Genomic DNA, 1,115,841 nt, shown 5'->3' on the forward strand with positions numbered 1-1,115,841 from the left:
GCTGATTTCGGAATTGCTAGTAAACTGTCTCATCAGTACCTGACTTTTCCTCTACTTAGTGTACAGTTGGAATCAAGTCAGGAAATACTCGCCTGTTTAAAAGTTTTTTAGCTTGTAAAAAAACATGTACCATAAATTTACCATTTTAACCATTTATAAGTGTACAGTTTAGTGGTGTTAAGTATATTCACGTTGTTGTGTAATGGATGTCCAGAACTTTTTGGTCTTGAAAAACTGAAACTCTGTTCCCATTAAACAATTCCCCCTCCCCCCAGCCCCTGGCAGTCATCATTCTTTTTGTCTCTGAACTTGACTAGTTACTCTAAGTACCTCATATAAGTGGAATCCTACCGTGTTTGTTCTTTTGTGTCTGTCTTATTTCACTGAGCATTATGTTCTCAGAGTTCATCACCGTTGTAGCATGTGTTGGAATTTCCTTCCTTTTTAGGGCTGAACAATATTCCATTGTATGGATGGACATTTTCTGTATTCACTCATCTGTTGATGGGCATTTGGGTAGTTTCCAACTCTTGGCTATTGTGAAGAGCGCTGCTGTGAACCTGGGTGTACAAATATACCTTCAAGACGCTGCTTCCAATTCTTTTGGGTATATATCCTATTGTGCAATTTTATATCCTTTCTTTTTGACACGTCACAGTAATTGCAGTGCTTTGGGAAGACCCTAGATTGCTGGCAGCGTGTGTTCTGAGCCTCATCATAACCTACAACGTAAGAGCTGGGATCTTACCTTTGTGATGGCACCATGTCTAGGCTTTACTTATGAAAGGCATGGAGGGAGTGCCGTGGTGTGGCGCCACGTGAGAGCACTTTGGAGGGGTGCTAGCCCTGGCCCTGGGCAGAGCAGGGAAGGTTCCCAGAGCAAGGAAAGGGTGGTCCTGGAAGACGGGAAGGGGGAGGGGTGCAGACCTGGGCGCTCGCTCCTATCGCTGTTCCCTGTTTTCTGCCTGTTCCCTCTCCTGGCTTCAGGTCTCTGCAGAGAAATCCTTCCTGACCACCCACTTAAAACAGCGTTCCCAGGAGCTCTTGGTCCTTTGCCCTCTCTTGTGCTCAGAATACTGACACACAGATGGTTTTCTGTTCTTGTTTCCCTTGTCTTGAATGTCAGTTCTGCCAGGGCAGAGGTTGTAGCTCTTTTGTTAGTGATGTTTACCTGGTGCTTGGAGACCAGAACCTGGCAGATAGTGACACTCCTAAATGGGATGAGGAGAGGAAAAGTGGTCCAGGCCAAGGGAGCAGCCCGGCAGGGTCGTGGCCATCGTTGGAGACCTGGGGGACAGGAGGCCTGGGAGATGGGGGGTGGGGGGTGAAAGAGGTGAAGGACAGGCTTGCTGGGGGCAGTTTTATACTTTAGTAAGATGCACTGTCTGAAAATGGTGGGGGCCAGGTTGGCGGGACAGACTGGACGCGCCAGCCGGCGGAAGCTGCTGTGAGGTGCGTCCTGCTCCCAGGAGGTGCTCACTGGGTGCAGGTGTGTCTTGCTCTTGAGCGTTGACACCCTGACCCACTCTAGCTGTTGACAGAAGAAACGTGCCTTAGTTCTGTGTTAACTGCAGCATCTCTTTCCTCCTTCCAGTTCTCCTTCAACATGTTCGACCACCCGATTCCCCGGGTCTTCCAGAACCGCTTCTCCACACAGTACCGCTGCTTCTCCGTGTCCATGCTCGCGGGGCCTAATGACAGGTCAGATGTGGAGAAAGGAGGGAAGAGTATGTGCTGTTTTTATTTTGAATCGTAACCTTTCCTGCCCTAGGCCTGCAGTGCTCATAGTCCTTGGCAGCTCTCATTTTGCATGTGTGACGGAGGCTAGTTACCGTCAAGATGTTGTCAAGGTGTCCTGGCTAAGGGGTGCGGGGAGGGGTCCTAATTATGATTAGATTTATGGCTGATAGCCATTTGGTTTCACCAAATAATTTATAGCTAGTAAAACTTGTTGTGAACAATCATGAAATTCCGGCTGCCCCATAGGTATCGTTTAATACTATCATTAAGCTGTAACAGAAAGTGCACTTTGACTTTTGTTCTGTTGTTTTAATTTTTCTTTTCTTAATATCTCCTAAATGTTCTTTCCACAGTAATTATGCCGCCCTCAGCCCTCGACCAACTCAGTAAGTACTTTCTACCTGACTTGAGAACAGAGGTGATGTGAATGTGGGCGCTGGGACCAAGCACAGACCCCTCGCCGCCCAGGCAGAGGCATCCTTCAGGGAGGCTGGTTGGGAATCGTCCCTGGAGGGTGCTCGCTGGGCTGGGAGGCCGGGGCCAGTGGGTGCTCGGCTCTGGGTCCACTCCTCTGGCCCCCCCACCCCACCCCGGGTCCTATTAGGACTAAAGGAAGGTGTGAGCGCCGGTGCTGTTCATGCTGCTGGGGCAGCCGATGCCCTTGGCTGGACGCACTGAGTTTTCCCCTAAAGGATGGTGGCGGCCCCCAAGAGGATGCCGCACACAGGTCTTTCATCTCCCCAAGCCTCTTGCCTCAGCTCCAGCCGCAGTTCTAACCCCTCTGCCCCGGGAGCTGCTCCCCTTGCCCCGTCCCACCTTTTACCAGGAGCAAGAAAGGCCCAGGTTTGAGAGATTGGCCACGCTTTTCCCCCTTTCCCCGACTCCCCACTCCCATGGGAGCAGCTCGGAGACCTCACACCCCTGGCCCCACTCCACCTGGACTAGGATGCCCCAACCATGGGCACAGTTGTTGCCTTTTGAGACTTGGGGGTCTTTTTGGTGTGGGTTCTGAGCAGGAGATGTGGTGGCCTCTGGGCCGGGAGGGTCCACGCTCTGTGTCGGGTGCACATTGGGCAGCTCAGTAAGGGCCGGGCGCCAGCTCTGGGGTGGCTCCAGCTTGGGCTCTGCACCTTGCCCAGCCTGACTCCAGACTAGTGACTGGGCCTTTCTGAACATTGGTGTCCTCACCTTTAAATGGGGGCATGACGCCATCTGTGGGGACTGCTCTGCGGCAGGAGTGCCTCCTGGATGGTGCCTGTGGTGTGTGTGTAAACAGCCAGGGCCCCGTGGCACCAGGCAGGGGCAGGAGGTGGCCCTTAGCCAGCAGGGCCTAACTGACGGCAGCAGTGGCTGCACCCGCAGAGGGAGGCCTTTAGCTCTGCCAGAGGGTGGGTAGAGCTGGGGACACGGCCCTCAGGCAGGCCCCTGTCGTCCCAGAGAGGGGAACAGGGCCCTGAGAGTCTGCCTCATGGGTGGAGCTGACCCAGGACTAAGACCAGGTGTGTTGGCATGTGGGTATGAGAGGAGACTGGGGAATTGGGACAGTGGGGCTTAGTTCGGTGCTGTGCAGACCTCGTAAGTCATGGAAGGAGCTGTCCAGATGAGATCTCACGGGGAGTCCTGGTTTGTAGAAAGGGTCGCTGCTCAGGGTGGAGGAGGTGAGGGGGTGCAGAAGGCTCGGGCGCCCCAAGGCACTTCTCTAAATCAAAAAAATGCAGTTTGAAAACTACTGGACTGAGGAACATGGGGGTCTCTTCCAATGGCAAGAATCTCGGACCCTTGGTTGGAGCCTGATCAATCCATTCACCCTGACCCACCTCAGTCCACTCCATGGCTCCACAGCCGGGAGGTGCCCTGGTGACGGAGGGCCTGGCGTCCAGGCCCTTGGCCACCACTGCCAGTATCCCAGTCGCCCTTGGTGATGGGGGGACAGCCTCCCACCCAGGCTCATTATCCAATTTGCTTCTCCAGATTTTTCAGGAGATCCCGAATGGAGTCTGCCTTACTTCCTGCCACTGAGTCAACTTCTGTTGCCACGTTTGCCTAAATCTACAGGCTAAAGTTGGTCTCAGTGGTCAAGCCCCAGACCTGGGCCAGCAGCCTAGGTTGACCCCCAGCGTGGCCATTCCTGGGCTGTGTGACCCTGGGGCACGTTGCCAGACCTGTGTGCCTTAGTCCCCCATAGATAAAGGGGCAAGGACAGTACCCACCTCACTGTCCCGTGAAGGCTGAGCAAGGGCCTGGCACAAGGCAACACGGTCCTGTCGGTCTGTCTCGGACCGCTCCCCCAGGTTACTGACTCTCCTGGGTCCTCTTGCCTCGCAGCACCAGCCCCTCCTTTCTGCGCCCCCTGCACTCCTGAGTCAGCAGGCCTCCAGCCCCACACATGGCCCCCACCTCAGGACCCCTGGCGGGAGGGGACACACTGGGTCCCTGCTGCAAGCCCACACTGCTGACCGGTCCTGCCCGGCCTGCACCCCCCCGACTGCTTGCACACCCGGTCCCTGTGCCCAGTCTCGCCTGGTTGCCAGCAGTTCCCGAGCCAGCCTGGCTCCCCTCCCTCTATGCCTTTGCTTGGGCTGCTTCCTCTGCCTGGACTTCCCTCTCCTGGAGGACATCCCCCAACAGCCATCCTGGCTGCCCTGCCTCCCGCCCCACCCTTCCCCGGCACGAGCATCTGGGCACACTCTGGCTTTCTTACTGGAAACCTCTGAAGAAGGGATTTTGCCCAGCACCTGGTTGGCACTTAAACTGTTTGTGAATAAATGCACGAACACGTCACTTTTTAAAAGTGGGATTTCTGACAGTCAAAAGTATAAGCCGGTGCTGCATTCCTGACTCAGCGAACATTCCTGAGGTCTGGCAGGAGCGCGGGGTCTGCTGGGCGGTTAGACACCCAGGGGCTCAGTACCACGCAGGTCCCAGTGCCTGCTGGGGGAGGGGGGCACTTCCCCGGGGAGGGTCTGGGGACAGGGTTTCTCTCCCTGGAAGAAGCCGAGCCTCATGCCTCGCTCTTCTTTTCAGGCCGACTTAACATCACCTACCCCATGCTGTTCAAACTGACCAACAAGAACTCGGACCGCATGACGCACTGTGGCGTGCTGGAGTTTGTGGCTGACGAGGGCATCTGCTACCTCCCGCACTGGGTGAGTGGCCCCCGGCTGCCACGTGGGGCGGCAGGGACACCCTCCGCCTGTGCACAGTCCTGCCCCGCAGCAGAGGGACGTGCCTCGCCGCAAACATCACGTGCGGCTGTGGACACGGTGCGCCGGGAGCTGGGGATGGCTGCTCACCTGGTGGCCTGGAACCCACAGCCATGCTGTTTTTAACTGCCATTTTCTGGGTCAGGCTTTTTTTAAAACCGTGGAGCAGGAGTATTTTTCATGTGGTCTGAGTACAGAGTTTTAGATTTTTATAAGTTTTCTCACCCCTTTAGTAGTTTGTCCGCCCAGTTCTGTCACTGTGTGTGTGTGTGTGTGTGTGTGTGTGTGTAGACACTTGTCTATACCTGAGTCTGTCTAAAGCACTCAGCCTTGTTGCCATGGGAATGAAGGCTCTCTGGACTTAGGCTGGTCCGATGCCATCCATGTCCAGAGGCAGGCAGAGCCGCACCTGCACTGTAGGGTGGGGCCCGCAGCAGCCGGAAGTCCGCGGGGGCGGGGCTGGGGGGGGCTGGGCCCCACCACCCCCAGTGTGAGGGCCCCACAGCTGCCCTGCTCCATCCTGGGCCTGGGTATGTCCCTTTGACCTTCAGCACTGTCTTCTGTGACATCTGGCCACAGTCAGTGTTGTAGGTGCTTCGAAGGTGCCTGAGGGCCCTTGTCTTTATAAGGTCTTATGCGGAAACCCAGTGTCAAGACTGTGTAGAGAGGAGGGTCTCCAGGCAAAGGCTGGCTTGGCTCTCTCCTTCCCTCCCCCATCAGCCCAGCCCCCACTCTCCCAGCTCTGGTATGCTCAGCGTTGGGAAACCCACAGAGGGGACTTTGTGTCCTTCTCTTCATACTCATTTATGTCGGGGTGCTTAGAGACCCCTCAGTCTGCGGGTGGAGTTGGGAACGCACCCCAAGGCCTCCCTGCCACTAGGGAGATGCTCTGAAGAGCATCCCGCCTCTCCTGCACAGCCAAGGGTCCCTGCCGCAGCCATGGCTGACCTTCTAAAGGAGTGGCTTTAACTCATATTTTGAGATTAAATATGAATAGAAGTTTGAAGGTTCCTCCTCTCCTGCAGTGGTGACCTTGCCCATTTCCCCTGGGCCATTCCCCCTCCTGAGCCTGGGTCCTTCCTGAGTGCTAAGCCCAGCTGGTGTCCTGTGCTGCTTCCTTGACCACAGGGGAACTCTTAGTCACTCCTCAAAGCCCAGACCTGACCCAGTTCCCTGCTCACGTGCCCGCACCTCGCGTCACGGGCACCAGGCCTTGTCCCACTATCTGTGGAGCGCCATGGGTGGCTGAAGTGTTGGGCAGTGACAGCTTCCCCAGGCCCCTCTGTGGCCCGTCCTTAGTGAAAGAGAAGGGGGGACACTGGGGAACACTGTTCCTGTAAGGCTTTCCCTCCAACCTGCAGACTTGGAGTTTGGCTGGACCCGTGTCCAGGCTCTCAGACCACTTTGGGCCAGAAAGCTAATTGAATCCTTTTGCCTGGAAACATCCCATCCCCAGCGAAGCCTCTGTAGGTAGCATGGAGCTGCCTGCCGTCCTCTTCCTGGGCTGGCCTTGCAGCTCTTGCCAGGAGCAGGTGGTGCCTGGGGTTTCACAGCTGCTGTTGCAGAGCCGGCTCGAGGGTCTCCCGACCCCAGTGAGTGTGTGAGCAGGTGCTTTCTTTCTGTTGGCTGAGTGGCAGGCTCCATCCCACCCTGAGCTCCAGGCAGCCCTGGTGGATGGGCAGGGAGCAGGCCCTGGTGGACGGACGAGGTCAGCTATGACCTAAAGGCCGTGGAACCTGGGTGGGTGCGTGGAGCTCCCCACGTGGCCCTTGCTAGCTGTGTACGTTTGAAGCTTTCTTTAAGAAGGTTTGAAATAAGAAAAGCGAAAGACCATTCCAGGATGCGCAGGGGTGCTCATTTCTCGGACCCCGAGCTTCAGGTCCTTGCTAGGTCCTGGCTCCCTGCACCCCGGGCCCTCGGGCCCATGTTTGTCTCTCTGTCTCATTTCTCATCTGGCCTCTACCTGGCAGGGCGGCTCCACAGACGCCCTGGATCAGACACCCAAGGCCTAGGCTGTGGGCTGTCCCTGGCAAGGCCAACCTGCCTGGGGCTGTCATCCTCCCGCCTCCAGTGCAGCCCAGCTGGTCCTGGGGCCTTGGGAGTCAGGTGAAGTTGCGGGGGCGAGGGGGGGTGTCCCTGTGGAAACGCTCCGGCCCTGGGAGGCCTAACGCTGGCGGATGAGCCCGCATCTGCCACCCTTCCAGCGAGTGGTTTTTTCAGGCGCTCCCACTGTGGTGGCCCCGGCCGCACCCCTACTGCCTCCTGTCTTCTTCCCCCTCCAGATGATGCAGAACCTGCTGCTGGAGGAGGGGGGCCTGGTTCAGGTAGAGAGCGTCAACCTGCAGGTGGCCACATACTCCAAGTTCCAGCCCCAGAGCCCCGACTTCCTGGACATCACCAACCCCAAGGCCGTGTATCCTTCTGAAGTGGAACGTGTTCCTCTGAGCCGGGGAGGGCTGTGTGAGCTGGTGGCAGGCGACAGTGAGCCCTTGGTTGGGTCTGTGCCTGCTTTGGGGACCACACACTTGTCATGATTGACATTGTGACATGAGAACAGTGGCGTGGGGCCAGCCCGTCCACATGGCTCAGGGGCCTCACGAGCATGCTGGGCGCTCTCTGGACACTTCCCGGAGGGCAGGTGGAGCCCTTCCTCTGGGTGGCTGATGACACTGGCAAAAAGCCCAGTGTGTTCTGGTGGGAGGGCAACTCGTCTGCCTCTCAGCTCCCCTGTGCTCAGGCATGGGGAGCCCTGTCTTAGTACGTTTTCTGTCTCTCAGCAGAGGAAAGCAAAGGCGTCAGGTCTTAGTGATTTTTTGCGTGTTCTCTGAACGTAAGCCAGCCACGTGTGTGGTCACTCCACCACCTATTTATTGTTAAAAAGGCATGCTTGTACAAAACTCAGTTGAACAACACAGATTGTTTAAAAAAAAAAGCTACTTCCACCCTCCCCACCTGCACCCTGTCCCCAGCCAGAGCCAGGAGCACGCTGCTGCTGCTGGCCATGTCCCGGATGCCACTGGGCTGTGTGGAGGCCTCCGTTGGCCGTGTCTGTGGACGGGCATGTCGAGCCCCCTGTGTTGGACATACGGGGTACTGGGCGCTCTGCTCACAGCAGGTGTGGACAGTGCCCATGCCCGGGACTGGGGCCTGCCAGCCTCTGCACTGCAGCCCCTTGTATGTTCTCCAGTATGGAGTCCTTTTGCTTGTGCTGCAGCACACACATACCAGGTTGCTTTCAGAGACAGTGTCTCTTGGCACAGTTACTCGTGACCGCAGAGAAAGGGTGCCCCTTCCATGGGCCGCAGTGCACCAGGCTCTGCTCAGGGTCTGGTTCCAGGCAGCGCAGAGCCGGCTCTGCCTTCGGGCCCTGGGGGCCACGTCCAGCAGCTCAGGGTCACCAGGAGGAGTTGAGGGAAGGGCACCCCTGCAGCTGGCATTGCACACAGCAGGGACAAAGAGGGCGTGTACCCCAGACTCTTCACGAAGCTGCCAGCAGCCCGGGAGGCTGTTTGACCAAGAGTAGTGAATGTAGACACAGGCTTCTCTGCCCTCAGCCTCTCACCCAGGTGTGCCGTGTCTCAGTGGCACATCTGGAGCCACGTTTTGTGTTTGACCTTTGTATTTAAAACAATTCTGTAAATTGACGAGGGTGACGTGATTAAAATATTCCATTTGATTGGGCATTATTCCCTTGTCTGGGCATTTGGGTTACTCAGTTTTTAAGAACTTATTATTATTTACTATTATAAAAAGGGCTTACAGGCTACTTTTTCCTTTAAAATTTTTATTATTAAATATTTTTATTTGAAACATACCACTAAATATGGGTTATCACCCAAAAGATAGAAACAACAAAAGTAGAAATGAAAACATCTTTGCTTTTGGGAGACTTTTGAGGGGACTTATCTATGTTTTTCAAATTTTTTTTCTGCCTGTGTTCCCCTAGGATTTTTAAAATCAACTTGTTGAGGTGTAATTTACATGCAGTAAAATGTACACTTGAGCGAGTTTGACAGATGCATCCCCTGTGTATTCAGAGCTTGGCCGTCCTCCCAGAAGGGCCTTCATGCCCCTTTATGCCCATCCTCAGCCAACCCCCAGCCCCAGCAGCCTCGGCTGCCTCCCACCTCAGAGATCTGCCTTTCTCGGGGTTTGGTGGGGGTCTCACCGCTCTGTGGCTGGTTCTTCCCCAGAGTGAGGTTCACCCCATTACTGTGTGTTAGAGCTGCTTCCTTCTCGTTGCTGAGTAATGGCCACATGTCTTTGAGCCCCAGCTGGGCACACGTCTGTCCGGTACACAGTGTGACCCGATCCTCTAAATGCCTTGTGGAAACTTGTTTCAGATTTGAGGGCTCCATCTTGCTATGTTGCCTTGACAGTGTCTGCAGGTTAGAAAACGCATTGAGAAACTTTGCGTGTCTGACCACCGGGGATGTGATTGCCATCAACTACAACGAGAAGGTGAGTGTCTCAGCCTTTCGGATGCTGGGGCCCTCACAGCCGTGAACAGGAGCCTATGCTCGCGCCTTCTCTCTCTCCCTCTCTCTCTCTCTCTCTCTCTCTCTCTCTCACACACACACACACACACACAGGATCAGACGCCAGTTACTCCCAGGTGTCACGTAGGGATCTATCATGTTCTCTGACAGTTTCCTTCTGTTTGAAGCATCCGATACTAAGAATCCTACTGTTCAATTTTGTGGATTTTGAATCACACTTCTATATTTTTTCGTAAACTAAGAAATAATCTTGTTCCCTTTACCTTCGTGGGGACGTTTTAGGTATTGTCTAACTTAGCTGAATACGTTAAGCTGTTCTTTTTTTTTTTTTTTGGCTGCATTGGGTCTTCATTGCTGCGCGTGGGCTTTCTCTAGTCGCGGCGAGCAGGGGCTACTCTTTGTTGCGGTGCGCTTGCGTCTCATTGTGGTGGCTTCTCTTGTTGCGGAGCACGGGCTTAGTTGCACCGCGGCATGTGGGATCTTCCTGGACCAGGGCTCAAACCCGTGTCCCCTGCATCGACAGGCAGATTCTTAACCACTGTGCCACCAGGGAATCCCAAGCTTTCTTGATTAATTACAGGCAGTCTTAATGTCATCGTTCTTAAAATATTAAGGCAGTAAAAAAATGCTGAAACAAAAATAGATGATGAAAGATATCGTTGACCTTTTTGCACTGAAAGGGAAGGTGAGTTACTCAGGTGTACATAGAATTGAAATGCACATCTGGGCTTCTGCTTTTGGAAGTACGGAAGACTAGACGCTCTGAAGGGCCCTTCTGAGAAGACTCAGCAGGCGTGTGCTGTGGGCAAATGACCACATCAGTGCATGGTGGAAGGTCTGGATCAAGGCATCCACATGAAACTGGGGCCCTTAAAGGGGCCAAAATAGATGCAGAGGTGGGTGCTGTCCTCATCCCAGGCTCTCTGAAAACAGCACCCCCAGTTTCGTTGAGCCCTCAGGGTCGCTATAGATTGAACCAGCAAACAGGAACTCCTTATAAGACCACCAGACACCCAAAGCAAAGACAGCAGAAGCAGATTTAGGCCCCTAAGAAATCACAATTGGGACCTTCAGGTGCAAAGATAAAATAACTAGGTAAAAAATGTTCAAAAAAAATTTTTAAATGGAATCATAAAATTTAGCAGGCAGCAATAGTCTATCCAAAATATCCAGGATTATTTGAAAAGCAGTCAGAGGGTTAAACAACAGCCAACAAAGAATTAGCGAAGGGGAAGTTGAATCTGCAGAAGTGACTTAGGTGTCTGCACAGAGAAGCACGGCAGCAGCGTGAGCAGCTGAGGTTTGGGAGATCCTGAGAAAAACCACACGTGCTCAGTGAAAACCCCAGCGGGAGAGAACAGACGTTGGAACTACTGTGAGGAGATGAGTGGAGTTGTTCTAGAATTGGCCTACAGCCCACGCTTACAGGGAGTTTAGTGTCCACCAGGCCGGGTAGTTACAGGTGCCGAGCACCAGACATGGAGAGATGAGCAGAGAAGATCCAGCACTTAGAGAAGAACAGCACACGGCAGGCCTGTCAACAGCAAACGTTGCTTCCCCCCGGGCAGAGGAGCTCCAGAGGCTGCGAGAAAGTAACTGTCGTCAAACCTTCTTTAAAGAATAGGGTAAAATCAAAATGTATTCAGGTAAAATCTGAGAGAATTTATTTACCAGTGAAACTTCACAAGCGTGTGCTTTAGGAATAAGCATTAGCCTAGAAGGAAAGAGTAGGGTGTAGGAAGAACCAATAAACCGGCAAATGTGAGGTAAATTGTGGTAAACATTGTCATTTAAATCCATAACAGTGTTTAATAAATGCAGCTTAAAAGATGGCACCTGAAACACTGGCAAAGAATAAGTCTCGAGGGTTATTTAGAATTCAGGTGTTCTCTACACTTCAGTAAAGGTAAATCAGTAAAAATACATGTTGAATATGTAAAAGTTTAAGATTACTGTTTTAGATACAGTGTGACAACACCTAGTATCACAAAAGTCCTTAGCCTTAACTACGTGCAACGTAGTCTAGTATTTCTACTGTACTGTGTTCCAGTATTTTTCTTTTCTAGTTCTGGTTGCAGCGTAGTTGGTTTTATGACTCACTAGTTAGTTGCGACCTGCAGTTTGAAAACACGCTGACTGGTAAAGGTGACCACATGCCCAGGAGCCACGGACACGGGTGTTCATGCCGCCTTGTCTGTGGCAGCAGAACCCCTGGAGGCAGCCCGTGTTGTGTGGAGAGGTGGTGGGGCATCCACACAGCGACACACATTCATTTCTATTAGTCACTAGTGAGTAAACGTAAAGCCAGACGGGGGACATCAAGCCTTCTCACTGTACTTGGGGGACCCTCTCCCTCATGTTCAGTTTTTTCAATGGTGGGACTGTCCCGACCATTCATTATAAAAGCAAGACATACTCTAGGTAGAGAGAGAACCTAAAACAATGCAGGAAAAAGTCCATTCTGCCACCTTTAGTTCCTATCCTTTTGACTTTGTGCATGTTTTACATGCATGAGATCATCCTCGACACACAGCAGCATAACTGGTTTTCAGCATCTTTTCCTGGATGCTGGCTGCCTGGGATCCCACGTGAATACACCCCACTCATGTAACCATTCTAGTGATGGGCGTCTTCGGCCTACGCTGCCATGAGCAGTGCTGGAGCAGGCGTTCTTAGAGCACTTTCTCTTTCAGTATTTAGCTAGTTATTTACTTAGAGTTAATTCTTAGAAGTGAACTTTGCTGGAGTAAACACTGAATCTTTTGCAATTTGCTGCATAACTGTCTTGTCTGATTTGAATCGCTTATGAGAGGTGGTCAGCTAAGTGACAGGCATCAAGGCAGCCACCCACAGCCACTCTTCCACAGCAAGAGGTGTGGCTGGGGAGGGTGTCATGAAGGTGAATGACGTGTGTGTGCAGGAGCTGGGTAGGGGGCTGCAGCGACACGTGTGGTGATGGATGGGCCCAGTGCTGCCACAAAACCGACTGATTTCTCTCTCCCAGATCTATGAGCTGCGGGTGATGGAGACCAAGCCTGACAGGGCTGTGTCCATCATCGAGTGTGACATGAACGTGAGTGGCCGCGGGAGGAAGGGCGGCTGGGGGCCCTGGGCAGGTGTCATGCAACCCTGGGACTCTTTGGGGGAACGGGGAGGAAGATGGTGCTGGAACACTGAGGAGGCCGCTGACCTTGTGATTGGTGGCAGGGTTGCTGCTGGTTCTGAGATCGCTAGGTCCACCAGCGTCTCAGCCCTGCGAGGGGCTGAGTCTTCTTGGAGGCTGAGGAAGGTTGCTCAGCTCCGAGTAGTGGGCACGACAGCCCAGCGTGCTGGGTCTCCAGAGAAGGATGCCCAGCAGAAGGGTTCCGTTCTGTCTGGGTCTGTTTAGAGGAGTGGTTGCCGGGGTCCAGGGCAGTGAAGTTGCCTGGAGGGAGAGGGTGTGGTTATGAAAGGGCAGGGTCTTCCACAAGGAGGGGTCCCTGTGGTAATTGAAACTGCTCAGGATCTCGACCCGGGGGTTGGGGGGAGGGGGTGCACCGACCTGCAGTGATGATCAAATTGTGAGAACAAAACATAAACCCGCGTGTGCGTGTAAACTGGGGACGACTGGACGAGGGCTGGGTTGTCTTTGCCGATGTTCTGCTGTGGTTTTGTAAAACGTGACCATCGGGGAAATGGGAGGACTGTACAAGGCCCCTTCTGTATCGGCTCCGGCAACTGCATGTGGACCCACAGTTGTCCCAATTTAGAACAGAAAAGCCACAGAGGCTGAGTGTGGCCCTGTCTCATCGTGCTTTCTTCTTGGGGACACAGGTGGACTTCGATGCTCCACTGGGCTACAAGGAGCCGGAGAGACAAGCCCAGCATGAGGAGGCAGCCGTAAGTCGCTCCTCCGCGTCCCTCCCGAGCTCTGCACAGCTCCCCACCGCTGGTATTGGTCTTTGGAGCACACCCCAATGTCCTGGCCGCCCAGCGGTGTTTGGCCTCCACTGGTACCGAGGCAGCCACGTTCTGCTTCCCTCCCAGCCCCGCTCCCGGGGCCCAGTGTGTACCAGCTGTTGGGGTGCGGGCACAGCAGGAGCAGTGAGGGAGCCCAAGGGAAGAGCTGGGGGCCCCACTGAGAAGCTCATCCCCGTTTTTCTGTCTCTGCCAGGAAGGCGAAGCTGACCACAGCGGCTATGCCGGGGAGCTGGGCTTTCGCGTGAGTGCCGCCATGCGACTGTCTGTCCTCCTGCCACGTTGTCTGTGACACCCTGGGAACCTCAGCTGGGAGCAGGCCTGGGGGACCCCGCACGCGTGTACCCGGCGCCTTCTCAGTCTCCAAACCCTTTTCCATCCACTTTCTCCTGGATCCTCCCAACAACTGTCAGGCAGCCCCAACTTCTTTTTAAAAATTTCTAGCCTACCGGAAAGCTGAACTAGTACAATAGACACGTATACTCTTCACGTAGATTCACCAGATATGATCACTCTTGGTTTCTCTCTAAACCGTGTCCTGCACTGTTGGAAACTCAGTTGTATGTTGACGCTCCGGCACTGCTGTCCACCCTGGAAACGGGGAGGGGCCGGTGGGCGTGGCTCAGCCCACTGCCGGGAGGCAGGTCTGCAGAGCTTAGCCGTGGACCCAGCTGGACCTGTCACCCCTTCCTTGGCAGCTGGTGCCCGGGGGTTGAGACAGGTGGAGGCACCGTCCTTGGGCCAGGAAGCTCCCCTCAGCTCCCAGCAGCCCCCAGAGGCCGTGGGCGCTGCAGTCCCGAGGTGGTTCTCTCCTACCCTTGGGGCTCAGCTCACGGCCCCCCTGCCTGCTTGTCTAGGCCTTCTCCGGCTCCGGGAATAGACTGGACGGGAAGAAGAAAGGTGTAGAGCCCAGCCCCTCCCCAATCAAGCCCGGAGACATCAAGAGGTGGGTCTGCCCTGGCTCTGCTCCGCCCGACCCAGGCCCCGCACTGGGGTAGCCTCACTCAGCTCTGGGGGCATGGGTGCCCCGCCGCCCTCCTCGGTGGGCTAGAACACAGCGTGGCAGAAGCGCATCGGTGCCCCCCCGTCATCGCCAGGCTTCTCCCCAAGACCTCCGCAGTCCAGCCCCACCGGCCCCTGATTGGATCTCTCTCCTACTTCTGACCTTTCTGGTTCCGACTTAGTAATATAATATGCCCATTTTCCTCCTTTGTGACTTCAAATAACTGATCCACTTCCCTCAGGAGGAGGCAGGAGCTGCCTCACTTAGTTGTGTTTGTATTGTTTGGTCCAGGGACTCTCAGCAGAGTCCCTCCTCTGGTGGCCTGCATGGTTGTGGCAGGGATGAGATCTGTCCCCTGTTGACCATGTGAGAGCACACGGAGAATGCCCGAAACGGGTTTGCACCCAGCCTCTTAGGGAGTGAAGTGAGTTCAGTGCATGTGTAGCCCTTGCAGGGGGGCATGTGAGGCTGGAGGACACAGACGGTGAGGTCCTGAGCCTGCAGACCCTGCCCCAGCTGCCTTCCGTTCCCTCCTGGGGGGGTGCTAGGGGGCACCCGTGGGCTGGCCTGAGGCTGGGGGGTTGGTACAGCCATGGACCAGATGGTCACAAATGGATTTTAGTCCCTTCTCCTGACACTAACATTTCTTCTGCTCTGTCTTCTTTATAGAGGAATTCCCAACTATGAATTTAAACTTGGTAAGATCACGTTCATCAGAAATTCACGTCCACTGGTCAAAAAGGTTGAAGAGGTGAGTATGTTTCACGGGTCGTGACAAGTTTCATTGGCTACTGGTGGCTGAGGAGAGTTTTTCCATTCTGAATGAGGGTGTTTCTGTCATATTTTTCTGCGTTCTGGGGCCCCTCCTCTCCCCAGTGGTCCAACTGTCGAGGCTGTGTGGGCTCTGGTGTCCCCTCGCGGCAGTGACCAGCAAGGTTTCAGCTCCCTGAGCCCTTGCCAGGTGTCAGGCCCCAGGCCACGTGCTCTATACTGAAATATTTAATCCCCAGGACAGTCTCGTGGGGCAGCTGCTGTGATTGTTTGCATTTCCCAGGAGTGAGCATGAAGGTGCATGGAGGTCAGGGGCAGAACTCCTGACCACTGCACGGCCACCTCAGTGCCTCCGCACTCCAGACACTGCCTCCTGCGGCCCGGGGGGCAGGGAGGGGAGGTTCCATCTTGTGGGCACTTCTCCCAGGTGCTGGAAACTTGCTCAAAAGACCCGGCACAGCCTGCCATTAGACCGCCCACCCCGCCCGGCACCCATAACTGCTGGTGGTTCTAGAACACCCCACCTCAAATCCTCGCTCTCCTCGTTGCTTTTCTCGATGCTCGGTCCCTCAGGGACCAAGGTGGGGGGGTGGTTCAGAGACTCACAGCCCCTCCTGGCTTTAACGTTCCTCAAGTTGACACCGTGTTGGCACCTTTCCAGTCTCAGGAGCTGACGTGGTCCCCACCAGGCCTTTGCTTGCCCCCAGCCTGGCTGGTGGCTCAGGCCTGTGTCCTCGGGCCCTCTCGTCCTTGATTGTTGCAGGGATCGGGAGGCTGGGGTGTCCGTGAATAGACGTCCAGGGAGAGACGTGTGACTGAGGTGGGCCTTCAGGTGCGCTCACGCTGCCTGTCCTGGGGCACAGGTGACAAGGTGACGGGGACAGTGAGGCAGAGTTCTGGGAGCCCCGGAGCAGGAGGCCAAGGGCACCTGACTTGATAGACCATGGAGAGCCATGTCCCGTCCCAAGCTGGCTGTGGGGCAGCCAGGGGGCAGGACCTGGGGTGAAGGCTGAGCATCTGTCCCAGAGCACTTGGCCTCACCCCCAAGAGAAGGGATGGCATCACAGAGTCCCCAGACAGCCCTCAGCACGGCGGTAACAGTCCGCCACCCTTGGCGTCCCCTCCCCACTCGGCTCCCACACACTGGCAGCGGGTGGGCTGGCTGCAGCTGGAGGAGCTTTCTCTGACCAGTCGAGCCCAGGCAAGGCCCCAGCCTGCTCACCCCAGAGTGAAGGCCACAGGCAGGTTTCCAGTACCAACACCCCAGTCACGGGAGATCAGAGACACCAAAGGGGCAGAAACCACCAGGGAAATAATTGCTCCAAACGGAGGGGCCCGCGTTGGCAGGTCAGAAGGGGCCACCGAGCATCCAGCACAGTGGATGGAAACAACTCCAAATTGGGGTAAAGGAAAGACGCTAAAGCCTCCAGGAGGTGGAGATTCTACCACAGGTCATGAATGGCACCATCTTAGCCAGACACAAGCCAGGACATAGTGGAGCAGGGTCCTCAGAATTCTTTGCCCAATTCTATGAGCTGAATTGTGTCCCCCAAATTCCTGTGTTGAAGCCCTAACCCCAGCACCTCAAAATGTGATTCTATCTGGAGATAAGGCCTTTACAGAAAGGCGTTAAAAGGAGGGCACTAAGATGGGCCACGTTCCCCTCTGAGATGTGGACACAGGAAAGGCCTGAGGACAAAGCGAGAAGGCAGCCCCTGCAGGCCCCAGAGAGGGGCCTCAGGAGAGACCACACTGCCGGCACCTGGATCTCTGGCTCCGAGCCTCCAGGCTTTGAGGAGATGAATGTCTCCCCAGGCCCCCAGCCTGTGGTGATTTGTTCTGGCATTCCTAGCAATCTAACACCAACCACCCTGTCAGTGAGCCGTGTGAGAGGAGAGGTAGGTATTCTCAGTCCCTGAAGATCTCTTCACGCACCCTTTCTCAGGAAGCTGCTGAAGACATACCCACTGAATTGAAGGAATAAGAAGTCAGAAAGCCTTAGACCCAGGAAGCAGGGCATCCCCACAGCAATGTGCAGCCCTGGGGCAGCGGCCCATCCAGGTGGGACAGCCCGAAGGTCCCAGAAGACGCACCTTCCTCAAGCGGGTGAAGTGTTCACAAGAGAAAAGCCAGGCTCCGGTGTTGACAGCAGGACAGACGGAGGGCCCTGAAGGAAGGGAAGGCTGCCTGGCTCAGCCACGACTCACCTTTGCGTGGTCACCACCATGTGAACCTTGTATGGGCCCCACTGGAAACACCAGCTGCGTTAGGCGGTGGGCCGGGTGTGGGGGGAGGGCGTGCTGGGGAGCTTGGGATCCTCTTCCACAGACAACACTTCCCCTGACTAGCAGCAAAGCTCTTGGAAAGATGCTGTTTTCGAGGGTTCAGAAAAAACAAGCCGTCTTTCTGCTGGTGGGAGGATAGCTTGGTAGAGTGAGAGCTGCTGAGTCACCATTTTAAAAAGCCTCAAAAATAAGAGCATCCTTCTAACGAGGAGTTAACCTCTAGGGAAAATCAAACTTGTGTGCAGAGACATTCAGCTGCCCACCAGGGCAGCTTGAATACTGCAGATTTGGAAGTAACAGCTGATGGCAGAACTGCCTGCCCACGGAATGGAATTACTGGGAACGAGAGCAGCACACTGCCTTGAGATTGGGGAATTAAGTGGGAAAATAGTTTATGTAAGCATATATAGAACAGTTACTGGAAATGTTCTTTGGCATGGTTTTTCTTTTGGGGGTGTATTTTATATTTTTTACATTGAAAATGTGATACCTTTGCAAAAGGATATATACTCAACCTGAGAAAAAAGGCTGTGGTAGACAGAGTTGTGATTCCATGGTTTTGTTTTCAATTCAGTAGATGATAACCTGCATTTCTATTTCAAAGACATTTCTTATTATGAATGTGGGAGTAAGGAAAATGGGCAGATGGTACATGAGTCAACAGAATAAAGCATTTCTTATTAAACTTCCAAGGAGTTTCTGAAAATGGTATTTTCTCTTCACACTCAGGATGAAGCTGGAGGCAGATTCGTCGCTTTCTCTGGAGAAGGACAGTCACTGCGTAAAAAGGGAAGAAAGCCATAGGTTGGGACCGTTGTCTGATTAGAAAATAAAATAATTGCAACATGCTGGCTTTTAGTTACTGGCTCTGACAGGGACACTGTCACTTTAGGTATGTTTAGAGTTACCTAAGAATTACCAGGTTTCACCTGCAAGTGGACAGCCAAGACAGCAGTTTGTGTGCGTGATTTGGGGAAAGAGGAGGCCGTCTCTGAGGTCCCTTACTCATGCTCCTTGCTTTCAGCCCTCGGGGCATGCCCACAGCCTCAGCTGGAGCAGAGTTCCCTGATTCCTGCTAAAAACCAGTGAAGGGATTGAATTGCTCTAAGTTGTGGTGGTCTTTCTCTTTTTTTCATTTATCTTTTCTTTCTCCAGGTCATAGCTTAGCTGTTGCCTTTGACCTGGAAAAAAGTGGTTTAAACAGATAAGTGCTCTATAAATAGTGGTCATCTCATTACTCTGGCTGCAATTTAAGTATTTGAGAAACGGTGTTTCCATTTTTATTTTACATATTGATCCCCCACCACCCCCCCCCACCAAGAAACCATTCCTCAGAAGGAAAACTTGACCTGAAAGCATTTCCAACTTTGATTTCATTTGGAAATAACTGGCTCCTTAATGAATCTGTTCTACTGTAAAACAACTTTGTGGTGAAGCACAAATGTGACTATTAGAATAAATGAAAGCTAAAGATACGTTCTTTCTCCTTGCCTACCCCCCACTCCCAGTTTTAATCTATTAAATTTTCCAAAGTTCTGCTGGCCTGTCTTTATTTTTTTTACTAGTATTAATTTAGTTTCAGGTCTTCAATTTCTATAATATGAGCTCTTTCGACATGTTAATTCAATTATTTTCCTCTCTTTGAAAACAATTCTAAATCAAGAATTTCAAATAAAAACAGGCAGTGACTAAAACCTGCATTGCCTCTAAGTGTTTGATTAGGTACCAACATGGATTGACAGTTGGGCAGGAGGAAGGCCTGCTGGCAGGGGCCCCTCGTTCCACCCTGCCCTTAGCAAAGAGCTCCTCTGGGGTGTTCTGGGGAGCATAGGGAGAAATGAGGCTCTCTGACCCCTGGGGTGGGGGTGGTCGGGCCTAGCAGGGGCTCCCCTTGTTCCTGTTGTAGGCCAAGGGGTCCATCTCTGGACAGGGCTCCCCCCAACACTCAGGAGACGACATCCCCATGCAGGATGCCAGCCCAGGGTTCACCCACATGTCCTTAGAGAATGAGCATCAAAGGTCATTGTGATGACCAGGTCTGGGCCCTGTGGCCCAAACCCACACCCATGGCGATGGAAGTCGTTCTGGAAGGCATGAGCACTCTGTGACCTACCTGGCCCTCCACTTCAGGAGTCTTGGGTCGCTGGCAGAGGTAGACACCCTCCTTGGTGGGTGGGCAGCCTTGTTTGCAGGATCAAGTTGGCTACCACATCATTCAATTACATGATGTTATGTAGTGTGCTGGCCCCTGGTTTCTGTCTTCCCTGAGCCACACCCACTGTGTATACAAGGAAAGCACTCCCTGCCTGGGCCAGGGGTGGACCCTGTTAGTGGGTCTTCTGGTGACACGGTGGGGTGCCACTTGTGGGCCTGTACCCTGGCCTGCATCCTTCCTCTCAGGCAGCATCTTCTCCAAGCTTGGTCTGTGACCCAGCGTGGCAGGACCCCTAGTGAAATTGCAGCTGTCTGGCTTGACCCGGACTCACTCCTAGGAGGCCCAGCACCCGCCTTGTAAGGGCCCCAGGGCCGGTGGCTAGGCTGGCGGCAGTTGGAGAACCACTGCAGGGGTGTCGCAGGGCGGTCCTGCGGGCCCACCAGCCTCCTGCCCTTCGCTGTCATTGCCTCGTGCGCATCGCCCCATGGAGAAACGTTGTCTCCCTGCCTTTGTACAGCCTCGACCCTAACGCGACCTCCGGACGCCCACCGCAGGTCCTGCTGTCCCCCAGGCCGTACAGCCTCCGCGCCTCTGGCCAGCCTGCGCTGTGCCCGCGCCCGTGGGCCCCCGCTTCCTACCTGGGAGTCACCCCGCCCTCGAGGGGACACAGGTGGGACCACTGCAGCCGTAGGACTGGCGTGGCGGCGCTGATTCCGGTGCGTGCTGACGAAACGAACCGATCTTTGAGATTATGAAAATAAAGCTGCTGAAAAGAACCTGCCCGAGCCGCGTGGTTCCGTCAGAAACGGCCACTGGACGTGAATGTGCAGCCGGGCGCCCGCCGGCCCGAGCGGACGCCGAGATCACCTCCGCCACGTGGCTAGCCGGCCCTGGGGACCCTGGGGGCATGCCCGGTTCAAACCGGCCTCGGCTCCGCCCCAGCCACCAGGCCCCGCCCACACAGGCCTCCAGGCCCCGCCCTCCCTCGACTGTTATTGGCTGCCAACCCGGACGTCCTGTTCAGTGGCGCGTCTCAAGGAGGTGGGCGAGGAGCTAGTGGTGAGATCTCGGGGCTCATTGGTCCCTCCGCCCGTCAGTCACGCGGCGGCCCGCGGGCTCGGGAGGCGGGTTAGGCAGTCCCGGGACATGGCGGAAGGTGGAGGCTGGCAGGTAAGTGCGGTGGGACCCGGGGACCCGCGGGGCCAGGTCGGGAGGACGGAGACCGGGTCCGTCCGTGCGGGACGGGCTGGCGCGCACCGGGTCCCCCGCTCACTCCCCCGTCCCCGTCCCCGCAGCCGCCGCGCCCGTGCGAGGCCTACCGCGCCGAGTGGGAGCTCTGCAGCAGCGCCGGCCACTTTCTGCGCCACTACTACGTCCACGGCGAGCGGCCGGCCTGCGGGCAGTGGCGGCGCGACCTGGACAGCTGCCGCGAGTGGGAGGAGCGTCGCAGCGCCGAGGCCCAGGTGACCCGACCGGGCGTGCCGAGCCCTGAAAGACCAGGAACCAGCCCGGGGGCACGAGACGCTGGGAGAAGGGGGCGGGCCTTAAAAAAGGGGTTCGATTCCAGCCTCCACGTGTGCTGGGGAGCGTGCTTTGATTTATATCCTTAAAAGGTCAGTCTGGCTGCCACGCTGAGAGAGGATATGGTGGAGGTGCTAGAGACCAGTAAGGAGGGTTTGTGGTCCATACATTCAGCAGACACTTACCACTTGGGACGCTCTTGGGGATCCAGGAGTGATGAGAACACAGCCCCTGTCCTCCCGACTCCTACATCCTAGTCTAGGATACAGCGGTGTCCTGGAGCTGATGGGGGCGTGGGTGGGGGTGGGGGGATGGAGCGAAGCTGTGAAGGCGCAGTGCTCACGGGGCGTGCGGGGGAGGGAGCCAGCAGGACTGCCAAGTGTAAAAGAAAATGACAAGTCCGAGATCAGTGGAAAACGGGAAAGGTAGTTTGCAGCCTATATGGCAAGAGATTAATAACCTTTGTACATATATATATATCTTTTAAAAATAGCTGTCACATATCAGTAAGAAAAATGGGAACGATTTCAGAATAGAAAGGTAGGTAAAGGGCACACAGAAGGAATTAATTCTAAAAGAAAACCAAATAGCCTGATACATACTTAAAATGACAGTTACTGGTTACTGCCCAGCGGAATGTCCATAGGAGTTTGGAGAGTCGGGGCACCTGGGCAGTGTTTGTGGAATGTCAGGTTTTCTGAGTATCTAAATGTCAAATGCATACCTTTTGATCCCACAGTTTTACTCCTGGAAGTTTATCCTAGGGAGATAACTGGGTAACAACTGAAAGTTCAAAATGTCCATTGTGTCACCATTTGTAATAGTGCAAAGACTGAAAGTGACCTAAAGTCCAGTACTAGACATTTGACCAGATAACATCTTCCCCACCACGGAGAACTACACTGCCATTAAGAAAAATAGATAGTAACCTATCCCCATGTGGAAAGGTGCTCGCAGTATGTCACTTAATGAGAAAAGCAGGACGTGCACCAGCCAGGAGAAGATTATTCCTTCTTTAGGGAAATGGGTGATAGCCCTGAAATGCGGGCCTCAAATGGAATTGGGGAAGCTGTGAACTTCACCTCTGGGAGGGAGGTCTGCAGGACTTTCATATTTACTTTGCATTTCTGATCGCTTTTTAACAAGAACAATACATTACATTTGAGACAATAGAGCTTGCGGGAAAACAGATGGAAGAGGTGAAATTCTACGTGTAAAGGGGCCAGCATAGCACCTGGCACCCCCTCAGGCCCCATCAGTGACCTGCTGCCCTGGGTTTACTGGCCCGGGTGGTGGCGCCCACTGTCTGTCGCGCGTGTGTGTGTGTGTGCGCGCGTGCGTGCACGTGTGCGCGCACCTGCCTGCCTGTCTCTGGCCTCTTCCCTCCTCTGGCCGCTCTTTCAGGCTCATCTCTCCTCCTGCCTCAGCCCCCAGCCCCTCTTATCTGGTGAATCTGATTAGGTCAACCAAAGGCATCAAGCCCTGGGACCCAGAAGAATTAAAAATATCCTCTAAATGGTCATCTGCACAGTAGGTTTTTCACGGTAGCTTGGAGAATGATCTAGATGTGTGTGTGGTGACCACCCCCACCCCACCCCACCCCACCCTGCACTCACCAGGGCTTGCTGGGCTGCGTTTGTCATGTGTGTGGGTGGGCACCGAGAGGAGGGAGGTACAGGGCACCTGTGAGGCCACAGGTGACCGGGTCTCCTTTGCAGCGGTCCCTACGTGAGAGCGAGCAGGCGAGAGTCCGGGCTGCACGGAAGCACGGCCTGGTGTGGGCCCCCAGGCAGAGCCCCCCTGCAGACTGGCACCTCCCTCTGCCCCAGGACAACGACCGGTGACAGGCCCAAATAGTCCAGAAGGTCCCTGGGAGCTTCCGCCTGGTGTGGGACACAGAGTCCCCGTCTCCAGCCTCGCCTGCCCCGCCACACTCAGAGCCAGTTCACCCAGCGTGCAGCTCCAGGAAGCCAGGCACCCCCACGTGTCCCTGTGGGCGGCCAACGGGCAGGCCTGGGGACAGCAGCAAGGAGAGGCTGTCCCAAGGGCTGGGCTCCTCAGTTGAACACTTGAGGGGCAGCCCGGATCCGTGTGGATGCACAGGTGGCCCCGTCTGGCCCTGGTCTGGTGACGGCCACGCAGTGCTGGCCACAGGTGTCCTCCCACCGCGGCCACTCTCTCTGCTCCTCTGTAGGCGCGGGCGGCATCACCTCCTCGGTCCACAGCTTCAGGACACACAACCTTGTGTAAAGAGGGTTCCTAGACTCTTGGCTGAAGACACCCAAGCCCAAGACACATGGAATTTTGGTCTCCTTCCCTCAGAATTTCCCCCGGTCGTTTTTTGAAAATGTGGAATATATCAAAAGACATTTCACAGGTTTGATTCCAAACAGAAGCTGAAAATTAAATCCAGTTTAATTTTGAAAGGGTTAGATTTATAACCTGACATTGTGCTGGTCAGTATTAGAATTTTGTATGCTTACACTCTTGTAGATGTTTTTAAAATATATGTATTTGAACCAACGAGAACACTAGTTCTTTAGAGGTCTCTTTATTATGGGTGAAACGATTTAGCATCTGTGCCGTGTAACAGGCCCCACCATGTGGTGCTGAGGGTCAGGCCTGCGGCATCTCAGTGCCTCCCTCACGACCTGGCCAGAGGTGGTGATTCAACATCATTTAACTCATTCTTGGGGGCAAAATAATCCATCACTTCAGAAGGGCATACATTAAGAGAGTAAAATCTCCCATCGTGTGTTTGCTGTTGTGCACCCCAAGAGTCCTTTGTGACTGTGTACCTGTGAGTGGTGGGGTGCGCACAAAGGACTCGCGCAGCAGAGGTGAGTATAAAGAAGACCCAGGGTTCCCCCGTCGCAGGGGGGAGCCCTGGTGTGTCTGAGGCAACCAGGGTCCATCCACCGTGGCTGCGTTCACGGGCATTTCTGGCCGAGGAGGGGGAGGGAGGCTGCTACAGCTCCACCTGTGTCCTCCTTGCTCTGAAACCCAGGCAGGGAGGCCGTCTGTCTGGAATGGCAGCCGCTCCTGGTGGAGCCCCCCTCCTGCTGCTGCTGGGTTAGGGCCGTGGGCGCCTGTGGCCAGGTGCTGGCTCCATCAGGAGTCCCACAACTTCTTGGGTGCTGAGCGAGCTCCACCGCAGATGATCGTCACCCTGGAAAATGTTCCTGTGTCCACCCATGTCCACCCCTCATGTCTGCACACCCTGGGACCACAGGCTTGAAACGGACAAGTGGCCTCAGAGTCCCGTGGAGTTCAGGAGACAGACATGAACGTTCAAACATCAGCTGTGAAGAAAATGGACAGTGACAAGGAAGAGCATCATCTTTAAAACTGTGGGGACAGAGCCCACAGTGATAAGCAGTTTGCATTGTGACCTGGTGCATCCTGTTACATGGAGCACTGTAACTGAGCGGGGCTTCGTGGAGCAGTACCTGCCCCCACCCTGTGAGATACTGCTGCTGGGCCTGGCTCCATTACGTGACGCCGTGAAAGGACGTAATTACAGGGATGCGAATGGTTATGGGGCCAGGGGTCAGGGACATGGGGCAGCATCCTGTGGTGCAGGACCACAGGGGTGGCTGTGCTGTGACACGTGGACACACAGATGAGCACAGCTGCATCTGGGAGCCTGGACCTACTCTGGCTGCACAGCCTATCTGGGTGCTGGCATGACTGGCCCTGTAAAATGTGACACTGGGGGTAGCCAGTGGAACCACACACAGCACCTCCCTGTTGATTTCCAACCTCTTGTCAATCTATAATTCTAAATAAAAGGTTAAAACAGCTGGCCATGACCCACTGACTTGATCATACAACCTCGTGGATGAAATCTGTAAGTTGGGAGGTGGGGGAGGCTCAGGGTCCGAGCCTAGACCTGGAGGAGGAGGCTGGAGGCTTTAGGCGGAGGCCACATGCTGATGAGGTGGGGGCGGGGTGTGATTTTCCGGGGTGGGGTAGCCAGGGCCCTCTAGGAAAATGGATAATCTGAATTCTTACTCAAGTGGAGTGTTCCGCTGGTTTGTTTTCACTGAGGTGGTGAAGAACCAAAGCCTTTCTGAGGTGGTGATGCAAGGGGTACAAGTGGACCTCCGCCTACACTGCACCCTCACTGTTAGACTGCATTATGTACCCCCAGTTCCTCCGGGGAAGGTCTAACCCCCTGCCGCTCTGAGAGATTATTTGAAGATGGATCTTTAAAGAGGTGCTTAATGTGAAATGGGGTCACGTGGGTGGGCCCTAATCCAATGACTGGTGTCCTTATAAGAAATCAGGACACAGACACAGAGGGATGATCACGTGCGTACACGAGAAGATGGCCGTCTACATGCCAAGGAGAGAGGCCTTGGGAGAAACCAGCCCTGCCGACACCTGGATCATGGGCGTCCAGCCTCCGGAACTGAGAGAAATAAATGTGAGTTGTTTCAGCCCCTTGGTCTGTGGTGTTTTGATCCGGCGCCAGAGCTCACTCATACACTCCCTGCTCCAGACTAACAGCGGCCTCTGCCTGGCCAGGTGTCATGCCCTCCTGGAGGACACATGGCCTCACGCAGTAGGGTCCCTGCCGCTCGACACTCTCCTCAGCCTCCCCCATACCCCCCAGCTTGAAACCCAAAGCCAGCCCTGCCTCTCCTCTGGGTGCAGGCGACACACCGCACAGCGGCATGTCCTTCACCTCCGTTCCTGAGGTCACTTTGTGCCTCTTGCTGGTGGCATCTGCCCCACACAGTTGGAATCCTCCTTTTCACTGGAGGGCAGTGATCAATGTTTTGGCCTTCCTCTCCCCAGTACCAGGCAAAGAAGGGCAGCCTCCCCAACCCCTGTGCATGCTCAGGTGAATTAACTGTGACTCTGACCTAAGACAGACACTTGGTTAATGCATTTATTCACAGCAGGCCTGAGCCTGGGGGTGCAGGCTCCCGAGGGCAGCATCCTGAGGGCAGCTGCCTGCAGCTCTATCTCTTGAACTCCACCTGTGTGTACACCTTGGTGATGTCGTGGTACCTGCCTTCCGGGGGCTGGTAGTTGGTGATCGGCGGCGTGTAGTCTGGCCCTTGTCTCTCAAAGGGAAACAGACTGGGGTCCCGCTTGGTGGCCTCGGCATGGAGTTCTGGGGCCGTGAGCTTCAGCTCCTGCAGAGCTTCCCGTTGGGCCTTGAGCAGGGCCGCAATGGTGCCCCTCTCCATCTCATGCTCACACTGCTTGTACAGTGACCATTTCTTCAGAAGCAGGGCTCTCCGCTCATTCTCTTCAAAGGGGAGTTCCACTGGCGGCCGCTGCCTGGGAACACAGAGCCAAGGGCATGAACCTGGGGGCGCCGACCGACTGCACGGGACCCGAGTGTCCCCACTGCCAGACGCAGATGGAACTTAGGGACAAATTAAGGGACAGAATGTTGGATGTGGCAGCAGCGGCAACTGACACCTAGAACCACTGCCATTTTCTTTACGTAAAGAAAAGAAACAACAGTGCTCTCAGCAGATTGTGGCAGTACGTCCTGTGTGCCAAGCAGAGCCTGCTGGTGGGGAAACGTGGCTTTGGAGAAAAGTCAAATGGTGTTATGAAAACGGACACCAATATCCCAGGGAGTCAAGAGCCTGTATCAGCCCTGGAGACCCAAAAATGCACCTGCCTTGTCCCACTTACATGGCGAGGTACTACTTTATAAATGGTACGCACTTCTGACAAGAAGGCAGCAATCCCACCAACCCCACACACGACACATCCCAGCTATGAGCATCTGCATCCTAGAGCAGGCGGCTAAGGGTTTCCTACCAGCAGGAAGGGGTAAGAGCTGCAGGCCCAGGGCCCCAGTCGTCAATCACAGCTAAACTCCTCTGCAAGAGCAACACTCCAAACTCGCTCCAGCATCTGCCCTGAGCTTCCTTCCCACAATCAGCCATTCAGCAGCAGCGCCCAGGAATGCTTTCTCCACCTCCCACGAGACAATCCAGAAGAGGACTCAGAACAGGGCCAAGCCAGCCCAAGCCTATGACCCCTTCCCATTGCAGGTGTGAAGTGCAGACGGAACTTCCTGAAGGTCACAGAACTCCTTTGCTCTGAAGACCTCAACCCTAGAGGGCCCGTACCTCGCTTTATTCAAGAACTTGACGGGCGTGATAAAATCCTCAATGGGAACGAGCTCCTGGCTCGCCTTTTCCAGTCGTCGGATCCTCTTTTTCAAGCGCTCCTTTGCTGCTTGGTCTTTTTTAGGGTCCACCTTCTTCTTCTTTTGCAGAGGTTCTGCTCTAAAGGATAAAGCAAACACTAAACATTTTCCTCTTTGGCCTTGTGAACGTGCAGAGACATGGCACTAGGGAAAGTGCCTGCAAACTTGTACTGAGCTCTCCCGCAGGAAAGGACTGTGTGGGCCTGGCCTCCCACTGAGTGTGGCAGGGAGACGGCCTCCACAGGGGGTCCTCATGAGAACTGTGTGGGCACGGTCAACCCAGGAAGGCGTGGAAAAACTCCATGGGGTGTCAGGGTATAAATTAAAGGGAAGTGCTCATCTTTAGTGAGGGGTTTCAGGTGGGCCCTGGGATAGCACTGAAAAGTGAAAATACCAAACTGATGAATTAGAAGCTCGTTACATTATTTATTTATTAATTGAAGTATAGTTGATTTACAATGTTGTGTTAATTTCTGCTGTACAGCATAGTGACTCATTTATACATATATACATTCTTTTTTATATTCTTTTCCATTATGCTTTATCTCAGGATATAGAATATAGTTCCCTGTGCTACACTATAGGACCTTGTTGTTTATCCATTAGAAGCTCGTTACTCACATTTTAAATGGATTTGTGATTTATAAAAATGATTTGACTAAGAGAGACAGTATAATAAAAATAACTGGCAAGTTCCTGTTTATACTTTTTGAGATTTCTTAACAAATTTCCCTATCCTCGAGCACGGACAAAAGTCTGATTTACCCTCAGGAACATATCTCCTGTGCTGATAAGTTACTATTCAGAACAACCGAATCTCTAGCATCAAAGCTGAGTTTTATGAATGAAGTCCCTAGAAAGTATTCAGGGTCCCAGGTGGAAAAAAGAATCCTCTCACCTCCCCCCACCTCTCCGGAGAGTAAGAAACGGAAGTGCTGACTGTGCTCTTTAAAATTTTACACAAGAATGCCTTAAGAGCTAATTAACTTTTCTTTAAACCACTTTTACATTTAACTTTTGATCTCTGATTACAGACATAACGGTATTTCATATGAAAAGACATAAGGGCATCCATCTAAATTTAACTGAGAAACTTCGCAGACTGAACATCTACCATCCTTGCTCGCTGGGTTCCCCTGCGCGACCCCCCAGGCCGGGCCCGCGGCCGGGTTACCTCATGGGCACGAGTCCCCAGAAGGACAGCAACGAGGCCCGCTGGTGCGCGTCCCTCGTCTGCGTCGGCCGCGCTCCCAGGAGCCTGGAAGAGACCGAGTGTGTATCAACGCCCGCCTCCCCGTTAAGGTCACTCACGAGCCCCGTAACTGCGGGGTGAGACCGCCAAGGCAAGCAGGGAAGCTCTCAATCCGCGTCCCCGCGCGCCCCGGGCATCCGCGCCCCGGCCCCTCCGCGCTCACCGGCTCGGCGGGCGCAGAGAGCGCGAGACCGCTCCCAGCGCCGCGGCCGCCATGCCTCCCGGTCGCCGACGGCCGCTTCCGGGCGCGCGCCCCTAGGCGGTCCGGCCCGCGGCGCGCCGCTCTCGGGTCCGACAGCCGCGCAGGCCCGCGCTCCCGCGTTCCGGCCGCCGCGTCTAGCCCTGCCTCCGACGTGGCCCCGCCCCGCGCCCGGCGCCTCGCACCTCGCGCCGATCGGGGGCCTACTTCTCGCGGGCGCCGCTCCCTTGCCGCTCCCGAGCAGCTCGGCCTGCGCCCCGCGAGGGCCGAGACCCGCAGTGAGGCCGGCGGGGCCGAGGGGGCTAACAGTCCGCGCACGTGAGGCGGCCTGGGCGTCCAGTAAACGCTCCGGCTCGTTCGCCGACGTCGGAGCCGGGCCGCGGTGGCAGCACCGGCGCGGCACGTGGCCTGCGCTCGCGGGCGACAAATGAACACGCGCTGGGGGCGGTAGAAGCCTGTTAATTAGTCGGCTCCGCACCGGCGGGCGGAGCGGCCAGGCCGTCTGCGCCGCCCGGCCCCGCCCGGCCGGGGCGCACCCCAGGTCCCGCTCGCCCGTCCGCGCGCTCCCTGCCGGCCGGCCTCTCGCTCGCGGCCGTGCGGGGCGGACCCGAAGAGGAGCCGCCTTCCCGCCCGGCCGGCCGAGGAGCCGGGCGGCCCGTGCGCGCGGGGAGCGGTTTCCCGCCGGCGCTGTTTGGCAGGTGCGCGCCGTGACTTCCGGCGTTGCCCGGGAGCCGCCGGAGGAGGAGCGGCGCGGGGGATGCGGCTGTGGCGGCGGCGGCGGCGGCCGAGCGCGGGGGTCGGCTGCGGCGGCGGCGGGGGGCGCGGGTCGACGATGGCGCGGCGGCGCTGAGGGCGGGGGGCGGGCGGCGGCTGGAGGGCGGGCGGCGCGGGCGGCGGCGGCTCCATGGCCCGGGCGCGCTGAGGGACGCGGCTCTCGCCTCAGCCCGGCGGCGGCGGCGGCGGCGGCCGAACAATGAAGCTCCTGAAGCCGACCTGGGTCAACCACAATGGTGAGTGCGCGCGAGGGTCGCGGAGGGCCGAGCCCGGAGACGGGCCGTGGTCTGGAGCCAGGTGGGAGCCGCACGCAGGCCTGCCCGCCTCGCTCCGATGCCGAGCGCCCGGTGCCCGCGCCGCGGGGCCGGCGGTCGCGGACTTTGTCCTCGCGCGAGGAGACCGGGAGCCGGGCACGTGCTCGGCCACGTCCGCCCTCGCCCCGGCCCTTGCTCCAAGCCCTCGGCCGCCCGCCTGTGGTCCGGGCAGGGTTAGCGGCCCTGGGCTCCGGCCGGGATGTGCCAGGACGTTCCAGTGTGTGAAACTGGAGCGGAGTGGTCTTTCAGTGCCGGGGTGTAGACCTGGAATGGGCACGTCCTGCCATGCCAGAGGGGCTGGATCTGGTGACAGTGCTTTAGGTGGGGTACCGTGATTCTGGGCTGAGGTCCCCCAGTCCGAGGAATTACGTTCACACTGAGCTGGAGAATGAGGGCGACTCGGATGGGGCCCACGGGGCACAGGTGTGTGCTCGGAGAGGGCCTGCCTTAGCTCTGGGGCAGCGGCCCTAAAGCACACCCAGGGAGCGGACTCATCCAGTCCTCTGGTTGAGAAGAGACTCTGGTACAGAGAAGCGCGGTAACCAGCAGTTTTGCCGTAGTTCTACCTGGCCCGCACAGCTGCTGCAGGAGTTGACCTTCGCCCCCTAGGAAGGTGAGGCGAGCGAGCCCCCATCCCCTGCCGGTAGTAGTGAGCCCAGGGAGCAGTACTCCAGCTGAGGGCCCGCAGCCTGGATGGCCCGACTGCTGGTAGGCAAAGAGTCACCCTGATTCTGTCTTGTTCCTCATTTCTACTTTGCTGTGCGACTAGAGGGAGCTAGTTTTCTTTTAGAACAAGTTGGGTAGATGCTTTTGCCTTTCTTGTGTTGCTTTTTAGTTTTGAACTTGATCTCAGGATGCTTGCTTTCTATTGCTGCAGCCTTTCCATCTTCTAGCAGGACATCCTTCTCATTTTTCAGGGCCCGGGTGAGGTCCCCTTTTCCTTTTGTTACCATTCCTCTTGAGTTACTCCACTAGACGCGCTCTGTCCCTGTGGGTTACATTCCTTGTGCCCCTAGGGCGCAGACTGCCTCGCTCCCCTCTGCATTCCCTGCCACACTCAGCAATGCCTTTCACGTAGAGGGTCTGTGATAAACGTTGGCTGATGCAGGTAAGAGAGCTGAGGTTGCCATAACTTACTAAGACAGCTAGGTTGACAGTATGTGAAAGCAAAATCAGTGAACTCTGGTTTCATTTCTCCTGTGTTGGTCTCCAAGCGCATTTCCTGACATGTAGTGTGAGATCATTCCCTGGAGAACTGGGCAAATGTTCAGTAATTATAAATTGTGGTGCTTGTGAATCAGGAAGGGAAAAGTTTTTATGATGAGCTAGTTTGCTGTGCAAGTGAAGTCTGAAGGAATTTTCATTTTGACACTGCCTAGATAAGGTTGTGTGTGTTGTGTACCCTCCTCCAGCCTCCCTTCTGCCATGTAATTTATAACTTCGTGATAAGCTCCTTTGTAGGACACAAGTTTTATGCTGTGTAGGCACAAGTAAGTCAGGATGCTTAAGCTATTGTTTAGGCACAAACGAGAGAGAGTCTGCAGCCAGGCCGCAGCCAGTAGTCCCCACCTGGCAGGGTGGGCTGAGCTGTGGGCCTGGGGCCTCTTGTTGCTGCCGCCTCTCCACGGCCCTCGAGTAGAACCTGATGGTATCTGCCCTGCCTTCTTCATAGTGTGATTGTGGTGTTTGCTTGGGAAGGAAGACAAAGTGCTCCCCGAGATAATAGAAGAAATTGAGACTCTTTTAAACCTGTTCTTTGTCAAGTTTCCTTTATTTTAAAATCTCCTGGAATCGCCCGTCTCATTGAGTGTTCAGGACTGTCGGGTAAATTACTGCTCTCCTGAAGGACATACTGATGGTCTGGATCAGTACTGAGCTGTCCTTTAAAGACTGGTGAATAGGGGGAGCTGCTGGGGGCGAGCGCTGCTTAGCCAGGAGCCCAAGTGATGGGTGGTGGCCAGTAAAGTCGAATGTGCTTTGGATTAACGAACCCAAAAGACCGTGGTGGTTTGGAGAGAGCATCACTGCACTTTCTGGCTTCCTGACTCTGCATTCAGTCTCCTGACTGATTATGCAGCTTGAACATACTTTTTCAGGGGTCTAAGAGCCCAAAGAGGGAGGGAGCAGAGAGCCCTGCATTTTCCCTGAGGTGGCGGGATTCATCAAATACTGTAAGCGGGCAAGTTGAAAGCAGAGAGAGAAATGTCTGTTGGGTGCAGGTGTACCCTCAGTCTTCGTTTTCCTGGCTGATGACAGTAGTGAGACCTTTCCTCCAAGGGGGGGGGGTGTTTCTCAGTCTCAGCACTATTGACATTTTGGGCCACATAACTGTTGTGGAGACCAATCTGTGTTGTAGGATGTTAGCAGCATCCCTGGCCTCTGCCGTCCAGATGCCAGTAGCATCTTCACTCACACACACACACACACACACAGCTGTGACAACAGAAACTGTCTCCAGACATTGCTAGTGTCCTCTGTTGGCCAGGTCACCCCCAGTTGAGAATCACTGTTCTAAGGTGATCGGTTAAATCTTGAAATCATGTCACAGTAATGAGCTTTGAGCATGGAATCAGACTGGATTCAAGATGTCATCATTTATTAGCTGTAGATTCTTGGGCTTGTGACTCCACTTTCTGGGCCTTGGTAAAGTTGAAGTTACAGGCCAGGCACTGTTCACACACACACATACACACACACACGTGTTTTACTCTGTGTTCTTGGATATGGCATTCCATACATATTTTATTTTAGGCTTGGCCAAAATATGGTTTATTTCTAAGTTAGGTTATGATCATATATTTGTTAGAAACTGAAAGCAATTGGGTTTTTGGTTGTAGGAAAATGTAGTTTGTATGTTGAGAATCATTGTGATTCATGGTTCTTCCCATCGCTGGGCCTTTGTCCCTGAGAGTTTTTCTGGAATTCTCGTGGTGTTCATGCACAGCTCTTTAGTGAAGCCCATTCTAACCAGAAGGCACTGAAAAGACACTCATTCTCCTTTGGTTTCTGGCAGTGTTGTAAAAGGGTGTTTGGCAAATTTTCAATAATGGGATAATTTGTCAGTTAATTGCTTTGCTTTATGGCATGAGTTTTTTCTCTTGTTCTATGATTGGATTCTTTTCCCTACCTCTTCTCATTCCACAAAGGATTTAAGACATTCTACTGAGGCATGTCCTGCATCTGAGAGAAAATGAATGTCAGTTTGAAGGGGAAACTCGAGGAAGGATGACCCAGTAATGAAGCTGGCCTGGGTGTGGAAAGGCTCTGCACAGCTGCTCTGAGAACAGGCCAGGAGGGATCCCGGCAGTGACGTTTTGTGACTGCCCTGGTCATTCAGGTAACCTGTGCAGTTGGCCCAGATCAGGGCTTCTCAAACAGGCCAGAGTCTGGAGACATTTTTGGTTTTCGCAGCTGGAGGGGGTGGAGTGTGGGTGGAGAACAGGATGCCACTGAACTAGAATGCTCTGCGGCCTCTTGGACGCTCCTCTGCAAGTCACCTGGCCCAACGTCCATAGTGCTGGGGCTGGGAAACTGCTCTAGGTGAGAGTACCTTTATATCGTTATTTGGCCTTTTCATCCATCCAACTAGATTGTAAGCTTCTTGAGGACAAGGAATTTGCCTATTATTTTGGAGTCAGATAGTCCTGTTCTTGAGTCTCTGTGCTCTGCTTCTCACCAAAGTGTGTTACAGAAGGTTCTTTACGTCTCTTATCCTGGTCTGTTAAGTGAAGCGGGTAACAGCTGCCTTGGCTGCTCCCTGCTCACCTGCGAAGGCTCAGGAAATGCATGCTCTCTTCACAGTGTCACACTGACTTAACACCTGAAGACAGTAGAGTGATTTTTTTAAATAAGCAGAATACATCTGAAGAGGATTCGGAAGAAAACTGGGTGGAATTTTGCCTTAGATAATACACTTGTGGGATTTACACTGATTTATGCACTGAACTTTGAACCCTTCTGGAGAGAAGTTCTGTGGGGATCAGAGGTAAAAAGACTCTCCCTGTGCACGGAAAACTGCGCCAGGTGGGAGAGGGGAACAGACCACATTCTAGAATGCAGGGCAGACGGTAGCCTGGGGAGGAGGGCGTGGTCTCTGGGTGCGCCGTGCCCTTGGTCTGAGTCTGGACCACAGGAGGACTGTGAGGCAGAGGAGGCACCGCTGCTGTGGGAGCATCAGGAGTGGAGGCCCAGGGAGGGCTGGCGCGTGGAGCATGTTAGCACAGAGACTGCGCAGGTGATGGCAGGTGGGGCTGCAGGGCAGAGCCATGAGCACCTGCCTAGAAGCTTGGACTCCTTCTGGGGGTTGCGAGAGGGGAGCATGGGGCGTTTCTGAGGAGGCTGGATGTGGTTGGAAGGCCCCAGAGGAGCTGGTAGGCATTCCCTGGGCCTGGGTGAGAGGCCCTGACGGAGGCAGGGAGGTCAGTGGTAGAGGTGCACATGGGGTAGAGGCAGGTAGCCGTGTAGTTTGGAGACGCTCAGGGTTGATTTCTTTAGTACGCTGAGAACAGAGTAGAGATGAGGGCTAGGAAATGAGGTTTTCTTAAATATTTCTTTTAATTTAAGGAGTGGTTAAAAAGATGTTTTCACCTTATGAGTCAAATTGTAGTTACACGGCTGGGAGGGACCTCTGGGCAGTTCCTGGCCTTGGCCATGGAGGGGACCTGCTGCCTGCCTTGACCCCTCCTTTTCCCCAGAGGTACGAGGCTACCCTGTTCATCCAGGGTGTTTGCCTGTGGACTGCAGAGGTGTCTGGCTCATGAAACATGGGTCTGGAATGAGCCCTGGGGACCATACATTGATGCAAGCACATTTTATCCTGCCGAGACGAGCAGCAACACCTGGAGGCGGGAGCAGGCCATCGGTTTGTCCACGTCATTAAAGAGCAGGGAGGGCGTGTCGTGGACACTGGACGCCCACCCACTTCTTCCTTTCCATCAGAACCCCAGGATTTTCCTCTTGTCTGCCCTCTTCTTCAGGGTCTTGATAGCCCTGAGCTGGAGTGTGGGTGAGTGCCCAGGCCTCGTTGGGGAACAGCTGTGTGATGCCATTCTAGCCGGTAGGACTGGGAGGGGATGTCTGCTCGGGGTTTCTGGGGAATAATCAGGTAAGAAGAGATGCTTGCGAGGCCCATCTCTTTTCTCCTGGACTTTACTGCGTCTGTGTATGGGAGCCAGCCTGTGACCCTGAGGACGGGATTCGCACCGAGGATGACAGGAGAGGAAGGTGGAAGGAGTGGCTGCTTACGCTGCTCTGAATGAACCTTGAAGCCAACCCTTCTCAGGACTTGTCACGTAACTTAGTAGGTTACCCTTGAAATTCTCTATGACTTGCTGCAGAAAGAAAACATCCCTGACAGTACAGTTGACAGATGGGAACTGAGACAGTCAGTTTCTGTAAGGAGAAAAGGAGATGCAGGAGGGGAGCTTACTGAGGTGACAGAGGGCAGGCCTCATAAACGAGAGTGGTAGGCGGGTGAGTGCGGGAGAAAGCCCTGGGGTAGGGGTAGGGTGGGAGGAGTTTAAATAAGGTTCTTTGGGGAAGCCTGAGTGAGAAGGTAACATGTGAGCAGAGACCTTGTTGCAGGAAGCAGGTGGTGAGCTGGATGTGTGTGTGCCCAAGACATACCTGGGGTGCTCTTGGACTCCCTGCCTGCGGGGCATGAGGGAAACAGGGCTGGACAGGTAGGAGCTGGTCGGTAATGCAGGTACCGCAGAAGCTGCAACTGGCTCTGCTGGAGGGCTGGGTGAGCCCTTCAGAGTTGTCCCGAATTGGGATGAGGGGCTCAGGCCTTTATACTCTCACGTCCACAGTCGTCGGGCGCAGGCTGTCCCCGCCAGGAGGCCTGATCTTGGTCGAAGCAGTTCTTCTGCTGAGGAGCTGTCACAGGCTGTAAACACTCCCACAGCTGGGGGGGGGGGGGGGCGTGTTTCATTCCTGGAGGGAGGGCACCTAGACAGGGCATCATGGCAACCTCCTAGACCTGATGGAGGTGAGGAAGGTGGCCCTCTGTGGGAGGAGCATTTCAGGCAGCAAGAATGGCCAGAGCAAGCTTGCCTGGTGGGTCTGAGGAAGAGCAAGGATGTGGGAGCAACACCGGTAGGCATGAGCAGCAGGAGGTGAGGCCAAGTGAGCAGTGAACTGGCTGGAGGACCCGCATGCACGGGCCCTCCATGTGGCTCGAGTAGAGGAGTCCCATGCCTGGCGTGCTCTTAGAGATCTTGCTGGCCACTGCACTGGGACTCGGCCGGCCAGTGGGCATGGGGGCAAGGGCGGGAGCTGGGGGACCTGGGAAGAGGCTGTGGCAGTGATCCACAGGTGGCCAGGGCATTGGTGGTGCAGTGAGTGTGTGTGTGGTGGGGGGGTATACGTAAACACACACACATGTTGGTGTTGAAGTATAATTTACATAGTGAAATGCACAGACGTGAGTTTTGACAAACAGGTACACTCTGTAACCTGTTCCCACTCAAGATACAGAATGTTTGCACTTCCCCAGAATATTAGAGTTACAGTAGTGAATGTAGTCACCAGGTCGAATGTGGAGTGTGAGATGGGGGGGAAGGGGAGCCCGTGGGATCAGTAAGACTGTGAAGGAGCAGATGGGGAGGAGGAGCCAGGTTCAGTGACGTGGGGTGACCAAGCCCGGGCCCCGCGAGAGGGCTTCCCGAAGCGCCTATGTGCTGAGGGGCCTCAGCCTCCTCCTGAAGCACCAGGGCTCTGAGCTGGAGCTGCTATTGAGGAACAGGACGGCTGCTTTATTTTTGGCTGTGTCCATTGCCAATCTGATTGCTCTAGGGTACATTAATGGTGTGTGAGGATCTGGATAATGGAGCACTTTGTGACTTCATGCTTGTAATGTGGAAAATGTAAAGTAATTTTTCTTATAAAAGTAATGCCTGTTCAATTTAGGAAAAGTTAGAAAATACAAAAAGGAGAACACATTGTTAAAACTTTTTAATATGGTCTTTCAGACCATTTGGAAAAAATAACTGGGTAACAGTGCTTTTTAAAAACACACACATTTTATTTAGTGTGTATACCACATTATAAAGGTACCTGGGTTGTTCAAGATCTTAGCCAAATGCCCGATATCATAGTAAATCCAGTGTTTTTATTGAGTAGCCTACCTTCAGACAGCTGAAGTGTTACCATGCATTTTCCACTTAAATAATATTGTAGGGTTGTTATTTTTTTTCTTTTTTTTTAAATTGACGTACATTAATTAGTTTCAGGTGTACAACATAATGATTCAATATTTGTTCGTATTGCAAAATGATCACCGTAATAAGTCAACATCTGTCACCTCACATAGTTAAAGAATTATTTTTTCTTGATGAGAACTTTTAAGATTTATTCTCTTAGCAACTTTCAAATATTCAATACAGTATTATTAACTATAGTGTTATTTTCTTAGTTGTGGTTGTTGTTAAACTTTCTCCTCTGTGGGAAAGTTGTTCTTTTTTTTTTTTTTTTTTTTAATTTATATTATTTTTGACTGTGTTGGGTCTTCGTTGCTGCGCGCGGGCTCTCTCCAGTTGTGGCCATCAGGGACTACTCTTCATTGTGGTGCACGAGCTTCTCATTGCAGTGGCTTCTCTTTTTGCGGAGCACGGGCTCTAGGCGTGCGGGCTTCAGTAGTTGTGACTCGCGGGCTTAGTTGCTCCGTGGCATGTGGAATCTTCCCGGACCAGGGCTCGAACCTGTGTCCCCTGCATTGGCAGGCGGATTCTTAACCACTCCACCAGCAGGGAAGCTGGAAAGTTGTTCTTAACTGCTCTTAATTTTCTAATGGATCTAGATAAGGAGGGATGATTCTATTTATAGAAATTCATCTTGCAGATACCTTTTAAGGAATATCTCTGCTCTGTAAAATTAGAGGAGAAAAGAGTATGAAGAAACACCCAAGCTTTCTTGATTGTGTGTTGGCAAATGCTGCAGGAGACGTGATGAAGGTCTGTAAATGATATACCTGCACTTTCTTCAACTCTAGTTCATGCCCCACCCCCGCAAAAAAAAACACCCAACCCAACAACAGTTGCTCCAGCTTCCTTCCTGTGCTCTGTTTTGAACATCTCAGGCACCTGACACCTGAGGTGTCCCTGCAGTGGTGCTGACTTAGGGAGACCAAGAAGTTGTGGTTGAAGCGGTGGAGGTACCAGCTGCAGACGGCTCTGTGCAGCCAGGGCTCTGCTTCCCCTGCAGGGGTTCGCCGACATGAGTCCCCCCTCAGTCAGGAGGAGCCTGCCTTCCCAGGATGCTGTCACAGGGATGCTAGTGACATGGAATGTGTGTTAGAATTGGGGCCCTCTGCCCAGCCTTTCACAACATCGAGTGTTTATGGAGTGCCTACTGTGTGCCGCTGCCCTGGGGAGACCCCGTGACTAAGCAGACAAAAGTGACTCAGCTCTCTGGCTTTACATTCTGGTGAGCAGAGTAGACAGACGTGCAGTAAAGGAAGCGACACCTACAGTACGTGGGAAAGTAGATCAGTGTTAGGGGGGTTGTTGTGCCAAGCTGGGTGGTCAGGGGAGGCCTCAGTGCAGGGAACAGAGGCAGGAGGGAAAGAGCCAGGGTGGGCGCTGGGTGGGAGTGGAGAGGAAGAGGGCGCTGGGCCACCAGTGGGGGCAGGGGCTGGTCTGGAGATGAGGCCGGAGAAGTCGCGAGTTGTGTGGCTGTTGTGAGGCCTTGACCGAGATGGCAGGTTTGGGCGGGAAGACCAGGAGCTGCTTGTGGCGATGTGAGGGCTAGAGGCCTGGCAGGTGGGCAGCTGGACGGAGGGGTTTCCTGCCCCACAGAGAGCAGAGAGCTCAGGTGCAGGGTTCCCTCCAGAGAGATTGCTGGTTGTGGGACGTGCACACTGTCACCTGCATGAGAAAAGCATCCACTTCATGATGACAGCCACTGGTGTTTTGATATTTACCTGTATCAGACACAGACATATATGCAGTTTTTAGAAAACAGGCTTCATGTGTACGTATGCGCATTTATTCCTTATTGAGGTGGTTGTAGATTCCCACGCAGCTGAGATCCTCTGTACACTTTGCCCAGTTTCTCCCAGGGGTGACGTTTTGCAAAGCTGCAGTCTGATGTCACGATGATGTTGGCAGACCCCACCTGCCTCACTCAGAGCCCACTCTTACTTGTAGCGTTCATCTGCGTGGGGTGGCTGTTGAGTCCTACACGGCTTTGCACCTGTGTGGGTTCATGTATCCACAGCAGTCAAGACCAAATGGTTCGAACACCTTTACAACCATACCCACCTCCCTCCCACGCCCCTCCAGCTTGTATACATATTTATGTGGTTTGCTTTGGTTTTGGTTAGCATTTTTTTAAGTTGTGACAAAGTAAACCGTAACATAAAATTTACCATCTTAACCATCTTTTAAGTGTATAATTCAGTAGTGTTCTGTATGTTCACATTGTCGTGCAGCCAATCTCCACACCTGTTCATCATGCAAAACTGAAACTCTGTCCCCATTAAGCAGTAACTCCCCAGTTCCCCCTCCCCCAGCCCCTGGCACCACCATCTACTTCCTGTCTCTATGAATTTGACTCCTCTAGGGACTTCATATAAGTGGAATCATACAGTATTTGTGCTTTTGTGACTGGCTTATGCAAATTAACATAATGTCTTCACAGTTCATCCATGTTGTAGCTTGTGTCAGAATTTCTTTCCTTTTTATTGCTGAATAATATTCCATTGTGTGGACACACCACATTTTACTTATCCATCATCCATCGATGGACATGAGGTTACTTCCACCTCTTAGCTGTTGTGAATAAAGCTGCTATGGATGTGGGTGTACAAATATCTCTTCAAGACCCTGCTTTCAATTCCTTTGGGTATAAACCCAGAAGTGGAATTGCTGGATCACAGGTAATTCTATTTTTAATTTTTTGAGGAACTGCCATACTGGTTTCCACAGCAGCTGCACCATTTTTCATTCCCACCAGCAGAGTACAGAGTTCCAATTTCTCCACATCTCCACCAGCACTTGTTATTTTTACTTTACTTTTCTTTTTTTGTTTTTTTGTATTGAGTTTTAGGAGTTCTCTATGTATTCTGGACATTAACTCCTTATCTGAAATGTAATTTGCCAGTATTTTCTGTGGGTTTTCTTTTTATCCTGTTGATAGTATCCTTTGATGGGTGAAAGTTTTCAAGAAATCCAGTTTGTCTATTTTTTCTCTTAATGCCTGTGCCTTTGCTATCATATCTAAAAAAATCATTGCCAAATCCAATGTTATGAAGCTTTTTCCCTGTGTTTTGTTCTAAGAATTTTTATAGTGTTAGGTTCAACATTTGGGTCTTTGATCCATTTTGAGTTAATTTTTGTAGATGGTGTTAGGTAAGGGTCCAGTCTCATTCTGCTGCATGTGGATATTCAGTTTTCCTTGAACCACTTGTTGAAGAGACTGTCCTTTGCTGTATTGAATGGCCTTGGCAGCCTTTTTGAAAATCTGTATTCTGTTTCATTGGTCTGTGTGTCTTCATGCCAGTAACAAACTGTTTTGATTACTATAACTTTGTAGTAAATTTTGAAATCAGCAAGTGTAAGACCTCCCACTTTGTTCTTTTTCAGAATTTGTTTGGCTATTTGGAGTCCCTTGAGAGTCCATATGAATTTTAGGATGGGTTTTTCTGTTTTTGCCCAAAAAAAAAAAGTCATTGCAGTTCTGACAGGGATTGCATTAAATCTGTACAGCTTTGGATGTTACTGACATCTTAACAATATTAAGTCTTCGATTCATGAAGATGGGCTGTTTTTCCATTTATTTGTGTTTCTGTTGGTTGTCTCGGCACTGTTTTCTAGTTTTCACGTACAAGTCTTTGACCTTGGTTAAGTTTACTTCTAAGTATTTTTTTCTTTTTGATTCTATTTTAAATAGAATTGTTTTGTTTCTTTTTTGGATTTTCACTGTTAATGTGTAGAAATGCAGCTGATGTTTGTTGATTTTGTATCCTTCAGCTCTACTAAATTTGTTTATTCTGTGGAATCTTTAGGGTTTTCTACACATAAGATCATGTCTTTTGCACCCACCTTATATTTTAATATTGTTTTGTAACTTCTTTTTCACTTAATAAATGTTTCAAACATGTTCCCATGTTTCACGTTTAATTACAAATTTACCAAAATTTGTTAGAACCAAGTATTATTGGGCCATATGGGCACAGCACACAGTGAATGGAGGCCTCGCCTTCCCCAAACTCCTCGCCAGCACGATGCACTAAGGGACTTCCAGTCAGCTCTGCCCCGTGAGCCGTCAAAGCGTAAAGGCCGGAGGCCCTCTGGCTGTGTAGCAGGCAGCTGGCCTGTCTGTGCCCTGCGTGCTTCTTCCCACTTCTCCCCGCCAGCACTCCGCTCCTCTGGGAAGCTCCCTGAAGCCAGGGAGGAGGATTCTATCTGAGTGCCTTGGCTAAAACCCAGCTTCTGTAAGTCACTCTCTTCTGCCCTATGATGAGCATCTGTGCTTCAGTCCTCAGATCAGCACACACAGACGGGAGAGTGTGGAAGCGGGGTGCTCTGTGTGTGCTGAGGAGGGGTCCCCGAAGGTGTCAAGGAGGGGCGACCTGGAAGCAGAGCTGAGGAGAATGGGCTGGTGGGTGTCAGGGGAGAGAGTGCGGGGTGGGGGTGGGGCGGGGAGAGAGTGCTGGGTGCTGGCAGCTCTAAGGGTCCAGGGAGTGTGTTAATTTAACTTTTGTCTCTGTCTCTCTACAAAGAAGAGCTGAATACTGGAGGGGGTCGGGAGCTCATCTTTGTCCTTGTGCTGGGCCACATGGAAAGTTCTCGAACTAGTCCAGCCACAGCATCCCTTCCCTCAGCTCCACCGCCAAGAGCCCTTTAGAAATAGGAGGACATGTGAGCCACTGCTCTCCTTGGGGCTGGAAGGTCCAGTGCGTTAGCGGGTGAACAGCCAGCACCATGCCGGTGGCCTCCTGTAGGTCCACTTCTGTGTGTCTTCTGATACGGGCGCGTCACTGCAAAAGGAGACAGTTATGCCAGCCACGCCCCTCACCGGGGCGCACCCTGATCTCAGAAACAGATGTGAGACGTAGGGCTCAGAAGCATGTGACTCGGCATCTTAATCCGTCTCGCAATGTGCTGGTCAGGGTGACTGTGGCCTCCCCATTTTGTAGATTAGGAAACTGCAGAGGAAGATTAAGTAACTTACTCGAGGCTGTGGAGCTGGTGAGCAGCAGGGCTGAGGATCCAACCCGTGGGTGCTTATTGCCCAAGCCCAGGCCTGTTTCCACCCCCCATTTCTGCCATCCCACTGCCCTCCAGCTTAACAATTCCCTCTTCATCTAAACAGCTAATGCCCCCGCCCCAGGGTGGCAGTCCCCTAACCCAGGGTGGCAGTTGGGAAGGTCTGCACTTCTTGGTGGCACCCTGCCTATCTGTACGGCTCCCTCCCCACTTTGCCCGTGCTGCACTGCACAGTGGCAGGTCGGACCCATTCTTGATTCCATGCCACGTCCCCTCGGCTTGGGGGTCCCCTCCCCCACTCTTTCGGCTGACTCCTCAACCTTGGGGACTTGGGGCAGTTGTGATTTCTGCAGGAAGACCCCAGGATGAGTTAGGTGGCTCCCTACCCATGCAGACCTCTGTCACTGGGCTTATCTGTGAGGTTCATGTTGTCTACATTTTGGCGCTCCCTGGGCAGGGCCGGACTTCTGTATCTTTACTTTCTGTCTGCTTAGCCCAGTGTCAGCTCCTAGGATGGGCTGTGATTGGTACCTGTGCAATGGAGCCCTTGGGCTCTGTGTGTTCTTGGGGAGTCAGGCTGGCCCGTGTCTTGTAGGCAAGTGACTTTGATGTGCTCCAGGAGGGAATACAGGCTTCAGGAGCTGACCAGCACCCCGGGGGCCGGTGGATGCTCCTCACTGGTGGCCACTTAAGACTGATGCTGGCTGAGCTGGAACTTCCTTGGTTAAGACGATAAATGGCCAGCTTGGGTTGGCTTAAGCAGAACAGTGAATGAACTGGCATCTTGGGTTATCTCGTGTATAACAAACCACCCCCAAACTTGCTGGCTTAAAACAACGGCTTCATTATCGTTTGTGATTCTGCTCTTGTCAGGGCTCAGTGGGGCCAGCTCATCCCAGCTCCTCACTGGCTCTGCTGGGGCAGCTTGAGCAGCCCGGGGCTGGAACAGCTCACCAGGGGCCCCGGGGCCCGGCCTTGAGGCCCACTTCTCACTCTCTGTGGCCAGCTGGGGCCTCGTCTCAGCACGGTGGTCTCAGCGGGGTTGGACTTCTTACACGGCAGCAGGCTCTCTCCAGAGGGCAGATGTTGAACGAAGCTTCCTTACAAGCCCGCCACACATTCTGTTAGTTAAAGACTGGTCCAGGGCCAGCCCAAATTCAGGGGGCAGGGTGCACACGGGCCCAAAGAGCCAAGGAGTCCAGGGCGATGCTTGGAGCAGCAGGCCCGGTCCTGCACGCTCACGCTCACACTCTCACTCTCGCCCTCCCTCCCTCTGGCTCGACAGCCCTCATTTCTCCCCTCTAGGCTTTACAGGGATGGGTTCCCCCCAGGCAGGTAGTTTACGCCTTGGGCTTTGGGGCCAGATACCTGGCCTCTACCAGGCAGCTGTGTGGCCTTGGGCAACTTTCTAGACCTCTCTGCATGCCTCCGTTTCCCCCTCGTGGTGAAATGAGGGTGTTCCAGGGCCACGAGCAAGGGAAGGCCCCGGGCCATGCTGCCTGCTGGTTTGAGAAAAGCCCGGGAGGAGTGGGGGGCCGGGGAGCAGCAGGTCTGGCCCTGGAAAGGCAGCGTGCCCTCGGACGGACCCCCGCGTGGCCCTGGCCCTGGAGGAAGGCATGGCCGGGTCGCAGCCCCTGCCCCTGGAGACGCCTGCTCTTCTGAGTTTCACGAGGCCTTAGCAGTGCCAGCTGCTCCCTGTCCCCTGGCGTCCAGCAGGGCCCCGCCAGGTCTCGGCGCTGGGTGGCTGGGCCCATGGCCCCGCTCGTCCTTCCTCTTTCTCACAGCGCAGGTGGCAGGAAACCACCTTCACAACGGCTTCCCTCCAGCCACTCAGCCTGCGGGAAAGGGTGGCACGTTCCCAGCAGTGCATGTGGGACTCTGGTGTCAGTGGTGACAGCCACTTGGCCCAGGGGGGCGCAGGCATCCCCGCCTGCCTGAGGGTGGGCCCTTCAGGTCCTCTCCCCTCTGCTCTCTGCACCTGCCTTCCTGGGGCCCCCGGGGGATGGTTTCTGGGCTCTTTTCTTGAAGGTTAAGGGGGGACTGTTAGGGTCTGGCCTACAGAGGAAGATCTCTGGTGGGCCGGCTGCTCTGCGCTGGAGAGAGTGCGGCTGTGTCGGGGCTCATCCCATGTACCCCGGGAACAAGTGCTCAGAGTGGCCTGGGACTGAGTTTCCTGTGTGCGGGGGATGGCTTTGAACACACTGCGTGTGCTCAAGACCGGTCAGCAGCTGCCAGGCTGAACTTGACCTGTCACTGTAGAGCTCTGGCTCAGGAACCGGGGCCTGTTGTAGAGACTTTGCTGTTGGAGTGACTGCCCTGCTACTGGAGACGCAGTAGGGCGTTTGCATTTGGCGCCTCTGCTTGCTGATAGCCCTGCACCACTGCTTCCCGCAGGACCACATAATGACCAATAGAGGGAGGGGGCACTTCCCCGGTCATGTGGAAGCTCACTCTCGGCTTGACAGTGGAGGTGTGCCCTCCAGAAGAAGGTGGGGTGAGCTGGGTGCCAGCTGGGGCCACGCTGGCCTTTTGGTCCCAGCACTTGATCTTCCGTGCTCGCGTGGGAGCCCTGGCAGGACTCTCAGCTCTCAAGCAGCCACCGCCGGCCCTGCCCAACCCGCACTTGCTGCTACGTGATTCCAGAGCTCGTGACCCTTGTGCCAGTGTCCATGCCACCACCTCTTGGGTGACAGAGAGAGCATCCTCAACTAAGAGACCCCTTAGCAACAGCCCTTTGTATCTACGACCACTGATGTCCAGTTCGTTGTCAAGTGTCTCATTTGTCCCTGAGCAGATATTTCTGAGCCACCCTTCCAAGGCCCAGGCCAGAAGCTGAAGGAGGCCAGGGAGCTGGACAAACACCCACCGGGCACAGGCACAGTCTGCTGTGGTGCCTTTGCCAGCCAGGTCTGCCCAGCTGGCCATCCAGCTTCATGGGCCCCTGGTCAGGGACTGGGCCCGTGTTGCACCACAGCCCTTCCCCCGCAGGGACTGACTGTCTGATTGACCACACCGTGGGGCCATCCCTGGAGGCTCAGCTGGAGGAGACATCGAGAAGGCGACTCTTCATGGACGTCAATGCAGCAAGAACATACGGGGTGGGGGGACTTTTGGGAGCAGGGTCATGACGAGGGAGGCGGTGCCTGTGCATTGCAGCCACTGGTCCTGCGCAGCTGTCAGATGGCCAGGCAGAAGAGCCAGGCTACCTGTGTCCCAGCTGCAGCCAAGTACAAATCCCTGGGATGGGGAGATGGCTGAGGTGCAGCCCCTGTGACTCAGGGCTCTTGTCCCCAGTAGCTCGTGATCTTTCCAAACATGCACACCTGGCAGGTGGCGAGCTTTCGTCCGGTGGACCTCAGTGTGAGTGCCAGGGTCTGCGGGCTCAGTCCCGCAGTGACAGGCCGCTGTGTCCCACTTTCAGACTTTAAGCTATTCGATGTCCCTTGGAGAGTCTTTAGCAGTTTATACTTTAACTAACTCACAGGTGATTTATTGGTAGCCTATTTTTTTTCCCTAGGAGCAGTGATTAGAGATGTTACATGAATAACCAATATTTTAAATGTTTGAGCTTGCTGCTGTTTTCCAATGAATAAAAGCCAAGAGAGATGTTATGTGTTTTTTTTCTTTGTTCCCAGGCAAGCCAATTTTTTCAGTTGATATTCACCCTGACGGGACCAAGTTTGCAACTGGAGGACAAGGTATGTTCACAGGTAGTGGAGGGAGCGCTCACAGCCCTGCACCTCACCCCATGTCTCCTGATGCCCAGGAGCTGGGAGGAGGGAGAGAGCCTGCTGCTCGTCAGCATGGATGTAGCAGGTCACATCTAAGCCCTTTGTGGCTCTGGCATACTCTCTGTAACTACTTTGGCAGCAGATTCCTGCTGACTAGGCTCATATTACAATCAGTCTGCATCCCCACCTTACTGAGCACGGGGAGTGGCTGGTGGTCCTGTGGACAAAGCCCCAGCCCCAGAGGCAAGATCTCTGGTAGCATTTGCTCACCTTGAAAAAGGGAGGAGGTGTCTAAATTATGAAGTTAGTCATGTAGTCATGAAGCTTATTTTTCTGGGCTCAGAAGAATTCAACTGTGTCACTCAGGAGCTCTGGACTTAGCTGGGGGGCCGGAGTTTTGTCCTTGTCCACGAGAGGGGGCGCACCTTCCTGCCCAACTTGGCACAGTGAGGTCTGGGGAGCTGTTGAGGAAATATTTTTACCTACTGACCAAGAGGCCATTTCTAGTGTGCTTTATGGTAATTCTGATATGTCCATTTCTAGGCATTTACTAGTTTTTGCCTTCTGTAACAGAAAGTTAGTGAGAGGCTGCCCTTATTTAGTTATCAGTAATGGTAATCATTACTAAAATGCATAGATGTATATTTTTAGCAGAGTACTACATCTGCTTATGACCACAGGAACCTCAAATGCCCTCTTTTAGTTGATCTCCCATCTGTAGGTGATGGCAAAGGGCAGGTAAGATGGTATCGATCCTTTTCCTGTGTTGAGGGCACGTTTCAGGCTTGGTTCTCAAAGTGTCCAGTCAGCTGTGGGAACAGCAATGGACCCCAAGCAGCACCTAGAGGGGAGGAGAGGTTGCGGGGGTGCCTGTGCACAGTCTTTTTGTGTTCCATATGAGGGGTCTGGGTTCTGGGTGGGCACGAGGACCTCCTCGGGGCCCCTGCTGGACCTGTGTTAGAGACCAGACCAGAGTTCGGTGCAGAGCCAGTCTGGCCTCAGCCTCCTACTGAGCCCACTGCTTCCAGTCCCCAGCGGCACTTGTTTTTGTTCACCTTCCCTGTGACACATAATAGTAACTCAGATCCCGCTGATCTATCAGCCCTGACTTCTGGCAGCTAGGTGAGGGCGGGTTACAGGCTCCTATTGACACTCCTGACACATTGAGTTGTTTCTGCTCCTTCGTTCCAGGACAGGATTCTGGGAAGGTTGTAATCTGGAATATGTCTCCAGTCCTCCAGGAGGATGACGAGAAGGATGAAAATGTCCCCAAGATGCTTTGCCAGATGGACAATCACTTAGGTATTACAGGGTGGCCCTTTGCAGGCTTTGCGTGTTGGCACAGTGCCCAAGGTTAGCACGTGTGTTTGTAATTAGAGAGATAAGGCCCGTGCGGCGGTAGCTCCCCTCGGCCTGCTGTCTGAAGGCACAGATGTTGGCTGCACACCTGGGTGAGTTATTCAGCAGAAGACTCGGCCTGCCCACAGAACCATCTTTGGACAGTCTGCAGGTACCTCTGGTGATTTCCTGCTCATGAGTCGTTACTGCCTGATTCCATGGGGCTTTGGGGCCAGCGACCTGGAAGCAGTAGGGTTCCGGGGAAGGGTGCACAAAAGACAGCTCACCAAATGTCTCAGATGGCCGCCGTGTCACTTGGGGCCCTTTGCCAGGCCCTTGTGGCCACTGGACAGTGTTGTAGTTTCCTTTCCTGCCATAGTGCCTTAGTTTCCTGCCCTTGAGCATCAGGGTGACCATACCTGGCTCTGGTTTCCAACCTAGCTGCCCCCCGAGATGCTCCACTATCAGTTATGCCCCCTCCCTGTGTGCTATGTGTTCCTGCTCTCCCGACACGCCCCTTGGCGTCGTCCACCCCAGAACACAAGGTGCCCGCAGGCCACGTGTGGACCACAACTTGGATAATGTCCCTTCTGCTGTGGGGCTCCAGAGGCTCTGACCCATCAGGGCCAACAGGGATTTCTCCTGGCCTTAGTTTATAAGTGCAGGACCAGTCTACCTGCAGTGTTGACAAGTTTGGAAAAAGAGCTGGTAGGTGGCTTGAAGTCAGAGTTTTATGCTCTATCAAGCTGCTCCCCTGAAAGTTCTGGAAAAGGCATCTTGGCCTTTTTAGTACATGCCCTCATTTTGAGAATTATCCCTACTCAGAAATACATCTCATCATTTGACAGCCCTTTTGAAATAATGAGATTTATTTACTTACCAGTTTTCATGTAAAGAAGCCTTCTCCTATTGACTGTTTGATTAAGCACTAATGCTTCTTAGATGACGTAGCGTTTCCCCTCCAGACTCTGCTCTGGTATTTGTTCTTACAGCACAAGTAGGTTGGTGCGTGAACTGAATTGTTCTTCTGGGGCTCTCACACAGTAGGTACCTTGAGTAGATCAGATAGATTAGATTTTGTAAACCCTCTGCATCTTGCCAAACTGCACAAAGCAAATGGGCGTGGCGACTGGATTTTCATCACCCTATTTTTTTTTCTTCCCAGCATGTGTGAACTGTGTGCGGTGGTCAAACAGTGGGATGTATTTAGCTTCTGGGGGAGATGACAAACTGATAATGGTGTGGAAACGGGCTACGTAAGCATCATTTTCTTTTCTTCACATTTTATTTTTAGAAGCTTCTTTGCTGGTCTTTATCACAGTCGCTTTCCCCACCCTGGCACTGAGGTCTCCAGAGCTCTGACTCGATGAGTCCAGGAAGCACATGTAGGCGGGGGCAGCCAGGGCCTGACCAGGGTGGTGGGTGGCCACCCACCTGCCTGTGGACCTGCTCAGTGCTCCTCACAGGGCTGCAGGGTTTCACCTGAAAAAGAAGGGCTCGTCCCTTCCAGGGCTGACATTGATGGCTTCATTTGTTTTGTCCTTCAAGTGAAATTTCCTAACACACAAGTTGCTCTGATGGGATCTGGGGTGGGGGATCCAGAGCCTGCCCTCTTGCCATTCACCTCGTTCTCTGTCAGCCTTACCTGGGGCTCCCAGGAGCCCCGCCTTCCCCGAAAGCCCCTGCTCTGCACCCGCAATGAACTAACCATCTCCTGGAGTCTCCTAGGGTGGGTCCTGGGCCTTTGGGGCCAGCCAGGCTGGGGACCAGACCCCACCCTCCTGCTCAGCCAGAGTGTCCCCAAGGCTGTGGCTTGGCGAGCAGAGGCACAGTCTCCTTCGGCCCAGCCAGCTGCCTCTGCAAGCCCTTCCTGTAGGTTTGGAAGAATTCTACAGGAGCGAAGGGTGTTAACAGAGCCTCTGGGCGTCTAAGGTGTTGGCACCATGTCTGCAGGGCTCCATGACTGCTCAAGGGCCAGGAGCGAGCACCCCAGTTCCAGTGCTTTCCCTGCCCCGGTGTTAAGGCAGAGGCGTTCAAGTCCTTACAGGAGGGCTTGAAAAATAGTGTTGATTCTGCTGCTTTAGCCAACATAAATAACATACTTAGTATACAATTTGGAAAATTGAAGAGAAAAAATCATAATCCCACCATCTAAAGGAAGCCACAGTTAATATTTTTGTATTTTTCATGTGTGTCCTTCTGGTCCATTTTCCAGCATAGGTGACATGTGGTAGCATGTTGTATATGACATTCTGGGACCTGTTGCCTTCACTTAATTCTATCCCATGGACATTTTCCCAAGATTGGTGTAGGCCGTGTAGCGTTCCATCCAGTGAACAGATCATAATTTGCCCAATCAGCCCCCATTGTTCACCCGTTTGGCACTCGCCAGCCGCTGTCTGTCTGCTTTGTCTCTGCGATGCCCGAAAGTCCCCGGGTGCCCTTCTGACTCCTCTCTCACACAGGTACATCGGCCCCAGCACCGTGTTCGGCTCCAGTGGCAAGCTTGCCAACGTGGAGCAGTGGCGATGTGTCTCCATCCTGCGGAGTCACTCAGGCGGTGAGTGGGCTGCCCGTGGGGTGGGCGCCCCGGCGGTGGCCGAGAGCAGCAGCGGCACCTCCACGGCCCCTGTGGACTGTGGGTCCTTAGAGCAGCCCTGTGTCTGGGCCACCCCTCCCCTCCCCGCTGCCTGCCTCCAGCTGCGTCAGTGTCCCCACTCCTGCCCTCATGGGCTGTATGTTTATATCTTTAATGTAGAACTCCCCACGTTCCGCTGTTTATCCTGGGAACTGAGTCACTACCTCCATCAGTGGATCGCTAAGTCCGTAAGCGCACTTTCTTTATTCCACAGAAACCCGCACACGGGGGCCCACTGGAAAGCTTTTTACTTGACTTTGAGAGTGTTTGCAAAGTGTTTTAAATAGGCTTGGTATGGAAAGAAACTCATTTTTCAGATTTGGACTGAAGTTGACAGCACTTAGTCAGATGCCAGGGATACCAGAGTCAGTGCAATTCAGTCTTCCTCGGAGAACCTGCGGTCTAGCTGGGAATAGCTAGGAGGGTGTGCCAGGCAGAGGCCAGCAGAAGCCAGAAAGGCTTGGTGCCAGTGGTGAGCTGGCAGCATCTCACCCCGCTGGACGTGTACTGCACGGCAGCAAGTGGCGCGGGGTGGGGCTGGCTGAGTGTGTGGGGCCAGGTCATGGAAGGCTTGCACTTCTGCTAACGAGGGTGCCCTTTGTCGTGGAGGCCTGAAAGGGGGATCATCTAACAGCCCTGTGGAAAAGAAGGCAGTTTCAGGGGTTCAGATGAAAACTGCAAGGGCCCAACCTAGGCTTGTGATCATTGAGAGAGAGAGGAGGAGACTGACCTGGGGACTTCGAAGGGCTGAGCAAAGGGAGGTGTGAGGGAGACCCCTAGCTGGGTGCCTGGGGAGCCAGCGGTATCCTCTGCTGAGACCATACGACCATGGGTTTATGGGGCCGGATGCCAGTTCAGTGCAGGATGTGCTGGGTTTGGGGGTTAGGGGTGGGGGGTGTCCGGAGCTGGTTGGAATTGAGCCTGCAGCTCGGGGGCTGGGGGGGCGGAGATGGGGCAGGAGAGAATCAGCTATGGTCCATTGCAGTCTGTGCTCAACACACACTCTGCAGACGACACTTTAAAGGTGAACAGACCCACCTCTTAGAGACCACAGATTGAGTCCACATCTTTGAAAGCTGATAGTGTAACATTGTGTTATCTTTGATAACAGTAAAAATGTGTAACTTACCCTGACTTGCTGGCAGGTGCTCACAGTGGAGTCTAGTTGGGCTTCTCTGGAACTTGGACAAGGTGTCCATGAGGTTATCCAAGTGGAGTGGGGCCTGAGTGACGACTTTCATGGGGCCCCTAACCTGAGACTTGGACTGAGCCATAACCTCGCCCTCCCTCCTGGCCCACCACCCCAGGGCTCTCCTCGACCAGGCAGGTAGGGGTGCCCACCTTCAGTGGGGATACTTGCCACTCCTTTTGCAGTGGTCCTGGTAGCACCATCAATTGCTAATAAAAACAGTTTTTTTTAATGGCCATAGAAAGCTGTTTCCCTACCATGATAGAGCCCTGTGTCTTTCAAACCACGCGCACATATTATAGTTCACAGTTGAACCATCTTCCCGTTGATACCGAGAAAAGACAAACATGGGTGCTATCACCGCATTTGTTATTTTGGAATTTCTGCAGTACAGTTAAGCAGAATCAGAAGAAGGTAGACAGGGAATTCCCTGGCGGTCCAGTGGTTAGGACTCAGCACTCTCACTGCCGGGGCCCAGGTTGAATCCCTGGTCAGGGAACAAGGATCCCACAAGCCACGTGGTGTGGCCAAAAAAAGAGAGAAAATAAAAAGAAGAAGAAGGTTGACAAACTGGAAAACAATAGAAAAATGAGATGATATGAGGAATAAAGCTTTTAGGACTTATAAAGCATTGAAAAGCACTTCAGACTAATAATAAGTCATTGAATTGGCCTCATATAAGAAGATTTTTAATTATCTGTCTTTCACTAGTCATAGCCAATTGGAATGTGTAATGATAGAAAGAGATAAGTGCAGTTTTACTCAGATTCCCAAGGAGGGTCTCACTGAGAAGGTGGCATCCAGGGGTTGAGCAGATGGCGATGAGGGGACAACCGTGTGGACCTGCAGAGAGCTATCCAAGTGGAGGGAGCAACCGGGGCAGCAGATGGGGTGTAGACGTGGGCTTGGGACCAGGGGAGGGGGAGTGCAGAGGGGAGGGGGCCGGGAGGGGCTCTCCTCTGAGTGAGGCAGAGCAGTGTGGAGGCCTGGGCAGCAGTATGGAGCCCATATGGTGGGGGGCCGAGGCTGCACTGGGGAGACCAGTGATGTGATGTGATCTAGGAGAGAGCCTGTTGGGGGCTATGGGTCGTCATGGTGGAAGTCAGGGCAGGTGGTCACACAGACTCCCTCGGGCGGGAAGTGAGGTGAGGCCCCAGAGGAGGTGGGACAGCTTCCCAGACTGTGGCCTGAGCAGCGGGAGGGATGCAGGTGCCTCACTTGAGGTGGGAGGGGGTGTGGGGGCGAGTGGACATGTTGGGTCCGCAGTGCCTGGCAGCAGGGTGAGTGGACCTGCAGGCTGGCTGTTGGGGGGTGAGCCTGGAGCACAGGGGAGGAGCCTGGGGTGCGGCTGAGCCGGGGAACCAGTGAAGGTGGTGGAGAGAACGTTTGAAGGAGGCAAGAGCAAGCAGCGTGCCCCACGTTGCCTCACGGTCGAGTGAGCACCGAGGATCGGCCGCTGGACTGGATGGCATGGAAGCCGCCGGTGGCCTTGGCAAGCGTGGTTCCTGTTGGTGAAGCCGGGTAAAGACCTAATTGACGGGCGCTCAGGAAAGACTGGGGGAGAGAGCTGGACGGAACCCAGCTGGTCTTGTCAGGCGCCTGCAAAGAAAGACAGCAGAAGAGCTGAGGGGAGGATGGACTCCAGGCCCGATGAGGAGACGGAAGGGCTATAGCGGCTGGAAGACCCATCGGAGAGTGAGCGGGGGACGTGGCGGCGGGGAGGGGGGCAGTAAGACCAGGGAGGGGTCACAGTGCTCTGTCAGGGAGGGTCTCTGGGCATGACTGTGGGAACGATGGCTGAGGCCAGGAGCCAAGGTCATTGGAGTAGGTGAAGGACTTTAAGGGTGTTAGAAAAATCATCCTCTTGGAATCACCAAGAATGATGCTGGAGAGTTGGCGGGAACGACAGTGACCAGAAACTTATATCTTCAAGGACAGGGAGGGTCTCAGATGTGTGTAGAGCTGTGGCGAGAAGGAATGGGCGTTGTATGGTCTGAAGACAGAAGCTCCAAAACTTGGGGTTTGGGGAGGAAGTCATGTCACATGTGTGGATTTACTGCAGAACTCGGCAGTGACTCCAAAGGGCGTCTGGAAGGATGAGTCAGGACGTGGGAGAACTCATTCAAACAAAGTTAACAACATTGAAGGAGGCTACAGTGCTCCTGACAACTTGGTGTGCTGTGAAGGTGGCACCGATGACCGATAACAGAAGGAAAGATTCGTTCCCCACACATGACGGGGTAACCAGCCATTCAGCAGTTCGTGGGTGAAAGGAAGGTAATGTAGAGCCTTAGCTAAAGACAGCATGATAAATTCCAGGTATTAAAGAAACATTCTAAATAAAGCAAGAGAAAACAGAATTGAATATTTACTAGACCTCCAGCAGAGGGAATATTTTTTCAAAGTTAACAAGCAATAAGAGAAATCATTTTAAAATATACAACAAAGGAGAATAACTGACTTTACTACATAAACCTTCTACAGCATAGGAAGGTAAGCTGATGGAATTTGCAGCTAAGGTCTGTATTGTCCATAGTCCATGGAAATTGCTAAGAAAACCGGTCTCCTTTCTGGAGTCCCAGGTGAGCATGTCTCTGCTGTAGGACTCAGGAAGCACAGGGGGGTCTGTGGTATGCATGGCTGCCCCCCAATCCCACCCACGCTCTGGGCCCCAGAAGAGGTTCCTGTGCCTCCTTTAGCAGACACTGCATTCTCGTTAGACCCACCAGCACAAATCACCTCCCAACAGACGGGGTAGGAACAGAGGAGTCCCTGAAGACAGCTTCAGACACACCAATGTGCACAGTCTTCGCTTTGCGAGTTAAAGTGGAACTTCAAACATAAAAATGCACTCAATAAGTTAGAAGGGGAAAAAATCATAATCCTCAAGCTAAAAAGGGACTTTTGAAAAGGATATTCTGCTAGTAGAAATGCGAAGAATCCAGGCTCATGAAAATGCCCAGGTGCTCCGCCCAGGTTCCCACGGTGGGGCATCCGTCTCAAAGAAACGCCCCAGGGTGTGCAGAATGATGGCACGTGTGCTCGTGGGCATGAGGAACTGGAACCTGGTCCAAGTCCACTGCTGAGTTAGGTCTGTTCCGGGTCTTGAGTGCCCTCAGCCACACAACGCGGAGCAGGACAGCGGGGCCCGGGTTCATGCTCAGCGCCGGCGCACACACGGGAGATCACGGTGCTGCCCGCGTGGGTGGTCTTGTCGAGCTGACTCTGAAGATTTAAATCATCCTGTGAGGAAAGGACTAGGTGGCTCCTGACTGGCTGCTCTTTCTGTTTCTTCACCTCACCAGCCATCCCTCTGCACTCCTGGTGCCGCACCAGGCACTGAGGTTGGAGAAACCAGGGAGACCTTGGCTGTCACGCTGTGCTCTGATGAAGCCGGGTTAGGGTTGGAGAAGGCGGCTCAGCCGGCCCGAGGGCTGCAGACCCAGCCATGCAGTGGCACGGGTGCCACGCTCTTGGCCAGGCCCTCAGTGCTTTGTCAGAAGGGAGAGGGGTGGGGCCGTTAGATGCTTCAGATCTCAGGACTGATTGCAGAACCTTAGTGGGGAAGTTCTTCAGGTTGGTTTGGAAAAGTCTAGTTATGATGGTCCCAGGTCAAGTCTCCTCAGGTGTGAGAACGCCGAGGGGCTGCTGACTGGCCAGCTGGCAGGGTGGAGCTGCGCCGTGTCCACGTCCACCACCAGGTAAGAGACTCACCACTGGCCATTGTCTTCCAGATGTGATGGACGTAGCGTGGTCCCCCCATGATGCCTGGCTGGCCTCCTGCAGCGTGGACAACACCGTGGTCATCTGGAACGCAATGAAGTTCCCAGGTCCGCACCTCTGCCCGGGTGGCCTGTCCGTGGGGCTGCCCGGCGGTGTCTGGAATGGGTGGGCTGGGTCTCCTCGGCTGGTGGCAGCCAGCCTGTCTTGTCAGTAACCCAGGTCTTCTTTATCAATCACATTTAAGGTTTAAAGAGAAGTTTACATTAAAGAAAAACAGTAGTAACCAAGTGCCGGCATGGGTGTCCCTGCTACAGGCTGTGCGAATGGACCCCTGGCACTGGGAGCCCGGCCAGCTGCCCTCGAGGGTGCGCCCTCCCATCCCGGGCTCTGGCCTCAGCCCAGTAGCCGTCTCCTCTGTGACACTCTCGAGCATGAGCAGGCTAATAGATCCAGTTTTGCAGATCAGTTTTTCTATTGACGTGTTTGAAGTCCCTACCGATGGCAGAGCCTGGGATGGTACTGCAGTTTGCAGCCAGTGAGATGCTTCTAGTCCCTGCTTGGTGACGGGAGCGTGTTCTTCTCTTAGGCTCGGGTCCCGGTCACTTGCTCTCTTCATAAGCTTCCACCGTGTGTGGGGACTCGGCCCAGCCACCGTGGCTGGGGTGGCATTCAGCTTACAGCTCTCTGGGGTTCAAGCTCCCTCCCCTTTGTCCTCAGTGATGACGAGCAGAGGACTCACTCAGTGCAGGGCCCGGTCCCCCAGGGAGGGTCACATCAGGAGGGCTTGGATGGGCACGGGCTCCTGTCCAGAAAGGAAACCGTGGGCAGGGCTGCGGCTGCCGGCAAGGTGAGGCGGCGCATTTCAGCTCTGGCCCTGGCCACCTGCCCCTCTGAGGGCACGTGCAGCCTCAACCCATACGTGTCAGCTTGGCTAGAGGGAAATGGGTGGTGCCCACCTCCTGGGTGAGAACAGACTTCTGCTTGTGCCCAGGGGTGGGGCTGGCCAGGGCGACTCCTGAAGCCCCTTCTCTTGGCCGGCCGACCCGTGGCCCGTTTCTAGACAGAGTCACTGTTTTCCCCTTGGTAACGCCTTTCCAACCTCACTTATTTGTCCTCACAGAAATCCTAGCTACTCTGAGAGGCCATTCTGGCCTGGTGAAGGGCCTGACTTGGGACCCTGTTGGTAAATACATTGCCTCTCAAGCCGACGACCGCAGCCTGAAGGTGTGGAGGACGCTGGACTGGCAGTTAGAGACCAGCATCACCAAGCCTTTCGATGAGGTAAGAGGCCTGGCAGGCCCCCCGCCGCCGCACCACCCCCCCCCCATGCCTCCCACACAGAGCAGGGGCTGCCTGGGGTCCAGACATAGTCAGGGAGCCCAGAGTCAGGTGATGAAAATCGTTCACTTCTCAGAAGCTATTAAACGTCCACCTTTGTAGTGAAAAGGCTTGTAGGTGTTAAAGCTGAAGAGTTTACAGCACGCTGCCCCTTGGGGTGTGGGGGACGTGGGGGGTGGAGGAGGCTCTTGCGTCTTCCTGAGGGCTCTGGGCCGTGCTTGCTGACCTTCGCTCTGCAGGCCGGCCAGCTCCTGTGGAAGGCGTTAACAGTCCAGTTTGCAAAACATCTGGAGGTTGGACTGCACTGGCTTGTGTAGTATTTTACCACCCCTTTCTTCATTTGAGTTCTGATTTCATGTGGGACCAGAGCTCAAGGTCGCCATTATTCGGTGGACATTTCTTGAGTGCCTCCTGTGTGTACGGCTGTCCTGAGTACAGGAAATGAACGTGGATTGAGATGGAGTTATCCAGAGTGGGCAGAAATGGCTGGGGGTAGGGGGTGGTCACGTTAGAGAGGGCTTCTTGGAGGAAGGGACCTGAGTACGAAGTTTTGCAGGAAGAATAGACGCCTGCCCACTGGTCAGGGCTGGCTGTGGAGAAAAGTGGGTATCACATGTTCAGCTGTCCCCCAACCCACAGAAGTTCCTGAACTGGATCCATGAGCCTGGTCCTTACCTCACTTAGTTCTGCCCTCCTTGGCAGCCACCTAGTGTGAGAGGACATGGGCTGCAGGCCTTGTGGAGAGCCACTGGGCTCCTGGGGCAGCTGTGGTGGCGGGGTGTGGGCAGGACAGGAATGTTTGGAATCCGGCAGGAGCTGGCAGCACTCTTCAGCCTCTGGGGGGGCTGTCCTGCCTTGGCTTGGACCCGGCTGGCAGTGGAGGCAGGTGTGTCCCCATGCTGCGCTCGGGCCCTGCCTTGTCCTGCCTTCCCCTAGGGCTGCGCAGCCTGGATCTTAACCCCTAAGCCTTTCGGGCTGCCCTGGACTGACCTTGAGCTTCAGGGGCTGGCTGTTAGCCAATGTCATCTCACTTTGGAGGAGGCATGGTGTGAAGGGGTGCCCTGCCTCTGCCTGGGTCAGGGGAACAGTGCCTTTCTGTTGTGCCATTTATGGTTTCTATGGACTTTACAAACCTCTTCTCCTTGGCTGGTGGCGTCACCAGGCTTTGGGCGAGGAGACAGGCTCCAGAGAGCAGGTGGGGCCTGGTGGTCACTGGCTGCAGTGCAGAGACAGGCTTGTGACCAGGCTTCCGAGGGTCAGCAGTGCTCTTTCTCCACAGCAACATGTGGTCTGCAAACCTCCTGTGGGGTTCCCCGGTGCTGGGTAGGAGAAAGTGTCTTTGGTCAGATAGATTTGGCCCAGACAGGGTTGACAGTGGAAAGAGGTGGCCGTCCAGCCGTCCCCTCAGCCTGTGCCGCCGTGCAGTGGGGGAGGGTAGAATGGTGCCCCTACCGGTCTCCTGACGGCAGCGCTGTCAGCTCACCCGGAGAGACTGGAGTCAAGCTGGCCGTGTAGCCGGCAGCTTGGGCGTGCTCCACCATTGCGCATTTGTACATCAGAGCTCAGTTTGATTCCTGGGGCCAGTTGTGGTCCCAGAGTTGGCCTTGGGCTCCTTTCAAGCACAGACGTTTCTTGCAGTGTGGAGGGACGACCCACGTGTTGCGGCTCAGCTGGTCCCCTGACGGGCACTACCTCGTGTCCGCCCACGCCATGAACAACTCTGGCCCCACCGCCCAGATCATCGAACGGGAGGGCTGGAAGACCAACATGGACTTTGTCGGGCATCGGAAAGCTGTGACTGTCGTGGTGAGTCCACTTGGCCTCAGGTTGGCCAGCCATCAGCGCCACCCTAAGTGGGACCCTTGGAACCTGGGCAGTGCCGTGCTCCCCAGTTCTGGGTCACGTGTTGGACTGAGATGGTGGCCTCTGAGATTCAGCACGCGTTGTTAGGTTCTTGTTTCATTTTAAATACTTAATGTTTCAATTTTTTTTTTTTTAAGATTTATTGATTGATTGATTGCTATGTTGGGTCTTCATTTCTGTGCGAGGGCTTCCTCTAGTTGCGGCAAGCGGGGGCCACTCTTCATCGCGGTGCACGGGCCCCTCACTATCGTGGCCTCTTTTGTTGCGGAGCGCAGGCTCAGTAGTTGTGGCTCACGGGCCTAGTTGCTCCGCGGCATGTGGAATCCTCCCAGACCAGGGCTCGAACCCATGTCCCCTGCATTAGCAGGCAGATTCTCAACCACTGCGCCACCAGGGAAACCCCTGTTTCAATATTTTTAAACTAGTTATACAAAATAGAATACATACCCATGTGCTTTATTGGCAAATGGACGTGATGAATATGAAGTTAATATTTTATTTAACGTGTTGAATGTCACCAGAACCAGACTTTGATTAGGACACATGTCATCCCCAGCACAAGGCCTGCTGGGTAGCTGTGAAGGCGCAATGGCGCGTGCGGGTGCCCGGGGCTGGGGGACGCCTGCTGGGCTGGGATCCTGGTATGTGTCATATTTGGTGTAGGGTGCATGCTTGATGCTTGATTAATTACTAATTAACCCTTGTTACTTGGTTTTAGAAATTCAACCCAAAAATCTTCAAGAAGAAGCAGAAGAACGGGAGCTCTGCGAAACCCAGTTGCCCATACTGCTGCTGTGCTGTCGGCAGCAAGGACCGCTCGCTCTCTGTCTGGGTGAGCCCTACTGTGAGCTCGCCGCTCGGCGGGGAGGGGGTGCCTGAAAGAGGAGAGACCCCCCCACTTCTGGTAGCGGTCAGTGAGTGTTTCTGCCCTGAACCTGGGCCTGGCCAGGAGAGACCACCCTGCCACCCAGCCAGAGCAGCTCTTGTGTCCAGACCCAGATCACATCTTCAGTAGTCAGGGCCGCAGTTGGCATATTGTGTTGGCTTCCCTTTAAAAGAACTTTGTGTAGATACAGAACCTCCATAGTGGATCTACCTGAAGTACACAGCTCAGTGCATCTGTCGTCAGACATGTTTACTTCCGTGTAACTATTGCCCCGGAACGCTCCCTGCCCCTTCCCTGTCAGGACCCTGCCCCCAGCCCCCCCTCAGCCAGGGCAGCAGCACTAAGGATGTCTGTCACGTGGATGAGCTTTGCCTGTTTCTGGACTTTATATGAATGGAGTCATGCAGTGTTTACTTTTTTGCATCTTGTGTTCTTTTCACTTGGCATAAAGTGGTTGAGCTTTGTGTGTGTTGCGTTAACAATAGTTTATTCCTTATCATTGATTTCCCCATAAGCAGAGTGGATTTGAAGTTGTAGATTTAGAGGTTATCCTTTGGCTGCATTTAGGACAGTTGCTTCTCACAGAGCAATCCTGTGACCCCATTCCAGACCCTGGACCTGGTGCGTCCTAGGCGGTCCAGGCGCATTCTTCTCGGGCTCCCCTGGGCCTGGGCTCCATCCCTGGTACTTTGACCAAAACATCACTGACGGGTCAGGTGTTGACAGAGGTCCCAGGTTTCTGAGGGGTCTGTAGGCATGTCTGTGGAAGGAAGGCCAGGCTGGTTCTCTTTGGGGAGTGGAACTAGGATGGGGCAAGGTTCTCATGGGTTCCAGGTGCTCAGATTCCAGTCCCGTCCTCAGGACTAGGGCTGCCTTAGCGCCTCCTGCCCTCCAGGCGTGTTCCCACCCCAGCCCGCCACCCAGGGGCCCAGGACCAGTGGGCAGGACAGGCAGGCCCTGTGTGTGAGAGCTATGCCTGCTGCTGCTGTGGGAGAGTGGACATGTGCTCAGCCACGTGAGAGGACCAGATGACCCACATGCGCATGGGGAAGGTGGCGGGTACAGTCACCAGACACAGGTTTTCACAGGATGTTGATGACACACTCATTCTGCGTTAAATGAAAAAGCAGGCAACCATGTGCCTTATTTTAAAGAATAAAATATTTGTCCAAGACGGAAGAGAGGAAGAGTGTTAATAGTGGCTACCCTGGGGCCTGGGTCAGGGCAACATGAACCTGTGTGGTGCGTGGCGCTGGTCACATGGAGCCTTGGATATGTGTGTGCACCTGAATGTGAGCCTTAAGAAGGGGTGCTAGGTTCTCTCTGAGGCTGTTTTCCTGTCCTGGGACCTGCCTTTGCTGCTGCATTCCCTGCGCAGGCCTTGGCATCCCATCCCTGTTCGGTAGGCCTTCTAGAGCCCCCTCCTCCACTGCTGGTCTTGTGTGTATACATCTGTCTGCCCTGCCAGGCCCAAAGGGGCAGACCCCATGCTGGCACACGTGTCTTTGGCAGGCGTGGGTTCCAGAGTCTCGGTGGAGTCTCAGTGGTGGCCGTCTGAGTAGAGCTGAAGACGCCCCACGTGTCAGCACAGCTCAGACCATGCTCCTGGGTCTGGTGGCGGCAGCTGAGCAGAGTGGACACAGAAGGCCTCATTCATTCATTAACCTTTGCCACCCTTTCCTTCCAGCTCACGTGTCTAAAACGGCCTTTGGTTGTCATCCATGAGCTGTTTGACAAATCCATCATGGACATTTCCTGGTAAGATGGATTCTCGATTCGAGGCATGGTCTAGGAAAGGAGGAGCCACATGTTGGAGCTCAAGGCCTCCTGGGTGTGATTAGGGTTGGGCAACCAGGATCCCAGGTGTTGCAGGCAGGACAGACCCCAGGGTGCTGTGCTCCTGGCCCTACTGGAAACCCCTGCTCAGACAGACTTGTGTTCGTCTGGGAAGGAGAGTGCATGATCCTGGTTGCACTTGGCTCTGTCGCTGCGTGAATCGGAGTAGTGTGGCTGTGGAAGCCGTTTCATGCTTCTCAGCGACCTCATTTAGATGTGCACTCCCTCGCAGTTGTTTGTTTTTTAATGCTTTCAAAAATGAGATAAATGAACATGAAACTCTTACAAAGCACAGAGTGAGAGATACTCTGTACATGTGCTGAGAACTTAAGGGCCCAGAGCTCGGTAGAATGGGACTGTCGCCCCCACCTCCGCCTCCCCATGAGCGCGTGGGGGCGTCTCCCCAGGCTCTGCCTCCCCCAGGCCACTCCGTGGTGGGTGAGTACTGCGGGGCTTGCGCCTGGCTGCTGATGGCCATCTTTTCCAGGACTCTGAACGGGCTGGGCATCCTGGTGTGCTCCATGGACGGCTCTGTGGCGTTCCTGGATTTCTCCCAGGACGAGCTCGGAGACCCCCTGAGCGAGGAGGAGAAGGTAGGAGCACGGCCACGGCGGCTCTGAGGGACCTCCTCCTGTGACCTACACAGACACATTGTTTCCTGAAGCATTCCTGGTCCTTTGCCTCTTGTAGACTATAATCCTTGTCTTCTCTACAAGAGAGATTTAATTTAAAATGAACCTCTATTCATGTCAGAGATCCATTCTATTGGGTTGGCCAAAAATTGGGTTTTTCTGTAACATCTTGCGGAAAATAGAATTGAGTAAGCCCGGGCATCTCCTCTTGAGCTGATAGCCACCCTGGGAGGTGTTCACACTGGAAGAGTGGGAGTGGCTGCCAGGGCTGCTCACGTCCCCTCCCCGTTGTCCTTCGCTAATATACTGGCCTCGGATCAGCAGTTACAACAGTGATAGCAGTCCTTTCCTAGCACTTACTGTGTGCCAGAACCAGGGCCACGTTTCTTCACTTAAATTACACAGAACCCCTCCAGGCAGGGCTGGTCCTGTTTCACTGAGGAGAATAACATGTGACCCTGAGGTCTGAGAGCGGAAGCATGAGCCCATCTGCAGCCTTGGGGCCAGGCCTCCTCTCCGCCATGCTCTGCCCAGGACAGGGTGGCCAGTGCTCGTCCTCGGGGACTTGGTGACAGGCACTGCTTTCCCTCCCTCAGACTAGGAGCCTGCCTTCCCGCAAGTGGGCCCACACCAGTATGTGGGGGCAAGAGGCTCCGAGAGCCCAGGGCAGGTGGCAGCTCTCCCCTCAGGGTGCCATTGCTGCTGGGAGCCCCCTCTTAGGCTTCTGTGGGGACCCCCACTACGATGTTACCCCTTGGGCTTCAGAGTCGGCCTCGCTCACCACAGTGGACTGCCCTGGCACCCACGGTCACTTGTCAGTGGGGGGACAAGTGTGTCCACAGCCCCAGCTCTTCCCTCCACCGGTCACTGTCGTCAGGTGACCTCCCCTCTCCTTAGAGAGTCGTAACCCATCCTGGATGCAGGCAGGGCCCCTGCATTCGAGGAACAGTAGGGCCGAACTCCGAATCCTGCCTTGAGATTCCAGGGGTGCCAGGGAGGGAGTTTTGGCCACAGGCAGGCACTCCAGGTCCTGCAGAGTGGACCCCAAGGCTGCCCGCCCAGCATCCTTCCTGCGAGGCAGGTGTCCTACTGACCTCTGCTTTGGTCGTTAGCACACCATGTGCGAGTCTGCTCCTTGTCACACTGGCCACTCCAGTGTGCTGGGGCCACCGTCCCTGCCCTCACACAGCCTGGCTTGTGGCACAGGGCTGCTGAGACCTGGGACGGTGGGGCTGGCCCTGCTCGGAAGGGTCAGGACGTGTTGGGGGCAATGCGGGCAGAGAAGGGTTCCCCTAGGCATGCATGCCAGGCCTTTCCTTGCTCTCAGGGGCTCTGTTAGCGACCCCATGGCGACCTCCAGCCACGTGGGGCTGATGGCTGCAGCTGGAGCAGTGAAGGCAGCTCTGGGTTTCAGTGTCTGATTCCCAAGAAGCGTTTGGGGTCCTTGGAGTGATTTAAGAGCCTTACATTAGCAATTTGAATGTCGTAATTTCAGTTCAGCAAATGTTTGTTGCTGTTTGTTCTGCACCAGACCTGCTGTAGGTGTTTTCCTGAGTGTTATGCATGCACTTGCATCCCTGAAGGCTGTAAACATCGAGGGAGGGTACAAGGCCTCTCCTGAGTCAACTAAACAGGCAAACAGGGTGGGAGGTTTCAGAGAGCCAGCGTCCAGGGTTCCGGGACCCTGCCCAGGGCTCTCTCGCTCTGAGCTGAGAGCCAGCGCGCAGCTCGCCCACTGATGGGCAGTGTCCCGGCCGGTTTGTTGCACTTCCCTCTCTCTGCCTTCTCTAGAGCCGCATCCATCAGTCCACCTACGGCAAGAGTTTGGCCATCATGACCGAGACCCAGCTCTCCACCGCCGTCATCGAGAACCCCGAGATGCTCAAGTACCAGCGGAGGCAGCAGCAGCAGCAGCTGGACCAGAAGGGCTCTGCGGCCAGAGAGACAGGCTCCGCTACCTCGGTCACTGGCGTCGTCAACGGGGAGAGTCTGGAGGACATCAGGAAGGTGAGGGCTGGGCCCAGCGGCACTGAGGACACAGGGACGTGCCCAGGGGTGGCACAAGGCCAGGAGGGCAAGAGGCCATCTAGACAGTGCACAGACATGGGCAGGGAGCTGGGAGCCAGCAAGGGCCACTTATTGCCCTTGTCTGCGTGCGGCAGCAGCGGGGCCCAGGGCACCTTATCAAAGGCCCTGCCCCAAGGAGATCCAGAGGAGGGCGTCCTTTGGGGGAACTTCAAACCTCACCTCTAGCCTTTCTAGGAGATTCTAGATACTGAGAACAGTGGGTTTCAGGCTCTGCCCTCAAGAGACGTCTCTTGACTCCCCCTTCTTCCTCTGGAAGCCCATGTTTCCCTGGGGGGTTGGGGTGGAGATGGGAAGGGAACAGGACAGATGTTGGGAGCTAAAACCCTGTCCAGGAGCTCGTGCAGGGTGTCACACTCCCCAGGTGGTTCAGACACAGTGTGTGACAAACCCTGGGTTGTGAGCCTTCATTGAAAGAAAGTTTGAAATTGTGGCTTAGAGACAGGGGTCTCATCTGTTAGCTCCGTTGCTGAGCCCCATGGCTTCTGGGTGCGTGTGGCCAGCCAGGCATGTGCTCACTGCTCCAGGGACCTGGCCAGGTGGGAATTGGAGATAGAAAGGAAGATGTTGGAGCTGGTTCACCTGGGAGTGTCTGTCCTTGCTGCCTTACTGTGCAGGAGGTCGAGCACACACCCTGATAAAAACGCTTATTCTTTAATGAGTGGCTTAGTTTAGTTGTATCTGAAAGGCCAGAGGGGAGTTCGAATACATTTCATTAGAAGTCTTATTTGTTGGTATTTGGAGATTCAGAAACGTTTCCATTCCTTCATGTCTCTCTACTTTGCCAGAATCTTTTAAAGAAACAAGTTGAGACTCGGACAGCAGATGGTCGGAGGAGAATCACGCCTCTCTGCATAGCACAGCTGGACACTGGGTACTTGTTCACTCACCGAGCTTTCTGTGGCCTTCTCTGGGAGGTCTTCCTCTCTCCTTTCGCCAGGTAGCACTATCATAACCAGGTCTTCACAGGCTCTTGGGCCAGCCTCACCCACAGAGTCTGGAAGTGAGTTGATTCCAGCTTCCCAGCAGCCTCAAAGCCTTGCGCTACTGCAGAGCCCTGTGCACACCTGATGGTGGTGCAGGCGGGCGGGGAGGCTGTCCCTGCTTTGTTGAAGATAGCAGGGAGAGAAAAGTCACACTGATTTTTTTTCTGTTTCTCTTTCCACTTTTATAGCCTTCTCTTTCTGATTAAGAAAGGAATATGTACACATTATGGAAAACAGTAAAAGCACAAAGATACGATCACTGTTAATGTTTTGGTGTCCGTATCTCCTGTTTGTTCCTGTATCTTGACCTTGCATCCATTTTAATAACTAGTTCTCTGAAGCATTGGTTTGCTGACAGTCCAGGTGCCCCGCCTGTGAACGCACCATGATTTACTTAACCAGCCCCTTAACTGTAGACGTGTAGTTTGTACGGTGTTTTGTGATTGTAAATGAATCTCTGAGCACACCTGTGACTGTTCCCTCAGGACACTTCCCAGAAGTGGACTTGCTGGGTGGGGGGTAGATTTCCCTAATGGAGCAGAGAGGGACAGTGGATTCAGCTGGATTTGTCCTTGTCTTGGCATCTGTCGTCGGGCTTGCTTTTGTATTGGTCATTCTCCCCAAAGTGAGGTATGTTGATTCAAAGGATGATAAGGCCCCATGTGAGAGGAATAGGCCGAACATCAAGATGACTTACTCTTTTCAGCCCGTCTCCTCAGGGCACCATGCACAGTAGTCCTCTGCACTTCCCACTCGTTCCTCCACAAGCTGTTCCAAATCTTCCCTGAAGTCTGCGGAGACCATCAGTCATGTGATGTGCTGATGGCCTCCTCATGTCAGGTGTGCAAGTGCCGAGGCCCTGGAGGGCAGTGACCTGACCAGGTAGAGCCAGAACCAACTTCCAGACTCCTCCCATAGAGTGGTTTTCTCTTGATCAAACCTTTTTCCCATTATGAACCTATGCAGAGAATGCCACCTGCCCGCCTTTATTAGGACCAAGTGAAACCAAGTATGTGACAGTGCTTGAACATTTCAGAGCTGATGGGAATGAGGCTTGTAGAGGTGGTAGAAGTGGTGGTGGCACTTTTGTTCTGTGGATCCTTGCAGGCCTCACCTGGTGAGGAGGCAGAGGTGGTAGATGACTTCCTGCCTGGCCTTGAGCCAGCTTTCTGCCATGGGGCACATATTTCTGGCACCAGAACTTGATTCTTTTTTTTCTCTTGATTCCCATGTCAAAACAAGTAGCAATGGAAGAGGTAATTATTAGCTTATCTAATCAAGAAAGAAAAAAGTTGCAAATAATTAAAATAGACATAAATGGGAAATAATCACAGATGAAGAATAAATCAAAAGGGTGAAAGACATCTTTGCTGAACTCTGCAAATAAATTTGAAAGTGAATTATTTTGGGAAAAACAAAAATTACCAAAATTGAAGAAAATCTATACAGATGAATTATTATAGAAGAAATAGAGGACACTGTCAAAGAGTTAACCTATCAAAGGCCACCAGACTAAGACAGCTTGACAGGAAAATTCTAACAAACTTTTAAAGAACAGGTCATTCTAATACTATTGAAAATATTCTAGTGCTTTGAAAAAGAAGGAAAGCTTGCAAAATCTTTTTTTTTAATGAACACAATATTCAAATTTCATAATCAAAATGTGACAAAGATATAATAAATTTCTGATCAATCTTATTTCCAAATGTCAATGCAAAATCCTAAATAAAATTATAACAAACAGAATGTTACAATGTGTTAAAATGCTAATACACTGTAAACAAGTAAAATTTATTTCAGGAAAGCGAGATGGTTCAAATGATTTGGGGAAACTTAATTTACTCCTACATGTCAGTAGATCAAAATAAATAAATTATATGATCATCTTCGTAGATGCTTAAGAGGCATTTTTATTAAACCCAATATCATTGTTATTTAAAACTCAGTTAGGGCTTCCCTGGTGGCGCAGTGGTTGGGAGTCTGCCTGCCAATGCAGGGGACACGGGTTCGGGCCCTGGTCTGGGAGGATCCCACATGCCGCGGAGCGGCTGGGCCCGTGAGCCACAATTACTGAGCCTGCGCGTCTGGAGCCTGTGCTCCGCAACAGGAGGGCCGCGACAGTGAGAGGCCCGCGCAACGCGATGAGGAGTGGTCCCCGCTTGCCGCAACTGGAGAGGGCCCTCGCGCAGAAACGAAGACCCAACACAGCAATCAATCAATCAATCAATAAAATAAATTAAAAAAAAAAAAAAAAAAAAAACCTCAGTTAAATGGGAACAGATAGATGTTTGTTAAACTTGTTAAACTATCTTATTTCAAATTAAATTTAAAAACTGAACACATGTCTACTCCTTTGACTGTAATTTAACATTGTTCTAGAGATCCAAGCTCCTATGGTTAGTTAAGAGAAAGAAGAAATTAGAAAGGAGGTGGTAAATGTGTCATTAGTCAAAGATGGTATAATCTGGAAGAGAATCAACTGGAAAAACCACCATAGACAGTAAAAGAAGACGATGAGATGACTGGGTGCAACATAGCAAGATCAAGTAGCACCAGTTACCTTTAGAAGATGCAAAGGAAGAAATCACTTTCACAAGTGCAGTACCTAGAATGTAACAAGAAATGGAGATCTTTATGAAGAAAAAATTTTAAACTCTACTGAGATACCTAAAAGAAAATTCACAGAAATTACTAGAAATGCATACCATTTATTAGATAGGATGTCTCGATATCATAAAGATGACAAATCTCCCTCAGCCTATAGATGTAACATGAGCCAATACAAATAACCACAGGAGTTTTCAGCATCAGACAAACTGATTCTGAAGTTCTGTGAAAAAGTACATAGGAGTAGCTAAAATATTTCTGAAAAAGATTAATCAGGAAAGACTAGCCCCACTAGAAATTAAATCTTACAAGCTATAATAATAAAATAGTGAGGTACTGACACGTGAATAGAACAGTGGAATACAATAGAAAACTCAGAAATAGACTCAAATATTTATGAGAACTTTAAAGGTAATATTTTGCATCTGTGACAAATCATTACCTAATTCAATAAATGAAGTCAGGAAGTGATACTCTCTAGAAACAAAATTGGAGCCCTACAAGAATATGCAATGGAGAAAAGACAGTTTCTTCAGCAAGTGGTGTTGAGAAAGCTACACAGCCACATGTAAATCAATTAAGTTAGAACATTGCCTCACACCATATACAAAAACAACTCAAAATGGCTTAAATACTTAAATATAAAACATGACACCAGGGCTTCCCTGGTGGCGCAGTGGTTGGGAGTCTGCCTGCCAATGCAGGGGACGCGGGTTCGAGCCCTGGTCTGGGAGGATCCCACATGCCGCGGAGCAACTGGGCCCGTAAGCCACAGCTACTGAGCCTGCGCGTCTGGATCCTGTGCTCCGCAATAAGAGAGGCCGTGATAGTGAGAGGCCCGTGCACCGCGATGAAGAGTGGCCCCCGCTTGCCGCAACTAGAGAAAGCCCTCGCACAGAAACGAAGACCCAACACAGCCATAAATAAAATTAAAAAAAAAAAAATTCTTGAAAAAAAAAAAAAAAAAAAAACATGACACCATAAACTCCTAGAAGAGAATATAGGCAAACATTCTCTGAGATAAATCATACCAATGTTTTCTTCAGTCAGCCTCCCAAGGCAATAGAGATAAAAACAACGGCTTCCCTGGTGGCGCAGTGGTTAAGAATCTGCCTGCCAATGCAAGGGACACAGGTTTGAGCCCTGGCCCGGGAAGATGCCACATGCCACGGAGCAACTAAGCCCATGTGCCACAACTACTGAGCCTGAGCTCTAGACCCTGCAAGCCACAACTAATGAGCCCACGTGCCACAACTGCTGAAGCCTGCGCACCTAGAACCCGTGCTCCACAACAAGAGAAGCCCACACACCACAACGAAGAGCAGCCCCCGCTCACTGCAACTAGAGAAAGCCCGCGCACAGCAACGAAGACCCAACACAGCCAAAAATAAAAAATAAATAAATTTATTTTTAAAAAGAAATAAAAATAAATAAACAGAACCTAATCAAACTTACAAGCTTTTGTACAGCAAAGGAAATCATGAACAAAATGAAAAGACAGCCTACAAACTGGGAGAAAATATTTGCAAATGATGCAGCTGACAAGGGCTTAATTTCCAAAATACAGAAACAGCTCATACAACTCAATAATAAAAAAACAACCCAATCGAAAAATGGGCAAAAGACCTAAACAGACATTTCTCCAAAGAAAACATACAGATGGCCAACAGAGACATGAAAGGATGCTCAACACCACTAATTATTAGAGAAATGCAAATCAAAACTACAGTGAAGTACCACCTCGCACTGGTCAGAATGGCCATGATTAAAAAGTCCACAAGTAACAAATGCTGGGAAGGGAGAAAAGTGAACCCTCCTACACTGCTGATGGGAATGTAAATTGGTGCAGCCACTATGGAGAATAGTATGGAGGTTCTTCAAAAAACTAAAGTAGGGTTGCCATGTGATCCACCAATCCCACTCCTGGGCATATATCTGGAGAAGACAATAATTCAAAAAGATACATGCACCCCAATGTTCATAGCACACTGTTCACAATAGCTGAGACATGGAAACAACCTAAATGTCCATCGACAGATGAATGGATAGAGGATGTGGTTTATATACAATGGAATACTACTCAGCCATAAAAAAGAATGAAATAGTGTCATTTGCAGCTACATGGATGGACCTAGCGATGGTCATACTAAGTAAAGTAAGTCAGAAAGAGAAAGAAATACCATATGATATCACTTGTATGTGGAATCTAAAATATGACACAGATGAACCTATCTACAAAACAGAAATAGACTCACAGACATAGAGAGCGGACTTGTGGTTGCCAGGGGGGAGGTAGTGGGGGAGGGATGGATTGGGAGTTTGGGATTAGCAGATGTAAACTATTATATATAGGATGGATAAACAACAAGGTCCTACTGTATAGCACAGGGAACTGTATTCAGAATCCTATGATAAACCATAATGGAAAAGAATGTGTGTGTGTGTGTGTGTGTATGTATATAACTGAGTCACCTTGCTGTACAGCAGAAATTAACACAACATTGTAAATCAACTATACTTCAATAAAATAAATTTAAAAAAACATTTGGAGCCCTATCTCACGCATTAAAATTTTGCACAGCTCAGAAATTTTTCAGAGAACATTCTGAACATCTCAGAGATTTTTTTTAATGTTTAATTTTTTTATTATTTAAAATTTTAGAATATTCCATAGAAGAATACTTTCATAACCTCAGAGGTAAAAAAAGTCTTCTACAAATTACACAAAAGTTAGACCACACGAAAATAACATGTTTTTGCAAGGAAAATTACATGATAAATAGTCAAAACACAACATCCTGGGGAAAATATTTCCTGTCCATATAGGAATTTTTGAATATGTAAATAGGTCTTACAATCAATAATAAAGACCAATAACCAAATAGAACAATGGATGACAGCTACGAACAAACAGCTCCCAAAAAAGGGAAATCAGATGTTTCTAGATGAAAAAATTTCAACCTTGCATCAAAATAATGGCAAATGAAAATTGTAGTAAGATACCATTTTTCATCTCTCAGATTATCAGGTATCAAGAAGTTGATAAAACCGTTGATGAGGGTTTGGGGGTATAGGCACCCATGCACAGCTTGTGAGGTGAACCTCAAAGCAAGGCTCTTGAGAACTATTTATCCAAAATCGTCGATGAACATTCCATTTGCTGCTGCAGTTCCTTCTAGGAATTTATCCCACGTAACATGTGAAACAAGTGGGATGACAGTTACAACAGCAGGCATCTCTGTGTGTGCCCCGTGTCATGCGCTACAGGAAGTAGGTTAGTCCAGACAGCGGCCTCGTGGGGAGGGTCCTGTCATCTCTTTTGCAGACATGGTGGCTGAGGTGCCCAAGGCCTCAGAGCCTGTGCGTGGCTGAGCCATGATACCCAGGGCCCTCAGCTGGCACACTGCAGTGTGTGTTACAGAAACACCAGGAAACCGTCCAGCTGTTCCTCACGAGAGGCTGGTTGGGTAAACCATGGCACGTCCACGCTGCCCATAATGAAAGGGAGGCCCACTCTTTGCGCTGTGTTTCCCCAGCCCCAAGACACATTTGCACATGGTAACACCTCTTGAGATCAGGGTGCGGCTTATCAGTGACACCTGACAGTTATAATCGGTCGCAGTTTTTTTCTTTCTTAGTGGTATATAAAGTACCAGTTCATCTTAGATCTAATTAAATGTAGTGTATGAAGTGATTTTAATTTCCTTTTTACTTTTCTGTAACTTGCATAAAAATTCTGCCATGAAAATACATTGCCATTGGACCCAGAAAAAAATTTGCTTAGGATGTGTAAGTACTCGACGTGGTGCTCGACGTCCAAGGCTGACTTTTCTCCTTCTCGACAACAGGGACTTCTCCACGGCCTTCTTCAACAGCATCCCACTCTCGGGTTCCCTGGCGGGCACCATGCTCACCTCTCACAGCAGCCCGCAGCTGCTGCCGCTGGACTCCAGCACCCCCGTCCCCTTCGGCACCTCGAAGCCTTCCACAGAGCCTGTGGCGGCGACCGGCACCAGGCCTGCGGGCGATTCTGTCAGTAAGGACAGGTGAGTAGGTGCCAAGCTTGGTCCTGTACCTGGGCAAGTGCGGTTTGGACAGTTCCAGGGACACTTCGTGGCCTCTTCAGTAAAGAAAAGAGACAAGTGCTTGGTTTCAGATGAGGGCCTGCTCAGAAGGGAGCCTTGATCAGGAGAGTCTGATGATTAGGGCCCTGAGGACTTCATGTCCTGGGGGAAGATGCAGTCCCAGGATGGGAATACTAAGGGTGGCAACTGGCCAGTGATGCGTCACCTGCCACAGGGCCAACCCACCTTCGGCCAGCCTGCTCGTGTGCCACGGCACAGACTCCCCTCACACTCAAAATACATTTGCTCGGGGAGCCCGTGTCTTCACTGGCCATCACCTGGAAACCAAACTAGAAGTCTGAAAGGACCAGAGGAGCATGACTAAGAGCCAGGAGCCATTTGCCCAGCACCTGCTCTGAGTGACAAGCTGTGCCAGGCCCGACGTGTGCAGGGGTTGATTGGTGGGTCCTCATCTCCGGGGAGGATCTAGGCTGGTAGGGGAAGAGGTGGCCACAGGGGTGCGGGGCTGGCCCTCTGAGGGCCTTGGTGGGCAGATCTCAGGAAGGCTTCTCATTTAGGCTGAGCCAGGGGACGGGGCTGGGGAGTAGGGGCAACAGCGAGAGCAGAGGCCCGGAGCCTGAGGAGTGGTGGGCGAGGGGAGGAAGGCTGGCTTCTCCCTGGAGTGGACACACAGGCGCTGGGACTTGCACTTTAGGAAACGAACAACAGTGGGGCCCAAGTTTAGCTGCCGCACTGGCACACAACTGACACTGTCAACGTGACCCTCCATCGCCAGGGACAGGGCCGTGCGTTATCACAGCTCCTGCCTCTGGTGTCATGGCTGTGGAGGCATGCGCCAGGCTTCGAGTGTCCCCTCTCCCTTGAGGGAAGAGAAGGGTATGGAGCAGCAAGACCAGTCAGGAAGCAGAGCATTGGGAGGAAGGGTGTCTGGGGAAGGACAGGACACCAGGTTTGCAAAATGTTCAACAGTTGGCCGTGCAGGTTCCGGGAGAGGAGGGGAGGGTCATACAGGTGCCTGCGGGCGTCTGGCCTGGGGTCCAGCAGCGGGGAGGGCAGTTAGCCCGGATGTGGGCAGAGGAGGCCCCGTGGCTTTGACCCAATGTGTGGGATGTGCCGGGACAACAGGGAGCTGGCAAGCTCCAGCCTGAGCTCCCTTTTCTCTGTGGAGTCAGAGACACAGGGAGCACTTGGAGGAGAGCATAAAGGGTGTGTGATTGTCCCTGTGAGACCATGGTCAGAGCTGGTGGTCAGAGCGGGTTGGGTGGAGCTGCTGTATTCAGGTTGTGGTGACAGAGCTTTATGGTGAGGAAAACGGGGTTGTAGGAACCACTAGTTGAGGCCTCATGCTACCCCCAGAAGCTCTGAGAACACTAAAGTGGTATGGGTGTGAGTGCATTTGCTCACAGCCTTCTCAGAAAGCCAAACTCCCAGAACTTTAATATGTGAAGGTATTAAAGAAAGTTGGCAATAGTCAATTACATCTTGAAATTATTTATGGAAGTTTGATATTTGTGCCCCATTCACTTGGCTCCAAGCCCCACAAATCCCGGACTCCCGGATCCTCAGTGGGTTGTGCTGACGTGGCCTTCCGTCTCCACCCCACCCCCAGCGTGAATGCGGCCTCTGCTCCCGCTGCACCGTCCCCCTCCATCCTGACAACCCCGTCCAAGATCGAACCTATGAAAGCGTTCGACTCCCGATTCACGGAGCGCTCCAAAGCCACGCCGGGGGCTCCTGCCTTGGTCGGTTTGACCCCGACAGCTATGGAAAGGTAGGTGGTGGCTGTGTGGGGTCCCAGAGATGGGGAGGGTACAGACTTGGGCCAGCCGTGCCATGTCCGCCTTCCCGTGAGGGTGCAGACTCCTGTCCCTCTGTATTCAGGAGCCACCACTCTGAGGAGAAAGGTGTGGCTGCTTCACGGAGCCATGGGGTGGGGGTGGGGGTGGGGTGGGGACCAAAGGGCAGAGGCACGAGGGCTGGTGGGTGCAGAGGCTGTGCTGAGATGGTCAGAGGGTAGAAGGCTCTGGTCCTGGCTTTCTGCTCAGACACTGACCAGGAGGTCGGGAGCTGAGATTAAAGTGATGGAGGGGAGGCCTCTGTGAGGTCCAATGGGCTTCTGAGCCCCTGCAGCATGTCCTCTGCACCTTCCTGAGTACAGGCAGCAGTCACGGGGCGGCAGGAGTCCTCCTGAGGAGCCACACTGAGTGTTTCAGCCTCTGTTGTTGACACAGAGCTTCTCTGCCTCCTGGGAGGGCCTCCTGCCAAGCCCGCTGTGGCACGGAGCTCACTGCCTGGTCCAGCAAGTTGAAGGCTGGGAGAGTCTGAGGGGGGGCCGGGCCACCTTCCTCCACACAGGCCGGGGCCTTGAGTGCCAACCTGGAGCTGTGACCCACTGCAAGGTGATTGGGCTCAGCGTTACCATTAGCCACATCAGGGACGTGGGCCAGAGACTCTTGCAGGAGCCACATGGCCAGAAGGTGCCCAGTGGAGGGAGCATCTGGGATGAGACCTGTCCTTGCCATGGACGGTGTCTTGGAGCTAAAGCCACACTGTATTGTCCCCGGGGCTTCACCCATGTTCTCAAAACTGCTTGTCTGAGTGGGATTCGTCCTTGGAGAATAGGCCCCAGAAGCCAGCATGGGAGGACTGTCCCTTCAGGTCAGCGGTGGCCTCTGTGACTTTGGTGTGGGGTCTGCAGTGTGGTCACATCTGTTTTATATAGGTGTTTCATATGATCCTTTTACCCAGCAATTTTTCTGCCCAGTAATATAGAGGATCTGAAACCTCCCTGCTGCTAAACATTCTGAAATGCTGGATGAAACGTAACATGTGTCCCTAAAGTATGTGACTAGTTCACAAGAAAGTAAGTGAAGTCCCTAGGAGCCAAAGTCTAAGAGTGAACAAAACAACCAGAGCAGTGGGTGTTAGGCCAGGAGGTTACTGGCCTGGTGAACAAGGACCTTGAGTGTTAATGGCCACACAGATTTGAGACAGGGCCTTAGGCCTGAGCCACGTAGGGATTGGAACTAAGACACTAGCATGAAGTCAAGCTGCTTAAAAAAGTGTACCTCCAGTGAGAGGGGGACTAGAAGAAACCTGACTGACAGCATAGGAACATGGCCAGAGCCTGGAATGTCTCAGCCTGCCCTCTGAGTTAGGAAAACAGTCTTCCCCTGAGGCTGTGTCACCACAGGCCTGCCCTCAAGTGGATTGGAGGTCACTTTAACACTACCTTTGTCATCTGGAAATCACCAAGCCAAGAACTGGACACAAAAGAAGATTCTAGTCTAATTAACACCCCAGAGGCACTTGGCAAAGCAAATACAAATCCATCCTGACCCCAGGGGGTACTGTGTTCCCACTGAAGAAACACTGCCTGAGATGACTCAGAATCCAAAGGAACAAAGCCCGTGAAGAAACCCTGATCATCCACGCATGTCAGGAGACGTCAGGAGCAGAAGGTGTAGACCTCTGTACCTCTGATGGTAGATGGTCAGATGGTGGCTGTAAAATAAACATGCGTAAGATGGTCAAAGACAAGAAAGATAAAGAAAACATGAGGAAAGATTTGTATACTATCCCATGTATAAAAATTAAATCAAAATGGATTGAAGAACTAAATGTAAGAGTTAAACTATAAAACTCTTAGAAGAAAACATAGATGTGACCTTAGATTAGAAAACTATTTCTTAGATGTGACACCTAAAACACAAGCAACTAAAGAGAAAATAGAAAAATTGGGCATTATCAAAACTTAAAACTTTTGTGCTTCAAAGAGCACTGTCAGCAGAATGAAAGGACAACCTACTAAATGGGAGAAAATATTTGCAAATCACATCAACAGTAAAAAGAGTAATAACCCAGTTTTAAAATGGACAAAGGATTTAAATAGACATTTCTCCAGAGAAGATACGCAAACAACCATAAGCACATAAAGACATTCAACATCATTAGTCATCAGAGAAATGCAAACCAAAACTACAGTGAACTACCACTTCGCACCCACTAGGATCCGTGATCAAAAAGTCAGATAATAAGAAGTGTTGGTGAGGATGGGGAGAAATCAGGACCCTCATAGATTCTGGTGGGATTGTAAAATGGTTCAGCTGGTTCAGAGGATGATCTGGCGTTTCCATAAATGGTTAAGATAGAGTTACCATCTGAGCCAGCAGTCCTACACCTAGGTAGATACCCAAGAGAATTGAAAACATATTCATGTAAAAACTTGTACACAAAAGTTCATATCAGGGGGCTTCCCTGGTGGTCCAGTGGTTAAGAATCCACCTTCCAGGGGCTTCCCTGGTGGCGCAGTGGTTGAGAATCTGCCTGCCAATGCAGGGGACACGGGTTCGAGCCCTGGTCTGGGAGATCCCGCATGCCACGGAGCAACTGGGCCCGTGAGCCACAATTACTGAGCCTGCGCGTCTGGAGCCTGTGCTCCGCAACAAGAGAGGCCGCGATGGTGAGAGGCCCGCGCACCGCGATGAAGAGTGGTTCCCACTTGCCGCAACTGGAGAAAGCCCTCGCACAGGAACGAAGACTCAACACAGTCATAAATAAATAAATAATAAATAAAAGAACGTGAATTTCTTTAAAAAAAAAAAAAGAATCCACCTTCCAATGCAGGGGACATGGGTTCGATCCCTTGTCGGGGAACTAAGATCCCACATGCTGCGGGGCAACTAAGCCCTAGCACCGCAACTAGAGAGCCCGTTTGCCGCAAATACTGAGCCTGCACACCACAACTAGAGAGAAGCCTGCATGCTGCAACGAAAGATCCACATACCACAATGAAGACCCAACACAGCCAAAAAAAAAGTTCATATCCGGATTATTCATAATAGCCAAAAAGTGGAAATATCCCAAATGTCCGTCAATTGAATGGATTTTTAAAATATGGTACATCCATACAATATATCAGTAATATTATGTGGCAATACTTGCATAAAAGGAATGGAATGCTTATACATGCTAAGTGAAAGAAGCCAGTCACAAGGGACCACATGTTATATGATTCCATTTATATTTAATTCCAGAATAGGCAAATCCATGGAGACAGAAAGTAGATTAGTGGTTGCCGGGGCAGGATGGGGTGAGTGCTGATGGATACAGAGTTTCTTTTTGGGATTATGAAAATGTGCAAGGCTTAGTGGTGATGATTGATGGCCTTATGAATATACTAAAAACTACTGAATTCTATACTTTAAAATGGTGACTTTTATGGTATGTGAATTATAGCTCAGTAAGGAATAATACACCATCAAAAAGACCAGATAGATTTGGAAATGAACCCAAAAATACTTTTGGAAAAGAAAAATAATAATCATTTCAATTGAAGAGTCAGCGGAGGGAATTCCTTGGCGGTCCAGTGGTTAGGACTCAGTGCTTTCACTGCCAGGGGCCCAGGTTTCAATCCCTGGTCGGGGAACTAAGATCCTGCAAGCCACGCGTCCAAAAAAAAAAAAAACCTCAGTGGGCATATTTGACAGCAGAGGAGGCCCAGCTGAGGAGCGCATTTGATCTGAGGAAATGGCCTGGGTGCTCCAGAGGTGAAGAGGTGGAGCCCAAGGAGGAGAGTCTGGAGGGCAGAGAGTAGGGTCTGCGTGCACCTAACAGGAGTTCCCCAAAGAGGGCGAGCTGTGGGGCATTGGTCAAGAGGGAGTGGCTGATGTTTCACAGGCTTAAGCAAGTATTGAAATCTCAGTTTTGGAAATGGAGTGAGGTCTGAATAGCCAGAATAAAACACAATCTCCACCTTAGTGAAACCACAGGGCACCATAGCTAGGAATTCCTTCTGTTCACTGAGGAAGGATGTTCACCTTGCAGGTCTCCATGGCCCTTATCGCTGTCAATTCCTAGCTCTCGGGGAGTGCCAGACCCTGCTTTGAGAAGTGCAGAGGCTACCCCTTGAATCGGGCTGCTAGAGGGCAAAGTCTTGATGCATGACTTGGGCCCTGATGTCACCAGGGATTGTCCCTCAGTAGCTGTGTTACCCACATCTCATAAGGCCTTTCAGCCACACATACAGCTCCAGCAGGAACTATAGAATAAGGGCTCATCAAGTTTGCCATTCTCAGCTTCTCCCTTGAAAAGGCAGTGAGTAAATAAAAGAATCAACAACCCAAAAAAATAAGAAAGACAGTGGCAGTGAGTGAGTATTCACTTAGGGCCAAGCTTCCTGCTTCCGAGGCAGCAGGAGGGTCTGGTATCAGGCACGGTAAGTTCACCTCCTGAACATCCCTCTTGTTCAGCTGTTTATCCCTCCCTCCCTCCTCCCTGAATAACTGAAAACCACTGATCTTTTTACTGTCTCTACAGTTTTGCCTTTCCTAGAATGTCATATAATTGGAAACATACTGTACCTAACCTTTTCAAATGGGTGTCTTTCACTTAGTAATATCCATTTAAGGTTCTTCCATGCATTTTCATGGTTTGATAGCTTATTTCTTATTATTACCAGATCTTATCCCATTGTATGGATACACATAGTTTGTAGGTACCACAGTTTAAGCATTCCCCCATTGAAGGACATCGTGGTTGCTTCCATTTTTTGGCAATTATATGGAGATGATGTATAAAACTGCTATCAGTAGTCACATATAGGTTTTTGTGTGAATATATGTTTTCATCTCCACTGGTCAGATACCTAGGAGTGCAATTGCTGGTTGGTATGGTAAGACTAGGTTTAGCTTTGTAAGAAACTGCCAGACTGTCTTCCAAAATGACTGCAGTCCCACCAACAGTGAATGTGTTCCTTTGACCCGCATCTTTGTTGGCATTTGGTATCATCAATTTTCTGGGTTTTAGCCATTCTAATAAGTGTTTAGTGGTATCTTGTTTTAATTTTCAATTGCTGAATGACATATGATGCTGAACATCTTTTCATACACTTATCAGCCATCTCATCTTTGGTGAGTGCCTGTTCAGATCTTTGTTCATTTTTTTTTTTTTAATTTTTTATTTATTTATTTATGGCTGTGTTGGGTCTTCGCCTCTGTGCGAGGGCCCTCTCCAGCCGCGGCAAGTGGGGGCCACTCCCCATCGCGGTGCACGGGCCTCCCACCATCACGGCCCCTCTCGTCGCGGAGCACAGGCTCCAGACGCGCAGGCTCAGTAGTTGTGGCTCACGGGCCCTGTCGCTCCGCGGCATGTGGGATCCTCCCAGACCAGGGCTCGAACCTGTGTCCCCTGCACCGGCAGGCAGACTCCCAACCACTGCGCCACCAGGGAAGCCCTGTTCATTTTTTTTAATTGGTTATTTCTTACTGCTGAATTTTAAGAATTCTTTGTATATTTTAGATACAAGTCTTTATTCAGGTAATGTGATTCACAGATATTTTCTCCCAGTCTTTGATTTGGCTTTCCATTCTCTTGACAGTGTCTTTCTCAGAGCAGAAATTTTTGATGTTAATGAAGTCCAACACATTAGATTTTTTTTTTTCTATCATGGATCATGCTTTTGGTGTTGTATCAAAAACTCATTGCCAAACCCAAGCTCACCTAGACTTCCTACTGTGTTTTCTTCTGAGTTCTCATTTTATAATTTTGCATTTTACACTTAGATCTATGATCCATTTTGAGTTAACGTTTGTGAAAGATGTACGGTCTGTGTCTAGATTTAGTCTTTGCATGTGGACATCCATTTGTGCCAGCACCATTTGTTGAAAGATTATTCTATGTCTTTGCCTTTATCAAAGATCAATTGACTACATTTGTTTAGATCTATTTTGGGGCCTTTTCCTTTTCATATAAACTTTAGAATAAGTTTGTTGATACTACAGTATAAGTTCCTGGGATTTTTATTGGGATTCCATTGAATCTCTAGATCAAGTTAGGAAAAGTTGACATCTTAACAATATTGAGTCTTCCTATTCATGAACATAGAATATGTCAGTTTATTTAGATCTTTGATTTCTTTCATCGGAGTTTTGTTGTTTCCCTCATATAGAATTTGTACATATTTTGTTATATTTCTATCAAATTATTGCTCTTTTGGCACCAGTATAAGTGGTATTGTGTTTAGAATTTCAAATACCACTTGTTCATTGCTGGTATATAGAAAAGTAATTGACTTTTGTATATTAACCTTGTATCCTGCAACCTTGGTATAATTGCTTATTAGTTACAGATTTTGTTGTTGTTGATTCTTTGGAATTTTCTACAATGACACAGTGTCATCACTGATGTTTTTATTCACTGAACACAGTTTTATTCTTCCTTCCCAATCTTTATACCTTTTATTTCCTTCTCTTGTCATACTGCATTAGCTAAGACTTCCAGTACAATGTTAACAGTAAGTTTTTTGTGTGGTTATTCTTTATCAAGTTAAGTTCTCTATTTCTAGTTTGTTAAGTTTTTATCATTAATAGATGTTTGGTGTTGTCATATGCTTTTTCTGCATCAGTTGATATGGTCATAAGGCTCTTCTTTAGTGTTGTTGGATGTGGTGGATTATGGTAATTGATTTTTGAATGTTAAATCAGTATGCCTACCTGGAATAAATCCCATTTGGTCATGGTGTATAATTCGTTTTATACATTGTTGGATTCAATTTGCTAATAATTTGTTGAGGATTTTTGAATCTTTGTTCATGAGAGATGTTGGTCTGTAGTTCTTCTTTCTTGTAATCTAGTTTGGATATTAGGGTAATGCTGGCCTCATAGGAGTTAGGATTTATTTCCTCTACTTCTGTTTTCTGGAACAGATTGTGGAGAATTGGTATAATTTCTTTCTTAAATGTTTGATAGAATTCACCAGTAAAACTGTCTGGGTCTGGTGCTTTTTTCCTTGGAAGATTATTAATTGTTGGTTAATTTCTTTAATAGATACAGGTCTATTCAGATTATTTTTCCTTGTGTGAGTTATGTGGATTTTTTTTTTTCAAAGAACTGGTCCATTTTAACTAAGTTATCAAATATATGGGTATAAAGTCATTCATAATATTCCTTTATGATCCTTTTAATGTCTATGGATGGGATCAGTAGTGAGGGCCCCCTTTCATTTCTTTCTTTTTTTATTGATATGTACTTGATTTACAATATTGTGTTAGTCTCACACAGTGTATTTTGTGTAGCAAAATCATTCAGTTATATATTTTTCGGATTATTTTCCATTATAGGTTATTACAAGATATTGAATATGGATCCTTGTGCTATACAGTAAATCCTTGTTGCTTACCTCCCCTTTCATTTCTTTTTTTTATATAAATTATTTATTTTATTTATTTTTGTCTGCATTGGGTCTTTGTTGCTGCACGCAGGCTTTCTCTAGTTTCAGTGAGCGGGGGCTACTCTTTGTTGAGGTGCGCAGGCTTCTCATTGTGGTGGCTTCTTGTTGTGGAGCACGGGCTCTAGAGCACAGGCTCTAGAGCACAGGCTCAGTAGTTGTGGCGCACAGGCTTAGTTGCTCTGCGGCATGTGGGATCTTCCTGGACCAGGGCTTGAACCTGTGTCCCAGCATTGGCAGGCGGATTCTTAACCACTGCACCACCAGGGAAGTCCCTCCCCTTTCATTTCTGATATTAGTAATATGTGTCTTCTCTCTCCATTTCTGATTAGCCTCACTATAAGTTTATCAATTTTATTGATCTTTTCAAAGAACCGACTTTTTATTTCATTGATTTTTCTCTATTGTTTTCCCTTTTCAATTTCATTGATTTATGCTCTAATTTTTACTATTTACTTTATTCTGCTTGCTTTACATTATTTTGCTTATTATTGCATTAATATTATTTTTATTTACTATTTATAATTATTTAATATTATTTTATTTTTTATTATTTTTATTATTGATTTTCTACTGCTTGCTCATCTTTTTCTAGTTCCTAAAGGTGAAGTTATTTCAGGTCTTTCTTTTTTTCTAATTTATGCATTCTCTGCAATAAGTTTCCCTCTAAGCACTGCTTTCACTGTATCCCATAAAATTTGACATTGTGTTTTCATTTTCATTTAATTCAATATTTTAAATTTTCTTTTGAGACTTTTTCTCTGATCCATGTGTTATTTAGAAATGTTGTTTAATCATGAAAGATGTGTGAGTTTTCTGGCTTTCTGTTTTTGATGTCTACTTTAATTCTGTTGTGGTCTTGAAGCATACTTTTGTATGATTTCTGTTCTTTTATATTTGTTAGAGTATGTTTTATGACCCAGAATATGGTCTATACTAGTGAATATTCCATGTGATCTTGAGAGTAATATGTATTCTGCTATTGATAAATGAAGTATTTTATAAATGTCAGTTAAATACAATGAATGATGGTACTGTTCAATTAATTATGTCCTCATTGATCTTCTGTCTGCTGGATCTGTTGATTACTGATAGAGGTATATGGAAATCTCCAGCTATAATAGTGGACTTGTCTAGTTCTCCTTCCAGTTCTATCAGTTTTTCCACATGTATTTTAACACACTCTATTGTTAGATGTATGCATATTAAGGATTGCTATGTCTTCTTGGAAAATCGACCCTCTTATCATAATATAATGCCTGTCTTTATTCTTTTTTTTTTTAATTAATTTATTTATTTATATTTATTTTTGACTGTGTTGGGTCTTTGTTTCTGTGTGAGGGCTTTCTCCAGTTGCGGCGAGCGGGGTCCACTCTTCATCGCGGTGCATGGGCCTTTCACCATCCCGGCCTCTCCTGTTGCGGAGCACAGGCTCCAGACGCACAGGCTCAGTAGTTGTGGCTCACGGGCTTAGTCGCTCCACGGCATGTGGGATCTTCCCAGACCAGGGCTCGAACCCGTGTCCCCTGCATTGGCAGGCAGATTCTTAACCACTGCGCCACCAGGGAAGCCCGCCTGTCTTTATTCTTGATAATTTTCCTTACTCTGATGACTGCTTTGTCTGAGATTAATACAGCTACTCCAGCTTTCTTTTAATTAGTGTTAGCGTGGCATGTCCTTCTCCATCCCTTTTTTTAAAGAGTAGACTTATTTTTTTTGAACAGTTTAAGGTTCACAGCAAAACTGTACAGAAAGTACGGAGAGTTCTCATATACCCCTCTGCCTTAACTGTTGACATCCCACATCTGAGTGATACATTGGTTACAACCAATAAAACTACACAGACACATCATTATCACCCAAAGTCCATAGTTTACATTGTGTTCACCTTTGGTGTTGTGCATTCTGTGGGTTTGGACAATGTATAAGGACATGTATCTACCACCATAAAGGTATCATACAAAATAGTGTCACTGACCTAACAATCCTCTGCACTCTGCCTGTTAATCCCTCTCTCCTCCCAACCCCTGGCAATAACTGATTTTTTTTTTTTTACTATTTCCATAGTTTTTTGTTTTCCAGAATGTCATATAGTTGGAACCAACCTTTACTTTTAATTTATGTGTCTTTATATTTAAGCTGAGTTTCTTGTAGACAACATATACTTGGGTTTTCTTTTTCATTCTTTTTGTCAGTTTCTTTGAATAGTATATTTGGAATATTTATATTTAAAGTGATTATTGATATAGTGAATTAATATCTACCATATTCTTAACGATTTTGGTCTCCCCCTTTTTCTTCTGCCTTCTCTGATTTTAATTGAGCATGTTTTTGGTATGATTCCATTTTCTCTCTCTTATATTATCTCTTAGCATTATCTAAGAATATCTTAGATAGTAAGATAATGTATCTCTTCCATTGTCTCTCTTAGCATGTCAACTGTACTGCTTTTTAAATTTTTATAGTGGTTGCCCTACAGTTTGAAATAAACATTTATAACTAAGTACACTTTCAAATAATGTTATAATGCTGAAGGGTAGTGCAGGTGCCTGTTAACAAAGTATTCCCAATTCTTTCTTTCCAGGACATATAACATTGCTACTGTTTATTTATTTCACTTATCATCCAATACATTGTTGCTGTTACTAGTTTGAGCAAGAAGTTATCTTTTACTTGTGTGTGTGTGTGTGTGTGTGTGTGGCCTGTGGGATTTTAGTTCCCTGACAAGGGATTTTTTTTTTTAATATGATTATGTTCTATTTTTTATTTCTTATTTAGAGAATGTGATTTGTTCTTTTTTTAAATTAATTAATTTATTTATTTATTTATTTTGGCTGCACTGGGTCTTTGTTACAGCACTCGGGCTTCTCTAGTTGCAGCACTTGAGCTCTAGAGCTCATGGGCTCAGTAGTTGTGGCACGCGTGCTTATTGCGGTATGTGGGATCTTAGTTCCCCAACCAGGGATCAAACCCGGGCCCCCTGCATTTGGAGCAAAGAGTCCTAACCACTGGACTGCCAGGGAATTCCCAAAAAGTTATCTTTTAATTAAGAATAAGACAAATAAAAATTCTTATAGTATTTATTCTTTCTCTAGCACTTTCTTCATGCAGATCTAAGTTTCTGACCTGTATCATTTTCCTTCTCTCTGAAGAACTTCTTTTAACATTTCTTGCAAGGCAGTTCTGCTGGCAACACATTTCCTCTAGTGTCTTTTTGTTGTTTTTGTCTGAGAAAACCTTTATTTCTCTTTCATTTTTGAGATATAATTTCAATGGATACAGAATTCTAGATTGGTGGGTTTGTTTTTAACACCTTAAATGTTTCACTTCAGTCAGTTTTTGCTTGAATGGTTTCTGAAAAGAGGTCTGTTGTAATCTTTACTCCGTCCCTTATTAGCTGAAGTATATTTTTCCCTCTGCTTCTCTCAAGAGTTTCTGTTTGTCTTTGGTTTGCTGCAGTTTATGTTATGTGTAGGTAGGTGTGGATTTTTTGGTATTTATTCTACTTAGTGTTCTCTGAGCAGCTCAGATCTGTGGTTTGGTATCTTTCATTAATTTTGAAAAAGTCTTAGCTATTATTATTATTATTAAATTCTCTCTGCTTATATGATCCATCTGTTCTTGTGTGTTGTCCAGATTTTTCCATTAGAGCCCTTAACATATTAATAATAGTTATTTAAAAATCCTGGCCTCATAATTCCAAAATTGCTGCCATGTCTGACTCTGGTTCTGATCCTGCTTCATCTCGAGACTGTGTTTCATTTCGGGTTTTTGTTTGATTTTGTTTTGCCTTTTATCATGTCTTGTAATTTTTGTTGAAACCTGGACATAATGTACTCAGTAATAGGAACTGGGGGTAAAAGGTCTTTAATGTGAGGTTTTGTTTACCTGGTAAGAATTAGGTCTTGTTTACTGTCTCCTGAAGCTGCAGGTGTCAGAGGCTTCCATTTCCTCTGGTGTCCTTGCTTTTCTCTCCCTGTTTTCCTTGAGTTTCCCTAGAAACTCCTTGTTAAATGGAGTCTGTGTCTTGCATTTCTCTTAGTTGTGATCTAGTGTTCTTATTACACAGGGGCCCTGTTGATTTTGTGAGGTATTGGGGAGGAGAAGCACTCTCTAGTCTCATGATTAAGTCTCTTATGTTGTTGTTGGGCCAGAGTCCCTGGCCTATGACCTTCAGGAGAGTTTCTTTTTTTTTTTTTTTTTTTAAAACGGCTCTGATGTCCTGCTAGCCATCTTTTTTTTTTTTTTTTTTTAATTTATTTTATTTATGGATGTGTTGGGTCTTCGTTTCTGTGCGAGGGCTTTCTCCAGTTGTGGCAAGCGGGGGGCCACTCTTCATTGCGGTGCGCGGGCCTCTCGCTATTGCGGCCTCTCTTGTTGCGGAGCACAGGCTCCAGACGCGCAGGCTCAGCAATTGTGGCTCACGGGCCCAGCCGCTCTGTGGCATGTGGGATCTTCCCAGACCAGGGCTCGAACCCGTGTCCCCTGCATTGGCAGGCGGATTCTCAACCACTGCGCCACCAGGGAAGCCCCAGGAGAGTTTCTTAGTGCGTGTGGAGGGGAGCTAGGCTGGAGTTGGTTGATTGCCCTGCCCCCAGGTCACATCATACTCAGTAAAGTAATTTTCCTTGGGGGAAGGCTTTTGTTAAGGAGAACAGGACTCTGGGTGTGTTTCAGAGTGGTTGCTTTCCCCTTCCTCAGCCGAAAGCATATGGGAGGAGCACTCCATTCCTGATCTCCACCCATGACAACTGGTGGAGCTCCTGGAGGTAAAACTAACACAAGTGTGGGTGCCCTCCTCCCTCCCTGGTGGGGCTCCAGGCGGTTTTATGTCTTTGCCTTGTCTCCGGTTGTCAGGGCAGCGGTTTCTCTGGTGGGTCTAAGAAGAGTTGTTGGTATACAGGTTTTCAGTTTTCCTCTTATTTTAGGAGTGAGAATGACAACTCCCAAGCTGTTTGCATCTTACAGCCGAAACCAGAAGTCCTCTCCTACTTTTTTAATTTATTAACTTTTGGAGATGAGTATGGATTTTATTGATTATCATGAAACTAGTAGTCCTGTGCAAGAGCCACGGGTGTCTGTGTTTGTGCAGGTTGAAAGAGCAGAGCCTTGTGAAGGAGCTGCGGCCCCGGGATGTCCTGGAGAGCAGCAGTGACAGCGATGAGAAGGTCCCTGTGACTAAGCCCTCCTCGCTCTCCAAGCGGAAGCTGGAGCTCGAGGTGGAAACGGTGGAGAAGAAGAAGAAAGGGCGGCCTCGGAAGGACTCGCGGCTCATGCCCATGTCCCTGTCTGTGCAGGTGAGGCTGGCGGGCCAGTGCTGCCCCCGGCCCACCTCCTGAGCTCGGTGTGGGGGCCTGCATATGCCCTGGGGAAGAAGGGGGGCCCCGCGTGCCTCATCAGTGTGGGGACAGCTGGCGTGGACACGTATACCTCCAGAACTGCCCCTGACCCATCCGGAGTCCTTGAGCCCCACCCTGGGGTCAGCTGCCTCGTCTCTGCAGTAGGGGTCTCTGTAGCGATCATCTACCCTCACAGAGGGTGAAAATGCCCGGGTAGTAGGCCCAGCCTCACCTCTGGTGACTCACCTTTACCTGGCACTGCCCTCCAGTGCCGGGCAGGGCTCAGGGACATCTCTGCTCTTGCAGTCCCCAGCTGCCCTGACTGCAGAGAAGGACGCCGTGTGTTTGTCCGTCCCAGCAGCTGCGCTGAAGCTGCCCATGCCGGGCCCCCAAAGAGCCTTCACCCTGCAGGTGAGCAGGCCTCCGCCTCCCTCCCTCCCGAGACTGCACATTCTTTTTGTCCACCTGCCCACCCCCACCCCCTGGGAGGTGTAAACCCTGAATTGTCACAGACTTGGGGCTGCTTTCAAGTGGCTCTCCATCACCTTCTGGGGGAAGTTGTGGCTGAGCAGAGCAGCCACCCAATCTTAACAAGATGGCTGGCCTCTTCTCTGGGACCCCTCAATTCCCCAGCCCCCTCGCCTCTCCTCCATGTCTTTGCCCTCCATCTTCTGGGTGCCCAGCTCCTTCAAGACCTGTCCCAGGTGTTCCTTCTCCTGGAAGCCTCCTCGATCTCCACTGTCGGCCGTGGGCTCAGCCCATGGAACCGTGTGGCACTGGTCTGTCTTCTTGACCAGCCTGCTGGCCCGTCCACTTCCCAGTGCCCAGCGTGGGGTCATCATCAGGGCCTTTCAAGGTCTCGAGTGGAAGCTTCTAACTACAGGCTTGTTCAAAACACAGATCTACAGCAAGTAGTTCTTTGCCGCTCATCCCAGCACCCGTGCCAGGCCTTACACACACCGTCATCTCCCACCCTCTATACCTCAGCTCAGTTTCATGTCCTCGGGAAACCTTTTAGAACCCCACATGCAGGTGGGCTGCACACTGCCCCAGCCCAGGCTGCCCCTCAGGGCTGCCAGAGGGCAGGTGGACAGGTCCTTCTGGGTCTAAGGGTGGGGCCCCCTGGTTCTTCTCGCACAAATCCCCCTCCCAAACTCAGCCGGCCCCCCTCACCCCAGGGCCTTCCTTGCGGAGTGCTGTGTGGGGCTGTTCTTGGTTTCTGGGGGCCCAGCCCCCAGCCACAGCCGGCCCTCCACCCCAGCTCACCCGCTGTGTGGCCACACAAGTACGAACCGTGCTGTGTGGCCACACAAGTACGAACCGCTCACCTAGGTCCCACGTGGGGTATCTGCCTGTCAGCTCCCCAGACACAAAATACGAGGCTGAGCCCATGTGGAGTTGGTGCTGAACTGCACACATCTCCCCACGCTTTTCTGGGGACCCTCCTGTCAGTGACACTGGGCTCCAGTGTGCATGCCAAGGAGCTGGAGAGCCTAAGGGCTTTCGAGACCTTTCCTCCAAGTGCCAACACAGCCTCTGTTCTGGCCAAACCTGACAGTCTTTGAAGATCCTTCAGTTAGGAGTCAGGAGACCCATGTCCCCCCGAGCGGGCTGGGGTTCTTCTGTGCCGTGTTCTCTTGGCCGGTTGCTTGCCTTCTCTGCATCCTCCCTTGTGAGAGGAGGTGGTGGGATCCAGAGGCTTCGAGGTCTTTAGCTGTGACACCGATTCTCTGCTCCACTGCACAGAGGACAAGGTGGACACCAGCTCCTGGGACTTGCCCTGCCCTGGGGGCTGCACGTTGGGACCTCTGGCCCCCTGTCCTGCCCTGTGACCACCCCCACCCCCAGCCTGCTGTTGGCCGGCAACTCTGTCCACCCTTGCGTGTCCTTCCCCCTGTCCGTGGCCCACGTCTGAGGCCACTGCTGCTGAAAACGTTCTTTTTGCTTCTCTCCCCCAGGTGAGCTCTGACCCCTCCATGTACATAGAGGTGGAGAACGAGGTGACGGCCGTGGGGGGCATAAAGCTGAGCCGCCTGAAGTGCAGCCGGGAAGGGAAGGAGTGGGAGACGGTGCTCACCAGCCGGATCCTCACCGCTGCCGGCAGCTGGTAAGAGCAGGGGTCTCCACCCCACCTGCCTGTAACGTAAAGCAAGACCCCGCACTGTGCTGTGGGGCACCGGGCTGTCCTGGGAGGTGGCCTGTCTGAGGGAGGCCTACGCCCAGCCTCGCTCGGGACTGAGCTGGTGCCTGAGTCATCCGAGTCCCTGGGACACCCCTTGAAGGTGGCACCATCATCCCCGTGTTACAGGAGAGGAAACTGAGTCCTGGAGGGTCACCTAAGCCCCTTGGGCATTCTAGTCGGATTCCTGAAGTCTCCATTTCCAGGCTGAGCTCTGCCTGCGTCTCTCTGACCTTGGCTGGCCTTTTCTCTGGACCCCATGTTTTCATCCAAGGAAGTCAGCATGGATTTCTGACTGTCCTCTGAGTCCCAAGGCCAGCCCTTTCCAGATCTGCCCTTTTGGGGGAGACCTGAATTCGGTGGTCAGTCACCTAGTGCCTTTCCACCACCCCTGGAGGTGGCCCCGCACGTGCTCCATCTGGAAAGAGGACCCGGGGACATATGGCCCCAGTCGGGACTGTGTTCTCAGTACCCCTACGAGGGTCTTACAAAGCTGTCAGCTTAGATGTGGTCGTTTTCATTAGGCCCGGAATCCTTTTTCATGAGGCTGCATGTGAAACACTCTCACAAATGTCTGTGACCCTGGCCCTGAGCGAGCCAGGTGCTGGGCCTGGACGGAACCACCGTTCTGTTCCTCCCTCCGTCCCCTGGGGCTCCCCCTTCGTCCCTGGTCCCAAGGCAGCCGGCACGCCCCAGCTGGGGGCCAGGTGTGTCAGCACAGCCTCCCCGTGTGACCTAGAGGCTGCCGGGGAGTCCGGCCAAGCGGCCAGCCAGGCCCCAGTCCAGCGTGCAGACCTGCCCCCCGCGCCACAGCTCCAGAGGTTCGGCATCCCTGGCAGCGGGCTGGCTGCAGGTGCGCCCTGACCACAGGGACGAGCAGACAGAACACGGACCCACAGCCTCTTCCTTGGCTGACCTCGCTGTGAGCTGGCTGCCAGTGCAGACCATAGGCGCCGGCTGGCAGCCCAGAAGTGATTTGGAGCAGGGCTCCAGTGGGCTGCTGGGCCGGACCTTGCTGTGCTGGCTGCACACTTGCTCCCACTGCCTGGGGTCTGAGGCTCTGGCCTCACTCTAGGCTCGCTCTCACTCCAGGGGGCCCCACTAAGAAGGCAGAGCCTGCTTGTGCCGGGCCCAGCCAAGGGGCCTAGTGGACGCTCAGAGGAGAGACATGAGACTGCGCCGACACACTTGTGGTGAAGCCTTTCTCGCTCAGGGAGCGACATGTCTCTCCCACCTCGGTCTCGAAGGCCTTCTGAGCACAGCTGGGCGCCCCATGTGGGAGACGCACCCTGTCGTCCCCACATTCCCCCTGGCCTGTCTGGGCAGAGGCCTCCCAGGGCCCCTCTGGCTGGTCTCAGCTAGGAGACTGTCGGGGGGATGCTCTGCAGCTGCTCCCAAACAGTGAGGCCTGCTTCCTGGCTCACTGTCAGGGCCGCTGGTCCTCGGGCACGTGCTCCCTGGGGGCAGTTCCGTGTGAGCCCAGAAAAGCCTGAGCCACCGCATGGGGGCGAGGACTCCATCTCCAGGCAGAGGTCTCCAGTAGGCACCATCAGCTCTGCCGCCCGGCCTGGCTCTGTCCCTGCATCTCAGGGCCACCAGAGCTCCCAGCCTCCCTGACGCCAGCCCCCTGCTCCCCCAGTGACGTGGTGTGTGTCGCCTGTGAAAAGCGGATGCTGTCCGTGTTCTCCACCTGTGGTCGCCGCCTCCTCCCTCCCATCCTGCTGCCATCCCCGATCTCCACCCTGCACTGTACCGGCTCCTACGTCATGGCCCTCACCGCCACAGCCACGCTGTCCGTCTGGTGAGAGGCAGGGCGGGAGCGGCTGTGTGGGTGCCCCTTGCTGCAGGGAGGGTTGCCCCACCGGCACACAGGCCCTTGGGCCCGGCTGGAGGGTGAGCTGCTCCTGTCTCCCCCAGGGATGTGCACAGGCAGATAGTGGTGGTGAAGGAAGAGTCCCTACACTCCATCTTGGCAGGTGAGCCTGGCAGGGGGCCGCCCCATCCCTGGGGTGGGGTTGGGGACGGGCAGCTCAAGTCCAGGTCTGGCACAAAGGGCCCCGCTCAGCCGAGACGGAGAGCAGGCTCTGGGGTCCCGTCTGCGTGGCTAGGGCTGTGGGAGCCATGGAGCCCGCTGACGAGAATACGCTGGAACCCCTTCTTGGTGTCTCCCTAGGAAGTGACATGACGGTGTCACAGATCTTGCTGACGCAGCATGGAATCCCCGTGATGAACCTGTCGGATGGGAAGGCCTACTGCTTCAACCCATCACTGTCTGCGTGGTAAGCACACCGCCCTGAGCCCTGCCCCTTGGAGGGTCCATCTGAGCCAGAACCCAGCACAGCCAGCAAGGGCCCCGCCTGGCCCACTTCTCCTGGGAGTCTGGCCAGAGAGGAGGCTGCAGTGCAGCCCCCATACCTGCCAGCCCCCTGCCTCTCTGCCCTCAGACCCGTGCACAGGGACGCTGTCCTTCCCCTCCACTGTTCCCCGGGGGTCACTTTGTCTGGAGCAGACATTTGAACTTTTATGGTTGTCGATGAGTAGTTCCAGCCTGGCCTCCGTAGGTGCCGTCAGCTTCACGGCAGCCTCATCCGGCCCTGCTGTTTTTGTAGCTGAGTCGGAGCCGAGGGGCACCTCCGACTGGCTTGGTGCATTAGTGGGGCTGCACTGTCACTCACCACGTGTGAGGTCTGTACCTTTGCTCTGTCCATTTTGGAGTCCTTTTCTATATTTGTAAAACCTCTTTTTTTTTTCTGCCGCGCTGCATGTCTCGCAGATCTTAGTTCCCCAACTAGGGATCGAACCTGGGCCCCCTGCATAGGAAGCATGGAGTCCTAAGCAGGGAAGTCCCTGTAAAACTTCTTTGTACATCAGAGATCTTAACCCAGAGTTAGAAAGGGTGTACCTCGTGTACCAGCCGATCAGAAGTTTTCTCCTGGGCTTCCCTGGTGGCGCAGTGGTTGAGAATCTGCCTGCTAATGCAGGGGACACGGGTTCAAGCCCTGGTCTGGGAAGATCCCACATGCCGCGGAGCAACTAGGCCCGTGAGCCACAACTACTGAGCCTGCGCGTGTCGAGCCTTGCTCCGTAACAAGAGAGGCCACGATAGTGAGAGGCCCGCGCACTGCGATGAAGAGTGGCCCCCGCTTGCCACAACTAGAGAAAGCCCTCGCACAGAAACGAAGACCCAACACAGCCAAAAATAAATAAATAAATTTTAAAAAAAGAAGTTTTCTCCTGCCTGCGCCTTGCTCCTTCAGGCCCAAGTGTGCCGCCATCCAGCCTGTCTCTGTTAAGGGTTGCCGGACACAAGTTTATCCTCAGACTGAGATTTCTTTCTTGAGTTAAAAAAAAAAAAAAACAGCAACCCTCAAAATCCCCACTCCCTGCTCTTCCAAATTGCAAAATATCGTGTGTTGTATGTGATTAGTATAATAATGGGAATAAGCTGGTTATTTGAGAAGGGAAATGTGGACTCTGTAGGCACCAGGCTGTTTTTAAATTGTGTGAAGCATCCAGAGAATGTGAAGCACTGATGCCTGGAATGCTGTGTGAGCTCTGGGAGGCTGGATGCCGGGGACTCCTCAGGATTCGGAGGGCCGCGGCATGTGGGCTCCCAGGCAGACTAGCATCCCAGGCATACTCGCTCCCCGCCCCCAGGACCTGAGACCCGGGGCCAGAGTGTTCAAGTAAGGAGGCCCCACATGGGCATACAGGGACCTTGGCTCCCTCAGTGCCCCTCGCCGCCTGCCTCTGCTGGGCCTCCTGGTTTCCCTGAGTTCCGCTCCTGCCTTTGCCTCCCCAGGAACCTGGTTTCTGACAAGCAGGACTCCCTGGCCCAGTGTGCAGACTTCAGGAGCAGCCTGCCATCCCAGGACGCCATGCTGTGCTCGGGACCCTTAGCCATAGTCCAGGGCCGCGCCTCCACGTAGGTGACCCGGATACAGGGGAGGCATCCAGCTGGCTTTGTGGACGTGGTCCCTCCGAGGCCTGCCTTCTGACTGCCTAAGCCCAGCGGCACTCACAGGGCTGGGCTGGGGCTGCCGAGGGCTGGGAGCCACAGTGGGCACTGTCTCAGGGTGCAGGGTCACAGCTCTGTCACTTCAGGACCTGGGTGGCAGTGTGAGGGGCTGCAGGTCATGGATCCCCATGTTGGGCTGCACTTTGGGTGGGTGCCTGGGCTGCTGGCCTGTCCCCTCGGGGGCTAGATGGGAGGTGCAGAGCAGCAGGACCTGGGAGCGGTTGGGCCGCTGTGGAGTCTGATACCTGCCCCCTCCCTGCCTCAGCAGCTCGGGGAGGCAGGCAGCCCGGCTCTTCTCCGTGCCTCACATGGTGCAGCAGGAGACCACCCTGGCCTACCTGGAGAGCCAGGTTGCCGCAGCGCTCACCCTGCGCTCCAGCCACGAGTACCGCCACTGGCTCCTCCTCTACGTGCGATACCTCGTGAATGAAGGTGAGCTTCCCGGTCGTCCTTCTGTCCTCCCGGGCCCCACTCAGTCCCCGTCCCAACGGGACCCTCCTGAGGGCCCGAGTGTCAGGGCCCAGGTGCAGCAGCCTGGGCTCTGTCCTCCCTCCTCCCGGCTTCCCGTGGTCGCCCCCTGGGGCCCTGGCCTCCTGCTCCCAAGTCAGTGAGGTGGGCAGCTCAGCAGGTGTCCAGCCCCACCACGGGCTGAACCGAGCAGCCCCTGAGGCCACAAGGATTGGCGGCAGGAGGGTGTGGGGGCAGAGGACTCACAGACACAGGCTCAGCTCCCCCTGACCTCGTTGCCCCCTCAGAGCATCGGTGGGCCTGTACCTCTCTTTGTCCTGCCTGGAAGGGCCAGCCTGCTGTCCAGCACCTCCCCTCGGCCCTCCAGCCCAGCTTTCCCCACCAGGGCTCTTACACCCATGTCCCCGTCCCAGGATCCCCCTCCTTGCCCTGCCCCGCTCCTTCTGTGGGTCAGCAGACAGCAGGGTGTTGGAAGACGTGACCTCCCACAGCCTCTTGACTCCCTGTGAGGCAGGCGTGGGCTCCGGCCTTGCCAGCCTTCCTCTGCTTGAGCTTGGCCTCCAGGGCCGTGGCCTGGGGATGGCCCTCCCCAGCTCTCCTGTGTCACCACGCAGCCTGGGCCTGGTCATGGAGCTGGCACCCCCACACCCTCTCCTGCCTTTCTTGCTTTGCTTTCAACTCCTCCCCTGTTTTGTTCATGATTTAGAGAAAACAAATTAAGTACGGAAAAGACAGAGAAAAACTTGCCCGACCTCTACGGGTGTAACTTGCAGAATTTGCCCATCACGTTGCCAGACCCCTCCCCCACAGACCCCAGGGATGAGTTCAGTGTGGACTCATCCCGCCCAGACTTAATAAACACTCGGTGTTCCTGCAGCCTTGCTCCTCTGCCGGGCACTCAGGTCACGTGTGGCCTCACCCCCGTACCCCCGGAAAGCCCGCCTCCGGCTCCTCTCTGGTTTCCTCCATCCTGGGTGTCAATTCACTGGGGCTGCCCCCCTAGGGGACACCTCACCTCCACCGCTTGCTTCTCTTTCTCCATCTTCACGCGCGTCTGGCCCAGGGCCCACGCACAACTCCCCTCCCCTCTCTGTCCCTCCTTCCTCCCCTGGGGGAGGAGGACTTGAGCTTCACAGGGACACCAGCTCTCCTCTAAGCATCCTCAGGTTCCACCCTCATCACTGGCTGATTTCCTCCATTCCCTGTGGCCTCGGCTGCCCCCGATTCTGCCTCCAGCGTGGCTGGTGCTCCCTCCATCTGTGCCGTAGCCCCACCTCCTCCTCCGTCTCCTCTGCCCAAACTCATTCCCACACCCATCTTCTCCCGAAGGACACCTCCTGACCCTGTGCATCTGCCCCCACCTCTTCTCTCCAATAGGCCCCCCTCAGCCCACTCCCCTCCTCCCACAGCCCCCACATTCTCCACCCCCTTGGGGGGTCTGTCCCAGAGCTTCCACGTCTCGTCTTCCCTGGCCCAGCACACAGCGGCCACTGCGTGTGTTTCCCGGGATTGGGGGGGTGAGTCAGATCCTCTCGCTATGGCCTCTGAGCACTGAACTGAGACAAGGAGGCAACAAAGTGAGTGTTCTTTCTGCTTTGATGTATACAACTTAGCCTGTTCTTGACTTTATTTCTTTTTGTAATGTGTTCCTATTTCTGTTTTGTTTTGTTTTTTTGTTTTCTGTAATTAGGGTTTGAATACCGACTCCGAGAAATATGCAAGGACTTACTGGGGCCCGTTCACTCCTCCACTGGAAGCCAATGGGAGTCAACAGTAGTGGTATGTGCCACTTTCCTTTTTGCCACAAGAAATCTCTCCTGAAAAGTAAAGGTGGAAATTGAAAAGTAAGCCAAAGTGCTTTGAAATTCTTCCCTGTTACACTCTTCCAGCACACTGCCGGCGTCAGAGAGAGGGCGAGTTGCCAGCCCACCCACCCTGGCAGGAGCCCTTGGCATAAGGGGCTGAGGGAGCATCCACTCAGCCACGTGCCTGTGCTGGGAAAGCCGCCTGCCGGGGGCTGTGGATTTGTTAGTAGTGAGGCTCATAGTCCGGTCAGGAGGCAGACGTGAGTGAGTAAGCAGTTCAGTCAACAGAGCGGTGATGGGTGTGTCTGGGAGAAAGCGGCGGGGAGACCTCGGAAGAGGACTTGCAGGATGAAACCCCAGGACAGGAATGAGCCTGCTCCGTGGAGACCGGGGAATGTGCTGGTAGAGGTGACAGAAGTACAGAGGGCTTGGCCCATGGAGGCTTCTGTGGCTGGAACATCATTGGCAGAGGAGAGGGTGTGACGTGAGTCCAGAGAGGGCAGGAGGTGGATCCCAGGGACCTTGTGAGGAGCTGGGGTTTAGTCTAGGGCAGTGGGAGCCGGCAGAGGAGTTGGCGCTGATGTAGCAGAGCAGTCGGGACAAGGCAGACCTGGCAGTAGCTGAAGACAACTTGGATCCATGTGGCAGACACAGAGAAGGGAGAGAAAGCAGATTCAAGATGTATTTTGGAGGCAGAACCTACAAGACTGGGCGGGTGGGTGGTTGGATATGGAGCAGGTGAGGGAAAGAGAATAATGAACGTAATGAAATTGCACAGATGAGACTGTGGCTCACACAAGTGGGTAGAGTGAATTGATCGACTTGGGCAAGGAACAGGTTGGCGGGGAACTGGGGGCATGGTTCGCTCCACTGCTTCACTCAGCCATTGGGCAGCTGCCGGTGGAGCCCCACTCTGGCCAGGCGTAGCTCGGCAGCCGGCTGCAGCAAGCAAGGCTCAGGGGCCCCGCCTTCATGGGGACAGAGGCAGATTGGAGACAAATGAGCAAGTACATGTAACGTGTTGGCGGGGATGGGTCCTGTGAACACCAATGAAGAGGGCAGGGGTGCGGAGTGCTGATGGGGCGCTGTTTTACATTCAGTGATCGAGGAAGCCCTGACTGATGGACAGAGATCAAAGGAGGTAAGGGAGGAAGCCCCGCAGATATCTGGGGGAAGAACATCCAGACAGAGGGAACAGTGAGGACAAAGGCCCTGAGGTATGAGGGCTCGAGTGTAAAAGGAGCAGCTGAGCAGAGGTGATGGGAGGGTGAAATAGGTGAAAGATTGGAGGGTCGGTCCTGGGAGGACTCTGGAGGTCTTGGTGTGTACTTGGCCTCCATTTTTTATTTTGTTGCTGTAGATGTTAATTTAGTTGGTTACTAGAATCCTAAGTTCAAAATCAGTTCTCTTTAGAGTTTTGAAGGTATTGTGCCACAGACTTTTAGCATTTGCTGCTGTTGCTAAAACTGCCACCAGTCCGTTTTCCACTGCTTTGTAAGTTCTTTCGGGATCCTGCCTTGGTGCTTTCAAGTCTCACAAAGCTCTCGGTCTGTGTCTTTCATTCATTCTGTGGACTTTACTTAGAGGCTGTCTTTGGTTATAGCTTCCCTTTCATTTCCCTCATCATCAGAGAGGTAGCATGTCCTCCCTTCTTAAAATCTGCTCCATCATTTTTTATAGTTCTAATTCTCCTTGAAACTTTCATTTTAGTCTTTTGATCTTCTTGAGCACAGTAAGCTTAGTTATTTTATTTTATTTATTTATTTATTTATTTATTTATTTTTGGCTGTGTTGGGTCTTCGTTTCTGTGCAAAGGCTTTCTCCAGTTGCGGTGAGTGGGGGCCACTCTTCATCGCGGTGCGCGGGCCTCTCACTGTCGCGGCCTCTCTTGTTGCGGAGCACAGGCTCCAGACGCGCAGGCTCAGTAGTTGTGGCTCACGGGCCTAGCCGCTCCGCAGCATGTGGGATCTTCCCGGACCAGGGCACGAACCCGTGTCGCCTGCATTGGCAGGCAGATTCCTAACCACTGCGCCACCAGGGAAGCCCCAGTTATTTTATTTTAAAGTTGCATGTCTGATAGTTCTAGTATCAGGAGCCCTTGTGGGTCTGTCTCTATTGCCTATAAATGTTTCTACTGGTTCTTGTTCACGTTATCTTATCTCCTCAAGTGCCTGGTTATTTTCAACTGTCTGCTGGACATAGTATTTGAAAAATTACTTGTAGAAATGGCTTGAGCCTCAGGTGATGTTGCTTTTGCACAGAGCATTTTATTTGCTTCGGTGCCAGCTCTTAAGGCACCCGCTCTGCAGGGTCTCAACCCGGTCGGGATGGAGGTTTTCTGGGCTGCCTGGGGACTTTTCAGAGCTGGGCACTGGCTGGTGCAGGGGCTGGTTTCCTTCCAGTTTACCCTTATTCTAGGGTCGGGTCATCCCTTGGGGATACCAGCACAAAGAAGGGGTGGTTTACCAGGGACCCCCACTTTTCATGGGCCTTAGGCCCCTGCTTTGGTCCCCCGGGCTCTCAACTCTGACAGAAGCCCACTCAGCCTCTTCCTCATCAGTACATGTTCCCAAAGCCAAGGTGTCCCTCTGGATTCCTGCCTTCCCCCACCCTGGCTCAGTCCTTCACCCCAGCACATTAGCTCTTGGAGTTCTGCTTCTGCTTATCCAGCTTTGTCCCCTGTCCTCAACAGGAAGGGTGTTCTGAATTACCTGCAGTAGTCGAGCTGTTTCCCAGCACACCTCACCTCTGGGGCAGCCTGACAAGCCATCTGCTTGTGGGGTGGGGGAGCACATGTCTGACAAAGCCCTACCCTTGGCCGGGTTGTGGGGCCTCACTCTGTGCCCAGCTGCCACTCTGGGGGCCTGAGCCCAAGACGTTAGCCAGAGCTCTACATAGAGGTTCTCTGTCTCAGCCTGAAGGTGGTCACTCTAGGCCAAGGTGGGGTGGGGAACACAGGCAGGCCACCGGTTACCAGCCATGCACCCTCCTCTCCCCCTCCTTCCTGCTGTTCTTGCTGACCCCAAGCTTTGTCCAGGAGAGCCTGTGGCTCCCTTCCCAGGAGCACCATCAGTGCTATGCTACCTGCTTTTTACCTCTGCCAACTGCCTAAAACCACTGGTCTGCTCGGGGTCCCCAGTATCTATGACAAATGCTTTCAACTGCAGGTAAATGATACCCTGTCTAGTGGTGGCTGAAGTAGTTTTATTCTGTCCTCCAAAACAAGTCCTTTGGAGTTAAGTGGAGGTCTGTATCTCTGTGATTCTCTTGGTCTCTCCCTCATGTCATAAGATGGCTTTCATGTCCAACTGAAGGAAGACAGAAGGAAGCCAGTACCAGTAGCATCCACCCTCTTAAAAGGAAAGCCAGCCCATGCCTCACAGCAGCCAGCAGACCACTTGGGCACCCCCTTTGGGAGGGAGGCCAGGAAGGCAAGCTGTGAAGACTATGGCAGGGAAGTCTTGGAGCAGGTCTGGACAGAGCTAACTCCTGCTGTCTGCCACATCCCCTTCTGGCCTCAGCGCTCTTCTGAATTTATGCTTTTTTTTTTTAATACATCTTTATTGGAGTATAATTGCTTCACAATACTGTGTTAGTTTGTGTTGTACAACAAAGTGAATCAGCTATATGTATACATATATCCCCATATCCCCTCCCTCTTGAGCCTCCCTCCCACCCTCCCGATCCCATCCCTCTAGGTGGTCACAAAGCACCAAACTGATCTCCCTGTACTATGCCGCTGCTTCCCACTAGCTATCTGTTTTACATTTGGTAGTGTATATATGTCGATGCTAGTCTCACTTCACCCCAGCTTCCCCTCCCCGCCCTGTGTCCTCAAGTCCATTCTCTATGTCTGCATCTTTATTCCTGGCTTGTCACTACGTTCATCAGTACCATTTTTTTCTTTTTTTAGATTCCATATATATGCGTTAGCATACGGTATTTGTTTTTCTCTTTCTGACTTACTTCACTCTGTATGACAGACTCTAGGTCCATCCATCTTACTACAAATAACTCAATTTCATTTCTTTGTATGGCTGAGTAATATTCCATCTATATATGTGACACATCTTCTTTATCCATTCATCTGTCAGTGGGCATTTAGGTTGCTTCCATGTCCTGGCTATTGTAAATAGTGCTGCAATGAACATTGTGGTACATGTCTCTTTTTGAATTATGGTTTTCTCAGGGTATATGCCCAGTAGTGGGATTGCTGGGTCATATGGTAGTTCTATGTTTAGTTTTTTAAGGAACCTCCATACTGTTCTCCATGGTGGCTGTATCAATTTACATTCCCACCAACAATGCAGGAGGGTTCCCTTTTCACCATACCCTTTCCAGCATTTATTGTTTCTAGATTTTTTGATAATGGCCATTCTGACTGGCATGAGGTGATGCCTCATTGTAGTTTTGATTTGCATTTCACTAATAATTAAGTGATGTTGAGCATCTTTTCATGTGCCTCTTGGCCATCTGTATGTCTTCTTTGGTGAAATGTCTATTTAGATCTTCCGCCCTTTTTTTTTTTTTTTTTTTTTTTTTTTGGCTACATTGGGTCTTCATTGCTATGCACGGGCTTTCTGTAGTTGCGGTGAGCGGGGGCTACTCTTCATTGCGGTGTGCAGGCTTCTCAGTGTAGTGGCTTCTCTCATTGCAGAGCACAGGCTCTAGGCACGTGGGCTTCAGTAGTTGTAGCATGTAGGCTCAGTAGTTGTGGTGCACGGGCTTAGTTGCTCAGCAGCATGTGGGATCTTCCCAGACTAGGGCTCGAACCCGTGTCCCCTGCATTGGCAGGCGGATCCTTAACCACTGCGCCACCAGGGAAGCCCTTCCGCCCATTTTTTAATTGGGTTGTTTGTTTTTTTTTTATATTGAGCTCCTTACTGTCTCTTCATCTTGATATGGGGAGCAGAGGGGGTGAATTGAGTATGAGCCCTCTGCCTTCTTGTTGAGTTTCTTTGTGAACACTCTCATGGTGAGAATTGGCCATTCAAGTGAAACTGGTCCTCAAGATGGCTGGGAAATGGAGCTGGGGATGGAGAGTGCTGCCAACGAGTAATGCTGACTCTAGATTTAAGAGCCACTTGTATTTCCTGTTGAAATATGTTGGTGTCATTTGTTTTTCTTATTGGTTTGTAGGAATTCTTTATATTTTGGGAAAATTTGTGATATGAGCTGCCAGCGCATCTCAGGGGACCCCCAAAATCCAGATTTCTTTCCCTCAAAGATCACGGCTCATTGTGTACAGGAGGGAGACAGTAAGCAGAGGGTTGGGCACTAAGCAGCCGTCCTTCGGGTGCGTGCGTGGCTGCCAGCCTCTGAATCCCCAGCCGGACCCTGCTCTTGGGAAGCTTCCGTCCGCCAAGATCTTCACTGTAGGACCTGTGACACTGACCTGAGAAGTGGTGATGAGCTGTGTCCAGGCTGGTGCCTGAAACAGTGGGCAGCACCATCCATTTCTGAGAACCCAGGCTGGGAGGTGGTACTGGTGGCTGTTGGTATTGATACCAGCCACACCAGCCTTCCGGCCAGAGGGCACATCCTCTGTCTGATAATTTGCCCCTGGTGCCACAGGCAGACAGAATGTTTTGCTTTGCTTATAGCAGTTTATTTCATTCCCTTTCATTTTTTTAAATTGCGTTTTTCAGGTTTTTTTAATTTTAAATTTATTTTGAATGATAATGTAGTCACATACCTCAAAAATTAAAAGGTACAGTAGTTTTGAAATAAGTTTTGAAATCAGGAAGTATGAGACTGCCACCTTACATCATCCTTTTCAAGATTCATATGGCTATTTGGGGTCCCTTGGGATTCCATAAGAATTGTAGGATGGATTTTTCTATTTCTGTGAAACATGCCGGTAGGATATTGATAGGGAGTGCATTAAATCTATAGATTGCTTTTGGTATTATTGACATCTTAACCATATTAATAAGTCTTCTAATCCATGAACATGGGATGTCTTTCCGTTTATTTATATCTTCTTTAATTTCTTTCAGCAACATTTTGTAGTTTTCAGTATACTAGTCTTTCGCCTCCTTGGTTAAGTTTATTCCTAAGTATTTTGTTCTTTTGGAGCTTATTGCAGCTGGAATTGTTTTCTTAATTTCTTTTCCAGATTGTTGGTTGTCAGTATATAAAAACGCAGCTGATTTTTGTGTGTTGATTTCATGTTCTGCACACTTGCTGTATTCATTTATTAGTTCTAACGGGTTTTTTTCCAGAATCTTTAGGGTTTTCTACATATAAGATTATCTTGTCTGCAAACGAATAAGTTTACTTCTTCCTTTCAGATTTGGGTGTCTTTTATTTCTTTTTCTTGCCTCATTGTTCTGGCTAGGACTTTTTAGTATTATGTTGAATAGAAGTGAAAGTGGGACATTCTTGCCTTGTTCCTGACCTTAGAGCAAAAGCTTTCAATCTTTTAACACTGAGTATGATGCTAGCTGTGGGCTTTTCATATATGGCCTTAATTTTATTGAGATAGTTTCCTTCTATTACCAGTTTATTGATTGTTTTAGTAGTGAAGAGGTGTTGAATTTTGTCAAATGCTTTTTCTGCATCAATTGAGATGATCTTCTGGGATTTTTTTTTCTTCATTCTATTAATGTGGTGTATTACATTGATTGATTTTAGTTTCTTAAACCACCCTTGCATTCCGGGAGTAAATCACACTTAGTCATAGTATATAATCCTTTCCATTTGCTGTTAAATTCTGTTCACTAGTACCAGTACCGGTACCAGTCCACAGCCTATTAGGAACCAGGTTGCACAGCAGGAGATGAGTGGCAGGCAAGCGGGTGAAGCTTCATCTGCTGCTCCCCATCACTCCCCATTGCTCACATTACTTCCTGAACCATCGCTGGCATTACTGCCTGAACCATCCCCCCATCACTCCCATTACCACCTGAACCGTTGCTTGCATTACCACCTAAACCATCCCCCCCATCATTCGCATTACCGCCTGAACCATCTCCCCCATCACTTACATTACTGCCTGAACAATCCCCCCATCACTCCCATTACCTTCCTGAACCATTGCTTGCATTGCCGCCTGAACCATCCCTCCCATCACTCCCATTACTGCCTGAACCACCTCCTGCGTCACTTGCATTACTGCCTGAACCATCGCCCCCATCACTCACATTACCCCCTGAAGCATCCCCCCCATCACTTGCATTACCACCTGAACCATCTCCCCCATCACTTACATTACTGCCTGAACAATCCCCCCATCACTCCCATTACCTTCCTGAACCATTGCTTGCATTGCTGCCTGAACCATCCCTCCCATCACTCCCATTACTGCCTGAACCACCTCCTGCATCACTTGCATTACTGCCTGAACCATCGCCCCCATCACTCACATTACCCCCTGAAGCATCCCCCCATCACTTGCATTACCACCTGAACCATCTCCCACATCACTTGCATTACCGCCTGAACCATGCCCCCCCCACCACTCGCATTACTTCCTGAACAATTGCTTGCATTACCACCTGAACCATCCCCCCCATCACCCACATTACTTCCTGAACCATCTCCCGCAGCACTTGCATTACCACCTGAACCATCCCCCCATCACTCACATTATTTCCTGAACCATTGCTCGCATTACCGCCTGAACCATCTCCCACCTTGACCCCCAGTCTGTGGAAAAATTGTCTTCCACGAAACTGGTCCCTGGTACCAAAAAGGTTGGGGACCACTGCACTAGTATTTTGTTCAGGACTCATCAGTATTCACAAGGGACATTGGACTGTTTTCTTTCCTTGTAGTGTCCTTGTCTGGCTTTCATATCAGGATAATGCTGGTCTCATACAATGAATCTAAACATGTTCTCTTCTCTTCAGTTTTTTGAGAGAGTATGTGGAGGATTGTTGTTCATTATTCTTTAAATTTTTGGTAAAATTCACCAGTGAAGCCATCTGGTCAGTCCTGGGCTTTTCTTTGTTGGGAGGTTTTTGATTACTGATTCAATCTCCTTGTTACTTATAGGTCTGTTCACATTTGCTATTTCTTCATGATTCAGTCTTGGTAAGCTGTGTATTTCTAGGAAGTTGTCCATTTTATCTCGGTCATCCGATTTGTTGGTGTACAGTTGTTCATAGTATTCTCTTATTTATACTCCTTTTATTTTTGTGGCATCAGTTGCAATGTCCCTATTTCACTTCTGATTTTCATTATTTGAGTCTTCTGTTTTTCTTGTCCATGTAGCTAAATGCTTGTCAATTTTGATGATCTTTTCAAGGAATTCATTTTTGGTTTTATTATTTTCTCTGTAGTTTTTCTGTTCTCCATTTTACTGATTTTCTGATATGTATGATTTTCTTCTTCTTGTTTTGGGTTTAGTTTGCTTTTATTTTTCTAGTTTTGTTAAATGGAATGTTGTGTTATTGATTTGATTTGTGAATCTTTCTTTGTAGATTCTTATAGCTATAAATTTCTCTCTAGCCAGTGCTTTTGCTGCATTCCAGTATGTTGTGTTTTCATTTTCATTGTCCCTAGATATTTTTAACTTTCCCTTGTAATTTCTTCTTTGAATCATTGATTGTAAGTGTGTTAATTTCCACATATTTGTGTGTGTTCCAGTTTTTCTTCTGCTGTTGATTTCTAGTTTCATTCCATTGTGATTGGAAAAGACACTTTTATGATTCAGTCTTTTTAAGCTTATTGGGACTTGTTTTGTAGCCTAATATGTGGTCTGTCCTGGTGAATGTTCCACATGCACTTGAGAAAAATGTATATTCTGCTCTTGTTGGGTGGAGTGTTCTGCATATGTGTCCTTTAGGTCCAGTTGGTCTATACTGCTTTTCAGGTCCTCTATTTCTTATTGATCTTCTGTCTGCTTGTTCTATCCATTATTGAAAATAGGATATCGAAGTCTTCTGCAAATTGTAGGACTGTCTGATTTCTCCTTTCAATTCAGATAATGTTTGCACCATGTATTTAGGAACTCTGATGTTTGGTGGGTATATGTTTATAACTGTTACATCTTCTTGGTCAGCTGACCCTTTTATCATTATACAGTGTCCTGTGTCTTATAACAATTTTTGACATAAAGTCTATTTTGTCTATTATTAGTATAGCCATCTCTTTTCTATTTTGCTTATTATTTACATGGGATATCTTTTTGATTCTTTCATTTTCAACCTGTGTATATCCTCCTTTAGATCTAAGTGAGTTCCTTGTAAGCAGCATATAGTTGGATCCTGTTCTTTTATCCATTTTTTGATTAAGGAGTTTAATCCATTTACAACATGTGCTGTATTTCCACTTACGCTATACAAGACTGCTTTTAAATTTTTTAATTTCCCTAAAAGTTTCGCTCCTGCTTCTTTCCACAACCTTAGACATTCTGTTGTATTCTACCTATATCTCTTGACCCCAGGTTCCCAGGGGTCTGCAGTTCCCCTGCAGCTTTCACATGCCACAGTGCTCACCACTGCCTTTTGCAGCCTCCGTCCTGATATCTGTACTATGCTACTGTTCCCATCAGTACTCTCCATTCATTTAGGTTTTCTTTAATGCCTTCCAGTAAAGTTTTTTAATTTTCAACACATAGGCCATATGCATCTTTTTTTAGAATTATTCTTAGATATTTTTTAATTGTGGCTATTCTAAGTGATAAGTTGTTTTATGTTTTCTGATTATTCATTGCTGCTGTACATATGCATTTGACTTTGGTATATTAATCACCAGCCATCTTTCTATTATTATTATTAATTTGTCCATTAATTGTTTTGCATTTTCTATGTGAATTAAACAATGAAGTCATCTCAAATAATCTTTTTATTTCCTATTTTCTAGTTCTAAGTTTTCTAACATTAAATTCTCCTTGATTTCCAGGATAAACCCTACTTGGTCATGAGTTACCATCTTTTTTTTTTTTGGCCACGCAGCACAGCCAAAAAAAAAAAAAAAAAACACTTTATTGTGAATCTTGGTAGGTCTTCCTTTGTAGGTAATATGTTCTTGTACTTTAGAAATTTTCAGAAATTTTCTGTCTTTCATATCTGAAAATTCTGTATATTTCATTCTAATGTGTCTGGTTATCAGTTTTCCCATATATTACTTGATCAGCACTCAGTGGAACCTTTCAACCTAAGGCCATTCGTTGTTGTTTAATTATGTGAAAAATACCCATATTATTTCTTTAAATATTTCCTTCTCTCTTCTTTCTCTGTCTCCTGTGGGATCCATTATGTGGATGTTGGGCCTATCTGCTGCGCTCCACCTGCCTTTGTAGGCAACAGTACAGTTTCTCCTCTTACAGTTTCCCCTCTGCCTGCCTCCCTGCTGAGTGTGGGCTGCTCCTCCATCTGACCTCACTCTGACTTGGTCTTCAGCAGTGTCCAGTCTCCTGCTAATCCCATCTCCTTCAACCACTGTGTTGCTCAAACTTGGTATCTACACTTGGTTCTTTTCTATAATTCATCATCTTGTTACCACACTTGTTTTAACATATTGGCCCTTCTCTTCCAGTGGTCAGTGCTATCAGCTGGTGGTTTTCCCTTTGCAGCAGCCGTGCTCCTCAAGGGTCTATGCGGTGGAGACCCTGCGTGGCAGTGCATGTTGCAGGAGGGTCCAGGCAGACATGGTGCCACCCAGGGTGGAGGAGGCATAGGCAAGAGCTGAGGGCAGAGACTCCAGGACTATAAAACCAAGGCCAGTCACTGCCACCCAGGCACCTCCTCGCCCCTGGCCTTGACCTCAAGTCCCTGGAGCACATCCACATAAGGGAGTGGCCCCTCCAGGATAGCCGTCTGCCTGGCCCTCTGCCCTGGTAGCCTTACTTCCATCCTGCTCTGGAAGGTCAGGCTACTCTGGCCACTAACCAGTGCAATCAGAGGCCAGCGGTGACTGTGCCAGCAGACTTAGGGGACACGGAAGAGCAGAACCTACCTGGTACCCACCCTTGAACTGTGTCCCTCCCTGGGCCCTGCCACTCCACCCCACGTGCCCAAGCTCAGCTTTTTAGCTGTCCCAGGCCTCCCAGCATACAGAGAAATTGTTCTCATCCATCTGTGGTTTCTCCAGGGGGTGCCCATGGGGCAGATGGGCACAAGGGTCTTTGTTGGGCCAGGGAAACCCCCACAGTCTAGCTCTCCTCACTGTCAGTTGCACTCAGCTGTCGCTCCTGTATCCGCAGGGTCTGCGGAAGAGGGACCTGCTGAAGGAGCTGCTGCCAGTCATCGGGCAGAACCTCCGCTTCCAGCGCCTCTTCACCGAGTGTCAGGAACAGCTCGACATCTTGAGGGACAAGTAGCCTGCCCAGCCGCAGCAAGGGCAGGGCCACACTCTCGCCGCTGAGGACACGCAGGTCGGCCTCTTATCTCGCTGGGCTACAGGATGAGGAGACACTGGCAGGAGGTGGGCTGTCCTGCACCAGTACCGGCCCAGCCCCTGGGCACACTTCCCCTGTGTCCTGGGCCTGTTTCTCCCTCAGGGGGAGTGGCTCTGCCTGCAACTCGTTCCTCCCTCCAGGACCCCGGTGCGGAGCTGGGGCTCTGCCCAACTGCCCTGGGGCCAGTGAGGCAGCCCAGGCCTGCCATCTCCAGCACGGTCCCCAGGTGGGCACTAGCCCTGCTACTATAGGAACCGTGCTGCTCCAGCTATGACGAATGAGCCATTTGTGAAAGAGAGAACCGTGAGATGTTAGCGTATTATGCAGTCAGTAGACTGACCTGAGACCTATGTAAAAAGAAAGCCTATTCCAACACATGGACTATTTTTGTACTAGAATTTGCTAACTTGTAATATGGAATTTTCCTTTTGGCCAATAATCAGGATTTCCCTATAAGTCACTTGGACATTGGTCACTTGTAGGAAATTTAAACTCTAATTATGACAGCTACATTGAAAAATAATTGTACTGAAATTAACTTGTCTATCTTCATTTAGTTTTAATTTTTAAATGTTTGTAAAAAGAGACTTTTGGGGGGGATGGGGCAGAGGGTGGGCGATTTCTTTTGTAAGTGTAAAATAAATGAACATGCATTGGATACCAGATGGTCCTGACTTCCCCTGCCTTTTCCTTCTAACTTCCACCTCCCTCCCCTGCACTGTGAATCCCTCGCCTTTGATGTCATCTGATCCCCCAGCCCCTCCATGCAAAAAGTCATTTCACGATGTGGAGTCACTTCCCTGGTCGTGCAGCATCTCAGGCTGAGCTGGGCGAGGGGGCTGGCCACCATGCACCTGTCTTCTCCCAAGCCAGGTGGAGAGGTCCTTGGTGCTGTCTGTGCTGTGCTCTGGGTCCCTGATTGTGCTGGGCACCAAGGAAATCATGTAAGGAAATCCATAAATACAGACTTGAGTTTTCTGAAGAATTATCTGGAAGCTGGGATTTCCTTAGAAAGTGGTCCCGATGCTGACCCACAGGAGAAGAGACAGCCAGAATCACGGAATCCTCACGCCTGGTAAGGGCCAAGCACCTTCTCCCCTGGGTCCTGGACCTCCTTGGCACCTCCCTGCCAGGTGGCCATCCCATTGCCTGTCTCACTCAGAAGTCACGTGGCTGCATGAGAACCAGGCACACGTGCATGCCCAACAGAGCCAGCACATACACTGCATCTGGGCATGGACACCCAGAAGCCAGGCTACAAGTGTGAGCTTTTCTCTGAGGAATGAGGAGCCAGAGATGCTGCACAGGCATTGAGAACTCTGGAGCCCCAGGATGCACGCAGCCTCGGAACTGACAGGCCTGCCTGGGATCCAAACCAGGAAAAACGTGGGCCTCACTTTTTAGCTGTCAAAGGGAGGTGAGGTTAAGAAAACGTGCATGTTTGTGAGGACCAACTGGGATCACAGAGGCAAAGTCATAGCACTGAGCACATGTTCCCGTGAAGAAAACTTTGACAATCAGTGTGTTTATACACTATTATTTGGACAGGAGAGGAGACAAGCAGCAGAAAGACTGGTTGGAAACTTCTGCTTCCAGCCAAGATGGATTGACAGGGACCAAATTGACCCTTCTGCCTGAAACAACCAAAGGAACCAGTCAAAATACATGAAACAATGGTCTCAAGGCACTCGATATCAGAAAACAAAGGACAGTGATCCCTGGGAGATGGAAAACAAAGAAGATGAGCCCTGTGACTGCCCCAGCTTCCTACCTGGAGAGAGAGTTTCCAGGCTGCAGCAAAGTGAGGGGAAGCTGAGGTAGAGCCCAGCAGAAGAGTTGAAGACATGAAGCTGAGAGCCCAGGAAGACCAAGGCAGCTAGAGTTTTCAGGACAGAATCCCAGAGAGGAGGGAGCTCCATGGAGAGAGAACCCTGGAGCTCAGCAGAGGGAGTGCCTTTGCATATTCAGCTGCATACTGATCAGTGCTTGTGTGATGAGGAAACGGCTGAGGCCAGGCAAAGAACCATCTGAAAGGATTAGGGTGAAAATTGTCTAGTTGTCACCCAGGGCTGGGAATAGTACCTGTTCCTACCAACAGGACTAGAAAAACTCATAACTCACAGGCTTGGGATAGAAGAGTACTCAGGAAGTCTTGCCTCAGTTTTGGAGAATAATTAGAGCACTGATCCAGATCCATCTAACAGAAAATAAAGCAAGACCCGAAAGGATCAAATTGTTTCCAAGTAATTAATTACATTGCAAACCAAAGTTCAAGAGAATTTATAAGAATACAGAGGTACCCAACATCCAACAAGGTAAAGTTTACAGTGTCTGGCATCCACACCAGGCATACAAAGAAGCAGGAACACAATGCAAAATGAGAATAAGCAATCTTACTGATCAGTCAAAATTGGCCCAGAAGTTACACGGATATTAGAATTAGCAGAGAAAGACATTAAAACATTCAATATAACACTATTCCTTATGTTCAAAAAACTTAAGTGGAGACATAGAAGACCGTAACAAGGAAGTTGCAATCAAACTTCTAGAGATGAAAACCTGTAACATGGAGTTGAAAAATGTGTGGAATAGGATTAATGACAGATTAGACATTGCAGAAAAGATTGGTGAACTTGAAGGCAAAGCAATAAAAATGCTCCAGGGCTTCCCTGGTGGCACAGTGGTTGAGAATCTGCCTGCCAACGCAGTGGACACGGGTTCAATCCCTGGTCCGGGAAGATCCCACATGCTGCGGAGCAACTAAGCCCGTGCACCACAACTACTGAGCCTGTGCTCTAGAGCCCGTGAGCCACAACTACTGAGCCCATGTGCTGCAACTACTGAAGCCCGCGCTCCACAACGAGAGAAGCCACCTCAATGAGAAGCCTGCGCACCACAACGAAGAGTAGCCTCCGCTCGCCGCAACTAGAGAAAGCCCACACACAGCAACGAAGACCCAACACAGCCAAAATTAAATAAATTTTTAAAAAAATGCTCCAAAGCAGACAATCCAAAGGAGGAAAGAAAAGAATAGAGCATCAGTAAGCCATGGGACAACGTCAGATAGCCTAATACACAGGTAACTGAAGTCCTCAAAGGAAAGGAGACAGAAGGTGGTGATAAGAAAAAGTATTTGAATAAATAACGGCCAAAAATTTGCCCCACCCTTCTTGCTGTCCCTTGTGCTCCTACAGGCAACCTCTGTGCCACTGTGCCCTCATCCCTACCCATAATGCCATGCCTGCTGACCTCCCTACCCCTGTCCACTGATGCTCCACACCTTCCCACTACCTCTGCCTGCTGACCTTGTTTGCACGCAGAGCACTGGGTGTATCTTCCTGGGCTGTATCTCCCTGCCTCTCTCCAAGTTCTGACCTGATCCCCTTAGGCCCCTCCCAGCTTCAGCCTCCAGATCACCTGTGAGAGGAGTCAGAGCCCTTTACACATTAGGCTGGTGCTGTGGGAGGTTGTATATACCTGCAGCAGGTACACTGAGGAGATAAGGCAAAACCCATTGTCTCTTTCCATGTTAAGTCTATTATTCCTGTTCTCTCATATATATGGCAAATATTTTCTCAGTTCTTCATCTTTAAATTTTATTTGTGTGTTAATTTAAGCTTTTAATTTTTGTGAAATTTAATTTTTGTTCTTTTTTTTTAATATAATTTTTAAAAAATATTTATTTATTTGGCTGCTCCGGATCTTAGTTGCTGCTCATGGGATCTTCGTTGCCATGTGCGGGATCTTTGTTGTGGTATGTGGGATCTTTTAGTTGTGGCATGTGGGATCTAATTCCCTGACCAGGAATCAAACCCTGGCCCCCTGCATTGGGAACATGGAGTCTTAACTGCTGGACCACCAGGGAAGTCCCTAATTTTTGTTCTTTTGTAACTTATTTTAACCTTAGGACACTTCACCAGATACATGGATGGCAATTAAAATAAGCACAAAAAAAGATGTTCAATGTCACCCGTCATTTAGAAAATGCAAATTAAAACCACAGTGATATAACAGCACATACCTATTAGACTGTCATAAAGTTAAGAATATATATAAAATACTGAGTATTGAGGATGTGGAGCAACTGGAGCTTTCATATATTGCCAACAGGAAGGCACAATAGTATAGTCACCTTAAATAGTTTGACAGTTCCTTGCAAAGTTAAACATACACTCATCAGAGGACCCAGGTATTCCACTCTTAGGTTTTTGTTTTTGTTTTGTTTTTAAAGATACATAACATTTTTCATCACAAGGATATCTCATGTTTCCCTTTAAAAAAAAATAACGGCTTTACTGAGATAAAATTCTCATAACATGTAACTCACCTATTTAAAATGTACAATTCAGTGGTTTTTAGGATAGTCACACATATGTGCAACCATCACCAGTTACTATTAGAATATTTTCATCACCTCAAAAAGAAACCTCATGCCCTTTATCATGCTCCATCCCCCCATCCCTACCATCCCTAAGCAACCACCAGTCTACTTTCTGTCTCTATATGCTTGCCTATTCCAGTATTTCATACAAATGGAATCATAGACTGGTATTTTGTGACTGGCTTCTTACATAGCATAATGTTTACAAGATTCAATCATATATCAGTACTTCACTCCTTTTTATGGTCAAGTAATATTTCATTGTATGGGTATACCTCATTTTGCTTCTCCAGTCATCCACTGATAGACGTGTGGGTTGTTTCCAATTTTTGGTGATTATGCATAATGCTGCGCTAAACATCTGTGAACAAGTTGTGTGGACATGTTTTCATTTCTCATGGATATATGTGTAGGAGTAGAATTAGTAGGTAATAATGTAACTATAATTGTTTGAGGAATTGCTGTACTGCCTTCCAAGTGACTGCACCATTTTACATTCATACCAGCAGTGTATGAGGATTCTGATTTCTCCACATTCTCACCAACAATTCTTTTTTTCTTTTTGGCCACGCCTCACGGCTTGTGGGATCTCAGTTCCCCAGCCAGGGATCAAAGCCAGGCGCCCAGCAGTGGAAGTGTGGAGTCCTAGTCACTGGACCGCCAGGGAATTCCCTCACCAACAATTCTTATTGTCTGATTTTTTTTAATTATAGTCATCTGAGTGGGTGGTTCTTTTTTTTCTTCTTGCTTTTTTTTTTTAACATCTTTATTGGAGTATAATTGCTTTACAATGTTGTGTTAGTTTCTGCTGTATAACAAGGTGAATCAGCTATACGTATACATATATCCCCATATCCCCTCCCTCTTGCGTCTCCCTCCCACCCTCCCTATCCCACCCCTCTAGGTGGTCACAAAGCACCCAGCTGATCTCCCTGTGCTATGCGGCTGCTTCCCACTAGCTAACTATTTTACATTTGGTAGTGTATATATGTCAATGCCACTCTCTCACTTCGTCCCAGCTTACCCTTCCCCCTGACTGGGTGGTTTTGATTTGCATTTCTCTAGTGACAAAACATGTTGAGCATTTTTTAATGTGTTTATTTGCCATTTGAATATCTTATTTGGAGAAATGTCTATTCCGATTCTTTGCTAACTTTTTTTAAAATTATTATTTATTTATTTACTTATGGCTGTGTTGGGTCTTCGTTTCTGTGCAAGGGTTTTCTCTAGTTGCGGCAAGCGGAGGCCACTCTTCATCGCGGTGCGCGGGCCTCTCACTATTGCGGCCTCTCTTGTTGGGGAGCACAGGCTCCAGACGTGCACGCTCAGTAATTGTGGCTCACGGGCCTAGTTGCTCCGCGGCATGTGGGATCTTCCCAGACCAGGGCTCGAACCCGTGTCCCCTGCATTGGCAGGCAGATTCTCAACCACTGCGCCACCAGGGAAGCCCCTTTGCTAACTTTTAAATTGGGTTATTTGTCTTTATTATTGAGTTGTGGGAGTTTTTTTATACATTCTACATACAAATTCCTTATCAGATATATGGTTTACAAATATTTCCTCCCATTCTGTATATTTACTTTCTTGATAGTGTCTTTGAAGCATAGAAGTTTTCAGTTTTGATGAAGTCCATCTATTTTTCTTTCGTTGCCTGCACTTCTTTGGTCTCATCTAAGAAACCATCGCCAAATCCAAGACCATGCAAATTTACCCCCATGTTTTCTACTAAGAGTTTTATAATTTAAACTCTTACATTCAGAACTTTGATCCATTTTGAGTAAATACTTGTATATGGTGTGAGGTAAGAATCCAACTTCACTATTCTGTTTGAGGCTATCCAATGTCCCATCAACATTTATGAAAAGTTTGTTCTTTCCCCCATTGAATGGTCTTGCCACCCTTGTTGAGAATCAGTTGACCATAGACACACGGGGTGTTTCTGGACTCAGTTCTATTCCATTGACCTATATGTCTTTTCTTATGCCAATATCACACTGTCTTGATTAATGTTGTTTTACAGTAAGTTTTGAGATCAGGAAGTGTGACTCCTCCAACTTAATTGTTCTATTTCAAGATTTTTTTTGCTATTCTGGAGCCTTTTGAGTTTCCATATTAATTTTAGAATCAGCTTGTCAATTTCTGCAAAGAAGAAAGCTGCAATTCTGATAGGGATTACAATGAATCTGTAGATCAATTTGGGGAAGGCCATCTTAAAATATCTTCCAATTGATGAATACAAACAGATTACCATTTATTTAGGTCTTTAATTTCTTTCAGTAATGTTTTATAGTTTCTGGTATATAAATTTTACAGTTCTTTTATAAAAATTTTCTATGTAATTCTTTTTAATGCTATTATAAATGGAAGTGTTTTTAAAATTTCACTTTCAGATTGTTCACTACAAGTGTATAGAAATACAATTGATTTCTGTATATTACTCTTGTATTCTGCAACCTTGCTAAATTCATTCATTAGTGTTAATAACTTTTACTGGGATCCTTAGGATTTTCTATATATAAGGTCATGACATCTGTGAATATAGTTTTACTTCTTTTCCTACCTAGATGCCTTTTATTTCTTTTTCTTGCCTAATTGCTCTGGCCAGACCCTCTACCTAGTACAACGGTGAATAGAAGTGGCAAGAGTGGACATCCTTGTTTTGTCACTGATCTTAGGGGGGAAGCACCCAGTCTCTCATCATTAAGTATTACACTAATTCTGTTTTTTTATAGATGCCCTTCATCAGATTGAAGAAGTTCCCTTCTAATGCTAATTAATTTATTTTGTACATTGAACCATCCTTGGTTCAAGATAAATCCCACCTGGTAATGGTGTATAATTTGTTTATGTGTCAGTGTATTTTTGAGGATTTTTGTGTCCATAGTCATAAGATAGATTGTTTCGCAGTTTATTTGTGAGGTCTTTTCTGGGTTTGGTGTCAGGGTGTTGCAAAATGAATAAGTTGGGAAGTATCCCCTCCTCTTCTGTTTCTTTGAAGAATTTGTAAAGAATTAGTAATAATTTTCTTTAATGTTTGGTAGAATTCAGCAGTAAAGCCCTATGGGCTAGTGCTGTTTTTGTGGGTGGTTGTTTTATTACTAATTCTATCTTTCTGTTTCTTATAGCTCTATTTGTATTGTCTATTTCTACTTTAATCAGTTAGAACAGTTCATCTTTCTAGAAATTTGTTCATTTCATCTAAGTTATCCAATTAATTGGCATATAATTGTTCATAATATTCCTTTATAATCCTTTTTATTTCTGTAAAGTTAGTAATGTCCCCTCTTTCATTTCTGATTCTTATAATCTGAGTTTTCTCTCTTGTGTTCTTGGTCAATATAGCTAAATGTTCAACGATTTTGTTGATCTTTACAGAAAACCAGCTTTTGGTTTCCTTTATTTTCTCTATTGCTTTCCTATTCCTTATTTCATAAATTTATGCTCTAATCTTTATTACTTTCTTTCTTCTGCTTGCTTTAGGTTTAGTTTACTCCTCTTTATCCAGTATCTTAAGATGGAACGTTATGTGATTAAAGCTATAAAATTTCCCTCTAAGCACTGCCTTAGGAACATCCTATGAGTTTTGGTATGTTGTATTCTGGTTTTAATTCATCTCAAATTATTTTCTAATTTCCCTTTTGATTTCTTCTTTGACTCATTGGTCTTTTAGAGTGTGCTGTTTAATTTCCACATATCTGTGAATTTCCCAATTTTATTTTATTATGGATGTAACTTTATTCCATTGTAGTCAAAACACACTTTGTATTGTTTCTATCCTTTAGATTTACTGAGGTTTGTTTTATGGCTTATGCCAGAAGTGTTCCATATACACTTGAGAAGAACATGTAGTCTATTGTTAAGTGCAGACATGTTGCTCTTTTACAGCCACACCACTTCCCTTTCACCCCATGATCTCCTTAACTCATAGCAACCACTAATCTGTTCTCTACATCTGCAATTTTTCATTTCAAGAATGTAAAATAAAAGGAATCATTCTGTATGTAATCTATTGGTATTGGCTTTTTTCACTCAGGATAATTGAAGATGAATTCAAATTGTTTCATGTATCAATACTTCGTTCCTTTCTATTACTGAATACTATTTCATTGTTATGCTACATAGTTTAACTATTCACCTGTTGAAGGACATCAATCAGGCTGATTCCAGTTTTTGGCTATTACAATTAAAGCTGCTATTAAGGTTTTTGTATAAACATAAATCTTTGTTTTTCTGAGATAAATGCCCAGGAGGAAAATTGCATGATACCGTAGATGCAGGTGTAATTTTTTCCTTTCTTTTTTTTCTTTTTTTTTTTTGGCCATGCTCCGCTGCACAGTTTGCAGGATCTTAGTTCCCCGACCTGGGATTGAACCCGGGCCACGGCAATGAAAGTGCTGAGTCCTAACCACTAGACCACCAGGAAACTCCCTGTAATTTTTCAGTAATCTGACAAAGGCAATTCAATGAAGAAAGAATAGTCTTTTCAGCAAATGCTGCTGGAAGAACTGGACATCCACATGCAAAAAAAGAAAAAACGAAAAAAGGATCTAGACTTTTTAAATGCTGCTCTAAGAGAGCTTTAAGAGAATGAAAAGACAAGACTCAGACTCAGAGAAAATACCTGCAAATTATTTATCTGATAAAGGACTTCAATGCAATATGTACAAACCCTTTAAAGATCTCTAAAATTTCAGCAATAGGAAAATAAGCAACATAATTAAAAAATGGACAAAGATCTGTACAGATACCTCACCAAAGAAGATATACAGATGGCTATAAGTATGTGAAAAGATGCTCAACATCATATTTTGATAGGGAATCTAAAATTCAAAAAACAATGAAATACCACTATATACCTATTAAATTGGCTAAAATCCAAAAATCTGACACCACCAAATGCTGGTGAGGATGTGGAACAATAGGAACTCTCATTCAGTGCTGGTGGGAATGCAAAATGGTACAGCCATTTTGGAAGGTAGTTCTGGTAGTTTCTGACAAAATTAAACATAGCCTTACATATGATTGAACAATTGCACTCCTAGGTATTTACCCAAATGACTTTAAAACTTATATTCATTCAAAAACCTACACATGAATGTTTTAGTAGCTTTATGTATAGTTGCCAAAGACTGAAACAACCAATATGTCCTTCAGTAGGTGAATGAGCAAACTGTTGTACATCTGTGTGTTGGAATATTGTTCATCAAGAAAAAGAAATGAGCTACACAGCCATGAAAAGATGTAGAGATCTTAAATGGATATTGCTGAGCCAATTTGAAAAGGCTACATACTGTATGATTCCAATTAAATGACATTCCGTAAAAGGCAAAACTATAAAGAGAGTAAAAACGTCACTGGTTGCCAGAGATTCTGTGTCTGGGGGAGGGGTTTGGACAGAGAGGAATGGATGAATAAGTGAAGCACAGGGGATTTTTACAGTGGTGAAACTGTTCTGTACAATACTATAGTGGTGGGTACATGACATTATGCATTTGTCAAAATTCACTGAATGTACAACACAAAGAGTGAACCCTAATGTAAACTATAGACTTTAGTCTTTAGTTAATGATGATGTATTAATATTGGTTCATAAATTGTAACAAAAGTACTATACTAAGGCAAGATGTTAAAAAACAAGGGCATTGGGGTATATGGGAACTCTCTGTAGAGAGAGAGTTCTAAAGGTTCTGAGGTAACTACTCAATTTTTTTTTTATAAACCTAAAACTGCTTACAATAATTGTCTATTAATATTTGAAAACCTATTGGACATATTTGTGTGGGTCTTTTTCTGGGTTCTGTACTCTTTGATCTATGTGTCTGTCTCTTTGTCACTATCACATTGTCTTAATTACTATAGCTACATGGAAAGGCTTAATATTGGGTAATTTTCCAAATTTGTTTTTCCTTTTCAAAACTATTTTAGCTGTTCTAGGGCCTGTGCTTTCCATGTAAATTGTAGTATAAGCTTGTCTGCATCTTTTAAAAAGTACCTGGATTTTCATAGTAATTGTGTTAAAACTGTATACCATTTTGGGGGAAATTGATATCCTTACTATGTTTAGTCTTCCAACCTATGAACATGGTATGCTTCTCCATATATTTAGATCTTTGATTTCTTTCATCAGCACTGTGTAGTTTTCATCATGCAAGTCCTGTACCTGTATTGTCAGATTTACACCAAAGAATTTTTTTGGAGCAATTACAAATATGTTGTATTTTAATTTCAGTGTCCACATGTTCATTGCTGGTATATAGAAATATAATTGATTTTTATATATTGATCTTATATCCTGCAACCTTACTAAATTCACTATCAGTTCCAGGATTTTTCTGTAGATTCCTTGGGATTATCCACACAGACAATCATGTCATCTGAAAATAGGGACAATTTTATTTCTTCTTTTCTGATTGGTATTCCTTTTATTTCCCCTACATTATTACACTGGCTGGAATTTCCAGTATTTTGTTGAGTGTTTTGTAATTTGTTTTTTGCTTTTTTTTACTTCAGTCACTTTATTCGAAAATCCAGTTAGTGATTTAATATCATGGTTCTTTTCTTGCACAGGTTACTGAGGCCTAGAATTGACACGAAGCCTGCTAGGCAACTGTAGCAGCCATTGTTTTGAAAGCAGCATATCTGACGGTCCTGGGCCCTTTAGAGTCTCTACAACGTCTCTGAATAAAAAGCCATCTGACAACAGGGGGATAGATTTCTTGTTCCTCATTTTAGGGGCAAAGCATTCAGTCTTTCACCGTTAAGTACAATGTTAGCTGTAGGTTTCTGGAGATGTTCTTTATCAAATTGAGGAAATCGCCCTCTATTCCTAGTTTTGTGAGAGTTTTTATCATGAATAGGTGTTGGACTTTGTCATATGTTTTTCTGCATCAATTCAGCTGATAAGATGATGTGATTTTTCTTACTTAGCCAGTTAGTATGGTGGCTTACATTGATTAATATTTGACACTGAACCAGCCTTACATGCCTGGAATAAACCCCACTTGGTCATGGTATATAGTTCTTTTTATGTATTACTTAATTCCATTTGATAATACCTTGTTAAGAATTTTTACATGTATATTCATGCCTGTAATATCCTGTTTTGTAGTACTTGTCTAGCTTTCATAACAGGGTAATACTAACTTCATAAAATAAATTTGGAAGTGTTCCCTCCTCTTCTGTTTTCTGGAAGAGATTGTATAGAATTGGTGTTGATTCTTTAAACAAATTAGTAGACTTCATCATGAAAGCATCTGGCAATAGATATCTCTTTTTCAAGAATTCTTTAACTACAAGTCCAACATCTTTAATCGTTTTATGACTACTCAGATTATTTCATATTAGGTTGGTGTTATAGTTTGTATTTTTTTGAGGAATTGGTCCATTTCATCTAAGTTGTCAAATTTACTTTTGTGGAGTTGTACCTACTATTCTCTTATTCTTTTGATGTCTACAGGGTTTGTCATGATAACTCGTATTTTATCCCCTATTTTGTTTCTAATATTGGTACTTTGTGGCTTGCCTCTTTTTTTCTTTGTGCATCTTGCAAGAGGTTTGCCAATTTTATTGATCTTTCAGAACTTTTGTTTAACTGATTTTCTCTATTTTCCACTTTCCATTTCATTGATCTATGCCCTTGTTTCCTTACTTCTGCTTTTTTAGTGTTACTTTGTTTTCCCTGAGATGGGAGCTTAGATTATTGACCTAAGAATTTCTTCTTTTTTTCCAGCTTTATTGAGATATAATTGACATAAAACACTGTGTAAGTTTAAGTTATATAGTGTGATGATTTGATACATGTATATATTGTAAAATGATTACCACAGCAGGGTTAGTTAACACCTCTATCACCTTACATAATTACCATTTTTTTTTGTGGTAAGAACATTTATGATCTACTCTCTTAGTAACTTTCAAGTATATAGCTGGCTTTAGGTAGTATGGACATATTAACAATATCTATATTCCAATTAATGAACACAAATATCTTTCGATTTATTTGTGTCCTCAGTTTCTTTCATCAAAGCCTTATAGTTTTCAATGTACAGATCCTTCACCACCTTGACTAGATTTATTCCTAAGTACTTTATTGTTTTTGATGCTATTATGAATGGGATGACTTTATTTCTTTTTTCAGATATTTCATTGTTAGTGTATAGAAATGCAACTGATTTCTGTATGTTGATTTTGTATCCTGCAACTTTACTAAATTTGTTGATTAGTTCTAACAGTTTTTGGTGGAGTCTTTAGGATTTTCTATACATAAGATCATATCATCTGCAAACAAAAACAATTTTACTTATTCCTTTCCGACTTGGAGGCCTTTTCTTTCTTTTTCTTGCCTGATTGCTCTGGCTAGGACTTCCAGTACTATGTTGAATAGGAGTGGTGAAAGTAGGCACCCTTGTCTCGTTTCTGATCTTAGAGAAAAAGCTTTCAACCTTTTACCATTGAATTTGATGTTGACTATGGGCTTATCATTTGTGGGCTTTATTATGTTTAGGTATAATCCTTCTGAAAGATCAATGAAACTGGCAACCTCTTGACCCACTGGTTGTTCAGGAGTGTGTTGTTTATTTTCCACATATTTGTAAATTTTCTAACTTTCCTCCTACTACTGACTTCTAGTTTTATGCCATTGTGATCAGAAAAGATACATGGCATGATTTCCATCTTCTTAAATGTGCTGAGACTTGTTTTTTGACTTGTCATATGATCTATCTTGGCGAACATTCTGTGTGCACTTAAGAATGTGTATACTGCTCCTATTTGGTGGAATGTTCTGTATATGTCTGCTAAGTCCATTTAAAACTATATTTCAGGTCTAACATTTCCTTATTGCTTTTCTATCTGAATGATCTAGCCATTGTTGAAAGTAGGGTATTTAAATCCCCTACTATTATTGTATTGTTGTCTATTTCTCTCTGCAGATCTGTTAGTATTTGCTTAATCCTTCTAGCCACTCTATGCCTTTTGATTGGAGAATCTAATCCATTTGCATTTAGAGTAGTTATTGATATGTAAGGACTTACTAGGTAATAGGAATGTTTAGGTAATTGTAGGTAATGCTATCTTATTCATTGCTTTCTGCCTTTTTTGTAGTTCCCTTGTTCCTTTCTCCCTCTCTTGCCTTTCTTTGTAAATTGATAATTTTCCTCAGTGATATGCATTGATTCTCCTCTCTTTATCTTGTGTGAATCTACAATAGGTTTTTCTGTTGTGGTTACCATGAGGCTTACATAAAACATTTAACAGATATAACAGTCTATTTTGATGCTGATAACAACTGAACTTTGATCACGTACAAAAACTCTACCCTTTTACTGCCCTCCTTTAATATTTTTGATGTCACAATTTACTTCTTTTTAGACAGTGTACTAATTAACTAATTATTTTAACTATAGTTATTTTAATACTCTTGTCCTTTAACCTTTATACTAGAGTTAACTGGTTAACACACAACTGCATTACAGTATTAGAGTATTCTGAATTTGACTGTATACTTTACCAGTGTGCTGTATAGTTTCAAATGTTTTCATGTTGCTAATCAGTATCCTTTAATTTCAGCTTGAAGAACTCCTTTCATCATTTCTTGTAAGGCAGGTCTAGTGGTGATGAACTCCCTCAGCTTTTGTTTGTCTAGGAACATATTTATCTTTCTTTTTTTTTTAATTTATTTATTTTATTTATTTATTTTTGGCTGCGTTGGGTCTTCATCGCTGCACACGGGCTTTCTCTAGTTGCGGTGAACAGGGGCTACTCTTCGTTGTGGCAGGCAGGCTTCTCATTGCGGTGGCTTCTCTTGTTGCAGAGCACGGGCTCTAGGCGTGTGGGCTTCAGTAGTTGTGGCACGTGGGCTCAGTAGTTGTGGCTTGTGGGCTCTAGAGCGCAGGCTCAGTAGTTGTGGCACACGGGCTTAGTTGCTCCGTGGCATGTGGGATCTTCCCAGACCAGGGCTTGAACCTGTGTCCCCTGCATTGGCAGGTGGATTCCTAGCCACTGCGCCACCAGGGAAGTCCCAACATCTTCATCTTTCCATCATTTCTAAAGGACAACTTTGCCAGATATAGAATTCTTGGTTGGCCTTTTTTTCCCCTTTCAGCACTTGAATATATCAGGGAATATATTATCCCACTTTCTTTTGGCTTGTTAGGTTTCTGCTGAGAAATCCACTGATAGCATTATGGGGGTTCCCTTGTAAGTTACAAGCTTCTTTTCGCTTGCTGCTTTTAAGATTCTCTTTATCTTTGATTTTTGATAGTTTTATTATAATGTGTTTTGGAGAATATCTCACTGAGTTTGTTTGGTGACCTACGACCTTCATTAACTTGCATATCTAAATCTCTCCCCAGATTTGGGACAGTCTCAGCCATTATTTCTTTAAGTAAACTTTCTGTCCCCTTATCCCTTTCTTCTCCTTCTGGGACTCCAATAATTCACATATTGTTTCTCTTGATGCTATCCCATATATCAGGTAGGCTTCCTTCACTCTTTTCATTCTTTTTTCTTTGTTCTCCTCTGACTGGATACTTTCAAAGTTCCTGTCTTCTAAATCACAGATTGTTTCTTCTTCTTTAACCATGCTGCTGTTGGTGCTCTCTGTTTCATTTTTCATTTCAATAACTGAATTCTTCAGCTCCAGAGTTTCTGTTTGGTCACTTTTATGACTTCTTTCTCTTTGCTACCTTGTCATTTTGTTTGTGTATTGTTTTCCTGGTTTCATTGAATTGTCTTTGTGTTTTCTCGTAGCTCATTGAACTTCCTTAAAACAGCTATTTTGAATTCTTTATCGGGTAAGCCTCAGATCTCCATATTTTGGGATTGGTTACTGGTAGATTATTATGATCCATTGGGGTGTCATGTTTCCTTGATTCTTCATGTTTCTTGAAGTTTTTGCACTGATGTCTTTGCATTTGAAGTAGCAGTCACCTCTTCCAATCTTTACTAGCTCCCTTCAGGAGAAAAATACCTTTTATCAGCCCTGCTAGTGATTCTGAGGCTTTCTCAGACCTTCTATGGATACATCTGCTCCACACTTTTTGCTCCCTCTTGTGGCGGAATTCTTAAGCTTGTATGCCTTCTCTCAATCCCGCGACACACCAGGCTGGGTGCTGATAGCTTCCCTTTTTCTTTCCCAAGTGTGGCAGTAAAGCTCACGTTTATGTCTCTCTCTGGCCTGCAGATTTGGGCTGGCTTTCTTTGCATGCCCAGTAGTTGTCTGCCAAAGCTCACTCTTGCCACTGTCATTGGGACCGCACACAGGGAGCCAGCCACAGGATGGGGGTGTAGATGAGGCATGCAGAGTGCTGGGGGTGCCATGAACCAGTTGGGAGAATTTGTGGGTGAGGCATACCTAGCAGCTCATAGGCAGCTTCTTGATGGAGTCTGTGATATGGTTAATAAGATTCACATACTTTCAATGCCCTCCAAGAGTCCTATCTGCTGCTCCTCCAGCCTCTTCCCAGCTCCCCAGTCACACAGGCCATGATTCAGTGCTCTGGAGGCGGTGGGGGAGAAACAGGCCTCTTTGGCAGCATTCTGCACAGTTGGGGAAGCCAGGCACTCACTCTACACTCTCACTTTTCCCTGCAGGAGAAATCATGGGCAGGGAAGATCTCTCTTGGCCCTAAGCTGTGCCACCTTGGGGAAGGGGTGATGTGGGTAAGTTGAGCTATCCTCTTACCCTCTCCAGTGCATCCAAACTCTTTTTTTTTTTGCTCCAGTGCTGTGCTAGAACTACTCTGTTGGAAATCCAGACTTCCACGAAGACTCTCTCATCTGTGAGTGATTGTCTAAGACAGTGTTCTCCAGGGGCTCCTGGCTGAGAGGGGCTAGAGCCAGTTCTCAGGCCACTGAAGGGTCCACAGCCAGAACCAAGGTCTTTTGCCTATTACCTGGTGCACTGCTGGGCAAGGCTCCTCCTGCGTCCATTGGTATATGATGCAGGGTTCTACAGTTCCCACAAAGTATCATTTGGGCATGGATGGATGGGTGCCAAATTGTTGTTGTTGGGGGGGCACACAAATGAGGGTTGTCATATTTAGCCATGTTGCTGACATCACTCCCTCTTTTCTAATATAGGTATTTACTGCTATAAGTTTTCCTCTCAACACTGCTTTGGCTGCAAACCACAAATTTTTTTAATGTTTTCATTTTTGTTCAGTTCAATATATTTTTTAAATTTCCCTTGAGCCTTTGTCTTTCCCCCATTGATTATTTAGAAATATGTTATTTCCCAAGTGTTTGGAGATGTCCCTGTTATCTTTCCATTATTGATTTCTAGTTTGCTCAACAAATTTTAAATTTATATATATAAAGGTACATATGTACATGTTATAGTGGTTTTTAAAATATGTCCGCAAATTCCTTTTTACTTGTGATGGTTAATTTTATGCATCAGTTTGACTGGGTCACAAGGCACCCAGGTATCTGATTAAACATTATTTTGGGTGTGTCTGCAGGGTGTTTCTAAATGGGGTTACCATTTGAATTGGTGGACCAAAGCAAACTGCCCTCCCCAGTGTGGGAGGGCCTCATTCTATCAACTAAAAGCCTGAATGAAACAAAAAACTGAAGAAGAAAGAATTTGCTGTCTCTGCCTGACAGTCTTAAACTGGGACATCAGTCTCCTCGTGCCTTAGGACCCGACTGGAACTTACCCCATCAGATCTTCAGACTAAAGCTCTTGGGACTTCCCAGACTCCATGACCACGTGAAACAATTCCATATTGGGCCATGGGAATCCTTGGAAGGTGATTAGATTTAGATGAGGTCATGAGGGTGAGGTCCTCATGATGAGCTTGGTGCCCTTGTAAGCGGAGACCAGACAGCACTCCCTCTCTCGCTCTGTCTGCCATGTGAGGACATAGCAGGACAGCCATCTGTGAGCAGCAGAAGAGGGTTCTCACCGAGAACCCAGTCAGCTGGAACCTTGATCCTGGACTTCCAGCCTCCAGAACTGTAAGAAATAAATATCTGTTGTTTCAGCCACCCACCCAGTCTGTGGTATTTTGCTATGGCAGCCCGAGCTGACTGATATAGCTCCTCCTTTCAAGAACTGGACCTCAACTTCCCAGCCCTTCTTTTTCTTTCCTTTTTTTTTTTTAATGTATATATATTTTAAATATGTATTTATTTTATTTTTTTAGCTGCGTCAGGTCTTCGTTGCGGCGCACGGGCTTCTCTCTAGTTGTGGCATGTGGGTTTTCTCTCTGTAGTTGTGGTGCACGGGCTCCAGGCCATGTGGGCTCTGTAGTTTGTGGCACAAGGGCGCTCTCATTGAGGCACGTGGGCTCAGTAGTTGTGGCACGCAGGCTTAACTGCCCCGCAGCATGTGGGATCTTAGTTCCCTGACCAGGGATTGAACCCGTGTGCCCTGCATTAGAAGGCAGATTCTTTACCACTGGACCACTAGGGAAGTCCCTCCCAGCCCTTCTTAGTAACTCACTTTCTGTGAATATAATAAGGCAGAAGTAACACGTCCCTCTGACACCCGGTTATGAAAGACACTGGGCCTTTCTCCTTCTCTTCATCTCCATCTCCTTTCATCACTCGCTCTGGGGAAAGACGGCTGCCATGTGGCAGGCACACTGGGCACTACATGGAGGGGCCCATGCAGAGAAGCAGGCTTCCAGCCAACAGCCATGGAGGAACAGGCTGCAGACCCCACACAAGTGAACCTGGAAGCGAATTCGAGGGTCCTGTTGAGCCTCCAGATGACTCAGGCCCTGCTGGCAGTTTGACTGCAACCTCATGACAGATCCCAGGCTCCTGACCCTCAGAACTGTCTGTTAGTCCATACTTGTTATTTTCAGGTGCTTAGTTTGGGGGAAATCTGTTACAAAACCACAAATAATACAATTGAATAACTCAGTGACAATTCATGAACCAAACTTACTCATATAATCAACACTCAGATCAAGAAACAGAACAGTAACAATATCCCTAAAGCCCCCTCTTCTCATTCCCAGTCACAAAACCCACTAAGCACATGTGACACCCTATCCTATGTGTAATAAATTAGTTTTGCCTATTTTGTATGGCGTCCTACAGTATGTACTCTTTTAGGTCTGATTTCTTTCATTCAACATTCTGTCTGTGTGATTCCTCCATAATATGGTGTAGAGTTTTAGATCATTTACTTGCATTGTTTACAGCATTCTGTTGTGTGATCAAACTACAATTTATTCATCTGCTCCAGGAGGACATTCCCTTCCATCATTCTCCTTGGCCGCTTCTGAAGACACGTGAAGGAACACGCCCTTGCAGTGTTTGGTCAGCTCTCTCTGTACCCTCAGCCAGCAGAGAGCTCAGGGCCCAGTTGTCTGTTTCATCTCAAACGGCATCATTGCCTTTTAGTCTAGTCTGGGTGATGCTTTTGCCAATGCCACTCTCTCAAAAATTTTGTGGGTGTCTTAGACCGTTTGGGAGGCTATAACAAAATGCCCACAGACTGGGTGGCTTATAAACCACAGAGATTTATTTCTCACATTTCTGGAGGCTGGAAGCCAGGGTGCCAGCATCGTTGGGTTCTGGTGAAGGCTCTCTCTCGGGCTGTAGACTGCCAAACTCTGGCTGTGTCCTCACAGGGTGGAAGGGGTAAGGGAGCCTTCTGAGGCTTCTTTTATTAGGGCACAAACACCATTCACCCAGGCTCCACCCTTATGACCTCATGACCTCCCAAAGGCCCCGCCTCCCACGCCATCACGTTGATGAACTTTGTGGGGACACAGGCATTTCGACCACAGCGGTGGGTGTCCCTCCTTGATTCCTGTGCCACAGTCATGAATCAACTTCACGTGCCAAAAACCACAACCCAAATTCTTTTCACGACATGCCTCTGAGTTTACTTTGAGCAGGGCAGGCTTCTATAGAACCACACTGAAGTACAGCGGTGCTCTTACCCCGCCGAAAGTCTCTACCAGGGGCCACCCCAACAAAGTGTGTTACAGCTATGCCTTGAGTCGCCGTTTACCCCCATCCTTGTCCTGCTGGCCGAGTTTTGGATACAGATGTCTTCCCGAGAGGCTCACATTTGATTGATTTGGAAATAGTTTCATTTTCCAGTGCTGCAACTTTTGCACTCTCTCCAGGGCTTCTAAATTCAGCTTGCAGTTGGATCTGTTCCTTTCTGAGGGCATGCCTTACAGAGTGAAGCTAGAGGCAAGAGCTCATGGTTTCAGCACTTGCCTCATTCTCCTCACCCAGTGTTGCCGTATGTTCATTAGATATATTTTCTTTCTTACAAGTTACTGTAGGTTTACTGTAGTTTACTAGGGCTGCCACTAGGGGTACCAAGGCTGGGTGGTTTAACAATGAGTTTATTTTCTCACAGCTCTGGAGGCTAGAACTCCAAGGTCAAAGTCTCAGCAGGGTTCTCTCTCCTGAGGCCTCTCTCCTTGGCTTGGAGATGACCATCTCCCCGCTGTGTCCTCACATGGTCCTTCCTCTGTGTCTGTGTCCTAATCTCCTCCTCTCATATGGAGCAGGGCCCCACCCTAATGACCCCATTTAACTTAATCACCTCTTTAAAGACCCTGTCTTCAAATAAAGTCACATTCTGAGATACTAGAGGTTAGGACTTCAACACATGAATTTGGGGTGGACACAGTTCAACCCATAATATTTACCACAGGCAGTTTTGTCAATCATACAGATCTTCATTTTCTCAGGGTTGTATAACAGTTTTTCTTTCTTTCTTTCTTTCTTTTTTTTTGTATAACAGTTTCTTACTACCCACCAACCGGTCCCAAAGCAATGCCCCATATTTGTTTTTTGTTATGGAAGTACATTGTTTCTGGGTACTAACTTCCTTACCACAATAATGCTACGTATAAAACAGCCTCAACAACTGTGGTTTATAACCACATTTACTTTTTTTCCCTCACTCACTTGTGGGTTGGTTGGGGTTTGGATGAACTTCGCTAATCTTGTGCCAAGGCTTCAGATTGGGCCCAGGTCTTCTCCACGTGCTCCAATCTGAACTTCAGGCTGGAAAGGCAGTGGGTACTGGGGACATGTACTCACAGACACAGCGCAAGTGCCGAAGTGCAAGTCAGACAGCGCAGGGCATTGAAACCTTTGCTGGTATCACGATGCTAACACTCAGTCCACCAAAGTGAGTCCCGGGGCCACGCCGGGACCCAAAGGGTGAAGGGGTCCCCTTAGCTTGTCACAAAGCCACAACAAGAGGGTGGATGAACAAACCGCTGCAGGGGATTAAGAGGTAGGATCGATAATTCAATGTACTATAAATCTAGCCTTTGTGCATCCTTTTCTCAGATGATGCTTTTTTTTTTTTTTAATTTTTATTTATTTATTTATTTATTATTTATGGCTGTGTTGGGTCTTCGTTTCTGTGCGAGGGCTTTCTCTAGTTGCGGCAAGTGGGGGCCACTCTCCATCGCGGTGCGTGGACCTCTCATTATCACGGCCTCTCTTCTTGCGGAGCACAGGCTCCAGACGCGCATGCTCAGTAATTGTGGCTCACGGGCCTAGTTGCTCCGCGGCATGTGGGATCGTCCCAGACCAGGGCTCGAACCCGTGTCCTCTGCATTAGCAGGCAGATTCTCAACCACTGCGCCACCAGGGAAGCCCCAGACGATGCTTTGGTTTTGATATTAGAATACCTTAAATCCATTTATTCCACCCCGACTTACACACTATAGTTTTCATATATTTTAATTCTGATATGTTTTTAATCCCTGAAGGCATTGTTATTTTTGTGTTACACAGTCGACTTTCATTTAGATTTACCAACACACTCTTCTTGTTGAATTTTATTCTTCCTACATCTCTGATCTTCCATTAGAAATCATATTATTTTTGTCTAAAGAAAATCAATTAGTATTTCCTTTGGTTAAAGTCTACCAGTAATGGATTTTCTCACATCTCATTTGTCTGCAAATGTCATAATTTCCCTTTCATTCCTAAAGGAATTTTTTGCTGGATATAAAATCTAGGTTAGCAGTTATTTTACTTTCCCACTTTGAAGATATGATTCTTCTGTGTTCTGGCTTCTATAGTTTGAGAAGTCAGTTCTCAGTTTAATTATTGCTTCTTAGAAAGTGATTTTTTTTTTCAGTCTGGCTGCTTTTAAGATTTTTTTTTTTTTTAAGTTCGCAGCAGTTTTACTATGATATGCCTAAGTGTGGTTTGTTTTTTATGAATTCTGATTGAAATCTGTAAGGCTTCTGGAACCTGAAGCTTGACGTATTCCATCAATTTTAAAAAGACTTCAAGCCTTTATCTCTTCAGACACTGCTTCTGCCTATTCTCTCCACTTCTAGGACCCCAATTCCATGAAGGTCAGGCTGTCTTACTGTATTATGTGTCTTCTACCCTCTTCTCTCTGTGCTTCAGTTTGGGTATATTCTTCTGACCTAACTCCACCTTCATTACTTTTCTCTTTTCAGCTGTGTGTAACCTACCAACACTATCCATTGAATTTTCAGTTTCAGTTATATTTTTCAGTTCTAGAACGTCCAGTTGGTTCTTCTTTCATAGTTTTCAGGTCAGTGATAAGGTTCTCAATCTTGTCTTTCATCCTCTTACCATATAAAACATAGCCCTTTAAGTCTTTGGAAAAAGTCTGTTATCTGGACCTGCTGCAGGTCTGTTTGTCACTTCTCTTCGTTTACAGTCATTTGTCTTCTCTCCTTGGACGTCTGCTTATTCCTGATTGAATGCTGATCACTGCACATGAACAACTGTAGAAATAATTTGAGCTCTATCATGAGGTTCTCTCTCTCCTGAGACAACCTATATTTGCCGCTGGCAAGGACTGACGTTATTTGAACGGAGTCCCAAACAACCTGGGGTCCAAAATACCACAGGAGGGTACCTCCGTGGTGGTTCCCAGACTCCAAACTTTGTCCTCCCAGGGCTGCGAGGGTGTTAAAGGTGCTGCTGCCCTCTCGGCCCTGCTCTGGAACTGGCTAACGCCCCTCAGGAGAAGCATCCCTGATACCCGGCTAACCTTGCTCACTTCTTCTGTTTCCCGGATGTTGGCCCAGTTGTCAGTCACCGCCTTGTTGGTTCTCTGCTGCTTTCCGGAAACGGAAGTTCTCCAGGGACGGTTTAATTTCACGTATCGGAAAGCCCGCGAGAACTTGGATTTAGATATGACACGTTTTCTGTGCCCGTTATCGTCTTCTGTCTTTCAGCTCTCCCTTCCTTCCCCCTTCCATAAACAGCCATGTGGTGCTGGGGCTGAGGCTCTGAAAAACGCTGGCAGATGTTCAGTCGGCCTCCGCCTAGGGGCGCTGGAGGGCGCCTGCGGGCTCTGATCCCGGCGGCATCGCCCCAGCCCCACCTCTTCACCAGGCAGAGCAGAGTCTTCCCGCCCAAGAGGCTGAAGCCAGGCTGCAGTTTCTCCAAGACTTGCAAAACCAACCTCAACTCACCTCCTCCTCCGAGGTCTGTATCCCAACCTCTGGGGACCCCTCCTCTAGGATTGTAAACTCTAGCCCCAACCGTCCACCTCCTCCCCCCAGGGGCTGAGTTCCAGCTCTACAGACCCTTCCTCTAAGGTGCAATGTTTCCACGTTCTTCCCATTCACCCCGAGCTCTGGGGGCATGGCCCTTCCTACACCTGTCCCTCCACCACCACCTGGGTTCTGGTCCTACCCTTCCAGCTCTCCCTTACCTCTTGTTTACATTCTGTTCCCTCTGTTCAAGCAGCTGGTGTGGTTTCTGTCACCGGGCTGGATTCTGACGGACAGAATTCCCAACCTTCCCTCCTCTAGTCTCATTTTATTCACTGACAACAACATGATTAGATATTTTGGACCCACTTAGAATGTTACGCCAAGGCGTTACTATACTGTTACATTTTGCATTTCTAGAATGTCTATTTGGTTCTTTTTCAGATCTGCTTGGTCATTCTTTACAGTTTCTTTCCCACGTGTATTTTTAAGTTTGTCATTTAGCTCTTTAAATACATTAAATATAGTAATTTAAAGTCTGTGATGAGTTCATTTTCTCAACCTCTGTGACAGTATCTGTCTCTTGGTTCTCCTTGTTCTTCGTTGTGGTGACTTGTTTCTTTTGAGTGGTTTTTTAAAATTTTATTTATTTATTATTATTTTTTAACATGAACTCGTTTTCCTTAGAGTTTTATTTGTAGGATGAAGGTCTGCAAGAATAACTGTAGGATAGCTAGAATTTGCCTTTTGCTTATGAGTGAAGTTAGGATCTTATTTTTCATGTTTAAGAATCAGTCATATTTCTTTTCTATGCATTATTTTTTCATATGTTTTTGCCCATTTTTCTATTTGGTTGTTGATCTTATTGAGTTGTGGGAGCTCATCATTTCTATTGTGAAGATGGGAAATCATCACAAAGGATTTAAAGATTTTTTTCAGGATTACTTGGCAAGTTACCAGCAGTGAGATTATTAGAATCCTTTTCAAGTCAGACGTTTAGTTCCTTTACACATAAAGACACTGGGCGAGGTCCTGACTTATTAACAATCCTGTCATTTTGCTTAACTACAATTTTCCTAAAATTCCTTTCTTCTAGGTTGTAAATTTTCAGTTTTGACCTCCAAAAGCCCTGGGGTGGGAGGAGGGGTGGGGTGGGGAGAAGGGTGGGGATTTAGGGGATGAAATACTACAAATACTAAAGGATTTATATAATGTTTGGGGTGAAGGGTGCTTGGGATCATAGGCATTACTGACAAAATAGAGAGATTTGGGAAATGTAGTACTACCCACAGTCAGAGTCCATATTGTTAGCTGATGAGGCTGCAGACGTGGAACCTGCAGTCTGCAGAGGTCTCGGCTCACACTGGAAAGAGATTCAATTTGAAAGTGAACAGTCTGTTTTCTTCTTTAACATATTTTTGGCCGCTAGATTGTGAAGCTGTTGTGCAAATAATTGCACCATCACTGTGTTATTCACGGTGTCCCATTCATTTCTTAAAATTACCGGGGAGCAAGGCGGAGCGCAGAGGAGATCGGTTACCCCGAGCGTGGGAACGCCAACAGCTCAGGCCTCCCCTTCCCTGACGAACATCCTGTACGCAGCCGAGCCACCTGTGCGCAAAATACCTTCAAAGGTGCCTCTGGAAACAATGACCGCTGGGCGAACCAGGTGTGCTTTCCGTGCCGGACCTGCCACTATAGATGTGCAGCCACCGGCCACCCAGGTGACCGTCGCGCCTTCGGTGGCCCACCTGCTGCTTTGCGATCTCTCAGTTCTCCGCACCGATGTTCTGACCCAGCAGTGTCCAGAAATGTTTACGTGCAAAGCCAGGAAAGATGTTTAGGAGCGCCTTGCATGTAAACACAACACACGTAGTTCCGAGACTCCTTATGCGGTGTTTTTGGCCCATCTGTGCCTGAATTTTAAAAATGTCCCTGAACTCAACTGTCCAGACCTTCCCCCTCTGCCCTTTCTCTGCACATGGAGGGCTCGAGGGAAGGGCGCCGGAACTGGGCTTCTCCCGCCTGGAACCCCGTCACTCGGGGAACTTGCTGAGGGCAGCCCGTGCCTAGTCTGTCCGCGCGCACCTGCCCTGGGCACGGCCAGGAGTCGGCCCGAGACCCCTTCACCTGCCCGCGCACACCTGCCGGAGGTCAACCCGGGACCCCGTCACCTTCCCTGGGCACCGGCGGGGCAGCGCAGACTCGTTCCTGCTCGGGGGACTGGGAGGACCGGCAGCCACACCCGGGACTACTTTTCGCAGACACCCCGCCCCCACCATGGGCGGCCGGCGGAGGGAGCGCGGACAGAGGCCCCTCGACGCGGCCCGAGGCCCCACGGCGCGCGCCAATCAGTGCGCATGCGCGCCTCAATCAGTGCGCATGCGCGCCTCAATCAGTGCGCATGCGCGCCTCAATCAGTGCGCATGCGCGCCTCTGCTGGGGGCTCCGCGCCTGCCTGCCCAGCAGCGTGTGCGCTTCTCTCAGGACCTTCCAGGTGAGATTCGGGATCCGTGCGGGGACGGATCGCGCTCGGTCATTCGGCCGCGTCCCAGCCGTCCGAGGGTCCCGGAGGGCGCCGCCGACCCCATACCCCAGCCCGGTGCGGTGGGGGCGCGGGTGCCGCGCGTGCTGGCCGCCCGGCGTTCGCGGGCTAGAAAATCCCCGGGGCTCACACTTGGACGCGGGCGGACGGCGAAGGTACGACCACACGTCGCCTCCCGGTGCGCGGACAGCGGGGGCTTCTCGGCCCTCGGGCCCGAGTGTCCGTCCCGGGCTTCGCGCTCCTCCCTGGGTGGGGACTGCGCCGACTCTGTCCCTGGGTTTCGTCCTCCGGCCTTACCCCGGGTCCCTGCCCAGCACCCGGGCAGAGGCGTTTTCCCAGAGGACAGCCGTCCGCTTCAAGTCCCTTGGTGAGCGGCCCTGTCGCCCCGGGGTGAGGAGGCCGGACCCGCGGGGCCCCGGGAAGCCCCTTTCGCTGCCCCCCCCCACGTGTTCTCCAGCACCTTCTCTGTAGCCCCCACGCTGGCCCGTGAGCTTCGGCACGTGCTGCTGCCTCTTTGCAGAACACGCTCCCCCCTCGCCCCCTCTTTCCCAGCCACCAGCTGCTTAGTCTTTGGTTTCTGCTCAGACGACGCCCCCCACCCCAGGCCGGCCCTGACCTTCAGTGTGAGGGGCCTCCTCTCTGCGCCCGTGGTCTGGGGGCTTCCCTGAGGCCGCCCCATCCCGTGGTGTGGTCGCTGCTCTCCCTCCGGCCCGCGAGCCCAGGAACCCACTGCCCGGGGCCGAGCAGGCCCTCAGATCCGTGAAGGAGTGAAAGCGATTTCCTAATAAGATGTTTGGATAGTCGGTGACCGTTCAGGTATCACGAGGACTGTCTGGTGACGCGGTTCGTGGGCTTTTCCAGGCCCCCAGCTTGCTCCCCTGGGGCCCTTCACCCCACCTGATCGCTCCCCAGACCAAAAATCCTTTAAGAGAGTGGACACCGGTTCTCCAGTTGTACAATATTAGGAAGTGGAGGATGTAGACTTGTGATTATAAAATATCAGTTCTATTCGTTTAAACTGGTTTTTTTTTTAATTAATTAATTTATTTTTGGCTGCGTTTGGTCTTCGTTTCTGTGCAAGGGCTCTCTCCAGTTGCGGCAAGTGGGGGCCACTCTTCATTGCAGTGCGCGGGCCTCTCACTATCGCGGCCTCTCTTGTTGCGGAGCACAGGCTCCAGACGCGCAGGCTCAGTAGTTGTGACTCACGGGCCATGTCGCTCTGCGGCATGTGGGATCTTTCCAGACCAGGGCTCAAACCTGTGTTCCCTGCATTGGCAGGCAGATTTTCAACCACTGCGCCACCAGGGAAGCCCCTCGTTTAAACTTTTTCCTCTAGATCTTGGTTTCTGTGCCACCTATAGAAAAATAATTCTAGATACTTTACAAGTGATCTAATTGTAACAATATTTTTTTTCTGTTTTTAAATTTAGTTTGTCCCACATGATTTTCCCCAGAGGAAAAACAATACTTTTATAATGGTCGGTGGGGAAACAAATACATGTGCAGGAACCGTTACTCTATGGTCAGCTTCTCCAGAACGCAGTGGGCAGAGGCCACACATGTTACATCTCTTGCGTCCTAATAAGGTGTTCCCTCCACTTGGGCTTCAGACAGTGGCGAGTTATTTTGCTTTATTTATCCTGTCACCCTGGTTTGGAGGGGCGGACTGGTGCTGCAGAAACATTTCTCATAAGTACTATTTGAACTTAAAAAAAAATCAGATACCTGAGTTTGAAGGCGGTTGCTGTTTGTGATATCCGAGAACGGCAAAAAACTAAAGGGCTAAGAACTGGGTATGCCTTGATTCACAAGAGGACTGGCTGGACCGTTTGGTGGCAGAGAATTTCTGTTCAGAGCTCCAGGCGTTCTCTCCTGGCTGCGTCAGGAAGCAGCTGCTGGTGTGTGAGAGTTTTGAAACGTGGCACAGCTTCCCCACAGAGGCATACAGACTGGTCCCTCAGGGTCTGATCTTGGAGCTCAGAGGTGATGCTCTTAACAGACGTGGACTTGGCCAAGGGAACCCGTGTAAGTTTCAGGAGCCCGGCAGTCTCTGGTCTTGATTAAGCGCCTCTCGGTGTGGCTGGGACTTCACAGCACCCGGCGGGGCCACCTCGGGCGGGAATCCGAGTCTCTGCACTGTGGCGTTGCCTCCCAGACGAAGCTGAGAACCAGTCTTCTAGAGGTTAGTCGTTATTCATAGTTAGGTTGATGTTCAAAGCCTTTTTCACGTGGGGGCTGAGCTTGAACTGAAGACGTTGAGCATCCGAGTGTGCTGGCAGGGCTCTGCGGGGAGGACATGTCCGCCCAGAACATGCTTGGTTTATGTTGCTGCCTCGCTTTTCGGATTCTTTTTCTTTTTCTTTTCTTTCTTTCTTTATTATACAGCAGGTTCTTAATAGTTACCTATTTTATACATGTCAGCGTATATATGTCAATCCCAGTCTCCCAATTCATCCCACCACCACCACCCCACCCCACCCCCCGCTTTCCCCCCTTTGTGTCCATACGTTTGTTCTCTACATCTGTGTCTCTATTTCTGCCACTTTTCAGATTCTAAGACGCACAACAGTGGACTTACTGTGTCCTAGAATTGTTGTTCTACATCTGTATGAAGCTTTTTGTAAGGTCTTGTGTAAGCTGTTAAATTTTACCTGTTGGCGGACTGATGGTCCTTATACTGGAGGTAGATGCTGGACTGATCATTTGCATCTGACTTTCTTGTTTACAAAGTGAGTGTGTGGCAGGTGAGTGACCGAGTATCGGATGGATTAGAGTCGGGCATCTTTGGAAAAACAAATTTAAATGTTCAGGATCCCCAAACCGCACATGCTTCCCAGTGCTCTTTGAGTTTTGTTGGGTTGATGGAGGTGTCTCATGTCCCACGTGATCTTAGCCAAGCTTCCCCAGGCTCCTCAGCGTCCTGTAGCTGGGGCAGAAGTGTTTGGAACAGACTTTAAAGTAATAAGTATGCATGGAAGAATTGCCCCAAATAAAAAGTATGAATGGAAACTCTGCAACCAGGGGGGTCTCTCTCCCAATAAGAAACTGTTAAGGAAAGCATTATATTTTCAAAAAAATGATTAAAAGAATCATAGTAAAAATATTCTCCTGGGCTTTGCTTTTGTAACTTAACACGGTTTGAAGATTTCTTTTAAAATCACATACTGTACTGGGACTTCCCTGGCGGTCCAGTGGTCAAGACTCCGCACTTCCAATTCCGGGAGCATGGGTTCGATCCCTGGTCGGGGAACTAAGATCCCACATGCCGCACGGTGTGGCCAAGGGGGGAAAAAATCACATACATATCCCAGCATGTATTTGACAGAATTGCTTACTAACATCCCCTGGGATGGTAGTTGTTGGCTCCCTGTCACCCCGTCCTGGAAATGTGTCCTCGCCTCCCTGCTCGTCCTGATTTTTCTTTTCCTCGCTGCTTCACCTCCTCCGCTGCTTTTAGCCTGTTCATTTTCTTCTGCCGCCTCTCTTGCTGGAGGCCCACTGGACCCTCTGTGCCAGGGGAGGTGACCATCCCCCTGGCTGGCTGAGGAAGGGCGCCACGGAGCTGGGATGGCGAGGTTCAGGGGCAAAATTAGAATCCAAGCAGATCTTGACAGCCTGGGATCCAAGTAGATGACATTCAACAGGGATAAATATAGGGTCTTATGCATTGGTTTTAAAATAGAGAAAACTTGCTCTGGTGTAATTTGAGAGAAGTCTGTAATGCACTAAAAATGTAGCTTTTAAACTATCCTGAACTAACCTAGTTCTAAAGTTTAGGTAAGTTCCAGAAAAGACCTTAGTATCACCATTTTTCATAGGCCCTCATTTACAGAGCTTCCTCTAACATAGGAAAAGGCTTGCTAATAAGTTTGAAATATAAAATATATTTTCTTAAACTGCATATTTTCTTGACTGCCTAGAACAAGTAACCTCTCTACTAATTAATTATATAACATCCATGTGCTGGGCCCTGGGATCGGCAGTGAGTGAGCCTGGGGAGAAGACAGACGCAGAAGGAACAAGGCCCGGAGGTGACAGCCCAGGTGTTGACCCCGTGGGGCGTCTGGCTCTTTGACACGAGAAGCTAGTGTTGTCACCAACGACCTGTGTGAGTATAGCTGTGGCCCTGCTGGCCAGGCTGCGGTCCCTTCAGTAGAGCAGCCACAGGACATTCAGATGCGCAGTTTCTTTTATGTTTTCCTCAGCGTCAGATTCGAATTTGGGTTCGTTTCATCACAGGTCTAGAGAACCAAGAGGATTGTGAGAGAGTGTCCTGTCTACTTTTTTTTTTTTTTTTTTTTTTTTTTAATTTTTGGCTGCACCACGCAGCATGTGGGATCTTAGTTCCCCGACCAGGGATCGAACCTGTGCCCCCTGCATTGGAAGGTGGAGTCCCAACCACTGGACTGCTGGGGAGGTCCCTTGTCTACTTTTATTAACTCTGATACAGGCTGTTTTAAATGTGTAGCTTGGTTACCTACCAGACTGATTATTCTGGGAATCAGAGTCCTTGGTTATTTCTACTGACTAATGGAAAACTGCATCTCGGGACTCTTTTTGCACGTGGAGTAAAACTCAGGGATATCTGGTATTCTTTGTGGGGTTGTGCTGTGTTTAGCATCCTGGGTCCCAGCCCATCAGGGTTCTCGAGTCGTTGGAGTTAAAGCTGTCCCTGCCTGTCTCCAGAGACTGCAGGATCCCACCCGGCTAGAACCACCGTCTTCATTTGCTCTGGTTCTAATGGTCTCTGGCTAATTTTTGCATCCATGGTTCCCAGATGTTAAGACACCATCTTAGGTTTGTGAGGTACTGGACTTTTCCCAATGCCACGAATGTGTGTATAAGCTCTTACGTGAGGAACTGGACTCAAATCACTAATTTTTTTTTTAATATATGTATTTTTTAATTTATTTATTTTATTATTTTTGGCTGCGTTGGGTCTTTGTTGTTGCACGCAGGCTTTCTCTAGTTGCGTTGAGCGGGGGCTACTCTTCCTTGAGGTGCACGGGCTTCTCATTGTGGTGGCTTCTCTTGTTGCGGAGCACGGGCTCTAGGCGCGCGGGCTTCAGTAGTTGTGGTGCGCAGGTTCGGTAGTTGTGGCACACGGGCTTAGTTGCTCCGAGGCATGTGGGATCTTCCCAGACCCGGGCTTGAACCCGTGTTACCTGCATTGGCAGGTGGATTCTTAACCACTGCACCACCAGGGAAGCTCCATGGAAGTAGATTTAGACTTTGTGACATGCAGGGGAATGCTTTAAGCAAAAGCTCTTGGGTGGGTCTTTGTTATTGCTTCCTTTGGGGAAACCAGTTTCTGGGCCCGTCCCCAAGGCCTCCTTCCCGCTGGCTCGCCATGGTCGTGACTGGGCTCCCCCCTACTGGTGTCATCCTTACTCCCGTGGGTTCCCGTGTGTTCAGCCCCTCAGGGTTGTGGGCTCCTGGAAGCCTGCCGCTGCTGTGCTGGCTGTACCTGTTAAAGGCATAGAGATGCATGTTCGCATTGGCCTCCAGTAGTCACTTGCTGTGATCCCTTATCTGGTCTAGGTCTGATCTGTTTCAGAGAGGAAAAACTGACTTTAATCAAATGCTTCTTTTCTGTTTAGCTTCGAAACCTGGGACTTAATCCAGCTGACGCTGGCTTCAGCATACTGACCATGGGACCTGGCAGGATTCCGTGTGCCCAGGACGAGCCGGCACAGGTGGTGAACGCTGGCATGAGTGACCCACGGCGCCTGCTGCACGGCCAGTCTGCAGACAGAGCCACCGTGCATCCAGCCTCTGGAAGGTACTCCTGACGGATGTTCAGAAAAGCATTTACCTCACCTGCTTTGTTACCTTTTATATTGAACAAGCGTCATACACTCACAGCAAAGTGTCATCAATAGCATTAAACTCCAGAAGTTTTAGCATAAGCTGTGTCTTGCGCGTCCTGTTCAATAAGAGGCCCTGAGCTTTGGTGCCCTCACCCCTACATCCAGATGCATGCGAGGGAGGGAGTGCCATGCCTCGCCCTGCAGGCACTCTTGACCTCAGAGGGGAAGGTTGGGTGATGGGGGTGAGGGAGGTTGTCCAGGCAACCTGGAGTGTGCATCCAGATCCTGCTTCACTTGGGAAATGTGCCAATGACGGGGCCGTCGGGCATTAGTAGAATTTCACTTCCCTGGACTTGGGGTCTCGGGTGCTTGAAACCTAGTTACTCTGAGGACATAGACTCTTTCCCTGCTGCCAGGATTCAGGAACTGAAAGGATTATGTATATACCAGGCTTGCTAGTGTTTTACGTGAAGTCTTTATCACTTACTTTGAAAAGTGAAAGTGCTTTCTGGACCTAAAATTTGTGAATGCCAAATATTAGCTTTGCGTTGCTTCTATTTTTTTACAGAAAGAGGGTCTACTTGGTCATTTCAGTAGGTAGAGGGACATCTGGAAGTGAAGACCTTTCTATTCAAAAAGAAATAGCTGAATAATTTTTATTCGAAATGATCTTTTGTCTGTTTTCAGCTCTATTTCTTGTCACTGTTTTTTTGAACATGTAGTGTAAGTATTGTAAACTGTTTTAAGTTTAATTGAAGTTATTAAACTTCCTGAACTCTTAATGATACTTTTGGCTCCTCTGCGTTTTCTGTTTTTACAGTACTGTCGAGAGACCCTGTCTAGCGTGCTGTTTGCTGTTTGGTGTGCTCCACGGGTCTCGCGATGCCCAGCCTGTTGGTCTCCTGGGCCCTTTAACATGCGGCTCTCCTGGGGTGTGGGTGTGGGGTCAGAGAGAACACGGCATCTGCATGTTGTCCGTCCCTCCAGCCAGAGACCACCAGGAGCACCATGGGGGGTGGGCCTGGGTAAGAGGGTGTTAAGAAGAGGCTTTGATGGGATCTGGGCTTCCATTGAGTAGTCTGGGGGACGGTCTGAGGAAGCCAGAGTTTGCTGTAGCTTGGACGCTGTCGGAGAGGGGAGTGATTCTCTGATTGGGCATCTCAGGAACCCTCCCTACGGCAGTGGTGGGGTGCGGGGGCGGGCAGACTGGCGAGAGCGTGAAGCTGGGATGGGTGAAGAGACAGCAGCCACTCATCTTGGTGTTTCAGGGGAGGCACAGTGACTTGGTTGTCGTCTGTGCTTGGATCACGCCCTGAAGCGGGCTTCCCATCTCACTGCATCTCGGTCCCCGGGGGCTCTGTGAGTGGCTCCCATTCCGGGAGGGCAGCGTGGCCCGCCTCCAGGTGCCCGGCTGCCCCTCTTCTCTCCGTGTTCACATGAGCTGCTGCAGCTGGAACCACGTGCGGTGCTGTTTTTCTTTTTTTTTTTTTTTGCTGTTTTCTTTTGCACGAGGAAGCGTGAGGCTGTAGGACCAATGTGATGTCATTTTAAGGCTTTTCTCCTGTTCTTACTGCAACCCTGAGGCCACAGGAGGATCCTGGACCCTGTAGTACATGTTGCTGGCAAATGGAGGCCACACCAAAGTGAGCAAAGTTGTCTTTAAAAAAGTATTTGTACAGTGATAGCATTACACAGGTAACTGAATTACACTGTTACTGTTTCACAAGCCTGGGCTGTTCCATGGGGGCTGGTGTGAACTCGTGGGGGTGGGGGTCTGAGCCTGGACGATCAGGGGCGCCCATGTTGGCTGAGGGCTCGTGGGGGAACAGGGTTCTTTTTTGTTTTTGGCAACGCCGCACTGCATGCGGGATCTTAGTTCCCCGACTAAGGATCGAACCCACGTCCCCTGCTGTGGAAGCACGGAGCCCTAACCACTAGACGGCTGGGGAAGTCCATCGGGCTCTTGTTTAAAAGCTCTGCTTTGCAGCCCGCTCCCACCTGGTTGAGAGTTCCTTCTGGAGCTGCCCGAGCAGACTCGCTCACCCTGGGCCCTTCAGACCGTCCACTGATGGATTGCTGGTGGATATTTTCAGAGATGCATTTTCACCCTTGACCCAAAGAGCCTGAAGTCGGGTAGAATCCCTCATTGCTGCTGTTTTCATGGAATATTAATACTCTGCCTGCGGGATCAGCAGACTTAGCCCCCAAGCTAAGGGTGGTTTTTATATTTTTAAAGAGTTGTAAACACAAAACATGAATGTGTGACAGGGGTCTTCGTGCCCCTTTGTAGAGTTTGTGACTTTGTATCACGGCCCAAGTGTGATATTCCTGCTGTTTATAGGAAACACTGCCCTCTGAGCATTCGCGTGTGCTTCTCTTCACAAATGTTACCTCTTTCCCTTCATTTTTAGAGGCACGTGGGGTGTAGGCTGCTGCCAGCCAAGCAGGTGGCCAGGCTCAGGTGGGCGCGCGGGGCAGTGGATGGCGCCCCCTCGTGGCGGGACCCCTTCACCGCCAGGACCGCAGTCCTGAGGTTGATTCCCAAAGGGGTTTGGTCCTTGTTTTGTTTTTTGTTCTGATGCTAGATAGTTTGTACTGCATGTAAAACAAGTTATTTTTAGCCAGTCTGAGGACAGCTTGACCAGGTTTCCAGCTGGAGGACGTTTCCCCTGAGCCTGGGCTGTCTGACCCCGGAAGGCAGCCCTATCCTGGAGTTGCACTTGCAGCCCAGCTTTTGTTTCTGTGTCTGACTACTTTATTCAGGTGGAATTTACAGGCCATAAAATTCCTTTATTCTTTTTTTCTTTTTTTAAATTACTGCCACACCCTGGGCATCACACCACAGAAGTGATTTTTTAAAATTAATTAATTAATTTATTTATTAACGTTGGTCTGCGTTGCGTCTTCGTTGCTGTGCGCGGGCTTTCTCTAGTTGCGGTACGCGGGCTTCTCATTGCGGTGGCTTCTCTCGTTGTGGAGCACAGGTTCTAGGCGCACGGGCTTCAGTAGTTGTGGCACGTGGGCTCAGTAGTTGTGGCTTGCAGGCTCTAGAGAGCAGGCTCAGTAGTTGTGGCACACTGGCTTAGTTGCGCGGTGGCATGTGGGATCTTCCTGGACCAGGGGTAGAACCTGTGTCTTCTGGATTGGCAGGCAGATTCTTAACCACTGCGCCACCAGGGAAGTCCTTCAACATATTTTCTAACGTGAGTATAAATACTGACACATTTTTACACTCTTCTGAGAAAGAGGTAATGCCTAGGAGGCTCTTGTCAATATTTAGAAGTTAACATGGTTAATTACTACTCAAGACATTTTCTTTTTCCTCTTAATCAGACGAGCTGTAAGTAATACATCTTAAAGTAATAGACGGATACAGAATTAAGAGAGTAGAATTTGTCTTTCTAATTTTTAATTTATCTTTCTCTAATCTCCCTCACATTAAATACTAGCTGGGAAGATGCTTCAAATCCTTAATATTGAGACAAAGAGTAAAGCGCGAAGTCTCAGACAATGGCGGAAAGGGGGATTTATGGAAATGGGTCTTTGCGAGCACCATTGTCCTGGTGACGGAGACCACAGTCTACCCCGGAGCATGAGGTGACTCTGAGCCCACCAAGATGTTGGATGGACACACCGGTCTCACGGGGCGCTGGGCCATCCACTGCCGCGCAGGTGAATACCCAGAGGGACTGCTCCTCTTGGCGTCTCGGCCCAGGGAGCTTTGGCTGCCTTCAGGGCCTGGCCTGACGGACCATCAAGGCCTAATATTTAAGCTGGTGTAGGTGTAAGGCAGGAGAAGTAGGCCCCGGACTGAAAGAAGTAGAGGTTACAAAGAAATCCAAACTTTGGATCATATAGGTATTTATTTATTTATTTAATATTTATTTATTTATTTGGTTACACCAGGTCTTAGTTGTAGCAGGTGGGCTTCTTAGTTGCGGCTCCAGGGCTCCTTAGTTGTGGCTCATGGACTCCTTAGTTGTGGAATGCAAACTCTTAGTTGCGGCATGCATGTGGGATCTAGTTCCCTGATCAGGGATGGAACCCGGGCCCCCTGCACTGGGAGCATGGCGTCTTATCCACTGTGCCACCAGGGAAGTCCCGGACCATATAAGTATTTAAATTCAGCTTTGCCTCATCAGCTACTGTATCCCATCAGGTTACTAATATTAAATCTATAAATTATTTCTGGCACAGTTTTAAGAAGTGAATTGTTGAGGATTTTTGGTAGAGCCACTTAGAACCTATAAGTTTATAGGATGAAGTTTGGGGGTCTCTATTTTAAGAGTTTTAGTGGAATGTTGCTAACCCATGTCCTTTTATAATGAAAACAGCAACTGTCTGCCATGGTTTCTTTTTTCGTTCCTAATCCAGTCCTCAGATATTTGACGACTGTAGGGTGTTTGGTCTTAGATTGTTATTAGCCAATCTGGGCCATTGATCGGTCTTCCATAGCCCAGTAGAGAAGGTGGGACTGCAGGATTCTAGTACTTAGCCGACTGTCAGACATTTGAAGAGAGTGCTGTGGGGGCGTCAGATGATACCCTAAATCAAGGAGGGCCCACAGTAGAGGGGGCCTTTAAGCCGCATTTTGCCAGCTGTAAAAGTTCACTTTGAGAGGAAAATGCGTGAAAAGGCATGGAACTGGAAGAGTGTTGCTCCTTCTGGGAGGTTGTGGTCCTCCACTATGACTGTACCTGTAGGGAGTATAAGAAGCAGCTAGCGGGCAAAGCAGGAGAGATGGGGGTGCTCTGTCCTGCAAGCGGTGGGGATTCTGCTGCAGTTTCTAAAGTGAGAGTCCTGTGATTCATCCTCCCTTTTGCAGTGGGTGATGTTGAGATGGGCCACTGTGAGACTGGAGGCCGAGAGGCTAGTTGACAGGCAGATATCGGAATAAAGCCACGCAGCATGATGTGGGGCAGAGACGTGAAGGAGAGAGGTGAGGAGTGAACAGAAATGGAAGGAATACTTCTCTCTACCTTGGGAGTCTCTGTGTGCTTTAGCTGGAGGCGGTGGTGTTGCAGATGAACACGAGAGGCGAGACTTCAGATTTTAGAGGTGAAGTGGCTAGGACTTGGTGCTGGGCTGGGCGTCTGCTGTCGGGGAGAGGAGAGTGAGATGGTGGCCTGGCGTTTGTCTCAGAAGAGTTGGCGTACCTGGGGTCTAACCCTTCATCTGTGATGTACGGACAAGTTTTTCTCTCTGGGTCACCTGGGGGTTCTTTTTTTTTTTTTAATTTTTCAATTTATTTAATTATTTATTTTTTGGGCTGTGTTGGGTCTTCGTTTCCGTGCGAGGGCTTCCTCTAGCTGTGGCAAGCGGGGACCACTCTTCTTCGCGGTGCGCGGGCCTCTCACTGTCGCGGCCTCTCTTGTTGCGGAGCACAGGCTCCAGACGCGCAGGCTCAGCAGTTGTGGCTCACGGGCCTAGTTGCTCCACGGCATGTGGGATCTTCCCAGACCAGGGCTCGAACCCGTGTCCCCTGCATTAGCAGGCAGATTCTCAACCACTGCGCCACCAGGGAAACCCCGACCTGGGGGTTCTTTGATGTAATTTAAGGCACTTACTTATAGTCACAGAACCTTCCAGTGAGAGATCCTATAGCCTCAGTTATTTCTGGTTGTCGGGGCTGAGGGTGAAGCTGGAGTGGCAGCGTATTTGTGGGAAACTTCACATCACATCTGGGATAATGGACATTCCCATTGCTCCTACCCATGAAATGACATGATGCTGTCACCCATGTCAGGGATTGTTTGGGTCTGATTGCCAAGGCTTACGTGAAAGGAGTAATTTTATACCAGGACATTTTCTGTGGTGCATCATCTATTACCTTGAATTACTATCTACCTTTGGCTTCCCTCTGAAAGGATTTGGATGTTGCTGGCCCTTATGGTGGGCAGAGGGTGCAAAAAAATTAAAAAGCGGTTGTGGAATGAGATGTTCATAGGGGGGCTTTCAAAAGCTTCAACATATTTTTGGGAATTAGAAGGCCTTGTGCATGCATAGGGCTGTGCACGCATCCAAGAGAGAATTGACAAGGCCCTGAGCTCTCACCTCTGGCTGACCTCAAGGCTATGCACAAGGAGGAGGTGTAGGCTGGAGGCCAAGGCAAAATTGGAAACTGCCTTCCAGGGCACTGAAGACATGTTTCAGCACACGCAGAGCCTCTCAGTAAAGGCTGAGATTCAAGGCATTTAAGGAATCTCTTTCAGCTCATTAACTGGCCACTAAGCTAATTGAGTAGAGACTTAACTGACCACATATGACAAATGACACAGACTTTACAAAATTAGTTCAAGAAATTTGCTAAACCAAACAGCAGCAATAAGCTCAGGTAAGGCAGGGAGTCTCTGATTTCCAGAGTTGTCACATCATAGCATTTAAAATGTCTAGTTTTCAGGAAAAAGAATTACGGAATATGCAAAGAAGCAAAGCATACTCCATATTCAGGGAAAAAAAAGCAGTGAATAGAAACTGTTTTGAGGAAGCCCAGACATTAGAGTTACTTTTTTTTTTTTTTAAGCATTTAAGATGCAATTATTTTAAGTTTATTTATTTATTTATTTTTGACTGTGTTGGGTCTTCGTTTCTGTGCGAGGGCTTTCTCCCGTTGCGGCGAGCAGGGGCCACTCTTCATCGCGGTGCGCGGGCCTCTTCACTGTCGCGGCCTCTCTTGTTGCGGAGCGCAGGCTCAGTAGCTGTGACTCACGGGCTTAGTTGCTCCGCGGCATGTGGGATCCTCCCAGACCAGGGCTCAAACCCGTGTCTCCTGCATTGGCAGGCAGATTCTCAACCACTGCGCCACCAGGGAAGCCCTAGAGTTACTTTTTAAAAGACTTTAAATCAGGGGACTTCCCTGACGGTCCAGTGGTTAAGACTCCATGCTCCCAATGCAGGGGGCACAGATTCATTCCCTGGTTGGGGAACTAAGATCCCACATGCCACATGGCGTGGCCAAAAAAAAAAAAAAAAAAAAAAAAGACTAAATCAGCTATTTTAAATATGTTTAAATAACTAATGGAAACCATGTCTAAAAAACTAAAGTATGAGACCAACGTCTCACCACATAGATCATTAGCAATAAAGAACTAGGAAGTATTAAAAAAAAAAAAAAAAAGCCAGAGCATCATAGATCTGTGGACCATCAAGTGGGCCAACAGACATGTAATGGGAGTCCCAGATGGAAGAGAGAGGGGAAGACAGAATACTTGAAGAAATAATGGCCAAAACGTGCCAAGTTTGATTTTTAAAAAACCCACTAATGTACATAACCAGGAGGCTCAAAGAAATCCACACCCAGACATATCACAGTTAAACCATCAAAAGGCAAAGAATCATGAAAACAGCAAAAGAGAAGCAAACCAATCTTGTACAATGGTCTCAGTAAGATGAACAACTGATTTCTCATCAGAAAGCATGGTGGGATGAGATATTCAGAGTGCTTTAAAAAAAAGACTGCCTAGTGGGAAGCAGCTGCATAGCACAGGGAGATCAGCTCAGTGCTTTGTGACCACCTAGAAGGGGGGGAGGGAGACACGAGGGAGGAGATATGGGGATATATGTATACGTATAGTTGATTCACTTTGTTATACTAACATAACATTGTAAAGCAAATATACTCCAATAAAGATGTTAAAAAAAAAAAAAGACTGTCAAGCAGAAATTCTGTATCCAGCAAATCTATCCTTCAAATATTGAAGGGGAAATTAAGGCATTCCCAGGTAAACAAAAACTGAGAGAACTTGTCTCTAACAGATCTGCTTTGTAGGAAATACTAAAGAGAATCCTTCAGGTGGAAATGAAAAGACGCAAGTAAGAACTTGACCCACATGAAGAAATAAAGAGTCCTGATATAAGTATCTAGATAGGTAAATATTACAAGACTGTAAATGTATTTTTTGTTTATAACTCTTTTTCCTCCTGTCTGTGTTAAAAGACAACTACATTGAGCAATAATTATAAATCTGTGTTGATATGTATATGAAGTATATAAAGATGTAATTTGTATGACAGTACTAATACAAAGGAGGAAGGAGGCACAGAGCTATACAGGAGCAAAGGTTTTGTGTGCTGTTGAAATGATATTGGTATGAATCCAAATCAAATTATGAGGTTAATTGTAATATTCAGGCAACCACTAAGGAGATAACTAAAAATAGTAGAAGAAATAACAAGGTAATTGAAATGACACATTGGAAAATATCTCTTTAACACAAAAGAAGGCAGTAATGAAAGAATAAAGAAACAAAAAAGATGTAAGACATGAAGAAATCTTACCTTATTGATAGTTGTATTAAATGGATCAAACACTCTGATAAAAAGGCAGAAATTGGCAAAATATTTTTAAAAACAACATGATCCAACTGTATGCTGTCTACAGGAGACAAACTTTAAATTCAAAGACACAGTAGGGAGTTCCCTGGTGGCCTAGTGGTTAGGATTCCAGGCTTTCACTGCTGTGGCCCAGGTTCAATCCCTGGTTGGAGAAGTTCCTGCAAGCCACATGGTGTAGCCAAAAAACAAAACAAACAATAAATAAATAAATAAATAAATTCAAGGACACTATATATATATATATTTTTAAAAATTAATTATTTATTTATTTTTGGCTGTGTTGGGTCTTCGTTTCTGTGTGAGGGCTTTCTCTAGTTGTGGCAAGTGGGGGCCACTCTTCATCGTGGTGCACGGGCCTCTCACTATCGCAGCCTCTCTTGCTGAGCACAGGCTCCAGACACGCAGGCTCAGTAGTTGTGGCTCACGGGCCTAGTTGCCCCGTGGCATGTGGGATCTTCCCAGACCAGGGCTCGAACCTGTGTCCCTTGCATTAGCAGGCAGATTCTCAACCACTGCGCCACCAGGGAAGCCCCAAGGACACAATGTATTGAAAGTAAAAGGATGGAAAAGATATACCATGCAAACTGTACTCTGAAGAGAGCTGGATTGGCCATATTAATATCAGATAAAATAGACATTAAGATAAAAATTACTACTAAAAACTTATACATGAATGTTCATAGCTGCACTGTTTATTCTAGCCAAAAAGTGGAAACAGTCCAAATGTCCATCAGCTGATAAATACATAAATAAAATGTATGTCCATACAATGGAATATTAATTTGATCATAAAAGGAAATGAAGTACTGATGTATGCTATACCATGATTAACCTTGGACATATTAAGCTAAGGGAAAGATGTACGATTCCACTTAGATGAGATGTTCAGAACAGTTATCTATAGAGACAGAAAATAGGTGAGTAGTTGCTTAGACTTGGGGTGCAGTGTGACGGTTGGATGGAGATTGACGGCCAATGAGGTTCCTCTTAAGTGATGAAAGTGTTGAAAATTATATTATAATCATGGCTGCACAATCCTGTGAAAAACTAAAAACTTCAATGGCGTGCTTTAAACAAATGAGTTCCACGGTGTGTGAGTTATATCTCAATAAAGTTGTTAATACCTTTGGGAATCATGCCTATTTACAGGGAGATCATCATGTTTGATAAAATGTTTTAAAGTAAAAGACTATAAATCACAGTGTCACTTGTTTATGCTTTGCTGACAGAATTAAAACCAACGATTAAAAAAATCCAAGCTAAACCTCTTTTACTCTCTTGCCACTTCTGACACCAAAGGTGTTGGTTTTTCTACATCAGACAGTTCTCCAGTTCTTTGTGGACAGCAACTGGGTGTCCAAGAATCCAACTGTGTTCTGACGCTAACACCCAGGGTTGGTGCATACTCCTGCCAGACTCCCCACCCCTTCAGACCCCAGTCTCAAGCTCCAGGCCACCTGTACCTACAGGCTGTCAGTCAGGGGCTCCCACAGTCCCTCTTCAGGGTCAGTAATTTGCTACAGTGGCTCATAGAACTCAGGAAGGTGCTTTACTTATTATGAATGGTTTATTATGAGGGATAAACTTCAGACCATCCATTTGTTCTCTGTAACAAATGGACATCCACATGCAAAATAATGGAGTGGAGCCCCTACCTCACACCATATACAAAATTAACTCAAAGTGGATCAAAGACCTAAATTTAAGAGATAAAACTATAAAACTCTTCAGAAGAAAACAGGAAATATGCATGACTTTGTATTTGCCCATGGATTCTTAGGTGCAACACCAAAGGCATGATCAACAAAAGAAAAAATAGATAAATTGGACTTTATCAGAACTAAACTTTTGTGCATCAAAGGATATTGTCAAGAAAGTGAAAAGGCAACCTACAGAATGGGAGAAAGTATTTGCAAATCATGCATCTGATAAGAGTCTAGTATCCAGAATAAACAGAGAGAGTTTACAACTCAGCCACAAAAAGATGTCCCAATTAAAAAATGGGCAAAAGATGCAAAAATCCTCAACAAAATACTAGCAAACAGAATACAACAGCACAGGGACTTCTCTGGTGGCACAGTGGTTAAGAATCCGCCTGCCAATGCAGGGGACACGGGTTCGAGCCCTGGTCCAGAAAGATCCTACATGCTGTGGAGCAACTAAGCATGTGCACCACAACTACTGAGCCTGCGCTCTAGAGCCCACGAGCCACAACTACTGAGCCCATGTGCCACAACTACTGAAGCCTGCGTGCCTAGAGCCCATGCTCCACAACAAGAGAAGCCACCGCAATCAGAAGCCCGCACACTGCAACAAAGAGTAGCCCCTGCTCGCCACAACTAGAGAAAGCCTGCACTCAGCAACAAAGACCCAACGCAGCCAAAAATAAATAAATAAATTTATTTATATTTAAGAGTAAATATATTTACTCTTATCAGATAAATAAATAAATAATTTTTAAAAAAGAATCCAACAGCACATTAAAAGGATTATACACCATGATCAAGTGGGGTTTACCCCAGGAAGGCAAGGATTCTTCAATATATGCAAATCAATCAATGTGATACACCATATTAACAAATTGAAAGAGAAAAACCATATGATCATCTCAATAGATGCAGAAAAAGCTTTTGACAAAATTAAACACCCATTTATGATAAAAACCATCCAGAAAGTAGGCAGAGAGGGAACTTACCTCAACATAATAAAAGCCATATATGACAAACCCACATCCAACATCGTTCTCAATGGTGAAAAACTGAAACCATTTCCACTAAGATCAGGAACAAGACAGGTTACCTATTCTCAGCACTGTTATTCAACATAGTTTTGGAAGTTTTAGCCACAGCAATCAGAGAAGAAAAAGAAAAGGAATCCAAATCAGAAAAGAAGTGAAACTGTCACTGTTTGCAGATGACATGATACTATACATAGAGAATCCTAAAGATGCTGCCAGAAAACTACTAGAGCTAATCAATGAATTTGGTAAAGTAGCAGGATACAAAATTAATGCACAGAAATCTCTTGCATTCCTATACACTAACGATGAAAAATCTGAAAGAGAAATTAAGGAAACACTCCCATTTACCATTGCAACAAAAAGAATAAAATACCTAGGAATAAACCTACCTAAGGAGACAAAAGACCTGTATGCAGAAATCTATAAGACACTGATGAAAGAAATTAAAGATGGTACAAACAGATGGAGAGATATACCATGTTCTTGTATTGGAAGAATCAACATTGTGAAAATGACTATACTACCCAAAGCAATCTACAGATTCAGTGCAATCCCTATCAAACTACCAATGTTGTTTTTCACAGAACTAGAACAAAAAATTTCACAATTTGTATGGAAACACAAAAGACCCCAAATAGCCAAAGCAATCTTGAGAAAGAAAAACAGCTGGAGGAATCAGGCTCCCTGACTTCAGACTATACTACAAAGCTACAGTAATCAAGACAGTATGGTGCTGGCACAAAAACAAATATAGATCAATGGAACAGGATAGAAAGCCCAGAGATAAACCCATGCACCTATGGTCACCTTATCTTTGATAAAGGAGGCAAGAATATACAATGGAGAAAAGACAGCCTCTTCAGTAAGTGGTGCTGGGAAAACTGGACAGCTACATGTAAAAGAATGAAATTAGAACACTCCCTAACACCATACACAAAAATAAACTCAAAATGGATTAAAGACCTAAATGTAAGGCCCTATAAAACTCTTAGAGGAAAACATAGGCAGAACACTCTATGACATAAATCACAGCAAGATCCTTTTTGACCCACCTCCTAGAGAAATGGAAATAAAAATAAAAATAAACAAATGGGACCTAATGAAACTTAAAAGCTTTTGCACAGCAAAGGAAGCCATAAACAAGATGAAAAGACAACCCTAAGAATGGGAGAAAATATTTGCAAACAAAGCAACGACAAAGGATTAATCTCTAAAATATACAAGCAGCTCATGCAGCTCAATATCAAAAAAAATAATGCAACCCAATCCAAAACTGAGCAGACCTAAATAGACATTTCTCCAAAGAAGATATACAGATTGCCAACAAACACATGAAAGGATGCTCAACATCACTAATCATTAGAGAAATGCAAATCAAAACTACAATGAGGTATCACCTCACATCGGTCAGAATGGCCATCATCAAAAAATCTACAGACAATAAATGCTGGAGAGGATGTGGAGAAAGGGAACCTTCTTGCACTGTTGGTGGGAATGTAAATTGATACAACAACTATGGAGAACAGTATGGAGGTTCCTTAAAAAACTAAAACTGCCATATGACCCAGCAATCCCACTACTGGGCACATACCCTGAGAAAACCATAATTCAAAAAGAGTCATGTACCACAATGTTCATTGCAGCTGTATTTACAATAGCCAGGACATGGAAGCAACCTAAGTGTCCATCGACGGATGGATAAAGAAGATGTGGCATATATATACAATGGAATATTACTCAGCCATAAAAAGAAACAAAATTGAGTTATTTGTAGTGAGGTGGATGGACCTAGAGTCTGTCATACAGAGTGAAATAAGTCAGAAAGAGAAAAACAAATACCGTATGCTAACACATATATATGGAATCTAAAGAAAAAAAATGGTTCTGGTGAACCTAGGGACAGGACAGGAATAAAGACACAGACGTAGAGAATGGACTTGAGGACATGGGGAGGGGGAAGGGTAAGCTGGGATGAAGTAAGAGAGTAGCACTGACATATATACACTACCAAATGTAAAATAGCTAGTGGGAAACAGCCGCATAGCACAGGGAGATCAGCTCGGTGCTTCGTGACCACCTAGAGGAGTGGGATAGGGAGGGTGGGAGGGAGACGCAAGAGGGAGGAGATAAGGGGATATATGTATATGTATAGCTGATTCACTTTGTTATAAAGTAGAAACTAACACACCATTGTAAAGCAATTATACTCCAATAAAGATGTGAAAAAATAGAAAAAAATTTTAAAATAAAAATAAAAAATGAGCAAAAAGACTTGAATAGACATTTATCTAAAGAAGATATACAAATAGCCAATAAGCACATGAAAAGATGGTCAACATCACTAGTCACTAGCAAATTGCAAATCAAAGTCACAATGAACTACTTAGGATTGTGGTAATTTTTTAAAAATGGAAAATAAGTATTTGCGGGGATATGGAATGATTGGAACTGTTGTTAAAAAAAATCAATAGTCAATCTAAGAAAGAAATGGAAACTTTTAGTCAAGCCCACCTGAGGATTATAACCCAGAGACAATCTTTCAGAAAGGTCTGAGGACTGTTCCAAAGAGGAAAGGGGGGATGTGGATGGACAAAACAGAAACAGACTCACAGACTTAGAAAACAAATTTATGGTTACCAAAGGGGAAAGGGGGGAGGGATAATTTAGGAGTTTGGGATTAATATATACACACCACTATACATAAAATGGATAACCAACAAGGACCTACTATATAGCACAGGGAACTCAATATTCTGTAATAACCTAAATGGGAAAAGAATCTGACAAAGAATATATATATATATATATATATATAGCCGAATCACTTCGCTGTACACCTGAAACTAACACAACATTGTAAATCAACTATACTCCAATATAAAATTTTTTAAAAATTTTTTAATAAAAATAAATAAAACAAAAATTAAAAAAGAGGAAAGAGGGGGGCTTCCCTGGTGGTGCAGTGGTTGAGAATCTGCCTGCCAATGCAGGGGACACGGGTTCGAGCCCTGGTCTGGGAGGATCCCACATGCCGCGGAGCAACTAGGCCCGTGAGCCACAATTACTGAGCCTGCGCGTCTGGAGCCTCTGCTCCACAGCAAGAGAGGCCGCGATAGCGAGAGGCCCGCGCACCGCGATGAAGAGTGGCCCCCACTTGCCGCAACTAGAGAAAGCTCTCGCACAGAAACGAAGACCCAACACAACCAAAAATAAATAAATAAGCCTACACCTTTAAAAAAAAAAAAAAAAAGAGGAAAGAGGGGAGGCCAGTATATATGTGATTTTGGCAAAGGGATATGTGCAACCAAGCACCCAGCTTGGTAGAAGGTTATTGCTATTCACGAGGAACACATTACCTTAGTTAATAGTTTTAGTGCTTTTCTAAGTATGGGAAGAGGCAATAAAAATTCATAAAAAATTTTCGCCTGAAAATATCTAGGTCTCTGAGGGCCAGTTCTGCCAGTTTTCCCAGAGCACAAAGTGCCTCATCCCGATCTTCACCCTGAATTCCTTTCAGGTAGGTCAGCGACTGCAGTGGTTAATGACTTGATTCTTGTAGAACTGGGTAGTGGGCAACATTCTGTATGTTACAGTCCCTTCCCTTTCAGCCTTAATTTCGACCAAGGTTTGGGAGGCATTTCATGACCGATTTGTCCAATGGTGTTAGGAATGCTCATTCCCAGGTCAGGTGAGGATTTCCTTGATAGGCCACTCAATGTGCTGTTACCAGACTAGACCCTGTTAACTAACGGTAGCCCAAGGCCTCCGGGCCGCCTGTTCTACTAGTCTGTTATTGCCCTGTTGTTGCTTTTTCCCACATCTAGAGCTACACTATTACAATCCCTGATCTTACAGAACTATATATTTGGTCAGTTGTTTCAGGTCTTCTAGTCATCATTATTTTTCTCAGAGGCTCAGTCACACATTTGGTCATGAAAGAAACAATAATCTTGGGCTTCCCTGGTGGCACAGTGGTTAAGAATCTGCTTGACAGAAGGAGAAAAACAAATATCGTATATTAACGCATATACGTGGACCTAGAAAAATGGTACAGATGAACCGGTTTGCAGGGCAGAAATAGAGACATAGATGTAGAGAACAAACGTATGGATACCAAGGGGGAAAGTGGCGGGGTGCGTGGTGATGGTGTGATGAATTGGGAGATTGGGATTGACATATATACACTAATATGTATAAAGTAGATAACTAATAAGAACCTGCTGTATAAAAAAAATAAAATTCAAATATTAAAAAAAAAAAAAAAAGAATCCGCCTGACAATGCAAGGGACACAGGTTCAAGCCCTGGTCCGGGAAGATCCCACATGCCGCAGAGCAACTAAGCCCATGCGCCACACTACTGAGCCTGCGCTCTAGAGCGCATGAGCTACAACTACTGAGCCCGCGTGCCACAACTACTGAAGCCCGCATGCCTAGAGCCCGTGCTACACAACAAGAGAAGCCACCATAATGAGACGCCCGTGCACCACAACGAAGAGTAGCTCCCGCTCATCGCAATGAGAGAAAGCCCGCGCACAGCAACGAAGAGCCAACGCACACAAAAATAAATAAATAAATAAATTTATTTTAAAAAAGAAAAGAAACAATAATCTTGTAAAATAGGCAGAAATATAGCTAGTGACATTAATAAGGTCATCAGTGAGTATTTAAGCTGAGAACTCCAGCCCAGTATCTCCCCAGGTCGTCTGACCAGTCTATTCTGCACCAGTAGCTGTCTTTAAGGGAAATGATATAGTGGCCTTGTACATAAAGTCCACCAAAGACGTCTGCACCTACAAGGCCAGGGTTGGATCATCATTACCCCTTACAGAACTGAGAAAGGAATGTTACCTCCTAAGGAGTTACATGGCTGGCACCAGAAGGAGAAAAATTGATCTTTGTGGTTGAGCAGGTATTTCTGCCACTGGGGAGTCTGGTTCATGCTTAATGCAGATACACAATGTACAGTGGAGGGGAGGGAGAAGGCTCAAATGGGCAGAGAAAAAATTTTATTTCAATGTTGCTTGTCTTGCCTTAAAATACGAATTTTATTTCATCAGAAGCCTCGTACATTAATAGGCCCCCATCCGCGCCCCCATTCCATTCTTGTTGCCACCACCCAGCTATAGCAAAGCTCACGCCTGCGGTGCACTAGGCCCTCATCACCTGGGCAGGAACAGCCCTTTGTTAGGTCCTCAGCCCCACCCACCCATCGAGGAGAACTTTCCTAAGCTCCCATTTACCTAAGGTGCCCGTAGGCGGGGATTCCAGGCCCCCCATGTTGACTGGCAGGAGCCCCTGCTCTCGCTGCGTCAGCCCTACTTCCTGCCTGGTCTCCCTCCGCTTGCCTGAATCTCTGGGATTCCCCCTTCTCTCTGCCCAGCCGGACCCACTGTCCCCCAAGTTCACACCTGTTTCCTCCGCTTGGCCTCCCTGACCCTTGTTTCATGTGTCTGATCCACCTCTGCTTGTGAGTTTCCCAGACTTTTTTAGCTGCGGCACCTCTCCACTCGATGAAAGGAACTTGAAGCTTTTCTGATGAGAGCAGGGGTGGCCTCTCGTCCACTGTCCTTTCTCCGATTCTTGAAGAGTCTCATGTCCCCAGCACAACCTTGAACAACTCGGGCCTTTGCCACCATCAACTGTCTTGTGGTTATGAGATCCTGTCTGCTGCCTGCCCTGGCAGCGTTTCCAGGAGAGCAGGGCAGTGGGGCTGGAAGAGTCTCCCAAGATCCCAGTGGAGCCCAGAGACGGGGAGGGACCCAGCCAACGTGCTGGAACTGGCCATCCCCAGGGGTCCTGGCGCTGGGTCTTGCTGTTCTCTTGCTGTTCAGTGGGACAGTGAGTGACGTGAGCCTCTGACAGAGACTGTCTTGTTCTGTCAGACGCGGTGTTAACTTCAGCCTTTCAGAGTGTGGACCTCAGGCGTATAGTTTGAGGGCTCACCTCCCTTTCCGCCCACCTGCAGGCCCCCTGCAGCTGAAACGAACTCTTCCCCCACCTCCTCCGAGTCCCCCCTGGCCTCTCCGCACCGTCCCCGCGACGGCCCTGAGCACACACAGCTCCCCTCCAGCGTGGAGCCCCTGTGATGGGGGCTGGAGAAGCAGGTGCTGTGCTCCCCAAGTCACCTCTCCCAACCGAGGTCTAAAGACACTTACGGGGACTTCCCTGGTGGCGCAGTGGTTAAGAATCCGCCTGCCAATGCAGGGGACACAAGTTTAAGCCCTGTTCCAGGAAGATCCCACATGCTGCCGAGCAACTAAGCCCATGCGCCACAACTACTGAGCCTGCTCTCTAGAGCCCGCGAGCTACAACTACTGAGCCCGTGTGCCACGACTACCGAAGCCCGCACGCCTAGAGCCTGTGCTCCGCAACAAGAGAAGCCACCGCAATGAGAAGACCATGCACTGCAATGAAGAGTAGCCTCCGCTCGCCACAACTAGAGAAAGCTAGCCCTTGCGTTGTCACCGAGACTGGTACTCACAGCCGCGCCCCACCCCCCACCCCTGCCCCACCCCGCCCTGGGACAGTCCCCGCAGAGCCTCTGAGCAGTGCTTTGGGGGCGGCCAATGCTTCAGGTCTGCAATGGAAGCTCACTACGGAAGGTCCCCTTAAGGGAAGTGGTTTTCTGAGCTGACCTTGGGTTGGGCACCCAGTGTCCACTCAGACGGTAGAAATTCATTTTTGCCCTCAAAACAGCCAGTGTGTATTTCAAATGCTGTGAGGGTTCAGGAAGTGACAGATGGCAGGATGGCGGGAAGGAATCTACCCCGGTGGGCACCCTCTATGCCACGGTCCCCCTCCCAGTCCGGTGCCCCCTGTGCTTACCTCTGTGCTGCCCCCTCCATCCCCCAGCGGTCCTATCGGATCATTAGAGACGCCTCGGGGAGGCCCCGCGTCTCAGGGCGCCTGGAGTACAGGTGGCCTCTTACAGCGTGGGCTCCCCTGAAGCCGCTCACGTCCACAGCCGGGGGTGAAGGTCAGCGGTCAGGCCTCCTCAGAGCTGGCTGCTCTTTCTCGCCCACCTCCGACAAGCCCCAGAAACTTGGCCATGACAGCAGATCCCAAACTCACCGGACCTTCCCTTACAACCTGTCTCGCCCCCACCAGCCTCTACAGGCGGGGCCGGTCTTCCCATGCCCTCCTGAGCCTTCAGTCCGACCCTTCCCGCTACCGCCGCCCCTCACTTGAACCTGCCTGTGTCCTGCAGCCTGAGTCCCACTCCTCCTGGGAAGCCGCCCTCCCGACTTCTCTTTGCCCGCGAGTCCCCGACAAGGGAGCGAGCATGTGTCAGGGCTGGTATGTCCCATGCGTGTTAGACTCTGGAAATCACGGTGAACAAACATTGGACTCTATGGCAGGGAGGACCCCCTGGAGACGTGGTGGGGAGTGGTGGGCAGGGCAGAAGCGACCACATGGCAACCCCGCGGGGTTGGCAGTGTGCTTCTGCACCACCTCACCAGTACTTGTCTTCACTTTAAAGTCTTGATTAGACAGATTATGGTGCGTTCACACCCTAAATCCTGCTGTCAAGATTTAACTGAAAGGTGTATTTTGTAGGCCAGAAAGGCTTCCAAGGCCTGTGGTATTGTGTTAGGGCTGTGTGTCTGTTTAAACTTGGAGATGCTGTTCAGTAATTTACAGAATGTGAAATTATATTTTAATGGAATCGTAAACCCTGATTGATTACAGGATGCCGGCATTAAGGGGCCTGAGGCGACCAGGATATTCTGTCCTGCTGTTGGCCAACCTCCTTTATAAATATTAGCACAAAAAGCACTGAAAGGTGGTCCTGACTCTGTGTCGCCTCCCTGGGCACGGTACTTCCTGGACACGCAGCGACCTTCGTATTCTTGTAGTCCTTCCTGTGAGTGACAGCCTCACACAGACGTGGTTTTCTGTGCAGGCGAAAATAGCCTGGGTTTGTCCGTGCGGCAGAGGAGGCACCCACAAACCTGTCACCAGAAAAACATGAAATGTAGGGTGAAACATACAAAGTGAATCAGTAAAATGTAGGGTGAAACATACAAAGTGAATCAGTGGGCCCACAAGTAAGCAAAGAAGCCTGAGATAAAAAACTCCAGGAAGGAAGAGGGACATGATTGACTTTTGCCCAACGCTGTTGAACTGCGCTGTGGCTCTCACTCCCTGCAGGACGCAGAGGCCGACAAAAGTGTCCCTGGTCAGTGCAAGGATGAGTAAGGCTGTTCCAGCCTTGCCTAGCCCTCCGTTGAGAGACTGGGTGAAAAGGAACAGAAAGAGCTCTTTGCAACCACGGTACTAGATTAAGAGGACAAAACTGGGCCTGGCAAGCCGGCCCTCAGATGGTTGTAGCACAAATTCATGTATTAAAAAACCCTCAAGTAAGGAATTTAATTTTAAAACAATTTCCAATTTATTTATACATTTATTTATTTTTGGCTGCGTTGTGTCTTCGTTGCTGCACGTGGGCTTTCTCTTATTGCGATGAGCGGGAGCTACTCTTCGTTGCGGTGCACAGGCTTCTCATTATGGTGGCTTCTCTTGTTGCGGAGCACGGGCTCTAGGCATGCGGGCTTCAGTAGTTGTGGCACATGGGCTCAGTAGTTGTGGCTCGCGGGCTCTAGAGTGCAGGCTCAGTAGTTGTGGCGCATGGGCTTAGTTGCTCTGTGGCATGTGAGATCTTCCTGGACCAGGGCTCAAACCCGTGTCCCCTCCATTGGCAGGTGGATTCTTTTTTTTTTTTTTTTTGGCAGGTGGATTCTTAACCACTGCGCCACCGGGGAAGCCCCACAAGTCCTCTTAAGGAGAACCTACCTTCAAGCAAGGCTTCAAAGAATTCTGACAGATACCATTCCAAGAAAAACTGAGCTCGTCATAAAAACACTGACAAAATGTGTAAGGAAATGAGGCCCCGTTAGTAAGAGCTAGACCTGCCCAGACAGACTGTGGGTACCGGGATTATCCAGCACAGAACAGAAAATTACAAAAAAGATCAAGTAGACCTATATGGGAAAAGAATCTAAAAAAGATTGGATACATGTATATGTATAACTGAATCACTTTGCTGTATAGCAGAAACTAACACAACATTGTAAATCAACTATACTCCGATAAAAATTTAAAAAAAAAAAGATCAAGTAAGCTTTTAAAATTCCTGAGTAACTTTTTGGTTTTTCTTTATAAACCACTTAATATATATTTACTTTTGTATATAAACTATTATGCAAGAAAAACAAAGTGGTTCATTAAGAGTTCAGACTTCTTCAGGACTTCCCTGGAGATCCAGTGGTTAAGGCTCTGCACTTCCACTGCAGGGGGCACAGGTTCTATCCCTGGTTGGGGAAGTTAGGTCCCACAAGCCTCATGGTGCGGCCTTAAAAAAAAAAAAAAGAGTTCAGACTTCTTAGACTACACTTGACTCTGGGCCTCCAGCACATGCGGCCCCTCTGGCTGCATCCATTTCCTCGGGGAGTGGGAGGCCAGGTTCTCAGCTGGGTCTGAGGAGCAGACGAGACCAAACATGGCTGCTGGTGGGGGAGCCCCAGGGCTGGCATCGGAGCTCAAGGCAGACGGTCGGCATCGGGGTTCACCCCACGCCCCTGGTGTGAACTCGGCAGAGAATGGCTCTCCGCAAGGCCAGAGAGCCAGCACCACCGAGGGAGCGAGGGCGGTGGGGCAGGAGCTGGGGTCTGCTGAGGCCATTCCCCAGGTGCAGCTCTGACGTGGCTGCTGAGGTGGGGGACACCAGGTCCTCAGAGCAGAGGACGTAGAAGTTGAAGCCACCAGGGAAGAAGGCTGGTGGGGGATCACAGCACAAGATCCCTGGTCGGCGGTTGCTAGTGGGAAGAAGGCCGGTCTGGATGCAGCACAGAGCACACCTGGAGCACACCTGCGCCACCCGTGGGAGCAGGTGGGCCATGAGGGTCATGCACCACGAGTAGGGCCAGGCTGGAGCCACTCCTTCCTCCAGGGTTCTGCAGGCCCAGGCTGCTGTGTGATCAGAGAGATACTCACCTGCTTTGAAACAGAAAACATCGCTTCCACCTGGGAACTTCAGACCAACTCTGGGGCCTTCCCATTTAAGAAGATCTTAGTAGACCTGATTGTCTGTAGGTTGGAGACCCCTGTTAGGAGGAGGAGGTGTTTGAGGCTGCCAAGTGCTGTACAACAATGTCTCCAACCACACCTGTTGTCAAACACAAGTTCATGTGCCTGACACACAGTGAGGCTAAACAAACTGAAACATGGGAGTTTAGATCAGAGAAAGGTTTATTGCAGGGCTGAGCAAGGAGATGGGGAGCTCGTGCTCAAAAACCCAAACTCCCTGTTGGTTTCTGGGGATGAGTGGGTTTGGGTTTTTTTAACTGAAGTATAGTTGATTTACAATGTTGTGTTAACTTCCGCTGTACAGCAAAGTGATTCATATGTATATATATTCTTTTTCATATTCTTTTCCATTATGGTTTATCACAGGATACTGAATATAGTTCCCTGTGCTATACAGTAGGACCTTGTTTTTTATGTATTTTATATATAGTAGTTTGTATCTGCTGATCCCAAGCTCCCAATCCATCCCTCCCCCAGGTAAGAGTTGTTTTGTTTGTTTGTTTTTGTTTTTTTATTTATTTTTGGCTGCGTTGGGTCTTTGTTGCTGCACACGGGCTTTCTCTAGTTGCGGCAAGTGGGGGCTACTCTTTGTTGTGGTGCACAGGCTTCTCATTGCGGTGGCTTCTCTTGTGTGGAGCACAGGCTCTAGGCACATGGACTCAGTAGCTGTGGCTCGCAGGCTCAGTAGTTGTGGCACATGGGCTTAGTTGCTCCACGGCATGTGGGATCTTCCCTGACCAGGGCTCAAACCTGTGTCCCCTGTATTGGCAGGTGGATTCTTAACCACTGTGCCACCAGGGAAGTCCTGGGTAAGAGTTTTTATAGGTAAAATTTGGGGGGAGGTCTGCAGGGTGTGTGACCTTCCTCTGATTGGTTGGTGGGGAGGTAAAAGGGTGGCGTTCCCAGAATCTCAATCATCAGTCTTCTGGTTCTAACCGGTCTGGGGTCCACTGCTTGTGCTCAGCCTGAAGTCACCATCCTCCACCTGGGTGGGGGCCTTAGTCCTTGCAGAAGCACTCAGAGGTATATGTCAGACTGTTATGTGCCTCCCATGAGGAGGAGCCGGGCCCCTGCCCCATGCTGCACTGTTGCTGCTTTCTGCATTCCCTCGCTCCCTAATTAGTATCAATAATTGAATCTGCCCTTTGGAACTCAGGGAAGGTCTAGGAGGCTGAAGACATTTTCCTACAAACAAGAAGCAGGGACACGGAAAGGCTTTTGTGCCTGGGAGGGCCCCACAGGGTCGTGCTTGGTTTCAGTCCCCCCTTTTCTTTGATACGCGTCAATCTTGAGGGAACAGGTGTTGGACAAGAAAAGGGAATAACATTTTGGACAGAGAGGTTCATCATAAACTTGGCAGAGGGGACTTCCCTGGTGGTGCAGTGGTTAAGAATCCGCCTGCCAATACAGGGGACACGGGTTCAATCCCTGGTCCAGGAAGATCCCACGTGCCGTGGAGCAACTAAGCCCGTGCACCACAACTACTGAGGCTGTGCTCTAGAGCCCATGAGCCACGACTACTGAAGCCCGCGTGCCTAGAGCCTGTTCTCCACAACAAGAGAAGCCACCGCAATGAGAAGCCCGCGCACCGCAACAAAGAGTAGCCCCTGCTCACCGCAACTAGAGAAAGCCCGCACGTGGCAACGAAGACCCAACGCAGCCAAAAATAAATAAATAAATAAATAAACACTCCTTAAAAATAAATAAATAAAATAAACTCGGCAGAGGAGCTGGGTTGTGGGGGAACTTGGTTTCATGCCCACCTGGCTTACACCCTGGTCACCCCCACACCCTCAGCCTGCCTTGTCCTCTGGGATGACTAGCAGAACCCTGTAAGCAAAGGCCCAGGGGAACCCCGTGTTGGTTAATCGGCTCCAGAAATTGTCGTAATAGCATGGAATTATCAGTGTTATAAGTAGCATCCCAACTTAAAAGTATTTTCTAAAATTGTATCACCTTTTGGCATAATCAGTGTCAGTTGGCGTTGTTGGTTTTCTGTGGTCGGTTGGCAGGAAGATTCTCGAAGCTCTCTGACAATATCAGAGTCATCTGTGAGTGGGAAAAAGTTTGTAAAGATGTGCACACGGTTTAGCGTTAATGAATGTGTGAAGCATTGTTTAATAAAAGAGTAAAATGTCCAATCAGTAGCAAGATGTTAATTAAACAGTATATATGTCACGACTTTACCTACCCTGCTGTCCAGAATGAACAGACAGAGCTACAGGAGAGGGTGTTTCCAGTTTCAGTGGGAAACAGCACAACCCCATCTGTATGTGTGAGTGTGCAGGTCCAGCGGGTGCTGGTGACACATCACACAGAAAACACGGGCCAAGATCACGCCCCAGGGTATCGACCAGTTATCTCTGGGTGCTGATTACTTTTATCTGCGTTTTCTGCCTCTCGCTCCAAGAAAACTTGTGCTGCATGCCACAGGCGGGGAGGTGGGAAAGCTCCAAGAAGCTGGCTCTGCTGGCAGTGGTCCTCCCGGTCAGCCCTGAAGAGACCTGCAGCCCGACGGCCTCGCCAGAGCCCTTTGGAGCAGAAGCCTCTTTCTGCTCAAGAACAAGGGGCTCCAGACTCTTGCATCTTCCCATACGTGGAAAAGCACTAAATTCCTTAACTTGAGATATCTGGTTTCCTTTAATTAACAGTAATCTTTTGACGTGCAGACTACCTGCCCTTTGTTGCAAAACTCCTATATATCCTGGCTCCCCCATCTCCTCCTCAGAGCAGTTCGCTCGGGGTTCCTTGAGATGCTGCCTCCTGGGCTTGAAGTCCTAAAAATTTCCGCCGAATAAAACAGAACTCTCAAAAAAAAAAAAAAATAAAGAACAAGGGGCTCTTTCTTCACTTCCTGACATCAGCATCGTGGGTGCACACAGTACGTGCCGGGAGCACAAGCACAGTTAAGATAATCATCAGCGCCACCCTCATGGACGGCCCTGGGGACCCCGTCAAACCCTCTGCGCACCTCAAACCCACCCCCGTCCCCTGAGCAGGCCTGGCAGGAACAGGGAGTCCTCCTCACCCCACTTCTCCAACACCCGCCTGGCCTGTGGGTCACATGCGCCCCCATGTCCCCCCCCAGCCTCATGCAGCCCACCAGGTCTCCGCTTGTTCAGAATCCACCTGCAAAAGCCCCAGCGCTGGTGTTCCGGCGTTGGCGCTTAAGCACTGCAAACAAAGGGGCGGTTGTCACCCAGAGGGTAGGCAGATGACCCCTCTGTAAATGAACCCCAACTGGCATATGAGACATCCTGGGCCCCATTGCCAGCTGGTATTTGGGGTTTTCCAAGTGCCCTCCCCTCTCTTGTGTCCTGGGACCTTCAAAAGCCCCATCAGTCCCCATGGGACCACCCTTGGGTGACTTGTTGAGACCACTGGGCTAGTGGTGACAGAGCCATAGCCACACCCATGGGGCCTTAGGGACAGAGGCCGTGCAACAGTCCAGGAGGGGGACCCCTGGAGACCTTTGGAAGGGTGGGGCCTTTGTGCTGGTGCTGTAGTTACGCTTTGCTGTCGGGTGGTTCACAGGCGGATGCCGTGGTGTGCAGGGCCTGGGCCTCCCTTGGGCTGTGGTCACGGGGGTGGGGTCGGTCAGGGCAGCCTGGAGATGTGACCCTGCTCAGCAGTGTTTCCCGTGGAGCTCGAGCCCCAGCCCCGCCCCCCACAACTGAGGGGCAGGAGGCTGGGGGGGCTTAATGAGTCCCAGGACTCGGGGACCTGTGAGCCTGTGAAGGTGCGTGCCACCGAGGTCCGGTGACACGAGCTTTCCTATCGCGTAGAAGTTCTAGAAATGAATTGTAACGCAAACAGTGGAGGGTATTGAAGCAGCCCGGAGGCTGGCAAATAGAACACTCACCGTTCAGCAAATGTTTGAGCACCTACTATGTACTGGGCATTATTCCAGGTAATGGTTATCAGTGGGCAAAACAGAAAAACCCTATTCGGTTGAATTCACATTCAGTGAGGTTGACAAGCGACAGACACAGTGTTTGAAGGGGATGAGTTTTGGGGGTGGGGCAGGTGCGGGGGCCACGGTGCCAGTGGAGCTTCACAGCGGGGCCATCAAGGCAGCTCAGTGAGAAGGCGGCCCTGAGCAGAGCCCAGAGGAATCCAGGGGCCTGGTCTTGGGGACATTTGAAGGGAGGGTCAGCGGCCAGGGCAGGTGAAGGCAGGAACGTGCCAAGTGTTCAAAGAAGGGCCTTGGGGGTAGGGGCGGGGGGGCACAGGCTGTCGTCAGGCCTCTGGTCATACTCGCAGTGGGACCTGGGACCTGAGGTGAGGGGCCTGCTGCTGAGAACAGGCTTCAGGGGTGGGAGCCGGGAGCCCTTGGGTGGTGCTGACTCAAGTGAGAGGCCATCAGTGATCCTTCGGGGTGAGCGGGCGGCCATCCCCACGTGCACATGGATTGGGTGTGGAGTGACAGAAGCCGAGGATGACTGCTTTGGCGCTTGAACATCAGAAACAGGGTTATCATCACTGATGGGGAAGACTAAAGCAGAGACGGCTGGAGGGCAGGACAGGAGCTTGTCTGGGACAAGCTGAGGGGGTTCGAGGGGGCTGCTCAGGTGGTGGGGGGCCTGGCCGACTGGACAGTGCTGTGAGGCCGAGGGCCTGGACAAGAAGGCCAGGGCCCCTTCCCGAGTGGAAAACCGGGCCCTGGGCCTCTCGACTCATCCGGGAAGCTTGAGGGCCAACCCTCCTGGAACAACCCCCTGGGCTCTCCCAGGGGAGTCCATGGGCCCAGCTCTGACTGTCCGGCTCCTCTCCTCAGCCCTGGTCTCATGGAGGGAGGGGAGGGCTGTCTCTGCTAGGTCCGGGCTGGTCTGGTCTCTCCCAGATCTGAGTATGTGCCGGACACGTGACTTTCTTTTCACCCGGGTGCTTGTTTGGAGTCCCAGACACACAGTTGCTCTTCTCCCGAGAACACAGTGTGTCCACCCTGCAGCCCCATGGCTACGCCTCACCCTCCTCCCTCCCTGTCCATGTGTCTGCACAGGCCTGTGAGCACTGCACGGGCAGCATCTGGGAATGCCTGGAGGAAGGGCGGGGGGCAGCTTGTCCTCAGATGGCTGGGGCGGGGGCGGGGGGGGGGGCGGCAGGCAGGGGGTGAGTCCCAGGTGTCAGGTGACTGGTCTCCTTAAGAGGGATGGGCAGCCTGGACTGGCTGAAAGCAGGAAGCACTGCCTTGTCTTGGCAGTGTCCCCATGTCCAGAGGAGGACTCAGCTGCACCCATGGACTGCTGTCACTGTCCACCACTCCGGTGCCTTGGCGGCCAAGTGCCCACTTGAAGGCATAGGACTGCAGCGGCGGCTGGGGTTCACCAGGGTCCCCCGCCCCATCTCCGCCTGGTTACAGAGGTCATGGTGGGTGCCCCGTGTGCCAGGCCTCAGCTCTAACTCTCCTGGAGGCTGTGTGCTTGCTGCCCAGCCCCCAACCAACCCCAGGCCCAGCCTGTATGCAGCCTGTCAGGCAGGCACTCGGCACTCCCTCCTCTTTGCAGGTGGACAGACTGGATGCCCCAGAGAGACTGTGGCAGTGAGAGGAGCACATGGGGGCACCTGCCCCTCTCCTGTTTGGTAGGGGGCAGCCCGTAGTCCCTAGTACCCTGTCCCCTGGGGAGGGGAGGAGAGTGGGGCAGTGAATGACACCGCCTGCCCTCCCCTGGCTGGGTTTCGGGCAGGGTGGGATGGATGAGGAGGACAAAGGTCAGTGCTCCAGGACTGCTGGACTGGCATGGCCTCATCTTCCCAGATCTCCATGCCTGGCGGCTGCCCAGCTACAAATACTGCTGTCCCCCCTGCTGCCTGGCCCCGGGCAACAAGCCTGCACTTGCTCTGCACTGGAAAGATGCCTGGACGGCCTGGCCGTGAGCGGACAGAGCGGTTGGTGTCCCCTACACAGAGGCTGCAGGAGGGACACAGGCCTGAAGTGTGTGGGCAGGCAGCACGGAGCCTCAGGCCTCCCACACCTGTGTCCTCCATACTCAGGCCCACCCAGCATTAATGTCAGTCTGTTTCTTAATATTTTGATGGGCATGCATGGACGCAGCCCACTGAGCTAAGTAGGTGTCTGTGTGGGGACTACGTTACAGCCTGGCCAGCCCTCCAGGGGCCCCACAACAGCAACTCCCACCATCCCTGAAGCCTCTGTGTGGTCTGGGCTGGCCTGAACCCTGCTCCTTGGACCCCTGGCCACTCGGGGGCAGCAGGAGTCCTCACCCTGGGCCTCTCCTTCCGCAGGCCGCCGCTACGCTGACAGCAGGCCCGCTGCAGGCCCGGCCTGCCGGATTCCCCGCCGGCTCCCTTGTGCAGCTTACGCGGGGAGGGCCCAGGTGCAGCACCCTCTACGGGTCACTAACCTCCCCAAGGAGCGCGTCACCCCAGAAGCGCAGAGAACCCACGGGAGGCGGGACGCCTGGACGTCATTTATTTTGCTGGAGCCCAGTGATGGCAGCCTCTGAGCCACCCGGAGCCTGGGGCGGCCACTGACTGCCCGAGGCAACTGGCTGCGGCCGCCGCGCAGGAGGTGGACTCCGACCTCCGGGCCCTCTGGCTGGAGCCTGCACTCTTGGGGAGTCGAGCGCAAGTACTCCCAGGCGCAGGGGAACGGCGCCCTGTCCACTCCGCGCTGGCAGAGCTGCCCCCACCCCCCGGGTCACTTCGCGGACCCGCTGGACAGAACGTGTAACTCGCACATTAAATGAAAGTCTGTTTATCCGGGCCGAGCTTCCCCGCCGGTGCTGGCGTGGGCGGGAGGGGCCAGAAGAGCTGCGGGGCCTCTTGGGGGGGGGGGGGGGGAGGGCGGTGAGCAGAGCTTGTCACGGGTCTTCTCCCCACCGTGTGCGCCGCCCGGAGCCCGGAATCCCGCGGTGGCCTCGCGGCGCGTTGGGTGAGGGGCGGCCCTGCCCTCCCGGTAGGGAGGGGGCGGCCCCACGCGCCCCGGGGGCGGGGCTCCTGGGGCGGTGCCTAGTCGGGCCCGCGCGGCCATTGGCTGGGCCGCCGGCCCACCCGGCCTTAGTTTCCCGCGGGCTCCGGGCGGCCCGGGGGCGGCCCGGGGGCGGGGCCGGGCTCGGACTACGCAGGGCGGAGCCCCGGAGCGACGGGGCCGCCCCGCCCCGACCCATAACCGGCGCCGCCGCCGCCGCCGCCACGACCGAGCGCAGGAGCTCGGACCCGAGGCCGCCGCCGGGCCCCCCACCCCGCCCGCCATGGCCGCGCCCCGCGCTCTGGCGGCCAGCGCGCCCGCGCCTGGGAAGGCCTCGCTCACGCACCCGGGGAAGGCGATCCTGGCAGGTGGGGCACGCGCACACGGACCCCGACCCCCACCCGACCCCGCCGCGTTTCCGGGTGGGCCCGGGACACCGGCTCTGCCGCGCTTCCGGGCGGGCCCGGGCCCCTCCGCGTGTCCCCGCGGGCGCCCCGCTAGGACCGCGGGAGGGGCGTGGGCCCGGCTCCCGGGCGGCGGGCAAAGTCCGGGCGGGGGAGGGGCACGCCGGCAGGGAGGGGGAGGGGTCTCAGCTCGGTCCGGGTCTCGGTCCTTCCCCGCAGGCGGCCTGGCGGGTGGCATTGAAATCTGCATCACCTTCCCCACCGAGTACGTGAAGACGCAGCTACAGCTGGACGAGCGCTCGCACCCGCCGCGCTACCGGGGCATCGGTGAGTGGGGGCGGCTGGCGGGGGCGGGCAGGCCGGCGGGTGGGGTCGTTGACCGCCCCCTCCCCCAGGGGACTGCGTGCGGCAGACGGTACGCAACCATGGCGTCCTGGGCCTGTACCGCGGCCTCAGCTCCCTGCTCTACGGTTCCATTCCGAAGGCGGCCGTCAGGTGAGGCGGGCTCGGGGCCTGGCCGCGGGAGGGAGTCCCGGCCCCGCGGCGGCCCCTCTCATGCCTCTGCCTCCCACCCCAGGTTCGGGATGTTCGAGTTTCTCAGCAACCACATGCGGGACGCCCAGGGACGGCTGGATAGCACGCGCGGCCTGCTGTGCGGCCTGGGCGCTGGTGTGGCCGAGGCCGTGGTGGTCGTGTGCCCCATGGAGACTATCAAGGTGGGCAGGTCTCGGTAGGGGACAGGCGTGAGAGAGTGCTGGGGTGGCCGGGGTAGTGGTCTTGTGCCCGGTGGAGAGCATCAAGGTGGGCAGGGGTCTGCCTGGGGAGCCTGGAGCAGGAGGCCCGCTGGAAGAGCCTTCTGTGGACTGGACTCTATTCTGGTGGCAGTGGGAAGACAAGGTCTTAAAAAACTTAGGAGCACAAACCATAAGGTAACACGTGTTTGCTGCCTAAGTTGTGGGAAAAACCAGCAGACATGACGGCGGAGGCTCTTCGGTAAGGCGGCCCTCTTGCTTCTGGGGCCACGTGTCTCAGAGGCCAGGTGTGCCCTTGCCCTGACCCTTGGGAGCCAGCGCCTTTGCTTCCCTCTTTCTCAGGTGAAGTTCATCCATGACCAGACCTCCCCCAGCCCCAAATACAGAGGATTCTTCCATGGGGTCAGGGAGATCGTGCGGGAACAAGGTGAGCCACTCAGCCTTCCCCTCAGGTGGGGTTAGGGACCTGGGTCCGGCTGGAAAGGGCTGGCACCTCCCCTTCCTGCCTTGGCGCTCCTGCGGGCTGGGTCCTGGAGGCGTCAGTGTGACCGCAGTGCCTGCCTGCCCCAGGGCTGAAGGGGACGTACCAGGGCCTCACGGCCACCGTGCTGAAGCAGGGATCCAACCAGGCCATTCGCTTCTTCGTCATGACCTCCTTGCGCAACTGGTACCGAGGTGCGTCTGTGCCCCAAGACCCTACCTCCAGGCCTGGTCCTCCGTCCCCTTCTGACCGCAGCCCTCACGCCCATCCAGGGGACAACCCCAACAAGCCCATGAACCCTCTCATCACTGGTGTGTTTGGAGCCATCGCGGGCGCAGCCAGTGTCTTCGGGAACACTCCTCTGGACGTGATCAAGACTCGGATGCAGGTGGGGGTGGGACGGGGGCGGGGCCGGGAAGGGGTGGGACTGGCTGCTGAATCCCGCAGCTGCTGGTGTTCTGCAGGGCCTGGAGGCGCACAAGTACCGCAACACATGGGACTGTGGCCTGCAGATTCTGAGGAACGAGGGGCCCAAGGCGTAAGTGGGGAAGGGGCAGGGCTGCTGTCCCCACCCCAGGCCCCCGCCTTCCACCTGGGCCACACCCCACCTCCTGTCCACCCACCTCAGGCCCTCCCCTTGTCCTGTCCCCAAGGAGTCTGCTCTTTCTGCTCTTGCTCCTCCCTCCGATCTCTGGACCTACCCGCACTTTCCAGACACGCTGGCTTCATCTCCTCTTCACCCTCCCCGCTCAGGTTCTACAAGGGCACCATCCCCCGCCTGGGCCGGGTGTGCTTGGACGTGGCCATCGTGTTCGTCATCTATGACGAGGTGGTGAAGCTGCTCAACAAAGTGTGGAAGACGGACTGAACCCTGGGGTCTGCGCATGGGCTGCCCCCAGCGCCCCCTTCTCACAATTCCAGTGCAGTCGTGCCAAAAGGCCCCCTTCCCCTGTCCCTCACAGTCCATGGCCCAGGGCTGTCCCCTGTGGCCGTCAAGTCCATGTGTCCCCTGTGGTCTGTATGACACCACCATGGTGTCCATGTGTCCAGCTGAGACCGGGTGTTCCTCTGGGCTGTGAATCTGTGCCCACTTGTCCACGTGCTTACTCGTGTGCCTGTGTTTCATGTTTCGTGTCCTGTGACCCACTTTCCAGGGTGCCCGTGTGGCCTGGGTCATGGCCCTGTAGCCATGGCCTGGTCCCAGCCCGGTGCCTTCCACCCTGGGCAGCAGGGGCATCACCCCGGCCTACCACAGCTGCCTCCGGGCCTCAGCCTGGCCTCACTGCATTCCAGGGGCTGCGTACCCCCCGCTTCTCCCGCCACTGGCCTTAACCAGCCCTTGGGCCCTCCCTCCGCCCAGGACAGGGTGGCACCTGCCACTCTCAGGACCACCCTTCCAAGGCAGAATAAACTGGATCCTGTTGCAGCCTCCTGTCCCTGTGTCAACCCATCTGTGGGTGGGCAGTGGTGGCCACGCCTCTGCCAAGGGCAGGCCCACTCCTCACCCGAGGACACTGTTGGGGCCAGGCAGGCTGGTGGGCAAGCGAGCTGTGGCCACAGTGTTAGCCCCTTGGGAGGCCTGGCACCAGGCCAAGGAACATCTGGCCTCCATCCAGGCCTTGCCTGTGGCCTGGGGGCAAGATCCTGCAGGGTCACCTGGCAGGCAACATTGAGTGGGCAGAGGAGAGCTGCCCCACGCTGGTGGCTGCGCCTGGAGACAGTGCTCTCGGGCTCTTGTCTGTCCTGCAGCCTGTGGCCTAGCCCAGCTTACCCCCTCATGGTTTCCCTGTGGTGGTCTGCTCGAGGGGCACTGCTTTGGGATGACCAATTTTTGGTCCCCTGAGACTCTGAGCAGGAGGTCCTTTCTTAATCCTTCACTTAGGCTGGGAGGTAGCAGCCCTGGGGCAGGAAGGGGTGGGCACTTAGAGCCCTCACCCCACAGTTCTGAACCTCAGGAAGGTGTCCCTCTTGCTGAAGACCCCCTATCCCGGGGCCCAGGCACAGCTGGGAGCCCAGCCCAGCATGGGGGCCAAAGAACCCTGAACTGGAGGGCCCCAGTGGCCCAGATCTGGCTGGGAACCACCACCCACAGGCCAGGTGGAGGAGGTGTGAACAGGATGGGATAAGCCAGTGCCCCAGGCTGTGAGGGGGCGAAGGACCTTCCTGTCCAAGGGACTCCACAGCAAAAGCCACACAAAGGGCTTAGCTCAGACTGGGAAATAACCTGCCCGCAGGAGACTCCCAGCAAGCAGGTCCCATTCCTGGAGCTGCTCTTCTGGGAGTGAGTCCCCCACCCCAGCAACCTCACACAGCACCTGGTGTCTGGGGCAGATCTGGGGGCCAAGGGTGGGCTTGAGGGTGCAAGGGAATGTGGTGCAAAGACCAGGCTGTGTGCCCTCAGTGCTCACAGGAGATGCAGGAGGACGGGCCCAGCAGCAAAGCTTGCCTGTTCACAGGCTGAGGCAAGCCACCTAATCTTCAGTTCCCAACCTGTGAAATGAGGTGACACAAGAACCCACTCCAGCGGGCTATGAGGATGGAATGATGTAATGTCTGTAAGGCACTTAGAACAATGCTTTGCACAGAGTGAACCCTCGCGGGAGACTGCTGGCAGTGACCCAGGGTCCCAGGTAGTTCCTAGAGCGGGCAGAGCCCAGGAGCTGGGCCCTGAGGGGACTCAGTGTCCTGGAATTCTGACCTCTAGGAATGGCGTCTGCTCACTGACTGCACCCTGAGTCCTGTCCCCATCCCCTTTCACGAGGAGGAAGGGGACAGGCTACACTGAACTGAAAGAAGGGCATGGGGACCTGTACCCAGGAGGGGCAGGGACCCCTCTCTTGTGCCACACAGCACAAGGTGGACAGCAGGTAGCCCAGCCAGAAAAGTTGGTTGAGCTGGGCCTGTGTCCCCTGGGGCTGTGAGCCTGGAGAAGCCACCAGTCCCAGTGGACCACTGGTCCCCCACCCTGGCCCCGCCCGTTCACACGTAGCTGGAATAAGTCGGCAGCCTCAGTTCCTGGAACTGAGACCTGAGGGGGAGGGGGGAGGGGCGGGGTCTCTGAGCTGAGAGAAGACCAGCAAGGCTGGAGGGAAGTGAGCAGGTGGAGAGTGGCTAGAGAGGCAGGCAGATGCCTGGAGGGAGCCCAGCTGCATTTAACCAAGATCTTGAAGGCTGCAGGGAGGAGGCCGATGGCAGGGGACCTTGCCTTTGCAGCATTGGGGCAAAGGGGCAGAATGACGTGGGCAGATCTTTGAGCAGTAGGGAGGCAAAAGAATCAACTTCCAGTGTGATCCCCCACCAACCTGGACACACAGGCCAGGGCCAGGGAGAGCCCCAGGAGGTGACTGGGTCTGCATATCAGAAGAGAGATGTGATGTGAGCTGAGTGTGGAGACTCCAGGCCACCATATGCTGCCCACAGCCAGAGCCTCTGTGCCCAGCTGGAAGCCACTCAGCCTCAGGCAACCTTCACCATCTGGCATCATCTTGAGCCTGGGATCATCACAAAATGTGCCCTGGACAATGGCCTGAGACACAGGCCAAGGGAGCACAGGGTGAGGTGGTGGCTACTCCTGGGACAGGACTTGGCCAACCTCCAGCCCCATCGCAGAGGCCCTCAGGCAGCTGCCCTCCAGGGCCCCCCGCCCCCACTTCCTTGAGGCCTCTCCTCACCCACTATTGCACAAGTGTCCTCTGGCTTTTCCATGTCCTTGTGTAGGTGATGAATGGCAATCAGAGCTTAGTACACACACAAAGAGTCACTCCTGACAAATGGGTCTCTCTCCTTTTAGCCAACAAAGAGAAATCTGTTTTTCGGGTTGTGCCCTCAGCCTTCACAGCGAACAAAATCTGAGCTGAGGATGCCAGAGTATTTTCCTCGCTGACATTCTACTTCCTACGTGTTCTCAGATTCCCTGGACCAGGATCCTTTGTATAAGGCACAGAATCGGGGGGGTCTGAGGATCTCCTGCCTCCTTAAGATCTGGCAACAGAGCCAAGGAGAGAGATGCAGGCACAGCGGAGAACTAGCCGAAAAGGACAATGGGAGGACCACAGAGAACACCTAGGATCGTGGACAAACGTAGCCTAGGCCAACAGAGTGGGTGACCCATGGAAAACATGGTGGTCCCTGGTGTGGCCTTGTAGCTCCCCTCGTCCCACGCCCATCTGGCGAATATCCCTAAGAGTAACCTCCCCTCTGCTCAGATTGGTCTAGGCCCTGACCCCTGACCCTCCCCAACTGTTGTCTGTTGCTGAAGACACCCTATCCCGGGGCCCAGGCACCCTCCCCAACTTTTGTTTCCTCGGCCTGGCCAGCCACTCCCACTTATTCCTCCATTGGCTGGGCCTGGCCCGGTGGCCCCACTTGGCCACAGGACTGTCATCTCCCGAGTGACCTCCAGGGATGGGTCATCCCAGCGCCCCTGCTCAGCAGCCGGCAGTGGCCTGTCGCCCAACCCCACGCTGAAAAGCGGTCTAGGGCTCAAGCTCTCGGGCCAACAGGCCTGTCTGCCCCTGGCGGCCCTCCAGGCTGACCGCACCCTGGAGCCCCGCCTCTAGCCCACTATCCTCGCGGGCCGGGGGAACCCCACCCGACCCAGGGCTGTGATCGGGGAGGTAACGAAACCTCCGCGACCGGGGCCGGGGCGCGGGGAGAGGCTGTGCCCGCGTGCCGTCAGCTAAAGGCCGCAGACCTTCAGGGCGACTCAGCTCCCAGCCTCGGAGACCCGGAGACACTCAGGAAGCTTTCCGGACCCGCTCGTGAGGAAAGAAGCGAACTCGCCGGGGCGGGAACCCGCGACGCCGGCAGGGACCTCGGGGCCTGGCCGCACAGAGGGAGCAGCCGAGGCTGGTAGGAGTGGCGCCGCTCACGCCCGGAATTCGTGTGGCGCGCGCTGATGGCGTCACTGCGCGCCCGGCCGGCTCAGGCCCGCGCATGCGCTCGGCCCGCAATCGGAAGGCCCCTCCTGCTCACTGCCGCCAGACCCAGGTCCTCGGAGCGGATCGCCTGTGCACTGACCTCGTCTGCAGCCTCCAACAGTCAGCACTCGGCCGGCGCAGCCACCATCGCCCACCCTCCCCAACGTCCAACGCCCACGCTGGACGCTGCTACGGGCGTTCCTGACGCGCCTGCCTGAGGCTCACCCCTGTGTCTTCCTCCCCGTGCAGCTTTTTGCTCCAAGGTCCCCAGTCTCAGCCACGGGAAAGGAGATAGGGTCGCGGGATGGGACCAGGAGGTCCACCAGCCTCTCCACTGATGGCGCCGCCCAGTCCTGCCTTCCTGGCCATCTCCAACCCAGCCACCTGTTTCCAGCCGTGGGCTCAAGTAAGGCACGGTGGCCATGGCACATCCCCATGGAAGAGGAGGCCAGGGCAGCCATATGGTGCAGGCACATCCCTCTAAGTCCCCCACTTCCGGAGCCTGTCATTACCAACCCAGGAGGAGGAGTGGGGCCTGGGTCATGTCCCTCCAGAAGGCAGCAGTAAACACAGGTGGCACCCCTGGTCAGTGGGCCTCCTGCCAGGACCTTTCCTCCTCTCAGTCAGCCCCACTTCTCAGATGGGAAAACCCAGGCAGAGACAGAGGAACTCTCTGGGATCTATGGAGGCCCAGGTCTGCACAGTCCTCACCCTGCCCCACCTAATGAGGGACCTGAAAATAAGCGGTTGAGGAGGCCGCAGGTGGCATTAAATCAGCTGGCTCAGGGGTCCACACCCTGGGATGGGATTCCAAGGGAGAGATGGAGGGTCTGCAAGCAGTGGCTCCTCCCTGGCCTTGGACAGCATCCCCTTGGTCTGCGACCTGCTTCCTGGCCTTGTGGGATGGGGAGGGGTGTGTGCCTTGCTTTGGAACCCGAGCTCAGTGGGGAGGCCGGCACCAAGTCCACAAGGGGTGAACGGAGCCAGACGTGGAGTGTGGAGGGGAACAGGATGGGGAGGAGCCGGCCAGGAGAAGGGAAGGGGTCCCTGAGGACAGGCAGGGGCTGTGCCCTGACCTCCCGCAGAGGCTGGCAGAGGTGGAGGCTGCAGCCAAGACCCAGGCTCCACTCACACCTGCTGGGCCAGGTGCACGCGTAACCCGTTGGCCTGATGGACCGAGGGGTTCATCCCTTCCTCTGGTTCTCGGGTCCGGGCTTGGCCCAGTCACCGCTGGGGAAACCGAGACCAGCCCGGGGCCTGGACTGCAGAGGTCCCGCGGTCGCTCCACTGAGGGGTCCACTGCGCGCGCGTCCCGCTGACAATTGAGCGGCCAAAGCAGATTAACCCTCGTGCTAATCTCCGCTAATGGTTTCAGAATCCCCGGCGCCCAGCGGCTAAGCCGGCCTTTCTCCGCGGCGCAGCCGGCCCTCCCCGGCGGCCTCAGCCCGCGGCCGCGCGATGCTATCTCGGCCCCGCCGCGCTAATCCCCGCGCTCTCTTTCTTCCCAGGCCCGCTCGAGATCGGCCGATTGGCGCTTGATTACGGCTGCTATCGAGGGCCTCTTTGTGCTGAGGGCCCTAAATCCCCTAATTCCGTGATAAAGGAGGCATTAGCGGGCGTTTGCTGCTGAGAAAGGCACCGGCATGAAAGAAAGCAATCAGGGGAATCCTGATGGCCTCGCCTGTCCCGCCAGGGAGGGGGCGGGAAAGGGAGCCCGGGTGGGAGCTGCGGGGAGAGGGAGGGTGGGGGCCGCTTCCCACCTCCATCCTGAGTCCGCCTTCCCCAGCCCCGAGCTGAGCTGCGCCCAGGACCCTTCCCCGCCCCCACCCTGGCTGCCCAGGAACCACGCTCCCCGCCTCCCCTCTGGCCTCACCTCCGCACTTGCTGGGACCTAACCCCCAAACCGGCCCTGGACCTTGCTGGGCCTACCTTGCGCTCCGGCCTCTGACTGTCCAAAGCCCGTGGTTCCTCAGGACTTACCTGCAGATCCATTCCCTTGGCCCCTGATGCTCCTCTGGCCCCTCCTCACCCCCCGGAGCCCCTGCCCCCCATCTGCCCCTGTCTCTTGGCACTGACCAGCTTTGACCAGTCCTGGAAGCAGCTGGGTCTGCTCTTTAGTCCGGGAAACAGAAGGGAGGGCAGCCGGGAGCGACTGGGATTGTGGAGGGAGCGTGTGCAGGGGGAGGGGGCCTAAGACCCCTGGCAGCGGGCAGGTGGGGTGCGCAGGGAAGGCCCCTCTGCAGAAGCCACGCTGAACCCCAGGATGGGGCTGAGAGCACTGGGTTGGCTGCGAGCTGGGCGCAGTGGCGGAGCTGACCCAGAGCCTGGGCAGCTGGAGGAAGGAGGCAGAGGCCAGCTGGGGCAGGTGGACAGAGGTGTCAGAGTCCAGGGGCTGGGGGAGCACGGAGATGAGGCGGCTGATCCTCATCCTGAGCGTTTGGAGCAGGGGAGCACTGTGATTGGATCTGTATGCAGAGCGCACCTGAGCCACCACAGCAGGCTCACTTTGGGGAGGGTCTCAGGCCAGGAGAGTAGCCGGGAGTAGGTAGAAAGGCCGTTGTGGGGGCCCAGGTGGCCGGCATCTGCATTGGCATTGAGGCGGGTGGCAGAACTGGTGAGATTTGGGGGTGGCAGTAGGGGAGTGTCCAGCACTGCATGCAGTTTGAGGCTTGGGCAGCTCTGAGGGCAGGTGGGTGTCATGGAGGCACATGGGTGGCTGGGCCACTTACCTGGGTGGGCAGGTGTGCATTTACCACGGTGAACAGAAGTCTAGGTGTTGTTTATCTAGGTGGCGAGGTGAAAAGGCAGGCCGTTTACCAAGGAGGACCAGTGTGTGGGTGTGGACCAGCAGATGGTGTCGTGGACCCCTTCAGTGGTCAGCTCACCCATCCTGCTCCTCTTGAGTGTTAGCGAGCAATGGTGCACAGCTGCCTCCACCTTGGAATGTTGCCCTGGGTGATGGAGCCACCTACACAGCAGACAAGGACTGACCGGCATAGGGACTAAAAGGCTGGTCCCTGCTTCCTCGAGACAGTTGAAATCTGAAGCAGCCTGTGTCTGCCCCAGTACTTCCCTGGGGGGTTCCACGGACCCAGATGCCTTGTTGCTTAACACTCCACCCCTCACCCAGCTCTGTCCTGCTTCCAGCGTGACCACCCGTGTCACCCTGTTCATCAGTTTCCCAGGAGGCAGGACTCTCAGTGTGCAACTGGGATGGTTAGTCCCCCTATGCTTCTGTTGTGTCCCCCCAAAAAGAGATGTTGAAGTCCTAAGTGTTGGTACATGTGTTGACCCTCCTTCTAGTTTCTACCTGTTCATATCCAGTGTTTTCAGTTTTTTAAAAAATATATTGTTCAGAGTTTATCATTGTTATCCATAGGAGGATTAGTCCAAAGCAAGTGACTCTACCGTTAAGAGAAGTGTAACTCTGCTCACTCATTTTAAATATCTTTTGAGGCTTATCTAAATTACTAGATACTGGTTTTTTGTTGTTTGTTTTTTTAATTTGTTTGTTTGTTTGTTTGTTTTGGCCATGCTGCGTGGCACGTGGGATCTTAGTTCCCCGACCAGGGATTGAACTGTGCTAGGCATAATAATGGTCCCCTCGAAGATGTCTACATCCTGAGTCCCAGAATCTGTGAATATGTTACCTTACATGGCAAAAGAGACTTTGCAATTGTGATTAAGTTTATCATCTTGAGATAAGGAGATTATTTCTGGTGGGTCCAATGTAATCATGAGGGCCCTTAAAAGTGGAAGAGGGGGCAGAAGAGGTCAAAATGATGCAATGGTCAGAAAGACTTGACCCACTGTTGCCGTCTTTGAAGATGGAGGAACAGGCTATGACCCTTGAGAAACTGGGAAAAGCAAAGGGATGGGTTTTCCTTCATCTATGAAAAAAATAACCTTTGCTGCATCTATGAAAGACCTACATCTATCATCATACTTAGTGCTTAAGGACTGAGTTGTTTCTCTCTAAGACTGGAAGCAAGGCAAAGATGTTTGATTTCTCAATTTTTATTCAACGTTCTACTGGAGGTCTAGACATTTCAATAACACGAGAAAAAGAAATGAAAGCCTGGAAATTCCCTGGCGGTCCAGTGCTTAGGACTCAGCACTTTCACTGCCGGGGCCCAGGTTCAATCCCTGGTCGGGGAACTAAGATCCTGCAAGCCATGCTGTGCCGAAAAAAAGAAAGGAAGAAAGGAATGGAAGCCATAAAGATTGTAGATGAAGAAGTAACACTAGCAGATAATATGTTCATGTGATATCATCATTTACATAGAAAGCCTTAAAGTATATACAAAATTAAATTGAGGTCTATAAATTAATACATGAAATCAGCAAGGTTGGATTGTATTTCCCCCAAAAAAATATGTTCTACAAAGGGCCAATAGGCACATGAAAAGATGCTCAACATAACTAGTCACTAGGGAAATGTAAATCAAAACCGTAAGCTACCAGGAAGTTCCCTGGTGGCCTAATGGTTAGGATTCAGTGCTTTCACTGCAGAAGCTTGGGTTTGATCCCTGGTTGGGGAACCATCCCGCGTGCTGCCAAAATACCAAACAAAACAAAAACATAAGCTGCCACTTCACGTCCATTAGGATGACTACAAATTTTTTTTTTAAAAAAGGGAAAATAACAAATCGTGGTGAAGATGTGGAGAGATTGGAATTCTTGTGCTTTGCTGGTGGGAATGTAAGATGGTACTGCCGCTATGGAAAACAGTTTGGCAGTTTCTCAAAAGTTATACATACAATTATCATGCGATCCAGCAATTCCATTCCTAAGTATCTACCCTAAATAAGTGAAAGCAGGGACTCGAGCAGATACTTGTACACCCATGTTCACAGCAGCACTATGCACAATAGTCAGAAGGTAGGAACAACCCGAATGTCCACTGACGGATGAATGGATTTTAAACTGTGATGTATACATGCAATGGTACTCAGCCATAACCCCTGGTTGTCAGGGGCTGAGGGTAGGAGGAAATGGGGAGCTAGCATTTAATGGGTACAGGGTTTCTGTTTGGGATGATGGGAAAGTTCTTGAAATGATAGTGATGATGATTTACAACATTGTGAATGTACACTTAAACATGGTTAAAACGGTAAATTCTATGCTATGTATTTTTTACCACATTAAAAAACAAAATAATAGAAGAGCAAAAGACTGAAATCACCAGACCCAAAGGAGTGTCACGATCCCTTGCTCAATTTCCAGCCAGTTCTCAGATGCAGACCTCGTCTGCTGAAGTCTCCTCCTGTGAGGAAGGATCCGGCAACACTGTGGAGAGTGTTTGTAGGCTTGATGCCCCTAATCCTCTGCAAAGGTACGTTATGTCCCTTTCCTCAGGTAATTTTATGCTGGAGAAGAGGAAAACCCAGGCCATCTCAGAGCCGTTGGATACAGGCTCCATGTTAACACTGGTCCCTGGGACCCAGTGTGCTGTCATGGCCTCTCCATTGGATTGGGAGTATAGAGAGGGCAGGCGATAAATGGAGTACTGACCCAACTCCATCTCACAGGGGACCCCGGGGGGCTCCTAACCTACCCACTGGCTATTCTCCAGTTTCTGAATGCATAATTGGAATAGACATATGTAACATTTGGCAGAACTTCCGCAGTGGTTTCTGATCTTTAGAGTAAGACCTATTTTGTAAGTGAGAGCTCCTGAACTGCCCCCTACCAAGATGAAAAACAATGCTTCCTCTTAGGAAGAATAGCAGAGTCGAATGTCATGGCTAAAGACTTAAAGGATGCAGGTGGTGGTATCTAGCAAACCCATGATTTAGTTCATTAGTCTAGCTCCTGAAAAAACCAGATGGATTGTACAACACTTCTTTCTAATAAAACACTCAACAAACTTGAAATAGAAGGGAACTTCTGGGCTTCCCTGGTGGTGCAGTGGTTAAGAATCCGCCTGCCAATGCAGGGGACACGGGTTCGAGCCCTGGTCTGGGAAGATCCTACATGCCGCGGAGCAACTAAGCCTGTGAGCCACAACTACTGAGCCTGCGCGTCTGGAGCCTGTGCTCCGCAACGGGAGAGGCCGCGACAGTGATAGGCCCGCGCACCGCGATGAAGAGCGGCCCCCGCTCGCCGCAACTGGAGAAAGCCCTCACACAGAAACGAAGACCCAACACAGCCAAAAATAAATAAATAAATAAATTTATTTTTTTAAAAAAAAGAAATGTTATTCTACATTATAAAAAAAAAAGAAGAAGAAGAAGGGAACTTCCTCCACCTGATAAAGGGCATCTATTTAAAAAATCCACAGCTAACATGATACATTATGAGGAAGACTGAATCCTTTCCCTCTAAGAGCAGGAACAACATGAGAGTGCCCACTCTCACCACTGCTGTTCGGTGATTTATTGGAGGTTCTAGCCAGGGAACTTCTTAGGAAAATGAAGCAGAAGGCACCAGTGTTGTAAAGGAAAAAGTAAAGATCTCTGTTCACAAATGACATTACCCTGTATATAGAAAACCTTTAGAATCCACAAAAAACTATTAGAATTAATAAACAAATCCAGCAGGTTGCAAGATACAAGATCAGTGTACAGAATCAATTGTATTTCTATACACTTGCAGTGAGCAATCTGAAAATGAAATTAAGAAAACCATTCCATTTATAATAGCATCAAAAGGAACAAAATACCGAAGAATAAATTAAAGAAGTAAAAAATGTATACTCTGAAAATTACAAACATTACTGAAAGAAATTATAGATGATCTCAATAAATGGAAGACATCCTATGTTCATGGATTGGAAGAGTTAATGTTGTTAACATGGCAGGGCTCCCCAAATGGATCTACAGATGCAATGTAATCTCTATCAAAATTCCACCTGGTCTCTTCAAATAAACTGATAAGCTGGTCCTAAAATTCACATGAAAGTTTGTGGGAACCATAATAGCCAAATCAATGTTGAAAAAAAGAACAAAGTTGGAGAGCTCACACTTCCCAATCTCAAAACTGACTGCAAAGCTACAGTAATCAAGACAGTAAGGATAAATGTATAGATCGATGGAGCAGAATTCAGAATCCAGGAGTAAGTCCTCACATTTATGGTCAATTGATTTGCAACTGGGGGATGGGGAACAATTCAACGAGGGAAAGAATAATCTTTTCAACAGATGGGACTGGGACAACTGGATATCCAAATGCAGAAGAATGACATTGGATCCTCACCTAACATCATACATAAAAGTTAACTCAAAATGGATCAATGTAAGAGCTAAAACTAGAAAACTTATAGTTTATAAAACTGTAAAACATCAGGGTTAATCTTCATGATCTTGGATTTGGCAATGTCTTCTTAGAAATGACACCAGAAGTATAAGCAAACAAAGAAAACAATTCAACTTATTCAAAATCTTAAAATCTTGTGCTTCAGAAGACACCATCAAGAAAGTGAGAAACCGGACTTCCCTGGTGGCACAATGGTTAAGAATCAGCTTGCCAATGCAGGCGACGCGGGTTCGAGCCCTGGTCTGGGAAGATCCCACATGCCGCGGAGCAACGAAGCCCGTGCGCCACAACTACTGAGCCTGCGCTCTAGAGCCCGCGTGCCACAACTACTGAAGCCTGCGTGCCTAGAGCCCGTGCTCTGCAACAAAGAGAAGCCACCACAACAAGAAGCCCGCACACCGCAACGAAGACCCAATGGAGCCAAAAATAAATTAATTAATTAATTTTAAAAAAAAGTGAGAGACCACCTACAGAATCGGAGAAAATATTTGTACATTATATATCTGATAAGGAGAGGGGGATGGCGCCAGGTTACAGCCTTGGGACCATGGCAGCCGCAGCCTGTCCCACTAGCCTTCCTCTCCCACTTACATCCAGAAAATGTGCCCAACCAGAATCCTGTGGAGGTTGACTTCAGTGCACTTAACGTGAGAGTGGGTGGGCTGAGGGCAGCAGGGCTGCAGGAAGTGCCCCAGCGGTGTGAGCTGGTGACTTGCAGCTGCCCCTTCCCTGGAGCATCACTGGTGGGAGCTGCCTTGCCCGGGAAGGCTGTGCACCCCGACCTCAATCAAGGGGGCCCCAGACCCCCTGGGCTAGAGTGGAACCAGCCTCCCCTCAGCACCCACCCCCACTCCCTCGGATGCTCCCCCACCACAAACACTGATTACATTGCCATCACTCCAATGTCGCCTTTTTCAAAGTGTCCAATACATGGAGTCACACAGTATGTAGCCTTTTGAAAGTTGTTCTTTACTAAATACGATGTGTGTGAGGTCCATCCGTGTTGTTGCGCGTGTCGCTGTCACTCTGGGCTTCTCCCTGGTGTGCATGGACCCCGGACTCCAGCGTGTTCATCCATTCACCAGCTGATGAGCGTCTGAGTTGTTTCCCAGCTTTGTTGATAATGACTAGAGCTGCTCTAAACATTCATGGGCAGCGTCTTGTGTGAGCACAAGTTTTCATTTCTCCAGGGTGAATCCCAGGGACAGAATTGCTGATACATGCGGTAGGTGTAAATCTAACTCTGGCTGCTTTGTTTTGAACATCTCTTTCTCCTTCCTCTGTAGGGAGCTAGAGGAAGCCAGGCAGCTCCTTCAACACCCCCGCTGGGCATCTCCGTAGCTACATCATCTGCCTCACCAGGTACATTTCCTGTTTCCTGTTCTATGACAGGTGACAATATTGCTAAACTTCTTGCCACTCCACAACAAGGGTCTCCTTCCCTCCATCTTCCAGTACATTCTCCTCACCTTCCCTAAGACCCACCGTCAGTCTCAGCAGGGTCCTTCCCACTCCCCCCACCCCCCACTGCCTGGTCACAAAGCCAGTGCCCATGGTTTAGGGTTTGTATCTGCAGCATTGCATTCCAGTACCAGGACCTGTCTGGTTACCTAGAGCCCATGATAGCCACCTCACACTCAGTGCTGAGGACACCACAGTCACCTCCTATTGTTGCCTCTCGCCGTTCTCACTTTCCCTCTCCTGCGATTGCAGTCGATGGTGGCTGGGACAGAAGCCACCGGAAGGCTGACTGACTCACCCCTTGGCGGTGCTCCATACTGGCTGTTGGCTGGTCCTTCAGCTGGAGCTGCTGGCGAGAACTGCTCTCCATGTCCTCTCCTTGTGGCTGCAGGTGCCTCCTCGCAGCGTGGTGGCTGAGCTCGGAGAACAAGCATCCCAAGATGAGAGAGAGAAGCTGTGTCACCCAGCTGTAAGACCTGGCCTCAGAAATCACAGTGTCACTTCTGCTGCCTCCTAGTGGTTAGAAGTGAGTCACTAAGCCAGCCCACGTTCAAGGAGAGGGGATTAGATTTCACCTCCTGAAGGGAGGAGTGTCAAAGGATTTGCTGACATCTTTGAAATGCATCACGGTGGGCCGCTTATCAAGGTGGACTGGTGGAGACATAGGGTGTATGCAAAGGTGGACAGGTGGAGAGATGGCGCATCTACCAAGGTGGATAGGTGGGTAGGCAACCCATTTATCAAGGTGGGGAATACCAAGCAAGGGATGGATTTTGAGATCTTGAGTCTGCCCCAGGCATGGTGACTGGGAGATGTTCATTGGTGGCTGAAATGGGACATGGAGCAGGTACTTAGGGAGATGAGAGCCTGGAGCAGAGGGAGAAGTCAGGCTGGATGTATCAGCTGGGGAGTCTTTGGCACAGAGGTGGTGTCTGAAGCTTCAGAAGTGGGGAGGGATAAAGGAACAGCCAGGGCCCAGCCTTTATGACCACTGACCCTGTAGCCCCCATCCTTGAGGAACTGACTTCGATGGGTAGTCGACCCCCAGGTGCCTCTCTGATCTAATGGTGAGCACATGGCTCTGCGAGGGAAGTTGGCTGGGAGAGGTTTCCAGAGTCACCCAAAGGGACCCGTGGGAAGAGATGGGAGCTCTGGGGCAGTGGCAGCCATCTTGCAACCATGAGGTGGCCCACTCACAGAGGTGGTGGCTCCTTCACAGAGCTTCCAGATTAACAGATCCTGGGCAGCCGGTGTCAGGACTCTTATGACAGTTGAGTCAGCAGGTTCTGTCACTTGAAGTCCAGAGTCCTCACTGACACCAGAGTGGAGTCAGCAAGGGAGCCTGAGGAAGGGTGTGTGAGGTGGGAGGAGAAGCATGAGACCGTGTGTTGCCCCCCTAATGGTACCTGCCATTCATGGAGGCCCCTGCCCAGCGGGATTCTAACCTCGCACACAGTAACTGGTTGAGCCCTCCAAGCACCTGAGAGTTAGGTCGCTATTATTATGCCAGTTTATAGATTGGGAAACTGAGGCACGGCGGGGGGTGGTGGTGGTGAAGGAACCTATCCCACAGCCAGGAAGTGACAGCTGGGGCAGAAGCCAGGCCGTCTGCTGCTCTGTCCTTTGAGCCACACAGTAACTTTTCAGAGGTCCAGAGAAGGCCTTCAGCAGAAGTCCTGGCCAGCTGTCCGACACTGCTTAGATGAGGATGAAACGGTCTTCCTGGAATTGGCAAAGTGCAGGTCACCGACAAAGTTGGGCAGAATGACCCGGAGGGATGGTGTGGACGGAGCTGAGGAGTGGGGGTGTGGACACAGGAGTCAACTCCTGAGAAGAATGGCTGCGATGAGGGTGGGGAGGGGGTGGTAATGGTTTGGGGTGGATTCTGGGAAGTACCGGAAAGCAGATGATAAGTTTCCCCAGAGCACATAAGTGAGGCCTCCGATGGGGCCCAGGAGAAAAGACAAAGAACTGGGGGCCCAGGGCAGTGGGACTGCGGGTTTGGTGATGAGCAGAGATAGCTTCCCGCCCGCACCCCCGTTTCCTCCACGAGGTTGAGACCCGGGCTCCTAAGTATGTGTGTGGAGGGTGCGGGGGAATTTGGGCCGAAGTGCGGTGGGACCGCGGGGTTGCCGAGGGTATTGCGCCCCATTTGAGGTTGAAGCTCAGGAGTTTGGGGGCCAGAAGACTGTGCAGTCTGGGGTGAGGGCGGTTCTCCAGACTTGCTCCTCCGCCTGGTAGGTCCCCGAAGGGGACAAGGAACCAGACCTGGCCGCGGTGGCTACAGGACCGGGGCACCCAGGAGTTGGGCCAGGAGGCGGCCCCGCGCCCAGGGGCTGCCGTGGTCCGGGCGTCCTCGAGGCCTTGCCCCCGCCGCAGTGTTGGACCAGGGGCGGCGGGCAGTGGAGGCGGGCCGGCGGGCAGTGGAGGCGGCCCTGCGCGCGTCTGCCAGCCCTGCGAGTCGGGGGCATGGACTCGCGGCGCAGGGCTTCCTGCGACCGCTCCCGCCCGCCTCCGCCGCCGCCGGGGATTAGCACGCTCCTGGCCGCGCGGCGGGATTAACCCGCGTGGATGCGGCGCCCGGCTCGGGGATTACGGCGCGCCCCCCCGACGGATATATTCCCGCGGCGGCGGCGGCGGCGGCGGCGGGCGGGAGGAATGGCGGCGGCGCGGGGCGCGACGGGCCGCAGGGGTCCCGGGCGGCCCTGCCCCTTCTCCATCGAACACATCCTCTCCGGCCTGCCCGAGAGCAGCCCCCCGGCCCGGGCCGCCCGCCGGCCGCCGGCCGCCGGCCGCCAGAGCCCCGCGGAGCCGGGGCAGCCTGGGGCGCCCGAGGCCGTGCCCTGCGCCTGCTGCTGCTGCTGCGGCCCCCGCGCGGCGCCCCGCGGGTCCCCGGAGCCGGCCGCCGGCCTGGGTGAGTGGGCGCGGGGCGCGGGAGCTGGGGGACCCGGGGCGGCGCGGGGGGGAGCGGAGCCCGGCCCCCAGCCCGCGCCTCACCGCGCCCTCGTCCCGCAGGCGCGCGGCTGCCGTGGCCGCTGAGGCTGGGGCCCGCGGCGCCCTTGCCCTTGGCCGCACCCACCGGGGGCTCCGGGGCGCCGCCCGACGCGGGCGGCCCTGGCCCACAGCGGCGCACGCGGCGCCACCGCACCATCTTCAGCGAGGAGCAGCTGCAGGCGCTGGAAGCGCTCTTCGTGCAAAACCAGTACCCCGACGTGGGCACGCGCGAGCGCCTGGCCGGCCGCATTCGCTTGCGCGAGGAGCGCGTGGAGGTGGGTGCCTGCAGCCTTGAAGAGCCGGTCCCGCGTGGCGGGCGGAGGCGCACAGGACCCGGGAAAGCAGGGGCGCCGGGTGGGTCCCGGGCAGCGGCGCCTGGGGATGGCGCGGGAGGAAGAGCACGGGCTGGAGCAGAGGTCGGGCTCGTTTTCTTTTCCTTAGTTTTAACCCCCCACCCCCCGCCCATGACAAACGAGGCGCGCGTTTCTGTTCCGGAATTTGGGGAACTCGGAAGAGCGCGAAGCTGTTGAAGGGGCGTCCCGGGCGCCACCGGACGGAGGCGGCGGTGGGAAGGGGCGGGGGGGGGAGAACGCTCCCGGTGGGAAAGGGGTCCCGGTCCCGCGGCCCGAGCCCCGGTCTCCATCGGCAGTGGATGAGGGACGGTGGCGCAGCCGCTGCGCGGGGCCGGCCCCGCAGCCCACGTCCGTCCCGAAGCCCCGGCCGGTCCACTTGGGAACCGCGCGGGACGCGGGTCCGGGGCTGGGCCTGCCTGAGCGCCCCTCCTCCTCCTCAGGTCTGGTTCAAGAACCGCCGGGCCAAGTGGCGACACCAGAAGCGCGCATCGGCGTCCGCGAGGCTCCTGCCGGGAGCCAAGAAGCCCCCGAAGGAGAGCTGCTGACGGGTGCAGAGTTACTCCTGGGCTCGGTGGCACCCTCTGGGGCCGGCTCAGGGAGAGGACAGACCTACCCTAATAGGAGTTGGGAGAGGACGCCAGCCTCTAACCTGGTGTCTGCCCAGTTGCCTGCGTCCTGGAGCTCAACGCGGGAGCCCCTCTGCGTGTGTCCCCGCGCCACCCGCCCCGCGGAAGGAGAGCGCACCTATGCTCCGTGCTCCATGCGCCTTCCCTTCCAAGGGCGAGTGGGCAGGAGGGCCGGGGAGACTAGGGGGTGGGATGCGGGGCACAGAGCAGATCAACTTCCTCAACCCCCCACCACACCCCAGGAGGCACCAAGCCACCCCAGGACAGGAGCCACCCCTTGTCAACAGTGACACCCAGCGTCCTCCTCCCCACCCACTTCCTGCTGGCCTCAGTCATCTCAGCAGGGATGCAGCCCCCTTGACTGGCCTAGAACCCTCCAGAGGCTGGGCGGGTGGGGTCTCTGCGTCCTGGGGCTGGTGCCAGGGGCCTGGGCGTCCTGACCCGCTGAATAAGGCTGGGTGAGGTCATCTCCAGAAGTCCCGTTCCCGCTGCTCAATCTTGTGAGTCTTGTGTGGCTACTGAGAAATAAACAAGCTACTACAAGCTCTGAGAAAGCAGTCCAGACTTGAAGTCCTCCGTGGCTCCACTCCACACCCAGCCGGGACCTGCCCCTCCTCTCCTTCCCAGGGAGTGGGGGGCCGGATTGTCACAGCCCGGTGAGTCCTCCGTCCCTGTGCCAGGGTGGGCCCAGCAGAGCAGACTGCCCCACAGATCGTGGCCCGGCACCCTGCACTGGCCTCTAGGAGCTGCTTCTTGGGTGGGGGTCCTTGGTTTCCTCGCTCTGGGGTTTCCATGCAGGAGTGTCTGCCTCCCTCACAGCAGCCAATCTCTGCCACCCTGTGGGGCGGGACCAGGTTCAATTGGGAGAATCCCCCCCTCCACTGCCTTGGAAAATGCTGTCCCCTCCATCATCCTGGCCCCAGCAAGAAGGACAGCATGAAAACAAGGCCTCAGTTCCCCAAGTTGGCCTGTATGGTGGGCGCGAGGCACCTAACACCCCCCTCACCTGGCGTGGGGACTTTGTTCTGCCTCCTCACAGGTCCTGGAGGGATGCGGGTGGGTATCTGGCACGAGACACAGTTCCTCCACAAAAGGTGCAGAAGCCAGGGCAGCTCCTGGGCAGAACTCTCTGAGGCAGGTCAGCTCAGAGAACACAGATTGCGAGGGGTCCCTGGGCAGGACAGCAGCTCTCGCTCACCCTCCAGGATGCACACTTCCTGCTGTCACAGAGCCCATTTTCCTGAATCCTGGCCGTATCCCTGGAGATGGCACAGCCTGCCTGTGGAGCTTCCCCACGGCTGGGACACCCTCATCCCCCTGGTCCCAGAAAGTTCGCCCTCGTTGGCTGAGTGGCTTTATGTCGTGGTGTGGGGCACCCATGATCAGTGCTCTGCTTTCAAGGCACCAGTAGTTATGCTGCCCTCCTGGCTTTTCCCTCCTCTCCAGCTATCTTGGGCAGGCTCGCCCCGCAGCTGCCTGTAACACAGGTGTCCTTGGGCCAAGCCCAGACTCTCCCCTCTCATATCCATTCTCACCCTGGTTTATCTCATCCACCCTCAGGCTTGAGTCCCATCTCCGTCTCACATTTACATCCCAGCCCAGGCCTCTCCCCTGTGCTAGGCAGTTATGTCCAGCTGTCCCTTTGATGACTCCACCTGGAAGCCCAGGGCTCCTCTAGGTCACCTTGTCCATGGCAGGATCTTTCCCTGTGCCTCCCCGGCACGTGAGCCAGAGAGCTAGGGGCAGGCGCCCTGACCCCTCTTCTCCCTCACCCACCAAACCCAGGCCAACGGCAAGTCGATTTTACCTCCCCAAACAATCCCAGAATCTGCCTTCTCCCCAGCTTCGACTGCACCAGCCTGATGAAAATCGCTGCCATCTCTCACCTTGACCGTTGCAGCTGCCTCCAACTGGTCCACCTGTACCTACTCTAGTTCGTCTGTGATTCATTCTCCATAAAAGTCAGGGTGCAACTCTGAACATGCCTCTCCCTTGCCTACAGCACTCCCAGGGCTCCCACTGCTCCCAGAACAAAGACAAAACTCCTCGCTGTGACCCATGACCCATGACCCACGAGCCCCGTGCAGCCTGGCCCTGCCCCTCTGGCGTCAGCTCCCACCCCACTGCTCCTTGCACTTTGTGTATCCAAAGGTCTCCTCCCACTGGAACTTTGCACATGCTCTCCCCCTCCACCTGGTCAATGCCTGTTCATCCTTTGGATCTGCAACCACTTCCTTCCTGGGGAACTTTCCCTGACTGCCCCCTAGGTAGGCTGTCCCCTAGGTAGGCTACCACCTAGGTAGGAGGTCTGCTGGGTAGGATGCCCCCTAGGTAGGATGCCCCCTAGGTAGGATGCCCCCTAGGTAAGATGCCACTTGGGTAGGATTCCCCCTAGGTAGGATTCTTTTTTTTTGCACCTGCCCGCTGCTGTGTTATGCTTGTTTGTGGGATGATCTGATTAGTGTCTGTCTTCTGCATTCAACTCTCAGCTCCACAAGGGGAGGAATTATACCATGGAGTCCCCACTGAATTGTACTGAATCGTTCTGGGGCAGAAATTGTTTGACATAATTTACAACCTTTTGGGAAGAAATGATCTTCCCTGAGAAATGCTTAGACAATTTTCTTGTCCATTTCAATGAGGATTAGCCTTCTGGGAAGCCAACTCTGGCACTTAGGCACCAGACATTTCTTTTCTTGCATAAACTTTGAATAAAAAGTTTGAAACTCATACATAACCAAAATTCCGGAAGCGTATTTTTTTAAATAACATAGAAGCGTATATTGATTATTTGCGAGAAATTAGAAGTCCAAGGCCTTCCAATTCCGTATTGCTGTAATTTTTCACGACTAGCGGGAGCAACACGCCCCTAGCCCCTACCGCAGCGCCCCGTGGCTCCCACAGCCCAGATACTAAAGACCAGAGCGGGGCGGGACGAAGACTACAACTCCCATAAAGCTCAGGGCTCATGGTGACGTCAGCACGGAGCGCGGGCCGGCCTTCGAAACGCGCGGCTACCCCATTGGTAGGGCTGTTTCAGGCGCTTGCGCAGCTGGAGCGCCCCGCCCCCCCCCCCGGCCTGCGCCGCGCCTGCGCCGCTGGGGCGGTACTGGGATAGCGATGGAGACGCCCGGCGCTCCGGTCCGGGCCGTGCTGGTGCCCGCGGCGTCCGGGCCCCGGAGGAAGCGCGCCGCCGGAGAGGCCGGGGCTCCGACGAGCAGGCAGCGGGTCCTGGACGAGGAGGAGTACATCGAGGTAGGACTCGGCGTGGACGCCAGCGATTTCCAGGCCCCTTCCCTGACCCGCGCTCCCCCGCCCCGCGCTCCCCCCGGGTCGCTTCCTGGGTAACGACGCTCTTGTCCGCTCGCGAAGGTGGAGCAGCCCGAGTCTCTGCCCTCGGGATGTGGACAGTCGGGGGGACAAACAAGCACAGTGTGGAGAGAGGTGTCCCTGCTGTCAGGGAGCAGAAGGGGCGGGTGTCAGGGAAACAAGGTTCTATTAAAGGGTCAGTAGGAATTTGGGAGGATGGCGATAAAGAGGGTTTCTTGGAGAGCGATAATGGCAAGTGTTAAGGCTGGGGGTCTTGGAAACGGGCTGCCACTGTGGCAGCATCATTGAGCGGGTGAGCATCCCACCGCCCTTGAAGTAGGAGGAGCTGGCACGGGGCTGGGAGAAAGTTGGTTAAGTTCGGGAAGCTGCTGGGATGTGCAGGCAGGTGACGTTAGTGGGCAGCTGGGTGTGCAGACGTGCAGCTCAGGGGCAAGTCTGGCTGGAGGTGCGGAGCTGGGAATCTCCACCAGTGCTGGTGGTGGGGTGACTGGCTGAAGGCATCCCGGTGAAGGATTCAGACTGGAAATAGGAGATCATGGGTGGAATGAAGGTGGCAATACGCACATTGGTCCAGCTGGTGTGGAGGTGGAGCCAGCAAAGGAGAATGAAAGTGACCAGTTAGTGAGGGAGAGAGAAGGCTTTGAAAGTGCACCCAATGGGAGTTCCCTGGAGGTCCAGTGGTTAGGACTCCACGCTCTCACTGCCAAGGGCCTGGGTTCAATCCCTGGTAGAGTAACTAAGGTCCCACATCCCACAAGCAGCACAGCGTGGCCAAAAAAAAAAAAAAAAAAAATTACAGCACTACGTTCCCCCAAGTTCTGGGGGTTCTTGGTCTGGACAGAGGTTGGGGGCCTCACACGTACCCTGTGGGCTGAGTGGCAGGGGAGAGGCAGACGGGAGCTCTGACTTGTGTTCTGATCGCGCCTTTAGGGTCTCCAGACGGTCATCCAGAGGGACTTCTTTCCTGATGTGGAGAAGCTGCAGGCACAGAAGGAGTACCTGGAGGCCGAGGAGAATGGAGACCTGGAACGGATGCGCCAGATCGCCATCAAGTTTGGCTCTGCCCTGGGCAAGATGTCCCGAGAGCCTCCTCCGCCCTGTAAGAGGAGTCCTGTGGGGGGGCGGGAGGGGACCCCCGCTGAACTGTTGCTTCAGGCTCCCTCCAATCTCCATCCCCTCTCTTCCCCCAGATGTGACTCCAGCCACATTTGAAACCCCTGAGGTGCACACGGGCACCGGGGTGGTGGGCAGTAAGGCCCGGGGCCGGGGCCACAGCCTGGAGGACGGCGATGGTGAGTGAGCGCCCCATTTCCCTCACACTGTTGGGTTTGCCTGGGGACCTCGTCTGTGGGGCCCTGGGGTGTTCAGGGGAAGGCTCCTTCTTGTCCCTGAGGGTCTCTCCTTAAAGGGCAACCCACGGGGTCTAGGAGGCAGAAGATCTGGGTCCAGCTCCCAAACATGGGGGTCATCTGAGCCTCCGGCCCTCCTCTGTGGCATGGGAATCTCGCCCCCCCTCTTGCTGGCCTGCTCACTCTACCAACCTCTGTCCGGGGGGGCGTCATGAGCCTGGGGCGGGGGCTCCTTCCCTCGCTGCCTCCTTCAGATGCCTCAGGGCCTCTGCACTTGCTTCTCCTGAGCTGGTCGCCCCCTGTGGGTGACTGCATGGCTGCTCCTTCTCTTCCTTCAGGTCTCTGCTCAGATGCTGCCTGTCAGGGAACCTTCCCTGACCTCCCAGCGCAGTCACTCACCCTGTGCTCTGTGATTTGCCACCTGGCTCTGTTTTCTTGCCGGAGGACACGCCAGTTTAAAAGGCGTTTCTGTTTGTTTACCGTTTCTCCCTCCACAAGAGCAGGTCCTTTTGCTCCCGTCTGCATGCCCTGCACCTAGGGTGTGCCTGGGCCTCCGGGTCTCCAACACGCTTACTGGAGTGTAAAGATTCATCCTGACTTTTCCGGGGAGCCTTCCCCAGAAGGAGCGTCTTGGGCCCTGTGAACAGTGTGCCGTGGGCCTCCTTGCAGTCGGTGCTTCATCCGGGGTGGACATGTGTGTGTGTAGATGGCCATGAGCTGCTCTCTACCAGCGTCGCGTCTACAGTGTGCTCCGCTGGCAGTGGTGCCCTGTGCGAGCACATGTGTGACGTTTTCTGCTCCAGAACCCAGCCTCCTGCCAGTCACAGCGCGTCCTGTGTGTCCTCAGAGCGTGGTTCTCCGTTGCGATGTGGCTCGAGAATCACAGGCTGTTGGCAGATTCCTTTCCTTTGAATCCCCCTTACTTTTCGGTAAATGCAGGAATCCCCTGAGTAACCTGAGCGTAGGCACCACGTAGTTCACAGTTGCAGGCGAGGGGACGGAGGCTCAGGAGGGCAGTAACCTCTGCAGGTCCCAGAGCTTTTGGTGGAGGGACGGGGTCTGAGTGCCCACCTTTCTGACACTCGTCTTGACCTTTTAGGCACAGTGCTTTGCACGCTGCCTGGCAGGTGGTAGGGGGTGGAGTAGAGGCCCTCCCCCGTCGTCCCCACCGCATCTGCACTGCTGTATGCAGTGCTGCACCGCCTCAGCGGGCTGCCCTTTCACTGGCAGCGGCCAGGGCGGCCTGGGGTGTGGCCCAGTGCCTGTTAGGTGCCCCCCCGCCCACCGCTAGATAATACAGGGTCCTTGCCATCGGGTCCGCTAGCGGGTCACGAGGCTTAGGTGACAGTCACCCTTCTGTAGCACAGGTACCAAGAATAGAGGGAGTCAGGATAAGGGGCAGGGGGACAGCCCAGGGTTTTGGAGGTACGGCCTACAGAACAGGCACTGTTTTGGTGTGGGAGGACCCCTTGTGATCATGCTGCTCTAACGCCCGACGCCCCCTCCCGGCCTGAGTCAGAGTGCACTCTTCACTGGTATCCAGCAGATGGGAAGGGCCCCTGGGGGCTCCCTGGGCAGCTGGGGGAGTTGATTGCCCCCAAGGGGGTGTTGTCTGGCAGTGTGGGTTCCCACAGACAGACCCACGGCCAGAGAGAGGGTTTCTGGGACCGAGTGACTGCATGATGGTTTGGTGTCACCTGCCCGCACCCCTGCGCAGGAGAGGCCACAGAGGAGGAGGAAAGGGAACCCCTGCCCAGCCTGGACGTCTTCCTGAGCCGGTACACGAGCGAGGACAACGCCTCCTTCCAGGAGATCATGGAGGTGGCCAAGGAGAAGAGCCGGGCGCGCCACTCATGGCTCTACCAGGCTGAGGAGGAGTTTGAGAAGGTGCCCTGGTGCAGGGTCAGCGGTACCCACTCGGGTTGGGGGTCCCCGGGCCAGGGCCCAGGGCCGGGGGTCCTCCCTGACCCTCGCTCCCACCATGACGCAGAGGCAGAAGGATAGTCTCGCGCTCCCGTCGGCAGAGTGCCAAGCCGTGGAGAGTGGCCAGGCTGGTGTGGAGACCTGGAAGTACAAGGCCAAGAACTCCCTCATGTACTACCCAGAGGGTGAGCGGCGGGCCGGGCGGGGGCGCAGGCTGGGGCCGAAGGTTTGGATTGGCTTTTGGGAGTGTGTGTCTGTGCCCCCTGTACTCTGGGCCTTTGGGGGTCCCGGTCCATTTCAGGGCAGGCAGGTTCGCCTGCGGAGTCTGTGCGGTCGTGTGGCTCCCCCGGCTGCATTCAGGCTGTGCTCCGTGGGGAACCAGCTCCTCTCCCTCAGGCCCTGAGCGAGGGACGGGGGGCCTGCCCACCCTGACGCTGAGGCGATTCTGCTCCCGCTGCCAGGCGTCCCCGATGAAGAGCAGCTCTTCAAGAAGCCACGGCAGGTGGTGCATAAGAACACCCGCTTCCTCAGGGACCCCTTTAGCCAGGCCCTCAGCAGGTCCCAGCTGCAGCAGGCCGCTGCCCTCAACGCCCAGGTGAGGGGCCGGGCCAGCGGGGTGGCGTGGGCATCCCTGCCTTTCTGGTCCTGGCCACCCCCATACGTTAGGACTGTCCTTGGGCTCAGCAGGGCTCGGCGGTGCGGGTGTGTCTGGGTCCCTATGTGGCGGGGTCTGAGTCTCTTCTCCATTCGTGGGGGCTTCGATCAGACACGTTCTGTGGGTCAGGTCTGTGCCAGTTCCCGTGGGGTGGGCTGGGCTTGGTGTGGCAGACAGCAGAGGTTCCTGACCTCAGATTTACTGCAGGGCGGTGACTCCGGCGGTCATGGCGTTGAGGAGATGGGAGGTGGGGGGACTGTTTTGGAGACTTTTACAGGTGCCTTGTGGGAGCCATCAGAGCACAGTTGCCCCGGTTAGCATAGCCCCCCGCAGGGCCCTGAAGTCAGTGGCCCCTGAAGGTAACGCATGTCAGGTGTGGCCCGGCGTGGAAGGCGGAGGTGCTTCCTCACTTGGTTGCCGCTCTGACAGGTCCTCAAGGTCCTTGCAAGGGCCAGGGTCCTCCCTGCTTCCCCTGGGTCTGCACCCAGGAAGGGGGGGTGGGCAGCCTCTGTTCAGCCAGCGGGGATGGCCTGGGCCCCTGACACCACCTCTTCTCTCGGTCCAGCACAAACAGGGCAAGGTGGGCCCAGATGGCAAGGAGCTTATCCCCCAGGAGTCCCCTCGCGTGGGCGGATTTGGATTCATTGCCACGCCTTCTCCTGCCCCTGGTGAGAAACACACCCGCTGGTGGGACGGCCTGGGGGGAGGTGGGCTGCCCGGCTGGCCTGGCATTCCTGGCGCTCCCCTGGGTCTGCACTGTGCCTCATGTGACTCGGGCCCAGGGTCCCATCTGTGCCAGGGCCGAACAGGGCTGTGGGTGGCTGGGCTCTCAGGCAGGCCCGACCTGGGACGTGTGGGGCCAGCTGGTCTAGCTGGGTGGTTCCTGTGGCTCACCCTGAGCTCAGCGGGACAGACTGGCCTGGTGAGCAGGCGGAGGGGCTCTGGGGGGAGGGCAGTGAGTCCAGTGGGTGCTGGACAGGCGTCCTTTTTTAAAATTTTATTCATTTATTTATTTATCCATTTATTTAATTTTTGGCTGCATTGGGTCTTAGCTGCTGCATGCAGGTTTTTTCTAGTTGCTGAGAGCGGGGGCTACTCTTTATTGCTGTGCACAGGCTTCTCATTGCGGTAGCTTCTCTTGTTGTGGAGCGTGGGCTCTAGGCGCGCAGGCTTCAGTAGTAGTGGTACACGGGCTTCAGTAGTTGTGGCTCGCGGGCTCTAGAGCGCAGGCTCAGTAGTTGCGGCGCGCAGGCTTCAGTAGTAGTGGCACATGGGCTTCAGTAGTTGTGGCTCGCGGGCTCTAGAGCGCAGGCTTAGTAGTTGTAGCGCACAGGCTTAGTTGCCCCACGGCATGTGGGATCTTCCCAGACCAGGGCTTGAACCCATGTCCCCTGCGTTGGCAAACGGATTCTTAACCATTGCACCACCAGGGAAGCCCCTGGGCAGGCATCCTGCACATGGAAGCCAAGTTCAGTCTGCAGAAGACTGGGTGCACCTGGGCCTCCTGGGGCCGTGCCTGGCCCGGGCAGGTGGGCAGGACGGGCCTGAGGGGTCCTGCAGGGCCACGTGCGCTTCCCTCAGGCCACCTGCCTTGTGCCACTGGCCTGGGTTGGGTGTCCCTGTCAGTCTTGGGTAGTTTTTCCTAGTTCTGGGTCTCACGTTAGCAGGTGTGCGGTGCTCACAAACCTAAGCCCAGAGATCACAGCAGGCTCACGAGACTCGGGGTGGCTTCCTGGGCACACGCTGGTCTCTCTCTGCACCCAGGGACACCGGTGGCTGCGCCATGGCAAGGGCCTGTGGAGGCACCACGATTTGCCCAGGATCCTGGGAGGTTTGGGAGCCCTGGAAGGCCCCGGATCTCCTCCCTGCAGCGGGGTCCTGTGACTGTCCTCCGGGGGCCCCCTGGCCCTGTGCTAGGATGGGGGTCTAACTCACCCAGCCCAGCTTCTCTGCGAAGCCCCCTACCCCAGGCTAAGCCCCACGGTGCAGGGGCATGGGCTGGCCTTGATGTTTCCCTCCGAGAAGTCAGAAGTGCTGGGTTCTGGTCCCGGGAAAGAGAGAGGGCAGCTGCTGGCCTTGGTGCTTGTGAGCTGCGACCCCCATCCGGGTCCCAGGCCTGAGCTGGCTGTGGGTTCTCCATCCGCAGGTGTGAACGAGTCCCCACTGATGACCTGGGGGGAGGTTGAGAACACGCCCTTGAGAGTCGAAGGATCTGAAACGCCCTACGTGGATAGGACGCCAGGGCCAGCCTTCAAGGTGGGTCACGGTGGGAGCAGCACGGGTGGACTCAGGGCCTCCTGAGCACCCATAGCTCCGTGCACAGCGGATGGGCTGCACACCTGGGCAGGCCCTGCACTTCCACGTAGGACCAGGCACTGAGGACAGGCGTGGGCGGGTGGGTGGGTTGGGGGAGAGACTGGGGTGGGGGGTTCGAAGCACCAAGGCAGGGAGCTGCCGGGGCCGCTCCGAGCCTGCAGGCCCAGAGGATGGGGCTGTTCAGAGATGAGGGGTGGTCTCAGGTGGGCCAGGAACTCCTGCTGTGCTGCAGCCTGAGGGCGGGAAGGGTCCCAGAACCCTAGTGTCTGTGGGATGCGGCTGTGTCCTCAGGAGGGCTGTGTCCTTGCAGAGAGAGGCCTCTGGTTACGGGAGAACCAGGTCAGGCGCCCCCAGCCCGGTGTCATAGGAGCAGTCAGAGTTGAGGTTCACAAGGCCTGGAGCCCAGGAGGAAGGCGGTTTGTGGGCCAGGCAGGCAGGTGAGGGGGCCGGATGGCAGGTGGTTTGTAGGGATGGGGTGGCCCGGGAAGGTGCCAGCGAACAGACAGGCAGGTGGGGCCCCAGAGCAACATTGGGAAGGCAGGTCCCTGGTCTGCACACAGTTTGTGGGGAAACTGAGCGATGGGTGTGGTTTGGGGGGGAAGTGGGGGAGGTCCCCAGAGCCTTGCACGTACTGTCGGGTGCTGGGGGGGGGTTGCTGGTGGCAGAGGTGGGTGGTGCCACAGAGGCTGAAGGCTGCAGGGTCACGTCATCTGCTTTGAAGCCCCAAAGAATGGGGCACGGAATTTGGAATTCACATAGGTCTGCGGAGGGGACAGGGTCACGGGTCTCTTTAAACACAGGCAACACCAGTGTGGAATGCAAAGGAAAAAGTGTCAGTCACTGTAGCAACAGAAACATACAATCATAGGAGCGACTGGCTTGGAGAGAAAGCACAGACCTGTGCGGCAGAAACCTGGTGGCTGAGGGGCGGGTGCTTCCCCAGTGCAAGGGTGACGTGTGGCCAGACAGCGTGTGCGGGGCCCAGGCACCTTGGTTCTCAGCCTGGGATGCGGCGACAGCTGAGAAAAACCTGCAGGGGGATGTGTGCCGTCAGGCGTTGAAGCAAGCCACCCTTGGCAGGTGGGTCAGGCCTGAGCCTGGTCCCAGTGCCCAGGCAGGATTTGGGGCACCGTGCTGAGTGTGTGGAGCTAGGGTAACAAGCCAGGCCCTCAGTGTACACGGCAGGATGAGTTCCGGGAAGATGGAAAAGTTGAATGTTAAAACAACAAATGTTAAACCTCAGAATAACATACCAGTCGACGTTTAATGTGACGTTGAGGCAGGAAGGCTTTCTAAACACGACAGCAAAGGGAGAAATCACGAAGGGAGTGGGGGCTGGATCGCGCTACAGGAAGATGACAACCCCGAGTACAGCGGAAAACATCAAAAGTTACAGCGGAAAATGTCAAAAGTAAAACTACAAGCAGATAACTGAAGAGGAATCTGAACGGTGTACGTTAACTCAGCCAACGTAGATGAAACTCCTGCAAGAGAGAAAGGAAACAAAAAACCAATAGAAAGATAGGCCCAGGGACTTCCCTGGTGGTCCAGTGGTGGAGAGTATGCCTTACAATGCGGGGGGCGCGGGTTATATCCCTGGCCGGGGAACTGGGATCCCACATGCTGCGGGGCAGCTGAGCCCACACACCACAACTACTGAGCTCACGCACCTCAACGAGAGAGCCCGCGTGCTGCAAACTACAGAGCCCACGCACTCTGCAGCCTGCACGCCACAACTAGAGAAGAGAAAAACCCGCATGCCACAACTAGAGAGAAGCCCGTGCGCCACAACGAAGATCCTACATCCCTCAACGAAGATCCCGTGTGCCGCAACTAGGACCTGACGCAAGCAAAAAGAAAATAAAATTAAATAAATAAATCTTTAAAACAAACGAACAGAAAGACAGGCCCACAAAACATTTCTTGAAGTTCTCTATGGAAACGCAGAGGCTGGTACACCCTGGCAGTCAGACAAAGGCATATTGAAACAGGCCCTTTTCCTGGAAGGGGGTCACAGGTGCCTGACCGGGCAGTGCCAGCTTCATGAAGAACCCGGGTGGGCCTTGGGCGGGTGGGCAGCTCAGGCTGGCTGGGGGCTTTCAGGGGCAGCGATGGTGGGCTGTTGGGACCTCAGGGGCCACGGGAAGAGGCCAGCGCCCCCACGGCAAGGACTCCCTGGCTGGGTAGTGGCCCAGCCCCCCCACGCCTGCTGTCTTTTAGATCCTGGAGCCGGGACGCAGGGAGCGGCTGGGGCTGAAGATGGCCAACGAGGCTGCCGCCAAGAACCGGGCCAAGAAGCAGGAGGCCTTGCGGAGGGCGACAGAGAACCTAGCCAGGTGAGGGTGGCCCGGCCCCTGCAGTGGGCGCTCTCAGGGCCGGGGCCTGTGGCCGTCCCTCCGGCCGGAGCGGGGCCCTCTCCGCCTCGTGCACGGCCTCCTCCTCCCGCGTACCTGCGGCGCCTTTAGGCCCGTTGTCCCCACTGAGCTCCTGTCCACCCCGTGGAGTCGGTGTTATCGCTGCCCTCGGAGAGGGTTGGGGTCCACTGCAGCCTCTCAGCCGAGGGCAGCCACACCCCTCGACTGCAGGCTCAGGCTCACTGTCTGGGCCAGGCCATCCAGGTCCCCACCCAGAATGATCACACATCTCCTGGGAGCCTTCCTGTGGGGCCAAGGGAGGCCCTGCTGCGGGGAGAGCCCGGTCGGGCCTAATCCTGCCTCTCACCCACCCCTTCCTTCCGCTGCAGCCTCACCCCCAAAGGCCTGAGCCCAGCCATGTCTCCAGCCCTGCAACGCCTCGTGAGCAGGACAGCCAGCAAGTACACGGACCGGGCCCTGCGTGCCAGCTACACACCGTCCCCAGCACGCTCTACCCACCTCAAGACCCCAGCCGGCGGGCCCCAGACCCCGACGAGCACACCGGCTCCTGCCTCTGCCACACGCACCCCCCTCAGCCAGGATCCGGCCTGCATCACGGACAACTTGCTGCAGCTCCCCGCCCGGCGCAAAGCCTCAGACTTCTTCTAGTCCGTCCTGGGCTGGGCCCGCGGGAGCTTCGTGGAGCCCTCAGGGCAGCTCTCTGCCCAGCAGAGGACTCTGGCTTTCTGGGGACCCAGGCCTGAGCCCGAAGCAGCGAGCATCCCAGGAGACCCAGAAGACAGGTGCTGGGCTGGCACAGGACCTGCCCCGCGGCCTTGGGGAGCATCCCAGGGCCTTGCTGACATGCTTTTCTGTCGAACCCCAACCTGTTCCTATTTAATCCTCATTAAAGAGCATCTACAGCTCAGCAGGGCTGCCTCTCTGCCCTGTGGCCTGCGCGCCCTGGGGTCACCCTCGTGCCTGCATCGCACCTGCATCCTGCGCTCAGGACCGCAGACCTTCTGGGAGGAGGCTGCTGGATGGTGACCCTCGGAGGGCCGGGGTGTCCAGCCTTTCTTGCTGCTGCCTGTGTTGCTTCCGGTGGTGCCCCCAGGGCTGGGGACCTGCCTCTGAGCTGAGCTCACAGCCCTTCGGTCCACCCTTGGGGAGGGCAGAGCCCTTGGCAGTTGTGCCCCACGTTTTCCTGCATGAAGAGCTGGTCCCTGGTCCCCCCACCGCCAGGTTCACCCAGTCTCTGGGCCCAGGTCCACAGCCTCCCTGGCCAGGCCTGACCTGCGTGGTTTGCTGGTGATACGGCTGCACGGGTCCTGCATGTGAGGCTGCTCCCTTGGGAGGTGCTTTCCCAGTGGCCTCAGCCATCACCTCCCAAGCACCTGGCTTCCAGCTCAGATGGCCAGGGCCGTCTCCATGTCCCCTCCCTCCCTCTGCTCGGGGCTCCAGGCCCTGCCTTCCACGTGCTGCTGGGTTGCTGGCCTCACCCCGTTGTCACCCCACCAGCGAGACCCCCATGTAACAGTAACCTGGGCCACAGTGTCACAAGCAGTGGGGCTGGGCTCCACTTGGACCCGAGAGCGCTGTGGGCACCACGGGCGGGCACCTGCCTCTGGGCCCGAGGGTGTTGGTGCCTGACCCTGGAAGTCTTGGGGCCAGCTCCTCACAGGGAGGTGGGCTGGCTCCCAGACAGGCTCTTTAGGCCTCAGGTGGGGTCGGGTTGTGCTCAGAGAGGCAGCCTGGGGTCTGCTCAGATGGGAGCCCCTCATGCTTTGAGCACGTGCACCCTGCAGTGGGCCATCCTCATGCTCCCTGGAGGCTGCCTGGGCACCAGCTGGCCCGCACTCCTCCTCAGAGAAGTCCTGCAAGTTCCTGGGAGCCAAGTCCTGGCTGTGCCCTGTGCCCCACCAAGGGGGCGGGGCTGGGACCGTCCAGGGTGAGGAAAGGGCCGCTTTGGGTGCTTTATTCTCCATAGAGAAGGGTGGGTTTGGCCCTGAGGGAGCCCCCAGCAAGTAGGGGGTGGAGGTCTGGGTGGGTGTGAGCGAGATGCGGGGCGCTGTCCAGGCAAGGCCACCAAAGACCAGGTGCTGACCACCTGGCGGGGATGGGGGTGATGGCTGATAAAGCATGAGGGCTGCTTGGCGGGGATAGCGCCGGGGGAATGACACTGGAAGGTCTCGGCTTTGGGGTCTCCCATCCCAACTGCGGGAACGAAGGGAGAGGGGGGTGTTGAGGAAGGGCTGCCTGAGGTGGGGGTCTGGGCAGGGTGGGGAGGCATGTGGGGGCTTGGCGGGCGGGCGGCCGCGGAGTCCTTGCCCATGAGGCCTGGCCCCCACTTCAGATCCCCTGCGCCGCAGGGAGGGGAGTGCCGAGCCCTAGAGAAAACGACTCCTCGCGGGCCTCTCTGCTGTATACACTCTGGTTTATTTGGTGGTCAGGATTTAACGTCTTTGCTACTAAGTGGAAGAAAGCTAATAGAACGTAATCAAAATAACGGTTTAATTGACGGATTTTACTTGTTCTTGGACCTGTGCCTTCTTCAGATTCTACCTCCTACTTAGCTTTCGGGGTGCTCATCGCGCCATGCCCCCCGGGCCCTCCGCACCGCTACGTGCTCGCCTTCCCCACCTCGGCTCCGGAGACGTGATGGTCCTTCGCCCTGGAGGTCTCGGCCAGCCGGTCCTCCATCCTGTCCACGTTCTCGGGCACCACCAGCAGCCGGTGCTGGTTCTTGGCCCCCAGCTTGTGGTCGGGCTGGTGCTCAGGCTGGTGCTCGGGCCACGAGCCCAGCTGGGTGTCCAGTTTGCACTCAGCCCGGTACTTGCCTTCACCCTCCCTCTTGAAGGAGGCCAAAGACACGGCTTTGGGCTTGGGGGGCTGCAGCCATGAGTGGCTGAGGATCTCGTCGATGTGCAGCCGCCGGTTGACGTCCGGCTGCAGGATGCGGTAGATAAGGTCCTTGCACTCGCCTGTCAGGTTCTTGGAGCGTGGGAAGTCCACGCGGTGCTCCTTCTGGATGCGCAACATCTTCTTGATGTCCGAGTCGTCATAGGGCATGGAGCCACAGACCATGATGTAGAGGATCACACCCAGACTCCAGATGTCATACACCTTGGGCTGGTAGGGGATGCCCTGCAACACCTCAGGGGCCGCGTACGCCGCCGACCCACAGAAGGTCTTGCTGAGGATGATGCGCCCACTGCTGTCCCGCAGGCAGCGCTTGGAGAAGCCGAAGTCGGACAGCTTGATGTTGAAGTCCTTGTCAAGGAGAAGGTTCTCACACTTGAGGTCTCGGTGGACGACGTCCAGGTTGTGGCAGTACTTGACGGCGGAGGACAGCTGCCAGAACATCTTGCGTGCCACGTCCTCGTGCAGGGCTCCCCGGCACTTGATGAACTCGAGTAGGTCGCCCTGAACTCCGAGCTCCATGATGATGTAGATACGGCCGTCGGAGGTCTCAAAGATCTCGTAGGTCTTGATGATAGAGCGGTGGTTGACGGTCGCCAGGATGTCCATCTCCCGGGGAAGGAATCTCTCCACAAAGTCCGTGGGCGTCTTCTTGCGGTCGATGATCTTGACGGCCACGTTGAACTTGAGGCGCTCGGAGTAGGCGGATTTGACTTTTGCATATGAGCCCTTGCCCAGGTTGATGCCCACGATGTAACCCTTCTTCCTTAGGACTGCGGCATCATCCATGGTGCCAGGAGCGGCTGGTGCCACTGCCCTCTACATCCCCTCCCCACCTGGGCCAGCAGGCATTGTCCTCGTTTGCACTGTGGGGAGCCGTCTGGCCAGTCTGGGCCTGCACTTGGAGGTGTGGAACACCCAGCATTGTCCCCCCGTGACTTCAGCCTGTGAAGTCATAAAGCCAGGCTGCCTGGAGTGGGAACTGGGCGGGGGACAGGCCCTGGAGCCCCGGAAATCAGGCTGGCCTGGCAGGAGTGCTGCTCCCTGCCTGCTGGAAGGAAGCTGGCGCCCAGGACTGTGGTGACCCGCACTGCTCTTCCTCCTCGCTGTGCTGCACTGTCCCAAGTCAGGCCCAGGGGACCGCCCAGGTCCAGCCAGCGTGCGGGCCCCACGCCCGTTTCCCTCTCCTGGATGTGGGGACTGACTCTGCAATGGCCTCTGTCCCACGAGGGCCAATTTCCTGCCGCTTCTTTGAGGTGTGATGAGCACCCCCTCTGGGGCTGTGTCTTTGGAACCCGCCGTGCCGGGGAGGGACTGCCCTGGTCCGGCCGGGCTGGCGGTGGTTCCAAGCCTGGGAGACAAGACCAGCTGTCCGGGGAGCAGGGGTGGGGTGGGGGTGGATCAGTGCTGTGGCGGCGAGCAGGGCGTGCTTCGGGCAGGGGGCAGCTCAGAGGCTGTGAGTGCCCAGCCCGGCAGCCCGGTCCCCAGTGGGCTGGCAGATGAACGTTCCGTGGGGGGGTGATAGGTCCAGGCAGGGAAGGGCGTTGGGGAGGGAAGGACATTCTGAGAATGGCTGAGTCCCAGAGTTAGGAGGAGGTGGAGGAGAGGGTCAGGGGACAGCTGCTGCAGGTCCCGGGGCAGGAGCAGCCAGAACCCAAGTCCCGTTTTCAGACGGGTCCTGGAAGAGCACATAGGGAAGGGGCTTTGGGGTGAGCGGAGGCTAGCGCCTATGACCAGGCACAGGGAGGCTGGACGGGGCAGGCCCGTGGGGAGGGGGACCGGCAACAGAGGGAGACTGGGTTCTGATGCGTTGGCCAGTGAGTGGGCGGAGCCTCAGGTGGAGCCTTGGTGCTGCGGTCCCGGGGGTCTTGGGGGACGGCAGCACCCCTAGCACTGACAGTGAAGAGCAAGCACCTGGGTGAGGGGGGATCCTGAATTATGTCGCTGGGACCTTTGTGAGCTGTTGGAACCCTGGGAGGGCACATCATCTTTGCATCTCAGACTGTCTTTGCCCCTGGAAACAATGTGGAAACCCTTTTGTTCTTGCTTTGGGAAACGTGGCCTCCTGTAGCGTCTCCTCGGGTGCTTCGCAAGCCCTGCTGTCCACTTGTCTGTCCTCTGTAGTGCGTTGCCAGGACAGGAGGTGTGCCGTGTGTGTGCTCAGTTCTCCAGGGGTTGGGGGAGAGGAAGTCCTGTTTGTGGGTGGGTGGGTGGGTGGGAGTGACTGTGGAACCTGCATGCAGGGGATCAGCAGGGCTCCCCCAGGTGCCGGGAGGTGTGTTGTCCTGGCCGGAGCACAGCGCGTGTACACACCTGGAGCGCGGAGAGCTCCCTGGCAGGAGGTCTGTGTGGAAGATCTCAGGGCAGGGCAGCCGGGTCCAGATGCCAGCGGGAGTGACTGGCCTGATGCCTGCCTTTCTCCTGGGGGCTTTGGTAGAAATGACCAGAACTTCACTCATTTGTGTCATAGAGGGGCCAGCTGTGAGGCCCCCAGGTCAGGCCCCGGAAGCCAGGCACCCTCCCCACCTGTCTCCCTCGCCCCCAGGTCTCTGTCGGGGGCACCCTGCACGTCTGCCCTCTTGGCCGACCCCACCGCTTGCTTTCCCCTTTGTTGTGGGTTCTGCTTCTCCACACCCGCCCTTGCCCAGGACAGTGTGGCCTCTTTGGTTCTTGGGGGACATGGATGGAGGAGGCATGTGCCAGCATCAGGCCAGCGGACCTGCCGGGTGTGGAGCAGGCGGCTCTGCCCAGGATGTGCACGCAGGGGCAGGGGCTGCTGGTGCGCTGGGTTGGGGGGATGTTAGACTGGATAGGGGCTCAGGGTGCTCCCGGCTACGGGCCTGTGGGTCCCAGACCTGCAGACCCTGGGACGCCCCCCGTGGAGCTTTGGCCTCCATTTCTCCACTCCATGGCATTCGAGGGTCGGCCTCAGGCCCTGGGTGACATGAACAGAACCTTGCCTTTTTGGAGCCCGGAGGCCAGGGAGGTTCAGTGTCACCCACAGTATGAATGCCCTGCGGCTGGGCCGTGACACAGGGACATGGAGCTGTGAGGTCAGAGAGCTGGGGCTGGACTCAGGGAGGCTGGAATGCTGAGGTCTGAGGTCAGGCCACACGGAGGAGGACGGGGACTGCAGTGCGTGTGATGGTCTGAAAGGTCAGCGTGGTGAGAGCATGCGGGGGCGGGAGGGAGCACGGAGGCCACATTGAGGGTCTTGATCCTAAAGCTTCAGGATCAAGGGCCTGAAAGGGTCTGAGCCCAGGCTGTGTTTAGTGGAACAGCTCACAGGAGTAGCCCGGCATCTAAGGCCACCTGGGGAGGAGGGAGCCTCACGCACCTGGGCCTCTGCTCCGCACTGTATGATTTCCGGCAGTCGCCCCACCCTCTCTGAGCCATCTCCCCACCTGTAAAGCACACAGTAGGTGCACCTTCCTGAGGTCCCTCCTGCCCAGGCATGCCTCCGGGCTGGGCTGCCATGAGTCGCTCCCAGGCCCCCTTGCATTGCGCTGCCCTCTGCCCCAATGACCGCACTGATGACGGAGGAGGTTCACAAGCCTCCTGGGACGTCCCCACCCCCGCTGGCCCCATGCGCTCTGGAATTCCACTCTACCGCTAGGCAAGCTGTGTGACTCTGGGTTCCCGGGTCCTCCAGGACTACTCTGCAGCGGTTCTGTCCTGGACCCTGGGCACTCACTCGCAGGCCTGCCCTGGCAGAGGCCCCCAGAAGGCTTTGTGTGTGGAGGCCGTGGCCCCTTGGCCAAACCTGGAGAGATGGGCAGGGCTGCAGGGATGCGTCCACAAGCAGGGCTATGGCACATGGCAGGGGGCTGGGAGGCCAGACCTGGGAAGACCTCAAGGGTTAGGTGTGGGGATCCTTCCCGCAGGCAGTGGGAGCCAGACTGGGTGCAGAAGGAGGGCTCTGGCCACCGTGGGCGGCGATGGGGAACAAGGGCAGGGGCCTAGGTGGTGACTGAGCCTTGACACATGGGGATGCCCAGCTCTGGGGACACAGGATGTGTGGAGGTGGCTGTGGGGAGACGGAGGAGCCAGGCAGAGGCCATGTCTGGGGCACTCACTGGACCTCACGTCTCCCAAGACACCAGCAGGGGCGGGAGGAGAGGCGAGCCTTGTTCTTTTGGTGTGTTAAACCCACAGGTCCATGCGAGGTTGTCAGGCGCACGTGCAGATCAGGAGGAGAAAGCAGCTGCCGCGGCATAGCCGGAGTAAGGACAGCGTGAGAACCGGAATGGCGGGCCCCGCAGTGCCCAGCAGCCGGTGATGCACACGCGGGCCTGCTCCCTCTGCAGACACCATGGCCGCAGGCTGGGCACGCGTGTGAGGACGCCTGTGCCCTCCTGCTCGCCAGTGTCTGCTTATCTGCTTTGGCAGGAGCATCACCCCTGGGAGAAACTGGGACCAGAGGGGAACAAAATGTGTTCAGACCACACAGTGACTGCGGGACATGCAGGCTGGAGAGGGGCTGGCCATGTAGCAGGGCCCCTGCTGCTGGGGGATGCCCACGAGGCGGCATGACTCAGGGCACTGTTGGGAACTGGGTGCTGGCAGGACGTGGGGGACCCTGGAGCCAGAGCAGAAAGAGCTGCCCACGGGGAGGGGCTCGAGGGAGGCTGGTCCGCCTGCCTCTACAGGTTCTCCCCACTGGCAGCCTTGTGGGGCTGTTGAGGACCTAGACCTCGGGGGGAAGGCCCCCGCCTCCCAGCCCTCCTCTGCCTGCAGCCACCTGCTCTTCGCGCCCCTCTCCAGCCCGGCATCGCACTCATGGGCCTCCCTCTTGAAGCAATGTCTTCCTTACTCAGCTCTGCTCCGGTCCAGGTCCTGAGGTCACGGTCAGGGCTGGGCACACAGGGCTGTGTTTTCCAAAGCGGGAGGTGAAGTGCAGCGCGGTCTGAGAGTGGGGGCAGGGGGAGTGCAGGATCCTCTCCCTGGGCGACCAAAGCCCGCAGGGCAAAGACACTGACCTCAGGGTCTGCAGTAATATAGTGATTTATTGCTTCTTTAGCCACATGAGTTACCAAGGTCAAAGGGAGGGGGAAGAAACTGACGAAAATAGCGGCTCATCTGGGACTATCTTCCTTCTCGGCTTGTCCCTTGGCTTCTTTGGAGCTCAGGCTTGAGGCCATGAACACTGCCTCATTTTCTGCCGGCCCCCTGGGCCGCGAGAGCTGACTAGGTGTGTGTCTCTGAAGGCTGCGGGGTGGCCCCTTCCTTGATCTCCTTGCTGGGTTGCTCGCTGGTGAGGCCCATGGCCTCTGACTGCCTTGACACCTGCACCGCCAGCGCCTCCTCCTCGGGTCTTGTCTCTGCCCAGGTCTTGGGCCGGGCCTCTTCCCGGGGCTCCAGCTTGGTGGCAGACTTCTTGTCGGAGCTGGGCTCAGGAGTCCACGGGGGCTCGGTGGCCCGAGAGGTCTCCCCCTCCTTGTTGATGGCTGCAGAGGACAGGCCCCAGGCCTTGGGCTGCACCCAGCAGTGGCTGAGGATCTCGTCGATGTGCAGCCGCCGGTTGACGTCCGGCTGCAGCATGCGGTAGATGAGGTCCTTGCACTCGCCCGTCAGGTGCTTAGAGCGTGGGAAGTTGACGCGATGCTCCTTCTGGATGCGCAGCATCTTCTTGATGTTGGAGTCGTCATACGGCATGGAGCCGCAGACCATGATGTAGAGAATCACGCCTAGGCTCCAGATGTCATACACCTTGGGCTGGTAGGGGATGCCCTGAAGCACCTCGGGGGCCGCGTACGCCGCCGACCCACAGAAGGTCTTGCTCAGTGTCAGTCGGCCGCTGTCATCCCGCAGGCAGCGCTTGGAGAAGCCGAAGTCGGACAGCTTGATGTTGAAGTCTTTGTCGAGGAGAAGGTTCTCACACTTGAGGTCTCGGTGGACAACATCTAGGTCGTGGCAGTACTTGATGGCTGAGGACAGCTGGTGGAACTTCTTGCGCGCATCGTCTTCCTGCAGGGCCCCCCGGGTCTTGATGAACTCAAGGAGGTCGCCCTGGACCCCGAGCTCCATGACGATGTAGACCTTGCCGTCAGAGGTCTCAAAGATCTCGTAGGTCTTGATGATGGAGTGGTGGTTTAGCATGGCCAGAATCTCAATTTCCCGGGGAAGGAATTTCTCCAGGAAGTCTGTGGGGGCTTTCTTGCGGTCGATGATCTTGACCGCCACGTTGAACTTCAGGCGCTCAGAGTAAGCGGATTTGACTTTTGCTTACGAGCCCTCTCCCAAATTGATTCCCATGATGTAGCCTCGTCGCTTGAGGACGGCAGCATCATCCATGGTGCCGGGAGCGCCCAGTGCCCCTGAGGCTGCCCTCTACATCCCTGCGGGACATGGGCCAGCGGCGTCCTCATTTACACTGTGGACAGAGAGTCCTCTGGCCTGCCTCCTAGAGGCCAAGACTCTGGGGTGGAACATTCGGCATTGTCTCCCTGGTGACTTCAGTGGGTGAAGTCATAAAGGAGGACTGCCCTGGGGAATGAGGCTCTGGCCTGAGCCACTAAGACTCGGAACCCTGGAAGGCCGGCCAGTGGGCTGCAGCAGACAGAAGGCCAGCGGAGCATGGCCTCATGCTCGGCTGGGACCCGAGGTAGGAGGGGGCTGTGGGGAGTGCATCGGTCAGCCCAAGCCTCCAAACCAGAGCCAGGCCTGCTGGTGGAGTGGCGGGTTGATTTCTGCAACCCGGGGCATCCCTGGAAATCCAGGGCAGGCAGTCCCATCACTCTGGGTCTCATCAGGAAACAGGAGACACACTTAAGTTAGGACTGTCTGAGGAGAGTTTAATTAGGGGATGATTTACCAACATGGAGCAGAGTGTAGAGAACCCTGAGTAGTAATGAACCGCTGGAAGAAGGGTGGTCGCTGGGACCTGGGAAGAGGAGTACAGGGAGGGCCGCCTTGACAGAAGCAGTGATCTCAGGTGGAGGCCACAGGACCCCACGGGGTGGGGGGGGGGGGGAGAAACGTCCCTGACCTCTTCTCCCTCCCTGCAGCCCTGAAAGCCCTTGATAATGTCCATGCAGGCAGCCTGCTGGCTGCACAGCAAGGCCGAGAAGGGGGAGGTGGGTCAGGAGGGGCAAGGATCCTGGCCAGTGGTCAATGCAGTTTAGGAAGCTGGGGCTCTGCCCGCTTGCTGCGTGGTCTGCTGGACTTTTCACTTTCCTGTGCTGCTCTCCTCATCCGAACCTTTACTGGCCGGCTCTGTGGGGTACAACTGGCCGGGGTTTCTGCTCTTGGCTGTGAGTTCCCTCCTGGGGGTCTGACCATCCATAGCCCTGGCTGGGCTCCCAGGGCAGATCTGGGGCTGGGGGGCAGAAGGTGGGCCTGGACTCCTCTCAGTGCAGCAGCTTCTCCCGGGAATGCTCCCTGAGGATGTGCTAACAGGGCAGCGTTGGACAGGGATCGCCATTTCCACCAGCAGTGGGGCCCCTCTGCTGTGGGCCCCTGTTGTGTGCCACGCCCCGAGGGGACAGGAGCGGGCAGGTCTGGCCTAGCCTTGGGGTTGACTTTGGCCATATCCGTCCAGAGGGAGTGGGTGCCTCTCTCAGATGACCCTGAATGTCCCAGGCTGGAATCCTGGGATGCTCGGGAGGACCATGCCCTGAAGGGGCTTGGGGTGACTGCTCCTAGAGAGTGATTTGGTGGGCTGGAGGTGGGCAGGGCTGGGCTGGGTGCCCACCAACCTTGGCCCTCCCCCTTTTCTCTGCTCCCATCCCCACCCTTTTCCCCCACCCTCTTACCCACCCTCTTCCCCACCCTGACACCCTGGGAAAGCCCTTGTGTGCGTGGCTGGTGGTCCTTCCTTTGGAGGGCTTGCTCCTCTCTCGTTGGGGACACCCCACCTACTGTGTACCCTCCCACGGTGACAGGTGCGCGGCCAGCGCTCGGAGCGCTGTCCCCCGGCGGCTTCCCTCCGTGCAGACGGGCCTGCTGTGGCGGCAGCTGTGCTGCGTTCTCCTGTCCCCACTGTGCGGGCAGGGCCCTTCCTCCAGAGGGGGCTTTGCTCCGTCTCTAGGATCTGGGCTTCCCTGTCAGCTCTCCTTGTGTAACCCTCCTTGAGGCTACTCCCTCATCCGTTTGAAACGTTTCAGTTGTATGTGCCGGTGAAGCACACCTGCGTGTTCCTCACGAGTTGGAACCACCTCCGGAACCTCCTCAGGGTTAGGCCGGGTCCCTCCAGTTTTCCTCATCCCTCTCCGCAGCGGTTCGGCCTTTAAAAGACGACTTTGGGGCGCACTCTTGGCCCACTGACCGGACCTGGGGCTGCAGGTGCGCGAGGTGTGAAGACGCTAGGTGTCCCAGGGCCCTCTTCACCCGGTGCCCATACCCACCCCGCCCACCGGCTCCCCTGCGCCCCGCCCCTCCCTTCAGGCCCCGCCCCCGTACCGCCCTGTCCCCTCCACGCCCCGCCCCTCCGTGTCTGTCATCTCGGCTCCGCCGCCCGGGCTCTGCGGGGCCCTTCGGAAGCTCCGCCGCTGAGCCTCCGCCCCCGAGCCTCTCCTCTCTGCTCAGCCAATGGCACCTTTGACTCCTCGTAGTTCCGCCCCCGAAGGGCCCACCCCTCAGCCACCGCCCCGCCCTTGGGCCACGCCCCTTCAGGCCACTGCGCATGGGGAACACGCAGGTCCCGCCCCCGCCCGGGGCTCATTGGCCGGCGCGGGCGGCGCGGGCGGGGGCGGGGCGGTGCGGACCGAGCAAGACGGCCGCCATCTTGCGCAGGGCCAGAGTCGGAGCGCGCGCCTGCCTGCGGCCCGTGGACCTTCATCCCGCAGCGTCCTAGCCTGGCCTGGCCCCGGCCCGGCCCGACTCTCGGCCCGGCCTGGCCCGGCCTCCCCGCGGGGTCGCGCGGCCGCCCCGGGGACGATGAACGGAGGATAAATGGTGCCCAAGGCAGACAGCGGTGCCTTCCTGCTGCTCTTCCTGCTGGTGCTCACGGTCACCGAGCCGCTGCGGCCAGGTGCGCAGCGGTGGGGGCGGGGGCACGGGCGGGGCGGGGGGGCGGGGTCGCCGGGACCCCCACCTCGCCGGGCCCTCACTTCGCGCTCGGCGGTCGACGGAGCGGGAGCGATGGGGGTCAGGCTGGGGGCCGAGGGGGCGGCTCGGGGCACCTGGAAGCCCCTGGCTGGTCACGGTTGCTCGGCCCGGGAGCCGCCGAGCCGGGCACTCGGGGTGCTCCTGGTCTGTGACCCTCAGATGCTTTTGGAGCCCCCGGGGGCTTGCGTTTTCTGAAGGAAGCCTGTGGTGAGGAATCGGTATCGCGGCAGCAGAAGGTCCGGACGATCCTTATCTCTGTTCCTGATGTACCTCCTCCTCCAGCGAGAAATCAAGACCCCAAATGCAGGGCCGATTTATCTGTCAGGCACAGGAGGCCGGGGGCCCAAGGTGCTTTTGGTGGACTGTAAAAATGTTTTCTTTTACAGTCAGCAGGAAAAAGCCCTAAACTTTCAAGTTGAAGGAAATACTGTAACATGCACATTAGTTTTTATACCGGTGCAGTTGAAAAGTGTGGTTCTTGATTTTTTTTTTAAATGGAGGAAGGGGCCCATGAAGGCAGGTGGCCAGGGCTCCTTGTGTGGGTGTTGTAAGACCTGGGTGTGTACAGCAGGCAGGGAGAGCACAGCGGTGTGCAGGCTCCCCAGTCAGGCTCCTGCCTGGGCACGCTGCACCTCTCGCTGCCTCTGCCGTCTGTACGGAGTGCTCGGCCTCCTCCCCAGTGTCCACTTGGTAGCCAGGACCCTGGCCCACACTCAGCTGTAGTGTCCAGCGATGCTTCTCTGGACGGTGGGGTGACTGGTTGTGGGGTTGCCTTGGTAGGAACGGAAGCCAGCACTTGTGGAGGAGGGTGCTGTATGGCTCTTGGGGACCAGAGCCAATGGATTTGTGGGCTCTTTTGATTACGTTCTTTAGAAAACATGTTTATACCTGTGGAGAAGTGAGAGTCATCCCATCTGACTTCTGGGTCCCGATTTTGCGCATTATGTCAGGGGACTCTGAGGGGTGAAGCCACACGTCATACATATCTTTCTCGGGGTGCCTCTGGTTCCGGGTCCAGCATCTCCTGCCTGGGTGGATGGATGTGACCGATGTCCCCAACTCCTTTTCCATCTGTCCACATATCCTGCCAGCTGGCCAGCAGCAATTCAGAGTGTCTTGGCGTGGCTCCCCACCTGCCCATCACTAGGGATGCTCAAATGAAGAGAAAATACCCTCCCTGTAGGAGTGCTCTTCAGGTGTGGAAGCAGAGATGAGGTAGCAGCAGAGGTGGCCAACCCTGTGCCCCTGCAAAGCAGGGGGAGTGCTTCAGGAGGCCTCACACTCAGGTCTGAGTTGGGGCAGGGGGGTGGCTCTGGTTGAGGGAGCAAAGTTATCCTATTCATTCCATGACTCCTCACATCAGAACTTTGCAGCAGCCCCTGGTGGTGTCTTGAGTTGTCCTGCAAAACTTGGGGGGCTCCAACTGGCTCCCTGCTTTTGGTTGGGCAGCAAGGTGGGTCTCACTCTGGGTCAGATGTTCTCCTTGGGTACCTGTATGTGCTGTGTCCTTCCAGGCAGGGGTCTGCTGGCTGGCGCCTGGGAGGGGGGCTTTTCTGGTCTTAGTCTGCATGCTTTTTCTCAGAGTCCTGGCTTAGACCCACACTGGGGTGTGAGGAGGGAACCAGGCAGACCTGCTTCCCAGGAGGCTTTCTGCCAGGTGGAGCACTTTTGGCTCCCCTGATGCAGGCTAGGGTGTGAGGCCTTTCACAGAGTGGGGCAACAGGAAAGTGCTGAACTTGACCCTCCGCCACAATGTCTTTTATTTTTTATTTATTTTATTTTATTTTATTTATTTATTTATTTGGCTGTGTTGGGTCTTTGTTGCTGTGCGCGGGCTTTCTTTAGTTGCGGCAAGCGGGGGCTAGTCTTCCTTGCGGTTCACGGGCTTCTCATTGTGGTGGCTTCTTTTGTTGTGGAGCACAGGCTCTAGGCACGTGGGCTTCAGTAGTTGTGGCACTCGGGCTCAGTAGTTGTGGCTCGTGGGCTCTAGAGTGCAGGCTCAGTAGTTGTGGCGCATGGGCTTAGTTGCTCCACGGCCTGTGGGATCTTCCTAGACCAGGGCTCGAACCCGTGTCCCCTGCATTGGCAGGCGGATTCTTAACCACTGCGCCACCAGGGAAGTCCCCACAATGTCTTTTAAATGCATGTTTGATCTTGGTTGATTGAGGACACATTATATGCCAGGGGCTCTCAGGTGGTCCCTGTGGGTTAGATACTGTTGCTACCTCCATTTTACAGATGGGGGAAATGAAACAACTCATGACACCAGGTGGCTGGGATGAGGTTTCAGTCCTAGAAGTCTGGTCTGTCCGCCATCATGCACCCTTGGCTCTCTCCCTTCCAGCTGTCTGTGTCCTGCCTTGTCTGTCCTTAACCCCAGCTGTGGACCCCCAGGCCACCTCTGTTCCCCTGATCCACCTGAATTCCATCTGAATACTCTGATCTGAGGGGTAGAACCAGCCCTCCTCTCAGGTCCCTGCTGTGATCAGGCATCATGAATGACAATGGTGTGTGTTGTATCCTCTGGGGCTGTGGTGAGAAAAAAAGGGTGGGGACCTCTTCGAGGGGTGACAAACATGGAGGGGCATTTGGGGGCCACTGACTGCGATACCATCGCAGTGACCTTTCTCCATCTGCATCCCAGTCTCAGGGAATGCAGCATCAAGTGCTCTTTCTAAAACCGTGTTTTTCTAGCTTCAATTATGAAAGGAAATCCTGCCGTGGTTTTGGCCACAGCTCCATCCAGGATGACCCCACCATGTACTTGCCTTCACTGAGTGAGCTGAGGCTGCAGTTCTGGAAGAGCTTGTTTTCACCTGGTTGGCCTGATAGGGGAGCAGGACTGGACGCTGTCTTCCTTGTGCTTCTGGGAAGCTGGCTGGGAGAGGCTAGTGATGTGCATGAGGTCACACAGCTGAGGAGCAGCAGAGCTGGGGCACAGACCAGGGTGTGTGTGGGGGGCTGGCTCCTAGTTCAGGGTTCTGTCCCCTACACCACTTGGGACCCCTCCTGCTGGCTGTGCCGAACTGACAAATCCACAGTGAGCCGGCCAGCGCCTGCGGCCTCTGGAGTGGCACATGGGTTAGTGAACAGGAAGAGGGGGGATATTTCACAAGCAGACGTGGCCAAAGCTCACAGACGGAGCTGGAAAGTGGAGTCCTCCCGGGGCTTGCCAGGCGCCTCCCGAGTTTGGAGGCCCTGCTCAGCCCCAACCCACAGCACTGCAGAGCTTGTCCTGCTGACAGATGGGGCTTTGGGCCTGACACTTGGATTCTTTTTACTTGGAAAGTAGCATAATAGACTTTCCAGTTTCACTAGCTAATGAATTGTTCTTTTTTTTTAATAAAGAAATCTTTTGCTGGGGAATGGTTTCATACTTACAGAAGAGTTGCAGGGAGAAAATTAGTGCAAAGAACCCTGCGCATCCTCTGCCCAGACCTCCCTGTTAGCATTTTGCCTCATCTGTCTTATCCCCACTCTCCCCGCCCCGAGGGCATATGTGTACGTGTGCACGTGTGTATATATGCAGGTGCACACGTAGTTGTTTTCTGAACCATTTGAGAGTAAGTGGAAGATGTCGTGACCCTTCCCCCCCATCACTCTGGCCAGTGCTGAGAGCAGAGATGAGCAGTGATGCCTCCCTGCCTGCCGCCTGCTGTGTGCGGGCGCCGTGTCGCCGTGGCGAAGGGGAAAGGCAGCACTGCGGCCAAAGCTTGCTTGGCCCCGGAGCCTGAGTCAGGGGTAGAGTTTCAGTTGGTGGTTCTGGTCTCAGGAGTGAGGGGTGTGTGGCTGCTGCACTTTGGCTCATGTGTGTGCACCTCTGTGGCTTCTCTGGCCCAGATTGCTGTCGCCGCAGCCCTCCCTGGTCCCTCTCAGGCCTGGCTTTCCCCCACCCATGAGCAGCAGCACTGACTGGGCTGCCCTGCACCGGTGGGGATCCCATAGCTCATGCTGTCCTCTGCCTCCCTGGCACTGGGCACAGGTGCGACACCTGGTAGTTGACTCTGAGTGCAGTGTGTCAGTGACAGCGTTTAGGAGCTGGGAGACAGCAGGGGACCCACTAAACGTCTTTTCCTCCAGCTGCTGCTGGGCTGCTCCCTTGTCCCTGTGCTTGGTGTCTGGGTGCTGAGGAGTTAGTGAGCGGCCCTTTCCCCTTCCAGGCTGCGGAGCAGGCCAGTGATCCTGAGAGCCCAATTTTGAACCGGTAGTTTGTTTGCCAGTCAGAGTGATGGGTGGGTTTGCAGTGTGGTTATTGACCTGGGATTTTTTTTTTTTTTTAAAGGATTTTTATTTATTTATTTATTTACTTACTTATTTGGCTGTGTTGGGTCTTCGTTTCTGTGCGAGGGCTTTCTCTAGTTGCGGCAAGCGGGGGCCACTCTTCATCGCGGTGCGTGGGCCTTTCACTGCTGCGGCCTCTCTTGTCGCGGGGCACAGGTTCTAGACGCGCAGGCTCGGTGGTTGTGGCTCACGGGCCTAGTCGCTCCGCGGCATGTGGGATCTTCCCAGACCAGGGCTCGAACCCGTGTCCCCTGCATTGGCAGGCAGATTCTCAACCACTGCGCCACCAGGGAAGCTCTGACCTGGGATGTTTCGTGAAAGAGGTCACATCTTGTCCTGCCGCTCCAAGCTTGGCCCCGTCGGCCTCTGCAGGGCAAGTCCAGGGGAGGGTGAATGGCCTGTGGGCCGTGGTCGGAGCGTGGTGACCTGGGGTCCCAGAGTGTTCTGGGGCTTCTGGGCATCCATCTGGGAGAGAGGAAAGCCAAGGTCTGGGGTTGCTTCCCTGGAGCTTCTGCTGGATCCAGGCGAGTCCAGGGTGGTGGTTTGAGAGCAAGGAGCCTAGTACTGTGCTGTCCAGGGTGGTGGTTTGAGAGCAAGGAGCCTAGTACTGTGCTGTCCAGGGCCTGGCCCCGCTCTGCTGCCCACTCTTTGCGTTCTCGTTGCCTCAGTTTTCTCATCTGTGACATGGACGAAATAACAGAGCGTATGTACTTCGTGGAGATATGAGAATGAAAGTGGATTGGTATCACGTTCTAAAAAGCGTACAGATGTAAAGCAAATGCTCCATAGAAGCTGTGAGCATTATCCATGAATTGCATTCAGGGAGTGTAGAACCCCCTGAGAGCATGGACGTGCCAGCACACGAGGACATATTTCTCAGGAGAGCCCCCCGAATCTGAGGCAGCGAGTGCAGTGGCTGTGACCAGTGCCTGAGGCTTCGTAAGCGCTGAGTCCAGCTGCCGCCGGAGGTGGGGCTGGCTTGCCCAGAGCCCCCCAGACAGTCACAGCACTTTGGACAGGGCCAGGATTGTTCACGATGACATAGTTTGCTCTTTATCACATGCGTGCTGGGTCTCCCGGGCCTGGTCTGGCACAGAGTGGGCGCTCAGAAATCAGTTATTGAACAAATGCACAAATGGCTGTTTATATTTTGACATAAAGAGCAACGGCTCCCTTTGCCAGCGGGCCTCGCAGCTGCCCCGGTGGGGTTGGCGAGGACCAGGGACTCGGGGCGGGGGGCGGGGAGGGAATGCTGCAGAGCCAGCTGGCCTGGGCTTCACGCTGTTGGGGGGAGGATCGTTCCTGCAGGCGTGAGCTGCCCTGAGAGGTGAGGGCAGGTGAGGCTTCTCATCGCTGTGGGTCCTCACTGAAGAAGCTCACCAGCCGCCCAGGCGGGGGCTGTGAGGGGCTGGGGGGGCAGGCTGCCCCTCCGATGGCCGTGCCCTCTGCCCAAGGACGTGGCCCGCCCTTCCCAGGCTGGCGCACTACACTGACCTCGCTCGAGAGCCGGTGGGTGTGGGGTCCACACACGCTCGCCTCTTGCCTTCTCTCCCTCCTCTCCACCTGGCGTGGCTGTCACTCCAGTCACCAGGGCTGGCTCTTGTCCTTCATGCCCCTGCCCCTTCCGGTCCCTTGCTGTAGGCTGGCTTCCGGGCCCCTGGCAGCCAGCTGTCAGTCCAATCAGCTTGTCGTCTGTCTTTCTGTCCTCAGCCGTTGACAGCTCCTTGTCGGACAGCTGGGGGCTGAGAGCAGAGCCCTGTGTGGATACTGTACTACAAGGGCCTCCGGGTCCACCCTGAGCTCCTGCCCTGCTGGGAAGCCGCCTTCCTCCCTGGGAACCCTCCTTTGGAGTTGGTCGCTGTGGGGAGGATTGCCTGGGGTTCCCCGAGGCACTGGACAGGGGGCAGGAGCCACCTTGAGGGCGTCCCGGAGGGTCGGTCTGGAGACTTAAGGCTCCAGGACCCCCTGCTCACTTGCCACCGGGTCTACTGACGTGGAGGCCTTTTCATGTGTCACTGGCGACTTCCTAGGGTCCCTGGGTCGGTCAGTTACCCACAGAGCTTCATGGTCATATGAGATGGGACGGGAGGCCTGGAAGGGCCTGGAAAGGATGCGGCGGGCTCTGCAGCAGCTGTCTGGGGGTCTGTTGGCCACTTCTGGAAGGGAGACGTTCTTCAGATTCTCTCCTCCACCCCATCCGTGCGAAGGATGTGTGTCCAGACCGGTGTGTGAGCCGTGGGAAAGCCCAGCACAGTCTGGAAATATGATGGCGGGTTTTTTTTCACACTTACAAAAATTCACAGATAGATTATTTTACGTAAATGGAATTATACTTTTTTTACAAGTTTTTTTTTATGTTTTCATTTGACAGTGTTTTGGAGGTCTTTGTGGGTAAGTCCATACAGCTTTACTTCATTCTTTTTTCTTATTTTTTAAACAAGCCTTTATAAGAACTTTCCTCAGTCTTGTTTTGCCCTCCGGGCCTTCTTCCAGGCGACCTCTTATCACAACTTTTCCTCAACCCGAAGCTGCAATTTAGAGAGCTGCACGGTTGGAGATGGTGGCAGGTGCTGAGGATCTGATCTCGTGGGCTTGTCTCAGCCTAAAACCATCTGCAGCAGCTCCAGGTCGACTCCTGGTTTTTACGTGTATTTATGCTGTAACTCTAATTAGTGTGCTTATTTACCTAAATGACATAATTTCACCAAGGATAATTTAGACTCAGAGTGACCATTTAGAGGAACTTTGACATGAACAAAATTACTAGAGGAATTTTGACATGAACAAAATTACTCATTTGTGAGGTGTCTTACGGGTAAAAGCGAAACCAAATCCTAAGATCCAATGATCTGCATGTTTTATTGGCATGAAGAAGCCTTAATTCCAAAAAGAATTAAGATTTCAAAGTATCTTCCTTCAGAGGAAGGCAGAGGGTTACCTCATTCTTTTTCCAAAACATTTTTAACTTTGAAAACATTTCATGCTTCTAGAAAAGTTGCAAAAGTAGTACTTGGAACTCCAACTGTATACAGTTCACTTAAATTTACCGATTGTGACATCTGACTCGTCCCACATCTGCACGCTTTTTGTGTGTGTGTGTGCGCGTGCGCGCACGTCCAGAGATGAAATGTATCTGCACACACAGACATGACCCTTCATTTCTAAGTTCATTTCCCCTATTTCCTAAGAACAAACCATTCTCCCGGAAGCACGTTTAGGACTGCTAACACGGGGGTAGTACCATGAGCCATATCCCCACTTTGCCAGTTGTCCCATTCACCACACATTTTTTTCCCCCAATCCAGGATCCAGCCCGGGATCATCTGCTGCATTTAATTGTCATGTGCATTTAATCTTCTGAAATCTGGTACAGTTCCCTAGCTTTCTTTGTCTTTCATGGTGTGGACTTTTTAAACAGTACAGGCCGGCCATTTTTTGGAATATTCCTCCTTACGGGTTTATCAGATTGTTTCCTCGTGGTCAGATTCAATTGCCGCATCTTTGGCAGGAGTGATCCCCCGAGACATTGAGTCCCCTTCAGGGCGTGCATCCTGGGCACAGCTGGCAGCTTGTCCCAGGAATAGCCTTGTTAACTGTGGCCATGTGGTGAGGTGGCTTTGACTGCATTTCTTGACTGGAAAGGTGGCTTTCTTTCCCCCTTTGTGGTCGGCAGGTACTCGTTAGGGAGACAGATCACTTGGCCCAGTGTGGGGTTTTTTTTTTGTTTTTTTGTGGTTTTTTTTGGCTGCATTGGGTCTTCGTTGCTGCGTGCGGGCTTTCTCTAGTTGCAGCGAGCCGGGGCTGCTCTTCATTGTGGTGTGCGGGCTTCTCATTGTGGTGGCTTCTCCTGTTGCAGAGCACAGCCTCTAGGCTCATGGGCTCAGTAGTTGTGGCTCATGGGCTTAGTTGCTCCGCGGCATGTGGGATCTTCCCAGACCAGGGCTCGAACCCATGTCCCCTGCATTGGCAGGCTGATTCTTAACCACTGTACCACCAGGGAAGCCCTGGCCCAGTGGTTTTAAGCATCTATTGTTGATTCTTGCCTGAATCAGTTACTGCTGTGATGATTGCTAAATGATGGTTTTCTCTTACTCCTCTTTCATTTATTACTAGTCTACTGTAAAAAAGCTTGTTCTTCCTCTTTAACATCGGTATGGACTCATGCATTCTTCTTCTTATTCAGTGCATGATAGTCATTATTGTCATTCATTTTGGTGATTACATTGCAGTTGTTTTGGGCGGTGGGACCCCTTCAGGCTGGCTTCTGTATCCTTCTGACATGCCCCAAGCACTGTTGAACATTCCTCATTACCAGGCTCACCTTGTATCTTTCCTGCCCCCAGCATTTTTCCACGGAGCACTGGTTCCTTTTAGTGGGAGATGGTATTCTTGGAGAAACCAAGATTTTGGTACTAGGCATGTTCATCGCCAAGAGGACCTTGCTGCTGCTAGACCTTTTGGTCCAGCTGGGGCGTGTGTCCGTCTCGGTAGTGTGGGCGTATGGGTGTGTCCGTGCGAGTCTCTGTTTATAAGCTCATACTGTATCTTTAGTTCCAACCTAGCATCCCAGGGTCTTGCTTCCTTTCCCTGGTTCATATTGGTATCTCCCTCTTTTTACAGTAGAGCTGGGGCTTCCAACAACATCAGTAGATTTACTATTTCCTTATTCCCACAGTGCACAGAGAACCATTTCAGGAGTGCTATACCTGTTACCACTACCAGCAGCAGACTGACTGAGTTAGAGTTCGGGAATTTTTTTTTTTCCAGCTCTTTTTTTGTCTTTAGACTGATGGTATGTACTCAAAGTACTGGGTCCAAAAGCTATTTGGATTAATTCTCTTCTCTTATGTGTGTCTGTTAAACAGTTAGGTTCAAAACTGTATTGATTTGAAACCACATTTATTAAACAAATAATACTGAGAAAAGTATTTACTATAATCTCATTAGTATACCAAGCTTCTATTTCATCACGCTAATTGGTAAGGAAACATTTCTTTTTCCAGTGGGTTGTAGTATTTTCCTGGGTAAATTAAAGTATCATTTTAGGAGTAGATATTTACAGTTTTAACATATCAACTCTCATTAGTATATATTGCTATTTGCTTAAAATATTTTTTCCAGTTTTGCTTCTGTGGTATGAAGAGAATTATGTATGTTGAGTAGACAACCAGTCAGCATCACTGGAGAGAAAGGCCAAGTAAAATTTATAACGATTGAATTATTTAGATTTTAACATTAATAAATGCTATTAATGTTTTTTATTTTGTTACCTTAAAATCTTCTGATGGAGTGTATTAGAAATTACTTTGTGGGACTTCCCTGGTGGTCCAGTGGTTAAGAATCCGCCTTGCAATGCAGGGGATGCCGGTTCAGTCCCTGGTCAGGGAACTAAGATTCCACATGCCGTGGGGCAACTAAGCCCGCGCGCCACAGCTAGAGAGAAACCCGCGCACCGCCCGCGCACCGAAACGAAGAGCCCGCGTACGGCAGCGAAAGATCCTGCGTGCCGCAGCTAAGACCCAATGCAGCCAAAAATAAATAAATAAATAAGTATTTTTTTTAAAGAGAAGAAATTCCTTTGTAATACTAGCTTCAGTGTGGTGTCCTGGATTGGATCCTGGAATGGAAAAAGGACATTAGTGGAACAAGTCTTTTGCCTGTCTTTGAATTGGGTTGTTTGTTTTTAGGCTGTTGAGTTTTAGGAGTTTTCTGTATATTCTGGTTACTAACCCCTAATCAGATGCATGATTTGCAAATGTTTTCTCTTATTCTGTAGGTTGCATTTTTAGTTTGTTGTTTCTTTAAATTTGATGTAGTCCCCTTTGTTGCCTGTGCTTTTGGTGTCATATCCAAGAAACCATTGCTAAATCCAATGTCATGAAGCTTTTCTCCTATGTTTTCTTCTAGGAGTTTTATAGTTTCAGGTCTTATATTTAAGTCCTTAATAATTTTGAGTTAATTTTTGTATATGGTATAAGGTAAGGGTACAGCTGCATTCTTTTGCACGTAGATGTCCACTTTTCTCAGCACTATTTGTTGAAGAGACTATCCTTTCCACATTGTGTAACCTTGCTACTCTCTCAAAGATCATCTTACCATATATGTGAGGATTTGTTTCAGGGCTCTCTATTCTGTTCCATTGGTCTATATGTCATTGTTTATGCCACTCACTGTTTTGTTTACTGTAGCTTTGTAATTTACTATGTTTTGAAATCGGGAAGTGTGAGGCCTCTAGCTTTGTTTTTATTTCTTAAGATTGTTTTGGCTGTTCAGGGTCCTTTGAGTTTTCACATTAATTTTGGGATGAATTTTTATCTTTTGGCAAAAAAAAAAATCATTGGCATTTTGATAATGATTGCATTGAATCTGTAGATTGGGTAGTATTGACCTCTTTTTTTTTAGAAATTTATTTATTTTATTTATTTTTGGCTCTGTTGGGTCTTCATTGCTGCGCGTGCGGGCTTTCTCTAGTTGCGGTGTGTGGGCTTCTCATTGCAGTGGCTTCTCTTGTTGCAGAGCATGGGCTCTAGGCGTGCAGGCTTCAGTAGTTGTGGCTCATGGGCTCTAGAGTGCAGGCTCAGTAGTTGTGGTGCACGGGCTTAGTTGCTCTGCGGCATGTGGGATCTTCCCGGACCAGGGATCAAACCTGTGTCCCCTGAATTGGCAGGCGGAGTCTTAACCACTGCACCACCAGGGAAGTCCCAGTATTGACCTCTTAAGTCTTCCAGTCCATGAATATTGGATGTCTTTCTGTTTATTTCTGTCTTTTTTTTTTTTTGGCTGCACCACGTGGCATGTGGAATCTTACTTCCCCAACCAGGGATCGAACCCATGCCCCCCTGCAGTGGAAGCATGGAGTCTTAACCGTTGGACCACCAGGGAACTCCGTATTTGTGTCTTCTTTATTATATATTTTTAAATAAATATTTATTTTATTTATTTATTTTTGGCTGCATTGGGTCTTCACTGCTACATGTGGGCTTTCTCTAGTTGCATCGAGTGGGGGCTACTCCTTGTTGCGGTGCACGAGTCTCTCATCACAGTGGCTTCTCTTGTTGCAGAGCACGGGCTCTAGGCGCGCAGGCTTCAGTAGTTGTAGCATGCGGGCTCAGTAGTTGTGGCTCGCGGGCTCTAGAGTGCAGGCTCAGTAGTTGTGGTGCATGGGCTTAGTTGCTCCACAGCATGTGGGATCTTCCTGGACCACGGCTCGAACCCGTGTCCCCTGCACTGGCAGGTGGATTCCTTCTTTCTTTCTCTTAGTTGGTCCGTGGCATGTGGGATCTTCCTGGACCAGGGCTCGAACCTGTGTCCCCTGCATTGGCACGTGGATTCTTTCTTTCTCTTTCTTCCTTCCTTCCTTCTTTTCTTCCTTCCTTTCTTCCTTCCTCTCTTCCTCTCTCTCTCCCTCTCCCTTTCTTTCTTTTAACATCTTTATTGGAGTATAATTGCTTTGCAATGTTGTGTTAGTTTTTGCTGTATAACAGTGAATCAGCTATATGTATACATATATCCCTATATCCCCTCCCTCTTGCATCTCCCTCCCACACTCCCTATCACACCCCTCTAGGTGGACACAAAGCACCAAGCTGATCTTCCTGTGCTATGTAGCTGCTTCCCACTAGCTACCTATTTTACATTTGGTAGTGTATATATGTCAATGCTACTCTCTTACTTCATCCCAGCTTACCCTTCCCCCTCCCCATGTCCTCAAGTCCATTCCTGACGTATGCGTCTTTATTCCTGTCCTGCCCCTAGGTCCTTTTTTTTTTTCTTTTTTTTTTAGATTCCATATATGTGTGTTAGCATACGGTATTTGTTTTTCTCTTTCTGACTTACTTCACTCTGTATGACAGACTCTAGGTCCATCCAACTCGTTACAAATAACTCAATTTCGTTTCTTCTTATGTCTGAGTAATAGTCCATTGTATACACGTGCCACATTTTCTTTATCCATTCATCTGTCGATGGACACCTAGGTTGCTTCCATGTCCTGGCTGTTGTAAATAGTGCTGCAGTGAACACTGTGGTGCATGACTCTTTTTGAATTATGGTTTTCTCAGGGTATGCCCAGTAGTGGGATTGCTGGGTCATATGGTAGTTCTGTTTTTAGTTTTTTAAGGAACCTCCATACTGTTCTCCATAGTGGCTGTATCAATTTACATTCCCACCAACAGTTGGCAGGCGGATTCTTAACCACTGTGCCACCAAGGAAGTCCCATCAGGTGGTTCTTTTTAATTGCATTTTCCTGTGAGTGATGATGTTGAGAACTTTTTCATGTTCTTTTTTTTTTTTTTTTAATTTGGCCATGCCACACGGCATGCGGGATCTTAGTTTCCCGGCCAAGAATTGGACCCATGCTCCCTGCAGTGGAAGCACAGAGTCTTAACCCCTGGACCAACTGGGAAGTCCTTTTTCATGTCCTTTTTAACCATTCATGTATCTTCTTTGGAGAAGTGTTTCTTCAAATATTTTGCTCACTTGTATGAGGTTTTTTGCCTTTTCGTTATTTATATTTATTGTTGAGTTGTAGAAGTTCTTTTTGTATACCAGATATACAAAAGTTCTTAGATGTATTGCAGATATTTTCTGTCAGTGACTTACCCATTCATTTGCTTAACTGTACTTTTAAAAACATCTGTTTGTTTGTTTAGGACACTAAAATTCACTCTTTCTGTATATCATTCTTTGAGCTTTGACAGATGTAACCAGCACCACACTCAGGATGCGGAACACACTTCTATCCCCCCGTAGTTCCCTTGTGCACCTTGTGGTCAGTGCCTCCTCTGCCTTGAGGTCCCACCTGGCAACCACTTGTCTTCTGGTAAAGTCCAGTTTATAATAATTTTTCTTCTTGGTGATGAATGTAAGCACTCTGTCTAACGCAGGTTCACAAAGATTTTCTTATATTTTCTCCTAGAAGTTTTATACTGTTAGGTTTTATATTTAAGTCCTTGATCTGTTTTGGGTTAATATTTGTATCCGATGTAAGGTATGGGTTGAGGTTTGTTTTTTTTGGGTTTTTGTTTTTGTTGTTGTTTTGTTTTTTTGAGTGGTAGAGCACTGGGATTTTTTATTTTTTGAAGTATAGTTGATTTACACTGTTGTGTTAGTTTCAAGTGTACTGCAAAGTGATTCAGATATATATATGTATATATGTTTATATTTACATATATGTTTATACATATATTTATATTACATATATATTCTTTTTCAGATTCTTTTCCATTGTAGGTTATTACAGATACTGAATATAGTTTCCTATGCTATATATAGGTCCTTGTTGTTTACCTAGTTTATATATAGTAGTGTGTATCTGTTAATCCCAAACTCCTAATTTATCCCTCCTGTCCCCCACCCCTTTCCCCTTTGGTAACCATAATTTTGTTTTGTATGTCTGTGAGTTGAGCTTCATTTTTTGATATGTGGACTTCCAGTTGTTTCACTACCACTTACTGAGATATTATTCTTTTTCCATTGAATTGTCTTTGTACCTTTGTCAAAAATCAATTGGCCACATTAGTGTGGGTTTATTTCTGGGCTCTGTGTTCTGTTCCATTGAACTAGGTATCTTTACTGAGCTTTTGACCAAAGAAATTATGAATTTTGAAGAAGTCCAATTTATCAGTTTTTTCTTTTATGGTAATCTTTACCTACTCCATGGTTGGGAAGATCTGCCTCCTTACTAGACTTCGAGCTCTGTGAGGGCAGAGACCTTGTACTTCTCCTTCTGTTCTTGCTTGCATCCAGCACAGTACCTGGCCCCCAGGAGGCACAAGGCTCTGTTGTTTGAAGGAGCTAATGGGTTTGTCTTAAGGATTTAAATGTAAAAATGTATTCAAGGCACTTTATACACTGCTTGGCACATGCAAAATGAACTTTCAAGAATCTGATTTTGCTATAGCTGTTGTCTCTCTTGAGATGTACTGGCTATACTATACCATGGCTGTCATCAGAATATGTTTTGAGTGTTGTATGAAATTGCTGATATATGTTACATAAGATGTGAGATAGCTATCACTCCAGTTCTGCAAACCAGCAAGGCTTTCATCATATTTCATGGTGAGATCAAAATGTTAACAACCAAGCAAAAACTAAGAGTTCGGCACCATCAAACCAGCTTTACAAAAAATGTTAAAGGGACTTCCCTAGTGGAAAATAAAAGACCACAACTAGAAATATGAAAATAATGAAAGGAAAAATCTAATTGGTAAAAGGAAATATACAGTGAAAGTAGTAAATCAACCATGTATGAAGCCAGTAGGAAGGTTAAAAGACAAAAGTAGTAAAATCATCCATATCCATCATAAGTAAAGGGATACACAAAACAAAAAGATATAAAATATGATGTCACGGGCTTCCCTGGTGGCGCAGTGGTTGAGAATCTGCCTGCCAATGCAGGGGACACGGGTTCGAGCCCTGGTCTGGGAAGATCCCACATGCCGCGGAGCGACTAGGCCCGTGAGCCACAATTACTGAGCCTGCGTGTCTGGAGCCTGTGCTCCGCAACGAGAGAGGCCGCGATAGTGAGAGGCCCACGCACCGCGATGAAGAGCTGCCCCCGCTTGCCGCAACTGGAGAAAGCCCTCGCACAGAAACGAAGACCCAACACAGCCATAAATAAATAAATAAAAATTTAAAAAAAAATGATGTCAAACCAGTAAACTTTGTGCGGGGGTGGGCAGTAAAAATGCAGGTTAGAATGCGTTTGAACTCGAGATCAGCAATTTACAATAATCGTATCTATCTATCTATGTATCTATCTAACTATATATATAAACCTCATGATAACCACAAACCAAAAACCTGTAATAAATACACACACACAAAAAAAGAATCCAAATATAACATGAAAGATTCATCAAATCACAAGGGAATAGAGCAAAAGAAGAAGAAAGGAACAAAAAGGAACTACAAAACAACTCAAAAACAGTCAACAAAATGGCAATTAAGTAGGTGCATATGAATAAATATTTTAAATGTAAATCGACTGAATACTCCAATCAAAAGACAAAGAGTAGCTGAATGGATGCACAAAATAAGACCCATATATATGCAGCCTAAAGGTAACTCACCTCACATGTAAAGCCACACAGACTGAAAGGGGATAGAAGAAGGTATTTCATGCTAATGGAAATGAAAAGAAAACTGAGGTAGCAATACTTACATCAGACAAAATACACTTTAAAACAAAGATTGTAAGAAGTGGGGCTTCCCTGGTGGCGCAGTGGTTGAGAATCTGCCTGCTAATGCAGGGGACACGGGTTCAAGCCCTGGTCTGGGAAGATCCCACATGCCGCGGAGCAACTAGGCCCGTGAGCCACAACTACTGAGCCTGCACGTCTGGAGCCTGTGCTCCGCAACAAGAGAGGCCGCGATAGTGAGAGGCCCACGCACCGCAATGAAGAGTGGCCCCCGCTTGCCACAACTAGAGAAAGCCCTCGCACGGAAACGAAGACCCAACACAGCCAAAAATAAATAAATAATAAAAATAAGTAAATTAAAAAAAAAAACATTGTAAGAAGTGACAAAAAGGATATTACATAATAATCAAGGGATCAATCCAAGAATAAAATATAACAGTTGTAAATATACATGCACCCAGGGACTTCCCTGGTGGTCCAGTGGTTAACACTTTGCCTTCCAATGCAGGGGGTGCAGGTTTGATCCCTGGTCAGGGAGGTAAGGTCCCACATGCCTCAGGGCCAAAAAACCAAAACATAAAACAGAAGCAATATTGTAACAAATTCAATAAAGACTTTAAAAATTCAGTCCACATTAAAAAAAAAAGAAGTCTTAAAAAATATATATATACATGCACCCAACATAGGAATAACCTAAGTACATAAAACAACATAAAGGGTGACATTGATAGTAACACAATAATAGTAGGGAATTTTCACATCCCATTTTCGTTAATGGACAGATCATCCGGAAGGAAAATCAGTAAGGAAACACTGGTCTTAAACAACACATTAGACAGATGGACTTAATAGACCTATATAGAACATTCCATCTGAAAGCAGCAGAATACACATTCTTTTCAAGTGCACACGGAACATTCTCCAGCATAGACCATATGCTAGGCCACAAGACAAGTCTCAGTAAATTCAAGAAGACTGAAATCATATCAAGCATCTTTTTCTACCACAACACTATGAGACTAGAAATCAACTACAAGAAAAAATACAAAAAACACAAACATGTGGAGGCTAAACAATATATTGCTAAACAACCAATGGATCATTGAAGAAATAAAACTTTTAAATTCCTGGAGATACATGAAAACAAAAACACAATGATCCAGGGACTTCCCTGGTGGTCCAGTGGTTAAGAATCCACCTTCCAATGCAGGGGACGTGGGTTCAATCCCTGGTCGGGGAACTAAGATCCCACATGCCGTGGGGCAACTAAGCCTGTGCACCACAACTAGAGAGCCTGCGTGCCGCAACTACAGAGCCCATGCGATCTGGAGCCCACGCACCACAACTGGAAAGAAGCCCACACACTGCAACAGAAGATCCTGCGTGCTGCAACTAAGACCTGATGCAGCCAAAAATGAATAAATAAATAAAAAATAACACAATGATCCAAAATCTATAGGATATCGCAAAAGCAGTTCTGAACGTTTATAATGATATAAGCTACCTCAGGAAATAAGAAAATCTCAAACAACATAAAGAAGCTAGAAAAAGAAGAACAAAACCCAAAGTTAGTAGAAACAAAGAAAGATCAGAGCAGAAATAAATAAAATATAGAGACTAAAAAACAATAGAAAATATCAATGAAACCAAGAGCTGGGTTTTTGAAAAGCTAAACAAAATTGATAAACCTTTAGCCAGACTCATCAGTAAGAAAGAGAGAGGGCCCGAATAAAATCCGAAATGAAAAAGGAGACATTACAATTGATACCACAGAAATACAAAGGATTATAAAAGACTGCCATGAACAATTATATGCTAATAAAATGGACAACCTAGAAGAAATGGACAAATTCCTAGAAATGCAAAATCTCCCAAGACTGAACCAGGGAGAAATAGAAAATATGAACAGACCAATTACCAGTAATGAAATTGAATCAGTAAGAAAAAAAAACCTCCCAACAAACAAAAGTCCAGGACCAGATGGCTTCACAGGTGAATTCTACGAACCATTTAGAGAAGAGTTAATATCTTTCCTTCTCAAACTATTCAAAAAAATTACAGAGAGGAATGCTTCTGAACTCATTCTGTGAGGCCAGCATCACCCTGATATCAAAACCAGACAAAGATATCACAAAAAAAGAAAATTACATTCCAATATCATTGATGAACATAGATGCCAAAATCCTCAACAAAATATTAGCAAGCCAAATTCAACAATACATTAAAATCCCGGACTTCCCTGGTGGCACAGTGGTTAAGAATCCACCTGCCCAATGCAGGGGACACAGATTCGATCCCTGGTCTGGGAAGCAACTAAGCCCATGCGCCACAACTACTGAGCCTGCGCTCTAGAGCCCGTGAGCCACAACTACTGAAGCCCGCACGCCCTAGAGCCCGCGTGCCACAACTGCTGAGCCCGTGTGCTGCAACTACTGAAGCCTGCGTGCCTAGAGCCCGTGCTCTGCAACAAGAGAAGCCACCACAATGAGAAGCCCACGCACCGCAACAAAGAGTAGCCCCCACTCGCCACAACTAGAGAAAGTCTGTGCGCAGCAATGAGGACCCAACACAGCCAAAAATTTAAAAAAATAAAATAAAAAAAAATAAGCAGAAAAACTAATACATTAAAATCCCCACGATCAAGTAGGATTTCTCTCAGTGATGCAAGGATGGTTCAGTATCCACAAATCAATCAATGTGATGCACCACATTAACAAATTAAAGAATAAAAATGTCATCTCAATAGACATGGAAAAACTTTTGACAAAATTCAGCATCCGTTTGTAATTTTAAAAAACTCTCAACAAAGTAGGTATAGAAGAGACGTACCTGAACGTAATAAAGGCCATATATGACAAGTCCACAGCTAACGTCATTCTCAACAGTGAAAAGCTGAAAGCATTTCCTGTGAGACCAGGAACAAGACAAGGATGCCCACTCTTGCCACTTTTTATTCAACAGAGTAATGGAAGTCCTAGGTACAGCAATCAGACAAGAAAAAGAAATTAAAAAAAAAAAAAAAAGAATAGGGACTTCCCTGGCCGTCTAGTGGTTAAGACTCCGTGCTCCCAATGCAGGGGGCCCGGGTTCTATCCCTGGTCAGGGAACTTAGATCCCGCATGCCGCATGACGTGGCCAGAAAAGAAGAAGAAGGAAAAAGAAGAAATAAAAGGAATCCAAATTGGAAAGGAAGAAGTAAAACTGTCAGTGTTTGCAGATGACATGATACTACACATAGAAAATTCTAAGGACGCCACCAAAAAACTGCTGGAGCTCATCAATGAATTTTGTAAAGTTGCAGGATACAAAATTAATATACAGAAATTTGTGGCATTTTTATACACTAACACTGAACTGTCAGAGAAATTAAGAAAACAGTCTCATTTACAGTCACATAAAAAAGAATAAACATTTAAAAATGGGCAGAGATGTGAATACATGTTTTTCCAAAGAAAACATACAGATGGCCAATAGGCACGTGAAAAGATGCTCAACACCACTAATCATCAGTGAAATGCAGTTTAAAACCACAATGAGATATCACCTCACAGCTGTTGGAATGGCTGTCATCAAAAAGACAACAAATAACAAGTGTTGGCAAGGATGTGCAGAAAAGGGAACCTCCGTGCACTGTTGGTGGGAATGTAAATTGGTGCAGCCACTATGGAAAACAGTATGGAGAGTCTTCAAAAAGTTAAAAATAAAACCACCATATACGGTGCAGCAGTTCCACTCCTTGGTATTTATCCAAAGAAAATGAAAATACTAAGTAAAAGAGATATATGCACACCTATGTTTATTGCAACATTGTATACAATAGCCAGGATATGAAAGCAACCTAAGTGTGCCCATCAATTGATGAGTAGATGAAGAAGATGTGGTATATATAATATATACAGTGGGATATTACTCAGCCATAAAAAGAATAAAATCTTGCCATTTGTATCAACGTGGATGTACCTAGAGGGTCTTATGCTAATTGAAATAAGTCAGAGAAAGACAAATACTGTATGATTTCACTTATATGTTGAATCTAAAAAAAAACAAAACAGGGACTTCCCTGGTGGTCCAGCGGTTAAGACCCTGCCTTCCCAATGCAAGGGGCCCGGGTTCAATCCCTGGTCAGAGAACTAGATCCCGCATGCTGCAACTAAAGATCTTGCATGCCGCAACAAAGGTGCCACGTGCTGCAACTAAGACCCGGCACAGGCAAATAAATAAATAAGTAAATGAATAAATAAAAATTTAAAAAGAGACAAAACAAACAAGTGTAACAAAACAGAAACAGAGTTATAGATACAGAGAAGAAGCAAGTGGTTGCCAGAGGGGAGGGGTAGGGGAAGGAAAGAAATAGGTGAGGGAGATTAAGAGGTTCAAACTTACAGTTGCAATGTAATTGGTTCACAGGTATGAAATATACAACATAGGGAATATGGTCAATAATATTATAATAACTTTGTATGGTGACAGATGGTAGCTGGAGTTGTGATCATTTGAAGTGTATAGAAATATAGAATCACTATGTTATATAACGGAAACTAACATAGTGTTGTAGGTCAGTTATACTTCAAAAACAAAAATTAACTCAGAGAAAAGAGATCAGATTTGTGGTTACCAGAGGCGGGGGTTGGGGAGGAGGGGGAATTGGATGAAGGCAGTCGAAAAGTACAAACTTCCAGTTATAAGATAAATAAGTGCTCAGGATGTAATGTACAACATGATAAATAGAATTAACACTGCTGCGTGTTATATAGGAAAGTCGTTAAGAGAATAAACCCTAAGAGTTCTCATCACAAGGAAAAAAATGTCTCTGCTTTATATGAGATGATTGATATTCACTAAACTTATTGTGATAATCATTTCACGATGTCTGTAAGTCAGATCATTATGGTGCACACCTTAAACTTATACAGTGCTGTTTGTCATTATATCTCAATAAAACCGGGAGAAAAAAATAAAAGTAAAAAGTGTGTGGCATGACTGTTGGATGAAGCTGCTGGTGGATGTTCCGTCAGAGGCGGATGCTGTAACTCCAGTTCTGCCCACCCCTTTGCCCTGGTCTCCCTCCCAAGTATGCCCGTCCCTCCCTCCCCTGCACCCAGCCCTCATAAAGTGTAGACTTGTTGCCAGTTGCTGTTCGTTCCTTGAGGTGCTGTTGGTTCAGTAGAAATGCGTGGCAATCCTGCCTCTCCTCTCTGGTCCCGTCCTTTTCCTGGGGTCTCCCCTCCTCTTTTAGGCGCACTCACTTGCAGCCAGGCCTTCTTTCCCGAACATCCACCGAGGAGACTCACAGGGCAGGGCAGGCACAGCAGACCAGCCAGTGTCCTGGTTGGGCCGTGTCTGAGGAGAGAAGGTTGCAGGTCATGGTCATGTAGATGTAGATGTAGAACGTGCTTGTTATTTATGAGAAATCAACACTGAACTTCGGCCTTGTCACTTTGTGCTGGTGGGAGCAATGTCCAGCCTCGTGACTCCTCGGCTGATGGGCAGGAGTGGCTGCCGCTCCCCTGGGGCAGGCAGGTGCCGGGAAGCAGGGGGCGTCTTCTCTCCCTCAGGTGGGCTGAGTGAGGGGGAGCCTGGCCCTGGCTCAGTGAAGGGTTTGAAGGTCACAGTGACTGGGGAGCCCCTGGTGGTAGGGAGGCACATCGAAGCATCAGTGGATGTATTTTGAAACCACCACAGGAGCCTTTTCATGTTCACAGTGCTTTGGTGCATCCCTGGCTCTGCAGGTCCCGTTGGCAGACAGGCAGCCCTGGCCCCCTGGGGCTTTGTGGGGCTGACCTCTATGGAGGCACTGCGTTTCATGAGTCCTCTGACTTCTGTCTTAACAGAGAGAAAATGGGTCAGAATCAGAAAATTTGGACCCAACCCTCTGAAGGACGATGGGTTAGTCACGCCCCACATCAGAGTGCAGAGCATCCTGACGGGACGGCTGTGATTCCTGCCTGGATTCCACTTAGCTTTGCTGGCTTCGGGGCTGGGGATCTGGGTCCTATCCTGCTGTGCCAGCCCGACAGGGGACAGGGCAGGTGGGTCAGCCCTTCTGCTGAGGGAGCCAGGCGGCTGAGGCGGGGATAGCATAAGCAGCGAGGTGTCTGGCCTGCCTTTAAACCCCACTGGTAACACTTCAGTCTATAGTTTGCCCTGAGCCATGCGCCTCCGTCTCCCTCTAGAACTTTGGGCCCTCGGGCTTGAGGGTCACAGGCAGCTGGTCTCTGAGCGCCTTGCGGCTTGAAGATCAGATGCCAGTGTCCCTCCTGCTGTGACCCTGACGTCTGCCTGAGCCCAGGGCCGCCCAGGCCTCCTGTCCACGGGACCTCGACGGGGCGCCGCACCGTTCAGAGCCCTGGGCCTGCCCCTTTCCCCGGGCAGGTCCCTCCAAGAGCATGTTCCTCCTCAGAGGGCCCCGGAGTCATTCCAGGAGACGGAGGACACACATGAAGCTGTGCAGCTGGCCACTTCCTTGGGGCCTCGTGTCCACCACCCTTAGGAGGGGATGGAGCCCAGCAAGGTGGAGTAGGGGTCTTGGCTGACAAGGGGCTTCACTGCAGTCCGGGAGATGAGGCCTGCGGTTTGTCTTGGGACAGGTCCCTGGGGCCTCTTTCAAAGCTCATCTCCCTGTATATCATGCCAGGAACCTGCTGGAGCCGTGAAGTGATAGCGACTGGGAACCACTGGGAACGGGCCAGGGGTGCTACAGGGGGAGCCGTGGGAATAGCTGAGTCAGGGTTCCCAAGAACATGGGAGGAGGGGGTGCCGGAGGAAGGCTGGAGGCGGCCCTTCACCTCCTGAAAGGGCAAGTGGCACTTGGAACCCGTCGGGAAGGTGGGAGTTGCTGATGTGATCACAGTTGGTTCTAAAACGGCCTCCCAGGCCCTGCTGCCATGGGTGTTCTGGGGCTACTCCTGCGTGGCTCCTCACAGCGTGACCATGAAGGCACTTGGTCCCTTTGGTTCATGTGTCCCGCTGGGCCCGGCCACACAGGGCTCCTTCCAGGGCACACGCCCCACCTTCCCTGACCGTGGCAGGGATCCAGCCCAGGGCCTTCCCTGTGGTCACTGGGGGTTCAGGCCCCTTATTCTCAGCCTCTGACCTTGGGACTCAGGTGAGCCCTCTGCAGGGGGCCCGCCTTGCAGGGCGACCCGCGGATCTGCATCTGACTTCTCTGCGTTGTCAGCACTTGTTAGCAGGAACCGGCAGCCCTCATGCCCAGGCGCCATGCCTTCTAGCCCCGTGCAGTGCTGCCCAGCGCCCACTGGGCCCCACCCTGAGCTCTTTCCGGGGAAGCATGTGCGAACCATGTTGGGGAGGCAGGGTGGCCTAGGGCTGGGCCTGCGGACCGCTGGAAGCCTGGGCCGTGGTGGCTGGGGAGAGGGGGCCCAACCCGCTCCTGCACTTCTGGGCTGAGTTTTGATTTCCCAAGTGATGGGCTTCTGCTGTATGCCATTTTCCTCTATTTCTCTTTTTTAATAAATTTATGTATTTTTGGCTGCGTTGGGTCTTCGTTGCTGTGCGCAGGCTTTTTCTAGTGGCGGCAAGCAGGGGCTACTCTTCATTGTGGTGTGCGGGCTTCTCATTGCAGTGGCTTCTCTTGTTATGGAGCACGGGCTCTAGGCGCTCGAGCTTCAGTAGTTGTGGTGCTCGGGCTCTAGAGCACAGGCTCAGTAGTTGTAGTGCACAGGCTTAGTCTGCGGCATGTGGGATCTTCCCAGACCAGGGCTCAAACCCGTGTCCCCTGAATTGGCAGGTGGATTCTTAACCACTGGTGCCACCAGGGAAGTCCCCCTCTACTTCTTTCTTTTTTTTTTTTTTTTTGGCCGCGCCATATGGCATGTGAGATCTTAGTTCCCTGACCAGGGATTGAACCCGGGCCTGGGCAGTGAAAGCACAGAGTCCTAACCACTGGTCCGCCATGTAAGTCCCTTCCTCTATTTCTTTGTGGGTAAATGTTGAGAGGAAATCAGTTCCAGACAATTTAGGCCATGTACTAAATTTCACACAGAAACCTGAGACAGCTCACTTTACATAATTTAAAATGAGGCCAAGACTTGCTGACAAAGAAGAAATTGAATCTAGAGAAAGAATCTACTGCAGAGACATGACATTTCTACAGGGCACGAGTCCTCCAGGCCCCAGACATCGCGTGGTTAAAGCAGTAGCTCTGGGCTTCCCTGGTGGCGCAGTGGTTGAGAATCCGCCTGCCAATGCGAAGGACACGGGTTCGGGCCCTGGTCCAGGAAGATCCCACATGCTGCGGAGCAACTAAGCCCGTGCACCACAACTACTGAGCCTGCGCTCTAGAGCCCGCGAGCCATAATTACTGAGCCCGCGCTCTAGAGCCTGCGAGCCACAACTACTGAGCCCATGCGCCTAGAGCCCACGCTCCACAAGAGAAGCCAACTCAATGAGAAGCCTGTGCACACAACGAAGAGTAGCCCCCGCTTGCCGCAACTAGAGAAAAAGCCCGTGCACAGCAACGAAGACCCGATGCAGCCAAAGATAAAAATAAATAAATAAATAAATTTATTTAAAAAAAAAAAGCAGTAGCTCTCCCCATGTGGCTGGGGTTTCTAGGACTCCAAGAGGTCAGATGATTTTCATGACAGCACCAAGGGGTCCTCTGCCTCTCTCTCCCTCTCACAGGTGCAGAGTGCTGTTTCCAGAGGCTACCTGATGTGATGGCCAATGGGATATGTGCTTGGGATTCTCTCTCTTTTCATTCATTCATTCATTTATTCTCTCTCCTTTCTTTTAAAGGGTTTTTAAAAATTGTGGTAAAATTCACATGACATCAGGTTTACCACTTTAACCATTTTAAGTGTACAGGTCAGTGTAAGTACATTGGCAGTGGTGTGCAGCCGTCACTGCCATTCATCTCCAGAACTTTTTCATCTTCCCAAACTGAAACTCTGTCCCCATCAGACAAAAGCTCCCCATCCCCAACCCCCGTCCACTGACAACCTCTTCTGTTTTCTGTCTCTGTGGATTTGACTGCTCCAGGGACTTCATGTAAGTGGAGTCGTACAGTACTTGTCTTCCTGTGTCTGGCTTGTTTCACTGAGTATAATGTCCTCAAGGTTCATCCACATTGTAGCATGTGTCAGAATTTGCTTCCTTTTTATGACCCAGTAATATTCCATTGTATGGACAGGCCGCAGCTTGTTTATCCATCATCTGTTGCTGGACACCTGGGTTGTTCCTCCTCTTGGCTCTGGTGAGTCATGCTGCTGTGAGCATCAGAGGACAGGTGTCTGTGAGTCCTGGCGTTCAGTTCTCTTGGACACATACCTAGGAGTGGGATTGCTGGCTCCTGTAGTAACTCTGTGTTTAAGCTTTTTTTTTTCTTATATTGGAGTATAGGTGATTTACAATGTAGTGTTAGTTTCAGGTGTACAGCAAAGTGATTCAGTTATACATATATCCATTCTTTTTTCAGATTCTTTTCACATATAGGTTATTACAGAGTATTGAGTAGAGTTCCTTGTGCTATACAGGAGATCCTGGTAGTGTGTATATGTTAATCCAGCCTCTTAATTTATCCCTCCCCCTGACCTTTCCCCTTTGGTAACCATAAGTTTGTTTTCTAAGTCTGTGAGTCTGTTTCTGTTTTGTAAATAAGTTTATTTGTATCATTTTTAGATTCCACATGTAAGTGATATCATATGGTATTTGTTTTTCTTTGTCTGACTTCACTTAGTGTGATAATCTCTAGATCCATCCATGTTGCTGCAAACGGCATTATTTCATTCTTTTTTTATGGCTGAGTAATATTCCATTGTATGTATGTACCACATCTTTATCCATTCATCTGTTGATGGACATTTAGGTTGCTTCCATGTCCTGGCTATTGTAAATAGTGCTGCAGTGAACATTGGGGTGCATGTATCATTTCAAAGTATGGTTTCCTCCAGATATATGCCCAGGAGTGGGATTGCCGGATCATATGGTAGCTCTATTTTTAGTTTTTGAGGAACCTCCGTACTGTTCTCCATAGTAACTGCACCAGTTTACCTCCCACCAATAGTGTGGGAGGGGTCCTTTTTCTCCACACCCTCTCCAGCGTTTATGATGTGTTTGCCCTTTTGAGTAAATGCTTGGGAAGCTTGTGTTTACACAGTTTCTCAGCTTTAATTTCCAATACAGTAAATGTTGATAGATGTATCCCATATAAACAAAAGATGTTTGGTGTCCTCAGAATTTTTAAGAGTATAAAAAGGTTTTGAAATGAAAAGATTTGAGAACTAGTGTGAAAGAAGTTCGTATTTTGGTGTTGTGGCCTTGCACGTACATGATGAGGGCATGGATTATTTCAAAAAGCATGAACAATCCATTGGCTAGAATAGCCAGCCAGGAGATAGTCATCACAAGAGGGGGCTGGGACAGGACCTTGGTGAAGCCAGTAGTGGAAAGAGGGGGAGACGATTTTGAGCAGCTTTGTACATGGCAGCAATTGTGCTGGATGCTTTACAAGGGGACCCGAGAGGATATTGAGGAAGAAAGGAAAGGGAATGTTGATTTACAGCTGGAGTAACACCAGTGAGACCCTCGGGAATCCCCAGCGGACACAGTAAGCAGCTGACCGTGTGTTGGTCCCCGCCTGGCATGCGAGGCAGGCTGTGCCACGTACTGGCTCTTCCTGCTCCGTTGACCACACTAGCGCAATCACCTGGAGGGTTGCCCAGCACAAAGTGGTGCTTGGCAAATATTTTTTGAATGAGCAATTCACATGTGTTAACCAGTGATTCACAGGTTGGATTGCTTTCTGAACAGCCCCTGCACTGTGCAGGTGAGTCAGGAAGGGAAAGAACCTTCCCGGGGATATCAGAACTGATGACGCTTTGTTAGCGACTTAAAGAACAGAGTAGTTCAGTTCGGCAGACATTCAGTGGGCACCTCCCTGTGTTAGGTGCTGGGTATGGGTAGGTTTATTTCGACACTTAACTCTAGAACAGGGTTTGGCAAACTGCAGCCTGCAGCTGGCTGCTCGTTTTGGTCTTCTTTTGTCTTACACGTTGCTGCATCTCAGTGGTTCATTCCTTTTTACTGCTGAGTAGTATTCCATGGTATGGCTCCACTGCAGTTTGCTTATCCATTCAGTTGTTTGGGGCATTTGGGTTGTTTCCAGCTTTTGGCTATTGCAAATAATGTTACTCTGAACATGTCTCTGTATGGTCATATACTTCTCTTGGATAAATCCCTAGGAGTGGAATGACTGTGTCATATGGTAGGTATATATTCAGCCTTTTAGAAACTGTCAAACTGTTTTCCACAGTAGTTGTACCATTTTTACATTCCCACTAGCACTGTAGGAGAGTTCTAATTACCTCACATATTGTCAGCTCTTGGTATCGTCATTTTTCATTTTAGCCATTCTAATATGTAATGGTATCTCATTAGGACTTTAATTTGCATTTCCTTAATGAGTAATGATGTTGAGCATCTTTTTATGTGTTTTTGCCATCTGTATATCTTCTTCGGTTAATTGTGCATTCTTTTTTTTTTTTATTTTTGGCCATGCCTCAAGGCTTACGGGATTTTAGGTCTCCAACCAGGGATTGAACCTGGGGCCCTGGCAGCCTGGCAGTGAGAGCACCGAGTCCTAACTACTGGACCGCCAGGGAATTCCCTAGTTAATTGTCCATTAAAATCTTTTGCCCATTTAAAAAATTGGGTGGGTTGTTTTCTTTTGAGAATATGAGAGTTCTCAAAAGAAATACGAGAGTTCTTTATATATTCTGGATACAAATCCTCTATCAGATGTGTGATTTACAGTTCTCTCCCAGTATGCAACTTTTATTTTTATTCTCTTAACAATGTCTTTTGAAAAGGAAAGTTCTCTATTTTAATGAAGTCCAATTTATCAACTTTTTCTTTTATGGATTATACTTCTGGTGTAGGTATCTAAGAAATCTTTGCCTCATCCAAGGTCGCAAAGATTTTCTCCTATGTTTTCTTCTAGAAGTTTTATAGTCTTAGGTTTTACTTTTAGCTCTGTGATTTATTCTGAGTTAATTTTTGGCACAAGAAATGGATCACAGTTTTTCTTTTCTTTTTTTAAATGGCTATCCAGTTGTTATTTTCTCTGTTTTCTTGTGTCATCAATTTTCTCTCTGATATTTTTTTACTTCTTGGCTGATGCTTACTTTGGGTTCATTTGTTCTTCTGATTTCTTAAAGTGGCAGCTGAGGTCATTGATTTGAGACCTTTCTTCTTTTCTGATATAGGAATTTTAAACATTTAAAAATATTTATTTGTTTGTTTACAGCTGTGTTGGGTCTTTGTTGCTGCACGCAGGCTTTCTCTAGTTGCCGTGAGCAGGGGCTACTCTTCGTTGCAGTGCATGGGCTTCTCATTGCAGTGGCTTCTTGTTGTGGAGCACAGGCTCTAGGCGCTCAGGCTTCAGTAGTTGTGGTGCACAGGCTTAGTAGCTCCTCGGCTTGTGGGATGTTCCCAGACCAGGGCTCGAACCCGCATCCCCTGCATTGGCAGGTGGATTCTTAACCACTGCGCCACCAGGGAAATCCCCTGATATAGAAATTTAATGCAATACATTTGCCTCTGTGAACTGCTTTAGTTGCATTTCACAAATTTTCATTAAATTAAAATGCTTTCTAATCTCCCTTTTCATTTCTCCTTTGACTCATAGGGTATTTAGAAGTATGTCAGTTGTTTTCCATACAGTTGGGGGATTTCTCAGACATCTTTCTGCTGTTGATTTTTTTTTATAGTTTATTTATTTATTTTTGGCTGAGTTGGGTCTTCATTGCTGTGCACGGACTTTTCTCTAGTTGCAGTGAGCAGGGGCTACTGTTTGTTGCGGTGCGCAGGCTTCTCATTGCAGTGGCTTCTCTTGTTGCGGAGCACGGGCTCTAGGTGTGCGGGCTTCAGTAGTTGTGGCACACGGGCTCAGTAGTTGTGGCTCACAGGCTCTAGAGCGCAGGCTCAGTAGTTGTGCACGGGCTTAGTTGCTCGGTGGCATGTGGGATCTTCCCGGACCAGGGCTCGAGCCCGTGTCCCCTGCATTGGCAGGTGGATTCTTAACCACTGTGCCACCAAGGAAGCCCCTGCTGTTGATTTTTAATTTAATTCCATTGTGATCAAACCACACACTTAAATTTGAACCTTTATGAATGTATTGAGATTTGTTTTATGGCTCGTATATTTATCTATTATGGTTAATGTTTTGTACGCATGTGAAAAGAATGTGTATTCTGCTGTAGTTGGGCAGAGATTTCTGTGAATGTCGGTTGGGTCCAGCTGGTTGATAGTGTTGTTCAGGTTGTCTGTATCCTTGCTGATTTTCTTTTCTTTTTTTTTTTTTTTAAAGATTGATTGATTGATTGATTGATTGATTGCTATGTTGGGTCTTCGTTTCTGTGCTAGGGCTTTCTCTAGCTGCGGCAAGTGGGGGCCACTCTTCATCGCGGTGCGCGGGCCTCTCACTATCGTGGCCTCTCTTGTTGCGGAGCACAGGCTCCAGACGCGCAAGCTCAGCAGTTGTGGTTCACGGGCCCAGTTGCTCCACGGCATGTGGGATCCTCCCAGACCAGGGCTCGAACCCGTGTCCCCTGCATTAGCAGGCAGATTCTCAACCATCGCGCCACCAGGGAAGCCCCCCTTGCTGATTTTCTGTCTGCTTGTTCTATCAGTTATTGAGAGAAGGGATTGAAGTTGATTGTGGATTTGTCTATTAGCAGTTACAGCAGTTTTTCCTTCATTTAAAGCTCTGCTATAGATGCAGAGACATTTAAGGTTATTATGTCCTTTATCACTATTACATACCTTCTTCATTCCTCGTAATATTATTTTCCCTGAAGTCTCCTTTGTGTGGTATTAATACAGCCACCCCTGGGACTTCCCTGGTGGTGCAGTGGTTAAGAATCTGCCTGCCAATGCAGGGGACACGGGTTCGAGCCCTGGTCCAGGAAGATCCCACATGCCACGGAGCAACTAAGCCCGTGCGCCACAACTACTGAGCCTGCGCTCTAGAGCCCACAAGCCATAACTACTGAGCCTGTGTGCCACAACTACTGAAGCCCATGCGCCGAGAGCCCGTGCCCCGCAACAAGAGAAGCCACCGCAATGAGAAGCATGCCCACCACAACGAAGAGTAGTCCCTGCTCACCGCAACTAGAGGAAGCGCCCATGCAGCAACAAAGACCCAACGCAGCCAAAAAATAAATCAAAAAATATATATATATATAAATATATATATATACAGCCACCTCTGCTTTCTTTTGATCCGTGTTAGCATGACATATCTTTGTCCATTGTTTCATATTTACCTATTTGTGTCCTTATGTAAAGTGGGTTTCTTTTAGACACATGTAGTTTCATCGTGCTTTTTTACCTATGTAACAAATTCTGCCTTTTAGTTAGGGTGTTTCGATCACCCCATATGTTTATTGATCAGGCAAATTTGATAACAGTCTACCATTTTGTCGTTTGTTTTCTATTTGTGCCAACTGTTGTTTCCTTTTCCCTTTGTTTATTCTTCCTTTAGGTTGAGTATGTTTTGTTCCTTTTGTCTTCCTCATTGGCTTATTTGCTGTAGCTCTTGTGTTAGCTTAGTGATATTCAACTTTAACTTATCGCATTCATGGGACAGACCACTTTACCTGTAGTGTTAGAGCCTTTAAACGGTATGCTTCAGTTTCTCCCTTCCCGGCTTTTGTGCTGCTGTTGTCACAATTTTACTTCCACTCAGGTTATAAACCCCACAATGGAGTATGTGTGCATTTGCTTTAAATGCCTCCAGGTTGGCAGTCTTTTCTTTTTTCCTCTCAGACTGAGAAGTGTTGTTCCAGCGTCTTCCAGCTTGTGTTGTTTCTAGTGAGAAATCTGCTGTCATCTTTACTTTGTTTTTCTGTGCATCATGTCTTTTTTATCTGCTTTTAAGACTTTTCTCCTTATTGCTGGTTTTAGGCAATTTGATTATGATGTGCCCTGGCGTATTTTTCTCTCTGTTTCTTGTGTCTGCGGTTCATCAAGCTACTTGGATCTGTGGGTTTATAGTTTTCATCAAATTGGGGAATTTTTCTGCCATTGTTTTTTCAAATATTTTTTCTGTTTCCCCTCCATGTACATGTGTGCGGGTGGCTTGAAGTGGTCCCAGAGCCACAATTCATTTTTTTCTAGCCTTCTTTCCTTTCTGTTTAGAGTTTCTGTTGTCTGTGCAGTGTGTTTGTATCTCTCACAGTAGGTTTCTTTCTTTGTGTCTTCCATAGCTCTACTTAACATGTTTAATCTTTCCTCTAACTTCTTCAATATTTGCAATACAGTTATAATAATTCTTAATGTTTTTATCTTTTCTGTCATTTCTGCCATTTCTGGATTGATTTTTTTTTCCTCCTCATTTTGGTCATAATTTTCTGTTTGCATACCTGGTAATTTTTTTATTGCATGGCAGACTGTGAATTTTGACTTTCTGAGTTCTGCGTATTTCTGCATATTCCTATAAATATTCTTGAGCTTTGTTTTAGGATGTGACTTGCAAACAGTTTGGTCATTTCAGCTCTTCGTTTTAATCTTGGTTAGTCAGGACTAGGGCAGCATTTAGCCTAGAGTTAATTTTTCCCCACTAACCAGGCAAGACTCTTCTGCATCTTGACCCAGTGCCCCATGAATTAGAAGTTTTTTCCAGTGTGGATCCTGAGAACAGGCGCTTTTGTGGCCCTGATGAGCTTCAGTTATTGTTATTGTTCCCTCTTACCCCAAGGATGGTCTCTCCCCGGCCGTGCCTGCTGACGGCACACCTGAGAGCCAGGGCGGGCGGGTGGCAGGAGCTGGCCGACCCCTGCCTCAGTCAGTCCCTTGGGTACTGAGTTACTCAGTGTTTTGTCTGGTCCCCTATTACAGTTGCTTCCAGAAACCACTGCCCACTGTACCTTCCTTAAAGCACAGGTCTTGTCACGTCACTTACTGGCTAAATCACCTTTGCTCCATACAACATGCGACCTGAAGTTCGAAATACCTTCCTCCCACCTGTCCCCGTGGTCTCGGTTCGTGGCGGGCTCCCCTGTTCCTCCCCTCCTGTGCCATCCTGTGCACCTTGTGAAGCCTCGGGAGCCCCGTGCCCCCACCTCATCCAGGCAGTGGCCTGGGGCCCCGGGTGGGGGCGGCCTCTCCCCCTGCATTCACCTAGCGTGCTGGCACCTCTGTCTGGTCAGTGTCTGTGTCACCCCTGCCCCCTGTGCTCAGAGGTGCAGGTGGTGCCGCGTCCTTAACAGCCTCTTGCCTTTGGTCCCACAGAGCTGCGGTGCAACCCAGGCCAGTTTGCCTGTCGCAGCGGCGCCATCCAGTGCATCCCCCTCCCCTGGCAGTGTGACGGCTTGGTGACCTGTGAGGATGAGAGTGATGAAGCCGACTGTCCAGGTGAGTGATGGGCCGGGGGACGCGTGTGGTGGCCGCCCTCCCCTCCTCCCTCTCTCTTTCTGTGTCTCTTTAAAAAATACATGCCCATTGCCGGCAGGTCCCAGCGCAGCCGATTGCAGGGCCAGGGCCATGGGGGGCATGAGGGGGCCCAAGAGGCCACGTCTGGGGGCACTGCGGCCCACAGCGAGCCCCTGGGTGGCAGCCCTGGTGACCAGGCGTGGCCCTCCTGCCATCCTGCTCGCTCGGGCCCCGGAGACAGGGGTGGATGCCACACGAAGTCTGAGTTGTGGCTCCTTTGCTCGGTTCTGCTCCCGTCCCCTCGATGAGGGTTGCCCCCAAGAGCAGCATGTTCACAGCAGCCCTGGCTCTCAGCTTGGTCCAGGGTGTGTGCGTGTGCCTGTGACGCACACACATAGCACACTCATCTGCTGAAGACCTGGGTGTCGGCTCGAGGGGTTGGACAGTATCTGCCTGTGAAGGTGACCGTTGAGAGACGACCCCTCCCGGTCGTCCTGGAGCCTGTTCTGGCTTGGCTGTCTCGTGCGTGTCTCTGGTTGAGGCGTCTGTCTTTCTGGTGACATTGGGGATGGTGGCGGCCAGGCTGGGAGCCTCCAGGGCAGGCCCGTGTCTGGGAGCCCACCCGGTCATTGAATATCTTTGTGCGTGCGGGGTGCAGGCAGGGGCTCAGCTGTGACCTTCCTGATGTGGTGAAGTTTAAGTAAATCTGTGGGAAGTCCTAGCTGTGCTAGGTCTGGCTGCTTTTGAACTTGGACTGCGGGACTTCTTGAGTGACCACAAGAGATTATTTCATTGTCCCGCTAAAAGGCTGCTAAAATTCTAACAAAAGAGTAGAAAAGATGTAAAACCACAGGGACCAAGAAAATGGGAAAAGATGACACAGTAGATCAGTAATTTCAGCAGTATTTTGGGGAGGTAGAAAGCAGATGGTGTGCCTGATGCAGTCTGGGCCTTCAGGACAGTCCCTGCCTTTCAGGGGCTGGAGCTGTCTTACCCAGGCCCCCTGCCAGAGGCTTCTGGTGTTGTTTAGCCCCTGAGATGCATTCCTGTGACATTTGGAAGGTGGAAGGGAGGGGGCCCCTTCTTCCCCTGGGCACAGTGTGGGTGTGTGGGCTCAGACAGTGGGAGCGTGGCAGGGCTGCAGAGTGGCGGTGGTCCCGGCAGCATTTTCTGCTCAGCGGTGGGTGGCAGACTGGCCTGCTTGCTCTCAGCTGCAGCACAGAGGGGGCATTGACGGTTAGAGGTGGCCCATTTTCTTTGTGCATCCCCCAGCCTTGTCAGTTGTTTGAAAGCACAAATTCCCTTTGTGTTGGAAATACCTACGTGGTCCCTGCTCTCCTGAGTGAACCATGTCTGATACAAATGGGAATGTAAAAGTTTTACTGGAGAATTCACAGCTTTATTAAGAGACATTAAAGAAGACTTGAATAAGTAGAGACAGGGTGTTCTTAGCAAGGAAGGCTCAGTGTGGTAAAGCTGCCTGTTCTGCTTATATTGATCTGTGGATTCAGTGTTCTGGGAAATACGATAAGTCAGTTCTAAAACCCGTGGAAGGATAAAGTCCTAATATCGTTTGTCCACTTTGAAGAAGAGAAAGAAGCACGCACCAGCCTTGCCAGTGCTGAGGCTTCCTTCACAATTGGCTCAGGGATTGGCTGGTGAGACAGAAGAGCTGCCAGAAATGGACCAGAGAAACTTGATTTGAGACAGAAGTGGATTACCCGTCACTAGACAAAGGATGGAGTCCGAAAGGAATGCCGTCAGATCCCTGATGAACAGTGTACGAAAGATCTGTTTCAGGTTAATTGAAGAAAAACTCCTGGAAGACCGTAGAGGAGAATACCTTTATGACCTTGGTAGGGAAGGTTTTTTTAAGTCACAAAAAATGTTAACTCTTAAATAGAAACGACCAGTTTTACCAGATTAAAATTAAGTTCTCCCCTTTATCAAAAAGCCCCAATAAAGAATGTGAACAGACAAGTACAGAGTGGGAAGCCTATAAAGGATTATAATCCAGCGTGTGTAGAGGACTCCTGCGGATGGACAAAAGACAGTCAGGCATGTCAACGAACAAGAAAAACGAACAAGAATGGTGGCTAAACACATAAAGAGATGTCCTACCTCATTAGTATCCAGAGGCGACAGTGAGCTCCCACTTTGCAGATACTTAGATTGGCGAAACTGAGAACGTCTGACAAACCCGGGTGTTGGAGGTCTTTGGGCTGCTGGCGAGAGGGGTGCACTGACACACCCACTTTGGAAAACAGGCATTAACCTGCAAAGCTGAACATCCTCATATTCTGTGGTCCAGGATTGCCATTTGGGGGAAGCTCTGGAGAAATTTTTGCAGTGCTATTCATACTAATGTACAGCTTGGAAACAACCCAAATGTGTGTTCACACAGCGGAGTATTTGATCCAGCGACAGCAGGTGCCTGTTAGGTTCCTGTAGCAACACGGAAACTCTTAAAGCAGAATGTAGGTGACAGGGCAAGTTGCCCAAAAGTACACACAGCACAGTAAAGACAAGCATAACTGAGCACCATCTCATTTTCAGATACATCCGCGTGTGGTAAACCAAGAGGAAGAAAGGCTGAACAGCCCAGATACACAAAACCTGGGCTTTCGGTTCCTTGCTGGTGGGGAGACAGAGGGGTCAGCGTGGGAGGAGCAGACGTTGGGGTGCAGCCCTGTAGCAGATGACCGACTTAGCAGGGGCTGGGGGTTCATGACGTACTTTATTACTAGGCTTTACATCTTACATAAGTGCTGCATGTACTCTTTGGAATGTTTCAGATATTAGACAGCCTTGTTTGTTTTTTAAGAAAAGCCAATGGAAAGAAAGTGAAAACTGATGTGGCAGAGAAAAGTGCAGCCGCGGGCCTGCTTGGGGAAGAGAACACCAGGAAATGAGCCAGTTTGCCCAGCAGGCCCTAAATGCCCAGTCTGGTGGGCATCTGGCTGGGGGTGGCTGGGCTTCCTCACTTCCTCACTTTCTCCACGGGGCTAGATGACTCTTCCATGGCAGACATGAAGCTTATTTTCCAGACTTTGGCCGTCCAGTATGGTAGCCACGAGTCATGTGTGGCTTCTGAGTGCCTGAAATGTGGCCGTTTCCAACTAAGATGCATCACAACTGTAAAGTATACACTGAATATCAAAGAGTTAGTACAAAAAAGTAAAACACCTCATTAATACTTTTTAATATTTATTACATGTTGAAATTATAGTACTTTGGATATATTGGGTTAAATACAATTATTAAAATTAATTTCATCTCTTTTGAAATGTTGCTTGCATTATATTTCTGTTACATAGCACTTGGACTTACAGTCTGCAGAATAGGAGGCACCAGGCTCAGCAGAGGGGAGCCATGGAGGTGGAAAACAGAGGAATTAAGAGAAATTCTCTATGGGGACAGATGAGACCCTTGACCATATCTTCTGCCCTGCTCTCCAAATGGTCTGTTTCCTCAGGCAGGGGGTTGTGCGAGTCTTTTCTGGAGAAATTGGCGCATCATGGACGAGGTAGAAGCGGTATCAACAAGCTGGAGGGTTCCCACCTTGAACTCACCTGAACCCTACCAGCACCTGGCCCGCGAGTGCCCACAGAGCCTCTGGCAAGCTGGACCACCTTCCTCTTAAACATGAAAGACAGCCAGTGCTCTCTAGACTCTGGAAGAAAACAGCCACGGGATGCTCCCTGGACTCTGGATAGAGCATCCTAGACCAAAAGGACCAGCACAGAGTGGCTGAGGTAGCTAACTCTGCTGTGTGTAAAACAGCGGTTAAATGTGGGGGCTCAGAACCAAGCTGCCTGGGCTGGTTCCCCGCCTCTGCCTCCTCCGGCTGTAGTCTTGTGGGCAAGATGCTTTTTGAACTTCATTGTCCTCACCTGTGAGATGGGGGATAATAGTGCCTACCTTGGGGTTGCTAGAGGATTGATGTACACAAGGTGCTTAGAGCAGAACACAGCACTCAGCAATCCCTCACTATATGTTAGCTCTTATTTTATTAATTCAGGGAGTAAAAGAAAACTTCAGCAATATATTCTTCTTTTTTTTTTGGCTGCGCCACATGGTATAGCAGTATATTCTGATGTCAGCAAAATGGCTGTCTCAGAAACTTCAGACCCCCATTCTGCCATGTATACATTCAAAAAGCAACTAGAGGATGGCTAAAATAACTTCATGGAAGCTCTGGAAAACGGTCAGAGTCTATAGCAACCATGGGAACACCCAATCAGGAAAAAGCCACATTCAAGTGGTAGGAAATATCATGGCATTTTTACTCACCCTTGCCCCACTTCCTCCCCCAGTGGCACAGCACAGTCTAAAAGAAGCAACAACCCAATTCCAAATTCCTTGCCTCCAAGGCAGAGTGACCTTATTTGCAACATTCTGACCTGTCTGGGGGCTGCCTGAGGGACTGATGTCTGTTTTTTCTGACTTGGAGCTCAGATAGGGAAAAATTACATAGTTTGGATCTCAGCCTGCAAAAAACTGCAGAAAGTGTCAAGCAATGCTCACAAAAACTGGGTACAGACCTGCAGATGCCTGGGGCAAGGGACTATGGGTGGCGGAATACAGTAGTACGTCCAAGACCCTGAGAAGCAGGTGACTGGCTCTGGGAAATCAAGACATTTTAAAGCAGGCATATATACTTAAGAATCAAAAGAAGGTCACACACAGGACCAGACACAATGCAAGTGCAGAAAAGACCTAAGAAGACCTTAAGCCTTCACCCTGAGCTGGTCTCAAGGCTTAGAACAAACCCTGCTAATTAATGAAGGTCTTCCCCAATACAGAGCCAGTCTGCAAAGGTTGGGAGAGGATTTATTCAAATGCCTAATTTCCAACAACAATAAAATAACAGACATACAAAGAAACAGGAGAACACAGCCCATTTGAAGGAAGAAAATTATGTGGCAGATACTGTCCCTCAAGAAACAGTGGGCCTCAGACATACTAAACAAAGGCTTTAAAACTACCATCTTAAATGTGCTCAAAGAGGTGAAGGAAAACATGGACAAAAAACTAAACTGAATTGAAAACTTCACTAGAAGCGTTCAGCAGCAGGCTCCAGCAGGCAGAAGAAAGACTAGGTGAGCTTGAAAACTGAACATTTGAAATTACTGAGTGTTTGGAACAAAAAGAACAAAGAAAGGTGAACAGAGCCTTGGGGACTTACAGGATCACCCAACAACAACCAACAGAATGCACATCTTTTTACTCAAATGCACATTGAACATTCTCTAGGCTAGACCATATGTTAGGCCACAAAATAAGTCTGAACAAATTTAAAAGATTGAAATCATATAAATCACAGTGGAATGAAACTATAATAGGTATCAACAGTAGAAGGAAAACTGGAACATTCACAAATACATGGAAATTCAACAACATACTCTTAAACATTCATGAGTCAAGAAGAAATCACACAGGAAATTAGAAAATATCTTGAGATAAATGAAAATGAAAAGAACAAACCATGGACTTCCCTGGTGGCGCAGTAGTTAAGAATCTGCCTGCCAATAAATAAATAAACAAATAAATTTATTTAAAAGAAAAGAAAACAACAAACCAAAACTTAGGGGCTGCAGCAAAAACAGTACTAAGAAGGAAATATGTAGCTGTAAATACTTATATTAAGAAAGAGAGAGAGAGTGTCAGCTGGAGGGAGGGAGGAAGGGTCTTAAATCAACAATCTAACTTTACACCTTAAGGAAGTAGAAAAAGAAGAACAAACTAAACTCAGTGCTAGCAGAAGGAAGAAAATAATAAAGATCAGAACAGAGGTAAACAGAATAGAAAAACAGTAGAGAAAATCAACAAAACCAAAGGTCAACAAAATTGACAAACCTTTAGCTAGATTGACTAAAGAGAAAAGACTCAGCTTCTTCGTAAAAACACCGAATGGCGAATGACGCCAGTGCTGTGGAAGGGCCCAGAGGCCCTGGGAGCCCTGGAATGGGGAGAAAAATAAAGTGAGTGAAGCTGGGAAAGAAAAAAGAGAGTAAAGACTCAAATAACTAAAATAAGAAATGAAAGTTGAGGGGACTTCCCTGGTGGTCCAGTGGTAAAGAATCTGCCTTCCAGTGGGGACGTGGGTTCGATCCCTGGCTGGGGAACTAAGATCCCACATGCCACAGGGCAACTAGGCCCACGCACCACAACTACTGAGCTTGCGGGCCTCAACGAGAGAGCCCACCTGCCGCAAACTGCAGAGCCCACACGCTCTGGAGCCCACGCGCCACAACTAGAGAAAACCCGCATGCCACAACTAGAGAGAAGCCTGCGCAACAATGAAAGATCCCGTATGCCTCCACGAAGATCCCACGTGCTGCAGCTAAGACCTGACGCAGCCAAAAAAAAAAAAAAAAAAAAGGAAATGAAAGTTGGGACATTACTATCAATTTTACAGAAACAAAAAGGATTATAAGAGAGTACTGTGGGGGACTTCCCTGGTGGTCCAGTGGTTAAGACTTCGTCTTCCAATACAGGGGGTGTAGGTTCAATCCCTGGTTGGGGAGCTGGGATCCCACATGTCTCACGGCCAAAAAACCAAAACAGAAGCAATATTGTAACAAATTCAGTAAAGATTTTTTTTAAAAAATGGTCCACATCAAAAAAAAAAAAATCTTTAAAAAAAAAAAAAGAGTACTGTGGAGAATTATATGCCAACAAATTAGAAACATAAATGACATGGACAAATTTGTAGAAACACATAACCTCCCAAAAGAAAACTGCAGACTAATGTGCCATGAACACTGATGCAAAAATCCTGAACACAATACCAGCAAACAGAATTTAACAGTACATTAAGAGGCTTACACACCATGATCAAATGGATTTATTCTCGGAATGCAAAGGTGGTTCAAAAAACTAAAATCTGTGTAATATACCACACTAGTAGAATGTAGGAAAAAACACATGATCTTCTTGATGCAGGAAAAGCGTTTGGCAAAATTAAACATTCTTGGGGGCTTCCCTGGTGGCACAGTGGTTGAGAATCTGCTTGCCAATGCAGGGGACACAGGTTCGAGCCCTGGTCTGGGAAGATCCCACATGCCGCGGAGCAACTAGGCCCGTGAGCCACAATTACTGAGCCTGCGCGTCTGGAGCCTGTGCTCCGCAACAAGAGAGGCCACGATAATGAGAGGCCCGCGCACCGCGATAAAGAGTGGCCCCCACTTGCCACAACTAGAGAAAGCCCTCGCACAGAAACGAAGACCCAACACAGCCATAAATAAAATAAATAAATAAATATTAAAAAAAAATTAAACATTCTTTCATGGTGAAACACTCAACAAGCTAGGAATAGAAGGAAACTACCTAAACATAATAAAGGAGGAACTTAGTGGAGGAAGAGGGGCTGGGAGTCTGCCGTCCCCTCCTTAAATAAAGAACCATGACTTTTAGCTGAACTGGTATCCCCCATCCCAGAGACCCCCTGTTTTACTTTTTTTTAGTAAATCCCCCGTGTTCTGCTAGGGTGAAGGGGGGGCAGGTTTCCTAAGCACACCATTGCAGGGGCTGGGATCTGGGTGTGTGGACTGCCTTCTCCCTGATTTTTTTAAAAATTAATTTATTTATTTTTGGGTGCATTGGGTCTTCATTGCTGCGCACGGGCTTTCTCTAGTTGTGGTGAGCGGCAGCTACTCTTTGTTGCGGTGCGCAGGCTTCTCATTGTCGTGGCTTCTCTTGTGGAGCATGGGCTCTAGGTGTGCGGGCTTCAGTAGTTGTGGCACGCGGGGTCTAGAGCACAAGCTCAGTAGTTGTGGCACGTGGGCTTAGTTGCTTTGCGGCATGTGGGATCTTCCCGGACCAGGGATCGAACCCGTGTCCCCTGCTTGGCAGGCAGACTCTCAACCACTGCGCCACCAGGGAAGTCCCTGCCTTCTCCCTGATTTAATACGAGAAATTTCATATCCCCAGAAAAGGCTTGAGAGTAGTGCAGTGGACGCTCCTGTAGCCCTTACTTGCATTCATCAGCCATTAGCATTTTGCTACAGTTGCTTTCTCTATGTGTATTTTTTTCTGAACCCTTTGAGAGTGTATTACAGATATGACATTTACCCCTAAATATTCAGCATCTTCTGAGAACGAGAATAATCCACTCTGTAACCACAGTACAATTTTCACATGCAAGAAACTTACTATAACACTATTATCTTATATATAGTCCATATTGAAATTTTTTTCAATAGTCACAAAAGTGTCATTTACAGGTTTTTTAAACTTTTAAGTCCAGGATTTGGTCAAAGGTTACATGTTGTATTTTCTTGCCATCTTGCTCTGTCCTTTAGTCAAGAGGTGTCCCCAGCCTTTTTATTTATTTATTTATCATTTATTTATTTTTTATAAATTTATTCATTTATTTTTGGCTGCGTTGGGTCTTCGTTACCGCGTGCAGGCTTTCTCTAGTTGAGGCGAGTGGGGGCTACTCTTTGTTGCGGTGCGTGGGCTTCTCACTGGGGTGGCTTCTCTCGTTGCGGAGCACGGGCTCTAGGCGCGCGGGCGTCAGTAGTTGCAGCATGTGGGCAGTTGTGGCTTGCGGGCTCTAGAGCGCAGGCTCAGTAGTTGTGGCTCATGGGCTTAGTTGCTCCGTGGCATGTGGGATCTTCCCAGACCAGGGCTCGAACCCGTGTTCCCTGCATTGGCAGGCAGATTCTTAACCACTGCGTCCCCAGGGAAACCCCCCAGCCTTTTTAAAAATTACTGATCTTACGTGACATTGACATACTTGAAGAGTCCACACCAGTCGGTTTGTAGAATGTCCTTTAGTTTAAACTTGTCTGTTTCCTCATCATTAGATTCCGGTGAGACTTTTTTTTTTCTTTTTTAAGCAGGTCATGAAGTGTCAAATCAAGGGTCACATGAGGTCATTTTGTCCCATTATTGGTGATATTATGTTTGATCATTTTGTTAAGGTAATGTCTACCAGATTCCACTATTGTAATAGTTTTTCCCCCCTTTTGTAATGAAAAGTAATCTGTGAATAGGTAATGAATACATAATCTGTGGAGGGGTATTCTAGGTATTACCCAACTGTTTTAGCTTATACTGATGATTCCTGTCTGAATCAGTTATAATAGTGGTAGTTTAAAATGGTGTTTTTGTTACTCTGCCATACGCACTACACTTTGCAAATGATATTATTTTATAAAGTGCTTTCCTGTTTTCTGGCACTTGAAGATGTTCCAGGCTCATCTTGTACTTTTCCTGCCCTAAACCTGGAATCAGCCATTTCTCTTAAGGAACCCTGCTACTTTCGGTGAGGAATGGTACTTAGAAACCAATATCTGAGTGTTAGCTGGGCTCATCCTTGCTTCTAGGCACTTTCCATGGATAGCGCAAGAAAACGTTTTTTTTAAATCATGAGTTCGTATTTGCTGTACCTCCGATTCTAATCTAGATTTCCTCCTCTCCTCCCCCATCTCATATTTGTACCTCCCTTTCCCATAGTAAGAACCCTGGTTCCCAGCACCATCTGTATATGTACTCATTTGGCCAATTCTAAAGTACACATAAAAGAGTTTTGGAATTACTGCTCCTGTACCACGGCCAAGAACAAACCTACTAACTAAATTCTAGGATTTCTTCTCAGTTCTTTATGATGTTAGACTGTGTTGCACTGAGGGGGTACAGTCATTGTCTAGTCAGAAGCCACCGGATTCATTCCTGGTTTTCTTCTGTGTGATGTGTTAACGTCTGAATGTTTGCATTCAGTTTTAGGACTTTGCCTCCTTATCTTCATTTATTTTTTAATTGAGATATAAATCATGTACCATAAAATTTACCCCTTTAAAGTGTACAATTTCATGGGTTTTAGTGTATCCACAAGATTAACTGATTTTTTTTTAGAATATGTAAAACATTAGCAAGATTCAAAACTCATAACTGTATAAAAACATACACTTAGAAGTTCTATTTCCCTTTACCTGTTTCCACTCATATCCAATAGGCCACTAGCTTGATTGGTTTCTGGCCTGTCTTTTCTGAGTTTTGGGCATTTTTTTAATTACAAAAATAAGCAAATATGTGTATATTTTACTACTTGTTTCTTTTTCTTTACCCTTTCTTACATTAAAAAAGTGTCTTACTGTGTGTACTTTTTGCCCTGATTTTTTTTCTTTTTTAATTCAGTAGAATATCCTTAAAATAACTCTGTATTAATTCATAAAGTTGTTTTGTTTTTTTTTTTAATTCTTTCTTACTGCTATATTGCTCTTCATCTTAGGAATGTACCGTATTTTATTTAGCCAGTCTCCTATGTGTGGGCCTTTAGGTTGTTCTCATTAGTTTGCTATTAAAAATAATGTCACAGTAAGTAACCTTGTGCATATGCGGGGTTATGGGGGGGGCTTTTTTGTTTTGGAGGGGGTTTTGGAGATGTATCATCAGTGTAAATTCTTAAATGTCGGATTGCTGGGTCTAAGGGTCATTGTATATAGTTTGCAAATTCCTTACTTTGCCCAGCTGCTGGCCTAGGATTTAGCTTTCTAGGCTCAAATAAATTTGGAGTGATTTACTTCTAAAATAAGACAATTTTGAGACTGACAGATGCTAAACTGAATGGGGTACTGGGACAGCGGGCATAACCAGGCATCTTAGGACGTGTGGTCACCTTCTCTACATTATCACTTGTCCTTCTGTTTTCCAGTTTTTATTTTTTAAATAAATAAATAAATAAATAAATAAATTTATTTTTGGCTGTGTTGGGTCTTCATTGCTGCCCGCGGGCTTCCTCTAGTTGTGGGGAGCAGGGGCTACTCTTCGTTGTGGTGCGCGGGCTTCTCATTGCCGTGGCTTCTCTTGTTGTGGAGCACGGGCTCTAGAGTGCAGGCTCGGTAGTTGTGGCACACGGGCTTAGTTGCTCCGCGGCATGTGGGATCTTCTCGGACCAGGGCTGGAACCCATGTCCCCTGCATTGGCAGGCGGATTCTTAACTACTGCGCCACCAGGGAAGCCCCCATTACTGTTGTTTTAATGGGTTTCAGAGAACGAGTGTGTTTGTTCAATCTGATATCTTTAACCAGAAGCTTCAAAAATGTTATTAATCTGGGATTTTTATACCCAGAGAAATCAATGATACATGAAGATAAAATAAAGAAGTTTTAGATATGAATAGACTCATAAATGTTGCTATACCCTTTCTTAGAAAGATGTGATCTTGTAAAAGGAGAGGGTTAAGCAAGAAAGGAGATTACCTGGGGTCCAGGAAACAGGGTCCCAGTGCAGGAGGGTAGCAAAGTGGACCCGAGGATCACAGCCAAGCCCCAGCCCAGAGAGCAGCCCATTCAGCCTGGAGCTGGAAGGTAGGCAGGGATTCCAGGAGACAAAGTGGAGCCCGGTGGCTCTGACACAGTGTTTTGAGTGTTTAAAAGTTTTACTGTTAGCCTTTGTTATCTGCTGTAGTAGCTGAAAAAATCAGTGGTTGATATACAGACAGCTAAGAAAATTTTAAAACTGATGCAAATATTAACTCCAGGAAAAAAGAAAGTTGTTAGAGGATCGAAATAACCTTAGTATGCTATTTGGTTCACAAGTAGAGAATACTTACATTATTACATTATTCTACTGACTTTAGTTTTGAAATTGATGCTACTCTGTTGGGAAGGTAAGAGTGTATGTGAGCTAAGCCTGCACCTGCCTGACCTTAAGTCAGTGGGTAACATTTAAAATTGATAACACTAGAAATAGCAAGGTAAACCTGTTATTCGGAAATACCGACATAACTATCAGAAGAAATAAGTAAAAATAAGTAATTCTTTTTAAACTACCAGAAGAAGTAAGAAAAAATAATTTTAAAACTATCTGAAGAATTTTCTGTGGGAAATGGGATTAGGAGCAGGGGGCTGGGGGAGGGGAGGCGGGATTTCTATTTCATCCTGTGATGTACGTACCTAAGAATTGAGAAGACCTTGAGTGAGGAGCCCCACTCAGGTCAGTCTGCTTCTGCCACAGCTCTCCTGGCAGCTGAGAGCCATGGCCACAGGTGGAGTGTGCCTGGGACTGGTGGCTTCAGCTCCTGTCCCGGGCAGTAGCAGAAGGTACAATGTCCCTTCTGTGAACTTGTGCCCTGAGACATCCATGGACCTAGGAGCCGCAGGAGGAAGGCAGTTTTTTTTTTTTTTTTTTAAGAGATAAAGTTAGGAAACAGACATTTCTTTCTTTTTATTTATTTATTTATTTATTTATTTTTGCGTGTTGGGTTTTCGTTTCTGTGCGAGGGCTTTCTCTAGTTGCGGCGAGCGGGGGCCACTCTTCATCGCGGTGCGCGGGCCTCTCACCATCGCGGCCTCTCCTGTTGCGGAGCACAGGCTCCAGATGCTCAGGCTCAGTAGTTGTGGCTCACGGGCCTAGTTGCTCCGTGGCATGTGGGATCTTCCCAGACCAGGGCTCAAACCCGTGTCCCCTGCATTGGCAGGCAGACTCTCAACCACTGCGCCACCAGGGAAGCCCCAGGAAGGCAGATTTTGAACTTGAAACTTATAGGGCTGTGTTTTTGCAGTTAATCTCTGTGTACCGCATGTACTGTCCACATGGGTATAAAATGGGAAGACAGAGTGCTCATGTTGGCGTGTCCCTGATGGAACAGGGACAGAGATGGTGGTCCCTGGGGCTCCCCCAAACCATCAACCTTTAGCCCAGTGAGATCCCCCTGAGCGACGTGACTGGCCCCAGCTGTGGGGAAAGAGAATCAATTTAAAGAACGTGTTCAGCGTAACGGAAATGCTATCAGTAACTGTATTTCCTGGCTCCCTGGTTTTAGAAATCCTGCATTGGTTAGCAAGTATTGGTTAACTTAGAGACATTTGATTTTTGACCATGATTCTAAACCTGTTTGTTGTGAAATAGGACAGTGACATGTGTCCCGACAGCTCAGAGCACTGAAGAGGCTCCAGTCTGTCCTGCCCTCTCCCTCATTCGGAGACGTTACAGGCTCATCTGGACAAGTTTTAAGTTTCTGGAAACACAAATTAGAATCACTCACATTTTGTCCTTTATTTGCACATCATCTTCTTTTCCGGCCACTTGCTGTTGGGAGCAGCAAGCAGGACACTGCCTGACCTGACTCCTGACTCAGTTTCCCCGTTGGACTCGAGGCCTCCAGCTCTCGCTGCCCTGATCCCCGAGGTCACACGAGGGTCCTGAGGTGGGACACTTCTGCTCTGAAGCAGGTCTGTCACGGCCTTGCCTGCCTCCCCATCTCAGACATTCCCTCTTCCTCGGATTTTCAGTAGCGTTTCAGCCGGGTCTCCTCCTCGGGCTCCCATTCTGAAGTCCGGGGAGGGACATCTGAAGAGAGAGGAGCACTCCTTCGGAGACGTCAGGGCTGGGCTCAGGTTGGGTTCCAGGCTTGGACTCATCCCCGTCCCCACCACAGGGAGTGAAAGTGAGACCTCCCACTAAGGGGTCAGGGCCACCTGCTGCCGGGTGCCTGGGACAGTGCCCAGAGCTGCTCTGGGGTGTCTGCACCCTGAAACCTGCACTCTGGGGCTGGCCGCACACCCTCCAGCTGGCCACCGCGCTGTCTGTGGGGCTCAGAGGAAACTCCTTATTGTCAGAGGTGGTCCTAAGAGGGCTGTAAGGCTGCTGATCCAGTGAACTCTGCCTCCCCCTAGCCACCCTCACCTCTTGCTTCTGGCCCCCAGGACACTCAGGGGGCCTGTGTCTGTTGGTGGGTTTCGGTGGCAGCATGTAATGGACATTGAATAATGAGTGATGAGGGGATGGATGTGGGCGTTTGGATATGAAGGAAAATGGAGGAAAGAGGAAGGCTCAGAATTGCCGCCTGAACCACAGAGAAGCCTGCTCATCACAGGGCAGCGTCCTCCACCGCCACCAGGCTTTCTGGTTACTTTACTGTGCTGTTTCACCTGCCCCCCCACCCCCTCCCCGGGCTGCAGATGGCTTCACTGCCGGCCGCATCCTGGCCACCTGGTGTTCGGTGCCCCCGGTAGAACCGGTCCTTTTCTTTCTCTCCCCTCTGCCCTAGATTCCTTGTCCCTCTGTGAGCAGTTTGACCGGTTGTATACCAGGTGCCCAGGTGCTGTGCTTGGTCTGGGGAAGAGGCCAAGACCAAGTGGAACCACAGGTCTTGCTCGTTTGAGCAGGCAGAAGGGAGGTGTGAAGTGCAGGCGTAGTGAAATATGCTTCAGCTACACCCAAGCTGGTCTTCAAGCTTGTCCCAGGCATGCCTGGTTTTGGCCTTTGCCCAGGCTGCGCCCTCTGCCAGGGAGCCCTCTGCTCCCCTCCCTCCTTATCCCTCAGCCCAGCGGGGATCTGCCCACTCCTCTGCCTGGTGCCCTGGAGGGACGGAGGCAGGGGCTTTGCAGTCTCTCCTCCGGGGAGCGGGGGAGTGGTGGTGCCCAGACGTGTGCATGGGGCACCCCAGTCCCAGAGAGCTGAAGCCGCCCCACCCAGGGCAGTGTTTGAAGAGGGCAGCTTCTCCTCTAGGTCTTTGCCTGTGGTCCAGCTTATCTCAGGCACTGGGAACACATCTTATGTGTTAGAGTGATTGGCAAGCTGATCCCATCACCTGCCTGGGAAGGGACTGTGGTGGAAACTCTGAGGAAATACTCTACTGAGTAGTTAGTGGAAGAGGGACAAAGCTGCTAGGGTCTCAGAAGGACACACATGTGCTTCTTCTATAAAAATTAGAAAATGCAGGAAGCCCCAGCTTGGAACCTTAGGAGTTGTGGTAATTAAAGAAATTTATTCACAGATGCTGAGCAGCCATTGAAAGTGATCTTCACTCACTTAAGAATATGTAAAGCTATTTATAGTCTTCAGCTTGCAGAGCAAATCATAAAATAGTGCTTGACGTGATCCCAATAGTTTTAAGGATTTGTGTAGAAAGGAGAGATTGGAAGGGCAGCAACCTCTAGAATAGTACAGTTTATCTGTTTCGTCTTTTCAAACTTTTGTATTTCTCAAATATTTTACATTGAATATGTGTTAATTTATAATGGGAAAAAATAAAGATGATTTATTAAATAAAAACAGTGTCAGGGAATTCCCTGGTGGTCTCCTTTCACTGCCAGGGCCCAGTTCGATCCCTGGTGGGGAACTAAGATCCTCTGCCCGCAGGTGGGGGAGGTGGGGACCGCCTGTCGCCATGCCCTGCACCCCGCCACGCCACGCCCAGCACCACGCCCCTCCCGGTCCACTCCCACGCCCCCGGCCTCCTGGCCTGAGGTTGTTGAGCCAGCTGCAGGCAGGTGTCTGTGGTGTCTGTGCAGCTGTGCAGACCAAGTTCGTCGCCTGTGCTGACCTTGTACCGGTATCCTCCACCAGGCGCCCCCCTGCAGGCAGAGCGCAGAGGCCCCTCGGAAACATAGCCCCTGACTCTCTCCTGCCTTGGGTAAATCTCCTCGCTTCTCTGGGTCTCCTCTCTCAGACCTGCGAATTACCCTTGGACCACCACACATAAAGCTAGCATTCTTCCTCACCCTGAGCTTTCTGGTCACACTTTAACCATGCTCCAGGTCTGCTACACACGAGGGCCTGTGCCAGGTGCCCTGACCCTGGCCTTGAGGCTGAGAGAGGGGCCAGCAGGCAGGGAGGGCCACACACAGCTAAGAGGGGAGGCTCCAGGCCAGTGGGGGAGCAGCCTGGGCTCTGCAGAGAACCCCCTGGGGCCGGGGCTGCTGGAGGGTGTTAAGCAGGAGTAGCTGACCCTGTGATGTGCCCGCAGTAGCCTGTTAGAAAATGCAACTGAGAGTCCCCATTTCGTAGTCATAATGAAAAATGAAGACTGCCCAGGCGTAATTTCAGCAAGAAGCTCATGTAACCCATTTGGCACGAACGGCACGTTTTAGAGTTCTAAAGAAAACCTGAATAGATGGAATCTGTGCTGCCTCCTCCCTGCCCTCCCAACCCCCCCGCATCTGACTGCACCGCGGTTCACTTTGGTGCCTGGCCCCCATGAGCAGTGTTGACAGCCACTCTCTTTCTGCTTTCAGAAGTGATCGGGGAGGCGCGTCCTTACCATGGGAAGGAGGCTGTGGATCCGAGGCCGGGGCGGGCTCGAGGCAGCGACCCCACACACTTCCATGCCATGAACGTGGCACAGCCCGTCCGCTTCAGCAGTAAGTTGCAGACCTGCCCTGTTCATGATCAAAGGCTCACCCCCCACGTGGTCCCTGGCTCTCCCATGCCACTTGGCTGTGCCGGGGTGTCCACCTAAAATAGCCCTTCAGGGCCTCCTTTGATGGGTGAAGCTGCACAATGACCTGCCCAAAGCTACCCAGCCCGAGTGAGGAAGCCATGACCTGAACCCAGGCTCTGGAACCAGACTGCTTTTTTTTTACGAGGTGGTTACCTTTTGGAGCTGAACTGTACCCACCCTTTTGTAGGTGGCTCTCCCTCTGTTTAAAAAATTTTTTTAAATAACTAGTTATTTAATGAACTCTCTACGATATTAGTATTTTAAAAGAACAAAATAAATTTAAGGAAAATTGAAAGGCAGAAAAACCACAGCTGAAACCCCCTCCTGAGTAGACATGCTTAGGTGTGGTGATGTAGTGGGAATGCTCACACTGCCAGCCTGAGGAGTTCTACCGGCTCTTCAGCCACTTTAGTCAGCGAACTCAGCGGCTGATCTTGACTGCCCAGCGGCTACAGCCTCATACAACTGGGAGGCTCATGGTCTTGGAGGCAGAGCTCCCCTGTTGAGCCTCAGCTTCCCCTTTCTTGGGTGGTTTCTGAGCTGCTTAGATGCAGCATGTACAATTGCATTTTGGAGTGAGGATGCTAACTTGGGGGACAACTCCCCGCCGTCCTTCATGTTTCCTAGGGAAGTGCCCGACAGGGTGGCACCACTACGAGGGCACGGCCAGCTGCTACCGATTCTACCTGAGCGGGGAGAACTACTGGGATGCCGCGCAGACCTGCCAGCGTGTGAACGGGTCCCTCGCCACCTTCTCCACTGACCAGGAGCTGCGCTTCGTCCTGGCCCAGGAATGGGACCAGCCCGAGCGGAGCTTCGCGTGGCAGGACCAGCACAAGTGAGTCCGGGGTGGGGCCCGGGGCCTGGGGGGTGCCAAGGCCTGCCTAGCGTGATGGCCTCCAGGACGTGACCTCTGGGAGCCCGCAGCAGCCCCGCCCCCTGGAAGCAAATGGAGATGGGGGTTTAGGGTAGGTATTGCGATGGGGCAGAGTCTCTCAGAGGGGCAGGGATGGGCTGCCACCTTGTGTCACCTTGGGCCAGTCCTTTTCGTTGGTCCCCCTCTGTGGGTTCTGCTGCAACTGCAGGGGGTCTGGGCCTGTGTCAGGAGGGGCTGCTCCACATGGGGCTTCGTAGGCCTGGCTCGCAGGCCGTGCAGGTAGGTGGGGGGATCCTTCTGAGAAAGTGGGCTCTGCCAGGCCCGTGCTCAGTGCCTTCCATGGGCCCACTCGTTCAGTCCCCCAGACAACACAGGACCCAGGGTGGTGACCAGGGCACGTATTAACTGCGGCATGCCAGGTTCCAACCCAGGCGGTCTGGCTCCGGAGCCTGGCCTAGACCCCCAGGCTCCGCAGCATCAGAGAGCAAGCGTGGAAACTGGCCAACTGCCGGCCTCTCCCAGGCCCGGCGTTCAGGGGGCTTTGTTCTGGGGTCAGATGTGTGCTGAGGACCCCTTCCACACTGCTGGGGCCGGCAGTGGATCACAGGGTCACCATACTGCCGGTGCTCCCTCTGCACGATGGCAAAGGCTGCCACACTGCCATAGGAGTGCAGTGACCATGGCAGGTGGAGGCTCCACCGTTATGCCCTGTGAGCTTGGCAAATCACCAAAGTGAGAAAGATAACTCCCAGCTCACTGGGTGGTTGAGTCCTTGGAAAAGGGAGAGGGGTGGGGATGTGCCCTCAGGATGGGCACATGCATGGTGGGGGCTGGAGGGGCAGAGTGGCACCCATGGCAGCCGGGGACCCACTGATGGACATCTCCAGAGCTGGGAGGCTGGGGTCGGGGGCCCCTGAGTGCTGTGCCGAGCACACTCGGGAGCACCTGCCAGGTGGGAGGCTCCAAGGGAGGCAGTGTGTACTCATAGGGGTTGTCTTTTATTGAGGTGTAATTCATATGCCGTAAAACTCACCCCTCGGAGCATACTACTCTTTGGTTTTAGTGTATTCACAGGTTTGTGTCCACCAAGAACTAGGTTGATTTTACTTAGAATGTAAAAGCTTTATTGGATCAGCTAATAAGAAGAGTCTTGGCAGGAGTTACCCGAGATAAAAACTTTTTCTGACTAGTGAGTTTATTATTTAGAATTTTAACGCATTTTATTAAAACTAAGTATCAAAACTTTCAAAAATCATTAATGCCTTTGAAGCTCAATATTTTAAAGGTTAGTGTAACTATTAAAAATGCACACATTGGGCTTCCCTGGTGGCGCAGTGGTTGAGAAGCCACCTGCCAATGCAGGGGACACGGGTTCGAGCCCTGGTCCGGGAAGATCCCACATGCCGTGAAGCAGCTAAGCCCATGTGCCACAACTACTGAGCCTGTGCTCTAGAGTCTGTAAGCCACAACTGCTGAGCCCACGTGCCACAACTACTGAAGCCCTCGCACCTAGAGCCCGTGCTCTGCAACAAGAGAAGCCACCACAACGAGAAGCCTGCGCACTGGAATGAAGAGTAGCCTCCGCTCTCTGCAACTAGAGAAAGCCTGCACACAGCAACGAAGACCCAGTGCAGCCAAAAATAAATAAATAAATAAGTTTATTTTTAAAAAAAAGAAAACATGCACACACTCACACGGTGGTGCCTGCTTCCCTCTGTCCCACTGAAGTCTCCTGCCATCTGTCTTCCTGCAGGTTGTGGGTCGGCTACCAGTACGTCATCACTGGCCGGAACCGCTCCTTAGAAGGTCACTGGGAGGTGGCATTCAAAGGTAAGGCTTCCTGGTCCTTCAGAAGTGTTGTTGGGCTTGAACCTGGGGGGTGTCATCCTGACAAGGGCGACTGTTGCCAGGCTCTCCACTCCAACCTTCTCCCACCCGGGTGCCCGGTGCGGGGCTGTGTGGAGGATTGGGCCCCAGACCCGGGGAGGCTGTGATGGCCCAGCCCCGGTCAGGCCCTTCCCCCAGGCCCAGGTGGGGCTTGGCCTCCTCTGGAACCTGTGGTGGCTTCTCCCTTGGCCATTTCTAGACCGTCCACCCTCGTTTCAAAGTCCACAACTTTAATTGGAGCATAAAAATGAGCAGAGTGTGCAGCGGACATGAACTCAGGCCAGAGAGGGAGGGACAGGCTTCCTAGGACAGGGAAGGTCAGAGTTAGAGTCCAAAAACATCCTGGAACCGTCAGGCAGGTGGAATTAAAATAGATCGTGTATGTGAGTGTGAGCGTGCATGTGTGAGCGTACGTGTGTGTTGCTTTAACTACCGAGGTGACATCAGGAGCCGTGTGAGCAGCTGCGTTCCCACCTGCCTGTGGTCACCTGTCCCATTGCCCGGGTGCTGGCAGGTTCCTCCACCTGCCACCCGAGCCACACGCCTTGCCTTGTCCCTCCTTGGGCCTCTCCTGTTAGGCTGCTCCTTGGGCCTCTGGCTTGAGCTTGGGGCCAGTTCCTTTTCCCAAACACATCCCAGTCCTGCTGTTGATGTGTCTCTGAGGACAAGTGAGGGCTGGTGAGCCCGGGGATCCCGGGCAGCTTGCTCTGTCACCTCCCTGTGGAAAGTGAAGGGACGTCGCGCTCGGGCAGAGCTCACCCGTCTCCCAGCCTGGGGGACCTTGTGGCAGATGGGCGGCCGTGTCTCCACACAGACCGGTCAGGGCCCCGGGCAGTGGCTTCCCCCCGAGCGGCACCCCCTCAGTCCTCAAAGGTCCTGCTGGAGCATCCCTGACCTGTACTCCTGGAGTATGAGTGCCTGTTCCTATTTCCCGGTGGAGTAGTTGACTCGGAAATGGCCATTAGGTTTCCAGGCTCAGAGTCATAGCATGCCTGCGGAGGATCATTCTAGTAGGTTCTCACCTGCCCTAATCCCAGCTCTTGGGGTGAATCCCTAGCCCCAGCAGAGGGTGCCAGCCTTTAGGACAGTGCGGACACTCCTGGGCACACTTGTGGTCCTGACACTGTGGTCGAGGAGAGTCCACAGCTTCTCACTGGCTGAGTCCCTCTGGGGAGGAAGGGGCGTCTTTCTCCTTCCTGTGGGCACTGCCGTCCTTGCAGGGCCTCTGACGTTGCAGTAACGTTTCTAAGCGTGCCCGCCTCCCTGCTCCCCGGCCTGCTGCCATCGTGCTGTGACACTGTCTGTCCCGCAGGCTCCTCAGAGGTGCTCCTGCCCCCGGACCCCATCTTCGCGGCGGCCACGTCAGAGGGTGATGGCGTGTTCTGTGCGCAGCTGCAGTGCTTCCACTTCCCCACGCTCCGCCACCACGACCTGCACAGCTGGCATGCTGAGAGCTGCCATGACAAGTCCTCGTTTCTGTGTAAAAGAAGTAAGCGCACATCTGACGCTGGGAGGCGTCCCGTTTGGCCCTGTAGGCTGGGCTGCAATGTCATCCCTGGGCCCTCATCTCCCCGCAGGACAGAGGCCCTGCCCACCCCGTGTCGTTAGGAGTCGGGATGACAGTGGTGACCAGAGGACCTGCCGCATCTCGTGGTGTCCCGGAGCCTCGGACTCCCTTAGTCACCTCCCCCTGCTCTCCGCGGGTCCTCCAGAGGCCCTCACTCTGCTTCTCTGTCAGCCCCGTCTGGGCCGCTGCCCTCCAGCCTGTGGTGTCAGGTCTGTTCTGGGTCCTCTGCCAGCTCGCTCTCCCACGTTCCACATTGAGGTTCTTCCAGCCTCAGGGCCACGCCGTGATTGTGCAGCCCGAGGGCAGGGCTCCCTCATCTGTCCTCTCCGGGGACCATCCTTGCCTTCCCTGCTGATTTGTCGTGGGTCAGGGTTTCATAGGGGCCAGAGCCTGGTTTTGGACTTGGCCGTTGGTCAGTTCTTGCATGGGCACCATGTCATCACATTTATAGGAGCTTCGTGAGAAGTCCTCCCAGCTGGTGGGCTCCTCTCCTGTCCTCAGCCATCGTGTTGCCTGTTGTGGGCCTTTTCCTCTTCTGTATGAATTTGGGGATCAGTTTTCTGAACTCCCTTATTAGGTGTCTATTAGAGAATAGACTTTCTGTTTAGACGTTTTTGTGTTTTCTTTCAAATCTCTTTTCTCTCTTTAAAACTTCTTTACTTTTTTTCCCTGGTGTTTCTTTTCTTGCAGCTTCACTTAGAAGTGGTAGTAATGAGCATTCTTATCTTCCCAGCCCAAAAGGGATGGCTTTTAGTGTTTCAGCATTAAATGTAAGACTTTCTCTAGGACTTAGAAAACCAGATACCTTTATGAGGCTAAGGAAGTACCCGTCTAGTCCTTGTTTGCTGGGAATTTTTACATTACAAAAATGTATTGATTTTTATATTAATGCTTTTTTGGCATTTATTGGGAGTGTGTGGTGTTTCTTCTTTACTGTTTTACATTACTGCCTTGTTTATATTATGTGATTTTATCATTTACTCTTTCACATTAATAGATTTTCTCATTTTAAACCATCCTGGTTTTTGTATGTATATTGCCAGCTTTGGTTTGCTGATATTTTATTTAGGATTTTTGAAACTGCTTTAAGAAGTGAGCTTAGCCTCTTACTACCATTCCTTTTCCACGTGCTCCTTGAATAGTTTTTGGTATCACATTTGTATTAGTTTTATGAAATGAGCTGGGAAGCATTCTCTTTTACCAGCCTCTAAGTCAGTTTGTACAAGTTGGTGATAATCTTGTCCTTGTTTGATAGACCAAACCTATAGGAGCATCTGGGCCCAGGGGCTAGGGAACTTTCTAACTTGTTACTTAGATATCATTCCACACTTAGGGAAAAGTTACTAGAATGATACAAGGAACTTCCTGTCATACGCCTTCTACACAGAATCACCAGTTATTTATATTTTGCCACATTTGCTTTATCATTCTTTTCTGCCTATTTTTCCTAAATCTTTTGAGAGTAAGTTAGAGATACTGTGCCCTTGAGGCCTAAATACTCAGTGCGTATTTCTAAGAACAACAGCATGTTCTTATATAACCACAGCACAATTATCCAAACAAGGACGTTTGATCTAGACACAACACTGCACAATAAATACTACACAACAAACACCGCACAACAATCTGCAATTTGTTACTCTGGTGTTATCAGTTGTTTCAATAATGTGCTTTACGGGTTTTCTTTTTCTTGGCCCAGGATCCAGTCCAGAATCATGCATTGCACTTAGTTGTGGTGTCTCTAATTTCCTTTTGGTCTTTCTGTTTGAGTAATTTCTATAGACCTGTCTTCGAGTTTACTAATTCTTTCCTTGGCTGTGTTGAGTCTACTTGTGAACCCACTGATGGCTTTCTTCATCTTTTTTTTTTTTAACATTTCATTTCTAGCATTTCTGTTTGATGCTTACGGTTTCTCTCTGCTGAATTTCCCATCTTGTATGTTGTCAGCTTTTCCACTAGAGGTTTTCGCATATTAATCCTACTTGTGTTAAATTTTCTGTGTGTTAGTTCCTTCTTCTGTGTCATATCCGAGTCTGGATTTGATGATCGTGTTGTCTCTGGAGTTTGGTATTCTCTTCTGGTTTGTCGTGTGCCTTGTCATATTTTGTTGAAAGTCAGCGCCTTGTGTAGGACAGTAGAGGGGAGTCCCGTCATTTTGGTGCCTGGAAATAGGCTGGCCTTTCTTCTGTGGGCCTTGGATGTAGTGGGTGGAGGGGTCTGTCTCAGCAGGAGTCGGGCTGGGCTGTGGCTACCTTTATGCATCTGGTTTGCTACAGGGCTCTTCTTAGTGTCTGTTCCAGCCTCTGCTTTAGGTTTTCCCTTTGGGCCCCTCTTCAGGGCATCTGTCCTCAAGGCCTCCCAGCGGCATGGGCTCCTCAAGTGCTTCCCCACTTCCAGCTGGGGTTGTGGATCCAGCAAGGGACTTTTCAGTGGTGCCCTGATGGCTCCAGGTGTGCTCGGATTGGATGTGGTTGGTGTGGGAAGCTGGAGGTGGGCTGGCCCTGACCACTTACAACCACTAACATTTCTAAAGTTTTTTCATTTCAATAGTGTTGTATAAATTGAACCATATTGCTATGCATCCTTTTGGGATTGGCTCTTTGCCCAGCACAGTTCCAAGTTGTTACACGTGTGTCTTGTCAGTACTTTGTTCCTTTTTATTGCTGAGTAGCATTTAACCAGTCACTAACCTGTTGAAGGACAGCTGAGCCGATTGCAGTTTTTGACTGTTACAGTTAAAGCTGCCATAAACATGTGCACACAGGTTTTTCTGTGAATGTAAGTTTTCCCTTCTCTGGGATAAATGCACAGGATTGCAGTTGCTGGGTTGTATGGTAGTTGCATGTTTCATTGTTTATGAAACTAGCGAACTTTTTCAGAGTGTTTACATTCCCACCAGCCATGTAAGAGTGACCCAGTTTTCTCCACATCGTGGCCAGCACTTGTGATTTTTACTGTTTTTAATTTTTAGCCATTCTGATAGGTATGTAGTACTATCTCATGGTTTTAATTTGCATTTCCCTGAGGCTAATGATGTTAAACCTTTCCGTGTGCTTATTTGTATAGTTTCTTTGGTGAAATATCTGTCCATGTCATTTGTCCATTTTCTAGTTGGATTGTTTGGTTTTTCTACTGTTGAGTTTTTTTTGTTGTTTTTTTTAAAATTTATTTATTTTTTATTTTATTTATTTTTTTGGCTGCATTGGGTCTTCGTTGCTGCGCACGGGCTTTCTCTAGTTGCAGCGAGCGGGGACTACTCTTCATTGCGGTGTGTGGGCTTCTCATTGCGGTGGCTTCTCTTGCTGCGGAGCACGGGCTCTAGGCACGTGGGCTTCAGTAGTTGTGGCGCGTGGGCTCAGTAGTTGTGGCACACGGGGTCAGTAGTTGCAGCATGCAGGCTCAGTAGTTGTGGCACACGGGCTTAGTTGCTCTGCGGCATGTGGGATCTTCCCGGACCAGGGCTCGAACCCATGTCCCCTGCATCGGCAGGTGGATTCTTAACCACTGCGCCACCAGGGAGCTCCCTACTGTTGAGTTTTGAGAGTTCTTTATGTATTGTAGGTTCTAGTTCTTTGGCAGATGAGTTTTTTACAGGTATTTTTCCTATTCTGTAGCTTGTCTTCATCCTCTTCACATGGGCTTTAACAGAACAAAGGTTTTTAGTTTTGCTGAAGTCCAGTTTAACAATTCTTCCTTCTATGGGTCACTCTTTTGGTGTCAAGTCTGAAAACTCTTTGCCTAGCCTTACATTCTGAAGAGTTTACCTTGTGTTGTGTTCTAAAAGTTTTACAGTTTGTATTTTACATTTGAGTCTATGATCCATTTTGAGTTAATTTTTTAATAAGGTGTGAGAATTAGGTCAAGCTTCATTTTTTTGCTGTGGATGTCCAGTTGCTCCGGCACTGTTTGTTGAAAAGCTGTCTTGCCTCCATTGCATTTTGTGCCGTTGTCAAAACTTAGTCAAGCATGTTTGTGTGGGTATATTTCTGGGTCTCTATTCTGTTCCATTGAACCTTCTGCATTACCACACTGTCTTGATTACTGTAGCTGTATAATCAGTGTTGAAATCAGGAAGTGGTTCCTCCCACCTTATTCTTCTAGGTCAGGATGGTTTTAGCTGTTCTAGAGCCTGTGCCTTTTCTACCTAAATTTTAGAATAAGCTTATCTGTCTATAAAAACCTTGCTGGGATTTAGATAGGAAGTGCATTAAACCTATAGGTCAATCTGGGGAGATGTACATCTTTACAATGTTGAATCTTCCAATGCACAAACATGGTATGTCTCTCCATTTACTTAGATATTCTTTTATTTCTTTCATGAGCATTATGTATTTTTCAGCAAACAGATCCTCTACATGTGTAAGTATATATCTAAGTAATTCATTTTCTTTGGAGCAGTTGTAAATGTATGTGTTTTAAATTTTGGCTTACATATGTTTATTGTTAGTGTAAAGAAATGTAATTGGTTTTTGTATTTTGATCTTGTATTCTGTGACCTTGCTGAAGTCACTTATTCTAGGAAGTTTTTTGGTAGATTGCTTGGGATTTCTATATATACAATCATGTTATCTGCAAATAGAGATAGTTTTATTTCTTTCTTCTCAATCTCTGTGTCTTTTACTTGTTTATCTTGCCTTACTGCAATGCCTAAAACTCCCAGCACTGTGTCGAATAAGAATGATGAGAACAGGTATCCTGATCTTATGGGCAATGTATTCACTCCTTTTACCATTAAGTATCATATTAGCTATAGGTATTTTGGGCAGGTATTTTTTATCAAGTCGAAGTTTCCCTTTATTCCTAACTTGCTAAGAGTTTTTATAAATATTAGATTTTGTCAAATGCTTTTTCTGCATCATTTTTTATGAACATATGGTATTTCTTCCTTAGCTTATCGAGATGGTGGAGTACGTTGATTTTTAAATTTTTAAATTTTTATAAATTTATTTTATTTTATTTATTTTTGGCTGCGTTGGGTCTTTGTTGCTTTGCGCGGGCTTTCTCTAGTTGCAGCGAGCAGGGGCTACCCTTCGTTGTGGTGTGCGGGTTTCTCATTGCGGTGGCTCCTCTTTGCAGTGGCTTCTCTTGTTGCGGAGCATGGGCTCTAGGTGCGCGGGCTTCAGTAGTTGTGGCTCGTGGATTGTAGAGCACAGGCTCAGTAGTTGTGGCACACGGGCTTAGTTGCTCCACAGCATGTGGGATCTTCCCAGACCAGGGATCGAACCCAGTGTCCCCTACATTGGCAGGCAGGCTCTTAACCACTGCGCCACCAGGGAAGTCCCTGATTTTTTTAATATTAAACCAGATTTACATTTCTGGAATAAATCCCACTTGGTCATAGTATATAATTCATTGAGTACAATGTTGAATTTGGTTTGCTAATATTTTACTGAGGATTTTTACATTTAAGTCCATGAGAAATATTGGTCTGTAGTTTTCTTTTTTTGTACTGTACAGTTTTGGTATCAGGGTAACACTGACCTCACAAAATGAGTTGAGAAATGTTCCACCCTCTTCTGTTTTCTGGAAAAGATTATATAGAATTGGTGTTAATTTTTCAAATATTTGGTAGACTTCTCCAGTAAAACCATTTGGGGACAGCTTTTTAATTATGAATTCAATTTATTTAATGGTTATAGGACTATCAAGATTATCTTATTTCCTCTTCAGTGAGTTTTTGATAGTTTGTGGTTTTCAAATAATTGAGCCATTTCTTCTCTAAGCTTTTGGATTCATGAGCATTGTGAAATAATAACAGTTACACAGGCTGTCCTTTTGACATGTCTGCATCATTCTTTGAGCATTTCCAAGTTCATCTTGTACTCTCTGGAATCATCCTTGGAGGACCTGACCACTAGTTAATGCTCATTGCTTTTATGCCCTTTCAATGGACAGAGCTAAGACGTGTGTGTATGTGTGCACGTGCAAGTGCGTGTGTGTGTGTATACATGTGAGATTTTTAATGCTGATTTAGTTCCTTTAATGGCTATAGGCGTATTCACATCTCCTAGTTTTCTTGAGTCAGTTTTGGTAAGTCATGTGTATCTAGGGCATTGCTCATGTAATCTAATCTAAATAATAGCTTATGATTTTTTTGAAGCATTTGTATGTCTGTCATTGGGCTCTCCTTTTGTTTCCTGATATCATTTACGTACTCTTCCTTTTTTCTTGATCAGTCTCACTGGAGGTTTGCCTCTTTGATTCATCTTTATGAACTCCCAGCCACAGGGTTTTTATACATCTGGTAGCTCAGGCTTGTTGGTGCTCTTGCTAAGATCTTTTTTGGCTGCATGATACATCAATTTTTGAAAGAGACATGTTATAATCTCTCACTATGGATGTTGATTCATCCATTTTTCCTTGATACTCTCTAATTTTAGCTTTATCTTTCTTGAGACCATGTTGTTGGGGACATAAGCCATTATAATTATTATATCTTCCTGGTGAGTTGAACCTTTCAATCATTAATTGAACCTCTTTTTTACCCATAGTAGTTTCTGTTTGTTTTACTTAAAGTCTCCTTCTTTTCCAGTGGTAGCTGTAAAATGGTGTTCCCCTGACCCCTCCTCAGGCTTGATTAATTTGCTATAACAGCTCACAGAACTCAGGAAACCTGTCTACCCACTAGATTACTGATTTATTGTGATGAGGAGACACATAAGGCGAGGTCCCCAATGAAGGAGCTCTGTTCTTGGGGAGCTTGGTGCCCAGCACAGTGGCCCACAGAAACGGTCTGGTTCCATGCCATGGAAGCTTTCCAAAAAGGGCCAAAAAGCTGTCCTTTTGGGTTTTTATGGAGGCTTCATTATATAGGCATGATTGATTAAATCGTTGGCCGTTGGTGATTAATTCAACCTCCACCCGCCCCTACCCACCCCTTCCCCAGAAATCAAGGGATGGGAACCAAAAGTTCCAACCCTCTGATCACAGGGTTGGTCCTCCTGGCAACCAGCTTCCAAAAGTCGCTTCATCACAGAACAAAAGACTCCTGTATTACTCTCTGCACTTAGGAAATTCCAAGCATTTGTGAGCCAGGAACTGTGGGCGAAGACCAAATGTATATGAGAAGTGTATGTTGGTCATCTGAATGACCAAATATATGCTTCTTCTAAATCACACTGTCACATACTTCTGTGAAACTCCGTTCTCTTTACCTCTCTTTGCAGCATGAGTACTGCATACATCAGATCTTTTAACGTTAAAAACCCAACACTACACAGTTGTAATTGCTTTACCGTCTGCAGCCGTTTCCTTTGCCCAGTGCAGCTTTGCTTCCACGTACCTCTTTCACTGTCACTGGCACATACATTCCAGGTATATTACCTTTCCATATGTTATGGGCCCAACACTACACTATAGATATATTATTTTATACATTTGCCTTTTAATTAAGTTGAGAGAATAAAGGAGGAAAAATATGCATTTATACTGTCTTATAATTACATAATTGCCTTTTCTAGCGCTTTTTGGTTTTTTGTATGGATTTAGATTACTCTCTGAGGGTCACCTGCTTTTTGGCGCAGAGCTTCCTTTGGTGTTTCTTATCCTGGGAGTCGGAAAGCACAAGTTCTCTCAGGTTTTGTTTACCCGGGAAAGTCTTCATATTTGAAAGGCAGCTTTGCTGGATGGAGAACTCTTGGTTGACAGCTTTTCCTCTGAGCACTTAGAATTCATTATCCCACCGCCTTCTGGCCTCTTGGCAGTAAATCTTACTGGGGTTCACAATAAGTATTGTGTCATTTTTTCTTGCTCTTTTTAAGATTTCCGCCCTCTCTGACTTCCCGCTTTCTCCCTGTGCCGTGTCTGATGTGTTAGTTCTTTGTGTTTTTCCTACTTGAAGTCCATTGAGCTTCCTAGATGTGCAGAATTTCGCTTTGCAGTGAATGTGGGCATCTTTGTCCGTTGTGTCTCCAGATGGTTTTCCTGCATCTCCAAGGGCTCTGCTCATTTTCTTCATCCTTCCTCCCTCTGTTCGAGCAGGAACAGTTTTATGTAAGTTTCTTGCCCTGCACGCTCCTGATTACATGGGTTACACAGATTTGACTCCAGTCAAGTGTGGCACAGACCCAAGGTGTGGCGTCTTCTGCGAGTTTTCCTAGATGTCCCTACCCCACTGAGAGACCAGAACATCTCCTTCTCATGTCCCCGAGGAGAACCACGCCCCCGCCTCAGCCCTCATGCCCAGCATTGGGCGTGTCTCCAACCTGCTTGAGGGCCTGCGCCTTCACCCCCTCTTGTCTTGCACCAGCAGTTCTTCCTCCTCTGGTCCCAGTCGGCTTTGCACGAATTCACTGTGTGTCTCAGGTCCAGTGGAACGTCTCCCAAGGCTCATTTGAGATACATTCTGATGCTAAAAGGGCTGGTACTCGTGACACCTGCATTTTATAATGGAGGGAATCTCACATGTAATGTGCTTAGGCACTTGAAAGCAAGCGCTTCTCCCCGGGCTCTCTGTCCCTGCTGTCTGCTCGTGGCCAGGTATGCTGAGCAGCGTGTTGTCCTGACAGTGTGTCGGGCGGCCTCTCAGCCCCTCCCTGTGACCATGGGCAGACCCACCACCCTGGAAGGGGCTGCTCCAGGTCCATCTTGCCAACTCCTCTGCTGTCATGCTGGCCCAGGCCCAGGTGGGGAGTCAGGGCTCCTCTGGCTGGTGACCCACATATCTCTTCCTATTGCAGGTCAGACGTGTGTCGACATCAAGGACAACGTTGTGGATGAAGGGTTCTACTTCACCCCCAAAGGAGACGACCCGTGCCTGAGCTGCACCTGTCACAGAGGGGAGCCCGAGATGTGCGTAGCTGCCCTGTGCGAGCGTCCCCAGGGCTGCCAGCAGTACCGCAAGGACCCTAAGGAGTGCTGCAAGTTCATGTGCCTGGACCCAGGTGAGATGGCGAGCTTGGCCTTGCGTGGGGGTGCGTGTTCACATGGCAGCTGTGACCAAGGGCTGCAGGCCTGTCTCCTCTCCTGGTAACACTCAGAACTGGCTTCCATCGTGGTCCCCACTGGAGCTCTTCCTGTTTCTGAGTGTGGTGACGTGGAAGGTGATGACAGTTTCTGTTGCTTGCCATTGTCAGTCTTTACTGTTAGAATCTTTAAGAAAAAGATTAAATATTACCCACAGTTTTGACATAAAACTCCTCCCCGCTCGGTGGTGACTCACGGTGGACGCCAGGGGCCATGTGGTCTCTGGGTGACCCTCCTCCTTCCACTTCTGATAAAAGAGCAGCGGGTGGGACTGTCCTTTCAGCCCTTAGCACAGCAACTCATGCAGCTGATTGTTCTCCACGCCAGAACAGCTGGCATCTCCCTGTGAATTCAGGACCTCAAGAGAAACGTAAATCAGAAGCATGAATTTCAGTGTGAGCGACACGGGCTTGTGGGCCCCACAGCGGACGGCTTGGGCAGGGCCCATGGAGGGAAGCTGGAGCCGCATGTGAGGGCCACACACCGAGAGCCGTCCTGCTCCCCAGGGCCATCAGGGGAAGCCAGACAGCGTCAGGCTGGCTGAGGCTCGGCAGGCCGGGTGCTCTGGCGTGTATCCCAAACCCGTGTGGCTGGCTGTGGTGCATGCAGAGGCCATGTTTGCGAGGAGCCAGCAGGGGACATGGAGCTGGGGTGCGCTCAGGCCTCCCCGTCCCACAGGGTAGATTTTACCCACTGCTGAAGGGCACGTGCCTGCAGACGTCTGACAAGCCAGTTGGGTGCCTGCCAGGTCTCCTGCACCCCAGCCACATCACTCCAGCCTCCAGCTTACTCACCTTACACGGGAGTCAAATGCTGGCTTTCACAAGTCTCTTCACCTGGATTCCTGGTTCCATTTCTCAGGAGTTGACTTCTGCTGCCTTGACTCTCTGTCCAGGCTCTGTAAGAATGACCAGACATATACAAGGGTGACTCATCTGTGGGCATGCATGGCCCATGGAGCCCACCCAGCTCTGAGGACTTCTCAGCAGACCACGGCCTTCAGGGCATCTGGGCAGGATCAGAACTGCCACAGGCCTCTCTCCAGTGCAGCCAGAACAGCCCAGTCAGGGCCTCACCCTGCCCCACACTGTGGCCTTGCTTCTGCAGCCTTCTGACTGCCTCCCAGGCCAAGCATCCTCTCCTGGGAACTGCCCACCCTGCACCAAGGAAAGAGACACCAGGAAAATATCTCCTTCAACAAGGCTATAGGACGTCTGCTCTCACCACCATGTTTGGGGTTGTATGGGAGGTCAAGGGCAATGTCAGAAAAGGCATCCAGACCAGAAGGGAAGAAATGGAATCATTTCTTGTTGTAGATGATCTGATTGTCTGTGTAGAAAATCCCAGAGGATCTACAAGAATGTTACTAGAATTAATAAATGTGTTTAGTTTAGCAAGGTCTCCAGATACAAGGTCAATATGCAAAAATCCATTATTTTTATATATACTACCTGTAAAAAGTTGGAAATTGAAATTTTTAAGAAAAGTACCATTTATAGTAGCACCAAAAACCATGAAATACTTAGGTACAAATCTTACAAAATATGCACACCGTCTGTATGCTACAAATCATTAAGACACTGATGAAAGAAATCAAGGGCATAAATAAAAGGAAAGGTATACCATGTTCATGGATCAGAAGACTCAATATCACTAAGAGGTTAATTCTCCCGAAATTATCTATAGATTCTGTACAGCACCAACCAAAATTCCAGCAGAGTTTTTTATATACATTAACAAGCTGATTCTAAAATTCATGTGGAAAGGCAAAGGAATTAGAATAGCCAAACCAGTTTTTAAAAAGAACAAAGTTGGAGGATTCATGACACCAGATATAAAACTTACTATATAGTCATAGTAAGCAAAACAGAGTGATTTTTTAGCAAAAGAATGGACACATAGATCAGTGGAACAGAATAGAGAGTCTAGAAATAGTCTACACTTATGTGGTCAACTGCTGTTTAGCCGAGGTACAAAGACAATTCAATGAAGAAAGGATAGTCTTTCAACAAATGGAGCTGGAACAATTGGACATCCATAAGCAAAACAAAAAAATTAACCTTACACTACACTTCTTGCAAAATGGTCATACACCTGTGTAAAACTTTAAATTATAAAATTTCTAGAAGAAAACATATGTTCTTTTATTTTTAATTTTTATTGGGGTATAGTTGATTTACAATGTTTTAGTTTCAGGTATACAGCAAAGTGAATCAGTTAGACATATACGTATATCCACTCTTTTTTTAGATTCTTTTCCCATATAGGCCATTACAGAGTATTGAGTAGAGTTCCCTGTGCTACACAGTAGGGTCTTATTAGTTATCTATTTTATATATAGAGTAGTGTGTATATGTCAATCCCAACCTCCCAATTTATCCCTCCCCCCCCAACATATGTTCTTTTAAAATTAAGTCTTTTAAAAGAAAACAGGAGAAAAATCTTTGTGACCTTGGGATACGCAACATTTTTAGATCAAAAGCATGGTCCACAAAAGAAACATTGATAAATTAGACTTCATCAAAATTGAAAACTTCTGCTCATTGAAAGACCCTTAAAGAAATGAAAAGATAAACCACCAACAGAGAAACACAAATCGGACAAAGGTCTTGTATTCAGAGTATTTAAAGAACTCTTAAAACTCAGTAAGAAAACAAACCACCCTGTTAAAAAATGGGCAGAGGCTCACTTGACCAGAGCAGATGCACGAAGCCAGCCAAGCACCTGAAAAGATGTTCAAAGGTCATTCGGCTCATTCAGGAAACAAATGGACGCTGAGCAACGGCCTTTCCTTCCGTCCTGCGCTGGTGCCCGGGCGTGGGGCCGAGAGGTGAGGTGCTGGCCGTGCACCAGCCGGTAGCCGAGCCTGCATCAGGGACCAGGCACCCGCCTCCGATTCCTGCTGAGCTTCGGCTCCACCTGCTTCCTCCGCAGAGACTGGATGCTGTTGTTGGCACCGAGCCCGGTGGGGCACCAAGCTCCTGGTGGTGGCCTGGGGAGGCCTGGGCAGGCTCAGGCATCAGACCACGGGTCAGGCCAGCGACCTCCGGGGCCCCTTCCATTCAGCAGTGTCTGCCGCAGCAGGATGTGTCTTCTGTCGGGGCCCAGGGCTGGCCAGGGACCTGCAGCCTGGACCACAGCAGGCAGCCCCGCCTGGCACTGTCCGGACCCCATGGAGGGACCTGCCATGTTGGGGGCCCCCGGGGGCCCCTGGCTGGCCTCTGACCCCTGGGACAGTACTCTTTTCTTCATGTCTGACTGCTGGTGCCTCTTCCTGGTGAGTACCGTGGATGATGGGGACCTTGGCCATGTCCTTGGGCTTACTTTAGGACTGAGCAGGAATTAGTCATTGCAGAGGCCCGCTGCTTTAGGTACCCCCCCACCCTGGGGTCTCTGAGCTGGCCGCCAATTAACAGACATGCCAACAGCCCCCTGGGCTGACAGACCTCCTCCCGGACGGGGATGAAATGTTCCCTTGAGACCGGCATCAGAACAGCAGCTAATTGGTGAGAGGATGTTTCCTTTCACACATTTACTCCAGTGTTGTCAGCAGTAAATGCAGCTTTGGGGGAAGCTTTCTGGCCCCATGGGAGGAGGGCCAGTGTGAGCCTGGCCATCCAATTGGCACCTGTGTTGGCTGTGAAGTGTCTCCTCAGGGCTGGCGGTTGGGGACTTGCCCATGTGGCTGTTGCAGAAGTGGGAGTGGACACAGAGGCTCCCATGGCTCAGGTCACTCCTGCTCCGTGAAGCTCCCTGGCTTCCACGCTGCGTCTGGAGGCAGGTGTTCCCAGATCCCCCTGGTTCCGATTCTGTGACTCGGCAGAAGTGGCAACCTCACGCAAGCGAGAGCCCTGGGAATGCCCGACACCGTTCTCTCCCTCTCTGCCTCGCACCAGCACCTCTCCTAGCAGCTCCCAACAAGCCTGGTGTGCGCCGGGCAGGGCAGGTCAGACCCTGAGCTAGTGGCTAGCGGGATGTTGAGTTGCATCCCCGGCCTCTGCCCACCAGGTGCCAGAAGTGCCTCCCCCGCCTGCTGTTGGGGACCACCAAAGGTATCACCAGAAGCTGCCAGTGTCCCCGGGAGTGCAGAGTCACCCTGGTGAGGCCCCTGGACACGTGCGGTCAGAGGCACGGGTCCCTTAGCAGAGCGCCCTGCAGCTGCGGCCTCCACAAGCAGAGGACTTTGGGACGCTTGGCTGGCGGGGCGGGGTTGGTGCTCACCATAGAGCTGCTGCCCAGGCCCTAGGCCCCCACCGCCTCTGCCCAAGACATCCGGGTGCAGGCCCGACTCTGGCCCCCCGAGGAAGCTGCTGCAGGACCCTGGGCCTCCACCACGGAGCTGGCCCAGAGCAGGCCCTGCCCAGCCTTACTCGGGCGGGCGCTATGACCCGATGGGGAGAGGAGCGTGAGTTGCCGGTGGGGGGAGGTTCCCGTGTGAAGACTTCCTCCCTGGGTGCCCCCTCTCCATCCTGCGAGACCGTGAGTGCGCAGTCGAGTCCCTGGTGGTGGCCCCCAGGCTCCCCACCCACAGAGAGGGCGGACAGGAGGGTGGGCCTGGGGAGGTCAGGAACCAGAACAGCCAACGCATGTATGTTTAGCTGAATCACTGTGTTGTACACCTGAAACTAACACAACATTGTTAATCAACTGTACTCCAATATAAAATAAAAAGGTAAAAAAAATGAATCAGAACAGACACTGACAGGGCTGAGGGTAGACAGGGGCTGTAAACAGGGACTCTGGGGTCCAGAGGAAGCTGCACCTGCATCCTCTCCTGATCACCTGTGGGGTCCAGGTGACCCCAGCCTCCACATGTGAGCACTGCTGGGTGTAGGGGCGGGGCAGAGAGCTCTGGGCCCACCGTAGGACTGAAGCCAAGCTCTGAACTCAGGCCACTGACACAGCCCTGCTGACCTCAGCTCCCCTGCATCAGGGAGGACCTGGGTGCTGCGGCCGGATGCGCAGTCCTGCTCAGCACCCCGTCCAGCCCCGAGTGGCTTCCGGGGCTCAACCCCAGCGATGGGGGCGGGTGGGGAATGGGGTGGGGACAGAGCCTTCAGGAGGGGCTGAGGTCGGGCTGCGGCGTCCTGGTGGCTGTGTGCGGGGCCTGGTGCTGGAGGGGCAGGAGGTACACTGCCTGGGGGGCAAACCCCCCTCCTGAGAACAGCTCTCCCCGTCCTCACAGACGGCAGCAGCCTGCTGGACTCCATGGCCAGCGGGATGCGTCTGATTGTGAGCTGCGTGTCCTCCTTCCTCATCCTGTCGCTGCTGCTCTTCATGGTCCATCGGCTGCGCCAGAGGCGCCGGGAGCGCATTGAGTCCCTGATTGGAGCAAACCGTGAGTGCCCAGCCCTGCCGCCCACAGCGGCTCAGCCGCGGTCCCAGGGCAGGGAGGAGGAAGACAGGGCTGCCCGGCAGCTGTGCCCTGCCCGCTCCTGCTCCCACTCCCGGGCTGAGCCACACGAGTGTGGTGGGAGGGGCGCCAGCCCTGGCCCCCCAGGGTGTGTGGGCACCTGCCGGGGCAGCCTGCCCAGTAAAGACCTTGGACACCCGTGGCTGGTGGCAGCTTAGGGAGCATGGCCCACTCTCCTCAGCCCACATTCTCTGCCACAGCCTGTGCCTGCGTAGAGTTTCTGAGATTCCCCCTTGTCTCAGTGAGCAAGCCAGGAGGCTTCCCAGCCCCTGTGGGGAGGCGGGCTGAGGATCATGGTGATGAGAGACCACAGCTGCTGTGTTAGGGCCCCAGGGCCTCCGAGGGCACATGTGTCAGGTCTGAAGGCCCCACGTCACGGTGCGCCCTCCTGGAGATGGAGCTGCAGGGTGGGCAGCACGCCGAGGCCGTCGCGGGTCAGGCCCAGATGCTCTGAGAGCCCAGTTTCCGCGGGCCGGAGCTGGTGGGTGGGGCTCCCAGTGTGGATGGCAGGTAGCAGCTGGACACAGGCGTGTGACTATCGGAGTGTGTGGTGCCCTGGGCCTGGACGTGGCAGGTCCAGCCCAGGAGTGACGGCTCCGTGCTTGTTTCTCTCTCCGACCGCCCAGTGCACCACTTCAACCTTGGCCGAAGGATCCCTGGCTTTGATTATGGCCCAGATGGGTTCGGCACGGGCCTCACACCGCTGCACCTCTCCGACGATGGGGAAGGCGGTACTTTCCATTTCCATGACCCTCCCCCTCCCTACACCGCGTACAAGTACCCGGACATCGACCAACCCGATGACCCGCCGCCACCCTACGAGGCCTCCATCAACCCGGACAGCATGTTCTACGACCCTGCAGGTGACCCCCAGGGCAAGGGAGCCGTGGGTCACAACCAGCCGGCATGCGGGCCAAGGCCCTGTGGCCCCCCAACTTCTGCCCGGCCTTCTGCTTTTGCTTTGGTTTTCCCTTTAAGATGGTCCCACCGTCTGGGGTGGGCACACTCTTCCCAGGGTTGCAGATGGCCACTGGCAGTGGTCTCCCTGCCCCTGCCTCCCTCCCGGGAACTCCTGTTAGTGAGCAGCCCTCGGAGCCCCCTCAGCAGGGCCCTGTGGGGAGCGGGGTGCCCGGACGCTGGGCTGTCAGGCATGGTGCACGTGTGGTGAGCTGAGGAGACACCCCCTCGGCATGCCCTCCTGTCCAGCGGTCACTTGAGTCTGTTGTTCATCTGATACTGTGGAAAATCATTCCTCACAGGCGAAGCAGAAAGAACAGCAGGTGTCCTGCCCATGGCCCGACCTGTCCCTGTCCCTGGTGTGCACGCAGGTGTCCCATCTCGATTCCCTGTGTGTTAAACACACATGCACACATGTAACACAGCAGGCTGGGCTTTGCAAGGTTGGCACTGCTGTGTTCTTGGTCTGTTCCGTCAGTTAGTCCCGTCCTTTGTGGTCTGCACAGGCAGGAAAGCCTTGGATTTGACCTCTGTCCTTGGGACACTTGATTGTCACAATATGCTATCCAGGGGGCCAGGGTGGGTAGGACAAGGGATGCTTCTGGGGGAGCGAGTCCCAGATGCCTCCGTAGACCAGGCTGCAGGGGAGCAAATGCTCCCCGGGGCAGGACGGCAGGACTGCTGGGCCGGGGGTGTCGGCCAGGGGAACGGCGGTGCTGGGTCCTTGAGCCCTGAGCTTTCAGAGAGCATCTGCGGGAATAAGGAGGGGCTGCCACCAGGTCTCCCTCAGACCAGGGTGTTCTGCAGACCCCAGACAGTTGGCTGGGCTGCCTGCTCTGGCCCATCTCCCGCACTTGCCCCCGTGTTCCAGCCCATGTCTAACACATGTGAGCCCTGCCTGGACCCCCAGAGTCTGAGAGGGTTTCCCCCTCCCCTCCCTTTGATCTGCTGACTCAGTCAAAGCGTGTCCCCTACGCACACATCATGCTTTGCTCACGGCTGTACCCCTGCTCCAGCCCCACGCAGCCCACTGCATGGCAAAGGTACAGGGTGAGCACGGTGGAGCCCTGTGGGGCAGGCTGTCCCCTGCCCGGTGGTGTTGGTGGGAGCAGGCAAGCAGGAAGAGCATACCCTGAGCCGGGACCACCCCCTGCTGACCCCCATCTCCTCCCACAGATGATGACGCCTTTGAGCCAGCAGAGGCCGCCCCACCGACCACAGGGGATGGTGGTGGTGAGGGTGCAGCACCCCGGCGCCTGGAGCAGCCCCTGCCCACCCCCAGGGCCTCTCTGGCCGAACTGGAAGACTCAGCCGACAGCAGCAGTGTCCTCCTCGTGCCCCCTGACCCTGCCCAGAGTGGCAGTGCCCTGGCCACAGAGGCGCTGCCGGGGGGCGGCCGCCACAGCCGAAGTTCCCTCAATACCGTGGTGTAGAGGACGGCGGGCCCACAGCCCAAATGGGCAGGGAGCACCTGTTTGCTATCGAGAAAAATGCTGATCTCCTTGGGAGACTTGAGGGGCCCTTGAGTGAGCCTGGACCCAGCTGCACAGCTGCACCCCTGATGGCGGGCACACAGACACTGCGCCAGCTCCCAGGGCGCCAGCACCTGCCCGAGGGTCCTTGGGGGCTTCAAACACACGCGTAGCTTTGGGTCACTTTTTCTTTTTAAACGGCAGAAGGATGACAGAGTTCATGAGACCACACGTGTCAGGAGCAGGGAACAAAGGAGGCGCCATACGATCTAGCGGGGCTGGACACTCCAGCTCTGGTGGGCTTGCTTGCTGCCACTCGCCCTCCAGAGGAGCCCGGGCTGCCGTGCGCGCCTTGCCAGCCGCCACTCAAGAAGGCGTGCCCGGGTGGCGGGTGTCTAAGGACTGTCAGTGCAGTCGGGACAGATGGCCTTGGAGGTTGTTGCCACAAGGACTGCTCTGGGGGTGGTCCCCCAGGTCCAGTTGTGAACATCCCGCTGTGGGGGCTGGGGGTTGGCCTGGTGCCCGAGGCCCTGAGGAGGACAGCTGGGAAGGAGGCTGGACTCTGTACTGTCTTTCCAGCTGGGCTCCGTGAAGCCCAGTTCCACACCAGGAGGCCTGGGCCCCACCCCAACCATTTTCTCCCCAGCATCGCAATGCGTGGCCCACCCTGGGCAGCTCTGGGGTCGGGCTGGGGCCTTTAGCCATGCATGAGTGTCCTGGCCCTGGATCCGCCACCGGGGCTGGCTCCTGCCTGCTACCCTCTGGAGCCCCCACTCCTGCTGAATTTGCCCCTGGGCCTGGCCTGCCCCCACCCCACCTTGTTTGTGCCATAAGGGTTGTGTCTTTAGGGGGAGGGATGGCTGAAATTCACATCCTGGGCTGTCCACCTCCCGGAAGTCCACTTGCTGCCCACCACCGCCACCCCTGGAGCCAGGTGCCCGGTGGCCACATGCCACCTTCCTGTCCCCAGCAGCAAGGTGCTGGGTGTCCTACCCTGGGGGGCCTTTGACTGAGGGTCACTGTTGCCTGTTTCTGGGCAGTGGTCTTGTCTCCTGACACGGGGTTTTAGCATTTCTGAGGTTTGGAGTTTAAGCGGGTTTTGTGCGATTTTTTAGCACATTCATATCTTTTCTATGTTGAATGTCTGGATCTTTTCTTTGTTGTGTGCATGTGTATCTGTGTGTGTATGTGTGTGTGTGTCTATAAGTGTTTGCAGGTGGTGGCGGTACAGGGGGACTCAGGCCTGGGGCCCCCATTTCCAGGGCCAGCCATGGCGTGCTGGGCGGCCCCGAGGCGTGGCCCTCAGCTGAGAGCAGGGAGCCCTTCCCTGGCCCCTCGCGCCCTCCCAGACCAGCAGTGAGTGGGGGATGACTTGAAGTGGGTGCTCTGTGGTGACAGGCCTCGCTGGCACAGTCTATTTCTGGACACATTCTCACAGTCTCTCGTTGGGGACCGTTTTGTTCTTCCCTGGGCAGCATGAGCTTCTCAAGTTGCCCACAGACCGGGGCTCGGCCCACAGGAGCCAGAGTGCTGCAGGCGGCCCCACACGGGCAGGCTGCGTGCCGAGCAGGCCTGCACTCCCCCTGCCAAGGGCTGGGACTGGAGAGTGGCTGCACTGGCTGCTGAAGACAAAGCAGAAAGCGTGTCCTGCCTCCACTGTGTTCTGGGCACAGAGCAGCTGTCACAGGCCTTGTTGGTGCTAGGTGAGGGTCCTGAGCACTCCTGCTTTGGAGTGGGCTCCCCCGTGGAGCCCCAGAGGGGCCTGGCCCCAACAGCTGAGGGTCCCTCCCAGCCCCCATGTCTCTGGCCCAGGCCTCAGACCCGTGTGTACAGGGCAGGGTGGCTGGCACTAGATGTGTGGGACTGGGGACTTCCTTGGGGACTGAAGGACTGCTGGGCCAGTTGGGCGTGTGGGAGTCACTAAGGAGGTGGCCTGAAGCAGGTCGTGGGGGCCACAGAGGGGGGCCTGCTTCTGGACAGGCCAGGGCTCTGGGGTTGCTCAGCCCACGTGCAGCACTGCTTCAGGCTTTGCCTGCTGCCCGCAGTGTCCCCAGGAGCTAGTGCCCCAGGGGCTGAGCTCCGGTGGGGGTGGGGGAGCAAGGGGAGAGGTGGGGTCGGCCTTCTGCCTAGGCCAACCATCGTAAGATCTGGTTGTGCCCCGTGGTCAGATGAATCCCGACCAGCCCTGGCTGAGAGTCTTGTGCTCCTGTGAGAGCTGCTGACCTGCTTGGTGGGGGTGGGTGTCTATATGCCATTGTCTCAAGGCCTGTTTATGTTTTCCTTTCACTAAGGGTTTTTAGTTTGGGTTTATTTTGTTTGGGTTGGCAACTAATTCTTTTCTAAGATGCTGTGAGAACCATTTCATCCGAATGCCAAATAAATTTGTGTTCTGGAAGAAGTGTGGTCCGTCCTCGGTGCGGCCCCAGCTGGAGCAGGAGGCTCCAGCCAAGTTGGGGCCGAGGGACAGGTGCAGAGGTGGCTCTGTGGAGGAGTTGGGCCACCTCTGGAAGCCAGGGCAGGCGTGGGGTTCTGAGATACCTATCCCTTCCGTTCTCTGACGGTGGTCTTTTCAATAATTTCTCAGTTCCTGATGTGAGGAAAGAGGGCGCCCAGGGGACTCAGCCTCGGTGGGTCCTCGCGCTGGCTTGGCAAGGGGTTGGTTTAGGAAAGGCACTGGTGAGGCCCCTGGGGGCTTGGGGAGGCGGCCCTCGGGCCTGAACACCTGCGGGGCGGCGGGCGGTCCGGTCAGCACCGCGGACAGCGCCTTGGGGGGGTCGGGGCGCGGCACTCGCGCTTGGGAAGGCGCGCCCGCCGAGCGCATTCCTGTGCGTCGTCTTCTCTCCTGGCTACTCGCGGGGCGGGGCTCCTGGTCTCCAGCCTCCATTTCCTCATCTGTAAATGGGCATAGTAATAGCATCCCCCCACCCAGGAATAGTTGGGGGGTGGGGGTTCCGTGAAAGCGTGCAGCTTGGGTCGACGCCGGCGTTTGTGGCTGGCAGCCGTCCCCGCCCCGGGATCGAGTGCCTGGCGAGCTCCAGCTGTCTCCCCACTGGAGGCGCCGCCCCTCCGACCCTCCCCGCGTCTGGAGCACCCAGGACTCAGCCACGCCCCTAACTCACCCCGCTGGTAAATTCACCGCCCTCGCTGGCTTCCTCGGCCCGCGTCCTCCGCCACTTACTGCAGCACCATGCGGTCCCCAGACTTGGCGCTCGCCTTCCTCGCCGTGCCGCTGGTGGTGCGCGCCGACTCGGAGGGTGAGCACAGGACCCTGCCTTTCTGCTCTGCCCTACCCTCCCCGGACGCTCCCTCTTCTCCGCTTTAGGCCCTGCCCCTAGTTGCGGGGGGGCGTCTTTTGGGGAGGAGAGGTTGGAATTGGGGCGACAGGAGAATAGGGTCTGCCTGGCATCCACTGGCCAAAGCCCTGTGCTCCCACCCTTGGACCCCGGCTGGGATGGCGCTCAGGGCCCAGATGGCCTGCGTCAGCCCAGTCCCCTCCCACCGTCTGCAGGTGCCTGGTGCTATGACTCCCAGGACGGAAAGTGTGGTGAGGACAGACTGTTGTGTGAGGCTGTGTGGCATTGGTCTGTGTCCTGTGTCCACTGCACTTCTGTGGTCTCTGCGGGTTTTCTGTCTGTAGTCCTGGGTCGCAGCGATTGGGAGCCCACAGCGTGTGTATGACTGTCCCCCTGTGTGTGTGTCCGGGTCTGTGGCTGCTGTGCTCTCCAGTCCTGCTGTGTGTGCCAAGCTGCTCACATCAGGTGGGACCCATAAGCGTGCCGTGTGGCCAGCCCACGTGTGAGCAGGTCGTGGAGGTCCCCAAAGTTGGCATGTGACTGGGTGCCAGGAGGCTTTCCCAGGCCCCTTCCCTGTGGAGCAGCTGCCTGCAGGGGCTGTACCTGTGATGGTGTTGCAAACACTATGGCCAGGCCAGGTTTGGGGGGGTGGCAGTTGTGACCTGTCAGGTGGGGGCTCTTCCCTGGGTGTGTGTGGGGGGAGGAGGAGGGCCACCTTTGTGCACCCCCATGTCTCAGCCCCCCTAGAGACCTAGACCTGTTCCCCCAGGCCCCACCCACTGGAAGGAGATGGCCCCAGCCTGTGGGGGCCCAGGCCAGTCCCCCATCAACATCGACCTTCACCGGGTCCAGTGGGACCCCACCCTTGGACCTTTCATCTTCCAAAGCTATGACTCAGCACCTCCAGGCCCGTGGACCCTGGAGAATGATGGTCATGCAGGTCAGCACCCTGGGTCAGGCCCCCCCTCCCCCAGACAAGGACAGCAACCCCCTGCACAAGGATCAGGATCCCCACACAGGAGATGAGACACCCTACAGAGACCAAGGACTCCCCACAAGGGTCAGGAACCCCTACAGATGGGTTAAGAGCGTCTACATAAGGATGGGAATGCCCCCACAGGAATCAAAATCTCCATAAATGGCACAGGAAGCTCCACACACAGTGGTCAAGACATCCCCCAATGGAGGTCTGGAACCCCCACATAGAGGTGCCAGGAACCCCCTACCAGTAGCAATCAGCCATTGTCCCCGAGGACCAGAAGTCAGGGCGTACCCAGAGGTCAGAACTTCTGGAGTCACCACAGCCCCCAACAATCCCATAGCTGAGGTGGATCAGGACCCCCGCCATGGGAGGCCGCCTTCTCCCCTCCCTGCAGGGTCGGGGGTTTCCACTGCAGTCTGTGGAGCCCCACCTGGCCAGCCAGCAGAGGGGCCTGGACACCCAGGGTGTCGTAGTTCCAAAGAGGCCCAGCCAGGGGGCAGACTGGCCTGAGGGGGTACCTTTGCTCGCACCTTGTGCTCTAATGGCACGAGGGCAGCTGAGTGCGGGAAAGAGAGGGTGTCATTTGTTCCCTCCCCCTCAGTGCTCTGCACGGACACTGGTCCGCAGAGCCTGCTGGAGATGCAGGGCGCCAGGCTGCCACCACCAGCGTACCGTGCCCTGCAGCTGCACTTCCACTGGCGGGGGCCCCGGGCGAGCAGTCTCAGAGCACAGCCTGGACGGGCAGCACCACCCCATGGAGGTGGGCCTGGTCTTGGGGAGGGGTGGCGGGAGTGCCCCATGGAGGCCAGGGCAGCCTGGTGGGAGTAGCTGGCTACCTCCCATAGTCTGTGTCTCCCCAGATGCACGTGGTCCATATGAACACCCGGTACCAGAGCATAGGGGAGGCCCGAGGTCACCCTGATGGTCTGGCATTGCTGGCCGTGCTCTTGACGGTGAGGGAGGGGCCGTGTGCCTCCTGGCAGGGAGGGGGGCTGCTGTGTGACAGCCTGCTTTCAAGAAAGGGGGTCCATGGGGGTCTGTAGAGGGGGCAGGTGGCCTGTGTAATCTTGGGTGGGCATTGGGGCCCCTAGAGGCTTTATAGGATGACCAGGTTCTGTGAGGGGGTGTGGCCAGTGAGGAGTCGTGGACCTGCAGGGTCAGTGGGGGTGGCCCTCCCCCCAGCAAACCCCCTTCACCTGTCTTCCCACTTAGTCTCCCCTACACCTCCCTCAGTGTTCCCCCCTTTTAAGACCCCCGCTCGAGCCCCTCTCACTTGGAGCCCCCTTCCCAGGATCAGGACTCTGAGAACGCCAACTTTTCGGCCGTCTGTTGGGCCTGAAGAATGTGTCTGCGCGCGGTGAGGGGCGCGGTTCCCCGCGGCGGGGGCGGGGCGGCCGGACACCGGGAGGTTGGTTCCAACCCGCCGCCGTCTCTCTCCCAGGGGCCTCCGTGAACCTGGCGTCCACCTTCCCGCTGGCCTCGCTGCTGCTGGGCGCCTCTGGCCTCTCGCGCTTCTACCGCTACGCGGGGTCGCTGACCACGCGGTGCTGCGAGCCCGTGGTGCTCTGGACGGTCTTCGAGGACGCGGTCCCCATCGGGCGCGCGCAGGTACAACCCCCGCCCCGAGCCGCCCCGCCCCGCAATCCCGTGCGCCGCGCCTTGACCGCCTCCGCCCCACACCCTCAGGTGGCCCAGTTCCGGATCGTGGCCCAGGCCGGGCCCGCCCCCCGCTCCCGCCCCGCGCCGCTCACGGAGGACTTAACGGCCGCAGCAGCCTCTCGGCTTACGCAGGGTTGTAGCTTTCCCCAGCGCCTCGGTACGCGCGGCAGCCCCCACCCCGGCCCGAGAGCACGGGGCTCTCCTGGGCCTGGGGCTCAGCCTGTGGCTCTGACAGGGGCCCTAGGATGTAGACACGACCACCTTCCCGCAATAAACGACTCACAGAGTGACCTTGGCCCCCTGTGGCTGGGGGGAGGGGGGCGGCCTGGGCGCACCGCAGCTCCCACGGAGGCCTCCTGTGCCACCCTTCCCGACACCACCACAGGCAGTCCCAGACCCCATCCAGAACCCCAGACCTCCCCAGATCCCTCTCGGGGAGAAGGCACCCCCACTCCCATCCTACACGTTATGCCTGAATCCCCCGATGAGACAGAAGGAGAAACTCCACCTGCTAAAGCCTAAGATTACTATTTTATTTTACAAACGAGCTGGCTGACCACCCCAGACACTGTGTGGTTTAGTGATGCCTCCAGCTGCCATTTCCCAGAGGCCAGGAGGTGAGAAGCTGCTGGATCCCAGCTCTGCAGCACAGAGTGGTGGGTCCTGATGACAGGGACAGTGAGTGAAGGGCTGTCTGTACCAGGTGAGACCCGACCCAGGCGACACTCCGGGAAGGTGGGCTGTGGAGTCTGATGTAGGTTGACACTGGAGAGACACTGCTGTCGGGTGACTGCCTGCGGTGAGGCTACTTAAGGTAAGTGGCCTCCGTGTCACTGTCAAAGCAAAGCTGAGAGTCCAGGGGGCGCTGACCAGATGCGCTGTGTCCAGGCAACGCTGTCCAGTAGAGGGTGAGCCCGACTGTCAGGGGAGTGAAGCTGGCTAGAGTTAGGCTGCTGTCCAGGGCCCACGGTAGAATGTGCTCGTACATCCGAGTGACACTGTCCTGAGTGAACCTGTGTCCAGGTGACAGTGTCCCAGCAGCCCACGTGTCCCCGGTGTCTGTCACTTGGTGTGTAGGTCACACTCTCCACCCCATTGCATGAAGGCCCGGCCTCCTCCCTGAAACCCTTCAAGAAAATACACTTGCAACCACCTCCCCCAGACAGAGGAGACCTTGGGCTCTCCCGCTGCGCTCACTCCGGGAGGCTGACATACCCCTGGCCCGACCCTTACCCCCGCCTGGACTCCGGCTCCAGCTGCGCAGAGCCGGCCGCACTCCCCAGCCCCTTCCGATACCAGAGCGCTAGCCGGCGGCGTCGGAGGACCCTTCTCGCTCCAAGCCACGCTCCACGAGCCACCTGGCCGGTCCCAGGTAGCAAAGCCCCGCGGCGGGCGGCGGCGGCGCGCCAGGCCCTCGCCCCGGGCTCCCTCTCTCTGCGCTTAATCCCCGCCGCCCTGCGGGGCCCCGGGCGGGGTCTTCTTGAGGTTCTTCCGGGCCGGGGCCCGGCTCGCGCCGCCGTCGGCCGGGCTGTCCGAGGCGTTGTCGGTGGGCCTCGCGCCCGCAGCCAGGGCATTCACGGTGCCCAGCGCCCGCAGCAGGGCCGGGCCGCGAGGAACGCGGGGCTCGCGGGGAGCGGGTGGCGGAGGCGGCAGCAGCGCGCGCAGGGCGTCCAGCTGGGCCCGCAGCTCCGCGCGCAGCGCCTCCAGCCCCGCGCCCAGCTCGGCGCGCACGGCCGCCAGGCCCTCCTGCAGCTGCCGCTCGCTCACCTCCAAGACGCCCGCCGGGTAGGTGGCCCCGCCGCGCGGCTCCCCGCACACGGAGCACACGGAGCCGCGGCTGCGCGCCTCCTCGGGCTCCCCGGCCCCCGCCGCGGCCCCCGCGCGCTCCACCAGCCGTGGCAGCCGGGGCGCGTCGGCCCGCGCCGCCGCCTCAGCCCGGAGCTGGCACCGCGGGCGCGCCAGGCGGCCTGGGGCGCGGGCTTCGTTGGGGCTCGGCCTGTGGGGCTGCGGCCCGGGGTCCGGCCGGCGGCCCACCGCGCGCCGCAGCGCCTCACTGGCACCGTACGCGCTGCGCGCCTGGGCCCACGGGCGCCGGGGCTCTGCCGCCATCCGCGCCGCCGCCGCCTCCACCGCCACCGCCGCCTCCAGAGCCCGGCCGGGCCGGAGCCCCAGCCCGTAGCCTAGCGATCAATGGGGCCCGGGAGACGCTCCGTGGAGAGGGCCTCCGGGACGGCTGTGGGAACGACCAAGGCCTCGGGGAATCTGGCCTGGGGCCCGCGGAACCCCGGCAGGGCAGAAACCTTGGCGAATGGGGCCCCGGGGAACCGGGGGAACGACGCCAAAGGCTTGAGTGTGCAGGACTTGCCCGCGGTGCTGCGCCGTCAGTGGGTCCCAACAAGGGGCTTGAACAGGCTTCTGGGCAGAGGTGATAGGGACGTGGAAGCGCCCAACCCCAAGTGGGGAACCGAGCTCACATACTCTGCTCGAAGCCACAGTCCCCATCACAGTCAGGGGAAGGCAGGTGTAGTCACGGCCTGAAGCCCTCCTCACTGGCTGGGGCCACCTCCTCCCATACCACAGTCCAGGCTGCTATCTCTGCACTGCTCCCCTACAGCCCACACACAACATGCACTTCTGCCCCTGAATTCAAGATCCCTATTGCTCTCTGCTGGGCCCCTGCCTTCAGGAGGCTGCTGGAGGTCCAGCCCATCCCTCGCTGCTGTGTGCACTGACCCTGTCCTCTTCCTCCTCTAACCCAGTGACTGTCTTCACCCCCTAAGCCTTTTCCTAGGCTGTTTGTCTGGCCTGGAATGTGCCCCCTGCTCCCCCCTCGCCTGGCTGCTCCCACTCATCCCACTTCTCCAGGGCAGCCTTCCTTGACCATCTCACCGCCTACCAGGGAACTCAGGCCCCTCCCCCACAGCACCCTCGCAATCATGATTAAATGGCTCTGTTCTCTGTCCACCTCCATCCACAGTAGGATCCTGAGTACGGGCCCAGTGGTGCTGAGCGGGCTGGATGTTGGATGAAGTCCTTGGGTGAATGAATCTGGGGCTGAGAGTCCCGGGTGGGGCCACCCCACCCCTGGCCAGCTGTGCACCTCCTTTGCCTGGCATTCAAGGCCCTCACGGCCATCCCTGCTGGCTTTCCTGTCCCTCCCACTTTACCACTGCACCCCATTCATTCTCACCCTGGTGCCTTGGCACATGCACTGCTGCCCGTGCCCATCACCGGGCCGTGGGCAGTGTGCTGTGGGCCTCTCTGGAAGGCAGTATCCCCTGCCAACATGTTGTGCTCACGGCACCCAAGGGGCTAGTTAGGACTCTGGATGCCCTGGGGCCTCCCCAGCAAATTGTGGGGAGGGAGGGCCTGGCATGGATCCAGGCTGGGCTGGGAGGGCAGATGGCAAGACAGCCACTGGAGCCTGTGTCCCCAGGGCCCACCGGGGCCTACCCTCTCTGCAGCTCTGTGCCTACGTGTGCGTGTGTGTGTGAGATTGGGGGGTGCCGTCGACCCTGTTCTTGGGCAGCCTTGGCCCCAGGCCACTGTGAAGAGGCCTGGATCCCCTCGGTTCATTCATTCATTGGAGCCTGTCGCTCTGGAAGGTGCAGGGAGAGGGGAGAATTTGGTCCTCTGTCAACCCCTCTGACCCTCCATTCCTGCTGAGTCACCTGGCCCCTCAGGACCTCCAGCCTGTGGCTCTGCTGCTCCCTAGAGCCTTGTTAACCGTACCCACCACCACCCTCCCCTCCATAATTAAAGTACGACTGACACAAGAGCCCTGGATTCCTCCCCAGGCCTGCTGGAGCCCGGCTGTGTGACCCGAGGGCTCTGCCCTCTCTGAGGCTTACCTGTGAAATGCAGGAGGCCCTCAGGTCCCCAGGAGGGGACAGCAGGGAGGCCAAGAGAGTGGGAGCGGGTGTGGGAGGGACTCCAGATTTGCCGACCAGCAGTTAGGGATGTGAGAGCCAGAAGGGCCTAGAGTGGGCTGCCCAGGCAGCCTGGGCCTGGGGAAGACAGAGGCCGAAGGAGGGGGTGTGATAGGAGCAAAGACAGACTGGGAGGGGAGGCCCTGGGGACCCCATGGGTCCTGAGGGGTGTTGCAGATGTGTTGGTTGGGGCGAACAGGCAGGGGCGGTCAGCACGACTCTGATCCCCAGAGGTCAAATTCAGTGAGCATCAGGAAGCAAGTTGTGGTGACCCTGGCCCCATGTTCATCAGTGGAGAGGCCAGGGCGCAGGTGAGGCCTGCAGTGCGGAGCCGGGTTGGAGTGCCCTGGCCGGAGCTGGCTGGTCAGAGCCAAGTGGCTGTTGTCCCTTCAGGGGACAGAGCTGCTGGGTGGGGGGCTGCACACAGGCCTGCTTTCCAGGTCCTCCCGGAAGTTCCTCACAGCCCTGAAGCCAGCCTGCCAGGGGGCTCCCTGCATGGGGGCGCTGACAGGCCCAGCTCCTCCCCAATCCCGTCCCTCTCTGTGTGCCAGGGGCCAGGCCAGCCGTGTCTGTGGGAAGCCACCGACCCACCCGGGCTGTCCCCGGCCGGGCTCTGTGCCTTCAGGCCAGCCCTCCCACCAGACAAGGTGGGCGAGTAGCTGCTCATTAACTCAGGGAGGAGAGACTGCCCTGGGCTCAGCCTCTGCCCAGAGAAGGGGGTGGTCACTCCCTGTGACTTCCCTGTGGTCACCCTTGCACTCTGTTGCAATTAAACCCTGGCAGCCACCTAGGCGGGTTTTCTTTCCCAGAGCCTGAGGGCAGTCGGGAGCCAAGAGGGCATTGCATGTTGGAGGAGCTCTGGTGGCCTTGGGGGGGCGGCTAGGGAGCAGCCATGCGACTGTAGCCCACAGTCCTCAGGGGAGCATCTGGTAATGCAGGTCCCCAGGTCCCCAACCACACGAGGTAGGGGGGGTGTGGGTGCTGAGGGCACAGAGGTGTTTGTCTTCTGCAGTTGAAGGCCCACCAGGTTCTTGGCAAAGCGGGGGACGTGGCGAGGCAGGTGGCGGTCCTGAAGCCGGCAGGATCTGAGGGCCTGTGTTGGGGGGTGGGGCACACCAGGCAAGGGCCCAAGGGGGACAGGACCTCTGTGCAGGCCACCCACCGGGTGGGATGGGGGTTAGTTTTGGAGCTGGTCCTGGAAGGGGTGGTGTGGCCCGGGGCTCTAGGGTAGGGGCTGTGCTCTCCATCTGGCCAGACTGGCTGGGCCTTTGGAGGGTGAGCAAGCCATCTTGGCAGGGGCCTGGACCGCGGGCTCTGGGCTCTAGGGAAGGGAAGGCTATGGTGCCCTTCAACCCCCAGAGTGCAGGCCATGTTGTGGGACCTCGGTGGACTAAGCCGGCAGGTCTGGCTCAAGCCATCGCTCAGCACAGTTCTGGGCAGCTTCATCCTGCCTCACGGGCCACTGGTGGTCCCTGTGGCCTCGCCTGTCTCTCCCCACCCCACCCCCACCCCTGTCAGAGCCCAAGACGAGTCTCTGCTGGCCAGGAGACGGTGAGGGCGCAGAGGCGACAGAGGCAGGAGGGCGTGCAGCGGCCAGGGGAGGCCTGAGGCCTGAGGTCCCTCCTTAAAAGACAGGGTCAGAGAGGGGAAGTGACTCACTCTGGATCCTAGTGCTGGAACGGGGCTTCCTGTGGGCGCTGGACTCGGGCACAGCTTGCCCCTGAACACCCCCTGCCCACCAGGCCCTGGAACTGTGCCATGGCCTCCTGGTGGCTCTAGCTACCCAGGCATTCCCTGGGAACTGTTCTGGGTCAGGTGGCTCTGTGGGGGGCAACTCATTACCCGGTATTGACCTTGCCTGACCTCAGTAATGAGTTCATTACCTGGTAATGGCTTTGTTTGCCTGGTCCTGGCGTCAGCAGCCTGGAGTAGCTCTGACCAGTCTGGGCTGGGCCCCTCGCCCCCCACCTGCCCCAGGTGGGGCATCAGGCATGCCAGCATCTGTGTGTGCCCCGAGGGCCCAGCCTCGGCTCTCAATGGGACAAGCTCCCCAACCTTGGGCAGCTGAGGCCAGTCACCACTCTGCATCACCCTTCCACCCACAGATGGGGCAGAGCAGGGAGGGCTGCCACAGACAGGCACACTGCCCATGCAGGGGTCCTCGGGGTCCCCCTTCTCTTGCCAGCTGAGCCGGGGTCTCCATTCGACTGACCCCTGGGATGGACCTCGTCTCATCATTCCTGGGGGATGGGGCTGGGCCCCATCAGGAGCCCCTCCACCTCCCTGTGGCCAAAGGTCACCTCTCTGTCCTCATCTTTGATCTCTTAGCAGCACTGACAGAGCTGGCTGTGCCCTTCCACTTGCACCCTCCCGGCCACCCCAGACCCTGGCGCTTCTTGCTGCTGCACTGGCCCCCCAGACAGAGTCACCATACCCCCACTGGCCTCACTTCTCCAGTCCTTGGCTTTGGCCCTGAACTTCTCAGGCAAGCCTGTTAAACCTACGTCTGGGGACTTCCCTGGTGGCACAGTGGTTAAGAATCCGCCTGGCAACACAGGGGACACGGGTTTGATCCCTGGTCTGGGAAGATCCCACATGCGGCGGAGCAGCTAAGCCCATGTGCCACAGCTACTGAGCTCTAGAGCCCGTGAGCCACAACTACTGAGCCCGTGTGCCACAACTACTGAAGCCCACACACCTAGAGCCCGTGCTCCGCAACGAGAAGCCACCGCAATGAGAAGCACACACACCACAACGAAGAGTAGCCCCTGCTCGCTGCAACTAGAGAAAGCTGGTGCAGCAACAAGGACCCAATGCAGCCATAAATAAATAAATAAATGTTCCTGTGAGGGAGGAGTCAAGATGGCAGTGTGGGAAGACGCAGAGTTAGCATCTCCCCACAACTAGGGTGCCTGCCGGGCGCTGGTGGGGGACTCTGACCCCCAAGGAGACGAGAGGAACCCCAAAGTGAACCAGTAGGACGTAAGTGGAGGCCAGGCAAGATCAGCGCCCCTGAGGCTGGAGAGATCAGGAGAGGCAGGCGGGAGGGGCCCTGAGGGAGGAGCAGGAGAGGAGCAGAGGGCGTTAACCCCACCCATTTGGGCATGGGGAGCCTGCCGAGCTCCCAGGCTGGTCCCCTGCCCTCCAAGCCCCCTCCAGGCTGCGTGGGTCCTTGGGGGCATAGGAGGGAGGCCAGGGAGATCAGGAGAGGCAGGCAGGAGGGGCCCTGCAGGAGGAGCAGGAGAGGAGTGGAGGGTGATTGCCCCACCCACTTGAGTCCAGGAAGCCTGCTGGGCTCCCAGGTGAGGTCCCAGGCTCTCTGAGACCTAGGTGGGGGGCACCCTGGGCCCCTTCTGTTCCTTGAGCCTAAGTCCCACCCTCCACAGCCCCCAGGGCCTTTTCCAGCCTTGTGAGTACTGAGCATTGGCCCTGCCCACCACCCAAACCTCACCCTTGCTTAGCCCCCACTCTGCACATCCAAGGCCTTTCCTCCCCACCCCCCACTTTTTCTTTTTCCTTTCCCTCCTCCTCTTTTTTACTATTGTGGTACTGATGTACCTTCCAGTTGTTGATTCATCTGTTTTTTAATTTTTACATTCTTTCTAACATATCTGTTAGTTTCCTTTTCTAATTTTATTTTTTACTTTGTTATTTTTCTTTTTTTTTTGCCACCCCATGGGGCTTGCAGGATCTTGATTCACGAGCCCAGGGTTGGGGGGATGCTCCTGCAGTGGGAGATCCGAGTCCAAACCACTGGACTAACAGAGAACCTAAGACCCCAGGGAATATTCATTTGAGTGAGGTCTCACGGGGTTCCTCATCTCAGCACCAAGACCCAGCTCTACCCAATAGCCTACAAACTCCAGTGTTGGAAGCCTTAGGCCAAACAACCAGTAAGACAGGAACACAATCCCACTCATTAAAAAAAAGAAAAAAATGAGATGGCAAAAAAATATGTCACAGATGAAGGAGCAAGATAAAAACCTACAAGACCAAACAAATGAAGAGGAAATAGGCAATCTACCTGAAAAAGAATTCAGAGTAATGATAGTAAAGATGATCCAGAATCTCAGAAATAGAATGGAAACACAGATTGAGAAAATACAAGAAATGTTTACCAAAGATCTAGAAGAACTAAAGAACAAACAGAGATGAACAACACAATAACTGAAATGAAAACTACACTAGACGGAATCAATAACAGAATAACTGAGGCAGAAGAATGAATAAGTGAACTGGAAGACAAAATGGTGGAAATAACTGCTGAGAAACAGAATAAAGAAAAAAGAATGAAAAGAGTTGACGACAATCTCAGAGACGTCTGGGACAACACTAAATGTACCAACATTCGAATTATCAGGTTCCCAGAAGAAGAAGAGAAAAAGAAAGGGTCTGAGAAAATACTTGAAGAGATTATAGTGGAAAACTTCCCTAACATGGGAAAGGAAATAGTCACCCAAGTCCAGGAAGCACAGAGAGTTCCATACAGGATAAATCCTAGGAAAAACACACCAGGACACATATTAATCAAACTAACAAAAATTAAATTCAAAGAAAAAATATTAAAAGCAGCAAGGGAAAAACAAAAAATAACATACAAAGGAAGCCCCATAAGGTTATCAGCTAATTTTTCAGTGGAAACTCTGCAGGCCAGAAGGGAGTGGCAGGATATACTTAAAGTGATGAAAGAGAAAAATCTACAACCAAGATTACTCTACCCAGCAAGGATCTCATTCAGATTCGATGGAGAAGTCAAAAGCTTTTCAGACAAACAAAAGCTAAGAGAATTCAGCACCACCAAACCAGCTTTACAACAAATGCTAAAGGAACTTCTCTAAGCAGGAAACACAAGAGAAGAAGAAGACCCACAAAAACAAACCCAAAACAATAAAGAAAATGGTAATAGGAACATACATATTGATAATAACCTTGAATGTAAATGGGTTAAATGCCCCAACCAAAAGACACAGACTGGCTGAATGGATACAAAAACAAGACCCATATATATGCTGTCTACAAGAGACCCACTTCAGACCTAGGAACACATACAGACTGAAAGTGAAGGGATGGAAAAAGATATTCCATGCAAATGGAAGTCAAAAGAAAGCTGGAGTAGCAATACTCATATCAGATAAAATAGACTTTAAAAGAAAGACTGTTACAAGAGATAAGGAGGGACACTACATAATGATAAAAGGACCAATCCAAGAAGAAGATATAACAATTATAAATGTTTATGCACCCAACATAGGAGCACCCCAATACATAAGGCAAATGCTAACAGCCATGAAAGGAGAAATCAACAGTAACACAGAAATAGCAGGGGACTTTAACACCCCACTTACACCAATGGACAGATCATCCAAACAGAAAACAAATAAGGAAACACAAGCTTTAAATAACACAATAGACCAGATAGATCTAATTGATATTTATAGAACATTCCACCCAAAAGTAGCAGAATACACTTTCCTCTCAATTGCACATGGAACATTCTCCAGGATAGATCATATCTTGGGTCACAAATCAAGCCTCGGAAAATTTAAGAAAATTGAAATCGTATCAAGCATCTTTTCTGACCACAATGCTACGAGATTGGAAATCAATTACAGGAAAAAAACTGTAAAAAAACACAAATACATGGAGGCTAAGCAATGTGCTACTAAATAACCAAGAGATCACTGAAGAAATCAAAGAAGAAATTTAAAAAAAACAGAAACAAATGACAACGAAAACACAATGACCCAAAACCTATGGGACACAGCAAAAGCAGTTCTAAGAGGGAAGTTTATAACAATTCAATCTCACCTCAAGAAACAAGAAAAACCTCAGGGCTTCCCTGGTGGCGCAGTGGTTAAGAATTCGCCTGCCAATGCAGGGGACACAGGTTCGAGCCCTGGCCCGGGAAGATCCCACATGCCGCAGAGCAACTAAGCCCATGCGCCACAACTACTGAGCCTGCGCTCTAGAGCCCGTGAGCCACAACTACTGAAGCCCATGCACCTAGAGCCCATGCTCTGCAGCAAGAGAAGCCACCACAGTGAGAAGCCTGTGCACCGCAACGAAGAGTAGCCCCCACTCACTACAACTAGGGAGAAAGCCCGCATGCAGCAACGAAGACCCAGTACAGCCAAAAATAAATAAATTAATTAAAAAATAATAATAATAAATAAATAAAATAAAATTAGAAATGAAAAAGGAGAAATCACAACTGACACTGCAGAAATACAAAGGATTATAAGAGACTACTACAAACAACTATATGCCAATAAAATGGACAACCACGGAGAAATGGACAAATTCTTGGAAAGGTACAATTTTCCAAGACTGAACCAGGAAGAATTAGAAAATATAAACAGACCTATCACAAGTAATGAAATTGAAACCATAATTAAAAATCTTCCAACAAACAAAAGTCCAGGACCAGATGGCTTCACAGGCGAATTCTATCAAACATTTAGAGAAGAGCTAACACCCATCCTTCTCAAACTCTTCCAAAAATTTGCAGAGGGAGAAACACTCCCAAATTCATTCTATGAAGCCACCATCACCCTGATACCAAAACCAGAAAAAGATATCACAAAAAAAGAAAATTATAGACCAATATCACTGATGAACATAGATGCAGAAATCCTGAACAAAATACTAGCAAACAGAATCCAACAGCACATTAAAAGGATCATACACCATGATCAAGTGGGATTTATCCCAGGGATTGCAAGGATTCTTCAATATACGAAAATCAATCAATGTGATACACCACATTAACAAATTAAGGAATAAAAACCATATGATCATCTCAGTAGATGCAGAAAAAACTTTTACAAAATTCAACACCGATTTATGATAAAAACTCTCCAGAAAATGGGCATAAAGGGAACCTACCTCAACATAATAAAGGCCATATATGGCAAACCCACAGCAAGCATCATACTCAATGGTGAAAAATTGAAAGCATTTCTGCTAGGATCGGGAACCAGACAAGGATGTCCACTCTTGCCACTGTTATTCAACATAGTTTTGGAAGTCCTAGCCACAGCAATCAGAGAAGAAAAAGAAATAAAAGGACTACATATTGGAAAAGAAGAAGTCAAACTGTCAGTATTTGCCGATGACATGATACTATACATAGAAAATCCTAAACATGCCACCAGAAAACTACTAGAATTAATCAATGAATTTGGTAAGGTTGCAGGATACAAAATTAATGCACAGAAATCTCTGGCATTCCTATACACCAACAACAAAAAATCAGAAAGAGAAATTAAGGAAACACTCCCATTTACCATTGCAACAAAAAGAATCAAATACCTAGGAATAAACCTAAGGAGGTGAAAGACTTGTACTCAGAAAACTATAAAACACTGATGAAAGAAATCAAAGATGACATAAACAGGCAGAAAAATATACCATGTTCCTGGATTGGAAGAATCAATATTGTGAAAATGACTATACTACCCAAAGCAATGTACAGATTCAGTGCAATCCCTATCAAACTACCAATGGCATTCTTCACAGAATTAGAACAAAAAATCTTACAATTCGTATGGAAACACAAAAGACCCCGAATAGCCAAAGGAATCTTGAGAGAGAAAAACGGAGTTGGTGGAATCAGGCTCCCTGACTTTAAACTATACCACAAAGCTACAATAATCAAGTCAGTATGGTACTGGTGCAAAAACAGAAATATAGATCAATGGTACAGGATAGAATGCCCAGAGATAAACCCACTGACATATGGGCGCCTAATTTACGACAAAGGAGGCAAGAACATACAATGGAGAAAAAACAACCTCTTCAATAAATGGTGCTGGGAAAACTGGACAGCTACATGTAAAAGAATGAAATTAGAACACTCTCTAACACCATACACAAAAATAAACTCCAAATGGATTAAAGACTTAAATGTAAGACCAGACACTATAAAACTTTTAGAGGAAAACACAGGAAAAACAGTCTTTGACATAAACCACAGCAAGATCTTTTTTGACCCACCTCCTAGAGTAACAGAAATAAAAACAAAAATAAACAAATGGGACTTGCTTAATTAAACTTAAAAGCTTTTGCACAGCAAAGGGAACCATAAACAAGACAAAAAGACAACCCTCAGAATGGGAGAAAATATTTGCAAATGAAACAATGGACAAAGGATTAATCTCCAAAATATACAAACAGCTCATGGAGCTCAATATCAAAAACACAAACAATCCAGTTAAAAAATGGCAGAAGACCTAAATAGACATTTCAGCAAGGAAGACATACAGATGGCCAAGAGGCACATGAAAAGATGCTCAACATCACTAATTATTAGAGAAATGCAAATCAAAACTACAATGAGCTATCACCTCATACGGGTCAGAATGGCCATTATCAAAAAAGCTAGAAACATTAAATGCTGGAAAGGGTGTGGTGAAAAGTGAACCCTCCTACACTGTTGGTGGGAATGTAAATTGATACAACCACTATGGAAAACAGTATGGAGGTTCCTTAAAAAACTAAAAATAGAACTACTATATGACCCAGCAATCCCACTGCAGGGTATATACCCTGAGAAAACCATAATTCAAAAAGAGATATGCACCACAATGTTCATTGCAGCACTATTTACAATAGCCAGGACATGGAACCAACCTAGATGTCCATCGACAGATGAATGGATAAAGAAGACGTGGCACATATATACAATGGAATATTGCTCAGCCATAAAAAGAAAGGAAATTGAGTTATTTGTAGTGGAGTAGGTGGACCTAGAGTCTGTCATACAGAGTGAAGTAAGTCAGAAAGAGGAAAACAAATACCGTATGCTAATGCATATATATGGAATCTAAAAAAAAAAAAAAAAATGGTACTGATGAACCTAGTTGCAGGGCAGGAATAAAGAGGTAGACATAGAGAATGGACTTGAAGACATGGGGTGGGAGGGCAAAGCTGGGGCAAAGTGAGAGTAGCATCGACTTTTATACACTACCAAGAGTAAAACAGTTGGCTGGTGGGAAGCAGCAGCATAGCACAGGGAGATTGGCTCGGTGCTTTGCGATGACGTAGAGGGGTGGGATAGGGAGAATGGGAGGCAGGCTCAAGAGGGAGGGGATATGGGGACATGTGTATGCATATGGCTGATTAGCTTTGCTGTGCAACACAAACTAACACGGTATTGTGAAACAATTATACTCCAATAAAGATCTATTTTAAAAAATGTTCCTTTAAAAAAAAAAAAAACAAACCTACGTCTGATCAGAACCCCCTCTGCCCTCACCCTCCAACCCAAGGGCTCCTGCCCACTCCCTGCAGAGCCTGGGCTCTGGACCTGCCCCCAGGGACACGCCCCCTCCTGCCCACCATGCCAACAGCTTCCTGCCTGGGGGCCAGTGTGTGTCCTGCTCCTTGAGCCTCAGGTCACAGATACCACCACCACCACCACCCCGCCTTGCCCCTGGCCCCCAAGGAGGTGTAAAGGGGAAAACTCAGTGTGTTCCTTCCTGTGTAGGAAAAAACCCAGTTGTACCCGACTTGTCTTTCTTCCCTGTGTTTTCCCTTCCCTTCACAGACAACACTTCACTTCTGACGCTCCTGGTCACCAGATGCGTGGAGGATTTTCCCCATGATAACAAGCAAGTTTCCAACCCCAGTAGGGTGTCTGAAGATTCGACTGGATTCTGACACTGTCTACCCCAAGGTGGCATCACACCCCACAGGTTAAGGGTTCAGGCCCACAAGAACATCCCCCGCCGCCACGTCCCCGACCCCCTTCAGAAGCTGGGTTTCTGACTGAATCAGAAGTTCCCACGACCCTCTCCTCAGGCTCGATTAACTTCTCAATTTTGAAAAGCGAGGGTCTTAGTGTAAGGCCCCTGGATGCCACGGCCCCTCCTGCCCTGGACTGCACAGGGCACTCGCTCCCTTCTTCGAGCTGGACAGCCGCTCAGTACCTGCCACCCTGGCCTTGGGTCCCCACTCAGCAAGGCCTGGGAGTGAGCAGCCACCCTTTCCAGCCCTGTGGCGCCCCCACCCTCGTCCTTGTTTCTGTGCCCATAGCACCGGGGCCTCACCATGGAGGTTCCCAGCCAAGCCCAGTAGGGGTCTCACCCTCCCAGAACTCCGGGACCCTCAGGGTGGCCGCCTCTCTACCCAGGATGGGGAGACTGGGGAGTCTGCAGACCCCTCCCCCCAAACCCTACCCTCACTCTACCCCACCCCATCTCCCCTCTGTCAGAAGAAAGGCCCAGGGGCCGAGTGCAGGCCTTCCTGAGGGCCCCTTCCCTCCAGTTCTGGGTGGTCCCGAGCAAAGGAAGCCATCTTCCCAGCAAAGAGAAATGGACCCACTCCCATCCCTGGGGATGGGGCAACTGGTAGGTCAAGTGTCAGGACCCAGCAGCTGCCCGTGGGGCTCTGTCCATCTCACACAGAGGTCACTAACCCTCAGTGTTCCACACTTACCCAACCTAAACTCTCCACACTCACCCACCAGGCGTGCGCACACACACACCACACACATCACACACACACACCACACACACCACACACCACACACACCACACACACATCTCACACATCACACACACACACACACCCCCCGAGATGCAAGCGCTTTCCACAGCAATGGGGGAGAGGGGGCGGGGCCAGGGCGCAGGGTCGCTGGCCCCTTAACTACACTTCCCAGAAGACTGTGTTACACGCTCGTCCGTGCCAGGCGTCAGAGCGGCTCCTGCCCCGACGCCCTCTGGGAAATGCAGTCCACCCCTGCGCGGCGCAAAGGCTCCCGGGGGTTGTAGTGCGCGTCCGGCCTGCGCAGGCGCACGTCTCGCGACGGCCGCCAGGAGCTCTTTTGTGGCGGCCGCGGTCTTGTGTGAGGTGGGTCAGCTCGGCCGCGCGTCCGGCTGGCCGTCGGTTCATCAGCCCGTCAGCCCCAGGCCTGTGTGCCGCCCCCGTGACTCCCAGCGCCGGGCGGCAGAGATCGAGGCCTGGCCGGCCCGCGCGGACCCGGCCAACGTCAGTGACGGGCTGGTGGGGCGAGCGATGGGGCGAGAGCACAGCCCGGGGCGCGGGGCGCCTGTGGAGCCCGCCTGACCCCGACCCGGGGCGCGGGCCGGCCCCGCGGGGCTGCGCGAGGGTTCTGAGCACCGGGAGCTGGACCCGGCCCGCCCCCGCCCGGGGCGGCCGCCGAAGGAGGGCGCCATGGAGGCCCCGGAGCCCCGGGAGGCAGGTACGGTTGGCTCGTCAAGCCGTGGGCCTGTGGATTTGCACGGAGAGGGCGGGCTGGGTTCCCGGAAGCGCCCCGGATTTAGGCCTCCTCTTCTCCACCGTGGGCACCCCGGGGGTGATGGGGACGGGAATGGCGGCGCTTTTCCTCCGTAACGGGAGTGACCCACACACTGAGTAGCAGAATTAGCCCCGATGCCCTATCAGGTTGTGCCGAAGTTGGGGCTCCCTTCCTGCCTCCCCTTCATTCTCCCCGTCCTGGGGGTGCCTGGTGGCTGTGGACAGAGCAGACCTCTTGACTCATTTCTCCTTTCCAGCTCCGTCGTCTCAGGACCCTGCTCTTCCCCTCAAAGAGATTCCAGAAGATAAATTGGGTCAGGGTCTCCTGGAAGGCAGGTCCGAGGTGAGTGGCTGTCTTTTCTTTTTTGAACATTTCGTTGTTTATGTGGAGGGTTGGCACCTTCCTTCGGCCGCCCAGAATCTTCAGTCATCCAAGGACCGCCCCCCCCCAACCTGGGGGCCTGCTCTCCAGTCCTCACGAAGCTCTGCGCGTGGGAACAGGTCCAGGTGATGCCGGGGTGTGCCCTCAACATGAGTGTATGTTCCAGCCTGATTCAGTCCAGCCACGCGTCTGTTGCCGAGGACTGTGCTGTGTGCCCAGCACTGTGCTGGGAGCTCTGATGAGTGGTTCTAGTGCCACCCAAGCAAGTAGGTGACAGTTCACATGAGATCACTTCACTCATCTCCACACTCAGGCCCATGGGATGTTTGTGGCAGTTGGTCCTTGTTTGGGGGAGTTTTCCGGGATGGAATTAGGTAGGAGGATGTGGAACAGCTGATGGAAGGGCTGCATTGCAGTGCTGGGGTCAGAGTGATGGTAGGGGGTGCGTCCCTGTGTGCTTTTCCTCTGTACCCAGCTCCTGACATGGGGCCTTCATGGAAAAGCTTGGGGTTTTAGAGGATCTGTGGGCTCGACAGGGAATTGGCCCTGGGGCCACGTCTGCAGCTGGGAGAGGTGCAAATCCCTCCTTTTACAGACTTCGGGTTTTGCTCCTCATTTTGTTCCACCACCTAAACCACCCCCACTCATCGTAGTGTTTAGAAAGGTGCACTTGATAAAGACAGTGTGAGGTGGTGAAAGGTCAGGAGGGTTGAGAATCCTTTGATTTTTTTAGGATTTGGCAATTCTGTTAACTTACCACTTGAAAAGTAGAAATGACTGTAAAACATGTATGGTGAGATACGCCCAGCTTCTGTAATGTTAGAATGTTCTGTAGTTCTGTAAGACACTTGGGAGACATGACAAGCACATGCAATACATGATCTTTGATGGGTTATAGATCCAAAAAGTCTATCAAAGGCGTTTAGAAAGATTGAGAAAATTTGAAAATGTGCTGTATCTTAGATCATGTTGTATGAATATTTAATTTCGTGGGTGTGATTATGGCATTGTGATTGTGTCAGAGAACATCCTTAGGAGATACAGGCTGAAGAATGTAAGGTCAGATGTTCTGATGTCTGCAACTTACCTTGAAAAGGTTCAGGAAAAAGTGGTGTCTGTCTGAGAGTGACCCCCTCGGGAGGTACTCCCCTTCTTGTGCACAGATATTATTCCTGAAATATCAGCTTCTCAGGTCTTTGAGTAACTGGTCCTCTCTCCGAAGTACTCTCCTCTCCCAACAGTCTCATACTACGTCAAGTGTTCTGCTCTGCTGGGACATCCCCTGTGATCTATTCTGACTCCTCTGCTAGTTTCATTTCCACATCTGCTTTTTTTTTTTTTTTTTTAAATAAATTTATTTTATGTGTTTATTTATTTATTTTTGGCTGCATTGGGCCATCGTTGCTGCACGCGGGCTTTTCTCTGGTTGTGGCAAGTGGGGGCTACTCTTCGTTGCGGTGCATGGGCTTCCATTGCAGTGGCTTCTCTTGTTGCGGAGCATGGGCTCTAGGCATGCGGGCTTCAGTAGTTGTGGCACAGGGGCTTAGTCGCTCCGCGGCATGAGGGATCTTCCCAGACTAGTGCTTGAACCCGTGTCCCCTGCATTGGCAGGCGGATTCTTAACCTCTGTGCCACCAGAGAAGCCCCTCCACATCTGCCTTTGATTCCCACACCCTTTTGCTTCCTGTCCTGCAAAATGAAGACACACCAGACATGGGCTTTTCCTGGTGGGTTGGGAATACCCCTCAGAAAGTCCTGTGCCAGGCTCAAATCCTGTCATGCTCTTGCCTGTTGACACCTCCATACTGAAGCCACGTAGCCTCTGACAGTGCTCTCTTGCCAGCACCGCATTGTGATGTCTCTGGAGCTTTGTTTCTGCCCATTTCCTCCTTTCTGCCAGTGCCATCACCATTATGCTTCATCCCTGCATGCCTCAGTTATGGGCACGTTCTCAGCGTGTGTCCTCACTCCCACCTTCTCATCTCCCTGAAATCTGGTGGGTTTTTTGAATCAGGTTTATTGAGGTATAACTTATACACAGTAAATTTCTCCAATTTTATATATGTAGGATTTGGTGAGTTTTGGCAAGTGTATACAATTGTGTAACCAGCACCACAATCATGATGTAGAACTTTTCCATTACCCAGAAAGTTCCTTCATGCCCCTTTGCAGTCCATCTTCTCCACCCGCCCCCTTGGCATCCAATATAATTTTGTCTTTTTAAGAATTTCATGTGGAATTATAAGATACGTAGTCTTTTGTTTCTGACTTATTTCAGTTAGCATTATGCTTTTGACTTCATTTCCTTGTTTGAATCAGTAGCTTGGTCCTATTGATTGTCTAGTGATATTCCATTTGTTTTAGGTTCCTAGGGCTGCCATAGCGAAGTGCCACAGACTGTGTGGCTCAAGCAATAGAAATTTATTGTCTCATAGTTCTGGAGGCTAGAAGTCTAAGATCAAGGTGTTCGTAGGTTTCTTCTGAGCTTCTCTCCTTGGTTTGCAGATGGTGCTTCTCTGTGTCCTCACGTTCTCCCCTCTGTACATATTTGTCCAAATTTCCATTTCTTATAAGGACACTAGTCCTACCATTTTAGGACCCATCCTAATGACCTCGTTTACCTTAATTACCTCTTTAAAGGCCTTGTCTTCAAATATAGTCACATTCTAAGGTATTGTAGCTTAGGGCTTCAGCATATGAATTTGGAGGGACACAGTTCAGCACATAACATTGTTGCATATGTGCTCCACAATTTGTTTATCCATTCACCAACTGATGGACGTTTAGGTTGTTTCCTGGTTTAGGTTATTACAAATAAACCTGCTATAAATATTGGAGTACAGGTATAGATGTGTGTTTTAATTTCTCTTGAATAAATACCCAAGAGTGGAATGGCTGAGTCATATAGTAAATATATGTTTAATTATTGATTTTATTGGTCTTTGCAGAGAACCATCTTTTGGTTTCATTGGTTTTCTCTATTGCTTTTCTGTGCTCTTTTTCATCAATTTCTGGTTCTTATTATTTCCATTCTTTGGCTTCTATTTTTTTTTTGTTTTTTTTAGATTTTTTGTTTTGATGTGGACCATTTTTTTTAAAGCCTTTATTGAATTTGTTACAGTAGTGCTTCTCTTTTATGTTTTTGGTTTTTTGGCCCCAGGCATGTGGGATCTTAGCTCCCCAACCAGGAATTGAACCCACACCCCCTGCATTGGAAGGTGGAGTCTTTTTTTTTTTTAATTAATTAATTTAGTTAGTTAGTTAGTTCTGGCTGTGTTGGGTCTTCGTTTCTGGGCGAGGGCTTTTTCTAGTTTCAGCGAGCGGGGACCACTCTTCATCGCAGTGCGCGGGCCTCTCACTGTCACGGCCTCTCTTGTTGCGGAGCACAAACTCCAGATGCGCAGGCTCAGTAGTTGTGGCTCATGGGCCTAGTTGCTCTGTGGCATGTGGGATCTTCCCAGACCAGAGCTCGAACCCGTGTCCCCTGCATTGACAGGCAGATTCTCAACCGCTGCGCTACCAGGGAAGCCCCAGAGGTGGAGTCTTAACCACTGGACCACCAGGGAGGTACCTACTTTGGCTTCTTTTTTTTTTTTTTTTTTGAAATGATTTTTTGCTTTTAATTCATCGTATAAAATGCTAATGTCCAAATTCAGGCAGGTCTTACCAACCATCAAGAGCTTCAACCCTGCTAACAGCTAAGTATGCACTTTTTTTTTTCCAGTAGCATTGTTTAATCAAAATAATTAAATAAATATACAATCAAATCTACATGAGTAATTATGCAAATATCACTCCACCTACACCAGTGAATTCTTTTTCTTTTTTTTTTCACAACACACACTGTATTTTATTTTTACAAGAGGTAAATAAACCGACACCAAGCATTGTAAATGGATGACCACAACAAAAGCAACAATGATTGCAATTACCAAACATGAAACACACTCATACTATGTCATAATATTGACATTCAGTCCAGTAATCCTCCACTGTAACAGCTCCTTTACTTTGCAGTGAAAATTAATTTGTATATTTTTTGCCTCTGAGTCCTTGTGGGATTTTTTTTAAATTTTTTATTCAAACAGAAAGTCACAAAAATTATAATCATCCTCATCAGTTCACTCAGTCCCATGTAATTAATTTTTGGTTTTCATCTTGATCTTTTGTTAGCACTTTTATGAATTCATCAGTTTTCCATTAGAGTTCTGAAAATGCTTATTCATTCAGTTCAGCAGTATAGTCAGTTACCAGAAACCTGTACTTGTCAGAGTCTTTTCCATGAATTCCTTGAAGATGAAACCCTTTTATAGGAACATTTTTGTGAAAGCATCAGAGTACACCCAAAACTGTCTGTAAATGACAAAAGACTTAAAAATGACCACGGTTAAAGATTTGATGAAAGTTCGTAATAATGCAATTAACAAGGAAATTTAGTTATTTCTGAGATATACATTTTAAAGTAATAACTAGAATTATGACTTAACATTATACCAGAACATATAAGTTTTTAGAAATTTCATGTAATATCTGAAACATTTATATTAACATATTTCCATACAAATAACCCAAAGAAAGTTTAGTATTAGTTGTTTTTGTTTGTTTGTTCGTTTTTTTATACTGCAGGTTCTTATTAGTCATCAGTTTTATACACATCAGTGTATACTACTTTGTTTTCTTAAGGGTGAAACTGAGGTATTGATTTGACACCTATTCTCATTAGCATTCAGTGCTATAAATTTACCTCTAAGTCCTGCTTTAGCTATATTCCACAAATTTTCTGTTGTATTTCCCTTTTTTTCAGTTCAAACTAGTTTCTAATTTTTTTGTAATTTCTCCTTCAACTATGTATTATTCAGGAGTGTGTTGTTTAATTCTAAATATGTGGAGAATTTCCTGGATATCTTTTTTTTTTTTTGCCGGGGGGATGCTTTGTGTCTTCATTGCTGCATGCGGGCTTTCTCTAGTTGTGGTGAGTGGGGGCTACTCTTCATTGTGCATGGGCTTCTCATTGTGGTGGTTTCTCTTGTTGCAGGGCACGGGCTCTAGGCACACGGCTTCAGTAGTTGTGGCTCGCGGGCTCTAGAGTGCAGGCTCAGTAGTTGTGGCACACAGGCTTAGTTGCTCTGCGGCATGTGGGATCTTCCCAGACCAGAGCTTGAACCCATGTCCCCTGCATTGGCAGGTGGATTTTTAACCACTGTGCCACTAGGGAAGCCTGGGCCTTACTTTTTAAATTCAATTTGACAATCTTTAGTTTTTACTTCAGATATTTAGACTATTCACATTTAACATAATTATCGATATGGCTGGGTTTATATCTGCCATTATGCTATTTGTTTTCTATGTCTTGTATCTTTTTTTATTCTGTTTCACCCTTAACGCTTTCTTTTGAGGTAAACAAATACTGTTTATGATACTCTTCATTCTTCTGATTTTATTAACTTTTTTCCTTTTAGTTACTTGATTGGATTCTGGACGGAGTGAATTTTACTTTGTTGAGTGTTGGATTTAATTCCTTAAATGTTCTGCGATGCAGTGAAATTACTTAATGTCAGTTGGATCCTTCCAAGGCTTACTTTTAGGTTTTGTTAAGGTGGATCCAGAGAAGTCTTTAATCTCAGGCTAATTTTGCCCCACTGCTGAAGCAGCATCCTTCTGGGGACTTTACTCGGTGTCCCATAGAGCAGGAGGACATTCTCTCTGGCCGGTTGGAGCACAGACTGTTCCCAGCCCTGTTTGAGTTTTAATGATTGTCCTGCATACACCTCTTTCTGCTGTTTCTTTCCCTGGTTTGGGGTCATTTCCTCACAGGCACACTCCTGTCAGTCCTCAGTCAATCTTGAGCACATCCAGAGTTCCAAGTCTGTGTGGCTCCTTCTGCTCTGGCACGTTGCCCTGAAAATTCTAGTTTCCTGGTCTCCCCAAACTCTGTTCTCTGTCTCCTCAACTCCTTGGACCACAAGCTCTGTCTGGATTCCCACTCCCTGCACTGTGATCGGGGACTGCTTCCATGTGGGAAGGTGAGGCTCTTGTAGGGCTCACTTTGTTTGTTCTCAGGGGTCTCTGTTCTGAGCTGTCCTTTGTCCGGTGTCTGGAAATTGACCATTGTTTCATACATCTTACCCAGTTTACTAGTTGTTTGAGGTAAGAGGGCAAATCTGGTCTCCGTTACCCCTTTGTGCCTAGAAACAGAACTCGAAACCCAGTTTTTTTGTTTTTTTTTTAAATTTTTTTATTTATTATTTATTTATTATGTTTATTTTTGGCTGTGTTGGGTCTTCGTTTCTGTGCGAGGGCTTTCTCCAGTTGCGGCGAGTGGGGGCCACTCTTCATCGCGGTGTGCGGGCCTCTCACTATCGTGGCCTCTCTTGTTGCGGAGCAGAGGCTCCAGACGCTCAGGCTCAGTAGTTGTGGCTCACGGGCCCAGCTGCTCCGCGGCATGTGTGATCCTCCCAGACCAGGGCTCGAACCCGTGTCCCCTGCATTGGCAGGCAGATTCTCAACCACTGCGCCACCAGGGAAGCCCCGAAACCCAGTTTTTACCAGGCTGCTTTTTTTTTTACCAGGTCACTCCTTGGGCCCATGCTCAGAACCTGTTCACGCCCCTGTCTCCCTCCTGCCTTCCTCCCATGCTGCCTGCTGCAGAATGCAGACCCTGTCACCTTGGGGTAGATATCTATCTTCATACTCTGGCCACTGCAGCCTCCCCCCCACCCCGCTCCTCCCTGACTCCAGTTCACTTTACTGCTGAGGACCTGCTTGCCCCACCACTTCTGTGTTCACCGCCCCCCAACGGTCTGCCCTTTTTTTTTTTTTTAGTATTATTTATTTAGCTGTGCTGGGTCTTATTTGCGACAAGCAGGATCTTCGTTGCCGCGTGCAGGGTCTTCAGTTGCAGCTCGTGGGATCTTTTTAGTTGCGGCGTGAGGGATCTAGTTCCCTGACCAGAGATCGAACCCGGGCCCCCTGCATTGGGAGTGCAGAGTCTTAACCGCTGGACCACCAGGGAAGTCCCTGCCTATATTCTAATGCATCCCTGTCATGACTGTATGTGGCCTGGGTGGCTCTTTGTTCTCTTCTCATGGGACAGGCGCTGGGTCTCCAGCCTCTTGGCGTGCCCAGCTGGAGAGGTAAGAAGCCCTGGCCGGCAGAATACTGGGGTTCCAGAGCAGGAGTCACGTAAGGGAAGTCATTTGGGACTTTCAGGACACTTGGAACCGGAGTGACCGAGTCGGGGGGGTTACCCTGAGACCAGGGGCCAGTGTTGGGGGAAAGTGGGAGCAGGTTGCGAGGGGTGGGCTGGGATGTGGCCCCAGGAGGGCAAGGGAGCAGGGGTCTGGCGGGAAGAAGTGGGGGGCAAGCAGGAAGGACACAGAGCAGTACAGGGTCTTTCCTTAGGGTGCAGTGAGGGCTTCCTGTCTGGGGTTGGGGCCTTTTGCAGTGATGGGACTTGAATAGGGTTTTGGGCTCTTTGTATTATATTTCAAGTTCTGTAAGTTGGCTAGAACTTATGGCCTCAGCCTGTGCCCCCACTGCAGCACCTACATGCAGGCTGCCCAGTTAGCTGGGCCCTCCCAGGCCAGGCCGCGTGGCAGTTCCTGGCCGAGTTGTGGTGTGTGCGTCGGGGCTGTAGGACAGATGGTGTCTACAGCCCTATCTTCTGCGCTCAGGAGGTCACCCAAGGTTATCTCTGCTACTGAGGTCCTCAGTCACCCAAAAACGCAAGTGAACTGACTCACATCCTGGGTGAGAGAGAATATGTGTGTCATTCCAGGAGTTGGTGACTTTCAAGGACGTGGCCGTGGACTTCAGCCAGGAGGAGTGGGGACAGCTGGACTCCCCTCAGAGGGCCCTGTACCGGGATGTGATGCTGGAGAACTACCAGAACCTTCTCGCCCTGGGTAAGATGGCTCCCAAGGTGAGGAGGCCGCAGTCTGGGCATCCACCAGTCTGTATGTGTTCCGGAGTCTCCTTTGTGGTATCTGCCCCAGGCACTTGTGGCACCAACTGGCATCTTTGCCTGGAAGTGTGGCTGGTCCCGGGGTGGGGCCCAGAGGAAAGGGAGGGGGTGGACAGGGCCCTGGAAGCCCAGCCTGCCCTAGATAGGGGATGTCAGTATCTGTGGGGTCCTCAGAGTACACACGTCAATATGGGTTCCATGTCTGAGGCCTCCTTCCTTGGAGCTGGCACACACCTCTCCGTGCCTCAGGCTGCTAGGGCTGCTGGGCCTGTGGGCCGGGTCTGGAGAGCACAGCGCCCAGAGCCACGCCACTTTCTCCCTTCGTGCAGGGCCTCCCGTCTGCAAGCCAGACGTGATCTCTCACCTGGAACGAGGCGAGGAGCCATGGTGGGCACCTAGAGCTGTCCCTGGAGGGGCTGGTCCAGGTGAGCGGGATGCAGTGGGAGGATGTGGAGCCCCACCCCACCACCCCATGGGGCCCGCTTTCCTTCCGCAGTCCACTGCTCTGCTCCGTCCGCACCTGCTCAGTGCCCCTCCTGCTCCTCTGTCCTCATCCTCCCCCCCCACCCCCCGCCCCCCGGCTCTTTTCAGAATCCCCTGGCTTCTCCAAGGCTCCTTTTCCTCTTTCTTCCTCCTCTCCCCTGCTTGCGGCCTGTCTGCTTTGCTCTGAGCACGCGCGCTCTCTCTCCCCCTGCTGGTCTCTACTCTCTCTCATGCACTTACCTGTGCTCCCAGCAGATCTCAGCCCTGAGCCCCAGCGCCGCACCTCCGCCTGCTCTCAGAAGGTAGTATCTCCATTTCTTATAGAACCAGAACGGGAGCCGGGGCCTGAGGTGGAGGAGCTGTGGTCTCAGCAGCTGTGCGTTTACAAAGAAGAACCATCATGGGAGCCGATCGCAGGTGGGCTGGCAAGGTCCGGTCTCCACAGCCCCGGTCCTGGCGACAGGGGCGCCCAGGGGGGCCCGGCGACTGCTCTGTCACGATGTGAGGCCGCCAGCACCAGGGACGGTCCCACAGAGGAGCACCGATGGGGCCATGCGGTGTCTGAGGAGGCTCTTGGCCGGAGGTGCGCCCTCCTGGCCCAGCCCAGCCTTCCCACAGAAGGAGCCTCTCCGGACGGCTGCGTGGGGAGTGTGCAGTGCAGCAGAGCCAAGCGTCAGAGCCCAGGCGCCGGGAGCGGCCCGTTCGCGTGTGGTGAGTGCGGCAAGGCCTTCCAGCGGAGCGCGGCCCTGGCGCTGCACCGGCGGTGGCACGCACGAGAGAAGGCCTACAAGTGCGGCGAGTGTGGCAAGGCCTTCACCTGGAGCACCAACCTCCTGGAGCACCGGCGCGTCCACACCGGCGAGAAGCCCTTCCTCTGCGGCCAGTGCGGCAAGGCCTTTAGCTGCCACTCATCCCTGAACGTGCACCGGCGCGTCCACACGGGCGAGCGGCCCTACAAGTGTGGCGCCTGCGACAAGGCCTTCAGCTGCAGCTCGCTGCTCGGCATGCACCTGCGCGTGCACACCGGCGAGAGGCCCTACCGGTGCGGCGAGTGCGGCAAGGCCTTCAACCAGCGGACACACCTGACGCGGCACCGCCGGATCCACACCGGTGAGAAGCCCTACCGGTGCGGCGCGTGCGGCCGGGCCTTTGCCTGCCACTCGTCCCTGACGGTGCACGAGAAGCTCCACAGCGGGGACAAGCCCTTCCAGTGCGGCGACTGCCAGAAGGCCTTCAGCAGCCGCTCCCGCCTGACGCTGCACCAGCGTGCCCACACAGGCGAGAAGCCCTTCAAGTGCAGCCAGTGCGGCAAGGCCTTCAGCTGCCACTCGTACCTGGTGGTGCACCAGCGCGTCCACAGCGGCGAGAAGCCTTTCCGCTGCAACGAGTGCGGCAAGGCCTTCAGCTCCCACTCCTACCTGATTGTGCATCAGCGCATCCACACCGGTGAGAAGCCCTTCGACTGCAGCCGCTGCTGGAAGGCCTTCAGCTGCCATTCGTCGCTCATCGTGCACCAGCGCGTCCACACCGGGGAGAAACCCTATAAGTGCGGCCAGTGCGGCCGGGCCTTCAGCCAGAATCACTGTCTCATTAAACATCAAAAGACCCACTCCGCAGAGAAGCCCTTTAAGTGTCATGAGTGTGGCGAGGTGTTCGGCTGGAGCGGCCCTCTGGCGGAGCACCGCAGGCTCCACAGCGGGGAGAAGCCTTTTGCCATCCAGTTCAACAAGCGCTTGCTGAGCACCTGCTACGTGCCTGGCAGCCTACTGGGCACAGGGGGCTCTGGGGGGAGCAGCGTGGGCCCTGTCGATGCCCTAGACGTGGCTGAGCTCCTGGGCGTGGTCCCGCCCTTGGCCGGCAGGAGTTCCCCATGGGCAGCAACCCCAGAAATTAACTCATGTGTGCGAGAGACACCCACCTGCCCACCTGGAAACACCCCTTAAGGCTGTCACCTCCTGGGAAGGGATCCACTGTAGGAGAGGAGAATTGAGCGTGTTTGAGGATATACCTTCGTCCTGTTTTTTTTTTTTCCGTCCTCTTTTCTTTGATGGGTTTGGAAGTCACTGAGGGGGGGACAGATCTTCCCTGCGTATGAAAAAGAGGTATGTCAGTCATGTGTCCTTGGACAGCCTCCTGGTGTGATTTCGATCTGGAATTTCCTTTGTAAACTCTTAGGTTTAGAATGATAATTTAAAAAAAAAAACTGAATTATGAACAGTATTACTTCTAAGTGAAAGTTATATTCCAGGAGAGGAGAATAAGCTTTTTTGGGAAAAAGCAAATTTCCTGGACTCGCTTCACTCACATAGCTCTGCTGCAGAGTCATGTTGTTAGTGACAGCACAGCTGTCTTGGAACCTGGCCCAGCATCCGCATAGCTGGGTCCTAACATGCCAGCCTCATGCCTGGCCACCTCGTCCATGCTGGAAGCTGGGAGGACACAGGGGTGTGCCTCCAGGGTGCAGTGTTGGCACACAGGTGTCTGGAAGCATACCTCCACCCCGGCTGGCGAGGCCACCTGCAGGCCCGCTCAGGTACCATGTAGGTCAGCCCTACGAGAGGAGCTGGGCCCCGTGCTCCCCTGAGAAGGAAAAAGACAGTGTTCATCTGGGATTCGTGTCATTTCTGCTCAGTTCTAAGCAGATATAAGCTGCCTTCTCAGTGATGATACTTCACATTTGTATAAAGTGCTAGAGTTTATGAAATGCTTTTTAGTATACTTTTTAAACTATGGAGGCAAAATAACCACATTTCAGAAAATACGGAATTAAGGGGAAAACACCCATAATTCTTAATAAAATTGCATTTTGCACTTTGGTATGTTACCTTCTGCTTTTTGATATTGCATTTTTACATTAAACACAGTATATACAGTCCAACATTCTAATCTTTTTCCCCTGCTTACCTGCATAGCAGGACTTCTTTTTCCCACGGAGCCTCACTGGCTTTGGAGCTGTCCTTCTGGATGGGGGCGTGATGTTCTATTAGCTGTTTTTTTGTTGGATGCAGAAGTTATTTCCAAGTTTTCACTGTTACAAGTCATTCTTCATATAGCATCTTTTTGCATTATCCTTCTTTAACGTTGTCTTAGAGTAGATTTCTAGAAGTGAGAGTTTTGAGATAAAGGAAATGAACAGCTTAAGGCATCGTTTTAGTATATTTTTGGTTGTGTGATAACAAAGTAATACCGTCTCAATGTGAGGAGAACCGTCAGTAGTGGTCAGGCGCGTCCAGGTCCTGGAGGCCGACGCTGCTCCGAGCTGGGTCCAGACGGGCTTGCTTCTGGGTGCCACGGCGATGATCCCAGGTGTCCACCCCCATTGTTCCTCCAGCGTCCCTGGGGCCGGTCTCAGGCCCTTCCTCCATGACAAATAGGGAAAGTTCTATTGGACAACTGCATTGGCAAAAGATAGATAAAATCTCGGTTTGATTCATTATCATACTCATTTTTCTTATTTTAAAAGAAATTCAAATGCAAACATCTTGGGGGGCCCCGGACACCACACCTGCTGTCTGCCTGGCGGGGCTGTTAACGCCCTCAGCTGAGAGCAGCACCTTGCTCTTTGATAACCGGTGAGGTTGAAATGGAACGTGTTCTTACTATTGGTCTTTCTTCTTGAAGACTGTTTGAATACCCTTTGGCCCCCTTCCACTGAAGTCTCGATGTTCTTTTATTTACATATAAACTTTGTTTTCTGATCATACACATAATACATGTATATTGAAGAAATTTGGGGAAAAAAATCAAATTTATAAGAATAAAAATGACCCTTAGAATCAGTTCACAGGTCATGACCTGGAGATGCATTTCCTTCTGGTTTTTTTCTCTGCGTGTATACACGTCTTTTTTTTTTTTTTTTTTTACGAAAAAGTGTAAAGGGCTTTATTATAGGCAAAATTATTTAAGTCAATAAATAAATTTTTAAGGAATTGTACACGTTCTGATTCATTCCACTGCCAATCACCTTAGCTTCTCCAGTATTAGAATAATAATCTTCAAAATAGCCCTTTCAAAAAAGAATTTTTGCTCAATCCATAGTTGTGATAGTCCACAATTTTTTTAGTTGGGCTTCTTTGATCTCCAATGGAACATTGACACACTTCAAAAAATTCCCCTCTGGGCTTCCCTGGTGGCACAGTGGTTAAGAATCCGCCTGCCAATGCGGGGGACACGTGTTCGAGCCCTGGTCCGGGAAGATCCCACGTGACGCGGAGCAACTAAACCTGTGCGCCACAACTACTGAGCCTGCACTCCAGAGCCCTCGAGCCACACTCCTGAAGTCCAGCGCCTAGAGCCCATGCTCTGCAACAAGAGAAGTCACCGCAATGAGAAGCCCGCGCACTGCAACGAAGAGTAGCCCCTGCTCACCGCAACTAGAGAAAGTCCGCGCACAGCAACAAAAACCCAACGCAGCCAAAAATAAATAAATAAAATTAATTTTAAAAAAATTCCCCTCCTGTAGTCTTTGAGAACCAGTTTCCTCAAGCAATTTACTGTACAACCATGTTTAGGGTCAGGAGATGGATCTGCCTGGTTCTGAATTTTAGACACCCTCTAAACATGCATTAAGTTCAAATCATATTCACTCCTAAGCTATCATACCCTAGAACAGTTAGCATATGCCAATACCTAAGATAAAAAAAGTTTGACAGGTTTCTCACAGTTTATTAGCAGCTCTGTCTTGTACTTCTTCTCCACAGATCTAGTCCTGTGAGTAAAGGAAACCACATAGTTACTCTGTGAGGCATTTCCAACCATGTAAGTCTACAGAAAAAGCCCCATCAGTATAGACCTCAACTACACACGCTTTTTCTTTTCTTCTTTTTTTTTTTTTTGCTGCACTGCACAGCTTGCAGGATCTTCGTTCCCTGACCAGGGATTGAACCTGGGTCATAGCAGTGAAAGCACTGAGTCCTAACCACTGGACCGCCCGGGAATTCCCAATCACTTTTTATATTTGCCATTTTGATACATTAAGAATGTTACTTGTTCCTGGGCTTCCCTGGTGGCACAGTGGTGAAGAATCTGCCTACAAATTCAGGGGACACGGGTTCAAGCCCTGGTCCAGGAAGATCCCACATGCCGCGGAGCAACTAAGCCTGTGCACCACAACTACTGAGCCTGCGCTCTAGAGCCTGCAAGCCACAACTACTGAGCCCGCGTGCCACAGTTACTGAAGCCCACGTGCCTAGAGCCCATGCTCCGCAAAAAGAGAAGCCATTGTGATGAGAAGCCTGCGCACCGCAACAGAGTAGCCCCCGCTCGCCCCAACTAGAGAAAGCCTGTGCACAGCAACGAAGACCTAATGCAGCCATAAATAAATAAATAAATAGATAGATTTAAGGATGTTACTTGTTCCTGATTTTGACTGTCCTTCTCTTCATATGAATTGTCTAGTCCTATCTTTCGTCCACTATTCCATTCTTTTATGTACACACATGCATGCAGTATATAAACATGCAATATACACATATACACATATGCAGTACAAATATACATATCAATATACACACATGTATACATATAATACATACACATATACATATATACAATATATGCACATACATATCAATATATACACATATATACTTATATACAATACACATATGCAATATGTACACACATATTTGTCTGGAATGTACACTTTCTTTGTTACTGCATTTTTAGTGTACAGAGGTTTTTGAAGTCTGTGTAATCAGGTCTATTCAATTTTTCTTTATATTTTTACTTGGCTCTAAGAAAGCCCTTCCTTAAATCCCTTTTTGGTTATATTATACATTTAACTCTTAAATCCATCCATCTGGGATGTAAAAATCCAAGGTCCCTGCATCGTTCTTGAACTGCATTCCTCACTGGTCCATAGGCCTGTCTTTTCCATTATTGCTGCTCCATCATTCGTTTTCATAGATGGTAGGACTGAGACCACATTTTAAGAAGGTCTAAAAAAAATTTTTTTTAATCTATTCTTCCAGGTGACCCAAGAATCATTTTCTCGGAACTCAGCCTCTTCATGCCCCTGCATATCTCATTGGGATTTTGATTAGAATTGACCAGTTTGTGAAGAATTAACATAGTTCTATCTAATATTAGGTCTTCACATCAGAGAATGTGGTAAATGACTGTCCATTTAAGTCTGCATCTAACCATCAGAAAAGGTTTATAGTTTTCTTCATATATGTTCATATATTTATTCTTAAATTCAGTCTAATTTTGTGGGGTTTGTAAATTGGCTCTGTGATAACATATATAGAACAACTCTTGACTGTAGGTATACTTTTGTCTATTTATTTTACACCAAGCAGTTTTACTGAGTCATTCTAGAAGACCTCTAACAGTTTATTGCTTTATCATGTTTTCTAGGTAAAGTCATTACTTGGAAATAAAAAGCTTGCCTCTCCTTTTCATATAGATAGCCTTTTATTTCATTTCTTCTTAAAACCCACATTGCCCAGCACTTCAGAGCGACACTGTGTTGGTGGCAGTGGTCACCTGTGGCAGACTTTGTTTGGGGTGAGGAGCAATACATGTCCACCTCAACACTTTGGCCTCTAAAACGATCACAGCTGTGGTGGTCACAGTTCTGACCAACAAAGTCTGCTACAGATTTTGGGGAAGTCTGCTTTCCTGATAGGAGATACTGCTCCTTCCTCCTCCTCTCTTCTTCCTGGAACTTGGATGCAATGCCTGGAGGTGTGGTAGCCATTTTGCAACCATGAGATAATTGAGGACAAAGACCCACATAGTGGAACGGAAAATAAAAGGATCCTAGGCCTTGAATGGAATTTGAGCAGCCATTTCAGCCATTGACATTCAACTTCCTGAGTTCTTGTTATGGACTTTAGCTGTTTTTCTCACATTTGTCCTTCCCCACAATTGTATTCCTCATTGATACAGCATCTGGTTCGTTTTGCTTGATGCACAGCAAACCAAAATGCTGAGACACCCAGGTCTGTAGCCAAGTGAGGAGAACTAGCCTCAGATCTGTCTCCCCAAAGGCAAGGAGCTGGGGTACTTATGGGATGAAGAGTAAAGCAGCAGGGCAGTCTGAGTAGTGGGGAAAGGTGATTGGAAAAAGGTGTTATGACTGTTGTTTTGCGCAGGTGTAACTAAGCTACAGGCCTCTGCATGTTCAAAAAGTCACTGAGGACTTCCCTGGTGGCACAGTGGTTGGGAATCCACCTGCCAATGCAGGGGACACGGGTTCGATCCCTGGTCCGGGAAGATCCCACATGCCATGGAGCAGTTAAGCCCACGTGCCACAACTACTGACCCTGCGCTCTAGAGCCCGCATGCCACAACTGCTGAAGCCTGTGCACCTAGAGCCCATCCTCTGCAACAAGAGAAGCCACCACAATGAGAAGCATGTACAGCACAACAAAGAGTGGCCCCCGCTCGCCGCAACTAGAGAAAGCCCGCATGCAGCAATGAAGACCCAAAGCAGCCAAAAATAAACAAAATAAAATAAATAAATTTAAGAAAAAAGAACTAAAGATCGTACCTCACCAAGTATATAACGTGTTAGCATACAAGTAAAATGCATTAAAAAAACTTTTTTTTAAAGAAAGAAAGAAATGTCATTAAAAAAAAAAGTCACAGAGCAGACACTCATGCAGGCCCCCCTGGAGGGTGGGTGGTCTTATCCAGTCATAACTATCTCAGCTCAAACTAGACACAGCTGACTCCAAGGTCCTTGAGAACAACTTGGGCAAACACCTTAATGTTTAGGCTCCAAGCCACCTGGAGGGCACGCAGTCTTTTTGTTTGTTTGTTTGTGTTTGTTTTTTTATACTGCAGGTTCTTATTAGTCATCAATTTTATACACATCAGTGTATACATGTCAATCCCAATCGCCCAATTCAGCACACCACCATCCCCACCCCACCACAGTTTTCCCCCCTTGGTGTCCATATGTCTGTTCTCTACATCTGTGTCTCAACTTCTGCCCTGCAAACCGGCTCATCAGTACCATTTTTCTAGGTTCCACATACATGCGTTAATATACGATATTTGTTTTTCTCTTTCTGACTTACTCTACTCTGTATGACAGTCTCTAGATCCATCCACGTCTCAACAAATGACTCAATTTCGTTCCTTTTTATGGCTGAGTAATATTCCATTGTATATATGTACCACAACTTCTTTATCCATTCTCCTGTTGATGGGCATTTGGGTTGCTTCCATGACCTGGCTATTGTAAATAGTGCTGCAATGAACATTGGGGTGCATGTGTCATTTTGAATTATCGTTTTCTCTGGGTATATGCCCAGTAGTGGGATTGCTGGATCATATGGTAAATCTATTTTTAGTTTTTTAAGGAACCTCCAGACTGTTCTCCATAGTGGCTGTATCAATTTACATTCCCACCAAGAGTGCAAGAGGGTTCCCTTTTCTCCACACCCTCTCCAGCATTTGTTGTTTGTAGATTTTCTGATGATGCCCATTCTAACTGGTGTGAGGTGATACCTCACTGTAGTTTTGATTTGCATTTCTCTAATAATTAGTGATGTTGAGCATCTTTTCATGTGCTTCTTGGCCATCTGTATGTCTTCTTTGGAGAAATGTCTATTTAGGTCTTCTGCCCATTTTTGGATTGGGTTGTTTGTTTCTTTAATATTGAGCTGAATGTGCTGTTTATATATTTTGGAGATTAATCCTTTTTCATTGATTCGTTTTCAAATATTTTCTCCCATTCTGAGGGCTGTCTTTTCGTCTTGTGTATGTTTTCCTTTGCTGTGCAAAAGCTTTGAAGTTTCATTAGGTCCCATTTGTTTATTTTTGTTTTTATTTCCATTACTCTAGGAGGTGGATCAAAAAAGATCTTGCTGTGATTTATGTCAAAGAGTGTTTTTCCCATGTTTTCCTCTAAGAGTTTTATAGTGTCTGGTCTTACATTAAGGTCTCAAATCCATTTTGAGTTTATTTTTGTGTATGGTGTTAGGGAGTGTTCTAATTTCATTCTTTTACATGTAGCTGTCCAATTTTCCCAGCACCATGTATTGAAGAGACTGTCTTTTCTCCATTGTATATCTTTGCCTCCTTTGTCATAGATTAGTTGACCATAGGTGCGTGGGTTTATCTCTGGGCTTTCTATCTTGTTCCATTGATCTATGTTTCTGTTTTTGTGCCAGTACCATATTGTCTTGATTACTGTAGCTTTGTAGTATAGTCTGAAGTCAGGGAGTCTGATTTCTCCAGCTCCGTTTTTTCCCTCAAGACTGCTTTGGCTATTCGGGGTCTTTTGTGTCTCCATACAAATTTTAAGATGATTTGTTCTAGTTCCGTAAAAAATGCCATTGGTAATTTGATAGGGATTGCATTGAATCTGTAGACTGCTTTGGGTAGTATAGTCATTTTCACAATATTGATTCTTCCAATCCAAGGACATGGTATATCTCTCCATCTGTTGGTATCATCTTTAATTTCTTTCATCAGTGTCTTATAGTTTTCTGCATACAGGTCCTAGGTAGGTTTATTCCTCAGTATTTTATTCTTTTTGTTACAATAGTAAATAGGAGTGTTTCCATAATTTCTCTTTCAGATTTTTCATCATTAGTGTATAGGAATGCAAGAGATTTCTGTGCATTAATTTTGTATCTTGCAACTTTACCAAATTCATTGATTAGCTCTAGTAGTTTTCTGGTGGCATCTTTAGGATTCTCTATGTATAGTATCATGTCATCTGCAAAGAGTGACAGTTTTACTTCTTCTTTTCCAATTTGTATTCCTTTTATTTCTTTTTCTTCTCTAATTGCCGTGGCTAGGACTTCCAAAACTATGTTGAATAATAGTGGTGAGAGTGGACATCCTTGTCTCATTCCTGATCTTAGAGGTAATGCTTCCAGTTTTTCACTGTTGAGAATGATGTTTGCTGTGGGTTTGTCATATATGGCCTTTATTATGTTGAGGTAGGTTCCCTCTATGCCCACTTTCTGGAGAGTTTTTGTCATAAATGGGTGTTGAATTTTGTCAAAAGCTTTTTCTGCATCTATTGAGATCATCATATGGTTTTTATTCTTCAATTTGTTAATATGGTGTATCACATTGATTGATTTGCGTATATTGAAGAATCCTTGCATCCCTGGGAGAAATCCCACTTGATCATGGTGTATGATCCGTTTAATGTGTTGTTGGATTCTGTTTGCTAGTATTTTGTTGAGGATTTTTGCATCTATGTTCATCAGTGATATTGGTCTGTAATTTTCTTTTTTTGTAGTATCTTTGTCTGGTTTTGGTATCAGGGTGATGGTGGCCTCATAGAATGAGTTTGGGAGTTTTCCTTCTTCTGCAATTTTTTGGAATAGTTTGAGAAGGATGGGTGTTAGCTCTTCTCTAAATGTTTGACAGAATTCACCTGTGAAGCCATCTGGTCCTGGACTTTTGTTTGTTGGAAGATTTTTAATCACAGTTTCAATTTCATTACTTGTGATTGGTCTGTTCATATTTTCTGTTTCTTCCTGGTTCAGTCTTGGAAGGTTATACCTTTCTAAAAATTTGTCCATTTCTTCCAGGTTGTCCATTTTATTGGCATAGAGTTGCTTGTAGTAGTCTCTTAGGATGCTTTGTGTTTCTGCGGTGTCTGTTGTAACTTCTCCTTTTTCATTTCTAATTTTATTGATTTGAGTCCTCTCCCTCTTTTTCTTGATGAGTCTGGCTAATGGCTTATCAATTTTGTTTATCTTCTCAAAGAACCTGCTTTTAGTTTTATTGATCTTTGCTATTGTTTTCTTTGTTTCTATTTCATTTATTTCCACTCTGATCTTTATGATTTCTTTCCTTCTGCTAACTTTGGGTTTTGTTTGTACTTCTTTCTCTAGTTCCTTTAGGTGTAAGGTTAGATTGTTTACTTGAGATTTTTCTTGTTTCTTGAGGTAGGGTTGTATAGCTATAAAGTTCCCTCTTAGAAATGCTTTTGCTGCATCCCATAGGTTTTGGATCGTTGTGTTTTCATTGTCATTTGTCTCTAGGTATTTTTTGATTTCCTCTTTGATTTCTTCAGTGATCTCTTGGTTATTTAGTAACGTACTGTTTAGCCTCCATGTGTTTGTGTTTTTTACGTTTTTTTCCCTGTAATTCATTTCTAATCTCATAGCGCTGTGGTCAGAAAAGATGCTTGATATGATTCCAATTTTCTTAAATTTACTGAGGCTTGATTTGTGACCCAAGATGTGATCTATCCTGGAGAATGTTCTGTGCGCACTTGAGAAGAAAGTGTAATCTGCTGTTTTTGGATGGAATGCCCTATAAAAATCAATTAAATCTATCTGGTCTATTGTGTCATTTAAAGCTTCTATGTCCTTATTTATTTTCATTTTGGATGATCTGTCCATTGGTGTAAGTGAGGTGTTAAAGTCCCCCACTATTATTGTGTTACTGTCTATTTCCTCTTTTATAGCTGTTAGCAGTTGCCTTATGTATTGAGGTGCTCCTATGTTGGGTGCATATATATTTATAATTGTTATATCTTCTTCTTGGATTGATCCCTTTATCATTATGTAGTGTCCTTCCTTATCTCTTGTAACATTCTTTATTTTAAAGTCTATTTTATCTGATATGAGTATAGCTACTCCAGCTTTCTTTTGATTTCATTTGCATGGAGTATCTTTTTCCATCCCCTCACTTTCAGTCTGTATGTGTCCCTAGGTCTGAAGTGGGTCTCTTGTAGACAGCATATATATGGGTCTTGTTTTTGTATACATTCAGCAAACCTGTGTCTTTTGGTTGGAGCATTTAATCCATTCACGTTGAAGGTAATTATCGATATGTATGTTCCTATGACCATTTTCTTAATTGTTTTGGGTTTGTTTTTGTAGGTCCTTTTCTTCTCTTGCGTTTCCCATTTAGAGAAGTTACTTTAGCATTTGTTGTAGAGCTGGTTTGGTGGTGCTGAATTCTCTTAGCTTTTGCTTGTCTGTAAAGCTTTTGATTTCTCCATCAAATCTGAATGAGATCCTTGCCGGCTAGAGTAATCTTGGTTGTAGGTTCTTCCCTTTCATCACTTTAAGTATATCGTGCCACTCCCTTCTGGCTTGTAGAGTTTCTGCTGAGAAATCAGCTGTTAACCTTATGGGAGTCCCCTTGTATGTTATTTGTCGTTTTTCCCTTGCTGCTTTCAATAATTTTTCTTTGTCTTTAATTTTTGCCAATTTGATTACTATGTGTCTCGGCATGTTTCTCCTTGGGTTTATCCTGTATGGGACTCGCTGCGCTTCCTGGACTTGGGTGGCTATTTCCTTTCCCATGCTAGGGAAGTTTTTGACTATAATCTCTTCAAATATTTTCTCTGGTCCTTTCTCTCTCTCTTCTCCTTCTGGGACCCCTATAATGCGAATGTTGTTGCGTTTAATGTTGTCCCAGAGGTCTCTTAGGCTGCCTTCATTTCTTTTCATTCTTTTTTCTTTAGTCTGTTCCTCAGCAGTGAATTCCACCATTCTGTCTTCCAGGTCACTTATCCGTTCTTCTGCCTCAGTTATTCTGCTATTGATTCCTTCTAGTGTAGTTTTCATTTCAGTTATTGTACTGTTCATCTCTGTTTGTTTGTTCTTTAATTCTTCCAGGTCTTTGTTAAACATTTCTTGCATCTTCTCGATCTTTGCCTCCATTCTTATTCCAAGGTCCTGGATCATCTTCACTATCATTATTCTGAATTCTTTTTCTGGAAGGTTGCCTATCTCCACTTCATTTAGTTGTTTTTCTGGGGTTTTATCTTGTTCCTTCATCTGGTATATAGCCCTCTTCCTTTTCATCTTGTCTATCTTTCTGTGAATCAGGGCACACAGTCTTAAAATGGCATTGATGAGTGATGGCAGGTGGAATAGATTTGACTGATTATACACAGGTTCAGCCCACTGACCGTTTTTGATTGTTTCTCAACCTTGAGGAAGATGGACAATGGCCACTCTGGCCACTTCCTGCTGACAAGGGGTGTAGACCTAACAGGGGCTTGAGGAATGACACTGTTTAGCACTCATTTGAGAATATTCTCTTGTCTGGTTTCAAGTTAACATTTTGATCCCAGTAAACATACCACCCTCAGGCCAGCTGTTAAGGCATTCATAGACCCAAACTTGGTCATCAAAACCACAGACAGGGGAATTCCCTGGCATCCAATGGTTAAGACTCAGTGCTTCCACTGCAGGGGGTGTGGGTCCGACCCCTGGTCAGGGAACTAAGATCCTGAATGACCCACAGTGTGGCCAAAGAAACAAAAAATAACCACAAAGTGCACCCTAAGGGGGCACACAGAATGTCAGATATATTGTTAAAATTTAGGCTCTTACTGGGACTTCCCTGATGGCACAGTGGTTAAGAATCCACCTGCTGGTGCAGGGGACACAGGTTCAATCCCTGGTCCAGGACGATCCTACATGCTGCAGAGGAACTAAGCCCGTGTGCCACAACCACTGAGCCTGCGCTCTAGAGCCTGCAAGCCACAACTACTGAGCCCATGTGCCTAGAGCCCATGCTCTGCAACAAGAGAATCTACCACAATGAGAAGCCCGCACACCTCAACGAAGAATAGTCCCCGCTCGCCGCAACTAGAGAAAGCCCATGTGCAGCAAAGAAGACCCAACACAGCCAAAAATAAAAATTAATTAATTAATTAATTTTTAAAATTTAGGCTCTTACTTATAGGGATTTTAGGGAAGTCCCTGGTGGTCCAGTGGTTAGGACTCCACGCTTTCACTGCTAAGAGCATGGGTTCAATCCTTGGTGGCGGAACTAAGATCCCACAAGCTGCACAGCACAGCCAAAGAAAAAAAATTATATACAAACACACACACACACATATATACACACATATATATATACACACGTATATATATGTACACACACACACACACACACACACACATATATATATATATACACACACACATATGGGTTTTATCTAGGACACTCAGACAGGGATCAGTGTCTTACCTTTTTACATGTTGGAGCATCTGGATCATTATTCATTTGGCTGAAACACTTAGGTATTAAATATGGAAGGAACTTAAGCTGGGGAAATAAGAACCGTTCCTACAATATCCTAATCAAGTATGACCTTGACGGGGGGTACACACACCAGGACTATTTATTTTTATCTGAGGACACAAGGAGAGAACCGAATTTCAGCTTCATCAAGGAAAAATGGGACAGGTGATGAGCCTAATCTGATATGTTACCTCTGAAGTTAAGGAAGTTAGGGATGGTTGAAAAATGAGTGACAGTCACAGTCAAGGGGTCAGCATGATCAAATACAGAAAGAAGTTTTGGATGACAAATTCAACAGCTAGAGAGATGACCTGTTTTTGCCAAAGTTTGAGAAATCCGAATCATTGAATTGTCTTTCCAAGCCTGGGAGGTTAGAAACAAAGAAAACATCACAAGAGAAAAGAACAGTCATTCTGGCAACTAGCAAGGTATTTAAATTGCCTTCTGGAAGAGGTAAAACTGTCACTGTGTGCAGATGACATGATACTATATATAGAAAACCCTAAGAACTCTACACAAAAACTACTAGAACTGATAAATGAGTTCAACAAAGTAGCAAGATTTCTTTATACTAACAATGAAATATCAGAAAAGGAATGTAAAAAAAGAAAAATACTTTTTCAAATCACACCAAAAAAAAAAATACCTAGGAATAAACCTGACCAAGGAGGTGAAAGACTTATACACTGAGAACTATAAAACATTAATAAAGGAAATTAAAGAGGATTCAAAGAAATGGAAAGATATCGCATGTTCTTGGATTGGAATAATTAATATTGTTAAAATGGCAATACTACCCAAAGCAAACTACAGATTTAACATGATCCCTATCAAATTACCCATGATATTTTTCACAAAACTAGAACAAATAATCCAAAAATTTATATGGAACCATAAAAGGCCCAGAATTGCCAAAGCAATCCTGAGGGGAAAAAAAAAAAAAAAAAGCTGCAGGAGGTATAACCCTCGAGATGTCAGACAATACTACAAAGTTACAGTAATCAAAAGTGTGGTATTGGTACAAAAACAGACATACAGATCAATGGCACAGAATAGAGAGCCCAGAAATATACCCACACACCTATGGTCAATTAAACTTTGACAAAGGAGGCAAGAATATAAAATGGGAAAAAGTCTCTTCAGCAAGTTGTGCTGGGAAAGTTGGACAGCCACGTGTAAATCAACGAAGTTAGAACATTCCCTTACACCATGCACAAAAATAAACTCAAAATGGCTTAAAGACTTAAACATAAGATGTGACACCATCAAAGTCCTAGAAGAGAACATAGGCAAAACATTCTCTGACACGAATCATACCAGTGTTTTCTTAGGTCAGTCTCCCAAGGCAATAGAAATAAAAGCAAAAATAAACAAATGGGACCTAATCAAACTTACAAGCTTTTGCACAGCAAAGGAAACCATAAACAAAATGAAAAGACAACCTACAGAATGGTAGAAAATATTTGCAAATGATGCAACTGACTAGGGCTTAATCTCCAAAATATACAAACAGCTCATGCAGCTCAATAACAAAAAAAACAAACAACCCAATAGAAAAATGGGCAGAAGGCCTCGATAGACATGTCTCCAAAGAATACATCCAGATGGTCAATAGGCACATGAAAAGATTCTCAACATTGCTAATTATTAGAGAAATGTAAGTCAAAACTACACTGAGGTACAACCTCACATCGGTCAGAATGGCCATCGTTAAAAAGTCTATAAATAACAAATGCTGGAGAGGGTGTGGAGAAAAGGGAACCTTCCTACACTGTTGGTGGGTATGTAAGTTGGTGCAGCCACTATGGAAAACAGTATGGAGGTGCCTCAAAAAACTAAAAATATATTTACCATATGATCCAGCAATCCCACTCCTGGGCATATATCTGGAGAAAACCATAATTTGAAAAGATACATGCACCCCGATGTTCATTGCAGCACTATTCACAAGAGCCAAGACACAGAAACAACCTAAATGTCCATCAACAGATGAATGGATAAAGAGGATGTGGTATATTTACACAATGGAATATGACTCAGCCATAAAAAAGAATGAAATAGTGCCATCTGCAGCAACATGGATGCAACTAGAGATGATCATACTAAGTGAAGTCAGAAAGAGAAAGACAAATACCATATAGTATCACTTATATGTAGAATCTAAAATATGGCACAGGGGCTTCCCTGGTGGCGCAGTGGTTGAGAATCTGCCTGCCAATGCAGGGGACACGGGTTTGAGCCCTGGTCTGGGAAGATCCCACATGCTGCGGAGCAACTGGGCCCGTGAGCCACAATTACTGAGCCTGCACGTCTGGAGCCTGTGCTCCGCAACAAGAGAGGCCGCGATAGTGAGAGGCCTGCGCACCACGATGAAGAGTGGCCCCCGCTTGCCACAACTAGAAGAAAGCCCTCGCACAGAAACGAAGACCCAACACAGCCATAAATAAATAAATAAATAAATAAATAAATAAATAAATAAATAAAAATAAAATATGGCACAAATGAACCAATCTACAAAACAGAAACAGACTCACAGACATAGAGAACAGACTTGTGGTTGCCAAGGGGGAGGGGGTTGGGGGAGGGATAGACTGGGAGTTTGGGATGAGCAGATGCAAACTATTACATGTAGGATGGATAAATAACAAAGTCCTACTGTATAGCACAGGGAACTATATCCAAACTCCTGGGATAAACCATAATGGAAAAGAATATAAAAAAGAATATATATATATATATATATGTATAACTGAGTCACTTTGCTGTACAGCAGAAATTAACACAACATTGTAAACCAACGATACTTCAACTAAAAAAAAAAATTACCTTCTAAAGAGTTTCACTTTACCAAAGTCAGCTCTGCATCAATCTCTACACCTTCATTTCTTGCTCACAGCATTTTTTAAAAAGTAATTTTATTTATTTATTTTAGTTTTGGCTGCTTGGGTCTTCGTTGCTCCTCGGGCTTTCTCTAGTTGCGTCGAGCGGGGGCTACTCTTCGTTGTGGTGCACAGGCTTCTCATTGTGGTGGCTTCTCCTGCTGCGGAGCATGGGTTCTAGGTTCACGGGGTTAAGTAGTTGTGGCACACAGGCTCAGTAGTTGTGGCTCGCGGGCTCTAGAGCGCAGGCTCAGTAGTTGTGGCGCATGGGCTTAGTTGCTCCACGGCATGTGGGATCTTCCTGGACCAGGGCTCGAACCCATGTTCCCTGCATTGGCAGGCGGATTCTTAACCACTGTGCCACCAGGGAAACCCTACACAGCTTCTCTTTGAGAACCAACTTAAGATGGCTAGGGAGTCATTTGTCAGCCCGGAGATGTCTGTGGCCCTTCAACTTCAGCGAGGAAGGGGTCATGAGGACCACCACCTAAGGTCCAGTCCAGGAAGGATGGAGCTGGTCTTCAGGATGGTTATCCTTCCAAGACTTCAGTCTAAAGGGTCATGGTCTCCCCCTTTAAGAACTTCCTAGGGAATTCCCCGGCGGTCCAGTGGTTAGGACTCGGCGCTTTCACTGCCGTGGGCCCGGGTTGCATACCTGGTCAGGGAACTAAGATCCTGCAAGCCACTTGGTGCAGCCAAAAAAATCCAAGAAAACAAAAACAACAAACAAAAAAAACTTCCTAAAGGGGTTTTGCTACAGCATAGAAGTTGGAGATCCAAGTGGGACCTAACCCGGTCATCACCAGGAGCCCCCGTGGTTGTTTCTTGGTGGGAACAGCAACCCTGGCGAGAGCTTCCCTCCATCAAGGAGCAGCTGTCTGTCCTTGTGAGTTCAAAACCTGAGTGTCTAACAGAGGGCTGACAGCTCTGTGCTTTTTTCTTGGGCACCTTACCGCCTCCTTCAACCACGAAGTTCCGTCAAAACTGTATTCTGGTCTCGGGCGTCCTTTGTTGGACTGGCCATCAGAGTATCATCCACATCCTGGGGGCTCCCTCATTTAGGTGGGTCCCTCACACCTGTGGTCAGGATTTCTCCCAATCTTGAGGAGAGATTGTTAAATCCCGGAGGAAGTGCTGTCCAGCAGTACTTGTGTTTAACTCTTGTATCTTGTATTTGAAAGCAGACAACTCTTGGGATTCAAAACTCAGGTTATGCAAAAAACCAAAAAGTCCTTCAAATCCAATAGGGTAAACCAACAAATCTCTGCACAAAGTAGTGAGCAGTGTTAGGGTCTAGAGATGAGTATCTCCTACAATTTGATTCATTGCTCTGAAGTGGTGTACAAACTGATATCCACCTGTGCCTGGTTTCTGGACTGGTAAAGGTGGAGTCTCATAAGGTGACCAGCAGGGGTGTATTAAGTCATATTCCAGGAAGGCAGGGGTTGAATTCCACACTTTGCCGGCTCCTTTCATAGGAAGGGCTTTAAGTTTGGAATTTTTGCTCCGGGACAGACCCTAACCCGTATAGGCACAGCCTCCTGCCCACACACACCCCACACCTCCAGACTCACCTCCTGCAGGATATCTTTCCCAGTGGCTGCAGGCTGTTCTCTTTGGGGGTTGAGAGACTGCTCTTGTGATGCTTCAATGTCCATTCGTCCAGGTGTAAAGGTAACCCTGGTATTTAGTTAGTAAATCTCGTACAGAAAGGTATGCTCCATCTGACAGTCTAGCAGCTGGAGAAAAGGCTTTCTGAAGGTTTCTCCTGACACCCCAGTTACTAACAGCCTCAGAAGAAAGTTTAGAAAACTGGGTATTTAAAACTGAGTAAGTGGCCCCCACATCCATCACAAAGTCAAATTGATTTCCAACCGTCATGGTCACTGGGGCTCTGTGTGGGACATAGTGATGGACTCAGTGGGATTTAAAGGGTTCCCCAGGGCCCCATCATTCGTGGTCACCGTCATGCTTAGCTCAGGCAGCTGATGCGCCACCTGTTTACCTTCTTCAAGAGTCTGATTTAGGAGCTTCCCTGGTGGCGCAGTGGTTAAGAATCTGCCTGCCAGTGCAGAGGACACGGGTTCTATCCCTGGTCGGGGAAGATCCCACATGCCATGGAGCAACTGAGTCCGTGTGCCATAACTACTGAGACAGTGCTCTAGAGCCCATGTGCTGCAACTACTGAGCCCGTGCGCCTAGAGCCCGTGCTCTGCAACAAGAGAAGCCACTGCAATGAGAAGCCCGCACACCGCAACGAAGAGTAGCCCCCACTGGCCGCAACTAGAGAAAAGCCCCCGCGCAGCAACGAAGACCCAACGCAGCCTAAAAAAAAAAAAAAAAAAAGGCTGATTTAGGGCGGGACTCTCTTTTAGGACGTGTTCCTGCTCTTTGCAATATGCACATTGGCAGGATCCCGCTATCAGGTGCCCTGTTCAAGTGGGAGCTTAGGCCGCTTACCTCCTCAGTTTGGTCCGGCTCTTCCCTGGGTTCAGTCAGCTGCCAGCAGAGTGGCCCGATTCATTCTTCGTTGTTCCCTTTTCTCCTGAACCTGGTCTCTGCCGTTAAGAGCTTTGAAGGCAACTTAACAAGTTGAAAGGTAGGTGTTCCTAAAGCCCCCCGACTTTTCGAAGTTTCTTCTGTATGTCAGGGGCCGCTCTGGCCAATGAGAATCACACTGACCACCTTTGAATTCTTTGGGGCCTCAGGTCTGCATCTGTATTGCCTGGAGGCTTTACAGACCCTGCCTAGAAATTCTGAAGCCTCCTCATTTGATTTCTGTCTTACCTCCTCTGCTTTAGTAAGGCTTCCGTGTCTAGGCCCCTTCTTCACAATCCTGCAAGAATGCGATCTCCATAATGTTTGAGTTTTACCCATCCCCAGCACTCACATCCTAATTAGGATCTGCTGTTGGCAAAGCCACGCTCGCTGCAGGCTGCATGGGGCACCAGGGGTTCCTTCGTGAAGCTGATCTGCCTCCTCCCAGGCTCCACCCAGCATCTCTCGAAGGTTTTCTGAGGTGAGGAGGGTAGTTAATGAATTTCAAGCATCTGCCCAGGTCGGGTTGCAGGTTGCAAGGATCGATGAAAGATTTTCCGTTCTCTTTGGTCATCTCTCTAAGTTGGCATATTGTTCTTCCAATTAAATAAATAAGAAGTTGGACTTCCCTGGCAGTCCAGTGGTTAAGACTCCAGGCTTCCAATGCAGGGGGTGCGGGTTCCATCCTGGTCGGGGAACTAAGATCCCACATGCTGCGTGGCACAGCCGAAAAAATAAAATTAATTAATTAAAAAAAAAAAAAAGCTGAAGTTGAAGGAGGGGCGTGGACCCGGATCCCTCCCATCCCATCGGCTGTCCACTCTCTGCTTTCACACCCCCAGCAGGGACTCCCCTTAACTGAGGCTGCCCGGCCTGAGTTTGGGCAGCTCCCTGGCCAAGTCGAGTGCCCTGGAGGGTAGGAGATGGGGAGACCGAGACCATTCCTATTTCTCAATCCCCAGACCCGAGGGGTAGGGAGGGGGGAGCCTGAGGCTCAGACGGTGGTAGCTAAAGAGCAGCAGCAAGTCATCCTCCTCCTCATCAGAATCAAGCAAGAGGGGTTCCTTGGCCTCCTTTCCTGCTGAGTCACAACTTGACATCTTGGCACAGGCTTATTTTGATACAGTAACATCAAAGACTGTACAGAAGCGATTTCATCCCATTTTTCTTCCCGTTTACAAAATAAATCAAGTCGCAAATTTGTATTGTAACTAAAGGATCCATTTTCAGACCATTTTGCTCCGGAGTCTAAAGGAAATGGTGGCCACACAGTGTTACCATCTTTTTCTTATGGATTTACAGCTGAAAACTCACCCAATTTTGGAGAATGCAAAGGGGGAATTGAATTAACACTTCCCGTTTTGAAGGGGCTTTGTTTCCAGGTGGTCACAGCAGCAAAATCTCCCTATGGGTCCTTATTCAGTCCCCAGTATCCAACTCTTAACAATTAAGACAATCATAGACAAACAAACAAGACCAAAACCCAGAGCCCCAGCCTCCAACCCTGGCCTGCAGTACCTCAGCAGCTGCAAACCTTGTGTCCTCTGTCAGCATCCCGCCAAGTGGGCCTCCAACCTGGATGGATTACCAGGCAATCTAGGCACATGTGCAATTCTGTAATGAGGTTACTCACCCAAAAGTGTCTTCCAAACCCAAACCCCCAAACTGTCTCTTTGCTGCAAAACAAAACTAAGAGAGGAAGTTTTCAGCACCTCTCCAGGGAAATCCGGGGACGGTCCTGGAACAGACGGACCAGGCCGCTGCCCAGACTCGGCCACAGCCTCTCAGTACCAGCCTTGGACGAGCCACAGGCAAAAGGTCATCCGGACTTACCTCCTGGCTGGCCGCTAAGTTAGTTCCCTGACCAGGTTTGTCTTGCCCGATACGCAGCAAGGAAAATGCTGAGCCGCCGAGGTTTGCAGCTCCATGAAGAGCGCGAGCTGCAGAGCTGCCCCCCCGAAGGCCAGTGGCTGGGACACTTGTGGGTTGAAGGAGCAGGGCGGTCCAAGGCTTGGGGAAAGGTGATGGGGGAAAGGTCAGGCGCAGGCCCAGTGCAGGGTGGGTGGTCCCATCCAGGCTTAACCATATCAGCTCAAACTAGACGCAGCTGACTCCAGGCTCCTGGAAAACAAGTTGGGCAAACACGTTATTTAGGCTCCGTGCCACCTGGAGGACATGTATGTCTTAAACCCACCTTGACCAGGGATGGCAGGTGGAACGAACTTGGCTGATTTCCCATGGGCTCAGGTCTCCATCCTGACTTAAGGGGGAACAGAGCTAGTATTTTACTGTCGGGCGAAATGCCAACTCTTGGCCACAACGGATTTTTATCCTGTTAATGAACTATCTTTGTAGGCCTAGTTTGCTAGGTCTTTGAAAAATCAGGGCTGGATGCAGAATTAAGCCACACCTCAGCATGCCCCAGAAATAACTGTATGGGTTTCTTTCCTGTGGTGGAGATACAGCTGGATTATGAGGAGGTTTTCTATCATCCCATCATCTTTGTATCACTGGGATGAACCCCATTCGTCAAAAGTGTGTTAACGTTTAGGATGGGTGGACTTGGGGTGCAGCCAGCAGGACTGCCCAGCAGTGAGCCTGAGACGTCACTCTGGTTTTGCCTGGAAATAACCACCCGTGATGTGGGCTTCATCCTGCTCCAAAGTGGGAAGGGGCCCTACCTCAGCTCCTCGCAGTGGCTGCGTTCCTCCTGTGGGACTGGTCTCCTGCAAGCTCAAAAAAAAAAGAAGAAGAAGAAATGAAGACTGAAGTGGGGATGGGGGCTGGGACGGAACCCACAAGGACCCCCTAATATACGCACCAGAGGCTACCGATTTCTAGGTGATGGGTTAGGACTGACTGTTCATGTTCTGAATTATTAAAACAACAGACACATTACTTTTGATATCAGTACAAAAAGCAATTTCCACTGTGAATGAGAAACTACAGGGTCCATAGTTCTTCCCGCAGCACTGCTCTGGGGTGACACTGTTTTCTTTCCTATCCAATGTCATGATGACAGACACAGGAGGGGGTGGAGGGCACCAGCCAGGCCACCTCCACGGGCTCCTGGACATTTCGCCTGCAGGCAGGTTGTGGCAGAGCCTAAAGAGGACGGGAGGGCAGCAGGCCCACCCCAGCAGTGGAGGACACCTTCCCGAGTCCAGCGGTCACGGCATCTGGGTGCTAGTCAGGGTCAGGGTCATGGTCAGGACAAGGCTCCGAGAGACCCAAATTAGGGTTGGGGTTCAGGATGGGCTGGGAGTGGGGAATTGGGGCCAGGGTTCGGGTGATTAGGGGTGAGCAGCAGCCACCAGGTGTGTGCAGAGCCGGCAGGGGGGCCCAGTCGATCCCCAAGTCCTGCGGCCCCCCTTGTGACTAGACTGAGGCCCGTGGATATGCAGCCCCATCTCACGTCTCCCAGAGGTTAAAGCAAATTCGGGGCCAGGATCATTTGGTCACAAAGGCCAACTAGTGCCCTTTTCAAAGGAGAAAAGCACTCAGGACAATGTCCAGGAGAGACCAGGCACTGGCTCCCAGGCGTCCCCCTCCCCCATGGAGCCCCACTTAATTCTCAGCAACTACGTGTGACTGGGAGCAAAGGGCTGCCCACCAGGGAAGCCCCCCGGCCTCAGTTTTTAGTGGGGGTCAGTCACATGGGCTGCAGCACCCATGCCACTGACCTCTGTCTCTCAGACTCCAGGCCCCAAACCCGCACACCAGAGCAAAACACGTGTTCACAATAAATCACATTCTTAGGATAAACGTGTCTAACTGGTCCAAGGCCCAAGGCCTCAGGCTCGTACTGACAGTATTGCCTGGAGCTTCCTGGAGGAGGGGGCCCACAGCCTGCGTACCTCCTATGGGATATAGGACACACTGAAGGACCTATAGAGGATACAGGGTACCTCTGAGTTATATTGTGAGAGTGCACACACATGCACACACACACACACCCCTCTGCAAGGGAGAAAGAGAATCTGGAACACAGGCCTGAGATTTGGTTCGATCAGAATTTCAATATTTAATACACAGTTAAGGATTTGGACCACAAAAAAGGCACTAAGTAGCTTTTGCCCCTGCTTATACTGGCTCTGGATTCACTTTAATTGGCCAGCATATCTCAGTGCCCTCAAACTGGGCCCCCAAACGAATAATCTATTCCACAAGACACACCAGCCTCTCAGGAATGGCCACGCCCCATCCACCCTCACAGCATCGCATTCCTGGGCATGACCTCCGCCCTCCCCTTGCTCCGCCATCTGTGGCTTGGACAGTGGCCTGCCCTCACTCAGTGGCTACTTTAGGGGAGGGAGGTCAATTATTAAACAACCTGGCAGGGTTCAAGGGCTTTACACTGTGCTGAGCGCTCCCGGGGGGGGCGTCCCGTCAACCTTTATTTATGAAAACATGCATCCAGCCAGGTTTGGCCCCCAGGCTGTAGGTTGCCAATTCCCCCTCTGGATCGTGGTACAGAGTTGAGGTAGAGAACGAAAAGTATGGCAGATGCAGTGGAATGGGGACCGGCCCCAAGGATGCCTGGGAAGAAGGGCTCTCGGCACACACGTGGCATCATTTCTCAGAGAAGCGCCTACAGATTCCAAGGCTGCACAGCATCCTTTGCTGAGGAACCACTACTCTTATTGAGGCCCTAGGTGACCTGAAATTATTGAGGAGCATCCCAAGACCTGGTCCTCTCATCCCAAAGCACCAAACCCTCCCACCAAGGAAAGCCCCCAGTTCAGAATGTCCATGGCTGCCCCCACCTGGTCTCAGCATATTGCAACCTGGGCTTCCCCAGGGGTCAGAGCTCGGAAGGAAAAATGCACCTTACTTTTCCAGGGTCTGGCTCCCGCTCCTCTGGGACCGCCCATTATCAAGATAGAAGCCCTAACTGGAATAAAATTGAAACTTTGCAGGACTTCCCTGGTGGCGCAGTGGTTAAGACTCCCCACTCCCAGTGCAGGGGGCCCCGGTTCGATCCCTGGGCGGGGAATTAGGTCCCGCATGCGTGCCACAACTAAGAGTTCACATGCCGCAACTGAGGAGCCCACGTGCTGCAACTAAGACCCGGTGCAACCAAATAAATAAATATTAAAACAAAAGCAGGGACTTCCCTGGTGGTGCAGTGGCTAAGAATCCACCTGCCAATGCAGGGGACACAGGTTCGAGCCCTGGTCAGGGAAGATCCCACATGCCATGGAGCAACTAAGCCCGTGAGCCACAACTACTGAGCCCATGTACCACAACTACTGAAGCCTGCACGCCTAGAGCCCATGCTCCGCAATAAGAGAAGCCACTGCAATGAGAAGTTCGCGCACCACAACGAAGAGTAGCCCCCACTCACCGCAACTAGAGAAAGCCCACACACAGCAATGAAGACCCAACGCAGCCAAAAATAAATAAATTAATTAATTAATTTTTTTATAAAAAAGGAAAAACAAAAAACTTTGTCCCTTACTTCTGGTCTTGCCAAATCAGACCCTGAGGACTTGCTGAGCCATTAAAATTGTTAATATGGCCCAAAATACGTTAAAACTGGGACTTGAAGGAGAAGACCCATTATACAAGATGCATTAAGAGAAGGGGTGATTATCCCCCTCTTTCTCTAGCTATCAGTCCAAACTGGCCTGGTTTTCAACCCAGAAAGGACAAATGGCACCTCGTGGTGAACTGCTGTGACCTTAACCAGTGGTCAGTTAAGACCTGTCCCAGCACAGCCGAAGTGGCACCGGCAGGCAGTGCTCCACTGGCCAGGATTCTGTTGTTACCATTTGGCTAATATATTCTATACAGGCCTTATTCCAGCAACCTCCAGCCTCTACTCACAGTCACGTTTGTTTAATAGATATATATATATACTAATTGTGATAAAATACAGGTAACATCAGTCTTAACTGGGCTGTTTTTCTCTCTCTTTTTTTTTTTTTGGCCACGTGGCTTAGTTCCCTGAACAAGGATCAACCCGTGGCCCCTCCAGTGGAAGTGTGGAGCCCTAACCACTGGACCACCAGGGAAGTCCCAATTTTAACTGTTTTTTTTCTCTTATTTTTAATTAAAAAAAATTTTTTTTAATTTTATTTATTTGGTTGCGCCGGGTGTTCATTGCAGCAGTCGGACTCCTTAGTTGCGACCCTCGGCCTCCTTAGTTGTGGCATGCGAACTCTTAGCTGGCTGGCATGCATGGGGGATCCAGTTCCCCAACCAAGGACCGAACCTGGGCCCCCTGCATTGGGAACCCGGAGTCGTAACCACTGCGCCACTAGGGAAGTCCCTTAGCTTTTTTTTTTAAGTGTACAATAATTCCGCACTTGACTGTCCAGGGGCAGCACACTACCCCCTGTGCCCGCGGAACCTGGAGGGCAGAGCCAGTGGATGCTTGGGCACAGAGCAGGGAGCGGTGGGCTGTGGTCCCAGCTGAGGTCCGGGCCTGTGCCCGTGGATCAGGTCACCGCGACGTCTAGGGTGACATAACACCCACGTTGCGCGATGCTATCACCGGCCTCTGGCTCCTCCCCTGGCCCTGTTTGCTTTACGGGACTATCTGGGCCTGGGACCCGCATCCCTGGGCTGCCCCGGGGACCGGAGACGGCAGGTGCTGCGCGGCCTCCCGCTAGATGGCGCCACCGTCCCGCTCCGCTTCGCGGGAGCCCTTCCCCGAGTGGACGGCAGTCCGCGGGGGCTCCACCGCTCGGAAAGTAGCACAGCTACTCTGAAAGCCCCCTGCCCGGCCCCTCCCACCAGCACACTGCCTCTGGAAATGCATGTCAGACCGTTAGGAAAAAGAAACTGGAAGCAGCGGAGACCTCCTGCAGGAGGTGAATGATGAATAATCTGTACATCCAGAGCACGGAAAAGCTTTCGGCGCAGAAAAAAATGGTCGTCAAGCCGTGAGCACACGTGGAGGAAACTTTTTTTTGTATAAACTTATTTATTTACGGCTGTGTTGGGTCTTCGTTGCTGCACGTGGGCTTTCTCTAGTTGTGGAGAGCTGGGGCTGCTCTTCGCTGGGGTGCACGGGCTTCTCATTGCGGTGGCTTCTCTTGTTGCGGAGCACGGGCTCTAGGTGCGCGGGCTTCAGTAGTTGTGGCTCGTGGGCTCTAGAGCATAGGCTCAGTAGTTGTGGCGCATGGGCTTAGTTGCTCTGCGGCATGTGGGATCTTCCCAGACCAGAGCTGGAACCCATGTCCCCTGCGTTGGCAGGCAGATTCTTAACCACTGTGCCACCAGGGAAGCCCACGTGGAGAAAACTTAATGCACATCTAAGTGAAGGAAGCCAGTCTGAAATGGCTGCATGCTGTGTGATTCTAACTCTATGACATTCTGGAAAAGGCAAAACTATGGAGATAATAAAATGATCAGTGGTTCCCAGGGCCTGGGGGAGAGGGAGGGATGAATAGGTGGAGAACAGAGGGTTTTTAGGGCAGTGAAACTACTCTGTATGATATTATAATGGTGGACACGTGTCGTTGTACATTTGTCCAAACCCATAGGATGTACATCACCAGGAGTGACCCCTGATGTGAACCATGGGCTCTGGGTGATGATGAGGTGTCAGTGTAGGTCCATCGATTGTAACAAATGTCCCGCTTGGGGGGGATGTTGATAGTGGGGGGACTGGAAGGCAGGGGGTTTATGGGAACTCTGTACCTTTTTCTTAATTTTGCTGTGAACCTAAAACTGCTCTAAAAAATAAAGACTATTTTTTTAAAAAAGTAAATCAAGGGCTTCCCTGGTGTTGCAGCGGTTAAGAGTCTGCCTGCCAATGCAGGGGACACGGGTTCAAGCCCTGGTCAGGGAAGATCTCACATGCCGCAGAGCAACTAAGCCCGTGGGCCACAACTACTGAGCCTGCACTCTAGAGCCCGCGAGCCACAACTACTGAAGCCTGCGTGCCTAGAGCCCGTGCTCCGCAACAAGAGAAGCCACTGCAGTGAGACGCCCGTGCACCCCAACGAAGAGCAGCCCCCACTCGCCGCAACCAGAGAAAAGCCCGTGCAGAGCAACGAAGACCCAAAGCAACCAAAAATAAAATAAATAAATTTTAAAAAAGTAAATCAAGGTGGGAAGGAAAAACTCTGAAAAACTGGTTAAGAAAATATGAAGTCTGTTATGGTTTAGTGAAAACTGAAGGATTGAAGGCCGTGCTTTGTCTTTCTGTTAAACCATATTCTACCACTTAGCTTTGACCTTGGTCCTGGAAGGTCAAAAAGCTGAACACCTGATTCAACCTCATCCTGGCATCCTTGCATTCCTGACCGACTACAGGCTCCATGATTGCAAATTACGAAGTCTCATCAGGTGAGCCTTGTCAATCATACACTTAGGCATATCAGGTAGCGTTTTTGTTAATACCTGAATATTCACTTTCACAAATTGGGGAACATTAAGAATTTAATTTGAAGTGGGGGGTAAGCACTGGAATGTCTCACATGGGGACGTATACAACAGGCACCTTAGGGGTGACGGATCCCAGCAGTGGATTCACTGTTGCCCACTCCACCCCCTGAAGTCACTATCCAACCACAGACATGTATTTCCATGTATTTACTGGACCAAGGGCTACCTCAGGTCCAGTATTCAGCCCAAGGTCATTATCCACCCAGTGAGGCCCCTGACCTCCCTCAAACCAACTATTTGTTTCCTTTTTTTCTTTTTGGTGTGTTAAAATACACATAACATAATCTTTACCATCTTAACCATTTTTAAGTGTACAGTTCAGGAGCTTTAAGTACATTCACAGTGTTGTGCTGCCATCACCACCAACCATCGTGATAACCTTTTCATCTTGTAAAACTGAAACTCTGTCCCCATTAAACACTAACTCCCTATTCCCCTCCCCCAGCCCCTGGCACCCATCATTCCACTTTCTGTCTCTGTGAATTTGACTATTCTAAATACCTCATGTAAGTGGAATCATACAGTATTTGTTCTTTTGTGATGGGCTGATTTCATTTAGCATGATGTCTTCAAGGTTCATCCTTGTTGTATCATGTGTCAGAATTTCCTTCCTTTTTAAGGCTGAATAATATTCCATTGTAGGGTTGGACCACATTTTGCTATCCATTCATCTTTAGATGGACACTTGGGTTGCTTCCACATCTTCGCTATTGTGAAACTAACTAACTTCTTGACTAAACCAGGTTACCTCAGCCCTGTAGCTGGACTCATCCAATGATGACCTCACTCAACACAACTGTCCCCAATGAGGACCCACGGTGCCTGCCCCACTGGACCCCATCTGATATCTCCTCCACCCAGACTCCCTCTCATGCTCCCACTTACCCTCCTCCTTGTCCTCCGCAGGGGCCCCAACCTCTGCAGACACCCTCACCTGTCTTTGGACTCTCACTCTCTGCTCCCAGACCTTTGCTCTCCTAACCCCACCCCCTTCACCACTGCCCTCTTGTGGGGGGCACCACCAAGCGTCTGGGTGAGCATCCCCAAAGGTACCAACTGCTAGGTGTGTCACAGGCATCCCTGTTCCTGTCACAGCCTCTCCGGTGGCCTTAAGGAACCCTTCGTGTCTACATGGCTCTTTCCATCTATCACCACCTCAAACCATCTTCCCAGCGGGTACTAACTCTTAATTGATTTAAGCTCAAAACAGACAAATAGGCGAACAGAAAAGACTAACAGACACAAGACCAAATGGTCAGACCATGAACCCAAAAGAATCCAGTACCAGAAATCAACAAATCCTCAAAAAGGATCAAACTCAAATTCTTACCATGCTCCCAACAGACAAGAGCCTAGAGCACAGGACCTTGGCGCTGCTGGGGGCCAGGGCACTCAGGAGGGTGCTACCTGGAGCAAGTGCCCAGGACCTGAAGACAAGGGTCGGGGTGGCAGAACCGTGGGGGGAGATGATCAGGGGATGATTTTATTCCGGCTACAGCAACCGGAGGAATGTTCACTAACAAGGAACATCACAAGGAGAGGCAGCGGCTGGGGTTTTTTAGAGGCAGGTGATCAAGGGAATCACAAGGAAGAATGAAGGGGTCTGGCACGTGAGAGGGCAACACAGCCTTTCAGGGTTGGCCTGTTCTGGGCTTGCAGCAGGGTGCAATCTCGGGCATGGGGCTCAGATAAATTCAGTATCGTCATCCTGTCTCGGTTCTCCTGCGTGTGTGGTGGACTGAGTGAGTGCTCTCGGTGCTGCTATGGGTCTGGCTGTGTGTGTGTGTGTCCGTGTGTGTGTGTTGCAGGGTCTGTGTCTCTCCCGACGCTTCTGTAAGTTGGGGGGTGTGTTTTGCGTTGCAGGGTTATGTCCGTCTCGGTGCCCCAAGCTTGGTGGTATCGTGTGTGCTGCTGAGTTTTTTTTTTTTTTTTTGCGGTGCAGCCTGTGGGATCTTAGTTCTCCAACCTGGAATCAAACCCGTGCCCCCTGCAGTGGGAGCTCGGAGTCTTAACCACTGGACCGCCAGGGACGTCCCTGCTGAGTCTTCTCTGTCTGTGTGTGTCTCGCAGGGTGAGTGTGCTTCCCTGTACACGCATGTTTGCTTCAGTGTGTGCGTCTCTCCTGGTGTTTCACTGGTTCTTCTGGTCCGTGTGTGCGGTGTGGCAGGGCTTCTGTCTCAGCATTTCTGCGTGTTTGTGTTGGTGGGACTGTCCATTTCCGTCCGGGGGTGTGAGTCTACTGGTGGTGAGTATCTCTGTTTTTCTTTGGGTCTGGCTGTAGGTGTGGGTATGTTTCAGTGTGTGTGTCTGACTGTGCGTCTGTGTGCATGCGTGTGTGTGTGTGTGTGTGTGTGTGTAGGTGTAGCTCTGCCTCTGTGTGATATGTTCTCCGTCCCCGCCTGAAAGCCGGCAGGGCTCAGGCCTTCTCCAGTCCCACATTCCTCCCGCTCCTTTGTGCTCTGTGCTACAAAAAATATTTGCGTTTTCCACGACTCATAATTTTTCCTCCTCAATCGCTACCAGATGTGGGTCCTGTGGTCCTCGTCCCCATGGCAACGGAGGTTCCAGCAGCTGCGGTTCCCTTTTGTGGCGCCTGCCCTGGGAGCTGGCACCGCTGCAGGCCTATGGGGGTGGGGAGGGGGTCCCAGCAGCTCCCTCTCCAGGCGGCTACCGGATCATCCTGGGGGGTTTCTTGGGCCAGGTCCTGCCTGGTCTCCAGGCCACAGCATCTGGCCCCCAGGGTGGCAGGGCTGGCTGCCGGAAGTGCGGGAGGTGCTCCTGCTCTGTGAGGCACCCACACAGAGGGGCTCCTGAAGCTCAGGGTCTTGGATGCCTGGAGGCTCCCAGAGCAGGCGGCAGAGGGGCCCCAGGAAAGGCCTGGCCGATGCGACAGCTCTGGTCGCCCCACGGTGCTGATCCAGGCCAGGGAGCAGGCGAGCTGGAGCAGGGGTTCGGGGCTTGGGAAGCGGCAGGGTGGCACATGGTGGGTGGGGGGTGCACGGCAAGACTGTGGCCCGAACCACCTCACTGCCTCCACCACCTTCCTCAGCCACTGCCCTACCCTTGCTGAGCCCAGCTGGGCAGCTGCCCTTCCTGGCTGACGTTAAGCCTGTGTTCTCAGCCCCGGCAGCCAGCATGGCCTGGTGCCGGAAGGGATGAGGCTGGCCAGGCGCAGGGCCACGGCTGGGAGGGTGCCCAGCTGGCTCGAGGGAAGGTGCGTGCCCCGGGGACAGGGAGCCTGCCTTCCACGTGCTGCCTGACCAGGCCAGATGCAGGGACTACGGCCACAGGAGCCACACCAGATGTCCCGCCTGTGCCATGAGGCCATCTCCACTCAGGTGGCTCAGCCCCTGTACATGTCACTGACGTTTACCTCCACGTGGCATCTGGCCAGAGGGCAAGAAACTTGCCAGGTGAGATCCCTGAGCTGCCAGCACTGGTCAGACTCTGGTCGTGCTGGGGCCTACGGGGCGGGGGTGGGGAGATGGAGAATCTTGGCAGAATCTCCTGATCGAAAGAGCTGGCAGCAAAAGGTGAGGAAAAGGCCTGCTAGGCAGAGGCAGGGAGATGGGAGGAGCCCAGATGGACGAGGGACAGCGGACACCGTAGAAAAGTGAGCCTTTGGAGCTCAGGAAGGTCACTTGCGAGGCCATCCTGAGGGCCAGAAGCAGTGAAGACATTAGGACAAATGGCCACAGAAAGAAGGCCAGGCCAGAGTGGGAGCAGGCTGAGGTTGGGCGGGGGAGCAGGGGAGTGGAGGGGACTTACAGCAGGGCCAGCCAGGGCTCTGGGCCAGGCGGGCTCTCCCCCTCCCCCCACCTCTCGGGCCGGGAGAGTTTCCGGCTGAGGACAGGGAGCCCATTGAGATGGACAGCGCGGCTCTGTGCGGTGCCAGACTGTCTTGTTTGTGCCAGATGCGGCCCGGCTGGAGGCTGTGCCCGTGGCCTGCTGCCCCCTGGCCCCAGCCTCTGACCCACCCCAGCCACACCAAACAGCTCAAGGCCCCAAGTGTAACAGCAGTGGGCAGTGGGGAAGGTGCAGGGCAGAAGCAGCCCCACGCGCCAACTCCTTCCTCGTAGCCAAGGGTGCCACTCTATCTGCTCCTACATACCCTTCATCCCAGGTTGCCAGTCCAGGATGGGGCGGGCCGAGGTGGGTGCCCAGTAAACTTGATAAACAGGTGAAGGATGGGCAGATGGACATGACCCACTTCCAGCATGGTCCTGGGAGACCCACACCTGGGCTCCCAGGCTCCACTTGGGTCGAGGGGTCCTGGCGCAATTTCTTTTGGGGGGACATCCTTGTCAGAGGCCCAGCAGATAGGAAGCAGTCAGAGCACGGGGGGAAAAAAGGCACTTTATTAAGAAAGCTTTGGCTAAGCCCCTGCCGGGAGGAGCCCATCCTGGGGCACCCGGATGGGGTGGGAGCAGCCCTGCCGGGGGCCTATAAATACGTCTCCACAGGCCACTGGAGTTGCCCCTCGGATTCCCAGGCATGTGGGGTGGTGGGAGGCCATCAAAACCAGCTCGACAGCGGAGGGGCCAGGGCTGGGGAGGCTGGGGCTGGGAGAGCGTGGGTGGGGCTGGGGTGGGTGGGGAGACAGCCAAGCCTCCTGAGGAGCAGAGACCAGCCCTTCTCCCCAGGCTCCGGTCAACCAGGTGCCCTGGGGCTCGGCCAGTGGAAGTAGCCTCTGGCTAGGGTCACAGAAGGGAACCTCCAGCCAGAGGCGCCAGGCCCTGGCCAGAGAGAGGCTGCCAGGGTGGAAGTGCTTCTGGCCTCAGCCAGTGAGAAGGTGACCCAGCCAAGGCACTCTTGGCCAGTGAGAGGTGTTCTTTAGGCAGAGCCCTCCTGCCCTTGGCCTTTGAGACCCGGGCTGGTGGGAGCCCTCCACAGGCAGGCCATGGGAAGGGAAGGGCCAGCAAAGCGTCTGTCAGGCCTTAGCCACTGGGATGGGGCTTCCTGCCCGAGCGCGGGACCCCATCCTGGAGAGCCGTTGGGCCTGAGCCAGTGAGACGCAGCGTCCCGCCAGGCTGCTCTGGGCTGGGGCCCCCGCGGGAGACGCCGGGCGCGCACGGGACGCGGGGTGGCAAGCAGCGCTGCTAAGCCGGGGAGCTGCAGGCACGGCGGGGCCGCCCTACTACAGGGTGGGCGCGCCCACCCGGCCCGGCTCGCCAGCCACCTCCCGGCTCTTCTTGCGAGGCGGCTTCTGGATGGGGGTCTTCTTTCGGGGGGTGTCGGATCCGGGCGTGCCCGCTGCCGCCTTCTCGGGCCCTGGGGCCTCGGGCGCGGCGGGCGCGCGGGCCGGCGAGGCGGGAGGCACCGAGCGCTTGGCCTTCTGCGGCGGCGCCGGCTTCTCTCGGGGGCCCTGCGTGCCCACGGCCCCCTCGGCGCGGCCCAGGCTGCGAGTCTTGTCGCGCAGCTCGGCGGCCAGCATGGAGGCGGCCTCAGGTGCGCTGCGCGGGGGACCGCCAGCGTCCGTGGGCTCTGAGAGGCCCGGGCCACGGCCACGCGCCCGAGCCCGGGGCGGCGAGGGTGCGGCGAGGGCCGGCCCCTCCTCGGCCAGCCCCGGGGGCCGCAGCGTCGGGTCGCGGGCCCTGGGGCTGCAGGGCTCGTCCGGCCGCGCCGACGTGTCGCTGGGCGTCCGTTTCCTCTTGCTGGGGCTGGGAGCGGCCTCGGGACCCGCGGGTGGCGGCGACGGCGCACGCGCGGCGGCGGCACTGTGCTTGCCGTGGATCCAGGACACCTTGGGCTTGGTGGCGGGGTCGGGCGGCGGCGGCTTCCTGCGCTCGGGCGATGGCGAAAGCGACAGGCCTCGGGCCTCGCCCCGGACCCGGGCCGGCCGGGCCTCGCGCCGGGCCACACGCGCATACAGCGCCCCGCCGGGCCCGTCCCCGCTCGACGCCGACCGCTCGCTGTCGGAGGACGCGCGGAGGGGCGTGGCCTCCTCCGCGGGCGTAGTCACCGGTGCAGGGGACGAAGCCAGCGCCTCGGCAGGGGCAGGGGCAGGGGCAGGGGCAGGGGCTGGGGCGGTGGGGGCCTCCGCGTCCCGGCTCTCGGTTGCCGCCTCTGACAAGGGAAGAGCGGGGCGGTCACCTCCTCCGGAAAGAGCTTGGCCCTCCAGCCTCCAAGAGCAAACCCTCGCTGGCGCCCCACCTCCCCTCCTCTTCCCACCCCAGCTGGCGCTTAGTCGCCGTGGCATCCAGACATGCCTGGCACATTCACTGCACTGACCACAAACTTAGCTCAGAGCCCCGGGCGCAGAGGGCTGGGGTAGTGGGGCTCATTCCTGGGCTGCAGCCCCAACTCGGCCTGGACTCTCACCCCTCCCCCACCACATCCCCAGCCTGGGGGGCCACCATCACCATATTTGACCCTCGATTCATAGTTCTTCTTTAAGAGAAAGGCCTTCTAAGGCTCAGAGGTTAGTCACCTGCCCAAGGTCACTCATGGGGATGGTCTGGGGAAGAGAGAGGCCAGAAGCCCAGCTATTCAGGCTGCTTCTTGATGTTTGTGAGCCAAGGCTTCAGGTGAAAGTGTGTCCCCATATCCTGAAAACCCCATTTCCTGTCTCCTCTGCCACCTCCTCCCCAGGCCCGGAATTTTCTCTGCCTGGTCTCCCCAGAAGTGAACCTGGGCTGTGGCTACCTCCCCAGACCCTACCCCAGTCTGGTGCTGGGCAGCAAAGAAGCCCACTCTGCAACCTCAACTGTGTATCCACCCCCCAGTTAACAGCATCACTAGCCCTTCCTCCCCATGCTGCCTGTCCCTCAGAGCATAGATATTTCAGCGGGAACCTTTCACTGGGTCAGAGCGAGGGGGGTCCTCACGCCAAGCAGAGGGGTACTCACCCTCATGGGGTACGCAATATACAGGGCCTTCATCCGTGGTGTCAAAGGAGGAGAAGGAGGCCCGGGAGGACCATGATGGCGAGGGCTGCTCCAGCCCCGAGGGCGGCTCCAGGAAGCTGCAGTTGAGCGTGTTATCCAGGTCGTGATGGGCCACTGGGGAAGGAGGGAGGCATAGCTGCCAGGGGCCCCGCCTGCCCCAGCCAGTGCCCTTGCAAGCCCTCCTGCCACAAATGATGGAGGGACCCAAGCCAGCCCTACCCCAAGATAGTGGGTGGGACAGGCAATTCAACAGGCTAGTGTACGGCCACGGAGCTGAGCGAGGTCGGGCCGAAAGTTGGGAAAAGAGAGAGCACCTGGCTGGGAGAGGCCATCAGGGCCTCCAAGCCACGCTTCAGACCCTGTCTTGCAGCAGTTTTTGAATGCAAATGTGCAGTGGTGAAGCCACCCTTTGGCTCAGCCGTCTCAGCAGGCTGCACCCCTAGGCACGGCCTCCACAGACATAGACCCCCACAACGGGGGAATCCCAGAGGCTGGCCAGCCTGTTCCCCTCTCACAAATGGGATGTGGGTTCCAGCCCCCACATCTGTGCCCATAGATCCCACTCTGCTGAGTGGGCCCAGGGGTTTTCTCAGCTGTCTGCATCTTTACCTCCCAGGAGACTTCATCTCCCCATCCCCCTCATGTTTGGAAACAAGTGGGAAAGACGCAGAGAGACTCCACCCCGGTGTGAGTCAGTGCAGGCAGGAGAGAAGCAGCACCGCCCCGCACCCAGCCCCGTCCTGAGGTAGGGTGGGGGCTGAGGGACCAGCCTGAGGGCACAGCTGGGGATCCGGGCCGGGGGCGGGTCTTCCTGTGGCAGGGCATTCCCACTCACAGGTGCCCGCGTCCACCTGCGGCTCGCATCAGGACTGACAGTGTACTCACTCCCGCAGACTGCGGGAGCCTGACGGCCGCGGATGTCCAGTCCACACTGCCCCACCACACCACACATGCAGTCACAGTCACCGAGACAGGGCCCACACCTGCCCGCACACGTAGGACCCCTGCCTTCCTCCAGGGCTCCCCTGCATCCGCATTCTTTCTTTCCTCCCCCTGGTCGCACCTCCCTACGCCCCCACATCGACACTCAAGGCCCTGCAGTTCCTACACCGACCCCGTCACACCCATTTCCCAGCAGCCTCCTGCGTCGGGGGGTGTTCCTCGGAGACTCCTTACCTACGTCATCCTTACCTACAACCTTGGGCAGCTTCTGCCTGCGGAGCGGGATCCGGGGCAGCTTCATACTGATGCGGCTGAAGCGCCCGCATAGGCGCTGCGGCGCCTTCTTCCTCCCAAGCGAGAGCTCCCTGCGGGGGCGGGGTCTGAGCGAAGGGGCGCGGCCGCGCCTTGCCAGAGGGGCGGGGCGAGCCCGTGGGAGCCCACCCACAGGGAGGGCGGGGCCTGAGCGGAGGGGCGGGGCCTAAGGCCGGGAGAGGCCCACGGGAGCAGAAACTCAGGGAGGGCGGGGCCTGAGCTAACGAAGGGTGGGGCCCCCCAGGGCGGGGCCGGGAAGGGCGCGCCGTGCTGCAGACCCCGCGCGGCCGGAACCGGGGGAGGGAGGGACCTGGAAGCCTCACCCGCGCGCGGGGTCCTTGCCGCGGCAGGCGCAGCAGCAGCCGAGCAGCGAGAGCAGCAGGCCGAGGAGCAGGGCGAGCAGCGCGCCCGCGCCCATCACGCCCTTTCGCTGGTTGGTCTCTGTGGGGGTCACAGGGTCAGCGAGGTGCCGGCAGCCCCCGCGCCCCCGCCGGGTCGCCCCCACCCACTCACCCAGGCGGCAGGCACCGGTGACCGGGTCGCACGAGTCCTCGTGGCAGCTGCAGGCCTGGGCGCAGTCCACGCCGTGGAGCCCGGGCGGGCAAGTCAGGTTACAGCTGCGGGGGCGCGAGGTCAGGGAGGGGCGTGGGGTCTGGGAGCGCCAAGCGGCCCTCGGTTACGCCTCCCGCCCTCGCCCCCGCGGCCAGCCAGCCCTGGCCCCGGGTTCTCCCTTCTCTGGGAACTGCAGCCCACCCCCACCTCCAGCACACCCTGAGTGATCAATGTTTTGGAAACAAATGTGTGCACTCCAGCGAGACGGAGTCTGGGGGACGGGTCGTGGACACTGGCCGCAGTGCCCATTGCTGGGGCTGACTCTTCTGTGGGGGAAAAAGGGGCTGCCAGACGAGATCCTTGGCTGTACGTGGAGGTCCCTGCTCATTCCACATCATCTCCGGGTCACCTCAGCCCTGCAGCCTTCAAGGAGCCCACTGGCCACAGGCTGACCTGGCCGCCAGATCCCGCTCGAGCGCCGGCTCCACCCCAGGGCAGGAAACTGCCCCAAAGAGCCTGTTGTCGCTCCCTAGCTGAAGTATGGGGGCCAAGGCTGAGGGGCCAAGCCTGGGTCCCGCCTGGTCGGCCAACGCAGCAGCACCTGGGGTCTGGCTGGAGCCCAGTGCCGGATACAGACCCCTCAAACCCCTTGGGTCCCCGGGCACTCACTGGGGCCCGTGGACGCCCGGGCTGCATAGGCAACGTCCCGACTGGAAGTCGCAGTGGCCGCTGCCGCAGTCGGCGCACACGAACGCGCAGTCCTCGCCGTAGGTGCCATTGCTGCACTTGGTCTCACACCTCGGAACGCGGGGAGGGGGCGTCAGCGGAAACAGGGCAAACGACCCTTAAGCCACAGAGCCCTCCGCGGAGGGCAATCGGGGGAGGCCGGCTGGGGTCTGCGTGTCTGGGGCGGACACGGGTTGCTCACCGGTCACCGATCCAGCCCGCGTTGCAGCGCGTGCACTTGCCGGTTACGTGGTTGCAGGCGTGCCCGTCGCGACACGGCGGGCAGCGGTGGCCGCAGCCTTCGCCGTAGAAGCCGGTGGCGCACGGCTGGTCGCACTTGGTGCCGTTCCAGCCGGGCTCGCACGTCAGGCAACGGCCCTCGGCCACCGTGCATGGCTGCTGGCCCTTGCACTGGCCGCATCTGGGGAAGGGGCGGGAGGCTAGGCGGGGTCCGGGCCGCCTCACCCCGGCTCCCTCGGCGCCTGCCCCTCCTCTCCCTCCCCGGCCGGGGCCCGCGCTTACCGGCGGCGGCAGCCCAGGCCGTAGAAGCCGGCAGGGCAAGGCTCGCGGCAGTACTTGCCCCGGTAACCGGGCTCGCACGCGCACGTGCCGTCCACCGGATGGCAGCGGCCGCGGAAGCACTGGCAATAGCGCTCGCAGCGCGCGCCGAACGTGCGCTCGCGGCACTGGCAGCGGCCGCTCTGTTGCTCGCACGGCGACGTGTTGCAGGCACACTGGTTGTTGCAGCTGCGGCCCCACCAGCCTGCGTGGCAGAGGCACGCGCCCGTCTGTGGGTCGCAGCGCGACGTGGCGCTGCAGTAGCACGCGCTGGCGCACTGTGGGCCCCACCAGCCAGGCTCGCAGCGACACGCGCCGCTCCGCGGGTGGCACGCGCCGTGCTGGCATTGGCACGCATGCTCGCAGCGTGCGCCCCAGCGCCGCGCGTGACATGTACACTGGCCCGTCACGTCCTCGCACTGCCCGTGTGGGTGGCAGACACACAGCTCCTTGCAGTCGGGACCCCAGAACTGGCGCGGGCACTCTGCAGAGCGAGCGGAGAGGGTGGGAGGCCCAGGTGCTCGCGTGGGGGCCCAGACCCAGCCCGAACCTGCCCGCGTCCAGCCCCCCGCCCCCGGGGACCCGCACCCGACTCAGGCCCCGCCCACTCACAGGCCCCGCCTCCAGTTCAGGCCCCGCCCATCTCTGGGATCCTGCCCCACTGCCCCGTGCCCGCCACAATCCGCGCTCACTGGTGTCGCAGTTGGCACCGAAGTAGCCATGGCGGCAGCGGCACTCGCCCGGCCGCACGCACACCTCGTTCTCCGAGCACGTGGAGTTGCCTTCGCACACAGCTGCGAACGAGACGCGCCCAAGTTGTTGCGAGTTCAGCCCCCACACTAACCCTCCTCTCCGTGACCCCGCCCCTGCCCAAGTCCCAGGGTGCCCTACTCACCGATCCCACACTCGTCCCCCTGCTGCCTCCAGCCAGCGCAGCAAGTGAGCTCCTGGGAGCTGCAGGCAGAGAGAGGGCGCCTGAGCTCGGGACCCACTCCTAGTCCTCGCTGGGTCCCCCAGCAACCTCCACCCTGCCCTAGGGAGGTGGTTATCAAGGCCCTGCTGTGTGGCCGGCACTGCTGTAGGTTCGGGAGACTCGAAGCGAATAAGACACAAATTCCAGCCCTCTAGAACGGACACTGGGAGGCGGCAGATGGCAGACCACCTCCAAGGACTTCCCAGTTCCCTCTACAAGGGGTCTGGCCACTCCTCCTGATCTGTGCCCTCTTCCCCCATCCACTAGGCCAGAGAAGAGACCCCACATGTCCCAGGAGGGGCAGCAGTGAGGTGGGGGTGGGGCAAAGGTCCCTGGGCCTCCAGGACCTGCTCAGGCATAGAGGTCTAGGGCATCCCTGGGGGTGGGGGTCTGGCCAGATGGGTGTCAGGGATCCAGATATGACGTGACCTGGACAGTGCCAGGACTGGCTGGGCCGGGTGGGCACATCTGGATGCCCAACTGGAGCACCAAAGCAGATGGGTAGTCTCTGAGCGAGGTGGACACAGCAAGGTGTCCACTTGGGGAGGGGCAAGGTACACCCAGGGAGTCCTCCATCTGAGTAAGGAGAGTAAAACTGAGGGCTGCAGAGCACCAGGGCGAGACTTGGGCTGGAGGAAGGCAACATTAGAATGTCCTCTCCGTGAAATTTCATAAAATCTTGTTTAATTTTATTTGGCTTTACATGGTACAGGAGGTAAAAAATTTGTGTCCCATATCAGGGTGGTGCAGCCTCCCAAGCCCTGGGCTGATGAGGTGTGTAGGCACAAAGATTTGGAGGCCCTGCCCAAGTGAAGCCATGGCCACTGGTGAGGGCCATGAGGGCTGAGGTGGGGTGTGCCCACACTGTGGGGCAAAGGAGGCTGAGAAGGAACAGACACTCAGGCTGCAGTTCTGCAGGGTCCCATCAGACTTAGAAGTTCAGCCAAATGCAAAAAGCACACAGCCACCATTCACACTTCAGAGAAAAGGAGAGGGCCTCTTGGGAAGGATGTGAATCTAGAACCGGGATGTGGTGGTGGGAGGAGGTGGGAGGGGCCTGAGGACCCTGGGGTGGGGGTGGGATGGCCTGAGAAGGGAAAGGCTGCAGCTGCCCCATATCACACCCCTCAGAAGATGCCCCCCAACCGTTCCCAGCTCGAAATGATCACCACACCCTGGATGGGGCCCCCAGACTCCAAGGGAGCCCCCTCTCCCAGAAAAGGCTGGATTCTCCTTTGGGCCAAAGATATGGGACCTGGGGAACAGGACCCATAAAACCCCAAACTTCAAGGAATGGGCCAGCTTATTTTCCACAAATAAAACTGGAAACCAGAGACAGGAACACTAAACAGGCCTGGATTTTCTGGCCCCCATTGTCCCCACCCACCCAGCCCTGTCCTGGGGCTCCGAGATGGCCATCTGTAGGGAGACCCAGGTCTGAGGGCCCGTCACCCTCCTGCCTTTTCTGCCAGTCTGAACCCAGGTCTCTGGATGGAGAGCCTCTGTAGAGGTCCCTCCTGCAGGCAGCCTCACCAGATGGCCTGCTGGGATGGCCCAGGAACACTGACCACCTTCCATCCTGGACGACCTGGCTGCATGGCTCTGTAATCGGGTTGGGAGCCTGGTTTTAGGGCCACACTAAGGTGGATTGGATGCCTGGGTCTGCCACTTGCTGTGTGACCTTGGGCACAGAACTTTACCTCTCTGAGCTCCAGCTGCTAAATCTGTAGAATGGGGCCCATAGGTTTGGCAGGAGGATTAAGAGAGTCAAGATGTGTCCAGCACAAACTATGAGCTCAGCCGAGGCTGTGCTTTGAGCTCCAGCCCATGCTGAGCAGGCTCTAGGAAGTCCCTGAGTTCACCTGGTCCCCCCAGCATGGCTGGTGCCCAGGCCCCACCCAACAGAGCTAACAAGCCTGCTCCCCGGCAGGACAGAGCCCACGTGGAGGATGAGTCTGTGAGACTTTTCCTTCTGGGACGGGCTGGCAGAAAAGGCCAGGCTAGGTTGGCAGGCCCATTTTCCCAGATCTTATGAAAGTGAGATGACAAGAAAGATGGCCCAGTGAAGGGGTAGCTCCTACACTAGGGCAGGACCCTGGGGTGTCAATCCAGGCCGCTCAGCAAGCAGGCTGTGCTGCAGGCTGCCCCCTCCATAGATCACTGTCACTGCAAATGATGCTGCGGTGATTTAAAACTTCATCTTGAACCTGCCCAAGCCACCTCGGCAAAGCTCCCCAAGAGCACTGCCTGCTCACTGTGCCAGTGTCTGTCCTGTTCTCTCCCGTCCAGACAGGAAGCTCCTCTGCCTCCACGCCCCCTGGGACTCCATGCCTGCCCCACTCTCCTCCTTCCCCCCTGGGCACCCCTCCCCTGGTTTCTGCCCCACCCCCTGCCTCCCTCCCCTGCTCTGTCCACTCTAGCTCCCTGGGGAAGCTCCCTAGGTCCCATCGAGACACTGACAACGCCTCAGAGGCCTCGAGGGGGGCCCTCCTCCCGACTAGCGCCCCCCACCCCGAGTCTTCTCCATCTCAGGGTAAAGACTGTCTTTCCAGGCTGGGAGGTTGGGAGGGGACTCTGCTCTCTCCCAGAGTGGATCAATTGAGAAACACGCCAGCTCTATCTTCCAAACTGGATCTAGGATGGGACAGGCCACTTGTCGCCCGCCCAGCCTTGTGAGAGCCACCCTCACCCTCCCTGGTTCTCTCCCACCTTCTGCCCTCCTGCCCCAGTTCATCTGCCACCTGACAGCCAACCCAGGTCACATCCTGCCCTTCTTCTGTGCAAAGCCCACGGGGGTTCCCATCGCCCTGTGGCCTCTCCTCCACCATCCCCGTCCCAGCCCCCAGGGCTCCTTCCTGTGCTTCCAACAGGCCCTCTGCACTCAGGGCCCTGCCCCAGACGCCACCCTGCTCTGCCTCCTCTCCCACGGGCCTCTCTCACTCATCACTTCCCACTGGGTCTCCCCCCAACTGAACACCTCCTCCCCAGCCCTTGCCAGATGTCAGATGATTTGCTGTGTCTCCTCCACACAGGACAGCTGTATCCCTGCACCAACAAGAGGCCTGCACACAGTAAGTGTATGGGATTTTACTGACTGAGAGCTGCTCCCTGCCCTAGTCCTCCTGACTCCGGGGGGAGGGAACGCTAGTGGGAGCCTGGCAATGCCCAGCCTTAGGAAGGTAATGAAGAGATGGTCCAGACCCTGGGGGGGATGGGGGAGTGCCGTCTTTCCCATTAACCAGCTCCACACAGGATCACAGTTATCTCTCCTCTACCACCACCAACCCCACTGGACAGGAGTATGGACTGGCCCAGAAGGGTTAAGCGTTGTGCCCGGGGCCACTCAGATGGGGAGAGGTGGCACCAGGATCTGAAACCCAACCCAGGCTCTTGGCTACTGGAACAGGCAGCGTGATGGGACATCTCGGGGAGAGGCGGAGTGGAGCAGGCTCCGGACAGCTCTGGGTTGCCATCGGATTCCCCCCGCACCCGCCGGCACGGACCCCCACAGGGAAGGAGGGCCGTGGCGGAGGGACAGGGCCGGCGACGATCGCGCCCTCCCCCTCTCCAGGCGGCCCCGCCCGCCACAGCCGCTGCATTCCTGGGGCCGGGGAGGCCCGGGAGGCCCGGGAGGCGGCGGCGGCGGCGGCGTCGATGTGAAGCAGATGGCGGGCCAGGCCGGCCCCCGCCCCAGAGGCGGGGCTCGCAGCGGGGAGGGGTCTGCGCGCCTCGGGATCTGAGCTCGGAAACCCCGCGCGGCCCCTCACAGCCCCTTGTCTGCCGCGACCGCCTGCCCCCCGACGCGGCCTCCCTGGGCCCTGCGGCCCAGGGCGCCCCCACCGCACCCGCCAGGAGCCCGTGATGCTTCTCCAGCTTCCCGCCTGCCTGGCGCCCCCCGCCCGCGCCAAGGCACCCCCTCACGCCGGCTCCTCGCCCCCGCGCGGAGATGCCCTTGACCTCGCAGTGGCCTCTGACAGACCGACCGGGTCCTCCGACTCCTGCGCCCACTCCTGGGTCCTGGCCTGCGCTCTTCGCCCTCCGCGCAAGGTCCTGGGCCCGGCGCCCTCCGGCAGGGCCTGTCCCCTCCTGTCCCACACTGGCTTCCCCAGCCCGGCTCCTCGTGGCGCCCACCTCTGCGCCGCCCCTCTGCACCCCGTATCCCCACCCGGGAGTCCCCCATCCTCCCGATGCCGGCGCACGTCATTGTCCTTTCTATTCCCGCTTCTGGTCCACTCTGAGCTCAGGCTCCTCGACGCCCACCTCCATTACCACCCTCTTCCCACCCGCGCCCGCTCTTTCTAAGACACAAATCTGTCCTTCCGACTCGCCTGCCTCAAGACCTCCGCGGCTCCCTCTTCTCAGGAGCCTTGCTCCATCTCTCCTGGACGCTCACCCTCCCTCCATCACGGCTCGAGCCACACTCGTGTGCCTGAGCCCTTGCACATGCCATGCCATGGGCTTGGAATGCGCTTCCCGTCTTCTTGCGGCCTTCACAATCCGGCCCAAGGGTCCCTTTTCCTGGGTCTGAAATTTCGTACCCCGTGTGTCAGCCCTCCAGGCGTCCGCTGCCCTCCGCTCTACCCTCGCCCGCTTCTCGCCCGGGGTATCCTCGGACGCACCGTCGTGGCCCGGCGCCCGGGCTCGGCCTGGAGCGGAGCCGGCGTCGGCGAGGGCGGCCCGAGGGGCCCGCGCGTTTGGCTCAGGGAGGTCCTGGGCGTCCCCTCCCCCCGGCCCCGGGCGTCCCTCCGGCCCCCTCCCCCAGCCCGGCCGGCTCCTACCCGGGCGCGCGGCACACGTTGCGGCCGCGCGGGCTCAGCTCCTGGGGCGCCGCGGGGCCGGGCAGTAGCCAGAGCAGCAGCAGCAGCGGCGGCAGCGGCGGCGGCGGCCCCCCGGCTCCCCGGCGCCGCGCCGGCCCGGCCCCCTGGGGCCCTGCGCCCTCCATGCGGCGCGGGGCAGGCGCGGGGCGGGCGCGGGCGCGGGTGCGGCCGCAGCGAGAGCGGCCGGAAGCGGAGTGCGCGGCCGGGCGGGGGGCGGCAGGAGGGGCGCCGGGCCGGGCAGGAAATTCCACATCGGCTCCCTGATCCAGGGCCAGCCGCGGCCGGCCAGGCGGCAGCGCCCGCCCCGCGCGCCAGACCCCACCCTCCGGCCGCGCCACCGCCCCTCCGCGCGGCCCCCGCCCCCACGCGACCGCGCGCAAACTTGGGGGCGAACTAGGAAGGGGCCCTCCCGAGGAATCACCGGTCGTCTTGCCTTTCCCTCCCTTCCCCAGACACCCACCAGAGAAACGGCCCCTGCGCGCTCCCGGCGAGGCCAGGCCCGGGGCGGGAAGCCGGTGGGGACCAGGCGCGACGCACGAAAGCCCCCTGGCCAGCGGTGCCTCGGAACCGCCAGGTCAAGGCTGCAAGCCGGCCTCTGCTCCCCCCGTGAGGCCCTTCTATGTCCGGCTGTGTGGTCAGCGCCTCCCGACCGGGCGCAATCAAAGCCCGCAGCGACTGCGGAGCCGGATGCTTGAGGCCTGTGAGTAGACTCGGTCTGGACCAGAGAGGCCTGGGTGAAGGGGGCCCTGTAGAAACAGACTGGAGAGATGCCGGGAGCAGAATGGCTCTGCGAGAGAATATGGAGGTAAAGGCAGGTGGGGGAGGCTGAGGGAGGCGGTAGGATGGTGGTGGGGGGGACAGCTCCGGGACTGAGACCCTGCCTGCAGCCCCTGTCAAGGTGTGACGATGGGCTGGAGGCCGCTAGTCACCAAGGAGAAAGTCCAGAAGGTGGAGTCAGGGCTGGAGTCGTGGGAGCTCCTGCATCGGGAGGGTTGGGGTGACAGCACAGAGCAGAGCAGGGGCAGCAGAGAAAGGGGGTGAGGAGGGCCTAGGGGGACCAGGAGGAAGAGGAACCCTGGGCCCAGGAAGCAGAGGGGTCAGACCCAACCCCAGGCCCATGGGGTGGGCAGGGCGGGCAGGGCTGGGGATGGAACAAAAAGTGGGGCAGACAGGTCCCCGAAAAGATGAGCTGGGCTTTTGAGGACCTGAGAGTTGGTGGAAGGGCCTGGGCAGGGAGAGGGCAGCTGCTGAGGAGGGGAGGTGGCGTCCTGCCTCAGTTATGCGGGGGCTCCATCCGGAAGGGTGGGGCTGGAGGAGGGGGCCTGGAATAAGGGCCACTGAAAGGCCCAAGGCTGTGGGCATCACCAGGCTGGCAGAAGTTGGGATGGGAGGGAGCTTCGGAGGTTAGGGCCCTTCCCTGAGCCATGCTGGTGCAGGACAGAGGCACAGTTGGGGAGGGTGGCAGGGAAGTTGCACCCATGTGGTCATGAATGCAAACACTTCTCTGGGACAAGTAAAAAGGCCAACCACTTCTGGGCAGCTCTGCCTGGCCATGGCCCTGAATTCAGCAGTGCCCGGGCCCCTCCCATGGAACCCCCATTGGCTGCCAGCAATGGAGGCCAGCAGAGGTCTGTGTGGCTGCACTGTCCGCCCAGCTCCTGACTTTAGAGGCATCACCCTAGCTAGACTGGGTTCATGGACAGGCATCTCAAACTCCCTCATCTCCCCCCAGAGCTGCTTCCCACCCCACAGCCCCACCTCTGTGGGGGCACCACTTGAATGCCTGAATGTCACAAATCTCTACCCACCCTATCCGTGTACCACCTGTGTCTGGTGCCCGCAGGACAGGACCGTCCCCAGGCTCGTCTCAGACCCACAGCCCCCCACCTGTGTCCTGTCGCAGCCACCTTGCACTTGATGGTGAGTTCAGGTGTTGAGGGCAGGGCCCACGTCTGTACCAACCACCACATCTCCATCGGGAGACTGAGTGCAGGTGGAGTGGACGATCGTCTGTCTGCCCAGACTGTGCCAGGTGAATACCAGGCTGAGGAAGCTGGGGGTTCATAGGCACCCATATGACTGACCAGCATGCAGACCGTGGGAGCCAGGAGCCTGGGCCAACCGGTTCTGGCCGGGATGACTTCCTGGGGGAGGCCAACTTTGAAGGGTGAGGATTTTGCACACAGAAAGGGATGTGCCACGAGTGAAGCAAAGGCTTGAATGCAGGGCCTGAAAGCCTGCCAAGTTGCGAGCCAGCTGCCTGGGCCCAGGGGCAGGAGCTGGTGGGCTGCTGGCGGTGGGTGAATGCTAGGCCGGACAGTGGCAGGGCTAGGCTGCTGCCCAGCTCTCAGGATCCCTTCCAGGCTTCATGTCTACCCCACCCCATGCCCTGTGGGGCCTCACAGACCTTTCCCCGCCTCCACTGCAGACCAGAGGTCTCTTGCAAAAGCTGTGCCTTGGTGTCTGGGTGGGGAGATAGCGCCAGCAACGTCGGACACATTTTGGGGGCGGAGGCGGACATTTTTGGCTCTCCTTCCCAGGAACCTCTGGGGTCTGCAGGGACTGCAGCCCTGGCCTGCAAGGTGCTGGCAGAGACAGGAAGTGCTGGGTTCCTACTCCAAACGCACATTCCCACACCTCACCCTTGGGAGCAGGAGGATGACACTGGATAAGTGGCCATCCTGTCCCACTGGAAGCGACCATCAGGGTCAACCCTGGGCTTGCCACCTGAAGTGTAAGTACGTGATGTCACGTGGGGTTAGGGAGTAGGGCACGTTTCCTCAGGGGTACCTGGGCCCCGAGACAGCAGTCACACACACAGTGACTGCCTCGCCCCCATGCCCGTCTTTAGGGTACCGCCAAAGGAGTCCAGAGCAGCTGGCTGCCTGCACCCCCCCATGCCCTTCCTCCCACCAAGGAGCGCACACCATCCCTCTGCCCCCCTCTTCCATGGCAGGGCGCCAGGGCAGCAGGCTCTAGGCAAGGCACAGGGACAAAGGCCCAGCTGTCCCAGGTGGCCGGGAAAGAACAGAGAACAGAGCACTGGGGGTTCATCCCGATCCATCCCCGGGCCTAGGGGTCTGCAGGGGGTGTGGTATGAGGACCCCAAAGGAGGGGGGGTGTTCAGGTGGAGGCTGGGCTGTGCAGAAGTGAGGTTGGTGCTGGAAGCCCTGCTCGCCCACAGGTCCCACCTGCTGCAGGAGCATGGCCCTGGAGACTCACCTGGAGGAAATGCAGAGCCCCCTCCCCGCCACATGCTCAGATGCAGGAGGTGGGCAGGTCCAGGCATCTCTCTCTCCCTCCCCAGGTGCTAGGCTTTACTTGGGGCTGAGATGGCCACCTGGGACTGGACTAAAGTTCAGAGAAGAGGTCCTCACCAGGGAAAATGCTCAAGTGGGCGGGCAACCACCTGTCACCAGACTGCGGCAGGCGTCCTGGTGACACCCTTCTAGCCTAGGGGTGGGCTCTCGGCCTCCCACTGCCCCCAACAGCTCTGCCCCCCAGAAACCAAGCTTCCAGGGCTGCAGCCTTGGACAGGCTGTGAAAGGAAGTGAGGCCATGGCCAAAGGAAAGCAATACACACCTCGTGTAAGATGATTTATTTCATTTATCAACAACATGGGGTCCGAAAAGCCCAGCTACAGGGCATCATTTTACAGAATCAGCCTCAGGCAACCTGATGGATCTCTCTCCCGCTCTGGCCCCGGGAGCTGCTGGGCAGACAATGGGCTCAGCCCGCCCCCTCCCTGCCGACGAGAGGGACAAGATGTGCCCTGGCCCCCTCACCAGGGGCCAGTCCCCAGGTCCCTTGGGAGAATGGCACCCTCTAGGCCCAGTAGGGACCAGAACCAGGGAGCAGGGAGGCCAGGACAGCTGGTGGCGGCACAGCCCGTCCCCGCTGAGGAGAGAGCCCGGTGAACTTCAGGGGACCGAGCCCTTCCCGAAGGTTTCCCACTGTGGGGTGATCCACAGCCACAGGTCTGCAGGGCCCCAAAAATACCTGCTGATGGGAGGTGGCGGGAGGGAAGGCCGCTGCCAGCCTGGGGTCAAGTGCTCCAGGGCAAAGTGCTGTGGGGGGAGCTGGGAGCTACCACTCCCCCGCACCCCCCACCTGGCCTGGGACCCTAGTCCTCACTGGAGTTGTCAAACTCCTCCCAGTCAGACACACTCATCACCTCAGAGGCGAAGTCCTGGTCGGCCTGGCTGCGGTCAGGCGTCCCGCGGGGCGGCTCAAGGAGGAGGGACCGCGGCAGGGTGAGCACGCAGGCCGCCAGGCCCGAGATGGAGTTGTCCAGCTGCGGGCCCTCCTCCCAGCAGTCCTTCTCCACGTCATAGATGTGCACATAGCCAGTGCGGCTGCCCCGGTTGTGCGAGCGGCCACCCAGCACGTAGATCCTGTTGTCTAGCACGGCGATGCCGGGCTCACCGTGCCCCGCTGGGAGCGGGCAGACGGATGACCACTGCCCGGACTTGCAGCTATAGCAGGCCACCTGCAAGGCAAGGCCCCAGGCTCACACGAGGCTGAGGGATGCAGCGGGGATGTGGGCAAACGCACCCCCCGGAGGAAGGGCTCGGGCCAGGCTGACGCTCTGTCCCCTATCCTGGCCCCTCAGCCAGCCTGTGGCCCCAGGCGTGTGGGTGTCTCCCAGTTGGCCTGGGGGTGCCAGCTCACTCCCCTCCACCACTGAAGTTGAAGACTCAGACCCCATGCGCCCCCAGCAATGGGGGAGGTGCAGATAAAATAAGGAAACAGGTGCTTGCTAACTCATGATGACCATCAACATTCTCTTGGGGGATCCCTGGCAGTCCAGTGGTTAGGACTCGGTGCTTTCACTGCTGGGGCCTGGGTTTGATCCTTGATCCCTGGTCGGGGAACTAAGATCCTCCAAGCCATGCAGTGCAGCCAAAAAAACAAAAAAACAAAAAATCTCTTCTCTTCAAAATTACTCCAAACAGTAAACAAATACATGGGAAAATGTTCAGCCTACCAGTAATCCAAGAAATGCAAAATAAAACGTCAGAGACAAATTGTCAGCTGTTAACCAGCAGCCACTGGGGAAGAAAAGGCACAAGCCCGGGGCTGGTGGAGGCATGGTGAAGCTGCCCTGCTGTGCGCCTGTCTGACCAGCCAGCACAGCAATGTGCAAAATTATCAAGAGCCACTCGGACGCTACCCTCTGACTCAATGATGATCCCTTCCGGTTCTCCAGCCGCGGGAGGAGGAATGGCCTTCAAAGGAGCCTGTGCCCAGATCTCTGGGACTTGTATTACTTTACATGGCAAGAAGGACCCTACAGACTCATTAGGGTGGGGACATGGAGATGGGAGGTTATCCTGGATTTTCGGGGGGACCCACCTAGTCACACAAGCCCTTGGAAACAGAAGGGAAGGTCCGATGGGGGCTGAAAAGGGAGGGGAAGCTGCCACTGCTGGCTTAGAAGAGGAAAGGGCCTGACCCGGGGGACGTGGAGTCTTTTAGAAGCCAAGAAGGGCTTCAGCCCACAGCAGCCAAGGAATCGGGACCTGAGTCCTACAACCACAGGGAACTGAACTCCACCGACACCCTAGGTGAGCAGGATGTGGATCCTCCCCAGGCCCCACAAAGGAAGGACCCCTGGATTGTCGTCTGGTGAGAGCCACAGACGTGTAAACACACTTGTGTTGATTTAAGTGGCTAAATTTGTGGTGATCTGTCCCGGCTGCAATAGAAAACGAAAACGCTAGAGCCCAATGGTTCTCAACACTGGAGGATCCCACCCAGGAACTTCCAACTCGGTGGGTCTGGGAGGGGCCAGAGAATCTGCATTTCTTATGAGTTCTCATGTGATGTGGGTGCTGCTGGCCCGGGGACCACACTTAGAGAACCACTGCTCTCACCTCAGGAAATACCCCAAAATACCCAAAAGCTCTATAAAGCAAATATTACTTGAAATGTTACCTGGAATAGCCACAACTTGACCAACCCATACGTCACCAGTTTGATGGAATTCTGCACAGCCACTGGGTGGGGTGGGGGTGGGGTGGTCATCAAACTAGAAGACACACCCACAACAAACTTGAGCCAGAAGCCAAATGGGATGATGCTCTTTGAGTACAATTAAGTGGAAACCACGCACAGGTAGGAGGGCTGAAGCTAGTGGCACAGGGCCAGGTTATGGGAGTTTTTCTTCACCCTTCTCCATTTTTTCAAAGCTCTGCAATGTGGTTACATTAACTTTATGTAATTAAAGTTTTTAATAATAATAAAGACAAGTGAAACTCTTCCGTGTGATACTCTAACGGTGGATACATGCCATCTGTCTAAACCCACAGAATGTGCATCACCACGAGTGACCCCGGGCCAGTGTAGGGTCATCGGTTATAACAATGACACCCTCTGGTGGATGCTGAGCCTGGGGAGGCCCTGGTGTGTGGGGGCCGGGGGCACACGGGAAATCTTCCTGCTCAACTTGGCTGTGAGCCTAAAACTGCTCTAAAAAATAGTCTGTTACAAGGGAAAACCCCCCACACGGCAATTTTTATCGGTGACAAGTGGAAGGCGGGCACCCCGCCGCTCACCTGGTGCACGTCCCTCCTGTAGCCCGCGTCGTTGTTGCTGCCCCCGACCACGTACAGCTTGTCCAGGAGGGTGGCCATGCCGTGCCAGGCCCGCCGCACCATCCCGTCAGCCAGCGTGTGCCAGGTGTCGCTGCCCGGGTCGTAGCAGTGGGTCTCCTTCAGGTAATCCTCCCCTCGGCGGCCGCACGTGATGTACATCTTCCCATCCAGTGTGGCACCCGCGTGGGCATACACCTGTGGGCCGGGAGAACCGGGGGTGTGCGTGTGCGTGCACGTGTGTGCGCGCGTGTGCAGCCCTGCCGACTTCCTCCTCACGGTCCGACTGGATCTTCGCTGGGCACACCGTCCTTGTCCCCCACCTGATCTCTTCCCAGTGGAAGATGATTCAGGGCCCAGGGGTGACGCTGGGCTTCTACAAGAGGAAGAACAGAATCTCTGTCTTTCCCCTGCCCCTAAAGGTGACAGCTGCATGGGGACCCAAAGGAAATCAAAGCCTTGTCTTCAGTGAGGCCCTTGGTCGCCTCCACCTTTCCCCCACCCCTGACTCCACTTTCAACATCTGCTTGTTTGGGGCTTCCCTGGGGGCGCAGTGGTTAAGAATCCACCTGCCAATGCAGGGGACACGGGTTCGAGCCCTGGTCCGGGAAGATCCCACATGCCGCAGAGCAACTAAGCCTGTGCACCAGAACTACTGAGCCTGTGCTCTAGAGCCCGCGAGCCACAACTACTGAGCCCACACGCCACAACAACTGAAGCCTGCGCGCCTAGAGCCTGCACTCCGCAACAAGAGGAGCCACCACAATGAGAAGCCCACGCACTGCAACGAAGACTAGCCCCAGCTTGCCTCAACTGGAGAAAGGCTGCACACAGGAACGAAGACCCAACGCAGCCAAAAATAAATAAATAAAAATAAATTAAAAAAAAAAATCTGCTTGTTTGCAAATAACAAATGATGTGACCTGGTGAGCACAAAAGTGAGATGCAAAATCAAACAAACAGCAGTCTTTAGTTATGGGAGAAAACTCACCCCCTACTTTGGATTTTGGTCCTCAACCTCACCCCTGCTTTCCGCTGCACCCAGGAGGCACACCCTCTCTGCCCAGCCGGCCCCACTGCCTCCAGGACCCCCTCTCACAGCCCACAAGGGCCTCCTGCTGTGCCCGTGTGCTCTGCCAGCAGAGATGTCCTGCAGGGCCGGGAAGCCCCAGGGCCTGTGTTACAGGGCCGGTCACTGACACCCAGGCTGTGGGTAGCACAGCAAGGGGCTGGAGAGGTGGATGGGGCAAAGGGCAGGAGACAGAGCAGTGGGCAGGAAACACACCACAGGGCTAGGTCTTCTCCCACCAATGGTGGGCATCTGGGGAGGTGTTTTTTTTTAACTAAAGTTTTCATCTTGAGGTAAGTGTAGATCCACATGTAATTGTAAGAAATACAACCACCCCGCATCCTTCACCCTGACTCCCCGGGGGAAGAGCTTGTGGGCCTCAGCACAACATCACAGCCTGGGTGCTGACGTCAGCTCCACCAAGACACAGGACATGTCTGTCTCCCTCTTTACAGTCACATCCACTCCCCACCCCCCAGTCCCTGGCAACCACCACCTGTTCCCCACGTTGTCGTTTCCAGAGTGTGGCTTGAATGGGATCATGTGATATGTCACCTCCGTGACAGGCCGCCCACGGCGATGTGCAGACCCAGAGTTCCTCTCCGACTCCAAGTAACGCTCTGCACCGTGTACCTGCCTGTTTGGTGAGCCTCTCGCCCGTGGAAGGACATCTGACTGGTCTCCAGTTTCTGGCTGTTACCAATAAATCTGCTGTAAGTATCTGTGTTCAGAGAAGTTTTTGTTTCTCTGGGGTAAATGTCCAGGATGGCGACCACTCGGTCACACGGCAGTTGGAAGTTAACTGCACCTAGTACTGTCACATTTGCCGTTTCAGCCACTCAACAGGCGGTCTCCCCGCTGTGGCGTCCAGTCTGCAGCCCCTAACTGCACGTCTACATCCTCCCCATTGAAGCGTCTCCTCCCGTCTTCTGCCTTCTTTCCAGCGGTTCCCTGTGTGTTTCCCAACGAGTTTTGAGGATTCCCTACACATATTAGATCCTAGTCCTCTGCCAGGTACTGGTTTGCAAACATTTTCTCTCACGCTGCAGCTTCCTCTCATCCTCCTAACAGGGACTTTTGCAGAGCAAAGGTCTGCAATTTTGATGAAGCCCAATTTATCATTTTTTCTCTTTATGGGTCATGCTCTGGGGGTCAAGTCTAAGTACTCACTGCCTAGCCCCAGACCCCGAATACTTTCTACTTTCTCTAAATGCTGTGGAGTTTTGTATTTTATGTTAAGTCCGTGCACCATTCTGAGTCAATTTTTGTGTAAGGTGTGAGACTTGGGTCGATGTCCATTTTCTTGCCTATAGATGTTGCTCCAGTACCACTTGTGGAAAGGTAATCCTTCCTCCATTCACCTGCTTTAGCATCTTTGTCAAAACTCAGCTGGGCATGTTTCTGTGGGCCTATTTCTGAGTTCTCATTCTGTGCCACTGATCTCCGGGTCTATCCCTCTGCCAACACCACAGTCATAATTACTGTATCGAGTATATACGTAGTAAGTCTTAAAACCAGGTAGATGGAGTCTTCCCACTTTATTCTTCTTGAAAGTTACTTGAAGTATTCTAGATCCTTTGCCTTTCCATATAAATTTCAGAATCTCATCTACATCTACAAAAACTCTTGCTGGGATTTTCATAGGAACTGTGCTGTATACCATGTATCAATTTGGGAAGAACCGACATCTTTGAGTCTTGGAATCCATAAACATGATATGTTTCTCCATTTACTTCCATCTTCATTTCTTTCATCAGCACCTATACTTTTCAGCATATAAATCCTAAAAATGTTTTGTTGGATTTATACCTAAGCATTTCATTTCTGAGCAATTGTAAATGGTGTTGTATTTTTAATTTCAGTGTCAACATGGTCATTACTAGTATACAAAAATACAGTTGGAAAAAGAATAAAATATCTAGGAATAAACCTACCTAAGGAGACAAAAGACCTGTATGCAGAAAATTATAAGACACTGATGAAAGAAATTAAAGATGATACAAATAGATGGAGAGATATACCACGTTCCTGGATTGGAAGAATCAACATTGTGAAAATGACTCTACTACCCAAAGCAATCTACAGATTCAATGCAATCCCTATCAAACTACCACTGGCATTTTTCACAGAACTAGAACAAAAAATTTCACAATTTGTATGGAAACACAAAAGACCCCGAATAGCCAAAGCAATCTTGAGAACGAAAAATGGAGCTGGGGGAATCAGGCTCCCTGACTTCAGACTATATTACAAAGCTTCAGTTTGGTACTGGCACAAAAACAGAAATATAGATCAATGGAACAGGATAGAAAGCCCAGAGATAAACCCACACACATATGGGCACCTTATTTTTGATAAAGGAGGCAAGCATATACAGTGGAGAAAAGACAGCCTCTTCAATAAGTGGTGCTGGGAAAATTGGACAGGTACATGTAAAAGTATGAAATTAGAACACTCCCTGACACCATGCACAAAAATAAACTCAAAATGGATTAAAGACCTAAGTGTAAGGGCAGACACTATCAAACTCTTAGAGGAAAACATAGGCAGAACACTCTATGACATACATCACAGCAAGATTCTTTTTGACCCAGCTCCCAGAGAAATGGAAATAAGAACACAAATAAACAAATGGGACCTAATGAAACTTAAAAGCTTTTGCACAGCAAAGGAAACCATAAACAAGACCAAAAGACAACCATCAGAATGGGAGAAAATATTTGCAAATGAAGCAACTGACAAAGGATTAATCTCCAAGATTTACAAGCAGCTCATGCAGCTCAATAACAAAAAAACGAACAACCCAATCCAAAAATGGGCCGAAGACCTAAATAGACATTTCTCCAAAGAAGATATACAGATGGCCTACAGACACATGAAAGAATGCTCAACATCATTAATCATTAGAGAAATGCAAATCAAAACTACAATGAGATATCATCTCACACCGGTCAGAATGGCCATCATCAAAAAATCTAGAAACGATAAATGCTGGAGAGGGTGTGGAGGAAAGGGAACACTCTTGCACTGTTGGTGGGAATGTAAATTGATACAGCCACTATGGAGAACAGTATGGAGGTTCCTTAAAAAACTACAAATAGAACTACCATACGACCCAGCAATCCCACTACTGGGCATATACCCTGAGAAAACCATAGGTCAAAAAGAGTCATGTACCAAAATGTTCATTGCAGCTCTATTTACAATAGCCAGGACATGGAAGCAATCTAAATGTCCATCGACAGATGAATGGATAAAGAAGATGTGGCACATATATACAATGGAATATTACTCAGCCATAAAAAGAAATGAAATGGAGGTATTTGTAATGAGGTGGATGGAGTTAGAGTCTGTCATACAGAGTGAAGTAAGTCAGAAAGAGAAAAACAAATACAGTATGCTAACACATATATACGGAATCTAAGGGAAAAAAAAAAAAGGCCATGAAGAACCTAGTGGCAAGACGGGAATAAAGACACAGACCTACTAGAGAATGGACTTGAGGATATGGGGAGGGGGTGGGGTGAGATGTGACAGGGTAAGAGAGTGTCATGGACATATATACACTACCAAATGTAAAATAGATAACTAGTGGGAAGCAGCCGCATAGCACAGGGAGATCAGCTTGGTGCTTTGTGACCACCTAGAGGGATGGGATGGGGAGGGTGGGAGGGAGGGAGATGCAAGAGGGAAGAGAAATGGGAACATATTGTATATGTATAACTGATTCACTTTGTTATAAAGCAGAAGCTAACACACCAAAAAAAAAAAATACAGTTGGTTTTTATATGTTTATATCATATCCTGCAATCTTGCTAAACTCACTTATTAATGCAAGAATTTGGGGGTGTACATTTAGATTTTTTGACAATTTTGTCATCTTTAGAGTCAGTTTTATTTCTTCCTTTCAACCTGCGTGCCTTTATTTTCTTTTCTTGCCTTATTTCACTGGCTACACCCTCCAGGACTGTGATAAGACTGGTGAGATCAGACATCTCTGCCCTGTTCCTTACCTTAGGAGAAAGCATTCCATTCAGTCCTCACCAGTAAGTATAATATAGTGGTGGGAGTTTTGTACATGCTCTTCATCATGTCGAGGTAATTCTTCTCTGTTATTTTTTTCTATTGTTACTTTGTGAGAGTTTGATCATGAATGGATGCAAAATATAAGATCCTATTTCTGCTCTGATATGATCATGTGGTTTTTAATATGGTGAATTACACTGACTGAATTTCAAATATGGAACCAGCCTTTGGTCATGAATTTCTTTCGCGGGGAGAGGAGCTTCTATTTGCTAATATTTAGTTAAGAATATTCATACATATGTGCATCTATGACAGACTTGTTCTTTTGCGGGGGGACTGTCTTTATCTGGTTTTGGTATCAGGGTAATTTTAACTTCAGAAGATGAACTGGGAAGTATTCCCCCTCTTCTATTTTCTGGGAAAAAAATCATGCAGAATTGGTATTAACTTTTTTTTAACCGTTTGGTAAAATTCTCCAGTTAAACTATCTAGGCCTGCAAATCATTTCCTTAACAAGTATAGTCCTATTCAAATTCTACTTAGTCTTGTGTGAGTCGTAGTAGGTTGTGTTTTTTGAGGAACTGGTCCATTTCATCTAAGTTGTCAAATTTACACATGTAGAGTTGTTCACAGTGTCCCCTTATTATCCTTTTGACGTCGGCAGGATTTGCAGTAATGCTCCCATTTCATTCTTGATATTTTAAATTGTCTTCTCTTTCTTCTTTGTCGGGCTTCCTGGAAGTTTGTCAATTTTATTGATCTTGTGGAAGACCCAGTTGTTTCACTGACTTTCTCTGTTTTTCTGCTTTTAACTTCATTGATTTCTGCTCTGGTATTTATTATTTCTTTTCTTCTGCTTGCTTTGGGTTTCATTCTGCTCTTATTTTTCTTTTTCTAGATTCTTGAGGGAGGAGCTTAGATTACTGATTTGATTTTTTTTTTCCTTCCCTAATGTATGCTTTTAGTGCTACAAATTTCCCTCTCAGCACAGCTTTAGCTGGGGTGCCACAAAATTTGACGTTGTCTTTTTTTTTTTTTTTTAATTTATTTACTTATTTGGCTGCATTGGGTCTGTTTTTTTTTGTCTGCATTGGGTCTTTGTTGCTGAGCACGGGCTTTTTCTAGTTGCGGTGAGCGGGGACTACTCTTTGTTGTGGTGTGTGGGCTTCTCACTGTGGTGGCTTCTCTTGTTGCGGAGCATGGGCTTCAGTAGTTGTGGCACGCGGGCTCAGTAGTTGTGGCGCATGGGCTTAGTTGCTCCGCGGCATGTGAGATCTTCCCGGACTAGGGCTCGAACCCATGTCCCTGCATTGGCAGGCAGATTCTTAACCACTGCGCCACCAGGGAAGCCCTGCATTGGGTCTCAGTTGTGGCATGCAAGATCTTCATTGTGGCACTTGGGATCTTTCGTTGTGGTGCCCAGGCTTCTCTCTAGTTGTGGTGCATGGGATTAATTGCCCCGCGGCATGTGGGATCTTAGTTCCCCGACCAGGGATCAAACCCGAGTCCCCTGCACTGGAAGGTGGATTTTTAACCACTAGACCACCAGGGAAATCCTGACATGTTATCTTTTCATTTTCATTCAGATCAAGGTATCCTCAGGTCCCCAGATCCCTAGCTGGTCTGCCATCTTCTTTCAACCTTTTTGAGTCTTCTGAGTTTGTCTTACACATAACGTACAGAGTTCTGTGTTGTACTGAGCAGAAGGAACCAGGAAGGACACATCTACTCTACCTTTCTGAAGGTGCAAGTTCTCTGGGAAGGTTTTTAAGTGAGCAGAGAAGGGCTTCTGCCGAGACCTCCTTCCTCTCCTCCAAAAGCATGGGACGGCCATGCTCAGGTCTGGGCCGTGCAGAAGAGAACCTCTGACTGGTAGACTCTGCCCGCTGCTGGGGCAGGGAGCTCTCAGTCCACTGGGGGCACATCAGTGACCAGTTCCTAAGGATGCCACGTGGGTGGGACCCTGAGAGACAGGTGGGAGGGAGGGAGGGAGGGAGGGCCCGGGCCCGCCCCACCAAAGGCCCTGCAGACACCCTGAAGGCCTCTGCAGTGGCTGCACACCCACATCTCCAGACCCGTGGGCCCCCTGCCTCTCTGCTCCTCCTCTGGCCTGGCACCGCCCCTGCTCCTGAGCCGATCACCCCGCCCATGGCCAGCACTAACCATCTCCATCTCTAGGCTGACCTCCCTGAGCCTGGCTTCCAACCGGATGTCCCCAGCATCTCATGTTTGTCACTTTCCACATGAAGCCCCTCCTCTCCTGTTCACTCCCGAGCCCACCTGTGCTCCGGGGGAGCGGCCTAGCCACCACCCAGCTGCTCACATAGGTGGCCTGGGAGTCTCCATGGCCTCTCATTCCTAACCCATCAGCAAGTCTGGTCAGTTTACCTCCAAGTGACACGTCAAATCTGCCTGTCTCCCTCGTCCCCCACAGCCTCCACCACAGCCCACACCACCCTCGCCTCTGTCCAGACCACCCAAGTGCCCTGGCCCTGCTCCCCTAACACCCTCTCTTCACATGTACTCCCCATGCTTCCCCTCTTCCTCCCGGCCTGGAAGGTCCTTCCTGCCTCTCCCAATGGCTGCCTGTCTTCCGTGGACCTGGTCTCACTGACAACTCCTCAGACGGACCCTCCCCAAACAGTCCAACGAGGTCCATCCTGCCGGAGCCCCTCTTTAAGCACCGCTCTGCTCGGCCCTCAAGGTCCTTTACTCATCTGTACAGTGGTTGAGAGTGGTCTCTCCCACTAAGTTGCAAACACCATGGGAGGACCTTGGTCACTTTTTATCACCACTGGATCCCCAGGACTTGGTATCCAGAAGGTGCTTAATAAATAGCTGCTGAAGGAACGAATGGATGAAGGAAGTTAGGAACCTGGACACCAGGGAGAAGCTGACTGAAGGCTGAGGCTGCCCCTCTGTGGCTACGCTGAGAAGTGCAGCCTCCCCGCCGTCCAGACAAGGAGCCCATGGAGCCCCTCCCCCACTCCCCTCCAGGACAGAGCTCAGGGTCCACCCCCACCCACTAGGTCTCAAGGACCCCTGGTCTTTCCCAAGAAAAACCTGCCCTCTTCTTCAAAACACGCAGGGAGTGCCCTCCAGAGGGGCTTCCTCCCCAAAGAGGCCAAGGAGCAGGGGGTAGGCTGGCTTCCCCTGCCTGGGAGGAACTGCGGTGGGAGCCCCTGGCCTTCCTTGGAGCCTTGCGGACTGTGAAGAGGAGCTGGGCCCGTCAGGGAGACCCCTGGGCTCCCGAAATTGGAGTCTAAGGACCTGGGGCTCGGGAAAGGGTGAATGGTAAGGAGGGGAGGGGAGGGGAGGAAAGAGGGTCAGGGAGGCAGTAGCTCCTGCCAAGGCCTCGAGGCCAGTGCAACGGAGCACGGAGGAGAGCCATCCTCTCTGCTGGGGGAGCCAGGGTGCCCAGCGGTGCTCACGGGCACTGGGACCCGGGGTGCACCAGGGACCAGCAAGGCCCCCTCTTGCCCTGGGGTCTCATGTCTGGTTTGGGGGCCAGGGTCGCAGCACCGCAAGCCCATAAGGTGAGAGAGGTACACCCCTTAAAGCATCACTTTTGCACAATGGACGTATTTTTCACATCTTCAAGCTAGAACAAACCAAAGTATTGTGTAGGAAACACATGATTTAAAAAAAAAAAAAACCATGTAAAATATAACTTCTAAGGTGTTTCTGGCTTCTTGAAGGCCCTGTCCTTGGTTGGAGGGGGTGCTGTGGGGGAGGTCTGAGGCCGCTGGGCCCTGCCTCTCGCATCCCTCAGGTTTGACAACATCTCTGGACTTGTTCCAGCTCATCTCAGCTGTGCTGAGGAAGAGAAGGGGAAGGCTTCTGTCCACATTTGACTGCAGGGTTAAAGCAGCTGCCCAGGGCCAAGGTGGCAAGACCCAGACGGGGGTGGAATTCTGGGGAAGGGGGTCTCTCCCGAGGCGGCTGGCTCAATCTCAGGAGTCCCCCACCCCAGTCTTAGGGCACAGTCCAAGGAGGGAAGAGGGCTCTGATCATCGGCTGGTTTCCCTGGCCGTGCCTCCCACTCCCTCCACACAGCCCAGGAAGCAATGCGGCCGAAGAAGGGCCCCCTGGGAGGGGTTTCCTTACCTCCCTCTTGAGCGGGGCCACATAGGCCCAGGAGTTGGTGGCAGGGTCGTAGCGCTCCACAGCGGTCAGGTCATTGTGGTAGTCGCGACCGGCCACCGCGTAGATGTACCTGCCCACAACGCACACGCACAGGTCGGCGTGCTCCTGCTGCAGCGACTGGATCTGGAACCATCGGTTGTGCCTCGGGTCGTACCTTGTGGGGACAGAGGACAGCATGTCACTGAGCAGCCCCTCCCCCAGCCTGGAGGGTGGGGCCTGGAGCCTTCTGGGTTTCAGCCCACAGCGCCAGGCCCTCCACCTGTGACCTCACGGTGGCTTCTAGACCCTCCACTGTCCACCCCAAGCTGCCCAATGGCTGTTCCTACAGCCACCTCGATCTCACCTGTCTCACCTCAAAATCCCCATGGCCCCGCTCTCAATCAGGAACGCCCCCAATTATGGCCTCTCGACTGGAAGACTGGGCACAACAGCCTCCAGGCCTCCAGCCAGCACTCCCTCAGGCTGGTCGCCTGGCTCCCATCACAGCCCGCCTGACCCCCACCCCCCACTGCCTTCGCATCTCCTGTGTGCAGTTCCCGCCCTCCCCAGTGGGATTCCAGGACAGAGGCTCGAGAGGAGGGGAGGGGAGAGAAGCCCACCTCTGCTGAGCCCAGCACTATCACCAAAGCTCGCTCTCCTGATGTAGGGTCACCTCCACGCCCCTTTCAAGGGGACGCAGCTGTCCCCGTCACAGCCCTGCCTTCACCTCACCCCATCAACCTTCGTAAAAGAGTCTAACCCCCATGCGACAGCTTCCTCTATGCCCCCAGCATGGAGCTGCTCCTCCCCCCAGCCCTGCCCTCTCCTGCCTCCAGAGGGCTTCACTTTTCAGCCCGGTCTTCTCGGCCACTCCAGGACGGCCCACGGCCACCCCATGTTCTCTTCTCACACTGCTAATACCCGTTGCCACCTCCAGCCGGCTGCTCACCGTTCCCACGTGGACCCCCGGGCTCCCTACATCCCACCCCTCACTCACCAGCCAAGCCCCTGCTCACACCCGAATCCTCACATGCCTGAGCCCAGCAGCTGAGGCCCTTCAAAGCCCAGACCCAGCCCCTGCCCCAGGCTGGACCCCTGCCCCATCTCTCCAGGCCCCAGGACTGGCACCCTGCTGGGCATGAGGTCAGTGTGCTGTTTGAGCAGACACAGGTGACCACAGAGCCTCGAGGGCCAGGGCCCGTGAACCCGAGGCCCCAAGCCCACTCCTCCCCGACCGCGGCCACCCTTCCCCTGGCTCCCCGCCAACCCCGCCCCCAACTCTGGCACCGGCAGCTGAGCGCCGGCCTCTGGAGCCCCCTCACTCGATGGCCCCTGCACACTTACAGCCTCTCTCTGATAAGTGTTTATTTCTCCACCGTAAGACCAGCTCCGAAGCAGACAGTTTTCTTTGGCCTGTGCCAGATGCCCCCATTTCAGCTTTCACCCCCAAAACAAGTTAAGTGCACTCGACAGCCGCTTCTTCCTGCCGCAGCCCCTCCCTGCCAGCCGAGAATACAGGAAACAGGCCGAAGGGAGAGAGAGGACAGGCACCTGGGCCACACAGACCCAGGTCTGGGCACATCTGGCCATCAGTTTTACTGTCCTGACGTTCACTCAGCTCCACACCCAACGGGGTTATGCTGCCTGCCTAGAAAAGCTACCATGAGGGATCATGAGGGTCAAGTCACGTGACAAGGGTTCCTTAAAGGACCGTGGTCCATGTCTGTGTTCCCAGACCTGGTGGCGCACCCGGCTCAGGGCAGATCACGCACTGTCCGCTCAGAGAAGGGAAGGAGGGGCGAGGTCACCAGCAGTGGAATTAGTCACTCAACAAACATCACTGCCCCCAACGTGGACCAGCCATGGCTCCTGGCGCTGGCACCCAGGGCCCCCCTTTCCACTGTAGGTTGGGAAACACGCCAAAGGGAGCAGAGTAGCCAAGTCTCCACGTAAGGACAGGTGCCGGGGAGGAGAAGTGACAGAAGGAGAGAGCAGGGCCGGGAGGGCGCCTGAGAACGAGTGAACGGGCCCTGCCAGGTGGAGGTCCAGCTGGGACAGGCAACCCAGGGCAGGAAGGCACCTCCCACAGCCTTCCTGTGCACAAGGCTTGTTCACATTTCACATGCGTCTCTTCTGCCCCATTTTCACCAGGGAGACGAGTCTCTCCAGATGCTTCCTCTGGCCTCCTGCCCTCACAGCTCCCTGGGCTGGGTTCATCTGGATTTGCGGTGTCAGTTAAGGAAACACACACACATACACAAACACATACATACAGACACCACACATCAATAATTCAGACATAACCACAGTTTTGCTGATTTCTTATCTCTCCATCGTGTTCTATATCCCACATTTTCCTCTTTATTGGTTTAATTTTCCACTTTGTCAGAATAAGTCCTCAAGTAATATTTTTTTCCTAATAGAAATAAACTAAAGTATTGCATATAAGGATTCAAATCCTTCAGTCACTTTAATGCTGACTCTGGACCATCCTACTGCAAACTCAGAGGCGAAACCTAGGGTTGGCATGAGAATGTTCTGAGGCCTTATTAAACTTAGTGATTGCTCTCGCTGTTTCCATGACTTAAGCCTTCCCATGATTATTGATGAAGTCCATTACAGTTAGAAACATTTTTTGAAACATACTCTAAAATATTAATAGTCATGAAAATGCCTAAGGACAAAAACAAGTTATCACTCTATGTAGGGTCGGGGCATCTGGCAACATGGACTGGCCACCACCGGGTAGGGGTGCAGAGCTGCAGCTGTGGGAAGGTGCCCTAGCCACGTGGGCGACACAGATGCAATCAAGGAAAGAAAAGAGAAGTGTCATAGCTCGGAGGCAACGTGCTCCGACAGAACTACCTTTTCACATGCTACAACCTGTTAAGTCCCTAACTCCTCAAAACGCAAATGCTAATTTACTGCAAAATCTTGTTTTCTTATATTCTGACAGCCTGTAGATTCTAAGGGCGGTGAACTGAGAGGAAAGGGCAGAGAACCAGACTCTTAACTCAAATTAAGATCCACCTGGCAGTGTGAAGAGTCCAGCAGGAGATGAATGAAACTTTCACTCTGTAGAGATGAGAGCCCGGGGTCTCCCCAGAGCTCACCAGCCGCTCCGCACCGCAGCCTGCCCGGCAGGTGTCCCTGACCCCGCCTGCCACAGTGACCCAACCTCCGACTGGAGTCTGAGGCTGTGGTTGTCAATCACGGAGGCTGACACCAGCACCTTCCAGAGTTCTGGTGGGTCTCACAGCACACGTTCACAAAAGGGAAACAGACCGGGTTTGAGAGACAGATGTCAGCAGCTCATGACAGGACAGACTCTGGAGAGTCTGCTTTGAAGATCTGGCCTTGGCCCTCCAGCTGGAAGTGGCAGCCCTTCGAGGCCTGGCAGGAGGGAGGCCTGAACCTGGGACCGCCACCACCCCCTCGCCCCCCAAGGACGCGTCAGGTCAGGAAGATGATGAAGGCATGGTTTCCTCCCTTCTGAACTGGGCCCCCTCCCGTTTGACCACAAAGAGCTGCCAAGCTCTGGGTCTCACCAGTTTGACAAAAGTGATCACTTCCTGGGGTGGGGAGAGCAGAGGAGGCCGACAGACGGGGGTCTCCTCCTGGCTTGGGGTCCCCAGGCTCCCATACAAGGGGCACAGCGAGGCCTGACCCCACCCCCAAGACAGAGCAGGAACAGGAACGCAGTTGGCTTCAGCTCACCGCTGCCAGAAACAGCTGGCAACCCCTCTCTCTCTGTAGTGCCATCTTTCAGCTTGTGGGGGGCAGAAACTTCCCAGAGGCACCCTAAGATCAAACCAAAGGACAGGGGAGGGGGCCCTGGAAACCTCCTGGAAGTGGAGGCCGTGGGGATTTGCCCCACTTCCCTTGCTCTGACCAATGAAATGGATTTGTGGGATCCCAGCCTCGCAGACTGACAGAAACCACGGCCTCCCCTGGGGCCTCACACCCAGCACACGGCTGATGACAGGGCCTGGGGGGTGGGGGGTGGGGGGGATTTGGTCTGAGGTTCAGCACTGCCTGTGGGCCTTCCCTGCCCCCCAGGCTGAGGACTGTGCACTCAGGGGAGCAGGGCGACAGGAAGCCACCCTCCACCAGGAGCCTGTGCGGTTACAAGAGCAGAGCTAAGCGGATAGGCAAGGGGAAGCTGGGACCAGGGATGTGAGAGCAGAGAGAGGCAAGGTGGCCATGCTCCCAGGCCTGGTCCCCTCCTTCCTGCTGCAACACCCTCTCCCAGCCCCTCACCCACAAGACGGTGGGGTGTGCTGAGGGATGAGGGGGTTTCTGAGGAGGGGGGACAAGAGCGGGAGGAGGCATCACGGGCCCCCTTCCTCATCTCACCGCCGTCCATGTTCTCCCCATCAACCTGCGCCCACAGAACGGGCGCAGACCTGTTCAAGAGGCTAACTGCGTTGGCCAGTGGCACGTGCCTGGCAGAAGCCACCCTCTGGGCAGCCGCCCGGCCGAGGGCCCCTACCTCCAGCAGCGGGACTCGGCGCGGAAGCCCTGGACATTGTTGTCCCCTCCAATCAGGTACACGAAGTTGTTGAGCACAGCGATGCCCTGGTTGGACATGCGGGGCGCCAGGGAGGCGGTGAAGTGCTTCCACTCCCCCAGCAGCGGGTTCAGGTACTTGGCCTGGTCGCTGAGGACAGTGGACGGCGTGGAGTGGATGCCCCCGAAGCCCACGACGCACTGGAAGTCCGAGCGCAGCTCGGTCTGTGGGCCCTGCAGGCTGGGCTGCAGGCTCTCGTTCCGGTGGTACATGAGGGCTTCAGCCACCGTGTCCCTCAGGGGGCTGGGGTCCAGCTTGTCGTGCAGCCGCTGCAGGACCTCGGCTTCCATGAGGGGGAAGCGCACGGTCTCCAGGAGCTTGGGCGGCTCATGCAGCGGGAGCCGGTCAGCCTGCACCTGCTCCGGAGGGTAGTGGTAGAGCAGGGCGCCCTCATACACCTCCGTCTCGCAGGACACCTCCAGGCGGTTGCTGCTCAGGAGGGCATAGACCTTCTCCAGGGGCAGCTGGCGGTACTTGTCAGTCCGCGAGAAGGCCACGAAGTTCTTGAGGATGTAGGCGTCCAGCTGCTCGGTCAGGCGGCTCAGGTCAAAGAGCTCGGCCAGCCGGTAGACGTCAAGGATGTTGTCCTCATCCACCCAGGGCGTGAGGAAGTCACAGCAAAAGTGGATGATCTCGGGGATCTGTGAACAGAACACACCCATTCAAGCCCAGGCAAAGCGTCTGGGTGCAGGACCCAGCGCGGAGGCGCGGGTGGGGCTCACAGGCTCTGCCGGCCCCACTCCCCGCCACACTGGACACACCCGAGGCTCACAGCACTTCGGGGCTTAAGTCTGGGCTTGGAGGTGGTCTCTGAGCCTCAGCCTCCTCGTCTGTAAAACAGGGATGACGTGGCGAGGAACCACCTGACACAGGGCGGACCCCGACACACGTCAGCTGCCTTTTGAATAAAAAGCACGGGATCTCCAGAGAAGTGGAAGCAGCAGGACAGCCACCATGCCGCGGGGCGAGGACACCCTGCGATTAGGTAACCAAAGAACCCAGGAGGCAAGGCAAGGGCCCGGGAAGGCTGCTCAGGGGCTGCTAAGTTCTGCAGGAAAACTGGATTTTAGAATTTCTCAAAATGGGAATCCCTCTCTTATCCAGCACCATCAACAAATTCATTACATGTAGACTAATTCTGCTGGAATTTGAAGCTTATTAATAAATGTTTAAAGTCTTTTTATTTTTTCTGGTTCTAGACATTTGGTGCTTGCCAGGTGACATGCTGAAGGCTGAATGGAAACCTGCAAAGTGCCAGGCGTGTGTCTCCCCCACCAGGAACGTCTCCATCGTGCTGCTTCCTTAGGTCCTGAGGGTCTTCACTCGACCATCCATTTCCTCCCGAGCAGGTGCTTCTGCTTGGCCTCTTCTGCCTAAAATATTACCTCTGACCTCTCACAGGCCAGGAGCTGAGCACCAGGCTCTGGGTGGAAGGTGAGGGCTGACAGCCCTGAGTGGGCCTGAGGAGCAGCTCCTGAGAACCAGGGACTGTCTTGCCCTCCCTGGCAAGGTCAAGGTCCCTCATCCTTGTCTCAGAGCAGGGACCTCTGGCAGGGAATCTCACCAAGGAATCGCCTGGCCTGCCCCGTGCAGGAGGTCCACGAGAGGCCCAGAGAAGGGAACTCATTTGCTCGGGGTGACCCAGTGGGTACGGTCTCACCGACACTCAGATCCACATCCCTGGGGATACCACGAAGGGCACAGCACATGGGGGACAGGCCACCAACAGCCACTGGCTACATGAACAAACATGACCCGGTGGGCCTGTGGACTTGGAACTGTTACGCCAAGTAAAACTTGCTTTAAAAACAACATTGCGGGGCTTCCCTGGTAGCACTATGGTTAAGAATCCGACTGCCAATGCAGGGGACATGGCTTCAAGCCCTGGATGCCGCGGAGCAACTAAGTCCATGCGCCACAACTACTGAGCCTGCGCTCTAGAGCCCGGGAGCCACAACTATTGAGCCCATGTGCCACAACTACTGAAGCTCGCGTGCCTAGAGCCTGTGCTCCGCAACAAGGGAAGCCACCGCAGTGAGAAGCCTGCAGACCGCAACAAAGAGTAGCCTCTGCTCGCCACAACTAGAGAAAGCCCACGCTCAGCAAGGAAGACCTAATGCAGCCAAAAATAAATAAATTTATAAAAAACAAACAAACAAACAACATTGCATAGAAGCCCAGTATGTTAAAAATAAAACAAAACCAAGCCGGGCTGCCCCAAGCACCAGCCATGGCTCTGCCTTGAGGTCTGAGGGGAGGCAGCAGGTCTCTGAGCCAGTGGGTGGCAGAGGGAGAGGGGTGGGTTTGGGGAGGTGGTTTGGTGTTGGTGTGCGCGACGGATGCAGAAGGCAGAGCCCAGTTGGGAGGAAGAAACGGAGAGAAGGAGGCCGGGACAGAGGTGAGGGCAGGGAAACAGAGAACACGGTCACATTCACAAGGATGACTCGTCCAGACATGGACCCAGAGGACGAAGGTGGACACAGAGGAGAGCCGGGCGCTGGCAGAGTGGCCGTGGGATACACGGTGCAGGGAGCAAGGCAGTGTGCGGTGTGCTGGGGCGGGGAGAGGTTCTGGGGGCAGCTGGCTACTGGAGTAAGTGTGGTCCCCAGAGCAGCAATCCCAGAGCAGCAATGAGGGGACAAGACATGGGGACAGAGAAGCTCTCTGAGTAAAAGAGGGAACTTCTCCTGAGTGAAGGCCGCCCTGGCTCAGCTCCACCTGCCCACCCGCCACTGAGGGTAAAGGCACGGGGCTACTAGGGCCCCGCCATGCGGGGAGCCTCCAGACACCCCCAAACAGGCAGCTTTTCCTACTGCCCCAGACGTGCTCTGACCTCATAAAAGGTCAGGATAAGGAACTCGGCATAAGACTTCGTTCCGGTTTCAGGACACAAGGGAAAAGCTGTCTTCTGAGCCAAACGAGGAGCCTGCCGACACTCTCGAGAGCAAAGGGCTCACCGCCCACCCTCACACCACTGCCCAGCAGGCACCCGGGACCCGTCTGGGCCTGGCTCTGCCTGCCTCAGACCAGGAGCCTCACCTGAAGCTGGCAGGCGGCAACCAGTGTCTCCTGGACGTTGCTCAGGCTGAGTTCCAGCTCGGACGTGTAAATGAAATGCAGGATTTGGCACATGGCGTTGTAGGACACGCCGTGGATCAGGACTTCTTCCTGCTCCATCTCCTTCAGCCCCCCAGCAAACATGCCTCTGCAAAGGGAAGAAAGGAGATGGCAGGGTTACACCCATTAGGAAGCCAGCCCAGGCCACAGAGGAGGGGCACCCGGAAGCGCCCACAGCTCCTGACCAAGCTTGGCAGCTGTTCTGGAAATCTCCATCTAATGTGCCCCAGGAGCCGCACGTGAGCCTCTGCGGGCAGGACCACGTCCAGCACGCTTTCTGCTGCGTCCACCTGTGCAATTCCCGGGCCACAGCCGCAGCCCAGGGCACGCGGTGAAAGAATAAATGAATGGGAAACAAATAGTGAAAGTCCTCCGCTCAGCAGCTCCGTACCCAGCAGCCACTAAACGCCAGGAACCGTGCACAGAGCCAATGCGACAATAGTGAAGTGAAGCGGCAGGATCCCTACGTGCATGGAGTTAATGCCAGAGGACAGACACGAAGACACAGGGCACTTCCGGTGGTGGAATCACTGTCAAGGACCACAACAGGGCATCTAACCGAGGAGTGCCCAGCGCGGGAGAAGAGTGGGTGGAGAGCGATGGCAGAAGGGCCCACGATGAGGAAGTGGAGGTGGCAGGCACCCAGGGCCCAGGGCCAGGAAGAGCTTGCAGGCAGGCAGGCAGGCAGGCAGGCAGGCAGGGCGAGGAGGAAGAGGCAGGAGGTGAGCCTGGGCCAGGTCCTGCTACCCCCGGGGCAGGGCAGGATCTGGACCAAAACCAAGGCAAATGAGGTGCTACCGGCGAGTCGTACACAGGCCTGAGCCGAGGAACTTCAGATCCTGGGCTCCTTGGCCAGAGTGGAGAGGCTGGAGGAGAGGCAGGGAGGCTCCTGCAGGACTGGGGAGGCCACACGGCTGGGGAGCTGGAGTAGAGACCACCCTGGGGCCAAGAGGAGAGAACAAGCGATGGAGGGAACCCAGGAGAGCACAGGAGGAACCCAGGCTGGGCAGGAAGGGACTTGGTGGGACCGGAGTGAGAGAGGGCAGTGGGAGTCCCATCATGGCTCCAACACTGTGGGCGCCCCAGGGCATCCCAGCAGGGGTGTCAGTTAGGTGTTTGGAGGGAGGAGGCTGGCAGTCAGGGGAGGAATCTGGGCTGAAATATGACAGCAACACAGAGATGACAGAGTGGCTATTGTTACATTTTATATCACACACACACACACGCACACACTCTCTCCCTCTCCCTCCTTCTCTCTCTCTCTCTCTCTCTCTCAAGACCTAAATTACACGAAAGGGTGCTCTGGTCACCAGCCCCCCTCCCAGGGTGGCACTATCCCCAGAGGCAGTGCCCGCGCCTTAATTCCCACCTGGTTTCGACTTCACAGGACACCTTGGAAACGGCCCCGATCATCCGTACACACAGCACTGCCCCTCTCTGTAAAGGCGATCACAACTGATTTAACCGTTCCTGCCGGGGTCCACCTGGGTTACTTCTAATCTCCCGTTATTTCACCCAGTGGATGGCTTTGCGCCCACGAGCTGTTGCTCATGTGAACGCCAGGATTAATGTCAGGAGAGCAACTGCTGGGTCAAAGAGTTTCATACACACGCACTTGGATGGCACTGCCCACGGCCTGTCAGGTAGCGCCACCAGTGCGCGGGGAGCCTGCCCCCCACACCCTCAGAACCAGAGGAAGACGCCGCTCCAACTGCCAGGAGGCGAGGGAGAAATCTTGTAAACAATGGGACAGAGGCTCTCTTCACAGGTTTAACAGCTGTTTCTATATTCTTTTCCAAACAGTCCAGATGCTTTGCCCATTTTCTGTTAGACTCTGTCTTGTCAATTTAAAGAAACTGGAACCTCTGTGCATCAGTGGTGGGCATGTAAATTAGTGCAGCTGCTGTGGAACAGTATGGGGTTCCTCAAAAAATGAAAAACAGAATTACAGAATGTGATCCAGGGAATTCTCTGGTGGCACAGTGGTTAAGAATCCGCCTGCCAATGCAGGGGACACAGGTTTGAGCCCTGGTCCGGGAAGATCCCACATGCCACGGAGCAACTAAGCCCATGTGCCACAACTATTGAGCCTGCACTCTAAAGCCCACGTGCCACAACTACTGAAGCCCGCGCGTCTAGAGCCCGTGCTGTGCAGCAAGAGAAGCCACCGCAACGAGAAGCCCGCGCACCGCCACAAAGAGAAGCCCCCACTCACCGCAACTAGAGAAAGCCCGCGAGCAGCAACAACGACCCAGTGCAGCCAAAAACAAATAAATAAATAAATAAATTTATTAAAAAAAAAAAATTAACACTACTGATCTGTACACTTAAAAATGGTTAAGATGGTAAATTCTACAGGGTTTTTTTTTTTTTTTTGAAAAAGCATGTTCACCAAGTCCCCAGCAGGCAGGCACAGATAGCACAGACCACAAAGAGAACCCGGGCCACCTCTACTGCCAGGATGTCATAACCAGATGTCACAAGGTGCCAATGAGCTGCCTAGGATATGAAGTGGGGAGAACATTTCCTGTGCCAGCTTGTACCAGCCCCCAACCCCTCTTCCAAACCTTCGAGGTCAGGCGTGTTTCAGAATTCAGAACGTTTCACCTGGAGAAACCCTTATCTGTGCCACATATGATGTCATGCTGCCCCCCACAGGGTCTGAATCAAATCCAAACACCTAAATATTTCCAAATCAAAATGTACAAAGACCCATGCTAAGTAGGACACATATAAAAGTACCCTCATATCAGTTCAGGGCGGGTTTTGTGGTTTAATGAATTTCTGCCAAACTTAGATTTTCAAAAAGCTGGCGATGTAGGAGAATCCAACTTCTGCCTCCCCCCTCAAAGATCAACGACTGGACAGATTGGACAGCTATCCACAAACAAAAGAGCTCCGGGAGGGACTTCCCTGGTGGTCCAGTGGGTGAGACTCCATGCTCCCAATGCAGGGAGCCCGGGTTCGAGCCCTGGTTAGGGAACTAGATCCCACGTGCCGCAACTACAATCCCGCATGCCACAACTAAGATCCGGTACAGCATGCATGCATGCATGCATCAATCAATCAATCAATCAATCAGAAAAACCAGCTCCGGGAGACTTCCAGAGGACACTTGACAAGTTTTAGCAACACATTAGAACAAAACAAAACAACTCTGAGTATCGGAGCTTTGAGGTTTGAGTATTATGAACTAGGATTTGCAAGGGAAAACAGTGTGGATGATAAGGAACGTTTATAAATGGTTACCACAGGGGTGAGGTGGGAGGGCAGGGATAAAGTGGTGCTTTCCACGATTTCCTATTCCAGCAGCGTTTCAGCTGTGGCAGTGGATGCTGGATATGACCACATGCCTGCTGACCTGTCTGTAGATGGCCACACGCCAGGTCCCCTCAGGCTGATTAGGGCCTCGCACTGGAAGAGAGGTTTCCTAACACGGAACCAACTGTCCTTCCACGAACAAGGCCCAGTAGGCGGGGGTCTACTGCTCCATGTGCCCAGGTCTCACTGAGCATTTCACACACTCTGATCCATAAGGAACTACAGCTTTCCGTGTGTTGGCTGGACACCACTCAGCACCTGGCAGACACCCCACAGGGCGTCCCCTACAGGGCCCACTGCCCTCCAAAGCCCTTCCTTCCCCCCCTGCCCACATCAGATATCTTCACCAGCCTCACTGGGAAAAACCCTTCATCATTTCAACCTGAGTCAATAACCGAAATGAATAATAAGGAAATAAACCCGCTAAAGCTTGGAAATCATCATTTCAAATGCACATACCAGAGATGAGTCTGGGTTCTCCCTGGTCCCAGTGGGAGGGGGTGTCATCCTGCACAGTGACCGGGCCTGAGAGGGGAACACCTCCCAGGACAGGCCCACTGGAAGCGGCTGCCAAAGGGCCAGGAATCGCTCCTGGAGGATGTGGGGAGACAAAGGAGGTTTCCACCAAGAAGGGAGAGATGGCACCAGTAACTGTCCTTTAGGAAGAGGACCGTGACTGTGACAGTGACAGGATGGCCTGCACGGGGAGAAGAGCTCCGCCTGAAGGGCTTCGACGGTGTGTCCAGGAGGCCCTAAGCCAGGAGGACTCCAGTGCTTGACCTTCTGGGCCCTGAGGCCTCCCACAAAACTCTGCCCTGCCCACTGCCCTGTCTTCTCAAAGCTTGTAAAAGCTGAATCCCCATGAATTGAAGGGACACTGTTGTCCCTGGACATGTTTGCTCCAAGGCACCACTAACCACTGGGTCACCCTCTCCATAAACTCCTTCTGGAGAACAGGAAGCACTTAACCATAAAGAAATATTTTGCTCATTAGTTCCTGAAGTTAAAAGATGAGCCTTGAAGACAAAAGAACCAAACAGGGGAGTTCCCTAGTGGCGCAGTGGATAAGACTCTGCACTCCCAATGCAGGGGGCCCGGGTTCGATCCCTGTTCAGGGAACTAGATCCCACATGCATGCCGCAACTAAGGAGCCCACATGCTGCAACTAAGGAGCTGGTGAGCTGCAACTACGGAGCCCACCTGCCGCAACTAAGACCCGGCGCAACCAAATAAATAGTAAAAATTAAAAAAAAAAAAAAAAAAAAAAAAAAGAACCAAACAGAATGGGAGACAGAATAGAGGGTCTCAGGTTTCAAGTGGGATGGTGGCACCAGCTCTGCCCAATGCGCTCAGGGCTGGGCTGGCGTCACATAGGAGGTCATGAGAAACTCAGGGGCCACAGAACCCACAGGGAGGGTGGGAGGCCGAGGCCTAAGCGATGAGGAGGTGAGAGAGGGAGGTGGATGGCCAGGTGAGGGTGCGAACGGAGTGACTCCACATCACATAGCTGTGTGGACGACATGCATACGGTACTGACCACCCGTCTCGGCCCCCACAGAGGTCCCCGGGCCCGTATGGGCTTCCTGACGGTTTTACAAGAACACTGGGTGGGGCTGAAAAGTCTAAGGCATAAAGCATCGTAACGTCTTTTAAAAAAGGCGTGTGTTACAAAGGCAGTGAAAGCAAATGTGGCAAAATGGTAACAACTGGTGTCCAGGTGTTTGTGATACTATTCTTTTCAACGTTTCCATAGGTTTGAAATTTTTTTAAATGAGATGATGGGAAGCCAGGGTAAAGTAGAAAGAAAATCTGTTTCACACCAAGATACTGTACTTACAGTAGAAAACTCATTCTAGTAAATACAATATTATAAGTAAAGCCAAGCATACCGCCTTTAAAAGAAAAAAAAAAAAGGGAGCACATGCCCCAGAGATGGGGCAGCTGATAGAAAAACAGACCCCAAGCCCCCTCTGCCTGCACAGCCAGAAGCAGGAGAAGCCCGGGGTGCCAAGGCGTCCACCTGGTGGAGCCAGCATCCCTGCTACCTTACTACACAGACTCACCTGAAGTAATCGCAGGACGCAGCCAGCAGGATGCGATGGGCCTCAATGTGCCTCCCCTCCACCACCAGGACCACGTCGAAGAGGATGCCGCTGTTCCGCAGAGCCAGCAGCCCCCGGAGCAGCGCCTGAGAGTGCTGTGCACTCCGGTAGGTGTTGCTGACACAGTGCGGGTGGGAGGGCTGTGCCGGCAACTTGCAGAGCTGGGCGAACTCCTGCTCCTCCGCCATCCTGACCACCGCTCCCAACCTCAGCACCGCGGCTGTCAGCTGCCAAGACACAGGGGCGAGGAATGAGCCTGGGAGGCAGCGCCGGCTGTGCAGGGCTGGCCAGCTGCTCGGGTCCCACCCTCCTGCTCACCTGTGCTTTCCCCGTGGTCTCAAACCTCTAATTCCCTCTCCCCTCCCACTGCTGTCCAAACTTGGGGCCTTCTTCCTCCTGACCTGTGTCCCTTCATTGCCAAGATTCTCCTTTCCATTTTATCTGCTTCAGCATCGCCATGAAACAAAAGGGTTCTAAAGACAGACGGACCCAGGCAGAAAACCCAGCCCCAGGGTGGACTCAGTGTGGTGAACCTGAGTGTCAAGCCCCTCAGATGAGGAAAGGGGACTACAAGCACCCAGCCCCTCGGGGCATTCTCAAATTTCCTAAAGGACGAACACAAAGCACCAGCACAGACCAGGTTCTCAAGGGCTCTTCCTCTCTTCTATTGGGAAAGAACACTGGGTCGTCCCCCCCAACAGGAATGGATGCATAAAAAAGACAACAGGCCTAGGTGGTGGTACAGGGGAGGGTTCCAGGCCCTACCTTCTTTTACCGAGATTTTGAGAGTCAAGCACTGTAACTTCAAGTAAATTTGGTACATTCAAGATTGTCTGCATCGTCTTTTAAATTCAAGCTTAACTTCTAATAATTAAGTCAATATGTTCAAAAAAATGCAAACTGATTTGAACAGGAGCCTCAGAAACCCCATGAGTAAAACCAGCTACTGCAAACACATTTTGGCCAAGCACTCCAAGCCAACCACAAGTGACTGTGGACAGCTGGCTGTTCCGGGTCAGGGGGCAGCCAGTCCTACACCGAGCTGTGGGGTCGAGCTGTGCACTCTCCAGGCCACAGCACTGCCAGCCAGCGAACCACTTGCCACATCTTCCTTCCCCACCTCACGTTTCTCCACTATCCCCTCCCCAAATGTGCTTCTTTTTCAATCCCCTACTGGACCCTTGAAAGAAAAAATGAAAAATAGATTCTACTATAAAACAGAAAGGTATACTGTATTATGAAACTTAAATTTCCCTCCCACTTATGCCCCCTAACCAGATCCTCTCCCAGAGGAAGCTATTCTACTTTCCCGTCACCCTTCCAGGTAGCACCTATGCATTTGCAGGCAGAGCTGTAGAACAAAATTTCCCCCTTTTTATTAGCTTTTACACATGATAACCTCATATCCCACCCACAGTCCATTGTATGTATAACCATATTTTATTTAACCAATCCTTTTCAGAGAGACATTTGGGTTTCCTTCAATTGTTTGCTGTTGACAACAGTTTTGCACTGAAAGTCACTGAGATCTGCCATATATGTAGCAGTTAAATGAAGAACATTTACTAGATATAGAACTGCTGGATCATCTTAATTTGAATGTGTAGTTGACATTTCAATAGATATTGCCAAATTGCCTTCCGTAGAGGTTGTACCAATTTATTCTCCACAGGCAAAGTATGAGAACCGGATTGCAACCACTGTCTAGCACACCAATAGCGTTTTTTTTTTTTTTAATCTTTGCTGACTTAGATGAAAAACACCATTTCACAGTGTAACTTCGTTTTGGTAATTCATAAAATTTCAAAAAATAAAATATTAAGTGGAATGCTGCACATCTTTTGCGATTCCCTTCCCATGCCTGTTTTTCTGAAATAAAAAATGTTCTTGGGGGCTCACTCTCTGGCACCCTCGACCTCCTATTCATTTTACCCAGGTTCCTCTATGATGAAGCCCTTCCCTAGATTAACTACCCTCGGCCCCATAATGTCCCCAATTTTAGTCATGGCAAGCAAGGCCCTGCGTTCAGTGCTGTTCAGTTCAGAGCTTTGGAGGGAGCAGGAAGGAGGCTTTATGTCCCAAGTACATACAAACTGAAGGACGTAAAATGAATTTTCATGAATTCATGGATGACAGAGTCGGAAGCATCTCTGAACAATGTTCAACTCAACACAATTTACTGAGTAGGCACCCTCAGTCCTCTGCAGGGCCCCAAACAGTGTCTGCCCTCCACGAAGCCCAGTCCCTGGCAGCACGAAGCAAGGTCTGCAACAAAGGGAAAGGGGGTTCCACTTCCCAGGGGACGGCCCGCATCAGGTGAGGATGGGAGGCGTTCTGGACCATCGCGGCGCGGAGGCCGGAGCGGGGCAGGGACGTGCCCGGGCGGAAAGCGCTGGGCTCAGGGCCGGGGTGGGAGTGGGCAGACCAGCGGCCGGCGCTCCGGGCCGAGGCGTCGCACTGACAGCGCGGCCGCCGGGGCCGTCGGGGTCCGTCCAGGTCCGTCCGTGCAGCAAGCGGGGGCCGAGCCTGGGCCGGCTGAGGGGCCGAGGCTGGCATGCCGAGGTCCAAGGTCGCACCAGGGGAACGGCGCCCGACCGGCCGCCTGTTGCAGGGCCGCCGGCGTAGCGCCGGGACCGCGGCCCCGAAGGACGCGCGCGGACCCGCGGGGGCGACAGGCTCGCCCGAGTCCCGGACGCCGGCGTCCCCGCGGCCCCTCAGCTCCGACCCCGCCGCGCCCGGGGGTCCCGCCCGCCGCCCCCGCCACGTCAGGCCGCGGGCTCGCCTCAGGCCGCCGCCCCCACCCCGGCCCCGTCCGCGCCCGGGCCGCGCCTCCGCCCGCGTCCTTCCGCGCCCGCGACCCGCGCGCCCGCCCCGAGCCCGGCCCTGGCCCCGCGCCGATATCCCCGTCAGCCCGCGCTTGCCGCTCACCTGGCGCCGCCGCACGCTGAGGCCGCACTCGTGGGGGCGGGGCGGGGCGCGCGCGAGGCGGGGCGGAGGGCATCACGTGGCCGCACTGCGCAGACGCCGGACGGACGCGGGCGGAGGCGAGGCGGGGCGGGGCGGAGGGTGTGGCCCTGGCAGGGGTGGGGCGGGGCGGAGGTGGGGGCGGGGCGGAGGGCGGGGCCCGGCGGGGGTGGGGGCGGAGCGGGGGGTGGGGGCGGAGCGGAGGGCGGGGCCCGGGCGGAGGCTAGACTCCCTGGAGGCCGAGGCTCCGCGCCCTTCCCGACCCCGGCGCCGGGCGCGGAAGAACGCAAAAAGAATGAGGACATGAAGGAGGACGTGAAGGAATGCTTTCTGGCGAGGGTGGGGCCCTATAAATCCATTTCCTCTTTCCTCCCTTCGGTCCCTCCCTCGCGGTCCCCTGAGTCGCCCGCCCCCTGCTGGATGCTGGCAGGGACATAAAACACCGCCAGTGTGAACAGGTGTTTTCCTGAGGTTCTGGAGTAAATCCGCTCCCCAGCTCGCAGCCGGGTCCCACCACTCCAACCGGCGGCTCTTGCGTTCATTTTTCTCCGCCTCACCCCCAGAGGACCCCATCCTCCGAGGCTCATGGGTGATGGCCGCGTCCGGAGGGTGGGGAGCTGTGGAGGAGCATGTGGCTGAGGATGGCTCGAGGTTAAAAAGAACGGTGGGGGGCTTCCCTGGTGGCACAGTGGTTGAGATCTGCCTGCCAATGCAGGGGACACGGGTTCGAGCCCTGGTCTGGGAAGATCCCACATGCCGCAGAGCAACTGGGCCCATGAGCCACAACTACTGAGCCTGCGCGTCTGGAGCATGTGCTCCACAACAAGAGAGGCCGCGACAGTGAGAGGCCCGCGCACCGCGATGAAGAGTGGCCCCCGCTTGCCACAACTAGAGAAAGCCCTCGCACAGAAACGAAGACCCAACACAGCCAAAAATAAATAAATAAATTAATTAAAAAAAAAAAAAAAAAAGAACGGTGGGCGAACGTGGAAGAGGGAGAAAGTAAGTGAAAGAGAAGCACTGTCCTGGCTGAGCGTAGACAGCTGCGTGTGGCTCCAAAGAGGACTCGGAGACAGGGCCAGCCGAGGAGCGGAGGTTCCCAATGGGAGAGGGCTTCCAGGAGGGCTTTACGGAGGTGGTAACCCTCCAGCTGTGTAACAGATGAGGACTTTTGGGGAGCGGGAAAGCATTCCAGGAAGGGGACAGTGTTAGCAGAGGCATGGAGGACAGATGCAGCCAAGCGAGTGGTTGGCAGGCTGCCAGGAGTTTCTGAGCCTGAAGGGAAAGTTAGAGACCAGACCCGGACCTCTAGAGATGGATGTGGCCCTGAAGGCAGCCTTCAGCCTTCAGCCTGGGTGGCAGATGCCAGCACCTGTTGCAGAGACTGGACTGGAGGGGGCATCAGGGAAGCTGTGGCCTCAGGTGGACAGGGAGTGAGGTCAAAGGACAGTGCTAGCTGGAAACTTGGGGAGGCAGGGAGGCAGGTTCCCCAGTACCGGGGAGTGATGGGTGAGGAGGGGTGAGCCCAAGACATGGCGGTGGACAGTGGGGCTACCCTTGTCACAAGGAGCCTGGAGCAGGAGCAGGTTTAGGGAAAGACAAGACCCACCATTGCCCCAGGACGGTAAGGAGGCTGCAGATGTCCAGCTGAGGGCCTTTCTGGGGGAGTCATGCACTTCTGGAGGTGATACACCGAGTCAGAACAGGTGTGGGGAAAAGGAGGGTGGGCTGAGCGCAGAGCACAATGGTGTTCTGGGGCACCCAAGGGGGACAGGGGAGGAGTCATCTCAAAGGCCCAATGGGGCCAGGGGTAGGGGAGGCCTTTCCTCGGGGTGGCAGAAGCCAGCCTGCAGTGACTGAGGTGTGAAAGGAGGTGAGGACAGGAAGACAGGCTTCAGAGGCCCAACCTCTTAGAGGACAGATGGGACCACAGTGTGAGGGGAGAGACTGGAGGACACCTCCAGGGTAGGAGAGAGGAGCTGACGGATGGGGAGCATGAGGATGAGTGAGGGGAGGAGGTCAGGAGCAAGGGGGGCCACTGGCCAGGACTCACGGGAGAGGACATGCCCCAGTATTCTCTAAGCTGGAGGGGCCAGGACTCAGGGGAGAGGACATGCCCCAGTATTCTCTAAGCTGGAGGGGCCGTCATCTCAAAATCCACCTGGATCAAGTCTGTGGTTCCCCCACAGTAACGTTCACAAGGAGAGGAGTGGCAAGGTGGGGGAGGCCTCAGAAGTGGGGTGTCCTGCCAGGGATGTGTTTGCTTCCTAGCAAATCCTCCATTCCCTGAGGGCACGAGCTTTATCCGCTCCTTCATGTCTGTATTCCTGCACCGAGAACAGGGCTGGCCTGGCTCTCAGTAGGTGCTAAGTAAATACAAGTTGAGGGAATTGGAGTAGAGAGAAATCAGAAGCAGAGAGACTGGTTAAAGGGCTGATATAGGGACTTCCCTGGTGGCACAGTGGTTAAGAATCCGCCTGCCAATGCAGGGGTACATGGGTTCAGTCCCTGGTCCAGGAAGATCCCACATGCCACAGAGCAACTAAGCCCGTGCGCCACAACAACTGAGCCTGCGCTCTCGAGCCCGTGAGCCACAACTACTGAAGCCCGCACGCCTAGAGCCCGTGCTCCACAGCAAGAGAAGCCACCCCAGTGAGAAGCCCACGCACCGCAACGAAGAGTAGCCCCCACTCACCGCAACTAGAGAAAGCCCAGGCGCAGAAATGAACACCCAATACAGCCAAAAATAAATAAATAAAAAATAAATAAATTTATTTTTTTTAAAAAATTAAAAAAAAAAAAACAGTAGCCCCCGCTCACTGCAACTAGAGAAAGCCCGGGTGCAGCAACAAAGACCCAACACAGCCAAAAATAAATAAATAAATTTTGAAAAAAAGTGGAGCACTGTTGTTTAAAATAAATAAATAAATAAATTTATTTTAAAAAAATAAAAGGGCTGGTATAGATAATGGAAGATTTGAAGTCTCAACACAACGGAAAGCATCTTAAAGGAAAGGACCAATGCATTTGCCTGCACAACAGTTTGATCACAGCCATCCTAAACAAACAAAAAACAATTGAGGAAACTGGCAGCGAAATTGGCAGCAAGTGGCAAATAGTACATAAAAAATCCATACAGGGAACTCCCTGGCGGTCCAGTGGTTAGGACTTGGCGCTTTCACTGCCAGGGCCAGGGTTCAATCCCTGGTTGGGGAACTAAGATTCCACAAGCTGCGTGGCGCAGCCAAAAAAAAAAAGTTTTTTTTCATACAAAACAATAAGAAACGATATTAAGATTCCATTAATTAAATGGAAATGAACATGAACAGTTAACACTCAAAAGAGGACAAAAACAGGGACTTCCCTGGTGGTCCAGTGGTTAAGATTCCACACTTCCAATTCGGGGGTCATGGGCTCAATTCCTGGTTGGGGAACTAAGATCCCACATGCTGTGCAGCACTGCCAAAAAAAAAAAAAAAAGGGACAAATACATAACTTAATACCTCAGAGAATCATCAGTATCAGTGAAAGTAAAAAAATGCAAATGACAACATATACCAATGAATGTATTTGCAACGTAACCTACAAAAGGTTATTATTCAAAATGTATAAGGGATTTCTTTTTTTTTTTTTTTAATTTTTATTATTTATTTATTATTTATTTTTCGCTGTGTTGGGTCTTCGTTTCTGTGCGAGGGCTTTCTCTAGTTGAGGAGAGCGGGGGCCACTCTTCATCGCGGTGCGCGGGCCTCTCACTCTCGCGGCCTCTCTTGTTGCAGAGCACGGGCTCCAGACGCGCAGGCTCAGTAGCTGTCGCTCACGGGCTTAGTTGCTCCGCGGCATGTGGGATCCTCCCAGACCAGGGCTCGAACCCGTGTCCCCTGCATTGGCAGGCAGATTCTCAACCACTGCGCCACCAGGGAAGCCCGGGATTTCTTTTTAATAAAGAACTTTTAAAAATCAATAATTAGAAAGTCAACCAAAGGTTTCCCTGGTGGCGCAGTGGTTAAGAATCTGCCTGCCAATGCAAGGGACACGGGTTCGAGCCCTGGTCCGGGAAGATCCCACATGCTGCGGAGCAACTAAGCCCGTGCGCCACAACTACTGAGCCTGAGCTCTAGAGCCCGCAAGCCACAACGACTGAGCCCACGTGCCACAACTACTGAAGCCTACGCGCCTAGAGCCTGTGCTCTGCAGCAAGAGAAGCCACGACAATGAGAAGCCCGTGCACCGCAATAAAGAGTAGCCCCCGCTCACCCCAATTAGAGAAAGCCCGCACACAGCAACAAAGACCCAACGCAGCCAAAAAATAAATAAATAAAATTTATTAAAAAAAAAAGAAAGTCAACCAACCAGAAAAATGGTAAAGGATCTTTACTGCAAACTCATAGAAGAGGAAGTCCCAGAGGGTGTAAACAAAGGAAGTAGAGTTCAATCACATTAATACTCAGGAAATGCAAATGCTACACCACATTTTCCTACACTGTTAAAGAAAATATTATTCTGACATTCGTTAAAACAGTAAGAAAGACTATTCAGGAAGACTATTGCAATCAGGGGTTGTCAGTAGGGGAGAGCTCAGGCTCAACTCTGGATACAGCAAAGAAAGCTGGGGATGTAAAGCAAAGGAGCAGACTGAGGGGGTCGTTGGATGTAAAATTACTAACATGAGGGACTTCTCTGGCGGTCCAGTGGTTAAGACTCTGCGCTTCCACTGCAGGGGGCACAGGTTCGATCCATGGTCGGGGAACTAAGATCCCGCATGCTGTGCGGTGGGGCCCCCCAAAAAAACTATTAACTTGAGACATCAAGGATGGGGGATTCTTACTACACTGGCCCAATGGGGTTATCCAGAGTGGGGGATGAGGAACTTGATCAGACTTCAAGGGTGGGGGGGATTCTCCCTGAACTGATTGGGCAGAATGGTTTGCCTAGGCTGGGCTAGGCAGGCCAAGAACGGGACAGGTGCCACAGCGGAGGCCTAGTCAAGAGTGCTCAGAGAAGCTGACTAAAGTTTGCTCAAGGAGAGTCTTTGTCAACATCAACATGGCGAAATATAAAGTAGGGGGAGATGAAGCAGCAATTGGTGAGGGTGGGAAAGTACATACATTGCTGATGGAAATGTAAGTTGGGACAGCCAATTTGGAGCTTAGAGTGGTTTAAAAACATGCCTGCAAAATCTTTGACTCTTCTCCCTCCAAAAGGTAAAACCCAATCTTCCTTCCTCCCCTTGAATGCGGGCTGGACTTAGTGACGGGTTCTAAGGGACAGAATGAGACAGAAGGAAATGTGTGTGACTATAAAAGGCATTGCACCTTGTGTCTTGCTCTGTCTGCGGGCCATGAGCCACCATGTCATGAAGACACTCAAGCAGCCCTGAGGAGAGGCCTGCATGGACCCAAGACCTCTGTCAAAATCAGCACCACCTTGCCAGCTAGGAGCAAGCTGCCTTGGGAGCAGATCCTCCACCCCAGCCAGGCCGTCAGAGGACTGTGGTCCTTGGAAGGAGTCCAACATCTGCCTGGAACCTCAAGAGAGACTGAACCAGCACCTGGCTCAACCTCTCCTGAATTCCCCACAGAAAGGGTGGAAGATAATGAATGTTTATTATTGTTGTTTTAAGCTACTTGGCTGTGGTGTAATTTCTTATGCAGCAGCACTAGATAACTGATACTTAGAACAATTGGTAGTAGCTATTAACATTTAAATAAATGTACAGTGGCTCTCTGCAAGCCAACAATGCCACTTCTGGGTATCTACATTGGAGAAATACCCCAGATGGAATTGAGACAGCGTAGTGGAGGATGTTCACTGTGGCATATTTTCAATTGTGAAAAAGCAGAACCAAAGTGGATGTGAGACAGGAGGGAAGGGGGCAGGGCGCAACCTTTAAAAGAATGACACAGCCATCGAGGATATAAACTGGTTAGAACCAACTAGGTCCAAAACGGTGGAAAGTGTGTCTTCCAGTGAAACTTGAGCCTCATTATATGCTCAATATAATACATTAGCTAACTGACACAGCCACCAGGGCCAGGACAGTTCCCAGGCCGACCATAAAAGGCCAAAAAGTGGGCAGTGGTCTAATTCCTGGAAATCCCCGCCCCTTCCCCAAAAGAATTGAAATAATCCTCCTGCTTAGCCTTTGAAATTACCCAGCCCTAAAAACTAACCACTCCCACAGCCCGGAGCCACTCTCACTTTCTGAGAGGGACGCATTCTGTCTATGGAATGTATACCTCTCTAAATAAACTCCTTTTCACTTTACTGTGGCTCACTCCTGAATTCTTTCCTGCACGAAGTCAAGGACCCTCACTTGGCAGCCAGTCCCAGGGACTCGCCCGATTCCTGGGACATGACCATCCTCTCACACCCCCTTCTCCCGCAACATATGTCCATAAATAAACCGGGCTGCATCGGTTCTGTGGGATGACCTGCAGCAGGTAATCTAGGGGCTGTGATGTAGCAATGACTCTTTTTTTCTTTTGGCCATGCAGCGCAGCTTGTGAGATCTTAGTTCCCTGACCAGGGCCCAGGGATCGAACCCTTGCCCCCTGCAGTGGAAGCATGGAGCCTTAACCATTGGACCACCAGGGAAGTCCCCCCGCCACGACCTTTGTTTTGGAAGCTCAGGTTCTTTATGTCTTATCATAGAAAGAATTCAGTGAGAGACAAAAAGTGATAGGTAAGAAGTGGATTTATTTAGAGGAATACACACTCCACAGACAGAGTGTAGGCCATCTCAGAAGGTAAGAGGCCCTGAAATATGGGGTGGTTAGTTTTATTTTTTAATAAATTTATTTATTTTATTTTTTTATTTTTGGCTGTGTTGGGTCTTTGCTGCTGCACATGGGCTTTCTCTAGTTGCGGCGAGCAGGGGCTACTCTTCGTTGCAGTGTGCGGGCTTCTCATTGCGGAGCACGCACGCGCTCTAGGCGCGCGGGCTTCAGTAGTTGCGGCACATGGGCTCAGTAGTTGTGGCTCACAGGCTCTAGAGCACAGGCTCAGTAGTTGTGGTGCACGGGCTCTAGAGCACAGGCTCAGTAGTTGTGGCGCACGGGCTTAGTTGCTCTGCGGCATGTGGGATCTTCCCGGACCAGGGCTTGAACCCGTGTCCCCTGCATTGGCAGGTGGATTCTCAACCACTGTGCCACAAGGGAAGCCCCCCGGGTGGTTAGTTTTTATGGACTGGGTAATTTCATAGACTAAGGAGTAGGAGGATTATACCAACTATCTTGAAGAAGGGACGGAGATTTCCAGGAAGTGGGCCATAGCCCACTTTGTGGCCTTTGATGGTCCTCCTCAGAACTGTCAAGGTGCCTGTGGGTGTGTCATTTAGATGCTAATGTATTACAATGAGAGTATAATGAGGCTCAAGGTCCACTGGAAGTCAAATCTTCCACCATCTTGGGCCTCGTCTGTTCTAACCAGTTTTTGTCCTGTCCTCAATGGCTATGTCATTCTTTTAAAGGTTGTGCCCTGCCCCCTTCCCCCCTATTTCAGATTAGCATATGATCTTTTTTCTTCTTTTTAATTTATTTATTTTATTTGTTTATTTTTGGCTGCTTTGGGTCTTCGTTGCTGCGCATGGGCTTTCTCTAGTTGTGGTGAGTGGGGGCTACTCTTTGTTGCGGTGCGCGGGCTTCTCCTCAGGCTCCAGGCGCCCGGGCTTCAGCAGTTGTGGCTTGCGGGCTCTAGAGCGCAGGCTCAGTAGCTGTGGCGCACAGGCTTAGTTGCTCCATGGCATGTGGGATCTTCCTGGACCAGGGCTCGAACCCGTGTCCCCTGCATTGACAGGCGGATTCTTAACAACTGTGCCACCAGGGAAGCCCTTGGCATATGATCTTGCTGTTAAAATTGTGTGTATTTTACACCCATTACTGTTGTCTGTATATAGATTTGCCCATGATGTAGTTCTATACTCTAAATTATAATTAAAATTCTGGTTAATAATGAGTTGTTAATACTTGAGACAATGCTTCTGCTATGATGTAAGTTTAAATACAGGATCCAGATGGCATCCAACTCATGACTTGTTTTATTTTTTAAACTAACGGTGGGGGAGAGGGGAAATTTACCTAAATATGAACATTGGTGGCCTCAGTGATGGGATTTATAATGTTTGGTCCTTTCTAAAGTTTCTACTGTGTGCTGCTTTTAGAAGCAATAACTGCCCCCCAACACCACACTCATAAATGATTGCAGGCTCCAGGCCAAACACAGAAGAGGGGTTACATCTAGCAGGTGCTGGGATGGTAGTGAAACAGGAGGGAAGCGGGCAGGGCACAACCTTTAAAAAAAAAAATGACATAGCCGTTGAGGACAGGACAAAAACTTGTTAGAAGCGACGAGGTCTAAGATGGTGGAAGATTTGACTTCCAGTGGACCTTGAGCCTCATTATACGCTCATTGTAATACATTAGCATCTAAATGACACACCCACAGGCGCCATGACAGTTCCGAGGCTGACCATAAAAAGCCAACTTCCTGGAAACCTCCGCCCCTTCTTCAAGATAGTTGGAATAATCCTCCTACTCATTAGCCTATGAAATTACCCAGCCCATAAAAGCTAACCACCGCATATTTGGGGGCTGCCCTCACCTTTTGAGATGGACCACGTTCTGCCTATGGAATGTGTATCTCTCTAAATAAATTCGCTTCTCACCTATCACTTTGCCTCTAGCTGAATTCCTTCTGCGCTGAGACATAAAGAACCTGAGCTTTGTTAAATCCTGAGACCAGGTGTGTGATTTCAATTAAAAGACAGTGGGTTTGAGTCCCAATCTGAGTTTTGGCTGGGTTCAAATCCCATCTGAAGTGTGTGGTTTCAGGAGGGGCAGGTCAGCACCTTCCAGGGACTGAGCACCAAAGTGAGGAGGGATATCAGAGGGGTCCCTATGTGAGGCTGGAAGGAGAGAGCCAGAGCCTCTGAGAGGGTGTGCAATGCTCTCTAGGGGGAATATTCCTCCACCTGTGAAGCTTCCAGCTCCTGCCTCCTGCAGGGCCCAGGATGGTGTCCACCAAATGTGTGGCCAGTGACAGGGTCCAGCTATGGCAAGGTAGCTTCAGGAACCAGCAGAACAGAGATTTAGCCCAGCCAGGGGCCCGCCCCAAGTGGTGTGGGATACAGTCACGCCTCTGGCCAGCTTCAGCTTCCTCCATCATTTCCTCCCCAGGGTCTAAACCATGCAGGTCCATTTCAGGATCGACTTTCCTGTGGCCTCCCTCTCTCCCCAAGGCCAAGAGGTCTGTAGCTGTCTCTACCTCTCTTTTCCTCATCACCATCCAAACTCTAACCAAGGTATCACCACCTCTGGGCCCCAGAGGAAGGGATAAGTAGAAATAGAAGACTGGAGCAAACACCAAAGGGTGTAGCACTTAAGTTTATCCTGATGACAAATTCTTGACAACATTCTGGACCTGTTTGTCTCAGGGCCCAACAGTAAGGACAGGAAAGAATCACTGGATTGGAGACATACAATATCCATAGCCAATATTTAATTCATGAATCACTCAGCTTATTGCACACAATTAGCACATGACACAGGTTAGTTGAAGTAGGGAAAAGAGGGTCACAAACCACTCTGAGGAGAAGTCAGGAAGGAGGTGTCTCTGCACAAGCAGGGTCTCCAGTCCAGCAATGGGTCTCTGGATAAGCAGAGTGGGAAGTAGCTCTCTGGCAGCCTCCATCTGGAACACTCTGAGTTACTCAGCTTGGTGGTCTCTTTTTAAGGAGCAACGGTTATGCCCAGGGGAGGGGATCTCGCCTTTATCAGTTGCTCCTTCTGTTCCATTGCCCAACAGCTTTCTTATCTAAAGTAACACTCTCAGTTTATCACAGACACTCCCAGTTCTTTAGTGATGTTTCAAAACAACTAATATGGAAATTCACATTGGCCACTGTGACTCCATTTTGAACTACTAAACTTAGCTTAACATACCTTAAATCCTATAGGTTTCATACACGATGAGTAGGAATCATAACGTAAAAGAAATCACATCCTAACAGGGCCTCTGTCTGTCAGTCTGTCTGTGAATCTATGTGCCGTGCCCTGTCCACCTTCCTAGAACCAGAGTGCAGGGACTTCCCCGGTGGCGCAGTGGATAAGACTCTGCACTCCTCCCCAAAAAAAAAAGAACCAGTGTGCAGAATAGGGAGAGATGTCCTGGGGTCCCCATTAACAAGCTCACTTGAGTTGGATGTGATGTCCATCTTCTTCTTCCAAAAGCCCCAAGGGTCTAAGGATTTGACAGTGAGGGCTGGCTTTGTCAATGGAATTGTAAGACCAAAGTTTTCCATAAATTGGTAAATGGAATCTGCAGGGCTGAGGATTTAAATAACAAAACGCTTCTGAAGTCCAAATACAATATAGGACACACCGCAGTTATACCTTTCCAGTGATTCACAGAGAAACATTTATAGGTCAACTTAAAAATGTTCATGACAGTGGTGATGGTTGCACAACCTTATGAATATGTGACTATAGCAAAAAACACTGAATTTTAAAAGGGTGAATTATATGGTATGTGCATTAGATCTGTTTTATTAAATGTGCAAGAGGGATAGAGACAGGGTGATGAACCATTCTGGTCAGCCTGGGAGTCATCAAGACATGGACTTTCAGAGCTAAAGCCAGGAGAGTCCTGGGCAAACCAGGACAAGTTGATCACCCTAGGGACAGCTTTTTTTTTTTTTTTGGTGGCCACGTGGCTTGTGGGATCCTAGTTCCCCGACCAGGGATCGAACCCGGGCCCTGGCACTGAAAGCACGTAGTCCCAACCACTGGACAGACAGGGAATTCCCAGGACAGAATTTTAAAAAATTATTTTAGAAAGAATGAGAGCAAAAAAGTTTGAAGCTGTGAACAGCTCTCCTATCAATGCAAAACCTGAAACCTGAGGGCAAGAGGGGCCCCTTTGGGGAACCTGCTCACTCCCTCCTCTCCCAATCCCTCCCTCCCACCCCCTACTCCTGCCTGGGGCTCAGGGACACGGGGTGGACACAGCCCCTCCTGGGCCAGGCACTTATTAGGCATCAGTAGGTGCCAGTTCACTTTCTGTGAGGCCCATCTTGGTGATTGTCTATTTAGTACTTGTGGACCTAAGTTGGGCTTAGGATTTTTGTCACCTGCCTTCTCTCTGCAGGGCCACAGACAAGGCCCATAGGTTCAGTCTGGCAGAATTTTTATCCTCCTAAAAGTATCCTCAGGCTTCACCCCCTGTCCATTCCCGCCTGCCTCCAACTCCCCTGCCTCCTCCACTCAGCAAGTTGGTGCACTGTCGGCGAGCATCTGGAAGGTGTTCTCCTGTTGGGCCAAACAGGAAAGCCTGTGTCTAAAATTTAACAGTGTGGTTTTGGGTTCCTCACATCTCCAACCCCTACAAAATATAGCCATTGGTGGGATATGAGATTCCAAAAGTCTAATGGAGAGAAGCATCGTCTGGTCCCTCTTGGGATGCGGCGTTGGAAGGCAGCCTCCGGGAAGTAGGGCCCGGATCGTGCGGGCACAGTAGGGGCACAGCAGGTGGCTGATAAATCTCTGATAAACAATCTCTCCACGGCATCCGCTCAGGTAGCGGGCGGCCGCGCGCGGCCTCCCCGAGGGGTGCGGATCCCCTGGACTTGCAGGGCCAGCCCACAGTAGGGCCGCAGGCTAGGCACTCGACGAGGTGCAGCTGCCGTCAGTCTCGGGCGGCTGGGAGCGCGGCGGGGGTGGGGCTCCCTGGTGCCCGCGGACTCCATTTCCCACAGGCCCCCGCTCGCGCCTCAGTTCCCACAATCCCCGCTCCGCTTCCGGCGCGGCCGGGACGCAGCCGACGGCTTCCGGGTTTGGGCCTGGCGCTGCGGTTGAGGCGGCGGCTTCCGAGCGGGCCGCGGGCGGTAGGAGCGGGGCACCGGCATGGACGTTTCGGGGCAGGAGACTGACTGGCGGAGCGCCGCCTTCCGGCAGAAGCTGGTCAGCCAAATGTGAGTAGGGGCCGGGGTGGCGGCGCGACCCCCGGCCTTCCCCTCCTCATCTTTCCTCTCAGCCCTCCTCGCGGAGGGGGAGGCGCGGCCGGACCGGGGGGTTCCGGGCGCCGGATCGCGGGGTACCGGGGCGCGGCCCTCCCCTCTTTTCCCTTCGGTCTCGGCCGCCGCGGTCGCGGGTTAGCGTTCCTGGGCCGAACTCTGCCAGCCGGCGAGCCCCGGCTTCTGAGTCATCGTCCTGAGCTTTCTCATTCGTCATTTGTGTGCTTGGGAGGCAACCTTTCCCTAGCTCTGCGCCCCACTGCGGACAGAGGAGACCGGGGCCGCCAGTGGCGGCTTCTCCAGGTGTGGGCGCTTTGCGATTCCTCCTCGGAGAAAGCGCCTCGGGGCGAGGGCGGAGGGGGTGGGCGGAAGGGGAGGTGGGGGCGAGAATCTACGGGTGACCCCCTCCCCCCTCGTGGACTTCGCCGGAGGGTGGCAGGAAGAGGCTGTCAGGAAGCGACCTTCGGTCGGGAGTGGGAGTGAAGAGCTGGGGTTGGTGCCTCCTCTTCAGTCTCAGCTGCTGAGACCATCGATGCAGGGGCTGCCGGGCGCCTTGGGCTTCGCGCGCGGAGCTTCCGCTCCTCCGCACCGGCTGCTTGTTGGTTTAATGTCTTCTACCGGGCTTGCCGGACCGGCGGGCTGTGCTGGCGAGGATCAGCCCCTGACCTTGGGGGACGCGCCGCAGCCAAGGCGCAGTTACAGGGCAGGCTTTCTCCTACTGGAATTGACAGTCTGCTTGAGCAGGCCAGAAACAGTTTTGGGGAGTAGGCGGCGAATAAACTGAGCCCCAGAATGATAAGTAGGAGTGTGAAAGGCCATCACTGCAAGCTGAGGAGTGGGGAGCGTGAGTGCCCACCGCGTGGAGGACCTCGTGCTAGGCTGAGTTCTGGGGTTTGAGGAGATGATCGTGCAAGGAGAGCCAGCGGGGGCTGACCCGTTAGTGGTGGGAGTGCTGTGCTGGGGAGATGAGCCTCTATTTGGCATGGGGCCTGCTTTGAGGTGGTGAGATGCCAGAGTTGGGAAGATCCCCTTAGTCCCCGGAGATGGATCAAGAACAGAGGAGAGAGGCCAGTGAGGCCCATTATGAGAGTTTTGAGATTTTGGGGTCTGGGGACCTGTCGTTTTTCATGCCTGTATTCCCCCTGCTAGAGCACTGTGTGTCACATCGCTCCATAAAATGGTTGTGGAATGACCTAGTCAGGCAAGAGATTCTAAAGGTCTGCATTAGGCAGTGGTAGAAACTGAAAGAAGAAGACGATTCCAGAGAAAGCAGAGAGCGAGCGCAGATGGTCCTTGATGACTAACTGGATGGAGGGGGTGGGGTGCAGCAGTGTGCAAGGAAGGAAGTGGGGCGGAAGGCAGGGAAGCTCTCAGTCCAGTTCAGGCAGTGGGGACTGGAGAGCTAGGCTCCGGGCCCTGTGGTGGAATCGTCTGGGGACAATTGTGCCGATATTGCAGAGTCAGTGAATGTTGGAGTTACCAATCGATGAAATCTTGAGGATTGACCCACTTAAGGGCTCTTGTAAGAAAGGCCCCCAGGGCAGAGAGTCCTCTTTGAGGGAGCCCAAAATTTAAGGACGGGAAGAATGAGTTGCCACCAAAGGAAACAGGGCAGGTGGGGGAGTGTCAGAGGGCTGGGGGGGCCATTGAAGAGGACCGACTGAGTACTTCTTGATTCAGCCTCCTTCTGCTTCTAGAGAAACTGGGTTCTTTTTTTTTTTGCCAGATTACTGCTTGGGTATTACTCTTCTGTTGCTGCCAACAAACTGTGTTGCTTGAAAACAACACAGGTGTATTATCTGACAATTTCTGTAGATCAGAGGTCTAAGTGGGCTCAGCTGAATCTTCTCCTCAGGGTCTTACAGGGCCGAAATCAAGATATTGGCAGGTGCATTTCTTCCTGGAGGCTCTGGGGTAGAATTTGCTTTCAAGCTCATTCAGTTTATTGGCTAAATTCAGTTCCATGGAGATGGAAGACTGAGGCGAAATCGTTCCTAACTGGCTGTTAACCTTTCCGAGGTCAGTCTTTGTTCCCAGGGGCTGCCTCCATTCTCTGTCACACTTTCTATGTGGCCCCCTCCAGCAAGGATGGGCTCTTCTGCCCCATTTCTCTGCCTTCAACCAGAGAAAATAATTCTCTACTAAAGGCTCAGATTAGATTGAGCCCACCTGGATAATCCAGGATGATGTCCCTACTTTCACACCTATAGCCTTAATTACATCTGGAAAGGCCCTTCTGCATCTACTGTTGGCGTGTTCCCGGGGTTAAGGCCTGGGCACTCTAGGAAGCCCTTCCGCGGGCCACCACTGGGATGAGCAGTTTCAGAGGCTTTCTGCCTGACATCATGTGGGTGTTCTCAGTTCTCAGATTTGTCTGTTTTTCCTCCAGGTTTCACTTTGAAAGCCGTGATTCTTGGTGCCTTGATTTATTGTGTTCACAGCATTAAAAAAGAAGGTCAGGATACCTGACATGTTGTTAATTCTGACTTTCTCCAGTGTTTATGCTGTTGTTTAAAGTTGGCCGAGTTGGGAAATGTTTTTTTTGTTTTTGTTTTTTTTGGCCGCACCACACGGCATGTGGGGGATCTTAGTTCCCAGACCAGGGATCAAACCCGTGCCCCCCTGCATTGGAAGCATGGAGTCTTAACCACTGGACTGCCAGGGATGTCCCTTGGGAAATGTTTTGAACCGAGGTAATTTACAGTTGAATGAGGGAAGCCAAGCAAAGACCTGGGAAGTTTCAGTGGGAGGGGAAGCATCTGAGAGCCGGCTCCCTGTCCTCACCTGGCTCTCTTGAGTAGCTCCCGAGAGAATAGGCTGAATAAACGGCTCCTGGCTTCAACTGAGGAAAAGCAGTTTGGAGTTGGGGATGGTTAGGAGGGCCCTTGAAGGGACTCTAGTGCAGCCTCTTCTTAGCCCTGCACTGCCTCTGCCTCCTCCGGGCCTCCCTGGACTTCTGCCTCCACTCACTCACCACTGCCCTGCTGACAACCCATCAGTGACTGTCCTCAGAGTCAGAACAGAGCTCCAGATGTCCCCTGCCACCCCCACCCCAGCCTGGCCTAGCCACCTCCTCTCATACCCCCACCCCGTTCCACCCTCTCTGGTCTTTCAGCTTCTTGAGCATTCCAAATTCTTTCTTTGTTCTCTCCCTTTAAACAATTTGTTATCGAGTATTTAAGATATTCCACAATGGGTAGACTTCCCCTCACTGTATTCATGACTAGTTCCTTTTCCTCGTTGACATGTCTGCTTAAATATCAAATACTCAAGATCTTTTTCTGCCCACCCTGCCTAAAGTGGGTCACCCCCTGATATCTTGTATCTCAGTCCCTTTGAGTTTCCCGTTAAGACTCCAATCCTGTGAAGCATGGCACCTGGCGTATAAACCACTTGCTAAATAGTGCAAGAGTAGGTATTTTCCTGGGGGTTGTGTGTGCCACCTTCTCAACGATAGTGGCCTTCATTACCTGTGCCAGCATCCATTGTGAAGCTTGGGAACACCCACTTTCTCCATGTGTGAGCTGAGTGACCTTGGATACGTCACCTTTCTGGGTCATCTCCCTCATCCATGCGAAGGCAGGATTCCAGTCTGTCTCACAGGGGTGGTGGGAGGGAAAAGGAAGAGACCTCCACTCGCACCCTAGCAGAGGGCTCGGGACTCAGTGATGTGTCCCCTGACACACCCTCCCCAGGCCCTGGCAGGAGAGGGAGCCTTGGGGAGTGAAGGTGGAACCTCTGAGTCTGGTTAGGGGATTGATGACACAGGAGCCTCTGGGGAGGGTAGTTGTGAAACTCTTGGTGGGTTCAGATGGGCTTTTTGTGGAACATCCACTTTCCCTGCAGGACCACAGGAGCAGCCCCCCTTAGAAACCCCGAACTGGTCATTGTGGGCCTTGGGCCTGCCTCCTGGGGTGTTGGGTTAGTGTTGAGCACGCGTGTCTGGTCTGTCAGCTCCCGGAGAACAAGCGTGTGTGAGAAGTGAGCAGCGCCTCGCATGCCACGGGGTTGGCGAATGGTGAATACATGAAAGGACCACCTTGATCATCTCTTCCCATCTTAGTCTTGAGACTTTTGTACCTCCCACCCCTCAGTACAGCAGATTGCATCTTTAGGCGTGGAGTAAGTAAATGTCTGCTGGGCTGAACAGATCGCAAGGGGAGGACACCCTGGGGGAGGGCAGCCCTGATCAGGGTTCCAGTCAGGGGCCACGAAGGGCTGAGGGAGTGTGGAGCAGAGTGAGGGCAGACCGGTCAGCTGCCTCTTCTGCCAAGGCCCCCTAGGGAGGTGTGAGCTCCAGGTCGGGGACCTAGGAGGTGTGGAGATTTCAGCCTAGACCAGAAGGAGAAAGTTGAGTGCTATTTAGCCAGAAACAAAATGAAACAAAGCAAAAAAGCAGAAGAGAACAGACAACCAAACAGCAACTTCCAAGGGTCTGGAGAGGTCTTCAGAAGGACGGGGAGTGTCCTGAAACTTGCATGTCCGGATCCTGCCTGTGGCTTGTGGTCCCTCCCACGGGCAGAAGCCACTGAGTCTTGGCCGACCCTTTTCTGTGGCTTAGCCCACCCAGGCCTCCCAGCAGCCCTGTGCCTCCCTGGTGTGACTCTGGCCCTTGTTCTCCAGCGGGGAAGCTGCTGAGCCCACCGCTTTCTTCATAGCCCAGTTGTCATCCACGTGACTGGGCTGATGTCTGTGTACAGCCCACCTCCAGAATGTCCGTGCCCCGAGGCCAGGGGCCCTGTCTGGTCACCACAAGTCCCAGCGAAGAAACTAGAAAGTGATTGGTGAGACACTGACTTCCGAGTCCTGACCCTTGGCTCTACTGCCTCAGGCCAGGAGTGACAGTGACATGAGGGGATGGGAGCCCTCCGTCATCCAGGTTTTTTTCAACAGCAGCGACAACAGTGGCTGAAATGTGGGAGTGTGCTGTGCACCCTGCTCTAGGAGTTGTCGTGTTGGCTCACCCACAGCCTCTGTGCTGGCCCTGAGAGTGGGCGGGCGCACTTGTTACTCCCGTGTAGGGTGAGGAAACTGAGGCATGGATGCGTGTCACAGAGGAGTGCTTGCTGAACCGTAGCAGGACTGGAGAGGCAAACCACTTTTTCACCTGAAAGAGTGGTCACGCCTCTTTTGGGGAAGCGGGGAGACGGCCCTGGAAGTTAACCCAAGCCAGGTGCACCGAGAGAGCCCGCTGGAGGAGCTGCTGCCGGTAGGCATCCTGTTGGCAGTTTTAGCAACTCCCCATGGGTCACTGGGCCCCAAAGGGTGGCAGGCCCCTCTGCTGCAGTTGGCACAACACTGCTGGCACAGCACCGCAAGCCCCGGCTGATCTTTGGCCTCTGCACAGGCTGCAGCCAGTCCCCAGCTACACCAGCATCCTTTTATAGGTGACCCCACTCCCCTACCAGCTGCATCCCTTACGTCCATTCCTGGTCAGAAGTCTTCCAGCTGTTACTGCCATTCCTGACCTGGTGGCTATGGCTGGTCCAGGACCCATGGTGGTCATTCTGGGGTGGGAAGGACCGTGACCACGTGATTATTTTCCTGCCCTGCTCATGAAGGGCAAGGGGTACCTGCCCCTGAAAAACATTCCTCAGGGCAGTGATATTGGTTACGTACCTAGAGGGTCGATTTTTAAAGGAATTCTGCTGGATTTTTAAAAATTCAATATGGATCATAGGGCCGAGTAGTTTAAAGACCCCATGCCTGTGTGTTCACCACTCAGCTTCAAGTTGTCAACTCTTGCTTCATGGACTCCACCCTCTTTCTCCAGTCACTTTGATGCCCAGAATGTGTGCATGGCAGCCTATGGATTCAGCTCTGAGCCGGGATCCCTCCTCCAGGGTCTGTGCCTGCCTGCTGCCCCCACCGTGCCAGGCTGCCCCAGATCCTCACAGGAGCCCCGTTCTTGACCTGGTCGCCCTGCCTCCTGCTTGTTCCCCTGTCTGAGAGACCTGTCTTTCCCGTGGCTGAGCGCTTGCAGTCCTATCCCACTCGCCCTCACAGGACACCCAGCCACCCACCATGCCCCTCTCTTTACCCATGCTCTGTTACCGGTTTGCATCTGAATTGTTTGAACACTTGTTTGCCCCGGTCTGAACCCCTCGTGGCAGGGACACTATGAGAGTTTCTGAATCAGAGTTGATTCCTGCCTCTCCAAGAGTGACGGTGGGCCAACCTGATGGGCCTTCACCTCAGAGTTGGAGAAAGTCATAGCACTGCGCATGCAGGGATGCTGGCAAACTGGCATCCTCAGAAGCCGTGGAACATGGGGTACAGGCTGAGTTTGTTAAATAGACATCTTTGGCTGGTTATCTGAGTGATTTTAATTTTCTTTGTAATTTTTAGTATATATATGTATGTGTGTCGCTTGTTAACAGTAAACATGTATTTCTTTCGTAATCAGAAATCTTTTGAAGGAGAGGTAGACCCTGTCTACAGATGAGGAGGAGGTGAGCCGTGGTCACAGGCAGCTGCCATAAGGTGGAAAGTCGCCATGTGCTTTGTGTCACGGTGGGTGTCCTGCGTCACCTGGGCCAGGTGCCAGCACAGCCGTTCTTTCCACCCCTGCTAAGAAGCATTCTGCTTTCCATCTGAAATTAACCTTTCCAGCTGACCCTCCCTCTGTGCTGGTGGGAGAGCTCCAGCCAGACACTCCTGCTGCACGTCAGGCCCTCTGGCTGCAGTCATGGCTGGCTTGCCCTCTGTCGTTCTTTCTCTGCCCTGTCGGAAGTCTGGTCTTGGCCTCATTCCCTCCTCATGACCCCTGATGGCTCAGCCTACAGTGGTCCCTAATTCCTCTTGAGTTTGTGGGGCCCTTGTTGGATGCATCCTGGCATGAACTGAACAGATGAACTCTTTTTTGCTCTTTTTACACTCATTATTTTTTTGCCTTGCCAAAAGTATTATAAATTTGTTGAGTGCAGGACCTGGTCATACACTTCTGCATCCCAGTGAGCTCCTAGCATGGTGCCTTGTCTTAGGTGAGGGATGCAGGGTAATTGCAGGGAGCATTGTGGAAAGCAATGCTGAGCCTTTTTTTTTTTTTTTTGATTGAGACATTCATCTAAAGACAGGGGAGTCCAGGGTGTTGCTAGATGGTTCTGTTTAACAGATAAGCAAATGAGTACCTGATCCCGGAGACAGAGGAGGATGCATTAGGAGCCCAGGCATAATCATCTTGAAACCACAACCCCGTGAGAGAGGGATGTTCCCCTCCACTTTAATAAGGTATCTCTTGGGACTTCTCTGGCGGTCCAGTGGTTATGACTCCGAGCTTTCCCTGCTGAGGGCACAGGTTCAATCCCTGGTCCGGGAACTAAGATCCCTCAAGCTGCAGTGGCCAAAAAAAAAAAAATAAGGAGTCTCTTGCTAACCTAGGCGGGGCCTGTTAATAACCGTTCCTGATTGAATGAGTTAAGTATCCAGGTGGAGTAACTTATTTGGGGCAGTGAGTCCTTGGAGGAGACATTTGACCTTACTTTGAGCTTTTTTTTCCGAGACCGTTTCAGACATAGAGTTGCAGGGACAGAGCAGAGCGCTCTGGCGTGCTCTCCCTCCGTTCACTGGTTCTCTCACATGGCTGTGTGCTCAGGCTTGGCGAGTAGCAGCTGGGTGCTGTCTGGCTCCCTCCTCTGGACATGGTTTCCTCCTCGCCCTGGCCCTGCGGGCTTCTTGCAGCTCTGCCTGGGACTCAGGCGGCGGGGTGGGGAGGAGGATAGGGACCAGGGCTGAGGTGTGGCCTGGCTGCAGGTCAGCCTTTGTGCTCAGCCACTTGGCATCCAGTCCGGGAGAGGGGTGGCAAGGCGGGGAGGGGCAGAAGGCCCTGCCTGGGAGCTCCTGCTCTCTGAAGCCTGTGCACCCCTTGCTCCTTCCAGTGCAGGCTCCTGGGGGTGTGGGGGCAGTGCTTGTTGCTTCAGAAATGGCTCATTCCCATCCCCACTGTCTCCTGTTCTCTCCCTCTTTCCAACTTCCTTTCCATCCTCATCAGAGGTGCTGTGTGAGGAAGTGATCTGGCTGCTGGGTGTGGGCTGGAGCCCCTGATATAAAGTGGAGAGAATGCCAGCTTTGCCCTGAGAGGCCCTTTTGGGCCACCACAGGCCCTTCACACCCATCGGGTTGCTGTGAGTCATGGCAGGGAGGATTCAGGCCTGAGACTGTGCAGCGGGAAATCCCTGCCAGGGGCTCGGGGTTGGAATTCAGGCCCCAGACCATTGGAGTCCAAACCTGAGGGTGGGGCTGGGGCAGGTCCTGGGGCCGGGCTCAGGGGCCCTCACCAGGCTCCCATAGTGTTTCTTTGTATTGAAGTAAAGCCCACCCATGCAGTGAGCTGCCCAAGGACACGTGTCACCGTTAAAATGCCCACCAGCTGCCCAGACTGCATCCTGAACAGATCCAGCTCCCTGTGCTTCAACCGGTTCAGCCCCTGCCCCACTCTTCTGACTTCCGGGCCATGGAGACGTTTGTACCAGAATTTCCTGTCGCTGGAATCCCAAGCTCTGCAACCCTGGGTCTGGGCTCTTGCGTTCAGAGTCACGTGTGTGACGTTTGTCCTCGTAGGCAGCAGGTTCTTATTCATGCCGTTATTCTACTGCATGACCGCGCCCCCCTCCCCCACCCCGTACTGTCCTGTTGTGCGTTTGACAGACATTGGGGTGAGTTCCAGTTGTTGGCTGTGTGAACACTGCGCCAGGGCTGCTTTGGGTCCTGTCTCCTGTGAGTACAGTACTTGCTCTCTGGGCTCTGACCAGGTGCAGGGGTGGCCTTCAGCTTCAGCACCGTCTGGAAAATGATTTTCCCAGGTGATACCAGTTGACATTCCCACCAGCCACATGGGGGAGTTGCCCTTGTTAGACATCTTTGCCAACATCCGATGTTGTCAAGGAAGCTGCCTTCATAACAAGCACTTTGTTAATTGTTAATGCGCACTCAGATTGACCCACTGGGTGCAGAGACAGTAGGAATGGAAGGGATGGCTTAGGAGGGAGAGAGCTGTCAGGAAGGAAGCTGCAGAATTGGGTGACCGTGTGAGGGAGGCAAGCCCTGATCCTGTGCTAATTTCTGAGAGGTGAGTGCAGGGTGATGAAGTGCAGGGTGTGTGGGGTGTCAACCCTCTGGAGGAGAAGTCCAGCTGCCTGTGGGAGAAGCAGGGAGCAGAGAAGAGCGTCAGTTGCAGGAGCTCCTCGCTGGGGCCCCGAGGGGCATGTGGGTGGAGCGGAGCGAGAGGATGTGGGTGCAGGGAAGCCAGTCCCGGCAGCGCCAGCCCGTCTCCACCTCCTGTTTCGGTCAGTGTGTTCCGGGCTGGTGGGTGCGGTACTTCATTCTCTTCAGATAACGTTGCAGATGATTTCAAAACAGGAGGGTATTTTCTGTGATTTCTCTGCTCAGAGATGGCTGTTGCTGACATTTTGATCTCTTTCCTCCAGTCCTGTTTCTTTGGGCATATGACTTGATGTGTATTTATTTTAAATATGCCAACACACACACAGACCCATGTTTCTTAAGTGGAATTAGACTCTGAGTTCAAGTTTGAGTGGTGGCTTTCTCACCGCCAAGGTTCATCCCCTGGGGGGACTCTGGCTGGGACTGTGTGCCCATGGCCCAGGTTCACATGAGGCTGGACACAGCGAGTCTTCTGGCCGACGGGACTCTTCCACATAGTCTGGCTCTGTCTGGGTGGGGAGGGACTGGACCGACCTCTGGTTATGGGAGCAGGTTTTGTGAGACTTAATCAGTTCCCACTTTCCAGAGGCCCAAGCTCTCTAGGCCGAGGGAGACCCAACTCGGAGTGCATGGTTGCTCCCCGTGTGATGGCCCAGAGGGCCCCACTGCAGGGCACTCTTGGGAGTGAGCCTCCTTCAGGCATCTCTGCACAGTCATCCTGTGTGCTTGAGATAACCCTTTTATTTCCTATCTTGTTGAAAGTTCCATTATGGACTTTTCCAAACATTCACAGAAGTAGGGATAATGGAAGTATGGTGTCCCAGCTACTTGGAGAGTTAGCATCATATGGCCAGTGTTTCACCCATCCCTTTCCACCCCCTCCTGGACTATCTTCAGTCACTTCCCAGATACCGTATGATTTTCACTGCTGGGACTCGAGTGCAGACCTCTGGAAGATAGGGCTTTCCTCCCCCCAAATATTTTACAAAGTCATGTGAGATAAGCATTTTAATAAGCTCTTGGGTTGGTAGAGTCTGTCCTTACCACGTGGTTGCCCAGTGGTGAGTGGGACACGCTTAGGGCTGGAACCTGGGGAGCCACAGTGGTCCAAGGCCTGGAGCCCAGAGGCCACTGCCTGGATGAATCAAGAGGTCTTTCTAGCATCCTGGTTCTGTTGTGGTCAAACCCGCAGAGTGGAGAAAATGATGAAACTTGTGTAGCTTCTGTAGCTTAAATAATGACATATGCTTCTAAGAGCAGCGGTAGCTTCTTTAGGTGTCGTTCTTTCATTGATCTAATTCGTCGAGGGTTGAGAAATCTTGCAAGCAGAAATTGGAGAGCTTAATTAAACCGATAAGAAAGTGAAGAGAAAGAGAACAGGAAGGGGTCGCAGTCTGGGATGTAGTTTGGCAAACAGGCTTCCAGCTGCAGTGAGGTGGAGCAGGCTCCCTGAGTTAAGGACAGGTAGTTTGCTCTGGTTGCAGTTGGTGACTAAACCATCTGTGTCTCATTTCCTGACTCCGAGCTGAAGCCACCTGGGTGCTGGGGCAGGCTCGAGAGAAGACTGCCCGTCGGCTGTCTGAGCCCCAGGGAAGCTGCCTGTCCCGTGATGTGTGCGATGTGTGCGATGGCCCCTCTTGGGTCGGTGCCTCTGACCACACTCTGGCCAAGGGGTCCAAGGAGAACTGCAGAATGCTGGGGCAGGTGGGTGTGGGCATTGCTGATGGAGCGGAGCTTCCTGTCTCTGCGTGGACTAAGTCGGGAAGGCATAGAAAGGCGAGGGAGGCCTTTCTTCGTAGCTGGCATTCCTTGAATATTTCTTTATGGCAGAGTCGGTGGCACACTCTTTAGGTGCATTTTGTTATTTGATTTTTAAAAAAATTTATTTATTTTAATTAATTTTTTTTTTTGGCTGTGTTGGGTCTTCGTTGCTGTACGCGGGCTTTCTCTAGTTGCGGCGAGTGGGGGTTACTTTTCTTTGAGGTGCGTGAGCTTCTCATTGCGTTGGCTTCTCTCATTGCGGAGCATGGGCTTTAGGCGCGCAGGTTTCAGTAGTTGTGGCTTGCAGGCTTAGTTGCTCTGTGGCATGTGGGATCTTCCCAGACCAGGGCTCGAACCCGTGTCCCCTGCATTGGCAGGCGGATTCTTAACTACTGCGCCACCAGGGAAGTCCCTGTCATTTGATTTTTATCGAACTAATATTTGTGCATAAATTTTAAAAGTCAAGGACTGATACGACTTAACAAGAGACTGCGGCGGTCCTGACTCACCATGTCCTCCCCTTGACTCGGGGCTTTCTTTTCTGGCCGGTGTCCGTGGTTCTAACTCACGTGCACGGGTCATCACGGTGATGAGTTTATGATTATCTGTTGACTTTCTCTGGGAACACAGCTGTTATCTCTGCCTCTCCCTTGTCCACCAGTGTTTCAGCTTCTGGGTAAATGGGTAATGAACGCTAATGTTTAGGGCCACACGGACAGACGTTCACAGCCGAACACAGTGGCAGACTGTGATGGTTTTCACTCCCAGGGAAAAACGTGCCTTCTTAGAAATGTGCCTAGAGTTCTGTGTGCCTGCGGCTGAGTCTTCCCCTGTCTTCAGCCACCTCTTGGTGCAGTTATCACAAGCTTGGTGCTGCTGGGCTGTCTGTCATTCCGCACCTCCCTTCTGGAGGCCTCGGGGGTGAGGCCCTCTCAGGGGCTTGTCTCCTGCAGGGCTCCAGTGTTGGGGTTCTTGCTTCCTGTATCCTGGGTTTTCTTCTTTTTGGTTCACTGCCTTGTTCTACGAGCTTCCAGGAAAGGGGCTCCAGGGAGGCCATGTCAGTATGGATGCATGTGGACTTCTAGGGCAGAGGTGCTTTCTCAAGGATTGAGAAGCCTCTCCTGCTGCTTTCTTGTCTCCGGGGCTGGCCTGGTGCTTCTCCTCTCGGTAAGCTTTAGGGCGTCTTGCCTTACTCCCAAAACTCACGGCGGTGCTTCAGGGGAAATCCCTTCAGTCATTTCCCAGGGAGTCCTGTTTCCTCCATGCCCTGTATGCACTCTCCCCCCATGTCTTTAAAGCTGGCCCTTAGACCCTCTTTTTTTGTTGTTGAATTATATTTTATTTATTTTTTTATACAGCAGGTTCTTATTAGTTATCCATTTTATACGTATTAGCGTATATATGTCAATCCCAATCTCCCAATTCATCACACCACCACCACCACCCCCGCCACTTTCCCCCCTTGGTATCCATACGTTTGTTCTCTACATCTGTGTCTCTATTTCTGCCCTGTAAACCGGTTCATCTGTACCATTTTTCCAGGTTCCACATATATGCATTAATATACGATATTTGTTTTTCTCTTTCTGACTGACTTCACTCTGTATGACAGTCTCTAGATCCATCCACGTCTCTACAAATGACCCAGTTTCGTGGCTTTTTATGGCTAATATTCCATTGTATATAAGTACCACATCTTCTTTATCCATTCGTCTGTTGATGGGCATTTAGGTTGCTTCCATAACCTGGCTATTGTAAATAGTGCTGCAATGAACATTGGGGTGCATGTGTCTTTTTGAATTATGGTTTTCTCTGGGTATATGCCCAGTAATGGGATTGCTGGGTCATATGGTAAATCTATTTTTAGTTTTTTAAGGAACCTCCATATTGTTCTCCATAGTGGCTGTATCAATTTACATTCCCACCAACAGTGCAAGAGGTCCCTTTTCTCCACACCCTCTCCAGCATTTGTTGTTTGTAGATTTTCTGATGATGCCCATTCTAACTGGTGTGAGGTGATACCTCATTGTAGTTTTGATTTGCATTTCTCTAATAATTAGTGATGTTGAGCAGCTTTTCATGTGCTTCTTGGCCATCTGTATGTCTTCTTTGGAGAAATGTCTATTTAGGTCTTCTGCCCATTTTTTGATTGGGTTGTTTGTTTTTTTAATATTGAGCTGCATGAGCTGTTTATATATTTTAGAGATTAATCCTTTGTCCGTTGATTCATTTGCAAATATTTTCTCCCATTCTGAGGGTTGTCTTTTCGCCTTGTGTATGTTTTCCTTTGCTGTGCAAAAGCTTTTAAGTTTCAGTAGGTCCCATTTGTTTATTTTATTTTATTTATTTATTTATTTTTACCATTTAAAAAAAAATTTTTATTGGGGTATTGTTGATTTACAATGTCGTGTTAATTTCAGGTATACAGCAGAGTGAATCAGCTATACATATATCCACTATTTTTTCTTAAATTCTTTTCCCATATAGGCCATTACAGAGTATTGAGTAGAGTTCCCTGTGCTATACAATAGCTCCTTATTAGTTACCTTTTTTATATGTAGTAGCATGTATGTGTCAATCCTAATCTTCCAATTTATCCCCCTCCCCATCTTTACCACTTTTAAGCATACAGTTCAGTGGTAATAAACATTCATCACATTGAGCAACCATCACCACCATCCATCCTCGTGAACTCTTTTCATCTTCTAAAACGGAAACTCTATACCCATTAAACAGTAACTCTTCATTTCCTCATTCCCTGCCCCTGGCAACCACCAGTATATTCTTTTAAACTATATCTGGACAACCTATGTTTTCACCAATTGATCAAAAGGCAAATTGGATGTCTGTGTTAATGGTGTCATAAGAACCTCAAATATTAGAATACTATCACAATCAATCTAGAAATCCTTAACATTGGCGTCAATATGTGGCAAATCTACTTTTTGTATGTCGCTGCAAAGAGGTGCAGCTAGGTGTCAACTGTGATGCTCATTCACTGGTGGTTAACCTTTCATGTCCCTAAATCTTCTGTACCATCTTGTTTTCACTGAGACCAATCTATTTTTTATTTGCTTTAAAATATTTTATTGGAATCCTTTGGGTAAGACCAAGTAAAGGCCACCTAATTGATTTTGGTCCCCAATTTCTAGGCAGTCTCCTCCCTCCACCCCAGGAGGTTGACAGCTGCTCACGCGGGTTAATGCAGGAAAGATGTGAAGTTCCGAGGATCTGTCCAACACCAGGTAGAGAACATCCTTTGTGTCAGCAAAATTCACAGTACCCAGGCAGAAGGCACGCTACTCTCCACTTCTTGTCACTCTCCACTTCTTGTCACAGCTTGTTGATGAAGTGGCAGGAACCATTACCTGGGCATCCCAGCCATCCCAACAGCACTTCTCCAAGAGGAGAATTCCAAACTTTAGGCCTTCAGCCACCAGGCTATCCCTGAATCTCTGTGAAGGGCCGCTGCCCCGGCTGGGCTTCCAAAGCTCTCAAGCTTTATTCAAAAATAACACACCGGTCAGTGAACGTCTTAATCCCCCTTGAGGTGCTGCGGACCCTCCTTCGAGAATCAGGGTCCTGTACGCCGGCAGCTGTGCAAAGATGGCGCAGGCCGTTGCCTTCCTCTTGGAAGGTTGCACAGCGGCCGCCAGGCGGATCCCAAAGCCACCATCTTCGCCATCCACGAGTTCACTGCCCAAAGAGCCCATTTGTTTATTTTTGTTTTTATTTCCGTTACTCTAGGAGGTGGATCAGAAAAGGTCTTGCTGTGATTTATGTCAAAGGGTGTTCTTCCTATGTTTTCCTCTAAGAGTTTTATAGTGTCCGGTCTTACATTAAGGTCTCGAATCCATTTTGAGTTTATTTTTGTGTATGGTGTTAGGGAGTGTTCTAATTTCATTCTTTTACATGTAGCTGTCCAGTTTTCCCAGCACCACTTATTGAAGAGACTGTCTTTTCTCCATTGTATATCCTTGCCTCCTTTGTCATAGATTACTTGACCATAGGTGCGTGGGTTAATCTCTGGGCTTTCTATCTTGTTCCATTGATCTATGTTTCTGTTTTTGTGCCAGTACCATATTGTCTTGATTACTGTAGCTTTGTAGTATAGTCTGAAGTCAGCGAGTCTGATTCTTCCAGCTCCATTTTTTTCCCTCAAGACTGCTTTGGCTATTCGGGGTCTTTTGTGTCTCCATACGAATTTTAAGATTTTTTTGTTCTAGTTCTGTAAAAAATGCCATTGGTAATTTGATAGGGATTGCATTGAATCTGTAGATTGCTTTGGGTAGTATTGTCATTTTCACAATGTTGATTCTTCCAATCCAAGAACATGGTATATCTCTCCATCTGTTGGTATCATCTTTAATTTCTTCCATCAGTGTCTTATAGTTTCCTGCATACAGGTCTTTTGTCTCCTTAGGTAGGTTTATTCCTAGGTATTTTATTCTTTTTGTTGCAGTGGTAAATGGGAGTGTTTCCTTAATTTCTGCTTCAGATTTTTCATCATTAGTGTATAGGAATGCAAGAGATTTCTGTGCATTGATTTTGTATCCTGCAACTTTACCAGATTCATTGATTAGCTCTAGTAGTTTTCTGGTGGCATCTTTAGGATTCTCTATGTATAGTATCATGTCATCTGCAAAGAGTGACAGTTTTACTTCTTCTTTTCCAATTTGTATTCCTTTTATTTCTTTTTCTTCTCTGATTGCTGTGGCTAGGACTTCCAAAACTATGTTGAATAATAGTGGTGAGAGTGGACGTCCTTTTCTTGTTCCTGATCTTAGAGGAAATGCTTTCAGTTTTTCACCATTGAGAATGATGTTTGCTGTGGGTTTGTCATATATGGCCTTTATTATGTTGAGGTAGGTTGCCTCTGTGCCCACTTTCTGGAGAGTTTTTGTCATAAATCAGTGTTGAATTTTGTCAAAAGCTTTTTCTGCATCTATTGAGATGATCATGTGGTTTTTCTTCTTCAGTTTGTTAATATGGTGTATCACATTGATTGATTTGTATATATTGAAGAATCCTTGCATCCCTGGGATAAATCCCACTTGATCATGGTGTATGATCCTTTTAGTGTGTTGTTGGATTCTGTTTGCTAGTATTTTGTTGAGGATTTTTGCATCTATAGTCATCGGTGATATTGGTTGGTAATTTTCTTTATTTGTAGTATCTTTGTCTGGTTTTGGTATCAGGGTGATGGTGACCTCATAGAATGAGTTTGGGAGTGTTCCTTCCTCTGCAGTTTTTTGGAAGAGTTTGAGAAGGATGGGTGTTAGCTCTTCTCTAAATGTTTGATAGAATTCACCTGTGAAGCCATCTGGTCCTGGACTTTTGTTTGTTGGAAGATTTTTAATCACAGTTTCAATTTCATTACTTGTGATTGGTCTGCTCATATTTTCTATTTCTTTCTGGTTCAGTCTTGGAAGGTTATACCTTTCTAAGAATTTGTCCATTTCTTCCAGGTTGTCCATTTTATTGGCATAGAGTTGCTTGTAGTCTCTTAGGATGCTTTGTATTTCTGCAGTGTCCGTTGTAACTCCTCCTTTTTCATTTCTAATTTTATTGATTTGAGTCCTCTCCCTCTTTTTCTTTTTTTTTTTTGATTTTTTTTTCCCCTAAGTTTTCTTCTAGGAGCTTCTTTAAAAAATAAATTTATTTATTTATTTATTTTTGGCAGTGTTGGGTCTTCGTTTCTGTGCAAGGGCTTTCTCCAGTTGCGGCGAGTGGGGGCCACTCTTCATCGCAGTGCGCGGGCCTCTCACTGTTGCAGCCTCTCCCGTTGTGGAGCACAGGCTCCAGACGCGCAGGCTCAGTACTTGTGGCTCACGGGCCTAGCTGCTCTGCGGCATGTGGGATCTTCCCGGACCGGGGCACGAACCCGTGTCCCCTGCACTGGCAGGCGGATTCCTAACCACTGCGCCAACAGTGAAGCCCCTCCCTCTTTTTCTTGATGAGTCTAGCTAATGGTTTATCAATTTTGTTTATCTTCTCAAAGAACCAGCTTTTAGTTTTATTGATCTCTGCTATTGTTTTCTTTGTTTCTATTTCATTTATTTCTGCTCTGATCTTTATGATTTCTTTCCTTCTACTAACTTTGGGTTTTGTTTGTTCTTCTTTCTCTAGTTCCTTTAGGTGTAAGGTTAGATTGTTTATTTGAGATTTTTCTTGTTTCTTGCAGTAGGCTTGTATTGCTGTAAACTTCCCTCTTAGAACTGCTTTTGCTGCATCCCATAGGTTTTGGATCGTCGTGTTTTCATTGTCATTTGTCTCTAGGTATTTTTTGATTTCCTCTTTGATTTCTTCAGTGATCTCTTGGTTATTTAGTAACGTATTGTTTAACCTTCATGTGTTTGTGTTTTTTACGTTTTCTTCCCTGTAATTGATTTCTAATCTCATAACATTGTGGTTGGAAAAGATGCTTGATATGATTTCAATTTTCTTAAATTTACCGAGGCTTGATTTGTGACCCAAGATGTGATCTATCCTGGAGAATGTTCCATGTACACTTGAGAAGAAAGTGTAATCTGCTGTTTTTGGGTGGAATGTCCTATAAATATCAATTAAATCTATCTGGTCTATTGTGTCATTTAAAGCTTGTGTTTCCTTATTAATTTTCTGTCTGGATGATCTGTCCATTGGGGTAAGTGAGGTGTTAGAGTCCCCCACTATTATTGTGTTACTGTCGATTTCCTCTTTTATAGCTGTTAGCAGTTGCCTTATGTATTGAAGTGTTCCTGTGTTGGGTGCATATATATTTATAATATGGATTGATCCCTTGATCATTATGTAGTGTCCTTCCTTGTCTCTTGTAACATTCTTTATTTTTTTAATTTTTTAAAATTTATTTATTTATTTTTGGCTGTGTTGGGTCTTCGTTTCTGTGCCAGGGCTTTCTCTAGTTGCGGCGAGCGGGGGCCACTCTTCATCGCGGTGCGCGGGCCTCTCACTATCGCGGCCTCTCTTGTTGCGGAGCACAGGCTCCAGACGTGCAGGCTCAGCAGTTGTGGCTCACAGGCCTAGTTGCTCCGCGGCATGTGGGATCTTCCCAGACCAGGGCTCGAACCCATGTCCCCTGCATTAGCAGGCAGACTCTCAACGACTGCGCCACCAGGGAAGCCCAACATTCTTTATTTTAAAGTCTATTTTATCTGATAGTGAGTATTGCTACTCCAGCTTTCTTTTGATTTCCATTTGCATGGAATATCTTTTTCCATCTCCTCACTTTCAGTCTGTATGTGTCCCTAAGTCTGAAGTGGTTCTCTTGTAGACAGCATATAGATGGGTCTTGTTTTTTTTTTTTAATTAATTAATTTAATTAATTAATTTATTTTTAGCTGTGTTGGGTCTTCGTTTCTGTGCGAGGGCTTTCTCTAGTTGCGGCGAGCGGGGGCCACTCTTCATTGCGGTGCACAGGCCTCTCACTATCGCGGCCTCTCTTGTTGCGGAGCACAGGCTTCAGACGCGCAGACTCAGTAGTTGTGGCTCACGGGTCCAGTTGCTCCGCGGCATGTGGGATCTTCCCAGACCAGGGCTCGAACCCGTGTCCCCTGCATTGGCAGGCAGATTCTCAACCACTGCGCCACCAGGGAAGCCCTGGGTCTTGTTTTTGTATCCATTCAGCGAACCTGTGTTTTTTGATTGGAGCATTTAATCCATTCACGTTTAAAGTAATTATTGATATATGTTCCTATTACCATTTTCTTAATTGTTATAGGTTTGTTTCTTTAGGTCCTTTTCTTCTCTTGTGTTTCCCAATTAGAGAAGTTACTTTAGCATTTGTTGTAGAGCTGGTTTGGTGGTGCTGAATTCTCTTAGCTTTTGCTTGTCTGTAAAGCTTTTGATTTCTCCGTCGAATCTGAATGAGATCCTTGCCAGGTAGAGTAATCTCGGTTGTAGTTTCTTCCTTTTCATCGCTTTAAATATATCGTGCCACTCCCTTCTGGCTTGTAGAGTTTCTGCTGAGAAATCAGCTGTTAACCTTATGGGAGTTCCCTTGTATGTTATTTGTCGTTTTTCCCTTGTTGCTTTCAATAATTTTTCTTTGTCTTTAATTTTTGCCAATTTGATTACTATGTGTCTTGGCATGTTTTTCCTTGGATTTATCCTGCCTGGGACTCTCTGCGCTTCCTGGACTTGGGTGGCTATTTCCTTTCCCATGTTAGGGAAGTTTTCAACTATAATCTCTTCAGATATTTTCTCGGGTCCTTTCTCTCTCTCTTCTCTTTCTGGGACCCCCTGTATTGTGAATGTTGTTGTGTTTAATGTTGTCCCAGAGGTCTCTTAAGCTGTCTTCATTTCTTTTCATTCTTTTTTCTTTATTCTGTTCCGTGGCAGTGAATTCCAGGTCACTTGTCTGTTCTTCTGCCTCAGTTATTCTGCTATTGATTCCTTCTAGTGTATTTTTCATTTCAGTTATTGTATTGTTCATCTCTGTTTGTTTGTTCTTTAATTCTTCTAGGTGTTCTTTAATTCTTCTAGGTCTTTGTTAAACATTTCTTGCATCTTCTCGATCTTTGCCTCCATTCTTTTTCCGAGGTCCTGGATCATCTTCACTATCATTATTCTGAATTCTTTTTCTGGAAGGTTGCCTATCTCCACTTCATTTAGTTGTTTTTCTGGGGTTTTATCTTGTTCCTTCATCTGGTACATAGTCCTCTGCCTTTTCATCTTGTCTATCTTTCTGTGAATGTGGTTTTTGTTCCATAGGCTGCAGGATTGTAGTTCTTCTTGCTTCTGCTGTCTGCCTTCTGGTGGATGAGGCTATCTAAGAGGCTTGTGCAAGTTTCCTGATGGGAGGGACTGGTGGTGGGTAGAGTTGGGTGTTGCTCTGGTGGGCAGAGCTCAGTAAAACTTTAATCCGCTTGTCTGCTGATGGGTGGGGCTGGTTTCCCTCCCTGTTGGTTGTTTGGCCTGAGGCAACCCAACACTGGAGCCTACTCGGCTCTCTGGTGGGACCAATGGCGGTCTCTGGGAGGGCTCACGCCAAGGAGCACTTCCCAGAACTTCTGCTGCCAGTGTCCTTGTCCTCATGGTGAGCCACAGCCACCCCCTGCCTTTGCAGGAGACCCTCCAACACTAGCAGGTAGGTCTGGTTCAGTCTCCTATGGGGTCACTGCTCCTTCCCCTGGGTCCTGATGCGCACACTACTTTGTGTGTGCCCTCCAAGAGTGGAGTTTCTGTTTCCCCCAGTCCTGTTGAAGTCCTGCAATCAAATCCCGCTAGCCTTCAAAGTCTGATTCTCTAGGAATTCCTCCTCCTGTTGCTGGACCCCTAGGTTGGGAAGCCTGACGTGGGGCTCGGAACCTTCACTCCAGTGGGCGGGCTTCTGTGATATAAGTGTTCTCCAGTTTGTGAGTTACCCACCCAGCAGTTATGGGATTTGATTTTATTGTGATTGCGCCCCTACTGCCGTCTCACTGTGGCTTCTCCTTTGTCTTTGGTTGTGTGGTATCTTTTTTGGTGAGTTGCAGTGTCTTCCTGTCGATGATCGTTCAGCAGTTAGTTGTGATTCTGGTGCTCTCGCAAGAGGGAGTGAGCGCAAGTCCTTCTACTCCGCCATCATGAACCAATCTCTGACCCTCTTTTTATTTTATCTTATATCTCCTGTTTTCCATCTCTTTTATCTCCTGTTTTCCATCTCTTTGTCTTCTAGCTCTGCTGTGTGGGAGATTTCTTCAATTTTATCTCTGACCCTTTGCTGCTAACATCTAATAGGCTTTTATTTGTAAGAACTTTTTTTTTTCTGTAATCTGACTTTTCTGGTTTTATAGCATCTTGTTCTTGTTAAATGGATGCTTTGTCTTATCTACTTGGATACTAAGATAGTTTCTGTTTTCTTCTTCCTGCTGAGTTTCTCGAAGGGTCTTTATCTGCCATGTTAGGTGTCTGGGAGCCCTTGGTTGGCTGCTCACTCTCATATCGGAGCACTGTGAAGGCAACTGGAAATTAGACCCGCAGGTTCAGTCCCCCTTTCCAACCTGGAGGTTCATATCTCGTTTAATTTTATTTTTGAAATGAAATTATTGCAAGGAACGTATTTGGATTATGACTTAAGCTAGTACCTCACCCATCATGTGGTTCTGTTCTTCTGCAGATGGATTTCCTCTTTTCAGAGAGCCAGACCTTACATTGGAACCTGTATTTTTTTTTTAATTAATTTGTTTGTTTTTGGCTGTGTTAAGTCTTCGTTGCTGCGCGCAGGCTTTCTCTAGTTGTGGCGAGTGGGGACTACTCTTCGTTGTAGTGCATGGGCTTCTCATTGCAGTGGCTTCTCTTGTTGCGGAGTACGGGCTCTAGGCGCGCGGGCTTCAGTAGTTGTGGCACGTGGGCTCAGTAGTTGTGGCTCGCAGGCTCTAGAGCACAGGCTCAGTAGTTGTGGTGCATGGGCTTCATTGCTCTGCGGCATGTGGGACTTTCCTGGACCAGGGCCCGAACCCATGTCCCCTGCATTGGCAGGCGGATTCTTAACCACTGCGCCACCAGGGAAGTCCTGGAACCTGTATTTTTTTATTCTGACTGATCCTTTATCATCCTCCTCTCCAAACAAATTCCCGAGTTTTAAAAAATTTGGTGCCTCAGAGAGTATAATATTTTGGGAGACAAACCAAAGGAAATATAGATCCTTTCTCACTTGAAAATATGAAACCCATAGATGTAGTGAGAATTTGTCAAAGTTGTGTTTCCCTCTCAGGGCCAGTGTGGTGATTTGTTTTCCTCTGGTCTGTCTTCACCTCCTGTCTCGTCTGGAGGCAGGCTCCCAGAATTCCTTGGCACTGGGCAGGCACAGAAGCTTTGGGCTGGCCACATCTGTGGGATGCATGGGCCCAACTGGCATTTAGGGAGGGTGGGACAGTTCTCTCTTGTGCTGACCTGAGCTGTGCTTTACCAAACAAACATCATCTGGGGCTGTGCCGCAAGTGTGGGGAGCTCATCCCCAGACACACAGGCCTTGGCTGAGAGTGGGATGGGGGCTGCCCTCAGCACCCCTCCTCAGACGTCAGGGCAGGGCTTGAGCTGCTGAGGTTCAGATACCTTTTTCTTATCTCTCTGGTTGGTGGCTGATAAAAATGTGGGAGGAATCTGTTTTCCATTTGGTAAAATCTTTTCCGCTTTTTGGCGTTTACTTTGGGTGATGTGCTTAGGAAAGCCTTCCTCCTCCTGATGTTGGGTATGTAACTGCCCTCTTGTTGTCTTCCGGTACTTTTGTGGTTTGGGATCTTACACTGGGTGAAGGGTTGCACACACCAGCTGCAGCCTCCTGTCCCAGTTTGGTGAACAGACTGCATACACAGGCGGTACTTCACCAGGAAGCTTCTCCTCGAGGGTGGGGCAGGGCTGACAAAAACTTCCATCCATGAGAGGCCAGTTGGTTGATGGGTGTCATGGTTCTCAAATCAGGGGAAGATTCCTCTGGGCAGAATGAAAGTCTTTGGGTGGGTGGAGGGCATCCCGTCCACCTGAGGCGAGGAGTTTAGACACCGGTCCAGAGCCAAGAAGCTTGGGATCCTGGGAACTCAGCCCCCGTAGGACCCGGGGAGGCAGCATTGAGGAGGGTGGGGTCAGGAGAGAAGGGAACATGGGTGGGAGAGTCAGGCGAGACTGTTCTCTGACTGATTTCCTTAACACCCTGGTGCTTCCCGTGCCAGTGTGCCTGATGATGTTACTGCTGTAATCCTCAGGACGACCCCGTGAGGTGGCACTGTCACCGTCCTCCTTCTGTAGGAGAAGACACACAGGCACCTCAAGGTGGCGCCTCCCTTGGGGATCACTGGCGGGGGCGGGGTGGTGGGCAGCGAGGGCAGACGGGAGCCTGAGCGCACGTTGAGCTTACATACAGGTGCACCTGCCCAGGGGCGCACAGTGGGCTGGGTGTTTGCCTTTCCTCTGTGGATTCCAATGTCGGGGATGAGGACTGGACTCCAGTCGACAAATTGAGTTTCCCACTTTGGAGACAGGGCGGAGGTGAGGAGGAGCAGGTGTGCTGAGGCTGGACCTTCTGAGCATCCTTTATAGAGAGGATGTGCCTGGGGGTGGAGTGCCTCCAGGACCCAGAGCTGGCCAGTGGCCAGGGTGGAACTTGATCCCCGGTCTGTGTGTTCTGTACAAGTGATCGGAGCCCAGGCCTTCCCTTCTCTGCTTTCTGCCAGGTCCGTCTGCCCAGCACAGGCCTTTCCCCAAGCCCCCTGGCCTCTACCACTGGGACGCGCCTGTGCCAGGCTTGGTGTCCCCCGAGCCTGCCACAGCAGTTCTGGGTTCTGCATGTCGTGTCCGTCAAAGTACATGGTGTTGCCACCCCTCATGTTACAAAAAATTGACACGGATGACCTCCTGCAGCACGCAGAGGTGGATGCCACGGTCTGTCCTCCAGGTGTTTGTGGGACAGACAGGAAGCCAGCGATTTCCACAGGAGGTGCCATGGGTGTGGTCAGAGTGACCACAGGGTTTCCGTGAGGCAGAGATTAGGGGTGCTGTGTAAGTACAAGGTCGGAGGGCCCAGCGGGCAGGGCTAGGGAGAGAGCCGCCCTGGGAGAACGAGCAGAGTGGGTGAGGGAGGGGAGGGGGCTCCTCGCTGGACGGGCTGCCTCCCTTGCTGCTGAAGAGGGAGGCCCTTGAGGCAGGTGGGACACGGACTTGGACAGAGGCTTGGGGAGCTGGCAGAGGGGGTGGGGATGGGAGTGGGGCCTGGAGACAGAGGCCACCACAGGGATGGCCACAGGTGTGGTGTGACACGCGGTGAGGAATGAACTGCAGGGAATGGCGTTCAGAATCGGGAAGCGAAGAGGAGGCTCCCGGGCATCCCGTCTGGACCATTGGGGGGCACAGAGCTCAGGCTGCTGGGTGTTTTCTTTGTGTGTCACTGCAGGTGGGGTCTGGGCTCCAGGTGCGGGACTCACGGGGCCTGGGTGGTGGGTCAGGTCTGGACCAGAGACCAGTGGAGCTCTGCCTGGCAGACGGGTGGCTGTGGAGCAGGGGCAGCCCCCCCAACCCTCTCCCACCCCCAGGTGCCTTGTGGAGCCTGGGTCTCAGTGGGGGCTGCATGCTCTCAGCCCCCAATCATCTTGTCAGGGCTGGTCCGCTCAGGCCGTGGCCTGCAGACAGCCCTTCTGTCTCTCATGGTACTGATGCCTCCCTGACGGCCGCCAAGGTACTGGACCTGTGGCCGGGGTCTCGCCTGTGGGGCAGACCACATGCTCACGTTCCTCTCTCCGGGGCTCTGAGGCTGTCCCTCTGCCCCGGTTGTGCTAGTTTGACTGCGTTTATTGACAGTCGCCAGCAGGGGCCTGTTATCTGGGGGCGGAGGCCCAGGAGCCCTGGGTCCTAAGTGCGAAGGAGGGAGCCGGCACCTGTGCAGGCGCGTGAGATGCAGTACGTCGTGGTCAGAGCCCGGATGGTGGACGGCGCCTCTGACAAAATGCTGAGGTGGCCGAAAATGACAGGACAGGCCCTTTCCTTGGGGGAAAGCGGAGGATTAGAACAGCAGAACTGCCTGCTTCCTTTTTTGTCTCATCTTCTATTTTATGGAGTATCATCTGCAGACTGGAAACAGGAGCAAGAACGTTTTTTGTTTTTTGTTTTTTTTAATTTTTGGCCGTGCCGCACGGTATGTGGGATCTTAGTTCCCTGACGGGGGATCAAACCTGTGCCCCCTGCAGTGGAAGCACAGAATCTTAACCACTGGACTGCCAGGGAAGTCCCAAGAGCAAGAACATTTTTAACAGTATGGTTTGCAGAACTGAGAACAGTGTTCAGGATGCCTGTCGGTTCTCCTGTTTGGGCGGCGCTGCGGGCGCAGTGGGGATGTGGCTGGTGCTCCTGGCAGAGCCTTCCCCCCGCCCCTGCCGTGAGACCCCTTCCCTGAGCACGATGAGCACAAGCACACTGAGACCACCAGGCAGAGCTGGGTGGTTACCCAGGCCCTGCTGCCTGCTGCTTGTGTTCCATTCTTGCTTGTCCACAGACACCTGTTTCTGGCCTCCTGTGTAGTCGATGCTCTTCGGGCTCTGAGTCACTAACAGCCGGTGCCCGTGCGTCCCCATCGTCTGTGGCGTTGCCCTGACCACGACAGGCCAGGGCTCCTGCTCCAGCAGATCCGGTGTCTTCGGGCCTGGAGAGGTCCCTCCACCACGAAGCCCAGGTCTGTCTTGTCTTTGCGGACGTGCCAGGGTCTCTGCTGCGGGCAAGATGCAGTGTCTGGGGGGGGCCTGCAAGCCTGCCCCCTTCAGAGTTGTTGCCAGCAGCTCGGAGGACCACTTGTCACCAGCTAGGCGCCTGGCCAAGCCCCCAGGTCTGCTGCTCGTGGCGCAGGGCCCTCTGCGCCCTCTTGGCGTCTCTGCGCTTCACCTGGCTCCTGGGGCCTCCTCCCAACCAGCCGCCAGCCGTCACGGCCCCCTCGCGTGTCCACCGCTGTCCTCAGGGTTGCCCCAGTGGTCCACGGCTCTGTGGCCCTCAGCTTCGGGCAAGCCTCTGTGGCAGGGTTAGCCTCACACGGCTGTTGGAGGAGGGATGGGGGCGCTGGGGAGACCCCCCCTTGAAGACAGGTCTGCTCAGTCACTTGTCGGAGATGCTCTAGGACTCAGAACCCACGTCCGCGCGTGGGGCGCCTGCCCCGCTGGCCTCAGCCCCTGCGTGCCGGGTCCCCCTGCCCTGTCAGGGTCTCGCCTTGTTCTCCTGCATCCTTCCTTTTGCCTCTCTTTGATCCTGGTCACACGTCCCCTCGTGCGAGCATCTGCTCCACTCTGGATGCTTCTCCAGCGGGAACCTGTTGCTGCCTCCTGGCCCTGGTGCAGGCTCAGGGAAGCAGGCGGGAGGTGGGGGCTCTGGCCTCACGTGCGGAATCTGGCAGTGTGGTGGCTCAGCAGCATTTTATCTTTCTTTATACGTTAGTACAGATTTGTCCATCTCTTAGCATTTAGCCTCTTGTCTGGGGTTTCTCTCGGGATCACAAATGTGGTCCTGCAGCCCATGTGCATGCTCTTTCAGTACCCGGGGTGTGTGTGTGTTTGGAGCCATCAGAAAGCCTTCCAGCACCAGCTGGACTAGACTTGTTGGATTCCCTGGGGGGAGGGGCATCTTTATCAGTGAGCCCAGCGCTGGGAAGACAGGCCGGGAGACCCATCCTGCGGAGAAGAAGGCGAGCTGTGAGCAGAGTGTCCAGGCCTGGGGGGACCCGAGCCTGACGGGCTCCTTCCTTTCTAACAAATGCTCACCTATCCTTACCTTCGTCCGGGGGTTGGGGGGTGGGGGGGAATGTGTGCTACCACCCAGAGGAGCTCGGGCTTAGCCGTGTGCAGCAGAGCATCATGTGATGAAAACCTGGGCTCACATTCCATCTCTTGCCATGCATGTGTTGGCATTTGTGTGGTCTGTCTCCTGCCCCCAACTGGAAGTTGTTGAGGTCAGGCTCATCTCCTTGGTCCCACTGGGAAGACCTGCGTGTCCAACACAGGGACCTTTGCCTTGGGAGGGACTGAGAGGTGACTGGCATGGCCCCTCTGTTCCACCAGAGGAGGCTTCCAGAGTAAGGGTCCCACTGCTCTTGATGCCAGAGTTGGGTGGGGGCTCAGGTCACGCAGAGGGCAGGAAATGGAGGCCAGCTGGCCGCCCTGTTGTTTAATGTGCTGGTTGTGAGCAGCCTCTGGGCCTGGCCCCTCTGCCCGCTCAAGCTGGGTGGCTGCTTTGTTTCATGGTGACCGCCTTTCCTGTTCCTTCCTTCTCGTGGTGCTGCCCGCCTTCTCCTTTACTCAGCTGCCTTTCATCACTGTGCTGAGAGCCCCTCCCTTTGTGCTTCTCCTGGGCCTCAACCAGGTTGGTGGGCCAGGCCACACCCGTGGGCCTCGGGCAGCTGCTGTGTGGGCCTGCTGGCCAGGGAGCCTGTGTCAACATCTCTCCTCCTTTGTGTTCCAGAGAGGATGCCATGAGGAAGGCTGGCGTGGCCCACAGTAAATCCAGCAAGGACATGGAGAGCCACGTGTTTCTGAAGGCCAAGACCCGGGTAAGGCCCTGGGGGGTGGCCCCCTGTGGGGACGCTGCTGGAGGGCAGGGTGCCAGGCCATGGGGATGGGGTGGCTGCTCACTGTTGAGTGGCACCCTGTGGGAAGATCCTGTGTCTGTGGTACAGGTGCGGGAGGGGATTGGGTGGGCATCCAGGATGCAGGCGCAGCCTCCGACCCCAGACCTTGCTGTTGGCACCCCCATTCATGGTCAGCTCCCGTGAATCCTGTAGGGCGCTCCCTCGGGCCCCGGTGGTCCCTGTGGACAGTGCTCTGAGTAAGAACCGCTCTGTCCTCAGGCTCAGCCCTCCTGGGGGTCAGGGCCCTGACGGGTGGGCCTGGAAGTGTTCCTGTCCCCTTTTGTTAAATGATGCAGGTGATGCTCGTGGAGGGTGAGGCCTTGGTGAGGATGAGGCTTAGGAACGTCACAGGTGGAGTGGTTGGGGTGCGTTTCCTGTGTGAGCTCTCGCGTGAACTGGGCATCGCCATGGGCTTCACGTGACCACCTCCTGTCATCTGTGCGCTCGCCTTGGGGTAGAGCTGCTTGTAGAAATGAAACAGAACAGGCACAAAGAAGCAAGCGGCTTGTCTGGGTTACCTGGCTCTTGCAGGGCGGGCTGTGTCTGCTGCACCAGTTCTGCCGAGCACCTGGTGCCCGAGCGTGGTGCTGGAGCTCTAAGACCTACTGTGTGTCAAAAATCAAAAACAGGGACTTCCCTGGTGACGCAGTGGTTAAGAATCTGCCTGCAAATGCAGGAGACACGGGTTCGAGCCCTGGTCCGGGAAGATCCCACATGCCGTGGAGCAACTAAGCCTGTGCGCCACAGCTACTGAGCTTGCGCTCTAGAGCCTGAGCACCGCAACTACTGAGCCTGTGTGCTGCAACTGCTGAAGCCCATGCACCTAGAGCCTGTGCTCTGCAACAAGATAAGCCACCACAATGAGAAGCCCACGCATTGCAACGAAGAGTAGCCCCCACTCACCGCAACTAGAGAAAGCCCGCACGCAGTAACGAAAACCCAGCGCAGCCAAAAAAAAAACATAAATAGATAAATTTTTTTTAAAAAAAGAAGAGGAAAAAAAAGAATCAAAAGCAGATACTATTTATGGTTGGATCCGGGTTTAGGTAAACCAACTGTCAAGATGTACAGAGGTCCGTTGGGGAAACTTAGCCTGGTCTGAGTGTTTAGATGAGGTAAACATTTTCTGAAATGGAAAGGTAGAGATGACTGGCCGGAGAGCACAGCTTCCAAAACAGAAACCGTGTGTACAGCCTGGGCTTGGAGGTCAGAGCACACCAGCATGTGTTTGTTAGCACAAGTAGGTGGAGGACGAGCAGCAGAAGCCTGTGCACTGAGGTGGGCGGGCTCGTGCTGTGGACATAGAAAATGGTAAGCGTTATATTCTTTTTTTATAACAACTTTATCGAGCTCTAATTCATACACTGTACAATTCACCCATTTAAAGTGTACAGTTCAGGGCTTCCCTGGTGGCGCAGTGGTTGAGAATCTGCCTGCCAATGCAAGGGACACGGGTTCGAGCCCTGGTCTGGGAAGATCCCACATGCCGCGGAGCGATTAGGCCCGTGACCCACAATTGCTGAGCCTGCGCGTCTGGAGCCTGTGCTTCGCAACAAGAGAGACCGCGATAGTGAGAGGCCCGCGCACCGCAATGAAGAGTGGCCCCCGCCTGCCACAACTAGAGAAAGCCCTCGCACAGAAACGAAGACCAAAACACAGCCATAAATAAATAAATAATTTTAAATAAATAAATAAATAAATAAAGTGTACAGTTCAGTGGTCTTTTAGGATCTTCACAGAGTTGTGCAACCATCACCACAATCCATTTTAGAGCATTTTCTTTTTTCTTTTCTTTTTTTTTTTTTTTGCCACACCTTGCAGCTTATGGGATCTCAGTTCCCCGACCAGGGATTGAACGTGGGCCATGACAGTGAAAGCACGGAATCCTAACCACTTAGGCCCCCAGGGTACTCCCTAGAGCATTTTCTAAAGAATCTCTATACCCGTTAGCCAGCACTCCCTATTTTCCCTCAACCCTCAGTCCTAAGCAACCACTTATCTGCTTTCTGTTGCTATAGATTTGCTTATTTTGTACTTTTCATATAAATGCAGTCATAAAATATGTTTCTGTGACTGGCTTCTTTCACTTAGCATAATATTTTTAATGTTCACCCATGAACCATGTTGTAGCATGTACTTTATTCCTTTTTATTGCCAAATAATATTCCATTGTATGGATGTACCATGTTTTATTTATCCATCACCAGTTTATGGACATCTGGAGTGTTTCCACTTTTTGGCTATTATAATAATGCTGCTATGAACATTTGTGTGCAAACTTTCCTGGGGACATATGTTTCCATTTCTCTTTCCTGTATACCTAGGAAAGGAACTGCTGAATCAGATGGTAACTCTGTATTTAACCTTTTGAGGAATTGCCAGACTGTTTTCAAAGCAGCTGCACCATTTTACATTCCCACTAGGAGTGTATGAGGTTCCAGTTTCTCCATTCCTCATCAATACTTGTTACTGTTTTTTTTTTTTTTATTATAGCCATCATAATGAGTGTGAAGTGGTATCTAATTGTGGTTTTAATTTGCATTCCCAGATGACTTACTGTGTTTATTGGTCATTCGTATATTTTCTTTAGAGAAATGTTTATTCAGATCCTTTGCCCATTTTAAAATTGAGTTGTTGGTCTTTTTATTGCTAGATTGTAAGAACTTGTTATAAACTTTGGATACAAGTCTCTTATTAGATACATAATTTGCAGATATTTGGGAGATAAGGACCTTGGTGAGGGCTTATTGAATTATTTAAACTTTCGAAATACACAACTTGTTGGTCCAGTATTATTTGTTGTCTATTGCTTTATAAGGAACTACCCCAAAATGTAGTGGCCTAGAGCAATGAGTTGGTACCTGTCCTGATTCTGTGGGTCAGGACTAGGGTGATTGGAACTGCCTGGCTGGCCATTCTTCTGGTCTCACTGGTGACCTCGGCGCAGCCACATTCAGCTGGCAGCCACCTGGTGTCTCCAGCAGCATAGCCCGGGCTTCGTTACGGCACAGCGGCTGGCTTTCAAGGCAGGGGACGTGGAAGCTGTCAGTCCCCTGAAGTCCTAGAACATCGCTGGGTCACAGCAAGTCCTAAGGCCAGTGTGGAGTCTGGGGAGGGAGTCGCCTCCACCTTCTCTGTGCGCTGCGGCCTGTGCATCCAGGGAGGCCAGCGGTTGTTGGCTGCCATCTTGGAGACTGGCCACCACAGAGACCCTCCCAGCAGCTGAAGAATAAGCCTTCCATTCCGAGGGGGCGACTGGCAGCACAACAGCCCCTGTCACTGTCCTCGTCTCTCCTTACTGCAGCCCACACCACACCTTAGCAATTTCAGTTGCATTTCCTTTGGTCAGGCTGGTTCTAAATCCCTAACTTCAAGAGGAGGCCCTGACTATTTGGAAGAGAGGTATTTATAGAGAGGTCTGGGAAGTTTCCTGTGTCATTTTTAGAGACAGACTTTCTGCTTGGACACTGCTGTCCGGTGTCCAGCTTATTAGTCCTGCTCAAGCCCCACATGGAGCCTTGGGCCCTGTCGTGCGGCGAGACCTTTCCTCCAGGGTGGGGCTCCAGAGGGACTCTCCAGTCATGTGGCAGCCGGGCACACTTGTTACCTGCCCCTCCCACCTGAGACCCCATTAGAATGACTGTGAAAGAATGTAAAAGGTGGGACCCAGAGCAAAGAAAAGGATATGGAAGAGTGATTTCTCTATTTTTAGACTCCAGGAGGGGCCGGGAGGCAGAGGAGGTCATGGAGAAGGGGCTAACCTTCTCTTGGAATCCTGGCAAGCAGGTGGGTCCAGAGGTGTCCACCCTGAAGGAAACCGGTCACCCATGGGCACCTTAGGCTGCCTGGTATACAGCCCGGGCAAGGAAGACCTTGAGCACTCTTGTCTAAAAGACCACCAGATCCAAATTGCCTGGTTGGTGCATGCTTCCAGTGTGGTGTTAGCACCCAGAGTTAAAGCTCTTCCCATTCTGTCAGGGGCTGGCCCTGGGTCTTACGGCCAGGCCCCATTGCTCCCTCTAAAGTGATGTGATGTCCCCTTGCAAGGCCCGTGAAGCAGGTACATTGCTGCTCTCCCCAGGTTGCAGACGAGGAGGCTCAGGCACACAGATGCCAGGTAACTTGCCCAGGAGGTCACACACCCTGGGGGTCTGGGGTCAGAGCCTACGCTCTTTGCTACTTGTGTTACTTCCCCCCATCTAGCAAAGCAAAAGACACCCAAACACCCACTTTAATTCTTAACATCTGAATTCCTGCAGGTGGGACTACTCTCTGCCTAGGCAGAAACCACTTTCCCTGGGGGTGGTGGGTGGTATAATAATAGCAGCTCTAAGTACTCTGCAGATTCAGGAAGGTTTGGCATCTGCTGGATGAGAGCACAGCCAGGGATCCCAGGACCTCTGCGTCGGCACCTGCAGCGGCAGTGCATAGAGGCTTATTACAGCTGGGTGCATTGCTGAACATGTGCTTATCGCTTGGTTGTTTTTAAATTAAGCTTATATGTTAAACACACATCAACTGTTTTTTTTTTAAAGGAATTCCTTTATTTTTATTTTTTATTTATTTCGTTATTTATTTTTAGCTGTGTTGGGTCTTCGTTTCTATGCGAGGGCTTTCTCCAGTTGTGGCAAGCGGGGGCCGCTCTTCATCGCGGTGCGCGGGCCTCTTACTATTGCGGCCTCTCTTGCTGCGGAGCACAAGCTCCAGACGCGCAGGCTCAGTAGTTGTGGTTCACGGGCCTAGTTGCTCCACGGCATGTGGGATCTTCCCAGACCAGGGCTCGAACCCGTGTCCCCTGCATTGACAGGCAGATTCTCAACCACTGCGCCACCAGGGAAGCCCACATCAACTGTTTTGCACGTTGTTTAGTATTATGCAGAAGTAGTGCATGTCTCTGGTTTACAGCGGTAAACGCTGAGTCCCCACGGTGGGGGCCAAGGTGAAACCCAGAGACCAGGAGGCCGAGAGCATCAGAACTGGGAAGTGACCTGGAGGCTAATTAGAGGAGGGCTGAGGGGCACAAGCAGCTGCTGGAATAAGAGGGCAAGAGCACAGCCTGGGGAGAGCGGGAAGAGGCCGTGCACATCTGATGAAGGAGACTCTCTCCTACCTTCAGCCCTTTTTACGGACCTCGCAAGCCCAGGGTTGGCCTTTTGACTGAAACCGAATACGTCTTCTGCTATCTCTGTTTTAATCAGGGACAGCTATTGGAGGAGAAAAGCACAAGTGTATATAGTGAAAACGGCAAACCGCATGAAAAGACTAGCATTTTCTGAACAACTGCTGAGACCTGCTAGAAAGGCCTGGGTGTGGCCAGTTTTGACAGGTCCAGGGCTGTGCTCCTGCCCTCTGCCATTTGCGGGGTGACAGCCAGGCCTTCTCCTGCACTACCCGGCGTCGGCGTGCTTGCTCGGAGGCCTCCTCAGAAATTCTGCTTCTTTGGTTTTCATTCGCTCCGTTTTCACTTGCATGTACTGAGGAGCTGAGAGAGTACAGAGACTCCGTGTAGTCCTCGTGACTTTCTCCAGTTCAGCTGTGAAGAACACGAGATGTGGGGCAAGTCAGCGGTAGCATGGGGAGCTAGCTTGCTTTCTTTCGATCTTATTTTTTAATTTAAACTGGGTAAGGAACCCACTGTCATTTGTTTCATTATTTATTTTTTGTATGTTTATAATATTTTATAATGTATAAGGGTAAAATTTTAAAATACGTGAATCACAACACAATACTTACCAAAGGTCCCATGTTGCTGAGAACACTGGCTCTGGAGCGCCTGCTCTGGGAATTGATACATTTTTCAAGTATGAGGAAAAGTTTCTAACAGACTTTGTAGAAACTGACAAAATGATACTAAGGAAACTCAAGGGACCCAGCATAGCCAGAACAATCTTGGAAAAGAACAAATGGTGCTGGGACATCTGCTGGATTACCACATGTATGATATTGAGGTGGGACCCCACTCTCATACCATATACCAACATTAACTCAAAATGGATCAAAGACCTAAGAACTAAAACTGTAAAACTTTTATTTTTTTATTAATTTATTTTCGGCTGCGTTGGGTCTTCGTTGCTGTGCACAGGCTTTCTCTAGTTGCGGTGAGCGGGGGCTACTCTTTGTTGGGGTGCGCGGGCTTCTCATCGCGGAGGCTTCTTGTTGCAGAGCACGGGCTCTAGGCGCGTGGGCTCAGTAGTTGTGGCTTGTGGGCTCTAGAGCTCAGGCTCAGTAGTTGTGGCGCACCAGCTTAGTTGCTCCACGGCATGTGGGATCTTCCCGGACCAGGGTTTGAAGCTGTGTCCCCTGCATTTGCAGGCAGATTCTTAACCACTGCGCTACCAGGGAAGTCCTAAAACTGTAAAATTTTTAGAAGAAAACATAGGCATGAATCTTTGTGACCTCAGATTAGGCAATGGTTTCTTACATGTGACACCAAAAGCACAGGCAACAAAAGAAAACATAGATTAATTTGACTTCATCGAAATTAAACAGTATTGTGCATCAAAGGATACCATCAAGAGAGTGAAAAGACAACCTATGGGGCTTCCCTGGTGGCGCAGTGGTTAAGAATCCGCCTGCCAATGCAGGGGACATGGTTTCGAGCCCTGGTCTGGGAGGATCCCACATGCCGCAGAGCAACTAAGCCTATGTGCCACAACAACTGAAGCCCGCACGTCTAGAGCCCATGCTCCGCAACAAGAGAGGCCACCGCAATGAGAAGCCCACACACCGCAACGAAGAGTGGCCCCTGCTCGCTGCAACTAGAGAAAGCCCACAAGCAGCAATGAAGACCCAATGCAGCCAAAAATAAATAAAATAAATAAATCAAAAAAAAAAAAAAAGACAACCTATGGAATGGGAGAAGATATTTGAAAATCAAATATCTGATGATACCTGATGAGGGACTGGTATCTGAGTATATAAAGAACTGCAACTCAACAACAACAACAAAAGAAACCAAACAACCTAATTCAAAAATGGGCAAAGAACTTGAATAGACATTTCTCCAGAGAAGATATATTGGGTTGGCTAAAAAAGTTCGTTCGTTTTTTTTCCGTAAGATGGGTCTAGTAGCGCTTAGTTGTCTTTAACTTCATTCAAAACAATCTTGTTAGATTGTATTGTGACAGCTGTCATATCAGTGTGCATTTAAAAAGAACTTTACAAAATTGGAGAATTTTTGTGTAGCCATTTTAATATTGAAGATGGAAGAAAAACAACATTTTTAAAATTGTTTTATTATGCTTTATTACTTCAAGAAAGGTAAAAATGCAACTGAAATGCAAAAAAAGATTTGTGCAATGTATGGAGAAGGTGCTGTGACTGATCAAACGTGTCAAAAGTGGTTTGCGAAGTTTCATGCTGGAGATTTCCCGCTGGACGATGCATCATGGTTGGGTAGACCAGTTGAAGTTGATAGCGATCAAACTGAGACATTAATTGAGAACAATCAACGTTATACCACGTGGGAGATAGCTGACATACTCAAAATATCCAAATAAAGCGTTGAAAATCATTTGCATCAGCTTGGTTATGTTAATCGCTTTGATGTTTCGGTTCCACATAAGTTAAGCAAAAAAAACCTTCTTGACCATATTTCCACATGTGATTCTCTATTTAAATGTAGCGAAAACGTTTTGTTTTTAAAACAAATTGCGACGGGATGAAAAGTGGATACTGTACAATAATAATGTAGAATGGAAGAGATCAGTGGGGCAAGCGAAATGAACCACCACCAACCACACCAAAGGCCGGTCTTCATCCAAAGAAGGTGATGTTGTGTATATGGTGGGATTGGAAGGGAGTTCTCTATTATGAGCTACTTCTGGAAAACCAAACAATTAATTCCAACCAGTACTGCTCCCAATTAGACCAACTGAAAGCAGCATTCAATGAAAAGTGTCCGGAATTAGTCAACAGAAAACGCATAATCTTCCATCAGGATAACGCCAGACTGCATGTTTCTTTGATGACCAGGCTAAAACTGTTACACCTTGGCAGGGAAGTTCTGATTCATCCACCGTATTCACCAGACATTTGCACCTTTGGATTTACATTTATTTCAGTCTTTATAAAATTCTCTTAATGGAAAAAATTTCAATTCCCTGGAAGACTGTAAAAGACACCTAGAACAGTTCTTTGCTCAAAAAAATAAAAAGTTTTGAGGGACTTCCCTGGTGGTGGTTAAAAATCCTCCTGCCAATGCAGGGAACGTGGGTTCGATCTCTGGTCTGGGAAGATCCCACATGCCGCAGAGCAACTAAGCGCATGTGCCACAACTACTGAGCCTGCATGCCACAACTACTGAGCCCACCTGCCGCAACTACTGAGGCCCACGCACCTTGAGCCTGTGCTCCGCAACAAGAGGAGCCACCGCAATGAGAAGCCCGCTCAACAAAGAGTAGCCCCTGCTTGCCGCAACTAGAGAAAGCCTGCGTGCAGCAACGAAGACCCAGTGCAGCCAAAAAATTTTTTTAAAAAGTAAAAAGTTTTGAGAAGATGGAATTATGAAGTTGCCTGAAAAATGGCAGAAGGTAGTGGAACAAAGTGGTGAATACATTGTTCAATAAAGTTCTTGGTGAAAGTAAAAAATGTGTCTTTATTTTTACTTAAAAACCAAAGGAACTATTTTGGCCAACCCAGTACAAATGGCCAAGAAGCACATGAAAGGATGCTCAGTATCACTAGTCCTTAGGGAAAGGCGAATCCAAACCACAGTGAGATACACCGTCACACTCATGATGGCTATAATAAAAAAAGATGATAAGTATTGGTGAGAAATTGGCACCTCATATGTTGCTGGAAGGAATGTGTAGTGGAGCAGCCACTGTGGAAAACAGTGTGGTAATTCCTCAGAAATTAAACAGAGTTACTATATATGCACAGAACTTGTGCAGAAATACTAATAGCATCACTCATAATAGCCAGAAAGTGGAAACACCCAAATGTTTATCAGCTGATGAGTGGATAAAGAAAATGTGGTGTGTCTGTATAATGGACTGTTACCTGGCCGTATAATGGAATGAAGTACTGATACATGGTACAGCATGGATGAACCTTGAAAACATCACGATAAGTGTAGTGAAATAGTCACAAGGGAGCATGTATTGTATGATGCATTTGTATAAAATGCCCAGAATAGGCCAATCTATAGAGGCAGTGTATTAGTTTCCTGTAGCTGCTGGACAAATTCCCACAGACTTGGAGGCTACAGTCTCTGGGCTCATGGCTTTGGCCTCTTGGCCCAAGGCTCTCCCCGGTGGTCATGTTTGCAGCCAGTAGTTTTACCAGCCTGTTTCCTGCCTGTTGACTTTGGGATTGGGAGTCTGACGCCCTTTTAAAATTTCATCCAGTCTCTCCCTTTTAGTCCAAACTGGCAGTGTTTCTGCTGGTATGACGCTCTAAACCGTGAATATGTGACATATTCATGCCATTAGACAGGAGGTTTCCCCACAGATGTTTCATCGCTGTAATTTCATCCCTATTCCTGGTGTCTGTGAGACGACTGAGATGATTCATCACATGCCTGATCTCTTTGGCACTAGCATAGTCTGTGCAACCACACCCTCAGCCTTCTCTCCAGAGCACACATTCCTACAGTGAATCTCCTAATTTTAGTGTTTCTTTGTAATCTGAATAGCCTGGGAATTTCCGAAACCAAGTCCAGGTTCCTTTATGCTTAACGGTTCTTCCCTCAGTTTTTTTCTTTCCTCTCAATTTCACTGTAAGCAGCAAGAAGAAAGCAGGCCAGGACTTCCCTGGTGGCTCAGTGGTTAAGAATCCGCCTGCCAAAGCAGGGGACATGGGTTCGAGCCCTGGTCCGGGAAGATCCCACATGCCGCGGAGCAACTAAGCCTGTGCGCCACAACTACTAAGCCTGTGCTGTAGAGCCTGTGAGCCACAACTACTGAGCCCGCGTGCCACAGCTACTGAAGCCCGTGTGCTCTAGGGCCCATGCTGTGCAACAAAGAGAAGCCACTGCAATGAGAAGCCTGCGCACTGCAACAAAGAGTAGCCCCCGCTCGCCACAACTAGAGAAAGCCCATGCGCAGCAACGAAGACCCAACACAGCCATAAATAAATAAATAAATAAATAAATTTTTTTAAAAAAAGAGGAAAGCAGGCCAGACCTTCCACACTTTGTTTGGAAGTCTACTCAGCCAAATATCCAGGTTCATTGCTTACAAGGTCTGCCTTCCTCTCAACTAGGGTACGATTCAGCTAGACTTCCGGACACTGTATGACAGGGGTTCTCTGTGCTCTTGTTTCCAATCACACATTCCTCTTTCCCCTGAGCCCTCACCAGAAACACTTTTAACATTCACCTTTTTCCCAGCATTCTGTTCTTGCTTGCATCTTGGCCCAGAATCAGCTGTTGCTCTAAGGAGCCCTGGTTCCTTTTCGAGGGTGAAATGGTACTTGGGGCTTTCAGTGTGGGCATGGGGCTGCTCACGGCTTCTGCGCTTTTTTGTGAACAGCTAAGGAGTCATACGTTTTTGAAACAACAGCCTCAAATATCAATAATTTCACATTGATATTTCCAATTACAGGGTTTTACTTTTTTTTTTTTTAATTTATTTATTATTTATTTATTTATTTTTGGCTGCATTGGGTCTTCGTTGCTGCGCATGGGCTTTCTCTAGTTGCGGCGAGCGGGGGCTACTCATCATTGCAGTGTGCGGGCTTCTCATTGCAGTGGCTTCTCTTGTTGCGGAGCCCGGGCTCTAGGCGCGCAGGCTTCAGTAGTTGTGACACGCAGGCTCAGTAGTTGTGGCTCACGGGCTCTAGAGTGCAGGCTCAGTAGTTGTGGCGCACGGGCTTAGTTGCTCCGCAGCATGTGGGATCTTCCCGGACCAGGGCTCGAACCCGTGTCCCCTGCATTGGCAGGCGGATTCTTAACCACTGCGCCACCAGGGAAGTCCCCAGGGTTTTACTTTTATTTTAAACGTGTATCTGTTCTCTTTTGTGAATATCTTGGCTTCTAATGTCTTTGGCATAATTACTCTAAAATACTTTCAGAATAAACAGACCAATATTAGCACTAATATTAGTAGCAAATAACAAAATGTGGAATGAAGTTTAAGATTTCTTTACAGCTCTGTGTGTACTTAAAATGTACCCCTTCCCCTAAGGACATATGGTTTTTTTGTTTTGTTTGCTTTTTGTTTTTTAAAATGATCAATCAGAAGAACTCTTTTCCCTATGATTCTGACACCAACTTGATATCAGCTAATATGTTTGGTTGATTTTGCATTTTTAGGAATTGTACTTTTTCTTTTTTTTTTTTTTTTTTTTTTAATTTTTGGCTGCGTTGGGTTTTTGTTGCTGCACGCCGACTTTCTCTAGTTGTGGTGAGCAGGGGCTACTCTTTGTTGCGGCGCGCCGGCTTCTCATTGCAGTGACTTCTCATTGCGGAGCATGGGCTCTAGGCATGCAGACTTCAGTAGTTGCAGCTCGCGGGCTCTAGAGTACAGGCTCAGTAGTTGTGGCACACGGGCTTAGTTGCTCCACGGCATGTGGGATCTTCCCAGACCAGGGCTCGAACCCGTGTCCCCTGCATTGGCGGCGGATTCTTAACCACTCCACCGCCAGGGAAGTCCCTGTACTTTTTTCTTTTGATTTGGCTTTGTCTTCAATTTGGTAAAAGATTATATACTTGCAATGTGAAAGATGTATAACAAGGTGGGAAGTTTCATTTCCGGGCCACTTCCTGATACCTCTGGGGATTTGATTGTTGATCTGCAACATTTCTTTTTGCAGATATAAAGCAAATATACATGTTCAGATTCCCCGAGTTTATACAAAAGGTATAACAGTGTAGCATCTAGTGTGTGGCCTGTGGCATCTTACCTGGAGCATGTGTGTCCTTCCTACTGCTCCCTCCACATCCGTGAGGGGATTCGTCCTCCACCTTTGCTGTCAGGCCCTCATGCAAGACTTGTACAGGTTAGACAAAGTGTATAAACTGCAGGAAGCTTTTTTCCCACATTTCTGTCTTCTCACCTGCAAACCAGCCCGCTAGTAGTACCTGCCTCACTGGGCAGTTGGAAGAATTGAGTGTGCTAATTATCTGTAAAGCATTCAGAGCTGTGCCTGGCCCGGAGTCAGTGTGGCGTGTGAGCTGTCACTGCTGTGCTCTGGCTGTACCCAGCCTCGATGCTTGTATTTTGCTGTCAGGAGGGGGAGATGATAAAGATGGAGTGAAGATAAGGGAGGTACACGCTCCTCGGCCCATTTCTGGAACTGTCCTGGAGCGGGGGTGCCTTGGAGCAGAAGAGGGGTCATAACCTCTCTGTCTGCATGGAGGCTGGGAACTCTCACGCCCAGGGAAGCCAGTCTAGACATAGAGTAAGGCAGCCACCCTGGGGAGTCAGAGGGGGATCAGATCAGCAGGCCTGAAGCACTCTACCCTTGACGTGCTGGGTGATGTATTTACCCACAGGAGCGCCCCTTGGTGGTAGTGTGACTGACCACTCCCTGTGCCCGCTTCTCCTGTCAGGTGGTTGCTCCCCCACTCTGTCCCCTTCAGGCCTCCTCATGCTGGTCTGGTCCCCAGAGCCTGTGCTGCACTGGGCTGTGGGCAGCCTCAGTGGGTGCAGACCATGGGTGCCTTGTGCCCACCTGGCTCCGAGCACTCGGTCCTGGTTCCGTGCCAAGGGCTTTGGGGACATGCTCCTGAGCCCCATTTACTGTATCTTGTGTCAGAGTAAAATATCTGGTTGCTGGTTTGGTTTTGTTTTTTTTTTTTTATAACTGAAGTACAGTTGATTTACAATGTTGTGTTTTATCCTGTATGGCAAAGTGATTCAGTTATACATATGTATATTTTCTATTATGGTTTATCACAGGATATTGAATATAGTTCCCTGTGCTATACCTTGTTGTTTATCCATTCTATATATAATAGTTTGCATCTGCTAACCCCAAACTCCCGGTCCATCCCTCCCCTAGCACCCCCCACCCCCCACCCCCGGCAACCACAACTCTGTTCTCTATGTCCATGAGTCTGTTTCTGTTTCATAGATAAGTTCATTTATCATATTTTAGATTCCACATATAAGTAATACCATATGGTATTTGTCTGACTTACTTCGCTTAGTATAACAATCTCTGGGTCCATCCACGTTGCTGCAAATGGCATTATTTCATTCTTTTTTATGACTGAGTAATATTCCATTGTATATATATGTACTACATCCTCTTTATCCATTCATCTGTCAGTGGACATTTAGGTGCTTCCATGTCTTGGCTATTGTAAATAGTGCTGATATGAACATAGGGGTGCACATATCTTTTTGAATTAGAGTTTACTCCGGATATATGCCCAGGAGTGGGATTGCAGGATCATATGGTAATTCTATCTTTAGTTTTTTGAGGAACCTCCATACTGTTTGCCATAGTGGCTGCATCAGTTTACATTCTCACCAACAGTGTTGGAGGGTTCCCTTTTCTCCAAACTCTCCAGCATTTGTTGTTTGTGGACTTTTTAATGATTTGGTTGCTTTTTAAACCTGCTTCCTCTTGCTTCACCTTTTATGGAAGTAGAAGAAGCTCAACAAATTCTTTTAAGATTTCTCCGACCCAAAAGATGGCCAAGGCCTTACTGAGACGTCAGCTCTTGACCTGGCAAGCTCCCCGTCCTTGGCCACCTCATTTCAGAGCTTCCTTTAGCCCCCGCTTTCCTTGCGCCCCACTCACCACCCTGTTGTCCTTCGAGGACCAGCCTGGTCAGGTGATCTGCGGGATCCTTTTCCTCCCAGGAATTTGTGGGGGGCATTGGGAGGGGGAGTGTTGAACACATTTCCCATGTGTCCTGTCCTTCGGTGCCTGCCCCATGGCCTCCCTGGGCCTTTCCCCCACGTTTTCCTCTGCTGATTCCCTGCCTGAGAAAACAGTGGTGGGTGAAGTTTGAGATCAATGAGGGTTGATGGAGGTTAGAAAGTGTGCTTATGTTGTTAACATTCATCTGAGGCCCCCTTCATGTGTTTCCCTTGGAGGTGTTCTCGTGACGGCAGGTTCACTGTCTGTCCCAGGCTCACAGGCTGTCCCCTGCGGTGGGTCCTGGGCTGCGGGGGTCGTCTCCTCTGGCTGCTGTTGAGTGGACTCAGTGTCATGGTGACTTAGGCGGGGGTCAAGTGAGCAGGCGGGGTGAAAGCTCTGCCCTTTCTGCCTGCCTTGCCAGAAAGATGGTCCAGCTTCTCTGAAATAAGATTTTAGTTACGAACATCCCTTCGTTGACCCCAAGACAAACTCACAGTAGTGGTTTCCCCGGAACCCCCGGAGTGAGTGTCCTTGGTTACAAAGAGGACAAATGATGGAAGGCAGGCCCTGCTGGGAGGTTCCAGAAACGCAGCGAGAACCAAGAGGGCCCTGGGCAGTGGCCTTCACCTGCTTCCTTGAGCGGCGCTGTGCCCTCTCCCTGGGCTGTGCAGTGAGTTCAGATCAGCGGGAGCTGCGGAAAGCACAGCCGGGGCGCCCAGCCGGATTTGCATGCAAATATGACGTCAGCAGTGGAAAAGCAACAGGCCGGTGTGAAAAGCGAAAGTACTTTGGTACAAATGGAGCAAAGACAAAAGCGGCCCTCCCGTGTCTACTTCTGAGATGCCCTGTGACCCTGGGCCGGCCCCTTTGCAGAAAGACGGGTGCCTGAGCCCCCTGTGGCCCTCGCCAGGGTTTACAGCAGGGCAGGGGAGCAGCGTCTCCTAGTGTCTTGGTACCTTCTTGGTTTTCTGTTTCTTTGTGCCTTTTGTTGTTCTGCGGTAGCCGAGCTCTGCCGGCCTTTCCCGGGGGGATGGATTCCAGAGGAGGTAGAGCCAAGCCGGACGAGGACAGACAGACAGGGACAGACAGACGGGGATGGCTGCCATCCCTGCCTTCAGGAGGAGCGCAGCAGGGCCAGGGTGGGAAGGGGCGTCACTCGGCCTCACTTCTGCGTCTGGGATTAAACTGCGTCCTGTTTTTACTTTTAGGATGAATACCTTTCTCTCGTGGCCAGGCTCATTATCCATTTTCGAGACATCCGTAAGTAAAACGTCACATCTCTGGGTGGTTGTGGTCGCCACGAGAGGCCGGCCAGTCTTGGCCCCAGTGCCTGAGGCAGGATGTCTGTGGACAGCGCCTGCTTTCCGGGAAGTTCTTCATGGCTTCGCATTTGTTTCCCATCCTCCCAGAGCCTCAGCCTGAAACGTGCTGATTGTGGCCTAATGGAGATGTTAGTGTCCAAGTGGTCTGGGCTGGACTGCTCTTTTTGCTTGTCTGCTTAATCTCGCTTTTGAAGGACTGCTGCTTTGATCTCTAGGCAGTTCCTGAATAAGCAGAGTCCACCCTGGAATAGACACTTCCTTCCCTGATCCCCGGTTTTTTTGACCCATGGAGGCTGGACCTAACTGTGTTCCCGTCAGGCTGGAAGCTTCTGGGGCCAGCTTTCTCCGCGCCACCCTGCACTCCCTGCCCTGGTGAGGCCCCAGCCCCACAGCATCCCAGTTCCTCTCCTCCCGGTCAGGGCCGCTCAGGGCCGCTCTGGGGGGTTACAGCCACGGCGCCTCCTGCCGGCTTGCAGTGGTGTGACCACAGGAGGCAGGTTCCTCCCACTCAGCCTGTCCATGGGGCGGCTGCTCCCTGTGGCTGTCGAGACAGCTGTGGCATCAGCGTCACTCATCTCAGAGGGAGACATTGGGGACCCCAGAGTCCTTGCAGGGCCATTGCTTCTTTCCACACTAACTTTTTACCAGACTGGCCAGCAAGATGAACCTCACTTGATTTCACTTTCTTTGCTGTGTTTGGGAAGGTCCCATGGTGTTTGGAACAAGAGGAGCCGCCATTAGAAGCCTGGGGCATGAGCAGCCCGGCCACGACCCCATCTGTACTGGCAAGGGCTCGGCCTTTCGGGCTCGCTGGCCCATTTGGGAGCTGGCCCTGGCACGGCTAGTGCACACAGCCCTTTGGCGGGGGCGTCCACAGCTGCCTCACCCCCGGCAGAGGGTGGAACTGTTGTGGCAGTTCCCCGCCTATCCTGGGGCTGGCTGGATCCGGCTTCTAACCAGCCTTGGACAGACTCAGTTTCCTCATCCAGAAAATGGGAATGCTGCCTCCCTCACCAGAGTGGGCTGAAAATGGAGGTGTTGAGGGCCCACCGTAGATCCCTGAAGCGCTCTTGTTTGTGGCTCGGGGCCTGTGCTAAGAGCCCCGGCCTGGGAAGGAAGGAACTAGAGGAGACCCAGCACCAGCCTCCACCTGGGGGCTGTTCTCCAGGGCCCAGGTTGACCGCGGGGTGGTTCTGCACTCTCTTGCTCCAGGCCTCCTTGTGTGTCAACGCTGCCGGGGGTGGGACACATACATGTATTCACACATGTCCTCTGGGCGAATGCCTTTAGCACTGACTTAGCGTGGAAATATATGGTTACATAAAAACTTTGTTTACTTTGGTTTCTTCTTTTTTTTTTTTTTTCTTTATATATAGATAACAAGAAATCACAAGCTTCTGTCAGTGGTAAGAGTTTCTCCTTTTGGAATTAAGGTTTTTCCCAACCTTGGCTGCGGGGTAGCAGCAGTGGGATGGTGGGTGCTGCGTGTGCCTGGGGTTAAGCTGTTACTGGAGGAGGAAGTTCCCGGAGAGACGACTTTGGGTTCCTGAGAACTGCCAGCTCCCGGCCCACCAGGCACCCTCCTCCTGGTGACCGTGGAGTCGGACGATACCACCCCATCCCATTCCTCCCGCAAAAAAGATGATGAAAACTCACACGATTATTGAATATTATCTAAAATTTTGAGCTCTCTGGGAGAGAACTAGTATGGTATAATGCTATATTCAGTATAATAATCTGTAGCAGTATTTAGAGAATAACTATGAATTCACTTTCTTAAGTTACAAAGTTTCTTTGTAAGTTAAGAGTTATTATTCTTTTTTATTTTTTAATTTCAAGGTTTTATCACATGGGAACCCTGTTGATTTAGCCTAGGTCTCTCTGAGTGAGCTGCCAGTGAAGGGGTTTAGCAGATCCCAGTGGCCAACTAAACTCCGACTGCCAGGCGGGGAGCCACCCTGGCGGGCTGTTTGTCTTACTGTCGGTGGCACATGCCGCATGCCCAGGCTTGCCTTGGCTGAGCTGGCTGCACCTGCCTGGGGTCTCTTGGCTTGTGCAGCGATTGTTGGCCAGCCAGGGCCGGGGGGTTGGGGGGGTGGGTATCAAGAGTGCTTGGCCAGGAGAACGTGTCTGTTCACCCGGTTCTGTGGCAGGGTGAGCCGGCCAAGCCACACCTGCCTGCAGGTGGCCGTTTGCTGTTACAACAAGAGCTTCTGACTCCTGCCCCTGGCCCTGGCATTGCTCACTCAGCTGGCGAGCATCTGCGGACCCCTCCCACACACCCTTGTTCTCAGGGGTCTTTCCCGAGAACTGCTACTCAGTGGGGTCCTGCCCAGACTTAGCAGAGATGGGCTTCTGGTGCACAAGGGGACTTGTAACCTCCCTGGGGGATCTGCCCCTGCCCCCTCTTCTCTGGCCCCCCTGGGAGATCTGCCCCTGCCCCCTCTTCTCTGGCCCCAGGCTTGGATTACTGTGAAGAGCCCTTGACCCTTGTTTTCTCTGGATTCCCAGCTGTGTCTCACCCAGCAGGAGGGGCCTATAGCCAGGATGGGTGGGGCCGCCGCCTGCCACTGAGGGCTTGCTCGTCCCTTAGAGTCTGTCAGGACCTGGCATAGGCTAGGCTAGGGTGTGGGCTGTGCTCCCTGCCCAGGAGGTGTCCCAGCCCCTGGGGTGTGGCAGGCAGCTGGGCCGGGACTTGGGGGGCTCCCGGGACTCCGGCCGCTCACCATTTGGGACACTGAGGGTGTCGAGCCTGGAGGTGGGAGGAAGCGTGTGCCCAGGAAGGCCTCATGGCCCACGGAGCCTGGCCCGGTTTGGCGGACACTGCCCTGAGACGCTGCACCCTGTGCCCCGCAGACCCTATGAACGCGCTGCAGAGCCTGACTGGCGGGCCCGCCGCGGGAGCAGCCGGCATTGGCCTACCTGCTCGGGGCCCCGGCCAGCCCCTGGGCGGGATGGGCGGCCTGGGGGCCATGGGGCAGCCGATGCCACTCTCGGGGCAGCCACCTCCCGGCACCTCGGGGATGGCCCCCCACGGCATGGCCGTCGTGTCCACGGCCGCTCCGCAGAGTGAGTACCACGCTTCTCAGAGAACCTGCCGCGCTCTCCACAGGTGGCGCGTTCTCTTCCCAGCCAGGGGTGGGGGTGGTGAGGGGGCGAGAGGAGCTGGGGAAGCTTCAGCCTGCTCTGCCTCCCAGAGGGCGAGGGACACCGAGGCCCTCTTGCCCAGACTGAGGGAGGACTTGGAGGAGGATGGGGTGGCCTGGGACTCCATCCAAGGGGCTGTGCTTTGTAGTCGAGATAGAAACAGCTCCGTCCCAGGGTGTCCTCAGCCGCGAAGCCCTGTCTGTCCCTTCCAGGGTTGCCCTGGCCCCAGGCTGCCCGGGCTGTGGCTCGCATCCTGATTCCCCTACTGAAGGAGGTGCCTGACCCTCCGCGCAACTGCTCGGGCCAGGAGCAGGGTTGCAGCGCCAGCTGCCTCTGTCCCAGGACCCTCTTTTTTAAAAAATTTATTTATTTAATTTATTTATTTTTGGCTGTGTTGGGTCTTCGTTGCTGTGCACAGGCTTTCTCTAGTTGTGACGAGCGGGGGCTACTCTTTGTTGCGGTGTGCGGGCTTCTCACTGCGGTGGCTTCTGTTGTTGCAGAGCACGGGCTCTAGGCGCGCGGGCTCGGCGGTTGTGGCTCGCGGGCCCTAGAGCACATGCTCAGTAGTTGTGGCGCACAGGCCTAGTTGCTCCGCGGCATGTGGGATCTTCCCAGACCGGGGCTCAAACCCATGTCCCCTGCATTGGCAGGCGGATTCATAACCACTGCGTCACCAGGGAAGTCCCTCAGGACCCTCTTGATGGACATTTATGCTTGTAGACTTTTATCTAGTACTGCTAAGTGCTTCAGTACTTTTTTCCCCTTATGTAACTTTTTATTTTTGAAATAGTTGAAGAGTCACAGGAAGTTGCAGAATAGCACAGAGTTCCCATGTGCCCTTCCCCCAGCCTCCCCAACGAAAACATCCTAGTACATCACCAAAACCACGACAGTGCTGTCAACTCAGGCAGACTTTATTCACGTGTGACCAGTCTTTGCATGCCCTCTTGTGCATTCGCGTGCATGTGTGTGGTTCTGTGAGGTCTTATCATGTGTGGAATGGAGTCAGCACGTGGACCCGTCACCACCAACAGGCTGTCCTGGTGCCTCCTAATAATCACACCCTCCCTCCAACCCAAAGCCCGGCAACTGCTGATCTGTTCTCCGCCTTGGTAATTGTGTCATTTTGCGAATGTTACATAAATAGAATCATGCAATATTTGACTTGTTGAGACTGGCTTTTTTTCACTCGGCATAATGCCCTTGGGAGCCTCCAGGTGGTGTTGGTAATTCCTTCCTGTTCGCTGCTGAGTAATGTTCCCTGGAGTGGCTGGGCCACGCACAGTTCACTTATCCACTCACCCTTGAAGGACATATGGGTTGTTTCAGTTTGGGCTGTTAAACTAAAGCTGCTGTGAATGCTTGTGTACATGTTGTGGTGTTCCCATGTATTCTGTCTCGTGTCCCTCTCAGGAACCCTGTGACGAGGGCAGCCGCGGCTTCGAGCACCCTGTTCTTTGTTGGGTTCCCTGTGTCCGAGTCGCCTTGCCCTTCTCAGAGGCCACATGCATCCTCATTCCCACCCGCTCCTGCACTGACACCTTCTGCCCCCAGACACCCCCTTCCTCCCAGAGCTTCATTTCTCATCCTTACTGACGTCTGGCCGTCTGACGCTTGGCTCAGTGGTTGGTTCTTCATCTCGAGCTCCCGGGTCCCCTCTTGTCAACGCACCTGTCCCTCCCTCTCTCTCTCTCTCCCTCTCTCCCTCCCTCCCTCCCTCCCTCTCTCTCTCTCTCTCTCTCTCTCTCTCTCTCTCTCTCTCACACACACACACACACACACTCACACACACACACACACACACACACACAGGCAGGGCGGCTTTCAGAAGGATGCTCTGGCTCCTTTTCACGTTATACTCCGGTGTGCTAGTTGAATTTCTTTTTATCACAGACTTAGATTTTATAATAAAAAATAGTTTTAAGCTGTATGAGTTTAGAATGTCTTGCAATCTGACTCCTGAGACTGTCAGTTCAGCAGCGAAGCTTTGGTGGGCTGTCTTCACCCTCCCTAGTCCGACCTCGGCCTACATCCTGTCTTCAGCTTCCGAGGGGCTTGGTCTTCTGTGTGGCACTAGGGGAAGTTGAAGTGGTCTCTACTCTCATGTCCTGCTGCTACCTCTACAGAGACCCTCCCTCCCTGCCTGTGACCTCTGTTGGCCTGGTCTACCTGAAATAAGTGTAGTGCTGATGGGTACTTGCTACCCTTTTCTGACACCTCCAAACACCACTGTGTGATGAAGGCTGCTTCAGACCTTAGTTCCACGCTCCCAGAGTGTAGGTCCTGGGTCAGAGGACTCTCAAAGGGCAGCCCAGAGCCTGCTGTGTGTCTCCAGGTGACCTGGGTTAGTCACAGGAAACACACACTGCTGACTGTGGATAAGGCTGGGGCTGAGGTACAGGATACTTTTAAACTCTATACTTTTTTGTTTCCTTGATGAATTTTATATCATGTGCATGTAGAACCTACTTTAAAAATAAGCTGTATTTCTGGCTGTTGCTGAGGAGCCCTCTCGCCTTCTGTGTAGACTGTGTTTTGGATTGTTGGGCTGGCAGAAGGTAGGGGCAGCTCTTTGCCCTGCTACGCCTTGGCACGCTGCAAGGTGGGGGAAAGCAATCCTGGGATCCCTCCGTCCAGGATTTGTGCCAGGGCCCTTGGCATCCCCCAGCTCCGCCAGAGCCCGGGGCGGATTGGAGGAGAGTGCTCCCAGTTTAGGCCTGTGGGAATTGCAGATCAGGGTCAGTCATTGAGCACACAAAATCAGCAGGCATGGAAGGAAGCAGACACACCTCAAGGAGGAGCAGAAACAATCACCAGATGTGGAGACGCCCCGCAACATAGCCATTGTTAGATATGGCCTTGGGGTGCTTAAAAAAATAAAGGTTGGTCTTCCAAATGAAGGAGCACTGTGATACTGTATCAGGAGTGACCAAACAGATTTGAAAAGTAGCCAAGTAGAACTTATAGAGATGAGAAGTAAAGTCATTGAAAGAGGAAAGTGTGAATGAATAAACAGATTAGATACAGCTGAAGAAAGAGTTTGTGAACTAGAAGCTACATTTGAAGACATTACCTAGAATGTAGCCTAGAGAAGAGGTCTCAGGAACAGGAGGGTGAGAAACGTGGAGGATGAAATCAGGAAGTCTGACGGGCATCTAAGTGCAGATGGAAGCACAGAGGGTGTGAGGAGACGATGGCCGATGAAAACCCAGTGGACCACACAGGTTAAATAAGGCATCCATGCCCCAACCTGTTGTGAAACAGCAGGACACCAAAGGCCAGAAGACTATCTCAGAAACAGCCATTTCTGTCAAGGAGCGACAAGCAGACTCAGCAGACTCTGTGATGGAGTCAAGAAGACAGTAGAGGTTGTTAGAGCCCTGAGCACAGAGCTGCCAACAAAGCCGAGGAGACCTTCACTAAAAGGTTTTTTTTTTTTTTTTTTTTTTCACTAAAAGGTTTTTAAGGGCATACTTTTTTTTCCCCTTACCATTTCCTCTTACCTCTCATATCATCCTTTCCCAAGATGCCAGGTGTAAATAGAAGAAACATTTTCCATATAAGGGCATAAACACGCACAAATCTAAGCTAGTGATTCTCAGCAGTTTTGCACCCTGGTGGGTGTTTGGCAGTATGTGGAGACAGTTTGGCTGTCACAGCTGGGTGGTGGTGGGGATGCTGCCGGCCTCCAGTGGGCAGAGGCCAGAGATGCTGCTGAGCATCTCCCGTGTACAGGGCAGCCCCCACAGCACGGCGTTGTCTGGCCCAAAGTGTCAGGAGGGGCAAGGCTGGGAATCCTTGCTGTAAACAAAAATTACCTCTGTAAAATTATCCTTAGAGCTACCCTCCACACGTTCCGAGCACTGTTTTGGGTCTGTAATAGATTATTTAATTCTGAGTCCAACGTAGGGGTATGTAGTATAGCTGAGGAAACTGAGGCGCACAGAGCAGTGACAGAGTTGGGATTTGAGTGCAGGTGTCTGGGTCCGAAGCTGTACCCCTGGCCTTTATTCTATCCTGCCTCTTAATATAAGTCTGCTGTGTGGGCATAAGAAGATAAACAGGGACCAAACCAAATGGAGTCAGGAAGGGCGAATATCAAGGATATCAGGTGTATCGTGTGCATGTAAAACCTACTTTAAAAAATATTTAGAGAGGATTCTAAGGTCCTCATATTTGGGAAAGAGGTTTAAATGTGGATAAACTTTATACTTTGTTAAATTAAATATGCATGATAAAATTGTAAAAGTCATTGCTAAAACAATAGAAATAGTTGTACATTCCAAATCCATAGAAAAAAATGGAATGAGACAGAAACGACAAATAAAAATCCAAACGAACAAAAATCAACCCAATCCTCCAACAAAATAGAATTCAGAAGAGGAGAAAAAAAATGTCCATTATACCTCAGTAAAGCTCAAAAAAAAAAAAAAAAGAGGAAGAGAAACTTAGAAGGGGAAAGACAGATACAAATAAGTTGAAAACTGTAAGTAATTGCAGTAAATGTGAAGGGATAGGCTTTCCTGCTGAGACTGAATGGAAACGTAAGGAGAAGGTACAGCTCTTTAATCCTTACAGGAAACACACCTGAATAGAAGATGCAAAAAGACTTGAAAATAAAAGTTGTGTTGGGCAATTTCCCCTCCCAGTTACTGATAGTTAACCAGACAAAAATAATGAATTTAGAGAGGAGTTGAAGGATGTAGTGAGCAGCTTCATCTAAGCCTGTGGGTGGGAAATGTGCTCACAATGGGTCCTGCGTGGATGTACTCCCCACCCTGACACTCTTCAGAAGTTGTGCTGAAGGAGAGAGCCAGTCCTTCTGTGTGGTTTAAAAATGGCAGAGTCATTAGGAATGGAGGTCACCTTAGTAGCTACTGAGGTGTGGCACCACAAGGGCTCCTGTGGTGTTGGAACTGTGCGAGGTCTTGACCTCCATGGTGACTGAATCTTGCCAGGTGAGAAAATTGTATAGAATTTAAACTACACACTCAGGCAAATGGGCACACATTCTGACTGTTATGGTGTTATACAAAGTGCTACCATTGGGGAAAACTGAGCAAAGTGTACAAAGTGTCTCTGTGTTCCTCCTTTTCATCTTTATTGAAATATAGTTCATGTACCCATATTCACCCACTGGAAGTATACTGTGCAGGGGTGGTCAGTGCACTCACGGCATCAATTTTAAAACATTTTCATCACTTGAAAAGAGACCGTATCACTGAAAATCTTGTGAATGATTGTTTATTTTATTTATTTGTTTTTAATTTTTTGGCCACGCTGCGCGGCCTGTGGCATCTTATTTCCCTGAGCCTGGATCAAACCCATGCCCCCTGCAGTGGAAGCATGGAGTCTTAACCACTGGACCACCAGGGAAGTCCCTGAATGATTGTTTGTATCAGCATTATTTATAACTACCAAAAAGTGGAAACAACCCAGATGTCCATCAGCTGATGGACAGCACAAAATGTGGGAAATCCATATAGTGGAGTATTATTTGGCAACAAAAAGAAAGGGAATACTGATCCATGCCACAGTGTGGGTGAACCTTGTAAACGCGATGCTGAGGGGAAGGAGCCAGTCACAAAAGATCCCAGTTGTGAGATTCTGTTGATACGAAGTGTCCAGAGCAGGTGGTTCCATTGAGACGGGAAGCAGATCACTAGTTGCTGGGTCCCAGGCCTCTTGACTGGCCTGTTCTTTCCTGCTCATTACTACCGTGATTCACTCTATAGTAAGTTCTGTCCTGTCATCGTCACCCCTGTCCCTCCCGCGCTGGCGGGGGTGGCGCCTTCCCCGCTGCACCCAGTGCGAGTTCCCCGACCCGTCTGTCCCCAGCCCAGCTGCAGCTCCAGCAGGTGGCGCTGCAGCAGCAGCAGCAGCAGTTCCAGGCACAGCAGCAGGCGGCGCTGCAGCAGCAGCAGCAGCAGCAGTTCCAGGTGCAGCAGAGCGCCATGCAGCAGCAGTTTCAGGCCGTGGTGCAGCAGCAGCAGCTCCAGCAGCAGCAGCAGCAGCAGCAGCAGCATCTGATCAAGTTGCATCATCAGAACCAGCAGCAGGTACTAGGCGCCATCGTTCTGGCCCCTGGCCTTCTCCAGGGCCCACAAGCCTGGGACAGGAAGGAGTGGGCCTACTGTGTGCCGGGGGATGGATCAGGTGGCTCCTGGTGCAGGCAGCTCATGTGAGAGTCTGCCCAGGCCAGAGTGAGGCTACCCTCCACTCATAGCACGGCCTGGACCGCCCCATGGGCGTGCATCCTCTGAGCACACGCAGGCCTCCTGACCTGTCCCTGAGTATTCGGTGTCTGGACGCTGCACTAATCGAGCCCTGCCTAGTGTCCCGCAGGGATGGCCATGTCACATTAGGAGCCCTGCTTACAAGAAAACCTTTTCTCACGCGCATGCTCTGCAGTCAACGCCCTGACGGGTTAAGCGTCTTTTGTCAGGCCTGTTCTGGGTTGAGGGAGGGAAGCCCTGAAGGACCCCCTGCTCTTTCCCACCTGCTCCAGGCCTTGGCTTATGCCTCCATTTCCCGAGGCCTCTCCAGGATCTTGGAGGCCCCTCTCCCAGGGCTGACAGTGAATCTTCAGCCCCGCTTTTCCTCCTCACCCTGAGGCTGGTCCTGTGACCACTCTAGGAACCAAACAAGCATCCTTGGAGAGGCTTTGGAGATGTGCGGTCAGCTGAACCTTGCCCGGCTTCTCTGGTGCTGCGCCTATATGTGACTCCTTACCAAGCCCTCCAGACCCTTCCCTGGACCCTTCCTTTGTCCTCTCAGGCCTAGAGATGGGCCAGCGTCTGGTGGCCAGGGCACAGGTGCATGCTTGGTGCCCTCGGTGTCCCTCTGCCTCCCGGGAGAGCAGCCTGGGCAGACTTCCCAGCGCAGGATTCCAAGGCCGGAGAGGTGATGGGTGCTGCTTGTTCCACTCCAGATGCAGCAGCAGCAGCAGCAGCAACTCCAACGGATGGCACAGCTGCAGCTGCAGCAACAGCAACAGCAACAGCAGCAGCAGCAGCAGGCTTTGCAGGCCCAGCCGCCAATACAGCAGCCCCCAATGCAGCAGCCACAGCCTCCCCCCTCACAGGCCCTGCCCCAGCAGCTGCAGCAGCTGCATCACCCGCAGCACCACCAGCCACCACCGCAGCCCCAGCCGCCGGTGGCCCAGAACCAGCCATCGCAGCTCCCACCTCAGTCACAGACGCAGCCTTTGGTGTCGCAGGCTCCGGCCCTCCCCGGACAGATGCTGTACGCCCAGCCACAGCTGAAACTCGTGAGTACCCAGGGCTCGCACAGCCGGGGCTCTTCTCATGGCGTCTCCTGTGCTGTTGGCGGTCTCTGGGGTGACCTGGCTGTAGATGGCAGGTCCTCTTCTTCCAGCACCGAGACGCAGGTGGCCCTGGCCCCTGCCGGCCCGCACATCCAGATCAGCAAGGGTGCGTGCATTCTGCCAGCTGCTGCATCCAGTGTGCAGTGCCCCTGCTCCCTGGTGGCACCTTGTCTTCCGAGCAGCATGGCTGATTCGGTGGTAGCCACAGGCATTGTAAGATTGTGGATGATTAGATGGACGGCGACACCCGTCTTCTCACTGTTGGGGAGGGGCTGTGTGCCACCTCCCCTGGGCATCCACGGTGGTCTGCTGACCACCAGTTCTGTTCTGAGCAGAGATCATGACTGTATTTTTGAGGGGGGTATTGATGTAAAATACTGTTATATTCAGTCTTATGCATCTGTGTAAAAGCAGAACCAGTCAGTGACATTTACATGAAAGACAAAATATTGTACTGAGTTGGGGGTAGCTGTGTCAAGGGGCCATTTAAATATTTTTTCAACTCACTTTCTTGGTTTTTGTGGCCTTTTCTATTTGCTGTTCATTGGGTGAAGTGGGGACACGGGCCACACCTGAATCGAGTAGTGGCTGAATAGGAAGCCCCACAGGTGCAGGCTGGAGGTCTGGGGAGGGTCTTGAGGAGGGTCACACCTGTCACCTGGGAGCCAGCTGGCCCTGGTTTCCTTTGAGGAGTCAGGGCTCAGAGTGGGGTTCTCGTAGACCATCAGCGTGCTCTGCTTGCCGCGGTAGCTGGTGGTGGTGTCCCATCGGGGCAGGCGTCTCGCCAGGAGAGACAGGGCTCAGCTGTGCTGACTCAGAGCCAGGCTGGCATGGACACTTTTGATGAGCCGTGGGATGAGGGACAGCCACTAGCGGGACATCAGCCAGGGAAGTGGCGGCAAGCCCATCCCCCTTCTCGAGGAGAGCTTAGAGACTCTGGCTCCCACAGACGGACGTGGAGGTGCTCTACCTTCTGCCCTGGTGGCTCCAGATTGCTGCTCCCTTCCTCCTCAGGTCCGGGCTCCGATGGTGGTGCAGCAGCCGCAGGTACAGCCCCAGGTGCCGCAGGTGCAGCCCCAGGTGCCACCGCAGACAGCAGTGCCGACGGCTCAGGCCTCCCAGATAGTGGGTCCCGGAGTCCAGGTGAGGGCCCAGAGCTGAGGCTCTGGAGGCGCCGGCCAGTGCATGTCCCCCGCGCTATGGCGAGGGTCCTGGTTGGATCAGGGCCTGTCCCTGGGGACCTTGGGTGGCAGCCCCGCTCGGCCGTGTCTGGGCCCCCGGCTTCACAGGGCTCAGGCTGTTCCCACCTCCTGTGATGCCCCACATCTTCCCTCTTCCCTTCTGCTCCAAAAGGGCATTGGTGAGAGCATCACGATCTCTTCTTGCCTCATCCCTGAGCATGGGGCTGGAGGGATAGTAGCTCTCTAGAAACTGGGAAGAGCACGAGGACGGTGGCATCTGGCTCTGGTGGTCAGCACAGACTTGTACCGTGGCCCCTTGCCCTGCTGATTTGCAGGGCTCACCCCTGTGTGACACATGTGGCCCAGGTCCACCATGCCCACACTCTGCAAATCAGATGTCGATGGGATCGAGGATACCCGGCCTTGCCTAGTAGAGGCCACAGCCTCCTTGGTGTCTGGGGTGGGAGGCTGGGCCTCATGACTTCTCCATAGACGCCCCCCTCACCTATGTCCAGTCCCCGGCCTTGGTTCCTCCTGTCTCCACCCAGCAGTGGCAACACTGATAGTCTGGCTCAGAAGAGCGTTGGCTTTAGACAGAGCCAATGTGCTGCTTGACATGAGACCCCAGGGGCGACCCGGCCACCCCGGTGCTGTGCGGCGCTAGGCTGCCATGCCGAGTGTCCCTGCCAGCTCCTGCCCTGCTCACTCCCCAAGTCCATTGAGCTCCTTGTCTGGGGCACCGGGCCGTGTGGTAAGCACTGTGTGTTCCCTTAGCATTGGCAGAGGCTCAGAAATGGTCCTTCCTTGTCCCTGCCGCATGGCTGGAGTCCGTGGGAAACACACCATTGGGGGGACCTGTGGCGTTTGGAGGTAGCTCTGTGGTCACTGCACCACATCACCAGCTTGCCCACGTGTGGTCTTATGTGCAACACACCATGGACATCATGTCTGTAGCTGGGACAGGGCTGGAGGCCTTGTATGACGATGTTGGCGTCCTCCTCTGCCACCACCCTGTGTGTCCCAGCCTCGTCCCCAGGCCTCCTGGGGCTCTCTGCTCTCGGTGTCCTGTGCGGAGTGTGGTCAGAGTTGGGACGGCGGCAGCGGCATGGAGTGACCGCCCAACCAGCGGAAGCCGCTGCCCTTGCTGCCTCTCAGGTCTGGTAGGAGAGTGGGAGGCTTGGCCCTCTGACCTGGCAGCTTCCATCCTGAAGCAGAACTTCCCTTTTCACCCCAGTTCTTGGTGTTTGGGAAGCGAGCAGCCGAAGAGTTGCCGTCTTCCAATGGTCCAGGCCCCACCTGCTGGTTCGTAGGCTTCTTGCTTGGGTAGGCGGACTCCCTGCAGCTTCCTGGGCACCCATCGCTCTCCTGCAGTGGCTGCGGGGGATGCGCTCCATTCCGCATGCCAACCCCTGGGCTGTGCTTCCCTTCCTGGTAGTCACATGCCTTTGCTTCTGCTGGAGGTCCCAGTCCAGCCTGCGTGGGGCTTGGCCGTGGGCTTGATCACCTCGTGGGTAACCTTGATTTGTAACCTTCTGTCCCTTCATGGAGCACGGAGGGCTGACAGCCAGCAGGGCTCAGGCAGGCGTGGGCTCTTCTCCCCAGGTGGGGACTCGGGTAGCTGGGTGGGGAGGAGGCGCCACCACTCATACCTGCGAGCAGGTTTGGTTTTCTGAGGATGCACCTTCAGGGTTTATGGGAGGGGTGCCCACCCCCTCCTGAGTGAGAGGCCAGCCTTGGGCAGAGTGGAAGCGAGGCCTCACCCTGCCTGCAGGGCCGTACTGTGGGTTCCCAAGTCTGGCGCAGGTATATGTGGGGTGCTCGTGCAGGTCCCTGGGGGCCGGTTGGCTGCCTTACTGTGTGGTTCTAGCAGCAGTGGGGTCCCCAGGGTGCGAGGAGACCCCTGAGGGAGAATCTCTGGATTCACAGCCTTTTTTTGCAACCTCGGTGGCAACAGTGGACAAGACAAGGCTACAGATATTCTGACCCCAAAACTGGAAAACAGGTGGTGGCTGTAGAAGGTGGGAGGTTGAGGGGAGTATAAGCAAGGGAAGCATTTCAAGCGGGAGAGCCTGCTTGGCTTCTTTTCTTTCCGGTTCTCTAGGATTTTGTGTGTGGCTTCTTTCTTTTTCACGTTACAACAGAAGTAAAAGGTTGTCCTGTAATTAGAGTCCCTTGGTCAACGGTGCCTTCCGTGGCTGTGTGCTGTTCCTCTTATGAACGTATTCCGCTGTCCTTAATTATTGTCCTGTTCTCGGATCCTGAGGTTACTTCTGGTTTTCTGCTGTTAGCAGTGGTTCATGGCAGGCCCTAGACTGTTTGCTAACATTTCCCAGAGTGACTCATGGGGGCACTTTGAGGCTCTCGATCGTACCAGCTGGTCACCTACCAGGAGGTCGACACACAGACTAGAACTGCCGTGCGGGGCCCATGCATTTGACCTCAGAACGCGGGGTCCAGTGTTGCGGTGTGTGAAAGAGGTGCTGGGATGGGGGCCCAGGTGGCGGCCCCCAGGCCTGGTCTCTCAAGTCTGCCCTCTCAGAGCAGAGGAGGGGGGCCTCATTGTGCGCTTGGTGGTGCTGGGGCCTGATGGGTGGCGGGGCTCACAGCCCGGGCTGGAGTTTGGGATTTGGGTGTTTCAGGAAAATCAGTGAACCCTGTTCTGTATGCCTGGCTCTGACATGAACTCGTGTAGATGAGAGAGATGTCCCCGTCACATCCCTGTCCAGCAGGGGGCTGGACTAGGACTCAGCGGGAGAGCCACACCCCGTGACAGCAGGTGAAAACCAGGACAGGATGTGTCTCCATTTCCCAGCAGCCCCTGTGCTTTGGTCTTCCTGCTTCCTATTCTTCCAGCATTCGGAAGCTTAGCTGTCATTCTCACATTACAGACCCCCTTCCCTGATGTGTGTGGAACAGTGTGTGGAATGGGCTGAGCACACCCCGCGCCCCCTCCCCTCCCACTGGGCCCTCCACCATGGCCGCAGCCAGCGGGGGCACTCGGGGCCTCCCTGGGCGGGTGTGTGTTGGGAGGAGGAGTCGTGGCCTGGCTCGTCCAATACTGTAGACGTCCTGTGTGTCTCGTTAGGATCTGTGGTCAAGAGAAAACCAGCTTTCCACCTCGGGAGCTCTGTGACCAGAAAACCAGTCTGCAGAGATCAGAGTCAAGCTTTTCATTCCTGATGACTTTGTTTCTCCCAGGAAGAAATAGCGCCTCTTTCACACCACCTGACTGCTTCTGGGCCTCTCTTGCTCTGGAAGGAGCACTGTTGAGCTGCCACGGGGCTTACAGCTGGGCACCCCCAAGTGCAGGGTGGCGCCAGCCAGCCGTGGCCTTTGGGTGCTATCAGCCTCACCCCGGGTGCAGGCAGGGGAGCCCAGCACAGCTCGGGCTCCACCCACTGACGTCCCACTTAGCATCTGGTGGAGTGGGTGGTGGGCTGTTCAGGCAGTGCTTGAGTTTCAACAGACAACAGGAGAACGGCTTCCTGGCCCACACCCTGGAAGTTCTTTTGTTGGTGTGGCTGCAGGACTGTCCACTCCCAGCTCTGCATGAGGGCTGCCTCGCACCCACAGCCATTGCCGGGGTCATGTTGGCATCTGCTGCTGTCTGGGTCACCCCTGGCTTGCAGTGCCTGCTGCATGCGACCCGTTGGTGAGTGTGAGACATGCCTGTGATGCCAGGAGTCTCCCCACAGACCTTTCTTCTGCCTTGGAGCCCTGCCCCAGCGGACTGCGTGGACGTCAGCACCGCCCTAGCCTCACAGATCAGCTCATCCTCCTGGAGTAGATGTTTTGTTTCCCATGGATCAGCCTGGCTCCTTTCGGAACCTGGCAGGGTGGTTTTCATTTAGTTTCATGTTCACATTGTGAACACACGCAGGCCCTGCTCCAGTGCCATGTCCAGCCTCAGTGTGCAGAGTGAGGGGGGCAGGCTAGAGTCAGTCTGCAGAATTGGACAGGCTGGGAATGGAGGGTGGGGTGTGAGCTGGGCTCCAGGAAGCAGGCTCCGGGGGTGATGCTCAGTGCACAGGAGGTTGCTGGGGTGTGGGGGAAGCTCTGAGTGAAGCTGGCAGGGCCTTTGGGGTGGTCCCCATGTGGCGAGCGGCCGGGCCTTTGTGCACTGTCTGCAGTCTCTGGGCAAGGCTGCTCTGCAGGGCTCATTCCAGGGCCGCTGGGCACAGGGCTGGCGGGCAGCTGTCTCCCTGAGCCGTCCGCACTGCCGGAACTGGCATCTCGTGCCTCTCGGGTGGAAAGTAGTTATTTCCACACACCGTCGATCTTAGTCCTGGGTGTGTGATTTCCTCCCTCCACATTCTCGGACGAATATGGCATTGTCCTAGTGATGAGAGCAGGGTGGGGACCCCGCTGTGTCCGCCCTGACGAGGACTGCAGGGAGCAGGGTGAGCCTGCCATGCAGAGAAGGGAGCATGACGCCAAGCCGCTCCCCTCTCCCCTTTCCCAGTGGGGTCTGCTGGTCCCACAGGGGCCGCTCGGCTGCCAGACCGCAGAACCCCAGGCCAAGTGTGCTGGCAGGGGTGACAAGGGGAGGCTTTGCTCCCGTCAGGCAGGCACAGGTGGGACACAGAACAAGATGGCGGCGTCCCCACTGCCCTGCAGCTGGGCTTGACCTTGGTGCTGTCAGAGCTGGGGCTGCCTGTGGCCTGAGGGGTCTTGTGGAGGTTTGCGGGACGGTCCTGCCTGTCACAGAGCGCAGCCCTCACTGGCCTCCCGTGCCCACAGGCTCCCACACTCAGGAGGCAGGGACCTGGGGGTGTCCCGTCCCAGCCCAGAAGCCCCTGCCAGGAGCAGAGGGCCACCCAGCCCGGCCCTTCTGCCAGCGTCTTGGTCACTGTGTGCTTGCGTGGGCACCCATGGGTAGGAGCGTGTGCCCGTGTTTGTGTTTGAGAGGTGGAGCATCAGAGGAAGACCAGGGTGTGTGGCGAGGCTGCGAGAGAGAAGGGGCTCGTGAGTGGGGAGCGGTGGGGGGGGGCGTGGGGCGGGTGAGCAGGCTGAGCCCCTCCCCCTCCAGGTCAGCCAGAGCGGCCTCACCATGCTGTCGTCACCGTCGCCGGGCCAGCAGGTGCAGACCCCGCAGTCGATGCCCCCTCCCCCCCAGCCGTCCCCGCAGCCTGGCCCGCCCAGCTCACAGCCCAACTCCAACGTCAGGTAGGCCCGGCCCGTGCCCCTCCCCACTTGGCTTGCAGACCCAGGCTCATGGCCGTGCTCCCTTTTGCTCTGCACAGCTCCGGCCCTGCCCCGTCCCCCAGCAGCTTCCTGCCCAGCCCTTCGCCACAGCCCTCCCAGAGTCCGGTGACGGCGCGCACCCCGCAGAACTTCAGCGTCCCCTCCCCAGGACCTTTGAACACGCCTGGTAAGTCGGACCTGAGGCGGGCACAGTCTGGGGCCCTGCGAGGTGAGGGGCTGACGGCCCTTCGTGGGCTGGGGCCGTGCTCACTGGGCCATGTCCTGCAGTGAACCCCAGCTCCGTCATGAGCCCCGCGGGCTCGAGCCAGGCCGAGGAGCAGCAGTACCTGGACAAGCTGAAGCAGCTGTCCAAGTACATCGAGCCCCTGCGCCGTATGATCAACAAGATCGACAAGAACGAAGGTGGGGGCCGGGCGGGCGGGCCAGGGGCAGGGCCCGCAGACGTCCAGGCCCTTGTCTGAGTGCCTCCTTCTGCCCCAGACAGAAAAAAGGACCTGAGTAAGATGAAGAGCCTTCTGGACATCCTGACAGACCCCTCCAAGCGGTGAGCTTTGCCCCCAGGCCCATGGGGGGAGGATGGTGCTGCACCCACACCTCACAGAGGGTCCCCGGCTGCTTGGCTGGCCTACCCTGTGGCCCTCACAGCCCTGCCTTACTGGGCTGCTGGCCTTGACGGGCTTCAGTCTGACCTGCAGCCCTGCCCCTGACATGCTGGTGGCCTTGGGCAAGTGACTGTTTCTTAGTTACCCCGTCTGCAAAAGGGGCAGCTGAGCTCGCACGCGCTGGCTGTAGGAGGGAACTGGGACGGCGTCCGAGAAGCACTTGGAAGGCAGAGGACACGCACTCATGTCCTTTCCCTTGCCCACTGGCCGTGGGGCTGCTGAGCACCAGAGCTCAGCCAGCGCCACCTCCTGCGCGTGGACTGGCCTTGGGATTCCTGCCCTCTCCCCAGGCCTTGGTTCAGGCCAGGCTCCCCTTCCGGAACGTCCTCCCTGTTCTGCTCATCTGGGCAGAATGCTGGGCACTGAGGAGTGGGCCTGTTGGCGGTGGACGGCCCTCCAGGCCCTCACTGGGGTCATCGGGACCGGGGGCAGGGGCCTGGCCTCTGTCCTTCCCCTTGATCCATCACATGCGTGCCTTGTTCTGCCAGCCAGGACCAGCAGCTCCTGGGTGCGGGGCCATCTTTCCTTAGACTCGGGGTCTGGGAACAGCGGGTGGGCTGGCTGGGGTTCCTGGGGAGGGTTGTGGTGGCCCAGGCCTCAGGTCTCGCTCCATCCAGAGGAGGCCAGACGGTCAGTGGTTGGGATGAGAATGTGAGAGCTACCAGCTTCCCTGTCCTCCTACGTGGAGGGTCAGCCACATCTTCTCCCCTATAGGTGCCCTCTGAAAACGCTGCAGAAGTGTGAGATCGCCCTGGAGAAACTCAAGAACGACATGGCAGTGGTGCGTGGGGTGCCGTGGCCTGGTGGTATTGGTAGGGTCGCAGGCATCTCTGGGGAGGTCAGGGCTCACCCCACAGTGACTCGGAACCACGAGCTAGAAGGAGCCTGCAGTCAGAGGTGGGCAGGGGACCATGCCGCTCAGTCTGGGGACCCTGCCCAGGAGTCCTCTTCCAGGTCAGGTCTTCAGTGTGGGTGGGGTGAAAACATGGGAGAAATCAGCCTCTGGGTGTGGGCCCATGGGTGCTTCCTTCCCCCACAGGTGTGAGGGTTCTCATGCCCAAGGCCAGGCCCAGGGGGAGTAGAGTGTGTCCAGGATCAGCCGTCCTTGTCTGCAGGGGTGGAGGTGGTGGGGGAGCCAGGAGGTCTGGCTGTGAGTGAGGATGAGGACCTGGGGTCTGGAAAGCCTCCCCAAGAGTGGGCTGCTGACCCTGCTGTCCTGTCCCAGCCCACGCCCCCACCGCCCCCGGTGCCGCCAACCAAGCAGCAGTACCTGTGCCAGCCACTCCTGGACGCCGTCCTGGCCAATATCCGCTCACCTGTCTTCAACCATTCCTTGTACCGCACGTTCGTGCCTGCCATGACGGCCATACACGGCCCCCCCATCACGTGCGTACCGCCCAGGGCTCGGCGGGCGGCGGGTCCTGGGCCATGGCCTGGCCAGGGTGGTCAACACGGCTGCCTCCCCCAGGGCCCCGGTGGTGTGCACCCGGAAGCGTAGGTTTGAAGAGGACGAACGGCAGAGCATCCCCAATGTGCTCCAGGGGGAGGTGGCCCGGCTAGACCCCAAGTTCCTGGTGAACTTGGACCCTTCTCACTGCAGTAACAACGGCACCGTCCACCTGATATGCAAGCTGGGTGAGTGCCGGCGGTGGGGCTGGATCAAGAACGAACCCTGACTGGCAGCCCCAGGCTCTGCCACTGCCCAGGACCACCTGCTCATCCCCCAGCCCCGGGCCCTCTCCGGAGCCTGCCTGCTGTCCTCCTTGGTCCCCACACGCTCCTGGCCCAGGACTCACACTGGGGGCTGGGCCCTGAGCCTGCACACTCTCACCTCTCCCCCATGTGCAGGGAAGCCCCCTCTCTCCTGTGCAGCTGCGACTCTGCTCACCTGAGGCCCTGGGGAGACAGGGAAGCCTGGGAGTCAGGGGCCTCGGCTCTGCAGCAGCCTCACCAGAACCTCTGGGGCCTGGAGGGTGCTGTTGGGGAGCAGGGCTATGAGGAGGGGCAAACCGGGTCACAGGTGCAGCCTTGTGTGTTGCAGATGACAAGGACCTCCCCAGCGTGCCACCGCTGGAGCTCAGCGTGCCTGCTGACTACCCTGCCCAGAGCCCGCTGTGGATCGACCGGCAGTGGCAATACGGTGGGTGACTGAGAGGACGGGCCACCAGGCTTTCCTCCACGTGCCCCCGCCCTGCTGAGGCCCCCCTCCTCACCTTCCTCCTTGGTGGGCAGGAGCAGGTTGCCCCTCAGTCACATGGAAAGAGAAGTGTCTTTGACCCCATGGTGTCCCTGCAGCTCCGGGGCAGCCGTGTTCTGGGGATGAGGGGTGAGCAGGCCCAGCGGCTCCTGTGGGCCTCTTCAAGGCTGACCTGGGGGCACACATGGGAGCTTGGGCTCATGGGGACCCATCTGGGTGACAGACCCAGAGGGAGCCTCGGTGATGGGAGACAGTCCCCCCGAGGCTCAGAGCTGGAATGTAGAGGACCAGGACAAGGGCCCCGAGGCCGTCCCTGAGGCTCCAGACCATTTTGTTCCAGCTCTCCACTGGCACGCGGGAGCTGGCACCCCCGGTCCCCGGGCTGGGTGGGGCGGGCCAGGGTCCTGGCAGAGAGCACAGCGCTCATGGCCCGCCGCTCTGCTGCAGACGCCAACCCCTTCCTGCAGTCGGTGCACCGGTGCATGACTTCACGGCTGCTGCAGCTCCCTGACAAGCACTCGGTCACGGCCCTGCTCAACACCTGGGCCCAGAGCATCCACCAGGCCTGCCTCTCGGCCGCCTAGCCGCCACCGCCGCTGCATCTCCGGCTGCCTGCCCTCCAGGGACCGTGGGGCAGCCGGCAGCCTCGTCAGGGCCCCATGTTGGACATTTCTAGATGCTGGCTTCCTTAGAGAGCTTGGGCTTAGGTTAGCTTTCCTGCTTTTATCTTCTGCCTTGGGGACCCGCCAGACATTTCCCACACTTGGACAGGACTGGGACAGGTGGCTGGCTGCTTCCTCCAGGAGCCAAGCATGCCCCCGGCCCTGTGCTCCTTGGGCTACTGTCCCCGCAGCCTCTGCAGGGCCTGTGTCCTTCCTCGGGGACTCAGGGTCCCATGTGAGCCTCTTTGCGTGTGCGCCAGAAAACCCTTCTACCGTTTCCATAGGGGAACGTGCAGGACATAGGAAACCCTTAAAACATGCAGAATTCCCTGATCACGGTTTTGGGTTCAGATCGTGCCACCATTGGCATGTGGGGCACGCCACAGGGAAGCTCCAGGATCCAGGGGCGCTGGCTGCAGCTCGAGGGAAGGTCTGTTTGTGGCTGTGGGTCCCCGGCCACCGGCTGGGCCTCATACCTCATGATCCTTCTCATTCTAGCCCTGGGAGTCTGCTCAGCACTGTGGAGGCACCTGGGGAGCAGGGGCGTCTGGGTGGATCTTGTTCCTGGCGCTGTGCCCACTGGTTAGGCACTTAGGCCCACTCGGGTTAGGATGTTGTCCTCGGGACCCAGCGTCTTAAGAACGCTTCAAACAGATGAGGGCTTCTGACGGGGCGCCAGCCGGCCCTCTGGCGATGAGAGGTTCCCCCCTTTTGTATGTGCATTACCGTGTCTTCTGTGGTTCTTATAATAAATTTATTATTCCTGTGTTTGTCATGAATTTGTCACTGTGTCCCCCCTCTCTGCAAGTCAGGGGCCCTCCGTCCAGTGAGGGGCACTGTCGGGGCTGAGCCAGGTCCCCCACCTCGGGGATGGCCACCGATGCCCAGACGTGCCTGTCCTGGTTCACCCCCAGGTTCCCTGCTCCCCAAAGCGGAAGCGGCAGAGATCGGCACTGAGGACATGGCCGGTTGGGCCAGGAGGACTGTCCTGTCAGGCAAGGGTCTGCGCTGAAGCTGCTGTTCTGGCGATTGAGGGGGTGGTGTGAGGCCATTGCAGGGTGGGGCCCAGTGTACAGGAGAGGACCTTCTCCCGTGGCCGTGGCTCTAGCCATCCATGGAGGAAGGCAGGCTGGGTGGGGCTGCTCACTAGCTGTGTTCGTCAGTGGACACAGGACAGTGTCTTGCCCACGTGCCAGGAAGGCAGCCCCCTGCACTCCAGGAAGAGTGTGCAGGCTGTCCCAGAGCTTGTTTTCTTCCAGGGCAGCCGCAAGGCCCTAGCAAGCAGGGTGACTGCCCAGCAGGCCCCGCCCATGGCAGGGAGCAGAGCTAGGGGCGCTCAGGGCAGCAGTGCCTGATGGCCAGTGAGGAACAAGACTCACAACAGGGAGAAACGAGCTTTATTTCCAGTCTTCGACAGGTAGGCTCATGCTTATTTCATAACGCACACGTGTGTGTAAGTGCAGAAATACCGAGCAAAGAAATAAACAGTTCCTCAGCCCTGAGACCACGTACTTTATTTGCTGTGGGTTTGGCTGGTCTGGAAGTTAGGCTGGCGTAAATGTACTAGGATTCTTTGGAAGTGCTACCTAGAGGGTGAGCGGTCGTGGGCCTGGCACTCAGAGCACCGAGTAGTGCAGCCGCCGGCTCTGCACTGCCTGCAGCCGTCTCTGCCGCTCGGCGAAGTTGCTCTTGAGGCTCTGCTTCAGTGCGGGCAGGACGGCGCACTCCGCCACGGGCGCCCGGCTCAGAATCAGGCTGGGGGGTGGGGGTGGGGGGTCACTGCGGACGCCCTCCCCGGCCCTGTGGCCCCTGGGCTCAGAGGCTGCCCACCTCCCGTGCCAGTAAGACTCACCATTTCTTAGAGACGCCCTTGGGGGCGACCTTGGGGAGCTGCGTGGCCCCCGGGTGCAGAGCCTCCTGGTCCCTGGGGAGGGGCGAGTCAGCCGTGAGCCCCAGACAAGCAGGCCCCGTTGTGACCCAGTGGGCCGCGTGGGGCACTTACTTGGGAGAACCGGGCCCGGCCTTCTCGGGGGCAGCCCTGGGTCTCTGGCTCCCTTCTAGGAGGGACTTGAGGTGCTGCAGCTGGAAGGCAGGGAGAAGAGGCACGGTGGGTGGGGCTGCGGGGGCCCCGGGGCGCCCCGCAGCCGAGCCTCACCTCTTGGGCCTGCAGGAGGTTGGCATTCCACAGCTGGCGGATGACCACTTCGCACTGCTGGAGTGTGGCGGGCTTACACAGGTGCGGGGGCAGCCTCATCGAGGGGGGCGCCCCTGGCACCTGCTTGCCCTTGGGCAGGCTGCCGGCCACCGAGGTGGCTGCTGGATTAGAGCTCTCCACTTTGTCTCTGAAACAGCCATTAGAGCAGACCGGAGGCAGCCTGCCGGAGGTGATCTCTCACACCCCGTCTCGGGGCAGCACCTGCTCCAGCGTGAGGAAGAGGATCGTCTCCAAGGCCTCCTGGGGGCCTGGCTCCCTTCCGCCTACCAGGGTGCTCCAGGCACCAGGTGGTGGGGGTGGGTCTCTGGGGCCAGCCGTGACCCGGGCCCGTCACTTCCTCCCCCCTCAAGGTACACTGGAGAGTCAGATGTGGTTTGAGCTGCCTGGCTGCCCTCGGTCCTGACCACAAACCCAGGGTGCCAGTGGAGGGGGGAGCCTAAAGACTGCAGAGAAGCAGGAGCCTGGCCTGCTGGTGGCACTACCCAGGGGACAACAGGGTCCCCTCTTCGGATGCAAAGTCCAGGCTCACTGCTGCTTCCCAGGAAGTCCCAGGAACTCGGGTGTCACCGGGGACTGGTTCTGCTCTGGTCTGCTGGCCCTGTGCCTTCCAGAGGCCAGCACAGCTCCCAGGGTGGAGCCCAAACCTGACTCGGGGTTCTCTTGGCGAAAAGCAAGCTAATGTGGAGGCCAAGTTACTTTGCTTCTGTGCTTTGAGAGAATGCTTTAGGGGCTGCTGCTGGCCCCTCTTGCGGGCTCAGGTCAGCGCAGGGACCGTGCAGGACCCCCAGGGGAGGGGAGAAGGCAGGGTCCACCATATGGGCAAGCCTGGCTTTCACGAACTTGCTTCCCTCTGGAGACCTGCCCGTTTGTAAGGGCAAAGCAATTGGCTGGTTCCAGGGTGTGAACCTGCTGAATGCAACCGTGTCCCGTGGGGCTCACGGAGCCTTACTTGGCCAGCCCCTGTGCCCTGAGGGCTTTGTCCACCCTGCTGCTGTGAAGCAGGGCAGCAGCCAAGGGCTCCTCCTCCAGGTCCAACTTCTGGGGAACATCAGCTTTCGAGTCTTGCTTCTTAGAGGAGGTGGGCTGGGGCCTGGCCTTGCCTGGCGAGTTGGCTGCGGGTCAGACCCAGACAGGGCCAGTCACTGGGTGTCGGTCGGCTATATGCACCCAAGGGGCCCCGCCCCTGCGTCAGTTTCCTCTTTGTAAAGGGGAGATGGTAATGGCCTCCCTCCGAGGGCCACTGGGAGGCACAGATGCGGGAGTAGGGTGAAGCCTGTGGGTGCCTGAATGTTCTGAAGCAGACGCAGTGGTGGAGGTGGCTCCCCGAGCAGCCGAAGTGGGGAGAGCCCCACACACCCTGTGAGGCAGTCTCCTCACGGGCCTCAGTAAAGGCTGGGGTTGGGTAGCCAGCAGCTGTTTCCTGACTCTGAACCCCATTTCGGGCAAAATGAAATGGAAGGAAAGGTCTGGGCCCAGCCTGCGCAGGACTGCTCTCCCAGGACGAGGCCCCTCACTCAGTAAAGATGCCACAAATCCAGGCTCTGTAGGAGGGCCAGCCCACCCGCGTCCTGTCTGCTCTGAGGGACACAGTGAGCAGCAGTGAAGACCACTCGGGGCTCCTCTGTCACATGCTGTGCCTGACTCATGCCCCACACTGACCATCTTGCCTTGGCAGCCAAGCCTGTCCTGCTTTTGTGGCCTGTCCTCAGGCCTCCCTCCAGCCGACCCACTAACCTGTCCCCTGGCCTCAGCTCCCTCCTGGAGGTTTCAGCTCACAGGGCACCTGGGGACCCTCTTTGGTCCCTCAGCTACCCCTTAACCCCCAAGTCTATGGGGACTGGCAGAGGCGCTCCCCCAAGGTCTGCCCCACAGAGGACCACCGTGGGCTTTCAGCATTCGGCTCAGTGCCCCACTCGCCATTTCAGGCCTGGGGGCCCCGAGGTCTGTACCTGCTCTTCCCGGACCCTGAGCACAGAGGTGCTGGTGTGCTCACCTGACACCACTGTATTCGAGATGGACTTGTTGGACTGAAAGCTGGAACTGGAGATGCTGCCTGTGGGGGCAGCTTGGGGTCAGCAGAAGGTGGCAGCAGCGAGGCTCCCATCCCTGCAGGTCCCAGCGCTTCTGCACGGCTGCCGTGGCCGAAGGGCCAGGCCCACCTGTGCCCGCCTCCTGGCTCTGCAGGTCCCAGCCCTCCCCCAAACTCTGGTGAGGCAGCCCCAGACCCCTCCAGTGCCAGAGGGAGCCAGGGCCACGGGACTGGGGACGGAAGAAGCAGTGGGACCTGAATGGGAGCACGCCCTCTCTCGAGGTCCCATCGGGGACCCCTGACACTACGTGCCCACATCAGCTCGCTGAAGCTGTGCCGCCCCACTGGAGAAGGGCCCCCACCACCGCATCCTCTGTGTATCTTCCAGGAAGAGAGCCCTGGGCACACCCCAGACTGGGGCATTCCAGGCGGGCACCACTCACCACTCAGACCACCTCCCGATGGCAGACCTGGTCCCAAAAGTAAGAGGGGAGGGGAGCCCAAGACTCGACCTGGTCATCCCCAGGCTGGGCTAGGGGACAGGCAAGGTGAGTGGGCCACAGGTGAGGACATGCCCCCGTGGTTGCTGTGGAGATGATAGGACCCTGGAAGGAGTGTGCCCAGAGCTTCCTGCCCCAAAGCCAAAGGGACCAGGGGTTGGGGCTGGGGCTGTGCCGGGGAAGCCTGGGGCAGCACTCCAAGTGAAAGCGCACCAGGATAGTGAGGCCAGGGCTGGGGAGGGGGGAACCTGGGCACCCCCCCGCCCCCCAGCTGCTCTGTCCACTGCCCCTGCTGCACAGAACTCAGGCTTTGGGGGTCCCCAAGAGTGGCACTTGCTGTGCTTGGGTGCATGAAGTCACCCAGACCAGGGCTGGGAGCGGTCTGTCTGTCCAAGTCCCCTCCCCACTGGGATAATTTGCATGGGCATAAGCAGTCTGGGGGGCCTGCTCTTGAGGGCAGTAGCTTCCCATCAGGCACCTGTGGGCCTGTCTTACCTTTCTTCTGCGGCTTCTCATTCATGATTAGCTTGTAGTAGAGATCTGAAAACAAGCACGGGCTCTCCTCGTGGCTACTCTGAGAAACGAAGCTTCGGTTCCCCTGCCCATTCCTCCCTGCTGAGCCCCGAAAGACCTTGCCCCACGGACCAAGCCTTTGCCTTGTCACCCTCGGGTCGGTGATGCCTCTGGCTGCTCCCTGAGCCAGAGCCCCTGTGTGAGAGCCTCCCCTGGAGCCCATTCCTCCATCGGTGACGTCTACAGAGCAGTCTCTGCCATGCGGGGCCTGGGCTCCAGGGGCACAGAGGCGAGTCAGGATGACCCAGGTGTCAGGGATCGTTCTGGGGCCCCGGATCTGGGTGTGCTTAGTTTGTGAAAATTCATTGAGCTATATACGCGTACTTTGGGGGTGTGTTTCACTTCTACAGAAGTTTTTCAAAGGAGGCCGCCTGACCCTGCCTGGAGAGGAGAGGCGGGCCGGGTTACCTTCGGGAGTGGCGCGGCCAGACCCGCCCTACGCAGTTGGCTTTGGTCCTGGGGCGGGGAGCCGAGCCCCGAGTGGCCGAGGTGGGGCTTGCGGCCCTGCGTCCTCTCTCAGCCTGCGTGCGCCGTCTGGGCATGGAAGGCCCGGCCCGCCTCCCGCCTCACCCTTGTTCTCTCGCTTCAGGTGCTCGATCTCCTCGTGAAGCTTGACCAGCGTCTCCGAGTGCTGCTGCTGCAGGAACTGCAGCCTCTTCTCCAGGTCCAGCGCCCGCTTCTGCGCCTCGCTGAGCCCGACCGGCGCGCCGTGCTGCCCGGGGTACGGAGGGACCGCGGGCAGGCGCGGGCGCGACGCGCCCCGGTAGCCCGGGATCCCCGAGCTGGGGGGCCGCAGCCCGGCCGCACACGCTGCCGCGCTCATGTAGCCGCCTCCGCCGCGGATGCACGCCCACTCGGTGGCCCGGCTACCGAGGCTCACCTCGGCGTCGCCATGGAAACGGGCGCGCTCCCAAGGGGGCTTGCGTGCTACGGGGCGGGGCCTGGGCGGGTCTGAATAGTGGGCGGGGCTTGGGCGCCGGGGCAGGGCGGAGCGCCTGAGGGACGAGGCTTGCGTACCCGGGACTAGGTGTGCGGCGAGGGCGGGGCCTGGGTGCCTGGGGGCGGGGCTACGGCGGGGCGAGGCCTGGGTGATACACCTGACTTAATTGGATGGCATCCTCTGACTTAAACCACAGAGAATCGTCCCCCTTTACTGGTCTTATTTAGTTTTGTTCACTGCTTGTGGGTTTTTTTGACTTTTTATAATATTTTTTGATGTGGACCATTTTTAAAGTCTTTGTTGAATTTGTTACAATATTGTCTCTGTTTTATGTTTTTTGGGTTTTTGGCCCCGAGGCATGTGGGCTTTTAGCTCCCCAACCAGGGATTGAACCCGCACCCCCCGCATTGGAAGGCGAAGTCTTTTTTTTTTTTTTTAATTTTTTTTTTTTATAGCTACTTTTTATTTTTATTTATTTATTTATTTTTATTTTTGGCTGTGCTGGGTCTTCGGTTCGTGCGAGGGCTTTCTCTAGTTGCGGCAAGTGGGGGCCACTCTTCATCGCGGTGCGCGGGCCTTTCACTATCGCGGCCCCTCCCGTTGCGGGGCACAGGCTCCAGACGCGCAGGCTCAGTAGTTGTGGCTCACGGGCCCAGCTGCTCCGTGGCATGTGGGATCTTCCCAGACCAGGGCTCGAACCCGTGTCCCCTGCATTAGCAGGCAGATTCTCAACCACTGCGCCACCAGGGAAGCCCGGAAGGCGAAGTCTTAACCGCTAGACTGCCAGGAAAGTCCCGCTGGTTGTGTTTTAATAGTTCACTTTTTGAATAGATGATACGATTACAGGATGATACGACTTTAGATGGTAAGATTTTGATTCAAAAATCAAAAGGTAGAATTTCCACTTCCAATAATCGCAGAACCCTCGTGATTTATGAAATGTGGACAAAATACATGAAACAGCTGTCTGAAAGCACTGGAGAAGAGCAAAAAGCAGGCGGAAACTGGAGGAAGGCAGCTCTTGAAAGAGAGCTGTTTTCTCCTGAGGGCTCCTGATCAGCCAGACCCGAACAGGAAGCCACAGCCTTATCGGCTGGAGAGGGCGAAGGATGCGAACTGAGGGGCGCTGGGAAGTTTGGGGCGATAAAACCCCCTTCAAGTATGTGGCTGGCTTGAAATGCACATGTAGGGGTAAGATTCCAAAGGTCCCAGGGCAAGACAGAGCTGGAGGCCGAAATGGCCAAACTCCAGGGGAGACTGAGTTCGGAAACTGACAGAGAAGCTTGGTAAACGCCTCAGTTTTCCATTTAAACCCCAAAAGGGCCACAGCTTGGGAATAAAGACTGTGTTCTAGAAATAAGGGATTTGCACTAAGACTAAGGAAAAAATCAAAATACATTTGCCCTAATAAAACTTAAAGCCCAGCCTCCACAAGTCCATGGCGATCTTCCCATAATTCAACTGCCTAGAGAACATAATTCAACACTCTTCAGAGAATGATAACAGAACCCCGAGTCTCAATGACACATCATCCGCAAGGTCTGAATTACACTAGTAAGTACCAGACATGCAGAGAAACAGACAAATGTGATGGAGTCAAGGACAGAAGTATATCCTCCTCTGTAGAAATGATTCAAACAATGCAGATAAATCCAAGTCCACCCTGCCCCCTGTCACGAGCGAGGCATGGCCACTGCCTGATCCTTCTCTGTGTTTACATACTTACAGGTAGGACTCATTTGTCTGCAGTGGCCTTCAACTGTTTCTGTGTAATGGGATCATGACAGACGTATTGCTTTGCAACTTGGTTTATGTTTTTGTTTTTGTTTTTTTTTAATTAATTTTTGGCTGCTTTGGGTCTTTGGTGCTGCACTCAAGCTTTCTCTAGTTGTGGCGAGCGGGGGCTACTCTTCGTTGTGGTGCGCGGGATTCTCATTGCAGTGGCTTCTCTTGTTGCGGAGCCCGGGCTCTAGGCGCGCGGGCTTCAGTAGTTGTGGCACACAGGCTCAGTAGTTGTGGCTCGCGGGCTCTAGAGTCCAGGCTCAGTAGTTGTGGCACATGGGCTTTGTTGTTCCGCGGCATGTGGGATCTTCCCGGATCAGGGATTGAACCCGTGTCCCCTGCATTGGCAGGCGAATTCTTAACCACTTTGCCACCAGGGAAGTCCCTGGTTTATGTTTTAACAGCAGGTCTTAGAGAACATTCCAGGGAGTTCATGAGTTCCTGCCTTTGTTTTTTATTTTTTATTTTATTTTTTTTAGCATTTTTTTTTTGAATTTTACTTTATTTTTTTATACAGCAGATTCTTATTAGTCATCAATTTAATGCACATCAGTGTATACGTCAGTCCCAATCGCCCAATTCATCGCACCCCCCACCCCCACCCCCCCGCCACTTTCCCCCCTTGGTGTCCATACGTTTGTTCTCTACATCTGTGTCTCAATTTCTACCCTGCAAACCGGTTCATCTGTACCATTTTTCTAGGTTCCACATATATGCATTAATATACGATATTTGTTTTTCTCTTTCTGACTTACTTCACTCTGTACGACAGTCCCTAGATCCATCCACGTCTCAACAAATGACCCAATTTCGTTCCTTTTTATGGCTGAGTAATATTCCATTGTATATATGTACCACATCTGCTTTATCCATTCATCTGTCGATGGGCATTTAGGTTGCTTCCATGACCTGCCTGCCTTTGTTTTTTATTGCTACACAGTATTCTCTGGGCTCATCCTATTTTTGCTCTCCTGGGCCATCCTAACCCTCCAGGGCAAAGTCAAGGACAGGCTGACTGTTCCGGTGACAGTAAGGGCCAGGTGTGCAGGCCCAGAGGAGGCTCATGCTGCTGCACCAATTGTCAGCACCGTAAGATGAGCTTCAATTAACAGGGAGAAAACGTTTTCACCTACTGACTCTCAGGGGGAATATTTTTAGAATTGGAATTACCTGCTGATTTAAGTAAACAAGTGTCACATGGGAAATGATGACCATCTTTTCAGCCACAGCTGAGGGCTGCGATGTGGCTCCCTCCACTCCTTTGCAGTCACATAAGAGCCTAGAGTTCCTGTGCATTATCTCGTTTCATCCTTGAAATAAATTCGTCAAGGCAAGTGTTATTACATTTCCAATTTATGAACAGGGAAAGCAATGTGCAGAAAAGGGTTTTAAAAAATGTAATATGATGGGAAAACATGTATATTGTTGTACATATTTTAATTTCTCTGAATTTTTGTCACTTGCACTTTTGGTGTCATATCTGAAAAACCATTGAGTACTTCACAGTTATGAATATTTACTCCTGCGTTTTCTCTTGACAGTTCTAGTTTTAGCCCTTTCTTATATGTCCGTCTATGATCTGAATGTTGGACAGGTCCCTTCAACGCAGTGACCACGCGTTTCCTTATTGATTTTTGTTCAACGTTAGACTGAAGAGCCCCTTTTCCTATCCTAATCCTTTTCTGCTCATGTACAAATTAATTTATCCAATAGTTCATATTTTGATTCCTGAGATGTGAGGAGCTGGATGTGTATATAATAGGTAAAATAAGTTATTTATTGGGCAGCTACTATGTGCTTGCTCAGTGCTGGAGAGAAAAAGTACAATACTTGTCCACAAGGAGCAAACATACACATCGGAGAATCAGTCACAAGTATTTATTTATTCAGCATCTTGAAGTGCCCAGCATCACACAAGTGACAAGAAATATCTCTTTGCTTTTATTTGTGGATCAGTGGGGGTGAGTACAGAGGGGGCCCTTAGTCCAGCCTGGGAGGTGGAGGGAGGGGGGACTGGGGGGGTGCGGAGGTCCCCTGGTGGGGAGGGAGGGGGTGCAGACCCTCAGAGACCACCTGAGAGCCCAGCAGAAGCCCCTGGCCTCCTGGAAGGGGAGGTCAGAGGCCACTTCCGGGTGGTGGGGCCAGCTGAGTCAGCAGCTCCCTCTTGACTGGCTGCCCCAAGCTCGGGTCTTGTTGGAGGAGATTTCAGATACACAAACCCCAAGCTTTCCGGAGTACATTCTGTAGGACACAGACGCTTGGATGTTACTGGATCCCTCGTGGGAAACAGGTCATGAAGGACAGTGAGTCCAGTGTGGGCTGCGGGGCTGGGGGGTGCCACCAGGAGGCCAGAGCCGGGGGCTCTGAGAGGCAACCGGGTTTGACCCTTTGGCAGCGGTTGGGGTGGTGGCCAGGGGGTGAAAGTTGGGGTGTGGGGGGAGTTGAGGGGGTGGGCAGTTGGCATAAACCACCGGAGGCTTTGGTGAGGGGAGGGGAAACACGGAGAGAACCCCCATCTTCAGCCTGACCTCCGGGAGCCGGTCCAGCAGCCTCTCCTCGGGTGTGTCCCCCCTAGATGTGCCCCATCGCCCAGCACCATCCCTGCAGCTGAGAGCACCCCCCCCCCTTTCCACTGCTGCAGCTCTGAAACCAAGGGCCCTGAGGACTGGCATCAACTAGATCCACTCCACCTATGATCTGCCTTCCCCCATCAAGTTCACTTCAATTTTTTAACAACAGCGGCTTTTTTTTTTTTTTAATTTATTTAGTTAATTTATTTTTTTGGCTCCGTTGTGTCTTCGTTGCTGTGTGCGGGCTTTCTCTAGTTGCAGCATCGCTTGAATTGTTTTTATGAAAACTTGCGTATCCTCTGAGTGGCACGGAGCCTAAACGGTAAGACGTTTGCCTGAGTTGTTGCTTCAGGAACTTGGTATCAGCTGTGTCCAGTTCTAGCTGAGCTGGTGAGTGGTTAGGACCACCGACCCTCCAACTGAAATCGAGCACTGGGCTCATGTGCCTGCGGGCAGAAAGTCAACCTCTGACGGCAGGCTTTGCAGCAAAGTAAGGATGTTGTTTGCAGGGCGCCGAGCAAGGGAGTTGGGGGGCAGGCCTCAGACCCACTGCAACGTGGCCTCTTAGTGGTTTTTAAAGGGGAAGAATAGAGGGGCTGGGGTTCATCACCTTAATCGTCTGTGACCTGGGGGTCTCTGTCTCTGTAACCTGTACAGGCCATCTTGCCCTGGAAGATGACTCAGAATGGCACGTGAACATGATGCTTATTGGGAAGCTGAGGCTCCAGGCACCTGACCTGCATTGCTCCTTATTGATGAGGCAAACGTGACCATGTAGGTGCAGCCGGGAAGGAAGGGAACCAGAATTTAATTGTAAACTAGTCACGGGACTTAGTTTCCACCTGTGTTGTCAGGCCAGGCACTGCCCCTCAGAACCTGTGTCCCTCACAGAACGGCTGCCTCACCATTTTCTTATTTCCAATCACCTTTCCCCACCTCCTGTGCCTCAGCCTCACCCCGTAAATACCCGTCCTTGGCCCTTGGGCAGGCGGCCTCTTTTCTCTGCTGTGAACCTCGGCGTCTCGGCATCTGGCTCAGTGACACTTCTGCCTCTGCTCCGTCCATGCCTTTCTCTACTCTGCAGCTAGAGCCCCGCAAACTAACTCGGGGTCATCGTGAAGGTAGGGTCCCCGTCGCCCTCACTGGCTCAGCTCCCTGGGCGCAAGCCACTGAGCACCATGGGCCCCAAACCACCCTCCCCAAAACCAGGCCCCAGGCCCAACCACTGGCACCCTGGCCCCTCCTTTTTTTTTTTTTTTGGCTGCATTGAGTCTTCGTTGCTGCGCACGGGCTTTCTGCAGTTGCAGCGAGCGGGGGCTACTCATCGCGGTGCGTGGGCTTCTCATTGCGGTGGCTTCTCTTGTTGCGGAGCACGGGCTCTAGGCGCACTGGTTTCAGTAGCTGTGGCTTGCGAGCTCTAGAGCACAGGCTCAGTAGTTGTGGCGCACGGGCTTAGTTGCTCCACAGCATGTGGGATCTTCCTGGACCAGGGCTCGAACCTGTGTCCCCTGCATTGGCAGGCGGATTCTTAACCAGTGCACCACCAGGGAAGTCTGCTGGCCCCTCCTTGACCTTAGTGTCTGCTTCGATCTTTGACTTCTGGACTCTGCACCATGAGGTCCCCCATGTGTCCCAGCACAGCTGAGGGTGGCATGCAGTAGGTGGCTGTCCTATGGTTAATGGGTGTGTAGGTGAAGTGAGGCTTGGGGGCGAGCAGAACCCTGGAGAGATTGTGGGGGGGCAGGTCCCACCCTCACAGGCAGGTGGATGTCCATCAGGGGAGGCCGAGAAGAGGCGTTATCAGGGACTGGTGCCATGGATGGCGGACCCCAGACCATCATCTCACAAAGTTTGTTAACAAAAGCCAGTAATCTATCAATGTGAACTTGTAGAAACTCTGTCTTACTTCCTATTTCCATAGAATCTGACCAAAGCAGTTGCCTGGCCCAGGGAAAGAGGGGACATTTAACACTCGGGCTAGGCCACGTGGGTTGGTGAGCACATTTCGGTTCCCCGGTCACACGCAACCCTGCAGAAGCCACAGAAAGTGCAACACAGGTCCCAACATCCTAGCTCTTAGTATGAAGGCCATGTCTGCCCCACTGAGTCGCAGGCAGTGTTCTCGCAGCTCAGACCTGCCAGTGGCTGCCCTGTCCCGTCACAGCCACGTCCGTGTTTGCATCTGCCCAAGGGAATCCCATGGTGAGGGACGCCGGGTGCCCAGCGGCATCTCCGCAGCCCCTGAGTGTGCAGAGGACCCCATGTAGGAGGCCACCCTGGGGGCGGGGCCAGGCACCACAAGACTCAGGACCAAGAACAGGTTTATTCAGATCCATGGTCGGTTACAAGTTTGGTTTGGTTACTGGTCACAGGCCCCAAATGCCACTACTCTGAGTTTACATCAAAATACAAAGCCCAATACTTAACAGTTTGAAAACTTAAAAAAATACACCAAAGACTAAGGCTTTTAAAAATCTCAGTTGAAAAGTTCTCCCTGGTGTGTCATCTGTAGAATGAAACGCGTGTGAGATGCTGTGAGGATTTCTGACAGTGAACTCGCATTCATCATATACTTTGGATATTTAAATGTTACCAAAAAATCCCTATGTCTTTGAGCACTTGACTGAAGATACAAATGATGCTTTTGACCATCTTTGGTTGTAGACCACCCACAGGGAACAAGGTGGTGACGGCCCTGACGACCTGCTCCATGGCCTGGGGGCATCTGTGTTCTCGGAGGGTCTCTCCTCAAAAGCAGGCATGTGGCCCAGACTTGGAACTACTGGGAAAATACAGTGGCCCTAGCTTTGTCAAACGCGGCAGCAAAATCAGGTTTAAAATCATGAAACAGAGGAGAACCATTGTCTAATTTTCTTAGGGCTCTCTTTTAGGGCCTGATTCTTCTCTGGAGCCAGAGGCTGGGTTCTCATCTTGGGGTCTCACCGCCCACCTCCAGGGCGGCAAGGGCAGAGGCCGCAGGCCATCCGGGGAGGCCCAACTCCTGAGCTTCACACGCTGAGGAAAAGAAAGGCGTCGCCCTGCAGGCCCTCTGGCTGAGGAAAGGGGGAGGCCCAGGGCCGGCAGGCTGCCCGCCCCGCGTGGCTACCTCTCTGCCTGGCCCTGCCCTCTGCTTTCAGGTTCTCTTCAGATGGTTCCAGGGCTGCAAGAAAACGCCCCCTGGAAGCACGAAGGTGACAGGTGTTGGGTGCAGAGTGGCCTCCCCGGTGCCCGGGGGCGGCGGCCGGCCCGCAGTCAGAGCTGGTGCAGCTTGCCCTGCTCGGTTAGCAGCGTCATGGCCACGGCATAGAGGACATAGCCCAGCACGAGGAGCAGGGCACAGAGCAGGGGCCCGATGCAGAACAGAGAGGCCACGAAGAAGGCCAGCAGCAGGGCCAGCAGCGTCCGGTAGCTGCCCAGGAAGCGCAGGCTGAGCCGGGGGCCCCGGGCAAGGCTGGCCGCACGCCCCCGCCCCACGGGGCTCAGCAGGCGCCTGTCCGACAGCCCAGGCTCCAGGAGGTGGTAGCGACAGAAGCTGCCGAGGAAGTCGGCCCGCGAACAGAGGGCCACCATCTGACCTGCGAACTAGAGCACAGACAGGCCCCACTCTCACCTGCCGCTCGCGGGCTGGCGGTGGGGAGGGGCGGCCCTCCCTCCCACACTCACCCTGCGGTTGATGGCGGAGGACAGTCGGAAGAGCACTCGGACTAGGCCGGCAATCTCGTAGCTCCGGATGGGCTGCAGCTCCGAGTCCCCTTGGTACTCGATGTCAAAGCGCCGAAGCCCGTTGATGATCTGGAAGCAGCAGGAGGTGAGCCCCCGGGAGCCATGGCCATGCTGCCCAGAAGGCCCCAGAGAGCCCGACCCCTCGGGATGTGGGCCTCACCTGATACCGGCCCAGGGGCGTGAGGATGAGTCCATCCTCGCCCACAATGCAGTCTGGGAGCTGCTTCTTCCCGTTCTCATCCTGCGTGGTCCCCAGGGCAAGCGTGAGCTGGGCGAGCTGGGCCTCGCTGAGCTGTCAGGGAGACGCCTGCCGTCACTTCCAAGGTGGAGGGAGGCCTTCCCCCCCGCTGGGCCTCAAACGGCACCGAGGGGCCCAGGCACGTGACACCTGGGGGAGGTGAGGATGGCCAAGGGCGTACCCGGAACACTTGGCACAGGTACTCCAGGGCCTTCTCCAGGTACTCGTCCGTCTTGCGGACCCTGTCCTGCCCCATCTCGTCCAGGTCATTGCCCGGGTAAGAGCCATTGGTGTCCGCGGGGTAGAAGCCCAGCCATGACAGGAAGGGACGGGCTGCCGTGCTCTCCCCATACTGGTCAGAGAGGGACTTGGCCGTCTGCTTGGCCTGCGTGATGAGCTGAGCCAGACGCAAGACCTGTGGGTGGGCAGGTGGGCGAGTGGGTGGTCAGCTGGCTCGGGGCCGCCTCATGGCACCGACAGCCCAGGGGTGGCTTCCACACAATGAGTTTTAAGGACTAAGGTGCACTTTCCAAGACGGTACGTCTATCATCAGAAAAAAACTAGACTCCACTGAACAAGACAGGGAAGGGGTGTGAAATGCCAGAGCCCAGAGGGCCCCGACCACTCACCAGCGCCCGGATCTCGGGCCCGAACATTGGGGTGTACTTGCAGTCCTGGCCCTCCAGGCTGTACACATGGCTCTTCACCTTGAAGGAGGCGTCGGTGATGGCTGGTGGCCATGACGACAGGAAGCTGCCGGTGAACGTGGGCACCGTGAAGAGCCGGTGCTGGCGGTGGGGGATGACCAGCTCGGGCTCCAGGAACAGCTGCTCGCCTGGAAGGCAGGATGCGAGCCTGGCTGCGGCTCCAAGAGCACGGACACTGGGTCCCACCGCAGGTCCCTGAGGGCAGTGACTGCACAGCGCAGGCCCAGCTCCCGGAGGTCCCCCCACCCCCACCCATCTCCGCAGGGGAGTGGCTACAAGGAGAGCGCAACAGTGGCCCACAGCCTCCCAAAGCCACCACTACGAGCCACCAGGGGACGCAGCTCAGAGCTCCGTTCCCCACCTGTGGGGCGCACACGCAACCCCCGCGAGCGCACAGGTGACAGGGCCGGCAGGGGCCTCACCCCGCTGGATCATCTCAGCCAGGTTTGGCTGCGCAAAGACCTTGGCCACGCGGAACACCATGAGTGCGTTCTTGGGGCTGACGAGGTCCGTGCGCAGCGCGCGGCTCAGGAAGCCCAGGAAGAGCTTGGTGTAGACAAGCAGGTTCTCCTGCACGAAGGGCGCCCTGAGGGCGGGACGGACATCAGGGCTCCTCCCCGGCTTCCGGTCTCCCCCAGGTATCACAAATGGTGGTGGAGGGGCCGGGGGTGACACGAGGAGGCAGGACAAGCGGGCAAAGGTGAGGCCCCAAGGACAGAATCCTCCACGGATGAGGCCCATTCCCAGGACCAAGGCCATTGGGGGCGGGGCAGCTGTGCTGCAGGGCTGGCGAGGAAGGGCTACGGGGAGGTTTATGTGAGTCCATGTGGGAAAGGGACAGAAGGACAGGGGCTGCCCGTTGTCCCCAAGAGAGCAATCCTGGAGCCTGGGCAAGTCCCAGCAGGGGACGAGGGGGTGGCCCAGGCCCCCTGCCTGCAGGACCTCGGGGCCGGGCTCACCATCTCTCTGACACACTCCGGGCCTGGCAGTCGCTGCTCGGGGCCTGCTTCTCGGGCGCGTACCTCCAGGGCTGCAGGTAGCTCAGCCACATCTCCAGGACCTGGGGAAACACATGCAGCTGGGGCAGGTGGCTGGTGCTCAGGTGGGCAGGGGCTCAGGGGGAGCCTGTGCCCCCTCAAGACGCCTGGCCCCTCAGAACAGGTCACCCAGCAGGCTTTCCCATGAGTGCAGCGGAGGGCAGCTGCGTGAAGCTGGGAACCCACCCTGCGTGGACAGCTGGGTTCAAGGTCACAGCTGGCAGAACAGCACCGGCGGCCCCCAAGGCCTCCCCTCCCTCATCCGCACACGCAGGGCAAAGGCCACAGGGCAACACTCACAGCTCTGAACGATGCGTCCAGGGGCCAGTGGCCAAAGCAGTGCTGCAGAAAGAGGTAGAGCTTCTGCTGGACAAACCTCGGGACGGCGGCCCTGTGGGGGAGGGTGCGTCACCTCACAGGGGAGCCCGGCACCCCCTGGGGGCAAGGCCTTCTATTTTTAGCCCCATTCCTCAGAGAAAATTCTAAAGTTCAGAGAAGTTAGAGAACATTCCAGGGACACACAACACACGTGGCCGATCCAGCGTGGCTCCTGTGTGCACCTCAGCTTGGCCTGGCCCACGTGTAGCCAGCTCTGCTGGCCCTGTTGGCCTGGGAGTCAGGCCACGGCCCTTGCCCTGCCGGGGTGGTGTGGGGTGGGGGTGAGGTGCAGCGCCGAGCCGCCTGCTGCTCTCCTGCCACAGGGGAGGAAGGGGGAAGAGAGGGCAGCAAGACGGGGCCTCTCCCGGCCAGCCTGAGAAGCAGCCAGGTGGCCCCCACCCACCTCTGGGCCAGGGTGGCAGTGAGGAGACAGTCCCAGGAGGGCTTGAGGTGACCGCCCCCCCGCCCACAGCCCATACCCACCGTTTGAACTCCTCCAGGGGGCTGGCGGCGTGGGAGTGGGCGGAGGGTGAGGCCTGCTCGGGCCGCAGGCTGTTGGCGAAGGCGTGCAGGTGCTTCAGCAGCAGCCGCACCACCAGCACATGCTCCTCGGTGGGCATGAAGGACTCCTGGGGGGAGGGCCCTCGTCAGTACCTCGTGCTGGGCTGTACCCACCTCTCCCCCCATGGATGCACCACACATGGCGCCCTGGGATGGCCACCGGGGCAGAAGCTCTGCCATGTGCTTCCCTGCACTTCAACCCCCTTCATGGAGCCTCCGAGACAAACGCCCTCAGTCCTGCGAGCTCAGCTTTCGGTTCACAAAGGCCAGGAGGGTCTCTGAGACCCCCACGCACGGGGGAAGCCTGGGGGCCGGCCGCCTGCTCCCCACACCCACACCCCAGCCCTTGGGCCTCGATAGACTTGTTGGAAGTGCTCTTGGCAGCTTCACCCCAAGGTGAGCAACGCCAAGTGGGGTGCAGATGGCTCCCGGCCCTGTGTGCAAGAAGCCGGGCACCGACCAGCAGCACCCCCGCTGCCCAGGGCACGGTCTGCACAGGCCTCCCTGGCAGGGAAATGCCTCCACAGGCCCACGCAACACACCCCAAGGCCGCTATGCCTGGGGTGGGAGGCGGGGTGTAATGTTCTTCTGCATGTGTCTATTTTTAGGTCGTTATATGGTGGATTTGCAGCATTTTGGCAAAAAAAAAAAAAAAGGGATACTTTAACAGTAATAAAAAACCACAGAGCATCCTCTGTGCCAGGCCGTGACTCTGCCCAGGGAGCCCCTTTCTCGTTCACAGGAACTGAAACCCCCACCGCATCTCACCCCCGCCCTCCACGTTTCCAGGGGCAACTCCCCGCCCCACGCCCGGCAACCACACTGGACACCGCTGGGCTACTTTCTCTCTACGTTTGTCAGTCAAAGCACTTTCTTCCAGTGCCTCCCTTCCCTGAGCCAAATGCCCACAGGAGCCCCTGGTCACAGCTGCACACGGACACTCACGGGGCCAGGCCTCCCGCCGTGGAGGTGAAGGCAGGGGCCCTGCTCTTTGCCAGGTGAGGCCCTCCCCAGCCCAGGCCTGAGTGGCACCCACTTCTGCACGTGGCCCGCCCTCAGAACCCCTTCTGGAACATTCTCTCCCTCCTCAGTGCAGCTGCCGCATCTGCTCAAATTCAAGTTCAGTGGTGTGTGGCCCCACCTAGGGTGAGGGGGACAGAGCCCTGGCCGTGAGCACAGCTCCAGACACACGTCTCTGCCCAGACTTCCCAGTGGTCGCGTCGTGGAGCAGCAAACTTCACGACCCCGTTGGCCCCAAACACCCAGCTCGCTGACCACAGTCCATCCCTGGTCACTCCTGCCTAAGCAGACGGTGGTCCCTACAAGGTCACCGCCCATGAGCCCCGGGGCCTCCACATTCTTGGTCAGTCCCCAGCACCAGGCCTGTACTGCAAAGGCCACACTACTTCGCCCCCACGAACCGGGGCTGAGCACGGATAGCTAAGACACCCGAGGACTCGACACCTTGGCTGGCCTGGGGCTTGGCCAGGTGGGTTCGGTGACCTCCCCCACAGCCAGTGGGGTCCTGTGCATCACTCCCAGCCACGTGGCCACGCACCCTGAACCCAGGTCCAGGCCGAAGGGCCTGGCTGTGCTTGGAACTGGTCTCTGGTCACCCCAGCCGGCCCCCAGCCAGACCCTGGCTACTGCGCAGGACATGAGCTCTGGGGTTAAACCATGGGGCGGGGGTGAAAGGGAACAAAACAAAAGCGGCCAGTACTTGGTGGGCGTGGAGGGCCTGGAGGCTGGGTTGGGCAGGGCTGTGGAGGGCGCTGCAGACACTGAGTCGGTAGTGCAGGACCTCCAGCTGAGAGACAACAGCAGAGAAGCCGAGAGGAGAGGGTGGGGGGAGGGGAAGGGGAGAGAAAGAAATAGTGAGAAGAAGCCCAGAAGTAAGAACAAGAAAAACAAAAACAAAAGCACAAGTCAGTGACAATCCAAACAATCACAGCCCAGCAGCATCAGGCCAATGAGACGCCAACCACCCCCTCCGGGCGTGATCCTCCAGCTGCCGGGCAGAGGGAGGACAGACCCGCAAGGTCACCTGGGAGGCCCCTCCAACCCCTGAGGTCAGCCCGACCCCATTGCACTGGGTGCAGCACATGTCAGCAGCTCAGCGGAGCCCAGGCACCTCCCTGGGACACACTGCTGGTCACCAAGGCCCGAAGACCCAGGCTCAGTAAAGAAACTTGAGAAGCCAGTTCTAGACGGAGGGCTCTGCCCAGAAGAGAAAAATATGTAATTTATTGGACTTCCTGGGTTGTCCGGAAAAGAAATTTATCAGCACATGATAGAATCAATTCCTAGCTGTTAAAGACCCAATCAGAGTCCCACCCTGAAAGGTTCTGTGCACGGGGCTGGTTCCCAGCCCACCAGGCCCCACATCCTGGATATGGTTAACCTGGTGCTAACACTTACTGGTTCTGATTCTGGGAAGACCAACCTCTACCTCCCTCTACCTCACCAGGAGCCCCCAGACACTGAGCCACACACACCCAGAGGCAGCTGGAACCCTGAGGCCAGGGGTGATAGCTGAGCTGGCACACTGTCTGCCCCCAACCCCAGAACCTCCGCCCTATCTCCCTGCAGCTAAGAGCAGCCAGAGCCGGCCCAGCACACGTCCTGCCCGGTGAGGGCCCGCCTCCCGCCCCAGCGCCATGCTTCACACAGAAGAGGCGTGAAGGAATGTGCCAGACGCTGGGGAGACGGGCACAGCCAGAGACACGCAGGGCTGGGGCGGGAAGGGGCACGGCCGCACTCAGCAAGGAAATGGGGAGCCCACGGTCCCCCTTCAGGCCCCAGCCCGGGCCCACAGCAGCCTGCAGGGAACGTGCATGCGCCTGGACCCAGCCCGGCCGCAGCCGCACCGAGGGAGCTCCAGGAGCTGCACTTCCTGCACCCAGAAAACCGGGCAAACTGACCCCAGGGTTACGTGGGGCCATCAAGGACTTCCACGTGGTACGGGGCAGGCCTGGACAGACGGCAGGGGCCTTGGATGAAGCAGACCCCGCGGTTTCCCACACACCCCACCTCCTTGGGTTTTGTTTTTCTGCCTCAACAGGTGGCAAATGGCAGAAGGTTTCTGGGTGCCTGGTGGGGTCTTCATGGTGCCCCACCCCGCACCGACCCAAGTCAACCTGAGCAGCCCTCACCCTCCTGTGACCGTGGGGAGGAGGCGGAAGGCCCCTCCCCATACGGACTCGGTGTTCCCCCAGGTGACCGGCAGCTCGGAAGGGCCCTCTGGCTGGCAGAGCTACGGCTAAGACCTGAAGCGGGCGGGCTGCCCCGGGCTCCCGACACAGACGTGCAGACAGGAAGGTGACACCACGAAGCAGCCTCTGTGAGACCAAGCCACGCGCGCCCCGCAGGGGAGCCAGCCCCGCCCGCCGGGCAGCGGCAGGAAAGTGCAGCAGCAAGTGCGCTCTGGAAGCAGGCAGGGGCATGGTGGGCGCTTTGCGACGCAAGAGGCCCAGGATGGATTCCCAGCCCCACCCCCACCCCCGTTCTCCTCCTCCTCCTCCTGTGTGGGGCCAAGGACGGAGGCTGGGACACTGCGCTCTAAGAGGAGTGTTGGGGCCGTGTCCCAGTCCTCCGTGTGGCAGAACCCTGGGCTGGGGAGCAGGACCACCAAGGGAAGGGCACAGGCCACTGTTCCAATGTGACCCACAGATTCTTAATTCCTAAGGAAGCCCTTGAGGACTCTGACTGGCAGCGGCAAAAGCAAAGTCTAAGTAGCAAACTGCTGCACGGAAGCGGCACGCTGCAGTCTTGCACGCGGGCTGTGCACCTGAGCACCTCTCCCTAACTCAACAGAACTGTTCTACCCCGACCAGCCCTGTGGCCACAGCCCCGGGAGGGGGCCAGGGACTCCAGGCCTCTGCACACATGTGAGCTGCCCAGCAAGGGAAGGAGGAAAAGGAGAGGAGGAGGAGGAAAGGAGGAGGAGACAGCCTAGGCCACATGCAGGAGGGCGTCAGACCCCACCCACCGCCAGGAGGGCTGCTGCCGCTGCTCTGGAGGACGTGGAGGGCAGCAGGGCCACCAAGGTGGGCAGAGTCTGCTGGGCGCCACCGCAGCAGGACAGCAGGAGGCGCTGTGACCCCCAAAGGCACCCACAGCTCCCACGCCCCAGAACACGAGCACCACAACCACATCTGTTCCTACTGCCAGGGAGAGGGCTCTGCAAGTGGCATGGGGAGGCCCAGAGAGGACAGGCCTCAGCCGCCAGGGTGCAAGCCCAGCACAGAAGACAACCTGCCTGCTGCTCAGCACTTGAGGGAGGCGAGATGGCAGGTTGCTGGGTCCCACTAGCCAGTCCTTGAAACTAACTGAAATCAAGGACAAGCAGCAGCAGGCTGACCAGGGCCAGCGCGGGAGGCGGGAAGAGAAACCGCGGCAGCAACATACCTTGGCGTGAGGGGACTGCATTTTTTGGTACATCTCCAAAGAATAATGATGAAGCCACATTTCAACAAAAACCTGCAAAAGAGCATTAGCTGGTCAAAAGGTCTTTGACAAGGCCGTCAAGACCATTCAATGAGGGAAAGAACAGCCTCTTCAACATGTGCTGCTGAGAAAACAGGGTGCCCACATGCAAATGAGCACAGTCGGACCCTCACTCTACATCGTGAACAAGAAACAACTCAAAATGGATCAAAGACCTAGCACATAAGAGCTAAAACTGTAGAACCTTAAAAGAAAGCATGGGGGAATGCTTCACAACAATGGATTTGACAGTAATTTCTTAGATGTAAGTCCAAAACCATGGGCAACAACGGAAAAAACTGGACTTCATGAAAATTAAAAGCTTTTGTGCATCAAAAGACACAACATACGTAGTAAAAAAGTAGCCTACAGAATGGGGGAAAATATTTGCAAATCATGTATCTGAAAAGGGATTAACATCCAGACTACATAGAGAATGCCTAGAAGTCAACAACAAAAAAGATCCCAATTCAAAAATGGGCAAAGGACTTGAATAGACGTTTCTCCAAAGAAGATACACACGTGGCCAACAAGGACGTGAAACGCTGCTCAGCACCACACGTCACCAGGGCAGAGCAGACCAGTCACGACAATTAGGGTGGCCACAGTCAGAAACCCAGAAAACAACGAGTGTTCCGAGGGTGTGGGGAAACCGGACCCCTTGTGCACTGCTGGTGGGGATGAAAAATGGTGCAGCCACCATGGAAAACAGCATGGCAGGTCCTCAAAAAACTAAACAGAATTACCGTACAGCCCAGTAATCCCACTTCAGAACAGATAATCAAGAGGACGGAAAGCAGGGTCTTAAAGAGAGAACTGCACACTCATGTTCACCACAGCCAAGAGGTGGAAGCAGCCCAAATGTCCATCAGATGGACAGATAAACAAAACATGGTTACACACACACAGCAGAATTTTACTCAGCTTTAAAAAAGGAAGGAAATTCTGACACATACTACAATGTGGATGAGCCTTGAAGACACTATGCTGAGTGAAGCCAGTGAGTCATTAAAAAGAAAAGTACTGCGTGGTTCCACTGACAGAGGCAGCGAGAAGAGTCAGATTCACAGAAACAAAGCAGGGTGGTGGGTGTGGGAGCTGGTGGGAGGGGGACTGAGGAGCTGCTGTTTGACAGGTACAGACTTTCAGTCTTACAGGATAGGAAGGTTCTGGAAACCCATTACAACAAGGTAAACATACTTAACGCTACTCAACTATATGCTTTAAAATGGTTAAGACTTAGATTTTACATTATGTGTATTTTACCTCGGTTCCCAAATAAAATCAGAACCCCATCTCATCCATACTCCAGGCTCTCAACAAGCCATGCTTGTGGTGACCCACTCAGCCCCAGAATCCAGCATCAGAACAGCAGAATATCTCCAAGGTGGCGCTGAAGAGACAGGCCTGGGGTCTGCTGGAGCCGCACAAGGTCACACACAAGCCTGCCGTCCCCACTGGGGCCCCCTGGCATGGAGGGGACGGCGTCCTGCTGACCAAGGGGAGGCCCCCCCCATTCAGTGCCCTAAACACGCTGCTGCAGCAGGGCTTACTATCTACCCCTCCCAAACCACGGCAGTGGTCAGAGAGGGTGACCCAAGCCACTGGAAACTGAAAGGCTGGGCAGCCATCGTGTCACCACAATAAAATAGGGCTCTGTGGACAGGGGATCCAGGGGTGAAAACAGTGCCAGTGACACAGAGGTGAGACAGGTGGGCAAATTCTTTCTCATCTGTGTTAAACGTCACAGCAGAGACACTAACAATTGACAGCCACCCCCAGACCAAGGGGCAGTCTTTAGGCCCTTGCACCCTGGGGTGGGCGGTGATGAGCAGTTTATCTGAAACAGAAGCAGAGAAGGCACCCAGGCTCTCACCTGGAGCAGCGTCTCCGACCTCCAGATCTCGTGGGAGGCGGGGTCTGCATTCACAGACGTCTGATGAGAGATGTGTCGCTTCAGGAGGCTGGTGTGGTGCAGGCCGTAGGACGCAAAAGGCACGGCTGGCGTCCTGAGGGAGACACAGAAGCAGATCTCAGTCAGCAGGCTCCCACGGGTGTGACCAGGGCAATCTGGGCCTCAAACCCAGGACAGCAGCGACAAGTACAACCCGTGGAAGCGTCCAACGACCCTCAAGTCCACGTTGCTATGTGTGAATAAACAAACAGAAGAATGAATTTTCCATCCACATCCGCCCACTGACACATGCAGGACGGGTGAGATCAGAAAAGCGTCGTTTGCCAACCACCCTATTCACAATGGATCTGGCTGAAGACCATGAGGGATGCCGACACTGCCGACAAGAGCGGGAGCTTGGTGGATCTTCCCATTAAGTCCCCCGTTCACTAATTGAGGCCCAAAGACCTTCGTTAACTTTACAGGAGGAAAACCTGGCATCACCCTCAGCCCAGCAAGCGGGCTCACGGGCACCACGGCAGCCGCTGCGATGCCCCTGCCAACGATGCCCAACCTGGGCCTAATCATGGGAAACACCCGAGGACCCACTGTGCACACAACAGCTGTCAAGGTCAGGAAAGGCTGTGGGACCTTCTGGACAACAGAGAGACAGCACGTGCGGGAAATGACCCTGCACGGAACCCAGCTGCATGACAGCCACAAGTGGGGCAGCTGGTGAAACCCAAGCGGGGTCTGGGGAGGAGATGGTGGCCTGGCAGCAACACTGCCTCCTGATTTGAACGGAATGGCCGCAGTTACGGAGATGCACACACTTTCAGAAAACACACTCTGAAACGTTAAGAGGTAAGGGCATCGTGTCTATAACGTACTCAAATGGCCCAGGGAAAAATGCACACAGATTAAACAGAATAAAACAACTCGGAAATCAACAGGGATGAAGGGCCTGTGAAAGTTCTTTGTTACATGTAGCAACGTGTAAAATCTGAAATTATTTTGTGAAAACAAATCAAATCCAGCCCAGAAAACTGCCTGGCAGCTGAAGTCTGCCTTTGAAGGGGTATGAATCCAGGCCACACCCGGGTTCTCCCGCAAGCCCAGATCCCTGGCCCCTGCCCCCCAGGCCGCCTAGCGTCAGCAACACCTGCGCAGCCCCTCCCCCACACTCCTCCTCGCCATCCCCTTTCCTTGGGAGCTTATGTCCACACGAGTTTGGGGTGAGTTTGGGGTAACGACACAGCACGTGCCAGCAGATGTGGGGGAACAGCACCTGCAGGAAAGAGCTACAGCCTCCAGGGAAGGAGCGGGGGCTAGTGAGGCAAAGGCCAGAGGAGCACAGGCTCCTCACCCCCGGACAGGCCAGCCTCACGCTTCCTTCCTGCTCTGCCCGTGCCAGCGGCTCTTTACCACAGGCCCCGGCTCAGCAAAGGCCTGGTCCCCGAGTCTACAGGTCCCTGCTAGTCTCACTTGGCCACAGCTCAGCGCTGCCCACAAGCCCCTCCTCTCCAGAACCATTCGCTCAGCGCTGCCAATCAGCTCTCGGCTTTGAGCCCCTCACCACCCTGCTCACCGCTGGGCACAGGGCTTGGGTGCCACGTGTGGAGAGGGCGGCCACAAGCAGAACACGGCCCGTTCCCATACCAGAGCCAGGCCCCGTCCACACGGCCACAGAACCTGCCCGCTTCAGAAACATCCCCCTCACCCCGCCCTCCAGCCTGTGCTCAGCTGGGGCTGCAGAATCTCAGGCCTAAAAAAAAGCGAGTGCTCCAGACAAGGAGTGGCACCACTGTCCCCATGAGCAATGCCCTCCAACCAGGAAGGGCCAGGCCTTACCTAGTGGTGGGCTCAGGCCATCTCAGCTACTCACCTGGGAGCCGGTGAGGGGCTGGGCCCCCCCGGGCTGGAAGAGAGAGGGGGGAGCACGCTGCCTTCTGTGGGCAGGAACCATGCCAGGTACCTGTCCACCAGGATGAAGTAGGCGCAGTCTGAAGTGCGGACGTGGAGGGCCCCAGGGGGCGGCTGGAAAGCAAAACTCCTGTGAGCGCATGGCTATGGGCACCGCCCCAGGCTGCTGACCCAGCAATCACAGGGCGGTGCCAGGAGAAAAGCCCCCACCACAAAGGGCCTGACTAGACCCCTCAGTCCTGCCCAGCCCACGCACCCCCCATCCCCCCACCCTGCCCACACCAGTAGCCACCTCCTATAGGAAGCCTCCCTGACCACCACTCAGGGCACCAGCCCACCCCACATGGCCCATAAAGCCTGCCCCCAGCCTGTCATCCTCACTAAGTGAGGGTGGCCTGAGGGGCAAAGGCCGGCGGGAGGGGGGCCCGGGGAAAGGAGGTAGGAAAGGGAGGAGAAATGGAGGAAGGCAGGCCGACGGCTGGCCCAGCCCTGCTTTGTGTGGACACAAGCCCTGGGCCTCAGCCCCTCCCTGCACGGGGGCTTCAGTAAAGCAAACCCGGCTCAGAGGTACCCCTTCTGTACCTTTTGAGTGATGAGGCTCAAAGCAAAGAAGAACATGTAATACTCGAATGGATCTGAGGGCCATGTCAGGGGGCAAACAGCAGGGTTGTCAGGCCCCCCCCACCCAGCTCTGTGTTGGCCGCCCAGCCTCCCCCACTGCGGGGCCGACAAAGGATACTGAGGGCCAGGTGCAGGCCAAGGCCCCCGGTTGAGGGGAGCTGGACCTTGTTGTGGTACAGAGGGCTGTCGGGGAGCACGCGCTCCTGGATGGACGCCTTCACGGGGCCCTGTGGACAGACAGAGGTGGCCCTTGGGAAGGCTGCCGAGGAGCCCAGAACACAGACCCCCCTGGGGAACAGTGCTGTCCTCTGCGCGGTGCTTGTGCAAAAAACCTTCACGCAGACTCTGTCCCTTCGTCCTCATACAGACCCGCCACAGTGGGGCTGCAGCTGTGTGCATCTCTGACCCAGCCAGGCACTCGATGGATCCTGTCTGCTTTGTTTCTCATACCCATGAGTGAGCCACCCCTTAATTCGCCCCCACAGGACTCGAAACTCAGAAAGACAAAGCTACCAGTCACGTGGCCCTGCCACTCAGCCAGGAGCCAACCAGGCCCTCCCACTGGCAGAGTTCAGATGACCTTTGAAAAAAAAAATAACCACTGAAGTTCCAATCTGTGATGGCTCTTGGGCCCTGAACAGATACCATGACGTTCTGGCCACTGTCACAGCCCTGCAGGCCCCTGCCCACCCACCAGCACTGCAGCCACTGCGCAGGGCACCCGGCCCCAAGCCTGGCTCTCACCACCACAGCTTACTTACAGGCAAGTAAGAGACAGGAAAGTCAAATTTATAGTCTTCAGCTTGAAGTTTATAAACCAACTTCATCATTGGGCCCCTGAACACGAACAACAAAAACAGGGCAATTGAACCATGAACCGTCTCGCTTTGACTGTTCCTTAACAGTGACTGCAAACGAGATCACTGTGAGAAAAAGTCCAGTCCCTCTGGGGTAAGAGACCAACCTACCCGGGGTCTAGGAATTCCATGGCGATGTTGTACTCCACAGGGCTCACGCGACCCTGCAAGCAGCGGAGGTTCCACCCAGCCAGGACGCCGTCCAAGCTGCCAAAAATGCTCTCAACCAGCCACGGGAAGATGGCATGCAGCTCCTGCAACAGTGCAGGGAGATTCTGGGCAAGCTCTTGGGGACCACTGCCTGCCTCCCTTGCTGGCCCTGGGCCAAGGACGTCACTCCCTGGCCCGGAGACCAGCAGGACCAGTGGCGCCCACAGGAGCAGCTGTGGATCCTTTTGTTGTGCTTGCGTGGCTGCTTCATGTCTGACCCCATTACATAAGCCAGCGTATGATTAAAAGGTTTATTTAAAAATTCTGGGGGCGGGTGGGGGGCAGTTCAAATTTCCGGATCCACAAGGTTCAAAATGCTCTGGGTGATTCTTGCCACTTGCTTCCAGGCCTCTACCCACCCTCACCCCCCACTACCGCAGGGAGCAAGCAGAAGGGTCGGGTAGGGAAAGAGGAGGATAAGACCCCACAGTGGTGATGTCCCTGGTGGCGCAGTGGTTAAGAATCCGCCAGCCAATGCAGGGGACACAGGTTCGAGCCCTGGTCCGGGAAGATCCTACATGCCGCGAAGCAACTAAGCCCGTGCGCCACAACTACTGAGCCTGCGTTCTAGAGCCCGCGAGCCACAACTAGTGAAGCCCGCGCACCTAGAGCCTGTGCTCCGCAACAAGAGAAGCCACCGCAATGAGAAGCCTGCGCACCAAAAGGAAGAGTAGCCCCCGCTCGCCGCAACTAGAGAAAGCCCACGCGCAGCAATGAAGACCCAACGCAGCCAATAAATCAATCAATATATTAAATAAATAAATAAAAAATAAAAATGACAGAAACTTCTGACCCGAAGAGAGCTTTATTAAAAAGGGTGGAACCGTCCGTTCTTCCTCAGGGCAAGACCTTCCTGTCATCTGGTGGCAAGTCCTGGTCCAGGCAGGCCTCCTGGACTGACCCGCACTTACTCTGTGCCGATTCGGGGTGTGGCGTAAACACATATTTTCAGTACTTACAGCAAGGCTCAGCCTTGCCACTGCTGACATTTGGGGGTGGACGCGTCTTCATCCTGGAGGCTGTGCTGTGCCCTGGGGGACGGATGCCAGCACGCCTGGCCTCCACCCACTCGGTGCCGGAAGCACCACCCCATGTGACAACTAAAAATGCCTCCAGACACTAAGTGTCCCATGTGGGACAGAAGGCCCACGGCTGAGAAAGCCCAGTCTACGATGTCGTGGTCACATGTTTACACGTGTCACAAACGTGAGAGTCGCAATACGGGGTCAGGCCTCCGCAGGGCAGCGCTCAGAGGTGGGAGGCAGGGACTGCGAGAACGCTTTTCCAGGAGTGTGTGAGACACGCCCCCAAGAGACGCTGCAGAACTGTACCTTTGCTGGAAAGTCCTCGATGACTTTAACCAAGTCTTGACACCGCTGTGCAAAGGGTTTATTTATAGAGTCGGCTTTCAGGCTAGCCTAGGAGACACAAGAAACCAAAATAAAGCGAGCACGTTTGCTTTGCAGCTTTTGCTGATATTCTGGTGCGAGTCAAAACAGAAATCCAGGGACTTCCCTGATGGTCCAGTGGTAAAGAATCTGCCGTACAATGAAGGGGACACGGGTTGGATCCCTGGTCAGGGAACTAAGATCCCACATGCTGCAGGGCAACTAAGCTGGCGCGCCACAACTACTGAGCTCGTGCGCCTCAACTAGAGAGCCCACGCACCCTGGAGCCTGTGCGTCACAACTAGAGAAGAGAAAACCTGCAAGCCACAATTAGAGAGAAGCCCGCACACTGCAACAAAAGATCCCGCATGCCTCAACGAAGATCCTGCACGCCGCAACTAAGACCCGACACAGCCAAAAATAAATAAATAAATGATAAATAAATCTTTAAAAACAAATAAACAGTAATACAAGTGACAGGCAGGAGTCAGAGACACACCACTGGCCTGACTGCCCAGCACCTCACAAATCAGGTCGTGCGTGTGTCCAGGGCCTACAGGACACCCCTAGGCGAGGCCAGGATCCCGTGCTCTCTAGGCCAGGACTTTCCAGGCTGGCTCCCAGCTCCCTCTGTCAGGCACCCCAGTTACCTCAGAGAGCTGCACATCATGAGAACAAAATCTACCCGCATCCAATCCACAAGCAGGGGGCTGGCTCCTGGGTCAGCCCCGCAGCCAGGGGGGACCCCACACAGATCAGAGCACTCACCGAGTGTGTGCACGTGAATGGGAAGTTTCCCCCGGGGCTAACCACCCACCATTTACAGCCCTGTGATTGTGAGCTACCGTTTGTTGTCACTGGCCCTCTGACCCAAGACGTCCTTTATCTGTTACCTTCAGAGATGCAGCAGACCAAAAACCACAGACAGCTTCAGCCAAATGCCAACACTCCGGTGACGGAGAAGCCAGAAAACATTCAGGACAAGAAGTAAGGAAACGTACCCCAGATAAGGGGCGAGGGAAAGCTCTCGTCTATCCTGACCACAAAGGGAAGAAGGCCCTGTGCACATGGATGAACATCAGGAGGAAAGGCCAGGTTTCTAACCACAAGGGCTTTGCCCAGGGTATCCAAGGCCCTGGCCACCTCCACACGAGGATGGGGTCCACAGTGTCTCAGTCAGAGGCAGACACCCGGCTGTGCAGGCCTGGGTCGGATCTGCTGGCTCTAGAGGGGCACCACAGAAAAACATCCTTCCAAATACAGGCTTATAAAAAGTGCAGGCCTAGTGCTCCAGCACAGCAGCCTCCTTCCGTTTTTCACCAGTGACAGTTACGGTCATTAAAACACCTCGCTTTTGTGTAAGGATTTACAAGACGTGAAAATGTGGGTGTACATTCTTCTCCCTTGCTCCTCCCCACACCCCAGGAGACTGAGGAAATGGCATTTCAATCAATTCCTCTTGTAGATGAGAAAACCAGGGCTCAGCAGCTGCGTAAACCCAAGGTCCTGCACCAACAGAGGGCAGAGTTGAGCCTGAGGGTTCTCACTCGAGTCCAGTGTCATTTCCAGCACATCCCCCCAAAACATCATCACCGGACAGTTCTTCAAGTCGGTGGCAAAACCCTCAAGTCCCTCCGCTGCAGAGCGTCCATCACCCTGGCACACGGGCGGGCAGCTGACACTTACCAGCAGGAAGCTGGGCTGCTGCAGGTGGGGGAATGCCATGGCAGCCTCCCGGGCAGGGTCCAGACCGGCCGTCTTAGAGGACCACTGCGGAGAGACAAAGACAAAACCTCAACCTCTGCCACACAACAAGACACACAAGGCCAGGAGAATATCTGCACAGCTCAGCACCACTGCACTGCCAAGGCCCACGCTTTACAGAAATGCTGCTTATGTGCCTGCCATCCACAGGGTCCAGCCCCAGAGCCAGGTCTGTGGCGGGGAACCCTTGGGAACACTTGGTTAAGCTTGTGTGGCACTTGCCACATGCCAGGCCTGGTTCTGAGGGTTCTCCATACATTTCTCATTTAATCCTCGGTGGCAGGCAGGCAGGATTCTAAAGACAGCCATCCAAGATTCCTGTCTCTGGTCATTCAAACACTCTTCTAGGTGCTGCTGTGAAGGGGTTTTGCAGATACAATTAAAGTCTCAAGTGTGAGAACCGTAAGATACAGGGCAGTCCTGACTCATAGCCAGCAACGAAATGGGGACCTTAGTTCTACCACTGCAAAGAGCTGGATCCCGCCAGCAACCTGAATAAGCTTGAAAGCAGATTCTTCCCAAGAGCCTCCAGATAAGAGCAAAGCTGGCCAACACGTCGATCTCAGCTTTGAGAGACCCTAAGCAGAGAACCCAGCTAAGCCTGCGTTTCTGACACATAACCATGAGATAACCAACAGATGCAGCTTTAAGCTGCAAAGTTTGTTAAGCAAGAATAGAAAATACATCCTCATAACAACCCTACGAGGTCAGTACAGATAAGGAAATGGAGGCAGAGAGAAAAATCACTTGCCCTCAGCCAGCTGGGGAATGGCAGAGCCAAGACTCAAACCCACAGACCTCCTCACTACTCTCTCATAGAGACAGGTGAACACATCTCCTCTGTCTTACTTGTGCTCTCTGAGAAGGAAGGGAGGGGACGAGCCAGCTTTGCCAATGGAGCCTGTGAACGGCCACCAGAAAATCAGGAGTAGCTCTCCAGAATCCTACCTCTCTGTGCCCCCAATCAGAAACTGAAAATATCCAGACTCGGACTGAGCAGAGAGGGAGCATGCAAGTCCCACTGATGGGCTGCTGATGGCTTTCCTGGCACAGCTCTGCCCATGGCCTGAGGAACGGTGCTGATGCAGCAACTGGCAGTATATGTGGATGGAGAGGCTGTGTGGGCAGCTGAGGGGTTGACAGGAGACATGTATCTCTGCTACTGGGCATTATGAACACCTTCCCATGAAACCGAGCAGAAACCTGCACACTCCCCACCCCTGTACAAAGGCCCCTCCATGTCCTCTGCCTCTTGTTTGTAGAAAAGCTGAAGTTTCCCAGATCTCCCTGAGTCACAAAAGAGCAGGCTCAAGCAGCTAACGATTAGGACAAGAGAGTCACAGAATCGTTCAGTGTCCAATGCACACTCCTGAGTTGTTTTACAGATACTATAACTTCCACCAGAGGGAAAAAGCCAAATGCATGATGACCAGACAGTAGCCATGACATAAGCTGCTCCATCTATGGCTAGCACGATTCCAAAAACTGGCCTCAAGACAATGAGATTAACGTTATTGCTCATAATAATCTATATCTTTGTGGGCATCAAAATAATTATAGCTTGCTCTGCCCAATTTTTAGTAAGCAGGCAACTAAAATTGTCAGCAAAGAGATGCCACAGACTCATGTCGACATCTTCCACTCTAAGAATACAGCGCCCTATGTCAGCATGAAGAAGTTACAGAAGATGAGCCTTCGCCCCTAATCCCACAGAAATGGAATGACGTCAGACAGTGGGGATCTGTAAGCAGCTCCTTTGCCCCGTGCCTGTCTGCCCATTTCTGTTTGCCTCAAACCTTACAGAAATGAGGTCACCAAGCAACACTTAACCTAACTCCTGACATATGCTCTGCTGAATGCACACAATACCTTGCTTAACCTGTTGATTCTTTCCCTAGATTAAAAGAAGTAGGAATGAAAAATTAAGTAGTTAAAGAATGACTAGCTCTCTACCCCCAGCTTCTCCCTGTGCAATCCGGCAGGAGATCATGCAGGCAAGATAACATCTGAAGAAAGCTCATGAGGAGTCAGCCAGTCCGCACCCAATGGAAAATGACGCAGAGCTTGACCTTCTGCCTCGATTCTGAGATTCTTTCTCCTTCTTCCCTTTAAAAACTGTCACGGCTGAGCAGAATCTTCGGAGTGCGTTCTGGGACACCAGTCCACCTTCTCCCCGATTGCTGGCCTTCTGAGTAAAGCAACCTTTCCTTTGTACCAACACTTGTCTCTGGAGAATTGGCTTTTGAGCTGGGAGGAGCGTAGTCTGAGTTCAGTAACACTGAGACTGTTCAACTCCTAATTAAACTAGCTATGGGTTTCAGTTTTAAGGATGACTTAAATAAAACGCTTCAGTCCTGAACCAAGTGGTCCAGGGAACACTGCACTACTTCAAAACGATCAAAGCGGCATAAAACCCTGAACTGTTTGCTAAGGGCAGAGCTTTAGAGCTGATGAAGTAAATGCTGCTCCTTGCTCAGAACAAGTTTGCAGAGGTAGCGGCTGAAGGAATGAGCCCGAGGCGCCCAAGCAGGGTGTTTCGGGGAGAGGGCAGCGTCTCCCCGCCCCGGTTCTCCCCGCCGCGCCGCCTGCACTGTGCGCCCAGCCTCCGCTTCATCCCGCCACCTCCACACCCGCTGCCTTCAGGAGCGGCTTCCAATCCGCTTTCGGGGTCCCTCCCGTTAGCCGCAGCCCCGTCAACGCCAATCTCGCCAGGGCCTCCCTTTGGCCGCGCTGCGAACGGGGCGTGCTCCCGCCTGCCGCTCACTACTGCCCCGTGAAGGGAGCACCGGAGTCCCAGTGTCACAGACACGTATACTGAGGCTCCGCAAAGCCGGCCCACATCGGGGGAGGTGAGGAAGGGTCGGGTCGGGCCGGGGCCGAGACCCACCCCGCTCCCCCCACACCGCTCGCTGAGCCCCAGACTCTCTCTCCTCCACCGCGCGCAGCGAACGTTAACCGGTGGCCCACCGGGGTGGGGCGTGCGAGGTGCGCGGGAAGGCGACGGGAGGGCGCAACCCGGCCCTCGGCGCCCTGCAGGCCCGGCCCGAGGCCCGGGGCTCGCGTGGGAACAGAGCTGGTTTCGGCGGAAGTTCGGGGTGGCCGCCGGGATGCGGGGCCGGACCGCGCGCGATTCCCACCATTAACCTGAAAGAACCACAGCGTCCCCCGCTTCAAGGACCGAGACCGCCATTCGGCGAGCCGGCGCCGAAATGTCGTCATCAAGCTGCGCGTGGCGTCACATTCCCCCGGCCTGGCAGGAAATGCGCCGCCACCTCCTCTGGCTGACACAGTAAAAGGCGCGTGCGCAAAGCGAAGGCCCGCCTCGGAACGCGTGTGCGCAGCGGAGAAATCCTCCGCAAGGAGCGCGCGTGCGCGAAGACGTATCGGTGCGTTAGCGCCTTGAAGCGCGCCCCCTACCGCGGAGTCGGCGCGGAACAGTTACGCTCTGGGCCCGAAGGGCATTTATTGAGCGCCCACAGAATGCCCGCGCTGCACTGCGTGCCACCACTTGGGCTAGCGCGCGGGGAAGCCCCGTCTCCAAGGGCCCGGTCTTACGCACGCTCGCAGCCGCCCGGGCCCGGGTCTGAGCGCCGGATGACGTGGGCTCTGCGGGGAGAGGGGCGCGCGGCGGGCCGGTAGGGGGCGCGGCGGGCCGGACCGGGCGGGGCCGGGCGGAACGGGGACCAGACCTAGCGACGCGCACCCTCCGCGATCCGCAGATGGCGGCGCCGGGCGCGGGGCCCGGGCCGGGGCCGCCACCGGGGCTGGAGGCGGCCCTGCAGAAGCTGGCGCTGCGGCGGAAGAAGGTGCTGAGCGCCGAGGAGATGGAGCTGTTCGAGCTGGCGCAGGCGGCGGGCGGCGCCATGGACCCCGACGTGTTCAAGTGAGCGCCCGGCGGAGGCGGGGTCCCGGGGTAGTCGGGGTCCCCGGGGACTGCCGGACCGGGCGAGTAGGGCTCACTGCCGCAGCGTGTGTTCTCGCCAGGATCCTGGTGGACTTGCTGAAGCTAAACGTGGCGCCCCTCGCAGTCTTCCAGATGCTCAAGTCCATGTGCGCCGGGCAGAGGCTGGCGAGCGAGCCCCAGGACCCCGCGGCGGCGCCCCTGCCCACGCCCGGCGTGCCTGAGACCCGAGGTCAGAGCCGGGCCCGGGCGGCGGGGAGGGGGACGGGGGCGGAAAGGGGGCAGCGCCTGGCACCGCGCGGGTTTGGCCCTGAGTGGCCAGGCCTTTCTGTTTCTCTTGTCCCAGGACAGGCTGGGCCCATCCAAGGTCTGGCCCCTTGGGCTCCCGTCCCTAGCTTCGACTTTGTTGCCACCTTTGAGGGTGCACTTCCAGATCGGGGGGACACAGGGTGGGAGACCCAGGCAGGCTAGACCTCGTCTGGGATTTTTGCGACCCCAGTTTCTCCCCACCTCTGCTCTCACGTTTTTATCCCACAAACATAGGAACAAGGCAGCTTTGGTTCCTGTCCTCATGGCCTGTATAGCCTGTACGGAAGTCCTCAGGGAGCAGGACGGGCAGAGGCCTTCCTGCGTGCCCTTGTTGGCACCCCACCCGGCCCAGGTCCTGCCCAGGAATCTGGACAGCGAAGCTTCCATCCTTGGGCTGCGGGTGGGTGCAGCCTGGCAGCCCTGGCTGGCAGGGTACAGAGGCCCGAGGGGCCTCCTCAGTCTGGAGGGTCATGGCTGGGGGATGAGCAGGTGCTGGTGACCAGAGTGTCATGATGGAGCTCTAATCCGCTTCGGGTGTCACTTCTGCTCCCCGTTCCAGAAACCCTCTGAAATGCAGCAGGACCTCCAGGCTGGCTCCTTAGCCAGAAACATCCTGAGAAGGGGCTGACGTTGGGGCGGAGGGCAGCTGGGCCCTGTGGGTGGGTGTGCCTGGGCCCTGGGCGCCCGTGCCCCCGTCCTGAGAGGCCCTGGGCACTGGAGTGCAGGCCTTCTCACTGATGCACGCTGTCTGCTCTCTTTGTGTCTCTCTCTGACCTCCAGCGGCCTCCCTTCTCTCTGCTGAGAACTGTACCCCCCCCGCAAGGCCCTCCTTTTCCTCGGCCCTGCAGCCTGCGGCCTCTCCAGTTCTGCTCCACGGCCCAGCTGCCTCGCACTCGCCTCTTTCTCCGGGGCCCCCCGGTTCCCTCCGGTTCTCTTGCTGCCTGTTCTCTCCTTTTGCAGGTTGCGTTTATTGGTTTATCTCTGGGGGTTGGTACTCTCTCCTGTTTCCGTGGAAACTGCTGTGGCCCCCAGAAAAGCAGAGCAGCTTTGAGCTGCAAGGGCAGGACCCAGTGGGCCATCCCTGCCCCGCAGCTTAGGGACTGAGGGCGCGATTTCACAGCTCCTCTCATTAGAGACAAGTGTAGTGCTCACAGGACAGGCCCACACTCCGTCCCCAAAGGCTAACTCTGCTGGTGAGACTTGCGCTCTGTAGAGCTGCCCCCAGCCCAGAGGAGGACACCCAAGGGGCAGGGAAGGGACAGCGTGGTGTGCTGTGGAGAGCAAAGCCTGAGGTGTGACAGGCACTTGGGCCTCTTAGATGCCATCACCCCCCTGGACTGGCTGCCTGGAGGATCCGACCATGAGTCCCCTCAACTGCCTGGTTCCTGAGCTGGGGGTGCCTTCCAGGCACTGCCAGGCACGATGAGGCTGGTGTATTAGAGTGTGAAATCCCATGGGAGCTCTAGCTGCACCCTCCCGCGTGCCCCTCCCTACATCACCCACCTTGCTGTTCCAGGTGTGCCTGGAGCTTGGACAGGGGGCCTGAGGAGCGTGGGGACTAAAGGAGAGAGATCCCCTCACTCGGGGGTTTTGCCACTCCCTCCCTTGCTCAGTGCCAGGCCTGCTCTCAGTGCTGAGGGCACAGTGGGGCTGCAAGGTGGACATGCTGTCTATCCAGTGGCTAGACATACCGACAGTGACGGGCATCCAGTCTCGAAGGACAGCACCGGCCTTGCTGGAGCGGCAGGCGTTAAACAAGCTGGGGGCAGGGCCCTTGCACCAGCTGCAGAGTCCTGTGCGCTGCTGCAGCCCCTGGGAGGGGGCTGAGCTGGGGTGTGAGGGGAGGGAGGGAGAGGGTGCAGTCAAGGGTGTGTTGGGGTGCGGGGCTGGGAGCACCGCATAGAGGGATGGGAGGTGGGGAGGAAGCCCCGGGCCAGGGACTAGAGAGGCATGGGCCCCACAGGGTCGTTTCCCCTTGAGTGCTCAGGCCATAGGTCCTGCTGGGCTGGGCGGCCACCAGCCAGGGTACAAGGGCACTGAGGCCCTGGGGAGATGCCCAGTGGAGGTAGAGGGCAGATGAGGGGCCGTGCCAGGAGTACACTGAGGCCAGAGGCAGAGGCCACCAATGAGATAGATCTCTGAGGCTGCATGTCATAGCATCTGTCCACACAGATCTCTGGTCACCTGGTTAATGGCAGGATCTGGGTAGAGAAAATAAGGAGCATTGTCACAGAGTAAGCAGTGGGGAACCTTGGTGGTCTAGGCTGGTGGTGGGGGTTTGGGAACGTTGGAGCCAGCTGGCCTTAGGTTTCCCTCAGAATCGGAGTGAGGTTGACCCAGATCAAGGGCTGGAGCCCCACTCAAGGGCTTGGCTCTCTGGGTTCCTGTCCCCTGGCCATCCAGGTGCCCTGTGGGGCCTGTCAGGCTCACCATTTCTGTCCTGAGAGCTCAGGCGGGTCATGCTTGTCTTGTTAAGGACGCGGAGTTAGGTTCAGTTGTGTGCTGTTGAAGTTTAGGGAAACCACACATTCTAAAAAGATGTCCCCCCCGGAGAGCATAAGGTGGAGTCTGGTGTGCGGAGCCATGAGGAGAGGTACCCGAGCGTTGGCACCAGAAGGTAATGGACACCTCACGGATAACTTTTATACTGATTACCCACTAAAATGACATACTGGATGTTTGGGTTAATTGAAACATTTAAGTCAATTTCCTGTTTCTTTTACTTTTTAACATGGTTCTTGAAAAAGCTAAAGACCATGCAGGTGGCTTGCAGCCCGTCTCTGGCGGCAGCGCAGCTGCAGAGCACTCACGCCGAGCTTCTCCCCAACACGGCATCGGGCCGTGTGCCTGGAAGAGTCAGGCACGTCCATGTGGGGATCACCTCCCCAGAAGTGTGGGCTGAGTTAAAGGTTAAAGCGCACACGTGCAGTCCGTGTTGTGCATTGTTCTGTCTGTATCTGTTCTGGAAGCACCGATCAAGCCCCTGCTGTGTGCTCTGCACACCCCTGGCCGCCCGCTCATCCTGGCCACCAGACCCCGCCAGCCGGCCTTGCAGATAGCAGGGCTGTGGTGTATTCTTTCCCTCTCATTTCTCACCCAGCCGTTCCCCCACCCTTCACACATAACATGCCTTCCGTGTTGGCTCACAGCCGGTCACTGACATTTGGCCTCGGCAGCCATCTGGCCTGTGATTCCACAAGGGGGTGCGCCCACCACCCAGGAGAAAGCGCTCTGGGGCTTTCTATAATTCTCGTTCCCGCCCAGCTCTGCGGCAGAGCTCTCAGGGTGGGTGATCAGGGGTCCCGGGGGCCACTCCAAAAGTCAACGGCAGAGTGGGTCCTACCGGGTCTGGGTGGTTCCCCAGCTTCAGGGGCCCCCCTGAGTCACAGGTGGCAATGGGCTGGTGAATTCGGGGCATTTGCTTCATTAGGGGGCATCCAACACTGAGTGGCCACAGCTGGTTTCAGGGGTAGGGGGGTAAACCAGACTGTTTTTAACAGACACCCTTGTCTGTCTTTGACCCTTAAAGAGGGCCCCACAGGAACCAGGCCTGGGAGCATGTCCCCACCACCCCCACCGCAGCTTGTGGTCACCCTTGGCTCAGCCCCAGCCCTCACTGCATTCCATCGGACCCTAATTACCGTCAGGAGGGAGCTGGAGCAGGCCTGACGAGCTCCCAGATGCCCCTTGCTGGGTCCACTGGGCCCTGCAAACCTTCTTGACCTCCACAGGCACGTGTGAAATGAGGCCTGAGTGGGTCTCCCCAAGAACGCCCAAAGCATGTGATTCCTTTAGGGTTCTAAGAATCACACTGAGCTGGATAAATGGGCTACTTTCATCCTTAGATAGTTTTCTTGACACCTTCTATGACTCAAAGTTACATGTTTCTTATTTCCAGGGTTTATCGGCCTCGTCAGATTTAAAGATGAACATCACTTTCTCTTTTCTAGTTTCCTGTCATCCTTGAGTGTCCAGAGGGGCCCTGGTCATTACACTGACGGGGAGAGGAAACACACATGTGCAAGCCAAAGCAAAGCTGGCTTCAAAGTGAGGCCTGCAGCTGGGACCCGCCCTGCTGCTTGCAGTGGAGCTACGCCTGAGCTGTGCTTTGGGAGCACCCGGCACTCAGGGCTAGGCCATGGGCTCCACGGACCTGATTTGGCCCGGCTCAGCCTTGGTGGAGAGGAGGAAGCATGGCCTGAGCAGGGCACTGGCACATTGGGAGACCCTGCAGGGTGGTGGGGCCCATGCACTCACAGGACCAGTCAGTGGGGACCAGAAGATTAGCATTTGTACCAGAGATGAGGGGTGATGTTTCTCTTTGCTTCTGTCTCCGGGAGTCACTGGGACAGAGTTGGCCCGGCTTCACCCTACCACACGCTCCTGTCTACTCCACCCGGCACTGGCGAACCCGTTACTACTACACTTTTGTCAAATCGAGTACACACGGGTTCTCGAGGGGGAAGCAACGCCAGGGAAACCCAAGCTGTCAGGGTTCCAAGCTGATGCCACTGCAACCCACCACCACCACCCCACACCCCGTGCCAGGCAGCACAGACCTCCTGCTCTCTGAGGAAGAACTTTCCCAGAAAGTGTCTTGAGAAGGGCCATCCTATCCCTGCAGGAGTCCTGGGGAGAAGCTAGGTGTGAGGATTAGAGCATGGACTTGAGTCTCAAATGCAGGTCCCTCCCCTTGCCCAAGGTGACAGCCCGTGAGCAGAAACGACTTAACAAGCCCCTAGGAAACTGTCATGTCTTCTGTCCAAGAGCCCCCGGTTCCCCACTGCAGGCTGTTGGACTAAACCGGGATGGAGGCTGGGGGTCAGAGCTGCAGGCCGGAGGAGAGCCCAGGCTGAGGCAGGCCCAGTGGGGAGGGACTGTGGCCCAGGCACGCTTGTCCCCCGGGGTCCTCTCTGTTGCTGATGCCACAGGCACTGGCCCAGGCATGACTGCAGACCTTCCTGGCTGTCGGCACAAGACAGACTAAAGCTGGCAGGTTACCAGTGGGGGAGTGGCCGGAGCTGTGCTCTGCACCTGAGCGTGACCGCCCCATGGACAGGGTGCGTCCTCAGCAGGAGCCCAGTCATAGGACCCGGTGAACCTGAATATTTGTAGAACACTGAGGGGAGAGGGAGGAAAATGTATGAGGAAGAGCTTCCAAGATCCAAATCCAGAAGCCTGACTAACATGCTTCCTGCGTCACCAGTCTGACAGGGAGGGCAGTTGCTGGGGGTCGACACGCCAAGCTGCCCCAGCACTGCTCTCGGGACACAGACAATAGGTGTTGCGAGGTGGCCTCTGCCAGGTTACTAACGCCTGTGTTCTGTGTCTGCTCAGGGAGAAACAAAGGCAGCGGTGCCCTTGGCGGAGGCTCGGCGCTGCCAGAGCGCGGCGTCCGGGAAGGATCCAGCCAGAGGATGCCCCGCCAGCCCAGCGCCACCAGGCTGCCCAAGGGGGGCGGGCCGGGGAAGAGCCCCACGCGGAGCAACACCTGAGCAAGAGGATTCACATGGGCCCACCGCGGGCTGCCAGCCTCTCAGACAGGCTGCTCCTCCCGTTGGTAATAAACCTCTTTGAAAACCTGAGGGTCTGTTCAAGATGTCTTCTGTTACCTTTTGAATATATTAAGGCACAGAGATTTATAATTAGTTCTGTGTGCTGGTCCTCGTCACGCTTCAGCTGAACCAACCAAGTGACTTCAACCAGTGACCCCACCTCCCAGACCTCATTTTTGAGCCTGTGAGAAAACGTGCATATTACCAGGTCTTCTGCGTTTTCACTGAGGCCCTCCCAGGGCGCTCAGGTGCAGCAGGGGTTTGAGGACAGAAGGGCCGTGACCTAGAACTTTTAACCCTCTGTGGGTCATGCATGCCACAGAGAATCCAGTAAAACCCTTTCCCCCAAAATGTCTTGACCTTCCACATTTGACCCAGTTTTACAGGTTTACATGGACCTCAGGTTTTCAAACTCCAATTCTAAGCTTTTACACCTTAGTCCACTTGTCCCATCAATAAAGAAGCCTGAAAAATGGCAAATTCAATTGAAAAACCTAACTCAGTTTTCCTAGAATTATTTGTTTTTAAACCTTGGATTGGAAACACTGACTTTTTGCCCTTGGGTCACGTCACATAAGCAGAGGCTCCTCACAGATGTAGGTCCACCCACCCCAGCAGCGCAGCCCAAGCAGCTGGACAGCCGTCCACATGGCCCAGCAGAGGGGTCCTCCCTGCTCCTGTGGACAGATGAGCATGTTCCAGGTGAGCACAACAGAGGTTTAATTCAGAAACTGTAGATAAACATCTGTAACATGACAGTTGGCGGGGTACAGGGGGCCACTAGCCCGCTCCCTCCCGTTCAGTACTCTTCCCCTTCCTCGGCCTCTGCTTCCACCGAGTCCACACCCACCTCTTCGTAATCTTTCTCCAGTGCTGCCAGGTCCTCCCGGGCCTCCGAGAACTCGCCCTCCTCCATGCCCTCCCCCACGTACCAGTGCACGAAGGCACGCTTGGCGTACATGAGGTCGAATTTGTGGTCCAGGCGGGCCCAGGCCTCGGCGATGGCCGTGGTGTTGCTCAGCATGCACACAGCCCGCTGCACCTTGGCCAGGTCTCCCCCTGGGACCACTGTGGGGGGCTGGTAGTTGATGCCCACCTGCCAAAGAACGGGAGAAAGCACTGCGTGAAGCTTCCGTCAATCCAGGAGTGGTGGCTGCATTCGTGGAATCAGAAGGCATGGAGGTGCTCGCTGGTGACCCGGGGAGGCTGGGGCCACCCTGTACTCTAGGCCCAGCTGTGTGCCAAGCAAGGTGCCAGGAAAGCAGGATTCTGGTTTCCAGACAAGGAAAATGGAAAGAGGAGCCCCAGAGCCTGCCACCCTGGCTCACACCCAAGCTGCTGGAGAGGCTGTGTCCCAGCAACTGTGACACGTGATAGGTACACAGGTGATAGGACTATCTTCCCTCTAAGAAGGGACACTGCTTGGGATTCTTCATATGTTATTTTCTCCAGAGGGTTCAACAAGATGAGGATTAATGTCTGTAGCTGAGCCTTTTCCACCCAGACAGATTCACAGAACACAACTGTGGCAGAATCACGAGGGCAGGTCACACCCTCTGCTTTCCCACCAAACAGTGTACACATAGCAGAGTGACAAGCACACTGTCAGAGGTCCCTGACGCTGTGACCACTGCCATGGACGCGGCCCACATGAGCGCTAAGTAAGAGGGAGGGATCGAGATCCCAGCACTGGGACCAAGGGAGAGGCAGTCCAAGCTTCAGACCAGGGATCACGTGACCAGAGGTTTCGGCAGGAGATACAGGGTCTGTCAAGGGGGCTACGGCACACGTTCTAGGCTGCTGGGCCACAGGGGCTCTGTCACAGATACTCAACCCTGTCTTTGCAGCACAAGAGCTGCCACAGCAATGAGCCAATAAGCAGGGACGGCTGTGCACACATGAAACCATTCACAAAACCAGGTGATGGGTCGGCCATCTGTGCTGAGCCCTGGACCAGAGGAAGAAACCCAGACTCCTAGGTAAGAACCCACCGCAGCAGCGGGGGTCTGAGCCAGGGGAGGCCCTAAGAGCAAGGTTCAGGGAAGCACAGTTCCGTTCCCAGAGGGAAGGCTGGGAATCAAGTAAGGTGCAAGGTTTCTGTCCTGTGTCCAGTGGAAGGTCGGAGCAAGCTGGGTCTGAGGACAACCCAGGACACACTGTATAGGCTCCCCAATCTCCACTTCTCCACAGAAGGATTCGTGACAGTGCTGTAAACCAAACGTTCCATACGACATTTAAATTGGATGTAATTTTTACATGCCGATGGAATCAAGTGGAATTCAGAGACAACAGTCAGTTTACAGTAATGCCCCAAGTTCAAATATCCCCATAAATTACCAAAACGCCCAGAAAATTCCTACATTTCTATTCTAAGAAAAATTACTATAAGAAAAAACATCTTATTTCTAAATCAACCTATGTTTTCCACCCAAGAACGCCTCCAGATAATTTCTGTAAAAAATACGCTCACAGAGCTGTATCATGTGATGACTCAGGAAGGAAGTTCTAGAGACACCAGTGAAGGAATGAGAACTGTCCCCCAGCTCACTAATCCATGACCCAGCCCAGCTTCCATGGAACAGGGTACCCTCCACAAAGGGGCAGCACCCCATCCCAGGATCTGCCGCGGGCGGAAGGTGAACACGCGCTACCGCCCAGCCTACCTTGAACCCAGTCGGGCACCAGTCCACAAACTGGATGGTGCGCTTGGTCTTGATGGTGGCGATGGCCGCATTGACGTCTTTGGGGACCACGTCCCCCCTGTACAGCATGCAGCAGGCCATGTACTTGCCGTGGCGAGGGTCACACTTGACCATCTGGTTGGCCGGCTCGAAGCAGGCGTTGGTGATCTCGGCCACGGACAGCTGCTCATGGTAGGCCTTCTCGGCCGAGATGACCGGGGCGTATGTGGCCAGGGGGAAGTGGATGCGGGGATAGGGCACCAGGTTGGTCTGGAACTCCGTCAGGTCCACGTTGAGGGCGCCGTCAAAGCGCAGGGAGGCCGTGATGGAGGACACGATCTGCCCGATCAGACGGTTAAGGTTGGTGTACGTGGGCCGCTCGATGTCCAGGTTGCGCCGGCAGATGTCATAGATGGCCTCGTTGTCCACCATGAAGGCACAGTCCGAGTGCTCCAGGGTCGTGTGCGTGGTCAGGATGGAGTTGTAGGGCTCCACCACGGCCGTGGACACCTGGGGGGCCGGGTAGATGGCAAACTCCAGCTTGGACTTCTTGCCGTAGTCCACAGAGAGCCGCTCCATGAGCAGAGACGCAAAGCCCGAGCCGGTGCCGCCCCCGAAGCTGTGGAAGATGAGGAAGCCCTGCAGGCCCGTGCACAGGTCCGCCTGCAGGAGAGCAGAGGCCGTGAGGCCACGCCCGCACGAGCCGTGCCACCGCCCCCATGGGCCCCAAAGGGCCCCGGTCACGCCACACTCTTCCTCTGCAGGTTCACTATACGGGTTCAACCCATCCACAGGGAACACACGTCACACTTAGCAGTTACAGATGTGGACGTGCTGCGGCCACACCGGCAAGGAAGACCCTGCACTCATGGTTCTGCTGGGTTTTGCCAAAGTGATGTCCCGGGGAGATCCCGGGCCTCCCCTCCTGTCCAGGAGGCCTTCCCAGGGCCCTTCTCACCAGTTTGCGGATCCGGTCCAGGACCAGATCGACGATCTCCTTGCCGATGGTGTAATGGCCTCTGGCGTAGTTATTGGCCGCGTCCTCCTTCCCGGTGATCAGCTGCTCCGGGTGGAAGAGCTGCCTGTAGGTCCCCGTGCGCACTTCATCTGCAGAGAGGACAGTGTGTCCGAGACTATAAGGACGGTCGCTGACTCACCGGGATGGCCAGGTCCGGGGAAACCTTCAATTCTACAGGCACGTGCTGCGCCTCGCAGGCCAGCAGCGTCAGCGTCTCACAGAAAAGGTCTCCGTGTGATACACGTGCCTTATCTGCCGTTTATGGCTCCGGGAAGGTCCAGTCAACCCGGGGAACAAATGCCAGTGTGGCCAGTTCCCAAAGGCGGGGGAGTGCTCACACCGCACAGGCGGTTCTGCGCATGCATGTTTCGTTCACACCCACAGCTACACCCGGGGTGTTGCTGAAATGGCCCTGACATACTAGACATCAGCGTGACTTTTGCTGGGCGCCCTCTGTGGCCTGGGTCTCACGGGCTCTAGGGTGACATTCTGTTGTCTCCTGGGTGGCCGCCACTGAAAGGTGCTCTCTCCTGGCAGCTCCCCTTGGAAACTACCTCGGGCTTCTGATCTGGAGGAACCCAGCAAAGGTTCTGTGCTTCCCCTTCTAAGTCTCAGGGTACCTACCGACCACGGTGGGCTCCAGGTCCACGAACACGGCTCTGGGCACATGCTTGCCAGCCCCGGTCTCACTGAAGAACGTGTTGAATGAGTCATCCCCACCGCCGATGGTTTTGTCGCTTGGCATCTGGCCGTCGGGCTGAATTCCATGTTCAAGGCAGTACAGCTCCCAGCAGGCATTGCCGATCTGGACCCCCGCCTGCCCCACGTGGATAGAGATGCACTCGCGCTGGGAACCAGAACATACATGTGAGGCCCCCCAGCTTCAAGGCAGTTGTCACTATGTGGCACGCAAATGAGACCCAACGTCTTAAATTAATATCTCTAAAATCTTTTGGTTTCTTAAGGTCTTAGCAGACATTATTGTCCCATGAGCTTCCAATGATCATTTTATGTCTGAGCATGGATGGAGACACACTTGAACTGTGACTAGGAATACAGCCATTATAAACATCTTCCCAGCGAGACTTCCCTGGTGGCGCAGCAGTTAAGACTCCACACTCCCAATGCAGGGGGCCCGGGTTTGATCCCTGGCCAGGGAACTAGAACCCACATGCATGCCACAACTAAGAGTTTGCATACCACACCTAAGAAGCCCGCCTGCCACAACTAAGGAGCCGGCGAGACGCCACTAAGGAGCCTGCCTGCCACAACTAAGACCCAGCACAACCAAATAAATAAATAAATAAATAAAACATCTTCCCAGCAATCAATAAAAAGCATTAAAAATTTATACAAAATAAGCAGTCAAGCCATTTTATTTCCACCTAAGGCTGTATTTACCAACCTGATACAAGCAATGGCTTAGAAAAAAAACATGAAGTAACACTTTTCAGTCATTAGACAACAGGCAGCAGAAGACAGTAAGTGATTCCTTAGAGCATGGAAACAAGGCAAGCCCTACAGATGCCCCAGAAGGCTGCTGGGGAGTGTCCAGGCTGCAGCCGAGAGAGGAGAAACCCAGGGATCTCCCTGAGTTGAGCAGAGAGAATCCTGTGTTGAGAGAGATCGAGGCAGCTAGAAAGCCTGGTGCTGGCTTTCTATCTGGAGGAGAGACAGCTGCATGGAGAGAGCTCAGGGAGATCAGCAGGGGGGCCCCGAGTCCTCACTGTGGGCTGCTCAGCACAGGTGGGGAGGGACCCCTGAGCTCACACCTGCCATGGCAGAAAGACATCCTAACTCACAGAGCACTAGGTGGAGTCCTCAGTAGTGGGGTCAAGTGAGGCCAACCCTAAAGGCTGGTCTGAACCCACTTAAGAAAGCTGAAAAGCAAGCCTCAAAAGGATCAAATTGTTCCCAGGTATACAAATAGCATCCCCCAAAAAGCCTAGAAACAGTTGAAAGAACACCCAATAATGTAAAATTCATGTCTGGTATCCAATCTAAACTTACCATATACACCAGAAAATTAAAAAATAAAACCTAGAAAAGTCAGAAACTATTACCATATGAAGAGAAAAAGCAATCAATAAAAACAGACCCAGAAATGACAGATGATAGAATTAGTAAACAAGGACATTAAAATAACTATTATATATCTACATGCTCAGGAAAGTACAGGAAAAAATGAACATGATAAGGAGAGACATGTTTGATATAAAAAAGACCTAACTCAAATTGCTAATGTCTTTTTTTATCAATGTCTGAAATGAAAAACACGCTAGATGAGATTAACAACAGATTATAAATAGTTTGTAGCAACTATAAATGAAAAGTGTACTTTAAAAATTGTATAAAAGGGCTTCCCTGGCGGCACAGTGGTTAAGAATCTGCCCGCCAATGCAGGGGACACGGGTTTGAGCCCTGGTCCAGGAAGATCCCACATGCCGCGGAGCAACTAAGCCCGCGTGCCACAACCACTGAGCCAGCGCTCTAGAGCCCATGAGCCACAACTACTGAGCCCATGTGCCTAGAGCCCATGCTCCGCAACAAGAGAAGCCACGACAATGAGAAGCCCACGCACCACAACGAAGAGTAGCCCCAGCTCACCCCAACGAGAGAAAGCCCGTGCACAGCAATGAAGACCCAACACAGCCATAAATAAATCAATAAATAAATTTATTTAAAAAAAATTGTATAAAAAATAAAAAACTAAACCCCCCCAGCAGATTATATACTAAGAAGATTTGAGAATGATGAAAAAGTTCTGGAAATAGTGCTGATGGTTATACAACATGTAAATGTACTTAATGCTACTGAATTATACACTTAAAAATGGTTAAAATGGTAAGTTTGTCATGTGTAGTTTACCACATACAAAAAAGGAGATACTCAGCAATAAAAATGAACTGTGTTGCAACAACATGGGTGAATCTCAAAATAATTATAGTGAGTGAAAGAATCCAAACAACAACAAATTAACTCAATGATCCCATTCATACAAAATCCTAGAAAATACAGAAATGTGGATTAGTTGGGGAGAGAAAGGGGGTGAGGCAGAAGGGAGGATTTACAAAGGGGTACCAGGTAACTTTGGGGGGTGATGGATATGTTCATTATCTTGATTGAGGTAATGATTTCATGGATAATCAAGATGTTAATAAATATTAAACCTTGTCAAATTATACATTTTCAGTGAATACTTTATGTCAAGTATACCTCAACAGAACTAAAATAAAAGGCAAAATGAAGACTTTTTCAGGCATTCAAAAGCTGAGAGAATTAATCATTAGCTGAGAGTAGTAGTCACCACTACAAAAAAAAATGTTAAAGGAATCTCTCCAGGAAGAAGGAAAATCATACTAGATGGAAAATTGCAACTGCAAAATTGGACTGAAGAATGACAAAACTTCTAAATATGTGGGCAAATATAAAAGACTTTATACCATATTTTAAAAATATAATTGAGCCCAGCACTTACTTCTGGATGACCACTTCTGCAAATTGGTGCACACAGACTTTTTACCTGATCTGATGACCAAATTAATGGAAAATGATGCATGATCTAGAGAATGATCTAGGGAATTTTTACATTGCAAATAAACAAGGATATTCTTACCGGAAAAACGAAAGTCTGCTGAGACTCTTGGTGACTGACACTATATTCTATCTGCACACTGAAACAACACACTAATCAAAGAGAAGAAGAAAAATTACTAGAGATTTGATCTCCTTTATAGCTTCTCATAATAAAATACACTGTATGGGGCTTCCCTGGTGGCGCAGTGGTTGAGAATCTGCCTGCTAATGCAGGGGACACGGGTTCGAGCCCTGGTCTGGGAAGATCCCACATGCCGCGGAGCAACTAGGCCTGTGAGCCACAACTACTGAGCCTGCGCATCTGGAGCCTGTGCTCCACAACAAGAGAGGCCACGATAGTGAGAGGCCCGCGCACCACGATGAAGAGTGGCCCCCGCTTGCCGCAACTAGAGACAGCCTGGCACAGAAACGAAGACCCAACACAGCAATCAATCAATCAATAAATAAATCTTTAAAAAAAAAATACACTGTATGATTAGTGAACCTGTCAGTTGTAATGGGAAGAATATGTAACAAGTAACTGTGTCACTCATTTGTGATTTTTATCTTTAATAAATTCAGCCATGTGTAGTGTGATAAGATTAACTCTTTACACGTTTAAGGTAATGTTATAAAGTTAAAAACTGAAAAAAAAAATAATTGAATGTTAAAGCAAAAATAAAGATTTATTATTGTGGGGTTTACAACTCATATAGAAGTAACATACAACAAACAATAGCATAGGACTTCCCTCGTGTTGCAGTGGTTAAGAATCCGCCTGCCAATGTGGGGAACACAGGTTCAAGCCCCGGTCCGGGAAGATCCCACATGCCACAGAGCAACTAAGCCTGTGCGCCACAACTACTGAGCCTGCGCTCTAGAGCCCGTGAGCCACAACTACGGAGCCCGCATGCCACAACTACTGAAACCATGCACCTAAAGCCCATGCTCCGCAACAAGAGAAGCCACCGCAATGACAAGCCGCACACCGCAATGAAGAGTAGCCCCTGCTCACTGCAACTAGAGAAAGCCTGCGAGCAGCAACGAAGACCCAATGCAGCCAAAAATAAATGAATAAATAAAATTTTACAAAAAAAAAAAAAAGTTACTTGAGAATCAGCTAGTACAAGAAGAACACTCTGACCCTTTGCTCCCCTGAAAGCAGGAAACAAAGCTCCCATGGGGAGGCATCCTCCCTATGCCAGGAGAAAGGAGGGCAACATGATCCCTGGAGATAGGGAATTTAAGGCTGAGAAAGCTGCATAAACAAACTTTGTTATTTCTTCATTAACTTGCTAGCCCAAGCAAAAACCCCTTTCTTTCCTCAAATCTTCATAAATTACTGATTCTTTGTCTAAAAAGGTATATAAACAGCCTGCTTTGGTCAATTCTTAGATCCTATACTTATAGGACTTCCATATGAACAAAATTAAATTTGTTTTTCTCATGTTAATCTGTCAATCAGATTATTAGACCAACGAGAAGAACCCAGAAGAGAAAAATTTTTCCTCCCCTGCAAACTCTTCCAGGAAATGGAAGAGAAAGGAACACTTCCCAACTCATTCCCTGAGGCCAGCATTACCCTGATACAAAAACCAAAGACACTGGACTTCCCTGGTGGCACAGTGGTTAAGAATCTGCCTACCAATGTAGGGAACACGGGTTCGAGCCCTGGTCTGGGAAGATCCCACATGCCTCAGAGCAACTAAGCCCATGAGCCACAACTACTGAGCCCCCATGCTACAACTACTGAAGCCTGCGCACCTAGAGCCCGTGCTCCACAAGAGAAGCCACCACAATGAGAAGCCCGTGCACCACAACAAAGAGTAGGCCCCACTCGCCGCTTCTAGAGAAAGTCCGTGCGCAGCAAGACCCAATGCAGTCATAAATAAATAAATAAATAAATACAAATAAATAAAAAAAAACAACAAAGATATTCAGCAAGCAAACTACAGACCAATATCCCTCACGAACTTAGACACAAAAGTTCGTTCAAAAATTTCAAATTCAATGACCTAAGCTTCCACCTTAAGAAACTAGAAAAAGAGCAAATATCCAAATTATGCAGAAAAAAAGCAAATAATAACTAGCAGAAATAAACTAAACAGAAAACAGGAAAATAAAAAGAGAGAAAAGTCAATGAAACCAAAACCTGGTTCTTTGAGCTGAACAATCAAATTGACAAGCCCCTGGCCAAACTGACCCAGAGAAAGAGAAGACACAAATTACCAGTATCAGGAACAAAAAAGAGACTATAACTACTAGGATATTAAAGGGATAAAGGATTATTATGAATTCAACAAGACAGATGAAATGGGCAAACTCCTTACACACACTACTGAAGCTCACTCAAAAGGAGATAACTTGGGGAATTCCCTGGTGGTCCAGAGGTTAGGACTCAGCACTTCCACTGCAGGGGGCACAGGTTCAATCCCTGGTTGGGGAACTAAGATCTCTCAAGCTAAGATCCCGCAAGCCATGTGGGGTGTGGTCAAGGAAAAAAAAGGAGATAACCTGAATGAAGAGAAAATAGGCCATCAAAATGGCCACATCATGAAACAGATAATTCTAAACATGGGTATTATCTTCTCACCATACAATTACGATCACATCCCAGATTTATAATCTCCTAGCCCTTAAGAGAGATGGTCTGGAAGCCTAGAAATTCAGCTTCTAGTTTTATCCTTGAAAGACAAGGGGCCAAATCATAGCTGATAGTCTAATTCTGATTCCAACCAAACTGCAATAGTGAGCCAGAAAAGATTTACCCTTTGAGGCTGGGCAGATTCTCCAGAAGGTACTCAACTTTGTGATGAGGCTCTAGGATGCATAAAGTAGGATTTAAAACAAAATTTCTACTGCTGGAATTCCCATTAAATTCATCTTGAGACACAAACCGTTCTAATACAGAGGGAAGGCATCTGTAATAGACAACATTTTCTCAGAGATCAGTGTAATTTCTTTTAGGTTATCTTCACACCAACTCATCACCACCTCCCCCTCACTAGACGTTTCCTAATTTAGTTGGTTAAACTAAGTACTGTGAACTTAGGCATTTCAACTTGAGAAGACCCTGTTATACCAACAAACAACGGCTGAATAGCTCTTCTAAAAGTATTAACCATGGTATTTTTCTTATTTAAGACAAAGGCTTTGCTAAAAATAACAGCTCCTAAAAAATGATGAAATGCACGAATTTCTTCTAATCCTGAAGCTTCCTTTTATCTGTCAGGTAATAGCAGATACCTTTTCTTTATACTTGTAATAAATCACCTCTACAAAAAAAAAAATTTGAGCAGCTTGATGTCATGCTGTTCAATAACCAATAAGAGAAGCCTCAAAACCAACTTTTGCAAAGGGAGAATGCAGATGTTAGTGTGAGTTATTATCTAGTTATTATCTAGTACTCTTCATAGAGTTTGGAAGCTACCACAGTGATGAGAAGAGAACACAGAGGCTGGGATGACATCAGCCTCAGTTAACTGGGAACAAGCAAGACGTGAACCAGGCCAGGTAAAGCCCTGTCAGGGGTCATTCCAGCCTCTCTCCACATAAAGGTGACTGGTTTTAGACGTGCACAATGACAGAGGTGTTGGTTGAGTTCCATTGGTGTGCAAACTATTAATGTAATTAATTCAACAATTAACTAGATCCCTAAGACGTGAGGACATAAAAATGGACAAATTAAAGGCAGAAGCCTACCCTGCTGTGGGAAAACAGGAATTCTCATATATGTGTTGCTGATGGAAGGGAATCTGAAACTATCTACCATTCACTTGTGGTATCCAATATACACCTACACCAGTGAGAAACTGTGCAGGCATAGATTCCTCATTGCAACTCCATGCATAAAAGACTGGAAAACATCCACACGTCCAGCGACTCAGACAGGCTGAAGACGTGGAACACCACCCTGGAATACTACATGGCAGTAAACAAGGACACAGGTCTTTGCACGCTGGCATGGAGGGAGCCGGACTGTTTGCACAATGAAAAAACAAGGCACGAGAAAGGGGGGATATAAGCCTACCTATTCCTGTTTGCTTAGTTTTGCTTTAAAAAAAGGGGGGGGGAGGGGGAATTCCCTGGCAGTCCAGTGGTTAAGACTCTGAGCTCTCAATGCAGGGGGCACAGGTTCGATCCCTGGTGGGGGAACCAAGATGCTGCATGCCACGTGGAGCGGCCAAACAATTCACAACCCTATCTAATGGAGGAAGCAATTTTTTCAGCATATACAGTCTTCTATCACTCTTATTTAAAGGCCTATTTCTGTAAGTGCCCTCATGAGCTCACAGCACAGCTGAGACAAATGAGAGAGCTCAAGAGCAACCCTTGACTGTTGCCTCGAGAAGGAAGAGTCCGGAAGAGCGAGGGCAGGGGCTGCTTACTGCATCTGTGGAGTGAGCCCCGCACCTGCCCCTGACATGCACACTCCGGACACTACCCCGCCACCTGGGCCCGTCCCCCAAGGCCCCACTGCTGGTCCAGGCCCGTCCCCCAAGGTCCACCGCCTGTCCAGGCCCATCCCCCACGGTCCCGCCGCCCGTCCTGGCCCGTCCCCCAGGTCCCGCCGCTCCGTACCATGGTGGTCACCACCTGGCCTCACTACGATCCGACTTCCTCTCAGTCTGACGCCACGCGCCCAACTGCCGACCCGCCGCACCACACGCAGTGTCCTGATTGGCTCACCAGCCACGCAACTGCCATTGGCTCCGAGCACTTTGGGGGCGGACCCCAGGCCAGGACCCCAATGGCGATTGGCCGTTTCCTGAACGGGCGAACTCGCTTTTGATTGGTCATCACTTTGGGCGGGAAATGGCGACCGAAAGGTCTCGTGCTGCGTTGGCTGGAAGCTGCGGGCTGATCCCTGGTCACTGGAGGCTGACGCCTGGTCGCTGCGGGTGAGGGAGGCTCCATAGTTTGTCTGTAAAATGCGGTCTTCCTGCAGAGCTGCGCGGGGTGTGAGAAGGGACAGGGCTGGTAACTGAAAGGGTTTTGCGGACTTGGCAGATACCTGGAAAGACTATTCGGTTAGCAGCCTGTTACTGGTGCAGACGTCAGTACCCCCGACTTGCGCCAGAGCATGTTGTGCCAACCACGTGATAGACTCCCAGAAGGAGGTGCTGTGAAGCTGAGGAGGGTAGTTCCGCCTTCAGGAAATGGGACTTATGCGTGGGTCTCAAAGTATCGCGAGTTTTATAAGCAGCCAAGCAGGGTGGGTGGGCAAGGCAGGCGGGGGACAGGGAGGTCCGAAAATTGCAGTGAAGAAGGTGGCTGACCGCAGCCAGACCGGGGGGCCTGGCTTTTGTGGGGTGGGGAGCCAGCTGGCAGCAGAGGCGGGTTGGCTTGGCCATTTTTAGGGGGAGGATGGGGCAGGAGACTCCACAGGTGGTTATTGCAGGAGGCCAGAGAACTACCCACCCACAGACCTTGGCGAAAGGACACAGAAATTCCCAGGTTCCCGGAAGGGGGACTGATATCCTCAGTTCACCACCTTCCCAAGATCCCCCCACTCCTGCTTCTGGTCCATGGGAGAATCTGTGTTTACACCACATAGAAGAGCCCCTTCTTGGCTCTTCTAAGCACAACCTGAATGAGCTGGAATTTTCGTGGAGAAGGGAGGACCAAAAAGGGGTTAAATAAAGAGAATATAAATAAATACAAATTATTTATAATAATTTATAGACATACATTATATACTAATTTAAAGTAAACAAATTTAAAAACGTAGATGCAAAATGCAGGTTTCTTACCCTGCCTACCACTGCTAGGTCAACAGAGGCCTGGGGTAATGTTCATAGTAGCAGATCAAACGGTCTGGGTTTGAGCAACACACACCACCACCATGGATTCAGTGGGACTAACTTCAGCTCCACTCCTCCCTTGCTCTGGCAGATTTCAGAGAGTGCTATCTGGGGGTTAGAAGGGTTGGGCAGCTAGCTAGGGAAAAACCAGAAGCCCTCCTCTTCCCAGGGGGGTCCAACAGGATCGGTGCAAGGAACCAGGGCCAGCCTTGGGCAGAGGGGCTGACAGGAAATGGGGGAGAGAATGCACCCCTGGTAAGGACTGGAACAGGTGGGGACAGGCATGACTGCCATTGCCAGGGACGGGGGACATAAAGAAGGAAGAGAGACCACCACCTGGTGGTCCAGTGACTAGGACTCCATGCTTCCATTGCAGGGGACATGGGTTCTATCCCTGGTCTGGGAACTAAGATCCGCAAGCTGAGAGGCTCAGCCAAAAAGAAAAAAAAAAAGAAGAAGGAAGAGCTGGGAAACCAGTTCATGGTGAGGAGTAATGGGGGTCATTTTGGAAAGGTAATATGCGACAACATGCTGGTGCACTTTGAACGGTGGAATTTGGGCTAAATTTGGCCCTGGGGAGAATAGCAGACTGGGGGAGGGGGCTGCCAGCATGTAGACAAGAGAGGACAAAAGCTGCAGGAGACAGACAAAAGTGGAGGAAAAGATAGCGATGACATGGGAAAAATGTAAGATTTCTTTTGCCCCAACCCCTTCCCTGCCAAAAAGCTCCTGGAAGCTGGGGAGGGCCTGGATACCTGAGATAAAGGAGCTATTTGAGCCACATCACTCGGATGCTAACAGAAAGGGGAGCTCCAGGAGGCAAAAGGACGTAGGGACATCTGGGTCACATGTGGTACGTAGTCTCAGTGACTAAGAGTAGGTGGGAGAGTAATGCCTTTACCTAAATCAAGCAATGCAGAAGGGGCCAGTTTAGGGGAAAACAATGGTCTCCCAACTTCTTAGTCTGTTCCTCTGTGTACCAACCAGAGCAACCAGAGGCTTCATCTCTCTCTGGCCACTCAGCCCTTCCTGTCCCTGGAATTCTTTCTTGCAAACAGTTTGGTGCTTTATCTTTTATTTATTTAGTTTTAAAATATTTATTTTTTAAATTTATTTATTTGGCTGCACCAGGTCTTGGTTGTGGCACACGGGATCTTCACTGCGGCATGCAGGATCCTTAGTTGCGGCATGTGGGATCTAGCTCCCTGACCAGGGATCGAACCTGGGTCCCCTGCATTGGGAGTGCAGAGTCTTAACCACTGGACCACCAGGGAAGTCCCTTAATCTTTTATTTTTATGACAACTTGATTCACATACCATAATACTCACCAGCTTAAAATGTACAGTTCTGTGTTTTTTTTGTATCCACGTAATTGTGCAACCATCACCACTGTCTAATTTCAGAACATTTAATCACCCCAGAAAGAAACCCTGTACCTGTTAGCAGTCACTTCCCATCCCCCAACCCCCAACCCTCTGGAAACCATTAATCTACTCTTTGTCTCTATAGATTTGCCTATTCATACAAATAAAATCAGACAACATGTGGTCTTTTGTAACTGGCTTTCACTTAGCATAATGTTTTCAAGATTTATCTGTATGGTATCACTTTATTCTTTTTTTTTTTTTTTTTGGCTGCACTGCGGGACACGTGGGATCCTACCCCGACCCGTGCCCCCTGCATTGGAAACGCGGAGCCTTAACCACTGGCCAGTGGTTTTCCAAAGCAGCTGCACCAACTTACCATTCCCACCAGCAGTGTACGAGGATTCCAATTATTCCATATTGTCTTCAACACTTATTATTATCTGACTTTTTGACAACAGCCATCCTAGGGAGTGCATCGCACTGTGGTTTTGGTTTGCATTTCCCTAAAGACTACTGATGTTAAGAATCTTTCCATGTGCTTATTGGACATTTGTATGTCTTCTTTGAAGAAATGTCTATTCAGATCCTTCGTGCATTTTTAAATTGGGCTATTTATCATTTTGTTGTTGAGTTGTGAGGGTTCTTTATATATTCTAGATACAATCCCCTTATCAGATATATGATTTGCAAAATTTTTCCTGTTCTGTGGATTTTAATCTTTTCCTTTTTTTTTTTTTTTTTTTTGGCTGAGCCATGCAGCTTGCAGGATCTTAGTTCCCTGACCAGGGACTGAACCCTGGCCACAGCAGTAAAAGCGCTGAGTCCTAACCACTGGACCACCAGGGAATTCCCTCTTTTAACTTTCTTGGTGGTATCCATTGAACACAAAAGTTTTTAATTTTGTTTTTATTTATTTATTTTTTTGGCCACACCGTGCAGCATGCAGGATCTTAGTTCCCCAACCAGGGATGAAACCTGTGCCCCCTGCAGTGGAAGCGCTGAGTCTCAGCTGGACCGCCAGAGAAGTCCCCAGTTTTTAATTTTGATGAATTCCAATTCATCTATATTTTTCTTAGGTTGCTTGAACTTTTGGTGTCATGTTTGTGAAACCGTTACCCGAAAACTGCATTTCCCCCTTGGTGGGTATCTAACAAAAGACAACACCAAGTCAAAGAGCTGGAGAAGGAAGGATTTATTACTTGCAGCAAGTAAGGAGAACACCAGGGTTACTTCCCAAAGCAGAGTCTCTCTGACCAGCAAAATTGAGGATGACTTAAGCTGAGGGTGCATACATGTTCATGAAGGGGCTTGAGCAGAGGAGAATTCAGCCTAGAATTGTGGCAAAGGTTGACAGAGTCCAGGCTCTAGCTGATTGGATCATGAGGGTCAGAAAAAGTCAACACCGTCATTCCTTAGGTTCCAGTTAATCTGGTTATGTCAAGAAATTATGTCTGGTTCTCTTCCTTCAGGGACCTCCTACCCTATCTGCCTACAAAACCATTGCCTAATCCACAGTCATAAAGAGTTACTCCTATGTTTTCTTGTAAGAGTTTGTTTAGAGTTTAGCTAAACTACTAGATAACATTGTCTCGGGACCCATTTTGTGTGGCCAGGCAGCCTGCGGGGGGGGGGGGGGGGGTCTTGAACTGATAATAACCCCTCCCAAGAGTGCATGCCCTAGATAACAGCCTACAGACTCACAGGTAAATAATGTAAGTTCCTGATATGAATTCCTCAACTGTCCTCCTGATAAGCATTCTCTCCCACCTCCCAGGAATGGCCCCTTGTGTGATCCTCAGATAAGCTTGCCAGAACCCCACTCTTTTTGCTTTGAACTGACCAATCCAAACTCAGCCGGAAACCCCAAAGCACTCTACCTGCAGACCCTAATAAAAGCCTGTCCCCCAGGTCCTGCCATGCTTTCTGCCTGCACTATGCCTTAGCCTCCTGGTGTGGCCCCTCACAGTTTGTGGTGTACTTCTTCCAGAACCTGTAACAAATTTCTCTCTCAATTCCTTCCTGGTCTTTTGTGGATCAGAGATTCCTCACCCAACACCCTCAGGGCTCCACTTAACAAATGTTAATTTAACAAAGTCACAACAGCATTTTTATAGTTTCAGCTCTTATATTTAGGTCTTCGGTCAATTTTGAGTTAATTTTTGTATGTCATGTGAGGTAGGGGTCCAACTTCATTCATTTATTTGCATGAGGATACCCTGTTGTTCCAGACTATTCTTTGCCCCATTGAGTCGTTTTGGCACTCTTGTCAAAAATCGACTGGCCATCAGGAGAATAAGAAGACAAGCCACAGACTAGGAGAAAATATCTGCAAAAGACGTATCTGATAAACGACTGTTACCCAAAATATACAAAGAACACTTAAAACTCAACAATAAGAAAACCAGGGCTTCCTTGGTGGCACAGTGGTTAAGAATCCTCCTGCCAATGCAGGGGACACGGGTTCAAGCCCTGGTCCGGGAAGATCCCACATGACACGGAGCAACTAAGCCTGTGCACCAAAACTACTGAGCCTGCACTCTAGAGCCCGTGTGCCACAACTACTGAAGCCCCCGTGCCTAGAGCCTGTGCTCCGCAACAAGAGAAGCCACCGCAATGAGAAGACTGTACACCACAACAAAGAGTAGCCCCCGTTCGCTGCAACCAGAGAAAAGCCCGTGCGCAGCAACGAAGACCCAACATAGCCAAAAATAAAATAAATAAGTTAAAAAAAAAGAAAAGAAAACCAACAGCCCAATTAAAAATGGGCAAAAGATCTGAACAGACACCTCACCAAAGAAGATATACAAATGGTAAATAAGAATATCAAAAGATGTTCAACATCATATGTCCTTAGAGAATTGCAAATTAAAACAACAGTGAGAGGGCTTCCCTGGTGGCGCAGTGGTTGAGAATCTGCCTGCCAATGCAGGGGACACGGGTTCGAGCCCTGCTCTGGGAAGATCCCACATGCCACGGAGCAACTAGGCCCGTGAGCCACAACTACTGAGCCTGCGCGTCTGGAGCCTGTGCTCTGCAACAAAAGAGGCCGCGATAGTGCAAGGCCCGTGCACCGCGATGAAGAGTGACCCCCACTCGCCACAACTAGAGAAAGCCCTCGCACAGAAACGAAGACCCAACACAGCCAAAAATAAATAAATTAATTAATTAATTTTAAAAAACCAAAAAAAACAAAACAACAGTGAGATACCACAACACACCTATTAGAATGGCCAAAATCCAATACATTGACAACAACAAATGCTGGTGAGGATGTGGAGCAACAGGAACTCTCAGTCAGTGCTGGTGGGAACACAGAACATTCTGGTGGGCTACCTTGGAAGACAGTTTGGTGATTTTTCATAAAACTAAACATATTCTTATCATATGATTCAGTAATCACACTCCTTGGTATTCACCCAAAAGAGCTGAAAACTTACTTCTGCACAAAAACCTGCACATGGATGTTTATAGCAGATTTATTCATACTTACCAAACTTGGAAGCAACCAAAATGTCCTTCAGGGGAATTCCCTGGTGGTCCAGTGGTTAGGACTACACACTCTCACTGCCGAGGGCCTCAGTTCAACCCCTGGTTGGGGAACTAAAATCCCACAAGCCGCTCAGCACGGCCAAAAAAAAAAAAAATGTCCTTCAGTAGGTGAATGGGTAAATAAACTGTTGTACATCCAGACAAGAAATATTAGCACTAAAAAGAAATGAGCTATCAAGCCATGAAAAGACATATGACCAAAAAAAAAAAAAAGGACATAAGACAACCTTAAACTCATACACTCGTATCTGAAAAGGTTACATACTGTATGATTCCAACTGCATGACATTCTGGAAAAGGCAAAACTGTGGAGCCAATAAAAAGATCAGTGGTTGCCAGAGGTTAGTGGGGAAGGAGGGATGAATAGGTGATGCACAGAGGATTTTTACAGTGCTGAAACAATTCTGCATGATACTGTAATGGTGTATATGTGTCATTATACATTCTTCAAAACCCATAGCATGTACGTGACCGAGAGTGAACCCTGATGTAAACTGTGGACTGGAGGTGATAATAATGTGTCAATGTAGGTTCATCGATTACACCCAGTGTACCAATCTGGCAGAGGATGTTGATAGTGGAGGAGGCTGTGCATGTGTAGGGGCGGGGGTATGTGGGAACTCCACCTTTTGTTTAATTTTCCTGCAAACTTAAAACTGCTCTAAAAAATAAAGTCTATTTTTTTAAATCAAAAGGCCATAAACTGGCCATAAATTTAAATTGGCTATAAATTTGTAAAAGTTAACTGGACGGGGCTTCCGTGGTGGCTCAGTGGTTAAGAATCCACCTGCCAATGCAGGGGACACGGGTTCGAGCCCTGGTCCGGGAAGATCCCACATGCCGCAGAGCAACTAAGCCCGTGTGCCACAACTACTGAGCCTGTGCTCTAGAGCCCACAAGCCACAACTACTGAGCCTGGGTGCCACAACTATTGAAGCCTGCGTGCCTAGAGCCTGTGCTCTGCAATGAGAAGCCACCGCAATGAGAAGCCCGTGCACCGCAATAAAGACCCAATGCAGCCAAAAGTAAATAAAATAAATAAATTTATTTTAAAAAAAGTTAACTGGACATATTTTTGGACTCTCAATCCTATTTCACTGATCTATATGTCTATCCTTATTTCAATAACACACTTTTTTTGTTTTAATATTTATTTATTTGGCTGCACCGGGTCTTAGTTGCAACACATGGGATCTCCATTGCTGCGTGCAGGATCTTCGTTGTGGCATGCGGGATCTTTTGGTCCCAGCGTGCAGAATCTTTAGTTGCGGCATGTGGGATCTAGTTCCGTGACCAGGGATCGAACCCAGGCCCCCTGCATTGGGAGTGCGGAGTCTTAGCCACTGGGCCACCAGGGAAGTCCCTGTAACACAGTCTTGATTACTGTAGCTTTGTAGTCAGTTTAGAAATAAGGAAGTGTGAGTCCTCCAACTTTGTTCATTTTCAAAATTGTTTTGGCTACTCTGGGTCCCTTGCATCTCCATATGATCTTTAGGATCAGCTTGATAATTTCTGCAAAATAGGCAGTTGGGATCTTGATAGGGATTGCACTGAATATGCAGACCAATCTGGGAAATATACTGCCATCTTGACCATATGAAGTCTTCTAGTCCATGAACATGAGTTGTGTTTCCACTTGTTTAGGTCTTCTTTAATTTTTTTCAATGATGTTTAGCACATTTTCATGTACAAGTCTTGCATTTCTTTTGTTAAATTTATTCTAAGTATGTTTAAAAATAAATTTATTATTTTTGATGCTATGTAAGCAGATTTGTTTTCTTAATTTCATTTCTGAATAGTTCATTGCTAGTGTATAGAAATGTAATTGATTTTTATTTATTTATTTATTTATTTATTTATTTATTTATGGCTGTGTTGAGTCTTTGCTGCTGTACGCGGGCTTTCTCTGGTTGCGGTGAGCGGGGGCTACTCTTCGTTGCAGTGTGCGGCTTCTCATTGCGGTGGCTTCTCTCACTGAGGAGCATGGGCTCTAGGCACGCAGGCGTCAGTAGTTGTGGCACGCAGGCTCAGTAGTTGTGACTCGCGGGCTCTAGAGCACAGGCTCAGTAGTTGTGGCACACGGGCTTAGTTGCTCTGTGGCATGCGGGATCTTCCCAGACCAGGGCTCGAACCCGTGTCTCCTGCATTGGCAGGCGGATTCTTAACCACTGTGCCACCAGGGAAGTCCCTGTAATTGATTTTTTTATATCAATCTTCAATCCTGTACCTTTGCTAAACTTGCTTATTAGTTGTAGTATTTGTGTGTGTGTGAATACTTTAGGATTTTCTATACATAGGGTCATGTCATCTGTGACTAGAGACAGTTTTCCTTCTTCCTATCTGGATTCCTTTTATTTCATTTTCTCACCAAATTGGCATGGCTAGAACCTCCAGTAAAATGTTGAATACAAGTGGTATTCAACATTCAATACAAGTGAGAGCGTACATCCTTATATTCCTGATGGGAAGGGGACGCTTTCAGTCTTTCACCATTAAGTATAGCAGCCGAAGGTTTTTCATAGATGGTCTTTATCAGGTTGAGGACAGTCCTTCAATTCCTAGTTTGTTGAATATTTTTTCTGTCTGTTGCGATGATCATGTGGTTTTCGTCCTTTATTAGTATGGTGTATTACATTGATTGATTTTATTTTATTTATTTATTTATTTATTTGGTTGCACCAGATCTTAGTTGAGGCTCCCGGGCTCACTAGTTGTGGCATGCGAACTCTTAGTTGCGGCATGCATGTGGGATCTAGTTCCCTGACCAGGGATTGAACCCAGGCTCCCTGCATTGGGAGCACGGAGTCTTGTCCACTGTGCCACCAGGGAAGTCCCTACATTGATTGATTTTCATATGTTAAATCAATTTTGCATTCCTGGGATAAATCTCACTTGCTCCTTTTTTATACTTTCCTGGATTCGATTTGCTAGTATTTTGTTGATAAATTCTGTGTCTATATTCTCTCTCTCTCTCTGTTTTTTGACTGAGCCCGCAGCATGCAAAACCTTAGTTCCCCTACCAGGGATCGAACCCATGCCCCCTGCAGGAAGCACAGAGTCCTAACCACTGGATGGCCAGGGAATTCCCATCTATATTCTTTTTAATAAGTTTATTTATTTATTTTTATTTTTGGCTGTGTTGGGTCTTCGTTGCTGCTCACGGGCTTTCTCTAGTTGAGGCAAGCGGGGGCTACTCTTCGTGCAGTGTGCGGGCTTCTCATTGTCATAGCTTCTCTTGTTGCAGAGCATCGGCTCTAGAGCACACGCTCAGTAGTTATGGCACACGGGCTTATCTGCTCCGCGGCATGTGGGCTCTTCCTGGGCCAGGGATCAAACCCATGTCCCCTGCATTGGCAGGCGGATTCTTAACCATCGTGCCACCAGGGAAGCCCCCCATCTATATTCTTAAGGGATATTGAGCTGTACTTTTCTTGTGATGTCTTTGTTGGGTTTGGTGTCAGGATAGTCCTGGCCTTGTAGAACGAGTTGGGAAGTGTTCCCTCCTTCTTCTTCCTTTATTTTTTGGTGCTTTATTTTCACTGCATTCTCCTGGTGCTCCTCTGTGTAACTGCCTTGCTCACAGGGGTCCCAGCCATACCCTTGGAAGTTTACAGTTCACTGCGTCAATTGCGCTTGGCGTCAAATATCCATTGGGTGTTAGTGCCTATGGTAAGAGTGTTTCTCTGGGTAGATACAAAGTCAGTGCCATGAAGCACTGCACACCACCTCTCAAGGGGTCATTGGTAAGGCCTCTCGGGACCTCCTGTTACAAAACTGCCCAACCCTCTTGGTTTGAAATGCATTTTTCTGGATTTTTGTGGAGGCATTTCAGAACAAGGAACACCTGCTCAGTTCTGTTGAGGCCACATGGGAGAAAAGCGAGGGGGACATCTTCCCTGCAGGAAGTGGGACCCCATCTGAAAAGCTCCTCAAGACATTATCAGCCAAATAACAGAAGGAAGCAAGGGGGCTGGCTGGCTAAGGCAGAGTGCTCCAAGTGGCACCATCTTACCAGGGAGTCCACCATCCTGTCACGAGCCCACTGAACCAGATAGGTGGCAGGTGCCCTTAAAATCCTATTCCACAAACCACATATAAATCTGAAAACATGTACAAAGTTCTGGGAGAAAAGGCTATCCATTTTGGTTTTGGTTTGCTTGGATGGATTGTCATCATTCTGCTGTGAACAAGTAAACACCCTGTCACACCCACCTTTTCATTTTCAAAGAAGTGGCAAGAGCAGGACAAAGACCCCTCAGTCCCAGGAATAAACATGCCTTGTCACGTGATGGGACGCGGGGACTGTCCATGATGTAGGGCCAGGCATGGTGTAGGTGCTCAGTACACCGTGCCTCTCACTGACATCCATGAGTGGGGGGCTGCTGTGGGGTCCCCCAGGGTCCTCCTGGCCTGATGCAGGTGCTCCTTGGCTAGGAGGGGCCCGAGGGGCATCCTGGGCTAGAGGGCTGTGCGTTGTCTCCAGGAGACTGCTTCCTCTTTTGGAGACATTGTCTGGAACAAGAAGCTCAGAACAGCCAGCGTGCATTCTGCCAATTCACAGGACATTCCTAAGCCAAGCACTCTTTCGTCAATGTGTGAGGTGGCTCCCTGCCATCCCACTGTGCGGGGGAGGTCAGGACTGTCCAGGGCCACTCAGCCAGACCTCTACCCTCAGCTTACCACGGCCTGCCTGACTCCTGCGCCCCCACACCCCCAGAGTTGGGGGTGGCTGGATGGTGCCCAGTGGGGTGGAGTGCACATGTGGGGAGGAGGGATCAAGGAGGGTGTCTGCCCCAGTGGAACGCGGGTGGGCTCCAGACCCCCACCCCCAGACCTGGACCTTAACCTGCACCTGGCTTCGAGGCCACTCTGGTGGCCTGGGCTTCCTTATCTGTGAAGCAGACACAGTGATAGGGCATCCCTAGGACCTGGTGAGTTAAGAGGGGGTGGGCTACTGGGTGTTTGTGACAGCGAGGTGGGGCCTGGTGCTGGGTCTGGCGCCCTGGGGGTTGGGGCGGGCTCTGTGCGCAGACCTCACCCGCAGGCGGGGCAGGCTCAGCGCGCAGAGCGGCAGCGGCGGCAGTGGCGACAGTAGGTGGGTCGCAGAGTCCTGCGGAAACAGATTCAGGCCCAGGAGGAGGCGAAGGTTCAGGTACCTGGGGACAGGGTGAGGCGAAACTGGCTCCAGGGGCGGCGGCGGCATGTTGGGGCCGGCAGTGCAGCGCCAAGCCCGGGGATCCGGCGCCACACCCAGGGCGCCCCGGCTCGCGTCAGGTGCGCTGTTCCTCCAGTCCGGCGGGGCGGGGAAGGGGGGAACCGCAATGTCTGGGGCCAGATGGCCGCCTGGGCTACGCCCAGGGCTGCAGCTCTGCTGCTGTTCCGAGTCCTGGAGGCCTGGCCCAGCTCCCGGAAAGCCTCGGGTTTCCACCTCGTTCTGGGATCCCAGATCACAGAGGCTTGGCTCCCAGCCATGCTCCCTGGGGCTGCCCCCTCCTCACCCTCAGGGTCCACCCCCACCCCCACCAACAGGCCCAGATTCGGCTCCACCTGGAGCCCCTGAGGCAGAGAGGGCCTCCCACCCACCCCTGTCCCAGCCCTGCCCTCCAGCAAGCCAGTGTTAAGCACGCTCCCTACCCCTGGGTGGGATCAGAGGGAGGACGGAAGGCTGGGCAGCCTGTCACTCCCCTCTGGCCCTGGTAGGTGCCAGCAGCCGGCTTGGTGCTCCTCTCAGCTGCCTGCAATGGCTTCAGGACTGCCCAGCACTGCCGGCCTGGCGCGCTTCTGCCAGAAGCTGAAACGGCTGAAGCCGCTGGAGGAGGCCACCATGGAGACATCGCTGCAGCGCTGCCTGTCTGCACTGGACCTAACCCTGCTGGGAGTGGGGGCCATGGTGGGCTCAGGCCTCTATGTGCTCACCGGCACCGTGGCCAAGGAAATAACCGGCCCGGCCGTGATCGTGTCCTTCACTGTGGCCGCCGTGGCCTCCCTGCTGGCGGCCCTGTGTTACGCAGAGTTTGGGGCACGCGTGCCCCGCACAGGCTCTGCCTACCTGTTCACCTACGTGTCCATGGGCGAGCTGTGGGCCTTCCTCATCGGCTGGAACCTGGTGCTCGAGTACGTCATAGCTGGTGCTGCTGTGGCCCGCGCCTGGAGCGGCTACCTGGACGCCATGTTCGACCACCACATCCGCAACTTCACCGAGGCCCATGTGGGCATCTGGCAGGTGCCCCTCCTGGCCAGATATCCTGACTTCCTGGCTGCCGGCATCCTACTTTTGGCCTCCACCTTCGTCTCCTGCGGAGCCCGTGTCTCCTCCTGGCTCAACCACACCTTATCTGCCATCAGCATGGTCGTCATCCTCTTCATCATCATCCTGGGGTTCGTCCTCGCCCGCTCACACAACTGGGGCAAGGAGGAGGGCGGCTTTGCGCCCTTCGGCTTCTCCGGTATCATGTCCGGCACCGCGACCTGCTTCTACGCCTTCGTGGGCTTTGACGTCATTGCCGCCTCTAGTGAGGAGGCCCGGAACCCGAAGCGAGCTGTGCCCCTGGCCATTGCCATCTCGCTTGGCCTCGCGGCCAGCGCCTACATCCTGGTCTCCACTGTGCTCACCCTCATGGTGCCCTGGCACAGCCTGGACCCTAATTCAGCGCTCGCTGATGCCTTCTACCAGCGGGGCTACAGCTGGGCTGGCTACCTCGTGGCGACTGGCTCCATCTGCGGTAAGTGGGGTCCTGCCCTGGCCTCCTGGGGAACACATCTCCAGCTGGGCCTCAGTTTTACCAGTTGTATAATGGACGTGGGAAAGGGCTAATTATTAGACTCCACCCAGGCTTGTTAGCAGAGACCTACTCACCCTGCTCCCCATTGTACATGGTATGTCGGTCTGGGAGTTTGCTTCTGTGTCCTTTCTTGGACAGAGGTACTCAGCCTTCACCAGATTCCCCAATGGCCTGTGACCTAAACTGAGGTGTCCCACTCCTGGGTTGGGGGAGTGACAATCCTGCACCCCACAGGCACTCAGGCTCACTCTGAGAACCCAGACAGACTCATGCGCATGCTCCCGAGGTGCCCCAGCCATGGCCCCTGGGGTGCCTATGTGCCGTACTGACCAGCCCCCGCCCTCTGCTGCAGCCATGACCACTGTCCTGCTCAACGGTCTCTTCTGCCTTCCCCGCATCATCTACGCCATGGCCGCCGATGGGCTCTTCTTCCAGGCATTTGCCTACGTGCACCCCCGGACACAGGTGCCTCTGGTAGGCATCCTGGTGTTCGGGGTTCTCACGGCTTTGGTGGCGCTGCTGCTGGACCTCGAGGCATTGGTCCAGTTCCTGTCCATCGGCACACTGCTGGCCTACAGCTTCGTGGCCATCAGCATTATCGTGCTGCGATTCCAGAAGGCCCCTCTGTCCAGTTCCCCAAGCCCAGCCAGCCCCCGCCCTGCGGCCAAGGAGTACAACTCCTTCTCAGACCACATAGAGCTGGTGGGCACCGAGCAGGTTCCAGCCCCCGAGCCTGGGCAGCTGCGGCCAGCCCTGAGGCCCTACTTGGGCTTCCTGGATAGGTGCAGCCCTGGAGTGGCCGTGGCTTCAGCGATCTGCGTCCTGGTGGCCTCAGCCATCACCCTGGGCTGCGTGCTGATCTTCGGGGACTCAGCCCTGCACCTCCCTCGCTGGGGCTACATCCTGCTGCTTCTGCTCTGCGGCATCATGTTTCTGCTCAGTCTCCTTGTCCTGGGGGCCCACCAGCAGCAACGCCAGCAGGACACCTTCCAGGTACCTCCCTCCACTCCCAACACCCACTTGCTGTCAGCCCACCAGCTCCCTTCTCCCCCACATCCTCCGCTGCAGCGAGATGACCACGGCTCACAGGCTGGGGAGGCAGCATGCACATCCACCTGTGTCCGCGAGCGGGCCCTGGTCTCCAGAATCTCCAGAGGCAGAGAAAGGCTCTGAGGCCTCTAGAGCAGTTGGGCCCTGGGCCAGCAGCCTCCCCTGCAGCCCAGCCCAGCCCTACCTTTGCCCCTTCAGATCCCCATGGTGCCCCTGATTCCAGCCCTGAGCATTCTCCTCAACATCTGCCTCATGCTGAAGCTGAGCTACCTGACCTGGGTGCGCTTCTCCATCTGGCTGCTGATCGGTGAGTGGGGAGCCAGGCTGGTGTCCTGGGCCGGCTGCAGAAGGAGGGTGAGGAGGGCGAGCAGGGCTGGGACCTGCCGTTCATGCTCGCACCACCCCTGCAGGACTCTTGGTATATTTCGGCTACGGCATCTGGCACAGCAAGGAGAACCAGCGGGAGCTGCCGGGGGTGACCATCACACGCTATGTTGTTTTCCCTAGCGGCAGCCTGGAGGAGACAGTGCAGGTCGTGCAGCCCCCCAGCCAGGCGCCAGCCCAGGAGCCCAGCAGTCCATGAGAGCTGCCTGCCCTCCATCCAAGGCAGCTCCGGTTTGCGGGCCTGCCCATGCTAGGGGGTCCTTTGGACTGTAGTTCAGGGGCCGAGCTTCGAGTCTTTGGAGCCGGTGTGGCCAGCGCTGGTGTGGTGGACTCTTTGCGCAGTGCCTTCCAGTTTATGACCAACTCCAGGAACCTGGGCAGGCGGGGTAGGACGGGTGGGGAAGAAGCCCCAGCCTCAGGGATCCATGATAATAACTGCTTAGCCAGCCATGTGGCCTGTGTTGTGTCCATTGTTCTTTGTGGCACTGAGTCCTCACCTGTCCCCAGGAACCATGCGATTGTCCCCAGTGCAAAGCAAAGGTGCAGAAGTTCTGCAAGGGGGAGATGCCAGCCCTGGGACAGCCCTGAGTCGAGGACACTCAGGCCAGTGCCCTCTGCCCTGCTCAGAAGGCGCTATACATACACCCATATGCACCAGGTACAGAGGGGCAGTGTCAGGTTCCCCTCCTCTGGAGGATGGGTACAGACAGAAGTGCCCGGGCCCCAAGGAGGCCACCTAGAAAGGGCAGCAGAGTTCGGGGTCCCCGTGGTTTCTCCAGAGCATGGCATGTGCCTGAGGCCTGCCTGGGGAGGCAGAGGCACACCCACACAGGCACACACACAGCTTCAAGCACATATCCACATGCCTGCGCGGCTACGCTGGGGTGCGCACTGTGTGCAGACTGAGGCAGCAGCTGTTTCCAAGCTCACACCCTGGTGCTGCTCTCCAGCTGCCCCAGGGGATGGGTGCGCAAGAGCCTGAACCTGCCCCAAGTGCCTTCCAGCCCCCCTGGTCCTTGGGGTGGGGTCCCCAGGCCCACCCTGCACTGCCCACTGGTCTCCCAGGTGGTGCTGCGCCCACCACAGGCACCACTAGCTCCTGTCTCTGCCTGTAAGAAGCACGCAGGAAGCTGCTGTCGACAGGCTTTACTCCCGGACCCTGAAGCCATACATCAGCTTTCTTTGGGCCCCGTACATGGGACCCCGCCCCGGTAAAGACCTCAGGGCCATGTTCTCTCACCCTGACCTTTGTGGCCTGCCTCCCCAGGGACACTGCTCTGGGGATTGAGAGGCAGCAGGGACCCCAAGGCTTTGCTGAGGCTCCAGATGCCAGATGGTTCCAGATGCTAGCCCAGCCTGAACCCCAACCCTGCCCTCCCCAGCTGGCCCATGTCACTGCCCCGGCAAGCGGCCAGCATGCCTGGTCACCGGGCCTCGTGAGAAAGCAGCCCCTCGCCTCCCAGGTGGGCACTCCCAAACCCCTGCCGCTGCCCTGGAGCCAAGACAGGGTCAGACCCCTGCAGCCAGTACCTCCCTCCCAGCTGTAGGCTCCCTGCCGCATGGGGAGTTCTCCAGCGGGCAGGACTCAGACCCTGTGAGGATGTCACAGCCAGATCCAGGCCAGCCTGCCGGGGCCTCTGGAATTTGTTTGGGGCATTCCTTCTGGCCACTGGGCTCCACTCGAAGCGAAGGACAGGGCCTCATTCGAGCAGTTGCCTCGGGCTGGTTCTTAGGTGTGTGACCTTGGGTAGTAGTGAATTCCAGATATACATTCTCCCCACCCCCACAAGTTCCAGGAGGTTGGGCTGGGTGTCACCAAGGAGCACACAGAGGGTCCCAAAGGACCCAGTGACCACCAGCTCAGCTTCTCCATCCTCTTCTCCCAATCCCAGCCCTCCACAGTCTGAGGGCCACCACCGGGAAGGGCTGGTGCATGCGCCATTGCCGGGTCCTAGTGCGTTGGGTCATCTGCCTGCCCCAGTATGAATTCCATGGATGACTCCCCAAACTGGGTGGGGACGAGCCCCAGGCACCCAGCACCAGAGCAGCAGAGACAGCCCTCTTGTCAGACCTCTTTCTACCCTGCTCTAGACTATGGCAGCACAGACCCTGGAACAGCGCTGAGAGGGTGGGGGCTCTACCTACAATGGGGGTGCTGCCGGGGGAGAGGGCTGGAGTCTGCACAGCCAGTGGAGGGTCTGTGCTGACCACTGGTGAGTGGCCGCTGCTGGAAGCCCTGGTGACAGAGCTGGGAGAGAGTTCTCCAGACACAGCTGGAGCCCTTGTGACCAGCGCCCTGGGACATGTTCCACTGCAGGTCTCTGTGCAATAGCGGCTTTTGCTGCTCCCTGGGCAGCACCCTGCCGAGGCCAGAGTCAGGGTAGGGACAGTGTGCCTGGGAGTTTAAGGATGGAATTCTCCCACTCCCTGCCCTGGTCCTGCTGGGGCTCCATCCATGAGGTTCCCAAGGCGAGGCCCCTCCCTTCCCAGCCCCGACCCCCGACAGCAGGGAACAGGCCTCAGGAATGGGCCAGCAAGCGGGGGCCAGGGCCAAAGCTTTGGTGTCCAGCTCCTGGTAGCAGCCCTGGCCGTTGGTACAGGCGCTGGGCCCCCTCTAAGGAGCCTGGGCAGCCAGGTGCAGGGGTGCAGATGCCAGTTTTGTCTGCTCAGGGCTGGCAGTCACCTTTGGAGCTTTTGCCTGCAGATGAGGACAGCAGGTCAGGGCTCAGGCCGACGTTCCCCAGAAGTGTAGCAGAGCCCAGGGGCCAGGCAGGCCGGCAGCTTACCTCCTCATACTTGGTCCTCCAGTAGAAATGAGCTTCTCCATCCACGTACAACAGCAGCAGGTCACAGAGGAAGGTGATCTGGGAGAGACAGGACTGACCTGTGTCCCGGCCCCCAACCCGCCCTCCCGCCACCTCCCCAGACCTCCCCGCAACTAGACCTAACATCACGGGGCTCGGCTGTGCCATTGGATGGGCCTGGGCCCATGTTCACCGAAGCCAGAGGGAGCCCACTTTAGCCAGACTCACCACGCCCAGCCAAGCTGCTCCTGTGCCCAGAGTGATGAATGTGGGGATGAGCCCGAACTTCCCTGCCTGAGAGACCTGGGTGAGCCTCTAAGCCGTGCCTGTCACCCCCCCACCCACCCTCCCCTGCCCACCTACCTGCCCAGTGACGAGGATGTCAAAACGGATCCCGTAGAGCTTTAGCAGACTCCGGGCCTCCACACCCGAGGCCTCCCACCAGTGAGTGGCCGTCCTGGGGGCAGGAGAGAGTCTGGTGGCCTGTTCTGCCTGCTTCCTGGCCAGGCTGGCCCTCCCAGGCCTCCATCTTACTCACCCACTGACTCCACAAACCCCCAGCCCTAACCTGAGTCCTGGGTTGTTTGCTGAGGATACAGGGAAAGAGCAAGCAGGACCCGCCTCTCAGGAGCTCCCTGCCTGCTGAAGGGATGGGGCAGAGAGGTCTCTAAATAGACACCTGCAGTTGGGGCGGGGGGAGCTGGGGGACAGGCCCAGGGCTGTGAGGGTCCAGAGGGGGGAGCTCACTCTCCCCTGAGAACCAGGGAAGGCTTTCTGCAGTGGGGGACACGCAGGTTGGTTTTCCAGGGATCAGGAAGGAGTTCTAGACAAAGCAGCACCAGCGAGAGCACAGAGCTAAGGGGAGCACAGCATGTGTGGGGGCCAGCTCCACATAGCTGCAGAGGGCAGGGGAGGTCAGTGAAACCAGTCCAGGCAAGGTCCGCTCGTGTGTGTGCGCGTGTGTGTGCATGCAAGTGACGAGGGGACATGAGGTGGCAGAAAGATAGGATCCCACTGGGCAGCAGCAGGGGAAGGTCTGCTTGGGAGACTCAAAGGCATGAGAATAAATGCAATGCAAGTTCCTTGAGTACACCCTGGATTGGAAAATAAAAAGATTTCGGACTATTATTGGCACAATTGGGGAAATTTAAATATTAGATTTCATTCTGCCAATGTTAAATTTCTTGAATGTGACAACAGGACAGCGGTCACTTGGGAAAGGTCCTTATTCTCAGGACACCCTGGGGAGGGGTGAGTGTCTGCCGGACATCTGCTTGTTACTTTCAAACGGTTTGGTTAGAAATCTATCTAAATATATCCAGCTCAGTCTAGAGAGGAGAGAGAAAGCAAACGTGTCAAAATGGTAAAAACAAAACAAAACAAAAAACCCTGGTGAACCCAGATGACAGCTATATGGGTGTTCACGGTACTAATCTTTGAACTTTTCTATAGATTTTTGTAAATTTTTTGATAAAACCTTAAGGGAAAAGTAAAAAAGAAAGCCCCCTGTGCAGTGGAGGGAGGTGCTGGAGGCAGGATGGGGGAGGAGGGGCTGGGGGAGGGGTCCCAGCAGCAGCAGGGGGTGCGGGGTGGAGGGGGTAGGGCTCAGGAGGGAGGCTGGATGGAACCTGTGTTGGGGGTCGTGGAGCTGAGACCGCCTCCTGCTTCCCTTGGGCCCCCCTCCCACACACAGCGGGCATCCAGAGTTCTGGGAGGGGTGGTCTGCCCTGGCCGCCACAGGAGGACAGGCAGACGAGAACCTGGCTCAGAGCAGGTGGGCAGTGGGGGCCGCACCTGAAGTTGTAGGTCCACTCCTGCAGCTGGAAAGAGTAGTGGGGCCAGCAGTCAGAGCCCCTGGAGTCCAGGTCGCAGTTCCAGTGGACATGGACGCCCATGGCACCGCCCTGCACACAGCACAGCACTGCTCCACCGGCTTGGGGCCCAGGGCCCTCTCCCAGCCCTCCCAGAACCCTGCCCCCTCCACAGACCCACCAGCAGCGCCAGGTCCTCAAAGACCCCTCCAGCTGCGGCCACGAGGTCCCCGATACGGAACACAGGGCAGGAGGGGCTGGAGCGCGGGTCGTAGCGGCAGCGCTTGAAATATGTTGGGTTCTGGGTGTCCAAGGCATTGGACCTGAGAGGGGCGGGCAGGGGTCAGGCCAGGCAGGGGACACGGAGGGTCTTCGGCCAGCCAGGACCCCCCCACCTTACTTGGAGAAGTTAAACTTGCTGAAGGTGACGGTGTTTTTGATGAACAGCGTGAAGTTCTCGGCCTGGACCAGCAGGGGCTTTCTGCGGGGCGGGGGGGGGGGGCGGGGGGGTGGGGGGGAGGTGAGTGGCAGGCTCTGTGGTCCTGGGGCAGGGGTGGAGGATGGAGGGGAGACTTACATGGGCACAGCACCACTCTCCACTGGGCACCAGCCCCGGATCTCACAGGTCCTGTGGGTCCCGTTGAACACTACGCACTGGCCCGTTTTTATGCCTTGAAAATGCAAGACAAACTCCAGGCCCTCAAATCTCCATGGGGCCTGGGGATGGGTGGGGAGGGGGCCGTTGACAGAGAGATGCAGAGGCACCATGTGCACTGGTGAGCCACCCAGGGTCCCACCAGGCCCCCAGAGCCCCCACTCCAGTGGAAGCACTGCAAGGTGGGGGTTGGGGGGACCGGTTACCGTGGCTGTGGGTCCCTGTCTCCCCTTCAGGACAGTCCTGGTCGGCCCAGCAGCTAGCCAGCGGGATGGAGGGGTGCTAGGGGTGAGAGAGCAGACTTGCCAAGGGATGCCTCCTCCGTGACCTGCCCTGCAGTCCACAGGGACACGCCCCTCCCTGCCTTAGCCCCTCAGGGATCCCTGAGTTTGGGGGCACAAGAGAAAGCTGGAGGGTGCAAATGAAAGGGGAGGCGAACAGCCCCGGCTGGGTAGGGGTGCGATTGCTGTATTCCAAGGCCGAGCAAGACTCCTGCCCTGCTACTTCTGCAGGGGGCAGAAGTGGTTCATCCAGGGGGACTTCCCTGGTGGCGCGGTGGATAACACTCTGCGCTCCCAATGCAGGGGGCCCAGGTTCAATCCCTGGTCAGGGAACTAGATCCCACATGCCGCAACTAAGAGTTGGAATGTCTCAACTAAGGAGCTGGCGAGCCGCAACTAAGGAGACTGCCTGCCGCAACTAAGACCCCACACAACCAAATAAATAAATAAATATTAAAAAAAAAAAGAAGTGGTTCATCCAGGCCCAGCTCCTCTGGTCCAATTCAGAGGACAGAACAGGGAAGATGGCAGGACGGTGGGGAAGGTGAGTTCATGCCCAGGCGGAGGCGCTGGGGGCCGACCAAGGGGGCGGCCCTGGTGGGAGGGGCCTGGGAAGTACACAGGCTCCTCTCTTTCCTGCTGGTTCTTCTGTAAAACAGGGACATAGGTGCCTGCACACAGCGACAGAGGTCTGGGGATCAGCCAAGAGGGGAAGGTGGTGAGCTTTCCGGGGGTCCAAGGCCCCAAAAGGAAGGCACAGCCTCACGGACGCAGTTCTGTAGTTCTGTCCCGGCTGAGGCTTGACGCTGCTGCCCAGGGCACCCAGTTCAGGGGCAGCAGGGGGGACACAGCATCCGGTGGTAAGAAGGGCTCAGGGGCTCTGAGCAAATGTGATTAGAGGGCAGAGGACAGTGTGGAGCCACCTGCTCTGCCTTGCTGTCCCTACCTGCGTCCTGAATCTGCCCCTCTTCTCCACCCTGGCTGGGCCACCATCTCCTTTGTCCAGACCCCATGGTGACCAACATGGGTCCCCATCTCAGACTCATCCTCCTCCATCCAGCAGCCCGAATCGTCCCTCCCAAGGCACAGAAGATGAAGCACCCCTCCCCTGAGCCCCTCTGCGCCCCCCCATGCTCCTGTGATCAAGCTCAGCTCCACAGTAGGGCTCTTGGGGCCCTGATATCTTGGGCTCCACCCTTCCCACTCCAGTCCAAATAGAGGCTCCAACCCTACTGAGCAGCAGGTGACCCCAGAGGTGCCTCACCCCATACAGCAGGGGCCTTTGCCCACGCAGCCCCCTCTGCCTGGACAGCCTCAAGATCCTGACTGAGCCTCTGAGTCCAGTAGGAAACCCTTCCTGAGGCCCTGGGCTGGCAGAGGAGGCGCCTCCCTGGGGCTCCCAGCTGCAGCCTCTGCCCCTGTCACAGGACCTGGCATTGTGGCTGGGCCGTCTGTGCAGAAGCTCCTTGGCGTATGCGGGCTGGACTTCTGCAGCCCCGGGGGAGGCTCAGCAGGTTTCTGAAGCTCTAACACTACAGGAAGCACAGTGGGTGTGCTGGGAGGGACCAGACGACCAGGACCCTCAGAGGAGCTGCTCTCAGGAAGCCGGGTGGTCAGATCTGGTGGTCAGTTTCATGGGACAAGCCAGAAGCCGGGACACAGGGCAAAGAGGAATCCCATGGATTCCAGAAAATGCAGAACCATGGCCCCAGAAAAATTTCAGGACAGTCCACACACTGAACAATAAATAGGCGTCGTCTGAGCATTTGGAAAGGGAAGGACGTCGTGCGTTTGCCCAGTGCACACACATCACCTCCTCTGAGGATGGGGCCGACCAGGGACATGTGACATCCCCAGCAACTGTGGTGGGACCAACAACCAGGACTTAGGGGCAGGGACCACACAGTTACTCTCCAGCCCAGCAAGCGATTAACTTTTAGCCTCGATTAAAGAAAGATGTCACCATGGAGGTAGGCTTCCAAGGCTATGTCCTGGTTCCTGACTGTTCAAACAAAATCCACAGCTAGGAAACTGTACACTTAAAAATGGTTAAGATGGTAAATTCTATGTTACATGTATGTTATCACAATTTTAAAAATTGGAAAAAAATCCACAGCTGGAGAGAAGAGTCAGTGGGCTCTGTGACAGAGGCTGGATCCCTGGGACATCCCTAGGCAAGGGGAAAAGGTGAGATTTCAGGGGGAGGATCTGCATTTCTGGATAAGAAATGTATCTGAAGATGGCAGGAGACGGGCTTGACCACAGTTGTAGTGAAAAGTACCCAGAGACCATAAGGGACACTGAGCACAGCATAAGCAGGAGTGTGTTGTTTGTGCACAAAAATGGAAGCTGCCCCAGCACACGTTAATAGAGGCTGTGCGTAGAAAAGGGCTTGCCTGGTTTGTTTTTTTGGGGGGGGCGCTGCACTGGGTCTTCGTTGCTGCGTGCTGGCTTTCTCTAGTTGTGTTGCGCGGGGGCTACTCTTCTTTGTGGGGCGCGGGCTTCTCATTGTGGTGGCTTCTCTTGTTGCAGAGCATGGACTCTAGGCAAGTGGGCTTCAGCAGTTGTGGTGCGTGGGCTCAGTAGTTGTGGCGCAGGGACTTAGTTGCTCCACAGCATGTGGGACCAAGGATCGAACCCGTGTCCCCTGCATTGGCAGGTGGATACTTAACCACTGCACCACCAGGAAAGTCCCCCAGCTTGCCTCTTGCTATTATAAGAGCCCACCTGAGCACTGTGCCCCGTTCTGGGTGTTACCCTGACAACCTCCAGAGTGCCCAGAGGTGGGATCAGGATGGGGAGGGGCCTGGACACCTCACGGGGGACAGCAGCAAGAGATTCTGGAACTAGGGACCCGCTGGGAAGCCCTCAGGCAGCCTTACCTCTGGGCATCTGCCCTGAACTTGTTCTGGCGTCACAAGGAAATTGGTCACCAAGAAGAACACGTTTTCTCCCTAGAAGACAAGTGTCAGGGTTGGTCTCTGCTCCCTGCTCCCATCGGGAGATGCCAGAAGCCGGCAGCTTGGCTTGTGCGGAAGGGGCCCTGGCCCCATCGGGTCATCAGCCCTGAGCCCCAGGAAAACGCTCTCCAGTGAGGCAAGGGAGGCAGAGATGGGAGGTTGGCTGGGCTGCTGGCCATTTCTGAGCCCATGTCTGCCTCTCACGTTCACTTAGTTGCTCAACCAGAATTTTCCAAGAGCCTCCTGCTTCCAGGCACTGAAGATCCAGGCTAGTGGGGAGGTGTGCCCCTCACTGCAGGCATGGCCAGGGGCCAGGGGAGCTGGACGTAAGCTCTGTCTGGACAAAAGATGACTGGCACCTGTGTGCTGCACACGAGAGCTCAGCGGGTGTGGGGGATGCATGCCCAGGAAGGGGAGACGAGGGCTGGGCAGAGGCAGAGGCAGTGGGCGTGGTGGTGGTCAGGATCTAGAGGGGCTTGGTGGCCACCATCATGAAAGGAAGCTTCCTAAGGGTCAAAGGTAAGGGCTGGCAGGCTCAGCCTGGCTGCCGCATGGGGACCCACCAGAAGACCTCAGCCATCCAGGGATGGCATGAGCAGTCGTGAAAGCTGTTAAGAAATGGAATGAACAGGAGGGAGGGACAGTAAGGCATCCAGCAGGTCCAGCCTCGGCACTGGTGGATGTCATTGGATGACAAAAGGCCACACTGGGAGAGGGAGATGATTTCTCTTTGGATGTGGCGGGTGTGCACCCAGGAGGCAGCTGTGCTCAGGGCAGGTGGTCACCGGAGTTAGAATTTGGGCATCAGCAGGACAGAGGAGGAAACTGAGGTTGTGGACAATCGGGTGGAAGGATAAGTTGCCGGAAATGCAGCATGGGAGGGGCAGAGGAGGAGCACTCGACAGCAGTGTTCCAGGTCAGAGAGGAGGCGTCCAGGAAGCTCCAGGTCCTGGCACCCTGCACCCCTCCCACCCCACCCTCAAGCTCAAACCTTGAGCTCCTGGACACTCCTCTCCTTTCCAGATGCAGACTTTTAATTTATTTTTTTCTGTTCCATTATGGTTTATTACAGGATACTGAATATAGTTCCCTGTGCTATACAGTAGGACCTTGTTGTTTATCCATCCTGTATGTAATAGTTTGCATCTGCTAATTCCAAACTCCCAATCCATCCCTCCCCCACTACCTTCTCCCTTGGCAACCACAAGTCTGTTCTCTATGTCTGTGAGTCTGTTTCTGTTTCATAGATAAGTTCATCTGTGTCATACTTTAGATTCCATACATAAGTGGTATCATATGGTATTTGTCTGTCTCTGCCTGACTTACTTCACTTAGTATGATCCTCTTTAGGTCCATCCATGTACCTGCAAATGGCATTATTTCATTCTTTTTTATGGCTGAGAAATATCCCATTGTATACATGTACCACATCTTCTTTATCTATTCCAGATGCAGACTTTGTAAATGCATCCCTCTGGCCTGGCTTCCCGACACATCGCCTCCTCCACACGGAAACCTCTTACACATCCCTGAAAGCCTTGTCCAGACACCACTCCTCTGTAAGGCCCTTCCCGAGCGTGGCCCTGTGACAGCATCAGCACCCCCTCTGGCATCACATGCCTCTCTTGCACACACTTGGTGCAGGGGTGGTATCAGAGGTGCCAGTACCTGGCAGCAGCACCAAGTCACCCACCTGTGGCGGCTTCACAAAGTCAGCCACATCCCACAGCCGGTTCCCCAGCTCCTTGATCTGGGTTACAGAAACCCCTTTGAGTTTGGTGATGACAGAAATCTGGGGGTCCAGGTCCTGCTCCTGGTAGCCTTTTTTGGCGAGGAGGGCCCACCTGAGGAGGCAACAGGCGGTATGGTATGTCCCCGGCACACGGCAGATCTGGGACCACCTGCTCAGTCTCTCGCCCCATACCCTCCAGGCTCCCAGGCCAGCATTCGGGGGCCCCACCTCCTCCCCACCTCATTTCCCACACCAAACACCCTGCACAGGCCAGAGGCTCCGGCCATGCATAGGAGAGCCAGTACCCTCACCAGGCACCCATGGTCTTGGAGATGCCCACCACCACCTCCTTCATCAGCCAATCTCCTCCCCCTGCCCCGCCTAGATCCAGCTTCCTCTTTAAAGACTACCCCGACCCAGCTTAAACTGGTGGTCTCTACTGGGGGCCTTAGTGCTTCAGCTCTCACAAGTGTCAGGGACTACCTCCTGCCGGCCAGGGGCCTCCTGCGCAGGGATGGGGGCCCATCCTGCTCTGTGCCCAAGCCCAACATGGGGCTGGGAACAAGGCACAGGAAAGGATGCAGGTGGGCACCCAAGCACACAACCTGCTCTTACACCCCACTGGCCTCTAGACAGATGGAGAGCCTTCCTTCTGCCCACCTCCTGCCCTGCTCCATGACCACCAGCCCAGCCCCTGAAGAGTCAGACCCTCACCCCTCAGCCCAGCAGGACCAGCCGTGATCCCTCCGGCTAGCACGCCCAGGAGCCGTTCTCTTACCCCACCACGTAGACCATGACCCCCAGCTGCAGCAACCTCTGCAAGGCGCCCACCCGCCAGTTCCGGGTCTTCACGTACTTTTCCGTTTTGTAATCCAGAAGCCCCCAGCCCACCACGGCCCCTGGGGAGCCCATGCTCCCAGATCCTGTCGGCGGCTGTGGCGCGTGAGTCAGCACAGCAACCGCAGCCACAGCTGAACGGGAGGTAAAGCAGGCGCCAAGCCGGGCCAGGCCAGCAGCTATTAAAGGGACACTCTGGACAGGATTCAGCCTCCACCTCCCAGGCCCAACCCCCAGTTGCCCTGGGCCTCCCATCCGCTTCAGACTCCCTCTGCTGGGCCCCGGGCACGCAGAGAGGAGCAGTCTCTGTCCACTGTCCTCTGGCCTCACCTCCTTGGGGTGATGACAGGTGGGGTAGGTATTGTGAGAGGGCGGCATGGGCCAGCAGGAGCCCAGAGGAGGACAAGGAAAGCTTCAGGAAGAAGCAACCTCTGAACTGACACTTGCTGATCTTAAGTTCAACAAGCAGCATTGGGGAGGAATGTTCTCGGTGGAGGGAGCAACATATGCGACACTAGAGCGTGTGAGAGCTGGGACCCACAGAATGGGAGCGTGACCCTGGCTCCAGAGAGGAGGTGGCCAGGCCCTGCAAGGTCCCCCAGACTCCTCTGCGACGCCCCCGAGGAGCTGCCCCACCCCCAGGCTCTGGAGTGGAAAGGGGGCGATGCTGGAGCCGCCTAGGGCGACGGGAAGACAAGCCCGCCACGCGCCAATCGGTCCTGGCTGCGAGCGGGTCAAAGTCAGCCCGGGCCCGCAGCGTTGTCCGCAGCAACCAACAACTCGGGGTCGCCTGGGCAACTGCCGCCAGGGAGGCTCTCTATTGGCTGTAGCGGACGCCTGTTCGCCAGGCGTCGCACCCGATAGGTCGATGCACCGGAGAGTCCGCCCACATCCCCTGGCCTCGCTCCCGACGCAGCCCTCGCAGTTTCGGCCTCGGTGTCCGCGAGTGCAGAGTGGAAGTAACCATGAGGGGTCCCTGCGAGGGGCCTGGAGAGAAGGAAGAGCTGGAGGAAGGGGCGGCGGCGGCCGCTGGGCGTCCTGCAGGGGTCCCGGAGGCCCAGAAGGGTTCGGACGCGGATTCGAACTCCGACCAGGAGAAAGAAAGTGCCTACGGGCCGGGGGGCAGGCTGGGGCCAAGTAGGCAGGGGATGCCGTCCGGCAGGAGCGCGTCCCTCCGTGGACACCTTCGGGGCAGCCGGCGGCCGCTCCAGCCCTGTGCCATCTCCGTAATGCTCCTGGAGGCATCAGGAGTTCCACGATTAGAACAGGCTTCCAGAATGATGTTAAATGCAAAAATCCTGCCAAACACTGTAAGAAGGGCTGTCCCACCCTGACATGGGATCAGGGCTGGGTTTTCCCAACCCTCAGGAGAAATTAAAGTAATGGATGTATAGAACTTAGAATTGCTTCAGCTTCCTTCCCCATAAAATGTTCATAAAGCGTATGTGGTCTGCAATCCAGCGGAAGAGACAGCATGCACTTTGGTGTCAGACAGGCAGGGTAGGGCCAGGCTCAGCTGCTACAAGCTGCATGACTTTGGGGAAAGGATTTGCATTCTCTGAGCCTCAATGTCCTTGTCTGTATGTGGGGGCAACAGTCCCTACTAGCAGGAGGAAATGCCTCTGGAAGGAAAACAAGGCTGCATAGTGATGGAGGCAGGGGAGGGGTCCACATCCATCCCTGTCTCCTATCAGGCACCCATAAGCTTGGAGAACTGGGCAAGGACACCCTCTACCTGAGGTCTTGCTGGGCCCACAGCGTCGTGCCTGCTTCCTGCTTTCTGCGCCAAGGGAGCACCCCAGAGCTCAACCTGCAGCACCATGGTCTGGGGCCCCAGGTACCCCTGGAGGGATCCTGGGGCCAGGCTTGGAGGGCAAGGACCTGGGAGCAGCAGCCATGGGAGTGGTCCCTTCCTGAGCCCATCCACATACTACCCGGCCTTGCTCTGTACCAGGCATGTCCCATCCCCCACAGTGGGTGACAGGTGGGATCGGGGCTATGACAAAGTTCAGTACAAGGGCTGGGGAGCCTGCAAGGGGCCCCTAACTTGCTGGAGAGTCAGCGAAGCTCCTGGGTGGAGCCTATAAGGAGAAGCAGGTGTCCCTGGGCCTGTGGGAAGGGGAGGTCCTTCCAGCTGGAGGGCACTGAGTGGGCTGAGCCCTGCAAACAGAGCCTGGGTACTGGCTAGCTATCTGGGGCCCTGAGCTCTGGGAAGGGCCAGGCCCCTCAGGCCCCTCTCTGCCCCAGGGGGCCCGGGCTCTGGCTTCTGTGTTGACCTCCAATCCCTACATCAAGCGGCTGGAACTTCGGGACAGTGGGCTCTGTGGGGCCGGCGCAGAGGCCCTGGCAGGTGCTCTGAGCAAAAGCAGTATCTGTGGTAGGTGCTGTGCCTGGGACAGCGGGGCAGGCTACCCCCACACCGGGACTTGTCACCCCCCCGACCTGCTGGTGTTGCTGGGGGTGGGGCCTCATCACAGGGTGGGGAGGGTGGGGTGGAGCTAGACCCTCTGTGGTGCACCCAGTGCTGGACCCCTCCTCTACCCTCTTCTGCTAGCCAGCACCCCTGCATATGTTGTCCTCCCAGTGCCTGAATGCAGGTGGGAGAGTGCGGCACAGAGGGTCAGGGGCCGGGCAGTGTGGGGGGCGGAGTGCTGGAGTTTGTCAGGGCTGGATACAAATGCCACCTCTGCGGCAGGGTGACCCTGGGCAAGGAGCCAACCTTGCTGAGCCTCAGTTTCCAATCTGTGAAGTGGGCCCAACAATGCCACTTAGACCTTGGGTATGTGGGGAACATATGCTCAGCGGAGCGTCTGCTCACATATGAGCTCCATGCACAGCCACCTGGGCTGTCACTGCCAGTCCCCGGAAATGTGGCAGTGGGGGCTTCTGTGGGTGGGCTGTGTTATGCCAGGCACGAATCATCAGCGGGGTGGCTGCATCTACATCGCAGACGTCCTCCACAGCCCCACAAAGCAGGTGGTTTTAGCCCCTTGACAAAACTCGTGGAGACATGGAGTGGGGGCTGAGGTCTGGGAAGCTGCCTGGGGCCGGAGGGGACCCAGCTGATGGGTGGCAGACTCACCATCCACCCCTGGACAGTCTGACTGCAAGGCCCCTCCTGCTGTGTCAGGCCTGGAAGGTGTGCGGGAGGGAGGAGGGTGATGCCTGGCTTTGGATCCCACCACTAAGGAGTGGTGCCGGCCCCCAAATGTGGACCTGTCGGAGAACCAGCTGGGAGCAGTGGGAGCCCGGGCTGTCTGTGCCACCCTGGCGGTGAACCCGGCTGTGCAGAAGGCACAGCTGGCAGAGAATGGCCTGGAGGAGCAGGTGGCCCAGTACCTTGCTGAACTCCTGCTGGCCCACACAGGCCTGAAACCCCTGGACCTGAGCTATAACCAGCTGAATGACCAAGCAGGTAACATCCGGCCACTGGCCAGGGCGACCATGGTGGCACTCAGGTCCATCTTCCTGGGGCAGGGTGGGTGGAGGCAGGCAGGACCACGCTGAGCATCCATGCTGTGGATCCTGCTCCGCCCCCCATCCCCGTACAGAACTCTCGGCCCATTCCCCGAATGTCTTACTGCCCACCACTGCATATGCTGGGTGCTGACAGCCACTAGGGATCCAGCCATGAAGTATACTAAGTCCCTGCCCTCAAGGAACACACATTAACAAGATAACTGTCCATAATTATTGTGTTACAAAAGAAACAAACAGGGCTTGATTCTAGAGACGAATGTGGAGCCCCTCCCCGCTTTAGAGAGGTGACCACTGGGGAGGACTCTGTGAGGAGGAGATGTTTAAGCTGAAATGTGCAATGGGGGAGGAATCAGACATGGCAAGACCAGAGGGAGAGCATTTCAAGCAGAGGAACTATTTCCCAGGCACACAGACACCAGTGTGACTGGGCTACCGAGCCAGGAGAGAGGGTCCAGCTGTGGGATGGAGAGACAGCAGGGCCGCAGAACTACACATCATGGCAAAAGGCATGAGGATTTCATTCCGAGTGCTGTGGAAGACATCAGTGGGATTCCTTGATCTTACCACTTTCTCTCATGCCCCAGGGCCTTTGCATGGGCTGGCCGCTTTGCCAGGAACATACAGTTCTACCTGCCTGTCCTCAACCACCCCAATCGATTTTAAGAATCACCTGGGGTCTTCCCTGGTGGCGCAGTGGTTGAGAATCTGCCTGCCAATGCAGGGGACATGGGTTCGAGCCCTGGCCTGGGAAGATCCCACATGCCGCGGAGCAACTAGGCCCGTGAGCCACAACTACTGAGCCTGTGCGTCTGGAGCTTGTGCTCCGCAACAAGAGAGCCTACGACAGTGAGAGGCCCACGCACCGCGATGAAGAGTGGCCCCCGCTCGCCGCAACTGGAGAAAGCCCTCGCACAGAAACGAAGACCCAACACAGCCAAAAATAAATAAATAAATAAATAAATAATAAAAATAAAGGAATTCCTTTAAAAAAAAAAAAGAATCACCTGGGACCCTGGGTTAGGAATACAGATTCCGTGGCCCTGGGCCTCCTGAACCTCTGTATCCTCTTGGGGGAGATGCGGGTGCATCTGCATTTTAACAGGTGCCCCAGGAGATTTGTCTGATCCAGAAAGTTCGGGGATCACTGTTCTGACTGCTTAGTGTGAGTGGGGGTGGCGCCAGCCTTGGCTTGGGCGAATCAGCCCTAGAGTTTAACCGCCAGAGAGACAGTCTGCCTTCTAAGAAAACTGTTGTGAAATCAGTGAAATTAAAAGAGAAACTCTCCCTGGTGGTAAGAATCTGCCTGCCAATGCAGGGGACACGGGTTCGAGCCCTGGTCCAGGAAGATCCCACATGCCGTGGAGCAACAAAGCTCGTGCGCCACAACTACTGAGCCTGCGCTCTAGAGCCTGTGAGCCACAACTACTGAGCCCATGTGCCACAACTACTGAAGCCCACGTGCCTAGAGCCCGTGCTCTGCAACAAGAGAAGCCACCGCAATGAGAAGCCTGCGCACTGCAAGGAAGAGTAGTCCCCACTCACCACAACTACAGAAAGCCTGTGCGCAGCAACGAAGACTCAACACAGCCACAAAAAAAAAAAAAAAAAAAAGTAACTATAAAAACATTAGTTCAAAAAAAAAAAAAAAAGAGAAGCTCATTTAAAACTTTCAACAAACTAAGGGTAGGCGTCCCTCTGGGCCTGCACGGTCAGAGCGTTAGCACAGGAGAGGCAGTGAGGATGGAGGGGCTGGAAGGCAAGGCCCCACGAAGGCTGCATGGCAGGGATGGGCTGTTTCCCCAAGTGGGGATCTGTGGGTGGGACAGACTCCCTTAGGGGTCTCAGTCTCCCCACCTGACCCAAGGCAAGGGTGGCACCTACCTCATGGCTTGGCTGCAGGGATCATGAAGAACAAGCATTGGAACTACAGGAGGCTGATTCATGGGTATAGAACTTTCTCACCCTCCAGCTGTTCAGCAAAGTGGCGGACCACCGCCCTCCTCTCCCAGCCCTGGAGTGTCTGAGGAAGAGCAACGTGCATGTCTGAGAACCAGTGGGTGTCAGACCCAGGGCTGGATGCGGGGTGTGAGGCCCCTTCTCTGGGAGGTTCCTTAGGAGGCAGCCCAGGGAGTCCTCACTGTCCTGCAGGGAGCTCTCCTAGGTGCTAACACTTCTGTGGAACTGGCAGCTGAGCCCTCTGCTCTGGGCATTTCTTCAAACCAGCCTGTGCTGGGTGCCAGCACCATGGACAGGGGTCAGATTCAGATCCCCTGAGGGGCTCCCAAGTGTGTGGGAGAGATGGGCCAGGCAGAGAGGTCTAACAGCCAGAGCCTGGAAGGATGGAAGCACAGTGGACGTGGGGTCCACAGTGGCCTGGCCCAGCCTGGCGGAACAGGCAAGGCTTCCTGGGTGAGGATGAGGAGCTCTTATCCAGGTGAAGAAAGGGATCAGCAGGTCCACACGGGGGGCAGCTAGAGGCTGAGAACTGGGAGCAGGTCAGACCAGCTGAGTGTTGACAGAGTGGAAAGCGGGGCGGGTGGGTAGGGCTTCTGACCATTTTATGTGTGAAATATCTCTCAGCTTTCTTACCCACCCAGCCCTGCCCTTTCCTTTTCTACACCATTGCCTCCTCCCTGCCACAGCTGTGCTGGCCCTGTCACCTCTTGCGTAGACCATGGCACAAGCCATCCAACTGGTCCCCCAACCTCTTGTCTCCGACCCCTCCCACCCACCTTCTCTCTTCTTAACGTATCTCTCGAGTGCCCGTCACTCCCACCTCCTTCCACTGGCTTGCCTGGCTGGCCCAGCGCCAGGCCTGTGTGCATTTCCACAAGCACATCCGCTCCTCCCCGGGTCCACTCTCCACGGTGCCTGCCCACGTGCACGGTGCGTCCCTCAATCTTCAAGGTTCTCTCTGCTTTCTTGATCCCCTAGGCAGGGTTGGCCCCCACTCTGTCCCCACACCTCCCTGTTGTGGTCTGTAATAGCTAACATCCCATTAATTTATATTTATAGCTTCTCCAATAAATGTGAATTCCTTGAGGGCAGGGCAGACCCACGTGGGGTTCAACGCCCTGACGCTGGTGTGCAGCAGAGACCCCAGCCCACAGCGGGCATCGGTATCACTTTTTGAAGGAATGAACAGAGTGAATAAAAAGTCTGTCTTCCTGTTTCTGAAGGGGAGATGCTTGGACCAGCCCTGGCAGAAAACACAGGACTCACTGAGCTTAACATAAGCTGGAATCACCTGCGAGGCCCAGGAACTGTAGCCTTCGCCAGGGGACTGGAGGTATGAGGCCTCACCCAGTAAGCCCCTCCAGCCTGTCCTTTGGGGGCAGGTCTCCCAGGGGCCAGCCCCCCATCTTTCGCAGTTCTTCAGAAATGAGCCTTGGATCTTTTCAGCACAGCTCAAAGAATGTTTTTTCAGGTGATTTTCATTTTCCTGGCTCTACTTAATGACGACAACATGTGGTCTCCCTGTGCCCACTCTCATGTCACTAAGTGAGGGGTCCACAGCTGAATGTCGCACACCTTCTGAGACATCACAGACACGCAGCCTGTGGGGACACTGTGCAGTCCAGTGACACATGCTCACCGCTGGGCAGATGCAGATGCTTCCCTGAGAAGACAGCCTTGCGCCCTGGGATCCCAGCACACACTCTCAAACACCCTGCCTGCTCCCTTGGGTCTTGGGGTTCGTAGGTCTTGGGAGTGGGTAGCACAGGTGCCTGTGATGCTCCTGGTGGCAGCTGCCTCTGTGGGATCCTCCTCAGGGAACGGCAGCTGCTGCCTTGCCCTCTGACAGGGCTGACCTGGGGTCCTGCCCCACAAGGTGACAGATCAGGCTCTGTGTCCCCAGGGCACCCACGAGCTCCCACCCTCCTCCCCATCACATTTCCCTGGGTATGTTTCATCCAATAGCCCTTCACTGGAGTGCCCTCTGGGCCCTGGGCTGCGCTGTGCCTCGGGGGCCCTGCCCTTGAGAGGTCCCCACTCGGGGGGGGGGGGGAGCTTCATCATTGTGTCTCTGAGGCCTGCTGCCCGAGGAAGATGGCCCAGTCCTGAGGCTCATTCGCATCCACACCCACCCTCTGTGCTTGCTTCTGGTCTTTCCACTCTGCCAGTCACCATCGTCCAAGCCCCAGGGCTCTCTTCTGGAACCTCTGTGGTCTTCTGCTCTCTGTCCACGCTCTTTGCTCCTCGGACCTCCTGGGCTCGGAGGCTGGGGACTGGCTTCCTCCACCTTCACATGTGGTCCCATGGGGTTGCTGCTTTGCGTCCCAGGCAAATATCTTCCTGAAGGTCTTGGACATCTCGTATAGTGGCTGTGGGGATCCTGGAGCCTCCGCACTGGGGGAGGGGCTCAAGACCAACAACATGTTGGAGGAGGTCTACATGAGGTGAGAGCATGGGGTGCCCCGCCCCTGCCTCCAGGCCCACGGCCACCCAGGGACTGGAGCTCATCTTGCTGCTGTTCACCACTTCGTGACCAAACCTGCCACACGCACTCATGGTGCGGCTGCAGCCACAGCCCAGCTCTGTCCTTCTCACTCAAGTTCCTCCTTTGTAAGTTGGGACTTGTAATGCCTACTGCGAGACTGGGGGCTGGGAAGTGCAAACGTGTAAGGCATCTTCAGCAGAGCCTGGTGCGGGGGTGCGTGGGGTGTGTGCTCCACACGAGTTTTCCTCCGTTTCAGGAGGAGTGGTCTGCTCTGCTCAGCACACGGCTGCTGAGGGGGCCTGCCATGGGTGGGCTGCTCCTCCAGGCCCTGACAGGGTCCCAGGCCTCCTGGGGAAACCAGAGCAGGAGCCACAGCCCAGAGGGAAGGGAAGAGGCAGAGGCCAGACAGGTCATGGGCTACTGCGGCTGAGCCTCACACCGGGGCTGCCGGAATGAGCTGGGCCTGCCTGCCACTGGCAGGGACATGTGCTCCATCCTGCCCACTTTTCCTCCTTAGGGAAGGAGCCATGGCCAGAGGAGAGATGCTGAAATTCAAGGCCAAGCTGGGGTCTAAGTTAGAGGGACATGGGGCTGACTGTGGAGACAGTGTGGCCGAGAAAAGTGCTGAGGCCTGGAGTTTGTGCCCATCAGCAGCAGGAAGAGGTGGGGCGGGAGCTGGGTGGCTGTCATGGGGATAGGTACGGGGTGCCAGCTGGGGCAGGATGCCTGGGAGCACCTGCTGAGTGCTGAGGGCCAGGGAGCAGCAGCTGGTGCAGGAGGTGGAGGGAATAACACTCTAGGTGTGTTTGCTGGGCAATCTCCCTGAACACTGGAGCCTCTGATGAAGCTTTTACACACTGACCTGCCCAGGGCCCCCAGCGTGTGCGTGAAGCTGGACCTGGGGGCTGCACCAGCAGCTCCAGCCAAGACCCTGGGGGCAACCTGGCTCTGCACAGTTGTTTGCAAGGCAGTACCATGCATATGCCTTTCTGTTGCAGCAACAACCGTATCTCTGCAGTGGGAGCCCTGAGCCTGGGCCTGCAGGTCAACCAGACACTGAGGATTCCTGTTGTGAGTGCTAGCCTGATGGGGGCGGCCCCGGCACAGACCTGCCTGTGCCTGTCCACACAGACCCCTCCCCCACTACATCTCCTCACCCCAGTGGCAGTGGGTACATGGGTCCCAGAGCCCAGGTGGGGTAGGGGGCCCCCTGACTTCCTCCTGCGACCACTTCTTCCGCTTGTCATTCACTCACCCATCTCTGGCCTGACCCAAGAACTCCTTCAGACTCCTCCCCCTCCATCCTTCCCTCCCAGCTGCCCCTCCCTCTCCCCCTCCCAACTGGAGTTGTGCTCTGCTGAAGATGGCCAGGGCCACCTGGCTTCCCCTCACCTTCCCCTGCTCTTCCCCTGGCCTTGCTGGAACCCAGGGGCCGCCCAGGTGTTCTGTCTCCAGTGGGGAGGGTGTGGCTGATCACTGAGAGCAGAGAACAGAGAAGGGAGGGAGGAGCAGGCCCACAAAGACCACTGTACCAGCAGCTCTGGGGGCATCCAGCCCTGCGTGGCCCTCAGCTGGCACAGGAGCCCCCAGCAGCACCCCCTTCCCCAGCCTGAGGCTCACTCCTCTCCTAGCCCTGGCTGAAACCCAGACCTCTCTCTAAGCTCTGGGTCCCCATTTCCAGCCACCTGCTGGACCAATCCCCAGATGGGAATAGGCACATTGGATTCTGGGAGTCGAACCTGAACGTGTCGTCCCCCTGAAGGGCTGCCTCTAGGTGGGGGCTCCTTCCCACTGAGTCAGAAGCTGGGGCCCCAGCACAGACCTGCCCGGGGCCCAGTGCTGAACCCTCCCTTTCCACATCTTCCCTCCATCTCACCTCCTGCAGAACAGTGTGGGGAGGAGGGGGGAACGGGGCTGCCTGCTCCTCCTTCTCACCTCCTCCTGTTCACCGTCTTGGCCCTTCCTTTCCACCTGCTTCCAGGTGATCTTTCTACACCAGAAACATGCCCCTGCTTTAAATCTGTTGGGCACTCCCCTCTGGACAAATCCAAGCTTAGCGTGTCATTCACAGCATGTGGGCTCTGGGCTCTGCCAGCAGACCCCCCACCCCCCGCCTTGAGGCACATCATTCTCACCCCAACCTGCTTGCAATTCTCCTACCACACAGTGCAATTGCTCAGCCCTGCTTTGATCCTGCGGCTCTTCTTACTGAAATGCCCAGCTCCACCCACCTCACCTGTAATGCTCAGCTCAGGGGTTTTATCCCCTGCCCACCCTTTACCTCCCAGGGAGGGTTGGTGCAGCCGGTTTCATGGCACTCTTCACATTATACTTTTATGTTTCCTTTCCTCTCCTCCCTGCACCGGTGAGTTCTTTAAGGGCGGGGTGTGTCTTGTGTGTCTATGTCTTTGGCTCCCAGCACAGAGTGGGCGAAGAGTGGGGGCTCAGTGTCCACTCCCTTCCTTTCTTCCCCGACTCCAGCCTCACCAAGGGCATCATGTCTGAGGGAGGTGCCTTCTGAGCTGAGGGAGTGGGGCCGCCCAGAGCCACATCAACAAAGCTGAGGGATCCCTCCCTCCTCCCTGGGCTCATCGTCTCTCACCTGTGTGTGTGTTTCTCAGGTGTCCAGGAATCCCATGTGAAGTGAAGGCTGCTTTGGTGTTCTCAGGTCTGTCTGGGCTAATCCACTGTCTGCCCTAGAGCTGCTGGATTTTTCTGTAAGAACTTCTCATAAACCTCATCTCTGATCCTCCCAACAGCCCTAGGAGGTATAATTTTCCCCATTTTAGAGGAAAAAAAGTGGGGATTAGAGAAAGAGTGCCCAGCGCAGATACACAGCATGGCCACATCCAAGTTCAACCTGGGTCATGACGCCACTCAGACTCGCCTCCCAGCCCTGTGTGGGGTATCACGGTGGTCTCACCTCAGACCCCTGCCTGGGTTCTTCATTGGCCGAGAGAGAATAGGTGGCTTAGGGGGCACAATGCTCACTGCTCACCAATGTTTGGATTTGCAGGTTCAGCTCTTGCAAGGCGGCCCCTCTCCCTGTCCAGTACTGGCTGCAGGTGGATCCTAGTGCTGGAAGATTCACTTGGGGAACTGCACAGGAGATGAGAACGCCTTTTCACTCAATTTTGCCTTTTTAATATAGAAAAAATGTCACTCTTTTCTAAGGTGGTTAAACATTAAGGAGAGAATCCCCAAATAAAAATTATGAAAAGAGTCTAGTCACAAATCACTGCTTATCCTACTTCTTTTCTTTTCAACCCAGGCCTGAGTCAAAGCCTTTCCAGAGATGTGTTTACAGTTTCAATCCTTCAGGCTTGGGACAACTAATGCCCTAATAAGCTTCTTTGATACCTTCGGTACATAAGTAAAACAGTCAAGTTCTTAGAAAGTGATAACGTACAGACTTGTAATGGGTTTCTCCTCAGGATATCCATGTGAACAGAGAGTTTGATGACCTCACCAGCTCAGTGAAGGTCATTCTTCCAGGGCTTTGCATAAAGACGGCTGCCCGCAGAGTGGAGTACAAAAAAGAATTCCTGCCCGTCTTCAGACTGTCTGAATGACTGTGTTGTGTAGTTTCCTCATCTCTCCCATCGGCCACTTCAACTTTGAGATGCCTTTCAACACATGAGTCTGCACCGAGTCCCCATGTCAACTGGGTGGTAAGTCCTACGGAGCCGGCCTTCATAGTGACTCAGACACTGGTACTAATCGGGGCCTTCCTTTGCTCTCACTCATTCGTGTAACACTAACTTGTATTATATTTTGCACACTGAGCTGGGCATGGGGTCAAAGATGCCCAAACAAGACCCTGCCCTGGAGACCTTTGGACACAATTAAAATATAAGGTGGTCTGCAACTGGCATTCTCAAAGTCAACTTGGGAGAAGGCAAATGGACACAGCTTTTTTGGAAAGCAATTCATCATCATGCACCAAGAGCCTTAAAACTGCCTGTCCTGCGATCCAAAGTTCTGACTAATCTGCTCCACAGAAATCACCAGAGATACATGGAAAACCGGATGCCCAAAGATGCACATGAAAATGCTGTTTATAATATGAAAATTGGAAATGATCTAAATGCCCAATAACAGGGGATTGGTTAACTACAATTTGGAATTCTGTAAACATTAAAAGTCAAGGGTTCGAAGAACATTTAACAATTTGTGAAAATGCACATGATTGATGTTAAGTGAGAAAATCAGGATAAAAAAATCACATGGTTTGTCTGGCAGCTCCTCAAAAGGTTAAATATGGAGTTGACCATATGACCCAGCAATTCCACTCCTAGAGAAATGAAAACATATGTACACACAAAACATCTGAACCATCTGAACCATCTGAACACAGATGTTCATAGCAGCATTGTTCATAATATCCACAAAATGCAAATACCCACCAACTGATGAGTGGATAAACAAAATGTGGTATACCTATACAATGGAATATTATTTGGCAATAAAAAGGGATGAAATCTGGGGTTATGGAAATGTTCTAAAATTGATTAAGGTAAGGGTTGCACAACTCCACTGACATACTAAAAGTATTTGAATTGTATACTTTAAACAGGTGAATGGTATGGTATATGAACTATGTCTCATAAAGTTGTTTAAGAGAAAAAGGAATGAGGGACTTCCCTGGCGGTCCAGTAGTTAAGACTCCGAGCTCCCAATGTAGGGGGCCTGGGTTGGATCCCTGGTTGGGGAACTAAGATTCCACATGCCGCATGGCGCCACCTAAAAAAAAAAAAAAAAAAAAAGAGAGAGAAAAAGTAATGAAGTACTGACACATGTGACAACATGGATGAACCTTAGAAACATTATGCTAAGTGAAAGAAGTTAATCATAAAAGACCATATACTGTACGACTCCATTCATATGAAACGTCCAGAATAGGCAAATATACAGAGACAGAAAGAAGATGAGAGGTTGCCTAGGGCTGGGAGAGGGGAGGAATTGGGGATTGACAGCTAAAGGGTATAGGTTTCTTTGGGGGGTAAAAATGTTCTAAAACTGATAGTGGTGGTGGTTGCACAACTGTGAATATACAAAAAAAAAAACATTGAATTGTGCACCACTTTAAATGGGTGATGTTTGATATGTGGATTACATCTCAGGAAAGCTACTAATAAATAAATAAATAAAATCATGTTGTTTGGCCCAAATTGTATGGATAACAAATGTATACATGTATATACTAGCAGGAAAAACAAACAAAACAACCCTGGCATATTAACAATGTTTGTCTCTAGGTTGTGGCTTTATAGATTTTATTTCCTTTCTGTTTTTCTGCATGTTCCACACTTTCTACTCTAAATATGTTACTTTTACAATCAGAAAAATAAATCGTACTTAAGAAATGGCCGGTGGCAGAAGCTACAAGTCAGCTGCGCGCGCTACGCCCTGAAGGAGGGCACCCCCATCCCCAGGACGAGGCCCTAACGCCCTGAGACCTTCGGAGCCGAGAGATGACTGAGGGTAAAGGCCCCTGACCCCGCGAGATAAGCGCCCCTGAAGCCTGCTCTCCCCGCCCCACGCGGGGCCGCTCCGGACGGCGACCCTCCGGCCTCCAGAGCGGTGAGACGACCTCGCGGTTTGAGCGCGGGACCGGACCAGGGGCGGCGGGACCCGACCAGGGGCGGCGGGACCCTCTCCTGCTTCCCCGGAAGAACCTGCCTTACTCCAGCCTGTCGTTACGCGACTGCCCGCGCCCTGAAGATAGGACACCGAGCGCAGCCCAGCCCTGCGGGCTCCCTGCGGCGGCCCCCCCCAGCGGCGGCCCCCCGGCAGCGGACAACAGCCAGGTTCGGCTGCGCAGACAAGGTCAAGCCTCCTGGAAGCCGCCTAGCTGGCGTAGACAGAACAGGAAACCGGAGTGCCACTCCCACCTTAAGGCCAAGGTCTCGCGGGAACACCCACCTGCGCTCTTCCTTCGGCGACCCCGCAGCCTTCCCGCCAAATCCACGTCCAATCAGAACGCGCCACACTCTGAGTGTCGCATGCTAGCCAATCGGGAGCTGGATTCCAGACCTTGGCCCGCCCCATGGTGCTCCAGACCAATGGGTGTTGGCGGCGGCGCGTCCTAGGAGCGCCCGGCGCGGCAGCGGCAGTTGGGCGGCTGCAGCCGTTGAGGTCGAAGTGCGGTGGTGGCGCTCACCATGGTACAGCCGAGAGGGCGGGAGGCCTGGAGGCCGTGTCCCGGGCAGAGGGGTGGGGGCCGGGTCTGAAAAGATGCCCCAGGAGCCTCGTGTGGGCGTCCGCCCCCCGATCGCGCGGCCAGAGCAGAGGCTGAAAAGGAGAAACTGCGAAGGCGGCATTCTCGGCCGTGGAGCCACAGTTCCCACGAGTAACAACGTCCGAGTCCGAGAGCCGCGGCAGTTAGCTCACCTCGGCACGTCGTCCCTGGGCTCAGGGGAGGCGGGCAGTCCTGGCTGTGGTGGTCGGGCTGCCCGGCGCGTGGACAGCGGGCACAGCGGGCAGGGCCGGCCTCCGGGGGTGGCGGGGGCCGTGCTGGGGAAGGAGGTCATCTGCTGAGAAGGGGACACAGGACTTGGTCTTGAGGAACTTTCAGAGAGGAAATGGAGCCGAGTACAGAAATGTAGACAAACTTCAGCAATCCAGGCGAGGTCGGCAGTGCGCTCGCTTTCTGTTGACAGCGAGGAATGACTTCCCCGAGCACTGCAATTCCTTTCATTGTTAGACAGTCAGATGGACGTGGCCTTACAAACCACGGAGCTCCCCAGCCGCATTTTGTAAATGAAGACATTGGGGTATTTCTTCGGATCACAGAGCTGGCTCTGATCACACTGGGGCTGAGCGAGTAGAATGACACATCAGGCATCTTGTGAAATACAGTGGATCTGGATTCAAAGCGAATAGTGTGCATTTGAAAATGGTGCGGTTGGGTGGATTTCAAAGGACTTCCCAGGGTGCCGATGGAGTCCTCCTCTGGGGGAGTGATTTCGTTGTCATTGGAGATCTTTCCCGAACCGAATGCTTCCCTCTGGGATGATGTTCGGGGATTGCTGCATCAAGCTGGTCTCTCCTGCTCTGAGATTTGGTGCTTGTATAACAGAAAACAGGACTTCAAGTTCTGAGGACTGTAAGTCAGAATTTAGTGTGGGTGGCACACCTCAAATTTCACGTGATCTCCTCTGTGTATATGTAAGGATGATGTGTCTAAAATCAGACATGTGATTAGGGACTGTAGACTTACATTCCCGGCAGGAAAGAAATGGTACATTCAGAATAGGTACTCACAGGACAATCTTTAAGAAGATACTATTTATAAAGATACGGGCAGGGTTTAAGGAAACCACCAAAGGACAGTGCAGTATCCCAGCACTTGTGCCATCTGGGAGCCATTAACTCCTAGGCTGGAAGAGGCGAGGGGATGGAGTGCTTATGAGAAGCTCAGAGGGTAGGTTTATGACAAGCGCTGACTGCTGACACTCTGTGCCCTTGTAAAGGAACTCAAGTGACCCAAGGCAGCCTGGCAGGGAGGGAGCCAGGGTCAAGCACCCTGACCACACCTTCCTCTAACCTCCAGCTCTTGCTGGTGCCTGACATTGGCTAAAGCAACCAGAAGCCAGGGGGCACAGTCCACATGGGTCAGCCTCCTTGAGCACAGAGCTGGACAGAGAACAGAGGCTAGACCTAGAGGGGCAGATGAAACACACACAGTGATCACCCATGCTTGGGCCACGGTGGCCTCTGTCCCAGTCCACTTTTCCTTTCCCAACTCTATTACCACTTAACTTATCATTTGGTCAGGACACAATAAAAACTGCTATATTCTTCAGAGAATTACTGTGACTAGCCGTAACATGGAGTTTATTATTGACATTATACGGCTTGCAAAATTTTAAATAACCGAATTTTTGTATAGTAGCAAACACTTAGGTTCTGGGGCTAATTCTGGCATTCACTATCAGCTAGGGTGGTTAACAGCAAGCCAGTTTTCACAGGGATAAAAGGGTCACATAAGCCTCCTGGAAAAGAAAATAAGGTATGAGAAAGCCCCAGACACTCTGAAGCACATACAAACATTAAATTATATTTTGCCTGCCACATAGTGACAACTGCCTTGAAGCTGGGGGGCCTCACATGTATGTTCTGGTTCCCAGCGCGAGTGCATCTCTATCCACGTGGGGCAGGCGGGGGTCCAGATCGGCAATGCCTGCTGGGAACTGTACTGCCTTGAACATGGAATTCAGCCCGACGGCCAGATGCCAAGCGACAAAACCATCGGCGGTGGGGATGACTCATTCAACACGTTCTTCAGTGAGACCGGGGCTGGCAAGCATGTGCCCAGAGCCGTGTTCGTGGACCTGGAGCCCACCGTGGTCGGTAGGTACCCTGAGACTTAGAAGGGGAAGCACAGAACCTTTGCTGGGTTCCTCCAGATCAGAAGCCCGAGGTAGTTTCCAAGGGGAGCTGCCAGGAGAGAGCACCTTTCAGTGGCGGCCACCCAGGAGACAACAGAATGTCACCCTAGAGCCCGTGAGACCCAGGCCACAGAGGGCGCCCAGCAAAAGTCACGCTGATGTCTAGTATGTCAGGGCCATTTCAGCAACACCCCGGGTGTAGCTGTGGGTGTGAACGAAACATGCATGCGCAGAACCGCCTGTGCGGTGTGAGCACTCCCCCGCCTTTGGGAACTGGCCACACTGGCATTTGTTCCCCGGGTTGACTGGACCTTCCCGGAGCCATAAACGGCAGATAAGGCACGTGTATCACACGGAGACCTTTTCTGTGAGACGCTGACGCTGCTGGCCTGCGAGGCGCAGCACGTGCCTGTAGAATTGAAGGTTTCCCCGGACCTGGCCATCCCGGTGAGTCAGCGACCGTCCTTATAGTCTCGGACACACTGTCCTCTCTGCAGATGAAGTGCGCACGGGGACCTACAGGCAGCTCTTCCACCCGGAGCAGCTGATCACCGGGAAGGAGGACGCGGCCAATAACTACGCCAGAGGCCATTACACCATCGGCAAGGAGATCGTCGATCTGGTCCTGGACCGGATCCGCAAACTGGTGAGAAGGGCCCTGGGAAGGCCTCCTGGACAGGAGGGGAGGCCCGGGATCTCCCCGGGACATCACTTTGGCAAAACCCAGCAGAACCATGAGTGCAGGGTCTTCCTTGCCGGTGTGGCCGCAGCACGTCCACATCTGTAACTGCTAAGTGTGACGCGTGTTCCCTGTGGATGGGTTGAACCCGTATAGTGAACCTGCAGAGGAAGAGTGTGGCGTGACCGGGGCCCTTTGGGGCCCATGGGGGCGGTGGCACGGCTCGTGCGGGCGTGGCCTCACGGCCTCTGCTCTCCTGCAGGCGGACCTGTGCACGGGCCTGCAGGGCTTCCTCATCTTCCACAGCTTCGGGGGCGGCACCGGCTCGGGCTTTGCGTCTCTGCTCATGGAGCGGCTCTCTGTGGACTACGGCAAGAAGTCCAAGCTGGAGTTTGCCATCTACCCGGCCCCCCAGGTGTCCACGGCCGTGGTGGAGCCCTACAACTCCATCCTGACCACGCACACGACCCTGGAGCACTCGGACTGTGCCTTCATGGTGGACAACGAGGCCATCTATGACATCTGCCGGCGCAACCTGGACATCGAGCGGCCCACGTACACCAACCTTAACCGTCTGATCGGGCAGATCGTGTCCTCCATCACGGCCTCCCTGCGCTTTGACGGCGCCCTCAACGTGGACCTGACGGAGTTCCAGACCAACCTGGTGCCCTATCCCCGCATCCACTTCCCCCTGGCCACATACGCCCCGGTCATCTCGGCCGAGAAGGCCTACCATGAGCAGCTGTCCGTGGCCGAGATCACCAACGCCTGCTTCGAGCCGGCCAACCAGATGGTCAAGTGTGACCCTCGCCACGGCAAGTACATGGCCTGCTGCATGCTGTACAGGGGGGACGTGGTCCCCAAAGACGTCAATGCGGCCATCGCCACCATCAAGACCAAACGCACCATCCAGTTTGTGGACTGGTGCCCGACTGGGTTCAAGGTAGGCTGGGCGGTAACGCGTGTTCACCTTTCCGCCCGCGGCAGATCCTGGGACAGGGTGCTGCCCCTTTGTGGAGGGTACCCTGTTCCAGGGCAGCTGCACTGCAGGGAGAACAAGTTTAGTAATTAATTTGCTAGGTGCCTTGATCTTTAGCAAGGACTTTATGTACCCTTATTTCTTACAACCAACCTGTAACACTCATGGGCTAATACTACTAATATCTTACAGTTTAGAGACTGAGGCTGAGACAGCTTTTAGTATCTAACATCCTCAGGGGCAGCGAGTGATGGAGGGAGCTTTCAGGGACGTCTGACTGCAGCACGTCTGTCCTCCACATTTTCCCACTCTTGCTCAAGAAGCTTGTCAGGGTCTATGGTATCATTTTGTGTTAGAAATCATGGTTTTTAGATTTCACATTACTTCAGTCACCAGTTGTCACTGCATTTTAGGCAACATTTATGTTTCTGTAGACAGAATTTTAAATTCATTATACAGTGTTTTCTGTGGGGCCAAGGGTGGTTCACTGCTGTTACTCCAAACCAGACTTGGAACACTGCCTCGCACACAAGATCACACTGATAATTAGGTGGCTCCTTCAACCGTGTTTAGTGTCACGATGCAACGTCTACCCAGAGAAAAGCAACATGTATCTGGAAGCCAAGTAACATGTTAGACCTACTGTGATCACCAGGCTAAGTGCCTCGCCATGCCTGGGATCGTTAACTCTGCCCCCTCTTCTTAATTAAAAGTCCTTGTTCACAATTGATCTTCCACGTTAGAAAAAGTGCTAGATCCTGCACTCGTGAGCCCTGATGAGTTCCTGAGGTGTTTGGGGAGTTGCACGTTCCAGGGTCATTGCAGATTGAAAATGAAGAGAAGTAGCAGCAATATGTGTGTCATCCTATTCCCATTTGCAAAGGCCAGAGCTTGCCTCTGACTACAGTCAATTTGTTGCACCCACCTGGCCTCTGTCAGCCCCACTTCAAGACACCCTGACACAGACCATCTCTGAGGGTGTTAAGACCGACAGATGCAAAGTGACTTACAGAAAAAACTAAAGTCTATAACAGGTTTCACTGATCTGGAAATATTCATTACACCTTCCTTAAGAGGTTTGCAGACCTCAGAGGTTATAGGTGGGGGTTGAAACCTTCCATTCTTGACCTCTTTCAGTCATCTCACCATGACCTTTGGAAGGCAAGGACGTCCAAGGCAGCCGCAGCTGGGTGGCACTTTGGGGTGTGCTGTGCCCTGTGCCCGGGCTTTCCCTCCTGGCTGAGTCTCTGTGAGCCAGTAGGGAGGCCGGTCTTGGGAGGAGGTACAGGAAGTCACAGCTTCTGTCCCCACAGAAGACAGTTCTCCCTCAGATGGAGCACGTTGAATTCTCATTGCTCTAAGTTCCTTTTTGTCAGTCTGAGTGTGATTTCACCATATGTTCTTTAATAACCATTTGCTCAGGGGTGCACTATTGTCAAGGAGTCTTTCCCATGTTTATGTTTAGTTTTTTCATTATAAAAGTGTGTATGTGGCAAAATATTAAAATGACGCAGAAGGCTGAAAAGCTGAAGTCCTCTTCCCCTTCCAGAGCTTTGTCTGTCCCTCAAGAGATAGTCTATGCATATTCACGTTACACCTCTTGTTATACGGGTGACGTTGACAGAAAGGGGCCAGCGACATGGGTAAAGAACATTCTTTAAAGGTAGGTGACAGACTCCACTCATTGCACACAGATGGCCAAACAGAAACGGAAGCTGGCAGCACTCCCACTTGGAGGGGCTGGCTGGCCTGACAGCGCTGTGTCAAGTCCCACCCCTCTATCAAGTCAGAACCCCCTGTGCCCTTCCCCCTGCTCATCCCAGCTCTTCTGGAGACTGGCTGTGTCCAGCTGCTGCTGACTGCTAGCTGCTCACTAGGGCAGGGAGGGGTCACAGCGTCAGCCCTCTCCCCGTTGTTTGTCCTCCTCCAGCATGATATTCCCTGAGCTGTCAAAGACTCTAGCTGGTGTTTATTACTCTACAGGTATTTTAAAGCATAAATGGAATTCAAGTTGCTTTTCTTTTTACCAAGTATACAGTATATCTTGGACATATTTACATGCCAGGACAGATTTCTCATTCTTTTTTATGATCATACACTGTTCTACTGTAGGGAGTGTATGATAATTTAACTAGTTTCCACAAAGGACATTTGTTTCCAATTTTGCCATTTCAGATGGCGCTTCACAAAGTGAAAATATTAAGTCAAAGGATATTAAATGTTAGCATATACTGGTACAAAACAAAGTATCAATTCCTACAGGGCATAATTTACGGCCTGTTTTTAAACACGGACCCCATTTTTAAAAACAACCTACAATTTCTGAGGCCACAGTAAAAACTTCACCATAAAAAATAAATAAATAAATAAACTTCACCATGTTCCCCTTCTCTGGCAGGTGGGCATCAACTACCAGCCCCCCACGGTGGTCCCGGGGGGAGACCTAGCCAAGGTGCAGCGGGCCGTGTGCATGCTGAGCAACACCACGGCCATCGCCGAGGCCTGGGCCCGCCTAGACCACAAGTTCGACCTCATGTACGCCAAGCGCGCCTTCGTGCACTGGTACGTGGGGGAGGGCATGGAGGAGGGCGAGTTCTCGGAGGCCCGGGAGGACCTGGCAGCGCTGGAGAAAGATTACGAAGAGGTGGGCGTGGACTCGGTGGAAGCAGAGGCCGAGGAAGGGGAAGAGTACTGAATGCGAGGGCGCGGCTATAGGCCCCCTGTCCCCCAACTGTCACGTTACAGATGTGTTTACCTATTAAAGTTTCTCTATTGAGCATAGTCTGCCCTGTGCTGCACTTCGACCAAATTCCCACGCCAGATACCTTCCTTTTCCAAGTGAATTTCTAGGGAAACTATGTTCCTCCCGGACAGAAAAGATGCAGCAGGTCCGTACGCCTGTCTTGCTACACAGAGCAGTCAGCTGCCGCGTTACCCCCCCGAAAAAGGCTTGAGAGTGAGGGGCGGGGAACCGGGAAGCGCTCTCCGCCTAAACACCTGGAGTCCTTCGCGCTGGCCAAGGCGCTCCTCGGGGGCCGGAAGTGGGCCGGTTCTGGTCGTCGGAGTCGCGGGCCCGCCGCGTTTGCCCCGCCCCGCACGAACCCACTCCCGCGCCCCTACCCCGGAGGAGCTGCCCCAGAACCTCCCGCCCGGCCCAGAAGAGCCACCTCTCCCGCAGGAAGCGTGCACGCCGGCTCCGCCGGGCTCGTTCCCGTCGTAGGCGTTTCCCGACCCGGGCGGCGTGAGAGACCCCCGCGGCCACTCCCCGGGCTCGCTCTGCAGTTTCCGGGACCCGCCCCTCGGCGAACGCCGCGCGCTTCCGCGTTTCTATGGTACTGACTTCCGCCGCGAGCCAAACCCCGCGATACTTCGGCGGCGCAGCAATGGCGAGACCGTGAGTGCCGCAAGCGGGAGTCGGGAGAACAGGCTGGGACGGGGTTCGGGCGAGATCGGGCCGGGGAAGACCCGCCACGCCGGGGCCGCTTGCAGTGGGGTGGCAGCCTGGGGCGCGAAGCCCCTCCGGGCCCTGACGGCCGCCCGCGACCGAGCTCCCGCCTCTTCCCCAGATGCCGCGTCACTGCTCCGCCGCCGGCTGCTGCACACGAGACACGCGCGAGACGCGCAACCGCGGCATCTCTTTCCACAGGTCAGCGCGCGTGCGCGCTGGTGCGCGAAGGGTCCCCTACGCATGCGCCCGTCCTGCCGCCTCGCGGAGCTACTGCGCACGCGCCTCCGTGGTCGGGGCGGGGCTTGAGTGGGAGGCTGGGCTGGGGAAGAGGGGTGGTCAGCCTGCTCGGGCCAGCTGCTTCGAGTCTCACCTACGTGATGATGTTCAGCGAGTCTCTTTTCCTCTGGAGGCCTCAGCTTCCTTGTCTGTGCGCAGGCAGTGTCAGCGCGAGGTCTGGGGGCGGCATGAGCGGGGCCGGCCTTTCCCGTCGGGCTCACGGGCTTGTGGCCCCGCAGGCTCCCCAAAAAGGACAATCCAAGGCGGGGCTTGTGGTTGGCCAACTGCCAGCGGCTGGACCCCAGCGGCCAGGGCCTGTGGGACCCGGCGTCCGAGTACATCTACTTCTGCTCCAAGCACTTCGAGGAGAACTGCTTTGAACTGGTGGGAATCAGGTGAGCCTCCTGGCAGCTGGAAGTGGGCAGGGCGTGGGCAGTGGGGTGGCGGCCAGCCAGTGGGGAGGTCCCCGGAGCAGCAGCTCTGGTTTCTCCAGCTGCGAACCTCAGCTTCCTCTCCCGACAGACCTGGGCAGTGAGACCCACGCCCTAGGGATCACTGTGCCAGAGCGCGCTCCCTGCAACCCCAGCCCTCCTTACAAGTGCACAAGCGGAATCAGTTCTTTTGGCTGGGCCACCCCGTTCTGGTGGAGCCTTTCCACACTCTTTAACTCTGAGGAGTCTTGCAGGGAAGAGATTGGTGGGGATCTTAACTTGGCATTCCCCAGACTTATTGTTGGCAGGGTGCCTCCCACCTCCCACAGAGCTAACCCGACAGCCTGCTGGCGTGCTGGAGGGCCTGCTGGCTACACGCCCTGCGGGTGGGCTGGGGCGGCAGGGCTTTGTTCCACCTCATCCAGACCGCTTTCCCCCGCAGTGGGTATCACAGGCTGAAGGAGGGAGCAGTTCCGACGATATTTGAGTCTTTTTCCAAGTTGCGTCGAACAACCAAGACCAAGGGGCACAGTTACCCCCCTGGCCCCCCTGACGTCAGCCGGCTCCGGCGATGCAGGAAGCGGTACGTGCTGCAACGGAGGGGGAGGTGCCCCACTGCACCCCAGGTCTGAGGGACTGGGCTTTAGGGTGCCTGACAGCAGCCTTGCTGGACAGGGTTCTGAGCCCATGGAGTGGGTTCAGGGATGGGGGTTAGATGAGCTGGTGAAGTGGGGTCAGCGAGCCCTGAGCCTGGCCTGTCAGTCTCTCTCTCTCTTCCCCCAGCTGCTCTGAGGGCCGAGGGCCCACAACTCCATTTTGCCCACCTCCACCTGCTGACATCACCTGCTTTCCTGTGGAAGAGGCCTCAGCACCTGCCGCCTTGCCTGCCTCCCCCACCGGGAGGCTGGAGCCTGGCCTCAGCAGCCCCTTCTCAGACCTCCTGGGGCCCCTGGGTGCCCAGGCAGATGAAGCAGGCTGCAGCACCCAGCCTTCACCTGAGCGGGAGCCAGAGCGACAGCCGTCCCCGCTGGAGCCGAGGCCCGTCTCACCCTCGGCCTACATGCTGCGCCTCCCGCCGCCCGCCGGAGCCTACATCCAGAATGAGCACAGCTACCAGGTGGGCAGTGCCCTGCTCTGGAAGCGGCGGGCTGAGGCTGCACTCGATGCCCTGGACAAGGCCCAGCGCCAGCTGCAGGCCTGCAAGCGGCGGGAGCAGCGGCTGCGGCTGCGGCTGACCAAGCTGCAGCAGGAGCGGGCACGGGAAAAGCGGGCACAGGCCGATGCCCGCCAGACTCTGAAGGAGCACGTGCAGGACTTTGCCATGCAGCTGAGTAGCAGCATGGCCTGAGTGAGGTCCGCCCGGCAGGGCTTCAGCCTCTTTCTCCCTCAGTATCCACCTGGAGAGGATCTGATCTGAGCTGCGTTGACCAGCCCTGCCAGATGCCATAATAAAGTGGATTCTACAAAGAAGCCCTGCTCTCTGGCTCAGCTGGGGGCTGGGGCCCTTCCCCTGGGTACCAGGCCCGTTTCCCCAAATTGGCTGTAGCACCCGGAGGGCTCAGGCCCTGGAGTTCAAGCCCTTGGCTGTGGAGAGCAGAAAGCCCTCACTGTACAGCTCTGTGTCCCACAGGGCTCTCTGAGGGGTCGTGTGAGTAGAGGTTCGGGGGCAATACTGGGCACCCTTTCCTTGGCACCTGAAACAGCCTTGACTTAGCCAGCTAGTCTCTGAAGACACCCATGAAACCCAGGCCAAGCTCAGTTCTTTTTCAGGGAAACAATAGGCTTCTGTCCCCAGAGCCAATCTGCCTAGCAGTCAGACCTGGCATGAGTTCCAGCTGCTGGTCAGCCCCCCACTCACCACCAGGCCTGTCCCATCTGAAAAACGGACAAGAAAGGCGATTACTGACCTGAGGTTGCTATGCTTGGCAAGTAGTGAGGGCCCCACAGTGACCATTCTGATCCCCAGAGGTCTGGGATGAGGCGTGTGGGGAGCAGAGGGCCAGGCATGTGGGCAGCAGTCCTGGCGTCGCCTGCGTCATTTTCCTTCAGTTCACCTGAACGTGGCAGGCCTCCCTGCACCTGTGATCAGCAGCTCCGTGTGTGAGGCACTTAACCACACACTTGACCTCCCTGCTGGGCCTCAGCCACAGCGGCCACAAGAGCACCGCTGAATTCTTTCTAGTCCTGGAAAAGGCCACACTGTGTTGTGGGCTTTGCTTTTTGGGGCTCTTGGAGTGAAACTTCATTTATTCACGTTACGCACAGGAGAGTCAAATGGCCATTACAGGAGGCGGACACGGAGCAGGATCACAGGTGGTTCCCAAGCCTGCGGGCCGGCCGAGGTGCACCTTGCACAGGCCATTTCCTAGCTTGCTGGGCCTACAGGTGAGCACCCCTTGCCTAAGGATGTCCACCTGGAGTTTCTCAGCAAGGCCTGAGGAGTGGCAGATGCTGCGTTTACGTGGGGCACAACCAGAGGCAGGAAACGAGCTCTAAGGCTCAGAAGAGAGGGACTGTGTTTCCCCCAAAGTGGCTTCCTGGCAGCCAGGGCAGAAGGGTTCTTGTTCCCAGAAGAGAGGCAGAATGGTGCCTTCCCCACTGGGGTGGACTTGGCACCTTCTGTCGGGACAGGGAAGGACTCAGTGACCTCTCCTCAGTTTCCCAGCCTAGGCAGGAGCCTACAGGGCAGCCCAGGAGCCAGGAGAACCAGCTCCGGGCCCCCAGGGTTCCCCTCAGGTGGGGAGAGGCCAGAGGCTGGCCTGCATTCCTCCCACCAGCCCTCCCACTATGTGACTGGGGCACCCTGGGTGGGGGTGGAGAACTTCTGGCATGAACAGAACCAGGCAAGACTGGCTTATCCTGAGCCATCGGGCCACATGGCCCAGCTTCAGCTCCAGGAGGACGGAGGGCTGGAGCCACCAGTGGGGACTGCGCAGTGAGGTTTGGGTGCAGGTAGGACTGCTGTGGCTTTAATGGAGGCAAGCCTATGACAATAAATACTTAGGGACAGATGCAGGCCTGGGGCATCTCTGACTTCACTGGCGCAGCCCAGGGTCCCCATGCACACACGGGTGGGATCCCACAGCCCCTCTGGATGCCTGGCCCAGTCCGCAGTGGCTGACCCTGCAGGCTGGGAGCTGACCTTAGGGCCCTTCACACCTCAAAATTCACCTGCAGTTGGATTCCATCTACCCAAGTTCTGGGTGGCAGGAGGAAACCCTTACACCAACCTTGATGAGGGTCTGAGGGTACTGTGCGGCCCCCACATTGAGGGGTCTTGGCAACATGACCCAGTGGCTGGATGCACAAGCCATGCTGGGTCCCTGCTGTGTAGGGGGCCCAAAGCCAGCTCCCTGGTGGGCTCATCTCCCTCACTGGGCCCTGGCCAGGACCCCTGCCTCCTCCTGCAGTGTCCTCACCACTGAGCCCTGGCTTCCCACCCACACCTCCACCCCGGGAGAGGGTGCCAGCCAGGATCCCGCTTCACCGTCCGCTTCCTGTGGGACCTGTGTCCTCAGCAGTGAGATGGGGCGTTTGGAGTCCCCCACTTAGCTCCCTTCGGAGGCCCTGGGCACCCGACCCCTTGGCCGCAGGCCCGAGCATGGCCAGCACAGTCTTTGCAGTGGGCAAGGCAGGGCGGGGCGGCACCACATGGGCCCTCATATGTCGGCACCCAGCTCTGCGCACTGCTTGTCTGAGATGTGGGAGGCAAGGGAGTCGATGATGTCCAGCAGTAGCTGCTGGCTCAGCAAGCGCAGTGTGGGCAGCTTGGAGACCTGCGGAGGCAACCAAAGGCCAGAAGGATGGAGCTGTGTTCTTGCCAGGGCCAGGTGGCCAAGGAGTCTTCTGGGGGCTTGACCAACGAGTACGGGATGAGGACCAGCCAGTGGGTGGACAGCTCTGCCCGGTTATCCCCAGAACCCACTGCTGCACAAGGCAGCCAGGGCCCCTCCCACCTGGCCCAGGCCACCGCCAAGGGGAGTATGTCCTGCAGACGGGGCAGGCAGCGCGCTGGGTGGGAGGGCCCTGACCTTGGTGAACTGGTGCACGATGATGTGGAGGCAGTGCCGCTTCATGTCCAGCGCCTGCGTCTTGTCTGCTGCCTCCAGAATCTGGAACGGCAGGTTCCCTGAGGCGCTGCCCCTGCCCCGCACACCGCGCAGGCACAGAGGCCCAGGGCCAGGGCAGCTACCTGCAGCACGTTCTGCACCGTCACATTCATCTCCAGGTTCTGCTTGCAGTACGCCTGCAGCCGGTTGTTGTAAAAGCCGTAGTAGTAGGGCGCCGCGAACAGGTAGCTGAGGGCTGGTTAAGGAGCTGTGGGCCAAGAGAGCCTTCCTCCCACCCAGCTGCCCTCTTCCCCCCTGGGGGCCCACCAGGGACGGAGAAGCCCTGAACCAGGGCTGCTGCCTCCTGCTCAGGTCAAGGGGTGCCCACCCACCACAACAGCCGGGCTCCCATCCAGGCAGAGCCTCTACATGGGCTTTGAACCACTCAGGGGTCCAAGGCTCCATTCAGGATCCAAAGAAAACCACAGGTTCCTCTCCCCAGGAAAGTACCCCACATGCCCATCTGCTGAAACATCCACGGCCTCAGAGCCCTGAAGGGCATCCTGGCCCCCCATGTTCAGACCCCCACAGACATGACCTGGCCAGGAATCACCCCACATGGAACCATGACCCCTTCCTCTGAACCCACCCGTCTCTCCTGGCTGCAAACCTCTCTGAGCCAGCCAACCGACTGTTCCAGAGAACCCGGAAGAGACTGGGCACCAAGAAGTCCTCAGGAAATCGCCTGGCCAGGCCAAGCCAGCAGGGCCCAAAGCTGTCCTGGGAATGACCCGGGAGCCCCAGAGGTGAGGATGCAGTGAGTCCTCGGGTGGCATGTTGACCTCGCCGTAGTACATGTAGCGCAGCATGGACTCGAAGGCCTGCCTGCTGGGCACCATCTCCCCGATGGAGATGTTCACCTGGCCGTCCTCAGGCATGAAGGACCGGAACATGGCCTCGAAGTAGCTGCAGACGGTGGGCCGGCCCTCAGCAAGTCGGCCAGTGCCCAGCTGCCCACCCACCCGCCCGCCCACCCGCGAGCCACACCCCACCCACCTGGAGCGGGCGGCCAGAATGGCCTTGTGGGCTGGCCGCGGGTGCCCATCCAGCAGCAGCGTGATGTCACAGAACTCCGCGCCCGCCCCCTCCAGGTATGCCTTCATGTCCTGGATCAGAGACGTGCCTGGGGGTGTAGAGGGGCCCTGAGCCGGAGGGCGGCTTCTGACTCAGGATGCGGGACCCCAGGGCACCGCCTCCTGTGCATCTGCCCGTGTTGCCCCCCCTGAACGAAACCCCCAGGTCAGAGGCCTCACTCTGGCCCTTGAGGCTCTGTCCCCCCAGAGTCTGACCTTCTCCCGGACTCGGCCCACTGAGCCCTCTCCTGCCCCAGTGCTGAAGCCCCCTCGGCTGTGTCACCTGGAGCCCATGGCCGAGGCAGCACAGGCCCCAGGGCCAGGGGGTGAAGGAGTCTGTAAGGTCCCTTCCTGGCTGGGTGGGGATGGGACAGGGAGGTGCCGAGCGTCTAAGGGCTATGCCCACCCCTTACCAGGCCCAGATGTGGGCCCACCTAGAAGAGAAGCTGGGCAACTAATAATGGGACCCTCAGCTCGTTGCTCGCTGCAGACCCTCATGCCTGTCGTCCCAGTCAGGGCAGCACTCGCTGGACAGGACCCGTGTTCCCCCAGGAATGGGCCTGGGAGATGCCGCCCTGGCACCCAGCCCGCTGAGCAGGTCTCTGCCTTGCCCGAGCCTGAGCCGCCTGCGGTAGGACCCTGTGCCCAAGGTGGCTGCACCCTGTCCACCGCTCTCGGGGACCAGGTGGGTCCCTACCGATGTCCACAGGCTGGTCCGAGGGGGCGCGGGGAGGCGGCTGCTGCTTCCGCCGCACAATCTCCACGATCAGAGGAGAAGAGAGGTGCTCGAACTCCTTCATCATGATCACCTGGTTGAAGTGGGAATCCTTCACCACGAAGTTCAGGCAGTGCTCCTGGACAGACAGGCCGCAGGCCACCGGGTCAGGCCTCACCGGGCCTGCCACAGCGGGCGGGGAGGGGGCACAGGCTGCCACGGACCCCGCCCCGCACCTTGAGCTGGCCCAGCTGCAGCCGGGCAGCGCTCTCGCACACGACCAGCACGTTCTGCAGGTCCACGGAGGCCTCGATGTACTGACGACACAACTGCTCTAGGCGGCACAGCTGGAAGCCCAGTGCCAGCTTGTACACATCCATGATGAGCAGCACATCCTCCACGTGGCCTGCGCCCAAGAACCCCCTGAGCCTCCGGCGGGGCGTTGTGGGGGGGGCCCGGGCTCCTTCCGCCACGAGGTGGCTCAGCCACAGGCGGGGCGAAGCCTCGGAGACCCCGGCTGCCCCCTGCCAGGCAGGGCTGCCCACACCCCATCCCGTTCCCTCCCGCCCGCGGCGCAGGCCGACCTTTCCGCGGGTACTTGATCTTGTCTGTGTAGAGGAACTGCATGAGCACCTCGAAGGACCGTGCCTCGGCCTCGCGGATAGCCACGCGCAGCAGGGGCGGCCGGGCCCCACCCGCGGTCCCAGAGGGGCCCTCCCTGAGTGCCGGGGCCGCCTCCTCCTCCAGCTTCTGTGGGCAGAGGAAGGGGCGCTCAAGAACACCCCACAGAAGCCTCTGCCCAGGCGGCGGGCGGCCCTCACCTGGGTCAGCCGCTCCCGCGCCTGCACGATCTTCCTGCGGAGCCAGCGGCTGCGTGCCGTGACGATGGCCACGTGGCCCTGCACGCAGTCCTCCTTCTGCCGGAAGAGAGACACCTTGGTGAAGGGCGGGGGACCCTCACCCTGGGGGCGGGGGCCGCCAGCGGGCACAGGAGGGGAACCCACCTCGCCCAGCACGAACTCCACGTCGCAGAACTGGCGGCTCTCCCACAGCCGCCCGTAGTCCTCGTGCAGCGTGCACTTGGGGTAACAGGAGAACTGCAGGCAGAGACCACGCTGCTGGACGGGTCCGCCCAGCCAGCCCCCCATGGGCTCTGCGGGGGGCCCCCCGGCCCCCCACCCGGCCCCGCCCGCACTCAGGTTCCAGAGTACCCCGGCCCAACCGCCCGACCCCTCAGAGGGGCTGCCAGCCCACCAGGTGCAGCCGCGGCTCTCGCGCTGGACAATCCCTGCCCCCACAAAGCCCCGCCCCCCAGGGGCTCGGTTTCCACAGTTTCCGCCTCAGGCCGGCAGCTCGGGCTGCCCCACCTGGAACCTGTACATCTCCCCACTGCGGATGTTGTTGTCCACGGTGCCCCCGAAGATGTACATGGCGTCGGAGATCACAGCGGCCGCGTGGAAGAGCCTTCCACTGGGCAACTGGAGGGGAAGGGACAGGGCGGGGTGTCCAGCAGCGGGGCTGGCTGAGGCCTGGCCGCGGCCAGGCTCTAAGCAAGGAGGGCAAGGGCACTGGTGGCCTGGAAGGAGGGGCTACAGGGCAGGACCCCCCCACCCCCCGCACAATCATGCAGGGGGTGGGGGGGAGGCGGGGCCTGTGTGGGCCCGCAGACAGGACAGGCCCTGTGGCCCCACCAGGTGGCAGAGGGTGCTGGGTGTCATGTGCTGCACCCATGTGGCCCGTCCAGCAAGGCATGGGCTCCTGGCCTCGCCTCATGTGCTGTGTAAGCCCTGAGCCTCGGCCTCTTCATCACAGGACCAGCTTCAGGGCGTGAGGGGTGGGTACGAGGGTGCCGGCCCTCACCTCTGAGGCTGGCAGGGTAGGCTGCCTGGTGGTGGTGCTGCCAAAGTCCAGGCCGAACACATCCCGGGACTTCTTGCAGCCGCCCCGCTCCTCGGAGCCCGAGGCAGGTGCCTCCTCGGAAGCGGACGCTCGCTCGGGCATCTCGGCCCCACTGACCTAGGGGAGACACACGGGTGCACGGCCCCTCAGCAAGGGCCGGGCAGGTGGCCAGAGACCGCTGCTGTCCCTGCCTGGGGTGGGGATGGGTGCTGTGGGGACAGTGTGGGGGGAAAGTGACACAGGATGAGGGTGCTCCCAGCACGGCCGAGATGGGAGCCTGGCTGCAGTCAAGGCATGCATCCCGGGAGAACATCCCCAGCACAGCACAAATGTTGGGCCATGAAGTGTTAGCCCATAGGTGGTAAGATGGAGAACAGACCAGAGGGGCCCAGGCCGGGGTCGGGCCAGGGCAATGTCCAGGGCTGAGGGCCCCGGGTGTCCCAGCCTTGCTCCTGCTGGCTGTCTGGAGCCCCTGGCCCTGGCCCCACCCACCTGTGGACCAGCAGCACTCACCTCGCTGTCCGAGCTGGGCTGAATGACCTCCCAGGTCTGGAAGTCCACGTCGTAGCAGTGCAGCTCGTTGGGGAGTGTGTTGTCAGCTGCGCCCCCAAACACGTAAAGGTGGCGGTCAAAGGCCACCATGGTGTGCCCGTAGCGCCGCTGCGGGGGCGGCGGAGAACCCCGGAGCAGGTGCTCAGTAGGGATGCGTGTCCACCTGTGATGTGTGTTCACGCTGCGTGTGAACCAGCGATGGGGTGGGGGTTCGTGCTCCCCTGCAGCCTCCACCTGGGCTCTGAGCCCCCCACCCCATTTCATCCTGGCACCAGGCCTGCCTGGCTCCTCGCAGCCCATCATGGGGTCCTGTCTTGCCCTCATCCCCCAGCATGGAGCAGGTATCAGGGGCAGGGCAGGAGGGTGGCACCTGCCCGGCGAGGCAGCTGCTGGAAGGGGTGGCTGGCTGTCTTCACCCTGGGACAAGGAAGGAGGCCGCCTAGGCCCCGGGATGCTGGGCTGCAGCCACTCCCCGAGGGGCCTGCGGGGGTCTCAGGCCCAGGCTGCGTAAGGGCCCTCACGGCCCTGCTCCCAAGGTGCTGGCTGTGTGTGGAGCCCACACAGGCAGCCCCGGGCACTGGTGTGGCGTGCTAACAGGGGCCCCACCAGCAGGGCACTCACGTCTTGTTCTTGAACTCGAACTGGAAGAGATTGTTGGTTATCTTGGCCCCGCTCTGGCCTGAGAAGACAAACATCCTGTCCCGGCACACGGCCGCCGGGAAGTTGCAGCAGGAGGGCGGGATCTCGCCGCTCTGGGCTACCTGCGTGGTTGGGGAAGCCATGAGCCCTTCTCCTGGTCCGGGGCCAACCTGCTGAGCTAGGGCTACGTTCACTCCTGAACCTTCCGTGAGTGAGGGGTCATGGGTCCATTTCTGTGGAACAGCTTAAAGCCCCCATCTGAATGGGCCCAGTTTTGAACAGTTGGGGCTGAAGTCCTCACTACAGGTGAGACAGGGCAGTGGTTAGACACACTGCCCAGGACCCCGACAGTAGCCACCCCCACTGTGTTCAAAGAAGGGTGGATCATCCCCAAACTGCACCAGTCACAGGCTCGGAGCCCGTAGTCACTGGGTAACCACCGCGGGGACTGTGAGAGGGCTGGGCCGGATGTCAGGAGGGCCTGGCGAGGCCAGGAACAAAGCGGCCTCCCCGGCCCCGTGCCCCTCACCTCCTCCCAGCACGTTAGCTCCCGGTCCTGGAGGCCGATGGTCCACATGTCGTTTAACCTGCATTAGGACAGAGGGGTTGGGACCCCACAGCTGGGCTGGCGGTCAGGGTGGGCCTGGGCCCAGCCAGGAGGGAAGGCTCCCGGAGGACAACGCACCAAGGGGGATTCTGACCAGGGGACTATGGAGCGGCCTCAGGGTGGGGGCTTCGGCTGGGGGCTGCACTGAATCCCTGCTGGGCCGGGCCCCCTGGAGCCAGGAGAGGCCCTCACAGAAGCCACCACTAACCCTGCAGCACTTGGAGCTTCTGTAACGCTGAATTCCTGGGGAATGAGCGTGTGCTGTTTTTGTAATCAGAAAAATACAGCAAAGCCGATGTTCTACAACAAGGAGGAAAGGGCCCATGACACAGGCAGGCGCCCCTGTTGCCCTCCATGGGGAGGCAGGCCGGGTCTGAGACCTGCCGCTGCCACCCTCCTGCTCACTCAGGTCACTGCTCACCATGGGCCCGAGTATCCTCACCCCAGCCATTCGAGGGGCCACCACCCGACCCCTGGCTCTGATGACACCCAGCTGTGGCCCCGGGGCTGTGGAGCCAGCACATCCTCAGCCAGCTGCACAGACGTGGGTGGGCTCGCCACCCCCTCAGTCGCCCCAGGGGGCTTCAGGGGTGCCAGAACTTCTGTCCCCTGTGAGGGTCGGGCGGGGGCTCCACTCAGTGGCCCTCGTCCTGCCCATCTTCCTATTCTCCCAGCCCTGTCTACACACCCACCCTCCTGAGAAAACCCCAGCTCGAGTCCTCCCTCCCCAGCGCAGGAAGGCTGCTCTGTGCCTCGGTGCACTTCCGGCCGCCACCTACCTGGCGTTGCCGTCATAGCCGGCAAAGATCCACAGCTTGTCACTGTACACTGTGGCGCCATGGGCTGACCTAGCGACTGGCAACCTGGGGCAGGAGGAGGGGGTGAGCAGGGAGGCCGCCCCGTGCAGATCTGAGCCTCATGGCCCCACGAGGCCAGGGCCACATTCTGCGAGTGCCGCCGGGCCCTGGGGCTGCCGTGCCCACACCTGCTGACCCGAACTCTGGGGACTCCAGCTGGGCCGCTGGGAATAAGGGACAGTGGCAGAGGCTGAACTCACGAGGCCGGGGCAGCTGGACAAGGAGTCACATGTCCAAGGGCACAGAGCCCCCTCCCAGCTCCCACCCAATATCAAGGGGGTGCTTGCAAAACAGGGCCAGAGAAGTGCCATCCGCAGTACAGCTGTCCCTTCTACCCTCTGGAAGGAGGGTATCTAAGAGCTGGGGGAGGAGCAGACAGGAGCGACTGGCAGTTAACGCCCACTCCCAGCTCTGGCCGCCATGGGCGCAGCTCTCTCTTCCAGGTCTCGGGCTCTTCATCTGTAATTCTACAGAGCTGATCCAGGCCCGCTGCCCCCTGAGACCCAGCGCGGCAGCCTGCACAACCCCAAAGGTCTCAGCAAAGTCTCTCACCGTCCTTCAATTTTCCACTCCGTCCACTGGCCAGTTGCAAACTTGTACTCAAAGAGGTCATTTTTATTCTTCAAGTTGGAATTGGAATAAATGTCCCCAGTGTAGCCCCCTGTAAAGAGAGTGAGAAGCTGTCACATCCAAAGGCAGCAACTCAGTCATCAAACCCACGGGGTGGGGGCAGGATCTGGCCTCAGTTAAAATGTACTCTGGGACCCCTCTGACCCTGTGGGGCACCTCCTGCCTGCCTGCCCCTGCTCGAGGCTCTGGTGACAGATGAGCAGAACCCCATGTCCTGCCCCTGGTTGGGAGACACCAGCCTGGCCACAGAGGCTGACGGTTCCACCCTCAGGAGATCAGGACAGTCAGGGAAAGGGGCCCATGAGAGGGCCTCAACCCAGCCCAGGAACTCAGAGGACAGTACACAGAGAGGCTGGCCAAGCACAGCACATGGTCGAGGCTTGATGGGAGGAGGGCCGCTCACCAAAGACGAACATGCTGCTGCCATAAACGACGGCCGAGTGGTGGTAGCGGGGAGCAGGAGGGGTCCCAGTGGTGAAGGCTCTGGTGGGGGGAGAAGGGGCAGTGGGTGTCAGCAGGGGGAAGCCCCCCTCACCCCCAAACTTCTTTTTACTTTTGTATTTTGAGGGTAATACCTGTCTCGTTATAGAAACCTTAAAAAATTGCCAATAAAGAAAAACCAAAAAAACAGCGCTGAAATATATGTATAATTCCTTTGCCAGAAACCACCATCCACACCTTGAGCGCGCCTCCCCACCACCTTTCCCAGGCATATTTATGTGTCTGAGTAATTGTTTTAAATGGAATCATGTGGTAGATGTCCTTGCTACTCTGGAACCATCCACACCTGCATCCCCACAGCTGCACCATATTCTGCAGCATGGGTGGTCCACACATCTTATTTATTGAATTAAAAACCGGTTTATACTGCTTTCCTGGGGCTGCTCCTTTTCAGAGTTTTATACCTAAGCAATTTTTAACAAAGAATTATAAAGTCTTGAGAGTGACTTTTAAATTAATCTGTAACTCTTGGACACATTTTACAATCAAGTGTGAGAGAAACAACACATAAACTTCCAAAGCAATCTAGCACCACCCGGGTGTTTGGGCAAGGGGTGATGCCACCTGTTGGGCCACATTCAGCAACTGTGAGTCCTGGGCCTGGACATCCTCCTCTGTCGAAGGGGGGCAGTGAGACCCCACCCCAGAGAGCAGCGCCCAGAGCTGCTGCAGAGCCTGGTGCCGAGGGGCTCCTGCACAAGGAGCTGGTACAGCTCAGAAGGAAGCCCAGCACCTCCTAATCCTGGTATCTTTTTCTCTCCTCAGCTGTGAGCTGCTCCCAGCGGGGGCTGGACTGGAGCAGATGGGCACAAATGTGCAGTGCTCAGAGATGGCAGGTGTCATGCCCAAGGCCACACAGCTGGGAAGGGAAGCCAGGACCTACAGGCTGCCCACTGCCTGTGTGGGGTCTCCTGGCAGAGGATAGGCCCCACAGGGCAGGGAGGGCAGGGGAGCCGCTGCTGCCAGCCCCTGGGCGGCACCCTGCAGCAGCAGAGACCATCCTGGAACGCCCCATCAGCCCATGGTCCCCCTGTCGGCTCCAGGAGACAGGCCTGGTGACTGAAGAGCTCTCCTGAGGCAGAATCGAAGGACCCACAGCTGGATCAAATAGATCCCCTTAAATAACAGGATCCAGAAAAACCAATCTCAGCCACAGACCAGAAAAGAAAGCCAGGAAATAGAGGGGATCACTAAGAGCAGTCCTGGGCGCTGTCATCTCCTCCTCGAAGCTTCTCTAGCTCTCCACGAGCGGGACCTGGCTGGCAGTCAGGCCCCAGTGGTGCTCCGTGTCTGGAGAAAAGCGGGGCTGGAACCGGGGACACCCACCTGCACCAGGAGCAGTCCTTCACGTCGAAACGAAGGAGGTCGTTGAGCATCGTCTTCCTGAAAGACAGCCAGGGACCCGGGAGATGGACACTGTGCCCGGGGGTGGGGGCAGCTGTTTGGGGGACTCAGCCAGGGCCAGGCAACCAGCTGATGCCAGAGGGACCAGAGAGGTGACCCAAAGGAAGCTTCCCAGCTGGTGCGGGACCAGCCTGCCTGGGGTCAGGACTCAAGCATGATCTCAGGCTCCTCACACCTCACCCCCCACTCCAGAATCCCCACCCACACACCCACTCATGGGCTGCAGCGCCCCTTCTCCGAGGCTGCGCCATACAATGCAGACGCTGGCTCACATGTCAGAGGAGGCCCCTTGCCTTCTCTCTCTTCCTGCCACCTCTTTATTGCAAAGCTAATGTAATAACTACCTTAAAGATACAATAAAGCAAGGCTTCCCTGGTGGCACAGTGGGTAAGAATCCGCCTGCCAATGCAGGGGGCACGGGTTTGAGCCCTGGGCCAGGAAGATCCCACATGCCGCGGAGCAACTAAGCCCGTGCACCACAACTACTGAGCCCGCGCGCCTAGAGTCCATGCTCCACAACAAGAGAAGCCACCACAATGAGAAGCCCGCGCACCACAGCGAAGAGTAGCCCCCGCTAGCCACAATTAGAGAAAATCCACACGGAGCAACGAAGACCCAATGCAGTCAAAAATAAATAAATTAATAAATAAATAAATTAAAAAAAAAAAAAGACCTGCACGTTACCACCCAGCCCTTATCAGTAAGAGGGAGAAGGGCGTCCACCCAACAGGAGCCCAGCACCCCAGCCGCCTCATTTAGCCTCTGCCTCCAGGAAACAGCCTGGGAGACCAAAGGGCCTGCCTGAGGCCACGGAGCCAGGGGGCTGGGGCTGGGAAGCAGAGGCATGACTGTAGTCCCTCCCTTTTACTCATTTGTACTGCCCCCCCCCCCAGCTACATGAGCATCTTTGTAGCCAGTCAGTCTGTACAAAGTTGCAACTAGAATGAGACAAATTCCTATCCTGTTTCTTAGTGTCACATTGTAGAGAAAATGTTTCTGCTTCTAGCTACACAGTTGTCACTCAAACTCCACCTGCTACAGAACACTCCAGGGGGATGTCCCCACCCACTGCCCTGCGCTGGACACCAGGCCTTTTCTGGTTCAGGGGATTCTCATTAAGGCTGCAGTAAACATCTGTGGGCGGATGCCTCTTCCTCATTTTATTCCTGTTTGTCCTGTGACAAACATTTATTGAATTGTCTGGGTGCTGGAATACAGGTCCAGCCCTGGCCGAGGAGACAGACAAGAAACATCTGTGTGCCCTGGGGGCCAATGGAGCCAGTAAGAGGTGCAGAAGGGGAGGTGGGGGCTGCTGGCTGGTCCGGTTAGTCCAAGGGGTGGGGGAATGCCTCACTCACAGGAGATTTAGAGGAGGGGCAGGAAGGGTGGGAAGCAGGGAACAGCCAGCGAGAGGGGCTGAGCAGGAGGATGCTTGGTGCAATCAGAACACCGCAAGGCAGAGGTGTCACCCAGTGCAGCACAGACAAAGGCAGGGGAGCTGTGGGTGCAGACGTGGGCAGGGCCTCACAAACTGCCAGGAGGGCTTGCATTTTCACTCAGAGGGAACCATCCCAGGGTTATGACTCAAGAAGGAACACACTCTAGCTGGCTGCACATGGGGAGAAAGACTGAGGAAGACAGGCTGGAAGCCAGGGGCCACGCCCAAGAGACCCTTCTACCCAGTCTGAAGGTCCCCGCGGGGGCTTGCCCACTCTGTCAGCCCCAGGTCAGCTCCTCCAGGGAATCCTGCAGGACCACGGCTGCAGCACCAATCAGAGGCCAGCCCTGCCTGGGCTACAGGCCAGAGCCTATGGTTGAGAGGCAGGGACAGGACTCAAGGGCAGGATGAGTTGTGTGCCAACACCACACCCTCAGCACAGGGACACCTCTGTCCTCAGCCTCTCACAGCCCTATGCTCACTGACCCTCAGGAGCACCCTGCAAAAGCAGGGCAGAGGCCCACCGCCTTCTACAGAGGAGATCAGGGTGCAGTTGGTGGCTTTAAGCCACCTGCCCCAAACCACAAAGCTGTAACCTGAACTGAGCCCTGTCTGTCCAGGAGCCCAACTTCAGCCCCACATCCAGCAGGCTCCCAACCCTCCAGAGCCCTGGTGGGCATCCCTAGCCTCTCCTGAGCACATCAAGGGGTGGACGAGGGACGGAAGCCCAGTGGATGCCGGGCAGCACAGTTCTGCACTCTCCCACCGCTGGGTGGTTGCCCACACTGACCCCTCTGCTCGGGACACTCTTCCTCTTTTGCCTGGCTCACTCCTACTCATCTTTCAGGTCATCAGCCCCTCCAGGAAGGCTTCCCTGACCAGACCGGACCAGACCGGACCCCCCCCTCCTGGTGCAGAACAAGCCTGCCTGCTGTGCCCGCACCCTGCAGTTGATGTGGTCCCGCCCTCGCTAAGACAGCTCTTTCCCTCTGGGTGGTCCAGCTCCTGGGAAAAACATGCCAGGAGAAGGATGCGGCTGCACAAACCAAGGGTTCACTTCGGCCATTATTTCACCAAAGGAAACCAGCCACAACCTAACTGGGAACTGTTTGTGGGATGGAGATATGCTGTCAGGAAAAGCTGTTTGCTGGGAATGTACAGCAAAATGTGGGAAAACCCTTACAAAAGTGAAAAATGGGGGAAGGAAATAAATTGGTATCCTCCAAACCTTCTCAACTGCCATGTGAGCATGTGGATGAGGCCCAGAGGGAGGCACAGGGAAGGAGAAGTGTCTGGCAGGGGTGGCAGCCATGGCAGATGTGTTTCTTTCAAGGCTGTGTCCACTCACTCAGAACAAGAGGGACATTTCTGTGTCCTGAGTGTGCCACCCACTGGATGCAGTGCTGAGGGAGCCTCACTGATTTGGAAGCTGAGGCCGAGTGCTTAGCTAATATCTGGAGAAATGGCAGTGGAGCTGCAGAGACCCAGTCCCCACCACTGTGCTTCTCCCTCCTCAATCCAGACTCACCCGTTGTCTCCACCAAATACATAGATGGCATCTTTATAGGCCACCACTGTGTGCTTGCTGCGCCTGGAAAGAGAGGGGTGGGTGGCAGTCAGGCCAGGACCCTCCTGGGGGCACCCAAGGAATGAGACTTGGCACTGAGGCTGCCACAGAAGTCGGATAATTCCTCTCAACTGCCAAGATCGATGGAGACTCCTGAATTCCACCAGTACCCCCAAAGGACTCTGCATGTGGGGACCCCTGACACTCCCACCCCCCTGCCGAGCACCTGGGGCCCTAGCTCGAGACCCACAAACACAACTTAACTCTAGTACCCTGCCCGGGGCCACCCCGCTCCGGGACTCCCTCGGAAGCCCCTCCCTTGCCGTGGACAACTCCCCGCCATTACCGGGTTCCGCTCTGGGACACGGCGGCCCGGCCTCGCCCCAGCGCCCCGCCTGGGACCTCCTCAGACACCCCCTCCCCAGGACCCCCACGCCCCGCCGTACCGGGCCCCCACGAACTCGTCGCAAGGCGGGAGGCGCCGCCAACGATGCACTGTCTCAAAGGGCCCGAAGTTGAGCGTCAGGTACTCGACACTGTCCGAGCAGCTGTGGTCAAAGTCCACGCTCGGGGCCACCTTGGACCGCGCGCCACCGGCCAGGGCCCCGGACCCGATCGGGCCGCCCGAGCCACCCGGCCCCGCCATGCCGGGTCCACGCCCGATGGGCCACCGGGTCCGCGGGACGTGCGGCCACCGCCCCGGGCCGTCCCCGAGGGACTACATTTCCCGGCGAGCCCTGCACCGACGGCGCCGCACTTCCGGACGGTGGCGCACTCCGGACCGCCCTCACTTCTGGGCGAGCCTTGGGGTCCTAGTGACTCTGAGGGCCCGACTGTGCAGCGAGCTCCTAGTCTTTCGAGAAGCATTTCACGCGAAGTGCGGGCGCGCTGTACCCCCTCCAGCGCGCGCAGGCCCCCGGCCGCAGCCCCTTCCGGCCCGCACTTCCCCGGCGCGGCTCCCGGCATGCCCTGTGCGCGTGGCTCGGCCTTGATCGTCCGCCACGCACGGGATCCCGGACGGAGGGTTCCGGCCTCGCAGCGGCCTCCGCGGGCCGCCCCACCATCCCCTTCCTGCTGTGTCCCCCGGCCCGCTCCCCGCGTCTCCCCTCGGCGTTCCTTTTGGCTGGGAGGCAGCGTGGCGCAGAGGCTCTGGATTCTCAGTCCTACTCTAGCAGAGCCTCAGCTACTTCACCTGTGAAATGGGCATTCAGGAAGCTCAGGCTGCCATGAGAAGCGTGGGTCTTGGGACCTGCTCCTCAGTACTGATTGGGCCAACGCCGCCAAACTGCCAAGCCCGAGCTGCCTCTGACCTCTGAAGAAGCACTTCCTGCCTCAAAGCCTTTGCATGTGCTGTCCCCTCTAACTGGAGTGCCCTTCCTTCAAAATCCAGATCCAAGACATTGGTCTGAAGGGCCTTCCCTAACCCCGGGGGCAGCAAAGGGGTTGCTCCCTCCTCTGGGCACTCACAGACCAAACTTCCTTGGTGTCACACTGAGCGTTCTGTGGTTTGCGGTCGTGCTTGTCTCATCATCTTTCTCCCTCATGAGAGTTTGCCCAATTACAGTGGAAGTCACGCAGATCTGCAAATGTGTGAGTTTTAATTTTAAGATCATGTCTAATATGTTGCAGGGTCCTACAGGGGACCAGTCCCAGAGAAAGAAGAGGCAGGGTCTGTCCCGCCTCCACTGCCAGCCATCAGTGGCACTGGACGTCTTGGGGGCTGAGCATCTCCTGGAGGCCGCTGAGGCCTCTCGGGAGGTGAGCCAGGCAGCCGAAGGCAAGCACTGAGAGGGCTCAGGTTCTGCCCTGGGCGCTCCTGGGGAACTGGAGGTTGGCACCTGCCCCCCAGGCTTGGCCTCTGTCCCTGACGCCCCAACATGCCTGCCCGAGTCCGCTGCGTGCAAGCTCAGGATCCTTTCCCTGTGAGCCAGGACATGTCGCCAGTCCTGCAGGAATGAGGGAGGAGGAGTGAGGGCAGAAGGGAGCAGGTTCCCCTCTGGGCACCAAGAGCAGCTAGCCCTTGAAGACAGCAGGGAGCTGTGCGAGGCCCTGGTGCCCAGCAGGGATGTGCACTTGGGCAGAGGGGGGAGACCACCAGGCGCCGGCTCTGGGCTGAGGTGGGAAAGGCTCGGAAGAAGGAGAGAACACACGTACTTGCTGTGCAGCACAAACAGCCTTTGCGAAGGCAAGAGGGAGAGACAGAGAAGGCCGGGGAGAGAGTGTGTCATTCCTGTCCCCCCTTGGTTCTCCGTTTCCAGTCTGAGGCCCCCCCCCCCGTCCTGTGGCCTCCAGGCTTTCCTCAGCCCTTGGTGGTGGTGGTGGGGGGGTTCTGTAGGCCACTGAGTCCACAGGGTGACTCCCAGTGGCACCATGCCAGGATGAGGGTAACGGCTGGTGTCCGGTGTCGTTCAGACCCCGAACAACACCCCACGACTCTGTCAGGGTGTCCCCAGGGGCATCACTAGCTGCATTTCCCCATGGTTGTGTTCAACCATGTGCAGTGGGGTGTCCCGGGCTCAGTGACTGCCCAAGCAGTGGGTCTTAACCCTTCCCCGCAGCACTGGTCCTGCCCTGGACACGGCCTCTTTCCCTTCTACCCACCAAGAGCACAAATAACCAGCCCTCTCCCAAACCACAACCCTTGCCCCACACCACACCATAGCCCTGGGAGCCTCAGGCTGATTGATGGGGGGGGGCAGGGGGGGGAGAACACTGGAGGGCTGTGGGGGCAGCTAGAGCCAGCACCTCAGGGGACTTCTCCCCCCTCCCCAAGGCACCCAGTGCCCACACTCACTCCACCTCCCGCTTCCGGATGGTGCGGCCGGAGGCCAGCACCTCCGCCACCTTAGACACGATGGGATCGTAGTTCATGCTGGCCACGGAGATCACCTCGTCGCCTCTGCAGGGAAAGGTGGCCGAGCCTGAGGACTGCCCAGCAGCAGCCCCTGTCCTTGGAGACCCGAGTCCAGCTGGGGCCCAGGGAGGCTCTCGCTCAGGAATGTCCTGAGCGCCCAGCACGGCTTCTGCTCCTGCAGGACCCCATAGAGGCTCCAGCCTTCCTGCCCAGTGGGGGGGGGGGGGTTCAGGGCTGGAACCTGTCCTGAGATCCCCACTCTCTACCTGTGTCACTTTCCTCGGTGTAAAAGTAGGGTGTCAACACCCGCCTCCAAGAGCTGTCCCCACCTCCTCCCCTTTCCTGGCCGGCCCCTGCCTAGCTGCCCCCCATGCCACTCGGCCCACCATCCAGGGAAGCCCCCTCCTCCGGAGCAGAGCTTATCCGGGACGAGCCCCCTTCCTGACTGAGTACCCGCTGCTTCGCGCCCCCGCCCCACCCCGTTGCTCTCACTTGGTGTAAAAAGCCACGAACTTCAGCTCGTCCAGATCCCCCTGGATAATGACGTCGTCGAAGCCTTCTCCGTACCCTGCGAGCCGGGAGGAGGGGACTGGGCTTCACGGGGTCCACGCCCAGTGCCCTTCCAACTCTGCCCTGGACCCCAGGCCCCGCCCCTGCGGTCCTTTTAGGGGGTCCTGGCCCCGTCCGCAGGGAGTTCTCTGCTTCCACCTGCAGCCGTCATGGCCCCGCCCCCTGGATGCTTCTAGTCCCGCCCTGACATCCAAGACCCGCCTCCGCACTCTGCCACACCTGGGCCCTGCCCGCGTCCGGGGCCCCTTGTTACCCGCGTAGCGCAGGCTCTTGCTGAACATGGCGGTCCACAGGTAGGGTACCGTGCTGATCTCCGCCTCCTGCGCCAGCATGTTCTGGGCTGCCACGCGCCCTGCGGGTCCCGGGGTCGTGAGAGCCCCGCCCCGAGCCCTCACCACCCCTCCACTGCCTGCCCCAGCTCTCTGGGGATGGCTGACAGGTGGGGCTATTCCCCCCCACCCCAGAGGTAAATCACTGCCCAACCCACTGTCCACCGCTGCTTGCAGATAATGGGTGCAGAGAAGGACACCAGGCCCAAAGCTGGCCACTAAGATGAAGTGCCTGGACTGGGTCTGGAAGGGCTTGGCTTCCCGGGACCGTTTCAGATGTAACACAGACAACTAACCGGACAGGTCAGGTCAGAGGAGGGAGGTGGGCGAATGGGGCACCAGTGTCCAGGGAAGCAGGGATGACAGCCTCACTCAGAGCCCAAGACAGAATAGGGTGGATGGCGCCCCAGTTTGGACAAGGCCCCACTGAACCCTTGTATTTGGATGTCTGTGACAGTCCTTGGACCCTCCCAGTTAAACCTTAATTATACTCAGCTGATGAGTAGCTTTTGGTTCCTTCAAACCTAGCACCAACTTTAGACCTTGGACCCGAACAGAAATTGGTACCAGGAGTGGGGTTTCAGGCACAGATGCTCAGATGACGTGAAGGCCGAGGGAAGGGAGGAGGGTGCAGGGGGTCTGGCCGTCCTCCCTCCAAGGCAGCTTACTGGCTGTACCTGCAGCTGAGGGGCCCAGACCAGGTGTGCACAGTGACCGCCCAAGGGGAGGGGGAAGGTTGTTCCTCAGAGAGCACAGCAGGTCCCCACTGAGCCCAGGTTTCCAGGCCCAGACGGCCACCTCCCAGGGGCCTGCACGAGGCAGCTGGGTTCACAGAGCCAGTCAAGTGGCCCAAAGGGGAGAGTGGGGAGCTAGCCTGGGTTCTGCTAAACCCCTCTCTCCCTCCCTGGGTGACTGCACAGGTTGGTGAGGAATTCTGCAGAACATGTGTCTCTGAGGACAAAAGGAAAGGAGAGGCTGGCTGGTGGAGGGACCAGCGAGGTGGGGCGCTGTGGCTGGTGAAATGGGATGTCAAGAGGGCACTGGACAGAGGTCTGAGATGGGAGGTCTCTGTGAGCCGCCTTGACCACCTGCATGGGGCTGGCTGGACAGGCCGCCACAGAGCCTTGAATGGCTGACCCAGTGAACAGGACCCAAGGCCAGCAACTGAGGGGGTGGGCCTGGGGAAGGCTGAGACCCTGGGACAGCCTCCCACCCCAAGCTGCCATGGGGCTGGCGGTACCCTGGGCGTGAGCCATCTGCCAGTGTGGGATGTTCACTTTCCGATTGTTCCTCCAGGCCAGGGGGAAGGTCACAGCGTCACCAGCTGCAAACACTCCCGGGACATTGGTCTGCATCATCTGTGGGGAGGGGACCGGGGCTCGTAGGTAGGACTGGCGCCCTGAGTGGGACCTCCCACCACCCCCGGCCCGGCACACTGCCTGCCCTCCCCACCCAGCCCCACCTTGTTGACAGGGATGAAGCCTCGGGAATCCAGACCTATGCCGCTCTGCCTCAGGAAGCCCGTGGCGGGCACTGCACCTGGCAGGACAGGGGCCACTGTGTCCACTCCCCAGCCCCTCCCTCCTCCTGCCTCACTGCTCTGCACCAGCATGCCCTTCACTCCCACAGTCCAGCCCAGACTGATCACCCAGCAGGTGGCACACCCTGTGCCTTCATGTGCCTTCTCCTCTGCCTGGAGCCCCAGACCTTGGGGCTTCCCATCAGGCCTCAGGTATCGTCTCCTCCGAGAAGCTCTCCACGAAGCCCCTGGTGGGGGTCGGCATGCCAAGCCTCCCCAGCCCATGCTGCCACCTCCCAGCTTTGTCCCTCCCTGGACTGGCACCTCAGCTGGAGCAGGGACCAATTAGAGGCTTTTCTGTGTCCTGCGGCTGCGCAGGGTTACTGGACAGGGGTCATTGGGAGTGTCCTCCATGCCGGGCCAGGCTAAGCTGGTACCATCACCCCCCAACAACCCTGCCAAGGGGGTACGGTTGGGGTCCCCATTTTATAGAAGTGCAAACAGGCTGGGGGAGGAGAAGGGACTGGCCCAAGTTCACCGTCGAGCGTGTGCGGGTGACTATGCTCACTGCCACCGCCTGCCCCCCACTCACCAATGCCCACCACGCAGACGTCAGCCCGCAAGACCTTGCTGCTCTTCAGCACGACCTCCTTCAGCTGCGGAGAGTGGGAGTGAGCAGCTCCCGGGCACAGGGAAGGGGACAGAAAGCGGCGGGGGGTGGAGAAGGGCCCACCTTTCCCTCCTGGGCCCGCAGCTCCGACACCTCCGTCTGCATGTAGAACTTGACCCGGTTGCTCTCAAACATCTGCCAGGTGGATCGGTGGGTGGGCAGGGGTGAGAGCCAGGTGGGGGCAGGGCGGGTGCCCAGGGCGGTGGGTTCTGAGTGGGGGGTTCACCTTCATGAGGGCGCGACCGACGCGCTCCCCCAGGAACCTCCTGAAGGGCGTCTCCTCCAGCTCCACCACGGACACTGAGTGGGCCTTCTCAGTCAGGTAGGCGGCCACCTCCATCCCTGGGGCCAGGCAGGGAGGGCTGGCACCCTGCACTTCCCAGGGCCATCGCTGCCCTGGGCCCAGCCCGCACCCCCAGCTGCTCACCCAGGAAGCCGGCTCCCACGACCACAGCGTTGTGGCCCCGGGCCAGCCTCACCACGCGGTTGGCGTCCTCGGGCGTCCGGATGGTGAACACATTCTCCACGTCTTTGCCTTTGCAGCTCAGGGTCTTAGGGCTGAGACACGGCAAGAGTCGGGGAGGGGATCCTGGCACCCCGAGCCCTCCGCATACCGGCAGGGGCGTGGGGACCCCTCCCACCTGCTCCCGGGTGCCAGCAGCAGCTTGCTGTACTCCAGCTTGAAGCCATCCTTGAACACGGCCTTCTTGTTCCTCACGTCCACCGTGACCACCTGTGACCCCGCCGGGCAGAGCGAGGCCTCCGGGTCCTGCCCCACGCCCAGCGCCCACGAGGCCCTCTGCGAGGCTCTGCCACCTGGATGAACCTTCCTCCCTTTCCTGGCAACCCCTCCTGACCCTTTAAGTTTCAGGCACCACCTCCCCCTCAAAGTCCTCCTAATGCTCCCAAGTCCCAGCCCTGAGCAGACGGTCCGTGGCCCCTCACACTGGGGCCCATGACCCCCCAGGCCTGGAACACCCCTGGTGCCTGGGCAGCGGGGCCGGGAGGGCAGAGCACACCCATACTTCCAGGGGCCTCACGCCCTTCACAGTGCCCATGAAGCCTTCCCCAGGCCTGTTCCCCAGCATTGTCTGTACCTGGGCCTCAGTGAGCACCTCGATGCCATGGGCTCGGAAGAACTCCTTGGGCCTCAGGGCCAGCTGCTCCGGCTGTGCATCCAGAGACTGCAGGAGACCCTGGCTTGAGACAGGACCCTGCACCCCCAGGCTCCCACCCCTCTGCAGGCCCGGCCCCACCTGGACAGTGACCAGGTGGCCACTGACCCATTTTATAACCGAGGACCAGGGCCTCGGGGTCTTGGGGGCTGGCAGCCTCGGTCACACAGGAGCTACAGGACAGAGCTCAACAAACCAGATCTTTCAGGGGCACTGCAGATGGGCCTGGCACGAACAGAGAGAGCAGCTGGCCAGACCCCCAAGGGGCGGCAAGCAAGGGTCCCAGTGGACCTAACTGTGCCCAGTGGGACATGGGTCTGGCCCTGCCTGGCCCCGCTCACGCTAACCCACCTTGCTAAGCTTGGGCCGGTCGTAGGGAAGGTGCCGGTCCAGAGTGCACAGGACGATCCTGTCTGAGAAGCCCTCCTGCCGCAGCGTCTCCGCGCACACCAGGCCAGCTGCGCCTGAGTGGAGGGGACAGTGGGTCAGGAGCCCCCTCTACCCCACCCCACCCTGCCCCTCACAACCCACCACCAACCTGCGCCCACGATGAGCACGTTGGTGCTGCTGCTGTGGCCCGCGCTTGGAGAGATGCACGTGGCCATCACCTTGGTCCTTCGCTGTAGCTGCAGAGCCTGGGGGTGGCCAGTGAGTGGGGGGCAGCTGGAAGCTGGGGTCATTGCCAGGCTCCCTGTGCCCATCCCAGCAGGCCAGGTCCTGCTGCTCCAGTGCCACCTCATCCCCACCACACAGCCCTTCACTCTGCTCCCCTGCCACACCCGCTAGGCTCCCTCCCACCACAGGGCCTTTGCACATGCTGTGTTCTGGGCCCAGAGGCCCTTCTCACCTCTCTCTTTTGCCTGAGCCCCAAGCACCCCCCTCACCTGCTTGCTGGCCCGGACATACACCTTCTCCTTCTCAATCTTCACCTGCAAGGGCTGTGTTGCTCAGGGCTGGGCTTTGGGGTGCTCCAGCCCCTGCACCCCCAGGCTCCCACCCCATTGCATGCCTGGCCCCACCTGGAACTTATGCAGACTGTCCAGGCCAGGGAAGTCCTCCAGGTCTCCGGTGCTGATGTTGAAGCAGGCGCCATGCCAGGGGCAGCGCACCCGTCCACGGGACAGCACTCCTGGGAGGGGGCAGTGCTGGGCTGGGCCACCAGCAAGAGCTCCTCTCCAAGGACCCATGTATCCAGCACCACTGGCCCTTCCCCATGGCCCAGGACACCCCACTAATAGACGGGGGCCTGGGGCCCAGTGGAGTGGGGGCTGAGCGTCCCTTGTGATGGGGTTGCCACCAAGCCCCTTTTGGGGAGGTCCCGCCCCGCCCCCGTGGGCACCGACAGCTCACCTTTCACCAGGGGCGCACCGTAGTGTGGACACTTGTGACCCAGGGCATGGAACTCCCCGTTGTCTTTCACCAGCAACACCTTCCCCCAGCCCAGCTCCACTTCCCGCATCCTGGGAGGGGAGGGGCTGCCCTCAGATGTCAGAGGTCGCAGAGCAGCCCCAGACCAGCAGGAGCCACAGAGGCGGTGGCTCCAATGGAGCCGGTCATGGGTCCCCTCCAGGCCTCCCAGCTGTCCTCCCACCTCGGCCTCCCACCCCCTCCCAGGCCCAGCACCCACTGGCCATTCTCCAGGTCCTTGATGTGGCAGACAGCAGCCTCCACGCAGTCCTGGGCGCCGGGGTAGGGGTGGGGGGCGGGCAGGCGTTCCTCTGCATGGAAGTGGCAGGCCGTGCCGTTGCCCTGGTAGGCCCGGGGGCTGCCCTTCCCACCGGCGGACAGCTCCTCCTTGCCCCGGTCCTTCTCGGGCAGCACCACCTCGATCTTGAGCTCCACTGCGGGCGGGCGGGCGGGGGGGTGGGCGGTGAGCCCCCAGCCCGGCCCACCCAATGAGCTCTGAGTGCGGGTTCTCCCTGGGCCTCCAGAAAGCCATCTGCACCACCACCAGCAAAAGGCAGAGCCAGGGCGCGGGGGGTGGGGGGTGAGGGGGGCCCTGGGCGAGCCTAAATTGATTTCTGCGTGTTTTCTTTTCCCCTAACAGAATTAGTGAGGGGGCACAACAAAGCTCATTCAACCCTGAAGCTGCCCTTTCTCCAGGAATCCACGTGGAGGTGAGAACTCAGTGCTGGAGCCTTGCTGACCTTGAGGGTGTGGTCCCCATGGAGGACTGCGTCATCCCTGAGGACTCAGGGGCACGTTTGGGGCCTGAGAAACAGCGCGTCCAAAACAAGACGCAGCCCAGTTCATGGCCTGTGAATCTGGGTAACGGGGGAATCGAGGGTTCCAGAGATTTGAAATTTTTTCAAAATTAAAAAAAAAAAAAGTGTATGCACCATAATTTCAACTTTAGATAGCTGCTCTCTCGTTTGAGAATCCTTCATTATTTGCCAGGCGCTGGGTGCAGGGGCCTTGGGGGTGAACCCCAACTGGGTGGTGCATGCAGAGGGCACAGCGCCGCCCCCACCAGTGGGGCCTCCTCTGGGGGGAGTTAGTGAGATTATCATTTTCTTCTTTATACTTCACTGCATTTTCCAAATTCCCTACCATGTGCCTGGGGTATTTTTCTAATTAGAAGGGAACAATAAACAGAATATTTAGCAGTGATAATCCGGCCTCCCGGGCTGCTGCTGCAGGGAGCGAGCTGAGCGTGGAAGCTGAGCCCAGGGCACAGCATGGGCCAGGGCCGAGGCCTGGGCAGGAGGCCCCCTCCTAACTCCCGAGGCCCCTGAGCCTCCAGGCCCCTCCCCCTCAGACCTGACCTTCCAGAAACAAAGAACCTGGCTCACACCTCCGGGCCTTAGCCCCTGCAGTTCCCTTGGCCTGGGCTGCTGTCCTGCCCTTCCCAGCTGGGGCTGGGCTCACGCCTGCCCATCCTCTCCCCCAGCCTGGTCTGGCCCCTCATCCTTCCTGTCCCAGCCCCCCACCCCCACCCCGCCGCCTCCCCTAAGGCTCAGGCACGCAAGGGACAGGGCTGAAGGTGGTTCCCTGATTCCAGCTGGGCAGGAAGGGCCCACGAACACATCACGCTGATGCTGTTGTGTCAGGTGGGGGGTTACGGGTGGGGTGGGTTTTTTCCTTCATTTTCCACACTTTATGTAATGGTGTTAGAATGTTTTCAGAAGAATTAGAGAGACAGCTCACAGGAGCAGCCTGGCAGGGTCCCAGAGGACAGCCAAGCCAGGCTGTTTTTATCCTCTACCTCCTTCCAGAAGGCCCCGAGGTGCTCGCTGGTGTAGTCTAACGGGGGAAGACCGTCAGGTCAGGAGCCTCAGGAGCTGTGGTGGATCCCTTAGCCCCTTTTGGCAGACGCCTTCATTATAAAATGGAGAGAACAGTGCCTACCTCTTCTGGGACAGTGGATACTGAAGGAAATAATAAATGTAACTCAGAGTAGATGCTCAACAGGTGAAGTTGGGTAGCTGTGTTTTATTGGTTAACTTCGAGCCTCCTGGCTGCCATGACAAAGAGGGAAAGCCTTTAGGTAGCACTAGTGGCCTAATAAAAGGCAGGTGACCAGATGCCAAGAGACCTGCACTACCTCCTAGTTCTGAGCTTACAAAGGACTGGCCTGGAACACTTCCTGAGGAACATGGGGCCCCTGGAGCACAGGGCACACAGAGGGGGCTCAGGAAGACTGTTCTAACATGCTCTGAGCCACAGGAGCCAGTGAGGTGGAAAGTGAGGAGTTTGCAGAAGCCTCTTCTGCTCGTTCTGGTCTCCCTGTGGCCCCTCCTGACCCTCACTGAACTCTCATGGCCAGAACGCTCTCACTCCCACACCCTGAAATTCCCCAAGCCTCACCCCAGACCTGCCACCATGGGCACCGGGGGCCCAAGCTCCTGCCCTCCTGCCACAGCCCACAGGGAGCCCAGCCCCCCAGAGAGGGGATAACACCCTGTAAGTGCCTCCTACGTGCCGGGCCCGTGCCAAGCACACTAGCCCACACAGGGGCACAACTATTAGTCCCATTTCACACATGAGAACACAGAGGCTCAGAGAGGTGGTCACCTGCCCAAGGCCAAATAGCCAGGAACAGGCAGGGCTGGATTTGGGCTCAAGAGCTCAAATTCTTAGCACTGCCCCTGGTGTGGTAAGAGTGACCAGCCCTATACCAGGGGTCCTGGGGCCGGGGGTCCTGGGGCTAGGGGTCTGAGGCAGACCAGCCCTTTGGGGTCCTTTAAAGGAACCTACAGGTGGCATCTTCTGCCAGGGCCTCCTGTCAGCTCTGCAGTCCTACAGGAGCCTGATATGGGGCAGCCAGCATCCTCCTGCCTGCTTCTGACGGGAGAGAGCTGGGGTCAAGACAAGGGACATCATTTGCCTGAGGGCTCGGTGTCCTCAGCATGGGAGTCGTGGGGCAGGCGCAGGTGGGTCCCTCTGCCTGGCAGGGCATTGCGGGTCTCCTCTTGCCCACAAGTTCTCCCTCAGACCCAGGAAAAGGAGAAAAGGCTCATGGGCTCCAAGGTAATGGAGCTGATGGGTATCAGGTAAGGGGAGCTGGGGTGAGCTGGCCGGCGATACCTGGGTGCACTACAGAGGCCTCTCTCAGCCTTGGTTTCTTCATCTGGGTCAGGCCTGCACACCCTTGCCTTCCGGGTGTTGTGAGGAGGGAAGAGGGAAAGTGGGGGCTGGAGGGAGAGCTGGCACACAAGGGTCTCCGTGGAGAGCAGACCTAGGCGTCCCCCAGCACCCTGCCCGCCCCCCAGCCCTGGGCTGGGACTGCTTGGGCCAGGCAGGCTGGGGATTTCCTCTACAAATGGGGAAGTGTGTCCAGAGAGGCCCAGGAGGCAGCCCAAGGTCACACAGGGTCAGAAGAGGTGAAAAGGGCTAGGACATGTCCACTCCACCTCATAGCAATTTTGAGAGGTCAGGCTTATTTTTTAGGGGGAGGAGGTGAGGCTCAGAGGGGTAACTTGCATGTCCTGGGTCATGCAGTGGCTGAGGGTGTCCGCAGAGCCCCCTTCCCCAGCGCTGAGAGAGATACTCCTCTCCCCCACCCAGCAGCAGGAGGAACCCTCCCTTCCCCTTTCCGAGAAAGATTCCACTGTTATTCCCACCACCAGCACCCTAAGCCCCAAATAAAGAGGGCTCCAGCCCCCCCACTCCTGCCCACAGCATTAACATTAGGCTGCAGCCCAGCCTGACCTACTTCGGAGACAGTGGGAGGGGCAGGAGGAAGGTGGCAGGAAGAGGGAGGGAGGGAGCGAGTGACGGAGGGAGGGGGAAGGGAGAGGGTGAGAAGAGAGGAGGTACCTGGCTTGGGCTTGGAGAAGCAGCCACCCATGGTGAGTGGCCCGCAGATGGGTGGGGGGCAGGCACACAGGCGGCTGGCTGTGGGAGGCCTAGGGTGCCCCCTGGGGGGCTGGACCCCCCGAGGCCCTTAGAGATGCTGGAGCTGCCATCCCAGCTGGAGCTGCCTGCGGGGAGACAGGAGCATCTATGGGGATCAGGGCTTTGATGAGGGCTGTGGGTAGAGACACAGAGAGACAGAGAGGGGGGCTTCTCAAAGAGGCTGCGTTGGAGCTGGAAACCCTCATGCGTAGGGGAGCCAGGTCCCAGAGGAATGGCACCTGGCACCGTGGACGGCACCTCCCTTCCAGGCCCCGAGGTTCAGCACCCTCACTCTCCTCCCCCTTTGCCTGGGACCCTCTGCCCTAACCTCAGCCACCTTTTAGGCCCAGGAAATCCTCCCCGATTTCTGCTGCCCCCTCAAAATCCTGCAGCCTGGAGCCCTGGGACCCTCCATTCTCCAGGGAGGCCACCATGCCTGGGGTCAAACCCTGGTCACCTTGGCAGACCAGAGCCTTCTTGGTCCTCAGGGTTTCTCCCTCCTCAACGGGGCGACATTTAGTTTTCCCCCCTGCTCCCACCCTGGTGGGCAGCCCTGGATACCCACCTCTCCAAGGGCAGCCACTGCTTCTTGCTGCCAGCCCAACAGTGGACCGAGGCTGCCCAGCCCTGGAAGGCAGGGCAAGGGGGCAGGGGTCCAGGAGGCGGCCCAGCCTCCACCCCTCCCCCCAGTGTGAGCTGTGGCCAGGAGGGGATGGGGGCGGGGCTGGGCCGGTCCACTGGTCCCCAGGGAAACCCAGCTCCATGTGAACAGAAGTGGGCGGCCAGCCCGGGCCTGGTGGGGTTGGAGGAAAGGGAGGCCAGGCACACAGCTCCGGCTCCCAACCCCTCTCCTGCTCTTCCCAAAAGCCCCTGATGTTGAGGTCATGCCCAACAGTAGATGGAGAAACTGAGGGGCCAAGGGCTTGCCAAGATCAAGCAGCAGGTAGGGGCAACCAGGTGGTGTCCCACCTCCCTCCCACCTTAGTTACTTCCAAGACGGACAGGGATCCAGGAAGCCCCCGTATCACCCTGCAAGCCATGGGGCTGGGGGAGGGGTCACCCCATCAACAAAGAGGTCCCTGCAGCCAAGGAGCCCTCAAGGCCACAGAGTGAGCCTTCCTTAACATGCAGCTTACAGACTGGACTTTGGAAGGCCCAGGACAAAGGTGTAGCTGCCTTGTTTACACTGACCTCCCCACAGTCCACCCCACTGTTATCCCTGCGGCTTCCCCCAGAAGTTCTTCCTGGAGTTTAAGTGGATGAGACCCACTCGGCTTTGCCCAGATCCCAGCAAGGGCCCTGGGTGGGTGCTTAAGAGCAAGGGGGCTGAGAACCAGATGAAAAGGTTGGGGAGGGACTGTCTACTGCCCAGCACCTGGTCTCACCTGCCCTAGAGGGCCATCACAGGTGAGGAGGCAGTGGCACCTGAAGGCCACCTGGGTATACCCATGCTCTTTCCCCCACTCATTGCCAAGGCAGGTCCGTAAAACTTGGCCACCACCTGCCTACCTGCCCCCTACCTGGGCACAAGACCCCTCCCCAGATCCTGGCTTTCCCTCTGGCTCAGCCCTGCCCACCTCCTTCCTGCCTGGCCTCAGGCCTCACCTACTGGGCCACAGATTCCAGAAAAGGTGGGACCTCAACTTGCCACCAGGTGCCTGTCGAGGCTGTTCCCTCCCTTCCCAGGTGCCCAGGTGTTCAGACCTTCCAGGGCCTTGGGCATGGAAAGAGATTTGCTGGGGACGGAAACTTCTCCAGGTCTACTGTGTGCCAGGCTGGCGTGCAGCCCTCCTACCTCCTGCAGGCCCAGACGCCCCCACTCAAGGCAAAGGTCCTCGCCAGGGGCATGGTAAGAGGGCACCCCAAGTTTTGGCAGAGTGCTGTCCCTTGTCCACAAACTGCCCAATGCAAAAAGTTGTAACAGTCCCCGAGTGCTGACCACCTACAGGAGCCTGCGTCCTGTCCCCCGGACCAGCCCTAGAGCCCCTTCTTGTGCAGGCTCCCCACTCCTCCGGGTCCCACGCTTCACCAGGGATCCCGTGGGCCCTTCCCACACCCACCCGAGGGGCTCCTGCTCAGCTTCGCCCCCAGTGGCTTCCAGTTTCCTGGGAGGGCATCTGAGCTCCACAGCCGGCCCTCAAGTTCGGGGGGCTGTGGCCCGCACCTCCTCCCCCACGGGGCTAGAGGCAAACCTCCTGCTTTGCATGTGCAGCCCGTCTCCCAGGGAAGTCCTTCCAGCTGCCTTCCCGCTCCCTCGGGCCGGGTCCCCCCACCGGACCGGCAGCCCAGGAAGGGGGTCCGCACACAGCGGGGCCCCGAGGCGGCGAGCGGGCGGCGCGTCGGGAGAGCGAGGGCTCTCTGCCTGGCCTGCCCCCTCCCCGGTGAGGCCCCCAGTCCCCGGCGAGTCGGCCCGGACCCGCGGGCTCACCTGCGCTCGGCGCGGACCTCCGCTCTGGAGCCGCCGGGGCTGCGGCGGGGCGGGCGGGGCAGGCGGGGCGGGGCCGGCGCTGCGGCGACAATGCGGCCGGAGCCCGAGGCCCCAGCACCGCCGGGCGGCCGCGCAGGTGGGAGCGGCCCGGGTCGGGATGCGAGGCTGTGGGAGGCAGCGGGGCCCTCTGGCCCTGGACGCCGGGCGGAGTCTGGGTCCCCAGCATCCTTGCGACCCCCGCGGGGCGCCAGGCTGGGCCGCGCGCCGGGTCTCAGTGTTTTTCCTTTTCTTTCTTTCCTAAGTCTTGGAACCAGGGGCAGGCGGGCAGCGAGCTGGGGGCAGGTGAATCACCCGCAGAAACCTCCCAAACTGCGCCTGACTGCCTGACGCCTTGATTGCTTTGGGGGTTCAGCTCCGTCCTTCCGTCCACTCTCCCCACACCAAAACGTTCTACTTTATATTTTATGACATTTTCTCTTTCCCACATGTCATTATACCGGGAGAACTTCCTGGGTCCCCATAAATCATGGTCCACCCCGATGGGTGTTGTGTCCCCTCCTCCACGAAGCCCTCCCTAAGCCGCCTCCCCAGACTGGATTTGGCTCTGCTGTTCCAGCTCCCGGCCCCTCCCAGGGTTTCGCTGTGTTGACTGTCCAGACTCTGCCTTGTGGTCAGGCAGGGCTTGTCCCTCCAGCAAACTGGGACTCATGACTGTGTGGGAAATGAATGAAGGGCACATTCCAGGGAAGTGGTATCTCATCTGTCACTAAGCACATGGGGCCATTGGGCCCGACATCAGCCACTAACTGTTGTCTCCTTCAGTGGCTGGTGTCGTGCCTTCTTTTTTGCCATCTCCTGCCTTTCTGGGCCTCGCTCCCTTCTGGTTAGGATGCCAGGCTGACCGGCCTCTGAGGCAGTCCCTCTTTATGCCCCAGGCTGCCCAGGGGGGCAAGCACATCTCCCCTCATTTCACAGATGGGGAAGCTCGGGGAGGCTGGGTGGCGCCCAGTGGCAGGAGCAGGGCCTGAATGGGTCATACCCGTCCACCCCTCAGTCCACTGCTCGGGGTGGCCAACTGACACAGGAGAGGCCCCGTCACTGGGCAGAAGGTGTTGCTTGGCCTTGTGCCCTTGGCCTCCAGTCAGCCTGCCCCTACTCCACACTGTGCTGACCTTGCAGCCCTGCCCCTCACCCCCCAGTCCCCAGCCAGGAAGACACTGTGCCCTGTAAAGAAACGTGTCTGTGGCTTTATGTGCATTTATTCCTTTGCTCTTCACAACAGCCTGAGGTGGAAGGTCCTCTGTGTCATCTCCATTTTACAGATGTGGAAGCTGAGGTTCAGAGAGGTTAGGGACTCCCCAAGGCCACGCTGCTGTTGAATGGCGGAGACGTGGGTCCTGGCTGGCTGGCTGTGCTGGGCTTACAAAGCGGAGCTTGGGAGAGGGAGGGGAGAGGCCTGTCAGGCTCGGCCAAGGCTGCCACGTCTCCAGTGCAGATTTCGAGTCCTGATCTGTGACCTTTTTGAGTCAGTGAGCCCCTTCTGCCCCGGATTCCCCAAGAATCTGGGGGTAACTGAAGTGCTTCCAGCTAGGGATCCCCAGGACACCAGGACAGGTGCAGAGGCAGCACGGGACACAGCAGGCACGCAGGATGTGGGGTGGGGGCTGCTGAGCATGGGATGCCAGAGATGACATTGAGGGGACAGGTCAGTGTGGGGGCTGAGGAGGCCAACAACCTGGGGAGATGCCCTGCATGGGGCGAGTCCACTGTGGCCGCCTCTACCCTGCGGATGGACTTGAGGCTCTGGCTGCCCCATCGTGGGGCAGAAATGACCAGATCCTCATGGAGCAAAAGCTGAAACAGAAGGTAGGTGGGTGGGCGGCCTCACCAAAGCCCCGGGCTCGGAGGTGGTGCGTGTGGACACCGGGACCCAGGGAGACTTAGGATGCCTCCAAGCCTTGGGCAGCCTGAGGTCCTGATCTTGCCCCGAGGATGATTCTGGCAACGTGGTAGCGTCCATCCCAGTGGCCTTGACAATACACAGACCCAGCAGACACTCCAAAGGCCAAGGTGTGAGAAGCAGGTGAAGGGGTGATCCCTGGGCCCGCCAGCACGCAAGCCTGTCCCTGTCCTCCTCACATCCATCCCTGTTCCCCACTCCTCTCAGCCTAGGGTCTCCAAGCTCTGCCGTGCAGGGCTGTCCTTTTTTAGGCCACAGAGTGAGAGAACGGCAACGTCTAACACTGGGATTGACTCTGGCGCCCCCTGGAGGCCGACCTGAGAGTCCACAGGGCCCACCCTGAGCCTTGGGGTTCAGAGGGCAGAGAGTGGACTCTTCCCTGGGGACTTCGGTGGATTTCCAGATGGGGAGATCTCGATTTGACTGGCTGGTCCCCAGGAAATGCTGGGGGAGCTGATATAGCACAGCCAGCATCCTAGCTGAGGTTGGCTGTGTTGAGGGGCAAGATGGGCAGGAATGGTGCCCTCAGCTACCCCGTGACTTATTCTTATGGAGGCAGACGCTGGGGGATCCCCAGGCTGAGGAGCCTGCGCTAAGCCCGTCCCCACCCCTCCACTCCTGGCCTCACCCCTGACTCCCTGGCTTGCTCTGGTTGCTGCAGCCCAGCCTCCCTGCCCACATCCCAGGTCGGTCTACACAGCCTGACTGCCACGTCTCAGCACCCCCAGGGTCCTCGGGGGCTCTCCAACCCCGTGGAGCCGGCTCCCACCAGCCTGTTTCAGCCCAGCCTCGACCCTCCCCAAGTTGCTTGTTTGTCGTGAGTCCTGTCCTGTCTCCAGGCTCAGGGGTGACCAGTTCTAGTTCCAGTCCCCATGGAGGGAGGGAAGGTCAGGGGGCCTTCCTAGGAGGTGGCAGGAGCCGAGGACAGATGAGCCCTTTGGAGTTCAGCAGAGAGAAGGGCATCCAGGCAGGAGAAGTGTGTGGCAAAGACAAGGAGGTAAGATGGCCAGTTCTGGGGACTCAGAATGTGTCAGTCCAGTCTGGCTCGAGTGCTGGGCTCTGGGCAGCAGCCTGGCATGGAGGCATCTCATAGGCCAGGGAGGAGCGGGTTAGGGGTTTTCATCACATGTGTCTTTGGGGAAAAAATACCAGCAACTAGGACTGGCACTGGACAGGGGGCAGGAGGGCCGGGAGGCACCTGGGGCAAGGACTGTACCAGAGTCAGCCCAGGAGCTGGAAGGTGGGCCCTACCCCTGCAGCCCTTACTTAGACCTGAGGATTTCCTATCATCAAAACATTGGGGGAACTCCCTGGCAGTCCAGTGATTATTAGGACTTGGCACTTTCACTGCCAGGGCCCAGTTCAATCCCTGGTCAGGGAACTAAGATCCCACAAGCCACTCGGTACAGCCTAACAAACAAACAACAAAAAAAACCCACTGGCAAAAACTTCCACACGCCAGGACAGATGGGCTAGTATAAGCTGCCGCAGCCACATAGTAGAATATTGTTTAGCCATAAACAAGGTATCTACAGAGTGTTTGTAAAAATGCTATATTTTCATATATTATACATCGCTGGTGAAAGTGTAATTGAGGCAATCCCTATAAGAGGGCAATTTAGCGACAGCTCTGAAAACTGCCAGTGCCCAGAGCCTTTGACCCAGCAATCCCAGTCAGAGGAACTCACTTTAATGCATCTGCCCACCTGAGATTGGAAAGGACCTACATACCCACCAATAACAGGTGGTTACCCAAGTGACAGCACATCCACCTCAAGGAACACGACACAGTGATGGAAGAGAACAGAGGCTCAGCTTCTGATTCACAACAACCTCTAAACAGACTGGGGGAATAAAGCAGGGCGCAGAACAGGAAGTGATCTATGCTGCCTTTCTGTAGAGAAAACATTAAAAAAGAGTACTTACAGATGTATTTACTTGTATGTTGTAGAATAACTCTGGAAAATACAATAATAAACAGGCAACAGGGACACTGGGATGTGGAGTCAACAGGGTGGGTGGCCTTTCTCCAGACACAGGACTTCTGAATGCTGTGCCCTACGGGTGTTTTCCCTCTAACCTCAATGCCAAAGCCGAACTCTCCCAACTCCTCGGAGGGCCAGCAGGAGCTTGGTCCCCCTGCTCCTGGCCCTGCCCTCCACACAGCTACTGGGCAGACCACTCACTCCACTGGCCAGCCTTGGCCACTGGGCAGCTCTGGGTGCCCACCCCAAGGGCTCCCCTTCCCGACTCCTCCCTCAGACCTCTGAGCTTGAAGTCGGCGCCCTGGGGCTGTCTCCGGCATGTGGGCCTGGAGGGTGTAGCTGAGTCCCCTCCCCCTGCCCCCGTTTCAGCGCCAGGCTGCAAGGCACAGGCTACCTTGGGCTACAAGCCCGGGAGCCTGGGGACTGAGTGCGATGGTGTCCCCAGGGCAGCAGGCGTGGGCAGGGGATGCCCCCCAATCTCTGCAGCCCCCCGTTGGACACAGACCTCAACCTCCTGTCGGGGAGCCATGAGCAGGGCCAGGGCTTGAAGGGTGGGTCACTCCAGGCCAGGATGCAAAGACGCTGTGGGGTGTCAAGACCTGGGTCCTGACACTCACCCAGTGGGGAGGCAGCTTCACTTCCCAGGGCTTCCCACCACGGAGGAATCCAGCCCAGCGTTGCTGAGCAAAATTTAACTTTCCAAGCAGAAAGTACTCTTCAAAGGTGTCTCTGAGGCCTTCCTTCTTCCAGGACTAGTGGACCGTTTGGAATCTCCCAAGCTTTCCAGCAACACAGCTCGCGATGATGCAGGTTGCATCTTCCTGGAGGTTTTACGACGACGACACTTGGACCTCTCTCAGCACACAAATAGGTGCGGGAACAGCTCTGGCTGGGGGGCGGCAGGGAAATCAGCGGGCCCCCCAACATCTCTAGCTGAAGGTCCCGGAGCCTGTCAGGAGGGCCACAGACAGGAGCAGAGGATTTAAGAAAGGCAGGTGGGTCTCATGCCCTGACCAGGGACGAGGCTGCTCCGAAACTCATGCTTCAGACAAGGCGCCCATTAGAGGGAGGACACCCAAGTTCCCTGGAGGATGCCGGGCCTGGAACTGCCACCCCGCCCCCGGGAGGCCAGGGTGTGAGTGATGCCGGTGCCAAGCCCCTCCCCTCCACTCAGTCCACAGCAGCAGGGCTGCGCATGGCGACTCCCAGAAGCACCAGCTGGCCACTGCTTCACAGGTGTCCCAGCAGGTGCTTAACTGCTGGGGGGTTGGGGGGGGCGAGGGCCTCCAAGGCAGCACTGAGGAGACACCGAAACACGAAAGCCGCTGCCACCGCCGGCTGATGCAAGTTTTATTGAGACAATGTACAAACAGGCCATGGAAACAAGGGTCTGATGCCGGGACCAGTAACGTAAAATGGAATACAAAAATAAAAAGGCACTGATCTGTTAAGAAAAGACACTCCATGTATTCTAAGAATATAAGTCATTTAATACTGTTAATTTTATAGCACAAAATAAAACAAGCTATGATCCCCAAAAATAATTTTAAAAGCTTACACATAAAATATTATTGCCTGAAGTTTATGATCTTTAAGTTACAGGTCAAAAGAGTTTTGTGTTGTGTTGTTGTCATTTTAAAACACACAGTGAAGACCGTCAAGAAGCAAGGCCACTGTTCCTCCTGCAGAGACCACGACCCTGTCTCAGAGGACTGTCCTTCCACTCCGTGAGAGCACACGCCCAGCTCGGGGCCACTGGCTGCAGCCACAGGGACACAGGCCTCCGGTCCCAGAGGGTGGAGGCTGAGGGCGAGCTCGGTGGTGTCTCGGGTTCGGTGTGAAAACAATCAGGATTCACTCATTTTAAGAGGTTAATGAACATAATATTATTAAAGGATTAAATTATAAACACCTGGCACAAAAACACCATCCCTTTTCAAAAATAAAATGTTCATATTCCTCTGAGCAAACTTTACAAGAGCAGTGGCCGCCGGTCCCGGCCCGCCTTGTGTGTAAACAGCTGGAGAAGGGAGTCAGCACAGGCCAGATGCTCAGGCTCAGGAGGGAGCAGCTGGCCCTCTCTCCTCAGGTTCCTGACCGTGAGCACAGAAGGGGTCCTATCTGGGTGACAAAGTCGTCGAAGGGCAGTCCGTCCACATGTCCTCCTCTTCATTAGCTGTGTCCCCGGGCAGCAACAGCTGGCAGAGGTGACAGGGACAACTCACTTTCCAGGATAAGTAAATTTTTAATCAAACTGTCAATTCCTTTAGCACATAATTTGTTCTCTTCCCCAGTGAGCTACTTTAACATCCACACATTTTCTTAAGTGACACAGAGTAGAGCAGAGCAAGTAGCGATAATGGACAGTCCTAAGAGGAAGCCTGCCCAGGAGGGAAGCCCATGCCTCTGGAAGATTTGAGTTGCTTTCTGAAGCAGAGTCTTCCCAGACCCCTGGGGAGCCCAGGCCCAAAGCCAAGGCAGTGGGCTGTTTCTTGTATATTTAGTGTGAAAAAAAAGAATAACCCTGGCTGATTAAAAAACTAACAAGGTTCTAATTCAAAAAGGTACTACTTTCGGCACACATCTCCAGTTCAGAGCTCAAGGTTCACCTTATTTGGGGCTCCGAATCTCTGGGGCGGCCCTGGAGACATGCACCTGGGCTGACCGACTGAACAGATGCCTTCTGAAGTAAACCTAGGTTTGCAGGGTGTTCTGATTCTGAAGTGATCCCCATGAGGTGGGTCGCGCTGTTTACCGGTCAGCAAACATGGCTGGAAGGAAACCTTGCTTTCCAAAAGGCCATATACTTCTTATACTTGAGCCAACTACTGCCATCCAAAGGTGCCCAGCCTCTTGGCTAAATGTGGTTTAACAAGGCCTTAGGGTGTGTGCTCTTTGGACAAGGCACACGTCCCCCCCTTCTGTGAGAGACCCCCTCGGGTACTGGGTTACAGGCCACAGGGCAGGCGTCATCCCCAGGTAGAGGGCAGGGGCCCAGCCACACACGTGCCACTTGCCGTGGGGCTAGGCTGGGCCTGGACCCAGAACAAGAGGTGACTGCAACACAGGCACCTTGGGAGCAAGGTGGTCACAGCTCTCACCGATCAGGAAGAGCCCACAAAGAAGCCTTTTCCAAGAAAACCACAGGGAGACAGGGCTATGTGAGCACCCTCAAGAGTCTTTTAATATGATGGTTACCTACCTGATGGAACATTTGATTAAAGAGAAATTGAAACATGGTGGCCTTGCTGGTTCTGACCAGAATAACTGCTCGAAACCTCAAAACCCAAGACCCCTGTGAGCCAGGGCCAAGGCTACAGCAGATGCTCAGGGAGGACAGTTACTTATCAGGCTGAGACCACACCCCCAGGGCTGCTGGACGCATTCTCAGCTGAGGCCTGTCTTCAGCAGGGTCCAGAAGGGCATGCACACCGAACTACACAAAGGTTCCAGAATTCTAGTCGGCCGTGTGCTATAGACGTGGGATCGGTCACACGCTGGTACCAGCTGACTTGTATGAACAGGCCTCTTTTAGCCAACAGGGAAACCTTAACATCAAATCAGTAATGGTTAACGATGCATTTCATTAGACATCAAATGCATCAACCAAGGCCCAGAGCCTCCACTTTCTTGCTGGAGAGCAGTGTGGACACAAGAACCATGGAACCAGCATTAGCAGCACCATCTCTCTTGGGCAGCCTGGGGAGCTTGCTGGGGCAGGGAGAACTGGGCCTCAGTGAGTGGAATTTAAAGATTTCTTAGTGAATTCAACGACTTTTTAAGGAAACTTGGGTCCTATACTTTCAAGGGGTGCATTCACTGAAAGCCTGGACAGGAAGCCAGCAAACAAGGTGAATCACATCACCCTCCCGCCCCTGGCTCTGATGCCTGCGGGGACAACGTCGTCCAAGAGGCTGTGCACGCAGCTTGGAAGCCCACAACTGCTGGGTGGTGGTGGTGGTGGTTGTTTGCTATCTGGCAACACCAGGTACCACTGGCAACCAAGACAGTACAGGCCTCTGCCTCAGGGCTCTTTTTCTTGTGCTCCTGCGGTGACAGCAGCTTCAGAGGCACGTGCCATCCCTCGTCTCATCACAAAAGCTAACCTGATACTTAAAAACCTGTTCAGAACACACAAGTCTAATTAATTAAGTCTTCTAAAACCAAACCAAACGAGAGGGGGAAAAAAAAAAAAAGCAAAGCCTGACGTGGGAAGTTTAGGGCAGAATTCCCTCTTCTGAAGGGTCCACTTCCTCTGCTCTTCACGGAAAACCACGCCAGCGACGGCAACACCCATGGCTCCCAGCGGCAAGGCCTCACTGTGGGCCCGAGCTCCCCCGGGACCCTGGGTCAGCCCAGGGACAGGCGGGGTGCTGGCCGGAAGGGAGCCCTGTCCTCGGCACCTCCTCTCACCTGTGTGCCTCCACCAGTGTTTCCAGTTTATGATCCAAAGAACTCTAAAATCAGCTACTCTTTGACAACACGACTATGATACAAATGCCGGGGCAGCCACTGTGAGCATTCCAATGTGTGGGAGGCTGCCCGCTGCAGAAGCTGGACGTTGGCAGCGCGTGTGACCTGCCCGAGAGGACGCTTCCCCGCTTGAAGGAGGCGTGTGGGGCAGGACGATGAAGCAGCAGGCACAGGGCAGCAGCATCACTCATTTTCATCCGGGTTCTGAGGGTCGATGATTTTGACGTGCGTGAAGGGGAACAGCCCTTTGCGCCCGTTCACCTCGCCTTCCCACTGGCCGTTTATGTTCATCCTTGTGACTTTCACGATGTCACCCACCTGTAAGGGGGAGAAAGAAGACGAAGTCAGTGTTTTCTCTGAAAACTAAATCACACATGCTATTCCACTGAAAGAACCGACACATTTTGTTCTTAGGACTCTCATTTTTCTCAGTGCTTAGACCTAAAATCAGGCTGTGGGCTTCCCTGGTGGTGCAGTGGTTAAGAATCTGCCTGCCAATGCAGGGGACACGGGTTCGAGCCCTGGTCCAGGAAGATCCCACAGGCTGCGGAGCAACTAAGCCCGTGCACCACAACTACTGAGCCTGTGCTCTAGAGCCCACAAGCCACAACTACTGAAGCCCACGCGCCTAGAGCCCGTGTTCCGCAACAAGAGAAGCCACCGCGATAAGAAGCCCGCACACCACAAGGAAGACTCAATGCAGCCAAAAATAAATAAAATAAATTTATTAAAAAAAAAAAAAAAAAAAGAATCTGCCTGCCAATGCAGGGGACATGGGTTCCAGCCCTGGTCCGGGAAGATCCCACATGCCATGGAGCAACTAAGCCCATGTGCCACAACTACTGAGCCTGAGCTCTGTAGCCCGTGCACCACAACTACTGAGCCTGCACACTGCAACTACTGAAGCCCGTGTGCCTAGAGCCCGTGCTCTGCAACAAGAGAAGCCACCACAACCAGAAGCCCGCGCACCACAATGAAAAGTAGCCCCTGCTCGCCGCAACTAGAGAAAGCCTGCGCGCAGCAACGAAGACCCAATGCAGACAAAAATAAAATAAATAAAATCAGGCCGTGCCAAAGACACGAGGTGCTACCAATGAGCCCAGGGTGCTTCTGCTCAGCCGTGAGAACGTGCTCTGAGGCAGCCTTTTCCCCCCAGATTGGCTACTAACTCCAACAGCACAGAATGAACACCTGACTCTGAGAACAGTTCAACTCACACAAAAAGTGCATTAAAAGAAACAAAGCCATCTCCACCCTATTTCACGGGAAGGAGCTGCCGCCGCCAAGAACACCCTGTCCGCTGCCTCCCCCGCAGCAGCGTCTCCCAGCGGGCCAGTCTCGGGGGAAGGAAGCCCAGCTCCGAGAACCTTTTCAGACCAACCTTCAGCTTCAGGGTGGTATGAATTCTACCTATGGCCAGAGGACAGGCACCAGCCAGGGGCTGCTTTGCTCATCAAGGGGAGGCAGCAATTTTGACTTGGGTGTGGTTTTCAAATTGTCTGCAGACCCTGAGCTCTGAGGAGGTGCTTTAATCTCCAACAGATGTCAGATTGGGACTTCAATCTTGTAAACGTGTATTTTATAAAAGTTATAATCAGAAGCAGTCAAGCACGTTCCTGCCCCATTACTCTGTGCTGCCCTGGCTGCTGCTCACGTGCTTTCCTTGGAACGAAGCTTCTGTCCCACGTGTCTGATGGAAGGCCCCCGAGAATTGCAAGGTAAAGGGCAAAACACACCGCTCACCACGCGCAACAAAGTACACTCAGAAGTGAGCTGGTGAGGGGGATTAACACAAGATAGTATCTACCATTCACGTTATTTCCAATGTTTTCTGCCCATTGTAAAAGTCAACCCCCCCACCAACTGCCTTCTTAATTCTTGTAAATCTCAATTTACAAAACACCTTTATATTAAAAAACTTTTAATCTGACATCTATGGGGTTCCATGCAGTATTTCATTTGGGAAAAGGCATCTTCTGCTAAAGCTGCTGGGCTAGAGAGCTGACTGCTGGCCCGGAGTGACCAAGGGGCCCGGAGGTGCCCGGGGCCCCAGGCAGAGCCACACTTGCCCTTCCTGGTTCCCAGGCATTCAGGTTACAGGGCCGGCTACTGCACTCTTAAAACCAAACTCCAGGCTCTAAGATGGCTCCTGGTCCACACGAGATGAGCCATTTGTATGGAAGCACCAGGACATCACTCGACTCACGGGGGTGGGAGACGCGGTGCTTATTAGGTGACGCCGGTGCGAAACAGAGGACTGAACACTGTGCCCGTGCCCACCCAGTCTGTCCAGGTGGTGATTTCATCCTGACTTGTGCACGAAATCGAAGGCTCAGGCTGGGGAAGAGCTGGGGACGGAGAAGGAAACGCACTGTCAGCAGCTGCTGCGGGGGCGAGTTCGATTCAGCAGACGCTGCGAGTCAGCAACTTGGCTGTGTGGCCGCCTTTTCAGAGGGTTCTTGCTGCAGGGCTCACCCTTGATCCTCCACACACTCCACCCTCCTGTAAGGCAGGCTGGAGCAGGGGGGCCAAGGTAGCACAGCCCAGCTGTACGAGGAACCCCTTGGCTCCCCAGCCACTCTCTGCCCTAACGTCGCATCCCTGCCCTGAGGTCTCCCCCACACCCTGCGCTGCTGACTTCATCACCCCACTTGCTCACCGGGATGCTCGAACCAGCACACCAACTGCTTAATTCCCCAAACCTACTGCAGTCACAACACTTACATGGACAACAGCGCTTTTACCAAATGGAACCTCTAGCCTTGTGGAGACCGGCTTACTCGGGAGTACTTGCCAAAATGACAACGGAAAAGAGTGTTATCCCCTGAGGCTCCCTGGTTAGAACACAGTATAAATTCAGTTTAAATTTTAAAAAATGGGGGGGAGGGTCCCTAAGTTCCCAGTCTAAATTCTGACTCAAACTCCTCTTATTTAGGAAAACTACAAATTCAACTTTACTGTAAGACGGCTTGTAGAGTTAGTACAGTAATTAAGAATTAGATTTTATATAATGAAAAGTTGCAAGACAAAAATAAATGCACTATAGTATTCAGATTTTTGTAGCCAAGTACTAGATATGTATATGAGAAAAACAAGGTGTAAAAAGCTAACTACACGTATTTATAAATTAAATTATTATATTTATTTTCAAACTTATGTCATCACTCAACTTTAACACCTAAGTTGGTGGAACAATTAAAATTTGAAGGTTAACAACTGGTAATTCTATTTTAAGACTTGTTACTTCAGTGGAAAAAAAAATTACAACTGAAAAGACATGTTTTCTCTTGTTTTGCCTTAAAAGGAAATAAAAATTTGGGGGAAAGAATAAACTAATTTAATATAAGAGTTAAGTTTTAAAATGTCTTTAGTAGACTTCTAAAATACAGACTATTTGGGCTTCCCTGGTGGCACAGTGGTTAAGAATCCGCCTGCCAACGCACGGGGACACGGGTTCGAGCCCTGGTCCGGGAAGATCCCACATGCTGTGGAACAACGAAGCCCGTGCGCCACAACTACTGAGCCTGTGCTCTACAGACCGTGCTCTGCAACAAGAGGAGCCACCACAGTGAGAAGCCTGTGCACCGCAGAGAAGAGTAGACCCTGCTCGCCGCAACTAGAGAAAGCCTATGTGCAGCAACGAAGACCCAACACAGCCAAAAATAAATAAATAAATAAAGTTATTAAAAAAATAAATAAAAAAAAATAAAATACAGACTGTTTTAAGATTAGTGCTTAGAGTTCAAGTATTGTTCCCTTTCTCCAAGTAACAATGTTTTTATTCATAGGTGGCAGAAAGAGAAATGTCTTTCTTATTCATAACTAGGATATCACACCAACGTTTCTGATAATTAAGAATAAATTCATATTCTTTGAAGTGTACCAAAGATTTAGCTTTATAATTTGTATATTCTTTTCCTACCGTACAGAAGTCATAAAAGAAGAAAACTCTGATTATGACCACATTGCTATCTCTAGTGAAGACAACTGCCAGATTGGATCCAAGGAAAGTTCTACTGCAGATGGAACCTGGAGCTGCAGTGGAGACTGTGCAGAAATCACAAAGCTGAAGATCAAAGGGAGCTGAAGTCAATGGGGATCTGCAGTCAGGACTTGTGTCCAATCTTATTCCATTAAAAAAAATATTTAAGCACAAACTTAAGACATGAGATGAAACTCATTTAACACAAAAATTAAGATGGGGCCTAGGTGAGCAGAGAGAATCCTCTGCAGGCAGTAGCTGCTGGGATACTACAAACCCAGGCCCTGCAGCCACTCCTACCCCTACCTCCCCCAGGCCCTTGGCCTCCTCAAGTCTTCACTGCAGGAACCAGCTGTCTCGTGCCTGGAGCACAACAAGGCCACCGATGTGGGGAGCCTCACTGGCATGCTCTCTCTCCAACATATGAGAGCATGTTCTTTCCTTATTTCCTTTTCAGCTAAGAAAATGATTGCCTGTCTTTATTTTTAAAATAATGAAATAGGAAAGAAATGAAAATTCATGGATATAAAACTACTGACACCATTACAAAATGACTTACGGAAAATACAATATAATCAATGTACTGAAATAAGTATAAGAAAAGGCAAGGACATGAGACTTCCCTGGTGGCACAGTGGTTAAGAATCCGCCTGCCAATGCAGGCGACACGGGTTCCAGTCCTGGTCTGGGAAGATCCCACATGCTGCAGAGCAACTAAGCCCGCGTGCCACAACTACTGAGCCCGCGTGCCACAATTACTGAAGCCGTGCGCCTAGAGCCTGTGCTCCGCAACAAGAGAAGCCACTGCAATGAGAAGCCCGCGCACCGCAATGAAGAGTAGCCCCCTCTTGCCACAACTAGAGAAAGCCCGCGTGCAGCAACGAAGACCCGATGCAGCCAAAAATAAATTAATTAATTAAAAATTCTTCCAAAGAAAGCAAGAAAGAAAAGGCAAGGACAAATAAGAGGGTGTGTGGGTGCGTGCCTGTAAAGAAGATGCGGTGAGCAAAGGGGAGGGGGACCAGGTGAGCTAACGCCCAGGTGGACGCTGCGGTGCAAAGGGATGATGGCCTGAGGGTCCCTGGGCAGTCTGTAGGTAGGCCTGCACTCAGAGCCAGATAAGACTCTGACAATGACGTTTAAAAAAAAAAAAAGACTAAGGCCAGAATAGCTGAGACTAAAAAGAAACAAATATACGCAGTTTTGGCTGATGGGTGCTCTTGGCAGATGTCAGGATCAACGGCTTCTCCCCAAGACTGAAGTTTTTGTTTGCTCCACTCATTTGACATCCTACAAAAAATACTTTGGGAATTCTGTCTTTTATCTATGCTTTTCTATCTTCACCTGGACTCCGGATGCCCAGAGTGCATATATTTTGCCTGAAGTTTGTAATCTTAGCCTGCCTTAGCTGATATTTGATAAATGTGCCAGAAAAAAATCTCACCTTCCTGAAAACCTGGCCCCAGCAGCCCTCTCCCACATCCTGGTTGAGCTTATTCCTCCAGTCTGGGGGCTAGGAACACACTGAGACCTCTTGCTAATGCCCCCTCCTCCAGGTGCCCCACCCCCACCCCCAACTGCCTGGCTCTACCAGCCCAGCCACCTTCCATCCCCTGCCACCCTCGCCATTCAGCCCAGCTCCCAACCCCTCCTCTCCCCCAGCCTGGTCCCCACCTACCACCAAGGAACTCCTGGGGCCCAGGTCAATGGCCCCGGGCCAGTCCCCTCTCGCTGATGCCCTGAGGCACCTGAAGCAGGAGACTTCACCTCCCTCTTGCTCCGCTGCCCCTCTGCCCCATGGGGGCTCCATTCTGCTCCCCCTCGTCCCCAACCCCCACACAGCACTCTCAGAAGGAGGAGGCTGGTTTCACTCATTTCGCACTCCATGTCGCAGGGCTCTTGTAAACTTTCCAGGGAAGTCTGCAGAATCAGGGAAAAGAGAAAGAATGACAGGCTGCTGTCCGCAAGTGCTACAGACAGATGGCCGAGTAAGCAACAAGGTTCTGAGGACAGAAGTAACAGGCACAAGGGCCTAAGGACAGTAGAAACAGACCTTTTGAAAACATAAAGATAATTAGGTCACTGCTCTGCCTTTGAACCCCCAACACCATTTATTTGCACAACAGCAACATCCAAACTCCTGTCTCCAAGGCTCTGCCTCCTCTGGTCCCTGACTCTTCCTATCTCTGACCCTCACCCCAATCACAGTGGCTTCCTTTCAGTTTCTCAAACCTGCCAAGGTCTTCCCCAGAGATGGGCTGTATGACAGATACAGGGACGTGATGTACTGGAAGTGTGACCACACGACTGCACAGCCTAAGATGTTAAAAACCATGTTCCAGGCTACTGCTCAGCACCGCCAAGCTGGTCCTAAGAAACCTTGGATCTCTGCTCTGCTTCCACAACTGAAGGAAGATAAGCAACCCTGACCAAAGTCAAACACACCTTAAGGACAATCCCAGCTCCCATAAACGGCCTTATAAAGCTGCACACGCCGCCACTGAGAGCAGGAAGGGCTCTGGGCGGCCGCCACTGGAGATGGGCTGGATTCTGTACTGTGTACTCAGGACACACCTGAAACTAAGATCTAAGATCTACAACAGCGGGAGGTAAGCAGTCTCTGCTTAAAGCAGGCTTAGGGTGGCACCATGCGGTGACTCACGCTATGACCTTTGGAGTGGGGCAGGGCTGGACCGATGTCCTGGTTCTGCCACTTTTAGGGCTACATTACTGTGACAAACTGTTCAAGTTGTCCAAGTCTCCGTTTCCTTTTGACTTTGGAAGGTTCTTGCAATAATTAAAGGAAGTACTAAATGGAAGTGTTAACCACAACACTCAGCGAAGTAAACAGTAGCTGCTATTGGCGTAGAGATTCCTGAGTAGACCCAGCCCTCACTCCACGATCATGCCCCCGACCAGCTGTCACTGTCCTCTGGCTGGTTCCGGGGAGAACTGGAACCAGCATGGAGAAGCACTGTACTGAAGTGGGTTTTCAACCCTGTCAGTAACAAGGGTCCTCTCAAAACCGACAGGGGATGGGAAGGATGCCTGTTAGAGAGAGGAGATGAGGGGAAGGCCTGGAGACTCGAAGTCTGATACGTCACTGTGAAGGGTCCCAAGCAGCGAGGAAGACCACGGGAGAATGCAGAGGAAGGTGCCAGAACATCCCACCCGCACCCCTGCCAACTCACTCCTGACTCTGACGGTCTTCACAGGATACCTTCTGCTAATTCTGCCTAATCAGTTCAGTGAGATGTGCTGCACATCGACTGCAGTTCCTACCCTCTTCACTGAGACAGACAATAAATAACCCACTGTCTAGACGTGGCAGACACTCAGCAAATGTCTGTTAGATGATAAAAACAGTGCAAAAAGCAAGTGGCAGAAAAGCAGTATTGAGTCCACGTTGCAGAGCACAGGGGCGAGGACGAGGGCTTCGCCTGAGGGACTCTGAGTAGCAGAGCCCGGCTGGGTGCAGCCCAGGAAGGTAGAAGGGCTGGGAGACTTCTGATGGCCACCTGACCATTAATGCCACACTCTGGCCTTGCAGGAGCCCTCACATGTCAAAACACAGCCCGTCACTCCTCGTGCTGTTTTCTACCTCAGTTGAAGGCCCCTTCCACGGGTCCGAGCCCCAGAACACCACACATGGGACGGACCTGGCTGTGGACTGGCTTCTTCCACGGCTTGACCACACAGCCCCTCGGGCCCAGGGCCCAGCACAGTTGGCAGCTCTCAGTGCTGGTCCGGTGCCCTTCCTCGGGCTTCATGGTAGAAGGGCTGAGCCCAAAGCAGCATTCACTTTGGAAGGCAGATAAATCTTGAAGTGGTTGGGTACCAATTCAGCTCAAGGACCACTGTGAGCCTGGAAGGTATGGCCAACCCAATCAACAGATGGAGAAGACGTTCCTTACGTCCTTATGTCCTTTACTGTCACCCTGTGACAGTCCTCCTCATGACAAGAACTGCCAGCGCACTGGGGAGGGTTTGCTTCAACTCTAAGATGGAGCACACACTAGCAGGCTCCGTTCTGTGTGAGGCTGACACGAGGGGTAGGAAGAGGGAGATGCCAAGAGGACACTTCCTGATGTGGCCATGGTCTCCTGGAGCCCTACCTGTCCCGAGTGTGAACAGCTCTGAAAATTACTCTGCCGCCTGTCTTCTGGCACCTGATTCAAAGAGCAGTCCTAGCCCTGGAGGCCCCAGCGTTGGCTGCCACAGCAGCTTTCTGCTTCCCCAGTCAGGCTCCATAAAAACAAGATCAGGAATGCAATGGGTTACACTGGAGTCAGAAGTCCTAACTTCGGTGACAGGAATGGGTCTCAGATATTAAAGATCCTCAAAGTATATGCAGAACTATATGTAAATACATTAATATATGTTGTTTTTCTGGAGAAAGAGTCCACAGCTTTCACCAGATTCTCAAAGGGGTCCGTCCATAACCCAAAAAGGATATAAAACAAAGCAAAAACCCACGTGCTACAATCACCAGGCAGCTTTCATCCTGCCGTTTGTGGCTTTCATTCATTCACTCATTTAACGCACGCTGAACATCCATGTGCCAGGCCTGGAAGGACACAAGACAGAAAGAAGCAGACAGCCCGCCCGCCCTCACGGAGCTCCCTGGGCCCTTTGCCTGCTCTAACACCGCCCCGTGTGCTCTGGGCACCTGCACCTGAATCAAACCCTCCGTGTCCATGTGCCCTGAGCAGCCATCAAGTGGCCTCATGTACCCTCACCTACAACCGGATGCTACTGACTGGTGCTTTTTTTTTTTTTTTTTTAATGAATTTATTTGTTTAGTTATTTAATTTATTTATTTTTGGCTGCGTTGGGTATTGGTTGCTGTGCGTGGGCTTTCCCTAGTTGCGGTGAGCGGGGGCTACTCTTCGTTGTGGTGCACGGCCTTCTCATTGCAGTGGCTTCTCTTGTTGCGGAGCACGGGCTTCAGTAGTTGTGGCTCATGGGCTCCAGAGTGCAGGCTCAGTAGTTGTGGCATGCAGGCTTCGTTGCTCCATGGCATGTGGGATCTTCCCGGACCAGGGCTCAAACCCGTGTCCCCTGCATTAGCAGGTGGATTCTTAACCACTGTGTCACGAGGGAAGCCCTATTGACTGGTTTTTAATATTGAAGACCCAGTCTCTTTAAGACTGCCATTATCCTCCAGGGTAGTAACTTGGCTCAAGAGGGCTACTTACTGGTTAACACTTCCTATGAAAACACAGGGGTTTTATTTTAGGATGAGTCAGGGGTTAAAGGTATGCATGCCGTGGTGCAAGAGAAGGTGGGCTATGGAAAGAAAGAAGTAAAACCATCTCCATTCACAGATGACCTGATCCTATATATAGAAAGATTCCAGAAGAAAGCTATTAGAGCTAATAAAACAGAGCCAATTTGCAGGGTACAAGATCAACACACAGTATCAGTTGTGTTTCTATACACCAGCAGTGAGCAAATAAGAATGTAATTCCAGGGAACTCCCTGGTGGTCCAGTGGTTAGGACTCAGCGCTTTCACTGTCGTGCCAGATTCAATCCCTGTTGGAAACTGAGATCCTGCAAGCTGCGTGGCGCAGCCAAAAAAAAAAAAACAGAATGCAATTCCATTTACGATAGCATCTAAAAGAATAAAGTAACTGGGAATAAATTTAACCAAGGTGATAGACTTGTACACCAAAAATTACAAAACACTGCTAAAAGAAATTAAAGAAGACTTAAATAAATGGAAAGACATCCAGTGTTCGTGGACAGAAAGACAATATTTTCAAGATGTCAACACTACCCAAAGTGATCTACAAATTCAACACAATTTCTATCAAAATTCTAACAGCTCCCCCCCCCCCAGAAATGGAAAGGCTGATCCTCAAATTCATACAGAACTGCAAGGCATGCTAAATAGCCAAAACAATCTTGAAAAAGAAGAACAAAGTTGGAGGACTCATACTTCCTGACTTCAAACCCACTACACAAAGCTACGGAAATCAAAACAGTGTGGTCTTGGCACACAGACAGACATATGGATCGATGGAATAGAACTGAGAGTTCATAAATAAACTCATACATCTCTGGCCAACTGATTATTATGATTTTTTGCCATGTCTTGCGGCTTGTGGGATCTTACTTCTCCGACCAGAGATCGAATCCATGCCCCCTGCAATGGAAGCACAAAGTCCTAACCACTGGACCACCAGGGAATTCCCTGGCCAGCTGATTTTTGAAAAGGGTGCCAAGTCCATTCAATGGGGAAAGAACAATTTCTCCAACAAATGGTACTGCTACGACTGGATTTTCTACTTGCAAAGAAAGAATTTGGACGCCCACGTCAATCCATATACAAAAACTAACTCAAAATGGATACATGACCTGAATGTAAAAGCTAAAACCATAAAACTCTTAGAAGAAAACATGGGGGTAAATCTTCATGACCCTGAATTTGGCAATGGATTCTCAGATATGACATCAAAAGCACAAGCAGCAGAAGATAAAATAGATAAGATGGACTTCATCAAAATCAACAACGTGCATTAAAGTACACTGACAAGAAAGTACAAAGACAACCTACAGAACGGGAAAAAAGTATTTAAAAATCATACCTCTGATAAGAGTTTAATATCCAAAATATATGAAAAACTCCTAAAACTCAACAACAAAAACCAAACAACCCAATTTAAAAATGGGCAAAGCTCTTGAACATTTTCCTAAAGAAGGTATAAAAATGGCCAAGAGGCACAGGAAAAGACACTTAACATAATTAGTAATTACAGAAGTGCAAATCAAAACCACAAGATGCCACTTTATAGCCAGTAGGATGGCTATAAATTTTAAAAAGAAGGAAAATAACAGGTGTTGATGAGGATGTGGAGAACTGTGGATTGCTTGTGGGATTGTAAAATGGTGCAGCCACTGTGGAAACAGTTTAGTTGGCCTCAAAAGTTAAACAAAGAGCTACCCAGCAATTCCACTGTTAGGCATATACCCTAGAGAACTGAAAACAGGTATTCAAACAAAAACGTGTAGATAAATGTTCGTAACACTATCCTCAATAACCAAAAGGTGGAAATAACTCTAATGACCATTACCTAACGAATGGATAAACAAAATGTGGTCTATCCATACAATGGAATTTTATTTAGCTATAATAAGAATGAAGATACTCGCTATAACATGGATGAACCTTAAAACATTATGCTCTGTGAAATAAGCCCAATCCAAAGGACAAATACTTTATGATTCCATTTACTATATGAGGTATCTAGAATAGGCAAATTCATACAGATAGAAGGTAGACTAGAGATTACCAGGGCCTCAGGAGAGGAGGGTGGGGAGTTACTGCTTAATGGTTATAGTTTGGGGTGAGGAAAAAGTTTTGGAAACAGTGCTGATGACTGCACAACACTGTGAATGCAATTAATGCCACTGAATTGTACACTTAAAAAGGGCAAATTCTGTTATGCACATTTCATCACAATTTTTAAAAAATGAATAATTTAACATGACAAAGACCACTGAGTTGTATACTTTAAATGGGTAAATTGTATGATATGTGAATTTTATCTCAATAAAGCTGTTTAAAGAAAGACTGTGTGGGCTGAGTCCTAGCTCTACCACATACCAACTATGAGACTGTCAACAAATTAAACAAACCTCAAGTTCTAAGTGCATAAAATGGGGCAGCTATGAGGATCAACTAAAATATTCTCTGTGAAGCCCCTAGCTGATGGTTCTCCTTACACAATAGCTATTACCACGTATGGAAAACTGAGGTTAGCTTAATGACCAGGCTGGGACTGGCCTTGTCTGAACCACACTAGGGCCCCAATTTCACAGTACTCTCACTCAATTTACATAGGAAGAAAGAGGAACAAAACCCTTTTCAGAATATTCTCTAATTCACAATCCAATGAGAATATGATATGCTAGGAAAAAAAATGTTACCTTAGGCACAGAATTCCTAAAACTGGATGCTGTTAAGGACAAGTGACATGTCAACGACAGAAGGATGGAGAAGGAGCCCGGCAGCCCTGATGAAAGTCCTTAAGAAGGTGGGTGTGAGCTTGTGGGCATCTCTGACAAGCCTTGGTGAGGAGGGGAATTGCTGAGACAGAGCAGCCCCCTCACGCTGGGAGGCGTGACCCTTACAGACCTCCACATGCAGACCAGACATCACTGTGGGCATAGAGTTCCAGCCACAGGAACTCACAGCTGATCCTGGAGAGCAGAAGAACACAATCAGCACTGAGAAAACCTAGATTTGCTTTGTAGATAACTTCCTCTCAGTAAGTAGAAGCAGCGATGAAGAAACTGCTAATGCAAACACTTAATTCTAACCAATGAAGCAAAACCAACTGGTGGAAGCAGAAATCTGGGAATTCTAGGCCAGTCAGTGAAGGAAGTAGTACCACAGGTCTTAGGAAGGTCAATTCAAAAGATTGAGACCAGATGCAACTCAATGTCTAGGGGTTTTCAAAATGGGGAGTAGACAACCCAAGAAATGTAAACAACACAATCGCAGATGACCCCAATGGGAGTGAAGAGCAGGTTTCTTGAGCATGCTGGTGAGCTCACAGAAAAAACATGCACCACAGATGAAAGGATGGCCTCATGCTGATAAGAACAGATATCCAAGTGCTGACCAAACACACCGGTAAACAGGACCAGTCCACTGCTGGTCATCTGCCACAGAGAATTACATCACAGAACACTCGCAGGCTTATGAAGGGTTAAGTCTCTTGGTTTTTGTTCTAACAGGGATGATGGCAAATTCTATGAAACACAAAAGGTGAGCCTGAGATCAAACCTGGACAAAATTCTGGATGCAATTAGCAGACAGATGGTTTATGAGCATTTAGAATGGGAAATGGGGTCTCCGGAAGGCAGCATGGGGTCAGTCAGGAACAAGTCACACCAGACCAACCTCACTGTCCTTTTTTAGATATCAGACATGGATCAGGAGAGGCTGCAGAGAAGGATCTGGATCGTGCATTTATGAAATTTGCAGATAACATGAAACCGAGGGGGTGATCAACATGCTACATGAAGTAATCAGGATTTTAAAAGACCAGAAGCATACAGGTGGGTAAGGCCGAAAAAACCAAAACCAATGAACAAAAACCTCAAGAGGGACAACTGCAGGGGCCCACACTGAGCGAGGCAGGTACAGGACAGGGATGAGGCGGCTGGTTTCTCCCTGGTGGGAGCAGAGACCATGTCATGAGACTGTGTCCCAGGCTCCACAAAGACGGGCCCTCTGTGTTGCTCCCCGCTGCACTCCCCACTCCTGTAGCCACATCCAGGCACTCAGGAAACCTCTGCTGAAGAAGGGAATGTTTTTGGAGGTGTCCATGGTGAGGCTGAGGTAGGAGCTAAGGCATCAGGAAGACAGAGCTAAGGACCACCCCACTTGCCCTCCTTGACTCCATCGACCCATCCCCACTCCCTCCACACCTCACCTGCAGCCCCTACCCCAATTCACCACCGTTCCCTTAGCCCACACCACAGGGCACTGCTCCATGAGGCTCCATTCAGACTCCTGGCTGTGCGTGCCCAGAGCTAAGTACAACTCTGAAGGTGCTAACAAATTTCTGCCCTTTTCTAGTCAGGAAAGTATACTGGAATATGAGTATGGGAGACTTGTATTATTATAGGGAGACTCAAGCACGTGCTCTAAATTACTTAAAAATCAATCAATAAAAAGGTAAACTGCCCACCCGCAAACTTCAGAACCTCTAACAGTTGTGAGAAAACAGCGATTTCATGCCTCAGTGAAGACCACAAGAAAATTGTTCACCTCCTCAGCTTAGCTCTCTGCTGATATGGTCACAGCTCGTGTCCAAGCTTTTGTCTTTTGCCCAACACACCCAACATTCTCAATGACCTGCAGCTACACAGTGGTGTTCTCTTGTTCCAGCAAGCTCTTCCTTCTGCCGGGAATGCCTCCTCCCACTTCACCCAGCTAACTTCTAGTCATCCTTCAAAACTCAGTTCAAGGGTCACCTCCTGCAGGAAGCCTTCCCGGACCAACACCCACCCACATTCCCATCTCCTACCTCCATCTCTGCTCCCACCTACTCTGTGCTATCAGATCACTTTCCACACTGCTGCTTTCTGCCTCTAATCTTTCATTAGGTGGCAAGCTCTTTGGTGGAGGACCCTACAAGGCACCCCTCACAGGTTGGATGCATGAATGGATGATTAACAAACATACATCAACTCTCAGAGCCAGGGTGCCTTTTAGACTTAGAGAATTTGAGAAACGTGCCCAAGATCACACCAGGAACAGCTGGGACTCGAATGCGGGCCGCTGTGTCAGAGGACACAACTTGGACTGCAGGTTATTTTGTAATGAGCACAGCACCCTTGCTCCAAACATTCTCTTCTGCCAACGGTCTACCTTTGGAAAGGCCTTCGCCACTCCCCACCACCTGAGAACACCCCTGCTTCCCAGGAGCCCTTCCAGCCCTGCTCCACCAAGGGCACGGGAGGCTCCCCTTTCAAGCCAAATCCCAAGGATCAACTCGCTTCCTGAAAAGAGGTGAGCAAGAGAGCGAAGTGTCTAAACAAAGACCTCTCTTAAAATATCTCTTCACATGCAGGACTGTTCTTTCAAAACTCAAGTTTTATGAAAAAACCTTGTGAACTCAGGAAGTAAAGTTCACCTGAACCTTCCTCACTTTGTAACACCATCTCAAGGGGAATAACGAAGCTTCAATTACTGGCACATTTTGTCCTACTTGTCTCACCTTTCTTATTTTAATTTTAATACTTTTCCTGGTAACCTAATTGCAACAGTCCCAAGAGGGGACTGTTTTTAACAAGATCCGACAGGCATCAGTTTTAGAAGATAACATAATTCACAGAAATACTTATTTATGGCATAGCTGAAAGTCTCATTTAAACACACAGCACAGGAAATACCATGAAGTGGAATTTGGCAAAGGTCTATTTCTTGGGTCCACTAACACTCTAATCACCTAAGGCAGCCTTTCACGAGGCTGACAAGGCTGGTCTGGTGTCACGAGGAGGCTCGGGTGTGGAGACCCGTGCTCCGGGGCCTGAGACTAGAAAAGCAGTGTTAACAGCCGAGAAGATGGGTTATCTTCAAATATGCTTCACGAACCAGGCTCCTTCTCCTCACCCCGGCCTCCCTAAGGCACCCACCTATGTATCCACTCCCCAAGCTCTGAGTGATCCCCTCTACAACCCCCTGTGCACACTCCAAAGAACACACATGGGAGACAGGGGTTTCTAAACTGTACATCTTAGAGCCAGAAGTCAACACACAGGCGTCCTAAAGGGAGTGAGGCTTTAAATCCTGGCTCAGGTAAGAACTCACTTCCTGACTTCCTTAACGGGGCTTGGAATTCTGACTGGGAGCCTGGACCCCCAGGATCTCACCCTGGTGTGCCAACCGTCAGCTGCATAACACAACTCTAAATCCTAGCTCCCCACTCTCATGAGGAGACCAGAGATGTGGAAGTGCTCCCAGAGCCTGAAACCACTAAGCAAACTGGAAGGTATTTAGAACCCAGAACACCCCAAGTTATTTTAGGGTGCTGAGGTGTGTACCGTGCAGGGGCAGGTCTGTGTGGGGATGAGAAGGCCAGCAGGCCGACTCAGCCAGGCCTCCATCTGTGGAAGGAGCCTCTTCTCGTTCCCTTCCTGTTCTTCCACTGCGAAGTATAAAAGCACCAGGTCCTCCCCAGCCCCGGCCCCCGCCTCAGATGCTCTTTCCTTAGAGCCAACGTGAGAGGGAGAAGTAACCTCAGACTCTGAACCAAACCTCCAGGTGTAGTTCACTTGGGTATTACTCTTGGTCCAAAAAACCCTGAGGATAACCAGTGGAAAAAAACACACAAAAATCACAGCTCCCTTTGAACCTGAGGGCAGGCTGCTCTGAAGCAACAGGCCCCATGACTTCATCCTCCTGCCATGCACCTGGGCTGCCTCCCAACACTGCCCTACTGTGACCGCGGGGTGAACACACACGGAACAAGCAATAACTTAATCTCAGTTTCTCTAACACACATGTGATGTAATGATACTAAGGAAGAGTATAAAACCGTACTCATATTATAATGATACTTACATTGCAGTGTGTGATTCACAAACCATTTTCATAAGTTATCAATAAATCAAAGAGCTGGGAACTGTGGTACCAAATCCCATATTCTAATATAATAATATTTAGGGCCCACCTCACTTACGTAATTTATATAAATTTATACATCAGTAAAAAAATAACACACAAAAATATATGGGACCATTCTTCTAAAAATCTGCATTTTTAGGGAATTCCCTGGCAGTTCAGTGGTTAGGACTCCGTGCTTCCACTGCCTAGGGCACGGGTTCAATTCCTGGTCGCGGAACTGAGATCCCCGCAAGCCACAGCCAAAGAAAACGAAAACTGAGTGTCAAAGGACCCAAAGAACCAGCCTTAATAGATTTTACCTCTAATGCCAGGGCGGTCTTGTCATAAGCACAGGGCACTCTTTTCTGAATTGCTTTTGCAAAGACAGGTCCATTCTGTGTGGATGGCAAAGGGCTGACCGCTGCCCCAGGAGTGCTGGAAACTGCAGGCAGAGGAGCCGTGGTCTGAGGCTGAGCATACGCGTGAGCAGGTTCTGGGATCCCGTAACTGTTGGAATTCCTATTCCCATGCTTTCCATGTGGCGAGGACCTCACAAGCTTTTCCACATAAGGGACGGGAATCATCCCCACCCGGCCATCCTTGTTCCGGGCACTCCACCACTGTTCTTCTGGCTTCTCTATTATCACCAGGATCTCACCCTTTTTAAAGGGCAGGTCTTCGGCATCATTCCCAGGAAAATCATAGAGAGTTCGTACATATTCCAGATTTTCTTCTGCTGTAGGCAGGCTGGGTGCTGATACAGATCCCATTGGTGGGCTCGGATACCTTCAGAGAGAGAGAAAATTAAGAGAAAAATCTTACTCTATACCAGTGTTTGTCAAACTTTTAAAATAAACCAATTAACTCTATAACAAATTATTTCCCTCTCCATATTCTCAGACATTAAGAACGTCCTGTCACACTGTTTTATCCTCTGTAGTTTGTAATGCAATCGAAGTTAATATCCTGAACATTAACGTTAGGTGCATAGCACCCCTCCCACATATCTCTGTTTCACAGAAAGCTTTTGTTTACACATACAGATACCTGGTTTGAATTTTTAAAATTATTTTTAAATCCCCTGTGAGTTCAGCTGCTTCCTTCCTTAGGCCCATCACAACCACCACACACTCTTCCTTCTGGTCCTAATCTAGGGCGTGCACCCTGCACACTTCCCCGGGCACCCAAGGAGATGACAAAGGCCTCTGTGCCCCTCAAAATATAAAAACCAGGAAAGGGAGTATATACTTGCATTATAATTTTTTAAAAAAAACAACCCATACTGCATCTTGTACAGGAATCATCATCTGAGCCTCAAAATGAAAACGTGAAAATTTTCACGGAAAAGCTCAGACGCAAGAGCTCTCACCTAAGCATCACACCCCCAGCCACCCGCTCTTGGAGCTCCCCTGTGAGTCTGGCTCGCACACCCGGAACCACCTAGAGTCAGTTAGAAAAGCACCGTCCCGGGCTTCCCTGGTGGCACAGTGGTTAAGAATCCGCCTGCCAATGCAGGAGACACAGGTTCGAGCCCTGGTCCAGGAAGATCCCACGTGCTGTGGAGCAACTAAGTCCATGCGCCACAACTACTGAGCCTGCGCGCCTAGAGCCCATGCTCCGCGAAGCCACCGCAATGAGAAGCCTGTGCACCGCAACGAAGAGTAGCCCCCGCTCGCTGCAACTAGAGAAAGCCCATGTGCACAGCAACAAAGACCCAACACAGCCAAAAATAAATAAATAAATTAATTAATTAAAAAAAAAAAAAAGAAGGAAAAAGAAAAGCACTGTCCCTTCTCTTCAGCAACACCCCACCTGGAATGCCCCTTCTGCAAGAGAAGTATAGAGGTCTCTCTTCACCTAAGAAGTGTTCTGGAAAGTTGCGAATACATGAAGTTTTGGGAAAACCTATTTTGCTGTTAGCATTTCCTCCCCTTAACTTTTTTGAAGCACAGAATCTACACCAGAGTAACTTCACCCAGAGTCTCCACCTCTTTAGAGGGTGACGCCTGCAGAGTCATCACCAAGGCTGGTTCTGGAGCAGCCCGAGGGAGAACGCTGGGATAGGGCCTATGCCTGCCTAACCGCGCACTACAATTGTTTTATCTTCCAGTAGATCATGGCCATTCCCTCTTTTTCCCCCAATTAATGACCTAAAAAGTTGTTTCACATAACAACATGATCTCCTAAGTTGAAGCACTTTAATTAAAAAAAAAAGTTTCTTTTTAAAAAAGTGTTACCATGTTACAACATTCAGCAAAAAAAAGGAAAACAAAAGAGAAAAAAATCCCACAGTTCCTGCCCCAAGGTAGCTACAGTTCTCCTTCCCTCCTCCCTCCCTCCCATCTGCCTGCCCACTTTATGGCTTTCTTTCTTAAGAGTCCCACATACAGGACTTCCCTGGTGGCGCAGTGGTTAAGAATCTGCCTGCCAATGCAGGGGAAAAGAGTTCGAGCCCTGGTCCAGGAAGATCTCACATGTCACGAAGCAAATAAGCCCATGAGCCACAACTACTGAGCCCGTGTGCCACAACTACTGAAGTCTGCGCCTAGAGCCTGTGCTCCGCAACAAGAGAAGCCACCGCAATGAGAATCTCGCTTGCCGCAACTAGAGAAAGCCTGCGCGCAGCAACGAAGACCCAATGCAGCCAAAAATAAATAAATAAATAAATAAATTTATTTAAAAAAAAAGAGTCCCATGTACACATGCCAGGGGCAGTTTTTCTGCGTTTCCCCACTATACTGCTCTTGCTTCATTCTGTGAGCCTGCTGCAAACAAGCATCCCTGTGTTTCTGAATGGTTCTTCTTTCTCTCTATTACCATCTTCACACACTCTTTTGAATTTAATTTCCCTGCACTGTATTTCTTGTAAAGCCTAGATTCCTGGATTAAAGAATAGGAATGTTTTCACGGCCCTCGGTACATTTTGCCACACTACTCTCCAAAAGTCTTTGTAATTTGTCAAAACTTACATCTTTTTAATGTAAATGACTAGCTTCACAGTAGTCAGGATACCTTGGTGGTTAGAAGAGTGATTTAAAACCTCAAAGGCCTTGTTACTTATTAACAACCCGACAACAAAGGGGCAAACTGCTTACTATCAGTATATCTAAAAAAGAGTGAGCAGGAACAGCAAAACAAAGAAAAGGCTGACACTTATACCTCCATCCGGGACTACCTGCAGTCTTGGCAGACAGTAAATCTGACACAGCAATCCTGGGAGGTACAATGCTTTCCACTTGGATTTGCACAAGGCAGTGTCCTCACTCACAGCCTCTCAGCTCGTCAGCCGCAGGGACAACCCGTGGGTCTCTCAGGTGTCTGAGAATTAACGCTGTGTGTGAAACACCCACAACAGTTCCTGACCGGCACTAAGCACCCCATCAGCTCCTCACCCCCCATCCCTGAAAGTACACTCCTGATCCTAACTCAAGGGCCACGGAGATTCTGTGAGAGTTTGGGTCACACTATACAAATCTCAGATACTTCACCAAGAGCACACTTGGTTCCACTGCAGACTCCTCCAAGGGTTATTTTACTGTTTATACAGTTAAAAGTTAAAAGCAGTTCCACAGACCGTAAGAACACTAGTACAGCTTCAGTAGGGATTAACACTAATGACATCCATTTACCCAGGTACCCACTGGCCTTATTATGTGCTAAGAACTTGGAGGACAAACAATGAATTAAAACCAAGTTTCTGCTCTCAAAAGACTGCAAACTTAGTAGTGACAGAGACTGGAAGGCAAATGAGAGCACCAAGTGTCATTCATGTGTCCCACAGAAGCTGACGGGGTCAAGTTCTGCTAAGGGTCAGAACAGGCAAGGGGAGGGTGCAGAAAAAGCCAAAGACTAGCCCCCTTTAAAGCTGAAAGATTTCGCGTTAGACAGGCTTACACATTCTGATTCTACATCAGAAGACTTAGAGGCCCAAGGGTTCAAACACTCCCTTCCCAGCTTCCCCACAGGTCGCGGGGCTGGCTGGTTCCCACAAGCAAGGCCAGGAGCGGGCTGGCCAGCACACATTTGAGGCTTGCTGGCTACATATGGCCTTTGTCAGATAGTCTTCTTTTCATATAACTCTTAAAAAAGTAATGACCGTTCTCAGCTCCAGTACACTATACAAAAACTATCTGTAAGTCTGGCCAAGGGGTCCACAAACCATGGCCTGCAGGCCACCGGCCCACCAGCTGGTTTTACAAATAAGGTCTGAATAGAACCCAGCCGGGCCCGTGCGCTCACGGGCTGTCTGTGGCTGCTTCCACAGTACGAGGGCGGAGCTGAGTGGCTGCGAAGGGGACAACAGGGCCCACAAAGCTTAAAGTGCTGACCAGCTAGCCCTTCACCGTGAGCTCACTGAGGCCTGGTCTAGACAGCCGAGGCGGAGCTGGGGAGGGTGCTCGTGCAGACCTGACAAGAGGGAGGACAGCTTACACTTTCTCCACCACTTCACTGCTACAGTGACCTGGGGCTCCGTTCCTGATTCGGCACACACACAGACATCCCTAAATATGACAGGAAATCAACCTCCCAGCCACACCCCTGACAAATTCAAAGCCCTCCACTCCCCATTTTCTCAAACTCGTGTATTCATCAAAATCCCCTGCAAATTACGCATTAGTCCCACTGCGGAGATGAAAGCATGATGATGCCAGGTCAGAAATACTTAACATATTAGACCCCACTGCCCAAAGAAATAGGAAACATAAAACTGGAACAACTCATTGTTTCTCAATTGTTTCGCAATTTGTTCCTTCATCAGGACTGTAAATAGCATCCAGCACACACACAGTTTCCCAAGCCCATCAAGCACACCAGACCCATGCTGCTTCTTCTCCCTCTCCCTCTCTCGCCAGCTCTGGAAGAGAAGACACTCCTCATCGAATGACAATGAATCTCCCTCCTACTTTGGTTAAAAGCATTCTCAGCTGCGTCTATAAAGCACAGATAAAACATTTTCTTTAAACCTCAGCTTTAATGCCTTCTATGCTTACAATCACCTTATTCCTGTTAAGGAAGCAATACAATCAACTTCTGGCAGGAGAGAGTTTCAAAGGTCCTGTTCTAGTTTTTAAAGGGGGTAACATGGATATGGAAGATTTTCCTTATTATATACATGTATACACATACTCTTGTGTATGTATGAAAGATTTCACAATAAAAAGTTGGAAAACAAAACAGATGGTAAAAGAATCAATTCCAAGAAGACTGGCTAAGTACCCGTCTGCTCAAAGTGCTTCCGGTGCTTCTTACCCCTAGGTGGCCCTGAGCACGGAGGACTCTCCCTCCATCCCTGGCTTCGCAGCACCTTCACCAATGGCTCTCCATCGGCGGCGCCCGCCTCTGCACCTCCATCCACAGCTTCTCTGCCTCTGCTCATTCTGCGGATTCCACCAAAGCTTAGACCCAAATCTGTATATTTGGCCCCCAACCCTCTTCTCGTTAACAAACCCATCAGATTGCTGAACCCCGCCTGGCTTCCCTGTTGAAAACCATCGACCCCCTCCCCCCATCCCTCCTCTCCATTCTCTCAGAGGCACCATTCAATCATCCCTGAAGCCACAGCTCTCCACTCACCTACAGGCAACTGCCCAGCGACAGCTGTCGTCGGCTTCCACCTTATATTCCCAACACACGAGATCTCAGTTCAGCTTCTCACAATCCCTTCCCCTGTAACAGCCCTTAATTAACCCCACACTCCAGACTTTCACCACCCCGCCCACACCAGTTTCTAAAAAATAAAACTGACCATGACAGTTCTCTTCTTAAAAACTTTAGAGGGCTCCCACTGCTAAACTCAGGTACAAAGCACAGAGGCCCTTCACAGTTCAGCATTCTTAACTTCCTAGCTCGTGGCCCCTCACTCACACGAACCACACCTGTGCCTTTCCCAGCACCTCTTCTACCTCATACACTTGTTCTCATCCTTCAAGAACCAGTTCATGTGAAGTCAGAAAGAGAAAAACAAATACCGTATGCTAACACATATATATGGAATCTAAAAAAAAAAAAAAGGTTCTAATGAACCTAGGGGCAGAAAAGGAATAAAGATGCAGATGTACAGAATGGACTTGAGGACATGGGGAGGGTGAAGGGTAAGCTGGGACGAAGGGAGAGAGTAGCGTTGACGTATATACACTACCAAATGTAAAATAGATAGCTAGTGGGAAGCAGCCACATAGCACAAGGAGATCAGCTTGGTGCTTTGTGACCACCTAGAGTGGTGGGATAGGGAGGGAAGGAGGGAGACACAAGAGGGAGGGGATATGGAGATATATGTATACATATAGCTTATTAACTCTGTTATATAGCAGAAACTAACACAACATTGTAAAGCAATTATACTCCAATAAAGATGTTTAAAAAAAAAAAAAAAAAAGAACCAGTTCATAGAGCACCTTCCCTTTCAGGCCCTGCCTGACCCTTTAGTTGACCATCCTTGCTTTTAAGCTCCCATGGTATTCTATTTTCATTTGTTCAGTATACTGAGCTTCTCAAAAGCTAGGGCCGTGGTTTACTTCCATTATATGACTTGAGTCTAGCATTGGGCTTTGGGATACAGTAAGCCTCAATATATTGAAATTCCTGCTAAAATTAAAATGCCCAAGACACAGGGAAGCATTTCCCCTAAACCTGGGTTAAATCTGTTCCACAGACAAGGAGATCCCGTGTGCCACCTGGTTTGCTGTCCAAGCCTCTTCGCCTCACCACCGCAGAACTCACACTTGGCTGTCGTTCCCGACCAGCTGCACATGCCTGGTGGTCCCACCTTACTCCTTGTGATCTTAACTCCGACTCCAGGATAATCACCACTGCCCCCTTTCACTTATCAGAAAGAACTAAAATATTTTAGCCTGAAGGAACCTTAGCACCTTAGAACCTAGTCCAACTGTTCAGATCAAGAGCAGAATTCTTAGATAAAAAGTTCTCTGAATTTGCGTCTTAAACAAGAGAAAGGTCACAAAGCAAATGGCTATCAGCACTTTACGTGCCATGGGAACACAATTCTCACCTGGGCGAGACTCCATTCCCAGCATAATGACGTTTATGGATCCCATCTAAATTGAACTTAGGTGATTTAAACTATTGGTAAGAAGAAACTCAAAGGTTTATCCACAGTGTCCAATTCTATGCTAATCAAAATCACTGTTAATCCTTCTCCCCTACTCCTAATTACAGAAGTCCAAAAGTTCCCTTAAATATTCAGACAGGGGCCGTGGGGGGAGGCATGGCCATGCTACCTGGGGTACCCTCCAGTCCCACATGGTGTGGCCTCTGTGGCACACGTGTGAGGGTCCCCTCGGGATGCTCAGGTTAGGCTGCGCATCCTTTCTCCGCCCTCCCACAGCTACTGTCTGTATCAGATGACATGAACTTGGCCTTTTAAATAAAGTCTCAGTAACCAGGAAGCTCCTCAAGAGCATGACAGGGACTGCTAAGTCAACGTTAGTTCCATATTACCAGCACATGCAATGAGCAATGTCTGCTGACTAAAAAACAGGGTTTTCTCTATGGGTCAACTTGCCTCAGTTTTTCAACTTTTACTTCTCATGATTTTTCTCCCAGCCACCATATAGCTACATAAGCTAGAACTGGAAAATTTTATAAGCAAAGCAAGCTACGCAAAACACACTTTCAATTTTCTAAACCGTAGGAAAATGTATTTCATAGCTAAACTAAATCCACTCAGAAACCTGAAACACTCTGTTGTTAAACTGGAAATAGCCTCTATTAAAACAGAAACAAAAAAACCAGTAGTGCCTACCTGAATACTAACTATAACCTAATAAACAGAACCTTAAAAGTGTTTATACTCAAATAAAATGGAGATGAAAACCACAAGGTTTCTGTTTATCAAATGATTTTTAATATAAAAATTACACCCATCTGCAGAAAAAGAATCCTTTAGGGTCATTCAAAAATCAAAAGCCACTGACATACCTTTCGTGTTTAAATTTAAAATCTAAGACAGAAATGAATACCACAGACAAACTCAAAAGACGATAAGATAACCCAGAGAACAGACAACTACAAATATACCAAGTCATCTTTGTCTCTTCCTTTCTCTTCCCCATCATCCCCCCTCCCACCAGCAACTTATTTTCAAACCACAGCCATCACTCAGTCTACGTAATGTCTCTATGATGGATGGATGGACGACTCATCAGTCACCATCATTCTGACCTGGATTGCAGTAACAGCCTCAGGTCACTTCCCGGCTTCAAACCCCTTCCATGGCACCCAATTTCCTGCCTTTGACTATTACCTGTCCAAAATCTTCTAGATCTGCATCTCAGAGCCACACTCACATCACATTGCTGTCTTTCCCAACCCAGAACTTTGCATAAGCTCTCCCCCTCCTCGCCCAAGCCTTGCTCCTCCTCCCTTCTGCAGTTTCACACGCTTTCTCTGACCTCCCCACCTCAGGTAAGACCCTTCTACTAGATCCTCTCAGCCTAGATTGATTTCCTTCATAGCATTCACAAATCTTGTAGTATTTTATTTTTCTACTTTTCCGTCTGTCTCCTCCACTAAAATCTAAGTTCCATGACAGAGAAAGCTTGTCTGTCACCCCTCTTTCCCAGTACCTATCACTGAAACATAATTCTCCTGAACATAATTCTCATATTTGAATAAATATATAAAATTAAAAGTTAAGGAACATTCCAATAAAAAAGATCAGACTAGTACAAAACAAGCACCAGTCCTTAAATTCTGAGGAAGTCATACAGTTGTGACCTTTCACTAAGCAAAACAGACCCCCAAAAAGAACTATTAGCCAAGGGGCATGAAACTCTGGCTTCAGGAGCTCAGTTCTGAGGCCTAAAAAAGCTAAACCACTTTATTTATCCTGTCTGGGGTGTGAAAATGCATCGCCCTGATTTCTGCATTTGGCCAAGGCTTGCCTGGCATAGTCTCCTACAGTAGGTAACACATCAACCAAATCCTCAGGAGAGGCAATCCAGATTCAGTGTGACAAAGTAAATCCAGCCAGGATCTGATTCAACCAGCACTGTGACAGCCCTTGGAGACAGCAGGGAAAAGGAAAAACTAAACTACAGCAAAATGCCTGGGGCAGAGGGCACAGAGGAGAAACAATCAAGGCTGAACTCGAGGGGGAGGGTCAGGTAAAGGTCCCGGCACCACAGGGAGGATTTCCGCAGGTGAGGAACCGGTGGAGGGAGGCGCTCCACGGAGGGCTGGCAGTCGAACAAAGGCCCGCAGGTGTGCGTGGGTGTGCAGGGCTGGCTCCCGGGAAGGAGGATGAGAGGGGTGAGGGCAGGCACCACACTCACAAAGCTACAAGGGCACCTGGGAAGATGCCTGAAGGGGAAGTTTGGGGTCGTTTCTTCGGGAAGCCGCTGCGGCACAATCCTTTTTCTCCACCCAAAAGGGGATCTAGTTATTCACTCACAGCTGCATTATAGTACCTGTCACCTCAAAGTAAGCACAACACCTGGCACACAGCATGCCATGCTAAATGCCTGAAATTAATGATATAATTCACCTCCACAAGCTAGGAAAGTAATTTACTTAAACGTATTTAATATCTCATTACTGTGGGTTCTAAGAGTCTCTCCAACCCCTTATATTGGAATTACATGTGCTGAAAGTTGACTCCAGTCATCAGTATCTTCGGGGACCTGGAGGTTTCACCAGTCAGATTCTTTTTGGTGTCTAGGTCTTTGTTATACACTCTCTGATTTACAATCACTTTCTCACCAGTTTTTAAAGTCCATTTAGTTCTGCAGTTAACCTCAAAGTCATTCCACTGTCACGCTGTTCCTTCTCTATCTCTATTCCACAGAAGCAACGCTGAGCCGTCCACTGGGTGCTCCTTAATTAATATAATAGCTTTCAGTGTTTAGAGCTCAGAGTACCATCCTGTCAGAGAATTTGTAAAGTCAGAAACATCTCATCCTGAAAAATCTGTCCTTTTTAAACAAATGTTTAAGAAATCAACTGGGCAGTGAAATACCTTTTACTTTTAAAATTCTGGGCAATCTCTTCAACTCGAATTTGGCGTAATTTAAATAAAAGAAACCTCTAGCAAAATATTGATTAAGGCAAATAATCAAATAAAAAGAGGATGCCTAATGATCGGTGTCACTCTGGGTTAACTTTAAAATAGATACTAAGTCATTAAACTTAACACAAAAAGTACATCTGAAATTCAAGTAGGATAGAATTAAGATGAGTGTCATTCAAAAAATTCCCTTAGTAACATTCTAGCCTCATTCCTCCTTGGAATTTAACCAAATGGATTTCCAGTCTATGGACGGTCCAGCTTGGGGGGAAACTGTTAAAAAAAAAAAAGTCTTCGTTGAAGCCAATGCACCTTCTTTTACAATTTTTGTAATTAATGTATTATAAAATAGATGCCCAGGTTATTTCAAACTTGGCACCAGGGTATCAACATATAGTTCTGATATTTCACAGTTAAAGGTATTTGTTTCTAAACGCTAAAGCATTTTCATCTGCCCAGTGTTCCGAAAGCTGCAGTCCAGGAGGTCTTAACCTGGAGTTCAAAAACCTTGAAAGGTGTGCAAACTCGTATGTGCTTGCGGGGGCCGGGGGGGAGGGTAGGCTAGCTTCAGAGTCCCAATCCGTGGCCCAAAAAAGGTTTCAAAAACAACAACAAAACGTTGCTTTAGCAGGGTAATTAAACCGAGAACGTAACGAAAGGCAAAAAGCGTCCATTTTCAACTAGGCACCCGCAACTCAACACGTTTAAGACGCACGCACCCTTTCATTCACAATGACCCAGATCCTGACACTGCCTTCGGTTCGGAATGCCCTCCGAAAAGTAACCCGGTTCCGAAAGGGGGGCCACGGGTCCAGCCCCGACCCCCGCCCGCACACGCCCTCCGCGCACCTGGGCGCCGGCTCGATGAGCGTGGTGGTGTCCAGGTAGTGGATCTTGTAGAACTCCAGCAGGGCCGGCAGGTGGTCGAACTCCTGGTCCCCGATCTTGAAGCGGCGGTTGGGCAGCGAGTTGATGATGTAGTGAGACACCCGCGAGTTCTCGGACACGGACAGTACGTAGTCCCCGGGGCAGGTGGACGAATCGCGGACCAGAAACACGCCGTGGCGCTGGCCCTGGAGCCGGGTCTGCGCCTCCTGGCGAGACACGGGCCCCATGTACCAGGCCGAGCGGTCCGAGGAGTCGAACCTGGCGGAGGACATGGCGGGCCGGGCGCTGGGCCGGGCGGGCCGGGGCTGCTCTGCCTGCGCTGGACGCTCCGCCCGAATTGTCTGCGGGCCGGGCCGGGCCTCTGGCTCACCGCGCGCCTACTGGGCCGAGCCGGCACTTTCCTCGCGGCCGCGGGCCCGCAGCATCCTCTGCACCGCCCGCCTGCTCCGGGGCCGCCTCACGGACCGAGCCGGCTCGGGGGTGCGGGCCCAGCCGGGTCGCGGCGGCGAAGCCAAGAGCGGCAGAGGCCACCCGGGACCCTACGGTCACTCCTGGCCAGGCGCACGCCGGCCCCGCGCCTCCGCCGCTCCGCACCGAGCCTCGCGGCCAAGCCAAGCACCGGACCCCCGGGAGCGCCGCGCCGCCGGGTGCGCTTCGCCCAGCCCGCTCCCAAGAGCCACAGCAACAAAATGGCGGACGCGGGAGAAGCAGCCAGCCACCTCCCCCTCCGCTTAGTGCTCTCCGTCTGCGCACGCGCGGGCGCCGGCTCCCAGCGGCCGCCGGGGCCTCCCGGTGACGTCACGCGGCGCGGCCAATCGGGAGCACGGGCATGCGGGACGGGCGTGCGCCGCTCGTGCGCGCCCCCGCGCGCCCTCCCGGGCAGCTGGGGGCGCTGCCTGGAAGCGGCTCGGGAGGGGTGCGCACGGCGCTTCCAGAACCCGCTCTGGGAACAAAGCGGGAAGTGCAGGCTGGGTCCGCCCGGGGGCGCGGCCCATAGGTGAGCTGACGGGGGCGATGGGCCCCGCGGGGCCGGGGTGACCTCAGCGGGACGGCCAAGTTAAGGGGTCGCGGAGCCGACCGTTGCTCACTCTCAGGTGGTGCCGGGAAGGTGCGAACGCTGTCGGGCGTAGCCCCCCTGGGACCGCGGTCCCCGGCCGCCCCTACCCGCACTGGATAGTCAGTTTAAGGGAGCAGGGTCTGCTCTGCCTCGCCTCGTTCAGCTCTGGGCCTGGCGCACCGTCCCACCCTGAGCTGATGCTCAAATCTTGGTGGAATGAATGACTGTTGAGGTAAACCTGCAGCCTGGAACCGGACAGAGGAGAAACAGTGTCCGGAAAGGGAGACGCTGGCAGCACGAGCCCATTCTTAGACCCCTGGTCATCGGACTCTCATTGTGGCCCTTCGCACCCCGGGGTTGAGCCTGTCCTGCGTTGTAGGGTGATGGGTGATGTCTGTTCCGGGGTAAACTCCGGGGGAAGTGTCACGGTCTAGTGCCTTTTGTGACTCAGCAAAGCAGGTTTTCAGCTTCCCCCCCAAAGTTTCGTGTTGTATTAGTTTGGAGCACAATTTGAATAGCTCAGAGTTTGGAGGTGAAGGCTTGGGTTGCAATCCTAGCTCAACTGACTAGCTGACTGAATCGTTCCATGTCTTATATATATATTTTTCATTTTCTAATGTATTTCATTTGTCTTCCAGTTTCATAGAGATATAATTGACATACAGCACTGTTTATGGTGTACAGCATAATGATTTGATTTATGTACATTATAAAATAATTATAACAAGTTTACATATAGATACAAAATTAAGAAATAGAAAAAATATTTAGTGAGCATCTCATAGATCCAAAATTAAACCTCAGAGAGGTTAAGTGGCTTGCTTACATAAGTTATTGTAAGTTACATAATTTGCAAGAGGCACAGCTGGCACTTTTTAAAATTTTTATTTATTTATTTATTTTTGGCTGCGTTGGGTCTTTGTTGCTGTGTGCGGGCTTTCTCTAGTTGCGGCGAGCCAGGGCTACTCTTTGTTGCGGTGCGCGGGCTTCTCATTGTGGTGGCTTCTCTTGTTGTGGAGCAGGGTCTCTAGGCGTGCAGGCTTTAGTAGTTGTGGCACGTGGGCTCAGTAGTTGTGGCTCGCGGGCTCTAGAGCACGGGCTCAGTAGTTGTGGCGCACGGGCTTAGTTGCTCTGCGGCATGTGGGATCTTCCCTGACCAGGGCTCGAACCCATGTCCCCTGCATTGGTAGGCAGATTCTTAACCACTGTGCCACCAGGGAAGTCCCACAGCTGGCACTCTTAAGCCAGGTCTTTTGACTCAAAGTCAAGGGCTCATTTCACTGTTACACAGTTATTGCATATAATTTAGTCCATTTTCCTTGTTTTGCTTATAGGGAAACTGAGGCCCTCTAAAGTAAATTCTAGCACCAGATAGGAATGTCAATCTTGGAGTAGGGTGGAGGGGTTGGATTTCAGATACCGCCACCATTCTGCTGCCAGAGTGCCACGCTCCCCTCTTTAAAAATTCCTCCTGGGACTTCCCTCGTGGCGCAGTGGTTAAGAATCTGCCTGCCAATGCAGGGGACACGGGTTCGAGCCCTGGTCTGGGAAGATCCCACATGCCGCAGAGCAACTAAGCCCGTGCGCCACAACTACTGAGCCCGTGCTCTAGAGCCCGCGAGCCACAACTACTGAGCCCACGTGCCACAACTACTAAAGCCTGCACGCCTAGAGACCCTGCTCCACAACAAGAGAAGCCACCACAATGAGAAGCCCGCGCACCGCAACAAAGAGTAGCCCTGGCTCGCCGCAAATAGAGAAAGCCCGCGCACAGCAACAAAGACGCAATGCAGCCATAAAATTTATTAAAAAAAAAAAAAAAAAAGAATCCACCTGCCAGTGCAGGGGACATGGGTTCAAGCCCTGGTCTGGGAAGATCCCACATGCTGCGGAGCAACTAAGCCCATGCGCCACAACTACTGAGCCTGCACTCTAGAGCCCGCGGGCCACAACTGCTGAAGCCTGCGGGCCTAGAGGCTGTGCTCTACAAGAGAAGCCACCGCAATGAGAAGACCACATACCGCAATGTTGTAGTTGTAGCCCCTGCTCGCCACAACTAGAGAAAGCCTGTGCGCAGCAACGAAGACCCAATGCAGCCAAAAAAAAAAAAAAAAAAAGAAGTCCAGTGGGGAATAGGGTGTGGATTGGATAAAGGTGAAACAAGAATGGCTTTTTTTTTTTTTTTTGGCTGCACCCCCTGGCATGTGGGATCTTAGTTCCCCGACCAGGGATCTAACCCATGCCCCCCACAATGGAAGTGCAGAGTCGTAACCCCTGGACCACCTGGGAAGTCCCAAGAATGGCCTTGTTGATAATTGTTGAAGTTGGAGACCTGATGTGCTTGTGTGTGTGGGGGGAGGGTTTGTGTTAATTATATTATTCTACTTTCGTATATGTTTGGAATTTTTCACAGTAAAAAAAATTAAGTATTTTTCCTTAGCACACCTGAGACAAGCTTAAAATTTTTTTTTCCAAAAAACGTTCTAGATGCTAAGAGATAACAAAATGGAAATGAATGGACAAGCAACAAGGAAGCATTAAAAAAAAGGGCTAAAACATAAAGATTTGTGATTCTGCCTTAGCTTGCTCATTCCCAGGGTTTCCAGATGGCGTTATACTTACACTTGTGTTCTAAGATATTTACGGTTTAGATTCAAAGGACTGACAAGGCTTTTTGAGCAACTTGCCAGGATTCCTGACTTCCTGTCCCCGAGGCTGCCTCTGAACTGAGGACACAACCTTGGGACCCACCATTGACTTTTTATTCTCCCCTATCTGCGCAGGTCCAACCCTGCGGGTGATGGTTAAGGCCAGGCTGACTTCCTAGATTGCTGCCTTACTGAGGACCCAGAAGAACAAGCATCTGTCCCTTCCTCCTGCCCTGGGTTCTTTCCTAGCAATGATGCTGAGGGTAGAAGAGGTGTGACTGTGTAGGGGGAGAAGCAGGAAGTGTGTTTACCGCACTGACTTGATCAGGTCAGCAGGTCTCAGGTGCGCTCTCCACGAGGGCTGGTTGACCTGTTCAGTTTCCACTGCATTAATTGGACTTGTCCTTGGAGACCTTTCCCTCAGTGCAGTAAACTTTCCCTCTGGCTCTGCAGTTCTCAGTCACTACTTCGCCATGTTTCATGTATATTTCCAAGCTTATCTCCCTAAAAAAAGGAGCTTATTGATTATTTTCTTTTTCTTCCCCTCCTATTAGTTTGCTTCTGCAATACTAATAATATAGTGTTCACATCCCCGTTATAATTTTCCATGCCACACTATTTATTTATTTTTATTTATTTATTTGGCTGTGCCGGGTCTTAGTTGCGGCACGCGGGATCTTCGTTGTGGCGTGCGGGATCTAGTTCCCTGACCAGGGATCAAACCCAGGCTCCCTGTATTGGGAGCGCGGAGTCTTAACCACTGGACCACCAGGGAAGTCCCATGCCACACTATTTAAAATATCAACTTACTAATCACTTCTTTCAGAGGGTGACATCTCTGAACGAGGCTTGGCTGCCATATCCGGAAGCTCTACGGACCCCTCTAGAAAACACTGGCCAACTTTACTCCAGTGTTTTAAAGTGTGGTCATGGTCCCCCTGGCGTTTTCTAATGTAGTTTTAATTGCTCTACCACCTCTTTTATAAAATGTCCACTTTCTTGTCACTTGAGCTAAAAGGCAGATTTTCTTGTTTCCTCTGGATTTCAGAGCATTCTGGAGTGCCTTTAGTGAAATTCACTCAGGGGAACACTGATTCCCCTCTCACACTTATCTCGAAGAAGTCAGTTCTGTGCAACCCTTTAGCCCCGGGGGGGGGGGGGGTCACCAAATTTTTCTGTAAAGGTCCAGATAGTAAATATTTTAGGCTTTACAGGACAAGAGGAAAATCAAGAAATATTATGTAATCCTGCTCCAGTCTCCTGCTTCTCCTCACTGGCTCCTATAGAAAATCCTCTAAAATAGGAGCATCTTAATACCTCAGAATATTTGCACCACCTGTTTTACCTATCTGGAATGTTCTCTTGTCTAATGACAAAAAATTTTTTCTACAATTTTTTTGAAAATGTAATTCAAAATATCATAGTAATTGAGTGTAACTTTTTTATAATCCAGGTATACTGATGAGAATAATGGAATTCTTTTGAGATAATATTTTGCTTAATTGGGTTTCAAAATCCGTGACCCTGTCATCAAATGTTGAGCTGTCAATGCTGAGCTGTAATGAGACTTTGTATATTTCATCTTTGAAAATGTCTCTCAGCCAGATGGTACTGCCAATGCTGCATGATTTTAATTGAGCATAGTGATTGTGGGACGGCATGTATAGAATTCTCTTAGATTCTTCTCTGGATATTTGCCTTTCAGCTTGTTTTTACATTGCAGATTAATCCTCTTCAGTTGAAGGTTGGGTGGAAACTCCTCAATTGCCCAATTAAATAGATTTTGAAATACGGATATTTCCATTGCACTTGGCATCAAGTTCTGAAAAATTCTGCTGGAACTGTAATTGGAGCTCAGAAAATATATCTGCTGAAAATTTGTGTGGGAATGAGATCTTGCTTCTTGTTTTAACTTTTGACAGCACAGAAGTGTATAAAGCAGCTTAACATTCCTTGTGATTCAAAACAACGTTAGTTATTGTCGAAATGACTGCTGCGGTATACATTTCACATATAAGCACTGTTTTTCCCTGTCATCTTATTTTATTTTACTTTTTGTTTTTGTTTATTGGCCTCACTACATGGCTTATGGGATTTCCCGAACCAGGGATTGAGCCTTGGCCCTCAGCAGTGAGAGTGCAGAGTCCTAACCACTGGACTGCCAGGGAATTCCCATGCCCTGTCATTTTAGGTTGAATTCACTGAGAAACATTATCAAGTCTGTAGCAAAAGCTAATTTCCAAGGCCATTAATTATTCAGTGATGATGGTTTAGAATGGTGCTCTGCTGTGAAAAATTTCAGCCTTGGCTCTGAACTGAAAAAAACGGCAATAAAACTTGACCGCTGCTAAGCCATCAAACTGCTGTGTGGTGGGGCAATTCAGGCTATTCAGCTTCTAATTCTAACAAAAATTCACAGATCTGATGATGGATTAAAAATAACAGCAAAGGAGGTTTGCTGTGGGTAACTCTAGTTCAATAACACATGATAGATTCAAATATTTTCCGCAAATTAGCTCCTGATGAGTAATTTGAGTACAATAAATAACCATAGGCTCTAAACGCCTTACATTTTCTAGAGCTTTATAAATTTGTCCAAGTAAGCCTCTTTCTGCTTCACACATTTTTATCTCCAGCAAACGTAACACATCTTAGCAGATTCCCCTTCAGGTTGTGTCTAATTAGTAATTTCTCATCTTTTCTGAAAATATTCTTGCCACTAGTTGTTCCGTGCAGACTCTTCAAAGAGACTTTTTCTTTTTTAAAGATTTTTCCTGATGTGGACCATTTTTAAAAAAATTTTTATTGAATTCGTTACAATACTGCTTTTGTTTGTTTTTTAATTAGTCATCAATTTTATACAAATCAGTGTATACATGTCAATCCCAGTTGCCCAATTCAGCACACCACCATCCCCACCCCACCGCAGTTTTCCCCCCTTGGTGTCCATATGTCTTTTCTCTACATCTGTGTCTCAACTTCTGCCCTGCAAACCGGCTCATCTGTACCATTTTTCTAGGTTCCACATACATGCGTTAATATACGATATTTGTTTTTCTCTTTCTGACTTACTTCACTCTGTATGACAGTCTCTAGATCCATCCATGTCTCAACAAATGACTCAATTTCGTTCCTTTTTATGGCTGAGTAATATTCCATTGTATATATGTACCACATCTTCTTTATCCATTCGTCTGTCGATGGGCACTTAGGTTGCTTCCATGTCCTGGCTATTGTAAATAGTGCTGCAATGAACATGGGGGTGCATGTGTCTTTTTGAATTATGGTTTTCTCTGGGTATATGCCCAGTAGTGGGATTGCTGGATCATATGGTAAATCTGTTTTTAGTTTTTTAAGGAACCTCCATACTGTTCTCCATAGTGGCTGTATCAATTTACATTCCCACCAACAGTGCAAGAGGATTCCCTTTTCTCCACACCCTCTCCAGCATTTGTTGTTTGTAGATTTTCTGATGATGCCCATTCTAACTGGTGTGAGGTGATGCCTTATTGTAGTTTTGATTTGCATTTCTCTAATAATTAGTGATGTTGAGCATCTTTTCATGTGCTTCTTGGCCATCTGTATGTCTTCTTTGGAGAAATGTCTATTTAGGTCTTCTGCCCATTTTTGGATTGGGTTGTTTGTTTCTTTAATATTGAGCTGAATGAGCTGTTTATATATTTTGGAGATTAATCCTTTGTCCGCTGATTCGTTTGCAAATATTTTCTCCCATTCTGAGGGTTGTCTTTTTGTCTTGTTTATGGTTTCCTTTGCTGTGCAAAAGCTTTGAAGTTTCATTAGGTCCCATTTGTTTATTTTTGTTTTTATTTCCATCACTCTAGGAGGTGGATCAAAAAATATCTTGCTGTGATTTATGTCAAAGAGTGTTCTTCCTATGTTTTCCTCTAAGAGTTTTATAGTGTCCGGTCTTAGATTTAGGTCTGGAATCCATTTTGAGTTCATTTTTGTGTATGGTGTTAGGGAGTGTTCTAATTTCATTCTTTTACATGTAGCTGTCCAGTTTTCCCAGCACCACTTATTTTTTTTTTTTTTTTTTTTTAATTTTTATTTATTATTTTATTTATTATGTTTATGTTTGGCTGTGTTGGGTCTTCGTTTCTGTGCGAGGGCTTTCTCCAGTCGCGGCGAGCGGGGGCCACTCTTCATCGCGGTGCGCGGGCCTCTCACCATCGCGGCCTCTCCTGTTGCGGAGCAGAGGCTCCAGACGCTCAGGCTCAGCAGTTGTCCAGCACCACTTATTGAAGAGACTGTCTTTTCTCCATTGTATATCTTTGCCTCCTTTGTCATAGATTAGTTGACCATAGGTGTGTGGGTTTATCTCTGGGCTTTCTATCTTGTTCCATTGATCTATGTTTCTGTTTTTGTGCCAGTACCATATTGTCTTGATTACTGTAGCTTTGTAGTATAGTCTGAAGTCAGGGAGTCTGATTCCTCCAGCTCCGTTTTTTCCCCTCAAGACTGCTTTGGCTATTCAGGGTCTTTTGTGTCTCCATACAAATTTTAAGATGATTTGTTCTAGTTCCATAAAAAATGCCATTGGTAATTTCATAGGGATTGCATTGACTCTGTAGATTGCTTGGGGTAATATAGTCATTTTCACAATATTGCTTCTGCCAATCCAAAACATGGTATATCTCTCCATCTGTTGGTATCATCTTTAATTTCTTTCATCAGTGTCTTATAGTTTTCTGCATACAGGACTTTTGTCTCCCTAGGTAGGTTTATTCCTAGGTATTTTATTCTTTTTTTTGCAATGGTAAATGGGAGTGTTTCCATAATTTCTCTTTCAGATTTTTCATCATTAGTGTATAAGAATGCAAGAGATTTCTGTGCATTAATTTTGTATCCTGCAACTTTACCAGATTCATTGATTAGCTCTAGTAGTTTTCTGGTGGTGTCTTTAGGATTCCCTATGTATAAGATCATGTCATCTGCAAACAGTGACAGTTTTACTTCTTCTTTTCCAATTTGTATTCCTTTTATTTCTTTTTCTTCTCTAAATGCCGTGGCTAGGACTTCCAAAACTATGTTGAATAATAGTGGTGAGAGTGGACATCCTTGTCTCGTTCCTGATCTTAGAGGAAATGCTTCCAGTTTTTCACCATTGAGAATGATGTTTGCCGTGGGTTTGTCGTATATGGCCTTTATTATGTTGAGGTAGGTTCCCTCTATGCCCACTTTCTGGAGAGTTTTTATCATAAGTGGGTGTTGAATTTTGTCAAAAGCTTTTTCTGCATCTATTGAGATGATCATATGGTTTTTATTCTTCAATTTGTTAATATGGTGTATCACATTGCTTGATTTGCGTATATTGAAGAATCCTTGCATCCCTGGGATAAATCCCACTTGATCGTGGTGTATGATCCTTTTAATGTGTTGTTGGATTCTGTTTGCTAGTATTTTGTTGAGGATTTTTGCATCTATAGTCATCAGTGATATTGGTCTGTAATTTTCTTTTTTTGTAGTATCTTTGTCTGGTTTTGGTATCAGGGTGATGGTGGCCTCCTAGAATGAGTTTGGGAGTGTTCCTTCCTCTGCAATTTTTTGGAAGAGTTTGAGAAGGATGGGTGTTAGCTCTTCTCTAAATGTTTGATAGAATTCACCTGTGAAGCCATCTGGTCCTGGACTTTTGTTTGTTGGAAGATTTTTAATCACAGTTTCAATTTCATTACTTGTGATTGGTCTGTTCATATTTTCTGTTCCTTCCTGGTTCAGTCTTGGAAGGTTATACCTTTATAAGAATTTGTCCATTTCTTCCAGGTTGTCCATTTTATTGGCATAGAGTTGCTTGTAGTAGTCTCTTAGGATGCTTTGTGTTTCTGCAGTGTCTGTTGTAACGTCTCCTTTTTCATTTCTAATTTTATTGATTTGAGTCCTCTCCCTCTTTTTCTTTTTCTTTTTTTTCCCCATTGCCTGCAGTGTTGGTTTATTTTTTAAAAATTTTTATTTATTTATTTAAATTTTATTTATTTATTTATTTATGGCTGTGTTGGGTCTTCATTTCTGTGCAAGGGCTTTCTCTAGTTGCAGCAAGTGGGGGCCACTCTTCATCGCGGTGTGCGGGCCTCTCACTATCACGGCCTCTCTTGTTGCGGAGCACAGGCTCCAGACACGCAGGCTCAGCAATGGTGGCTAACAGGCCCAGTCGCTCCGCGGCATGTGGGATCTTCCCAGACCAGGGCTCGAACCCGTGTCCCCTGCATTGGCAGGCAGATTCTCAACCACTGCGCCACCAGGGAAGCCCTCCCTCTTTTTCTTGATGAGTCTGGCTAATGGCTTATCAATTTTGTTTATCTTCTCAAAGAACCAGCTTTTAGTTTTATTGATCTTTGCTATTGTTTTCTTTGTTTCTATTTCATTTATTTCCGCTCTGATCTTTATGATTTCTTTCCTTTTGCTAACTTTGGGTTTTGTTTGTTCTTCTTTCTCTAGTTTTTTTAGGTGTAAAGTTAGATTGTTTACTTGAGATTTTTCTTGTTTCTTTAGGTAGGCTTGTATAGCTATAAACTTCCCTCTTAAAACTGCTTTTGCTGTATCCCATAGGTTTTGGATCATGGTGTTTTCATTGTCATTTGTCTCTAGGTATTTTTTGATTTCCTCTTTGATTTCTTCAGTGATCTCTTGGTTATTTAGTAACGTATTGTTTAGCCTCCATGTGTTTGTGTTTTTTACGTTTTTTTCCCTGTAATTCATTTCTAATCTCATAACATTGTGGTCAGAAAAGATGCTTGATATGATTTCAATTTTCGTAAATTTACTGAGACTTGATTTGTGACCCAAGATGTGATCTATCCTGGAGAATGTTCTGTGCGCACTTGAGAAGAAAGTGTAATCTGCTGTTTTTGGATGGAATGTCCTATAAATATCAATTAAATCTATCTGGTCTGTTGTGTCATTTAAAGCTTCTGTTTCCTTATTTATTTTCATTTTGGATGATCTGTCCATTGGTGTAAGTGAGGTGTTAAAGTCCCCCACTATTATTGTGTTACTGTCAATTTCCTCTTTTATAGCTGTTGGCAGTTGACTTACGTATTGAGGTGCTCCTGTGTTGGGTGCATATATATTTAAAATTGTTATATCTTCTTCTTGGATTGACCCCTCGATCATTATTTAGTGTCCTTCCTTGTCTCTTGTAACATTCTTTATTTTAAGGTCTATTTTATCTGATATGAGTATAGCTACTGCAGCTTTCTTTTGATTTCCATTTGCATGGAATATCTTTTTCCATCCCCACACTTTCAGTCTGTATGTGTCCCTAGGTCTGAAGTGGGTCTCTTGTAGACAGTATATATATGGGTCTTGTTTTTGTATCCATTCAGCAAGCCTGTGTCTTTTGGTTGGAGCATTTAATCCATTCACGTTGAAGGTAATTATCGATATGTATGTTCCTATGACCACTTTCTTAATTGTTTTGGGTTTGTTTTTGTAGGTCCTTTTCTTCTCTTGTGTTTCCCACTTAGAGAAGTTCCTTTAGCATTTGTTGTAGAGCTGGTTTGGTGGTGCTGAATTCTCTTAGCTTTTGCTTGTCTGTGAAGCTTTTGATTCCTCCATCAAATCTGAATGAGATCCTTGCCGGGTAGAGTAATCTTGGTTGTAGGTTCTTCCCTTTCATCACTTTAAGTATATCATGCCACTCCCTTCTGGCTTGTAGAGTTTCTGCTGAGAAATCAGCTGTTAACATTATGGAGTTCCCTTGTATGTTATTTGTCGTTTTTCCCTTGCTGCTTTCAATAATTTTTCTTTGTCTTTAATTTTTGCCAATTTGATTACTATGTGTCTCGGTGTGTTTCTCCTTGGGTTTATCCTGTATGGGACTTGCTGCGCTTCCTAGACTTGGGTGGCTATTTCCTTTCCCATGTTAGGGAAGTTTTCGACTATAATCTCTTCAAATATTTTCTCTGGTCCTTTCTCTCTCTCTTCTCCTTCTGGGACCCCTATAATGTGAATGTTGTTGCGTTTAATGTTGTCCCAGAGGTCTCTTAGGCTGTCTTCATTTCTTTTCATTCTTTTTTCTTTAGTCTGTTCCCTGGCAGTGAATTCCACCATTCTGTCTTCCAGGTCACTTATCCGTTCTTCTGCCTCAGTTATTCTGCTATTGATTCCTTCTAGTGTAGTTTTCATTTCAGTTATTGTATTGTTCATCTCTGTTTGTTTGTTCTTTAATTCTTCTAGGTCTTTGTTAAACATTTCTTGCATCTTCTCGATCTTTGTCTCCATTCTTATTCCGAGGTCCTGGATCATCTTCACTATCATTATTCTGAATTCTTTTTCTGGAAGGTTGCCTATCTCCACTTCATTTAGTTGTTTTTCTGGGGTTTTATCTTGTTCCTTCATCTGGTATATAGCCCTCTGCCTTTTCATGTTGTCTGTCTTTCTGCGAATGTGGTTTTTGTTCCACAGGCTGCAGGATTATAGTTTTTCTTGCTTCTGCTGTCTGCCCTCTGGTGGTTGAGGCTATCTAAGAGGCTTGATCGGAGGCTCTGGTGGTGGGTAGAGCTGACTGTTGCTGTGGTGGTCAGAGCTCAGTAAAACTTTAATCCACTTGACTGTTGATGGGTGGGGCTGGGTTCCCTCCCTGTTGGTTGTTTTGCCTGAGGCAACCCAACACTTGAGCCTATCTGGGCTCCTTGGTGGGGCTAATAACAGACTCTGGGAGGGCTCACGCCAAGGAGTACTTCCCAGAACTTCTGCTGCCAGTGTCCTTGTCCCCACGGTGAAACAGAGCCACCCCCCGCCTCTGCAGGAGACCTTCCAACACTAGGAGGTAGGTCTGGTTCCGTCTCCCCCGGGGTCACTGCTCCTTCCCCTGGGTCCTGATGCACACACTATTTTGTGTGTGCCCTCCAAGAGTGGGGTCTCTGTTTCCCCCAGTCCTGTCGAAGTCCAGCAATCAATTCTCACTAGGCTTCAAAGCCTGATTCCCTATGAATTCCTCCTCCCGTTGCCAGACCCCCAGGTTGGGAAGCCTGACGTGGGGCTCAGAACCTTCACTCCAGTGGGTGGACTTCTGTGGTATAAGTGTTCGCCAGTCTGTGAGTCACCCACCCACCAGTTATGGGATTTGATTTTACTCTGATTGCGCCCCTCCTACCGTCTCATTGTGGCTTCTCCCTTGTCTTTGGATGTGGGGTATCTTTTTTGGTGAGTTCCAGCGTCCTCCTGTCGATGATTGTCCAGCAGCTAGTTGTGATTCTGGTGTTCTTACAAGAGGGAGTGAGAGCACGTCCTTCTACTCCACCATCTTGGTTCCTCCCTCTCCTTTTTTTTTTAAAAGTAAATACCTGCGAGGCGGCGGCTGCTTTCGGCCTCGGCGTGCATCACTCGGTGGGGCGACCACGGCGTGGACCGCGGGGGCGGCGGGCGAGCCGGAAAGCCGAATGCGTCGGGTGCCATCTGCTCCCACCCGCGGTCCCGTCGGTGACAGAGCCGCAACCTGCGTGGGCAGCCCCTCCAAGACCCGGCTGAGGTGCCGGCTCCGGCCGACGTGGACTCTCCGGAGCACTTGGTGACTCCTGCTTTTGTTTTTTTATGTTTTGGTTTTTGGGCTGCGAGGCATGTGGGATCTTAGTTCCCTGACCAGGGATTGAATCCGCACCCCCTGAATTGGAAGGTGAAGTCTTAACCACTGGGCCACCAGGGAAGTCCCAAAGAGGCTTATTCTTTGGTGACATCAAACTCGGCAGTGACACCTCATCAAATAAAAGCAACTGGACAGTATTGGTGACATCTATCAACTCACTGATAATCAAGGAAAATCACTCACAATAATTTGTCTTGTTTTTTGTTTTTGTTTTTGTTTTTGTTTTGCTGCACCAAGCAGCTTGTGGGACCTTAATTCCCTGACCAGGGATCGGGCCCACGGCAGTGAAAGGGCCAAGTCCTAACCACTGGACCGCCAAGGAATTCCCTGTCCTGTTCTTTAATTGACCATTGATGGTGTTCCCAATATCCTCAAGTCTTTGAGCAACTTTCTCACTGAATGTCTAAAGCAAGTTTATTTTATCTGGATACCTTTCTTTGGCTGCTAAAATCAACACAATTCAATTAGCATCAGTAAGTGGCTCTCTCTGGCTAACAAATCAGCCACTTGGAAACCCACTTTGGTGGCAACCTCATTTTCATTTTTTATTTTTGTGAAGAAATTACAATGAGATATTCCATTTGAAATTTTCTATTTTTTTTAACTGTTGGTTTCCTCTGAGTTGGGAATACAGTGATGACTGCTTTAGTCTAAGTTGATGTATATTGCATTCTTTTAGCACAGATGGAGTGTCATTGCATCATCAACCCAATGTTTTGCTGTCGACTTCAATAACAAAATAATCTACACTCCACTTTACCTTAAAATTGTGATATTCAAAGTCTGATTTTCTTCTTTTGACCATGGATGTGCACTGGCAATAAAAAAATAAGATGCTGTGGGACAGTGATAACGTGGCATTCAAAACGCTGTTGAGTCATCACTGCAGAGGATGAGAGCAGCTCACCCGGCCTCTGTCACACTGCTCAGATCTGCCATTGCAGTGCAAAAGCAGCCACAGATGACATGTGGCTTTATTCCAATGGATGTGAGTGTAGCTTTTTTTTTTTCTGGAAATTTTATTTTATTAAAAAAATTTTATTGGAATATAGTTGATTTACAATGTTGTGTTAGTTTCAGCTGTACAGCAAAGTGAATCAGTTATATGTGTACATACATCCACTGTTTTTTAGATTCTTTTCCCATATAGGTCATTACAGAGTATTGAGTAGAGTTCCCTGTGCTATACTGCTATACAGTAGGTCCTTGTTGTTTGTCTGTTTTATATATAGTAGTGTGTATATGTCAATCCCCATCTCCCAACTTATCCCTCCCCCCCTTACCCCCTGGTAACCACAAGTTTGTTTTCTACATCTGTGACTCTACTTCTGTTTTGTAAATAAGTTCATTTGTACCGTTTTTTTTAGATTCCTCATATAAGCGATATCATATTTGTCTTTGTCTGACTTACTTCACTTGGTATGATAATCTCTAGATCCATCCATGTTGCTGCAAATGGCGTTATTTTTTTCTTTTTTATGACTAATATTCCATTGTATATATGTACCACATCTTTATCCATTTATCTGTCAGTGGACATTTAGGTTGCCTCCATGTCCTGGCTATTGTAAATAGTGCTGCAATGAACATTGGGGTGCACGTATCTTTTCAAATTATGGTTTTCTCCAGGTATATGCCTAGGAGTGGGATTGCTGGGTCATATGGTAGTTCTTTTTTTTTTTCATTTCTTTCTTTTCTTTTTTCTTTTTTTTTGGCTGCACAGCACGGCATGTGGGATCTTAGTTCCCTGACCAGGGATTGAACCTTTGCCCCCTGCAGTGGAAGCACAGAGTCTTAACCACTGGACCGCTGGGGAAGTCCCTGTTTGTAGATTTTTTTTTTGATGATGGTCATTCTAACTGGTATGAGGTGATACCTCATTGTAGTTTTGATTTGCATTTCTCAATTAGTGATGTTGATCATCTTTTCATGTGCTTTTTGGCCATCTGTAAGTGTAGCTTTGTGCATGAAAACTTTATTTATGGGCCCTGAAATTTGAATTTCACATACTTTTGTTGTGTCATGAAATATCCTTCTTTTGATTTTTCTTCTCCAACCACGTAAAGATGTAAAACCATTCTTTGCTCACAAGCCACACAAAAACAGTCAGTGGGCTGGATTTGGCCCATGGATTTGCCATCTTTAGACCAAAAATCTTCCATATTGAATGTGTGCCTTTTGTCCTGCTCCCAGTGTGACCCAGGATTTCTAATAGATATTCTTTTCCCTGAAACAGACCCCTGGTTACAACCACACACCCCTGATAAATACATTCAGTACTGGTTTGCTTCTTACTCCATCTCTATGTCTGGTCAGTTCTCTGTTTCACAGTATTTATCCCCAGACAGCCTGGCACATGATTCCTTGTTACATCCACAGCACCATCAACACTCATCCCAGACGGAGCTCCCTCATCCAGGTATAGGATTACATCCACAAGGACTGACTTGAACTACCAGAGTTAGGTTCTAGAACACAGAGCATGGGCCAAATATTACCCACACCTGCAACACAAAACTACTTCTCTAATCCCTTGTTTCATCTGAGACTGAGGCAAAAAGCAGCGATTCTTAACTCTTGCTAACATTTCATCACCTGGGTGGCATAAAATGAAAAGCTCAGGCCTCATCTCAAGAGACTAATTTAATTGAATTGACATGGGGAGACCTGAGTACTGTATTTTAAAAAATATGTAATGCATTCATATGGTTCAAATACAAAAATCATACAAATGATATTCATTGAGAAGTCTTATTCCCACCCTATCTATCTTGGAGGTCCCTGTGTTTTACCATTTAAAAAAAAAAATTTACTTATTAAGGCCACCCCAGGTCTTAGTTGTGGCACGCGGGATCTTCATTGTGGCATGTGGGATCTTTAGTTGTGGCATGCAGACTTAGTTGCAGCACACATGTGGGATCTAGTTCCCTGACCAGGGATTGAGCCAGGGCCCCCTGCATTGGGAGCATGGAATCTTACCCACTGGACCACTAGGGAAGTCCCTGTTTTACCATTTTTATTTGCCTCTTGTGTATTATACAAGTGTTTCTTTATGCAAGTAAAAAGAAGAATATTTTTATTTTCCCCCATTCTTACACTAAAGGAAACATTTTATCCACTCTTCTGGATCTGGCTTTTAAAAAAATCTAATAAGATATCCTGGAAATATTTCCATATCAGTATGTAGAGAACTTTGTTTGTTTTTACATTTGCATGCTATTCCATTGTGAAGATATACCGTAGTTTATGTAACCAACCTCCATAGACAGATATTCAAATTATTTCCAAACTTTTGTTGTTATAAACAATGTCACAATGTATAACTGTATTTGTATGCCTGTAATTTCACATGTATACAGGTGTCTTAATCTGTTTGGGCTGTTAAACTACCGTAGACTGGGTGGCTTATAAACAGAAATTCAATTCTCACAGTTCTGGAAGCTGGGAAGTCAAGGATCAAGGTGCTGGCAGATTCGGTGTCCGGTAAGGGCCCACTTCCTGGTTCCTGTGTCCTCACATGGTAGAAGGGGCAAGGGAGCTCTCTGGGGTCTCTTTGGTAAGGGCACTAATTCCATTCATGAGGGCTCCACCCTCATGACCTAATCACCTCCCAAAGACCCCACTTCCAAATACCATCATCATATTGGGGATTAGGTTTCAACTTATGCATTCTGGGGGGACACAAACATTCAGTCTATAAGAGCAGGTCTTTCTGTGAATGAATTCCCAGAAATGGGACTGCAGATTAAAGGATATATGCACATCCACAGATATGGTCAAATTGCCCTCTGTAACGCTTGCACTATTTTGTCCTTCAGTAGTAACAGAAGAGAACACCTGTTTCCCCACAGCTTCATCAACAGTGTGTGTCAGACCAGGCTGGGTGTATGCAACAGTGGCTTCAATGGCTTAACACAAGAAAGGTTTATTTCTGACTTAGTCACAGACAGGGCATGTTCCTCTGAGCATCGACTCAGCAATCTAGGCTGGTGGAAGCACCACGGTCCCGAGGCTACACCAAGCACAACACTTGAACTTCTCACTATTGTTGAATTGAGGAGCAGAACTGGAGAGTCTCTTTAGCTGATGTTTCATCCCAGAGGAAGTAGGTTAATTCTGCTTGCATTTTACAGACGAGGATGAGTCACATGACAAGCCTAAATGAAGAGAGAACAGGAATTGCATTCTCTCCATATTCTCAGAAGTAGAGGAGAACCGGATATTGGTGTAATTATATGTCCAACTTTCAGATTCTTGGAACCTGATAGGTGGAAAAAATGTTCAGAGTAGTTTAATTTTGCATTTCTCTTATTAGGAGTGAGGTTGAGAATCTTTTCATATGTCAGTATTTTCTGAAGCCCCTAGCTAATTCTAATGTGCATCCTGATTTGTACTTCCTGGAGATTTCCTGCTCAGTTTTGACTTTCCATCTGAGAGAAATATCTTTTCCCTTCCACAATGAGTAGGACAATGGTGATTGACTTGTCCTGCAGCTGAAACCCTGCCTTTTAAGTAATAGTAGTAGTTTGATTCTCATTCTAAGATAACTTTCAATCCACAATATAGCATTTATGCCATACTTAGGTCCCATTACGGGAGGCAGGATGGCCATTCTGTAATAGTGAGAGCCAGAACTAGAGATTTTTGCCTGAAAAAAACTAGGACTCTGGCTTACCTGCTGCGAGAGTCTTGCATCACATCCTGGGATTACCACCTATATTTGAGGGACGAAGTTTCTTAAAATAGCTTTTCCTTGTGCTCTCATCTCTATACGGGAACATCCTTTTATTTTTTAATTTTATTTGAAGTTTTTTTTATTATTATTATTTTTTTGGCCACACCTCGAGGCTTGTTATGTGGGATTTTAGTTCCGTAACCAGGGATTGAACCTGGGCCCTTGGCAGTGAGAGTGCAGAGTCCTAACCACTGGACTGCCAGGGAATTCCCAGGGAACATCCTTTTAATGATGTAGGCGGTGGACAGAAAACTTCAATCCCTTTCCTCACACAAAATGAAACCCTCAAAAGCTAGCCTGAAAGCATGAACACTTTTTTTTCCTACTCAGGTCCCTCTTTACACATTTTAGTTTCCTACCCATCATAATAGCAGTTCCTCTGAACATCTTGGCTTCTGAAAATGAAGACTTCGTTTTTGTTTAACACCCCAGATCACCTAGGATCCTCTTAATTCCCAGTGCAAATCCTATTAAAAAGCAGTGATGACTCAGCTTGGGGTTCAACCCTCCTGCGATTAGGCAATCAGATGGCTCCATTCCTGCAGCTCTAGAATGACTCAGTGACCTTAGGAGAATTTACTCACCATGGACTCATGATATAACCATCTTTCCTAGGCCAGCTTTCTGCTGTGATGATTAGAAACCCTAATTCAAAATAGTCGAAGCAGTAAGGGTATCTGTCATTCCCCATAACACAAGGGCTGTAGTCAGGCAGCTCAAGAACCAGGATGTCCAGACCCTGGGTGTGCTTCTCTGATTTTCTTTCTTCTTTTTTTAAAAATAAATTTATTTATTTTATTTATCTATTTTTGACTGCATTGGGTCTTCATTGCTGCACACGGGCTTTCTCTGGTTGCAGCGAGCGGGGGCTGCTCTTCGTTGCAGTGCATGGGCTTCTCATTGCGGTGGCTTCTTGTTGTGGAGCATGGGCTCTAGGTGCAGCAGGCTTCAGTAGTTGTGGCACACGGGCTCAGTAGTTGTGGCTCACGGGCTTAGTTGCTCTGCAGCATGTGGGATCTTCCCGGACCAGGGCTCAAACCCGTGTCCTCTGCATTGGTAGGTGGATTCTTAACCACTGTGCCACCAGGGAAGTCCTTCTCTGACTTCCTTGGTCTAAATACCTTCAGATTTTGGCTTCATCCTCTGGCTGGTGGCTAGGTGGCTTCAATTACCCCAGGCCTCACCCAATCCAGTCATGACGAGGCCCAGTGGAGGAAGGACTGTTGTTCCTTTGTATCCCTTTTTAAGAGCAAAGAGCATGTCCTCTGGAAACCTCCAGAGAGATTCCCCTTCCCATCCCTGACCCATGACCCATTGGGTCACATTCTCATTCTTAAAGCGACCAGGCAAGAGTGGGCCACTCTTGCCTGACTTGCACTGAACAAGACTGGGGCTTTGGCATCAGGAAGAAGAAAAATGACTTCTGGGTAGATATTCAAGCAAACCAGACTAAAACTGCCCCTTACTGGAATTCAGGAAAGAAGCCCTTTCTAAGATCCTGAGATAATGGACTTTTAGGGGGTGAATACACTTGGCCCATGTGTGCTGAGCATCTTCTGGGAGCTGGGGGGTGCAAAGGTGAAAACCACACAGCCCTGCCTGGTGGCCCTTAGTCTACAGGGAACTAAGCACCAAGAGATCTTCTGATTTTAACCTGGCTTCTCCAATAGCCTTCCTGCCGGGAGGGAATGGGCTTTGCAGTGGTAGTGAGAATTTCACTCCCCCTCCCCAGTTTAATTGAGGCATAATTGATACATAACCTTGTAATAGTTTCAGGTGTACAACATGTTTCAATATATGTATATATAGTGAAATGATCACTGTGATAAATTTTTTAAATTTATTTTTATTGGCATGTAATTGCTTTACAATGTTGTGTTAGTTTCTGTTGTACAATGAAGTCAATCAGCTATATGTATACCTATATCCCCTCCCTCCTGGACCTCCCTCCACCCGCCCCATCCCACCCATCTAGGTCATCACAGAGCACCGAGCTGAGCTCCCTTCATCATGATAAATTTGGTTAACAGACATCACCTCATATAAGTTTCAATTTTCTTTCTAATTTTTTTATCCCCTACTCCCAATTATCCCTCTCCCCCCATTTTTTTTCTTGTGATGAGAACTTTTAAGATTTATACTCTCAGCAAATTTCAAGTATGCAACATACAAATACACAATCCAGTGTTAAGTACAGTTGCCATGCTGCCCATTACATCCCCAGAACTTATTTATAACTGGAAGTTTGTGCCTTATGACCACCTTCACCCATTTCACCCACCCCCATTCCCCACCTCTGGCAGCCACCACTCTGCTCTGTTTTTATTTTGTTATTTATTTATTTGTTTTGGCTCCGCCACGTGACTTGCAGGATCTTAGTTCCCCGATGAGGGATCGGCCGTGCCCCGTGCAGTGGAAGCACCGAGTTCTAAACACTGGACCGCCAGGGAAGTCCCTGTTTTTGTTTTGTTTAGATTCCACGTATAAATGAGATCATACAGTATTTGTCTTTCTGTCTTATTTTACTTAGCATAATGCCTTCAAGTTCCATCCACTTTATTGTAAATGGCAGGGTTTCCTTCTTTTTTATGGGTGAATAATATTCGGGTGCATGTGTATCTCACATCTTCTTTTTCCATTCATCTGTCGATGGATACTTAGGTTGCTTCCACATCTTGGCTATTGTAAATAGTGCTGCAGTGAACATTGGGGTTCAGATACCTTTTCGAGATAGTGATTTCGTTTCTTTTGGATAAATACCCAGAAGTGGAATTGCTGGATCATATGATGGTTCTATTTTTGACTTTTTGAGGAACCTCCACACTGTTTTCCACAGTGGTTGCACCAGTTTACATTCCCACCAACCGCGCACAGGGGTCTCCCCTTTTCTCCACATCCTCACCAACACTTTTTATTTGTTGTCTTTTTGATGCAGCCTTTCTGACGGTTATGAGGTGATATCTCACTGTGGTGTTTATTTATTTATTTTATTTATTTTCGGCTGCACTGGGTCTTCCTTGCTGTGCGCAGGCTTTCTCTAGCTGCGTCGAGCAGGGGCTACTCTTCGTTGCGGTGCGTGGGCTTCCCATTGCAGTGGCTTCTCTTGCTGTGGAGCATGGGCCCTAGGCATGCGGTCTTCAGTAGTTGTGGTATGTGGGCTTAGTTGCTCCGTGGCATGTGGGATCTTCCCGGACCAGGGATCAAACCCGTGTCCCCAGCATTGGCAGGTGGATTCTTTTTTAAAATTTTATTTATTTATTTATTTATTATTTTTGGCTGTGTTGGGTCTTCGTTTCTGTGCAAGGGCTTTCTCTAGTTGCGGTGAGTGGGGGCCACTCTTCACCGCGGTGCGCGGGCCTCTCACTGTCGCAGCCTCTCTTGTTGCAGAGCACAGGCTCCAGACGCGCAGGCTCAGTAGTTGTGGCTCACGGGTCTAGTTGCTCCGCAGCATGTGGGATCTTCCCAGACCAGGGCTCGAACCCATGTCCCCTGCATTGGCAGGCAGATTCTCAACCACTGCGCCACCAGGGAAGCCCCGGCAGGTGGATTCTTAACCACTGCACCACCAGGGAAGCCCCTCACCAGCACTTTTTATTTGTTATCTTTTTGATGACAGCCTTTCTGACAGGTGTGAGGTGATAGCTCATTGTGGTTCTGACTTGCATTTCCCTGATGACTAGTGATGTTGAGCACATTTTCATGTACCCACTGGACAAGAATTTCACTTGTCTGTGTGAAGGCCCTTCTGGCCTTTGTTTTTTTTTAAAGCCATTCATTTACAGAAACCTGCTGAGTGCTTGCCCTGTGCTGGGCACAAGCTCTGGAGTCCCATCGACTTTGCAGCTTACACTCCAGCTTAAATTGTTTGACAATTATATTTCTTGTTGTAAATGAGTAATTATGGCCTTCTAGCTCATTTTAAAAGTCGTTTTTGGGAATTCCCTGGTGGCCCAGTGGTTAGGACTTGGTGTTTTCACTGCTGGGGCCCGGGTTCAATCCCTGGTCGGGGAATTAAGATCCCGCAAGCCGCGGGGTGCAGCCAAAAATAAATAAATAATAAAAAATAAAATAAAGTCATTGTTACTTTGGCGAGTCTCTGTAAGAAACTGGCCCACTCTGGCCTGTGGGCCTGGAACCCCCACTTGGGGCTGTGGAAGTGGTATCATGTGCTAGCTCCCCTAAAAGCACTGTTGTTGTAACCATGGTGGGAGCCAGAGCAGGTTTTTAAGTGGTGGGGTGGCATGATTAGCACCAGCCTGTCTCCAAGAACTGAAACTTCAAAGTAAAACGTTAAAAAAAAAAGTCAATCAAACCCTAGCAGAACTTGATTTTGACTTAATTTCTAAATGGCCTGGAGGTGCCCCTGGTTTGAGGTTTGTCTCTGGCCTCTGTGGGTCCAAAGCCCTAAAAGCCGCCTCTGTGGGGGAAGCAGTGTTGTGCATGTTCATGCGACTTGCTTCACTCCTGGCTCTTGGCCTACTTTCAAGTCGGGTCCTGCCTAGACTTCGGGAGAATTCTTCTGGGAGAATTTGAGGCACTAAAGTGCAAAGATCCACGTCAGTCATCCTCTGCTCTGAGCGCCAGGGCCAGCGCCCACACTTCAGCCTGGTGATCCAGTCAAGGAGCCAGACCCTCTCCCGAGGCCTCAGGCCAGAGCTCTGGCTTCTCACTCGCCTTCTTCGGCTCTGCTGGCAGCCCCAGGCAGGAGGCCTGCTCTGGAACTCCAGCCACGAAAGCACCTGGTGACTCCAGGGCTGGAAACCCCACTATTTATAAAAGTCTATAGGGGGGACTTCCCTGGTGGCGCAGTGGCTAAGAATCTGCCCGCCGATGCAGGGGACACAGGTTAGAGCCCTGGTCCGGGAAGATCCCACATGCCGCGGAGCAACTAAGCCCGTGCGCCACAACTACTGAGCCTGAGCCCGCAAGCCACAACTACTGAGCCCACGTGCCACAACTACTGAAGCCCGCACGCCTAGAGCCCGTGCTCCGCAACAAGAGAAGCCACGACAATGAGAAGCCCGCGTACCACAATGAAGAGTAGCCCCCGCTCACCGCAACTAAAGAAAGCTCGTGCGCAGCAACGAAGACCCAACACAGCCAAAAATAAATAAATAAATAAATAAATAAATAAATAAATAAAAGTCTATAAAAGGTGTTAATTACTAGGGTCCTTCTGAGTCCCCATCTCAGCTGGGCCTTTGACAGCCCTTCCCTGATGATCCACCTCTACCGTCCTCTCTCTCTGTTTCCACCAAGAAGATAAAGGCTGTCAGATGTCAGGTCCCTGCCACCCCCCTCCACATTAGTATGTTGAAGCCCTAAACCCCCAGAACCTCAGAACGTGACATTTGGAGACAGGGTCTTTACAGAGGTAATTAACTTAAAGTGAGGTCATTAGGGATGGACACAGGGAAGACGATGTGAAGATACTGTTTGGCCTGTGAGCCTAAAACATCCAATCTCTGGCCCTTGAGGGTGTGCCAAGCCCTGAGCTAGACAGCGTTGCAGAGGCGCCGGGAGGCAGGACAGATGGGTTGACAGGCTTTCAAGAAGCACGAGACGTGGCAGCCAGGACCAAACACCTGAGGACTCAACAAGGAGGGTCCCCCCCCAACCAGCTCTTTGAAAAGGACCTCACAGGAGGCAAAGCTCGATTAAAAAACAACTTCACATTTTATTTTAAGGAATATGGTCATTTGTGGAGTTGAAGGCATGAAGTACAAGAGCTGCTCTGACACACACTCTGAGCAGAAGCCCCTCCCGTGTGCACTTGTAACGACTCGCTCATCGTTTTGTACACATTTCACCCATCAGAGCTGAAGATGCTTAACGACGTTGGTAACTTTAAAAATTCTGCAGAAAAGGCCTATGTAGGCAAAGTATAAGATTTTTACTAAATTGGTGTGGTGTACACTTAAAATCACATATTCACAAAAAGAAGTTAAAGAAAGAGAAATTAAAATGCACTTATGTACTTCCATTCTTGCCACCTGAGGTAAATTCAGGTCTCCTTTCCTATATAACGCAAAAAAGACGTCCACGAGGCAACCTGCCACTGTTAACTACAAATCACTACGTTAGAAAGTTCCTCCGAAGGAGAACGCGCTAATTGTTAAGTTAGGAGCACACTTAACATGTAACCAACCTTGAGTTAGAAAAGCCACTCTTTGGAAGGCACAATTTGTTTCCAGGTCGACCGTAGAATTCCAGATCTGTCTTCCGGACCCCATGCGGCAAGAAGGACAACCCCAGCCAGGCTCCCCTGTGTCTCCCTGACACGTGTGTCCAGAGGGCAGAGTTTTCCTCTGCTCACCGTCACCACACGCAGGTCCTGGAGGCTCCTCTGGTCCTCCTTTGTTCTCTGAGAGTGTGAGCAGCTCTGCTGTGTGAAGCAGCAGCCACTGGCCCTCAGCGGGTGCGGGAGCAGGTGGGGACCCGGCAGAGATGCTGCCCAGCACGAGGATGAGACAGGCCCTTGGCCCAGGCCTTAGAATGAGGGATGTGAACAAGAACAGAACCAAATATACGGGGAGACATGTGCGAGGGAAACGTTTCTAGAAGAGTGAGGGCAACTCTCCCTCCACAGCTTGGGGTAAAAAAGGGGGTGGTGGTGATCGGCTTCATCAATCCAACAAAAGACACAAAATAAGGTGCTACTTTGCTTCAAATTGGTTAAATCACTAACCCCATTATGTGAGAGGAGGGCTGCAGACAGTGTTTGGCAGTGGCCTTTGTCTGTGTTTATTCGAACGGAGAAGCTCAGGTCTAGGTGTGCTGACTAATCTCCACGTGTCTATGCCCGAGGGTGAGGAGCAGGAACAGTTATCCTGACACCCGTTGAGGAAGGCGGTGTCATGGAGGAAAACCCGGGAACGATGCCGGGTGGACAGGCACCCCCAGGCTGCCCTGCATTCTGGTGTCACACTTCGGAGCAGCCTTTTTGCTGGAGGCCCTGTGAACTCATTCAGTGTGGGCCTGGTGGACATGTAAAATTTTTCCTTTTTCCAGTTACCAGGAGAACAACCATGATGGGCTCGTGATAAGCAGATGTGGGTCTGATTATCTTCCACAGCATCCGCACACCCTGTGACATTCCCAGTGATGTGGGTCAGACTCGCAGGGCGGCTGGAACATGACAGAAAGTTGTGTCTGCCCACGTAGGCCGTCATGTTTTTAGGAAAGTCAGGCATTATGGGATGGAACTTTTATATTTGAATTGCTACATAAACGCTGCTGCATTGCTGCTGCCCCTTAAAGACGTTCCTTTGCTTTAAGGGACTTTGTTTATATTCTACTGAACCAAAGTGGTGAAGGTCACCATGCCGGGGCCAGGTTTCAAGGTGAAAGACGCTGTGATTTTAAGGTTTCCAACCTAATCTGTCTTATTAAAATCAGTCCCTTTCACCATCTTCAAAATATTTTAATTTATTTGCTTTTAAAAAGACCAGGACCTCGTGGCTTCAATTATTTTGTTGGAGGTACCAATGTAAAGAAATTCTTTTAAGTACAGAAATCAATTTTAATTAGTACTTTTAAATGATTCTCTTTTTTTTGTAAAATGAAGAGAGAACAAGCTAGGCCAGGTAGAATGATAACGTCTGGGTTTTTTTAAAAGCCATATCCTTCTGTGCACAGTCAGCGTCATTAGTGGAGTTCCAGTCCTAAAACTGGGGCCAGAGAATCAAGTGATGGGTCAAGGCATGTTGCCAGCAGCACAGAAGAGTGGGTGGGAATCCTGGATGGGCCAGGGGACCCCAGGCACCGAGTAAACATGTTTGGATGGGGGCCTGGTCCAGGTGACCTGAGGGCAGAGAGCTTGGTGGAGCACGTTTGTGTGATGCTCCTCTCTCACGCTCTGCAGGCCTCAGCCAGCTGGCCAGGGAGCCTCCAGCCAGGGCAGAACATGTTCCTAACCCCGTGCAGGGGCAGCGGGGCTCACCCACCTCCCTATGTGCTTCCAGGAGTCACAGTGAGCAGGGCTGGTCTGAACCCCCTCCTACTAAAATCAAACGCCTGCCAAGGGGCTCAGAGCATCACAGTGTGCTTGTGGGGGTCGTGGGGAGAAGGATGCCTAAAAACGCGGGTCACATGGCCCTCAGTGCTCTGCCTCGCAGAGGCCTGGGGACGAGAAGCACAGCAGACGGAAGCAGAGGCCGGCATGACCACCACTCTGCCCGCACACCTCCAGTCAGGGCCCTCAGAGAAGTGGGGCACACGCTTTCTCTACAACAAAACCTCTTTTGAGACCCACTCTGTTACAACATTTGCAAACACATGTGAAATCACATTCTAAAGTAATAACTGAAATTTCTTGGGAGTTTAAAAGAAGACCTTTCAAATCTTTTCATCACGATGGAGTGGAAATCCACCTCCGTCTTCAAAGCTGCCGAACTTTCCTCTCTGTGCTCTTGATGTTGATGTCTAACTTGTCCACTTTGGTCGTGAGGCGGTCAAGAATGTCGTCCTGCTCCTCAATCTCCGTCTGCATCCCCAGGGCGATGTCCTTCAGCCGGCCCAGGCCCACGGACAGCTCATCTGCGGGACAGGAGAGCACACACGGGCCTGAGCCAAGTCACAGCATCGGGACCTGCATCCCCAGATGCTCCCCCCATGGGCTTGGCAGCACTGTGGTCACTGACCCCTCCTCCCTAGAAGACAGGCCAGATGCCAGGGCGTTGGTTACATGTTCCAAAACATGTGCAAGTGAAGAGAAAGCAGTAGCGCTTAACAGGAAAGCCACTCCTCCCTGCTGCCCACCGGGACATCCACTGTTAGTACACGGTGTTTATTTTAGAAATTCATATAGAGCCACACACCTTTCAGCTGCCTTTGAACCTTACATCCCCAGCTCTCTAAAGCTGGGTAAAGCACAGGTCCAGAGTGGCAAAGAGGAAGATCCCCATTTGGAAACACATCTGAGATACACCTCAGGCTTTTCCAGTGTTTGTAATAAGTATTTCCCTTCTTTTACAAAAAGTTGTAAAAATCAATCTCAATTCATTTTTAAGAGGAATAAGGTCTATAAGGACATGGTCGGCCTCGAGTATGTGAAGCGCTTCCTTAGCACAGTGACAAAGAAAGAACTGACCATGAGTGGGGAGGAGACCAGCCGAGGGGCCCGGGGTCCCCTGATGGGGCTGTGCAGACCACAGAGGGGAGTCGTGACATGACTGACTCTGTCCAGATGAATATAAAGCCCCTTCCCTGGGTGTGTGTGTGTGCACGTGTGTGCCCTGAATGTGTATGTGCATGTGCACAGGGTGTGGGGATGGGGTCACACCCAGAGCTGCTTTCTGCCCTTTTACTAGGAAAGAGCTGGGGGAAAACAGAAGAGGTGGTGCTTTGTAAGCCTTTTCACTATGTTAAAGATAAAACATTAAGTGAAAAAGGTCAAAATACACAAATAGTTGGCAATGGCACCACAAATCTAAGCAGAATCAGATTTTTTAGAAATGGTCTTACTGGGACTTCCCTAGTGGCGCAGTGGTTAAGAATCCACCTGCCAACGCAGGGGACACGGGTTCGATTCCTGGTCCAGGAAGATCCCACATGCCACAGAGCAACTGAGCCCATGTGCCACAACTACTGAGCCCGCGTGCCACAACTACTGAAGCCTGCATGCCTAGAGCCTGTGCTCCGCAACAAGAGAAGCCACCACAATGAGAAGCCTGTGCACCACAACAAAGAGTAGCCCCCGCTTGCTGCAACTAGAGAAAGCCGGCGTGCAGCAACAAAGACCCAACGCAACAGAAACAACAAAAAAAAAAGAGAAAAAAAAAGAAAAGAAAGCCTGTGCCCATGTCCCATGGACACTGACAGCTGTAAGGCCGCCCAGGTCTCAGGGAGCTGCTGGCAGCGGGGACGGCTTGGGACCCGCAAGGAGCTGCATTGGGGTGAGAAGCTGGATCAGGGAGGGCCGCCTGGCAAGGGACCGCCAGCAGGGCCAGGCGTCCAGGAGGGAGAGGGACCTGCCCGGGGGCGGTGGTGTGGCCCCATCGGCAGGGCCCGTGGACGGCCGTGCTGGGGTCCCCTGCGCTGCTCTGTGTCCCGCTCACCCTGCCCGCCCCACTGCACACTCTCAGCCTCTGGGATGGGCTGTCCTAGGTCTTCTTCCTGCTGCACTCCCTGCATTCCTGAATCTCGCCCCCTGCATAGGTCTTCCCCCCAGCAGGCACCAGTGCCAGCCTTTCTTGGTGGGGACACCTTTGGTGGGGAGGACGGGGGGCCCGCCAGCCCCTGTGTTTCTCTGGAGTCAGGCCTGGCAGATGCACCCTCTGCCTGACGCCTTCGGCTCCAGGGCCGAGTCCAGAGGACAAGGAAGCGGTGACCTCCGGGGTGCCCCTGGGCTCCGAGGGCAGAGAGCAGTTGGGGTTCAGGGTGGAGAAACAGAAGGAATGACACCAAAGCAGTCGTCACTGCTGGACGGTGGAATCTGGGTGTTGGTTTCCTTAGGGCACTTGCCTAACTTCACAGTTTTCTACAATGAGTCTGTGTGCTGAGAAACAAAGCTTAAATGAAGGTTAAACAAAGGACATGGGTCTGGCTCACGTGCTGTCTGTACCAGTGGCCCGGGCTGCTGGAGTGGGCACTGCCCTGGGAGAGCTGGGGGCCCATGTCCCCTGGGAGGAGGGAGCAGGGGAAGCATTCCTTTCTGTCTCACCCTCTTTGCCATCCCCTAAGGGGGAGGAGGGTTGACAAGTGACCTGGGTGGCCATGGGAGAGGTTTCCACACAGGGAGCAAAGGTCAGAGGGGGCTGCTGAGGGGCCAGCTCCTCCACCCGACTGCAAATAACCCCCTCCTCTCTCCATTCTCGCCTTCTGGGCCCTGGGTGTAAAGTAGGGACAAAACTGAACTTCTCCTGTGTTTCTGGAGACTGGTTAGGGAGACACCAGAGAAGCCAGCAGGTATATGGTTATGACAGGGCGCCTTGGAGCCCGAGGCCCAGGAAGCAGGGGGCCTGGCCACGCGGCCAAGGTGCTGCTGGCCCCACGTATGCCTGACCTGCTGGGCTGCCTCCCGCGAGCCTTCCAGTTTTGTTCACCTGACCCTCCCTGAGCCCAGGGCACACGGAGGAAGCGGGGTGGCACAGCCGGGTGGTGAGGGAGGTGGGCAGAGCCCAGGCTGCACGGGGCAGTCCCCAGACCCTGACCCTGTCGCTGTCACCTCCCAGACAAGAGGTGGGGACGGAGACAAGCGGGCAGACCCCAGAGAGGGTGAGGGGCTGGGATGTTGCACATGCGCGTGGGTGTGTGTGTGTGTGTGCAGGGGTGGACACCGGGGGGCCCCGGCGCACGCAAGCCGTGGTGCTGGTGGCGGTGCTCTGGTCTTACCGAGGTTGCTGTCGATCCTCTGGTGACAGGTGCGCAGGTGCGGGTTCCTTGGGTAAGCCTCGGAGCTCAAGGCAGAATCGGCCCCTCCAGGGATGGAGTCTGAGTTGACAAAGAAACACCGGGAGGACGGTTAACTGACACACTTGAAATGCCGCTTCACAAAACTCATCTTTATCTGGAAAACGGGTGGAGAGACTAAGGCGGTCAGTTCTGAGGCCACCGAGAGAGGCAGGCGGGGGACGGGGAAGGGGCGGGAGGGAGATGCTTCCTGAGGGCAGCCCCTCGGAGATCAAAGAAGCCCAGCCTATGGGTCACCTGGTCAGACACGGACCCACGAGCTCAGGAAAGAGATTCATGCACGTAATGGTATGGCAGTTGGAGCAGCCACCATGCAAACCCACACAGCCTCCGGAAAAAGAAACGTTAAATGATGCACATTTGCCCCCAGAAATCTTCTCTGAACCTCAGTTTCCAAAGGCACACAGAAAAGCCCTGTCACCCAGGTTATGTCTTCTGGGGGCCATCTCTTTCTAGACTTGGGGTCTCTCCTTCAGCATGGCCTACGGAAGCCCCTCAGCGCACAGTCTTCTCCCACTTCCTCCGCGGCTTTCGCCTTCCCAGATCAACCTCCGGGCCCTCCTCCGCCAGGCCTCCCCTCGGCTGTGCCCACAGGCGGCACAGGAACCATCTGGCTACTTCCAATATGCCTGGCTCTCTAGGGGTCGACAGAGCCCCCAGGAGGCCTTGATTCCTTTCCAGATGAGGGATGTTTCTGGGCCCATCATTTGATATTAACGGGACGATCTGACACAAAACACCTCCTATCTCACACTCTTTGTCCACACAGCCGCTTCTGTGCCCACTGGGTCTCGGGGGCTACGTTAGCCTCCTTCTTGTGCTGCAACAAAATACCACAAACCATCCTTTGGTTCTGGAGGTCAGACGTCCAAGCTGGGTCTCCCTGGCCTCAGACCCAGGTGTCAGTGGGGTTGGTTCCCCTCGAGGCACTTAGGGAGGATCCGATTCCCGGCCCCTGCCAGCCCCTGGAGGTCAATCCTTAGCAGCGGCCCCTCCTCCACCTGAGAGCCAGCTGCCCGGCACCTTCAAACCTCTCACTCCATCACTCTCTCCTCTGCCTCCTTCCCACTTGCAAAGGACCTTTGTGATTTCACTGGGTCCAACCGGAAAACCCAGGATAATCTCCTCACCTCAAGTCAGCCGATCAGCAACTGTACTTCCCTCTGCGACCACGATTCCCCTTTTGCCACGTGACCTGACATGTTCCTGGGGCCTGGGGATTAGGCCGTGGATGTCCGGGGGGTCATATCCCACTCAGCATAGGTGTTTCCCCGCCTGAAGATCTCAGAACTATACAGGCCAGGCTCCCACTTCCTTATCCCTCCCTCCACGGGGGAGCAGGGCTGAACCCGCCATAACGCACACCCCCAGCTCCCTGAGAGAGGCACCGAGGCCCCTGACGCCCCTACCCAGTGCAAGGTGTCCCTGCAGAACCCGAGTGTGGGCAGGAGCACTGACCTGAGTCATTGAGCTTCCTGAGATTTGGGTGGCTGGCCTGGTACTGTGCCTCCTGGTCTTTACTTGTACTTACGGCTTCTTTCAACCTTTGGATAAAAGTTACGAGAAAAAGAAAACTTTTAGAAAGGAAAACCACTGCAATTATGAAAACACTGAATAAGGGGAGCAACCTACATTCTTTGTGTTACGGTAAGCAAGGTGTAGATTTTCTGTAATATGGTGATATTGTCTTTATAATAAAAGACAGATACAATGACCTGACATATGAGCAACAATCATGTTTTAGCAGAAGCTGAATTCTTTTATGTTTGAACACATGACATTTATATGCCGGCCAAAATTGCAGTATGATTTTATTATACCTCTAGCCAAAAATTTTGAGGAAAATAATCTCTAATTTTAAAATGATAATCAATGGGCAACTTGAATTAGATATGGGGAAGTTGGACATGAAGACTTTTTAAAGCAAAAATTCTGTGAAGTGAGTCACATCTATACTGATTAGAGTGAACATTCTCTCTTTCAAATTACCAGGAGCAGTAATTTACGGAGACCCAATTCACGCAGTTTGCAGACTGAACAGCGGTCACATCCACACAATCAAGAGCAGTGGAGAACGCTTCTTGTTTCAAAATGTCTTAAGACAAATCCCTCCCAGTGAGTAACTTTCAGGGTCCTTTGGTCCCTTTAAGGCATGAGAAGTGTCCTGAAAGGCTCGGCTACCCGCACTAAACCCCCCTCTGCTGCTTTGATCCGGGCAGCTGGGCACCGCTCACCTGCTGCTAGGCTGGGGGGCGAGGGTGCCATTCTGCACAGGTGGGGTCTCTGTGGGTTTGGCTCTGAAGTAATTGACGAGCCCCCCGAACACACTCTTGATGCTGTTGATGTGCTTCTGGCTGGTCTTCAGATCCTGCTCCATCTTGTCCACCATCTTCTCTGTGCGCTCCAAGGCCCCTCGCTGGCGCACGAGCTCCTGGGGAGGATGAGACGTGATGGAATTGCACCTTCTGTAGCTCCCCGTCACCCGCAGAGGCAGGCTCTCTGTAAATCCTCAGCCAGCAATTGGGGATGGCGCAGCCCCCACCCCAACCTGAGTCCCGCCCGAGCTCTGGAGGGGAAGGTGCCAGCACTAAGTGTCTCGTCCTGATTGCGATTAAACTCTGGTTTTGAACAACCAGCAGGCAGAGGTCGATCTGGAGTCGATATGCTGAATCTAGAAACTTGAGATTTACCCCCATCAATGTCGCTCCCCTTCCCAGGGAGCATGACACACATATACACCAGCAGGGACGCAGGAGCTGGCGGGGAACATGCTCGAATGCGGGGCTCCGTCCCGGCAGGAGTGGCAGTGTAGAGTGGTCTTAAGTGGCAAGAGAACCACCAAGGGCAAAGGCTGGTGCCCCTAGCTGCATGTGCAGGCTGCCTGGGGCCCCTCACACCGTGTGTTCCCGAGAAAGGCCTTGTCTGGCTCCTTGCCCTCGGATTAGCCTGACGAGTGACTTTGCTTCCCTGAGTCCTCAGGCCAGCCTGACAGTCTGCACCAGCAATGTGGTTTACAGGGTGGGGGGCCTTGAGCCACACAGCGTGACCTCTGGAGGGGCTGGAGACTCCAGTCAGCCAGGCGGGCAGCTGTGCCTCCTGGATGTCACACGTCACCATGGGGAGAGTGGAGGCTGCGCACACAACTCCACAGAGAGGGGACAACGGGAAGCTGTGCTTGCTCTCCCGGACTCTGACCACCAGCCTGTCTCCCTTGAGGATTTTAATCTGCATCCTTTTGCTGTAACAAACCACAACCGTCAGTATAACAGCTCTACTAATTCTGAGTCCTTCTAGGGAATCGTTAAACCTGAGGGTGCTCTTGGGGACCCCACAACACCTCTAAACAGCACTTCTCACTCTCAGAGGCAGAAGGCTGCAGAACAGACAGCCCCTGGGCTTCCCCAGCACAACTCCTGGTCAGCAAAGCAAGGTCCCCCAGACACCATGGCGGCCACGGGTGGACATTTTAGGAAGGAGCAGCAGACACGGCCAGATGCCACGGCGCTGGTGTGGGATGTATGACCTGCCTGGATGGTAAAGACCCGGCCTCACAAGGTGCCTCGTCACAGCTAAGGAGCCAGCAAGTTTGATCCTAGAACTTTTCAACAGTCGAATTCAATCACTGATACTTTATAAAATCTACTGGGAATTACTTAACCGAGCAGCTGTCCGTCTCCCTCCGTCAGCTTTTGCTTCAGGATAGGGTTGTGCTAAGAACTCTGGCTGCATCAGAACCAGCCCGGGCTGCCTTGGAGTGGAGGCTCCGGTCAGTACAGCCCCTCACCTGGAGAGGGGAAGGGTCTGCCCAGAGGATGAGGGCACCACCCCAACTCACGGGGACACCCAGAACAGAGGGCTGCGATGGCCTCCGTTCCCAGGCTGGAGAGGTGTCCGTCCCCCTGTGGTCCACCTCTCTGAACTGAAGGCCCAGCAGGGTTTGGCGATTGTCGAGTGCTGGAAAGACTCAATGAGGTGAGGGGGCCCCGCACGAGACCGTGTGCAGGATGTGCTGGCCGGGCTGCTGAGAGCATCCTGGCCCGACTCCCTTTCCGCTGATGCTAACCAAGCTGGCCACTCAGGCCCTCGTCCAAGGTTTGTTGCTGGACTCCCTGAACTGAGACCCTGGGCCCCACAAAACGTCACTGGCGCGTGCTCAGCAGCCAGAGCGGGCAGGCGGTCTCCCTGGCCAGGGTGGTGAAAGGGCACATGAAGACTGCGTCCACATGGGACACAAACAGGCAAATGCCCAGCATTAGGGGACTGGCCGCAGAAACAGAAGTCATCCACTAGAGGGACCACGACACAGAAAGAGCATGGGACTTCCCTGGAGGTCCAGTGGTTAGGTAGGACTCTGCACCTCCACTGCTGGACTGGGCTCAATCCCTGGTCGGGGAACTAGGATCCCACAGGCCACTTGGTGTGGCCAAAAAAAACAAAAGAGCAGCGCATCACGTGTTGCTATGGAATGCCCTCCACCTTGTCAAGCAACGTGCAGTGTGGAATATACAGAACACTTCTGCTTAAGTTAAAATAATAAAAAAAACCCAAAAACATAAGTATAAGCAGGTTTTTATACACAGAATATCTCCACAAGGACACTGCAGGAACAGAAGGTGAGTGGCTGGGGGTGGGGAGGCAGCGGGTGGGAGGAGCCTTCACAGCCTTCTGCATCAACTCAATTTTGAACCCTGTGACTGGATAATCACTTCACAAAAATTATACCTTAGGGAAAGAAAAGAAGAAACAAATTAAGCCCGAGAAGTGGAAGAGCCGTGTGGCCTACAAGTCTCTATGGTTCTGCACTGTGCTCCCCAGGCCGGCCCACCTCTCCTCTATCCTGTGGGGTCAGGACCTGAGGTGAGAGCCTTCCAGAGAGGTGAACCCTACAAGTTTCTCAGGAGAAGGGCAACTCTCCTTCACTAGAGGTGACCTGACTAAGTAACTTTCCCACTGCTGCCACACTGGGCCTAAAAAAGTCAAGTCCTCACCGTCTAAAACATGTGTCCTGTTTCGGCACCTCTCAGCTGGGTATGTGACGGGCACCTGTCTAAGTTAGGAGGTTAGTTTAGCGGTGATTTGGGTCTGCTGGGACAGAGCTCACCACCCCCCCCCCCATCCCCCAGGGGAATGAAAGAGCGATGAAAGGGATTCAAAGACAGTAAGACAATTTGGAGATTATGGGGTGGGGTGGAGACGGGGGTGCTGACCATTCCTGCCTCCCAGGGCCTCCAATAATTGAGAACTGATTCAATCCTGGATAAAATTCCATGTGTAATCACACTGATGACAGAGCCTGTCACCTGCTCAGTCATGATCATACCGTACCTCTCACAGCAACACCTGGCTTGGCCATGCCAAGCCTCACGGCCTGAGGTGCCACTCTGCCTTTGCTCTCATGGTCCCCATTATTGGAAAGAAGGAACTTTGGGGGCAGCGTGGGGTTTGTCACCACAATCCTTATGAAACAACGTCATCCTCTGTGTTTTTGGCACTCCTGACCTGCCCTCTGACTGTACAGGGTCCTAAGCTCCTCCTCCAGGCCCTTTCCTGGAAGGCTTCCTGGGCGACACTTTCCTGCTCAGGAGCTGCGGCGCTGAGCCAGTGCCTTCGTGTGACTCTTCTCTTCCTTGGGAACGTCCCTCCTCCTCCTCCTATCTACACCTTAGCCTTAGTAGCCAGATTCCAGGGTATCCTCTGCCACAGTATTCTACTTTCTGTCACTCTGATTTCCTACTTCACCCGTTCTCAGTTGCCAAAGATGTCTTTTTTTTTTTTGGCTGTGCTGCTTGGCATGTGGGATCTTAGTTCCCTGACCAGTGATCAAACCCACGTCCCCTGCATTGGAAGTGCAGTCTTAACTACTGGAACACCAGGAAAGTCTCCAAAGATGTCTTTTTAAACAGTTCTTAGTTGGCTTCCTTGGGCCTGGGACCCTTAATCAAGTGACCCCTCCACCTGGGCCCTAAGACCTCAGGCAATCCTCCCAAATCTAAGTCAACATTTTCCATTTAGACTGGAATGTAGGAATCCAGTAGACACAAGCAAAACTTCCTCAATGAGGCTAAAGACAGGCAGGTGGGCCACTGAGGGATCTGGTGATAAGGAGAAGTGGGGAAGGGAGATAACCCAAGGAAGTGGTAATGGGAGAATGATGGGACGGACCTCAAAACTGTCCAAGACTGTAAGTGACCAGGTCAGAGGGAACTTTGCCAGAGAAAAGAATTACGAAGAGACCCAGGGAAGAACATGATGCTTTAGCTTACATAACTACAAATGCTTAAGATGAATTATTTTTAGCTGATATAGCAATCACAGGTTATTACATTTTAAAAAACTTTCTAAAGAAATGCCCAACACAACTGTTTCATTAGTACGCTGAGGCGAGAATGTGGTGCCTAAGAAAGAACAGCTCTTACCCAAGGTCCTACTCTCTGAAACCATCTATGGACGTTAAGAAGAACTGCAGAAGCTGAGCTGGGACGGCAGACTGTCACAGACCGCCCCTGTCTCTCTAGGACATCTTCGTTGGGATCGGGAAGGAAACGTAAGGTCCTAGACTAGACCAGACTCGGGCTCCGGCGCACTCAGCAGTGTCCAGGCAGACAAGACCTTCACTCCCCTCCTGGCGAGGCGGAGGAGCGCTCAGTGCCAGGAAGAACCCAAGGCCCATCTCCTCGGACGCTTGACACCAGCAGGCACAGTCCTCGCTGGGTCACTCCAGGAGGAAGGGCTGAAGCCACGGGCCAGACTTCTGTCCAGGAAATGTGTAAAAGGAACAGACCCTCCACGTCCCTAACCCGGGGTCTGCTGTCTAGAATCCCTACTTACCTGGACCGGACAGCGTGGAAATGACCCCTGACGAGGCGTAGAAAAACAACAACTCTGTGGACTAAGCTCAGGAGATCGCCAGGGGCAAACTGCCCCTTTCGGGTGTGAAAACGCGCGTCTCTACGTAGCTAACAGATTGTTACCGACCGTCCAGTCACCAAAGTACAAGACCCGTCCTGGCTGACCGGTGGAGCCCCCAGGAGTCCCGGCGATCGCGGACTCACCTCGGAGGAGGCGACCCCGATCCTCTCGGACTCGTACATCAGGGACAAGGACCTGCCGGTGCTGGCGGCCGTGGCCTCGGCCCGGCGCAGCACCTCCTGCCGCAGGGCCTGCTGCCGGTCGGCGGGAGCGCCGGGCCAGTCCGCGAGGTCGCGGTTGTCCGTCCACGGCGCCGGCCGGACGCCCTCGTCCTCCGCGTCGTCGTCGAACGGGTTGTAGCTTCGGGTGTAGGCCGACATGGCGCCAGCGCTCGGCCTGGGGCAGGCGGGAGGAGCCGGGCGCGGCCGAGGCGAGGAGCGCTCTCTGACCACGGGGCAGCTGCCGTAGCGCAGAGAACCTACAGAAACTCCCGTAAGCCCGTAGCCGGCGCCGCGCAAACTCCTTCCGCCAGCCGCTCGCGGAGGCCCCGCCTCGGAGCCGACCATCGTGCCCCGCTGCGGGGGGGGAGCCCACCGGGCGCGCGCGGCCGCCGCAGGCCGCATGGCTCCCGGCCCCCCCCCCCCGGCGGTGGATCTGCCCGAGACCTCGCCCCGCTGGCGTCGGCAACAGAGAGGTCACGTGGCGGGGAGGGCGGAAGAGGCCGCGCCTGCGCCGTGAGCTCCGGCAGTCGCGATCCCAGTGAGGGAAGCCGGCGGGCGGTTCCGCGGGGCGATGATGGCGGCGGCCGCGGCCCGGGGAGGCGGTGGCAGCGGCTCCGGCTCGGGCTCCGGCGCCGGCGCGTCACGGGGTTTCTATTTCAACACGGTCCTGTCGTTGGCCCGCTCCCTGGCCGTGCAGAGATCGGCATCCCTGGAGAAGGTAGCTCGGCGGCTGGGCGCGGGCTGACAGGAGGAGGGGCCCGGGGCGCGGGAGGCGGGGCGGGGGTCTGCGGGAGGCCGAGGGGGTTCCGGCTGCCGGGGGCGCGGGGTGTTTTTGAGGGAGGAGCCGGCGCGGCTAGGTGCCGAGGGCCGGGGCGCTGGCAGGCGGGGGTCTGGGGCCCGTGTGGCGGGCGGGCGGGCGGGGCGCCTCGGGCTGGCTGAGCCGCGGGGCCGCCTGGTGACACTGCCGGGCGGGGGCGGCGGCGAGGGGCGCGGGCAGAGCCGAGGGCCGGGGTCGAGCCTGGGGTCGGCTCCCCACTCGCCCTGCCTTGTGTTTCGTGACTCTGGGGCGATGCCGTCCTCGGGGAAGGGGCGCTTTTCCGCGCTTTGCGCTCAGTGGTGAAGGGCGGGTGAAGCTGAGTATCTGGAAGCGGTTTCTGAGACGCACATCTGCTGCGCATTGTTTTTCTCTGAGACTAGAGGGGGCGTTAGACCGGCTGAGAGAGGGTGTTTGAAGAAAAGAACTCAGGCCCCGGGGATTCCTTATCTTGGGAGAAAGGTGAAAGGCAGCCTCAAGAGTGCCTGGGACGGTGGGAAAAACGCAGCTTTTGGAGTCGGCACGTCCCTGCACCGTCACTGTATGTCGTCTTAGACGTTCCTTCAACCGTCAGAGCTTCTGTGTCCTTATCTGTGAAATGAAGCGGTTCTTGAGCATTAAATGAGTTCAGGTAGAAAGTGCCTGGCCCAGAGTTAGGCTCAGAGTAGGTGGACAGTAAAGGGCAGCTTTCCTCCCCCACCAGGGCGTGATGATGAGTGAGCACCGAAGGGATGGGATTATTCTTCCCCACAGCTTCCTGGCGGATGGAAAGAACGTTGTCTGACAGCAGAAGAGCGCTTGGGAGTGGTTTTGTGGCTCTGGTGAGGGAGGTGAAGCTAAAAGGCTGTTGCACGCACCTTGGCAGAGTGACCTGGTTCTTCCTTGGCTTTGTAGGTTCTCAGACTTGCACAGTGAGCAGGTCTTGGGAGACTGATGCCAGCCTGACTTCTAGTCAAAGGAGGAGTACAATAGAATGGAAAGACTATGGATTGTAGCCATAAGATCACCTGAATTTAAATCCTGTGTCATTCACTTACATTCGTGTGAGTCTGGGCAGGTCAGTTCGCCAGTCTGATCCTCTGCTTTCCCCTGCAAAATACAAGGGCCATACTTGATAAAAGTATTGCAAAGATCGACAGAATGACATGAATAAAGGGAGGCAGGTGGGTGCCTAATGAACGATCACTGTTATCACTGCATGAGCCTGAGTGATGGACCATAGTGCTGCTTTATGGAATCAAATCCATGCCAGCTAGTCAGCACATTCTCTTCTTAGGAGGAGGACCAAAAGTTGTATCAGAAGTTTGCTTGCTGGACTTGGAGAAGAGGGTGCAGGGAATTGGATGATCCTGAAGAAGAGGGTCCTGCGGCTCTAGCAGTGGCGGCACCCTTCCTCACTCAGTAACTGAAAAATGCACCTTCAGCTCAGCTCGCCTTCTTCAGTCTTCTTCACTAGTCACAAGAACATTCTGTAACTGCAGCATAGTTTTGTATCTTATGGTAATGCTTGGGTAGTCAAGATTACACAGTGTTTTACAATTAATTAATGCAGCTTTTAGGTTGGGCTCCCTAATACCATTCAGTTTCATTGGCTCATTTACAAACCACAGCAGGAAAGAATTAACAGAGCCCGGGCTGCTGTTTTTTTAAAAATTAAAACTAGGCTATTATTGCCAGTTTCTTTATTTAAAAAAAAAAAATAATAATTTATTTATTTATTTTTGGCTGCGTTGGGTCTTCGTTGGTGCGCGCAGGCTTTCTCTGGTTGTGGCGAGCGGAGTCTACTCTTTGTTGCAGTGCGCGGGCTTCTCACTGCGGTGGCTTCTCTTGTTGTGGAGCATGGGCTCTAGTCGCATGGGCTTCAGTAGTTGTGTTGCGCGGGCTCAGTAGTTGTGGTGCACGGGCTCTAGAGCACAGGTTCAGTAGTTGTGGCGCACGGGCTTAGTTGCTCCACGGCATGTGGGATCTTCCTGGACCAGGGATCGAACCCGTGTCCCCTGCATTAGCAGGTGGATTCTTAACCACTGCGCCACCAGGGAAGTCCCCGGGGCTGCTGTCTTCAAAAGGGCTTGCTTGCAAGGTTGGCCCTTGGCTGGCATCGGGAACTTTGTGCTTGAACTGTTCCTTCCATTCTTTAACTGATCAGGATGGTTCACTGTGTCTGACTCTGTGTAAGCAGCATGGTTTACGGTGAACACCTGCTTTCCTTTTGGGAATCTGGAATTTTGATGGTTGCTAGGCAGGCAGTGCGTAAATGACCAGCCCCCAGTAAAAATCTTGGCACAGACATCACTCTCGTGTTACGGCGTTGCTTGCTGCTGTAAGGGGTGTGTGCTTGGGGTGCACCCTCACAGGAGGGAGAGACAAGAGGAAGCCCTTGCACAGCTTTCTCCAGACTCTACCTGTGTCTGTTTCCCTGGCTCAGATCCTTTCACTGTAATGAAATTTATCTGCGAGGATGACTATGTATGTGTGTGTGGTCCTGAGGACCCAAAACTACTTCTTTCTCAAGAGGAGGTTTCTGTAGGTGGCTGATTGCATCGGAAATATGTAAATTCCTCTTGTCCTCATCTACGATTTTGAGACTTGATTATACTTGGGATCACTGTTACTATTTAGTCCTATACTGTATGTCTGCTTGCTGCACTCCCCTACTTCAAAACAGTTGATGAGAAGCCCTTAGCATTCCTAAGGGAAAGATTCTTGAGGTTCTTAAGAGTAAAAGAGTTTCTGAGTACCCACCTGGGATAAGAAAGCTGGAGACTTAAGCGGGGAGATGAGGTTGAAACCCCCCACCCATTTCTTTGTTTTCATTTCTCTTTCTCCTCCCGTTTTCCAGAGAAGGCAGAGGACTGAGTGGGGCCTGATGCAGATAGGGTTGACCCGAGGAAGGCTGTTTTCTGAGCTAGACCTGACACCTCAGCTCAGACATGGGAGCTCAGGCAGCCTGACATGCTTTCAGTGGCACTGGGACACATTAATGACACAACTTACCCTATCTTTGTCCCTCGGCATGCCACAGTGGGGTTGACTTATTCCATTCACCCACCCTAACCCCAGGCCATGAAGCCAAGCTTATCACTACTGAGTGCATTTTACTTGTCCTTAATTCCTTAATTTTTCTCTTTCATCCAGAAAACATTTATTGAGCACCTATTGTTAATTGGTATACATTAGGCCAGGTAAATAAGAAACTCCTAATTTGGTTGCTCAGGTGACCAGCAACAAGTCAGTTTTGCTGTAAGTCCCCCATGTGCTCTTGTGCCCCAGGTCTGGTGACCAGACTCTTGCCGTGTTCAGGTAGCCAGACCCAAGGGCCCTGGTCATCTATTCTAGGATCCTTATCTGAGCTTTGACCTTTTCCTGTTAGGCTGCCTCTAAGACTGGAGTCCCAGCCCTGAGGCTCACCCCTGGGATTGCAGCCCACCTCTGAGCACACCCTCCGTGAGGCCCACTCAGGCCTCAGTCCTCTCCCTCTGGGGGAAAGAGGAGAGGAAAAAAATTGAGGAGAGTCCTGCCTACATTGAATCCATCTCTGATTTCCATCTGCCTGTCCATCTTTTGCCCTGCTTTCCTGGTTCTTGCCTGTCTTGAGAACGTTGCTGAGCCGCCCCTGCTGAGCCTCATCCTGGCTCTGCCTGGTCATACTCCTCTGTACCCTGGAAGTCAGGGGACCTGTTCCTGCCTCTTCTCGCCTGGCCTGTGCCGTACTAACGGACCCTGAGCCCAGGACGTGGAGAGTTCTAGGCAGAGCTGCAAAGCAGGCAGCATTCCATGCCCTCCTGCTCCTCTTCTCACCCTCAAGAGGCTTTGATCAGACTCCTTCCCCATTTCTGAAAATACTCTCTCTCTTCTTCAGTTAGGGTGCCAGAATCTTGAGGTGTTTAGCTAACTATTGACCTGATGTTTAAAGGGCACTGCGGCGTTAGGGACGGGCTGGACTCTCCCTGGTGGACAGGTGTGCTTCAGGAGATGCGCTGGGTAACTCTTATAAGTAACTGGAGGAATGTGTGGCCAGGTGCTTAGGACAGTGGGCTTTCTGGAGTTCATGGTTATCCAGTTTGTCCTTTAGAGTGGTCTGCTGTGGAGTGAAAATCCTAGTATTGGCATTTTTTCAGCATCATGAAGCTGAAAATTTCCCATCCTGCTCCCATTCCTTTGTGAGGCCATGTTAAAAAACAAAACAAAACAAAACAAAACAAAAACACGGAGAGGAGAGAGAATAAGCTTCGGCAGAGGATGTTCATGTTGCTAGAACCAGTGTTATTAAATCAACTCTAAAATATTTTAGGAAGAAATTGGAAGAAGAAAAATATCTTACCTGTAATCAAGCCCCATTAACTGTATTAGTTTTCTGGGGCTGCCATAACAAAGGGCCACCGTGGCTTAAACAACAGAAATGAATTTTCTCACAATTCTGAGGCTGGAAGGCCATGATGAAGGTGTCAGCAGGGCAGGTTTCTGTACAAGCCTATCTCTTTGGCATGTAGATGGCCGTCTTCTCCCCGTGTCTTCACATGGTCTCCCTCTGTGTCCTAATCTCCTCTTCTTAGAAGGACACCAGTCAGATTGGTAGGACTGGCCCTCCCTCATCACCTGATTTTAACTTAATTACCTCTTTCATGACCCTGTGTCCAAATACAGTCACATTCTGAGGTACCTAGGCGTTAGGACTTCAATATATGAATTTGATGGAGGACACGATTCAGCCCATGACATTAACCCATCAGCACTGTCATTTCTTAAAGCTCTTTTTTAGTTTTTAACCATATATAGCTATGTTCACTTTATTGCTTTTTGCAAAAGTAGCCCATATTTATTATTTTGATGGTGGCAGGTCATTTTTTGCGTTGGCAGATCATACTTAAGCATTTCTCTGTTTAGACTTTCTAGTTTTTCCATGTAAAACAACATGTTTGTACACCTAGCATGTTGTCTTCTTCTGAATTACATCCTTGGGTTAAATCACTGATGGGTCTTGATGTTTACTGCCCACCTGTTTCCAAAGGATTGTACTTAGTTGTGATAGCATCAGCAAGACACCTTGTGCATGTTTATCTGTAGCTTCACAAGGTTGGATTTTGCTGTATTTTTTCCTGCCAACTCAGTCAGCCTAAAAGGTACCTTATTCTTTTGAGCACAAGATAATGATATTGACCGTGGTTGGCTATTTATATTGTGAATTAAACAAACAGCTCCCAAGGCAGAATTGCTAGGATCATGTGATGTTGCCGTGTTCTTGTTTTCCGTTATGTGGAAACTTGAATGTTCTGTGTTCTCTTCATGCTTGCAGTCCTGCTGCTTGAGCACTGACTCCTGGCTGTGCCCACTCTGGGTCTGCTAGGTGTGCACACAATCCTGACCCTCAACTAACTTACAAATTAGTAGCAGCAGTATTAGGTGCAGGGCTGGCAAGTGTCTGTCCAGAAAGGAGCTGGTGGTGAACTGTGTAGCTTTTCAATAAAAATACCCTGGGAGGATACTTAGCTGTTTTGTACTTTGCTGGGGTGGGAGTGGGAGGTGCAGATAATTTCTGATTTGGGCCCCAAACCTTTTCTCCATGGCTCTTAATAGGTTTGTGAAGAATGTAATAGAAGGTAAAAAAGTGAAGAGTGCTCCGAGAAAGCAAAAGTATTGGGAGGTTACCCTCAGTTGAGATTTTAAATAGGGATGGCTTGGAAGCCATGAGGATGGGCATTTGCAAGTACTAAGCGCATTGGCGAGGGAGGGTCATTTCAGATGGAGAGAACAGAGAGCACAGCACAGAGGAGAATGAGAAACAGCAGGTGATAGTGTTTGGCGGAACAGAATCTGTTTAAAGAGAAGAGTGGAGATGAGGATGGAGAAGAAAGCAGGTGACCTTGTTTGTGGTCCTAGACTCAGAGTCTGCATCTAATTGGTGAGACAAGGAAGAGCCCGTGGATGTTTCAGGGCCTGAGGCTGGTGTGCGTTAGGAAGCTGATTATGGCTGCGTTGTTTGTGTCAGTGCCCTAGGGAGAATCAGGAGTGATGTGTCACTAGCTGTCTGCTCCCCCAGAGGGCAAAGATGTTCTATTTCTGACTCTTCACTGTGGATTGTCTTTTCTGCTGTCAGTGTTTGTAGTTTGCATCCAGTGAAAATGTGGTTGCCTCCAGTCCCTTCCACCAGCAGCTGTTCCCATCATGGATTTTAGTTGCTGAAATGTTTCTGTGTACTTATTTTCCTAGTTTCTTTTTTTTTTTTAATTTATTTTATTTATTTATTTATGGTTGTGTTGGATCCTTGTTTCTGTGTGAGGGCTTTGTCTAGTTGTGGCAAGCGGGGGCCCCTCTTCATCACGGTGTGCGGGCCTCTCACCACCGCGGCTTCACTTGTTGCGGACCACAGGCTCCAGACGCACAGGCTCAGTAACTGTGGCTCACGGGCCCAGCTGCTCTGCGGCATGTGGGATCTTCCCATACCAGGGCTCGAACCCTTGTCCCCTGCATTGGCAGGCAGACTCTCAACCACTGCGCCACCAGGGAAGCCCTTCCTGGTTTCTTATTTATTTATTTTTGTATTTGCTTCTCTCATGAAAAAAGCTTGGCCTTTTGTGAACATTGCCAAGCCAACCAGAGCCCTACTTTCCTTTGTGTGAAAACCTGATGCGTAAATACAGGTTTGAGGCAAAACCCCTCAGGTCTCACTTGCATTTATTCGTTGAGAATGAGAGGCTCTATCTTTGCTGTGGAATCCATTCTCTTTTGAATGTTTCCGTTTAGAGCTGGTCTGGAAGCCGGGATTCAGGACAGCCGAGGGTACACCATTATGAAAGCAAAAGATGGTGACCTCATCCATCCATTCATTCATGCACTACACCATTATGAAAGCAAAAGATGGTGACCTCATCCATCCATTCATTCATGCACTAAGTCTTTGAGTGCCTGCTGATTGCCAGGCACTGTGCTGGGCCCTGGACGGGCACCTTGGAGGGACAAATAAATAGACATGATCTTGCTGTCATGGCGTTTACCATGGAGAGAGACAAACAGCCTTAAACAAAGAACTACAAGTAAATATGATTTAAAATGGTAACAAGTGCCATGAAGCAAAAGTAAATGGTATAAATGGTATAATTTTTTTTTTGGGGGGGGGATTGACTTTATTTGGGCTTCTCACAGTGGTTAGAGCCACTCCGTCTTCAGAACAATCACAGCACCGGAAATGCGTCACCGAGGCTGCCCAGAAAAGTCTGACCAGCTGAATCTTATTGCTTAAAATACACATATTCACAATAACTGATAAAGGGTGATGTGCCTCACATGGGAATGTGTATTTGCAAATCTTCCGAATGTAGCACCAAACCCTCGACCAACCCCTTTCTTCTCGTTCACCTGGAACATCAGACTCCCTCAAATCTCCCTGGCTCCCTCACAAGTCCTTCAGCTCCCTACTTGCGTCTTTCGTCATGCAGGGCAGCCTCATGTAGCAGGGGCCAGACTGTGATGCTGGACTCGAGCCCAGCTCCACCCACTTGTGTTTTCTCCTCATGCCTTTCGGGTTGGATGCTGCAGTGAACCCAGCATTAAACACATGGACCAGTTCCCCACTCTGACTGGAGAAGGAATCCTGAGAGGGCCAGAATCCATCCCTTCGACCAGTTAACTCAAGCAGGATTCATTTTGGTAAAACTTGATCTTCTTTGAGACACTTCAGTGAGTTGTTTGGGATAAAAACAAAAAACAAAACAAAAAAAGGTGGCAGGGGGCTTCCCTGGTGGCGCAGTGGTTGAGAATCTGCCTGCTAATGCAGGGGACACGGGTTCGAGCCCTGGTCTGGGAAGATCCCACATGCCACAGAGCAACTAGGCCCGTGAGCCACAACTACTGAGCCTGCGCGTCTGGAGCCTGTGCTCCGCAACAAGAGAGGCCACGATAGTGAGAGGCCCGCGCACCGTGATGAAGAGTGGCCCCCGCTTGCCGCAACTAGAGAAAGCCCTAGCACAGAAACAAAGACCCAACATAGTAATCAATCAATCAATCAATAAATCTTTAAAAAAAAAAAAAGGTGGCAGGAAAAGCATCTGAGGGCTGCTGGCACACTCCTGCCCACTCTCACCACACACTGGCCACGCACTGGACCTCAGCAGAGGGAGGTAAGCCCTACAGCACTGCGGTGGCCACCAAACCCTCTTGGCAATTCTGGGCAGGGCTGATGTCTGGGCCACAGCCAGTCTGAGCTTGACACTGAAGATCTAGTCCAGTTTCTGTCTGAGGTTCCACCTTGGCCTTCTGTCCCGAGCAGTTGTGGACACCCCCGGGGGCTGACGCCGAGGGCCAGGAGCAGCTGAGGGAGGCAGACAGGCTCAGAGCACGTTTCCGTTTACAGGGAGCAGAACACAGGCCTCTGTGTGTCCATGGAGCAATGTGCAAATTGCAGTGATGGGTAGAGTAAAACGTCTACTTGGAGCACCACATCTCTGGCAAACGTGGGGACTGCCGCCGACAGCGCTGCTGAGTACACCCAAGTGCACAGACATTTGCTCAGTAAACAGTAAATGCATAAAATAAATTACCTTGAGAGGGCTGTGCCTGCTCCAAATGTGTGGGTAATGTGAGCTGAGTGGCTGCTGTTCAAAGTGTATTCACAGGAAAACAGGGCTGGGGGCTCACACACAACGGACAGACACACACAGGTTATCCAAAAAGTCACTGTATACGGACTGCACTTTGTTCAACGTGGATTTTGGTTTTGTGGACTCCAAACTCAGACACTCGTTCACCTCACAGCCTTGGATTTGTCTATTTTGGGTATATGTATATGTATATATATATATATATATATATATATATATATATATATATATATGTATGTATGTGTGTGTGTGTGTGTGTATACACACATATATATATATACATGTGTATTCATATATATACTTTCCTTTCTTACCGTAACATCAATGCCTAGTCTGAATGTCATCGTTCAAGAGTGGGGGAAGAACCAAACTCTTCATATGAACAGGGCTGGACAGGGAATGTTAGCTTCGGCAGTTTGCTTTTTCCATTCACATTATTCCTGTCAGAGCTCAACTGGTTTTTGAAGCCAAACTACAGTGATAAGAATCCTGGGGTCCTTCAGGATGGCTGCCTTCACCCTCCTACCTGGGCCACTTAGACACTTGACATAGGCTACAAAAATTAGTTACCCCATTCAAGGCGGGGCAGAGCAGGGAAAGGGCAAGAAAACCACAGATAACCAAGGCATTTTTTCCAAATGGTCAGTTTGAAAAAACAAACAGATAAACAAAACAACTTATTGAGAATCAAGAGAAAATACTGTGTGAGTCAGGCTGCGGGACCGCCCTTTCTCAGGACCCACAGCCTCCTCATTTGTTCGTAGAGAACAGTGAGACGTGAAGGCCGGCAGATGTGTGCTTGGGGTGGGGGAGGGTACTGATCACCTGTGGGCACAGATCAAAGGGCAGAGATACGGAAAGTGCACCTCTCTCTGCTGCCACAGTGCAGGGCCTCCTGCTCACCCACAGAAGTTCCAGAAATAGCCCCCACCCAAGCCTGCACACAAAACATCTCCTTCTGGCTCAACTGTAGCCAGGATTTTGAAGGCCAAGTTGGGAAAAAGCCACAAATTTTCCTTTTCCAAAACAGAATTCTTGCCTGCCCATTGGTCAAGTTCTTATTTTCAGCTCGCTTTTGTTGTTTTTTTTTTTTAAAAAGAAAAAAACCAAAGAGAAGGCAGGTGTAATATTCCACACTTGAATCAGTCCGCGGCCAGCCAGAACCTGCTGGGAAGGGATCCCTCCAGGATGCATCGTGCCACCTCGATCTCGTCACCTGGAATTTGAGAGCACAAGCCCTTTACCAACCCACCATGCAACCGCCGGTCAGCTCTCATCCTCCCACAGGAGGAGCCCAGTTCCGGCTCCGGAGACACTGGCAGCAAGGGGCGACAATCCCCGGACCTCTGGGGGCTTCACCCAGGGCTGAGACCTGCCACCTCTCTTGGACTGAGATGCGGCAAGGTTCTCGTAAACTCACACCAGAACATGAATCCACTCCATCACCAAGAGTCACCTCAGGGCACAGTCTCATCCCCTCCTTGGGGGCTTCTGAAACACACATATCTCTGACCCAGGCAGGCAGTGAGACATGATGTAAAGGGGGACAGGGTGGGGTATGAGGAATGAGTCACAGGACAACTTCTCGGCCCTCCACGGCACTGTGTTTCTATGGAGGCAAGGCACCCACACCCCAAACTGTACCTGGAGATGCAGGAAAACGCAGGCGCAGAGGGGAAAAAAAAAAAATTAAGGAACACAGTCACTTAATGCTTCTCTCATGGTTCTCCCCTACCCTGGTTGCGTCGCCAAGTTCTCGGGTGCAGGCAGGGCCTGCTCTAGCTGGGGGAGCTGCTGCTCTGGGAGTCTGGGGAGTCCTGCTCATTGATGGTGTTCAGCAGCAGGCAGGCAGGCAGGCAGCCGCGGCAGGTGGGGGTGCCCGGCCAGGCCTGCTCCTCAGAGGGCTGGCAGAGCCCTTCCTCCTCGTCGCCAGGGAGCCGCACGTGGCAGCTGTCGTAGAAGTCCAGGGGCCCGTCCAGAGCATCGTCGATGAGCACGTTGAACTCTTTGAGGTCGTCATCATGGTGGCCCCAGTTGTGCACACACACCTCGTTGCCCGAGTCACCTGTGAAGCCGTGTTTTCTGCTGGGTGTCTTGTCTTTGCTGTCAGGGAGGGCGCCGCCCTGCTCGGAGCTATACTCTTTCAGCAGCTCCTTCTTACATTCGGAATCCTTGTCCAGGAAGGTCCCAGGGTCCACCTCCCCCAGGCCGGCCACAGAGCCGCTGGGCTCCATCCCAGGGGCTTTGGTGGCTGCTGGGTCTGCTGGCATGTTGGAGGGCTCAGGGTCAGCGATGCTCGGGGGTCGCGTGCTGCTTCTGCTGGGCCCGACAAGGGGCTGCTCTGAGCCTCCTGGGAGCCCCTGGTGGGATTGGCGCCCGGGGGGCTGCCGCCTGTAGGGCCACACTGTGTAGGCAGCTGCTGCTGCTGGAGCTGGAAGGCACTGTATGGTGGGGGAGGAGTTGGAGGTCGGTTCACCACTTCCTCATAAGGAGGTAGTGAATAGTTTGGCAAAAACCTGAAATAAAATGGCAGCGCTGAGTAATTGTGGGCTTCCCAGTAGGCTTTCAGGTTGATTTCAGGTTGCTGCTGTTGGGCCTGAAGGTGGTGCTTGGCTCGGTGGTGGTGGCACACGCAGCAGTAGCTCAGGATGATGATGGTCCATACGAGCCAGAACCACCAGAGTTCATAGTAGTAGTTGCAGCACTGAGACTGTTCACAGCAGTGTCCTGTGTCACAGATGTAGCTTTGATTGTTAGTACCCACGCAGGTTTCCTTATCCTGCAGGGGTTCAGCCCTGGCTGACAGGGGGCTGGGCAGCGCCTGGAGGAGCAGGTGCGCCATGCCACCCAGGAGCCTTCTCCTCTCCATCCCCCTCCCGCTCCTGCTCCTCCACCACCACGCTGCCACCTCCCTCCTCCTCCTCCCTCTCCTTCTCTTCCCTCTAAATGGTATAATTGATTTACAATGTACACCTGAAACATTGTAAATCAATTATACTTCAATTAAAAAAGTAAATGATGTTGGTGAATTTTATCTCAATTTAAAAAAAAGGTAAATGGTATGAGGAGAGGTAAAAGGGGCTCCCAATTTATAGGGGGACCAGGGAAGACTTTATTTTTTTATTTTTTAAAAATATTTACTTATTTTATTAATTTATTTTTGGCTGTATCGGGTCTTAGTTGTGGCACATGGGCTCTTCATTGCGGCATGCTGACTTCTCTATCTCTAGTTGTGGCGTGCAGGTTTTCTCTCTCTAGTTGAGGCGCTCGGGCTTAGTGGCCCCTCGGCATGTGGGATCTTAGTTCGCCAACCAGGGATTGAATGTGTGTCCCTGCATTGGAAGGCGGATTCATTACCACTGGACCACCAGGGAAGTCCCTCAAGGAAGATTTTAAACAGAGCTGAAGGAGGTAGCTGATGAAGTGTGTACAAGGAATTCTCCTAGCAGAGGATACAGATTGTGCAAAGGCCGAGAGGTAGGAACATTTTTGACTCATTTGATGACGTTAAAGTAGGCTGTAGTGGTTATATCTTGGGGGTGGGGGTGGGCAGGACGTGAGCACCCAGGACAGGTCGTGGAAATGATGGTTGACTTTATCTTAAGAGCAGTTTAGCAGTTTAATAGCCTTTAGGGGATTGGTGCAGAATTTAAAATACTAGTAATAAGTAAAGTAAAATGTCACGATTAGCCTGTAGATGGGAATATTTGAGACCAATTTAAATAGATTTGTGAAAATTACATTTAGTATGAATATTAAATATTGTTTTTTTAGATGTCTTTTCTCACTTAGGAAAATTGTCTGTTAGATCTTTTGGGGGGACTTATATAACTATGGGATCATAGGATATTGGACCTTTTTTCTTTTCTGTTGATAATATAAGCCTTTAAAGATATAAATTTCCCTCTAAGTGCTGCTTTAACAGCATTCCACAAATTTTAGTATGTTGTGTTTTCTTTTTCATTATGTTCAAAATATTTTCTGATTTCCCATAGGATTTCTTCTTTGACTCAGAGGTATTTAGAAGTATGTTGTTTAATTTCCAAAAAATTGGGGAGTTTTATAGATGTTTTTCTGGTATTGATTTCTAAGTTAATTCTGTTGCAGTCAGAAAACATACTTTGTTTGATTTCAGTTCTTTTAAATTTATTGACTTGCTTTAAGAATCAGCGTAGGTAAGATATATCTTGGTGAATTTTCCAATTGTACAAGAAAAGAATGTGTATTCTGCTTTTGTTGGGTGGAGTCTCCTATAAATATCCATAAGGTCAAGTAGGTTTTTTAAGTCTTCAGTATCTTTACTGATTTTCTATTTGTTCTATCAATTACTGAGAGAGGAATGTTGAGGTCTCCAACCATAATTGTGGATCTGTCGATTTCTCCTTTGAGTTTTGTTAGTTTTTGCTTCATGTATTTTGAAACTTGGTTCTCGGGCTCATACACATTTATGATTGTTATGTCCTTGTCATCAATTGACCTCTTTATAATCATGAATAGCAATATTCCTTATTCTGAAATCTACTTTGTTATTAATATAGCCACTCCACCTTTCTTGTTAGTGGTGTTTGCACAGTATATCTTTTTCCATCCTTTTACTTTTAGCTTCTGCCTTTACATTTAAAGTGATTTTCCTGTTGACAGCATGTAGCATGCTTTTCCAGTCTGAAAATCTCTTCCTTGTAGTTGGATTTTTTAGACCATTTACATTAATGTAATTATTAATATGGTTGGATTTAAATCTACCATCTTGATATTTGTTTTCTATCTGTCCCATCTGGTTTTTGTTCTCTTTTTCTTTTCTTGCCTTCCTTTGGATTAATTCAGCATTTTTTGGTATTCCATTTTATCTTCACTTTTAGCTTATTAGCTATAGATCTCTCTTTTTAAGTGGTTGTTCTAGGATTGAAATATGAATCTCTTTAATTTATCATAGTCTACCTTCAAATAACATTATACCACTTCACTTATAGTGTAATAACCTTATAACTGTAATTCGATCTGGCCCCATTTTTTTATGATTGCTGTCATAGATTTTTACTTCTATGTTATAAACTCCACAATACATTATTATAATTTATTTAAATAATCATAAAATATGAAAAATATGTGTATTCATATATACAGTATTTTCAGTTCTCTTCATTTCTTTATGTAGATTGATGTTTACACTTTATTGATTTTTTCTTTTTTTTGGGGGGACACACCATGAAGCATGTGAGATCTTAGTTACCCGGCCAGGGATTGAATCTGCACCCCCTGCAGTGGAAGCGTGAAGTCTTAACTACTGGACCACCAGGGAAGTCCCCCTTACTTTATTGGTTTCAACATTTCTTATAGTACAGGTCTGCTAGTGTGATTAAGTCTCTCAGCTTTGTCCTATTTGAAAAAGTTTTTTTTTCAGCTTCATTTCTGCTGACTATAGAATTCTAGGGTGGCAGCTGTTTTTATTTTAGCATTGGTCTATATATCTGTCCTTACCCTAGGACACTGTCTTGATTACTATCACTTTGTAGTAAGTTTTGAAATTGGGACGAGTGAGTCCCCAAACTTTGCTCGTCCTTTTCAAGATAGCCTTGTCTGTTGTGGGTCTCTTGAATTTCCCTGTGCATTTTAGGATCAGCTTATCAGTTTCTGCAAAGAAGTCACCTGGGGTTATAATAGTGATTGTGTTGAATCTGTAGGTCAATTTGGAGTATAATTGCCATCTTAATATTAATTCTTATCATCCATGGTCATGGGATATCTTTCCATTTATTTAGGTCTTTACTTTCAGTGAGGTTTTGTAGTTTCTAGAATGTACGTTTTGCACTTCCTTTGTTAAATTTATGCCTAAGTATTTTGTTCTTTTGATGTATTGTAAATGGAATTAATTCATGACATAAAATTCACCATGGAATAATTTCTTAATATCATTTTCAGTCTGTTCATTGGTACTGTATAGAAATGCAATTGATTTTTCCTCTATTTCCTTTATTGTGGTAAAATATACATAATTTAAAATTTGCCATCTTAATCACTTTTAAGTGTACAGATCAGTGATATTAAATACATTCATAGGGACTTCCCTGGTGGCACAGTGGTTAAGAATCCACCTGCCAGTGCAGGGGACACGGGTTCGATCCCTGCTCCGGGAAGATCCCACATGCCGTGGAGCAACTAAGCCCCTGTGCCACAACTACTGAGCCTGTGTGCCACAACTACTGAAGCCCGCATGCCTAGAGCCCATGCTCGCAATAAGAGAAGCCACTGCAATGAGAAGCCCGCGCATCACAATGAAGAGTAGCCCCTGCTCGCCGCAACTAGAGAAAGCCCGCGCACAGCAACAAAGACCCAACACAGCCATAAATAAATAAATAAATTTATTTATTTTAAAATAAATAAATACATTCATAATGTTTTACTACAATCACCACCATCCATCTCTAGAACTCTTTTCATCTTGTAAAACTGAAAGTCTGATTAAAGTTGATTTTTCTATATTGATCTTGTATCCTGCAACTTTGCTGAACTTATTTATTAGGTCTAATTTTTTTTTAGTGGATTATTTAGATCAGCGGTCCCCAACTTTTTGGCATCAGGGACCAGTTTCTTGGAAGACAATTTTTCCACAGACCGGTGTGGGAAAAGGGTACGGTTTCCGGATGATTCAAGTGCATTATGTTTATTGTGCATTTTATTTCTATTATTATTACATTGTAATATATAGTGAAATAATTATACAACTCACCATAATGCAGAATCAGTGGGAGCCCTGAGCTTGTTTTCACTTGCCACTCAGTGATGGGGGTCTTGATATGAATCTGCGAGCAATTGATTTATTATGGTCTCTGTGCAGTCAAACCTCTCTGCTAATGATAATCTGTATTTGCAGCTGCTCCCCAGCACTAGCATCACCGCCTCAGCTCCACCTCAGATCATCAGGCATTAGATTCTCATAAGGAGCATGCAAGCTAGATCACTCGCATGCGCAGTTCACAGTGGGGTTTGCGCTCCTGTGAGAATCTAATGCTGCCGCTGATCTGATAGGCGGCGCTCAGGCGGTAATGCAAGTGATGGGGAGCGGCTGTAAATACAGATGAAGCTTCGCTCACTTGCCTGCCACTCACCTGCTGCTGTGCCACCCGGTTCTGAACTGGCCACGGACTGGTATCGGTCCATGGCCTGGGGGTGGGGTACCTTTAGCTCACGTCATCTGCAAATAGAGATAGTTTTTTCTTTCCAATCTGAATGGCTTTTATTTCATTCTCTTGTCTAATTGCCCTGACCAGACCCTCCAGCACAACACTGGGTAGAAGTGTTGAGAGTGAACGTCCTTATCTTGTTCCTGATCTTGGGGGGAAAGCTTTCCATCTTTTACTATGTACAATGTTGGCTGTGGGTTTTTGATAGATAATCTTTATCAGGTTGAGGAAGTTCGTAGTTTGTTGAGTGTTTGTTTTTTTCTTTTTTTGGCCACACTGGGAGCATACAGGATCTTAGTTCCTCAACCAAGGATCAAACCCGTGCCTCCTGCCATAGAAGTGTGGAGTCTTAACCACTGGACCACCAGGGAAGTCCCTGTTGAGTGTTTTTATCATGAAGGGTGTTGAATTTTTTCACATGCTTTTTCTGCATCTATTGCAGAGCTGGTTTTTAAACTTTGTTAGGGCAGGTCTGAAATAGCTTTTGCGACAGGGGTAGTTTAGCCCCATTGCTGAGGTGTGGCCCTTCGAGTTCTCCACTGAATGCTTTGCGGGTTTTTTGCTCTGGCTGGGAGTAACTCAGACTGCTCTCAGCTCTGTAAGAACCCAGGAACCATTCATCTCACAGTTCCTTGGTTGTTTTTTGCCCAACATCGTGGAGTATTACCCTATCCTCGTCTGTCTTAGTATATTCATCAAAGACTCAGGGGAACTCTTGCAGATTTGTGGAGCTTTTTTTCTGTTGAGCTCTCTCTTCTCCAGAATTCCCAGCTGCTTTTAGACTTCCAGTACTCCCATTTCTGTCTTCTCAGCTTAGTGAGACCAGCATGATCTGCTTGGAATGCCCTTCCCTGTTTTGTGGTCCAGGATGCGTCTTCTGGCAGAAAATCAGGGCAGCAGGGCTCACCTTGTTTCCTCTCCCCCAAGCATTTCAGTCCTGTGCTGCTTTCCCAGTGTACGAAACCAGTGGTTTCATGTATTTGTCCATTTTTCTGTTGTTTTATGGTAGGAAGGTAAATCCAGATCCTGATGTTCTCTCATGGCTGCAGGTGGAAGTTCTTGGCTCACCGGATTTTATTGCTGGAGCAGACATTGCAAAATTCTATCTGTTCATCCTTTTATACCTGGGAAAGCTGAGGCTTGAGGGAGATGATTTGTCAGTTTGCCAAAATTGGCATAGTTTTAAGACACAAGCATCATGTCACAATCACCTTTGTCTATCATGCTCGCTCTGAGTCACTTAGAAAATGTTGACTTATGTTCAGTGTTCTCTAAGGGGGCAGGGCGTAGGAGAATGACAATTAAGAAACAGATTTAACAACAACAAAATACCACTAATACTTAAAGCATAATCTTCAGTTCTCAGGGACTTTTGTTTCTCCAGGAAGACTATTCCCAGAGGTTTCAGATAACAAAAGTTGCATACTTAAAAGTTTAATTGGCCAGCTTATAACGCTATTATTGTAGCTTAATTTTGACCTACATACCCGACCTACACCCAATCTCATGTTGAGTTCTCATCTGTGGTGTTCTGCCCACTCATCCAGACTTGTGAGGGCATCTTATTTTCTCTAACTTGGTTCAGCATTTCCTTACTTTGGCAGTAAATTCACCTCAAGGCATCTCTCTTAACAGCCTTGGGTTAAAGTACTGTCAGGGCTTCTCACAGTCTAAGGAAGTAACCTCTGTTGCCTCCTGTGGTCTGTTCCTTACTGGCCTCCTCAGAGTGGTGTGCAGAGCCAGCCCCTCTGGATCCTTTTCGTAAATGAGAGCAACCCCAGCCGTCTCTTTCAGATTTTGAGCTTAGTGACCTTTTATAATGACAGGCTCTTCCCCCCATCACCCCAAAGAAAGCAAACTACTTGTTAATTTGTTGTAAACTTCTGAAGAAAATCATTCAATGTTATTTTTTCATTTTTTCTTCATTATAGCATTCAAGCTTTATTCTGCATTAGAACTTTGACCTCTCTGTGCCTCACTTTTGTAAGCCGTAGAATGGGGATAGTTAATGGGGATGTGGTGGGCACGTGACCAGGGGACACAGTCCCGTCTGCAGGGGGCGGAAGGTAAGTACACAGGGGCTCCAAGGTAAGACATGAGAAGGGCAGGCATCTCAGCCCAGGGTTCTTGGTGGGCTCCTGAGAGGTGTGAGGGGACAGACCTGATGTCCAGAGCAGCTTGACAAGCAGGAGAGGGGGAGCTGTGTCTTAGAATGAGGGGAGGGTTTTGTGGGGAGACGAGGCAGGTTGAGAAATGCTGCAGACAGTGGAGACCCTGGAAGCAGCCTGACAGAGGTCCAGGCTGGGTGTCGGTATGTGGGAGGACCTCCCTTGCCAGGCTGCACATGTGCGTGGAGTTTGTGTCGGAGTTGGGGGCCAGCGGGGGTGCATGAGCGGGGGGACAGAAGTCGGGGGGTCCAGGGAAGTGCCTGCTGCCTGAGATCATACTTAACCCATCAGGGCCAAGTTGCCCAACCTGTGAAGCAGGATGGCACGTGATCTCCTGAAAGTGGGCGCTTGGCAGCCGAGGCTGCGCCCTCCCCTGGCCTCTGCCTGGGACCCTGCCTGTGATTGGGGGTCGTCAGTGGCCCTCAGGCCTGGGGCCGAGCGTCCTCTCAGTGTGGGGGTTGGGCCTGTGTGTGCTGCGTGTTTCCTTAGGGAAATTTTACCAAGGAAAGCTCAATGTCACAGTCCAGTATTTCCGTGATTTTTTTGCTAATGAAGTAATTTAATCAATTTGGTTTTCGTTTACACAGAGCTGTGGAGCATTTTCAAGGCTGCTTTGTGAGATTGAGCTTGACGTGCCTGGGTCTCCTGTCCCAGGTGGCACCGGCCTGGGTCCCCACCCAGCCATCCCTCTCACTGCAGCCACGCGCCTGCGTCAGGGCCAGATAGCTGCATCACCTGCTTTTTAAAAACCTTCCTACTTAGACTGAGACTCTTGGGAAAGTTATAGTTAAGTAGCAGTTGTTTTGCTGATATTAAGATGTTAGAATTAAAGAAGTTGTAGCAGGACTGTTGTATGCAGAAAACATCTACTTCGTTTAGTTGACGTAGATTTTCTTTCGGTTTTATGTTACTTCTTTGTTCTTGGATTACCCAGATTCTGTCCATTGAAATATTATACACTTCGCTTATTTTCTGAGCTCTAAGACTATAAGTATTATTGTCCTTTTAGAAATAAGATTTGCATTAGTGGCAAAATTGTTTCTACTATTTAAAATTTTTTTTTTCTGATTCTGCAGTTAACAGTATTCCTTACAGAAAATACAGAAAAGAGTAAAGAAGGAAATAAATATTGCCTGTAACCTGATTAATTTTTATATCTTTCTAGATAGGCAGTCCAGGTTTTGAGTTTTGTTTACAACTCTGTGACCAACTGTATTAGTTTCCTATTGCTGTTGTAACAAATGCCCACAACCTTAGTGGCTTAGAACAGCGCAAATTTATTGTTTTATAGTTGTTTAGAAGTCTCACTGGGCTAAAATCAAATAAGTGGGCTTGTCAGCACCATTTGTCACACATAGTTCATGGTAAGTGGAGTGATCGACTGTGTTAGCTGATTGGCTTCATCCTCCCACCTTTATGACAGGAGGTGGTTTTGCAACTTGGAGCCTGGAGCCCATGGAAGTTAGGCTCCTGTCCTCCCCAGAGATGGGGAGATGGGCGCTGTCTCCCTCGATGTGTACATTCCAAAGAGGTGGCTCCCCAGGTCCTCGAGAAGGACATTCCTAAGTCATAAAGCTCGCAAAGTGCCAATCTAGTCTTCAAAAGAATTTATGCACCGTTCCAAGAAAGGAGGAAATCCTTCCTTTGGCAAGTTTTCTAGTGTGAGTTCTCAAAGAAAGAGAAGGAGAGGGACAGCTCTTCCCTTACTTTCAACCAGGAGAATTAATGCCTCTTACACGACCTCATCTCTGGTCCTCACCCGGGTTGTCTGTCCCCCTCTGGAACGAGGGCAGGGCCTGGTCCGAGGTTCACTCTGCATCCACAGCGCCCAGGGTGGCGCCTCCCGCAAGTAGTGCCCAGTGAACAGTGAGTGAATGAGTTAGAGGCGTCCTGCTTCCATCGACCCTCATAGGAGCCATTCGAAGGCCGTTACTGATGCACAGTGGCGTGGACTATGCCCACCACTTGCCGTGGAGCGAGTCCTGAGCCCAGGTGAGGGCTGTGCCTCCGTACCTGGCCCCACAGGGACACTGTATAGATGGGAAGCTGAGGCTCGACGTGTCGCCTGGTGACTCTGGGTCTAACTCCAAAGTCCAAGTGCATTTCACTTCCACAGAAAAATACAGCATGATCCTTACCCTGCCCCCCCAAAAGCCTCCAGGGACAGAGGACAGGACTGAGAGCACGAGCATATAAAGTCTTAGGCTTGTCTGTGTTGATGTGTGGGACTGTTGAAGGGTCATCTTTTCTGTAGTTACAGCTTTTCCATATTTAGTAATGAGGTTGGGCCAGTCCTGCCACATTTCTGAGTCTCACTTTGTCCTCCAGCCTTGGGGTCCCCCCCAGGTCTATGTTGCCCGGGGTGGGGCCTGTGGGAGGGCTTCCACCTTGAAAATGCTCCACAGCTCTGTGTAATCCACCTTGTGGTGGATTTCTTATTTGCAGGCGTGTTTCTTGAGAGACTTGACTGTCTGTTATGTGAGTGTGAGTCTCTGCAATGATCACTCTACCGTGCTTGGTCTGCAGCTCCTTCGTGTTTTATTTCCCCTGATCGTAAAGCATGTTCTCCCAGTGACGAGGGGGAAGGTCGACTTCCGTTCCTCTCTTGCTCGTTGCTGTGTGCTCTTTTGCCTAAGCATTTAATCACACAAGCATGGATTCCCCCTCATGTGTATATATATATATATTTTTTTTAATAAATTTTACACTTTTATTTATTTATTTATTTATTTATTTATGGCTGTGTTGGGTCTTCGTTTCTGTGCGTGGGCTTTCTCTAGTTGCGGCGAGTGGGGGCCACTCTTCATCGCAGTGCACGGGCCTCTCACTGTCGCGGCCTCTCTTGTTGTGGAGCACAGGCTCCAGACGTGCAGGCTCAGTAGTTGTGGCTCACGGGCCTAGTTGCTCCGCGGCATGTGGGATCTTCCCAGACCAGGGCTCGAACCCGTGTCCCCTGCATTGGTAGGCAGATTCTCAACCACTGCACCACCAGGGAAGCCCCTATATATTTTTATTTTAACCTACTGTATGTTTTTTCTGATTACACAAGAAATATTTTCCTTTTGAACATATTTTGGCAAATATAAAAAAGCATGAAGAAGAAATGTCTCACCTCTGGTCATCCTATCTCTCAAAACTATTAACACTTTGATTATATATATATACACACATATATATATACACACACATATATATACACATATACATATATGTATATTTTGGGCCACGCCTCATGGCTTGCGTGATCTTAGTTCCCCGACCAGGGATTGAACCTGGGCCACGACAGTGAAGGCGCTGAGTCCTAACCACTGGACTGCCAGGGAACTCCCTGATGTATTTTCTTCCAGCATTTTTTCTGTATGTAATTCAGATCATTCCTTTCGTGAGCTTATAGAACATTTAGAACGTTGTTCTGTGTCACTGCTTAGTCATAGAAAAATGCCATTTTTAATGTCTGTAACTTTAGGTTAAACTTTACAAAAGCATTGTTTTTGTAGGTCAAAAATGGTTGAATATCAGCAGTTAGGGTTTAACCTAATATTTGGTCAAGTGGTTGATCATGATTATTTTCCTAAATGTTAAATGTTTAGATTGTTTCAGAGTTTCAATTAGTATACACAACACTGGGGTGAAAGTATTTTACATAATCTTTGCCAGTTTCAATTTGTCCTCTTGTATTTGCCCCTTTAAAATCTGAAGGGAACAACAGCAAATTACTTTCTATAAAAAATTACAGTGGTGATTGACTGATGCATTTTCAGGGCAAATGGCAATCACTGGCTTCCATTTCCTTTGCTATTAGAACATCCCACCAGACCACGTGAATGTCAGTGAGAGACTTCTCATTGGGTCCATGGGACAGCAAGGTTAGGGCCTCCTGGTGTATCTTAAAGCTCTCTTCAGAGCTTGCTCTGGCAGAGATTTTCAAGATTGGCATCACCTGATTTCCTTTTCATAATAAATCCTGATTTTTAGTTCTTTTATGACAGACATTTACTGTTGGTTTGTTCTGACGATAATCCTAGTGTTTCTATTTATTCAGGAAGTTGCTGACTGCCTGCCTGCTGCCCTCTGCCTGCCACCATGCCACGTCCAGTAACAATATATATTGTTTACTGAGCACGTACTGTGTGCCTCGCACAGTTCTGAGTGCTTTACACACATTTAATGTTTAAAGAGCCCTAAGGGGAGGCCTTGTGACTATAGGTAGCTTACCTGTAGGTTTTCATAACCTGCTCATGGGCACCACTGGGAAGTGGGGACCCTGGACTGCCCTGACACCTAAGGGCAGACGTTAGCCATCGTGCTTTACCGCCTCCGTGGACACAGCCTTTCAGCTCTTGGTCCAGGTTCCTTGGAGGGGTGTGTATACCATCATTTCAGAGGCTGGAGGTGTCCTTTTTATGACCTTTGATTGGAAAAAAATGACTTATTTGTTGTATATATTCGCTGGGCTTTTTGGTACTGGTTTATCTGAGTGTGGGTTTATATATTTTTAAGCTATGGGCTTTTTTTGTTTGTTTGTTTGTTTGGTCTCATTTTCTAGGTCCAGAAGCTGCTGTGTATGTGCCCAGTCGATTTCCATGGCATCTTCCAGTTGGATGAAAGGCGGAGAGACGCGGTGATTGCATTGGGTATTTTTCTCATTGAATCTGATCTACAGGTAGGACTTGGCTAAATTAAAAGTGTTTCTGCGTGCAAAAGAGGGTGCAGTTAGGGTTTAAGTTTGTGCCTACTTTATTCTCCTAAATCAGGCCTAGAGGAGCGCTCGCGAACCTACCTGGTGGAAGTGGTCAGCTGAGGGCGAGTGATGGGGAGGGGGCAGAACTGGTGGGAATGAGACCTCTATGGACATGTCCTCAGGAAGGTGCGGTTTTTGTTTTCGCCAGAAAGTTAGAGTGCTTTGTGAAGTAACCACGTACCCTCCAGAGTAGACTTGATTTTAAACCTCAGGCAAAACGCTCGGGAGCCAGACTCAGAGTAACCACTTCTTTTCCTTCCAAAAGGACAGTGTTCTTTGAGATAATTGTGATATAACAGTCTTTTTCAAAACTATGATAGATATAAATTGTTTTAGAGTACATGTTAATGTGCCTTTTAAAGGTGATTTACAAACCAGTGTTGTCACTACAACAGAAAATGGCCATTTTTTAGTATTTACCAAGGCTAATTGAAGCAAATGCTCAGTCACTGGATACAGAATCTTTTATCTGTTTATTTTTATCATTGCCGAAAATCATTTTTTAAAATTCCAAGTTTAATCGTCCTATGTTAAAAAAATAAAGATGTCAGCTATTTGAATTTTTATTCATCTAAAAAAGTTAGCTTGCATGTCCTGGAAATTTTACTTCAATAAGAATTAATATTTTTGACAGAGTATTTATACATTGGAAAAAAAATAAGCATTTTAATTTTAGAGAAGTATTTCAAAAATTAAATAGGTTATCTGATCAAGGCCACACGAAAAACCAAGATTAGATGCATAAGCTGCATTTTAATTCTTCTTCTTCCTATTTATTTATAAATGTGAAAATAAAGACAATCATTTTCTATTTGCCAGGTCCTATTTAAATTTAAATATAAAAATAAAGGGAGGAAAATAAATTTTCAAAAAAAAACCTGTGTAAGAAACTACTGCTATTCGAATGAGTATTACTTGAAACTATCTTTGGCAAACACATCACTTGCTGGATTTACCTGTGAGCCCCTAATATGTGTATCGGGTTTTTTCAGATGGCAGGGAAGAGATGAGTACAAGTTACTTTTGTTGTGGTTTGGGTTCCGGGTCAGGGGTTGGCAGGGGTGGCAGCGGCTGTCCCATGGGACTCACAGTCGGCCTGATCTTCCCAGGAAGCCGGGGGCCTCACGGACACCAGGAGAGGAGCCCGGTGTCTGCCGGCCCCTGCGCCTAGGGACCAACTTTCTCGTGATCCACCTGGAGTTTGTGTTCCTTTCCTCCATCCCGGGTGGGCGCTGGCACTGGCCTCCTTCATGCCCAGTTAGTGGGCTGCCCTGGCGGCAGCCGTGGCCAGAGTAGCAGTGGTGGTGACACCATTGCAGGGTGTGTGGGGAAGAGCCTGGGCCGCTCCCTCTCTGCAGGGTCTTGGTGTGCGGCCCCTTTGGGGTCTTGTGTGTGTTAGTACACCAGTTCCCTGGGCAATTGTTGCACAGGAAAAATGGTTTTGTTTTCACTAAAGAAGGTTCTCTATTTATTTTGGTTACCTGCTGTGGCATAAAAATTACCCCAAAGTTGGTGGCTTAATTACCCCAAAGTTAGTTGGTTTTGTTTGGCGGAGGTTTTTGCTCATGAATCTGCAATTTAGCCAGTGCTCAGAAGATCCCAGTCTCGGCTCCATTTGGTGTCATCTGGGGTGTCTCAAAGGCTGGCCCTGGAGTCACCTGAAGGCCCCTCCCCCACATGTGTGGGGTGATCCTGGCTGCTGGCTGGACCTCCTCTGGGGCTCTTGGCCAGGACCCTTCTATGTGCATGGCCTCCCCGTGTGGCCTGGGCTGTGTCACTTTGTCACAGCATAGTGTCTGGGTTGCAAGAGTGCGTGTCCTGAGAAAGAGCCGGGGGAAGTGGCTCTGCCACCTCTGAGCTAGCCTGGGAAGTCAGGCTCGTTCATTCTACTTTCTACACGCAGCTATCCCTCGGCATCTTCGGGGGATTGGCTCCGGGACCCCTTGCAGGTACCATAGTCCGAGGATGCTCCAGTCTTCCATATAAAATGGTGTAGTACTGTCGGCTCTTTGTATCCACGGACGTGGAACCCTCGGATACAGAGGTCTGACTGTACACTAGAAGCAAGTCACCAAGGCAGCCCTGTTTTCAGGGGACGCGAATTTGACTCTGCCTTTTGGTGAAAGGAGTGTGGCAGAATTTGCAACCATGTTTTCAAAGCCACATGTTTTTTCAGCGTTTCAGAACATCAGATAGTGTCCCCTTCTCTGGAGCACACTTGTCCTTCACGGGGGCAGCCGCATGTAGGGAGATAGCCAGGAGAGCTAGTAGTGGAAGGTTATGAACTCTATGCTGATTGGCTAGTTTGGAAACTAGATGAAAGTAATTTTTCCATTGGCTAACATTGGCTATAAAGTCTAATGCTCAGTTTGAGAGGAGCAAAAGGAAACATGAAGCCGAAAATTTAAGAAAGGAAGGGAAGAGCACAAGGGCTGTGAACAACAGAAAGAAGCATCACCAAGTTTGTAAGCTGCTCTCCAGTCTGGAGGATGTGGTCCTGAGGTTTGGGTTTGGGGACTTTAAACACCTGGCAGGAGGCAGTTCTGAGTGTGTGCACACGTGTCTTCTTCTGGAGGCCAGAGCCAGGCTGGACACTGAGCAGCAGAGGGCAGGTGTCGGCCTTCCTGTTGGCCGGAGGGACGCTGCCTGCCATGTGCAGCAGGAAGGGTGCGACGCTGTGCAAACGCCCTTCTCTGAGATGATCAGGATGTGGATGTGCTTTGTTTTGGGCTCAGTCTGAGCTAAAAAGCTACCAGTCGTGTACTTAATTAAATGTAATTTTTTTTTTTTTTTTTTTTTTTTTTAGCACAAAGATTCCGTGGTTCCTTACCTTCTTCGACTTCTTAAAGGTCTTCCCAAAGTGTATTGGGTAGAAGAAAGCACAGCTCGGAAAGGCAGAGGTAGTTTTGCTTAAAGTTTCCCTGAATGCAAGGAAGCGTCTGTGTGTTCCCCGTCTGTGAGGATTGAATGTTTAATCACACTAACGCGGCAGTTAGGATGCTTCTAGCTGGTTCCACTCCTGTGCCTGCAGCACTAGCACTTTCTCACGTTGCCCAGAGCCCTGGGCGGGACGAGCGGGGCTGAGCAGGACCACAGGGACCCTCAGGAACCTTTGCTCATGTCCCATTGGCTGCCCTGGGTCCCCTGCTGTCCCTGAGCTGGTCTGTTGCCTCAGATGGAGAGGCTCACCCTGCAATGAGATCAGTTCTCCAGATGGCCTGGTGGCTGCCCAGAAAGGAGGGCTGAGATGGGAGTTTGGGACTCAACCACCATGTCCACTGTCAGTAGTTTTATCACTTTGTCGATGTTGCTAAATTTCCACTGAACTTTGCATCTTTGCAAATGGAATAAATTCATGTGTATTTCTTTTTAACTTGTGTTTGATACTGATCTCTCTTTAAGGTCAAAGAGAAAGTTAGGTAATCTTTTCTCTCTTCCCCTCCACTGCCCTCCCCTCACTTCCTCCCTCCTTGCCTTCTTCCTCCCGTCCCTCCCGAAGTATTTACATAGGTCCCCTACATGCCAGGCATTGTGCTAAACGCTTATAATACTTATGATCTTGTAAACGGATTTCCCAAGACTCCAAAATCAGCTTGGAAGATCTCCAACATTTCAGAGTTCATGACCCATGAGACTGAAGTTTCCTTGTAATCTCTCTCTCTGAGGTCCAAGGCCCCCACCTTCAGATCTAGCGGGGGGTTGGTGCCTGCAAAGAAGGCCCTTGTCCTTTCTGTTGGTGGCATGGCCTGAATTTGTCAGGTGGGCTCAGTCTGCTGGAGACTGGGCTGTCCTCATGAACATCCGCTTGTGCCTGCCCGTGTTCCTCTTGCCCTTGGGGTTTTCAGCATTTCTGGTGACTTACTGTACCTAAAGCTGACAGACCCCAAATTATGCAGGTGTCCTGGAATTTGAAAGACTACAAATTAAATAGACCATTGCTGAAAAGTGAAACATCTGTGTCCACCATTGTTATCTAATTTGGGGAGAAGTAGAATACTAGAAAGTGTTGATCCTATTTTATTTCAAAACAAATATCACTTCTATATACTTGGACTCATTCGAATGAATTTTTTAGCATTATTTAAACATTGTTAGGGACTTCCCTGGTGGCGCAGTGGTTAAATATCTGCCTGCTAATGCAGGGGACACAGGTTCAAGACCTGGTCCGGGAAGATCCCACATGTTGCAGAGCAACTGGGCCCATACACCACAACTACTGAGCCTGCGCTCCAGAGCCCGCGAGCCACAACTACTGAAGCCTGCATGCCTAGAGCCAGTGCTCCGCAACAAGAGAAGCCATCACAGTGAGAAGCCCATGCACCACAACGAAGAGTAGCCCCCACTCACCGCAAGTAGAGAAAGCCCGCACGCAGCAACGAAGACCCAATGCAGCCAAAAATAAATAAATAAAAAATAGATAAGTTTATATAAAAAAAAAATTGTTAGAGATATATAAATTTCCAATTATTGGGTAATATTTCAGTCTCCTAGTTTCTATTAAGGCTATATCACTTATGCTTTGATAAACCCCATAGCAGTAGTTCTTAAAGGGCCATCCCTGGACCAGCAGCATCAGCACCCCTGGGAACTTGTCAGAAGGTAGATTCTCAGACCCCACATTGGAGCTACTGAGTTAGGAACTCTGGGCCCGGGAGTCAGGCAGACTGCATTTCAGCAAGCCCTCCCGGTGGTTCCGGCCACACTCAAGCTTGTGAAGGACCTAGAGCTGCGTCTCAGAATCACATGTGCGGAAGTAGACACGCAGCGGTCGTCTGCTCTGTGTGTGTGTGTGTCTTTGAGTCAGTGCTCAACGTTGAAAATTGGTTAAATGTTTAATAGTGATCGGACCTCCTTGGCAGCAGGTCTAACCTTCCCAAAGTGCACTTGACAGAAGTGGTGCTTCACTTGTGGTCTTTTGTAGTGCTCCCTTCTTGACCTTGAGGCTCTGCTCCTGAGAATCTCCGTACTGGCAGGCTCAGTCGGGGAAGGGCTTAAAAACCTACGAGGAGTAGAGCACATCTCTGGGTGCTCTTCTGAGGATTTTCTCCACCTGTCAGAAGAAAAAAGGAAAAAAAAAAAACCTTAATTCAGTTTAAAGTGATAGTAACTGGTATTTGACAGTTAGCCTCCATGAAACATCTCCCATAGTCTTACCAAGATTGATTTCCCAATTTTATTTAGGTCGGGAATAAAACATGGAATCTGTCATGTTGAGAGGCTCTGTAATCTCAGACTATAAATTGGCTCAGCAAACATTTCAATTTCTTGAACCAAAACATTTTATTACAAGGAAGGCAGGGGTGTTTCTCAGCAAACACGTTGGGCCCGTATCTGTTCTCTGGAGGCTCATCCTGAAGAGGGCGGCCTCCACTGTAAGCAGGTCCTTGGCAGCCGTGTGAGAGGGAACAGCCAGATGGGGTGGCTGGTCAGTGTGATGATCCGATTCCTGTCTTTCTGCCTCCAGGCACCCTCCCGGTGGCCGAGAGCTTCAGCTTCTGCTTGGTCACTTTGCTGTCTGACGTGGCTTATAGGGACCCTTCCCTCAGGGATGAGGTAAGTGTGCGTTGACTCGGTGTGTGTTTCTGTAAGATCCGAGAGTCCCAAAGTGATGACAGGACAAAAAAAAAAAAAAAAGTGATTGGATTGTTTATGTTGATTTATTTCATACTGTTAGTAACACACATGAGAAATGTTAAATCCTGCTTGCAGTGCTTAGTCCCCTGCTGACCTCCCGAGTCTTATCTCATTCAGCTTTCCCAATTGCCCTGTGAGGTGGGCAGCAAAAGGCCACGCGTCCTCCTGCCTCCATGCTGGGGACTGACGTTCATAGGAGAAGATTTTCTGGAAAGCTGGAGCCGTTCCTTCAAGTGCTCCAGTGTTTTTAGTTTTAGTTTATTTTGTTGGAAATGTTACTTAAATGTATTTCATATTTCTCTCCTTTTATTTATTTATTTATTTTTGGCTGCATTGGGTCTTTGTTGCTGCAAGGGGGCTTTCTCTAGTTGCAGCGAGCAGGGGCTACTCTTCATTGTGGTGCGTGGGCTTTTCATTGGGGTGGCTTCTCTTGTTTCGGAGCACAGGCTCTAGGCGCACGGGCTTCAGTAGTTGCAGCACGCGGGCTCAGTAGTTGTGGCTCGTGGACTCTAGAGCGCGGGCTTAGTAGTTGTGGCACACGGGCCTAGTTGCTCCACAGCATGTGGGATCTTTCTGGACCAGGGCTCGGACCCATGTCCCCTGCTTTGGCAGGCGGATTCTTAACCACTGCGCCACCAGGGAAGCCCCCCTGTATCTTTTTTAATTTTTAAAATCTCTTTACTTACTATCACACTGTAAATTCTGTGTCCCTATTTCTGCCATTATGTTGGTCTCCACCCTTCTTTCTTAGTTTAGGTTCTTTATTTACTTGTGGGTTGGCTAAAGAGGTAACTAGATATGTTAAAATCACATATTATTTAAAAAGCTAACGGGGGCTTCCCTGGTGGCGCAGTTGTTGAGAATCTGCCTGCCAATGCAGGGGACACGGGTTCGAGCCCTGGTCTGGGAAGTTCCTACATGCCGCGGAGCGACTAGGCCTGTGAGCCACAATTGCTGAGCCTGCGCGTCTGGAGCCTGTGCTCCGCAACAAGAGAGGCCGCGATAGTGAGAGGCCCGCGCACTGCGATGAAGAGTGGCCCCCACTTGCCGCAGCTAGAGAAAGCCCTCGCACAGAAACGAAGACCCAACACAGCTATAAATAAATAAATAAATAAAAATAAAAAATTAAAAAAAAAAAGCTAACAGGGCTTTTCTACCAGTAACACCTATTGAAATAGGTCACCACAGAGGATGGTGGCATAACTTTAATATGTGAAATGGACAAAACATTGCTTTCCAGGTCCTCACTGTTCCTCATCATTTGACACTAGCAAAACGTGAGCAGTTTGGTGATGAACAAGTCACCTCAGACCAACTTCATTTTTCTGCCTGGATTCCCCAAGACTGGAAGCGGGGGAAGTGAGAGGGACTCGGTCTGGGTGCTCTTCATCAGGGCCTGGACCACGCCTCTCCTGACATCCTTGGTCAGCAGTGTAGCCGAGGGCAGGGTTTGCAGAGCCACCTGAAGGACCACCCCAGGGGCACCCGGCAGGAGTCTCTGGTTGCCTGCCCCCTGCGGTGGAAGCTGAACAGCTAGGACCAGCCAGGACCGGGGATGAAAATCCTGAAAGCAAGTCAGTCTCGTCTGTAGACGATTTGGATGCCAAGCTGGGAATCGAGGACCCTCGCGGTGAACTAAAGCTTATGCCCTGAGCTTTTGTGGGGCTCAGTGACAGGCAAAAAAATAACAGCCCTGCGGGTGGAGGGGCACAGCTTGAGGCAGCATGTGTGAGAGACACTTAAGGATTTCATTTCTCTGTGAGTTCATGGAGCCAGCAGTGTGAAGGGCTGCTGGAAAGCCAGTGTCACGTCCACAGACGTCTGGGGTCCGTGCTGAGTCTGGTGATTACTCGGAGATCCCCAGCATCCCTGGAATAGTAGTGTGTTTTGTCTGAACACTGCAGTTGGAGATGGCTTCTTACACACTGAGCTACAGTGAAGTCAGGCAGGCCGTCAGCAAGGACTTGAATCATAAGGAACGGATGGAAAGAACCAGGGGTGTTGAGCTGTGAAGAGAGATTGGGGGCCTGTCACCTGTTTCCAGAGTTAGGCCTGTGGACCAGCCAGAGAGGGAGGGTTCTGTCCGCAGAAGGTCTGTTGCCTGACCCCTCGGCAGAGCTTCCGTGCAGGGGGTTATGGATCAGGTATGAGGTTGGACAAGAGAATGTCTAAAGCTTCCTCTAGTTCTGAATTAATTTTGTGATATTTATCTGATTTTGTTTATAAGTTTGTGTGTTATGTTTCCTTGGCTATTCCAGATTTTAGAGGCGCTTTTGCAGGTTTTGCATGTCCTTTTGGGAATGTGCCAGGCCTTGGAGATTCAAGAGAAAGGTATGTTTTTCTTTTTATTGTTTGTGATTTTCCTTCCCCTTGCTTTTCCCAGTCTTCAGATTTTCTGTTCTTTGCAACCAGTGTATCTGGTGGACGTGACCTTTGCTGCATGTTAGCTGAGAGGCCGCGTGGGGTCATGAGCACAGCTCTGCTGCCTAAATGCTGGGCCACTTCCCCCTCTGGGGCTCGGTTTCCTCACCTGTAACATGTCTGAAGGTCATTTTTCCTCTGGTGTGAGGCTACCAATCTGCTCCCAGAAGGACTAAATGCCCTGATTAAGTCCTGTGAGGGAGCCTGCTCAGGTGACGTGGCTGAGGGACTGATTTGGAGGTGCTGTGTGTGGTTAAGACCTCCCGCCCACGGGCCGTGTCTGCAGCCGTGGTTGAGGATGGATGGAAAATACTGCCGGTCAGCGCCTGGGCTTGCCCTGTTGCCATGGCTAGTTCTGGCCCTTGGTCTTGCTGGTGGGGGGCCCTGAGATGGGTGGCCCCAGGTCCCCGGGCGGTGCCGCCACGGCTTCCCTCTGCCTTCCAGAATACCTCTGCAAGTACGCGGTCCCGTGCCTCATAGGAATCTCCCGCGCATTTGGGCGTTACAGCAACACGGAAGAGTCCCTCCTGTCCAGGCTCTTCCCCAGAGTCCCTCCTCATTCCCTCCACGTCCCCGAGGAGCTGGAAGGTGTGCGGAGGCGGTCCTTCAACGACTTCCGCTCCATCCTCCCCAGCAACCTGCTGGCGGTGTGTCAGGAGGGCACCCTGAAGAGGAAGGCCAGCAGCGTGTCCAGCGTCTCTCAGGTGGGGCCATGCACCCAGGCGGACAGGGGACGGGGGCTTGTTAGGTGCCCACTCGCGTGTAGTTTGAGGGAACTTGGGGAACGTGAAAGGTTCTCATTAGAGTTCTCTTTAATACAAAGGTTCCCTTGTCCTTTTTAAGATTTATAAGTGAGTCATCTCCTGGGAGGTGAAGTGTTTGGGCGCCAGCTCTTTTCTGAGCGCAAGACAGTTGGTGCCTGTAGAGAATATGTAATTGACTCATGGAGAAAGACAGGGACACGAAACACTGAGAATAATCTGGCTCAGTCATCGGGTGTAGAATATATGGCTAGACACAAGAATTTAGAATTACAGTAGAGAACCTGTAGCCAGGGTGGGCTTCAACGAGGAGGTGGGGCTGAACCAGGGCTCTGGCCAGCAGAGGGAGCCTTGTCTGAGACGGATCTGACTGAGGTCTGACTGGCCTTTCTTACCTGTGCGTGTGGTTGTGTGTTTCAGGTCAGCCCTGAACGAGGGGTGCCCCCTCCCAGCTCCCCTGGAGGATCCACCTTTCACTACTTTGAAGGTGGGCTTCGCCTTTCTGCTGACCGAGCCCCCAGGGGGGAGGTCCACAGGGCCTTCCTGTGCTGTGAGGATGCTAACACAGACACTGCTGTTGTGCATCTTGAGTGTCAAGCTTTTAGAAAGCATTTATTTTCTATTTTTGATTAAACTTCTTAAACTTGAATCTAAAAATATTTCAAACATAGAGAAAAGTGCAGACAATACTATACAGGACCCCAAATGCCTGCCATCTGAATCTTAGTACATTAACCTGTGAAAGCACTGCTTTTCAGGTGGAAATACTAATGGTGGGTCCTTCTCTTGTTTCTTGTTGTTTAAGGTCATTAAGCGCATGGATAATGTTAAAGAACATAGTAATGAGACTGCGTGTAGTACCTTATGTTTAATGAGTAATACTTTCTTTAGAGCTTTGCTGTTCACAAAGGACTTTCAGGTAATTTACTGAATTTGATTCGTGTGACAGCTCTGTGCAGTGTCAGACACTTGTTACAATAGCCTTCACCTTCTCCTTGAGGGAAGTAAGATGCAGATTGTGGGGAGGAAGTGGGGAAACAAGACCTCCACGCCTCATGGCGCTGTCCGTTCCATTGTCAGTGACACCCCTGCATAAATCCCAAATCTTACACCTGTGGTCCCTGCAGCTCCGCCTTTTGCCTCCTTTTGTGTCCACCACGCACTGGGTCAGCCATGCAGGACGTCATCCTCATGTCGTGGTGTGTGTCCGGGACGCAGACTTCTTGCCTTCTTTTATGACTATCATTATTTTTACAATAAACTGGTATGTCCTTAAGGTGAACGACATGATGGTTTGATATACATAAATGTGGTGAGGTGGTTACTGCAGTCAAGCCGTTAACTGTACATCTCCTCACATAGTCACCATTGTGTGTGTGCGTGTGTGGTTAGAGCACCTCCTCTCTCAGCGCATTTCTAGCATCCAACATGGTGTAATTAGCTCTCTGGACTCAGCCCGCATAACCGTCATCTCCGCATTTCCCCACCTCCCACCCCTGGTCACCACACTCTCTGCTCCCATGTCTTTGAGTTTTTTAGATTCCACGTATAAGTGAGATTGTGCAGTTTTTTTCTTTCTGTGGCTGGCTTACTTCACTCAGCATAATGCCCCCCAGGAATATTATTCAGCCTTAGGAAAGGAGATCCTGCCATTTGTGACAACGTGGATGAAACTGGATGTGATGCTGAGTGAGATAAGCCGGTCACACGGGTGCATATATAATGGAAAATACATGGAGCATGTGTGTTCATGCACATTGTATATACACATGTTTTATGTAGTTTTCATACACATTTCATGCACACACACACACCCTCTTCCCACCTTCTTCCCACCTGCTCCCTTTAATCTGGCCTCACCCCACCCCCTGTCCAGCCACCTCTGTGGATTCACCGTGTTGGCCTCCAGCGTCTCAGCTCCTCTCAGTATTGTCGCCCCCCCACCTCTGTTGTAAGCTGCCTCCCGCTGTCATGGCTCTTAACCTGTAAAAAGGTGTAATTCTTTTGTTGTTGTTGTTCTCACATGTCTGGGTGGAAAATATTAGGACATGATTCTACCTAAGCTTTGACCTGAAACACCCCAGTGAGAGGCAACCCTCCCCAAGGATTTGCAATCCAGCTTTTACTTCTTTTTTTAATTGAAATATAGTTGATTTATAATGTTGCATTAGTTTCTGATATATAACACAGTGATTCAGTTATACATATATATTATATTCTTCTTCAGATTCTTTTCCATTATGGTTTATTACAGGATATTGACTATAGTTCCCTGTGTTATTCAGTAAGACCTTGTTGTTTACCTATTTTATATAGAGTAATTTGTATCTGCTACTCCCAAATTCCTAATTTATCCCTCCCCCACCCCCTTTCCCCTTTAGTAACCGTAAGCTTGTTTTCTATGTCTGTGAGTCTGTTTCTGGTTTGTGAATAAGTTCATTTGTGTCATTTTTTTTTAGATTCCACATATAAGTGGTATCATAACGATATTCGTCTTTCTCTGTCTGACTTACTTCACTTAGTATGATGATCTCTAGGTCCATCCATGTTGCTGCAAATGGCATTATTTCATTCTTTTTTATGTCTGAGTAGTATTCCATTGTATGTATACATACCACATCTTCTTTATCCATTCATCTGTCAATGGACATTTAGGTTGTTTCCATGTCTTGCCTATTGTGAATAGTGCTGCTATGAACGTTGGGGTGCATGTATCTTTTTGTATTAGAATTTTCTCTGGATGTATGCCCAGGAGTGGGATTGCTGAATCATATCAGGCTTTACTTCTTAATTAAAACATGGAATTTGAGTATAAACAAAAGCAAAATCGATACCGTTGTTGGTTCTTGAGGGAGTATCTGGGTTGCATGCTCCCGCGACTGACTTTCTGGTTTTGCCCCGTCAGCCTCTTACTTACCTGATGGGAGTGCCCCGGAGCCCGACTACTACTTCTCCACCATCAGCTCCAGCTTCTCCGTTTCTCCTCTTTTCAATGGCATCACTTACAAGGAGTTCAGTATTCCCCTGGAGATGCTCCGGGAACTCATAAACCTGGTAAGCATAGCCTTGATGGATAGATGGACCACGGGTGTATCAACCAGTGGAATTGCTAGTTGTGTCAGCCTATATTTCAAAGCACAGCTTGGTAGTCACAGTTTTCAGATTAAAGAGGGAAGGAGGGTCACATCCTTGGAGTTGCGTGCGGCACGTTCTCATTTGTCCCTGCAGCCGCCACATGGGGCGCGGCCACGCGTCCCCTTGTTAGAGGTGAGGAAGTTGGTGTTAAGTACCTTAAGGGCTAAGGGCAGGGCCCAGGCTCAGGTGGTGGTCCTACCCCAAGCCCACTTGCTCTTGCACTTGACCCAGCTCAGGGGCTGCTCTGTTTGGATTAATACAGAGCTAATGTTTCCTGTCTGGGGACCTTTGTGTGACCTTTGCAGTCGCGTCAGAGATGCCGTTGTCTGAGTCCTGGAGTGGCTGGGCCTGTGACCCACCCTTGAAATTGCCGTGCTCGTACCGGGGTGCTGCATGGTGGGTTCGGGTGGGCCAGGACAGACTCCAAAGACAGGGCTTTCTGCTTTGGAACGAATGAGAGAGAAGAAGAAGGTCGGGGTGAGGCGGGGGCCGGGGGCGTGGCTCTTGCCTGTGAGGAGTGTGAACAGAAATGGCCCAGAGATGGTGGCTTTGGGTGGAGAAGCAAGAAGATGGCCCAGTGTCAGCGGGCAGGGTGGAGCCAGGGTGAGCTGCTCAGTAGCCGGCTGTCCTGAGACCCCGTACCCCGAGCTGGCCACGCTGTCAGTGTCCCGACAGGACAGCAGCTCTTTATGGTCATGTCAAGAGATTCCAGTTGAAGGCTGGATGTCTTGGGTCGTTCAGGGGAATTTGTTTTTCAGTATATTTTAACTTTCAAGGTTAGGTTTTCTTCTAAACCATTTTTAAATTTCTTCTCCTGACATGTCATTTATCATTATCCATATGTTTTAAAAATAACCTTAAAGCACTGTAATGTGGTGGCAGTTTTCTCAGGTGGTTCTCAGTCGGCAGAACAGTTCTTCCTGTCCCGAGCACTGGTACAGAGTGGGGCCGGGGTGGCGGTGGCCAGTGCTCCTGTGAGGAATTCGCAGTGTGCGCTGTAGCACCCGGAAGAGCCAGCGCCCTGGCCCGGGAAGGGGGCGTTGCTGGCGCCTGGGGACCGGCTGTGATGGGGGTCTACCACGTCCGGGAGGGGCCTCGGGGGGGAAAAGTCAGTCTTGCCTGGAGTCTCAGTGCTTTCGCTTCATGGAAATGGAAACCTCATGTTCCCAGATTTGAGGGAGTTGGTTCCTTTTCTGTTTTTATTTCATTCCCATCTATGGTAAGAAAGAAGTTCTAGGCGATGGCAGGATTAGGGACATTTTGTGTGTGTATTGGAGCCTTGGGGCTCCAGTGATGTGCTCATTGTTGACCTCTTATTTCCATCCGTTTTTCACCGTGAGCTTGTGATGTGGTTTCATCCGTCAGCACGATTTGTTCTGCAGTGGAATGAGCTGGCACTCCTGTCTCCCCCCGTGTGTGCCAGGTGCTCACGAGGTCTCGTTTCCCTTGCAGGTGAAGAAGATCGTTGAGGAGCCTGTTCTCAAGTCCCTGGACGCAGTCGTAGCCAGCGTGACAGAGGTACGTCCCTCTGAGGGCATCACGCTGAGATCACCTGCCGGGCACACCTGTGCGGGGGGAGTGGGGAGGGTTTGCAGTGGGTGGGGTGGGGCCACTGGAGTGAGTGAGAGGCTCGCCCTGAGACTTCAGCGTACGTTCCAGTGACGACAGCACACCTGCCGCCCAAGGGCTCGCCCTGTGCCTGGCTGCTTTAGATGTGTCCCCTACCGGTGCCCCGTCCTGGCCCCTGAGCAGCGGTCAGGGTCTCTACTTCACAGGTGAAAGCAGAGGTTCGGGGAGGACTAACTGGTGCCCGCGTCCCATGGTCAGCATGGGAGCTGGATTGCGGCCTGGGCCCCGACTCTGCTCCATTGTGGTCCTTGCCCCCACGGTGCCTGCAGAGCCACTGCCAAGGCTCGGTACATACCCCTCATCAGTCCAGGCACTGCAAGCCCTGGCTTGTGAGTGTGAGGGGTGTGTACTCAGGCATCTTCTGTCCTTAGCATGTTCGGAACCAAGGCCCACAGCTTTATTTATAAAATCATTAAATGTCGCTGCTGGGAGACCTCAAAGTCCCTGGGAACATTTGGGTCAGCCCCCTTTTGTCAGGGTCCAGAGAGATCACCGATTTCCAGGCTGATGACTGCTGTGGCCATGTGCTGGGCTCAGATTCCTTGTTAAGCCTGGCGTTCTTTCTCTCATCCGATTATAAGACATGCAGCGCCTGGCACCACCGGGCTCAGTTATGAAGCGGGAAGGGAACCACCAGGGACCTCCCTGTGCTGCAGGCCGCAGCTCCTGCCCTGCATGCGCTCCACCCCGCTGTCTGTGGGCATTAGGTGTGTGGCCGGTCACTTGCCAGCTGGTCCGCAGCCCTCCTGCCCGTGGGCCTGAGCTCTCACTGTGCTTGCTCTCAGAGGTGTCCTGGTGTCCTTTGTCGGTGTGGGGTCGTGTTACCCTGGGCAGACCAGGAGGCCAGGGCCAGAGCTGGGCTGGCAGGCACAGCAGCCAGACGTGTTGGGCCCGAGTGCCGTCGTGGTGAAGAGGTGGCTTGGATCCTGAGGGGAGAGGAATGCCAGGAGCATGGGGCTCTGGGGCCCTTCTCCCCATGGAACAGAGCAGTTTCTCATATTTTGTTTCATAATTTGGACTTTAGTGTAAATGTCCATTTGAAGAAATAGTTTTGTGGCTAAAAAAAAGCTCGAACCCGAGTCACTGCAGGATAATCCTCTTCCTCATCCACCTTCACTGGCAGTGACCGTGCTTATTATGTGCCAGATGTGACTCCCTCTCCTTGAACCCACGGCACACCTGCTCTCAGCCGGGGAGACAGAGGCTGGCAGGGCCTTCATCACACAGCTCTGGGGCCCTGGGGCCGGGCTGCCCCGCCCGGGTTCCTCCCTCCTGGCTCTGGGGTGGGACCTCTGGTCACCTTAACCTCAGCCAGTGTCACGTCTGCCCCACAGGGAGTTATGAGGACTGTGCCTGTAGGGCCATTCACGCAGCGCCCTCTGATGACACCGGTGCCCATGGGACACGGCCTCCACCAGCCTCGCCCCGCAGGCCCCTTCCAGCTGTGGATTTGCCTCCGCATCCGCCTTACCTGCGCTTACCTGTGTCAGAATTTTTGTAAATCGTGCCTTTCCATTGCACTAGACTGAATATGCAGAGAAATTAACAGCATCTTACTCAACTCACTAGACCTCGGATGAATTTTTTTCCCCAGAAGAAAACTAGCGTCACATTTTAGATGAGATTGCTAAAGAAAATTTAAAGTGAATTTTAGTTACAAAATGTAGGCTGAATCCGAAGGTGCCCCAGCTGTCGTGTCTATCACTGAGGGGGACAGGGTGCAATGTGGTCTTGTGGCCCCATGGCTCCTGCACCCCCACTCTCCTTGTTCAAAGATGCCCGGAGAGGGTGAGCCCTCAGTGAGAGAAGGTGGTCCGTCCTCCAGGGGCCCGGAGCTGCTTCCCGCAGGCGTCTCTGGGCAGTGTGAGCGTAGGAGGGAGGAGGGAGTCACCGCAGTGACCGGCGGTGCCAGTCACGCGTCCCATGCCTCTACCCGCAGGCCAACCCCAGCGCCGACCTCTACTACAGCACGTTCAGCGACCCCCTCTACGTGGCCACATTCAAGATGCTGCGGGACACTCTGTACTACATGAAAGGTGAGCGTGGGGTCCTGCCCTTGTGCCAGGGCTGCTTCACAGCGTCCGCAAGGAACGTGGACACGTTCCCAGGAGAAGCAGGCGATGAGGGACATGCACCTGTCGTCCTGCCCCCAGTGCTGCCAGCAGCGCAGCCTCTTTGGTGGGTGTGTCTCCTCGGCTGATGTCTGACACGGACGTGTGGGGTCGTCCTGATCCCCTGGTCAGGCATACAGTTTAATGTGTCTGCGTTACATGTTTCAAAACATTAAAAAAATGAGAAAACGAGGCAGTCGTGATCTTACAACTCAGAATAATTTGTAAGTAGCGGAGCTCACACACGGAGTTAGCAGTTCCTTCCAGGCTCTCTTGTGTGTTTTAAACACAGTTTTCCTAGGCTCTTCCCTTAAGTTGCTGAATGTGCTTCATAAACAAGAGCTTTGATGACCACATGGTGTCCTGTGGGTGTCCCATAATCTCCTTAGCTGTTTTCCTGATCTGATTCCAAGTGCTCCTGAGACCTGAGCCTGGTTGGGGCCACCATGAGGGCTAGGTTCCCGAAAAGCGGCAGGTGCTGGCTGCTCGGCCTGACCCCGGAGCCTGCAGCCTCCCCTAGCCAGGCTGCTGCTGGTTTTCTCGGCCAGTCTGCCCTGTGCCTGTGCCGTCTCTCGGGTCTCCTGCACTGTCCAGGCCCGAGGACGAGAGCTGGGAGAGGCTACAGACTGGGTGCCTTCCTGTGCAGGGGGTCCTCCTCGGGCTGCATCCAGCTTTCCCACATCTGATAACTGACGCCCTTTTTAGAAAGTATCACAGGAGTACTTTTCGTTAATCGGACCAGTTCTGGTGATGGCACTCCCCAGGTTGTGTCTCGTGTTCAGGTTTGAGTGTATTGACAGCTTAAAACAAAGCATGGCTCGCATTTCGCTGGGAGGTGACCATTCCGAGTGTCAGGTAGCATGTGTGCAGGGCTGGCGTGCGTGCCCGTCCCGGCTCGCCCCAGGCGGCCTTCCTGGAAGCATGGTAGCCAGCAGCAGCGCCCTCTCCCTGGGTGTCTGTCGCAAGGGAAAGACCAAGGCTGCTCACAGCCTGAATCTGTGCCCGCTCTCCCTCCTGCAGACCTGCCCACCTCCTTTGTGAAGGAGGTCCATGACTTCGTGCTGGAGCAGTTCAACACCAGCCAGGGGGAGCTCCAGAAGATCCTGCACGACGTGGACCGGACCCACAGTGAGCTGAGCCCCCTGAAGCTGCGCTGCCAGGCCAGTGCCGCCTGCGTGGACCTCATGGTGTGGGCTGTGAAGGACGAGCAGGGTGGGTTCCCCGTGCCACCGCCTGGCGCGTCCTCTGCTTACGAGGAGAGGAGGGGGCTCAGGACGGGAGATGGTGCTGGTCCAGGAAGGTGGGGGTTGGGGGGGAGCCACGCTCAGGACACGGGACAGGGTGGGGGCTGGCAGTGGAGGGATAGGCCACCCCGCAGGATGGTGTCATCACAGCAGCAGGAAAGGAGCAGGGACGCCCACCTCCGACACTTTGTGGTGGAGCCGCTTCTCAGAGTTAGTGAGCCCGGGGTTTAGTCACGTTCTATTATGACTGGTGAAGGAGTCTTTGTGACCACTAGCCTTTGCTAAAGGTCCGTACCCTCCTCTGTTCTGAACTTAGGTGCAGAGAATCTGTGCATCAAGCTGTCTGAGAAGCTGCAATCCAAGACATCCAGCAAGGTCATCATTGCTCACCTGCCCTTGCTCATCTGCTGTCTGCAGGTCAGTCTCACGGGCCCCGGTGGGGGTGGTTGGGGGCGCAGTGCTGACGCCCGTCAGCAGGGCCTTCTTGCCATGGCCAGGCTGTGGCGGGCACCAGCAGCGAGGTCTGAGCTGCTGCCTCTAGGAACTTGAACTAGAGTCTGCTGTGGACAAGTTCAGTGCTGGGAGGCCGCTGCTGACGGCCAGCAGGCTTTCTGCGAGTGGGGTCCAGGCACAGCCAAGTCCTGCGTTGTGGAGGCTGCCCTGCATCTGCCAGGCGTTCCGAAGGCCTCGGACGCCAGCCTGCTGTGCCGAGACTCTGACCTTGTCCCAACCCCACTGACTTCACGTCTGCCGTTGTGTAAAAGTAATGCTTGGTGCCCTTTCTCCCCTAACGTTCTTCCAAAAGAGATGGACACACTTTAACAGTGAATCTCGCCTTTGGGTGGAGAGAGTCCCGACCACCCCCTTTCTGTCTTTGTGCCCCATGGCCGGGTGGCCCTTGGAAGTCTGATTGACTTGGTGTCTGAGGGGGTGGGCACCTCCCCCGCGGCCCCTGATGGCCCGCTGTGCGTTGCAGGGCCTGGGCCGCCTGTGCGAGAGGTTCCCGGTGGTGGTGCACTCGGTGACGCCATCCCTGCGGGACTTTCTGGTGGTCCCGTCCCCCGTGCTGGTGAAGCTGTACAAGTGCCACAGTCAGTACCACACAGGTAACTGGCCGAGAGGCCACCATCCCTGGGCTGCTCCTCCACCTTTTCCCCGCAAGGCTTCCCCTGCACAACCCCCTGGGGTGCCAAGCCTCCCTCCCGCTGCCACTGCCCCAGGCCCCACTCCAGGCCTGCTCTTTTTGGCACCTGCTCTCTCTGGGGCATCCTGCAGTGTGCGTCCCATGTCCCGACGCCGGGCCTGGAGCTCCGTCCCCTCCCCTGCCACAGGCCCAGAGCACGTCTGGTGACCGATGTTAATTAAGTACCCTGCTGCGCGCTCAGGCGCTGAAGTGGTATCACCATGCTGCCCCCAGTCCCACCAAGGTGGGCGTTTTGTCCTCTCCCTTCAGGTGGAGAGACTCTGAGGGCCCTGCTCTCACGCTTGCCCACCCTTCCCGCCTTCCTACGCGTGAGCTGGATGCCCTCAGGCCATGCCCTTGCCTTTCTGCTGGGGCTGAGCTCCTAGGGGCCAGGACTTCTGAATCATTTCTTAAGACGTTGCTGTTTTATGTATTCATTGCTTTGTAACCTAAGTGTGCTTCCTTGATTTAAATATTTGTTTCATCCTTTCTGTTCTCCGACACTTTTGATTCTGAAATGCTTGGTGAAGTCTTTGTAAAGTGATTGCTTTTATAGCTAAAGATGATTACATTTGATTTTGGTTTTGAATTTCAAACATGGGTATGGAAAGTGACAGGCATAACCAGATACATATTTGAATTTTTACTTCCAGTTGCCGGCAATGATATAAAAATCAGCGTAACCAACGAGCATTCCGAGTCGACCCTGAACGTGGCGTCGGGGAAGAAGAGCCAGCCGTCCATGTACGAGCAGCTGCGGGACATTGCCATTGACAACGTCTGCAGGTGGGTGGCCTCGGGAGGTTGGGGAGACGGGGGCGGGGTGTCAGGCAGAGCCAGAGACGTTATTGCTCAGGGAAGCTTCTAAACCTGCACTGGATCCGAAAAGGGAGATTGCTACATGTTAAAGAAAAAAAAAAAATTTCCTGCCTTTCTTTTCCTGATCATAAACGTAATAAAAAACAGAGAAAACCTGTGATGTGTAGAAAAGTAGACAGAAAAGAATTATCCCTTAGCCCATCATCCAGAGAGATGACATGTGGTCCTGTGTCATCTTGTTTTCCGTGTGATTTTTGGTATAAATGAGAGGTTTTATGTGCCCTAGTGTCCCTTCGACACCAGCTCCATCTGTGTGAACTCTTGCTGTCCACACTTGGGGACCAGATACATTCTGATTTGCAGGAGATGTACCTCTCCTTGTCTGAGTCCTGGCACCTCGCTCTCGGGGCCATGGGGCTGGAGCCCAGCTACTCTGTCAGACTGTCTTCTCTGACTTTGTGGCCTGGGAGCCAAATGTGTGGGGAGCGAGAGATGCCTGTAAGATTTCATGCTCCTCAGGGCTGTTAGGTTTCCCCTTCTCTAGAGCATAAGCATTTCTCCATATTATTAAAACTTTGATATGTAATTTTAACATTCCCTCAGCCACTGTGGGACCATCTGTCTTTCGAATCAGCTATTGGGACTTTTGTTGAGAAACAGGGAATTTTAAATTGGAATTGGCATGAGTATGACACCCTGGAGGAGACCATTCTGGGCAAGATAATGAAGTTACTATTTTTAACTAAGATGCTTGTCAAGAGGTGAAATCTACAGCTGTTCTTTGAATTCATTCTGTGTAATGATGTTCATTCAGATTTCTGGGGAAAGAGTATTCAGAGCGGGTCTTTAAACCTTGCAGACCCGAGACAGGAAAAACTCAACCAAAATCAAACACAAAATGCTCATCTGGTTATTCTGATGCCTCATTCTGCTTGGCCTCCTCCTTGCTCAGGTGCCTGAAGGCTGGCTTGACTGTGGACGCAGTGATCGTGGAGGCCTTCCTGGCCAGCCTCTCCAACCGGCTCTATATCTCCCAGGAGAGCGACAAGTACGTCCTGTCCTGTCCCGGGGGTTGGGGGCGGGGGCAGCCGGTCCTGTGCAGGCTCATGGGGCCACTGGCATTCGCGCGTCTGTGCCGCTTTCTGGCACGGAATGGCGTCGGGCATTGAGTCTGTCCCGCGATGTCTGCTGAAGCCCACCTTGGAACGTCCACCCTGGACACTGGGGGAAAAGACCTCTGTCTTCCCGCCTGGTGCTGGTGATTGCAGATCCCAGGCTGTCACTGTCAGATGGACGCTTCCTCTGAGAGACTGATGACCCTGGGGTCCAGGTCCTGGCTTCCGGCTTCGTTTCCCTGCTGCGTGCTGGAGCACCATTCCCAGGGCACGTCTGTCCTTCCCTCCCGTAGGGATGCTCACCTGATTCCGGACCACACCATCCGAGCCTTGGGCCACATCGCAGTGGCCCTGAGGGACACCCCAAAGGTCATGGAGCCGATCCTGCAGATCCTACAGCAGAAGTTCTGCCAGCCCCCCTCCCCCCTTGACGTGCTCATCATCGACCAGCTTGGCTGCCTGGTCATCACCGGAAACGTAAGCACGGCCGGGAACCCACTCTCCCTGGGCATGCTTCGGGAAACTCCTTGATTCCCAGGAACGTAAAAATACAGATTAAACTTACCCTGCAGAAGAGTTAAATGCTCCCAACTTTCTTACCACCGAATGGTGAGATTTTTTTCCAAGTAAAGGAGAATAGTGTAATGGTTGCAAGAGTGCCGGAGAAAGAGGTTTAAACTATTTTCTTGCCGATGTTAATAGAATAGAATGGAAATGGAACCTATTCCATTCTTGGTGTTTAAGTTGAGGTTTGCATAAACCTTTAGGAAGGGCTGGCCTTGATGCTGTTTCAGGCCCCACTGTCCCTGGTCCCCAGTGTGTCCCCTCTGGGTGTCCATGGAGGGCGCTCCCAGAGGAGATGTGGTCACGTGTCCCTCACTCTTTTCCAGCAATACATTTACCAGGAGGTGTGGAATCTCTTCCAGCAGATCAGTGTGAAGGCCAGCTCTGTTGTGTACTCTGCCACCAAGGATTACAAGGACCACGGCTACAGGTAAGTCTTCCCAACCTCATTGTTGCTCTCGATCCTTCGAAAATGTGAGATGTGGGGACTTGTCTTTTAAATAAACATCTCTTCTTACAAAAGCACTACATGTTAGAAATACATGTACCCAGGCGAGAATGACCCGCACAGGGCCGCCCCCGAGCTAGCACCTCTGAGCTCCTCACCCAGTGGGCACAGTGCCCCCGGGTGACCGTGTTCTCACAGAGCAGCACCAGCCTTCCTGCCTGTCGTCACCTTGGATGTCAGCATGGTGTCCATCAGGTGGCAGCACCACAATCTGTCTGGCCAGCCCTAGGCTGCACATTAGGTAGTTTTCAAGTGTTTCTGCTGGTCGGTGCTGCATACCTGTGCGGTCTCGGATGCTCGCCTCAGGGTGGATTCAGAGGGCAAGGGAGGAGACGTTGACAGCCTTGGGTGTATGATGTTTGCGTGAATCCTTGCCCTCCCCAGGGATGCCCCAAGGACGAGACGCGTCCTTCTGTGTTTGGAGGATCTCATGGACTTGGTCAGATGAAGTCAGGAGGGTGGTGGGCAGGGCGGAGGTTCTCCTCTCCCCTCCTGACCACTCCACCCAGGGGAGGGGGTGGGAGTGCGGCTGTGTGACCTCAGGACATGCTCACCTTCTCTGTGCCTTAACTTCCTCCCCAGCTGTGTGGGTGTATGAGGCTGTGTGTATGCATGTGACAGCTCTGAGCACAATGGCTGCTTCTCTGCCTTCTCACTGCCGCTCCCACGGGAGCCCCGGCCACTGGAACGCAGGACTGGCCTTGGGGGGCCGCCAGCTCACCTCCCTCTCCTGTCTGTCCATTCTGGTCTCCGCAGTGACACCGACACACAGACCAAAACCTCTTCCCCTTGCATCTCGCTCCCAGAGCGGCTCCTGCGCCTCCTTGCCCCTCCCCTCCCTGTCTTTCCTTCTGAGCTCTGACCACGCCTCTGCCTCGCTGCTCGGCCTGTGCCATGTACGGGACTTACCAGTTCCTCATCTTCTGCCACATTTCCTTCCTAAAGCACTTTCTGACAGTGCCACCCACAGTGACTGGTCTCCCGCCGGAGGAGGCATCCACTGCCATCCGTTTCCCCCCCAGAGATTTGTCTGGGAAGGGGTACCTTTTGGCCCGGCTGCCATTGCTCTGTGATTTCGGGGGCAGACAATGTGCTACGTGCTTCACAGGGACTGTTTGATTCCCCCACGCCCCGCGAGGAGGGAATTATTATCCTTGTTTACTCAGGAAGAAACTGAGCCTTAAAGACCTGAGCTACTTGGCACAGCCCGGCTGCGGCAGCATCCAGCTGACCCGGCACTCAGAGCCCGGCCGCCCCGCTGGTGTGTGGTGTCAGCTTCCTAGTCAGGGTTTCCTATTCAGGGTTTACGTGGGGTGACGGGGTCGGGGCAGGTCGTCAGGACCACTGAGCACTTCCTGAGTGTCTGGTGTGAGCTGACCCTAACCTCAGCCCCAGGTGGAGGAGGAAGTGTCGTCAGAGTTTCCCGGGTGGTGGTGATGAAGGGAGATTGTAACTGGAGGGGAAGTGGGTCCCCTGGAAGTGCCAGGGAGCGACATGCCCGTTCTCAGCTGCATGGCCGCCCGGGCACTTGTAGGAAGTGTCCCGAGACAGTCAACACGCCCCAACGCGCAGGTTCCTAGAAGCTGAACAGTCCCTGGGCCCCCAACTTGTCTTGGGGGAGGTTGGGGTCTTTTCCACAGCAGCTGACTTTCCTTCAGGGCTGGTGTCCTCTGGTGGCATGTCCCTCGCCTTGGGGGTCTTCGTTCACAGTACTGGGGGCCCGCATTGTGTCCACGTCACTTCTTTCTCACAGGCACTGCTCACTGGCTGTGATCAATGCCCTGGCCAACATCGCGGCCAACATCCAGGATGAGCACCTGGTGGACGAGCTGCTCATGAACCTGCTGGAGCTGTTTGTGCAGCTGGGGCTGGAGGGCAAGCGGGCCAGCGAGAGGGCCAGCGAGAAGGGGCCCGCCCTGAAGGTAGGGCTCAGCCCCGGGCACCGCCTTGAAACCCTTGCTTTCTCCCGTTACCTGGTGACGTCAGGAACGGGGGACTGGTTCCTTCCCGGGGTGCTGGCGGGAGTGAACAGACAGACAAGGGGCTGCCCCTGCAGGCTTAGCAGGACAGGCATGGGAACAAAACAGGGGCGTCGGGTGGTCTCAAGGCCTCTCTGAGGTGGAAGCGAGTGAGCAGCAGCCTTGAGTGAAAGTCTCAGCTAGGAGGGAGGGGCTGGTGCAAACAGGGCCTGAGACCCTTTGCCCCGCTCAGCCCTGCCTTGCTCCCCGCCACAGCAGGCTGGGCCACTGTTCCTCTGGTCTCCTGAGTGGGGCCCAGCTCCCTGTGCACAGGAGACGGGGGCTCGAGGGTGTTGGGGAGGCACCCGGAGCCCAAGGAGGCTGAGGCTGTACCCTGTTGAGGGTTCCAGGGCCCAGCTCCCCCCCACCCCACCCCCACCACTCTCACTGCATCTCCCGGGCCCCACACTCAGGTGTCCTGTTTCGTTCCCCGGCTGGGGTAGGGGCTCCCTGGGTGCCGAGCTGAGCTTGCCCATGCACCCACCCCCCCACGCAGTGACAGGCCAGGTGTTGTGGGGCAGCAGTGGGGGGTGGGGTGGGGTGGGGACTGGCCAACACGCTGACCACCAGGAGTTGAGGACAGAAATCAAGAGCTGGGGGGACACCAGCTTAGGACTCTGTCCCCACCCCTGCGTGGCCACGGGGCCTTGGCAAGCTGTCCCGACCCTGTTCATCCCTGAAGATGGAGCAGCCCTGCTGCAGTGGGCAGTCGATGCCCTCATGGTCAACTGAGCGGCTGGGCTTCCCGAGCCGGGCTGCTCCTCATGTGTCTGGCCAGGTGGCTGACTTTTTACTTAGTTATTCTTAAGTAACCCCCAAATTTTCCCAGACTTGGAAAGAATGTGTATTCATTGTAGAAAAGATACAGAAACCTATAAATAGTAGAGTAAAAATTTCTCTCAGATACAATCGTCGTTAACCTTTTGACAGATTTTCTCCTAGGTGTTTTATGCAAATCTATTTATTGTACGTAGTTGGCACTGTGTGAGAACATACTTTCTTACATTTAACGTTTGATCTGGGCACTTTTTAAGGTGACAGTGCTTTTCAGAGCGCCGTCTCTGTAACAGCTTGTGATATTTGTGCAGAGTTGCTGCGGTTTATGTAATCCTCCTGTTTGACATTCAAATTGTTTCCCTCTTTTAAGATTTTCCCTCTTTTAATCTGTTAAGATTATGCGTCTTTATACATGTTTCTCTGTATATCTTTTTCATTGTTTCGTGTAGATTAAGGAATTTCATGACACTGTGTCAGGTTTTTTTTTTTTTCCTTTTCAATGAAAGAAGCGCGGGCTCATCAGTGACTCAGTTCTGTTCTCCTCCAGGCCTCCAGCAGCGCGGGGAACCTGGGCGTCCTCATCCCTGTGATCGCTGTGGTGAGTACCCGCCCATTGGTGTCTCGGACTCAGGTGTGGTGCTTGTGCTTTGTGCTGCCCAGAGACCTGCAGCGAGTTCCCTGAAAGGTGCTGTTCTGAGGCTGCAGGGATCCTGCATCTGTGGCTGTGTCTCGGAGCTTCTGCGACTGGCCTGTGGACATGTGCCTGCTGTGGCCTCGCTGCGTCGCTCCCTTTCTCCATGCCCGGCCGAACCCCTGGCCAGCTGACCAGGACCCTACTGCCCGTTCCTCGGGTGTGGGGGTCTGACTTAGGTCTTCCCTGAGCTCCCGCCCGGCTCAGGTGCTTCTGACAGTGGCCCACCGGTGCTGCTTCCAACCCCTCCCCCGACCCCCAACCCCCCATGGTGAGCCTGGGGCCTCTGGTTGGTGCCTGGGCCTTGGGGCTGCAGCCCTTGGTGCCCTGTCGGGGATGGCTCAGGCCTGTCTCTGCCGCAGCAGTGCCGCAGTCAAGGGCTGGTGTCCGTCTTGTCCTGTCTCAGCCTGCGGCCACTTCTTCCCAAGTGGCCCTTACGGATGTCACTTTTCCTGGCCCAGGCGTTCCCAGCTGCCAGACCTGAGCCAGGCCCGCGTCCGGCTTTGTTTCATTGGTGATTCTCGAGCTCCCACTTAGCCTGCCTTCTGCTTAAGCCCCTGCTTCCGCCTCCAGTTCTCCCTCTTCGTTCGAGTCTCGAGCATTTACGTGGGTGTCCCCGCACGTGGAGGGGTTGACCTCCGGCTGCGTGGTGACCCAGGGACGTCGAGGCCCGGTGGGCGGTTGGGGAGCCCTCTCCTATCTCTGCAAAGTGGTTTCGGTCCCTGCTTCTGTGGGCATTCGTCATTTGAGTCTGGGGACCGTTGGGGATCCGGTGTCAGCCGGCCAAGGCGGATGGAGGCCAAGGTGGATGGGAACCGGCAGCTAACTGGCTTACGTTCTTGGCTCTGATAGTGAGACTGATAGTCGCAGGCTATGTCCGGGGAGGATTCTGCCTCGGGCCACCCCCACCCTCTGCCTGTCCCCTCCTCCCTGCCCCGAAGGTGGCTGACTCAGCTGGGCTCCAGGACAACATCCTCTCCCCAGGCGTGCTGTAGGGTTGGAGCTCGGGCTTGCCTCATGCCTCCCACTTTCCCTGGGAGCCCTCCCGCCTCTCCCTGCGGTCAGGGCCCCCACAGCCCCTTGAGGGCCTGTGGGTTGCTGGGACCCTGACGGTTTATACCAGCACCCACAGGTCGGTTTCTAAAGATGTCATGGTTGACGTCGACTCGCTCACAGTGCGTTGAGAAGCACCACGAGGACACTTTGTTGGCCTGGAGGGAAGGGCGAGGGGCATGAAGTCCTTGGCCCGTGGAGGGCTCCATGGAGAGCAGGTTTGGCAGACAGGGAGCACGCCTGGGGGGCCTCTCAAGTTAACGAGTTCTGGGATATTTAAGCCCCACAGTTCTCTGACCCGTATGTATGCCTGTGAGCTTGTAAGTGTGCTTGGCGGTTGTTGTTTGGAGTTTAATAAATGCACGGAAGAAATCTATAGGGGACACTTCGCACTTTTGGGGAGCGATGACTTGTAGGTTTGGTTGGGGGCACACCAGTTTTATGGTCACTGGGGCTGGGGTTGGACTCCTGGCCCTGCATGTGGGGTCCTGGGAGAGTGTCCCAGTCTCTCTGCGCCTGCTGTGCCAGCAGAGTGTCTCAAAAAGATGGGGTGACCCTCTGCGGGGCTGGCGCATCAGGGCAGGCAGATATGTTAGCAATGATAGGCTAGCACATGCTCACCTGAAACACCCGTGTCTCCTCCGATACCGTGACCTTTACTTGAAAGGAATAAGTATCGTCGTGTCAACAAGTTAATGGTTATATTGTGGGGGAGGAAACAAATATTTGATTCTGTTGCTCAACACAGAGCCCAGACGCCATGGTTCTTGCCTCTGCTCTCTGGGTCTAGCCCTCACCCTAACCCTGGACCTTCTGGGAGAAGCTAACTTCCATAGTTTTTTTGTTTGTTTGCTTGAATGTTTTATACTTTTTTTTTTTTTCTAAATTTATTTATTTATTTTTGGCTGTGTTGGGTCTTTGTTTCTGTGCGAGGGCTTTCTCTAGTTGCAGCAAGTGGGGGCCACTCTTCATCGCGGTGCGCGGGCCTCTCACTATCGCGGCCTCTCTTGTTGTGGAGCACAGGCTCCAGACACACAGGCTCAGTAGTTGTGGCTCATGGGCCCAGTTGCTCCGCAGCATGTGGGATCCTCCCAGGCCAGGGCTCGAACCCATGTCCCCTGCACTGGCAGGCAGATTCTCAACCACTGCGCCACCAGGGAAGCCCCTATACTTCTTTTTAAAAATTTTTTATTTTAAAGAAAAAGATACTCTGTTTTGGATTTTTTGATGACACAGTGTCTTCAGTGACTTAGTTGAGTGGACGTGCCGGTAGGTCTCGGCAGGAAGCATGGGTTTCTGCCCTAATGCAGCTGTTCCCTTATCAGTGATCTTGGGAGCCTGGGGTGGGGGCGCCAGCTCACATGGCCTCCGAGGCTCCTTCCTGCCTGGGTTTGGTGGTCTTTGTCCTGTGACTCTGTGATGCTCTTCAGAAATGTCACTGATTCCATTGCTTGAACCTACAGCTGGAGACGTAGTTGCCCCACTGTCACGAAGCGCGGAAAACGTCCGTGCGCTCCGCTCGGCCGGGCACCCGGGCCACTTGCAGCTTGTGTGGCCTTGGACAGGTCATTCTCTTGGTGCCTGTAAAAGGATGTTTGGGGACTAACACTTTCAGGTCATAGACCTGTGTGAAAGCTGCTCCCTCTTCCTCGTAGAGACGGCGTCTGTCCTCAAGGGTTTGCACTTCACCTCAGGAAGGGAAGGGGGAGGGGCCCAGGTAGGCCCCCAGTTAGGGACCCCTGGGCTGGAAGTGGTAACCCAGGCACTGACCTGAACCCCTTTGAGACAGTAACCCACTTCATCCTCACAACAGCCTGCAAGATAGGGACTGTGTTATCCCCGTTTCACAGACGGGAGACTGAGGCACGGAACTTGCCTCAAAGTGCCGGAGCCGGGAGTGGAACCCAGGCAGCCTGGTGCAGACCTGTGGTCTGGGTTCATATCTGCCGCATGGAGGCACCTGGTTTCTGAAGGGGATCCAAGGGCATTCTGAGCAGATTGAGGGGCTGGAGCACTCTGACCCTTGGGGGTCGAAGAGGAGCCTGGGCCACGTGTCTTCATGCCTTCTGGGTGGGGGACGTGGGGAAGGGCTGAAGGTGGAGTCTTGAGATGCGCATGGGGGTGTGGGGGAGGAGCCAGAGGAACCAGCAGCAAGACCAGAAGTGTCAGACAAGCCCAGGACAGGACAGTATTGACTCAGAATAGAGGAGGACTTGGAGAGGGTGGTCAGCAAGCCCAGGTTCCCTGAGAGGGCAAGAGGGATGACAGGGAAAGGCCCCCCTGCCCTGGGTGGCAGACACTGGACGGGCCCTGGCTCAGGCAGTGGGGAGGGGGCAGGGGGAGAGGGTGAGGGGTGAAAGCAGGGCCGGGGTGGGACTCAGGCCTGCAGCTGAGCACGCCCCCTCTGTAACAGTGGAAGCCCCAGGTTGGTGTGAAGACGGGGATAACCCAGCCTCCAAATCGGGGAGCACTCGTGCACCCCTTTGCTGCCTGTGACTGTATCAGTCTCGCTGGGTCAGAAGCCCTCTGTGGAGTCAGGCCAACCAGGCTTCGACCCCAGCCCACTGCCCACTGCAGGCCTGTGGGGTCCCAGTCTGACGGCCACACACGTGGCAGTTGTGAAGCCCCTGGTGCTGTCCCCCGCCCCACACTGCGGAGGCCTTGCACTCTTCTATCTGAGCAGCCTGTGTGGATTCCACTGGTCTTGCCCCGGAATCAAGGGTCCAGAAATATAGTCCTTGGATGTCGCCCGTTTTCTCGAACCAGACCCATCGCAGGCATGTCTGAGGGTCTCCGTGTGTCTGGGGATGGAAGCTGGAGCGTGTGCCGCACATACAGACTGGTGTTTCCGGAGCCCCCAGGCAGCTCCATCCACACCCCCCCGCCCCCAGGATGCAGCAGCACTGCCACGTCTGAGCCCGAGGACGTGCCTGCTCTGGGTCACTGTTGGGCACTCAGGTCACTCTGTCGATGTCTAGCACTGCTGGGGTGTCAGCTATTTTGAATGTGGCCTTTTTTAGTTATCTGACCTTATAAAAGAATTATACCCAGTAAAAGTGGCGATATTTATTTATCTCTAGGGTGGAAGGCATGGCTACGGATACATGCCGTCCTCTGGGCGGCCGTGAGGTGAAAGCAGGTGCAGAGACATTTAGCCTCAATTCAGGAGGTTGGGCCTTGAGAGGACTGAGCCCGAGGCCAGGGCATCCCGGGCCTTGGGGAGGGGGCTCGCTGTCAGCACTCTGGGGAGGGGGCAGCTCCTGCCCGTGTTCCCTGTCAGGTGGGAAGCCCTGGGGGGGAAAGGCTTTGGGTGACAGAGTAGGGGAGGGGGGGCTTCTGGGCCCGGGGAGGGGTGTGCTGTGAGAGGTGGAGGGAACCGGTCTGTCTGGCGCCGACACCCTCTAGGAGACAGCCACCGTGCTGCAGCTGCGGTGACCTCTGGGCTGTGCAGCCCTGCTGGTGGCAGGCATCGCGGTCCTTCATCCATGTCTCCCAGAAAGGTGGCCTGAGCCACGGGGTCACCGCCTCAGCACCTCGTGGTCATTGTTGGAAGGGAAATGGAATTGCGGATACCCCAGAGCACTCGAGACGCCCCGGCCTCCACCGCTAAGACCTGGTGGGGTTGGCAACCCGGCCCAGGAAGAGCAGGCAGCCCGTGCGGTGCTCATAGACAAGGAACAGGAAGGGCCGGTCGACGCTGAAGCGGACCTGGGTGGACAATGGCATGAACCCCACGGCGGTCACGGCCGCAGCCTGCGTGCCTTCCTCGTCCACCATGATGGTGCCTTGGTGCTTGAACTGCGTCAGGACAAAAGGGAAGCTGTCAGATGGCGGTGGTCACTCACAGACGGGCAAGTGGGGGGAAGTGTCGTGTTCTTCAGGGAAGGGACCAAGCGACCACAGGGGAGGCGTGGACATGGCTGGGCAGGATGGCCCTTGGGACTCGGTCCTCACGCATCAGCTGAGTGTGGTGTGAATGGTGTCACCTTTGCACTGTGCACCATGACCACTCAGGGCTGCCCACAGTGCTTTGCGGGCAGGATCGTGGCCCCAGGACCCCCTGCTCACGCTCTGGGGCCTCTGCCATAGCAGGCCTGCTGGGCCGGGGTGCTCCCGGGCACCTGCCTTCTCTCTGGTATCAGCAGGGGCTCCAAGGGGGGCAGACCCGGGGCGGGATGGGGACGGGCAGAGGACGGGCATTACCAGGTCGATGACGATCCTCTGGTCCGAGATCCCTGTCATATTGCTGTTCCTGTCGAACAGCGCTGTGACCCCCAGGGACCGCAGGGCCTCCACCAGGTTGTAGTCCTTTTCTAGCTTGAACTTGGGCAGGAGTACCTCCCGTGTCCTGGTCAGGGAAGAGAAGGGCCGGTTCTACTAACTGCAAGTTGCAGAGGAATCACATTTCCCCTTAAATGTCCATAAACACACACACCCGCCTCCAGTCCGTGTACCACAGAATTGACACAACACTTCTTAAAATGCATATCCTCATCCTGCCATTGGAGGATTTTGGAAAGACCATCCCATTGTAGTCCCAGCACTCAGAATTGAGGCATGGTTACTGCTGTGCGGTCATGTCCTCGGTACTGTATGGTTTGTGTCCTGCCAGCCAGGCGGCAGAGCTGTTACTGGCTCATGGCTCAGGCATCTGACATCATTCTCTCACTTGGGTCCCTGCTTTCAGGTATTTGTTATTTTACTATTTAAGGAGCTGAAGTGCAGGTCAGTGCACTTAAAAAAAGAGTGCTTTCTGTACCAGCCAGCGCTAGCGTTCTCCATCCTTGACGGCGCTTGTGGGGCTAAGACGCCAGACGCGCCCCCTTCTCAGGAGCTTCCTTCCCTCTTGGTGCGCCAGGACCCCACACGTGAAGCAGCAAAGCGTAAAGACCGCCTGTTAGCGTCCGAGTGATGAGAACAGGCCTAACCACTGGGCCATCCTGGAGGAGGGGGGACAAGATCTGGGGGCCCTGAGCAGGGCCTGCTGGAGGGAGCGCAGGACTCCGGGCAGGAGGGCAGGGAAGAGCAGAGCAGCGTGTGGACCAGGCTGGGCAGCGAGCGGGCTGCATCCTGTGGGTGGGGTTCCACAGAGAGTTCGCAGGAAGAGGGAAGTGGGGACGCTGCCTGGTGGCCGGTGCCAGGTAGACGGAGCTTGGGACGACAGGCTGGTCAGGCCCCTGCTGGCTCAGGGCGAAGGTCGTGGGCATTGAGGTTAGGAAGGAGGTGGGTACAGAAGGGACAGGTTTTAAGGAGAAAGTGACAGGGCTTGATGCCTGCCCAGCTGCCTGGGCAGACCTACCCCTAAGAGCCTGCCTGTCCCTCAGTTGCATTTCCTTGTATCCTGGTCCTGGAAGGAGGCCCAGACCAGGTTCAGTTGATAACTCGGGCCCGGTGGGATCCAGGAAGACAGGGAGGTGACATGTGCGTCCTTCCTGCCCTGATCCAGCAGCGCAACCTGTGGTCCTGACTGTGAAATGGTGAGTGATGCCCTGAGGGGATTTGGAGGACCTCGGGGCTTCTCAAACTGGGTTGAGGGCTCGTCTTGGTTCTAGGCTCACAGCAAGTGACCCCAGGGGGTCAGGGCAAGTGTGTGGCAGAGCCGGGTTGCTCCTGCCCCCACATCACAGAGTACAGGTGCATTTCTCACCAACGCTCTCTGGTCACCTCTCACCAAGCGGAAAGTTTGGGCTGAAGTCACAGCGGCCCAGGGGGCACATGCCCCTCTCCCTAAAGTGACTGCAGCCCCAGCATCTCTGGGCCCCCATTCCCCTGGCCCCAGAGGCACCTGTTTGTCATGCTCTTCTGCCATCTCTCCACCACCTGGGGCTTCAGCTGGGCCTCGAGGGTCTTCATCCCAGACAGCTTGTGCGGGACCACCACCAGCATGCTGATGCCCCCCATGTACTCCAGCCGCAGGACGTCGCAGTCCAGCTCCTGGTCGCTTGCCGCCAGGAAGGCCCCCTTGGTCTGCATCATGGGGACCTTGACCACCTCTCGCTCATTCAGCCGGAAGTTGTGGTTGTGTGTCATTTCCGCTGGGAATTTGTTCACCCAGGACCCTGTGAGGTCAGCAGGAATGGGCTTTTGTTTAAATGCTCTCTTAGAGGGTTTGTTCAAACAGGCTGCATGGCCCACCCCCACCGTCTGAACCCACAGGTCTGGTTTGGGCCAGGAGTTTAAGTTTCTCACCGGTTCCCAGGCGATACTGATGCTGCTGGTCTGGGGACCACACTGAGACCAGTGTGCCAGACCAGTGTGCTGGTCTGGCCCGCCCACCACACTGAGAACCACTGTTTTAGAGGCTTCTCGTAGGAAGCGGATGAGGGCAGATGGGGTGAATAGACCAGGTGAATGCTGGGTTAGATCCTGGCACTAAGTAGCACATCACCTGCCTTGCCTGGGCCTCTGCGTGTCTCTCTGTAAGATGAGGGCCCTGAGCTCCCATCAGCTCTATGGGGACTGACTGGACGCCTGGGGAGGCAGCACTGCCATTGCCACCTTCACTTTGGATTTCGGGGCAGCTTCGTGTGCCTGAGTGGGAACGTGTCTGTGTGGCTCTAAGATGCTAGTAACTGGAAATGAGGGCCACCCGCCCACCGGTGAGACTGGCCATGTGCCAGACCTCCAGCCCCTTCCTGTGCTACCTCGTCTCCTAGCAACCGTGAGGGGTGGGGCTTTCACCACCCCCATCTCACAGATGAGCAAGCAGAGGGAAGAAGCCAAGTGACCTGTTCAAGGTTTCCAGCTGGTGGGTGGGGCAGGGGGTCAGAAAAGCAGGAGGCTCCTGGGGGAGGCGTAACAGCAGGGCCTGCCCGCCTCTGATCTGGGTCCTTCTCCGGAGCTGGACTCCGCCCAGGGCTGCTCAGCCCTGTGAGTCATGCATCTAGGCAGCTCTCTGCGGGGGGCCACCCTGTGCATGGTGGGTATGAGTGGTGTCCCTGGCCTCTCCCCTCCCCCAGATTGTGCCATTTGCCCTGGGGGAGACCCCCTTTCCCCTGGGCTCCAGCCACAGCTTTCCCAGCTCTGCTGTAGCTGCCCCGCCTCTCCCGGGTTCTCTCCTTCCTTTGCTCCTGAGGCCCAACCTCTGTTTTCACTGTGTTTTACAGAGTGCTCGTAACATTTGAAATTAAAATCAAAGTATGACAGAGATTTGGGAGCTAGAGCTAAGAGTTACACATTCAGATTCTGTTGTGATATGCACCTGTGAGAGCTGGTGCTGCTGGCGTTTCTCTCTGACTCCCAGCCCTGACCCAGCAAGCCTTCCGGTGTGTGGGCAAGGATTCATGTGCCCTGCCGCCACGTTTGCCGTCTGCGTGACCCTGGTTCCTGTGTTGGGACGTGTCCCTGCCTGCTCTGAATACTGACTGCGCTGAGGCAGAGGCTCTGGAAGTCGGGGCGCCCACACGCTGGCAGAGCTGAGGGCTGAGGGCCTCGGTGCCACCCAGGGGTCTCCCACTCATTGTCAAAGTCACCCCTGAACACAGGAAATTGCTCTTGAGTGTCACTGGCAACATCAAACCCACTGAGCATGTAACAGTGGGACTTGCGAGGCCACACGGATCAGGGAGTGAGACCAGGGCTGACCTCCAGTTTTCATTCCCAAACCTGTCCCGCCAGCCAGGGATGAAAGGACATGTGTGTGTTCCCTGAGTACGTCCCATGTGCCTGTCACGGGCCTGTTGGAGCCTCGGCCTGGACCCGCCCACCGCGAGGCTGACGTTGTGCCTGGTGTCGGGGGAGCCAGGGGTCTGGCTCAGCCTCTGAGCCCTTCCTCCTGTCTTGGCTGCCTCCCCCTGCTTTGCCCTTTGGCAGCATTCCGCACAGCCGCTGGGGGCCTCGGCTTGGGCACGGAGCGGGTGTCCTGGCCGGTGGATGCTTTGGCCCCACTGCCCCTGAGCCACTTCCAGGAGAGGGGCTCCCTGGACCCCCGTAAACCATGCTGGAGCTGACCAACCAGGGAACGTGGCCTCCCGGGACTGACCTGGCCGGTGCCCACTAGTCCTTGGTGGCAGAGGGGAGAGTGGTTGCGTGTCACTGCACTAGTGTGCAGTGACCCCGCTCCTCATGTCTGCCCTTGGCTCGCTGGGCAGGTGGAGGGCAGTAGAGGTTTCTCCTGGCTCAGGTCTCACCAGGGCATTTTAAAAGTGAGGCCTGGTATTTACAGACCCGTGCCTATTTATCTCTAGGGTCCCGGGGCTCTGCGTGTTTGTGTGTGTGCGGGTGTGGGTGGTTGGCGGATAGGGGGGAGTCCTCCTTAGGAAGTGCCTCAGTGCTTGGTGCTGGCCCGGAACAGTTGCTCTAGACATAAGGGTTGATTTCCCCGCCCCCACCTGCCTGGAAAGGAGTGGGGGTGTGAATGTCAGTTACTCAGGGTGAACCTGTCTTCAGCCTTTTGTCCATTGGGAAAGGAAACCAAAAAGCTCAGATCCAGGTTGACCTGATGCTGGAAAGGTTTTTTGCATTATTCTGATCTAACAGAGGCTGGAGCTTGGCTCTGCCCCTTACCGCCATCTCCCTGGAGCAGCGTTTTAATTCCCTGTCTGTAAAATGGAGACACTCATAACAGTGGCAGTCTCTCAAGGCTGTGGCGAGGCGTAAAGCGCAGGGTTTCTAAGTGTCAGCTGCCCTGTCACCTCATCAGGACCTTCCCTGTTCCTGCGAGCTGACCCCGTGTCTGGGTTTCCCAGGGGAATGGAGGTAGAGTCTGCAGTTCGGCCCACCTGTGAGCTGAGAGCGCCCGTGCATCTGCCCTGAAAAATGTCGCCGCCTCTTACCTTTAAAGTAGATGCAGTTCAGGAGCATCATCTGAGTCGCGGGGTCCATGTCCTCCAGCACGTCTCTTATGAGGCCCTTGGTGAGCCGCGAGATGTGCTGGTTGGTTTGGGAGATGAAGGCGGGATCAGAGAAGTCAGCCGCCCGGACCTCGGCGAAGTAGTACTGTCGGACCTTGGCTCTGAAGTCGTCCAGGACTGGAACTTGCTTCTGAATGTACAGGTCGCTGACGGACCGCAGCGTGTACCCGAAATTCCTCCGGAAGAGGCGGTGGGTCAGCTTCCGGAACAGGTTGTGGACGGTGCCCAGCTCGTATGTGGTGCTGGCGTTGACAAAGTCGGCGAAGCGCAGGGCAGCGTGTACCTGCTCGTGGGTGTCCCCCCGCAGGCCCAGGGAGAGCATGGCCATGGCTGCGGACACACCTACAGGCGCCAGAAAGACATTGTCCGAGGCGCCGACCCGCTCCTTCAGCGCCCGGTAGAGGTCTAAGGCGAACTTGGCGTTGAGGAGGTTGAGCCGCTGGATGCGGCTCTTGCCCGGGAAGAGCTGGAGCACGCTGCCGGCGCCAGTCCCAGGATCCATGGGCGAGACCGCGTCCACGATGTCGATGTAGTCGTCATCCTCCCCGAAGATCTTCTCCAGGTCCAGGTAGTCCTCGTCCTCTTCCCCGTCCGTGATCCACTCGTTGGTGACTGTGTTCTCCTTGTGGAAGTCGGCAGGCAGGAGGGGTCTGCTCAGGTTTCCACTCTTCAGCTGCCCCCACCGGGGGTCCGCAGACTCGGGGTCTCCCCCTCTGCCATCAAGCTGACCCCGAGGGCCGAGGTTCCCACACACGGATGCCAGGAGGAGGGACACCACGAGAGGGTGCAGCAGGCGCTGCATTCTGGCGGAGCTGGAGCTGGAGGGAGAGCAGGACGTGGTGAGGGCAGCCTGGCAGACTGCCCCCTCCCCGCCCTACACACACACACACACACACACACACACACACCTCTGCAGGCCCCTGGCCACGACCCAGGAGGGGCCCCGGGGGTGCTAGTCCCTAACCATTTTAGGATCTGCTGAAGATAAAACAGACGCCTGACATTTTGTGTGGCTTCGTGAACCTGCCTGGAGGACCCCTAGGCCCAGATCAGAACCCCTTGTTGAAAGTGTGCAAACCCATAGGGCTCAGGGGCCCCAGGGAGTTTCCTTTTCATTCATTCACTGAACTTTGTGTCCCTTCTTCAAATGACATATTGGGTGGGCCCTGGAGGCACACAGGTCCCCCAGCCGGATGGGGGCCCAAGTGCAGTAAAGCACGGCTCACAAGGACACTGCCGGGGGGCGGGGGGGGCAGGCAGGCTGAGGCTCCGCCTCCTGTGCTAGCAGTTATTTGGAGTGGTTTAATCTGTGTGATTTGGACTATGTCTGCAGTGCAGGGATCACCTGGGGGCCCAGTGGACATGGTGGGTGCCAGTCTTCATGCAGCCATGGGGGATGAGGGTACAGCTCGCCGCAGGTGTACGTTTTCTCCTTCAGTCGGCTCCCACTGCTGTCAGGAGGGACCAGAGCTCTCCCACTGAAGTGTTTCTGGCTGGGGTTACAAATAGTCTCACCAGGTGTATAGGGTCTGGGTCAGGGTGCTGTCAGAAAGCTCTTACTGAAGGCCTGAGGGGCGCTCCCTCTATTTAAGTAAACAAGGCATGTTTTTAACAGATACTGTGGGATGAGCTGTCTGTCTCCCATCCCTCCATCTGTCACGTCAGTTTGGCTGCCAGACGGCTTTGTCCTTCTCTTGCTTCCTTCCTGGTTGTGAATTGCATCCTGGGAAATGAGCTATTATTCGATGCTTCTGTGTCTCCAGGACAGTGACAGCAGGTGTTTATACTGGGATCAGTCATGCAGGATCTCAGCATCCCTTCTAATCACCTCAGAAAGAGGAGAGTGTCTTGTCAGGTTTGTCATGTGTGTGACAATCTGGTACGTTTTTGAGGACCAGAATGTCTGCTTCCCCTCCAGGCCAGGTAAGAATCACTGGCTCCTGTTAGGTAAATATCGGGACTTGTTAGGCCTGAAGATGGTGTGCTGGCGATGGCAGTGACTCTCGGCGGAGCCTCTTCTGGGTGCCGGTGTTGGACCAGGGGCTTTGGTGACTCAGCTCCCCGCACCGAGCATTGTGCGTATCGGGGGTGCTGAGCCTGCCTGAGTGTGCCAATGGCTAGATTAGACCCAGGTTAGTGGAGCCCCTTCCCTGCGTCCAGGGCTCCGCCTGTTCGGCCTGGAGTGCCAGCACCGTTGTCCCTGCCCCAGTCCCCACCTCGGCTCTTCCCTGCAGCACTGTTAACACAATCAGCTTGCACACTCCTCTAGTCACATTTTGGAGAGGGAAAGTCACATGGTTTCTGACTTGGAACCGTCTGTTGTCTTTTCCTGTCCCCTTCCCTCCCCCCAGCCTGTAGCCAAGGCTGCCACACACATTGCCTGCACTCAGGACACAGTGTCTAATGTGTGTGGCTGCCAGCGGAACCGGGCCCAGGTTCTGGGTAGAACTGGGCGTGGGTATTGATAGCAAGACACTGAAAAAGTGAGAAAAGGAGAGGTCTTCTTGCTAGGCTACACTTGAAAGTATCCTTCTCAGGTTAAAATAAGCTTAAAAAAACCCAACTTGAATAAACAAGAGTTCAGGAAAAGGAATCTGAGACCAGATAGGGAGGCAGAGGTTGAAAACATTCATGTCTTTCTGCTCCTGTATTCAGATAGTATGTGTGGAAGCTTCTTGTACTTGCTTCTTCCTATTCCTGTATTATACGATGAAAAGCCCAAAACACTTTGCATTATGCTCTCATCAGAGGAAGCAGAAGGTATCTCATAATATATCTCATTTTATGTGGTAAAAAATCAGGTACCTGAAAGGTAAATCTTCCTGTTGTTTTGCCATTTAGTATCACAAGAGTTAAAGAAGATACTTTAAAATTATCACTAGGTTGTGTTTAAATCCAGATTACTATCTTTGAAGAGAAGCAGTATTTTTTAAAGGGAAATCATTCAAAAGTTTGTTTTTATGGGCATTTCCTGTGGCGCCTTCTCAGGCTGGCTGCGTGGAGCGGGGCTGGGCTTTGTGGTCCCTCGTCCCTCCTGGCTGCTGTCTCCCGGCCCAGACGGAGCGGGGGTAATAGAGCTGTGGACACTCTTCAGGTTGAAATAACTTCAGGCTCACAAAAGAGTTGAAAGCACAGCACAGAGAACACCCGCCCTGTACCCGCGTCTCCAGACTCGCCAGGTCTCTCTACGTACACGTGTGTGCGCGTGTGTGACACACGTCATTTTTCTGAACCATTTGCGATGCCCCAGAACTAGGGTGCCCGCCCACAGCCCCCAGCACCATTCCCAGTTCAGGTCCTTAACCTAGCGCAGCCCCTCCTCCCCGGTTGGCTGACAGTCCCACTAGTGTAACTGACAGAATGTTATCATAGGCAGCTTAACAAAACCTCTTACCCTTTCTAAGACGGTGTAGAGAGCGTTTGAATGTAGCTGGATAGAGAAGCAAACCAGTTACCCATCTCTAACCACCTCAAATAAGAATTCATAATCGGCAGAAACGTTAGAAACCTACTTACCTCTGTGCTGCTGAGAACTGGCTTTGCAGGGACAGAATCGGCCAAAGTCACCAGCAGGCTTCAGTGTGACCTTTGGTGCCGGACTGCTGTCGTGTTTTCCAAAGTAAATACATCCCAGATCAAACACTGCTCAACTAGCTTTGTCAGCACAAAGCCCTCATTGTGTCTTTGGTCACCGCCGAGTGGCTTGTGACTCCCAGTGTTTGGAGGCCTGACCGTCTCTGTGTGGATGAGCTTACAGGAGCAGCCAGGACACTCTGCGGCCCAGGGCTTGGTTGCGTCGGGGGCGGCAGCTGTGATGCTCCCCTGGACATGGGGGGCCCCTCTTGCATCTTCCAGCTCCGAGTTCTTCCTCTAAGTGATCGCAGCTCCCGACCTCATCCTGGGCTCTGGGGTGACGTGCCTGCTAGGCAAGGTGTCCCCACCCTCCTGTGAGCTGTCCCTCCATGGACGGTGGAGGGGAGGGTGCAGGTAGAGACTCAGAGCACAAGGAGACCCTGGCCCGGGCCTGTCTGCCATCTACAGGACATGCAGCCCCGCTCTGCTGTCCATTGTGGGATAGCCAGGGCCGTACTGTGGTGCTTCCCATGCTCACATCCACTCAGGTGTTCGCAGGAGGCCGTGGCGCTGTGATCATTTCTATTTTTAGCTTGTGGTGGGTTTTTTTGGGTTTTTTTTTGGTCACGTCGCACTATTTGCAGGATCTTAGTTCCCTGACCAGGGATGGAACCCGGGCCCCGGCAGGAGGCAAACCCTGGCCAGCACCTAGCCCATACTTGGCATTCATAGATCATAAGCATTTGGACCGCTGAGCCCCCCTCGCTGCAGGTTGGTTAGTGCTGTGTGGGGGCTCGACCTCCCCTGGGGACTCTGGAGGGTCCACCCGTCCCCCAGGCGTTGTGCACACATGTAACCATTTTCCATACCCGAGGCGACTCCCCCTGCCACGCACTGGGTGGGACACCATGGGGACAGGGACGCAGGGACTCCAGCCTCACTCCTGCCCCCGAGTACTCTGCTTTTACCTTCTTCACACCCTGGGGCTCTGCCCAAGGTCACTGTGCCGCCCGCCACGGTTCCGGCCCTTGGGCCTGGTGCTACTGTGGCCAGGCGGCTACTCCCTGTTCCCTGCCCGCCTGTGAACACCAAGCGCCCCATCCCTGGGTCCCCAGGAGCTCTGGGATGCTGCTTGCCTGCCTCCCGACGAGGCCGAAGGGCTTTTCCCTCCCAGTGCAGAGCCCGCCTGGCATACAAGAGGCTCAGGAGCGTTTCTGGGCGAGCTCTCTGAGGGCTGCTGGTTACTGCGCCCCGTGCCTTCTTCTGCCCAGTCTGACCGATTCTCTGAGAAGAAGCCTGGAGAATGGGTCTCGAGCTTACACTTGTAGGTGTCAGGTTCATATGCAGGTAACCACCTTCTCTCTCTCTCTCTCCTCGGCCCATCAGCTCACCCGGCGGTTGCCGCCCATCAAAGAAGCGAAGCCACGGTTGCAGAAGCTCTTCCGGGATTTCTGGCTCTATTCCGTGCTGATGGGATTTGCCGTGGAGGGGTCAGGTAGGGGACGTTTGCTGCCCCAGGGAGGACAGTGCAGAGTAAGGACCAAGGTGAGAAAGGGCCCGACCTAATGGTGCCTGTGCCCACGCACAAGACAGGCCCAGCGCGGCTGCCACCTCCTCAGGGAACACTTCCCGAAGTCGTTTAGGGTTCTGGGAACACCACATACCTTAGGGAAACCTGCCCCCGTTAGGAAACAGACTCGTTTCTGTGCCACATTTTTGGGACAGTGGCTCAACCAAAGGACCCACGACTCCAGAAGCTCAGCGTGGGCCCCGCCGGAGCTCTTCTCGAGACAGGAGGCACTTCAGCCCCGCGCTCTCTTGCAGGACTCTGGCCGGAAGAGTGGTACGAGGGCGTCTGTGAAATAGCCACCAAGTCCCCCCTGCTCACCTTTCCCAGCAAAGAGCCCCTGCGGTCCGTCCTCCAGTACAACTCAGCCATGAAGAACGACACAGTCACCCCCGTAAGGGTGCCCGCCTGCCAAGGATGGGTGGTACCGGGCAGGGTTTCGGGAAGCCCTCTGGGACAGTGAGGGCCAGTCCTGTGTGTCTGGTTCACGGGCACGGCGCCGGGGTTTGCATCTGGGGGAGCAGCCACGCCCACCCGTGCCCACACAGTCCTGGCATTCGTTCCCAGGCCGAGCTGAGCGAGCTCCGTAGCACCATCATCAACCTGCTGGACCCGGCCCCCGAGGTGTCTGCCCTCATCAACAAGCTGGACTTCGCCATGTCCACCTACCTTCTGTCCGTTTACCGGCTGGAGTACATGAGGTACGTGAGCTTTGCCACCCACACCCTCGATTGAGCTGGTTTTACGTTTGTGTTCCTGCCAGGCTTGGGCTTTTCTCAGTTCCTCCTAACAAGTAAGCTGTCTTAGAAAAACCAACCCCGATCCCTTCTGCTCTTCTCGTGTGCTTGTCCTTCCTGATCACTGGATGCCACGTGTAGTAACATACCAGGGGTCTGACGCCAGTGCCACCTCCCCGAGGGAACAGGTTCTGAGCTGTCACCAGAGCTGCCACCAACTCAGTGCACTTGACGGGTCGGAGCCTCTGCTGGGAACCAGCCCTCGCTGAGACGCTCTAGGGCACCCCCCGGGCTGATTCCAGGACCACATTGGAGCACAGACAGCAAACAGGAAGTGGAGGGCTGCTCCAAACAGTCCTCCGGGGCACCTGACACTCGGGACGCCTCTGCAACCACAGGGAGCTGACAGCTAGAAGCACTAACATGGACGGAGCGCCGGCCCCACAGACGCTGCACGAGCTCCGTGTGCTGACAGGCCCCCCCAGCAAGCCCACAAGGTGGTCACTGTACACCCCACTTCACAGGAGGGAACCAGAGCCCAGGCGCTCAAAGAAGCTGCCCAAGGTCACGGTCCCTGATTTGGCCTGAGACCCACATGGTCTCCAGGGCAGTGCCTGCTGCCTCCCTGTAAAGGGAGACTGGAAGCAGCAGCAGGATGTCCAGAGCCCAGCCACCCACCCTGTGGACCCGCTGTGGGGGGCTGCAGGAGGACATTTGTTTAGGTCACAAGACAGGTGCAGTTAGATATAGAATAAAGTCTTTCTCAAACCGCTTAAAACGGAAAGTATTGATTCTTAAAGTGAGGGATATTTGGACAACGCCCCTATTTTAACCTTTATTTGGTGCCATGAGACCCTCCGGTAGATTGGATCTTGCTTGGAAGCTTGACGTATAAACGATATGGAAGCTGTTTTGGGTGAGTGGGAGTGAGTCCTCCCCGCCTCAGTCCCCTCCTCCTGGCAGTCCCAGAGTCCCCACAGCCAAGGGAGCTTTGACTTTTCTTTTTTCATTACACATTTTTTTTCAGTTGTATAAGTAATAGGAGAACATTATACAAAACCGTGGAAATAGTTGAGGGAAGAAACCCACTCTGCTCACCAGCACCATCTGTAGTGGTTAGTATCATTCCTTCTGGTCTTTTTTTTTACAAAGAATATATTTTCAAAGAAAAACCAAGCCAAACCAAAACAGCAAAAGCCTGGGTCTAATCCTGGCACGTGTAGCTCCAGGAGAGGCCTCTGGGCCTGCTCGGCCTCCAGCACCTGCAGGCAGGGCTGTGGGCTGTGTCCACTCCCCGGTGTGCCCCACGGTGACCCAGGGCTCTCGGGCGGGCTCTGTAGTTGGCGGGCAGTTCTGAGAGCCCAACTCTCACCCGGGGCTGCCTGCCAGGTCCCCTGGACTCCTGTCAGCACCAAGAAGCAGCCCTGAAGCCTTTAGTCCAGAGCCTGGCTTGGATCTCAGCCGCCAGTTATCAGGAGAGCTTTCAGACAACAGCACACATTCTTGCCATGTGCACAAGGGCGCAGGAGAGTGTCTGTGCTTGAGCCCCCGGCGCCCGTGGAGCCTTAATCTGAGAGGATGGGTGCGGACGTCATCCACGCGCACTGCTGAGCGCGCACCTGGCTGTCTCAGCGGAGCCCCAGATGCCAAGCGCCCTGCACCGGGGCCCTGGTTCAAGCACATGCCTTCCTTTCCTTTCTCTTCCTTTCTTCCTCAAGGGTAGGGATATTGTTTTACTTGTAAAAATGTCCATGGTGCGTAAAATAGAATAGAGAAGAAAAGCATTGGATGGTAGAAAAGATGCTAAGGAGGAGAAATGCACGTCTCCGTTTGCTGGCCCTGAGTCCAGAGAGGCCCCCTGTTGCCGTCTCTTAGCTTTCCCTTCTAGAAATCAGCCACGTGCTCATGCGTGTATCCCACCTGCACACAGCGGGATGTGGGATCATACCTGTTCACACCTGTCCTGCTGCACCTCGCCCTTTCCTCCCAGCCGAATGTCTCGAATATTCTGTAGGAGCACAGAGAGCTGCCTCTCATTTTGGTGACTGCCTGATGCGCCGTTGACCAATGGACATGCAGCCAGTGCCGTTAGGACCCTGTGCATGTGACCCTTAAAACCCCTGGCTTGCAGGGGGCGGCTGCCCTCACAGCCTCATCTGCCCGGACAGCATTCCATCTGCTGGGGGGCCAGAGCTTCAGACTCACTCGGAGCTGTTCCCTCTAGGGTCCTGCGCTCGACAGATCCTGACCGCTTCCAGGTAATGTTCTGCTACTTTGAGGATAAAGCTATTCAGAAAGACAAGTCTGGTAAGTTGACTCCTGTGGGCTTCTTGTAATGAACTGAGATTTAATAGTGTAAAAAAGAATACTGCATCCTGTTTTCTGTCTGTGTCGAGAAAATAGTTTCATGAGGCTATGTACTACGTTGGAAAGATCAGTATAAAACATTTGACCCTAAAACATATACATCTTTCTGGCTCTGCCTCTGCTGCCAGGGGCCCGAGAGCAGAAGCACTGATGCTCAGATGTGCTCCAGCCCCCAGGTTTCAGTCCCAGATACCGTCCTCTGCTGAGGGACCCTGGGCTCCTCGGACAGTCTGGATGGACCTGGGGCATCTTGTGGCCAAGGAGCAGTAGTGCCTCTCAGGCGTCTGAGGCAGGCTGAGAGGACTGAGAATCAGGCTACAGGGGCTCCCAGCTAACAGATTGTCAGAATTCGAGCATGGATACAGTATTTCTATTATCTTGCTTAAAAGAAGGGCAAATATACTAGGACGTATATATCCAAATACATTAGGAGATTACATATATATTATATATGCTTATATATACGATATCATAATTTTGTTTCTTCCACTAAAGTGTTTGTGAAGTAGGGACGTGTAGTTGTTTTTCTCATGCAGTCAGGAAAGAGGGAGCAGCAAGAAAGAGCCGCATGGTCCAGGGAGAGGCGGGGCACCTGTGTAAGGTCACACCTGGTCTCAGAGTGACCAGGTAGGAAGGGCGCCCAGCAGGTGATGGGCAGAGACGTCCCGCGAGCAGCCTGTTAGAGGCGCTCATTAGCAGAGAGCAGAGAGCTCGCTGGGGGGCATCCTGCTCCTTGCCGTGGGGGCTCCACGCCTCAGCAGGCCTGCTGCCCACAAGGAGACCCCACTCGCTACCACACGTTTCCAGCAGGCCAGGACCTGTGGGCCACATCTAATTTAAGACTGCATCCTTCTTTTCTGGGAGAGTTTCGGGATACAAAAGTCTGTGTGGAACATGAGGACTCGCCAAGTCCCAGGATGCAGTATCCTCAGACCCTGGGCTCACAGGGCCTCGGCGTGACCAGTTCCAACAGGATGACACTCCCAGGGAGACAGAAACAGAATTAACCTCTCTAGGGTATCAAAATGTGCCCATCACCAAAACCCTACTGAGGCGAAACTAAGATAAGAATAGGAATTAAAAAAAAAAAAAAGAATAGGAATTAAAACATGAAGAGATATTAAAATTGAGGCAGCAAAGAAAAAAAATTAAATGCATGGTACTGGCACTGTTTGCCAGTTTTAGTATAAGGACACTGATAAATTGTAGCATCATTGTGTTGGTCTGTGTGCTGATTTATAAGGTATTTAAAAATTGAAGAGACTCTGAAATATTAGACCTATGCTTTAATTAAATGCTTAGAAGAATATGATGAAGTTTATAAATGTGTTTAAATATTTGATGAAATTTAGTATGCTCAATCCACAAATTTTTTAATGTATCTCATGTAATAATGCATTTATTCAGTAAACGGTATTAGCAATCATTTCAAGTATTCTCAGAATAAAAGTTTTTAAGAAACTAAACTAGTTCCTAAAATGTTAGGAAGAAATTATTCATGAAGTTATGTTACAGAATCTTTTTAAACAAATATTGTTTTTATTGATTGCAAAAAGAATTAGCTTTTCAGATTCAATGAACAGTGTTTTACTATTCTTTTCTTTTTTTAAACTTCATACCATATTTTATTTATTTATTTATTATTTTTGGCTGTGTTGGGTCTTCGTTTCTGTGCGAGGGCTTTCTCCAGTTGCGGCGAGCGGGGGCCACTCTTCATCGCAGTGCGCGGGCCTCTCACTATCGCGGCCACTCTTATTGCGGAGCACAGGCTCCAGACGCGCAGGCTCAGTAGTTGTGGCTCACGGGCCCAGTTGCTCCGTGGCATGTGGGATCTTCCCAGACCAGGGCTCGAACCCGTGTCCCCTGCATTGGCAGGCAGACTCTCAACCACTGCACCACCAGGGAAGCCCTGTTTTACTATTCTTTTTATTTTTTTTATTTTTTATTTTTTATTTTTTTATTTTTTATTTTATTTTTTATTTTTTTTTATTTTTTATTTTTTTATTTTTTTTATTCAAGACCCATTTATTCTCTAGTTCTGCCCACATGGAGACACCCTCCTTGAAAAGGGGTTGAATCCTTCCATTCACTTTAACACCCTGTGCTGAAAACATGTCTTCCGAGGTTTCAACTCCGAGATCCACAGTCTTTTTTTTTTTTTTTTTAATTTATATATTTATTTATTTTTGGCTGCATTGGGTCTTCGTTGCTGCACATGGGCTTTCTCTAGTTGCGGAGGGCGGGGGCTACTCTTCATTGCTGTGCGCAGGTTTCTCATTGCGTTGGCTTTTCTGGTTGTGGAGCACGGGCTCTAGGTGCGTGGGCTTCAGTAGTTGTGGCTCGCGAGCTTAGCTGCTCCGCGGCATGTGGGATCTTCCTGGGTCAGGGCTCGAACCCGTGTCCCCTGCATTGGCAGGCTGATTCTTAACCACTGCGCCACCAGGGAAACCCGAGATCCACAGTCTTAAAGCACTGATTCTTAAACCTCATCTTGATTTCTCCCTTTGGATGGGGGGAGATGACCCAAACACAGAGAAGAACAGCTCAGGACTGTGGGCTCTGCTCGCCCAGAAGACCTTGCAGCTCCCCTGACCAGCCGGCTGGAGCCAGGATTAGGGCCCTGAGACGAGGGGCGCCTGCTGGGCTGCCGCCCCCGCCCCTAACTCCCGTCCTCTTCACTAGGCTTGCTGTCACCTTTAGTTTCCCTGGAGTCTGGGGCTTCCAGACAGTCTCTGCTCACACTTCTGTATCCCGCCTGCTGCCTCAGCACTGCTGATTCACACTAGGGGGGAAAAGCACACAGAACTGCTTTTCAGCACACCAACGTTCCACACCAAAGTTATTTGATAAGCCTGCAGGTTCTTTTTCATCACAGGACACTCCCAAGGCCATGACTTCCTCCGGCTGCCCACTGCCCTTGCCAGCAGACTTGATGTGCGTGGCCACCGTGCTGAGTCAGGCACACCCCCTGGCTCCCCTCCGGCGCACTCTCCTGGAGAACCGAGGGCGGTGCCCTGGGCGCATCAGCAGGATCTGTCCTGAAGCCAGTCCTAGAGTGACAAGAGCCACACCTGCAGGTCGATTCCACTGACCAGACGCACAGGACCGAGCTGGGCCCATGGACCTTGGTCTGGACTGTGTCGGCTGGTCATTCTTGCCTAGGTTCACAGGCCAACAGCCGCTGTCCTTCCTTTCTTGCTCATCACTGCACCAGCGGGTCACTCCTACCTGCTGCCGTCACACACCTGGCAACCTCGTGTTCCGGGGCCAGCCAAGAACTGAGACCCCAGCAGGCCCCTAGTTCCCAGCAGGCAAACTCCCCATTAAACTACTGCTGCCTAGCCGTGTTCTCGAGGCTTCAGAGGCGGGAAAGTGCGGAGAGGATAGCAATCCGTGGCGCCCACAGCCCCGGACCCACGATGATCTGCGGAGGCGCCGGAACCTCGCCACACCCACCCCCGCCAACACAAGGGACCTCTGCACCCGCCTGTCCCGCGGACCCGGGCGCACATCCGACCACAGCGACCCACGATGGAGATGCGGGGGGCAGGCGCTGGGGCGGGCGGGGCCGCGCGGACCAGCAGGCTGCCCGCCCTCCCTCCCCGCCCACCGCCGGGAAACTGTTTTACTATTCTCAAAGGCATTTTTTTGAATCATGCTTTCTGAAATTTCCTGGAGTCAGTGGATACATACCTGCAGATATTCCCCAGTCTGAACAGATTATTCAATGGATTTACTCTTTTTTACACATTCTCCTAATTTACTCTCCAAGTGCCCTTGGATGGATGATTTTTTTTTTTTTTTACAAGCATCCTTGATTTGCTAGATCCACGAGGTCTGGTTGATTAACAGTGTGGGAAAATGTTTTGAGGAATGCTGAGTGATGATTCTAAGGTTAATAAATTTGGCATTGATACAGTTAGTAGTGAGGAGTCTTGGGACTTCCCTGGTGGCACAGTGAATAGGACTCCGAGCTCCCAGGGGGGAGGGGTTCGATGCAGGGGGCCCGGGTTTGACCCCTGGTCAGGGAACTAGATCTTGCATGCATGCCGCAACTAAGAGTTTGCATGCTGCAACTAAGGGGCCTGCCTGTTGCAACTAAGGAGACTGTGAGCCGCAACTAAGGAGCCAGCGAGCCGCAACTAAGGAGCCCAACTGCTGCAACTAAGACCCAGCGCAACCAAATAAATAAAAATGAATAAATTAAAAAAAGAAAAAAACAAGTAGTGAGGAATCCTTCCCACGCCAGCGCCATCAGCACACTGACGACTCGAGCAGCTTGTTCTTGCCAATGGAGAACTAATTCCCAGGTGTCTTGGGTACCATTTTTTTCTTCTGTTGAAAAATCAGTCCTTGGAGAAATCTTTTGAGAAATCACCCCAGGGACTGTGAGGTGCTGCTCCATGTGACCCTGCACAACAGTCCAGAGGTCGGTTTGACTCCTGTGGGGCTGGTGAGGAAGGACTGTGGGGCCCCGGAAGCCCCCTCTGCTGGCAGCGCAGGGATGGCCACCAAACTGTCCTAGCTTCCCAGGGTGTGTCGTGGAGGACGCGTTGGTGTTTTCTCACAGTTCTCTCGCCAACACTATGGTTCTCCCGCTGTTGTTTTTAAAACTCTGCTCTACCCCAGCAGCACTGAGCACACCCAGTGCCCAGATTTTGGTGTCAGAACACTGTTCTCCAGTAAAAGGAACACGGGCTCCTTGGAGGAATGGTGACTCTAGGGAGAGCTGGGGCAGGGAGAGTATAGGCTGAGCCCAGGGCACCTTGCAGGGCCAGAAAGTAAGGTCATGCCGAAACAAGAGGAAAAAGAGAAGGAGAAGGTGCGGAGGCGTGTCACAGGGCCCAGGAGCCGACCAGAGGGAGCAGCCACACAAATGATGAGCATCTGTGAGTCCCTACTGACTAGACGGTTGAATAAATAAAACACAGGGAGGGACACGCCTTCATGTGGAATTCCAGTTGCTAAAAGGAGAAAGAATGTGGAAGATAGAAAATGTCGACAAGAACCAGAGGGACAGCTGCCGCAGAACACACTGATGGATGGTTTCCAGGAGAAGTGGGGGGCTCTGCACAGCTTGACGTGTACAGGTTCTCGGGAGCCGCTGCCCCCCCCCCTCCCTGCCCCAGAGTGAGGGCTGGACCTGGGGACTCGCATCTGAGGGTAGAGGGAGCATTCAGGGCCAGCCCACCAGTGACGGGGGCACCGACATCACCCTCCCCCCAATAAGATGCGACCAGGAGGGCCTTTCACCTAAAATCCCACGAGCTTGGTCCAGGCATGAACAAGCATCACACACACCTTGATTGAGGGACACCCTACAAGATGCCTGTGCCCTTCAGAAGTGGGGAGGCCAGAAAGACTGGAACAGCCCAAGGAATCAGCACAGACTACTGGGCTCAGAGCCGTGCTGAGCGGATGCCAAGGGGTGCCCTGGACTGGGTCCCGGGACAGAAAGGGGGCCATGGGGGGGAAATGCAAGTAAAGCAAAGAGTTTGGGGGACAGTGTTGTATCAGTGACAGATGAGACGGTGGTCCCCTCCACTGACACCCTGCCCTCCTGTTGCAGGGATGATGCAGTGCGTGATCGCCGTTGCCGACAAGGTGTTCGACGCCTTCCTGAACATGATGGCAGATAAAGTAAGCCTTGTTGGAGAGCCAGCGCACGCCTGCCTGGGCCGTGCGGGGCCTGCAACCTGTCTCTTCTGAATCCAGGCCAAGACCAAGGAGAATGAGGAGGAGCTGGAGCGCCATGCACAGTTCCTGCTGGTGAACTTCAACCACATCCACAAGCGCATCCGGAGGGTGGCCGACAAGTACCTGTCTGGGCTGGTGGACAAGTGAGCTCGGTTTCCTTCTGGTGCTGTGCGTGTGTTCACGTGTGTGCACATGTGCATGTGTGTGCGTGTATGTTTGTGCACACGTCTAGATTTGGGATACAGGGAAGGGTCGACCTTGCATCATCAGTACAGAGAAAAGTGGGCTCAGTCACAGCTCTCAAAGTGCGGGGCAGCCCCCACAGGATGTTGGCAAGTGAGGAGTCAGTGGCCTAACCCTCCCCTGTTCAGAGTGGTCGGTGCTACTTAGAGCACATCTCCTGACCGGGTGTCACGTCCCTGTTCTCGGGATCCCACCCTCCCTGCTTCAGGGCTCTGGGCTCGCTCTGGGACGCTCACGGCCATCCTAAGTGCTGTCTCCCAGCCCAGGGCCCGGCCAGAGGACCTGGTGGAATTAGTTTCTCCCAGGCCCTCAGGAGGAGGGGAGCTCACCCTGAGCTGGTTCCACCCTGGGCTTTCCTTGCTGTGTTGGGAGGCACGGCAGGCTCGTGGAACGGGCCCTCCCAAGTGAGGGCACTCACGGTGGGCTGGGCCGGCCTCAGTGCACTGCCATGCCGGGCCTGCCTGCAGCTCCCGCAGGCGTCCCTGGAGCCTGCAGCAGACACCATGTGCCCGTCCAGGTAGGGCTGGAGGGCGTGTCTGAGCTAGGCCACCGAGCCTGCAGCCTGCTCCCCTTGGCCCAGGGCCACCCGCTTTGAGCAGCGGGGGGTTTTCAGTGGTAAACACTGCAGTGCTACACAAGCCACGGTTGTGGAACTGTGGAAACGGCGGGCCGGCTGTAAGTTACACGCAGATTTTCTATTGTGTGGAGGGGCAGCACCCCCAACCCCCCATTGTTGGAGGGTCACCTGTCCTGCCATGTTCCACGTGAGGGTACAGGGGCCCTGGTTGAAAACAGGGAGGATCCCTGTGGGGAGCAGGGAGTGGTCTGGCCAGCGCATAACCAGGATGATGGGGCCGGGGCGGCCGGGGCTGGGCAGCAGGAGCGGGGAGGGGCCTTAAGGAGCACAGCTCCTTGGACAGGTGGCTTCTGGGCCCTGAGAGGTGGCTCTGGGTGCAGGTTCCCCCACTTGCTCTGGAGCGGGACGGTGCTGAAGACCATGCTAGACATCCTGCAGACCCTGTCGCTGTCGCTGAGCGCCGTGAGTACCCCGCCCACCCTTCTGAGCCTAGCTCATGCCACAAGCGGTGAATGGGGGGTTGGGGGGCTCCCATCACAGATGGGAGGGGTGGGAGGAAGGGAGGGAGGTGCTGCGCAGGGACCTGCTTTGGAAGAGGGACCTGTGTGCTTTCAGGATATTCACAAGGACCAGCCTTACTACGACATTCCGGATGCCCCCTATCGCATTACCGTTCCCGACACCTGCGAAGCGCGAGAGGTGGGCCGGGGGTTCGAACTTCAGCACAAGGCTCTGGGGGACATGGTCCAGCCCTGTGCTCACTAAGCTCTGACAGCCCGGTGCACCCTCTTCCAGAGCATCGTCAAGGACTTCGCTGCGCGCTGTGCGATGATCCTGCAGGAGGCCATGAAGTGGGCACCCACGGTCACCAAGTCTCACCTACAGGTACTTTCTTGAAATCATCAAAAAACATCCTGGGGAGCTCCTTCCAGCCGTGCAGAGAGCTGTACCCAGACAGCATGCTGGAAATACCGACAGCACTGGTGTGAACTAGCAGACCAGGAACACTGGTCCAGGCCTAGGGTAATGGGACACCCTGTGGGGTGAGCATGCTGGTCAGGGGCCAGGAGGGCAGGTGCGGTGGGACTCGGGGGGCGGGCCCAGGGGAGCCGACCGCTTATGGTAGGCAGGACTAGGGGTGCATGCAGGCTGGGCGAGGGTGGCATGGCCAGGGGCCCGGCAGGCCAGCAGGAACAGTGGCTGGCTCTGGCTCTGGCTCTGGTCCCAAGGGAGTGGCAGCCCAAGCGGGGCCATCTCTTCAGTGGATCAGGGCGGGCGATGCCAGCCTTAGAGCCAGGGTTCCCTCCCTCACCTCACACGTGCTGCACAAGGCTTGCTTTTACCTTTAAAATAACACGGCGCTTCCCCATCTCAGGAATACCTGAACAAACACCAGAACTGGGTGTCGGGGCTATCGCAGCACACGGGGCTGGCCATGGCCACCGAGAGCATCCTTCAGTTTGCCAGCTACAACAAGCAGAACACCACCCTTGGGGTACGTGTGCCTCTGGGGAGCGGGGTCTCCATCAGCCGTGGGACAGCGGCGTCTGCGGCAGACCCCAGGCTCGGGGGAGCTGCTTACCGTGTTTCTGACGGAGCTCTAAGGTTGGTCCTTTATCAGGATCAGGTCCACGACGGACGAAGTGTCCTACTGGACACGGTCAGCACGTTTTATGGTCGTGCTGGCCTGGCCGTCCATTGGACTGAGCAGCACCCCACGTCCTTGGCTTCGTCTCATTCTGCTCGAGGTTCGTTTAGGGGCAGCACGTGCGCTGAGAGGTTCCCTCTGAACCAGATCAGAGACTCACCTCAAAGCTGGTGGTTGGCAGCAGTGGCCTGTCCGGCAGTGGTGCGATTTGGCATCTCCCAACCCTGGGGCCCAGTGCAGGGCCTCTGCGGTCCGTGGGAGCCCAGGTGGCCACATGCACATCTGTGCTGCCCGCTATGGGGTCAGGGGAGGCCAGGCGCCCGGGTGGGAAGGGAGCCGCCCCTTAGGCAGGCTGAGGACGCGGGCAGAGGCCAGCGGGGCTCGGTCCTGGTCCGAGGTGATGTTGCCTAAAAGATTTCGGGATTTTTCCACAGAAAAGTAGATTTAGGTTAGGTTTTTCCCTTTCCTGTTGCTCAGGAGGGAAGGACCGTTTTTATCTTGTGTTTTGATCACTGGTTGTTGGGAGACCCCGGCCCTAGAGCCCCTGCCCTGCAGAAGGTGCAGCCTGTGGCCTGGCTGACCTCTCCACCCAGAGGGGAGTGGGCTGGGGGCTGATTCGGGGCACAGGAGCGGGGTCAGAGAGATGCAAGGGAGGGTCTGGCAGCTCTGGGTCCCTCAGGACTGTGCTCAGCCTGGCGAGAGGACCCCGTGTCCCCACTTCCTGGGGAGCAGGCCGAGGTCAGGGACAGTGAGTGGCAGAGCCAGTTTCCCACACATGCCTGCTCCAGGCCACTGTCTCCAAAAAATGTAATGCAGTCTCAGGTCACCTTTTTAAAAATGAACCAGCTTAAAATTTTTATGAGAAAACTGCGTATTTTTTGTTTGTGGTTCAGTTTTACTCAGTTTATATCTTTTCCCCTGACCTTCTTTCCCCCCACCCCTACCACCCCAAAATAAAAAGTTGCCCCAAAACCCCAGCACCTGAGGATTGGTTGTCTCCAGTAGTGTCCGTGTATGACGACTGGCTGTGCTGGTGTGTAGGGAACAGAGATGAAGGGACAGTGTGAGGTGGCCCTGGGGACACTGGGCAGGTCCAGCTGGAGGAGGGGCCTGGAGGGGTGGGTGGACTGGAGAGGCAAGGCCAAGGCAGGGGAAGTGGGGGCCGTGTGAGCCGAGGTCCCTTCCAAGTGTGGGCAGCCACACCAGTGGGGGTGAAGTAGCTGGTCATGGAGCAACGCTGTAGTCCCAGCTGCCTTCCGGAGATGTTTCAGAGTAAAATGTTTAAAACGCTGTTTTCCATGCAACCTGGCAGACCCCAGAGCATGTTTAGAGGTGTTTCATTTTATTTACTTGCCATCGCTGGAGATTTTAATAACCCGGGTCTGAGCGTGACAGCCTCACTGCACTGGGCTTTGGCCACGAGGGTGTGCAGTCACTGTCCCATCTCTGCAGGCGACTCAGCTCACGGAGCGGCCAGCCTGCGTGAAGAAGGACTACTCCAACTTCATGGCATCCCTCAACCTGCGCAACCGCTACGCAGGCGAGGTAGCCTCCTGCCGGGTCGGGGCCCTTGAGCATCCTCTCCTTCCTGGTGGGGGCGGGAGGTCTGTCTTGGGGGGAAGGTTTGGTTCTTGGAAGGAGTGGGAGCTCCTCTCTAGTCAAGTCTTTTGAATAAGAGAGCAGCACCTTTCTTGGGAAAAAAAGTAATGTCCGACTCAAGAAGCACGCGGCTGATCTTGTTCAGCCCACATGCAGGCAGCTCTGCTGTAGCTGTGTTGGATTCAGACGTCAGGGCCGGGTCCCCGCCCTCGGGGACTGTCCAGAATGGTGGGAGCAGCACTTGTTTCTAGAGGAGGAGTTCCGGGGCACCATGCGTGGTGGCGGCAGCACCCAGATGAGCCCGTTACTCCGCGTGGGCAACGAAGCCCCGTGGTCGGGGTGGCCAGGCCACATGCGCCTCCGCTGACCTTCCACAGGTGTACGGGATGATCCGCTTCTCAGACGCCACAGGCCAGACGTCTGACCTGAACAAGTTGATGGTCCAGGAGCTGAAGGCAGCATTGGGCGCGGGTGACCCTCAGCACTACACAGAGGCCATGTTCAAGCTGACGGCCATGCTCATCAGCAGCAAAGGTACCGCCCAGGCCTGGGCCACCTTGCTATCCCAGGGAGTGAGTCCTGGCCACGCAGAGAGCCTGCGCTCCCCTGGGGAGATCCCTGCGGCATCACGCATGGGACTGGGGTGGGGCTGTAAATAAAAGGCCAGCGCTGTTCCGGCCAGTGCCAACTGTCCTGCTGACCCAGGGAGGCTGTGGGTCGACCCGTTGGGGCCTCTGAACAGCATGCATTTGGTTCCAGACTGTGACCCGCAGCTCCTTCATCACCTGTGCTGGGGTCCCCTCCAGATGTTCAACGAGCACGGCATGGAGACGGCCCTGGCCTGCTGGGAGTGGCTGCTGGCCGGCAAGAACGGAGTGGAAGTGCCGGTAAGGCGCCGGCTGCAGGCGGCTGTGGGGTGAGAGGTGGAGAGCCAGTCCTGGCCCCTTGGATGACGAGCGTGGAGACCCCGGGCAAGCCCCTCACCCTCCAGGGCCTCATATGTAAGCAAGACTGTGATATTAAAGTCTGCCCACAGGACTGTCACTGGGACCAGAGGGAGTGTGTTAAAGGACCCAGTGGTGCCTGAAGCTGTTATTTTTCCAAAGCTCGGCAGGGGGAGCCATTTCTCCGCTAGTGGACGCTTGTGTTTATCCACAGTGACCCGCGTCCTACCTGCCGACTCTGGGACAGCAGCCCTCCTGCTGGAGGGGGCCCACGGGGAGGGTCTACACATCCTTTCAGCTGATGGGATGAACACCTAAGAACAGATTTATTTTTCAAAGATCCCATTAATTTTCACGGTAATGGGATTTGACATGTTTTTTCTGAGTTTCTTAAGATAAGTTGAGATAAGTGGTCAGAAGGAGTGTTCTGTGTTTTTTGCCCCTGAGGGTCAGCTGGATAACTTCCAAGGATGGAACTGGAGTGTTCGAGGCGTGGAGGTGGCCGTAGTCATACCTCCTCACGGCGTTTGTGTCCAGCTCACAGTGGTGGGCGTCTGTGGAGGGGCCAAGTCGGGTGTGTGGGGAGCAGAGGCACTGGCCCCTGCCCCCCAGGAGGGAAGTCGGCTGGGTCTGGGCTCTCGCCCAGCTGGCTGTGCTGTCTTCAGGTTTCCAGGGCAGGTCCCTGCCTGTGTGTCGAGGATGACGGCAAGGGGTCTGCGCAGAGTCTTTGTGAGGATGAGCCGACCTGGCCCACCTCATGGCAGCTGTTGTCACTGCAGGGCGGGGGCTCCTCAGTCATAGCTACATCCCGCCCCGTCAGGACCCGTGCGTGTATTGTTTTCATCTGTGTTCATTGCTGTGTGTGATACACGCCTTGTAACAGTGCTGTTTGTGTTGTCAAACGCTTTTCCTAAGCCTTATGGGTGTATCCAGACCGTTTCCCGTCCTCACATACCTCTGTAAGCTTGGGTCTGTAGTTCTCCTCGGCACTTCCTGGGCTGCAGGTGGCGGGAGTGAACTCGCAGCCTAGTTCACCTTCATCTCGTGCTTTGGCTGTTCTTCCTGGGTCTGTGGTCCTAAGTTGCCTTTGGCATGTTACAGACATCTATCATCTGTTGGCTTGCATTGTTCCTGGGGAGAAATCCGCAAATTACCATCCTTTCTCAGTATGTGCTATTGTTTGTTTTTCCTTTTAGCTATTTTTCGGTTTTTTGTATCTTTGATTTTTAATAGTTTGACTCTGTTGTGCTTGGGTGTGGTTTTCTGTGTATTTTATGTTGGGATTCCTTGAACTTCCTAAATTTAGAGATGTCAGGTTTTTCATCAGACTTGGAAAGTTTCAGGCCAGTATTTCATTAAATATATTTTTTACACGGTTCGCCCCTTCTCAGTTGGGCTCCAGGGACGCCTGTGGTGCACACGTTGTGACGATGGCAGTGTCCGAGGTTCGTCAGCATTCCCTTGGGTTGTTTTCATTCTCTCTCTCGCTTTGGTCCATTTTCATTGGCCTCCTTCCAGTTCCCTGGTACTTCCTCCTGCCTTATTCATTCTGTTAAACCATTTTTAATGTATTTTATTTCAGATATCGTAATCCTCAGCTCTAGGATTTCAGTTTCTTTCTTATACTTTGTATTTCTTTCCCGAGAATCTCTGTATCTTCACCTTTTCTTTCTATCTTTTCTGGTAAATCTCTAAACATATTTATGATAATTACTTGAAAATCCTTATCTGGTCAGTTAGTTCTAGCATCAGGGTCATCTATGTTCAAGTTTGTGACCGTGGACCTGACACTGTGTTTAGAAAAACAGTGGAGACTGAGGGGCCCTGCTGCTTTATCTTCTTGTGCCTGGTGGCTAAAGTGAAGGCCGCACCCCCAAGGGGCTCATCTTGGCAAGAAGGGTGGGTTCTTCCTGCTTTACATCACACCTTCACATCCTTTTTTTTTTTTTTTTTTGGCTGAGTTTGGTCTTCCTTGCTGCGCGCGGGCTTTTCTCTAGTTGCGGTGAGCAGGGGCTACTCTTCGTTGAAGTGTGTGGGCTTCTCATTGCGGTGGCTTGTCTTGTTGCGGAGCATAGGCTCTAGGCGCGTGGGCTTCAGTAGTTGTGGCGTGCAGGCTCAGTAGTTGTAGCTCGCAGGCTCTAAAGCACAGGCTCAGTAGTTGTGGCGTACAGGCTTAGTTGCTCCGCAGCATGTGGGATGTTCCCAGACCAGGGATCGAACCTGTGTCCCCTGCATTGGCAGGTAGATTCTTAACCACTGAGCCACCAGGGAAGTCCCCAAGGAGGGGTTTTAATGCCAAGCAAATTGCTACGTCATTTGGGGTCTGTCAGACTCCAGTCTGTCCCCTGCCTCTGCCATAATCAGTAGCTCGGCTGGCTTGAGGTTTTGGCCTTGGCAGGTCCGTCCACCACTCATGCCAGACCTAGTGCTGGCCCTGGGCTGTCGGGCTTATCCTTCCCAGGGAAATGTGATCTCTCTCTGGAAAGCAGCTCTTGGCAGCTCTTCACCTGCCCTCCTCAACAGCCCGACAGCTATGTGTGGGTTTGGTGTCGCCAAGCTCTTGCTGTTGGCTCCTGTCTCCCTGCTCCTGGCCTCTGCAAGGACCTGCTGTCCTGGCCCATCTATGCCCCACACCCCAGAGTGGGGGCCGTTCCCTTGTATTTCTATGTCTTTAGTATCATTGCATCCTGGTTTTTCATTTTTTCTATTATCTGGCAATGTTTGCTGGTTATGGAGCGGTTGGAAGGTATGGGCACAAAGAAGAAAACAAAAATCATCCGTAGCCCCAACTCAGAGGCGGGTGCTGCTGGAGTCTTTTGCATTTGTGGGGAGATAAAGCGTGAGCAATCTTATTGGTCTCGTATAGTACGAGGGTCTGGGTCTTCGTTCCACTGAGACAGGAAGGAATTCTGGTCCCCTGGTTCTGTAACCCGTAACAAGTGCACAGGCCCAGACTGGCCCCCACCGTCCCGCAGTCTGTAAACGCCCAGACAAAATCCTCATGGCCCTCTCTGCCCCCCGACACTCCACGGTGAGCCTTAGCGAATTCTGTTAGGTCTACCTTTTATCTTTAAAGCATCTTCAGAATCTGACCACCTCCCAGCAGCCCGGCCCAGCGCCCCCGTCTCTCCCCTGCACTTGGAGACAACCCAGCCCCTGCTTTCCCCCCGGACCCCTCCACCTTCTCTACACAGAGGAGCCAGGAAAATGGGTCAGATCAGGACCCTCCCCCACCCGGGCCTGTCCATGCTGCTTGTGCTCATACAGAGCAGAGGCGGACAGTGTCTGACCAGCAAGGCCCCTCTGCCCCCTGTTGCCACCAGGCACCCTGCAATCCCTGCTGCCCCGGCCCCGGTGGGCTCCTGCTTTAGACTGCGGGTGCCGGTCCCTCCCCAGCAGCGCTGTCCTCAGACAGGTTTTCTCCAGGGCTGGTCTGAGCTGTGCCCTCCGCCTGGGGTCTCCCCAGCCGCCCTGCCTGAAACGCCACCACGCCGTCCCCACTTCCCTTCACGGCTGTTTGCCCCCAGTGGAGAGCGCCGTGCAGTCTGTAGGCTGCTTCTACTCGGCCTGGACCTGAGTTGTGTTTGTTCACACTCGTGCCCCGAGCCTGGAAGGCAGGCCCTGGCCAAGGTGGCAGCCAGGACGGGGGGACAAATGGTGGGCAGGAAACCTGGCGGGCTGCTCCCTTACCCTCTATCCTGCAACACGTTTGGCTGCAGGGGCGACCGCCGGGAGTCCATCCTTGTGTCATGGACGGGCTCCTGTCTGCGCTGGACTCTGTCCTCACCTCATGGCCTCCAGATGGCTTCTGTGCCTGCAGGCAGGGAGGAGGGCAGAGGCGAGCGTCACCTCCCTGCCTTCTTCCTCAGGGCTCCCCCGACTCCCACTGCTCACTGCTGCTAACGAGTGGGCGAGGGGACCTGAGACTGGCCTCTCGGCGCCCTGAGCAGCCATGGAGCAGGAGGAGGGGTGGGGTCCCTGCGTCCCCACAGGGGCTCTGGATGCCCTGGAAGGAGCTGCTGGCTGTTGTCAGGCCACAGAGGCTGCTCCCCTGCGAACCCCTCGCCCAGGCTGGTGGGGTCACAGGCTCCACTCGGCCCCCACAGTTCTTCCCTGAGCCTGGTTAGCGGCATGAAGGTTTCGTGCAGGGTCCATGGGAGTGGAGAGGAGGAACTAGGTTCTGGAGCCCACCACGCCCCTGCCACTGCCAGCCCGGAGGCACTGAGCAGGCAGCCTCCCCTGGGTGGTTTCCAGGCAGTGCTGTCACGGGTGGGCTGCACCACAAAGCAGGACACACTCCTGGCTGTGGTCCAGGAGGGGCTTCTGGTGAAAAAAGGCTGGAAAGTGGGATCATGGGGAGATCTTAGTGATTTTTTTTCTTCATACCTCCCTCGGTTTTCTAAATTTTGTTCAGTGAGCATATATTCCTTTTATGATTAAAAAAACAAAACAAAACAAAAAAACCAGCAAGCCTCTTTCTGCGCCCCACGGAGGGGCTAACGCCTGCATTCTTGCAGTTCATGCGAGAGATGGCGGGGGCCTGGCAGATGACAGTGGAGCAGAAGTTCGGCCTGTTTTCTGCGGAGATAAAGGAAGCAGACCCCCTGGCTGCGTCAGAAGCCAGTCAGCCCAAACCCTGTGCCCCCGAGGTGACCCCTCACTGCATCTGGATCGATGTACGTGCCCCCCTGGCTCCCCTGTGTTCCACCCACTCTTCCCAGAGGTCGGGGGCTGCCCTGGGACTCCAGGTTGAAGACTGCCCCACCTGGGGGTAGATGGCCCATCTCTCCCCCCAGGCCCCGCCGGTCTCGTTCCGCTGCCCCACAGACCCCACCTGCCCTCCTGTGGGCCTGAGCCCCTCCTTGGCAGGCAGTGGTGGCTCGAGGGTGGGGGGCCACCTGGCCCCGCCAGCAACATGGCCCCGCCAGCAGCGTGTCCCTTTCCGTCCAGTTCCTGGTGCAGCGGTTCGAGATTGCCAAGTACTGCAGCTCTGACCAGGTGGAGATCTTCTCCAGCCTACTGCAGCGGTCCATGTCTCTGAGCATCGGGGGCACTGCGGGGAGCATGAACCGGCATGTGGCGGCCATCGGGCCCCGCTTCAAGTGAGAGCTCACCCCAGGGCCTGCTCCCCCGGGTTTCCTGTGGTTGGTCACTTGTTCACCAGAAACTGACCGAGCCCCCAGTACATGCCTTTCCCTGGGAAAGGGATCCGCATATGATGGCCGGGGCCACCACGCTCTCTCGGGGCTGGGGACATGGGGCAGCGTGCTGTCCACGGCAGGGAAGTGTGCAGGAGGTGCTTCACGTGGGGACCCGGCCAGCCAAACGCTCGGGGTGGGCAGCAGCAAAAGGATTCTGGTGACACATTGGAGAGGGAAAAACGGCCAGCTGTGTGGCAGAGCCTGGTGTGACAGCTCAGGCCCATTACCCTCTGAGGCCGATTGTGCCAATTGCACACCAAGCCCTGTGCAAAACCAGCCACACCGGGGGAGGGCACACACCCCCATAGGCAGCATGTGGCCCAGTGGGCCTCAAACCAGGTGCGGTGGTCAGGGGCGCTGTGGACACAGCAGGAGGGCCTGGCCTGGCATGGGGAGGGCTCTTGACTGGGCCTGCAGATACCTGGGGGGTCAGATGGAAGGAGGGTGAGGGGCCCCTGCAGGTGGGCACCACTCCCCCTACCTGTTCCCCTCCCTGAGCTCTTGACTCATGTTCCTGCAGCCCACTGGGCACCCCCTCGGGCCGTGCTTCTCAAACCAGTACCCAAGGGCTAGTTCTCTTTTTCCCTAATTTCCAGTCTGTCATGGACCTATACTTTTACAAATTGCAACGAGAATGGGTTAATAGGAGAGGATCCATGCTGGACCGTCCCAGCCATGGGAAGTGGCCATGGAGATGAGCAGGAGGGCTGCCCGTTCCTGACCAGCGCGTCTGTGGATGCCTGCAGGGCAGCCCTGATCTTGCAGAAGAATCCAAGCAGATTGTTCTTAGAACCTGAGTTCTACCTTCGTAGTCACCGTAGGTGATGGTACCTCAGGGAGTGGTTTGCAGTTCGTGGGACCAAAGCTTCTGGCCGAGGGGCAGGGTCACACACATGTTTTCCCCCCAACAAAAGTGAAGGTTTAAAAAACCTTTCGTAAGGCATCAGGGTACAGTAATCCGAGACAGGTGACCACCTGCCCGATCCACAGCCCTGGCGGGAGGGCTCTGCCGCCCGCAGGTGGGCCCTGAGCTCAGGGAGAGGTTTGCAGGGGGCACCACTCGCTGACCGGGGCCCTCTTGCAGGCTGCTGACCCTCGGCCTGACCCTCCTGCACGCGGACGTGCTTCCCAATGCGACCATCCGCAACGTGCTCCGCGAGAAGATCTACTCCACTGCCTTCGACTACTTCAGGTGCTGCCCCCACCCCCTCCAGCCCCCAGGCCTGGGTCACTCGGCCTGCCGGGTGCCGACCCCCCGCTTAGCGGCCCGACTTGTCATTAGGAGGCTGCGCGCCCCACCTCGCCGCGCTTCCTGACTCCTAGGCCCTGGCACTCACCCTCGTCCCTGGCTGTTTGCAGTTGTCCCCCAAAGTTCCCTACGCAGGGAGAGAAGAGGCTGCGTGAGGACATAAGCATAATGATTAAGTTCTGGACCGCCATGTTCTCAGATAAGAAGTACCTGACCGCCAGCCAGCTCGTTCCCCCAGGTGAGCCCCAGCCTCAGCCGTGCTGCATGGTCACCGGAGGCCCACGCCTGCCCGGTCACCTCTTCTCTGGCGCTCCTGGGGAGCAGAAGGGAGGGCAGGGTCTCTAAGCAGACAGGCAGACACCCCTTGGTGTAACTTCGCAGCGCCGGGCCGTTCACAGGGGCCCCCTGCATGCCCGACGGTCTGTATTGGACTACGGCCTGTGTGCTGGGAGGGATAGGGCATGGTCCATTGTCACCTGGTGGGGCCAGTCTTACCGGCAGGTGACTCCAACATGGGGGTCGTGGGAGCGTCCCCCGAGGACAGGCACTTGCCCTGCAGCAGTTGGGGACCAGGGGCAGTTTTCTGGAAGAGGTGACGTGTGAGCTGCATCTCGGAGCATGGAGGGTGGACGGGGTCAGGGAAAGGCGCTGAAGTGGGAGCCGGCAGCCGCCCCACAGGAGGAAGCCCCGCTCTTGTTTCTCTGAAGCATGTAGCTGGTCACGCGCCCAGGCTGGGGGAGGCGCGTCTCCGTAGGCAGACCCACGTGGCCAGCCTGGCCGCCAGGAAAGGGAAAAGCAGGCACAGTGGTTGTAAGCAGCTCTTGGCTCCACTCAGAGCAGGGCAGGCAGCCCTGCCGTCTGTCCCCACAGGTCCCCGAGTCATTGCCATGTAGGAGGACACTGGGAGGTCAGTGCCATAATTGATCAAGGCAGCTCCTCGATTTGCTTTGCTTTGGGCTCAGGGGAACGTAACACACTTTAGAAAGCTTCCATCTGCAGTGGTTCATGAGGAACTTTGCAGACGCCTGGTTCGTCCAGGGAAGCCGTCACCAGCCGTCTCCCCCACCTGCTCCTCCACAGCTGCCTTGTCTGTGGTGAAGGTCCAGGCACCTCTTTCTAGAATGCCGTGTCTGCCCACAGATAACCAGGACACCCGGAGCAACCTGGACATAGCGGTCGGCTCACGCCAGCAGGCTACACAGGGCTGGATCAACACCTACCCGCTGTCTAGCGGCATGTCCACCATCTCCAAGAAGTCAGGTCGGTGGGGCTTTGCTGCCGGGTCCCTTGGGTCCTCGGGGTCATGGAGCAGCTCCAAGGGACACTCTGTGCCCTCCCCCCTCCGTCCCCAGGCATGTCCAAGAAGACCAACCGGGGCTCCCAGCTGCACAAGTACTACATGAAGCGCCGGACGCTGCTGCTGTCCCTGCTGGTGAGGCCCGTGCGCCATGCCTGCAGCGCCGGGGTGGGTGAGGGGCGCGGGCCATGCAGAGGCGCATCCGTGTCTGTGTCCCTCACCAGGCCACTGAGATCGAGCGTCTCATCACGTGGTACAACCCACTGTCAGCCCCGGAGCTAGAGCTGGACCAGGCCGGAGAGAGCAGCGTGGCCAACTGGAGGTCCAAGTACATCAGCCTGAGCGAGAAGCAGTGGAAGGACAATGTGAACCTCGCCTGGAACATCTCTCCTCATCTGGCCGTGCAACTGCCAGCCAGGTGGGCTGCCTGAGAGGCCCTGCCAGAGGTCCAGCACAGGGCACCTGGTGGGGGGAGGGCACGTGTCACAGCCAAGGACTGTAAGGAGAGAGCCATCGTAGCCCCAGACGCTCCCCAGTCCTGTGCAGTGGTGGGGTCTATCCTGCCAGGGGCCCAGCACCCCAGAGCCCGAGGAGATAACATCAGGGCACCCCAGGGCCTCACCTTGTTTGATGAGGAAAGGAAACACCTGTGGTTACTCTGGGAGGTAGGCCTGGGAGGTCTGGGTTGGTTCCTGGGTGGCATCTTCAGGCAGCAGGCTACTCAGAGGGGCGGTTGGCAGCCGAGTGTCCTGTGAGCTGTCCTGAGGCAGCTCTTAACAGGGACAGGACTCAGGCTGGTAGGTGCTGAGAGGGGCTTCCCAGGCCCCCTGTGCTGAATCCCAGTATACTCCATGTGCCTGCGTGCAGGGTGGGCCTTTCGTCCCCGGAGCCCACGCTGCATACTTACTGCTTCCTTCTTCGGGTCCTAAGTCCTCCTCAGGACAGGATCGCAGCCTGATGGCATTTAGGCAGCAGCTGCCTGCCTTAGCCTTGGGCGGTCACACCTGAACACTTTGCACCCACCCTCCCACCTGCTAGGGTGCCTTCTGGCCCACGGGTGCCACACCGTGGATGAGCTGCTTTGGGGGCCAGGCCAAGGGAGGTGTCCTTAGAAGGATCATTCCTGCTCCAGGGAGTTCTGCCCTTGGGTCACAGCCGGTCACAGTCAACACTATGTCACTAGCCCCAGTGCTCAGATGTCACTGGGTGTTGGTCCACATCCCTCTCCCCTAGCCCCCGTCTTCGGTGTCTGCCACCCACACCCTCTGTGCCTGCAGGTTCAAAAACACAGATGCTATCGGCAACGAGGTGACCCGTCTGGTTCGCTTGGACCCAGGAGCCGTTAGTGACATCCCCGAAGCCATCAAGGTAGCGTGGCGGGTAGTGTGCCAGGGCCTGGTCTTAAGCGCACAGAAACAGAGCTGCCTCCAGGGATGCCTGGAGGCGAGGAACACAACCAAAACCCACTGACCTCAGTGGTACCACGATTTTTCCAATCTCTTGTGTTATCTACTCTTCGGATGAAACATTTACTGTGTTTACAGTAGAAAAACGTTGAGTGTATTTCACCCTGGTTGAAGTTGTGCTGTTGTATGTAATGTGTCAGAAGCTGTTACAAATGCCTTGCGGTTTTCACTCCTTGGGGCCATCCCTGTGACTCCCTGCTTCCTCCCCAGTTCCTGGTCACCTGGCACACCATCGACGCCGATGCCCCCGAGCTCAGCCATGTGCTGTGCTGGGCACCCGCAGACCCACCCACAGGCCTGTCCTACTTCTCCAGCATGTACCCGCCGCACCCGCTCACAGCGCAGTACGGGGTCAAAGTCCTACGGTCCTTCCCACCGGTGAGCTCATCTGCTGGGTTGGCCTCGGGGCGCTGCCCGGCCCCACGGGGGGACGGAGGGCAGGCCTGATTGAGGGTGAGGACGTGTCCTGGGGGTGGAGTGACAGCAGGGCCAGTCCAGGCGGGGTGGAGCCCTGGGACCCCCGTCCTGCGTGGTGCTCTCACCCCTCCCTGAGTCATGGCTGCTCCTCCCCCACCACACAGGATGCCATCCTGTTCTACATCCCCCAGATCGTGCAGGCCCTCAGGTATGACAAGGTAAGGCATGCAGCATGGGCCGACCAGCCTGGAGGGCCGGGCGGGCAGCGGGATGGAGCCCAGGAGCAGGGCCACTGAGCTGGGACCTGGGCCCAAGGTCTCTCACCCCAATGTGGTCATCCAGCGCCCGAGGCCCAGTCCTGCTGTGCTGGGTGAGCAGGTTCTGGAAACATTGCCGGCTGCTTCCTCAGGGTGGGCGACCTGGCCTGGGACCTGTACCTGCTGAATGGGGGTCTCAGCAGGTCCCCTAGCTCCCAAATCCAGCTCCCCGTCTCCTGGGGGGAGTTGCCAGGGGGTTGGAGGAGACAGCGTGTGTATTAGTGAGCTCAGGCCACCCTGGCAAAGTACACAGATTCGGTGCTTAAACTACAGGGAGCTCCTTCCACACAGAGACGTCTGGATCTCAGATGTCTGGAGGCTGGACGTCTGAGATCCAGGTGTCGGCAGGGCTGGTTTGCCCGAGGCCCTTTCCTCGCCGTGTAGACGGCGGCTTCTCCCTGTATCCCCACACGGCTGTCCCTGTGTCTGTGTCCTAATCTCTTCTTAAAAGGACATAAGTCAGATTGGATCAGGGCCCCCTACTGATCTCATGTAACTTCATCAGTTCTTTAAAGGCCTATATCCAAATACAGTCACATTCTGGGGCGGGGGGGGGAGGACCAGACTTCAACATATGAATGGGGGGTGGGGGTGGATAATTCAGCTGTAACAGTGTACATGCACATAGGGGCCTGGCACAGGGCCTGGACAGAAAACACCCACGGGGTGACCACAGCCCAAAGCCCTCACCACCCGCGCTTCATCCTGGTGCCACCCCCAAGCCTGCATCTGAGGGCAGCAGCGTCTACAACTCCTGCTCCTGCCCATACACTCCCCTGCCCTGGGCCCACAGGGCCCCAGAACACCCCATGCCCCGGCCAAGCCTGGAGACCCTGCACTGGAGGTTGCACATTCATGGTTCATCTTTAGATATAGTTGCTGGGTTAGAATTGGGTTATTTGAAGTTTGACCTGTTGGGGAAGCCCACCAACCCAAGTTGAGGACATCTGTCCAAGGAATACTTTACCAAATGGGCCGCAAATGACTGTGGGGAGGAAGAGGCTGCCCCCCAGGAGTCTTCCAGAAAGGCCAGCTGCCTTTGTAATCTAGGACATGAGAATTCAGCCTAAGCTGGGAGTGACATAGGGTTTTCTGGGACCCGTCCATCACTGGGCAGCGTCTTCTAGACACCAGTCCACAGGGGCGCATTTGAAACCCACCCACCCACGCATCATGCTTGACGACAGCAGAAGCTGGTTAGAGTCCGGGGCTTAGAGTCCAGAGGAGGGAACAGAGGAGACAAAAGCTGGCGCGTGCCTGCATAGACAAAGACCCCGGCGGCTGGCCAGCCCGCTGGACTCGGGCTGGACTCCGCAGCCCAGGAGACGTTCTCACAGCCGGCACCGCTCGACCACACTTCTTTCTGGGTCTGCCAAGCGTGGAGTCATTGCTGCTTGGGTGAGAGCGGCCTCTCTTGGTGGAGTGTGGCCAGCCTGGGCTGACCTTGCTTTCCTACAGATGGGCTATGTGCGGGAGTATATTCTGTGGGCGGCATCCAAGTCCCAGCTCCTGGCACACCAATTCATCTGGAACATGAAGACGAACATCTATGTGGATGAAGAGGGGCACCAGAAAGACCGTGAGTGCCCGTCCCTCGGGCCCCACCCCGTCCTCACCACCTGCCCAGGGTCGTCATTCCTCCACTCCCACCTCTGACCCCTGCCCGGCCCCCAAGGCCCTGTGGCTCCGTCCTGCAGCTCCCCGGGCAGCGCTTCCCAAACCAGGTCGTCCCAGGACCCTCACACCCTTGAAAACTACAGAGACCTTCAAAGAGCTTGGGTTTATATGGCCTTTGGCCATCCGTGCTCACCAACATTAGAAATTTAAAATAGAGGGCTTCCCTGGTGGCGCAGTGGTTAAGAATTCACCTGCCAATGCAGGGGACAAGGGTTCGAGCCCTGGTCCGGGAAGATCCCACATGCCACGGAGCAACTAAGCCCGTGCACCACAACTACTGAGCCTGTGCTCTAGAGCCCGCGAGCCACAACTGCTGAGCCCGCGTGCCACAACTACTGAAGCCTGCGCACCTAGAGCCCGTGCTCCGCAACAAGAGAAGCCACTGCAATGAGAAGCCCGCGCACCGCAACGAAGAGTCCCCGCTCATCACAACCAGAGAAAGCCTGCGCACAGCAACAAAGACCCAATGCAGCCAAAAATAAAAATTTAATTAAAAGAAAAAAAAAATAGAGACCCATCTCACATAAACATAACTTTTAAAGAAGTGAGCGAGAAGAGTGGCATTGCTTAACACGTTTACAGGCCCCTTTAGTGCCTGTGGGAGATGAGGTCATCAGTGTGGTGGGAGATCCCCTCACTCTGCCTCTGCATTTCATGTCAGAATGTGCTGTTTGGGCTGAAGTGGCTACAGGAGATTGGGCCTTGCTGACCCATAGTTGGAAAGGGAGGAGCGTCTGGTGTTCAGGCCCCCGTGGGTGCTCCCCGCTAACGCTACCAAGCTTGGCGGGACGGTTTCTCAGGGGTTCAGTGCAGTGAGGGTTCTGAACCATGTTGTGAGCCTCGCTCTCTGTTCATCCAGCCCCTGCTTGCCCTGCACTCGCCCCTCGCAGGACCTGTAACACCCACCATGGTCACACCCAACGCGCAGGGCAAGGTCTCCAGCGCTGACGCATTTCGTGACGCAGTACTTAAAGATCCCGTGTGTGGAGCCCCAGCTGTCTCACAGGACAGAAACGTTTCTGAGTGCTAGGAAACTGTCAGGCTTTTTTGTCAAGTTTAACAGAGTATTGTAGTTGTTTTCCTTAAATGGCAGATTCATTTTATTCATTTTCAAGAAAATATCTGCCATAAGTCTACGTCTGAGTGACTTTACCTTGTCTCTTAGTCACTCTTTCAAGTAAAAATGACGTTCCCTGGAAGAGGGGACAGTCAAATGCAGGTGCTCCCCTGAGACCACCACACGCTTCAGGTGCGGCCCCCTTGAGCATCCGTGATCCTGGGGCCCTCCACTCACCGCAGCCTCACGGGCGTCAGCACCCTGAGGAGGGCAGACCTCCTCTGGGCGGGGTCTGGAGAGAGGGTCCCCAGGACTGCAGGCTTACCCTCGGTTTCTCTGCAGCTGACATTGGCGACCTCCTGGAGCAGCTGGTGAAAGAGATCACAAGCTCCCTGTCCGGCCCGGCCAAGGACTTCTACCAGCGGGAATTCGACTTCTTCAACAAGATCACTAACGTGTCAGCCATCATCAAGTAAGTGGCATCTTCTCCAGGCCGCACTTGTGGGAGTTGCCCAGGGAGCTTTGTAGACATGGCCCCTCGACGTCCCCCACTAAGGAACAGCCAGACGGGGAGTCTGCTCCCGCCATCCAGGGCCCCCGCGGGCATAGCAGATGCACAGAAAACAACATCTCAGGTTCACTTTGGGTCTTGCCCAAGCCTGAGGACATCTGCTCTCCAGGTTCTGATGGTCCCCGTGGTGTTAGGGAAACCAGACTCCTTTGCAGCCCCAAGGTCCTTTCTTGATTCACCTCCTGGGCCGCCATTCACATGGAGCAGACGCCGACCTTGGACGTCTTGGGCCACCCATTTGTGCAGGATGGGGCCCCGGAGTTGTGGATGCTGGCCGGGCGCCTGGGGAGGCAGCAGGGGAGCCCTAGTGCCATTCCTCCAGGCGCCTAGTCACCACACTGTCCCCAGTGCTCAGGCTCCGCCCCCACCCCATCACTGCGGGCCACGTGTCCCATGGTCCTCTCCTGGCCAGTTCTAAGCAGAGCGGCAACGTGGCAGCAGAGATGGAGGATCAGGGTGGACTCCCTGGGCCTCTGCCACGTGAGAGGCGTGATTCCATTTCACTTGCCTTGTCGTGGGGCGCAGAGGTCTGAGGGCCTTCCCGAGGCCACACTGCCAGTAAAACACGGAGCCCGCAACCTGGCCCCCACAGCAGCGCACACCCCCTTCCCCTGCCCCAGGTGGCGGAGCGCAGGGCTAGGGCCCTCGGACAGGAGGGCCTGTCTGTGCCCTGAAGCCACAGACACCAGCGTCTGTGTCTTGTTCTCCAGGCCCTACCCTAAAGGTGACGAGAGGAAGAGGGCTTGTCTGTCGGCTCTGTCTGAAGTGAAGGTGCAGCCTGGTGAGCAGGGCTCGAGGCCAGTGAGACGGGGGTCTGGGGGGCCCTGGGTGCCCGGCACCCCTCTCCAGAACCTGCCCCTGCCAGTGGTCACTCTTGGTTCTCCTAGCTACTGCTGTTTTCTGAAGGCCAAAGCCCTGTCCTTGGCAGCTGTGGTTCTAGAAGGTTCCTGAGCTCCAGTGTAACAGAAGCAACGCAGGCCACACAGTGGGCTTAGGGAGGAGCGGGGGCGTCCCAGGTGTGCTAGGGCCTGTAGGATGAGGGGGCCCATGTCCCCCTCCCTGGTGCTCTTGCCACGTGGTCAGATCCGTGTCTTTCCAAGACAAGACGGGAACCCAGACGTCACCGCACAGCTCTCCGTTCTTAACTGTCTCACACACTCGTTCTTCAAAACCCTGGCCTTGCACACTTGCCCACTGCCTGCCTCAGTGGTGGGCACCAGTGCAGGGCCCTGGGTAGGCCTCTCCTGACCGTGCTGAGCCCTGCCCAGCCCCGCCCCAGAGAACACTCAGCCTCCCAGGGGACACCATGCTGCCGGGTCGTGTCCCCGAGGCACTGGGGAGCCAGCTGGGCTCTAGAGCAGAGTGGAGCTTGGGCTGTGTGAGGGAGGCTGGGCTGGCGAGGGAAGGAGGGCGGACGAGGCGGGGGCCCACATGGTCCCCAGGGGCCCAGTCCTTCTCACCAGGACCCCGCCTCGAGCACCCCCACCTCCGGGGGCTTGGGGAACTGTGGTCCGTGACCAGGAAGGGCCTTCTCTCGACCTGCCCTGACAAGGTCGAGCTGGGGGTGTCAGGTGGGTGGGCACTGGGGCTCCTGTGTCCTGTGGCACTGGCGGCCAGTGACCTGAGAAGCTGAGGGTTTAGGGTGTCCTCTTGGAGAAGCGTCTGCGGGAGGCGGTGGCCCCATGTGGAACGTCAGGATGGGTCCAGGGAAACAGCACAGAGTCAGGGACGACGGCCTTACCGGCCTCGGAACAAGAAGTCGGCGGTGCCGCAGGCAAGGCCCTCAAGGCCTCAGCACAGCCCCGTCTGCTGGGAAAGCCTCATCCTGCTTGGGCCCTGGGATGTCCCTTCTGTCCCTCACAGGCTGCTACCTGCCCAGCAACCCCGAGGCCATCGTGCTGGACATCGACTACAAGTCCGGGACGCCCATGCAGAGGTGAGGCACCCCCCGCAAGCTCCCCCTCACGGGCTCCCATTCCCTGTCACTTGCGCCCCATTCTCTGTTGTTTTCCAGCGCTGCAAAGGCCCCGTATCTGGCTAAGTTCAAGGTGAAACGATGCGGAGTTAGTGAACTTGAGAAGGAAGGTCAGTGGGGCACGTCCGATGTAGTTTGGGGTCCCCATGAACGGTGACGGCCTCCAGCCAGTCAGTCTGGGCACTTGTCTGGGGGTGGCAGGCACGTGTGCAGTGACAGAGGCCCCAGGGAGGACTGGTCGGCTTGGCTGCCGTGCGAGTGACCGCAGGCTGGCAGCCTCCACAGCAGGAGTCGATTCTCTCCCAGTCTGGAGACCAGGGTGTCGACAGGGCCCTGCTCCCTCCTGAAGCGCTGGGAAGGATCCTTCCGGCCTCTTCCCGGGACAGGGCATGGTTGTTCCTCAGCTGTGGCTGCCACATACATCACACTCTGCAGTTCTGGGGGGGCATGAATGTGGGGAACACAGCAGCACAAGGGTGTGGCCCTGGGTCCTCGCTTGTCAGCTGTTCTTAGGAAGAGACCCTGGCCCCGTGGCCCCACCCACTGACCCCCGGTGTCTGCTGGGCCTCGTTGGCCTCCTTAGGGTTTTGCAGAGATGATCCCTAAGGTTCTGTGTTGCTTCAGGCACATGATCAGGGCTCGCCCTCAGCATCCTCAGAGGGCCTCTCTGCCCGCCACTGACAGGAAGCCTCTCTCTGTGCAGGTCTGCGGTGCTGCTCAGACTCCGAGGATGAGGGCAGCACACAGGAGCCCGATGGCCAGAAAATCTCCTGGCAAGCAGCCATCTTCAAAGTGGGAGACGACTGCCGGCAGGTTGGGCTGGGCAGGCAGGGCCGGAGGTGGGCGGGGCTGGGGCAGGCCCGCCTCTCTCCAAGGCTCCAGGCACACTTCTCAGCATCACACAGAAATAGAAATCCTTGGTTCCCCATCTGGTTCTGTTGCCTTGGAGTACATCAGGGCTTTCTGCTAAACCCAGAGGCCTCTCCAGTGGCCCCCCCTCCTGCTGTACACCCTGGCTGCTCAGGGGGAACTGCCCCGGGGGGATGGGTGCCCCTTACTCAACACCCACCGCCAGGCAGTGCATCCTCGCAGTCTGCCCAGGGAGCAGTGGGCAGTCAGGCTCACCAGGGCCTCCCTCCCTCCTACCCCTCCCCCTCCCCCTCACTGGGCAGGGCCACAGGCACCTGGAGCCAGCAGCCCACTACCACCCTGAGTCTCTCCCGGTTCCCAGGACATGCTGGCCCTGCAGATCATCGACCTCTTCAAAAACATCTTCCAGCTGGTTGGCCTGGATCTCTTCGTCTTCCCGTACCGGGTGGTGGCCACCGCCCCTGGGGTAAGTTCCCCAAGCAGTTGCTTGGGCGCTGCCCCTGTCCCTCACCCTGCGGTATGCCCGCAGCCTCAGCCTCGGCCCTTCCTCCCTAGTGCGGGGTGATCGAGTGCATCCCTGACTGTACCTCTCGGGACCAGCTGGGCCGCCAGACCGACTTTGGCATGTACGACTATTTCACGCGCCAGTACGGGGATGAGTCCACGCTGGCCTTCCAGCAGGTGGGCAGCAGGGCGGCCCCACTGCCCCCCAGCCCCAGCTCCCGCATTGGTCAGCACCCTGTTTCCAAGTCCTCGTATGTCTGGGGGTAAAACCAGGGCATCTGTAACCTTCCTTGGGATGAAAGGCATGCCTCGAGAGGGGCTCCCCAGGAGAAAGCTGACAAGAGTTGAAGGGGGGAAGGGGCCACCGCCCTGCACCTCAGATGCACCCACTTGTCACTCCGGCTACCAAGGTTTGGCTTGCTGATCTAAGCGCAGGCCCAGGGGTTCCAGGGTGCCCGCAGGCCCAAGAGGGCACAGCTCCGGGGCGCCCTGAGCATGCTGTCTCTGCACAGGCGCGCTATAACTTCATCCGCAGCATGGCTGCCTACAGCCTCCTGCTGTTCCTGCTGCAGATCAAGGACCGGCACAATGGCAACATCATGCTGGACAAGAAGGGCCACATCATCCACATCGGTGGGTGGGCATCCTGCCGCGGGGGCACCGGGGCAGGGGCTCTGGGGGTTGGGGAGCTGGGCTTCCTTTCCAGCCGCTGCTCCCCAGCGTCCCCAGGAAACGGCAGCTACAGGGCATCCACCCGGCTTTGCCCTGCAGCTGATCCCAACACGATGGCTCTTTGGGGTATTGCAGACTTTGGCTTCATGTTTGAAAGCTCCCCGGGTGGCAACCTCGGCTGGGAACCAGACATCAAGCTGACAGACGAGATGGTGATGATCATGGGGGGCAAGATGGAGGCCACCCCCTTCAAGTGGTTCATGGAGATGTGTGTCCGCGGCTACCTGGCCGTGCGGTGAGCCCTGCGGATGGGTCGGGGGGCAGGGAGGGGCTTCCATACTGGGCCCGTTCATCCAGCAAGCCCCGCCCGCCCCTCAAAGCTCCCCTTGGGTCATCTCAGGCCTTTGGTGGACACAGAACTGGGGTTGGGGCGGGGGTATGCACGGGAGGCCCCCTGAGGCCTCGCCTTCCTGTCACGTCTCTGCCACCTGTGCCAGCAGCATCTTGCTCCAGGCATCAGTGACCCTCCACGTTCTGCATCTCCCAGGCTTGGCCTCGCCTGCCGACGCCTTGGGGCCCCTCTGAGCACCCCACCTGCCCTTCCTCCCTAGCCTGACCCCCTGTACCCCCAGGCTGCGTGCCAGGGACTCAAGTCCTGGCTTCCAAGTGTCATGTGGCCAAAGCCACAGAGCAGTGTGGGGACACCTGGACTCCAACCCGAGTCTGCTGAAGCCTGCATGGCGCGTACGCGGTTCCCTTCAAGAAGGGAGGATCCCTTCCTCAGCCGGGCACAGAACCACGGCAGGGGCCGAGGGCAGGCCCTGGGCAGGGGCTGCATGTTGACCACAGGCAGGGCCCCCACCCAGGCTGGCCTCTGTCCACCTCCCTCCCTGCCTCTCCCCAGGCCCTACATGGATGCCGTTGTCTCTCTGGTCACTCTCATGCTGGACACGGGCCTTCCCTGCTTCCGCGGCCAGACAATCAAGCTCTTGAAGTAGGTCCGGCAGGCAGGCCACTTGGGGGCGGCTGTCCCCTGAGATGGGAGCCCCTCGAGTGCTGGTAACAGGGACTGTTATCGAGGCCAAGTGCTCCCCCTTGGACGCCCAGACAGACGGGGTTCTGGGTGAGGCACTGTCCCCAGACCTCTCGTGTGTGAGGTGCCATGGCTTAGGCGGAGGATGTACCCTGCGGCCCTTCGTCCCTCAAGGGTGTGTCTGGGCCAAGCCCCGGGGCTGCAGTGGCTCAGCCCCCTGCCAGTCCTACCCTGGCCACAGGCTCCTGGGCCCGGGAGGTGCTGGGAAGGGGCCCAAGCCCTCGAGGCCAGCTGGGAACCGTGTCCCCACAGGAGGCCAGGCCACGTCCCTGCAGGGAGGGCAGCCTGGAGCCCTGGGGGCGGCAGCCCTGACACGGTCCTTCCCCCCCGCCAGGCACAGGTTCAGCCCCAACATGACAGAGCGAGAGGCCGCAAATTTCATCCTGAAGGTCATTCAGAGCTGCTTCCTCAGCAACAGGCAAGTCACCCTGTCCTGCCCCACCCACGCACCCGTGTCACTTATCTAGTGTTCAGTGGGCACCTGTGCAGGCCCACACCTGGGCCAGGTGACAGGATGCACTGCCCCGAGACGCCCGGCCCAGTGGGGCAGGAAGTGAGTTCTGAGAGGCTTCAGTCCCCTTCAGCTGCTGTGGGGGCCATGACAGGAGGGGCCTGGTGGGGGAACTGGGGCCACTAGAAGCGGTGGGGCCAGGCCTCAGTGACAGGCCTGGGGACAGGCTCCCAGGGGCTGTGACAGTCGAAGGTGGCCTTGAGGTTTCTAGGCTCAACAACGGGGTGAGCGAGGGGAGTCCAGGCCCCGGGAGGTGCAGAGGCCCCAGGCCCCCACCCTGGAGACAGAGAACTGGCTCCGGTGGACCCGCCGAGGTCCAGTGGCACAGGAGCATCACTTGGTTTTGCTGACTGGGGAGCAGAGAAGTGGGGTGGCTCAGGGTAGCAGGAGGGGTTTGGAGGGCGGCATGAGGCAGGCTCTCCTGATGGTGATGTGAGGCGGGGGGGTGGGGGGCGGCGCGGAGGGGGAGCGCACAGACCCCTTCCAGCCACATGCCAGGCCCCAGGGCTGGGAGTCAACTCCTACAGACGCACCCCCGGGCCACATCCCGGGCCCCAGGACCAAGGGCAGGCGTCTGGCTGAGGAAGGGCATCCTCTTGAGCCCACTTTGGGGCCCATGAGCAAGGAGGAGATGGGGCATAACAGGGAGGCTGTGGCCATTGGTGAGGGAGCAAGTGTCCCAGTGAGAGAGGGGCTGGCAGGCAGACAAAAAGTCCACGATCGGGCACTCGGCCTCCAGGGGTGTAGCAGGACGGCTCAGGGGGTCGGGTCCCCAGACCAGCACAGGCCCCTCACAATCCCCTCTGCTCTCTGCTCCCAGGAGCCGGACCTATGACATGATCCAGTACTATCAGAACGACATCCCCTACTGAGGGGCAGAGTGCCGCAATCACTGCCTGCTGCTGCACACGGCCTGCCACTTCATCCGATGGACAGATGGGCTGAGATGCCCCTGCAGAGCCCGGCAACCCGCTGCCTCCCGAGGTGTCGCCTATATGGCCCGTGTGGCTGGAATGACAATCAGAGCCAGTCTCTGCACAGGTGTGAGCTATGCTTGCACTGGACACATTCCCTGCCTGTCTTGTCTCAGAGGTACATGAAGTATTTTCTTGTGTATAAAAAATGGAAAAATTATATTTAACCTAAGATTCAACCAACGTAAACAAAATAAAAACAAAAAAACTGCGTTGGAGCCAATTCAGTCCTAAGTGCACGTTCAGCTGGGGGTGGGGGCCGCCCGCCCAGGAGCCTCGCAGCCACGAGGGGCCATCCCCAGTGCCCTGGCTGTGAGCTTCACAAAGACGACTCACCACAGCATAGATGTACCGAAAATAACACTGTATTTTCCCTGATGGCTCTCAGGGCTCCCGCAGAGGCCACCCGGCCACCCCATTCTCATCTCTCCTCCGCAGGCGTTGCTCTGCGTCCTGCCTCTGCTCCGGTCCTTCCCGGTGTCCCTCTCGACCACCTTCAGGTCCTCTACTCCAGGACACCGCCGTCCTCATGCACCAACCTCCCCACAGTATCCATCCCCACCCGCATGACCCTCCAAAGACCCAAAACTAAAAAAACGATGACAGAATATCTAGAAATAAGTCACACAAAAGATGATTGATTGTTAAAAAGCAGGTAAGGACTTCCCTGGTGGCGCAGCAGTTAAGAATCTGCCTGCCAGTGCAGGGGACATGGGTTCAAGCCCTGGTCTGGGAAGATCCCACATGCCGCGGAGCAACTAAGCCCGTGTGCCACAACTGCTGAGCCTGTGCTCTAGAGCCCGCGAGCCACAGCAGCTGAGCCCACGTGCCACAAGTACAGAAGCCCATGTGCCTAGAGCACGTGCTCCACAACACGAGAAGCCATTGCAATGCCAAGGCCGCGCACTGCAACAAAGAGTAGCCCCTGTTCGCCACAACTTGGGAAAGCTCGCACACAGCATCAAAGCCCCAACGCAGCCAAAAATAATTAATTTTAAAAAGTAATTAAAAAAAAAAAGCAGGTAAGATACAGGTGAAGAGACAACCAATCAATGAAAGGCAGAACAATGAAATTACCAAAAATGAGGCATAAAGAAAAGGAGAGTTGAATGAGACGCTTCAGTCACCCACGACAGGATTCCAGAGTTGGTGAAAAACACCCACTCAGCTGCAGGAAGCACAGTATAAATAAATATAAAGAAGCAGCCAATATGTAAGTTAAAAGAACTTTTTAAAATATTAAATTAATCTAAAAGAAGGCAGGAAAGGAAGAAGAAAAGAAATAACATGGGACAAAAAGTTTTGCAATAGCAGACGACAGTCCCACTGCATCATTAAGTCTGTTAAGCATGGACAACTAAGCACTCCAGTCAGGAGGCAGGAATTATAAACATGGATAAACGTGAGACCCAATTATATGCTGATGACAAGCAGTGCACTTTATAGTCATGGACCTGACGCAGAAGTAGAGGAAATAGAAAGATTCACCATCATCGTGTGTACATGTGTTTCCGAAGCAAAATTTGACAATTCAGGGGAGAAATAAACTAATAGAGTTGGAGATTTTAACATCCTTCTCTGCACAAGTGATTGATAGAACACAGGATGCCGTCACACATGTAGCCCTGATGGCGATTATGAAATGCAGTCTGTCAGCAGCAGCACCCCATCTGTACTTGTTCACCACGTCAGGCTGATCCCACGGAATTGTTAGGAATCAATAAGATATCTGGAAGAACCCTAAATACTTAGAAATTGAAAGAGTGGAACTGAAACACCAGACAAAATACACGTAAGAGCCAAGGGGATGATCCGAGTTAAATGCTTTAAGGTCGTGTTTGGGGAGGTGCGTAGAGGTGAGCCCGTTCAAGTAGAAAGGAAACCAGAATATCAGGTGTGACTTCCAGAAAGATCAAACAGAAGACCAGGAAGAGGGGGGAGCATAGGAAGTGCAGGACAAACACACTATAAAATGTAGACACACACTCAAACACAGTAGAACTGATTTGAAACCACAATACTTGGAAAGGAAGCCTGTCAAACTGGCTTTAAAATGAAAGTCAATTGAATGGCACGTCTAAGACTCCGGCAATATGGCAAATTATACATCTTGAAAAGTTAGAAATGCTATTTACAGTACTGGGTAGAAAAATCTAAATCCACAAGCTGACAAGCAAATAGATTTCTTTAGAGACAAAAAACAAAATTAAATTTAAAATCTTAAGAACAATCAAGTTCCTCTTTCGATTACGCAGGAGACAAAAGACCAACCCAAGAGCCTGATACCTTCGAGGAGTTTCTGGGGAAGCTTGGTCCACACTCAGGACGGGGTGTACCCAAAACATCATTCCCTTGATGTGAGTGTCTGCGAAAAACTCTGAAATTCTTAAAGGTGATATACTGACAGCTGTCCCCTTAGACAATACTGTGTTTCACCACCTCTGTTCAGCACTTGGCACTGGGGGCCCTCGCCAGTCTAGTCAGGCCACAAAAGGAAACAGTGTAAGAATCTGGAAAGGAGAAATAAAACTCAGAAATGGCCTTTGTGTACATAAAAATCCAAAATAATCTGAATATATTCTATAGTCAAGGTTCAGGATACAGGTTAATATACAAAAGTCAATTATGTGTGTGTGTGTATGTGTGTACATATATCTTACAACAACAACAAAAATGAAAACAGTACCATTTACAATTGCACCCCAAACATCAAATACCAAGAAAAAAATCTAATGACCTATTCATAAGAAGTACTGAAAACTACAAATGTTGAAAGAAAGATCTAAACAAATATTCATGGGTTGGAAAACTCAACATTATACAAATGTTTGTTTCTCCCCAAATTGGTCTGTAGTTTCACTGCAAATGCCAATCGAAATCCCAGAAAGTTCTGTAGTGGAAATTGGCAAGTCTAAAATCTATATGGGAATGCAAAGGTCAAAATATAGCTATTTGGATCTTGAAGACCCACAAGCTAGATATCAAGAATTATCCTTAAGCCATGGAAGTTAAGACACTGTGGCTTCCTGATTCAAGGAAAGACAAGTGAACAGTGGAAGAGATGAAGTCCAGGGACGTATACCCACATACATGCAGACACTGCAGAGCAGTCAGGGAAAGATGGTCTTTGCAATAATGCATTAACTGGATAGCAGTATAGAAAATAACTCAACCTCGACTGCCTACCTCACATCAGACATAGAAATTAATTCCAGGTGGACTGGAGAGATGTACGTTAAAGGTAAACTTTAAAGGCTTTTAGAAGAAAATACAGAAGCATGTCTTGATGACCTCAGAACACACACAGATTTCTTAAGCAGAACCAAAAAAGCACTAATTATAAAGGGGAAAAAATTAAATTGGACTCTATGAAAATACATGCCACAGACCTGGGAAGATATTTGCAATTACCTATATCTGTTCAAAGGACTTACAGCCAGAATATATAAAGAACTACTAAAAAATCAGTAAGACACAACTGAATAGAAAAATGGACAAAAAACCTGAACAGGCATTTCACAAAAGACATTGTCCAAACAGCCAATAAACATAGTAAGAGGTGTTCAACTTCATTTAGTCATCATTGCAAATTAAAACCACAATGTGATACCCACTCACCCCCCTGCCTGTCTGAAACATAAAATGATACATAATGTCAAGCATTGGGGCATGTGGAGCACCTGGAACTCTTAAGTTGCTGCTGCTGGGTGTGAAGCCTCCAGCAAGGCTGAGCAGCTCAAGCCAGCAGTTCCCCGCCTACACACATACCCGACAGACGTCCGAAATCTGTGCAGGAAATAGTGTCCTGAGGTCACTACTCCTAACAAACAAAACGTGTAAATGACCAAAATGTTCTTAGACAAGAGAGAAATCATTGTGGTTATTCATGCAGAAGAATACAGGGCAATAATGGAAATAAATGAACAACTGCAGCAGGCAGTGTGGACGCTGGTGAGCAAAAGGTACTTGCTGAATGACTCCATCTGAGGTTCCAGAACAGGCACCATTATTTGATGGTGTTAGAAGTCAGGACACAAGTTAGTTTTGAAGGAGGGAGCCACTAGGAAGGCAGGGGGAGAATCAGGTGCTGGTAACATTGTTTCTTATCCTATGGAAATTCACTGAGCTGCATACACTGATGACTCATATGTTTTTCTGTGTTAAAATTATTGAGGTGTAATTTTTTTCATCATAAAGCCAAGATGGGTCTCAATATGTAAGGAAGCAATAATGCCAGTGTTACACACTATCCTTCAGAAAAGAGAGGAACAAACACTTCCCTATTCATTTTTTTATGAAGGCAGCACAGCCCTGATATTAAAAAGCACCTTCTGGGACTTCCCTGGTGGTTGAGAATCCACCTTCCAGCGCAGGGGACGTGGATTCGATCCCTGGTCGGGGAACTAAGATCCCACACACCGCAGGGCAACTAAGCCCACACGCTCTAGAGCCCAAATGCTGCAACTGGAGAGAAGCCCAAGTGCCGCAGTGAGGAGCCCACACGCCATAATGAAAGATCCCGTGTGCCGCAACTAAGACCCAATGCAGCCAAATAAATTAATTAAAATAAAAAAAAAAGACAACGACCTTCCAAGAAAACTAGAAGATAGGGCAACATCCCTCTCATGAACACAGGCGCAAAAATCTTTAACTAAATATTAGCAAATTGAACACAATGTGTAAAAAAGGACCATCATGACCAAGTGTGGGCCTTATCCCAGGAATGCAAGGTTGGCTTAAGATGCAATCAGGGTCATTCACATTAACAGACTAAAGAAGGAAAACCATATGATCAATAGGGGCAGAAAAAGCACTGCACAATATTCAACACCCATTCGTAATAAAAAATCAGCAAACTTGGGAATTCCCTGACCGTCCAGTGGTTAGGACTCGGTGCTTTCTCTGTTGTGGCATGGGTTCGATCACTGGTCAGGGAACAAAGATTCTGCAAGCTGTGCTGCATGGCCAAAAAAAAAAAAAAAATCAGCAAACTAGAAATAGGAGAACAGTTCCTCAATCTGATAAAGATCTCTAAGAAAAACATGGTTAACATATTCATGATGAAATATAAGATCCGGAACAAGATAGGGGCACTCCTTCTCACCACTTCTAATCAGCTTTGTACCGAGTGTGTGGCCAGCGGTAGACAGTTTGGAAGGAAGAAGAGAAACAGTCCTGCCTCACGGGCAATAAGATTGTTTATGAAATCCTGAGGAAGCTATGGAAGAGTTTCAAAGAACTAACAAGGGAGTAGTTCAGCAGTACCACAGTTTACAAGATCCATACACAAAAGTCATTGTATTTCTATATGCCAGCAATAAACAGTTGGAAATTAAAACTAAAAAATCCTATACCGTGTATAATAGCACCCCAAACATAAAATCCCTCAGAATAAATGCAAAGACATGAAAGACCTTTACACTAAAAAAAAACACAAAATGCTGAGAAAAATTAAAAATGGAGAGAGATGTCGTCCAAGGTTTGGAAGACATTTCTCTGCAAACTTATCTCTAACTTCAGTGTAATCCCAATCAAACAAATGCAAAAGGTCCTCACATCCTAAACCATACTAAGTCCCTACGTCCAGAGGCAGACAACAGGCTGAATATAAACTGAGGAAGCATGCAAGTGTTGGAAGAAGACGGGAACAGTTTCCTTCATAACCCAGAAAATCCAGGATCAGTACAGGAAAGCAAATTGTTACCAAAACAACACATAGATAGCAAAAGAGCACCCCGAACAAAGTGAAAGACAAACTGGGCAAATATTCACAACAGATCTCGAAGCTAAAATGCATCCTAAAAAAGAGCTTTGAAAAAACTGAGGGAGAAGGAAACCCTACAATCCTATAGTTTTAACATGAACAAATGATATGAATTGTCTGCAGGAAAAGAAATGCACCTGGCCCTTAAATATAAAAAATGTGCTCAACCTTGATCACAAGAGAAATGCAAATTAAAACCACCCTGAAGTGCCCTTTCTCACCCATCAGATTGACAACATGCAGGGTTGGGGGGGGAGGCTGTGGGGAAAGTGGCCATAGCCAGTGAGGGTGGGAATGCAACAGAGCGACCCTGAAAGTGACCAGGGGCATCTCCAAATATCATGCATGTGGTCACCCCTGGCTCACAATCCCACTTTGAGGAATGGATCTCACAGATTCTCAGGCAAAATACAAACAGAAGGCTCCTTGCTAAGGAAGCATGAGGACACACCCCCACGGCTACGGTGGCTGTGGCGTTAATGACAGGCCCACCTGCCACACTGCCCAAAGCGAGGAGCTTCCAGAGAAGTCGCATGTTGCACTGTGCTAACCAGGAAAGGGGAGGGGGGCTGTACATAGTTCACTTATCAAGGGGGGGAAAGGAGAGTCCATTAAAAAAATCAAGTGTTTCTTCCACAGGAGTGGGGGCAACAGGGTGGAGGGCACATGGATACAAGCTAGACTTCCCTAGGACATCTTATTTTATGGATGTGATGGATGAGACTTTGTAATTATAAATTATAAAAACTAGAGAATGCAAAGCTTGAAAATTGAAAGCAAAAAAAAAATCACACCCATTAGGATGGCTATTCATTAAAAAAGAAAGAAAAAAAACAGCAAACTCATATTGTAGAGGATGTGGAGAAGCTGGACCCCTTGGGCACTGCTGATGGGACACCATACAGCAGATCCTCAAAAAAATAAACAGAAGTACCATTTGATCCAGCAAGTCCACTTTTGGGTGAATACCCAAAAGAAGCGAAAGCAGGCACTCAAACAGATATCTGCACACCCATGTTCACTGCACCATCTTTTTTTTTTTTTGGCCGCGATGTGAGGCTTTCAGGATCTTAGTTCCCCGACCAGGGATGCAACCGAGGCAAAGGCAGTGAAAGCGCCGAGTCCCAACCACTGAACCACCAGGGAATTCCCTCACTGCAGCATCACTCACAATAGCCAAAGGGTGGAACAACCCAAATGCCCATCTACGGATGATGGATAAAATGTTTACACCAATGAAAAGTAAAGTGTGAGAGTATCTTTACGACTTCCAGGCAAGAACGGAATTTTTAGAACACAACGCACAATTCTTACATTGTGCAAAGAAGTCCATGAACAAATTTAACCGCCAAAAGACTAAAGAACAAGTGCAAATCAATAACGAAACGATTGTTCAAAAGCCTGAGCAAAAACGCACGTATGTGTGCACAGGAGATACACACAATTTCACTACCAAAAGAAAAGTAAATAATAAAAATCGAGCAGCATCTGCATCAGAGACTAAGTGAAACGCGAGGTCCATCTCCATTAAGCAGAACATTTACAGAAATGAAAAGACGATGCCCGCGAAGACCGCAGTGGTGAGCGCGCACGGTCCACACAGCCCGGACGCGGGAGAGCGCCGCGGACCAAGGAGAGGAGAGGCGCCGCGGGGACTGCGTAACCACCACGTGGACGCGGGACACGGACCTCCGCGGGGACCCGCTGGCCGGTGCCCCGGGCTCTGCTCGCCGGAGGGGAGAGCGGGTTTAGTAACAATTCCTACCCCTCCCGAGTGGGCGGCAGGGCTGGAGGAACCGAGGGCCCGGCAGCCTCTCGGGACCAAGGTCCGCCCGGAGGAGCCCGGCGTCCGCTGGGCCCGAGGACACATGACGCCCCCGCCCCGGCGTCTCCCATTCTCTCGCCGCCACCCCCGCGTCTCACCGTCTCTCGCCGCCACCCCTCCCCAGTCCCCCTTCCCCTCCCCTCCCCAGTCACCCCCGCCCCCCAACCCCTCCGCCTGGCGCCCAGAAACCACGCGGGAGACACGGGTGCTGGCGGCCGCGGCCGGCGTGATGCACTAGGCGGGCAGCAGTCCGCGCGCGCGCAGCTCCAGCAGCGGGGCCAACGTGTAGCGCAGGCGACGGATGGCGGCGTCCGAGCCGGGGCGCATGAGCCCGCGGCGGAGGGCCGAGGGGTTCACCAGCGCCAGGTAGAGCAGCGGCAGCGCCACGACGCCCAGCAGGAGCAGCAGCAGCGTCTGCAGCGAGCCCAGCGCCCACAGCCTGCGGACCACGACGCACCGGCAGATGGGTGGTGGCGGGGCGCAGGGCGCACCCTGGACCCCAGACTCCAGCGCCGCGCCCGCCGCCAGCTCACCTGATGCCCGCCGCGCCCGCGCCGCCGAACAGCCGCTTCTCCTGCGGGGAAGAGGGAGCGACATACAGCCCCGCGCCGGGGAGCGGTGGGGGGAACCCCCTGGGGGAGCGGGGCCCGTGGGTGCGCGTCGCTCCGTGAGTGCGCGTCGCTCCGTGGGGGGCGTGGCACTACGGGGCGGGTCCCCTATGCGGGCGTGGTCCTTGGGTGGGCCGTCCCGCGGCAGGCGTGGCCGCCCAGCGGGGTTGGTATCATGGGGCGGGTCCCTGGGGGAGAGGGGGAAATCCCTGACGGGGTGGTCACGTGTGTGGGGGCGGCCCCAGGGGCAGGTCCCGTCTCCAGCCCGTCCCTGCCCAGGCCCGCACTCACACAGTCCGCTTTGGCCACCTCCTCCATGAGTGAGCCCGCGCAGCCCTGCCCCCGGCGAGGCTGCGACTCGCACCTGTGGAGACAGGCATGGCGATGTGCCCTCTGTCCGGCCCCACAATCACCTCCCCACACCCGACAGTCCTAACCCCCTTACGGCTCCGGGCCGCCCTGCGAGGCGTCCAGCGCAGTCGCCGCCTCCATCACCTTCCCCTGCAGCTCCTGGAGGGGGTGGGAGTGAGGCCTCACACCTGGGAAGACCTTGGTGAGGCAGGCCCCGGCAGCTCCGGGGGAGGAGGCCGCAGTGGGGTCGGAGGTGAGCGCCTCTCCGAGTGGAGGGGGGCGGCACCTGCAAGACTCCGCTCTGCTCCTGGAAGCTGGCCCAGGCCTCCTCCGTCCGCTGTGCGCTCTGGCATGAGGGGAGCCCTGATTAGACGGGGAACTCAGCCCTCTCCACCGTCCGGCGCCTGCCCAGGCCCCACCCACACCCCAAGCCGACCCTCCCACTGAGTACCCGGCTCCGCCCGCACCTGCCGCAGGGCCTCCGCCTGCCTGGCGTGCTTGGCCTCCACCAGCTCCAGTTGTTTCTTCCGGAGGATCCAGGGAAGGTCAGGAGCCCGGCACTCCCCGAGCTCGCCGCGCCAGACCCCACCCCACCGCCCGGCCAAGATGTTCATGCCCGCCCTCGCCCGCCCTCAGCCCCAAGGCCCCGCCCCCAGGTCATCAAAGCCCCGCCCACACCAGCGCTCCTGCCCTCGGGGCCCCACCCAAGCACCTGCAAAGTCACCAGTTGGGTCCCGAGTTGCTGCTCTGCGCGCTGCTGACTCAGTTGTTCTCCTCCGTAGTAAAAGAGCTGGGGGTGGGGCTTGTGAGGGCGGGGTTTGCGGGGCTTCTGGGGGGTGGGGTATTATCCTGGGAGGCGGGGACGCGGCGGAAATGGGGGCGGGGACTAGGGTGGGGCTTCCTAGGGGAAGCGCGAGACGAAAGCCGTCTCCTGAAGGTACCTGGCTTGACAGCTCCTCCCACTGATCCTGCAGCTGACGGTTTTGTTGCTCCTGGACGGGATCGAGGGGGCGGTCCGGGCCTCTCCGAGGTCCCCGCCCCCACCGCAGTCCCCGCCCCATTAAAGATCCCTCCCTCTCCACTGGCCCCGCCCACCCAGAGCCCCGCCCCGTCCAGGGTCCCACCCTGCTTCAGGTCCCGCCCCACACAAGGTCCCACCTCGTCCAAGGCCCCTCCCTCTCCGCAGGCTCCGCCCCATCCAAGGCCACTCCCCCTCCACTGGTCCCGCCCATCCAGAGACCCGCCCCGTCCAAGGTCCCGCCCACCGCAGGCTCCGCCCCATTTAGGGCCCCGCCCCACCAGATCCCGCTTGTGCTGCTCCTCAGCCTCCAGCAGCCGGCGCGCCCGGTCTGCGCGCTCCCGCGCCGCCTCGCTCGCCTCTCCGCGCAGGGCCCGCGCCGCCTGGCCCCGCCGCCGCTGCAGGCTGCGGAGGGGAAACTGAGGCTCCGCGGTCCGGGGTCGCTCCCGGATGCCAGCCCCCTCGCGGTGCCCCCGCACGTCGGCTCGGTCCCAAGGCCCGGGGCGAGGTGAGGAGCAGCCCGCACCTGCGCTCGCGCTCGCTCAGGTCGTGCAGGCGTTCTGTGAGGCTCTCGGTCTCGGCCTCCAGCCCGCGCACCAGCTCCTCCAGCTCCTGCTTCCGCAGCCGCCCGTCGCGGTTGTCCTTCAGCAGCTGCAGCAGTAGCTCCTGCGCCTCGGCCATGCCCCGGCTCTGCCCGCCGCCGCCGGACCCGCGTCACAATGGGTGGAGCGCGGGGCGGTTCGGAACCGCTGCGCACGGCGCAGGCCGGTGGGTGCTCGCACCTGAAGCAGAAGGCGAGGCTGGCTTATTCCCGCTCGCTGCCGACGGCACTGCGGACTGAGAAGCCTCCTGTGGGAAAGAGATCAGGATCCGTAAACAGGTTCTTGTCTTTGGACCCAATGATCCCACTCCTGGGAACTTAATCTAGGAAGAAAAAAAAAAATCCTTAAACCACAACGTGTTAAGTGGTTCACTCAAGTGGGTAGTTACAGTCATCACAAAGAGGACACCACTGTAATTACTAAAATAATGTATTTTATGTGGCATGCATAGATATATGATGTCTAGTGAAAAAAAGAATATGATTTACTATGTATGCTGAAATAACTAAGATTGTAATGTACACGGATAAGATCTTTAAAGGAAACAAGAGAAAGACAAGCTATTTCATTGGTGAAATTGCAGGTAAACTTGTCCTTTTAAAGTCGGCTTTCATTTGGCCAATTTAGATTATGAAGCTGGATGCAAAAGTCCTAAATAAATTATTAGCTGACCAAATCCAAAGGGGTACATTGAAAAAAAAAAAGGTACATGAAACCAAGCAGACTTTATTCCAGAGATTGTTCAAGATCAGAAAATTGACGTCATTCACCACATGGACAAAAGAGGGAGAACACCAGGTTCAGTAGGAGCAGAACGCGGGATAGAGTTCCTCATCTGTAGAAAATTGAAAGAGGGATCGAAAGGGACTCTAAACTGATGAAAGCTGCTTAGTAAACACAGTAGGGAGGCAGTATTAGCAGCCTTCCCGTTAAGATTTTAAGAGACAAGAATGACCCTCCTGCTCAGGTCTAACAGTGCTGGAGGACCTGCAATGAAGCAAGAAAAAGAAATAGGAAAGTCTGAGGAGTCAGCAGATACGTCTGGGTGCCTACCATAAAGCTGCCCCTCCTGCACTGCTGGTGGGAATGTAAATTGGTGCAGCCATTTTGGAGAACAGGACGGAGGTTCCACATGAAACTAAAGATAGAGTTGCCGGGACTTCCCTGGTGGCACAGCGGTTAAGAATCCGCCTGCCAATGCAGGGGACATGGGTTCGAGCCCTGGTCCGGGAAGATCCCACATGCTGCGGAGCAACTAAGCCCGTGCACCACAACTACTGAGTCTGCGCTCTAGAGCCCGCAAGCCACAACTACTGAAGCCTGCGCGCCTAGAGCCCGTGCTCCACAACAAGAGAAGTCACCGCAATGAAAAGCCCGCACACCACAATGAAGAGTAGCCCCCGCTTGCCACAACTAGAGAAAGCCCGCATGCAGCAGCAAAGACCCAACGCAACCAAAAATAAATTAAAAAAAAAAAAAGAGTTGCCATATGATCCAACAATCCCACTCCTGGGCATACATCCAGACAAAACTCTAATTCGAAAAGATACGTGCACCCCAATGTTCATTGCAGCATTACTTACAGCAGTCAAGACATGGAAACAACCGACACATGACTGGATAAAGAAGATGTGGTATATATACAACAGAATACTACTCAGCCATCAAAAAGAATGAAATAATGCCATTTGCAGCAACATGGATGGACATAGAGATGATCATACTAAGTGAAATAAGTCAGAAAGAAAGACAAATACCATATGATATCACTTATATGTGGGATCTAAAATATGACACAAATGAACTTACCTATGAAACAGAAATAGAGTCACAGACATAGAGAACAGACTTGTGGTTGCCAAGGGGGAGGGGAGTGGGGGAGGGATGTATTGGGAGTTTGGGATTAGCAGATGCAAACTACTTTATATAGGATGGATAAACAACAAGGTCCTACTGTATAGCACAGGGAACTATATTCAATATCCTGTGATAAACCATAATGGAAAAGAAATAAATAAATTAAAAGGTGCTGGTGTGAGTGCCCCCCACCCCCCCTCCAGCTCTGCGGCTTGGTTTCTCCACCTGTAAAGTGGGGCTTTTACCAGACTCCCTCATAGAGCCAGGGGGCCAGTGACTCACACTGCTGAGGCTCTGAGCCTGGCACCGTCACTGGTTCCAGCGCTGGACGTCCAGCCCCAGATGGTGGCGCCGAGCTCCTGAAAGTCTGGTCCAGACCGAGATGTGAACCCTGCGAAGCACCATCTCATCGATAATTTCTGTATCGATTACATATGAAATAACGTGAATATACCGGGCTCGATGACACACTAGAATCTGGCCCACTTGTTTCTCTTTCCAGTTTCCTGTGGCTCCTGGAACACAAGCTCCAGTCCCGTGGGACAGCGCTGCACCCCCGGGGGCCCCTCCATCGCCTCACAGCGTCCCCGTGACCACACTGCGCCTGCTGCCTAGGCATCCTGATCCCGGTTTACGTGGGGAAGCTCAGTGACGACAGGTCGCCAGGCAGTGGCAGCTCAGGTGCCCTGTCCCCGCGAGAAGCTGGGCCTGCATCCAGCCCTCACAGCGGTGACATTGGCCACCCCCTGGGTTGCTGTTCTGCAGCCTCAGAGGGTGAGCTGAGGGGCGCTTTGACCCCTCCCCGCCCCTGGTCTTTAGGAGGAAACTGCAGGGAAAGCCCGGGGCTGAGGAAGCCTCCGGTGAAACCCAAGCCACTTCCCTGGCGGTGGGGGCAACAGGAGCCATGGAAACAGACCCCCGGCTGCGGTGCCCCTGCCCTTTGCTCCCACTGGACCCACTGGAAGCACCTGCCTGTCTTCCCACCGAGCCTGCTGGCCCTGCTCTGCCCCTCCCCCAGGACTCAGGTTCAAGGTCCTCTTCTCCGGGCCTCCCTCCCCACCCACCCAGGCCCTCACCGAGGGGCACAGCCCAGGAAAAGGGTGGTGCAGGGCCCCCAACCCTGTCTTCAGGGCTGAATGCAGTGGTTGCACACTCAGTGCATGGTCGGGTGAGGACATCTGCGTGGTGCCAGGAGCTCAATAAATGTCTGTCCAATCAGAGAAAGAACAGTTATAAAATCCATGCCTGTTGTGCACAGCCCCTTTTTTTTGTATTTGAAACTTGTATTTTTTGCCTGATAAGAGAAAAAAGGGGAATTCCCTGATGGTCCAGTGGTTAGGACTATGCGCGTTCACCGCCGAGGGCACGGATCCGATCCCTGCTCCAGGAAATAAAATCCTGCAAGCCTAGCTGCACAGCCAAAAAAAACAGAGAAAAGATTTCCGTAAACCACGATGCATCAAATAATGGCACAATGGCACAGAGTCCCCCCAGTGTGGGCCCGCCTGCCAGCCCCCCCCCATCTCCCACACCAGCCACAGGGAAGCCACCTCAGTCCCGTAAACAAACCACGTGCTCTGATGCCTCCACACTTTGCATGCACTGTTCCCCACCCGTGGGGCAGCCCTGCCTGAGCGCCTGGTGTCTGACCAGCTCCTCACAGCCCTTCACCAGCTTGTTTAATGGTTAGACGTTGAGTTACTGTGACGGCAGGTCAGGTAATGAGCTGTCTCATTTGCTGCCCCCGCCTGCAGCCCCACCTCTCCTACCAAGGGCCGGAGGCCGGTCGGCGGCTGCCTCCCCCGCCCTGCTCTTGAAGACTGAGGTCTGCATCCCTGTCAGCGGACAGGCAGTGTGGGGACAGGAAGAGGAATTCTCGGAGCGTGTGCTGACGGCCACTGGCATGAGCTCTGCCCACATCCTGGAGGCACCCCAGGGCCCAGGGATCACTGCCTGTAGCATCACAAAGTGGGCAGCTTCTGGGGATACCCCCAACCGACTCCCTGGGGGGCACACTGCGAGGGGCGATGCCTCAGTGAGGAGCTTGTGGCCCCAGCAGGTACCTGCTGAGGGCAGAGGTGGCCTGTGCCCCGAGGCAGGAGAGAGGGTGCCAACGGCGCCAACATGGACAGAGAGTCACCGGGGACCCCCACAGCCACCCGAGGCTGCACATGGCAGGTCTGTGTGACCCATGTGGGCTGAAGCGTGTCCCCCAGAATTCCTACATTGAAGGCCTGCCCCAGCATCTCAGAATGTGACTGTGTCTGGAGATGGGTCTTTGGGTTGGACCCTAACCCAGTCTGACCAGGGTCCTTGTAAGGGGAAATCTAGCCACAGACACACAGAGGGACTAACAGACGGGGACACAGGGTGATGAGGGCGTCTACATGCCATGCAGAGGCCTCTGGAGAGAGACCACCTGGCTGACACCTGGGTCTCAGACTTCTGGTCCCCAGAACTGTGAGGAGTCAACCCCATGCTCTGCCCCCAGCCTGGGGTCCTTTGCTACATCGGCTGGATCCCCCACAGCCTGCCTTCTCCCCACTGTGAGGGAGTCCTGGGTGGCCCCTGAGGGCAGGGCAGTGGTGGGAGGGTCACCCGGCCCTTCAACCAGGGGTCAAACCCAGACTGTCAACTGGCATTTTTCAACTGTGGTATAATTGACACATAACATTAGTTTCAGGAGCTCAACACGATGATTCCATCTTTATGGACATTGTGAAATGATCACCACAGTAAGTCCAGGTAACATCCTAAACCACACAGTGACCAGAAAAAATTCTACCCTCAGCCACGTTCCCACGTGCCCCGCGAGGCAGGGGGCCCCGGAATCAGCAGCAGCGACATCCTGCAGTGTGGAGACTATTAACGACACGCTGCCCCACCCCCCACCCCAGCTTCGCGGGGAGCCGTCCAAAAGCTTCCTCTCCATTTGCTGAACTCAGAAAAGGACCTTCCAGAAGGTCTATGGAAACATTCCGCTTCGGGGCTGCCTCCTGCGTGAAGATGGGAGCAGCCTCTGGCTCACTCTCCTCGAACTTTCCTTTCTTCCCTCCCTCCGTCCCTTTCTTTGGATGCCAGGGCACCCAGAGCAGCTCTTTTCCTGCCCGACTCCTTTTCTTGGCTCAAACCACCTCCACCGCACAGGATCAAGAACAGCCCTACTCAGATGGTTTTCAGAAAGAGGCACATTTTAAACAAAACCTTTATGAAAGGAAACAGCGGTGCCTACAACTCAACCCCATCCTTGACCTCCACCCACAGAATGACTCCCTAACCAGGCCCAACTCGCTCAGGCTGCGATGGAGTAACCCCTCATCTCCCACCTCCTCCAGTGATCCGTGCTAAGAGGCATGAGGCCTCGCCTTGGCGCCTCCGTCAAAAGCACCACAGCCAACTCCGCACACGGGGAAGCGGTGCTCATTCCCTTCATCCCACCTGCAAGACAAGTGCGATGAAACCCGCACACCCTAGGTGACGGTTGGACTGGTTCCAAGTAGCTTTTTAGGGTCTCATTCTTAAATATGAACTGCCAAGGCCACCCAACATTTGAGGAAAAGTCTTTAAAATTATAGAACAGGATAAAAACAAACCAGAAGTGGATCTAAAAGGGAACTAGATACAATGCAAGGAACAGTAGAAAGTGTCAAAAAATTAGTTTCCTTAGAAAGAGATTACATCCAGGAAAAGAGAACAAAATGCAACAATCAAGGAACAAACAGAAGAAATAAAATTTAAAATAACCACTAACACAACAATTGTAAATCAACTATACTTCACCTAAAAAAAAAGTTGCTAAGATGCTTTAAAAATCAGTAAGAGTTTACTGAAGAGAATGAGCCTGCAGAGTAGAACCAACCCATCACCTGCCCAACGAACAGAAAACCGTCTAAATGGAGAGATGACACCAAAGCTTCCAGGGAGGAAATCAGGTCACACACAGGGGACTGGGCTTCTTCTAACGCTGGAAGGTAGAAGCCAATGGAGCAACTCCTTCAAACTTCAGCAGGAAAATGACATCCAATCCACAATTCTATACCCAGCCAAACTACCAATTCCGTGTCATTTAAAAGCATTTTCAACATTTTAAGTCTCAAGAAACCCACTTCCCATGTGTTCTTTTGTCAGGATGGTACTGGAGCAAATACACTACCAAACAAGCATGTCACCCAAGAAAAGAACACACAGGAGCCAGAAAACAGGACTTCTGTTGCAGGACAAAAAGGCAGGACTCCAGCCCAACCTGTGCAGAACAGCAGGCGCCAGAACAGACAGTGTCTGATTCTGTGGAAAACTGTACCGGGAGGCATTTCACAGAGTCAAAGGGTGGAGAAAGAGGCTCAGATCAAACTGAGCAATTAAAAAAAGATAAGATTGTTATTAAACCTCAAGAAAAATAAGAAGGGCCAGTACACTAGTTGGCCCGGCAATAAACAAATGTACATGGTGATAACCATTATGGCTTGGCCAATTGCACACTGCACCAGGGTTTGTAAATGCAATTGAACGGGACATGGCCACACCCGTCTGCTTACACCCTTTTTGGCTGCTTTTGCTCTGTGACTGCAGAGGTGAGTCACCACAGAGACTGAATGGCCCACTTACTATCTGGCAACCTTACAGAAAAAGTTTGCCAAGCCCTAGATCACAGGAAACATCCGATAACTATTTGCAGGGGTAGGAGGGAAGGGGAAGAGGGTAGAGATGAACTGAAATGATCACCTGCTGTGAGGCTGGACTCTGGTTGCCTGCACAATGTGGGGATGGGCTGGGAAGGACGAGAAACCATTTTTTGTTTTAAGCCTTTTTAAGAGCCATTTGATTATTCAAACTATGTTTGAATATTGCTTTGATATATCAAAAAAAAAAGAATTTTAAAACAATTGAACAGAACTTACTGAGATTTAGAGCAGCAATGCCCATGTTCTTCTGGGGGCTCACCTGCTGCAGCCCTGTAGCTGCCTGGATACCTGCAGTACACAGAATCCGGGGGCTGAGCTGGCTGACCACCCTCCCAAACTCAGCCTGCTCCTCCTCCTGGGTCTTCACTCAGCCTGGTACCCCCACCCTGGTTCAGGAGGGACAGTCCTCAAGGGAATGGGGTCTACTGTCCCCGACCCTAGAGACTAAGATTATCCCCCTTCCCGGCTCCCACCCACCCCATCCCAAGACCAAGCGGCAGGAGGGACCAGTGGGCAGTAATGAGCACCCCCTGCCCTGGCCCGATCCTGCTGTTCCAATGCATGGTCCTGGGCATGGGCCAGACCTCCTCTCACCCAGGCCACCGGGTCCACAACCCATCCACACACCCCCTGCTTCCCAAACCGCCTCGGCCAGCTTTGGCCAACACTGCCAGAAAGGATGCTGACTCAACTGCCAACTCCAGACGCACACATGCCACCGAGGGCCTAGGCCCCTCTGAAACCCACCCTTAGGCCTGGGGCAGGAAGATGCCCACCCCAGCTCCCACCCTCCCAGGTCCTGGAAGCGCTGGACAGAGAAAGGAAAGCAGTTTCTCATTTAGCAAGAGAACAGCCAGAGAAGAGGCCTCACACGAGTTTTCAATCAAGCTTTTAATGAAAAGATCATAAAATAACAGTTTCTCATCACTGTACATTAAGACTGCACGCTTCTGAATGGAGAAATCAGTGAACTGCTTTACTATGACACTTGAGGGTTGCATACCTGCAGCTCTGACCTGAATTTATCCAAACTCTCGAGGGAAGTGAACTCAGTGTGATGACTGACAGTGGCGGTGGCCAGTACAGGAGTGCGATCGTGGTCCCCCCTTCCTGGGAAGGGCGCATAGCAGGACATGATCCCTCTTCCAGTTCCCGTCCAACAAAACAGCTATAACCCCATCCCTCCCCCTCCCCCTCGAGGTATTTGAGAATGGGCCAGTGCCCAACCTGGGGTCCCCCAACGGGGGAGGGGGAAAGCAAGTGATGGGTGGGGGACAGAGAGGTTCCCCTCAGCACCTGGCCCCACAGGGCCCCGCCAAGTGGAGGGGGGGAGCCCTGGGGATCCTCTCTGCCCTGAGTGAGGTCTGTTATGCAGCATATTTGAGGTCAATAAATTACAGCAATAAATAGCAAGGTGAGGTAGGGGGAGGGGTTCCCGGTAGAAAATTAAAGTGGGGTGACAAGCCCGGTGGGGGATGGGTGGTCCTAGGCAGGGGGTCCCGGGCAGCCTCAATTCCCACAGCGCACACCCACCCCCTGATTTGGAATGTCAGACTGAGGCTCTGGTCAGGCACCACTCCACCACCCCTTCCTGGCTTCGGGTTCACAGGTTCAATGATGCCCAACCTGGCTCTGGGGAATAGGGAGGGCCTTGGTCCCTGCAGGGGGCCGGTAGGGCTGGGATCCCTGGTCTGTTCTGAGGCCTGGTGCCTCTGCTTTTGCCCCCCAAGCCAAGGGGACTGGACGGATGCGGCCGCCTCTGCCCTGATCCCTCCCCTCCCAGCTGCCCAGGCCTCACCCCGACTCAGGACGGCCGCGGGGAGGGTGGCTGGGGTCCGCCTGCCCAGCCAGCCCGCCCCGATCGCACTCCTGCACACAGCCAGTCCAGTGAATACTGACGGGTGGGGGCGGGGGCGGGGAAAGCCCAGAGCCCCCAAGTGGCGACCAACGGTAACACACACGGCTGTGTGTGGTTCTGAAAGTCCATCTGGGTCCAGATTGTTCGTTTCACAGGCTGAGGTGTATGGCTATGCTGCGAGTCTCTGAGATTCGTATTTGCTTAAAGGTTCATCTTTTCTTCTTTACCTTTTTTGCAATCCTGGAGGAGCCCCGGTGGTGGGCCCGGTCTGGCGGGAGCGTGCAGTGGCGGAGGCCGGTCTACCGCTCGCTCGCCCAAGTCTGAGAAATAAATACATTCATCACTGCACAAACATATTGATACAAAAACAACACTGTTCAGAGTGTTTGCACCGTCTGTGTAGGTAAGGACCGGCCCAGTGAGCCCCTCCCACTGCCGGGGTGGAGGTGGGGGTCCCCAGGGGGCGGGGACCCGCTGGAGTCGACGGAGCTGTGCAAAGGTCCTGGCTTTTTGGCGTGGGAGGGACCCTCACATCAACCCACCCAAGGGTCGCAGGCAGAGCAGCGGGATGGGGGCATACGTCCATCCCAGGGCCCAAGCCCAGGCTCAGGTCCTGTGGCCAGAACTGACAGCCACCCCTGCTGTGCCAGCTGGCAGGACCACCATGGTCTGGCCAGGAGGCCTGGGGGGCGGGTCAGCACGGGCCCAAGCTCTTTGGTGCCAGCTGGGCTGGGAGAGGCCCGGGCTGGGAGGAGGGCTCAGGGGCCTCCACGCCCGCCCCGGCCCCACAGTGGCCCCTCTGCCCGTGAGCCATTCCAGGGCCTACTCAGAAGGGGCTCCGGCGGAAGGTGGGGTTCACTGGGACTGGCCTTTTATCTGCTGAGGTCTGAAACTGTAAAAGTTTATGTAAACAATGAGATAAATATATTAGTATCTTTTTTCTGAGCCCATTGAGGTTCCATACGCATTCAAAATGTGCTTTGGTTTAAAAAATAGGTTTTGTGAATTTGGGTGTGAGCTTTTTTTTCTTTTTTTTTCTTTTTTTTTGTTGTTGTTTATCCTCTTTCCTACATGACATCTGCTATTTTCTGTTTCCTGTTTCTCTGAAACATTCAGGAATTAAGTGACTAAAGCAGAGAACTGTAAGCCGCCCTTGGCCTCCAACAGCCTAATCTCCTGGTGAGGCTCTAACACACGTCCATGCACACACTCACGAGCACGCATTCCACATGAAACCAAAGGAAAAGGAAAACAAAACCAAGTGTCGTGTTAACCCCGCCCGCCCCACAAACCCTTAAAGTCTTAAATAGGAAACTAGTGTTTTGCTTTCTTGTTAAAATACAGAGAAGGCTCGATATATGATACAATACTCAGGTGGGTACAATACTACGTCGCACGAAGGTCGTAGAGTGAGGGCCTCTGCGCCCAGTCCCTGAAGCTCTGCCATGAACCACCTGCTTCACCGGGGGCCACGCCCAGGGGCATGTGTGCAGCTCCCGCTACAGACTTCTGTCGTGTGGCTTAAGTGCTGACGGGGTAGGGGAGTCGGGAGAGCAGAGGCGCTGGAGGGGCCCCGCCTGACTTGCTGGAACACAAGTCCCCAGAGGGGAGAGGAGCAGCCCGAGGCCGGGGGTACCCCAAGGGCTCAGCAGGGCCCCACATGGCCTGCGTGCCCTCACTCCCAACACCCACCACTCGGGTCCCTGAACTCAGGCTCTGGTTTCAGCTGGAGGGTCTCTGGAGGGGTGGAGGATGGGGGTAGGGGATGACTCCGGAATTTTTTGGTCTGAACTTAAAGTAGAAAGAAAAGAAATGAAAACATGAAGCAAAACGAAGAAGATAAAGCCGCTGGTCCAGCCCTGTGGCTACAGTAGGCTGAGGACAGTGGTGCCGACCTCTCGACCTTGGCCTGGCCTTGTGAGCATGGCTCTAGGGCCATGGAGGTGGCTGAGGCTGGCGGAGAGCCCAAGGCGAGAGGTGAGGATAGGGTGGGATTCAGGGCTGAGCCCACAGGTGGCAGCCAGCCTCTCCCCAGACCGCCCAGATATGCCAAAGCAGAGCAGGTCCCCACCCTGCCGGGGGGGGGGGGGGGCGGTGGGAGAAGATATACACATCCCTGTGGTCAGCCCCTCCGCACTGGTCAGGTAGGGGCTGCTGCTCTCCCGAGGTCAGGCTCTTGCAGGCCCAGGGGACAGGATGGGGGGGGCTCACTTCCGCCCCGTCCTGGCCTGACCGGGAGCCTCAAGGAACTTGTCCCACCGTGTGGCTCCCGTCTCCCGGCACCTGGTCCTGTGCCAGGGGCTCCCCAGGGGCTGGAGCACCAATACCCCCACTCGGGCCCAGATGAGAGGCAGCTCGGGCTCCCTGACGCCCAGCAGCACACTCAGAACACCTTCAGGGTGGCCAGCTGGCCACACGTGCACAGAGGAAGTACAGGTGCCCCTTCTGAGAGGGGGCACAGGCGGGGGGCCCAGGAGGGCGACAAGGAAAACACAAGTGTCACGGCCACAACTGCCATCACCAACCAACGTCCTGTTCTCACAAATTCAAGAGGTAGCAAAAGGTCAGAAGTCTCTCCACCTTGAAGGGCAAGGAAGGAAGGAAACGCGACATGAGTCCACACGTACCGCGCACACCACACACACGGAGAAAATGGAAACGCGTACCAACGTCCTGGCACCGCGGCCAGCCTCCCCCCGCCCCCCACCAACCCCAGACCTTCCAGTTCCAACATTCACATACACGTTACACGGGGTTTTCTCTTAATAAAAAACAAGTACCTCTAAACAAAGAATATTCCTCAGAAACTATGGGAAAAGCACTCTCTCTCCTGAGGCAGCCGAGGCAGGGCTCGGGGCCCAGGGAAGCCTTTGGCCAAGAAGGGCTTCTGGGGCCTGGAGGGTGGGCGCCCAGCCCACAGTCAGGCGGGGTGGGGTGGCTGCCCCGGTACATTCAGTCTGCAGACCCAGGCTCAGCCCCGAGGGGCCGGAAGGAAAATAAACTCTTGTTGATTTTGGTTTAAAAAACAAAATTCAAAAAGAAAAAAGGAACAGATCAGTAGGAATAACAGCCACACAGGCCCAGAGGGCTCTTTAGCTGTGGAGAGGTAGGCGGTGGGGGCCCCTGACTGTCCCAGCACCAGTGAGCGGTGACCCCTGGCTCGAGGAGGGAGGGCGCTGTCCCCTCCCTCTGGCACCGCTCCCCGCAGAGCCAGGCTGGCAGCACAGACACCCCGGCCACGGCAGCCCTGCTCCCCGCAGCGTGGAGGGAGGCCCCCACTCCCCCTGCTCCGACCCGGCCTGCGGGACACCCCCGTGACCCACTCCCGCAGGCCCCGCCGTGGCCCTCACGGGGAACTAGGCCGGGCAGGATCAGGAGGCAGACAGCGCAGCAGCCACACTCACTCGGGCTGGGTGCCAGCTGCCTGCTTCTCCGCTTGGTACAGACTGTGGATTAAAGCTCTGGGGGGCGGGCGGGGGGCTGCACCAGGAACTGCCCCACACCCGGGGCCCAGCCACTGTGCCCCTGCTTTCCTGGGCGCCCGCGGGCCAACAGGGTCTTTGGCTTTTAGGAGGGGGAGGTGTGCATGCGCAGGTGGCTGATGAGGTTGCGCTGCTGCGTAAACTTGCCCCCGCACAGCTGGCACTCGTAGGGCTTCTCGCCCGAGTGCACGCGCATGTGCTCAGTGAGGCGGTACTGGCGGGTGAAACGCATGCCGCACTCGTCACAGGCAAAGGGCTTCAGGCCCAGGTGGCTGCGCATGTGGCGCGTCATGGTGCCGCGCTGCGTGAACATCTTGCCGCAGATGTTGCAGGGGAAGGGCCGCGTCAGCCAGTGAGTCTTCTCGTGCTGCCGCAGAGTAGCCGGGTCCTTGTAGGTCTTCTCGCAGACCGAGCACTTGAAGGGCCGGGGCTCGGCTGTGTAGGCCGCGCTGGGCGCCGACAGGTCCTCGGCCTCCTCCTCGGCGCCCCCACTGCCCGTCTCATAGGCACCCTCCTCCTTGATGAAGAGCTCCTCCTCCGTGTGCGTCTCCACATGCGCGTTGAGCTGCTCGGAGCTGGGGAAGCCCTTGGCGCAGGGGATGCACACATACAGGTTGTCCCCATAGGACACCGTCTCGTAGCCCTCCTGCCGGTACATGTAGTGGGCGCCGGCGTGGCCGCTGCCGCCCTCGCTCCCGCTTTGCCCGCTGTCCTCACTCCCATCCTTGCCGTTCTCCTCCTCCTCCTTGCAGGGGTATGAGGGCTCCCCGTAGGGCCCGCCCGCCACCGCATTGCTGGCCAGGATGCCGTTGGGAACCCTGTCCCCGAGCCCTTCGGCCTCCTCCCCTGGGCAGGGGCCCTTTGGCGCCGCTTCCCTCCGCTCAAAGGGGGAGGCGGCCACGGGCTCCTTCTTGGCCCACTCCTTCTTGCGGGCCGAGTGCCGGAGGCTCTTGCGGGGGGGCTGCCCGCCCGGCCCCTCCAATAGGCTTAGGGGGTTGTCCTCGGCCCCCTCCAGATCCATGGGCTCACTGGGGGTGCCCCCCAGCTCGGCGTAAGAGGCACTGTTGGCGACGGGAGGGGCGGAGGCCGAGAGGGGTGAGCCTTGCTGACTGTCGCTCAGCTGGGCTGGGTCGTCGGGGGTAAGGGGGGGCCCGGGGGTGGCGGGGGGCAGCGGGGGGCTCTTCTTGGACAAGTCCAGGCCCAGCTCCTGCTCGCAGCCCCCGCCGCTGCCATTGGTGCTGCAGCCACCCAGGCCAGCCTCCCCGCTGGCTGGACAGACCGGCCGGCCCAGGCCATGCACGCTCTCCTGGCTGGAGCCACCAAGGAAGAGCTCCTCATCGGAGCCTTTGGCCTGGGGGAGCTCCTGGGGGGTGTGGGCCCCCTTGCGCCCGTCCACGAGCCCCGGATACCGGGCCTGGATGACAGAGGCCGTGGACAGCCGCTGGCCGCGGGGGGACCGCCCCAGGCCGGCCCCACCCCGCCCGGAGCCAAAGGGCTTGCCAGCTCTCTTGAGTTTACGCCGGCAGAGGGCTGCCAACTCGGGCAGCTGGAGGTAGCTGGCGGCGGTGAGGAGCGTGCTGAAGTTGGGCTCGGCTGGCTGGTCACTGGGCAGCAACTTGCCGGTGTAGATGAAGTCCAGGATCTGCTGGAACACCGTGGAGCTGACCATGTCTGTGTCCAGGTTGATGAGGTTGTCGTGCAGGACCAGGGACTTGAAGTAGATGCTGCTGGCGGCCAGCACGTTCTTGTGGGCCCGGAAGATGGAGTTCTCCACCATGATGATGACATCACACAGGAAGCCCTTGGTCCGCTGCTGGTTCAGCTGCAGCAGGAGCTGCTTCGAGTGGCTGGGCAGCTCCATGTCGGGCCCCATGTCCCCACGCCCTGCCCACACGCACCACCTGCGGGCAAGAACAGGTACGCGCGCACATCAGCGGGGGACCCTCCTGGGGCCTGGCACCTGGGCAGGGAACTCACGCCACCCAGGCTGCCAGAGAAGTGGGGCGGCACCAGCCTATCTGCAAACTTGAAAACAGAGGACAATGAAGGGCACATGGTGGCGGGCAACCAAACTGGGATTTGAACTTGGCCCAAGGTATCATCTCCGCACTAAAGGAAGCCAACCACGTGCCCAGATGGGACCCAAAGGTCTTTGTTCCGTCTTTGGCCTCATAGACCCAAAGGCAGGGGTCTATGAGGTGCTGGGTGGCTGGACTTCCCACGTGGGCATGCAGCTTCCCAGTTTTCGAGACAAGCCAGAAATCCAGGTTTTCAGGTGAAACCACCCCATGCAAAATGAAGGTTCTTTTTCCTTAAATACCATGTGGGCCAGATCAAACATGCAGCCTCTGGTCTGCGACCTCTGCTCTAGGCTGGGTCTCTCTCTAACAACCCTAGAGGCTTCCCAAACTCTGAGGTTTACCAGCATCACGTGACACTGCGCCCAGCCGCCACCCCCACCCCACAAGGCCTTGCCCCATCACAGGCACTGAGCACCCATCCCCCCTACCCCCTGTCTGGGCCTCCAGGTGCCGAGAAGGAAAGGCAGCCTGGCCAAGCCCTGGCACCGCTGGGCCCCAGGGACTTTCTGGGCAGGGCAGGCAGTGCTGTATGAGCCTGGGAAACTCGCCAGACTGGCACAGATGCTAACTGACGTCACTGAGGAAAACACATGCAGAGGAACTCTGTGGTGGCTGTGTGGCAGTGTGCACAGGGGTCTCTGGGAGCAGCGTGCCCCAACCATGCACCCACCCGACTGGGCAGCAGGGCCACAGTGCAAGGCCGTGGCTCCCCACCCCTCCAGCCACTCAGGAGCTCGTGCCCTCCCACAGGTGCTCTGAGCCGTGAGGCCGACAAGGGGCTTTCATGTCCTTCTGCTCACGGCCCAACCTCGGAGAGGAACTGACTGCTCTGAGCCTCCCACACCTGGGATCAGCTCCTACCAGGCGCCCAGCCCTGCCTCCCTCAGGACAGAGCCTGGAGGGGTTGCATCCACCTGCCTTCCTCCCACTGGCCCGTACCTGCCCTTGTTTGCAAAGACAGAGGAAAACCCCCCATGATCCTGTGCACCCCAAGGAAGACTTCGAGCACCCAGTGACCACGTGGGCCGGCACTCAGGGCCTGACAGCAGGAGGCAGCAAGCACCTCAGGCCAGCTCGGCCTTGTCAGGCTGTTCAGAGGCTGGAGCCCAGGTCGCGCAGGAACCAGCCCTCCGCCACTCCCTGCCCGAGCCAGCCAGGCAGGGACAAAGAGCCCAAGGCGCGGCCTCCACACTGGCCGGGACACCTAGCGCCAGCACCCAGGACAACTGGCAAGGGGACTAGCCGAGGGCAGGAGGTCCTGGCCTCCGAGAGCCAGTGAGTCCACAGCAGCCCTCCTCCCCAAGCCCCAGCCTCCCCTCTATGCTGCCAGCGCTGCCCGCACACAAAGGACTGCAGGCCAGGACACAGGCTGAGAGCTGCAGGCTGCCCAGAGTCCCCAGGAGGAGGAGCAAACGTCCTCCCTCTGCCGCCCCCGCCCCCAGCTCCCCCTCCCTGACCTACCGGAGTGCCAGGGGCCCAGAAACCATGTGAGCAGCAGCCAGCGGGGGTGGCCTCCTTGAGCGCGTGGCCTCCCTGGGGGTGCATCAATGCCTGGTCACCTGGGGAAGGGAAGACAAACAGACATGGTCATCCACAAAGGCATCAGCAAGGGGAGGGGGAAGGTGCTGGGGGCCCTCGCTCCCAGGAAGGTCTGGGGGTCTCTCTGGCTGGGACGCCCAGACAGCTGGGCAAGAGACAGTGGTCATAGTGCCCCCAGTCAGTCCCCGTGGCAGGAAGAACGCAGGTTTGGGGAGCTCGCCTGCACCCTCCTCCCATCCACCCCCACAGGAGATTTAGGATACTCCAAGGGCCACCTAGATCTGGGGGAGCTGGTAGCAGGCACACAATTCCTGGAGGGCGGGCAGGCGTGGTGGCAGGAGGCCTGGGCAAGGCCTTTTCCAGGCTGGCCACATTTACATAACAAAAGGTCAAAATTGGAGGCGCTGGTGCAACGGGCTATTTATAAGAACCAGTCTCAACCGCTTCTGGCTTTCCTGCTCCTTCCCTTCCCTCCGGGTCTGCTCTCCCCCCCCCCAACCCCCGCCCAGAGCGCCCAGCCCCCTCCTGCCCAGCCCAGCCTGACCACATGGCGTTTGCAGGCTCGCCCTTTCAATACCAGCCCGCCAAGGCCGCTGGCAGCTGCTGCCAGATGTGGGTGGGCTCCACCTGCCCCCCCCCAGAGCTTTGGGTCCTGCGGGAGGGGGTCCTGAGGCTCCAGCTCCTTGTCCCCCACTCCAGCAGGCCTGGGCGCCCTTGGAATGGAGCCAGGGGTGGGGGAGGAGGCCTGCAGCAGCCCGGAGCCCATCCCTGCCTGCCCTTCCCCCGCCCCCAGGGCCAGGGAGGCTCAGCAGGTCCCTCAGGAATGTGACCAGACCCGGGGTGCAGGGTGGCCAGGAGGCCTCAGCTCCAGCCTGCCAGCTGTCTCTTGGCCCCAAGCACAGCTCCCCTCTTGCAGGGGTTGCTGGGGGGAGGGGGCACGGTCAGCCCAGAGGGCAGGAGAACCAGCTCTGTAGGTCCAGCAGCCTGAGAGCGTCCACGTTTCCCCGAGGGCAGCCTGGGCCCCTCATCAGGCTCTCGGCCAAGAGAGGCCAGAGATGGAGCCAAACCCTGCCTGGGGAGGGGGGCGGAGACCACCGCAATGCCGCCGCCAGTGAGAGCAGCCCAGGAGAAAGGATGGGAAGCCACATCAGGAACCCCACCAGACCTGAGGACAACCCAAGCCCCGCCCGGGCACAGTGCCCACCCAGCGGCCTCCGCCTCAGCCTGGGCCAGACCCTGCAACTGGGGCTTCCTCGCCCTTGTTGGAGGATCAGGTCGACCAGCCTGGTCACTGCAGCCCGGGCAAGGCCCAGCGACTGACCAAGTGACTACCCTCGAGCCCGACCTACCCGCGGGGAGGCCCAGCAGGACCGGGCAGAGCAGGCTGTGCCCTCCGCCGGGCAGGGGTGGGGGTGGGGGGGTGTCGCACAGAGCTGCCTGCTGGGAGTACACGTCCACCAGGAAGCCGCCCCGCCTGCCGGCCACCCCAGGCTGGGCCGAGTGTGGGCCTACATCGTGTCCGTAAGCGAGGACACACCTCACCACAGGTGAGGGCCAGGACCCCTAGAAAGTGTTGCTCCTTCCCTCCCAGAGGCCTCTGTCCTCCGGCTCAACGGCGGGTGTCGGAGCAGCAAGCACCCACCCTGGAGAGCCCACAGCAGCAGGGGAGAGAGGGCTAGAAACAGCACTGTGGGGCTGGCCAGGCAAGCTGGCAACGGGATGCCCACTGGGTACAGGGCTGGTGCCCAGCCCTGGCAGGAGCCCACCATGGGCTGGAATGAGGCTGCCGCCTGGCCCCAGCTCCTGGCACCCAGCAGCCACCTGGCAGCAGGCCCAGCAGCGTGCCTATCAGCCCCAAGGATCCCACGCCCAGCGCAGCCCCACTGCCCACCCGGAGCACTGGCTCCAGAATGCCCAGGATCTTGGGTAGTGGGACAGGTCAGTCAGATGGGTGCGTGGTTGTCCCCAGATGGGCTGACCCTGACCCCGGCAAGGAAGTGGGGGAGGGGGCAGCTCTGCTCTCTTGTGAACAGAGGGGCCTGGATCACCTTCCCAGGTCTCTGTTCACAGGACGGCCAGCACCCACCTTCCCAACAGGGCTGCTACACAGTGACGTGGGACAGGTCCTGACTGAGATCTCATTTCCTCTTCTTCCCTCCAGGCTCAGGCCTCAGAAAAGCCAGGGAGGCAGGCCCGGCTGGCCCCCGCCCGGCCCCTGACTGACCCCACACACACTGAGGACAGGCCCGGGGCCTACAGAGCACAGGCCCAAGGCCAGGCCCCTACAGCTGAGCAGGGATCCCAGGCAAGACAAGGCCCCACCCACGTCAGGTGGTCCACATGGGCTCAGGGTTCGTGGGGAGGCCTCCCCTCCTGGAACCCACAGAGGGCAGGAGGCCACGAGAGGAGGTCTCCACATGAAAGTGGCCCTTGTTTAAGCAGGAAGCCAAGGAAAACGGCTCCAACCCCAATTCCGACAGGAGCCACCCCAACTTAGCCTGGACACCCACTGAGCCCAGAGCCTGGGTGCCAGGAAGCCTGGCCCTCAGGCTGCTCCATCCTTCAGCCTCCAGGTGGAACCCCCTGGGGAAGAGGCAGGCAGCCCTGCCTCCCTGGAGCCTGGTGGCAGGCACCCCTCCCTTCTGGAGACAGAGGAGGGCATCTCATGCCTACCTCTAGCCCACAAGGGGGGCCCAAGCTCAGGGTGTGGTTTCACCCTTGGGCGATGCTCCCAGGAGACTGTGGGCCCCTTTCTGCAATGTCCTACCTCCCTAGGCAGGAAAGAGCCCCCAAAGAAGCCCCGCGCACCCTGGCTGAAACGACTCACCCCGCCCATACCCAGCCAGGATGGAGGGTCCTGGAAAGAAGGGTGAAGACAGGAAAAGGGGGACCCCCCAACTCTCTTTGGGCAGGCCTTGTCACCCAGGTCCCCGGGAACCCTGACCCCTCCTCCCTCCCCAGAGCACACCTTCCGCAGGAGGCCCAGAGCTATGCTGGGTCCCCCCGGAAAAGTTCGCTCCCGGCCCAGCCCAAAGCACCCAATGGGAGGCTGTTCTTGCTCCTTAACCACCTTCTGGCCAAAGAACAACAGCTAGAAGTCACAGAAGAACGAACACAGGACTCTTCCAGCTGAGAGCGGGGGGGCTGCCCAGCACCCACCTAGGGCTCCACTGGCGGTGGGAGTCACAAGGACACCAGGCCACTGCCATGCCCCCAGGGGCTTAAGCACATCTGACTGTGTCATTGAGGGCCTCAGACACACGTATCCACTGCCCCCCCAACTCTGGGCCCAGCCGACCCCTGCTGTGGCCACCTGGTGCTCCAGGTGTGGCCCCGACAGGTGCGAGCACTGCCCCTCCCTGCAGGCCCGGCCCTTCCCAGGCTGCAGGAGGGCAGCTGGAGGGCAGAGCGAGAAGGCCTGGAAGGTCCCAGCACCCAGGATCCAGAAGAGCCTAAGGCCCAGCCCCCAACCCACCCCCCCCTCCCCAGCCCCAGGTCCTCCTCACCCCATACCAGTTGGAGGGCACCCTGCCTGTGGGGAAGTCTCAGAGGTGTTCTCTCCACCTCCAGTGCCAGATAAGAGGACAGGTTCTGGGGGTTAAGCAACTTGCCCAAGGTCACAGGAGCAAGCAGGTGGCAGAGCCTGACTCCAGACTTTCCTACCCTGGGGACAGACACCTGCACCTCCTTCTCCCAGGGGCAGGGCAGGGGAGCCAGGAGGATGGCCTCGGCCTGCAGCTCCCCCTCATCTCCCCCTCCCACAGCCTACCTCACAGCAGGCCTCACCCGGGCTACACAACCCAGGGGCAGGCCTACTCTGGGGACCCAGGCTGTGCCCTCTCTGGCCTGCCCCTCCAGACATGGGTTGGTGGTGGGTGGGACCCACTGCTCTGGGCGAGCCCGGCGGGTAATCCGGCCCAGGCCTGGATGCCGGCCAGTAGCTCCTGGCTCGGCCAGTAGCTCCTGGCTCGTCTCCCAGACCATCCTCCTGGAAAGCAACGGGCTCCACGAATGCCAAGAGCCCTGCCCTCCTTCGGACAAGACTTCTACGAAATTAACACTCAGTTCCATCAGCACGGTGGTGACGTGGTGATCGGGACCTGGGGCTGGCCTTCTCCCTCAGGTCCCTGAGCAGTGTGGGAGGTGGCGTCCACCCACCTTCCCACATGTGCACTCCCACCCAAGAGGCTCATGGGACCACGAGGGGAGGCCTGGCGGGGCCACAACCGCAAACCCCGCTCTCCAGGGCTCCAGGGCGAGCCTTGCACACTCACCTCACCCCTGGCCTACAACCTGCCCGTTACTCCCACTCCCAGGACGACCTGGGGACCTGCAGCTGGATTTCCCCTGCTGGCACTGGCACAGCTGGCTGGCTGGCACCAGGGAGGGTGTGGGGCAGGGTCACACCGGGAGGCCACCAGCCTGGCTGAGTCTGGCCAAGAGTGTTGAGCCAGTGAGACAGGGGGTGAACTGGGGAGAGGCAGGTGAGAGTTGCCTGGAGCACAGTCACTATTATGAAAACTTCCAGACTGTGCCCACACTGCACTGCTCCCCATCCCCACCTGAAGGGGCCTGAGCTCTAGGTAAGAAGCTTGCTTGCAGCAAAAGAACTAGAGCCTGGAGGCAGGGAGCCTGTGGGAAGCTGGCGGGGCGGGGCAGCACAGCCAACAGGGAGCATCCGGATCAGGCAATGAGCAAGGAGCTCCTGCTGCAGGGAGACAGGCCCTGGGGAGCTGGCTCCTGCGCCCCCAGCCCCACTTCCTACTTGTCCTGCTGGGTGTCCAGCACAGTCCAGGGACCAGTGGCAGCATCGCCCAGGGTTTCTGTTTCTTCTTTTAGTTTTTTTTTTTTTAATATTTGTTTATTTGGCCATGCCATGTGGCATGTGGGATCTTTGTTCCCCAACCAGGGATCGAACCTGCGCCCCTTGCCCTGGAAGCACGGAGTCTTAACCACTGGACCACCAGGGAAGGCCCTCGCCCAGGGTTCTGAGAAACGCAGACAGTCTGGCCTCACTCTAGACCTCAGAACCAGAACCTGCACGCACACTGGACTGTGGGTTACAAGCTTTCTACTCCCCAGAAAGCCTGACACTCGGCAGGTAGTAAATGCTCAGTGATGGGGGTCAAGGGGAAGGAGGTGGCCACAGAACTCGAGAGATCGAGGTGGCACTCCGTTACTGCGGGCGTCTTAGAGGCAGGACAGTGGCCGCGGGGGGGCAAGGGGTTCTAGGCACGGGTGGCAGGCAGAGTGCAGGGAGCCTGGGCCACCTGCTGCAAAGGAGTCACCGTCCCCCACCTACCCCGGGATACCTTTCAGGAGTCACAGAGCAGCAGCTGCCCAGCCCACAGCTCCTCCAGGACAGAGACTCCAACATCACAACTTCAAACCCAACCCTAGAAGCTCACTATGTCTTACACTAACTAAGGACTCTCAAATATTTAAAAAACAAAATAAAAATACTCTGCCATCTTCTATCATCATCCCTTCGTACCAGAAGACACTTCATGACTGAAAACCAGGAAGAACCACCTCAGGGTATAGGAGTCCTTCCCCGAGAAAGGGCAGCTGACCCGTCCACCCACGCGGCTGAGACTCCCGGTGGCTGGCACCCAGGCCCTGTGCCCTGCCTGTGACAGCCTGGCCCTGGAATCAGAAAAACAAAACCCAAACCGGATGCCAGATGGCAACGACGGGCTTCAACTAGCTGACCAGACACTGAAAGAGGTCATCCCGGGCAGAAAAGAGAACGGTCAGACTTTAAAAAGACCCAGACTGAAGACACGCAAACCCTGGGTCCCAGAAGCCATGCAGGCGTGGAGCCCCTCCAGCAGTGGGCAGGCCCCAGGGCTCAGGCCAAGCCCCACACTCATGCCTTGCATGGATCAAGAAGAGCTGACTGTCGCCGTATCCCACGGCCTGGCTGCCTGCACGGGAGCCTCCAGCAAGAGGCTGAGCAAAGCAGCCAGACCCGAAAGGGACGACACAGCCAGTTCTGGTCAAGGTGGAAAGCAGGGGTGTGTGAGGGGAGGGATTGGGGAGTGGAGGGGGCTCGAAGGACACACGAGGGCCTTCTGTTCTGGTGTTTTCTCTCTCAGGATGGATGCTGGATGCGTGTCCACCTGGGAAGAGTCCATGGCGCTGTTGCTCACAACTGGGCACACTTCTTAGGTATGACTACGATGTACTTGGCTTCAACAGGTGCACAGAAATCTTCAGGAGGGGCAGCAGGGCCCGTCCCAGGCCTGATGAGCAAGCTGACCGAACCCCCAACTAATCACAACAATCCCCAGACAAGAAGCGGCACCGACAGGAGGGAACCCTACAGTCCAGCCAGGGACCCACAGGACACCTATAAAGACCACCTTAAAACCTCTTATCGGGGCAGATTTGTGCCTGCCATCTGAAGGCAGCAACAACCTGATGACATTTTTAACCATCCTAGTGTCCAAGGAAGAGGGAAGGGGTCTTCAAATCCTGACAGGCATGCTCAGGAGAGGAGAGGACATTCCAAGTGCAGCCAGCAAGGCACCAACAACGGCCCCAGGAGCTCCAGGCTGGACAAGGCCCTCAGGGATCAGGGGTCAAACAGAAGGATCCCTGCCCTGCGTGAAGGACCAACCCCCAAGCCCAGGGCCTCTGACCAAGGACTCAAGGAGCTAAACCAAAGATCAAGGATCAGGTTGTTTTAGTCCAAAATGCGAATAAAATAAAATAAAATAAAATCAAGTAGGCACACCTTGGGCACCCACCAGTTTTTAAAAAGCCATTTTTAAGGATAAAACTAGGGAACCGCTGTGGAAAACATTTCAACCTGTGGCTCTGTGCCTGAAACGCCTGCAGGATGGCACTTACAGAGAAGAAGTCTCACCTGCCCAGCAGGTAACGTGACGGGCCCAACAGAGGAGAGGCCGAGCTCAGAAAGGGAGTCGGACAGAGGGGCCCCCAGGACTCGAAGAAAAGTGCGCACAGAGCTTCTTCAGACGGCATCCCGGGGGCGCTGGGAGGACTGTTCGGCATTAAGGAACCCGGTTTAGAGACAGAAGAAATAAACAGGTTCTTCTCTGCCCGAGGAAGCAGAGCTGGGGGAGGGGGTGAAAGCTGGGCTATTGAGGCAGCAGCAAAAACAGAAACCCTGACATTGCGCCACGATGACATGTGGGGTCAGTGCCACCTTGGAACACGCCAAGGGCGGACCAGGGCGCAGGAACCACAGTGACACCCAGCACTTGGGTGAGTCTCAAAAGCACGATGAGCGCCCAGTTCTATGTCCACAGAGAGCACACCCGATGTCCAAGAATGCAGACGAGTGCGGAGAACCGGCACACACTCCCAACAGTTAACCCCAAATTCGGAAAAGCAGTGAAATCAGGAGCGGCCCAGGGAGCAGCCCGGGGCGTGGGGACCATTCCTTACAGGGGTGGGGGGAAGGGTGCACGCCCCCAACTCTTTACAGCCAGATGTGTGCACATGTAACTCACACCTTGTGGTTCATGCTCGTGACAACCCGCAGCACAGCCCAGGTCCACAAGGAGCCAACGTGCTCGGTGCGGAGAGACTAGGGTCTTCCCGATCCAGGGAGGGGTTAAACACCCCTTCCCACCCCAGGGGACCCCCGCACACAGCCACATGGCCGGGGACACGGCAGCACCGTGTGAACCAGGGCTTCGGGGGCCAGTCCCACAGGACATGCCCAGAAAGTGTCACTCAGTCCCAAGAGAAAGCAGCAGAAGCCGGAGCCCCTGCACCTGGGGGAATCCTCCCACGGGAGCCACTTTGAAGGACCGTCCAAGTCCAGCATGTGCTCCCCACCCCCGCGGTCCCAGCTGTCAATCCTCAGTTCTCTCCTCAAACGCCAATCCCATCAAGTCACTCTCCTGCTTACAGCTCTCAATGGACTCCCAGGGCTTGGATAAAGTCCACACCTGGGCCGGCCCGCGGAGGGCTTCCAGAGGGCCAGGCCACCCCTCCACGCAGCCCCCACCAGTCACGCCCGAGTGCCCCCTCCTCCGCGAAGCCACCCAGCACTTCTCCCCCCACCCAACGTCAGCACTAGCTGCCCAGCTGCCACCCAACAGGCTCCTGGGGCCAGGGACCTTGCATCCCACTAGCCTCACGGCCACAGCTGCTCCAGCCACACAGCAGGCTCCCATGCAGGTCTGCTACGGGAGCAAATGCCAGAGGGGAGAGGCAGGGCTGAGGGGACAGGTTGGGGTGGGGGGAGGGGAGGTGTAAAGGAGGAGGCCACCCGCTGGCCCTAGCCCACCGGTCAGAAACTGTTGTCCACATTCTTGAAAACTAGGAAGGACCCCCAAAGAACTCTTTGGTGGCTTGTATGCTACTGTTTTATTTACTGTGTTAGAAAAACTGGTAACTTAAAAAATATTTACTTGATTTAAAATTATCAACAATAAACCCATTTTATGTTAACATAAATGGTGCTTTTACGGAGGAAAAAAACTATCCCAAAAGAAAAGAAAATCAACGAGAAGGGTGGCACTGTCTCACATTTTTGCAAATGTCTTTAACGCCTGGCTACACAGACGTAGCTGGATCCTCACATCTGCCTTGCGTTCAGCCAGTGAGGATGCGTGGTTCTGACTGAAGTCTGTGGAGAAATCCAACCTCACACAGACAGAAGGGAGGGATGTTTTACCCTTTTCAGATAATGGTGGCTATTCTTCCTTGTTATTACACTTCAACTCAACAAGTGGTAGGTTCTTAAAAGTTGCAATGTAGACTCTGAAATTGTATCGGTGATTAATTCATACCTGGTTACACAAAAATCCAGTGGCCTACCCTGCACTCACATCCACCCAGGATTTTGCAACACTGAGCGCTAATCATTCAGAAAACAGTGGTCCCCTGAGTCAATCACATCTTCCCACTGTTGTCAGACTTCATTATACGACACCAAAACCCGAGTGCTTCCATCACAAGAGGTCTCAAGTCAGGCTCGCAGTGAAGGACAGCAGTTCCCAAAACTATCCCTGTCCTCTGCTGGCTCTATGGCTGGCAAGGAACACTGTCACCTGTTTTCCTTCCCGTGGTAAGGCTCACTTTGCTCATTTGAGAAAAGGTCTGACCAATTCTCCAAGTCTGAACAACCACCTTGCCTGTCAGCCCTTCTTTCAAGTAAAACTAACGTTCCATGAAAAAAAGCAGCTCGCAGACACAGTGCTGTTCCTGGAATGACGTCCTGCTTCGGTCTGAGGCACGAGAACCCCCCGGGTCCTCCCCAGCTCACCACAGAGAACACTTAACATGTGTGTCCTCCAGGGTCAAGACTCACCACTGGGTCACCTGCACGGCCTCCCTAGAACAGCATGAGGAAGACCAGTGGTCCTGGCTCGAGCACCCAGGGCTGGAGCATGCAGTGTGCACCTCGGGCAGGGCTGCCCACCACGTCTTCATACCGATGATGTGTCAATGCGAGGACAAAGGCCAGTAATGTCTAAGTATTTTGAAGAGTCCTGGGAATCCCCAGGGGTCTGCAAACCACTCTGAGAACGGCTGATGACCATTACCGCAAATATTTCTACCAACCCATTTTACAGGCAAGGAAAATGACGCACGGAGAGGTCTGGTCTGGCACCTGGAGGAAACAGGCTTGACATCAGAGTCCTCTTCCCCCAAAATCACAGTTGTTCACCAAATGCTGAAATCCCAGGCAAAGGGCCACACCTGAGAATAAGGAATTTCAAAGAAAAGAAAGGAAATGCCACTTCAAATGGCCTCCAAAAATACCCTTAGAGGCAGGGCCGGCAGAAACCACTGCGGGGCCTCCAAGACCTGCTAACTAGAGGCGGCAGTGTTGCCTGAGCAGGCGGGCGCCTGCAGGCTGCGGACCAGGTACTCAGCCCCAGAGGTGGGCAGAGTGGAGGCAGGGAGGGGTCTCGGGAAGCTGGTGTGCACCGCCTGCCCACAGCCAGCCTTGCTGCCCTTATCAGCATCAACATGCATGGAATGTGGGACTTTGGAAACTATCCCCTCCCCTGCCCGCACCCCTCTGGGGCTCGAGTTCACCTACCACAGCCACAGGGCAACCTGAGCCCACGCCCAGCCCCCCCCACCACCTGCAGCCTCGTGGCAGTGGCTTGCTGGTGGTGGCCCAGGGCCCCTCCCCTTGCAGCCCAGCCGGAATCGCCCAGACCCCCCAGGCCCCTCTGCCAAGAGACAACCCCACACACCAGAGGGAGACCCCAGCCGGTGCCCCCTATGCTGAGAGAACACCAAGAGGAGGACCCAAGCCTGGTTCTGAGCTCCGGGCTGCCCAGTCCTGCCCCCACCCCCCTAGGCCCTCCTGGAAGTGGGAGCACAGGCCCAGGCCTCCAGGGGCAGAAGGGAAGCTCCACGACCAGAAGGGGTCCTCTCCGCCCCCGAGGCTTGGGGAAGGGGCCTCGCTCAGCTCCAGAACCAGACCCCTGGGTTCTGTCTCAGGCAGCCGTCTGCCCCCCACTCAAATGAAAACTCGGCTGCCCTCAGGCTCAAGCCCTGCTCAGCGGCAGGAGTCCACACGCGTGTCCAATGCGCCCTCGTGCATGTGTCGCATCGTGGTTACCCTACTCCTAGACTTTCTCCACCACATCCCAGCAGAAGGACTCTAGACCAAGTGCGTAACCTCTCCAGGCCACTCACACAGCAGGGACTGAGAAGGCAATAGGGACTGCACAGGTGTGTCCCACCAGGCCCAGCCCGGGCTAGGATCCTGAGAGGGAAGGCCCAGCCCTCTTGTGCTACCTCCCCAGCATCCCATCAGGAGCTCTGTGGGAACCATCCTCCTCCCAGTTTGCAAGCAGAGCTGCCGGAGCACCTGCTGGAAAGAAACCATCAGCCCTTTTCTACCAAAGGGGTCCCAGGGAGGGGCGGGGTGAAGAGGCCAAACAGCTGAGACAGGAATCCACCCCCAGGACTACTCACTCTCAAGGGAGAACCCACTGGTCCATCTACCAAGATGTGCGCAGGCCGAAAACAGTGACGGAGGACACCCTGACTGCCCCGGACCACCCCTCCCCCGACTGCCCAGCCCAGACCACTCAGCCCCACTCCTGCCTGGCCCCAGGCCAGGCTGCTCTTCCTGCACCTCCCCCCAGGACATCAACCAGGCCCATTCCAGACCTCACCACACCCAAGGGCCTTGCTGCTCTCCTCCCTCGTGCAGTAAGCTGCCCAGAGCAGGCGGGGGCTGTCTTGTGTCCTGGCTGCCCTCAGACGTGAACTAAGCCCCAAGACAGCCCATTGTTCTGTCCCAGCAGAGGAGGTTGGGCTGGGCTGGCCATACCTTACCTGAAGTCCCACCTCCAGTGCCCCTCCCAGCCCTCACCCCACCTCCTGGCCCCTTGTCAGTAGCTCCCTCACACACCTTACCCACGTAAATAACCTCAGGGACCCATCTCTCTCTCCGAGGTACCTTGAGGTCAAAGAGAAAAAGAAGGGGCAGGACACAGGTCCCAGGGGTCCCCAGCTGCAGCCACAGTGGGCTTGTTAGGGAACCACGAGGAACTCCAAGGTCACTATGCCTGGGCACACAGAGACCAACCAGGGCCCAAGAATGCAACCAAGAGACCAGGGCAGGCAGTCCCTTAAAGTCAAGCAGGAGCAAGAGTCCTGGGGTCAAGAGCAGCAGGTGGTTCCCAGGGGACCTCCTAGGAGATGCCCCCTTAGTACTCACCAGCCTGGGGTCCCTCCCACTGCCACCCCAGGAAAAGGGACCATGAAAAGGGTGAGCCCCCTCTGCACCTGATGCTTCTCCAAGACCCTGGTACCTAACAGAGAAGCCGCTGGCTCGCTCTGTAAGCACAACCCCACTGGGCAGTCTGTGACCACCCCTGCTGGTCTTTGTGGACTCACCACTCCCTGATTCTATTATCAACACAGACTTATCTCTGCTAAAGCAGTTGGCTGCACATTGGATTCATTTCAAAAGCTTTAGGAAGCATAGATGGCTGGGCCCACCCTAGAGGTAGGCCGGGCTGGGCTCCACCAGCTCCAGGTGATCCTGATATGCAGAGGTAAGAACCAGGGCACCATCAGGCAGGCCTCCACCAGGCAGCACAGGGAACAGCACACACACTGCGGGTCAGTGTGGAGCCCGTGCTCATCACAGGGAAAGTTCCCTGTGTCCACATGGGGCAGACACTGAGGCCCCAGGCCCCACCCTCCCAGCCATCAACTCTACTCTCCCTTCTCATTCATTCTGTGAACAAGAATTCACCAAGAGCTTACTATTAGCCTCCAAAGCAGCGCAGGCAAGGGAACTGCAAAGGCCATGGAACAGTCCTGCCCCTTACAAGGCCTATAACCAGGTTGAGGAAGAGGCCAAGGGGCTGCGACCCCAGTGTGGGGAAGGGAGCAGCACCTCCAACCACCTGTGTGTATGTGGAGGGGCTGTGCCCAAGGCACTGGAGCAGCCCCTCCCCACACTCACCTGAGAACCACCACCACCACCAACACCACCACCCCACCACCCCCGCAGAGGTGCTGCTAGGAGAGAAACCCGAGGCGGCGGCAGTATCCCAGACCACTGGAGGCCAGTGTGCACAGTGGCCACGGCCGTGCCAGAGCCAGCAGCCCCTCCAGGTCCACAAGAGGTCAACTGCCCACCTGGAAGCCCCCCTCCCCAGCCAAGCCCAAGCCCCACCTTTCCTTAGGGGCCCTCAGAATTCCCACAGAATGGAAGGGGAGAGCCTCGGGTGCCCCAGGAGCCAAGCCACCTGCCCTGCCGTACCCCACCCTTTTCACCCACGCGCTCAGAGAAGGTGGACCCCCGACAGCAAACAGGCACCCACCCTGCCACACGCTCAGCAGCAGGGGGCCCTCGACAGGACCTGCTCTAACCCCAAGGCCACGCTCCCCCGCCCCTCCACCCACCCACACAGGGCAGGCAGAGGCGGGGCTCTGAGCCTGGCAGTGTCTCAGGGTCCCTCTCCCCACAGTCTGGCCACACCCTCCCAGACTGTGCTCCCTCAGCAGAGACCCCCAGCCCCGGGCCTTCCCTCCTGGACTGCGCTGGGGTCTGGAGTCGGCACCCAGTTTTCCCTTCCTCACGGAGCATGCTGGGGGCCCACTCGCAACCCGCACCCCGCCCCCACCTGCTTTTCTGGCTTTGCCACTCACAGCTCACACCAGGTTCTGGGGCTTGGAGCCCTCTCCCAGCCCAGGTCCCTAACCCTTAAGCAAGGCCCCTCCCAGCAGGAAGCACAGCCGGCTGCCAGGCAGAGCCTAACTGACCCAGCTGGCTGGAAGCCCCTAACCGAGGAAGCCAGGATGGGATCTCTGACCTCTCCAGACAGAACACCAAAGGCGCCTACCCTGCAGTCCCATGACGTTATTTAACCTCCAGTTACTTGACCTCCAAGTCTGTGAGAGTGCTGCACGCAGAGCGAGCCCTGAAATCTCCCAGTGTCTCTACATCCCAGCTGAAGGCTGACCGCTTAGCGGCAACTCTGAGCAACAGCACGATTTAATCTAGCCACATGGGCTGGGCACTGCATTGGTTCTCAAAAAATTTCGCTGAACGGATAAAAAGCTTGTGAAAGAGACTCACAGGAGCACGCAGCGGGTGCTCCTGCGCCAGCTTCTCGTAGCTCAGCATCTGCAGGGCCACACTCCTGTCGCCATTCTCCTGTCTCCCCAGCACTGCCCTCCCCAAACCACGCGCTCCCCAGTAAAATCCCCCTCCTGAAGCTGCCCACCCTCCGCCCTCGCCACCTCGTGCTCCCCGCAGCACGGTGCGGCCCTATCACCCCATCCTCCGACCGTCTGTTTGCCAGTCTGTCTTCCCCAGGCTGAGCTCTGGAAGGCAGCGATACGTGAATGTGAACTCCAGCTCTGTTCCCATTTTAGAAACGGGGACACTAAGGCTCAAAGAGTCAATCCCTGTCCAAGGCCACACGGAGAGTAAACAGTGCTGAGGCCAGTGCCCCTCACGCTGCCCCCAGGAGTCCCTCATCAGTCGGGCTCCGAGGGCCAGGACAGGCGGAACAGGACTTGTGGTTTCTTCTCTGCAGAAGGAGCCGGGAACAAGAACCCCCACCCTCTAGTGATCAGTCCCGGGGGGCACTGGCCCTCAGCCCCAGTGGGCAAGGCAGGCAGGCCGTGGGGTGGGGCTGACTGCTGGAGGCCAACAGGCCAAGCAAAAAGGGCAGGGTGGCAGGTCCCCCGGGTAAACTGAACTTTATTCCTTCTTCACTCCTCGACTCTCCAGAACTGCCCTGCCAGCCCTTCCACGGGGGCAAGCTGCTGATTCAAAGGCACTGCCCCCACCCCACCCCCACCCCCACCCCCACCGCCTGGCAGACAATGAGGACTCCGGGAAGGCAGCAGGCCTGTCAGCTCAATAATGCAAAACCCTGTTGCTCTGAGTCCACGACAGCTGACTTCAAGTGGATCGGAGACTGTGCTTATTAACAAAATGAGAAATCTGATCTATGGAAAGAAAACACTATGTGAGGATTAATCCAGGACTGCAGCTTGTGGAGAAGGCTGGGCTGCTGGCCAAGACCAGGCAGAGAGGACGGGACGGTGCCTACCTGTCCCGGGCAGGTACCTCGCTGCAGGACAGGGCATATCACCTCCGCCCCACCTGCGCTGCCTTCTCTCCTTCCAGCCACTGCAGCAATCATTTCGGTTTTGCTTTAATTAAAGGCCTGGCTCCCTCGGGCTGCTTCTTCCTCTACGCAGAGCCAGCAACCAGAGGGAGATTTTTCTTTTCAGGAATCGCTTGTAAAAGCCGAGAGACTAATCTACAAGTCCCAACAACTGGCAGGAAAACACTGCAGGAAGAAATCCTGGGTGCACACCAGCACTTGAGTCAACTGGCCAGAGGACGGGCACTCAGCAACACCCCAAAACTGGCCCGCAGGAAGCAGACCAACCTGGGCGCACTGACCCCAAGGCAGGCAGGCAGGTGGGAAGCCCCCTCCCAGCCTTCCTAGGCTACTACCTGCCCGTGGACCTAGAGATTTCCATAATAAGCACAACCACACAGGACCGATTTCACTCACAGGCAGGGCAACCTACTCCAGGGGCAAAAGACTCAGTTCAGCCCCCAAGTATCAGCCTCCCATTCCCCCCCAGCCCTTGGTACTAAGAGCCTGCTACACCAGCAATCTCACCACACAGCTTTGTCTCTGGAGGCCAGCCTGAGGCCGGCCCATCTGCTTTTTTTTTTCAGAACATGCCAGCAACCCTGCTCTGCTGAGCGTAAGCCCGCTCCTTGAGCCAGGGCTACAGACCAGCCACATGGCCTGTGCTCCTGAAAATGTCTGCTGAAAGGCCCAGGGAGTCCAGACGCTGGCAGATGGGAACGGAGAAAAAGAAGTAAAGCCAAGAGCCAGGAAGCAATAAATGCTAGCTCCAGAAAGGTCCAGCTCCATCCCTCGAGCGGGGGTCACTGGAGAACACCCCCAAGTTCAGCCTAGAATCTCTGGAGGCCCCTCCACTACCTGCCAGCTCTCCCCCTCCCCCCTGCACAAGAGGCACAGTCATCCCCACATCAGTCAACAATCTACAGCCACAGGATTCCTATGGGCAAAGCTCTGCCCCTCCCCCCTACCACATATGTCAGAGGGGTGGCCTCCCCGGGTTACACTCCTCCTGCCGGGGTGGGGGGGCCGGGAACCTAGCTTTCCAGATGTGCTTGGCAACCCCTACTAGAAAAGGCACTGGAGGTGGAGGGAACAGGAGAAACACGGATAAATAACTTCAAAACCGTTCTGGGCCATCCGGATCCGCACTGGGCTCCCTTCCCTAGGCAGTCCCACGCTGTTCTGGGTGGGGCCGCTGCGAGCATTATCTGGCCGCGTTCCCTCCTCTCCGTAAGTCACTACCCCCCAGGGAGAGGCATCCCCGCCTCCCTTCACCCCAGCTAAGCTCGTGTGAATATGAACCATCTCGGTAGATAAACAGAGAGTGACAAGCTGGGGCCCTTCAGCCCCCTCCCTCTGCCAGTCGGTCCCCTCCCCCTGCCAGCCGACCCCCTCCCCCAAGCCCATCTCTCTTCTTGCCAAGCGGCCGCCTGCTGAAGAGAGGTCTGGGGGCAGGGCAGCGAGCCCACCAGCCGCAGGGCCTGGCCCTCGGGGAGCGGCCCTCCAGGCCTGCCCCTACCCTGCCCGCGCGCAGCCGTCCTCCTGCGGGGAGGGGGCCGGGGAAACGACACGGACGGCGCGGGGCCGCAGTCGTGGACACGGCGAAACGCCCCGCGAGGGGCGGCGGCGGGCGCAGGGCCGCCCGCATAATAGGAGTCCGCCTGTCAGGCAGCGCCGCTCCCCGACCTGCTCGGATTAGACCGCGGATGCAAAGGCACAAAGAGCCGGCGCCCGCCTCCCCGCCGCCCAGCTCCGCACACCCGCGCTCGGGGGCTTTGTGCCTGGACCGCGCCGCCTGCCCGGGGCCACAAAGCGCCGCAGGCGGCAGACCAGCCGGGGGTCCCGCCCCCTCCCACGCGCGCAGCAGCCCCACGTCTCCGGGCGCGCGCCCGCCCACGCCCCTCTCTCGGGGGCGCGCCCGCCGCCCGCCTCCCGCGCCCCTCACCTCGTGTGCGTCGGCGGCGGCGCTCGCCCGCCGGCCGGCCCTCCCGTGGCCTCGTCCTCGGCGCCGCCCGCGCCGTCCGCGCCCGCCCCGTCCGCCCGCCGCCGGCCCGGCTCGGCTCCCCGCCCCGCACGCCCGAGCGCCGCTCACAGCCGCCCGCTCGGCGCCATCTTGGAAGCTTGTGACGTCGGCACCGCCCGCTCACCCCTGACCCACATCTGAATGGGCGAGCGGCGAGGCGGGGCGGGGCGGGGCCGGGCCTGGGCGGGGCCTGGGCGGGGCCTAGGCGGCCGCGCGGAGGCGCCGTGGGGGAGGGGCGCGCGGAAGGAGCCGGGACCCGGAGCCAGGACCCCGACCCTGACCACGGTGTGTGGCCGACCGACCGCGGGTGCGGGGCTGGCGCCGCGACCTCAGCCCCGGAACACCGGACCGCACCCCTCGGGTGGGGGCTCGGCCCCCACACTGGGAGCCTACACTTCTTGGGCCTGACCCTGACCCCTGGCAGTCCCGCTCCGTGCCCCCGCGGGCGGCCAGCGTCACCGCGCAGCCGCGGGCTGCAGACGGCGTGGTGCGGTCTGGGGTCCTGGGCCTCCGTGTCCGGAGAAGGAAGCCCCCGGCCCGGCCCACCGCCCGCGGCCCCGCGCAGCCCCGCCGGCCCTACCTGCTCCGAGGGCGCGGAGGTCGCCACTCGCCGAGCTCAGCCAGCCCCTTCCGGTGGCCGCAGCCCCTCGCAGGCCCCCGGGGTCAAGCGATGCCCCCAGGCCGGCCGGCCGGACCCAGGCTGTTCGGAGGGGCTGGGGCGCGCCGGGGGCCGCGACGCTGCTCTAGGGGTCACTTGGTGAACCTCTCCCCACTTTGGACACCAAATAATAGGACGAGCCAGCTAAAGCCTGTGAGGGGCCCAGATTTACCAGTCAAGACTGGAATCGAGACTACCCAGGAAGGCTGACTGTGGCCTCGTTCTTCCAAATAAACATGTACTTTTAATGCAACCCTAGCAGGACGGTTCCGACACTTAACAAAATTCTCACTTCACCTGGAAGAGTAAATAACCCCAAACAGCTATCATTTCCCTCCTTGGGAACAGAAAAAGGAACAAGGGTGGACTTGCCCTAACGTATTAAAACAAACTGTGAAGCTACTGTACTCAACTCAGGGCAATCTGACCCAGAAACAGAAAGCCTACAAACAGAGCCCAGAAATGGTAAGAACGTGATGAAAAAGGAAGTATCAAACATCAATGAAGAAGCAAAGAAACATCCCTGGAATGGAGCTCAGTGGAGGACTATTTGAAGAAACTACTGAAAAGCTGTCAATGCCCTACTAACCAAAGACAAGCAAATTAAAACTTTTTTCTTTGCTTTTTTAACAAATTGGAGATCAGTTTCAAATGATAACCTTCAAACACAGTCAGGGGTCTGGTGGGTAATCACTCTCCTATACTACTGGAAGCATATAAGTTGCCTCAAAATTCACAAACGGGGCTTCCCTGGTGGCGCAGTGGTTGAGAATCTGCCTGCCCATGTAGGGGACACAGGTTCGAGCCCTGGTCTGGGAGGATCCCACATGCCGCAGAGCAACTAGGCCCGTGAGCCACAATTACTGAGCCTGTGCGTCTGGAGCCTGTGCTCCGCAACAAGAGAGGCCGCGACAGTGAGAGGCCCGTGCACCGCGATGAAGAGTGGCCCCCACTTGCCGCCACTAGAGAAAGCCCTCGCACAGAAACGAAGACCCAACACAGCCATAAATAAATATATAAACCCAAAGTTAAAAAAAAAAAAATTATTAAAAAAAAAAATTCATGAACATGAATTTGGCAGTAAGAGCCAAAAATAAAAATCTTTTAAAATGAGCATACCCCCTTGGACCAGTAATTCCTCTTCTGGGATTTTGTTTTAAGGAAATTAACTGCATTTGTAGACTGTATGCTTGATGGTTGGTCTCTCTAACCAGACTGTAAGCTTGGATTTGGAACCCTGGTGCCAGGAGCACACCTGAGACTTACAGGTACTCACTGGTCACTCGTTTCATTTGCATTTGAAAATTAATGTATGAGTAATGATTCTCAATATCTTGTAATAACCTATAATGGAAGAGAATGTAAAAAAAATATTTATATATTTATATATATATATAACTGAATCACTTTGCTGTACACCTGAAACTAACACACTATAAATCAACTATATTTCAATAAAATATTTTTAAAATTAATGTGTGATCATATTTTTAAAGTGTTATTTATAATAATGACAAAATAATACACAAAGTAAATGACAATAGGGGATTGGTTAAATGGTCCACATGATGGAATGGTAAACAGTCACTACGAATGGTATTTATAAATACCATTTTACAATTTGGAAGCATGCAAATGATATGAAGCAAAAAAAAAAAAAGAAAAGAAAGAAGCAAACTACAAAATTGTATGTACCTGATGCATGCAAACTATTGATCCGTGGAAAAGCAAATGAAGAAAATACATCAAAATATTTACAGAGGTTCTTCCTAGGGTTTGGGATTTTTTTTAATACACGGATATATTTTAGTGTGTGTGTTTTTTTTTTTTTTTTTTAGTGTGTGTTTTTTAAATATAAATTTATTTATTTATTTAGTTTTGGCTGTGTTGAGTCTTCGTTGCTGTGTGCGGGCTTTCTCTAGTTGCGGGCAGTGGGGGCTACTCTTTGTTGCGGTGCACGGGCTTCTCATTGCCGTGGCTTCTCTTGTTGCAGAGCACGGGCTCTAGGCGCGCAGGCTTCAGTAGTTGTGACATAAGGGCTCAGTAGTTGTGGCTCTCGGGCTCCAGAGCACAGGCTCAGTAGTTGTGGCTCATGGGCTTAGTTGCTCCGCGGCATGTGGGATCTTCCTGGACCAGGGCTCGAACCCGTGTCTCATGCATTGGCAGGCGGATTCTTAACCACTGAGCCACCAGGGAAGTCCCTACATGTTTTAAAAGTTACTAATTCTCCTCTCCCCAGTCTGCGCTCTGAAGTAACGTTAACACCTGTGCATCTACACTTCCTACTCTGATGTCAACATGTGTCTCTTCACGTCTTACCAAAAAAGATCTTACTTGTGTAGAATAGTTTTCTAGAAGTAGAATCTATGGGTTTAGTGATATGTGGGTGTTTTCAACTTGAATAGGTCCTGCCAGGTATACTTACCCAAAATGATGTAGCAATTCAGATCCTGAGCGTGAGGTTTTATTTTTCCTGCTTCTTTAACTTTCCAAAACATTCCAAATTCTGCATACTTAGTACATATTTTTTAAAGCCAGGAAAAAAAGATGTCTGGGTTGGGGGGCAGATTTCTAAATCACAGTGAGCTAGACTCTCACCATCTCTGTCCTGGTTACTGGGTAGCCTTGCATGGTGTCCCCACCTCCAGGGGCCACCCCCAAGCTTGACTTCCGGTCAAGCACTTCATAAAATCCAAGCATGGTTACGCTTCTGCTTCTAGTGCAATATCATTACATAGACACACTTAAAAAGTTGGGGGTGGTGGGGGACTTCCCTGGTGGTCCAGTGGGTAAGACTCTGCGCTCCCAATACAGGGGCCTTGGGTTCGATCCCTGGTGGGGGAACTAGATCCCGCATGCATGCCACAACTTAGAAGCCCACATGCTGCAACTAAGACCCAGAGCAGCCAAAATAAATAATAAATAAATAATAAAATAAGTAAATAAATAAATATTTTAAAAAAACTTGGGAAGTTTTGATATAATATTAAGTGAAAATAGCAGATTTCAAAATTTTGTTTTTGCTAACAGCAACCCCGTAAAACTATATCTGGGTGGAAAGTAATGTGGAAATATAAAAACCACATAGTGGCAGGGATGGGAGAACCAGTGAGAATGAGGTGTGTTTTTTTGTCCCAACTCCCTCTGGATTCTGTGTGTCTAATACAGGACCTAACCTCTCTGATCATCTTCCTCCATCAGTCATTTGGGAATAATAATGGCACCTGCCCCTGGGGCTCCTGGGAGGATTCAATGAGATGAGGCTGGGCAGGTAGAGTCGAGTCAGGCTCTGGCAAGTCCTAGGTAAAGTAACTACGATTGCTATGTCGCTATGTCGGTGTAGGATGACTCAAGCCAGGCAGGAGAGCTGATCTGCTACTTTTTTTTTTTAATTGAAGTATAGCTAATTTACAATGTTGTGTTAGTTTCAGGTGTACAGCAAAGTGATTCAGATACATATATATGTATATGAATATATACATGTATTCTTTCTCAAGTTCTTTTCCCATATAGGTTATTACAAAATATCAAATAGAGTTCCCTGTGCTATACAGTAGGTCCTTGTTGTTTATCTATTTTCTGTATAGTAGTGTGTATCTGTTCCTCCCAAATTCCTGATTTATCCCTCCCCCTGATCTGCTACTTTTACCATCATCTCATCTCAATAAAAAAGGAAGAAAGAAAAGAAAGGAAGGAAGGAAGGAAGGAAGGAAGGAAGGAAGAAAGAAAGAAAGAAAAACACACAAAATATCCCAAAAGGGTAAACTGCTGCTTCTTAATGTGACAGCAAGATATAACAAATAAAAAAATACAGGATGCCCAGTTAAAATTTGCATTTCAGATAAACAACTAATAATATTTTAGTATAAATATGTCCCATACAATATCACATCTCACCTCTCCTCCCCCACCCCCCGCCCCAACCTGTATCAGAAAACTCTGTTCCTTGTACATGCTGTGATTTCTCCTCCCACCTCTGGGCATTGGCACCCAGGGCTCCTGCTGCCTGAGCCACCCTTCTTCCTCCTCCCCACCTCTGCCTGGAGAACTCCTACCCAGCTCCGACGTCATCTCCTTCAGGAAGTCCCCCCTCCCCAATCCCAGGCTGTTCACCCCGATCCAGTCCTGCTGCTGCTGCTGCTGCTGCTGCTGCTGCTGGACAGGTGCCTTGAGGGCAGGAAGACTGTCTTGTTCCTTCTTGTAGACCCAGTACCAACCCGGCTCAAGCCTGACATCAAACAGGTGCTCAGGGACTTCCCCGGTAGTCCAGTGGTTAAGACTCCATGCTTCCACTGCAGGGGGAGCAGCTTCAATCCCTGGTCGGGGTACTAAGATCCCACATGCTGTGCAACATGGCCAAAAAATTTAAAAAATAAAAACAAAAAGAACAAAAAAAAAAACAGGCGCTCAATGAAAAGTCAAAGGAATGAGTGAATGGGTTTCCTCCCGACCCCACTTCCCTCCTGCAGCAATGTACCCCACCTGCTGCTTCCCAAGCCCTGTGGGCTTCATTCATTCCTTGTCACAAGGGTTGCATGGCACATGGTACGCACAGGGGAGAGAGTGGCACTGCAGCAACTTGGTGTTCAGGCTGCCCAACGGGGAAGCAGAATTTCTCTTGCAAGAGCAGCAGCCCCACCCAAATTTGAGCTGCTGATATTGGCTGCCAACATTGGTTCCTCACTCTAGGGACAGGCAAGCACTTCACACACATGGGCTTGCTACTCTTCAACACCACCTCTGAGAGGGGGGTGTTACTACCCCATTTTATAGATGAGAAAACTGAGGCTCAAAGAGGTTAAGGTCACCTGCCCAAGGTTACACAGCAGAGCTTGACCCAGGCCCCCCGACAGGCAAGAGCTCGGTGCAGCCTCTTGAAACAGCCAGCATCTGAAGAAAGGCCCCTGACATGCACATTCTCTCCAGTTAAGGCCCTGCCTTGTGACAGGGCCCTTCCCTCACTAGCCCCCTCCCCTCACTTTGTAATCCCACAGCCCCAGGCAGAGCCAGGCACCCTGAGCCCAAAAGAGGCCACAGCCCCTGATGGTCATTCAAGCCACAGTTGCTGACACTGAGGAGGAAGGAGGTGGGCACAGGCTAGTGAACGGCACACAGGGGGCCCAGCGGACCAAGGTCAAGGGGGGAGATGAGAGAATGCTCACAGCAGGGCTGGACAGGGCTGGGAGCGGTGCAGGCTGCTTCAAAAGGTCCTGCCCTGGCTGGCGGGGCCATGTGGTGCCCTCTGCCCGGCACGCCATTCCTCAGCATCATCAGCTCCAGCGCCTCTCCAGGCCCGGCCGTTTTTCACTCTTTATCCTCACTCCCTGTTTCCCTCTCCATCCCTGCACCATCCGTGATGACCCTGTTGATCATCCATGGTTCACTGCTGCAGCCGGTGCCTAGGACTGTGATCAGTAGTGATTTGGTTCATGTGTGAATTAATAGCTGAGACCCAAAGGCCAGACTTTGGGTGGGAGGCAGGGTGAGGCCAGGCAGGGGAGCAGCAGGTACAAACTCCTGAAGGGAGAGAAGGCTTTTTGAGGCACCCAGAGGAGGCTGGCAGGACAGGTGCCAAGCACAGGGGACCGTGGGGGCGTGATGAGAGTCAAGAGGTGGGGAGCGTCGCCAGCCCAGGCCAGCTTCCAGGGTCTTGAACAAATTTGTGCGGGAGGCGTGCAGAGGAGCCCAGTCCACCGATCACCCAGGGGAGGCAAGACAGCCCTGGAGCCCAGCTGAAGGTGTGGCACTGTCCCTAGGCAGACAGGCCAGGAGGGGTGAAAGGTTTACTGTTACATTGGCCAAGACATTCTTCTAAGTGGGAGAAGCAAGATCCAGAACAGTGTGGACGATGTAATCACATTTCTGGTTTTCAGAAATTATATATGTGTTTCCATTCCTATATGTGGTTGTTAAATTCCTAAAGAAAGCCAGGGCAAGAGACCCATGGGAGGAGGAGGTGGGGAGGGGTGGGGAGTCTTCACATTTAACTCAAGGTGCTCCTGTATTGTTGGAATTGTTACATCACGTCTATGTATTATTTTTATTTTTTAGAAAAATAGGGAATTCCCCGGTGGTCCAATGGGTTAGACTCTGAGCTTCCACTGAAGGGGGCGTGGGTTCGATCCCTGGTTGGGGAACTAAGATCCCACATGCCGTGTGGCACGGCCAAAAAAAATTAATTAAAAAAAAGGAAAGAAAGAAAGAAAAATAATCAGGAATTAAAGAAAAAAAAAATCTCAGTGAAGCCTCCCTTTCTTGGGAAGCTTTGCCTGCCCCCTACTTGCTTGCAAACTCCCCCAGGCCTGGGCCTCCCGCTCCTGATCAGCCCCCACCTTGCTCTTCAGTTTCCTGGTTGCCTCCACCATTAGACTGGCAGGGTCTGTTGTGGGGTCTGTCTGCAGGAAGCTGCGGCCCCTGCACCTGGCCCAGGGGAATGGACGGATGAAGGAGGGGGCCCTGTTGTCACTCTGAGTTGGGGAGGGTGTAGACCAAGGCTGGCAGGTCTGTTTCTGGGGGAAGCGCATGGGGAGGCAATTGGACCAGGATCCAAATCCTGGCCGTGCCACTGACCAGCTGGCTGCCCTAGAACTGATAGCCATCAGCCTTAGTTTTCCCACCTGTGAAATGGCGCTGATAGCAGTGTCTACTCACTGGGCTTGGGTGGGCAAGCAGAAGCCCAGCAGAACCTCCAACCGAGGAGTGGGAAGAGGTGGGCAGAAGGAGGAGGGGGCAGGAGTGGAGAAGGCCGGCCCCTCCTGAATCCCAGCTGGGGGCAGTGTCCTGGGGGCTCTGCTGGATCACCAGAGGGATGGTGGTGGACCAAGGCTGCACAGGGTGGGGAGCGCTTGGAATTTCCAAGTTCCAGCTTTGCAGTTTTCTTTGGGGAGCCTCCTCCCTCAGCAGGGCCTAGTGGGGCTTCCTGTGCAGTAGGGGAGGGGCCAGCTCCCTCGTGGCCTGGACACCAGGAAGCCCCTGGGCTGGGACAGCAGGCTCTGGTCACAGTCACGAGGGAGGCTGGGCCCAACGGCCCTTATCTTGCCTGACCTTGTGGGGCTGACCACTCCCTCCATCTGGAAAATGTGGCCCTCTGCCCTCTCGGAGGCCTCTTTCTCCTTAAATCCCAATGATCCTGGGGTGGGGCCTCAGCGCCCAATTCTACCCCTTGGCCCACCACCCTGGGGTGTCTTCACTGGCTCCAGCCAGCGCCACCTGCCAGACGCCTCCCCCTGGAGACCCTGGGGCATCTCTGACTCAGCAGAGTCTGTACCTGCCCAGCTGCCCCCACCTCCCCCGGCGTCCCGCACACAGAGGGCCCTGTTGCCCAAGCCCTAACTGCTGGCCACTCCCAGGCACTCCAGCCCTCCCCCACCAGCTCTACCAATTTGAATTCCTGACTATCCCTCCCTCTGGCCTCCTCCCTAGACCCAGGCCCTGCCCCCAGGCTGGGGGAAGGAATCCTCCAGATAGATAAGGGCAAGGGGCAAAGGGACACACCTGGGCTCAGACCCCCTGCTCTGCCACCAACTTGCTGAACGACCTTGATGAATGACCTCCCATCTCTGAGCCCGAGTTTCTCCATCTGTAAAAAGGGGAAATAATTATACCCCCCTGGATAAGGTGGCCTCGAGCATACCTAAGCTGAGGCACATGGTGAGGGCTCCATACAGGCCAGGTCTCATTGGGAAGTGCGGCCACCAGGAGCCCCAGGCCAACCCTTTCTTAAGGCGGCGTCCAGTTTGACGTCTGCTCCACGCCATGTCGCCAGGTCACGATGCCTGCACAGAGGGCTCGAGGAGGACCCAGTCTGATAGGGGAAGCAGCAGAGTTAATGAGTAATTCCAGGCCATTCGGACTGTGCCTGGAGGCTGTCCATGCACCTGGGAGGGGCAGCCGAATCCAGTGGGGGCAGGTGGGATGGGGAAGGTGGGGAAGATGGTCCCAAGACGCAAAGGAGGGCACTTGTGAAGGACATCCGGAGTGAGCTGGCTGAAGGGGCCGGGCAGCTGGAAGGCCCATTTTAGAAAAGAGGAAACTGAGCAGGAGGGTCCAAGCCTCCAGGTGAGCCCCCTCTGACCAAAGCACCCTGACCAAGGGGACGTGGCCCATGGGGTCCCTCAGGCTGAGGTCAGTGTCCTGGATGTCCAGCCAGGCAGGCACAGCACATCAGGTGGTCAGTTACTGGAGGATCGAAAGGGAATTTCCCTGAGGGCCCAGAGCACAATGGGGCCCGTAGCCAGGTATCAGAGGCCAGGGCTTTTGAGAGAGGGGGAGCCTCTGTTCTGTTCATGGGTCCCAGAACAGACGCATGACAGACCCCCCCCAGCCATCGGAACTGGGACAGACTGGTGGGGTCTGCCATGGGTCCGTTCCTGTGGGACTAGCTGGGGTGTCCCTGGTGTCACCACAGCCCCAGGAACCCTCCGTGCCCAGGGTCTGGAGCCAGCCTCACCTGGCGATATTGTCGGTTTCACAAGACCTGAGTTGGCCCAGCGGGATCTGCCTTAGGGGGAACCCCTGACCCCCCGCCAGCCCCAACCCTGCTTCCAAATCCGACCTCCAGGGGGTGAGACAGGGAGACAGGGTGTTGACCAAAAGGTGAAATGAGCTTCAAATGGGCCTCGGAGGTGTCTCTGAGCTTTTTATGTTGTGACCTCCATGCTGTGTTGCTCTTATGCACACAGATTTCATATAAGGACTCTGGAATTGATCAGTTAACATTATGTTTTTTGTTTTTTGTTTTTTTAATTATTCTGAACATAATAATTTAATATTTTCTTGAGAAGTCAGAATTGACATTTTGGATATCACCTTTTTTTTTTTTTTAGCATCTTTATTGGAGTATAATTGCTTTACAATGGTGTGTTAGTTTCTGCTTTATAACAAAGTGAATCAGCTATACATACACATATATCCCCATATCTCTTCCCTCCTGCATCTCCCTCCCTCCCACCCTAACATTATGTTTTGAATATGCACATTGGCAGAGAGCAGTCACTGAGAGAAAGAGAGGGAGGATGGGCTGGTCCCAGGGGCCCCCAGCAGGATGGGGTTCCCCACAGCAGGTGAGCCTCCGGAAGGGCTGGAGGAGCCACACGGCCATCTTCAGGCTGGTTTGTGGGTGCAGCTCTTGTCTACGTGTCGGTGAAGGGGGGTAAATCAGGCCAACATTGTGGGGAGCGAGAATGGGACATGAGGTCCCTGACGAGAAAAGACTGGGGGGAGGGCTGGCGATGTGCTGGGCCCTGGCCAGAGGCCCCCAGGCAGAAGTGGCTGGCGCCAGGACAGGCTCAGTGACCCTAGCTCCAGAACTCTCTGGACTCTCCGGATACTGCCCGTTTGCCCACTCCATAGCTCCCTCTGCCCTCTGGCCAGCTGAGCTTCCATCCTTCCGTCCCCCATCCCTTCCTGGGCAGGCCTGGGCAGGCCTTGACAGGCTTTGGGCCTCCAGGTCGTCTGGTCAGTCGGGAGGGGCCCCGGCCAGGCATCTGCTCTTCTTCAGCTGCTCACCTTGCTGCACCTGTGTGGCCTCCCCCTGCCCCTGCTCAAAGCCTTCAGGACCTCAGGGCCCCAGGGGGAAGAGACGTGGGCCCAGAACTATCTGCCCTGCTACCGACCCACACCCCCATCACCTGTGCCCTCACCAGCTTCTTTGGTCTTCCTTTGGGTCCTGACTCTGGGCCACGTGCTCAGTACATATGACCTGCTCAAATCAACCCTCCTGCCCCAGCCCTGCCACAGATGAGGAAACTGAGTCTCAGAGAGGCCTCCCAGCTGTCCACTGGCAGGCTAGGGTTCAGACCCAGGTGGCTGCTCAGTGGCCTCCCCCAGCCTGCCAAGCCCTGCGTTTCTTTACTCATTCACTGACACTTCCCGTGGCCTTGGGGACACTGGGGTTGGCCAGTCTCCCCAAGGATGGAAGAAGGATGGCTCCTGTGGGTACATGGGGGACCTCCCAGGGTGCTCTGGGGAGAGGGCAGGGAGAGAACAGGGCTGGGCGGGGCCTGAGTCCCAGGCCTACAGCGTCAGAGACTTTTCCTGCTGCCCTGACCCAGGGGCGCAGTCCCCGCGGAGCAGCCCTCGGTGCGCGCAGGCTGCCCCCTGGTGGCGGCGTGAGAAAGCGCCCGGGGACTGACTTTGAAACCCTTCCAGGAGAGTGGGCCCTCGCCAGCAGGTGGGCACCTGTCCCCATCCCCTCCCCCCAAGCCCGTGCCACTGCTCCCTGAGTTTCCCCAAATGTCCAATCGCTCATTATTTCCATGAGTCGGGGCCTTTGCTCTTCCCTCCGCCTAGGATGACTCCCTCCTCACCTGCCCCAGTGCCCACGATCAGAATTAGAGCCTTCCTCTGCTTCCCGGGGTCCATGTCTGACTCTATTCCAGGGGGTGGGGAGGCCCAGTACATGATGTGAACCCCTGGAGCCCTGCACAGGAGCCACACACAGAGGATGATGAAAAATTGCTAGCTCTGGGCTTCCCTGGTGGCGCGGTGGTTAAGAATCTGCCTGCCAATGCAGGGGACACAGGTTCGAGCCCTGGTCCGGGAAGATCCCACGTGCCGCAGAGCAACTAAGCCCGTGAGCCACAACTACTGAGCCTGCGCTCTAGAGCCCGAGAGCCACAACTACTGAAGCCCGCGCACCTGGAGCCTGTGCTCCGCAACAAGAGAAGCCACTGCAATGAGAAGCCGGCTCACTGCAACGAAGAGTAGCCCCCGCCCTCCGCAACTAGAGAAAGCGTATTTATTGAGGATCTGCTATGTGCCGGGCAATGAACAAGCCAAAGAGCTCCCTGCCTTTATGGGGCTTACATTCCAGCTGGGGTGGGGTGGCTGTAGGGATGGAACACGGACAGTAGAAAAACCACAGGTGACATACCAGGTGTGGGTAAGGGCAACGGAGAAAAACAGGCAGGGTGGGGCAGGAGGGAGGGGTGGGGTGTCACTTCCTGGCCGTGACACAGACTACTCTGCAGCTATCAGAAAAAAGGTGAGAGATGCTGGCCAATGGTCAGGAGAGGAGGTTAAGTAAAAACTGATGGGACAATATGGCTAGCATAATTCTCCTTGGGTTACATTTGTGGTTCCCGTGGAATGACAGCTACTGTATTTAATTCTGAAAGTGCTGGATTAAGCTTCTATCCTCTTGCTAAACTCTCGTTGCTCTTCCAGTAGGTGGGGACCATACTTGTGCCCCCCCCAGACTGTGGGAAGCCCACTGAGCCCCCCAACCTGAGCCCAGGCCCCGGGAGGGGCTGGGTAGTTCTCTCTTGCAAAAACAGCTTTCTTGTTCCTCATGGGCCTCAGGTTCTATTCTGGGTTGTGAGCTCACAAAGATCTGATGATGTGAAAGATTGTGAAAGCTGAGAGATGTTTGCACACCCGTGTTCACAGCAGCATAATTCACAAGGGCCCAAAAAGTGGAAGCAACCCCGATGTATGAATGGATAAACAAAATGTGGTCCATCTATACAATGGAATATGATTCAGCCTTAAGAAGGAACAAAACTGTGACACCTGCTACAACATGGATGAAACTTGAGGACATTATGCTCAGTGAAATAAGCCAGACACCAAAAGACAATTTACTGTGCAAGTCCACTTACATGACCTCCCTGGAGTAGTCAAATTCGTACAGACAGAAAGTAGATTAGAGGTTACCGGGGGCTGAGGGAGGGGATGGGAAGCTGTCGTGTAGTGGGTGCAGAGTTTCAGTTTTGCAAGATGAAAAGACATTCCGGAGATGGGTTGCACAACACTGTGAATGTACTTAGCACTACGGAACCGGACACTTAAAAATGGTCGAGATGGTAAATTTGATGGTATGTATATTTCATCCCAATTTAAAAAAAAAGAAATTGTGAGCCAGTCTGGGTTGCCCCTCCAGCCAGCCGAGGAGACTCTGTGCCAACCTTCTCACTGGAAGGCCAGGTGGTTGTGCGGGAGAGGGGGTGGTCATGGCCCTCAGTGGACAGTTTCCTCCCAGGCTGAGACCTGAAGCTTCCACTCACAAGTGGTGAGTGTGTGCATGCACCACATGGCCTCCACGCTGGTTCCTATGTTCTCTGAGGATAAGGCAGGTTGGGTTGAGGCATCCCCTGGGCCTGCCCCTCCCTGTTCCCACCTCAGCCCAGGGGACAGCACAGTGGAAACTTCTGGACCCGATTCACCAACTCCCCAGAGAACCTGCTCTTGGATCCAATCCTTCTGGCAGGATGCTTCCAATCGGTTCCCCCTGCCCCCAGCGAAGGTGGTGCCCTTTCTTGGACAGCAGTGGGGACATGGGGAAAAGTGGAGCGTCAAATAGAAGCAGAGAAGAATGAAGACCAGCCTTGGTCCCCACCTTCTGGAGTGGGAGCCCCCAGAGGACCATGGGAGGAAGCAGCTCGGCAGCCCTGTGACCTGAGACAAGGGGACCCTCTGAGTCTCAGTGACTCTTCTGTAAATGGGGTGAATGTGGACACGCCCTCCCAGGGAGGCCCCTCAGAAGTGAGAAGCGCTGGGGAAAGATACAGAGGGGGACCCCCAGCTGGGAGGCGTTGACCCCACCCTCCACAAAGGGCTGACCCCAGGGACACAGTCCGCCTGTGGGGCCCTGCTTCTCAGCCTTGGCTCTTCGCTGGACCCTCTGCGGCCCTGCCAGCCGACGCTGAGCTGAGCCTCCCTAAAGGGTTTGCACCCTCCCCCACCAGCCAGGGAAACATGTCTGCAGAGAGGGAGGAGAGGCGGGCTTGGTTCCTTCATTGTGCTTTCACTTCTAAAATATCCTTTTTCTTTTTTCTATGAACATTTTAATGAGGAGTTGAACGAAAGATGGAAAAAATAACATTCTGATCGTTTTTTTTTTTTTTTTAAGAGGCAGGCTTCTCTTGAGACTTTCATACAAGGCAATGGGTGAGTAAGGCTAAACTCCTAAAGAAAACGCGTACTGATGATGGAGCAGAAAAAGGCACTTCTCCAAAAACCTGCTGGTTACCAGCCTGTCAGCCTCTCGGGGGCTACTTGCTCTGCTTTCTTTTGGAAACAGGTCCATTCAGACCTAAGCCTTGCTGCCCTTGAGGCCAGGAGGACTGGGACGGCCGAGTGTTCCGAGCATTGGTGCATGGAGCAGGCGCTGCGCACAAAGTGAGGAGGGCTTGGTGGTGGGTCCGCATGTGGGGCGCAGCCGGCCAGAGGCCACCACCCCAGCGGGGAGCTGCACTCACTCTCCCTGGAGGGACATGTGATCCAGCAGGTGGACTGGGACCAGGCCTCTGTGGCCACCCGACTCCCCATAGTAGAATCCCTTGTCATCCACAGGCCCATAGATAGTGACCACATCCCCCAACCTCAGTGACAGCTTGGCCTTCACCAGGCCCCCTGCTGGCCCATCCCTGGGGTCATAGTCCAGAGCCGCCACCATGGTCTTTGGAGTCCACAGTGAGGGCCTTCTGGGACTCCCCTGCGGCAGGGGGAAGGAGCTCTGGGGGCCTCCAAGCCCCCCAAAGCCATCGAGGTGGGCCACGGAGGGCAGGTACCCTTGCCCCGGCAAATGCCACCTCCGACCAGTACACTCCGTGCCCGTGTCCATCTTGGCCACCAGGTGCCCAGGGATGTTGCCCACTTGCCCATTGTGTTCGCCACGATAGAAGCCGTGGGGGTCCTGAGAGCCCCACACTCTCAGCAACTGCCCTTTCCAGAAGGCCAGCTCCTCCTCTGCAGCCTCTGGGGTGGCAGACATCACCAGGGGGATGTAATCAGAGAGGGCCACAAAGACCTTGGCTGGAGGGTCCACCCTCGTTCCCAGCGGTGGCGCGCCACCCCTGGACATCCTGATGATCCTGCTGGTTGGAGCGGGACAGAGCGCCAAGCTGGGCTCCTGGAACCAGCCCTCTCTCTTGCCCCCCAGAGCCTGACCTGGTCCGCTCTGTCTCCTGAGCTCCTTCCTCTGCTCTTGTCCCTCTGTGCCCCATAGACTGAAGCGCCCTGCCTCCTCCTGCAGAATGTCACAGAAGTCAGACACGTATCGCTGGCTGGTACCCAGCTGGGGAGGGGTGAATGCTGGGGCATCTTGCTTTTGTCTGAGGACCTTCTCAAGGGCAGCCTTCTCCTGACACGGCTCTTTCCTGGGTCCACACTCAGGGGATGGACAGATGACTCCTGCAGCAGGGCTTTGGCTGGTGTCCATGTGCCGGTACTGGTTCTCTTCCCCCCGAGACTGGCCCCGGGGCAGATGCGGCCTGTGGTTCTGGGGACTCTTCTGGAAGAGCTGGTCCTTTCTGGAGAGCTCCCGGGCCTCTGTGGGCCTCTGGGCTTGGCTGCCTGACCCTGCACTTGGAAATTCTCCGTCTGAACTCAGTCTGGGCGTCGGGGACTGCCTCCTTGGGGGTTCTTCAGGGAATGCTTCTAGAAACTTGGCCTGGGGCTCCCCGCAGCTTCCGGGGCTGTGGGGACTGGCCTTGGCCCTCAGGGGAGCCAGCACCAGCCTCTGAGGGCAGATGGGGAAGGTCACTCTGCCGGTGGACGGGTCCCCGCAGGTGCAGCTAAAGGGAGACATCTCTGGCAATCGGAGACAGGTGACGCAGTTGTGAGGGATCTGAGCCGGCACCGAATCCAGGGATTCTCCACAGAACGACATGGTTCTCACTGAGATCTTCTGGCACATCAGTGGCAGCTGGAGCTGGGAAAATTCCAACAGGATGCTCCCGGCGGTGGCATCAGCCACCTCTGCCACCTTGAGCCCGTCAGCATACACAGCATAGCCGGTGACCTGAACTCCGTTGGAGGACCCAGCTGAGTCGATGGTCACGGGGAGCCAGCTGACCACCAGGAGGCCCGGTGAGGCGTGGCGCTCCACCAGCACGTCCAGCGGAGGGTCAGGGGGGCCCGCCAAGGGTGTGTTGAAGGTGATGGTGGAGGACATTGTTTCCCAGCGCACCGGCAACGAGTCCCACGGTGGGTGCACCTCCACCCTCGCCTGGTACCTCGTGCCGGGATGCAGGTGGTGGAAGGTGTAGCAGCTCACGCCCGCTAGGGTCAGGGCACGCTCCAGGTCATCCAGGTACACCATGTGGGGGTGGCTGCTGCCAACCCAGGTGATCTCGGCTGACGTGGCTGCAACACTCTTCAGGTAAAGTTGCATAGGGGCCACACAAAAGACACTGTTGGTCCCCAGAAGAGGTCTGGAGAAGCCCCGCTTGCCCATGCTCTGCTGAGAGCCCAGCCGGCCATCTTCCATCTTGGCATCTGAGATTTCTATTACCACTTCGGTCTTGGAGCCCACCCTCACGGTCGCGTGTGGCCCCCTGTCCACTGTCCCCTGGGCTTTCCCAGGTACTAAGCTGTGACCAGTGTCTTCCTTCGAATCTTTGCCCTGCCCAGCCGGGAGTCGAGTGGGGCCAAGGTCAGGGAACTCATGGGGCAGGCAGCCCAGGACGTCACTATCTGGAATCTGCTCCACCAGGTTGGATGGCACCAGCCCCTGCCGGCCATCCTCAAGCTCCCCTTTGTAGAAGCCGTCCTCATCCATGTCCCCAAAGACATACACGTCATCCCCAGCCGTGAGCAGCAGCTCGCTCTCGGGGTGCTCGTTGGGCCCTTCAAATGGGTTGTAGCTATACTGAGCCAGGAAGACCTTGAACATGGGGGTGGTGGGGGCCTCTGAACCCCCCACTTCCAGGGTCGAGGACACGTTATAGGGCTCCAGATCCTCCACCTGGTTGGCTGTGTCCACGTCCAGAGTAGGGCAGGATGGCACAGGGGCCCACATGGACTCCACCTCAGAGGAGGAGTTCGACTGGGAGCTGGTTTTCTTGGCCTGGGGCCTGGAGTCCAGAGGTCGGCTGCTTGGGACTCTATCTGGCACTTTGGGGGCACTGGCTGCCTCCCCGAGGGCAACTGGGTTCTCCAGCAGGGAGTCTTCCTTCTTCTCCTGTTTGGCTCTGCTAGGCTGAGATGATGCTTGGTCCTCAGGCCCTAGCTGCAACTTGGTTCTTCCACTGCTTCTCACTTGGGACTCCGGGGCTGGCGGGGCCTCCCGGGGTTCCTGGGGAGGGTGACCAGGCTGACACTGCAGTGCCCGCCTCTCCTCCCAGGCCGTCTGGAGATCACACAGGGCCTTCTGCTGGTCGTGCTGCAGCTGTTGCTGCCTGTCCTGCCCTCGTGCCGCCTGCTGCAACAGCTGCCCCGACAGCAAGCCGGCGGCGTTGCGCTCCCGGCACGCGAGGCCCAGCTGCCCGCGCACGTCTTTGTTCTCGGCCGCCACCTTTCCCGTCCAGTCGGCCTGGGCCTGCAGCCGCGCGTTCTCCTTCGCCAGCCAGGCGCCCTCGCTGAGCGCCGCCTGCAGCCTCGCCTCGGCCTCCTCGCCGCGTCGCCGCGCCGCCGCCGCCTGCGCGCCCAGCTCCGCGCACTCTCGCCGCTGCGCGCTCAGCTCGCGCTCCAGCGCCTGTACTTGGCTCCGCGCCTCCTCGCATGGCGCGCTCTGCCCGCCCGCCTCCGCCCGGGCGCTGCTGGTGGCCTGCTGCAGGGTCAACTGCCTCTGCAGGCGCAGCACCTCCCGCTGGGACTCGCGTTGCAGCCGGTCCAGGTCGCTGATGTTGAGCCACTGGGCGCAGGCGGCGCCCCCCGCAGCGAGCGGGGCGCTGCCGAGGCCCGAGGCGATGCGCGCCTGCAGCAGGTGGCACTCCTGCCGCAGCTCTTCGATCTGCTTGTCCTTGGCCAGCAGCACGCTAGCCTGCTCCGACAAGTCCCGCGCACGCTGGCGGGCGAAGGCCTGGCACAGCTCCAGGCCCGCGCGGCTCTCGCCGGGCACAGGCGCGCTCACAGCACGCTGGTTGGTCTCCTGCAGCTTGCGGGCCCGGTCCTCCAGGCGCCGCGCGAGGCCAGTCAGCTCGGCGTGCTTCACCTTGAGCCGCTTCACCTTCTCGTCCGCCTTGTCGGAGAAGCCCGCGCGCCGCAGCTGCAGGTTCTCTTCGCGCAGGCCGGAGCAGCGGCGCGCCAGCACCTGCAGCGCCTCGGACAGCTCCGAGTTCTGCTTCAGCAGCTCGCGGTAGTCCGGGCCCGGCGGCAGGGGGTTCAGGGCTTCGCAGGGCTGACTCCCGGACTCTTCCCCTCCTCGCGGGTCTCTAGGTCTCCTGCGCTCCGATAGTGGCGGCGGGGGGCTCAGGGACCCCGGGATGGAGGCGTCTGGAGAGGAGGATTCGGGGGCCTTGGGGCGACTCAGGGTGCTGTCGAGCGAGAGGGAACGCGCTGGTGCCAAGGAATCGAGGGAGCTGGCGCGCGCGGGGAGCACGCTGTCCGGGGAGTTGGAGCACGCCGCGGGCACCCGGTCGAGGGAGCGGGAGCGCGCGCGGGCGCCCGCGCTCAGGCCGTCAAGGGGTTTTAGTCGACATGAGGACTTGGCGGCGGCCTCAGGGGGTGGCTCTTCTGAAGAATGCGCGGCCTGGGGGTCGGGGATGCCGGACAAGGCGGGGTGCCAGCGGAAGTGCTCCAGAATGTACTTGAGGAAGAGCTGGCGCTCCACGTCGAGTGCCGCCTGCAGGTGGCGGATGCGCGAGGCCTGCTCTCCGTCCGTTTCCCAGCGGAGCTGCGCCAGCACTTCCTGCAGGCGACAGCGGCACTGTGCTGCGGCGTCTTCGGGCGCCCCCGTGCGGCCGCAGTAGCCGCGGTTCACCAGCTCCTCTGCCAGCTGGCGCTGCAGCTCCCGGGCCTCGCGCACCACGCCATCGCGCTCGCGGTGCAGCTGCTGCTGCAGCTGCCGCATCTCGGCCTCCTTCCAGCGCAGCAGCTGCCGGATCTCGGCCTCGCGCTCCCGCAGCACCTCCTCCTGCAGCTGCCGCAGCTCCCGGCTGCGCTGCGCCTCCCACTTGGAGCGCAGGTGATCAACCAGCTGTTGACGCTCCTGCTCGGCCTCCTCCCGCAGCTGTCGCGCTTGGGCAGCGAAGCGCCGCCGCTCCTCCCGCCCGCGCGCCCGCTCCGCCTCCAGCTCGGCCCGCAGCTTCTCCAGCTCCCGCCTCTGCTTCTCCAGCGCCGCCGCCGCCGGGCCCGGAGTAGCCGGCTTCTTGGGTGTCACGCGGCCGCCGCCAGAAGGGCTGGGCGAGTCCTTGGTCATGGTGGTCGCGGCCGGGCAAGACGCCTGACCTCGCCTGGCCCAGGCCGCCGCTCGCCAACGGCTGCTGCCCTGGCCGCGGCCAACCGTCCCACGAGCCCCTTCCGGGGTCCCTGAGGGTTCCGCGCGCCCCTTCCGCCTCTGGGCGCGTTCTCCCACCCTCTGCAGTGGGCGCGGCTAGCCCGTGCTCCTCTCCCGGCTGCCTATGTTGGCGCTGGGGTCTAGACACCCAGGCTGGACACAGCCCCTGTCCTTCCCAGGATGCCCACGAGTCTCGCTGGCCCCAGGCCTCTCCCTGATCCTGGCACCATATCCCTTACGACCCACCCCGGCCCTCTTCCAGGCACTGGACAACCCCTTTCAGGCCAAGGAACCCGTGGGAAGCCTGAGCTGCTTCTCTGGGCCTAGAGAAAGGGGGCTCAGTGTTTGGCTCAAGATCACCAATGGATTCAGGTGGTATGGTGGCTGGAAACTGCAACAGGATACGCCCAAACTTGGGGGTGTGCCCTGGGCTCACCCAGAGGAGGGGGCATCTGGCTCCTGCACCTCCACTGTGCCTACCCATCCAAGGACCCCTTCCGAGGACTTGCGTGCATTATCTGTTTAAACCTCCTATCCCCATTTTACAGAGAAGTCTCAAGCCCATGGCCTGGGCATGGTGCCAGCCGAGACAGGGGACAAGTGCTCCTTCGAGGACCATAGCCCTGACCTATGATTTCTTGGTTCATTTTCACAATCATCCCGCAAGGACGCTCGGAGAAATAAGGGCCTCCCCACAGTCACACGGCCCAGAAGTAGCTAAGTTGGAATTCAAACCTGCAAAATTCTGCCTCCAGATTCCATGGGCACTCTGATGCCATCTGGTCAATCTCAGGGTCGCAGGTGGGAGGACCCCTACCCAGTCTTTCTCTCAGTGGGGAGCCTTACATTTCACATTTGCAGAAGGATAAGAGGGTCAAGTGGAACCCAGAGGCGGGGACGGCCAGTTGGAGAGGCAGGGAGGGAGGTGAAGGATGGGGCCACCATGAGGGCCCAACCTGCCCTTTGGTCAGGCTCAGGAGTGCCCGGGGCTACCTGCTTTCCCAAAAAGTAAAGCCAAAGGCCTGTATGGGCCCTGCTGGGTCCCCACACCACCTCCCTGGATACAGCAAGGCCAGAGAACTTTCCATGGCTCTCCAAGGGGCAGTGTGTCAGATGGTTAGGGCTGGTGGGACTTTGGAAGCAAATAGTCCTTAAGCTTTTTGAGCTGCTCCCATGTTCTCTTCTGTAAAATGGGCTAATAATGCAGTTCCCTCCCTTGCTGTGTGACCTCCCAGAGTTTCCTGACCTCTCTGAGCATCCATTTCCTCTGTGAGGTTTCAAGGAGGTAAGAGTATACAGTGCCCAGAGCAAGGCTCTCTAGCAGCTCACTGATTTTAATTCTAGTCCCTCTTTCACAGCTAGGTAAACTGAGGTCTGCAAGGTAGGAATTTGGCTGAAGTCAGGCAGGGCCTCCATGGTGGAGGCAGCCCAGGTACTCTCTGAGTTCCCTGGGACTCACTCCATATACTTCAGGGCAGGTGGGAAGCCTCAGAGTCTGGGGCGTCCATCCAGGCTTTGACACTTTTTGGCTGAGGGATCACTGATGACTTCACCTCTCAGCCTCTTCACAATGTGTATATTGGTAGCACCAGCCTCCCAGGGTTGGAGGCACACCAGGACTCCGCTGGCCGAGGGCTGGGTGTATAGTAGGAGCTGCACTGAGGTCTGCGCAAGTTCCTATCTCCCCATCTAGGGCTTGGCCTTGACCTTCACAAGCTTCTTCCAGGAGTCTGAAGAATTCCCCTGGCTCAAAGGCCTCTGGGCCTTTGCATGTGTTGTTTCCCCTGCTGGGATACCAACCTGGCCCGACACAAAAATAACATGTGCCACGCTCCATGCTAATGCTTGCCATTCGGTATTTATTTATTTATTTATTTGCCATACCACCACGAGGCTTGCAGGATCTTAGCTCCCCAATCAGGAATTGAACCTGCGCCCTCGGCAGTGAAAGCATGGCGTCCTAGCCACTGTACCGCCAGAGAATTCCCTGCCATACAGTATTCAAACCACCCATTTGACAGATGAGAAGTCCCAAGCCCCAGTGGGTTAAGAGTTCTGCTCAAGGTGATAGGCTGATTAGTGGGTCCCACACAACCCTGGTTTTGTCCACTCACTTATTACTAACCTTATCTTATCCTTTGGCCTCTGCTTAGCAGTTCCTCCTCCAGGAAGCCTTCCCTGACTCTCCAGGCTGGGCTTGGGCGACCCAGGACTCTGCAGCTCAGATCACACCACATGGTGCCTCTCCTTTTGGAGCAGGGACGTGTCTAATACACATGTGTCTCTGCCCAGAACGGGCTCAGAGGAGGGGTAAGAAAGTCCCTCCCCAGAAAGGAGGTACCCAGGGCCAGGCAGGCAGGCAGGGCATGAAGAGCACATCCTCACCTGGCCACCTGGCCTGTCTGCCTCCCCCATTCAGGTACCACCTGGCAGCAAGGGTGAGGACCCCAGGCTCAAGGCTGCCCACTGGGGCCTTGGGCAGAGGCATCAGGCTGGGCCGGGAGTGAGGCTCAGGTCTCAGGAGAGGTGTTGGCAGGATCGTAAGCTGTGGAACATGCGCACGCCTGCACACGCACGCGCGCACATACACACACACACACACAGGGCTTCCCTTAGCCTGGCCACCTGTGTGGTTGGGAGCCTGGGACCCCTACTTAAGTCCAGCTCTTCCCTGCCCTTCCTGCTGTGGTACCACATAGCTCCTGGGAAATGCGGATGGACATCTGGTACCCGGCCATTTGCATCCAGTCTTTAATGCTGTGATCCCATTAGCAACACCTCTGCTTCTCAGGGTATGGTGCCAACCTGGCCCGGTGGCACCTGGGCCCTCTCACAGCTCAGGCTCTGCTGCTCTGAGGATGGCTGTCTAGCCACGAGCCACCCACAGGACCCTCAGAGTGAATTTCCCCCGCCTCCCAGCCTCTCTTCTGTGACTGACCTTCCTGGGTTGCTCCTGGTGCAAGACAGACAGACGGCCCTCTCACTTACACAGTACTTTCCCCAGGTAGGCAGGTAGAGGACATTGAACCCATCTCGCAGGTGGGAAAACCGAGGCTCAGAGAAGCACTTTCTGTGTTCATTCAGCACTTGGCTCTATGGGCTCCACCCTTTTTGTTGTACTCATGTTTTTCTTTGTTGTTGTTGTTTGTTTTGTTTTCTTTTTTGGGGCCACGCTGCAAGGCTTGTGGGATCTCAGTTTCCTGACCAGGGATTGAACCCAGGCCCTGGGCAGTGAAAGCATGGAGTCCTAACCACTAAGCCTCCAAGGAACTCCTAATACTCAAGTTTTTCAAACTAGGTTCCCTTGAACCCTGATGCGCCATGGGAGATGCCATTGGGCAGTGGCAAGTGGCAAGAACACAGGGAATTTTGGTTCCAGATGTTCTCTGTGAGAGGAGAGGTGGATGGGGGGAAGGGGGAAGGTGAAACACGGGGACAGTCCAGGTGGTCTTGGAGCCACGGGGAGCATGTCTCCACGGGACCCTCAGCACGGCTCTGTTTGACAGAGGCCGAGGCCCTGAGGCTCAGCGGGAGCAGGTGGCTTGCCAGGGCACGTGGGCAGCTGTGGCAAAGCTGGACAGTCGCCTCGGGGCACTGGGCAGGGCGCCACAGCCTGGACGTCCTGCTGCAGACCCAAGCAGGGTCGCCAACAGTCAGGGCAGGAGGGCAGGCTTCAACCCAGGAGGCGGACCCCAGCCTGAGTCCCCGGGAGCCCCACAGCGCCATCCAAGGCCCATCGGAGGCATTCTGGAATGTGGTTGAGTGGATGAGCAAACTGTGCTGCCCCGGTGCCCGGCTCCTGCCATCCCACACTTGTCACGTTGTGCACTGATTGTCCAGTGACCTGCCTGCCACCCCCATGGACTCTGAGCTCGGGGAACTTGACTGCTTTCTCTGGTCTCAGCTTTCTTCCCTAAAACATGAATGGGATAGATTATATGGGTAGTTTTCAAACTGGGCTCCTTTAGGTTCCGGGGCTCCTGGAAAATACTGTAGGGGTGGGAAGGATATGCCAGAGCTGAAGGGGAGACACTGCCCCTACAGGACACGGCCACTCATTCGTGTCATTTGTCAGGTTCTAAGGAGGACTTTGGTTGAATAGTGTTTTTTAATAGTGTTTAAAGAGGTATGCTGGGAATTCCCTGGCGGTCCAGTGGTTAGGACTCAGCGGTGCTGCCACTGCAGGGGGCATGCGTTCGAGCCCTGGTCGGGGAACTAAGATCCCACAAGCCTCATGGCGCAGCCAAAAAAAAAGAAAAAAAGGTGTGCTGCTGGCAACAAGTTTGAGAACCTCTGGGTTAGAGACCCTGCTGTCTATTATGGGCACAGACACCACTGCCCCAACACCCCATGATTCCACTGATCCTGAGAGGGGGCACGTGCCCCTCACATCTGGCTTCGCCCCACATCACCAGCCCTGTGCTCCATGTGTGACCTCTGGGTCGTGTGGGGTCCTGGGATGCTGATCTGCATCCCTCCTCTGCCACCCACGCCCTGCGTTTTGCAGAGCTTGAGGCCTTGGTGAGGGCCCTGGGCTCCATCCTGAGAGCCCCCTGGAGGGCTTTAAGCCCCCAACCTCTGTGGCCACAGTAGGCCCAGCTTTCCAGCCCACTTCTCTTATGTGTGAGTCATCAATGTGTTTTCTGTCTGTCCTCTGATACCTCCTCAGCGTCTAGAACAGTGCCCAGTACATGGTACAAGCTCAGTGAATACGCGACTAAAGACGGAGGCAGGCTGACCAGATGTGGCCTCTGTCCTCGAGGAGTTTACAGTCCAAGGGCAGACACAGGCATTAAACACAAATATGGCAAAGGAACGTAGTGAACTCGGACTGTGGGCCAGTGCTGCGGGCTGAGGGTGGTGCTAACAGGGAGAAGACCCCAGCTGAGCTGAGGCAGGAGAGCAAGGGCTGCCCAGAGCTGAGACTGGATCTCGGGCGGAGAGACCTGCCAAGCCCCCGGCCCCTCTCAGTCTGTCATGGTCCTTGTGTGCCTGAGGAGGAACTGGGGCTCAGAGCGGAAGGGTCACTCAGCTGCAGCCCACCCAGGGCTTCCTGCTCCAGGTCGTGGGAGGCCTGGCATCCCCAGCACCAGCCCTTCCTGGATGGATATATTTGCTGCCTCCACTCCTGGGCCCTGCTGCCTGTTCTGGCCAGTCCACGCCCTCCCGGGCGGGCAGGGACAGCATGTGCCAGCTTCCAGCTCTCCGGCTGGGGCTCCCTGGCCTGCTGGGCTGGCCTCTCATCTGGCAGCCTCAGCTTCACTCCCCACACGTGCGCCCCCGTGGGTGGCCAGCCCACCCCCACCTGCACATGACAGGCCTGACGCCTGAGGTCCCACCACAGCTGGGGAGGCTGGCACTGTCCTCTTCAGAGGAGGAAACTGCCTTGGTCCATGCGACCCAAGTCTGGGCTCTGAACTGGTGCCGTCAGAGCCTGCCCATGGGCTCCAGCCACCCGGGTGCCATCGTAATCCCCAAGCCGCTGCCTCCCGAGGACCCCGAGGGGCTGCCAGCAGCATCTTGCCTTGCAGCTGTCCGCTGTTGCCAGGACAGACCCATCCTCTGTCTTCTGCATCTGCATTCCTCTCCACTCTGGGCCTATTCCGACCACCCTTCTCTCTCCATAGCCAGAAGCTCGAGGCCTTGTCCATCTCCCACTGACACTAGTGGCAAGACCTTTCGTCCAGTCATTTGGCCATTGCTCTAGGTCAGGGGACGGTCTTTGCTTCATCAAAGGAGCACCCAGTCTGGCTGAGCACCCAGTCTGGTCTGGGCAGAGGGTGGGGGGCAGGTGCCGTGTTAATTTCTTCATTCATTAAACAGAAATCCTCCAATGGGGTTTGTGAAGGAAGGGAGGAAGGAAGGATGGAAGGAAGGAGGAAGAGTAGGGGGGCATAGCAGGGAAGGAGGGAAAGAGGGAGCCCTTTGGGTTGGCTGAGTCTCCCAGCCCTTACTTTACCCCACACAGTCCAGGAGCAGACTTGAACTGGACCCTTAGATGGCCAGGGAGCTGAGAAAAGCTTGCTTGACCCCTTGAGCCTCAGTTTCTTCCTCTCGATGGGGCTGGTAACAGTTCTGACCTCAGAGGATGGTTGGGGGTGTCAAAGGAAGGCTTGTGTGTCGGCACCGGCAGGACCCAGCACACTGCAGGCCATCAAGTTCCCCAAGCAGGGTGGCAAGTCATGTGCTGAGGCCTGACTGGCAGTTGCAGAGGGACAAGGCGGTGTTGGGGGAGGAAAGGACACAGTCACCTTGGGCAGTGGGGGCAGTGTGGGCAGAGGCCAGGGCACAGGCTATGGGCAGGTAAGGATGCGGGACTCGAGGGTTTGGGCCGGCAGAGGGAGGTCAAGGCAGAGCCTCACCACATGGACCACATCCGGGTCTACTCCTGGAGCCCTCCTCCCAGCTGGGCGAGGCAGGGCAAGCTACTTCTCTCAGAGTCTCAGCTTCCTCCCCTGTGAGACAGAACATCTAAGCGCAGGGCCCTGCGGTGCCAATGAGCTCAGTGGAGGGTGTAAATGTCCAGCCCAAGGTCCGGCATCCCTTCGGCCCTGTGGAGTGTGAATACCATTGCCAAGTCCCTGCCTTGCCAGAGGCACTTCCTTCTTGATGCAATGCCTCCTCCTGTTCCCGGCCCCTCCCCTGTACTCTGAAGGGCCCCTGTCTGAGCCTGCGTGCCTCAAGAAACCCTCACACCTCTGTCATTTTCCTTGGTGCCTCCCCAGGGTGTGACAAGCCCCTTGAGGGCAGGGACCTGTATGTCCTCCCTGAACCTAGAGGTGAGCACCCAGGACCTGTGCTGATTGGAGAAAGGAGCAGCAGGTGGTGAGTTTGAGCAGAAGGGCCTGGAACCCAGAAGGAGGAGGGAGAGGAGGAAGAGGTCACTCTTTTTTTTTTTTTAATTAATTAATTAATTAATTAATTATATTTTTGGCTGCATTGGATCTTCATTGCTACGCGCGGGCTTTCTCTAGTTGCGGTGAGGAGGGGCTACTCTTCGTTACGGTGCACGGGCTTCTCATTGTGGTGGCTTCTCTTGTTGAGGAGCACAGGCTTCAGGTGCCTGGGCTTCAGTAGTTGTGGCACATGGGCTTAGTTGCTCTGCAGCATGTGGGATCTTCCTGGATCAGGGCTCGAACCCGTGTCCCCTGCACTGACAGGCGGATTCTTAACCACTGTGCCACCAGGGAAGTCCCGAAGAAGTCACTCTTTTTTATTTATTTATTTATTTATTTATTATTGGCTGCGTTGGGTCTTCGTTTCTGTGCGTCGGCTTTCTCTATTTGCGGCGAGCAGGGGCCACTCTTCATCGCGGTGCACGGGCCTCTCACTGTTGCAGCCTCTCTTGTTGCGGAGCACAGGCTCCAAACGCGCAGGCTCAGTACCTGTGGCTCACGGGCCTAGTCGCTCCGCGGCATGTGGGATCCTCCCAGACCAGGGCTCGAACCCGTGTCCCCTGCATTGGCAGGCAGACTCCCAACCACTGCGCCACCAGGGAAGCCCCACCGAAGAGGTCACTCTTGATTGGAGGCTCAGGAAGGTAGCACAGAAAGGTCAGGTCTGGATGAACAGGATGGCTGAGTGGAGGGGAGCTGGTGTGACCAGAAGGCAGGACTGCTGTGCGAAACAATGAAGGTTTAAGACCCAGAGAAGGGTCCCAAAGTCCAGGCAGCTTTCCCACCCGGACTGTGTGCTTGTTTATGGCCTTCTGCTGCCCAGGGCCTGTGCCCACTTGCAAAGTGGGTGCCAGGGAGCCATCTTGCCATGGGGGTGAGGATACAGGAGATGCTGCAGCAAAGGTTAGTTCTTGGCACTAGGCCTCTTCCAATCCCACCCCTCTATTCCTGGTTTAGCACGTCAAGGTGAAGGATATGCACTGCACTTCCTCAGCTGGCTTGGGATTTCTTCAGGGCAGGGTCCCCTTCCCTCTGAGGAAGCAGTTCCCAATAGAACCGTGTTCTTTCATTGACCTGGGCCCACTAAGCACCAGGCCCAGTGCACAGGAGGACCATAGAGTCATTTCCCAGGCCAGGCTCCCAGGTCCCCTGCGGCTCTAGGGAGTAACTGATGGAGTCCCTCATACATTTGCCAAATGTGTATTGTTGTTGTTGTTTTTATTTATTTGGTTGCGCCAGGTCTTAGTTGCAGCATGTGGGCTCCTTAGTTGTGGCATGCGAACCCTTAGTTGTGGCATGCATGTGGGATCTAGTTCCCTCACCATGGATCGAACCCGGGTCCCCTGCATTGGGAGCGTGGAGTCCTAACCACTGTGCCACCAAGGAAGTCCCTTGTTTTTTGTTTTGTTTTTTGTTTTTGGCCACGCTGTGCAGCATGCAGGATCTTAGTTCCCCAACCAGGGATCGAACCTGCGCCCCCTGCAGTGGAAACGGGGAGTCTTAACCACTGGACCGCCAGGGAAGTCCCACATTTGCCAAATGTTTAGGAGCACCCACTGTGTGACAGCCCTGGGGGGAGATAAAGGACAGGCAGGGTCCTCATTGCATGAGGCTTATCATCTAGTTTCTCCCCCACTCTCTCCCCGTGTTAAGCCTGGGCTCTCAGGTCTCTGGGTGGGAGGCCGGCTCTATTCCAGGCTATCCATCTCCAGTGCTCTTTTCCTCTGTCTTCTAGTGGGAAACCAACTGCTCCTAGAATGGAGAAAAACTCCTTCACAAGGCCTGAATGATCTGAAGCTGCACCCTCCACTTTGCCTGCACTGCCACCAAGGTCCAAACCACCATCACCTCTTTGCCTGGATGGCCACAAACAGCTTGTACATGGCCCTGCTCCCCTTCTTACCCCCTACCTACCTCATCCTCCATTCTCCAACCAGTCTTCTCCTTAGACGCATGCATCTGACCATGGGCTTGCCCTTCCGTCCTCAGAGCTGCTCCTCCCCACCCTTCAGGTCCCGCTGGTGGCTGTGGAGCCAGCAGCCCCGTCTGGAACAGAATCAGGCTCTGCTCCTTGTGGGTTGCATGACCTTGGGCAAACCCTTGGCCTCCACTACGCTTCTGTTTCCTGCGAAATGGGGCTGTTTGTGGTGAGTGTTAGCTATAATTACACTATTTCCTCAGTGAGGCTCCCTGACCCCCGCCCTCGCCCCCGCCCCCGCCCATGAGAAAAGCAGGTTCCCACAGTCACTTTCCCATCACCTCGGCGCTGATTGGTGCCTGAAATAATCCTGCCCCTTCACCCATCTCCCGCGGCCCGTATCACTGTGCACCTACTATGTGCCAGGCCCTGTTTCCCAGTGCCACCGCACTGGGCGCCCCGCAAAGGCAGGGTCCCCGCCGGTCCCTGCGCCCCGGCGCCGTGCCCACACCGCGCCCGCACACAGTAGGCGCCTCGCCCGCCCGCGCCGCCGCCCCTCCCCCGCTCCAGGAAGTGCGGGGGCTCCGGCGCCGGCCGCCGCGATGCATTCTGGGCCAGCAGCAGCACCAGAGCCAAGATGGCGGCCAGCAGGAGGCTGATGAAGGTAAAGACCATTCTCCGGCGCCGGCGGGCGGACGAGGAGCGGCGGCGGCCGGGGCCGCGCGGCCGCCCGGACCCCTCGGGGCGCCGCCGCCGCCCCCTGCCCCGCGTGGTGCCGCCGCCCAGGGCCATGCGATGAGGGGACTAAGGCGGCCGCTAGGCCGCAGCCCAGGAGGGAGCGCCAGGCCGCGCCGCCCCGGCCCTTCGTCGTCCGTCCGGCTGCCCCGCCCGGTCCGCGGGCTCCCTCCGCGCGGCGGCGGAGGCAGCGGGGGGCCGGTGCACCGGGCGCCCGCGGGAGGCCCGAGCGCCGAGCCCGCGCCGCGGAGCTGCCCCGCCCTGGGCCATAGCACACCGGGCTGGAAGCCGCCGGGCCGGGCGGGGGGCTCGGGGCGGGGGCCGGCGGGCGAAAGTTAGGCCGGGCTGCCGCGGGCGATCGGGGTGCGCGGGGGCCGGCAGACTGTCGCTGCGACTGCCGGCACACTGTCGCTGCGACTGCAGAGTCACACAGCGGCAAGTTCGGCCCCGGGCTGCAGGGGAGCGGGAGGGCGGGGGGCGGCCGGCCGCGGCGCGGGCCTCCTGCCCGGTCCTCGTCATCCGCGCTCCGGGCCCTGCTGGAGCAAAGTGCCATTTTGGGGGTGGAGGTGGGAGTCAAAACCGACCAAAGTTTATAAAAATAACTTGGTACTTTGTATCTTGAACGCGGCGGGGTGCATTCTTGCTCGCTGGCTCCCCGGGTGAGGAGCACAGATGCCACCCGGGCCCAGTCCTTTCTCGAGTGTGTTTGCCGGCGTCCCCCGGAGCCGATCTCGCCTAGGGTGCGAGTCGGCCGCTCTGCCGGTGGTGCTGCCGGGCTGCACCGGGCCGAAAATCAAAAGGGCCCAGGAGCTGGCTTCCTGGGGGGAGATAAAGGGCTGGGGTTCCTCTTGGGCAGAGCAGTGCTCCGGAGAGCCAGACGTTGAGTTTGGAGTCCCAGCCTCCGGGCCCTCCCTCCCTGGGAACGTTTCCTTTCTTTTGTTCCCTAAGGACTAGACACGACTTTGAACTTCATAAGACGATTGGAAGTGGGCACAAAAGAAGAGTCAGCAGAGTCCAGACTTCTCTCTTCTCTGTCAGTGACACCACCGTCCACACAGTCGTCCGGAGGGGAAGACTGTTATTCATTTATTTCCCTACTCTACTTCCCAGAGGCAGTCATCCTTGATGCCTTTCGGATTTTACTTTAAAGGTTTCTTGAGTTCCTGATTTCTTCTCTAACCTTACCGAGATTACTTGAATCCATACCCTCACCTCTCAGGTGCCTTTCTGAGTTCTCTCCTTCTCTGACTCGCCTTCTTGGCCACCACAGTTCTTTTTCTAAAGCAGATATTTAATCCTTTCATGCGCCTGTCCTAACCTCCGTGATTTTATTGTCCTCGGAAGTTAATCCTAACTTCCTGGCAGCAACACCCTTAGGCTGCTGGAAAGTAATCTGTTCAGCCACACCTCCTGCTCCTTGGTTCGCTCTCACTCTTGCACCTAATCACCGTAACTGCCATTTTCCTTAGACTTGACTTTGTGCAGCTCCGTACTTCATGATGGTGTGTAATCCTCCCTGTGAAGTAGACCCTATTATTCCCATTTTGTAGGTGAGAAAATGGAATGCAGGGAGAATCGCTGGCTTGCCCCAGTTTTCTAGCTAGGGAGAAAGTGAGCTGTGATGTGACTAGTTCTGTCTGACCCGAGAGCCCCTGGCCCTTAGGTGGCCTTTGCACACGCTGTTTGCTCTCCCTGAGAAAAGCTGCCTTCCCCTCGCCTTTCATCCCCTTCCAGGGAAGTCCTGGGTTCAACTCCGAGGCCAGCTACTCTGAGGCCTCGCCTCCCCCATCAGAATGAGTTGTTTCCGCCTTTGTGTGACCACAGCACTTTCTTTATGTTTCTTTTTGAGCACTTGTCACAATCGGATTTGTGTTAGACTTGCCTTTCCTACCAGGGTCTGAGTTCCTCAAGGGCAGGGATCTTGACCTAATTCATCCTGGTGTCCCTTAGTCTAGGCCAGTTGACCCAGTTTGGGGCTCCCAGGCTCCCAGGGGTCTGAGAGGGGAGTTACTATGGTTTTTCAATTATTTTTGTGTTTCAAAAAAATTAGAGCTTAGGAAAAAATATGTAACGTTAACTGAGTACTTGTTAAGTGCTAGATCGTTTACGTAAGTTTTTTTATGTTTTCAATAATTCTTAAAGGTAGTGTGTTGTCATCTTTATTTTACCAACCAGAAGGTTGTGAGGCTTAGCAGACCATCCTGGGGAGAGATGAGATGCTACATCTCCCTGGCTCCATATCCCAAGTTCCATGCCCCTTGTCACATGGCCTCCTTTCTTATTCCAAGGATGCACGGAGGAGTATGTTGATTCCTGACTCTTGGCTGGAGATTCTTTCAGTTTAGTAGGTGATGCTCGATACAAGATGGTAATCATTGGCTCTGAGAGTCAGTGTTTAGGCCTGGTTAATTTAAAAAAAAATTTATTGAATCAGGTTGATCAGTACATGGGCTGGATAATAAAAGGGATTTTCAGTGGTGAAAAGTAAACATGTTGAATAATCAAATGGATTGCATCTTAAAGAACTGGAAATTTCCTCAAAAACCATTTTCTGAGGCACTTGGAGTCAAAGATTTCTTTGTAACAATGGACTATCTGCAGATAGTGTAAAATACATTATTAAAAGTAGAGTGATTTGCATATATCAGGCTGAGAAGTTATTTTAGGCAAAGTGAATATGATAAAGTCTTTAATTTAAAAAGCAATTGCCAAAAGGATTAGCCTTTTTCAGAACACTTTTTAGGAATTACAATGTTAATAAAACATTAAATACATTTTAATTTGCAAGCAGCTAATTCAGCATTGATGGCAACCACCACATTGTAACCATTGCTTTAGTCAGGAGGGGAAATAGCTACAAAAGTGAAACCTGTAGGTGTGGCTGAGGGAAATTGATTGCAGTCTGTTCATTTCTTTTTAGCCTCTCAATTGCACACATCTCCTGGAAGGGCTCTCCAGCTGGGTATCTTCCCAGAAGGGCTTTTCTCAGTGGGGAAATTTGTAGATTTAAAAGAGGAGTGACATTTTATTAGTTATGGCATAACTCTTGAGATAAGGAATTGAGATTTGTAGCAACCTGTTAATGCTATTTAAATACTGCTCACTCAGAGCTCCATATTGGTGTACTTTCAGCCCATAATCACATGTGAATGAGTAGGAGGAGTTGCTAAATAACAGTTCATTCCTTGGAATTCATTGTACTAAGCAGTGAACTAGTTTGCTCTTGAGTGCAGGTGTAGTACTCCCTGAGGTTGGGTAATGAACACAAGGAACGGTGAGTGTGTCTGGTGGGTGTGTTGTGTGTGAGGGGAGTTTTACAGATGGTGTCAGTGTTCTGAATCCACTGGGTTTTTGGGACTTGAGGAAAGCACAGCATTTTTTACCCTAAATTCATGCATGGCAGTGAGTTGGGACTATTTTAGCCTCCCTTAATGATATTCTTTGTAAATGTTTCTCTCTTAAGAGATAATTGGGACAGGCCCTGGGAAAGAGAGTATGCTCATTATTGCAATATTGGAACCTTTTCTTGAGGTGTACACGAGAACAAAAACACTTGTCTCAGGGTACTTAGACCTATTCTGATTTTGCTACAACTCTAAGTTAAGAGGCTGTTGATTTAGTGTTTTATTACATCAGGTCACTTGAAAGTATTCTCACTCTTGGAAAGTATCACTAAATGGTCAAGAGATAACTTCTCTTTTCTTTGATGCAATTAAATGGGAATTAAAGCTTAGTTAGAACCACAAAGCCATCCCTCCTGGGCCTGGACTCTGGTCATCCCCCACCCCCGCCCCTCCTCAGGAGTTTCCTTTGAATGGCGCAGGACCTGCAGGCCTCCGGGTCTGAGCCCTGCCTGTGCCCCCACGTCTGTCTTGCTTCCCTTAGTTAATGGGCCACTTGTCTATTCCATCACCAAGGAAGAACCTGGGGGAACCTGCCTCGCCCCTTCCTTCCACATTGAGCCACTTGCCAGATTCTGCTGAACTAGGCCTTTATCTCCCTTCTCCGCCTGTCTTTTCTGCGTCTCCGCTGCCATGCCCTTCATGCAGGCCGTCCCTGTTGTGGTGGACACCTGCCTGGGATCGCTCAGTGGGTTCTTTGTGCTTGTCCCCAGTCAGCTCCTCACTCCCATGTCATCCCTAAGCGGCAGTGCATTGCAGAGAAGTGCTCACGCCCAGGCCTTGCCCCCAGAAACCAGATCCAGGTTCGGTAGGGCAGGACCCGCACTCCTCAGCATGTCCTGTCCGGGGTTGGGCTCGTCAGTCTCATCTCCCCCGCTTGCCCTGGGATCCCCTGGGCCCGCGAGCTCCGCACTCCCCGGTCTCTGGTGGCCACCCGACTCGTCTCTGCACCAGGGCGACTCCTTGACTCAGCTCCATGGGGGGTCTCCTCTGGGCTGTGCCCTCAAGGAGCTGAAGGAGGGAGAAGAACGGCCCAGCCTAGAACAAAGGTCCTGGGCTGCCCGTGTGTGCTGGACGCCTGCCAGCTGAGGAGTGAGGAGGGGCGGGTAAGCCCCTCTGGCGGGAGGAGGCCGAACTTGGTCTGGCCCTTCACTCTGAGCAGGGCTTTAGTAGCTGACCGGGCAGCTGGTGAGGGTGAGGAGCTTTCATCCTTCAGAACAGATGTAGTAACCCCTGGCCATGTGCTTCTGACCTTGCTCGGTCCCCTCCTTGAATTTTAGGGAGGCCACCCCTGTGGCGCTTTCCAGAAGCACTGGGAACTGACCTGGCTTTACCCTCCTCAGCGTGCCCAGCGCGCCTGGCCCTCCAGGACAAGCCTGCCCTCCCTCCCTTGGCTCGGCCGCTGGCAGAGCTGCCTCTCCACGAGGGGCCTCACAAGGCCAGCGCGGGTGGGTTTCAGGACAGGTGGCAGAGAGACGCTGTGCCTTTCAGTTGACGATCCAATGGAGCCCCAGGTGTGGCGTCCAGAAGCAGCCACTCGCTGGTGAGGGCTCTGCTGGCATGTGTCTCCTGTCCGGACTCATCCTGTGTGTTCTCGAGGGCTTGGGTGAGTCTCACCCTCACCCGGGAGAAAGGGGGAGGGAAGGGTCTTCCATTCAGGGCAGAGCTATTGAGAGTGGAATACTGCAGAGCGATTAAGAGCTCAGGTGCTGGAGCGTGTGTCCTGACCCGCCACGTCTTGGTTGAGTGAACCCAGGCAAGTTGCTTAACCTCTCTGTGCATTAGTCATGTCATCTGTGTGAAGACTGAGTTACTACATATCAAGCACTCAGAAGAGCTCCTGGCATGTACTAAGTGTGGGTGTCAGCACGGGAGCCAGGAGAGTGGCCTGGTGGGAGGGAGGGAGGGAGGGATTGGAGGAGATGGTGCTGCCCTCGGGGGTCGTGGGTTGGGGCAGGGAGGACAGGAAGCCCCCCTCTCCACACGCCCTCCCGCCTCTTGAAGTCACCTGTTCCTTAGGGTTAGTGAGAGGTTTCCTGAGACAGCTGTGCGAACGTGTCTTTGTTTAAAGATGTTTACTTTTTCCAGCAAAATGACACAGCTCTTGAATTCAAAATCAGCGTCTCAGAATCTCACCCGTGTGTTTTCCTGTGCTGAGTGTGTGGGCCAATGAGGCTGCTGAGCTGGGCTGATGGTCCCGTCAAGAACGCTGTGCCTTTGGTCTCCTGCTCCAGCTCCTCCAGGCCCTGGCCGCAGTCTCTAGCGTCCAGAGCTGCAGGGCCCTGGCAGGCGGGAGGCTGAGGCCCGGCCACCACCCACCGGCCACCACCCACGGGTGGGGCCAGCCAGGTGCTCCCTGCTCTCAGGGTTTCTCTCCTGCTTTTCACACGGCTGCCTTGGGCTTGTAAGAAGGGATGGGATGGAGAGTAGAGTTCGTCTCAGGTTAGGTGGTGGTGGGGTTTGTGTTGTTTTGAACAGTTCCAGGCCTGTATCAGTTGGAGTTTTCCGTACTCCTTATCTTGCCAGATTTTGTTTCTGCTTCTCACTAGCGAGTTAAGCAAAGGGGTGAAGTGTGCCGGACAGCCCCTGGCCCAGTGGACACATGTGCAGCCAAAGCAGGGACTGGCATCAGGTCCAGTGCTTCTGCTGGTGCTCCCTGTCTGAGTGGGCTGGGCAGTGGCTGTAGCTCTGAAGTCAGATGGCCCCTGAGCCCTTCCTGAGATGGTCTGTAAATGTGTGTGCCCCCACCCCCCGCCCACCCCACGTGCCAATCATTGGGAAACTCAGTACAGGAAAGCCACTTTACAGGTGGATCCGCTGCGTGGTCCACCTGACTGTCCCCGTCCCCATCCCGGGGTACTGAACGGTACTGAACTCCAGAGTGTGTGATGCAGGTCAGAGTGCCAGGCCCACCCCCGTTCAGTTGGAGGCACACGCGCACCCCAGAGTGAGGCCACCGTGCAGAGTGGGCCAGAGCTTGTGGGCAGCGCTGAGTGTCCCCTGCAGCCGTGTCCTGTTAGCATGACTGTGCGTGGGCGGCCTGCTCCCTGGAGCAGCGTGCTGTGGCTGAGTTCTCCAAGACCTGGTTCAGATCCTCATCTCTGCCGCGGGCTCATCTGTGTCCTCGCCCTGAGCCTCAGTGTCCTGATTACTCCAAAGGGACAGTGACACTCCCTCATAGAGTGAGGACCATCGCTGAGTGTGTCCATCGTGGCAGTAACTGAGTGTGACATAGCTGGCACGCCACTGGCTCGCTGTGGAGACATGGTGGTGGGGGCCCCTTGACTGAGCAGTCACTGAAATAAGAGACTCATGTCCTGGAGCTTTGAAGCCTTATGTTTAGATTTACAGTGTATTGAATTACATTAAGGTCATAATTGAGCGTCATTGCCACTGGTTCCTTTGTGCAAGCTTGGAAAGTGCATTTCTGTCAAAATTAGTCACTTTGATACAGTCCCACAAGCAGGAAGTAGCTCTTTCAAATTATTAACGTCCCACCAGTTGCGTGGCTGGTATTTGACAGGGATCTCGTACTTTCCCTTGAACGTTGGGCTCTACCTGCTGGGTTTCATTTTGCCTGGATGGGAGAGCCTAGAAGTGTTCCTGGCACAGAAGAAACAGTCGCGGGGTGACTCGCCGTAAATGGAGGGCTCAGGTGAAGGCTGCGTGTGTTCGTCCTTTTGTCATCGAGAGTCTGGGAAAGTGCAGTTCCAGGGCCGCCAGCCCCCAGGATCCTGACCAGGGAATGGGAGCCCCCGCCCCCCTTGCCCACCGCTCTGTGGCTGGACACGGAACAATGGCTCTGGCTCGGGCTCTAGTCCTGGCCCTAGCCTGTCCAAGGTCTGTCTGTGACTGGGCCCTTCTCAGCCTCTCTCCAGCCTTCCCTCCTGTCACATAAAGCTGACGGGTCGGCCTGGCCCCCCTCAGGGGCATCGTGAGGCTCTGGTCTCTGCTTCTCACTCGGGGTCTGGCTCCTGCTGTTCACGTGGCTACGTGGGGTGTGCGCCTCTTGCACAAAGGCCCGCATCTTCCCTAGCATGCCTCCTCATGTTCTGTTTTGTTGGGATTTTGAAGGTGACAATGCCCTGTGGAGGGGAGTGTGATGCGCCATTGGCAGGCCCCTGTCTTATGCTTCTTTGTCTTTTTAATTGGATCAAGTCATTTCTGAAAGCTTTGTGCTAACAACTGTAAACATCTTTATTTCTCATTTAAGGCCCCGTGAGCTCTGGTCATAGGCTGTCAACACCAATGTCATATCATGTGTATGTCCTGTTATATAGAACAGATGGAGTATGTACGTTGGTGCCCTGACACTCTTAGATTTTAAGAAGTGTGGTGACACAGTTGTGGAGGGGAATGAACCGAACCCTAATTGAGTACCTCCTGCCAGCTTCAGCACCATCCAGTATTTCTTGTAATTCTCAGCAGGGCCCTGTGGAGTAAGCTTCCTACCGTAAGACTAGACTCCTAGACTCGAGCTTCAGGTGGTGTGAAGGGTGGGGCTGGGTTGAGCCCGGGCCTGTCTGACTCCAGAGTCCTCTGCTCTTCCTGGTCCACTGATGATTTGTTGAAGCAACCACCTGCCAAATCAAAATATTGTCTCTGTGTATTATATATAAAATAAATGTTGACGAGAATGGTTGGGGATTGAAATATTCTGCTTTTATCGCCCATAGGAAGGTTCAGCAGAGAAGGTTCAACAGTAGAATAAGCAATATAAGTCACAGACAGCATGCACCTTCTAAGAAAAGTTCAGACCGGTTTCCGGGTTTCTGTCGGCGCAGACTTGTTGCTGTCAGAGGGACTCCTCGCCTTGCTTCTGTGTGCCTGGCCCAGTGGGAGGCCTTTGCTCTGGTAGGAGCTTGTTTGCAGATGTGGAAGTGACACTGAGTTAGTCAGGGACTTGGTCTCTTCTTTGCTGGAAGGCTGGGTTGTTCTCAAGGAGGGGTGCCCCTCACTGTGGCCTGGGACCCCTGGCCCAGGTGCCTGGTGCTCTCTGGAGGTTCTCAGTCTGTGGGTCCATGGGAGTCAGGCTCCCCTCACTCCCCCCTGCGCCTGGGACCCACACCCTGGCCGAGTCGCCAGAATTAGTAGCCTTTCCAGCCAAGCTCTGTTCCTGTTGCTTCCCTAACCACCCAGGGGTTCCTTCCTTCTACTGCTCTGCTTGCGTCTCCCACGGGGACACCTATTCTCTCCGCCCCAGGGTCCATCCTCCCCCTCCCTCAGGGCTGGTGTCAGCCTCTCCCGTGAAGCTGTTGGCCTCTGCTGTAGGCCTCCCCCACACCCCCGCAGGTCCCCAGAGCAGCTCCGCTCTCTTAACCCAGCTTCAACAGCCAGGAAGACCTTCAGCTCTACTTTCTGTAGTTCTTTAGGGGCGCATTGTGCCTTTTTCCATTTAGCAAATAGGAAATTACAGCATGATGTTAAGTATGCCTTTTTTTAAAACTGTACCAGCGTCCCCTACCTTGACACTTGCCGTCCATAGCATTGATTTGACATCTGAAGCAGCCGTGACTCAGACAGCTGATTTTTCCTCTGTACGTCTGTCTGGATTTCATTTTTCATTTTTCTTTTTTGTTGTTGAAGTATGGTTGATTTACCGTTTTGTGTTTCAGGTGTACAGCACAGTGATGCAGTTATACATACACATGTATATATGTTCTTTTCCAGATTCTTTTCTCTTATAGGTTTTTATAAAATACTGAGTATAGTTCCCTGTGTTATACAATAGGTCTTTGTTGGTTATCTGTTTTACACATAGTATGTCTGGATTTCTTAAAGAGGACCATGGCCTCACACTGATTAGGAACCACTGGCCCCTGAGGGCTTCTCAGTGTGTGAGGATTACCCAGGGAGATTGTAAACAGTCGAATATCAAAGAAGGAAAGAAACAGAGACTTTAATTCTTCCCCAGCTCAGATGTGTACACTGCATTGTGAGACGAGGGTGTGCTGTGTATAATGTGTCCTGCTCCCCGTCTCTGCTCAGGGACCAGCGAGTCTCCTGCTGGGGCCGGGCCGTGTCCCCTGCTGGTGCCCGCGGGGCTGTCGGGCAGTGGTCGCTTGTGCCCGATGCCACGCTTTGGCCTGGAGTGTCGGCGACATGCTGAGGTCCCCCTCTGGGCTTTGAGGAGTGCAGCCCTCTCTCTCCCTCGCCACTCACCCTGCCCAGGAAGCCCGCTCCCCACCAGGAGGGGGACATGTGAGTGTCTGGTTCTCCTTCCCCGGTGTCTCTCTCGGCCTGTCAGCATCATCCCATCCACCTGAAGCAGCTGACCCGACTGCTCTCGCAGAACTGTCACAGAGCTTTGTGGGGCATGTTTTGTCAGTCCCTGTGGTTCTTGGCTTTGGTCTTCCCAACTCTGTTCTGGAGCTGGGCCCCTCTTTCTCCCACCATCCGTCAGATGTTCCAACTCTGAATCGATGTGGCCTCCTTGCCATTCCTTCCCCCGTTCTCCATCTTCAGTTACAGGCTGCAGTCACACTGGAGGGTTTGTCAGGCCTTCAGATGAACCCGTCTATTTTTTTTTTCTATAAATTAATTTAATTTATTTATTTTTGGCTGCATTGGGTCTTTGTTGCTGCACGTGGGCTTTCTCTTGGTTGTGGTCCACGGGCTTCTCATTGTGGTGGCTTCTCTTGTCGCAGAGCACAGGCTCTAGGCGCGTGGGCTTCAGTAGTTGTGGCTCGTGGGCTCTAGAGCGCAGACTCAGTAGTTGTGGCGCACAGGCTTAGTTGCTCCGCGGCATGTGGGATCTTCCCAGATCAGGGTTCGAACCCGTGCCCCCTGCATTGGCAGGCGGATTCTTAACCGCTGTGCCACCAGGGAAACCCCCGTCTCTTCTCTGAATGACTTGAGTCGGTCTTCAGCTTGTTCTCGGCGGAGGCGTGATTGGCATTTTGGGCTGAACGGTTCATGTCTGCGGGACTGTCTTGTGCAACTCAGGACTTTCAGCGTCCCGGCCCCCAAGAGTGTCAGTGGTTCTCAGCAGCTCGGCTCTGGAGGGCGTTGGGAAGCTGGGCGGAGCAGTGTCACAGGCCTGGCATCTAGTGGGCAGGGCTTAGTGCCGCCCTGTTGAGAAACTCCCAGGGGCTGCCTGGCATTCCCTGGACATGACAGGACCGGATGGCTGGCTTGTTTGTCTTGGTTTCTCTTACTTCTGCCTCATACCCACTTCTTGTTGGTTAGAACTGTGCAAAGGCGCCTGCCTCGTCATCTTTGCTGAGCGTCACTTGACAGCGAGGTGACTTGAGCTTACCCGGTAACCGTGCTCTGGGTTTCCCAAGCCTCCTAGCTCTGCTGTCACAGTATCACCGTCTTCTCCTGCGGGTGGGGTGGGCAGGGTGGGGGGCAGGGGTGCTGTCCTCCTCACACCGAGCGGCTCCCGTCTTTCTTCCTGTGTCTCTTAATATCAGAGCATGATAGTTGCCCGCCCTGCACCCCTGCCAACACGCCCACTCCTCCTCCCTGTTTCTTGAGCAAGGTTGTTTCTCACTGCCGTGTTACGGTGGACAGTCCTACCTGCCACGTTTTTGTAATTTCCTTTGAAATGTACTTTCTTGTGTTTATTACCCGTACCTGGTGTTGTTAGTGTGTGGATTTCTGAAGCTGTAAAGTATATTTATAGATTATTTTAAAATTTATTTTGTCCTATGAATATTGAATCTATTCTCTGTTGTTTCTTCTTTCTTACTTTTTTTTTTTTTTTTTAATTTTTTGGCCTTGTTGCACAGCATGCAGGATGCAGGATCTTCCTGACCAGGGATTGAACCCGTGCCCCCTGCAGTGGTAGCATGGAGTCTTAACCACTGGACCACCAGGGAAGTCCCTGTTTCTTCTTTTTTGACTGTCTAATTTCACAATTCTATTTGGAATTTTTTCCTGTCTGTATTTGGTTTAAACATTTTTTAGCTTGGTAGGACTCAGCGCTACGGGACGTGGTCTCTTCTGTTTCTAGACAAGAATCTTACTCTAGTGCTTTGAGCCAAGGCCCGGAAGGTCACAGCACATAGAGAGCCCTGTTTACCCCAGAGCCTCGCCCCTCTCCAATCCCCTGCTTCCCATCTGATCACTCACCGGATCACTAAGCAGATACTGTATTTGCGTGTGACCATGGGCTCCTGGGCTTCCTGACCCCTGCGTGTGCCTCCTCTTTTGGAGCTTACGTTTTGTTTGGGGAGTGGACCAGAGTGGGAGTGTGGGTGTGAGATTTGTTTCTTCCCCTTCCTGAATCTGCCCAGGCTTCATAATCCCCAGGGGAGCCTTTCTGATGAGCCCTGGGCATTATTAGTAGGAGGACTAGCTGACAGCTGGCAGGTCAGGTGGTCTCTCAGGTTCCATGCTTCCCCTCCTGCGGGCTCAGGAAGAGGGGCCAGGCCACCCCTTCCCCCACTGCTGGGGCCATGGCCACTAGCATCTTCCTCATGGAAGCTGAGCATTGTTTAGAAATGGAACTCATCCTCTCACTGTGCAGCTTGCTAAAAATCCCCATTTCTCTCCACCCTACACCTGCTAGACCAGAGTTTCTGGGCCTGGGGCCCAGGCCGACGATTGTGGTGGGCAGCTAGGGCTGGCAAGCAGCAGTCTTCCCTGTGGGAAGAGACTCAGCCTGGCCCCTGCCACCAAGCAGCAGCGTGTCCCACCTGTCTCCTCTGTGCGGTCACTTGATGTGCTGTCCTCCTCATCCTGCCCCGTGCCAGGCACACCTGTAACATCGGCTCAGCCCCCTTTCTCGGGACTCTCCTTCCTTATCTCGTATCCCCCAAGGTGCCTTGTACACTAGCCGTTTGATGGGAATGTGGGGCGCAGAGGATGGGGGGGGCTGGTTCAGAGCCTCCGTGCCATGCTGCGCCACGGCACCAAACATGAAGGGGCTTCCTGGTTCTAGAGGGCTGCGTGGGCCAGACCAGCGAGGAGGAAGCCCGGGCTGTGGGACGCCATCCTGTGGGCCCCGTGGAGGAGGCAGGGCTGGGCCGGGTGTTGCTGTGGGGTCGCAGAGAGAGGCATCCAGGAGATGCGGAGGACGCTGTTGTGTCGTGGACGAGAGCCGGGTCGGGGTGTGGTGGGGGAGCGCCTCACTCTAGGCTCTGAGGATGGAGGAGCATGGGGGACCCAGGTGGGCGGGTGGGTGTGCAGTGGGTGGCTTGGGCCGTAACGCCTGTTGGATGGTCACTCGAGTTGTCGGGGAAGCGGTGGGAAGTGTCAGGCTAGTGCAGGGTTGAAAAACAAGTGATAGACAATTCTAGGCTAGAGACGGGACAGGGCCCTGCTGTCGCCTGGCCGGCCGTGCTTTCTGGATGAAGTGGCATTTGTATGATAACAACCCCTCATATGTTTGCAAGGCGTTCTCTTGCTCATAGCATGGTTCCCCCTCCTTGTCTACATCTTTGGGTCTCAATGCCCTTCTTTTGCAGCAGAGGAAACCTAGGCTTAGTGAAGGTTTCCATCCTCCCCCACCCCCCCTCCACCCCCAGCCTGGGTCATCGTGCCCCAGTCATGTGCCCTGTGGAGGGAGAGCCCTTCTGAAACTGCACTCCGGTGTTGGGTGGAAAGCTGTGGGTTTGTTTGCTTCTCTTCCCCAGTTCCATTCACCTTTACACGGAGGCAGCGCTTCATAGATCTGGGTTGGAAGGAGTCAGGTCTGCAGCACCTGGCCTGTGCCCCTGCTGCGTGGGGACAGCCCATAGGGGAGGGGATCGTCCACTGGGGCTGTGGGTTCACCGAGGTGGGTGCTTGTCTTGGTCTGGGGTACGGGTCAAGGGGGCCACCGCGGCTCCAGGCCTTTTAACCAGGCCAGGGCATCCAGCCACGCTCTGAGATGGCCTTGGTGTCGGTGTCGGCACTCAGTTTAATTTGAGGGAGTCAGGAGGGATCTAACGTGTGGTGCTTTCCCCTATTTGACACCCCTTTATGCTTTGTCAATCAACAGGAGCTTGAAGAAATCCGCAAATGTGGGATGAAAAACTTCCGTAACATCCAGGTTGATGAAGCTAATTTATTGACTTGGCAAGGGCTTATTGTTCCTGTGAGTATTGAACACCTCCACTTCTTACCAGATTATTCTTTACGCTGATGTGTGTGCTGCGGGCTTCTCTCTCTGCTCCCAAGGCGGCTCTGACTCTAGGCGGCCAGCAGGTGCCCGAGGAGGCTGTCGCGGAGGCTCACAGGGCAGGGCCGTGAAGGGGAGCCCATGTGGGCTCTGGTCTCCTGACATTCTGGGGTCCGAGCCTTCCAGGCCTGTGGGGGTCGGCCCGGAAAGGACGTGTGTCTGTGCTCCTGCTCTTCCCTGGCTTCTCTCTGCCTGGCCGCGTTTGTCCAGACGGGCCGCTTTCTCCGACCTCTCTTGGGAGGTAGCGGGTGTTTCCATCCATGTCTTCTCTTTGCTCTCCTGCCTGGGTTTGCGTCTGTGTCTCTAACCCTCTGGACACCTGTGTTCCAGGTTTTATTCTTGGGACCCTCCAGTCTGTGCCTCCCATTGGTCTCAAGTCCCTTTGCCTAGTGGCCCCCAGTATTTCTCTGGGGCATCTGCCCCCACGCCCCACTCCCTGTCGCCCAGACTTCCTTTGGGCGCTCGGGCCCCCTCCTCACCGTGGCTTCCTGTGGCCTCCCTGCCCTCTGGATTCCGCATCTGCTCTTTCTGCAGCTCTTCATCTCCCCCTCCAGAGGCTTGTCCCGCGCTGACTCCAGCTGAGTGGGGAAACTGACCCCAGTTTCCCTGTCCTCCCAGAACTGCTTCTGGCAGCACCTGGCCCACGTCCTTAGCCTCGGCTCGGCAGGTCCAGCCCCGGCCCTGAGGTCCTCACTCCTGTCCTGCCACTTCCTCTCAACTCTTAGCCATGGCTCTTGTCCAGCCTCTCGCCTTTCTCTCGCTCTGTTTTGTCTCTTGGGGACCTTGCTTCTTCCAGTGTCAGGTCACTGGGTTCTTGCTGGACGTGGAGGGGTGCGTCTTGGCCTCTGCTCCTGCCCGCTTGCCGGAGGCAGCCTTACTTGGGCGTCATGTGCCTTCCGTGTCCCCGGCTTGTGACAGAGACCCTCTGTGCCAGTGACCCCCGTTCCTTCCTGTTCTTCCCACCCCCCGCCGCCTCCTTTCATCCCCCCTGCCCAGTGCCTCACCCCCTCCCCCCGCGCCCCCCACCCCTGCCGCCGCCTGGTGTAAAATCTCTCGTTACGAAGAGATGGGTCACTTTGCCAGAGCCGAGCAGAGAGCACGCTGACCGGAGATGCTTCCTTCTTGACACTGGTTCTAGGTCATGCTTCTTTAACAGTCCCTGGAACGTGAACAGCAAATATTGGATTTGTAGTTTATTTTTATAATCGTTTGGATAACTAAGGAAAGATATGCTTTGTAGTGTTCCAGTGCACACCGAAAATTATAAACCTGGCAGCGTCCCGCCTAGTTTTGACCCCAGCCCTTGCCACTGTGGGGACCTATTAGATGTTGAGTGGAAGGATACCCAAGACCATCTGACCCCTGGCACTTTCCTAATTGAGATTTTGTTTCCTACTGATAAAATAGGTGAATAGTTAAGATGTGGATCTTCTGAAAAATGATAAGAACGACCGGGACAGTTTTAAGCGGTCAGGCTGGGCAGCCTACCGTGGGAGCTCAGTGGCCGACTCCAAGGGTAGGTGGCTGTCTGGCAGGCACCTCCCTGGCGTCGCATCGGCAGAGCCTGTGGAACGGGCGACTTCTCATTGAGCCCCGGGTGGAGATGGCTGGTAGAGTCCCAGTGGCCTGGGCCAAGGCTCCAGGCAGTGTCTGGAGCATCTGGGGAAGCTGTGCCTGGAGACAGGGCTATGGCCAGGGCTCCTCTTGCCCTGCTCACGCTGCCTCTTCCTACTTCTCTGGCTTCCTTCCTGTGAACACGGCCTGGTCCCCTGGGTTGGCGTGAGGAGAGTGTCAAGGAAGCAGTTGGCAACTACTCTGTCCAGGGTCCCCACTAGTACCCCACACCTGGGCCTCGGGTCTTCCTGCTCTGTAGGGGCTGGGTCAGCAGGGGGTCTTCTCCCCAAACTCACCTGGGGTCCATCCAGCTGGAGTGAAAGCAGGGCCAGGCTGATAAAGATGTGGCCCCCGGGAAGTGGGCCTTTACAGTAGGGTGCTTGCTGGTCCTGGGGAAGCCACGTGGCAAATCCACCCTGGTTGCAGTTCAGAGAGTGGGCAGGCCAAGACCCCAGGGGGTGACGGCGGGGGCACTTCATCGTTACCATGGCAGTTCAGGTTGATTCCCTTTAAACACTTGTTTTTATATAACATTTTTCCATTTAAAATTCAGATGTAAGGTCTAAGGAAGAAAAGAATCCCATAATCCCATTATGAAGAATCAGTTTAGTGAGTTTTTGGCACCTCCCCTTCAGGAACAGGGGCCTAGTGGTGAACCTTCTTCAGGCTTCTCTCCCAGTGGGCGTGTCCACCCCTAACTGGGTGCTCACACCCCCTTTAATGGGCCAGTTGCTAATGTCATAATGATGTCATAATTTTATCATTATTTGGTCGTTGCCTTGAAACTCTTCATGAACATAAGTTTTACTAACTATCCAATAGCCCATGTTTTATAAGTTATAGGTGTACAATATAGTCATCTTTGTTTATTTTAGATTCTGATCTTAAGATACAGTATTCTGTATTATATATTCCATTAGGATCAGGGTTGTACTATGTATAAGGAAAAACCATCTGTAGGGCTATATATGTTGTCAGATTATTCTCCAGAAAGGTTGTGCTAGTTTATACTCCTACGGGTGCTGTCTGCACAAGTGCCCACACGTGTCCTTGGCTGTCGTGGAGGTTGCTGAGCATTTTTAAAGGGGGTTCTGAGTGGCACGTACTTCAGCACCCAGCCTGTGGGGTCCCGCTGCCCAAGGGGAGAGCCCCAGCCCTGCCCCTGACTGGAGGGGCGGTGATCTTGGGCCAGCTACACAGTTAGTCCAAGCGTCCTCACCGCTAAAAAGAGCGCTTCCCTTCTGGCTGTTGTAAAAGTTCAGTAAGTGCACATGTTAAATGCTTCGTCTCACTCCGGGGCTCTCTGGAACACTGTTTGCCCATATCTAACAGAGGGTCCATGAAACAACACGCAGAAAGAAATTCTTGTCAGTTTGATAGGTGCAGAAGTTCTCAGCTCTATTTGTATCTTTGTCCCATTTGGGCTGTTGTATAACAAAATACTAGACAGCTGAGCTTATAAGCAACAGAAATTTATTTCTCACAGTCCTGGAAGCTGGAGGTCTGAGATCAGTGCTAGTTGGGTGAGGGCCCTCTTCTCACGAGTCACAGGCTGTTCCTCGCATGGCAGAAGGGGCACCAGTCCCATTTGTGAGGGCTCTGCCCTGGTGGTCTAATCCCCTCCCAGAGGCCCCACCTCCCCACACCATCACCTTGGGGGGGTAGGTTTTTTTTTTTTTTCTGGCTGTGTTGGGTCTTCGTTGCTGCACGCGGGCTTTCTCTGGTTGTGGTGAGTGGGGGCTACTCTTTGTTGCAGTGCGTGGGCTTTTCATTGTGGTGCCTTCTCTTGTTGTAGAGCACGGGCTCTACGTGTGCGGGCTTCAGTATTTGTGGCTCACGGGCTTAGTTGCTTTGCGGCATGTGGGATCTTCCCTAACCAGGGCTTGAACCCGTGTCCCCTGCATTGGCAGGCAGACTCTTAGCCACTGCGCCACCAGGGAAGTCTGGGGTGGTAGGTTTTGACATAGGAATTTGGGGGGACACAAACATTCGGACCATAGTAATTTGCATTTAAAATTTTGTTTTTGCAGTTGAAGGTTTTTTCACTTATTTATTGACTGTTTATGTCTCTACAGTCTATTATCTAATAAGGTTTTAGTATGTTTGTCGAATTGCAGGAATTCTGTGTATTAATCCTTTGCATCTGGGACAAATAATTTTCAGCTTAGTGTTTTCTTTTAAATTTTGTTTATTCAAAATTCCTAATTTTAAAGTTTCTCTTTTAAAAAATTTAAAAATTTTGCTTCATCAATTTTTTTTATTGTGGTAAAATATATATGACATAAAATTTGCCATTATAGTACTTTTTAAAGTTTTTTTTTTTTTAATTTTATTTCTTTATTTATTTTTGGCTGCGTTGGGTCTTCGTTTCTGTGCAAGGGCTTTCTCCAGTTGCAGCGAGCGGGGGCCACTCTTCATCGCGGTGCGCGGGCCTCTCACTATCGCGGCCTCTCTTGTTGCAGAGCACGGGCTGCAGACGTGCAGGCTCAGTAATTGTGGCTCACGGGCCCAGCATCTCCGCGGCATGTGGGATCTTCCCGGACCAGGGCTCAAACCCGCGTTCCCTGCATTGGCAGGCAGACTCTCAACCACTGCGCCACCAGGGAAGCCCTATAGTACTTTTATTTTTTATTTTTTAAAAATTTTTAATTATTAATTTATTTATTTATGGCTGTGTTGGGTCTTCGTTTCTGTGCGAGGGCTTTCTCTAGTTGCGGCGAGTGGGGGCCACTCTTCATGGCAGTGCGCGGGCCTCTCACTGTCGCGGCCTCTCTTGGGGAGCACAGGCTCCAGACGCGCAGGCTCAGTTGTTGTGGCTCACGGGCCTAGTTGCTCCGTGGCATGTGGGATCTTCCCAGACCAGGGCTCGAACCCGTGTCCCCTGCATTGGCAGGCAGATTCTCAACCACTGTGCCACCAGGGAAGCCCTATAGTACTTTTTAAGTGTACAATTCAGTGACATTAATTACAGTCAAAATGTTTTGCAGCCATCATCAATCACTGTATTTCCAAAACTTATCACTCAAACAGAAATTCTGTAGCCATGAAGTAATAACTCTCCGCTCTCCTGTCCCCCAACCCCTAGTACTCCCTAATCTACTCTCTATGTCAGTGAATTTGCTTATTGTAGATATTTCACATAAATGAATCATATAAAATTTGTCCTTTTTTATCTGGCTTATTTCACTCAGCATGATTTTTTCAAGGTTCATGTACATCATACCATGTATCAGAACATCATTTTTATGGATGAATAATTTTCTTTTGTATGTCTACATCACCTTTTTTTTTTTTTTTTTTTTTTTGGCCTCGCCTTGCAGCATGCAGGATCTTAGTTTCCTGATCAGGGATCGAACCCGTGCACCCTGCAGTGGGAGTGTGGAGTCTTAACCCCTGGACCGCCAGGGATGTCCCAGTGTACACCACCTTTTGTTTATCCATCTGTTGATGGGCGCTAGGGTCGTTTGCACCTTTGGCTGTTGTGGGTGATGCTGCTGTGAGCGTTGGTATGCAGGTATCTGCCTGAGTCCCCATCTTCAGTTTTTCGGGGTATATATGTAGAAGTGGAATTTGTGGATCACATGGTAACTCTGTGTTTAACTCTTTGAGGAACTGCCAGACTGATTTCCACAGTGGCTGCACCACCTTACATTCCCACCAGCAGTGCACAAGGATTCCAGTTTTTCCACATCCTCACCAACAATTATTTTCCTTTTTTTTTTTTTAAGTTATAACCATTCTAGTAGATGTGAATTGGTATCTCATGGTGGTTTTGATTTGCATTTTCCTCGTGATTAAGGATGTTGAGCATTGTTTCATGTTTTTATTGGCCATTTGTATATCTTTGGGGGAATGTCTAAAGTTCTTTAACCCCCCCCTTTTTTTTAAAATTTTATTTATATATTTATTTATTTATTTTTGGCTGCATTGGGTCTTCATTGCTGCTCGCGAGCTTTCTCTGGTTATGGAGAGCGGGGGCTACTCTTCATTGCAGTGCGCGGGCTTCTCATTGTGGTGGCTTCTCTTTGTTGTGGAGCATAGGCTCTAGGCGCGTGGGCTTCAGTAGTTGTGGCACACGGCCTCAGTAGTTGTGGCTCGCAGGCTCTAGAGCACAGGCTCAGTAGTTGTGGCTCACGGGCTTGGTTGCTCTGCGGCATGTGGGATCTTCCTGGAGGGCTCGAACCCGTGTACCCTGCATTGGCAGGTGGATTCTTAACCACTGCACCACCAGGGAAATCCTTTAAAGACTTTTTTTTTAAGAGCAGTGTTAGGTTTGCAGCAAAATTAAGAGGAAGGACAGATATTTCAGGTATACCCCTCCCCCTCTCCCCCACATAGTCTCCCCCATTATCAACATCCCCCACCAGAGCCGGGCATTTGTTACAACTGATGAACCTATGTTGCCACACCATAATCACCTAAAGGGCACAGTTTACATCGGAGTCACTCTTGGTGTTGTACATTCTGTGAGTTTGAACAATGTATAATGACACGTATCCACCATTAGAGTATCATATAGAGTAGTTTCACTGCCTCAGATCCTACGTGCTCTGTTTGTTCAATCCTTCCCCACTCCTGGCAAGTACTGATTTTTTTTTTTAACTGTATTCATAGTTTTGGACGTTCAAGACTGTTGTATGGTTGGAATCATACAGCAGCTTTTCAGATTGGCTTCTTTCGTTTAGTAATGTGCAATTAAGATTTCGTCGTGTTTTGATAGCTCATTTCTTTTTAGCACCAAATAATATTCTGTTGTCTGAATGTACACAATTTGTTTATCCATTCACCTCCTGAAGGACATTTTGATTGCTTCCAGATTTTGGCAGTTCTGAATAAAGCTGCTATACACATTCTGAGTTGGGTTGTTTGTCTGTCTTTGAGTTAAAGGAGTTCGTTATATATTCTACATATTAAACCCTTACTAGATATATAATTTGCAGATATTTTTTCCCATTCAGTTGGTTGTCTTTTTACTCTCTTGACTGTGTCCTTTGATGCACGAAGTTTTTAATATTCATGAAGTCCATTTTATCTATTTTTTCTACTGTTGCCTGTGCTTTCAGTGCCATATTTGAGAAACCGTTGCCAAATCCAAGGTCATGCAGGTTTTGCCCTGTTTTCTTCTGAGAATTTTTATAATCTTAACTCTTGAACTTAGCTCTGTTCCATTTTGAGTTTTTTAAAATGGTATAGGGTAAGGGTCCAACTTCATTCTATTGCATGTGGATGTACAATTTTCCCAGAACCATTTGTCGAAAAGACTGCTTTTTCCCATTGAATGATTCTGGCATCCTTGTCAAAAATTAATAGAGCTAGATAACTAATAAGGATCTACAGTGTAGCACAGGGAACTCTACTCAGTACTCTGTAATGGCCTGTATGGGGAAAGAATCTAAAAAAGAGTGGATATACATATAACTGATTCACTTTGCTGTACAGCAGAAACTAACACAACATTGTAAATCAACTATACTCCAATAAAAATTTTAAAAAATAATAGAACATATATGTGAGGGTTTAATTCTGGACTCTCAATTCTGTTCCTTTTTATATTTATTTATTTGGTTGCACTGGGTCTTAGTTGCGGCAGGTGGGCTCCTTAGTTGCAGCTCTCAGGCTCCTTAGTTGCGGCACGTGGGCTCCTTTAGTTGAGGCAAGTGGGCTCCTTAGTTGCGGCTCCAGGGCTCCTTAGTTGTGGCTCATGGGCTCTTTAGTTGTGGCATGCATGTGGTATCTAGTTCCCTGACTGGGGTCAAACCCGGGCCCCCTGCATTGGGAACATGGAGTCTTATCCACTGTGCCACCAGCGATGTCCTTCAGTTCTGTTCTGTTGGTCTGAATGTCTGTCCTTATGCCAGTACCACACTGTTTTGATTACTGTAGCTTTGTAGTAAGTTTTTGAAATCAGGAAATGTGAGTTCTCCAACTGTGATCTTTTTCGAGATTGTTTTGACTATTCAGGGCCCCTGTGTAACTGAGCAGAACCCTATGGGGCCTTCCTGGAACAGACCCCTCCCCCATATCCTCTGCTTTAGCTCCTCCCTGAAGTACCTAGATAAAAGTATCTGATGTACATTTCTTGAGTTGTTTTACAGTTGCTAAAACCACCACCAAATGGAAGAAATTAACTACTTGATGACCATGAGTAGGTAGCTCCCAGACCTACTGGCGCCTAATGATTGATAATGTTAACCCCTGTGACACTACCCTGTTACCTCACCATCAACCAATCAGAATTGTGCACAAGTTGATTACATACCCTGGGACTTCCCTCCCTCACCTGGCCTTTAAAAATGCTTTCCTGAAACCCATTGGGGAGTTCGGGTGTTTTGAGCACTAGCTGCCCTGGACTCCTTGCTTGGCATCCTGCACTTTCCTTCACCGCAACTCAGTGTCAGTAGATTGGTTTTACTGAGTGTGGGCCAACAGACCTAAGTTTGGTTCAGTAACACCTTGAGATCCCATATGAATTTTAGGATGGGTTTTTCCATTTGAAAAAAAAATTATTGACGTTTTAATAGAGATTATATTGAATCTTTAGATCACTCTGTGTAGTATTGTCATCTTTATAATAGTAAGACTTGCAGTCCAGGAACCCAAGATGTCTTTCCATTATTTAGGTTTTCTTTAACTTCTTTCAGCAGCGTTTTGTAATTTTTGGTGTACAATTTTTGGTGTACACCTCTATATTTTTCAGCTCAGGATGAAAAAACAAAACCAAACAAAATCATAGCCTGGGTCACTTGAAACAACAGAATTCAATTTTCTCACAGTTCTGGAGGCCAGAAGTCCCAGATCAAAGTCTGGCAGTAATCAGTAATCAAAAACCTCCCAACAAAGTAAAGTTCTGAATTGGATGACTTTTCTTGGTGAACTCTACCAAACATTTAAAAAATTCGGTTGGTTTCTGATGAGGACTCCTCCATAGCCTTCTTGTTGTGTCCTCATGTGGCCTTTTCTCAGTGCACGGGGAGAGAGAGCAAGGGTGCTCTCTTTCTTTTTTTTTGGCCACGCCACGCAGCCTACAGGATCTTAGTTCCCCAACCAGGGATTGAACCTGTGCCCTCAGTAGTGAAAGCATGGAGTCTTAACCACTGGACCACCAGGGGAGTCCTGGGAGCTCTCTTCTTTTTAGGATACTAATGCTGTCAGATCAGGACTCTACCCTGTGACATCATTTAACCTTAATTACTTCCTTACTCTCTAGCCACACTGGGGTTAGGGCTTCAATATAAGAATTTGGTGGGGACATAGACATTCAGTCTGTAACGGCCACCTCGGTTAAATTTATTCCTAGATATTTTACTCTTCAGTGTTACTGTAAGTGGAATTGTTTCCTTAATTTCGTTTTCGGATTCATTGTTGTTCACTGTTAGTGTATAGAAATGCAACTGATATTGGCGTGTTGATTTTGTATCCAGGAACGTTGCTAAATTCATTTTTTTAAACAGTTTGTGTATGAGTAATCTTTAGTTTTCTACATATGAGATCAGTTCATCTCTGAATAGAGGTAGTTTTGTTTCTCCCTTTCCAATCTGGATGCCTTTTATTTCTTTTTCTTGCCTGATTGCCCTGGCTAGAACTACCAAATATTGTATTGAATACAAGTGGCAAAAGTGGGCATCCTTGGGACTTCCCTGGTGGTCCAGTGGTAAAGAATCTGCCTTCCAATGCAGGGGACGCGGGTTCGATCTGTGGTCGGGGAACTAAGATCCCACATGCTGCAGGGCAGCTAAGCCCGTGTGCCACAACTACTGAGCCCACGCACCTCGACTAGAGAGCCTGTGTGCTGCAAACTACAGAGCCCACGCGCCGCAACAAAAGATCCCGCGTGCCACAACTAAGACCTGACGCAGCCAAAAAAAAAAAAGTGGGCATCCTTGGGAATACCCTGGCAGTCCAGTGATTAGGACTCGGGGCTTTCACTGCCGGGGCCCAAGTTTGATCCTTGGTTGGGGAACTAAGATCCCGCAAGCTGTACAGTGCAGCCAAAAAATAAAAATAAAAAATGTCGGCATCCTTGTCTTGTTACTAATTTTAGGAGAAAAGCTTTCAGACTTTCACCATTCAGTGTGACGTTGGCTGTAGGTTTTTCATGTTGGCTGTAGGCTTTTTTCATGTTGGAATTTCTTTCTGTTCCTAGTTTATTGAGTGTTTTCATCACAAAAGTGTGTTAGATTTTGTCAAATGCTTTTCTGCATCAATTGAGATGATCTTTTTTCCTTCTTCATTCTATTAACATGGTGTGTTGATTGATTTTTGTATGTTGAACTATCCTCGCATACCTGGGATAAATCTTACTTGGTCATGGTGTATGATCCTTTTAATATGCTGCTGAATTTCAGTTTGCTAGTATTTTGTTGAGGATTTTTGCATCAAAATTCATATACTTTTCTAATAGTGTCTTTGACTCTGATATCAGGGTTATGCTAGACTTGTAGAATGAGTTAGAAAGTGTTCCCACCTCTTCAGTTTTTTGGAAGAGTTCAAGAATGATTGGTGTTAATTTTTTTAATGTTTGGTAGAATTCACCAAGAAAAGCCATCCAATTCAGAACTTTACTTTGTTGAGAGGTTTTTGATTACTGGATTACTGATTCAGTTTCTTTACTACTTATAGGTCTATTTAGATTTTTTCTCAATTCAGTTTCGGTAGATTGTGTGTTTCTATGAATTTGTCCATTTCATCTAGGTTATCCAATTTTTTGGTGTACAACTGTTCATAGTATTCTCTTGTAATCCCTTTTTATTTCTATAATAAATGTAATGTTCCCACTTTCATTTCTGATTTTAGTAATATGGATTTCCTCTCTTTTTTCCTTAGTCTAGCTAAAAGTTTGTCACTTTTGTTGATCTCTTCAAAGAACCAGCTTGTTTTCATTGATTTTTTTTTTCTCTATTTTTTTCCTTCACTGTTTATCTCCTCTGTAATTGTTACTACTTACTTCTTCTTCTGGTTTTGGGTTCTGTTTGTTCTCTTCTCATTTTTTAAGGTATTCAGTTAGATTATTGATTTGAGATCCTTCTTTTTTGTTGTAGGCATTTACAGCTGTAAATTTTCCTCTGGGCACTACTTTTGCTGCATCCTTAAGTTTTGATGTCTTGTGTTTATCATCTCAAGGTATTTTCTAATTTCCCATGTGATTTCCTTTTTGACCAATTGGTTGTTTAAGAGTGTTTAATTTCCTCATACTTGTGAGTTTTCCAGCTTTCCTTCCATTATTGATTTCTAGTTGTATTCCATAGTGGTCAGAAAGATATTTGTTGATCTTCTGTCTTGTTCTGGTATTGAAAGTGGGGTATTGAAATCTCCAACTATTAGTTTATAACATATTTCTCCCTTCAGTGCCATCAATTTTTGCTTCATGTGTTTTGGTTCATAATTTGTTAGTTGCATATAGATGTATAATTGTCATATCTTCTTGATGGATTGAACCTTTTACCAATATATAATGTCCTTTGTGTCTTGTACTTTTTCCGTCATTTACTTCTAACCTCTTTGTGTCTTTGTATGTAAAGTGAATCTCTTATAGGCAGCATATGGGTGGATTGTGTTTTCTTATCCATTCTGGCAATTTCCGTCTTTTAAGTGGAGAGTTTATTTCATTCACATTTCAAGTAATTACTGATAAAGTATTTGCTTCTGTTATCTATTTGTTTTCTGGATGTCATGTATGCATTTTGTTCCTAAATTCTTCCATTATTGCCTTTTTTGGGTATTTAGTTGATTTTTTTGTAGCGTATTATTTTGATTCCATTCTTCTTTTCTTTTCTGTATGCCTGTTAGTTATTTTCTTAGAGGTTACCTTGGGGATTACAATTAACATCTTAATCTTTTAACAACCTGCTTTGAATAATACCAACTTAATTTCAGTAGTTACAAACACTCTGGTCCTATATATTTCCATTACCCAGCCCCTCTTATATTGTTACTGTCGCAAAGAGAAGTTACAAACCCAAAGTATAATAACCAATAATGTTGGGTTTTATATTATCTTGTATAGTTTCTTAACCATTTTTTTAAATTTCTTTTTATGACTTCAAGTTACTGTCTAGTATCTTTTTATTTAGCCTGAAGACTCCCTTTTGTATTTCCTTTACAGAGCATCTACTAGTGATGAATTCATTCCCTCTTTCTCTTTTAGATTTTTTTTATCTGGGAATATCTTAATTATGCCTTCATTTTTTTTTTTTTTTTTTTTTTCTGGCCATGCCACACAGCATGTGGGATCTTAGTTCCTTGACCAGGGCTCGAACCCGCTCCCCCTGCAGTGGGAGTGTAGAGTCTTAACCACTGTACAACCAGGGAAGTCCCTCACCTTCTTCTTCTTCTTCTTCTTCTTTTAAAAAATTATTTATTTATTTATTTATTTTTGGCTGCATTGGGTCTTCGTTGCTCCACGCAGGCTTTCTCTAGTTGCATTGAGTGGGGGCTACTCCTCGTTGTGGTGCTAGGGCTCCTCATTGCAGTGGCTTCTCTTGTTGTGGAGCAGGGCTCTAGGTGCACAGGCTTTAGTAGTTGTGGCACACGGGCTCAGTAGTTGTGGCTCACGGGCTCTAGAGCGCAGGCTCAGTAGTTGTGGCATATAGGCTTAGTTGCTCCGAGGCATGTGGGATCTTCCCGGACCAGGGCTCAAACATGTGTCCCCTGCATTGACAGGCGGATTCTTAACCAGTGCACTGCCAGGGAAGTCCCTCGCCTTCAAAGATAGTTTTTGCTGACAGTCTTTTCCTTTTAGCACCTTGAATGTGTCCTCCCACTGCCTTCTGGCCTCCACGGTTTCTGGTTAGAAATCAGTTGTTTGCTGCTTTCAAGTTACTTCTCTTGCTGCTTTCAAGATTATCTCTTTGTCCTTTGATGATTTGACTATATATCTTGGTATGATTTCTCTGAGTTGATCCTGCTTGCAGTTCATTGAGCTTCTTGGATGTGTAGATTCATATCTTTTATGGAATTTTGAATGTTTGGGGTCATTATTTTTTTAAATATTCTTTCTGCCCCTTTTCTCCTTCTTATCCGTTTGTGGGCCCCCATAATATGTGTGTTGGTGTGCTAGGTGATGTCCCATATGTCCCTACGCTCTGTTCACTTTTCTCCATTCTTCTGCTCCTTAGACGGGATAATTTCAATTATCCTAACTTCAAGTTTGCTGAGTCCTTCTTTTGCTTGCTCAAGTCTACTACTGAATTGCCCTAGTGAGTTTTTCATTTCAGTTACTGTGCTATTCTCCAGAATTTTTGTTGAGTCCCTTTTTATAATTTCTGTGTCTTTATTGGTTTTCTCATTTTGTTTAGACATTATTTTCCTGGCTTTGTTCAGTTTTTTTTTTTTTTTGGCTGTGTCGGGTCTTAGTTGTGGCATGCTGGCTCTTCATTGTGGTGAGCGGGCTTCTCTCTAGTTGTGGTGTGTGGGTTTTCTCTTCTCTAGTTGTAGTGTGTGGGCTCTGTGGTTTGCAGCACTCGGGCTCTCTAGTTGAGGCTTGCGGGCTCAGGAGTTGTGTGCGGGCTTAGTTGCCCCACGGCATGTGGGATCTTAGTTCCCCGACCAGGGATCGAACCCACATCCCCTGCATTGGAAGGCAGATACCACTGGACCACCAGGGAAGTCCCTGGTTTTGTTTAGTTTTTTGCCCATGATTTTTTTTACCTCTTTGAGCATTTTTTTGGGGGGGTTTTTGGGGTTTTTTTGGCCACACAGCTTGCAGGATCTTAGTTCCCCAACCAGGGATCAAATCCGGGCCCATGGCAGTGAAAGCGCCGAGTCCCAATCACTGGACTGCCAGGGAATTCCCTCTTTGAGCATTTTTAAGACAGTTGATTTTAATTCTTTGTCTGGTAAGTCTAATGTCTGGGCTTACTCAGAGATAGTTTTTGTCAGTTTTTTTTTTTTCCTTTAAACAGGCCATACTTTTCTGTTTCTTTGTATGCTTTGTGATTTTGTTGTTGCCGTTGAAAATTGGACATTTGACTATTATAATGCGGAAATCAGATTCTCCCCCTCCCTGCAGGGTTTGCTGTTCTTGAGTGTTGAAGGCTTCGCTTTTGTTCCACCAGTGTTTTGACTGAAATTTCCTTGAATGCCAGGAGCTTAAAAAAAGTCTCTCAGTCTTTGCAGATTGGCTCTGTGCTAGGGTACTTCTTGAACATGTAGCCAGGCCAGTTACATTTCTGCCTTCTTCACTTCCAGCTTTCCTTGAGCCTATGGTTAGGGGGTGGTGAAAGCTTCAGATCTTCTCAGTTCTTTTCTTAGCGTGTATCCTGTCCTAGGCATATGTGTGACTTTTTCAGCTCCCCAGTGTACCTGGGTACTTCTGAATGCCCTGATATCCCTGGGTTTCTCTGTGGCTTTTCCTCCTTGGCTTTATGCAATCTGTTGTGTCTCACCTGCCATCCTTTGCTATAGGCAGCTGTGAGTTTTTCATGGCCTTACAGTCTTTTATTTATTTATTTATTTGGCTGCTCCGGGTCTTAGTTGTAGCACGTGGGATCTTTGTTGCGGCATACAGGATCTTTAGTTGCAGCATGCAGGATCTAGTTCCCTGACCAGGGATCGAACCTGGGCCCTCTGCATTTGGAGTGCTGAGTCTTAACCACTGGACCATCAGGGAAGTCCCCTACAGTCTTCTTGAGCAGTTCCTGTGCTTTTCTGTGGGTTCTGAGCAAGGCAAAACAGATGAGCACCTGTGTCAGCCCTCCGGGTAGCCCTGGACCGGTTAGAACAGACAGTAATTTGTGAATAAGGTCTGCTCTGCTTCTCTGGAATGGAGGACTTGGGTCCCACATGGTGGTCAGAGGTGGCCATCATTCACCCATCTTCAAGATGCCTGTCGCCCAGCCAGGGAGGGGCCAGGCTAAGGGCAGGTAAAGTCGACACAAAGCTTTCCTACTGTGTTTTAGTTGCCTTTTTCTTGATTCTGCATTCACAGCCAAAGGTTGCTGTAAACCTTTGACTGTTTTCCAGAGTTCTGACAAAGTTGGTTCTGACGGTTTCTGCAGTATTTTTTTGTTTGTTTCTATGGAGGGATGGGAGTTTGGAGCTGCCTGCTTTGCCATTTTGCTGATGTCACACCCTAAATTTTTCTCTTTTAATCAGGAATGAGTGGATTTCATTAAAGGCCATATTACTGTCAATTAGGTTTTGTGGTGTGGGTTTTCAAAGTGGCCTGTTAATTAAGCCCCTCATTGCTTTCTGGATTAATTCCCCCTTCATTACAATGGACTGTTTTTAAATGTTCCAGTGTATTAAATTTCCTAGTCTTTAGTGTGTTTGCATCTGTGGTCATATGTGAGATTGGATTGTGTTTTCTGTGTTTAGTGGATTTTGATAGATGGTTATACTCACTTCATGTATCAAGAAGTAGAAATTTCATTCTTTTTTCTGTGTTCTGATTTGCTAATTTTTGCTTTTATGGTAATTTCTGCTTTTATGTTATGTCTTTTGTTTTCCTTGGTATTTGTTTGCTCTTTGCTCTTTTTTAAAATTTATTTTTAATTTATTTTAATTTATTTGTTTTTGGCTGCATTGGGTCTTCGTTGCTGCGCGTGGGCTTTCTCTAGTTGCTGTGAGCGGGGGGTTACTCTTTGTTGCAGTATGCAGGCTTCTTATTGCGGTGGCTTCTCGTTGAGGAGCATGGGCTCTAGGCACGCAGGTTCAGTAGTTGTGGTGCGTGGGCTCAGTAGTTGTGGCACATGGGCTTAGTTGCTCTGTGGCAGGTGTGATCTTACCGGATCTGGGCTCGAACCCATGTCCCCTGCATTGGCAGGCAGATTCTTAACCACTGCGCCACCAGGGAAGTCCCTCTTTGTTCTTTTCTAACTTGATGATTTGAGTGCTTAGTTCTTTGCGGGGGGGTGGGTGTTCATCCCCAGCTGAGAGTTCCTTTCTTGCCTGGGCTGCTCCCTACCCATGTCATTGTCACCCTGGACTTACAGGGGTGCTGCTGCTGGTTTTACCTTTTATTGAGAAGGTAAGACATGCACACGTGACAACGTTTCAATGACAACAGTGTCTTTCTTCTGTCTGTGTCTCTGTCCCTCATTTGTAAAAGGAGCTGGTAAATGCTCTCGTCAGTGTGTAGTCAGACTGCCCTGGATTTCTTTGCCTTTGGGCTTCAGAAGCACAGACTTGGGAGTCAGCTTTGTACTCCTGAGGCCTTGAATCTCCAAAGCTGTGTCAATAATTGTTTTTAAAATGAAATTGAGTTTCGTGGAGAGGCCTCGTACCACCCTGGTGGTCACTCCACCAGCCTGTTGGGAGAGGACGCAGTCTCTCTGCCATCACAGTCTCTGGCCTCTGCACTAGCCCCGAGGCTCACGCACCAACCAGGTTCTGCTGAGCAGAGTGTTTTTGGGAATGAGCCTCAGGTACACCGATCACATCCCATTGCAGAAGCTGCAACTGCCTTTGCCTCCATGCAGGCCATTCCGTCTCACAGCTTCTTTGAGCACCTCGCATGCCCTGGCTCCCCCACCTGGGCTCGGGCCCCAGCCTCTTTCGAGGAGCTTTTGCTCCCCTGTCCTGGGGCTGGGCTGCTCAAAGCCGACAGTTGTTGAGGTAAATACCTGCTTGTTAACTTTCAGAGAGAGAGCCCTCCTCTTCTGCTCGTGAAGCCGTGTGTGCCCCTTCCAACTGGCTCATCCTCCTGCACCTGCGTCTTCCTGACGCTCTCCATTCCGTGGTCTCAGTGAATCACTCCCTCCTCTCTGTTCCCTCCACTCACCATTCATAGTAGTGAGGTCGCTTTTGACTGCAAGTAAGGAAACCCCCCCACTTAGTGTGGCTTTGAAAAGGGAAAGTTGCTGCCCCTGACAGAGTCCTGTGGCAGGGGCTCTGGGCTGGCCATCCAGTGGCTCGGCGAGGGGAGAGCACAGACTTGCCTGGGCTTCACAGTTTTCCGGAAGGAAGAGACCGTCTCTTCTTTTCTCTCTCTCTCCTTGAACTTTTTATTTTGAGATAATTGTAGATTTTCATGCAATTGTAGGAAATAACACAGAGATTCCCCAGTAGCCTTCACCTGTTGTGCAACTGTAGTGCAGTGCTATAACCAGGAAGTGGACCCTGATCAGTCCACCAACCCCATTCAGACTTCTCCAGCGGTGACACGTGTGTGTGTGTGTGTAGTTTGGTGTGACCAAAAACAAAGACGCCCATCCCAGGGGCCCACCACAGACCCCTCACTCCTCATTATCCAGAACCAGGACATGTGGCCACCCCTGGTCTGTCACTGGCCGAGGTGTGGGCAGTACCATGATGGACTGTGCTGTCCGAAAGGAGTATACTGCAAGCCACAGCCATGCTTTTAAATTTTCCAGAACTCCCATTAAAAATGAAAATGAGGGAATTCCCCAGCGGTCCAGTGGTTGGGACTCAGCGCTTTCACTGCTGAAGGCCCGAGGAGGGTGTGGGTTGGATCCCTGGTCGGGGAACTAATATCGAAGGAAGGAAGGAAGGGAGGGAGGGAGGAAGGGAGGGAAGGAAAGAGGGAAGAAGGGAGGGCGGAAGGAAGGAAGGAAGGGAATGAAACAGGTGGAATTCACTTTGTAAGTATTTTACTTAATACAGTATATTAAAAATATTCTTCTACATGTAATCAATATAAATAATTATTAACAAAATAGTTTATTCTTTTTGTTTGCACAGAGTCTCAAATCCAGGTGTTATTTTATGCTTATAGCACATCTAAATTCGGAAGAGTCCTGTTTCAAGTACACAATAGGCACTTGGGCTGGTGGCCACCATATTGGACGGGACAGGTGTAGACCAGTCAGAATTTACCCCTGGTTCACAATGAGGGGGCAGCGTGGATGGAAACAAAACTGGGATTTTGCCAGCAAGGAGACGGCGGGGAGCAGCCGTTGGCTGGACAGTCCGTTGGGGTCAGCTGTGGTCCAGCCCCCCTCTCTTTGGGGCTCCTCAGAGGGCTAATTCTGCTTTATAACTGGTGGTGTGGGTGTCATCTCAGCGAGTTCTGGTTCAGGCAGAGACCTTTATCTGTTTCCCTCCCACTTCCTGTCCCTAGCACTGTGCATTACACAGAGTAGGCGCCCCACAAACAGTCTGTAAGTTATTGAATTTGTAGTTCTCAGAGAGCCTTGGAAACTACATTTTGGTGTGTGCAGGTGGATTATTCGTGCAGGGTTGTCTCTGTTTCTTGTTCATTAGATGCCAGTAGCCACCTTTGTCATTGGGACAACCTCAGGCATTTCTAAACCTCTCCAGGAGGGACAACACTGTCCTCAGTCGAAAACCCTGTTTCTGAGTTAGCTTTGATTTCCTTTTTAACAGTTTCATTGAGAGTCACAAACCCTGCATTTCGTGCATTTAAAGTGTACAATTATTCAATGGCTGTTAGTATATTTGCAGAGTTGTTTCTCCATCACCACAATTTTAGAACATTTTTTATTACTCCTCAAAGAAACCTCCCCTTGTTAGCATCACCCCCAGTCCCCCAGGCGTAGGCAACCACAGATCTACTTTGTAGATTTAGCTGTCCTGTATATTTCATATAAATGGAATCATATAATACATGACCTTTTGTGTCTGGCTTCTTTCCTTAGCATAATATTTTCAAGGTTTATCCATGTTGTAGCATGTATTCATACTTCATTCGTTTTTACTGCCAAATAATATTCTGTTGTAATGGCTATATTATAGTTTACTTATCCATTCACCAGTTGATAGGTATTTGGGTTGTTTCCACTCTGGCTATTATGAATGATGTTGCTATGAACATTCGTGAACAGGATTTTATGTCGACATGTGTTTTCATTTCTTTAGGATATTTAGGAGTGGCGTTGTGGGTCCTGTGGTCGCTTTATGTTTTTGGTAAGGAAGCGTTTGGGTCCAGACACTTCACAAGTGCAGCAGGTTCTCGCCCGGCAATGGGAAGGGAGTAAGGAAATTGTGCCACGTCTGATGGTGGAATACGCTGCAGCCCTAGCGAAGGCCTGGGCGCGCCGAGGGCGGGCGAGGGGGTGCTGCCAGCAGCAAACCGCATGCGTGTGTGTGCAGGAGTGCTGCGTGCCAGGGCGCTGGCCCACACCGCATGTTTTCTACAACAGACAAGGAATTCTCCGACGTTAGTAGCTCTGCGGCTGGGTCTTAGAAAGCGAAGTGTGATCGTCTCTCCGTGTGGGCGGGCACAGGCTGTGCGGCCAAGAGCACCACCCTCCCAGAATCCGGATCCCTTGACCAAGGAGCGTGCTGACCGCTGTGCGCCGCAGGCTGTGTCTTGGACGCGCTCAGCCCTTATCCTGGGGCGGAATGTCTAGCACTACTTTTTTGGTGTGACTGTTATATTTCTATGAGAAATAACAATAAAGCTACTTCTTTTCTTGAAGGGAAGGTGAATCATGCCGTGAAAAGTGCCCATGAGTTCAGAGGAGGGAAGTTCCTGTGGAATTCCGTTTTATTGGAGAGAGCGATTTTTTTTTTCTTTGAAATATTCAGCGTGCTTTATTGGGTTTTTAAGAAATCATTTTGAAACTTAGTGACCAACCTAATTTCTTTAGTTTTTTTCTTTGTAATTTATTTTACGGTAGTGTAGTTGATTTGCAATGTTGTGTTAGTTTCTGGTGTACAGTAAAGTGATTCAGTTATATACATGTATGTATTCTTTTTCATATTCTTTTCCATTATGGTTTAGAGATTGTGATTTTAAATTTAGGTGTAATTCAGAGGGTAGTTTCGTCATGAAAGATTGGAAAATCTGTTCTAAAAATACTTCCACAAATGTTTATTTTCAAAGAGAAAACGATGGAATTTTTTAATGTCAGAGTATTCATTGATAAAGAGCTGTACTGTGAAAAGTCCTACGAACCCTATTGTTGGAAACAGTACAAAGAGGTCATCTTCAGAAAGCAGAGTTAGCAGATGATGACTCTGCTCACTGCGCAGACATGGTAATTCAGGCAACCACGAAGAGATAAGAGGGAATGAACGCTTAACAGTTACAGAGAGTGAGAAGACACAGTCTGTGCTCAGAGGCCAGGAGCTTTTCCTGCCTTTCGACCAGGCCCTCTAGTGGACTGTGAAGGTTAGAGCGCAGGGAAGCCCACCTTCCCGTCCCTGTGTAACTGGACCCCAGGGCACGCAGCCTGAGGGTGGGTCTGGGCCAGGCCTGGGTAGACATCCTCAGGGCAGCCACGCCGGGCTGTGTTTCTTGTGGGTGAAGGGTTACCCCGCGGAAAGGACACTGCTGAGGGGTCTCCACTGGCCGACACACGTGGTCAATCATCAGTGGATCCATCCAGGAGCTGCCTGTCCACATCAGTCCAGCCACAAGTCCCGTGTGGTGTCAGATCGCCAGCTGAGCATGCGCCACAGGGACTTGGTGTGGCTGCTGTCCAGGTCAGGGAGTGGCTGCTAGAGAGCTGTGTGGTGTCCTCCCTGAGCCCCAGGGAGAGCTGCCACAATGGTGACACAAAACTGTGACTGATGTATGATGGTGGAAGGACTCTGGGTCTTCAGTGGATTAAGAGATGCGTGGGGTGCGGTGGGGTCTCGGGGTTCCTGAAGGTTGCCCTGGGGAGGAAAGACCCGGCTTGCCTGCAGTCCAGGAGTGGACCCATGGGGGAAAGGCCCAAGGCGTTTGGAGGAGCCTCCTCTTAGTCTTAGTTTCTCCAAAGTGGCTTTGTGCCTGGGGAGGGTGGGGTGAGAGCCGGGAGGGGCGGGGGGGAGCCAAGGTTTGCACTGTCCTTGCGGGTAGCCCTCCATGGCTTGTGGTGAGGACCGTCTGAGGCAAATTTCTGAAATTTTGAATACTATTTTTCTACCACAAAGCCGTGTTTTCTCATTGAGGCCCCTTCTAGTTTCTGAGCTGCCTTCACACAGAATAAGTTTAGCTCTAATGTGTGGAAAACTCACGTGTGGCACTTAGGCCTTTATCCACAGGGTAGGTCCTGTGTTGAATTTTTGCACACCCCCTTCCACACAAATCCCTGGGGTTTTGGAGCCACTCCTTTGGTCACCCCGAGCCCTGGACGGGGACAGAGTCTCTGAGGAGTTAAGACACGTTCCCTGGGTGGCGAGAGGCTCAGCCTGTCCTGTCTCCCGTAGCGAGAGAGCTGCTTCTCCTGACTTTTTGCCCGTGTGCAGCATGCAACGTGGGTGGCTCCTACCTCAGAGTCACCCCCACATGACGGATGTTGGGGAATGTCCCGGGCTTGCCTGGCTGGCCTGGCTCGTCCTTGTCTCCAGCTCCTGGCACGTGGCCCAGCATGCGGCGGGCCCCAGGTGGTTGGTCAGTCCTGGGTGATGGTTGAACACATCTGGTGGGTCTCAGCAGCCAGGGTCATCCAGGAAGGCTCTTTCCATGGCTGAAGCAGGTCCCTTCTTAAAACCCCGAAGCAAAATCTCCGCGTCCCCTTGGGCTCCTTGGTAATGGTGAGTCTAGCTCTCCTAGGTAGTGAGCAGTCAGGACAAGGCCTGGGAGGAGTCCGCTGCCACTTTAACTTCTGGACAGTGTTCTAGACAATTCTGTGTTCCCTAAAGAAGGGATTAGGGAAGGTTTTGTTGGGGTGAAAATGATTTCCCGGTCCAGCCATGGCCCACCCCCTCCCGGGTGTGCGTGGGTCTGTCTCCTCACCCAGGTGCAGCGCCTGCGGTGTTGACATCTCCTCCCTCACCTGCCCCTGAGGCACCACCTTCCTGACGCGCTTCCCATAGGTTCATCTTCCGACTGCGGATCCAGCTGCTTGATAGGGTGGTTCAGACCCCTAAACTCGGCCCCAGCCTCCTGTCTTGCTCCATGCTGTCCCCTCCAAGCCCCTGCCGTCCTAGTTTTTAGTCCTCTCTGCTGGGAAGGCCTCTCCCACCTCTCAGCCTTCCCTAATTTTACCCTTCTTGGGTGGGGATAGACCAGGGGACAGTGTGGGGACCTGGCCTGTGCCAGCCTCACTCCCCAGCAGAGGAATCCTATTTGCTGGAGAATATCTTGTTACGCTGGGGCTTGAGGAGGCAGCGCTGTGCATTCCTGGGCACTCAGTGAAGCTGGGCCTCCTTTGAGTGGGCTGGGACCCTGGAGAGCTGGAGTCCGGGGCTGGGAGGCCGCAGACTGGAGGGCTGGCTCACCTCTGGACGTGGAGGCAGAGCTGGAGAGAGGCTGGCCTCTTTCTCTCGAGGCATCTCTCAGAGGCTCCTGGGCCATCAGTGTGCAGGCCCTGAGGGATAGATCTCTGAGTGGCCCTAAGGACACAGGGGTGGGGCATGGTTCTGGCCCTGCCTGGCGACCAGCTAGGGGCCAGCTCAACTCCTCAGGGACCAGCCATCCAGCTGAGTGCTGGCTTTATTCTGGAGTTGTGGCCACCTCTTTGGCCTTTCAGCACTGGGTTGGGTTGTTATTTACCCCTGGTGTAACTCTTCATACCTTCAAAAAAGATAAAGAGATATTTGCAAAAGACATTATCTGAAAAAGGGCTGTTAACCCCAAATACACAAAGAACTCTTAAAACTCAATAACAAGAAAACAAAGAACCTGATTTTAAAATGGGCAGGGACTTCCCTGGTGGCGCAGTGGTTAAGAATACACCTGCCAATGCAGGGGACACGGGTTCGAGCCCTGGTCCGGGAAGATCCCACATGCCACGGAGCAACTAAGCCCGTGTGCCACAACTACTGAAGTCCATGCACCTAGAGCCCGTGCTCCGCAACAAGAGAAGCCACCACAATGAGAAGCCCGTGCACCGCAAAGAAGAACAGCCTCCACTCACCGCAACTAGAGAAAGCCCGCGTGCAGCAGCAAAGACCCAACGCAGCCAAAAATAAATAAATAAATTTATTAATAATAATAATAAAATGGTTCAAAAATCTGAACAGACTTCTTACCAAAGAAGACATACAGATAGCAAATAAGCATATGAAAAGGTAGTCAACACCATATCATTAAGGAATTGCAAATTAAAACTATGGGATACAACTACACACCTGTCAGATTGGTGGAAATCCAGAACGCTGACAACACCAAATGCTGGCGAGGATGTGGAGCAACAGGAACCCTCATCAGTGCTGGTGGGAATGCAGAACGGTGGAGCCACTTTGGAAGACAGATCGGTGATTTTTTACAAAACTAAGCATATCCTTAACCTACAATCGTGCTCCTTAGTATTTACCCAAAGGAGATGAAAATATATGTCCACACAGAAACCTGCACACGGATGTGGATAGCAGCTTTATTCATAATTGCCAAAAGCAACCAGGCTGACCTTCAGGAAGTGAATGGATAAACTGTACATCGAGACAATGGATTAATATTCAGTGACAAAAAGAAGTGATCTAACAAGCCACAGAGGAACCTTAAATGCATATTACTAAGTGAAAGGAGCCAGTCTGAAAGGGCTGCATACTGCATGATTCCAACCACAGGGTATAATACTTTATAAAACCCATTCAATGTCCAGCACCGAGAGTGAGCCCTGCTGTGGACTGTGGACTGTGGGTGATGATGTGTTGGTGTCGGTTCATCACCTGTAACACGTGTACCACTCTGGTGAGGGAGGCTGTGTGTGTGTAGGAGTTCTGTACTGTCCTCTCAGTTTTGCTGTAAACCTAAAACTACTCAAAAAAAATAAAGTCTATTAAAAAAAAAAAAGGTAAAGAAGCCAGGGCGTCCATCTCAGACCCTTTCACAGTTTAGCAGACGTGTTGCTCTAGAAATACAGATTGATTGTTGTTCCCCTGAAGGTGACAAGGCTTCAGTTGATACAACCTCTTGAAACAAATTAATTTTTCCAGTGAACAATTAGAACATTCCTGTCTCAGCTACAGGTTCACTCCGCCCTCTTTCCTTTCCCTCCAGGACAACCCTCCGTATGATAAAGGGGCCTTCAGAATTGAAATCAACTTTCCAGCAGAGTACCCATTCAAACCACCGAAGATCACATTTAAAACGAAGATCTATCACCCGAACATTGACGAAAAGGGGCAGGTCTGTCTGCCGGTAATTAGTGCTGAAAACTGGAAGCCAGCAACCAAAACTGACCAAGGTAAGGCGTCTCCTCGTGTCTTCTGGGGACACTGCTGCGGGCAGGGCCTTCTAGGTCCCTTCTGACACCACGTCGCATGGAGTCCAGAGAAATCCTATAGCACTGACCACCGTGTCCACAGAAGGCTGCTGTGGTCCCGCTGTCCCATGGGCTTGGCACATCTCAGCTAAGCTTCAACCCACACAGGTGTTCTTGTGCTCGCAGCCCAAGGGGGACCCGCGCAGACAGACCAGCCCAGCGCTCGCTCCCAGTGCAGGGAGGGGTGTGATCCTGTCCCTGGGAGTGTTCGTGAGGATTGTGGGCTGCCTGCAGGGGGGGGATATGGCCTCACACAGCAGTTAGCACGTGGACTCAGACTGGAAGGGGGAAGGGAGGGTGTTGAGGGCCTGCGGGCTTGAGCCGGAGCCATGTGGCAGGCCACAGGATGCTGGGGCTCACTGGGGTGTCTTGGGAGGGCACGGCCAGACTTGAGGGCAGTGTGCCCACGTGAAAGCACACGGTCAGCCTTAGCGGGCCTGGAACTCCCTGTGTGTCCCTGGGTCTGGGTGCCCTCATTTTTCTGGGAAAAGTACTTGATTCACTACTGTGGTCACCCCTCTCTTTTCCCCGGCAGGTGACTAAACTTTGTTATAGACTGTGTCTAGTTTTTATCCTTAATTCTAGAATTTTCTTTTGCAATTCTAACCTATTTTTGGTGGCTTTCTTGTAAGTAACTCCCTGAACCACTTACGGTCTTTTTAGATTAAGGAGAATGGATGAGGCTGGAATTTGAGAGGCTGCAGGTGTTTTTTTTTTTTTTGGTGACTGATATAAACAGTCATTTTCCAGTGGAACCCCTGAAAGACTCACTGAAACAGTCACCATGAAAGGCATCCACCAGGCTCCCACAGCTGAGCAGCAGAAAGCAGTGGGTACCAAGCGTGGAGTCACAGTGGAGGGGTCTCCAGGGGGCTTGGTGCTTGGTCGTGCACAAGCTGATGTCTGTAAAAGATTGACAGAGTTGTTCGTAAGCACACAAACTCCTAGCTCTGTGTGGGAGCCTGCAGTTGCTGCATTTGCTCAGGCGGCCAGACCACAGAGAGTTACGGGTCTCCTCCCTCACCTGAGAATTGGGCGCAGGTACCTGTGCTCTGCCCCTCTCACGGGGCAAGCTGCCCAAGAGGGCCGTGGCAGCACCGGTCCTGTTTTCAGCTTCAGGTCTCGGTGAGCAGCCAACATGCTCTGCTTTTCCAGGTTGTGGGTGATTTTTTCAAATAGTCAGATAAACCTGAGAGGTTTTTCATTCTTTTGTACTTGTTGACTTAGGTTTTGAAGATAAAACTTTTATCTTAAACACGGTGCTGTTCTACATGCAGCACCGGGCAGAATTGCTATTTTGTGATGGGAGACAGGGTTTCTCTCTAGATCATTCTGTAGATTCGTCCGGCATGGCCTTGAGCTTATCCTCACACACTTCAGGAATGTTGTCCCTGGCACTTGACACCGTGTCTCCCGTGTTTCAGTTACCTGTTACTGTATTACAAACCATCTCAAAACTTAGTGGCTTAAATTAACAACAGTTTATTATTTCTCATTCTGTAGGTTGACTGGGCTCAGCTGGGTGATTCTATAGCTGGTCATTCCTGGGGTCACTCATGGTTCACTATAATTCAGCATTCACAGCAACTTTTTAGTGGATAACTACTGTAAATAATGAGAAGCAGCAGTATATGGAATGTCCAGAATAGGCAGATCTATAGTCAGAAAGGAGGTTAATGTTTGTCTGGGGCTGGGGGAGGGGTCTAGGAAGTGATTACTAAGGAGAGTGGGTATTCTTTTGGGGATAATGAAAACGTTCTGGAGTTAGATTGTGGTGGTGTCACACGATTTTGTGAATACACTAAAAACAACTGAATTGTATACTTCTCAGAGAGTTTATTTTTTGGTATGTGAATTAAATCTCAATTTTTAAAAAGAAAGTAAAGAAGCATTAAAAATTGGGCAAAAATAGGAGAAAAGTCAAGAAACAAGGCAAACCTGTATCATACAGAAAGGTGGTAGGAGTTGGCAATAATAACAATAACCAGAAGAAGGGATGTAAAAACAGAGTTTTCCTCAGCAGTGTGTCTGGCTCTGGTACGTATCTAGCAACAGAGCAAGGGCTTTGTTTGGTGGTGAAAGAGATTCGCCATATGAAATACAGTCAGTAAGGAAGCCTGTATAATACTGACCTCTATACGAACCAAACAACACAGCAACAAAATTATATAAACAGAAAAGTCAGATTCATAAATCAAATGTTTTAGTCCCCGCATACCCATTTGCTGTCTTATAACAAATCAAGTAGATAAACTTTAGAAAGAGGACTCAAATACAATAAACAGGATAAGATTAATAAACTTACCCTTCATAGTACAATCCATGGAAGACCACTGCATTGTACACCTTCATGTATGGGGGAAGGTATGGGTCACATTTTACTCTGTGGGAATGGAGCCCACTGGGTCCCCATGAAAAGGGGCAAGTTACAGATACGGTTTACATCCTCCATCACAAACTGTCAGAAAGAATAAAAACAAGGAAATTTTCTAGACTTTAGTCTCTGATCATATACAGTGAGAAAGGAGGTAAGTTTTGATAATGTTTTTAAGCCCCTACATTTTGGAGGGGGAAAGATCCTTCTGAGTAGCATTTGGGTCAAGGAAGAGATCAAGAAGCCAGGGCTCAATCATTTGTAAAACATAATGAGTGTGCCCCCCTGTATGTGAAAGTGATGGATGGGGCCGTGGTTGTGGTTTGGAAAGCGTGGTAGGTGTCGGTGTTCTCACTGTGGAAACAAACGAGCTCAGCTGGGTTTTCTTAACAGTTTAGCTCCCACAGGAATAGAGAAAGAATGAAGCACTCATCAGAACTACTAAGTTAACTTGAAAATATTTAAAGCAAGTTCTCCGAAAAGAATTAGACAAACTGCAAACTTGCGAAGTGAATTATCTTTTGAAAAGCACGTCTTAAGGATGAATGTATTTGATGCTAATACATTCGGTATTAAGATGATCATAGTGAGAAGCAGACAGCCTGAGTCTCCATAATGGAGGAAAACTTGAAAACTCATCAGTATCAACTCTGCTACAGAACCATTTCTAATCCTGGAAAAAGATGGGATGCCGCCTTATAAATGTGCTATAGGGCAAATGTGGTTCAGGTTTCCCAAAAGTTAAGAACAGCAGTCTCACGGCTGACCGTGGTGTGGAGAGTCTTGGAGGGCAGTGGGCTGGGGTGCCTCAGAGATGCTGAGAAAGAGCCACTCGGAAGAGTGTTTGTTCCGGTGGTTGCTTCCTCTGGCCGGGAAGGAGGCAGCATAGGTGCTTATTTCATGTTTATGAATGCGTGCCTTCAGTTTATGGCAAGTGAAAGTGATTTTCCATAAGAGTTACTAATAGTTAACTTTCCTTTAAAAAATATTTTTGATGTGATTTAAAGAAATATATTAGTAAATAATCACTTAAGTTCCACGTGGATTTGTGACAGACAAGGAGAAATTGGAACAAAAAGCTTTTTTAACCCATTCCTTGTGATGCTGGGGTGAAGAGCGTGGGCTCCCAATAAAGGCACCTGGCATTGGCAGTCCAGAGGAGAGGGGCCTTTTTGCTAGGACAGTGGGGGTGCTGGTCCTGGTGGGGGTTGGGGGGAGTCAGGGGACGTGTGTGGGAAGCCTGGTGGCTGCATGCACCGTACTTCTGAGGAGGCCAGGGGTTCCTGGACCTTCTGTACTTCCCCCTCCCCCACCCTCCACTCTCTCCTGGCCCTCCTCTCCAGGGCTCGCTGTCTAGCACATCTGGGCCTGACTGCCCTTTGGGGGAGCATTGTGGAATCCACCCTGAGCCATCCGTGTGAATTCCACCTCTGGAATGGACCATGCAGTGCTGATGAGGGCTACAGCCTCCCAGTGGTTAATGCAGGGTGGTCGAGTGAACCTTTCTCGGCCGTTCAGAAGCTGCTAGGGGTCTTTCAGGGTGGGCTCATTATCCATTTACACGGTGCAGGCCTGTCACACACCCTGAACCGAGTGTAGTGCTGGGCACATTGCCCAGTCCCTGCCCTGGAGAAGCTTCACCTGCATGAGAGTGGGGGTGTCAGTGCTGGGCCTGGGTCTCCAAAGTTCAGGAGAGGGGTGAGAGCGACTGGGGACTGGGACATCCCCAGTGCGTCAGTACAGGAAGGCTTCCTGGAGGAGGAGGAGGAGGAAGTGGCATCACTTTGTATGGTTAGTTATCTCCTGTAGCGCTGGCTGTTTGTCCTCCATCACTTTCTTCTCATCACAGGAATGATGGGTTGAGTGCTGGTGGTTAGAATTTTGCATGAATGGGAGGCCGCTCTGTCTGAGAAGCATATAGATGTTTAATCAGAGCTGTGTTTCTTGCCATGCCCCTTCCAAGGGCCTTCTAACCAGCGGTGCCTTGTCGTTTTCTTGGCAGTCATCCAGTCCCTCATAGCACTGGTGAACGACCCCCAGCCCGAGCACCCGCTCCGGGCTGACCTAGCTGAAGAATACTCTAAGGACCGTAAAAAATTCTGTAAGAACGCTGAAGAGTTTACAAAGAAATATGGGGAAAAGCGACCTGTGGACTAAAATCTGCCGCGATTGATCCCAGCAAGTGTGAGCAGAGACGCCAAGCAGTGCATTCAGACACCCCACGAAGCAGGACTCTATGGAAAATTGACATGTGCCACCGCCTGGCGTCTGCTTGTGGCAGTTACTAACTTTCTACAGTTTTCTTAATCAAAAGTGGTCTAGGTAACCTGTAAAGAAAGGATTAAAAATTTAAGATGTTCTAGATCTGCTTTCTTTGTTTTAAAAATCACTGCTTCAGTCTACTTTAAAAGAATGGTGTTTCTTTTGCTGTCCAAATTTATCCAAAATCTTCAATTTACATTTAGCCCATAAGGTTAAAAAAAAGTTGTGGTTCCCCTCTTCCCCTGCCCTGCAACTCCCACTTTCTTGCATTTAGTTTGTTTTTCACTCACTTCCCCAAACCCAGGCCCCGCCTCCCGCCGGGAGGGGCAGTGGAGGCCTCTTCAGCTCCTCTGCTCCCTTCCTTGGCGCGCGGCCTGGTGTGGGAGTCGGTTAAGATTCTCTTGACTCTGATTTATAATATCCTTTTAAAAAAATTAAAAAACAAGCAAACAACCATCTCCACTCCCACCCCCTCCCAAAAACAAAGCTGTGGAAAGGGAGGCCTAGCTCTGCTGTAAAACTCTGGCTAATGTTACCCCAGTAATGCTGACCAGATTGGCAGACCCTGCTGTCCGTGTCATGATGAACTCCACCTGGACCGGCCTGCTTAGGGAGACCCCCCCAGCACCAGGTCTGCGGCAGCCCCCAGGGGTATGCCAGCCAGAGCACGGTGCACTTGCGGGAGGAATTTTTTCACCAGAGAGGCTCCCGAGGCCACAGGTTGCCACTCCTCCCTGCAGCTGTTCTAGAAGATGTCCAGGTCCCTGCGGACAGTGCTAAAGCCAGAGTGTCTACTTGAAATTCCACGCTCACCTGTCACCGACGTGTCCACCTGACGTAGCTCAGAGCTCACCCTCTGCATCCTCAGTGCAGCAGCCCCACCGCGGCCCTTCCTCAGCACGTTTGACCCTCTGGCAGACTCCTCTGTCACTGGCACCAGCCTGGGGTCGCCAGCGCCCCACTGGCCCTTCCTCTGGAGCATCCAGCCGGCCCAGCCCAGGAACAGGACGGCCTCCCCCTTCCTCTGGACTCATGGCCTTCGCGGAGTCAGGCTCCACGTGAAGCTCACTCAGTAATATCCTTTACATGTTTTATATTGTTTTGACTGCCTTTTTTTGTAGAAATAAAAATTGACCTTAGAATTTATCATCAGATGAACTTGTAAGGATTTGAATGTTAATGTCTTTTCAAAGCAAGTGGGACTGTCCCTGAAATAGTAGAGTCCTTGTCACTGACACCCAGGGGAAGCCAGTGGTCCAAGCACTGTGTGTCACCACCTCCACTTCTGCCACTGGTGGCTTCCCTTCTGGGCGCTCCAGGGGCTAGATCCTGTGGAGAAGATGACTTAAACTTGGCTCTCTGTTTTAATTTTAGTTCTATAACTTGAGGTCTTTCCAGGCTTGCAGACCTGAGGTGGCTTGTGTGCAGAGGTGGGGTGATGGTGGGTGAGGCCGCATACGTGCAGCCTGCGGCGGGTCTCATGAACGCAACTTCTTTAGTCCCAGGTACGCAAGAGGCACGTTCTGGAGCCTCCCGTGCGCCCGGGCTGGTGAGGGCGCCGGCCAGCACATCCACGTCTGTCTCTTCATTAGCAGAAAGGTGATGATGGACTTTATTTCACTCACACGCAGATTTGTAATAAAATGCCAAATTCTGTCAGAAGCTATCCAGATAAGCCACCATTTGTTCTCGTCGCTTCTCTGAATCCAGAAATATTGCCATTCCTGGGAACTGTCCCATTGCTTCGTATTTCTACCAGCGTAGCTCTGCCCGCCCATCGCCCCTTCCCTTCTCTGCTCACCACCAGGAGGACGTCCACCATGGTCGAAGCCGGCGGCCCCTCAGGGACTTGCATCCCCTGGCATCACAGCCAGGGTTCGCCCATCAGCAGGGGCCTGGCCTCCGAGAGCGGGGTGGTGGGCGGTCCCTCCCTCCGGCTGGGCTCCTGCTCCACCAGCGGGCAACTCCCCGAGCCCTCGGGCAGGCGTGAAGCGTGCCAGCAGGCAGCCTTGCTGCTCCGGGGCAGACAGCTGGATCCCCCAGAGCAGGGGAGGGCTGTGATCACCACACCTCCGATGGGCCCCGTGGGAATTCACGCTCCTGCCCGGTCCCCCCGCCCCTCCCCCTGTGGTGGGGACTAGGCTTTCTAAGATGCTGCGATCTACTCTGCTGCCCTTAATAAAAATGCTCTCGGACACTCGTCTGGTCGTGTGGGTCTCTTCCTTACTGGGGGTGGGCAGTGCCAGTGGCCTGGGGTCTTGTGCAGGTTCTTCTGGCTTTCTCTTCAGGCCTGGCCTCCAGGAGAGGTGCACAGAGGTGTTCTGGCCATGCTGAGGGAAGCAGAAAGGGCTGCAGAGACACCCTTGGGTGTCTGGGGAGGGGAGAGGGACCTCTGTATACGTGTCACCTCAGCCACATTTAACGGAGGAGCAGACTGGGGCCCTGAGGAGGGTGCTGTCTGGAAGGTCAGGGAGCTGGTGAGGGTGTGCCCGAGGGAGGGGCTGGGCCACTTCCTTGAATAGCTCCAGCTCAAACCCACCTCCGAGTCTCCTGAGTGCAACTGCAACCCTAGTGCTGACTCAGCACCAGGCCAGCCAAGGCCCTGACACTTACGGTCAGCTGAGTCCTCTGCTTGGTGTCTGACACCAGCTGAGACCCTGACAGCTAGGCCTGCAGTCCAAGAGGGAACTTCCTGGGGCAAGTTTCTGGGGCACCAGAAAGCAAGGAGGCTGGGGGCCTTACTTGATCATCAGTGGGGACTCTGCTCGTCCTAGCCCTGTCCTAACTCTCAGGACAGACCCGCGGGCACCATTACGCTGCTTTCACAGAGGAGGAAAGTGACTCGGTCAAGGGCCCCTGGCCTGTGCTCTTACAGCCTGGCTCCAGTGCCCTCACCTCCCACGACTGGCTCCCTTTGAGCCCAGACACAGCCACAGACCCTCCCTAAAGTCTGTGAGACCCTCTCAACTCCCTCCACTCGGTGGCCACCGTCCTCTCGCCTTCCTCACTCTGTTCATTGTTCAGCTCGAGATACGCAATGACTGCATCACCTTGGCCTGGCTTCTGGTGTCCTCCTGCCCCCTGGGGCTCCTCTGGCCAGGTCCCTGGACTTCGCAGTGCCAAGTCCACAGGGGGTGGCCTCAGCCCTGCTCTCGCTGTCTTCCCTTGGCAGCATGTCTGTGCCGCACCCTGCAGGGCTGCACCTGAGCCTCAATCCTCCTGCCGGTCTGCACTGGCTCCTCCTCGCCTGCTTCCCTCATGCACGAGGGGGAACGGCACACCTGCCCCAGGAGCAGAGCTGAAGGTCAGATCTTGCACAGCACAGTGCCTGGCCCAGGCCGCACTTGGTAAAGGGCTGTTACCTGGGTGCTGGCAGCCTGGTCTCCTGGGGGTGTTGTGCGGACTGTCACCAGAGTGGAAGTCTCCTCAACATCACAGAGGCTTTGTCCCCATGCTTTGCTGTGTACTCCCACCCCCCACTGCAGCCCGGTCACATGACTGTCCCTGTGTGTGTACCAGACCGTGAGCTCCTTGCAGGCTGTGTCCCAGCTCCCAGCCCCAGCCTGGCATGGAGCAGATCCTCCGTGCCTGATGAATTGGTGGCTAACAGTAAACCCCGAGCCTGGGCCGTTCTGGGCACAGCAGGTTTTATGTGAAAAATACCCATCTCCCTGGTGGGATGCCAGTGACCAGCCTCGAAATGGGCCCTCTGCCTTCTTGTCCCCTTCTCTCTGTTCTTCAGTGCCCATGGCCTAGGGCTGGTCTGGGCCCTCATCTCTGCTGCTCCCTCTCTGGCTCCCTGGGTGACAGTGGCCACTCCCACAGCTTCCTCCAACATCTGTGCAGACCCCCCAGTCTCTCCCTTGTCACCCACACCTCTCTCCTGGGCCCCAGAGTCATACAGCCAGCTGCCTCCTCTCAGAACAACAGACCCGCCTCGAGGGAGGTGCCTCTGTGCTTGCTGCCCAGCTCCAGCCAGCAGCTTGTGGGAGCACGGCCAGACTCCAGCGGGCCGGGGCGAGGAGGCCACGGCCACACTCACAGCCATTCCAGTTCACAGCCCTGGACGAAATGGGGGAGGAAAGGGCCTGCGGCTGGAGAAGTCAAGGTCAGAGGAAGGGTAGGGGTAGAGGATGGAGCCAGAAAGAGGGGGCTGAAGCCACCAGTCAAGGGGATGGGGCCCTACCCTCACCCCTTTAGAAAGTGCAGAGCTCTTTTGGCCCTGGTTCCATGCTTGGTACAGACTAAGGCCCAGTGCATGTTGAGTAAATGAACAGGCAGCTTCACAGCTCTCCTCCCCCACTCCCATCTCTAGGTCTGCAAAATGGGGGCACCGGTGCCTGCACACAGGCATGATGATGTGAGATTACATGAGACAAGAAGGACCACATGGGCTTCCATCTGCTCCCGGCATCGCCTTGATCCAGGCCACAGGAGCCCCGGTCACAGGGCATCTATACATCACCAGGGGTGCCATTTCCGTAGAAGACCATCCCTCCTGGAAAAATGTAAACACACTCCTGCAAGTTTTCAGGACCTCCTCAGACCCATCCCCTAGGATGGCAAAGGGCTGCTTACTTCGAACAGGTGATGTCTTTAAAGTCAAAACTGAGATTATAATATGCCTCCCAAAAAGTAGCCTAGTGAGACATTCTTCCAACCCCTCACTCCCCTCCTCCTACCCACCCCCACCAAAAGAAAAGAATGAAGAGAGCCTAAGCATGAGCAGCGCCAAAGGTGGAGGCACTGCAGATCTTTTCTGGAACAGTGACCTCGGTGGGCCCCGAAGGAGTTTCGTGTCCTTCTTGTGTCTGGGAAGGTTTCCTGGGCACAGTCTATAAACGCCCAAGTTTACAGGACACGTTACTTTATTAATAACAGCCATCTCTGCCCCATGCACCCAAACAAGGAAGATGCTTACACGGCACTGTGACACCCGCCCCCCACCCAATGCTTGGCAGGCCCCAGGCCCAGAGGTCATGGCTGCCACCTGCAGCCAGAGGGCTTGCAGAAACTCTGCCGCCACTCTGAACCATGAGGACCTGGGCACAGAGGTGGCAGCATCCAGCCCAGGAAGTCACAGCCTGCTCTGGGACCCAGTTCCCTTCCTGGGCACCAAGGGACGTTAATGCTTGGCTGTCTGCCAGGGTCACAGTGGGGAGGGCTCCAGAAAGGTTTCCAGAGTGGCTTCGCTGGGGGTCCCCTCTCCGGGCCTCTTGGAGTCTAGCTCGTGGAGGGCGCAGAGCTGCACGCCATCCTGGGCAAGCTGAGCCCACAGCACCGGTGCCGTGAGGACACGCAGCTCGTGTAGGCGCTCCCAGGAGCAGGAAAAGGCATCAGGACCCTCACCGCTGCCCCCAGCCGGAGGCACACTCGGATAGCCGGGGTGTGCCATCAGCTCGGCTGTCACTGCGCGTCCAGTGGGTATACCCTCCAGGGCCCTAGCCAGTGCCCCTGACACGTGGTGAGTGGACATGTGCCGGCCACAGGTGCTCAGGCCCACGAAGACATCGGTCCACCTGTAGATACCGGGGCATCAGCGGCAAGACTGCAGGGCCGCAATGGGCAGGGGTAGGCCGGGGGCGGGACGGATCTGGGGTGGGGACAACACTGGTCGAAGATGAGAAACGGACACAGCTGGCCAAGGTGAGCGGCTAGCTGGACACACTGGGACTTGGGCCCGGCAGGGGGCAGGGGGCCTTACCGTAGGCCGTGGCGGGCAAAGGGGCCCATGGCGGCGCGGGCGTCTTGCTCCACGGAGCAGGCGAAGGCGCGCGCTGGGGCCTCGAGCCACGTGCAGCTGCCCACCCCGCGCTCCATCGGCAGCCTAGTGAAGCGCACCCCGCAGGCCTGCAGCGCCTCGGCGAACACCTGGCACACTCCTGCGGGCGGGGCAGAGTCAGGGAGAGGCACGTGCAGCAACCCCCCACCCCGGCCTGGGAGCACCAACCCACGCACCTGGGAGCACGTGCACGTGCTGGTGCCCGTCCACGTGAGTAGGGTCCCTGCCCAGTAATTCCCGGAAACGGCTCAACTGGGCCTCCAGCTCTCCTCGAACCTGGAGTAAGAAGGTGATCGGTACATTGAACGTCTGGAAGCAGCTACCCAGGAGGACCCCGTCCATGTGGTCCCCTGTGGTCGCCCCTGTGTTTGAACCAGGAAGGCATCCAGAGCCCAATTCTGCGCACGGTACCCTCGGGGCGGAGCTTTGGGGGAGTCACCAAGAGCATCTTCCTGAAGCCGCACCTCCGCACCTGGGGCAAGACCACCTCTCCGGCCGCCACCGCCTCCCGGAATCCCATCTTGCCGAGGAAGAAGCCTTCGGGGCCGAGCAGCGACGAGGCGCCGTGGCGGGCCGGGCCCACGGGGCGGCCCTCGGATAGGTTGGCGTGGAGGCCCGTGGGGATTCGGTGCCTGCGGGCGGAGCGCGAGCGGGAGCATCGGAGGCGCGGGGCGGCGGCCCCCAAGCCCGCCCGGACCCTGCAGGGGGCCGCTGCTCACCTGCGGGCCAGCTCAGCCGCGCTCTCGGCGGCCGCGCCGTTGACCAGCAGGGACACGCTGGTCACAGCCCCCGCCAGGAAGGCTTCTACGATGCCCTCGTCGCGCCGCGGGCAGTAACCAAAGTCATCTGCCGTGACTACCAGCCGCACACGGGGCCGGGCCATGGTCCCTCCACCAGCTGTTCGGGACCGTGGGGCTAGGGCCGGACAGTCCAGGCCCCGCCCCAGACGCGGCACGAGGCCCCGCCCCGACGCACGCGCCTGGCGCGCCCGCGCTTTGGCCTTTGTTCTCGCCACCTGCTGGTTCCGGGGATCCCTGCAACCGCCAGCCACCCAAAGTGCCCCGCCCCACCCGGACCGCGGCCCGGTTTATGGCAACGCGAAACTGCCAGTGACTGCAGAAATGTTTAATATGAAAAACGGAAAAATCAAACCTGAAGAAAAAAAATCTCTTATCCTCCCCCAAGATCACCACCGTTCACTTTCCGGGTACTGTCTCCCGGTATTTTCTCTAAGCAAATAAATACACCCAAGTTTTCTGCTCCTTCACAAAATTTTTGGGTTGTTTTGAGAAGACAATGATCACATCAGTGTTATCTCATTCTTGTAGTGTTTCATTTTTTTGATAGTGACTGAACTTTTTCATGTTTTTATTAGTTATTTGTATTTCTTCTTTTTCAAATTGCCTATTTGTCTTTTGCTGATTTTCTAAGATGAGGCTTTTTCTTGATTTGTAAAAGCTCTGAACAATAAGAACATGAAAGAAAGAATGTACACCAATGGCTTTGTTTCAGAAAGCATGAGTCGCAGCTTCCATCTCTTGAGCTCTGTGCCAGGCTACAACTTTTACACTCATGACCTCTTTTTTTCCTCTGTGATCTAGAAAAGCTTTCCTTACCAATGACTTTACAAATAATCACCATGGTTGACAGCCAGGGTTTTCACTGTGATGTGGCTGTCTTGATTTTCCCAGTGGAAAGTGCAGTATTTGTGTCCAGCCTATGAGGTTGGTCATGTCATTCCTGTTTTACAGATGAGGAAACTGAGGCTGGGAGGGGTAGTGTCTTGCCCTGCGTGACTCTGTGGGGAGCAGTGGAGCTGGGACTGACCTCCGGAGCTCTGGCCTGCCTCTGGTCTGCTCTGGTCCTCTACGCCCTGCTTGCCCCCAGGTCAGGGGCCAAGACGACAGAGCCGAACTGGAAAATAACAGATAATACCCACCTCCGTGAGGACGTTTGTAAGAACTGGAGGCCTCAAAGAGCCCTTCACCAAGTTTTTGGCATAAGGACTATTGTGTTCAATAGTGGTGATTAAAGTGTGGGATCTCAGCCACTGGGAAGCTGGTCCTGGAAAGGCCAGAGGCCCTGAGGGTCCGCTATTGGAAGGAGGAAAGTCACATTTAATGAGCACCTACTGGTATTAGACCATAGGTTAGGGGTGAGCGCCGCAGTTCCTATCTCCAAGGAGCGCGATCTGACAGTCAGATAACAACACGGTGTGGCAGAGTCTGGGATGGGGTGTGCCGTAATTCTGTTGGGGGGATGGGCCCTCTGGGAAGGCTTCTCCGAGGAGGTGACTCCTGGGGGTGGGGGGGTTTGCATTAGGAAGGCCTCCGGGGCAGAGAGGGAAAGGAGGGAGAGGAGGTAAAGATTTACAGGGTCTTATCAGGGTGCGGGTGTGTTGTAGGAAGATTTGATGTACTCTCCAAACCCATGTGGAAGGACGCTCAGCTCCACTTACAGAGAAGGAGCAGGTGATTAAAGAAGTTGAGTCACACCGGCAGGAAAGAGCAAAGCTAGGAGGTGAAGCTCATCTGTGACTTAGAGCCGGGACTCCTCCCACTGCGCTGGGGACAGACCCTGGGGTGTCCACACTGGGCGAGGGGAGGACCCTGGAAAGGAGCAGTCAGCGAGCAGGAGCCCAGGACAACTCAGCGACCAAGAGGGTAGCCGAGGAAGGTGCTTGTGTCACCGGGAGAGGCCGTGGCTTTGTCCCTTAGGTTCCCCTCCAAGCCGCACCGAGCCGGTCAGCAGCAGGGGCAGCTTTCCGCTCCCTCTGCGAATGTGGGCGGGGCAAAAGAGGCAAGGTGGGGGAGGAGCCGCGTGGGCCCCGCCCCAACTATTGTGCCGCGGAAGCGGGCGGCGAACGGCGCGGCGCGAGCCAATCAGGACGCGGCATGCAAAATGAGCAGGCCCGCCGGCGGCCCCGAGCGGAGCGGACGCCAGGATCTCAGCGCGGGCCGCACCGGAGCGTGTGCCCAGCGGGCGCGGACTTGGTGAGCGGGTCGCCGGGGCCGGGTCGCCCGGGACCGGGGAACCAGGGCCAGGAGGACGGAGGGCAGACGCACTGGGCCCAGAGATGGACGGAGACTGAATGCGCACTCCCTCGGGGGCCCCAGCCCCGACTTCTCTGGACACGGACGGTGCTGAGACGCCCACGGGGCTCCGAGCAGAGGACCTGCCGGACATGTGAAGGACGTGGGGTGCGGGGAGCCAGAGACCAGCGGCCCACGGACGGAGGGAGACGCAGACCCACTGAGGGCTGGGGGCACCCTCACACCATCTCCCCGCCCGGTGCAGAGAGGAATCTGCGGCTGCATCGCGGAACCAACGAGAGAGGAAGAGGGCAGCGGGCCCGGCCACCTACACCATGACCAGCTGTCGCCACCATTCGGGATACTTGGCGGACGACGAGGCTGGCCACACCACCTACGTGGCCCGGGTAAGTGTGCCCAGCAGGGCCCAACTCTGAGCCTCCAACATGTTCCCCACCAGTTCTGGCGCCCCAGATCACAGCCCCCTTTCTCACTTCCTGCTGATGTCCTCTCTGGACCTCTTAGTGACCTGTTGCCTTGACCACTCCTAGTTACCCCTGCTGGGCCCTACCTAGTCACCTCGGTCTCCGTCTCATTCCCTGTGTCCCCCTGATCTCGGACTGGGAGGGGCATGGTGGAGTAGGACTCCAGAGTGGGAGCATAGAGTCTACTCGGGGCCTACGGCTCGAGGGGCAGAAGCAGCCATGGGGCGCACAGGGCTCAGGACCACAGGTAGTCTGTACAGACCAGCAGTGGGGACGGGGCTCAAGGGGTTTTGTGATTCATGTCCTGGGTGAGGGCAGAAGTGGGCTTTTAGACTCCCCAGCCAGGTCTTGGGTATGTGAAATGTACGTGTCAGGGAAGCTTCAGGGCAACCCTGAACAGATCCCCACTTTACAAGAGAGGAAGTCGGACCTCAAGAGGGGCCTTAGTGCCCACAGTCACATGGCCTGAAGCTGGCAGAGCCAGGGTCCAAATCCAGGGCTGCCTGGCTCCAAAACCTAGTTCCTGGGACTTCCCTGGCAGTCCAGTTGTTAAGACTCCACGCTTCCACAGCAGGGGGCACGGGTTCAGTCCCTGGTTGGGGAACTAAGATCCTGCATGCTGCGTGGCACGGCCCAAAAAAAAAAAAACAGTTTCTTCCACTGCCCACTTCCCACCCAGTTCCTGGTGCCCTAGGAGGAGGACCCCAGGGGACCCCTCCCCCCATGGGGCATCACTGCCCACTGTGATATGCCTGTCTGCTCAGGTCCAGCCACCTAAGAAGTCACTGTTCCCGGAAATGGGGCAAGCCTCCAAGCTGGGCCACACACCACACCCCACTTCGATGCACGGCCCCTCAGGCAGTTCAGGGCTCCGCAGCCACCGCCGAAACCCCAAGGGCCCTCGACCCTTCAGAAGCTTCCTGGATTTCCTTGTCGAGGGTCAGGTGCTGGACAGCCTGCAGACGGTGGTGGAGGAGGCAACTGAGCGCATGGCCACCGTAAAGACAGAGGCTGGGGTGCCACTGGTGGAGGTGGAGGACCTGATGGAGTTGCCAAGGGGTGGGCGTCGGGCGCGGGCCCGGCCCATCCTCAGTACCGTGCACCAGCGCTGCACCCGGCCGAGCCTCTGCCTGGGGCGCCCCAACAATTACCCGTCCTGCTCCAGCTCCATGTCCGACTCCCACAGCAGCTTCACGGCCAACTGGCCGGGCTCCCATAGCTGGGACAGCAACCTGGGTGCCCGCAGCTTGGGTGCACTGCCACCCATGAAGGACAAACTCCTGCTGGAGAAGAACCTCAAACGGCTGCTGCAGCTGGAGAACAGAAGGGTGAGGCCTGGGGCTGCAGCCCAGGTGGGGCGGGGGTGGACCCCAGCCCAGAGCCCAGGGCCAGGCCTGGCTTGGCTGCCCCTGGACGCCTCTGAGAGTCCTCCTCTCTCTGCAGAAAGGCCTGGGGCAGTCCCGCCCCCACGGGGACTCCCTGCCATGGGACTCACTAGGCAGCCAGACCAGCAGCCAGTGGACCCTAGAGCAGCCCCTGTCCTGGTTCTCAGGCCTGCTGGGCTCGAGCTCAGGCACTCCCGAAGCGTCAGAGCTGGGGCCAGCAGAGCGGGAGCTGATCTTCCTCAAGCGAGAGCTGAACAAGGAGATGAAGTCTTTGCTGAGCCAGCCAGGGTCCTTCGACCTGCCCGGCTACTGTGCGCTCCGAGAGCCCCATCGGACCCTGGACTTCCTGGCTGAGCACCACCTGTTCCCCGCCCTGCAGGACGTGGTCAACCAGGCTGTGGACAAGCTCAGTGGTGCCTGCCGCCGAGACGGCTGCCCTCTCTTCCCGTCGGAATGGGAGCCCTCCCCAGAGTCCAGCTCCAAGCTGGCCACACCCATTGATGCGGAGGAGCCCTACGATTTGCTGCCCACCACAACCTCCAGCCCCAGGATGGAGCACAGAAAGAGCATCAAGTACAGGGGACGCGGCAAGGACAAGGAAGGTGGCTCCCCGGTGTCTAGCACCCAAGTGGCCACCAGGTTCAGGCTTGAGGTGACACCCACAGAAGAGCCCAAGGTCCCTTCACCCTACCCCAGGCAGGAGGGGCTTGACCAGGACCCCAAAGTACGGAGACTACCCATGCCCACTTCTGGGCCCCTGAGCTCCAGCCAGAGGGCCCAGCCCTGGCGGAGCCTGCACCTTACCCTGCCCGCCACCGGGATTGTGGTGAAAGTGCCCTCCCGACAGACCCACGTCACCACCCCGGTCTCAGCTCCGCTGGCCTCCTCCCGCCCGTCCTCCTCCCACCACCTCCCCAGGTTCTCACCCCACACCTCCGTGGTAAGGGGCTTCTTGCCATCTCCTGCTGTGCCGTATCCGGAGGTGACCTCCTCAAGGTTGGGGCCAGGGGTCTTAGGGACGGGTTTGCAGTGGAAGGGCTCCTATCGCCACCGCTCCTAGCGGCCACTGTCACTAGCAGGTGCCCAGGGTCCAGGTCTCTTGCCCTGCCCTTGTGAAAACCGCCTGAGTAGGGGATGAGCTGATGAGGGGACCAGGAATCCTGGCCTAGCTACTACCACGAGTTGTCAAAGATGAATAAAGGCTATTTTTTATTCTGGGTATTTTTTTAACGTTTGCATGTGAATCTCAGAGGCCCTCCCATGTGTGGAGGGTCCTGTCCCTCGTGGACAGTGGCCTGAGCCCAGAGTAGGGCCCTGTGTCTGAGGTCTAGCCCCCTCTGGTCCTGCTGCCCAGGACAGGACTCTCCAGTGTGTCTGCCCCGCTGAGAGGGAGTTGCTTGGGAAGGGTGCGGAGAGGACTTGGTGGCTTCACCCTGGCGGCTCCCCAGTGTGGCCCCTGACCCTGCTTTCACCCATCGAAGCCCAGGCGTGCTTCCCTCCTCTGAACCCTGGCCTGAGCGAGGGTTGTGCAGGCTCCCTTTTGGCTGACACAGTGACTGATGTCACTGGCCTTGCCCCGGGCCTGACTGGTGTGGCTGGCATGACAACAGGGTGGTAAGTGGGAGGTGGGCCAGCACGCAGGACCCCAGCTCAGCTCTCCATCGGGCCAGCAGAGCAGATGTGGTGAGGCCGCACCCCAAGTGGACTGAGCGTGGCGCCGTGTGGGTGACGCGGAGGATGCTCTGGGGGGGAGGGCACCCAGGGTGGCAGGCAGGAGTGGATGACATGTCTCCCTTTCCCTCCCTGCTGCCACACAGAGCCCCAGTTACAAGTTCACCAAGAAGAAGACGCTGCCCTCCATCCTGTCCAAGTCCACCACCATGTCCCGCCTCTCCAACCCCTGGCACGAGGAGTTCGTTGACTACCTGAAGGGCCAGGCTGTGTCCTTGCTTGCCTGCAAGTACAGGTTTGAGAAGAACCTCACTGGGCAGCTGGGCTTCATCTCCTTCCCCATCACTGAGGCACTCCTGGACCTTTTCCTGGGCTTCAGGAAGGTGAAGGGCTCGCGCGTCCGTCTGTCCTCCACGATCGACTGGAGCTGCCTGCTGCGCAGGCTGGAGGAGGCCGAGTTTAGCCAGTGGTCACCCCAGCGGGCATCCCGGCCCCCTTCCCGGCACACCTCCCAGCACAGCACCCCCCAGCGCAGCATGCGGACACCCACCGTGCCATCCGAGCTGGCCGCCAGGACCCACAGGGTCCAGGACAAGCCCACAGGGTCCCGCCTCAACATGAGGTCCCCGGGCCCCTGGCTGCTCGCCTCACAGGAGCTCCCGGCAGCCGCGGAGCAGGAGCCCACCAGACCGCCAGAGCCCAAGCTGTTCCTGTCCTCCGCCAACACCGGCATGGCCTCCCATCAGTCCAACCAGACAGTGGACATGGAGGATCACCAGAGCATCGAGGAGGAGGAGGAGGACGAGGAGGAGGAGGACGAGGAGGAGGATGGAGAGGAGGAGGAAGAGGACGAGAATGACTTTGGAGATGAGGGCGAGCCCCAGAGCTCCCCGGAGCCTCAAGAGGAGGCCGTGGTCAGCACCACGGCGGCAGGCTCAGGTGTGGGCCACGATGACTGCCCATGGGGCCCCTGAAGTGCACCGAGTGCTCCATGCCCCACTCCTCCTGCTTCTCCCGCCCCAGCGGCCACTGCCCTCGCAGCCATCCCGCCCCGAGCAGAGGTCAGAACAGCTGGTGCCCACGAAGAGCTCTGCTGAGCCTCTCAGGGGAGCCAACGGGAGAAATAAAGCTTGTGTTGATGGAACACGGTTTTCCTGTCAGATCTCAGCCATCCTTCTGACCACCTGCCCCCGAGGAGCATCTCTGGAGAGCTAGGCCAGGCCTCCACGGCAGCTGCCGGTGCCCTGAGCCCCGTGACCTCCTGGGCTCTGCTGCTGGCTCTTCTGCACTCCAGTCTGCACCTTCCTGCCTCTTCAAGCCTCTTAGGACTCATGGTCCCCACCCCACGGCCCCTGTGCATCACACTCCCACTTCCCGAGGGCTCCTCCTCTGCCAGGGCGTATCCACCCTCTCCTGACGCTCCCACCGCTACCTGTCTTCCTAATTTGTATTTCTCAGCTCGTGCTCCTGAGGTCACATAGGGGCTGCTGGTAGGTCAAGCCATGGATTGGCTGACCCAGCTGGCCGTGTGACTATCCCTTCCGCAGAGGCCCTGGGCAAGGCAGCTCTCTCTCTTGAAGGGTCTGTGGGCTCGGCTGGTGCTGTGGTCAGAGGTTCTCACGTCCAGGGTTCTCCTGGAGCTTCTGGCCATCCGGTGCCCCCAGCTCCTCCCCTCTGCCTTCCTCGGGCAGCCTATTTGTTCCCCTTCAGGCATCTTCACCCAGGGAGCAGCTCCACCCCCACCCCCACCCTGCTCCTATGGCAGAGAGAAGATGCTCAGCGTCTCTGAGCAGGCCGCCATTTCGGGGAGGCTGGTGGATCTCTCATGCCTCCCCTGGAGCCCGCCAGGTGCGCGGAGGCCAGACCTGCTCGGCCCGGCCTGACCATGCTCAGTGGCCCACAGATGAGGACACAGCAACTATAGAGCTTCCTCTGGAACCAGGCAGGGAGGACCCCGTGATTCGGGGAGGAGGACCTGCTCCTCTGACTGGCAGAGGGGCCAGGGCCCTGGGTGGGGAGTCAGGGACCCATTTTTCCACAGAGCTCTTGTGACAAGGATCCTTCAGAGCACATGCTCGGTGCTAATGCCTATCCCCCGAGGCCACCACTGCCACCACTGCCGCCATGTCGGACCACAACAGCCGCTTTGTACATTACTGCCATATCACTTGGCTACAGTTGATTGGCCCTACTGGTGCATCCAATACCCGCTGGCTTCCAGGTCCTGCTGCCCAGTCCTCAAGGGAGAAGAGTGTATGTCCCCACCCCAGCCTCAGAGGCACACATCTAGGTCCTGGGGTGGGAGCAGCCCCTTTGGGCACCACTGGCACATGATGCTAGAGACAGCTCCCCTTAGCTCCTGTTTCAGGCACCATGTTGTTGCCATGTAACAAACCAAGATTTAAGTGGCTTCAAACAAAATCATCATTTGTAATGATTCTGAGGGGGTTCTACGGGCTCAGCTGGCAGTGGTGTAGCCAGAGCGGCTGGGGTGGGAGTGCTGCTTTCGGCTGGGGGCTGGGCTGAGGCTAGGACATCCCTCGTGGCCCCTCCCCTTCCATCATCTCTCTCCCCATTGCCCCTGGCCATTCAAGGGTCTGTCTGGGCAGGGGCTGGCTTCCTAGAGGGAGGAAGCAAGAACCACCAGTGAGTGCTCTGGCAGCCTGTGCTCGGAAGTCCCCAAACAGCACTTCTGTGGCATTCTCGTGGTCAAAGCCAATTACGATGCGTGCCCAGATCCAAGTGGAGGGGGAAGGGACTCCACGACTTGGGAGAGGAGCAGCTTGTGCTCACAGGGGTGGGAGGCATTGTTAGCAGATGTATTTCGAGACTAACACCTCTCCATCCTCCTTGGCTGACTGCACCTTGAGCAGTGCCTGGAACTGAGTTGAGTCAATCACATCCCCTCTTGAGAATCTGAACCTGGAGACAAACTGCGGTCTCCAGGTGGAGGGCCCCGAGCATCTGCCCATGAGGTGAGCAGGAAAAAGGAACAGCTAGGATAAGCCATGAGGCTCCAGAGACTCAGGGAGAGCCGTGTTGGCTTCCCGACTCCAGCCCTGGGGTCTCTGCTGCTCTTGGAACCCTTTCTTTGCCTGTCAGGGAGATTACTCGCTGTGTCCTTACCATTGTCTGCTCCCAGTGCAATGGGAAGCTGTTGGCAGCTTTCAGCAGGCACCTGGCGTGATCCGATTTATACTTTTTAAAAAAAGTTTTTATTGAATTTGTTACAATATCGCTTCTGTTTTATGTTTTGGTTTTTTGGCCCCAAGGCATGTGGGATCTTAGCTCCCTGACCAGGGATCAAACCTGCACCCCCTCCATTGGAAGGCAAAGTCTTAACCACTGGACCGCCAGAGAAGTGCCTTGATTTATGCTTTTTTTTTTTTTTTTAAAGAATTATTTATTTATTTATTTTTGGCTGTGTTGGGTCTTCGTTTCTGTGCGAGGGCTTTCTCTAGTTGCAGCAAGTGGGGGCCACTCTTCATCGCGGTGCGCGGGCCTCTCACTATCGCGGCCTCTCTTGTTGCGGAGCACAGGCTCCAGACGTGCAGGCTCAGTAGTTGTGGCTCACGGGCCTAGTTGCTCCGCGGCATGTGGGATCTTCCCAGACCAGGGCTCGAACCCGTGTCCCCTGCGTTGGCAGGCAGATTCTCAACCACTGCGCCACCAAGGAAGCCCTTGATTTATGCTTTTTAAGACAGAAAGCACTTTCCTGGGTGGAGAATGTCTTGGAGGGGCCCAAGTAGCAGGGAAATCTTCTAGGAGGGGTGGTAGATATCTGAAGGGGAGATGGAGTGGCTTGGATTAGGGTGGTGACGGGGAATGCAGGAGAGATGCCTTCCAATCTGTTTTGGAGTCAGAGCCATCAAGACATGCTGGGGTAGATGTGAGGAGTGTGGTAAAGAGAGGAATCAAAGATGAATCCCAGGTTTGGGGCTTGAACAACTTGTAAATGGAGGTGCCGTTCCTGAGACTTGGAAGCCTGGGGGAGGAGCAGTGTGAGGGAGACCGGGGAGTCCTGCTTGGGGCATATTAGGTTCGAGATGCTTGTTGGTGTGTCTGAGAAGACACACCCAGATTGTACTCTAGCCCCTCTGCCCTGGGTCGGCGGCCCCTCAAGGGCGCGGTCTACCAAATCCAGGGCAGACCGTAAGCATTTTTTAAAAAGACACACATTTATTTATTTTTGGCTGCGTTAGGTCTTCATTGCTGCATGTGGGCTTTCTCTACTTGCGTCGAGCGGGGGCTACTCTTCGTTGCAGTGCACGGGCTTCTCATTGTGGTGGCTTCTCTTGTTGCAGAGCATGGGCTCTAGGTGCACGGTCTTCAGTAGTTGTGGCATGTGGGCTCAGTAATTGTGGCTAGCGGGCTCTAGAGCGCAGGCTCAGCAGTTGTGGTGCACTGGACTTACTTAGTTGCTCCTCAGCATGTGGGATCTTCCCGGACCAGGGCTTGAACCCGTGTCCCCTGTGTTGGCAGGCGGATTCTTAACCACTGCGCCACCAGGGAAGTTACCGTAAGCATTTTAGATATTCTAAGCACTGAAAAGATCAAGACACCTTGACCCATATAGAATTCAAAATAAAGACAATGATAAACATGAAAACCAGGACTTCCCTGACTGTCCAGTGGTTAAGACTCTGTGCTTCCACTGCAGGGGGCCCGGGTTCTATCCTTGGTTGGGGAACTAAGATCCCACAAGCCCCATGGCCCCAGGGGTGGGGGTAGGGAGACATGAAAACCAAAAAATAACCCATTGCTGTAATTAAAATGGCTCTACCCTGGATTTTCTGAATGCAAAATTCTGGATGATTTAATTAAACACGAATTTTTCTCCCTGCTTTGCTGGTGCACTAAGTGCACGGGTGGTCAGCCTATTGAGTAACATATCCCAGAGCCGGTTCCTGGGCTGGGCTGAATTGATGGGCTTGGAGTGAATTCAATGTAAGAATGTTCCACGAATGAATAAATAAACAGTGGTTTAAGTTTCCCCCCTTATACCGACTGAGCTGACAGCCCTCTGAGAAGGCAGTGAGTCCCAAGCCTGGGACACACAGTCACCCAGGCTTGGTTCCCAGTCGCTTGGTCTTCCAGAGCTCCAGGTTCCCAAGACAGCTCAGGGGCTTTCTGGTGACCACCTGCCACTACCCTCTACATCACAGCTCCCTGCTGCCCTCTGCTGCCCAGTGGCCTAGGGACCATGAGAAGCCCTGGAAGGGGTCAATGAGTGGCTCAGGGAATTCAGAAACCCCAGGGTCCAGGGACTGAGGTGACTCAATGTCAGAGAGTGGGCAATGACCGAGCGACTGGGGGATTAGTTAATCCCGGGGTCCAGGGACTGAAGGACCAGGTGACTGAGTATCTGAGATGCGTCCACTTGTGAGCACATAATCTAGGGGTCGAGGGAGAGACCATGATTGAGGGCTCGGGGGTCTAGGATCAAGGGGCTTCGTGAACTGGCGAACCGAGTGTCCGGGGACCTGGCGGGCGCTGGAGGGGCGCCCTCGGCTCTGTCCGCATTCTCTCCGCTCGACGCTACCCCGGCCTTCCCTTGGTACTCATTAGTGAGTCCTCGGAAGCGTGGACCAATCAAAACCCTCCTCGTGTCTCCAGTCCCCTCCCAGCCGCCGCTCTGGAAAGCTGCGGGCGGGTCCTTTCCACGCGGACCCAATGGAAGTGCAGGCGGAGCGCCGTGCGGGCTGGCGATTGGCTGCCGTGGCAGGCCCTGTCAGAGCCGGATTGGCCGGCGGCGGAGACGGAAGCGACCAGGGTCCGAGTTGCCGGAGCCCGGCCGGGGCGATGTGGAGCACGGACCGCGGCCGAGCTGCCGGCCCGGCGCTGCTGGGGCTGCTGCTGGCGATCTCGGTCCCGGGCAGCTGTGCCGTCAAGACCGGCGCGGGGCTCGTGACCTGCGGGTCGGTGCTGAAGCTGCTCAACACGCAGCACCGGGTGCGGCTGCACTCGCACGACGTCAAATACGGATCCGGTGCGCGGGCCGGGGCTGGGGTCTGACGGCGGGGTTCTGCGGGCCAGGGGGCTGGGAGTCATCAGGGGCTGGAGTAGTTGGGGGCCGAGGGGCACAAGCCGGCGGTTCGAGGGGGTCTTCGGGATGCCGTTCGGAGCTGCGGGCCAAGGGACTTGGAGTGCGGCCGGAGGCGGGCGGGGGCTGGGGGAGCCGTTGGATCCCAGGGTTGAGGTTGTCCGGGAAAGCTGATGGTGTCCGGGTCGAGGGTCGGAGTTCCCGCATTGACAGCGACCCCGGGGGTTGGATGTCGCCCCCCAGGCAGCGGCCAGCAGTCGGTGACCGGCGTGGAGGCGTCTGACGACGCCAACAGCTACTGGCGGATCCGCGGCGGCTCGGAGGGCGGGTGTCCGCGCGGGTCCCCCGTGCGCTGCGGGCAGGCTGTGCGGCTGACGCACGTGCCCACCGGTAAGAACCTGCACACGCACCACTTCCCGTCGCCGCTGTCCCACAACCAGGTGAGCCCCTGGCGTGTGTGCGAGGGGCCCGGCATCTGCTCGGAGCCCCAGCTTCCTGGGTGAAACGGGAATTTCAAGTCAGAAGTGTTTGCCGAGCGCCCCCTCTGGGGATACAGAGGTGACTACGCCAGGGTCCTGCCCCCTGGAGCCCTCAGCCCAGCGGGGACACAGACAGGAAGAGCTGTCCGTCTGGACAGCTCCACTCCTGGGGGCGAGTTGGACACAGGAGGGGGATCCGCATGGCCGTTGGGGTGGGGAATGGGAACCCCGCGGGGAGGAGGAATTGGGGCTGGGCCTGGAAGGATGAGTAGGAGTCCGCCAGGCCGCAGAGAGGAGAAGGGTGTCTTTCCAGGCCTGGGGAAGAGCCTGTGAGTGGAGTTCATTGAAACTGGGTGGGAGGTGGTACTGGAACAGAGGGTGCTTTGGGGAGGTTATCAGAAGGAAAGGATGAGATAATAGAACCTTGGCTGTCAGCCTGAAGGGTGGACTTGATGCTGAGTGAGGGTCAGAGGGGTTAGGACAGGAGAAACCCAGAGGAGGAAGGAGGGGGATGTCTTGGTTCTGTGGGGGCCACTGGTCACCGTCCAGGCAGATGAGGTGGGGTGTGCATGTGTTTGAAGAGCTGGTGTTGGGGGGCCCTTCTGTATGCTGGGGGTGGGGGTGGTGATGTCCCAGTTTGCAGCTGTGGAAGCTGAGGCTCAGAGAGGTGCAGGGAAGGACCTGGGTGTGAGTGCAGCTGCCAGGCAAGTGCCCATGGGGGACTCAGTGTGCCCTTTGTCATGCGTGACCACTGTCCTCCCACACCACCCCCGCCCCAACAGGAGGTGAGCGCCTTTGGGGAGGACGGCGAGGGTGATGACCTGGACCTGTGGATGGTGCGCTGCTCGGGGCAGCACTGGGAGCGGGAGGCCACCGTGCGCTTCCAGCACGTGGGCACTTCCGTGTTCCTTTCGGTCACTGGCGAGCAGTACGGGAGCCCCATCCGGGGGCAGCTCGAGGTGCATGGCATGCCCAGCGCCAACACCCACAATAGGTGGAAGGCCATGGAAGGCATCTTCATCAAGCCCAGCGTGGAGGCCTCTGCAGGCCACGATGAACTCTGAGTGCCGTGGACCTGCAGGTGGAGGGCAGAAGGGTGGGTCATATGCAGGGCCATTCTTGGGGGAGACTTTGAGTTTGTAGGGGTTCTCAAGTGCCTTTATGATTAAAGAATATTGGCCTGTGGTTGCATTTTGCTGTGAGCCTGAGGGCGACCAGGAGCTGCCAGCTGGTCCAGTTCAGCATCTCTTCCTCAGTGCAAATCCTCTGTCCCACAGCTGACAGCTGAACCCGTCCAAACCTCTCTGATGCTCTTCCGTGCACTCCCAACACTGCCCAGGGCCATCACAGCGCCCTCTCCACCCTCAGATGGCCCAATGGCCCCAGTGACCCCAGTTCCCCAGCCCCTGAGCTTCATGAACCTTCCTGATGAGGGCTGGGGCCTCAGCGAGATAGCAGGAGCCCCACTCCCTACCAGCTGGGATGGGCACAAGCTCTCCAGCCCCTCATCCCTTGAGGTGCGCCCCCTCCTCCTGGCACCCCTCCCCTGGCAGTTGTGACAGTCTAGACACTTGCCTTTGACCAAGCACTGGGTCAGGACTCTGCTCATCTGCTGGAAATTTGCATCGCAGGATCCCTCTCAGTGCAGATGGCACCCTACACACCCAGCCGGCCCAGACGTGTGGCATCTCAGGCCCCACTATAACCTTCCAAAGTCCAGAGGCCCTAACAAAACTTCAAAAGATATTGCAAGGGAAGATAACCACAGAGAACTGCCAGCTGCAGACATCTGAGAAGGCTTCCTGGAAGAAGAGGCACAATTTAAGCCGGCAAAGCATTGCAATTTAAAGAAAGGAGCAATAAATAGGCGGGCCCTGATACAGGAAGGTAATAGCTATTTTGCTGGTGCGTGGGTGACCTCTAGAGGTTATGGCAGAGATTACAGTCAGAGAGGCTTGGGGAGCTGCCACTTTCCTGCAGGAGAATAAAAGAGCCGAAGGAGAGGCTGGGGGTGGCAACTGGTTGGAAGGGTCTTGGAGGCGGGTGAGCAGAGCACCTTACTTCTGAGAAATCAATTGACCTTAGGGGGTGGGAGAAAAGCTCTAGCCAATTGTGAGACCTGAGGGGAGGAGGGTCATAATTAGGCCCTTTACGCCCCTGCCCCCTCCCCCATGAGGTCCTGCTCTGCTCAAACCTCTTGAGCATCGTCTACAAGTCTCCACTTCTCTCCCATCACTCACCTGACCTGAGACAGGAGTGCAAGCAGGTGGTTGGGAAGTGATCCCAGAAAACACTGGGGCAGAGGAGTGGGGCTCAGAGGAGCAGGCATGGCAGCTGGTGAAGGTTGCATTACTGAGCAAGTCACCCCTGTGGGCAACTAGGGCTTCATCCCACTGGGGAGCGCTGGGCCCCCATGTAGAACATGCATCAAAGTTGTCCCAACCAAGGGGCAAGAAAGTGGGGGTACTTATCCAACCAGCATATCTTCTCTCATTGGCTGAGGGCTGCTGGGCAGGTGGGAGGATTACTCTGCAGCACTTCCCACTTGCCCTGTATTCTACAGCCAGAATGAAGCCCTCAGGCAGAGCCGCAGGTGCCAGCAAGGAACATCCTTTAGGTAGAGGTGAGTGCCAAGGGGGTGTAGGCGGGGCACCAAAAGTGTGGCGCACACTGCAAATCTAAAGGGCACTCCTCTGGTCCACCCCTGGCCCCTCTGGGCTGTAAGAGCCCACTTCTGCCTCTGTTACCTCCCTACCACCACACATACAAAAGTGAGGAGTGTTAATTAAGAGCAGACTCCAACAGTACACAGCATGTAAGAATCCTTGGGAAATCAAGGCCAAAGCTGTGGGAGCAGGTGAGAGGGCTGCAGGCAGAATGCAGTACAAGACCAAAAGTTAAAACCGCAGCAGCAGCCGCCGAGCTCTCATTTATTGAAAACTAAGTGCCAGGCACTGGGCCAACGATTTACAGAGCATCTCATTTGCTCCTGGCAACAACCCTATGAAGCATAGCACATTCAATTGTCATCTTAATTTTGCAGAGGAGGCAACCGAGGTTGCTAAAGATTCAAACCCAGCTCTGCCTGCCTCCAAAACATTTGCTCTCAGCCACTGGACTGAGAGAATAAAAGAGGAGGGGGCCCAGATGCACAGTAACCTAAGCACCACCCGCTCCGACACACACTGCAGCTCTATGAGGGCCAGGCGGGCGGTGTACATCCTTCCGGGTCATCAGCCCTGCGGAAGCATTTAATGAATGCTTATCCTCAGTCACGCAGGGACCCAAGCGACGCCCCCTTCCCCCTGCCTCCCACAGATCCACAAGCCTCCAGGGGCTCCAAGACCGGGTCCCGCAGCCCAGGCCCACCCTTGGGCTTCAGACAAATCTCATTTGGGTCAAGTCGGGCGATGCGGTGGGGTTGGGTGGGGAGGTGGCTACCCCAGCCAGGAAGCCCACCGCAGCCGAACATGCCATCCGAGAGGCACAGGGAGCAATTTCAGTTTGCAAAACGGGGCAGCCTGTGGCCCGGCTGGTGCAGGCTTGACCGCGGGTCCGGACATTTTCCTCCGGTCGTAGCCCCCTCCCCAGAGGGCTTGGCCGCGCGGCCGGCGCCCCCCACTGGGCTTCCAAGAGCGCACGCCCGCGCGGCGAGAAAACTCACCGAGACTAGAGCTGCGAAAAGGCGGGCAAAGTTCCCTTTGATAAGTTATGAATGGGGAGAAAGTGTTTGTAGAACTCATTGTTAAAACCGCGGAGCCTCAGCCTCTGCCCGCGCCGGGCCAATCCGGACCCGCAGGCTATTTTGAAATCTCTCCGGCCTCAGCCAATGGGCGTGCAGAAGGCGAAGCCCCCGCCGGCGCCGGCCAATGAGCGCGGCGCTATGCTAAGGAGCCGGGGGCTGGGCCGCCGCCTGTCAGCGAGTTAAAGATGGAGCCGGCGGCGGGAGGGCGCCACGAGGTGCGGGGTGGTCCTGGGGGGCAGCGCGGGCTGACGGCCGCCGGGACCTCTCCCCGTAACCTCCCGAGTCCTGGCCCGGCGCGGGGCGGGAAGGGCGTCCCGCCGCGTGAGTAGCTGGGTCTGAGGTGGGGGCGCGGGAAGGGCGGCCCTACCCGGCGGGCGGTGTGGAGGGGCGCAGCCCAGACCCCGGGCGCCCCCTCCGGGCAGGGGACCCCAGAGGGGCGGGAAGCTCCCCATTCCTCTTCTCCGCTCTGGGCTGCCGGGCAGGGAATCTGTTGGGACAGAATGCGGAGCCCAACTTGGGGGCCAGGAGCCAGGGGCCAAGGATGGGGGCCTGAGCCGGCAGGGGCGCGTCGGCCCGGAGTGGGACCACCCTTCTTCTCCCGGAGCCTCAGGCCGCGGGAGGGCGCAGGGTCGTCGGGCTATATCCACTCCTGCCGCAGGCGCGAGTGGGTTTCGGACCGCAGTGGAGCGCGGGCCCCTTTCCTTTGTGTGTGCGCCTTTTCCCGGGCGCGCTCCCGCTCAGGGTGTGGAGCTGCCCCTCAGTCTGGGGTCGCAACCCCACGGCAATCTGGAGGGTGCTGGGGAGGGTCCGGCCCCTCTGGGGTCTTGAGGACTCCGAGGACCGCAGCCCCGCTGAAATCCCCTCCCCGCCCTGCTGTCTAGGAATGGGCCCCTAGCCCCACCCACCCACGGTTGAGCTTCCCGCTCTGCGTGTATTGGGGGTGGTGGGACTCCCTCCTGCTGGCCGCAGGTGCTCTGACGAGGTTGCACTACTGTGCTTTGAGGAGCAGTGCAATGATATTGTCAAAGCATCTGGGACCAGCCTTGGGGACCCCTTCCCCGACACTGCCACTTTCCCTCCCCAGGCCTGGCCCCTGGACCTGCAGGCCCTCCCCTCCCCCTTGCCCAGCTCCGGTCCCTTCTCCATGGAAACTTGAGATCCTGGCCAGGCCTGGGCCTCTGGGGTCAGAGGGCACCCTTTCCCCAGGCAGAGGCCCCGCCCCAGGCCCCAGTGGGCCTGCATTCCAGGTCTCAGATCCCCACCTACCACTGGGAGAGGCACTGGCAGGCCTGCCTGACACTCTTTCCCTGTTGCACTACTGTGGGCCACTGGGAAGCAGTGCAATGATGAAAGGGCATCGGTCAGGCCCAGCCCACCACCCACAGTGCCTGGGGGGTGGGGGGGAGTCTTGCTGCCTCACTCCACTAACCAGCAGTAAGGGGCAGGTGCAGAGCTGGTCTGGACTCTCCATCGGAGGGTCAGGTGAGGGCAGAGCTGGGGGGTCCTCCGCCAACCTGTCCATCTGGGTCATGGCTGGACGGGGGGAAGGGGCAGAGGCCTCCGACTCAGAAAAGCTATGGTTTGAAGAGGATCTTTACAATCAGCTCCCAGGTAAGCCGGAGGGCTCGAGGTTTGGTCAGGGCCCTGTGGAGAAAGAGGCCCATTGCTTTGCACAGAGGGTCTGCCCGGGCCTGGCTCAGAGCCAGCTCAACAACCTTGACTACGTGGAGGTGCCCTGGGCCCAGCCCTCCTGGAAGGCCTGGGGAGGGCCAAGCTCTGGAGAGAATGTTCTCCTGGGTTCTCAGCAGGAGCAGCACTATCTGGGCAGACAGTGGACTCGGGATACAAAGCCTGCAGCTCATGCCCTCCAACCATGCCCACTTGTTCTCTTACAGGGACATGTGCTGCCCTGAGCCTGCAGGAGAGACTGTGAGGTGCCTGGCATGCCCACCCTCACAGCTGGAATTGGGGGGAGTGGAGCCCAACTGCCAAGAAGCCTGGCCCCAGGCGTGCTTGCAGGGTCACCTCCAGCATCAGGACCAGACACAAAAGATTTTGATGTGCCCAGTGACAGCCACTCAAGCCTGTCTCCTTGAGAGGAGGCCCAGGTCTCGGATGGGCATTTGGGAGTACCCCTCACCAATGGTTGAGCACAGAGGGACCCTGGCTTCACCCCCTCCCTGGGCGTAGAAGCCCTGGCATCCCGGGGAGGATGAGGGGAAATGACACGTGCTCCTCTGTCTCCTAGGCCTGACCCCTTGGGGTTCCTCCATCCCAAGGTCACCTGACTTAGGCCCATGGCTGGAGGTGGCCACCTCTTGCTCTCGTGCAGATTCTGTACCCATTGGCCAAAGACCCCCATGCAGCTGTCTCCTGCCCTTGCTGGGAAAGGCTTGTGAACTCAGGGCTCTGCTCAAATGTCCCCTCCTATGGGAAGCCTTCCCTGGGCTCCAAGACATCCAATGTTCCTCCACCAGAGCATGTTAGATCACATTTTTCTCCCTGTGGCTGAAACCCTCTTTAAACGGGGAGCCCCTGAAGGCAGGGAGCATGTAGTTTTTTCTTTCTTGGCAGTGCCTGGCACAATACACTTTAAAAATCCAAATAAACAAAAAAAGTGTAAAGTATTATAAGCATAACATGATGGGGGTATTAATCAGGGGTCTGCCTGACCTCCCAGAGGATGCTTGTTCTGTTTTTAAAAAGGTACCTACTATGTATTTTAAAGTCAAATCTGATTTTGTAAGTCATATGGGCCCTGCCTCACATCGGGGGCCACCTGCCCGGGGCAGGTGGCAGAATGGTGGCAGAGATTTGGATGCAGGTGTTTCTGAGTCGGCCTGCACCTGTAGGCGAGATGCACAGGCCAGACCTTCTCCCTCCTTGGTTGTGTCCATCTTGATCTGTGACATTAAAGCAAGAGGAAGTGAATGCCACCTCCTGTGTTGGAGAGAGCTGGGGCTGGCCGTTTGGTGGTAGGAGGTGAAAAAATCTCAGGTGCACTCCATGGGTCACAGGGCTGATGGAGGTGGGGGAGGGTTAGGAGGTGACCTGAGCTAAGCAGTCCAGGGTGCACCCCCTCATCAGCGGCTGGGGTGGATGGTGGGGTCGGCCACTGACCAAGTAGGAGAGGGAAAAAAGAAGCAGATTTCCGGGTGGGAGGGAAGAAGCTGCGTGCCAATCCGGATGTGCTGAGCGTGAGATGCCCAGGAAACGTCCCCCGGGGACACTTAGATGTGGGTCTGTAAGTCAAGGGACTTGGGGTTAGTTAAGTCAGTTCTGGGTTGGGACTAAGAAGTGGGTAAGATGTCCAAGAAGGTATGGTGAAGACAGGACCCTCATGAGTAGAGGAGACAGGACAGAAGCGGGAGAGGAAGTCAGAAGAGCGTGAAAAGTCCGGGGCTAGAGGAGTTGGGGGCAGAAAGAACTCCTGGGGCCTTGTCTACAGACGGTGAGGAGGAGGGGAGCAGCCAGGATGGGAGGTACTGGAGTCCGGCCGGGGGCTGAGGGCCTTAAAGAAGTGAGAATTGGCGTGGCCACGGGCGGGACCCCGGGGTATGGGCCTCCGCGAGGTGTAGCTGTGTCCCGCCGTCCACCCCGTCGAAGCGTGAGGGCGCATGCGCAGAGCGGCGGGCATTGTCACGTGCGGCCGTCTCGCGCGGATTGGCCCGCGGTCTCCTGAGACTGGCCGGGGCTGTCCTTTGGGCGGCGCGCGCGGAGGGAGCCTGTGTCGGCGCGGCGGGAGGGGGACAGCGGTGCGTCCCCGGGCCTGGCCCTCTGGGGCCGACCCCTCCTCTCCCTGACCTGGGCGGGTGGGGTGGGCGCGCCCGGACCCCGGTGGCCCCGCCTGGATGGTGACCCGAGCTCTGGCCCTCGGGGGTCTCCCTCCTCCCCTCCTGGGGCGGGTGGAGTGGGCGCGTCCGGACCCCCGGGGTCCCGCCCCGACGGCCGCTCCGCCCCCAGGCAGCCGGGCAGCTGAAGCCCTCGAGAATGGAGGTTCTGGACGAGTGCGACAGCGAGTTCCCCCAGAGTGTGACCTTCTGCCAGCTCATCTCCGAGGAGGACTTCGAGAGGCAGGCGGCGACCTACACTGAAAGCGCGCTGCGCCTCCTCTTCCGCAGCCTCGACCGCAGCCCGGCGCTGGCCGAGAGGGTGGTGCGCAAGGGCAAGCAGAAGGAGTGCGAGCGGCGCGGGCTCCTGTCCTTTCTCTGGGTGCGGGCCCGGGAGGGCGGGGCTCCGGGGTTCCGAGGTGGGGGCGGGGGCGCCGGTGTCCGCCCTGCTTGAGCTGCTGGGAGGGGTCTTTAAGGAGGTGGCCCCGGCCAGGCGGCTCACGCGTCCGGCTTCCTCCTCCCTGCCTCTCCCGCTGTCGTCGCAGGCCAAGGTCTTGTGTGCCGTCCAGGGGGAGCTGAACTGTTGCAACAGCATGGGCGCCCTGGAGATGCACCAGCGCCTGGAGCAGCTCAAGAGGCGCATCCACCGCGTGTACTTCTACTCCCAGGGTGAGGCTCCATCCGAGCTGGGCTTGAGCGGCCTGGCTGACCTGACTCACACCTCCCCAGTGGTCCACAGAAGGCTATCTACGCTTGGTCTGTCAATCAGGACCCGGCGAGGCCCGCACACTGTTTGGGTGGGAGGCAAATTCGTGTACACCCCGGGCCCCGCGAGAGTGGAATGAGAGGCAGCCTCATTAGTGGCCACACAGGGTGGCAGGTGGGGATTCTGGCCTGTCTTTTGAAGTTCCTTTTGACGCGGGATACCCTCAGCTTTCCCCGATGCTATGGACTAAAGAACTGTATTGTCCTTTGGGGGACCCACTCGATGGGTTTGTATCTGTTGTCTGGGTCCGCTGATGTGTTTGCTCTTTCTCCTCTGCCTGTTGTTTCTTGGATGGTCGTTCTAAAGCCTTGATGAGGTTTGGATTTGGTCCTTGGGAGTGTCCGTGTTCAGGGGTGGATGGTGGTGTTGGGCTTCTTTGTCTCGCCTCACATCGGGGGGCCCAGCTCACCTGGGGGAGGGGTCCCACGGCACCATTTCATCAAACAGCTGGACCCACAGCATGTGTAGCTCTTACTGCGGCCTCCCAAGATGTTGGTGTGGTGTTATTTATCCCTGTTTTACAGAAGAGGAAATGGAGGCCCGGGGAGGTTGTCCCGCATGTGTAGGCCACGCAGGTGTGGTGGAGCTGGACTGAGACTCAGGGCAGGCTCTCAGCCTCCAGCCAGTGCTCCCTGGCAGTGCTTATCTCACTCTAGGTGAGCCGTCTGAGGGGCTGCAGGAGGGGCTTGTTAACTCCTACTTTGCTGGTGGGACCTAGCTTTGAACAGTAGAAAGACCCAGACTCATCAGAACAGGAAGGAGGAGGTGCAGGCCCTAGGTTCCTCCCCGAGCCCACCCCTGCAAGACTTCCTCCCCGTGCACCCTTTGTGCACCCCCAGGATGACCCGGGGCTGCGTGTAGTCGGTGGGCTCACTCTCTGGGGACTGGACACCTCACTGGGGTGCTGGCAGACTCCGGGGCTTTGTGCCATGCCTGGGAGGGTGGGTGGCAGGCCAACCTGCTCGGGCCAAGCCCAGCCCTCCTTGGTGGTGACACTCCATCACTTCCTGTGAGATTCTGCCCTGGAAGGCAGACAGCCCGGCGTGGCTCCTGCCTGGGCCTTGTATAGTTCGAGCTTCCCACTCCGCTCGTGAGATAGAGACAAAAGTACTGTTTCCCTGTGGGGCGGTTTTGGGGCCAGTGAGGTGGCGCAAGTTCGTGCCCGTCAGTAGTGGTGCTCTTTGTGGGCCTGCCTCCCTCCTTGTTGGAGAGCCTGTGTTTGGCGGCCCCCTAACCTGTTCGGGCCTTGGGGTAGGTACTCACCGACACCTTCTGTCCCAGATGCCAAGAAGAAGAGAAGCAAGCCAAAACCGAAGAAACCAGAACCCATCCTCTTACGGGACCGGTCGACCTCCCCGTGCCTGCCACCAACCCTGCTGCCACTGCCTGCCACCACCATGGCCTCCATGGTGGCCCCATCAACCCCTGTCTACACTCTTCCCAGGGTCTTTGGCCCCTTCCCTCCGCTGCCCAGCACGTCGGTCAGTGGCCCTGGGAGGGGCAGCCTCTAACCCCCTGCTCAGAAGCACCCCAGCGATGCCCGGGCCCACAGCAGTGGTTCCCAGAACTTTCTCTGCAGGCAGCAGTAGATAGATGAAAGGGGGCTGCTCTGCTCACAGAGTCAGGCTGGGGGAGGCACAGGGCTCCGCCTGCCTGGCCTCAGTGCACTCGGCGCAATCCCGGAGCTCCCAGGGGATGCCTGAAGCCTGCCTCTCCCCGTGGGTGTCATTCTCCAGGCCGCCCTCTAAGTGCCTCTGCAGTGCCCTTCCGACTCGCCTACCCTTCCTTACTCCCGCTTATCCGTCACCTGTCCCCCGGGCGGGGCTGGGATCTCCTCTGTTGGCTCCCAGCCCCCATGCTGGGCCCCATCCCCCTAACACCAAGCTCCAGGTGGCACCGAGGATGAGCCTGACGTGTTTGCTGATTGACTGGAAGGCACATCGTTCTCATAGTTCTTGGAGAACGTGTTTCTCTTCACGATGGGGATCCCACCCTTGTCCTAAAGTTTCTTTTGTTTGCTGCAGATGGAGCAATTGGAAGTTTCGAGGTCTGAAGCAAAATTGAACTGGACTGGCCTGTCATCGAACCCGAAGAGGTGGGAGGATTTATCCCGGGCCCGAGGCAAATGAGACGGGAGGGTTTGGGGGAGCCTGCTGTGTGCCAGCTGGGCTGTGATTCCCTCCCCTCTTGTGGTGGATCCATCCCGCAATCCTGAGTGGTCCTTCCCCTCCTGGTCCCGGGGAGGAGTCAGGGCTCAGAGGTCTGCCTGTGTACGGAGCCCCCGTGCCCCCCGAGGCTGGGGAGGCACCCCCTGCCCCGGAGGAGCCCAGAGCTGAGTGTGTCCCCTGCCCCGCCCTGTCTTGCAGCCGCGTAGTCGATCTGACCCCCTTGGTCCTCAATCCTGGAGGCTTCCAGTTCTCGTACTTGGCCAGGAACAATGTGCACAATCTCCACTGCCCTGGCTTCCCCTGGTAAGTGTGCCCCCGAACCATCTGGCCTCTGAGAAGCATGCATGAGGGCTGGAAGGATATTCAGTGTGATGGTTGCTCCCACTTCCAGGAGGGACCCTAATGTCCTCAGGGGTGCTGGAAAGTTGCTCCCCCTTCCTAGTGTTTGTGATGGTGGGAAACCAGAAACAGACAGCCCAGAGGCCAACAGAAGGGAACGATTCAATCAGCTGTGGGCAGCCCCGTGCTTTATCTACATGCGTGTTTTGCAAAGCAGGGATTTACTGAATATGGGTTTTTTATTACCGTTTTTGTCAAGTATTTCCCACGTCATTGAGTGTTTAGATTGGCTGCTTCATTGCATCAGATGACGTTTTTTTTTTAAACAGCTTTATTGAGGTATTATACACATGGTATAATTCACCCATTTAACATATACAATTCCTGGGACTTTCCTGGCAGTCCAGTGGTTAGGACTCTGTGCTTCCACTGCAGGGGGCCCAGGTTCCATCCCTGATTGGGGAACTAAGATCCCACAAGCTGCACGGTGTGGCTAAAAAAGATTAAATAAATAAATAAATAAACACACAATTCTATGGTCTTTGGTATATTCACAGTTATGAATGCATCACCACAATTAATTTTAGCACACTTTCCTCACCCCAGAAACCCATAGCCCTCACTCTTCCACTCTCTCCTCTTCAGCACTTTCTGTCTCTATAGATTTGCTTGTTCTGGACGTTTGCTATAAATGGTATAAGATATATGGTCTTTGTATGTGGCTCCTTTCAGTTGGTTAATGTTTTTGCGGTTCATCCATGTTGTAGCAGCACTCATTCTTTTTAAAATTTTCAAATAGATTTTATGTTTTAGAGTAGTTTAGGGTTTACAGTAAAACTGAGCTGAAAGTACAGAGAGTTCCATATCCCTCTGCCCTCCCCCCACAGCCTCCCCCACGATCAACATCCGCCAGAGAGTGGGACCTTTAATACAAACTATGACCTACATTGACGTGTCATTATGTAAAGTCCGTGGTTCACATTAGGGTCACTCCTGGTGACGTGCATCTTATGGTTTTGGACAAATGTATAATGACACGTGTCCACTATTACAGTGTTGTACTGAATAGTTTCCCTGCCCTGAAAGTCCTCTGTGCTCTGCCTTTTCGGCCCTCCCTCTCCCTCAGCCCTAGGCAACCACTAACCTACTTTCTGTCACTATAGGTTTGTCAGTTCTGGACATTTTATATAAATGAAACCCTACCATAAATTGGTCTTTTGTGACTGGCTTTTCTCAGTTAGCATAACATTTGCAAAGTTCACCCATGTTGTAGCATGTGTCAGTACTGCATTTCTTCTTCTTTTTAATTTCTTCTTTCTTTTCTAATTTAATTAATTAATTTATTTTTGGCTGCGTTGGGTATTCGTTGCTGCACACGGGCTTTCTCTAGTTGCGGTGAGCTACTCTTCGTTGTGGTGCATGTCCTCATTGTGGTGGCTTCTCTTGTTGCAGAGCACAGGCTCTAGGCACACAGGCTCAGTAGTTGTGGTTCGCAGGCTCTAGAGTGCAGGCTCAGTAGTTTTGGTGCATGGGCTTAGTTGCTCCGCGGCATGTGGGATCTTCCCGGACCAGGGATCGAACCCGTGTCCCCTGCATTGGCAGGCAGATTCTTAACCACTGTGCCACCAGGGAAGTCCTCGATGGTCTCCTTTTAAGCACAAAAATTAAGGCTTAGTCCTGTCGAAAGGCAATCTGTCAAAACATATCAGGAGCCATGCCAGTTCTCAAATTCTTCAGTCTAGTATTTTTCATCCTGGAACCTGGCCCCAAGGAGAGGATTGAGGGAAAGAAAAAACGATTGTGTATAAAAATGTTTATGGCAGCGTCAGTTAGAAAGAGCGAGACTGGAAACAGCTCAAATGTGCATTCACATCATTATGGAATACTATGCAGAAATTAAAATGTTCAGCGTGATTACACATGAACGTGTAGACCCATGAATTGTGTCTAAGTGGAAGCAAGAGGCTCTCAGGTAGAAGGAGGCGGAGTGAAGAGGCGTGAAGGTGACTTACTGCCAGTGACAGAGCAGGGGGTGGCCAGTGATGAGGTGACAAAGCCAAGCTTAGCAGTAAAGCATTGAGCACCGTCAGGGCCTCGAGAACAGCAGGGCCACAGTGGGGCCAGGTCACCACAGGTCTTTGGTATATTCACAGTTATGAACGCATCACCACAATTAATTTTAGCACAGTTTCCTCACCCCAGAAAGATCTGTCGAGAGATCTTCTGGCTTTTTCTAGGCATGGTTTAATAAAGTTATGATTCAATCAGACAATGCCAATTTAAAATCTTGCCTTTGGCACTTAACATTAAAGCCCTGGGGAGCTGTCCACTTCTTGACAGCCTTTTGAGTACCAGCTTCCTTGGCCATGTGACAGACGTCCAGCATGTGCGGTACCCTCACTCAGCTTGTGTGTGTGCGTGCGTGTGTGTCTATGTATGTGGTGGGTGGGCATAAATATGTTATCTCCCACTTCCAGGAAGAAAACGGGTGAAGGTCAGCATGCCCTTCTTGCACCTGTTGCTTCTGGGGGTTTTGTTTGTTTGGTTTTGGTTTCTTGTTTGTTTGTTTGTTTTGGCCCTGCTGCACAGCATGTGGGATCTTAGTTCCCTGACCAGGGATTGAGCCTGGGCCCTTGGCAGTGAGATGCGGAGTCCTAACCACTGGACCGCCAGGGAATTCCCTGGCATCACTATCTTTATGTACTAAGCTGTCCCTGAATCTCAGATGAATTTCCAGAAGTGAAATTACAAGGGAAAGGGTAGGAACAGTTTTCAAAAGCACTACCATTTTTCAGATTCTAAAACAGGATCTAGTTACTGTAGACAGTTTGAAAACTACCCAAAAAAGACCAATCACTCTCACTCCCAAGGTCAGAAATAACCACTGTTGGCACATATCCCTGTTTCACTGTAGGTGTTCCCCATGGACGCGAGTGTACGTGCACAGGTAGTAGTTTGTTACGTAATCAGGAGCGTCCTGTGAGCAGCTTTGCAGCCAGTTCTGGAACATGTTGCTTCCCTGTCATTAAAAATACCTAGAAATTCGGGCTTCCCTGGTGGCGCAGTGGTTGAGAATCTGCCTGCCAATGCAGGGGACACGGGTTCGAGCCCTGGTCTGGGAAGATCCCACATGCTGTGGAGCAACTAAGCCCGTGCGCCACAACTACTGAGCCTGCGCGTCTCTGGAGCCTGTGCTCCGCAACAAGAGAGGCCGCGATAGTGAGAGGCCCGCGCACCGCGATGAGGAGTGGCCCCCGCTTGCTGCAACTGGAGGAAGCCCTCGCACAGAAATGAGGACCCAACACAGCCAAAAAATAAATTAATTAATAAATTAATTCTTAACCAATATTTAAAAAAAAAAAACCTAGAAATTCACCAGTAATCACAGATGCAGAATACCCACCCCATTGTGTGGATGGAGCATCATTTACTCAACTACCCTTGCTTGTTGAAATATTTCATTAATGGGGACAATTTTTAGCCTCCTGTTATGTATTGCTTTCTAAGTGAGCTGTGCTGTCTTGGCACTATCCCCCAAAATGGGTTATTTTAAATTGTTTTCTAAAAGTTTACAAAAGCACAACATACTCTATGGAAAAAAGGTCACAATATAGAAATGAATACATGAAATATGAGTCCGAATACATTGGTTAATTTTTAAAATCAAATCAGGATCATACTGCACGTACTTCTCAGCAACTTGTTCTTTCCATTACTGTACCATTGGGGTGTCTTTACTTGCTGGGATGTACAAACCAACTTCGTTCCTTAAACAGCTGCGGAATAGTCCACTGCATGCCTGTACCATGGTTGTTTTAGCTGTTCCCTGATGGACGTTTGGATTGTCTCCAGGTTTACACAATCACAAACATTGCTGCAATGAACAGCCTTGAGCAAACATCCATGGGAGGGATTTCCAGCAGCAGGAATGTATCGAGAGCCATCCCACAGCCTGGGTTTTGTCATGTGTTCCTCTGATGGCCCTGTGTGCCGTGTCCCCCTCATGGACCCATGTCTTGCGTGTCTCCTGAACAGGACCTCAGCCTGTAGTGGTTCTGCCAGCACCAAGGAGATGCTATCCCCATCTGTGAAGGCCTCCATCTTCACCCCGCCTGTCCTGCTCAAGTTCCAGCCTGTGCCCAGACCGAAAGATGACTCAGAGAATGACCCTGGCAGCGCAGAGTCCACGCCCCACCAGAGGGACCCATAACCTCTTCTGTACAGACCATGGCAGGAGAATGAATAAAGTTCCCCTGGTGGTGCCTTCCTCGTGCCACGCCCCCCACGGGCTGTGCAGTCCCACGGGCTCTCTGCAGCCCCAAGAGGTGGTCAGGGTAGCGCAAGCCTGAGGCTTTTTGGCCTGAGACTGCACACAGTAGGTGGTCAGGTCAGTGAAGTCCCCTCACTTGCACCTAACCTGGGAACTCAGTCCTGTGTACTTTGAAAGAGTGATGAGTGTGGGGAGTGTGCTGCCCCTCCCTGCAGTGACTCTGTGGCCCCCACTTGACCCACTGAGTTGCAAGACTACCAGTTTTTGCTACACCTGGCTCCTAAACACAAGGCTTATCTGGGTGCAACTTTAGAAACAGTGGTCTGTTCCCTCCTGGGAGGAACATGAGCTGGCATGTCAGTTTCCAATTTGGCACCTCCCTAAAGAGTTTCAAAGACAGGTGACTCTGATTACCTTGCATGCTGACCTTAGAATCAAACCTGCATGTGAGACATGAGTCCTCACAAAGTGCCCAATGATGCTGGCTATTAGCAGATGTCGGTTGAGCCCTGTGGATGCCCTGCACCTTGCTTGCGACTGGAGATAATAGACCAAGCAGCTGGGGTCCTGGCCCTTGAGCTTATGTCCCATCCATGTGTGTGTGGTAAGCCAGTATATAGATAAATTAGTACAGGATTACAAATTGTGATAAGCCCTTGTGGTAGCTGAGATCGAGATGTATGGGGTGACTGGGTGGACAGTGGTACCTTGAGGAGAGTGGACACTAGGAGTAGAAGGGGGTGGAGAATTATGCTTTTACCAGACATGTTAAATTTGATTCAGTCGGTGCCCAGGTAGAGGTCAGGAGTCAGAAGTGCTAGCCATTTCGTGTTCGGAGACAAGGGATACAGGTGTTTAAAGCCATGAGCCTGGGCAAGGTCACCCAGTGCTTGAGTGTAGAGGGAGGTCCAGGGCTTGGCCGGGGCACGCACACGTGGTGGTCCAGCTGAGGGAAGGGTCGGTCAGAAGAGACCGAAGGGATCATCAGGGCTTTGGACCTTCAGGCTTCGTGGCCACCGGCCCCTGGGCCGCCCAGGAGAGGGGCCTGAAGGCGGTGGGGACCAAATGGGCGGTGAGTGGGCAGACAGCGAATGTGTACGTCGCTTTGGAGGTTTCGGCCTGGCGGGGAGCGGTGATGGGGCCGAGGCTGGGGGTTCTTGGGGCTCCAGGCCTAAGACCTGAGAAACCAGGGCGGGTTTGGGCGGGGATGGCGTTGAGCCGGGGCCGGCTGGGCAAGGCGGTCCAGCTAGAGGCCCCCGGGAAGACGGGGTTTCGAGGCGGAGGCAGCTCAGCCCCGACGCGACCGAGCCAACCGCGAGCTCAGCCCAGGGACCCAGGGAGCCGCCTGCGCCGGCCGGGCATGCGCTTGAGCGCCAGGGACCACAGTTCCCGGCGTGCCCAGCGCCCACTTCCGGGGCGGGTCCGAGAGACCCGGAAGTAGTTACGGAGCTCGGCCGAGAAGGCGCGGTGTGAGTAGTGTGCTGTTGTTTTTCCTCGCTCGCTGCTCCTGCCGCCGCCGCCATGGGGAAGCGACAGCACCAGAAGGACAAGATGTAAGTTGAGCCGCCGCCGGGAGCGGGCCTGTTCGCACTCTGCGCCGCGCCGAGACCCTCTCGACGTCGCTTCCCCGGAAGCTTCCGCCGTCCCCCGGCGGGGCGGCTCCCCGAGGCGCGGGTCTCCCCGGATCCCGTCCCCTCGGCCCCTCCGCTTGCCAGCTCTGACCCTGCCGGCTTTCCCCGGGCGCGGTTCTCGCTCCCTAGCCTGCTCACGGGCTACAGCACTTTACAATTAAAACAAACCCACCTGGCACCACCAGCTGCCACTGAGTTTCTTTGATTTTTTTTTATGACAAGAAGAGGAAGATCTCTGTCGACCGGCTGTTTTCTGCTTTCCCTTTGAAACCATTCCAGTCGGGCTCTGCCCGCTGCACTGCTCTTGTCGTGATCCTGTAACTTCCGTACGTCTCCATCCGGGGGTCAGTCAGTTCTCAGTCCTCGTTTTGTTGGGCTTCTCAGCAGCGTAGGACGCGGCTGACCGCCTCTTTCCCTCTGAAGGCCTTGTACGGTGCCTGGGACACCACACTCTGTTTTTAGGCTACCTCAGGGGTCTTTCTTTGTTGGTCTCCTTTGCTGGATCCTCCTCCCCCCGTTCCGGACCTCCTACGTCTCCTCCCCCAGGTTCCCTCTCCATTTACATCCTGCCCCGGGCAGTCTTGCTTAGGACACCTCCACTTGGAGATCCGATGGGCTTCTCGAATTCAGTGTGCCCCACGGGGAAGCAACTCTTGATGTTCAGCACCTAAGCCTGTTCCTCCCCCATTTTCCCATCTCAGTGGTCACACCGCTCTCCGCTCGCTGGGGTCAGAAGCCCGGGAGTTTCCCTCAGCTCCCTCTGCCTCCTGTCCATCAGTACGTCCTGCTGGCTCTTCCAGGAATTGACCGCTTCTCACTCGTCCACCAGTTCTCCCACAGGTGGAGTTGATGCCAGCTCCTTCTTGGACCTTTGTAGTCGCCCTCAGATTGGTTTTCTGCTGCCTATTGCTTGACCCTCTGCACACAGCAGCCAGAGTGATGCTTTGAGGACTTATGCTGGATCAGGGTCCTTCCATCCTGCCTGAAGCAAATCCAGAGTCCTCCCACGGCCCGCGAGGCCCCTTGTGATACGACCACCACCCGCGTCTCCATCATCAGTGGCCCCGTGCCCCCATGTGCACTCTTTTTCAGTGGCTTTGCCCTTCTTTGGGAACACACTAGCTTTTCTTGCCTCAGGGCTTTTATACGTGATTAGTCGGCTTGGTCCCTCTGCCGGGAAAGCTCTCTCCCCAGGTCTTCATGTGGCCAGCTGCTTCTCATTGTTAACCCTGCTATTTGGAGCAGGACCGTTTGGGTTTGCTTACGAGTTTGCGTATCCCCGTGTTCTGTTGTGTTTTTCACTATGTGCCTGATACATAGTACGTGTTAAATAAGCATTTTCCGAATGAGTGAAATGATTTCGGTCATCAACTTCTTACTTCCAGAGACTATTCTTTTTATAAAGGGGTGGTAATAAGATTATCTCTCTCTCCAGGTACATTACCTGTGCTGAATACACTCACTTCTATGGTGGCAAGAAACCAGGTAAGGCGTGAAATCCTTCTGTTCCTTTTGGTGTGTGTGTGGGTATAATTAAGGAATGATGTCTTCACGATGCAGTAAGTGTAAAAATGAACAATTAATAAGAACGTGGAAACTGTAGTAGACAAATGGGCTGAGGACACAGTTCACAAAAGAGGAAATACACTAAACATAGGAGAAAATGTTTAATATTGGTGGTGATTTTTTTTAACATAGGTTACAGTAATATTTTCTCTGTCAAGTTAATAAAGAATACAAAGGGGCCTTCCCTGGTGGCGCAGTGGTTACGAATCCGCCTGCCAACGCAGGGGACACGGGTTCGAGCCCTGGTCCAGGAAGATCCCACATGCCGCGGAGCAACTAAGCCCGTGTGCCACAACTACTGAGCCTGCGCTCTAGAGCCCACGAGCCACAACTACTGAGCCTGCGTGCCACAACTACTGAAGCCTGCGCACCCTAGAGCCCGTGCTCCACAATAAGAGAAGCCACAGCAATGAGAAGCCTGCGCACCGCAACAAAGAGTAGCCCCCGCTCACCGCAACTAGAGAAAGCCCGCGCGCAGCAATGAAGACCCAACACAGCCAAAAATAAAATTAAAAAAATAAATAAATAAAATAAAATAAAATAAAAAAATAAAGAATACAAAGAACGGGGACTTCCTTGGTGGCATAGTGGTTGAGAATCCGCCTGCCGATGCAAGGGACATGGGTTCGAGCCCTGGTCCGGGAAGATCCCACATGCTGTGGAGCAACTAAGCCTGTGCACCACAACTACTGAGCCTGCGCTCTAGAGCCCAGGAGCCACAACTGCTGAGCCCCCACGTGTCACAACTGTTGAAGCCCACATGCCTAGAGCCTGTGTTCTGCAACAAAGACAAGCCACCACTATGAGAAGACCGCTCACTGCAACGAAGAGTAGCCCTGCTCACTGCAACTAGAGAAAGCCCGTGTGCAGCAACAAAGACCCAATGCAGCCAAAAATACATAAATTAAAAAAACAGAAGAAGGATGCAAGGAACAATAATACCTAAAGCTATCAAGGCTGCAGTCAAAAGAGCACTGTCACAGTCACTGGTGGGAGCAAAACTGGCCCTTCCTCTTGGAAAGCAAAGCTAAGAGGGAGACCCACAGCAGGGGTGTTAGTTAGGGTTGTGGCAGAAACCCACCTGCGGTATGTACTTTTTCCTCTAAGCTCTTTCTTGATGTACCCCACGTTTTGGTTCTGTCTAGAGAAAGGTTTTAGTACACAGCAATTTTTTTAATTTTTTATTTATTATTTATTTAATATTTTTATTTTTGGCTGTGTTGGGTCTTCGTTTCTGTGCGAGGGCTTTCTCCAGTTGCGGCAAGTGGGGCCCACTCTTCATCGCGGCGCGCGGGCCCCTCACTTTCGCGGCCTCTCCTGTTGCGGAGCAGAGGCTCCAGACGCTCAGGCTCAGCAGTTGTGGCTCACGGGCCTAGCCGCCCTGCGGCACGCGGGATCCTCCCAGACCAGGGCTCGAACCTGTGCCCCCTGCACCAGCAGGCAGACTCTCAACCACTGCGCCACCAGGGAAGCCCCCACAGCAATTTTTGCACTGGGTAATTTATATCAGCGTTTTCTTTTGTTTCTTTTTTCTTTTTTTTTTATCTTAGCAGGTTTTACTTTATTATTTTTATTGACGTATTGTTGACCTATAACACTGAGTGACTTCCAGGTGCACAATGCAGTGGTCTGATATTTCTGTATGTTGCAAAACAAAACCCAAAATAGGTCTAGTTACCGTATGTCACCACACACAATTTATTATTATTATTTACTTATTAAAATTTATTTTATTTATTTATTTTTGATTGCGTTGGGTCTTCGTTGCTACACCTGGGCTTTTTCTAGTTGTGGCGAGCGGGGGCTGTTCTTTGTTGCAGTGCATGGGCTTCTCATTGCAGTGGCTTCTCTTGTTGAGGAGCACGGGCTTTAGGCGCGCGGGCTTCAGTAGTTGTGGCGCACGGGCTCAGTAGTTGTCGCTTGCGGGCTGTAGAGCGCAGGCTCAGTAGTTGTGACGCACAGGCTTCATTGCTCCGCGGCATGTGGGATCTTCCTGGACAAGGCCTCAAACCCGTGTCCCCTGCATTGGTAGGCGGATTCTTAACCACTGAGCCACCAGGGAAGCCCCACACACAATTTTTAAGATATCATTGACTACAGTCCCCATGCTGTGCGTTTCATCCCCGTGACTTACATGCACTTTTTCTTAAAACGTAGTTGACTTGTTGGTAGAGCACATCTGTGAAATTTTTTACAGAGTAAGTTTTCTGTCCTTTATTTTCATTTTGCACAGATATCGCACAAACAGATTTTCGTCGTCTACCTTTTGACCACTGCAGGTAAGAGTTTGGAGAGTTTAACCTTTCCCTCATGATTGTTCTCGGGTACTCAACTGTTTGACAGTGAATCTGATCCCTGGAGATGCAGGTGTAGCTTCTGTCTGCGTTCTCCCACCCGGATCTTCCGTGGACTGGAAGAAGGGACCCAGCAATGGAAAGAAATGATGATGGTTTTCTGCTTGTTCTGTGTCTCCATTTATGTGCATTGTCTTTTAACCTTGTTCTTCCCTACAGAGGTAGGTAGGCTCTGTCATCAAGCCTGCCTTACAGTTGAGAGAACCAGTGCTTCGAAGAGTGAGCTCCCTCTCCCAGGTATCCCATCCAGGAAGTGGTCTGACTCTGAGCCCAGGGCTTTCATGCTTTCCTTTTGGTCCAGAGTCTGAGTAGTGACAGCAACCCCGATAGTCATGATACTGTGGCCCCTCTGCCTTCCCTGAGAATGCAGGTCACTGTGGGGGCGGGGAGGGACCCAGCTGCACAGCCACTTGGATGTCTCGTCCCACCCTCGTTAGACTAATGAACCACAACACGTTAGGGCTTGGGGGAGTGGGCAGGTCTGTTGGTCCCCATGGGCCTGAGTTTCCCCAAGTTTGAGCCATGGTCAGCTCTGTCCTGGACACACGTATCTACACAGCATTCTCCCCACCTTGCCCTCCTCTCCCTCTGACCAAAGTTCTGATTCCATAGGTCAGGGAGAGCCTTGAGAGCTGACCAAGCTCTCCTGGTGATCCCAGCACTGTGGTGAGGCAGGTCAGCCGATACCACGGGGCAGTGAGGGGGCAGGGGAGGCTGGGGGCACAGCCGCTGAATCTGCCCAGGGCTCCCAGGAGGCTCCCCATGTGGTGAGTGAGGGCTTCACCTGTTTCACTTGCTCAGGAAGTATGAACAAGTGAGGCCCAGACATCATCAGCTGCATTTCTCACCACCACCACCAGTTTTGTCATCAGCCTCCTGGAAATGTAGTCTTGTAAATTGGTTCTATGGAAATCTTTGGTTCCCAATTCTTCCAAGAGGTCTCTGCTCTGTGTCTCGCCCATTTTGTAACTACCTTGGGTTCTGGGTAACACGTGCTTTGAGAATGTGCCCTTCAGGCCCTGTTGGGAGAAGACGCATGTTCACTGTCTTGCTGTTTGGAGCTTGCCTTGTTGTTGGGTCCTGCTCTGGTCGGTCCCCAGCAGTACTACTGGGTTAGAGTAGAAGGTTGGGCCAGAGGGGGCGGTGGTGAGGTCTCCCCACAAGGGGTCCCTGGGGCAGCATCCGGGGAGGTGACCCCAATGCTGCCAGGCTGTCCAGGTCCTGGTGCCTGACCTGTGCTGACCGAACTCGTAGGTGACTGATGTACAAACAAGCCAAGTCAGCCAGGGCTCTTGATGACTAGTGATGGAGACCCCAGGCCAGAAGAAAAGGTTATTGGCTCAAGGAAGTCCACCGGATACCATCCTCCTCCACCTGTGGGCTCTGCTTTTCCTATGCGGACCCTCCACGAGGCAGGAAGTGGCCTTCGACACCCATATCCCTGCATTGGAACTTACCCAGGGCTCCCGGGCGTCAGGTCTTGTCTGAGTCACTTATCCACTCCTTGGAAACATGGCGGGAACGGAGCCTGCTGTGCAGCCAGGAGCAGGCCAGGCTCCTCCAGACCATGGTAACCCCCCCAGAGTTGGGCTGGGAGGGGGCAGTGCTCAGCAGTGACCCTGTCCTTTCTCAGTCTCTCTCTACAGCCCTTTGTCTACCCGGTCTGCACCCCCGAAGGCGTCGTCTTTGACTTGCTGTGAGTTTTCCCTTGACTTCTGACTAACAGATGTGGTGAGATTGTTGGCACCCACTCAGGAAGGGGCTGTGGGGCAGCTGGAGTGTTTGGGCTCCAGGCAGTGCTGACCCTGGACACGCCGAGGTCCCGGCAGCCTCGGGAGCCCTGGATGGGCCTCAGGCACGAGGCGGCAGTGCTGCTGTGACCTCTGCCTGGAGGGGCGTTGGCCTCTCCCCCGTGTGGGGGTCCCTAGTGCTCTAATTCGCACCCCGAACCTGTTAGAGTGTTAATGAGCTGAGTAGCTTTCACTTCATGAAGGCAGAGCCATAGTTGAGGCGCATACTTTTCTAGTACTTCCCTTTGAAGCTTTATGCTCAGTTTTATGTCCCAACGTAAACCAGCTTCTGTAATTGTCTCATAGTTCAGGCTCATTTTAGAAGATTTGGAAAATACTTCAAAGAAAAAGGGAAAATTGGTCATAATTGCACTGTCCAGGGAAAGCACTGTCAATATCTGTAGTGCTCTTTTTCTGGGAGTGTATTTGTGGTAACCTGTTTGAGATCATACTGTTGAAGATAGTTCAGGATCCATTTTTCACTCAGATGAGAGCTTTTTTCCCCTATGTCATTCAGAATTCTCTGGAAGTGTGATTTTTGATGCTGGCCCAGTATCTCATTGTATGTACGTCTTTTTCTGTTAATGTTATTTATCCACGTTTATGCGTAACTGGAGTAAAAACCCTGAACGTACTTTGAAGCCCATGTAGCCAGAAATATTCCCCCGTTTCCTCTGATGAGGCAAAAAGTGAAGTGGAGTATAGCCCCTTCCCAGCTCCCCCCAGAGGCAGGCCCCCTGCACTGTGGCCCTGTCGCCAGGCTGCACCCGCCCTCCCGCTGACGCGCACTGTCCTCTTCCCTTCAGGAACATTGTCCCTTGGCTTAAGAAGTATGGGACCAACCCCAGCAACGGAGAGGTAGGTGGCTGTGCAGGAGCTTTGGTGATGCCAGTGAACACCAGGTGTCAGGTACAGGAACGTGGTGGAGGACCCACACCGGTCCTTTCTGGAGTGTTCCCCACTTGTGTGCACGTGTGCAGGCATCTGTCTTACCTCAGTCGTGGACGCAGTCGCTCGGTGATCCCACTGCCCCTTGCTTCCACCCCCGAGGTGTCGGTGCGTCCGGCCCTGCCTGCGTCCGTGGTGGCTGCGTGTGCCCTCCTGTGGTGGCACAGTTCTGGGGGGCATTTGGAGTTCTGCTGTTGCAGATGGTGGTCACACATGCGGTGTACCCCTGGGACTGCTGGACGCTGGGGGCTGCGTTTTAGGCTTGGTAGCTCCTGGCAAGTTGCCCCCTGGAGGAGTCGCACTGTTCCAGACTCCCAACAGCGGCGTGTCAGGGGAGATGCGCGTCCCAGACCCTCGGCAGCTCTAGGAGTCACCTATCTCTTTGGGTGATGTAGCTTGTGGGCACCAGCCTTCTGTGACGTGCACTCTGTGGAGAGTTAGGTTAAGCAGCTGTTGATGTGTCACATGTACAGGTGCAGGAGAGAATCTGGAGTCGAGTTCCAGCATACTTCTCTGCTGGACACCCCCCACCCCGCCGTATGCCTTGTTGTAAAGCCCTGGGGCACCCACTTTCCGCTCCTCCCGCTGCTCTCTGTTCACTTCTCAGCGCGCCTTCCCTCTGCCACATTTATTCGGTTGCACCCATTCACTCACAGAAAGGGGTTAGCCGTGCAGCACGGGGCCTGGCGCTGTGAGCAGAGTGGGACGGGATGCTGACCAGAGGAGAATGGGGGACCTGGGGATGTTTGTGGAGCAGTGCCATGGAAGCTGTGACCTGGGGACGAGGGGAGATGGTGGCAGATAGACTGAGTTACATCAGGGGGGTCTTGCCAACCCTGGAGGGAGCCTGGCTTCGTTCTGGATGGGCTGGAGGCCAGATGGGTTAAGCCGTAGCGAGCTGTGATCTGGCCTGTTTGGAAGCCTGGCTCTGGCTGCTGTGTCGGGACCAGACCTCAGGGAGGTGAGGATGGAAGCAGGGAGGCATCAGGGGCCGTGTACTTTCTGGGCAAGAGGTGCTGGGTGAGCCTGGGCTAGGGTGCAGGCTAAGGAGGTGCAGTGCAGGGGCTAGAGGTGGGCAAGCAGGGAGGGCGGGGCCTTCTGCAGACCCTGGGAGCCAGGTTGGTTCCCCCAGGGTGTCAGCCTGATGGAAGTCCGGCCTGCGTTGTGGGAGTGGCGGGCAGTGTGGTGACTGGCACTGCGGAGCTGGGAGCTGGGCTGGGTGGTGGTCAGAGCCCTGTCTGCCGGGATGAGGCCTGGTCAGCTCTGTGACAGACCCTGGGGGCCCTGTGGAGAGTGGAGGCTGTCATTGTCATCGTCTTTGGGGAGGCCTAAGAGGACCTGGGTGCGCTGAGGCTAGGGGGAGGGAGGGAGGCAGACGAGGGGTGTGAGCAGGGTCCTGGCCACCAGCCTCGGACGTGTGAAGTGTCGTGGGTTCAGTCTTTGCTCAGCTGTGCGCTTGTTACCTGTGTTCTGGAGGCGGATGTGTACTCTGGGGCCCTGGGCGGTGGCCTTGTTTTCGGGATTCACTGCCTCCCCTGGGATCAGGCTGCAGCTGTGTCGAGGCTGGAGCTCGCTCCTCTGTGGGTGGGGGCTGCGCTTTGCCGTCGCCCCCAGCCCCCCGTGTTTCCTGGTCCACGTCTGGCCCCCTGTCCTTGGTCTCCTCGGTAACTGTGGACAGCCGCTCCCCGGGTGCTCCCCAGCCCCACAGCACGCAAATCGCCTGCCCCCAGCCATCGCCTCTGCTGCGGGTGTCCTGTCAGGGAGTCTGTGGTGTGTCCTCAAGCGGGGCCCGTGCCCCTCCTGGCCCGTGCCCAGAGTTCCCGCGGCCGCGGCCCTGAGGACCGTCCCTGTGGTGTCAGCTGCCGTGAGCTCCTGTCACCTCCCAGGGCCCCAGGAGGAGGGTGCTGTGTGTGGGTCTCCCTGGGCTGGCTGTGCCTGGGGCGGGCACCCACCATCTGTCCACAGGTGTGTGTGGGGGGGTGGTTGGCTAATGAAGGCAGGGCCGAGGTGGCTGTCGGGGAGCGGGCACGGGGCTGGGCACGGGGACTGTGCCAGGGGAGGGAGGACGTGGGGCAGAACCGGGTTCGGCCCTGGCGGAAGGATGCCTGGCATCTCCTCCGGGTGGCCCTTGGAGCTGGCCGGCGCTGCAGGGCCTGTGCCTCCCCATCCAGGGTCTCCGCTGCCCCCTCGCTTCCTCTGACGGAGGCCTCCCCACTGGGCGGCTTTCCTCTGGCTGCTGGACTTTGCTTTATTGTCCAGGTTCCTGGAGGAGAGGTGAGCTGCAGACGAAGTCCAGAAGTTTTGAGAAAGGATCCCGTCCCATCCCCTCTTGGCATTTGCGTGTATTGACTCCTCTTCCCCCACGTTGTAGTGCCCGGTGTTTCTTGGGTCGTCACACAGCAGAACAGCAGGGCAAACGCCTGGGTCCCCACTGCCCAGCTAAGGAGATATTGATTTGGCCAAAAAGTTTGTTCGGGTGCCTTTGCCCTTCTTCATGTGAGTTACTTGTTATTATTAATTACGCTTCTTTCAGAAACTGGACGGGAGGTGTCTGATCAAGCTGAACTTTGCAAAGAACAGTGAAGGTGAGTAATCCTTTACAGCCAGTTCTAGGATTGGCCTGCAGGACCCGAGGCCCCCGCCTCTCACCAAGTTTTTGTTTCTTTCTGATCAGGCTGGAGGCTTGCTTTTGATTTCTCAAAGGCTAATAATTTTTTCTTAAAGGCCCAGATGGTTTAAAGCTGGGGTGGAGGTGAAACCTCAGGCTTGGGGCACTTCTTCCCACAAGGGCACATGGGCCATGTGGGCCGCCGGTGGCCTTTGTGGGTCCAGCTGGGCCCCACGGGAGACAGGCCCTACCTGGCCGTGGCTCTGGTCCAGTCATCGTTGGAGACAAGCTGCTCAGGCTGCGGCCCAGGGCGGGCAGCTGGGCAGTGGGTGTGGGGGGTCTGACGGATTTGCCAGGTGGCTCTTGGGCTGCTTTCCGCTTGGCACTGGTCATAAAGCTGCAGTCCAGTCCTGGGGTCCTGCTCTGCACCCCTCCACACCCTCCACTGTTCTCGCTGGCCAGACGCCTGCGCCGAGGCGACCTCCATGGACACCGACCTTGTTCTCGGTTCTCTGTGGACCTGGCGCCATGCCCTGGGCGCGTGCGGGTGCCGTGGTTGAGGTCGGTGTCGGGGCTCGCTGGGCGGGTGTGTTCCGGGAGATGCTGGAGCAGCTGAGGCTGGCCTGGCTCCCAGCAGGTGCCAGATGGCAGTGAACGAGCAAGCAGTTCTTGGTGGCCAGGAGCACAGCGCCCCATGGATGGTCCCTGGGTGCCGTGTGGCTCCCTGCTCTGAGAGCGGGTGATTCGGGGAGGCCCTCGGTGTGTCTCCTTCACAAGTGTTTACTGAGCGCCTGCTGTGTGCGGAGAGCAAGACAGGCCAGGTGTCTCCCGGAACAAAAGGGAGGGAGGAAATTGGAAATGAGATCACTGTAGTGCGTCAGGTGCTGCGTGTACCAGGTCAGAGGTAAAGCAGGGCGAGAGAGGGTCACAGGACGACTTGCTGACAGGGTTTGAGTGTAAATCTGGGGGGAGGGGGAGGAAGGGCCGGGGAGGGGAGCCCTGTGGGGATGTGGAGACAGCATTCCGGGCAGCGGGCTCAGCCTGTGCAAAGGCCCCGAGGCACAGCCAGGAGTCCAGTATTGCTGCATCAGGGTGAGCGGAGCGGGAAGCAGGGTCTGTGGTCCAGAGTCAGGTGGGATGGGGTGCAGAGCAGTCATGCGGGGCCGGGGTGGCCATGGGAGAACTCAGAGATTCCAGCAAGAAAGATCTGACCTAACTTTGCCTTTTTTAAAGTTTTTACTAACTTTGATCTAGAGATACCTTTTTTTGGCTTTGTTTGTCTTTTAGTTGAAAATTTTTTTTTAAATTAATTTATTTTTGGCTGCGTTGGGTCTTCGTTGCTGCGCGTGGGCTTTCTCTAGTTGCGGCGAGCAGGGGCTGCTCTTCGTTGCAGTGTTCGGGCTTCTCGTTGCAGAGCACGGGCTCTAGGCGCGCGGGCTTCAGTAGTTGTGGCATGCGGGCTTAGTAGTTGTGGCTCGCGGGCTCTAGAGCGCACACTCAACAGCTGTGGCACACGGGCTTAGTTGCTCCGCGGCATGTGGGATCTTCCTGGACCAGGGATCGAACCTGTGTCCCCTGCATTGGCAGGCAGATTCTTAACCACTGCGCCACCAGGGAAGTCCTTTTTTTTTTAAAGAAAGCATTATTTATTTTCTTTCTATTTTTTTTGCTAATTAATTTATTCTTGGCTACATTGGGTCTTCGTTGCCGCATGTGGGCTTTCTCTAGTTGCAGCAAGCAGGGGCTACTCTTCATTGCGGTGGGCGTGCTTCTCATTGCAGTGGCTTCTCTTGTTGTGGAGCATGGGCTCTGGGTGTGCAGGCTTCAGTAGTTGTGGCACATGGGCTCAGTAGTTGTGGCTCACGGGCTCTAGAGCACAGGCTCACTAGTTGTGGCACACGGGCTTAGTTGCTTCACGGCATGTGGGATCTTCCTGGACCAGAGCTTGAACCCGTGTCCCCTGCATTGGCAGGCGGATTCTTAACCACTGCTCCACCAGGGAAGTCCCTAGTTGAAATTTTCAGGGATGTGAAAGTAGAGAGAATTAGGGACTTCCCTGGCAGTCCAGTGGTTAGGACTCTGCGCTTCCACTGTGGGGGGGCCCGTGTTTGATCTGTGGTCTGGGAACTAGGATCCCGTGGTGCAGCCAAAAAAAAAAAGAAAGAAAGTAGAGTTAGTGTGTGACTCCTTGCCCCGTATCCATCCCCAGCTTCAGCTCCCATCCATTGTCAACGTGTCTGATTTTACCTGTGCTTGCATTCTGCACCTACTCAGGTGATTTTAAGCAGATCCCTGACATCATACTATCTCCTGCTTAAGTACTTTAGTGTGCATGTCTAAAAGCTAAAGATTTAAGAAATAATAACCACAATACTATTGTCACATCTAAAAAGTTAGTAGGAATGCCATAGTATCATTGACTATCCAGCCAGTGGTCAAGTTTCCAGAATGCTCTCATAATTATTTTTTGTAGTTTTGAAATCGGAATTTTTAGAATCTATACAACTCAAGGTCTCTCATCTCTAAGTGTTCCCCTTTCTGCAGTGTTCTTGCTGGGACTTGAACAGGCTCCCTGGCTGCGGGCGGGTGTTGGTGGGGCAGGGCACGGAGGGCATCCGGGGCTGGTTGCAGTAACCCAGGCGAGGGACGCAGGATGTACGGGGACGGGTCAGGGTCTGAAGGACGGGCTACTGGTGGGTGGGCAGGGGTGACGGACGCCCGAGGTGGAGAGGGAGGCCAGGTGGGCTGGGGGCTGACAAGGCCGACTTTGCTGAGGAAGGCCCTGCAGGGGTTGGGTCTTGCAGGATGAATGGGAATTCATGCTCTTGGAGGAGGAGCTTGAGCTATGGGCTGTCCCTCGGGTCCGCCCTGGGCGTGCTGACGCAGGGTTCCGCCTCTCCCGCTCTCTGACCTTGGGTGTGTGCCCCCTCTCCAGGGAAGTACCACTGCCCTGTGCTGTTCACCGTGTTCACCAACAACAGCCACATCGTGGCCATCAGGACCACCGGCAACGTCTACGCCCATGAGGTGGGTCCTTGGGAAGCCCCAGGCCGGCTCATGGGCTGAGAGCCACCGGCGCAGCCAGGAGATGGCGGGGCTTGCTCGTGCCCTCCAGACTGGACCGGGGCAGTTCTTCCCACTGAGCAGGTCCTTGTTCCCTGGTGCCCTCCACAGGCATCGGCAAAGACCCTGGAGGGACCTCAGCTCCTAGTGCCGCCCCAGGGGAGCACATGTTGGGGGGGGCGGTCCCGATTTCCACACCCGTCCTGCTCTGGGCCTGCTTTGGGCTGGGTGCAGATGGCAGGGCTATGGCCCCGCGATGCGGGAAACCCTCCCTAAGCCTTTTTCACGCCCATCTCTGGAGGTTGGCCTCGCGGGGCTCTGGGGTCACGGATTTGGGTGGCTCATTGGGAGACAGATGTGTGACAACAGCAACCTGTCTGGGGCGCAGGAAGCCCCGCCCCTTGGTGGCACACACCTGTCCCCCCACCTTGGTCCTTTCCCTACCTCTGGGTGGGCTCTGGGCTGCCAGGTCGGAGGGCAGGCAACGTGACAGCGGACTTTCTCCTGGCTTTAGGCAGTGGAGCAGCTAAACATCAAGGCCAAGAACTTCCGAGACCTGCTGACCGACGAGCCCTTCTCCCGGCAGGACATCATCACCCTGCAGGTGGGTGTCCCCTTCCCTGCCTGCCCGGGGACCACCCGCCCAGGACCTTGGCTCCTCCTGCCTCAGTGGTCTCGCGGCCCCCTGCCTGCGTAGCTCCCAGCTGTCCCGGCTGTTGGCAGAGCCCCTCCCGCCCTCCCTGCCCTCAGTCACCCTGGGCCTCCACACAGGCAGTCTCCTCAGTCCGGGGCTCACCACTCCCCTCCGAGGCCGCCCCTGCCGTGTCAGGGCCCTCGTCTCTGCCCCCAGAGCCACCTCCACGTCCAGGCAGCCCCGTTGCAGGCCTGAGGGCTGGGGCTGGTGTGCTCGGGACCCAGGGGCGAGTGTAGGGTGTGCCTGTAGGTGTCAGAGCCCCGAGTGAGTTCATGAGAACCCGGCCCTAGAAAATCAGGGTGTCTAGATCCTCCTGTGGCTCATCCCGTTCTAATCAGAGGCCAGTGCGTGGCTCTCCCCAGTGGTGGGCTCGCTGTCCCCAGGGCAGACCGTGGGGTCAGTCTGGCAGCCGGGCTGAAGGGGGGAGGCCTGCAGGAGGCCTGGAGGTGGGCACCCCACGTCCCGTGCTAACAGCTAAGGGTGCTCGGCTGTGTGTGGGGAGAAGGGGACGCAGCTGGCTGAGCAGCCATCTGTGCCACTGTCCCCGCCCCACCCCTGCTCGTCACCCTGCGCAGGGCAGAGTCCCTGTTGACCTGCGGTGCCCATGCAGCCCCCAGCCTCTCCCCTCCAGCCTGGTCCCTCTGCTGGTCCACCCATCCTTTGCTGCCCAGCAGCCGCACTGCCCAGGACGGGTCTGGCTGTGGTGCCAGGCTCACTTCCACACGTGTTCTTTTTGCCATAGGACCCCACCAGTTTGGACAAATTCAATGTCTCCAACTTCTTTCATGTTAAGAATAACATGAAAATAATAGACCCAGGTATGTATGGCCAGGGCTGGCCCGGGTGCCAGGGACTTGGGTAGAAGAGCCTGGGCGAAACCCCCCACCTCCCTGGGGCTTGAGCGTCTGGGAGTCTCACCCAGGTTTTCACAGGTCTTGCATTTCCTGAGCCGATGCTCCATTGTTCTGTGCTGGGGTTGGCAGACCACCCTGGCCCATGCCTGCCATCGGGGGTCAGACATGTCGGTGCCAGCCGGGCCATCACCATGGTGCCCAGCCTGGCCATCTCCCCGCCACCTCCGCCCCGTCAGGACTTGGCTCTAGGTCTCTCAGAGCTGCTTCCTCTCCCACGTGCTCGGGGGCCTGGGTGGGCCTTCTCCTCAGAGATTGTCTGTGTCCCACCACAGGGATGGGCCATTCGTGCCGGCCGCTGGGTGGGTATGGAGGTCCCATGAAGGGTGGTGAGTGCTCGTGGCCACTGGGTCCTGTGATGCGAGGCTGTGACCCCAGGGGCTGGGGCCAGTCTGGGGACAGGGCAGTGGCCTCGCTCTTTCTTCCCCCACTGGCTCCTCCCTGGGTTGTTGTGACCAGGAGGCTGTGACTGTGACAGAGGCTCTGGTCACTTCAGACTCGTGTCCCGGCCGGGGCTCTCAGCAGCTCTGGCCTCCTGTCCCCGTCACGACATCTGGGGATGCTGCTGGGTCTCGGCTGCTCAGGGCGACTGTGCTGTTTTGTAGATGAAGAAAAGGCCAAGCAGGACCCATCTTATTATTTGAAAAACACGAACACAGAGACCCGAGAGACGCTGCAGGAGCTCTACAAGGAGTTCAAAGGGGACGAGGTGCTGGCGGCCACCATGAAGGTCCCCGAGAAGACAAAGGTGGACAGGCTGAATGCTGTGAGTAGGCAGCGGGCCTTGCCGCTGCCCTCTCTGCCGGTCGGGGCACTTCTGGGGACGGGGCTGCACTGAGGCTGGCCCAGCAAGGCTGGGGCCATGGACAGGTGTGGCCGGCCCGGAGCAGATGTGCTGGGTGGACAGCTGCCCGGTAGCTTCAGTGGTTCCTCGCCCCACAGCTGCCTGGGGTATGGGCAGAGTCACTGCCCTGCGAAGCTGGTTACTCAGTGCCCAGAGCAACCTCAGGGGTGCCAAGCTGCTGGGGGGAGGGAGCCAGTGGTACTGGGGGTACCTGGCACCCGCCCTCACCGTCTCGTCCCACACAGCCCATGGTTGGTCCTGGGACCCCCAGTCGGCAGTGAGGGCACCAGGGTTTGCACCCTGGCTTGTCAAGCCCCAAAGCTGCCCCTCCCCTATTCAGGCAGGACCTGGTGAGCTGGGGCTGGGGGACCCTGGGGGGGGAACTCTGAGGTGCCCCCCTAAAGAACTGTCCAGAAAACTAAGCGTGCTAAAAGAAGAAGGTTTGTTGTTTATAATTTAATCCCACCTCTAACACGATGGTTCTTAGCATTTTGGTGTATTTCTTTCTCATGGGAAGAAACTTTTTTGTCCTTCTGTTTAGAAGGAAAAAACCGTTTATTGAGGCTTATTTTTTCCTGTAGGGACTTGACACATTTAAAAAGAAGCTCAAGTTCTTGGTGCTCTGAACCCCAGAGATGCCCAGGCTCTGCCTGGTGTGCTTTTCTGGGTTTCACTTAATGTGAGAGCTTTGGCAGCCGGGCCTTCAGCCCAGTTGAGGCCCGTGGGCTGCTGGCTCACTGTGCTCCTGCTCCCTGGGCCCTTGGGGAGAGGCCAGTGCGGGCTGGGCTGTCCTGTCCGCCTTGGTAGGCCCCTGCGGGCGCCTGTGGGTGGTGGTCAGGGACACCTTCCTGGAGGAAAGGCACCGAGCAGGGCCTGAGCAGCGGGGTGGCCTCCCGGGGCTGAGGAGCCACCGTGGTTTCTCGGCAGGCCCACTATTCCACCGGGAAGGTCAGCGCCTCCTTCACCTCCACTGCCATGGTTCCCGAGACCACGCATGAAGCAGGTAGTGGCCTTTGTCTCCACCGCCAGCGTTAACAGCGGCCAAGGGTGGGGTGCCCTTGTCTGTGCCCTTCTCAGCGCTGCTCTGTAGTGCCTGGGCTTTGTGGGCTCGTGGGCAACTCAGGAGTGGCCAGGCATGGCCCCTTTTGAAAGTGGGCTTGTGCTTGGGATAGGGGCGGCTGTCCAGGGGGCTCCCTGGTGGTGGGAGGCCCTCCCCATGCTGGGGCCACCCCACCTCAGGCTCCAGCCCAAGTCCCACCTTGGTGTTGCCCCCAAGCCCCCTTCCTCTCCTGTTCTTGGCTGGTAGGGCTCCCCTCCCCTCCCCCCCTCCCCCTCCCCACATTGAGGAGCCATCAGGCCCCGCTGCTCCGCCCTCCCCGATGCCCCTGGGGGCTCCGGGCCACGGGCAGGCAGGCAGCTCAGGCCTTTGCTTGCAGCCGCCATTGACGAGGACGTGCTGCGCTACCGGTTCGTGAAGAAGAAGGGCTACGTGCGGCTGCACACCAACTTGGGCGACCTCAACCTGGAGCTTCACTGCGACCTGGTGGGTGAGGTGGCCGCCTGCGAGTGCCTGGTTGCTGGGCCTTGCAAGTCCTTCCTCACTGTTGGGGCCGCCTTCCACTGCCCAAGGGCTCTGGGGGTCCTTGGGACCCTTCCCTGGCTGCCACATGCCTCGGGAGCACTTTGCCTTTTTTGTAGACGCCAAAAACCTGTGAGAACTTCATCAAGCTTTGCAAGAAGCAGTACTACGATGGCACCCTCTTCCACAGGTCCATCCGCAACTTCGTGGTGAGTGCCGTGCACCGGCCCCCCAGTGCCCACGTGCGGAGTCCTGCAGTGACCTACGTGTACCCGGGGGCCAGCTGGCCACACCAGGCCTCTCGGGGGTGAACCGGGAGGGCCCCATTCTCACCAGGAGCAGCTGGGGGAGGAGGGGCAGGGGGGCTGAGGCTCATGGGTGCGGCTCCTCACTGGCTGGTTCTTCCTGCAGATACAGGGGGGTGACCCCACGGGCACAGGCACAGGTAGGTGCTCGTGCTGGGCCCCTGGGAGCTCTGGCTGCACAGCAGCCTCTGAGGGCAGGGGGGTGGGGACTCTGCTAGCCCCATGTGCTGTCTCTTTCCTCGTTCCAAGGTGGTTGTGAGGCCTCAGCCACAGATGAAGGGTGGGGGCACGTTACCTCCCGCTGGGCCTCCAGGGGCACCCCCTCTGTCCACAGACCAAGGGGGCCCACAGTGGGCGGAGGTTGGGCCCCACCCTGGACGCTGCCCCTCCAGAGCCCCCCTTAGCCTGCCAGCTGTCTGGGCCAGCTCATCCCTCACCCTGTGTGGTGTGAGCAGGAACCACCCGTCTCCTTGGCACTTTACTCCCTGTTCTGGGGGCCGGGCCCTAACCAGGGGCTCTAAGGGCCCTGGGGCTGCGTGGATGTCCTGCGGGGAGTTGGTGATGAGGACCCCAGGGATTGCGCACAGGTTTTTGAGCTGGGCCGCGTCCCAAGAGCTGCGCTCAGCTGGGACCTGGTCATTCTTGCTGCCACATGCCCCCTCCTCCTCCAGGGGGGGAGTCGTACTGGGGAAAGCCCTTCCGAGACGAGTTCCGGCCCAACCTCTCGCACACGGGCCGCGGCGTCCTCAGCATGGCCAACTCGGGGCCCAACACCAACAAGTCTCAGTTGTGAGTCAATGCGCGGCCATGGGAGGGGCCCGGGGAGGGGGTGGCTCCTGCAGATTCTCCATCAGCCTCGCGCTACATGTTGTGCCTCCCCCCCCACCCCCGCCGAATCCAGAAAGTGTGGGGACACGTGCAGACCTGCCTGAGCGCTGGGCATGTGCACTTGCACGTAAAACGAGTCATCCGGCAACCCCGTGCCTCGTGGTGGTGCCTGCAACAGGCCAGGGCGGCACCAGATATGGGTGTGGATGTGGATGCCCGGCCGGGGGGCAGAGACCCAATGAGGGGTCGGGAATTCTGCTGTGAGTGTTTCGGCGGCGTTAGATGCCCAGGACATCCACCTTGGACCAGCCTACTGGTCTAAGTTTTGGTGCTGAGAGGGTGAGAACAGGCTGGACGTACAGGCTTGGGCGGCCTGTGTCTAAGTGTCGTGGGGGCTACCAGGAGCAGTGGAAGGTGGGGGGCGGCGCAGGGGAGCTGCGGGGCCGCAGAGGAGAGTGTTTTCCCAGGAGCCACACGCTGCCTGCGGGGAGGTTGGTTTGGGCCACATGGCCACTGATGGCGCGTCGAGGACGGTCTGGGTGGCGGCTCTCATGCACGTTTGCTGGCTTCACCTGCAGAGCCGCCTGGCTTGGTGGAATGGGGCCCCAGGTGGAGTGTTTCTCTCCCGCTCAGCCTTCTCTAGGAGCTTTATGAGTTCATCTACGTTTCTTGATTTATGATTCTTAAAAATCCTTAAATTTTTACCTGTGTTCCAGATATTTTCCCCAGACTTCAAAAATTTCGTGGGAAGGTGGCACATGTTTTTACATATCTCCTGTGGCATTTCCACTTGTGCTTAAGGAGTCCCCAGTGCCATCGTGCGTGTGTCTCGGGGAAGTTGTGGAAGGCTTTGGTTTTGAGATCTCGCTTGTCCGTGGTGATTGTGTGTGGCATGGGCACAGGGTTTGTTTCCTCCCAGTTGTGCTGCTGTCACTCAGAGCAGTCCCCTCCCCAGGTGGATGGCAGCCTTGCTGGCGACTGAACAGTCAGGATGCCCGTCACAGGCTGTCAGGTGGCTAGTTGGCCCCCCGGCCATTGCGGGCACCAGTGGAGTGGGGAGGGGCCCCCGAAGGGCGGAACACGCCCTCCTACCTGATGGGTGGTCCCCTGTCTTAGGTGACTCCTTCCCAGTGATTTCCCTGCTCATCCTCCAGCGGAGCCCCTGAGAGAGCTTCCCACAGAGAAGGCACTTCCCGCCAGCCATGAGGGCCTCGGGTCGTCCTCCTCGTGCCCCGGCACTCGGCACCTTCCTGTGGGAATTGGCTCTCACTCTGTTTGTTGTTCCTTCCGCCAACGTTACACTTAACCTGCTCACACCAGCTCTGCACTGGGCTCTGCAGTGAGTTCCAGAAGGAGGTCCACCCTCACTGTCTGTTTGCACGTTGCTTTGGCTTTGATTGCTTATTCTCTAATCTGGACTTTATTCTAATTGGAGCGACATGACGTGTGTTTTATTTATTTATTTATTTATTTAAAAAAATTTTTTTGCGACGTGTGTTTTTGAACAACGGACGTGCGTGGGGTAGTTTCCATCTAAGGATGTGCCTTGACTTCTCCTGTGGATGTCTTCTATCTTCTAATGCGATTTTACAGTTTCTTCACTTGGGTCCTTTGCCTTCCTGGATAAAGCTATTCCTTAAGGATTTTGTAGTTTGTGATATTTTTGTAAACAGAATTTTTTTCCCCTAATTCTGGGTGGTTATTGTTCATGTAGAGAAAAACTATTACTTAGGCACTTTATCAACTTCTCTTATATTTCCAGTAGTTGTTTACTGAAACTGTCTTAGGCTTCGTAGACATTTCACGTTATCAGCTTGAGGGGATGTCCTCTCCTTCCTGGTGCAGACGTGGTCCCCTCACCGTCGGGCTGTGCGGGGGAGGACATGGGCTCTGTTGTGTCACCCAATCAGGTTTGCTGTTGGGCCTACTTTTTCAGGCGAGGTTGCTGAGTTTGCAGACGCTTTCCTGTAGCGTCTGTCACTGTAGCGTATGCTGTTTTTCTCCCGGAGGCTGTGGGCCAGCCTTTCTGCTGTGTCCGTGTGTCTGTCCTGGCCAAGATTGTAGACTGCTGCTCCCTCCACATGGGGGCCGGCCTGGGTCATCTGCACTGGTTTGATGGGGTCTGAGTACCGTGGGCGCTGCCCACGGGGCGAGGTGGCCGGTGCCTTCTGGGGGGACAGCTGAGCAGCTTTGGAGGCGAGGCAGCTGTTGTGACCTCGCTGGGCAGGGACGGCTGCAGAGCGTCCTGCTGACCCTTAGGTGGGCTTTGCTGCTCCAGCCAAGCACTGATTCACATTTTGCTGGAATGGGACTCACCCATCTCTGGATTCTCAGCCTGTGTCCATGCATCCCCCTCTCTCCCCATCCCTGACCACATCTGTGTCCGTTCTTCCTCGGGGCTTACAAGGGTTGTCTACTCTCACTTTCTCTGTAGTTATTTTCAGTTTCTACCTCGAATTGCTTCTTCCTGGTTTCTGTTCTCTCCTTTCTTATTTTCGTGTCTCTCCCCCTGCAGCCTCGGCCTGTGCATCCCCCGCCCACTGCTTGCTGGTGGCTGGTGGTTCCGTCTGTCTTGTCCTGGCAGGGCTATGTGGCGCTTCTTAGCCCCACGGGGCTGGGTGGGTGCTCTGCGTGCTGTTGGCAGGGCTGGTGGTGTCACCTTTTTTTATTATTTCCGACTCTGCTTAAATAGCCAGTAAAACCGCTGCTGGATTGGTGGCGGTTTTCTCTTTTTATGTCTAATATTATCGGGTGTTTTCTTTGTCTTTTCAAAGAGCTAACTTTAGACTTTATTTCCTTTCTGTTATGTTTTGGTCTCCCTTTTGTTGTTTTTCTGTTTTCCTCCTGTTACTTTAGGTTTATTCCATTCTCTCTTGAGTTTCTTTAACTGTGTTAGAAGTGAGAATAGGAGCCCTGCCTGGCGGCCGGAGGTCGGGGATGCACAATTCCGCGATTTTTGACGTTTGGCAGTCTGATGGGCTTGGAAGGCATGCGCTCCCTGGGCGGCTGCTGACGCGTGTTGATGGAGCTCGGTCCCGCACGGGCTGTGGGGGTGTGGGGGCATCGCTGCACTTCTCTGGGGACTGCTCCATGTTGCGACCATCGCCACACTTCCTGCCTCTATCCCTGCTTTTAGCCTTGTAGATTCTTGAAGTCTTAAAGCAGTATCTTACACAGCACACACCTAGATCTTGGTTTATTTTAATTCAGCCTGACAGTCCTAAGTGTGTATTTAACTTTCCAGTCACTTTGCTGCTTCTGGTGATCTTAATTTGTTTTCTACTTAGCCTTTTCTTCTATTTCTTTTTCCTTCTTTTCTCTCTCTCCTGGTTTGGAACTTAAACGTTTTCCTTGTGGCCTCACGTCACGAAGTACATCGGTCTAATGTCTGAAGTTACTGGTTAGCGCCCTTCCCCCCCTCCCTCTCAGTCAACCCGCCGGCTCTCACATCCGTGTCCTCAGGGAGTTTAATTTACCCTTAAAAAAAAAATTAATTTATTTATTTTTGGCTGTGTTGGGTCTTCGTTGCTGCATGCGGGCTTTCTCTCTAGTTGCGGCGAGCAGGGGCTACTCTTTGTTGCGGTGCGCGGGCTTCTCATCGCGGTGGCTTCTCTTGTTGCGGAGCACGGGCTCTAGGCGCGCAGGCTTCAGTAGCTTTGGCACGTGGGCTTCAGTAGCTGTGGCTTCTGGTCTCTAGAGCGCAGGCTTAGTAGTTGTGGCGCACGGGCTTAGTTGCTCCGTGGCATGTGGGATCCTCCCGGACCAGGGCTTGAACCCGTGTCCCCTGCATTGGCAGATGGATTCTCAACCACTGCATCACTAGGGAAGCCCCCTGATTTGCCCATTTTTATACCAAATTAGACATGAAGATTTTTGAGGTTGGCCCTTGTGTCCCTTTCCCGCATGTGTCTGTGTCCGGACCCCTTCCTGCTCGTCGCCTCCTTTCTTCCGGGCTACAGTCTGTGGTCCTGTAGTCAGTCTCTTGATGGGACGGGCTCTGGGCACAGCGTCGGCCCAGGAGGAGGTTGGCGGCGGTCAGGCCTGGAGGCAGAGCCCCTGCCCCTTCCTGGGCGGCCTGGTAGGGGGCCGAGGCAGGCGGGTGGGGGAGCGCAGGCTCTCCCTGACCATCCCTCTTTCCCCAGCTTCATCACCTTCCGCTCCTGCGCTTACCTGGACAAGAAGCACACCATCTTCGGGCGGTAAGGAGCTGCACGTGAGGTCTACCTTTCCCTGGGCTGGGCCTGCTCCCACTTGCCCCGTCTGTGTCTCTGCACAAGTGGGGGCTTGGGGCTTCTCTTGGGGGGGGATGGGGGTGGGCAGGGAGTTTGGCCCTCTGGACCTGAGACCCGCCCCAGTGGCCTACCCAGCGCCCTGCCTGACCCCCTCAGGCTCTCCCTTGAATGGTCCCGAATCTCAAAGCTGGGCCACATCCTGTCTCTCTCCCCATCTCCTGTCTGGGGCTCGGCACCCATCCTGTGAAGGCCCAGATGGTATTTCCAGCTCTGTGGCTTCATGGTCTCTGTCACACCCCCGCTCTGGTCGTAGCACAAAATCAGCTACAGACATTATGAGCGTGGACGGGTCCCGATCAATCTTTGTTGACAGAACTGGCAGCCAGCTGGACTTGGCCACCAGCCGGGCCCGGGGACCCCGCCCCTCATCTCTGGGTCCTACTGGCTCGTTCTGGAGCCACTATGTGCCCCTGGCCTGCGCAGGGACATGGCCTTTGTGGGTGCCCTGCCCTGGGCACATTCTCAGGCGCCCCATCGCTCTGCTGCAGGGTTGTTGGAGGCTTTGACACACTGACGGCCATGGAGAATGTGGAGAGTGACCCCAAAACTGACCGCCCTAAGGTATGTGCCTGGGAGCATGGGGGCTGCTCCTCAGGCTTGGCACTGGGCGGGCCCTAGGCGGGCTGGGGGCCTGCGCAGGCTCTGCTCACCCCCTCCCGCCTCCACCAGGAGGAGATTCGCATGGACTCTACCACAGTGTTTGTGGACCCCTACGAGGAAGCCGATGCCAAGGTGAGGGGGGCACTCGGGGCCCGTTCTGTCCCCAGGAGCCCCACCTGGCCCAAGGGCTCCAGGCCAGACACTCCCCTGCCTGCCGCAGATCGCTGAGGAGCGGAAGAAGACGCGGCTGGAGGCAGCGGCCCTGGAGAGCACCGCCAAGACCAGCCAGCCCCAGCAGGGGAGCCAGGGCCCCCAGACGTACCGCCAGGGGGTGGGCAAGTACATCAGCCCGGTGGTCACGTGAGTCTCCACGGTGCCCTCCCTGCACTTACCGCTGGGGGGTGGGCAGCCGGGGGCACGGGATTGTGCCATGAGCTGGCTGCTGGGGGCGCCTTGGTGCAGGGTGAAGGAGGTGGGGTCGGGGCTCCCAGCTCGGGGCCTGGTACCCACATGGCAGCTCTCGTCTGCTGCTTCTCTCCCCAGGAAACGGGTAGCAGAGGAAGAACCCTCCACCAGTGCCGCCGTCCCCGTGGCCAAGAAAAAACCCAGCCGAGGTTTTGGGGACTTCAGCTCGTGGTAGCAGCAGGCTGGCCACTCTGGATTCTGGTAGGGACTTGGACTATGTCCCTGAGTTGTCTGCCCTTTGAGCTGCGACTCAATAAAGCTCTGGTTTGTTGGCCTGGGTCCTCTTTCCTGGCCTTGGGAGTCCACGGGCCACCTCGTCTCTCCCTGGGTAGGATGGCCTGGCCCTGTCTCCACCTCTGCCCCTCTGCCTCAGTCAGGAGGGCGAAGCCAGCTGGCTCCCGCTGTTCCTGGCAAAGGGCGAGCAGAGGCCCTGGGAGCTGGTGTCCCCCCCTGCCAACTCCTCTCCAGCCTCAGGGCCTGGCCTTGTGCTCACACACGACCTGGGGACCTGCTCGGGGGTGTCTCTATTGAAGATCTTCAAAGCCTGCCCTTTCCGCGCCCTCCATCCTGCAGTCCTCCTGACTGTGACACTGCTCCCTCGGCTTCCAAGGAGCTCCCGTGGAGGAAGGAGCTGCCTCCTCCCAGGCCCCGTCTGCTCCTGCTGCGAGGCCAACAGGGTCATCGCTGCCCTCCCCTACTCTCAGCACCTGTGTCCTCAGGTCAGCACGGCCACCACCCCCTTGGGCTCTGGTCCGTTTCTCTCCTTTCCTGCCTCACCCAAAACCTCACGTCAGTGAGTGCCTACAGCTCTTATTTCTAGAAGGTACTGTGGCTCTTTCCACATCTCTGCTTCTGAGCCCTGGGCCTGTCTCACCTGCCTCCTCCGAGCCTCATGTGCAGGTCCCCACGGATGGCGGCGCCTTCCCTGCGCACGGACCCGCCGTGCAGCCCGTCCTCCGAGGCCCCTGCCCATGACCGTCAGCTGGGACCTGGACTCTATGGTGACCTTCCCACTCCCCCGATGCCTTGGGCCAGGCTGCTGTCCCTCACATCTTCCCAACCCTCTCACCATTGAGGGGCTTACACACCCGTGCTGTCTCTGGGAGCTGGGGTCACGGGGAGGAGGTGGCAGGGCCTGGTGACGGCCAGCGTTAAGTGCCCTTGTGGGCCACGCGGGGACGCTTGCCTAGGGCTCCTGGACCCCCGGATTGGGGGCTCTGCCCTCAGCAGCTCCTTGGCTACCCCGTCAGGCCGCGAGACCTGTGATGCTGCTAACTAGGAGACACTGGATGTTGGAAGCTTTATTTTTAAACCTCACACAGACAGAGGACGGAGAGCCGGACATGGGGCCAGAGGAAGCCTGTGCACGTGAGCTTGGCAGTCCTGCTTGAGGGGCAAACGTTCGGGCTGGCCTGGGCTTCTGTCCATCCGTCTGTCCGGCAGCTGTGCCCAACTGCCCTGAGGGAAGGCCGGCCACCCTGGGCTGCAGCCCCGCGGCGCCACCCACAGCAGAGGACAGGCCTGCCCAGAGGCTTTGACAAATGAGGGTTTACATTTCTGTAGGTCATTTTGAGCTTAAATTTTAGTTTTCTAGATATTAAAAACGTTCAGATTTTGTTAAGTCCCTGGTGAGGTTATCAGGTAAATTAAAGGACTTTTTAAACAATTCCCATTTCTGATCCCTCCTAATATCTGACAGATGCCATCAAGAATAAGTGTTAAGGTATAAAAATACTATATATATATGTACTGTGCAGAAGACATTACATAGTTTAACTTAAATGCATTTATAATCCTGGCATCACCTCCCACTCTTCGCAAGGAAAAAAATATCTTAAATAAATAAAAGTCACAGGGTGATATTTACTGTTTAGGAATTTAAAAGGGTGGCGCATTCCAGAGCACTTGACCAGCACATCTGGTTGTGGTCTCGTGAGTGTCCGTCCTTGAAGCTGCTCACAGTCAGTTCATCTGGTTTCAAAAGGAGCTCGGATTTTGCAGAAGACTAACAAGAAAATTGTTAAGAGTCTTTGTTGGTGTCAGCTACAAAAATACAAAAGTCATCATGGACCACTGGTAAAAACACTTCAATGCCACCACAGAGACGGCACAAAACCAGAGTGCTCAGAGCGGAGGAGCGGTAACTGTGCCCAGAACATACAAAAGCTCTAAATATAAGTTGAGTGTATACAGAGGAATTTTAGGAGGTTCCTCAGCGTCAGCAAGCATCTTTTGGAGAAGCAGCTGGGCCACAGGCTGAAGCTTGGGGAGGAGGCCCGGCTGAGGAGCCGCTGGCTCAGGTGGGGTCTCAGGGATTCGTACTCACGTCTCAGGGAAGGTGCTGGCCAGGCCTTCACGGGGCACTGAGGACCAGGCCCGGGGCCCAGCTTGGGAGGCGGCAGAGTGCCTGCAGTGGAGGCTTGCGCCATGCCAAGCACTTCCTTGGCAACTTGAGATGCATCCAGGCCCGCTGGGCACCCTCGTGGACGACCCAGCACCCAGGGCAGGCAGGACACTCCCCACAATCCAGGCTGCAGGTCCAGGCAGAGATGGTGTCAAAGGGAAGCCCAGGTGAGTGGCTGGGGGTCAGGGGAGGGCCACCCACCAACTGGCAGCCAGTCCCTCTCTGTCCCTAGCCAGCTTGCGCTTATGGCCATAGGACTAACCTCGTCTGAAGGAGTTTGGGAGCCGGCCTGTGCCCTCCTCTCTTCCCCCCTCCCTCAGCCCTCTCTCTGACCCTCGGCACTGGGGTCCCGGGAGTCTCATGCCCCGGTGACCACACTGAAGGCCCCCAGACGCCCAGTGGCAGGCTGGGCCCACTGGCCAGAGCCAGGTAGAACACTGAACACGAAAACTGTTTTGGGGATGCCTTTTGGCCTCCATTCTCTGCAAAGCGGCCAAAACCCGTGGGTGGTGCCCACTCCCTGCATAGGCACGGGTGAGTCAGAACTTGAACCTGTGGCAGAAACGCAGGACTCGGGAGGCTGCTGGGCCCTGCCTGTGTCGGCCCACAGGACAGAACCAGGGAGGCACGGGGACCTGCTGAACAAACCAAACATCTTCACTGCAAAGTTTAAACCTTGTCTTCCGACTGTAACCTTTTCCAAAAAAATTTTAAAACTATCTGGCAAATGTTAAATTTGGAAGCTTAGCCTGCTCTGGCCTCTTTCAAATATGCAAAAAATAATTCTTTTTCTTCAAATACATCAGAGTAGAAAAGGAAACCCGATTTCTCTTGGTCCAGCGCGTTCCACTCTAACTCCATGGACCGGCTAGCCGCCCAGTGCCTGACCTGGAGCCCCCGTAGGCCTGTGCCTGCACACCAGCCCGAGACTGTCTCTGCTAACTACTCGTTCACTTGCCTGTGAGATAAGGGAGCTACTGGCTTAAATAAACAGCATGTTCCATTAGACACACTTCTCTATTTATAGCTTATCTAAAATGTTATCACTGGTGGCCTCGGTTTTTGAACAAGGCTAAAAAACACCCTTGGTGCATAGATTCATAGATGTCTGAGAGATTCCTAAATAAGCACTGCCCTCACAGCTCATCTGCGAGAAGAATAACCAACGTGTTGTTCCGCGAATCGGGGAGCAGTGGTTACTGTACCTTCTATCCAAACAAGAGGGGAAGCTGGCTCTCCGAAGAGACCTCCCTGTGGGCTTTGGGGCTTCGGTCTGGTTTTCTATCAAACACGAAAGAGCAGAGCCAAACTATCTTAAAGGCATTGGTTAAAGAAGGTGTTAACTGGATGGATAAGTCACCAGTTGGTTAGGTCTTTTCTCTACATCTTGAGAAATTAGAAAAAGGTCATTGAAACTTTTCAGAAATAACCGTGTTATTGAAGACACAGATCGGAGGGACGCCTTACCCAGGGGATTGGCCTGGAGAGGCCGCCTGTGAGACTCGAGTTCAAGAAACACTGCCATCAGATGTGCCTATGTTTCCATTACATTTACCGTCTCTTTCACAAAATCATATTCAAAAGAGAACAGGAAGTTTTCACTTTACTCCCAACCATTGTCTTTGATCATGTGAGCAAGCTCAATGATAAATTTTCCTTCCTTATATTTCTGACTGCTCTCAAAGGCGTGTTCCTTGAAAAGAGAGAGACAAGGTTTCAGGACAGAATCGGTTTTGTTTTTCAACTTCATTTTACACTTCGCAAAGAAAATAACTGCAGTATCATGTCTCCCCAGACGCCCCTTGTGCCGTGCGGTCCAGGGCCGGGGATGGGTGGCTATCTGGGTGACCAGCCCTCAGGAGCAGGGCAGGTCTGGCCTGGACTTGCAGAGTGATGGTGAAACTTGTCGGGAACTACTGATTCAAGTTTGTTACTGAGCACCGACCACGTGCGGGGCAGTTTGGGAAGGGAAGCCAAGCAAAGGCCTCCTTCCCGGGACTCCAGGTACAGGGGAGTGAAGTCCTCAGGGTCACAGATGGTGGAGAGGGGAAGGCCCTTCTCGGGGGCAAGGGATGCAATGGCTCAGACACAGGCCCCCCCCGCCCCGTGCTGGAGTATGGGAGTGGGTGGTATGTGGGACAGCACCAGGGCACAGGGCCCAGGCGGGTCCTGGGGGTGGGGCCCCGAGCGCTGCAGAGGGGTCTGCTGTGAGCGCAACTGCAGGGTCATGTCCAGTTCCCCACCTCCCACCTGGCTGGTGACCATCCCTCCCTCCCCCAGTCCATGGACTCTGAAAGATGCGGTTTTAAAACGTGTTCCTTGACTGGCAGCACCTATCCCGCTTCCTGGCATGTTTTGTTTCCACTGGGAACGTGTTCTTTATTACAGCGGACCCGCGGTCACTCACGTATTTCCACCCGAGTGTGGTCTTGCAGTTCTCACAGTAGATGTCCGCCACGGCGTGCAGGCCGGTAAGAAGGACCCGCTCCTCCGCAGGGCCGCAGCCCACATTCACCCTGTGGGGAGGAGGTGCTGGGACCCTCATGGGGCCCCAGGCCCACAGTTCCACCCCCACCAGCTGTTCCCAGGACACAGGGTGTCCTTCCTGACTCCCCTCCTGTCCCTGCCTCCCCCCACCTATGATGAGAAGGAACAACTTCTTGCCTCCCCCGAGAATCCAGGATGGGACAGGCTGTGGGGAGGGGCCCACAGTCCTGCTGTCTCGGTGGAAATCAAGATCTACCCCAGTAGGAAACAAACCACACCCAGCCTGGGAAAAAGGCGTCTGCTTTCCTGAGCCCTCGACGGCAGCGAGCACTGGCGGGCTCTCGGAAGCAGCACGCGGGGCCTGGTGGCGGACGCGGCACTGGTGAGGCCACGACAGTGATACTCACACTGAGTTGAAGAGGTAGGCTCGTCCCTGACTTCCCTGAAAGGACTGCAAAGAAGAAAGAGGGGTTAAAGGCTCTGTCGTGGTCAGATAGAAGTGACGCCATTCCTCACCAGCTGGAACGCGAGGCCACGTCAGGGCAGCTCCACCCAGAGGGCCTCTGTGCTTGATTATTTTAAAGAACAGCTTACTACTGGCTTTGGGGTCCTTTGAAAGAAGCACCTCAAATTCCTTTTGGACACTAACAACCCACTCCCCCCACCGTGTGGCCAGAGCAGCACCTGAGCTACATGGCCGATCTGGAGGCCCCGGAGCAGCTCTGCCTCCAAAGCCGGTGCTGAGGGGCTGCCCTTCCACTGAAGCTTCTGGACGCACAGAGGCGCCACAGAAGCAGTGATGGCACAGACACCACCTTATCTGACGGTTTTCCCTTAAGATGATGGACCCAGGACTTCCCTGGTGGTCCAGTGGTTAGGACTCTGCACTTCCACTACACGAGGTACAGGTTCCATCCCTGGTCAGGGAACTAAGATCCTGCAAGCCGCACGTGTGTCCCCCCCAAAAAAAGGACCCTGTCACTTCCTTACCACAAGTACAGAGACGTTCTTCTAACTGCCTGAAACAAGAGGCCTAAGCATGGATTCCAGAAACTTCTTGATGACTTTGTTTTCAAAGGAGCAGAAGGCTCCTGCCCAGGGAGGCGGACTTAGAGGACGGGTGGGGGTCGTGACCCACAGCACGGGGAGAGAGGACAGTCACTGTCTCCCGAGGGATTGTTTTAAATGTTCCCAAGTGGTTGGTTATAAACATGACAAACTGCTAGTCAAGAGTTCAAGGCAATGAGGTGGGTCCTGCCCTCTTCGCCCCCAGGGGCTGCTCGTGGCCCGCACAGCGCTGCAGCCCTGGCAGAGCTTCCCTCCCAGGCTCTTTCCTGAAAGATCCCATTTCCCCCAAGCCAGCCTCTTCTCTTCTTAACCATTCTGAGTTTTAAAACTTTCTTAATTCCCTTATTATGAAACTATTTACACAGATTTTCCAGGCTTCTTTTGTACTGTCCATGTCCTCTGGCTTTACATGAATTTAACTGCTCTGACAAGTCAGTGACATCTTACTGTGGGATCTTCAGAGGCCCGTGGCCTGGCCCCCAAAACCCACCACTCGGCAAAGACCACGGCCAAGACCACGACGTAGCTGCCCTCACTCACACACACAATTTCCCTCAGTGCCGCCCACAGGGCTCCAGACATTCTGGGCCCAGCAAACCCAAGAGGCCATGGGGTGGTTCAGTATTTGTCTACACTTAGGCTCAGTGATCATGGCTGAGGGCAGCCTGCCGAGTTCTTGACCAGACACTTGCCTTGGAGATCAGCTCATCGTGATTGGCCAGGTGGGCCCTGCAGTGGACACAACTGTACGTTCGGTGGCAGTTTGGCAGATACGCTTGGAAAGTTTTGGACCTTGTCATCTTCACCATCTCCGCTGGGCACTCCTGGCTCAGCTCAGGGCTGGCACGGGAGGAGCTGCAGCTCTGCTGGGCTCTCTGACAGAAGAAACACTGGAACATGCACGCAAGAGCCGTTGTTGTTTGGAGGGCGTGTGGCTCTGTCCACACAGCTGGGGTGAGAGAAAAACGCCACAACCTGTCAACAAGTCAACACAGAGCAGAGGGTCACAGAGAGAATGAAACACAAAAAGTGTGTTTAGGAAGCCTGTTGTAAAGAAGGGAAGGGCAGGCCTAGATGTTAAAGATCTAATACTTAAATAGTAATATGAGTACATAAAAATACTAATAGCTAATTACGGCTTAGCCATTCTAAATTTAGTTGGAAGTGGCAGGTGAACTACTTTTACACATAAATAATTTGAGAAAACTTTTGCCCAAATACATCTTATATCGTGTGGCTCAGAAAACGTGAAAGAAACAGCAGCCAACACGACTCCCATCTGAGTGAGGCCAGCAGCACTGGATACATCTTGTCCCAAACAATGGAATTGGCGACTCAAAGCACCATGTCATTTATGAATACGTGTGATGGATCCGGTATTAATCTCTGAGAAATTACGTATCAGTCCAGAAGTAAACCCTCACATATATAGTCAAGTGATTTTCAACAAGGGTGTCAAAACCATTCAATGTGGATAGAACAGTCTTTTCAACAAATAGTGCGGGAAAACAAGATATTGACATGTGAAAGAATGAAGTTGGACCCCTGCCTCACACCATATACAAAAATGCACTCAAAATGGATCAAGGAACTAAACGTAAAAACTAAAACTATAAGACCCTTAGAAGAAAATGTAGGGAACAATCTTCACGATGTTGGATTTGGCAGTGACTTCTTGGAGCTGATAGCAAAAGCACAGATGTGTGTGGATTTACAGAAGGTAAAGTGAGAGGAAAATGGGGCAGAGGCACTATGTGAGGAGATGAGGAGGCGATTCCAGAACTGAAGAAAGACACCAATCCACAGACAAGTCCAACAATCCCAAGGCAAGATAAATAAAAAAGCCACACCTGATCACATAATAGTGAAACTGCAGAACACCAAAGAAAAAAGAAAAAAAAGTCTTAGAAGCATCCAGAAGGGAAGGGAAAATTACCTTTCAACAGCAACTTCCCAAGTAAAACAGTGGAACCCAGAAGGCAGTAGGGGAAGGTACCTGTAAATTCCTGAAAAATAATAACTGCTATCCCAGAATTCTACATGCAGTGAAAATATCTTTCAAGATTTCGGGAAATGGGGGCTTCCCTGGTGGCGCAGTGGTTAAGAATCTGCCTGCCAATGCAGGGTTTGAGCCCTGGTCCGGGAAGATCCCACATGCCGCAGAGCAACTAGGCCCGTGTGCCACAACTACTGAGCCTGCGGTCTAGAGCCCGCAAGCCACAACTACTGAAGCCCACGTGCCTAGAGCCCGTGCTCCGCAACAAGAGAAGCCACCTCAGTGAGAAGCCCACACACTGGAATGAAGAGCAGCCCCTGCTTGACGCAACTAGAGAAAGCCTGTGCGCAGCAACGAAGACCCAACACGGCCATAAATAAATAAATAAAAAGAATTCAGGAAATGACATTTGCAGACAACTAAAAAGTTTGACTTCTGCAAAATATCTCTAAAGGAAATTCAAGGATATGATTCAGACAGAAAAACAAAACAAAAAACCCCACTAAAGTCTAAACTTCAGACTCTAAAAGAAGGCAGAATGGTGAGTAAAGAAAACGGTCCATGTGCAGGTGGGCAGAGCAGCAGTGTCTCACGGAACTTTGAAGAGATCCGCTCATGATATGTGAGCAGAAGCCAGGGTGAAGGCGCAGACCAACGACTCCCAGAGTCTGGGTACTGTCCAAAAAAGAAGACCCACATATGGATTAAATGTAGATTCTGGTACATTAAGGATAAATGTTGTAATTTCTGATGAAACTTCTGTAAGAACAAAGAGCAGGTGTATAACTTCCAAAACTGTAAAGGGCGGTGAGGAAGGGAGGAAAAACACCATGGGAAGAACAGGAAGCACAACGACAGAAGGAAGATTTAAACCCAAATATTTCAATGCGTATATTAAATATAAATGAAGTAAATGTTAGAGTTGAAGGTTTCAACTAGACAGAAAACAAACTTTATCTAGATGCTACTTATGAGACACACACCTTAAACAAGGACGCAGAAAGGATAAAAAGATATGGCTAGAACCTCGGTGGTGGCAACACAGACTTATGAATCATAATTATTTGCTAACAGTATATTTGTTTTATGAATATCTTGTATGTATGTGATTCACACAAGTTAAAATAGAAAAATGCAAATCAAAACCACAATGAGCTATCACCTCACACCTGTCAGAATGGCTATCATCAAAAAGAACACAAATAACAAATGTTGGTGAGGATGTGGAGAAAAGGGAGCCCTCCTACACTGTTGGTGGGAATGTAAGTTGGTGCAGCCACTATTGCAAACAGTATGAAGGTTCCTTAAAAACTAAAAACAGAGCTACCATATGATCCAGCAATCCCACTCCTGGACAAATATCCAAAGAAAACCATACTTTGAAAAGATACATGCACCCCAATGTTCATTGCAGCACTATTTACAATAGGCAAGATACAGAAGCAACCTAAGTGTCCATCGACAGATAAATGGATAAAGAAGATGTGGTATAGTTCTACAATGAAATATTACTCAGCCATAAAAAAGAATGAAATAATGCCACTTGCAGCAACATGGACTGACTTAGAGATGATCATACTAAGTGAAGTAAGTCAGACAAAGAAAGATAAATATTATATGATACCACTTACAGGTACAATCTAAAAACTGATACAAATGAACTAATTTACAAAACAGAAACAGACTCACAGACTTAGAATACCAAACTTATGGTTCCCAAAGGGGAAAGGTAGGGCAGGGGGTTGGGGGGAAGGGATAAATCAGAAGCTTGGGATTAATTTACACACACTACTATATATAAATAGATAACCAACAAGGACCTGCTGTATAGCACAGAGAACTCTACTAAATATTCTGTAATCTTTCCCATATAGGGAAAAATATCTGAAAAAGAATGAATATATGTATATATGTATAACTGAATCACTTTGCTGTATACCTGAAACTAACACAACATTGTAGATCAACTATATTTCAATAAAAATTAACAAAAAAAAGAAGTAGCAAAAGGACAGAAAAAGATATTTAAATAATAAAGTAGAGGGACTTCCCTGGTGGTCCAGTGGGTAAGACTCTGCACTCCCAATGCACGGGGCCCGGGTTCAATCCCTGGTCAGGGAACTAGATACTGCATGCCGCAACTAAGAAGCCTGCATGCCGCAACAAAGACCCAGCACAGCCAAAATAAATAATAAATAAAAACAAATACTGAAAAATAATAATAAAGTAAAAACTATATTAAATATATTTATATTTTGCTTACATAGTAACATTTTTAAATTTTTAAAAATTAATTATTTTTGGCTGCACTGGGTCTCTGTTGCTGCGCACAAGCTTTCTCTAGTTGCCATGAGCAGGGGCTACTCTTCGTTGCGGTGCGCAGGCTTCTCACTGCAGTGGCTTCTCTTGTTGCAGAGCACGGGCTCTAGGTGTGCAGGCTTCAGTAGTTGTGGCACGCAGGCTTCAGTAGTTGTGGCACACGGGCTTAGTTGCTCCGGGGTATGTGGGATCTTCCTGGACCAGGGATCGAACCCATGTCCCCTGCATTAGCAGGCGGATTCTTAACCACTGTGCCACCAGTAAGTCCCTACATAGTAACATTTAATAGAAAAACTTTATGAGATAAAACAGCAGGGAGATAAACAGCAAGCGTAAATCTTGTTACCTAATAACACAGTCTCAAAATATGTAAGTCAAAAATTGAAAAAACCTTAAGAGATAAATTTATAATCAATAGGACTAGTAATTGTAGTATATAAATAGTTTACATAGTAATTTATATATTTATAGTATATTTAGTATATATAAATACATAGTATATATTTGTATAAAATATAGTATGTATTTTACTGCATCTTTCACTTAACTGGTAGAACACCACAAACTAGGGCAGATATACAGGATTTGCACATTATGATGAAGAAACTGGAACTAAAATACATGTAGAAAACTAAGAGGGCTTCCCTGGTGGCGCAGTGGTTAAGAATCTGCCTGCCAATGCAGGGGACACGGGTTCGTGCCCTGGTCTGGGAAGATCCCACATGCCACGGAACAACTAAGCCCGTGAGCCACAACTACAGAGCCTGCGCGTCTGGAGCCTGTGCTCCGCAACGGGAGAGGCCGCGACAGTGAGAGGCCCGTGCACCGCGATGAAGAGTGGCCCCCGCTCGCTGCAACTGGAGAAAGCCCTCGCACAGAAACGAAGACCCAACACAGCCAAAAATAAATAAATAAATAAAAACAAAACAAAAAAAAACCCCCAACATTCTAAAAAAAAAAAAGAAAACTATCTAAGAACCACAGACTCAATTTACTGCACCTATACATTTACAAAAGTTGACCACATAGCACATCTCAACAAATTCAAGGACTGAAACCACAGTATATTCTCTGACCACAATACAATTAAATTAGAAATCAATAATAAAGTATAACTAGAAAAATCCTCATATGTTTATAATTTAGGAAATGTACTTCTATATACCCATGTGTCTAAGAATAATGGAAATTAGAAAATATTTTGAACTAAACAATAACAAAATAGGTACTTACCAGAACTTAAAGGGAAATGTAGACTCTTAATAGAAAATAAGCAGGTGGAATTAATGAGCTAAACACCCATCTTTAAGAAGTTTGAGAACAGGAAAACAACCCCCAAAAAATATAAGGAGGGAAAGAAATAGGAAAAAAATATTGAAACAGAAAAGGAAAACTTGGATCCACTAGGGGGGATCCACAAGGCAAATGTGCGTTCTCGGAAAAGACTAATGACCTCTGACAGCAGAGCCAGCCATAAGAAATGCAAATGGGTAGCGCCTTCTGGGGGCAAGACTCATGGGGAAGAGGTGCTGTGGTCAATTTAAGTCAATATATTGGAAAATGTAAACCACACAGATAAATTCCTGGAAAACGTTAAGTTAAAAATATGATTCAAGGGCTTCCCTGGTGGCGCAGCGGTTGAGAATCTGCCTGCCAATGCAGAGGACACGGGTTCGAGCCGTGGTCTGGGAAGATCCCACATGCCGCGGAGCAACTGGGCCCGTGAGCCACAACTGCTGAGCCTGCGCGTCTGGAGCCTGTGCTCCGCAACAAGAGAGGCCGCGAAAGTGAGAGGCCCGCGCACCGCGATGAAGAGTGGCCCCCGCTTGCCAAAACTAGAGAAAGCCCTCACACAGAAACGAAGACCCAACACAGCCAAAAATAAGTAAATAAATTAATTAATTAAAAAAAAAAAAATATGATTCAAGAAGAAATAGAAAACCTGAATAATCCTATAAACATTAGGAAAATCAAATCACTGGTAAAAAGTCTCCTCCCCCAATATGCACACATATCAATGCAAATCAAATACACCTACAGGCAAGGAGCTTCCCTGGAGAGCTCCACCATACTTCAAGGAAGAATTCATTTCAATCCAACACAAACTCTTTCAGGAAAGAGAAAGGGGAAGCACTCTCCAACCATCTGATGTAGCTTAAACTGACACCAAACCTGGGTCAGGGCAGTACAAGAATGGAATTCAGGGGAGTTCCCTGGTGACCTAGTGGTTAGGATTCTGGGCTTTCACTGCTGTGGCCCGGGTTCAACCCCTGGTCAGAGAACAGATCCTGAAAGCCCCGCGGTGCAGGAAAAAAAAAAAAGGGAATTCACTGTAAGTTTCTTCAAAGAAACCAAGATGCAAACATCCTAAGTAATATGACCAAACAGGGTCTAGCAGTATTTTAAAGGATGGTACAATATAATTAAGGTAATTTTATCACAGGAATGCAAGATAATTTAATATCAGAAAAATTTACCACCAATTGTTCTGTTTATCTCAATAGATGCAAAAAAAAAAAAAAAGCATTCAACAAAATTTTAACATCCATTCACAATTTAAAAAACATTCCACACAAACTAAGATTGTAAGAGAACTTCCTTACCTTTTACGAGGCATCTACCAAACAAATAAAAAAATCCCAAAACCACTCACAGCAAGCATCATGCTTAATGGTAAAACTTAGAAAACATTATCTTTGACATCAGGAATAAACCAGGATGCTCTCTATACCGCCAATTCCATTCAACGGTACCAGAAGTCCCAGCCAGCTGGTAAGTCAAGAAAAGGCTTATAAGGGAAAACATACTCTCATACAACAGTGTAACAATAAAGTATCTAAGAGCACATTCAAAGACTGGAAACACCTTTACAGAGAACATTAGAAAACTCTGAGGGGTATAATAAAAACCTAAATCAATGGAGAGCTAAATCATGACCAGGACTGGAAGATACTGTAAATATATGAATCGTCCCCAAAGTAATCGTTAAATGCAATTCAAGTCACAATCCAGGAGGGTGTATGTGTGTGTACAAATGAGCCAGAGAGCCAGTGAGACAGAGAGAGCTTTGAGTCTAGAACTTATCTTACAAGTGTCTGTAGGGGAGGGACAGTTTTCCTTGACCCTCTTAGGGTCCCTGGCTGGGTCTGAAAATGAACTAACAGAGTAACAGGAGCAGGAAGCTTTTATACCTTTTAGACAACAAATCAATAAGTTTGTGAAGAACTGACGAGGCCGGAGGGGTTTGGGCTGGGGTGGTCCATGGTGAAGGAGTAACTAGGAAGACAAGACAAGGTTTGTTTATACAGATTTCTCGGCCCCAATTCCCTGCCTTCCCTCTTCCTGGTGCAGGGAGGGGGCCCTCTCAAAGGGGAGTTTCATGGCCAGGTTCAGGGAAGAAGGTCACTCTGACCACCCCCCTTCTGCTGTTTTCTCAAACTCCTTCAAGCTTAAGATACTCAGGAAGCCTAGGTGCCACACATTAGGGTGGCGTGTGCTGAACTCCATCACATCAGAGGCCAGAAGCAGCCAGAGGGAAGCTCGTGCTGCACCGGAGCCGGCCCGGGAGCGGTCATTTCAGGGTCATTCAGACTCACCAAGGCTGGGGTATCCCGGCTCAGGACAGAAAAACCAGCCTTAGCAAGGACAGAATGCGCTTGTTCTGACTGCAGTGCTGACTGAACGCATGTTGTCTGTTTCAGTATCTTCACCTGAGTTTTTCTCTTTGTATTTAAAGGACCCTTAAATGAATAAACTCCTCTCTTATCCCTGTGGTTCAGGCCTTCAGAGTCCTGGGCCCCGTTAGTGGCAGAAGCATGGCTCCCAGTGACCTGAACAGAGACTAAAGAAACGGCCTTCACTTAGCCCATCCTTTAGACAAATGACACCACTCTGACTCATAATTAGAAAGCAGGACACCCCTCGTTTCTAAATCGGAGTGGCCTCTGATGGGGCGACTCTGTTTAAAGGGGCAACTTAGGACGTCCCCGGCGGTCCAGAGGTTAGGACTCCATCCCCCACTGCAAGGGGCCCGGGTTTAGTCCCTGGTTGGGGAACTAAGATCCCGCAAATAAAATAAAGTGGCAGCTTGCCAAGCGTTTCTGTTTCTTTGAATTTCTCCACGCCGTGAATGCCCCCCACATGCAGGGGGCCTACCTGAACGCCCCTTCCCTCAGAGCAGCCCCACTCTTGGGCTCCTGTCACCTTTGTGGAGCCCGGTCCATCCTCAGCACCCACAGTCACCCTTCAAGGGCTGGGTGTGCCTCCCACCCTGGCGTCCTGCCATCTGTGTCCTGCCCTCCGCCCCTGTCACCGCCCTCCCAGGGGTCCTAGAGGAGCAGCGGCCCAACCTGGCTGGATCTCAGTCACAGAGAAGCGTGTCGTGATTTAACTAGGTTTTCAGGCTGGATGTCCCCGAGGCAGGGAAATCCTGGCCAAGTTCTCCAGCCACCAGTACACAAACGGGCTCTTCCAACCACACCTGCTGACAAGTCAGGACCCACCTTAGTACCTGAGGTGAAATGCATCACGTGCCTCACTTCTACTGCAGCCGCCGTGTCCCCTGGGTTTGGGGAGCAGCCACCACCCCACGAAGATGTTAGTGTGGGGTAAGTTCTTAGGCCAAAAACAACATTCTGGATTCCAGAAGTTTCTCTCCTAAAATAAGCATGGATATTTATTTTAAGAGAGCGTAAATCAGGCCCATGTCCATATGGTGCTGTTACCACGCTTCCAAAGACAAACCCTGAGAACCACCACCCAAGCAAGCAGCTGACACTCCCGGGAGGGCGCGGGCTCCCGGCCCTTCTCGTCCCCATACGGGTTCACTTGTCCTCCCGGCCCTGCCTCGCCCACCTGGCTGCGGGGAGGGACGGAGGCACAGGCGGGCAGGGAAGCGGGTCTCCCTGGGGCTGGTGCACAAGCTCCGGCGCTGGCAACAGCGGGGAAGAACACAGCTCAGAAGGCCGAGGTGCTGCCCACGCGCCCGCCCCATCCAGCAAGGAGAGAGCAGCCCATCCAGCACCGTCACGAGGCGCCCAAGAGCCTTGTGGCCCAGGCTGCTGCTGGTCTATGAGAATCCCATGAATTAACAGCAGCCCTAAGACACGAGTGGTCTGATTAGTCCCACCGTGCAGACAGGGAAACGGACACCCCGAGAGCTAGTAAGCAAGCTGTGCAGCTGGATTCAAAGCTGAGAATCTACACCCTGGACCCCTGTGAACATGTGTCTGTAGACAGGTGAGCAGGTGTGAACATCACAAACGGATGCAAACCAAAGGTGCACTGTACCTGTCTTACAACCTAGCAGGCTGGCAAAGATTTTAAAAAGTTGACAACTCCACTGGCGAAGGCACCTGGGACATCGCTGCCATCTGGCAGCACCCACTGGTGCACCCGGGCGCAGGCCCCAGGCCCAGGGTCCATCCCCGGCATTTCCCTCCAGGCTGCCTGGCCCCTGCGCAAAGTAACCTGGAAAAGGCTGTTACAACATTGCCTGTAATAACTAGAGATTAGAAACCATCTCCCATCTCACTAGGAGGGACCAGCCAAATGCACTGATGGACTTATCAGAACTGTTTCCTAGGTGGGGCCTCAGCCACTTCTTTCTCACCATCTACTTTTTTGTAACTTTTGATTTTGATACCAAGTGTAGGTACTGACCACAAACACACACACACAGCACATGGGCCCAAGGCGTCGGGGGGCCTGGAAGGTGTCCATCAAAGAGCAACAGCATGTGTAAAATTTGCTTCGGGCAGTACCAGCTTCCCTTCGCACACATGGACTTCCTACTTAAATTACAGGGTGAAAAGCTTTTTTCCACGTCTCTGGAACCGCAGCCTTCCTGGATCCCTGGATCCGCTGGGAGGGGCGAGAAGACTCCTTCAGTTCTCCCGGCCGCCTCCTATGCCCTCAGATGAAGCCCCCTCTGCCCTCATGCCCCACCAGCTGCCCCCGCGTCCCCCCGTAACCAGCCCCCTCATTCCCCCAGCGTGGCCTGCCTCCACCTCCTCCCACCAGACTGCTGAGGAGGGCGCTGGCACTGAGCCTTTCTTTTCTAAGAACCTGTGATACATTCTTTTTAATTTCTCCCACTAACTAAGTTTCCCAGCTGTGGCCCTGGGAAGCCTCCTAGCAGAGGTTGCCTTTTTCCTCGCTAAGAAGGGAAGATGCAGGCATGACAGAGGGAGGGCTGCCCTGTCTTCAGCTGGAAGTGGGAGGAAAGAGCCTGGGAATCTTATGCCATTTTATTAACCACATGCTAATTGAAACATAATCAAGCATCCCTGTGTTGGGGAAGGGAAGGGAAAAAACAGAGAGGCAGAGAGAAGCCAGAATGGGGCTCGTGCTGGGGGGTGGGGGCCGTGTGGCTGCGGGAGCCAGGCTGCTGCGGGGGATCGACCCAACCAAGCCACATACGCGGAGCCTGTGGGGCCTCAAGCCGAGCTGGTACCCAATCTGTAAAATGGGGGTGAATCGTGAGTCCCACGGAGGACCCGAGAATCATACCAGGTGTCAGGTTGCTGTTGCAGTGGCTGAGGGTTGGCAAGCTGTCTCAACGCCTCACAAACCCCACGGGGAACCCTGGTCCTGGTTCTCAGGCTTCCCAGGTGTGGACTACGTGGCTTGGCTCCATCACCGGCGACAGGCTTTCAGCAGTGCCGGTGCCACAATCACGGGAGTGATGTCGCCGGCAGCTGACTGGACCTCATTCTCTCGACTTCTTTCCTGAATCCAACTCACACTGCCCTCCCCGGAACCCTCAGCCTCCAGTGACCTGGCGGTTCAGAACTTTCTCCATCCTCCCCTCACTCAACTCTCTGCTCACAATTCCCACTCCCTGCAGGTTTTGCTGATTAGCACATCTAACTACTTTCTAAAAAGTTAAAAGCAAATAACTTGCGAATAAAGTGTCAGAGATGAGAAGGTTTTAAAGCAGGGGACTTCTACTGCTTCTTCATATTTGAAACTATGTTCCACTCATCAGGCTACCAGGGAGAAAAAGACACTGCATGGAAAGTCCTTGCCCTCTGTACCTGCCACCCCCTCCCCTTGAGAGGATCCTGGCGGAACCTGGTGAAGGCAGGTAGGGGTCAAAGGCTCTCAACATAAAGAGCTTTATAAATTTTAGTGCTTCAAAAACGGAAAAAGTAATGTCTGGAGTTTAGTCAAAGGCATATACCTCTATCAGTTTTTAATTTTGGCAAACGTACCATGGCAACATGGGATGGTAACACCGGGGACACGGAGCACGGGGCACGTTGGGACTGTCTGTACTATCTTTGCAACTTTTGTGTAAATCTGAAGTTTCCAAAATAAAGAAGTTGATTTAAAATCAGAAAGACTGGGACTTCCCTGGCGCTGCAGTAGTTAAGAATCCGCCTGCCAATGCAGGGGACATGGGTTTGAGCCCTGGTTCGGGAAGATCCCACATGCTGCGGAGCAACTAAGCCCGTGCGCCACAACTACTGAGCCTGTGCTCTAGAGCCCACGAGCCACAACTACTGAGCCCGTGCGCCACAACTATTGAAGCCTGAACACCTAGACCGTGCTCTGCAACAAGCCACTGCGAGGAGAAGCCCGCGCACAGCAACAAAGAGTAGCCCCCGCTCGCCACAACTAGAGAAAGTCTGTACGCAGCAACAAAGACCCAACACAGCCAAAAATAAATAAATAAAATAAATTTATTTTTTAAAAAAAATCAGGGCTTCCCTGGTGGCGCAGTGGTTGAGAATCTGCCTGCCAATGCAGGGGACACGGGTTCGAGCCCTGGTCTGGGAAGATCCCACATGCCGCGGAGCAACTAGGCCCGTGAGCCACAATTACTGAGCCTGCGCGTCTGGAGCCTGTGCTCCGCAACGGGAGAGGCCGCGACAGTGACAGGCCCGCGCACCGCGATGAAGAGCGGCCCCCGCTTGCCGCAACTAGAGAAAGCCCTCGCACAGAAACGAAGACCCAACACAGCCAAAACTAACTAACTAACTAACTAAATAAATAATAAAAGGAATTCCTTTAAAAAAAAAGTAAAATAAATATCCTTTAAAAAAAAATCATAAAGACGATTAATCAGATTGGTGATTAGGATCATTCAGTTACTTTTTTAAAGTGCCCACTACAGGCCAAGGCTTGTGCTACAGCTGTGCTAAGATGGGGTCCCCCTGGTCCTGGCTGAGGGGCTCCCACACGCAGAAGACACTCTAGCCCCTGAGATGCAAGGAGAGGCAGCGGGAGGGGCTCCCAGAGCCTGAGTTAGCTCCCCTCAGACCAGATCCCACGGCGAGGGTTGGGGGGACCCGGGCAGGATCGCAACGCTCAACACCGGGATTAAGCACAGCTGCCGCGGAGGGGCAGGGGCTCAACCAACGTGTGTTCCATCTCTTGGAGCAGAGCGGAGGCCGCAGCAGGCACAGGTGCAGGGAGAGCAGCAGCTTGCTCAGGGACGCACCTGAAGGCCATCCCCGGAGGAGGGAGGCCTGGGTAGGAGTTCAGGAGAGTGAGGGTTATGGGTGGAAAGACTAACATTCTTAGCAGAGGAAACAACAGGTTGAGGTGTGTATGTTTCATACAGAAGAAAAATGCAACTGCACAGAAAAAGCTTGGGGTGGGGACGCCAACGTCGTCCACACCGTGGTCCATCTAAGACGGAACTGCAGCCCTTTCCCACGCAGAACTCGGCACCTAACCTGGACTCCCGGCGATGCCCGTTGGAGGCCGGCCCCGCCAGGGAGAGGAGGCTCAGGCTCCTGCAGGCTCTGCGCCCGTGAAGCTCAGTCGGTGCCACAAGTGGGGAACGAATGCGGGACGAGGCATTTCGGCCTCGCCCTTCACGTGGGCAACTTTAAACGCCCCCCTTCCGTGAACACGCTGGGAGGCCCCTTTTGTCCTCATTTCCCTCCCCAGGCGCGACCTTTCTTTTAGGGGAAAAGCCTGTTACCTTCAGGCGGGCGGCTCCTCCCGAGCCTTCTCCAGGGCGGGGTGGGGAGGGGCGGGAGGAGGGAGAACCGGGGAAACGCTCCTGACCCGGCGTCGCGGTCCGCGCCGAACCCGGGTGGTCCCGCCGCAGCGCGCCCCCCGCCCCCCGGCCGACACCGCCCGGTACGCCCCGGCCGACACCGCCCGGTACGCCCGCCGGGCCCGCCCTACTCACCGCCGCCCGCCGGTCCGCGCCCCGGCCCGCAGCGCCCATCGGCCCGGCCTCGCTCAGCTCGGGCGCGGCTCTCCGGCGGCCCCGGCGCGGCCCGGGACGCGCTGCGGCCGTTGGCTCCCCGGCCGCGCGCGAGGCATCGCCGCCGCCGCCCCCGGGCCGCCTGCCCTTTGTTTTGAAGCCGCTGCCCCGCCGCGACGCCGTTAACGGCCTGGGAGCGCGGCGCCGACCAATCAGCGCGCGGCCCTGCCCCCGGACACACCGCGCGCCCCGCCCCTCGCCCCGCCCCGACCGCGCGCCCCCGCCCCGCGCGCCCCCGCCCCGCGCGCCCCCGCCCCGCGCGCCCCCGCCCCGCGCGCCCCCGCCCGCAGCTCGGCCGGCTCGCCCTCGGCTGGGCAGGGCAGGGCGCACGTGCCGCGGGGCGCGCCGCGCTCCCATTGGCCGGCCCGCCGAGCGCGGCCTCGGAGCCCGCCAGTGAGGGTCGAGGGGTGCGGGGGCGGGGCCTCGCGGGGGGATGGGGCGGGGCTAGGGCGGGGCGGGCTCAAAAGAGGAGCGCGCCGCGCAGGCGCGGGTTGCCCTGAGTTGAGATCTCGGCTGCGGGTTCAGCGGCGGTCGGAACCACGAGTCCGGGGAGCTGGCGGTCGCCCGCTCTCCCCGGCACACGTGGGTCGGCGGAGGCCACGCCGGCTCACAGCCCCGGGGGCTGGGGGAGGGGGCGCGGGCCGGGCTTCCTGGCCGGACCGCTCGACGACCCCGTCCCGAGGGCGGGTCCTCCGCGTCGCCACCCCGCCCCCCTCCCGGCCGCTCGGAGCTGCTGGACCTGAGCGCCTTGGATGCACACGTGGCCCGTGGTGAAGCTCCGGACAGCCCGCCCCGCCCCGCGTCCGCACTCCGCCCCGCAGGCCTCCCCTGTGTTCATTGTGTGGGTCCCCCGGCCTTTCTCCCTAGATTGATGTTTAAATCCCAGCATCAGCATCAGCCCACCCCGTTTGGGTCACAGTGTAGATACCCTTTCTATACATGGTAGCGCCCATGATCTTGTTTCCTTCCTGTGATGCAATGTATCCGCACAGCTCTCGGTGCCTCTGGGTGAGTCCCATCTGCTGTTGGAGCGCGGCCGTTCTCCCGGCCACGTCCGCATCTCCCGGCTTCCACAGAGCCCGCTGCTAAGTGACTTGAAGACGGTTTTTGCACATTTTCAAGAACTATTGAGCCTTTCAGGTCTCCTTCCATTTCCAACTGGGTTTCTTTTTTCTTGTGAATTTTCAAGATTCCTTTGATTGTTTTAAATATTAAGCTTTGGTTGTTTTTGCTATTGTAAATATTTTTTCTCAGCCAGTCCTCTGCTGAAAAAAAAAATCCTAATTTTGATGTGAGCCAAAGTTTTATAATTTTGTATCCTGCTTTTGTTCTGTTATTGCAGGTTTTTTAACAGATATTTTTCCTGGCTGCTCAATATTAACCTAAATATCTAGCTATGAGTGGTAGTTGGGCACTTTTATTAGTTTTGCACTATTTCTTCAGACACCTTCATTCTTTGAAAAATTTAGCACCAGATTCGCTGTTGTTCTTTGCATTTCCTGGCTTCCTTCTTGGAGACACAGCTTTCCCTTAGAATCGAAGTGAGTGCAGCCACAGTGCCCTGGCCTGTCCGCTCACTGGCCCTCTCCTGTAAGGATCTTGCCCTCTGCACGACCCCAGACACGAACCCCCTCGCTGGCCATTGACCAGTGCCTTTCAAATGTTTTTAACTATGACCACAGTAAAATTTACATTTTATAGGTACAAAGTTTCTGTTTCGGATGATGAAAAATCGGGGGGATGGTTGCACAAGAATGTGCATGCACTTAACACCACTGCATTACACACTTAAGAATGGTTAAAATGGCAAATGTTATGTTATTGTGCTTTACTATAGTAAAAAATAGTACAAAACACATTCTACATTATGATCCAGCACCCACATGTATAGGACAAGTTTCATGATCTAATCTGCATCCTTGTGCAAGGCCCTAATATTTTCTATACTCTCCTGTTTTATTTTACTTAACCACAGCCTGCATATGACTCCCTACACAATTTCACAAGCCCTCCATCCGCCACAGCCAGCAGGCTGCCACCCGCTCCCTGGTCACCACCCTCCATACCCTCAGTTATGGGCAGCCCGCTCTGGGACACCACTTTGCTCCCTGGCCCCCTCCTGCTGGCCGTCACCACACTCAGGGCCACACTCACTGTCCCCCGCCCCCCACCTACCCACCCTCATGTCTCACCTCCTGCCTCGGCCCCCTTCTCACACCACATACTTTCTGGGCAGACCCCGTCCCGGGTGGATGGGACTCTGCGTGGCTCGGGGAGACTGGGTTCCGGGGCAGTGCCCTCCTCCTGGCTACCCCACACCTGCCACACCTCTTTTGTCCGTCCAAGCCCCCTTCCTGGACGGCGCTCCTCCCTCCTTCTGCTCCTCCCCCTCTGCTGTGTCCTGCTCCCAGCCGGCTCCCTGCCCGCCCGCCACCACCAGTCCATGCGGTCCACCAGTGCACACACCCTTTCTCCTGCATCCTCGGTCCCCTCTTCCCTGGGTGGTCCCAGCAGATTATGGGACCTGCTGTCATCTCCACACCCCCCTCCGCTGTCACCATGCTTCCCTGCAACCCTGCAGAGCCAGCCCGGCTCCTCCCATTCTGAAATTCCCATCCCACCCTCCCCACCAAACCTCAGGTCTGGTCCTAGACACATCTGACAGGACGGTCCGAGCAGCATTTCACTCAGCTGGTCACCTTCTTTAACCGCTTTCTCACTCTGGTCCCAGGCTCTGCTCTCTCCTCCTCTCTGGCCCCGCGTTCACCGGCGCTCCCACCCTCCTGAGGCTGGGACCCCGACAGTTCCCAGCACTGACAACTCCCTTGAGCCCCGCACTCCAGGCTCACGTCCAGCTGCCGACTGCATCCCCCTCGGAGGTCCATGAGGCCTCAAGCTCTGCACACCCTCCATCAAGCTGCCTTCTTCCTCACCTCGGCAGAAGGCGCTGCCCCCTCCCAGCACTGGCCAGAACCCCCAGCCCCTCACCTCCTCTCTCCCCATCACACCCCGCAGCCGCCCCCGCACCCAGGGCCACGCCACACTCCTCTCTCACCTAGATCCTTGCCCCAGCCCACGTGGCCCTGAGCTGCAGGCTTTGCCTCCTTAACTGTGTTCTCTGTGGACAGATGCTTTTAAAATAACAACCAGATCCGCCACCTCTGAAAGCTCCCAGGAGCTTTCTGCTTCGCGCAGACTAAAAGCCAGAGTCCCTCCAATGCCCCACGTGGCATGGCTGGTCCCCGGCTCCCCTAACTTCCTGCTTCTGTCCCCTCAAGCTTTGAGGCAGCTGGACGTTGGGAGGGGACTTCTGACACCAAATGCAGGCTTGGGGTCTCCAAGATGACCCTCAGGTTTGACCGTCTCACAGAAGGACTCGTGGAAAGTGTTACACTCATGGTTTCAGTTTACAGCAGAGAAAGGATCCAGATTAAACTCAGCCTTCACAGGGTCAGGGGCAGAGTTCTTCCTGGGGCTCCATCACACAGGCGTGACTCACTGATCTCAGGCTCCAGGCCCCCAGGCAAATGGGCGCTCTTGTGAGGGCTGAGAGACCACCTCCCAGAAGCAAGGGGCGATGGTAAATTCTTTCCCAGGAAGCCCCACCTTGCTCACTGCCTCCAGACACAGCGCCTCCTGCCGCTCCGCTCCGTCTCGGGGACTCCGCACCTGCCATCCCCTCTCCCGAAGGCCCCTCATTCCCGGGATTCTTCTCAAATGTGTCCCCATGCCCTCCAAGCTCGGGGGACCACCGTGCCCACCACTCGCTGCCTCACATCCCCTGGATTTGTTTTCCCTCCTTAACACCCCCCAGCAAGTGTCTTCTTGGTTTGGTTTCTTGCCCCCTCCCCTCACCAGGACGCCAGCCATGGTGGGCAGGGGCTTGGTTCCTTCTCAGCTGTGTCCCGGAGGCCGGGGTGCAGGCAGCCTCCCCGAGGACCCAGTCAGGTGGGTGTCAACTGGCTGAACTGTGTCCCCCCAGATGTCACTGTACTTGGAGATGGGGGTCTTTAAAGGTGATTAGATTAAAATGAGGCCATTACGGTGGGCCCTAATCCAATCTGACTGATGTCTTTATAAGATAAGAAGATGGAGACACAGAGGGTGATCATACAGGGACACAGGGAGAAGATGACTGTCTACAAGACAAGGAGAGAGGCCTCAGGAGAAACCAAACTAGCCGACACCTTGATCTGAGACTCCCAGCCTCCAGACTGTGAGATATAAATCCTGCTGTTTAAGCTGCCCAGTCTGTGGTGCTTTGTTATGGCAGCCCCAGCAAGCAAATACACTGGGTTTTAGGGGTAGAAAAAGACCAAAAGCAATTCTCCAACAGGGTCCCCCCACCTGCCTTCCATCCCTGTCTGCCTAAGACCCCTGGGTGGCCTGGCCAAGCAGCCTGCGTAGGGAATTCAAGGCAGGCTGGTGCGTGGCTGTGGGGCCTGGAGCCCTCAGCCAAGCGAGGGGATGAAGGTTCGCCGTAGCCCCTTGAGGTCTAAAATCTATGCCTATGCGTTGCTGCTGGTTTCCTGTGTGATATTCCAGCCCATTAGGAAGTAGCTGCTGTCGGCATAGCAACCACAAGCCATCTTACGTTCCTTCCAAATTAAAAAAATTTCCCAGCTTCAGGACTGAGGAAAGAAAGATGTAAAAGCAGAGATGAAATTAAAGTACCAATGGAAGTGGTTGCCATGGCATCCTGCTGTCCTTGGAGTCCGCCAGCTGCTGCTGTGATTTCTCCATTCTTGGTGCAGATGAAGGGGTCCGAGAGAAGTTAAAACCAGTCTCCCGCAGTGAGGGAGAAAAATCAAGGCTGCGTTTTAACAAGAAATGGTAACTAACGATGGGGATTTATATTTTGAGAATAACTGTATAACCAATGGACAGAGACTTTCAAAATTTAAACAGATCACCTGGGAATTTGTTAAAACGTTTACCAAAATGCAGTATGTCTGAGGTGGGGCCTGAGATTCTGCATTTTAATGTTTAATTGTGGGAAAATAAACATACCGTCAAGTTTGCCATCTTACAGCAGAGATTCCGCTTTTGAATGGGCTCCAGGTGACAGTGATGCTGCTGGTCCACAGCCCATTATTTTGCGCATCAGGCTTTAGTGGAGACTTTCTCTGTACCAGAGTCTGAGGGAGGCGGCGGCCATACCCAAACTAGCAAACCACGCAGCATGCTTTCCAGGAACTTCCTGGCAAGTGGATGAGAGAAGAGGCAAAGTCACTTCAGAGGAGAGGACAGAAAGCTACCTGATTCCCCAGTGAGGCTCGGCTTTGCGTGTCGGGGAAGAGGAGGTGAGTGAGGACACGCGGACACTGTCACCACTGTGTCCACTCGCTAAGTCCCCTAGATCATTCCCTAATGCTGGGCATGCAGGCTACTGGCCTTCTTTCTGCTCTTACAAATAATGCTGGACAAACACCTCTGTACACGTGGCTGTTCTCCCTAGAATTACTGTCTGGGAAAAAAAATCCCAGTAAAGGAATTACTGAGTCAAAACACATCTTCTGATTTGTTCCTGTCACTCATTCATTTACAGCACTGTTAGCAATGCCTTACAACTTCACAATGTTCGGCTTTTATAATTTCACCTTTGCTTAAAAAAACAAAAAACAAAAAAACAAACCACCACCAACAAAAACCCCTGAAAGTAGAGTGTGCACAAAATGGCACTGTGTCTTTATTTTCATTTTCATTTCCCTATTTACTAATGGCACTGGGTACTTTTCCTCTTGTAAGCAGACAATGTTCTTTGATTGCCTATCAGCTGGGAATGAGGCAAAGTGTTCGTATTTTTGAGGTTCTTTTTATGTTTTGGAAAATAGACTTTTCTTGTTGGGTCCCCATGGCAGATGTGCCCCTGGCTCCCGTGGTGTCTCCTGCACTGTTGTCCTTATGGGTCTGTGTTGAAATCAGATGTGGACATGTTTTTCTCCAATCCTCCAGTTTGTCCAAGACACTAGACTTAATAGTTTTCTACAGCTACATCTGCTGCGCCAACTCCTTGCCCTTCTAGATGCCTTTGTTAGGAAGGGCAGCAAGTGCAAAACTAACTTCCAGTTTTAGCTTCAACATGTAAAGAACTTGGAAGTCATCACCTGCCCTCATAACAAGAAAAAAGCTAAATAAACTGAAAATCAGTGACTTCTAGATCCATCAGATGGTTGTCACAGGACAACCCCAACCCCACAAACTGGAAGAGAGAATCACAGCTTACCAGCGACAGAAACCACGGGGCCAGGAACTGGCAGGAACACTCAAATGACCCCATAAACGGTAACATCAAAGATGTTACCATCGAAGAAATGCTGGAGGCTGAGTGGACTGGCTTGAGACTTAAAAAGTCATAGGGACCCAGTCTAAGAGGGCCCCACACTTTCACAAGTTTTACCTCCAAGGAACCCCACCAGGTTCTCACAGTGAAGACTGAAGCAAAATCCCCTGTGCATGTCTAGGGACGGGGGAAGTAACCATCGGGAAACATGCCCAGATTGTTCTCCACAAGGAAGGTCAGCTAGCAAGGAAGGGAGAAGACTTTCTCAGAGCTTCATCCAACACAGGGGAAAGGTAGACCTAAATCACCTCCCTAGCCTTTCCGTCTTACTTAAGGGGGCCAAAAAGCCCCGAGAAGCACTTGTGAGGGTCACAGGCCCACTAGGAGACTGAGACTTAATCATATGATCAGAAAATGCTTCCTCTCCCTCCGTGTCTTCTGCCTGATCAACAGGGCTCCTGTATACTGCAGAGAATTACCGCTGAAAGAACAGCAAGGCTCAGATTCCACCTAAGAAGGAGGAGTCTCTAGGGAAACCCAGGGACAACAGGGGAAACAAAGCAGGGATACTGGAGGACATTTCAGCCTCTGACACCTACAGCTGAACAAACAGTAAGCAGAGTCTTACTTCTAGCCAGAAAAACAAAAACCTCACACTAAAGGCCGGTCTACCCCATTTCTACTACCCAATAGATTGTGTCTGACTTTCAACAGAAAGTTACCCATGTGCTGAGAGAAAAGGAAAAACACAGTCTGAAGAGCAAAGGAGGCATCAGAACCAGACCTAGACATGGCAGAGATTTTGGAATTACTGGACTGGGAATTTAAAACACTTACAATTAATATGCTAAGGGCTCTAATGGAAAACATGGACAACATGCAGGAACAGATGAGTAATGGAAGCAGAGAGATGGAAATGCTAAGAAAGAATCAAAAGAAAATTCTAGGGAAAAATAACCTAACAGAAATGGAGAATGCCTTTCATGGGCTCATATGTAGATTGGATGCCACTGAGGAAAGCGTCAGTGAACTTGAAGATATGCCACTAGAAACTTCTCAAACTAAAACACAGAGAAAAAAGAATGAAAAAAAACCCCCCAGAATGTTCAAGAACTGTGGGACAACTGTAAAAGGTATAACATGTACACAATGGGAATTCCAGAAGGAAAGGTGGGCAGAAGAAATGGTTAAAGTAATAATGGCTGAGAATATTCCAAAATTAATGACAAAACAAATCATGATTCCAGGAATCACAGACAACACTGAATGGGATAAATACCCAAAAATCTCCATTCAGGCATATCATATCCAAGCTGCAGAAAACCAAAGACAAAGAGGGAATCTTGAAAGAAGCCAGAATAAAACAAACAAACTCTCTTAACTATAGAGAAACAAGGATAGGAATTATAGCAGACTTCTTGTCAGAAATCACACAAGCAAGGAGAGGACTGGAATATTTTAAATGCTTATATGGATCTAAATTTCTGATCTGTATCATTTTCCTTTTCTCTGAAGAATTCTTAAACGTTTTTTGCAAAGAAGATCTACCAGCAATAAACTCCTTTAGTTTTTGTTTGTCTAAGAAAGTACTTCGTTTTTTTTGGCCACACCGCGCAGCATGCGGGATTCTAGTTCCCCGACAAGGGATCAAACCTGTGCCCCCTGCAGGGGAAGTGTGGAGTCTTAACCACTGGACTACCAGGGAAGTCCCTATTTCTCCATTTTTGAAGGATAATTTCACTGGGTACAAGATACAAGGTTTTTTGTTTTTTTTTTTTTCTCTTTCAGTACAATGTTTAACAGGAGTGGTGAGAGGAGACATCCTCACCTTGTTCCTCATCTTGGGGAGGAAAGCATGCAGTTTCTCATTATTAAGTATGTGACCTGTAGGTTTTTAATAGATGCTCTTTAACAAGTTGAGGAAGTTCCCCTCTATTCCTAATTTGCTGAGTTTTAATGATGAATGGGTGTTGGATTTTGTCAAATGCTTTTTCTGCATTTATTGATGTGCTCATATGAGTTTTCTTTAGCTTGTTGATGTGATGGCTCACGTCAACTGATTTCCAAGAATTGAACCAGCCTTGCATGCCTGGAATAAATCCATCTGGTCATAGCATATAATTCTTTTTATACATTATTGGATTCCATTTTCTAGTGTTTGGTCGAGCACTTCTGCATCTACATTCATAAAAGATACTGGTTTGTAGTTTCCTTTCTTGTAATGTCTTTATCTGGTTTTGGTATTAAGGTAATGATGGCCTCATAGAATGAGTTAGGTGTGTTCCCTCTGCTTCTATTTTCTGGAATAAACTTTAGAGAATCCATATAATTTCTTCCTTAAAACTGTGCCTGGTGCAGTTGTGCTCCTTGGTATTTACCTGAATGACTCGAAAACCTATGTCCACACAGAAACCTGCACACAAGTGTTTATAGCAACTTTATTATTGCCCCAAACTGGAAGCAACCAAGATGTCCTTCTGTAGGTGAACGGATAAACAAACTGTGGTCTATCCATACAGTGAACTCTTATTCAGCAATGAAAACGATGAGCTGCCATGAACTAGAATAGAATGGTTACCAGGGGCTGGGGGGTGGGGGAAATGGGGAGATGCTGGTCAAAGTGTGCCATTCTTTAGTTCTTCTTCAGTTCTGGTGGCAGGGCTGCCACAAAGGGGGGTTTGGCCTCCATCCTGGGGGGCGCTCATCTCTCTGCTCCCTGCCTGTGGTCTCCAGCCTCCAGTTTGTTTTGACACTGGAGCCAGGACAGGGGGTGGGCTTGGAGGGAAGAACCAGGAAGGGCGTGGGGTCATGGGGCTGGAGCAGCAGGTGGGCAGCAAGGCAGACCCTCTACAGGAGGGGAGAGGTTTTGAGTAGGAGATCACCGTAACCTGGGGATCTCATCCCCGAGGCTCGTGGCAGCTGTCCAGGTGGATAGAAGTGGGGATGTGGTGTCAAGGACCAGAGGGATGGGGGCGAGCTCCCTTGGGGGCCTGATACTGCTTCCAGAACCAGAAATGTACACCTGTTACTTCAAGGAAAAACAAAAGGCAAAGCCAAGCAGCAAAACACAAATGACAAGGAAGGTGTGTGGGGGAGGGGGGAAGCACTGGTGTGGAACCCACTGCAGATGCAGGACATACCCGTCCTCCTGAGTCCTGGGAGCCACCATCCCAATTTCACCAGCGGAGACCCCGAGGGCCTGAAGTGCCTCAGCTACTGCGTCAGGCTTAGGCTTCCATCTCTTCCCAGGCTTCGAAGCCCAGGCTTCGCCTGCTGGGCTGCGCCCCTCCCCCCAGCAGGGACCGAAGTGGGCCTGGCCAATGGCTCAGCGGCCAGACAGCGGGCGCTCAGGGGGCTAGGGGTGCGTCTGCCTGCCTTTTGGAGCCCCTGCTGCCTGCGTCCTCTGAACCCAGGCGGGGCATCCTACCCTGATGGCCACAGGATTTTAAATGAAGCAGTGGGTGGGTGGGCTGAATACCCGCACCTGCAGCAGCCAGTGTGGGAAACTAGAGAACGCACATTCCAGGTCATTCCAGGTCGGCGCACTCGCAGGCCACCGTGGGGGGTGGGGTCAGACCCCACAGTCACCCAGCTACGTGTCTCCGGCCAGGCCAGTCTAAGCCACCACATCTGAAAAAGGGAGAGACGAGTCTGTGACTCCCTCCAAAGCTCTTAGGCTCTAGGCTATTCTAAGACCTCGTTCCTTGTGGAGCAGCCGGGCCGTCCCACGACCCTGGGTGGGTGGTCAGGGAGGGGCCCTGTGCCCAGCCTCCGTCTGGGAGAGAGCAGACTAGGCGTCCTGTTTGCTCGGCCATCATGACATCATCTGCCTTTTTCGTCTTCCTGACTTCACCCACATGCTCTGTCTGCACTGTCTGCTACTTGTCTTTTCAGGGAATATACCCTGGTGGCAGCACACAACCCCCGCCCCTGTCCTGAGCCCCCCGTACCTCCTGGCCAGGGGAGGCCTCCTCTGACGGTCACTTCCTCCTCCTTGCAACCTGCTTGGCCCAGTGTTTCCTTCTGAACCAGCATGTTCACAGACGGTGCAGCTGCCTCTGCAGACATGCCCTTGCCAGACGCTGCATCAACGCTGGACGCTTCATCCTCCATCCTTACAAGCTCATCTTCCTCATCATCTATCCCCCCACTCCCTATTTGTACTTCTCAGTGGTCTTAACAATGTTTCCTGCCCTTTTTAAAATATATTTTTTTATTTGAATACGATTGCTTTACAATGTTGTGTTTGTTTCTGCCACACAGCGAAGTGAATCAGCCACATGCATACACACATTCCCTCCTTCTTGGACCTCTCCCACCATCCCACCCAACTAGGCCATCAAAGAGCACCAGGCTGAGCTTGTTTCCTGCACTTTTAAATCAGGAGGCTGACCCCACCTAATCCACCGGTGAGGCGCTCCCGCAGGTAACCCCCACACTGCCGGCCCGCCCTGGTCCACTGTGGACATGGTGTCCTCTGTGGCCTTGTTTCTTCAATTGCTGCCTTTTTGTGGCATCTGCTCTTCTCTCTATGGCTTCTATGATCATCTTTTGGTTCTTCTGGGGAAGAAACATCATGCTCTGTGGGACGGAGACAGGTAGGGGTGCTGGGCTGCCCCACCCCTGCTTATTCAGAGCAGGTGAATTTTGAGTTCACTTCATGAAAGGGCACTGGTGATAAAAAATGCTTGAAAATTTGAAAACCGGATGTGTAAGTGCAGCAGAGACTTTCAAAAGCAATCTAAGAAACCCCCGTTCTTCAGAAGAAATCAGCTCTGGCTCCCTGGCGCCATTCCCACTGGTCCCCATGGCGGGTCTATCGCTGTGGTCGGGCACCCGTGTTCTCCTGCTCCCTGGGTGCTTGATTCAACCTCAGGAAGCCCACACGCTCCAGCCTACAGAGCTGGCCAGCTCCCCACACTCACGGAATGGGAACACTTCAGTGTGGAGTAAGAGCGCTCATTTGGGCTTTGAGAAAAGTAAAAAGCGGGCATAGATTTCTGTGAGTGGCGATGTGGTCACTGGTTCCTGCCCAACTCTGGCCTTAGGGTCAGCCTGGTGACCCGCTGGGGACGGACAGTTGGCTTGTGTGCCCACACTGCCAGGCTGCGCAGACCCCCCAACCACCCGCCAGCGCTCGGACCTGAAAGCTTTGGCCCCAGTGCCCCAGGCCACAGCCCCACCCTCCAGCCCCGATGTGCCCTTTCTGGTCCTCCCACTATTTCCATGGCTGCTACCAGACTTGTTACCTTCTGGTCTTCCTGAAAAAGGGGCGGTGGCTCCCCTGCCCCTCTGGCCAAGAATTTCAGGCGTAATCCTCCCCAACTCCCACCCAATTTGGTGCTCCCCTTACCTAACACCTTTACCCCTCAACACCTCTTTCCCAAGCCTGCGGCCACAGCAGAAAAAAGCTGGAGGCCGTCCTCGGACCCAGCCCAGCACAGGCTGAGTCAGGACCCAGTACCTGCTTCTGGTTGGTCTGGGGGAAAGCATGTCGACACCCAACATGTGAATGCACGTTGTTACGTACAGAATTCCTTAGACTCCCAATTTTAGAAAGAAATTAGTTACGAAACAGAATGAAGGGAAAGGAGAAAACAGGAAATAACTTGTCCAGACATTAGTGATTAAAGATACCTTAATTTTGAAATGAGGAGGTTCCTGCCTATTTTGTGTGTCCACAGCACTGGGGTGGCTTTCAAGGCCCTCATGAAGGGAGTGAGGATGACCCGCAGAGTCTCCCTGATCCGCTCAGAAAAAGACAAAACTTGGCTTTCTCATAAAAATGACTGATTTTCACATTCCTGTTGTCATTGTTCAGATTTTAAATCCACGCATCTCTGTGGACCTGCGCAGACATGGTCATTATCGCAAAGCTGCTACACGCAGGTCCTCTGGGCCTTTTCTGGCTGAGAGGTCCCCCTTCCCTCACAGGCCGGCAACTTCATGGATTTCCTGGCAGGCAGGGCCTGGCACCCAGTCCACTGCGAGCAGACCAGCCTTGAGGCCGGCAGGAGGTCTGTGTGACCGGAGTCTACTAGGGGTGGTCACAGCTCAAGGTGACGGGTCTCTCCCCTCCCCTCACCGTTGCCACCCCGAGGGTGACCTGGCGAACCCCGGGAGCCTCATTTGCACAGGACCCGGGTGTGACAGAACCAGATCCCCTCCTACCTTCCTGTACCTCCCGCCACACATGCTCAGCAGTGGCAGGTGCCTGTGCAGCCTTGGTGGCCGTGGCTGTCACTCAGCCGTCTCTCCCAGGCCCCGTATCGCCCAGCCATGGGTCACCGCTGATGACGTGGCCCCTCAGGTCGGCTCCACTGCAGGCCTCCTCGGATCTCCTCCTCCTCACGACACTGTTCCCATTTCACCTGGACAGACATGTCACGAGCACCGCCACCCCCTCTAGAAGATGACCGTTGTCCTCAGCCATCCTTGGCGCTGGACTCAAAGAAAGCACCCCCATGGCCTGGGTCTGCCTGGACCCGCCCCCCCAGCCTCAGCCCCGCAGGTGGTCAAGCCCCCATGACATCAAGCCTCGGCTAATCCTCTGCAGACACCCCAGCCCCTCTCCCCCTCCCTCCCACCTCCACCTGCTCTGCAGTCACGGTCAGCCCTGGACGCTCTGGTTCTGACTGAACACGGTGAACTGGACCAGCCGAGATGCCATCTACAGTGCCAACCAGAATGGCTGCACTGCTGCTAAGGCCGGGGGCTCATGATTAAAGTGGGGGACGCAGGGTTATCAGACTCCTGTGTCCACTAAGAGGAGGATCATTTGAATCGTTGTCTAAAGGATTGGGACAACAGCAAAGCGTGTTCATCTCTCCAGGGAAAGCAAGTGCAATCAATACCAGTGCTTCAAACACCCCTCAGAAACTCCCAGTTCAGGCGGGATCTGCTCATTTGCCCGAAGAATGTTTGGGGCAGTTTTCCTCTCAGATGAACAAAAAATAGTTTGCTTAGCAGACACTGTCGTGCTGCCTCACAACAAAAACTTAAAGAAATAAAAAAGCATTTAGGAAGATTTACCGCTTGCTTGGAGGTACTACGCCAGGCACTTGAAGTATCTGTATATAACCTTCACCGTGCTCAAGGCGAGCGTGCCGGCTCCATGGTGCAGCTGCGGGTCCGAGGCCCAGAGCCGAGCTCCTGCTGTCTCACCGTGGACACTGCTGGTATCTTTTCTCGTAAATAAGCCACCGCATGATGCCCAACAGTGACAGGAACCAAATGTCCAACAGTCCCTCCCGTGGTCATGATTTCTTGGTCTGAAAAGAGGCGGCCAGTGACACCTGCCCAGCAGCGGGGTCGCTGAAGTTCAGGGAGATGAGAGGAGATGCGCGTGGCACCGCCTTCTCCCCCTACGGCCAAAGGTCTGAAGACCACTCTGGACAGCCCGCTGGACACTAGGATTTCCAGTGCCTCCAGAGCACCAGCTGACGGTACTACCACCATGTACTATGAGCAAAGTCAAACCAGAAGACGCACTTGCTTGGGAAACGTAATAAAGGACCAGGTGACTCCATATCTTCATGTATGAAATTCCAGTTAAACTAGACATGCACAGTACTATGTTATTTTGGTAACACGGACAAAATTTAATGATTCTAATTTTTTTGTAGTTTTTGTTTTTTTACAAGTTAGGTGCCATAAACAGTCAAATAATCCATCTTTTAAAAAGTACGTTTACAACATCAAAAGAATTAAGATGAAATATAAACCTTTCTACTTACAATTTTTATACAGATTAACCAAATCACAAATACCACAAATAAATGTTAAGTTGTAACAATATAATGAATAAACATTCAGATTCTTAATAAAATCTTCCTTTAACATTTGTTTTTAACTTACCATTATACTAAATAATCTATGCAGAGTTTTGGGGTACAATACCAAGAAGGCACCAACAGTACAAAGCAGATAACAAAGCAGTTTCAGATCTTGAGTGCTCTACATGGATAAACAGCACAGAAAAGGCCACGGGCTTCAGGGAAGCTGGTGCAAGCCTACAGTATCCCTCTGGATTTCCTGTCTCTGACCCATGATGCCAAGCCGGCCACAGTGAGGAAGACGGCGTGTTTCCTCTGGTGGAACACGCCTCTCATCTGTACTATGAGGATCATATTTCAAACACCAGCACGACAATTTTAAAGCACAAATGCTTTAAAACGTATAAGCAAAAGGACTGCTCAGATTTTCAAAACCACTACATTTACAAAAATATTTCCCTTAAACTTGGGATTGCTCCAAAACATTGATTTACAAATATAAAAGTATTATGGAAGGACCCAAAGCATGTGTGCATATGTATGTGTATTAACATACTATTACCATACTATAGAAAAATTACCAATTTAAAAACTGTATTAACACGTAAGCAAATAAAGGTCAGTCTCCTCTGAATGGTCTGCGCGTGACTGGTACTCGGCTTGTCATAGGCAGTACACCTGTCTGCCTCAGGGACAGCCACCGACCACTGTGGCCCCACCACACCCGTCGCTGTGCCTGCAGTAGCAGGAGTCATGTGAACACACCACGCACCAACGCAGTGATCTTCTACCCTCACGTCCACAGTCTGCGTGTCTCTACCAGCTTTGAAGGCTGTGTCTGCACAGTTGTCCTGAGTTCTCTCAAGTCCATCCCGCTGGCTTGCTAGGTATTTTGTTTCATACTAAGTGAAAGGACTGGAATGCTTCGACAGGAATTTTTTGCTTACATTTTAGACACCAAAAAAGCCATCAGTCTGAAACTTATCTGCGCGGAGCAGTAATGGAGGCGTTCGGGATCACCAGCATGAATTTAGATGACCTAACCTGTACATTTTTAGAGATGAAAGATCCAAATGATGAGTCTTTCACACCTAACAGCTAGTACTTTTCACAGGTACCTTGGTTAAGACAATTCCCTGACCTGTTAAACCAAGTTTGGCATGATTAGTAAAAAGCACACAACCTGTGGCTACAGGGACTCTAGGACGCAGTTAGTGGTTTCATGCCCATCTGACTCCATGGTACCAGTGAGGGGGAGGGGAAAGAGCCTAGAGTCCCCAGGGATTAGTAACCAAGGCTATGGCTTTCTTTCTAGTTAGAGGACTGCAGGTTAACCTCATAATACTGCTAACATTCCATTTTAAAAGTACAAAGAAACAAGAGCAATAAAACTATCAATGCTCCTTTAAAAACGTATCGAAGAACAGTCAAATCTCTGTATCTTTTCAATGCTGTGTGGACCTTCACAAGGCAGCTCTGTGCATGGAGGTGAAAATCACGTATCTCAGGGCAAAAACCTAGACGTAGTTTTGATTTCTGAGGATGAGTCAGCCACCTGCTCTGGCCCGTGAGGTGTGATCACCAGCACGCTGGGCTGGGGGGTGGGGGGTGGAGCCCTTCCCAGCACTCAACTGGGACACAGGCCGGCCCTCTTTAGAAAGAATCAGAGAATCCAACCTGAGACATCTGGACTGCTTCATCAGAGCCTGACAGAACACTGCAGACCTATGATCTGAAGAAACGAACATGTCAGAATTGATTCTCTGCTGTGTGGAAGGAAAAAAGAACCCTCCAGAAATCCTTTCTAAATCACCTGACGTAAAGCAAAGTCTTCGGGCAGTGCCCGGTGGGAAGGGGAGGCCTGCAAGCCTTTCTGTTCTAAAGCACAGACTGAGCCTGACGGTCCATTTGGACCCGCTAATCCAGAGGAAATCAACACCGAATCTTAACATGAATATGAAGATAGAAGATGTACATTTATTTTCATGAATTACAAGTGCATTGCTGTTCATATTAGCAGGCAGTCTTTATATAACCCATTCTCCATTGCTGTCAAAAATCAAACAAGAAAAAAAGGACAGCTGAGAAATGAAAAGCTAAAAATAGAATTATTTTTCCTAAGTGATCTGCTGGATAGCATTTTCCGTGGAACACAACTCAGAGGTAACAATAGATTTTTTGTTTCAATCATAGGCATGTGGCACTTGGACAGTCATCTCCGCACAGAAAGCTGTAACAGTCATGCGAGGGTACAGTAATTACTGAACAAGGCAGATTTCTCACCACAGAGAGCAGTGGGGGAGTCAAGAGGAGGCACCGCACCGGGACAGAACACCAAGTCCACACCACAGGGTGCGGCGGCGGGAACAAACACTAGAGGGCTCAGGAGGGCAGGGGCTAGGGCTCCACGCACGCAGAACCTAGTGCTAGCTGCTCCTGACGGCCTGAGCTCGGTGACATCAGAGACGTGAGCGAGCACTTGACGACAGAACAGTGCTCCAGTCATGAGCTCACGGAGGCTTTATTACAAACTGTTATATCGTAGGTTGAAAATGAACTTGAGATGCTGACATGCTGTAGGAGGAAAAGGAAGTGTACACTTTCTCATTGAAAGATGCAGTGTTCCTCTCCGCTAGACCCTCAGGCGTCGAGCATGGCCACAGCCCCACGCCACCTGGGCAGCCTGCATAACCTCGCGCACCTCTCACCAAATCCCGAGAGAAGCTGCCACTTTACGTCTTTTTGCATAAGTCTTACAAACACCCAGAACTGCATATAACACATTTTGGCAAGTGTTGTGCCCCTGTAAATGGTACACGTGGAACTGCCCGATGCAGGACGTCTTCTTTTCATTTAGAAAAAGGACTGAATTTTCTAAAAGCTGGGCAAGCAGTACATATACCTCACATCTGCTAGGGATTAACATGACACGAGGAGAGGTGCTGACGAGCACCCACAGGGTCCAGGGGCGGGAGCACGAGCTGCAGGGGCCCCGGCAGGGTGGGAGAGGAGTGCAAAGAGGGGCCGTCACTGCCTTAAAGTGCCCGAGGAGCCGCCGCCCTCCCGAAAGGTGAGACGCAGTGACCGACGGTGAGGGCGGAGTCAGCAGGGCATCGGGAGGGAGAACTAGGGAGGGTGGAACCACAGCATCTTTCAAACCAGAAAGCGATTAGTGACTAAAGCAAGGTGAGCAGTAGGTGCCCTGAAGTACGTACTGCCACAGGTCACCGGAGGGCGACACACACAGGGGTGCCAGGAACAGTTCTCTGGACTGAAGGAATTCTTTGAAAGCATAAAAGCCACAACTACCAGAAACTGCCCCTCCGAACGGCTCAAAGGAGTCAGGTGGACACGCCGAGACAGGCTGGAGACAGGCCCGGGGTCAGGAGCTGGGAAGAAGAACAGCGATGCCTGCGCGTGGCCCGTCCTCGGAGCCCGTGTCCTGTTGGGAAACAGACAGACCGACTGTGAGCTAAGGGTGAACCACGTGGGAAAGGCAGCAGCAGCAGTGCTAGGAAAATGGAAGAGTGAAAAAGCAAAGGAAAAACACTCCTGCAGAAAAGGTCATTTCCATCAGAACCACGTGGCATGAGTCACACCCGAGGCTCCTCAAGGGTGGGCTTGCCTCCACCCACCCTCCCCGGTCCCAGGCACCTCCTCTCAGACATTTCACAGAGGATGTTTCCAGAACACTCAGGGGGGAGACACGCACGCTCACTCACAGCCAGGCCAGTGTCAGTATTCCCCAGATGCCATTTATTAACCAACGGTCCAAACCAGAGTCTGAGAATCTTTGTAAACACATGTGTGAAGTGGAAAACGCTTCTGCCTCCTCTTCTCAGCACGTCTCTCTCTCTGGATGAGCAGGGAGGTCAGAATCAACCACACAGGAGGCAGAAAGTGTGTTGTTTTTAATGCTCAAGTTTTCTGTGACTAAGCACAACAAGCACAACCAAGTGCTGGTAGGAAGCGTGAAGCTGGTGGGCCTGGACCCGGGAAGGGCAGGAGGGGACCCAATGGCTGCTGTCCCGCCAGGCCCCCCAGCCCTGCAGACGCCCGAGGATCCCTCAGGAGGCCCCCGAGGTCCCCCATCACTCTCCTAACATCTCTATTTTACTTGAGGAAATTATATTCTCGGTTAAATCCATTCCACCCGTTTACAGACTAGCAGTTCTCAGCTGTGAGCACAGACGGCTGGGGGTGGGGCGCGGGTGGACACGGGAATTCCCTCCACCCCAAGGACCATCCTGGGGAGGAGAGCTGCACATTCTCTGTCTCACAACGAAGCCACGTGGAGACAGCGGGAGGGTAATCGAGTGTGTCAGGATGCGACCAAAGCAGACCTTCCTTCCCCTGGAGACGTGGCTTGTTAAACGCCCACCTTAAACGCCCACCGGCAGGTGTCACCTGGCTCACAGGCACTGCCAGGTGGATAGTCTTTGTCTGCTGCTCGGGGAGACGGGCTCGGGGACAAGACGTGACCCTCCTCCTAGAGGCGTGCCACCATGAACTGAAACCACACCTAGCAGCTGGCAGAAAACTAAAACTGCCCTAAATGCTTTTATCTTTAATGAAACCAAAGGGAAACAAGAGGTTAATGCCCCTAGTAATCAGTCCTCCCCCACCCCCCGAGACAGTCCACTGACAGGCGGAGGAGGAAGAAAGGCAGGCACCACCTCCTCTTCCCCAGCTTCTCGGGGAAGCAGGTAAGGAGACGGTCTGTAAGGATGAGGCTGACCCGAGGCTGGAGGAATCGGAGACTTGTCACAATGTATTAACCACTTACACCTTTTTACCTTTCCAGTAAAAACATTTCTAAAATAGAGCCCCTTAAACAAAATATAATGAACATACTTTGACCCTTTACAATCACTCAGAGCCGCCACTAAGAACATCAGCGAGCAGGGGACACCTAGGGTCTCCTCTGAAGCGGTCCCTGCTGTCCCCTCCAGCGAAGCCCCCACAGCTGTGCGAGCACGTTTCCCAGGCGGCCCCGTGTGTCACAGCACCGTCACCTCCAGGCTCTCCTCTGCGCAGTTCTGCCCTCGCTGCAGGGTGGGAACTCACACCCACGGTCCCTCCATCTCCCTGGGGAGCAAATCTAGGTGAAAAAAGATTTCTGAGTCTAAAGGACCTGGACTCTCTGCCTAGTTTTGCCACCGATGTATAATCTTGAGCAAAATGCTTAAACACACTCCTTGAGTTTCGTCAGTCGTAGACCTGGGCTGTGTGCTGACTTCAGAGAACGCTGCTGTGATCATCAAAAGGCAATGTCTGTGAAAGAACCTGGCCCAGAGCTTAACAACGCCCCCACCCCACCCTCCTCTGCACTCACTTTTCTATTCTAGATGACTAAATTATAAGTCAGTCTAGATGGTGGAAATTTCCTTTGAAATGTACAGAAAAAAACAAGATGGATTGATGGGTAGATGGAGGAATGGATGGACAGATACGTGAGAAGGCAAAGAAAGTATAATGAAGCGTTAATCATAGGATTGGGGTGGTGGGAATATGGGTGTCTACTGTAAAACCCTCAACTTCTCAGAATAGGTGAAAATTGTCATTTAAAAAACGTTTGGGAAAAAAATCAGGCTACAAGCACATTCTGTGCCTTCTGTGTGCCTGGAGGAAGTGAACTAAACACAGAGCAACTCCCCTGCCACCGCCTCCACTGGTGACAGGCCCCAACCCTGGATACTCAGAGCTGGGGTGGGCCCCGGGTGGGCTCGGTCCCCGTGTGCTAATGGCCTCCAGTAGGCATCCAGTCAGCAGCCTTGTCCTGCGGCCCAGGACCCTGGTCACTGTCACGCTCCCCTATGCCTGCTGCCTGACCAGCCACCCCACAAGTCCCTGCTGAGGTCCCACCACCCAGACTGCCCAGTGTCAGCTGCCCTGACACTTCAGGACCTAAGACCACCTGTGAGGAGAGGCGGGCCCCTCCCCACCAGCGGGGCGCCCCCTCCTGGCGCTCTGCATCTTTGGGGCCGAACCCTCCCCTGGTGCAGCACCACGATGCTGGGCCTGACTCCCCGGGTCCTGCCATCAGGCTGCTAGAAAGCAAAGCCTGGGTCTTACCCATCCGTTCCCTCCTACCTGGCACTAAGAAGTACATGACGGGGATTAAATGAACAATGACAAACTGATAGCTCCATCACCCCCAGATGTTCTACACCAAAGATGTGCATGATGGTCTGTGTCTTTCTCCCCTCTCAGGCCACGTGCTCCTCGGGGGTCACGTTCAGTCCTGTCTGTTCTGCTCACTGGGGTGAGCACACAGCATGTATGCCCTGAAACCAGAAGGCAGGGAAATCAGGGGCCACGAACACACAGGAAAGCAACCCATGGAAGGGACCGTGCAGAAAGTTGCTCAGCTCAACCTTCCAGGCCAGGGGTCAGTGGCCTAATCTGTAAAGAGCCAAACAAAAGCTTATTCACCCAAGGCAGCCAGGCCGACCTGGCACGGACACGGGGACGGGAGAGCAGGTCCCTGGCAGAGACAATCCCCCCACCGTGAATGCAGGCAGAGAGGCCAGGAAGGGGTGAAAACGACTGGGTCCCAGGGGCCGGTTTCCTTCTGTCAGTGAATGACCGCGCAGTGCCTTGTGTGCAACAAATTCTTCAAGAAATTGTCCCGATGTGAGGTGTGGACGGATGAACGCTTCCAACCCCACTGGACTGGCCTCCCTGTCCCCTGCGGCATCTCCCCTTCCTGCTCAGACACTTCCTGAAGGTTGGCTGCTGGGGGCACATGTGCTCGGGCTTGGAGTCTGCCCTCCAGTGTGTCCCAGCAAGGGCCTGCCAGTCCCCCTCCCTTGCTTGGTTAGGTAATCGGGGTCTTTCGGGCTCTGCTCCCCTCACTCCCCTGCAGTCACTGCTTCTCCCGACCACACCCCAGTCTGAGCCCCGGGTCTGGAAGCTCCTCTCCCACCCTCTCCTCTGCCCCAGTCCAGCCCTGGTGGCTCTGTGAGTAGGTGAGCTGATCGCATCTGCTTGTGGTCCCCCTTCTGCCCTTCCCTGTCCCCTGCTCTGAGCTCTGGGGCTGGGACCCTGCCTTAGCACCGCTGCCTGTCCCTGGCAGCTGCTTCTGGTGGGACTGCCAGTGGCAGGCACTGAGAGGAAAAGCCTTCCTTCTTCTGCCTCTAGTGACACATGGCTCTTCAGGAGGGGTGGTCCTGGGTTTCAGAGGTACTGGAGGGTGGCGGTGACTCAGGTCCCTGAGGTCCCTGGGTCAGTGGCAGTCGGGCTCCTCAGCAATGGTGATGCTCTAACAGCTGCAGTTCCGGCAGGGGCCCTCCCGGCCTGCTGACCACATCGCTTCCCCTCAGCTCCTGCATACCCCCGTCTGCAGGAAGCCCCACCACCCCCCTCTTGCTCTCCAGCCTTTCCACAGCCTCCTGACTGATCACACACCCTCTGTGTGAAGTACCTCAAGCAGCTTCTGATCTCAAGCCTGGATGCTGCCCAACACAGGCAACCTCAGACCAACCCTCAGCCTGACCCCAGTATGTGAAAATAAATAAAAAGGCCCAGGCGGAAGAGAATGGACTTAAGATCCAGCTGAGAACCCCCAATGCCCACCGCTGCAGAACTCCCCCACTTCGTAACCCTGCCCGGAGCCCCCTCGGTCACCTGTCTGCAGACCCCGCTGCCCGGCCATCCAGCTGTCCCGGGCTGGTCTGTCCAAAACATTTCCCCAGAAGGTGCCTCAACCCTTGGTCATAATTCTTTATCTCACTGCTCATTTCTACAGAGTTCTAACACAACAAGCCCCACTCTCTCTCCCGTTCCGTATATTCTCTAAAATTGAGATTTGTGTTTCCTCTTTTTAAACACTTTTTACCTGTCTCCTCTGCTAGGATTTACTATATGGTAAAGCTCCAGGTACCTGAGAAATTTAAGATCTGTATCCTGGCTGGAATCTAGCGGTCTCTTCAAAAATGAGTTCTTTGAGCTTTTCCTTGGGCAAGTCATCCAATTCCATGTCAAACTTGAACGGTGCTTCGGCGATGGGCTTGAAAAGAAAACAGAATGTTTAGACAAAAGTGGTTGTGGCTGAGGCAGTCATTCACTGCTCCACAGAAAGACCACGGCTCAGGCTCTGGAACTGAGACGGCAGGACTGGCACCTGTGATGAGCAGCCCTGTGCTGCGCCCCAGTCCCGGAAGTGCACCTCCCGAGAGCCCTGAACCAGTGAGAGGGAGCGTCCCCACATGATTCTCCAATGTCTTCAGGCACTGCATGCACATGGCAGCCACAGGAATCTGCTGTGATGGGAGGGCTGCTGCTGGTGGTGGTATGTGTACACAATCAAGACCTTCAATACTTGAATAAATGCATTTGATTACATACATTACAGTTATCTTTATATGAAGAAATATTATGGAGCCATTAAAAAATGAAGCCGCAAGCAAGGTGAAAATCATGGCAAAATGCCCATATTTGTGTTAAACAGAATGAATTCTACTTTATTTTTAAAATTTAGATATAGAAATATAAGACTGAGAAGGAAACACTCCAAAATTTTAATAATGATAACTGCATAACAAGACTACAAAGTGATCTTTCTTGTCTTTTTCTGCAAGTTTTCGCTTTTTTTTTAGTATACTCTCTCTATAAATAACCAGAAAGCTAATACTGTCTATTCATATCAAAAAACCTCCATGCATACTCAATGATAAAAGATGTAATTAGTCAGTTAATATTTTGATTTGTAAGTACCCGCCCCCAAATGAATGCAATGTTACAGAACCTGATGACGATACAGCTGTTCCCAGGCACCCCAGACCTTATCCGTGTCACCCTCACACCAGGTATTAAGGGGAAGGAAACGTGCACCCCAAACTCTGCGCTAGGCCCTGGCCTCTTGAAAGGGGGAAAAGAGAAAAACAAGCAGCTCCCCTCCCTGAAGGAGGGCTCGACGTACGGGACCCTACACATGCCACCCTTCTAATCTGCCTGGCCCCCTTGGGGTGTGGGGTACCACCCCAGCCTGAAAGTAGGACATGGGGCTTAGGAAACCGCCAGCTCACAGGGCAGTAAGAGCCCCAGGTCCCATGTTCTCAGCTGCTGCCTTGTTATGTACCACGGAGGTCGCGTCAACTGTTTCCGGGAAAGGCTGTGGAAGGGGAAGCTGACTGATAAATGCTTCCTGTTTGATTTCCTCTTTTTCATGTAACTGCTTTTCACTTTTGTAGTTAGTTCTTCCTTTCCTCTTCCATTTCCCCTTTAACACACTCCTCTTGGTTCTCCCTTTTTTAAAAACAGGAGTGTGAAGGCTTACTGTCTATGCATTTGAGCCTCAACTAGAAAGATCCGCATTTCTGGTTCCTACTGCACTTTCCTTCATTATCCTCCAGAGAACAAAGTTAAAAGTGAGCCCCCAGAGGAACCAAAGAGCCAAGGAATGGGGACTTTTGGACAGAAGATGCCCGACATACAGCACCTTCACCTGGATGCCCAGTGTGCACTGGTGACTCGCACACGCACCTCTGTGACCAGCATTCCTCATCATGACAGGCTCTCGTGTCTCTAGGGAGGCACATAGGGAGGCAGACACGAAGCCACCAAGCTCTGGTGGGACTGTCCTGGCTGACCTGTCCCCTCCTCCCCTCCACCCTCAGGGCGGGCCCTGCGGTTCCATGTCTCTTCCTGCCACAGGCCGTGACCACAGTCCTGGGATCCCTTCCCTGCCTGTGCTCCCCTCCCCCTCCACTTCCCCAGCCCCACCCTATGCAGGGGACCTAGAGGAAGGGGTTTCAGGCTGTGGGGACAGCACTAGTCTCAGGCACATGACGGCAGGGCCACTCAGCCGGGCGGGTGCAGGCTCTCACCTCGTCACTTGGGTCGTAGTACTGCTCCAGGTACGGGTGGGCCAGAGCCTGTTCCACCTCAATCCTCTTATGAGGGTTGAACGTCAACATCTTGTCCAGTAAATCCAGAGCTACAAAGAGAAAGGTTTTGCAGAGGTGAGAAGCCAAAGAAACAGTCAATGAAATACTCTCTCGTCTTCCTGTTTAAGTCCACTGACCCACAAGACAACCGAGCTAAAGGAGCCCCCGCCACCCAGGGGTGCCTGTTCCATCTCTGAGCTTGAGTCTGAGCACCTGCTAGTAGAGACCCAGACTCACGAAGGTGATGTGCTCAGCAAAGGCTCCACATAGTGCCCAGGATTCAAGCCCAAGTCTGCTCCCAAAACCTTGTCCTAAATCATGGCTCTGCTCGCAGGGTCAAAAGCAGAGGTTTTATGTATGTACTGCTCTTAAGTCAACTCCAAAGTCACTTCTGCAATGGTCACTGCCTCCCATGTGGTTTCAGCCTCCTCCTTCCAGGTCCCAGTTGAGAGGCATGTGTAAAGCACAGGCCCCCTGGCCTGCTCTGCAGCCTGGCGTCTTTCTCCAAGGCCCCAAACTACAAGTATTCTCTCGACCTGGCCGGCAGTTCAGCCCTGACCACCTCTTTCATGTCGACAATGCAGCAAGGCAGCAAGTGCAGGGCCAACAGGAACAAGCCGGAGGCGGTGGCCATTGAGCAGCCTGCCCTGGGCCCTCTGCAGAGTGTCTAGGCACCACCTCAGGCCGCGAGGACAGCCAAGGGGCACGGCTGACAGCGGCTGGGACCAGGGTTAAGGGTCATGTGACAAAATGCTTCCTGTATTTAGTGTCAGAAGTAGGTTTCAATGAGGGAGAATACATGCTAGAAAAGACATCACTGTTCTGGTAAAGAGGTAACAAAGAGGGCTTCTTTTAAAACTGTCTCCTTTTATTTAACAATGCTCAGACCAGTGGTGCTCACGGCCCTGAGACACCCCTGAGAAATCCAAGGGCTCCAAGAAATAAATCTAAAAACTACTAGGTAATTATTAAGAACACACATTTTTAGAAAACGTATTGACACTAACAAAAACAAAAGCACTGGCATCTACTTAATGAAGCCTTGTTACTCATGGTAATAGTTTCTTATTAGGTTATCAACCTCATCCATCTGCAAATGAGCACCCGACTCTAAGCTCTAGGATAAAGAACGGTGATGGAAAATCACTGTAGTCACTAGGAAATGTGCTCCCCGATGGAGAGCAGCCGGCGGCTGGCCAGGAAGTCGCCAGGAGAGAGCAGGTGGGTGGGGTGCCCCACTGCCCGAGGTCGGGGCCCCCACGTGCACATCCCTGCACTCCACCCCTACTCACCTTCAATCAGGAGATCATCGATGTGGTACACTGTGTGTTGGACATGATGAGAAATTCCACACAACAAAGGACTTTTTTCATGTCCATAAAGTGAAGTGTGAAAACCAGTACTTTTTTTTAAAGCCCACATAATGAATTTCTACAAATAGTACATTTTCAAACTGGATGACGGGCGAACACACCTGCTGGGCCTCAGAGCCCTACCATACCTAACACAGGTACTAAAACCGACCTCATTTCCCGCACCTGCACCCCTCCCCTAGAGCTCACAGACATTTCCCCAAGGACTGCCTTGAGATCAGATAACCTCCGTCCATGTCAGGAGAAGCCGAGGGCCCAGCCACAGTCAAGAGTCTAACAGCATTATTTTTAAATTCCAAGTCTTGTTGATATTAAGGAGGGATGCACTCCAAGGCAACTGGATGCTCTGCAGCTGACGCACGCCTAAAACAGACCTTTCAGTTCCTTCAAGTTCAATCCTAGCCCACAATTTCAAAAGAAAAGAGTTTTGTTTTTTTTTTTGCTACTTGAAAACTGACTGGCTCTCCAGCCTCCTTTGACTGCAGCGTTATTTCTGCACTGCTCGCAGCTACAGAAGGGGAGCGGGGGGAGATGGGAAGCAGCTGGCAGGTGCTGCTCCCACAGTCAGAGAGCCCGGCCTCCCTCCTCCCACATGCTCAGCATCCCGCTGGCACCACTCTGACGTATGAATCACGCTGGCTGTGCATATGCTTCCTTGGATGCAGATTTTATTTCCCCTAAAAGACTGAAGCCCCTTCAAGGCCAGGATGACATCCGACCACGATCCTGACTCTCTCTGGTGATGGCCATGAGCCCACACCTCCCCTCTAACTCCTGGGGGTGTGCAGCAACATGACCCCACCCTTCCAGCTCATCAATCACTTCTCCTTCCAGGTCCTGGGGCGGGTCACCCGGCTGGCAGCACTGCTTTGGGGCCATCTCACCTACCCAGCAACACTCTGATCCCAGATCAAGGTTGCCATCTGTCACTTCCATCCTCAGCTCGAATTTCTGAGCAGGGCCAGAGAAAAAGGTCACCTGTGTAGACTGTGCCACTGCAACAGTGCTTCTCAAACTTTCTGATCTCAGAGCCCTACTCTTGAAAACTACTGAGGATCAATTATTTAAAAAGCGGCTAATTCAACTCACGATTCAAACAACTGCACAGCACTATCCTTTGAGGAAACCACTGCACTCAGTACGTGGCAGATGTGTTCTGCGTGCACTTATCCCACGCTGTCACATGGAGCACTAAAAAGACTGGCACAAAGGACAACACACAACAAAGCAAGTTCTCTGTGCTGCTTCACCAAGGGCACCTCACACGTAGCTGCCCTGGTTTTAGCTGGGAGGCTGGCACTGCCGCCTTGCCCTGCACTGAGCACAGATGGCAGCACAAGGGACAGGGTGCAGGATGCCTCAGTGTCGTCATGAAAGAAGTTTTCACCTCACCAACCCCCTGGAAGGATCTTGGGGACCTTAGAGGTCTAAGGAGCACACTACCAAGAACTGCTGAGCCACAAAAACTCAAGATCTTTAATCTTATCATGGTCCCCAAGAGCTCGGGGAAAGCCCTGGTCAGCCCTTCTCTACTCACATGGGTGGATCATGCCCTTCCTGCCCACTGGCCCTCATTCCTCTCAGCACATCCTTCTGAGAAAATCAAGATCCCCAGGGGTGACCTTCCTGGACATTCCTCCACCAGATCCACATGCATCCTTCTGTGGAAAGAGGGGACCCTCTCCCCACCCAAAGTCGATCCTCCCTGCTGTGGCTCCCCCTGCTGCCCTCACCTGGCCCAGTCCTTTCAGTCTCCGTGTTCCCACTCCTCTTATGTGGTCACCCATGACCTGAACTGGAGGCCTCTGTGCCACGTGGAGGTGCTGAACTCGGCCACATTCTCACAAGCCGTTATCTGTGTCCATCTCCTCTACAGGTTGCAAGAGTCCCCATCCCTCCCGCACTGCCCAGGGAAGATTCTTGTCCAGCTCTTTATACATCTCACTCTTCACCTCCCCAGCCTCTTCCAGGATTTCAAATGCCATCTGTTAAAAAAAACTCCTAAATCTATTGTCAGCTCAGGATTCTCACTCTCTGTATACAGAAACTCTCTGTAGGTAATGAAATAGGATACAGCTTATTATCCCATTGAGAACTTATATGTATGTATACGTATTTACAGGAGCAGTAATAAAGTCTGGAGGCTTTTCAAATACCAGGTTATCTGAGAAATGGACACAGACTTCTCACAAGAACAGCATTTTTAAAAATTTCAAAAACTGGGGGAATTCCCTGGCAGTCCAGTGGTTAATACTCCGCACTTCCCCTGCAGGAGGTACCAGTTCGACCCCTGTTTGGGGAACTAAAATCCCGCATGCCGCATGGCATGGCCAAAAAAAACTCCCAAAAAACAAAAAACGAAAAACAAAAGTGGGACAAAGAGAACAGAATTCCTCATCTTTCTTCACGCGCTGACAGCCGTCTGCTGGCTTTGCGCACCGGTGTCCCCTGCTCTCTAACCACACGGAGCTGCACTTGCCATGCGGGAGCTCTCAGGCTTGCCCGTGGGAGCGGTGACACCAGCTCGGCCACATTCACCAGGTTCTCTTGGCCACAATGACTGTCAAGGGTGTGGACACAGAGGAAGTGAGCGTCAGCCCCACACTTGAGCTAAAACTATCAGGAAACAGGTCAGTGTGAGCCTGGAGATGCTGGTGGCCATCGTGTCACCACGAGAAAAGAGGCTGGTTAACAAGAAAGATGGAACAGAGGAAGGCAACGCTGAATGACAAAGTCCAGATTCTGGGCAAAGCGGCTACACCCGGAATCCAAGCCCTGCTGGGCCCGTCGGTTCCAAGAGCCGGTGAAGTCCTTCTTCGGGCTGAGGCCAGTCCCAGTAGGTTCTCATGAAGTGGACGGAGAAGGCCTCAAAGAGCCGACCCTCCAGTCTGTGATGACTCACCCCACGCCCACAGCCCCATCACTCAGTGGGAACCACTGCTCATCTCTGGACACGTTTTGTAGAATTTCCCTGTGCATCTTCTTTCACACAGTTGAGATGATATTATACATAACAAAGGCTGTGTTATTTCCTCAGTCAACACTGCTCATTAGTATTTTCCCATGCTACAAAAACTTTGTAAAAATCACTTTTAGGGACTTGATATAATATTCCTTTGAGTAGATGTATCAGTTGACTCTGATCCATGAACAATGAACAGTTAGCGCTGAGGTTGTTTCTAACAATTTTTTAAAAAATTTATTTATTTATTCTCGGCTGCGTTGGGTCTTCATTGCTGCGTGTGGGCTTCTCACTGTGGTGGCTTCTCTTGTTGCGGAGCACAGGCTCTAGGCGTGCGGGCTTCAGTAGTTGTGGCACGCAGGCTCAGTAGTTGTGGCTCGCAGGCTCTAGAGCACAGGCTCAGTAGTTTTGACGCACAGGCTTAGCTGCTCCGCGGCGTGTGGCATCTTCCCGGAGCAGGGCTCGAACTCGTGTCTCCTGCATTGGCAGGCAGATTCTTAACCACTGTGCCACCAGGGAAGCCGTTTCTAACAATTTAACACGGCCCAGACTAAACTCTGAACTGCTAACTCCCGACTGGCTCCTCCCACAGTGACCCTCGGCTCAGTACCTCTCCATGGAAGTTGTGTGTTCCTGTCCTTTGCTCATGTATTTATCCACTGATGTCTTAGATTTCTCTCTGCTCTTTAAACACTAATAACATTAACGAGAAGTCTAACATTAAGAACTACTGTTCTTAACCCTCCCTAATGTTCTTAGCTCTCAACCTTCCCAGTTATCCTATGAGGTGGGTAAAACTTGCCCCAATTTTGAGATGAGGAAAATGTGAAAAAGTGAGGTCACAAGTCTGCACTCAGGAGGCCAATCACAGAGCACAGGACCTAACCACCATGTATGTGGCCATCAACAAAACAGGACAGGGATTCTTTAAATTTTATTCAATCTAGAGCAAATTACACCTATTTGTCCACACCTGGTCTAATCTAGTTTAAATTTTAAACTTTTAAATCTACTACCTTTCATTTATGTTTGTCTTCTTGGTTTTGTTTTTTTTTTAAAAATTAGTTTATTTATTTTTGGCTGTGTTGGGTCTTTGTTGCCGCGCACTGGCTTTCTCTAGTTGTGGCGAGTGGGGGCTACTCTTCATTGCGGTGTGCAGGCTTCTCCTTGCGGTGGCTTCTCTTGTTGCGGAACACGGGCTCTAGGTGCGTGGGCTTCAGTAGTTGTGGCATGCAGGTTCTAGAGCGCAGCCTCAGTAGTTGTAGCACACAGGCTTAGTTGCTCCGTGGCATGTGGGATCTTCCCGGACCAGGGATCGAACCCGCGTCCCCTGCACTGGCAGGCAGATTCTTATCCACTGCGCCATCCTGGTTTGTTTTTAAAGCTTATGAAGATATTCTTCCCCCACGCAGAGATCAGAAAAATACTGAATGCTCTGAATATTTAGTTTTTTTCCTTTTTTAAATAATTTATTTTTGGCTGCGTTGGGTCCTCGCTGCCGCGCGCAGGCCCCCTCCAGCCGTGGTGAGCGGGAGCCACTCCTCGCTGCGGTGCGCAGGCCTCCCATTGCGGTGGCCTCTCCCTGTTGCTGAGCACAGGTCCTAGAGCTTGCAGGCCCCAGCAGTTGCGGCACGCGGGCCCAGCGGTTGTGGCTCGCAGGCTCTAGAGCGCAGGCCCAGTAGCTGTGGCGCACGGGCCTAGTCACTCCGCGGCATGTGGGATCCTCCCGGACCAGGGCTCGAACCCATGTCCCCGGCACTGGCAGGCGGACTCCCAACCACCGCACCACCAGGGAAGTCCCTGTTAGTTTTTAATAGTATGATTTTTAAAAAAGTATTTGATCATCAATTGTTTTGGAATTCACTTTGATGTGTAAATAGTGATTTAAACTGATTTTCTTCCAAATAGCTATTCAACTAGCCCAGTACCATCTGCTGAAGAATAATCATTTCTTCCCCCTCATGGGAGTAATTTTGGAGAGAATCCTAAGCTAGATTCCTTTGAAGAAAAATCTACACTACTACTGGTTCAAGAGACTCAGCAGTCAGAAATTTCCAACAAACGTGAAAAAATATTCAACCTCACTCTTAATTAAAGAAAAACAAATTAAAATGTCACTTCCCCCCATTTGGTTGGCAAACCCAAAAGTGCAATACCCAGAATTGCTGGAACAATAGACATGTGACAGAATTGCCAAGCTGCCTTTCAGAGAGACTCCATGGATTCACACTCCACCAGCTGCCTCTGAGAAGATCCCCCTTCCCCACAGCCTTGACCACACAGTGGGTTATCAAACTCTGTGATTCTTGCTACTGTGATGAGTGGGAAAAAAATGGAATTACTGACCTTTCAATGTTCGTATCTCATATAATAAATAACAATGAGTCCCTTTTCCTATATTTAAGAGGCATTTACATTTCCTTTTCTGTGAACTATTTGAGTTCACTGGGGTTTTCCCATAAGATCTTATGGAAAAATCTGAACAAACATTTTGGCTAACCCAATACTATTAACCAGACTTAAAAGCACCAGTGTTTCAGCTTGAAAGTTTTAATTTCTTGAGATCCCCGAGGTCTTCCATTCATTTCTTCCTGTTATTTTCATGCAAATCTAGACTATTAGCTACCTGCATGCAGGTTCTTAAATCTGTTTTACTGCTGCTGTTCTATGTCCAGGGCCTTAGAATAGACACCCATCTATTTATTAAATGAATACATTTACCAATGCTGTAGTAAGAAACTAGAAGCAACCTGGTGGCAGATAAATATGGCCCCCATTTCTCTGCAGCTCCTCCCACGAAGGGGTGGATTCATTTCTCCCCCTCTTGAGTCGGGCCTGACCTTGTGATGTGCTCTGACCAACAGACTGTGGCAGAAATGTCGATTTCTGAGACCCGGCCAGGAGAGACCTTGCAGCTCCTGCTCTGGTTCTTTTGGAATGCCGTTGCCAGCATGAGAAGCCCAGTCTGGTCCACTGTAGGATAAGAGCCAACGGGGTGCTAGGTGCTGTGAGGCACCCTTAGGCTACGCAGCATGAGGCGAGCCGAGCAGACCCGCCCAGCTGCACCCAGCCCCGTGGGCTTTGCAACAAATATGTGCTGGTCGGGTTTTTAAAATTTTTGGTAATAAGGGTCAATTTTAGTAAGATCCTCTTCTATATCTCATTTCACAAGGTGCCACATTAACCTAGTTATAGTTTGGTTTGGTTTGACTGAACTGTTTCTAAGTTTCAGGTGTGCAGCATCATATGGGGTGATCTGAAGGCCCGGAGTTGTGGAGGGGTTTGTTGCACAGCAACAGATAACTGATGTGAACGTCAATGTCCAACATGAGGTTGTGAAAGACACTACAGGCCACCCACAAGGGAACATTATGTACCCGTTCTTTATAACTAGAGAGACATAGAAAGGACCCAAGATATATAAATGAAAAACTCTGTCTTGAGATCTCAGAACCTAGTCCTACCAATACCAGAAGTATAGACATTCACAAAACCCTGTGATGCAGGTACTAATGTTTTATAAATGGGAAAACAGAGGCCCAGAGAGGTTAAGTAGTTTGTCCAAAGGACGCTCAGCTGGTAAGCGGCTGGGCTGTGGACTGAACCAGGGAGGTCTGGTTGCAAAGCCTGTGCTCTGGACACATGATGTTTTATGCCCATTTCAGCACTAAACTCCATCTTTCCACTTGATTCTATGTATAGTTCTTCCCCGCTTTTTCATTATATTCACCCAATACCTACAATTCAAATTTAACTGGATTTTAGTGGGGTTAATTATTACCTGAAAGAACCAATCTCAAAGTTCATGACCTGAACCTAAGGAAAATAAGCTAAAAAAAACCTCAAATAGTTTGATGCAAATTATGACTAACTAGAGAAAAGAGTGAGGAAACAAACAGAAGAAAAGCCCAAGAGTTCTGTTTCTTGTAAGGTCTTAATTATACAGTTTTGTTATGTACACACCTCTTAAAAAAGGCAACTCAGGAAATCAGATCTAGGTAGGTAACATGCTTGGGATGGACGATACAGCACACAAGCCAATCTAATCAGTAACACATGCAAGGCATGGGAAGTTCTAATTTTGAAAATTCTGCAACTAGAATACATTATATAACTAAATAGGTAGAAGCTGTGCACACTTTGGTAGAGCAAACATTAAAGGTTATTTTGGGATTCTGATAATTAAGACTATTTCTTATTCTCTGATTTACTTCTTCTATACGTCCAAACTGTCTACCATAATCATACACTACCTTTATATCAGAGAGTTTAAAAGACAGTTCCTCTTATATCCAAAAGAAATTCAATTTTAAACCAAGTGTTTCTGAAACTTGGCTCAGGTCAACACATAAAACAAATTTAACATCTAAGTAAATCGTTGTTAACGTTAAAAAATACACATATATGTACACACACACACACACATATATCCATACATACATATTAGAAAAAGCTAAAATCCAGTCAACAGCAGACTGGATGTAAATATTGTAAAATCACTGCACCAACATGTCAGCAAGCTGTTCTCGGGTTCCCTCCTCTGACCTCTTCCTTCCACTCTAAGGACCCCTATGATGACACCAGGCTCACCTGGACAACCCATGCTAATCTCCCCACCTTAAAGTTAGCTGACGAGTAACCTTACCCCTCTCTGTCATGTAACCTAACATGGATTCAGTTTCCGGGAATTAGGACACGGACATCTTTGGGCATGGGGTCATTATTCTGCCTACCACACTTTTATGACAGTATAAAGTTAAAAAAATAGCTGCCTAATATATTTAACAGGTACATGTTAAGCAGGAATGAAGGATAATATAATTATTAAACAAAATTAACTTATAAGATATCAAAGACTAAAATTGAATGTATAACCTTTCTATTTTATGGAACATGCTCTTGGAACATATCTAAGATATCTTCACCCAACCTAAGGCCATGAAGATTCTATCCTGGTTTTCTTCTCAAAGCTTAATAGCTTCAGTCCTTCTGTTTAGGTCCATGTTACTTATTTTTTGCACACAAATGTCTAATTGTTCCAGCACCATTTGTTGAGGAGACTGCCATAGGCACCAGTACAGATAAATCTAAATCTGAAATGCATTCTGCTGAGTGGAAGAATCCAGACATAAAAGGCTACATATTACATAATTGCAATTCTATGACATTCTGGAAAAGGTAAAGCCATAGGGACAGGAACCAGATCAGATGTTGATTGCCAGGGACTAGGCGAGGGAACTGACTATGAAGGGACACGAGGCAACTTTTGGGGACGATGGGAATGCTCCAAAACTTGACTGTGGTGAAGTTACAGGACTGCATACGTTTGTTAAAATTCAAAGACTTGCACAACTAAAAAGGGTGAATTTTACTCTATGTGAATTATTCTGTGATAAACCTGACTTTCAAAATGATCAAATGACAAGATGACCTTAAAAAAACTGAACTTAATCCAAGTTAAAAAGTATCAAAGGAACTAAAATGTGGAAAACTAAACAGTCACCTCCAGACTCCCTTACCCTATTGGCCACCGCTCCTAAATAAGAGGGAAGAAAGCAATGAAGAGTGAGCACCAAATAAGGCATTATCCAACAGCCATAGACTAGTGACCTACTGCTTTAATGAATAAGACAAAGAAACAAATAAAAGCTAAGCCTAAGAAAAATAATCAATGAAATCACATTTACCTTTGGAGTCAGCATTTGGGAACAGCCTGTTCCATGGCACCTTATTTTTGTGCGGAAGAGAAAGCAAATAGTTTCTAGCTTTTAAATTTATTATACAATTCAGGTCTTCCTGGGATGGGGATCCAAGAATACCTATCAGATAAAATAATCAGCTGTTAATTATCAAGACCAAGGTAAACCAACTGCACACCATCAGCAGTGGGGCGGAATGGGCACTGACATTCAATGTCTTCTCACTACCTCCCAATGCTTTTTACAAAGTCCTTAATGTTTTAAATCAAGGAAGATTAAAAAAAAGCTCATGTCCATCACAGGTTGAAGAGTTGCTGGAACTCTTCTGAATTTCATGAGGGTACTCTGATGTACACAGTGGGTCCCCAGAATGCTCAGGAACCTTACCCAGAATGTGGTTCAGCTGGTCGAGGTAATGCTTCCCCGGGAAGATGGGCCTGTTGGAGAGCATCTCTGCCAGGATGCAGCCTACAGACCAAATATCAATGGACTTGGTGTAGCCCTGTAGTGGAAAGGAGAGAAGATGGAGAATGACCTCTGCTGTTCCATGACACAACGAGACCTTTCTGCATGACAGGCACAGGGCTGCTGGAGTGTCAGCTTCTCCTCTGGCTCTATAATTCAGAAATAAGAGACCATGGAGAGACAAATATCATTTGGCTTTCTTATAAGACACTAAACAACCCAGATTGCTTGATTTTATTTCTCTCTTCAAAGTTGATTAACTTGTTATTAAGTTAGAATTTTTGCAGTATACTTCATTTCTTTTTTCAAATGATTTGAGAGAAACAATCAGAATCCTTGTAAGCTGAAGCTGGAAAAAGAAAAAAGTAGAAACAACCACTGATTGCTTTAGGACATTTGTGGCCCACTTACTCATTTTGGAAACCTGGACTTCCCTGGTGGTGCAGTGGTTAAGAATCTGCCTGCCAATGCAGGGGACACGGCTTCGAGCCCTGGTCCGGGAAGATCCCACATGCCACAGATCAACTAAGCCCGTGCGCCACAACTACTGAGCCTGCACTCTAGAGCCCGTGAGCCACAACTACTGAAGCTCGGGTGCCTAGAGCCCATGCTCCGCAACAAGAGAAGCCACCACAGTGAGAAGCCCGTGCACCGCAACAAAGAGCAGCCCCCACTTGCCGCAACTAGAGAAAGCCTGCGCGCAGCAACGAAGGCCCAAAGCAGCCAAAAAATAAAAATAAAAAGTAAATAAATTAATTATAAGGGGGGGGGCATTGCTACATTTCCAGAATATCTTTATCCATTTTGAAAATCCTTAAAAACAAAACACAACAATTACCCATGATCTCTGCCAAAAAGAAGCACGTGCCGGCACCATCATGTCTCACTGATCCCTATTGCTTATCTCCTTTTTCTATTCATTTTTCAGGTATATTTTTTCTTTTAAAGGAATTCAGTGAAAAGACATGGAAGAATTATCATACAACAGTAAAAAAAAGATGTTACTATATAAGTTGAGTTTTATGGAGAATGCTTAGGTATAGTGATAAATAGAAGAAGAAATGTGGAGAACAGCTAGAGGGAAAAAAATTTATCCAAATATTAAAGTTTATGGAAACATAGCAAAGTATTTTTTGAAAATCAAAGAATTAATGATCAGATCTACAGCTCTGATAAAATGGGTTGAACTTCAAAACAATTATCTTCAATAAATTACAGAAATTTAAAGTATCTCCCCACAATTTCCTACTAGATTGACTGATTGATTCATTCATTTATTTATGGCTGCGTTGGGTGTTTGTTGCTGCACGCAGGCTTTCTCTAGTTGCAGCGAGCGGGGGTTACTCTTTGTTGCCGTGCGCGGGCTTCTCATTGCAGTGGCTTCTCTTGTTGCGGAGCATGGGCTCTAGGCACATGGGTTTCAGTAACTGTGGCATGTGGGCTCTAGAGCGCAGGCTCAGTGGTTGTGGTGCACGGGCTTAGTTGCTCTATGGCATGTGGGATCTTCCCGGACCAGGGCTCGAAGCCGTGTCCCCTGCATTGGCAGGCGGATTCTTTTTTTTTTTTTTTTTTTAATTATTTATTTATTTATTTATTTTTAGCTGTGTTGGGTCTTCGTTTCTGTGCAAGGGCTTTCTCTAGTTGCGGCAAGCGGGGGCCACTCTTCATCGCGGTGCGCGGGCCTCTCACTATCATGGCCTCTCTTGTTGCGGAGCACAGGCTCCAGACGCGCAGGCTCAGTAGCTGTGGCTCACGGGCCCAGCTGCTCCGCGGCATGTGGGATCTTCCCAGACCAGGGCTCGAGCCCGCGTCCCCTGCATTGGCAGGCAGATTCTCAACCACTGCGCCACCAGGGAAGCCCTGGCAGGAGGATTCTTAACCACTGCGCCACCAGGGAAGTCCAACGTGGTAATTATTATTACTATAATTAACAGTAACTATAACCATAATGATGGTGGAGACCTGGAGGACGCCATCTTAACCAAAAGATCAACATGAACTTCACCGATACCGACACAAACCAGGTATGCCTCCTGATATGACAGATGATGCGCTGAGAAGAAAACACTCTTTCTGTGGTATTCATGCCCAAAATGCATGACACAAAACTGAGGCACATGCTACAAATAGCTGACCCGCACCCTTCAAAAACATCAAGGTTGGGCTTCCCTGGTGGCGCAGTGGTTGAGAATCTGCCCGCCAATGCAGGGGACACGGGTTCGAGCCCTGGTCTGGGAAGATCCCACATGCCGCAGAGCAACTAGGCCCGTGAGCCACAACTACCGAGCCTGCACGTCTGGAGCCTGTGCCCCGCAACAAGAGAGGCCGCGACAGTGAGAGGCCCACGCACCGCGATGAAGAGTGGCCGCCACTTGCCACACCTAGAGAAAGCCCTCGCATAGAAATGAAGACCCAACACAGCCAAAAAAAACCACATCAAGGTCAAGAAAGGCTGAGGAACTATTTCAGATTAAAGGCGACTAAAGCAACAATGCAACGTGTGAGCCTTGCACACATATTGAGAAAAGCTATAAAGGTTATTATTGGGACAATATCCAAAATCTGAATATAAACGGGGCATTACTGTTGGATCAGTGTTAATTTTCCCACTTTTGATTACTGTACTACGGTCACGTGAAAGAACACCCTTCTTTCTCCCCTCCACTGCTGCCGCTCTGGGCTGGACAAGTCTTTGTTGGGGGGCTGGCCTGCGCACCTCAGGGTGCTCGCTACTGCTCTGACCTCTCACTGTTTGATGCCGGCAGCACCTCCCCTACTGGTTGTGAGAACCAAAAATGTCTCTAAACACAACCAAATGTCCTCAGGGAACATTCGAACTACTGTTCTAAGGACACAAACGCTGAAATGCTTAGTGCTAAAGGTGCACATATACAATCCATTCTCAAATGACTCACAAAAACAGGCACACAGAGAGAGAATGAAAAAGCAAATGGGACAAAACATAAAGAGCTAGTGAGTGTGCATCTGAGGTGAAGGGTGGACAGTTCCAGCCAGCAGCTCTGTGAGGCTGCTTCCCTCTGCTTTAATACGACTGTGATTCTGTTTTCCTCTTCACTCATTCTCTCACATGTGTACAGATTTTTCTAGAGGTTACATGACATTACAGGATATTATACGTGAAATGTGACAATAGTGAACCGTGCTTCCCTAATGCTGTGTGTTACAGAATCACACATGGGTGTCGGTGTCAGGAAGAGCAATGGATGCCATGGTTTCAGATTTCATGTGGCAATTAGCCTTTCCTCTGCTGGGTTTCGGTGTGGTATCAATGAAGAGCCAAGAGTAGCTGAAAAGACTACTAACTCTCCCTTTCCGAGCTTCGTGCGAAGACTTCACTAACTCTTCACTAACTTCACCAAAACAACATATCTGACAGACTGAATGCAGAACCAGGTTGAGAATCCAGCAGTGTTCAAATCAAGCCAGACGCTGAGAAGATTTGCAAAGATGAGAACACCACTCTTCTCACTAAAATGTTTTTGTTGTGGAAAATAAACATTTTTTAAATGAGAACTTTTTTTTTTTTTAAACAGCTTAAATTTTTATTTATTTATTTTTGGCTGTGTCGGGTCTTCGTTTCTGCGCGAGGGCTTTCTCTAGTTGCGGCGAGCGGCGGCCACTCCTCATCGCGGTGCGCGGGCCTCTCACTATCGCCGCTCCTCTTGTTGTGGAGCATGGGCTCCAGGCGCGCAGGCTCAGTAGTTGTGGCTCACGGGCCCAGTTGCTCCGCGGCATGTGGGATCCTCCCAGACCAGGGCTCGAACCCGTGCCCCCCGCATCGGCAGGCAGACTCTCAACCACTGCGCCACCAGGGAAGTCCCGAGAACTAACTTTTTAACATTTATTTTAATATAAATTAATTTAAGAGTTAATAAATACTTTAAAAAGTTTCAGTTTTGGGGCTCCAAACTGGTGGCTCAGCAGTTAAGAATCTGCCTGCCAATGCAGGGGACATGGATTCGAGCCCTGGTCTGGGAAGATCCCACATGCCACGGAGCAACTAAGCCCATGCGCCAGAACTACTGAGCCTGCGCTCTAGAGCCTGCGCGCTGCAACTACTGAGCCCACGTGCCCTAGAGTCCATTCTCCACAACAAGAGAAGCCCCTGAAATGAGAATCCCGCGCACCACAATGAAGAGTAGCCCCTGATCGCCACTAGAGAAAGCCTGCACACAGCAACAGACCCAACGCAGCCAAAAAAAAAAAAAAAAAAGTTTCAGTTTTAATTTCTATATAGTAAATATTGATAGATAAAACCCACATAAAGAAAACCTGCTTGGGGTCTTGGATAAATTTTTAGACATTCAGACACTGAAGGAGTCTCGAGAACAGAATGTTTGAGAACCCCTGCCTTTTCTTTTCTTGCAATGCTTCTGTGAATTGAAAATTCTATCCAAATGAAATGTTACAAATACACACACACAGAGCGCTCTAGCTGGCCAAAGCTGGGACAATGAGTATAAAAAAGAAAGAAGATAATGGACAGCAAACAAACAAAAACCCCCACAGCCACCATGAGTCCATAATCATGTTTTCAAAACAAAGACAGGGGTCAGAGGAAGAGAAAGAGAAAAGAGGGAAACCTCTTCTTCACAGATGAATGCCAGCCCATCGATGTAAAAGGAACAATCAATTTAGAAAATCACGTTTTGCGGTGGAGACAATGGTCCTCAAGGGCACACCCCTGGAGGAGAGGCTGCCAGGAAACAAGAGGAGCCACACAGATGGCTTCCAAGACTCTGTGGGGTTTGTGCCAGAAAAGTGTGACCCAAACCTAATCAGGAGGAGCCAGTCCCAAGAATTCAGAAAGAGACCCGCTGGGCACAACACCACCTCTGCGCTCTGCCAAGTATTCCGTGTCATGGAGAAGCCAGGAAGGCGGGAGGACTGTCCCAGATGGGGCACGTGTGAAACCCGATTAGATCATGGGCTGAAAACCACTCACAAACAGCTGTGAAGAACTTTGGCAGTGGGGGACACACACACACAACTGGGATGGCACTGAATGAGCGCCGGCCGTCACAGGCGCTCGCAGGGTACCGCGGCTGTGGGGAAGCACACCGCCTTTTCGGGAGTATTAGTGAACTCCTAGCATCAGTCGAGGTGTGCAGTGCTGGTTTATGTTGGTGAAGTGTCAAGAGGGTTTGACACAAGGGAAGAGAGAGAAGAGACAGGGGAGAGAGAGGGAGGCAGAAGATGTCAACAGCTCGTGCTGTAAGGGGAATATGGGTGTTCACTGGACTCTCTTCTGTGGGTGTGAAAATGTTCTAAATCAATAAAAAAGAAAATCCTGAATACATTGCTATAAGTAACATTCTCAGGCTAGAGGTGCTATAAATAAAAAAGGATTCAAACTCAGTTTTGACTATAGTTAACTCTGCAAAAACAGAGGTCACCCTCTTGGCTACTTCCCCCTGGAGGGTGGCCAAGAAGTGAAGACAGGGGAGCGGCTCAAGTGGGGACGGATGCTGTAAGACCACAAGGCCCCAGGACGCAAAGGACAGCTTTCCTTCCAGCTGGCAGGCTCTGCTGCACACACGGGCGCCTCTGGCGTGGAGTGGCTGTCACATGGCCCGTCTGTCCATAGCAAGAACCTGTTGTGTGGGATTGTCGTACAGAATTATGAGAGAATCAACACAACATTTTCTCCTTTGAAACATCTGTTACACCAAATCCTTCTTTACAATGGAATTTATTTTAATGGAATTTTACTTCCATAGCTAAACTAAACACAGGTATGATATCAAGAATAACTAACTGCTTTAAACAAATTCAGTTTCCTCACAAAAGCAACCTACATCCCAAGCCCTTTCACTTGTAAAGAATGGAGGAAGAGAATGCAGCCTGTGGGCTAATTACACCTGTTCTTTTCATTCCCACGAAGCCTCTCAGGATGATTTCTGGTTCCTACACCTGAACATGGGGTCCAAAGTCTATTTTTATAGCTGTTTTTCCTTTCTTTTTTTTTTTGGTTGCACTGGGTCTTAGTTGAGGCAGGCGGGCTCCTTAGTTGTGGCTTGCCTGCTCCTTAGTTGTGGCATGCGAACTCTTAGTTGCGGCATGCATGTGGGATCTAGTTCCTGGACCAGGGATCGAACCCAGGCCCCCTGCATTGGGAGTGCGGAGTCTTAACCACTGAGCCACCAGGGAAGTCCCTATTTTTATAGCTTTTCTTCATGTATATTAATGTTACATTATGGAAGATGGAACCGAGATCAAGAATCTGTCTTGAGATATGAGATACAGGATTAGATATTAGATGTCAGGTGCACTTAACTTCTCAAATGTGACACCTTATTCAAATACTATTTGCAAATGATATATTAAAAACACTGAAACTCCAGGACTTCCCTGGTGGTCCAGTGGTTAAGACTCCGTGCTGTCAATGCAGGAGGCATGGGCTCGATCCCTGGTCAGGGAACTAACATCCCACATGCCGTGTGGCATGCCCAAAGGATAAAACAAACAAAAAACAAAACTGAATCCCCAGAGCAGCCCTCACTGTTTGCCACTGTTGCTCATACAATTAACAAGGATGTTGTACTTCACTTTCTCTTGCTTTTATAAATTTTTCAATCATTCCTTATGACCCAGACAAAGACCTTGTTAGTAATGTGCTTTCGATCCAGATACAGGGACTACCATTTGGAAGCAGGACCGTCATATAATTTTGAAAGAATTATAGCAGCTCCTATTTTTTCCACACCAATGTTTTCTTCCAGCTATACTATAATTTTGCTAAAGAGACATTCTTCATTATCAGGTATGTCTGACCTTTACAGAAAAGCTCTGGTCCGCATTCACAGAAACACACACCGTATACAGAGCTCATCTCTGACACAGAGCCAGCCTGCCCCTGGCAGTGGCAGCCGCAGGAGTGAAAGCTGCCCCAGGTAGGACTGCAGGAGAGCTGACCAGGGGGTGGGACACAGACCATTCACTGTACCAGTGACCAGGGAGGCGGGCCCTCCAACTCTATAACACATCAGCACTACCCCAGCCGAGGGCCCAGAAGTTCAGTGTTGAATGGGAGACAAAGACATACCTTGGTTCTGGCCAGACAGGCCAGGCCTCAACCCAGTTGGAAAGAGACTTACTGAGTGGGAGGCTTACTGCAACTCATGTCCAAAGTTCTTTTACCTCTTGGTTTTCTTTTTATGCAAACTTGGTCCTTACCTTGGAATTCAACATAATTTCCGGAGCCCTGTACCAACGTGTGGCAACGTACTCCGTCAGGAACCCTGTGTGATCATGGTCCGGATCTGCAACACGGGCCAAGCCAAAGTCACAGATCTAAGAGAGAAAAAAACAGGACACGTTCTTAGAGATTCTAACCTATTTAACATCAAAGCATCATAAACACAAAAAAGACAACAGCAGTAATGATGACAAGTAACTGCTACCATTCCTATGTGGCAGATACTTCTTGGAATTCTACACACTCACTCTTACCTAATCGTCACAATCTGAAAGGCAGCTGCCGTGCATCAGACAGGAACAGGCTGGAGGAGTCTTGAACAGAACACATCTTCAGAGGTATCCTCACCTCTCATTATCTGCTTATCCCACAGTAACCTTGCTTAGGCCACTTGACAAAAACTGTTCTGCTCGGAAAATAAGGTCACCCAAACCAGACCTCTCCTGCTGACGCTCGGGGGTGGTCACCATGGGATCAGCTCCTCTCCCGCACTCACCCTCTCTCCGCAGACCTGACCTCCTGCTGGTCCTCCACCTGCTCTTCCTACCTCCTTCCCCCTCCACGTAGCCAAACCCACTCCCAAAGCTTTAAAAGATATTTCACATACTGAAGATGAATCTTTTTTAAAAAACAAACACCCAGCTTCTAATTTCCCCTGACTCACAAAGTACTTGCTGGCCTTTCGCCATTCAACGTTTTGGCGCTGCTCCAGCTCCAATGTATAAGGAAAGTAACTATAACATATTTAGTCCCGTACAATTGCAGGATATTTTAATTCCTAGCTCCTGGGGAACTAACCCGAGAAAGAGAGAGAGATGTTAACAAAGACAGGCCAGAGTCTAGCAGAAGGCAGCCTGGGAGACAGAGATCACTTTGGAGGCTTATTGTTTTAATTCACCTAAGAAGCGATAAGGGTCTGAGCTCAGGCCATAAAAATAGGATAAGGAGGAAGGGACACACCTCAGAGATACTCATGAGACGTAAATGGACATCAACCTCTGCTCAGAGATCCCATAGTTGAAGTTCTCGACAATTCAGAAAGATTCTGAACGCTCCCGTCCACCTCACCAGTGTCTCCCTCTAGCCTTGGACACTGGCATCCCCATGTGGCACCTCTTGACCCCACAGGCCCTGCTGCTTGCTTCGACCGCAGGATTCAAGAGAAGTGATGTATCTGTGTGGCCCAATTTCCATCTTTTGACATACTGTCACTGCATCTTCAAAAGGAGCCAATGTCACATCTGCTTCCCCAGTCGCTCTTCCACAGGCTACGCTCTAAGCGCACCCTAACAAAGCTGCATGGTGAGGCTGTCTGGGCCCTCTCGCAGCTGACAGTCCCCTCTTGGCCTCCATCACCACCCTGCGCCCCCTAGCACCAGCCTCACCTCTCGAGCCGGCCAGCTTGCTGATGCCATCGCACCCTCGACAGTCCAGGGCCTGTCAGAGGATCGGGCTGACGGACGGCCATAAGTTTTACAGGGGGACCGTGGTAAGCTCTAACCTCAGCTTGACTGATCTTGAGGCTTTTGACATACCTGCACCCTATCTGTTTCCTTAGAGCCTATTCTACCAAGTCCTGTGAAACAAACTGCAGGAATACTCAGTTCACTAGCAGTACAATCCCTGCAGGTGTGATTCCAGCTCAGGAAGCAAGAGAGGAGCGATTTCTCCTTACACGCAAAGGTGGGTCCTCTAAGCCATCCAGAAGTCACCATTTGCCACACAGGACTACCACCAATTCACGTCAATTCCGTGTGGCTTCAACTTTCAGTACAGCCCACAGTTTCTCTTTTTTCAGGGCTAACACCTCATCCTCTGATTCAAGTTCAATCTAAGCTCAGCACTTCGTCTGCCTTCTGCATGTAAATGGACACTTGAAGCCATACTCTGAGTCGTGCACTCAGAGGAGAAATACTGCATCTCAGCAGCAGAGTAAAAGCACCGCAAGCCCCTGACCAGGATCCCAGATCCTTCACCGCCCTCTACTACACTCAGCCCCACACAGCGTGGATGGGTCCAGACTTGATCCACAGCTTTTTGTGGGTCAGTGGAACCACAAAACAAATCCCAGATGAAAAAAAAAACAGCATATAGGAAATTCCCAGCTCAGTGAGGCCAAGTACCGAGGCTGACGTCTCCACACACCTCTGGGAGCGTGGACAAAGAAACAGAAGCCACACTTTGGGAGGCTTGATGAGATTCTTAAACATCTACAAAGACAGGATAAGTGGTGTGAGCAACTTTAAACACAGCTGTGGCAGACTGGACTTTCTAAAGAGGGTCACACCAACATAACCCTTACCCACGCTCCTGTTTCAAGCTCTTTGGCTGAATTTGTATCAAGAGGGCAGGATCTATCTTCCCTTCTCTTGAATCTGGCCAAACCTTTGTAACTGCCTAAACCAAGAGAATATAGTGGAAGTGATGCTGTGAGACTTCCGAGGCGAAATCATAAAATGCAATGTGGCTTCTACCTGGCTCTCTCCACTGGGGTCCTTAGAACCCTCTGCCCACATTGTGAGGACACCAGGCCACGTGGGCTACACGTGGCTGTTCCTTGGCATCAACTGCCAGGCCCTGTGGGAGATGACTTGAGCCTCCACCCCCATATCTTCTAGCCGAGGCCCAGAGGCTGGAGCAGAGACCAGTCACCGCCCACCACTGCACCCTGACTGAACTCCTCACCTGCAGCAACTATGAGCTCAAACATGATTCTTGTTGTTTAAGGCCACTACACTTTTTTTTTTAATAACAGATTTTCTTTTTCTAGGGCCATTTTGGGTTCACAGCAAAATTCAGCAGAAACTACAAAGAGTTCCCCATGTACACCTGCCTCCCCTGCCAGGCACAGCCTCCCCCACTATCAACATCCTGCACCAGAGCGGGACGTCTGTTACAGTCGAGGAACCTACACTGACACATCATTATCACCCGAAGTCCATAGTTTACCTTCAGGTTCACTCTCGGTGTTGTACGTTCTATGAGTTTTGACAAGTATGTAATGACATGTATCCACCAGTACACTGTCATACAGAAATAGTTTCACCGCCCAAAAAACTCCCTGCGTTCTGCCTTCACTTGGTCTTTTTATCCTCAATTTCTTCTTCTTTGGAAGGCCACTACATTTTGAGGTGATTGTTACAGAGCAAGACACAGCTAACACAGCGGTGCCGGACAGGGTGCTTAAGACGGAGCAGCCCTCTCTGAGGAGGACCCACGTGCAGTGACACTGGAACACTGAAGAGATGCCAGCCATGGGAAAACTTTGGGAAACCAGAGCAACTGACTGCGAGTGTGTGAGGGACAGGGCCTTAGTCTGTCTGGAATTAGGGAGACTCGCTTTACCTGACTGCAATCTGATTCCTCCTCGAAATTCCTGAGTGTTATTTCTAAAACATAAATCACCTTTCTGGCTCAAAAATCTTTTAACCAATCCCCTCTGCCTAGTAAATAAAGCCCAAATTCTTTAAGCAAAGACCCTCCACACACTGTCTGCTCGGGTGTCTCCCACCACCACCTCTGTGCCACATCTGCTCCTACCGACAGTTCCATGCCCTTCCTGACTCCGCGACGCCCTCTCAGTTGAGGACCTGATGCTCACCATTGCCTGACCCTAAATACCAGCATAAAAGTGACCTCTTCTGAGAGGTTTCCCAGGAACCAACACAAATCCCACGAATGGCTCACTTTTCTGAACTCTGCTAATACTTTGTTTGACGTGTATTATATGTAAGCACATACCCACAATCCATGACAGTTAGCTGGATATATGCCCATCCCCACAGCTGGAATATAAGCCCTAGAAAAAGGCAATACTCAACTAACTTTTTATCTCTAAGTGGAGTGGGCTTTCAACATCAGGTAATAAATGCCTTATTTCAAATGTTTATAGGAAGCATAGCAACTCGGGTGGATTAACTGGCAGAGACTCTAGTACTGACCACTTTTCACAGTATCTGAACTACTGATTATCTCTTAAAAGTAAAAACCAGGGTACAGCATTACCATTAACGTAAAATCTTACATTAATACTTAAACAATAATGTTAAAAAAAAAACTGCATTGTTCAGAGTGGCAAGATGAAGAAGGAAAAGTTTTAGAATTAGCAGCATTCCTTCCCCACGCAGAACGCTGCAGTACAGCTCCTTCTTTAAACAAGAACTAAAGCGGCAGTCGCTCCTCCTGTCTGGAAGCCATCAGAAGGGGTAGGTCCTGTGGTCTGAGGGTCGCTGTGGGCTGGGAGGAACTGCAGCAGCCCAGTGGGCTTGAGAGAGGGCTTCAGACCAGGACACGGTCTAGGTCCGAGGTGAACAGGGAGTCCACGTGGGGAGGCGGTGGCAGCCCACCCAGGGGACTGGCATCTGAGCAGAGGGTCCAGGGATTATATTGCACAAATCAATTACATCACTGGAGGTTGCAAAATGGCGACTTCTCTAATTTTATTATTCCTTGCGCATTTATTAGCTGGCATTTATTTTAAGGAAGAGCCATCATTCATCAATTGGGGCTATTTTCTTACCCTGATGCCCAGATCTCACTGGGAAGACAGGGAAAATGTTTAATCCTTTCCCTTTAGTTACCAATTTTCAGAATAGTGAGTTGGTATAAGGAGGATCATGTTTCATTACTTGTATCCTCCACTCCTAGTATAAGGCATAGAACCAGCAGGTTCTCAAAATTTTTGATTATAATTTAAAAAATAAAGAGGGTGATGTAGGGTTTAGACCTCTACAAGATTGCACAACTTGGGACTTCCCTGGTGGTCCAGTGGCTAAGACTCCACACTCCCAATGCAGGGGGCCCGGGTTCGATCCCTGGTCCGGGAACTAGATCCCGTATGCTGCAACTAAAGATCCCGCACATGACAAAGATCTCGTGTGCTGCAACTAACACCCGGCACAGCCAAATAAATAAAAGGATTTCACAACTCCATTCATGGTCATCAATGGAAAGCTCATGTGATTTTTAAAGGTTCCTTTAACACTACAACACTAAAAGCTAATACAGCATTAACCAAAAAACTGCCAAGGCTTCAAAATAAAAAAGCAGTAAAATTCATTACAATTCCATAAGAAGGAAGGTAGACAACCAGGATACAGTACAAGAAATATGACCTATCACTCCTACTTGGCTACTTTTTGGGCCGAGTAAATTCAAATTCTCATAAAACAAAAGCCAGCTCCAAAAACGTTTCATTTTGTATCTTTCAAAGTCCTCCTTCCCACGCACACCCAGAACCACACGTGCTGTGAGCCTAGCAGCCCGGAACTCCTCCTGGGGCTGCTGGGGGCTCAGTATGCAAACGGCGAGGACACGGACTGCTGGAGACCACACTCCCCTGGCAGTTTCACTAAAAATATGCGAGCAGAATCTCGAAATAGGGTCTACAACCCTTGCTTTTCTGCAGCCCTGAGAAATAAAGAGGAAGTCTACAAGGAGAGGGTCCCAGGAGGGCCCTGAGAGGCTGGTGTCTGCTGGGTCTCTGGGCTTCAGGTAACAAGTACAAAGCATGTTTATAGAGCCAAAAACTAAAGGTCTAAGACACTGAGAAGAGTTGATATCCTGAGGGCTCAAGACTAGAAAATACTTAGTAACACAGAAGCTAACGGAAAAAGGAAGAAGTGACATCATTACCTACTTGAAAATTCAAAAAGGACCAAATAACAAGTCAGTAAGGCCACCGATCACAAACTTTCTAGGTACAGGGCTTGTGGGACAGCATCACGGTCACCCCAAGGTCTGAGGATGTGATGGGCATTCGGTGAGTCCAGATCTCCACCCTCCCACGTGCACCTGCCCTGGCTGTTGGACATGCTCCCACGGCAAATCGGTGACTCGGTGACACACCACACTCATCTCTGGAATGAGAGTCTCTCCTGAATATTCATGCCCATGTGGATGATGCACACCCCACATGGACATTTTTAAACGTGGGTGAATTGTACTGTTGTAAATATCTAAAACATCCTATTGTGTTTCTGAGTGTGTGTTAAATTGGGTTTTGAAAACAATGCCTGGATTGTGCAGACGGCCAACAACACATATGTGTCAGTGTGGGTGTCCATTTTGGTGAGCAGTGAATAAAATGGCCCGAGGTGAAGACAAGTCCACAAACAGTGAAGAGACAACAGACAAAGTAGTCTAGTTCTGTGCTTCTTCTTAAGGACAAGCATTTTCAAGCCAAAGTAAAAGTCAACTTTTCCCAGAAATATTACATACTTAAAATATTAACAATGGCTCTCCAAAAAAAACAAAAGCAATCTGCCATAAAAGGACTGTGATAAGAAACAGAAAGAAAAAAAAAAGCACTAGGATACACAAAAATATTCACTATGATTTTTCAAGAAAATCACTAAGAGCCGACAAAGTACGGCCATTCCTTGTGTGCCAACCTGGCTCTCATTTGCACAGATCCATGCACAGGGATCTGGCTACACCCCATGTAGGAAGTCATGAATTTAACTCAGAAGGATCCTAAGAGGTGACAGAGTCCAACTGAGTCATATCTGATGCAGGAAGCTGTCCCTCACAATGTCTCACAGGACATCTGCCACCCTGCTTTAAACACCCAATGACAGCGGATAAGATGACCACCTGATGACAGGACCCACTGCCTTTTTAAATAGTTCCAGAAGGCTCTCCATGATCAACACTTCAGTGATCACCAAAGCTGCAGCCACACAGAGCAGGCCTCAGTGTTGGTGCACTCGTCCCTTACTTCTTATTCTTACTATATTTCTGTTGTTCCTTCTGCCTGCGCCCAACACAGCCACTCGCCCACTGCAAGCCTGACATGCTGAGAGGGACAGCACGACAATCCTCCTTCCTGATGCCTCACAGCCTGGCCAGAACCAACTCACCTCTCTCCTTTGTGTGTGTTACAGTAGACAGTACTGCAATCATCTATTGCTTATCAGACTCCTGACCTATCAGTTTTCAGACTGCAGGGACAGACACTCACCACCCTTGCCAGGTATACCTTACACTGCTTCCCACAGGAACGTCTGTGGAAGTGAAGTCCACGAAATGATCACTGCTATACATCTATACGTACTTTTCAAACAAATTTATTTAGATATAATTCATATACTACACAATTCTCCCGTTTAAAGTGTGCAGTTCAATGGTTTTTGGTATTATATCACAGGGCTATAAGACCAATACCACTATCCAATTTTAGAATGTTTTTATAACCTCGAAAAGAAACCTCGTGCCCATCAGCAGTCTCTCCCAATGCCTCCCCAATCCCACCAGCCCACAGCAGCTGCTAATCTACCGTCTATCTTTACAGACACGTCTATTCTACAATATATGATCTTTTATGACTGGTTTCTTTCACTCACATACTTAATAATGTTTGCAAGATGCATCCATATTGGGCTTCCCTGGTGGCGCAGCTGTTAAGAATCCGCCTGCCAATGCAGGAGACACAGGTTCGAGCCCTGGTCCGGGAAGATCCCACATGCCGTGGAGCAACTAAGCCCGTGCGCCACAACTACTGAACCTGCGCTCTAGAGCCCGCGAGCCACAACGACTGAGCCCATGTGCCACAACTACTGAAGCCTGTGTGCCTAGAGCCCACGCTCCACAACAAGAGAAGCCACCACAATGAGAAGCCCGCGTACCGCAACAAAGAGTAGCCCCCGCTAGCCGCAACTAGAGAAAGCCCGCGTGCAGCAATGAAGACCCAATGCAGCCAAAAATAAAACATAAATAACTCATTAAAATCCATTAAAAAAAAAGATGCATCCATATTGTAGCACATATCAGTACTTCATTCCTTTTTATTACACTGTATGCATCCACCACATTCTATTTATCCATCGTCATTTGGACATCTGAATTATTTCCGCCTTTGGGCTATTACGCCACTATGAATATTTCTGTATTTGTCTGTGTGCAGATGCATGTTTTCATTCCACTCAGGTATACACCTGGGGCCGAATTCTTGCTGACACTTATCTGATTATATCATCCTAGTGTGTGTGAAGTGGTATCTCACTGTGGTTTTGATTTGCATTTCCCCACTGACTAATGATGTCAAGCATCCTTTCATGAACTTATTGGTTGTTTGTATACCTTCTTTAGATCCTTGGTCTTTTCAGATTCTTTGCCCACTTTTAAATTGTGCCATTTATCTTTTAGTTGTTAAGCTGTAAGAGTTTTTCATATATTCTAGATATAAATCTCGTATCACATATATGATTTATAAATATTTTCTCTCATTCTGTGGGTTGTCTTTTCACTCTCTTGATGATTTACTTTTTTTTTTTTTTTTGGCTATGCCACACCATGCCACGCCACGCCACGCCACGCAGCTTGCAGGATCTCAGTTCCCCAACCAGGGATTGAACTCAGGCCACAGCAGTGAAAGCACCGAGTTCTAACCACTAGGCCACCAGGGAGCTCCCTGAAATCCATTATTAAAAAAAAAAATGTTGTTGCTTGTGTTTTTGGTGTCATGTCTAAGAAGTCTGCCTAACACAAGTTTGCAAGAATTTAATCCCGTGTTTTTTAAGTGCATTCTAGTTTCAGCCTTTAAACTTAGATCTCTACTCCATTTTGAGTTAATTTTTGTACATAGTACAAGGCAGGGAGGGGCCCAAACTCATTTTTTTTTGCATGTGGCTATCCAATTGTCCCAGCACCACTTTGGTGAAAAGACTATTCTTTCCCCAGTCAATGATCCTGGCACTCTTGTCAAAAATCAGTTGATCATAAACATATGGGTTGGGGCTTCCCTGGTGGCGCAGTGGTTAAGAATCCGCCTGCCAATGCAGGGGACACGAGTTTGAGCCCTGGTCCGGGAAGATCCCACATGCGGTGAAGCAACTAAGCCTGTGTGCTACAACTACTGAGCCTGTGCTCTACAGCCCGCAAGCCACAACTACTGAGCCCGCAAGCCACAACTACTGAGCCCACATGCCACAACTACTGAAGCCCGTGCACCTAGACCCTGTGCTCTGCAACAAGACAAGCCACTGCAGTGAGAAGCCCGCACACTGCAATGAAGAGTAGTCCTCACTTGCCACAACTACAGAAAGCCCGTGCGCAGCAACAAAGATCAAACGCATCCAAAAATAAATGAATACGTGAATGAATGAATAAAAAAAAAAACCAAAAACATATGGGTTTATTTATTGACTCAATTCTACTCCAGTGAGCTATATGCCTACTCTTATGCCAGTATCACAATGTCTTGATTACTATAGCTTTGTAATAAGTTTTGAAATCAGGAAGTGTGAGTCCTCTAACTTTGCTCTTTCATAAGATTGTTTTGGCTATTCTGGGTCTCTTGAATTTCTATATGCATTTGAGGATCAGCCTGCCCATTTCTGCAAAAAAAGCCACCTGGGACTCTGATATGGACTGCATTAAACCTGTAGATCAAACTGGGAAGTACTGCCATCTTAACAATATTAAGCCTTCCAATCCATGAACATGGGATGTCATTTCATTCATCCAGATCTTCTTAAATTCACATGCATTTTTACTAGACTGAATCCACATTCCCTTCATCATACTGGAGACAGCTGTAGCCCTCCTTCCTTGTTTAGCTCTGCCACGTATTAAAATAGAAATATATATAAATGCTGCCCATTTTTAAGAGAACTCTAAGGACTATAAAGGATCTAGGGTTTTCCTATTTATTGGGAATGCATTATTTAGGAATCGAAATCATTAAGGTCAACTTTTCTGCTGTTTTCTGAGTGTTTACTGTATAAAATTTATCAAAGAAAAAGGTGACCAACGAAATAGATCTTTTAATGGACACATAATCCTATTTACATATATAAGTAAAAAAGTACATGTGTATGTAAGAGCATAGAAAAAACTTTGGATGAAAATACACCAATTTGTTATAGTGGTTACCTCTGGAGAAGGAGGAGCAATGGGATGCAGAAGAAAAAGAGAACTAGCACTCTTTACTTGCATTTTTTTTTGCCATAAATGTTTTCACGTATTTCTGGTATAATTCTAAATCTGAATAACAATAAATATAACTATGCCCCAGTAACACGAGTTTTTCAACAGATATCACCCTAAGAGTAAATAACCAAGCTGACCTTGAGATCGCAGGTGGTGTTGAGCAGCAGGTTGGAAGGTTTGAGGTCACGGTGCAGCACGTTAGCTGAATGGATATATTTTAACCCTCTGAGGATCTGGTAAAGAAAATAGCAGATATGGTCGTTGCTGAGGTGTTGCGTCTTCAAGAGCTTGTAGAGATCTGTTTCCATGAGGTCCTGTACTATATATCTGTTTGGAAAGGTTAAGGTAACACACCAAAATAGCTGGTCACACTTAGCAAAGCACTGAAAACAAAATGAACCCAAAGGGTCCATTGTTACATCATGAGGCTCAGGAGGGAAATGAGAACCTGATGAAAACTTGGTACACTTCAACAGAAGGAAGCGGAAAGTCGTGAACTCCTTCTTAGGTCCTGTGAGACAGCAGGCACCACTCCTGTCTGATGTGCACAGTGATGAGCTAACAGAGACCTGACGCGGGTCGTGTGGACGAGTCCTGGTCTCCAAGCTGTCCACCATCAACAGACACCCTCTGGGGTTGTTGGGAAGGGCTGGGGGAGGGTGGGGGCCAGCACCAAGCACTCCCTCCTCTCTGGCCTAGCAACGACTCAAAACGTCACTGTTCTTTTACCTCCCTTCTTGTCCCCCTCCTTCTGCACAAAAATCAACCATAAAACTTTTGGAAACACAGGCCTAGAACACATTTCCTACTAAACTCAACCCTCAGTCTATTTGCTTCACTCTTCAATTAAGGTTAAGAGTATAAATAAGTAAGTAAGACTGTTGGAAGTTGTGCTAGGAAGGGGCCTGTCCTGGTTGAGCTCCTCTTGTTTTCCTGCCTATCCGTGTATCTCAGCATCTAGAATTTTAGTTATGGCTAACTTCAATCCCACAGAAAATAAATTTAAAAAGCCTCTAGGTTTTAACTTCACCACGATATTATTTCATCAGTGTTTTTGCATTTCTTTCATTCATTTCTGTGTAAATATTACACATCTACAGATTCATGCTAGATGAGACATGGTACAGGATTTGAAGGAAACATGACTGGAAAACTTGTCATCTGACAGAGATGTGATTTTCAAGGCAAAAGGTAAAGCAGGACAACAGGTGGCAGGAGGAGGCAGTTCACTTAAAATATCACCAGAACTTAGTGACAGAGCTGTCTAAAAATGGAAAGGCTAAAAAAAATAATAATAATAAAAGTAAAAATAAATAAAATAAAAATGGAAAGGCTGCCTGGAGACAGTGAGCTGCCTCTCCCTGGAGGGGCAGAATGCAAAGTGGGCAAACTGGTGGGAACACTGCTGTGGCCAGAACCGGAACCTTCTCCCATCAGGTCCTCCTCAGCACACTTCACACTTCTACCTTTCAAACATAGTCTTTAGCCAGGCAGCCTCCTTTACCCAAGCCTTTACTTGCTTAGTCCAGATTTCTAAATGTTGGTCATAGTTAATCACACAACTTCAGAGCTGAGCCAGCCTTGAAGATCATGAGGGCGAGCACGCCAGTTTTAAAAACGAGAAAACTGGACCCAGATGTGAAATGGTGCTAAGATCAGGACAGTCTGGACCTGACCAGGTCCGTACAGGGCACCCTCTTCCACAGTCGATTGCTCTTTCCTTTTCACCATCATAACAAACCATACCTTGAGTGGCAAACACATGACTGGAAAAGGTGTTCTCCAAAATTTTCCACAACTACACTTAAAGGAAATCTTTACTGAAACTGACAGAAAATATTGGATTTGCCAAAAAGATACTAAAATCAGTTACTGACAAATGAAAAAATGAATCAGAGAAAAAAATGTAAATGATTCAAGTATTACAGTAAATGACAAGCAAAGTACAGTTTCCCCCTAAATGTGTTTTATTACTTTTCCTCCACCCCTGTAAGTGCAGGACACGTCCCGTTACATTACTCAACCAGGTGACGGAGCAGTGGAGCAGCTGCCTGAAAAGGATACACATCTTTCATCTGCTCGATGGTTGGTGCTCGAATAATATCATTGATTCCAATGATGTTCTCATGTCTGAAGCGCAGTAAGATTTTTATCTCCCTCAGGGTTCTCTGGCAGTAGGTCTGGTGCTCAAAAGGGCTGATTTTCTTGATAGCTACTCGAACTTTGTTGACATTATCATAAGCAGAGCTAAAAAAATAAATAAAAAAGGAGGGGAGGAGGGGAGACGGCATTAAAAACAGTTCTCAGAACAAGGCGGTAAAGTATTAAATGATTAGTACTCTAGGCAAATACTTGTTTCATACACACGAAGGAAGCATGTGTATAACCCACAAAGAGGCCTTAAGCTAGGGAGGATGCGGCTGGCAAAACGCAGCACACACAGAATCTCAAAACTAACAGAGGGCCTGGCCCTGGGAACTGTACAGATGCCCATTTTCATAAATCCAGGAACAAGGGTGTATGACACACACATGTCATTTTCCCACTGTTTTTAACAGCAACTGCATTCTGGTGAGAGCAATCATTTCTGCCTCCAAAACAACTTCCTACTGTTGTATCACATTCCACGGACTCAGCAGAAACGTTCAAATGACCATCAACCACATCTTCAACCCGAACAAAAATGGACCCAAGAGAGCAATAAGGATATACTGCATAGCACAGGGAATTATAGCCATTATCTTGTAGTAACTTCTAATGGAGCATAATCTGTAAAATTACTAAATCACTATGCCATACATCTGAAACTAATATTGTAAGTCAACTATACTTCAATTAAAAGGTGGGACAGGAGGATGCATTGATTGCTTGCAACAACTCTGTCTTACGTGCAAAATGACATGACTATTTCTTCCTCCTCCCCCACCCCCCCAAGAAATTTAACCAAGATGTTTGGGTAGTCTTATAACAAAACCTAAAAAGTACTGTTCAAAAAATACCTTCACAGCCATAACATAGGGCCCAGTTCTTTCCAAGTTGTCCTGAAGGTCTGACTTAATAGAATTCCAAGCAGAAGCAATAATAATTTTATCTTCAATTTTATGATGAATTTGAATCTTGAATATTACTACTATCTTTATGAACAATATTCTATTGAATCTTTTCTGTAAGAGCTTTTCACATTAACAAGTATCAACATCTGGTCCACTGACCGAAGCAATGAAAGAACACGGACGGGCAGTAAGACATTACTTCTGGTTTCCTCTGGGTAAGTGCTAGAAACAGGAAACAGTAAAATAAGTTTATTCTCAAGTTTGTGCTTCTATAATGGTATCTATCAGTCTACTTATACTGAGAATTACTGTTGCATTTGTCTGACTCTACCACAAAACTATGCTGTAGGAGGGACCTTGTCTCACTCAGCTTCAGTTTTCTCACACCATTTATACATTGCACTTGGGTACCCCAACACTTTGAAATGACGTCTATTTCCTTAAATAAAAGAATAACTACTCAAATCTTATTTTGCTTTGGTTTGCTGCAAGAAGGCCTAAACCACTGATTTTTAGGTAGACAGGCAAAGGGATATGTCGTTCAAGCAAGTTTATTCAACACTGGGAGTAAATACTATTAGAAATCAAAACTTTTTTGGTAATTCAGATTTTAGAGCCTGAGTTCAACAAAAGAGAACACAGGTTAAAATAGTTATAAAATATTGGTTTAAACTCAACATTATAATATCCAGGGCTTCCCTGGTGGCTCAGTGGTTAAGAATCCGCCTCCCAATGCAGGGGAAACAGGTTCGAGCCCTGGTCCGGGAAGATTCCACGTGCTGCGGAGCAACTAAGCCCGTGCGCCACAACTACTGAGCCTGCGCTCTAGAGCCCATGAGCCACAGCTATTAAGCCCCCATGCCATAACTCCTGAAGCCCGCATGCCTAGAGCCCGTGCTCCGCAACAAGAGAAGCCACTGCAATGAGAAGCCTGCGCACTGCAACGGAAGAGTAGCCCCCGCTTGCCCCAACTACAGAAGGCCCGCACGCAGCAGTGAAGACCCAACGCAGCCAAACATAAATAAATAAATTTTTAAAAATTAAAAATAAATAAATAAATATCCAGTTTTACTGAAGCATGGTAGTCAAACAAACATGGGCATAAACTTGCCTTTGAGAATAAGACTGCTTGGGGAGAGGGGCTTATGGTCAGTGTGCCCCTCCAACTGTATCGACTGACACTCAATGATGAAATTGGAACTGGGTATGTTATTTAAAACAGAGAGAGGGCGTCCCTGGTGGTGCAGTGGTTAAGAACCCGCCTGCCAATGCAGGGGACACAGGTTTGAGCCCTGGTCCAGGAAGATCTCACATGCCGCGGAGCAACTAAGCCCGTGCGCCACAACTACTGAGCCTGCGCTCTAGAGCCCACAAGTCACAACTACTGAGCCCGCGTGCCACAACTACTGAAGCCCGCGCACCTAGAGCCCGCGCTCCACAACAAGTGAAGCCACTGCAATGAGAAGCCCGCGCACCACAACGAAGAGTAGCCCCCGCTCACTGCAACTAGAGAAAGCCTGCGCACAGCAACAAAGACCCAATGCAACCAAAAATAAATAATAAATAAATTTAAAGTAACTAAATAAATAAAACAGAGGGGCGCAGACAAACACACACACACACCCTAAGTAAAGGAGGAAACTTTTTATCCAGCCATTTGGTTATACTAACAGGATACAAAGATTATACTATTACTGTGCCCTTGAGGAGCTCAAGCTATTGAGAGCACCCAGTCATCTTACATAAATGCAGCTTCAAGTCCCAGATGAATTCTATCCTGAGATACATAAATGGTGGGGAATGGGAGATCAAGCCCAGAGGTGAGCACACTCAATTCTTAAAACCGTAGATTCCTACTATTCAGCAATAAAAGGAAACAAACTGTTGATATATACAACACAGATGAATCTCAAAATAATTATGCTGAGTGAAGCCAGACCAAAAGAAAAGTACCTCTACTTATATAAAATGCAAACTAGTCTATGAGGACAGAAAGCACATCAGAAGGGTTTACCTGGGGCTGCTGGGAGGGAGGGATTACACAAATGGAAATGGAAGCTAGATAACTTTTGGAGGCGATGAATGTTCATTATCTAATTGTTTTGATAGCTTAATGGGTGTATAATATGTCAAAACTTAAACTGTACACTGGTATATTGTTCATCAAGCAATTCTTCAGAGAGCAATTAAAAAAAGGAGCCAGGGCTCTCCAAATGCATGGTGAATTCCAGGGCCAGGGTGGGTGGGAACAGAGATTCCAGAACTGTATTTGACCAGTTAATGTGGAAGTAGAAGCCCACAAAATTCTGGAGTAGATTATTTAACAGATGCTTTGTGATCACTTAGGGAAGAAAAGGGAACCAGCATGAGTCAATTATGAACAAGTCATGCTAAACTAACCTCATTTCCTGTTTTGACAGGGTTACCACAACAACAGGAGGGTGATGCCAGAGCTGTGGCGGATTCAAGCCACACTTGTCAAGCACTTCCCACTTCTAAGACTTCATGTTAGGACTGGGGGCAAAACCAAACAGTGATCCTGCTCTTAAAAAGCTGGCAATTTAGTGAGGGAAGGAGACAGGAACAGACAGCATGCACTGCCTTTATCACAGTAAAGCACTTCTGAAACCCAAGGAGAAGATTAAGATCTTCTACCCAGAAGATTAATCTGGGTAGATTAAGTCCAAATAAGGGCAACAAAGAGGATTAAAAGAAGATGAGGCCTGTAGAAACCATACCCTGAAAGATGAGCGGCTTTCGAAAGAGGATCAAGGGCACAGAGAAGGCGAGAGGCAACATGTGGAGAGGAAAACAATCAGGCCATCTACGGGGACAGCTAGCCCTCACCCAACCAGGCACCTCCTCACCCAGTGGTGATTATGGGGTCTGGGGAATGTGCCATCAGGAGCCCCAGAATCCCAAGGCAGCGAGCAGAATGCTCCTCCAGGGTGTGTACCACAAGGGGTGGCCAAGGGGAGCTATCTGCAGGGTATACACGGTGCGTGGACTGTTGGGCTGGGGGTCCACAAGCTCCCGCTCATGGGGGTTGGGGGGGCACAGCACTGGCTGGGAAGAGAAGAGGGCTATGCTGGAGGCCTGCTCTCCTCGAACTGCTGACACCCAACTCTAAAAAGCCCAAGATTTTTCAATTTGAACCTGATCTTCCAGGTCATTAAGAAAGTTTATCTGTCTTGGGGCGGGGGGGTGGGGGTGGGAGGAGAATACATTTCCTGTTTCTTAGTTTGATTTATATGGTATGTGATGCTCCATTTGTATTCCTGACCCAGGCCTTGCAAACAAAACATGAGGGGCAGGCCTGGGTTTGGGAGGGACAAAATGAAGATGGGGGTAGAGGAAGACAATGACAGTCTTGTACTTCCTGATTTAAAGACCTGAGGAGGCTTGCAGGTGATTCGGATGGCTCTGCGCTTCTAGCAGCATTAAAGAGAGAGAACAAGGTTAGAAGTAAGATATGGGAATTTTTAACAGAAGCCACAGAGGGTTGCACTACTGAGGAGAGATACGTGGAGAAAACAGGTCTGAGGACAGAACTCAGGAGCAGACAGAGGAGGAGGAACCAGCTAGAGAGTGAGGGAGCACCTATAAGCACCAGGAGAGAGTGGTGTTTCAGAAGCCAAGGATATAAAGAGTTCCAAACAGGAATGCTTGACAACAACTGGAAAGCATTCAGTGAATCTGCAATCAGCTGATGTGTGTACGGTACCCTGGGTGGCAGTAAATGAAGGGGAGTGGGGACAGGAGTGGAAGCAGCACAGGTGACTACTTTTAAAGAAGGCGAGGAGGAGGAGAATGACTGGCAAATCCAAGGGAACAACCAAAAGGCACAGGCTGTTATGAAAGCAGTGGGTGGGTCGAAGGCTGGCGGACCAGGTGGGGTGAAGAGAAGACTCCCAAAAACTAGGCAGGTGTGAGAAGGCAGCACACACTTCAGGCAAAGCAGAGGTGCATGCAAAGCTACAGAGGCCTGCAGGAACCTGCGGCAAGAGAGTGGGACCCAAGGGGACACGGATGGGGTTGAAGCCGGAGGCTTAAGCAGGAACCAGGCCATGTTTAAATATCTACAATTTTACCCTGGGGAGCCACCAAAGGATGTTAGGCAGGGATTTTAAGCATGGCAGTATTTTTATGAAGTTCTCTCAGGTAGTAGTTTATTGAAGGAATGGAATGGGGAGGGCAGTGCACCAGGCAGGAGCCGTCTTAGCCAACTTGGAACGATGGTGGAGCCACAGCTTTGGAGAAAGTGGCCATAGGCAACTCAAGAAGTAGTGCCTACTTCACAAACCTCATGTTTCCTAGCTTGGTCCTGTCCAAATGCTCTCCATTCAATTAGACTATATATTCCTCAATGGCAGAACTATACATTCTAAATCATTTGTCTTCTTTCTAGCAGCTGTAACCAAATTCACAGGGGAGAAACAAACAGTGGAGGAGAAGAGACAAATCTTCCTAACAGAAGAACTTGGAGTAATATGTGTAGATCCTCTCCCCTCCAGGAGGTGGAACTCAATCTCTCCCAGCCCGCACACCTTGTGGGCAGGCTGAACTTAGAGACTTGCTTCAAAAGAACAGAATGTGAAAAGGGAAGGACAGTAACTTTACAGTGGAGAAGCCTGGCAGATAGCACCTCCACCAGGCGATCAGTTACCACGACCAGTGACGTCACCTGGACATTGTGACTTCCTGATAGGATGAGGCGAGAAAGGCAGCTGATCTCTGTGATATTCTTTCCCCAAACCTGTAACCCCAGGCTAATAGTGAGAAGAACATCAGACAAACCCAAGTTGAGAGATATTCTACAAAATACTTGACGAGTACTCTTTAAGTCATGAAAAGAAAAGTGAGAAAACAGTCACAGAGAGACAGGCAGACATAACAACTAAATGCATGTAGTATCCTGGATTGGATTCTGGAACAGAAAAAGAAAATCAGTGGAAAAGCAAATTCCAAATAAAGTCTGAAATTTCTTTATACCAATGCTGGTTTCTCAGTTTTGATAAGCACATACAGTAATGTAAGATGTTAACATCAAGGAAAACAGAAACTGGGTGGGGGCTTATGGGAACCCTCTGCACTATCTTGGCAACTTTTCTGTAAACCTAAAATTATTCCAACATAAAAGTTTATCTGAAGAAGGTCTTCCACTAAATTATACCTCCAAAATTGATGACATAATTACAATTAACATGTAGAAAATATGGGCTTAATTTAACAAGTAGAAGGAAACATAAACATTTCATAATTATCTACTTTAACCCCCCATAAAAATAAAAATGAATGCTCAATGGAACAAAAATATTCCTAAAAAGGTAACTGAAAACTTTACCTAATTGAACTTTAAGTTATGCTCCTCCTCAATCATTTGAAAAACATTTACTAAATACCCAATATAGGCTAAATCTCATTGCAGATTGAAATAAATAGAACATCATCCCACCTGCCTTTCTCCCTTTGAGCATCCTTAAGAATAGGGATAATATTTGAAGGTATTTACTGCAAAACTACCTAAAAGAAGAAAACCTGTATTGCCAAACATAAGGATTAATACATTATGGAATATTAATATAACAGGTCACTGTGCAGCCATTAAACTAAGTATGAAGATCGTATTAACTAAAGGTGAGATTCAAAATAAACCATCAGACTGCAGCTTAAAAATATTTATCTAGAAGAGGCAATATACAGAACAAGCTAGGATGATGGGACCATGAGTGATTTAAAACATAATTTAAATTGTATTTTGTCTTACTATTTCTGTCCACTCTGCTGGGAGAAAAAAATAACCAGTGAGGGGTAGGTAATATAAGATAAGGCAGCTTGAAGGAAATAACTTGAGTTTTTAAATGAGTCCCTAAAGTTCTACATACCTTCACAGGCTTTTGCTTCTAACCGTGATGAAAGAACAGAGACTGATCTAACTCTCTTTATCTTAACTTAAAAAACCAGACAGGGGCTTCCCTGGTGGCGCAGTGGTTGAGAATCTGCCTGCCAATGCAGGGGACATGGGTTCGAGCCCTGGTCTGGGAAGATCCCACATGCCGCGGAGCAGCTGGGCCCGTGAGCCACAATTACTGAGCCTGCGCGTCTGGAGCCGTGCTCCGTTACAAGAGAGGCGGCGATAGTGAGAGGCCCGCGCACCGCGATGAAGAGTGGCCCCCGCTTGCCACAACTAGAGAAAGCCCATGCACAGAAACGAAGACCCAACACAGCCAAAATAAATAAATAAATAAGCAAATCATTAAAAAAAAAAAAAACAAAAAACCAGACAGTATTTATGAAATAAGTTTTCTGACACCCAGCAACAGGCAACACAGGCCAGCAAGCTGAGTCCTGTGACTGCCCCAGCTTACTGCCTGGAGTTTCCAGGTTTCAATGCAGAGAAGGGAAACTCAAATGGAGCCTGGTAGTAGTCTCCCTGAGTTGAGACAGAATTCGAGATCTGGAGAGTCCAACTCAGAATTTCTGCGGCTGAGTACAGGAGAGGAGAACTTCAGAGAAGGTTGGGGAGATCCGCAGAGGGTTCCCTCTGAGTGTCCAGCTGATAATGAACAGAGCTTGTGCATGATCAAATTCCAAGGCTGGGGAAGGAGCCACCAGAGAGGAGCAGATGGACTAATCCATGTGGAACAAGACTGGGAACAGTTCCTGTTCTACCACTTTTCCAGTAAAGACCTCCTCACACCAGGACAAAAAACTGAGTCCTCAGAAAGGTTGTTGACTCAGTACTGGGGCTAAATTAGCCTTTGACTAAAGGCTATTCCGGACTAAATGCTTAAAAGAGAGCTAAAATGCTTAAAAGAGAGCTTTCAAGGGATCAAAGTGTTCCAAGTAACTTAACTGCATCCCAGAAAAAAAAGTCCCAAAGTATTTAAAGAAATACCAAAAAAAACCCTAGCACTCAATGTAAAATCCAGTGTCTTGCATCCAATCAACATCCAAGAAACCCCCCCCAAAAATAAAAATCCCCAGGAACTATATTCAATATCTTGCAATAACCTGTAATGGAAAAGAATCTGAAAAGTATATAAATATTGAATATACTGAATCACTTTGCTGTACATCTGCAATACTGTAAATCAGTAAAAACAACAGCCACAAAACAAAAAAGCAGGAAAATACAATCTATAATGAAGAGAAAAGCCAATAAAAAAACATACCTAGGAAGTAGAGATGATAGAATTAGTAGACAATCGTGTACTGGTATAAATATACTCCATATGTTCATGAACATAGAGCACAATATAAAGAGAGAAGTGGAAGGTATAAGAAAGACTCAAAATAAACTTCTAGAGATGAAAAAAATACAATGGTTGAAATTAGTAAGAGATTATACACTGAAGAAAAACCTGGTGACCCAGAAGACACAGCAGTAGAATCTAGCCAAAATGTAATGCAATGGGGGCATCGGGGGAAACAGAGCACCAGCGAGCTGTGGGAGAAGGTCAAGGAGCTTAACATACATTTAATTGGAGTCTAACAACTTCACATGTACAAAATCTGAGGGAAAGTAAATATTTCTAGAAAAGTGTTAAATGTCAAGGAAAAAAGAAACATACAAGTGCTCTCTCTACACTGGTTTCCAACTTAGCAATAGGCACCACTTAGTAGCTGAGATTGTCATTACAACAGAGAGTGAAAACTTATGCTGATGCCCAAGTATTAGCTGAGAGAAGCTGCAGTCAGATACCTATGGTATTAAGCTCTGAGATTATAAAAGAATTATTTTCAGATTCCCACTTGGACGTACAGAAATAATTTGATATATTATGTACTCTGAGAAACAGAGGAGCCATTTCAAATCTACTATGTTTGCCAGCTGGAATGACAGCAGTCTTGCATGTGAAGGAAAAAAAGGGCTGCTCCAAACTGCTCCATGAAAGCTGTACCCTTTATTCTCTAAAAAAACATTATTCCAAAATTTCAGGATTTCTAGTTATTTGGCTATTAGAGTTCAGGAAAGAACCTTTATTCTTAAGACTTTATTCATCTGAATAACTTTACTTTTGTGGTATAGTTCCTTTCACTGTTAGAAGTTCTTTGATCGTGTCTCATAAAATTGACCTTCCCCTGTCATCCTGAACTTTCCTGCTTTTTTTCTAGGTATACCTGGGTCTGTCCATGGCCCTGACGGCAGGGCGCTCAGCATGGTCACTACTCTCCAGTGCTGGTGGTGCCCACACCAGCTCCACTTGCAATTCGGCTACTGCATTCTCACACACGCTCCAAGGCTGTGGGGTGTGAGGAGCCGCCCACAGGGCTGGCTTGTACTGACAACTCTTCACACCCTCAACTCCTTATCACACCTCCTCCTCTCAAGGTCATACTTACTACAGTGCAAAAAGCAACAACAGTTAACAGGGTTGATGCAGCACTTTCAAGTCTTGTTTCCCCCAGGTCAAGACTTTTATTTTTGATGTATATTACATATGAGGCATATTTTCACTTTACATCATGTTTACGCACAGTTACTGATATACTGTGTTGCCTTGTTTCTCACATGGACATCACTCAAGATATTTATAGTTTGGCGGTGATAATAAAAAGAAATTTTATGAACAATTCTTATTTAATAATAGCTACAATTTATTGAGTGTTTACTATGTGTCAGACATTGCTCTATGTTAATATCTGTGAACCTCTTTCAGAAGGTGTTATTTATTTAAGGTGGGTTAAAAAGCACAGCAGGGTTTAATAGGCAGTCTATGAGGAAAGGCTTGCAGAAGGAAGGAGCTGCAGGAACTAAAGCATGGAAGGTTGGGTACAAGTGCAAAGTCATCCAGTACAGCTGGAGTTTAGAGCCCATCTGGGCAAAAAGCAAAAGGTAACGTCACACAAAGAAAACTGAGAAATCTGTACTTTATTCTTTTTTTTTTTAATTTTTAAATTTTATTTATTTTTTTATACAGCAGGTTCTTATTAGTCATCAATTTTATACACATCAGTGTATACATGTCAATCCCAATCGCCCAGTTCATCACACCACCACCACCACCCCTCCGCAGTTTCCCCCCTTGGTGTCCGTCCATACGTTTGTTCTCTACATCTGTGTCTCAATTTCTGCTCTGCAAACCGGTTCATCTGTAGCATTTTTCTAGGTTCCACATACATGTGTTAATATACGATATTTGTTTTTCGCTTTCTTACTTCACTCTGTATGACAGTCTCTAGATCCATCCACGTCTCAACAAATGACCCTATTTCGTTCCTTTTAATGGCTGAGTAATATTCCACTGTATGTATGTACCACATCTTCTTTATCCATTCATCTGTCGATGGGCATTTAGGTTGCTTCCATGACCTGGCTATTGTAAATAGTGCTGCAATGAACATTGGGGTGCATGTGTCTTTTTGAATTATGTTTTTCTCTGGGTATATGCCCAGTAGTGGTATTGCTGGATCATATGGTAATTCTATTTTTAGTTTTTTTTTTTTAATTTATTTATTTATTTATTTTTGGCTGTGTTGGGTCTTCGTTTCTGTGCTAGGGCTTTCTCTAGTTGCGGCAAGCGGGGGCCACTCTTCATCGTGGTGCGCGGGCCTCTCGCTGTCGCGGCCTCTCTTGTTGCGGGGCACAGGCTCCAGATGTGCAGGCTCAGTAATTGTGGCTCACGGGCCCAGTTGCTCTGCGGCATGTGGGATCCTCCCAGACCAGGGCTCGAACCCGTGTCTCCTGCATTGGCAGGCAGATTCTCAACCACTGCGCCACCAGGGAAGCCCCTGTCTTCATTTCTTTTCATTCTTTTTTCTTTATTCTGTTCCGTGGCAGTGAATTCCACCATTCTGTCTTCCAGGTCACTTACCGTTCTTCCACCTCAGTTATTCTGCTACTGATTCCTTCTAGTGTAGTTTTCATTTCAGTTATTGTATTGTTCATCTCTGTTTGTTCTTTAATTTTTCTAGGTGTTTGTTCTTTAATTCTTCTAGGTCTTTGTTAAACATTTCTTGCATCTTCTCGATCTTTGCCTCCATTCTTTTTCCGAGGTCCTGGATCATCTTCACTATCATTATTCTGAATTCTTTTTCTGGAAGGTTGCCTACCTCCACTTCATTTAGTTGTTTTTCTGGGGTTTTATCTTGTTCCTTCATCTGATACATAGCCTTCTGCCTTTTCATCTTGTCTATCTTTCTGTGAATGTGATTTTTGTTCCACAGGCTGCAGGACTGTAGTTCTTCTTGCTTCTGCTGTCTGCCTTCTGGTGGATGAGGCTATCTAAGAGGCTTGTGCAAGTCTCCTGATGGGAGGGACTGGTGGTGGGTAGAGCTGACTGTTGCTCTGGTGGACAAACCTCAGTAAAACTTTAATCCGCTTGACTGCTGTTGGTTGGGGCTGGGTTCCCTCCCTGTTGGTTGTTTGGCCTGAGGCAACCCAACACTGCAGCATACCTGGGCTCGGTGGTGGGGCTAATGGCAGACTCTGGGAGGGCTCACGCCAAGGAGTACTTCCCAGAACTTCTGCTGCCCGTGTCCTTGTCCCCACGGTGAGCCACAGCCACCCCCCGCCTCTGCAGGAGACCCTCCAACACTAGCAGGTAGGTCTGGTTCAATCTTCCCTTGGGTCACTCCTTCCCCTGGGTCCCAATGCACATACTACTTTGTGTGTGCCCTCCAAGAGTGGAGTCTCTGTTTCCCCCAGTCCTGTTGAAGTCCTGCAATCAAATCCCACTAGCCTTCAAAGTCTGATTCTCTAGGAATTCCTCCTCCCGTTGCCGGATCCCCAGGTTGGGAAGCCTGACATGGGGCTCAGAACCCTCACTCCAGTGGGTGGACTTCTGTGGTATAAGTGTTCTCTGGTTTGTGAGTCACCCACCCAGCAGTTATGGGATTTGATTTTACTGTGATTGTGCCCCTCCTACCATCTCATTGTGGTTTCTTCTTTGTCTTTGGATGCGGGGTATCTTTTTTGGTGAGTTCCAGTGTCTTCCTGTCGATGACTGTCCCGCAGCTAGTTGTGATTCTGGTGTTCTGACAAGAGGGAGTGAGAGCACGTCCTTCTACTCCGCCATCTTGTTTCAGGCTCTAAATTCCTTTAGTAAAGACAATTCCCAAATCTGTACTTTATTCTGATAACAGAAAGAATTCTCCAGCCACGAGAGTGACACTATCAGAAATACAGGTATTTCCAGAGACTGAAGGAGGCTAAACAGAAAAATATTAAGACCAGTAAAAAGCCTACAGTTGTAATTCTGGAAATATTTATATGTCTCACTACTTTGAAATTACAGTAGTTGTCACATCTGCTGCTTGATCTTGCTTATTTAAGGCATTAATAAAAAAGCACACACATTAAAGATGTATTTTCTTAATATTAAAAAAAACAGTACTTCAATATAACCGATTTCCTTGGTAACCTTACATAATTTTTTCTATTCATTTAAGACCACTAATCTGATCTGGCAGTGAGGACCTCCTCAGGAGAACATGCCTCTCACAAAGGATCTCCTGCGTCCCTCGCCAGAAGAGGAAACACAACAAGAAGCACCTGCTGCAGAGCCCCACCTCCTACTTCACGGATGTGAAATGCCCAGGATGCTATAAAACCACCACCATTTCTAGCCAGGCACAAACAGTAGTTTCCTGTGTTGGCTACTCTACTGTCCTCTGCCAGCCTACAGGAGGAAAAAGCAAGGCTTACAGAAGGATGCTCCTTCAGTTGGAAGCAGCACTAAAAGCACCCTGAATCAAGATGAATGGGAAACGATCCCAATAAACGTATTTTGGATTAAAAAAACCGAAACAAAACAAAAAACAACACACTAATCTGTGAAGGAGCCACAGGTTTCACTGACCGCCTAAAAGATTCATGACACAAAAAAGATTAAGAACTCTTATTATCAGGGCAATTTACAGATTCAGTTCAAATGGCAGGGACAGAAAACTAGTACATAGAAGTTTGTACTCAAGAGAAAAAATGTCATTTGGGATCTGGAAGGAGGCACAATGAATAAACTTAAAACCATTCAAATGTTAAAATCAATTTTATCAGGTATTCATTAATCATCTACATTGTTAAGTGCTATGGATACTACAGCGAAAACAGAAAGCTCCTTACTCTCATGAACTTTATACAACATGGGGGAAATATAAAGAGACATGTATTAGGGGACTTCCCTGGTGGTCTAGTGCAGCAGGGGGCACAGGTTCAATTCCTGGTCAGGGAACTAAGATCCCACAAGCCGCGTGGCAAGGCCAAAAGAGGAAAAGGGGGAGTGGGGTAAGGAGACATATATTAAAAATAGATAAATTATGATAGATGCTAAGAAAAAATACAAATGCTATAATTAACATCATCATGGATAACTAGAGAACTTGGTTTAAATTAGGGGCTCAGGGAAGGTTCTTCCTCTCTAAGGAAGTGGCATTTAAAACAGAGACCTGAAGGATAGGCTGGAATTAGCCAGGTGAGGGGTAGCCGAGAAGGCAAGTGTTCTATTGAACAGAGAGAGGTTAGGCCGGTGAATCTGTGGACCCCAAAGAAGGCTACTGGTGGCTGGCACATACCAAGCCAAGAGCACATGGCTCAGGACGAGGCTGTGACCTGGAAGTTGTGCTAAGGGTTTAAGATTCATTTTAAGTGCACTTCCACTTTAAGGGAGGACTAAAAGTACCCAATTTGTATTTGTAAATGCTTTCTCCAGCTGTGATATGAAGAATAAATTGTAAAAAGGAAAGAGTGAAAAAAGAAACCATCTGAAGCACTGCAATAGCACCAGTAAGAGACGGTAGTGGCTTGGACTAAGCAACAAGCACATAACTGGCATTTTAAGCCAGTCAGTTCATTGTACGAAATCATGCTGCCCACTGCAGGACATTCAGCGTCCCAGACTCAAGGGCACTATGAACCAGCAGCACTCTCAAATCAGTAAAATACTCACAAAAAGAAAAAGCAGCACACCTCTGAGGGCAGTGGTAAAGCCTCTGGAATGTACAAGATGACAACAGTGGAGACAGGAGGAGTTATTGAGACTGAAAAGGAAAGGTGCTGACTGGGATCTAGTGAGCAAGGTGGGTGAACAGGCCAGATAATACTGTCAAGGTCAAAAATGAGCTGTGCATATGGGAGAAAAAAATTACAACATGTAGGGCTTGTATTTAGAGTATATAAAGAACTCTTACAACTTCAAAATAAGACAAACAACCCAAAATTTTAAATAGGCAAAAAAATAGACACTTTTTGTGTGACAATACACACATACAAAGATGAATGATGTCATAAGGGAAATGTAAATTAAAACCACATATCATACCCATTAGAATGGCTAAAATGAAAAAGAATGACCATACCAAGTGCTGATGAGGATGTAGAAAAGCTAGAACTCTCATACCCTGCAGGTGGAACTACAAAATGGTACAACCACTATGAAAAGGCTTGGTGGCTTTTGAAAAGTTAAATGCACACTCACCATACAACCCAGCAGTTCCACTCCTAATTATTTACTCAAGAGAAATGAAAATATATGTCTATGACAATAGCCAAGATACGGACACAACCTAGGTGTCCACTGATGGATGAATGGATAAAGAACATGCAGTATACATGTACAATGGAATACCAGTCAGCCGTAAAAATGAAAGAAATCTTGTCATCTGCCACAACATGGACGGACCTTGAGGGCATTACGCTAAGTGAAATAAGTCAGACAGAGAAAGACAAAGACCACATGATGTCACTTATACATGGAATCTAAAAAACAAAACAAACAAAACAAAACCCAGGTGGTTGCCAGAGGGGCAGGGAGTAGGGATGGGGGGGAAACAGGTAAAGGGGGTCAAGAGGTACAAACTTACAGGTATAAAATAAATTAGTCACGGGGATGCAATGTACAACATAGGGAATACAGTCAATGATACTGTATTGACTTTGTATGGTGACAGACGGTAACTGTACTTATTGTGGTGATCATTTCGCGATGTATACAAATGTCAAATCACTATGTGGTACACGCGAAACTAATAAAATATTGTATGTCAAATTACTTCAATTAAAAAATAAAATATACATCCATACAGACTTGTATACAAATGTTTGTAGGAGCTTTATTCATAACAGTCACGAACTTGGAACAACCCAAATAGTCATCAACAAGGAAAGAGTAAACAAACTGTGTGTCACCAGTGCAATGGAAGAGCACTGAGCAACAAAAGGGAAACGACTACATGCGACAACAAGGATGAACCTGGAAAACCCTACGCTAAGTGAAAAAGCCAGGCAAAAAAGAGCAAAGACTTCTAAACTCCATTTATCTGAAACGCTAGGTAAGCTGAGGCTGATCTACAGTGATAGAAAACTGGTCCATGGTTGCCTGAGCTGAAGACTGACAGCGAAGGGCACAAGGGTACTTCTTCCTGGGGTTATGTAATGTTCCGTATCTCCACTGTGGTGGTGGTTACACAGTGTATATATTTGCCAAGACTCAACTGAACTTTGCACAAAGAAAAGGTCCATTTTGTTGTATATAAATTATACCTCAAAAGGTGATTTTTAAAAATTGAGCAAAGCTACAAAACTGTGGGGCTGATTTTCTCTCATGGTTCATATGCTCATACTGACGACAATTTCATAGGAAGTGTTCCAAACAGGTTTTGAGCAGTGGCAACATCATTAAAATAAATGCCCAGGCTTCCACAGACATTTCTGAGGCTCTGGCATAAATATAACATTTCTGGTACGTTCAGGCTTTCTCCCCATCCTCCCCAGCCCCCTGTCATTATAGTCATTTCATAGCAGAGGCTCAATAATATTTGTGCATAATAAAGTTTGTCTAATGAAGGAGCTATCTCCTCATGCATTAGCACCACATACTGTACACGTTGTTAAGCAACTAAAGTGCTATCAACTGTGAATGGGTTATTTTTAGAGAGAGCTATTAAGCTGTTCTCCAAGCTACCCATTTCAGTGAACTTTTAATTATCTGAACACAAAACCACAGTACTTTGTTTCACAGATAAAAATTAACTTGTCTTCAGATGCTAAGTAAGTTAGACTGATCCAAATTAATGTTCCAAAAGTAAGTAAGTAGATAATACAAATGACTGCTTTAAAAGAAAACGTATTTGTTCCTTTAGCCTGATTCTCTCATAATTTACTAACCAAGAAAGCCAGTGCAAAGGTTTCTTTAGAGGGTGCAAACCATTCAGTGAGCAAATAAAAGCTAAAGTCATTTTAGCTGTAAAACCATCATAATTTTACATTATTTTAAGACTGAGTGCTCCAATAACACTTCAGATATTGCAACTTAAAATCTGATGTCATGAACACATGTGCACCCTCTCTAGGAAAGGCGCTCCGTACAGCCCAGAGCTTGAACAAATTTCGTTATCTACATATGCATTTTTAAATCTCTTCAATAATAGAACAGGGGCCAAAGAGTCAGGTGAGTTCCAATTCTGGCCCCTTCCCTTACTAGCTGAGACATCACTGAACTACCCAACACCTCTGAGCAACCATTTGCTTGACTCAAAAATGAGGAAAACTCTACGGGTTATGAAGATTGCAAAAACAGCAGATGAAAAACAGCATATCTGAAAGATATGAGACCATCCCAAAAAAAGTGGAACAGTCATTTTTAATTACTTTATTATTTTTTATTGTTTTTTATTAATTTATCCAATGAAACCATAAAAACAAAGTAACATCAGAAAAAAAAACTAGACTTCAAATCAAGAGGTCTGAGTTTTAGTCCTAGCTTGGCTGTGCCCTGTATGTCTGCCCTGATAGTGTTGGCCAAGTTACAAAAAGAAGATACTATTATTCTGTGTTCAGGCTTCTTCCAAACATAAGTGCAAAACTTCTTTAAAAATTTTTTATATGTATACAAGAGACTGGAAAAAACCCCACACCCAATTATATGATTGAATGTACATACATACATATATATGCATAGATATAGCCATAAAAAGATGAAGACTTGTAGTGACTTATACTCAGTAAAGGTTCTACAAATTTTTGGTGGGCTCAAGTTCACAAATTATTAAAGGAAAATGTATGAAAAACATTTCTCTCCGATTAATAGGAAAAACGTGCCTCTATTACTAGATCTAAGATACCCCATCAGGATTTAGTACCGCGACTAACATCATCCTAAACCCCACAACCATAAACTCTGTTATTTGAAGCATGCTAGAGCAGCACAAAGTCAAGAGTTAGTACTCTGCAACAGATCCAATCAGTACTCTAAATCCAAGCAGTACTCTTTAGAAATGACCTTTGGAGTTCACCTATGCTCTGAACTTGTCATGAGAGAGACCCTGATGAAGCAGATGGGCTACTACTCACTTGTGGATCATTCCTCTACATTTCCTTCCTCCTCAGTTATCCTCTCCTGCCTTCACTGGGCAAGAATTCTAGGATCGTCCAGGTTGGGCTGGCTCGCGGTGAGCTCTGAGAACAGCCAGACGTACTGAACCAAGACTAAGAGCATCGAGTCTCCTCCAGTGCTACGCATTCCGGGTAGCCACCCAGGCAGCTCCACGCACCTCTGGCCCTGAAGTTGAGTGAGACACTGAGAGAGGACCTCAATAACCATAATGATCACCGCTTACTGAGCCCTCAAGCACAGTGCTGAGAGCTTCAGAAAAACCTTTACGTGCTGTCTTCACCACAACCCTATGGCGGTAAAGCACAGCCCCTACTTTACACATGAAGAAACTAAGGCAGAAGAGAGGAGTCAAGTAACTTGTCTCTGATTACACAACCAGCAGCCAACAGAACTGGGATTCAATCCCAGGCGTGCTGACCTCCAAAACCCATGTTTCTGAGCCACTACACCATGCGAGGGTCAGTAGTCCTCCACTGGCTATGCCCTTTTGCTGGTGATGAACCAAGGTTTGGCTCATGATTCTGACAGGGTAACTGAAAAGAAGCTGAGGACGGCAGACAATGAGGACAAAAATAAAAATCATCGTACTGATCATGATACGGAAAGCATTCTGCTTCCCAAGGAAGCCTATCCGTTTTGAAGGTTCTGGCTATTTAGATCTTCTTCGTCAGGATGAGCCAAAACCTGTCTCCTCTGAAACAAGAGGCAAATATGTCCTGTAAATAAGGTGTGGGAGAGCACACCTGAAGGCAGGAGATGCAAAGGCAAACCAAACATGAGGGGAGGGAGGTGAGATCAGGGTCTGAATGGGGACAAGTAACAAGATATGCTGGAAACCAGCAGGAATGAAAATCCAGAGATTTTTAGTGGTGTCAATCGTGACGATTCAGTAATTTTCTCTAGCATATATCATCAGCCTGTAAGTACGATCAGACAAAATAAACAGTTGGGTTCTCGTAAAATGGGAGTGGAGTCGTCAAGAGAAGAGAGGGGAGGTCAGCAGACAGATCCAGACCCAGGCCAGACAGGAGTAGGAGATTAGGAAACCATAAAGGTGAGGATCTCAAGTGGGGGTACAGGGGAGAAAGAGCAGGAGGAAAGGGAGCTACAGTCCAAAAAAGGATGATCTACTTCGTAAGGCCACCCTTGCTCACCTTTGTAAACTGTACCCCAGTGAGTCAAGTCAGAGAAAGAAAGGCTCAGATGATCATCCCCATCATGGAAACTTTAGGTTAGTCAAGAAATGCAAGTTTCTCATGAACTGCTCCAACATCAGAAATATTAACACCCGCCCAGACCTGTGGAAGATGGAAAAGTGTTTAAACTGGAAGCAAACAGCATTATTATCTAAACTGAAAAGAACTGTCCGCACAACTAAGCAGGCAGTGAGATGTTATACAACAGATGCTAAACTAGGTAAAGTAGAAAACTGTAACATATAACTCTAAAATACCAGTAAAAAAATCTGCAGTCAGAGCTGGAAAACTAATTTTACTTCTTTCCATTAAAAAACCTTCTACAGTTGGAGTTGTTTTTTTCTTTCCCCAACCCATCATGATAGAAGAGGAAGTAGATAAGGAAAGGAAGACCCTGAACAAAATCTGATAATCATTCATATGTATGTGTTATAAAATATATGCAATTACTCTCAAACACTGCTGGTGGGAAGACAGGTTATAAACCCTTCTGGACAGGTTGGTAGGACAGGCCTTACCAAAATCATACATCTGCACCTATCTTTTGATTCAGCAATCCCGCTCCTAGGATTCTACCCTAAAGATACATCTCCAGTGATATGAAAATACATAAGCACAAGGTAATTCACTGCAACATTATTTGTAACTGCAAAATACTAGCAGCAACCTAAATACCCATACATTGGAGAAAGGTTGAATGAACTATGATACATTCACATGATGGAGTACTATGCAGCTGTAAAAAAGGAATGAAAAAGATCTCTTACAAACTAACATGGAGCGGTTCCAAGATACAATGTTAAGTAAAAAAGCAAAGTATAAAAGAGATTTATACTATGCTACCCTTCATATAAGAAAGAAGGGTTATAAGAAAACATAAATGTATCTGCTTGCCTGTATAGCAGAAATATAGGAAGGATAAACCCAGAACTAAAGAGATCGATTGTATACAGGGGGTGAGTGGGAAAGCGGTGAAGGGGAGGATGGGAACAGGGTGGTAGGGATGAGAAGGGAGGGACTGCTCTTTGAGTATACCTTGTGTACAGCTCTTACTCTGAGAGTCACAGTCATATCACATATTCAAAAAACTAAAGAAACAAAAGAATGAGGATATGGGAAGAACCCCAAATGGAACACCAACAGTAACAAATGAACCTAACTGTATTACAAATGAATGACATAACCACACTGAAGGGCATGAGGAACTAGAAACCAGCCTAAGCAACTTCAGAAAACAGTATTTTAACTGGATGCTGTAAAGCTAAAGCAGGAAAGGGCTGAACACAAATCCTGTAATCTAATTAGTGAACTTGTTTCTCACAAGGATATGGGTCAGCAATTCTGCATCTACTTTATGTATAAATAGAATGGGACTGAAAAAATAAGCAAACAAAATGGAAGATAATGAGAGCCAGGCTGGGGAAAGAATTACAAGCAAGAGGCAAGGTTAAAATAAACCACATGGTGTTGGATTAGAATCAGAGACATCAGTATGAACTCATAGTTTTTAACATATACACAGACAGATACAGAAATAAAGATGTGTGTATGTGTGGGCTGGTGTACACACATCTATTTTCCCAGCTCTGTTCACTGAGAAGACTTAGAAACAACTACACCCCAGTAGCAATGAGCACACTTTGCCCTTAAGAAGGTACTCAAACAAGGGTGGGGTTTGTTGAAAGCAGTCACTCTGAAGGAGCAAACAAAGGTCGAAGTTGCAACAATTTGAAATACAAAATGACAATACTGGATTACAACCCACAGAATAAAACAAATACCCATGAGTTCATACTGACACAAATAAGTAAGTGAATAAATCAGTGGGGAGAAGGAACAGCTGTTTCTCACAGAGGCACTCCAATCAGATGGAATGAAGAAAACAGAAAAACTGTCATTAGGTAAATACCACAATAATTTTTCCAGAAAAAGATCCATGGATGGATGCTTAATCTAGTGAGTAGAAATCTGAGAAGAAACAGGGCATCTGCTTAGTCTCAAAGTACATCCTCTAAGATATTTATTAATTACAAAGGGGTAAATAGATGGACCCCATCTTAACCAGGTGATTAAAATTAACATCTCTAAGGATAAAATATCTGGGCAACACCAACTCTCTGATGTGATGTATCAAGAAGGGCACAACATCACTTCTGTTAAAACTGCATAATCTTATTCCATTCATGAAAAAACATCAGATAAACACAAACTGAGGGACAGCCTACAAAAATAACAGTCCAGGGCTTCCCTGGTGATGCAGTGGTTAAGAATCCGCCTGCCAATGCAGGGGACACAGGTTCGAGCCCTGGTCCAGGAAGATCCTACACGCCGCGGAGCAACTAAGCCTGTGAGCCACAACTACTTAAGTCTGCATGCCACAACTACTGAAGCCCGCACGCCTAGAGCCCATACTCTGCAACAAGAGAAGCCACCACAATGAGAAGCGCGCGCACCGCGACGAAGAGTAGCCCCTGCTCACCACAACTAGAGAAAGCCCGCGCACAGCAACAAAGACCCAACACAGCCAAAAATAAATAAAATAAATAAATTTACAAAAACAACAGTCCAGTACTCGTTAAAAGTGTCACCGTCATGAAAGACAGAGGAAGACTGAAGAAATGCCACAGTTGGAAGAGACTAAGGAGACACAACAATTAAATGCAAAATGAGATCCTGGAAGAAAAAATGACATTGGGGGAAAATGGGAACTGTGAATAAGGTCTGCATCTAGTATTGCACCGGTTTTAATTTCTTGGTTTTGATGACATTCCTACAGACATACACCATGTTAAACATCAGGAAAAGGTGGGTACGTGGGAACTCTCTAGACTGTTTTTGCACCTTTTTTCAAAGTCTAAAATTATCTCAAAATGAAAAGTTAAAAAATTACATCCTTTTGTTAAAATTATATGCTTATATATATATTTGTGTGTGCATGTGTATAACAAAGATTTTAAAAAGAGAACGAAGAATGAGAAGAATGTGAAAAGAGAGAATGATGGAGCCACTGCCATGATTCTTGATGACTTCCCAATTCCTCAATTGAGTCCTCCTTCCCTCAGGTCCTGGCCTGAGTCCATGTGTTTCAATAATCTGAGAGTGTACACAAAGGATCCCCAAAGACTTCAGAGACCGACAAGAATTCCGTAGGATCCTGGTCAGCACAACCAAGAATTTCTCAAATGTTTCATTGCTCAAGTTACTGTGGAAATCTTATTTCTGAAATCAGTTTCTTTTCTTTTCTCCCCATATTATCTCTTCACTTTCGCCCTCGAGCAATAAATATATCTGTTCCCAGACACAATCAAAGATCCAGACAGAGAGGAACACTGCCAGAGACAGTGGCTGCCCCCAGATAACTCCCAACACTGATCTTCCGCACATTCAGAGTGACAGCTGATCTCCAGGACAACTGCTGAAACTAGGGCCTGTACTCCGAAAAATCTACCCAAGTGACAGACTGGCATGTATCTGAAGAAACAACCTTAAAACTAGTCAAGTTTAATTTTGGGTCAAGTTACAAAGCCCTGGTCTTGGAAGTCCTGAATCTGAATTCAAGTTCTTGCACTGTCACAACGCTGTGCTCGTAACCATCGGCAATTCTCTTAACCTTGCTGAACCTCAGTATCTCCCCCATAAAATGGAAAGAATACTTATCTCTCACATATAGGCTTATTTGGAAGAATAAGTATCTGCGAACTCACTTCATAAATTCAATACAAATGCAAACAATACCACTGCCACCTACATAACAACAATTTTATCAGAGTTCCAGCCCAACAATCTCATTTTTCAATTATTTCATTATCATTTTAAAATAAATCAGTTAATAATTCTATCAATTTTCAGTTCATCACTGTACACTCTGTATTATTTTAATTTTCCTTATATTCCCATTAGATATAAAAATTATGCTTATTTTTAAGAACACAACAACTATATAAAACTTTAAAAGAGTTAAGTCCTACCATATAGTCTAAGTATCTTAGCCAAAGCTACCCAATGGGAGGGCTAGGATTAACACTTGGTCCTTCCTCTGAATTCTGTGTTCTTTCCATTATGTAAAAATGTGCCCAGAAAGTCTTACACAACAGAACTTTGGGAAGCACTAAGTGAGAAATGGTACAGAATGCCACCTCCTTCAAAACTCAACAAAATAAACATGTTATAAACAAAGAACAAAGATAAGACTCAACTGAAGGAACACAGCAAGCAAATTTTAAAGGGCAACGCAGGAGCGGGAGTGGCCACTAAGCACAAACCATAAAAGCCCAGGAGAAAAGGAGCAGGCTTATCAGCAGAGTCATCTCTAAGAATGGAGGTAAAGACAGAATGGGACTCATTAACACATTTAAAGTGTTACACACAAGGGGAATACTAAATAAAAACAGACCAGAATATATTCTGCAGAACCGTGACATATTACAAAAGAATTTAAAATAAAAAAAGAATTCTGCAAATAGCAGAATCAGGATTTAAAAAAAAAAAGAAGTCAAGCAGAATGTAAATTAAAAAATAATTTATAAGGTAACAATAACAGAAATCAGTTAAGTAGAAGACAGTGCAGATGACACCGTCAGAGCTGGAAAACAGATTAAAAAAGAATTAGGGGGGCTTCCCTGGTGGCACAGTGGTTGAGAGTCTGCCTGCCAATGCAGGAGACATGGGTTCACGCCGTGGTCTGGGAGGATCCCATATGCCGCGGAGCAACTGGGCCCATGAGCCACAACTGCTGAGCCTGCGCATCTGGAGCCTGTGCCCCGCAACAAGAGAGGCCGCGACGGTGAGAGGCCTGCGCACCGCGATGAAGAGTGGCCCCGCTTGCCGCAACTGGAGAAAGCCCTCGCACAGAAACGAAGACTCAACACAGCCAATAAATAAATAAATAAATAAATAAAATGCTGGCTTAACTCCTAGAGAGTTTCAGAAAAAAAAAAAAAAAAAAAAAAAGAATTAGGGACTTTCCTGGCGGTCCAGTGGTTAGGACTCTGCGCTTCCACTGCAGGGGGCACAGATTCCATCCCTGATCAGGGAAATAAGACCCTGCAAGCCGCACGGCATGGTGAAAAAATAAAAATAAAAGAATTAAGCTACAATAACAGAGGCCCACAAAAAGAGTTAAGATTAACTGTTTAAAATCAGAGAGACTTCAATAAAATTAAAAAATAAATAAAAATCAGAGAGAAAATAATCAAATAATATTTTTTTGAATTAAAACCAAAAAGGCTATCATTGGCAAGAATAAAAGAATAGTGTGCCTACTAATCAGGGTTAAATCCACGAGGAAGAGGCTCAAAAAGGAAGAATAACCAGTGTCAAAAGGAGGAAAAACAAAGATCTGAGAATGCAGAAAGAGATGAGAAAATGACACACACCCGGGCCCAACTATGAGAAGTAAAATAAGTGAAGGTGGTTATTCGCCAAGTTCACTTTACGGACCCAATGCCAAATAGCAGCTAATGACTCTGAAAAGTAAATCTTGACAACTTAACAAAATAGTAAAATGTAAAGTGCATGTGAAAAGAAGCCAGAATGTAAAAGGACACCCCTTCCCCCAGCTCCACGTTGGCAGGAGGCTCTGCACAGGGGTTGATTACTGGGGGAAATATGGGGAGTGACCGCTAGGTGCAGGGTTTCTTTTTGGGGTGATAAAAACGTTCTGGAATTAGATATCACCGCCCCCGCACCTCAAAAAAAGCATGGTCTCATTAAAAAAAAAAAAAAATTCTTTTTGCAGATCGCTATATCAGGTGCTAACACTTAAGAGTTCAACCTGAGGGAATTTCCTGGCGGTCCAGGGGTTAGGACTCGGTGCTTTCACTGACTAGGGCCTGGGTTCACCCCTATCCCGAGAGCCACACAGCGTGGCCCAGAGTTCAACCTGAAAGATCTCTTCACTCTGGAGAGCTACCAGCAACCAAGACCAGGCATAAGAGCTAGGAGGCAAACTGGCTCTGAGTCCTGGGAGTGGGGAAGAGGGAGAGAAAAGGCATCCTGATGATATATACGTTTTGTCTTGGCCAACCCACTCCACCAGAGTACGAAAACTGACAAAGATTCAAGGTAGAAGCCCTGCTTAGAAGTTAAAGAGCAGACATCTGGGCAAAACAAGAGTAAAAAGCCTTATAATACCAGGTTATAGTTAAAAATAATAAACTAGACCAATGGAACAAATAGATTCCAGAAAGACACAGGTAAACACCTCTAAGTTTAATATAAAAACTCATGTGAAATTAAACAAAGTGTCCAATACTGCTAAAATTATACTCTTAATATGGAATAAAATACATAAAGCATATAAATGTAGCATTCTTCTCCACAATTATTTCCACACAGCTTAAAAGACTGAATTAAAGGGTAAAGGCCTTCATGTATTTCACCAATTCTGAAGCAATAAAAGAACACAGCAAACAGTTAATGAATTTGATTATACAAATATTTTTAAAGCTTTCAGAAAAAAATTTAAAGGCTTTCAGAACATTAATGCTCAGCTTCTAGTGCATAGACGGTTCCATAATTTGAATACAGTTCAAACATCAGATAAGTGAGTAAAACTTAGAAAAAAGTTTGGCCTCACAAATAACCAAAAACAAGGCACCTAAAAGGTTTATCTCACTTCTATTCAATTACATACAAATAAAAGAATAATGCCATGTTGTCACAGCAAGAGGGAACCGGGGCTGGGGTGGGGGACACAGAGCAAAGAGGGACTTTTAAAGATTAACAGGGACAGGTGCGGGAGAGTGGGGTGTGGGTGGGAAAAAAAGATTAACAGGGACAGCACAAATTCAAATGCTATTTCTGGAGAGCAATCTGGTCACATACTACAAAAATCCTATCTTTGACCTGGTCAATCATTTTTGGGAAACAGGTCCTAAGAAAGTTACTCAGAGGGGGTGGGGGTGGGGTCCTGTTTGTGCTAAAAATGTTTACAGCTGCATCATTTAAAAATAGTGAAAAGGACTTCCCTGGTGGCACAGTGGTTAAGAATCCACCTGCCAATGCAGGGGACACAGGTTCCAGCCCTGGTCCGGGAAGATCCCACATGCCGCGGAGCAACTAAGCCCATACGCCACAATTACTTAGCCTGTGCTCTAGAGCCCGCGAGCCACGACTACTGAAGCCCTCGCACCTAGAGCCCGTGTTCCGCAACAAGAGAAGCCACCGCAATGAGAAGCCCGCGCACTGCAACGAAGAGTAGCCCCCACTCGCCGCAACTAGAGAAAGCCCGCACACAGCAATGAAGACCCAATGCAGCCAAAAAATAAATACATAAATAAATCTATTTTTTAAAAAACAAAAACGAAATCAAGAAAACACTTCCATTCACAATACCATCAAAACAAAATACTTAGGAATAAACCTAACAAAAGAGGGGTAAAACTTATGCTCTTAAAACTATAAAACTTTGCTGAAAGATTTAAATAGATGGAAAAACATCCCATGTTCATGGATCAGGAGACAAAATATTGTTAAGATGGCAGTACACCCAAAGTTGATCTAAAGGTTCAACACTATCTCTATCAGAATCCCAGCCTTTTCTTTGTAGAAGTTGACAAGCCGATCCTAAAATTCATATGGAAACTCAAGGGAACCAGAATAACCAAAATAATCTTGTAAAAGAAGGACAAAGTGACAGGACTCACACTGCCCAATTTAAAAACTTATTGCAAAGCAAGTAATCAAGAAAGTAATCAAGACAGTGTGGTACTGGCACAAGGATAAACAAACAGAATGGAGGAGAGTCTGGAAATAAACCCATTTGTCTATGGTTAACTGATACTCCACAAGGGTGCCAAGACCACTTAGTGGGGAAAGGACAGTCTTTTCAACAAATGACACTGGGACAACTGGATAGCCACATGCAAAAGAATGAAGTTGGACCCTTACCTCATACCATATACAAAAAGTAACTCTAAATGGATCAAATACCTAAATGTGAGAGCTAGAACTATAAAACTCTTTAAAGAAAACATAGGGATGGATTGTCTTATACTTGGGCTGCTAAAAAAAACAAAACAAAAACCAAAAAAACACAGACTGGGTAGCTTATAAACTACAGAAATTTATTTCTCACAGTTCTGGAGGCTGGAAGTCTGAGAACAGAGTGCCAACATGGTTGGGTGAGGGCCCTCTTCCTGGTTTGCAGAGTTCCCACTGTACCCTCACATGGTAGAAGGGACCAGGAAGCTCTGTGGGGTCTCTTTTATAAACAGCACTAATCCCACTCATAAGTGGACTGTGGACCTGTACATACCTGACCGAGGGATGAGTTCCAACCCTTAGAACCAATTCTAGTGGTCGTGGCCCCTCCCTTCTCGGCTCTGCTGAAGTAAGAACTCAGGGGTTGCCAGTGTGAGGGGTACAGACCGTTATTTGGAGATGAGACAGCAGAGGCAGAAGTTGCAGAGAACTTGCTGCAGCAAAGGGCAAGGCAGAGCTCTCCTGTCAAGAGGGAGAGCACAGGGGTCACCAAGCAGGCCTCTGAGGATCACCGTATTTCAACTAAGCCCCTTAAGTTTGTACTTCTGATATACCTGATAATTTACTTGAATTGTGTCATTTTATACCTCTGCTGAGCCTTGGAGATCTAGTCAGAATGTATTAAAATGTTATGTATTTTATACAAAAATGTATTATAGTTTTAAAGCTTAGCTGTATAAATTCATACATTAAAGAGTCAAAACCCTAAGAATTATTAGCACATTTTTAAGGACAGGTGATATTTATGTGAAATGGACACTGCAATAAAATGGTTACAGAAGATAGCAACACTTAACATTAAGCTCCAGCAGACTCATCCACAATGCCAATATTTATAAATACAGATGCAAATAAAATACTACCCACCTTACACTGTAGCAATCAGCTTATGTGGTATCCACTCAAGGTAGCGGACATTAAGTTTCCAACTATCTCATTAAAACGTCTATTCTATTTTAGAGAGTTTAAAAGCCAAATATAGCTGTGTTAGCTACAGTTCCACTAGATGAGTCTATGTAGCAGATGACTTCCCTAACCTCCAAAAGCCTAATTCTCCTCCCCTGGAATACAGGCCAGACTTAGTGACTTGCTGTACAAGTAAAATGGGGTGGAAGTGATGCTGTATGTCTTGCTGAGGCTAGGTCGTAAAAAGGTGCTCTCTGGGGAGAGCCCAGCCAGCCACGATGACTATAGTGTGGATACTCAAGCAGCCTATGGAGAGGGCTCCACGGGGAGAAACTGAGCCCCAACCCCCATCTCCCCACCACAAACAACCAGCGCCAATGTGTCAGCTGGGTGAGCTAGGAAGCAGATACCCCAGCCCCAGCTGAAATCTTGGCTGCAACCTCATGAGGCCCTGAGCCAGAACTGCCCAGCTAGGCCCACTCAATTCCTAACTCACAGAAAGTGTGAGATAACAAATATTTATTGACGTTTTAAGTCACGAAGTTGTAGGGCATTTATTACACAGCAATAGATCAGTACTACAACAAACGAAATGAGGAAAAACAAGATTACAGAAAACTTTGTAGGTGTCATTTGGTCAAGAAAAGGAATGAAGAGAATGTGAAGACTACCTAAAAACATCTTCCTTCCAGAACTGGAGCATCAAGAGCATGTCAAAGCCACGGGGAAAGTCCTTTCCTAGGTTGTTAGTAGGATACTTTAAAAAGTAATTTTAAACCACAAGTACACACAATATGATTCTCACAACTGCTGAGTGAAACAAACCAGACACAAAAGAATACATACTTTGATTCCATTTAAATAAAATACAAAACCAGGCAAACATGTTAGAAGTCAGGATAATGGCTACTCTGGTGGGTGAGGGGTGGGTAGTGACTAAAAGGAAGAACACAGCAGGCTTCTGGAATGCCTATCACTTCTGCTTCTTGATCTGGGTACTAATTACCCAGGTGTGTTCAGTCTGTGAAAACTCACTGGGCTGAACAATTAAAGATTTGTGTACCTGGCTAAATGTATATTTCAATGAAATATTTTTAAAGATAAAGTACTATTTATTACTGCTATTAAGAATAATAACCCATAATTAGTGCTTTTCTTCAACTAAGGCCTCTCATAAAAAACTCGACCACCATAAAAGCAATTAGGTAGTTTCATCATATGCATTAAAACCATTAAAAAAAAATCCAATTCATATTAACTCCAGGAACAAAGAGGAGAACGCTTTCTATGCAGACAATTCTGAGACCACTTAAGGGAGAAAGTACCTGTCGCCCCTGCCCGCCCCCCCGAGGCCACTCCCCACAGGTGAAGCAGGCTGGGCTCTCCCCACCCTCTCTCGGCACACACTATCCTTTGGGGACTCTCACTTGGCTCCATTAAGGGATAATGGAGAACCTGAGGGCAATGTCCACCTTCTCCCCTCAGGGAGGCCGTAAGCCTCATCTTGGAGGCCACCTGAGATAAGTACAACTACTGTACTTACTGTATTTACTAAAGGCTCCTCTGAGGTAAGGGTTGTGTTTTATTCATATTTTCATTCATTCATTCATATTTTTATCCCAGCAAGTGCTTAACACAATATTTATTGAGAGTCACTCCCACTTTAGCTTCCAAATATTTAGTGCTGACAGACAGCACACCAAACACACAGAGCACAAGACCCATCAAAACAAACTCTCCACCTCACACACATTAGGATGGTAACTATCAAAAACAGAAAACCAGTACTGGTGAGGATGTGGCAAAACTGGAACCCCTGTGTACTGGTGGTGGGAATTTAAAATGGTACAGCTGCTTTAAAGAACAGTAATGGTAGGGCTTCCTTGGTGGCTCAGTGGTTAAGAATCTGCCTGCCAATGCAGGGGACATAGGTTCGAGCCCTGGCCTGGGAAGATCCCACATGCCACGGAGCAACTAAGCCCGTGCACCACAACTACTGAAGCCTGTGCACCACGAGCCCATGCTCCACAACAACGGAAGCCACCTCAATGAGAAGCACGCACACCACAACGAAGAGTAGCCCCCGCTCGCCACAACTAGATAAAGCCCACGTGCAGCAACAAAGACCCAATGCAGCCAAAAAAAAAAAAAAAAAAAAACAGTATGGTACGGGACACTTCCCTGGTGGTCCAGTGGGTAAGACTCCATGCTCCCAATGCAGGGGGCCCAGGTTTGATCCCTCATCAGGGAACTAGATCCTGCATGCATGCTATAATTAAGAGTTGCACACCACAACTAAGAAGTCCACATGCCACAACTAAGACCTGGTGCAGCCAAAAATTAATTAATTAATTAAAAAAAAAAAAGTATGGTAGTTTTCCCAAAAATTAAATACAGAATTACCATTCCACTTCTGGGTAGATAACCAAAGAATTGAAAACAGAGTGTTAAAAAGAGATATTTGTACATCTACGTTCATAGCAGCATTATTCACAACAGCCAAGAGGTGAAAGCTACCCAACTGTTCATTAATGGATGAATGGATAACAAAGAAAATCCTGCCATTTGCAACAACATGAATGAACCTTGAGAACATTAATGCTCACTTATATGAGGTACCTAGAGTAGTCAAATTCATAGAGAAAGCAGAATGGTTGTTGAAAGGGGCTGAGGAGAGGGAAGAATGAAGAGTTGTTAATGGGTAGTTCCAGTTTTGCAAGATAAAAAAGTTCTACACATCTGTTATACAGCAAAGTGAATATACTTTATTGAACTGTACACTCAAAAGTGGTTAAGATGGTAAATTCTGTCACGAGCATTTTACTGCAATTAAAAAATAATTTTAAAACCCCAAAACAAGCTCCAAAAGTTACCTACTTACATAAGTGTTCAGCCTGCACACAAGTCATTCATTTCAATGCTTTATCTTCTAAACCCATATTGAGATGGATCAGGATTACAGTTGTTTAGTTGATGTATTCATTTCAGGACTCAAAAGGCATGATCCCTGTTTCACCAAAGAGTGAAATGAGACTCTGAGAAGTTAAATGACATGCTGTCAATCACCCAGCTATTACTGCCAGAGCTGAGATTTTTAAATGCAGTTTCTAAATTGATAAAAGAGACATGTTCCTGCTGCTCTTAAAGAGGCCTAAGGGGCACGAAGAACTTTATTTCTTCCTTCATTCAGGTATTCAAATAACATAGGGAAGTAAATGGAAATGTGAGAACAGCACAGAGCTAGCAGCCTCAGCTAGCTAGCTCAGCCTCAGTGTACCATCACTGGTACTCTTCCACCTGGCTGATTTGACAAATATTTTCTGAGCACCTACTATGTGCAATGTGTGTACTAGGTACTGGGGTGACAGCAGTGAACAGAGTCCTCACTCTCAAGGAGTTGGGTCAATCCTTTGCTTCATCCCTGGTTGACTTTCAAGCACACAAGAGCTGTCCCAAACTTTCTCCACGCTTTCCAAGCCTTCGATCCTCCAGGCAATGCACTCCTGGCAGATGTCCGACCTAACCTCCTACTTGACTCAGAAGCTAAGGCCACCTGGCAAGAAAACCTGTCACATATACTCAGTCTGCCATGGTTTTTCCAGTGATGTCTGTTCTTCTAGTGCCCTTACTTTCTTCCCTTGAGCTAAGGGGGAAGATCTCCTCTAGCCTTCCCAACTGTGATCTCACAACATGCACAACTACACCAGACACAATGCAGGCACCTGCCAGAGGCCTGCTCCTCACTCCTTCCCTGGAGCTTCCTCCCACCAACAGCCCTTCTCTGAATACTGCCAGTCTAGCCAGCTGAAAGCAGTTGATAAAATGATGAAGTTCACCAGAGAACTGAAATCTGTGACATAGAATCAAAGAGACTCCCTTAAGAGCATGAAAAGGCAACTCCCAAAGTGGAGACAGTATTTGCAATACATAAACCTAGAAAAAGACTCATGTCCAGTATCTAGAAAGAACTCCTATTATTTAATAAAAGGCCAAAATCTCAATAGAAAAGAAATGCAAACAACCTGAACACTTCACAAGATAGCCAAAAGGCTAATACAAAACAGAGCTAAAATCATCAGGAAAATGCAAACAACACCCAACCCACAACAAATACCACTTCATGCCCCCCAGAATGGCTCAAATTAAGATAGAAAATATGATGTGTTAATCAGAATACGGAGCAGTCTGAACTCTAATACACTGATAGTGGGCATGAATACAATTTAACCACTTTGGAAAATGTCTTGGCAACATCCACTAACGTGGAATGTATGCATACCCTGTGATGCAGCCATTCTGCTCCTAGGTATACATCCAACAGAAATTTGCACACATGTTCACCAAAACACATGCACTAAAATGGTCATAGTAGCACTAATAATAATGGCCAAAAACTGGAAACAACCCAAATGCATATTCACAGTAGGATAGATAAATAAATTATGGTATAGTCACACCATGGAATACCAATACTGCAATGAGATTGAATAATCCACAACCACACAAACATGATGCTGAATAAAAGAAACCAGATACCAATGAGAACAAACATATTATACAACTCCAATCATGGGAAGTTCGAAAGAAAATGAATCCATGCTGTTACACATCAGGATAGAGCTTCCCCCTGGAGAATGGCGACTGGAAGGAGTCCAAGGGGAGCTTCTGAGGTGCTGGGGTTATGACTGTTTATCTGAACACTGGTTAGTTACATGGGTGTGCTCAGTTTGTGAAAATTTATCAACCTGTCATCTTATGATACGTGCACGTTTCTGTATGTATATTATACTTCAATAAAAGTAAAAAATTAAAAAAAAAATAAAAATTTCTTAAAAAGTAAAAAATAAAAAGGGGGAGAGGCAGAAAAGAACAATTATCACCAAAATTGAGGATAGTGGTCAACTCTAGAAGGGGATTTGATAAGACATTTCTAAGGTCCTGACAGTGTTCTATATTCAAATTTGCACAATGATTACATGTATTTAACTTTTTCTTTAGACAGCACATATAAAAAAGAATACAAGATTGGTTCAAGATGGTGGAGTAGAAGGACGTGCACTCACTCCCTCTTGTGAACACCAGAATCACAACTAACTGCTGAACAATCATCGACAGGAAGACACTGGAATTCACCAAAAATCATACCCCACATCCAGAGACAAAGTAGAAGCCCCAATGAGACAGTAGGAGGGGCACAATCACAATAAAATCAAATCCCATAACTGCTGGGTGGGTGACTCACAAACCGGAGAACACTTATACCACAGAAGTCCACCCACTGGAGTGAAGGTTCTGAGCCACACGTCAGGCTTCCCAACCTGGGGGTCCGGCAACGGGAGGAGAAATTCCTAGAGAATCAGACTTCGAAGGCTAGTGGAATTTGATTGCAGGACTTTGACAGGACTGGGGGAAACAGAGACTCCACTCTTGGAGGGCGCACACAAAGTAGTGTGCCTTGGGACCCAGGGGAAGCAGTGACCCCATAGGAGACTGAACCAGACCTACCTGCTAGTGTTGGAGGGTCTCCTGCAGAGGCGGGGAGTGGCTGTGGCTCACCGTGGGGACAAGGACACTGGCAGCAGAAGTTCTGGGAAGTGCTCCTTGGCCTGAGCCCTCCCAGAGTCCGCCATTAGCCCCACCAAAGAGCCGGCAGGTTCCAGTGCTGGGTCATCTCAGGCCAAACAACCAACAGGGAGGGAACCCAGCCCCACCCATCAACAGACAATCGGATTAAAGTTTTACTGAGCTCTGCCCACCAGAGCAACACCCAGCTCTACCCACCACCAGTCCCTCCCATCAGGAAGCTTGCACAAGCCTCTTAGATAGCCTCATCCACCAGAGGGCAGACAGCAGAAGCAAGAAGAACTACAATCCTGCAACCTGTGGAAGGAAAACCACATTCACAGAAAGACAGACAAAATGAAAAGGCAGAGGGCTATGTACCATATGAAAGAACAAGATAAAACCTCAGAAAAACAACTTAATGAAGTGGAAACATGCAACCTTCCAGAAAAAGAATTCAGAATAATGATAGTGAAGATGATCCAGGACCTCGGAAAAAGAATGGAAGCAAAGATCAACAAGTTGCAAGAAATGTTTAACAAAAACCTAGAAAAATTAAAGAACAAACAGAGATGAACAATACAATAACTAAAATGAAAAATACACTAGAAAGAATCAACAGCAGAATAACTGAGAAAGAAGAACAGAGAAGTGACCTGCAAGACAGAATAACAGAATAAAGAAAAAACGAATGAAAAGGAATGAAGACACCTTAAGAGACCTCTGGGACAACATTAAACGCAGTAACATTCGCATTATAGGGGTCCCAGAAGGAGAAGAGAGAAAGGACCTGAGAAAACATCTGAAGAGATTATAGTCGAAAACTTCCCTAACATGGGAAAGGAAATAGCCACCCAAGTCCAAGAAGCGCAGAGAGTCCCAGGCGGGATAAACCCAAGGTGAAACACGCTGAGACACATAGTAGTCAAATTGACAAAAATTAAAGACAAAGAAAAATTACTGAAAACAACAAGGGAAAAATGACAAATAACATACAAGGGAACTTCCATAGGTTAACAGCTGATTTCTCAGCAGAAACTCTACAAGCCAGAAGGGAGTGGCACGATATGTTTAAGGTGATGAAAGGGAAGAACCTACAACCAAGATTATTCTACCTGGTAAGAATCTCATTCAGATTCGACAGAGAAATCAAAAGCTTTACAGACAAGCAAAAGCTAAGACAATTCAGCACCATCAAACCAGCTCTACAACAAATGCTAAAGGAACTTCTCTAAGTGGGAAACACAAGAGAAGAAAAGGTCCTACAAAAACAAACCCAAAACAATTAAGAAAATGGTAATAGGAAGATACAAATCAATAATTAACTTAAACGTGAATGGATTAAATGTTCTAGCCAAAAGACACAGGCTCGCTGAATGGATACAAAAACAAGACCCATCTATATGCTGTCTACAAGAGACCCACTTCAGACCTAGGGACACATACAGACTGAAAGTGAGGGGATGGAAAAAGATATTCCATGCAAATGGAAATCAAAAGAAAGCTGGAGTAGCAATACTCATATCAGATAAAATAGAGTTTAAAATAAAGAATGTTACAAGACACAAGGAAGGACACTACATAATGATCAAGGAATCACTCCAAGAAGAACATATAACAATTATAAATATATATGCACCCAACATAGAAGCACCTCAATACATAAGGCAGCTGCTAAGAACTATAAAAGAGAAAATCGACAGTAACACGATAATAGTGGAGGACTTTAACACCTCACTTACACCAATGGACAAATCATCCAGACAGAAAATTAATACGGAAACACAAGCTTTAAATGACACAATAGACCAGATAGATTTAATTGATATTTATAGGACATTCCATCCAAAAACAGCAGATTACATTTTCTTCTCAAGTGCACACAGAACATTCTCCAGGATAGATCATATCTTGGATCACAAATCAGGCCTCGGTAAATTTAAGAAAACTGAAACCATATCAAGCATCTTTTCCGACCACAATGCTGTAAGATTAGAAATCAATTACAGGGTAAAAAAGGTAAAACACCAGACAAAGATACTACAAAAAAAGAAAATTACAGACCAATATCACTGATGACTATAGATGCAAAAATCCTCAACAAAATACTAGCAAACAGAATCCAACAACACATTAAAAGGATCATACACCATGATCAATGGGGATTCATCCTAGGGATGCAAGGATTCTTCAGTATATGCAAATCAATCAGTGTGATATACCACATTAACAAATTGAAGAAGAAAAACCATATGATCATCTCCATAGATGCAGGAAAAAACTTTTCACAAAATTCAACACCCATTTATGCTAAAAACTCTCTAGAAAGTGGGCATAGAGGGAACCTACCTCAACATAATAAAGGCCATATACGACAAACCCACAGCAAACATCATTCTTTTTTTTTTTTTAATTTTTATTTATTATTTATTTATTATGTTTATTTTTGGCTGTGTTGGGTCTTCGTTTCTGTGTGAGGGCTTTCTCCAGTTGCGGCGAGTGGGGGCCACTCTTCATCGCGGTGCGCGGGCCTCTCACTATCGCGGCCTCTCTTGTTGCAGAGCACAGGCTCCAGACGCTCAGGCTCAGTAGTTGTGGCTCACGGGCCCAGTTGCTCCGCGGCATGTGGGATCTTCCCAGACCAGGGCTCGAACCCGTGTCCCCTGCATTGGCAGGCAGATTCTCAACCACTGCGCCACCAGGGAAGCCCAAACATCATTCTTAATGGTGAAAAACTGAAAGCATTTCCTGTAAGATCAGGAACGAGACAAGGATGTCCACTCTCACCACTATTATTCAACATAGTTCTGGAAGTCCTAGCCACGGCAATCAGAGAAGAGAAAAAAGTAAAAGGAATACAAATTGGAAAAGAAGAAGTAAAGTTGTCACTGTTTGCAGATGACATGATACTATGCATAGAGAATCCTAAAGATGCCACCAGAAAACTACTAGAGCTAATCAATAAATTTGGTGAGGGCTTCCCTGGTGGCGCAGTGGTTGAGAATCTGCCTGCTAATGCAGGGGACACGGGTTCGAGCCCTGGTCTGGGAAGATCCCACATGCCACGGAGCAGCTGGGCCCGTGAGCGACAACTACTGAGCCTGCGCATCTGCAGCCTGTGCCCCGCAACGGGAGGGGCCGCGATAGTGAAAGGCCCGCGCACCGCGATGAAGAGCGGTCCCCGCACCACGATGAAGAGTGGCCCCCGCTTGCCGCAACTAGAGAAAGCCCTCGCACGAACCGAAGACCCAACACAGCCAAAAATAAAATAAATAAATAAATAAATAAAGTAGCTATAAAAAATAAATAAATAAAAATAAATTTGGTGAAGTTGCAGGATACAAAATTAATGCACAAAAATCTCTTGTATTCCTATACACTAATGATGAAAAATCTGAAGGAGAAATTAAGGAGACACTCCCAGTTACCACTGCAACAAAAAGAATAAAATACCTAGGAATAAACCTACCTAAGGAGACAAAAGAGCTGTATGCAGAAAACTATAAGACACTGATGAAACAAATTAAAGATGATACCAACAGATGGAGAGATATACCATGTTTTTGGATTGGAAGAATCAATATTGTGAAGATGACTATACTACCCAAAGCAATCTACAGAGTCAGTCAGTGCAATCCCTTTCAAATTACCAATGGCATTTTTTACGGAACTAGAACAAAAAATCTTAAAATTTGTATGGCGACACAAAAGACCCCGAATAGCCAAAGCAGTCTTGAGGGGAAAAAACGGAGCTGGAGGGATCAGACTCCCTGACTTCAGACTATACTACAAAGCTACAGTCATCAAGACAATATGGTACTGGTACAAAAACAGAAACATAGATCAATGGAACAAGATAGAAAGCCCAGAGATAAACCCATGCACCTATGGTCAACACCTCACTTACAGACTGAAAGTTTAAATGCTAAACTATCAACTAGTTTCTCTAGTTGCGGCAATGACAAAGGAGGCAAGGATATACAATGGAGAAAAGACAGTCTGTTCAATAAGTGGTGCTGGGAGAACATATAAAAAAATGAAATTAGAACACACTTCCTAACACCATACACAAAAATAAACCGAAAATGGATTAGAGACCTAAATGTAAGACCGGACACTATAAAACTCTTAGAGGAAAACATAGGGAGAACACTCTTTGACATAAATCACAGCAAGATCTTTTTTGATCCACCTCCTAGAGTAATGGAAATAAAACCCAAAATAAACAAATGGGACCTAATGAAACTTAAAAGCTTTTGCACAGCAAAGGAAACCATAAACAAGACGAAAAGATAACCCTCAGAATGGGAGAAAATATTTGCAAACGAATCAATGAACAAAGGATTAATCTCCAAAATATATAAACAGCTCATGCAGCTCAATATTAAGAAAACAAACAACCCAATCCAAAAATGGGCAGAAGACCTAAATAGACATTTCTCCAAAGAAGACATACAGGTGGCCAAGAAGCACATGAAAAGCTGCTCAACATCAGTAATTATTAGAGAAATGTAAATCAAAACTACAATGAGGTATCACCTCACACCAGTTAGAATGGGCATCATCAGAAAATCTACAAAGAACAAATGCTGCAGAGGGTATGGAGAAAAGGGAACCCTCTTGCACTGCTGGTGGGAATGTAAATTGATACAGCCACTATGGAGAAAGTATGGAGGTTCCTTAAAAAACTAAAAATAGAATTACCATACGACCCAGCAATCCCACTACTGGGCATATACCCAGAGAAAACCATAATTCAAAAACATGCACCCCAATATTCATTGCAGCACTATTTACAATAGCCAGGTCATGGAAACAAATGCCCATCGACAGATGAATGGATAAAGAAAATGTGGCACATATATACAATGGAATATTACTCAGCCATAAAAAAAGGACGAAATTGGGTCATTTATAGTGACGTGGATGGATCTAGAGACTGTCATACAGAGTGAAATAAGTCAGAAAGAGAAAACCAAATATCGTATATTAACGCATACATGTGGAACCTAGAAAAATGGTACAGATGAACCAGTTTGCAGGGCAGGAATAGAGACACAGATGTAGAGAACAAACATATGGACACCAAGGGGGAAAGTGGTGGGGGGTGGTGGTGGTGGTGGGATGAATTGGGAGACTGGAATTGACATATATACACTAATATGTATAAAATAAATAACTAGTAAGAACCTGGTGGGCTTCCCTGGTGGCGCAGTGGTTTAGAATCTGCCTGCCAATGCAGGGGACACGGGTTCGAGCCCTGGTCTGGGAAGATCCCACATGCCGCGGAGCAACTAGGTCCGTGAGCCACAATTACTGAGCCTGCGCGTCTGGAGCCTGTGCTCCGCAACAAGAGAGGCCGCGATAGTGAGAGGCCCGCGCACCGCGATGAAGAGTGGCCCCCACTTGCCGCCAACTAGAGAAAGCCCTCGCACAGAAATGAAGACCCAACACAGCCATAAATAAATAAATAAAAATTAAAAAAAACCCTGCTGTATAAAATATAAATTAAAATTCAAAAAAAAAAAAAGAATACAACATAACCAACTAGGATTTACTCCAAGAATGCAAGGAAGATTCAACATAAGGAAAACGATTAATATGATCCTCAATGCTGAAGAGAGAAAAACCATATGATCATCTCCATGAAGGCAGAAAAGACATTTGAGAAAATTCACTTATTTATGTTAAAAACAACCAAAATAGAAGTGATGGATATTTCTGTAAATATAATAAATAAAATACACCTCAGCCCAATGCCAGCATCTTAATAGGGAAACACTAGAGGCTTTCCTGCTAAAGCCAAAAACCCACTTGAGGCCAAAATATTTTCCAATTTACATTTTTATAGGTAAGCACTACATTCTAGGATGCTAGATAAACATTTACCAGTTCTTGAATGCTACATTCTGCCTGCTGGGGTATCCAGAAGCATTCCTAAAGTTTCTATAAAACTTTAGCCCTCTTATGACTAATTTCTGTCTTACACTTTCTTTGCGGCAGGAAACAAATGGCTCTTTCCAACAGTTATGTAAGAGTGGACAGAGAATCAAAAATGTCTTTTCTTTCCAGCTCGCTTTGGACTAAAGAAATAATTTACAACACTCTTAAGGAATATCACTTTTACCATCACTTGAATTAAGGGATCAGAGTTGTCCTGAAAGGATGCTTGAAAACAGCAAAACACACAACAGGTAGAATGGCTCAATGAACATTCCTGGAAATGGTAATAGGTAATGGATTACTTAGCATTCCTATCAAATGGTTTCTCACTGGTCTGAAACGTAACATCAAATATTTTTATATGTCTATATGGTCCTGAAGTAAAAATTAACTCATGGGAAAGGACTATATTAATCCTTTAAAAAAAAAAAGTATCTGTTTCAACCATAAACAGAAAGATGATGTAATGAGGGAAATACAAGTTTGAGGATGGGTTCAGCACTGATACACTGAAAATGGAAGGAAATCTCAAATAAGCCCCCCACTAAACATTTTCACATACCTACTGAAGCAATAAGTAACAGTACCCTGAACTTAGCTGCTGACTCAAGATAAATCCTGGTGACCAAGGTAAATTCTGTAGGTTTTACTCTCTACTTTGCAAGCCTGACCTGTGATCAGTGGCAATTTAGGTATTAATTGGAGAAATGTATTGGTTTTGCTTATTTTCCTTATCTATGCAGCTAAAACTATTTGTTCTATAAATAAGACTGTACTTACTTTTTCCCCAGAATTACTTTTAATCAGTTCTATTTAAGAATCTCCGTATCTCTGAAACTCTACATTTTTCACTATACGTTTGTTCCCAATGACAACGTGGCAACATTAACATTTGTTCTAGGGACTTCCCTGGTGGCGCAGTGGTTAAGAATCCGCCTGCCAATGCAGGGGACACGGGTTCGAGCCCTGGTCCAGTAAGATCCCACATGCCACGAAGCAACTAAGCCCATGCGCCACAGCTACTGAGCCTGTGCCCTAGAGCCCACGAGCCACAACTACTGAGCCCACGTGCCACAACTACTGAAGCCCGCGTGCCTAGAGCCCGTGCTCCGCAACAAGAGAAGCCACCGCAATGAGAAGCCCACGCACCACAACGAAGAGTAGCCCCAGTTCGCCACAACTAGAGAAAGCCCACACGGGGCAATGAAGACCCAATGCAGCCAAAAATAAATAAATTTATTTATTAAAAAAAAAGAAAAACAAAGAACATTCCTTCCAGCCACTCAGCTAAAAACTCTCTCTTAGCCAAACACACGTGAATAACCTAATCACTCGAGGTAAACTATTACTCTGGAACAACAGTATTAGAAAGTTCTTTAACTTTATAGTACAGAAAATAATTTTCCTCAAGGCTTTAATTTTGGGCTTAAATGATTTATCAATAAACTGAAAAAAGTATCTTAGACATGTTTATGATAAGTACTATAAAAAGAGAAATAAAAGGAAACTATTTATTTATCTATTTAGGCCACACCATGCGGCTTGAGGGATCTTAGTTCCCTGACCAGGGATCGAACCCGTGTCCTCTGTAATGGAAGCGTAGAGTCCTAACCACTGGACTGCCAGGGAATTCCCAAAAGGAAACTCCTTAGAAGGAACCTAAAGCCAAGGCCTGACCAAACCTTTCTAATCCTCTCTTCAAGCCACTCCCATTCAGCCAGGCACCCATAGACCATGAGCTCCCTGAGGACTAGATGTTTCGTTCACCAATGTAGTGGAACAGCTAGTGCGTGCCTGGTGTACACATACACTATGTGTTGATTTAATTAGTAACTGGGATGCCCAAGTGGAGTTAGCTGCTCTGTCCAGAATGATCTCAGAACAGTGTTTTTACCACACGACACAGTAACTTATTTCCTTATCAGTCTGTCTCCAACAATGCACTGCAACATTCCTGAGGGAGAGCAGGAACATGGACCAGGGTAGGCACAGGAGATGCTCTGATTGTTAAATCAAAGAATGGGAGAGGAGACTTCCCTGGTGGTGTAGTGGTTAAGACCACCTGTCAATGCAAGGGACACGGGTTGGATCCCTGGTCCGGGAAGATCCCACATACCGCGGAGCAACTAAGCCTTTGCGTCACAACTATTAAGCCTGTGCTCTAGAGACCACAAGCCACACCTACTGAGCCTGCGCACCACAACTACTGAAGCCTGCGCTCCTAGAACACGTGCTCTGCAACAAGAGAAGCCACCTCAATGAGAAGCCCGCACACCACAACGAAGAGTAGCCCCCGCTCGCCGCAACTAGAGAAAGCTTGCATGCAGCAACAAAGACCCAACGAAGCCATAAATTAATTAATTAATTAAAAGAATGGGAGAGGAAGTTGCTCAAGATCACATAACTGGAACTCAACACACTTATGTGACTCCAAGTCTAATATTTTAATTTCTGCATGTTCTGCTTCACACCCCAAGATGATACTCCAAGAGACTGCGCTGAGGGAGGATCCAGGTGTTGCCCATTTACTTTGAGAGCGTAACAACGACAGCAATTAACCAGATACTAAGTGCTCAGCACTTCACCTACATATCTCATTTAGTCCCCCCAACTCTGGGGAAGTGTATTGCTATCACCTTTCTACAGGTGAGAAAAACAAGTGCAGCTCACATACAAGTGTCCAAAGCCCATGTTCTTACCCAGTCCATTGTACAGACTCCCAGAAAGATGATAAAACTCTGGGGTGAAGGCTGTGGACAGGGATCAGAACATGGGCCTCAGATGATCTGGTCTGAAGTCAGTCAGTGAGTGGGTGGTGGGTTCTTAGGTGTTTACTGTTAGGCTGCAAAACTCACATGTTACACATATATTAAATACTAAATAAATTTTAAAGATGCCACCCAGCTTAGCTGCCACCACCATACTGCCACAGACAGGAAGGCAGAAGAGCCCTAAAAGCAACTCATAGCCCTTCTCCCGCCTCAACTACTTCTCTCTCTCCTCTCCTCGCCGACAGGCCCCAACAGCAGGCAAGGTTCCAGCTCAAGAAGAGCAGGCAAGCAGCACCAAGAACTTTAACCCGGAAAGTCAGTAGTCAATGGGAGACATATTTTGACCACTCCCAGCCCACCGTTCATACCTTAGAGTTGTCTAGCCTCATGAGATGACTCCAACTTGGGCCTCAGTTGACTAGACCAGAGGTGGACACTATCCCAAGCTGGATCAGATTCTCTACCCCAGGAATCGGATCAGAGTGCTCTCAGCCCCTGGGTGTCAATAAACTGAAGACACATACCTTCGAGAAGCTAGGGTCAGCTCTCTTCTGCCAAATGCATGAAGATGTGGTAAAAGAGAAAAGAAGAGGAAAAAAAAACAAACAAAAAACAAAACAGCTGTGCAGAGAGATGCGGGACGCAAGAAGATTTTGTAAATGTAAAGAGAGAGGGAGTTAGTGCCTTGGTCTATTTTCTAGTTCCTGGTTACAACCATACCTGAAGCTTTAACTACTTTTCCTGTCCCTGAGATACCGTAAGAAAGATCGCTGGATCTTAACCATAAACTCCCCAATTTCTACAATCTATTTTCTACAAGCCGTGCCTGAAACGGTCAGCACTCTTCCATACCTTTCACTCAGCTAGCTCCAAGTCATTCTCCAGGTCCCAGCTTAAACACTACTTCTTCCAGGAAACCCTCCCAGACTACTCCTCAAACTCTTTGCTCCACATTTGATAACCCTCCAGCAAGCACTCTACACCTCATCATACTCAGTAAATGTGATTACTTTCCTTTTGAACTGTAAACACCAAAGAGTAAAAACCACTTCAATCCCACTGCTTAGCACATAAAACAGGTACAAGCTTAATAACGTTAATAAATGAATAAAAATCAAGAAATTGGTGGAGGTAAGTAGAAGGAATGAGAAGAAATCAACACGACCCTCCTGATAAAAACTAAAGTTGCTTTGATCCTACCTTCCTCACACTTTCCAAGTATCTAGTTCTTCCCTCTTCCATCTCCTCAACAGGCCCAAGTTGGCTGACAATCATTTTATACTTTGGTGCCAATGCATTCAGGAACTAAGGCTGGAGGAAGCATGTTTCCAGGTAACTTGCTATAACAGAGGAAGGGCTATAGTTGTGGGGAAAAAAAAAAAAAAATCACCAGTTTTGAGGTCTAGACAAATCTCAGTTCTATTATATATTTACTGGCTGTGAACCTTGGACACGTTACCCAAGATCTGGTTTTCTTACCTGTAAAGTGAAAAAAATATCTCAAAGATGAGGATGAAAATGAATTTGAAACCATAGCACCTAAATCAAGGCAGGCTTGCAACTAATGTTAGTCAGTTGGTCATGGCATATCCCATGCAGACCCCACCCATACACTCCACTTCCCAGCTCCTACTAGCTGTGGATGGGTTCAGAACCCAGAGCCTACCCTAAGACTGAGCATCTGAGAGATCTTGGAGAATGTCTATCCTGTTGGCTTTCCAATGTATGGGAGCCCCAAGAGAAGCAAACGGGGAGAAAAAGCATTTCAGGGTTAGGCAGGTAGGTAGGTAGAACAGGCTGAATGCATGATGGTGAGGTAGCTCTAGATGTTTGTTGGAGAATCAGTTGTTTTTTACTTAGTAGATAGATATGTTAATGTGAGATGAGGAATAAATTACAGATGATTCCTGGGAAAACTCAACTTGGATGCTTTTCATGAGACTCCTTTTATAAATACTTGAGAATTAAGAGCATTCCCATTAAATTCATGGGAATGGCCTATCAGTCAGAGCTAACCACCAGGATGTTATTAATATCACATTTAATTTTGTTTGAGTTTTACTTGCACTCAAAACCGTTCAGAAACTGTGGATATTCTGCTGCTCATCTAAGCTGGTCTCCTCACATCTTTGAGCTCCAAAAAGCATAGAAAAGACATCTTTATTAAAAGTTAAATTAACAGTTAACAAGCAAAACAATGAATCTGAATCCAGATGCGTTTCCAGGTCTCAAGCCTTTATAGATGATATATACTACTGCTAGCCCTGCCTTTCAAACAGGTGGTACAAATACCCAGCAGGGTTCTAGGGAGGGCAGGAGGGAGCACTACAGCAGAGAGCAATAAGCACAAGTTTACACAGGAGATGAACCTTAGAGGAAGGCAGGACTTGAATAGGGCCCAGTGTTTCTTGGGGATGGGCTGGAGGGAAATACTGCTGGCCTCTTAGCACGATGGTCCTCCAGTGCAGGACTACACTGTGAGCTGCAGGTTGTTCAGCACATCTGCCTTGACCATACACACACCGAAGGCCAATAACACCCCCCAATCAATTTAACAACCAAAAAACAAAACCTAACCCACCTACATTTCAAAATGCCACTGGAGAGGGGGTAAAAATCACACCCACTGAATACCCCTAGATAAGAAGAAAGAAGAGAAAATAAGCACAAGCAGGTAGAGAGCATAAGAGAGACAAGGAAGGGAACACAAAATGTGATGAGGAACTGGCAGAAAAAGGGCATCCTCTAATGACTTTCACCTAAAAAATCAAGTCTGAACTCAGTAAACAATGTCCTTCAGAATCTGGCCGGGCCCATCCCAACTGTCTCAACTCCAGCTTTCTTCCGAAGGCACTCAACCCATACCCCTAGCTTCCCAAACAACTCCTGGTTTTCCTGACCTGATGTGCTGTTTTCATACTTCTGTGCCTTTGCATGTTCATCTTCCTCTACCTAGAATGCAGTTCTCAAGGCAAACTCCCAGTCACATATCAACATCCAGCTCAAAAGTTTGTGAAGCCATACAAAGACAGCCCCCTGTCACTCAGGCCTTCTTTTTTCCTCACAATACTGCACACGTCCCTTGACACTGGTACATTCTTTGCATTACTGCCCAACTCCATCCCACTATCTGGACTAAGAGCTACTAAAAGGCTGGGACCATGTGCATCCTAGCATATAACAAGTGCTCAATGAAAGTTTTCTGAGTGAATAACCTTGTATGAAAGGTTATTTAAAAGGCTAAAATGTAAACAAAAACAAAAAAACAAAAAAACGCTAAGACGTGACACAGGGCTTCCCTGGTGGCGCAGTGGTTAAGAATCTGCCTGTCAATGCAGGGGACATGGGTTCGAGCCCTAGTCCAGGAAGATCCCACATGCTGCAGAGCAACTAAGCCCGTGCTCCACAACTACTGAGTATGTGCTCTAGAGAGTCCGTGCTCCGCAACAAGAGAAGCCACCAAAATGAGAAGCCTGCACACTGCAACAAAGAGTAGCCCCCGCATGCAGCAACGAAGACCCAAGGCAGCCAAAAAATAAATGTAAAAAAATTTTTTAAATTAAAAAAAATAAAACATGACACAAGCAAAAAGCAGACAACAGATATTTTCTGTTACTGAAAACACGTATTTTCTCAACCTGGGTCTTTGGTTGAGTATCACTTAGGAACCAGATTAGGATGCTCTATCACTTGCAAGCTGGGTGTCCATGGGCAAGTTAACTACCCCCTCTGTGTCTCAAATTCCCACTTAAAGTAACCACCTCGGCAGTGTGAGGATTAATTAATGTATGTTAATTAATTAATGTATGTATGTTTAAAAAACAAAATGTAACAAAGTTCTATTAGTCTGCCATAATGACAAAAAACCTTCACAAGACAGGATATTATACCACCAGGAATGCGATCACAATGAAATTTTAGTTGGAACCATCTGGTTTTTTTTTTTTTTTTAAGGTCTCACATATTACTGAGCCAAAGCACTAGTGCACGAACACACAAAGAGAAAAATCATTTTCGCAATGAAACACATCCAGCTGTTCAGATAGTAGTGATGTTCTCAGAGTGACAGGGTAAGATGCAGCATAAACATGTGTGCCACCTCATGTGCAAGGCTCCTTATAGACCCAGCTTGGTTCTTCTCCAATGTCTTCTCTTGGAGTTGTATCTGATTTTATTACCAGTTTTCACTGGAATCCATTGGTGAATGGGACGATTCTGCTTTTGTTTCTTGGCCAAGAATCGCTTGATCCTGAAGTCTTGTGAGAAGGCATGGTGAGGAGCAAACTCAACCACACACAGGATGGCAGAAAAGAGAAGAGAGCCCATCTGTTAGGAGAGTTGATAGTTAACAAATCCAACAGCTGTTCTTCCAGCTGCACGGTGCTCTCTACAGTATTTAAACCAATCCCTAATGACCACGACCGCCCTTGGCTCCTTTGATAGTGCAAACTCTGGTTCTCTGGTCTCTGACCACATTTCCTCCATCCTCTTCTGTAACTTGCCCTCTATTGACACCTAAAGTCAGACATTCCTTTGGCTCAGCTCTCACATTTTCCTCATCTTGTCCACTCTCAAGGCTTCAATTAGTGTCTCTATGGAGATGACCCCACGACCTCTCAGTCACATTTAGAAAGTGTTTCAAACTGAACTTATCCAAAATACTTATCTTAATTAGATGATCAAGCAAAGAGCATCAATTTCTCCTCTTTCATACCATTTTTTTTCCCCCTGATTCTTATACATCTCACCAGTCCTCAGCTTCCTCTTCCTCTGCCCATCTATTAAAAGCACTTGTTTGCCAGAGTTACCTCTTTGGTCTTTCTGTTCTGTCTCACTGGTTCTTAACCTTTCTGGGATAATGGACCCTTTGAAAATCTAATGAATGTTTTGGATTGTTCACTAAAAAGATAAACATACAGAACATATGCATGCAATTTCACCTAACCAATGACCTCAAATAAGAATCTGTGCTCTGGACTTCCCTGGTGGCGCAGTGGTTGGGACTCCGTCTGCCAATGCAGGGGACACGGGTTCGATCCCTGGTCCGGGAAGATCCCACATGCCGTGGAGCAACTAAGCCCATGTGCCACAACTACTGAAGCCAGTGTGCCTAGAGCCCGTGCTCCGCAACAAGAGAAGCCACCGCAATGAGAAGCCCACGCACCGCAACGAACAGTAGCCCCAGCTCGCTGCAACTAGAGAAAGCCTGCACGCAGCAACGAAGACCCAACACAGCCAAAAATTAATTAATTAATTAATTAATTAAAAGAATCTGTGCTCCTCCACCCAAGACTATCACTAACACAAATTTTCATCTCCAGATTTTACTTCCCTCTTATTTTCAAGATGCCTTCTGGATACAGCTTAAATGGCCTAAAGGCATCACAAACTTAACAAATCCAAACCAGAACTCACTATTTCTCCTTAGCAAACCTCCTCTGCCTATACGGTATTCCTTCTCTCGTAACAGCACCACCATCCTCCCAGGTTCCCACGCTAGAAGCCTTGGAATTAACAGCCATGTCCATGCCACATCATCAAGCCTGGAAATCCCTCTCAAATCCAAATCCCACCTCTCTCACCTCTTACCCGTTAAGACCTCACTCATCATCCTCTGCTTCATCCCACCTTGCCATGATTAGAAGTCCACCACTCTTCTGACAAAAAACCCTGTTACTGATTCTGTCTTTATAAGGGCTCTCATCTCCATCTGCTATCTTCCACGCCCACTATACTACTTCACCTCTAGAAGGTTACAACAGCCTAGTTGATTCCCCACCTCAGTTTTTTTTCCTGTCATTTCCACCAGTGTTGGTCTGTCCTCCCCCCAAATTCCAAAACTGACCATGTGCCTGCCTCTTTTCAAAAACATTCATGCATCTCCACTGCACAAATATACAACCAAACTCAGTTTTGCCTTTAGAGTCCTCTACAAGTTTGTCACCTAAATACTTTTCCAGGATTAGATTCCACAGCTCAAACTGTCACTTTCACCCTATTATCTTTCTATCAAAATCACACTCACTCCTAAAGGCCCAATTCAAACTCCACTTTTCATCTTTATATCCTCCACTTGATGATTAGGAAAGGACTTTGCAAGAAAAAGGCAAATTCCTAATGAACTGATTCAGGAAATGAAAAAAAAAAATCTTTTTTTCCTGAAAATCCTTAAATCCTTCTGGAAGCATTAATTTTAAAAAAAGGTCACTATTCAAATATTAACATTTCAATCAAGAAATCCTCCATAAACCCAGCACTGTTAACCAACATTTACTAAATGCTAATATAGTGTATGATGTAGATTAAATTCTTATATTAAATAAATATCATCAACCTGAAGACAAAAAGCTATAATCTGGCCCCAGATTCTAATTCCAATAATATTTGTACTCGGATCTTACTTAAGAAAAGAACATCACAGTAAGAGGACTTGATATTTCACCTGACAGAGACTGAGAAGGTCAAATAAGTCTACAGCAATGACAGAAAATTACCAGATCTAAATCAGCTTCAGATTTAAAAGAAATAAAAAAAATTTTCAACTGAAATGTCATAAAACTAGTTTTTTTTAGTACATATTTTAAAGGGCTGAAAGACATGATGGGCAATTCTGAACCTCTCATAAAGAGACATGTTTACTGGCATACTTACCAGCAGGTGCAACAGAAGTGATGCTGCGGGCAGTACTTTCTCTCCATTACATTCTAGGACCTTATTTCTTTTAGGCCTGACCTAATTTAATTCCTCTTTTGGCTCCTAAGCCTCTGAGTTCATGTTAATTTTCACAGTTGTACACTGTGAAACATTTTGCTCCTGAAGAGAATGAAAATACTCAAGATTCAATTAAAGTCTTTTTTTAAAAAATAATTTTAACTAACACTTGGCAAAACATGCCCTCTATGGTATTTCTAAAATTATGATCATTCAAATTTGAATACATTTCCGAAATAGAAATGCTTATAAGAGTAAAACACCCTAAAATTCTAAAATGATTAATAACACTATTTAAGGAAAGTGGAGTGTAATGAAAAGAGCTGCAGCAACTGAAACAGGATCTCAGTCTACAATCTCAAGTATGCCTCTTTAGTTGTATGACCTTAGGAACTGGCTTCACCTCGAAATACTTTCTCATCTGAAAGACATCACCGCGTTCCCCTCCCTCCAGCTGTTTGTTCAAATAAAATGAGATAGTGGACCTAGCACAGTACCTGCCACGAAGTGTTCAATAAATATTAGTTCGCTTCCTTCGTTCAACAGAAAAGACACACTCATGAGAAGATTTCGGTGTAAGGGAGTCTACACTTGCACAGGTCTTCCCCAGCACAAAACACGACAGCTAGTTGGTTCTAATGAAAAACACGACCGTCACCCCCATTCCACAAACGTTTCGGTGAGCTGGATCGAGACGAGAGAGCCTGAATGTGATTCTGCAAGAACTCCATTAGGGCTGCACACATACTGACCACTAAAGCATTAACAGGGAAAGTCCACAGTAATTGTGCTAAAACGTCTGGATGCTTTCATGCTGGTAAGAGAGCTCACGCGGGGCAAAAGAAAAGTCAAATTAGGCCCAACTCCAAATGACTCCTTAATAAACCAAAAGAGCAATGCTGGCTTATCCTTCCTGAAACGCTAGCAGTACGGTATTAAAAACCGTTTAAAGACTTCAAGATTGAAATACTCCACAACGAACACTGGTGCCACTAACGCCTTTTAGAAAGCCTGCGTAAGAGAGCCCCCCTGGCACCACGGAAGGCACTTAACGAAAGCCGTTCGCGGAAAACGCAAGCGAGGGGAGGAAAATCATGATTATTTTGGAGCTGTGCACACACGCCGCGGCGAGCATCCGAAGGAATTCGAGGCCGCGCTGCGTGCACATTGGGGGCGGGGGCGCCTCGCTGCCGGTCCCGGGGTCCCGGCCCCGGCCCCGGCCTCCACCCCCCGGGCCCAGCGAGAAGCAACGCCCAGGCCCGACGGCCCGGCCCGGCCCGGCCCGAGGCCCCCAGCTCGCGGACGGCGGCGCAGCCCGGGTGGGGGCCGAGGTCGGGGGCCGGGGGTCGGGGCCGTGCCGGGGCCCGGGAGAGACCGCGGCTGCGTCCGCCAGGCCCAGGCGGGGGCGGCCGGGTGGCGGGGCGCGGACACTCACCACACCATGCCGTAGGCGCCCTCGCCGATGTACGAGAGGTTGGTGTAGCGCGGCCCCACATCGAACACCTGCCCGCGGACCATCTCGGGGCCCGCGCCCGCCGCCGCCGCCGCCGCCATGTTGGCTGCCGGGCCGCCGCAGCCGCCGCGCTGGGCTCGACGCTCCGCGGCCGCTGCTCGGCCCACGCCGCGCCTCCCGGGGGACCGCGCCGCCGCCGCTGCAGCCGCCGCCGCTGGCCAGGAGGGAAGAGGGAGACCGCCGCTCGGTAGAGCCGAGGAGCAGCCAGCCGCTCGGACCGACTGCCTGCCTGACTGACTGACGGGCGGGCCGGCAGGCGGAGGGAGGGGCGCGCGCCGAGGAGGGCGTCGGGCGGGGCCGGAAGACGTGCGCGCGGATTGGCTCCCCGCGCCCGGGGGCGGTGCTGCGCGGCCGGCGGAAGCAGCGCGCTCGGGGCGGGGCACTGCGGCGGCTCTGCGGGGCGCGGTCACGTGCACTCGCGGGAGGCGGACCCCTAGGCACAGGGGACGCGGAGGCTGAGCCAGTGGGCCGGTCGGGCCCAGGAAGGCAACCGCCGCCATAGTCCACCGCGCGCCCCGGCTAGGCCTGTGCGAGTCCGCGACCCACACGGACTTAGAGGCCTCGACACACGGACAGAAACCGGAAGGGTGACCGAGACCGAGTAAGACATTTGCATCCTGAGAAAGTGTGAAACCTAGAGGTGGAGGCCGAGAGGAGAGGCCAGGACGGGACCCGCTGATCAGACAGAGGCTCGTTCAACAAGTGTTACCCTGATCCTGTGCGTCCACTCTGCCACGAGTTACATTCCAGCAGAAGGAGATGTGGATCGATGGATGGATGGGTCGCGAGGAAGGGAGGGAGGGAGACTCGAGTTGTGATAAGTGCTATGAAGAAATATAAAGATCAGTAAGGGGTTCGGGAGTAGGGGGCCGAGACACTGAGAAAAACATTGAGATTCAGAGACTGAGACCCAGATTGGTACAGATGGACAGCATCTCAGACATAGGACATACTGAAATAGAAACGCAAAGATAGAAACGCTGAAATCCAAAGCATCAAGATGTAGAAAATATGAGACAAACACACTGAGGCTCAGAAATAGTCACAGACACCAGAGGTGGAAAAATAAAAGTCGGAATCTTGAAGCAAGTGAATGCCAAGAATAGCTAAGACAATGAGACAGAAGATGATCTAACCACTGCTTCTGAACCGACACCCGGGCCATCTCTGGACGGGGAGTAAGGGTGGGGAACTCTGCATCCTGATTGTCCACCACTGTGATCTTGTAAGCCTGGACTTCCAGGCATCAACAACAAAGATCAACTAGACAATATCAAAGGTGAATAAGGAAAAAAAAAAAATTTTAACCCTCTGGGGAAAAAAATATGTGGCACATGAGAAAAATAAAGTGCTAGAGCCAAAAATTACTCCTTTGCAATATATTTAGTCCATGAAGCAGAGCCCAGTTTCAGAAAACACCTAATTCTTACTCTCGACTAAAAGAGGACATTGCGTCTTTTAAAGAACAGGCCAAGATAAATGGAGAGTACCATGAAATAAAAACCATGATAGCCAAAGTAAAAGCAATGGTTGGAGCAGTAAAAAGCAGACTTAACAATGCAGAAGAGCAAATCAGCAGTATAGAAGAAAAAGTCAGTGATGAAATTCTTTGAGAAGAAAATGTACAGGAGAATACCACGGAGAGTCAAACTATAGGCACCCCCCGAAGAAGACAGAGCAAATCAATTAGAGACAATAACTTAAATTATAGTAAAAGAAAACTTGCCTTAGGTCTAAAAAGATCTGAGGTGGAAGTGGAAAACTGAGTGAGTTCTCTGAATCCAGAAAAATTAATAAGCAGAAACCAACTTCAAGACATAATCTGGAAAAGTTCTTAAATTTCAGGGATAAAGAACAAACACAGTATCCAATCAGAAAAAAAAAAAAAAAAACGATTATTTATTTAAGAAGCTAAAAGCTGGTTTTCTTCAGAGTCCTCCTCTGTAATAATTAAATGCCAAAGGAAAATGGAACAAGATTGGCAGCACTCTGAGAGGGTAGGTTGTAGCCATTCTTGCATGGTTTAATTCCCACTGATGCCTCACTTCCTCCCAGGTCTTTAACTGTCAGAATCTGTGGTCAGCTTTTCCACCTGGACAGCTCCATGTGACATCCTACAGGGGCTTCAACTTCACATTTCCAAACTGCCAATGGTTAACTGCAGGAGTTCTGCCCTCAGACTACCAGAGAGAGTTTGAATCTTGGCTCTTCCACTTACTACCTGTATGACCTTGGCCTCAGTTTCCTCACTCTTAAAGGTCACAATAGCACCTACCTCCCTATTGTACAGAATAAATAAGACAGCATGTGTAAAGAACCTGGCATGTAGTAAATACCCGATAAATGTTATCTCATTATTATCGACCCCACGCAAACCTGTTCCTCGTCTTGTACTTGTGGATCGCATCACCACCCAGATACTCAAGCTGGAAGTTTGGGGATGATCCTTAACAACGCATTTTACCTTGCTCCCAACCCCTCTTCCCATCCAACCCATCACAAATGCCTATAAATTCTATTTCTTAATATTTTGGAAATTGTTGCTGCTCAAAGTGTGGTCACCAGGCCAGCAGCATCAGCATCATGTGGGGGTTTGTTCAGAAGGCAGCATCTCAGGCCCCGCCCCAGACCACTGATTCAGGGTCTGCATTTTAACAAGATTCCCCAGTGGTTCATATGGATATTAAACTTTGAAAAGCTCTGTTTTATTTGCTTTTTTTTTAGTTGAGGTAAAACTGACACACAACATTGCCTGCCCTCCTCACCTGCCCTCCCCTGTGCTCCAGCCGGACCAGACAGCTCTCAGTTCTTTCCTGCCTCTCAGCCTTGTAATATGTCCTCTCTTCATTCTTCCAGTGTTTATGGACATTTTAAAGTCACTGTATTATCATGGCATGATGCATCTGGCCAATAACCTTTCTCCAGAGAACTTCTCTTGCCTAGTTCTGTGGTCACTAAGCTACCTTATGATTAGAGTTTGGCTTCACTTGTGGTTTTTGACAGGGAAAGTGCACTGACCAGGAGACAGCCCTGTTTGGGTCCTTTGGCAATTACTGTTCCCTCTAAGATGGGATTTAGATATACATCTGTCTCTGCTGAGTCAGGCTGGCGTGAGCCAGGCCCATGGGGGACAATCATCTAGCTAGACTGACAACAACAAATTTCCAGAAGCACAGAGCTGAGAGCCTGAGAACGAGGCTCTGGAACACTGTGAGACCATGCTAAGCCACTATCTAAGCCTAAGACCCTGTTTAGATGGCCAGCTGGCCACCTGGATGTCTTATTGTCTCTCTAGAGTGGTGACAGTTCACAGATCTGTAGAATCTTAGAAAACAGTAGATATCTGTTATTTTTTGTCTGCCCAGCATTGACCCCTTCTCCTTCTGGTAGCAACAATCCGGTTTTTCTTTGGTGAACTGTCCCTTTTACACCCTTATGTGGTTTGCAGGGCTGGCCCCACCCCCAAGTCAAGAGTAAGCATGTGATCCAGGGCTCCACAATCAGAGTCACAGACGTTGGTTCAAAGGATGGGTATGAGACCTGATCCAGGCCATTGACACTCAGCCCAGACTTTTTTTAAAAAATATTTATTTATTTATTTGACTGCGCCAGGTCTTAGTTGTGGCAGGCGGAATCTTCGCTGCCATGTGTGGGAACTTTAGTTGTGGCATGCTGACTCTTAGTTGCAGCATGTGGGCTCTTAGTTGTGGCATGAGGGATCTAGTTCCCCGACTAGGGATCGAACCCGGGCCCCCTGCATTGGGAGCGCGGAGTCTTACCCGCTGGACCACCAGGGAAATCCCTCAGCCCAGACTTTTGCAGAAACAATTGGGAAAGGAGTGCTCCCCTTCTGCCAGGGTGCCAGGGCAGGGAGTATGAGTCTGGGGCCAGACATGCCACCATGTGAGAACTGCCCTCTGAGAATGAAGCTGAGATGGGGAAAGCAGGGTCCAGAGATGGAGACAGTTTCCTGATGACACAGTTCGAGGCTGTATTCAGTTGAGCCTGGACTTTACAGGTTCATGAGACAATATATTCTCTTTTTTTAACTGAAATCAATTTGAATTTGGATTCTGTCACTTGAAACCACAAGAGTTTGTGACTAATACACGACCCAACTAACTCCCTTTTCTGCAAAAATTGCTCAGAGTCATACAATAAATCACCGGGACATGAATCAGAAACTCATGAATGATGAAATGAGAGAAAAAAACTGGCAATGAGCCTTGAAACTAGCTAAAGATAGAGATAACTGAATAAAAACACTCAGTAGAGACCGATGCTGATAAGTTGAAATAATTGTTGTTGCTATAGTAACAAAATGCAAAAGGAAAAAAATTGAGAAAGGATTTTTTAAAATAGGGGGTTTTAACCTCAGATTAATGCAATCAGATAGGAAGAAAGAGGGCAGAAAAAGCAAGATACTAAGTCTTTGTTTTACGTAAAATGAGGAAAAAGGTTATTTAAAAAAATTATAGAACTTCCCTGCTGGGCCAGTGGTTAAGACTTCGCCTTCCAATGCAGAGGGTGCGGGTTTGATCCCTGGTCAGGGATCTAAGATCCCACATGCCTCACGGCCAAAACACCAAAACATAAAACAGAAGCAATACTGTAACAAATTCAATAAAGACTTCAAAAATGGTCCACATCAAAAAAAATTATATAATTTCAGATATTTTTCCAATGTAAAAAGCTGTATGTCTACCTTATAAATTATTACAAGAGATAAAAGGAAGAAGGTAATTCATACAGCAAAAATCAAGAGTATGTAACCAGAAGTATACTAGACACTTTCCTCACGTTGTAAATAAAAAAGAAATGGCAAGGAATCATTAAAAAACAACATCAAAATACAAGAAAATTAGACAATGGAAAGTGAAACTAAGTGTAGCAAATAAGGGAAATGTAAATAAATAATAAACACATAAATAGCTAAAATTCCTATATAAAAATATGAAAATCTCAGATCAGATCAAAGGACAAACTCTGAATATGTACTGTTAGAAAAGATGTGCAAAAAATACACATAGAATAAAAAGTCATTGTGAAACCAAATGCACCAAATTACACAGCAACACAAACCAGGAAACAATCTTTAGAAATATAATACAACTAATAGAAACACAGCTATAGTAAAATATATTACACACCACTATCAGACTGTGATGTATAAAATAAACAAAAATAAGAATAAAGAAGAGTTAAACAGCAGAATAATAAGGCATAAAAACACATACTGAGTTCTACACCTACATAAAATATAAAAAGTATCCTACACTGGACCATAAAACATTTTAATAAATTCAAAGAAGCATATATTGTTCAGGTCAGATGCAGTAACATACTGTGGAAAATCATGACAATAAGATGGCTACGACTGAAAATTTGGAGGGCAATTTTAGTATTAGGCTGAAGGCTGGGCTGGCCGCTGGCACCATTATTATATAACAGCACGCTGGCGCAAACAGAGCAGCTGTTATTCATCTCCTTTTCTGAGTTCCTCTTACCTGTCCATTCCTTACATTTCAGTGTCCTCTGCTTGTTAGTTAGAACCTTTCAGCTGTAGGTTCAGAAAATTGAATCACATACGGTCAGGACCAGGAAGAGATGAGTGAGGTACATAGGGTGAAACATTTAAGGAAACACTCACTCTCGGGGTCACACAGTGCAGCATCAGCATCTGACAGCAAGCACCTCCTTAATTGCTACATCCTAGGCACTAAGTGGTGGTCCTGCCAAACCAAATTGGTATAAACAGTACGGACTCTTTCTCACCTGACAAGAATCCCACAAGTACGGCTTCTGCTCCCCTTCTCTGCCCTTCTAGCCTATTCTGTGCATTGGCATCATTCTCAGGCAGGTAGGGAGGTGGCTGCAGCAGTTCCAGACTATACATGGTGCCGCACTATTCAAAGGCAGAAAGGATGGTCTCCCCTGGTGAGTCCCCTTCTTAGGAGTGAGGAGACAACCAGACACACAGCAGCCTCCCCTCCTGCCTCATGGCAGACTGGGTCACATGCTCACCCCGTCTAATCATTATCCAGAGGAGATCCATTATGTTCAAACTGTGGAAACCCAAAGACAAAAAAAATTTTTTTAAACAGCCAGAGAGCAGTGACTCATTTTGTACAAGAGATTCTCGATAAGATGAATAGCTGATTTCTCCTCATAAATCATGGAGGCCAGAAGAGGAAGGATGGAAATGTAATATAATTTAATATTGAAAATAAGTTAGTATAATTCATAGTATTTTATATTATAATTAAAACAAATTTTTTTTCTTTCTTTTTGGCCGTGCTGCACGGTATGTGGAACTTCCCCAACCAGGGAATGAACCCATGCCCCCTGCAGTGGAAGCGCAGAGTCTTGACCACTGGGCCACCAGGGAAGTCCAATAATTTTTAAAAATTGTTACTTAATTGAAATTGTTTATGTGTTATATTTATTTTACAATTGTTATAAATTTAAGATGTTAATTGTGATTCCCAAGGTAATTACTAAGAAAATAAAAATATACAGAAAAGGAAAGGGGAAGGGAGTTAAAATGGTATGCTACCAAAAAAAATCAACTAAATTTTTTAAAAAAGAGGCAGTAATGGGGAGATTGAAGAACAAAAAACACAAAAGACACACGGAAAACAAATAGCTAAATGACAAAAATAATCTTTCTTGACTGGCGAAAGGAAATTCCGGGACAACATTTGTGTACCAGGTTTAGTGAGCAACCAGTCCAAAGTGGAGCAGAAAGACAGAGGTCTGTGGGATTAAGTCTCCAAGGAAAAGATGGAATTGATCAGTTATGGGTTGAATACTTGGAAAAATTATTGCTATGTGTTTGGAACCTTTGGAAGAAAACAGCTCTAGGTACTTAGAAAACTAAAAAAATTGAAGAAAGAAATAATTATTAACTCCAGATAAAATAAACATAAGAAAAAGAAAATGTAATAATAATTTACAGCTTGAGTGAACAAAGTTTACTTACTTGGTCAATAATGTAAACACTAACTATTGATTTAACTATACACAGTGGAAAAATATATTGTGAGGATGAAAGGAGAAAAGTGGGGGTTAGAGTAGCACAGAAGAGCTAATTCCTCACTGCCAGAATAAGAAATAAATATTGTCTAAAATTGATAAATAAAATAAATCCTTCTTTACTACTAATTACATTAGGGAATTCCCTGGTGGTCCACTGGATAGGACTCAGAGCTTTCACTGTTGAGGGCTCGGGTTCAATCCCTGGTTGGGGAACTAAGCTGTGTGGCACGGCCAAAAAAAAAAACCAAAAACGTAAATGGACTAAACTCTCCTATTAAAAGACAGAGACTGGCAGAATGGATAAAAATACAGGACCTTATCTTTGTGAAGTCTACCAGAGGTTCACATTAGATATAAAAACACAAAGAGCTTGAAAGTATTGATAAAAGAATGGAAAAAGGTATTCTTTGCAAATAATAAACAAAAGAGCTGAGGTCACTATATTATTGTCAGACAAACAGAATTTCAATTTAAAAAGATTACAAGAGGGCTTCCCTGGTGGTGTGGTGGTTATGAATCTGCCTGCCAATGCAGAGGACACGGGTTCGAGCCCTGGTCTGGGAAGATCCCACATGCCGTGGAGCAACTAAGCCCGTGTGCCACAACTACTGAGCCTGCACTCTAGAGCCTGCGAGCCACAACTACTGAAGCCCGCGTGCCTAGAGCCTGTGCTCTGCAACAAGAGAAGCCACCGCAATAAGAAGCCCGCGCACCACAATGAAGAGAAGCTCCTGCTCGCTGCAACTAGAGAAAGCCCGCACACAGCAACGAAGACCTAACACTGCCAAAAATAATAAATAAATAAAAATAAATTTAAAAAAAGATTACAAGAGACAAAGAAGGTCATTATATACTGACAAAAGATTAAATAAATCAAGATGGACAGAACTGAAGGGAGAAACGGACAATACTACAATAATAGCTGGATACTTCAATACCCACATTCAATAATGGATAGGACAACCAGATTGAAGAACAATAAGGAAATAGAGAACTTGAACAACACTATATACCAGTTAGACCTGACATAAACAGAACACCACACAACAGCAGCAGAATACACATTATTCTCAAGTGCTCATGGAACATTCTCCTGCACAGGTCATATGTTAGGCTGCCAAACAAGTCTTAATAAATTTTAAAAGGTTGAAATCATTCAGAATATTTTTTGCAATCATGATGGATTGAAACTAGAAATGGATAACAGAAGGAAAGCTGAAAAACTCACGAATATGTGAAAATTCAACAACATATATTCTTAAGCAACCAATGGGTCAAAGAATAAATCACAAAGGGAATAAGACAATACCTTGAGATGAATGAAAATGAAAACATAATATACCAAAATGTAAGGTGTGCAGTGAAAATAGTGCTCAGAGGGAAATTTATAGCTGTAAATGTCTACATTGAAAAAGAAGAGGGCTTCCCTGGTGGTGCAGTGGTTAAGAATCTGCCTGCCAATGCAGAGGACACGGGTTTGAGCCCTGGTCTGGGGAGATCCCACATGCCACGGAGCAACTAAGCCCGTGAGCCACAACTACTGAGCCTGTGCGCCTGGAGCCTGTGCTCTGCAACGGGAGAGGCCGCGACAGTGAGAGGCCCACGCACCGCAATGAAGAGTAGCCTCCGCTCACCGCAACTGGAGAAAGCCCTCGCACAGAAACGAAGACCCAACACAACCAAAAATAAATAAATAAATTAATTAATTAAAAAAAAAAAAAGAAGGGCTCTGTCTCTAAAATCAAGAACAATACCAAGATGTGTGCTTTCAACACTTCTACTCAACATACTATTAGAAGTTCTAGCCAGAGAAATTAGGCAAGAAAAAGAAATAAAAGTCATCTGAATTGAAAAAGAAGGTAAAATTACCTATGTTTGCACACGACATGATCTTATATGTACAAGACCCTAAGGATTATACAAAATACTGTTAGAACTAATAAACAAATTGAATAAAGTTACAGGATATAAAATCGACACACAAAAATCAGTTGCATTTTTACACACTAACAATGAATAATCCAGAAAGGATATTAAGAAAACGCTATAATAGCATCGAAAAGAATAAGATAGGGGTAAACTTAACCAAGCAGACCAAAGATTTGTATACTGAAAACCATGAAACATTGCTGAAAGAAATTAAAGAAGACTCAAATAAATGGAAAGACATCCTCAGTTCATGGACTGGAAGACAATATTGTTAAGATGTCAATGCTGGGACTTCCCTGGTGGTGCAGTGGTTAAGGATCTGCCTGCCAATGCAGGGGACATGGGTTCGAGCCCTGGTCCAGTAAGATCCCACATGCCACGGAGCAACTAAGCCTGTGTGCCACAACTACTAAGCATCTGTCTAGAGCCCACAAACCAAAACTACTGAGCCCGCATGCTGCAACTACTGAAGCTCGTGCACCTAGAGCCCGTGCTCTGCAACAAGAGAAGTCACCGCAATGAGAGGCCTGCACCACAACGAAGAGTAGCTTCCACTTGCTGCAACTAGAGAAAGTCCATGTGCAGCAACAAAGACCCAACGCAGCCAAAAAAAAAAAAAGTTAGGGAGAAGCTTCATGGCTTACGATTTGGCAAAGATTTTTTGGATATGACACTGAAAGCACACAACAAAAAAAAAAAGATTGTGTTTCATCAGAATTAAAACCTTTTGTGCATCAAAGGACACTATCACTAAAGTAAAAAGGCAACCCACAGAATGGGAGAAAATATTTGCAAATCATATATCTGATAAGGGATTAATATCCAGAATATATATAGAACTCCTACAACTGAACAACAAAAAGACAAACAACCCAATTAAAAAATAGGCAAAAGACCTGAATAGAAATTTCTCCAAAGAAGATACACAGTTGTCCAATAAGCACACCACTAATCACTAATCATTAGGGAAATGAAAATCAAAACCACAATGAGATATCACCACACAGCCATTAGTATAGCTACTATTAAAAATAAAAACAGGGCTTCCCTGGTGGCGCAGTGGTTGAGAATCTGCCTGCCAATGCAGGGGACACGGGTTCGAGCCCTGGTCTGGGAAGATCCCACATGCCGCAGAACAGCTGGGCCCGTGAGCCACAATTACTGAGCCTGCGCGTCTGGAGCCTGTGCTCCACGACAGGAGAGGCTGCGACAGTGAGAGGCCCGCGCACCGCGATGAAGAGTGGCCCCCGCTTGCCACAACTAGAGAAAGCCCTCGCACAGAAACGAAGACCCAACACAGCCATAAATAAAATAAATAAATAAAATTAAAAAAAAAAATAAAAATAAATAAAAACAAATGGAAAATAACAAGCGTTGGAAGGATGTGGAGAAATTGGAACCCTTGTGCACTGTTGGTCGGGTGGTAAAATGGTGCAGCCGTTGGTGAAAAAAGTATGGCAGTTCCTTGAAGATTAAAAATAGAATTACCACATGATATGATCCAGCAATTCCACTCCTGGGTATTTAACTGAAGAAATCGAAAACGCTAATTATAAAAGATAGATGCACCCCTATGTTCACTGCAGCATTATTTACAATACCCAAGATATGGAAGCAACCTAAGTGCCCATCAATAGATGAATGGATAATGAAGATGTGGTATATATATACAACAGAATATTACTCAGAAATAAAAAAGAATGAAATCTTACCATTTGGGACAACATGGATGGACCTAGAGGGTATTATGCTAAAGGAAATAAGTCAGACAGAGAAAGACAAATACTGTATGATTTCACTTATATGTGGAATCTAAAAAACAAAACAAATGAACCAACAGAACAAAACAGAAACAGAGTCATAGATACAGAGAACAAACAGGTGGTTGCCAGAGGGAAGGGGGTGGGAGGGGAGAGGAATAGGAGAAGGAGATTAAGAGGTACAAACTTCCAGCTGCAAAATAAACAAGTCACAGGTATGAAACATACAGTGTGGGGAACGTAGTCAATAATTATGTAATATCTTTGTGTGGCGACAGACAGTAGACAGACGGTAACTAGACTTATCGTGGTGAACATTTTTAAATGTATGGAAATATAGGATCTATACGTTGTGAACCAGGAATTAACATAGTGTTGTAGGTCAATTACACTTCAAACAAACTCATAGAAAAGATCAGATTTCTGGTTACAAGAGGTGGGAGGAGGGGAGGGGAATTGGATGAAGGCAGTCAAAAGGTACTAACTTCCAATTATAGGATGAATAAGTACTGGGGTGTAATGTACAACATAATAAATAGGATTAACACTGTTGCATGTTATATATGAAAGTTGATAAGAGAGTAAATCCTAAGAGTTCTCATTACAAGGAAAAATTTTTTTCTATTTCTTTAATTTTGTATCTATATGAGATGATGGATGTTCACTAACCTTACTGTGACAATCATTCCATGATGCGTGTAAGTCATATCATTACGGTGTACACCTTAAACTTACACAGTGCTGTATGTCAATTATATCTCAAAGTTGGACGAAAAAAATAAAAATTCATTCTAGATTTTTTTAAAGGTACAAACATCCAGTTATAAAATAAATAAGTCATGGGGATGTAATGTACAGTATGGTGATTATAGTTAATAATACTGTATTGCATATTTGAAGTTGCTAAGAGCGTAAATCTTAAAAGTTCTCATCACAAGAAAAAAAGTCTGTAACTGGGTATGGTGATGGATGTTAAGATTTATCATGGTGATCAATTTGCAATGAATACAAATATCGAATCTTTATGTAGCACACCTGAAACTAATATAATGTTGTATGTCAATTATACCTCAATTAAAAAAAAACAACTCCTACAACTCAACAACAAAAAGACAACCCAATTAAAAAAGGAGAAAAGGACTTGAATAGACATTTCTCCAAAAAAGATACACAAATGGCAAATAAGCACATTAAAAGATGCTCAAGGGAATTCCCTGGCAGTCCAGTGGTTAGGACTCAGTGCTTTCACTGCCAGGGCCCGGGTTTGATCCCTGAACAGGGAACTAAGATCCCACAAGCTGCGTGGCCAAAAATAATAATAAATAAATAAAATAAAATAAAATAAAATAAAAAAATAAAAGATATTCAACATCATTAGTCATTAAGGAAATGCAAATCAAACCACAATGAGATATCGCTTCACACCTACTAGGATGGCTATGTTTGAAAACAAACAAACAAACAGAAAATAAGAGTTGGCAAACATGGGGGTATTGGAACCCTATACCTTACTGGTGGGAATACAAAATGGTGCAGCTGCTGTGGAAGACAGTTTGATAGTTCCCCAAAAGGTGAAAGATACAATAACCATACCATCAGTAATTCCACTCCTAGGTATTGATACATACCCCAAAGATTTGATAACAGGAACTCAATGTTCATAGCAGCATTATTTACAACAGGCAATGTGTGGAAACAACATAAATATCATGTTTGTTCACATGTTTATCCATGAATGGATAAACAAAATGTGTACATACATACAATGGAATGTTATTCAACCATAAAAATGAAGTTCTCATGTATTCCACAACATGGATGAGCCTTTAACACATTATGCTAAGTGAAATAAGCCAGATACGAAAGGACAGATATTTATGATTCCACTTATATGAGTATTTAGTAGTGACGGAAAGTAGATTAGAGGTTCCAGGGGTTGGAGGTAGGGTGGAGACTGGGGAGTTATTACTTAATGGGTAGAGCTTCTACTTGGGGTGATGAAAATGTTTTGAAAATAGATAGTGCTGGTGGCTGCACAACATTGTGAATGTGCTTAATACCACTGAATTGTACACTTAGATGATCAAGGTGCTAAATTTTGTTATGTATATTTAACCACAATTTTAAAATGGTTAGGGGACTTCCCTGGAGGCGCAGTGGTTAAGAATCCGCCTGCCAATGCAGGGACACGGGTTCGAGCCCTGGTCCGGGAAGATCCCACATGCCTTGGAGCAACTAAGCCCATACGCCACAACTACTGAGCCTGAGCTGTAGAGCCCGCGAGCCACAACTACCGAAGCCCGCGTGCCTAGAGCCTGTGCTCTGCAACAAAAGAAGGCACAGCAATGAGAAGCCTACACACTGCAATGAAGATCCAATGCAGCCACAAATAAATAAATAAATTTATTTTAAAAAAATGGTTAGAGTGGCAAATTTTATGTTAGATATATTTTATTACCAAAAAATCAGTTAGCTACATTTGTGATAGCTGATTTCTGGATTTTTTCCAGTTCCATTGATCTATCTGTCTACCCTTGTGGCAGTACCAGACTGTCTTGATTACTGCAACTATACAGTAAGTCTTAAATCAGGTTCTGTGAGTCCTCCAACTTTATTCATATTTTTCTAAATTGTTTGAATGGTTTTAGTTCCTTTGACTTCCCATATAAATTTTACAGTCAGCTCGTCTATATCTATTTTAAAAATTCTGCCACTGGAATTTTTATCGTAATAGCATTGAAGTTGTAGATCAGTTTGGGGAGAATTGGCATCTTTACTATTTTGACTATTCCAAACCATGAGCATAGCCTGTCTGTGTATTTAGATCTTCTCTGATTTATTTCATCAGAATTTTGTAGTTTTCAGCATAGAGTTCCTGTTCATATTTTGTTAGATTTATAGCAAGTATTTCATGTGTTTTGGAGCTATTGTAAATGGTAGTTTTTTTATTTTTATTTTTACTTTAAAAAAAATTTTGCTCTTACCTGTTGTTTTTGTTTGGTTTTTTTTGCCGCACCACTTGTCATGCAGGATCTTAGTTCCTGGACCAGGGATGGAACCTGCACCCCGTGCAGTGGAAGTGCAGAGTCTTAACCACTGGACTGCCAGGGAAGTCCCTAAATGGTAGTTTTTTAAAAAAGTTTCTGTTTCCAAAATCAGTAGAAACATTATTGATTTTCCTGTATTGAACTTGTATCCTGCAACCTTGCTAAACTAACTGGTTAGTTTTAACAGGGTTTTTAGGAGGATAGATTTTGGGGGACTTTCTACATAGATAATCACATCATCTGCAAAGAGAAACAGTTTCTTTCTTTCTTTCTGATCTGTATTCTTTTTACGTCTTTTTCTTGCCTTATTGCACAGCTAGGAATTCCATTAGTTGGCTTTGTACTGTAAGGAAGAGCTTTTCTTTTTCCTTTTCAATATGGACTCATGGATTCCTATGTAATTTAGTTATTTTATTTTATTTTGATTTCCAGTTGCCCCAGATTTGGTCAGTAGGAGCTCCTCCAGTTGACCCCTATATCCTGTGACATGTCACCATCATTCTTTGAACTTTGTTACTTTCCAGGTGGTCCAGCCCTGGAATCAGCCATTTCTTCAAGGAGCCCTAATTCTTTTTGGTGTAGGATGGTGTTTAGAAACCAAGATCTGGGTGTCTGGTGTGCTTGTTGCTAATGGGATGACATTGCTTCTAGGTGCTCTCAGTGGAGAGAGCTAGGGAAAAAAATATACACTCGTGTGTGTGTGTGTGTGTGTGTGTGTTTGTGTAAATATGTACATATACATACAAATACATACATAAACATATATATTTCACACTGACATCTCCAATTGCTCAGGGCTCTTTCCAGCCTCCCCCCTTTCCATATTTGCAACTCTGTTCTCAACAGTGAGAAAAACCTGGCACCCATACATTTGCTCAATCCCCTCGCATGTAACTGATTTTCTGACCACGCCAGCTGCCTCCTTGGCTTCCAGCCATGCTGCCACCTCCAAGGAGAGGCAAGGCAGGAGAGGAAAATGGAGCAGGAGGGTCTTGAACACTTTGCAATCCAGCCCTTCACTCCCTCCCCACTGCCTGCCCTGCTTCTCTGTGGCAAGTAGCCCTCCCAACTCTCCCTGCCTCAGCCTCTTCCTCAGCCCCTTCGCTCCTGGCTTCCAAAAGGGTTTCTTTCCTTTCAATTTTATGAATTTTTTAAATTATAAAAATATTTCAGACTTCCCTGGCCATCTAATGGTTAAGACTCCGCGCTTCCACTGCAAGGGGCACGGGTTCGATCCATGGTCCGGGTAACTAAGATGCCACATGCCCCACAGCTGGAAAAAAAAAAAAAATCATGCTCATTTTTGCAAGTTCAAACCATGCAAAGCCTGTAAAACAAGGCATGAGGGCCAGAGCAGAGAAGCCCCTCCACTCCACCTTCAAGAGGTACCTGCCCTTCTTTCCTGTGCTTTTAAGAACGTACTTGCATATTTACATAACTAAAAATGTTAAATAAATAAACATTCGAATGGGATAGTTTTGTATATTTTCATTGCTTTTTTCCTAATAAATCTACCACAATCTTCTAACCAGACACATCAGAATCCATTATAAAAATGTACCATAACTTATCCTTTTACCTCCAGATCCCGTTTTCAAGGGTGACTGTCAGATGATGCCCTTCCCAGCCACCGGCTCCCTCAAAACCCCGAGCTGCATTCGCTGGCAGCTTTGGACCGGGCTTGGCAAGGAGAGGCTGGCAGGAGCCTGGAGGGGGAAGAAGAGGGTTTATTCGCTGGCTCCCTGCATGAGCGGAGCTCAGATTCCCCTGCCGCGGGAGCCTCCATGCACACGCGGGGCAAACACTTGTGTCCCTTGGCCAGTGGGCAAAGCGGTCGTGCCCCCTTCCAGGCAGCACCGCCCACCGCGCAGGGCTCTTCACAACGCGAATGCAGTTGCAGAGACCATAGGGGGCTTGTCATTGCCGAAGGACAGAAGACAAACCCCAGTACAGCGTCCCAGGCCCCTGGCCCGCACCCGCCACCCCCCCACGTGCTCCACCTTTGCCACCTGTGTTTGACCTTCTAAAAGTTCTTGAGACCTGAGACTTCAGCACAGCATGTTTAGGACTAATTGCCGGTGCACACAGTTCTGGTTTCTAACAGGCTGACTCTGTTCTGACCCAGCCCCGCGGGCAGCCAGGCAGCTCTCTGTCCTGTAGGGTCCCAGCCACACCCCGTGCGACCAGAGGCGGGAAGCTCAGTTCGGACTCTGGAAGAAGGCGGCCTGGGCTCTGCCTCACGTCAGCTGCAGCCCTAAGCCTCGGGCTCCTCCTCTGCTCAGGGATCAAGTGACCTTCAGGGCCGCAGTGTAACTGAGTGAGCCGCCGCCTCTCCAGCCCAGGGTCTGGCACACAGTAGGTGCACAGTAAGTGCTGACTCTCCCCAACTCCTGGAGGGTTCACCCAGGTTCCCCTGTGGCTGGCTCTCTGGGCCCGGTGGTCATCCCTCAGCACGGCCGTGGTCTAACCACCACGGCACCCGGGGCCACTGGCCTTTGACTGTCACTGTCCACCTGCTCACGTGGCCGTCTTGGAGCTTCGTCCAGAGCCCTGCTGCCTGGCACCTCCCCCAATAGGCCTTCCCTCCCACCTTCCATGACTCCCCCAAGCACGCTGCCTGGGTTACCCAGAGTCTGGCCTGAGCCTTTTTATTTTGTATCCAGGTGTAATTTACATACAGCGAACTGTCCCGATCTTAAGTACATGGTCTATTGAATTTGGACAAAAGGATTCATCTGTGTCACCAAGACCCAAATAAAAATGGAGACTATTTCCATCACCTAGAAGCTCTCCTGGGGCCCCTTTCCGGCCAATCCTCCACCTAGAGGCAACCAGCCGTTTTGGCTTCTAGGACCACAGATTAGCACTGCCCAATCTTGGAATCCCCAGTGGACTGCCCCAGGCTTCTCTGCGGTGGGGCCTGGTGCTCTCTGAGTGTCGTGGCCCTTTGTGGGCTGGTAGGAGGAGGCCGAGGAGCTACCAGGGCATCAGAGGCAGATGCATAGGCCCTGTTGAGAGGGGTCTGCTGGAGACGTAGTGTCTAAACCACAAGAGAACACAGGGGCAGCAAACTCTTCCTCCCCGGGCTGGCCGCAGGCTTGCTCTTCCTTCCGCCCTGAATGCTGTTCCTCCCTTTCCTCTTTGCATGTGGTTAAGCGCTTCTACCATGGCCCCTACCCCTTGCTCTGACCCACGCATGAGTTTGTGTGTCTGTCTCAGGTCTTAGCCACAGGCTCAGTGCCAATTGCATGGCCTAGCAGCCTCCAGGAGCACTCAGAATGTCACTGGCCACCAGGCCCTTGTTCCCGAGCTCACGACTCTCCCACTGCCCCGTCTCCAGAGCTCCCCGAGCCTGCCTCCTCGGATGGGGAGGTGTCGCCAAATAGCCAGGCTCCTGGCATTCGCCCACCTGCTTGGTCCTCGGGCCCCTGCCCACAGCAGAGCCTGCCCAGGTGGGGCCTCCGTCCTGTTCTCCACCCCAAGTCTAGACCAGCAAGCAGAAGTAATGAACCGTTTCTGTCTCTTTAAATAGCGTTAAAGCTCCCCCGCCCCCCCGCGATTTTAAAAGTAAAACATACTTATCAAAAATTTGGAAAATATTACAAAAATTACAAAAATAGTAATACAAAAGCCAAAATAGAAATCTGACTACCTAGAGGTAGGTAATCACGATTGCAATCATAGTGTGATTCCTTTCAGCCTTTCCTCTGTGTGGAGACTGGATACGTCTCTTTGTACATTTGTCCATTTATGTAGGTGATCAGATACATGCTTTCAATACACTTTGTATTTCGCTTTTGTCATTTAACATCACCTAAGTTTTTGCCCTAATCTTTACATTTTTCTAATTATTTGCATTTCCTTTTTGTCCCATTTCATCTTACTAAAATTATTTGGGAACAGCATTTTCAAACGCTAAGAGTCCACTCTGTGAACGACTCCAACTGGTGGAGCTCTAGGCTGTGTTCCGTATCTGGCTACAGTGGCAGTGAGGACCCTGGTCACCCGCGAGTCACCGTCCACACCTCCCGTGCAGTGACCAGACATCCTGGTGTTTGCTGTTGTCCCAGCTCAGTCATTAAGCCACTCGCTTGCTCTCAGCAGCATCCCCATGTCCCATGGACCCATAGGTCCCATAGACCTCCTTCAGGGGGCTAGGAGGCACCTGGAGATGAGGGTGGGCAGAGGCCACTCTCAGGTTCTGGGGACCAGTGTGGAGGATGGTGACACAATCCCTGAACCAAGGTAGAGCTGGGGGGAAGGGCAGTGGGTTTCGGAAATGTTGGGTCAGAAGTGTCCACGTGACACTCCTGGTATATGGGCACTAGGATACCCGTTGAGAATGTGCACAGCAGCTCCGTTTCTGCAAAAAGCCAGAAACCCACACCACATGGATGAATCTGAGAAACAGGACGCTGAGTGACAAGGCATGGAGAAGAATGCAGCCAGCACAATCCCATTTTCGGAAAAGACAAGCAAGACGAACTAATGTGTCGGGAGATGCACAATGTAACTGATTATTATCAGTTACATCCAATCTATGACATTGCTTCTTGGTGTGTTTATGTCAAACACTTGACGGAAGAACTGCCCAAGCTGGGAGAGGCAGTCGTGACAAGGGACTGTTTCCGGCGGGGCCACCCAGGCTGGATGGGAGAGGCAGCTGCTGAGAACCAGCTTCATCCGTGAGGCCTGAATTCACGCAGAACATGACAACACCAACAGGCCTTAAATGGACCAAGTTGCAGCCCATTTTTGCCAATGAAATATGTACATGCAGTTCAGGCTCAAATTTATGGCTCTTTTATTTTATTTTTATGTATTTATTTTTGGCTGCGTTGGGTCTACGTTGCTGTGCGCGGGCTTTCTCTAGTTGTGGCGAGCTGGGCTACTCTTTGTTGCGGTGCACGGGCTCATTGCAGTGGCTTCTCTTGTTGCGGAGCACGGGCTCTAGGAGCACGGGCTTCAGTAGTTGCGGCGCGTGGGCTCAGTAGCTGTGGCTCGCGGGCTCTAGAGCGCAGGCTCAGTAGCTGTGGCGCACGGGCTTAGTTGCTCCGCGGCATGTGGGATCTTCCCAGACCAGGGATTGAACCCGTGTCCCTTGCATTAGCCGGCGGATTCTTAACCACTTCGCCACCAGGGAAGTCCCTATGGCTCTTATATTTAATCTTTTTCATCTTCAGCAACTTTATATTGTTTCTCTCTGGGCAAAAAGGTGCCTTTCATTTCTAGAGGCTTTTTTTTGGTTTCGTTTCTAAACACGTAACTTGGCTATTTTGTTCCACACCCAAAATCAAATCTTGTTTTTCCTCTTCTCTCTTTTCCAAGTTTTGTCACGTAGTCATATTACTTTTATAATTTAAGAAAAGAGGGGAAGGGGAGGGGGAGAGAAGGGAGGAGGAGGAGGTGGTCTCCCCAGCCACAGCCATAAGGAGTGGTGGAGACAGTGGTCTGAGGAGGGGCCTCCCTGGGCCCGGGCCTGGCACCTGGGGGTACCCTCTGCCAGGGCTGGAGTGGTCCCCAGGCTGCTCTGAGGAGCCTGCACACAACCCTTGGCCTTGGGCGCCCAGATGTCCAGGCTCAAGTCCCCGGAAGCAGACCCAGGATGAAGTGCATCTTCATGGGTGGGGCTGGCGGAGGGTCTGTCCTTGACTGGTCCAGAACCAGGGCGGGCAGCTAGGAGCCCCGGGACCCTCTGAAAGGAACTGGGGGGCCGGCTAGTCATCAGCCCGCCCAGCTGGCTTCCTGCCTGTCTCCCCAGCTCTGCTGGCTGTTGGTGGCTTCCCCAGGCTAGAACCCTCACCTGGTGGGCACGAGACCCAGTCCCCTCCCACCCCCAGCCCCCACAAGGCATACCCTGTGCCCTCGGCTGTCTGTGCCGGACTTGGCCTCTGGGTGCAGGTTCGTCCCCTGCTGCAGCCCACACTCCCAGCTGCCATCATGCTGGCCTGGTCCTGGTCCAGGTCCAGCAGGTGAATAAGGCTCAGCTGCCCCGGGGACCACTCAACCCCACCCGCAGGCTTCAAGCTGTGTGACTGTGTGTGAGTGTGGGGGGTGCCACTAACTGCCTGCAGCGCAGATTCAGACACGTGGGCAGTTCATTAGGGAACAATCAAGACAGCATACACTTAAGAATGAGGTTCTGCCAGGCAGATTCTGCTGGGAGCTTTGGAGGAGGCGGAGGGGGGCAGGCAGGGGGAGACAGATGGGTGAGTAGGTGGGGCTGGGGGAGCCCAGGGCCTGGTTGGGAGCCCCAGCCTCCCGTGGTGGCAGGATGGAGCTAGATAAAGTTGCCTCCCTTGCTGCGTGGCCGGAGGGTGGGAGACCACTGCCCCAAGCCACCTGGAGCCAGAGGGGCACTGAAAGCCCTCAGGGGTGATTTGGGAGCAACACGCAAGGCCCACGGTAGGCACGAGATGGGGCACGCAGGCGCAGGCGAGGGAGCAGGGGACAAAGGCTCAGCACGGGGGCAGGGGTGGAAGTGGCAGTGTCAAAGCCGTCCTGGCTGGCTGGCCCAACACCCCTGAAAGCACCAGCACCACCTCCTGCCCCTGTCTTGGGGAGTTCAGGCAGCATTTCGGCGCCGTGGCTCAGCAGTCCCCGCGTACAGGCATTTTTGATGTTTCCCACGTTCCCTTGAGATCTGAGCTCGGCCAGAGCACAGGGGACCTCCTGTCTGAGTGTGATGGGGGAGGGTCTCCATCCTCAGAGTCCCTGGGCCACTGAGGACTCCTGCAGGCTCCCCAGGGGCCTGACCCTCCCCACTTTTCTAAAAAAAGTATTTATTTTTGGCTGCGTCGGGTCTTAGTTGCAGCACGCGGGCTTCTCTCTAGTTGTGGTACGCGGGCTCTAGAGTGCGTGGGCTTAGTTGCCCCACGGCATGTGGGGTCTTATTTTCCCAACCAGGGATTGAACCCACGTCCCCTGCGTTGGAAGGCGGATTCTTAACCACTGGACCACCAGGGAAGTCCCCTGACCCCCTTCTTGTCACCCCTGGAAGAGGCTCGCAGTGAACAGCTTTCCTGCTGCTAGTGCTGGCGGGCTCCCAGGGAAGGGAACCAGGCTGGCTGGTGGGCCAGAGGGGCTGCAGGCTGGCAGCGCTCTCCCGAATCATCTGCTCGCTTTGCAAGATTGGTAGATGATCCCCCAACAGCTTCCAAACACACCCTGGTCGCCAGGGACCAGGAGCGAGGAGGCCAGAGAAGAAGGCAAGACTCGGGACTCGGGGGTGGGGTTCAGAGCTTATGGTTTATTGACGCGAGCACAGAGGCCCCTGGGACTTGTCCCTTGGATGGGGAAACAGCCACCCTGTCTGGGAACAAGACCTCCTCTCACAGAACACCACTTCCAGGAAGCGCACCAAGATGTGCACGGATAAACCCTGCAAGGCCGCAGGTGCATTTGGCAAAGCTGTGGAGCCTCGGGGAAGAGCGCAGGCCTCCGGGGCTGCCCACTTGGGGCTGCAGCCAGAATCAAACCCAATAGCTCATTCTGCAAAGGCCCACTTGGTCTCCATTTGGCTCCGGTCGGGGCCAGGCCCAGGAGCAGCGCAGCTGTACCCCCATCCTCTGAATACTGCAGACGTGGCCAGGACACCTGAGTCCACGGTGGAACTCTAGCTGCAGGGGAAGGGGCAATGTGGGGGGGGGCCACATGATGGCCCAAGGAGGACAGGGGTCGCTAGGTGACCCAGGACCCCAGACAGACAGCCTGTGCTTCTCCTGTGAGGCCTGCCCCCCGTCGCTCTTCCCCCTGAAACACACCAGTTCCTAGTCCTGGATGCTGAGGATGGGCTGGGTCAGGGAGGCCGCGTTTCCCCCTGGGATTTCGGCACTGGCGCTGGCCCCTCTCCTGGGCCTCCCCCACCCCTGCTGCCTGGGAGCAGCCCCACCTGTGAAAGCAGGGCTCAATAGCTCTGGCTTTTGTTTTCCATATAAGGAAGGCGCTGGCATCAGTAGCTTGATTCTTCCCCAGCCCACTTACTGTTAAGAATAGATACTAATAATACTTAATCACCCCTCCCTGCTGGGGGGGGAGGGGCCCTTAGTCCTGGCAGCATCGCCCCAAGATGCCCTGGTTTGCCCAGCACCTCCGGAATTCCAGTGGCGGCTGCACAGACTCAGTGCAACAGACTCAGTACAGAGGGGACACTGAGGCCCAGGGACGCACAAAGATAATGACCGAGTGACAAAGCTGGGGCTTGAGGAGGCGACCAAGGTTTCCAGACCAGTGTCCCTGGCTAGTGGCCCTCTTGGGACTATGACCCGAAGAGGAAGTGGGCCAGGACTCGCAGAGGCTGAAGGTGTCCAGTCCAGAGGGGAGGATGGCTCTGTGCCCAGGCGGTGCACGAGGCAGGGCTCCCTCAGGCCCCCACCCCAACCTGAGGGCTGGCTGATCCCTGTCCTGGGAGGGGCCGACGAGGGGGCCTCTGGCTCCCAGAAGGCGGGGCATTCAGGTTAGCCAGAGCAACACCTGGCCACTGGGCCACCAAAGCTGCTCTCTGAATTGTGACCATGCTAAAGATGCTTTCTACCAGGAGCCCCTGAGCACGTGGTCTCAGCCGCTTCATCCCTGCTGGGACGGGGTGGGGGGGAAACGCTGAGCCTGCAGGTGGCATCCCCCTGCTTCCTGGGGACTGGCCTTAGGAGGGGCTCTCACCGCCCTCCCTTCCCTGGGTGAGGGGGGCAGAGGCTCCCTCAGTGCAGCCGGGATCAGGGCACGCCCTGCACAGCCTGTCCTGGGCCCTGCTACTGCAGGTGGACTCTGACCGCCTCCATGGGACCCTGCAGCCTCAGGGACCCGGCGCCACGCCCCCTCAGTGACATCCTCTAAAGCCTCAGCTAAGCCACCTACTGACCTTCCCAGACCTGCTGGCCTCTGCCTGTGGCAGCCTGCCCACCACAGGAAGCCCAGGTCCTCCCACCAGGTACCCCTCTCCCTGGGCCCTGACCTCTGCCTGGAGCCCTTGCCCGGCCCTGCGCTTCCAACCCTATACCCACTCAATGGGAGCCAGCAGGCAGGTGGGCTGCAGGCAAAGCAAGGCAGCAGAGGCCGCCACCCACAGGCAGAGAAGGACACACTCCCAGTGGCATCCCCCCTGCCTCCAAACACAGCCGGAGACCCTCAGGCTGCCTCGGCCTTGCAGAGCCCTTTAGGTGTGTTTCCTGTTGAAACCAGTTCAACTACCAACACACATGACCTTCTGGAACATTCCAAACAGCAGCAAGGACCCGCCCACTGGCAGAGCTCAGTCCCTCAGCCTGGGGTCCAGTCAGAGACGTGAGAGGCAGGGCCACAGTCACCCCGACTCTGGAGCCCCGAGGCCCAGCCCACGTTCTCATCGGCGCATCACAAAGGCAGAAAACTCTTCCGGGAAGAATTCTGGCCAAAATTATACCATTCTGACAAAACAAATCCTGCTTTTGAAAAAACTGAAACGTGCTATCGGAACCAGTCACAGGCCCGGCAGTTCCAACCTTGCCTAAAGCTAGCTGTTTAAGGCACTTGAATGGCTTATTTACACCACCTGGAAAAGTGTGTGTTTCAATCCTGATTTAGGAGAAAAAATCCAGTAATACTGCAAAAGAAGTTTCTCAAAAAAAAAAAAAAAGCAATTCTTAAGTTTTCTAAGGAATAAAATAAGTGCTGAGCTCTGCTTAAGTTATATGACACAACGGGTCCTATTGGCACTGACAGAACAAGGACAAAACCTGAAATACTGCTTCTGAATTAGACTTTTCCCCGGAAAAAAAACCCCACAAACAAGACACACGTGTCTTTGTCTGAGCGTTCCCTCCCTGGTGCACGAGGTGTGAGCGGGAACCAGGGAGGTCACTGGTGGGCACCGCAGATCAGACCCCTGGCGCCGGCCCCCTTCCCCATGAGGCCACCCTCCCCACTTGGGAAGCCACTTGGCTTGGCCAGGACCTGCTGGGCACCAAGACCAGCCAGGAACATCAGTCCATACAAGCCCTCCCAGTAACGGGCAGTGAGGGGCGGATGGGAAAACTTTGTTGGACACCCAGGGCACTGGAAAATGTCTGCGGCTCCTGGTTCTGCCCAAAGGTCCCACACACAGAGTCCTGCTACCCTGCGAGCGTGCCCAGTGTCTTTGGTTTGGCTGTGGCCGCTGCCTGTAGCCTCTGGTCCCACCCCTGCCCGATGGGGCCCAGAGCCTGTCCACTTCCTGGGCCCCTTCTCCTCCGTGAGGTCTCCTTCTTGGGCTTCCTTTGGACATCCCGCCATCCCACTGTCACCCCGTCTGCTGTGAGCAGGCGATGCCCCTGGCAGCCACCAGGATGGGGTGACGCAAGCAGGGCCAGAGGCCGTGGGTGGTGTCGCCTGCCCACCTCCTGCCGTGTCCTAAGGCATCCGCGGGGGAGGATCATGGGGGTGGGGGGGCCCGGACCTCCTAGCTTCTCGGCACAGCGTCAGTCTCTGGCTCCAGCAGGTCTCGGGGGTCCCGGAGGAAGACCACCATGACCGTGATGTTGTCGTGGGAGCCCCGCTCCCGGGCGGCAGCCACCAGCTCCTCAGCCACGCGCAGCCCGCTGCCCTGCTGCCCGACCAGGTGGCTCCGCACGAGGCCGGCCACCTCCTGGTGGGGGACCACGTCGAAGAAGCCATCGCAGGCCAGCAGCAGGTAGTCCTCGGAGCCCGTCAGCTCCCGCGAGGCCGTGTCCGCCTCCCCAGACACGTAGGGCTTCTGGAAGACGTCCCCTGGGCGCGGGAGAGAATCGTGAGGGCCATGCCCCTGCTGCTGTCCCCTCCCCAGGCCCTGGCCTGCCTGTGGCCACCCTGCCTCCAACACAGGGTGAAAAGGTAGCTTCGCAGCGTGCCAAGTGCTCCAAAGGAACAGAGCAGGGCGATGCGACAGACTTGCCCTGTGTCCCCGCGGGCAGAGTCAGAACCCAGCAGGGCCAAGGGCAGCCCCCTACAAGAGCTGTCTCACTTCAGAGGGGACACAGGCCGAGGATGCTGTCCGGGTGTGGCCCTGGCCCTCCCCAGTCCCTGCGTTCCCTGCACACCCAACGGGCGCCTCAGCCGAGTCGGGATGCTGGCTCTGCCTCCCATGCACCCTCTCCCAACCCCCTATCGCAGGAGAGAACAGGGCACAGCCTTGCCCGATCCTGCCCTGGGCTTCTCTCCTGCCCTGGGCTTCTCTCCCGCTCAGGACTCCCCTGAGGGCTTCCCGCTGGTCCTCCTCCCCCGCTGTGGCCCACTGCTCCCCAGGGCACGAGCCAGACATGTTGCTCCCTGACACGGAGCTGCCCAGTGGTCCCCTCTCCAGTCCCGGTCCCCTTGGAAGGAGCCTGACCCTTCCTGGCCTCCACGTGGGCCACCTCCCGGGGTCCAGCTGTAAGGAAGGCACCATGTGTGTCAAGAAGCACAGAACATTTCAGGAGGCTTGGAGGGGCCGGGGCCACATCTCAGCGTGTGGTGGGGGAGCAGGAAGGGAGCGATTTCTCAGCCCTGGAGGGAGGTCTGAGCCCCAGACCAAGGCCCGGCAGCCACAGGAGAAGACAGGGTGGGGGAGGGGGTGCCGTTTTTCTCACTTTTTTTTTAAGATAGAAAAAAGAATCATCAGCGTGAAAGGTGGGTAGGGGAGGGTGAGCCTCATTTATAGACTGTCTATTAAAAATTACCTTTAGCACATACAGTAACTGCCAAGGGTTTCCTCTTAGATCTTTCTCAGAAACTGTTTTAATGAATATAACTTAAGCTGCAATTATCTGTGCAGGATGCAAGTTTCCAAGGTGGCTACACCTGTGCTCTGGATTCACCAGAGCCCTTTTGCAATCTGACTGATGAGCAGGTGAGGCTGCATTCCCAGACCGCCTGGTGAGCACAGTCCCGGGCCCTGGGGCCCCCTCCCACCCCCCTCACCTCCTTACCGATGGCTCTGGAGACGGCCAGGGTCCCGTTGACCCTCCAGCAGTCCATGTGGGACACGAAGCCACCCAGTGCCTCGATGCGGTCCTTCTCGTCCTGCGGAGACAGCCAGCGTGGGCCGGGTAGGCCGCATGTGCCGATTGGGTGCCCGCGCTGCCCAAGGGGAGACCAGCTGGTTCCACGGCAGCACTGGGAGCCGCGGCTTTGATCAACGCCCAAGGGAAGCCTTAGTGAGGCAGTGAGAAATGATGAACAACCTAAATCATCCCAAAGATGCAGGAATGGCTAAGCAGGTGATGGTGCCAACGAAGACGGACGGCCAGTCCCCGAGCAGCCTTTCGGGGTCCAGGAAATGCTCACGGCAGCAGAAAGAGCCAGAGCCCTGGGGTCCAGGTGGGGATGCTGTGCCTCCCTCAATGGACCAAGCATGTGTACCTGCAGCCACTCTGCAGGGCTAGATGAAACCTGAACCAGGCCCTGGACGAGCCCTGTGCCCCTGCGTTCTTGTCCTTCTCACCCCACCCCTACCCCCATCCAGGCGCTGTCCAGCTCCACAAAGGACGACGATGCTCCAGGCCTAAGAGGACAGCACAGAGGCCTGGTCTAGCCATGAGTCCTAAAAACTGTTCGGTCCTATAAACTCCCCCGAAGGAGAGGTTTCCCAGACGTGAGCCTGCTGCCTGAAGGGCGGTAACACAGCGTCTGTGCTGGAGCAAAACCCCATTGCCCCGTGCCCTCCCCTGTGGCTCCCACCTCTGTTACCTCACCTGTACAAGGCTGGGGCATCCTGGGGCTCGGGGCACCCCTATCTTCACCTCCTGTCTCCTGGGACACCTACCGCCTCGGCTGCCCTCTCACCTCATCCTTCCCACCTGCCCGAAACAGCTTCCCCAAGGGCAAGCCCAGAGCTGGTGGCCGGTGGGTGGGTTCCCAGCGGCTTGGCTCAGCAAGGCTCCCTGCCCACTGCTTCCTCTCACCAGCCCCACCTCCTGCCCACTCACCCAGGGCTGAGGGGCTGAGTGGCTCACCTGTGCGCTGCCCAGGCAGGTGGCCGTTCCTCCTATGCTCCCTGCCACAGGGCTGCGCTCTCCTGCTTCCCCCCTACCTCTGATGGGACTCGCCCAGTCTCCTGCCACACCCTCCCCACTGCAGACCCTGCAGCTCCACGCGTGGCCCCCGGGCCCATATCCCCAGCCCCTCCAGTCTTCACGGGGTGTCCCGCCAGCCCCCGCACTCCCAGGGAACATCCCAGCCCTCAGACCCAAAGCTCCCCGAGCTCCCTGGCCCTCAGACCAAAGGCATCACCACCCTCTAAGAGGCCCAAGGCCTCTCTGGCTCCCCATCCCAAAGCCTGGCTTCCCTCTTCTCTGTCCCTCCTGATTTGACAGGCAGGTCCTCCCCACAGCTGGCCAGCGACTACAGTGGCGTCTTTGTGACCCAGGCCTCAGCTTGCCCTCCGCTGGTCCGATCATTCCAGAAGCCATCAGATTCCTTACAAAGTGCCTCCTGCCCCAGGAGCAGCGGCCGTGAGTGCCTCAGTGGCCGGTCCTGGCTTAACCTGCTCTCTCCTGGACTCCAGGCCTGGCCTGCCGGGCCCACACCTGCCTTGGGATCCAGCTCTGCCTCCTTCCCTCTCATTTCCGCATCTCCCAGCAGCTTGTCCATGCCCTGCAGCTCTCAGCCCCAAGTCTGGTCCCTTCCAGCTCCGACTCAGCGTCACCTCCTCCCCCACAGCCCGGGTGGCTGACCACTCCCCACCTGTGTGCAGGAGAGAACCCTGCCCGTTAACTCCACTTACTGCGCCGCCTGCAGGGCAGAGGGCCCAGCTCTCCCCCGCAGCTCTGGGCTCCATGTTGCTGTGACAGGAAGGGCTCACGCGGGATTCCTGCCAGCTAAAGCCCCAAGCGTTATGGGACCCCCAGCCACTTGAGTCAGGCGGGGAGCCCTCCCCTGGACGAGCACCAGGAGTTTCCTGGGAAGATGGTCCAGGGCTCCTTTACGTCCTAGTCCCCCTGACCGTCTGCCTGCCCGGGGGCCCCTTACCTGCCGCTCAGGTCTGTGTGGCTCCATCAGCTTCACCACCTGCCCCTGCTGCACCAGGACCACCTGGGAGTCCCCGAGCCAGGCCACGTGCAGGGTGTTCCCGGCGATGAGCGCGCACACCCCTGTAGTGCCGCTCTGCAGCCGCTGCAGGGAGAGGGCGCACATGGGTGAGGATGGCGAGGCCGCCACAGGCACACGCCCCACGCTGGCCAGACACCGACCCCGGAACAGCGCTCAGAGGGAAACAGGAACAGACCGATGCATGCAGGGACCACGCAGCAGGAAAGGGGCATTTACATCAAGTCAGCAGAGCAGACTCTGCTGTTTCACGGTGTCAGAAAGCAGACAGGTGGGTGTCTGGGGAGCAGTGGGACGGGGGCGGGGATGACCAAAGACAGAAGAAACTTTGGGGGTGATAAATACATGTTACCATGGTGAGGGGCACACGGGCATAGACACATGCCAAAACCTACCAGACGGTACTCTTTGGACAAGTGGAGTCTCTTATATGTTAATTACGTGTCGGCAAAGGTGTTTTTAATAATACAGCCTAAGCTAAACACCTCTGCTTCAGAGACTCCTTTCTTGACTATGAGCAGCGGCCCTGAGCTCCCGGGTGGCTGGGCTCCCACCTCAGTCTTAGACCTGGAAGGTTTTCTGTTTAGATTCAAATCCAGCCTTGTTGATTCTGGTGAGGTCTGTGTTCAGAGCATCTGATGACAGTGCCTCCTGCCCCCACCACGTCTCCTCCTGAGCCTTGTCGATGGGGCCAGGCCTGAGCTCTCTGGGCCTGTTTCTCCATCTCAGAAAGGGACACGATCTTAGTATCCACCCTGCTAGGAGCACCCCCGAGGTTCCGAGGTGAGGTTCAGTGGGCAGTAAGGTCACAGAGGGACCGGATGTGTCCTTTCTTCTTTCAGAAACAAACACCTTATCGCGGTAACTGCCGACACCAGCAGCCTAGAGAGACCTGCCCGGGGGGTGGTGTTTGGGGGGTGGGGAGCATCAGGTGGACCACGTGTTGCTGCTTCCCATTATTGCCCTTCGACGATGGTGCATTTTTCACAAATTGAAGGTTTGTGGCAACCCTGCCTCGAGCAAGTTTATCGTCACCATTTTTCCAACAGCATTTGCTCACTTCCTGTCTCTGTGCCACATTTTGGTAACTCCTGCGATATTTCAAACTTTTTCATTATTATTATTCTCTTTCATGGTGATCTGTGATCAGTCATCTTTGATGTTCCTACTGCAAAAAGATCATGACTCGAAGGCTCAGATGATGGCTAACATTTTTTAGCAATAAGGTGTTTTTTACAGTACGTGTGTTGTTTTAGATGTAATTCTGCTGCACGCTTACAGATGAGGGTACAATGTAAACATAGCTTTTATCTGCACTGGGAAACCAAAACATTCATGTGGCTCACTTTATCCCAATATGCACGTTACAAAGGTGGTCTGGAACCAAACCCGCAAGATCTCAGAGGTCTGCCTGTATCGGTGCTGTGTTTTGTTTTCTGTACTTTACGATGTTTAGACAAATCAAGGGCCTTCTGAATCCTGAAGAAAGTACTCCTCCCAGGGCTAATTCTTAAAGAGAGCAAATGTCTCGCCAGGGAGTGTGCCTTTTCTGCACAAGCCAGGTGGTCTGAGCCCATGTCCTCAGCCACCTCCTTGGTCCCTTGCCAGGCCAACATCTCCTTGGCCTGGATGGCTGGGGACCACCCCGTAGCCCAGAGCCTGTCAGGCTTATTCAAACCATCTGGTCCTCAGCTTGTGACGTGCCTGCCTACGGAGGTCACGTTGAAGCCTTGGGGCCACGCTTTCCTCTCTCTCGGCCTCCTGGCTGACCCTGGTGCTCCCTGTGTGGCCCTGCGTGGGGTGGCGTCTCCTCTTGGGAACCACAAGGCAGATGCCTCTGCATCTGTCATCCCAATGTACCTGATTAGGAGGAAATCCTGGGTGCATTTTAAGACAAGCTGCCCTTCCCCGTAAGGCCCTCACACCCTCTGCTGGAGCAGGGGCAGCCTCACACTGCTTCTATTCAAGCCCCCTTCCAGGCACGAGTGAAAGGACACGACTGCCAGCAGGGCTGAGCGAGGGCCTTCTGCCAGCACCAGCCACTTCGGCTTCCTTCCCTCTGCGAGGCCTGGCCCCTCTGGCCCCACTGCGGTTCTCACCTCTCGCCTGGCTTTCCAAAGGAACATCTCATCGGTGCAGCGGAAGGCTGCTTGCAGGGCCCCCGTGGGGTCAGTGGGCAGCTCCGGTCGGTGGGCAGCGACAGCGTGCACGTGCACAGATGCGTACCTCGCGGCATCCACCCCTCCGTGCCCATCGAACACGGCAAAGTAGGCACGGTCCACAGAGTCCTGGGGGGGAGCGTGGTGAGGGTCACAGTCCTGCCGGCCCTGGGCCTGACTGAGGCCGCAACCTAGCCAGAGATTCTGGTCTGGGGGTGGAGATGGGCACTTCTGGGACAGGGTGTGGCAGGACAGCATGGTTTCCACCACTGGACAGGCTACGTCGGGGGGTCTGGGAGAGGATGACCCTTGGGAGCCTCAACTTATGCTCTGGGCCCAGCTGGGGGGAGCATGGGATGAGGGGAGAGGTGCCAGGTGGCTCCCAGTGGGTGGGGAGAGCAGGCTCAGCAAGCAGGGGTCCAGGTGCATGTGGTGCTGGGGCCTCCCGTTCCTTAGCCCCTCAGCCGGGAAAGCCAGGGGCTGGGGGCTGCCCAGGCCCAGGAGCGCTGGGACCTGGCCCCCTGACGGCAGCCGTGGTCATCCCTCCTGTCTCGGCTCCAGCCGGCAGCCCCGCTCGGCACCCAGGGTCCTCCCCCGACCTTGCAACCTCCCCTTCCCGCCCAGCCCTCCCTGCCCAGGCAGAGCACTCACCGATAGGCCAAAGAGCAGGTTGAAGGCAGGGAGGCACACGTGCCGGTCCTCCATCCTGCGGCGGGCATTGCGGATGGCGTGCACGGAGACCAGCCACTGCCGCTGTGGGACCCGGGCAGCCACGGGCACCTGCTTCTGCCACTGGCTGCACACTTCCCAGAGCCGGTCAAAGAGCCTCCGCGCCAGGCCCACAGCGTCCAGCACTGAGGGGCAGGACAGGGGGCTGTTAGGGAAGCGCCACCGCAGGCCCTTGGGGGCTCCCCACTCTCCACGCCCTTCCCGTGGCCCCTGTAGCCCGTCGCCGCCCAGGGCCTCCTGAGCACAGCAGCCTAAGAAACCGCGCGGACAGCCTGTGTCATCAGCATGAGAAGTGTCTGGTTTGGCAACACACACAAGGAACACCTCCCCCCCACAACATGGCGAGGCCACGCCCCTCACGGGAGCCCACCCCAAGGAAAGAGCCGGATATGCAAAGATAATTTAAAAACAAGTACAGAATCATTTATAATTGTGTATTAATTAGAAATAATATACGTCTAACAACAGAGTAAATTATGGTTTGTTCTCCCGGCGATGAATTAAGCTGCTATTTTTCACAACTAAACACGTAACTGCCATTCGGCCCAGCAATTGCACCCTGGGGCTCGAATCCCAGAGAAATGGAGACTAGTTCATGTGAGACATGCGCCCGGTGGTCCCAGAAGTGTTATCTGCAACAGCCAAAAGATGGAATCAGCCCAGACATCCTTTAACAGATGAACGATAAACTCCCAAACATCGCACCCCGAACAGTGCTCACAGGAAGGAAGGAAAGAGCTACTGACACACAGAGACCTGGGCGAATCTCAGGGAACCATGCTCAGTGAAAAAAGCCAATCCCGTGTGATTCCATTTATACGCATCCTTGAAACGACAAGATTACAGAGATGGGTGGCTGTCAGGGGTTAGGGTGGGGAGGGGGTATTAGGGTAGCCATAAAGGTAACATGACATCCTTGTGGGATGAGATTACGTCATGATCCTTGTCGTGATATTTCACTAGTTTTCGAGATGTTACCATTGGGGGAAACAGGATAAAGATGCAGGGGGTCCCTCACTGTTATTTCTCACAACCGCACGCGAGGCTACGGTTACCTGAGTTTAATTTTAAAAAGTTAAAGGGTGAAACAGAAATAGACTTTGCAAGCATATGAGATGCTCATGTCACGACATTAAAAAAAATTGATATTAAGAAAAAATGTGGGGCTTCCCTGGTGGCGCAGTGGTTAGGAATCCGCCTGCCAATGCAGGGGACACGGGTTTGTGCCCCGGTCCGGGAAGATCCCACATGCCACAGAGCAGCTAGGCCCGTGAGCCACAACTACTGAGCCTGCGCGTCTGGAGCCTGTGCTCCGCAACGGGAGAGGCCGCGACAGTGAGAGGCCCGCGCACCACGATGAAGAGTGGCCCCCGCTTGACGCAACTGGAGAAAGCCCTTGCACAGAAACGAAGACCCAACACAGCCAAAAATAAATAAATAAATAAATAAATAAATAAATTTATTAAAAAAAAAAAAAGTTTAAAGAAAAAATGTGAAAAAAAAAGAAAGAGAGGAAATTACACATATGGTTTGATCATGAGAACGTGAAAAGCCTTCGACCCGCTTGGGCCCAGAAGAGGTGGGAAAGGCATAAACCCCATAAGGTCAGCAGTGGGCATCCGCAGGGCTGGGTCTGTGGCTGAGGCTTTTCCTTAAGGACACTTTTTTGTGCTTTTCCCATATTCCACTACAACCAGGAGCTGGTTTTAAAATTCGTCCATAAATGCTTTGCTACTTCTCCCTTCGAGAATGGGGCCTAATCCCCTCCCCTTGAGGGCAGGAAGGAGGACCTCGGCCCACAGACTCCCCAGGCCGCTCAAGGGAACTGCTCGCTGGGGCAGGGCGGGGTTGTTGGAGGCTCCACCTGCCCAGCCACACAGAGGTCTCAGTCACACCTCCGCCCTCAGGAGTTGATTCTTTTTTTAAAAAAATTAATTAATTTTTATCTGTGTTGGGTCTTAGTTGCGGCATGCGGGATCTTTTGTTGCGGTGCGCAGGCTTCTCTCTAGTTGTGGCGTGTAGGTTTTCTCTCCAGTTGTGGTGCGTGGGCTCCAGGGCGTGTGGGTTCTCTCACTGAGGCGCATGAGCTCAGTAGTTGTGGCGCTCGGGCTTAGTTGCCCCGCAGCATGTGGGATCTTAGTTCCCCGACCAGGGATCAAACCTGTGTCGCCTACATTGGAAGGCAGATTCTTTACCACTGGACCACCAGGGAAGTCCCAGGGCAGTGATTATTATAACACCCGAGTGATGCCAGTTTTGCAAGAATGGCTTCGAGAGACTGATTTGACTGTGTTCTACTCCCATGACAGGGGTGAACCGTTGAGGGCGGCGGGCCCAGGCCTGCTTGGAGGGCAGGGCCGGCCGAGATGTCCTTCCCCTTCCCCAGCCCGCAGAGCCCCCAGGCCTGGCTCTAGGGTGTCAGCCGCGCAGTTCCTTCCCGCCAGCAGGTGGCGCTGACTTCCCGCTGGACGTGGGCGGGGCTGGCGGGGCGCCCCTTTGTGGGCCGCGCGGGCAGCAGGCTCTGCAGAGGACAAAGGCGGTCTGTCACCCGCACAGCCTCAGGGCAGGAATTCGGAGCTGGGCTGGGCTGGGCTGGAATGCAGCCGGGCGGGGAGCCAAAGAACAGGGTGGGGGGCGAGGCCACGTGTGTCCCCCCCTCCTGGCTCTGCCCTCCATGTGGCATTAATGCTGAGTTTAAAGGGACATAACTGGATAGTAATTACGTGAGTGGTGGAGGTGTCAGGTAACCATCTGCAATGCATAAATGGACCGACTGGACACACTGTGCACTTAAATTACAGTTACAAGTCAGTTATGTCTCAATTAAAAAACAAACAATAATAAAGCAACACAGTCCAATAGGAAATGGCAAAGGAGGGGAAATCTGCTGAGGCTCCGGCTGCCCCCGCCACCCCCCACCCAGGGCTGGACCCCAGGACCCACCCTGCTTCTCTGCATCCCGACAGGCCCACAGCCCCGCACCTTCTCCAGCAGTGTGGAGGAACTGAGACCCTGCTCAGGCGGGGCTCACCCAACACTCTGCCAGGGCCTGGCCCACAGGCCCTCACTCTCTGCAGTTCTGGTCCAACGTGAACCGACTTTTGGATGGAATACAGTTGGAAGGAACTACTAGGAAAGGGACAGAAAGGCCTGCAAAACAAGGGCCCTGCCTGATCCGAGGCTCATTCCCATCCTGGGCTCCTCTGGCCGCTGACCGCTGTTCCAGGAGCAGGACACAGGCCTCTGTGGCGCCTCCCCAGGCTCTCAGGGACCCTGGAGTCTCCACCTGACAAGGGTCCCAACCTGGATCAGCTGAGACATGGCCCGAGCTCTGGGTTTTCTACCACTGGACCCCAGGACCGGCTCCCGCATCACCACCCACTTGTCACCCGCTGAAGTGGAAGAGCGTGTGGGTGAGGCCCGTTGGCACCTCGGGCTCCTCCTGTGTGACCCGGGACAGGGCTGTTTGTCTCCCGGGCTGCGGCGCTCACGCCGCTGGCTCCACGCTGGGGAGGTCTCTCCCCACATCTGGGCTCTGCCACCCTGTCGTGAGCACATGAGCCCGGCGCTGCCCACAACCTCCCTGTCTGCCAGAAAAACGGGAAAGGAAAGGGGGGCCAGGTGAGCCCTGACGCTCCCCTGCAGCCTGGCCCCCATCTGGCTGGAGAGTGTTGCCCAATAAGCCCAGGGCCCCAAGAGGGAGAACTCACGGGTCACAGGGGCCTCCTCCTCCTCCTGCTCCGGCAACTTCCTGAACTCAGAAAGGTCCGTCTGCAGCAGCTGGGAAACTGCCTCGTGGGCCAGGCAGGCAGCAAGTGGCGGCGGAGCGCTCCTGGGGGCACGAACCCGGAGTGAGGGGCTGGCTCCTCAGCAGGATCCAGCACCCCAGAGCCTGCCCCACACTCCAGGCAGAGACCCCCAGCCCCTTTCTGCTCCCGAAGGCCCTTCCAGAGGTAGCGGTGACCGCTCACACTCCACGTGCTCCCACGACAGGCAGCTCGGCCTCTGGTCCTCGTGCAGCTGGACGGCCATCCACGCAGTACCATTTATGGGGCCCTCACTGGGGCTGGTGGGGAGGGGGAGTCACAGACGTGCGAGCTGCCTCTGTTGGCCTCAGTGGCCAGGCCAAACTGCCCAACGTCCAGCCTTATACCAGCTCCTGGTCCCCAATACCAGCTGGGGACCCTTGGGGGCTGGGGAGTCCTATAAGCTGAACTGTGTCTCCCAAAATGTGTATGTTACAGTTCTAACCCCCAGTGCTTCAGAATGTGACCTTACTTGGAAACAGGGTCGCTGCAGATACAATGAGTTAAAATGAGGTCCCACTGGAGTAGGCTGGGCCCCTAATGCAGTAATGCTGGTGTCCTTATCCAAAGGGGAAATTCAGACAGAGACCCACAGGGAGATGCCCTGTGAAGGTGAAGACTGAGCCTATAGCCGAGGACCTCCAGCAACCGCCAGAGGGACCAGCCCAGCCGACATCCTGCTCTGGGACCTCCAGCCTCCAGAATCCTAAGACAATACGGTTCTGTTGTTTAAGCTGCCCAGCCCAGTGGTGCTTTGTCACATACGCCCCAGGAAAGGAATCCAGGGAGCGCGGGACCCATGGGCAGTGTCTGGAAGATCAGGCTGTGTGCAGCCCAGGGGGTCCCTGGGCAAGGCAGGCTGTTGGGACAGCTGGTGAAGGGGAACCTGGGGAGGCAGCATGACCTTGGTGTGGCTTGAAGAGAGACATGATATGATCCAATTGGGCTTTTTAATTTTAATTTTATTTTTTTATTTTATTTTATTTTTTTTGCACTTTGATTATTGTGCTTTGCTTTACTGCACTTTGCATACACTGCATTTTTTTTAACATCTTTATTGGAGTATAATTGCTTTACAATGGTGTGTCAGCTTCTGCTTTATAACAAAGCGAATCAGCTATACATATACATATATCCCCATATCGCTTCCCTCTTGCGTCTCCCTCCCTCCCACCCTCCCAATCCCACCCCTCTAGGTGGTCACAAAGCACCGAGCTGATCTCCCTGTGCTATGTGGCTGCTTCTCACTGGCTATCTATTTTACATTTGGTAGTGTATATATGTCCATGCCACTCTCTCACTTTGTCCCAGCTTACCCTTCTCCCTCCCTGTGTCCTCAACTCCATTCGCTAGTAAGTCTGCATCTTTATTCCCGTCTTGCAATTGGGCTTTTTTAGACCTCCTGGCCTCATCTTGGAGGGTGGCCTGGCAGTGGATGGGAGGGGACAGAGCAGGCATTGGGCAGGGGACCGGGCGGGTCCGCAGTGAGTCTCAGGTTCCACTGAGGTCAAGAGGCCTGTGGCCAGTGGGCACGTGGTCTGGGTGGATGAAAGGGGTGGGGCAGAGAGCAGCCGGAACAGCTGGAGAAGTGGGGTGACCCCAGGGGTGCCACCTGGGGCCGAGTCTGGGAAGCAAGACCTCGATGGCTGCTTCCAAGGTCAGACAGGCTGTGCAGAGCAGAGCTGAGGGTCAGAGCAGGCAGGAGTGGGAAAGCAAACAAGGGGGATGGGAAGCCTCCAGTACGGGACAAGAGGGACACTAGGCAGCTCCGGGAGGTCGGGGGGTGGAGACACCGAGGCCAGTGGGAAGCATTATAGGAAATTCTTTCCACAGGCTCCAGGGCCTGCCCGCCTAGCCCCCAGCCTCGGGGGCCCGCTCCAGCCACGAAGGCCCCTGGCTCCCCGAGTATAAGGGGTGGCTCCATCCCCCAGCTGTCCCTGCAGCCTCTAGGACTCATCCTGCATCCTGGCCTGTCCCTGAAGGCTGGGCCGGGTGGGTGGGCACATCCCTCTGGGCGTCCCTGGTGTGTGTCTACAGATGGCCTTAGGGATCTACTGGGATGAATCTGTCATTTTTTAAAATGAAATAGTGACTCAGGGGAGCAGCCTCTGGACCTGCCTTTAAAAAACAACCAGCCATGGACTTCCCTGGTGGTGCAGTGGTTAAGAATCCACCTGCCAATGCAGGGGACACGGGTTCGAGCCCTGGTCCGGGAAGATCCCACATGCCACAGAGCAACTAAGCCCACGTGCCACAACTACTGAAGCCCGCGCGCCTAGAGCCCATGCTCCGCAACAAGAGAAGCAACCACAATGAGAAGCCCCAGCACCGCAATGAAGAGTAGCCCCTCCTTGCCGGAACTAGAGAAAGCCCGCGCGCAGCAACAAAGACCCAAAACAGCCAAAAATAAAAATGAATTAATTAATTAAAAAGAAAAAGAAAAAGAACCAGCCAAGTCATGAGAAGTGCGTTCCTCTGCCGTGTGGGGATTTCCTGCCAGCCTCTGGGATTTCCTTTTTCAGGGCGGGGAGAAGTGCACCTCTGCTCCCGGCGCTGGGGACAGGGAGGTGGCTTCCGGCCATGGGGAGCGGACAATGCCTGGATGTGGGCCCCAGCCTGGCTTCCTGGCCGCCCTCCCGTCTCATCCAGGGGTGATGCCCGGCGCCCCGAGGCCCCTAAAGATGCCAGCGATGCCTCGGAGACCAGGACTAGGTACCCAAGAAATAAGAACCGCTCTTATCTGGCCACTTTGGGGTTTCCAAGGAGCCTCCAGTCTAGAAGCAGAAATGAAAACGCACATCAGTGGCTACAGTGTCAGGGACGCACCACTTAGGGACCTGAGAGGTGACCGCTGACCACAAGGGGAGGATTGGAGGTAAATCACCGCAGCCCCAACCTCGTGATCTGACTTCTGGACAGTCTCACGCAGGATTCCATTTACAACCCGAAAAACCCCGCGGACCAACACATTCGGGCCTGGATAGCCAAGAGCCTGCACACGAGCTGCTGGGACATGCGGGTAGGGGCCCTGACCGCCAGACGTGTGTAGACGTGTGACACGTGTGACATGTGTCTACACAGTAAAGAAATACTGTGACAAAAATAAATCCATTAAAATGGCTGGAAAATATGAGACTTTAAAATACCACGTTTTAACATCCTTCAAGGTTGGGAATTCCCTGGCTGGTTAAGACTGTGCTTGCACTGTCGAGGGCCCAGGTTCGATTCCTGGTCAGGGAACTAAGATCCCGCAAGCTGTGCGGTGGAACCAGAAGAAAAAAAAAAAATCCTTCAAGGTGGATTCATGGGGGGCCTACAGGGGCCATGGGAGCCCACCTGCACCACCCCTGTCAGCCTCAGGCTCTGGGGCTGTGAACCCTGGCCTCTTGCCGATCACCGATGGTCTCAGGCCTGCTATGTTATCTGCTAATTAACGGGAGCTCAGTCACCCCCTGTGCTCAGGGCCTGGCGCTCTCCCCAACCCCCAGCCTCGCCCGCTGCTCAGCCTTGAGGGGCCCCGCTCTACCTTGAGAGTTTCCCCCTACTTGAGGGGGAAACTTGAGGCACTCGCCCTTCCCCATAACTAAACTCACCCCCCAAGGCCCTGCCTGCAAGAAGGTCCTCTCGCCCTCCTCATGCCTGGCAGGGGCACCAGCCCTGCCCAGTGGCTGCTGGGGATTCAGGGCCCCTCAATGTTCCTTCTGTCCCCCAAGTGCCACTGTGGTGCCTGGTGGGCGCCAGGCCCTCCCTCCTCTGCGCTCCCAGCCCCTCGTCTCTCCCATATCCAGCACCCAGACCGCCAACGTGGCCTCGTCAGGCCCCAGGCCCGCTCGGCTCCACTGATCTGCTTTATGCCACCTGCCTCTGAAATATTTTCCCAAAGCAAAACAAAGCAGCCCGCATCGCCCTCTGCACACACCACACTGAGGGACAGGTCACCGGCATTTCCCCCGAGCTCCACGGACGCGGCCCTGGAGTGGGCCCGCAGCCTTTACGTTCCCATTGCTGACTGTTACGGGGTCTCGGGTCCCACCAAGCAGGTGCCCCGGGGGTGCGAGAGGGTGGGGCTGACCTGCCACGAAGAAAGAGCACTCGGGGACACGGAACACCACCGCAGAGGCCGGGGCGTGTCCCAGCACAAGGGGTAACCCAGTGACTAGGGCTGGTGGGTGCGGCCCCTGGGGAGGGACGAGGTTCACAGGGGCCGAGTGACCCACCAGCCCTCACCCACGAGCCTCCCTTGTGGCTGCTGGTGGCGCACGGCTCCCCCGACACCTGCCAAGCTGGTCGTGTCCCTCTCTGAACCTTGTCTTCACGGCCTGTGAAACGGGGACAGTGCCACCACCTCTCAGGTCTTGGTGGCCAGGGGACTGCCAGGCCTCAGGCCAGTCTCTTAGCCTCTGCCTCCCTGACTGCGAGACAGGATAGAAATGGGACCTACCGCTAGCACCCATCAGGGGTTGAACTGTGTCCCCCAGAAAGGTCCGCTGAAGTCCTAACCCAGTGGCTCAGGACGTGACCTTGTTTGGGATTAGGGTCTTGGCAGGTATAAGATGAGGTCACACAGGAGCAGGGCCCCTAATCCAAAAGGACTAGTGTCCTTACAAGAAGATGAGAAACACAGACAGACAAAGAGGATGCCTGGTGACAACAGCAGCCAGTCTGGGGTGATGTGTCTACAGGCCAGGGCACACTCAGGACCAGGCGACACCAGAAGCTAAGAGGAAGGCCTGGAGCGGCCCTGACTTCTGGCCCCCAGGACAATGAGACGGGGCACTTCTATTGCTCTAAGCTGCCTGGTCTGTGGCGCTTGGCGGTGGCAGCCCTGGGAAACCCACGGGGCTGGCAGGGGAGTTCTGCGCAGACCGAAGTCAGCAGGAGCGGAAGGCAGGGGGTGAAGGCAGCCAGGGTCAGGGTCGTGCCCTGTGCTCCCCTCCCCCTTCCATTCTGGGCCCCTGTCCCGGCACCCACACCGCTCACCTGCTGCTCAGGAAGCCCATGGCCAGCTCAGCCAGCTCGCCTTCCACCTCCTCCTGGCTCAGCATCGTCCCTGGGACCTTCCACGGCAAAGGGTTCTCCGGGCCCAGCGGGGCTGGGAAGTCGCGGAGGAGCACGTCCAGGAACCTGGGGTTCTCCTCTGCCTTCTGGCTATTGTGCTGTGGGGTTCCCGAGGCCATGCCCAGAGCATCCCGGGGGGCTGCTGCCGGGTCGTTGGTCTTCATTCTGGGGAGAGACGTGAGGGTTGGCAAGAATACAGTCGATCGGCGCCCTGAGCTGTGGGTAAGCGCACCCTCGCCCTACAGCGTTGAGTGCCTCACTTTCTGTGCTTCCCCTTGAAGCATTGAGGGGCAGGGGCGGCACCAAGCCCGGGGCTCCAGGCAGAAGAACGGGGCCACTGGGCCTCACACACAGTTCCGGGGCCCACGTGGGAGGGACAACCCTGAGAGGGGACTGGTGGGTGCGGGGGAGCCCAGAGAAGTGGCTTCAGGAGACAGAGCCCGGGGCAGAGGGATGTCCTGAAGGAGGAGGAAGGCATGTTCCTGTCAGAGGACGGCCGGTGTGGCCAGAGGCAGGCAGGAGAGGGACCCAGGGCCAGGCCATGGAGGCAGGTAGATACGGCCAGAGCAGGGGTTCCACCTGACCCCGGACCTGGGCAGCAGGGAGGTGAGGAGGTGATGCCACTGGGCCTGGGAGCCTGGAAGTCATGCCCAGAGGGGGGCAGGGCTACCTGATGGCATGGTGGCAGGGTCATCGTACAGAGGGCGTGTGGGCAGGAGGGAAGCAGAGGGTTAACCCAGGAGAGTCAGGGCCTTTGGGACATGGTCAAGCCTTATAAGTCCTCTCAGGAGGAGTCCTAGGCCTCCTGAGGCTTAAAAGGTTTGTCCACATCCACAAACGCCCCGACTGTCCTAGGCTTCAAATGGGCTGGAGGATGGGGGATACAGGGGGCTCACTGCCCACTAAGGATCAGAGCTCCTAACTCAGCATAAGTCTCCTGGAAGAACAGAGACAGGACACAGCAGACAAGCAGGCACGGGGGCGAAGGGGAAGGGGAAGCAAGATGTGTCATCAGTGGAGGGTCTGGAGGGCAAAGGGTGAAGCGTAAAGGGAGGTAAATTAAGAAAGAGGGAATTCCCTGGAGGTCCAGTGGCTAGGAGTCGGCGCTTTCACTGCTGGGGCCTGGGTTCGATCCCTGGTTGGGGAACTAAGATCCCACAAGCCATGTGGCACGGCCAAAGAAAGAAACACAAAACCTCTCTCATCTGTCAGAGAGGAGAACTGGAAGTTAATTTCTTGAAGTAGACACACATGAATAACACAGAAACTGGGGCGCTTGTGATGGAAGGTTCTGGGGACAGGCTCCCACTCATGGCCATCCCTCCTGTCTGCTCACAAGTGAGTGACACAACACAGCTCCAGGCCGCAAAAAACAAACAGGGAAACAAATGAAGGACATAAGATAAAGAACAATCACGTGAGAGCAAGCCAGACACCGCGTTATAAACACGAGGGTTTGAGACTGTGAGATGGGGGGCCGGGCCGGGCGCCGTGGGGGTGGTAAGGGCGGGGAGGAGGCAGCCAGGCCGGCCTGAGCCAACGATAAACAACAGGAAGGTGGCGTGAACTTCCCAGGAAGCTCGGACACCCTTGGGCAGGGAAAGAGGCCAAGTTGCCTCTTCTGCCTGTGAAATGCTCTGGCCTGTTGCATAGAGGAGAGAAATGTGAGTGATGCAGAGCTGCCCCAGGCAACACTGGCCCCAGCTCCCCTGCAATTGAGTCCAAACAAATACTCGAGGCCCTGATATCGCTGGTGGCCCAAAGCACGCTCATTAGATACGTGACTGGGGTCAAATGGTGCTCACTGACCTCCCAGGGCGCATGGGAGGGCCCACAGCCGAAAGTAAAGCACCGAATTCAGGCCCTTCAGGCCCTTCACCTTCGACCTCGCTGATGGTGGTGGGGTTTTTTCGGGATGCAGGGGCCTCCTTCTTGCCTCCCAGCCTTGGGATGCTGTTCCTTGGGCCTGGACCCCAGTCCTGTGAGTCTGTTTCTCTGGGGGTTGGGAACCGCTGCCCTCTGCAGCATCAAGGCCTGGTCTCCGCTGTGCCCCTGTGCCCACTGCCCCATGCCCAGGCATGACTGCACCTGAGGGGTGCGGGCTGCTACTCTCATGGCCTGGCCCAGCCCCGCCTTTGCTGGACAGGTGGGCATCACCAGGACCTACCAGGCTTGTTTTCGCATAGCCTGGCAGAACAAAGGGCCAGGAAATGAGCCGGGACATGGCTTTCCTTCTCTGGGGCCAGCTGAGGTAAGGGACAAGAGTAACTTCCTTCCTTGCCATCTTCTTCTCAACCAGCTCCTGGATCTGTGACCTACCCCAGCTGATATGAGCCTGGGGCCCGAGATGACGGCGGGAGGGAGAAATTTCTGCCCAAAGGGGCCCAGAGGCAGCCCTGGGAGGGTTAGGAGGGGCAAGGGCAGGACCATAGCCCTGAGCTCTCCCAGGACCAACTGAGGAGCTGGTCAGGAAGGACGGAGGCCAGCAGGCAGGCAGTGGGATGGGGTGATGCGGCGGAGCTGGGCCTGGTGTGGGGGTCCTGACCAGGGAGCTGGTGAGAGGCTGCGGCGGGGATGCGGGGGAGACTCCTGCATGAGGACCTTGGGGGGGGCCGTGGGAGGGACACTGGGCCGCCAGCCCCCACTGCCACCTGCTCCACCGGTCTGGCCAAATGTGGCCCGAGGCCAGGTCCTCCAGCTCCTGGAACGACGCCCCTCTGCACTGCTCATCAGCAGGAGTAACGGTGCTGCAGCCAATACCCGCCAGAGGACTGCAGGGCCGCCACCCTCTGAGCGCACTTCCCTTGCCACCTCTTCTTACACCAGCCCCCCCCAATACCCCGTGTTATTACCCTCACCTTGCAGGCAGGGCGTCAGCGAAAGGGCCAAGTTACCCAGCCAGGGTCCCAGTCAGGCCAAGGTGGGACTGCGGAGCCCGGCTGCTAACTGGACGGAACCCTGCCCACCCCTCATGGGCCGCCAACCCTGGGGCTGGCCGCTCCCAGGCCCCTCTTTCATTTCTGTGCCCATCGCCCAGGTGCAGCCCTGAGAGCTCCGGCCCTGCCTCTGCTGAAATCCCCACACCTGGGGCACAGCCGTCTTCACGGCTCTATAGTACTTCTGCTCGCATCTGACTTGTAAAAGCCCATTTTTTTTTCCATTTAAAATACTTATTATCCTCCAGTTTAACCGTTTTGACTTCGAAGCTCAACCAATGTGTGTTTGTACAACTGTGTTTTTCTCGGCGGTATGGACAAGATACTTGTCAAGTCCTGTTTGATTTCAGAACAGGAGTGAAGAGAGAAACAGCAATCTTTAGGAAGGGAAACTGCATCACTGTTACAAAAATATCTATTCACAGTTAAACGTTTTTCTGCAAGTAGAGAGCCTTATTCCTTCATTCATAAACAAACACTGGGAAGAGTATGGCAGAAACCCTTCCAGATCTTTTCCCACATATGTATTTTTTTTCTTTTTAAAACACTTATGGTAAACTATACATAACATACAATTTATCATTCTACCCTTTTAAGTGTACAATTCTGCTGCATTAAGCACGTTCACATTGTCGTGCAAATGCCACTTTTTACAGGCCTGACTTCTCACAATATTATAAGCTGTACTCCCACACCCGGTCTCTCGGCTGTACCACGGCCCTCCGTGCAAGGCCCCTTTGTGCACAGCTGCTGGCACGTGTGGGCAGAGGGAAGATGTTGGCCTCCTCCCAGCACCCCCCTGTGGATGGTGTGGGCTGGGAGGTGCAGCCTGAGGCCTGGCCCCTTGAAAGAGGAAGCTAAGACAGTCTGCTAAAGGTGGTGGGCAGCAAACAGGTCCTAAGGACAGGGCTGGCTTCAGGCCATATCGCAAAGGAATTCTAGGAATGAACGTGTGGAGGTTTGCAGAGTGGTCTGCATCCTGTTTACCTCTCACAACTATGCTGAGTACACGCTGTTGGACTCAGCCAGGTTGCAATAAAGAAACAGACTCAGGGAAGGTCAGCAACCTGAGGCCACACAGGCAGGAAATGGCAAAGCCGGAATCAGGTGGGGTCTTCCCATGCCTTTGTCACTTCCAGCTCAGTTGCAGGAGGAAGAGTGAGCTGTGACAATAGGCCGGATATGGCACAAAAGACAGCAGTGAGCTTCATGTTCTATCTCCCATGGTGGGAGCACAACTCACCCACAGAACTCGCGCCAGAGAATGTCATTAGGATGTTGTCACTCAGGACGTGTCACTCAAGACATGTGTCCAGCTGAGTGGAAGGCTGCGGGGAGGAGTCCATCACCACTGACTAGGCCCCACTATGTTAAGCCCTGCACTAAGCCCTACAATCAGCTGCCATATCTCCCTGTTGCACAGAGAGGCTAAGGGGCTTGCCTGAAGTCACACAGCTGCACTGCTGGAGCCATGGCCTCCCTACCGGAGGTTCAATCTCATACGCGTCTCGCTAAAGCTTCTGTAGCCCAAGCACTGGCTTTAACTAAAACACCTTAAATACGCTTGGGGGAGGGCCGGGTGGGGGCAGGCCAGGGGTGGAGGCGCTGGGGCAGAGCTGCAGTCCGGCAAAGGTGCGGGGACTTCTGGGGTAAGGGTCTGGGCAGGGGCCCGACCAGATGCTCCCGTTGGGGCGGAAGGGAAGGAGGAACTCCAAGCAATGGGGGCGCGTCAACCCTCAGCACCCCATCCTGCTTCACGGCCCTCGGCCCCCCGGCTCGGCCACACCCCCGCGGGCCCAAACCCCACCGCTGCACCCGGGGCACGCAGCCCCCAGGCCCGCCCCGGGCTCCCCGGGTCCCGGCTGCCGCCCCCGCTCTGCAGCCCCCACTCGGCTCCCAGCCCCTCGCGGCTCCCCATCTCGGCCTCCCCAGCTCCCCAACCCGCCCCTGCACCCCTGGCGCCGCCGTCGGAGCCTCCCCCGGCGCCGTCAGCCCACCACCCGCGCCCCGCGGCACCCCGGGTCCCCACGGTCCTCACCTGCCACTCGGCCGCCCGGCGCCCTCTAGCAGCTCCTAGCCGGCCCCGCCCACTTCCCGTCCGGCCGCCGCGGGCGCCGCGCAGGCGCAGTCGGGCCCAGGCAGGCGGGGCCGGCTTCTGCCGCCCCCTGGCGGCCCGCTGCGCGCGCCGGCGGCCCCACTCGCCGGGCGAGTGCACCTGCGGCCTGCATCCCGGCCATTGCGGCAGGTCTCTACCTGTGGTGGCTGTGTAGCTGGGGCGGTGTCCAGAAATTAGGCAACTTGCTCAGTCAACAGACGGTTAGCAGCAGAACAGGGATGCGAGCCCACACTGCCCAGGGCCCACGACACTTTTAGGGACGGTTAGCTTCCAATGGCCACAAACTCACACACATTTAACATCTACAGGTCTGGAGATCAGAAGCCCATAAGGTCTCAATGGGCTAGTTCAAGGGTCATCAGGGTGCCTTCCTTTCTGGGGGCTCTAGGGGAGAACGTTCTCCCTCCTTTTTCAGCTTCAAACTGCCCCGCCCCTTGGCTCATGGCCCCTCCCACCTTCAAAGCCAGGACTGAAAAAAGACCCTTGTGATGACCTTGGGCCACCCAGATGACCCAGGATAATGTTTTAAAGTCAGATGAGCAACCTTAATCCCACCTGCAGCCCTGATTCCCGTCCACCACGTCACCTAACAGCACAGTTCCAGGGACAAGGACCTGGACATCTTTGGGGGTCATTTTTCTGCCACCTTAGAAGCCCAGGAAAAAAATATGTATTTTTTGGCTGCACCACACGGCTTGTGGTATCTTAGTTCCCCAATCAGGGATCAAACCCATGCCCCCTGCATTGGAGGCACAGAGTCCTAACCACTGGACCGCTAGGGAATTCCCAGAAAATGTCTGAACGCCAGAAAAGATAGATGAACTTTTAGGTCAAAGAAAATGTCTTAGTATATATTAATATATTCATCTTTATATCAATGCAGTTGTAAAGCATAATTTAAACTTTTTATGGAGGAAGAGCTTTCAGAAGCCCCACTGGGGCCCTGCCCACCTGACCTCCAGGCCCACACATGGCTTTTGTCCATCCCAGGAACTAAGGTTCACTAACAGGAGGGTCTGGAGAACAAGCAGTTGTCAGATTTGAAAGGACACCGTCTGTGGAGGGGGTGGGTGTGGAAGGCAGGGGGTGCCTGGGCAGAGGAAGCAGGGTGGAGCGGGTGCTGCTCATCCCATTCTCCTCCTCACGCCTTCCTACATCCTGTAACCTGTCCATCACCATGGTGACCCCAGCCAGGCCCGCGGCTACTTCTTAGGACCTGTGACCTTGAACATGTTCCTTAGCTGCCCTGTGCCCAGTTTCTTTACCAGAAAAGCGGGGACAATAGCAACCAATCTATCTCCTAGGGCTGTTGTGCGACCCCGCCTCAGCGTTTCTCACTGTGCCCAGGACCACTTGCATCAGAATGAGTAAAGGGTGAACTTTGAGAACCACAGTGTGGGTGAGGCAGTCCTGGGACAGGACTCCACATCGCAAAGCCCATGAACGCTGACATACCCATGGGCTTCCTCAGCGGGGCCCACACTAGACTCCTCGGAGCACTGATTCCATTCAAGGCTGGTGCTGGGAGATGACGGGGAAGCGAGACACCACCGCTTGGCCAGGAGCTTGCCTCCTACTGGCGGGTGCTGGGCCAAGGACATGCCGGCGAGCCGACTCGTGCCCTGTGGCTTCTGTCAATCCCTCCCCGCTACATTCCATTCCGCCTCAGCTCCCAGCTCCGCTCCTGCCCTTGGGAAAGGAGCCTCCCCACGTCACCCAGCCCATCCGGCCCCTGAGTTCCAGCCTCTGGGGTGAATCTACAACTGAGGTAGTGGTCCGTGTGTGGGCAGTATGGTTCTGACTGCCCCTTGCACAGGCTCTGAGAGGCGTTTCATGGAGCCTCTTCTTGCGGTGGAGCCTGGGCAGGGGGTGAAATCCCAAAGTGTGGAGGCCTGATGTGAGTGCCCCTTGGGTAGAGCAGGCTTGGGAAGGGGGCAGGTGGCAGGCGGCCTGCAGGGTGGTGTGGCTTGTGGGGTACTTTCTCCACCTGGCACGCGGGCGATTCCCTCATGTAAACTGCTGCCTGCCTCTGTCTGAGAGGACAGGTGTTTGAGAACTGAAATGGGAATGGGCCCTAAGGGTGCAGGCCCCACGCTCAGACCCGCTCCCAGACGCCAAGTGGGGAGCGGGGGTCTGGCCCGGGGCAGTGGGTGGGAGTGAGGGCCAACATCCAGGGAGGCTTCTCCCAGCCGCCTCCTCCCACCTGGGACAGCTGGTGGTGGGCAGCTGGTGGCTTCCTGCCTTCCAGGCGCCTGGGCTACCCCCGAGGCATGCACACAGTCACTGTGCCGTGTCTCACATGCGCTAGAACGTGACAGGAGCCTCGGACTGGGTCTGCTCCCCGTTCTGTGTGTGGTGGCCTCCCTGCAGGACGTGGGCGGAGCGGGCACTCAGGGGGCGTGTGCAGGACGAGGGAGAGGCGAGCGGATGGGGCCGGAGGGCCAATGGGGGACGGGCACAACCCTCTGACAGCAGGCAAGGTCCCGCGAGCTGCTCGTTCCGGAGAAGACAATGTGTTTAATGATTTCTGTGACCCAGAGGACGCCATGCAGAGCCTGGGCAGGGCCGTCACACGAAGTAGGCGGCCAGGGCCGACATCTTGTCCTTGGGCCTCCTGGTGCCTGGCTTCCCCGCTGGCCTCCGGCCCCGGCCCCGGCCCCGGCCCTGCCTCCTCCCAGGCCCGCGGTGCATGGGGTGGCAGGAGGCTGCGTGCTTCAGCTCCACCAGCTCCTGGAAGATGGGGTCGCAGAAGACGCAGCCCGTGTGCTGCGTGCCGTCGCCCGGCAGTGGGGACCTGGCCTTGTTGAAGTCGACGTCCAGCAGGGCGGCCTCGCAGGTGCCGCAGGTGTCGGCAGACACACGCACGCGGTGGGCATTCTCGAAGCAGTGCGCCACCACATTGCACCTGTTGCAGGCCACCCGCCACTTGGGGCCTGAGGTGGGGTCGAGCACCAGCACACCGCTCTCGCACTCCACGCACTGGCCAATGCCCAGCATGCTTAGCGAGTGCTGGCAGGTGGGGTGTGTGCACTCGTTGCAGCCTGTGCCTGGGGGGAGTGCGGGGGGTAACATTATGCACACCTACCTGCCCGCCCACCCACCCTCAGGACCTCCACCCCAACCCTCATCCCAGCAGATTGCGCTCCTCTCGCCCCGTGCATGCCGGCCCTGGGCTCTTCTTCTCTGAGACCTCCTTGACCTTTGATGTCCCCCCACTCTGAGGTTTCCAGACGGCTTCCGGACGGCCTCCAGCCAAGTCCCCCCCCCCCTTTACTTTGCTTCCCGTGGCCCAGGTGGGGCCATCTGCTGCCCTGTAAGCTGCTGGAGGGCAGGGATGTGTCTCTCTGAGAAAGGTGGTGACTGAGGGCTCACCCCTTGCCGGGGGCGGCCCTCTCCCACTGCATCTTCTCACTCCCCCGAGCCCAGGAGCATGCCCACTGCCCAGATCACAAGTGATCTGACGACGGTCAACCATCCAATCGCGACTAGGCAGAGAGCGGCAGACTGGCCGGCTGGGCCCTGAGCAGTGCCCGAGCACACCTGGGTCCTTGGGGCCCTGTGCAGGGAGCTCAGGAATGGTAGGCGCGGGGTCCCCTCAGAGTCCAGCGTGGCATGAGCAGGGCTGGTGCTGAGGAGGGACCACAGGTGCCCGGGGTACAGGCGAGCTAGCTAGGGAGGGAACGGCTCACCTTTCTTCATGTCTCGGAAAGGTGGGTGGTTGGAGCAATATGGGCACAGCGGGTAGCTCTTGCCCCGCGAGCCTGATGACCACAGAACCAGCTCGAAGTCGTCCAGCGGGCACCGGAGCTCCTTGTAGAGCTTGATGGTGCCGTTCTGGGGGAGGGTGTAGGTCTCATCACAGTGGGAGCAGTGCAGGCGGCTTGGCTTGGCCTGTGGCGAAGTCGGGGGGGGGTGGTCACAGGTTTGCTGGGGCTGCCGACCCTCCTGCCCGCCCTCATTCTCCCCGAGACATAGGATACATAACACGTAAGACATAACGTGTAACATCTATAACACGTAACACATAATGCATGATGCTAATGCATAACATATGTAGGTAGCACATAGTGTGGAATATCACCAGGACCTCTCAGGCAAGGATCCCTGATCACTGAATCTCAGAACACTTGCTCCACACGTACACAAAGGCAGTGCTAAAATCTCTGCACGTACATTAGTATCCGTGACAGCAAGGAACATGTTGTCAAGAGAACATGGACAGTGCGTGTTTCAGTGGCCTAATGGCTTACGTGCTGCTGGGGTCTGGAGGCAGCGGTGGGGGTTTGTTGGCAAAGCTGCCCAGGAACCCCCCGTCAATCCGTGTGAAGGCAGCTGGAGCATGGCCCGCGGGGTGGCAAGACCGCCCATCTGTGCACACCTGCCCCGTGCCTCCCGGCCCCTCCCCCCTACCTGGATGTACTTCATGAACCGGTGGCACTTCCCACAGCGGGAAAGGGGCTTGCCGGTGGCCGCCAGGGGTGAGAAGGACACCTCCATCAGCTCATCCATGCCTGAAAGTGAGCAGGGCGGGACTCACACCCCGACCCCGGGGTGCCCACCTCCACGACAGCCGGTATACTGGGCAGGCTGGAGGGAGCTACCGCACGCGGCCAAGAGTCTGAGGGTAAATACGGCCACCCCTGAGGGTGGGGGTCTTTGCGTCAGTAACTGAACGGCAAGCGGCAGCCCTGTTTGTCACACGATCCGCGTGTGCTGCATGTGCTGTCACTACACTCGCTCTGTAATCCCGACAATGGCCTGGAGCCCAGAGCCTGGATCTGGGAGCTGGTATCACTGCCGGAGGCAGCAGCCCTGACCAGGGTCCTCTGGCCGAGGAGCAGGGAAGAGGCAGGCCTCACCCGCGATGGAGTCCACGAAGTAGTGGAACTTCCTCTTGAAGACGTCCAGGGTGTGGCCCAGGACTTGGCGGTAGTCGGCTTTACCCTGGGCGATCAGGTTCAGCTGCTTCTCCACTGCACTGCGAATGGTGGGGAGCACCAGCTCCGCATCTGCGGAGTAGGGGACGCACTGTGAGCCCTCGTGCCACGGGGCCAGGGCTGCCCCCACCTGTGATCTCCCCCGGCACCCCGTGTGGAGTGGCCAGGACACGCCATCTCCAGGACAGTGTCACAGGACGAGGCTGGACCCCAGGGCCCAGTCTGCAGGGAAGAGCCCACGTCCCCCCTTTGTGAGCAGAGCGGGACTCACACCCTGACCTGCACTCACCAATCTTGTAGTAGCCATGCACCAGTACAATACCAAGGTTGGTGGGCTTGAGCCGGCGCCCACTCTCCACGACCACGTAGTTACGCTGGCAGATGTTGTTGATGTGTACGGGGATGCTGGCATCCGTCCCTGAGACACAGCAGGGCCCTGTCAGACTTGGCTGCCCCTTCACCCCCGCCTGCCTCGTGGCCCCTGGTTCTCAGCCCTGCCCCTGGGCACCATAGGCCTTTTCTGGGCTGTCCTGTGAACCCAGCATCGATGTTCCCAGCTCAGAGAGACTAAGGAACTCCACCAAAGTCACAGAGCTCGGCTGCCTGCCCCTCACATCTGGAAATGTGCCCTCCTTGGCCTCTCCCTGTCTTGACCCTGCGGCACCCACACCTTTCCAGAACCAAGGCCCCAGCCCCCCAAATGCAGAGGAACCTCCCTGACAAATTGTCCTCCAAAACCTGCCCGGGTCTGCCCGCTTGCTGGCTCCCGGTCCCCTGTGATCAGCCCCCAGGGCAGGCTCCCAGCTGCGGGGTGCACCTGCCCCAAAGACATCAAGGTCGTCTGGCACTGCCAGATGCTGCCTTTACTGTTCCTCGAGGTCCATGGCTGGTGGGATGAGGTGGGCCAGGCTCTGAGCCCCATGCAGCTCTGCAGTGTTGCACCGCACACTCCCGCGGCATCTCCTGCACTCGGGCCACAGCCCCGGGGTCCCCGGTCAACAGGGCCGCCCTTGACTGCTGTCGGGTGGTCCGTGACACTGTCTAGTGTGTGGCCACGAGAAGCCACGGACGTCCCATCAACGAGAAGGGGCAGAGGGTGCTGTGTGAGCGGCGCCCACACCCGCAGCAGGCTGAGGACCACCAGGACCCACTGCAGGCACCCAGGCCCCTGGAAGCAGCAGCCCAGCTCTCCTGGTAAGGCTACCACTGTCACCAGGACCCCGGGCACAGGTAAGAGGCTCCCTGGCAAGGCACCCGCGGGACTGTTAGTGATGGAGCAAAGTCCAGATACCGTGGCCTGGTTGTCCCACAGCCCTCCAGAGCCTGTCAACTGTGAGGGGCCCGGTGAGCTGGGAGAGCCCATCAGGGAACAGGCAGCGCCCCTCGGAGCAAGCACCACCTGGGGAGGCGGCACCGGCACAAGGCCATCCCCTGGGGTGTGAGGCCTCGGGTCACAGCCCCTGGGCCTGGGGACTAGGAGAGACCCTCGCCCGTGAGACGTGTGCTTCAGCGACCCCACTTTTGAGCTCACAAGCTCCCCGGGTGGGGCACGTCCACTCCCCGCGCAGGGAAGCAGTGCTGTGGGAACTTGGCTTTCCTGTCACCTTGTGGATTTGTTCTGAGTTTTGTGTCCTCCCTGTGGGTGAGTCACTGGCAACCTGGGCCAACACTCAGCTCTGGGGGTGGCAGTTAGTGCCTGTGAGGGTGTGTGTTGGCCTTTACAGGCAAGGCCAGGTCCTGAGGTGGAGGCCTCGGCAAGGGCCTGCCCGCGGCCACCCTGCAGGCTCAGCTGGCCACACTGGGCCCCAGCCCTAGGACCCACCGATCCCAGGCATTGTGGACCCACCAATGCCGTGCTTCTCCATGAGCGTGATGAGCTCGGCCTCCGTCAGGTAGTCAGGGGGGCTCGTCTGCTTCTCCAGCATCTTGACCTCAGCCACGGCGAAGGTGTCGCCCCTCTGGCAGGTGGGCAGGCTCTCCTCCAGGGGCACACTCTGCCAAGGCATGATCTCCGTGAAACCTGCGGAGACCGGGCGCCAACACTCAGGGCTGGTGGTCATGTCTGCGCAGGTGGGAGAGGCGCCCGCCTGGCTCCACCTACCTGGGGAGATGACGGTCTTGCCCGTGCAGGTGAAGCGCTCAGGCCCGATCCGGAAGGAGATGGTGCTCTGCAGGTACTTGCAGTCGTGGCTGATCGTGGCGATGAAGTGCCTGGTGATGTACTCGTACAGCCGCCAGGCCTCGCCGCCTGCAACAGGCGCGGCTGTTCAGTGCTGGGCTCTGGCTCCAAGCAGCCCCGGCACTCGTGCTCCAGCAGCAGGGCCTGGGCGCCAGGGCTGGCCTGCTCTAAGCCCTCGAAGGGGGAGGGGACATACAGGAAGGATCGCAAGCATCTCCAGGCCTTGGTGGCTCTTTCAGGCCCTGCTTCTGGGTGGGACTGCGCTTCAGGGCCCGACCTACCCCGTAAGTGACCTGCCACCATCGCTTCAGATTGGGGCTGTGCACAGGGGCTCCTGTCTCCCTCTCCTGCCTTCTCCCAGCACGCAGGCCACCAGCAGGGCCTCGAGAGTGGGAAGTAAGGGCACCCCATGGTTGAGCCTGTCACCCTGCCCCGGTCTCATCCCACTCCATCTGTGGTCTCCTGCCTGGCCTGCTCCAGCGCCTGCCCGCACATCACACACCTGCCGCCACCACTTCACTCCTGTCCCGTCCATGGCGACAGAGCACAACCTTCAGGTGGCCCCTTCACTGCAGCCAGGGCCGGTGGGGGCCCACACTGCTGATGGGGCCTGACCCCGTCCAAAGGTGCCATGTAGCCAAAGCTCCTCACCCGGCCCTCCTGGGAAGCTTGAAGTGCGCATGCGCGTGCGTGTGTGCGTGTTTGCACATGCGCAAACTTCTGGGGGGGAGCCCCCATACCTAATTCAGCCTCCGTGGCAGACTTCATGGGGGTGATGGGGGGATGGTCGCCAGCGTCGTGGCCTTTCCGTGGGCGGTTGATACCTTCCGCTAACAGCTGCTTCACCTGAGGGGAAAGCCCGGAGCAAGGCATGAGCCGAGCATGGCTGCCAACCCACATGGGAGGAGTGGCTGCCCATCCTGGCCTGGCCCGTGGGGTCCTGGCCTCACCGTGTCGGCCCAGTAGGGGTGGTTGGCCTGTTGCCGCAGAGGGCCCTTCAGGTCGAAGCTCTCGGGGTAGTGGGTGGTCTCGGTGCGCGGGTAGCTGATGTAGCCCTGTGTGTAGAGCCGCTCTGCGGTCTGCATGGCGTGCTGTGGGCCCATCCCTGCCGGACATGCAGGCTCAGCAGCCCGGACGCCAGGAGAGCAGGCACCCCCGGGCCAGGTTCCCAGGCTCCTGGGAGGTGGGGGTCACACGGCCTGATCCAAGGCCAAGCTCCCCCACCAGGGCGGGGACACCCCAGGGTCACCCTCGAGATGCTGGTAGCCGTACTGCTGAACGTGGCCTTCAGAGCGCCTGTGTCCTACTCGGCCTGGGGTCACACCCACACCCTATGGTCCACACGCGCCCTCTGTCCTGAGCCCCCGGGTGTGTCCGCGCTCACAGCGCTGCAGGGCACTGATGGGGGTTCGTGCTCCTGATCCTCCCCAACCTGCAGAAGCTGGCCTCAGCGAGCGGTCACTCCATGTCATCGCTGCCCCTCGAGCATCCCTGGAGGTGCTGCCCTGAGAGGATGGTGCCCACGGTTTCCTGAGACTGCAGAAGGGCCACCAATGCCTGGAGGCTGCCAGCTCCAGACCAACCTTCCAGCACAACCTTCTCGCTATGCTGGAAACGAGGCTCAGGGCCACGTCACAGCTGTCACACCTGTCGAGTGCTCCGCCCACACCTGGCCTCTCCCTGCACCAGGGACGCCACTGCAGCTGTCCCCCTCAGGTAGCAGCCATCGTCACAATCGCTATTGTCAAGACGCCACATGCCTGCCCCAAGAAGTCTCCTGGGGGCTTTGAGGCAATGTCCACACTCACCCAGGGAAGAGCTGGCCACACGCAGCATCTCCACAGTGTTCAGGGCCAGTGGCCTCTGCTTGGCCTTCTCCTTCCTGCTCGTGGCCTCCACCTGGGGGACAGAACAGATTCACACATGGGTGCAGGGAGACACCATGACAGGCTCAGGACATGTGGCCAAGGGTCTAGACTCTTTTACCCTCCCAGCTTCTCCAGTTCTCTTCACAGTGGACTCAGGACTTGAATGAACATTTGTTCAGGCCCAGGAAGGGAAAATGAAAGAAAATTCTTTTCCAGGGAAACAGAAAACCTGGAGAAAAGGGGAAGAGTCAGGAGAAAGGGCTGCATATTTGAAACCCAACAGGAGCCAGCGTCTGCCAGGCCACGGGGCTGGCGGGGGGCACAGGGGGCCATGGGGTGAGGGCTTGTTGCAGGGGCAGCTGCTTACCCCTCACTACGCCCACTAGTGTTGCTACACCTGCCAATTTGTCAGGAGAAGCTGGAAATTGGGATTTTTTTATGTGAAATCTCCTAACTTCTAAAAGTGGGTAACCACTTTGGAACTTGGTAAATACCACGCACTTTAAGGAAAATGGTGGTGAGTAACCACCGTCAGCCTCTGGGCTGAGCAGCTGTCAGAAGAGATGACCGTTTTGTCTGTGGCAAAAACAATCCAAACCTCTCAACCGCCACCCCTCGCCCCTGCCAACCTCACGTGGACCTGGCCAGGGCCGTGCCCCCTGAATTCCGGACAGATGTGGGGCTAACACTGAGGCCAAGTGGTGTCTGTGCAGCAGGGGCAGCTTGGATCACGGGCGGAGGGGAGGGGGCACTCAGACGGGGTGGCCATTGCAGGTAGAAGCACGGGGCAGCTTTAGGGGAAGTTCTGGAGCCTGAGTCAACTGCCCTGGGCACGGGGACGCCCAGGAAGGTTCAGGAAGGAGGAGAGAAGGCGGCTGAAGGAGGCCGGGCGAGCCTCAGTGACCACGGGGGCCGTCACAACTGCAAGGCATAAGCTGTCACGGCCACAGACATGCCCCCACCCATGTGGCCAGCCAGTTGCCAGGTGGCATCAACCTCTTCCTAACAGCCACGCAGCCCATGCTTTCCAATTTGTGAAAATCTGAGTAAGAAACGTAGCACATGAAGGCCACGAAAGCTGATGACCCAGAGACGCCCGCGCTGGCTGTGGGACCTGGGCGGGTTCTTGATGTGCATAGGGGCCTCCAGTTGTTAGCCTGAGGTGTCACAGAAAAGGGACATCTGGGTGGAATCCCCCCAAAGGAGGTAATGCCCACAGGGCACGTGGAGGGCTCAGAGCAGGCACGTGGTGCACGGCAGCTACGGCCTGGGCAGGAATTTCTTAGGGGGAGCGTGTCGTGAGTAACCATTCTTCTGTCTAAAAAGTGTCTGTGTTCCAGAAAGGCAGAGAAAGATATAAGCCTAGGTCAGCAGAGTCTTCCGAGGCCCCCCCAAGGCAGGTGGGACTGACATGGGTGGAGCAGCCCACCTGGGCCTCCTTCTCCAGCTTGGTCATATTCAGGAACATCTGTGCGATCTCCCGGTCGAACACGCGCACTCGGTCCCAGTCCAAAAGGAGGGATCGGTCCTTATCGGCATCCACCTGCAGGAGGGGAACAGGAGAGCCCGGGAGAGAAAGCATCCAGGTGAGCCAGCGCCAGCAGGGAGAATCGGGGCAGACAGAGCTGGTCCTCGCCTGGGCCCTGCCTCTAAAGTGTCTCGGCTGTACCTGTTCAGGTACGCAGCCGCAGATGTGCAAGTTGAGGCCCAGCCCCTCCCCAAGTGGAGGCTGCTCTGACACGAGGCCTCCTTGCTGAGATCAGCCAGATGGCCTCAGGAGGGGAGCCTCAAGCCGAGGCTGAGGTGTCCTTAGGGAGCATCGGAGCCCCCACCTCTCATCCCCTAAGCCCCGCTGGCACTAGATGTGGTCCCACCTAGGAGACCCCAGCCCTGTGTTGACTGAAGTAGCTCTGTATTATGCTCTAAATCTTACAAAAACCTTCCTTTTTACTTGGAGCAGGGGTTCCAAGACTTCTTAGAAGCTCGAAAGTCAGCAGCCCGTGGCCCTCAGTCCAGTCCTTGGACCTGACCACCCCAACCGTGGGCCTAGAGGGTGACCTCACCCTGAGCTGCCAGAGCGTCCAGGCCTGGCCTTGTCCTACGGCCTCCACGAAGGCTAGGGGCCCTTCCCTGGGCACCCACAACCACTTCCTGATGGGACAGCCACCTACAGCTGTACCCTTGGCCTGGGGACTATGACAATGATGATGGAGGCTCTCAGAATCCATATCCAAACCCGGAAAGACCCAGCATGAACAGGAAAAGGAAGTGAACCTTGGCCTGCAGCACCCAGTAGGTCTCCGGTTTGAAGGACTGGATTTTATCATGTCTCTCCACGCAGAAGCCCAGCGTGGGGGTCTGGCATGGCCCGAAGGAGATAAGCGAGCTGTCTAGGTTGCCGTATTTCCCCTGGAAGTATTTAGTCTGAAACCTATAAAGGGGGGTGGGGGGAGAGGAGGACATTTCAGTCAAACATTCACTCAAATACATCATCGTTAGCTGCTCGTGGGAGTCGGGCAGGAGGCTGGCTGGCGGGTGTGGGAGGAGGCCAAGGCAACTGCTCCCTGCTCAAAAGATGGAGAGGGAAGAGCGGAGGCTCTGTCCACCCTGGCTGGAAGCCCTATTTTATTCCTTGCCCCTCCACTCCCTCAAGACCTGCCCACCCTGCTTGTCGAGCGGGGACCTCTGTGGTCTGCGTCAGCTAAAGAGACAGTTTTCTTGGGGATTTAAAAATGCTGACAATCTCCTGTCGCCGACCAGGCCTGGGGGGAGGCCGGGAGCCAGGCAAGGCAGTGGCCTGGCCAGGGGGCCGGCGGCACCTGGTGAAGGCGCAGCCGATGCGCAGGTCCAGCTCCTGCCGTGCGTCCACTGAGAGTGCCTCGTTGTGGTCGGGCTCGCCCAGGCGGACCATGGCAGTGCAGATGTCTGTGTCTGTGATGGAGCTGAACCGGGCCCGGAACACTGTCTTCTCGCTGCTGTGGGCCTGATTCATGACAGGCAGCACCGCGTCCAGGACCTGGGGAGGCGGCCGGCTGTAATGCCCACACCTCACCTCACCTGGGTGCCAGGCCCCCTCCACTGCCCTCTCCTCCTGGAGCCTCAGTCTCCATGGGCCTCCTGCCATGCGCTTCCTTTCCTTCTGTTCACCGCTGTGTTCAAAGCCCCTTCCTACTGCCGCCCCCTCTCTTCCTACAGTGGTTTCCACCCCCGAACCAGGAGGCGCTACTGCCGGGGACACAAGGGACCCCAGGCTCCAAGTCTACCCCGCTCCACCCACTTTCCCGCCTTCTAGAGGAGGGAGTGCTGGGAGGGCCGAGGGGATTTGGGAGACTTTGCAGAGACTGGAAGAAAGACAGAGAAGGGAAAAGAAGAAGAAAACACAGTGGATAGGAGTGGGGGCCGGTGCATCTCAGGGCTAGAGCAGGGTGGGGGACCTGGGGGGCCTGGAGCCCAGACTCACTAAGAGTTAGTGAAGGCCATGCAGCGGGAGGGGAGTCGCCGCTGGAGCCTGGCCATGCAGCTTCCTTATGGGGAGGGAGTGGCTCCGTTTCTGAGGGGAGAAAGCCCGTGAGCTGCCAACATTCTCCACCCCAGACGCAAAGGTCCCTGGGGAGGAGCAGCCCTGCAGGGGAGGGGTCGGGAGAGGGGTGTCTGGGAACAGTTTCCTGAGGTGCCAGGTCCCAGGTGAGAGCTGGGGTGTTCCAGCCTGAGGGGCTCCTGTGGGAGGCAGGCCTGGGAGCTGCCACCTGCTTCCAGCCTGAGGGGGGGAGCGCCTGGGGGCTGGCGGAGACGGGAGGCGGGAGGGTACAGCTTGGGGGGCGGGGGGAGAAGGAGGAGGTATGTGAAAGGGTGTCAAGCAGCACTGGTTGAAGGTCCCTGCATGGCGCCGGGAGGGTGGAGGGTGCGATGCTCAGAACCCACCCTCTCCTCCAGGCAGTCCTCCGTCTAGGAAATCCTGCCCTTCCTCACAATGTGCCCTTCAGGCAAAGGGACACTCCCTCCCCTGGGCAGAGCCCGTGCATCTTAAAATATTTACAGAATCACCAGAATTTAAGCCGGTGCCGTGGTTACCCTGGCAGCATCAGCCCCAGGAGGGGCATGACGGTGGCAGGAAGGCCGATGTATGGACCCCCAGCCCCCTCACCTCGAAGCAGATGTTCTCTCCCTCCTTGTCGCAGTCCAGCCACAGTACGATGTAGTCACAGCCTTTGCCCTCCACCTGAGCACAGCACATGGGGAATCACACCTGCCTTGGCCCCCAGTGCCTGCCCATGGCACCCCTGCCCGGCTGGCGGAGCAGAGCCCGGCCGCCGATCACCCTGAGCCCTGGAGCCCAGGGCAGGGCCCAGGCTGAGCCAAGGAGCTGGCTACAGTCAGGCTGGCTTAACCTCTCAGCAAAGAATTTAGTTCAGAACTGCTGTTTTTTGGACAAAAAAGTTATAAATGCCACGTGATCGTAACCTCCAAAACCGCATTTAAAAAAAAGCTAAAATGAAATAACTAAGTATTAACAGTAGTTGTCTCGGATAGTGAAATTATAATTAATTTTTCTTCTTTTTACTTACTTGTATTTTCTAATTTTCATCACATGTATGTATTTGTTTTAAAATTAGGAAATCACCACCACCAAACTATTTTAAAAGCAGGATGTTGCCCCGGGCGCCGGGGAGCCCAGGCTGACTGTGGGGGAGGAGTGGGCCGAAGGGCACCTGTGGGGGCGGGTGGGGTGCTCCCTCACGCTCAGGACGCACCTGCAGGAACTTCACCATGTTCAGCTTGGGGTTGGCCTCCTTCTTCTCCGTTGGGGCCTGGCTGAACAGCTCGGCGGGGTCAACCTTGTCCCACTTGTTGTACTTTCCTACAAACACAGGCACTGTATGTCAGAATCACACTTCACGCTTCCCGGGACTTGGACCCCAGGAGGAGGGTGGGGAGGGCGAGGCTCGGAGAACCCTTTGCCCAGAGCAGGACCTCCCTTCGCCTGAGCTGTGAGCCGACAACACACTTGAGCCACGTGTGGGAGCTACTCCCGGATGTTCCCCGTGGCTGGGGGCACCGCTCCTGGCAGTCTCACTGCCACTCATGCCCTGTCTCCTCCTCCAGCTGGTTTCTGTACCCTCTCCCCGCCCAGCACTTGGCCGGCCCCCGACAGGTGCTCAGCGGATCCCGGGGGCCCTCAGTGTCCTCAGGCCCCCCGTCCAGCGCATCCCCCCCAACTTCTCTACTTGGCATTCGGGCCTCACGCGCCCAGCCTGTAGGCTTCCTTCTAGGCCTCGCTGGTCAGACACAGCCAAGTTCAAGCCCCAGCTCCCTGACTTCAGGGTCCGAATGCCCTGCCGAGGCTTTGCTGTGAGCGGCCCGTGCTCAGTGCTGCACCTCCCGCCCCACTGGGGCCTCAAACAGTCCTGGGAGGCGATGGCACTGATCTCAGACCCTTCACACACGAGAAGCAGAAATGCACGGAGGCCCAGCTCCGGTGGAGCGAGGGTCAGAGCCCAGGTCAGACCCACATCAACTGCGACCCTGCACGCAGCCCCACTGGGTCACTGATGCTGGCCTTCCAATCACCACTGACTGATTGCGGGACAAAAGTCATACTCGGAGGGGCAGCAGCCCTCTGTGGAATGCCTGCATGAGCCAGGCCCCTGCCCAGGTGGGGACCACTGCCTCCACTCTGCACAGGAAGGTGCAGGGCAGACAGTGACCAAGGGGCACCACTGGGACAGGGACCCCAGGTCAGCTCTCCACAGTCTGCTGGCCTCAGGACTCACGGGTTCTGGACAAACCTCTCTGCCCGGAGCCTGCCCTGGGCTCCAATTGGACCCTGGGCAGCACCAGGCAGGGCTCCTCAGTGCAATGGAGGGTGGGCAGGGGGGGCAGAGGCTCACCCAGGAAGTCCAGGGTCATCACATGACCACAGACGGACGTCATCTTGAAGCGGACCAGCTGGCCAGTGAAGGTCCCGGTGTACTCGTGCACTGAGCACGTCCCGTTCAGCCCTTTGCGTGAGGACATGCTCCCTGCAGGAGAAGCACAGCCATGCGGGGACCCGGGGCCCTGACGCTGCCTCTTGGAGGGCCGGGGTCCCCTCCCCACAGTGGTCAGTGACAACATTCCTCAGGCCACAGCAGTCACCGGGTGCTGAGAGATCTAGCGGCTCTCAGGGGAAACACGCAGAGCTGGGTGTGTGTGGGGGCCGGGAGCGCCCCCTCTGGACGCTCAAGAGCAGACACTCTCGGGTCGTTCTCTGCATTTCTGTGTTCACTCCTGAATCTGATTTCTGCCCCTTTCAAACCCTACTCAGAGGTTCCCCAGAGACCCCCTAACTATCGAACTCCAGGGTGACCTCTCCACCCCCAACCAATGGCCTCTTCCCTGAACTTTCTCGGCCTCTGGGGACCGGGCACTTCTGGGGTCTCCCTTCTCCTTCAGATGACTTCTCAGCCTGCTGCCCTGGGGTCTCCTCTTCCTTCAGCCGCTGGACTGAGGGGAGGTCAACGTGGACGCCTGCCATCTCTGGGTCCCCAGCACCCACCAACCACCCAGGGGCCGGGGTGAGGCAAGGGCAGGTGTTCTCTTTTCCAGTGCCCTGGGGTCTCAGGGGCACGGCTCAGCCTCGTGGCACCATCAAGTGGCGTGAGGGGCATGGGTGCAGCTGCAGCGGGGTGTCCACAGGGCGGTGGTGCCGATGCCCATGGCATGGCCTCAGCAGAGTAGGCCGGGTGGGGTCCTCCCAGTGGACTCTTTCTGCGCAAGTTAGCAGGGCTCATTTCTGCTGCTCGTGACCGACCACCCTGCCCGGCACAGCACTCATCCAGTGGCCTGCCTGCCACGTGCTGCCAGCTGCGCCTGCACCTTGTGGGAGCCCCGGCTCACGCTCAGCGTGGCAGTAATCGCACCCCACAGGGACTAAGTGACTAAGTGACCGAGGGCTTCATCCACGCCTGCTGTCCTGAACAGACTTGACTCCAGCGGGCTGGGGTTGCTTAGGAAGAAGAAAGGATTGACCTGCAGAGCAGGAACGCCCACGCTCACAGATCAAAGCCGTTGAGAGCGCTGGGGCTGCCCTCCTACCTCGAGAGAGGATTCTGGCGATGGACTGGGCCAAGGACGGCTTCTCAGCCACCATGAGCACCGTCTTCATCTCGTCTCAGGCTGCCAGCACCCTGCCTCACTCTGCTCTCAGGGAAATGGCAGTGAAACAGCTCACACACTGCCCTAGGGCAGCGTCACGCTGCTGCCTTGCCAACTCCTAAGAGAAAAGACACGCAGAAAACAACGATGCTTCCAGCGGAACCTCTCCCTTTAAACAACAAAACAAACCCGAGGCAAGAAGAAAAAGAAACTCGGGAAAGGTGAAGGCACCTGACAGACAACTGCCTAGGGCAACTGAACCGGATCGGGACCACGGCTTTGTTTGAAAAGCTGAGGTGGCCCCACGACCCCAGGCTGATTTTGTCCCCAAATCCATGCTAGGAAGCCCTGGGGGCCTTTGGGCCTGGCCCCCCTCCCGTGGAGCCGTCGTTTACCCCCAGGGCTGAGACGGCATCCTCACCTTGGCTGAGCATGAAGATGCCCTGGGCACTTTACCCAATGCAGATGCCCAGGCTGGGCACCCATGTCCTCCTGACTCCCGACTGGGCTGAGACCCACTGGCCAGGAGATCCAGCCCCCAGCAGAGCTCGAGAGACCCTTTGCAAAAGGCTCTGACCTACCTCCCCACTTGCCCTGCCCCACCTCTCACTTTGCAGGCCAGGGTCTGGCTGGTTAGATTGGACATTGTCGTCTAAAGAAAAAAATACATCTGTTTGCTTGGAATGTTCCACGGATCCTGGGGAAGGCAGCTCTACTGTCAAAGGCCCGGCTCAGGCACTAACTCTTCTTTAAAGGGTTCTCCCTCTTTTAGGGAAAGACAGGATGGATCCTTTTCTGTGAGCTGTTTATTCATATTTGCACCCATTTTTTCCAAGAGGGTTGCTGTCTTATTTAGGAGTCATTTAGATAATGAGGAAATTAGCCCTTTACGGTATGACCTGATGTCCAAAACATTCCCCCAAGCAAAGTACAGCTAGAACGGGCCTGTACTTATGTCACCAGCAAGGGTTGCAGGTGGTGGAGCTGGGGGGCAGGCAGACCCGGACGTGGCTGGTGGAATTTGACCGGAGTGACTTGATGACGTCTCTCAAAACTACGAGCACGTGGCCGTAGCAGCCCCACATCCAGGGATGAGCTCAGGGATCCCACATGATTTACAGAGCACCCACTGCACGCTCAGTGTGTCGTCCTGGGCCATGAGGGGCAGAGCAGAGCAGGGGCGGCACAGGGCAGGCATGAGCTGTGCAGTGTCCGGGGGCAGAGTTTCAAGGCGGCCCAGGGACTCCCCTTCCCTCACCCACAGAAGCCAGAGGCCAGAAGGGGAAACTGGCAGCAAAGGGAGTTTCCCATCCCTTCCAAGGTAGGAAGGACTTATCCTAAAATGTTCCCTTAGGTTTTCTCACTTCTGCGTCACAAGAGCAGCCAGCAATTATGGTGTAATTGTCCTGCCAGTGTCCTTGGTGGGGCTGCTGTGCTGCCCCACGGCAGGAATCGCAGGGTCGGGAAAACCAGAGATCAAGCGGCAGGACCTAAACACACATGCGCAGCCCTCATCCTGTCCAGCCTCCGTGAGCATCCTGGGTGGAGCGGCAGCCCTGCTTTGCTTCCCTACAGCACTGACCACTATACCTGAGAGCCTCTCCAGCTACGTATTTATTTTTTTGTCTCACAGTTCCTAGAACGTCTGTAAACTCCAAGAGGACAGGGCTGTTACTCTAATGACAAGTAACAGACGATGAGCAAATACTGACTGAATAAATAAAAGAGCAATTTTACCTGCAAAGTGAATAATAAAAATACTTTCTTTGATGTCTAAAATTGAAAAACTGACTTTAAATCTGTAAGAGTATTGCAAACATTTCACCTACTCAATGCTCTTTTTTCTTTTTTTAAAAAAATTATTTTTGGCTGTGTTGGGTCTTCGTTGCTGTGTGCAGGCTTTCTCTGGTTGCAGCGAGCGGGGGCTACTCTTCGTTGCGGTGCGCGGGCTTCTCACTGCGGTGGCTTCTGTCATGGAGCACGGACTCTAGGCACGTGGGCTTCAGTAGTTGTGGCACGCAGGCTCAGTAGTTGTGGCTCGTGGGCTCTAGAGCGCAGGCTCAGTAGTTGCGGCGCTTGGGCTTAGTTGCTCTGCAGCATGTGGGATCTTCCCGGACCAGGGCTCGAACCTGTGTCCCCTGCATTGGCAGGTGGATTCCTAACCACTGCGCCACCAGGGAAGCCCCTCAGTGTTCTATTTTCCATGGTGTTTCTGGAAGTTTTACATCTCCACTACTCCCCTTCATACCTAAGGATCCTAAATACTCTTCCAGTAAATAATTAACATATTCTTCTGTAAAGATCCCTTTAGAGACAAACATTTTGCCCTAGCATCTTCAGAGGGATTACCTCATTTATCCAGGACAAGGGATACAATTGGACAGTCACAAAAGTCACATCAGCATCAGTCCCAATTTCAGAGCACCTGTCCACCTGTCACTGTGTAGCTGCTATTCCACAGTTGATATGTGGCCTGTCTCCAGCAGCTCTGGCTCTAAAGAAACGGGTTCTGGTTTAACAGTTTATACTCCACTACTGCATGAGTAGTTTGTAACCTCCTGAGTACCACTGCTTTATTAGGGGAAAAAAATCACTTTCTTTAAGGATATGGAATCATGGAATCCTGGGGGAAGGAGTCTTGGTGATGATCCAGTACAACCATCTCAAGAGAGAACAAACTAAGACCCAGAGAAAGCGATTTTCCAAAGGTAAGCTGGGAAATTTACCAAGTTGGGGCTGAAACTCATGCTTCCTTACTTCCAGCCAGGTACTTTTTTTTTTTCTTTTTTCTTTTTAAAATGCACCAGGTTCCACCTTTTAAAAGATTTTGGCAGTTTTAACTGATTAATTGCCTGTGATAATCTTGGGGCCTCCCTATTTTTCCATTAAGGCACATCTCCAATTTCAAAATGGAAGCCAATGAGAACAGAAGCTGAGAGCAGTGGCTTGCAAACTTCATTTATACACCATCTTAATACCTCTGCCTTACCAACATTATTATTCACTTAAGTTTCTGCCTTGAAGAAAAAGCTTAAATATATAAAAAAGGGAAATTTCATAGCCTCTTAGGAGCTGAAAGCCTGTAATCAATAACCAGAACTACATTCTTTCCAGTAACCTACATGGCCTGTCAAGTTTGATCTTGTTGCCTGCCAAAGCTCCGAGCCTGAAGTTTGTCGCCTTATTTCAAAAAGGGAGATTAGCAAGTGCTAAGAGGATGTTGACAGCAAACACCCCAAATTAGGGCTGTAATTAAGAGGGCTGAAAGTCAAGGAAAGTAGAGGTTAGCCTGTTATTAGCCTGTCAACTCACCAGCGATACCACAATGGTACGTGTCCTTGGGAGACACGGTGGATAAAGTCCTTCCATGTCAGTGTCTTATGCACAGGTGGATTCAGCTTGGGAGTGGAGGCCTAGCAGTGGTCCGCACGGCATTTACAGGCCTAGGATTTCCCACCTTAGTGACTTTAGCAAACACCTATGGAGTCAGGGAAAGAACCCTTTCTTAGGCTCCTCCTTTGCAGGCACGCTACAGCTGTAAATGCTACTTTGGTTAATCTTGCTAGCAACCCTACGAAGCCTGTGCTGTAACTTTTTAAACTATGAGTAGACTGAGGTTCAGAACAATACAGACTAGTGTCAGTGATCTTTGGCAAGTCTCTAGGGACTCCATGGCTCGCTGGCCACCAAGCCCGCGTTGGGGTGACTTTCTCACGTCCTGTTCTCACAGGCTGAGCGACAAAAAAGGAAGACGAGGCCACTGTGAGAAAATACTTCCCAGGATTCCAGCTAATTTGTCCACAAAAGTGCCCTCGGCACCCCACCCCCCGCGTCTACACCAACTACTCAGAGAAGCACACCCCGGCGCCCTCCAGACCGGACCGGGCCGGGGGCGGCGGGCGACGCCTGGACCCCGACCCTGCCCGACGCGGCGCGGCCTCTGTCCCCGCCTGCGACGCGGACCCCGCCTTGGGGGGCTGCGGGGGACTCGGCGCGGAGAGGCTCCAGCCGCAGCGCCTGCTCCCTCCGGTCACTCCCCGTACCCACTGGCCCGGGAGGAGGCGCCGAGAATGCAGAGCCCGGCCGGGACCGGCTCCCAGCTGCGGGGCTCGGCTCACACCCCGAGCCGCCCGCCGCCCACTGCTCACCGTTCGCCGCTCACCCGCGTCCCGGGTCCCGCTCCGCTCCGCCTCCCGCTCCCGGCAGCCGGAGGCGACCTGCTTCCGGGTCCGTCTGCGGACGGCGTCCCCCGCTGCCCTCCGGCGCCGCACGTCCGCGTCCACAGGTTCCGAGGCTCGCGCGTTCCAGGGCACGTCCTCCAGTCGGCCCTAGCACGCAGGGGCCACACGGGTCCCCAAACCCCACCCGACCCCTCCCCGCCTGGGTCCGCAGAGGTCCCCAAACCCCACCCTGGCCGGGGTCCCCAAGCCCTCCACCCGGTTCTTCCTCGCCGCGGGGAGGCAATAATAATTATCTACAAAGATGAAAACTGGATGTTAAGCATGAAAACATATATACTGCTAATAATTAAACTAAAAACTAAAAACTACAGATGCGTGTATAGCAGCTTCTTTCAATGCTATAAACATTTGTGGAATGAGTGAATGAACTATGTAAAACATATCTGGAAGATGAATTGGAAAATAAAAGTAATTTTTTGTGTTATAGCAATAGGTTTATGGAAGGTTTAAAATAATTTTCGTGGCTTTATTTTAATATCTTTTAAATAATAGCGTGCACACAATTCCTTTGCTACCTTAGACATTTCCCCCAACTTGCCTTTATTGGAAGACTAGCCCTTATAGTCTGGAAAGAGAAAAATTCTACGGTCAAATTAAGATTGAGAAATGCCCCAAAATTGAGTCACACTGAGATTTCACTTTCAAAACAGAACTCCTGGTGCAAACCCATTCCTTGGCAGGTTCTCCATCTCCAAAATGGCAACTCCATCGTCCTGGTTGCTCAAGCCCAGTGCCTGCAGGCATCCTGGATTCCTCTCTTTTTCTCACCCGTTATCTATCACTATGTTCAAAATATATCTGAGATCCTATCAATCATCCCTGCCTTGG

At 52.4% G+C, this 1,115,841-nt stretch overlaps 45 protein-coding genes, 10 long non-coding RNA genes and 2 pseudogenes across 137 annotated transcripts in view; 27 read left to right on the forward strand and 30 right to left on the reverse strand.

Moving 5' to 3' along the window:
- Positions 1–1,572: 1,572 nt before the first annotated feature.
- Positions 1,573–18,994, forward strand: UFD1 (ubiquitin recognition factor in ER associated degradation 1). 2 transcript variants are annotated; one of them, XM_082417132.1, is made up of 11 exons: positions 1,573–1,727; positions 2,094–2,126; positions 4,765–4,886; positions 7,226–7,356; positions 9,332–9,404; positions 12,447–12,515; positions 13,256–13,321; positions 13,596–13,643; positions 14,257–14,345; positions 15,072–15,153; positions 17,119–17,430. In XM_082417132.1, the coding sequence occupies exons 1-11, from the start codon at positions 1,607–1,609 to the stop codon at positions 17,155–17,157; spliced, it is 873 nt and encodes a 290-aa protein (XP_082273258.1). In that variant the 5' UTR covers positions 1,573–1,606; the 3' UTR covers positions 17,158–17,430. The 2 variants fall into 2 exon arrangements, with proteins under 2 accessions (XP_082273258.1, XP_082273257.1); XM_082417131.1 differs by lacking the exon at positions 17,119–17,430 and adding an exon at positions 18,188–18,994 and having other exon boundaries at positions 1,574–1,727.
- On the reverse strand, positions 9,758–20,392 carry LOC309639659. 2 transcript variants are annotated; one of them, XR_014251790.1, is made up of 4 exons: positions 20,252–20,392; positions 17,381–18,235; positions 12,633–12,866; positions 9,758–11,024 (listed from the first exon to the last, which is right to left on the reverse strand). It is a non-coding gene; the product is annotated as an uncharacterized lncRNA (long non-coding RNA). The 2 variants fall into 2 exon arrangements; XR_014251791.1 differs by lacking the exons at positions 9,758–11,024; positions 12,633–12,866 and adding an exon at positions 15,160–16,025.
- A 43-nt stretch (positions 20,393–20,435) lies between these two features.
- Positions 20,436–25,929, forward strand: LOC309639655 (synaptic plasticity regulator PANTS; the record flags this gene model as incomplete). 5 transcript variants are annotated; one of them, XM_082417133.1, is made up of 3 exons in its annotated part: positions 20,436–20,783; positions 20,909–21,076; positions 25,416–25,929. In XM_082417133.1, the coding sequence occupies 3 exons, from the start codon at positions 20,436–20,438 to the stop codon at positions 25,641–25,643; spliced, it is 744 nt and encodes a 247-aa protein (XP_082273259.1). In that variant the 3' UTR covers positions 25,644–25,929. The 5 variants fall into 5 exon arrangements, with proteins under 5 accessions (XP_082273259.1, XP_082273261.1, XP_082273262.1 ...); XM_082417135.1 differs by lacking the exon at positions 25,416–25,929 and adding an exon at positions 23,329–24,939 and having other exon boundaries at positions 20,909–21,226; XM_082417136.1 differs by lacking the exon at positions 25,416–25,929 and adding an exon at positions 22,853–24,939.
- Positions 25,930–26,017: 88 nt separating this feature from the next.
- On the reverse strand, positions 26,018–29,690 carry MRPL40 (mitochondrial ribosomal protein L40). Of its 4 annotated transcripts, none has more exons than XM_082417125.1 (4): positions 29,248–29,690; positions 28,493–28,576; positions 27,239–27,397; positions 26,018–26,429 (listed from the first exon to the last, which is right to left on the reverse strand). In XM_082417125.1, exons 1-4 carry the CDS (start codon positions 29,673–29,675, stop codon positions 26,105–26,107), a joined length of 996 nt encoding a protein of 331 aa, XP_082273251.1. In that variant the 5' UTR covers positions 29,676–29,690; the 3' UTR covers positions 26,018–26,104. The 4 variants fall into 4 exon arrangements, with proteins under 4 accessions (XP_082273251.1, XP_082273253.1, XP_082273254.1 ...); XM_082417127.1 differs by lacking the exon at positions 29,248–29,690 and adding an exon at positions 28,977–29,115; XM_082417128.1 differs by lacking the exon at positions 29,248–29,690 and adding an exon at positions 28,955–29,002.
- On the forward strand, positions 29,640–106,111 carry HIRA (histone cell cycle regulator). 9 transcript variants are annotated; one of them, XM_082417114.1, is made up of 26 exons: positions 29,640–29,779; positions 45,702–45,764; positions 46,989–47,099; positions 48,301–48,391; positions 49,601–49,695; positions 54,697–54,792; positions 55,806–55,966; positions 57,662–57,829; positions 58,605–58,718; positions 60,460–60,530; positions 61,096–61,201; positions 63,032–63,247; positions 64,114–64,199; positions 70,767–70,964; positions 72,613–72,774; positions 85,321–85,525; positions 85,874–85,978; positions 87,526–87,674; positions 89,386–89,547; positions 89,664–89,722; positions 89,920–90,025; positions 91,549–91,671; positions 92,033–92,196; positions 93,923–94,011; positions 95,138–95,178; positions 105,190–105,310. In XM_082417114.1, exons 1-25 carry the CDS (start codon positions 29,743–29,745, stop codon positions 95,138–95,140), a joined length of 2,940 nt encoding a protein of 979 aa, XP_082273240.1. In that variant the 5' UTR covers positions 29,640–29,742; the 3' UTR covers positions 95,141–95,178; positions 105,190–105,310. The 9 variants fall into 9 exon arrangements, with proteins under 9 accessions (XP_082273240.1, XP_082273238.1, XP_082273239.1 ...); XM_082417112.1 differs by lacking the exon at positions 95,138–95,178 and having other exon boundaries at positions 105,190–106,110; XM_082417113.1 differs by lacking the exons at positions 46,989–47,099; positions 95,138–95,178 and having other exon boundaries at positions 105,190–106,111.
- Positions 106,112–130,574: 24,463 nt separating this feature from the next.
- On the forward strand, positions 130,575–164,090 carry CLTCL1 (clathrin heavy chain like 1). 2 transcript variants are annotated; one of them, XR_014251789.1, is made up of 3 exons: positions 130,575–130,687; positions 136,336–136,517; positions 137,114–137,332. XR_014251789.1 is itself a non-coding variant. In XM_082417140.1 (3 exons), exons 1-3 carry the CDS (start codon positions 130,595–130,597, stop codon positions 163,966–163,968), a joined length of 291 nt encoding a protein of 96 aa, XP_082273266.1. In that variant the 5' UTR covers positions 130,581–130,594; the 3' UTR covers positions 163,969–164,090. The 2 variants fall into 2 exon arrangements, 1 of the variants encoding a protein (XP_082273266.1); XM_082417140.1 differs by lacking the exon at positions 137,114–137,332 and adding an exon at positions 163,953–164,090 and having other exon boundaries at positions 130,581–130,687.
- LOC309639660 lies at positions 154,209–171,068 on the reverse strand. The gene is made up of 3 exons (XR_014251792.1): positions 170,968–171,068; positions 157,614–159,755; positions 154,209–155,572 (listed from the first exon to the last, which is right to left on the reverse strand). It is a non-coding gene; the product is annotated as an uncharacterized lncRNA (long non-coding RNA).
- Positions 164,844–167,700, forward strand: SLC25A1 (solute carrier family 25 member 1). 2 transcript variants are annotated; one of them, XM_082417130.1, is made up of 9 exons: positions 164,844–165,005; positions 165,261–165,368; positions 165,437–165,536; positions 165,619–165,757; positions 166,136–166,220; positions 166,364–166,468; positions 166,547–166,662; positions 166,722–166,812; positions 167,028–167,700. In XM_082417130.1, the coding sequence occupies exons 1-8, from the start codon at positions 164,921–164,923 to the stop codon at positions 166,791–166,793; spliced, it is 810 nt and encodes a 269-aa protein (XP_082273256.1). In that variant the 5' UTR covers positions 164,844–164,920; the 3' UTR covers positions 166,794–166,812; positions 167,028–167,700. The 2 variants fall into 2 exon arrangements, with proteins under 2 accessions (XP_082273256.1, XP_082273255.1); XM_082417129.1 differs by having other exon boundaries at positions 164,848–165,005; positions 166,739–166,812.
- An 8,250-nt stretch (positions 171,069–179,318) lies between the features above and the next one.
- Positions 179,319–186,902, forward strand: GSC2 (goosecoid homeobox 2). Its single transcript, XM_082417138.1, has 3 exons — positions 179,319–182,825; positions 182,927–183,180; positions 183,699–186,902. The coding sequence occupies exons 1-3, from the start codon at positions 182,483–182,485 to the stop codon at positions 183,801–183,803; spliced, it is 702 nt and encodes a 233-aa protein (XP_082273264.1). The 5' UTR covers positions 179,319–182,482; the 3' UTR covers positions 183,804–186,902.
- Positions 186,903–186,963: 61 nt separating this feature from the next.
- Positions 186,964–196,739, forward strand: ESS2 (ess-2 splicing factor homolog). Of its 2 annotated transcripts, XM_082417121.1 has the most exons (11): positions 186,964–187,139; positions 188,145–188,313; positions 188,405–188,506; positions 189,367–189,492; positions 190,281–190,450; positions 190,554–190,671; positions 190,948–191,081; positions 191,707–191,809; positions 193,288–193,397; positions 195,678–195,793; positions 196,201–196,739. In XM_082417121.1, the coding sequence occupies exons 1-11, from the start codon at positions 187,005–187,007 to the stop codon at positions 196,478–196,480; spliced, it is 1,563 nt and encodes a 520-aa protein (XP_082273247.1). In that variant the 5' UTR covers positions 186,964–187,004; the 3' UTR covers positions 196,481–196,739. The 2 variants fall into 2 exon arrangements, with proteins under 2 accessions (XP_082273247.1, XP_082273248.1); XM_082417122.1 differs by lacking the exon at positions 189,367–189,492 and having other exon boundaries at positions 186,966–187,139.
- A 1,644-nt stretch (positions 196,740–198,383) lies between these two features.
- Positions 198,384–199,721, reverse strand: TSSK2 (testis specific serine kinase 2). The gene has a single exon (XM_082416388.1). It carries the CDS (start codon positions 199,517–199,519, stop codon positions 198,431–198,433), a length of 1,089 nt encoding a protein of 362 aa, XP_082272514.1. The 5' UTR covers positions 199,520–199,721; the 3' UTR covers positions 198,384–198,430.
- A 3,711-nt stretch (positions 199,722–203,432) lies between these two features.
- On the reverse strand, positions 203,433–207,155 carry TSSK1B (testis specific serine kinase 1B). Its single transcript, XM_082417244.1, is given in 2 exon segments — positions 203,433–204,955; positions 204,959–207,155. Coding segments are annotated over 2 exon segments (1,104 nt in total). The 5' UTR covers positions 205,025–207,155; the 3' UTR covers positions 203,433–203,917.
- Positions 207,156–207,453: 298 nt separating this feature from the next.
- On the forward strand, positions 207,454–279,305 carry DGCR2 (DiGeorge syndrome critical region gene 2). Of its 5 annotated transcripts, none has more exons than XM_082417233.1 (10): positions 207,456–207,701; positions 239,453–239,575; positions 255,565–255,690; positions 256,398–256,608; positions 258,401–258,477; positions 259,847–260,023; positions 268,780–268,983; positions 274,233–274,403; positions 275,105–275,341; positions 276,612–279,305. In XM_082417233.1, the coding sequence occupies exons 1-10, from the start codon at positions 207,623–207,625 to the stop codon at positions 276,866–276,868; spliced, it is 1,662 nt and encodes a 553-aa protein (XP_082273359.1). In that variant the 5' UTR covers positions 207,456–207,622; the 3' UTR covers positions 276,869–279,305. The 5 variants fall into 5 exon arrangements, with proteins under 5 accessions (XP_082273363.1, XP_082273361.1, XP_082273359.1 ...); XM_082417234.1 differs by having other exon boundaries at positions 207,458–207,701; positions 274,251–274,403; XM_082417237.1 differs by lacking the exon at positions 259,847–260,023 and having other exon boundaries at positions 207,454–207,701.
- On the reverse strand, positions 208,199–239,429 carry LOC309639703. Its single transcript, XR_014251809.1, has 2 exons — positions 213,554–239,429; positions 208,199–212,524 (listed from the first exon to the last, which is right to left on the reverse strand). It is a non-coding gene; the product is annotated as an uncharacterized lncRNA (long non-coding RNA).
- Positions 279,306–279,417: 112 nt separating the features above from the next.
- Positions 279,418–283,141, forward strand: LOC309639700 (carbonic anhydrase 15-like). The gene is given in 11 exon segments (XM_082417252.1): positions 279,418–280,161; positions 280,416–280,451; positions 280,970–281,140; positions 281,784–281,881; positions 281,883–281,942; positions 282,043–282,135; positions 282,474–282,510; positions 282,513–282,539; positions 282,624–282,790; positions 282,869–282,943; positions 282,945–283,141. Coding segments are annotated over 11 exon segments (960 nt in total). The 5' UTR covers positions 279,418–280,094; the 3' UTR covers positions 283,074–283,141.
- A 212-nt stretch (positions 283,142–283,353) lies between these two features.
- FAM246C (family with sequence similarity 246 member C) lies at positions 283,354–297,174 on the reverse strand. Its single transcript, XM_082417247.1, has 2 exons — positions 288,430–297,174; positions 283,354–286,848 (listed from the first exon to the last, which is right to left on the reverse strand). The coding sequence occupies exon 2, from the start codon at positions 284,948–284,950 to the stop codon at positions 284,282–284,284; it is 669 nt and encodes a 222-aa protein (XP_082273373.1). The 5' UTR covers positions 284,951–286,848; positions 288,430–297,174; the 3' UTR covers positions 283,354–284,281.
- A 401-nt stretch (positions 297,175–297,575) lies between these two features.
- On the forward strand, positions 297,576–310,791 carry ZNF74 (zinc finger protein 74). 5 transcript variants are annotated; one of them, XM_082417220.1, is made up of 6 exons: positions 297,576–297,973; positions 298,287–298,372; positions 304,981–305,082; positions 306,189–306,315; positions 306,704–306,799; positions 307,113–310,791. In XM_082417220.1, the coding sequence occupies exons 1-6, from the start codon at positions 297,946–297,948 to the stop codon at positions 308,798–308,800; spliced, it is 2,127 nt and encodes a 708-aa protein (XP_082273346.1). In that variant the 5' UTR covers positions 297,576–297,945; the 3' UTR covers positions 308,801–310,791. The 5 variants fall into 5 exon arrangements, with proteins under 5 accessions (XP_082273346.1, XP_082273347.1, XP_082273349.1 ...); XM_082417221.1 differs by having other exon boundaries at positions 297,578–297,973; positions 307,182–310,791; XM_082417223.1 differs by lacking the exon at positions 304,981–305,082 and having other exon boundaries at positions 297,578–297,973.
- Positions 310,792–338,985: 28,194 nt separating this feature from the next.
- SCARF2 (scavenger receptor class F member 2) lies at positions 338,986–350,563 on the reverse strand. The gene is made up of 11 exons (XM_082417207.1): positions 350,377–350,563; positions 345,521–345,579; positions 345,318–345,419; positions 344,590–345,109; positions 344,270–344,488; positions 344,011–344,139; positions 343,303–343,406; positions 343,113–343,230; positions 342,727–342,842; positions 341,497–341,649; positions 338,986–340,714 (listed from the first exon to the last, which is right to left on the reverse strand). The coding sequence occupies exons 1-11, from the start codon at positions 350,538–350,540 to the stop codon at positions 339,786–339,788; spliced, it is 2,613 nt and encodes an 870-aa protein (XP_082273333.1). The 5' UTR covers positions 350,541–350,563; the 3' UTR covers positions 338,986–339,785.
- A 3,436-nt stretch (positions 350,564–353,999) lies between these two features.
- KLHL22 (kelch like family member 22) lies at positions 354,000–382,393 on the reverse strand. Of its 3 annotated transcripts, none has more exons than XM_082417225.1 (7): positions 382,268–382,393; positions 379,301–379,566; positions 373,839–374,004; positions 370,722–371,440; positions 366,212–366,404; positions 356,974–357,207; positions 354,000–354,905 (listed from the first exon to the last, which is right to left on the reverse strand). In XM_082417225.1, the coding sequence occupies exons 2-7, from the start codon at positions 379,525–379,527 to the stop codon at positions 354,540–354,542; spliced, it is 1,905 nt and encodes a 634-aa protein (XP_082273351.1). In that variant the 5' UTR covers positions 379,528–379,566; positions 382,268–382,393; the 3' UTR covers positions 354,000–354,539. The 3 variants fall into 3 exon arrangements, with proteins under 3 accessions (XP_082273351.1, XP_082273352.1, XP_082273353.1); XM_082417226.1 differs by lacking the exon at positions 382,268–382,393 and adding an exon at positions 381,430–381,450; XM_082417227.1 differs by lacking the exon at positions 382,268–382,393 and adding an exon at positions 375,286–375,353 and having other exon boundaries at positions 379,301–379,434.
- Positions 382,394–391,768: 9,375 nt separating this feature from the next.
- MED15 (mediator complex subunit 15) lies at positions 391,769–457,540 on the forward strand. 8 transcript variants are annotated; one of them, XM_082417212.1, is made up of 18 exons: positions 391,771–394,271; positions 400,720–400,826; positions 421,146–421,233; positions 436,278–436,329; positions 437,768–437,797; positions 439,248–439,460; positions 445,377–445,597; positions 446,470–446,808; positions 447,880–448,008; positions 453,076–453,212; positions 453,290–453,417; positions 453,519–453,653; positions 453,732–453,795; positions 454,628–454,694; positions 455,139–455,299; positions 455,382–455,548; positions 455,955–456,053; positions 456,451–457,540. In XM_082417212.1, the coding sequence occupies exons 2-18, from the start codon at positions 400,810–400,812 to the stop codon at positions 456,594–456,596; spliced, it is 2,193 nt and encodes a 730-aa protein (XP_082273338.1). In that variant the 5' UTR covers positions 391,771–394,271; positions 400,720–400,809; the 3' UTR covers positions 456,597–457,540. The 8 variants fall into 8 exon arrangements, with proteins under 8 accessions (XP_082273339.1, XP_082273338.1, XP_082273336.1 ...); XM_082417210.1 differs by lacking the exon at positions 400,720–400,826 and having other exon boundaries at positions 391,772–394,271; XM_082417211.1 differs by lacking the exon at positions 400,720–400,826 and having other exon boundaries at positions 391,776–394,271; positions 456,558–457,540.
- Positions 457,541–458,269: 729 nt separating this feature from the next.
- LOC309639695 (coiled-coil domain-containing protein 74B-like) lies at positions 458,270–463,019 on the reverse strand. Its single transcript, XM_082417245.1, has 8 exons — positions 462,660–463,019; positions 462,012–462,056; positions 460,981–461,040; positions 459,937–460,099; positions 458,928–459,114; positions 458,775–458,854; positions 458,625–458,696; positions 458,270–458,527 (listed from the first exon to the last, which is right to left on the reverse strand). The coding sequence occupies exons 1-8, from the start codon at positions 462,910–462,912 to the stop codon at positions 458,389–458,391; spliced, it is 999 nt and encodes a 332-aa protein (XP_082273371.1). The 5' UTR covers positions 462,913–463,019; the 3' UTR covers positions 458,270–458,388.
- Positions 463,020–463,158: 139 nt separating this feature from the next.
- Positions 463,159–470,406, forward strand: LOC309639702. The gene is made up of 2 exons (XR_014251808.1): positions 463,159–463,443; positions 463,790–470,406. It is a non-coding gene; the product is annotated as an uncharacterized lncRNA (long non-coding RNA).
- On the reverse strand, positions 469,686–490,513 carry SMPD4 (sphingomyelin phosphodiesterase 4). 8 transcript variants are annotated; one of them, XM_082417203.1, is made up of 21 exons: positions 489,798–489,968; positions 489,210–489,414; positions 487,090–487,173; positions 485,347–485,433; positions 483,917–484,059; positions 483,710–483,785; positions 483,067–483,175; positions 482,910–482,962; positions 482,290–482,441; positions 480,387–480,519; positions 478,433–478,504; positions 475,746–475,832; positions 473,948–474,093; positions 473,387–473,477; positions 473,009–473,109; positions 472,472–472,635; positions 471,972–472,177; positions 471,524–471,757; positions 471,265–471,396; positions 471,045–471,173; positions 469,686–470,963 (listed from the first exon to the last, which is right to left on the reverse strand). In XM_082417203.1, the coding sequence occupies exons 3-21, from the start codon at positions 487,126–487,128 to the stop codon at positions 470,634–470,636; spliced, it is 2,484 nt and encodes an 827-aa protein (XP_082273329.1). In that variant the 5' UTR covers positions 487,129–487,173; positions 489,210–489,414; positions 489,798–489,968; the 3' UTR covers positions 469,686–470,633. The 8 variants fall into 8 exon arrangements, with proteins under 8 accessions (XP_082273329.1, XP_082273327.1, XP_082273325.1 ...); XM_082417201.1 differs by lacking the exons at positions 489,210–489,414; positions 489,798–489,968 and adding an exon at positions 490,312–490,513; XM_082417199.1 differs by lacking the exons at positions 489,210–489,414; positions 489,798–489,968 and adding an exon at positions 490,135–490,513.
- Positions 490,514–490,626: 113 nt separating this feature from the next.
- MZT2B (mitotic spindle organizing protein 2B) lies at positions 490,627–497,430 on the forward strand. Of its 3 annotated transcripts, XM_082417250.1 has the most exons (4): positions 490,744–491,050; positions 491,152–491,300; positions 492,158–492,337; positions 496,715–496,962. In XM_082417250.1, exons 1-4 carry the CDS (start codon positions 490,887–490,889, stop codon positions 496,870–496,872), a joined length of 651 nt encoding a protein of 216 aa, XP_082273376.1. In that variant the 5' UTR covers positions 490,744–490,886; the 3' UTR covers positions 496,873–496,962. The 3 variants fall into 3 exon arrangements, with proteins under 3 accessions (XP_082273374.1, XP_082273376.1, XP_082273375.1); XM_082417249.1 differs by lacking the exon at positions 492,158–492,337; XM_082417248.1 differs by lacking the exons at positions 491,152–491,300; positions 492,158–492,337 and having other exon boundaries at positions 490,627–491,050; positions 496,715–497,430.
- Positions 497,431–497,495: 65 nt separating this feature from the next.
- LOC309639690 (tubulin alpha-3 chain) lies at positions 497,496–519,877 on the reverse strand. 2 transcript variants are annotated; one of them, XM_082417240.1, is made up of 5 exons: positions 514,870–519,877; positions 501,256–501,478; positions 500,572–500,720; positions 499,596–500,276; positions 497,496–498,028 (listed from the first exon to the last, which is right to left on the reverse strand). In XM_082417240.1, exons 2-5 carry the CDS (start codon positions 501,374–501,376, stop codon positions 497,732–497,734), a joined length of 1,248 nt encoding a protein of 415 aa, XP_082273366.1. In that variant the 5' UTR covers positions 501,377–501,478; positions 514,870–519,877; the 3' UTR covers positions 497,496–497,731. The 2 variants fall into 2 exon arrangements, with proteins under 2 accessions (XP_082273366.1, XP_082273365.1); XM_082417239.1 differs by lacking the exon at positions 514,870–519,877 and adding an exon at positions 508,789–509,199.
- A 122-nt stretch (positions 519,878–519,999) lies between these two features.
- On the forward strand, positions 520,000–523,592 carry SLC7A4 (solute carrier family 7 member 4). 2 transcript variants are annotated; one of them, XM_082417229.1, is made up of 4 exons: positions 520,000–520,080; positions 520,629–521,650; positions 522,063–522,703; positions 522,959–523,592. In XM_082417229.1, the coding sequence occupies exons 2-4, from the start codon at positions 520,669–520,671 to the stop codon at positions 523,265–523,267; spliced, it is 1,932 nt and encodes a 643-aa protein (XP_082273355.1). In that variant the 5' UTR covers positions 520,000–520,080; positions 520,629–520,668; the 3' UTR covers positions 523,268–523,592. The 2 variants fall into 2 exon arrangements, with proteins under 2 accessions (XP_082273355.1, XP_082273354.1); XM_082417228.1 differs by having other exon boundaries at positions 520,001–521,650; positions 522,959–523,067; positions 523,171–523,592.
- A 683-nt stretch (positions 523,593–524,275) lies between these two features.
- P2RX6 (purinergic receptor P2X 6) lies at positions 524,276–534,965 on the reverse strand. Its single transcript, XM_082417238.1, is given in 13 exon segments — positions 524,276–525,788; positions 525,791–525,842; positions 525,931–526,008; positions 526,177–526,242; positions 526,312–526,405; positions 527,743–527,852; positions 527,941–528,082; positions 528,160–528,240; positions 528,337–528,430; positions 528,621–528,696; positions 531,578–531,649; positions 533,349–533,499; positions 534,166–534,965. Coding segments are annotated over 13 exon segments (1,578 nt in total). The 5' UTR covers positions 534,603–534,965; the 3' UTR covers positions 524,276–525,663.
- An 85-nt stretch (positions 534,966–535,050) lies between these two features.
- Positions 535,051–546,348, forward strand: LRRC74B (leucine rich repeat containing 74B). The gene is given in 10 exon segments (XM_082417251.1): positions 535,051–535,328; positions 535,919–536,061; positions 536,472–536,610; positions 537,433–537,639; positions 540,884–540,993; positions 541,989–542,104; positions 543,144–543,216; positions 544,767–544,784; positions 544,788–544,862; positions 545,580–546,348. Coding segments are annotated over 10 exon segments (1,158 nt in total). The 5' UTR covers positions 535,051–535,189; the 3' UTR covers positions 545,718–546,348.
- A 125-nt stretch (positions 546,349–546,473) lies between these two features.
- Positions 546,474–555,499, reverse strand: LOC309639701. Its single transcript, XR_014251807.1, has 2 exons — positions 555,364–555,499; positions 546,474–546,888 (listed from the first exon to the last, which is right to left on the reverse strand). It is a non-coding gene; the product is annotated as an uncharacterized lncRNA (long non-coding RNA).
- LOC309639693 (tubulin alpha-3 chain) lies at positions 548,072–554,972 on the forward strand. The gene is made up of 5 exons (XM_082417243.1): positions 548,072–548,312; positions 550,278–550,500; positions 551,036–551,184; positions 551,480–552,160; positions 554,595–554,972. Exons 1-5 carry the CDS (start codon positions 548,310–548,312, stop codon positions 554,889–554,891), a joined length of 1,353 nt encoding a protein of 450 aa, XP_082273369.1. The 5' UTR covers positions 548,072–548,309; the 3' UTR covers positions 554,892–554,972.
- On the forward strand, positions 555,484–557,821 carry THAP7 (THAP domain containing 7). The gene is made up of 5 exons (XM_082417246.1): positions 555,484–555,590; positions 555,763–555,842; positions 556,160–556,315; positions 556,794–556,934; positions 557,135–557,821. The coding sequence occupies exons 2-5, from the start codon at positions 555,763–555,765 to the stop codon at positions 557,697–557,699; spliced, it is 942 nt and encodes a 313-aa protein (XP_082273372.1). The 5' UTR covers positions 555,484–555,590; the 3' UTR covers positions 557,700–557,821.
- Positions 557,822–558,580: 759 nt separating this feature from the next.
- LZTR1 (leucine zipper like post translational regulator 1) lies at positions 558,581–573,824 on the reverse strand. Of its 3 annotated transcripts, XM_082417208.1 has the most exons (21): positions 572,789–573,312; positions 572,304–572,366; positions 569,260–569,316; positions 567,836–567,915; positions 567,355–567,463; positions 566,725–566,808; positions 565,868–565,925; positions 565,321–565,460; positions 564,661–564,862; positions 564,109–564,264; positions 563,616–563,726; positions 563,253–563,345; positions 563,070–563,165; positions 562,833–562,998; positions 562,485–562,654; positions 562,231–562,387; positions 561,457–561,583; positions 561,217–561,366; positions 560,544–560,649; positions 560,383–560,463; positions 558,581–560,127 (listed from the first exon to the last, which is right to left on the reverse strand). In XM_082417208.1, the coding sequence occupies exons 1-21, from the start codon at positions 572,986–572,988 to the stop codon at positions 560,011–560,013; spliced, it is 2,523 nt and encodes an 840-aa protein (XP_082273334.1). In that variant the 5' UTR covers positions 572,989–573,312; the 3' UTR covers positions 558,581–560,010. The 3 variants fall into 3 exon arrangements, 2 of the variants coding, with proteins under 2 accessions (XP_082273334.1, XP_082273335.1); XM_082417209.1 differs by lacking the exon at positions 566,725–566,808 and having other exon boundaries at positions 572,789–573,316; XR_014251805.1 differs by lacking the exons at positions 558,581–560,127; positions 560,383–560,463; positions 560,544–560,649 and having other exon boundaries at positions 561,228–561,366; positions 561,457–561,602; positions 572,789–573,824.
- A 99-nt stretch (positions 573,825–573,923) lies between these two features.
- On the reverse strand, positions 573,924–585,478 carry AIFM3 (AIF family member 3). 3 transcript variants are annotated; one of them, XM_082417230.1, is made up of 21 exons: positions 585,362–585,478; positions 584,719–584,929; positions 581,087–581,300; positions 580,810–580,919; positions 580,479–580,588; positions 580,344–580,388; positions 579,998–580,094; positions 579,811–579,923; positions 579,382–579,468; positions 578,926–579,053; positions 578,712–578,842; positions 578,511–578,626; positions 578,348–578,419; positions 578,207–578,270; positions 577,558–577,634; positions 577,336–577,453; positions 576,020–576,118; positions 575,689–575,764; positions 575,137–575,241; positions 574,497–574,517; positions 573,924–574,288 (listed from the first exon to the last, which is right to left on the reverse strand). In XM_082417230.1, exons 2-21 carry the CDS (start codon positions 584,747–584,749, stop codon positions 574,249–574,251), a joined length of 1,854 nt encoding a protein of 617 aa, XP_082273356.1. In that variant the 5' UTR covers positions 584,750–584,929; positions 585,362–585,478; the 3' UTR covers positions 573,924–574,248. The 3 variants fall into 3 exon arrangements, with proteins under 3 accessions (XP_082273356.1, XP_082273357.1, XP_082273358.1); XM_082417231.1 differs by having other exon boundaries at positions 578,926–579,017; positions 585,362–585,476; XM_082417232.1 differs by lacking the exon at positions 574,497–574,517 and having other exon boundaries at positions 578,926–579,017; positions 585,362–585,474.
- LOC309639704 lies at positions 575,996–581,814 on the forward strand. Its single transcript, XR_014251810.1, has 3 exons — positions 575,996–576,059; positions 576,273–576,398; positions 581,507–581,814. It is a non-coding gene; the product is annotated as an uncharacterized lncRNA (long non-coding RNA).
- A 7,012-nt stretch (positions 585,479–592,490) lies between the features above and the next one.
- On the reverse strand, positions 592,491–623,390 carry CRKL (CRK like proto-oncogene, adaptor protein). Of its 3 annotated transcripts, XR_014251933.1 has the most exons (4): positions 622,623–623,375; positions 612,070–612,535; positions 595,583–595,960; positions 592,491–593,367 (listed from the first exon to the last, which is right to left on the reverse strand). XR_014251933.1 is itself a non-coding variant. In XM_082417884.1 (3 exons), exons 1-3 carry the CDS (start codon positions 622,931–622,933, stop codon positions 595,826–595,828), a joined length of 912 nt encoding a protein of 303 aa, XP_082274010.1. In that variant the 5' UTR covers positions 622,934–623,375; the 3' UTR covers positions 592,491–595,825. The 3 variants fall into 3 exon arrangements, 2 of the variants coding, with proteins under 2 accessions (XP_082274010.1, XP_082274011.1); XM_082417884.1 differs by having other exon boundaries at positions 592,491–595,960; XM_082417885.1 differs by lacking the exon at positions 612,070–612,535 and having other exon boundaries at positions 592,491–595,960; positions 622,623–623,390.
- Positions 623,391–623,455: 65 nt separating this feature from the next.
- LOC309639954 lies at positions 623,456–641,508 on the forward strand. Its single transcript, XR_014251936.1, has 2 exons — positions 623,456–623,658; positions 635,662–641,508. It is a non-coding gene; the product is annotated as an uncharacterized lncRNA (long non-coding RNA).
- A 4,847-nt stretch (positions 641,509–646,355) lies between these two features.
- On the reverse strand, positions 646,356–659,703 carry SNAP29 (synaptosome associated protein 29). The gene is made up of 5 exons (XM_082417877.1): positions 659,167–659,703; positions 654,349–654,545; positions 653,573–653,658; positions 652,037–652,135; positions 646,356–649,240 (listed from the first exon to the last, which is right to left on the reverse strand). The coding sequence occupies exons 1-5, from the start codon at positions 659,644–659,646 to the stop codon at positions 649,083–649,085; spliced, it is 1,020 nt and encodes a 339-aa protein (XP_082274003.1). The 5' UTR covers positions 659,647–659,703; the 3' UTR covers positions 646,356–649,082.
- Positions 659,703–756,271, forward strand: PI4KA (phosphatidylinositol 4-kinase alpha). 10 transcript variants are annotated; one of them, XM_082417854.1, is made up of 55 exons: positions 659,703–659,962; positions 682,548–682,664; positions 685,549–685,642; positions 688,207–688,295; positions 690,635–690,707; positions 691,242–691,501; positions 691,979–692,045; positions 694,464–694,612; positions 696,146–696,211; positions 698,262–698,358; positions 699,454–699,645; positions 699,994–700,094; positions 700,654–700,783; positions 701,514–701,646; positions 702,632–702,727; positions 703,088–703,271; positions 703,685–703,788; positions 705,620–705,788; positions 707,209–707,259; positions 722,217–722,325; positions 722,655–722,791; positions 722,965–723,098; positions 725,359–725,441; positions 731,071–731,141; positions 731,217–731,341; positions 732,399–732,480; positions 732,634–732,717; positions 732,814–732,903; positions 733,394–733,513; positions 735,119–735,211; positions 735,643–735,799; positions 736,025–736,152; positions 740,727–740,885; positions 741,160–741,311; positions 742,495–742,602; positions 742,770–742,897; positions 743,800–743,919; positions 744,012–744,091; positions 744,181–744,374; positions 745,234–745,324; positions 745,633–745,800; positions 746,004–746,057; positions 747,615–747,735; positions 749,233–749,362; positions 750,172–750,242; positions 751,103–751,397; positions 751,476–751,546; positions 752,140–752,249; positions 752,668–752,772; positions 752,862–752,987; positions 753,323–753,443; positions 753,582–753,777; positions 754,387–754,476; positions 754,910–754,993; positions 755,907–756,271. In XM_082417854.1, exons 1-55 carry the CDS (start codon positions 659,816–659,818, stop codon positions 755,956–755,958), a joined length of 6,558 nt encoding a protein of 2,185 aa, XP_082273980.1. In that variant the 5' UTR covers positions 659,703–659,815; the 3' UTR covers positions 755,959–756,271. The 10 variants fall into 10 exon arrangements, 7 of the variants coding, with proteins under 7 accessions (XP_082273980.1, XP_082273982.1, XP_082273984.1 ...); XM_082417856.1 differs by having other exon boundaries at positions 659,704–659,962; positions 753,618–753,777; XM_082417858.1 differs by having other exon boundaries at positions 659,705–659,962; positions 751,325–751,397.
- On the reverse strand, positions 666,270–666,987 carry LOC309639955. Its single transcript, XR_014251937.1, has 2 exons — positions 666,922–666,987; positions 666,270–666,866 (listed from the first exon to the last, which is right to left on the reverse strand). It is a non-coding gene; the product is annotated as an uncharacterized lncRNA (long non-coding RNA).
- On the forward strand, positions 667,672–668,602 carry LOC309639953. Its single transcript, XR_014251935.1, has 2 exons — positions 667,672–667,774; positions 668,085–668,602. It is a non-coding gene; the product is annotated as an uncharacterized lncRNA (long non-coding RNA).
- LOC309639942 (WW domain binding protein 1-like pseudogene) lies at positions 668,933–682,541 on the reverse strand (annotated as a pseudogene). Its single transcript has one exon. The product of its transcript is annotated as a WW domain binding protein 1-like pseudogene (transcript).
- Positions 709,266–722,064, reverse strand: SERPIND1 (serpin family D member 1). 2 transcript variants are annotated; one of them, XM_082417873.1, is made up of 5 exons: positions 720,774–722,064; positions 717,180–718,075; positions 714,191–714,464; positions 712,609–712,753; positions 709,266–712,203 (listed from the first exon to the last, which is right to left on the reverse strand). In XM_082417873.1, the coding sequence occupies exons 2-5, from the start codon at positions 718,057–718,059 to the stop codon at positions 712,012–712,014; spliced, it is 1,491 nt and encodes a 496-aa protein (XP_082273999.1). In that variant the 5' UTR covers positions 718,060–718,075; positions 720,774–722,064; the 3' UTR covers positions 709,266–712,011. The 2 variants fall into 2 exon arrangements, with proteins under 2 accessions (XP_082273999.1, XP_082273998.1); XM_082417872.1 differs by lacking the exon at positions 720,774–722,064 and adding an exon at positions 718,603–718,972.
- A 136-nt stretch (positions 756,272–756,407) lies between the features above and the next one.
- TMEM191C (transmembrane protein 191C) lies at positions 756,408–769,720 on the reverse strand. Of its 3 annotated transcripts, none has more exons than XM_082417881.1 (11): positions 768,368–769,720; positions 766,153–766,475; positions 765,908–766,031; positions 765,550–765,600; positions 765,321–765,437; positions 765,076–765,132; positions 764,895–764,954; positions 764,703–764,767; positions 764,549–764,621; positions 764,183–764,223; positions 763,810–764,088 (listed from the first exon to the last, which is right to left on the reverse strand). In XM_082417881.1, the coding sequence occupies exons 2-11, from the start codon at positions 766,305–766,307 to the stop codon at positions 763,884–763,886; spliced, it is 948 nt and encodes a 315-aa protein (XP_082274007.1). In that variant the 5' UTR covers positions 766,308–766,475; positions 768,368–769,720; the 3' UTR covers positions 763,810–763,883. The 3 variants fall into 3 exon arrangements, with proteins under 3 accessions (XP_082274009.1, XP_082274007.1, XP_082274008.1); XM_082417882.1 differs by having other exon boundaries at positions 765,321–765,398; positions 768,368–769,717; XM_082417883.1 differs by lacking the exon at positions 763,810–764,088 and adding an exon at positions 756,408–758,570 and having other exon boundaries at positions 765,321–765,600; positions 768,368–769,715.
- Positions 769,721–773,639: 3,919 nt separating this feature from the next.
- HIC2 (HIC ZBTB transcriptional repressor 2) lies at positions 773,640–798,420 on the reverse strand. Its single transcript, XM_082417870.1, has 3 exons — positions 798,261–798,420; positions 781,650–781,747; positions 773,640–780,008 (listed from the first exon to the last, which is right to left on the reverse strand). Exons 2-3 carry the CDS (start codon positions 781,673–781,675, stop codon positions 778,193–778,195), a joined length of 1,842 nt encoding a protein of 613 aa, XP_082273996.1. The 5' UTR covers positions 781,676–781,747; positions 798,261–798,420; the 3' UTR covers positions 773,640–778,192.
- An 8,631-nt stretch (positions 798,421–807,051) lies between these two features.
- LOC309639934 (RIMS-binding protein 3A-like) lies at positions 807,052–817,078 on the reverse strand (the record flags this gene model as incomplete). The annotated part of the gene is made up of 1 exon (XM_082417861.1): positions 807,052–817,078. The coding sequence occupies one exon, from the start codon at positions 817,076–817,078 to the stop codon at positions 812,192–812,194; it is 4,887 nt and encodes a 1,628-aa protein (XP_082273987.1). The 3' UTR covers positions 807,052–812,191.
- Positions 817,079–826,483: 9,405 nt separating this feature from the next.
- UBE2L3 (ubiquitin conjugating enzyme E2 L3) lies at positions 826,484–870,722 on the forward strand. Of its 4 annotated transcripts, none has more exons than XM_082417892.1 (4): positions 826,484–826,634; positions 840,035–840,130; positions 863,622–863,808; positions 868,263–870,722. In XM_082417892.1, exons 1-4 carry the CDS (start codon positions 826,608–826,610, stop codon positions 868,415–868,417), a joined length of 465 nt encoding a protein of 154 aa, XP_082274018.1. In that variant the 5' UTR covers positions 826,484–826,607; the 3' UTR covers positions 868,418–870,722. The 4 variants fall into 4 exon arrangements, with proteins under 4 accessions (XP_082274018.1, XP_082274021.1, XP_082274020.1 ...); XM_082417894.1 differs by lacking the exon at positions 826,484–826,634 and adding an exon at positions 827,832–827,855; XM_082417893.1 differs by lacking the exon at positions 826,484–826,634 and adding an exon at positions 834,789–834,960.
- A 2,650-nt stretch (positions 870,723–873,372) lies between these two features.
- YDJC (YdjC chitooligosaccharide deacetylase homolog) lies at positions 873,373–876,221 on the reverse strand. 3 transcript variants are annotated; one of them, XM_082417878.1, is made up of 5 exons: positions 875,024–876,221; positions 874,744–874,936; positions 874,481–874,580; positions 874,227–874,404; positions 873,373–874,041 (listed from the first exon to the last, which is right to left on the reverse strand). In XM_082417878.1, exons 1-5 carry the CDS (start codon positions 875,185–875,187, stop codon positions 873,672–873,674), a joined length of 1,005 nt encoding a protein of 334 aa, XP_082274004.1. In that variant the 5' UTR covers positions 875,188–876,221; the 3' UTR covers positions 873,373–873,671. The 3 variants fall into 3 exon arrangements, with proteins under 3 accessions (XP_082274004.1, XP_082274005.1, XP_082274006.1); XM_082417879.1 differs by having other exon boundaries at positions 874,777–874,936; positions 875,024–876,195; XM_082417880.1 differs by having other exon boundaries at positions 874,769–875,162.
- A 1,004-nt stretch (positions 876,222–877,225) lies between these two features.
- Positions 877,226–886,553, forward strand: CCDC116 (coiled-coil domain containing 116). 3 transcript variants are annotated; one of them, XM_082417867.1, is made up of 4 exons: positions 877,226–877,743; positions 878,586–879,149; positions 879,265–879,882; positions 881,024–886,553. In XM_082417867.1, exons 1-4 carry the CDS (start codon positions 877,672–877,674, stop codon positions 881,849–881,851), a joined length of 2,082 nt encoding a protein of 693 aa, XP_082273993.1. In that variant the 5' UTR covers positions 877,226–877,671; the 3' UTR covers positions 881,852–886,553. The 3 variants fall into 3 exon arrangements, with proteins under 3 accessions (XP_082273993.1, XP_082273994.1, XP_082273995.1); XM_082417868.1 differs by having other exon boundaries at positions 879,265–879,858; XM_082417869.1 differs by having other exon boundaries at positions 879,586–879,882.
- A 63-nt stretch (positions 886,554–886,616) lies between these two features.
- Positions 886,617–888,584, forward strand: SDF2L1 (stromal cell derived factor 2 like 1). Its single transcript, XM_082417890.1, has 3 exons — positions 886,617–886,866; positions 887,164–887,360; positions 888,182–888,584. The coding sequence occupies exons 1-3, from the start codon at positions 886,680–886,682 to the stop codon at positions 888,461–888,463; spliced, it is 666 nt and encodes a 221-aa protein (XP_082274016.1). The 5' UTR covers positions 886,617–886,679; the 3' UTR covers positions 888,464–888,584.
- Positions 888,585–890,845: 2,261 nt separating this feature from the next.
- Positions 890,846–903,654, forward strand: LOC309639948 (uncharacterized protein). 3 transcript variants are annotated; one of them, XM_082417887.1, is made up of 7 exons: positions 890,846–891,465; positions 893,040–895,356; positions 895,520–895,643; positions 897,022–897,221; positions 897,765–897,835; positions 898,107–898,211; positions 902,283–903,654. In XM_082417887.1, the coding sequence occupies exons 2-7, from the start codon at positions 895,135–895,137 to the stop codon at positions 902,455–902,457; spliced, it is 897 nt and encodes a 298-aa protein (XP_082274013.1). In that variant the 5' UTR covers positions 890,846–891,465; positions 893,040–895,134; the 3' UTR covers positions 902,458–903,654. The 3 variants fall into 3 exon arrangements, with proteins under 3 accessions (XP_082274013.1, XP_082274015.1, XP_082274014.1); XM_082417889.1 differs by having other exon boundaries at positions 890,847–891,465; positions 893,040–895,299; XM_082417888.1 differs by lacking the exon at positions 890,846–891,465 and having other exon boundaries at positions 894,870–894,899; positions 895,108–895,356.
- Positions 903,655–903,922: 268 nt separating this feature from the next.
- PPIL2 (peptidylprolyl isomerase like 2) lies at positions 903,923–927,269 on the forward strand. The gene is made up of 20 exons (XM_082417871.1): positions 903,923–904,070; positions 905,584–905,633; positions 907,948–907,993; positions 909,702–909,764; positions 910,665–910,716; positions 913,340–913,391; positions 916,350–916,441; positions 916,992–917,081; positions 917,914–917,989; positions 918,688–918,848; positions 919,854–919,929; positions 920,363–920,469; positions 920,625–920,714; positions 920,917–920,950; positions 921,482–921,599; positions 925,781–925,837; positions 926,419–926,491; positions 926,600–926,662; positions 926,751–926,890; positions 927,074–927,269. The coding sequence occupies exons 1-20, from the start codon at positions 904,039–904,041 to the stop codon at positions 927,168–927,170; spliced, it is 1,569 nt and encodes a 522-aa protein (XP_082273997.1). The 5' UTR covers positions 903,923–904,038; the 3' UTR covers positions 927,171–927,269.
- A 3,329-nt stretch (positions 927,270–930,598) lies between these two features.
- YPEL1 (yippee like 1) lies at positions 930,599–941,920 on the reverse strand. The gene is given in 7 exon segments (XM_082417891.1): positions 930,599–931,092; positions 931,807–931,915; positions 932,294–932,337; positions 933,647–933,873; positions 933,876–933,929; positions 940,461–940,545; positions 941,772–941,920. Coding segments are annotated over 7 exon segments (633 nt in total). The 5' UTR covers positions 941,796–941,920; the 3' UTR covers positions 930,599–931,002.
- A 21,296-nt stretch (positions 941,921–963,216) lies between these two features.
- Positions 963,217–1,050,330, reverse strand: MAPK1 (mitogen-activated protein kinase 1). The gene is made up of 9 exons (XM_082417874.1): positions 1,049,986–1,050,330; positions 1,000,156–1,000,338; positions 998,229–998,418; positions 988,140–988,256; positions 980,865–980,979; positions 980,466–980,597; positions 970,384–970,493; positions 968,439–968,564; positions 963,217–963,995 (listed from the first exon to the last, which is right to left on the reverse strand). Exons 1-8 carry the CDS (start codon positions 1,050,102–1,050,104, stop codon positions 968,448–968,450), a joined length of 1,083 nt encoding a protein of 360 aa, XP_082274000.1. The 5' UTR covers positions 1,050,105–1,050,330; the 3' UTR covers positions 963,217–963,995; positions 968,439–968,447.
- On the reverse strand, positions 1,036,447–1,049,933 carry LOC309639952 (large ribosomal subunit protein eL39 pseudogene; annotated as a pseudogene). Its single transcript has one exon. The product of its transcript is annotated as a large ribosomal subunit protein eL39 pseudogene (transcript).
- A 20,736-nt stretch (positions 1,050,331–1,071,066) lies between the features above and the next one.
- Positions 1,071,067–1,098,432, reverse strand: PPM1F (protein phosphatase, Mg2+/Mn2+ dependent 1F). Of its 2 annotated transcripts, none has more exons than XM_082417876.1 (8): positions 1,098,344–1,098,432; positions 1,089,525–1,089,767; positions 1,084,449–1,084,570; positions 1,080,661–1,080,863; positions 1,079,950–1,080,138; positions 1,077,773–1,077,916; positions 1,075,732–1,075,825; positions 1,071,067–1,074,556 (listed from the first exon to the last, which is right to left on the reverse strand). In XM_082417876.1, exons 2-8 carry the CDS (start codon positions 1,089,764–1,089,766, stop codon positions 1,074,249–1,074,251), a joined length of 1,302 nt encoding a protein of 433 aa, XP_082274002.1. In that variant the 5' UTR covers position 1,089,767; positions 1,098,344–1,098,432; the 3' UTR covers positions 1,071,067–1,074,248. The 2 variants fall into 2 exon arrangements, with proteins under 2 accessions (XP_082274002.1, XP_082274001.1); XM_082417875.1 differs by lacking the exon at positions 1,098,344–1,098,432 and adding an exon at positions 1,094,577–1,094,655.
- On the reverse strand, positions 1,095,497–1,115,017 carry TOP3B (DNA topoisomerase III beta). Of its 5 annotated transcripts, XM_082417863.1 has the most exons (19): positions 1,114,921–1,114,997; positions 1,114,085–1,114,250; positions 1,110,713–1,110,890; positions 1,109,527–1,109,658; positions 1,108,390–1,108,496; positions 1,107,783–1,107,857; positions 1,106,458–1,106,654; positions 1,105,913–1,106,069; positions 1,105,068–1,105,181; positions 1,103,579–1,103,669; positions 1,102,721–1,102,875; positions 1,102,511–1,102,616; positions 1,101,693–1,101,839; positions 1,101,438–1,101,611; positions 1,099,881–1,100,009; positions 1,099,514–1,099,663; positions 1,099,065–1,099,165; positions 1,098,344–1,098,545; positions 1,095,497–1,097,701 (listed from the first exon to the last, which is right to left on the reverse strand). In XM_082417863.1, exons 3-19 carry the CDS (start codon positions 1,110,780–1,110,782, stop codon positions 1,097,223–1,097,225), a joined length of 2,586 nt encoding a protein of 861 aa, XP_082273989.1. In that variant the 5' UTR covers positions 1,110,783–1,110,890; positions 1,114,085–1,114,250; positions 1,114,921–1,114,997; the 3' UTR covers positions 1,095,497–1,097,222. The 5 variants fall into 5 exon arrangements, with proteins under 5 accessions (XP_082273989.1, XP_082273988.1, XP_082273990.1 ...); XM_082417862.1 differs by lacking the exon at positions 1,114,085–1,114,250 and having other exon boundaries at positions 1,114,921–1,115,017; XM_082417864.1 differs by lacking the exon at positions 1,114,085–1,114,250 and having other exon boundaries at positions 1,114,935–1,115,005.
- A 160-nt stretch (positions 1,115,018–1,115,177) lies between these two features.
- Positions 1,115,178–1,115,841, forward strand: part of LOC309639864 — a 5,571-nt gene continuing 4,907 nt past the window's right edge. Inside the window, exon 1 of the long non-coding RNA XR_014251896.1 lies at positions 1,115,178–1,115,841. This exon is cut by the window's right edge and continues 1,810 nt beyond it. This is a non-coding gene — a long non-coding RNA (uncharacterized lncRNA).

Source organism: Balaenoptera physalus, assembly GCF_965194825.1.
Source record: "Balaenoptera physalus genome assembly, chromosome: 12".
Classification (NCBI taxonomy): Eukaryota; Metazoa; Chordata; class Mammalia; order Artiodactyla; family Balaenopteridae; genus Balaenoptera; species Balaenoptera physalus.

Bases quoted from the DNA above. Each gene is read 5' to 3' on its own strand.
- PPIL2 (XM_082417871.1), top strand. From the start codon at position 904,039: ATGGGGAAGCGACAGCACCAGAAGGACAAGAT. The intron at 904,071-905,583 runs GTAAGTTGAGCC...CTCTCTCTCCAG, and splicing joins CAGCACCAGAAGGACAAGAT to GTACATTACCTGTGCTGAAT. The intron at 913,392-916,349 runs GTGAGTAATCCT...CCCCCTCTCCAG, and splicing joins CTTTGCAAAGAACAGTGAAG to GGAAGTACCACTGCCCTGTG.
- MAPK1 (XM_082417874.1), bottom strand. From the start codon at position 1,050,104: ATGGCGGCGGCGGCGGCGGCGGGCGCGGGCCCCGAGATGGTCCGCGGG. The intron at 998,419-1,000,155 runs GTATCCTTTTCA...CTTTCCAAACAG, and splicing joins ATCGAGCAGATGAAAGATGT to ATATATAGTACAGGACCTCA. The intron at 988,257-998,228 runs GTCAGCTTGGTT...TTTCTCTCTTAG, and splicing joins ACACCACCTGCGATCTCAAG to ATCTGTGACTTTGGCTTGGC.
- SMPD4 (XM_082417199.1), bottom strand. From the start codon at position 490,386: ATGACGACATTTCGGCGCCGGCTCGCCGAATGGCGGTCTCGGTCCTTG. The intron at 480,520-482,289 runs GTGAGTAGCTGA...TGTCTCCCTCAG, and splicing joins AGCCCCTCACCGGCTCCCAG to GACGCCAGCCGTGCCTTTTG. The intron at 473,478-473,947 runs GTGGGTATGGGC...CCTCCCCCACAG, and splicing joins CCCCTGGAGGAGTTCAAACG to GGCCGCCGTCCCGAGGTTTG.
- LOC309639690 (XM_082417239.1), bottom strand. The intron at 500,277-500,571 runs GTGAGAAGGGCC...GCTCTCCTGCAG, and splicing joins TGGACCGGATCCGCAAACTG to GCGGACCTGTGCACGGGCCT. The intron at 498,029-499,595 runs GTAGGCTGGGCG...GTTCTTTGGCAG, and splicing joins GGTGCCCGACTGGGTTCAAG to GTGGGCATCAACTACCAGCC.
- LOC309639693 (XM_082417243.1), top strand. The intron at 550,501-551,035 runs GTAGGTACCCTG...TCCTCTCTGCAG, and splicing joins CCTGGAGCCCACCGTGGTCG to ATGAAGTGCGCACGGGGACC. The intron at 552,161-554,594 runs GTAGGCTGGGCG...CTTCTCTGGCAG, and splicing joins GGTGCCCGACTGGGTTCAAG to GTGGGCATCAACTACCAGCC.
- SERPIND1 (XM_082417872.1), bottom strand. From the start codon at position 718,640: ATGAAGACTGGCACCCACCATGTCCACTGGGCCCCCAG. The intron at 714,465-717,179 runs GTAAGAGGCGGC...CTGACCTCACAG, and splicing joins GAACTGCATCTACTTTAAAG to GGTCCTGGGTGAACAAATTC. The intron at 712,754-714,190 runs GTGCCTCTGGGG...TTCCCTGACCAG, and splicing joins CAGAAGAGCATGACAAACAG to GACACGGGAGGTACTCCTGC.
- MED15 (XM_082417210.1), top strand. From the start codon at position 394,204: ATGGACGTTTCGGGGCAGGAGACTGACTGGCGGAGCGCCGCCTTCCGG. The intron at 421,234-436,277 runs GTAAGGCCCTGG...TTTTACTTTTAG, and splicing joins TTCTGAAGGCCAAGACCCGG to GATGAATACCTTTCTCTCGT. The intron at 455,300-455,381 runs GTGCGTACCGCC...TGCCTCCCCCAG, and splicing joins ATACACGGCCCCCCCATCAC to GGCCCCGGTGGTGTGCACCC.
- CLTCL1 (XM_082417140.1), top strand. From the start codon at position 130,595: ATGCGCGCCTCAATCAGTGCGCATGCGCGCCTCTGCTGGGGGCTCCGC. The intron at 130,688-136,335 runs GTGAGATTCGGG...TTTTCTGTTTAG, and splicing joins CTTCTCTCAGGACCTTCCAG to CTTCGAAACCTGGGACTTAA.
- MZT2B (XM_082417250.1), top strand. From the start codon at position 490,887: ATGGCGGCGCCGGGCGCGGGGCCCGGGCCGGGGCCGCCACCGGGGCTG. The intron at 491,051-491,151 runs GTGAGCGCCCGG...TGTTCTCGCCAG, and splicing joins ATGGACCCCGACGTGTTCAA to GATCCTGGTGGACTTGCTGA. The intron at 491,301-492,157 runs GTCAGAGCCGGG...TCTGACCTCCAG, and splicing joins CGGCGTGCCTGAGACCCGAG to CGGCCTCCCTTCTCTCTGCT.
- KLHL22 (XM_082417225.1), bottom strand. From the start codon at position 379,527: ATGGCGGAGGAGCAGGAGTTCGCCCAGCTCTGCAAGTTGCCGGCACAG. The intron at 366,405-370,721 runs GTAGGGGCCCTC...TGTCCCCACAAG, and splicing joins GCCGAGTCCCGCTGCTGGAG to GTACGACCCGAGGCACAACC. The intron at 357,208-366,211 runs GTAAGGAAACCC...CCCGGCCCACAG, and splicing joins TGGCCCCGCTCAAGAGGGAG to GTGTATGCCCACGCGGGTGC.
- TOP3B (XM_082417862.1), bottom strand. From the start codon at position 1,110,782: ATGAAGACGGTGCTCATGGTGGCTGAGAAGCCGTCCTTGGCCCAGTCC. The intron at 1,109,659-1,110,712 runs GTAGGAGGGCAG...CTTCTCCTGCAG, and splicing joins CGCCAGAATCCTCTCTCGAG to GGAGCATGTCCTCACGCAAA. The intron at 1,099,664-1,099,880 runs GTGAGTGCAGGT...CCTACTCCGCAG, and splicing joins GCATGGCTACTACAAGATTG to ATGCGGAGCTGGTGCTCCCC.
- UBE2L3 (XM_082417892.1), top strand. From the start codon at position 826,608: ATGGCGGCCAGCAGGAGGCTGATGAAG. The intron at 826,635-840,034 runs GTAAAGACCATT...GTCAATCAACAG, and splicing joins CCAGCAGGAGGCTGATGAAG to GAGCTTGAAGAAATCCGCAA. The intron at 863,809-868,262 runs GTAAGGCGTCTC...TTTTCTTGGCAG, and splicing joins AGCAACCAAAACTGACCAAG to TCATCCAGTCCCTCATAGCA.
- YDJC (XM_082417878.1), bottom strand. From the start codon at position 875,187: ATGGCCCGGCCCCGTGTGCGGCTGGTAGTCACGGCAGATGACTTTGGT. The intron at 874,581-874,743 runs GTGACTCCCCCA...TTCTTACTCCAG, and splicing joins GCTTCAGGAAGATGCTCTTG to GTTCGAGGAGAGCTGGAGGC. The intron at 874,405-874,480 runs GTGCGTGGGTTG...CCCCGCCCGCAG, and splicing joins GCACGTGCACGTGCTCCCAG to GAGTGTGCCAGGTGTTCGCC.
- CRKL (XM_082417884.1), bottom strand. From the start codon at position 622,933: ATGTCCTCCGCCAGGTTCGACTCCTCGGACCGCTCGGCCTGGTACATG. The intron at 612,536-622,622 runs GTGCGCGGAGGG...CTCTCTCTGAAG, and splicing joins CTCATCGAGCCGGCGCCCAG to GTATCCGAGCCCACCAATGG. The intron at 595,961-612,069 runs GTAAAATCTATT...TCCCCCTTACAG, and splicing joins AGACCGCCCTGGCATTAGAG to GTGGGTGACATCGTGAAAGT.
- ESS2 (XM_082417121.1), top strand. From the start codon at position 187,005: ATGGAGACGCCCGGCGCTCCGGTCCGGGCCGTGCTGGTGCCCGCGGCG. The intron at 188,507-189,366 runs GTGAGTGAGCGC...TTTCTGCTCCAG, and splicing joins CAGCCTGGAGGACGGCGATG to AACCCAGCCTCCTGCCAGTC. The intron at 189,493-190,280 runs GTAAATGCAGGA...ACCCCTGCGCAG, and splicing joins TGAATCCCCCTTACTTTTCG to GAGAGGCCACAGAGGAGGAG.
- LZTR1 (XM_082417208.1), bottom strand. From the start codon at position 572,988: ATGGCGGGGCCGGGTGGCTCGGGCGGCCCGATCGGGTCCGGGGCCCTG. The intron at 564,265-564,660 runs GTGAGTGCTGCT...TGTCTCCCCTAG, and splicing joins AGCCCAGCTCGGACAGCGAG to GTCAGTGGGGCCGAGATGCC. The intron at 561,367-561,456 runs GTGGGTGGGGTG...CACCGTCTGCAG, and splicing joins ATTCTGGCCGCCCGCTCCAG to CTACTTCGAGGCCATGTTCC.
- PPM1F (XM_082417876.1), bottom strand. From the start codon at position 1,089,766: ATGAAGACCAACGACCCGGCAGCAGCCCCCCGGGATGCTCTGGGCATG. The intron at 1,080,864-1,084,448 runs GTGAGTTCTCCC...CCTGCCCCTCAG, and splicing joins GGAGGAGGCCCCTGTGACCC to TGCTGGACGCTGTGGGCCTG. The intron at 1,077,917-1,079,949 runs GTGAGAACCGCA...CTCTCCCTGCAG, and splicing joins TTTGGAAAGCCAGGCGAGAG to CGGCTGCAGAGCGGCACTAC.
- DGCR2 (XM_082417233.1), top strand. From the start codon at position 207,623: ATGGTGCCCAAGGCAGACAGCGGTGCCTTCCTGCTGCTCTTCCTGCTG. The intron at 256,609-258,400 runs GTGAGTCCGGGG...GTCTTCCTGCAG, and splicing joins GCGTGGCAGGACCAGCACAA to GTTGTGGGTCGGCTACCAGT. The intron at 258,478-259,846 runs GTAAGGCTTCCT...TCTGTCCCGCAG, and splicing joins CTGGGAGGTGGCATTCAAAG to GCTCCTCAGAGGTGCTCCTG.
- CCDC116 (XM_082417867.1), top strand. From the start codon at position 877,672: ATGACCAGCTGTCGCCACCATTCGGGATACTTGGCGGACGACGAGGCT. The intron at 877,744-878,585 runs GTAAGTGTGCCC...CTGTCTGCTCAG, and splicing joins ACACCACCTACGTGGCCCGG to GTCCAGCCACCTAAGAAGTC. The intron at 879,150-879,264 runs GTGAGGCCTGGG...CTCTCTCTGCAG, and splicing joins TGCAGCTGGAGAACAGAAGG to AAAGGCCTGGGGCAGTCCCG.
- FAM246C (XM_082417247.1), bottom strand. From the start codon at position 284,950: ATGGCGGCAGAGCCCCGGCGCCCGTGGGCCCAGGCGCGCAGCGCGTAC.
- PI4KA (XM_082417854.1), top strand. From the start codon at position 659,816: ATGATGGCGGCGGCCGCGGCCCGGGGAGGCGGTGGCAGCGGCTCCGGC. The intron at 690,708-691,241 runs GTATGTTTTTCT...TCTGCCTTCCAG, and splicing joins CTTGGAGATTCAAGAGAAAG to AATACCTCTGCAAGTACGCG. The intron at 703,789-705,619 runs GTAAGTCTTCCC...TCTTTCTCACAG, and splicing joins TACAAGGACCACGGCTACAG to GCACTGCTCACTGGCTGTGA.
- SLC7A4 (XM_082417229.1), top strand. From the start codon at position 520,669: ATGGCTTCAGGACTGCCCAGCACTGCCGGCCTGGCGCGCTTCTGCCAG. The intron at 521,651-522,062 runs GTAAGTGGGGTC...CCTCTGCTGCAG, and splicing joins GGCGACTGGCTCCATCTGCG to CCATGACCACTGTCCTGCTC. The intron at 522,704-522,958 runs GTACCTCCCTCC...TTGCCCCTTCAG, and splicing joins GCCAGCAGGACACCTTCCAG to ATCCCCATGGTGCCCCTGAT.
- THAP7 (XM_082417246.1), top strand. From the start codon at position 555,763: ATGCCGCGTCACTGCTCCGCCGCCGGCTGCTGCACACGAGACACGCGC. The intron at 555,843-556,159 runs GTCAGCGCGCGT...GTGGCCCCGCAG, and splicing joins CGCGGCATCTCTTTCCACAG to GCTCCCCAAAAAGGACAATC. The intron at 556,316-556,793 runs GTGAGCCTCCTG...TTTCCCCCGCAG, and splicing joins TTTGAACTGGTGGGAATCAG to TGGGTATCACAGGCTGAAGG.
- TSSK2 (XM_082416388.1), bottom strand. From the start codon at position 199,519: ATGGATGATGCCGCAGTCCTAAGGAAGAAGGGTTACATCGTGGGCATC.
- SDF2L1 (XM_082417890.1), top strand. From the start codon at position 886,680: ATGTGGAGCACGGACCGCGGCCGAGCTGCCGGCCCGGCGCTGCTGGGG. The intron at 886,867-887,163 runs GTGCGCGGGCCG...GTCGCCCCCCAG, and splicing joins CGACGTCAAATACGGATCCG to GCAGCGGCCAGCAGTCGGTG. The intron at 887,361-888,181 runs GTGAGCCCCTGG...CCGCCCCAACAG, and splicing joins CGCCGCTGTCCCACAACCAG to GAGGTGAGCGCCTTTGGGGA.
- SLC25A1 (XM_082417129.1), top strand. From the start codon at position 164,921: ATGGCCGCGCCCCGCGCTCTGGCGGCCAGCGCGCCCGCGCCTGGGAAG. The intron at 165,006-165,260 runs GTGGGGCACGCG...CCTTCCCCGCAG, and splicing joins GGGGAAGGCGATCCTGGCAG to GCGGCCTGGCGGGTGGCATT. The intron at 166,469-166,546 runs GTGCGTCTGTGC...ACGCCCATCCAG, and splicing joins CTTGCGCAACTGGTACCGAG to GGGACAACCCCAACAAGCCC.
- LOC309639695 (XM_082417245.1), bottom strand. From the start codon at position 462,912: ATGAGCGCGGCAGCGTGTGCGGCCGGGCTGCGGCCCCCCAGCTCGGGG. The intron at 460,100-460,980 runs GTGAGCACACCA...TCTGACCCGCAG, and splicing joins CTCGAATACAGTGGTGTCAG to CCAACTCGCCAGGCAAGGCC. The intron at 458,697-458,774 runs GTAAGTGCCCCA...GCCCCTCCCCAG, and splicing joins GCCGGGCCCGGTTCTCCCAA to GGACCAGGAGGCTCTGCACC.
- MRPL40 (XM_082417125.1), bottom strand. From the start codon at position 29,675: ATGGAGCCGCCGCCGCCCGCGCCGCCCGCCCTCCAGCCGCCGCCCGCC. The intron at 27,398-28,492 runs GTAACCCGGCCG...TTTATCCTTTAG, and splicing joins TGGGGACTCGTGCCCATGAG to AGCAGAACCTCTGCAAAAGA. The intron at 26,430-27,238 runs GTACGGGCCCTC...CTGTGTTCCCAG, and splicing joins AAGTTCTTGAATAAAGCGAG to GCAGCGGCCGCCAGTGGAAC.
- SCARF2 (XM_082417207.1), bottom strand. From the start codon at position 350,540: ATGGAGGGCGCAGGGCCCCAGGGGGCCGGGCCGGCGCGGCGCCGGGGA. The intron at 344,489-344,589 runs GTAAGCGCGGGC...CCCCTTCCCCAG, and splicing joins GGCCTGGGCTGCCGCCGCCG to ATGCGGCCAGTGCAAGGGCC. The intron at 340,715-341,496 runs GTGAGTACCCCT...TTCCCTTGTCAG, and splicing joins ATATTGCGTACCCCATGAGG to AGGCGGCAACCGAGAGCCGG.
- AIFM3 (XM_082417230.1), bottom strand. From the start codon at position 584,749: ATGGGTGGCTGCTTCTCCAAGCCCAAGCCAG. The intron at 578,627-578,711 runs GTGAGCAGCTGG...GCCTGGCCCCAG, and splicing joins CGTGGGAGCCGGCTTCCTGG to GGATGGAGGTGGCCGCCTAC. The intron at 574,289-574,496 runs GTACGTGTGTTC...TCATTCCTGCAG, and splicing joins CTGTTTGTGCTGCACAGCAA to GACTGGCGACATGTCCTGGC.
- GSC2 (XM_082417138.1), top strand. From the start codon at position 182,483: ATGCGGCGCCCGGCTCGGGGATTACGGCGCGCCCCCCCGACGGATATA. The intron at 182,826-182,926 runs GTGAGTGGGCGC...CTCGTCCCGCAG, and splicing joins GGAGCCGGCCGCCGGCCTGG to GCGCGCGGCTGCCGTGGCCG. The intron at 183,181-183,698 runs GTGGGTGCCTGC...CCTCCTCCTCAG, and splicing joins TGCGCGAGGAGCGCGTGGAG to GTCTGGTTCAAGAACCGCCG.
- HIRA (XM_082417112.1), top strand. From the start codon at position 29,743: ATGAAGCTCCTGAAGCCGACCTGGGTCAACCACAATG. The intron at 47,100-48,300 runs GTATTACAGGGT...TTTTCTTCCCAG, and splicing joins CCAGATGGACAATCACTTAG to CATGTGTGAACTGTGTGCGG. The intron at 89,723-89,919 runs GTGAGCCTGGCA...GTGTCTCCCTAG, and splicing joins CCTACACTCCATCTTGGCAG to GAAGTGACATGACGGTGTCA.
- HIC2 (XM_082417870.1), bottom strand. From the start codon at position 781,675: ATGGTTTCTGGGCCCCTGGCACTCCG. The intron at 780,009-781,649 runs GTAGGTCAGGGA...TCTTGCCCGCAG, and splicing joins TCTGGGCCCCTGGCACTCCG to GTGGTGCGTGTGGGCAGGGC.
- SNAP29 (XM_082417877.1), bottom strand. From the start codon at position 659,646: ATGCGGCCTGCGGCGGCCGCGCGCGCCCGGTGGGCTCCCCCCCCGCAG. The intron at 654,546-659,166 runs GTGAGTCCGCGA...CATCCTCCCCAG, and splicing joins TCGGGGTCGCCTCCTCCGAG to GAGCTCGTGCGCCAGCGAGG. The intron at 652,136-653,572 runs GTCAGTGCTCCT...TTGTCAACTCAG, and splicing joins CAGGAAGCTCAATGACTCAG to ACTCCATCCCTGGAGGGGCC.
- TMEM191C (XM_082417881.1), bottom strand. From the start codon at position 766,307: ATGGCCGAGGCGCAGGAGCTACTGCTGCAGCTGCTGAAGGACAACCGC. The intron at 766,032-766,152 runs GTGCGGGCTGCT...TCCCCTCCGCAG, and splicing joins CTGAGCGAGCGCGAGCGCAG to CCTGCAGCGGCGGCGGGGCC. The intron at 764,955-765,075 runs GTGCGGGCGGAG...CCCTCATGCCAG, and splicing joins AGGCGGAGGCCCTGCGGCAG to AGCGCACAGCGGACGGAGGA.
- UFD1 (XM_082417131.1), top strand. From the start codon at position 1,607: ATGTTCGACCACCCGATTCCCCGGGTCTTCCAGAACCGCTTCTCCACA. The intron at 13,322-13,595 runs GTAAGTCGCTCC...TGTCTCTGCCAG, and splicing joins CCCAGCATGAGGAGGCAGCC to GAAGGCGAAGCTGACCACAG. The intron at 13,644-14,256 runs GTGAGTGCCGCC...CTGCTTGTCTAG, and splicing joins CCGGGGAGCTGGGCTTTCGC to GCCTTCTCCGGCTCCGGGAA.
- LOC309639948 (XM_082417887.1), top strand. From the start codon at position 895,135: ATGGAGGTTCTGGACGAGTGCGACAGCGAGTTCCCCCAGAGTGTGACC. The intron at 897,222-897,764 runs GTCAGTGGCCCT...TGTTTGCTGCAG, and splicing joins CTCCGCTGCCCAGCACGTCG to ATGGAGCAATTGGAAGTTTC. The intron at 898,212-902,282 runs GTAAGTGTGCCC...TCTCCTGAACAG, and splicing joins CACTGCCCTGGCTTCCCCTG to GACCTCAGCCTGTAGTGGTT.
- ZNF74 (XM_082417220.1), top strand. From the start codon at position 297,946: ATGGAGGCCCCGGAGCCCCGGGAGGCAG. The intron at 305,083-306,188 runs GTAGATATCTAT...GTGTCATTCCAG, and splicing joins GCAGACCCTGTCACCTTGGG to GAGTTGGTGACTTTCAAGGA. The intron at 306,316-306,703 runs GTAAGATGGCTC...CCCTTCGTGCAG, and splicing joins CCAGAACCTTCTCGCCCTGG to GGCCTCCCGTCTGCAAGCCA.